Below are 1153433 nucleotides of genomic sequence, written 5' to 3'. Positions count from 1 at the left end.
TTAAGATTACGGTGCTTATTTTTTTGTTTTTGTCTCTGGTTGCGGTCATTCAACATAAAAAAAGAGAGTTCTGTATTTTGATTGACATGTTATATGCTCATGTGTAGTCTATTCACAACTGTATTTTCATTATTAATGCATGTTCTCTTTTCAAATGTTGTATCCCTGCATAAGGGATGGGATTGTGTCTTAGTCCCATGTCTCTTCTTCACGGATGTTTTTTTTCCAGATGCCGCATCCCTGGCTTTGGGATGGGAGTGGGTCTTAGTCCCATGTATCTTATTTACCTTTTTTTTCTGATGTTGTATCCCTGCCTAAGGGATGGGAGTGGGTCCGAGTCCCATGTCTCTTATTTACCTATTTTCTCTTTTCAGATGTCGTATCCCTGCTTATGGGATGGGAATGAGTCTTAGTCCCATGTCTCTTTTCCACGTTATTGTCTCTGTTTAAGGGGTGTTTACCTTTGCTACTTTTGGTAGGAGTGTCAGCCCCATATTCATGTCATTAGTCTTCACAGTTTTACCGTTAACTCTCTTGCGGTGTTTTCCCCCTTTATGTGTGTTGGACACTTCTTTGCTCTTTGGGTGTGTTTTGGGTGTCAGTCCCTCCACCTTGTTTTGTGTGCAGTGTGTAAGCCGCCCTGCGCCTCACCTTGCCTTGTTGTGTTTAAGTCGCCCTGTGCTTTTGCATCGACCTGTTGTGTGTAAGTCACCCTGTGCTTCACGTTGACGTAATGTGTGCGAGTGTCACACTGTGCTGAATCTGCATTGTTTTCTTGTGCTGCACATGTTCTTGGGTGCCAGTTCCATGCAACACTAGTCTTTACTGTGCTTAGTTTATGGGTTAGTCCCATCTTAGCATGGTTCCTTACACAAGGGGTGGCGGTTTGGCCACAATCTCCTTAGTTTAGGAGTATTTCTTTGGGTGTCGTGTATCCATTTTGTGCAGTCTTGGGGTACGTTTTTCCCTCTACTCTTCTCACGAGTGTCTTGCTCACTTGTTGTATGTGTGCTCTTATTATGCTATTTACCTTTTCTTTGTTCACATTTAAAGGAGGAGGATGGTGTTAGTATGTGTTTCTATTCTTTCATTCTTCTTTCCTCCTTGGTTTGTCTGTTTTTCCTCTTGTGTTGTGGTTTTACCATTCATCCCAGGGTTTATGGACTGCTTTCATCATTTGTATATTTATGTGTATAGTTGCTTCAATTTTATTGTGGTTCTATTTATTTTTCAATATAAAAGGGATAGGATATGTGGTATTCTCATGTTATGCTGTTATGTTCGCTTTCACCTTATCTCTAGCTGCTCAGCCAGTGTGAGTGTTCCGTGTAGAATGTTGGTGTGAGTGACATGAGTGGAATGCTTGGGTGCCTGGTGTGTGAGTGTTGTCAGTTAGAAGATGGGCTGAGCAGCTAGGAGGCTACGTCTACTATGTCACCTGAATATGTGGGGCCACCCACTACATATGTGTTTGCGAGTGTATTAGTGAGTGATTGGGAGTGAATGAGATTGAATGAGTGTGTGTGTGAGTGTCAATGTGAAACTGAAAACATGAGTTTTAGAAAGTGCATGAATAAGTGAGTGTGAGGGAGTGAGTGAGTGAAGATGTGTGATTGTATTAGAGCAAGGGAGTGATTGGAGATTGCAACAGGCTGTGGAAGTGAGTAAGGGGTGTAGTTATCAATGGTGCAGCAGGTGCAATAAATGTGAAAGTGTAAGTATGTGTAAGTGTGTTTGTAAGTGAAAGCCATTAAGTAGGAGTATGTGCTAGACCTGACAGCCTTAGGGTGGTCTTCTCCCAACTTTTTGCCTCCCTCCATATTTCTGTACTTGTTTTTGCTGGTTTTAGGATGCTGATCACTTTACCACTGCTGACCAGTGCTAAAATGCATGTGCTCTTTCCCTTAAACATGTTATTATTGACGTACACCTGTTTGGGATATTTAATTTACCTGCATGCCCCTTGCAAAGTGGTATACCATATACCCAGGGCCAGTAAATTAAATGTTACTAGTGGGCCTGCAGCACTGATTGTGCCACCCACACAAGTAGACTTTAAAACCTGTCTCAGGCCTGTCACTGCAGTGTCTTTCTATGCAGTTTACTGCCACTTCGACTTGGCATTTAAAACTACTTGTCAAGCCTTAAACTCCTCTTTTGTTACTTATAAGTCACCCATAATGAAGGCCCTTAGAAATCCAAAGGACAGGGTGCTTATTAAGTAAAAGGTAGGACATGTACCTATATGTTTTACATGCCCTGGTAGTGACAAACAGCCTATTTAGTTTTTCGCTACTGTGAGGCGTATTCCTTCATAAGCTAGCATTGGGAATTCCTTATTCAGAGAGGAGTAGCCTTTTCATGTTTCATATGTTTGGAATGGTCTGGGTAAATGCTCTTTACTGGTGAAGTTGGATTTAAATTACTGCTTACAGCGTGTCTCCAACACACCTCTGGATGGGGTGACAGCCACACTCTGTGCGTTCCCTCTAGACAGCCGCAAATACCAGAAGGTGAGGATCATCTGAATTCTGATGGGTCTTCCTGAGCAGAGAGGAATGGGAGAAGATTACACTTACACTTCAATAGGTAGTGCCTGTCCACACACAAAGCACAGATTTACTTCCCAGAGGTAGACAAACAGGACTGGGCTGAATGGGATTGTGTATATTTCAGCCTTGATGTCACCTCAACTTCAAAGGCACTTTTGGCTATAAGTACTGGGTCCCTAACCCACACAAATCAGACACTTCTGGACCTACAACGGGAATCTGTCAGAAGAACTGCTGTGCTGCTCAAATGACTCAACTGAACTGCAGATATTGAAGGCCTGCTTTTCTGCTTGCTGTCCTGCTGCTTTCTGACTCTGCTGAAGGAGAGCTGGGCTCTGCCTTCTCCCAAGTGATCTCCAAGGGCTTCCTGGCTTGCCTCCTGTTTACTGAAGTCTCAGGGACACAAAAGACGTTCTACAAATCTGCTGGTGCTGCTGGCTTCTGCCTTCCGAGAGCCCTACCCTTGCCTGAGGTGTCCTCTCCAAGTTCTGAGCCTTAGAAGTGGGTCCCACAGCTGTTTTGCACCATGGATGTTGACGCATCTCCTGTCTACACCTAGCAGAATAGGCACATCAACTCATTTGCGGAAGTAAAATTGGCGCATCGGAACCAGCTCTTTGCCTCCAGAGATCGACTCATCAGATAGCGTATAGCTACCGCTGCAGCTTGGTGACATTGATGCATCCCCTCAACTGTATGGCCAGAACGCAGTGCATTGCTCAACATATCTCAACTCTGACACCTGTCTTCCCAACTGGCATCTTCACATCACTGCGCATGTGGGACTTGACATCGACGCATCTCGTTTTTTGCAACCAGGAGAGGTTCTTTGGGGACTGGTCTGCGTGGGTCCTGTAGCCGGCTGGCATTCCATCATGGTAGGCCCGAACTTTGAATTTACTCCAGTCCACTGTGACATAAAGAAACCTTTTTAGCGCTACTTGCTTCTCAGCACTTTACTGCATGTATTCCTTTAAAATTCAATATCTCCATTTCTACTGATTTAAGTTTTGTCGTTTTGGTCTTATTTTGCTCAGATAAATATTCTAAACTTTTATAAACTCTTGTGGAGTCTTTTTGCTGTGTTTCCAATGTGTTACTGTATGACTAGAGACCCAGTTTCTAACAGTATGTATGTGTGAGGGAGCAGTGAGTGGAAGCAAGTATGAGTGAGAATGAGTACATGAAAGAGAGGGAAGAGCGTGAACATGAAAAGGAACGTGAATGAGTAATGTGTTTGTTTGTATATTTAATGATTCTAAGGTTTGCCAATGGACATGGCATACTCAATATAATTCTGGGCTGATAGCGGCACACAAGGTAATGTTAATATTGGAAAATACGATGTTGATGTTCACCATAATAGATGCATGTATAAAAATGAACTTGCATCTCTGTTGTTGAATTCACCCGATGTTACCTCCTCTTCAACCCCGAGTCAGAAATACATGGTTAGGCAGGCCCTGCAAACCAGGCCTGAAGCACCTAATTCACAGACCACAGGTGAGGGGATACAAAACTCTTAAACACCACGTGCCAACAGTAAAACTCAGATCGATCCCTCAGATAGGCAGCGACACCACAATGGTCTCAGGAGATTGGCCCCAATAAAACACGTTTGGCCGCAGGGGCAAACATTCTCAAAAACACGTTAAAGTTAGATCCCACACTAAGTTAGGAACACACAGCCAATTAGAACACAGCATGCACATTACACGCAGTGATCACGTGTTCATCATACCGGACATGTGGACACGTGCCACTGGCCCTGCATGATGTACACAAAAGGGCCACCTGCACTCTTTATCAAACCCCCGATTTATGGCCCAATGACTAGGCACAAAAGTCTGTCACAGAAGGAATGCATACATTGTTGTATTATGCTTCTTGTAAAGTATAAAATGACTGCTGAAACCAATGTGCTTTGCGACAGTTTTCAGACCCCGACTCTGTTGCCTTATCTCCCACCACTACGTTTAATTAAACAAATGTTTCTGTTTTGCCAAACACCTCTAGTTTTTTATTTTTTCAAAGGTAGATTCATATTCGAGCAACAGTAACATGCTGCAGCTAGCATTTTGGAGATAATGCTTGGCATAATGAAGGGCACCCACTGCAAAATGCAGGCTCTAACGTACTAGAAGTATTTCTTGGCATGCCCAATGTGGAAAAATGCTGGCGGTTGTACACTGGAGGAAATTTCTGCCATTGGCGCAACCCGTGGCAAAATTCTGGCACTGGGACAGTAGATGTAACGCTTGACAAAACGGAGGGCACCAAAAGCAAAATGAAAACCCTGAAAAACTGAAAGAAATACTTGATATGAGGGGACACCTATGGCAAAATGGTGGTGCTGGAATACTGGAAGTAATTTTTTGACTTAGAGAGATCAGCCATGGCATATTGGGGCTGAGGGGGTGAGTTTAGATTAGCAAATGGTGCCAAAATGCTGGTTATGAAATACTGGAGATAAGGTTTGACATATGGGCCACTCATGGTATATGGGCATTATCAATGGACAAATTCTGTTACTGGATCATTGTATGTCATTTTTGACATAAGGGGGTACAAAATGCTAACATTGGCACAATGAAGGTAGTGCTTAACATTAGGGGTTGGCGGAGTTTGTGGAGTTACACTACGTGGAATTCCGAGGAGTTGCATAAAAACTGTGGAATTCCGCAGAGTTCTGCTCCTCCGTATGGCTCACAGAGGCTCCAAGCACGAGCTGTGTCCCGCTCTGCGGGAGCTCTCCATTACCCTTTGACTCACCCTAGGGTGCCGGTGACGTGTAGAGCAAAGATGTAGTGGCACTGTGATTATTGATCGGCAAGATGCTGTTGGTCCTGCAGTGTTGGGTGCTGTACATGTTGTGTTCAGTCAGACACGGACAAACGCCTGTGTGTTTAACAAAAGCACGCGCTTGTGCGAGAATCGTGGCGTCTTCTGCATCAGGTGCAGGCATCATGGACCAGGACTGGATAATGCTATAAGAAAATAGTAACAGAAATTTTACCAAAATGGATGCTGTAGAGCAACCGAGTTTCCCAACTCCATGTGTTATGTGCTCCTACAATGGATTAAACAAGGCTTTCATGCCTCTTTTTCTGCTCTTACCTCGTCTCTCTTGCTGCTCCAGGTGTGTGATCTGTTCCTGCTGTGGCAGCCCCTGGTCGGACCTTGCTGTTCTTTCCCATACACAGCCTGTCACCTGTACCTTACAGTGCAGCCAGGAGTGAGGGACTGGCCTGGTGCAGCCAGGAGTGATGGACTGGCCTGGTGCAGCCACGATTGAGGGACTGTCCTGGTGCAGCTTGCCCTCCAACCACCAGCTCTGTCTAGTCTCCCTGGAGCTGCAGCTCTCCATGCTTCCATCGGAGGGCCTAAGTGGGTCCAGACTCCAGTGCCAAATCCAAAAGTGAAAACAAGCACATTGCCCCATCAAAAAAACACAAAGAAAGTAAAGTTTTCCACACAAAAAAGACCAAAGTAAGCCCAGCCCTGCACAAAATGTACACAGATCACAAAATTAAGCACAGGCATAAAAGTATAAAATGCAAATAACTCACTGTGAACAAACAGCGTTCTTAACTTTTAACAAATTTAAATCTTGAAACTTTATGGGAAACGCCTGTAGTGTGATGATCAGACACAAAAGTAGAAATACGTTTTTTTAAGACCCCACAGACAGACACGCTGGACTGGTACCAGTAAACTCTGCTACGCTACGCTACGAAGGAGATGGAGTTTGCTTCCCGAACTCCGCGTTCCAAGCGGGTTAGGCTTAGTAATAAAAACTTTGGAAGCTCAGCCAGAAGAGCGGGGTTCACCGCCCACCCCTACTTAACATATGGGGAACTCTCAAGGAACATTTTGAAAAGGATGGCGAACTCCCGGCTAGTACTACTTCCAATCACTATCAAAGTTCCCCAGCGCCACTGATCTTTACTGCATCCCAAAGTATTCCTATCAAATTGGCATAATCAACATTTTTGTAAGCCAGCTTTAGTTTGTTAAGCTACACGTTTCAGACATGCATGGGGTTAAGGCAGCGCAAACTATTTAACTTGTGCTGAAGGCACTGATTTAAAATTGTGTAGACCAAGTTAATTTCCATTCTTGCATATGTGAGACAATTTAGTCAATAATTAATAAAGTGACTCCTTTTTAAAGTGCCGTTTCGATAATCTATAACCTGTTGTTATTAGAGTGTTATCAGGGTCACTGGAATTATGTGATCATACACCATTGACATTTTCCACATATTCGTGAATTTGCTGCACTTGTCCTATAAAAAAAAGAAATTCTAGCTAAAATGGATCAAAAGTTACTAAAACACTATCACACATGTTAACATTCATTGGACGACTTTTTGCAAAGGTTAACTGGTCATCTTTCAGTTCTTAATTGCTCTGTTTAGGTATTAAATCGATACTAATGAATGCAATATTTTCCCAGGTAGTGTTAACGAGTGCACTAAGGATAAGAAAATGATTACTGCCACAAATTGGGTCACAATATGCCAACACATTTCTGCTTTCTTGCTGCATAATTTAGTCAAGCCTGCTTCGTAATTTGGTCCTCCCCTGCTGCATAAATCAAGGTGTCTTGGGTACTATCACTCACTAGATTATATATAAACTAAAATAATAAAATATCCATTAATACTTATGGACATATAATTGGAATTAATTAACTGTGATGTAGTTATATAATGCAAAATAAATGCCACTTGCCTAGACCCATCAGAAGAAACAGCACTGGTAATAATGCATTACATATCGTAGTTTTAAAGTAACAAACTCTTGAAATTCTCATGCATATTATGTATTAAAATAAGCTAGTACTGCAATAGTATTAACATGTTGAGAAAACCTCATAGTTAGTTTGGTTTTTTGAACGTAGATGCCTGCATCTGAAACAGCCAACACACCTGGTAATTTTACCTCTGAATAGTATTGCCAACTAAGCATCTCTCATTCACACATGCCCTTTCCTAAAACTGAAAACCTATTTTGCAATTACGTTTTGGTAAATCTGCTGCAGTGTAGAGTGCAGGATAGGCTTGTGACTTCAAACGAAAATGCCAATCCGTTTTTGCAGTTCAAATACCAGATTTGGTGCTGTTGTGATTCAGCTGTAAATGTACATCAAATGTTGTGGCCATCTAATACTAAAATGTCGGTCCTACTTGCAAATATAAAGATAACATGGACTTAGAAACCATGCACTGAACAACAACCTACAAACAGCTGCAGCTTTAAATCAACATTCTGGCTTAAAAGTTGTTCTTGCTAACTCACTTGAGAAAGTACCTGGAAATGTTATTTGCACAGCATAAAGACAATTAGGCAAAGTTAAAGCAATGAAAACTGGAGTTTTAATATATAAAATGCTAAAAAGAGTTTCGTAAAATTGGCACTTAACATACCTAATGCATTAATCCGTCTGAGACACCGGATTCATGAATTCTTTCCTTCCAGATGTCTGTCACATGTCGTTTCAGACATAACCTCTATGCTTGCACCTTATTATATCTGATGTGAAGTCAGAAAGCACTAATCTTGTAGTCGGGATCCAGCAAGACTGATGTATGTTTTCACACCTTTCTGAATTCATTGATAGCCACACACAGAATAATATATTGGTTATAAGTAGGTCGAGGGAAAGGGCAATGGGATAAGAGAGAAAACAGATACACTGGATATTGCCACTCTGAGATGTCATTCAGTAGGGCACTGTCTTCACCAGGAGGAGTGTTGAAATCCATAAATACGAAGAGACCTTTAGTGTGTTCTAAATCTTGCGACGGGTTCTAGTTTCTAATATTGCATTTGAAACACTGTCAAAACATCTCTCTGTTCCCACCCCTATAATGCTTCGGGAAACTAGGGGATTTCCTAAAGCTGAAAAACAATTTCTATCCATAAACTGAATGTCAAAAACATCCAGAGCTATTATGCTTTTCTCACTACAGACAATTACCTTCTGTATTATAGGAACACGCCCAGTGATTAGAATTAAGTTCAGAGTGAAAGATTCATAAATTGCAATATAATATACACACATTAGGATTATAAATGATAAATAACAACAAGCAATCACTTTCACAACCTATTCTGATACATTATTACAATAAATGTCCTAAAAAGATATGTCATCAAATCCCCTGAAGGGATGACGATCCTTTCCCTTCCTCATGTGAAATGACAAGGTGTGCAAAGTTATGAGTTCATTATCCTTAAAGGATAGCCACTAGAACTGTGCTTGGAAGTTAAGGCTAAACCTTCAAATACAAATAGTTTCCTAGAATGCTTCTCTGCAGCTAGCTTGGTCTTTTGGAGAACCCACAAAGTACAGCAAGCAGTGTTCAAGGGAGCCACAGCCTGCACAGGTAAGAGCAGTGTGACGGCGGATAGAGGGGGGGATTTCGACAGACGATGACGAGGGAATTAAATACAATAAAAAATTAATTTCCCTCATCATCGTCCATTAAAATCCCCCCCAACCCCTGGCCCCACTGTCCTCCGCTCATACCTGCAAACCTTTTGTTACAAGATCCTGGTTGCAGTAACTAGGTAACTTGATTACTTAGCAAGGATTCTCTGGACCACGAGGAACTTGCACTCTTCAAAATCAAAACTGCCTGCAAACCTCATGAGAGTACTGTGGCTTAATGGGACATATAGTTTCCTTGACTGAAATAAGGCTCCTCGCATGGCATGTCTAGCAAAGACGCAAAGTCTCCCTCCTAGCAGTGCCAACACTCTGAACAGACTGCCAGGGTTTCCTGCTTTTGAAAGCTTTGGCGCTATTCAAGGATGAAGAGAAATGTGCAGGCTAAAACTCATGACAAGTGACTTGGCCAATCTACATGCTTCAAATTCCTCTGAACTCAATGGCCCTCCTGTCTCAGATTCCGTCTCCCTAGTCATATATGGCTATCAATAGATTCTATGACATTTCTTTTTCAGAGGAGGCATTTTGTAAGACTCAATGGAGCTGTTAAAATGATATATGGTACGTAGAGAGGCTATGTAGAAAAAAGGTTATAGGTTTATTCTTCAAGTTACAGCTTCAGTTACAGGTTACAGGAAGATGATAATGTCTATGTAATGCCCCACCTGGAGCTATTTCCTTGCTGCTCAGCCCATACACTCCAACTGCCTCACCTTCTTCAAGCACAAACACTCAAGCATTCTAATGACTCACCACTGGCTGAGCAGCAAGGCAGAGAACAACAATGAGGAGGATGCATTATAGAGCAAATAGATTACAACACATCTCCCCCCTTATAAAGAGAATATAAAATCTAATGGATGCAGGAAAATAACGCACAAATCACACGTCCAATAAATTATCCAAACCAAACGCCCTCTCCAAATGGGAAGGACACTCATGTAAAAGTTTCAAATGTTACACTGTGGATACACCCCCAAACAATTGGTATCTCACCCCACCTCGCTCCACATTCAGAGCAACTCCTCACATTGTATCTCTTGCCCCTAAACAACACACAGGGTATTTTCCAACCCCTAAACAACACTCAAGGTATTTCACCCTTAAACAACACACAGGGTATTTCACCCCTAAACAGTGGGTACTACATAACCCACCCCGCTTCACAACCAATCACCACACACAGGGTATATTTCATCCCCTAGACAGTGGGTTTCACCTAACCCAGGGGGTATATTTTTAATGCCTAAACCGTGGGTAATACACACAATAACCCACCTCGCCTCATTCAGGGCACAACACACAGGGTATACTTTAACCCCTAAACAGAGGGTAATACATAACCTAACCCACCTCGCCTGATTCAGGGTACAACACACAGGGGACATATTCTCCATTCTTCATTTCTGGCTTCAGGTTTGCACCCCACAATGCATTAATCCACAGTCGAGAGCTGAGGCGCATGTTCAAGATTTAAACTATCTTCACGCTTGCAATTAATATAAAGACAACAGAACAAGAAAAGTTTATTCCCCCTCCTGCTTCTGACGCATTTTGCATACTGCTCATGCTACCGATGCACATTGACAACCGCTTCCTGTTTCTTTCATTGTAGCAGTGTGCCTTCTAGCCTCCAATGTTGTTGCATCAGCACGATGCCTGCACCACCATTAGATGAAGCTGTCAACCTTTCAGTCATTGGCCACACGTCACAAGGAATATGTGACGCGTCACTGTGGTGTTTAAAATGTGCATGCATCAACTCGAGCTAACTAGGGAGTTATGCTTATTGTGATGCAGAGCAGTCCACGCAGCAGTTTCCAAAGCTGCATCGCCTCTCCGACATTCAGATGCTGCACAACTAGTGAACAGTTGAAAGTAAGGGGGGCACGCGCTCATCCTGCTTCACCTGCACTCCCCACACACCTGGGGTAAAACGCATGGCAGTCCACGCCACCTTGTTTTGAATGCCGCACCACACTCATGCTACCAATAGTCAGAGCAAGATACACTCACCACAGTGCCTTGTTGCTGCCAATTAATGTTCAATGTCATATGCCTCATATAGCTGTTTGGTCATCGCCGGTTCAATATCTCCGATCATGTTTTGATGATGCATGAAACCTCTGGTCCTCAAATCCTTGACACTACCAACCACAGTTGAAATCTTGATAACTCCAGTAGTTAATCAAACACACGCTGTTCAACAGATCATTTCTTCAGTACAATAGTCCATGCAAGTAGGTGAAACATCTAAGCAGTTCACCACTAATAGTGTGTCCTTGTGAAAAAGGCAGACCACTGCTTCTGCTGAACACTGGGGAGATGTGTTGTGATCTACTTGACCTGGACTGTAGGCTGTCTGTTGAAATAGACACCGGTGGGGCTCCAGGTGCAATTCCTCTTTACCGGCTTCAATCTGATGTATACCACGTAGACAGGTCATGTAGGAAAGGTTATTGGTTTATTCTTCAAGATACATCTTCAGTTACAGGTTACAGGAAGATGGTAATTTCTGTGTAATGCCCCACCTGGAGCAGTCTCCTTGCTGCTCATCCCATACACTCCAACTGACTCACCTTCTTCAAGCACAAACGCTCCAGCATTTTAATGACCTCACCACTGCCTGAGCAGCAAGGCAGAGAACAACAATGGGGAGGATGCATTCTATAGTAAGTAGATCACAACAAGAGCCCATATACCCTTGTAATAGGAGCAGATTTGTCCAAGAGGCATGGAGACTTTCTTTGATTTTCTGGAAGCAGTAATGACTGACTTTGGGAGGAGTTGAGTGAGAGAAATGGAGCAACCTTAGCAAAGGTTGAGAGGTACTATTTTGTGAAACTTTAATACAATACACTGTGTGATTGCTTTCATAGTAAGGCACGTTTGCGTGACAGGGACTGGTTCACACTCACTAAAATATAGACCGGATTCATTGACTTTTACAAATTACAGCTGAGTTCATCATATGTAACTGCTACAATCTCATTTTGGTAAGATAGCTGATCAACACAGAGAAGAGAAGACTGACTGCTTGTTGGAAGAATTTCCATCTGACTGGGTAAGGACTGTGACAAAGTGTTTCTAGCTTTACACTTAGTTTCTGGGCAATATAGCTGCTTCTAGGGCTAAGGAAGCTAGCTTTTTGCAGGCCCATAAGGTAGTCTAGGTCCTGACTAGGGATCATGCACCATTATGATGTATAAAGATGATTTTATATTCAAGAAATCAAAAGTAGGACTTGCTTTTTAAGAAACCTTTGAGCAGGCAGTCTATCCCCCAGTGAGGTGCCATATCACAGTGGCACTAGTTGTATCTAATTAACATTAAGTTGCCATGTTCCTTATTGCAACCAGAATCTTAGGAAGCTGCCTGTAGGAAAGGCCATAAGCATGCCAATTACTGATTATCACTATAAATTGAACATAAAACGATCAAAAACAGTGCAAATTAATATGTAATGGAAGATGGATTTTGCTCCAAATTCTCAACCTTTTGGTATGCGAACTCAGATGTAAAGAGGCAACATTATGTCAATCATGCTAACTGGCACTGTAACCCCTGGATACCTGATATATGATGTTCACAATATTTTATTGAAATTTACAATGAAACAATAAAGAGACTATACGAAAAATAGCATAAAATGTTATACAAGGTTATAGAGTAGTAGTAATAGAATAAATGTACCAATATGGTTACAAAATGCATATATTAACAAAGGAAAAAAATTCAGGTGGGACGTATATAAAAGAAGATTTCATTACATATCTATCATAAATGAGCCACTTATCTTAACTGCACAAATCGAATAAATCAGAAAACTATAGAAAATAATAATAACATAATTATATGTATATATATATATATTCACTGAAAAAACCATGGGTTTCACACACGTTATAGTTAGGAATTAGCATTTAAAAAACCTTAGAAATTCAATGAAAAAACCAAAGGTTTCACACATGTTATAGTTAGCTGGACATTTCACTCGTAAAAAACCATTGAAATTCCCCCGTTATAGTTAGTTCAGCTAACTATAACTCGCGCGCCCGCAATGCACTACTGATGACGTCACATATTACATCACTCATGACATGGTCAGTGACATCACTCATGACATCACTGATGACATCTCAAATGACATCACTGATGACATCATCCAGTGAATGTGTGTTTTTCTGAAAATTAAATATGTTTAATATATGTATATCTCAAGGTCGATGGAAGAATAAATGAGTATATAAGTGTCTAAATTGATGATATGTTTTTTAAAAATTGATTGTGTAACTGACTGATTAAGTGTATCTTTATGAATACATGGCTAAGTGAGTAATGTTTAAATGTGTAAATACCTGTATCAGTCTCTCACTTTGTATATAAGTGGCTGCATGGGTTGGTGAGTAGCTACATGAGTGTCTATATAGGTTATTAGTTGGTTTTTTGAGTATCAGTATGAGTGTCTGAGTGTCTTCATGGTTCGGTGGGGGTTATTATGTAGTGCATAGGTGCATGAATGAGTGACTCACTGTTTGTATGTGTTGAAGACAGCATGTGTGTAGGACCGTATGGGTGGATGAGTGTGTGTATGGGTGTGTTAGTGAGTGAATGACTGTCTCAATAGTGTCTTTATGAGTAACTACATATTTTTTAAACTAGTATATATGACTATTGGTGTATATAAGTAAGTATATGTGCGAGTGAGAGATTGGAAGAGTGCCTGTATGAATAAGTATGTGTTTCTATAAGTGATTATTTAAAAGACTAAGTATGTGTAAGTTTCTGTAAAAGTAAGTGTGGTGGTGTGTGTATAACTGTATATGCAGGTAAATGGATGTTTGATTCTTTATTAGCATGAGTGACTATGTGTGAGTAACTCTATGAATGAGTGGCATTGTGTTACAGGATGTTTAGGTGTATGAGTACATATGATGTGTGAGTACATGTATGAGTGACTGTATAGGATTGTTGGTGGATGAGTGGATGTGTATGTGGATCTTAGAATTACTGAATAGGTTGTTGTAACTGTTATTTGTATGTCCATTTTTTTGAAAATTTCAGTCTCTATTTTTAAATGTGTGTATCAAAGGTTATATTAGGGTGAGAGGAGGTCTACCACTCTATCACAAGGATGATGTCATCAGTGATGTCATTTGAGATGTCATCAGTGATGTCATGAGTGATGTCACTGACCATATCATGAGTGATGTAATATGTGACGTCATCAGTAGTGCATTGCGGGCGCGCGAGTTATAGTTAGCTGAACTAACTATAACGGGGGAATTTCAATGGTTTTTTACGAATGAAATGTCCAGCTAACTATAACATGTGTGAAACCTTTGGTTTTTTCATTGAATTTCTAAGGTTTTTTAAATGCTAATTCCTAACTATAACGTGTGTGAAACCCATGGTTTTTTCAGTGAATTTCAAAGGTTTTTTAAATGCTAATTCCTAACTATAACGTGTGTGAAACCCATGGTTTTTTCAGTGAATTTGCAAGGTTTTTTAAATGCTAATTTTTTTTTTTTCTTTTTTTTTTTTTACATATTTTTATTTTAATTTTCTATCCTTTTTTAAAGACTATGGTAACATTTTTGAAATTCTACAATATGTTTTTATTTTACATTTTTTATAAAATAAACAGGTAAAATTTATTAGCAATACATTTTTTCCTTTTTTTTTAATTTTTTTTTAGTGCGCGTACGGTAAGCTTACGGTAAGCGTACGGTTTACGCAATGTCCGTAATTTATCTACGCTGTTTGCGTATAGTTACGCAATTTGCGTAGCCGCGCGTACTCCGCGTGGGGCGCGTACGCGTGTACGCTACACGCGCACGTTATGCGGAAGTGTTGGGGAGTGACTGTTATGCGCATGCGCGCGAGCGCGTGTCTTTTTAACGCGCATGCGTACTTTTGCCGTAAGCGCACCGTAAGCGTACGGTGGGTCATGTGATCATGAAACACAACTTTTGATTGGTTGAAACTACTTTCAGTTCTAGAACTCTCCTACACCACACCCATTCCCCTCATTTCTGCTTGTGATCCCTTAGGAGAAGGAGCTGGGTTGTCTTTGTGATACGATGGCAGAACAGCAGAGCTCTTCTGAGAGTGAGGCTAGCAGCACTACCTTGAGGCAGAGAGCGAGGAAACAAAAGACCTCTTACGTATGGGAGTATTTTTCTTTTCCAGAAGGCCAGCAAAAGGTAAATGCACCCTTAGTGACTTGTAAGCTGTGTAAGCGTGTACTTTCAAGAGGGAATCCTGACAGGAAGTATTCCTTTGGGAATCACACCATGATGAGACACCTTAAGGATGTACACAGAAGGACACATGCTCGACTTACTGAAGGTAACCCTTCAGTAAATCAACCAAGCACATCCACAGCAGCTCAGCCTGGACCATCATCTGCAGTGCCGAGTCCATCTTCTGCAGGTCAGGTGAGCCCTTCATCTGTGGTGGGAGCATCTACTTTTTCTTCTCCTCTGGAAACCAACCATCGTTTTTTGAGGGTTGAAATACGGTGCGCCACTTGTCATGATCTAATTTGTCATAGGGAGACCAGTGTTTCCCTAGTGAACAATAAAATAGATCAGCACATTTGTCGTAGAGACTAATATTCCCACTCTTTCTTTCCTCTGTCCCTGCATGAACACAACGGCTCTTTTAAGAGCCAACCTTACCTTTCATCTATTTTTTATATATGTTTTTGAAACTTTTTTTTGATTTTTTTTTTACCGTACGCGTACGGTACGCGTATTTTTTTTTTTTTTAAAACAACACTAAAAATCAATTATCACATTACAAGGTCCTTGAGAGACTACAATGATAAACTGAAAATGTGATTGTGGAGAAGTGGAAAAAAGGGACCTTGAAATTTTTGACTTACCATACCCACTCAAAAAATTGTTTATTAATTTAAATTTAATTTTAATTGCTTTAAAAATGGTTCTAGTTGTCGAAAATTTTCTATCTCAATCTGAAAAAAAAGAAAAAAGTATTAATATTTAATAAAACATTTCATAATACAGTATACATATTTACATATTTTTCAAAAAAAAAAATTGCCTTTTTTTTGCTGTTTTCAGAATATATTGCATTTCACTATAAATTGTGAAAGCAATTGCATTCATCATTTAACAGCGGGCAAAAAAAAAATTAACAATCTCAAAGATTGTTTTAAAAAAGCCCACAATCTCTTTTTGCATAAACATAACTTTATAGAAATGATTAATATTCTTAAAAAATATCATCTAATATCAATACTTATTTCTTTAAAATACCATCTGACATTTTTGTTTCAGAAGTATAATCACAAAAATATATCTTCAATAACTCCACAATACATCTGATTCCATTTCCTTTAGGCCAAATAGTAATTTTAAAATTCTTTTTTGATTAAATTTCCAATGGTAATTCAATAAAAATCTAAAGTTTAAATTGTACAGATCTCACCGATTGTCTGTAACATTTTGGTTTCCGAAAGATTAATTAATAATTAAATAAGTCCACAATAGAATTGTTTACCTTTCCGCATGGCCAAATAGTAATTTTAAAAATCTTTTTGGAATAAATTTCCAATGGCAATACAATAACATTCCAAAATTTAAATTGTGCAGATGTTACCGATTTTTTCTAAATTTTTGGTTTTCCAAAGTTTCATTAAAAATTTAAAAAGTCCACATTACAATTGGTTACCTTTCCATTAGGCCAAATGATAATTTGTAAAATCATTTTTTTTGAAAATTCCAATGGTAATCCAAGAAAATGGTAAAATTGTTTTGTACAGATCTTGCCAAGTCTCTCTAAAATTTTGGTTTCAGGAAGATTAGATAGGAATTTGCTAAATCAAAAGGCAAACGTTGCTTAAAAATCAATTGGGAATCATTACACAGTGTCCAGCCTTTTTCACATTTAAGATAAACTGTGTAATGACCAGAAGTTACAGTAGGTCCTTCATGGAAAATTATTGCAACTGTTACAAAAGTTTTTCCTGAAATTGATAATTGCTGTCCTATAAACTTCTTTATTAAAGTATCTAATTTTGAACCATCAGCTTTACATCGTTGCATCATTAAAATTACATACTGTCTGTATTCCTTTAAAATTAATGTTGAAAACATGTCAGATTTACACTCACCGCATTGCATGCTATGATTAGCATCTTTAACTAATTTAGCAAAAGTGACTGTTTTACTCTCTGGCAATGTTAAATAAATAAACCTTTCAGAATCAACATTAGAGCCACATATATTATAACAGTTTTCACAACTATGTTCCCATTTATAAGAGAGACCAAATAAATTTTCAATGGAAACCCCTTCTTCTTCCAGTACCTGAAGAAAATAAATCAAGAATTCCTGTGCGTCTTGCTGTACATTTTGAGAAAACTGTGTTCGTCCTGAACATACATCTAAAACTTTTCTAATTTCAGTAGCACTTTCTATTTGAGTTTTATCATTACTCAGCTTTTCAAAAAGGAGACTCAGCACAGAACAGAATTTTTTTCCCTGATTTACTATTATCTGCTCTTGCAAACTTTCCAGATTAAATACAACATTCAGCACTACATTAGCGTAGCAGTTGACACCAGAGCTATTTTCAAAATAACATCCTACAACCTGTTCTTCATTTTCCTTATTCTTTTTGCTTGCAATTACATCACTCCTCTTTTTTTTCCTCCTCTCTACATCTTCATTACAGATATTCTCATTTCTCCTTTTACGAGAAACTACACGTTTCTCCAACACAGGATACTGACCTAAATGAGGAGCATAGCTTCTTCTTAATCTATTATACTCCTTTACACAATTTGTATCAGCACTAACTTTTGAATCATCAAAGTCTATCATGAATAAACCAGATAATGTTTTTACTCGTGACAGAGCAACATATGCCATACCTTCTTTGAACACAGTTGAACCAATGTTCACAAATGCACAATCTACAGTCAATCCTTGAGACTTGTGAATAGTTACAGCATATGCTAGCGAAAACAGAAACTGCTTCCTACGTACATATAAGTCTTTCACAAGCATGAAACGAACTGAACAACGACAAATGTCTTTAACTTCTTCTATCTGATCAAATTTTATTTTTAAACATTCAATTCCATCTTTTTTCTGATAATTAATAAAACCCACAACTCTTCCCATAGCTCCATTAACTAAACCTTTTTCAACATCCAAATTTCTCCTTAAAAATACTCTACAGTTCATGCAAACATATAGATTTTTTTCTAATCCAGCTGTTTTGGAAATGTTCTTCTCTAGTGAATCCAATTTATTTTTCAGTGTGCCTGTTAATGTGACAGTAATTCTTCCATCCTCAATTTTGTCCACTGCTTCCAATTTCCTGATATCTTCCTTTTCCAATTTCAAAAGCTCCTCATTGAATATTGAGCATTCACGTAGAGTTGGCATTAAGCAGATGACACTTTTGTTTTCTGCAATGTTCTTGTATATCTTCTCTGCAACTATTTCTTCCTTTGGAAATAAATTATGTAGCAGCCGACTCTGTAATGCTTTTTTGCCAGCTTCAGTGAGTAGTCCAATTCTGATATCTTTCAGAATACTTCCATATTCTTCATCGTTTGCTTGCCTCATATTAGTAGTAAGTTCCTTGTACTCAAAGAAGGACCAAATATTTGTATTACCGATGCTTCCCAATGACTTCTTCGTGTCTTCATGTGTCACAGTATTAAACACTGGTTGTCCTTTAACTGGAGTAAGTTGCAAAAGATCTCCAAAAACTATGACGTGTTTTCCTCCAAATAACACGTCATAGTCTGTCTTCAGAATTTGCTGCATTCTTAAATGCACAAAGGCAAGCATTAAGTTTGATACCATGCTCACCTCATCAATAATGAGAACTTGCATCTTCTTCAATACTCTTGAAACTTCCAAGCATGCTTCTCCAGTTAGCTTGTTGTATTGTATTTGTTCTCATGCTCCACTGGTAACATTAGCAAACGATGTAAAGTGATTCCTTTTATGTTATATGCTGCTTACCCAGTTGGAGCAGTAACCACACAAGACAAAGTAGAATCCGTTTTTTGCTGTAGGTAGCTTCTGATGACTTTTATTAGGAAACTTTTTCCAGTTCCAGCTTGTCCGCTTACATACATCCTGATTGGATGAAATGATGTGCATGAGCACTCTTTTTTTTCATGTAGAAATCCGTGATCAATTTTTTTTCTGATCTCTTCATAAATTTGTTGCTGCTCTTCGTTCAGTTGTCTTTCCAAATTTTGTAAGTCTATAAATTCATCTTGAGCTTGATTCATAGCCGTTTCCACTTCATTCATGGCTATTGATGCTTCATTTTCAACGATTGGTTGTCCTAGGGGATCTTGACTGAGTGTTCCTGAACTTTGGCTGTCCTGAGAACTGTCTCTAGCTATTTCTGCTGCAATTGTAGTTTCCTGTTCAATTTCTTCATTTAACATTTGCAGATAAGTTGTGAATGTATTGCATTGTATGCTGTCTTTGCAAGCATTAAAAGAATCTTCATAGCTTTGAAATTCTCCCAGTAGTTCATCCTCTGTACGCCATGGTTTAAACAGCTGTAAAAGAGCCAAGTAGTAAAATTCCTTTTTGTCAGTAGTGTCGCAACTCAGCTTCCGGTGATTTATCAAATTTCCTTTTGTTTGCTTCACCAAACATCCTTCCTCACCAATGACTTTATATTTTCCATTGTTGATGTCTTCTGCGGCTTTCCGTGAATAAATGTAGTTCTGCAGCACTTCATAGAGACACATGTTCTCCAGATGATGACTTCTCTTGGGATAATATGTGTCCAACATGTTTGATTTCAAAATATCTGTACTTTCTGGGTCATTCTCAGCCAAATATTCAATTTCTCCAACAGATTTCAGTACCCGATTTCTCATTGCTGCAAGGCCTAAACTTGCCCAAATTATTCTTCTTGATTTCGAGTAGAGACTTGCAGAAGATAACCTATCTGAACATTCGTAGGATCCAATTTCTCGATGCGATAACATATTCAAACTGAAACTGTACAGCTTCTTACTGACAGTTTTCTCGTGAGAAATCTCTTCCCACATTTCCTTCAATTCTGTTTTTTCTGATTTCGTAATGTAAGACGTTACATATCGAGCAACAGCAACGGAATTGTCAGCTACATACTGTATATCCATGTTAGCGTTCCACATGGATAAAATCACTGGGTTGTAGTCATTTATATTTTTTGATTCTTCTTTTCTTTTAAGGTTGTAGGTATTCTTAGGTGATTTTCTTGTGATAGTATGTCTCACAGATGACATAAAACTGTTAACTCTTCAATTTGAAAGAACAGGTCTAGGAAATCCAAATCGACATTTAGTGTAGTATTTATCTTTGCTCTTGTATTTCCGTCGACAGTATTTTCCACGCCGATGACTTTGGAAACGTAAAACTTGCTCCTTTAACTTTTTCTCTTCTGTGCTTTTTGGTATAGCACATGTTGCATATTCTTCAATGTAAGATAACACTGCTTCATCAGTATCTGTTCCAAACTTTGGGGCATCCTTGATCCACAACAGCATATGAATATGAGGAGCACCTCTTGCCTGGTACTCTTTTCTCCAAAAGAAATCCACTACTTCTCCTAGAGGTGGATTTTTTTTTATTGCAGATGAAGGACATCATAGCCTCAAATCTATGATTGAAATATCTGCAAACATTAACCGGATCCAATGAGCACAGTTCTCCTGCTGTCTTGTATTCGATGTTTTTAATGTTTGAATTTGCCTCTCGTAGAAAATCCAGTAAATCATCCCAAGCGTACTCCGCACAGCTTAGGGTAACGAACCATGTTGGTGTTCCTAAATTCCGTAACATGCATTTTAATTCACCATGGCGTCGGTACCAATATTCATTTGTCCCACGCTGACAAGCCATCAGATTGATCAGTTGTGTTTCCAAATGATCATCTCGGTGCTGCACTTTCTCCATAAAATCCTTAGCAGACACATTTTGCAAATGTACTCCACTTTTTAAAATGTGATTTACTGCATAAGACAATGCAGACAAGTCGCTTTCAAATAAAAGATGGAACAAATAAGGAATACTTTGTCGAAATCTGGGATCTTCAGCATATAGTCTTGTAGTCCGATACTCAGAAGCTGGAATCTGTTCCGGACGTTCATCGTATCGTCCTCCTTTTCCTTTAGGAAACAGCTGAGGAAAACATCGAGCTTCCAAGCTCTCCTCCCATACACTCACGGGAGTTCCTTTTGCTTTCTTCATCTGAAATAGATCAATATTGTCTCCCATAACTTCTTTTGAATGAAGAGGATGTATGCTAAAATGTTCATAAATGTCTTCTTCCTTTGACTTGTCCACTTTTTCAATTTGTCCAGTTGGTGTTTCTGTGTCTTCTTGTAAATCTTCTTCTTCTTCTTCTTCTATATAAATTGATTCATACCATTTGTTATTCCTTTTCAAATACAAATTTGCTCTTTGTACTTTCCGTACATCTACCAGCTCCTGCCAAATCTTCTTATTCTTTGTAGGTACACCATTAACCAGAATAATTAATGGTTCAGTTTCCAAAGTATCCGCATCAATAGTTTCCATATTTTTTTTCAAATCCAAGGGCAAATACACCACTCTACCTTTTAAACCTCTCAGTAAATCTGAAGGAGGTAATTTACCAGTTTTGGGCTCCATACGTACTATGGTCTGGAACGGATGAACACATTGAATGAGTATAGACTCATATGTATTTAATTCAGAAAGTTCAGCAGGAATAGCATCCAATTCTAAATTATTATGTACAGCTCTGGTCGGCATTCTATTTTCCTCTAACTTGTTGTAACAGTATTTACAAATACGCTGAACTTCACCCAATTCAAAACAATTTTTAAGAAATATATATGTGGCAAAATCCTTCCACTTATAATTATCTTCATTTTCACTCTTTCTGTAGAGATCAACATACCTGGTTTGTTTTCTATAATGAGTTCTGCGGCAACAAATACAAGTAATATTTGGTCTTTCATTAGAGATTATTGCAAATTTTGTTATGTGATCATTAAATGTCTTACTTACAGAGGGTTCTACATTCTCTTCCACTTCTTCCTCATTTACTGTGTCCTTCTCTGCACTGTTTTGTTCAGGACCAAAGTAACAAAACTGAATTTCATCAACAACCTTCTCTACATCTGATACCGTTCCACGGAACAGAGCCCTATTCAATTCATCTAACTTTATTGCTGGACTTTTAGCAAAATACAACCGTCTCACAAACTTTCTCATTTCAGTATGATGAACAGCCAGCATCCTAAAATGATGGAAAACACTATTACACACTTTTCTAGATAGACAAGCCAGAGAATGACCCTGCAAACCAGTATTCTCTCTCACTCTGCATGGATCCAAACTTTGAAGCACCTTAATCTTCTGTTTTACACTTTTTTTACTATATTCTCTTAGAAACTCACAAAATTTATCAATAGATTCCTGACGCACAGTGCAAATACTACTACAATTCCAAGTGTACACTGGGGCTTTAGGACGTCTCCCCATAGCCTCATCCGCCATCACTTGTACCTCATCTCTTGGAACCATTATCTCCTTCTCCATTATGCAACCATTTTTCACTTCATAAGCACGACCTCTGGTGTCAACTGCATGCAGCAAACTATTACTTTGAAAATAACTCTCTTCATCAAAAAAAGGTTCACTACTTGAACTATGCATCCATTTTCCTAAAAACACTTTAGAAAAGTTTGTTCTGTTCACTACTCTTTTCCTTTTGCTATGTGATTTCAGTACATTAACCATTTTGTCTAATGTACGCATCCTATTCAAAATTAAAATGAATAGTTTCCTTTTTAATTCTAATGCCTTTGCTGCAATGGCTTCAATTTCTTTTTTTCTCTTATAAAACTTAGCCTTTTGCTTATATTTCTTCACATCCTTTATCAAATTGGACATAACTCTTCTCTGAAACATTTTTCTACGTATCTCTTTAAACGCTGTTTTTCTGTTTAAGTTAATCTTTTTAGTTGCAGAAGGTATATTTGCATTAACTAAATTCTCAATTTTTTCCTGTCCTTTTCGATTGAAATCATTCTTTCCAGTACGGACATTTTGTACATTTTTCCTTTTTTTGAATATGTTCTTTAGAAAATGTTTTGTCTGCTTACCAGAAGATTTTTTCTTTTTCCCAACATGAGCATCTTCAACTAACTTAGGTCCTCCAGTTGTCTTCAAATATAGGTTTTTTTTGTGGTCTTTTTTTACTCTGGATTTTGTAGGCATCTTAAATTTTGTTCACTGCTCTTCAGCAATACCTGAAAAAAACTAAAAAAAAATTCCTTTATTTTATTTAAATATATTACTACATTTGTTTTCACATTAGTCACAAAACGAAATTTCTTTGCCAATTTGAAAGCACACTTACTACTCTTTTTTTTGGCAAGTGATAATCACTTTTACAGACTGACACATTATGAATCCACTTTTCAGATTTTTTAAAAAGCACATGTCCAAACTGCTTTTTCAGACCAGCACCATTTGTAACCTGGGTGACTGCCTACACTCCAGCAAGGGCAACCAGCCTTAGTGATGCTGAATGTATTTGCATTACTGACTGAAACCTCAAACCCCACTCGCTTGTGAATACTGTGCATGATTCCACATGGTAAGCAGCTGGGTGTGTGCTAAGAGTCTGCTTCTGCACCAAAAAATGGCTCCCCCTTTCCATCTAATGCAACAGTGAAATCACCAGAGCAATACGCAATAAATCTCTGCCTGTAATTCCTATTTGCACACAGAGTCATGTTTTCACATTAGTCACAAAACGAAATTTCTTTGCCAATTTGAAAGCACACTTACTGCTCTTTTTTTTGGCAAGTGATAATCACTTTTACAGACTGACACATTATGAATCCACTTTTCAGATTTTTTAAAAAGCACATGTCCAAACTGCTTTTTCAGACCATCACCATTTGTAACCTGGGTGACTGCCTACACTCCAGCAAGGGCAACCAGCCTTAGTGATGCTGAATGTATTTGCATTACTGACTGAAACCTCAAATCCCACTCGCTTGTGAATACTGTGCATGATTCCACATGGTAAGCAGCTGGGTGTGTGCTAAGAGTCTGCTTCTGCACCAAAAATGGCTCCCCCTTTCCTTCTAATGCAACTGTGAAATCACCAGAGCAATACGCAATAAATCTCTGCCTGTAATTCCTATTTGCACACAGAGTCATGTTTTCACATTAGTCACAAAACGACATTTCTTTGCCAATTTGAAAGCACACTTACTGCTCTTTTTTTTGGCAAGTGATAAACACTTTTACAGACTGACACATTATGAATCCACTTTTCAGATTTTTTAAAAAGCACATGTCCAAACTGCTTTTTCAGACCAGCACCATTTGTAACCTGGGTGACTGCCTACACTCCAGCAAGGGCAAACAGCCTTAGTGATGCTGAATGTATTTGCATTACTGACTGAAACCTCAAACCCCACTCGCTTGTGAATACTGTCCATGATTCCACATGGTAAGCAGCTGGGTGTGTGCTAAGAGTCTGCTTCTGCACCAAAAAATGGCTCCCCCTTTCCATCTAATGCAACTGTGAAATCACCAGAGCAATACGCAATAAATCTCTGCCTGTAATTCCTATTTGCACACAGAGTCATGTTTTCACATTAGGCCCTTAAACGAAATTTCTTTGCCAATTTAAAAGCACACTTACTGCTCTTTTTTTTGGCAAGTGATAAACACTTTTACAGACTGACACATTATGAATCCACTTTTCAGATTTTTTAAAAAGCACATGTCCAAACTGCTTTTTCAGACCAGCACCATTTGTAACCTGGGTGACTGCCTACACTCCAGCAAGGGCAAACAGCCTTAGTGATGCTGAATGTATTTGCATTACTGACTGAAACCTCAAACCCCACTCGCTTGTGAATACTGTCCATGATTCCACATGGTAAGCAGCTGGGTGTGTGCTAAGAGTCTGCTTCTGCACCAAAAATGGCTCCCCCTTTCCATCTAATGCAACTGTGAAATCACCAGAGCAATACGCAATAAATCTCTGCCTGTAATTCCTATTTGCACACAGAGTCATGTTTTCACATTAGGCCCTTAAACGAAATTTCTTTGCCAATTTGAAAGCACACTTACTGCTCTTTTTTTTGGCAAGTGATAAACACTTTTACAGACTGACACATTATGAATCCACTTTTCAGATTTTTTAAAAAGCACATGTCCAAACTGCTTTTTCAGACCAGCACCATTTGTAACCTGGGTGACTGCCTACACTCCAGCAAGGGCAACCAGCCTTAGTGATGCTGAATGTATTTGCATTACTGACTGAAACCTCAAACCCCACTCGCTTGTGAATACTGTGCATGATTCCACATGGTAAGCAGCTGGCTGTGTGCTAAGAGTCTGCTTCTGCACCAAAAAATGGCTCCCCCTTTCCATCTAATGCAACTGTGAAATCACCAGAGCAATACGCAATAAATCTCTGCCTGTAATTCCTATTTGCACACAGAGTCATGTTTTCACATTAGTCACAAAACGAAATTTCTTTGCCAATTTGAAAGCACACTTACTGCTCTTTTTTTTGGCAAGTGATAATCACTTTTACAGACTGACACATTATGAATCCACTTTTCAGATTTTTTAAAAAGCACATGTCCAAACTGCTTTTTCAGACCAGCACCATTTGTAACCTGGGTGAATGCCTACACTCCAGCAAGGGCAACCAGCCTTAGTGATGCTGAATGTATTTGCATTACTGAGTCCAACCTCAAACCCTTAAACTATTCTTTTTTTATACCAGTACACCTTAATTTATTGTGAAAACATAGTCCATATTATTTTACTTGTTCCTCACATTTAAATTTCTCCCAAAACAGAAAATAATAAACACAACTTCAACAAAAAGAATTGCATTTCTATTATTCATTTCTTAATTTACCATATACATCCCCTCTCAAACTCTAAACTCACCTTTGAAATTACTTAGTTGTGAAAGAAATGTGCCACTCAAACAGCAGATTATCAGAGCCAGGATCTCTGTTCTTTACACCTCTCTCCTCTCAGCAGAACCAGATAATGGCAAACTTCCCCTCTCTTTTTCCACATATATACATGTTAATTTCAAATCTCAGTGCTTCCCCCTTTTTTTCAAATGTAATCACACATTTCTATTGGTTGAAAACCAACCCTTTTCCAAAAGTACCCTTCCCCCAACTTGACTTCTGCCTAGTACCCTTCCCCCAACTTGACTTCTGCCTGCTACCATAGCAACAGCTCATGGAACACTGCTGTGTGGAGTTAGGTCAGAAGTTCGCCAAACAATGTTTCAATTCCACAGAGCAAGAGTGCTTGACTTTTCTAACCTAACAGCAAATCCATAGTACTGTTCTTTGGTAACACATTTTTCTGTACCAATACAAAACATGCTTCTATAAATTTACACATACAGCCTAGTTTTTAGTGTAGAATGGTATGAAACAGCCAATCAGTTCTTTTTTTTATAAAAAAATATGTATGCCTCCATTTCCAAACTGTCTTTCATTTCTTTTTACCATTCTACTGAAATACACCTCCTGAGTGCATCCAGATCTCCTTTGAAGATGTTCACAGTGTGGATTGTAGGACACAGCTATGTCTTCTGGAGTGAAAAGTTTGCAGAGAAAACAGGTATGGTGAGAGACCTTGCTTTGCCAAATGTAGACATTAAATGGATTGGTCAGAGAGGGTTAAAGTGGCACCAATTGATGCCATTGGTGAAATCCTTCATGCAAAACCAACACCCTGACCTCATAATAGTGCACTGTGGTGGCAATGACCTAGGCACTTTGACTGGGGTAGGTCTGGAAATGCTTATGAAGGACACCTTTGCACAACTGTTTTCACTTTTCCCTAAAACTGCCTTTGTGTTTTCTAACATATGCCAAAGGCAAAAATGGAACTGGTCCAATCATTTCTGTCCGCAGATTGACAAAGCAAGAAAGCACGTCAACAAATCTGTTTCTGCTTTCCTCCGTGACTATGGTATGGGTTCCATTTACCACAACAACTTGCGTTACGACATGCAAGACATTTATAGAGGAGATGGTGTGCACTTCAATGATGAAGGGAACAGAGTCTTCCTCTTGAACCTTAGACTCTGCGTCGGTACTTACTTGTAGGTACCACTTAAAAATCACTTCATAAACACAACGGCTCTTTTTAGAGCCCCCTAATATCTAAACACTTAAATCTGCATTTCATTTCTTTTTTTATTTATTTTTTACCGTACGCTTACCGTACGCGTACCCCGCGATTTTTTTTAAAATCAATAAATGTTTTCTTTGTACTTTTCTGTCCTTCTTTGACCCCCTTACAAATGTTAGGGGGTCTGTAACTCTCCTCCTTGCCCCCTTTTATTGTTATCACTCTTTTTTTTCTGAGTGAAACACACGAAATGGCGGCCGCCGCTTCCTGGTTTCGGTCGATTCGAATGTTTACTAAGATCTAAGAGCCAATCAGAATCGCGCTCGCGCACGCCACCGTACGCGTACGGTAAGCGTACCGTAAGCGCACCGTAAGCTGGCTCAGATATATATATTGATTTAAAGGGTATTTTCTCAGAATCTACTGAACAGATTTACACCAAACCTACAAAAGGCACTTCCTTGACCTGAGGACTACCTCTCTGCCAAATTTCTAGTAATTCTGTTCAGCCGTTCGGGCTGTAGCCCTGTCTAAAGGTCCTATGGAAAAATGCATGGGAAAAACGCGTTTTGGGACCCCCCTTTTATCTCAGCCCCCACTTGACGAATCCCCCCGAGACTTTCAGGGAAGGAGCGCAGCGTAGCGCCCCACCTATTTTGAAAAATTCGCGAGGATTCGTCGACCGGCGCCAAAGTTATTCAAAATAGAATGTTGCGGATTTCCTATGGAAACGTGGTCCTAACTAAAACTACCTACTGGCGACCGCCAGTAGGTAATATATATATATATATATATATATGAAAGAAAGATCACTCCTGTAGGAAAGACCAGAGGACACGGCGGGGAGTATCAAGGCGACCTTTATTCACCATTCTGCAGGGCATAATGCATTTCGGCGCGTATGCCTTCCTCAGATGCCTGTTGCAGTAGATTTCACTCAATCCCTCCTTTAAATATAGTACGGCCGTCCCATTGGCGGGAGTCTAGCTGGCTCAGTTTGTTAAATGTTCACAGCTGCAGTCTTCATGTGAAAGACTCCAATTCCCAGCCTGCATCACTCCAGTAGGTATCGGTAACGGAGCCATCTCATGCTTTAATAAGCGTTTTTTGTGCCTTTTTAATATGGGGAGGAAAGGGCTTGATATCGGCCGAGTGAGTCCCAAGATAGAAGTGTTATTTGCCGCCTCAAGTCCCCAACGCCCCAGCCACACGTCCAGAAACTCAGTGGGGTCGTGACGCGAAGATGCAGTCATCAGGCGTCCCCGTGCAGTCACGGACTGCTGGTAGCAGCGGCCTTTTTCCGGGCTTCCTTAGTGGGGCGTGCCTGCGATTCCCAATACCTTGGATGATTTTGCCACACTGCCAGTTTTGTCACAGGCCACAAAAGAGACAGGTCCTCTTGCACGCGCTTCTGGCCTGCGCGTGAAATATGAAAGAAAGATCACTCCTGTAGGAAAGACCAGAGGACACGGCGGGGAGTATCTAGGCGACCTTTATTCACTATTCTGCAGGGCATAATGCATTTCGGCGCCTATGCCTTCCTATAATGCTATACAATCATCAATTAGTTTACAGAATAAATTAGAAATATTATGGATAACACCAAAAAGAGTCAAGTTAGTTTGTCTTCTAGTAAAAAATAATCCAAGACCGCCATCAGTGGATTGAAAATAACAATGCATTTTTCCAATTGGAAATTAATGATTATAAAGCAGCAGAAATAAGAAAATTAAACAATTTGTTATGTAAATCCGACATGTTAGTAGTGAGTGACATGGATTTACAAATCAACATATTATAGGAGAGGTTATCTGAAATATTAAATAGTTTTGCAATAACATCCCGAACCTCTGTCCAAAACTTAAAAACAATATTACATTCATAAAGGATATGTTTTAGTGAACCAGAGTTTTTATTGCAATGCCAATAACTTGCAGGATTTAAGAGTTTTGCATTAAATAGTTTTAAAGGAGTCCATAGAATATTAAATAGTATGAAGGAATTGGTTTGGTATACGGAGACAGTTATCCATACAGAGATGCTATTCATCCATGTTTGTTTCCATATGTCTTGGGAGACAGATAGATCTAGTTCTTTACTCCAAAAATTAGAGCGAAAGTAATATCCTTATCAAAGTTGTTCAGTCTTTTATAAAACAATAATGTTGCACGTGAAGAGAAGTCTATTATTAAAAATACGTTTTCCAAATCAGAAGGGACATTTAGAGGAAAATTAATGAGAAGTGAATCAAGTATTTAAGTGCATAAAATTTCATATTTGGAAATGTTAAAAGTAAGCAAATTAAATTTCAGTTGTAAGACATGAAAAGTAAAGAAAGTGTTATTATAATACATATCTTTTAGATAGAAAATACCAGTTTAAACAGTGGATTGCACCATAACGCCATATTTAAAGTACATGAAATAGGAAAATGAAAAAGTGCGTCCATGTCTTTTAAAATGTATTCAGTAGATTTCAAAATAACATATTTTCTTAGGAAAGGGGTAGCATTGGACATGGTTAATAGTGCAGGTAAGGGAAATGGTAATACCAAACTTTGCTCAATAAGAAGCCATGAAGGTGTATTATTAACCTCTTGAGTGCCCATGACGAGATGGTCTCGTCATGGGCCGCGGTTGCGCTGTGCCCATGACGAGACTATCTCGTCATGAACCCCGCCCGCTAATGAAAGGGCCGGTACAGGGCGGGGAAAGGGCGGGGCACTCAAGGGGTTAAGCACCATATGATTAAACCAAAAGGTGCTTTGTTTTAATATAAGAGCTTTATGATAAATAAGGAAGTCTGGTAATCCAAAACTACCATTGCACTTTGTGAATTTTAATTTCTTATGACTTTTATGAGGAGGCTTGTTAGTCCAAATAATTTTATATCAAAGAATATCCATTTTTGTATAAAGCACAAGAGAAAGTAGAATAGGTATCATGGATAGGAGGTAAAATATAATTTGAGAAATAACTCTTTTGATTGAATCAACTTTCCCCCACCAGTAGGGATACAAGGCAGACCATTTATGAATTTTGTTCTTAACATGATTAATTATGCATTCAAAATTCATATTAGTCGATTTCTTAATAGTGTGAGAGAATAAAATACCAAGGTATTTAATGTTTTCCTTTTGTCAAATTGTCCCATTGTTAGGAAGCATATCAGGGGTACAATTCTATTTTGTTAGTGTTTAAAGTGTATCCTGACATTTGAAAGAATGCTTGAATTATATTTAAAAGGTGAGAGATGAAGGGTTCAGGATCACTAATATACAATAAAACATTATAAACCTTCAATGTCTGTACACTTTCTGATAGCAATGGGCAAGGGTTCAATAGCAAGAAGAAAATGTAAAGGCATAAAGGACACCCTTGCCTGGCACCTCTAACAAGGAAAATTTGACTAGAAAGGTGAGTAAATTAAAAGATAATGTATCCTTTTGGAAAGTAATTAATGCCCCTTATTTTAAGGAATCCTTTGACCCAAATATCAAAATCCACATGGAAGAAGAGAAGTGGGTGGATTATTCCTCTAGTATATACAAGGCAAAGAACAAGGAACAGGTCCCACTTGATGATACCCATTGTCCTCGTAGGGGTAACTTTATTTATTTGACATTTCAATTAGAGGAAGTACAGAAGGCCTTGAAGGAAAGTAGTAGGGAGAAAACCCCAGGCCCTGACGGCACCCCACTCAAAGTATTTCATGAACCCCTCGACCTGTGGGTTCCAGTGGTTATGAATGTCTTTAATGCCATTGTAAAGTAGGCCCACCACCTACATGGTAACCTTTGATTATAATGCCTATATACAAAAATGTGATAATCTCCCAAAAAAACTATAGCCCATATCCCTCCTGGATTCAACAATGAAGGTGATGGGGCACATTCTATTGCATAGATTGGAGGTCTGGGCCACTGAAAATAATATTTTAACAAAAACACAGTATGTTTTAAAAAAAACAATTGGGCACTGTGGACCAAGGCTTGAATTTATATTTGCTTATTGGGGAATACACTGTTGCAAAAAAGGTCCCAATCTTTCTTTCTTTTATTGACTTGTCTGCAGCCTTTGACAGTCTATCACATTCTAAACTCTGTGTCATCATGGCAGAATAAGGAATAGAGGAGACACTCATTAGCTTCATTTGACAAATGTACAGTGATGCAAATGCATGTGTTATACGTGTATAATAGTGAATGCAACGATCACTTTAAGATTTTGAGCGGAGTAAGACAATTATGAGTGCTGGCCTCTTTCCCCTTGATAGGTTACTATATCATCTTCATGCACGACCTTGATCTACAAGTTAACGCCTCCAAAACCTTTACAATGTAATGTGGAGCAAGGCCAAGGAGAAGACCTGTGCCTATTATTAATAACAGAAGAGTGATGAAGACTGAAACATTCTAGTATCTTGGAATCCTATTTGTTGATAATTATGTCTGCAAACCTATGATTGAAAATAGGGTGGCCCTGCTTGAACAGGTTATACATGGTGCACACAGATTTGTCAAAGGGTGGGTTCCAAACCACTCAAGGAAATCCAAAAAATAAATGCATGTAAATGTGTGTCAATTGCCACAAGTGGCTGGCATCTGTGGCATTCAGAAGGTACAAGCCATTCAGTCCATAGAAAATGCATTTCTGAAAAATCTTTGGCTGTCGCGCTAAGTTGTTCAAATGCTATAATTCATGAAGAAAGTAGGGCACCTTACCTAACAGATAAAATTAACATGGCACCTTTGCAACTCCTTTTCAAATACGGGGTGAATTAACACCCCAACCAAACGCACAGCTGAACTCGCCTGTTTAGGCCATTATTCTGTTTTCCAATTCATCCATATATTGCCATTGTAATCAAATCTTCAACCACTTTTAAACAAACATTTCAATCCAATTATTTCACCATTTTTGTTTCCACACGCGGAATGGATTTGCCGATTTGCAAGTTTTCACGTGCTTAAGCTGGGTCATCCGAACCTCTTGCATAAAACACGAAAGAAGCAATTTCGTCTGAGGCAGTGTTGTTTATTTATTTATTTATTTATTAAAATACCCAATGCATTTCGGGCCACTGGTGCCCTTCTTCAGGGGTTACTGAAAGAACAAGTAAAATAACCAGTATTACCGTTAGCATCTGTGACAACGTCAGTGCTACTACATTAATATATAATCAAATTTGAGGCTCATGTGACTTAACGTGCTTTTCGATAATTCAAACGTTACAAATAAGCATCTTTGAACTTCTCACCCTTATTCAAACTGATTAAAAATGACGGGATTCTAACACATTAACACACTTGATTTTCCACCCACGCTACTCTCTGAACAAAGCATCTATATAATCCCCAGTCCCTTATGTGGATGTTCCTGCTGTTAAAACATTGCATATTTCGGTAAAGTGCAATTGCGCTGTTCATTTATATTACGTTCCGTACCTGCTACTGCCGATTCAAAACAACCATCTTCGTTTCTTGACTAGCGGATCATGATAACCTTGATGTTCACACCCCTTATTTAAACCCGTTCCCTCCTCCCTCATTGGTCTAGTGCATACTTATTTCCCGCCAGTGAAAATCTGTAAAACCCTTTTACAATCGGAAAACTACTTATCCCACAACCCATTACGGTTGTAGGAACATACTCCAAATGTCAAAATCACATGTCTTTTTAAGAAACCTCCAAATAGTTATATTTTGTAGAGACAAAACATATGTCATTTATTAATCATACAAGTATTCCAGTTCGTATTGTTCCAACACCGTCTTATAAGACGAACCACGATGTCTCGCCAGCCGTGTGGACTCGCACGATGTTCGTACTCCATCTTTGCTTGAGATTTTAAATTTAACTTTTCTTGCGGGTGCTATCCCAAAGTAGGGCATCAATTTCAACAAGAATTATCAAGGAAAGGATGCACACCTTTTCATGCTGCTTTTATCAAAGTTTGTCCAATGTTAAATCTGCAATGCGTGCAGTCTGGATAGGTGCCATGCCCAACAGACACCTGCGTAAGATACATTTTCAAATACGGGGTGAATTAACACCCCAACCAAACGCACAGCTGAACTCGCCTGTTTAGGCCATTATTCTGTTTTCCAATTCATCCATATATTGCCTTTGTAATCAAATCTTCAACCACTTTTAAACAAACATTTCAATCCAATTATTTCACCATTTTTGTTTCCACACGCGGAAAGGATTTGCCGATTTGCAAGTTTTCACGTGCTTAAGCTGGGTCATCCGAACCTCTTGCATAAAACACGAAAGAAGCAATTTCGTCTGAGGCAGTGTTGTTTATTTTTTTTTATTTATTTATTTTTTTTTTTTTTTATAAAATACCCAATGCATTTCGGGCCACTGGTGCCCTTCTTCAGGGGTTACTGAAAGAACAGGTAAAATAACCAGTATTACCGTTAGCATCTGTGACAACATCAATGCTACTACATTAATATATAATCAAATTTGAGGCTCATGTGACTTAACGTGCTTTTCGATAATTCAAACGTTACAAATAAACATCTTTGAACTTCTCACCCTTATTCAAACTGATTAAAAATGACGGGATTATAACACATTAACACACTTGATTTTCCACCCACGCTTCTCTCTGAACAAAGCATCTATATAATCCCCAGTCCCTTATGTGGATGTTCCTGCTGTTAAAACATTGCATATTTCAGTAAAGTGCAATTGCGCTGTTCATTTATATTACGTTCCGTACCTGCTACTGCCGATTCAAAACAACCATCTTCGTTTCTTGACTAGCGGATCATGATAACCTTGATGTTCACACACCTTATTTAAACCCGTTCCCTCCTCCCTCATTGGTCTAGTGCATACTTATTTCCCGCCAGTGAAAATCTGTAAAACCCTTTTACAATCGGAAAACTACTTATCCCACAACCCATTACGGTTGTAGGAACATACTCCAAATGTCAAAATCACATGTCTTTTTAAGAAACCTCCAAATAGTTATATTTTGTATAGACAAAACATATGTCATTTATTAATCATACAAGTATTCCAGTTCGTATTGTTCCAACACTGTCTTATAAGACGAACCACGATGTCTCGCCAGCCGCGTGGACTCGCACGATGTTCGTACTCCATCTTTGCTTGAGATTTTAAATTTAACTTTTCTTGCGGGTGCTATCCCAAAGTAGGGCATCAATTTCAACAAGAATTATCAAGGAAGGGATGCACACCTTTTCATGCTGCTTTTATCAAAGTTTGTCCAATGTTAAATCTGCAATGCGTGCAGTCTGGATAGGTGCCATGCCCAACAGACACCTGCGTAAGATACATTTTCAAATACGGGGTGAATTAACACCCCAACCAAACGCACAGCTGAACTCGCCTGTTTAGGCCATTATTCTGTTTTCCAATTCATCCATATATTGCCATTGTAATCAAATCTTCAACCACTTTTAAACAAACATTTCAATCCAATTATTTCACCATTTTTGTTTCCACACGCGGAATGGATTTGCCGATTTGCAAGTTTTCACGTGCTTAAGCTGGGTCATCCGAACCTCTTGCATAAAACACGAAAGAAGCAATTTCGTCTGAGGCAGTGTTGTTTATTTATTTATTTATTTTTTAAAATACCCAATGCATTTCGGGCCACTGGTGCCCTTCTTCAGGGGTTACTGAAAGAACAAGTAAAATAACCAGTATTACCGTTAGCATCTGTGACAACATCAGTGCTACTACATTAATATATAATCAAATTTGAGGCTCATATGACTTAACGTGCTTTTCGATAATTCAAACGTTACAAATAAGCATCTTTGAACTTCTCACCCTTATTCAAACTGATTAAAAATGACGGGATTCTAACACATTAACACACTTGATTTTCCACCCACGCTACTCTCTGAACAAAGCATCTATATAATCCCCAGTCCCTTATGTGGATGTTCCTGCTGTTAAAACATTGCATATTTCGGTAAAGTGCAATTGCGCTGTTCATTTATATTACGTTCCGTACCTGCTACTGCCGATTCAAAACAACCATCTTCGTTTCTTGACTAGCGGATCATGATAACCTTGATGTTCACACCCCTTATTTAAACCCGTTCCCTCCTCCCTCATTGGTCTAGTGCATACTTATTTCCCGCCAGTGAAAATCTGTAAAACCCTTTTACAATCGGAAAACTACTTATCCCACAACCCATTACGGTTGTAGGAACATACTCCAAATGTCAAAATCACATGTCTTTTTAAGAAACCTCCAAATAGTTATATTTTGTATAGACAAAACATATGTCATTTATTAATCATACAAGTATTCCAGTTCGTATTGTTCCAACACCGTCTTATAAGACGAACCACGAGTGTCGCCAGCCGTGTGGACTCGCACGATGTTCGTACTCCATCTTTGCTTGAGATTTTAAATTTAACTTTTCTTGCGGGTGCTATCCCAAAGTAGGGCATCAATTTCAACAAGAATTATCAAGGAAGGGATGCACACCTTTTCATGCTGCTTTTATCAAAGTTTGTCCAATGTTAAATCTGCAATGCGTGCAGTCTGGATAGGTGCCATGCCCAACAGACACCTGCGTAAGATACATTTTCAAATACGGGGTGAATTAACACCCCAACCAAACGCACAGCTGAACTCGCCTGTTTAGGCCATTATTCTGTTTTCCAATTCATCCATATATTGCCATTGTAATCAAATCTTCAACCACTTTTAAACAAACATTTCAATCCAATTATTTCACCATTTTTGTTTCCACACGCGGAATGGATTTGCCGATTTGCAAGTTTTCACGTGCTTAAGCTGGGTCATCCGAACCTCTTGCATAAAACACGAAAGAAGCAATTTCGTCTGAGGCAGTGTTGTTTATTTTTTTTTTTTTAAATACCCAATGCATTTCGGGCCACTGGTGCCCTTCTTCAGGGGTTACTGAAAGAACAAGTAAAATAACCAGTATTACCGTTAGCATCTGTGACAACATCAGTGCTACTACATTAATATATAATCAAATTTGAGGCTCATGTGACTTAACGTGCTTTTCGATAATTCAAACGTTACAAATAAGCATCTTTGAACTTCTCACCCTTATTCAAACTGATTAAAAATGACGGGATTCTAACACATTAACACACTTGATTTTCCACCCACGCTACTCTCTGAACAAAGCATCTATATAATCCCCAGTCCCTTATGTGGATGTTCCTGCTGTTAAAACATTGCATATTTCGGTAAAGTGCAATTGCGCTGTTCATTTATATTACATTCCGTACCTGCTACTGCCGATTCAAAACAACCATCTTCGTTTCTTGACTAGCGGATCATGATAACCTTGATGTTCACACCCCTTATTTAAACCCGTTCCCTCCTCCCTCATTGGTCTAGTGCATACTTATTTCCCACCAGTGAAAATCTGTAAAACCCTTTTACAATCGGAAAACTACTTATCCCACAACCCATTACGGTTGTAGGAACATACTCCAAATGTCAAAATCACATGTCTTTTTAAGAAACCTCCAAATAGTTATATTTTGTATAGACAAAACATATGTAATTTATTAATCATACAAGTATTCCAGTTCGTATTGTTCCAACACCGTCTTATAAGACGAACCACGATGTCTCGCCAGCCATGTGGACTCGCACGATGTTCGTACTCCATCTTTGCTTGAGATTTTAAATTTAACTTTTCTTGCGGGTGCTATCCCAAAGTAGGGCATCAATTTCAACAAGAATTATCAAGGAAGGGATGCACACCTTTTCATGCTGCTTTTATCAAAGTTTGTCCAATGTTAAATCTGCAATGCGTGCAGCCTGGATAGGTGCCATGCCCAACAGACACCTGCGTAAGATACATTTTCAAATACGGGGTGAATTAACACCCCAACCAAACGCACAGCTGAACTCGCCTGTTTAGGCCATTATTCTGTTTTCCAATTCATCCATATATTGCCATTGTAATCAAATCTTCAACCACTTTTAAACAAACATTTCAATCCAATTATTTCACCATTTTTGTTTCCACACGCGGAATGGATTTGCCGATTTGCAAGTTTTCACGTGCTCAAGCTGGGTCATCCGAACCTCTTGCATAAAACACGAAAGAAGCAATTTCGTCTGAGGCAGTGTTGTTTATTTATTTTTTTTAAATACCCAATGCATTTCGGGCCACTGGTGCCCTTCTTCAGGGGTTACTGAAAGAACAAGTAAAATAACCAGTATTACCGTTAGCATCTGTGACAACATCAGTGCTACTACATTAATATATAATCAAATTTGAGGCTCATGTGACTTAACGTGCTTTTCGATAATTCAAACGTTACAAATAAGCATCTTTGAACTTCTCACCCTTATTCAAACTGATTAAAAATGACGGGATTCTAACACATTAACACACTTGATTTTCCACCCACGCTACTCTCTGAACAAAGCATCTATATAATCCCCAGTCCCTTATGTGGATGTTCCTGCTGTTAAAACATTGCATATTTCGGTAAAGTGCAATTGCGCTGTTCATTTATATTACGTTCCGTACCTGCTACTGCCGATTCAAAACAACCATCTTCGTTTCTTGACTAGCGGATCATGATAACCTTGATGTTCACACCCCTTATTTAAACCCGTTCCCTCCTCCCTCATTGGTCTAGTGCATACTTATTTCCCGCCAGTGAAAATCTGTAAAACCCTTTTACAATCGGAAAACTACTTATCCCACAACCCATTACGGTTGTAGGAACATACTCCAAATGTCAAAATCACATGTCTTTTTAAGAAACCTCCAAATAGTTATATTTTGTATAGACAAAACATATGTCATTTATTAATCATACAAGTATTCCAGTTCGTATTGTTCCAACACCGTCTTATAAGACGAACCACGATGTCTCGCCAGCCGTGTGGACTCGCACGATGTTCGTACTCCATCTTTGCTTGAGATTTTAAATTTAACTTTTCTTGCGGGTGCTATCCCAAAGTAGGGCATCAATTTCAACAAGAAATATCAAGGAAGGGATGCACACCTTTTCATGCTGCTTTTATCAAAGTTTGTCCAATGTTAAATCTGCAATGCGTGCAGTCTGGATAGGTGCCATGCCCAACAGACACCTGCGTAAGATACATTTTCAAATACGGGGTGAATTAACACCCCAACCAAACGCACAGCTGAACTCGCCTGTTTAGGCCATTATTCTGTTTTCCAATTCATCCATATATTGCCATTGTAATCAAATCTTCAACCACTTTTAAACAAACATTTCAATCCAATTATTTCACCATTTTTGTTTCCACACGCGGAATGGATTTGCCGATTTGCAAGTTTTCACGTGCTTAAGCTGGGTCATCCGAACCTCTTGCATAAAACACGAAAGAAGCAATTTCGTCTGAGGCAGTGTTGTTTATTTTTTTTTTTTAAATACCTAATGCATTTCGGGCCACTGGTGCCCTTCTTCAGGGGTTACTGAAAGAACAAGTAAAATAACCAGTATTACCGTTAGCATCTGTGACAACATCAGTGCTACTACATTAATATATAATCAAATTTGAGGCTCATGTGACTTAACGTGCTTTTCGATAATTCAAACGTTACAAATAAGCATCTTTGAACTTCTCACCCTTATTCAAACTGATTAAAAATGACGGGATTCTAACACATTAACACACTTGATTTTCCACCCACGCTACTCTCTGAACAAAGCATCTATATAATCCCCAGTCCCTTATGTGGATGTTCCTGCTGTTAAAACATTGCATATTTCGGTAAAGTGCAATTGCGCTGTTCATTTATATTACGTTCCGTACCTGCTACTGCCGATTCAAAACAACCATCTTCGTTTCTTGACTAGCGGATCATGATAACCTTGATGTTCACACCCCTTATTTAAACCCGTTCCCTCCTCCCTCATTGGTCTAGTGCATACTTATTTCCCGCCAGTGAAAATCTGTAAAACCCTTTTACAATCGGAAAACTACTTATCCCACAACCCATTACGGTTGTAGGAACATACTCCAAATGTCAAAATCACAAAATCACATGTCTTCTTAAGAAACCTCCAAATAGTTATATTTTGTATAGACAAAACATATGTCATTTATTAATCATACAAGTATTCCAGTTCGTATTGTTCCAACACCGTCTTATAAGACAAACCATTTTTTGAAGGATTGTCTCCAACTGCATGCAGCCCAGGAGTTTCCATGGCTCTCTTATGAACAATCAGTATGAGTGGAGCTTGGATGTGCCGATCTGTATAGAGACCTGGATTCATGATCAATAGTTACCAATTTATATCTGAAGCATATGTTTTTGAACAAGACACAGTCAAAAAGGCTTGAGGGGAATAAAGTGAAATCCTCAGTAGTTGCCTATAATCTTTTACACTATCAAGGTGGTCTCCCGCCATACCTACATTACACATAGATTACTTATTGTGACGTGTTGACAAAATTCAGTTTTATCATTTTACCTTTTATGATTGGTTACATTGCAAGCTGTTTTTCCTTTGCTGATCTGAATTTGTGACCTTGCGATGGAGTTTCTATCCAATCCTCTTTGCATAGTAAGTTCTTTTGCACATTATATGATTCTCCCAGAAAACAATTTTTAATCCTTATTCTTAGAAAGTACAAATTTAGACATTGCAGACAAGCGCTATTGTTCTTCTAAAATCTCTATAACCCAAGGGTCTGTTATGCAGTGTCCTCGTTTATTTGGCAGGCAGTCAATCCCCTGAAACCTGTGAATCCTTGAAACATTGATTTTACTGATTTTATAACCCATTGGCCTAGTCCTTCTGAGCACTATTCTTATGTTTTCATGGCCCTCTTTTAACATCCCCTTTCTTGGATCGAATATGAAATGTGCTTGCTTTTTTACTTCTTTTGACGTGCAATCCTCTGATGTATTGCTTTTCATGCATTTTATAATATTTGCTGCTAGCCCTTTCAATGTGAATTTTTCTTTTATCTGCTGTGCTTTTATGCCACAGATGTGTGGCAAAATAAAGCTCTTTTGACTGTCTGACAGATTAGAAACTTCACCATTAATGAAAGGTCTGGCAGAAGGACCAGAATATAAAGCTGATATCATGTGAATAAACCAGATGTTAAAATTAAAAGTAGATAAAGCATGAAATAGATACTGCCAATAGACGTTATCAAATGCTTTCTCAGCATCTGATGCTAAGACTTCAGAGGGTAAATGTACAGATGGTCCAGCATCAATTTGATGAAATACTAATCTTGTGTTGTTAAGAGAATGTCTGCATTTCATGAAACCAGATTGATTAATAGAAATGAGTAAATCAAGCACAGCGTTCAATCTAGTTGCAAGACGTTTTGCAAAAAGTTTACAATCTTGATTGATTAAAGATATCAGTTGATAATTTGAAACCTTATTGAGATCTTTATTAGGTTTTTGGAGAACTTAAATCAAGGTTTCAGTGAAAGAACCTGAGGTTAATCCTAATTTACTAAAGTGTGACAATATCTTTAGTGAATGAGGGAAGAGATGAGGGGGAAATAGTTATACCATTAATCAGATATACCATCTGAGACTAGAGATTTAAGTGATTTAAGGGATTTGACAGCAGACTCAACTTCCTCTAAAGAAAAAAGAGCATCTATTTTGTCTCTAGCTGATTGGGAAAGTTTTGGTAATTTCAAAACCTTTAGAAAATTACAAGTTTGAGAAATATTAAATGAAGGAGGCTTACTATATAGAGTAGAATAATAGGTAAACAATTAATTGGCAATATCATTATGAGATATTGCAATATTACCATTTGAACCATGGATGGCAGTAATTTAAGTTTTGTCTTTTTTATGCAAAGATACTTTGCCAAAAGTCTTACAGACCGTTACCATTAAAACAGAATTTGGTCTTATTGTAAGAAAGTTGCATGCCAGTCCTTTTGCTTAATAATAAATTAAGTTCATAATAAAGCTTCGGTAATTGTAATGTGTATTTGAAACTGTTTGTTGTGATTAAGAGGTGATCAAGAGTTGCAATTTGTTTGTCTAACAGTTTAATTTTAAGATTAAAGGATTTTTTCTCATGTGCCGTTATGGATATTGTCACTCCTCTAATATAGGTTTTTAAAGCATCCCAATAACTTACCGTTGACGTAGAGCCTCATGGATTAAAAGAAAAATAATCTTGAAGTGCTGATAGAAGTTTTGGTTTATTTGTTTAATTTTGGATGATATTTGTGATCATACGCCTAAAACCATGTGATTGTTGAGATAAATTAAGTGTTAAAATACATTAAATGAGCTCATGATCACAAATATCAATGTTAATTGATAATAGTATTAGAAACTGAATGGAGTAATAGATAGGGAATTAGAAGATAGTCTATGACAGAATATGGGTTGTGAGGATTAGAAAAAAATTAGGGTGATGTAAGTGCTAAATATCTACCAATTTGGTAGATTTAAAAAACGATGTCAGAGTAAGAAAAGCTTTGGGAGGCCAACATTTGCATTGAGATGTTCTATCTACTAAAGGGTCATATATTAAATTCACCACCAATGATTTGCAGTACTTTACCCAATTTAGGTACTTTGGAAGAAAGAGAGAACAAAAATTAGGGTCACCATAGACATTAATCAAGTGAAAAACAATAGCATCAATTTTGACTTTAGCTATCATATAACAACCATTTGAATCAGAAAACGGATATGTAGTTTATTTGCAAAATGAATAGCAGCTCTGTTTTTTTTAGAATAAAGCACCTTACCAACCCATTTTTCATTCATGCATGCTAAAATTGTGTCATCAATATCAGTCTTGTGCAGTAAACAAATGTCAGCCTATTGCCCTGCTAAATAATCTCAAACTTTAACGCATTTAACGGGGTGTCATAGACCTTTAACATTAAAAGAAACACTTTTAATACTCTTAACGTTATCAATAATCATAGCAAGGAGAACACAGTAAAAGAGAAGAACAGTACCAGTTAGAAAGAATAATATGTAGCTCTAAAAAGAAATAAAGGGAGAAAGGGGAAATATAGAGACAAAAACAAAGAGGACCACATAAAGACATAAATAAAATTCCTGAAATGCATATAAGCATAAGCAAGAATGTCCTACCTATACCAAGCCCTTATTAAGACATTCTGACATAAAACAGGCAAGGTATCAGAAAACTTATGGTGCAGGAACCAAGTATCAGTTATGTTCATTTACAAGACAGCGGTACTTGTCGATCCTAAAAAAGGTCCGAAGATGGACAGGATGTTGAAATGATTTGGAAAACCCATCCTTCCATATTTTCATCGGAGTTTAATCAAAAAGGCCATATTTAAAATCAAAGTTTCGTAATTGAGGCCTCAGGTCAGTAAATTCGAATTTTCTGTTTTTTGAAGTCTTGGTGTATAAAAATGTTGCTACCATTAATCATTAATGACGGAATTTCTCTTGCCTCTTTCTGGATCATTACAAGACGATGGTGATGCAAAACTTTAAATATCATTTGACGTTGTTTGCTGACTTGGATTTTGGTGTTAAGGGATTCTGTGAGCCTTTTTGATTTCAAATTTATGGGGAATAATAAGTGCAAAAGACCAGATAAATGAAAGATACTCATGCTATACTGCTGATTATGGTTTTCTAAATCAAGGAAGAAGGAACACATCAGCAAACTTTTTGCTGTATTGGGTGTCGGACTGCTTTTGATTTGTTATCCTGAATTTTAATGGAGTTATCAGAAACCTTCATCGAAAGGCTGTCTATGTCTTTGCATATTTTTTTTATTTTAGACACAATATTCTCTGTATTAGATCGAACTACTTGTAGTTCCTCTAATATAATGGATAACAAAGGCTCCTCCAGTTCTACAATTTTAGACTTGACTGGTGAAGGTGAAACTGTTTGCTTGCGTTTATTAATTCCGAAATGCACTTTTTTCCCTTCCATATTGATAAAGTAATTATATATAGAGACAAGCACAAACTAAAATGAAGAAGCAGTCAAATAGAAAATACTTCACCATAGAATTATCATGTGCAGCAGCTAAAACCAGATGTGGGAGTTGTTTCCTTTCCTTAGAGTAACTCCACCCTCCAGCAGGAAACTGCAGCACCACCTTACTTGGGAGCTGGGTGAAATCCTTGATGAGAGAAACTCTAGTTACACCACTAGATACTCCTTAAAAATGAAATCTCCATGAAGCGCTGTGTATATATACTGCTGTCACAAGCCAAATTGGAAAGTAAAACATAGCCTTAAATGTATTAAAGTGTCAATGATAATGTAGGCTCCACGAAGGGTTAGCGGGAGGCGGCCATTTTGAAATGCTCACTAGCGTGACCTCCGAATACCTTATATATGAACTGATTCAAATTGTGACTGACACTTTCAACGAAGCAACAGTTGAAGGTGGGGCTGTCTCATTGTCCCACTCTGTGCTTGCTGCTCTATGGGCAGATTCAAAATGACACTACATGTATTCAGTGGCTGAAAGTGGCTGCCCCTAAGCTACACTGCCCATGATATATGTTATGTTTATTGCACAAGTCAGTGTGCTTATGGTAGACCTGAAAAGGATTGGTTAAGATTTGTTTTTTTAAATTGTTGGTTCTTCAAACATAATTATTCCTTACTGTGACCAGCACGCCTGTGAACAGAGATTAAGAATTTGACAACCCTTTAATTCAGGGAGTTGATCTGAACAGCTTTGTACAAGGAAATGCACAAACCAGGCTCTGGATGTTCTTGTTGCCTTGCTTAATGAGTGTTCTGAGAAATTTGGCCACAACATGACTTGGCAGCTTTCGAAATTTCCTGAAGTTTCAGCATTAGGCTCGATCTAATATCAATGTTCCAACATCAGAATGTATTTCTTATTTCATCACTTAGTAAAAGGTCTTACAATAAAATAAAAATGAAGTCCCGTGGCACATAACCTAATCCCAGCAAAATGAAAAAGAGGCTAATCATTGTTTTTCTTCTATTTCAATAAGGATATAAATAACTTTTCCTTATTAAGATGGCATTAGTAAGATGGCTGTCACATTGGTGGGACAGCCACTTTTAAAAAAATGGCTCCAAGTGGTGCAGAACGCGGCTGCAAGAATCCTGCTCAAAATAGCCAATCACCAATCAGTAAGGCCATCCCTATAAACCCTACACTGGCTGCCAGTTCAAATTAGATTTTACTTTAAGATTCTGTGCATCACTCCTCAGGCCATCCACGGAAAAGGCCCATTCATCATCAAGAACTTACTCACCTGTATGTTATAGGGAGGTCTCTGTATCTAGCATTCAGGAACTCCTGTCGGTGCCCAAGATCAAAAGAGCAAGAAGCAGAGGCCGTTCCTTTGTGTACCTTGTATCCATGCTCTGGAATGCCCTTCCAGCCTCCCTCAGAAGTCAGCAGTAGGAAGCAGGTTTCAGAAAATGTCTAAAAACTTTCCTTTTCTGAAGAGCAGATATTTAGTCAATTGGTTCATCATGGTAGCTCGGTGAGGTTGTTGCTGCAAGCGCTGGGAAGCCCGGTTGGGTAGCCATGCGCTATATAAAAACAAATTCATTGAATTAGTATTGGGACAAGAGCCTACTATAGCAATATTAGGAGGCTGTATTTGCAACGTTGTTCTGAAAAATTCAATTGTTTAATAAACTAATCTATATCAACAGTACAAACACCTGGAGTAGGAGCAGAAAAAAGGAACAGAAACACAGAAGCCTCATTTTATATTCTTGTGTATCAGTTATGATAGGTGAAATAGGTGAAATGTTCCTTTTCTCTTCACTTTCTTAAAGATTTACATCAATGCTTCACATCTTCTCACAGTAAACGCTTATATAGACCTGTCATTTTTGTGACTGAGCCCCATGGCCATACACGACCTTTGAGCACTGGTGTCATCATGAGATTGGCCCCTGCTCCCACCTGATCCCCTCAACAGCCTCTTCCTTGCTACAGACGGGAAAGGAGATGGAGAGTAAGCGGCTGTAACTGAACAGACCGCCTTGAGCCCTGCTTACATTGTTTTTTTGCCTTCATCACACATAACACCACACTTGGTAAGGCAGTAAATGGGATTCCAAATGTCAAGTTTCAATTGACTGTCAGGTTGTAGGAGAAGTTTGTTTACTCAAATGAAGTTTGGAGTGTTTTTTCTTTTAAACAGAATTTTATTGGAGCTCATGTGTACATAGAGTGTAAAATACAAAAAACATGGCACAACATTGCATGTCAACAATCAGAGTAATGGACAGTCCTGACCACTTCTAGGGGTGGCAAATAGAAAACACAGGTACTTTTTGTTTATAGAGAAACAGCACAACAATAGCAAATAAAAAAACAAGCAACCCCAATCCCCCCATCAGCTTGCTGTCATCGGTCTCCATAGTAAATCAATAGATACACCCCATGTAAATGGAACTGGAATAGGAAGTATCCCCAGGAGCACTCCATGCAGTCACCGGTGAAGGCTAGTTGCTACCTGGCCTGCACCAAGCTGAGGGTCACAGACACAACTATGTCACTGCATCCAAAGAGCAGGCTGAAAGTGGTTTGTATAATGAAGAACCTTCAAGGGGATAGGCATGATCTTTGATAATGTGGATAAATTGCCAAGAAGCATGCCCCAGGCCTGCGATATGAAATATTTCTGTAGATACACTCGTTCCTCACTATGTAACAATGCACTCTCCGCTCTGCCCCATATAATTAGTGCTTGTGACCATCATCAAAAGAGGAGTGGTTGAATGTTTCCATTGCAAAGTGATGGCCTGCTTAGCTAAAACAAAGGCTAAGTCAAGGAATTTAATAGCGGGTCTCTCAAGAGATGGGTGTGGACAAAGTTATTGGATCAAACCTAGGGGTTTAGGTAGGACAAGGCTCATCATGGTAAATAGGATTTTTATAATCTGAGCCCAGTATTGCTGTACTGTATGTGAATGAGGTACACCTCAGTTAATGCACAACAAAGACAGACCGGGCCAAGTTTGGGAAAGTCATACATAAATTGGCCGGCATGAGATAAGCCCTGTTGAGGATGTTAAAATTAATATATTGAAACTAGGCCACTCAAGAAACATTGCAGGGGTATTCAGGTGTGTAGGAAAGTAGAATCTGCTTTTATGGTTATCCCCACTTTTTGCCTGGTGCTATGCTGTTTCTGACTAGTCTGACTGGGATCCTGTTAATCAGGACCCCAGTCTCTGTGCTTTCGGCCCTAAATTGGTTATGGTAAGTACTTAGGTATATCCAAGATTGGATACTGGTGTACCCTTATAAGTCCCTCGTATATGGTACTGAGGTACCCGGGGCCTAGGTCCACCATGGGCTGAAGCATGTATTATGCCATCCGTGGGAGACCACACAAACTGTAACTACAGGCCTGCCATTGCAGCCTGTGTAAGATGGTGCTAGCACCACTTACGACAGATATAGGTTTCCCAATATCTAAGGTCACTGCACTTAAAACCTATAAGTCACCCCTAAAGCTGGCCTTTCAATCCTGAAGGCAGGGTGCTCGGTTCTAAGTATGAGGATGCCCCTGCATGAGCAGAGGACCCCTACAACCTTCGGAGTCCATTCTTCTGGGATGTATGTGCATCAACCATTACGATACATAGAGTGGCCATGCGTCATTATGCTTTGACCATCTCGAACCTGGCTGTAACGAACCCTGTCATGTTTAGTATCAAACATGTTGGAATCATACCCCCCACCGTAAACGGTGTGGGAGGTATGATTCCATGTTATGTTATGTTATATTTATTTATATTGCGCACAGCTACTCACCAGAGTGTTCCGGCATGTTCAGTGGAAAAAAGAAGCTCAAGCCTAGCAGTAACTAGAAGAGAAGGGTTTTTAGTTTTTTCTTGAAGATTATAGGATCCTGGATGCCACGCAATGCCAGTGGCAGCGCGTTCCAGGCCAAGCCAGCTTTCCGAACAAAAGAGCTCCCGCCAAGCCTTTGGCGGTTGAACCTAGGGGTCTGCATCAGTAACTGAGAGGAGGAAAGCAGCTGTCTCCCTGGGTTATAGAAAACACATCTCTTCTGAAGGTAGATGGGGCCTAGACCATAGAGGGCCCTATGCGCAATGGTCAGCATTTTAAATTTTATCCTAGACTCCACTGGGAGCCAGTGCAGGGTGTGCCGATGGAGGCGCACACTACACCTATTTGACAGACCCAGTAGGAGTCTAGCTGCTGAATTTTGGACTACTTGCAATTTCTTTAGGAGTTAGCCAGGGATACCCACAAAGAGTATATTTGCATAGTCCACACGGGACAAGATCAAAGCACGGACCACCGTTTCTTTGTCAGGACTAGGGAGAAGAGGGAGAAACTTCCTCAGTGCCTTCAAGGTGCCAAAACAGGTCCCAGCCAGCTTCTTGACCTGTGTTGAAAAGTTCAAGTTCTCATTGAACCAAACACCCAGATTTTTAGCGGCATTTCTCTCTGCACTAGGCAGGGGGGAGCCAGGGGGCCACAGCCTCTCTCTGAAGTTGGCAGGAAACAAACCATATAAGAGGACCTCAGACTTCTCCTCATTGCACTTCAACTGCGCCTGAGCGAGCCAGTGAAAAACACAGGATAGACAGTGTTGTGCAGCAAGGACAGAGTCGACGTCCCTACCCCAAGAGAACAGAAGCTAAGTGTCATCCGCGTAGGCCATCACCTTATCCCCTAATGATTCCGCTAGATAAACCAGGGGGGTGACATAGATGTTGAAGAGAAGGGGACTAAGGGATCACCCCTGCGGGACACCAGTGGCCGCCTGCTGAGGCAACGAGGCAAACGGAGGAAGCCATACCTGCTTTGACCGGCCCTCCAGAAAAGACCTGATCCAGCGCAGCACAGACCCGGAAACGCCTATCACTGTACTTTAAAGCTCCTCCGGAAGGCCCTCAGTGCTCCCGGTCCCAGTCTTCTAGACCCGGACAGCACAACATGGCTGCTACCGACCAGAGACACAATTCTGCCCTCCTGCTGCTGAGCCAAGTTCGAGCAGAGAAAGGCAGAAGAATAGGTATCCTGTCACAGGGAGGTGTGACCACCTCCCAGACAGGGTTTAGTGTACTCAAGCCGGGTGGGAGCGCTTGCAAGTGCCACTCAGTCTGCTTGAGGGGCACTGGCATAGTCCAGTTCAAACCAGCTCAGGGAGCCTGTGGCTCTCGCTCTGGCACAAAACTGGACAAAGTACATGGGAGAATCCTTCCCAATGTCCAACCCCTCCCCTGGGAGGAACCCTGAATTGTCCCAACCCTTTCCTTAGGGTACCTAAGTGCTTACCTGCAGGTTGGTGCCTTTATTCATCATGGGACAAGAAACCACTTCTTCTTCGACCGTCTGGACACACTGGACTTCGCTGGACTTCGCTCTGGGCATCAAGACTGCAACTGGGAAGATTCCTGCTGCTCCTGGTCTCATCGCCTTGTTCGTCTGCTGCAACGTCTGTGCCTGTGCTCAATACAGGAACCTTCGAAGACCTGTGGACATCCAATACACCTAAGTTAATCTCCCTCAACAAAGCCGACCGGTCTGCCGATCCTGGGCTCACACGGACTGTGAAAGACTCAGCGACACAGGTGGTGATTCTTCACATCTCTTGAGGCCTGCACTGTCCTCTCATCAGGTTTGAGGCCAGGCCAGTATCCCTCGTCAGAGCCGCAGGAACCAAACCCCTGTGCACAGCGTTGACTTGCTGTGCCAAAGGCTTGTTGCCTTCCTTCCACCAAGATCTGCAGGCTCCAATTAGCCTCAACATCAAGCATCTCCTGTGACCAAGATTTTTGACCTCACTGCAACACTTGCACCGTGGGCCTACATCTTTGGTGAGCTGCTCGAGGTCCTCTTGCGACTCCAGTGCCTCTGGCCTGTGGGTCCTCTTGAGGGTCTTCTTTGAATTCAGTGGGCTCCCCTGATTGCTCGGGCCTGCTCTAACTCCCATGCTTGTAGTAAATCACCTGGACCTTGCTGGTCCTGACACTGTACCTTCTTCGCCTTCCACATTAGTTGCAGTTGCCACGGATTGTTGGTGCTCCCGACGGACACCGACCCCTGAACTCTCGACATCAGATGTGGGACAGTTCATGAATGGCTTCTGGTCTTCACAGCATCACTTGGTCCGCACAGCTGCAGCTCCAAGGTCACCGTCAGCTCTCCTGCAACACCTGACATCGGTGGGCATTCGTCTTTCGTGCCTCCTGGTCACTCCTAAGTGGCATAGACTCTGTCCTCTCTGTATGCAGGTACTTCTCATCTTGAATCCACCTTTGGGTTCCACTGGACACTTTCCCCTTCTCCAGTAGCGGCATCTTCCTGAAGTTCTCCATTGAGTTCGACAAGGGTTTCAGATGCCACTTCACATCTATGTACCTGGCTTCCCTGGTGTAGGTATCCTAGTTTCGAGGTTATCCACGGGTAGGGTGGCTCTCTAACCTTCCATGAGGTTTCTTCAGGGTCCACTGGGAAGGTTCCTTCTTCTTTAAATTTGCAACCACAACTTACTCATTGACTTGTATTGAGCCCGCGGTCGTGTTCCCACTCTACACTGAAACTCTGTGGGGTTCCTAGTTACTTACCTCAGGTAGTTCCTTGGGTCCCCGGCACATCTACGTCTTCTGGGTATAGTCTTGAGCTGAGTCGTGGTTCGCATACCACTATTTTAGTATGTGGTTTGGTCTCCCACTGGCGACCACTGTGTGTTCATGCTATTTACCTGTTTTTATTGCAAATTACTGTGTGCATTGTGTATATCTCTGGTATGAGATATCTGTATGTGTAAGTTAGTATCTTATAATAAATACATATTTTTTATAAATACACTGTGTGGTTCTTTTTCATTTAATCTAAACCAATAAGATTATGTTCTGGTAAAATAAGCTGCTTTACACTCCTTCTGGACAAAGCATGAAGGCTACTCTCCACAGCTACCACTTAGAAAGCTTTCTAAGGTTGTCCAGGACCACTAAAATCACCATAAGAGTTGTCTGGATTAGTGCAGGGTGTCCACTACATAAGTGTGCATCATATACTAAGCCAGCTTCTCACATTGGTGTGCAGTGGTTGGGATTCAAGCCTGCATTGATTTACCAGATAATCTTGGTGTGGATTAATTGAAAAACCATCACTAACATTAAACACATATAATACAGCTTAGAATAAGTAAGTTCTACTGAACTTAGGGTTGGGTAGTTAAGGGTCTGGCACAACCCGTTCTCCAACCTCAGAGAGTTAGTTCCCACTAGGTTAGGTAGATGCAACACCACACTACACCTAGTATGTCTTCATTAAGAGAAGTCGGTGGCTCTTTGCCTTCTGGGTACAGTGTCCCCACGTTCCAGGAACTGAGAGCATTGTGTTCCTCTAGAAAACTTAAGACAGTGAAAGGCCCTAGCACTCAACGCCTCTTAGAGGTCTTACTGCAAGATGACCTCCAGAAAGCTGGTGGGTCAGAGGAGCCGGACCGAGTAGGTAGGCACGGGAAAGAAGATAAGTCAGGAGGGAACCCCCTCTTTGACCTAGATTCTTACCCTAAGTCAGAACTCCAGCTCGGGCTTTTCAGTGATGGTGGCATTGACCTTGCCACCTTACTGGTAAGTCCCACTAACTTTGGCAGGTACAGACAATAGCCTTTGATGAACTGGCTTACAGGGACACAGGGGCCAGTGTCACCACGGTGGCAGAGAAACTTGTGTCCCCTGATCAAATCATACTTGGACAACTGTACCAAGTCACCAACACTAGCAATGTCCAGACTGACCATTCCTTTGCAGTTGTGAACCTCAGCTGGGGAGGGGTAACTGGACATAAGAAGGTTGTGCTTTCTTTAGAACTACCTGTAGATTGTCTATTGGGCACTGATCTAGAAACTTCAGCCTGGGCTGAGGTTGAGTTCAGGATTCATGCAAAGATGATGGGCCTCTCTGCTAGTGTGTGTTTGCTGTCAATCAGCTCAGCACTGAGAAAGCACTGGATCCTGGAACAATGGACCAGGAGCTTCCCAAGAGAAGGAGCAGGAAGGGTAAGGCTTTGTCCTCCTCACAAACTCCCAGTGAAGATCAGCCTCCTGAGGGAGATGATCTCAGCCCCTGTAAAGGTACTGTCCCAGAGGACCTTACACCCCACTAGGTAGAGTTCTTGGGGGAAGGGGGCCCTTCCAGGACAGACTTGAGTTTGGAGCAGCAGACCTGCCCCTCTCTTGGACCCCTCAGATAGCAAGCTGCTGCTGAGGAAGCAGGGAATATCAGTGGGTCACATAGGATCTATTGGGAAGATGAGCTTTTGTACTCTGAGGGTAGAGGCCCCAAGCCTGGTGCCTCCAGGAGGTTGGTAATACCCCGGAGGTTCAGAGGGTTCCTCCTCTACCTAGCACATGATGTTCTTCTTGCAGGACACTTAGCGCAAAGCAAGACTTGAGACAAGCTTGTCCCTCACTTTCACTGGCCCCACATGTCTGAAGACACCAAGGAGTTTTGTAACTCCTGTGCCACTTGCCAAGGCAGTGGTAAGTAAGGTGGCATCACAAAGGCCCCCTTAATTCCACTTCCAGTGGTTGGAGCCCCCTCTGAAAGGGTTGGGATTGACATTTAGTCCCTTTAACCCTCCAACTGCATCTGGGCACAGTTACATCCTACTGGTGGATGACCATGCCACTAGGTACCCAGAAGCTATTCCCTTTAGAACCACTACAGCTCCTGTAGTGGCCAGGGCCCTCCTAGGAATCTTTTCCAGGGTGGGCTTCCCTAAGTGGGCTTAACACACAGAGGTACAAATTTCATGTCTAGTTACATCACTGCCATGTGGAAAGAGTGTGGGGTGAACTACAAGTTTACCACACCCTACCATTCACAGTGCAAGGGGCTTGTTTAAAGGTTCAACAAGACCATAAATGGTATGAATATGGGACTCACAGAAAAGCGTAGGTGAAAATGGGATGGCTTACTACTTAGCCTTCTCTTTGCCTACAGAGAGGTTCCTAAGTAGGGGGTTGGCTACAGCCCATTTGAGCTTCTGTTTACACATCCAGTTAGGGGTCCATTGTTTCTAGTGCAGGAAGGCTGGGAGCAACCTCTCAAACAGTACAATGTGGACTATGTCCTTGGCCTGTGTTCACACATGGCTGAGTACATGAAGGAGGCCAGCAAACACCTAGAGGCCAGCCAAGAACTTCGAAAAGCTTGGCATGACCAAAAGTCTCTCTTGGCTGTTTAACAGCCAGGCCAGAAAGTGTGGGTGTTGGAGCCTGTGGCCCCAGCAGCTCTCCAACACACATGGAGTGTCCCCCACGCTATCCTTGAACAAAAAGGTGAGGTAACCTACTTGGTGGACCTAGGTACTCACAGAGGTCCTCATAGGGTACTTCATGTGAACCACCTGAAACCTTTTGTGGACAGGGCTGACATGGGCTTCCTCATGACAACTGATGAGGGGCAGAAGGAAGAGAGTAACCCTCTCCCTGATCTCCTTTCTCAGAACCCTGGTGATAGGTCAGTGGAGGGAGTAACCTTGGCAGGCAGTCTCACTGACAAGCAGCACGCAGAGTGTAGGCAAGTCCTCAATCAGTACAGACACATGTTCTCCCTGACACCCAGTCAGACCATGTACCCATGAAGTGGATACAGGCGACAGCCTGCCTGTGAAGAGTAAAATCTACAGACAGCCTGACCATGTCAGGGATTGCATCAGGACAGAGGTCCAAAAGATACTGGAATTGGGGATCATTGAGCCTTCAAATAGCCCCTGGGCTAGTCCAGTAGTCAAACAATATGTTTGAAGAGGCACACTCTAAATATTCCGGTTCAAACTAGATTCTTGTGTGTTCTTATACTTTGTTCTATACACAATTCAACATAAGCGTGCTGCAGAGGCAGACATGTACAGTCAGACGATGTCAGCAAAACAAATCAAATAGTAGGATCGATGGGACCCCAACCTCTGCGCACTGTAGCTATTGGTAAGTCTTAAGTTTTCATCCCTATAATTTGAAACAGAATTTACCTTTTTCGCAGTTCTTACGAATTAAAAGAATTTGCTCTGAATCTGAAGATATGGAGAACCACTTTTTACTACAACAAGAACTATACCTTAATAGAGGTTACCCTCTCGAAGTTATAGAGCAAGCGAAAACACGCACCTCAAAACTCACGAGAAAGTGCTTGTTACAATCTCAAACCAAAAGTCAAAAGAGCAGACAAGTGTTCGTTTCCAAATATTCTACAAGCTCCACGAAAGTAAAAAAGATTATTATGAATAGATGGGAAATTCTACAAAACGAACCAGACTTCAACAACATCTTCAAAGAGCCTCCGATGTTTGCTTACACTCGCTCAAAAAACATCAAAGAGTTTATACACTCTCCCAAAAGGATGCCGACTATCAACTTCAAAGGAATGAAGAAATGCCAGAATTGCATTCATTGCAATAACGTCATTACAGGAAATGTTTTACATCATCCAAGTACAGGAGAAACAATAAAACTGCTACACAACTCTGATTGTAATTCAGAAAAATTGATCTATTACATTAAATGCCCATGTGGGAAACTATATGTAGGCAAGACCGAACGTAAGATCAAAATCCGAATATCTGAGCACAAAAGCACGATAAGGACACAGAATAAAAGTAGTAGTCTAGCTTTTCACTGGCAAGAGGAACGACATAGCATAGCCCAACTCCAGTTCGCAGTGCTAGAAAAAGTAAAACATCAGTCTGATATGGACACAACAAGAGCGCTTCTCCAAAGAGAGACATTCTGGATTAGACGCCTTGATACACTTCTAGAAAAGGGAATTCATGATCGAATTGACTATTCATGTTATCTATAAATTGAATACTACCACTGACTATGGTACATTCTAACGTGAAAGATGTTGGTACTCTGATTACGTACTCAAAAAGTTTCTCTTTTCACTTTTTTCTTTCAATCCTTTCTTTTAACGTTACACTCTTCTGTTTAAATCAGCACTGGTGTTTCACCCCACACGTTTTTACACACACATACCATTTTTTAATAATGGCGGTTATTTTAACTCACAACACATCTGATAGTCCTTCCTCCATTTCCTTCACTTACCCCGATTACCAAAATTAGCCCGTTCTTTATTTTTACGACACGACCGCGATCACTCCACGTTTGAAACCAATTTCAGCGGGGACGCGGCAGAACATTTCTAACCCTGTATTGCTGTCATCCAGAAGAAACCGAAGCGTTTAGAACCGCATTAAACTGGTGAGACTTGAATCTTAGTCCCGCCGTAAGATATAAACATTGCAATCTCGTTTCACACTGTAAGGAAGGTTTTGAGCATTTATTTATATTTTTTGTTCAGATAGATTTCCAGTAGTTCCCAGCACAGCGCTTATCAAGATGACGGTCAAGGTACATACCTTCAAGGCTCTAACCAGTTGAGCGTTTACACGGGTGTTCTTTAAATTAAGCTCAGCGGTGATTTGTCACTCTTGAAGCACGCTAGACTCGATTTTTCTTTATGGCTATCTTTCTTTTCAAGGCAACAGTCCAAACGGGTGAAGGTCTACTTTCCTTTAATCTTCTCATTCATCTCTCCACGTTCACGATGAGTACATCATTTAACTATAATATTTTTGTATAGTCTTATAATGTATTGTTACTGCAATGAGACGTTTGATGGTTTTGACAAACCTGCTGTACAATGTTTATGTTCATTTTTTTAGAATCTAAGCCCCTGAAGAAGAGCCAGTTCGGCTCGAAATGCATTGGGCATGAAGGAAAGCTGTTGATTCAAAGCAAACGCACTCTGGAAAAACTTTTGTTTTTTGTCTTGATGAACATATGGACAATGACCATGATTGAAATTTGAAAAACTTTATTGTAAAAATACTTGAACAAACTTGAGTTTCAAGAGAATTTAATTTATGTTTGTGATTTATCTAACCAGATTAAAATTGTTTAAGTTTATGATGTAGATATATTACGGTAAGACTTACCAATAGCTACAGTGCGCAGAGGTTGGGGTCCCATCGATCCTACTGTTTGACTAGTCCAGTAGTCCTCACACCAAGGGTGGAACAAGCATTTGCAATGCAATCGGTCTTGGCTTTGGGACCTTAAATGTATTTAGCTATGCAGCACATTAGCCTGAGTGCTGAAATATCTAGGGGTCATGCATGGATTTCTATGAACCCCCAAGGCCAATCAAACCAGCCCTTGGAAAGAGATGAATAGGAATTAGAGTCCTTTACTTCTAGGGTCAGCAACTTAATAGAAAAGTACCGTATTTACAGCCTACCTTCGCGAGGCCTCAAGCGAGGCATGGTGTAATAGATCCTACAATTGTTTCAGAAGCAAAAGCTTGACTTGTGAAGAACACTATTGCAGTTAACTCTACAGCAGTCACACAGTCCGATTAGAGGCAGGGGCTTGACTTGTGACTCAGTCATTCCTGGTACTACCACGATATCAAGAGCATGAGTTTTGACTGCCACTGCACAAGCCCTAACAGTAAGCTGGTCAAGCATGACCTGCAACTGTCTCTTCCCAAGCTCTACTGGTGTTTCAGATCTACCACGCAGAAACAAAGGGGCATATCAGCAACAGCCGGCGATAATTATTGCTAAGCGCGCTTAGCGCGAGGATAATTATCGCTGGCTATCGCTAGATTTTATCACAGAGATAGCGTGCTATCAGCAACGCTTATCTCCAATGCGATAAAAAATCCAGGGATAGCTGCTAAATGTGCGATTATCGCTGAAAATTCAGCGATAATCTCACAGCGATAGGCGATACGCTGATGATAGGGCAGGGTGGTCTCATCCTCAGAATCCACCACCCATAGGCTATAATGGCTTAGTCAGTTTAAAAGCAGGCGTAATGAAACCTGCGATAAGCGAGGTTAGCGCTACTTTTCTCGTCGCTACACAGGTTAGCGATTTGCTTGATATTTGGAGAAATGTCTGTTAGCGACATTTTCCACGTTATTTTAGTAGGGTACGTCCACTTTGCATATCATTGGCGCTGCAAAGATGGGCGTTAGGGAAAACGGCGCTGAGGCATAGGAACTCGCGTTAGCGTATCCTTGCTGATAGTGCGATAGAATCATCACCGCTTTTCGCCCGAAAACTGACACTAAAGCATTGATGATATGCACCAAAGAAAGAAAAAAAAAATTAGAGGACTCGTTCATAAAGCAAGTCACAAATGTGCAACTGCAGCTCTATAACCTTTCAGGCCTGCAGATGTATAACTTGGGAGAATTTATAAGAGCTTACAGAAGTTAGCCTGGAAATCACACACTTAGCAAACTTCTCTGAATTCCATTTGACATGGGCAAATGTACACCTGCACATCTGCTTTTGCAAAACCAGTGCAAATTCATTTGTTAAAACTTTGTTTTCTTCTTTCTACAATAGGAAATATTTTCCTTAATGGAGAAACTCCTTTACCTACATCGCCCCTTATTTTTGAAATTTTGCAAGGGTTGGTCCCTTCTCACTCCAGAAAATGTTTTACTACTGCCCTTGTCAGGAGTAGATTTGCAACCTTTTTCATGGTTGGAATGAGTTAGAGGGAAGTTGGAAATATAATACCCTTAAACATGCAGGTTTTTGGGTGTGCACAAACTCAAGGTGCATTCCAGCCCAGAAACTACTATTTCTCCCCTGCTTCCAGGTCTTATTTGATTTATTCACACACAAATCTTAATGTGAGTTAATCATTTTGTGAACATAAAACTACCTTTTGCATGAGTAAGCTAAGCTTAGTTACATAAATAACTTTGATCATAGGGCCCATAACATTTTGACTCTCACAAGACCAAACATAGTTCATTTGAATGTAAATAGAAAACCAGTTATTGAACCATATAGAACTGGAGAGATGTTCACAATTGTGCAAAGAAGGGGACTGAGGCACACTGAGAGCATGTGATCAACCCAAGACTTATACAATGTGCTTAAGTGGCGAAGCTCAGACTGAGTGGTCTTGCTGATCTTCAGTTGGCAACCTGGGCACTGGAGCACAAATAAAATCCGGCTTTATTTGAAAACATTTTGTGACATTGAGCAAATGCTTAAAAGTATGTATACCAATGCATTACACAAACTGATTCTTTGGAAACTCATACAAAGAAACCGAGCTATGGCACAATGCAGTAGTATATACTAAACTCTGGCTTAACCTAGTCACTGGCATATTCAGAACCTTGTGGTGATCAAAATGCTGCCTTAACAGAGGACATTCATTAAAAAAAACATTGAATATGCAAACTGTTGTAGTTGGAGGCCACGGTCTTCATACAAGAGTTAGTAGCCATTCAGGTATGAGGCAAGTTCTCTATTCCATGTTAGGCACTAATGGTACAGTCACAATAGATTGGTACTGTTAGGGCTCTATTCTCGCTCAAACTGTAATCACTCCCAGGACCTGGTGTATGGAGAAGAAATCTTTCAAAGGATGAAATCAGACTGCAGGGGGTGTTTTTTGTGACCCCTCTAATTAGTTGATCAAGTCTTGATTTTGACTTGCAAACAGATGCAAAATTCATCTTGAAACGGCTGAGCAGATATTTTGTTCATGTTCTGCCACCTCTGAAAAATGCTGCAAGCCGACAACTTTCTTTCCAGAGTTCTTCACCAATGTATCTAATGTATTTAAGTCAGGAGATCCTGCTCATGTCCCTCTGAACTACACAACCTTCCTCACTCTGCCTGTCTATGAAAATCAATGTAGCCTAAGCTTTCTAACTTCAGTAATGCTTACAAAATGAAAGAGAAATATTGCTTGTCCACATCTGGAAAAGGAACATAAATCAGTTTGGTGACCTAAGCACACCTACAGTGGTAGAGAACAGAAAGCAATCCTAAATGGGGTTTGTAGCGCTGCAAAACAGGTGCACATGTAAGACAAATGCACCCACCACTGCCGGAAACGAAGACTCAGCACCGTTAGCAGGCATCATCCTGTAGCCAGGCAACAAGCAGCAAGCCACACACACCACTCACAAAGAGCATCCTCTTTTGGACTGACATAAACAGAGTACCACGAGGAGCGCCGGCTTATCCTGCAGCTTTCACGGATCCCATTCTCTGCGCACCACAGCTGGCACTCACCGAAGGAGGGGGGCATGGATGCTGTGCAGTGGGGCACAGAGGCACGACTAGAGCCACATTTTTTGGGGGGGGGCTGATTCTTCCAGCAAACGGCAGGGTGGCGATACAGGGGCCCTAAGAAGGGATGGAAAACAACAAAGCCTCATTAACAAGCAAATGGTCTTTTATAGACCCGTGAAGTGCTCGGATGCGGCTGTGTGTGTGCCAGGGAAGCTGTCTCAGCCCAGGCTGACACACATGACGCGGGGAGGGGCTGAAGCACTTTGAGCCCAATACGTTGCGCGCCTGGATGCTGTGCAAGAGGACAGCTACACAGAGAGAGAGCGCAAAGGAAGGGTGGCGAAGTGTTCTTTTCTGGAGCAAAAGTTGACTTGCCGTGTTCCCCAACCCGTGGCTAACAAGCATGTAAAAATAAAGTGCAATGACACTCATCCTGGGGCACAAAAGGTACTTGGGAGGGATAGGAAAATGAATCACTTGACCTCTGGGATAAACAGAGATGTTTTAAAAATATGTACAGCCCCACCTGAACATCCTGTGATTCCGGGCAAATCACTCAATCTCCCCATACCTAAAAAACATAATTAACATCCCCTTGTTTAAAGTAACTGGTGACCATATAGACGTTCCAATTCCTTGGGGCACCAGTTCGCGCTATATAAAACTGAAAAAAAACCTGGATCCATGACGTTGGGTGTATTTGTTTATTTCAGTTTAGCCATCCTCTCTAAATGCTGTACAAGACTCTAGGTCGGTTCGGTTATCAGAGTGGTCCATCGCCCCTTCTTCATCACAAATAGCTTTCCACTGGACCTCAATAATGGGACAAGGAAACAATGAATACTGCAGGGCAAAAACTAACGTAGCTCGAGAGAATCTGCCCTGGCAAGCCCAGGTCTCAACAACCCAACAGGCAGCAGAGAGCACGTGTGAGAGGACTCCACGTTTAAGCCTGGTTGTGAAACTACTAGTCCAATCAGACATCAATTATAGTTAAATAGTAAAAGAATTGCAACGTCAGGGGAGCCTCACCTCAAAGAACTGACAGCGGGAAGGTTCACAGAATAAACGCTCGTGAAATAATGTGCCATTCCTCAGGTTAGGTTGGAGGCACAAACAATTGTTAATTTGAATACGGCAAACAGTGGCATTGCGCAGGCCAATGAAGGGCTGCACATAACAACGCTATGCAATCGCAACACCCGATCCATGGGTGCGCTTAAAAAAAATTGTTAATGTAAATATGGCGAACTGTGCCAGTGAAGGGCTGCGCATGACACCTCTATGCAATTGTGGCACCCATGTCATTAAACTGAAAGCCCGGCATTAGGTGCCCTTTAAAATATACATTGTCAATGTAAATACGGCGAACCACAGTATTTCGCGTGCCAAAAAAGGGCTACGCATTACACTTCAAAGCAATCACAGCAACCACGCCATTAAACCCAAAGTGCGGCATGGGTGCCCTTTAAAAACAAGCTTGCTGTGCTCCCATTAACCCTCCCAGTGCCTTCCTGAACATGGCAGTTTCACGAAGCTGCGTTTACAGTATCATTTCACACAGAGTCGCAATTTTCATGTATCGGGGTTTGATGTAGGAAAACGTTTGCATTAGGATGGTGGGGGGGAGGGCTTATAACATGAAGCGGAAGGGAGAATCAATCAAAACAAGTTGTGATGGACGGCAAGCAGCAATAAAGTAAACAAGTCCAAGCGCCCGAAGGATTGGTGAAGAGCTCATGCATGATCTTATCTCCCAGTAACGTTGTGTCGCTGGTAGCGATCTCCGATACCGTTTACTAAAGTCGCCATGTTCATGCTTTTTAATATGCGTGGTAGTAGTAGTGTTGAAGAACAAGAACAACAGACTACATTCCAAGACGTGAGCCCGCTCATGACGCACTGTAACCAAAATCTACCCCGCATTTCTGCTCCTCGTACAAAAAAGCTGAACGATACATTACATTAGGTAATCAAACCGGAAAGGACTCGGAAATAAAATAATAGCTTAAACTTATCTCGGCTAGATTCCAAAACATGTGAAACTCTTTTACTCACCTAATCTTTAATGAGAAAAAAAACCAGCGGCAGTGAGGTTGGAAAAGCGCCATTGTCCCGCTGCCTTGAAAGTGGGCTTGGCCGCTGAATGAAGCACGTCGTCGTGCTTGAGTTTGGAGAAACTCAATAAAGAAAATAGAACAGGTTGGTGAAACAACCTAGTAAAGGGGCCAATAGCCATGGGAGGAATAAAATTACGACATGGACATACTAAGGAGGGGCTAAGAAGCCTCACAATCAATCAAAAGCCAGCATAAAAGCCAGCATTTAGAAGGACAAACACACAAGCCAATGAAAAAGATGGGCGGGGTAGTGGGTGGACCTTCCCCCCGCTATACTGTATACAGCATCTCTCAACGAGACAGCGCATGTGCTGCCTAGCCGAGACCTAAAAATACTGATGAGGTTTTGTGTAGACTACAGAGGCCTTAATGCAGTCAGTAGGACTGATGCCCGTCCTATTCTAAGGGCAGATGAACTTATAGATACTTTGGCCTCAGCCAAGTTTTTTAGTACGTTTGACCTGACTGTTGGTACTGGCAAATCAGACTACCTGTGGATGCCAAGCCAAAAACAGCATTCTCAACCCCTAGTGGTCGTTATCAATTTATTGTGAAGCCCTTAATGCAGCATATCTAGATGATATTGCTGTATTTTATCTCCACCTGGGAGGATCACCTTGTCACCTTAGAAACGTTCTGGAGGCCCTACAAAAGGCAGGCCTCATTATCAAGGCCACCATGTGCCAACTAGGGCAGTGCAAGGTTGTGTACTTGGGCCACCTGGTAGGTGGAGGCCAGGTTCAACCACTGGAGAGCAAAATCCAGACCATTGTGGACTGGATTGCTCCTACTACCCAGACTCAGGTCAGAGCTTTCTTGGGCCTGACTGGGTAGTACAGAAGTTTTTTCAAGGGATATGGGTCCATTGTCACTCCCCTGAATGATCTTACATCTAAGAAATTGCCCAAGAAGGTTTAGTGGACAGTAAGCTGTCACAATGCATTTGATGACCTGTAGCAGGCCATGTGCACTGCTACCATCCTGCAAAGTCCTGACTACTCTAAAACTTTCATTGTCCAGGCAGAGGCATCTGAGATAGGGGTAGGGGCTGTGTTATCACAACTAAATGCAGAGGGCCAGTGTCAACCAGTTGCTTTTATCAGCAGGGAGAAATGTTGGTCAGCCATTGAGAGGGAAGCCTATGCTGTGGTCTGGGCCTTGAAGAGGCTCAGACCATACATGTTTGGCACTCACTTAATTGTTCAGATGAACCACAAGCCCCTCTTATGGCTTAAACAGATGAAGGGTGAAAACCCCAAACCTTTGAGGTGGTCCATTTCCCTACAGGGGATGGACTATACAGTGGAACATAGACCTGGGAGTAAACATGCCAATGCATATGGACTCTCCAAATATTTCTACGTAGAAAACGAAGACTCAACTGGGCAAGGTTAGTGTCATCTCCCTACATTTTGGGGAGGGGGGGGGGGTAGGAAAGTAGTATCTGCTTTTTTGGTTGCACCCACTTTTTGCCTGGTGCTACGCTGTTTCTGACTAGTCTGACTGTGGTCCTGCTAATCAGGACCCTAGTCTCTGTGCTTTCTCCCCTAAATTGGTTATGGTAAGTCCTTAGTTACGTCCCAGATTGGATACTAGTGTACCCTTATATGTCCCTCGTGTATGGTACTGAGGTACCCAGGGCATAGGTCCACCAGGGGTCCACCATGGCCAGAAGCATGTATTATGCCACCCGTGGGAGACCACTCAAACTGTAACTACAGACCTGCCATTGCAGCCTGTGTAAGATGGTGCTCGCACCACTTACGACAGATATAGGTTTCCCAATATCTAAGGTCACTGCACTTAAAATCTATCAGTCAACCCTAAAGCAGGCCTTTCAATCCTGAAGGCAGGGTGCTCGGTTATAAGAGTGAGAGTGCCCATGCATGAGCAGGGCACCCCTACAACCTTTGTAGTCCATTCTCCTGGGTTGTAAGTGCATCAGCCATTATGATACATAGAGTGGCCATGAGTCATTAAGCGATGAACCATCTCGAAACTGGCTGTAACGAACCCTGTCATGTTTGGTATCAAACATGTTGAAAATATGCCCCCACAACGTAACATTGGTGCTGCTTGACAAATCTTCATGAAATGTAAAAAAAAAATGTCCCTGGTTTGGTTCAGATGTTGTGTTGAAAGTTTTGGGGTAATACATCAAGCGGGGGCCAAGAAAAATGAGGGTCCGAAAACATGTTTTCTCCATGTTATATCTATAGGGTTTTACATTTTTTTAACATAACTATAGCCCGAATCGCTGAATGGAATTACACCAAATTTGGCAGAAAGTTAGATGTTGGTTCAGAAAGAGTGAATTTTGTGATTTGGTGTAAATTCGTTCAGTAGTTTCAGAGATATTTAGATATAAATATATCTGGGAGCCCAAAATCCTACTGAAATTTGATTGGCTGCCAGCACTTCAACCAGGAAGTGTTGGTAGCCATCTTGGGACCAATATGCATGATAGCATCGAATTGAAATGCATTGTAGTGAATAGCAGGTTTTGAGGGTCCCAAAAATGAGAACGTATAAAGGGTGATAACAGATTTTAGTTACAATATAAATCATTTGATGATGGTACCATACTAATTTTCAGAATTGTGGTGTGCTCTGAGGTGATTTTACCCTGTGGAAAAGCCTTCTGCTGGGATTTCAAGAATCATGTTTGAGAAAAAACTGTTTTCTCATGATTTCCCCATAGAGGTTATGGAAGGTGCTTGAGAAAGTTAAATGAGAGCATATTTTCTATAAATTCACATATCTTTCTCACCCATATGAAAATGAAGTCTCGGAGTTGATTTCCTTGCATACATGCCAACCCTCCCGATTCAGGTGGGAGACTACAGATTTCAAGGCTAGTCTCCCACCTCCTGATTCCTTCCCGAAAAAATCCAATTCCTCGGTGGGCTTCAGATGGAAGGAACAGGTCTTGTGTGACTCAGAATATGCACTGTTAGTAACTTGCTCCTGCAGGTCAGTGCACAACATACATTTTAATTTCTGACATCCGATCTTGCAGCAGCACACTTGCAAGTCCTATACACGCCTATAGACTCGGTGCAGGCAGCAATAGAAGTCTATGGGAGAAATACATTATCCTGATTATTTTTTAAAAATCTCCCACTTTCCTCTTCCAAAATGTTGGCAAGTATGCCCTTGTGTTCTACTGCAGGCTCCCAGGGTTTTCTAAAGAACAACTAGAGCAATAACGGTGTTACTTATGACAAAAGTATGTCACACCTGAAACCATGTTGATTGAATCAAACTAGTAAAACTTAAAACATTTAATTTAGAAAGGAACAAAATGAGGGGGTTCAGTTTAACATAGAAATTATAGTTAGTACTATAGATAGCAAAATGAGGACACATTTAAGTGAGTTCTCAAATATCTTCCTCTTCTATTTCATTAATACATTCTGACATGCAGACTGAAACATGCACTTTCAACACATGCAGACTGAAACACTCACTTTCAACGCCAGCAGCAGACTTCCTGTTAACTCCCTGGTGATCAGCAGTTTTACTACAGTGTTCTAATGAGCAACTAGAGTGCAAACATTCAGAATTTATAGCCAAAGGTGTGGCAAATATGAACACCATCTTGATGGAATCAAAGTAGAAAACTGAAAGCATTTTAAGATGATACTGCAGTAAATGATGACATTGGGGAGCTTCGTAACAAATAAGTCTCCAAAGATGGCCACCGGAGAAAAAAGAGCCCAAATATAGCCTAAATGTCAGCCAAATGTAGCACAAATGTAGGCCAATTACAGAAGTTTTCAAAACACTTTATTTTCTTTGTTGCATTTTCATATAGCACAGACTTGACCCAAAGGTATAGGAGTGCTCTACATGTCCATCAGTTACATTACACATTCAGTTTGGTTTCAGGCGTGGGGAAATTAAGTGATGTGCCCAGGATCACAGGATGTCGAGCTGATGCCGAAACTCAAACCTGGTACCCCAGCTCCCAAAGTCTGCAGTGCTGGCTGTAGCGCCACATCCTCTCCCTTAAGCGTAACATATAATCAAGAGATCAACAGGATTAAAAAAAGGTAAAGATAGCTAATTATTTTAAAGTGCTTTGTTGCTATTTGGGAACTCAGACAAAAAGTCCTCACTTTAGATGTTTAGAGCACTGTTGGACCTGGCCCTGCTTGCAGGGTCATCCCGAACTTTTTCGCCTTCCCCCTAGCCTTTTTGCTGTTGTGGAATGAGTGGTTGGAGGACGTTGGATACTTTAGCGCTGGTTAGCAGTGCCAAGTGTGTGTGCTTTCTGCCTTACATAGGAACATTAGGAAACCCCTCCCCCTTTAGGGGACATCTCCCCCATGGTAGTAAATGTATATGCCATGCGTGGTGTGAGAGGAAAATAATAAATGCTGTGCAATGGTGTACGCTCCTTTATTTTCACCATTACAGAAATGTCACTTTTAAAATGGACGCCATTGCTGTGTGCTCTGTACCGCCTGCCTGCGGTGGGTCGGCAGTCTAGTGTTCGAAGTGACAGGATGCCCTACACCTCCCCCACAGTGACAGTTGGGACTGGAACTGCCAGGAGCCTTCTAGAAGGTTCTAGCCCTTTCTGGTAGGTGGGGTGAGGGGGGTATATATAGGGGGGCTGTGCCTCCATGTGCTCAGACTGAGCGTGGACTTGATTGAGAGGGGATACTTTGCCAGGAGGTACCGCCGCAAGGGCCTGTGTGCTGGCCCCTGAGCCCATCTGTACCCCTCTGCTGTCCACCAGGCCAGTGAGAGCCCCTTGCTGGAGTAAAGACTGCTATGTCAGGAGTAGTGCCACTTATGGGAGTTGACCGTTTCTACGAACTGCTGTCCTGTACTGATGAGTGCCCACTGTCTGCTGATCTTGCCCAGCATTGCCTGCCTGCTCTCCTGCCCTAGCGCCTCGTGAGCGCTATCATCTGTTAGCCTGTACTGCCCAGAAGGAGGTGAGGAGCGTGGGCGCTACTCCCTTGTGTGGAACCCTAAATCTGGGGAAGCTATCTAGCGCCTCGTGAAAGCTATATTCAACTCGCTAGAGAAGAGGGGCTGATGCCTGCAGCGCTGTGCTGCCAGGGAGAGCGGTGCGTTTGTGGTCCTTTGCGGGTGCCCACCCCACGTGTGTGCCACCCTTCTGCCACAGTTATGCTTATTTGGATCATGGGTGCCCACCCCGTGTTTTTGCGGCGCTATTAAGGCTGATTTCCATAGCGGGAGCCCACCCCGCACTTCAAAACTGCCAAAACCACCGCTGCGGCCCGGGCCACCGAGCGCACCAAGAGCAGGAGCCTGCCCTGCATTGCCGCTCTAGTGCTGTTAAAAAGTACGGCGGGAGTCTACCCCGTGTTGTCCTCCCTAGCGGGTGCCTACCCCGCTTTATGCATATTAAAGTACCAGGAGCCCACCCCGCGTGTGTGCTTTAACTTCGGAGGGAGCCTACTCCTCATTGCGGAACAAAGGAACTGCCGGGACTCACCGCTTCCGGCCCGAGTCCCGGCGCACCAGAAGCTGGGGCCCAGGATCACCACTGCAGCCCGTGTTCACAGAGAGAGGAGCGCCCGAGAGAAGTGGGCAGAAAACAGGCCCCGCACCTCCCTGTGGGCGGGGCCTGCTGAGCCGGAGCCTCGCAGGCTCCATTTCTGCCTTCCCCCCTGCCTGGGGGAAGCTGTCAGGAGCCTCACGAGCTCCCCATTCCCATCCCGGGTCCCAGGAGGGCGCTGCTGCTGCTGGGGCTCCCGTGTTGGAGAGGGAAGCCCCGCGCCTGCCGCCCAGGAAGAGCAGAGTCCTCCCTTGAGCCCGGTGAGTGGGGCTCCGTTGCATGGTGGTTGGGAGGAAGTGTCGGGGCACATTGTTGGTGCCCGCACCCCCGGGCCAGTACTTTGTTAGGACACTCAGCGGCACAGCAGTTGCGGGTCGCTGCATCAGTGTGGGGCCAGGTCGGGTTAGTAGCCCCGGAGTGGGGCCCCGATCTGCGGTATTTGCCAGTGACCCTTTGTTCCTTTTCTTTTGGCATCACGAAGCGGGCAGCTGCAATGTGGGGCATCTGGTCGCTTTAGAGTCCCGGAGTGGGGTCCCCCCCAGGCGCAGTGGTGCCAAAGACTGAACTGCAACATTTGGGGCAAGTAGTGTTGGTATGCCAAGGTGTCCCTGCTAACATGAGTAATGCCTAATAATCCTGCATTGATTCCTAGGGAGATGCTTCATGATTTAGGTTTAATGCTTCCATGTCAATGAGGTTTATGCTACTGCCAATGCCCCCTGCCCATGGTTTGTGCCTCTACACGCACATGTTTATGCCGTTAAGAAGCGGATGGTCAGGCCTGCTGTTATGCCATGCCTAATGTTATGCCTTCCAGTAATGAGGTTGCATTCCTGCCTAATGTAATGCCCTTACACAAATGATTATGCCACTGTTCATGGGGTTTAGGCATGAGTTTCTATGACTAGAAGGTACGCCTAGTGTTTTCTGCCTAACGGTGAGGCCATATTTGTGACATAACGTGCACTGCTAACGTTATGCAGAATAAGCTCTAAACTTTATGTCCACAGGTTGTTGCCTACGTTATGCCTGATTTGCTGTTTATGCCCCTGCATAATGAGTTTACATGCCTACTCTGATTCATATGGAGGTACCTTATGCCTGCAGTAATGTTTCTGCAATGGGACCTATGCCAATGAGATGCATAATGCGTTTTCCCTAATGCCTACATGGCTGGACTAGGCCTGAGGTTGATGCCTAATGTTCTGCCACTAATGTATACAGTGTTGGTGTTCTGCATACTATGCCTAATGCTAATGGTTATGCCTTCAGGCCTAATGTTATGCCTTGTGCTAATGTATTGATGCTTTAGGTTTATGTCTAATATTTATTGCATTGACGCTAAATGCACGATCTTGCCAGAGGTTACTGGCGGATATACATTTATTATTGATGGACTTTGTACGACCGATGGTTTTGGCAGCGGCCCGATTGGCGCTGCTGCCCTGTAAATAATTCCCGTGTAAATTGCTACCCAGTGCCGGTGGGCACAATGTATATGCAACTGTGTTTACATTCTGACGTGTTTATTTCACAATACACAAGTTATTTTCACATCACCTGGTGTGGCCTCTTTTTGTAGTGTGCCTGGTGTGTCGCCTGTGAGTGTGCTGCGCAGATGCTTTACACAATGCCTCCGAGTTTGGCCTACCCACTCCGCACCAAGCTACCCCGTTTCTAACAAGCACTAACCATAATTTCTATGGGAAAAAGACCTTCTCATTGATGAGGTAGCAGAGGCATCAAGTTGACCACGCTTTGCCGGTGGGAGGGGCAGTGGCAGCACAAAGGACCATGGAGGGCAGAGGAAAGTGGGGCATGGGCAGCAAAACAACCGCGCAGTACAGGCAAAAGAGGCTGTGGCAACATGAAAGACCATTGAGGGCAGAAGGAAGAGGCAGTGGCAGCACAACCAAACATGCCGACAGACCCGATTCAGGCAGGAGACTCCTGATGTTTTTAAGCCCAAAAGGCCATTATTGTATTTGATTCCTGCCTAAAATCTCCTCTTTTCCAATGTAAGTCAATGGCGAAAATACATTCCCCAGGTTTGTTTTTCAAAATCTCCCTCTTACCAAGTTCAAAATGTTGACAAGTTTCATACCTTGAATCACGGAGGGCAGGAGGAATGGGATAGGGGCATGGACTCGGAAAAGACGGGGCAGGAGGGAGATGGGCAGGGGCACCAAACTGACCTTACAGGGCAGGTGTCAGGGGTTGCAGCAGCACAATATATCCCACAGGGCAAGTGGGACAGAAGTGCAGAAAACTGACCATGGAAAGCAATTGGGAGAGAACAGAGAGCGGAAGGGAAAGATGCAAGGGCAGCAAGCTGACCATAGCGGACAGGCAGGAGGGATAGTTGCAGCATAATGGATCAAGAAGGGCAGGAGGGAGGGGGCAGGAGAATGACAGAAAAACAAACAAGGCCGGAGGTAGGGGATAGGGGTCTACACATGGAAAACAGAGGGCAGGGGACAAGCGAGCAGGGCAGGAGCAGCAAGCTGACCTTGGAGGGCAGGTAAGATGGGCGCTGAAAGCACAACACACCACTGAGGGTAACAGTGAGACTATACAGGCATGCGAAGAGACAACGGAGAGAAGGTGGAAAGGGGTCAGGGACAGCAAGCTGACCACACAAGGCAGGTGGGAGTTGTTGTGGCAGCACAGAAAACTATGCATGGCAAGCGGCAGGGTTGGTGGCAGCACAATGGCCATGGTGGGCAAGAGGAAGGGGCAGGGGCATGCACAAAAGACCCTGGAGGACCGAAGGGAGAGGTAGGAGATGGACACAGACAAAAAGAGGGCAGGTGAAGAGACTTCACAACATACCATGCAGAGCAGACATGAAGAGCAGTTGCAGCACAACAGAGCACGGAGGGCAGAAGGGAGTGGCAGCAAGATGGACCATGGAGGACAGATGGGAGGCAACAATAGGGGCATGGATCTGGGACAGACAGGTTGGAGGTGCCAGGGACAGGCGGCAGCCATCCGACCATGCTAGGAAGGTGGGAGGGGCAGTGGCGGCTCAGCAGAACACTCAGAGTAGATAAGAGGGTGGGCCATAAAGGAGGGAGCAGGAGTATGCACACAGACATCGGAGGGTGGAGGAAGGAGAGTAGGGAGAGCAAGTTAACCATAGAGGCTAAGCAGGAAGACAATGATGCTGCATAGAATTGGACAATAGCAGGCAGGAGAAGTGGGCAGGGACATCAAGCTAAATGGACGGCAGTGGCAGCACATCGGACCATGAAGGGCAGAAGGGAGGGACTGGTGCATGGACTCAGACAACAAAGGGTAGGGAGGATGTGGATAGGTAAGCAAGCTAACATTTTAGGGCATGCAGGAGGGGGCAGTGGTAGAACTAGAGCCACACATGGCTGTAATAAGGGAGCAGGGTTATGGACATGGGCAATGGATGGCAAGGAGGAGGTGGGCCAGAGTAGCAAGCTTCGGTGGGGGCAGCACAATGCAAGGCTAAGCCGTGCATTCATCCCACCCCCACTGTGCAATGTGGTGGGCATCTTACTTCATGTTTAAAAAAACATAGAAATTCACTGAAACAGGGCTTTAATGGTTAGGAAATAGAATTCCCAGAAGAAAAAAAAATAAAGGTTACAGGGACACTATAGTAAGATTCAGAGTTCACTCATACAAAACCAGTGAAATTCAACAATTATGATTAGCTGAGCTAACTATAACTCACGCCCCTACAATGCACTACTTATGACCTCACATATGACATCACTGATGACATCTCAACTGACATCACTGTTGAGATCATCCCAAAAGTCACCAACACACCCACTACAGCCCCATAGAACCTTTCATACACCCACTCTAACTCCCACACAACCGTTCAGAAACCCATTCACAGACCCATACCAGTCCTAACACACCCACTCAGTGATTCATAGATCTACACACAAATCCCCTCACTCACCCATACAGCCACTCATACACACACTCACTAATACAGCCACTGCCATATACACTCATGAAGCCACTCACACACTCAGTCAGACACCCACAGACCTACTCACACACCTTCTCAATAAGCCATCGAATCAACTACACAGCCACTTACTCACCCATACAGTTACATACAAGCCCACTTACTTACTCCTACATATACTAACACACACCCACTCACCTATACAGTCACTGACACAAGCACACATTCACCCATATAGCAAATCTCACCTTCACTCACTCACCCATACAGTCACTCATATACCCATTCACTCACCTATACTGCCTTTCACATACCCAGTTACTCACCCATATACCATTGATACATCCACTGACTCACCCACACAGCCATACACATACTCACTCACCCATACAGCCCCAAACACACACACACACTCACTAATCCATATAGCCACTGACTCTCCCTCTCGCCCACCCACAGAGACACTCATACACCCGTACAGGTACTCAGACAACCAATTAACCAACCATACAGCCACTCATGTACCCACTCACCAACCCATACAGCCACTTAGACACCATCTGACAGACTGATATAGACATTCAGACAACCTAGTCAGTGACCCATACATTCACTGAAACACCTAATCACTCACTACACAATCAGTCATCCATATTGGCACTCATACACCCACTGATTCACCAATATACCTTGGTGTATATATATTTAACACTCATAAACATTTTAAAAACAATCACAGTCACTGGATGATATCATCAGTGATGCCATCAGTGATGTCATTTGAGATTTCATCATTGATGTCACTGACCATGCCATGAGTGATGTAATATGTGAGGTCATAAGCAGTGCATTGCGGGGGCGCGAGTTATAGTTAGTTCGGCTAACTATAGCTGCTGAATTTCTCTGGTTTTGTACAAATTAAATGTCAGCCTAACTATAGCGTCCCTGTAACCATTGTTTTTTTCAGTGAATATATATAAAACCCACAACCCAAAATGTATTTTGAAGGCCCAGTGTCCCAGGGTCTATTTAAGTATCAAGGTCTGCACATAAGGGGGGGAGAATACATTTATTAAGGGGACAACAGCATGGAATATACAGTAGCCATAAGGCTTACATGGTGCAGTCATACCCGATGCAAGCATAAGGGACGCTATAACTAGCACCGGCATACCGCAGATCCCACATAGGAGCCGATGATGGAAATCCATGCTGCAGCGGGAGACATGAGGCATTGACAAGGAGACAAACTGACAAAATTGGGAGCAGAGCTGGATTCTCCAACAAAGGTTAAGGGAAGCAGAGGACCAAACGAAACCATATAATGGAGAAAACAACAAAGGTGAAGAGTCTAATTATTACGAAAAGGGAAGAGTCACAATTGCTGCTGCCAAACAAGGAAACCCTGCAATAGTGCTTTTGAAATACTTGGTTTGCCATTGTGTGCCTGATTGTGCTGGTCTTCTAGTGGCAGGAGCTGTGCATGCAAGTCTGAGAAATTAAGTTTTGTGAGTGCAAGTCTGTATTTTCCACTGTCCTTTATGTTGACGAAATATTGTGACATGATCTACTGCCACTGCACATTTTTACATGAGAATCTATAATTTTCATAAATGTTTAGTAACATATATAGCAGAGGTGTATATTTTAAAAGACATATTGCTTTCTCTCATAAAATTGTGATGATCAGTACATACCTTTATATTTGTGTATGTAAGAGGCTTTAAAAAATGACATGTATTATTTCTATCTGATATATATATATATATATATATATATATATATATATATATATATATATATATATATATATATATATATATATATATATTCACTGAAAAAACCATGGGTTTCACACACGTTATAGTTAGGAATTAGCATTTAAAAAACCTTAGAAATTCAGTGAAAAAACCATAGGTTTCACACACGTTATAGTTAGGAATTAGCATTTAAAAAACCTTAGAAATTCAGTGAAAAAACCATAGGTTTCACACATGTTATAGTTAGCTGGACATTTTACTCGTAAAAAACCAATGAAATTGCCCCGTTATAGTTAGTTCAGCTAACTATAACTCGCGCGCCCGCAATGCACTGCTGATGACGTCACATATTACATCACTCATGACATGGTCAGTGACATCACTCATGACATCACTGATGACATCTCAAATGACATCACTGATGACATCATCCAGTGAATGTGTATTTTTCTGAAAATTAAATATGTTTTATATATGTATATCTCAAGGACGATGGAAGAATAAATGGGTATATAAGTGTCTAAATGGATGATTTGTTTTTGAAAAATTGATTGTATAACTGACTGATTAAGTGTATCTTAGTGAATACATGGCTTAGTGAGTAATGTTTAAATATGTAAATATCTGTATCAGTCTCTCACTTTGTGTATAAGTGGCTGCATGGGTTGGTGAGTAGCTACATGGGTGTCTATATAGGTTATTAGTTGGTTTTTTGAGTATCAGTCTGAGTGTCTGCATGGTTCGGTGGGGGGTATTACGTAGTGCATAGGTGCATGTATGTGTTGAACAGAGCATGTGTGCAGGACTGCATGGGTGGATGAGTGTGTGTATGGGTGTGTTAGTGAGTGAATGACTGTCTCAATAGTGTCTTTATGAGTAACTACATATGTTTAAAACTAGTATATGTGACTATTGGTGTATATATGTGATTATATGTGAGAGATTGAAAGAGTTCCTGTATGAATAAGTATGTGTTTCTATAAGTGATTGTTTAAAAGACTAAGTATGTGTAAGTTTCCGTAGAAGTAAGTGTGGTGGTGTGTGTATAACTGTATATGCAAGTAAATGTATGTTTGATTCTTTATTAGCATGAGTGACTATGTGTGTGAGTTGCTCTATGGATGAGTGGCATTGTGTAACAGGATGTATAGGTGTATGAGTACATATGATGAGTGAGTACATGTATGAGTGACTGTATTGGACTGTTGGTGAATGAGTGGATGTGTATGTGGATCTTAGAATTACTGAAGAGGTTGTTGTAACTGTTATTGGTATGTCCATTGTTTTGTAAATTTTAGTCTCTATTTTTGAATGTGTGTGTCAAAGGTTATATTAGGGGAAGAGGAGGTCTGCCACTCTATCACAAGGATGATGTCATCAGTGATGTCATGAGTGATGTCACTGACCATGTCATGAGTGATGTAATATGTGACGTCATCAGCAGTGCATTGCGGGCGCGCGAGTTATAGTTAGCTGAACTAACTATAACGGGGCAATTTCATTGGTTTTTTACGAGTAAAATGTCCAGCTAACTATAACATGTGTGAAACCTATGGTTTTTTCACTGAATTTCTAAGGTTTTTTAAATGCTAATTCCTAACTATAACGTGTGTGAAACCTATGGTTTTTTCACTGAATTTCTAAGGTTTTTTAAATGCTAATTCCTAACTATAACGTGTGTGAAACCCATGGTTTTTTCAGTGAATTTGCAAGGTTTTTTAAATGCTAATTCCTAACTATAACGTGTGTGAAACCTATGGTTTTTTCAGTTTATTTTTTTCGTTTTTTTAAATGCTAAGTTACTTTACGCCATTCGTGGCGTGCGCGCCCACTTAACGCCACCAAAAGCACAGGGGGTGGGGTCAATGTGGATAGTGGTTTTTTATTTCGATTTTATATTTTTATTATAATTTAATGCAATTTTTTTTTATTTCATTTTTTGTAAGCCTTTTTTTAATAATTTATGTACTATATCCTGCATTATCGAAAGGTTTTTTTTAATGCATTTTTTTCCGTGCGCGTACGGTAAGCTGACGCTACGCGCTTGTAAAATACGCGTACGGTAAGCTGACGCTACGCGCTTGTAAAATACGCGTACGGTAAGCTGACGCTACGCGCTCTGGACGTAATTAGTGCAGCGCGCCTACGTGATACGTGCGTGCCGTACGCGTATACCCGGAAGCAACGTCGCGGTTACGCAGGGGCGTGTAATGCGCATGCGCGATACGTGATACGTGCGTGCCGTACGCGTACACCCGGAAGCAACGTCGCGGTTACGCAGGGGCGTGTAATGCGCATGCGCGAAAGTGACGTAAGCGCTGCGTAAGCGCACCGTAAGCGTCACGTGCGCGCACGGTAGGCCATGTGACTTACAAAGAACACTTTTTATTGGTTGAAATTACTTTCACTTCCAGAAACTTCCCACACCACACCCATTCCCCTCTTTACTGCTTGAAAGAACACTTTTCATTGGTTGATACTACTTTCAGTTCCAGATTCTTCCCACACCACACCCATTCCCCTCATTTCTGCTTGTGATTCTCTAGGAGCAGGAGCTGGATTGACATTGGGATACAATGGCAGAACAGCAGAGCTCTTCTGAGAGTGAGGCCAGCAGCACCACCATGATCCAGAGAAGGAGGAAACAAAAGACTTCTTTTGTATGGGAGTATTTCACTTTTCCAGAGGGGGAGAAAAAGGTCAATGCTCCAAAGGTCACTTGCATACTTTGTGATCGTGTTTTATCAAGAGGAAATCCAAGTAGGAAATATTCCTTTGGAAATCACTCTATGATGAGACACCTTCAGGACAGACACCCAAGGACCTTTGCTCGACATACTGGAGAAAACTCTTCAGTAAGTCACCAGAGCCCAGCCTCAGATGCTCAGCCGAGTACATCATCGGCAGCTCAGCTGAGCCCTTCCTCTGTTGTTGGAGCATCACCTTCTTCTTTTCCTTTGGACATCAACCCTCGATTTGCGAGTGTTGAAATGAGGTGTACAAAATGTGGTGGTCTTATTGCTTTTGGGGAGGTCAGTCTTCCCCTTATTAACAATAAGATAGACCAGCATGTTTGTAGACGCTCATAATACTCCCATTCTTTCTTTCCTCCATCCCTGTATGAACCCAACGGCTCTTATAAGAGCCAACCTTACCTCACAATTTTTTTTATTTTTTTTTAAGCTTCCCTTTTCGCAAATTTTTTTTTTCCGTGCGCGCACGGTACGCGTAATTCCGCAGGTCGCCGTGCGCGTACGCTACGCGCATACGGCGATTTTTCGAAAAATAATTTTTTTTTATTTTTGCCCTTGAGGGTCCTTCTGGGACCCCCTGACCAAGGCTAGGGGGTCAGGAACTGTCGAGCCTGCCCCCTTTTCACATTATCCACCTTTTTTTTTCACCCCCCTGACAGTTCGAGAGAGAAAATGGCGGCCGCCGCTTCCTGGTTTCGACCGATTCGAATGTTTACTAAGATCTAACAGCCAATCAGAATCGCGCTCGCGCACGCCACCGTACGCGTACCGTAAGCTTACCGTAAGCGCACGGTAAGCGCACCGTAAGCTTCCACAGATATATATATTGATTTAAAGGCTATTTTCTCAGGATCTACTGAACAGATTTACACCAAACCTACAAAAGGCACTTCCTTGACCTGAGGACTACCTCTCTGCCAAATTTCTAGTAATTCTGTTCAGCCGTTCGGGCTGTAGCTCGTTCTAAAGGTCCTATGGAAAAATGCATGGGAAAAACGCGTTTTGGGACCCCCCTTTTATCTCAGCCCCCGCTTGACGAACCCCCCCGAGACTTTCAGGGTAGGAGCGGAGCGTAGCGCCCCACCTATTTTGAGAAATTCGCGAGGATTCGTCGACCGGCGCCAAAGTTATTCAAAATAGAATGTTGAGGTTTTCCTATGGAAACGTGGTCCTAACTATAACTACCTACTGGCGACCGCCAGTAGGTAATATATATATATATATGATTGTGGACTTGCAGCAAACAAATCACGGCGAAATACACCATTGAAAGGTTTGATTGTTGTCTCTTGACTACCATGACCAGGATGCATAGCGTGGATTGGACAATTCATTTGCATATTATAAATTGTATCACCTGTGGGATATCATGGTGGTCGACAGTAATGCTGTTCCCGTGAACAAGACTACCCGTCGAAACACGTTGGGGAGGCAACTGATGCTTTGTGTTGCTGCTTTAATAAAGGAAAGTATTCGCCAGCTTGAGTGTGCCGCCTATGACTTCCCGGGGTTTCGTGGGTGGTCTCTATGGACATATATATATACATATATATATTTCTAGAATTTGGGGGTTTTCCCCCTTGACTTACATTCCGCTGGCAAGTAGGACACGGTCTGTAGTCTGTGTCTCTGAGCACCTCTGGCAAGTGGAACAAGGGATTTAGCCTACCCTGGGTCTTTCTAATGCCCAAGTGTACTGCCAAGGGCATTTCATGGGCCAGTAAAACAGCAAATTCATGTTCACTAATGGAAGTCCTAGCCTCTTGTTAGAAAACCAGTGCAGGACTCACTAGCTCACTGTACAGTAGATCATCCTCCCAGCCGACATAGTGTCTTCCAACCACTCCTTTGATATTTTGTTCCTGTTCTTCCTTTCAAAGTCCCAAAAGCATAGGGCACTACACCTGGGCCTGGCGGATCACCTACCAGGTAGGTCTTCCAGCTGCTAACAACCCCTGCAGTACTGGCAGTGACCCAATCTCCTACACCTGGTCCACTTCAGGTATCTCGCTCTTCTCTCTATCTGATGAAGGGGCAATGGATGACATAGCCAGCATCCATTTAGAGCCCTCCCTGATCCGCTGTCTACCTTGTTCTGGTTTCTTCAAGTCCTGAATGGACCCAGCCTCTCCCTGAGACTGATGTGTTGCTTCTGCTCAACAAAGGTGACATTGTCATTATTTATATAGCATAGCTTTTCATTCAGGGGAGATCCAGGCGCTGAGGTATGGAGGACTTTAGTCGAAAAGCCTGGTCATGAGTCCCTTCCTGAAGTTGGGAGTGAGGGGGAGGTTCAGGGTGGGTGGTCATTTCAAGACTTGGAGGTGAGGTAGGGGCAAGCCCGACCTCCACTGCGGTTCCCCCAGGATGTGGGGATGTGTGCGAGGGAGGCAGATCGGAGTTGTCTGGTCAACTGGTGGAAGGTCAGGCGGTGGTTGATGTAGGAGGGTCTAGCATTGTGGAGGTCCTTGTAGACATGAGTCAGCAGCTTGAACTGGCATATCTTCTGGATGGGGAGCCAGTGGAGGATTCTGAGGAGGGAGGCAATGCTGGTTCATTTAGGGAGTTCAAGGATGATCCTAGCTGTGGTGCTCTGCATGGTCTGTAGTCGCTTGAGGAGATGGGTGATGTTTCCAGTGTAGAATGCATTTCCTTAGTACAGTCAGCTGGTGACCATGGCTTGAGTCACCATTTTCCTTGTGCTGATGGGGAGCCACCTGAAAATCTTACAACAAATGCAGAGGGTGTGGAAGCAGGAGGAGGCAACTGAGTTGACCTGGTGCTTCATGGAGAGTTCGCTGCTTAGGATGATCCAGAGGTTGCAAGCTTGGTTGGCGGAGATGGATGAGGGTCCGCCTGCAGTAGGCTACCATGTGTCATCCCTTGGGGAGGTGTTTCTTCCGAAGATGAGCATTTCTGTCTTGTCTGTGTTCAGCTTCAGGCAGTTGAATCTAATCCAGTTGGCGACGTTGGTCATGATATTTTGGAAGTTGGATCTGGTGGTGGCTGTATCTTCTGTGAGAGAGAGGATTAGTTGGGTATCGTCAGCACATAAGATGGTGTTGAGTCCGTGGGTGCGGGTGATGTCGGCCAATGGCATCTCTATTTTTTTTTGTCCTCGTCCTGCCAACTTTCTTGCTTGTATAGCTCTCATATCCACTATGGGAGAGGGTAAGCCTGTCCCTACAAAGGATAATGCTGTTTCACGTTCATCTCCCTCATGTAGAAACAAGGAGGGAGGAGAACCTCCAGCATATATGGCTTAATCATTGGACCCACTTATTTGTTGTTGCAAGTTTAGCATTGCTAGGGATATCGGCCTGGCTGGTATATTTAATACTTCGAAGGCAATCAGCTATGAGTGGTGGATATTCTGATTTCCAAAGCATGAATATCTCCCGTCTCACCAACAAGATCACATAGAAAATGAATTTAGTTAGAGTGGAGTTTACTCGTATACTTACTTCTGGATGCAGCCCAAAAAATATGAGTTTAGGGCTCACCTCTATCTGTTGTCCAATCACCTCCCTAATGAAGTTACCCACCGATATCCAGAAGGAGGCAATCTTCGGACACTGCATGGACATATGGAGGTCATCCACCGATGAAAACATACACTTCGCACATCCAAATGCTTTCTCGGTTACTCTTGAGAGCTTGGCTGGAGACCAATATACCCTGTGGGTGGTAAACAGGTTATTTCTTTTAAGTGAGGTAGGTTTCACCACTGCATGTCAAATGGAGTAGGATACTTGCAATACTTACTTTAGATTTCCCTCCATGTCTCCCTCTTCCCACATGTTGGTGATATCTGACAGGCTCTTATCGTCTGCCTCCAAAAATGCCCAGTACCAGATTGAAACTTCCTTCTTTAGTGGACCAATTCTCATCACCTATTCTAGCCATGGCTCATCTTCCTCTTCAGCCCATTCTTGAGCAGCCCATCATGATCGCAACTGATAGTATTTGAAACTCGTTAGCTGACCCTTGGTGCAGATTCTTTAACACCTCCCAGCCCACTAAACTTGATCCTGTTCTAAAATATGCCCAGTAGCTTAAGCCCGCAGATTTTAGGGGTTGGCTATGCTGGTCTATCAAGCAATCTGGGGTGCCCGGGGAGTCTCAAATTGATGCCGAACACGTATAGTACGGTATACCGTGCCTCCTCCAAAAGTATATCCTTGTTCATAGGGCCATTTTCAAAATCTTCAACCTGAACTTTTTTAAATATTTCGGGTTCCCATATTTAAACAGAAAGTGACACTGACCCAAATCTCCAAGCATTGCCTCAAACACTCTCCCAATTGGTGAGCTATCCGGCCTGTTTTCTAATATACAAAAATTCTTAAAATGGAAAGCATAACAATATATCCGGGAGAGCAAGTTCTCCCACCCCCAGCCTTCTCCTCAGTTTTTTCGGCACAATCCTGGGTCCCTTCGACGTCCAAATAAAACTACCAATTTTTCCCTGCAACTTAGCTATATCCTCTCTCAGAAACGTTAATGTTATAGAATCAGAAAGAAACGTGAGTTTGGGAAGAAAAATCATCTTACTATGATTAACTCTACCATTGATACTTAATAGTAAATTAGCCCATCTTACCAGAAGTCTCCCCACTTCCTGACTCACTTTTTTCCAATTAGCTTTCAGGATATCATCGAGTCACGGTGTTATTAAGATGCAGAGATATCTCATTTGGGATTTTGCCCCCGACTGTTATTTTACTGGTTCCCGTCCATAACTTCAGTGCCAATGGCATTATGTAGGTGTAGAAAAGGGTGGGGCTGAGTGAGGATCTTTGAGGGACGCTGAAGTTGATGCTCTTGTGTTCAGAGGTGAAGGGCGGCAGGTGGGTTAATTGTGTGTGTCCTGTGAGGAAAGAGGTGATCCACTTGAGGGCATTTCCTCTGATGCCGATGTGGTAGAGTCTGTTGATAAGCATGTGGTGGGATACAGTGTCGAAGGCCATTGAGAGGTCAAGGAGGATCAGGGCTGCTGTTTCACCGCAGTTGAGGATGGATCTGATGTTGAGTGCGTCGAGTATGTTGTTCCCTTCCAGGTGATCGGTTAGCTGGTGATTGATGGCTTTTTCCAGGTCCATGGCCGGGAAGGGAAGCAGCGAGATGGGGCAGTAGTTCTTGAGCTTGCTGGGTCGGTGGAGGGTTTCTTCATGAGGGGTTAAACCTTTGCGTGTTTTCAGGCGTTAGGGAAGGTGGCAGTGGTGATGGATAGGTTGAGGATGTTGGTGAGTGCACTGCTGATTTCCTTACTTCCCAGGTTGAAGGCATGGTGGGGGCAGGGGTCTGTTGATGCTCCGGAGTGAATGGTGGTCATGATCACTCTGGTGATTGGTGTGGTGAGGAGTATAGTTGAGGTTGTTTTGGAAGTTGTTGGTGTGTGTCAGGAGGTGGCCGAGGTCAGTTCTCCAAGCCATATGTTTCAGGGTCTGGTACTAAACCAGGGCCAATCAAACCATTGCCTAAGAGACACCCCCCCAAAAAAATTCTCTTGCACCCCTTCATCTACCATTTTTGATCCACTATTGAGATTCAACTCAACCAGAGCAATCAGATACTCTATGTCCCCTCCACTGTCTACTACCCCTGTGCTGTTAACACCTGGGGGAATCTCTTTTGGTTTAATATCTCCTTTCTACCATAGTTTTATGTGCTCCTGAATCGCTTAGGGCCGTCATCTTTCTCCCATTCTTACTAGCCTCCAGTTCAAACCCCAATGTGCTTGTGTGAATGTTCTTCAGAGCATCTCTTCCAAATGTCCATACCAGCTAGGTTAAGAAAACAGGGATCTTTCTTGTGCCTTCCCTCAAAGTTAGCATACTAGCTAGGATCAGTGTGGCTGATACAGGGTCTTTCCCCTGACAGTCTCTCCTTGTATGTCTGCCATTGTGACACTCAAAGTAAGTTATCACTTTGGGCCGGGAAAAACCTTCTCATCCCCCTTTTTCCATCCCATGTTCCTGACTTTATTTCTTTTTTTGTGCACAAGTACAACGCACGGGATATCACATTCAGGATTTCAGGATCATGAATAGACTCCAAATTTATTCCTGGAATGTCAATGGACTTCGGAGCCCTGTTAAAAGACAAAGAGTCCTAACACACCTTTCTAAATCTTCATGTCATGTTGCACTGTTACAAGATACTCACCTTCTAGAGAAAGATATTCACATGCTTTACAAAGAATGGTTTGGTTCTGTCTATTGTTCTCCCTCTGTTCAGCATAAAACTGGTGTTAATATACTGTTTTATAAAACTTTATCTTTTAATGTTATAAAACAAGAAAGTGATGTAAAGGGTCGATGGCTTCATTTAGATGTAACGATTAATGGATATCCCTTTTCTTTTATTAATATTTATGGGCCTAATGGTGTGGTCCCACATTTTTGGGACTCTTTTGCAATCAAACCAATATCAGTTAAAAATGTAAATCTTATTTTAGGTGGTGACTGCAATCAGTTGTTGGGCCCATTTTTAGATAGGACATCAGCTTTTAAGTATGTCCCTAATAATACACAAAAGCCCTTCCTAAGACCTATTTCAGATAGAGGTCTAGTCAATACCTGCTCTATTTGCAACCTTAGCCTCTCAGCGTATTCCTTTATTTCTCCTACCCATCCCTTTTCCTCTAGAAAAGACGCTATTTTTCATGATAATGATCTCACACAACATTTCATCCACGTGGAACTAGGCCTGATTTTGGTGTCTGAACACGCCCCGGTAATAATAGACCTTGAACCCTCCTATTACCCCACATGCACCAGTAGATGGTGTTTTAATAACTGGTTGCTTCTGGATAATCAGTTTGCCACAGATTTCAAAAACATATTACTCAAATTCTTTCACATCAACACTACTCCTGATGTCAAGTTCCAACACGTTTAGGATTCTTACAAATCATCTGCACGAGGATTTATCATTAACTCTGTTTCCCAGAAGAAAATAATTGTGGCTAAAGAACCCTCTAATCTTTTGCAACATATTAAAAAAGTACAACATGGTTATTATTCCACATCTCACAAAACATTTCTTGATCAACTCATTCAGTTCAAACTCAGTTTTAATAGAATTTCAATAAATAATGCTTGTAATGCCCATTGTAAAAGTAAATGCGAAATACTATGGTGACTCCAATAAGGCAGGCAAATCTTTGGACAATTACCTAAAAGTTCAGAAACAGAATTCTAAAATAGAAGTAATTCCCGAAGACAATCTTTCATCCAAGATTCCCTGGACTCCTTTTTCAGTTCTATCCCAAAACTACAAACACCACAGGTCGATTTCTCCTTGCTCTAGGCAGATATTTCATATGCTGAGATACGTTCTGCCCTTTCCCTACTCTCAAAGGACAAGGCTGCAGGGCCGGGCGGTTTTACAGTTGAGTTCTATTCTAAATTTTCTAACCTTCTGAGCCAAAATCTTCTTTTTCACCATTTTCTTATTTCTGATAGAATTGTCAGCTCTTTTTTGGAGGCCATGATCTGTCTAATTCCGAAAAAGGCAAGGATCTGGCTGAATGTAAAAACTACAGGCCCATGCCCCTGATTAACACAGACTGCAAAGTTTTTCTAAGAACTTGGATCTTCGTGCCAATAAAATTATTCCCCTCCTTGTTAACATTGAGCAGTCTGCTTTCAACAAAGGTTGTAATATCTCAATCAATTCTCATACCTTCCTCAATATCATCCATAGGACTTCTCACTGTAAGATCCCAATGGTGGCAGGCACTTTAGATGCCGAGAAGGCTTTTGAGCATGTTAATTGGGAATTCATGTTTAGAGCCCTTAAATGGCACGGTTTCGGTCCCAGATTTTTTCAGTTAATCAAAATTATCTACACCTCTCCTACCACCTCGGTTTTCTCCAATGGTCTTCAGTCGAAATATTTTCCATTAACTAGCAGAACCAGACAGGGATGCCCCTTATCACCTATACTTTTTATCTTTGGTTTGGGGCCTTTCTTAAGAACCATAGGAAGATCTCACATTTTTACTGGTTTCACTTGTGGTCAATTCACTTTTAAATTTACTGCTTACGTGGATGATATCCTTCTTTACATTTCCAATCCCTAGGCTACTATATTTGAGTTTCTTCAACTAATTTCTCACTATTCTGCGGTCTCCGGTTTTAAACTTAACATTGACAAATCTGAAGTAATGCCACTCAATAAATTCTGTGATTAAACAAAGAGGAATAGCTTAAGTTGACCAAAGTGTTACAGTACTCAAATTAGTTCTGTCACGGGCACTTTGTTGGTGTACTCATGAAGCCCTCACCCACCAACCTAGTTGGTGGCATGCTTCATCATCGGGCCCACCCAGTGACACCTAGTATGTCCCGGGTGTGCTACGACGCCTGATTACAGCGGAGCTGGTATATTGCTGAGAGTGCAGTGAGGTTGGGTGAGTTGTGATTTAAAACGGCTTGGTGGTGGTCCCAGTACCCGAGGGTAAATTAAATTTTAATAACTGGGCCGTCACCAGCGGTTAAAAGCAGGACGCAGGGGGCAGTAACTCGCCACCCTCATGCGTCCTGTAGCCTTACTTTTAACCGCTGGTGACGGCCCAGTTATTAAAATTTAATTTTTTCCTAAATGGTCTCCCGGGATATCTAAAGGTCTCATATCATTATCCCAGATCAGTCAAGACAGCTATTTCCTTTCTTTTCAAGACTTAATCACCCACTTACATATTTCATCTTCATCTCACACCAACTATACAATCTTCTTGGACATTCTTCGACAAAATGTTACTGCTCCTCCTCTATTCCTTTTCAATCACTTAAAAACCTCACTAACCCCAAGACTTTTTATTATTAAAGTCAAGGCCTCTAAAATATATAAACAGATTTATGTCCCAGAATAGGGTTAAAACAAAACTGCAAAAGTCTTGGTAGCAGGATCTACAATCCTCTTTACCTGTTATACTATGGAAAAAATTTGATACAAAATACACCATACTTCTCGCTCCGCTAGTACTACTAAGACCATGGGCCCGATTCACAGAACTAACTTAAGACAAAATCCTAAACTTACTACCATTTTGGTATTCACAGAAGGCACTTACTCATTTTGGTATTCACAGAAGGCACTTACTCATTTCGGTATTCACAGAAGTTAGGAGTCCTAACTTTAGGACTCCTAAATGCCTTCTGTGAATACCGAAAGTCTTAAAATTAGGATTTTCCTCAGTTTAGTAGTAGTATAGTTAGGACTCCTAACTTTAGGACTCCTAAATGCCTTCTGTGAATACCGAAAGTCTTAAAATTAGGATTTTTCTCAATTTAGTAGTCCTAAGTTTAGACTTAGGACTACTAAATTGAGAAAAATCCTAATTTTAAGAATTTCGGTATTCACAGAAGGCATTTAGGAGTCCTAAAGTTAGGAGTCCTAACTATACTACTACTAAACTGAGAAAAATCCTAATTTTAAGACTTTCGGTAGTCACAGAAGGCATTTAGGAGTCCTAAAGTTAGGAGTCCTAAATTTAGGACTACTAAATTGAGAAAAATCCTAATTTTAAGAATTTCGGTATTCACAGAAGGCATTTAGGAGTCCTAAAGTTAGGAGTCCTAACTATACTACTACTAAACTGAGAAAAATCCTAATTTTAAGACTTTCGGTATTCACAGAAGGCATTTAGGAGTCCTAAAGTTAGGACTCCTAACTTCTGTGAATACCGAAATGAGTAAGTGCCTTCTGTGAATACCAAAATGAGTAAGTGCCTTCTGTGAATACCAAAATGGTAGTAAGTTTAGGATTTTGTCTTAAGTTAGTTCTGTGAATCGGGCCCCATGTTTTTATTTTATAATAGGTGGTTTAACCCCTTGTTCTTTATTCAAAATGAACAACTTCTACAGTAACTTTCTCCACACGTTTTTTCTTTGTCCAAATGTTCCTCTTTCTGGAAGCAGGTGTGGCCCAAATTATCCCAACTTTTATCCATCACCACTCCTTACAGCATTCTTCATCTTTCTTTCGGTGGACGTCAGGCCACAAGACTGCTGGAATTTTGGGAGATCTTCTCCTAGTGGTGGCCTTTCAGGTTATCACTTCCAATTGGAAAAACACTAACAATATTTTCTTCCTTGCTTGGTGGAACCTGTTTTGTCATGATCATTGATTAGATGCTGCTCAATCACCCTGGCTGCTAGTAGACATTTAGAGAGACCTGCTATGGCTCCCTTTGACATCATATATTTCAAACCGGGATACCATTAATATTAGAGATGTAGAAGTTTCGAAACCTCCTTGAATCCCCATTTTTTTATTCTTCAAAATCCCTTTCACCTCCTTTTCCTCCTAATTGCATGCCTCCTTTTATATCAGTTTCAACATACTTTTGCCATTTTCCCCATTTAACCTGTGGTCCAGAATGTCTCCACTCCTCTTTTCTGCCACCTCCTTTATTTAGAATTTTAAAATACCAAAAATGCTATTTGCTTTAGGATGCAAAATATTTGTTCATCATTTTGTTCCTAGTGTTATGTTATATCTAGTGTATGTTCATTTATTACATTTTATAGTCTAATAATTTTTTCTCATTATTTATGTCTTATTTTTTTCTCTTTCTCTCATGTCAATAGAATTAATATTCAGATATATATACTGTTCACTTTCCCATTTTGCAGTTTCCAAAATGCTCTACCCTCAATAAATCTTATCAGACAAAAAAAGGGATTCCAGGATCATCGTGAGCAGCAGACCTTTAGGGAATAGTCCTGTAAACATTTATTCATCTTTCACAGGTAAACGTCTGTTACTTTAATTCACTAACATGGTATTATGTCACCACCTCATTTCACACATGAACTCCACAACAGGGAGAGTGATCCCTATCTCTATGAGTGTGCGCTTGGTGCACAACTCCTGGTTCAGGACCGGTTCAAGCCTAGGTCCAAAACCTATCATTGTCAAAAGACCAGGTCTAGGTCAATGCGCACAGACAATTAGTGTGAGGCATGACCAAAACCAAAAAAACTGAATCCCATGTATGCAGTTCAGGTAAGAAGAGCACGGGACACAACTGTACATCATACCAGGGAATGTACCCGCCCTAACACTCTAATTTTGAGAAAAACAAAGTTGGGATACTAATGTTGGTCAGATGTTTGGATTTTTGGTGCAGTCATCTCTATATGTGCCTTAAATACACAAAAATGTATTAATTGCACAATGCATTGATTAGGAAAATTCATGCCTTTTAATAATACATGTTTGGGCCACAGGTCATATATCTGACAGCAATAATGGCATTTTCTTAGTTCTCTGATATGAACATTCTTAAAACAATGTACATTCTACATAAAAAAGTGGAGAAAACGCAACCATATGTAGGCAAATTGACATGCAGTTTGTGCAGACCTTCCTTGTAGTTTTAAATTTAACAAGTTCCACATTTCTGAGGGGCCTGGTTTGGACAGCCATCATGCCGGACGGTTTTTACCATGAGTCCATGCTGAACCCATCTAATCCGCCACATATCCGACTATCTAGCTGCCATCGCTTGCTCTTGTGCAGCCCTCGTGTTCTGTATGTTGGGATGGGGGTTTCTCTGCAGTTTGGATCATGAGATCATCCTGAAAACCTGAGTGAGGGACAAGATCCTGCCTCGCTACACTGGCTGCAGCAGAAGAGACACTCCTCAGCTGCTGGCTCTGCTGTCACTGAGGCCCCCGACCCCACCACGAGGGTACGTTGATGAGGGCTCTGATCCTCCCTCCTGTGTCAGATACAAAAGTGGGGGCCTGCGGAGGGGTGATCGCTGGCTATCTCTGCAATCAACCCGGCACTGTCAGGTACCAAGGAACAACCTGATGTGCTGTGGGGCCTATCCGCCCCGTCCTCCCTTTCTCTCATAGTGCTGCTAGGGTCCTAGACAGTTGAGGATCGGCCCTCTCTCTCCCCAAGGGCTTGTGGCAGCAGGAAGCTGCTGATGTTTGGTGGTACTCCGAGAGATTCAGCCTAACAGGAGAGAAGTGGGCTGGCCGCCACACATGTGTAGTGTCCTGCAGGACACGTTCTAGTGCTCTGCAGGAACCTGTACTCCCAGCCACTCCCTCGAGGGCTGGACACACTTGCACCCCCACACCCATCCATCACGGGTGTCACGAGTGACGTGGTCCCGCTAATAAAAGGGTCCGGGTGCACGTGCTCGTGGCCAGTTACTACACTGCAGTCACGTGTTACCTGTGTCCTTCATTTCTGTAAAGAGACCCAACACCACAACGTGGAGCTCCTTAATGGTGTTGACAGGCTGCTGCCTCAGAGGCCTGGTGGCAGCCCACTGACTCCAGACCCAGCTGCACGGGAGTGGACGTAAAGCTGCGGGTTCAAGATCAGGCCAATTCCCTATACCGTCCATTGCATCTGATTACGCCCCACCTCCATATTGATGAACATCCGAGTACTGGAATGTTAATGGTCTTCTGGACTTAGTGAAAGGAACTGCAGTTCTCGCCTTTGCTCACCGTCACCTCCCCGAGGTTCTCGTGCCTCAAGAGACTCATCTGCTGGGGGATCGCTGCCCATTCCTACCGCCTAGGGGGTACAACAGGATGCTCCATGCAGGGTACACCCAAGGGTCCTGAGGGGTTGCTATCCTCATGTGATGTTCCTTTCCTCTTACTGTTTCCTATGTAACGTGACACCCGAAGGCCACTTTCTTGCATTGACAGGAAGCTTGGAAGGTCAGGTTATTACTTTAATATGCATCTATTCACCACATGCAGGCCTTAATGTTTGCCTCCAGGAGCTTCCTAGGCTCCTTCTGGGCCTACCACAGGGTCTTACATTACTAGAGGGTGACTTCAATGCAGTGCCTAATCCAGAGATTGACATAACTGAGCCTTTCACCAACTCTAGGCATGCCGGGGCATGCCTTTTTGCAGAATTGACAGTTGCCCTCAGCCTCTGTGATGCCTGGAGGATATGGCATCCGAGACTCTGCCAATTTACACATACCTCCGCTGCCTACCACACTCAATCATGAATAGACTTGGTCTTTTTACCGCCATTGACTGCCAAACACTCTTGCAAATTCAAATATTATCCCAAGGTATATCTGACCATTCCTCGCTCCTTTTTTAACTTGGATGATCCAAACCTAACCTGCGCCCCATGTGATATCCTAATGCTTGGTAAGCTGAACTCCAGGCTTAATTCCGTAATAACGTGGGATCAGTGGTGAATGTGGCTACCTAGTGGGCTGCCAGCAAGGTGACTATACAGGGCATTGCCAGGGGATTTGTTTAGGCGTGGGAGCTCCTCTCATGTCACTCAGTTGGAGGTCAGTGCCCTTCTTTTGGAGAAGCTCTTGGCATCTGTCCCCCAGGAAAACATCTCCCAACAGCTGGCTCTCCTTTATGAGGAAATATGTAATTACTCCTTTGAGGCTGCCAAACACCTCTGGCAGGCCACAACCGCCCGGATTTATGAGTGGGGGGACAAGAATGGGAAAATGCTGTACTGGCTGGCCTCCCACCAGCAGGTGAAAACAAATATACCTGAAATTATAAACAACAGTAGTCACTCTTGCCATGCTCTTCTGGTGATTGTGCAGGTTTTCACTTGTTATTATAAACATTTGTACACGGCTCCCTTGGGGAGGGACCGGGGTTTCTCAGAGCACTTTCTTGCTGCTGCACCTCTTCCTCGCTTGTCTCCTGCTGAAACTCGACTCCTGGATGAACGCTTTATGGCCGAAGAGGTTGGAGAGGCCCTGTCTGGGTTGACACTGAGGAAAAAACCTGGACCAGAGGGTTTCCTCATGGAATACTATACCACATTTTGTGAAACACTGACTCCTCATCTGTTGTCCTTATACACAAGGGTGTGCCTCACGAGTGCCTTGCCTCCAGAACTGCCACTATTGTGGTGATCCCCAAGTCACAACCCCCTTCCACGTCACGCAAGCACTACCATCCAATATCACACCTTAATGGTGAAGTAAAAAATTTTGCCACCATGCTGGCTAACCGGCTTAAACACATCATTGCCACGTTGGTCCACTCAGATCAATGTTGCTTTATGCTGACACGTGACACAAGGCATTGCCTCTGTCACCTTCATGTGGCCCTCACTCAATGTCATCGCTTACTACAGAATTTGGCTCTCCTTTTATTGACTTTGAAAAACGTCTTTGGTGGACAGGGGCTTACCTTCAATTAGTGCACTCACAAGGCAGCATCAGGCCTCGTTTTTGTGGAATGGCTCATGCTCTCTATTCCAATCCTACCGCATGAGTTCTGGTTAATGGAGTCCTCTCTGCACCCTTTCCCACAGGGCGAGGGACTAGTCATGGCTGTCCCCCCTTCTTTTTGCACTTGAAATTGAGCCTTTGGCTTGGCTTGTTTGTGCGGATGCCCAGTTCCGTGGATAGGGTTGGAGTGCAGACCAAGAGGACCACATAGCTCAATATGCAGTTGACATCCTTTTATATCTAGCGGACCCCGCTACGAGAGGTCCCTGGTGTCTTCATCTGTTGCAATGTTTCGAGTCAGCCTCAGGTCTCAAGATGGATCCCTTTAAATCTGTGTTGGTTCCCTTGGCCTCATCTGGAGACTTTTAACGGGCAGATGAATATTCCTCTTCATTGGCTCAGCTTTAAATATTTAGGTATTTTGATCACTCTCCACCTGGAGCTCACCTGGGCCCTTATTCTCCAGCCCTTGGTACAGATGGCCAAGTCTGACCTGATTTGAAGGCAAACACTTCCCCTGAATCTTATGGGGCACATAGTTCTATATAAAATGATTATTTGTCCAAGGTTTCGGTACCTTTTTCAGAATTTACAAATCCATCTACTACAGACATGGTTTGAAGCTCTGTACAGGATGGCCTCAATGATTTTGTGGCATGGGTCTCAACCCCTGTCTTGCTTTCGTGCATTGTCAGGAGGGTCCCTACGGCAGTGGCTTGGGGATGACCAATTTGTATCTTTAGTATTTAGCCTCCCACCTTTTCTTTATTCACAATTGGTTTAATGGGGGTTGGTCTGACCCTGCTTATAAACTAAAATTATCCCTGTTGGGTTTTCTGCACTTGCACACCCTGGTTTATGGCTCCCCACTCCCTTTGGCCATGCCTCAAATAACTAAAGCGGTGTTCCTTGCCTTGAGAGGTATGCTTAGACATGTGCAATGGGATGGCAAACTTATGCAGCAGACATCTCTCTGGCATGGCACCTGGTTGTGGGAGGCAGCAAAACTTTAAAACCTGGAACATCATTGGTAGACGTCTGGTTCAGAACTCACATACTCTCTTTTCAGGACATTCAGGCTACATGCATCCTGACAAATTCTCAATTTTACAATAATCTTTAACTCCAACATGTCCTTCATGCCCAGGTTGTGGTATCTGAATCCTTACCTGACTGTAACCCCCTTCAGGCCAAACGTCTTATGGGTAACCTAGGCTGTGCTGGTATTTCCAAATCTATCGTACCTTGATAATCAACTCCCCGGGAATGCTGTAGCCTCTTAGACTCCAGTGGGAGGGTTGGTTGGGTTCTATTGAGGAAGAGGATTGGCAAGATGCCCTGGTGGCTCTGAGGGAGCTCACTATTTCCATCTGTCTGCAGTTGGATCAAATATATTACCTTTACTACTCATATCATTTTCCGACCCGAATGTACCGAGCGGGCCTCCCCCCAGCTCCTTCTGCCCCCGTTGTGGTATGGATCCAGCTGATTTTTATCAAATGTTATGGTCCTGCTCTGTGATTGCACACTACTGGACCAGGGTGACCCAGGATTTATTGGACATCCTTGGGCGGAAGATGCTCCTTTTCCCCTGATATTACTGCTACGTGTGTTTGAGGGCTGTGGAGACACAAGAGTTGAGCGATCATTCCTGGGGGCGGTTCTCCTGGTTGCTAAGCGTGATATCGCTTCTCGATAGATGTCCTCTGCTCCTCTCATCTTGATGCGATAGTGGCGGTGAGTGGAATGGTATTCGCAGCAGAAGCTTGTGGTCTATGAGTCAAGAAGCTGACCCCACACACATGGAGAGGTGTGGGTGAAATGGTTGTAACAATCTATTTGAAATTGTCAGTGGGGTAGAAAACTAAATCATGTTTTTTCAAATGTGGTGTGTGACCTGAGAACCGCTGTTGTGTGTAAATACCGACTCTTCTCCTGCACTGTGATTAATGTGTGCCAACTGTTTTATTTTTGCCACTCATAGTGGTTTAAAACCAATAAAAATGTATTTATCAAAATAAAAACAAACTCCACATTCTATATATGAATTATGCTTCAGTCCAAATGTGTTCTATAACTCAATAAAGATTAAAACACACTTTTTTAATGAAACTTGAGAGCTGCAAAATATGAATTCCTCATTTCAGTTGAAAGTAAACCATGTTTCAGTTACAGCCATGTGTTTAGAGTTTTTATTTTAATAGGTACACGATAAATAAATAGTACACTATACATCAAACGCATGCTTATTATACGACAAAAAATGTCTGATGGGTTCTATTTCAAATGAAAAGTATAGTTGTCCATTTCGAAAGAAAACAACATGCTATATTGCTAGATTAAACCATCTTGAGTTTATCACAGATTTTATTTGCTTGATTTCATGTCAGTTATAGTGGAATTAAAGCAAATTATTCGTCTGTAGGAAAGAACTGTCATAGTGTATTTTACAGTGAGCAAAAGATAAATGCATGTTTCTTTAACAAATATGCAAGGAAGAATAAACATTTATTTCAATTATTGCTTTCAGTTGACAGCATTGTGTCCGACCTTAAATACAAACGGAACTTTCCTGTTAACTGAGATAAGGAAATTGCATCGTTTTCAGACTTAAATAAATGAAAAGGCTCTTTTTTTATTTACCATGGGGCCATGTGGTAAGTCGCGCATCTCTGCGTATTCACATGTTTTGCACATTTTCTGAATTGTTGGAAGGAGAGCATGAGAGACAAACATTTGTGGGTTTTGTTACGATTTACTAAGGACCACCTCTGAGCAGAATTTTATGAACTTCCAATGGAGGAGAGATTTATTATTTCTCCTTGAGAGACATGGCACAGGAAGCCAGTTGCCTATTTTAAACATTCTGGGCCTCATTTATGAAAAGTGACGCATCACTGCGTGAAAACAGTGATGCGTCACTTTTCAGTGCGCCCTCCCTGCGACTCCAATGATGCGTCATATTTACAGTATGACGCATCATGTCGCAAGGAGTCACAGATACGTCAGTATTTCTGACGTATCTGTAGGCGCAAAAGTGACGCATTGCTGGAGTGTGTCACAAAAGTGACGCAACTCCAGCAATGTATCCTTTCACATGGGGTAAGCCCCATGTGAAAGGGCCTGCGTCAGTCTTACGCCTGCTGTGAGGCAGGCACAAGATATTGGCGCATTTGCACCCTAGAAGTGGCGCAGTGAAATCTCGTAGATTTCACTGCATCACTTCTACGATGCTTACTTACGTGGGAACGCCCACCCTGCATACATTATACCTGACGCAGGTATAATGTAGCGCAGGGGTTTACAAAGTGACGCATCTGGGTAGTTGCGTCACTTTGTAAATATGGCGCATCATGGCGCATGTTTTACGCCACTGGTGCGTCACAAAAAGTGACGCACCGGTGGCGCAAAAGTGATGTCAGTGAGAGGCCTGTATGTGTATTTTGAGAGAGCAGGCCTCATTATAAAGCAACGGGGCACTTCATATGGGTTCTGAGGGTAATGAGTAAATCAGGATTGTGTGCAATGAAGACCAGGTTGGTCAGCTGGAACAATGATATGGGCGTAGACTCCCCACAAGACATTAATACATTGAGCAGTTGATTTCCCTTTTGTTTGCTCCATTTTACTTTACATGCATGGCAATTGTTTTGATTGGCAGTGTACTACATCCCTCCTCTCTGTAGCTCAACTACATTAAGGAGGCAGTAGACTCTGGGTCTCATTATGATGCCAGCCAGTCAGACCGCCCCCTGACACCACAGCAGTCCCGGGACCGCCCGACCTCTGCAGTCTGACCGGATGCATGGTAATGCAGCGATCAAACCAATGCCCTTATATGTTGAGCATTCTGCCCAACATCATAATAAGGGCCAGTTGTCTCACTGGAGAAGCTGATGTTTTCCACTTTTGGTAAAACCCCTTTGAATGTAATGGCCTAATAAAAAGGCATTGCATGGTCCACCCAATTAAAGGCATAATTAAAATGGGGCTCGGAAAGCCTCAGGCCGTTGGTCAGAGGCTTTCTGACATTATAGGTTCAAACTCCGACCGCCGCATTAGGATGACAGCAGTTGGAGTTTAAATCAGTGGGGGACTCCGACTTGGTTCCGGAGGGCTCCTTCAGAACTGCACCATAATCCCTTAAGGACGGCGTTTCCGCCATCAGGATTAGGATGTCGGTATCTGACAGCCAATTAATGCTGTCCTTTCCGAGATGGATTGGTGTCACAAACTGACTTTAGGGACCTCTAGAAGAGCCCCCTTCCCCGCTGGCCCTCCGCTTTTGGGCCTGGAACCCCCCAAACATCCTTGCACAGTGTGGTGGCTGCCACAGGGTGCAGGGATGTTTACAAACTTCCATTTTTCAAGGAGAACATTTTCAGCCCATCACACAATCTCCCATCGAAAAATGAAAGTTTGCGACCACTCCATGTGCGGTAGCATCCAAATGGGGTTGTCGGAACCACAGACCTATGGTCGGGCGGTTCCTTCCCTGAAACGGTGTCAGTGGGAGGCAACTCCGATTGATATCGTAATTCGGGCCACAATCTAGCCAGCTGGAAGCCATTTCCACAGCATCCCATTTGTTTGGGATCACCATTAAAGCCATACGAGTCCTGAACAGAAATCTTTTAAAATGTTCCCCAATTACTTTGGAGAAATGTTGCAGTACGTCAGATACATTTGTCATCTGGTTCCTGGAAATGGAACCCCACTTTGGGAGTCTATCAACAATATCATTAGTTATTGTTCAAATAAAAAGTTTCTTTCATGTATTACAAAGAAATATGACAAAAATCAGACCATCAAACCTTAAAACAAGATAAAAATGCCTGAAAGCACATGCCACAAACAGGTATACATACACACAGGTGTGTACCCACACATGCGGGCATGCACACACACAGACACACACGCGCGCACACACACACACAGACACACACGTTTTTGACAGCGTTTTATAGCATGAGTATTTCTTGAAGAGAATGCTGATGTTTTATCCATCTCTTTTCCCAAGTGTTATCCTGTTTTGTGGTGCACAAGTGAAACGTAAATAACTCTTCAGTTTAGGAGTTTTGCAATTTTCGCAGAACAGTTACACATGGATGCATATGCACCCAACCAGCACAAGTGGAAGATGCGCTGCCGGTTCCCTTGGGTGAAATGATTTAGTTAATATCCGGCATGTGCTGGAACCATTCAGTTTATAGGGACTACCAAAGTTCGAGTAACCTGGCTGATGCCTCAAAGCTGCAGAGTGTCAAAAAGTGATATACGAACACAAATAAACTTTGCAGACGTGTGTCTGTGCATACTGTTAGGAATGCGAGTGGTGAATTAACTTCTGAAGCCAGAGAGTTAATTGCAGGTTTATTTCTCGTTAGATGGACCTAAAATGTTTTAATTAATGCTCTTTTTTTTCTTTAAATCGTTTCCTCGTAAAATAAATTATTGTTAGGAAAAGTGTGTTCCCTGTGTGTACTTATCTTTATATTTCTCCTGTCAAATATTACTTTATTTGCAGAGAGAACTATTGCAGCCAATATTCTGTTACAGACCCCTCCTTCTTCCCTTGTTTGGTCAGTTGCCAATCCAACTGGTTGAATAATCACTCTCTCCCAGAAGTCTCAATGCTATTACTTCTGACCACTGGGTAAACAGGTGAGACAGGCATGTATTCATCAGGTCAAGCAGTCTGAGGGACCCCATTTGAGAATAGAATTCAAATAAACTCCTGGCCTTATGGTTGACACCCCTAAAATACAGCATAGAATACTCTGACTGCACATCAAGATGAAGAAAACTGACAAATAAGCAATGGAATGTAAAGGTAGTATTAAAAATAAAGCCTACCAGACCCAGTTTGTCTGCAGCACCAGCTGTCATTTCTGCTCATGTACCACCACCGCAACAGTTACTCCACCTTGTCTGCCCAATAATTGTTTTTTAATCTGTGAATGGATTCACCCCGGCCACACTTTCTTTCCCTTCTGCTGAAATCATCCTTATTATGATACTCCTGAGCCGCCCCTTTTTAAGTCTGACCCATCAGCCCATGGAACTAGATCTTCACCTGAGGTGATATGAGCTTTCTTCCTCTTCTACATCTCTACTTCCAAGCCACTTCGCTAGTCAATATCTCCCCTTTCTCGCCAGTATAAACAAGTCATCTCACTTTGGTAAATCTCATTTTTGATGCAGACATGTTTTCCCACCTTGGTAGCCGCTCTATATATTGATGCAACTCTCTGCAGTACTCAGGGTGGGGCTTCACCTATAGCGCACTATGGGGCATATCAACAAGGGCTTTATCTCTGCTTTTTTGGCTTTAAAAGCCAAAAAAGCAGAGATAAAACTAGCGCGCTATCAACAACAGGGTGCTAACACGCAAATTTGCATGTTAGCACCCTTTTACTCTACGCTTCCCCTTGCATCTCTAATGAGATGCAAAGGGGGCGTTCCAGAGTAAAATAATAGGAGAAATGTCGCTAAGCGACATTTCTCCTATTATCAAGAATGTCGCTAACCCTGTTAGAGACAAAAAAAGCAGCGCTAACCGCGGTTAACGCTGCTTTTTTACGTCTGCTAATTTTCAGATTTAGCCATGATATCCTATGGAAGGAGGATATCATGGCTAAGTTTGCCTGTCCCTATCAACAAGGTAACGTGTGATTATCGCTGGGTTTCCAGCGATAATCTCACGTTAGCCTGTTAGCGCGTAGATTTTTATCGCTATTGAGATAAGCGTTGCTAATAGCACGCTATCTCAGCGATAAAAATTCACGCTAGCCGGCGATAATTATCCTCACGCTAAGAGCGCTGAGCGATAATTATCGCCGGTTGTTGTTGATATGCCCCAAAATTTGTTTTTCTTCCACTTACGCCCCTCTTTGTGTACACGTGTGCTCTCCTGGCTCATTCTTCCACCTCGCAGCAGAGTTTGAAGGCTTTGAGGCCACACAATCGGTTGCCTGTTTCCTCGTGTCACGGTTCCCACTGTTGTGCTTCTCCTGATCCCACCGCACTCATGAAGTATTTTACACTCAATTGCAAACGCATGCTAGAAGCGATTTCTAAGGACCCTCTTCACAGTTCCCTTTCCACTCCTCCATGATTCAGATAATCTGCAGTGAGTTATCCATTCTCTTTTTTTAAATATCTTTTTATTGCATGTTCGACTTGCAAGTTACACCACATAAACATTTGTATATATATATGTACTAACATTCAGGCTGTTTACACCACAGCCGATTTTTCTGGCATTTGTGTACATTTCTTGAGAAACTGTCAATCCATTCTTGGCTATAAAAGAGTGAAAATAGAAGGTTTCAATCGGATGGCATCGGGTGGCTTCTGGTACCGATGCGTGTGGCACCTTAGTGGTCAGGCCTTTCCAAGACAGAGTTTCAAACATCAGTCCATTTTTACCCGTGTTTCATAGATTATTAATTACCTACTTCACTTCCCTGGTGTGCACAATAAACCTGATTATCTTCTCTATGATTATTTTATGGAGAACAGGAACGCGAATGTATTTTGTTGCATTACGATATTTACATGGCACTGATATTGCTTTGGGTTGTAGTGCAGCTCTCTGAACAGCATACACATTAAACTGCAGTTTTTACGGAGCTAGAAAAAGACACGGTTCAAAAATTTAGTACAGTGAAGGGGACTGTTCACTGTAAAAGTAGGGGAGAAAGGGCTATGGCGAAAGGCAAGGTGAAAAATAATTTGGGGTGTGGTTATTTATTTATGGTCTTGATGTACCGGGTGGAGACCATGGACACAGTGTAGCAGAGCGCTTTACGGAGACTAGGCTTAGAATAACATTCAGAATAACAGTGAGTCGAGAACAGGATGTATCACGAAAACGGAAACTGTTCATTTACGTTTCCACAGCAGATTTAAGCACTTATTCCCATCGCTGCATGATTGCCCATTTGGGGGCCTCAGTTAGATACGTTCAGCATACACTTCTTCTAATGAAACCATAGTAGCTTGGATCCTTCTATCCCACACTTTCAAGATAGTCCACAAAGTTTAGTTTCATAGGTTTTCCCTTTTCTGTCGTTTCCTGTTATAGTGTCCAGATGTACTGTAATTAGTTTTGTTGGACATGGCCCTTTCTGCAGGTTTATCCCCTGACTTTTTGCCTTTAGCCTCATATTTTTCTGAACTGTTTTTGTTGGCTATAGGACTCTGAGCACTTTACCACTGCTAATCAGTGCTGAAGTGCATAGGTTCTCTGTGTAAATTGTGATTATGATTGGTTATCCATGATTGGAATATTTGATTTACTGTTGAGTTCCTAGTAAAGTGGATAGGTATGCCTAGAGCCTGTAAATCAAATGCTCCTAGTGGGCCTGCAGCACTGGTTGTGCCACCCACATGAGTAGCCCTGTAAACGTGTCTCAGGCCTGCCATTGCAGTGTCTGGATGTGCAGCTTTCACCTGCCATGTCAACCTGGCAAGTGCACCCACTTGCCAGGCCCTAACCTTCTCTTTTACTACATGTAAGACAGCCCTAAGTTACGCTCAAGGTATCCCCATGGGCTCGGTGAAGTGTACATGAAAGATAGGACATGTAGTGGTCTGTTTTATATTTCCTAATAGTGAAATACTGACAATTTCATTTTTCACTATTCCAAGGACTATATTTTCTATAGGCTATCAATGGAGCTGCCTTGTAACAACTTACAAATGTAACTTTCAATTGGGAACAGCTAGAGCTTTGTAGTTTGGGCTCTTTGAGATCAGTATTTTAAAACACACCTATTAGAAAAAGTGGTTTTAAAATTATGTGTTTGAAAATGCCACTTTTAGAAAGTGAACATTTTCTTGTTTAACCATCTTGTGCCTCTGCCTGTCTGCCGAATCAACGTCTCGTTTAGACTGACAGGGAACTGTTTTTGCATTCACTCTAGACAGTCACACAAAGGGAGTTGAGGTGTGCCTTGTATATCCTGATGGCCCATCACGAGGCTGATGGGTCTTCCTGAGCTAGAGTGGTGGGAGGAGCTTTCACCTGCACCTGAATAGGACTGTGCCTGGCCTCTCAAAATGACCTCTCCACCCCCCTGGACAGTGTCTGGAGCCAAGACCAGGCAGGACAAGGACTTGTGCACTACAAAGAAAACCTTTGAAGTATCCCTACTTCAAAGGCAAAAAAGAGTATAAGTATTGGACCAAAATCCCCAGACTTTTAGAACACTTCTGGATCAAGAGGAATCTCTGCCAAGGAGAAGAGCTGAAGAGGTTTGAGGAGGAGTACTGCCCCTTTGCTGTGTGTTGCTTGGTATCATTGTCAACAATATCATCATCCCATATTTACAATGTGAATGACAAAAATATTGAATCAAAATATCATTGTCATTAATATCGTTGTACAAAATACCATTTAATAAAAAATATATATACATACATGCATATATATATATATATATATATATATATATATATATATTTTTTTTTTTTCACTGAAAAAACCATAGGGTTCAGGGGTGTTATAGTTAGCTGGATATTTCACTCGTACAAAACCATTGAAATTCCTCCATTTTAGTTAGTTCTACTAACTATAACTCGTGCGCCCGCAATCCACTGCTGATGACGTCACATATTACATCTACTAGATGATGTCATCAGTGATCTCATCAGTGATGTCATTTGAGATGTCATCAGTGATGTCATCAGTGATGTCACTGACCATGTCATGAATGCTGTAATATGTGACATCATCAGCAGTGTATTGCGGGCGCGCAAGTTATACTTAGTAGAACTAACTATAATGGAGGAATTTCAATGGTTTTGTACGAGTGAAATGTCCAGCTAACTATAACACCCCTGAAACCTATGGTTTTTTTCAGTGAATTTCTAAAGTTTTTTAAATGCTAATTCCTAACTATAAAATGTCTGGAACCTATGGTTTTTTCAGTAAATTTCAAAGGTTTTTTAAATTCTAATTCCTAACTATAACATGTCTGAAACCTATGTTTTTTAGTGAATTTCAAAGATTTCTTAAATGACAGTTTTAAATGTAATATTAGTTATATTTATTTTTTTGATACTGATTTTCTACATTTTTTAAACTATTTATTTCTACATATTTTATTTTTTAAATTACATTATCTATTTTTAATATAAATGGATTTTTTTTTTTAAATATTGAAACTATTTTTTTTTGTTTTATACTTTTTAAAAAGATATTTATATTATTTTCTTTATTGTTTTAAAAAAGAATTTTTGGGGGGAGTCGCGCACCCAAAGCGTACCTTTCTCGATCGCTGCTCGGAACCTAGCCGCCATTTTAGGATTGTTGTGTAGGAAACGCGTAGGATGTGCGATGGGTGCGTATTTTCCTGCGCGATTGCTATGCGACCGGTACACGACTCCAGGCGCATACGCGACACATACGTATTACTTTACGCAATGCTTGTGCGCTTGCACGTGATGTCATATACGTGTTCGACGTGTTAGGAGTCGCGCACCCAGCGCGTGAACACCAGGGGGCCGCGCTGAGCGCCGCGCTGGGTGCACGACTCCTAATTTGACCTTAAATAAAAAATTATCACCTATCACTAATTTCTATTCTCCTTGGGGACCCCATCCCCAGGGCCTATATACAACGATGGGGACCGTGGGGGCAGCCCCAATGCCCCCACGGTCCCAGCCGGCTCCCCGCGTCCTTCGGGAACTGGCATTGCTTTTCCACACGGGGAGCTGCTAACATGCAGCTCCCCATGTGGAAAAGCAATATGGTTTGCATTTTGAAAGAGAGAGCAGATTTCCCTGTTCTCTCTTTCAAAATCCAAACCAAGTTTGCTATGACAGGGCGGGAGCCTCGGCTTCCGCCCTGCCATAGCAAACAGCAGTGTCCCGGGAGTGGGCACCCCGAGACACTGCAGGAGATGGCCCTGGGGGGTGGCGGTCCCCAGGGACATCGACGGCTCCAGGAGGGGGGGCCACGCGGCCCCCCTCCCACAATATAAAAAGTCCCGGGGGGTGGTGGTCCCTGGGGCTTGGGCCAGCCTTTGAGCCCCCCACCCATTTATTTTGTAGCCCCGGGGGGTGGCGGTCCCTGGGGCTGGGAGGTCCCTCTGGCCCCCCATCAAATTTAATATTTTTGCCCCTGGGATTTGGCTCTCCCGGTAGCTAATTATTAAAGAAGCACGGGAGCCCGCGCTTAGTTTTTTTTCTTTCTTTATGGCAGGATCCGCGCACCCTGCGCGCATTTTGTCATTTTTGCCATCCTTGTAGGACCCCCTAAGCAGGTCTAGAGGGTCAGGGTATTTCTACCCTGCCCCCTTTATACGTTTTGCACACTTGATCCACTGATTTCTTGAGCCTCGCTTCTACCGAGGCACAAAATGGCTGCCAACACTTCCTGGTTTTGAGTGTTGACAGCCAGTTGACAGCCAATTAGCATGCAGCTCGTGATCGGGAGGGTGCGCGCTGGGTGCACATAGGGTGCGCGGCTCCTCCGAGGCCATAGATATATATGTAATTTTACTTTTGATTTTTTCAGCAACTGCTGAACTGATTTACACCATTTTACCAAAAGGCAAGAGTGTGAAGCGAGGGCAACCTCTTTGATAAATTTGGTGTCATTCCGTTCAGCAGTTTGGGCTGTAGCTGCGATTAAAGGTTCCTATGGAAAATTGCATGGAGAAAACCCGTTTTGGGACCCCCCTTTTTTCTCGGCCCCCGCTTGACGAATCACCCCAAGACTTTCAGGATAGGAGCGGACCGGAGCACCCCACCAGTTTTAAAAATTTCGCAAAGATTTGTCAACCGGCACCAAAGTTATTCCAAATAGAATGTTGCGGATTTCCTATGGATAATAGGTCCTAACTATAACTACCTACGGGCGACCGCCAGTAGGTAATGTATATACATATATATATATATATATATATATATATATATATATATATATATATATATATATATATATATATACATATATATATATATATATATATATATATATATATATATATATATATATATATATATATATATATATATATATATTAAACATTAAGGCCCTAGGCACTAATTACAATGTCAGTCGGAAAGCCTCTGACAACAGGTCAGATGCATTCCGACCGTCATCCTTGGTTTGAATTCCGACCGCCGTAGTATGATTACGGCGGTTGGAATTCAAACCGGCCGGTCATTCTGGCTGGCTTCCAATGGGCTCAAGGAGCCCGTTGGCCAGTCTGAACCGCCACCATAATTCCATGCTGACGGTGTTTCCGCCGTCGGGATTATGATGTTGGTTTACTGCAAGGTTTCCATGTAGGGCTTTCTGACATAGAAAGCCTGTCAGAAAGTGACTTTGGGGTTCCCAGCAGGTCCCCCTTCTTCAGCGGCTCCCGGTTGGGGGCTGAGGAGGTACCTATGGTGCCCCCCTGTAAATTCCTGCACCGTGTGGTAGGCACCATGAGGTGCCTCCACACATTGCAGGAATTCAGAGTGACTCCCATTTCTCTGTGGTAGCTTGTGCTGCAGCCGGTTTCCGATCTCTTCACAAGCTCCCATAAGAAAATGGGAGTCTGGGACTGCAGCATGTGCAGTCGCATTGTAATTGCAGTTCCGGACCGCCAACCCGAGGTCAGTCAGTTTTGAAACTGCAGGGATGTTGGTCGGAGGAAACTCTGACCGACAGCCTAATTTGGCCCTTAATATATTGAAAAGTAAAACAAATATAATGCAAATTAAATATATTTATTTAATTTTAAAATGAATATTACTTTTATACTTATTCAAAAATTAAAATTCACACATATATATATAAATATATTACTAACCCAATGGAAAGATCAAGGGATTCTGACGTGGGAAGAATACGGATATTTAAAACGAGATTATCCCATTCTCCCAGTCTTATACCTTCTCCCCAAATTACATAAAGATCCAGTCACGCCACCAGGGAGGCCCATAGTATCATCAAGGGGTAGTGTGGCTGAACACGTGTCAAAATACATTGATTTCTTCTTGAGACAATATGTGACTAAATTAGATAGTTACATCAAAGACACTAAAGACTTTCTCAAGAAGGTAGAGGACCTTGTGTGGGACAAAGACAGCATGTTTATAATTTCGGATGTTCACAGCCTGTATACCATCATTAATCACAAACAGGGCCTTGAGGCCTGTGAGCACTATTTAAAGAGCAGGAACATCAGATTCCGTGAACATACGCGGATGCACCTCAAAATGGTGGAATATTGTTTGATGAACAATATATTTCTATTTAATGGTGCCCTCTACATGCAGACGAACGGGACGGCGATGGGATCGTGCTTTGCTCCCAGTTTCGCCAACCTTTTCATGGGAAGCTGGGAGGAGAACATACGTTCCCACCCATCCCTACAACATGACTGGAAACTGGTGTCGATGTGGCTTCGCTACATCGACGACCTGTTTATCATATGTAAAGGCTCGATGGAAGAAGCACAAGAGTTTATCAACAAACTCAACAACAACAATCTCAATATCTTCCTCAGTGGGTCCATCAGCAAAACACAGGCGGAATACTTGGATGTCAAATTGGAAATTGTTGACGACAAAGTACATACATCCCTGTATCGCAAAAATACAGCAGGCAACAGTGTCCTTCATGCCCTCAGCAGCCACCCAGAAACTCTCAAGTGGAGTATCCCGTTTAGGGAGTTGCTGAGGGCAAGAAGGAACTGCAATACTGAGGAGGCATACAAATTGGAGAGTCAGAACATTACTTCCAGGTTCAAAGAAAGAGGGTACCCCAATTGGGTATTAAAGAAGGCATTAACAAGAGCAGCTGGAACACCAAGAGCCCAGACAATCTCTGATACCCCTCCTACTGCCAATACAGAGAAGGAGACCACTAGAATGATTATGACTTTTGGGTCAGACTCCAAGAGCACAAAGAAAATCATCACGCAAAACTGGGGCATCCTCAAAAATGATTCGGTGATTGGAGGTAGCTTACCAGATAGACCAAGCATAACCTATCGCAGAAACAAAAACATCAGGGACTTGCTCGTCCATGGTGATGTCACCATATACCCACCCACCAACATACAAGGCCTTGAGGGATTTTATCCGTGCGGACACTGCAGGGCATGTAACAATAGTGTATCACAAAAACAAGTTACGTACAATGGGATCAACAAAAACATCACCCAATTTTTGACATGCAGCTCAGTGTATGTCATATATGCCATCGAATGTACTTGCCAACTGTGGTACATTGGCAGCACTACCTGCATGGCAAAAAAACGCATACTAGAGCACTGCAGAGCCATTACTAATTTTGACCACAAATACCCCGTGGCATGAAATTTTAGGGGGAGACACTCTTCTAACACGAAAGAACTACGTTACATCCTCCTAGAACAGGTAGAAAAAAAACCCAGAGGAGGTAATAGAGTCTTAATGTTGAGACAACGAGAATCTAAATTAATAATCGACTTCCAGACTAAGGCCCCGGGCGGGCTTAATCAGGAAGAAGAACTGTCCATACACCTTAAGGAATGATTTATACAGCACATGTCATGAATCCACTTAGGCTGCTGTTTTAGTTGTACATTCAATTTTAATTTCCTCTGATTTCATGTCTGTACAGTTATTGTGTGAGAATTTGTTGCACGCAAGAAATGTATACAGTTGCTGCTGCAGATCGACATAAATCTAATTGGTGGTTTTATGTTTTCAATTTTAGGTTTAAAGAGGACGGGGTCTTGTGAGAACTTCCCATATGATCTCCATATTTCACCTTATATGTTTTGCAGCAATGTTAGTGACATTCTTTGCACATGTAATGTAGTGCACGAGTTTCACACACAATTTTCTGTTATTCACTTTTATTATTCATTTCACGAACATAGTACACTGTTCAAATTAACAAGTTCGCATGAAATAGGACATACATCCAGGAGGGGCCATCTGATCAGCAGATTCACAAGTCACATGGGGCACTTGTCAAGTGATACTGCTTCTTTAGACATACTTGCATAACAGTGATACGTGACACCTGTCACTAGCATAGCAGGCTGTCTTCACAGGCTTTCTGCAGCAGATTAACTGATTTACGGGGTACATGGGGCACTTGCCAATTAGACTTGGTCAATTGACACTGTTTTTTTAGACAAATGTGACACTTGTCACTAGATTAGCAGACTGTCTTCACAGACTTTCTTCAGCCACACGATACTATATGCGATTTTCGAGCGCAGTGATATGAAGGATTATCCCAGGTTGAAACACTCTGCTTTATATAGACCATAACAGTTACTCGCAACGCATTTAGACACATTTTGTATATATACACATTGACGGCAACAAAACTTTATTTAAAAGTGAAAGTGAACATTGCCGCAAATAGCGTACTGCAGGTAGATTACTATGTCTATCTGCATTCACGTCATTGTACAGTATCCAACGTCAGTTAGTTACTTCTTAGTTATTCATACAGGATATGATTTGAATGTTTTTGTAACGTAGGCACATTGTGTGAATTTAACACTAAGTGTGACGTACCGCAAGAACTTGTGAGAAACATCAGTACGTATATATGCATTTGCTCCACGTTGTCCTCTTTCTGTGTTCTTTGTTTTAAAAGCGGACACTTTCAGTGTTTTCTCTAACACGTGACCAAGCCAGACGGCGAAACGCGTTGTGTTTGAATGAACAGCGGTTTTCATAGACAACAGTATTGGTTCTTCTGATTCCTGAGAGCGCACGTATTGCAACAGATCAATCACGATTATTGAACAGTCGGTTCATCTCCGCCGGCGTGTACGCCACTCTCCTTGGGGCCACTCGAGTACGGAAGGAGGTATCCTGTTACATGATATATAAATATATATACATATTTATTTACATTTCTAAATAAAAATATTATCAAAATAATATTTCAATTTATATTTTCATTTAAAAATGTGTTTTAAACTGAATAATTTAATAACAATACAATTAAAACATGTAGCAATTAATTGCAATTAAACAAGTAAACAACATAAAAACTATCAATTTCCTAAAACAATGTTAAATATTAAGAATATTATTAATTATAAATATTATATTTTGACATACACAAAAATACAATAATTTAATTTTGAATAAAGTAAGTTAAACTTTAATTTCACAAATGATGCATATACCATTCCTACTCCAATTTATACAACAGTAGGGAAAATGTTGTACTCAGGAGGGATAACATTTACTACTCCCACTCAAAGCAGTGGAACAGTAGAGAAAATGTTTAACCGTGGGAGGGGAACCATTTTGTATTCCCTCTACAGTCAGTGCAACATTAGGGAAAGTGTTGGAAAGCAGAGGGGTCAAATGGAATGTTATTACTCAAATCAGTGCAACTGTAGGAAAAGTGTTGAAATGGGGAAAATTGAAATGTACTATTATCACACCACTCCATTAGGGAAAGAGTTCAATTGTGGAGGGATTGCATTTTACTATTAACACTCCAGTCAGTGCAACAGTAGGGAAAGTGTAGGAATGTGGAGGGGTAACATGTATCATTACCACTGTAGTGCAAGCAACAGTAGGAAAAGTGTTGGATTACGGTGGCGTAAAATTTACTATTCCCACTCCAGTGAGTGCAAAAGTAGGAAAGAGTTGGATTGCATAGGGATAAAATTGACTATTGCCACTCTAGTCAGTGCAACAGTAGAGAAAGTGTTGGATTGTGCGGGGGTAAAGGTTAGTATTCCACTCCATTCACTACAAGTTTAAGGAAAATGTTGGATGGGAAAGGGGTAACATCTGGTACTTCCACTGCATTCTGTGCAACATTAAAAACAAAGATATACACTTCAACAAAATACAATGAATTCAAAACTATAATTATTAACTAAAAATATAAAAATTTAAATATTAAAAATCTCACTGTATATATTTTTTAAATACACAAATTAAATATGTATTACAATTTACATATCATAAAGTAATACAATTATTATTTTACTAAACATACCAAACTATATCCTCACTGTAATAACAACAAATACTTCCAATCGTTTTAAATTTAAACTGCACAACACAATTATCACATACAATAATAATTTTACATATTTCAAAAAACAGTTTTTTACTATTTTGAAATTTGCTATTACTTAAATACCTTTCCAACCTGTGCCTCTACAAACTACACAACACATATTATACAATTATGTAAACATTAATATTATTTACACATTTCACATAATTAAACATCTATTACAATATTATCAATATTTAACTAATTAAATAATATTTATATTTAATACATTTTCCATCCTTTATCTATACAAAACAAACCACCAACTCCAAGGTGCCGATTCCGATCCGTTAAAACAAATTACCGTACGACTCGTATCCGTATTTTTTTACGTACGAATCGTACAAGTCCCATACAAACGGCGAAGTATGATTCGTACGTGAAAAATACATACGGATCGCTTCGGGAAAAGTCTACGAGACGTCCCCAGACAGTTTTACATACAAATCGTAAAACTGAAGTCCGAGCGCGCAAGTACGATCCGTACCGCCCGTCTGAAAACACAAGCGCATGGAAAAGGCCCCGTACGGAGCGAACTTTGTACGACCCCTACCCCGAGTACACTTGTGCCCGGGGTACGAGTCGTACGGCTCCCCCCAGCCTCCCACCCCTCCCGCGTACGTCCGCACCGTATCCCCCACCCCCCTTATGTATGGACCGTACCCCCCACCCCCGTATGTACGGACCGTACCCCCCTGTACATACGCAAGGATTGGGGTATGCCTGGGGTACGGTGCGGACATACGCGGGTGGGGGGGTACGGTCCATACATACGGGGGGTGGGGGGTGCGGTCCGTACATACGGGGGGTGGGGGGTACGGTGCAGACATACGCGGGTGGGGGGTACGGTGCGGATGTACGCACCGTACATACGCACTGTTGGCCTATGTACGGTGCGTACCCCAACAGCGCATGTGTACGCACCGTACATATGCAATGTTGGGGTACACACCGTACATGATGACACGTACGATGTGGGTGATGGCGTGTACGTCACGTACCGGGCCCCCTTTTCGTCGTGCATCGCAGCGTACTTAGCTTTTCTGGCACTTTTTGGCTTCCGTAAAAATATAGCCGTGTGGAGTGCTGTAGGTACGAATCGTACTTGCTGGTCCATAAAACGCTACCTGACTCCATGCGGACGTCGCGTACGCGCTGTCCAGGATCAGAATTGTATGCATTTTTTAGCCGTATGGTGTTTTTTACGATTTGTACGGAAATGGTATTTCTGTACGAATCGTACTTGCTGGTTTGTAAGGTGGAATTCCCGGGTACGAGTCGTACGGAGAAAACGCTCCGTACGACCATTCGTACCCAGGTTTTACAGGATTGGAATCGGCACCCAAATATACAGATGTAAAAAATATTAATTACATAATTTTGTTTATCAATTAGAAGATTGATATAAATAATCAACTAACAGTAAATTACATATATGTAATTCACGTCTCACCCTTTATCCCTACAAATGCACCAACTCACACCTAAAATACATCTTAAACAATAACTTAATTACACATTTAACATAAATATTTCTCATATAAATAATTATTAAAAATGTAAATGATTTTTTAAATAATGTAATACATTTCTTACTCATTTTTTGCCATACAAGAACAACAACACACTCCTTGAAAAAACAAAACAAATCAATATATCACACAATTTACATATTTGATTACCAATCAGCTTATTATCATTAATAAACAATTCATGATCAATTAATTATAGTTAATATCCTTCCCACCCTACCCCACTACAAAACCCACAACCCGCACCTAAAGCTTAACATTTAAAAACATTAATAACATATTTAGCATAGATAATTATCTATTTTATATTTACTGTTCATTTTAAAACAAATGTTAATTAATTAAAATTCATTTATTTTCGATCTTATAGCCCTACAAACTCCACAACCCACACCTGAAACATAACATTAAAAAAATACTTACACGATTAATATACATATTTATCAATTAAGTAATTGATATTAATTCAAAATTTAATCCCTTACTCCTTGACATGGGCTGCTGTCCTATTAAAGACCAGGCAAGGTTGCGCCCTCTACTCCTCTGGGCCCGCATATGGAGAGTTCCGGAGCTTGTTAGTTATGCGGAGGGGCTAAATGAGGTTTTATCAATGCCTGGTTGGCATAAAATAGGATGGTTGAGGGATGTTAAGCGGTTGCTGGGCGAGTTGGGTCTTGGAGGGGCCTGGCAGTCCAGGACCGCACCATCCAAGTCTGTCCTGAAAAAACTGTATTGGAAATGGGTAATGGATTCCAGAAACTCTAATCCCAATCTATGTAGATGTTCTGCTGAATTCCTATTAGTAAAGGAGGTGGCACTACTTGAGCCTTATCTCGATATCATTTCAAAATTTAGAGATAGGGCTTTATATTTTAAATTTAGGATAGGTGTGCTGCCTGTGTGTGAGTTGACCGCAGGATGGAAGGTACCAGCACAGACTACTCCTTTCTGCCCTTTCTGTGAGACCAGGATTGAGTCGGTTTCCCACCTTTTATTTGAATGTCCTGCATATAAAGCTCCTCGCCTCAGGTGGCTGAAACCCCTATGTAAAGAGCTAGGCACAAGACAATGTAGTGAGGCTCTCCGTATTTTAAAATCCGACACACGCCCTTTATTCGCCTGTGGTATGGCGAAATTCTTAAATTGGGCATGGTCGATCAGATCAAAAAGGCTTTTGTATGTTGTTTAATTATGGTTTTAAAAATTGGAATTTTTATGTAATTTATCTATGCCATTCGTATCTTGAACCTGCATAATTGTTTTCGTATGAATTGGCCTTTTATTTTCTTTTTAAAAATAGATGTATTGTATTGCTTTTAAAGATATGTTTTATATCGAAATAAAGCCAGCTTTGACTGACTTTGATAAACAATAATTATACAAAACATGTATAACATATACATTTAAAATATATCCTAAAATACATAACAACATTCTAAAAACAATATTATAAACAACCATATTTCTGTAAACAATATCAATGATTTAGATATTTTCAAAATCAATATTACTTACCTTAAAATTGATATTCTTGACAACGATATTCTTGCAGACGGTATTTCTATTTCACAGTATTTTACTCATGATATTTTGTTAAGACAATATTTAAAAAAAATATTTTGTCTAAATTCCGTGTTGCTTTGCTTGGTTGGCCTGCAGTTGCTGCGTCTGTTTTGGAGATGAAAATGACTGGTCTTTGCTGTTTTCCTACTTCTGAAGTTAGTCCAAGGGCTTGTATGTTCTTGTCTCCTGTTAAGAAGCCTGAGGGCCATCAAATACTCAATCTATAGCTTCCCTGAACTCCACTGCTGGGAGTTCTGACCTGCCTAGTGGTGCATATTCCGGTTCTGGGACCTTGGAGGTTATTCCTGCTACAAAAAGCTGTAAAAGACAAAAAACTCGATACATCACCCCTCTAGCACCTGTTTTTCTGGCACAGCATCGCTGTGCAGGAAGATTTCCATGTACCAAAAAATCGATGCAGCGCCTGTCTATGGCCGAAGAAACTGCACTGTGTCTCCGAAGTCTTAGACCACTGCACTGACTCCAAAAATAAGATAAAATGCCTTACCGGGTGTCCGCGCATGCGCATTTGTGAAAAGAAGTTGCCGTCAACGAGGAAGAGGGAGCCCCGGGACGCCGCACTGCAGGTAAGGCATTTTATCTTATTTTTATCATAGTTTAACCTATTTTAAAATGAGAGCAGGTGGGCGGCGGGCGGCGGGCAGCTCTGCTTCGCCCTGGCGTGTGCGTAGCGCTGCCTGCTACGTCTACTTCGTAAACCGCGAAGCAGGCAGCGCTACATACACTACGTGGGCGGAGCGGAGCACTACGCCCGGGTTTAGTTAGAACTGCCTCTAATCAACATGTAGTGGCAAGGAGAGCAGGAGCTTTCATCCTGCTGCCAATCCCAGCACTGTTTTGTGGTCAGGATTTCAGCCGACCAAGAAAAGAGGCTGAGTACTGGGATTAAATCCTGGATTAGTGCTTCCCCTCTTGCTCACGCTGCATGAGTGGTGTGTGCTGCAGTGTGTGGTTATTAGGATTGCAGCTGTAAGAGAAAGAGACGCCATAGCGTATCGCTGTGTGGCCCTCCAAGATGTGTTGCCCAGCAATCCCAGGCACACAAGGAGCAAGAGACTTGTCAGCCGTGCTCTGCCCCCCCAACATGGCCCCTTTGTCCCAGGAGACACAAGGAGCAGCCCTTTGAAGATTCATGTCAATCAGAGATGCCACCTTACTGCACATGGCCTCGCAGCCACACTGACGGAAGCCCTCTCAGCACGGCTCCTCCAGCAAGGGAGAAGCGGTCAGCCGTGCGTGCAAGAGCTGACTTGCCAAGTGGGGGAGATAGCTCTCAAAGGCCAGGACAGAGACACTCCCCAGCGGCAGCAGGGGCTCAGGCCTTCCTGCGAGAAGTACTGTAATTCATTGTAGCTGTTCTATACTCATAGGCGGCTGGATTAAACCCTACCTTTGGGGACGACCCGGTCTACATGAAGGAAACGAGGAGTGTTGTTTTCTTTCCCCGCTCTAAGGTGGGAGAAGTCAATAGATAGTACCTGGGTGATTAGATGAATGTATATGTAGTGCCTGCATACTTCAATAGCTACACCATTTCTGCCTGCCAGTTAGATGTGTGGGTCTCTAGTTGGCATAGGTAGGTACCTGTAACAAATAGGGACCCTTGTGACTAGTCAGGGTAAGGGGGTACACTCCTAAAATAACCCCTGCTCACCCCCTTGGTAGCTTGACACGAGCAGACAGGCTTATCTCAGAAGCAGCGTGTAAAGCATTTGTGAACACATACAGTAATCCCGTGACAACACTACAGATGGACAACACACAGTTGTATATTAAAAATAAGTACTCTTTATATAGATTTAAAACAAGACCATAAACGACAAAAATCCACAATAATGTTACTTTAAAATGGTAGAATTTAGCTTAGTTCTCTTTAGGTCTTAGATGCGATACTTTGAGTCAATGTACCTTAAGATGCGACACGCAGGGCAATGAAAGTGTTGCAGGGAAGGTGATGCGGTAGGTCCTTACATGCAAAGGCGATGATGCATTGATGATCGGGTGCAAAGAAACAAAGATGGAGTCTTCTTGTTGATGTGACACGCTTCTCAGATGTTGCGAGATGTCTCGGCTCGATGCGTCAGCTGCAGCGGCGACACCCTTGTCCAGTGATGCGATGACAGCGGCTTTGGCGGCGACACTCTTCTCCAACAATGCGAGATGCTTCCGCTCGATGTGACAGTTGCAGCGGCGACACCCTTGCTCAGTGATGCAACGACAGCAGCTGCGATGGCGGCACGCTTCTCCGTGGATGCGAGCCGCTTCTTGTGATGCGTTGCAATGCGACAGCTCCAGCGGCAACACCCTTGTTCAGTGATGCGACGGCAGCGGTGGCGACAGCGACACGCTTCTTCGGTGTTGCAAGACACTTCTCGTGATGCGGTGCAATGGGACAGCTACAGCGGCGACATCCTTGTTCAGTGACGCGACGGCAGCGGCTGCAATGCCAACACGCTTCTTCTTCTTGAGTCGCGCTCCCAGCTCCTTGCGACACGCAGTCCCTCCGAAGGCCCAAATACAGCTACAGGCACTTCCAAAGAACTCTTGGGGAGCTGGTGGTTGAAGTCTGTTGTCCCTGAGACTTCAGCAGGAGGCAAGCTCTTTTCCAAGCCCTTGGAGATCCTTCACAAGTTGAATGAAAATGCACACAAAGTCCTTTCTCCTTTCTTTGGCAATCAGGCAACCACTACAGGCCAATCCCCCAAGCAGCACTTCAGCTTAGGGATAGTCTCTCCTCAACTTCTTCTGGTTCCACTCCTCTGCAAAGGTTTCTTCTTGTTCCCAAAGCGATCTAAAGTTCTTGGGTATGGGTCTCAATATTTATACCAAGTTTCTCTTTGTTCTCTGAAGGCAGAGAGGCCTTTGCCTAGTCCAAACCAGTTCTGGTCAGTCCTGGAGCACTTTGTTTACATGACTCCTTCTTTCCTTTCAGAGTACAGGGCAGAGACATCAGACGCACCACAGGAGGTGGAGCCAGCATTGTGGAGGGAAAGCACAGCCCTATTCAGGTCCCAGGTGCAACTCCTCCAACCCATCTACATAGAGATCTCTCTATTCAGCCCTGTGCTGACTCACCCTGTCTCCGGGAATTCCCCAGCCCCCTGGAATTCCCCAGCCCCTGTCACTCAAACTCCAGGCAAGGAGTACACAACCTAGCAGAGGCAGGTTTGGATGGTTAGACAAGAAAATACCTACTTTCTAAAAGTGGTATTTTCAAACACAGAATGTTAAAACCAACTTCACTAAAAGATGTATTTTATCATTCTGATTTCAGGCATACTAAACTCGAATTTCTACCATGTTCCCTGAGTCAGTTAGGATTATAAGATGTAATAATCAAACTGCCCATTCTGGCCTATGGAGAACAGGTAGCCTTGCAATAGTGAAAACTGAAAATGGCTGTAATTCACTGTTAGAACATGCCACACACACCAGGGCATGTCCTACCTTATACTTACAATGCACCCTGCCCTTGGGCCACCATAGGACTGTCTGATATGAAGAGAAGGGAAGGTTAAGGGACTGGCAAGTGGGTGTACTTGGCCAGTCAGCATGGCTGTACCAGACTGCACACAGGCTCTGCAATGGCAAACCTTAGACACACTTTAACAGGCTGCTTCTGTGGGTGGCACAACCAGTGCTGCAAGCCCACTAGCAGCATTTGGTTTACAAGTCCTGGGCACACACAGTGCACTGTACTAGGGTCTGACAAGTAAACCGAACCAGCCAATCATGGAATCACTAATCCATACATCAATTTACATTAGGTAGAGCATATGCACTTTAGCACTGATCAGCAGTGGTAAAGTGCCCAGAGTCAACAACAGGTCAGAAAAAATATAGGAGGAAGGCAAAAAGTTCATGGATGACCCTGCAAAAAGGGCCAAGTCCAACACTGCCCTATTGCAAGAGTACATGTATCGTTTCTGGATAACTGAATAACGTCATGGATAGTGAATCAATGATTTGATGACTGCCTGAGTAGTGGCTGGGTGATTCCATGAGTTCTGAATACTGCCTGACTGACTGAGAAAGTACTTTCATTCCTGTTAGATACATAACAATTCCAACTCTATCTCTAAATCATTGGTTAACTCCTTCTGTCAGTATCAAACTACCTGCTTTACTGTACACATGCTTTTCTTCTGAGTTATGTGTGAGTAAAATCTAGGTATCACACCTGATATATAATTGCATACATGGCCCTCTAGAAACATACATTGCTTCGCTACTGAACGTGCAAATGCATCAGTAAGTTTATAAAACTGAAAACATTTAAAAAAAAATCAAAGCACCAAACCTTTTGTGAATGGCATACCTATTTCATTTCTTAAATACTTCTTTTGCTTCTCAAACATATATTCAGCATATCTCAAACAACAGTTACAATCAAAATGAAGCTAGCACAAGAACCCTTGAGGCATTCTGCACTATTCATCCTTCTCAATTTTAAACAAAGCATGTTTAAAGGAAAAAACAGCCTTCACCATATACACGACATTTTCATCAGCCTTAAGAAACACAGATCACTATGTAAACATATATGTGATTTCTTAACAGATGTACACCTTCAAGCCATCTTTCCCAAACTATATACCTCTTTGCATCTTTAAACAAACCCAAACGTCCCACCGTATATATAGCTATGTGCAAGCACAACTATATCTCACCATCTAAGCAGTCATATAAGTTAAAAACCACATTGACAAACAATTCCCAATATATACCCAACAATTATTAGTTCTTTCTAATTCATATACATGCAGACATTATGTTCTCATCTTTTATTTCCCACTACACTATTCCTGTTTAATAATGGTACTAAAAGTACTCCAACTCCCAGAATGCAAATGACAGATATATCTATTCTGCAAATGATGTTTACACATTTAAAACATTCTTAGTTCCTCATTGCAACTTTCCACAAAATTATACTGTTATTTTTCAATAAAATACACAGTTTAATAAACAGGTGCTAATTCATTTTTCTCTTACTTCCCAAAACATTCATTACTAACCTCTTAAACACATACCCTCAAACAGATTCAGTTCAACTCATACATTTCTGTCTCATCTCTGTGATACTCCTTTTAATCAAACTCCCATATACATCTTTATTTCTAAGGTATATTTCTGAAATAATTACTAAGTTATATACATACCACTGAATTTAGTTTGTAAATGATATTGTTGTTTTATCTCTATCTGCATAGTTGGCACACTGTTATGATTTGTAAAAACGAATCAATTCCAACCGATTTCTAGCTTCATTTTTCTGAAATGTAAATACTACACACCAGTTTATTACATAGTCCTGAGTTGGAAATTAAAACTTGCCATTACTTACATTGTGTCATCAATTCTTAACTTTTCAAAATAAAATTATATCTCTTTAATACCCTTCCCCCCTAATATAGTATTACCTTAGTGTAGCTAGCAGCCCTGCGGAACTACTAGGTCAAAAGTTCACAGCATATTCTAGAAAGAACATTCTGCTTTCAAATAAGATACAATAGGTGTGGTTTACTACCTAACTTTATTCACTTTCATGCTGAAAGCAGCCAATGAAATATGTGTATATATTTTTTTCAACAACAAAAAAACCTCCGTTTTAACTGCTTTTCCTTTGGAAAACTACCTCAATTAGCTCCAGCCGTTTCCTGACTACTATTGATCCTTCACTTCAAAATGTTTACAGTATGAATTGTTGGCCACAGCTACATCTATTGGGTTAAAGAGGCTGCAAAAAAGAGAAGTTTTGGCAGAGACTTGGGTTTGCTAAGTATGCAGATTACTTGGTTTGGCCAGAGAGGGTTAAAGTTTCATCAGATGTTGACTTTGGTTAAATCCATTGTGGATTCCCAAGCTCCTCACTTCATGATTGTGCACTGCGGTGGCACCGACCAAGGCACATTGACTGGGGTGGGGCTGGAAATCCTAATGAAATAAACCTTTGCAGAACTGATGTCACTTTTCACTCATACTATCATGATGTACTCAAATATATGCCAAAAACAGAAATGGGAGTGGTCAAATCAATTCTGTCCACAGATTGACAAAGCCAGGAAACGTTAAAAAAACTGCTTCTGCATTCCTTAGAGATCATCGCATGGACTGTATCTGTAACAACAACCTGCGTTTTAACATGCTTGGAATTTATTGAAATGATGGAGTGCACTTTACAGATGAAGGCAAAAGGGTGTTTCTAAGTATCCTGAAACTCTGCATCTGGTCTTATGTATCAGCTATATACATACAACCAACACAACAGCTCGTCAGTGTCACCTTAGTACCCAAGATATTCTGAAGGGTTTTTCTAAAGGTTTTTTTTTCTCTTTAGTTTTGGGGGATTTTCGCGACGTCATCGTGATCCCCGCAGACACGTCGTGAAAACAGAAAGCAAAAGCAGGCAGTCAATGGCCAACAACATATCCAAAAATAATATGTAAAAAAAATTCTGACCATTGCCCTACACACATTACAATATACATACTTCTTTCAAAGCATGTTTAAACTCATATTTTTGTACTAAGTTTCCTTAAAAAACATCTTTCAGCCCTAATTTCTGTTTTAGCGATTATTCGGGACATCCCGATAACATTGTTAATCACGACGATCGCGCCTTTCCCATGAAGTGAAAACACATATATGCACAGGATTCTACACGCTAAAGGTTTATTACTGTACAGCTCATGTTTTTCTAGTGTATTTCTAGAACAACCATCTCTAAAACCTATTTTCCATTTTTTGTTGACTCCAGAGGTCGCAATGACGTCGCTCATCGCGATCCCCGCTGGTACGTCCCAATAGCGGAAAGCAAAAGCAGGATTTCAATAGCCACCAGCACATAAAAAATTATAACTATAAAATTAATTCTAACCATCACAGTAGATAACTCACTTTATAAATAACTCTATAAAAACATTTATAATAATCTCAATATCTCTATAAGAATGTGCATTAATGATTCACCAATATACGTGATGACATTGATAATCGCGATGTCTCGGTGATGGTACATGGGGGGGCATGCTGGAGTTGCGTCGTAGTTGGGAATATCGCTCGCGATTAAAAAAATCTATTTTGGACACATAACTTGTGTCACTAACACCTCAATTTCTCAATCATGGGGTTAGAGTATCTCCACCCTGACCCCTTATGTCGGCTTTCACACATATTTTCAGCCCCGGGAACAGTTCCCGATAGATAAAATGATGGCCACAACTTTCTATTCAGGTTGCGACCAGCCAAATAGAGCATTCTCGTTGGCGCGTGCATCCGCGATTCATCGTGAAACCTTCGCAAAATATCCGCAGGCAGAGATATCACTATAATTTGAACTTACATTTCTCAAAAACTACTTGTGATTTTAGATGTCATCAGCGATGTCATCAGTGATGTCACTGACCTTGTCATGAGTGATGTAATATGTGACGTCATCACCAGTGCATTGCGGGCGCGCGAGTTATAGTTAGCTCAACTAACTATAACGGGCAAATTTCTCTGGTTTTATATGAGTCAAATGTCCAACTAACTATAACGTCCCTGAAACCTATGGTTTTTTCAGTGAATTTCTAAGGTTTTTTAAATGCTAATTCCTAACTATAATGTCTGTAAAATCTATGATTTTTTCAGTGAATTTCAAAGGTTTTTTAAATGTTAATTTCATATTTTAATATTTATAAAACCTATATTTTTTCTATTTTTTTTGTAATATTTTTGAACTCTATTATCCTTTTTTATATCTTAAAAAAAAAGTATGTATATATTTAGTTTTTTTGAGAAAACTAGACTCCCGTACCGGTAGTGTACCAAGCGCCATCACCACGCGAATCCTATCCGCCATATTGTGAAACTCGTTAAGGATGCGCATTTCGTATCCGACGGCTTCATAGCACCGTGTCATGTTACGTCATATATGTATAGGGTCGCACCGACTGCACGTGCTGTATGCGACGAGTGCACGCTGCCAGGCCCTGTATTATGTCATAGACGTATGGTATCGCGCCTGGTACGCCATTCCCTCATTTATTTTTTTATGTCTCAAAACTATATCTAAATAAGTTTAAAGTGTATATGAGAGCAAGCGATACTCTAAAATATTTTCCACATTTATATATTTCTAACTGTAATAAACATATTATGGTGAATATATTTTCTCAAAATCACGTCGGGTGCGGCCTCCTTGCGCGCTCGGTGTGCGATTGCCATGTGACCTTAAAAAAAGCTTTTGATTGGTTCATAACATTTCCCAATTTAACAGTTGGAGGACCCCACCCATTTTAGTCATTCTCTCTACACCGTTTGATGAGAGACACCTCTTCTGCTTACAGAGCTTTTTTGAAAAGTTTTTTGCTGTGTACACATATCTTATAGAACACACAACATGCAACTATCATCTTGATCAATAATCATGCTCTGTACATTAGCCTTCCATGTGTGATAGCCATGCATCTGAAACGTTACATCAAAAAACAAATGTGTGTTACACGATGCCCCTGGTGTGCGTGTGTGCGCGCATTATTGTGCTGCCTTTCGGCCTGGGTATTGGTGGCTCGAAGGGGTATCATCAGCCACGGGCAGAGAGCACATCCTAGATCACATGTAACAAACAGTAAAGAGTTATGTGTAGATTTGTGTTGCAGTATGCTCATTTGTCAGGCTTTACCAGTATAGTAGTGTGTCATATGTGAGACTTTCAGCTTCACGTTTGACATGCATTGCTTGACTGTAATGAGCGTTATCACTGTGTATGATGTAACCTCACTGCTGATCCTCCCTCCATCCGAGCACATTCACATGTGTGCGCTTCGCAATAGCAACACTTTCAATATTACCGCACACCATTGACATGCGTGTCTGCCCATGTCCACCACCTTGACAACGACATGTGATGTTGTCCATTCAATGTTTTCGGACAGCATCTCATTAGCGATAGTTGCCGCCCTCCCGGTACATGTTACATTAATGTAAATTGCGGATTGTACGACGTCAAAGCTGCAACAGGAGCACACACATAAGTACACTTCCTGCCCAGGCAGGAACTGAACAACGCCCAGGTCCCCGGAATAATTATTCACACCCCTGCGCTAGCCTGGCGTACGCAAGCCCAGCCCACTTTGCGTACATATAAATAGGATAACGATGACGCCACATGTTCCAGTTCTTCCACACTGCTTCAGGTGACATGGCCGCAGCCACCTCGCATATCACAATGCTCAATAAAAAAAGGGATCCATGAGGTATACACCATCCTCGTAATCGAAACTCTATCTGATTTGTGAACCCTGCTGGCCGTCATGTTTGGACACACGCCAATGACAGCAGGTGAGCAGTGGGGCCTGGGTGCACAGGGGCTACAAATGAGCGTGTTGCGGCGGGAGGGATGTGGTGCATCAGCCTGGGTGCACAGGTGCAAACAAGCGATGTTGCCGTGCGTAATGATGTGATCTTTGACCCCATCCAGTCACATCTCTGTCTCATTTTAAGGACCTGCTGGACCGTACTGTAGGCCTGAGCCAACGGGCAGCGCTGCCCTACAGACACGTGGCGTTGGCTTTTGGGGCACTGTAGTGAGCTGACTACTAAATGTACATGCACACAGGCTTGCACCACTGCATTGCACATGCACATTATGCTTCTAGCATGCGCTCTCTTTCTTTGTATGTGAACGTTGGCATAACAAATTATTATAAAACCTTGTGTATTCTTGTGCACTCCAACTCCTCTTTGAACCACGATTACCACTAACAGTTGGTAGATCGTACTTCAAGAAGGAAGGATGCACTTAACTGGTGTTCTCTCTTAAGCTTGAAATAAACCTTAACTTACCTTAAGACGTTTCCACCATTCTATTATTTCTCCCTTTTCAGACACTGAGTTAGTTGCACGGAAAAGCATGCAGCAGCTGCTCAACCGGTAATGAAGCTCTGGCCTTTCTGACGCCTTTCCATCGTGGTATCAAGACACTGTCCCACACCTGAGACCTGCTGTGCCACCCTGAGAGGCACCCCGGAGTCGGAGCTCGCACTGGCATGTTGTTGGACACACCGGTTGTGGCAGGTGAGCAGTGAAGCCTCGGTGCGCAGGAGCTGCATTTGAGCACAGTGCGGGGGAAGGGGCTGGGGTGCAGCAACCTGGGTGCACAGGTGCAGGCAAGCGATGTTGCCATAGATAATAATATAATCTCTGGCCTCATTCATATCTCTGTTTTATTTTAAAGACTTGCTGGACCGCACTGTTTCTCACGGACCCCAGCGCCCCACACACACGGGTGACGGGAGGAGAACAGTGAGGGCTGGGTGCAGTAGGTCGACACTCTGTCTCCTCCTCCCTCTGTTCTTTTGACTCTCCCTCCCCTTCTCCCTTCCACCCACTCACTCTCTGTCCCATTCTCACTTTCTTCCTTTCATTCTGACTACCTTTCTTTTTCTCTTGGACATAGCACACATACTTATGTTTCTTTTTTCTCTTGCAGGTTTTGTACGCTGCTTCCGGAGGAGTCCCACCCACTTCTTTCATGTTTTACTGTTGTTTGTTCGAATAAAGTTACGTTTCCATTTATTTGTGTTGTTTTAATAAAAGTATTTTTTTTTACCAATAAATAAGTGAGTGTATGGGTCTTCTTTTTCTGACAACCCTTGTCTGTAGTTTATTGGGAAAATCGGCGGTTGATAGGAGGTTATGAGGGAAAACATTTTTAATTTTGCGCTGCACCTACCAAATATAAACCAACAGACTATTACATAAATGAAGCATGGGTAATTTTACAACGGCAAGGGTTCTATGAGTGTATCACTTTATAACACCATGACTACTGCCTGTGTGTTTACAGAACCAATAAGGCACTGCCTAGGGCCACTGAGGCTTCAAGGACTGGTGAGGCCCACCCTGCATATTTAAGTAAAGCCCCGGAGGGTGCCGATCCCCGGTCTTGAGTTGGCCTTGAAGACCCCCGAACAATTCGTAAACAATACCCGGGGAGGTGTCGATCTCCTAGGCTGCGAAACGTCTCTGTGCCCTCCCACGCCTAATTTACATGTGAGAATAAGGTCCCCAGTGCTGCAGAGACCCCGTAATATAATAATAGGATTGGCCCCGGAACATTACCCACCAGTGGGCTTATTTAAATGAACGGGTGAGACCCCGCTTCATATTTTTTTCTCCCTTTTTACCATCTGGATCCGCTTTATTGAAGCGATACGAGGTTTTCCTCCTCTTGCTTCAACGAGGCAAACAACAATTTACTGTCACAGGGTGGAAGCCATGGTCCCGCCCTGTAATAGCAAACATAAATGTCCCGCGGATACACACCCCGGGACATTGTATGAGCTGAACCTGGGAGGTGGTGCTCCATAGGGCCATGATGCATTGGTTACTGCATAACTACAGAATTAGTATAAACACATACTAACACTACTTGAACACGTGTAGTACAGCAACCAGAGTGTAGTGAAGAGGCAGAGGAAGCCCAAAATCAAAAAATATAAATCCTACCAGAGGTGGGATCACATAGTTCGATGAGCCGTCGACCCTGGGATGAGTAGAAACAGCTTCACCAAGAAAACGGGTCTTCAGCAGAACGCAAGCAATCTCAAAATCTTGGTGAGTGCTGCTTTCTTTTTACCTTCTCCCGCTCATCGCCAAATGTATGCAGTGAAGAGGAAGACAGCAGTGGATCCGATTAGTAGATTTATTGAAGGAAAAGAAGACAGCTTAAACAGCCACCAACAGGGCCAGACAGCAAGGCAACCGTCTTCTCCAGCACCATGTACAAACTCCCCAAGATTCCCCTCATGACAGCCCTACATTCTAACATTACATACTTACATTCTAGTAGCATTACATACTAACATTATACTATGACTTACATTGGAATACTACACAGAGCACATGACTTTACAGCAATGATCTCATGGGTTCATCCACGAGTCTTGAGACCGGTAGGGGTGAGTAGTTCGCTTCCCACTCCCTGTATTGTATAAACGCAAAATAACACTACTCCCACAGGTATGCTACAGCACCCATAGCACATCACTTTACAGCAATGAGCTCACGGTTTAATCCCCGAGTCTTCAGACCAGTAGGGGTGAGTAGTTCGCTTCCCACTCCCTGTATAGTATAAACACATACTAACACTACTTACACAGTTATACTACAGCGGCCAGTATGCTACAGTGCCCAGAACCCATCACTTTACAGCAATCAGCTCGGTTTGATCCCCGAGTCTTCACACCGGTAGGCGTGAGTACTTTTCTTCCCACTTCCAGTATAGTATAAACGCACGGTAGAGGTCAGTAGTTCGCTTCCCACTCCCTGTATGGTATAAACACCTACTAACACTACTTCCACAGGTATGCTACAAAGACCAGAGCACATCACTTTACAGCAATTACCTCACGGTTTAGGCTCTCGGTTTCATACCAGAGTGTAGCAGCATCTCATCTCAGCTGAGCAACACCACACATTCAGTCCGGTAGGAGTGACTACTTCACTTCGCACTCCCCCACAAAGGTTACTGTCAGGAGTCAACACACATTGGCAGGTGTCTCCTCTTGTTTAATTTGTCACTATTCACAGGGCAGACACTTTAATCAAATCAGTGCTCCTCCACAGGTTAATAAATAGGCTAACAAATCATTTATTTTATTTCAGTCCAGCTTAGCTCATTTAAAATGTTTATGAGACACTTTGTAAAGTATGTGTATGTATCTTTGAAAAGACAGCATGATTGTGTGGTTATTTCATTTTCTGTGCACCCGATGATTAAAGGTCTCTCCAAATAATCACTGTTTCTGTTCTATTGTTTATGCAAACGCTGGTTAAAGTCCTCTTGAAAGAACCAGCAGTTACGGCAGAACACGTGCGTCTTCAGAACTATTGTTGACACACGTTTGCTTACACGGCCAACGCTCATCCCCATCTATAAATAAGACGTGCGCCCTTCACTTCACGCTTGACTTCATTTTGCCGAGCGGAGGATCGTCGTGCCGTTTTCCAGCGACGGATGTCAACGCTTGGATATTTTCCTGTGAGCCGGCTCCAATTCGGGATCAGGACATTCCAGGAAGCTAAGTTCTTTCCTTTTAAAAGACCGTGTTGCTGCTAATGGGAATTGTTCTGAAAACGGAAACCAGTTTTCAGACGCTTTAACCGGACATTGGCTTTTGGCTTTTTACTCTTGATTTTGTTTATTGTTTTTTGGAGCGTGTCGCTGAGTGTTTTAGAATCTCCGCTTTTAAGATACTTGTATTTGTAAAACAGAATGTTGACTACAACTTAGAGAAACTTATTTGAAGTGCAAGAGAATGGGAAAACATAATAATAGAGCACACCTGAGAACTTAAGAACTAATCAAGCATTTTGTACGATTTTGAGGTGCTTCCAGGAAATAGTTATGTGCTGAAGCTTTTATTGATACCAGGTGGTTTTTTAAGCAGAATCAAGGTATTGCTAAGGTGAGACACTAGTACAGTCCACATATATAGAAAGCAAAGTTTACATAAAAAGCAGTTTTCATTTATTGTATGTTATTTCTTTTGCCAGAATCGGTTTCCTTCTAGTGAAATCTCTTCATATTATCCTGATTGATGGAACAAGGTTTCTGAGGATCATAGTACTTGTTAAAGCAGGTGATTATTATAGAAAGCATAAAGTATATCCAGATAGACGGAAGCTTAGGTAACATTACTGATACAATTTACATGTTGTTGTTGTTTATTCAGAACACATAAGAAGCAGGCGAATTCTGTAGTTAAGATCCCGGCTGGTCCTGGTAGCAGAGTCTGCAGTATCTTCTCTCTCTTTGTTGTTTGTCGTCCCAAACCCCTTCCCTCTTGGAATATTTGACAGAATCACTATTCTGCATGCCAGTGAGGCTGAGAAAAATTCTGGGTGGGTCGGAGTAAATCATCGCCCTTGCTGATTACCTGGATTTCAGGTGAGTAGTAAGACACTAACAGAAAGTCAAGCCACAACATTTCAGATCGGCCTGGGCGATGGATACCTCCTCATATGCTTCAGGTCAAGATGCTCTCACTATGAAAGAGCTAACCAAATTATTGTAGAATTACAACAAGAAGTAGTTACTTTGAAACAGGAAAATAACACATTAAAAACCGATTTACAGCGGTATAAACCACGTACTAGCCCATTGGACGAGCCTTCAACCCCCTCGGTTTAATTTCAACACAATGCATACCGAAACTCCCACAGTCCAAACTGTAAATGTCTCGGTCAGTACTCCGACACCAGTTCCTTTGGCTCAACCAGAACTTTTCTTTGGAGACCATAGTCAATTTTATGTCTTCATGAACCAATGTCAATTGCATTTTTTATGCCGCCCAACAGCATTTCTCTCTGATGCTGCTAAGGTGGCTTTTGTCTTGTCATATTTGGGTGGAGTGGCTGCGACATGGTCTATCCCTTTTGTTGAAAGGGATGACCCTTTATTACACGACTTCTCACGATTTAAAACAGAAATGCAAAAATTGTTTGCTCGCATCAGTTCGTTCAGGCTAGTGACAATGAGCTTCTGAATTTACGCCAGGGCTCAAAAGATTTGTTGACATGTATCACCTCTTTTAATCGTCTCATTGCTGAAAGTGAATGGCCTGTAGAAAAAAGAACGTCGTTATTTTACCGAGGGCTTCAAAATGAGATCAAAGACGTTCTCGCTCAAATTGTAGACCTTCCCACAGATTGCTCAGAATGTATTGATCTTGTAGTCCGTTTAGATCATCGTTTGGGAGAACGCAAAGGAGAAAGGACTTGTACTAAAACAAGAGAAAAAGGAAGTCATCCATTCTTCATCAGACAGTACAGAACCTATGCAAATAGGTAGTATCAGAGGACCATTATCTCAAGATGAAAAGGATCGTAGACGTAAACTAAAGTTGTGTTTGTATTGTGGGAAACCCGGACATTTCGCCCGGGATTGTACTGCAAAAACAAGCTCATCACGTAAAGCGATTGGTTGTGTTGATTCATCTTTGATGGAATCCGACCAGTCGGAAAACTTATCAGCTCGGTAAGGAAAGAGACCTCCTTATCGAGCACTTTTGAACTAAGGGTCTCTCCCCAGCATTTGGCCAACACAGTTTCTGTTGTTCCCCGACATCTAACACTTATCGTTACCTTGCTTTTGGCTTTTCAGACCAGAAAAGTTATTCCAATTCTTCTTGATTCAGGAGCTACAGGTAACTTCTTAGATATAGGGTTAGCTAACACTTTAAACATTGCTGCAGAAAGGAAAACAATTCCTGAACCTGTTCGAGCTGTTGACGGTTCTGAACTGACCTCTGGCTTGATCCAATTTCAAACTCAACCTTTGACCATGATTTGTGCGGATGGCCATTCCGAACAAATACAATTTGATTTAATTGATACCCCGGTATTTGGAGCAATATTGGGAATACCTTGGCTTCAGGTACATAATCCCAAAATCGATTGGGTCAAGCGAACCGTCACTTTAGATTCCAGTCATTGTTTCAAACTTGTTATCAACAGCGGCAACAACCTATAACACCTCTACATTGCGCCTCTGTTTTTGTTAACGCTGATACACAAGAGGTTAAGTTACCACAAATCTATGAAAACTTTCATGATGTTTTTTCAGAGATTCAGGCTACCCAATTACCTCCACATCGGTCATATGACTGTAAAATCGATCTAATTCCGGAAGCCACTCTGCCTTGCAGTAGAGTGTATGCTTTATCTGATGCTGAGACCCGTTATTTGAGAGAATACCTTGATGACTTATTGATGAAAGGGTTAATTCGCCACTCCACCTCTCCTGTAAGCTCTCCTTTGTTCTTCGTTACGAAGAAAAACAAAGAGCTTCGCGCCTGCATTGATTATCACGAGGTTAACAAAGTTACGGTGAAAAACAGGTACCTTTTTCCACTCATACCTGTTCTATTGGATCAAGTGCGTAAGTCCACCATCTTCACAAAACTTGGCCTAAGGGGTGCTTATCATCTTATCAGAGTAAAGGAAGGGGATGAGTGGAAGACGGCATTTCAGACCAAGTTTGGTCTATTTGAGTAAACAGTGATGCCATTTGGACTTTGTAACGCTCCTGCAGCGTTCTAGTTTTTTATAAATGAAGTCCTACAGGAATTCTTGGACATCTGTGTCATCTGTTACATTGACGACATCCTGATTTCTTCAATTTCCACTGAAGAACACATTGGGCAAGTAAGAGTAGTCCTACAACGTCTGCGAGAAAATCAATTGTTCGTCAAATTGGATAAATGCGTTTTCCATGCCACTACTGTGGATTTCTTGGGTTATTTTCTTCCCCTCATGGCATTGCTATGGACCAATCTAAAGTACAGGCTATTTTATGTTGGGGTACTCCAGGCTCCATCAAAAACATACAGACGACATACAGAAGACATAAGAAGCAGGCGAATTCTGCAGTTAAAATCCCGGCTGGTCCTGGTAGCAGAGTTTGCAGTATCTTCTCTCTCTTTGTTGTTTGTCATCCCAAACCCCTTCCCTCTTGGAATATTTGACAGAATCACTGTTCTGCGTGCCAGTGAGGCTGAGAAATATTCTGGGTGGGTCAGAGTAAATCATCGCCCCTGCTGATTACCTGGATTTCAGGTGAGTGGTAAGACACTAACAGTTACAGTGCTCCTATCCTCCTGTTTCCTACTCTTTTCGCCCTTTTTCCCTACTCATTTCAACTGCATCACAAAATGGCTGCCAACACTTCCTAGTTGCAACAGCTCACAGCCAATAAGCATCAAGCTCGTGCTCGTAACACCTCAGCCAATCAGATGGCAGAATTCCCAAATATCGATATCTGCAAATTTCAATATTTCTCCAAAACTACTGAATGGATTTACACCAAATAAACAAAAACGTGCTTTCTAGACCAAGACCCTTCTCCCTGCCAAATTTGGGTAATTCCGTTCACCCGTTCGACCTGTAGCCTGGTCTAAAGTTTCCTATGGAAATTAACATGGAGAAAACACGTTTTGGGACCCCCCTTTTTTCTCATCCTCCCGTGACAAATCACCCCCAAACTTTCAACATAGGAGCTGATATGAACAAAGAATTAGTTTGGAAAATGTCATGAAGATTCACCAAACGACGCCAAAGTTATAAGCAAAACAAAAAATGTTCTTCCTATGGAAACTTGGTCCTAACTATAACTACCTACTGGCGACACACGTAGGTAATATAGATAGATAGATAGATAGATAGATAGATAGATAGATAGATAGATAGATAGATAGATAGATAGATAGATAGATAGATAGATAGATAGATAGATAGATAGATAGATAGATAGATAGATAGATAGATAGATAGATAGATAGATAGATAGATAGATAGATAGATAGATAGATAGATAGATAGCTCTCAAGAGACCGCCTCCTCCTCAGGGTAAACTGCAAAAGATAAAGTGGGGGGCAGCACAGCCACTCCGCAGCCTCGGGGACCACCACCTTCCTGGGGCTGTACCTTGTAAAAGAGGGAGGCTTAGGTCCCCCTCCTGGAGCTCTAAATCACACTGGAGACCACCACCCCCCAAGGCTGGCATGTAGACATCTCTCCAGTCAGAAAATTACACAGCCAGAAGTTCTTCCCTACGGAAGGCACTGCACTGTCGCTTCTCAAGTTTTTTGAAAACAAGCTCTTTTGGGTAACCTTTACGGCTAAAGCAGATTGTGCCACAAGTAACAGTGTCTACTTTGAACAATTCCCTGAACAACTGCACACCAGTGTAGAAGTTATCTATGTATAAATGGTGACCTGTGTTAAAAAGTCCTCTACCAAGTTCCCACACAATTTTTTCACTAACTCCAAAATCGGACAGACAACCAGGGGGTAAATATTGGAATCCCTACCAGTGTTCACTCTGAAATTGTAGACATAGTCAGTCCTACTTTCAGGCAGCATATACTTAATTCCAGAATAGGCCCTCTTGCTAGGAATGTACTGCCTAAAAATCCAATGGCCCTCGAACAGGACTAAAGTCTCATCCACAGCTATTTCTCACCCTGGAACATAGATCTCTGAAAATCAATCTACAAAGGGATCAAGGACAGGGCAATTCTTAAAAAGACGGTCACAATCAGGATGATCAATCAACTGCAGCATCTGAAAAAGAAGCAAATATCAATCACGACTCATGGTTGCAACAAATATATCTGTTGCCATCAAGGGACTAGTAGACCAATATCAAGATAGCAACAGATTCCTTATCAAGCCCATCAAAAAAGCTAAACCCAAGAACTTCTTCAACTCATCCAGATTTGTGGAAGTCCACAGGGTGGCTCTAGAGTGGGGCTTAAGTCTGGCACTGTTGTCCCTCAAATACTGTTCAGCATACAAATTAGTATGATCAACAATCGCATACAAAAATACTTCGTCCATAAACAATTGAAAAAAATGTATCCGAAAAGGTTTTCAGTATTCACTCCACACCCTGCCACACCACTAAAGATTGGCAACACTGGCTGCACCATGTTTGGGGCAACCCAGAGTCTAGCACTTCCAATGAGAATCTTGTCAGCCCGAGACTGCAATCCAGATGCCCCTTGCTGCACTACTGGCACATCAATGTCCTCCTCTAAATGCGGCACTTCATACGCACTATGAGTGGCTTCATCATCAGATGATTCCTCTCAGACAGAAAATTCACTGCCAGAACATGGCTGTGGAACTCAACCTGACCCCTTATCTCCATCTTGGCATAAAAGAACTAAGGACCCTCTGTAGACTTTGTAAGACTGGTTCCAATCCTACCAACACTAAGCTCCAGGAGCTCTTGGTAGAATATGCTAATGAACACCCTTCTGAAGAGGTGGACCTCCATTTAGCAGGAGAAAGTAGTGATGAGGGGGATTATTCCCGACATCCTCACCTACACAGAGAAGATGTGGTCCCTGCACCCATCTTTCCAAAAGTAGTGCACAGGGTACTGGGCTCGCACACAGGTGGAACAGGCACCCCAAGCAACACTGAGGACCACCTCAAAGTGCTTGTACATGGAGAAATGTAAAGAAGTCACACTGGGGGGCATTGCTTTGGGAACTGTTCACTGAGAAGTGCAGGGATAGACTCCTGACACTTACTCGGACAGATGCTGAGTTTTATGACCTCATGAAGGGTACCGTGATTGATTGCTTTGGACTCGCCACTGAGGAATATAGAATAAGGTTTGGGGGCTAAAACAACCTTAAGTCACTCCTGGGTTGACTTCATAGACTACTCAGTGAAAACACTAGATGGCTGGTTAACTGGAAGTTAAGTGAGTGACTATGGTGGGTTTTATAATCTGTTTATGAAAGAACACATTTTAAGTAGTTGTATTAATGAAAAGTTGTATCTGTATCTGGTAGAGCTAGGTCCAATTTCTCCACGAGAATTGGAAAAGAAGGCAGACCTTTGGGTCAAGACTAAGGTTACCAAGACTATCACTGGGGTTGAACAAAAGAAAGGGGTTATAAAACCTCCCCAGACGAAAGTGGGTAAACATCCTAAGGATAAAAGTAAAGAGTCTTCTAAAGGCCCCCAAAAACCTGCATAGGAAGGTGGGTGCCAGAACTGTTCACAATCCAACAATGGAAAAAAGGGTAAAAACCTTTATGCCAATAATGCCTGGTGTTGCAACTGTAAACAGTTGGGACACAAAACTGGAGACTATGTCTGTCTCAAAAAGAATACCTATAGTACTCCTCTGCCTAGCACTAGTATGGTAAGTCTCCAGGTGGGATCAACAGTAAATCAGGATTGAAACCCAAGCTCTTTTAGTCTCTGAGGGTGCAGTAGATTTGGCCACTCTTGCTCTCTGGCACCCTCATATGACAAACTACAGGCACAGCCATTGATTAAAGGGAGTAAGGTAGATGCCCTGAGGGATACAGGAGCCAGTGTCACCATGGTGACAGAGATACTGGTTTCCCCAGGACAGTATTTGACTGGACAGACATACCCAATCACCAATTCTTAATAATATAACAAAGGTCCATTCCATGGCTATGGTGTCCTTAGAACGGGGAGGGGATACTGGCCTGAAACATACAGTGGTCTCTTCACTAATCCCAGTGGAATGTCAGCTAGGAAATGGTCTGGAGACTTCCACATGGGCTGATGCAAAACTAAAAACCCAATGCAGCCATGCCGGGAATCCCTGAGCTGATGTGTGTAAAAACCCAAGCACAGAGCTGAGCACAGGGTGAACAAGACGTGTTGGAGCCTGGAAAAATGGCCCAACCTTCCAAGAAAAAAGGTAAGAAGACTGGGGAACCAGCTTCTGTTTGGCAAAAAGCTTAGGACCCCTCTCCTCAGGGAGAGGACCTGTCACCCCCAGAGGGTACGGAGCCTATGGAACTTGAACCTTATCAAGTTGAGCTGCTGGGCCAATGGAGACTGTCTAGGTAACAGCTGTGCCAAGGAAAGAGGAACTGTCCTACTCTTGAAAGCCTGCAACAGCAAGCTGCTGCACATTAAAAGGGAGATGTCAGTGGCTCCCACAGGACCTATTGGGAAGAGATACTCCTTAACACTGAGGCCAGAGATTCCCAACCTAGTGCAACCAGGAGAGTGGTAGTGCGCCAGCAGTTTAAAGTATTCCTCCTCACCGAAAAGGCCCAAAGGCCTGAATTATTCCACAACCAGTGGTTGGGGTTCCCCTTTGAAAGGGTAGGAGTAGACATAGTCCCACAGCATCAGGAAACAAATTCATACTGGTAGTAGTGGATTATGCTACCAGGTATCCTTAGGCAATTCCCATTCGAGCTACTAAAGCCTGTGCAGTAGCCAAGGCCCTCATTGGTATCCTTACCAGGGTAGGGTTTCCTAAGGAGGTGGTTTCAGACAGAGGTGCAAACCTCATGTCTAGTTACCTGAAGCACATGTGGAATAAGTATAGAGGGACCTATACGGTCGATACACCTTGTCTCCCACAAACTAATGCCTTGTTTAGAGATTTAACAAGACATTGAAAGACATGAACATGGGGCACCCTGAAAAAAAAACTCAAAAGGAGATGGGATGTTCTTTTGACATGCCAGCTTTTCAACTACAGAGATGTGACTCTGAAGGGATTAGGGTTTTCTTCCTTTGAACTCTGTTTTGCCATTCTGTTAGAGGACCACTTTGTCTTGTGAAGGAGGGTTGGGAGGAGACTGTCCATAAACCTAAGCAAGATATTGTGGACTACATACTAGGGCTACATTCCAGGATGGCAGAGTACATGCAAAAAGCATCCAAAAGACTTGAGTGCTATCAAGAGCTCCAGAAGCTCTGGTATGACCAGTAGGCTGCACTGGTGTTGTTTCCTCCAAAAGAAATTGAGTGGTCCTTATACTATCCTTGAAAAGAAAAGTGAGGTCACCTACTTGGTAGACCTGGGCACCAGTAGGAGCCCCAAGAGCGTGATCCATGTGACTAGCCTAAAACCTTTCTGTGACCAGTCTGATGTAACCATGTTGATGTTTACTGATGAGGATCAGGAAGCAGAGAGTGATCCTCTCCATGAACTCCTCTCTTATAATCCAAAAGATAGGTCAGTTGATGGAGTTGTTAATTCAGACACCCTCTCTGCCCAGCAGCAGGCTGACTGTAGGCAAGTTGTGTCACAGTATGCTGAGCTCTTCTCCTTAACCTCTGGACAGACACACTGGTGTGCCCATGATGTAGACACTGGAGACAGCTTGCCTGTCAAAACTAATATCTATCGGCAGTCTCAAAAAGTTAAGCAGAGCATCAAAGCTGAAGTAAGCAAGATGCTGGAGTTAGGGGTTATTAAACTCTCTGAGAGTCCATGGGCCAACCCAGTGGTTTTAGTCCCCAAGCCTCATCCACAGTGTGGAAAGAGAAAATTGAGGTTTCGTGTGGACTACAAAGGTCTCAATATTGTCATCAAGACAGATGCTCACCCTATACCCAGGGCAGATGAGCTGATAGACAAATTGAGTGCAGCCAAATTTCTCAGTGCTTTTGACTTAACTGCAGGGTACTGGCAGATTGACATGGCCCTAGGAGCAAAAGAAAAGATAGCATTCTCCTACCAGATAGGCATTATCAATTCACTGATATGCCCTTTGGCTTAAAGTATGCCCCTGCCACCTTCCAAAAGTTGGTGAATCAAGTCCTTGCTAGGCTGGAGGCCTTTGGTGCAGCATAGCTACATGATATTGCAGTCTTTAGCTCCACCTGGCAGGATCACCGGGTCCATCTTGAGAAGGTTTTTAAGGCCCTCCAAGCAGCAGGCCTTACTATTAAGACATCCAAATTGTCAGGAATGCAGAGCACGAGCGGATATCAGACTACAACAATGGCCGACTCACGCTCTGCATATGTGCTGGAGTCGGCCGCTGTGGATTTAATCTAGCCGCTCCCGGGCAAGAACGATTCTCGTTCTAGCTTCGGAACAAAGTTTCTGCTTCTGGGTTAATTACCTGAGCTCCGGGTCACGCACCTTTCCCGTTGGGTTTCCCTTCATCGCGACGTCCTCGCACCGTCCTCGGCATCGGATCCCCACGTTCCTGGAACATCCCTTCTCCTGATTAAGGTCTCCTCATCATGGTAGGCTTTATTACCCCTTGTGAAGATTCTGAAGTATGTTTTCCACTGCGGCAGGCTACAGGTCCCTGTCTACCTATTGAAGTAATAAGAGATAAGACAAAAGAAAAGCTGAAAACTGGCAATAGTGATTTTGTGATTGCTTTCAGTTCTTCACTATGTATCTTATTTAATTGAAGATACTCAATCAATCGATCAATCAGGGGCTTATAAAGCGTGCTACTCACCTGTGACAGTCTCAAGGCGCTGAGGGGGGGCAACTCCAGATCAGTCAAAGAGCCAGGTCTTGAGGTCCTTCCTGAACGTGTGCAGGGTCGGGGAGCATCTGATGTTCACGGGGAGGTCGTTCCAGGTCTTGGCTGCGATGTAGGAGAAAGCTCTACCGCCTGTTCTGTTTCTGCGGATGCAGGGGACCTCAGCCAGGGCGAGGTCGGCAGAGCAGAGGTTCCTCTTGGGTATGTGGAAGGATACTCTCTCATTGAGGTATTTGGGTCCAATGTTGTTGAGGGATTTGTAGGCGTGGGTGAGGAGTTTGAAGGTGACCCTCTTCTCGACGGGGAGCCAGTGGAGGTCTCGTAGGTGTTGGGTCATGTGTTTGTGGCGTGGTATCCCAAGGACGAGTCTGGCAGTGACGTTCTGGATGGTTTGGAGTCTGTGTAGTAGAGTTCTGTTGATGCCGGCATATAGGGTGTTGCCGTAGTCCAGTCTGCTGGTTATGAGCCTGTGGGTGACGGTCTTTCTGCAGTCGGGGGGATCCACTTGAAGCTCTTGCGGAGGATGAGCAGGCAGTTGAAACTGCTGGAGGCGACGACGTTGATCTGGCAGTTCATGGAGAAGGAGGAGTTGAGGATGATGCCGAGGTTACATGCGTGGTCTGTAGGAGTGGGTGGATATACAAGTGTGGAGAGCCACCAGGTGTCATCCCAGGCGGAGGTGTGGGGTCCAAGGATGAGGACCTCGGTCTTCTCTGTGTTGAGCTTCAAGCAGCTGTCCTTCATTCAGGCTGCCACATTCTTCATTCCTTCCTGGAAGCAGAGTCTGGTGTCTTCGGGATTCTTCGTGAGTGAGAGGATGAGCTGGGTGTCATTGGTGTAGGACACAATGCTGAGTCCCTGCTGTCTAACGATGGTGGCCAGTGGGGCCATGTAGATGTTGAAGAGCATGGGTCTGAGTGAGGATCCTTGGGGTACTCCGCAGTTGATGTCGGTGGGTTCGAAGAGGAAGGGAGGGAGTCTGATTCTCTGGGTTCTGCCGAGAAAAAGGATTGGATCCATTCGAGGGCGGCCCCTTGTATCCCCGCATTGTGAACTTTGGCTGTGAGGGTGTGGTGAGAGATGGTGTCGAAGGCTGCGGAGAGGTCTAGAAGGATGAGAGCAGCGGTGTTTACCTGGTCGAGCAGCATGCGGATGTCATCTGTGGCAGCGAGGAAGGCGGTCTTGGTGCTGTGGTTGCTGAGGAATCCGGACTGGGAGGCGTCTAGGATGGAGTTCTCTTCGATGAAGGTGGTCAGTTGGGCATTCGCGAGTCTGTCGATGACTTTGGCCACGAAGGGGAGGAGAGATGGGTCAGTACATTTTCAGATTGGTAGGGTCAGCCGTGGGCTTCTTGAGGAGGGGTTTAACCTCCGCCCGCTTCCAGTCATCTGGGAAGATGCCGGACATAAAGGAGCCGTTGATGGTCAGTCCTAGTTCGGGTGCGATGGTGGCGGCGGCCCTGTGGAATATGTGTGTTGGCAGGTGTCCATTGGGGCTTCTGAGTGGGTTTTCTTCATGGTGGCGTTGATGTGTTTGACGGTGGTGAGCTTCCAAGTCATTATGGTTGGCTTGCTGGCAGCGTCGGGGGGTGTTGTCCGTCATTGGTTCATTGAAGTTGTCGTAGAGGGCCTTGATCTTCAGATGGAAGTATGCGCTGAGCTTGTCGCAGAGTTCCTGGGAAGGTGTGATGTCTGTGGCTTCGCTGGGAGGTTTGGTGAACTGTTGTATGACGTTGAACAGCTCCTTGGCGTTGGTCGCGTTGGTACTTATCTGATTTGGGCTCCAAGTTGATGGAGGTTTGATTTTTCTTTACTCCTCATTCATTCTTGATTCCTGAAGATAAGGATTGAATTGAATACCTGCAGTCAAGGGGATTTAAGTTATGTTTATAACCAAAACATATGTGGAGCAGTTCCCATAACACTTTTGGTGGGTTCTATTGCTATATTTTCCTAATATCAGACATGCAAACAAATTTCAACTGTCTATAATAGATGTATTCTTATATTTATTTCCTCTATCCAGGTGTTTCTATCCTCTAGACTCACTCCAGTTATTAGAAAACACAGAAGAAGGGAGATAATCAGGTATATACATACTTGACTAGAGATTAGAAAGGTTCAAGGGGATGTATGACGTTACAACGCATACTATTACAACGCATACCTTTACAACGCATTTTTTACAACGCACAATCCATTACAACGCATGACATTACAACGCAGTACACTACAACGCATTTTTAAAAACTACCTTTACAACGCATATCCATTACAACGCATACTACCTTTACAACGCATACCATTACAACGCATAATATTAAATTGCATTTAAGGTAAGTATTAGATAGTATAGGGTTAAAAATTACTATTGTAACTCCAGGGGGTGCAACAGTAGGGTAACTGTTGGATAGTATAGGGGTAAAAATTACTATTCTAACTCCAGGGGGTGCAACAGTAGGGTAAGTGTTGGATAGTATAGGGGTAAAAATTACTATTCTAACTCCAGGGGGTGCAACAGTAGGGAAAGTGTTGGATAGTATAGGGGTAAAAATTACTATTCTAACTCCAGGGGGTGCAACAGTAGGGTAAGTGTTGGATAGTATAGGGGTAAAAATTACTATTCTAACTCCAGGGGGTGCAACAGTAGGGTAAGTGTTGGATAGTATAGGGGTAAAAATTACTATTCTAACTCCAGGGGGTGCAACAGTAGGGAAAGTGTTGGATAGTATAGGGGTAAAAATTACTATTCTAACTCCAGGGGGTGCAACAGTAGGGTAAGTGTTGGATAGTATAGGGGTAAAAATTACTATTCTAACTCCAGGGGGTGCAACAGTAGGGAAAGTGTTGGATAGTATAGGGGTAAAAATTACTATTCTAACTCCAGGGGGTGCAACAGTAGGGTAAGTGTTGGATAGTATAGGGGTAAAAATTACTATTCTAACTCCAGGGGGTGCAACAGTAGGGAAAGTGTTGGATAGTATAGGGGTAAAAATTACTATTCTAACTCCAGGGGGTGCAACAGTAGGGAAAGTGTTGGATAGTATAGGGGTAAAAATTACTATTCTAACTCCAGGGGGTGCAACAGTAGGGTAAGTGTTGGATAGTATAGGGGTAAAAATTACTATTCTAACTCCAGGGGGTGCAACAGTAGGGTAAGTGTTGGATAGTATATTACTATATTATGCGTTGTAATGGTATGCGTTGTAATGGTAGTATGCGTTGTAATGGAATGCGTTGTAAAGGTAGTATTTAGAAATGCGTTGTAGTGTCCTGCGTTGTAATGTCATGCGTTGTAATGGATTGTGCGTTGTAAAAAATGCGTTGTAAAGGTAGTGCGTTGTAAAAGTTGCGTTGTAAAGGTTGTTCCCCGTTCAAGGGTGTACACTGAGTTTATACTTACCTATGTTCCCTGTTATTTTTTACAGTGACACTATCTTAGATTGGGGTGCTACGTGGGACCTTGGTGTGTTTTCCCTTGTTTTCTTCCCTTCTTCCCTGGGTTATTGTTTGTACTTTGACCAAGTTGGGTGCAATAGATGACCAGGTAAAGTCGAGGATTTTTCATCATTTGCATCACGTTCCTGTGGAAACGTAAGTAACTTGACACAAATGCCAGATAGACTGTTGTATACTTGGGCCACCTTGTAGTTAGAGCCAAGGTGCAACCCTTACAGACCAAGATCCATACAATTCTGTCCTGTGAAGCTCCAACAACCCAGACCCAGTCAGGGCATTCCTTGGCTTGACGTAGTATTACAGGAGGTTTGTGAAGGGCGGTGTTTCCATTGTGGCACCCCTCACAGAACGCACCTCCAAGAAGATGCCCAAGAAGATAAACTGGACAGTTACTTGTCAAAAAGCTTTTGACAACCCCACAAGGGGCAATGTGCTCAGAACCAATTCTCAAAACTCCAGAATACTCTAAGCAGTTCATTGTGCAGACTGATGCCTTTGAGCTAGGGATTGGAGCAGTCCAATCCCAATCCCAATTATGATGGCCAGGACCAGCCTGTTGCTTTTATTTGCAAGAGGTTACTCCCCAGGGAACAGTGTTGGAGTGCCATAGAGAAGGCGGTCAATGCTGTAGTCTAGTCACTGAAGAAGTTGAGACCATACCTGTTTGATACTCACTTCCTTGTTCAAACCGACTACAGACCTTTCAGGTGGCTTATGCAGATGAAAGGTGAGATCCCAAAACATTTGAGGTGGTCCCTCTCCCTACAGGGAATGAACTTTACAGTGGAACACAGACCTTTGACTGCCAATGCAGATGGACTTTCCAGGTTCTTCCACTTAGACAATGAAGACTCTCTTGTGAAAGGTTAGTCTCACCTTCTTTTGTGTGGGGAAGGGTGAATAGGAAAGTACCCTTTTTGGCAGGTTTCCCCTCCACTTTTTGCCTAACTCTGATGCATCTTTGACTGAATGTGCACTGGGTTACTGCAAACTAGGTTCTGTGTGCCTGTGCTCTTTCCCAAAACTGTTTCCACAATTGGCACACCTCTGGCTCACATATAAGTACCTTGTAAAAGGTACCATTGTTACCAAGGCCCTATTGACCAGAGAGGGTCTCTAAAGGCTGCAGCATGTATTGTGCCACCATAAATGACCCCTCACCATACACATGCACACTGCCACTGCAGCCTGCTTGTTTTGGTGCAGATAAAAGTGACAAGTTGACCTTGCACACATCCCTGTGTACCAGGTACCATAACTACAAGAGGCATAGTATATATATATATAAACTTTATTGTTGGATAATTAAAACCCTTACAATTTAAAAAGTCTTGCAGTATGACATAAAATTAAGAGAAAACACTATATAAAATTGCAAATGAAAACAATATTAACATTTTACTTAAAACTCTGCGGGGCGTCATGGCAAACCGTGTTTAGTTCGGGGAAGGGTTTAAAAGTCTGCAAATTATTGTTAGTTAATAGCAGTTGCTAAACCTGATGGTGAGGTTTCATGCTGCCATATTGAAAATTATTTGGGGGCATCAGTGGTTAGCAACAGTTTATGTGCCTTTGTGACTAGTTTAATTAGGCCGATGTTCAACTTCGTGTTGGCCGGATTTAAGGCAGCTATTATGGCTTGGCGGCAGGATCGGATTCTGAGCCTGATCCATTCTTTACGCAGTAGAATTCGTCTGGCAGTGAGTAGTTCAGGACATATGCAGACTATGTGTTCTTTGGTATGGTAGCCACACAGCCTACATTGGGTTTGGCAGTTGGGGCGGCACCATTGTGGTAGATTCTTTAAAAAAGGCCATTCACCCAACCTTAAAACCAGGCACTTTCTTTTCCAATAAAGTGCAGACGTGCTTAACAAATTGGGCGATGCAACTCCTGGCTTGAAGTTTGTAATCACTGCCCAGGCGTACTTCCTTTTTGACAATGTTGCCCTTTCCGAGTGAAAGGACCACAGCCTGACGCTCTTCTTGATGACTGTTTTTAGTGCCGACTGCAAGGGATTTGATGCCCAGAATTCCTTGATACCTAACAGTTGCAAACTGTGGTTCAGGTGGTGCCGATATTTGTTGGTGGCATGACTTTTCTGGATTTCTTGCAGAGACTGGCCTCCAAGGAACCCTCCCGAGCTTGACGCAGCCTGTTGCAGAACTTAATAAATGCGCCTGCTTCTATGCCGTGGTGGTCGAGTAGACCTAATTCAAGGCGGACTTGTGCTGGAGATGCTGACTTTGGTAGGTAAAATACACGTTTAAAAATTTTGATTGATAGTTTGTTTAAAAGAGTATTTGTGGTGCCCATCATGATCTCATGGCGGTATGTCAGAGCGTTCGTTATCTTTGCCTTCATTACTTTCAGCATTGGTGAAAAACTAGAGCCTTTCGCAGCAGTGACCTCTATGGCCAGGGCTTTGGTCCTCAGTGCTTCTTTCTGTTTAACGAAAGAGCATCTGGAGTCGAGAGTTATTCCCAGATAATGTTATTGAGATGTTGAGTCAATTTTTAGTTTGTTGAAATGCCACCCTCCACGCATCTTCTTTTGTTTCCCAAAGGAAATTGTTTTTGTTTTGGATTAGTTCAGCTCTAGGAAGTTGCTTGGTTGCTTGTGGTGTAGTCGAGCAGCTCGTCGAGTAGCCACTGCAGGCCCACTTTCGTGTGGCCAAGCAGCACCAGGTCGTCGGCGTATAAAAGATTACTGATGCGCACTCCGTCTAGTTTGGGTGGGTGGCAGTTGACACTGTCAAGAGTTAGCGAGAGGTCCAATATAAACAGGTTGAATAGAAGTGGAGCTAACACGCAGCCTTGTTTTACTGAACTTCTTGTCTTAATCTTTCTTGAAACGTGGGAGCCTGCACCCAGCTTGATTCTGCTCCATGTTCCAGAATGAAATTCAACTATGGCAAGGAGCAAGGACCGGGGTACTCCCCATGATTTTAATTTTTGCCATAGTAAACCCCGGGGAACTCGATCAAAAGCCACTTTGAAATCTACAAAGCAGCAGTGGAGTTGGGTTTGTTGGACTTTCGCTTTCTCAATCAGGACGGACAACGTTAATAGATTTGTTGTTGTATCTGAGTTAGCCAAAAAAACAGTCTGATTGAAAGGAAGGCGCTTTATTTCTTTGGCCCAGGCCAGCAGCTCTTCCAACAAAATGCTGGCATAGTATTAAGACTCGATGTCTAGGAGTGCTATCATTCGATAGTTGATGGGGTCGCTTCTCTTCCCGGTCTTGTATATGGGGTGGATGATAGAACCTCTCCAGGACTCCAGGATGGTGTTATTTAGCCTGCAGTAGGAGAACAGTGAGGTCAGATTACCTGACCAGAATTCGGCATCCGATTTAAATAGAGCCTGCGGGAGACCATTTAGCCCGGGTGCACCATCCACTCTGGCTCTCTTTATTAAGCGCAGGATCTTGTATTTTAGTTCTTCTGTTGTCTCTATGAGCTCATAGGGTGGTACATTAGGAATCACGCAGTCCACGGATGTTGGTTCTTCAAGTGCGGAGGTGAGTGAAACGCTGTGACCAGGGGGGGAGACTTTGTGGCCTCCGAAGTTGGTACCTTTGTGGTAACTTTATTAGGAAATTGAGGGCTGTCTTTGTTATTATTGCTCTGAAAATAAGATGATAAAAAGTTGGACCATTCATCGGCACTGATGTTTGCGCTGCCGGAGCCACTACCCCCATGCTGGGACCTGTTTACCAGAGCCCAGAATCGCTTTGAATTAGATTTCTTACTTTCGTGATAGAGCTTTAGCCAGAATTGATCAGTAGCCACTTGTTTTTCTCTACGCGCTGCAACATTAAAGGCTGCTTGTATTCATTAAAATTGGTTTTATTGCCTGGGTTCTTCCTAGATCTCCGAAGGGCACGATTTCTCAGTAACTGTTGCTGGTGAAATGTACGGATGAAATACGTGCTGCTCAGTGCTCAGTGAGTGGGGCTGCTACTAGTAATTGGTTGATAAGGTTGGTCCAGCGGCTAACAGGAGAGAGATCGATGTTTAATGGAAGGGATAGCAATACTCTACATTTTTCTATCAGGAGTGGGGCCGCTTCGTCGGACCATTTCATTCGTTTTAAGTTCTCCGTATAGGAGCCTGCGTGAGTATAGGCAAGCTCCTGGTGGCGCAAGGCATTGATGGAAATAGATAGAATTTGTGGTTGATGGTCACTTTCGCCTTGCGGTGCAATATGAAAACTCTTGATCAGTGGGAGGATTTCTGTACTCCCTAATGAAAAATCCAAGAAGGAGAGAGTTCGGCCATATGATCGTGTCCAGGCTGGGGGCTTATCCGTAGGAAAATGACCATTCAATACGGTGTAGCCTACACTGCCCAGCTGAGTGGTGGCATGCTCGCCTAGTTTTGACAGCCTGTTTCCTACTGGGATTGATTGTGTGGCTAGATGTAATGGGACCGGTAGACGGTCGGTCTCCTGCTCAGCAACGGAGTTGCAGAAGAAGTTAGTATTACAAGAGGCATAGGTAAGTCACCCCTACAGCAGGCCTTACAGCCCTAGGGCAGGGTGCACTATACCTCGTGTAAGGGCATAACTGCATGAGCAGATTTGCCCCTACAGTGTCTAAGTCCATTCTTAGACATTATAAATGGACGGTGAAACCATACTGAGTACATGGGTAGGGCTACAGCAGCAAACAGCTGAACAGAATTACACCAAATTCGCCAGGAACCTAGATATTGACCTGCAGATTGTGCTTTTTGTGAATTGGCCTAAATCCGTTCAGTAGTTTTTGAGAAATTAGGGGATAAAAATAATTGTATATCTGGACGGGAGTGCCAATCTAAACATAGAGTGTTATGATTGGCCCAGGGAGCTTTATTTATTTCCCTGGGCCATCTTGCTTGAGACCTCTGATTGGCAGCCTCCCTCCTCATGCTGTTTTGGGCCCCTAGGGCCCCCATGCCCTGGGGAGCAATTTTATTATTATTGGGAAGGGGATGTGCAGCCCCCCTCTCCAAACCATATTTGGCCTAGGGGAATCCATCTCCCTGAGCCAATGTATTCTAAAAGGCAAGGGGAGCCATGCGAATCCCCTCTCTGAGCCTTTAAGAGGCCCTGGGGACCCCACCCTCAATGGCTGTGTCTTTAAAAAAAAGGGAGAGGGGCCACTCAGCGCCCCTCCCTGAGCTTTTAATGGTCATAGGGACCCCATCCCCTGGGCCGGCTCACTTACTGTTTCCACCCCCAGGAAACAGTAGTTTCTCTGCCCTCATAGGTGTGGGCTGAGATACGTGTGTCTGTTCCCATCTTGCAAGTGCATTTTTAAACCTCCCAGCAAAAGGGAGCAAACACAAAGTCTGCTCTCAGCGGGCGAGAGCTTTAAATATGCTCCCACCTGCTGGAAGCAGACTTCTGTTCTGTTTCCCTGCCCGCACTGATGTGGGCAAGGGAAAAAACCAACATATTGCTCCCACCCAGAGGGAGCAGCATAACTGCTTTTTCTGGGATGGAGCACTATCAGCTTCCGGAGCATGTGGGGAGCTGACTGTGGCCACGGGGACCCTGAGACCCTGCAGCCCTCAACATGTGCTTAGTGGTTAGCCCTGGCCGGCATTGGGGCACCCACCTTCAAATGATGCAGACTTCGGGTATGGGGTAGCTAGGGCTAAACTGGGATCAGGGAGGGGGGGGCTCCACCTCATCTTTGAAAGACCGGAAAGAGCCTTTTCTCTACAATTCATCATTGAAAAATGATCTGAAGTCCTTGATGGAGGTGTAGTGACTGTCCAAGATGAGTGTGATCTTTCCTTTTGTGTCTTGGTCTGAGAGCAGCATGCATGGTTCTCCCTTTAAATTACTGCTGAGTATGCAAATGCTCAAAATCACCTACAAGTTCCGCCTGCCCATTCCATGTTGGTAGTATGCAATGGCGTTTGTGCCATTTTCTAGCTGATAGACAGCTTAACTTAACAAAGTGTCCCAAGCATATTTCCCACCGATTTTGGCTGGTTTGACCCCCACCTTACCCACGTTAGTAGTTTGCAACAGTGTTCCCACCACTTTGGAAGTTGATGGAGAACTCAACTTACCAAAGTGACCTGATGCTGTGTTCTTGATGCAGGAGAATATGAGAACATCTCCATCAAACAAAGAATACTTACTGCATATCATTTATAGGAAGTACCCTTTTTTGATGGAGATTCAACTCATTGTCTGTAGTCTCGTCGCTTTCTCTGTACAAGGATTCCCTTTGCCACTGATTTCTGTATGAAGAAGCTAAACAATCACATTGCCAAAATTACACATACACAGGTCACTGGAGACATTACGTTGTGGTATTTTAAACTGATGTAGTGCAGAATATGCCCTAGACATTCACCCAATGAGGTAACACTTTCTGACAAACCAGTAGAAACTACTCCAGTTGGGTAGATATTATGTACAAAACTGTGAGAGGTGAGATTTCATTGGTATTTGGACAAAATATTGAGTTATAATATCGACTCACACAAACATTGAATTTTTTATATCCTGATACAGAAATCCCAAGTGCAGAAATATCGTTGACACAAATAACAACTTTTTGAAGTAAGAAATATTCTTTTTTAAATTTCTTATGTGTTTTAAATAATAAGTTAATTGTAAACGTTTTATATTGTTTGTATAATTGTCCTTAATGTTTTTAAATATAGTTTGTCATATTAAGCTATTTCTATTATTATTTAGGGCCTGATTATGATGTTGGTCGGCGTTTCCTCCGACGGACATCTCTGCGGTTTCGAAACCAACCGACCGTCCGGCTGCAACACAAGCTTCAATATAGAAATGGGAATTACTGAAAATCCCTGCACCGTGTGGCAGGCACCATGAGGTGCCTGGCATATGGTGCAGGTATTTACCGAGGGTCACCATAGGAGCCCACCACGCCAACAGCCAGAGGTGGATTAGGAAATGGGACCCTGCTAGGGGCCCCCAAAGTCGCTTTTCGACATGGTTTCCATGTTGGAAAGCCCGACATGGAAAGCATGTTAGAAACCAACATCATAATCCCGATGGTGGCAACGCCGTCCATTATTGATTATGATCGGTTTCTTGAGCCCGTTGGAAGCCAGTTAGTTTGACCGGCCGGTTTAAACTCCGACGTCTTCTTTGTAAGAAGGTGGTTGGAGTTTAAACCATGGATGTCGGTTGGAAATCCTCCGACCTGCGGTTGGAGGCTTTCCAAACGACATCTAAATGAGGCCCTTTATTGTAAATAAGTAATTTATAGTGTTGAAACAGGTGGTGAAGTTTGTAGGGGTACAGAGTGAGAAGTTAATTATGTATGATTAATGAATAATTATTTTTAATTAATATTAATTATTTATTTCATGATTCCTTATGTAAATTGTTTATTTATTATGTTTTTAAGCTATATTTTAATTACGGGTTGTTGGGTTTGTAGGGGTATAGGGTGGGAAGTGAATTAAATAATGATTCATTCATTGTTCATTATTTTAATTAATGCATTGATCATTAATTAATTATGCAAATTGTGTAATTATTATACAATTTTAAGTTATATTTTAGGTGCAAGTTGTTGGTTTTGTAGGTGCTTAGGGTGGGAAGTTAATTCAGTAATAATTTATAATGAATTATTGATTTATTAGTAATATTATAATTGTTAATTATATACATTGTGTAGTTATTACATTTTTTAAGTTATGTTTTAGATGAGTGTTGTGTTTGTAGGGGTATAAGGTGGGAACTTAATTAAGTAATAATTGATTACTAATTCATTTTTTTATTGATAATTATGTACAATGTGCAGTTAATATATTTTGTTATTAGTTATATTTTAGGAATGGGTTTTGGGCCTTTGCGGGGTAGGTTGGGAAGTTTGTTAAGTAATAATTAATTAACAATTCATTATTCATTTATTAGAATTTTTTATTTCTTAATATGGCAATTGTGTTATACCTTTATTTAGCTATATGCTAAAGATTTATATCAATGATTTTAAACATTTATAATTATTTTTATCAATGATTTTAAACATTTATAATTATTTAAATTGTTTAATTGTTTTTTAATGTATATATTTAATTTTACGTTAATAGTTTTATAATTTTATTAAATTAATACTTGCATTAAAGTATGATATGTGTTTGAAGCTAAGTACTTTCCCTACTGTTACACACACTGGAGTATGAATAATAAATGTTGACCCTGCTGAGTCCACTGCTTTCCCTACTGTTGCATAGACTGGAGTGGGAATAGTACATTTTACCTCTCCTGAGCTCGAAGCTTTCCCTACTGTTGCTCTGAGTGGAGTGGGATTACCCCTTCAGAGTTCAGTGCTTTTCCTACTGTTGCACCAACTGGAGTAACAATAGTAACCTTTAGCCCTTCACAGTGCAACCCTTTCCCTGCTGTTGCACAGACTGGTGTGGGATTATTGCATTGTATCTCGCCGGAGTCAAGCGCTTTCCCTACTGCTGCACAGACTGGAGTGGGAATAATACATTTTAACCCTCCTGAGTCCAGTGCTTTCCCTACTGTTGCACAGACTGGAGTGGGAATAATACATTCATTATTCTTAGAGTTTGATATTGTATAACATTATATGTGGTCCCTAGGGCGTATTAAGGTGTGGGGAGGGAGGCCATATTACCCCTCCCCTTTTTATTGGAACTGGCCCTTGGGGGGTGGAGTCCCCAGGGCCAAATAAGGGTTGGCCCTGGGGGTTGGCCCCCTTTATATATATGTTTTGGTTCCACAGGAAGGGGTCCCCAAGCCTGAAGGCCTACTCGACACTGCACACGCCAAAGGCTGTTCGCAGTGTATGGTTTGCAACCTGCTGGAGGTTTTGCCACAGAGCCTGGCAGCAGGCCAAGCCCTGTGGCCAACCCCCACTGCATACAGCCAAAGGCTGTGCACAGCATGGGGTTCACTGCCTGCCTTGAGTTAGAAGTAGGGCATGACTGCAAGCCTATCCCCATGCCAGGCACGACCAAAGGTCCTGCGCAGCATGGGGTTCACTGCCTGATAGGGAGTTGGATGCAGGGCCTAACTATAAGCAAGGCCCTTCACCCAACCCCACAACACCGAAGGCCATGCATGATAGGGTTGACTTTATGTATGGTAATAAGATATTACTTTACATTTAAAATAACCCTATAAATTCACTGAAAAAAACAAAGGGTAAAGTAATGTTATAGTTAGTTGAATATGTCAGTGACAACATTAAAGTTTTGAACTAAAAAAACACAGAAATTCGCTAGTCATAGCTGGCAGAGCTAACTATAACTTGCGCTCCCACCATGCACTGTTTATGACCTCATATATGGGAAACAGGGAAGGAGAGAACTCAGTCAAGCCTGATGAGATATCATGTCAGGGAATGCGAGACTAGTGCATTCATACAGTCTATGTACGGAAAGTGCTGAAGAATATGGTAAGAGAGACCTCCAGGATAGTTCAGGCATACCCTTGCCTCCTTTTAAGTTGTACTTCCCCTTTTTCTGGCACCAGTGGAGGTTCAAGTATTTGAGTATAAAACACTTCCAGCATGGTTGTGAAATACTGTGCAGCAATCCTCCTTCATTTGCCATTACAAAAAGAGCTCTCACTTCAGCTCCTGTGACAGCTCACATATTTATGTTATGTTTTGCAGATTTGTGAAGCAAACTATAACGAGGGAGGGTATCCTGGTGCTGAGCAGATGTAAGTCTAGACACACCTTAGGCCTAGTGGAACTACTCGAAAAGCTAGGTCTTCAGCATCTTGCAAAATTCAAGAAGTTAGGAGGAGGCTTTTGTGTGTAGGGCAGGTTGAGCCACACTTTACGAGCAATGTAGGAGGAGGCACCACCGCCGGATGTGGTTTTCCGCATGCATTGAATTTGTACAAGTAGAAGTCCAGATGAGCATCTGGAAGGTTTGTGAAAGCTGATGCAACTGTTGAAGTTTGCTGGGTCAGCGTTATGTATTGTCTCGAAAGGCCAAATTAGGAGTTTGAATTGCGCTTATTTCTAAATGGGGAGCCGGCGGAGCTCCTTCAGGTTTGGTGTGATGTGAGTGTGGTGTGGGAGGTTGAGAGTGGTTCTGGGCTCTGAGTTCTTAATGGTCTGCAGCCTTTTCTTGAGTATTTTGTTGATCCTGTCATAGAGGGTGTTACTATTGACCAGCTTGCTAGTAACCAGGGGGTGTGTGATATTTTTTCGGGTGCTGATTGTGAGCTATTTGAAAATGTTCCTCAGCATTTTCAGAGCATGGAAGCATGAGGCAGTGACGGCATAGACTTGGGCGGTCATGTTGAGTTTGTTGTTGATGATGATCCTGATGATCTTGGCGTTAGTGTTAGGAGTGGGTGTCGGTCCTAGCTCCAGTGGCCATCAGTTGGAGTACCCAAAGAGTTCACCAGTGTCTAAAATCATGCATGAGCACCATCAATATTGCAACACAGTCTGGCAGCAGCCATATTCATGGCCCAGAAGGTGAACTAGAGAAAGCCTGATGGATCCCCTATATTGGGAGACTCAGGAACCATCCAGAGCAGCCTCTGCTCAGTCCCAGTTCCTGCATACTCAGGCAGATGGACTTCGGTAACAGACTCCTCCACTCCCAGGGCTGCAGCTGTATCCACAGGATCCTTGATGCCTACAGCTACCACTGAAGTAAGTAGCAATATTCCACAGCTTTTCTCATTACCCTTCTGAGGCAGGTTGCTGTTTCAGTTCACTCTTTCAGTTCCGTTTCATCCCAGCAGGGCTTAAATCTGGCAGCAGAAGATTATCAGCTTCACAGACAATAATTTCAGGAGAGCGGATGGCTCATTAAAGCACAAGATTCCAAAGGATCAAGTAAAAGGCACTGAAGCGAAGGCAAATGATTTACAAATAGATGCGTAGACTCTAAATACTTCACCTATCAAGCTGTAGGGTACATTATGACTGGGTGGTGCTTTGATCAGAGGAAAACTACCTCTTGTTTCCCCATAGGTGGATATAATCCACACACTTGTACACCAAATAGATCAGCACTCACAATTGTGTATGTTGGTACTTAACTATTATGTCCAAGAGGGCAAAGTGAGAAATTGCTCATTGCTCAACAGACACATCCCCCCCTCACTTTGATTTAGAAACAGTGATCATGCCTTTCCACTTAAATGGAAGATTGTGAGTTAATTGTAGAAACATGATAGTTATGATCTGGTCTTTTTCTTCCCTGGTTTCTAGCATTCGGAGAGGTAATGCAAAGTCTAAGAAAAATGGATTATGGAAAATGTAACTGTGAACTGGTTTTGTATACCGTCAACATTTGAATGGTGCAAGAAACAGTGCTATTTAACTCCATTATTGCAAATGAATGTCTATAGCATGGCGCCCAGCTATTCTTTACTTAGAGGACTCTGTATCTGCTGATGCAATGAACACTACCATGTATAAACTTGAAATGCAATAGTGCAATCCTTGTGAGAAACAAAGAATATTGGATGTATAACTCATCTATGACCAATTCAAAGAGGACTGGTAAATACACATATGTCTTTGGGTTATATATTTTTTTTAACATGCATAAATAAGTGCATTATGTGTCACAATAATACTTTAGAGCTTTATGTTCTGAGGTTTTTAGGCTTGTTGTGTAAATATGTTTTTAAATTGAGTGTATATGTTCTCTGTATTTTATACAAAGCTTCTGCACCTTGGTTGGTGTTGTTGACCTGCATCAACTCTATCAAGACAAACTCAGCTGACAAGCTTCATTTAAACGTTAAATGATTTGACCAGGTGCATTGTGAATTGTAATTTCAACCCTCCAAGAGGCAAAGCAAAGCTTCTGTACCCTTGGTTGGTGTTGTTGACCCTCAAAGACACAAAATAAGCATCTGGAGAAGAAGGAGTAACCTGCCTTTGGACTGCAGATGAGAGGACTGCACCAATAAGGAGTGCATCTGCTGCACTCATAAGGCTACACAACAAAGGTATTTTCCCTGTCTTAAAGGGTAAGGAGTGGACTCTATGATCAACATGTAGAAAAGTGCTGGAAGGGCTACGTGCAGTGTCAACAACAAAGATAACTCCAGCAGACAAGCTTCACCTGGATTTTACTTGGATTGACCAGGTGCAATGTAGGAGTTGTAGTCCCAGACCCCAAGAGGCAAACCAGAGCTTCTGAACCCTTGATTGCTGCTGTGGATCACTTTCCTGCACCAAGAAACACTTCTGGAAGTAAGTGTAAAAGTGTTACATTGCGGGTGGCCAGAACTCTTGACTTTGTCCCTGTCCAGCGAGACCTTTTTTAACCATATTTAATCCAAACAATAGTTCAAGAACTCATACAAATTACACTCGATAAATAAATCGCATATTAGTGACCATCACAAAAGTTAAATTAAGAAAGAAGAAAAGGGAAGAAAGAAGAAACAAAGAGCAAACAAGACCCTTATATATATAATTATCCAAATTACAAATTTATTATAAAGAATATGTTTTTTCTATAAAAAGAGACCAAGAAAAAGACACTGATGCTCTATATAGTGCGTTGGTAAAATTAATAAATATTCACAGACCAAAAGCAGTGGCCGGCAAAAATACGTCACAGAAACAAGGAACAACATAAAAACAAATACTGTGTCCTCAGTTAATTCACAGGCCACAAATACGTTGACGGCGTTTCAACCGGTTTATCAATGTACAGTCATCATCAGGACCAAAACAATTTCAAAAGAGCATCCAGATTATAATTCCAAAAACCGTTCCAGAGTCATGTCCAAGATTATTTAATAGTCCTCATCCAAATTACATATGGGCACCAATAGAAATAAATGGTGTCTTGAAATGGTATAATTTATCCAAATGAGGAAAATTCCAAAACGTGCTGCAAGTGTCGTTTAATAGTTCAAAGATCACTCAATCCAGTCGGTCCCAAATTTTACCGATCAGTCAGTGCTGTCCATTAAGTGCAAGCTGCACCCACACGCTGGAACAAATCAGGAACTTCCTGATCACTAATATGTGATTTGTTTATTGAGTGTAATTTGTATGAGTTCTTGAACTATTGTTTGGGTTAAATATTGTTTGCCCCTGGTTCAGGAGCTTTTGGGCCGCCCCTGTGGTTGGTAATCTTTTTTAACCCTAAGCACTAGTTTAAATTTTAATCATATCTCCGGTTCCCTACATTTCTTTTTTGTCATTTGGGTTTAATGTAAATCCTAAAATTATTTTCTATTGTTATAAATTAGTGCTAGGTTGTTGTATGTTGTGTCTTCCATATTTTTATATTGGTAATTTAAATGCTTTACACACCTGTCTCCTAAGTTAAGCCTTTCTCCTCACAGCCAAGTTACCAAGGGTTGAGCAACAATTCATTTATTGAGACCTTGTCTAGGCCTTATTTGTGATTTTCGTGTAATTACAAAGTGTAGGTTCCTACCTGCCCTTACTAATAAACCACCTTACATACAATTCTAAAGACAGTCATGTTAGGTGGCTTTTCTGCACTGCAACATACTCTAAGTGAGGTCTATTCCTTCCTTCAGTTATTAAAGAACAGAGACTTAATCAGGAGGGGGCTAAAATGAGAGGAGAGTAAGTGTGTTGTCTGCCATGGCAACCAAGGTGAATTGGGGATGCGGTAGACTGATGTCTGCCTGTGGAACACAGAGTTACAGAACCAAGGAGTAAATCCTATCTGACGGGGTAGTGGTATGTGTTACCCTGAACTGTATTAAATCACCCTATGATCTGCATTGTCTATATATAACCCTATACCCTGCAATGCTTCCTCAACACCTCTTTGTCCCAGTCCTTATAATAAGTTGTGTTAATAGTGTGGAGACAGGCTCCCCACTGCCTAGGCAAAAGAATGAGGTTTTAAACACCCTCTGAGTCAGGTGTGCCTTTAAAGCATCACCTCTGTGCAGCATGTGCACAATATGGCCATGACATTGTATGCAACCGTCTTTAAGTGGCAGAAGTAGATATTATCTAATATCAAAGAGCACCAATCAGATAGCGACAATGAAAGTAGAAAGGATAATAGGCCTAATGGAGAAGCAACGTTTTTTCAGAGTACATGTACAGGTAGGCCTTCATTGCATCGTAATGGGAATGGGACCGCCTGACAAGGAGTCGGAGATCTCAACTGCCGTATTACAATGTGATGGTCAGAAACAAAGCCTTTATTATTGTGGCTTGCACTGCTGGCCTGAAAAGGGCTGCAGCAAAAACCCTGATAGTAAAGGGTATGTTTTCAAACATCCATGCCCCATGTGACAGGCACCATGTGGTGCCTGGCAGATGGGGCATGGATGTTTGGGGGGCACCCCTGGGCCACAAGCCCCTGGGCCCCATAGTGAAGGCCCGGGGGGACAGGCCCTGCTAGGGGCCCCCAAAGTCTCTTTCTGAAAGCCTTTCTATTGGGGTCGGACCACCATGGAAAGGCTGTCGGAAAGGGACATTGTGATCCCCACAGCGTTGCCTGAGCAGGCACCGCCCCTATAGTAGGGAATATGATCCGACTGATGGCCTGAAGGGCTCATGGAGCCCATTGAAAGTGTTGGTCGGTCTCTCCGACCTATGCAGTTGGACCGACTGCATCATAATGAGGCGGTCGGACAGCAGCTCCAGATGTTGGATTGACCGCCACTGGTGGCCTGTCGGTGGCGGTCCGTCCGACATCATAATTGGATCCTAAGTGTTTTGAATGTGGCATAACTGGTGTGTAGCAAACTGACAGCAGGTAGAAAGCGGTCTCCATGCTATATGTAGGTGGGATTCGTTTTAAATGGCAGCAGCATTGCTTTCGAGCCTGGTGCTTGACCAGCTCACAGAAATAACCTTCTTCTCTGTTTTGTTTACGCACACAGAGTGTGAAATCGAATGTGACTAACAAAAGAGCTGCATTGCAATGAATGTATTGAAAGGTTAATACTTGTAAACCATGATGAAAAGAACCACTACGAAACAAAAGGTAAAGCTGAGTAGTTACTAGGGATGGGTGGAACTTGCAGAGTTTCACTACATGGAATTCTGCAGAGCTAATTAAAACTCTGTGAGATTCCCAGAGTTCTGCAAGCAGGCGGCGTTCGGCACATCGTGCTACTCGCACTCAATTTTAGCATCGGAGGCTTGGTCTGCGCTGTAAAATCAGCACATATGGCCTCACTTGGTGTTCCAAAGGGTGCCGCTTCTTTCGGCCACTCACGTAGATTTTCTACACGAGCGGCAACTTTATCAACACGAAGGGTCGCAACCTGCTTCGACCGTTCACATTAAGATATTTCGCCGGGAGGGATTCTAGCGCCCAAAAATCATGCTATGGGGCACAAATTCTCGCTCCTGCTCACCAACTTAACATTGGAGAGTTACGTGCGAGAAAAAACGCTGCCACACTGTGGTTGGTGGAGTTTTGCCAGAGTTCCGTTCTCAAACAGGAACTATGAGCGGGCAAAACTCAGCAAACTCGGCCAGGGGGAGCGGGATTTTTAATTCACCCCTAGTAGTTTCAAGGTATTTGTAAATGAATTGTCTGAGAGAGGACTCAGGTTTCTTATAGCCAGGTCTAATAATGTCAACCATGTGGTATCTGATATAGTTTGCTTTTAAAATTGAATGCTGCGAAAACGAATAGTCATTTGTTTCACAGCAGCACAGAATTATTAAATGCTGCCTGTTACATGTCAATCAATACAACGTGCTCACAGAAACATACACGTCATTCTAATTATTGACCTTCAACAAGAACAGAAAAAATGATGGGCCTATGGTGAGTTTAACACATATTTGCTTGATGTGTTCCACAGTGTCTGTGATATGCAAAAGTTACAAAAAACAATCGCATCACAGTACAGTCTGTTCTTGCAAAGAATGTAAAATTACAGAGCGCATCTAGGAAATGGAATTTAAAATTGATTCCGTTGCTCTTTTGGCAATGTGTCCTTTTTGTCCTCCTGCCCAACTAACTTACATAATGCTATAAATATTTTCATATGTGAATGATCTCAGTTTAGAAATCATGCAAAGAAACTAACAGAACTGATATCAATATGTTACCTTATGGTGCTTTTAAAACTGTCGCATTTTTCTGCATGTTCAGAATTACCGGGCAACCATAATCATTTCCGTAATTTGGCTAACATGCTGTTTACACCAACAGTATACTTAGACGACTGCAAGTTACACATAGTGTCTTTGTTGCACAGCTGACATTGATTTTCATGGAAATTCTGTCAAAAAGCTGCCTTGAAAGTTTTTGTTATCAATATATAATATTTGCTTTTCTAAGTATTCCAGTGATACGTTCTGTACTAACTACTTCTAGATGCTTCAGTGCCGTAGGGCTTGCTTTACAAGACTTTTTAGATCTTATGCTTTGTGACTGTTGTCTCGTTAATTGTAGTTTATGGCCAGAATTGAAAAATCCTTATTGACAAATCTGGATCTGTGCAATTTTCCACCAACAGTTCCTACTTATAGCAAGAATGGAAAATCCACCAGATGAACACATTTTCTGCGGCTGTAAGTTTAAGAAAAGGAATACAAACAAGTTTTTCCAGGGTTCAAAAGGCGGGCTTTAGGAACGCTTAGAATCAAACCAAAGCAGAATTTTGTAGATATCACAAATATTCCTAATACTTATTCCCACCCCCAATGGACACATTGAGGGGCTCATTACGATGTCGGGTGGAAAGCCTCCTCCGACAGTCGGAATCTCCTCAACCGCGTCGGAGCCCATCCGACCGACTCGGTTGGTTTATATTCCGACCGCCTGATTACAATGTTTGCAGTCAGAACGTAAACCTTACAATGTTCATTGTCAGAACGTAAACCACGCGGTCATTCCAAATAGGTTCCAACCGGCTTGCCAACTATTCCTACCGGTCGGAACCACATTGTACTCCCCTATGGATGGCATTTCCACCATTGGGATTACGATGTCGATTTCCAACAGACTTTCCACGTCAGCCTGTCTGACATAAAAAGTCTGTAAAAAAGTGACTTTGAGGGCACCTGGCAGGGCCCCAGAGCCCCTGCAGCACAAGCATGATGACCGAGAGGGTACCTAAGGGACCCCCCTGTAAAACCCTGCGCTGTGTGGCAGGCACGTTGGGGTGCCTGTGACAGAATATAGGGTTTTCCGCACACACCACATTTCCCCATAAGAGCCTGTGTTACAGCCAGTTGTCGGGCATAGCAGGAGCTCCCATAGGGAACAATGGCACTCTGACGGAGTCACATCGTAATCTGGCGGTCGGAACCGCCGACCGCAAGTCGGTAGTACCCGATTCCGAGTCAGTGTTGGGCGGAGGCTTTCCGCCCGACATCGTAATGAGCCCCATAGTGTTAAAATGGGGCCGGACTGACTAACAAGAACTGTCTGAGCACACAACCAATTAAATGTATTATAATTGGTGTAGTGCAGTAGACTCAGCAACTTTTCAGGGAGGCGATCAGGCAGCGTATACTCCTGCTACTCGAAATACAAAAGTTAGAGTAATGTGGGGAACACAAGCTGCATGGAACGCAATGATGTGCTTCTAGAGATAATGTTTCACTTAGTACCATAAATATATCTCTTATTGCGATAGCAGAAATAGAAAGCAGCGGGGCGTGGCTTTCGGAGCCTTAGGAGATGGCCGCTGATCCCGGGAGCTCCGTAACTACGTGAAGCAACGGGAACTCTCCAGGCCGGTATTCTTGTTTCTTGGCCCTGAGACCACGAGATACGATGGTCGGAACCTCAGCTCCATCGAATGCAGCCACTGTGCGAACACGGGATGAGCCCAACAAATTTTTAACTTCATTCGCCGGCCGCGTCTCAGCGCATCGTCGCAGCCACCATTTTGTTTTTCCAACGCTCCTTCGGTTTCCCGCCTGAGGCTGTGAGACGTTATTTCCTCACAACAAAGGGCTCGTTCATCGCTATTTTGGCAATTTTTTTTCGTTTTTGGCCATCATTTACTCCTTTTGACCACTAATCTTTATGCAGCTGCCTCCTGGTTTAATGTTGTTTGCTTTTCACCTCATCCATTAACTGACTTTCATTGTTTTTTCAAAAGAAATCTGTGTGACTCCATTAATATAATTTATTCTTCAGACTAAATAAGGTGGTCTACCCCCCGCCACCCTCCATGGCAATGCCTCGCACTAATCGTAGTGGAATACTTCCTTCCAACGAGGCAGTTTTAAAGGACCTTAACCCTTTTAATGTCCTACAAGACCACATGAAAGATAGTATCAGTGACTCTGTTGGTTCCAAGGGTTCTGCTCCATCTACACCTCGTCTAGGCACAAAGCAAGGTTCCAAAATACCCTCTGCGTCAACGTCTACATCAGGCAAACGAGTGAAAGCGAATCCACCTTCTCCTACTAACTCGTCATCCTCAATATTCATGGAGCTCCTTCTTGACGAAATCCGTGCTCTTAAACCGCATATGGAGGAAACCAACTCCCGACTACAGAATCTGGAAGCTAATTGGTCTCTTACTGAGCAAAAGAGTTGGGGACCTAGAGAAACGAATTGATTCTGATCAAGAATTTACAAGTCAAGTTCCTCACATGTTCAAAGAGATAGAGCATCTTAACAACAGATTGAAAATTTAGAAAACCGCAACAGACGCAATAACCTGCACATTTATAGCTTAGTTGAAGGCCTTGAAGGCTCTAATCCAATCTCCTTATTTCAAACCTTCTTGCCAACTCTTCTGGGTCTTCCGGACAGTCCATCATTGAATATCCAGCATGCACATCGTCTGGGTTAGATCTCTTGTTCTTCATCTTCCTCTACGAAACCTAGGGGAGTTATTTTGTATTTTTTGTAGTACACAGATTTGCTGAAGGTCCTCCACGCTGCCAAACAACGCGGAAAAATCTCTTGGAATGGCTCTAACCTCTGTTTTGCCCAAGACTACGCCAAGGTGACTGCTAAACGTTGTTAAAGGTTCTTGGAGATGAAACCCGCGCTGCGCGGCCTGAATGCTAGATATGGCCTGTTCCACCCATGCCTCTTCAAAGTGACTTATAAGAACAAAACAACTAGTTATGAAGATCCTGCGCTCCTCCAACAATTTTTGAACAGCTGTAGGGTGGAATCCATGGACATACCGAGGCCATGAATGACTCGTATATTTCAATATTATTTGTTTGTTATCTGTTTGTTTTATTTGTGGTCCATCTCATTCCTGATATATTCTGTGGCATTTTGTTGTATTATTATGTTCCTTGTTAATTCTCTATTTTTCCTTCTCACCAGGTTGCGGTTTTATGGTGCCTCGCTTTTTTGTTCTCTTCATTTTCCTGGAAGATGTTACCCTTGCCGTTTCGTCTTACGGTCTTCCGTTCGGCGTACTTCCTCCCTTATGTGGCTCCACCAACCCCGTTCTTATTGTCTTCTTGTGGTATGTCTTTTTGTTACAGTATTTTTTCACCAAATGTTTGATTTGTTTTGTCCTTTTGTTTTTTGTTCTGTTCATATATTTTCTCTCTCTCTCCATAACCATCCTGGATTCCCCAGGGTGTCTAGTTTTCAAAAATGTATAGGTTTCCTAGGTTTCCCTAGGTGCCAGCAGAGTTAGGGTTCAAAAACTACAGCTAGGCACTTTGCAAAAAAAGGGTCATTTTTCGCTGTGAAATTGTGGTGTGTTCATGTTGCGTTTTGCACCATTTCCTCTTGCGGGCACTAGGCCTACCCACACAAGTGAGGTACCATTTTTCTCGGAAGACTTTAGGGTACACGGGGTGAGTAGAAATTTGTGGATCCACGCAGATTCCAGAACTTTCCAACACAGAAATGTGAGGAAAATGTGTTTTTTTTTTACAATTTTTTAGGTTTGCAAGGGGTCTGGGTAACAGAACCTGATGAGAGCCAGTCAAGTCCCCCCATCCTGGATTCCCTGGATGTCTAGTTTTCACAAATGTATAGGTTTTATAGGTTTCCCTAGGTGCCGGCAGAGCTAGGGTTTAAAAACAACAGCAAGGCAATTTGCAAAAAAAGGGTAATTTTTCAACGTGAAATTGTGGTGAGTCCACGTTGCGTTTTGCGTTGTTTCCTGTCACGGGCACTAGGCCTACCCACACAAGTGAGGTACGATTTTTCTCTAAAGACTTTGGGAAACGCGGTGTGGGTTTAATTTTGTGAATCCACGCAGATTCCAGAACTTTCCACCACAGAAAGTTGAGGAAAATGTGGGTTTTATTGACAATTTTTTAGGTTTGCATGGGATTCTGGGTAACAGAACCTGGTGAGAGCCAGTCAAGTCACCCCATTCTGGATTCTCATGGGTGTCTAGTTTTCAAAAATGTATAGGTTTGCTACGTTTCCCTAGGTGCCAGCAGAGCTAGGGTTCAAAAACTACAGCTAGGCATTTTGCAAAAAAGGGTCATTTTTCACTGTGAAATTGTGGTGTGTCCACATTGCATTTTGCGCCTTCTCCTGTCACGGGCAGTAGGCCTACCCACACAAGTGAGGTACAATTTTTCTTAGAAGTCTTTGGGGAATGCGGGGTAGGTGGAATTTTGTGGATCCACACACATTCCATAACTTTCCACCACAGAAATGTGAGGAAAAAGTGTTTGTTTGGAAAAGTTTTGAGGTTTGCAAGGGATTCTGGGTAACAGAACCTGGTGAGAGCCAGACAAGGCACCCCATCCTGGATTCCCCTGGGTGTCTAGTTTTCAAAAATGTATAGGTTTGCTAGGTTTCCTTAGGTGCCGGCAGAACTAGGGTTCAAAAACAACAGCTAGGTCATTTTTCACTGTGAAATTGTGGTGTGTCCACGTTGCGTTTTGCGTTGTTTCCTGTCACGGGCACGAGGCCTACCCACACAAGTGAGGTACCATTTTTATCGAGAGACTTAGGGTAATTATATTTGTAGAGCAACTGTTCTTACCTTTGACTTTCGATGCATTTCTGCCTTCCAAATGAAAGACAATGTGTAAAAAATAAGTCATTTTGATAAATTACCTATAATTCCCATGCTAGTATGGGTACTCCCAATTTCAGAAATGTGCAAATATCTACTGTTTCTAAACTAAATATTTTGTTCCCATTTCAGAAATGCATAGGTGTCTTTCATACCGATTTTTCCATGTATAAATTTTCCCAGAATAATTGCTATGTACCCGGTACATAATAAAAAAACATTGCAAGACGCTGCTCAGTTATTGACTCTGGGTTCGTCGGGTTCTTAGTTAAACTACAAGTCCTATATATCGCCACAACCAGAAAGGTCCAGTGGATGTAACATTATATTGCTTTCAAATTGCTGTCATAATTAGAAGAAGTTACAGGTGAAAATGTTGACACAAATGGCTGTTTTTTTCAACTAATTTAAAATTTTTCCTTTATTTAACTGTTTGTTTCTATTAAGAAACCTTTGAAGGATCTACACAAATGACCCTTTGCTGAATTCAGAATTTTGTCTACTTTTCAAAACTGTATAGCTTTCCAGGATCCATTATTGCTTTTATACCCATTTCTACCATTAACTGGAAGGAGGTTGAAAGCACAAAAAATAGCAAAAATAGGCTATGTCCCAGCAAAATGCCAAAACTGTGTTAAATTTTTGGGTTTTCTGACAAAAGTCTGCTTGTCCCTGAAAGCTGGGAAGATGGTGATTTCAGCACCACAACCCCTTTTTTGATACCATTTGCAAGGAAAACAACAGACACTTTCATCTGTAGCCCTTTTTTCGCATTTAAAAAAAAACAAACAGTTTTTAGCTGTATTTTGGCTAATTTCTAGGTCTCCTCCAGGAGAATCCAAAAACCCTGGATACATTTAGAATCCCCATGATGTTGGAAAAAAAGGTAGCAAATTGGGCGTTGATACCTTATGTGGTCAAAAAGTTACAGGGGCCTAAGCCCAAACTCCACAAATAGCCAAAAAAAGGCTTAGGAGGCGGGGGGGGGGGGGAGGCCTAGCAGCAAAGGGGTTAACTGTTGGTAGAAGTTTCCTTTAGCTCATCGGATGAGTTTACTCTAATGCTCTGTAACAAGGTTCAGTTGAAATATCAAACCTATGCAAGGTGAGGATGGTCTCAAGTAGCTGCTTCAGGCGGCTCTAGGTATTAAAGCTACCTGAGTAGGTTACATGCCTCCGGCAGGGATCTGTATTTCACATGCAGGGTTGTATTTTGAAGTCTCAAGCGGTCAATCTAGCTTGCGGAACAAAGTATAAGAAAGGTCTTGAGGGGCAGATTTATCTTTGAGTTGCATCCCCCTTGTACCACGTAAGGGGGCACAAGGGTGCCGCAACTACTTAGTCAGATTTATCAAGCCAAACAATGCCACCTTGTGTGGCCCTGTGTGGCATTATAAATCTAGAGTAACACAATGCAGTGCAAATGTGCAAATCACTGTGCTGCATTACTGTGCCTTAGGGAGGCTTTCCATGGTGGAGCGTGCTTGTTCCCATGCATCTACCTATGGATTTTACTATATTTCCAGATTTACCATTACTGGTAGACCTGGAAATGAGTCAAAATGATATGCCTCCTCAGGTGAGGCGTAACAAGGAGAAATGTCTTTATTTCTCCTTGTTTTTCCTCTTTCTATGTGTGCTGCAGAATGAAGCACACATAGAAAAAAAACTGCCCCAAAGGATTGTTTTTGTGCAGGAAGGTGTCCCTCGCATCATGTTAAAAACAACTAATTCCTGCACTTTCCCTTTCATGCAGCACAGAACAGCAAGGTGGCTCGCTGCGCTGCATGAAATAATTATAAATCTGCTCCTGAATCTGTACCAATAGGATCCAGGAAAATGCACTGTGATGTTTGCTAAGAAACTTACTTATCACTGGAGACCTGTTAGAAACAGGGTATCTGGTTGGCAGGGGTATGTACCGTGTCCATGAAGGGGCCACCACACTAGTCAGGGTAAGTCAGATACATACCCTAAATTAACCTGTGCTCACGCTCTGGTAGCTTGGCACAGAGCAGACAGAATTAACTTAGGAGGCAATTTGTAAAGTATTTGTGCAACACAATAATTACAGTAACATTGAAAATACCACAAAAAGACCCCACGCCACATTAGAAAAATAGAGAGTAAATTAAATATGCCAATTGTGGATAAGCCAATGTTACAATGTTAAGAGTACAGATCATGTGCACTTTATCACTTGTAAGCAGTGGTAAAGTGCCCAGAATCCTAAAGCTAGCAAAAATGAAGTCAGCAAAACATGAGGAAAAAAGTCAGAGAGAACCATGCTCATGATGCCAAAGGTAGACAGATAACCAATGCTCCTTAGCACATAAAGTTGTACAATCAATTATCCTATTTTGTGAGCTAGGGGATCATTCCTTATTACTGGAGAAGTCACAAGTTCATTAGGCTACAGAGATGTTGATCGAGGAAAAGAATGACTAATTTGGCTCATAATAAGGGCTTTGCTATGGATCATGATCAAAAGAAGCTGAAAATGGCCCAAATTACATTATGCATTCTAATAGAGATGGTGTGGATCTGTAGATCAAAGGTCAGCTATTTAAACAGAAAACTGAGGTTATAACTCTAGCTTCTCCTCTTGACCAAATTGTGCAACCATGTTTCATCATTCTTTTGTCACCAAAATGGGAGCCCTTAGAAACCCCAGTATTAAGCATTAGATAAAAATGCGACTGGTCTCTTCTTCGTGGATGCATACAGAGGGATTATGTTTGAGCCAATAGTATCGCACAAGTCTCTCCTTGGACACATTATCATTTGTGTGCAATATAGTTTTACCAGTAAGACTGTATGTCTGTGCAAATGTAATGGCCATTTAATAGACACAGTGCTTTTTGTTAATGACAGCGCGCTACCACACGCTGCTGTAGTTACATTAAAAAATCTATTAAAGCTAGGTGAGTCACAAACATTTGTCTTTCCAAAAATTAGGTTGTGGTTCTAAAGAGTTGAAGAATCACTTCCCTAATGTGTCAGATGAGAGTAACTCTTCAGCTGTCTGAACCTATAAGATGTCTGTAACCTAATTGACAGCAATCTGTCTGAGCCTGTAAAATGTGTCTACTACTGAGATTTGTGTAGAATTCTACTTTTTCTAGCATGCCCCTTCTAAGGTGATTCTCCGGCATAAAATAGGATTGATAATCTATTTGAAAGGGACAGGATGGAAACAAAAAAGATTTTAAAATCTAGAAGTGTAGATACATGCTATATAATAAGATAGGTTATTAAAATTGCATTTTATGAATCTTCTGTTTCACCTTTAGCATTTCAGAATTTCTTTTAGAGGACTTTTGCTGCAAAATGCACAATTTCACCACTGTTTCTTTAAATCTACCTTAGTGTTTGTGAAACTACAACACTTCTGGAGAAGGTCAGGCTATGCTCACACACATTGAAAGCAACTTGTAAAAATGTTCTTAAAAATGCTTAATTTGATCAATTTTTTTTCAAAGTTTTGTTGGAGGCAAGCCATTGAAGCTGTGCTGATACACTGGTGCTTGGTCGCTACTCTCATTCACTTGCTGCAATTCACTACTTGTATTACACCCACACCAAACACAGAAAGTTTAACCTTATCATAACATCACTGGAATGGCCACATGATGTGACCTTGATCAGATTTCAGAAAATAACTGCATGGTCTTAAGGTTAGCTAGACTGAACTCCTCTGATGCCACCCAATAGAAGCAAGGACGCTGATGAGATTTGTAGGCTCCACTCAATCTATCCATACCCATTCCATACTCACTAATCATATGCAATCTCCAGGTTTCCTTTGCCTTCTACAACGGTTATTGCTCATATATCTCTTATGGTCATTTAATATCTCCATTTTTGAGACTATGCATAACTGTCAGAGCCTAAAATATCTTTACCTTCACCTTCCTAACTCAAGTACAATTATCACATGCAATAGCTCTACTGGTATTTTTTTCATGTGCCTTTGAGCGTAAAGTGGAGGGGAAGACTTCGGTATACAGTTAGAAGACAGTGATGTAAAGGAGAACGGAGACATAGATGTGGGAAAGAGGGACTAGGAGGAAGGAGAAAGCCGGATGGGAGGGAATAAAAGATAGCAACAGAGCACAGAGCACAGAAATGGTGAGAATGGAGGGGAAATGGGAAAGGAGTAATAAGGAAGAACAAGGAGGGGTGAAGAGTAGCTTATAGAGATGGTATGGTTAGGGAAATTAGAATGAGAGGATACAAGAGAAAGCATGAGTGACATGGAAAACAAGCGCAAGAGGAAACACAGATGGGCATAAGGCAGTATAGGATAAAAAATATGCTTCTAAGTGCATCATTTTCCACTATTCACCTTTGCAACAATTACGCTCAGTCTCTTCTCTGTGCCTCAGGGGCAGCCACAACATGATTTGCCAGGTCTGCTTTAGGTTCCCAGTGAAACACTGATGTGTGTTAGATCTGACATCCTTGGAGTCCCCCAGATTTTTCGTCTTCACTCCCCTATTAATAAAGAACTCATTTTTGTTGGCTTTAAGACTCTGTGCACTCCCCTTTACTAACCATTTGAAAGTGCTTGTGCTGTCTTTTTTAAACATGGCAAAATGGGCCTACACCTGGTTGGTACATTTAATTTACCTCAAAGTTCCTAGTTTATGGTACTATGGTCCACATGTATCATTATTTCAAGTAGGGATCACCTAATTGCGATTTTCTTTTAATCTCAATTAGGTAATCGCTATTCTTAATGTATGAAACTCTTTTGACTTTCATTATCGATTCCTAATGGGTCGCAAATAGACCTACCTCATGCATATTAATGAGGTAGGTCGCAATTTGTGACCCATTAGGAATCAGCATACAGTGATTGCTTTAAAATTAAGCAGTGTTTTTTTTGTTGTTTTTTTTAAAGGAAAATGGGATGGATTGAAAAAGAAAAACTTTGCAGTTTCATTTTTTTGGGGGACCACTGCCTGCTCTTAAAAAATATTTGTTTTCGATTCTCAAAGGGGAAGAGGCCCCCTTCCTATTTGTGAGTGGGTTACCACCTCCTTCAAGGAGCTGGTGAAATATGAATTCTTTGCAAAACATTCATGCATTCCATTCAGATTCAGTATTTGGAAAGGACGCCCTAAGCACGCCCCTTCCAAATACAGAATTGCAAACACAAATTGCTATTTGGCTGTTTACGACCACAAAAATGCTTAATACAAGTGGCTCTATATGTACCCAGAGCCTGCAAATTAAATGCCACTAGTGGGCTGCAGCACTCATTGTGCCACCAACTTAAGTTGCTCTGTAACACATTACTCAAGTCTGACATTGCAGCCTGCAGTGCAGTTTTAAGCTGTCATTCCAGCCTGGCAAAAAAAAACTTTTGCCAAGCCTAAAACTTCCTTTTTTATGCTTATTAGGCACCCCTAAGGAAGGCCCTGAAAGCTCATAGGGCAGGGTGTATGGTATTTAAAAAATAGACATGTGTGCTAAATTTGTACGTCCTGACAAAGAAAAACCCCTAAAGCCTTTTTTCACAGAGTCAACGCTATTTCTCCTAACACTAGGTCACCTTATTACACTTAATACATGATATCTTCAGTTTTGGAACAGATAGAGAAGTGAGTCTTCAACTCTCTTGAATTGTAATTTGAAATACTCTTTAATGGTAAACTCAGATTTTAAGTTACTATTCGGAAAATGCCACTTTAGAAAGTTAGCATTCTTCTGCTGAAACCAAGTGTACCTTTCTACCAGTGTCCAAGTTCACATGACTATGAATGCCTTGCCTGTGGTGACTTGTGTATTCATTCCAGGCATAGAGACAAAAGGGGCCTGGTGTTGAGGGAGTGGGTCTTCCAGACAAGATGGCTGGTGAGGAGCTGTGAGCTGCCTCGATTATACTTCAAAGGACCCTGCCAGCAGCACACAAAAAGGAACCTGATACGAGGCCTGCCCTTGTCTTTGAACCCTAGAACGTTTTGAGCCAAACCCAGAGGAAGGGGAAGAACTGTCTAGAAATATTTTGGGAGCAGGCCGGGGATTGCCACCACACAAATGCTGGCATAGGGTATTATTATGGCACCTTCAGAACTTTTCATTAGAATACTCATAGGGCCTTGGAAGATTTAGAAGGAGGACTGCCCTCCTGTCTGAAGAAGGAAGACTGGACCTGCTTGCTTTGGACTCAGGATTCCCAGAAGTGACTACAGACATCAGTTGGCTGACTACCTGTCACAGCTACAGGGACACAACAAGCTTCTGGAGGCCTCCCTGTAACTACCCACCTGAGCTGCACCACCTGGACCTGCATAAGCTCTGCTGCTGGCCTCTGCTAGAGTTAGTCCTGATCCCCAAGAGGTTACACCCAGGTCCTGGACCCTTGGCTGACATCTGAGAGTGCTCCTTCTGCTTCAAATCTACAAAATGTGCCCTCCAAGTAAAAATCCAGATGTTTTGGGGCTCTACTCGACCGCTGGTAGTTTCCTCACATGGGCAATGGTCACCACATCTCTCGACAATGCGAAATTTGATAGCGACATGATCTGCAAGACAAACATTATTCATACGTGTCCTCCACATTGTGAAGCTCCAGTGACTACTGCCCCACACGCCTACAACGATCTCTTCACAACCTCCTCCAACACGAACCTCTAGCTGTGGCTCCTCACGTGGACTAGGTCACTGATAATAAACTCTTCACTGGGATGAAACTGATTCCTGTATCCTACCCACACTCCATTGTGGTTGACTTTAACTTAGACTTTGATCCGGTCCAACATGATCAGATACCCTTAAGTGGCACTTTGTGCTTTTTGGAGCTATTTTCACCTGAAATTTTAAAAATACAAAACTCATTCTCCTGATTGGATATTTGTTGTTTTTGTGTCATTTTTTTGTTATCAAATCGTACTCTTTTTTAAAAAATTGGTTTGGGATTTTTCTTGTGTTGTTTACTTTATTACTGCTGGAGTGCTGCATAAAAAACTTTGCACATTGCCTCTAAGTTAAGCCTCACTGATTTTGTGCCAAGCTACTTACTACAGGATTAAGCACAGCTTTATTTAGTGACTCTTGTGGTTCACCCTGACAAGGACTGTGTTTATTATGTGAGGGGAACTTCCACTCATCTCAACTAATAAACCAAATTCCTACACTGTGGAACAAAAGCTCTGTACTTCTCTTCACCTGGAGTATACATGGTAATGGTAAACATCAAATAGAAATATGAGAGTTATTAAACAGAAGAGCAGCCGTCTTCTATTTCCCATATGCTCGCAATGTTTTCAATCGACTCTGTCTCATCAATGCTTTATAGCAGATGGCAGGGGATGAATTATATTCTGCACTTCACTGAGAGAGTCTTCTGTAACTACCCAGAGGACAGTTTGGTTTTTATCAGAAAATAAAAGCTACATGATGAAGGCCTCAGTAAAGCTTTGTTTCTGTTCTTGGAGGATAGCAGCATGTGAGTTATGGAACATAAATTTATATTCTGCACTTCACTGAGAGAGTCTTCTGTAACTACCCAGAGGACAGTTTGGTTTTTATCAGAAAATAAAAGCTACATGATGAAGGCCTCAGTAAAGCTTTGTTTCTGTTCTTGGAGGATAGCAGCATGTGAGTTATGGAACATAAACCAAAAAAAAGCTCACAAGAAAAAACCTGCAGTTAGTTTATTTTATTTCCATTTCCAAGGTTTCACTATGCTTGAAAATGTTCTTTTAATCTAATTTATTCCAGGCACATCTCATCTGCATATTACGAATAGGGAATGTTCCAGTCATGTCAATGCTAATGAATTGCGGTCGACAGTTTTGCCGTAGTGCCAAGATCGTGCACTCAACTGTTTTTTACGAATGTCCTGTTTTTTACGAATGTATACGCACACTGTAGGATTGACTGACAGAATGTATCAGTGCGACTGGGGTGCAGAAAATAAATGAGTTAGCCCGTGACATCGACAGAATACGCAGTCAAGAGAATACCTCAAACTGGGTAAGACAATTGCGGAGTCCACGTTTGCTCTGGAGGCTGTCCTACATATAAGTCAGGGGCGTAACAAACACCCCGCAGCCCCCGCGGTGCGGGGGGGCCCCCAGTCTTCAGTGGTGAAGGGGGCCCCCTCAGCTCTTCAGTAGAGAGCTGTGAGGCTTGCTCTAAAGCAGCTGCAGTCTGCAACCTGCTCTGAGCTCCTCGCACTGACCCTGGGCAGGACTGAAGAGAAACAAAGTAACAAGTTACATTTTTCTCTTCAGTCAGAGCCAGGCCGGAAAAAGGATGGGTGCCCTGTACTCTTCAGAAACACAGCTTTCGGGAAGAAAGGTTAAACTAGTAAAAAGCAGGACAGATAACATTTTGGCAGCATTGTCGGTAAGTCTAGCAGTTCTAATTGTGAGCTCCTTCAAAAAACATGCTATGTTGTGGGTTGATAACAAATGCCTAATATGTTTTAAAATGCAACATTTAAATTTCTCAACTACAGATAGTTAGGTTATCTGGGACTTTAATTAGTCCCAGCTGCAAATATCCTCCTGTCGCTGACCCTTTTCTCTGTCCCACAACACTAACAAGTGCAGGATATGTTACCTCCTGCCCCCAATTTTACCATCCCCCGTCCCACCCTTCGTGTTAGTTGGCACTAGCTTGGTTTTATTTTACCTTTGCTAATGCTTGATTACTTGCTTCACAAGTATTGGCTGCCGCTGCATGGCTCCCACGTGCCGGCCTCGCACTTCGGAGCTGAGGAGACCCGTCCCCTGTTGCTGTAGATGCCTCGGTTCTGTTGCTCCACCCTGGTGTAGGCTGACAGCTCCTCAGTCTGCCCCTAAACCTCTTACTCATCAGCTCACAGCCTCACATCTACCAGGGCACATGAGCTGAGCTACCGGGAGCCATTTGTGTTGGTTTTGGCGCTGTTCTGTGGTATTGCTTGCCGTGCTGGAAGGAGAGAGGGCTCCTTCCTGTCCACCTCTAAACAGGTGCCGGGGACTACAGAGAAATAGGGCAGGGATTGACAACCCTTGTTGCATGTGACAATAAATTTCCTAGTATTACATTCTCTCTATAATGGTGAGTTCAAGTCAGAACATGCCAAATGTGGCCCTCGGGCTAAACGCACTGCTACTGGGCGCCAGAGACACACAAAAATCACTATTCGGCTCCCGGACATCGGCTAAGCTTTATCCAAACAGTTCTGAAGTGCTGCTCACGTGATATTATATGTCTTTTCTTGCACTTTTTCATCGAACAGCACGTTACAGAGACCGGTCTGTGTGCAACCCATTAATGAAAGAAATTATACCTCTGCCAGTGGCATATTGATAACTTTTGTTGAAATAGTGCCAAGTAACACACTTATGCAGTTTGTGAGCGCTATAAAACACATACATTTTACCTATTCAGCTGCACGCAAGTTACCAACTGAAGCGTGTTACAATAGTGCTTAATGGAAGGTCCTTACTCTTCATCTGATGTGTGCATAAAATGAAAAGCATGTCACGCTTTGTTAGCATTGGAGTCCTAGAAGAATATGGAAGAATTTGCTGTCTTCGTCTTTCTTTTCTCATCTTGGTCTCTTTCAATCTAACTTTCATTACTCTTGCACTTAATTTACTAGCACCAACTTTTCCTTCTTATGCCTACTGCTGATTTTTGTTTCTACTCATATGTTTCATACTTCCTCTTACTGTGCTATGTAACCTCTTAATTTTACTTTTCTCTTACACCTCATATTTGTTCCCACTATAATGTTTTATTATTCCAACATACTCTTGCTTCCACTTACAACCTATTACGCCTATTTCCTCCTGCTCTTACTCATTTCTCCTCTTACGTCTACTTACTGCTATTCTTACTTTTACTATAGCATTTGCCAATGCCCTTATTACCTTTAGCTTAGTCCTACCTACTCCTACTTGCACTCTTACACCTGCATACTACTACTTGAACCCACCTTCCACTACTTTTACATCTACATACTTCAGCTCTTCTGCTTAGCCCTTCGTATGCCTATTCTTACTCATACTTGGGAGAGGAGTTGGCCTAACGGCTAGGGCGGTCGACCTCGAATCTGGCGAACTGGGTTCGAGTCTCTGCAATGACGCTGAACATCCTGTGATTCTGGGCAAATCACTTAATCTCCCCGTGCCTAACAAATATGAATGTGCCCTCATGTAACGCAACTGGTGCTCATGTAAAGCGCTCTGATACCCGATACGGTTCAAATTTGCGCTATATAAAACTCCGGATAATAAAAAAATTGAAAATGAACAGTATCTGCTGGGTCGCATTGGAAGGTAAACAAGCATTTGCAATGCAATTGGTCTCGCATTTGTTAGAGTTAGAGCCATTGACGTTGTAAAGGACAGTGTATTTTGCATATGTGTTTTCTGCTTGGAGTGGAGTGAATGTGTGTGGTGTCAAGCGGACATATGTGGTTTGGATTGGAATTGTTAGTTGTGGAATTGTGTTGTGTGGATTGGATCTGTGAAGTGAAATAATGTAATTATGTGGACAGTAATTATGTGGTATTGAGTGTACTGGAATTATTTGGAGTGGGATTGTGTGTCATGGAGCGGGATTGTGTGTCTTGGAGTGAGATTATCTGGAATGCTATTTTGCGTTGTGGAGTGGTATGTAGTGGAGTTTACTTATGTGATGTGCTGTTAAATATTGTAGCATGATGTTGAATTTTGTGGTGTAGATTGGATGTATGTGGTGTGTTGTGTAATTCTGTTGTTGGTTAGAAATTTTGTTGTTTGTTGTTGAATTATGTGGTGTGGAATGGAAATGTGTAGAGTTGAAATGTGTGATGTGGAAGTGTGTGCTGCTGTGTGAAAATTCTGTTGAGTGGTATTATGAGGCATGGTGTGAAGTGTAGTTATGTGGAATGTTGCTACCTGGCATAGACTGGATTTATGTGGAGTGTATTTATGCAATATGGATGAGAGCATAATTATGTGGAGGTTAATTATGTGGTGCTGAGTGATATTATGTGGAGTAATTATGTGTGATGAATTGTGTGGGGATGAATTGTGGAATTGTGTGACGTGTGGAATAATGTGGCATGGTGTGGTGTATAATTGTGCGGAGTGGAATTATGCAGCATGTTGCAGAGTTGTATTTTGTGGAGGGTAATTCTGTGTTTTGGAGTTGAGTGTAAATATGTTGTGTGACGTATAATTATATAGGTTGAAGTGGAATTATGTGTAGTTGAATTGTGTTGTGTGGAGTGTAATAATGTGGTTTGGAGTGCTATTAAGTTGTGTGGAATGTTATTATGTGATGTGGAATTATGTGGTATGGAGTGAAGTAGAAATATGTGTTTTTTCATTTTTAGGATTGTAATTATGTGGTATGGAATATAGGGTTAAATTATTTATAGTTGAATTGTGTGGCATGGAATTATGAGATGTTCAAATGTGCTGTGTGTGGTAGAATTAGGTGGCGTGGATTTGAGCAAGCTGTGCACGCTAAGGCTTTTATGTCATGGGGTATAAGACGATTGTCTATTTTTCTTTGTAAAAATACTTTGGACTGTTTCTTTACCTTCAGGGAAATTTCAGAACAATTTGGTAAGCTAAATTGTAATGTTGCTCTGTGTGCGCCTGCAGGGAAGAACGAGTGTATGCAAAAAATCATCCTATGTCTCAGTATTAACTTCCACACCTCTAAGCAGTAATCCCAATCCTAGAATGAGTTACCCGTTTGCTTTACAACGACAGTTAGTAAAACAAGTAAGTGCTTTGCCAGCCTGTATAAGTAGCAAAGCTTTTAAAGGGACTTGTTTTTGTGCAAAGTATTGCTTTTCCCAGTTCACGGAAGGGATAAAAATATCTCCAGATAATAATAGGGTTGACAGGATGGTGCGATAGCAGAATATTGATTTGTGTGGATCTGGTGAGGACTGCGGGCAGCAAGTGCTTGATACGGTATTTGCATAAGAAAATACTATTTTTTTTTTTCGTTATCCTCCATTAGTTATTAGTAAGGAAGGGGGAAGAGAAGTGTTCACCGACAGCATTCGGTTAGTCAAAGGAGACAAAGAATGCTGTGGTCTGTGGTAGATGCCTCCCAGAAGCCATAAGTATATGTATCAGGAGCTGCCAATGAAAGGAAGTGGAAATGCGCTTTAGACGTTGCTGGTATTGATGGCTACTGTGCGGTCGCAGACTTCGCTAGGCTGACAGTGGGTGGGGAAATGCTACGTTGTCATTGTAGGTTTAATTCATGAATCGCTCATTCTCTCTGGTGTTTGTCCTTGGGGTACTTGCTGACTGGTGCTATACATGGGATCAGGTGTGCCTTTGACAGGAGGTATGGTTTAGTTGGGTACATAGTGTAAATTATTGTTGGCATGAGGAAACAAAAACTCGGACCCTTTGTACATTTATTATTATTGTGTGCATCATGCAGAGGATGAAAAGTAGCAGGAACGCCTTTGATGCCGTAGAGGCTAGCAGGAAGAACTGTTTTGAGGCGGTCAGTTGAAGAGATTGTTTAACATGTTTTAAACTTCCACAGTGGCATTGAGGAGGGCAGCAGCTGAAAGGCTCTGTCTTTACTGGAAGGCAGTGGTTAAATGGGGACCGGCCATCAGTCTTTCTGTGGGTGATGGACAGGGGAGCAGTGGGCGGTGGTCACAGGTTTGCAGTGACATCCGAGGGGTGGTTTTAAAGGCGGGCGGAAAAGCATAATTGCGGGTTTCATAGAGGTGAGAGTAGAGTGTAATAGATGCGTTAGTAGCAGGCACGACGGAAGTGGTCTGCGTTTGGAGGTGGTTAACTGAGAGGGGTTCACTTGGAGGTGGGTCATCAAGTAGGAGGATGTGTTTGGTGGGCCGGCTGGAGGCAGTGTTATGTAACTTTGCTGGAGGGCGCAGCAGCAGTATTTACTGATGTATGTAAATCGCCCGATGGGAGGGCGGATGTGACCAATGGAGGAACCAGAATTCTTTTTTTATGGCTGGGTGAGCCCCTGCAGTATGGCGGGTCGCTGGCCTGAGAGTTCTTGACTGGCAAGGAGAATGGGGGGCCCCCTCCATGTACTTTACAGGGGGGCCCCCTCAAGCTTCGTTACGCCACTGATCTAAGTGTAGTAAATACAATTACATGAGATGCAACACAACCATTTTTCAACGGACCACGGAGGTCATTAGGAAGGTCATTAGGAAGGTGGGGGGCAGGATTCTCGCCATTGTCTCTGTTTATGCCCCCTAACCCCTTGTGCCATACAACACAGTACATTTGTTTATTCTTGCAAAGCACGTGACAGTATAGGGGAGGGCGTGCGTGAGTTCTGACTAACAGCATCCTTGCACAGATGTTAGTTAATGTTGGATAATGAATAATGTGATAACACTAAGGCCCATTGGTGTGGTGTCATGGAACAAAGATACACATATGACATTTTACCGTCATAACACAACATTCACCCATCCACCACCAGCAGAATATTCAACAGTAGAAGTGCTGCACCACATACCACCATCGCCACCCAAAGAGCACATCAAAAACAGTCGTGCAGCATCAGCCACCTATAGGCACTATACCTCTTGAATAGTTTAGTGTTTAGGAGCACCATGTTATCATGTCTTACGGCACCCATTTAAATAAAAAAGAAAATTGGACATAAAAAGCAAGTGATAGAAAAGAATGTGTCTGAGGCATTGAAACATGGGAAAATATATAAAAAGTGAAAGCAGCAGAAACAATGACGCGGGCCATGCTGGTGTGTGCAACTCAAAGGATGTTGCGACCCAATAGCAGCAGAATAATACAGCCATTTTACGCACCTTTGAGTGTTGCCCAATGTCACCACTCTCAACAGCAGGCATGTAGTGACCTTTTATAAGGGTATATTCAGGTGCAGAGATGGCCTCTTGAAATGGCTGGTAATTGTCTATAAAGCCCTTGGATGGATTTCCACTGTCAACCCAAACCCTTTAAACACTAACATTGGAAGAGTAACATATGAGAATCGCAAGGGGCTTGTAAATATTGGTGCTACTTCACAGCAGTGCCTCCTTGGTGCCAGTAGGCACCAGCTTTCAGTAGCCGGAAGCGGGGATAAGTAAGATGCCACTTGTAGTCTTAAGCAATCGTAAAATATAATTATGTGAGTTGATCATTTCACTTTTTCACAATATGCATATTTACAATGTGACAATGAGAAGAAAAGCTCACTTGAGTCATGGTATCAGGCAAATCATTATAGACTGCTGCTTCCAATGAACGACAGATGTGACTGTGCAGCCCATAAAGAAACTTCTGTTACCTAAAAACAACTCTCACTGGGATGCGTTTAGACTCTATGATCTAAATGACATCACCAATATCTAAGCAACAACCAAACTCAACAACCACTTTAACAATCCTATACCCTCCAATTGTTTGCCGCACCTCTTCCATATCATCGCACCACTCTGGACCAAAATCATCAATGCCTCTCTTTCACAAGGCCACATCCCTGACTGCTTAAAAACAGGACAAGTCACCCCTATCTTGAAAAAACCAACAGCAGATAACTCCGACCCCAACAATTTCCGACCTATAACCAACAGTCCTATGCTAGCTAAGGTCTTGGAAAAATGTGTGCAGCAACAACTAAACCAACCCATCTCGCACTTCAATCTTCTGAACGATCACCAATCGGGTTTCAGGCCTGAACATAGCACAGAAACAGCCATACTACACATTGTACATGATGCCCTGCAAGCTCTTGACCACAACAAAACATGCCTGCTAGTCCTACTTGACCTCTCATCGGCCTTCAATACGGTTAATCACGACAAACTTCTAAGAAGACTTGAAAACAGGATGGGTTTTTCGGGTAAAGTCCTTCAGTGGTTCAAATCCTTTCTGGAAAACAGAACGCAATCATACATGATCAACAACAATCTCTCCGTTTCCTCCCTGAACTTGCTGGGAGTTCCTCAGGACTCCACTCTATCTCCTATGTTATTCAACCTATACGTTGAACCTCTCACCAAGTTACTACAGCAGGAGAATATTTCCTTCCACATGTACGCAGATGACACCCAACTGTACATCAAGATCTCCTCGATCGAAGAAATAAAGTTAATGAATCAAGCTCTCGACAAGACTGTCCAATGGCTAACTACCTCAAGCTTAACTCTAAAAAAACAGAGTTTCTCCTAATCCCCCCCCAAAAAACTTTACGGAGACAAAAGAATGAATCAAAACTATCACTGCGTTGAAATGCACGCCAATCGTAGTAGACTCCTCCTTATCACTAGGTATCATGCTAGATAAGAACCTCAACATGCAACATCACATTAAATCATTGACTAAAAATGCCTGCTTCCACCTCAGTTATCTCAGAAAAATGAAACCTTTTCTCGAGAGTTCAGACCTCAAATCTGCATTCCAGTCCTTAGTTATCTCAAGGCTTGAATACGGCTGCACCACCCTCGCTGGACTTCCCAAAATCTCTACTGCACCGCTAAAAGCCTGTCTCAATGCAGCAGCTAGATTCATAACAGGGTCTAGGAAATGTGACCACATTTCACCTCATTTGAAAGCTCTCAACTGGTTACCCTACGAAGCCCGAATCCAGCTAAAAATAGCTTGCATCACACACAAAGCGTTACACCATAACACCCCCCAGTACCTAACCCAAAAATTCACCTTATCTGGAGGAAACAGACATTCAAGGAGTTAAAACAATCTACTTCTGAAACTCTCACGCTTCAAAAAGTCTAAAACTTCCAACAGAGCTTTCTCCGGGGCTGCGCCAAAGATATGGAACTCTCTTCCACCATTCATCAGAAAAATCTCCGCTACACTTAGTTTCAAAAAGGAAGCAAAAGCATACCTGATGAGCAAAGGCCTACTTTAATTCTGCACAATCACGACCCCGGAACCTCAACCACTAACCACCTCGTCTGTGTGTTCCTTCACAGGATCTATGATCTACACGAGCTTGAACTATATCGTAAGACTCAGAGCATTGCTTACTAAAGTTGACACGTAAAGTGTATACCGACACGAACGTTGAATGTTTTATCACCTGAACTATTCATTTCATTCAAAGTAGTTGGGGTGTAAGAGGTATTAGAAGCGCGCATATAGTCTTCACACTAAAAATTTACCAAGAGACAAAATGATACGGTGCATCCAAAAAGGGAGAGAAAACACCCTAACCTCTCCAAAGTTCAATCATAAGATTGATTATAACATTCACTATTTTTTCGGAGCACACGTCACCAAATTAATCAAAAACATTCATTACAGAATAATACAAATAAATGGATTTGTTTTCTTATTCTTCTTCTTGTTTAATATTCATAGATCTTCCCATTCCTTGTGCCTGTGCCAACGCGTTTCGTCGTTAACGGCATTAAGCCTACGACTTTCTCAAGGCTGGAAGTAACATAGAATTCAATATTGTAATGATAAATAAAATACAATTTACATACAAATCGAGATAACCCAAAACATTCGCACCCAGTGCAAAGGGCTATTCAAATGAGCTAGTTTGTGACAGTATAGAGTATACAAAGTAACATTGAAGAGATATTATTAAAGAATAAGTAGAGAAATTACTAATTAGGTACATTAACATCCAATTCAAATCATGGAAATGAATCTCAAACTCCTTGATATGTAGCATTTCTTATTATGGTGATATCGTGATACTCAAAGTACAACCCTAAGAATCCAAATGTGCATATTATGAGTATAAAACCCTCGTGTCATTAGATCTTATTTTCAAAAATCGAAAAGTACCTTATAGATCCTATTTATAACTGAATCTGTGAAGATCAAAGATGAAATTACTTAAGATAAGGTAATGGTCTTTCATGGTGTCTGTTTTGATCACAAATGACCGTACTTTCCAAAATAAATCTTACCTTGATAAAGGTAATTTATGGTGGTATTGATTATCCACGAAACGAATTTGAATATCCAAATTATGAATCCTTGTGTTAGGTCAGCCCCAATATTAATATGTCAATTCTGCAAAATTGTAAGACAAATGGATTTATAGTACCTTTTGCTATACAATTATTAGCTCATTTCCAAACATTTTGGGCACGCATTATCGAACTGTTTCATCCAATAGTTAACTTATGTCAAGAATATAGTCCTAGGTCATCACCAAACAAAAGAAAGCGCCACTATAAAACACCGTATTCTTGCCCTACATCTTAGAATATGGCTTTATATGTACCCTGTTACTCGTAATAACAGAATAAAGCTAGATAATAGCACCTTAGTATGAATATAATGTTCAAAATCTTGCACTATATTTATAATGACTTGCCCACATGGAACTATAGCCAAAGTAAGCCTTTATATTACGTATAGCTCACAGCTGAAAGGAGATACCACTATATCGTACCTTAGATTGATCTCCAAATGTATCAAACCACGGCGTCCATTACCGTCGTGTATCTTAGTAACCCGATAAGGTCCACAAAGTTCCGCACCTGAAGTACAGAATGATACAAGTATACAAACTATAGCACGGTCTATTAATTCAATACTGAATACAAAACAGTCATAATAAGTACCTTCGCTCCCGTGAACTCCTCCCGAGGACAACATTTGTGGCGGCATCTGAATCTTGATTTCAGAATTCTGACTGTTAACTCAACTATGCCCTTTGCAGCTCATTTAGGGCTAGATGTACGACGATTAGTAATAGCAATTAACAAATATTGATTTTTTGTGAATCGCTATTTGGTAATCACTAATATCAATGTACAGAAGTACTACCTAGCCCATTAGCAATTTGCAGTGGGTTAAACCTACCTCATGACTATTAATGAGGAGGGATGGTGGCCTGCTGGGGTCAGCAGACCATCATGTCTGTGATTTCGTTTAAATAAAGTAACCATTTTAAGGTCTCGCCTGACCCAGCGCATGCCCTGCTCTGGCGAGACATTTAGTAGGTGGGTTTAGAAAGTGCTACCCACGTTTTTGTGCTGGCGACAAGCTACAGTGCACGATGGCGTGCACGCGCACAGCTGCTCCCCGCATTCCCCCCTCCCTTCTCGCCCCGCCATCCTGCGCCAGCCTTCAGCACCATACCCCTCCCCCCTGCTGCTGCACGCGGATCCCTAGTATGCGTCATCGCGATCGTGATCACTTTCGCTTTTACAGTGATCGCGATGAGGGATTGTCAGTGTGAGACCTCACGCCAGCACACATAATCTACCTTCATTTTTTGATCTTCAAATGATGAACCCACTTTCTCCTCTTTCCATTTCTGTTCTACATAGTTCTACATAGTTTATCTTTCTGTTGCCATTTTATTGGTGCCGTTCTCTCTTCTTTTTCCTATATCAAGCCTTTCCCCTAATTCCTTTTCTCCCATCCCTTCACATCTATAATTCTTTCCTATGATTTGAAATGTTTCTTGTCTCGCACTTTTTCTCACATTTGTCTTTCTTTACTGTTCTTTCTGTCCTCATGCCTTTGTGCCTATTCTCTCCACCTTCCTTGAATGTGCCCCCTGTTCTTTCGACATTTATCTTCTCCTCACAGCGCTGGGCATCCTGGAAGTTTCAAATTCTGGTGATTCAGGGGCTTTTCTCAAGAAAAGCAGCAAGCATCAGGGGTGGATTCCGGGTGGCATTGCCTGAGCTATGAAAACCGGGCGGGGATGTTTTAAAACAGAGAAATGCAACACTGTTCAGTAGTTAGCGGGAAAGTTCATGACTTCATTTTGAGTCAGGGGAAATGTTTTTCCAGATATTCAAGAACGGCTGCATGCTCCGTGCAGGGGTTGGTATGGAAACTGTCAACTCTACTACAACTTAAATGTCTTTATTTGTTTCCTTTTGTTTGATTCCTTATTTCGTATGCTCTTGCATCTTTGCTAATCTGGGTCCTCTGCAAACATTATATAAAAAAAATTGGTAAATGCATTACGTTTTGCCTATGTGATTAATACTAAGCTGTTTGTGTTGTAGCTTGCTGACTAGTTGTACAATGTAAGTTACAGACAGTCTGTTAAAGTGTTATGACTTGTTTATGTACAAAACTGCAATAAATTGTGCTGTTACTAGAGGGTATAGTTTAGGTAAGTAATTGCAACATTTTGAAAAAGCATTGGCATAGCCAATAGGTCTCGCCTTTGGGACCTTATAAGTGTTTAGCCATGCAACAGTTGATGTTGTTGCACCAAGGATATTGTGGTGCATAACTAAATACTTATAAGGTCCCAAAAGCAAGACCTATTGGCTATGCCAATGCTTGTTTTTAATGCAGTCCGTTTTCCTTAAAGGAAAAGGAAATGCATTTAAAAATATAAAATTACAAATTTCATTTCTATTTTTTAAGAATTGGCAGTGGTCCATGCTCTAAAAAAATATATTTTTAAACATTCTCAAAGGGTAAGGGGTTTCAAGGGAACTCCTTCTCATTTGGAATGTGCTACTGCCAACTTTGAGTTGGTAAATTGCGAATATTTTTCAATTACATTTCGGTCGCAAAACATAAATACATCCCATTTTGATTCAGTATTTGGAAAGGGCGCCCTAAACACACCCAGTCCAAATACCAAATGAATCAGTACGTATTCACAATTTTAAATTGCGATTTAGTAACATGTTACTGAATTGCAGTTTGGGATTAATACATGCCAAAATGCGTTTTTGACGGTGGAAACAGCCCAATTCTGTGAATCGTGTCATTTGCAACTGCAACAAGCATTTACAATGCAATAGGTCTCGCAGTGACAATGTTTAGAGCTATTAGTATTGTAAATTATATACTTTTTTATAATGTTTATTTTTCTAAAAAGCATACAGTGTATATTAGCAATTATGCACCATCAGAATTTAGATGAATTAGTGCGGAAAAAACCCAATAAAGCACACCACTAATATTATTTTTTTCTAAAACATACACTTACCTTTATATCCACACGCTCCTTCTTACTCTCTGTAAAACAGCATCGCCACTTGTGTCCAAACACTTACTGCTCATCTGTGATCTACCTCAAAAACAGCATCACCACCACCGGAAAACGTGGTTGGACTGGCTACTGGGCTTTTGGTGTGCATGCCTTGGTGGGGGGGACTGGGGGTCTACTGAAGAGGCCTCTGTTTGTAATATGCGAGGGATTAAAAAAGCAGAATTTGGTATCAAAACATCTGTGCTTCTAACTTTTTGGGAATTCAAACCAGCTCTGCTGTGTATATTACCCGCATTTTATTATGTTTTATTCATTAGCCTACCGGCTAACACAGGGTCAAATTAAGCCCCTCTATGGAGAGAGCTGCGCGCTGCACAACTACCTCTGTGTAAATGACCATTGCACTGCTATCTATGCTGCACGTTATCCTGTATGTTAGGGGAGGAATGATTGAAGTGCAGTTGAGTGATTGCACTGCAGTTGTTCGTGCTGTACTTAATCTGTGTTAGAAAGTGAAGCTTGCAACACCTTTGCTGCTGCCTTAGTTGTACCGTGTGCATCAATGGCTGCGAAGCTTTCACTACTGCTGCTAGCTGTGCTGTACGCATTCTCGTGGGGGGCGAACAGATGTTTGCATAGTAGCTGTGGGGGAGGGGTGTAGGGCGAAGAGGTGTTTGCATTGTAGCTGTGTGTGACCGACTTGTTTGTGTGCGCGTGCAATGCTTACAATCAGGGCCGGACTAGCTACCGGGCGTTTTGGCATGCTGCCGAGCTGGGGGCCTGTGTCACTGAGGTGGGGGCTAATTTTGTTGATGGAGACCTGCGTGTGCTTCGAAATAAACAAAGCAAAATGAATTTCGTTTAGCACACGCAGGTCCCCATCAACGAAATCAGCCCCCAGCTCGGCAGCATGCCAAAACGCCCGGTAGCCAGTCCGGCCCTGAGCAAGCTGCAGCATAGACAAGCACACACCCAGAGCCACTTCCACCACTGCCACTGCACTACCACTGTCGTACACTGCACCATTGACAAACACACACAGAGATCTACCTCCACCACTGCCACTCAATCCCCCACACAGCATCACTGCCTCACACAGTCCCACTGCCACAGCTGCCACACAGAGCACAAGTTACAAAAGCACTCATGGTACCCATTGGCACACACACAATCACTTCCACCATTGCAAACCACAGTGCTATTGCCTCCCCACATAACACCACTACCTCAGACAGCACCACAGTCACACATAGCACGTCACACACGCAAACACATGCACACACTGCCAAACTCACACCACTAATTCCACGTAAATCACAACGTCCAAGCTCAATACTACTGACACATTGCGGCACACGGCCACACACACAGAGCCCCCACTGCCTCACAGATCACCGTTGCCACCCATAAATACGCCGTCCACGACCACAGCAGCCGTATGGCATTTGTCGATGAGCCTCAAGGTGCAGAAATGTCTACACAGGTCATGTATCGGACGCTCACGGGCGTACACTTGCACGCTTCAGTGCAGAAGTGCGCATCACACGCAAGCACCATAATATGTATTACACAGCAACGGGGCACACCTTAAGAATGTCACAAAACACCAGGATTGTGTATGTGCGCACACGCGTACACACGCACACACAGGTGTGCACCACATATCCATAGGAGGGCCTCCAACACGCAGCGCATCACACAGCAGTGTCTACACACTAAAGTGCATCACTGCGCAAGATTGTAACGGTACACAAATGGGGTGTGTCACACATCGACACCACTACTGCGCATGCGCACCGAGAGGATTTTATACATGTCACTCTTAAATTGTATGCTAGGACTACAATAACCCCCAACAATTGAGTAATTTGATTATTGTAACTGACACCAATGAAAGGAACTACTCAATACGCAGTGCCATCTTGTTTGAAAAATACAATTTGTGCATCTTTTATTGAGTTGAAATTGTAAGGTGCCCGGCCTCTGATAACTCTTCAGATCGTCCGGAAGTTGCCTACACTAGCAAAAAAAAATGATACTAATACTAAAAAAGGTGGCAGAGCCCCCGCAGCGCGGGAGCATCTCAGCAGTGGAGTGGGAGCAGCATACAAACCCCAGGAGGCAGAGTGCCACCACCGTAACCGCGTCCGGAGGTGCAGATAAAAATGAGACAGAGCCCCCACAGTTTGGAACGCGCCCGGGCGAAGACCAAGCCCGTCTGCGCCAGTCAGAGCCTCTCTCTGAGTCCCCGGTTCGACTGATAGACTCATCGTGTACAACCACGTGGACTTAAGGTACTCAAAAACATTCGATTAACAATTTTATTATTAATAAAAATGGGCAAACAAAAGGCGACAGGGGCCGGCATTTCATCACACACATGTACTGCCATTGATAACATACTAGCCAAAGCAGTGGGGGCGTACTCTAATGAAATAGTACTCGGTAGATCTGGACCATCTATTTAAGCATCCTGTTAATGTGGCCGATCCTACCTCCTTTGCTATAACTTGCCCGCATCACCCATTTTACAAGTAAACAATTGCTAAACACCAGTTCCTTCAATGCTGTATCTCCCACTTGCTGAGTTCACTGTACCTCGTGGATCTCGTTGAGTTACACAGTCTGGCTTCTAGATTATACCCACCCTCCCCCAAACTTCCACTTACCTTACCTTACCTGTCTTTATGCTGGTCGGCCACCTTGCAGCCATCCTTCATTTCTCCCTTACATTTTAGATGGCCCAGCCCTAGCAGATCCTGGACACAGCCATGCCCTCAAAAGCAGGAGCAAAGGTTTGAAGAAGATACTGAGAAAAAAAAGTGTACTGTTCACTACAGACTTCTTTGAACTCTAGCTCCGGTGCCAGTATCACATTTGAAGAAAGTAGGGCAGTATCACTACCATAAAAAGGCACTTTCTTGTGCCGAAAACAGCTTCACAAGTCCCAGTCAAGGAGAGGCGGGCAGTTAAACAACTCCTGTCCAGGTACCGGCCTCTCAGTTATGGAAGGTGCACAGAACAGCTTCTCAATTCCACCCCATGCACTGCTGAGGAATTTTAGACAGGTGCTACTCTCAGGCTGAGGAACTGGAGTCACAGATCAAGTTATCAGGATAGCATTACAAGTCCTGCTCAGGTATGAGATTCACAATGAATCAGACGTCAAGCTTCAACTGTTGGGTAATAGGGCCAAAGCTGAGGAGAGTCAAGCTGGTTCATTTCTAAATCGAGTACCAGGGGTCGTAGCTTGCACAGCTTGGCAGTCGGCACAGGTACCGTAATCCCAGCGAAGGAGCCCTGGACACAATCACGTGCCGGACTCATATATCAGGTCACAGAAGAGACAAGTCAAGCCCCTGGTGCCTGGGCTACTGCTGAGAAGAGTCGGACATCTTGATAAGTCGGGCTCAGGTGGAAGGGTCGCCACTGAGGGGAGTCTGTGCAGCTTCACAGGTCGGGCTCATGTGTCATAGTCACAGCTTCAGGAGTCCGTTCCGAAGTACCAGCGTCACAAATGAAGGAAGTGATACGTGTGCAGTTTCTAAAGTCATCCACAGGATATCGGGGTCATGGAAAAGATCGAACCATTAACCTCCGAGACTGACCGGGAGGTGAGCCGTGGCGCGATCCTGACTAGGTAGCTCTTTAAACAAGCCGAGTGTCTGGGCACGATAATTGAAAACAGATGACGGCGTGCGGGTAACAGACACCAATAGGCCATGGGCAGAGCAAAGCGACCGCCTTTGGACTATTGCATGCTGTCTTTCTGAAAAAGACGACCGCAAACACCAATGCCATGGACCAAAAGGAATCGCACACGCACAAGTGTGTGCGATACCAGGCTCCGTTTTGGAACACTCTACAAAAGGACTCTCACTGCGCGAGCAGACCTACGCACAGCATCGCTAGGCGCGAGACCTAAAAATGATTCGTACATCTAGCCCTTAGTGCTAGGTAGAGCAAGGGCTCTGCCTGAAATTGGCCTGGAACACTACCTCACCAAACCAGCATATACTGTGTTTCTTCTAGTGGTGGGAATACCACCAGGTTTTTAAAGGTGGAGCTTCACCTCTCTTCCCTACAGGGGTGTAGCTACCATCGGTGCATAAGGGAATGAGGCTCAGAGCCCTGAGGTGGCAATTGAACTCTGACAATGTGACCCCAACAGCAGTCAAAGGGTCCATTTTCCTTGCTTGCTCCAGGACCCATTGCATCCTTGCTAAGCTACTGCTCTCCTATTGACAACTTGTAAGTAACCTGTGTCCCATCAATCAATCAATCAGGGGGCTTGTATAGCATGCTACTCACCTGTGAGGGTCTCAAGGCGCTGGGGGTGGTGGCTCCGGAATCAGTTGAAGAGCCAGGTCTTGAGGTCTTTCCTGAACGTGTGCAGCGTCAGGGAGCATCTCATGCTCACAGGGAACTCGTTCCATGTCTTGGTTGCGATGTGGGGGAAAGCTCTCCCACCGGTTCTGAGTCTGCGGATGCGGTGAGCCTCTGCCATGGCGAGGTCGGCGGAGCAGAGGTTCCTCTTGGGGACATGGAAGGATAATCTCTAGTTGAGGTATTTGGGTCCGATTTTGTGCAGAGATGTGTAGGCGTGGGTGAGGAGATTGAAGGTGACCCTCTTCGTGACGGGGAGCCAGTGGAGGCCTCGTAGGTGTTGGGTCTTGTGCTCATGGCACGGTGTCCCGAGGACAAGTCTGGCTGAGGCATTCTGGATGGTCTGGAGGAGGGTTTTGTTGATTCCGGTGTAGAGGGCGTTGCCGTAGTCTAGTCTGCTGGTGATGAGTGCGTGGGTGATGGTCCTTCTGCAGTCGGGGGGATCCACTTGAAAGTCTTACACAGGATGCGAAGGCAGTTGAAGCTGGTGGAGGCGACGGCGTTGATCTGGCGGTCTATGGAGAGGGAGCAGTCGAGGATGATGGCGAGGTTCCTAGCGTAGTCTGTAGGGGTAGGTGGGCTCCCGAGGGTGGAGGGCCACCAGGTGTTGTCCCAGGCAGAGGTGCAGGGACCTCGGATGAGGACCTCGGTCTTCTCTGAGTTTAGATTCAGGCAGCTGTCCTTCATCCAGGCTGCCACGTTCTTCATGCCATTCAGGAAACAGAGTCTGGTGTCATCGGGATTCTTCGTGAGCGAGAGGATGAGCTGGGTGTCGTAGCCGTAGGATACGATGCTGAGCCCAGCCCATGCTGTCTGATGATGGGGGCAAGGGGGGCCATGTAGATGTTGAAGAGCGTGGAGCTGGGTGAAGATTCCTGGGGTACTCTGCAGTTGATTTCCATTGGTTCAGAGAGGAAGGGGGGAGTCGGATTCTCTGGGTTCTGCCAGAGAGGAAGGATTGGATCCAGCCGAGTGCGGCTCCTTGAATTCCTGCATCATGTAGACTGAATGCTAGAGTGCGATGTGAAACAGTGTCGAAGGCTCCGGAGAGGTCTAGAAGGATGAGGGCTACGGTGTGACCCTGGTCAAGTAGCATGCAGATGTCGCCGGTGGATCTCAGAGAGGCGTTGATGGTGTGTCCTAGTTTGGTGAGATGGAGGTGGCGGCCCTGTGGAAGATGTGTGGTGAGTAGGGGTCCGTAGGGGCTCCGGAGTGGGTTCTCTTCATGGTAGCAGTGATGCATTCAACGTTCGCGGGTTCACAGGACGTGATGGTCGGCTTATAGGCGGTGGTCGGTAGGGAGGTGGTGTTCGTCGTTGTTTCTTTGAAGTTGTCGTAGAGGGCTTTTATCTTCAGGTGGAAGTAGGAGCTGAGCTTATCGCTTGAGTTCCTGGGAAGGTGTAATTCCGTGGCTTTGCAGGTGGTTTTTGCGAGCTGCTGGATGACGGTGAACAATTCCTTGGTGTTGGTCGCTTTGGTCTGGACTTTGTCTCTTATGAAGGTCCGTTTGGTGTCTCTTATGCACTGGTGGTATTCCTTCAGGGTGTTCTTGTAGTTGTTCCGTGCTTCCGTAGTTTTCAGGTTTCTCCAGGTTTTCTCTAGGCATCTGCAGGAGTGCCTGGTGTCTTGAAGTTCTGTGGTGAACCAGGCGGATTTCGGTGGGTGTTGTTTGGCGGGATGGCAGAGGGGTGTAAGCTTGTCGGCGCAGCAAGCGATCCACCGGTGGAGTTCCTTGGCTCCGGAGTTGGTGTCGGTTGTGGCGCTGGGGGGGTCTTGAAGGAGGGTAGTGTTTAGGAGTTCCTCTGTGACTTTACTCCAATTCCTTTGTGGCAGGCGTGGGGTGGGCTTGGGTGCGGTGGTGGTGATGAAGGTGAAGTGGATGCAGTGGTGGTCGGTCCAGGGGGGCTGGGTGGTGTGGTGGTAGTGGATGTTAGTTCCTCCTGTGAAGATGGCGTCGAGGGTGTGGCCCGCTCTGTGGGTGGGTGTGTTGAGGAGCTGCTTCAATCCGAGGTTGGCGAGGAGAGCAGTGGAGTTGGGGTCGTTGCCGTTGTCGAGGTGGAAGTTTAGGTCACCGAGTAGGATGTAGTCCATGGAGGTGATGGCGTGGGTTGCAGCGAGCTCGGCGATGGTATTCGCGTGGTGGGTGCGAGGACCTGGTGGTCTGTAGATGAGGGTGCCGCGTAGCGTGGTCCTGGGGCTCATCTGGACCTGGAAGTGGAGGTGTTCAGTGTGGGAGTGGGGGTCACTTGTGTTGGATGTGGAGAGGCGGAGGGGGTCTTGTGTGTGATGGCGAGAGGGTGTTTAGTAGTTCCCTGATCTCAATGGCATGTCGCTGCAGGGAGCGCACGTTGAGCAGGATGCAGGTCAGGGTTTTGGTGGTGCGTGCATCGGGCGTTTCTACTGCGGTCACGGGGGCTCTGTCGATGGTGAAGGATTTGCGGCAGGGTCTGCACGAGAACTGCCCGTGTGTGTTGTTTGGTGAAGCTATTGCGCAGTCGGCGTACCTTCCGGGGTTGAGTGCATGGAGGGTGGTAGGGTCGTAGCGATGAGGCATCTGCGAACCAGGAGTCCTGGCGTTGGCCGGAGTCGGACATAGACGGGCTTGCCCTAGGCGCGCCAACGATGCGCACTCTGCGCGCGACCGCGCAGTGGCCGCCATTATGTCAGGGAGGGAGAGGGACGAGTAGCTGGGAGGCGGGAGCGGGGCGATTAGGGGGAGGGGTTACGGGTGGATGCGGCAGCGGGAACATCGGAAAAACGGCGGGTTTGGAAGAGGGGGGAGAGGGCAAACTGAGGCGGTTCAATGTAAGAGAATCACGGGGTAAAATAGACACAAAGTGAAGAAATTAATACAACAGGCAAGTAATGCGGTAAAAATGAACACAGTGAGGCAGGTACAGCGAGAGAAAAAGAAAACACAGTGAGGCAGGTGGAGCGGGAGAAAATGAATACAGTGAGGCAGGTGGAGCGGAGAAAAATGAACACAGTGAGGCAGGTACAGCGGGAGAAAAATAAAACACAGTGAGGCAGAGTAATCGGTAAAACAGTGAAGATTAACGCAACAGACAAACAAGTAGTGTAACTGAGACCAGAATCGGGTGAAGTCGAACCCTGCACGTAGGAGCTGGCAAGCAACACACAACACGGCGGAGCTGCCTGGTAGAGTGTGAGCCTGGGACCGAAGTCGGACCATAAAGTAGTAAATCTAAAGGACGACAAAGTTTAGGATAGGCCTTCTGAGATACATTTTACTTGCAAGAGACTGTCATCAGAAGCATGGTGGTTAAAGGCAGGAAAAATAATCAGAGGCCCCAAAGCCCAGGGAGAAAACACCCTGCGTTTTCTAGCAATTGTTTTTTTTTTCCCGTGGCATAAGCCCCCATTGTGAGGGTGTATTTCTGGAAAAAAAAAACGACCTGCTAACATTGCCATTGTAGTGGCCATCATCAGTAGTCTGACAAAAGTGCACCAGCCTAGTAGGAAAACACTCTTAACTAAACGATCAACCACTGTCATGACTGTGATCTGTGGTTATGACAGGTGATTCTCTGCCTGGCAGGCGAAAATGAGGGTCTCTGCCAAACTGACAAAAAAGGTGGGTGATCCACCCACCAGGGTTTAAATGGCCCTGTGAGTTCTGTGTAGCACCACTGACTTTCTGTAGAAGGCTGTCAACATCCACATCCAGATGCCATATGAATTGTTATCAGTCTACAATGGAAAGGACGACCATTTGCGACAATCATATCTATCTGAGACAAACTTGTCTCAAAATGGGCAGATGGGTCTTAGTTCCCTGCTAGTAAGCCATCCATTGTCGCCAGTAAGCCAGAACGTAATTGAGTCATGTGTGCTATAAGGATGATTTCAAACTGCCTGTGATGAAGTGATTATCATCCAAGAGTATCTGGTCATTCAGTGAGTGCTGCCCATCCACTTTCTGTATATGTGTTGTATGACAGATGGCGGGATGATCACGACACGTGTACCATCGATAACATTAATTACATTACAGAAACTGACTATGGCGTGGAAATCCTCCTAGATATAGAGCAACGCATCAGGTGTGTAATAAAAATAAATGTGCTTTCCACCATGTGTTAGCATGACCCTTAGGAACTCATGCAGGGAGCATGACACTGTACTTTGAGATACGCCCCCTACCGTGGGCACAGTAGACTGGTAGTTCCCTGAGGCCAGCCGGGGTGCTGCAAATGCAACCTACATATTAGTTGAGAAATACTGGCAGCGTCGATACCGTAGATGATTATGGGATCAAGCACTTGTACAAGCTCAGCTAGGATGGGACAGGTAAACCTGTAAGTCGATATTATTTCTTCATCAACCCACTCAGTCAGCAAGTTCCTGGCGCTAAATATTCTCCCCTTCCTCATCTGTCCATGAACAGCCTTTTGTCAAGATTTGTATCTGCTTCCCTTATTCCTGAAATGCTGCTATTTTGGATAATGTTGAGCATTGCTGGCCTCCTTTTATACTCTAACAAAATGTTAGCAGCGTTTGCATGATTTCACTAAATTTCACTAAATGTGCATCTTTGATGCAACTCCTCTGCGATTTACTAAATTCACATTGATAACATGGCAGAGTTGATGTGTATGCATATTTGTTAAGCCCATTGGCGAATCATGTAAAGATAGACCCATTGTATATTGCTTCAGTAGGTTTGGGCTGGGCGGAGCTGGGATGGTGCAGAGTATGGGGGTTGCCAAAATACCACGCAACAATTTTTCTGTTTGAGGTGAGTGGTTGTTTTTTCCAGAGGGTGGTGAGTGGCAGGAGTCCAGGTATTTTTTCTAGTTTAAGCAGGGGAGAGGGGGGTTGCACTTGGCCCTTTCTGCAGGGTTATCCCCAAACATTTTTCCTTCACTCCTCCATTTTTTTCTGAATTCGGTTTTCATGGCCTTTAGACTCTGTGCACTTTACCTCTGCTAACCAGTACTAAAGTACTTATGCTTTCTTCTCAAACCATAAAGTCACTATTCGAGTGGCACTACATGTGCTCATGCTCTGTAAATTAAATGGTACTAGTGGGCCTGCAGCAATGGTTGTGCCACCCACTTAAGTAGCACTTTAAACATGTCTCAGGCCTGCCATTGCAGACCATGTGTTTGCAATTTAAATCGCAATTTCAAACTGCAAAAATATATCTTTTGTCAGGCCTAAACATTCCTTTTTAATACATATAGGTCCTGGACAGCCCCACGGGCAGGGTGCAGTGTAATTAAAAAGTAGATATAAGTTTTGAACGACCTGGTAGTGAAAAATTCTTACATTCATTTTTCACTATTGCAAGGTCTATCTCTCCCGTTGGATAACATTGGAGTTGCCTTATTACATTTTATAAGTGAAATTTTTAAATGGGAAAAAACACCCAGTTCTTGTTTGGTGTTTCTGGAATCACAAATTAAAATCCCAACTTAAAGTCGATTTTAAATTGCAATTCGGAAAATGATACTTTTAGAAAGATGGCATTTTTTTGCTTCAGCCAGTTGGTGCCTGCAGCCTGTCTCTGGACACATGAATGGGTGTAGTTCTGTCACGATTACTACAGCCCCTCCCCCGGGCATCCTCCTCTACACCGGATTGCACTTACTGGAAGTGAGCCACAACTAGTCTACTGTAAGGAACATCGTGAGTAAGGCACTCACTGTGTAACTGGTAGTGTTGGGTAGTGCTGGAACAACCTTAACTGTTGTGCTGTGCAACTCCGTGGAAACAACAAACAAAGACTAATGTGCTCTGCAATGCAGTGCTAAGCGCTACTATTATCTATTTGGTATTGCTCATGATACTTGGTATTGCTCACAATGCTTTATGCACTCAAATTGCTCCCCAGTACTGAGCCCAGAGGTAGCAACAGCATGCATGTGTAAACAAGTGCTGCTGATATTGACTGTGTTGTTTCCATTCTTGATGTGGCAGTACGCAGTCACAAGCTCCCGTATTATGTCAAACTCGCAGCCCCCCCATTGGTGAGGCTGTGTATAAAAACTAGCCCCACCGAGTGCTTGTGATTAGCACTGTTTCCTGGCAACAGTCGATTCCCATCATCTGAATCACGCAGGATTTTTATGCACTGGGCGATTTTATTTAATCCAAGCAGTAAAGTTACTCTAATCCTTGGAATATTGAGTATAGTTAATGCTGATGTTTGCCATCATGCTGAATGTGGCAAAAGTGGATGAGAAGGATCGTGTTAGTGTGGCTTGTCTAATTAGCACATCTTAGTAATAGCGCATGTGAAATAACTATTTTGAGTAATAGCAGTTGATTAAACATCACTTTCAAAGCTAGTAGATTGTGAATTATAGTGCACTGTGAATGAATTTGACGGTGCTTTCAGGTATATAAACAGTTAGAAACTCAGATTACAAATATCACAGTTGCTGGAATATGAACTCTGAAGAAACGTTCTCACAATTTGAAATACTAATACGCAACAGGCATGGTAAATGTGCGAAGTGGACTCTTGAGCAGTGAAAGACAAATGGTTGAGAGAGTACAATACAAATTGAAGCTTGAGTTTGGAACACTGACAAGATATAGTCAAGTCCTAATCTCAAGGAATGTACATTTTATACTTTATGAGCATCAACACCAATGCCTGTGGGTTGTGATAGAGTGAGAATATAGCATCTTTAAATCTCATACAGGTAAGAAGTGTCAGTAACACAATTGTTTATTACAAAGAAGTAGCTTCCTGTTTTATACACCAGAATCAACCATCAACCTTTCTTTTTGCCAGGTCTCCTTCACCGCGGTACCCTCCCCAAAACCCTTCCCCTCATCTGGCTGCTCTGAACCTCTGGTTTAAGGTATATTCACAGAGGTGGTTCTGACAGAAGCGGAGCATTGGAGGATACTGCACTTGAGGAACTCTCACTTGACAGAATCATAATCCTAAAGATATTTTGTTCCTCCGGAGAAGTACCATCACAATGTCATCGCAAGAGGATGTTTGCCAAATATTGGTCTTAATGCAAAAAGTAGCTTGCGTTGTTTTGACTCAAGTCTGCGGCATTAGCTAGTCAGGTGACACTGCTGCAGGGCCAATCAAGGGTTCCTCCACCCTCATACACATCAGATGCAGGTTTAGCACACAACAATACGGTCCTGTTAGTTAACACAGATAATCTACTGTTGTACAACTGGAGAACCTTCAAGGAGGAGTTTGAAAAAATATTTGATCGTCAAACCACCACCGGACCTGCAGATCGCAATCTTCTGGAATTAAGACAGAGCACTAAAGACCATGTTAATCATTTAACACATTTTAATCGCCTGATTTTTTTAAACAAACTGGCCTGAGGAAAAACGGGTGACCCAGTGTTGTTAAAGTCTTCAATACAAATTGAAAGACCTGATAGCCCGGTTAGATTGACAACCAAGAACGTGCAATGGTTTAATATCTCTCACCTTATTACTGGATCATAGACTATCAGACCACAAAGGAGACAGAAAGAGACCGGACTTGCACACTTGCGAAAGTGCAAAAGAAAAAGGACCCACAGTATTCCAGCACTCCAGTGAACTGATGGAAATTGGTGGAATTAAAAAACCTCTTTCCCAAGAAGAGAAAGAGGCAAGACGCAAGGGAGGGCTATGCATCTAATGCGGAAAAAAGGGGCATTTTGTACGTGTGTGCCCGATCCATCCAAAAACCACTGGAAAAGAGTGTCCACCTTACAAATGCCAACCAAAGAATCGGGAAACAATAGGGCTCAAGGAGCGAACAGGACGTTTCCCTGAGATTTTATAAAAAGCCTCCTGCAGGGTTGGAAAAATCAGCAGCTAACACCTTACAGTCTTCAGCTCCTCATTTAACTCTGACCGCACAAGTAACCATGAGCTCCAGAACTGAAGATGTTGTATTGATGATAGACTCTGGAGCAACAGGTAATTTTATTGGTACAGATTACTGGGACAAATTACCCATACCCATAGTACAGAAGGGAACAACCAGAAAATGTAAAAGCAGTGGATGGAACCCTGCTGACTTCAGGCCTTATCACACACCATAAAAGTATGGTGACATTAACATGCATTCAGAATCACATCACACACCAGGAACAAATGAGGTTTGATGTTATTGCGTATCCTGAATTTGGAATAATTTTAGGCTTTCCTTGGCTCACCATCCACAATCCTCAGATCGATTGGGCCAAAAGGTGTACAACCTTTGACTCAGAATGGTGTTCTCAGACATGTCTCTGTTTCAAACAAACTTCCAAAAAAAGCCCAGACCCTAGCCATTTCATAGATCCTGCTACCGATATTCAACAAAGTTCTGCTAACAGCAAGGCAGTAGTGACTGCAGCAGAAGAAGATACCCAACTTCCTAGGGAATATGCAAAGTTCATAGATGTCTTCAGTGCCACTAGTGTGGAAACTCTCGCCCCTTCATCGCCATTACGATTGCCAGATCGATATAGTGCATGGAGCAAAAATTCCATGCAGTGGGATTTACACTTTCACAGAACAAGAAAACCTGCATCTGCATGAATGTCTTGACTGATATCTTCAGAATTGCGTTATGCACCCATCAAAATCACCTACTGCATTGCCTTTTTTTGTGTGCCAAAGATGAATGGTGACCTAAGAACCTGCATATATTACAGGACAGTAAATAACATCATCATAAAAAATAAATGTCCTCTGCCTCTCATCCCCATCCTCTGAAATCAGGTGCAGTTGGTGCAGTTCAGAACATAAAATCTCCTCTTGCTTCCACGGACGGAATGATTCCACAGTCACATGCACATACACACATCACACGCTGGTGGGGCCCATAACACCAACATTCATTCACCTCAATCTATCCGTGCCTACAGGGGAGAGTGGGGTCTTCAAATTCTCTTCTGAACTACAGCTTTATTTCCTTTGGATGGAGGAGACCACATTTATTTATTTAATCTGACAATTCCTCCATCCGGAGGCCAATTGGATCATTTAGTTGGCTAGGGAGGAGATGAGAAACACTTCAATGCTTATGCTAAACAAATATACATTTCAAGAAATAACCACCCGACACAGTTCTTCAAATAATCAATTTCTTTATCTAATTTAAATTTTCATGTTAAAGTCCTAACAAGTGCAATAATCTTGAGTCATAATTACCTATTCTGGCTAATTGTCGTTTTCTAAGTCAGAATCGGGTCCTCAGAGAATCGTCAAAGAGTCTAATGTCCCTTCCTCTGCTGTCAGCGTCGTGAATAACATCGATCAGGGTGCGTCTCAGGATTATAGGGTGGTAACCGGTAGGCTAATTTCCCTCTCTGGACTACTAATATTTATACTAAAATTTTGCATATAAAGGAAACATTTTATAATTTCTAGTCATTTCATTGGCTGAATTCAGCCCCGTCCCAAGAATTTAAGCAACATATTAAATGTTCATATTCGGATGATGTATTCAACCAGGCGTATGGGAAAATCGTTCCCAGGTTAGGAATGTATCAGTCTATTGTGGAAAAGGTGGCTTTGGTTCCAAACTAGTAACATTTTCATCCATGTTCAGGGACATTGGCTTCTCGCCCAGAGTAGTCTTCATGGACCTGGTACAGGGTTCAAGGAGAGGTTGCTGCGTAGTCATTGCAGACGCCTTCCTCTGCTGTCAATTGCATGAAGTCATGTACTTTAGTGTGGATTCAGTTGGCGGCCATCTTTTAGCAGGCCGAAATAGTCAACTTAAGGTAAAGAAACACAAAACGTAATTAATACATGGAAATGAATAGAACAATGTTATTCCCTTGCTAATACCCTTATGTGTATGCATTTATCTAGCCATATGCGACAATAAAAGCCGTTAAATGCAGGTTTATTTAAGCGCAAATCACATAAACATTGCTTAAACTAAACATATAATTTTATTATGCGCACAATCTTAGTTCACCTATTAATTTAGCCATGCAAATGCGTTCCCACGTATGTTTCTCTTGATTAATAAGGTTGATTAGTTTATCACAGCACACAGTTTAATTATTAAATTTATTTTTAGTCGTTTTAATAAAAAAACATATATAAATGGATTGGGTATACCAAATATTTTAATTTTACCCGCTCCAGCAATCCCCCCTTTGGTGATTTTATCACCACCAAACAACCCACAAATTTCAATTTTGTTTCCCTTTTGCAGAAATTTGAAATGTCTTTTTGCTTAATTAAAATTCAGTTTCCCTTTCATCTTCTCTCTGGGTTCTATCATACATGCTCTCCTTCCATTCTTCCATTTCTATTTCATTGAGATCTTTTTCTGGTTTCTTTTCTCTCTTTTTGTAAATTTCTATTTTAACCTTCTTTTTATTTCTCCTATATCTACAACACATACATCCTAATCTAAGTAGTAAGAACACAAAAATCACACAGGTTAATGGAAATAATATTTTCCCTATTATAGTACTACCTAATTTACCTAAGAAAGTTTTTATAGCAGCCATCTTATTACTAATTCTAGTCCAGATACTTTCAACCTCCAGTGGTTTTATTTCGTCATGCAATTCTGTAATATTTTTGATATAAACTTTTAGATCTCTGCTTTCGTCAGGAATGTAAGTGCAACAATGTTGAACTTTCAGCATTCCACAGACTCCACCCTCTTTTGCCAATAGAATATCAAGGGCAAGTCGATTTTGCATAATCATAGCACGCATGGCAACCAATTCAGTGTTTACCAATAGAAATCCTCCAGCTGTGCTTGTTGACAAACGATCCACAATGGTGGACAGCTTCCGAATATTATTTGCATTCAAAGATATTCCCACTGCTGGTATCAAGGCTCCAAAAATATCACCTACAACTTCTAACCAAGTTTCTCTTCTGCTACGCATTAGTAGGTTATTTGGTCCGCTATTTTCTACTCTATCCATGTGAAAGATTTTTGGAAAGACCAGGCCTACATAACATGTGCCATACCAATGGTCAGGCAGCCTGGAATAAGCCTTGTTCCCACAAATATAATACAATCCAGGGAAAACTGGGTCTTCTCCACCTCTAAATCCCCATCCAGATGCGATGAAGTATGTATCATGACACTCACTTGTCCCTATGTATATGTAACCATACTGAGATCTTTCTCTCATGATGCATAATTTGCCTTTCTGTGGTGAATCTATAGCTATAGTTGGTCTAATATCACCTTGTGTTTCCTTTTTCCCATCTATTGCCCAAAGATTTTCTCCTTCTTTATTTCCTACTGCATTCTTGTGTATTTTCAACCTTCTCTCCTCAACCATGTCCAAGAATGTTTTCTCTACTGGTTTCAAACTGCAAGTTAAATTGTTCTTAAGAATATATTCTAGGGTTAATCCTTTAGTTTCTATAAACATTTCTCCTAAAGTATTAGCTTCCTTAGCTGGATTTAGTTTTTTATTCATGGGCACTCGTCCAAGAATATTATCTATGTTAGACAAATTATATTCTAACTTTCCTACTTGATAAAATATACTAGTTAAGACGCTACATGTTATTCCATAAGTTGCTGGGAGGTGATGATAAGTCACCCCTTCTGAAACAGATGCAGGTAATTGGATGCAGACGTAGCAATCCCTTACTTCCATTGTTTTAACATATTCATACAATAGTTTTGAAAATACATTGCTAGAGAAATCATTTATTGACCTATCTTGATGCACATGCTCTGTGCTTGTTCTAACCGGTATTACTTTCTGTGTGTTCTTTACTATATTAGTCATATTCTCAGTATGTCCTGCTAATGTATCTAGAGTTACTTTGAAAGAGATCAAAAGAGCGAGTACGCTCCAAAGAAGCATTAGTAGTCCTGTACAACAGCAACATGTCTTGCACCATCTTCTCATGAAGGTACATCTACTCTTGTTATCATCTATGTTAGCCATGTTGTTAGATCTAACCGTGTCTTTAGCCTCTTCTACTCAGTCTCCCTTAGCTTTTATCAGGTTGTCCAAATATTGCAATTTTCTTATTCAATCCTGTGTATTCCTACAAGGATCGCCTAAATTACTCAGCTTGGCCTTTCGTCGTCTTTCACTTCTTTCTCGTCATCCACATGCAGGATTTCCTGATCTTCCGCTTCTTCTCCGATGTCGGATAAGATAACTCTCAGGATCTCCCCAGTCTCTTCTTCTTTTATCAGTTTCAGCCAAGTCTCCTCTGGATTTCCTTGACTATCTGCCTCTTCTCCTTGTTCAGGCAGTGCCACGTACGTCCATTCAGGTGACTTATATTTCTGATTTGGCTTCCTTGCTCGCTTGTTTGCTTCTGACTTCTGTTTCTCCCTCTTTTTCTGGATGCTGACTAGTTACTTCATTCACTTGTTCAGCCTCTGAGGGTTTAGCTCGTGTCAATCTATATCTTAATTTCTTAATTTTATTTGGCCAAATATCTCCTTTGGCGTTCCTTCTTGTTTTGCCGTCTTTGCCGTTTCTTTCCTCGATCCAAGTTCTCTTTCTCAGAACTCGACCTTCCGGAATCTCTGTTTCGCTGTCCTCAGATTCTGTCTCATTTGATTTTTCCTTTTCAGAAGTCTCTTTTTCCACCTCTTTGGTTGGCCCTACTTCTGTCCCTCCTCGGGTCTCCGGCACGCAATCTTCTTGCTGACTTATTGTCCCTTCACCTGTCTGGATGTTGCAGTTCCCTACACCTCCTCGGGGATCTTCCACAATCTGTCCCTCTCTTTCTACAACTGTCCCTTCTTCTTCTTCCAGTATTTTCTCAGGTGGAATTTCTTCTACCCTCTCATTTGGTGTAAATGTCACTTCTGACTGAATGTTCTTTTCTTTTCTTTTCTTCTTTCTGTGTTCACCACTTGCGGTTTGCTCGTCTCCAGAATCTGAAGTGTCTGAAATCTGCAATCTTTTTCTCAGAATTTCCTCTCTGGGGGTCTGAACTAGTCTTGGCTCATTTTCCCCCCTTTCAGGGTTTTCTTTTGTTCTTGTGTTTTCACTGCTTGACTCGTCACTTGATTCTGATTCGTCAAAGTATTCCTTTCCAATGCCTTCTGCTGGATTTGGAACTCTCAGAGTGTGACTAGCATGTATCCAGTTCTTTAGTCCTGCACACTTCACAGCAGTTGTTGTAGTCAGGATGACCTGTCTTGGCCTCCCCACCTTGGAATCAGGCAGTTTCTTCTTCTGTGTACTTTTATCCTCACCCAGTCCCTTGGGCTCAAATCATGGGCTGGTTTTCTTTCAAGAGTGGTGGCATCCGCTCCAACCTGGTGAAACACAGAATGAACTGCGTCAGCCAGGCCTTTACAGTATTCCAAAATCATGTCATCAGTTATAGTCATCAGCTTGTTTACTGGCACAAACACATGTCTCATGGCACGTCCCATGATGATCTCATGTGGACTTAAACCTGTGGTTCTATCTGGAGTAGACCTAATGGTCATCAAGACCAGAGGCAAGACATCAGGCCATTTCAACCCTGTGGCTAAACACATTTTTCCAATTCTATTTTTGATGGTACCATTCATTTGCTCGACCACACCAAAAGCCTCTGGTCGGTATGCACAATGCAGTTTCTGTTGTACACCCAATGCTTCACAAATCAGTTTCATGATCTCATTGTAGAAATGTCCTCCTCTGTCTGATTCAATAGTTATCGGGAACCCGTACCTTGGGATGAATTCCCTCAACAACAGTTTGGCCACTGTGATTCCATCATTTCTTCTGGTCGGGTATGCCTCCACCCACCTAGAGAACAGACAAACTACCACCAAAACATACCTTAGTTTGTTGTAAGGGGGCATTTCAATAAAATCTACTTGCATTCTAGTGAAAGGTCCTCCTTCCCGACCTATGGTACCCAGACTCACCACTGTTTTTCTTCCTGGATTGTACTGTTGACATGTCAAACATCTCTGGCAGAGACTTTCTGCAATCAGCCTGAATTTTGGATTATACCAGGTCTGTTTAAAGGCCCTTATCATGGCATCCCTTCCCAGATGTCCTTGGCCATGATACATCCGTGCCATGGTTGACATCATGGTATCAGGCATTACTGGTCTTCCATCTCGATATACCCACACATGATCTTTTTCTCTGGGGGCACATCCAGCCTTAACCCTTAACCCACTGTCTCATTTCCTCATCCCCTGCTTCATCCTGCAGTTGCCTCACTTCTTCCCATGTTCCCACAACGTTAGTAAACATTATGGAGACATTTCTTTTTCCTTAGACCGATTGATTGAATATTTGTTTCTGGCACAATATTGAGCCATGTCATTTGCAAACCGATTCCCAGTAGTGATATATTCACTACCCTGTCCATGAGCAGCACATTTCACCACAGCCAATTCTTTAGGCATCTGTATCGCCTCAAGCAATTTTCCCACTACTTCTGCATTCCTTATGGGAGTTCCACTTGAGGTTAGGAAACCTCTTTGCAGCCATAGTTGGCCAAACTCGTGGACAACTCCAAAGCCATACTGGCTGTCAGTCATCACAGTCACTCTTGCATTTCTCCCAATCTTGCATGCTTTGGTTAATGCCACTATTTCTGCTACTTGAGCAGATCTAACTCCTTTCAAGGGTGATGCCTCTACAACTGCTGCAACTGTACACACTGCATAAGCTGCACTCAACACTCCCTCTTCCGTTCTCAGACAGGATCCATCCACGAAAAACAAATGATCACTTTCTGGCAGTGGTAAGTCTTTTATATCAGGACGAGGTTTCGTGCAATAATCAAGCACATCCAGACAATCATGATCAGCTTCTTCTCTTATCTCCACTCTCTCTGCATCAAGCAAAAGTGTAGCTGGATTCACATTCACACACATTTCCAGACTCACATTGTTCACACCTAGAATGACCTTTTCATACTTAGTCAGCCGACTATGTGACATGAACTGTGTTCGACTCCTTGTTAAAAGGTTCGCCACACTATGGGGTACAAACACTTTTACTGGGTACCCCATCACAATTCCCTCACTCTGTTCCAGGCTTCGGCATGTAGCCGTTACCGCTTTCAGACATCCTGGCAGACCTATTGCCACTGGATCTAACATTGATGAGAAATAGGCTATTGGCCTTCTTTGTCTTCCATGTTTCTGTATCAACACTGAAAGTGCACACCCATTTCTCTCACTACAGTATAACTCAAACTCTTTTTCATAATCTGGCATACCTAGTGCAGGTGCTTCGCAAAGACTGTTCTTCAGCTGTTTGAATGCTGCTAGTTCTTCTTTGTTCAGTTCAAGGGGGTCTTTCACCTCACTTTTTGTCAATTTCACCAATGGCTTAGCAATCAGGGAGAAATTACTTATCCACTGACGACAGTACCCAACCATTCCTAGGAACATCCTTACTTCTCTTTGGGTCATTGGAGCTCTCATTCCTCTAATGATTCGGATTCTGTCTATGGTTACTTTCCTCAGGCCTTTCTCAATATTATGACCCAAGTATGTCGCTTCCTTCTTACAGTACTGCAGTTTTGCTGGAGAGACATTAAGTCCTCCATCTGCCAGATGATTTAGCAAAGCTATGGTATCTGTTTCACAGGCTTCACGTGTCTTTGACACCACCAATAGGTCGTCAATATACCGTACCAAAACTGAATTTTCAGGCATGGTAAGGCTTTCCAGAGATTTCTTTAACAGCTGATTGAAAATGGAAGGGCTTTCTGTGTACCCCTGTGGGATTCGGCACCATGCCAAAATACGGTTTCCAAACCTGAATGCAAAAAGTGGCTGGCTGTCATGATGCAAAGGTATGGAAAAGAAAGCATGACACAAATCAATTACTGTATACCATTCTGCATCATGTGGGATCTGATACAAAATTACTGAAGGATTTGGAACAATTGGACAACAGGAAACGACATTTTTGTTAACCTTTCTCAAATCTTGTACAATCCTGAATTTCCCACTTGGCTTTTTCAGTCCCATGATGGGTGAATTACATGGACTGCTCATTATTTCTCTCAGCACTCCTTGCTGGATCATTTTCTCAATTAAAGGGGTTACCCCTGCTATTATTTCTGGGGTCAGTCTGCACTGGGGAATGTTGGTGTAAACAGCTCCCTCTTTTACAGCAATTCAAACTGGGTCTACATTTCTCATTAGGCCCACATCTTCCCCAGTGAAATCCCAGACTGCTGCTTTTACTGTCTGCTTCAATTCTGGGGGCAATTCATCTGGATTGAATACAGCATAGGTTCCAGCAACCTCACACTCTCGATTAGCTATTGTCATTTTATACAGGACATCCTCATCTGGTGTTTCAAAAGCTATTCCGTCTGGTGTACAGAATATGGTGCAATTCATTTTGCACAACAAATCCCTTCCTAATAGATTCACAGGACTGGTGTCACACACCACGAATCTATGCATGTCTGAAAATTTCCCTATTTTGACCTTTACAGGATCAGTAAGGTACGTTTTTATCTGGGTGTTTGACACACCAACTACTTGTATTGTTTCATCCGAAAGAGGAAGATTTTTCACATCTGCTGATCTGACAGTGGATCGTGTAGCTCCAGTGTCTACTAAGAAAGTAATGTTTTCATCATTAACTTTCCCATCTACAAATGGTCCTGTCTGATCTATTTCTAGAGATGCGCCAAGTACGCACTCTGCTTCCTCTTTTCGGCACCGTCAATAGATTTCTTCTGGCTCACTTTCATCATTGTGCGTCCAATATTGTGACACAGCGCTCGCGCGTTGCGGTTTGTTTACCTGTTCTTCATTGTAGAATCCCGTTTCCTTGCTATACCTTTGTGTACTTCGGCTCTGTGGTAAGGGCGGTTTTGGCACTTGATTCTGTTGACCGACAGCCTTCTGCTGTTGCGGCGCTGGACCACTCCCCTCACACTGCACCTGTGGATTTAATGACGGATTTTCATCATTAGCAAGAGGTGGATTTTTACACTCGGATTTCCAATGCCCTAGTCTGCCACAGTTGTGACAAGGGAACTTTGCCTCTTCAAAGTTACCCTTTCCCTTTCCTGGACCAAACTTTGATTTTAGACCTGGATTATTGGCCTGTTCTATTAGCTGAGCTTCTTGCCTCTCTGCAACTTTTACTTGAGCCCACATTGCCTTCTCTTTTAGTTTTCGCTGTTTTGCCTCAATTTCATCACTAAAATATTTAGCATGTCTCAGAATCTCATCTATTTTCTTACTTTGCCAGTCCACAGTGTGCTGCCTGATCATGTCCCCAATCTCAGGACGCAGACCATACACAAATCGATACACAAAATGACTCAGGTCCTTTTCTCCCAGGCTGTCATCCCCACTAAACTGTTTGAATGCCTGAATTAGCCTCTCATAATATGTGTGGACTGACTCTTTCGCTTCTTGATGTGTTCGATCTATTTTAACCCAATCTGTTTCTTTTGGAGGCACTTTATTCTTCAAGAAGGCCATGACCTGTTCGTACTTTTTCATGACCTCCGGGTCTGGAGCTCCTGTCTTAGGATCTCTCGGGTATTCTTTAGTGGGCCAGTCTATGACTATCTTACATTCTGTCCACAAGTCTGCTGGCACTATTATATCAAACAGGCTATTTAGATCAATCCACAACACTTTTGACAGTTTCACAAATCTGTCTACCTGTCGGTACCACTCGACCGGCTTTTCCCGTAATCGAGGGAAATCATTGGTAAATGACAAAATGTCCTGTCTGGTCCATGGGACATGCACATATCCTCCTCCTGGGATTTCTCTCATGGGTAACTCCATTACCACTTTTTCTTTTTCTCTCACAGGAAACGCTGGGTCGGTTCTGTCTGAGATGTCATCTCGCTTTCTATACCATCTGCTCTTCCACTTATCCACATCTCCCCATTTCCTTAATACTGTGATTATGTCCCTAATCTGCCCTATTCGTCCTGCAGCGTTCAGATTCTCAATGTCCTTTTCTGTAAAATCCACTCTGTAGGGCTTCTGTAATGCCTTTACCTTATCCATGTCAATTCCCATTTCACTCGCTATTTCTGCTAGTCTGTCATGTAAATTCTTTGCTCTCCAGGTGATGCTCTTGCAGAGGATCAGTAGTTCCTCATCTTGGTAGTTTTTCAGCTTTTCTGTGGGAATTGTCCCTACTATAAGTTCTTCTAACACCATTCTCAGCTTTGCAACATCAATGGTATGTGATTCCTTTTCTTTATCCTGTAAACCTTTTAGCCAGTCATTCAAATCTTCAGTAGTTATGCTCACTGACTTCTCTGCATTCCCTGGTTCTGTCAGTCTCTGCGGTTCTAACATTGATCCCTCTACCCTTCGGCCTCTCTCAGCAGTATCGGAACAATAAAATGGATTCTTTGACACAGGTATTTCTCTTTTACCCATAGCCTGTTCCCAGGAATTTCCTTTCGTTTTCATCAGGGGCTGTTCTGCCTGTTTCTGGTTCACATACGGAACGATTAGTCCCTGCTCACTGTTTTTCTGCTTCTCAAAAATAGGCATAACCGGACCTATGGTCACAGGAACTGTAACTGCTTCTATATTTTTTGTTAGTTCTCTTATTTTCTCAGTCAATTCTAAAGTGGTTTCCGCTAGTTCTCTAGAATTTTCATTCTCAGCCTTAGTTTCTTTTTCTTTTAGTGAATTTCTCCGTTTTACTTCTGGGGTCATAACTTCTGTTTTAATGATTCTCAGGGTCTCCCTTACTGGTGTTCCTGTAGTGGGTGTTTCTGGTTCCTGTCTGTATGGAGATGGGCTTTTATAAAACATATCATCTAAAACATCGTCATCTGTATCACTAGCCCCATACCTCCGGGTTTCTACATGGTTTCTTTTTTCTAGACATTTTCTTCCTCCACCTTCTCCTTCCGTTCTAAGTGGAAATAATCCTTCTGTCATTCTGGCATCTCGCCACCTCCTCATTCTATCGCTATGGGTTTCTCTATCGTTCAGTCGCCCGAACATGTATCTGTACCTGGATCCATTCCTCTGTTTTTCTCGCTCATGCATCTCATCTTCCCACTCGGTCAATGCCTCAAACTGCATAGGCCTAGGTCGCGGATCTAAACTCATCATCTGTTCCCGTAAGTTCCTTAATATGGCCAAATTAAAAGACCCATCCTCAGGAAACGCTAGAACTCCGTCTTCCTTTGTGTATTTTGCCCAATTGTCTAACCAAATACAGGTATGATACCCATATTTCGCAACCATAAAGGATGCGGGGGTCTTTGCCGGAGGAAGTAACTGTCCTTCCCTCGTCACAATTTTCTTGTCCTTCACAAATATATTTTTCAATTTACTAAACACAGACCTTTTCTTCCTCTCGGGTGAATGATAATACATTTTCCCGTCTTCTGTGAACTCTTTTAGTCTTCTATACCTCGGTTTGATCTTTAATCCAATAGTAGCGCGACTCTTACTCATGCACCAATCCTGGCGCGTCTATGTCACTGTCACAACTTCCAATCCCTGCGCGACTCACACTAACGCACCAATCCTGGAGCGTCTACGTCGTTGTCACAACTTCCAATCCCTGCGCGACTCACACTAACGCACCAATCCTGGAGCGTCTACGTCACTGACTAGCTGTCCAATCCCAGCGCGGTCCTTCTGACGTCTACAGTCGCTGCGGCGGCTTCTACTCCTGACTCCTGTTCTTAGTCTACCCCTTCTTTACAAACTACTCAGTAGACTTTGTTTCAAATTTACAATACTGGTTAGTTACAACGTACAAACATCTCCATTGTCTGCTCCGCTAACCACAGAATAGCAAAAGACCTTTCCCACAAGAATCCTGTTTTCCCGAGAGCAGCGCTTACCTCTGCCCTACCACAGAATTATTACATCCGTTGGCAAAATAGCACATCCCTCTACTTTACCCTTCTACCACGCATTAATTAACTGTTCTCTCCGGAACTAAAACACATAGTTGGAAACGTAATGCTCCTGAGAAGTAACTCCAGAGTTCCGCAATTAATTCAAATGCTTATCTCATTCACGCACTTTCATTCAAAGAAGTACTGTTCATTCACACAGAATCCTGCTTTCCCGAGAACAGCGTACAGTCTGTCCTTCTACAGAATTATAACATTCGTTAACAAAGCAGCGCTTACCTCTACTCTGTCCTTCTAACAAGCTCAGAGTACACCTGCTACCTTTCCAGTAAAAAGCGTTATTGGCATACCTACTGGTTTCCTGGTACTTAAGACTGAAATTTCACAAATAACTCCTTGCTATCATATACACTTCTTTCACACAGAAATTGTCTCTAATGGCGACACACAGCGATGTCACCGAATCGAACCCAGACAATACGACGCGCAACTTCAATTTTTACGCGTTTTTCCCCGTGTACCTACGGGCAACCACAATCCCGTCCTTCCCGAGAACAGCGCTTACCTCTGCCCTACTACGGAATTGTCACCGACTTCTTACATCCCAGAAGCCGTACAGACTACATAAAACTCAATACGACTTCAACATATAGTGTTAGTACATATATCAACATCACTTGATAATCAATAGGCTATATATACATGCCAAAATCATCAACCAGAACAACAAATTTCTCTCTAGCTACCCAGGATACTGGTAACTATATATATATATATATACAACTCATCAATCCTAGACAATAAAACCATCATCTTGCTACCAAGAAAACTGGTGCAGTTCAGAACATAAAATCTCCTCTTGCTTCCACGGATGGAATGATTCCACAGTCGCACGCACATACACACATCACACGCTGGTGGGGCCCATAACACCAACATTCATTCACCTCAATCTATCCGTGCCTACCGGGGAGAGTGGGGTCTTCAAATTCTCTTCTGAACTACAGCTTTATTTCCCTTGGATGGAGGAGACCACATTTATTTATTTAATCTGACAATTCCTCCATCCGGAGGCCAATTGGATCATTTAGTTGGCTAGGGAGGAGATGAGAAACACTTCAATGCTTATGCTAAACAAATATACATTTCAAGAAATAACCACCCGACACAGTTCTTCAAATAATCAATTTCTTTATCTAATTTAAATTTTCATGTTAAAGTCCTAACAAGTGCAATAATCTTGAGTCATAATTACCTATTCTGGCTAATTGTCGTTTTCTAAGTCAGAATCGGGTCCTCAGAGAATCATCAAAGAGTCTAACGTCCCGTCGTCTGCTGTCAGCGTCGTGAATAGCATCGATCAGGGTGCGTCTCAGGATTATAGGGTGGTAACCGGTAGGCTCATTTACCTCTCTGGACTACTAATATTTATACTAAAATTTTGCATATAAAGGAAACATTTTATAATTTCTAGTCATTTCATTGGCTGAATTCAGCCCCGTCCCAAGAATTTAAGCAACATATTAAATGTTCATATTCGGATGATGTATTCAACCAGGCGTATGGGAAAATCGTTCCCAGGTTAGGAATGTATCAGTCTATTGTGGAAAAGGTGGCTTTGGTTCCAAACTAGTAACATTTTCATCCATGTTCAGGGACATTGGCTTCTCGCCCAGAGTAGTCTTCATGGACCTGGTACAGGGTTCAAGGAGAGGTTGCTGCGTAGTCATTGCAGACGCCTTCCTCTGCTGTCAATTGCATGAAGTCATGTACTTTAGTGTGGATTCAGTTGGCGGCCATCTTTTAGCAGGCCGAAATAGTCAACTGAAGGTAAAGAAACACAAAACGTAATTAATACATGGAAATGAATAGAACAATGTTATTCCCTTGCTAATACCCTTATGTGTATGCATTTATCTAGCCATATGCGACAATAAAAGCCGTTAAATGCAGGTTTATTTAAGCGCAAATCACATAAACATTGCTTAAACTAAACATATAATTTTAATATGCGTACAATTTTAGTTCACCTATTAATTTAGCCATGCAAATGCGTTCCCACGTATGTTTCTCTTGATTAATAAGGTTGATTAGTTTATCACAGCACACAGTTTAATTATTACATTTATTTTTAGTCGTTTTATTAAAAAAAATATATAAATGGATTGGGTATACCAAATATTTTAATTTTACCCGCTCCAGCACAGTCAGCCACTATCTACATCAAACTAGACCTCCATGGCACATACCATCTGGTACATGTCTTACCTGGAGATGAGTGCAAAACTGTGTTTCACACTCGATATGGGTTATTCGAGTACTGTGTGATGCCTTTTGGTCTCGGCAACTCCCATGCGGAGTTTCAGTTTTTTGTCAATGATGTCTTACAAGAATTATTGGATAGATTTGTTAGAGCATATATTGATGATATCCCAATCTATTCCTCCTCCCAAGAAGAACATGTTAGGCATGTGCAAACCATATTCACCACCATGCGACAGCATGGGCTATTTTGCAAGCTCATCAAGTTACACGGGTGGAGATCTGGGGTTTATCCTCACATCACAAGTTATTAACATGGCAGAGAGAAAGGTTATGGCTTTAAAAGAATGGCCTATTCCGAGAACTGTGAAAGACATTCAGTGATTTTTAGGGTTTGCAAGTTTTTAGTGCAGATTTATAGATAATTTTTCCTCTGAATCCACTCCACTGACTAGATCACTGCACAAGGGAGTCACTTTCCAGTCGATGCCAGAAACTAATCAAGCCTTTCAATGCCTTGAAGAGACCTACATTAAAGCTCCTGTCTTGGGACACACAGACACCACATGTCCTTTCATTGTGGAATTGGACACTTCTGTGCAATAGGAGCCATTTTATCTTAACAAAATGTGTATACAGTCCAATTGCACTCAGTAGCATACCTCTCAATAAAAATTATTTCTGTGGAGGTAAACTACACCCTAGCAGAAAAATACCTACTAGCTATCGTCTTAGCATTTAAAGAATGGTATCACTATTTGTTAGGGGCAAGACATCCTATTACTGTATTCACAGACTACTGCAACCTACAATTCTTGCAGTGTGCACGAGCCTTTACTCCCAGACAGCTTTACTGAACTCTGTTCTTTGTGGAGTTTGATTTAATCATCACTTTCCATCCAGGAAGCTTCACCAGTAAAGCTGATGCCCTGTCCAGACAAGACCCTATAACTCCAAAGGCTGAGACACAACCTGCATCAATGACTTCCCCAGCCCCAATTTCGGTGCAACCACAACAGATCACTTTCTGGACACAATAAAGAAGCCCATGTCTTCCTCCAGAATGAATCAATGGCTAGCACAAGAACAGACTAGGACAATCAGAGATGGCTTACCCTTTCAAGGAAACAAGCTCTATATACCCACAAAAAAGCTACAAAAGTGAGCCATGATCGTCTTAAGGGTGGATACCCAGGTCAAACCCGTACTCTGGAATTATTCAATAGGAATTTCTGGTGACCAATTTGGAGGATAGACACTATACACTACGTTCTTGATTGTGATACTTGCAACTGAGCAAAGAATGACAGAATTAAAAAAGGGGTCTATTGCAACCGCTTCCTATCCCTCATCTAACATGGGAAAACATATCCCTTGATTTAATCACTGCTCTCCCTAAAGATCAAAGAAAAGATTGCATTTTGGTTGTAGTAGATCAATTATCAAAAATGGCCCATATTATTGCTTGTTCATAAACACCCAAAAGCTGTCAAAGTGGTTAACATGCTTCTTACTGCTCTTACTGAAATTTTTCGTCTCCATGGTTTGCCAAAGGCCATTGTATTTGATTGAGGCATGCAATTTACGTCTAGGTTTTAGAAAGCGTGGTGCTTGGTGCTTAATGTTACAAATCCAGAGTCATCTGTATACCTGTCTACCACCTTCCATCCCGAGGTGGATGGACAGACTTCAAGAGTCAACCAGGACTTAAACCTCTTGGATTTCTCTACTATGGGAGGCCAGATTTGCTTTTAACAACCTAAGACACTCACCCACACAAACATCCCAGTTGCTTGCCAATTATGGATACAATCCACATTTATTGCCTTTCCTAACACCACAAGTGAAAAAAACCTACCCACACTCTCACAATGTTTAAAGCAGATTGCATCATTGACATCTAGACTATGAGGAAATGTTTGTTAGCAGCAGCAAAAAGACATTTGCAGATCGCAAAGGCAACCCACTCCATCTTTCTGGAAAGGGGGTAACATGTGGATGTTCACCAAATATTTGTGGATCAAGCACCACCATAAATTTCAACCCAGATGTATAGGTCTATTTACAATAAGTGACAATGTCAATTTAGCAACTGTCAGACTCATTGTTCCTCAATCCATGAAAATACACCCTGTATTCCATTCCTCACTCCTCAAACTAGCGCCGGCCAAGTCACGTTTCCACCCGCCGCCAGTCATGGTGGGGTATCATCTGGAATATGAGGTTCAGGCTATCAAGGGAGTGCAACGCCGCTAAGGCAAGTTGTAGTATTTCATATCCTGAAACGGATATGGCCCTGAGGAATTTTCTTGGGAGCCCTTGAACTCCATACATGCCCATAGGCTTCTGCAGCAATTCCATGCCACACAACCAGCCTGAGTCAGTCCTTGTAATGGGCTTTGTGGGGGGATGCTGTCACAATTGCTACAGCCCTTCCCTCAGGCATCCTTCCCTACACCGGATTGTACCTATTGAATGTGAGCCACAGCTAGTCTACTGTAAGCTACATCGTGTGTAAGGTGCTCACCGTTAACAGGTAATGTTGGGTAGTGCTGAATTCCACAACCAAGCCATTTTTCAAGACACACTGTATATATTTTTGTGTGTAGTATGGGCAGACCTTGTAATGCTATTGTGATATTTGTTCTATGTTGTTTTAATGGAATGTCTATTGTTTTGTTGCTTATATGTGCATGTAACATATGTAATTTACTTTTGCTAAAAGTTTGTAATGTCAATTAATTTAATATGATTTGGAGCTCCAAAGAGTTCCACATAAACATATACACAGTAAAACTCAGATAAACCAAATCATCCAGAGCTTAATAACAAGATAAAATACCATGCAAATTACAGATTTCATAAAACAATACAGAATTCCAAGGTTGCATAAAGCAGGCAAAAGAGCAGGATTGTGGATACAGAACCGATTTCATAGATCCTTTAAAATACAAAGCTAACTAGGACAGTGCAAATCGAGTTTTACCATTAGATTACTTGACAACTTCAACTGTATGATGCAAAGATCCTAAAATATATTTATAATATAAAATGAATTTTACTCAACGATGATTATGTTGCAAAAAGACTTAACAATTGTAGATTTAGTTGTACAGTGAACAATACATAGCAGCATAAAAGATGACGAAAGTGCAAGTGCTCGAGCATGATAACAAATTCACAAATCCTTTAAAAGATTCGGATTATAATGAAAAATGCATTTTGCCCTAAATTGACCGTATGTAGATTACATACAAAAGCGCAACTAATATGTATTTTATCATATGACACGGAATTCACAGCAGCATACACGATTTTATGTACAGTACACAATACATAGCAGCATAAGAGATATCAAAAGTGCAAGGGCTCAAGAATGATAACAATTTCACAAATCCTTTAAATGACTCTAATTGTAGTAAAAAAATAATTTTGCCCTAAGTAGACCTAATGCAAATTATGTACAAAAAGCCTGACAAATACGTATTTCATTGTACAGGACAAAATTAATAGCACCATACGAGATGTTGGAAGTGCAAGAGCACGACTACCGTACCAATTCCACAAATCCTTTAGGGTACCACCCTAACTTAGTCAGTGCAGATCATATCATACCATTGAATACTCTAACAAGTTCAACTGTATGATGAAGAAGACCCTAAAAGTCTGCTTATAATACGCATTGGATTTTGCCCAGGAGGAGCCCTATTCATCCTACTACAGCTAAACACAACAGAGTAATCCTACTCTAAAATATATTTTAAAATTGCTTAAAATAGCAAACAATTTTGAAGAATACTGGTTCAGAGTGGGGACCAAAAGACAATTTAAGGCCTCCTCAGCTGTAGCAATATTGTATTTTAGAAACAGAGGTCTATAAAAGCGACGTTGTAAGGTTTGTAGTACAAGTTGTTGTCTTATATGTTATTAACAGTCCTGAAGAAGTCCTCATATTTTGGGATGAAACACGTTGGCTGTGTCCCTGTTCCTTTAGAAAAAATGAAGGGAGAACACTAAGCAATGATGTGTCTTTATTTGACTTTCTTTGGAACACATGATGGATCATAGTCTTGCATTGACTGTCCATCTATTCTTGTTTTCAGGCCAAGTAGGGAATGTATTCTCTATTGACTCATTTATAGCGCTCTTTCTGCCTATTTGTTAGTATTAGAAGCAATGTATCACTTTGTTTTCATATAGGTCTGCTTATCTTACCAACCTACTGAAGCTGGAAGTTCCTAAATTGGTCCCCTGTGGATCTGGAACAGGAAAGAGCTTTTGCTGCCTTGAAGGAGAGACTTAATATTGACTCTGTTGCCCAGGCTTTTCCCTCCAGTTCATTTTGCAATTGGATGCATCTAGAACCATCAGGTGGCTGTTCTGTCCCAGAAATACCCTTATGGTCTACATCCGATCGTATATGCAATTCAGCAACTTTTATCATTTGGCATTCCCTTGACCAATCTTAATAAAGAACACTGGGCTTTGAAGGATTGCGGGGTCCCGCCATTATTACCTATTGAGCTGGCACTTTACCATCCAAATGGATCCAGCTGTGCCAGCATAAGGAGGCCATTGTTACACTAGGTTCTCTTGTGGCTTTTGGCTTTGTATCACTTCTCTTTTTCTGTGATTCAAGACGCTTGTTCTTCCATGTAGATATCTGTCCCCCTCCTTGGTTCCTACTGTGTCTCATCATTAGGCCTTTTCAGAGGGTGTCTGTCAGGGGCATCTCCAGAGGTCCTGACTGTTTTAATGAATATAGGTTGACTGTCTCCTCATAGTACAAGGTTCCTACTTCATGTAGTACCTGTCAAACAGGTTTTACCAAGGAGAATGAAAACCTGCATGCCCGCTTTCTCCAGCACTGCCCTTACTTCATTGGGAAGTGCAGGATTTGTGGAGCAAGTAGACTTGAAGGACATGGATTTATTTTCTACTTTATATTACCCATCAGGGGGGATGGGAAGCTAAGGCCAATACTTTCTAGTTCATATGGCTATTAGGACTACTTAATGACATAGCATCCTAGGATTGTGTTTGCAATTAAAGATAGTAAACAATGACTTCCATAGAATTTATTTGCAAATATTGAATAGCACAATGCATTGGTCAGGAATGTTGGACGCTGAATAAGTTAATAAAAGACATCTCAAGTCTTCCTTTCTACTGAGTACATCCATTATCAATTGCATTCACTGTTACTCCAGAAGAAGCTAGAATATCCAAACAGCAGCATTTATGATCATGTTCAGATAAGTAGGGAATGCTTCATGAAATGGAAACCAATGGGATGCCTTTAAGAAATTAGTGTGAGGAAAGGATAACCTGCACACTGACTTTTAATAGTTTGTCTAGATATTATTGAGAAAATACTGAAATCTGGATAGCAACAAGCCCGGCGTATGAACAGTGGATCTTTGCAAATCCTAGTTCATTGTGCACTACAACCAGGATCATTTGGAACAGGACCTTGCACAGGCTCCAGACGATCCCAGTCAGACTGGCAAAGCTAACAAAATGGAGAATTACATGACCGTCATAGAGGCTGTAATCTGTTTTTAGTTCCTCTCCAATAGTGATGGCAGTGCATATGGTGAAGGGTGATCTTGTGGTACAAACAGTGGCATTTGAGAGATTTATTGTGAGAGTTTAGCATGCACTCATTACTCTGAATAAAGTGTTGAAAATATTTCTGGGTGTGCCTCTGCCATCCTCAGATAGTCTAATACTAGGCAACTCATAATCACGCTTAGTACCTACATATTTTCTACAAAAAGTTGCCACTAATTAAATGTTGAATAGGTGGGGAGAGAGCAGGTAGATGTAATACTCCCTCAAGCTTTTTTGGGGAATTATGATTATTAAGCAATGCCCAAATCATTCCATAGTTATGCCAAATGTCCAAACTACTCTTTCAGAAGTGTCAGTATATTATTTGGTTTACACACGGCGTGCCTCTCTTATTGATCTTATGCAGCACTCCTCTTATACCCTGTAGTATGGTCCCAATTTACATCCTAGAGTGAATATGTGAGAGATGCAATCATTGAATACAGCTTTTTATATTCATTTGTGTACTAGTGGATACCATTTCAATTGACAGCATTTTGTATTTGGCAAAGTTACAAGGTAGGACTGATCTCGCGTCTGGTGGAAAGGATTTCTCATCACAAATGTACTGAGCATTCTGCCTGCCAATCTCTCAGACCGCCTGCCTTGCATAGAGTTGGGAAGACCATCAGCTGTCTGTCAGCAGTGCCCCTGCTGTCTTCCACAATGGAACCTTATTCTGACGGCCTAGCAGAGTGCTGGCTGTCAGAGTAAGGATATCAGACTGCAGCCCTATTTTTCCCTTAAAACTGGTGGTGACAAACAAAAAAATCTAAATAATGACCGCAACCAGGGAAAACAGAAAACAACAGCAGCCATCCACTAAACCTTTTGTACATTCACAGAAAAAACTTGATGGCGGTTCTTCTGAAGGTACAGAGATCACCACTGGGCCAACGGTGATCTCCAAATATGGCAGCCTTGTGCCCATCAGGATGGCATGCGTAGTGTTTTCTGGTACCCTGATGAACAGAGTAAAGACGACATACCTTAAATCAGACTGTATGCCTCTCTGCAATATGCAATTTGCAAAAAAGATTCAGTGATAAAGAATGTGTTGGCATCTCCAGAAGGTCCACATTCTCCTATTATGCAGACACGAACCACCAAACTGAGCAATGTTTTATATTAGATATCTGTCAGTCAATAAGTAGAAGATATCAATGAAGTGGTCTGTATCATGAACAGGTACACTGGTTAAGCGCAGAGCTGAGAGCTGATTTTGGTTGTGCAGTGTCTTAAGCTACTAGTCTAGTAGAATGAACTTCTAAAAATTAATATCTAAAGCCACAACTAAACAAGCATCATCGGCGTTGTAAGGAAATACTGTGCCTCGGCACTCTAAAAGTACTTATTTTAGTCTTAGCAAGTAGGAAAAAGAAAAAGCAATACTCAAAACAATTTATCAAAACTGCTCACAACCACAGATCAATCTTGATGAATCATGCAAGAAATTCCTTGAATTTATGCTGGAGAGTTTTAATTGTCTGATAACAATGCTTCACTTCACATTAATAACATATCAGTCCAGTGTAGAAACACAAACAATGTTTGAACACATTGAATTCATGTTCCTGATGTTTTCCTTGGTGTCAGAGATGATGGCAGCCAACACGTGTTTGCGTTACTCACTGTAACTTCTTCAAGGCTTTGATTCCTAATTCTCCCGCTATTCTAAGTAAGGAGCAGCATGAGATCTAAAATGTTAAGAAATTCCGGAGTATCCTCATATGAAAGGCATAATCATATCTCAGATCCACATGAGAATTCAGTAGTTCTCTGGGAGGGTAGTCCTGGAAGAGTAAGTTCAGGTCAACAGTTCCTTTCCTGTAGCACGCCAATGGCAATTTCTTATGTAAAAAGGCATCAAGTTTTCAAAAAGTTATGTATCCGATCCACATGAAAATTTCATAGTTCTCTGGAGGGGTCACAGAAGAGTATATCCAGATCCAAAGTTCCAGTTCTATAACACGCCACTGACAATGCATTCTGCTGTAAAGAAGTTATCAAACTTATTACGAAACCACAGTGTCCTCATTCGAAAAAGAGAATTTTGAGGACAATATTTGTGCTGTGTAAACAGAGAAAATTCGAGGGCTATGATATGCTCTTTTGAAATGTAAAGGCACCGTACGCAAGGGCTGTGATATGCCCCTAGTCTTCGACGAGTCCGCCGATTGAAACTTCATCCAGTCCGGTCCCGCAGCACAGTAGTGTCGGCGTTGTAGAGGCAATAAATGAAGGTCCTATTGTAGATTAATTAAGGGTTTATTCAGGTTCTGAAACAATAGCAAATCAACTAATCATTCCTGATATCTTTAAATAGGAAATGCATTTTGTGTAACAGCAGTGTAATCCATACATAATTCCTATTGGATGTGAGATATGTTATGTAATATAATAACAACCACATTAATGTGCATTATGATATGGTGACTACAGCATACTTGAATACAGTACAAATATATCTGCCTTAACAAACATATGAAACCTTCAGTTCTAATTGATATATAATCACATTTCTATCTTAGTTAGATGCTGACAGGCGTAAAGAGGGGTTGTAGAGGTAGGAAGATTAATGTATGACGTTACTACGTATACATTCAAAACGCATGGCTTTACAACGTGGTTCTTACAATGACCGCGTTGTTACCACGCAAGCCATTACATCGCAAGTCGTAACAACGACTTGCTCTAGGGGGCATGCTGGACTTAGGAATAGTATAAATTACTATTCCTACTCCAGTTTGTGCAACAGCGGGGAAGGTGTTGGATTTAAAATCCAACACATTCCCTGGTGTTGCACGCCCCCTGGAGGAAGCCGTTGTTACGACTTGCGATGTAATGGCTTTCATGGTAACAACGCGGTCATTGTAACAACCACGTTGTAAAGCCATGCATTGTGGGAACAGCGTTGTAAAAGTGGTTTCCCTAGGAAGATGAATGGGACTGAAGGGAAAAATTAAATTAGAAAGAGAAAGATCAAACAAATTCAATGACCAAAAACCATTGCCAAAGCCAAATAGGTCTGGCCTTAGCTGTGTCTTTTATATGGCAATATTGAATGCATTATAAATGTATTAAAAGAATGAGACTGTATGTATGTTTTTACATTTCATATTTAATGGTGCTTGCACCAGTTTTCGGGTTCAAGTGTAATGGTGCACTGTTTTGGAGAACATGTAGTATTCAGTACTCACTCCATACATACAACAAGCATTTGCAATGCAATAGCTCTTGCATTAGTAAAAGTTTGAGCTATTGGTGTTGCATTATTTAGCAATAAATTGTAAATGATAATGCCTTGTATTTATTTGTTGCTTTTAAAACAGATAAATAAAAGGCATTGTCATTTACAATGCCAATAGCTTAAACTCGTGCAAATGCGAGACCTATTGCATTGCAAATGCTTTTGGCACCCGTGCTATAATTTTAAAAAAAAGAAGTGCTCATGGTGGATGCGATAGAAACAGAGGTTTGTTTCTCACATGAGCCGGCAGCGGCATATTTCCCACCTCCATCACTCCTATGGTGTCAAGACAATAAAATCCAATTCCAACCCATGTGTTAATGTGGGTTTCAGGCAGCAAGCAGGCGGTTAGGGTATGTGAAAGGCCAATTCAGTATGCAAAACACAAACACAATTCTGTAACTGTGCCAACCCCTCTGCCATTCGATGACTGTGAGTAACAAAGCACCGTTTCTCTAGGGCGCCTGCTTGGAGAAGGGAAAGCTAGACAAGTGAGTGATGGGAGGAGAGTGGAGGCTCTAAGGAGTGGCATGCTTGGTCGGTCACTCGAAGAGTCTGTCCTTTGTCAGGCCACCAGGTTACAAGGCGCTGCCGGCGCCCGACCCCAAAAACAGACACAGCCCACTGATAGGGACAAAAACAACTCCAAGCAGACCAGTGTGCCTGATTACTGCTTTTGACTCCCACTCGGCACTGTGCAAGAAAAGGCTATGCAAGTGCTGTCTACTATTAGAAAGCAAGCATGCTTTGAAGGCAGTGTCTGTGGGAACAGAAGGGGCCTCGCATTTTAACAAAAAAAACAAGTGTGATTATTTTCCCAATGAATGCTTACTTGTCTCAATGGCAATTGTAATTTCTCGATGTACAGCACTGGGCAAACAGCTGCTCTGACAGACGAACAGCCACATCCATGCTTTGAAGCCTAAGTAGCATTCAATGAAGAAATCCGGCTCAGATGTAACAAAAAACAAGCATTTTCAATGCAATAGGTCTCGCATTATTAAAGTTTGAGCTGTTGGCATTGCTAATAATAATGCAACACCAATAGCAGCTCAAAGATTCAGTAATGTGAGACCTATTGCATTGCAATTGTTTTTTTTGTTGTTTTTTTTATATAGCACGAACTTGAGTGAAAGGTGTGTATTTATGTCGCATTGAGGACAGTGTAATTATGTGTTGTGTTATAATGTGGCATAGAGTTGTATTGTGTGGAGTGTATTTATCTTGCGTTAAGTAGAGAGTAATTATGGGATGTGCAATCATGTAGTACTGAGTGATATGTCGAGTGTATTTATGTTGTATTGAATACAGTGTAATTATGTGATGTGTAATCACACAACCACACCCAACCACACAACCACACACACACACACAACCACACACCCACAACAACACACGCAACCTCAACCACACACACAATCACAACTATCACAACCACACACACACAACCACACACACACACACAACCACACACACACAGCCACCCACACACACACAGCCACCCACACAACCACACACACACAACCACACACACACAGCCACCCACACAAACACACACACATACACAACCACACACAACTTAAGGGAATCGGGTAACGGAAAGAGAAAGAACTCTATCCTAAATCCCACGTTTTCAGTCCAGTCAGAAAGTATGACTTAGCCCCAACGAGTCCTTGTTTTGTAACTAAGCAGATACAGTCAATTATTTCAGTAAGCCTGACGCGACATTAGAAAAAGAGAAGTAAAGTGCAATTATTAGGCACGCATTGTTTACCTTGTAACGAAGTAAATATTTGCCGCATATTTTCATTTACTTTGCCTTGTAACCGCCTTCATTTATTTTACCTTGTAACCGCGTAAAGATTAGCCACGCATTCCTCCCAATTAGGCAACAAACTGTATTGCAGCCGCAAAGCCACAAGTAAAGTGATCGCAAAACTGAAAGCAAAGCCACAAGTAAAGCGATCGCGAAACCGAAAGCAATCGCTTTTGGAAGCAGAGACAGCCGCCAATGGTGCGCGCGCCACAGACAGCCATATGGTTTCAATTATCGCGCCCGTGTTTGGGCATGATAATTGAAACCAGATAGGCTTTAGTGCGCGTAACAGACACCAATAGGCCGTGGGTGGAGCGATGCGCCCTCCTTTGGCCTATTGCGTACTCTGTCTAAAAAATCCAGCCACTAAAAGCCGAATAATAGAAGACAAAACAAAAAACACAAGCACTAGCGTGTACGATTCCAGGGTCCATTTCTGAACCCCTGACAAAAGGACTCTCGCTGCGCGAGCACTGCTATGCAGTGCAACGCTAGGCGCGAGACCTAAAAATGTGAATGCCAAAAAACTCACAGGTTTGTGGGTATACATAGACTTTCCAGGGCACCCCCAACAGGGAACATTCACTTGCCATCCATTGAAGCAGATTTAGACCCATCTAATGTACACAGATTTATAAGTTCACGTTCACATTTTGGAAATACAGAGTGTGAATTCACATTTGCAAAGTGGGGTGTTGTGAATCCCCCTCTTTAGCAGCAACAGCGGGGGTTCTTGATGGGCCTCCTCTTTCTGCAACTCGGCAGAAAAAGGCTCATAATTAACGTTAACCAAAGGGAGGGTGCATGGGTGGCATATTGAAGGGATGGATGAATGTGTGAGTGAAAGGGTGGATTAGGGTGAGTGAAAGCTTAGATGGGAGATGGATGGATTTCTACAATCGTACATTCTCAGGTATTGCCCCGAGAATCTGGATTTACCTTCCTCCGGAAACTAGACTGATTCCTTCTATACTCGTCTTCAAAAGGGAAGTGAAAACTACACTGATTAACTCCGCGCTGAGCTAGAAACTTTTGTCCTTTTGTGTCCTATCACGTACCGCTGATTGATGGCCTACTTGGCAATTGTATTGTCACATTGCCTGCCTCTTTATGTCATTTTGTTGTCATTTTTTCCCGGCTGTTATATCATTGTTGTTCTCCCGCAATTATCTACCTATGGGTTCCCCAACTCATATGTAAAGTGCTCTGATACCCACTAGGGTCACGTTCGCGCTGTATTAAAGTTTTTAAAATAAGATGGATGAATGAGTGAAAGGATGGATTTATGGCTAGATGAGGGAAAGAATGGATGAATGAGTGAAGGAGGATGGATGGATATGTTGCGTGACAGAGTGGGCGAATGAGCGAATGGATAGATGAATGAAATTAAGGATGGATGGATGAGGGAAAGAGAGGATGGAGAGATAGCTGAACAGATGAACTGGTAGATGGATAAATGGAGTAGAAGGGTGGATGAGTGGAAGGACTGATCGATGAGTGATGGAATGGATGGATCAGTAAATGGGAGGATAGAAGAATGCATGGATGGATGGACTGCATGAAAGTGGATGAATGTAAGAATGGATGAGTTGAAGGATGGATGAGTCAAGGTGAAGATGGGCGGATGGATGGATTGATGGCTAGCGTGAATGGGTGGATGTATGGACAGAGTGAAAGGGTGGATGAGTGGATGGATGGATGAGTGAAAGGATTGGAGTAAAGAGCGATGAGTGAAAGGATGGCTGTTAGAGTGGATGAGTGAAAGAGTCCATAGATGAGTGAAAGGGAGGATGGATGGATGAATTGAGTGAATGGGTGGATGTATGGACAGAGTTAAAGGGTGGATGAGTGAAAGGATGGATGGTTGGATGGATGGGTGAAGGGATTGATGTAAAGATGGATGAGTGAAAGGATGGCTGTAAAAAGGGCTCAGTGAAAGAGTCGATGGTTGGGTGAAAGGGAGGATGAATTCATGGCTAAAAGAATGGAAGGGCAAATGAAAGGGAGGGTGAATGGATTGACATATGGTCAAAGCATGGATGGATGAGTGAGTGAAAGAATGGATGGATGTGTGAAAGGGTAAATGGATTGATAAGGTAAAGATGGATGGATGAATGAAAGGATGGGTGAATGAGTGAAAGGATGGATGGTGCAATGGAAGAGTGAAAGGCTGAGCGAAGGGTGGATGAATGAATTAGTGAAAGGGGATGTATGAGTGAAAGGTTGGATGGGTGGGTGGATGATGGGGTGGAAGGATGGATGAATGAGTGAAAGGGTGGATGGAGGGTTGAAAGAAAGGATGGATAGGTTTGGAGATGGATGGGGAGGTTTGGAGATGGATGGGTGGGCAGACAGAATGGTGAAAGACTGACTGATAGCTGAAAGAATGAATGGATGACAGAATGTAAAGGTGAAAAGGTGGATATAAGTGGGTAGCTGGAAGGATGAAAGGATAGATGCTTGGGTGGAAGAGACAAGAGAACTCCTATGGGGAGGGTCACAGTGACTTGCATCATGCCATAAGAGCTTTGGTTAAAAGTGAGGGGTGTTTTAATTCTCTGTCTACTGCCTTGCTCGAAAACAATCCACTTGCTGATGTAAGTTCAATGTACATGTGTAATTGTCTTCGTGAGTCGTGCATGCCCCACCGTGGTATTCTTAGCAAATCACGATACACAGTGTCAGGGCAATTAGCATGTGCACGTTTAGGTAGCGTGGAGGAATCGCCTATGTGCATGCGCACAGCATCTTTTTATCATTAAAAAAAATCATGCGTTTCCGCTTTTGAAAAGATTTTCTCACACATGTAATTTTGCGTGAATAAATGCCCTATAAGGTATTCTTTGAGTGTCACGTTGCTAGAATGTCCTGCTACGCTTTTGTTTTGGGGTTTTCACAATTTTTTTCTCAGCTCATTCTCCTTTTGGAGATTGTTACAGATTTACTTCTGTCGACAGCAGGAGTAAATCCATTCCCATAGTGGAAATGGTCAAGGAATACCTCCAAAATTGGTGAGGGTTTAGGTGAAGTGAAAATTTTTTTTAAAGCTACAATTGATTCAGGCAAAACATTTTTGCATGGTAGTTGTACATCCTTTACAGATTTGCATGCAAAACTGCCGTCGCGAGTGAGGAAGTATTAATGCACGTAGCTTTTTTAGGAAAACTCCTGGAATCCTTTGAGTTTCAAAAATGAGTAAATGTACGCCCAAACCGAGGAGTAAACCTACTAAAGATGTACATTGAAATTTTTTTGAGAACCCATCCCATTGTTAGCTATTGCAACCGCTACAGAGCAGTATGATGTAATATATAAAGCCCCCGGTGACAATGGACTGTTTCCATGACATTACGGCTTAATAATACCGACCATGAGGTGGCTTTGATTTTTTGGGACCCTGCTGGCTTCTGTCCCCAATTAATAGCACAGAGTCCTGTCCTCTCTGAAACCAGAGAGGCGTTCACAGCCCAAACAGGCAGGGTTGGCCCGAGAGCTCGACATATATTCCCGCCCATAATTACACAACTTCGTCTGCAAGGCCTGAGTTCTCACCAAAAATAGCCCCTAATTAGAAGTTAGCAATTTGCTCCGGAAGAGAGGGCAATATTAACTCTTGCTAATGGATGTTTTAATATTTGCAATAGATGCGGTACTACTCGCATCATCAACGCTTAGAAACTGTAGAAGTTTAAACAGAAGCGCTATGCTGTAAAGTCACTGTCACATAGCAGCTCCACAATGGGCACATGAACTCACTGAGCTATCTTGATGCTGTATCCTACCTTCGCGTGTAACCTTATAAACATGATGGGAACACAGTGAATGATGCTGGAACACCGAGACAATCTATTTGTTTACTTTTGGTATAATCGCGGCACCCGCGCTTTACTTATAACATTAAAAGTAAAGCGCGGGTGCCGCGATTATACCAAACGTAAAGAAATAGATGTTTTTTTTCTATTTCTTTACCTTTGGTATAATCGTGGCACCCGGGTGCTGCGCTTATACCAAAAGTTAAGAAAAACAAGCAAATCGCTGGGCAGAAAGGTAGGAAAAGCAGGTGCTTCTGAAGGAAATAGAGATACAGGGACTAACGAGGGTAAAGAGAATGTCTCCGTGAGCCTTGTGCTCGGCTGGCGCCTCGGGCATGTTTACTACGGGAACACATGGGAATGCAAAGCCATTAATCAAGCAGGATGGCTCTGTCTCCCTTCACGCCCAGGGAGGAGGGAGATGCGAGCAGAGCATCAAAGGGCTGGGTGAGAAGGGAGGGGGGAATGCAAGGGTCAAAGCGGCGAAAGTGAAAGTAATCGAGCAGAACATCAAAGGGCTGGGTGAGAAGGGAGGGGGGAATGCAATGAGCAGCGGAGCAGCTGTGCACGTGCATGTGATCGTGCACTCAAGGTTTAGGCCAGCCAAAAGACTGTGGGTAGCACTTTGAAAATCCCACATATAAAATGTCTCTTCGAGCCTTTGGCTCAGCGAGACCTAACGAGTTGGGCAACCCGCGCACTGCAACGCTAGGCACGAGATCTAAAAAGGGGCTTGATGTCAGCCTTCTCTCACTATTTGCTTGAGACATTGTTAAACACATCTAGGATCATCTCACAATAGCATTTTATTCACACATTTTTCTGTTAGCTTAGATGTTTGCTTTTGCTTTTTTGCAGAATGCATGTGGAACTATTTTATATCTGAAAAGCAGACCCTGTCATCACACATTTATTCTTTATCTCATTAATGAACTGAATGTGCAAAACAATCTTTCTTGTTTTGTACTGCAGAAGGGTTTTCTTATTTGCTTTTGGCATTGGGAGACTAGGAGACATGAGTCTCCACACAACCCAACAAAGTATAATTAGTCTTCCTTTTACCCAGTAGAGTACAAGGAGATTGACAAGGGAAGCTGCAGCACCACTATTCCACCAATAGAGGATCTCACATAAGAGTGATCCACCAAGAGGATCTCACTTAAGAGTGAAAAGTTAAATTGAAAGCTGGGGGGTGTGGCTCCAAGCAAGGAATTTGCAGGCACACTCTTACTCCTCGAATGCATTGTGCTTGTTTTTCAAAAGGATAGACAAATAGTAATGTCAACATTGCAACTTCTAATAAATGTCTTGAGTGTTATGGAAGTAGGTGATGACACCTTACTATCTATGGGGGACTAGCAGTCACTGGGGAGTACAAGTGCCTAAAAGCTTTTATTTATGGGGAGCAATTTTTTGGTGTATTTATACACGTATATGGGCAAAATGCAGTCATTCAAAGTGAAGGTATCCAATGATTAAAGTGGGCTAGTCCATTTACCTATATTTTGCGCTGTGGAAGGAGGGAGCATTTTCTGAGTGACATTTGAACAGCCTAATAGCGGAAGGGGTTTTGACAAAGAGCCTCTATATATTTTTTAATGGCATTTTCTGGAAATGTGAGGGGGGGCAAGACAGCTAAATCTGTCTTTAGGTCAGACCTAAAAATATAGAATACCGTATTATGCTGAGTAAAGGATAAAAAATATTATTATTCAATGCTCCTGCATATTCTGAGCATTGCACTAAAACTTTACTGAAAATGAATGCATAAGAAATAGCATATCTGAATTAACAGCTACAATGATAAACAAGAATTACATTCCTCCTATTCCAGCATCATTTCATACACTGGTTGGTGGTCATCAATAACCTCCACTAAATGAGAAGCTGGATTGGTTCAGTGGAGTCTATAAATGCATATACAATGCAAAACTATTACAAAGGTGATACAAGTTAACCTCACATCTTTAATTTGCAGTTGCTAGTTGTATAGTGCATAAGGAAAATTAGAGTCCAGCCCAGCTGTTACTAAAACAGACAATACATTTGCTACCAGATAGTTTACTAGGAGTGATGGCAAGACCATCACTAACAAGAAATAACAATAATTGCCAGGAACAGAGCAAGTATGTTAATAATGCACAATGAAAAGATTTTTTTAAATTGTGTATGACACCCAGAACTGAATCCTCTTTTCATTGATAATGGTATACAATATGTTAGACATACTACATACAGTCAAGTGGCAAGAATGTCCTTGCCAAAAACAAAAAGAATGTCCTTGCTGGTATCTAACAGAGATTGTTGCTAATATTGTATACAATGAAGGGCATAAAATGTTCCCCATTGATTTCAAATAGATACAGCCGGCATAAGTTTGGTCACTTTTACCTTTTTTAAAGCTCTTTCAAACAGCAAGATCAATAAGGATTGCTGCAGTATCTCTGAGACATTAATGATATTGACAGATACATTGTATTAGAAATTGCATCAGCAAATGACTGCAATAAATCGAGAACTAAGTGGTAACAGAACGACCAAACCCTGCCAAAAACACACTAAAATATCCCCATCCACTGAAACCATCATTCAGCCTCCTAGAAAGCTTCATTTAGGAAGGGCATCATCATAGAACTTTTGTTTTTCAGTTCATCTGCTGCAAATTGAGTTGGAGAAACTTTGACCAACATTTGGTGAGTTTGGGTGAAACAGTATTGCCTTTGCAGATCTTTATACGTAATCTCCCAATCCCCCAAAAGAGACGTGCCTCATCAACTATTCTAATTCTAGCAATCTCTTAATTTTGGGCTAACGTGTTAAGCGTGGGGAGAGTTTGCGCATGGTTCTTGCCAATTATTCCAAAGACTAATGGTCTGAGTGAGAGAAGAATGTTCCACTTAAGAAATTACCAGTGCCGTGCTGTAGCACAGTAATGGTAATTCCTGAGGTGGAGTGTCCTCTAGTAGCAATGGTATTTATGGAGGAAATGGTAGTGCCTGTGTTTTAATAGGATTTTACTGTGATTATATATTAATTATTCAATTATTTAGGACTTTTATAAAAACTTACCACCACAAGGACAGTCGGAAGATACGGGGCCCAATTATGCGTTACCTAGGGTTTTTACTTCTGGTATCTCGAGACTTCCATACTACAATCACTCAAACTGGGATCCAAGTACTCCTGTTTGCACTTGACTCTCAGCATAGTAATTTGGAGCAGGCCAGGTCTCAATCCTAAAGGTGCTCTGGGCTCACAGCCATGAACTCAACAGCAAAGCAAATACAACTCGATGAACATTGTGCAGTTAATGTTTTTTTTTCTTTTAAAAATTAAAAGTGATTTAATTCACACACAACCAAATACAATGCACACAACGAATAATTACAAAATGGAAGGTGGTTAGAAACAAACTGTATTCCCTACTGCAGGGTTCTCACAAACTACAGCAATTGCAAGACTGGTCATTCACTACGACAAACCCGAACATAATGGATTTTTAAAAACTTTTTGTTTATAGAAATGTCCGGATATAGACAAACAGAAACAACAGTCCACAGCACATACAATACAGCATATAAATAAAGTATCGATTGAGAGCGAGATGAATGCAATGATGTCTAATGTTGGCATGTCTAAATAAACTAACACAAACAGACAGACCTACACATTATGTACATCCAGAATTTAGTAGCAAGCTGAGACATTGCAAGGGTAATTTTAAAATGGCTATGAGTTCCCGAGTGGCACAGGTATATAATGCATTGCACAATAAACTTAGGCCCATATTTATCAAGTTTTCATGCTAAGCAGCACAGCATGCGGCCTTGCTGCACTGTGCTGCATGAAACGGAAAAGGCAGGAATGCGCTGTATTTACAATCATACAGCGCATTCTTGTCTTTTCCTATTGATGTGGAACTTTTGGCTGTGGCTCTTTTGGCCGCATAGCATCACTGTAGGCCACCCATGGACCATGTCAGCAGGATTGTTTTTGTGAAGGAAAGGACGCCTTCCTGCACAAAAACAATCCCGAGAGACATTTTCCTCTTTCTAGGTGCACTGCAAAATGCAGCACATGTATAAAGAGGAAAGGAAAAAAAAGGAGAAATACGGATATTTCTCCTCGTTACGCCTCACCTGTGGAGGCAAAGAATTTTGAGGCATTCACAGGTCTACCTCTAATTGTAAATCTGGGAATGGGCCAAAATCCATGGGTGGATGCATGGGAGCAACCACGCTTCAACCATGGAACGCCACCCTGCCGCAGAGTAGCACATGGCAATGATTTGAACTGCCTTGCATTTCTCTAGATTTATCAAGTCTTGCATGGCCCTGACAAAACTAACTTAGGTTTTGTATTGCCCTTGTACTCCCTTGTGTAGTGCAAGGGTGATGCAAAACATTGATAAATATGGACCTTTATATGTAGCAGCTGTAATTTGTAGTTCAGCAAGAGTATATTTAACTAGGAGCAGCAGTAACGCTACTGCCTCAAATATATTGAATTTAATAAACTTTCAATGAAAAGTAACAGTTCACTGAAATGATATAATTTATACTTTTACACCAGGGTGTCTAGCGAGCTCCCAGTGCCCAGGAATATGACACTTTCAGCACAAAACAGAAGCTCAGGCCTAGGAACATCTTGTTACTCAAGCCAGATTATCCTGGGTTCATTAAGTCCTTGCCTTGGCAGATTTAGGGTGCTATTTTCTCCATGCATATGGCGAGGTTTGTGAAGGACTGCCACATTGACAGGCAGCTACAAGAACTCAACAAAGGAGTTTGTGGTGCCACTGACCTACTAGAGGGGGTTCAGCAGAAATATATATGCACATTTTCTAAATCCCCTGTGGCTTATCGAGGGCTCACTCTCCCCGAGATTATATTTTTTTGAGGCGGACCCTGGTCAGTAAACCTTTTCTATTCTTGTCTTTATTGAGTTGGTCTTTGGTCCATCCTCTGGGGACAGTGGTCTTTGTTCCTAGAGACCCCCGCTTCATAATGGCAGTGATATTATATAGTGTAATGGTTTTAAAAGACCAAAACATTTGAATAAATTTGACTTTGACTTTGACTTTGACATAATGGCAGTGAACTTAGGCCAGGCAGCTTCTCAGGTGGAGTGCATTTTGATGAAGTCCCCCAATCTCAAATATCGGTGCTACGTTTTAAAACAGTGACGCTGAACTCTAGGTCCTCAGGGGAACCTAAGGACACACTGGCTTCCCAGCAGATAATTATCAGTCCTAGCTGTAGTCTGTCAATGGCGTTAAGAAAAATGCTGCATGAAAGTAGGTCTTCTTTTGAGCATACCTCGGCCCCCAACTGTCTGATTGACATAGAGTTTTCTGCTCTGAGAACCTGATGGCATATCCCAGCCTCCTGACCCACTGAATTTAATGTGAGGATTCCAGTTGCCTTCTCACAACCTTTTGTGGTGCTGTTTTGTTCTGCTTACAAACAGCTCAAGTGTCTGTGTGTTCAGCAACAGGCTGTAATAATCAGTCTTGGGGCACTCATTAACCAGTCCAGGCAATTGGATTCCAGAAGGTCCCCTTCCTTTGGGGTTCCCAGTAACTGCACACACAACTTGTTCTGAAAGCGCACCAGGGAGGTGCTGCCACTATCCCTGGATACAGGGTCCACAAAAGTCCAGGAACAGGAGTCCAGAGTGAGGTCTTCCACAATGCAGAAAGGAGTTTATCAGCTGCACTATTCTGTCTTCTGTAGTTCCTCTTAATTGTTGTTCCCGGTGCTGGGGTTTTGAAATGGAGATGGAGAGTTCTAAAACATGGGAGTTGCCTACCCAACCGATTGGTGTGACTTAAACCTCCACCCCTTACTGGCAGCACCAGGGAGCAGCCAACTGACTGTCCAGACCCATGTTTTTTGGAAGAAACAAAGGGGCATATTATCAAGACAGCCGATGAAATTATCGCCGCTTTAGCGGCAGAAAACTGCCGCTAAAACTGCGATAATGGGCTTGATAATATGCTCTATGGAATTCCAATTGAAACCCATGTTAAATGTGAAGGACGTCTAACATGAGCTTCAATTGGAATTCCATAGAGCATATTATCAAGCCCATTATCGCCGATTTAGCGGCAGTATTCTGCCGCAAAAGCGGCGATAATTTTATATCATCGCCTTGAAGATATGCCCCTCTGTTCGCCTAGGCTTCCAAGATTTCAAATAAACTTTCTCAGTTGACTGCAGCCAGAGATCTACCTGTCCTCCCTCTGGTTCAATGTGGGAGCATCCTCCAAGCTTACTGACAAGGAGCAGCTGCCAATCAGCTTATGGCAATACCCCCCCTGCTCGCTTCCATAGCCAGGAGGCGTCTAATCTCTCGAGCTTTTTACCGATCTGTGATAAATATGGAAGAAAGTATTTAAATAGAATTAAACGGAGGGCATCATGGCGCAAAAAGAACTGAAAGAACTGGATCCAGACAGTAAAAAAAAGGAACGTAGGAGATGAAACAATAATGCAGCTAATGTGAAAAAAGTAAAGGGAGATTTTTAATGCCTTTCTAAAGGAGCAGTTATTTTGCTGTTTACAAAGATCTAAACGCAACTTTGTTTTACCGCTCAATTTTAAATACAAAGGCGACGGTTATCAAATTCGTTTGTTGTACATTTGTTTTGTCTATTGTGATATTTGATTTATAAATATTCCTATGTGTTTCAAAATTCGCAGTTTTGACAGATTTTATTGTTAAAAACACCACGATCACATTTAAAATGTGTTTTTGGGTGTAAGGATGGGTGAATGAGTAGTGGTGAGTGAGTTTCAGGTCTGCGTGCGTGAGTGTAGTAATGGGTGAGTGGGTTACCCATTCATAAGGGAATTACATAGTGAGATTTTACACGGTGTAAGATTGTGTTAAATGGTCAATTTTGCACTTTGAATTAACCAGCGTTAAAGTTATGAAATTGGTACACGTATAAACTAAGGAGCAAGACGTTTGTTCTTGGGGTTCAGCAACATTGCTTTAAGGCAGGTATTTGCTGTGTTTCATTAAATCCAGAGGAAGAATTTGCCCAAAATACGCTGGGATAGTAGGCACTTCTATGCTGAGAATTCCGCTGTACAATTCATGAACAGGAGTGTTTTGGGAGTCTTCATTCACCTAGTTTGTTCAGGTAGAATTGCTTGGAGTAGTCTCCTGGGGGTATCGCTCAAGCCAGCTCCGCCTGGTCCAGTGTTTATGGGCAAAACAACTCCAAGTTCAAGTAACAGCAGACTGGTTTTAGCGTTTACCGAACCCCACGTGAAAAACACAGAGCAGGGGCTACATAGCAGAATAACAGCCCTCAGGCCCCACGAGGGGGGCAGGAAATGCTCCCCCAGAGTGCTGTAGCCTCTCCAACTCCCCAGACGCTCTATCCAAAACTTGCCCTACGTCAACATTTCCACTAGCTGACGCTACCAGCCCCCACCGCCCCGCCACTGCCACCACCACTACAGGCAGGATGCCTACATTGAACTCTGCCGAATTGGGGTACATTTGCGCAAAACGACCTTGAAATTCCAGGGCGAGCAGGATATTCCTAATTCTGGGGACTTTAATTTGTGCTCTCCATTATCACTCGAGGAGACCGCAGCCAGAGTCGTCATTTCTGACTTTGGTTGCTACCTGCAGAGATAATGGGCAACCTGAGATTTCCATGAACCTTTGCTTTGTTATTACATTTTTTCTCGTCCTATACAGTCCCTGCGAGAATGAAAAACATTGACATACTTTTCTACATTGCCGCTAGTACCTACAACTTTATCATGCAGCTGTAATTGTAAAAGTACAGATCCATGTGGGAAAGGGCAGCACATGTCTATCAATGCATGCCATTTACAACTGGGTGGGTGTTTTGCTCAACCACATTGCATTTTCCAAAGCTGCATTATATGTGTAGGTGTCACTAAGAAAGGTAGAACATTTGCTTAGTCTTCGGAACCTCTGCTTGTACAACCCAAACCTTAGGGCCAGATTTTAAAAAACAGTTGGTAACCTAAGTGCACCTTAGTTCTCTTTTATATTTCTAGCTGTTCTAGGTATTCAATTTATTTTCTTCTGCGTAATCCACGCTTGTGCATCTGGCCCTTTTAAGGCGCTTTCCAACTATAAAAATCTGTAAATTAATATCAAGACAGAAGTCCACATAAGTATCCATTTATATTGTACGCTCACATATAGGTGATGTTGAAGTGCACTTTAGAGGGGTTTCCAGCACTCCCACCGCCTCCCAACAGCAGACAATCATAATTGGTTCATATGGTACAGGTCAGCACCCAACTGCAAACCATATGCAGCAGGCTGTACTCAGACGAAATAGTCTCATGGAAAAAATAATGTTTCCAATGCGAAGACAGACCAATGAGAAATTAGCCAGATGTTTGATTCATTTAAAGTTAACGAGAAGATTATGTACTGGAGCAGCTCCATTGATCTGGATCAAATTATGGGTAATTTTAGGAGAATCTTTAGATCCTCTTAGTTTTACCAGTAGACGAAAAACGTGCCAAAGTTGCAACATCTTTAACGTATAGACTGAATCACGAGGTACTTCTGAGGTCAGTGAATCTCTATTTGCCGTTCGCTTCCATTGGTACCATTTGCAAATAGCCCTAATTGGTCAGCTTTTTGCAAATATTGTGAATACAGTAAATGGTTTGGAAATATAACTTTATTGAACACATGTAAAGAGCATCTGAGACTGTAAGACATATACAATGGTGACTCAAATAGCAACACTCCTGCAAGCATTTCTGTCTCTAATGGCCAAGAGTCCCCCATCAGGCTGCTGGCCGCTTTTGTACAACAACATTTAAAAAGCTGCTGAGCTTGTATCTGGTACATGATCCGCTCACTTTGTGTATCTGTTTTCTTTTGAAAGTCAATGTTTCCTTCTAGTGGATATCAGCCATAGTAAAAATCACTGTTAAGGAAACCATCTTTAAATCCTGATGCGCCCAACAATTTTCAATCAATCTCTATCGGACCGTATCTGAGGAAATTATTAGACAAGCTAGTTTTGCCAAAACTTCATAGAGGGAAAGGACATGTTTGCCTTCTTCCAAGCAAGGTTCTGCCCAGGGTGGAACATCAAACTAATAGGCCTTTGATTAGTAGACAATTTTAGGTCAATATTGGATGGAGATGGATTCAGAGCTTTGGGATTACTAGATGTTTCTGCCACCTTCCGGAACATTGACCATACCATTGTTACCTCCAGACTGCCTTAAGTCGGTATCACAGGCACAGTTCTCCTGTGGTCGCAGAGTTCCTTGTTGATGGACAGGAGACAATCTATCACTCTACCTCCAGTCAACTAAAGCCCAGAAAGGTCAAGTGCTTTCAAAGGTCAATACTATATCATTATTTTAACATCTACAGGTGTACCCTAGCAGGCAGGATGTGGAGATGTGTGTTAGAATTTAAATGTTATTGTCATCTTACTATTGCTTCGTTCTGTGTTAAGTTTGCATTCATGGCACCATTTTCTTCTGTCGCCATTTTGAATAATCTTCAAATTATATTTCTGTTTTCATTACTAAAAGCTGTGCCGATGTTTTTGTGTCTCCAAGGTTAGGCCTCACTGACAGCATGCGAACTTTGCTCATTAGAACATACCATTCCCTTAAGATAGAGGTTTGCTCCCACTAATCCAGCTGCAGGTACAGACAGGATGACCTTGCCAGAGAGATAGTGTGTGCCCGGTCTCAGAGTCTTAGCTCATCTCTGTGTGCCCCTTTGTCTAAAGCTGCCTTCAGTGGAAAGTTACAGGGTGGGTGTGCCTTGTATTCGTGCTGAAACCTTTAACTGGTACCTTTATGCTTGTGAAAGTTAGTCCCTTGGCAGCTATCTCATGACGCTGGTCAGGCTGGGCTCCGCTGCAGCACAATACTAATAAATAACTTGGGGGCATATTTACAAGGGCTTTATCTCCGCTTTTTTGACTTAAAAAGCCCAAAAAGCGGAGATAAAACTATCACCCTATTTACAAGAGGGTGCTAACATGCATAATCGCATGTTAGCACCCTTTTCCCCAATGCCTCCCTTTGCATCTCTAATGAGATGCAAAGTGGGCGTCACTGGGCGTACCCCGGATGGACAACCTTGCAAATATCGCTGATGTTCACATCCCGATATTTACAAGGCTGCCCCAGCATTTTAGCACACGTTAATTTTTGGGAAAAACAGCTGTTTTCTCCAAAAACTAACGTCTGCTAAAATGCAGACTTACCTACCCCAACATTGGGGTGGATTATGCTGATATGACCCTATTGTCCCGACAACTCAGTCTTCCGCACCTCATGCTTCCACCACTGGTTCTTTTGCTCCTGACTCAGCTGCTTTGTCGGCACCTCCTGTTCTTTCTTTAGCTTCACATGCTACGGATGCAATAATTGCAAGTCTCCTTGCTACAACTATTGTTTCCTCTTATGCTCTCTCATCATCCCTCAAGCCCTCAACACAGCCATTACTAACGCTCGTGCCTGCCCCTTCATCTATTGTGTCTTCCTCAAATGTCTCTTCCCCAACATTGTTCAGTATTGGGATGCTGGTGCGTGGACCGGATGAAGGGAATTGGGCAGCAGCTTCAGAACGAATGGGGCGGGTGCTGATTTGATCTGATGTGGGGAATGAGGAGAAAAAGATGGTGGCTGATTAAGCTGCACAGTGGGCCCGGAATACGATTTACAGCGTGGAGGATGTCTGGAGTGTGGTGAAAAACTATGACCCGTTTGTGCAGCAGCAGTCCCTCAAGCATAAGTCAGCCACATTAATAGGGTTGTGGGAACAGTGTTTCAATGGTGTCACACCTCAGATAATTTATGGCATCCTGGACCGTGTGTATGCTGCTGACATGGCTCCTAATGACGTTTTTAGGTCTCAGCCTGGCGAAAAGCAGCGCATGCGCTGCTCTGCCATGCAGAGGACCTTTTGGAATCGATACAATTCCTGCGTGCACGCGGGGAGACAAACAAGAAAAAGATGTGCACGCAGGGATTGGATGCTTTACTGGCGGCACGATACACTGGGAACTTTTTTTCTCACCGCCAATAAAGGCAGTCCCAGCGTGCACATCTAATGTCCGCCCTGTTCATCACGTCCCATGACGGGCCGTGCTTGTTTACCTTGCCATTTCTGCTCTCCGTTCAAACCCCTCCATATCCCACCTCTTCTTTATCTCGTGCTGTCAACAATATAAGATTTTATGCCGCCCCGTCCCCCAAACAAACACAATCGTTCTGTCCCCCGTGTTCGGTGTTTTAATGTCATGGTTTTTGTAGCTCCAAGGCGCATTGTTTACAGCGCTTGAATTCACAAGATGAAGTCCAGTGCTACAAAAAGATTAAGTTAACGCTTGTGTGCCCATTGTGACGTTTGATTCCCGGCTCCCTTTGTTTCATCTACTCCTGCTTTATCTCCTTCACTTGTTCTATATTACGCATTTATCCAACTGTACTTCGTCCGTCCGGTTATCTGATTGGACCAACAGCACGTGACCCCTGGTCTTCTTCTTCCTCATTTATTCACGCCACCTAAACCCCAGATGTTACTGGGCGTCTCTAGTAACGTGGCCAGTGTGTTGTTATGGCCCCCAGTGAAAGGAAGGAAATGCCCCCCAGCTAATGGTTCAATGATAAAAAACAGCAATAATGTAATACCCAGGTGCCACTGCACCTGCTGCATCAATGGAAGCTACGCACTCGCATCTCTTCCATTTGCTTCTACATCTCCTCGGTTGTCTCTATATTTGATCAGTTCTTGTCAACTTTGTTCCACCTGTTCCTTCCATTTTATTCCCCCTTTTCCCATTCCACCATCTTTTCTACACGTTTCCGATCCAAGCTTGGGCTACTTTGTAAGTATACACTTGTTTAGTGTGTTGTGTGACTACAAATCCATCGGCCACATGGGGGGCCGGGCTGGCTCGCAGCCCCTTCATCTATTTCTATGCTAATCCGGCCCGCGCATTATGCAGCCTGCCTGCGCGTGCATCCTTGTGGCCTGGACAGGCTGCTGACACGAAGCAGCCATTAGCCCTTTGCACTGGCGAGGCGCTGCTAATTGCGCAGAATGTAATTAACGATTATGCAATATCGGAGCCCTTGCAACTGTCATTAATGCCCACTACCCACAACAGATAGTTCTTACTGAATTAGGGAGTTATTACTGCATGGGAACATCTACTTAATCCTAAATATGCTAATTAACACCACGTGCACTTTAGACAGTGGTTAAAAGCACCAGTCGCCTCAAAACAGGATCCAGACTGCTTAGAATGTATTTTCCATTACAAGGTAATTTAAATGTAATAGTACAGTGTATTGGACGCGGGGCTAGTGTATTAATAAAAACGGGCTTCTCTGTAATGGATACTGTGATGAATATCATTGCAATAATGGTGCTAATACATCTGAGTATGCGACCCATTAAAACAATGTTCTCTGGTTACACATATTTACTCTTTCTCTCTCCCCCTCTCCCGCTTCTCCCTTGTTCGCTCTTTCCCTCCCTCCTCCTTTGCTTCTCTTTTTTACCTGTCTTTGCATGCTTCCCTCTCCCTCTCCCTTTTTCTCTTCTCTCTCTCCTGTGTTCTGTCGCTTCCATTCTCTGTCGCTCTTGTTCTTGCTCTGTTAACCTCTCGCCTCACTCTTTTTGACATCTCTCCTTGTTTCTCTCTCCCACAGCCGCTCTTCTCTCTCTCGTACCCTCCTCTCTCCCTTTCTCTGTTTCTTCTATCTATCTATCTATCTATCTATCTATCTATCTATCTATCTATCTATCTATCTATCTATCTATCTATCTATCTATCTATCTATCTATCTATCTATCTATCTATCTATCTATCTATCTATCTAGGCAGTGCTAATATAAATGCTGAGAAGGAGAATGCTATAGAAAAAGAAGTTCTATTGTTGCTCCTCTTCTTATGTTATTACGTTTGTAATTGTAGATGCACTTATTAATTATTGTGGTTATTAGCATTACTATTTTGCTAATAATAATAATTATTATAATACTAAGAATAATACCTCGCATATTGAGAATACTAATTAATTGCCTGCGGTGGGCACATCCCTACAAACAAATATTTCCGTTCAAATATTTCCGTTCTAAATTGGATACTGGCACTCACTTGCGTGATTTGTATTTATTAAAAGATGAAACGGATATTTGGCGCCTGTACATAAACCGGGCAGGTAGGCGCTGTCGGGTGAGTGGAGAGAGGAAAGGCCGTTGTCCTCAGGGCTGTGGTAAATAGGTCCGTTGCCTCGGCCTTCAAGCCGCGAGCTGGTCCTCAAACAGCCCCTTCCGCCTCTTTCGAAGCTTGGCAAGTGATGCTTGCAATCAACAGTATCTGAAGGAATCACGTTCCACTAAAAGCACATTAAACAATGCCAGAACGCTTCCATCCCGCGCAGAAATTGTTTTTGCAAATTGGTGGGTCCGTCTGAGAGTGACTAATATATTGCTCTTGCACCTGGACTCTTGCCCATATTTAAGAATTTGAATGGGGGGCACTCGTTTATTCCGATACTAGAAATCTGCAGAGCAAAAATGGGCCAAAACCTGGCCTATTGAAGCGAGGCCCTTCAAGGCAGACACAAACTGGTCCTGGACACTACAGAAGCCTGAATATATAGGCACATCTTACTGCTACCCCGACACACCTCACCAACCCAGATCAGGCTGGAGTTTGGACTAAGAAAGCAATCCCACGCCAGGCGCACAGCTGTTGTCATCTTCTGCCATAAGCTCAAAATCACAGAGGAAAGATCCATCAACCATCATATCTGGGAAGAGATCACTAAACAAGCATTAAAAATGCAATAGGTCTCGCCTTTCATTAAGTTAAAGCCATTTGCTTTGCTATACAATACCGTTAGCAAAGCAAATGGCTCTAACTTAATCAAAAGCGAGACCTATTGCATTTTCAATGCTTGTTAGTAATGTTGCCACACTGTTACCGATGAGGGAAGTGCATCTTATTTTTCACCCTGAGATACCTGAGCTGCGTAATCAGCAGAATGCTGTTGTCAGGCAGCGAATAGAGGCTCACTTTCAAGAACAATGGTTTTACACTACATGGAAAAGGAGTGAGGTTTTAGCTCTTAAGAGTACATATTACTGCATATTACAAGGAATTGACAGAGGCTGCCTCGTCAACAGTGATGACGTTTGCAGATATTGAGATGTTTTTCGGGTTGTTGGTACCGGTGGGTATTTGGAGACAAGTGCATACACAGGACCACACTGTGGAGTTGGAAGGCACTTGGGACGAGATCAGGGCATGGTATAAAGAGAGGAAGCCTGGCGAGAAGCCTAGGGCTGAGATGTTAGCTTTACCGAGTCGTATTATTACTTACATGCATTCCCTTATCCCACCTAGACAAGTCAATTGGGACAAGTTAGCAGCATGTCATCAGAAGAAAGATGAAAGTGTGTCTGATTTTATTACTAGATTCGAAGGTGTGTTTTTAGATTTTAGTGGGCAGGATCTGTCAATGGAGGGAGGTGTCCAATTGTTCGTTAACAAATTTGTTACGAACCTGCTTCTAGAGAACGCGACTCACATAATGGCTTTGGAGAGCACTTGACTACATTTTCCCCTACAGTGATATTGAGTATGGCACAGTATTATGAGCTCCTGGAAAATGAAGAGAAGGAAAGGGTGGAGAAGAAGAATAAAGAGTTGAAGACAAAGATGTTGATGCAGCAGGCAACTAGGGGGAATGGCAGGGGCCCCGGTTTCAGGTCGGCTCAACAGTTGCCCCCGCACTAGCAGGAATAGTGCACTTGTGGTGCCGAATCAATGTGCGTATTGTAAAAAGGAGGGGCATTGGCGAAGTGAGTACCCGGAATTGTTGCAGAAAGTTTTGGCCCCCAGAAGATGGGGTCCTCACAGACGGGTTCGTGGTGGAGGTGGTTGTGATGGGGTCCAGGCAGATGAGTCTTCTCAGGGTCCTACTGAACAGAACTATTTTGATGACTCTCAAGGAAGGAAGTACTATCATGATGGTTATGATATGGATGAGGTGACATGGATGTCCTACAGCTAGGACAGCCAGGGACAGGGTGAATGACCAGTCCAGATAACTGTAGATCAGCGTGGTCCGTATGTCACAGCAGATTTGCATGGCTCAGAGAGAAAAATTTGGTGGATACAGGTGCAATGAATAGCTCTGTTTCTCGTTCACTGGTCCCCTGGGCAGCTCTGTCTTGTCAAAGTAATGTTTTGGTAGGTTTTTGAGGCATACTGGTTGTGAGCATTATTTCCAAACCACTTGCTTTGACTATTGGCCCTTTTACCGTAGATTCACCATTCGTACTGACAACATATTACGGAGAGAATTTAATGGGTCTAGAGCTGTTAAAGAAGTTGCATGCCACCATTTTTTGTTCCCAGGATGGTGTCTATATAACGATAGGACCAAATGTGACTAAAACCAAACAGTGTTTTTGCAAAGATGCGCCACTCACTGCTGAATTCAAGGATGTGCCGCCCATATTGTGGGCTACAGGTGATACGGACTTAGGGTTGTTGCAGATACTTCCAATCTCTATTAAGGTTAAAGCCAATGCTGTGCTGCCCTATATTCCCCAGTGCAAAATACCGCAGGCAAGGGAGCGAGCTCTGTTGCAGATTATACAGGATTTGATTAAGTCAGGAGTTGTTGAGGAGACAGCAGCGAATGTGTGTAATAGCCCTATTCTCTCCATCTTTAAGAAGGCACCCTTGGATTCCTCTGATGTTCATCCTGATGTCTATCGTTTTGTGATTGATTTGTGGGAGGTTAATAAAATAGTGGTCCCTAAGTTTCCAGTGGTCCCTGACATCACTGCCCTTCTGACGATGATTCCTTCCACTGCCGAATTCTTTTCTGTGATTCATTTGAAAAATGTTTCTTTAGCATTCCCTTTCACCCAGATAGCAGGCACCTTTTTGGGTTCACTCTGGCCGGCAGAAGCTTCAGATTCTGTTGCGCTCCTCAGGGGTATACCGAAAGTCCTAGTATATATAGTTAAGCTTTAAAAAGCCAATTGGATTCCCTCACACTTCCCTCAGGTAGTGTATTGCTACAGTATGTGGACAACCTCTTGATTGCTTCTGACACTGCAGAAATTGAAATTAATTACTGCATTTGGCACAGCATGTACATAAAGTGTCCCTTTCAAAGTTTCAATATTGTCAACAGGAGGTCCCCTATTTATGTCACCTACTTTCAAAGGAGGGAAGGAGACTAACACCTGAGCGTATTAGTGCTTTTGTTAAAATGCCCATCCTTAAGTCTCAAAGGGATGTGCGAGCCTTTATTGGCATTACTTAGTATAGTCGTCACTGGATTCCTAACTTTTCTTTACTAATAAAGCCGTTGTTGCATCTAACCACTAAAGACGTGCATGAACCCTTACCCTGGATGCCTGAATGTCAACAAGCTTTTGAGCAGTTAAAAGTCCATCTTTGCTCTGCACCTGTGCTTGGCACTCCAGATTATGCCAAGCCGTTCGTGCTGTATGTACATGAGATGGCTGGTTGCGCGCTCTGTGTTCTAACACAGGCCTTTGGAGGTGCGCAGAGGCTGTGTGCTTATTTTTCTGCTGTGCTAGATAATGTTGCAAAAGCCCTCCCGGGCTCTCTAAAAGCGGTCGCGGCTATGGCCGTCTCTAACCGGCAATCTGCGGGGCTCGTCCATGATGCTGATCACACAGTTATGGTACCTCATGCTGTAGACACACTTTTGAACAAAACAAAGACACAGCACCTCACCAGTGCACGTCTGACTGGTTATGAAATAACCCTCTTTGCGCCACATGTCACAATAAAAAGATATGTCATTCTGAACCCAGCCATGTTACTACCTCTCCCTTCTGAAAGTGAGGACAGAGATCTGCATGATTGTCTCTTTCGCACAGGGGAAGAGACGAAGGGATTGGTAGACCTGACTGATGTTCCCCTATCTGACCCACAAGGGGAACTATATGTCAATGGCTCTTGTTTTAAATTGCCAGAAGGTACCACCACCACAGCGTACGCTGTTACTACGCTGCATACTGTAGTTGAAACATCACCAATCGGCCCAAGCTGCAGAGATAGTTGCTCTCCTTCGAGCGTGCGAGTTAAGTGAGGGACTGACTGTCAATATTTATACTGACAGCCAGTACGCCTTCGGAGTCGCCCATAATTTTGGGCAGCTCTGGGCAGAGAGGGGATTCTTGACTTCCCATGGATTAAAGATCCAGAATGGCCTGCTCATACACAGGCTTTTGTCAGCTCCGACACTTCCCAGAAAGTTAGCAATAATTAAGTGCAGTGCCCACTGATGATGTGGGAAGGGGAAATGCGTTTGCAGGTCAGACAGCAAAGGAGACAGCCCGATCTAAAATAAAAAGAATGTTTGTGGTGGGTCCTGCTAGATGGGTACCCGATAATGTGTAGTTTGACAGTACATTGGAGAATGTGAAAGAAATCCAAAGCGAGGCAACAATTGAGGAGTTAGCAATATGGCAGGAGAGAACAGGATGTTTAGATGATGACAGTGTTGGACTGATAAATCAGAGAGGCAGAGATGGATGTTACCAGATGCATATGTACTCCATGGCACATGGGCCAGTCCACATTAGTGCGAAGGGAATATGTAAACTGTTAGATCCTGTATGGCAGAACGACAACATCCCTAAAGTAGCTGTCCCCCTGGTGAAGTATTTTATGGTCTGCATGATACTAATCCTGGAAGAGGCACCCCTACACCTCCTGCTAACTTTGCACCACCCTCCTTCCCTATCAAGGTTCTCCAGATGGATTTCATCTAAATAGAACGAGTCAACAATTTAAAGTGTGTGTTGGGTGTGGTTTGTGCGTTTTGTAAATGGATGGAGGCTTGCCCCACTAAAGAGAACACAGCCATAGCAATGGTGAAGGCCCTCTTAAAAGAGTTCTTCCCACGCTTCGGCTTGCCCCGTTTGATTTGGACTGAGAACGGAAGTCACTCCAACTCAAAGGTTATCCAGTTAGTGTGCGATGGTTTGCACATCAAGCAGAAATTCCACGCAGCAAATCATCCACAGTCGGCAGGTTTAGTTGAGAAGTACAATGGTACTCTCAAACTGTTACACGCGCTTTGCCTCGAGTACGCTGAGGTAGACAAATCATTATTAACAGGGTCGATGCCAGCATCACGCAAGACTACAATTCCCAGAAGCCCGGCACCCACGTAACGTTGCAGAGACTTCCCATAAAGGCGGAAGTACGACTAGGCAACGCGTCGGAAATGTTCGTTGTCAGCGGAGGTGGTGTTCGTGCTCAGAGACTCCAGGGAGGTCCGGTCCGGTAAGGGTGCTCTGCACCGATGTTTCCTTTGTTTAAAGTAACTCCTGAAGGTCCCGTCTTCCGTTGGTGTGCGCCGATGTGCTTTTGCGGAGACTGGGAGTTTTGCCGGCACCTACCTCTTGCTCACAATTGACCCGAGCTGGTTTTCCAGCTATTGTTTGCCTCCAGAACATCCCAACGGCATTATTTCACGATGGTGACTCTCCAAATTCACTGTGCCTCTGGTTCTTACACCGTATTTAACTATTTACAGAGCCCTGACTATTTACGCAGCAGTGTATGTTCTGTGGTTCTTGTATACCTTCACAATTTGATTGAATGCGACAATACTTTGATTATTTATTACTATATACCAATGGAGTTCATGGTGATTTGAATCATGACATGGATGACAAGATAAACTTTGTTACATGCATATTTTTTACGCTATATATCAACGGATTAAAGATTCACCTTTTGTGTTTTTATGACTCTATTTTCAACAGGGGTACTGGCAGTGGTATAGGACTACGCTCTATCCCTGTTAGGCATAGTGGAGTCTATAGAGGGTAGGTTGTTGGTAGAACCCTTGATTTACATATATTTTGAACTAGTGATATCACTGTGCTGTTGTTTATAGTGGTATGTGTTTTGCCCTATGAATGTTTTTTCTTATATGTTTCCCACATTACAGCCAAAACGCAGAAAAAATACTTTCACATCCATGACTGGTGGTAGAAGTGTCTGATGAGGGTTATGAACCCAAAATCGGTCCCAGGATGCTTGTTTCCGGTCCAGGGAAGACTTGGCTTGGCAGTTCGGGCTGGACTGTTCCCATGAGGCACAGGGTCAGACTGATTTGCATATGGCCATGTCTGAACTGGGGTGGCGGAGTGAGCTAAAGAATGGTGATGGATTAAACCCAGATCAGTTGACTGGGGGTGAGTGTTTGATTTGCTCAAGCGCTCCGTCCATCATCCCCTTTGGTATCGCGTTGTATAGACTTCAGAGCATTGAATGCGTTCACTGTGAAGAACCAATACCCTTTACCCCCGATCCCGGTGTTACTTGAACAAGTAAAAAGGACTAAGATCTACACCAAGTTGGACCTCAAGCGCGCTTATCATGTAGTTCGCATGACGGGTGGTGATGTGTAGAAAACCGCGTTTAAGACCCATTACAGACTGTACGAATTCTTGGTGATGCCTTTCGGGTTGTGCAACGCCCCGGCCGCATTTCATTATTTCCTGAACGATGTGTTACGTGAGATTCTGGACCACTATGTGGTGGCATACATCAACGATATCCTCATCTATTCAGAAGACGAAATCACACACATTAGACACGTGAAAAACGTCTACAGATCCTGCAAAAGCACCACTTGTTCTGCAAGCTGAGCAAATGTGAATTTCACATGAATACGGTGGAATTCCTCGCCGTCATATGGACAGGAAATGGCTGAACGAAAGATTGCAGCGGTAAAAGATTGGCCTACTCCCCTGAATGTTCGGGATGTGCAATGCTTTATTGGGTTTGCAAACTTCTACCGTTGCTTCATAAATCGGTTCTCGAAGTTGGTTGCACCCCTAACACAACTGCTGAGAAAAACCCAGAAGTTTGCATGGAACAAAGAGGCCCAAGATGCCTTCTTGGCCCTGAAAACAGCATTTGTCACCGCTTCTGTCTTGACTCACCCTAACCCCGAAAAACCATTTATTGTTGAGGCAGATGCATCTGATGTGGCAGCAGAGGCGGTGTAATCCCAAAGGCATTCTTCCACGGGACAACTGCATCCTGTGGCATTCATGTCGAGGAAGCTGAACGATGCAGACAGGAATTACAATATTTCTGAGAAAGAGCTCTTGGCAATAAAAATTGTATTTATGGAGTGGAGACACTTTCTAATGGGTTCACAGCACGTGGTCACGGTTTATACCGACCACAGAAATCTACAGTTCATGACAGCTGCTCGACACCTTACACCTCGCCAGCTCTGATGGATGCTGTTTTTCTCCGAATATCACATCATCATCACTTACAGACCAGGTTCGGAGAACAGAAAAGCAGATGCTCCTACCAGACAGTCGTCTTCTAAGGACCTGGATACAGACCCGGAGCGGTCCATCATTAACCCCACGAAAGTTCTGTGTGCGATACAGCCGGACACCTTCCTCAAGGACGTACTTAGGGGAGTGAAAACGTGTACCTGGAGGACTTGACTTAAAAGCCATAAGGAATGGGAAATCAAGAATGGTTTCCCAATGACCTGAGACAGTCTGTTGGTACCTACAGAGAAACTCAGGAAACAAGTATTCCGTGTCATGAATCACCCAGTGCAGGACATCATGGGGTAGAAAAAACCATGGAACTTATCAACAGACAGTTCTGGTGGCCATCTATCAGGGTAAATGTTGAAAGCTGGATAAAGACTTGTGAAACATGTGTCAAGATGAAATCAGACCATCTACGCCCACAAGGGCTCCTGCAACCTCTTCCTACTCCTAGTAGTCTATGGGAAAACATATCTTTGGACTTCATTGTGGGGTTGCCAGTAGATAAAGGATGTACGGTTATACTGGTCATGGTGGATTATTTAACGAAAATGGGACACTTCGTGGCATGCAAAACTATCCCTACGGCGGGCCAGTTAGCTCATCTGTTGATGAGGCATGTGGTACGCTTCCATGGATTACCCAGAATCATAGTGTCAGACAGGGGTTCTCAGAAGAGTGAGGTGTTCCTCACTCCATATAACTACGGCCTTGTCTACGAGTTACCATCCCCAAACAGACGGGCAAACAGAGCGCCTCAACCAAATGCTCAAACAGTACTTGCGCTGTTATGTGGACAAGTGAACCGAGGAGTGGGTGGATTATTTGTGGCTAGCAGAAATAGCCTCCAACAATGCCACATACAGCTCCACTCAGGTTTCCCCATTTTATTGTACCTTTGGACGCCATCCTAGATTCCTTCCCTTCATCCATCCAACTGAGAACACCAACTTACCCAAAGTGTCTAAAAGGTTGGCTCACATCAGAGATACGCTGGTCAATACACAAGAATACCTGAAGGCCACAAAATGCAGATATAAAGCCACAGCAGACAAACACAGAAGACCTGGACCGATATACAAAAAAGGGGATACTGTCTGGCTGTCAATCCGCGACATACGATTCAGGAAAAACAGCGTGTTCAGCCCCAGGTATATTGGCCCCTACAAGATCGATAAATGTATCAGTCCGGTGGCGATGAAGCTGTAACTGCCATCTCATCTACGTATCCATCCCGTTTTTCATGTTTCTTTGCTGAAAACTGCCTACACTCCAGCCAGCACACAGCCTCCACCTCTATTGGTCAATGACATTCCGGAATATGAGGTGTCCGGTATACTGTATTCCAAGATCGGCAGCCGTATGTTCTGGTACTTGGTGGCCTGGAAGGGGTACAATTTTGAAGAAGTTTCTTGGGAACCAGAGTCTGAGGTCCATGCTGCCAGATTGGTGGCCTCCTTTCACAAAAGATACCCACAGAAACCCAGCCCCCTTGCGCGCTCTCGTTAGGGGAGGGATGTACTGTTACACGCGCTTTGCCTGGAGCGCCCTGCGGTATTAACAGGGTCGACGCCGGCAGCACGCGAGACTACAATTCCCAGAAGGCCGGCGCGCAAGTCACGTTGCAGAGACTTCAATAAAGGCGGAAGTACGACTAGGCAACGCGGCGAAAATTTTCGTTCTCAGCTGAGGTGGTGTTCGTGCTCAGAGACTCCAGGGAGATCCGGTCTGGTAAGGGTGCTCTGCACCGATGTTTCCTTTGTTTAAAGTAACTCCTGAAGGTCCCGTCTTCCGTTGGTGAGCGCCGATGTGCTCGTGCGGAGACGGGGAGTTTTGCCGGCACCTGCCTCTCGCTCACAATTGACCCAGGCTGGTTTTCCAGCTATTGTTTGCCTCCAGAACATCCCAACGGCATTATTTCACAATGGTGACTCTCCAAATTCACCGTGCCTCTGGTTCTTAGTCCGTATTTAACTATTTACCGAGCCCTGACTACTGATACAGCAGTGTATGTTCTGTGGTCCTTGTATACCTTCACAATTGGATTGAATGCGACAATACTTTGATTATTTATTACTATATACCAATGGAGTTCATGGTGATTTGAACCATGACATGGATGACAAGATAAACTTTGTTACATGCATATTTTTTACGCTATATATAAACAGACTAAAGATTCAGGTTTTGGTTTTTTATGACTCTATTTTCAACAGGGGTACTAGGAGTGTTATAGGACTATGCTCTATCCCTGTGAGGCATAGTGGAGTCTATAGAGGTTAGGTTGTTGGTGGAACCACCGATTTACATATATTGTGAACTAGTGAAATCACTGTGCTGTTCTTTATAGTGGTATGTGTTTTGCCCTATGAATGTTTTTCTTATATGTTTCCCACATTTCAGCCAAAACGCAGAAAGGAATACTTTCACTTCCATGACTTGTGGTAGAAGTGTCTTGATCTACGGGTGTCATTCTTTTTCTTTACAGGTATAGAGATTGTATTGATATCATTGTCTCTTTAGGCTTAGATCCAGTGGGAGTGAAAGTGTGTACTTATATTGTTCTTTTCATTTCAGGTCGCCCTCCCTGCTGATCCCATCCTTTCCTTCCCTCGCTTGATCCTCCGACTGACCTGTGCCATTACGGCTACTAAGGCTTGGGTATATCAAGAGGTGGATCCCTATGAGACACAAACCAATCCTGAGGACTGACCAGTGTGACACAAACTGAAGCTGGCAAAGATCAAAGAAAGCACAGGATTGCAATGGCCAGATGCATTACCACTAGCGCTGATGTCCACAGGGGCGACAGCCCACTCTAGAACAGGATTGTCACCATATGAGGTCGTTTTTGGCCATACCGCGAATGTCTGGGGGGTCCCACGGCCTGGCCGCTTCTCTGAGATAGGATTCCCTTTGCTTGTGGACTACTTGTGCGAGTTGACTAAAAATGTGTGTTCTATCCACCAACAGATTCATGAGGCTCTACCACCAATACCTGAGGGACCAGGTCATGACATTCGACTCAGTGACTTTATATTGGTGAAGAATTACCAGAGGAGGGGAAGTTTAGAGTCACATTGGAAAGGACCTCTACAAGTCCTTCTCGCTACCCGGACAGCAGTGAAGGTGGACGGTGTAGGAGAGTAGGATCTGCTTCACATGGTAACCCCCACTTTTTGCTGGTGTTTCACTGTTTTTCAACTTTAGTTTGGCTGGGACCCTGCTGTACAAGACCCCAGCCTAGCTGCTTCCTCTCTAAATTGATTGCATGTACATTAGGCACATTCCAGAATGGATTCTGGGGTACCCTTGTGAGTCCCTAGTATATAGTATACTATGTACTCAGGGCATAGGTAGCCCAGAGGCCTACCAGGGGCTGAAGCATGTATTGTGCCACCCCTGGAAAGCCCTCCAAAATGACACCACCGGTCAACTACTGCAGCCTGGGTAAGGTGGTGCATGCACCCCTTACTGAGGTATAGGTTCACTATACCTCACCTATCATTGCACATAGTAACCTATCAGTCACTCCTTTGGCAGGCCTTATCAATCCTGAAGGCAGGGTGCTTGGTTATATGTGAGAGGGTGCCCAGGCATGAGCTGAGCCCCTCTGCAGCCTTTGGAATCTCTTCTCCGGGGTTGTCAGTGGTACAGCCTGACCATATACTCTTAAGTGCATTATATCTTATTAAACGGTTAATGCTAACTTTGGACTGGCTGCATGGAAACATGTTGTGTTTGGTGTCAAACACCTTGGACTCATACCCCCACATCAATTCCTGATGTGAGGATATGATCCCACCCGTCTAGAGGGAGAGACATGGCAGTACTGGTATACCCAGTAGAAACTTTACAGAGCCCTGGCATCACAAAATGGATGCTGCAGCCACAGACACGGGTCTGGCCTCCTGCTGCTGACCAAAACTCCAGCAGGGGAGGCCTGGACAATGGGTTTCCTGTCACAGGGAGGTGTAACCACTTCCCAGACAGGCTGATGTGTATTGGGGCAGGGTGGGAGCACTCTCAGAGTGCTTTGAAGTCCTGCACTGGGGGCACATTTGGTGTCCCTGTGCATAGTCCAGCTCAAACCTGTTCAGGGGCTTCCAGCCTCTGCTCTGGCGCAAATCTGGACAAAGGAAATGGGTGTAGCCACCCCTCTTTCCAAACCCTCCCATAAGTGGGTCCCCAGAGCTAGTCCAACCCCTTCCTTACGTATAAGTAAGGAACCTCTGTAACCAGAACTTTAGATATCCCTGGACGAAACTCTGAAGCTGGATCCTGGAACTTCGACGCTTTACCAAAGACTAGAGGACTGAAGAAATCTCCCTTGGGGTCAAGGAGTGACTCCCCTGCTTGGCAGGCACCAACGAAGCATTTTGCCGGTCTGCATCTCCGAAGCTCCTGCCAGACTCCGAAGTACTTGCAGCCCAGGAAGAGGATTTCCAGACATCTCAGAGGACGACCCGAGTCCCCAGCAAAGCTGAGACCCGCAGCCCTCGTGAGTAGCGTGGAACCGGAACTCCTGGTTGGTGAACGCCCAAAATATAGAATCCAAAATATAGACAGGCCAAAATATCGACTCCAAAATATAGATAGGACAGAATATCGAATCACCAAAATATAGTTAGGCAGAATATCGAAATTGGGGTAGGAAATATCTATTTCCATAATATCGAATGTAAAATATCTATTTCCATAATATCGATTTTTTTTTTGTGTTATGTATGGTAGTATATGTGTTAAAATTATGTATTATTTTTGTAATGTATGTTTAATTTTTTTTAAGTAATGAATGGTATGTAATTTTTGCGTAATTTAATTCCGTAGCGGGTTGTGGATTTATAGGGGAATAGGGTGGGAAGTAATTTAAGTATAGTAAATTAAATATTAATATTTATTTATATGTATTGATAATTAATTGATTGATAATTATTAATTGGTAATTAATTTTTATTAATTGATTAATTGATAACTATGTTAATTGCATTATTTATTATTTGGAGCGGGTTGTGGGTTTATAGGGGAATAGGGTGGGAAGTAATTTAATTGTAATAAAGTAAATATGTATTTTTATTTATATGGATTGATAATTAATTATTAATTGGTAATTAATTTTAATTAATTGGCAAATATTTTTTGTACATTGGTAATTAATTTTTATTAATTGGTAATTATTTTGAATTCTTTTTTTATTGGTATTGATAATTAATGTAATCTTATTTCAACATTAAATCATTACTTTCCCTACTGTTGCACTCTCAGGAGTGGGAATAGTAATTTTTACCCCTATGCTATCCAACGCTTTCCCCATTGTTGCACTCTCTGGAGTGGGAATAGTCATTTTTACCCTCCCGCTATCCAACGCTTTCCCTACTGTTGCACTCACTGGAGTGGGAATAGTAATTTTTACCCTTCCGCTACCCACGCTTTCCCTACTGTTGCACTCACTGGAGTGGGAATAGTAATTTTTACCCCTACGCTATCCAACGCTTTCCCTACTGTTGCACTCACTGGAGTGGGAATAGTAATTTTTACCCTCCCGCTATCCAACGCTTTCCCTACTGTTGCACTCACTGGAGTGGGAATAGTAATTTTTACCCCTACGCTATCCAACGTTTTGCCTACTGTTGCACTCACTGGAGTGGGAATAGTAATTTTTACCCTCCCGCTATCCAACGCTTTCCCTACTGTTGCACTCTTTGGAGTGGGAATAGTAATTTTTACCCCTACGCTATCCAATGTTTTCCCTACTGTTGCATTCACTGGAGTGGGAATAGTAATGTTTACCCCTACGCTATCCAACGCTTTCCCTACTGTTGCACTCACTGGAGTGGGAATAGTTATTTTTACCCTCCCGCTATCCAACGCTTTCCTACTGTTGCACTCTCTGGAGTGGGAATAGTAATTTTTACCCTCCCGCTATCCAACGCTTTCCCTACTGTTGCACTCTTTGGAGTGGGAATAGTAATTTTTACCCCTACGCTATCCAACGTTTTCCCTACTGTTGCACTCACTTGAGTGGGAATAGTAATTTTTACCCTCTCACTATCCAACAAAATCTCTACTTTTTTTATATTACATTTATTATTTTTACATTTTTAGCTTTTTTACATTATTTTAAGTGTGTTTTATGTTATTGTTTTTAATATTTAACTACTTTATATTATTTTGAATACATTTAAAAAATTAGATATTTTAGTTAACTATATTTTAACAATCTATATTTTGGATTCGATATTTTAGTACTCACCTGTTTGTAGATAGGGATTCTATATTCTGTACTTCGATATTTTGGAGTCGATATTTTGGGCATTCTATATTATGTCCCTCGATATTTAGTCACTGAACCCTCCTGGTCACAGTGGATTGACTTCTCTAAGTCTCTTGAAGTCGTGCTTGGGGTTACTTGTAGCCCCCACCTTGAGCAAAGAATCCACTGAAGATTGTCGGCCTAGTCACCCCGAGTGACCCGCGGGCCGCAATTTTGTGTTTCCTGTTGAGGTCCCTTCGCGATCCCTGGTCCGTCGACTGGTGGGTCCCTGTGAAGGTAACGTTGATTTTCCTTATGTTTCCCTGATTGCTCCAGACGTGCCCTGACTCCCTACCAAGTGGTGAGTCCCGCAGACCTTGCCAGTCTACCCTGAAGCATCTTTCTCTTTTCTGTGTGGGTTGCTGTTGCCAAGGCTTGTTGTGTCCAATCCGGACACTGATACTGCAGCACTTGACATCCTTTGTGGGACAGCTTGAATCCAGCTCATGGTTGTCCTTGACGCCTCCTGGTCCTCATGGCTGGAGAGTCAAGCTTCACCATCTTCACCTGAAATCACCCGACTTCAGTGGGCATTCGCCTATCGTCCTCCTGGTCACTGGCAAATGACCCAGACTCTGTCCCCTCTGCTTTCAGGTTCTTCTCGACTTTGATCCAGGCTTGGATCTCTTCGGACACTTCTTATCGTCCCGGCAGCAGCACTTCTTTGTCAGCTCCCATTGAAAATGACAACACAACACAACACCATTTGACACCTATGCATCCGCCTTCCCTGGGTGAGGTAACATGAGTACTCGGGTGCTACCGTGGGTGTTGACCCTAGAACTTCCTCAGTCCCAAAGGGTTTGGTCCTGACTCATTTCTAAGTGTCCCTAATCTTTAAAAATCTAACCACGACTTTCCCCATAGAAGCTAACGGGAGCTCGCGGTTGTGTTCTCACACTGCACACGGCCCCCGTGAGTCCCCTGTGCCTCTACCTTGGGTGGTTCCTTGGGGTCCCAGCAATTTTACAGGCTCTAGGCCTTGTGTCTAGTTTAGTTTTGGTTCTTATACCACTATTTTAGTATATGGTTTGGCTTGCCCCTAGGGCCTGACGTGTATTTGTGCTATTTTACTGTACTATTCGAAGTGTAACTTATGTGTTTTGACCTCTAGCCTCATAAAGAGACTAGGAGGGTGTGTTTAGAAATAAATACATATATTTTATATATATACCTGGTGTGGTTGTCTTTCATTTAGCCACTCAAGAGATTATAGACTGGTAAAACAAGCTGCTTTACATTCCTTCAAGTCTTAGCCTGAAGGCTGCTCTTCATAGCTACCACTAGGATAGCTTTCAATATAGGTTGTCTTTAACCTATCATCAATAAGGGGTTGTTTGGACTGGTACAGGGTGGCCACTATAACTAGTGGACAGCATATACCAGGCCAACTTCTCACAGACGGACGGAAGCATTGGATCCACTCATCTCACTGACGGAAAGTCCCACTACCTCATCCCTATGATCAGTGGGTCCTCGATGACGTAGGGGACCACGAGACAAAGATGGTGCCTCGCTTTGTTCCTTTTTCTGATGCCCACTCACATGCGCGCAAACGGAGGAGAAGAACGACGCTGTTTTGAAACAGGCGGTTCCCCCAGAAGCGAGAGCTGCTCAGGGTCCCCCTCCATCCTGCTCACAGGAGCTTGAGTCTCAGTCCCTTGACCCCTCTGAATTGAAGATTATTTTTTGTGACGACACAGTGCCCAGAGTGGCTAGGTACAATTTGCGCCCCTGACGGAGGGACAGTGCACCAAAAGAAAAGTTAGATTAGTAGGGATGGACTTCATGGATGAAGAATAGGGTGTATGTACCCTATCCATGGTTCCAACGGTAGACAAGGGAAAGGGAGTTTGGTGCATTGTCCAACACAATGGACAGGATAAGTTGAGGGTGTCTTCCCAGGAGGGAGGGTGCCCTATCCTAAGTGAAGTGGATTTCTCCAGCAAGGTCTGAGATCGCGCAGCTCCACCGAGAAGTGCTCAATAGCACCACCGCAGATGAACAATAGGAGTCTACCAGCGCGGCTCAGACGCACACTGGATTTGTGTGCCTCTCTTCTTTGTTTTATCATCATTGGCTCCATTGTATGGCCTTTCCTCTGGTAGTCTGAATATAGAGAATAAAAGAAAAAAAGAAAATGTACCCGTTTGGCTGCCCTGTTATAGAAGAACAGCCTTTTGCTACCCTGCGTTTCTGGCAAACTGGGTCTGGTTGGCCTGCTAAGAAGGAAATCTTCTGTGCTGTTTTTGTATTGTCATTATCGTTGATTTTGGTTGGGGTGTTCTGGGTTTTGGAGTTCTATTATAATACCCCATTGTGTGTTATATATAGGGTTGTTCATGCAGGTCGTGCCAGAATAGCAATGCCAAGTGAATGTCTTTCTAGATACACACAGGACAGTTTTTAGTGAAAGCGCAGCTTGTTATCCTACTAACTCCATTACAAGTTTATGGACTGCTTACCCATTGTCACTGGTTAATTACACATATGTTCGCTGTTCGCCCACCTCAATTTGTAGAGGTAAATGGTGAGTTTGGGATGGGATATCCCTGCCTTTTTTTGTACTATAGGAAGCCACGAGGGAAGGGATACCAGGCTTGTAACACTAATGTGTATTGTGATAACATGTATACGGAAGAACAGAACCTTATTTTAACAGGTTGGCATCATCAAGATTTGACAGTCACTTGAAAAGAAGGTTAGTATCCTGCATGCTGCCCAATAGTAAATAGTATTGACGCTTTCTTATAATTAAATTGTTCTGGACTGATACTGGTCAGGAATACAATGGGGCTCATTTATGAGCCCCTGCGTCACTTTTGCGCCGCCGGTGCGTCACTTTTTGTGACGCACCAGTGGCATAAAACATGCGCCATGTTGCGCCATATTTACAAAGTGACGCATCTAGGTAGATGCGTCACTTTGTAAACCCCTGCGCCACATTATACCTGCGCCAGGTATAATGTATGCAAGGGGGGCGTTTTGACGCAAAAAAGGGTCGTAGAAGTGACACAGTGAAATCTACGAGATTTCACTGCGCCACTTCTAGGGTGCAAATGCGTCAATTTCTTGCGCCTGCCTCACAGCAGGCGTAAGACTGACGCAGGCCCTTTCACATGGGGCTTGCCCCATGTGAAAGGACACATTGCTGGAGTTGCGTCACTTTTGTGACACACTCCAGCGATGCGTCACTTTTGCGCCTACAGATACGTCAGAAATACTGACGTATCTGTGACTCCTTGCGACATGATGCGTCATACTGTAAATATGACGCATCACTGGAGTCGCAGGGAGGGCGCAGTGAAAAGTGGCGCATCACTGTTTTCACGCAGTGATGCGTCACTTTTCATAAATGAGGCCCAATGTCTTTAGTGAGGAAAGATGATCCGAGTACTATGGGGATGAATACTAGATATGCGCTTGTAGATTGCCAAGGTCCACTTTATGCATACCCAGGATTTTACTTCCTGTTAAATGGTACGTACTCCAATGTTTATATTGGTACCGAAGACGTGGCTTTTGGTATGGTGCTTCCTCTGGGAGTACCTTGTAAGTATAGCAAACAACATGTAAGATGGGTTAAAAGGACATTAACAAAGGAATTCTGCGATGATGTGACAGACCTGGAGGTCAATAATTATAGTAACAGTATCATCTTTGGGTATATACTTTCCTCCATTTTTACGTTCGGTGGTACTGCCATGGCCAGGGGTGAGAGGGCTAGAGAATACTTTGGATGTAAGCTGCAGATACTGTCTAACTCTACAGTGGCGGCTTTGCGTGACATCACTACCCAGTTAGAAAGTATGCGAATATACTCCCAGCAAACAAGATATGTAGTCGATTTTATGCTGGAGCGGTGGTGTGTGCACAGTAGTAGGGGACCAGTGTGTAGTCTAAATAACAAATATGGAAAAGAATATCACCCAACACATTTTAGACTTTTTAGAGAACGTTAAGGAGATGGGAAGCGGAAATTGGGGTTTGTCCATGATTTGTGGATGGGGTTGGATTCTGGAAAAGGTGATCTATTTTGTCATGGTTCTGATTGCCTGTTGCATTTTGGTGCAGTGCCTTCCCTCGTGTTGGTCTCATTGTGTAACCCTCATCGCCCCTAAACTGCAAAAGACAGTCTGTGACACTACTGCAATAATGTTGCAAAAGGATATTCATGAAATGATGCAGATGGACGAGGGCATCTTTGGTCCACCACATCCCTTGCACCTTCTTTTCCTGACATTGAGCTTACGGATAATATTCAGTGCTGATGTCTCTATGCATTTCGAATGACACCTCTAATGAATATACAAGCTACCAATGACCTAATGTCTGTTTTGTATGCTATTTTATGAATATTACTTATATGTGTACTGATATATATATATTGATGATCTGTTGGAGTAACCTGGCGCTGTATAAGATGAATAATAATAATGATCTCTATATATTGCATACAGCTTTCGTCAAAATCAAATGTTGCTTTTGCTAGAATATTTTTCCTTCCTTAAGAATTGTACGGCCCTTACCTACTGGCAATAATTAAATTAGCATGAATGCTAAAAGGGGGGTCTGTTAGAATTGAAATATTATTGTCATATTGCTATTGCTTTGTTCTGTGTTAAGTTAGCATTCATGGCACCATTTTCTTCTGTCGCCATTTTGAATAATCATTGAATCATATTTCTGTTTTCATTACTAAAAGCTGTGCAGATGTATTTGTGTCTCCAAGGTTAGGCCTCGCTAAAAGCATGAGAAAGCTGCCCATTAGCACATACCTTTTCCTTGAGATAGAGGTTTGCTCCCACTAATCCAGCTGCGGGTACAGACAGGATGACCTTGCCAGAGAGATAGTGTTTGCCCGGTCTCAGACTCTTAGCTCCTCTCTGTGTGCCCCTTTGTCTAAAGCTGCCTTCTGTGGAAAGTTACCGGGTGGGTGTGTCTTGTATTCATGCTCAAACCTATAATCGTTACCTTTATGCTTGTAAAAGTCAGTCCCTCTGCAGCTATCTCGTGAGGCTGGTCAGACTGGACTCCGCTGCAGCGTAATACTAATAAATAACTTGGTTTGTATTTTTTACTGTCTCACCGACTCTTCATTTTTTGGAAGGCAGAGTGGTGGTCGCGAGTGACCCGGGTGACCTTATTTAGGTCACTTCCTTCAAGTGTTTGCACCAGGCAAAATAAATGGGTTTCTCTGTTATATGATGGTGAATGGGATTCAACCCTTTGAAATAAATCCACTCAAGACCGAACTGTTCATTACTAAACAACTATCTTTCCTCCTGGAGTGAGGCGTTTCGGCATCTTTTATGGGTCCCAAGTTCACAACAACCAGAAGGGCTTCTAATCTGGGTATATACCTGGATGGCAACATATCACTTGAAACACAAGTTGCCAAAGCTTCCAGCTGTCGCTTTCTGCAAATCAAATCTCTGAAAAGGATCCCACCATTTTTTCAACTTTGTCATCATTCGCCGATGGTCAATGCCCTTATACAATTCAGTTTCAAATTCAAATACAACAACTCTGTCTACCTGGACACTCAAGTCAAACTCCTACACTGACTTCAGTTGCTGCAACTAGAATGAAATCTATGCTGCCCGTTCAGAATAGAACTAGTAGTATCATCGTGCACTACATTGACTTATTCTGTGCCAGAAAGGACTTTTCAAATCCAAGGGGATCACGGATAGGGCTATTTACCAACCTCCGCCTTTCTTTTTGACAGCTGGATTTGTAGTCTACTATCCACTCATCACTCTTACAGGTTCCCACGATGAGGACAGCAATAGAGTTTTTTTCAGTTCATCCAAATAAGAATTATGATACATTCCCTCAGTATCATCATGCTGAATCTAAATATCCGGGGTGTTGTATATGCTTGGAGACTTGGCTCTTCATCTGGTTGTCTCTTTCACAATTATTTTAGTATGCCATATCTGTATTGTTTTAGCTGCTGTGTTGATTATCTCTAACAAGTTCCATGACTGTGCGCTCTACAAATAAATTCTTTTAAAAAAACAATATAATAAGGATATGAGAAATTATCCGCCATGATCCTGTGATACCTAGCAGCTAACCAAGCAGCTCAGTCACCCTGGGAACTGTACTTGAAATGAAAAGTCATTTGGTCTGCTTTTATTTCAAAAACCCAGTGCACACAAGGGCGTAAATTATACAACCCAATTGAGAAGATCTGTGAATCATAGATTTTTTTTCTCTGCTTTGTGTAGATTGCTGCATTTAAGGAATCAACAAAAACCACTAGAACAATACGTTCAAGTCTGCTCAAATCATGGATGTACAACAAATATGTGTGGGCGCAGATTCCACAGTAAATAATTCTGCATATGAATTAATCATAAAGAGTCGCAAAAGCAATGTTTATACTTTGTTTAATATAACTAAAATGTTTAGACATGGGTGAGGCTTTAGGCCTACTCGTGTTTCTAGATGCGTGTGGTTTGCAGAACCTGACACCAACTCGTCCTCCCATCCCTGCCTGTGCACCACGGAGTCTTGATTGTAAACTTTACTGCAAAATTAGTTCTACAAAAGTCAGTTAGCTCAATGGTCTTATTTGCTTTGAAACACCTATAAAATGTAACATTTTGAATTCCTGATGTTCCTGTACAGGACAGATTTTACATCTGTATACAAATTGAAAGGCACTTCCTTAGGCCTAACGGCATAAGTCAGCGTGTTCATTAGATGTGGGGCAAAAGTCAATGTTACCATGTGGTGTGCTTTATATTGACCTATTCTGTAGTTCAGTATTACTTTTTTCTGTCAGGCTCAATGTCTCTGTCTGAAAGTGTATATAAACCCAGCATTAGGGACACAAGCCAGGTCTTCCACTGGCCCTCTTAGTGAGCAGACTCCAGGTTAGTTTGTTCGCTATTCTGAACTTAGAATATGTTTCATGTTCTTACCTCTCTGTCTTCTTGAGTAGTCCTTATTTCATATGCTCCCCGATTCTCATTAGCCTTGTTGTAGACCGTAATTGGTGCTGGCTATTCATTGATATTAAGTGATATTATTACATGTTGACCATTTATTAACAAATGACTTTTTGTTTATGTATAGATTTTTAATTTTTAATAAACCTTAATGGTTAGCATCTTGAAATTTTGAGTGTGGACCATACAGTGTGTATTTCCCAATGTGGGTATCTCTGGGTTTTGTTGTGATTTGTATTTTTGGCTCTCATCTTTAAACACTCACACATAAACCCTATGCTTAACCAAAATCCAGCTTTGTTTTGCAAAAAACTGTTTCTTTCCTTTATATATGCGAAACATATTTCCTTCCACTCAGAACACTTCCTTCCTTCAAATCACTATGAAATATTGGGATTTTTGGGTGTCATTCTTTAATGATGATGGGCATTATAGTTCTCATGAGGGGCAGCGAAAACACTAGTTTTTATATTTTTAAAGCGAGTGGCCCCTGGTTAAATGCATTCTTGTGCACAAAAGTGAATTCTCCAATCCTTCAACAGATGACATTTATTTGTCCTTGGGTTTATGTCTGGTGGTAATAAGCTGACTCTTTCATACCTCAGTGAGAAGACCTAATACAGCTTCAAGATGGAAGTACTCATCATGGGCCCAAACTCCGATGCCTCGAACGACACCTGGTGGTCCCCCGCCCTCGGAAACCCGCCAAGCCTCACGGACCACGCAAACAACCTGGGAGTCATCCTGGACTCCGAGCTCAAAATGGACCGCCAGATCAACTCAGTCTCGTCCTCCTGCTTCCACACCCTCTGCCTTCTCTGTAAGACCTTCAAATGGATCCCCCTTGAACACAGAAAGACCGTTACTCACGCCCTGGTCACCAGCAGACTCGACTACGGCAACGCACTCTGCGCCGGAATAAACAAAAACCTCACCCACAGGCTACAGAACATCCAGAACGCCGCCGCAAGACTGGTCCTCAACCTGCCAGAACACTGCCACATCTCACAGCACCTGTGCACACTCCACTGGATCCCCATCGAGGCAAGAGTCACCTTCAAGATGCTCACCCACACACACAAGGCCCTCCATGACACCGGACCAGCATACCTTAGCAGCCGACTCAAATTCCACGCACGCCAAAGGACCCTAAGGTCAGCCCAGCTCTCCTACGCCGTGGTCCCACGCACCAGAAATAACGGATCGGGAGGCCGCTCCTTCTCCTTCCTCGCGGCCAAGGCCTGGAACGCCGTTCTGCTCCACCTCAGACAGACAACATCACTTCCCATCTTCGTAAGGGACCTCAAGACCTGGCTCTTCGACCGACCTCCTCCTTGATGGACTGGAACATGCACCCCCTACCCCTGCGCCTTGAGACCCTTACGGGTGAGTAGTCGCACTTAACAAATGCTGATTGATTGAGCTTCAAACTTTTATTGTTACTATGATGGTAGCCTAAGACCAGATTTACTAAGATTTGACAACAGGGTTACATCAATTTTTTGACGCAGCTCTGATGCAAAATCTATTTTGGGATTTACAAAGCCCAATTTGTGTGGCTTTATAAAAGAGTAATGCATGGCAGCGCTACACACTGCCTTGGGTTACCTTGCGTCAGGGAGGCGTTACATAGGTAGAGTATGGGTGGTCCTGTGCTTTCCCAATATATTATGAAGCACCCCCATATTTATTAATGTGACAAAACATTGATTTGCGCCAAAATGTTGCACCTACCCGAGTCTGCGGTAACCGTGAGAAATATCTTTAATTCTTCCAGCTACTTCCTATTTGCATGTTACAAAGAGGAATAAGCCTCTATGAATAGTATTGGTGCAGGAAGATACCCCTTCCAGCACGAAAATGATCCTGACTACAAATGAGGCATGGAGTCACCCCTTGCGTCGTGGCTCAGGTGTGCCTGCGGTAGCTCTAGGCAGCCAGAAATGTGTGGGCGCTTCACTTGCTGTGTTATGTTACGTCAAAGTTTAGTATATATGGGCCTAAGTGAGCGTTTCCCAGCACTGTAGAAAGAACAGCCTTTGGATATATCCTCTTCCAAGACCATGTTTCTTTTTCCCAGCAAGTGAATCAGATATATCACTGCTCCTACTGAGTGCATCAAAAGGTGAAACCCCTCAAGAGAAGATGTGTAATGCTTGCACATTTACCAGAATTTCAAAATACAATAAGCAGCTATGTTAATTTTCTTGTAATTATTACAAGAGATTCTGAATGTGGAATAGGAGCTGCCTGCATAATGGAAAGAGGACTGTAAATGCATTTATTATCAACGAGATGTTTGATAAGTGACTGAACATATTAACTATTCCACGGTCACTGCGTCCGGAAAGCTTCTTGGACACCTCTAAAGCAGAACAGCATACAATGAGGATTATTTATTTATTTAATTATTGAAGTGAATAACATATGAAATGGTAGGATGTGAATGGTTTGGGTGGCAAGGACAGTAAATGAGACTGATATCCTGTACCTTGGACGCTTTCAAGAGAAATATCAAGTAAGTCTTTGTCTTATGTTCCAAAATATCATTTACTTGAAAGCAATACAATTGTCTGATCTATGTGTGACCTTTGACACAGGGCTGTCGCCTCAATGATATACTCCTGGGTGTTGTACAACTAGAACATTTTGTCTGATAAAGAAAAGATGGAAATAAACTATATCACTTGCAGATAAACTATACGTTGTTAGGGGATATATTTGTAATAAAACAAGATTTGCATTCTGCTACTGAGAGAATGTTTGGTTATATGCAATGCTGCCTAGCTGAAAATATAATTTGAATAAGACATTCCATAAATAATACATATTGTGTAAAGGATCCACAGAGGACCACTGGGAAATGTGTTCTTGCACTTCAAATACCCTCATTACATATTGGAAATTTCCCCAGTATCACTTCTGGCGTGGACGTGTCCTCACCCTTGAGACAGTCACTCGGGTGTTCATTCAAAGCAAAAGGAATATTGGCAAAGCCAAAAGGTCTGGTTAGTTTCACAATGGCCACAATGCAACAATTCTTGACATGAGCTCTAGCAACAAGCAGCTTCAACTGTCTGTAGCAAGACCTAATGTAACCTCGAATCTTGTCGACTTCCTGGTCTCCCTAGACGAGATGCACGTGGTTTCCTGATCTCAGAGCTTTTGCTGCACAAGTCCATGCAAGAAAAGGTGTAGCCTAACAACCCCAGTCTACTTATAATCTGCCGTACAATATCGCCCACAATTTCATTGTCTCAGCTATAGCGCAGGTGAAATTATTTTTTAGCTTCTAACAATTGTAACATTTTGATGCCCCTTCTTCTGGCGAATAGCCTCTTCTAATGCTTCATCGGCGGGATCAGGTGCCCATGGGTACATGCCAAGTACTATGGCACCTGAACCAGCCCTGTATACCAAAGTTATCATTAACTGCCTGATTCCAATGGGAATTTCTGAATGTAATGACACTAATAATGTGCGGATTGTTTAAAGCCCTGTTCATCTCTGAGGTGCCTGACTTGATAACTTACTTATCAAAATACAAAACCGGCTAAAAGTACAGAGAGACACAAATCAAAAGGACAGATGCAGATTTAAGTAAGTAGACAACGGTACAATTTGGCAAAAAAATATTATTACTTTGTTTACAGACGTGTTTTGGTAGAACGTGCTCCTAAGAGCATCGACTTGCAATGGCCAGTTTGGCCTCCTGTTTAGCACTAAAAATTAGCTACCATTGCAAAACACAGTCACAAGCATGAGAGATGCCTGACAAACTCCTATTTGTATGCTTGCCATTTAGGGAGTAGCCAGAAAATTAAAATAGCCCCGACTTTGAAACAAAGCTCTTATGGCACCAAGCAAGTAAAGCAAGTCTTTGCGGCTCTCCCCCAGAAGAACCCCAACACCGTGCTGCAGCTGCTAAAGCGGGGTGTTGAAGATGCCCCTGCTTGTCATGCTGTTTAGAATGCCCCAAGGCTTCCAGGCATCTCTCACCAAAAATGCATATTGTATTGTACAGTGTTGTATTTTATTATTTATATTGCACTTACTTCCCTATGTGTTGTGCTTAAGTGTTTACCCACATCATTGCACACTAGACCTTGCATGATATGTTGGTATAAATATTTTGTATTTGTTTTGGTCTATGTGGCTAGTCATGGGTTGCTTATGTTCTGGTTCAGGGAGAACCTGGCTTGGCAGTTCAGGCTGGACTGTTCCCATTGGAGCAGGGTCAAGACTTGTATATGGCTGGGTTCAAACTGAGGTGGCACATTGTGCAATATAACAATGGACTGGGAATTTGGCCCAAGTAATTACAGTGGCTGAGTTTAATTCAAGCTTTCCATCCATTACTTTTTAAATACTTTAATATGCTCTTATAATTGTAGCATGTCAGGTTGAAATATTTAATCAGATATGGCAGGGAGTTTAGGTAGATAGTCAATAAAAGAGGAGAAAATATTGATCAAGGATGATGTAAAGGTGGCACAAATCTTGGGCTTTGTCTGTTTTCGAAGGTAGGAGGTAATCCATTTTTGAGCATTGTCACAGATACCTAAATGTTGCACTCTGAGTAGAAGCGTGTGATGGTGAGCCAGATCAAAAGCTGACAATCCGTCCATGTAGCAGCAGTGCAACCATATCATTCTGGTCAACAGTAGGTTTAGGTTGTCCCACATTGATATGATAGTTGATTCTATCGTTCGGCCTGCTTTGAATCCAGACTGTTAGTTTGACATCAGGTTGTTTTCCTCAGTGAAATTGGAAAATTGTGTAAAGACCGCTGGGCTAGATGGGTCAAGATTCTTTTTTAAGAAAAGATCCTATGTAGAAGGTCTCCAACTCAGATAGGAAGAATCATTCTTGAAGTAGTCATCAAGTCATCTCCTAGCTTCTTGTGAGAAGTTGGCCTGGTATATGTTGTCCACTAATTAAAGTGGGCACCTTATACCAGTCCAAACAACCCCTTATGGTGATAGGTTATAGACAACCTTTATTGAAAGCTATCCTAGTGGTAGCTATGGAGAGCAGCCTTTAGGCTAAGTCTTGAAGGAATGTAAAGCAGCTTGTTTTACCAGTCTATAATCTCTTGAATGACCGAATGAAAGGACAACCACACCAGGTATATATTCAAAATATATGTATTTAAGATAAAACACACCCCTCTAGTCTCTTTATGAGGCTGGAGTTCGAAGTACTTAAGTTACAAGTCAGTATTCCAAAGTAAAAGCACAAATACACATTTGGGCCCTAGGGGCGTACCAAACCATATACCAATAAAGTGGTATAAGAACCACGACTGAACTAGACACAAGGCCTAGAGCCTTTAGAAGTGCTTGGGCCCCAAGGAACCACCCATGGTAGAGATGTAGGGGACCCACAGGGGACGCGTGCAGTTTTAAGACACAGGCGTAAATCGCCGTTAACTTCTATGGGGAAAGTCACAGTTGGAAAATTACAAGTTAAGGACACTTAGAGGACGACTTAAAGCAAAACCTTTTGGACTTAGAGGTGTCTAGGGCCAACACCCACAGGAGCACCAGAGTACTCGTGTTACCTCACCCAGGGAAGCCGGGTGCATAGGTGTCTATTGGTGTCGGGTTGCGGTGTCGTTTTCAATGGAAGCTGGTAAAGAAGTGCTGCTGCCATGAAGAGGAGAAGTGTCCGAAGACATCCAAGCCTGGATCAAGGATGGAAGGAACCTGAAAGCAGAGGGGACAGAGTCTGGGTCACTTACCAGTGACCAGGGGCACGGTAGTCCAATGCCCACAGATGTCGGGTGCTTCAGGTGAGTTGAGGGGTGTCTTGACTCTTCAGCCACGAGGTCCAGGAGGCGTCGTCGATGACCAGGAGCTGGATTCGAGCTGTCCCATGAAGTCTGTCGAGTGCTGCGGTGTCGGCGACCAGAATGGACCCAACAAGCCTTGGCCACGGCAAGTCAAGTGGAAATAGAAGAAAGACATCGGTGCAGACCAGCAATGTCTGGGGCACTCACCCGGCAAGGGTAAGTCAGAGCACGTCTAAAGCAACCAGGAAAGCCCAAGCAGAAAAGGAGTTGCCTTCGTGGGGACCCACTAGCCAACGGGCTAGCGATCGCGAAGGAGCCTCAAGCAGTCGCACTGGAAACTGTCCACGGGTCACTCATGGAGTGGAGGCCAGAGATCTTCGGTGCAGTCGGTGCTCAAGGCTGGGGCTACTTGGAGTCCAAAGCACTTCTTCAAGGAAGACCAGGAAGATTATGTACTAGCAAAAGTTCACGGGGTCACGGTTCCATGTCACCCACGGGCCTCAGCTTTGCTGTGGACTCAGGGTAGCCTTGGGGAAGTCTGGAACTCCACCTATGGTGGATATATGGCCCGGCTAATCAGGACCCCAGCCTAGCTGCTTCCTCTTTAAAATGGTTTCCATGTACATTAGGTACATTTCTAATTGGGTTCTGGAGTGCCTTATAAGCTCTTAGTATATGGTATACTATGTCCCTAGGACATAGGTACCTCAGAGGCCTACCAGGGGCTGAAGCATGTATTATGCCACCCCTGGGAACCACTCCAAAATGACACCACATGTCTGCTACTGCAGCCTGGGTAAGGTGATGCCTGCACCCCTCACTGTGGTATAGGCTACCTATATCACTACCATTGCACACACATATAAAACCTATAAGTCACTCCTATGGCGGGCCTTAACAATCCTGAAGGCAGAGTGCTTGGTTTTTATGTGAGAGGGTGCCCCTGCATGAGCAGAGCCTCTCTGCAGCGTTCGGAGTACCTCCTCTGATGCTGTTTGTGGTGCAGTCTGACCATATACTCTTAAGTGCATTATAACCTCGCAGTAAATGCTAACTTTGGACTGGCTGCACGGAAACATGTCGTGTTTGGTGTCAAATGCTTTGGAATACTACCTCCGCACCAGTTCTGGCGGCGGGGGTAGCATTCCACCCTTCTAGAGGGAGAGACATGTTCACACTGGTCTACCCGGTAAAGACTTGCTACAGCCCTGGCATCACAAAATTGATGCCACTGTCACAAACACGGGTCTGGCCTCCTGCTGCTGACCAAAGCTCCGGCAGGGGAGGCCTGGACAATAGGTTTCCTGTCCCAGGGAGGTGTAACCACCTCCCCAGACAGGCAGATGTGTATTGGGGCTGGGCGGGAGCACTCTCTGGTGCTTGGAAGTCCTGCACTGGGGGTACACTTGGTGTCCCTGTGCATAGTCCAGTTCAAACCGGTTGCAGGGGCTACCACCCCTCTTTCCAAACCCTCCCATAGGTGGGTCCCTAGAGTATGTCCAACCACCAAACTTTGTATAAGTATGAGAACCCAGTCCTTGAGACTTTGGATTACACTGGACGAAACTCTGCAACATATATCCTGGACCTTCGACGTTCTATTTCAACTAGAAGACTGAAGAAATCTCCCTTGGGGTCAAAGAGTGACTCCCCTGCTTGGCAGGCACCAAAGAAGCAACTGTCAGGTCTGCAATTCTGAAGTTCCCACCGGACACCGAAGTCTCTGCATCCCCAGAGGTGGATTTCCAGACAGCAAAGCTAAGGCCCGTGGCTATCGTGGGTGACGTGAAACATTGACCCCTGGACACCACGATCTTTTGCTGATCCATCATCTTCCTTGTCTTCCTTAAAGTTGTGCTTTGGGCTCCGAGTAGCCCCAGCCTTGAGCTCCTCCTGCACCGAAGATTTCTGGCCTTCACTCCACAAGTGACCTGTGGGCCAGTTTCAAGTGTGACCGCTCGAGGCTTCCTCGCGATCGCTAGCACGTTGGCTAGTGGGTCCCCATGAAGGCGACTCCTCTTCTGATTGGACTTTCCTGGTTGCTCCAGACGTGCCCCGACTTACCCTCACTGAGTGAGTCCCCCAGACCTTGCAGGTCTGCACAGACGTCCTTTCTCTGTTTCCAAGTGACTTGCCGTTGCCAAGGCTTGTTGGGTCCAATCTGGTCGCCGACACTGCAGCACTCGATAGACTTTGTGGGACAGCTCAAATCCAGCTGCTGGTCATCGTCTAAGCCTCCTGGACCTCGTGGCTGAGTCAAGACACCCCTCAACTCACCTGAAGCACCCGACATCTGTGAGCATTGGACTATCGTGCCCTTGGTCACTGGTAAGTGACCCAGAATCTGTCCCCTCTGCTTTCAGGTTCCTTCCGTCCTAGATCCAGGCTTGGATCTCTCCGTACACTTCTCCTCTTCATGGCAGCAGCACTTCCAGAGCAGCTTCCATTGGCAACATCGACGTGACTTGACACCATTTGACACCTATGCACCCGGCTTCCCTGGGTGAGGTAACTCGAGTACTCCGGTGTTCCCGTTGGTGTTGGCCCTAGACACCTCTAAGTCTAAAAGGGTTCGCTCGTAGTCATCCTCTAAGTGTCCTTAAACTCTTTATTTCCAACTGCAACTTTCCCCATTGAAGTTAACGGCGATTCGCGGCTGTGTTCTCACACTGCGTGCGTCCCCCGTGGGTCCCCTGTGTCACTACCTTGGGTGGTTCCTTGTGGTTGAAGCACTTCTACAGGCTCTAGGCCTTGTGTCTAGTTCAGTCGTGGTTCTTATACCACTTTATTGGTATATGGTTTGGTAAGCCCCTAGGGCCCAAACGTGTATTTGTGCTTTTACTGTTGAATACTGACTTGTAACTTAAGTACTTCGAACTCCAGTCTCATAAAGAGACTAGAGGGGTGTGTTTTATCTTAAATACATATATTTTAAATATATACCTGGTGTGGTTGTCCTTTTATTTGGTCATTCAAGAGATTATGGACTGGTAAACAAGCTGCTTTACATTTCTTCAAGACTTAGCCTGAAGGCTGCTCTCCATAGCTACCACTAGGATAGCTTTCAATAAAGGTTGTCTATAACCTATCACCATAAGGTGTTTGTTTGGACTGATACAAGGTGCCCACTATAACTAGTGGACAGCATATAACAGGCCAACTTCTCACAGAGATCCATCGGTGGAGTTTACGTTCTGAGGTGTTGGCATCTGTTGATGTGGGTAGTGTGGAGGGCTGAGGAAGGCTGTGAGGTGTTCCCAGGTGGCCTTGTTCCAGCTGCATTGGCGAGGCGGTAAGGCGGTGAGGGCGGTGGTGTATGTTTGGGGTGGCGAATGTGAAGTGCACGCAGTGGTGGTCATGGCTATAGGTGATGTTCTTGCTGGCCGCGAAGATGGGGTTGAGTGTGTGTCCAGCTCCATGGGTCAGGGAGTAACTAGCTGCTTGAATCTGATGTTGGCGAGGTTGTCTAGCAGGGACATGGTGTTCTGGTCACTGGGGTTGTCCAGGTGGAAGATGATGTCACCGAGTAGGATATAGTCGATGGATGCGAGAAGCTGGGATGCGATGTGGTCTACAATGACATCGGTGAAGGGCGAGTGGGGTCTAGCTGCATGTAGACGACGGTGCTGTGGAGGGTGGCATTGAGGTTGGTATGGATCTGGAAATTAAGTATTTCCATGGTTGTCATAGTGTAGTTAGAGTGGGTGGCCAGACGGAGGGTGCCCTTGTGGATGATGGCGGTGCCTCCTCCCGGTGGGTTGGTGCTGTCCTTGTGGGTGATTTTGTAGCCATCAGGGAGTCCCATGCAAGCCCATTGTCGTTTTCCCTATGTTAGAATAAGCATGTTGCAGACTGTCCTCTGCTTTGCACATGTTACCTTACAGATATATTTTGCTTTATGTCACAATGTACTTTCACACAAAACACACTGTTGTTTTGCTCTCTGTTCTGTTCCTGGGATTTAGTCTGAACATGTATACAAAGGTCGAACAAAAATGCCCCTTGTTATTCTGTTCGGGTCAGGCTCTAGCACCTAGACAAAACACGCAAATGCAGCTGTTGTTTGGGGACACATACTTTCTGTCATTTAGGTATTCATTGGGTAACACACACTTGGAGAGGGACATTTGCAGGGAAAAGATTGTGACAAGCCTCTCGGATGTAGAACTTTCATCTGTGTATACGGAGGTACGGGGTCTGCTTCTAACACCTGGAGATCTTCTGATATATAATCATTTTTGCTTCTATAGAAATTAAGGGATGTTAGGCTACCCTGTCATATGTAATGACAGCTCCATTTAAGATTTACAGACTACTTGCTATGCTAATGGTGTTTGTCTTAGACATTTTCCTACTTGTTATGGCACATATACTGCATACCGAAGCACAATAGTTAAAATAAACATTTTAAACTTTCCTCGTGTCTCTTTCAGAGCTTATTGTGGACTAGTACGAGTGTGAGAGAGAAGGGGTGTGTCCTGCAACCACGATTCCTGAGAGGGTCAGGAGTGTTGTGTTCTGGGGTGTCTAATCACGTGTTTGTGGAGGGATCGTACGTTGAGGAGAATGCAGTTGAGTCGGTCGGGTGCACTGTTGATCAGTTGGGCAGGAAAGGATCTGGCTTGTTGGCGTGGGTGAAGGTGTGGCTGTAGTTCCAGCAGGAGAATGGGTCCTTGGGTCTTCTTCGACAACACAAGGTGGCAAGCGGCGTGGTATTCTGAGTTGAGGGTGAGGAGGATGCTGGCACTGTAGCCATGGAAGGTCTGAGAACCAGGGTCCCTGGCACTGGGCGCAGTCCAGATGCAGACGGTTCAAGACAAACTTGCATTTGGCATGTCAGAGGCATGCCAGTGGCATGCCCGCTGTGCGGTCATGCAGCAGCCCCCATTCAGTAGTGCTGCAGGGGAGCTGGACAGCTGGGAGGTGGGAAATGCGGAAAGAGTCATTGGAAGGGAACAGGCCATGGGGATCACAGGGGCGAGGGTGGCAAAAAAAAGGGGAAGGAAAAGGCAAAAAAGGTAAAAAGCTGAATAATGCCATAAAGGCAGAAAGCAGAAAAACAGAGACAGAGGGCCAGCCCAGCAGCAGAGCAGTGAAGCTCTACCACTAGACCACCGGCCTGCTGTGGATGAGGGCCGCAAACTCCTGACTCAGCAACAGGGGCAGCAGCAGCTACCATGCGGAGCTGCACCGTGAAGGGAGCAAGTCCACTAGAAGGTCAGTGGACTGACTATAGGAGTGTACTTTAGGAATAGCTGTACTGAGAGAACAAAGGAGTCCAAATATGAGGATGCTATTCTGGCGAACAGAAAAACAGAGCAGATCCTATTTTACTAATTTCTCTGCATTATTCATCCGGAAATATCTCAAACAGTGTTCTAAATTCTGACTCAGCCTCTCTGTCTGTCCATACATTTGAGGGAGAGAATTCACAGACATATACTGCATTGCTCCTAAGTATTGTAGTAAAAACTTCCAAAACCTTGCTATTAACTAGGATCATCCACAAATGATAATGAAAGTTGGCAGTCCATAAAACCTTATTACCTTTTTAAAATAGGTAATGGTTAAGGAAGGGTGACAATTCTTAGTGATTGCTTCTTTGGAAATTGCCATAGTCTCTCGCCAATAACTTTACTTCTTTAACTGGTTTTGTAATTGAATTGTTAATATTCCACACTCTTTGCACCATGAGATAGTTTCCTTCTCAGTCAAATCAGCACTTCTGACATATTCAATGCCATTTGAGAAATTCCAACTCTTATTGAGGATTATGATTATCAAAATTCTTCCTGAAGTCAAAATGCAATTATTTAAAAAATGTATGCCTTGTTATTAGATATCAACCTTGACTTTTTATCGTGATCATAAGCTAAAAAATTGTAATCAAACCAACAAATGGGGTTCCTTGAAATTCTCTTTTTAGAATCATCTTGTTTTATTCCAAAAGAAGCATTACTGGCCATAAAGAACTGGATGCCAAAAAGACCTTACCAGATTGTGCAGGTATTGTACTTTGGTTCACAAGGAAAATGATGTCCCATACTTTGCACCATTGCAGTAAAAGTTCTCCCACTTGATCGGAAGGGAAACCTCCAATCGCTCCTCTTCCGATTCAAGATTAACTGACAAAGGAGAACCTGGATGCCAACTTAGTTATATTGAAAATGGGCACAAGAATTTTCCAATTTTCGTAAGACCTAGGTTAACTTTCCAGTTCATTTGAAATCTCTCTCAGACTGCCACTTGTATTCACACTACCCAACTGTGCCGCCACCACCACTTGGGTCCAGAAAAGTGTATTTGCTCATAATGTAGTGATTATCTCCACACCATGTTGCTCCACATTAGTTCTGACATCAGCTTGCTGTGCAAATACGAGAGGGCACCCACAAGGGCACTTATATGAGAACACCAGCACTGTCCCAAGGCTCTGTAATGAATGTGATTGAGGTCCAGTAGTATTTCAAAGACCAGGTGAAAGATGTCCAAGCATTTTTTTTTTGTGTATCTTGTATTAGGAGCAGGCATTCCAGCATATGTGTTTCCATTTCCCTGTTACTTTGGTGCAGGGTCGAGGTGGTGTCTGGTGACAAGGGAAAGCAAACTAGTGACCATGATCTAGGTGAGGTCCCAGCTACCTAGTTTGAGGAAGAGAGGTACCCAATGGTGACTACTTGTAAGGCAATAGCCGAGAGGTGGCTGGGCTGAGGTTACAGGAGTCCCTTCCCTGTTGGAGGGGAATGGTGATGGTCAGTAGGAATAGTGTGGCCTGGAAATCTGGTAATCATGCGTTCAGGCTGTGCTCTGATACTTAGCTTATTCCTTGCAAGTGATAATGTATGTGGACAAAAATCATAGGCTGTGATCCTTTACATAACAGTGGAGTGTGGTTAGATTCTATATTTCGGAGTATAGGCATGCAGATAGCTTATCAAATTTGTCCATGAAGGAGGCCTCAGATTTCTGACATGGGACAGATTAGATATATTCTGGAACATGCATTTCTCCCCTGTAGCACTGGAAGTCCAGTATAACTAGGAACAACTTTGCTGTGGACCCAAAGATGGTTATCCCACCCCAACAAGCTGGATGTGGGGTATACACAAAAGTCACTAGCCCTGCCCTGTAGAAGTAGAAGTGGGTTGAAACCAATAGTGACTATCTCCAAAATCCAAGCGTACCTATCCCCATCCTGCAGAAGTGGAAGTAGTCTAAACCCAAGACTGACTGACCCCTAAGCCTAGGAGTGGCTGTCTGATCCAAGGAAGGTGGACGTAGGTTGTACCCTGCATGGCTTGGTAAATCTGGTGTAAAGCAAGGCCGCGCAAGTCACCGGAAATGCATTACATGGGTGGAGCATGGGTGTTCTAGATATCCACCCATGTATTCTAAAATATTCTCAGATTTACCAATGCTGTTAGGTCTGGGAATGCATCAGAATTGTACGCCTTCACAGAATAGGCGCAATGAGGAGAAACATCTTAATTTCTCCTTGTTGTTGCCTTTTTCTAAGTGTACTGCATTCTGCAACACATAGAAATGGGAAAATCGCAATAAGGATTGTTTCTGTGCAGAATGGAGTCCCTTTATGCAAAAAAAAATCCTTTCTGTAAAGCAGGCACTCTTGCACCAAGGCGCAAGGTTGTCTGCGTTGGCCCTAGGCTGCAGATTGTGCTCCTGCACAGGCACAGATATGTAAAGAAGTGGTTCTGTCGGGAAGGTGTCAATTGCTTTGTACAAGTGAAATCACTGTATACAAAACATTCAACTTTTTGTGAAGTAACTATGATTTTTTTAAAGGTTCAACATCCCTACTGGAGAACCAAACTGTACTGCTTTAACACACCAGGAGAAGAATTATTTTTTTGTCAAACAAGGCATTTTGTATTGTACATAAATTACTGATCATGGCTGTCAATAAAACAATACAAGGTAGGATAATAAAGTGACTAAAGTGCAAAAAGTGACTTTGTGATGATATGTGGAAAATGTGCTGTACATATATTATACAAATAGGCAACACGTAGGAGCAACAATAGTAATGTAATACTGTCCAATGTTCTCAATACATGAATACACGACCCAAGAATGACTTTGTGTTGGGGCCTGTGCAACTGAGTAGACTAGCGTGACTGCAACGTTGACGTTTCGACCCTAGGAACTAGCGCAGCTTAACATGCGTCAAGGGCGGGTCTTCATCAGGACCAGGGATAGATGAGCAATAGTTGACAGCCAAAATTAATCCAAGAGGATCCTATGGAATTAATAGTGTAGGATCTGGATGAATTCAGCATCCGTAGACACACAACGAGCGGTTGTGGTCTGGGACAATGTAGAGAATTCCTTTGAGTCTCCACCAGCCGGTTGGAGACAAAGTGATTAAATAAACGCTGCCAGCTTTGTGATTGTCATGACGGGGAGGGGGGGACGAAACTTCCTCTGTCTGCTTCCACCGAAGACAGGCAGAGGACAGGAATGTACCATATCTTGATAGATGTAGCACATTCCTGCCCTCTCCTTTTCACACATGCAGCACAGTGCAGCAAGTTGTCTTGCTGCATTATGATGCAGGAAAAAATGTTAAATCTAGGCCTTATTATCTGCCAAATGGTTGCGGTTTTACCACGGACTTTGATGGTGAGGAGGTATAGTTTCTGGCTCCAACACCGTTATAGACCTTAAAAGGCCAGAACGTGTTTAAAAAAATGGGGGGAAAAGGGTATGAAATTAACATGAGTAGCATTTGGCAAAAGGAAATGCTTAAATAGCAGTATAGGCAATGGGTCACTTCCTGGATTCCTGTGAGATAAACATTAGGGGTGGGCAGAAAATTCCCAACAGGGTTAGGGCTGTGGTAGGTGGCCAGCTGAAAACTCCTTCTGTTACCACAGTTAAACCTCCTCCACCAATGGCAATACTTTTATAATGCTATCGGCAAAATGATAGCGTCCATGGTACTGAGTACATGACTGTAGAAAATGCGAGGAAAGTAAATTTGCCATGAAAGATGTTGGATCTGTATGATGGTGTGGCTATTTTTTAATTTCATTTGCACCATGTGTGAATGAGTACGTGTTTTACGGGGGGCATACACACGAAAGGTGCGGCACTCCAACACCACTTCTGATTTGGTTCAATAATATGCTCCTGGTTCTCATGGGTTCTTCTGCAGCATGTGGCTATCTGGGGCAGTGTGGATGGTGCCTTCCAGTTCTGCATGTACACCACTATATTGTGATTCATAAAAGTATACAAAAAGTGTTGGATGGAGTGCTTGAACTATTTTCAACCCTCGGTCCTGTGTTGCTTGTATTCTGGTTCAGAGAGAAACTTGCCTGGCAGTTCGGGCTGGACTGTTCCCATTGCAGCAGGTTCAATACTGATTTGCATATGCCTAAGACCAAACAGAGGTAGCAGAGTGTGCAAAATAACTATGGACTGGGATGAGGCGCTAGTCATTGTCGTTGGGTGAGATTGATTCAAGCATTCCATCCATCAATTTTGTGTACTTTAGTGTGTCACCCTGAGTGGGGTGTGTGCCCAGACATGGGTCCTGTGCACGCTGTGTCTCCGGAATCAAGCTATATCTGGCTGATGATCCTTAAGTAGGGCAAAACTGGTCCTGGGTTGCATGTGCTCCGGTTCAGGAAGGACCTGTTTGGCTCGACTGTTATCATTGCTGCAGAGTTGTTATGCCTGACAGCCTTGGTTTGGTCTTCCCTAAACATTTTGCCTGCTTGCTACATCTTTTGCTGATTCCTTTTTGTTGGCTTTAGGACTCTGACCACTTTGCAACTTTGCAACTGCTACCCAGTACTAAGGGGCATGTGCTCCCTCTCCAGAAAAAGGATTGATTGATATATCCACAATTGTCATATTTAATTTACTCATAAGTCCCTAGTACAGTGCACTACATCAGTCCACGGCCTGTAAATTCAATGCTACTAGTCGGACTTTGGCACTGCTTGTGCCACCCACTCAAGTAGCCCTTGAACATGTCTCAGACCTGCGCTGTGGGTGCAGTTTACCCTGCTATGTCTACTTAGAATTTAAAACTCCTTGCCAAGCCTTAAACCCCCGTTTCAATATATAAGTCAACCCTAAGGTATGCACCAGGTAGCCCATAGGGCAGGGTGCTATGTAATTAAAAGGTAGGACATTTAGGTTTTACCTATCCTGGTAGTGAAAAGCTCCCAAACTTGTTTTTCACTTGTGTGAGGCCCACCCCTCTCACAGGATAGCATTGGGGATTCCTTATTACATTGAATAAGCTGTAATTCTTTAAAGTAAGTAGGTAGATCTGTCATGTTTGGTACCAATGGAATGGTAATGAAAAATCCTAATCAATGGTAAAGTCGGATTTATTGTTACTATCCTGAAAATGCCACTTTTAGAAAGTTAAACATTTTGCTGCTCTTAGCTATTTAGTGCCTTCTGCCTGCCCCTGGTCACTGGCTGGGCCGGTGACAGCGGGACTTTGTATATTATCACTAGGCAGCCACACACAAAGGGAACTTAGGTGTGACTTGATAGATCTACCTTGGAGGATGGATGGAGGAGCTGGCCACAGCCTCACACTTACACATGAATAGGCTGTGCCCTGTCCACACACATAGGGCTGGATACCCCCTATAGTGAGTCTGGAGCAGGAAGAAAGGACCTCTATACATTTCAAAGACCCTTCTTTTGAGTCACTCTCACTTCAAAGTCATAACTGGGTAAAAGTCTTGCACCTCAGACACTCCTAAATCAGTACACTTCTGCACCTCAAATCCCTCTGCCAAAGAGAAGAATTGTTGTGTTAAAAACTGCCATTATGCTGAACTGCTGCTCTGGAAGGCTGCTGCCTTGCAGTGTTGCCGTACTGCCTGCTGCCCTCTCTGACTAGGTATTGTGTGGTAAATATTTCTCCTTTACCGGGACTGAATTTGATACAGGAACATAGTAAAATAGCTCAATAAAATGAGAGGCAGAATCCGTGGTATTAGAGGTTCGGAATGGGCTTTATTCCATTAATTCGATTATAATCGGTTGCTCCCAATGTTCCGTCACCACGAAGGTTCAGGAAGTGAAGCACACACTTTATTGACAAGAAATGACTTTTATAGTACATACATGACAATGAAGTAAATGCAGTAGGCGTAACAATTGATAAGGAAAATGACGAGTTGTTCTGCGTAACCAGAAATGGGTGTAATAAGGCGAAAAAAGGAACATAATTGGTTGTGATGTCATGTATAGGTGGATCTATAAGATAATACTTGGCATGGATGCGCGCGCAGCAGTCTGACGTGTAATTGACGTGTAACTAGGGGGTGAAGGGGACTTGACATTTAGCTCTACATGTGGAGACAAGAAGTCTGGGGGGTCAAGTCAACCTAATCCCAAATCATATCTAACATCCTATGTTTAAAGAACTATGTTATCCATAAAAGAAGGACTCTCGGACAGAATCTATTCTATACTGACTGTGCGTGCATGTACAAGCGTCTAAGTGTCTACACTAAATGCGAGGGGGTAGGAATATTCCATGGTAACAAGGCTATGAATTACTTGCATGAGGACAGAGAAGCCGGCCTTTTTGCTTGGTAACTGGAAGAATGTTTACTTAAACTACTAGGCAGGAATGCATCGGCTGAGGGGGAAGCAGATAATTCGAAGGTGAAATACAGTTCTTGGCAGAGAATAGGCTGATGTCAGGCTTCGTGAGCCGCGCAGAGAATGAGACAAAGTTCATGGTCACAGATGCAGGCTCAGACTGGAGCTTTCAGAGGCAGAAGGCAAGAAGAGTTTGATGACAGAATCAGGGTCTACTTGCCTGGACTGTAAAATGGCATAAGTGAACCATATAAAGCCGGTGGCTTTTCATACTTAGGAATGGAATATCCGGCCTATTCATGGCGGATCTGACAGAGGACATGTTGACGGTGGACGCACATGTGTTTGCGTCTTTATAACTGGAACTGGAGGGAACACACAGGTACTTGTGACATGCACATAGAACTGTTGGGGTCCAAGATAGGGGACATAACTGACCAGAAAAATCCATATTTCCACATTCCCTCCTTGTCCCCTACTTGCCCGTTAAGAGATATCAATCTTCATTAATCCATTGATCTGTTCATATAGCATCATTTGTTCTTCTTTCTTCTTCCGTGACGAATGAAATCTTGGTGGTGGAATACACGATGTGGCACACAGACCACAGATCGCTGGTCCACATTGTAGACATAGACAGCAACTGAATAGTAGGAGAAGGCCAATACCTAGGAAGGATAGAACTCTCCATCCCCAGGCTGATATCACATTCCAAAACCAACTGGACCAAGTCCAAGTGCCTGGGTTCTGGTGCATCTGGCTTACAATCTTGTGAAGGCGAGTTATAGCTTTATATACAGATGGCGAATTTTCTGGTATGAATACGCAGCAGCTTGATCCGATGACCCTACAAGCTCCGCCTCTATCAGCCAGGATGACGTCAAGGACAAGACGATTTTGAAGCACAACAATCCGCATAGCAGACTGCTCTTCTGTTAAATTGCCTAAGGCGGAAATAGTTTCATTCACTACTGCTTCAAGGGTTCTAGTTAATCTACGTATCAGCTTACTATTGGTAACTGTACCTATATAGGGAAAGATGCCTTTATTGAAATCTACATACTTGTCCCATGCCGTCTCAGTATAATCGACAATTGGGAGATCTCTCCGCTCTCTATTGTGTACTAAATGAATATTTCTATAATAATCAGGAGGAGCTAGGAAAACAGGTGGCAAAAGGAATGCTATGTAGCAGGTACCATCCCAATCTAGAGGTAGACGCATATATGCAGTCTGACCACATATAAAGTAGGAGTGGCGATAAGCTCTGAATGAAGATTTGCCTTGATCACTGAATTCTACTGTAGTAGTGCATTGACTATGGCCCATATGTATGGAACCAACCTTTCTTACACACAATTCACCTTTTGCTGGGAATACTGACATGGTGGGTAAGACTAGCTCAACTTCGGATACGACATTTAGAATCATGAGATTAGGTGTAAAATTACCTAATCCATACACTTCATTTTCTAGATCAGTTCCTGTTCTTTTGGGGCGACCCTCCTTGTCAGGGTAGCAGACTTTGAGTAAAACTAGGTTCAGGTTTCCCCATATCCAATGATCTTGGTAAACTGCTGTGTCTGAGTCTATGGAATTGATTAAACTGAACCATGCTCCACAGGAGCCATTGTGTGTAAATGGGTGTGGAAAGAATGGCAGGACTCCTTCATAATTCTGATAGGGAGGGAGTCGGCCACACACCCAACAATTAGTAGCATTACTAGTCTGATGGGAATGATGTAACATACTAATGAAAGTGTTATTGCGCAGCGCAAGTCTATAGGACAATTCATGCGGGGGTAAGTCACTAAAAGAATGTTCTGCAATAACATTGTGAACATTTCTGGCAATAGGGTAATATATGTGCAACAACATACTGGTAATAATTATTAAAAGACTTAAGGAAAACAAAATTAATAATGTCCCTATACAATGGCTACGCAGTGATTTACAATACGCCTGTCGTTTCATCATTTTTCGCGACTGTTCATGATTCAGGTCTAGAGGATACATGTCAGAGACAGATTCAACCGCTTCACCTAGGAGAGGACTTAAACAATCAAACCGTCTGACGTCCTAGGCCTTAACTTAACTTTGTAAAGTTCGCTTTCAGTTTTTTCCACCAAAGGAAGTTTTGAATCAGTCTGTGAGGGAGTGCAGGGCACAATGTCTATATCCGAGGATTGTCCATGAAATTTTTTTATATGGCTTGAATGAATCCAGCCCTTGCGGCCCTCGATCTTCACGGCTGTTCTTGTGGTCAGCAGAACCAACTTGGGTGTCTTCCACCTGGGCTCCAGCTGAGTCTTTCGGTCGAAATTCCTCACAAAGACGAGATCCCCCGGAACTACGTCATGGGGTTTCACCTCAGTGTTGTCAGGAAAGGCTGCAGCTACCTGTGAACGACAAGATTGTAGTGCAGACATCAAGGAAGCCAAGTAATCTGTCAGCATATTACAGTCAATATCAGTTATTTTGCGTGGTATAGGCGTCCCCCACATATTTGGTGGTCTACCGAAGATCACCTCATACGGGGATAGCCCTGTTCGTGAATGTGCTACCATTCTCATGTAAAAGAGTGCAACGGGTAACGCTACTACCCAGTCGATACCTTTTTCTCTGCATATTTTGGACATTCTGATTTTCAGTATCTGGTTATGTCTTTCTACGAGACCTGCTGCTTCGGGGTGTCGGACACAGTGGAATTTCCACTGATAACCTAACAGAAGTGAAACGTGTTTCATTAATTCGGATGAGAACGGCTGGCCGTTATCTGAGTGAACAACACGTGGTAAACCGTATCGTGGGAAGAATTCTCGAACCAACTGTTTGGCAGTAGTCGGGGCAGTGTAATCTGAAACCGGGTACGCCTCTGTCCAACGGGACAGAGCGCAGACAACTACGAGAACATATTTGAATCCTCGACATCGTTCCATCTGGATATAATCCATCTGTAGGACTTCAAAAGGGTGATCAGGAGGACGAAATCCACCCTGTTCTACGGGAACACTTTTTCCTGGGTTGAACTGGCAACAGATCATACAGGTACGGACCTTTTGTTTGGCTGCTGCTCGTAAATGTTTATTAAACCAAATGTGTTGAATGCTGTCTAGCATAGCTTTTTCTCCTAGATGTGCCGGACTATGTATAGTGTTAATTATAACTTGGACCATTGAATCAGGAAGGAACCATACAGACTTTTCCTTCATCATCCATCCTTGGTCCGTTTGGATCCCTCCTAATTCAGTCCATTTCTTTATTTCGTCTGGTGTAGCATGTGTCTGTATGTCAATTACGTCAAGGGTAGGATCTTTAACTGTCATACAATGTGTCGGCATCGGGACTATTGTCTTTGTCATGTCGGGAGTTTGAGTTTGAGCAGTCTGTTTAGCCGTTCTGTCGGCTAGATCATTGCCTTGGGAAATGATATCAGTAACTTTCGTATGAGCTTTACATTTCATAATTGATATTGCAGTAGGTAGATGTATTGCATCTAATAAGGCATGAATGAGGGGTCCGTGCTGAATGTGGGCACCGTGGGAAGTTAAATAACCTCTCTCTCGCCACAGCACGCCGAAGTCATGTACAACTCCGAATGCATAACGTGAATCAGTGTATATGTTGACTTTTTTATTCGTGGCTTGAATACAGGCTTGTGTCAGAGCGATGAGCTCTGCGGCTTGAGCTGACAAAGTATTTATACGATTAGTTTCAATGACTTCAGTATCTGTTGTGACTGCATAAGCGGCCACTAATTCTCCTGTACTTGTTCTCATACATGAACCATCTACATAAAATGTCAAGTCTGGATCTGACAATGGAACATCGGTCAAGTCTTGTCTGGGTTTTGTCGTTACAGTAATAACTTCAATACAGTCATGGGCTAGTGGGTCTGTTCCGGTTACTGGCAAAAGTGTGGCAGGATTCAATGTGTTACAGCGTCTTATTTCTATATGTGGCTGAAACAATGTAAGTTCATACCCTGTAAGTCGTGCTATGGTCAAGTGTTGTGTTTGTGTTCTATTTATAAGAACCTCTACTGCGTGTGGTACTTGAACTGTCAATGGATGTCCTAACACTATGGCATCGCTTTGTCTGATTGCTAAAGCTGTCGCTGCCACTGATTTCAGACATGCAGGCAAAGCCTGAGCTACGGGATCTAATGTACTAGAAAAATAAGCACATGGTTTGTGTGCTCCTGCTTGATCCTGTGTGAGTACTGACAAAGCAGTACCTTCGCGTTCTGTAACAAAGAGTGTAAACTGTTTTCTGTAACATGGTGTTGCTAAAACAGGTGCTTGACATAAAGTTTTCTTTAGGCTTTCAAAAGCTTGTGTATGTTCTTGAGTCCAAGGGAGAACAGTCGATGTGGCTGCCTCCTGGGTTGTCAACTGAATGAGTGGTTTTGCTAGAAATGCATATTGCGGGATCCACTGTCTACAGTATGAAGTGAGGCCTATGAAAGCCCGCACCTCCTTTTGTGTCTTGGGTATTGGCATGTTAGCTATTAACTGAATGCGGTCTGGTGTAAGCTGCCTTCCCTCCTTGGACAGCGAGTGTCCAAGATAAATAACTCGCTGGACACAGAATTGCAGCTTAGAAGGGGACACCTTGTGCCCTTTTTCGGCTAGAAATTGTAAAACTGTCAGTGATGCTTTTTCACATTCAGGTTCGCTTCGGGCGGTGATCAGCAGATCATCGACGTATTGAAGCAGAGCAGTGTTAACTGGCATGTGGATACTGTCAAGTTCTCGTTTCAGTGCTTGGCTATAGATGCTGGGGCTTTCTGTAAATCCTTGAGGTGCGCGTGAGAATTTAAAGCTACGTCCATTTAAACTAAATCCGAACAAATATTGGCTTTCCGGATCTATTGGGACGCTGAAAAAGGCATTCTTGAGATCGATTACAGTGAAGAATGTCGCTTCGGAATCAATAGCTGTCAGTAATGACGAGATATCTGGGACCACAGGGAATTGTGGCACAATGCATTTGTTTAACTCGCGCAGATCAATAACCAATCGATATACTGGCGGGGCCTTCGGATCTGTTCGTTTAAGAATCGGTATTATCGGTGAATTACATATATTGGAGTCTGTTTCCACAACTACTCCTTGGGCAATGAGCTCGTCAATGATTTGTAGTAAAGCCACTACAGCATCTGGTGGTAACTTGTATTGTCGCATTCGTGGTAGCACCACTCCTGCCCTTAATGTGACTCGATATGGTGTAATATTCATGCATCCAACATCAGTAGGGCCTTGTGCCCATAGACGTGTAGGTAAAATCTGTAATCGGGGATCCATGTCTCTAGACACATAGTGACCTTTAAAATCACGTAAAAACAATCTTACTCCTTCCGGAGAACAACATATTATAGCTCCTAGGGCTTTTAACGTTTTTATTCCTAATAGATTTTCTGGACATGATTTAGTAAGCAATAAATCTGTAGTTCGGGTCAAAGGTCCTATCGTAAGTGGCAGAGGTTGTGACACTTCATTAACAATAGGTTTTCCTGAAAAACCAAGGGAAATATTCTGTGAGCCTGAGAGGGGTGCCCCTGGAACTTCACTACGTTTTATGGTCGTTCGACTTGCCCCTGTATCGAGTAGAAATTTTCTATCTTGGCCTAATAATTCACTATGTACATAAGGTCCTTCTTGGTCTACTGGGATTTCAATAAGGGGTAAGTCAACTTCCCTCTCTAGGCTTGTTCATGCGTAACGCTGATACTCGGGATATTCATACTGTGCGGTCTGATACATTTGTCGTGTTGTTGTTTGTGTGGCAGCAACAGGCAATGGGGGTGCAGCTGGCACAAACTGTATTGGCTGTTGTGCGGCTGGCATGGCCTGGGCATGCTGCATAGCTCCTTGTTCATTCTGATCTTGTCTGAGTGGCCGTGATCTTTCTTGTGTTTTACCTATGGCGATATTATGTTTTAAAACTGGACAATCGTGTACGTAATGGCCTGGCTTTTTACAATAATTGCATGTCCCTTTTACAGGTCCTGCTGAATCGGAATGTGTCATACCCCTTTTATGCCCTTCAGCTGGAACTGTCTGGGAAACTAACATTTTCATTTTCGTGTCTTTCATGCGTCTGTGTTCATGTTCTTGTTCCTCTCTAATTCTATTGTGATGGTACTGTAACATTTGTAACATTTGTGATGGAGTGTTACCTTGCCAGGTACTCTCGAATTTTAATACTCTATTCTTTACTGGTGGCAGAGCATTTTCTACTAATTTTGTTACAAACAGATGTGGGTATGATTCGCTACTTGCTTTTATGCCACTATTTATACTAAAACATTTTTCAAATCGGGCATAGTAATCACTAGTGTCTTCATCTTGCTTCTGCTTACAGGCTGAAATTGTACCCCAATCTTCCTTTTTCGTAGTTAATAAACGCGGCAGTACCTGTACTAGTAATCCTGGTAATGCCTTAGTTCTGTCCCCAAGCCCTGCTCCTGCAGTTCGGGCCTTTTCTTCAGCTTCTAACACTGACCATTCTATCTTTTGGTCTCCTACCTCCCACTCTTTTTCCTTGAGGTTTTCATAAATGCCAGCAGGCATCAATACCTTTAATATTGTCATAATGTCGGGGTAGGTATACTCTCCCATGAGTAACATGTCTTTAATTTCTCGGTGAAAACCCGCTGGGTCTTTGTCATGACTGGGTACCACTTTCTTCATTTGTAACAATTCTATTTTCGATATGGGCGTATATACAAATACGCGTTTAAACTGATTGTCCTCACCCTTTATTGGGTGCACTTCTCGTAAGGGATTCTGTCTATCTATGTGATACGTAGTTCTTTCCTTGACGGACAATGGAACATGTTCTGAACATACAAAAAGAATATACTGCTTTCTTGATTCTAGAATTTCTTTAATTAATTCAGTACCTGGACCTCTCCATTTATTCATAAGTAATTCAGTCAGTATGTCAGGCAAGGGACCAGGGTCCGAATGCTGACTCCGATATAGTATAATGAGTTGTTGAATCATATAAATCCCAGCTAACCTTTGTTCATCTGGGGTAAGATTAAAAAATGTGCGTACTACTGTATCATCACTATATTTTCCGGGACTGTCCACCCAATGGACAGCTGCCCTGGCTAAATCTTGTTCATCCATAGAATCGAGGAAATGATAACCCCTTCGTTCTCGGAGTAGTTTGTCGGCGGTTTGGAACGAATGCTCGTTAGACCTTATATTAATTATAGGTATTTGAAAATTCCTGTTATTATCTGGACATATCGGATGTATTGAGTCAGTATGATATCTAGTCTGATTCCTATTACAAGATCTTCCTCTACCTACATAGGCTATGGTGTCCGACTGTCCTGTGGGCAGTCCTGACCCTTCTTCCTCGTTTTGTTCGAACTCGTCTACCTCTAATCGCTCTTCGTGTAGGCGTTCTATTTCTTTACGGATCTTTCGGCACATGGCTATTATACAATTTTGTTTATCATGTCTCCCTTCTGATATATTCTGGCTCCATCTTGTAAGAATTTTCATTGCTTCCGGGTCTACCCCCGGTCGGTCTTGATTTCTGATCACACAGTTTATGAGGAAACGTAACAGTTCCCCCTGTATCTCTACTTTCTGGTATTCCATAGCTCTGTAAATACATTCTGGATCTCGCCCTGTTTGGACAAAATGATATATATTATCTAGATGCGCAGTCATTCCTGGTAACTTCGCTAAATACACTGCGGCTCGTCTGATACGCAATGATGCTAGGGTCATTTCGTCCTCCTTTCCAGGCACCGGGTCATATCTACAATCTATAAGAAGTTCCTTAAGCGCACGGGCACTAAGGAGTTTGGGTGTACGTGAATGCGCTGACTCTTGAAAAGTAAGTTTATTTATTCTGGGTGGCGTAGAAAAGATATTGGTAGCTCCTCCCGCGGCCCCATCTGGGGCGTCGGGTGTAAAAGGATTCGTCGAACGTGACACAGCAACTACAGGTGTGGACACAGCCATAGAAGTAGCTGTAGGAGCGGATACAGAAACAGATGTGCTTGCCGGAACTTGTGACTCGATTTGTTGCTGTAGGGATACGGGCACTGGATCTTGGCGTTGAACCTCCCTGGTATGCGGTCTATGTGGGGCGGAATTAGCATACTCGGGAGCGGCGTCATCTAAATATGAGGAAAGAAAAACATCTTCTGCGGTTCTAGGATGCCCCTTAGGATGTACCTTTATTGGGAACAATGGGGTTGGCAAGTCTTTTGGTGTTTCTGGAGTAGCCTTAGGTAATCCTTCGGCCAGAAGGGGATACATACCATTCATAAGGGCATTTCTTTGTCTGTCTACTTGTTCTGATTTCACTCGGATACCTTCCTCAATTAATAGATTCTCTCGAACTTTATTGGAATTCTCTTTACTCTTCTCTTCCTGTCTACGTGCTTTTTCTGTTCGTCTATGTGATTCTTTACGCCATAATTCAACGGCGTCTTTCTGTGCCTGTCTGACTTTCCTTTTCCATAACTCTTCCTCGACTTTCATGATGCACTCTGCATCCCAGGTCCCCGCTGTGGGCCACCTCTGACTTTCTGGTAATCCCTTGGTATAGTCTACCCATAAATCAAGAAATAATATAGCGTCTAAGCCATGTTTGTGATACATAAAGTGCCCTGGAGTGTCCCTAGGAGGAATAGGGACGGCTTCTTCGAGAACCCCTTTTCTGGTAGTGATCTGTCTTAATTTCGAAAAGAGCGGCATATTGAGAACTGACCTTATACTTGATTTTGACCTGATACTTGAATTTGAACAGACTTAATACAATAAACACGATAATGAACAGTCATTCATACCACGATATACAGAACATACTTAAACACTTTAAACATTAAACATTAAACCTTTAACTGAAACAACAATGATGATCGTCTGCATAACTAATCACCAAGCTTAATTCTCGACAATAACTAGACAATAACTAGACACTTCGGAATACTTCGGAATACTTGATATACTGCTAAACAGTACAGATACACTGCTAAAACAGTGCAGACCGGATTTGTGTACCCAAACCCGTCTTGACCGGCACAACCTATGTGCACGTCAGAAATGCCTCCCCAGCAATGGTACTCACCGGGTAGCTTCGGAAACGGAAGGCCTCAGTAACTTGAACTTGAACCGGACTGGACTCGACTCGACTCGACTCGTCGGACACTGGGCTTGACTTCGGACTGGTGGGTCTCTGTATACCTCGGATCTTGCTCTCTCAGCTAGGCTCTGGTCGGGATACTTCGCACTTCTCACCGCCTCGTCTGGGTGTTGATCGCAGTCTCAGTCGCCCCCGCTTGACCGGAGGGAGATACAGGAAATCCTGCTGGTACGCGTTATTGTCCGTCCAGCTGTGGCAGGAGACCGGGCCTGCAACGCACCGCCGGCGCGTGAGATGAGAAAGTGTCCCTGTTCGGGCGCCATCATGTGGTAAATATTTCTCCTTTACCGGGACTGAATTTGATACAGGAACATAGTAAAATAGCTCAATAAAATGAGAGGCAGAATCCGTGGTATTAGAGGTTCGGAATGGGCTTTATTCCATTAATTCGATTATAATCGGTTGCTCCCAATGTTCCGTCACCACGAAGGTTCAGGAAGTGAAGCACACACTTTATTGACAAGAAATGACTTTTATAGTACATACATGACAATGAAGTAAATGCAGTAGGCGTAACAATTGATAAGGAAAATGACGAGTTGTTCTGCGTAACCAGAAATGGGTGTAATAAGGCGAAAAAAGGAACATAATTGGTTGTGATGTCATGTATAGGTGGATCTATAAGATAATACTTGGCATGGATGCGCGCGCAGCAGTCTGACGTGTAATTGACGTGTAACTAGGGGGTGAAGGGGACTTGACATTTAGCTCTACATGTGGAGACAAGAAGTCTGGGGGGTCAAGTCAACCTAATCCCAAATCATATCTAACATCCTATGTTTAAAGAACTATGTTATCCATAAAAGAAGGACTCTCGGACAGAATCTATTCTATACTGACTGTGCGTGCATGTACAAGCGTCTAAGTGTCTACACTAAATGCGAGGGGGTAGGAATATTCCATGGTAACAAGGCTATGAATTACTTGCATGAGGACAGAGAAGCCGGCCTTTTTGCTTGGTAACTGGAAGAATGTTTACTTAAACTACTAGGCAGGAATGCATCGGCTGAGGGGGAAGCAGATAATTCGAAGGTGAAATACAGTTCTTGGCAGAGAATAGGCTGATGTCAGGCTTCGTGAGCCGCGCAGAGAATGAGACAAAGTTCATGGTCACAGATGCAGGCTCAGACTGGAGCTTTCAGAGGCAGAAGGCAAGAAGAGTTTGATGACAGAATCAGGGCCTACTTGCCTGGACTGTAAAATGGCATAAGTGAACCATATAAAGCCGGTGGCTTTTCATACTTAGGAATGGAATATCCGGCCTATTCATGGCGGATCTGACAGAGGACATGTTGACGGTGGACGCACATGTGTTTGCGTCTTTATAACTGGAACTGGAGGGAACACACAGGTACTTGTGACATGCACATAGAACTGTTGGGGTCCAAGATAGGGGACATAACTGACCAGAAAAATCCATATTTCCACAATTGACTGGACCTCAGTCACTTAAAACCAGAGTGATGCTAAGGGCTAGCTGACTATTCTCCTGATCTGGAGTCTCAGTAACAAAAAGACATCCACCCCTGCTCCTCTAACTAGACCATCGGAAGTGGGTCTAAGGTGCTTGCTCTAGCGAAACTGAAGTTTCCTCTGCTGCAAGAGCAAAATTCACACAAGCATCGCCACTGTTATGGTAACATACCCAGCGCATTACACTCAAAACCAGCGCATCACGTCAGAACAACTGCATCAGAACGACCGTATTGGTGTCACTGCAGAGATACGAGAGATGATCAATGCACCCCCTCGACTGCATGAAAAAACCTGGCACATTGGCTTCGGATCCGTTGCATCTAGGAACCGGCACGTCGTTTTTGGAACCAATGCAGCACCATCGCTGCGTAGAGAAAATTGGCACATTACATCAACTGTGGGATTGACACTAATTGATTGCTCAGCTGCACCCTGCATCTTCACTGTTGTGATCAGTATCAAGGTACTTTTCTTCCGCGGGCCTTGCGTGGTTCCTAGATCCAGTTTGTGCTTCATTGAGGTCAGCCTGAACATTTGACTTTGTCCTGGTCCGGAGTGACCAGACATTCCAATAGGCACTTATAGCTTGTAAGCGCTATTTTTACATTTATTTTTAAAACATTAATCATATCTTGACTTCTACTCATTAGATTTTTGTCATTTTTATTTATTAAATTAGGGGCTATTGTTCTAACTTGGTTTGGAATCTTTTTGTGTTGTGTTTTCACAGTTTTTCTGTTTAGGATTGTGGTCATTGCTTGACTCGGGCTTGAACCCAAGTCAGCCAGGAACTCAATTTTTAACAAGTTTCAAGACTGATTTCCATACAGCTGGCTGAAAGCTTAAATGGCATGGTGTGCAAAATAATGATGGACTGGGATGCGGCCCGAGTAATTACTAGTAGCTGAGATTAATTCCAGCATTCCATCCATTACTTTCTTTATACTTTACCATATTGTGATTTGCAAAAAACTGCCAACCACAAATACAGAGTTTTAGTCCACTAACCTATGCTGATTTCTTCACATCTGATCTGTGCTGCTATTGCCTGAGCACTGTGGCACAATTACAAAAGAAATATCTTATACACACCAAAAATTAAACAATAAATTACGACTCAAGAACCAAATTGCAACAAAGAAACAAACTACCTTTCACTGTCACTAGTTTTGGGGTTGAGTGCAAATCCGCAAAATGTAATGGGCTGCTCCTAATAGATGGCGCATAGCCTATCAAGCTAATGCCTCAAGAGTGTTTACCCAGAACTGTCAATTTATGTTCTCTTTGCTGGTCTGTGTGTGAGGTGCAGTGTGGTGTGTGGAGTGAGCTGTTGACAACAGACTAATGGGCTAGAAAAGCAAGCATTTGCAAAGGCAATAGGTCTGATTTATTAATGAATGTGCCTCTTCATTGTTATTTTCAGTGCAATGTTTTTGTTTTTACTTTACAAATACCTTATTGTTGCCTTTGTGTTTAGAGCCTGATGTGATAGCAGGACACTTTTAATGTGAACACAAGGCATATTCCAGCTTTATCATTTCCCATCTTGTGCAAATGCTGCCGGATATTCATTTTGGAGTGGTCCTTGTTTTTCTTACTGCTGCTATTTCACAGCATACCGGATGCTGCTGAGATAGCTCAGTGGGATTCTAAATAAGCTATTCCAATCTGTCATCCAACCTTTTCTTTCTTTCTTTCTTTCATTCTTTCTTTCTTTCTTTCTTTCTTTCTTTCTTTCTTTCTTTCTTTCTTTCTTTCTTTCTTTCTTTCTTTCTTTCTTTCTCTTTCCTTCCATATTTCCTTCACCCCTTCTTTCTTCCGTATCTTCTTTTTGTTTTCTTTCTTTTGGTCTTTCAATTTTTTTGTTTTTTGTTTGTTTGTTTGTTTGTTTCTTGATTTTCTTCAGTCCTTCTTTATTTCTTAAATTTCTTTCTTGCCTTTTAGCTTTCATTCCTTCTTTCAGAAAGGCAAGAGGCTGGCAGCCAATGCCAGACTGATAGGCTTTTCTAGGTCCAGCATTAGCCAAGACCTTATGATTTTAGTGAAATTATGTGTATACAATAGTTACTTTTAGGGGTTTTTAGCAAGACGTCATCCCTTTGTCTGTGGTCATGTCATTCACATTTTTCTTCTACCCACTCCAGCATGCTTTAATGGGCAATGGGTCAGTGCATTCAGTCATGGCTGAATTCACTATGAACTACAGCATGCAGCTCTTTCACAATGAACATATCACCACATTATAGCCTTTAGCCAATGTTTGTGTTTAGATTGATGAGGGCCCAACAGCTTCTCAAGTAATAAAGCTCTGCAAAAGCCATGAAAAATCAAAACAAGAATTGCCAAACAGCTGGCCACCAATGTCAAACCGAATGAATTTGCTAATGATTGGTTATTTACAGTAGCGCCTGCTATGAGGCAGTAGTGGAGGGGGGAGAAGGGGGTGAGTTGAAAAAACAAAGAAAGTTTCACTTACCTGCAGTTTGCTGCCTCTTCTCCATCCTCTTCAGTCATTGCAGGAAGCCCGCAGGCTCCCAGACTCTCCTACGCCAATTATGACGCTGCTGTCATCGGCATGACTGCATTGTCATTATTAGTCTGAGTGGCCTTGTTCGGCGCTTAGACAGGTAGGGGGAGCCTGTGTATGTTCTCCACCCGGCTGTGCAATACAGCAAGTCGGAGAAAATGCTAAGTGCGCAAATCTGTTTGGCCGGCCTGTGACGTCCGGCCTTACCGTCATGCACACTTAGAAAGTGCCCACCACTCCTCTCCCTGCTCTGTGGGTATCCCAGCCTCACCCCACCCCACTCCGCTCCTAAAATAAACATAACAGAGCCAGAACTGAAAAATTATAATAATATGGTGTTATTATCATTTTATTTTCCCTGTGGGCCGGTGCTGACGATTTATGCAGTTATTTTTGATTAGCTTTTGTGTTACAAGTTGTTATTGTGCTAATGTTAAGTATGCTTAATTGTTGTTAGTGTGTTTTTATTTGATAATATATTTTAAGGATGTTTTTGTTGTATGTCAATTTTTTTGGTGGCTTGTTAGGTTTGTAGGGGAATAAGGTTGGAAGTTTTTTATATATTTTTTTTTTACTTGTTAATTAGATAATTCATTATGTATACAATTTTCTTATTTGATAGATCATTTAAAATATGGTAATACATCTTTTATTTGCTAAAATGGTAATTAGATAACTGTGGAAGAGGTGCGGAGCAGTAGCCAGCACGGGAGTGGGAGAGGTGGGGCGAAGCGGCAAGATGGGCTGACTCCAGAGTGCTGGGGTCAAGGTTTGATCCCTGCTGCCGGCAGCAACTCAACTCAGCATCATGTGACTCTGGGCAATATCTCACTTAATATTCCCGACGACCCCCAGTGCCTTGAAGTGCTGATATATTAATTCTGGATTATAATGTATTATTATTATAGATAACTAATTCATTATTGAATTGCTTTTATTAATTTGCCCAGTAATTATATTATATTTAAGGCTATTCATTAATTAGATAAATGGTAATTTACTTTGAGGTGTTACTTTTCGTAATTTTTAATTTACATGTTGTGGTTGTTAGAATGATAGGTTAATAGGGGGAAAAGTTTTATAAATCTATGTTTTTTTAAATGTTTCAATTAATATAATTTTTTAATAGAACATTATCTATATTTTGATGTGATAATATTGTGTTTTTAATTTTTTATATCTTGGTTGGTGCTGAGGTTGTTGGGGTTGTTGTCCTGGCTGCTGCTGTCTTCTTCTCCCATCTCCATGGCTGCCTTTTGTGAAGTGTCGCAATTTTTTTTAAGATTGCCTCATTTTAAAAACGTTTTTCAATTTATATGCAGTGAAAAGTGGCGCTAAGATGGTTTGGGTCACACTACGTGACGCAAATCTGCCTTATGACACTTTTCCAGGTGACTTGTCACTTTTCAATGCACCATAACACCTGCACCAGAGTTGTTTTTTTTCCACGTAGCCCGAAGTTTATACCAAGGTGCACCATACCATAAATATGGCACTTCCAAGGCATTTAAAAATGACAAAGTGTTTTGTATGTCATTTTGACGCGCCGCTGTGGTGCATCAGTGATGTGCCACTTCTTGTAAATGAGGCCCTGTTTGTCTTAGTATCATCTAAGGGCAGTAGGGGTTTGACTTGTGGCTTTTTTAGTATGGGATATTACTTAATTTTAAGTAGGAATTTATGGTTGCTGACCTGTCATATGCGAGGAGTATGGGCCTGATTCAGAAAGGTATACTTAGACCTGAAGTCTAAGGGGGTGATTAGTATGGCGGGCGGACTTTGTCTGCCTGCCATACCCCCGGGAGTCGGGACCGCCCGCAATGCCAGAGGTGGTCCGGCACCGCTATTGGCATACAAGGGGCTTAATCAGTGGCAATTTGTGAAAAAAACAGGGAACTTTCTACCCTTTTTAAATTCGAGGGAAGCCAGGTAAAGAGTCAGTAAAGGCAATGTTACAGCACACTATTCCAGGGTATATTGTCATTAAGACCAGATACATGAGTGGTCAGACGGTATACCCATCGTTGCTCCTTCTCAAAGAGTCTCTGGGCTATATTATTCCCTCCTTGTAGATGTTCTATAATTGTCCACGATAGATCTTCAATAGTATGATTCAAGAGGAGAAAATGTTCTGTGAGCTTGGTGGTGTTGCGCTTACACCTTATATTGCTCCGATGCTCACACACTCGTTGCTTGACTTTTCTGGTGGTCATCCCTATATACCGTAACCCGCATGGGCAGGTAATAAGGTAGATCACGTTCTGAGTGTTGCAATTCGTGTGTTGTGTTTGTGTCCACACTTTGTCGGTCTCTAGATTTAAGGTCTTACTAGCTTTCGTTAGGTGGCAAACGCTGCATGACCCACATGGGAAGTGTCCCATTACTTTAGGGAGACCCCAGGCATTGTAAAGTGTCTGTTCGCCTCGTGTGATCATCTTCTTAGGGCGTGTGTGTACTAGGGCATCTTTTATGCTTCTAGCCTTCTTGAAAGAAAATAAAGGTTTTTCCCATTGTCTATTATTACTCACCAAAATACAGCAGTTCTTGCGTATTGAATTGGTGACAGCATTAGAGGCCGTATTGTAAGTAGTGACACATGTCAAGGGAATACTCATGTCAGTTTCCACTGTTTCCTCCAAAAGAGCCTCCCTTGGTTGATTCCGGGCTCTCTTACAACTTTTAGTGAGGATTCTCTTGGGATAGCCTCGATTTTTTAATTCCTCAGTCAGATCCTCTGACTGTTGGCGGAAATCAGTAACCTCACTACAATTGCGTCTAAGGCGCAAATATTGGCCATACGGTAAGTTCTCGCGTAATGTGCGAGGATGAAAGCTCAAAAAAAGCAATAGATTGTTTTTGGCTGTAGGTTTGTAGTGGGTACGTGTCATCAGAGACCCATTAGTTTTTGTAATCACCAGGTCGAGAAAAATCATCTCTGTATGATGGTAAGTGTGAGTGAATTTAAGGTGTCTATCACAAGTGTTGATCCAATGAAAAAAATCTAGAAGGCGATTTTCTGGGCCCTGCCATATGATGAATACATCGTCGATGTATCTGTGCCACAGGAATAGATGTTGTCCAAAGGGGTTATTGGCGTTTAAAATGTATTTGCTTTCAAAGTCAAAAACATATAACCCCGCTACACTCGGGGCAAAAACGCTGCCCATAGATGTACCTGTGGTTTGCAGAAATAAATCACCATTGTATTAAAAAAAAATCTTTTTCAATGCCAGTGTAGCACATTCAATGACAAAAGATCTGGGAGTGGTGTAATCCCATTCTGCTGTATCGAGAACCTCAGTGAGGACCCTTATGGTTTCATCTTAGGGTATACTCGTATAGAGGCTCTCGATATCGATTGAGACCAGAATGGTATTGTCATTATCCACATTCAGTGTCTGAATTAGGGCCAGAAGATTTTTGGTATCCTTCAGATGGGTAGAAGTACCCTGGATCAAAGGTTGCTCGTTGTCCTCTTCCTTTTTTGGCATTATCGTTTCAGTTAGCGGCTGACAACGAACAATCTAACTCTCTATTTTAATTTCTAGAGTGTGACTACAAGCGCGCTCCCTACTCCCTCCTGGATTCATGATGTGAGGCTTTTTGTAGCCATCAGTAAGCCTCCCTCTATTAATAATACGACTGTTTAAACACTCTTTCCCCCAATGATATCGTCGGGGTGTTTTTGAAATGACGTGACTTTTATAGTGAGTTCCAGTTCTGTCTATGGTCTCTTTAGGCCATCGAGTTAAGACTTTTAATACTAAATTAATGAGACAGTAACCATTTTTCGATAGTGATACGAATGTTATGTTTACTGTCCAAACACAAGGAATTCGGGAATAATGGTGCCCGAACAAAAATAAATAAACAAATAAAAAAAATTCCAAAGATACTAAGCATTTTTTGACAATTGGTCCTTTCATATATCTTGGTCTTATGGGCCAGGACGTATTCCATAGTAGTTTCCTGACCAACCTGTGGTATCATTGGGTGAAGGGATATACCTGTTATCTTTTCTATATACGCAAATTTTGTTTGTATCTCTGTTTATTCTTACAGATACTGTTCTTCAGAAATTCTGAATTTCCTCTCCGGTAAAAGGAACCGTGAGTCTTTTACAAATATTGCTGCCAACGGTAGGGTGCACCTTAGTGTGTGTATACCACCGGGGCAGTAGGGTCCTGATGAATGCCTGGTGAACATTCCAACAAGGCAGAAACATGTCGACCAAATTTTAACATTCTTGTCACTACGAGGGTTGACTAAGCCAGATCTGGTATTTAGTTATTATAACCCATTTTCATTTTAATGCCGGGTTGACCATAATAAAGGATTTTGGTTGAAACCTAGACATTTTTTACATTCACTTTGCACATCACTCTGCACCACACACATCACTGTCAGCTACCAGCTCCGCTGTAAACAGGCGTTGAAGCGCACCGGGGAGGTATTAGACCTCCCTGGTGGGGGTCCAATGATGAAGCATGTCACCAACTAGGTTGGTGAGTGAGGACCCTTTTAAAACACTGTGTGTTTTTTTCGGTAATTCCCCTTCCCCTTTGTAAAGTTAGTTGCTCATACTCTTTTGTTGTTTAGTAATATTACTTTAGGGGGACAAAGAGTGTGTTTTTGACCCTCTCTCTCTTGTTGTTTGGTTTTAAGTCAGAAATATACCAGACGTAAAAAAGAAGCGTTAACCGCGGTTAGCGCTGCTTTTTTTGTTTCTAACAGGGTTAGCGATATTCTTGATAATAGGAGAAATGTCGCTTAGCGACATTTCTCCTATTATTTTACTCTGGAACGCCCCCTTTGCATCTCATTAGAGATGCAAGGGGAAGCGTAGAGTAAAAGGGTGCTAACATGCGAATTTGCATGTTAGCACCCTGTTGTTGATAGGGTGCTAGTTTTATCTCTGCTTTTTTGGCTTTTAAAGCCAAGAAAGCAGAGATAAAGCCCTTGTTGATATGCCCCATTGTTTCATTTCCAGTGGAGAAAGGCTGAGGGCGGGCTTTTTGCTGAACTGGGGCAAGGCAGGCTGGAAGTGTGGTGAACTGCAGGTCAATACAAGTATGGATTTCCCAGTTTGGATTTATTTGTTCTTTAAAGCAACAAGAGCTGCACAAAAAATAAATACATATCCAGTACTAAGGCTCAATCGCCGTGTAGCTCACTCAGCTATTATTAATTTTACCGCCAGCTACCCTCGAATTATTACAGCCCACTCGAGGGAGAACGAAGTCAGTGACCCGGTTGCAGGGCCAAACGGTCGCCAAGACAGAATCATTGAACGGCCCCGCTCGGGCACTAGAGTCAGCCAGTACAGCTCGATCATTGTGGAGGTACCAGATCGATGCTGGGCTGCAAACCTCAATTGCCGCCTCCCATGGTGTCTCGCTCCTTGCCTGTTCGAGCTGAGACTGCCTGCAGCCAACCCTTGCAGACCAGAGCACCACCACAGTCCAGACTGACACAGACTCATCTGAGGCCAGGCCGCGGCCCAAGACAGTGAGTTCCAGCCATTGTGAGTCTCTTATGTGTTTGTTTGTAAGAGAGTAATGATGCCTATGCCAGCGCACGATCACATGAAACAGCTGCATCCGGTGCCTGCCGGTGTTAAAGCTCTTACTCTTAGGGGGTGACATAGTGGATGAATCCGATCGACCGGCGTGACTGGTTTCAGGAATAAGTTACGGATATGAGGCACTACCATGGAGAATGTTGTTAAAACATGTGTTACTGTTCTTTAACTGACAGCCCCGTCTGGGAACTGGAGCCAGTTCATGTTGTTGTTGGGCCTCTCTGACATCGGCCGTCCCCGTGCCCTGTTAGACTGGGTCACTCCCTTGATGTCAGAGGCCCTATCTTGATGCTGTCCTGATTTTGCCGGCAAGGAGGGGGGCCCCACCACAAAGGCTGGCAATTTGTAGTTTGTCTTTCTGCAGGCCTGTGCACCTGGCAACAGTAGGTACCAGAGGAGTGTGTTGTTGGGACCTCACACATCCTGTCTGGGCCGTGTCCCACTAGGCAGAGAGGCCCAGGATGGAGTGATGCTCTAAGCAGCATCCTTAATTACGAGGTAGGAGCCAGGGGGCCCAGTCCCAGTCACCAAAGGCTGGAAAGAAGGACTCGCCCAGCCTGCCCAGCAACACAGATGTGCAGGCAGGTCCATGATGTTTTTGTTCCTCAGTTGGGGCCTCACACATCTTGTTTGGGTCAGGTACCACGTTATTTTTATGTTTACCTCGTCTTCATTGCTTGATTTTGTTTGTGAAAAAGTCTCACTCATCGTCGTTGAAATGTCACTCATAATTACACTGAAATTATGGAAATGTCACACATAGCAATTTGAAACCTTGGCAGCTATGATCCTATTAAATGTCTGTCTTTTGTGCTGAGGGCCTGCATTTCAGATTTAGTGACTTTTAAAATCCGACCGATGGTTGCCAGAGGCTGCGCCTGAGTCACATAGTTTGGGTTTTAGCAGGATGCTATGAAACTCTCCCTAAATTTATTTTGCTGCCATGCCTTTCTGAAATTATTTTTAAAAAAGTGTGTTGCATTCATTTTTATCGCACTGACTAGGAGTTGTCTGTAATTCTGCATTCAAAGTGCTCATGGCCCACCACTAAACATGGTGTGCACGGGCTGTTCTGCACTTAGAAACTGCCAGCACTAATTGTGTGGCACAGGCCGTGGCAGCATTAGTGGGAGCAGCTGGGCAGCAGGCATGGAAGGTCTTGCTGAACCCAGTCAGCACAACGTGACGCAACACGATGTGACTAGCCCATCAACTCTCAAGGATCAGGTAAGTCGTAAGTGGAACAAGTCATTTTTGGCACTGGGAGGACCCTTGCCCTCAAATGAGGATACTCTGTCTTTGGATGTCCCACTACACCAACGGCATGGTGGGCCTCTGTTTGGGGACACTTAGACCCTGTGGTGGGCTCGGGGTGAGTAAGGGAAAGACCAAATACAGGAACTTTGGTGAAAAAACTTAACTAAATAATGCATACAACTGTGAACCTTAGCCGTGGACGTTAGGATAACGCCCCAGTGGTCACTTAGTGAGTATGCCTCAAACTCAATGGCAGTGCTGTCCCCCAATGAAAGTGTTTCTTGTCGCACATCTCCCATCTCAACATGCTCCCCTTTTACTACCGGTACCACCAGTACTTTAAATAGAAATGCGGAAGTGCAGGTACTCACTGTCTTAAGAGTACATCTTTACTAATGAGATGTGGTGGCACTCTTTCATTACAAGGATTGCTCCAGTGATGGGAAGTGTCAGTACTGTGTTTGCCTTGAAAATGAGACTTAGTGCATTTTTGTAGTGTTTTATTTTCTTTGCGACAGATAGTTCGCACTGGCTTAGCTCTAGGATACAAAACGTCCACATTTATTAGAAGCAATAGATGAAAGAAATAGCAGATATCTGAAAGGAAGGCTGTTTCTAATCTACAAGTTGCTTTTGACTTTACAAAATTAAAAAGTGTGGATAATGAGAACACTAACCAAAGAAAGCTTTGAAAAATTATACCCAGCATCCAGAACCACAAGTGTATGTGCTTCGTGATTTAAAATGCAGTTGTCAGTGTGCTGAAACAGGTTAGTTAATAGCAGGAAAGTATTTGTGTTTTTTGAACTTCACATACTTACCTCATTGTCTTTGCAAGTGTCTACTTTCATTTCAATTCCACTAAATTCAATTATTTGATCAATGAACACAACCGCTTAAACCCATTGATCTAAACATACATGCCAGTTGATTAAAGTGTCCAAAAGCAAAATGAGCAATACTATGCTGCAGAAAACATTGTCCATCTCCTTTATTAAATCCGCTGATGGTAAAACTGTATGCAATTGGTCTATTAAGAGATGGAAAGGATTAATTGTTTTGAAAAAAGAATGATCATTTAAGAGCTAAATTGAAAGAGTCATATTCTTCTACCACTGTTCCCTCTTGAGGACTGTAGAGTCATTCATGTTGTGCAAATGATTCGTGCACACTTGTTCAAATGTAGAATGTTTAGGATACACTAGAGGCAGACCTGTGCATACACGCCTGAAGTGGACAAATTGTAAAAGGTAGCCGTAATTTAAAAATATGATATTGTTTCTATCTTCACAAGGAGTAATTTTGTGATGTATTTTTCAATACTCAATGTGAGTAGTTGAATTAATGAGTTTCTGAGTGAATGTGTTAGCAGCGCCAGCTTTTGCGCTCCTGGAGTCAGATGCAGCAATTGCTTTTGGCAGCGCGTACACCAAGCTTGAGGAGGCGGGGGGGACCGCCATGTTCACATACACTCTGAAAGAACGAGTCCTTAAAACTAACAATGGCACGTGCTTTCACAGTGCATGTGCAAATGGTGTGCTCCCAAGCTTGCCACTCAGTGATATGGTGTCCTGAAACGCTAGTGTGTCTTGTACAGCACAGCTATGCATTGATGAGACAGGCCAAGAATGATAAAGCCCTGGGACCCCTTAACTTTACATCATTAATGACTCTATACTTAATAAAGGAGAGGTCTAGTGTTTTCTTGCTCTTCCTTAGTATCTGCTTTTCTTCCTCCCCTTCACACCTTACTCCTTCCCATCTCTCCATTCTTCTTTCACTTTCTGCCCTACGTACACGCTTCTTCTTAATCTCCACCTCCCCTCATTAACTACTTTTAATTTTTCACCTTCTCATCTTTCCCTTCCACTTTCTTTTCACGCACTCCCTGCTGTATGCACATCTTCCCTTTCTCCTCTTTCCTTTTTTCATTCTCATTATGTTCCACTCCAATCTCGCACTCCCTATCGCTGCTTTCCTCACTTCTCTCCACATTCTTTATCTACCGTATCTATCTTTGCCTACAGACCTCTCCTCCTTCTTCACTCTCCCTTTTATGTTTTTCCTTCTTGCACATTTCTTTATATCCACTCCAGGAATCCATGTTTGTTCTCAGGGTCATAATTTTAAATCTTGGTGCGGCAACTCAGTCTTTCATCTTTCTGAGGTCGATACAATTTGTGCTGTTGAGCTGGAATATAACAACATTTTAAATTTGTTGTCAAGGCCCCCTTTGGTGAATATGTGCTTTACAAACATACATGGTATGTTAAGGACACAAATGTATTTCAATCTTTTGTTTTTCAATTTCTGTGCAATTTTACACTATCATCCCTGTCCCTCCTTGACCCACTACACTTCATACTCATATCCATTCCACTCACCTCCTTTCTTTCCTTCCTTTTTTCTCTCCCTCAGCACCTCCAGCCATGCCTCCTTTCCCCTCTAGCTTCTTGCTTCCTTACACCCTCATTCCGTTCTTGCTTCCCTCATTCATTCCCCATCCTTCCTCACTTGGTTCATTTAATTCTTCTTCCTCCATTCTTTCCTTACTTTCTTTTTTACTGCTTATACCTTCATCTCTTCTTTAATTTCTTCCTTATCAACTCTTCCTTATGCTTTTCTTGCTCCTTTCCTTTCTTCTTTCTATTCACCCATCACACATTCACTTCCTTTCTCTATTCCTTCATTTCTTCCTTTCACATTCTTTTCTTATTTCCTCATTCTTTCATCCATTACTCATATATTTCCTCACTCCAGTACTCCCCTTCCTGCCTGCATTTGCTGCTGCCTTCTTTAATGTATTCCTACCTTCACTCCTTCCTTTAAACAGCATAGTATAAGCACAGTCTCTTTAGTTTGCAAAGCTACCTCAAGTCCTCTAATGACATTTCCTAAAGCTGCATTTTGAGATTTACACACCTTCTCTAATGTTAGTTCACTTTTCAGGTATTGTCATAGGCTTCCCATATGTTACATTATGTTATGTTATATTGATTTTTATAGCACACTAATCACTCAAGAGGGTATCTATGCACTTGGGCAGGTGTGTGGGTGAGAGGTCCCCTAGGTGCTATGTGAAGAGCCAGGTCTTCAGCTTCTTGTGGAACTCAAGATGTGAGGAGGTGGCTATGATGTGTTTAGGCTTGTGGACGTGGGTAGAACCAAGAAAGGAAGTGGGTGGAGCCTATGGAGGAAGTGGGTGGAGTTGGAAAAGTGGGTGTGGCCTCCTAGTAAAAATTGAGCACCTGCACCTCATATTTTACAAATTAAGCACTGCTTTAAATCTCAATTCCCCACATGACTTCCAAACTTTTTGGCTATTTTCCCTTCTCATTTTCGCCAAATTAAGTATACAACAGGAATCCGATTGCCGCTTATCCCGCATAACATTTGCCGATGCAGTTGCATCCTTGGACTCGTTTCCCTTATCGGCTCCTGCTGAGTAAGACACATAGTTATCATGGGAATTGCCTTCAAAAGTAGAGTTGGTACCCCGAGTTGTAGTTTCCCGAGTGCAAACTTAATAGATCTTATGTGCCAGGACATAGAAATACACCTCTTGAGGTTGTTGGGGGGTGCGGAGGGGAGGGTCACCTAGACCTAATCCTAATTATGTTTTAAATTGTCCCCGATATTATTTCCCAGCTCCCAAGTTAGCAGCTCTCGCTATAGTGCGCTTCCTGCCATTTATTTGTCAGACCAAACAGTTGGAAGACACTACCTTTTTTCTTAACACGCAGGAACCTTCTCTGAGCCACAAGACAGTAGACAAATTGCGATATATAATGACTTTTCTGTCAATACTGTGATAATTGCATATGTGAAGGACATGAATGTATTGGCTTCGGCCTGCTTGTAATTCGCACTGTATTGCAGATATTTGCTTTGTTGTGTTATACAGAAAACTAATAAAAACAGAATTCCCCCAAAAAATCATGGGAATTCCTTCTTATGGATACCGAGCACACACTCCACTTCTGTCCCAGGTTTGAGTTGTGCTTCTATATTATCCGTTCCATTCTGCTCCCACCTTTCTATCCATTGACACTGTTTTTACCCGGTGCACATTCTTTGGCTTTCCAGCTCCTCAATTAAGAGCCATCCTCCCACCAGCAGCACTTGCAAGTCCCTTTGATTAGCCCGGAGTCCTAACCATACTGGGTAAGATTAATTGGTCAGTTTTTCATGACCAATCCACATTCTCACCAGACCTTATCACTTCATTAATTTCCGCACTGTCAAAAGCACCATGTATTCAGACACTTGCCTGTATGCAATTGGATGCACGACACTCAATCACATATGTGCATGGTTTGTAAGCGCAGAATCATCCGTACCTGTATTGAAATTTTAGCATTGTTAAAACCTTCCCTAATGTTTCCTTTTCCAATCTCCCCCCTTTTTTTCCAAAGACAATTTCCAATCTCAGGCACTATCTAAGTCCTGATGATGATCCCTAGATCAATTAATGGGATTGAAATGTCGTTGACAAACATTACCATGATTATTGTATATATCATTGATTTATACGTTTATGAGCACTGGTACCAAAAAGTTTGGCGCAAGGTTTCTAGTATTATAACTTGTCACTTCTTTTTAAATGTCTGACTGGTATTGTTCCCCTTCTCCATTGTCTCATGTTTCCCACTCCAAATGAGTTCCTTTTTGTTATGTGATTGAATAAATATTGTTATTCTTTTATTTTCCAAGGTGGCAAAGAACATATTTAACTTCTATGCTTATTGGTTGCTATATCTCTACACCAGGTGAACACAACATAATTATCCCCTTTAAACGTTGGTGCAAACAGGGGTTTATTTTTGTAGATATTTGATGACTTTTCATCATGTTCATGTTGTATTCTTTCTCTTCCAAATAGTTGTTTGTTAACAGAATATAAGGTCAGTAAGAATTTAGTTATGTCTTATAGGGATTTTTTCAGCGGGCAAGATGAATATTGCCAGGCTGGCTAACTGGGTCCTTCCAGATCCATCGGAGTGATTGTCTTTGGATGCTGGTATTTTATAGATGTTAGATGAGGATGGGATGGGAGACCATATTAAACTCTCTTGAAAGGTCCTGGAAGATGAGTGTCGCATTGCCTTCTCCATCCAGAATCATGTGGATTTCATCCATAAAGGCAATGCATGCAGTTTCCATGCTGTGATTTGGCTGAGCGGTATGGAGGAGTTGGTGGTCATTGTGGTATTTGTAGGGGCATCTGTTGAATGGTCGCGAATGGTGGGAGGGGGATCAGATTGCAGTTGCAGAGCATTGAAGTGTTCCTGGGAGGGTTTCTTCAGCAGTTGTATTTTTCCAAGTGTCTGGGAATGTTGAAGAAGTGGTGGACTGCTGAAGAGTTAGACAATGTTTTTGTCAATGCTGAATTTAAAACATATGTAAAACAAAAATTACAAGGTGAGAAACAAGCTAAATTAATTCTAAAATGCTGTATCAAGATACACTATAATCAGCATATCTGGAAAAGGCAACATTGCTTCATACCACATTATCTATTGTGAAGCTCTAATTGTATAACTAATTGTGAAACTGTGTTCTAGAAATTACATTGCAATGTATATCAATAGCAAAAAGATCGCAGTCAAAAAGGATCATACATACTGTTAAAAGTAAGCTTAATGAAGCAGATTTTTATATTATGCAGAACGCTTAACTCATGAGCCGTAACAAGTGTGAAAACTGCACGTCACTCTTCTGTGAGAGTCACGCTGTGGTACAGTCATGGATAGTATGACTGCTTGCCAGTGTTTGCAGTCAAACAATTTGTAAGATTGAAAATAAAGTTACCTTGGGGACACCATTAACAAATGTAACTTTAACTTTGGGATTGGGCAGGCCATCCCATATACTGTTACTGTAGAGAAGTGTGTTTCAAATGCATGCATCCTGTATATATGAGAAACAGTAATGCCTAACTGGAAGGTAAAATTACATCACGAGTGTTACTGATGGCCTTAAATGAACCTGCAATTTGGATAAAAGATCCTGCAGACTGGACTGGCACGATGAACAAGTTTCTTACCTTGGTAACATTCTTTCTGGTAGATACTCTATTCCTCACCATATTGCCTATATGGTCGCCACTCCTGCATGCTGACGTCAGTTGATTTCAAGCCTGTCCATGCCCCCAGACGCAGGACCCGAAAATCAAATTTGTTGAATGTATGCAGATTCCTATACTTGGGAATTTATTACTTGGTAAAGTCTAATTATAGAACATGGAGGGTGGGAGTGTTGGTGAGGGATCTGCAACTAGATAGAGCCGCTACCAGTAGGGACATTACCGAAGGTAAGCAAACTTTTGAATAGATACCATAGCAGTACATATTTAGAGGTGGATTTGTGTCGGGATGATTCGAGTGCGCGAGCATGGGGAGAGCAGGTATTTTCTTTTTTCAGCTCTTTTTAAGCCGTAATTAAGTATTAGATTTCCTGCGTCGCGTAGCTCAGTATCGGTGGTTGCGGCTGCCATTTTCTGATTTAGGAGGCACAGTGAACCGGCAGCTGTCTCACCCGCTGCCTCCCATAATCCTACATGTTTTGTTTTTCTTTTTTTCCTTATGAAAGCCTGAAAGGGAAAAAAGAGGAAGAGAAGAAGATGAAAAGGAAGTATAGGGGAGAGCTCCTCTAAGAAGGTTCATTTTTCCTTTTTCTTCATTTTATTCAATAAGAGCTACAAATTTGGAATGCTAGCTCATTAATATATTTTGTAACAATGGTTCTGAGGTAATATTCTGTCACCTCTAGCAAGATGTTGTGATAAGGATTCCAGAGGTTTTTAGCAGATAATCCATGTTATTCTTCCTTCACGAACAGAGAGTTTAAGAACGCTGGTTAATTCCGTCACTTCACTTTTCCTCAAAGGCTGGTTCTACGCATTCTTCAGAGTCTTCAGGTTCTGGTGTTGCGTTTTTACAATATTAATTAACGTACACTCCTTTAGTATTTTTCGGTGCAGCATTACTGTGATCGTTTTGCTGTGATATTTTAAAGAACTTGCCATATGTTTATGAAGTCCTCTCCACCCTCTGGCCAGAAGGCAGTCACCTCCACAACCATGCCCTCTGTTCGTAAAGACTCGATTGCCCCTACAAAATAACAAAAAAAGATTCTGACTCCCCTACAGCGCCTCCCTTACCTTTGACTTTGGATGACCTTATGGAGATAAATAAACACATGAAATCTTTTGTTATGGAGACCAATGTCACACTTCAACATATCGAATAAAAGTGGTCTACTCTAGAGTCCAGAGTCTCAGGTGTGGAGCAACAGATTAGTGAGGTGCAAGATGCGGCTACCAAGATTGTGGCATGGCTAAGGAAATTTGCATTTGAAACAGCAAACAGATTTAAGCGGAGGGGTCAGACATGCTTGCCTTTCTTGGAGTTCATATCCCTAAATTGGTGGGCTTCAAGGAGGGATCACATCTTAATCTACAAGGAGCTCGCCGAATTGACCCCAAACCTGTCCGTATTTCAAGCTCTGACCGCCCTAGAGGAATAATTGTTCTTTTTTTGGAAAACACTGACCTACTTATGGTCTTATCGGCAGCCAACCAAACGAAACAAATGTTATTGTCTGGCCAGAGGGTATTTATTTCCCAAGATGTAGCACGGGCTACATCGTTCTGCTCTACTCTGTGATCAAATGAATGTGAGGTATGGTTTGGTGCATCCATGTTACTTCAAGGTCATTTACAAGGAACAAACTTTCTCATTTAACTGTCCAGAAGACTTGAAGAAATGTATTCTTCAACACAAAAGAGTGGAAGGGATCTTGGGAAGGCCTGAACTCCTCCTCTACGGATCTTAAATTATATTATGCCTCTATCTTGGTTCCCTTTATTTGAATTACTATATATAATATTCAAGGGGTTAATTCCAATGTTATTAATGCTAACATAGATATTCCTTAACATTTTTGTGATATTGTTAACTATCTCTATTTACTTTGTCTACATATGTAACCTTGTAATTTATTTACTCCTTTTTGCAGCTGTTTGTGGTCTAATCCGGATTCCCTTCCTTCATGTGTTGTTCCCAAGTGCCTCCCTTTCCAGACCTATTTTTCTATGTTATCCCTATGTCTTGGTAAGTGTTTTTCATTGGTTCTTTTCGTATTTTGCATACCTAATTGTTTATTTACTTTTATTACTATATTGTTGTCTTGTTTTATTAAGGATAATAATTGCTGTTTCTTTTTCTATATTCTCTTTTTCTATGTTTATGATTGTCTCTGTTGTCATTGCTGCCCACTATCGATTGATTTTGGGCCTGTTGCTGGTCTTCAATTTTTGCGCTTCTCCCCCCCTCCATTATATTTTCTTCACATTTTATGTGTTCCATTTTCTTAATGACTGCAGCTTTTTGCCTTATTGTCATCCTCTCTGTCTCTATCAGACTAATTGATTTATTGATTTTTAAAATTGTTTTTTTTATTGATTTATTTATTGTTCAGTTAGTTAAAACCATAACAATATTACAACACTAATTTTCAAAAATTAGAAAATCGCATAAAAGTTACGTCTCCAAAAACATTTTAAAATGTATGTATTTATAAAATATACTTCATGTTTTATCATTGCTCAGATTGAGCTTTCAGTTCTTGTTCGTGAGTACATAAAAATGTTATCAGTTTACAGTTCATTTGGGAGTCAGTAGAGTCCAGTCCTCTTATGATAGCTGTTCTGCACGACTTCATGCCTCTGTCCAGAAATGCTCACCGTAATATTGTGGTTCGTGCTGGTTGCAGTACCTTGCAGTGGCATACAAGATGAATCAGATCTTCCTTTTTATAGCCACAATGCCCGCAATTTTCATTTTCCTTATATTTCCAATGAGGGGCATCCCCAAGAGTGGGGAACTGTCCAAACCTTAATGTTAATAATTTCCTCTTTACGTAAAATGGAGTAAGTGGAGTCCAAATAGGCCGCTTGTTTCAGTGTTTTATAAGTGTTGATCACTGTCCATGAATGACTTCTTGTAGAAAAAAGGTCTTTATCCACCAGCAGCGAGTGGAACTTTGTAGCCTTGTTTACTGTTAATTTGAATGTTTGGTAGGACATTTGTTTATTCCACAGCTCACTTGTGCAGGTAACCTTTAATGCATGATCAAAAAATGTGTATGCTGGCGAGTGTTTATCTTGTTCCATTTCCTGCCATAAAGATTTGACAAGACTGTTTTCCTCTACTTTTTGTTTTATTTGATACCATACTTTTATGTTTGTGTAAAGCCTGTCCAGTGTTTCGTTCATTAGCCCGAACTCCAGGTGCATCTATGCTGGTGAGGCAGTCTTCAGGAGTTGAAGAACCTTTTTATAAATGCGCGCCCTTAGTTTGTTTAGGGTTTCTGAATCCTTCCCGTGCATTGTAGCACTGGTGTATGATAGTGTTGGCAGAGCTTTGGCTGAAATTATGGTTAATTATGGTTTCAAGGACGGTCCCTCCAGTTTCTTTGCATGTGTTTTAAGGGCGAATGTTAGTGCCCCTGCTCGCTGTGTCATGTATTTTATCTGATCGCGAAACGATAATTTATCATCGATAAAAAATTCCAATTATTTGTAGCACAATACTTTTTCCAGTAGATTACCCTTTAATCTAATATGTTGAGTCGAGGCTGTTCGGATTGTAATACGCATAAATTTGGTTTTTGAACAAATGTAATTCCAAATATTTTACCGACAGAAATTCAGAGAGTTTGTTTAGTAGTCTTCTTAAGCCTACCTTAGTCAAGCATAAAAGAATGATATCATCTGTGTAGGCAAGATACGATAATTGTAGTTTTCCCAGCTTCGGTGAGAGTGAGTTAATTCCATCTAGCTGTCTTGAAAGGTCTGAGATGAATAAATTAAAAAGGTGTGGAGCCAGTACGCACCCCTGCTTCAGACCCGTGTTGGTATACACTTTTCTGGATATTCTAGCTCCATTTCCAAGCTTCATTCGTACTCAGGTATCTGTATAAAACAGTAGTAGAGCCTTTAATACTCTGTCTGGTATACCCCAGGATTTTAATTTAGACCACATGAGTTTCCGATCTACGCTATCAAAGGCAGCTTTTAGATCGATGTAACACAGATGGAGATCTTGTTTTCTATTTTTGCATCTTTCAGCAATCATTGAAATCGACAGAATATTTGTAATAGTTCCAATACTCTTCCTGAATACGGTTTGATTTTTTGGTATTAGGTTGCGTTCTCTAGACCGATCAGCTAGATCTTTAAGGATTAGTGAGGCAAAATATTTGGCTTCAACATCCTGTAAGGCGATTAGCCTATAATTTTTTGGACTCGATCTGTCACCTCCTTTGTAGATAGGGAAAATGATTGATCCCTGCCAACTTTCTGGGATTTGAATGTTAAGTTCTACGTCAATGTAGAGTTTCCCTAGGATCGAGCTCCAGTACTCCGAGTCGTATTTAAAAGTTGCCTGGGGAATGCCGATCGGGCCAGGAGCGCCGTCGCTTCGGCCTTTCTTTATTATGTTTGTTATTTCTTCTGTTGTGTACATTGTTTGATTGGTTTGTGATTTCAATTCATTCTCGATAGTCCGCTTCACAGTCGGTAACTGGAAATTGTCTATGTCGAGGAGTTGTTCTTCTTAAAATTTTTCCCTGAGGAAGTTAACCCACTCCTGCTCTTGTATGTGCGATATTAAAATGTTTTGAGGTCTCAGACTAATTGTTCCTTTCTGTATTTTCATTTCTTTTTCCTTTTTTTCTTTCCTTTTTTCTTTCTCTCTTTTTTCTTTTTCTCTGTTCTCATCATAAAAGATAGAGCTTCATTGAATACAAATATTAGACTTTTTTTTATATGTTTATATTGATATGGTCTGTTGTTTAGGTCCCTTTATATATTTATTGTAGTTCAATATGTATGCTAACACATCGCAATGGTAAATACTCTTCAGGTTATTTCCTGGAATGTCAAGGACTTACGGAATCCTATTAAGAAACAGCGAGTTGTTACTCCTCTATCCCATCTTAAATGTAACATTGCTCTATTACAGGAAACACATTTACTTGACAAAGATTTAAAATCATAGTGTAGAAACTGCGTTGGTCAAGTATTTTGCTCTCCAGCCCTTAATGGGCCCTTTTGGTACATAAATCTCTTCCTCTGGTAATTGAGAAGGAGGAAAGAGATGCAGAGGGTCGATGGATATTACTACATGCTACTATTCATAATACACCCATCGCTATTCTAAATATTTATGGTGCTATTGGTATTGAGGTGCAATTTTGGGAACGAATGTCAGTTATGCTACACTCCTGACCGAATGCAAATTTTATAGTATGTGGTGATTTTGACCAGATCAATGACCCCATACTAGATCGAAACTCACAAGTTAAATATGTTCCTAACAAGATGCAGGAAACATTTACCAGATTTATTCATTCCAGAGGGCTGGTTGATGCCTGGAGGTTGGACTCTCCGGATACACTGGAATACACCTTCTATTCACCTACTCAAATCACAATCCAGAATTGATTACTAAAATTCTTTCCCATCCTTTAGTTCCTAAACTTACACATGTTGAAATTGGGTCAATAATAATTTCAGATCATGCTCCAGTTATAGTTGAGCTTGATCTACTACCAGAGACTTCTAAACCAAGTCAATGGTGCTTTAATATTAGCCTTCTGAAGGATAAAGCATTTGTGCATAATTTTTAATGTTTTCTTCAGGAGTATTTTCTACATAACACACCCAATATTCCATTTAATGTAATTTGGGATTCATTTAAGACATCTGCCTCTGGACATATAATTAACTATGTTACGGCCAAAAAGAAGAAAGCCATTAAAGAATCTTCTCTATTACTCCAATTTATTAAACTTATTAGAGCATGAATTGTTCACAACAAAAGGAGGATGTCTCACAAATGAAGCCCGGGCACCTTCTTGGAGGCTATGATTTGCTTAATCCCCAAAAAAGATAAAGATCCTTCCTCGTGTGGCAATTAGACCGATCTCCCTTATTAATTTAGATTGCAAACTCTGACAAGATTTTATCTTTTAGGATTTCTCCCTTATTTCTGATATGGTTTGCCTTCTTAAAGCAAGGCACATGAATGATAACTCTAGAGTGTTGTTGGATATTTTACACATGGCCTCAACTAATAATACGCCTACGGCTGTTGTAACTTTGATTGCCAAAAAGGCATTTGACCATGTTAATTGGCTATTTATGATGCAGGCTCTCAAATGGCATGGGTTTAGTCCAACTTTCCCTAAATACATTGTTATATTATATTCTTCTCCGATGACTTGTTTTACTAAATGGTATCCAATGTTCATATTTTCCTCTTTTACGGGGTTCCAGAAAAGGATGCCTTTTAGCTCCTTTGCTCTTTATTTTATCTTTAGAACATTTCTTACATACATTGCGAAATTTCTCAGCATTTCATGGCTTCCGGTATGAGGACACTAACATTAAAATCACAGCTTATGCTGGTGATGTGATCCTTTATATTTCTGATCCAGAATCATCAATACCGGCCTTTGCTAATCTTTTATCATCCTTTTCAAAATGATCTGGATATAAATAGAATTTTTCAAAATCCGAGGTACTTCCCCTTAATAAGCATTGTTTGAAAGATATGTTTAATGTCACTGGACTTAAATGGTCTCTACATTAAATATTCAATTTCCTTATCTAAGACTATTCAGATTAATTTAGATGCTGTTCAAAACGATTTTTTTTATTTCTCTAAAGAAATTTGGAGAGAAGAGTATCTATTTTCTTAAAATAGAAAGAGGGAATGTGAGTAGGAAGCATGGAGAAATGTATAATAAAATAGGTGCAATCATCATTTTAGTGGAAACTAGGCGTCCCCACCACGAGAGAAATAGAGTGTTCCAAGAGGTAAGGAGTTTGTCGATACAAGAAGGAGCTTCCATCATATCTAATTTGACTGAAGCTGTTATGGAGTTAGTGAACCAGATTCCTAAATATTTAATTTTATTTCTGCTCCACAAAAAACCCATAGAAGATAAGGAATGCTGAACACAGAATTTTGTGAGAGGTAGGATTTCTGTTTTATCCAAGTTAATATTTTAGCCTGAAACCAGTGAGAATGAAGCAATAGATGTCTCAGGGTTGGAGATAAAAAGTAAAATATTGTCCGCATGGACTGAGAGCTTTAGATGCTGCTCACCATAGGGAAGTCCAGAGATAGAATCATTATTACGATGGCTCTAGGAGCCGAATATAGGAGGAAAACAAGGGAAATTATCTTGGGACCAAAGCCATGCCAATTAAGGGAATTAAATAAAAAAGGACCAGTCAACCCTATCAAATGCTTTTTCTGCATCAATGGAGATTGCAGCTAAGGAAGAAGAAAGAGAGTGTATCTTGTTTAGAACATTAAGGAATAATCAAGAATTATCTGAAGTTAATCTACCTTTAACAAAACCACATTACTCTTTACCAATCACGTGAAGCATGAGGGGTTTCAGCCTTAAAGAAAGCAGTTTAGCAAATACTTTATAATCCACATTAACCAGGGATATAGGGCAATAATTTTTACAAAACTTAGGGTCGCGACCCTCTTTATGAATCAAACAAATCGTGGCTTCTTGAAAGGTACCATCCGTTTTGCCCGAAAGAAAGATTGAGAGATGAAAAGTTTAGGAAGTAATATATTAGAAAAATTTAAATAGAATTCAACTGTAAAACCATTGAGTCCAGGAGGTTTACCTGTTTTAAGAACTTTTAAGTCATTGGAAATTTCCTCGAGTGAAAGGTCAGCTTCAAGGGCATTGTAATTAAGATGGTCATTAGAAGGGGCCGGAATGTTACTGAGATAGGATTGAATAAGGGAGATATTGGGAGGTGATTTTGGAGTGTATAAATCTTTGTAGAAATTCATGAATTCCTCCAGAATGTCTTGATCTTTATGAATAAGCTTACTCCCTGAAGAACATATGGAGTCAATTAGGATTCGGTCTTTCCGAAATCTGAGGTAATTAGCAAGAAGCTTACCAACCTTATTACGACCGCCATAGTAGCAAGCACTGCTACGGAGAAGTATAGATGGGGCATTGTCAGTAGATATTTTAATTAAAATGGGATTTGTACGAACAAGCTCTTGCATAATAGAATCCGACGGAGTGGTGTAAAATTTGTGTTCCTGAGCTTTAATAATTGCTAGTGTCGATTCATGTTGTTGAAGAAAATGTTTCTTTTTATTTCAGACAAAATCTATAATACAACCACGAGCCGTGGCTTTAAAAGAGTTCCATAATAAATGAGGAGAAAGAGTGGGATCATTATTCAATACAAAAAATTATTTAACAAAAGAAAAAGATTAAGAGAAGAAAGTTGGGTCCAGTAAAAGAGAATTAATGAAACGCCATCAGGAAGGCCTGGGATGCGGGGGGAGGAAGTCAAAGTCTGCATGATCAGAAATGACAATAGGTTCGATAGATGCAGAGATAAGATTTTGAGATAAGGGGGTTTAGGGGTTTAGTTTATTGCACAGTTAATAAAAACTCCCAACATTTAATAACATGATTTCATTGCTAAAAATTTAGATTTAAAACAACCAATTAAAAGGAAAATGTCAGCTTATTTAAGGTCTTTAAAAGATTTTTAAAAGTCTTAGTTGGAATCTATTAGTGTCCCGTTTTTTCTTTGAGTCTGGCCGCAACTATTTCAAAATATTTTGTTGTTCTGCAATTTAATTGAGTTTCCGTGGGGTTAAAACACAGCAACACGGCCTGTCTGCAGCTGGTTATCCTCCTCTGATTCCAAAGAATCCGGAGCAGGGAACGCCTTATATCCAAAAGGTTTTTACAAATGCAGATGATGTGTATTAGATCCTCCTTGCCGGAGAGGCATAATCTGCAAAGATTTTTTGTTTGATCCCTCTTCCAGGGTGCTAAATGTGGCATTATGGGTATGTTTCCTAGGCGGAGGTTAAGGAACTTGTTTTTTGTTTTATGTGTGAGACCCGTTGTTAGGTACTGTTGTGGTTTGAGAGTTGTGTAGTCTTTCAAAACTCCCCAACCATGCTCTCTCTTGGCTAAAGTTGCCTTGTCCTCTTTCAATGAGATCGCCTTGGTAACTTTTGTTACCACTCTTTTGAAGGTTCCTGCATCTGTTGGAGATTCCCACAGTTCTGTTAGGCCCAGGATGTCCAATGATTCCATTAAATAGGTCCTTGCTGGGGATTTGTCTCGTTTTATCAGTTCAATCCAGAGATGTGCGTTTAGTGTTCCTTGTTCAGCTTTTCTTATTTTCCACCAGCTTTTTATGTAGGCGCCTTTTCTCTCCACTGTTTGTTTTTGTAAGCCGAACTCTAGGCGAATTTGAGCTGGTGACGAGTAACTTGTAAGGTGGAATATTGCCCTGAATGCATGACTGATGGTGTTATCCAATGTTGTTGCGTCTTTGCCTTGCATAGATTCAAAGCCATAGGTAAGCATTGGTTGTAAGCGAGCTTTTATTACCTGCAAGAGAGGGCCAAGGGTCCGGTCTGGAAGGGCTTTCTGGAGTGGCTTTATCGACATGGAAAAGGTTGTGCCCTTCCGACGAATGGCTTCTAATTGTTGTTTAAAGGAGCCGTTGCAGTCTAATATGATGCCTAAATATTTGTAGGATAGTACCTGCTCTAGTTTCTGACTATCCAAACGCCATTGACATTTCCTTTTTTTATGATAATTTATTGTCATTGTTTTGGTTTTGTTTAGGTTGATTGTTAATGAATTTACTTTAGAGAATTCGTTTGTTTTGTCTAAAAGATGTTGAAGGCCAACAGGGGATCGGCTGATGAGGACCAAATCGTCGGCGTAAAGGAGGTTAGACAATAATGTGTCGCCCAGCCGTGGTGCATGAGATGTAATTGTTATAAGCGCTCTTGGAAGATCTGCTAAAAAGAGGTTAAATAACATTGGGGCCAAGACGCAGCCTTGTTTCAGTCCCTTGTTGGTCTGTATTTTTCTAGAAAGAAACCTCCCGGAACCTAATTTGATCTTGACCCAGGTGTTGGTGTGGAGCGCTACCAGCTGCTGTAAAAGCGGTCCTGGAATTCCCCATTTGTCCAATTTCTGCCAAAGCTTGTGCCGGTCCACATTATCGAAGGCGGCGGAGTAATCGATGAAGCTTAGAAATAAGGAGGTTTTGGTGGTTTTCGCCGCTTCTATCAAAAGGGTTAGCGCCATGATATTTGTTGTAGTTCCATGGCCGCTTCGGAACCCGGTTTGGGTAACTGTGATGATGTTTTTTTCTGTTGCCCAAGCTGTTAAGTCCTCCAAAATTAGGCCCGCATAGTATTTTGCTTCGGTGTCGATTAGAGCTATGAGGCGATAGCTTCTAGGGTCATTCCTGGCCCCCTTTTTGTAGATCGGACTTATGATTGATCCGTTCCAGGATGGTGGAATTATAGTTGTTATTCTAATTTCACAGAAGACTGGTGCTAGAATTTTGCTCCAAAATGCTGCGTCACTTTTGTACAATATTGGCGGTATCCCGTTTGGACCGGGGGCTCCCTCTGTTTTACCTTTGGATATTTGGGATATAATTCTGTCCGCTATTTCTGAGTTATAGGATTCCTCCTTATACTCTGTTAGATCAGATGGTGATGGTTGTTCTCTGAACTCCTTTTGTACTTGGTGGTGAGTTGACTTATTCATGTAAGGTGAATTTCCTGCTTTATTGGTTGTGCTGACTTTTTCTAGGTTCAGATACGTGTCATCGGACCGATCATCGCCGATGGAGGTCTCCTCTTCCAATGCAACTGTATTGAAATGTGCTTCTAGAAAGTTGGCCCAGTCAGATTCTGATATGTTAGAGTCTATTCCTTTGTGGCCTGGATGCTGAAGGTTATGAATTATTTTCCAGAAGTTAGAGCTGTTCTTTTGTTTAGAACTGTGGGCGATTTTTACCCAGAGGTCCTCATTCAGTTGTCTTTTCCTTTCCCAGGTTTTCTTTTTTAATTGGGGTTTTTGAGTGCGAAGCTCCTGTTGTAGAGTATCGGTATTGGGGTCTTTCCGGAGCCGCTTGAGGATCTTTGTTATACCTCGTTTTATGTTTTTTATCTCTGGCGTTGTTATTTTACCGAGAATAGACCATGAGGTGTGTCCTTTGTGGGTTTTTAGTTCAGTCCCATGTTTAGCTCCCAGTGTCTGTGTGAAGTTTGCCCAGATGTTGGTCAAGTTAAGAAGTGGGCTGGGTGTTTGGTGTATGATGGCTTTTGCGCTGGCTGCTAACTTCTCAATATCTGACGTTTTACACCTTATTCGTCTGTAGTTTGCTGTGTAATCTAAGCCAGTTTGGCTTTTTTGCACCTCTGCTTTGTTTTCGCAAGTCAAGCTCAGATTGGCTTCCAAAGGTAAGTGGTCACTTTGAGAGCCTTCCCCTATCCTAAACTTGCTTATTTTCTCGTAGAGTGGAAGAGTCACCAACATATAGTCTAGATATGAGGTGGTTGTTGAAGAGAAGAATGTTGGTGCCGGTGGAGTGTCCTCTTCTTGGCGACCGTTGAGTACTCTCAAATTTAGCTGCTCTAGGTCTTTCAGCAGTTGGGAAGCTGTTTTTGTAGGTTTGCTTTGGGTCGGGAAAGATTGGCTTGGAATTTCCCAAACTTTATCCATTTCCTTGGTCATATCGTCTGTTGTTTTGTCGCCAAAGAGGTGAAGGTTAAAGTCGCCTGCTATAAACGTCTTTTCCATGTCCCTTTCTTCCATTAGTTTTGTTAGTACTTTGACGAGTTCCGTTGAACCGGATTGTCTGTGCTTTGGGTGTATATATAAATTGACGATGTATAGCTCTTTGATGGTTGTGTTGGATGTAAGTGTTAATGATAATACCTGTATCGCATTTGGTGGAGTTAGGTTTATTGTAAGTGTTTCTATTTCACCTATTGTTGTTATTGAAGCGAATATTGCCAGTCCTCCTGCCCTGTGTCCGAATGGGGAACTACTGATTGCCGGGTTTGATCGACTTGTGTAGCCTTGTAGTGATATTTCATTTGTCTCCCATGTTTCCTGTAGGAGTATCAGGTCGAAGGTATTAAAGTAATTTATTATTTCAGGGTCCTCTAGTTTATCCATGAGACCGTTTATGTTCCAGCTACAAATTTTGAGATTAGATCTTGGGGTGTCTCCTGAATTGGTAGTTGATGCTGGTGCTGTATGTCAATTTATGGTCCGTGTTATGGTTGTTCTGCGTAGAGCTAGTTGATTAGGGCTTAGTCGTTGAGGATTAGTTTGGTGGTTTCCCTCTCCCGGCGATCGACTGAGGGCTCCTTTCAAAATCGATTTGACATTTTGATGGCGATCCCGGTAGTTTTCTTCAAGTAGCGGAGTAGGATACGCTGGCCTTTTTACTGCTTGGAGTTTAATTCCCCAGTGGGAGAATCTGCTTGTTTCCTGCATGATTTGGTTTGCAACATTGTTGGTTGTCCAGAAGGTCTTCGTTATTTCATTTCCATTGGGCGATTGGGCTGGATGGAATTCGATGGCGAGCAGGTCGAGGGTGTTTATTTTTTCTAATTTGTCGATTGAATTAATTAACTTCAGTATATTGCCCCTGTTTAGGGTGTCTGCTCTTCCTCTAGATTTAAATTCGGGTATGAAAAGTATTGTATCTGATTCGGATTCGCTTGGGAACCGCGATTCCTGGTGTAATTGTTGATTAGTTGTGTTGTTCTGTTGTAAGCTCTTGGTATTGGATAATGTTGAACTATGGATTATACTTGCGCTATGTTTTAATTCCTTGGTTTTACTGCTATCTTCTACTGTTGTAATGTCTGCTTGCAAGTTGCCTTTCGGTTCTATGGTTTTTGGCTGTATTGTGGGGTATGTACTATTTGTTGAATGGGCGGTTACTCTAGTCGATGTTCTAGAGATTTCAGATTCTTCTTGGGTATGTTTACCTGCTTCTGGGTCCGCTGGTGGTTCCTCTGCTTGACATGTGCTGTAGCCCCTTTTGGTCTTATGAGTTGGGGGTCGTAGATGACTCTGTAACTCCTGCCCTGATTGTTCCCTGGTTGTGTCGTTTGTAATGGTCAAGGTTCCTATTCTTGTTTTGAATGGGGTCTCTTTAACTAATTGATTTATGTGTTGAGGTGAAGGGTTTTTGTATTCCATGGGTTGGGATGTGACTCCCGGCTGATCCTGCTCCTTTGGTGGAGTTGCCAGGCCGATCTCTTGTGTGGGCGGTTGGCTAGCTGGTTTGTTATACCTGCCCTTCCTTATTTGTTTTCTTCGAGTGCGCGCGTTTTTTATATCCTGAACTAGGTCTACTTGACCTTTTGCTGAGTTGTTCTCTGAGGTCTCTTCTATTGTTTTTTCAAGGTTTGACTGCTGGAACCATTGCTGTGTGGCGCCGACTAGGTCGTTTTCTTGTACAGTTAAAATTGTGTCGCAAGATGGACTTTCCAACCTTGCTTTGTTTGTTAGTGGCATTGTTGTTGTTGATTTTATTTCCTCTAAGAGATTTCCTAGCATCGTTGGTAATGAAGATAGTTTGTCGATTATCGGTGAGCATACGCAATTAATTCTTTCAATTTGAGTCAGTTTTACTGACTCTTGTCCTCTTTTAATGAGGCCGTTAAGATCGGCGAGTTTTCTATCAATCCCCGTTGTAGCCTCTGCCAGCTTGTGTAAAACTATCAGTTGTAAATCTAATTTGTCTGATTGATACTGGAGGGCTGTGGATGATAGTTGAATTGTATTTAGTAAGGTTGTCCAGAAGATATCGGTGGGGTCTTTTGTCCCTTCTGGGGACTGGTGTATGCTCTCATTTCTTGATCGGTTCGCAGGTTGTTTTGCGCTATAAGCGGCCACTAGATCATTCCATTCTTGTGTTACCAGGAAAGTCATATCTTTTTCCGAGGAAAATGAGTCCCTTGTTACTTTGATGGGGGAGGAATTTTTTGGGCGTGTTGCTTTTTCCTTTAGAGCTTGTCCCTTGTTGTCAAAGGGGTAGTTTAGTTCTGACTCGAAGCAAACTTCGTGACCGCTGGATGGATTGATTTCTGGCTCTTTTTTTGCATACATCTTAGCCGTTTTCTCTGTAGGCGCAGAGCAGGGAGTTGGAAGTTGAGTTGGGGAGATCTCTCTATTTGGGGTGCGGTTGCCAGGAGGACCTGGTGAGTCATCCAGCTCTGAAGCAAGTTTGCCCGGTGTGACGTCTTTTAGCATTATGTGGGATACAATTGGTTCCTGGATTAGACCTTCCGTTAGTGGGGCTGGATTAATGTCACCTAGTTTAGGTACGCCTTCGTTCGAAGTTAGGTTAATGTCGTCTAGTTCCAGTTCTTCTCTGGCCCCGGTTTTGTCTATGATTTGTTCTTTGTTCTCCCTTAGACTTGGATGCTTATGTAGTTCGACTACAGTTTGATTGTAAGCTTGGGGTAAAGGTTTGCTTGCGTCAGCAGGTTGCAGTGGGGTTTGCAAACCTGTTGCAGTATAGTTTGATGAATAAATCTCATTTCCCGGGTTCTTTAAAAAGGTGAATTTGGTATAAATTTTTGGTTGGAAGTCGTATTTAGTTGTTGGATGCTGACCTGCAAAGTTAATTAAGTCCTGTCTCTTTCTCGTTTTTTTGATAGGTGGTAAAACAGAAGTTAAGGTCTTGGTTTGGTCTGTTTCTGTTAACTGTTTTTCGTCTGTGAAGTGGTCAATTACGGTGTTAAAACTCCCTTGTAAGTCTGTGTCGTTTGAACTATTGGATAATTGTTTGTTTTTTGTTAATGGCCCTGCGCTTGAGGTTATGGTATTCCTTTTGTTCTTCGCCGTTTGCTTTGTTGGAGGTTTTCTTTCTCTTCCTGACCTCATGTTGTCCTTGTATGTGCGTTGTCCTGTTCTGTCTGCTGATGGTCTGCTCCGGTGCTTCTGTAGTCCTTTACCCTTGCTTTTGTGCCTTGTTGGGTTCCTTTTCAACTCTGGGCGTTGCTTTCCTGTAGCTTGCTGTTACTATTGGTCGCTGCTAGTGCGCTAGTGCACTTTCCGCGTTTTTACTGCCGCTTATGCTTTCCTGCGCTCTTATTGCTTAGCGTCTCAAAGCTTTCCGTTCCCTGTGGGGGCCTCTGTGGGCTGAATTACTCAACCTCTGCCCGGGTACTGGGTCCTGGTTCGGGGTCTGGTCCTCTCTCCCCCGATGCCCCCCCTCACAGCTCTCGGCTCGCGGTTTACGGCTTACCTACTGTCCTGCTGCCCCTTTCACGGCTGTCCCAGTTGTTCCTGCTAGCTCGCTGGGTCGCTGCTGGCGGCTCTCTGTGGTTCTTCGATCCTGTGGGGCCTGGCGGGTGCAGGCGGGTGGGCAGGTAGCCACTGAGATTCTTCCGGTGGTGCGGCTGAACCGGGACCAAAGCTCCCGTGCACTGTCTCCACCCCTACGGCTCGTAGCTCTGTGAAGGTTGAGCTAGCTCACGTCTAGAGCCGCTCACATTCAGGTGTTGCGCCACCTCGGTGGGTGGTGGTCTCCGACGGGGGTCCGGGGGGATCAGGCACCTGGTCGGGGGTGGGTCCGTGACTCGACCGAGCTCAGCGATGCTGCTTCTGCTCTCTCGCCGCTTCCGCGTCTCTCTGGCGACTCTCTGGTGCTCGCTGCTCGCTCGCTCGCCGGTGCCGCTTCTGCGGTACTCTGCTGCTCTCTGCTGGCCTGGCTTTTTGAGATAAAGTTTTGGATAGAAATATATAGTCTAGATGAGAAGAATTGTGAGGTGGGGAGAAAAAAGAAAAATCAATAGCATCTGGGTTATATAACCTCCATGCATCAAAGAGGTGAGATTGAGAGATAGCGTTGAAAAATTGTTTATGGGATTTGTGAGGAATGAAGCGCACCTGGCATTGGCAGTCAAGAAAGGGGTCAACAATCTGATTACAATCACCACCTAAAATAAAAAAATCATCTCTAAATTGAATACATTTTTGTGTAACAGTAGGCCAAAAGTTATAATCCGGCTGGGTTGGGCCGTAAACATTAAATATTGTCAAAGAAACATTGTTAATGAGCAATTTCGCTAACAACCATCTCCCATCCGTGTCAATTTCTTGGGCTAAAACTTTAATTTAAAATTTTTATGACATAAAATAATTACTCAGTTTTTTTGGGTGGGAGTGGGGGAGACTAAAACAGCACCAACCCAACCCTTTTTCAATTTTTATGCTTCAGTTTCGGTGAGGTAAATTTCTTGTAATAAAACCAAATCTGGGTTGTAAGAAGCGAGATGGTATAAAATTCTCTGTCTTTTGATAGGGTTAATATAACCTTTCACATTCCATGAAACAACTCTAGATGTAGAATGACAGTGTATATAAAGAAACAACACGTTAAAAAATAAAGTAGTAAAAAGAGTAAATGGGAAATGAAAAAAAAAGAAAAAGAGAAAAAGATGATTACTGCAATAGTGTCATTAAAAGGGAAAGGAATGTCGGACTGAAAGATATCAAGTATACCTGTAGAACAAAAGGAAACACAATGAAGAGGAAAGAGACATGTATAGGAAAATAGATAAATAGGATAAGAAAGATTTGCAGTAGCATTAGGAAAAGGGGAAGGAAAAACAACAATGAAAGGTAAGAAAGAAAAAGGTAAGAAAAGAGAGAAAAAGAAGAGACAGTACATGCCAGAACCCTGACGACTGTAATATGTACCTTCACTGGGGAACAAAAGGTAAAATGAGGAGTGGCAATGGACAAAGAAGACAGCAAACCCAACAAGGGGCAATGCACCACACCAGGATGCCGTATTTAACATACAAAGGAGCAGGAACATGAGGCAGGTACACAATTGAGTTCCACGGAACCTGTAGTAACAACAATAGGGAATAAAAAAGTGATTAGTCAAGGAGACATGCTTCAATATATGCAAAAGAGATCAAGCATAACAGAAGAACTATTAAAGTCAAGTGTGGGAGGAAGGACCAGCAATCTCCATCGAGGATGTAGAGTGGGAGTGAATGAATTTCCTGAGGTCAGCTGGGTCCTCAAATGAGGAAGTTTTGTTCAAGAAGGTGACCTTAAACAAGCAAGGGTAGAATAAGCCATAGTGAGGACCAAGAGATCGAAGAGGAGGGCGCAGGTCCAGGAATTCCTTTCTTCGTATAGCAGTAGCAGATGATACATCCTGAGAAATAAACAGCTTTACACCATACCTAAAAAGCTGTTTCTTAAGTTTGGCGGCATTCAGGACTTTTAAAAGGTCAGTGAATTCCAAAAATAAAAGAATGACTCCGCGAGGTTTGGACGGAGCAGAAGAGGAAGATATGCGCGGAACAAGTCTATGTGCACATTGATGTTTAATTTGGTCATCATGGGAAGGTCTAGAAGCTGTGGAAGGAAGGTGGTGCAGTAAGAAACAGGGATATCTCCTTCAAGGCCCTGCCCTCAGGAAGGCCATATTAGTGGAGGTTATTGTGTTGGTTCCTATTTTTCAGGTCTTCAGATGATTTTTTTAGGTGGAAAACCTCTTTCTCCAAGCATGCAATTCTGGCCGATGAGTCGTGTACATCACTTATTTGTTGCTCCACCAAAGATAGACAGTCCATAGATGACCATTTGTTATACAGAGACTGTAGACGAGTATTAATCTCCTCAATAAATGGTCTCAGTGCACGTATCTCCTCCAAAACAATGTCCAAGGAAACACTGGACATAGATTTAGGTGGAGAAAGGGGGTCCTGCTTGATCCTTTTGTTAGTAGATGAAGATAATTGTGCCTTAGTAATGGCAGGGGAGGTTGTAGGATGAGAGGACACTGATTGCGACATTGTGCCATTTCTATTGAAGGCTGTGAGGACTTCATCAAGGAAGTATTATGGGAAGAGCAAAAGACTAGTTTGCAGGAAGAATGACCCTTAGTAGAACCTAATAATTCTTTGCTCCTGCCCATGGACCAGCACAACAACTGTTAAAGTGTACTTATGTGACAAACTACAGTATTTAGCTAAAGCATCCCACAGGCTGCAGTCTCTCTAAGCAAATGCTTCCTCCAGCACAGAAAATACCATTCAGTAATACAAAATGGAGAACAAGTATATACATTTTTTTAAAAGCTACAGTCCAAAATAAAACAAACTGCCTTCTGAGGAGAAAGCATGCTGACTGAAATACAAAATGGCGGCCGGTAGAGAGCTTGCAGGGTCACCTGAAGTAATTAGAGTCCAACAAAGAGTAAACAGGACACTGAAGACATCCTTCTGGCCAGCAGGTGTTCCGATTTATGGAAATGCCCACAGAAAACCAAATATGGCGTTGGAACTGCCAAAATCACATCAGAGGCGTCTGATGCTGCACAGAGCCTCTGAGCTAGGCAGCCATCTTAGGTCGCATCGCGCAAGCCTCACCAAGTAGCTAAAAAAGTTGATTTCCGTGTTTTTATGCAATGAGAAAAAATCTCGCATCTCCTTAGCATCTCTTTGTACACCTAAAGAGTTGGGTGGCGTAGGTTTTCCAAACTTTCAACAATATCATAACGCTTTTGTCCTCAAGTTAGTTCTACCTTATATCAAAGATGCAGATTTTTCGCCTAATAATATTTGGCTTAAATTAGAGGACTCACTTATGTCACCCTTCCCTTTTCTTTCTTTAGTATACTTTTCAAACCCTCCTCAGGCATTTTCTGCTCCGACTATTAAGAACACTAGTATGGTATCTACCCGTGTACTTAAAAGTTCCATATTTCCGGTATGAGATTTTTTGGAGTCCTCTATTTGGCATAATAAACGTATCCAAATTTCGAATCGTACTATTTTCTGGAGACTATGGGTTCTTAGGGGTATAATTCAAGTCAAACAATTCAGGTGTGCAATGACTCCTTTTTCTTTACTAGAAATTCACTCTAAATTTGATCTCTCCTCTACTTATGGCATTAGATACGAATCCCTTAAATGTGTTCTCTTACAAACTATTTCCACACTCAATCAATAGCAATCTCCCCTTTGTTCCTCACCTCCTGATCCAATAAAGTTTTCGTCATCACTCAAAGCATCATATATATATAAATATCTGCATTCCATCACGCCTTCGCGCCCAAAATCTAAAACTGAGTTAATGTGGAAGTGTGATTTTCAGCATTCCTTTTCTTTCAAGGTCTGGGGTCTAATTTTGAACAAGATACACAATACTCATGTAATGCCAGTACTACACAAACCTTTTATTATTGTTATTATAGGTTATATATTACCCCACTTTCTCTGCAAAAGTACAACCCACCACTTTCAAATATGTGCTGGTCTTGCAATACCCTCCCGGGCACATATCTACATATGTTTTTTCATTGTCCGCCAATTACATCCTTTTGGGTTCAGTTCTGTAGAATTATTTCTACTATTTGCTCCATTACCTTTCCCTTGGATATTAAGTGCATATTTTTCAGAAGCTCCTCACGCTTTTAGCCAGCTCATTCTAAATTAGGTACATTTGGGGATCAGTTACTTGACATTGCTTTTCAAGTTATTACATCCACTGGAAGAATGCCAAAAATCTCACTGTTACTGGTTAGTGGAACCTTCTTTGTTCTCATCATAGACTTAATACAACATCAGCCACTTCTACCTCACAGATGATTAATAAAGGCCTCTTTTGGCCTCCGCTCACTGGTTACTTAAACAAAAGCTATAAACCTGCCATGCATTCCACAATGGTTTTCAAAACCCATGACTGTGTTTCCTCTTCCTGTTTGTTAATATATGCAGTTTATTATACAATTGGTATTATATGAGATAAGTATTTATATGACATGAAGTTATTAGATCAAATAAGGTATTATTTGACGTAAAGTTTATTTTATGATATATACACAGAATATGCAATACATATTTTCATGTATCTTTTTTCTTTCTTCCTTCTCTTCTCTTCCTTTCCCTTTTCTTCTCTTTTCTTTTTTCTTCCTTGTTCTTAATTCTAAAATATAAAAAATCAATTTGTGAGTACAGAATTAGGATATTATCTCAATAAGTTTATTGTACAATTTATCTCTTCCTTTATCAATGTTATCTCTTGTAAGTACTCTCTTTCGTAAATGTTCTTCTTCATAACTCAGATTCATATTTTAAACATAAGATCATTCTGTACCTCTGTATTACATTTTAATAGAGCTTTTATCAAACTTTAAAAAAAACAGTCCTACTCTGTGGGTCAATGGTGTTTTGATCCACATACAGAAAGGGATCATCATCAGGAATTGAATCAAATTCCGCCCGAGACATCGAAAAGTAAAATCCTATTGAAATATATATAGTGATTAGGGTCAGGCATAGTTTGCATAGTTTTGGCAGGCTTAACTCTGCGAAGTGGCAAAAAAATTGCTATGCTACACAAAGATCTGCGAGTGGGTGGAGTTGTTCGCCGCACCCGTTTGTGCAATATATGCAACATGAAGTGCTTTCTCGTGCCGGAAATCCCACGCAAACTGCACTACGCAGTTTTCATGGGCACGCCCATCTAATTTTTTGTAACCCTGGGCCACGAACTCCGCTCCACTGGCAGAGATTGCGTTTTTTTGTGCATAATCCACATTCTGCGGAGAACGCAAAGTCTGCAAAAACCTCCAACTCCGCAGCGGAGCGGAGTTCAGCCCCGGACCTTCCCACCTCCCACCCCCAGCAATAAATATTTTTGAATAAAAATTATAATTAAAGCTAAATAAAAGCAGTCCCACCATGATGTATATCTGACGTAGGGGATTATGGGGAGGAGAAGGAGGACAGCCTGGAGACGCTGTGATAAAGGTAAGTGGGCTTTTATTTTACTTTAATTGTAATTTTTGTTTAAAAATATTTATTGTGGGAGGCGTGGAGCGGAGCTCCACGGAGTTTTTGCCCAACTCTGTGGAGCCCCGCATGGAGCAACTCCACCTGCTGCGCTCGGGGTTAATGTTTTGCTCTATTATGGTTTTGAATCCCTCCTTTATCTGTTAAATCCTACCCCTCTCTAATTTATCTACCACTCATTTTTATTTATTATTTCACCATGTGTTTGTGTATTTTATGGTTTTTTTTTTTAAATATAGTTTGTTTGTTTTTTGCTGTTTTTTAATTTTTTTCCTTAATTTTCTCATTTTTTTTCATTTATGCCTTCCTATACTATTATTCTCTTCCTCCCACCCAGCGCCATGGCAGAGCAGGGGAGCGGCAGCACCAGTAACCCCTGAACCACCACCATCAGCCACAGCTGCCTACATTGCAGTTGGCCGTGCCATGAAGGGGTACAGCCACGCACCATCTACTCAGTAGTGGAGGTGGCTGCACTCGTTTTTTATGTGCAGCGCTACCTCCCATCCACCCTGATAGCAGGCCTGCCAGTGGGTACGGCATCCGGGAGCGTAAATGCATTTGACTGTATGCCACTCCTCTGAGGTCTGGCACACACAGCAACAGCTACTGCACAGGTCCATAACCTCCTCCTTCAGGACCAGGACCTGGCCGACCTGCAGGGTGTGAAGGTTGCGGGGCTGGGTGTGTAATAATAATTTTTTATGTTCTATCTATGCTAATAATTTTTTCCCAAATAGCAAGCATGCTGCTCACACTCAGGGAACTTAGGTCTATGTTACAAATATCATGCGATGATCCTAGAGTAGACAAGTGGTCTTATGTGCTACCTAAACCTACTTGTTGACACTCGCTTGAACTGTATATTTAGAAGGTCAAGCAGAGACTCCTCTGTCCTGTCACTAGGATAGTGGTAGTTATTAGTATCGCTCACACATTAAAGCATCTTTCTCAGATATTCCTCAGTTTAAAGAGGAGGCCATTCTGTTTAGTTTTAAAGTTACTAATACTGATGTTTTTAACGGACTTCTAGTTTATAGACCACCCGGGCCCAGGAACACTTTTATCGAAGCCATCATGAAGGTTATGGAATCCTGTATGGTACATTCAAATTTTTCTGTGCTGGGTGATTTTAATTTTCACTTAGAATCCGTGCAAAACGCAGATACTAGGGAGTTACTGGACAGGTTTCTCAGTTTAGGTATGAAGCAAATTATCACCAGCCATACACATACGGCCAACCATACCTTGGATGGTATTTTTACTAACCATCATCAGATAAAGTATGTTAAAACTTTACCCCTGCCTTGGACCGATCACAGTGCTGTCTTTTTTGAATTTCCGACAAACGGACTCCAAAATAGAACCCTAGGTCCAAACAGAACAGGGGCTGTACGCCCATGGAAACAAGTAAGCAGTCCTGATCTTGAAGCTGCATTGCAGTCACAGAGCCCTTTAATGGACCCTGACTTTGACACTGACCCGGACCAAGCAGCAGCACTTTACTACCGCTGGATCGAACAGGCGGCTTCAAAGCTAGCCCCGGAAACTTGTACACGGATAAATAATAGACGGAATTCAGCCCTTTGGTATAATTCTAACTTAAAAAACTTAAAGAGAATTTGCAGAGCTAAAGAACGACTCTGGAGAAAGGAGTATTCAGAGCCTGGAAAAACACACTATAGAGAGGCGTTAGCAGTATATAAAGAAGCCATAAATGAGGCAAAATCTATGTATTTTGCTGAGAAAATTATGGCCTCTAAAAATATTTCCCGAGAATTATTTAAGACAGTCACTAAATTGGCTACCTTTGGTAATGCAAAGTCAGTTAGCAGAACAAAACAGTTCTGTGACAAACTTGCCAAATTTTTTCATGACAAAGTGATCAAAGTCTACGAGGAATTTTCTACTGCCACGAATGATGCTAGACAAGATGTTTCTAAGACGGATATACCTGATATACAAGTTTCTTTAAAAGAGTTTTGTCCCCTCACACAGGATAGAGTTGAAAAAACTATCCTGGCAATCAAATCAGGTTCTCCTCTAGATCCATGTCCTGTTACAGTCCTTCATATGGTCTCCCATACCATAGCAAAAAATGTGACACCCCTACTGAATAACATTCTTAATTCAGGACATTTTCCAGAGGATTGGAAAAATTCCTTGATAAAACCTATTTTTAAAAAACCAACTCTTGATCCCTTTGAAGTCGCTAATCGTCCTATTACATGTCTACAATTTCCTTCTAAAGTACTTGAAACGATACTAAATGAGGAATTGCGGTCCTTTATAGAATCCAATAACAAATTGGATGTAGCACAACATGGTTTTAGGCCACGGCATAGTACTGAATCTGGAAAGGCCGTACTGGTAATGCTTGATTTATCCGCCGCATTTGATACGGTGGACCACCGCATACTTCTTCAGCGGTTGGCGGATATAGAGTTTATGGATAAAGCTGCAGATATTCTTCGTTCTTATTTGACTAACAGGCAACAAGCTGTGATGTTAGATGAGCACAAATCTTCTCATTTTGTTATGCCATGTGGGGTGCCTCAGGGATCAGCACTTTCACCTACCCTATTTAATATATATGTTACCCCACTGGCTAAACTTATTCGTTCCTTTGGTTTCAAGGCCATCTGTTATGCGGATGACACACAAATTGTTGTCTCATTAACCACAAATCCAGAGACTGTGGCAGAACGTTTTAAACTCTGCATGAGTCAGATCATTTGCTGGATGCAGAAGAATTGTTTAAAATTGAACACCGGGAAGACAGAAGTGGTTATGTTCGGAGGGGATACTTCACTTTGGAACTCCAATTGGTGGCCCGTGACAGCAGGGCCATGCCCCCAGCCCGTAAAGAAGGTAAAAAATCTTGGAGTCCTGATTGACGACCATCTTTCCTTATCTGACTAGGTCAACAGCATTACCTCTTCTTGTTTTTATACACTTAAAATTCTGAAGAAAATTCTTCCTATTATTCCTATGTCTTTGAGGAAAATGGTTGTCACGGCATTTATCCTGTCAAAAATTGATTATTGTAATTCACTCTACATTGGAGCAAAAAAAAGTGTGATTCATAAACTTCAGACCCTGCAGAATGTGGCGGTCCGGTTATTATTAGAACTACCCAAATTTAGTTCTATTAGTTTAATTACCCGAGAACAACTACATTGGTTGCCCAAACCTGCTAGGATCCAGTTTAAGTCAATGTGCATGTTACACAAGAGTCTGCATGGAATGGGACCTACGCAGATTGGTCAATACTGTAAGCGATATACTCCACAGAGATGTCTCTGTTCCGCGTCAGCATACTTGCTTGTGGTCCCAAGAGTAAAGACATTGAAATGGGGGGACAGAAGTTTTCGATACTTGGCCCCAAAGCTTTGGAACACAATGCCTTTGCATCTTAGAATGCAAAATGATCTGCTACAGTTTAGGAAGGGACTAAAAACTTGGCTATTTGCGTGCACCCCTTCGGGGGTTTGATTTCCGGATTAACCTTAACGGTAGCAAGCGCTAAGACGCCACGGCAAACACACGCTCTATAGAAACCCATTTTCATTTCATTTCATTAGTGAACTAGCGGATTCTCTCACTTCTCTGTGCCTTTATTATTTGTAGCTGGTAACGTCCCAAATCTCCAGCTTCAAACGATTTCCCGATGTGTAGTAAGTAACTAGTAACTATGCATGCATCAGCATTGAAAAAAATGCAGGTTGAGTAGACCCGTCAAAGGGTGAGGGATCGATAATGAAATGAGAAGCAAAGAACATTAGTTCCAATTTATTAATAGTTCTAAAATGTAGTTTAGGAAACCTGGAGTAGGATTAGGAAATTAGGGAATAGGTCCACAATACTAATAGGAGAGGCAATTTGATTTATTAAAGCTAAATCAAATGTTACTGCATTTGCCTCTCCCTGTTAAAATATATTTGCGGCGATTAACTGTACTGCTGATCATTTTTCTGATTTTATTTTGTTTCTTTCTTACATCAGCATCCAAGGGCAAGAGGGATACCACCACAAAGATGCCAGTGGGTCAGGGAGCTGGAGGTGCCTTCACTAGTGCTGATGGCTCTGCCGGGCCCAGTAAGTCCTCCTGTTGATAGTATTATTTCCCTATGGTAGCGTGGCTTGGGCGCTGAAGATGGCGGTTGCATGAGCCTGTAGCTCCGCGCCGGCCTGCAATTGTCCTGATATCCTAGCTGCGGCCGGGACCCGGGCACCTGACTGAGGGTAGGCAGCCTTGGATATCATAGGAGCCACAGTGGTGGTTTTAGGTCTCCCACTGCGTGGGGGAGCCAGTGCTGTGGAGCTTTGTAGGCAGTGGCCTGGACTGAGCACCTCCAAGATCGAGGCGTAACCATTGGGGCCCTCCACAGAGATTGAGAGAGCATGGGACCACTGGGTTGGCTACCGTGGTGTAGTGATACAGGGAGTGCCCCTGTGCAGGCTGGCCACCTGCGGCGCGGGTAGAGACCTGATGAATTGCCCGAGGTCCTGGCAACATAACGAGTAAGGAAGGCTGGAGCGGAGGAGCCTGCGCGAGAGGGTGGTGAGGCCCTATGGCAAAGAATGCGGTAGGGAGGTGGGGCGGCCTATCGAGGGCCGGTTCGGGGCCAGGGGGAGCCTAGTACCTGCACCGAACAGCGAGGTAAACCATCCTGGAGAAGATAGCTGAACCCACTGGACCAGAGGCCCCCATGTGTTTGAATTACGGCCTATGCAGTGGATTACACCCATGGGAAGAGACGAACAAGTTACTTACCTTCAGTAACGCTTTTTATGGTGGATACAGTAACTGCCTGTGGATTCCTCACCTTATGAATATCTCCTGCGCCAGCATTCCCCTGAAACTTTTTCTCCAAGCTCTCCACGCCGACGAGGTCGTCACAATGCCATGGCTCCGCACACGGCTTCGCGTGACGTTACTGGAGCCATAAGAGGGCCACGTCGGTGTGATGAAGTCAGTTCCAACCATTGTGTCCGTGCCACCGAGGCGAAATGGGCGGACTGACCATATAGACAATGCATACATAGTACACAGTATTCACACAAATACACAGAGTGTAAAGTAAAAAAGGAAAGCCAAAAGAAAGCAAGCATTTCCTATAAGCCTACACAAAGGCAAACAGAGGCAATACAGAATGACAATATGAAACAACATATTAACGAATACCTCTTTTAAGGTATAAAAGGGTGGACAATGGGGAGACGGGTGGGTCAGTGAGGAATCCAAAGGCAGATACTGTATCCACATGAAAAAGCGTTACCGAAGGTAAGTAACTTGTTCTTTTGATGGATACATGTGCCTGTGGATTCCTCACCTTATGAATAGAATCCCACAACAGTCCCACTCCCGGAGGAGGGTGTCCACACTTCTATACCAAAAAGTTCTGCAAAACAGAGCGCGCAAAATGGCCGTCCCTCCTCACTTCGGAATCTAAGCAGTAATGCTTCACGAAAGTGTGGAGGGAGGCCCAAGTTGGGGCCTTACAGATGTCCAGCACAGAAACACCTCTGGACAAGGCAGAAGTAGATGACTTAACCCTGGTGGAATGAGCTCTAATGCCTTCAGGAGGCTCCTTACTGGCCAGAGCGCAGCAGATCTTGATGCACAAGATGATCCACCTGGATAGAGTGCACCGCCTTGCCCTTCATGCGACCAACGTAGCCCACAAAGAGCTGATCGTCCTGCCGCAAGTCCTTCGTTCTATCCAGATAGAAACTAATCGCCCTCTTAGGGTCCAAGCGATGAAGTCGCCCCTCCTCCTTGGAAGGGTGAGGGGGATAGAAAGTAGGGAGGGTAATAGACTGTCCCAGATGGAAGGAAGTTACCACCTTAGGCAAAAAAGCAGCCCTGGTCCTGAGTACCATCCTTTCAGCATGTATGGTCAAAAACAGAGGCTTTGAACTCAAAGCCTGAAGCTCACTCATCCTCCCAGCCGAGGTGATAGCGACAAGGAAGACTGTTTTGAAAGACAGCAGTCTCAAGGACAACTATGCATAGGTTCGAAAGGGGAACCCATTAAGAATGTTAAAACCAGATTCAAGTCCCATTGGGGCATAATGAATGGAGTAGGCGGAAACATATCAGTAAGGCCCTTAATAAACCTCAGCACAACCCTGACGGGCCAAATATAGCGAAAAATAAAGAACATCAGAGAGATGAGCCTTTAAGGGATCAATAGACCTCTCTCCACACCATTTAACACATTTTGACCACCTGTAGGAGTAAATGGACGTAGTGGAGTGCTGCCTGGCTGATAAGATAACATCCACCACATCAGGCGGGAGAGAGAAGGAACTCAGGTTGCCTCGTTCAATCTCCAGGCATGAAGGTGCAGGCTCTGGAGGTGGGGGTGAAGAACCTGCCCCTGCGACTGCGAGAGAAGGTCTGCCCTGAGAGGGAGATGGAGCGGAGGGTGCAATGAGAGGTGAAGTAGATCTGTGTACCACACTCTTCTTGGCCAATCTGGGACGATCAATATGACTTGGGCCCGGTCTTGGCGAATCTTCCTCAGAATCCGAGTAATCAGGGAATGGGAGGAATCAAGGGAATGGGAGGAAACACGTAAAGGAGTTGTGAGCTCCAACTCGACACGTTCGCCAATGCCCCCTGCATTGGAAACTGGAGACTGCAGAATGACGGGCAGTGCACGTTCTCGAGAGTGGCAAACAGGTCCACCCGAGGAGTCCCCCACGTCCGAAAGATGTGTCGAACTACCTCTGGATGAAGCCTCCACTCGTGGTCGGCGGAGAACTGCAGACTGAGACTGTCCGCACGCATGTTCAGTACCCTGGCCAGATGATTTGCCATCAAGCAAATCCGATGGTCCTGAGCCCAGGACCAAAGCCGTAAACCCTCTCTGCAGAGACGGTACTACTCTACTCCTCCCTGCTTGTTGACGTAGCACATGATGGTAGTGTTGTCTGTCAGGACTTGAACCGACTGACCGTGAAGAGAAGGGAGAAAGGCCTTCAGCACCAAACATATCGCTCACAATTCCAAAAGATTGATATGAGACAATCTTTTCTCTGGAGACCAAAGACCCTTTATCCCCAGATCCCCCAGATGAGCATCTCACCCTAGGGTAGAGGCATCTGTTATCACTGTGGCCACCGATGGAGGAAGATGAAAGAGCTTTCCTTGAGACAAATTGCCCTCCACACTCCACCAAGATAGATCCGCAGCAGCTTCTCTGGAGATCCTGACTGACTCCCTGAGATCTCCGTTGTGCTGATACCACTGCCTGCGGAGGCACCACTGGAGTGCCCTCATGTGCCAGCATGCATGGTTGACCAACAGAATGCAGGAGGTGAACAGACCGAGCAGGCGTAGGACCTTCAGAACTGGAACAACCGCTCCACTGTGTAACAAAGGAATAATTTCCTGAATGTCGAGAATCCTTTGAGAAGGAGGAAAAGCCCGACACACAGTGGTATCCAGTACCGTCCCTATGAACAGGCTGCGCTGAGCGGGCACCAGGTGAGACTTGGGCACATTTATCGAAAAACCCAAATTGAACAACAGCTGAGTTGTTACCTGCAGATGACGACGTACCTACTCTGGTGACTCTGCCTTCAGAAGCCAGTCGTCCAGGTAGGGGAACACCAGGATCCCCGACCCCCTGAGATGGGCAGCCACCACCGCCATCCCGTTGGTGAAGACTCCAGGTGCAGTAGTAAGACCAAACGGAAGGACCACAAACTGGTAATGTTGCGAACCAACCGTAAACCGGAGATACTTCCTGTGCGACTTCAGGATTGGGATGTGAAAATACACATCCTGCAAGTCGATGGACACCATCCAGTCCTCTTGTTGCAGCGCCTGAAGAACCTGCACTAGGGTGAGCATCTTGAACCTCTCCTGCTTGAGAAACCGATTCAAGATTCTGAGATCCAGGATGGGTCGGAACCTGCCATCCTTCTTGGGGATCAGGAAATACTGGGAGTAGCATCCCTGACCCCTTTCCTGCTCCGGAACCACCTCTATCGCACCTTTTTGTAAAAGGACAAGCACCTCCTTCTGAAGAAGATGTAAATGATCCTCCGTGCAAAACCCTTGGCAAGGAGGGTAAGGAGGAGAGAATTCCCTGAAGGGAAGGGGCGTACTCATTTTCTACTAGATCTATAACCCAAAGGTCCAAGGTTATCAATTTCCAATCTTTTAGATAATGGGTAAGCCGACTTCTCAAGGGACCAACATGATCCAGGATGGCGGATCAAGGGCTGCTTTCCTGCGTTACCAGTAGGGGTTGGGGAGGTAGAGGAGGAGGAGGAAGAGGGCTGACGTCCGGCTCCACAAAGGCGACCTCTGCCCTTACCCCTATAGGATTTGTACAAGGGGTTTTGCTGCTGCTGCTGTGGCTGTCTGTAACCACGAAAGGAAGACATGCCGAAGCCATGGTAAGTTCTATAGCCATAACCTTTTGCCTGCATCTGCAGACCTAAAGACTTTGCTGTGGTCTTACTGTCCTTAAATCTTTGCAGAGCAGAATCAGCTTTCTCCCCAAACAGTCTAGAGCCATCAAAAGGCAGATCAAGAAGGGCAGTCTGTACATCGGGAAAGAAACCAGAAGAAATCAACCACATATGACTTATTTTTGCAATGGATGAACCCATCCCCCTGGCAACCAAATCCGCTGTGTCCAGACCAGACTGGATGACTTGGCGAGCCGCAGCCTGAGAATTTGCCAGCACCTCACTCAGATTTCCCCTATCCTCCTCAGACAATTTAGGAAGAAGTTGTTTGGCAGAGTCCATAAAGGCATGAATGTATCTACCCAACAGACAAGTGGCATTGGTAGATTTCAGAGCCATGTGAGCCGATGAAAAGACCTTCTTCGCCAATTGTTCCAACTTCCTGGAATCCCTGTCAGCAGGAGCCTGCGGAAAAGCACCTGAGGACTGCTTGGAACAAGAAGCCTGCACCACCAAGCTCTCAGGAGAAGGGTGGGATGAAAAGAACACCGGAATCCCTGGAGCGGGTCTATATCTTCTGGACACAGACCTTGATACCGCAGGAGCAGAAAGTGGGTTCCTCCATACATCAAGGATTGGCTCAGTCAATGCTTCGTTGAAAGGTAAAAGAGGCTCAACCACAGAGGAAGGAGAATTAAGCACCTCTGTAAGTTAGGCTTATATTCAGCCATAGGAAGCTGCAAATCCAAAAGTTCAGCAGCCTTCCTTATGAAAATAGGATAAGCTGCAACTTCTTTTGAGGGGGAAGCCTTCTGAGAAGCAAAATCCCTCTCTGGGGAAGTATCAAGTCCACTTGCCTCACACAAGCCCTCAAACAAATCTTCCGTATCATAAACTTCCCCTTCCTCCATCTCCTCAGCTTGGTACTGTTCCTCCTCTAACAACCTCTGCGCTTCTCATCTCGAGCGTATCTTCGGTTGCGGCTTCGGCGGCGCCACACGCGGCGTCCATAGCTATGGGAGCGGCGTCGAAGGAGGATCATCTGTAATAACCGGCGCTAATCAAATCCGAGAAAGCTCACGGGATGGAGCCGGGGATTGCCCATTCGGCGTCGACATCCTCGGAGCCGGAAATTGTCAGGACGGCGTCGTCGGTATAAATGGTATAAAAGGGGCCTGAAGATACTGATGAGGCACACCCAAAGTAAAAGCCATAGGACCCATGGGACCCAAAGGTGCTCCAGAGGGGTGCGAGGCCCTGGCACAAACGGCATACATCGCATTAAAAAAATGCGATGGATCCGAACCCGGCACCAGAAACTGCGGATACTGAGCCGGTTCAGGATCTGAATAAGGCACCTCTGGAGTCGGAGCCGCCGCAGTGACAGGCGGAGCAGCAGGAGCCGAAGGAACCTCAGCATCAGCTGGATTTGACACACCCTCTGGAGTCAGTGAAGTTCTCGACGCCGGTGAACACTCCAGAGTCCCTTTGTAAGATGGAGAATGAACCGGAGTCACCTGAGGAGGAGCAGAAGGAGAGACAAAGTCCTTTACTCGACATCGATGGGCTGGAGAAGGCGACCTCGAAGCCACAGCCTTCAACGAACGGCGCCGAGATGCATGCCTCTTCTTCTTCTTCTGCTTTCTCTTGGAGTCATGCGACGGCGAAGATCTTGATTTCCACTTATGCAACACCTTTTTTCTTTTCTTGCCTTAGCCATATACAGCTTAGCCTCTGTTCCTTTAGAGCCTTCGGGTTCATCTTCCTGCATGAAGAACAGCCCTCATGATGGATTAGTAATCGACATGTGACCCCCGCATTCTTTACAGTGCTTAAAGCCTGACTTCCTCGGTCGACATGCCAAAACAGAGAGAAAGATACAATCAAAATTACATTGCATCCAGACAAAAGTAAGGAGAGTCCCAGAAGAAACCGTTAGCGTCGACAGCGCAGAAAAAAGGGAATTGACGTCATCACACCGACGTGGCCCTCTTATGACGTCACGCGGAGCCATGGCATTGTGACGACCTCGTCGGCGTGGAGAGCTAGGAGAAAAGGTTTCTGAGGAGAGCTGACGCAGGGGATATTCATAAGGTGAGGAATCCACAGGCAGATGTATCCATCAGAAACCGAACTGCAGGAGTGCTCTTGCTGAGGCCTGTGACTTGGCCTGGGAGTGTGTGGTTGCACGGCAGGGGATTTCTGACAGTGGGGAGTACCTATGGGTCGCAATCCTGAAACTTGGCCTCTCACCTGAACCTTATAAGTAAGGGTTCCTGACGTTGTTACACCTTAGTTACGCACTACTAAATCGCACTTCCCACTCACGATCTCACTGGATACGGCATTCACTAGTCAGATATCTGTATCTAATTCACTCTTGGCTCGACGCTGTCAACCAAGCCACGCATGCGCCACATCAACGTGTATGCCTTCACCTAAAACACCCACGCACGTACAACCTCTTTATCCTTAATTAATCTCACACAGAGAAGTACTTGTCGCAGCATGCTGTATATATCCTTCTTGACCACCAAGTCACTGCGTCAAAAGCCATCGTGACTATTATGTCACTTTGATTAATTCTATGCATAGAAGTCTGAAGTACATGACGCATATAATTGCATGATGCGCCGAAAGTTTGCCCTGACTAGCTTGTCATTGTTGTTGTGGTTGTGTAATCCTAACAAACTTCTTCTAATTCCACGTTTCTGGATTTTTTTCCCCCTGGTTTTCTTCCTCCAATTGTAATTATTTATTGTTATTTAAGGCAATAATACACAGGCATGCTTAATTTAATGTCCTGATGATGATCCATGCATTGTTCACATGGATCGAAACGTCGTCGACACCATAAAACACCTTATACGACACCAGAATTGCTATCATTTAACTATGTAAAGGTGTTCCTTGTGATTTGTTTATCACATCGTGAATTTTTTCTGCAACAAACCGTGATCTTTGCCTGAACCCCCTTGAGTGTTTCCTAAATGTTTGTTCCTGTTTCTGTAGTAGGATGCAGGCTTGTGCCCCACTCTCTGTATTTTCGTTTGTACACATTTAGAAGAATTGCTAAATATTAAATATTAGACCTCTGTCCAGCTGGACAAGTTTAACCAGTATAGTACTGATTGGGTCTATATTCATTTATGTAAGTTTATCCCTATTTTCCCAGGGACCATTGTAGTTTAAAATATTGCAGATACCAAGGCCACCTAGCATCAAGATATCAGCACGGTGTTGGTAGAATTGGGCCTACTCAGAGAAGAGCACAAGACGCTGTCTGAGAGAGTGAAAAAAACAGAATTCAACATAACAGATCTCGAGCTGGTGCAACAGTCCTTAGCATTGCTGGTAGGAGACCTTACAGAGAGAGTCTGTATGATAGAGCGGAGAGCTGAAGATGCCGAAGGATGAAATAGGAGGAACAATATTAGGGTCCTAGGACTGCCAGAGGGAGCGGAGGGCAGCGACAAGGTGTCTTTCTTGGAGCAGTGGCTCCGGAATGTGGTGGCGCCCGAGGGTTGTCGACTTTTTATACCCTTGAGAGCACACCGTGTGCCAGCTAGGCCGCTGGCTCCTGTCCAACCCCCACAACTAGTAGTGTCCAGGCTCCTCCATTTCAAAGATAGGGGCACTCTCTTACAAAAAGCCTGGATATAGGGTCCATATACTATAGAAAATAGTAGAGTCTCCATCTTCCCGGACTACACGCTGGAAGTTCAAAAATGATGTGCCTCCTTCCTGGAGGTCAAGAAAGTGCTGAGGGAAGTGGGTCTCCAGTTCTCTCTAATCTTTCCTGCCCACCTGCATATACTCCTTGATGGGAAGGCACACTTTTGCGAGGATCTAACGTCAGCGTGGGAGTTAATAGAAACATACAGGTCCCACCCAGCTTGAGCAAGTATGACATCGCCAGGGAATCGGGAACCCAGGAGGAGATCCAGGAGGCACTCCAGACGGGGTGCTCCAAAGCAGCCGACATCCTCACACACTGAAAGGGAGAGAGCGGAGGTGCTGCAGATAGAAGCGGCAATCATGCAGGACAAGAAGACCACCTCGAAGGTTGGGACTTGCTCCTCGAGGGAGTCTGAGGGAATTGAATCAGACTCTTCTTGCAGCAATAGTGTAACATTGCCAGTGTTGACCCCGAGAATGGCTGACGAGATTATGTTATGTTATGTTGAGTTGGATCTGAGACCCTTGTGGGCTCCCTGGGGGGCCAGAGGGCCCCGTTGGACTGCCCAGGACCTGAGCTGGTCCACCCTGACCTGGGCCAGGGCGTCATGTGCAGTTCTTATTTCTCAGATTACACCTTTGATTTTGCCATACCCCCTTAAGTTCCTTACCTTGCTGGGTTTGGGCCTCATCTAGTGCTCGATGTTCTACATGCAGTTTGGGCGGCTGGCCGTTGTCGGACTGCCCTGGGGTCAGGGAGTTGTTCAGTATGGGGGTTATTGTACTAGTTCATCTTACAAACCTTGCAGAGTGGCCATGTATCATTGGGGGCAGGGGCAGGGGAAGGCCTTGCAGAATGGCTGTTGAGGGATACACCACAATTATGGTGCGCACACACAATGCAATAAGGTTTCTAACCTGGAACATATGAAGGATGGGATCCATGGCTAAGCGCAACAATATCTATTCCTACTTAAAGCGTATGGATGTACACTTAGCCCTCCTTCAGGAGACTCATTTAACAAAAGATGAAGCTGGAGAACTGCGCAAACGGTGGAGAGGCCAGGTTTTTTAAACATCCTTCTCGACCTTTGCCAGGGGAGTATTAATTTGGATAAGGCCTGGGGTCCCTTTTGATCTTACACATGCTTTGATAGACGCCAAGGGTAGGTATGTAATCCTGACAGGGAGATTGGCGGGCCAGGAGATAACATTGGCTAACATTTATGTGCCTAAGGATCAGGTCGCTTTTCTCACCTCTCTTTCAGCCAAAATGGCTGAACACATGAATGGACAGGTAATTTTGGGAGGAGACTTTAATTATGTTGCTGACACAGCGGCCGACCGCTCACATCCCTTGCTCCTGGGAGCACAATCTCACTGCACCGCAGCGGGGTTCAGGGACTGGATACAGCACTGGGGCCTTGAAGATATCTGGAGGGTGCAGCACAAAGGAAACAGGGAATATTTGTTCTTTTTATTGATCAACCAGGTATACACCAGGCTCAACACTTTTCTTTGCACACCGGCCGTCAGTGATTCTATCACGTACACTGAATACTTGGGGAGCACTCTGTCACACCACAGTGCCCTATTGATGACTCAGCAACTTATAGGGAGACAGCCCCTGATCCCTTCATGGAGGCCTAATCCGTTGGCACTGGAAGACGCCCCTTAACGGTCATCTTTGACTGCACTTATTGAGACCTTTTTCCCATAAACGGCGTGGGAAGCGTTCAAGGTGGTGGTACGGGGTAACTGCATGGGGCAGTCAATTGGGGCACAGCGAGAAACTCGCCAGGAAATCATAGATTTGGAGGGCAGATTGCACCAGTTAGACAATGCCCAGGGAACTAATCCCACCTCACTACTTAGATTGCAAGAAATGCACGAGAGTTATAACGAATTACTTGGCTGGCTGCGATGCCACAGTTATAAGGAGTATCTAGACAGAGTGCAGAGGGAGGAGGGGAGGGCTGGTCGGCTTCTGGCATGGTAATTAAACCAAAGGTAAATATTTAATTACCGGTACTATTTTTATGCGGTAAAGTCTATTAAGAATAACTCAGTAAATATAAGAGGCAGAATCCGTAGTATTAGAGGTTTTAAAAGGCTTTATTCCTATACAAAGGAATACAATTCGAATTGTAGGCATTCTATTCCATCACCACGAAAGTTCAGGAAGGAAGGGCATATATTATTGACAGGTAATCACTTTTATAAGAATTACATTATAGTGTAACAGACGCAGGAGGCGTAACAGCTGATAAGAGAGATAAAATATGCATACGTAACCAAAAAAGGCGTAAACATGGGTGTAACTAAAATACGTCATTTAAACATGATGTCACAAATGGGTGGATCCATAAGAGAATCCTGCAATGTCAGCAGAAATATTTGGCAGAGATGCGTGCGCAGCCGCATGACGTGTGATTGACGTGCAACTAGAGGGTGAAGGGGACTTGACATTTAGCTCTACATGTGGAGACAGAAGTCTGGGGTTCATGTCAACCTAATCCCAAATCATATCTAATATCCTATGTTTAAAGAACTGTGTTATCCAAAAGGAAAGGTCTCTAGGATAGAATCTATTCTATACTGACTGTTAGTGCGTGTACAAGCGTCTAAGTGTCTACATGAGATGCGAGGGGGTAGGAATATTCCATGGTAACGGGGCTATGAATTACTTGCATGAGGACAGCGAGGCCTGGCCCCTTTGCACGGTAGCTGAAGGAATGTTTACCTAAGCTGCTAGACAGGAATGCATCGGATGAGGAGCGAAGCAGATAATCTTGAAGGTGAAATACAGTTTTTTGGCAGGCAACAGGCTGGATCAGGCACCGTTAGCCGCGCAGGGAGTAGGACAAAGTTCATGGATACAGATGCAGGCTCAGACTGGAGCTTTCAGAGGCAGAAGGCAGGAAAAGGCTTGATGACAGAATTCAGGGCCTACTCGCCTGAATCTGTAAAATGTGGAAAGTGAACCACATAAAGTCGGTGGCCTTTCATACTTAGGAATGGAATATCTGACCCATTCATGGCGGATCTGAAAGAGGACATGTTGACGGTGGACGCACATATATTTGCGTCTTCGAAACTGGAGCAGGAGGGAACATACATGTACTTATAGCATGTACATGGAGCCGTTGGGGTCTACGATAGGGGACATAACTGATCACAAAATTCATATTTCCTCATTCCCTCCTTGTCCCCTACGGACCCTCAGGAGATATCGATCTTCATCAATCCATCGATCTGTTCATATAGCATCATTTGTTCTTCTTTCTTCCTCCGGGATCTTGAATGAAAACGTGGATGTGGGATACACGATGTGGCACACAGACCACAAATCGCTGGCCCGCATTGTAGACATAAGCAGCAACTGAATAGTATGAGAAAGCCAATACCTAGGAAGGATAGGATTCTCCATCCCCAGGCTGACAACACGCCCCAGAACCAACCGGACCAAGTCCAGGTGCCTGGACTCTGGTGTATCTGGCTTATAATCTTATGAAGGCGTGTTATGGCTTTATATACTGACGGCGAATTTTCTGGTATGAAAATGCAACAACTTGATCCGATGACCCTACAAGCTCCGCCCCTATCGGCCAGGATGACGTCAAGGACAAGATGATTTTGAAGCACAACAATCCGCATAGCAGACTGCTCTTCTGTTAAATTGCCTAAGGCGGAAATAGTTTCGTTCACTACTGCTTCAAGGGTTCTGGTTAATCTACGTATCAGCTTACTATTAGTGACTGTACCTATATAGGGAAAGAATCCTTTATTGAAATCTGTGTATTTTTCCCATGCTGTTTCAGTGTAATCGACAATTGGGAGATCTCTCTGTTGTCTATTGTGTACTAAATGGGTATTTCTATGATAATCAGGAGGAGCTAGGAAAACAGGTGGCAGAAGGAATGCTATGTAACAAGTACCATCCCAATCTAGAGGTAGACATATATATGCGGTCTGGCCACATATGAAGTAGGAATGATGGGAAGCTCTAAATGTAGACTTGCCTTGATCACTGAATTTTATTACAGTGGTGCATTTACTATGGCCCATGTGTATGGAACCATTCTTTCTTATACATAATTCCCCTTTCACTGGGAATACTGACATGGCGGGCAAGATTGGTGTAGCTTCAGATTCAACATTCAGGATCATGAGGTTAAGTGTAAAATTACCTAATCCATATACTTCATTTTCTAGATCAGTTCCTGTTCTTTTGGGGAGTCCCTCCTTGTTAGGGTAGCAGACTTTAAGTAAAACTAGGTTCAGGTTTCCCCATACCCAGTTGTCTTGATAAACTGCGGAATTTGAATCTAGGGAATTAATCAAACTAAACCATGCTCCACAGGAGCCATTGTGTGTGAACGGATATGGAAAGAGGGGCAAAACTCCCTTATAGTTCTGATAGGGAGGGAGTCGGCCACATATCCAACAATTGGTAGCATTGCTGGTCTGATGAGAATGATGTAACATACTAATGAATGTGTTGTTGCGCAGCGCAAATCTGTAGGACAACTCATGCGGAGGTAATTCGCTAAAAGAATGTTCTGCAGTTATATTGTAAGCATGTTTAAGAATAGGGTAATACATATGCAATAGTATGCTAAAAATAATGATCAGAAGACTTAGAAAAAACAAAATTAATAATGTTACTGTGCAGTGACTACGAAGTGATTTACAATACACATGCTTTTTAAGCTGCATTCGCTGATTTCTTTCTCTATTCCGGTCTAGAGGATACATGTCAGAGACAAATTCAACCGATTCACCTTGGAGAGGACTTAAACAATCAAATTGTCTGACTTGCTAGACCTCAATTTTAGTTTATAAAGTTCTGGTGTTGATTTCTCAACCAAGGGGAGCTTTGAGTCTGTCTGTGAGGGAATACAGGGTTCAGTATTCACACTGGATGGTAGTCCATAATATTTCTTGATATGACTCGAGTGCAACCACCCTTTGCGACCCTCAATCTTCACGGCAGTCCTTGTAGTCAGTAGAACCAACTTAGGCGACTTCCACCTAGGATCCAGTTGGGTCTTCCGGTCGAAATTCCTGACCAAAACCAGGTCACCAGGAACCACGTCATGGGGCTTCACCTCAGTATTATCGGGAAAAGCTGCGGTTACCTGTGAACGACAAGATTGTAGTGCAGACATCAAGGAAGCCAGGTAATCTGTCAGCATATTACAGTCAACATCAGTTATTTTGCGAGGTATAGGCGTCCCCCACATATTTGGTGGTCTACCGAAGATCACCTCGTACGGGGATAGCCCAGTTCGAGAATGTGCTACCATTCTCATGTAAAAGAGCGCAACTGGTAAGGCTACTATCCAGTCGACACCTTTTTCTCTACATATTTTGGACAATCTAATTTTCAGAGTTTGATTATGGCGTTCCACGAGACCTGCTGCCTCAGGATGTCGGACACAGTGGAATTTCCATTGGTAGCCTAGCAAAAGGGAAACGTGTTTCATTAGTTCGGATGAGAATGGCTGGCCGTTATCTGAGTAGACAACACGTGGTAAACCGTACCGTAGGAAGAATTCTCGAACTAACTGTTTGGCAGTAGTCGGGGCAGTGTAATCTGAAACCGGGTACGCTTCTGTCCAACGGGAAAGAGCACAGACAACTACGAGAACATATTTGAATCCTCGACATCGTTCCATCTGGATATAATCCATCTGGAGGACTTCAAAAGCATGACCGGGAGGTTGAAATCCACCCTGCTCTACGGGGATGCTTTTACCTGGATTAAACTGACAACATATCATACAGGTACGAACTTTTTGTTTAGCTGCTGCTCGCAAGTGCTTGTTGAACCAAATGTGTTGAATGCTGTCTAGCATAGCTTTTTCTCCTAGGTGCGCTGGACTATGTATTGTGTTAATGATGACTTGAACCATAGAGTCGGGAAGAAACCATATAGATTTTTCCTTCGTCATCCATCCTTGATCCGTTTGGATCCCTCCTAATTCAGTCCATTTCTTTATTTCTTCTGGTGTAGCATGTGTCTGTATGTCAATTACATCAAGGGCGGGATCCTTAACTGTCATGCAATGTGTTAGTGTCGCAACTATTGTCTTTGTCATGTCAGTTGTGAGAGTCTGATTCTGAGCAGTCTGTTTAGCTGTTCTGTCAGCTAGGTCATTACCCTGAGAAATGATATCGGTAACTTTTGTATGGGCTTTGCATTTCATAATCGATATTGTAGTAGGTAGATGAATCGCGTCTAATAGGGTTTGAATGAGGGGTCCGTGTTGGATGTGGGCACCGTGAGAAGTTAAATAACCTCTCTCTCGCCATAGTACGCCGAAGTCATGGACGACTCCGAATGCATAACGTGAATCTGTGTATATGTTGACTTTCTTATTTTTGGCTTGAATACAGGCTTGTGTCAGAGCGATGAGCTCTGCTGCTTGAGCTGACAAAGTGTTAATACGATTTGTTTCAATGACTTCAGTGTCTGTTGTGACTGCGTAAGCGGCCACTAACTCTCCTGTACTTGTTCTCATACATGACCCATCTACATACAATGTCAAGTCTGGATCTGACAAAGGGATATCTGTCAAGTCTTGTCTGGGTTTCGTCGTGATAGTAATGACTTCGACACAATCATGTGCCAATGGATCTGTTCCGCCCACTGGTAACAGTGTGGCAGGATTTAACGTATTACAACGTCTGATTTCTATGTGTGGCTGAAACAATGTCAGTTCGTAACCGGTGAGTCTCGCTATAGTCAAGTGTTGTGTTTGTGTGCGGTTCAAGAGAACCTCTACTGCATGTGGTACTTGTACTGTCAATTGATGTCCTAACACTATGGCATCGCTTTGTCTGATTGCTAAAGCTGCTGCTGCCACCGATTTCAGGCACGCAGGAAGAGCCTGAGCTACTGGATCTAATGTACTAGAGAAATAAGCACATGGTTTGTGTGATCCTGCTTGTTCCTGAGTGAGTACTGACAAGGCAGTACCTTCGCGTTCTGTAACAAAGAGTGTAAACTGTTTACTGTAACATGGTGTTGCTAAAACAGGTGCTTGGCATAAAGCTTTCTTTAAGCTTTCAAAGGCGTGTGTATGTTCTTGAGTCCAAGGGAGGACAGTCGATGTGGCTGCCTCCTGTGTTGTCAACTGGATGAGTGGTTTTGCTAGAAATGCATATTGAGGGATCCACTGCCTACAGTATGAAGTGAGGCCTATGAAAGCCCGCACCTCCTTTTGTGTCTTGGGTGGTGGCATGTTAGCGATTAACTGGATGCGGTCGGGTGTAAGCTGCCTTCCCTCCTTGGACAGCGAGTGCCCAAGGTAAACAACTCGCTGGACACAGAATTGCAGCTTAGAAGGGGACACCTTGTGCCCGTTGTCGGCCAGAAATTTCAAAACCGTCAGTGACGCTTTTTCACATTCAAGTTCGCTTCGAGCGGTGATCAGCAGATCATCGACATATTGAAGCAAGGCAGTGTTAACTGGCATGTGGATACTGTCAAGTTCTCGTTTCAGTGCTTGGCTATAGATGCTGGGGCTTTCTGTAAATCCTTGAGGTGCGCGTGTGAATTTAAAACTTCATCCATTTAAACTGAATCCGAACAAATATTGACTTTCCGGATCTATTGGGACGCTAAAGAAAGCATTCTTGAGATCAATTACAGTGAAGAACGTTGCTTCTGAATCAATAGCTGTTAGTAATGACGAGATATCTGGGACCACAGGGTATTGTGATACAATACATTTATTTAATTCGCGCAGGTCAATAACTAATCGATATACTGGTGGTGCTTTTGGATCCGTTCTTTTAAGAATCGGAATTATCGGGGAATTACATACATTGGAGTCGGTTTCGACAACCACTCCTTGTGCAATGAGCTCGTCAATGATTTGCAGCAAAGCCACAACAGCATCGGGTGGTAACTTGTATTGTCGTATTCGTGGTAGTATTACTCCTGTTTTTAGTGTGACACGATATGGTGTAATATTCATGCAACCAACATCAGTGGGGCCTTGTGCCCATAAATGTATAGGTAAATTCTGCAGTCGGTGATCCATGTCTCTGGACACGTAGTGACCTTTGAAGTCACGTAGAAATAGTCGTACTCCTTCCGGAGAACAACATATTATGGCTCCTAGAGCTTTCAATGTTTTTATACCTAACAAGTTTTCTGGACAGGATTTGGTAAGCAATAAATCTGTAGTATATTTCAATGGACCAATCGTAAGTGGAAGAGGTTGTGTTACGTCATTTATTATAGGTTTTCCTGAAAATCCAAGGGAAATATTCTGTGAGCCTGAGAGGGGTGCCCCTGGAACTTCACTGCGTCTTATAGTTGTTCTGCTTGCCCCTGTATCAAGTAAAAACTTTCTGTCTTCCCCTAATAGTTCACTATGTACATAAGGTCCCTCTTGGTCTACAGGAACCTCAATAAGGGGTAAGCCAACTTCCCTCTCTAGGCTATCTCATGAGTATCGCTGATAGTCGGGATAATCTGCTTGTGCATACTGGTACATCTGTTGCGTTGTCGCTTGTGTTGCAGCAATAGGCTGCGCTTGTGGTGGTGCTACGGTCTGTTGTGGAGTTCCTTGTTGCGGAGCTAGTTGTTGCGGAGCTAACCTAGGTTGTGCATGCTGGGGGATTTGTTGTTGATTCTGATCCTGTCTAGGTGGACGTGGTCTCTCCTGGGTTCTACCTGTAGCAATATTATGTTTCAGGACTGGACAATCGTGTATATAATGACCTGGTTGTTTACAATAGTTACATGTCCCTTTCGTAGGACCTGCGGAATTACCCTTTTGATGACCATCGGCTGGAACTGACTGAGCAACAAGCATTTTCATTTTTGTATCTTTCATACGTCTTTGTTCGTGTTCTTGTTCTTCTCTAATTCTATTGTGATGATATTGTAACATCTGTAACATCTGTGATGGGGTATTACCTTGCCAGGTACTTTCGAATTTCAATACTCTATTCTTAACTTGTAGCAGAGAATTTTCAACTAATTTTGTCACGAACAGATGTGGATATGACTCACTACTCGCTTTTATACCACTATTTATACCAAAACATTTTTCAAATCGGGAATAGAAATCACTAGTGTCTTCATCTGGTTTTTGTTTACAGGCTGATATTGCACCCCAGTCTTCCTTTTTCGTAGTTAATAAACGTGGCAGTACCTGCACTAGTAGTCCTGCTAGTGCTGTAGTCTTTTCCCCAAGTCCTGATCCTGCAGCTCGGGCCTTCTCTTCGTTTTCTAATGCTGTCCAATCTATCTTTTGGTCTCCCACCTCCCATTCCTTTTCTTTGAGTTTCTCATAAACACCGGCGGGTAATAGGACTTTTAATATTTTCATAATATCGGGGTAGGTATACTCTCCCATGAGTAACATGTCTTTTATCTCGCGGTGGAAACCTGCTGGGTCCTTGTCATGGCTGGGTACTACTTTCTTCATTTCTAATAATTCTAGTTTAGTTATAGGCGTGTACACAAACACGCGTGTAAAGTTATTACCGTCACTTCTGATTGGGTGTACTTCGCGTAACGGGTTCTGTCTATCTATGTGATACATTTTTCTTCCCATGATGGGAACTGGAACGTGTTCTGGGCATACGAAATTTAAATATTGGTTTCGGAATTCTAGAATTTCTTTAATCAAATCAGTACTTGACCCTCTCCATATACTCGTGAGCAGTTCTGTCAATATGTCAGGTAACGGTCCTGGATCGGAGTGTTGGCTTTTATATAATATAAGGAGGTGTTGAATCATGTATATACTAGCTAAACGCTGTTCGTAAGTGTCAAGATTCAGGAACGTGTGTGCAAGTACATCATCATTGTAGTCGCTGGGACTGTCAGCCCATTGTACTGCTGACCTAGCTAATTGTTAATACGATTTGTTTCAATGACTTCAGTGTCTGTTGTGACTGCGTAAGCGGCCACTAACTCTCCTGTACTTGTTCTCATACATGACCCATCTACATACAATGTCAAGTCTGGATCTGACAAAGGGATATCTGTCAAGTCTTGTCTGGGTTTCGTCGTGATAGTAATGACTTCGACACAATCATGTGCCAATGGATCTGTTCCGCCCACTGGTAACAGTGTGGCAGGATTTAACGTATTACAACGTCTGATTTCTATGTGTGGCTGAAACAATGTCAGTTCGTAACCGGTGAGTCTCGCTATAGTCAAGTGTTGTGTTTGTGTGCGGTTCAAGAGAACCTCTACTGCATGTGGTACTTGTACTGTCAATTGATGTCCTAACACTATGGCATCGCTTTGTCTGATTGCTAAAGCTGTTGCTGCCACCGATTTCAGGCACGCAGGAAGAGCCTGAGCTACTGGATCTAATGTACTAGAGAAATAAGCACATGGTTTGTGTGATCCTGCTTGTTCCTGAGTGAGTACTGACAAGGCAGTACCTTCGCGTTCTGTAACAAAGAGTGTAAACTGTTTACTGTAACATGGTGTTGCTAAAACAGGTGCTTGGCATAAAGCTTTCTTTAAGCTTTCAAAGGCGTGTGTATGTTCTTGAGTCCAAGGGAGGACAGTCGATGTGGCTGCCTCCTGTGTTGTCAACTGGATGAGTGGTTTTGCTAGAAATGCATATTGAGGGATCCACTGCCTACAGTATGAAGTGAGGCCTATGAAAGCCCGCACCTCCTTTTGTGTCTTGGGTGGTGGCATGTTAGCGATTAACTGGATGCGGTCGGGTGTAAGTTGCCTTCCCTCCTTGGACAGCGAGTGCCCAAGGTAAACAACTCGCTGGACACAGAATTGCAGCTTAGAAGGGGACACCTTGTGCCCCTTGTCGGCCAGAAATTTCAAAACCGTCAGTGACGCTTTTTCACATTCAAGTTCGCTTCGAGCGGTGATCAGCAGATCATCGACATATTGAAGCAAGGCAGTGTTAACTGGCATGTGGATACTGTCAAGTTCTCGTTTCAGTGCTTGGCTATAGATGCTGGGGCTTTCTGTAAATCCTTGAGGTGCGCGTGTGAATTTAAAACTTCGTCCATTTAAACTGAATCCGAACAAATATTGACTTTCCGGATCTATTGGGACGCTAAAGAAAGCATTCTTGAGATCAATTACAGTGAAGAACGTTGCTTCTGAATCAATAGCTGTTAGTAATGACGAGATATCTGGGACCACAGGGTATTGTGATACAATACATTTATTTAATTCGCGCAGGTCAATAACTAATCGATATACTGGTGGTGCTTTTGGATCCGTTCTTTTAAGAATCGGAATTATCGGGGAATTACATACATTGGAGTCGGTTTCGACAACCACTCCTTGTGCAATGAGCTCGTCAATGATTTGCAGCAAAGCCACAACAGCATCGGGTGGTAACTTGTATTGTCGTATTCGTGGTAGTATTACTCCTGTTTTTAGTGTGACACGATATGGTGTAATATTCATGCAACCAACATCAGTGGGGCCTTGTGCCCATAAATGTATAGGTAAATTCTGCAGTCGGTGATCCATGTCTCTGGACACTTAGTGACCTTTGAAGTCACGTAGAAATAGTCGTACTCCTTCCGGAGAACAACATATTATGGCTCCTAGAGCTTTCAATGTTTTTATACCTAACAAGTTTTCTGGACAGGATTTGGTAAGCAATAAATCTGTAGTATATTTCAATGGACCAATCGTAAGTGGAAGAGGTTGTGTTACGTCATTTATTATAGGTTTTCCTGAAAATCCAAGGGAAATATTCTGTGAGCCTGAGAGGGGTGCCCCTGGAACTTCACTGCGTCTTATAGTTGTTCTGCTTGCCCCTGTATCAAGTAAAAACTTTCTGTCTTCCCCTAATAGTTCACTATGTACATAAGGTCCCTCTTGGTCTACAGGAACCTCAATAAGGGGTAAGCCAACTTCCCTCTCTAGGCTATCTCATGAGTATCGCTGATAGTCGGGATAATCTGCTTGTGCATACTGGTACATCTGTTGCGTTGTCGCTTGTGTTGCAGCAATAGGCTGCGCTTGTGGTGGTGCTACGGTCTGTTGTGGAGTTCCTTGTTGCGGAGCTAGTTGTTGCGGAGCTAACCTAGGTTGTGCATGCTGGGGGATTTGTTGTTGATTCTGATCCTGTCTAGGTGGACGTGGTCTCTCCTGGGTTCTACCTGTAGCAATATTATGTTTCAGGACTGGACAATCGTGTATATAATGACCTGGTTGTTTACAATAGTTACATGTCCCTTTCGTAGGACCTGCGGAATTACCCTTTTGATGACCATCGGCTGGAACTGACTGAGCAACAAGCATTTTCATTTTTGTATCTTTCATACGTCTTTGTTCGTGTTCTTGTTCTTCTCTAATTCTATTGTGATGATATTCAAACATCTGTAACATCTGTGATGGGGTATTACCTTGCCAGGTACTTTCGAATTTCAATACTCTATTCTTAACTTGTAGCAGAGAATTTTCAACTAATTTTGTCACGAACAGATGTGGATATGACTCACTACTCGCTTTTATACCACTATTTATACCAAAACATTTTTCAAATCGGGAATAGAAATCACTAGTGTCTTCATCTGGTTTTTGTTTACAGGCTGATATTGCACCCCAGTCTTCCTTTTTCGTAGTTAATAAACGTGGCAGTACCTGCACTAGTAGTCCTGCTAGTGCTGTAGTCTTTTCCCCAAGTCCTGATCCTGCAGCTCGGGCCTTCTCTTCGTTTTCTAATGCTGTCCAATCTATCTTTTGGTCTCCCACCTCCCATTCCTTTTCTTTGAGTTTCTCATAAACACCGGCGGGTAATAGGACTTTTAATATTTTCATAATATCGGGGTAGGTATACTCTCCCATGAGTAACATGTCTTTTATCTCGCGGTGGAAACCTGCTGGGTCCTTGTCATGGCTGGGTACTACTTTCTTCATTTCTAATAATTCTAGTTTAGTTATAGGCGTGTACACAAACACGCGTATAAAGTTATTACCGTCACTTCTGATTGGGTGTACTTCGCGTAACGGGTTCTGTCTATCTATGTGATACATTTTTCTTCCCATGATGGGAACTGGAACGTGTTCTGGGCATACGAAATTTAAATATTGGTTTCGGAATTCTAGAATTTCTTTAATCAAATCAGTACTTGACCCTCTCCATATACTCGTGAGCAGTTCTGTCAATATGTCAGGTAACGGTCCTGGATCGGAGTGTTGGCTTTTATATAATATAAGGAGGTGTTGAATCATGTATATACTAGCTAAACGCTGTTCGTAAGTGTCAAGATTCAGGAACGTGTGTGCAAGTACATCATCATTGTAGTCGCTGGGACTGTCAGCCCATTGTACTGCTGACCTAGCTAATTCTTGTTCGTCCATGGAATCGAGCATATGGTACCCCCTTCGATCTCGGAGTAATTTATCAACGGCTTGGAATAGGTGTTCGGGGGATTTTGTATGTAACATAGGATTTGGAAAATGTCTATTATATTCTGGACGTATTGGACGTATCGGGTCGTTAAAGTCTCTAGTATTATTATGGGGTCTTCCTCTACCTACATAAGCTATTGTTTCGACTTGTTCTGATTCTTGCTCCTCCTCCTCTTCTGATTCTACTCTGTCTGTTTCTCGTCTTTCTTTATGTATTCGTTCTACTTCCTTGCGGATCTTTCGACTCATGGCGATTATACACGCCTGTCTATCGTGTTTCTCTTCTGATATGTTCTGACCCCATTTGACAAGTCTTTGCATGGTATCGTGATCTGCCCCGGGCCTGTCTTGATTCCTAATTACACAATTTATGAAAAAACGTAGTAGTTGTCTTTGGACATCCACTTTCTGATATTCCATAGCTTCGTTAATACTTTCTGGACCTCGCCCTGTTTGGACAAAGCGATATATTTCGTCTAGGTGTTTACCCATTCCTGGTATCGTCATTAAATATAATGTAGCTCGTCGTATACGTAGTGATGATATGAGCAATTTATCCTGTCTACCTGGTACTGGGTCGTATCTACAATCCACAAGCTGTTCCTTAAACATGTCGGATGTCGCTAATTGAGGTGTACGTTGGAGTGCTAAATCTCTAAGGGTCTGTTTATTTCGCGGCGGGGTGGCAAACATGTCTGTCGTACCTCCGGTAGCACCGTCTGAGGTGCCAGGCACGAAAGGATTCGTTGGGCGTAGGATGGAGATTGTAGATGCAGGAAAAACTGCAGAAACGGACGGACCTGTGGGAACTTGTGTAGGAGTTTGTAGTTGCGGGGATACAGACGGATGCTCTTGGTGTTGAACACCATCGTCAAGCGGTATGTGCGGTATGGCATTAGCATACTCGGGAGCTACGTCATCTAAATAGGAGGAAAGGAAAACGTCCTTTGCTGTTTTGGGATGTGTTTTGGGATGTGCTTTTATCGGGAGCAATGGAGGAGTTAAATCTTTTGGTATTTCCGGGGTAGCCTTAGGTAACCCTTCGGCCAGAAGAGGATACATACCATTCATAAGAGTGTTTCTTTGTCTATCTATTTGTTCTGTTTTTACTCGGGTACCTTCCTCAAGTAATAGATTTTCTCGAGTTTTATTTGAATTCTCTCTACCTTTCTCTTCCTGTCTGTGTGCTTTTTCTGTACGTCTGTATGATTCTTTACGCCATAATTCAATGGCATCTTTCTGTGACTGTCTGGCTTTCTTTTTCCATAATTCTTCTTCTACTCTCATGATGCAATCTGCATCCCAGGTCCCCGTTGCAGGCCATCTCTGATTCTCTGGTAATTCTTTGGTGTAGTCCACCCATAAATCAAGAAATAATACGGCATCTAGACCATGCTTATGATACATAAAGTATCCTGGAGTATCCCTAGGTGGAATGGGAACAGCTTCTTCGAGTACACCTTTTCTAGTTTTGATCTGTCTTAATTTCGAAAAGAGCGGCATTTTTAGATCTTGTTTCTTAGAACACACTTTATACGATGAACACAATAATGAACAGTCATTCACACCACATTGTATAGAACGTATTAAAACATTTAACATTTAACAGTTTTAACGAACAATGATAACTAATAGAAAACTAGTTACTGACATAATACTGACACTAGGTAATACTTATTTATACGCAAGACATACTATATATACTGCTAAACAGTACAGATACACTGCTGAAACAGTGCAGACCGGATTTGTGTACCCAAACCCGTCTTGACCGGCACAGACTATGTGCACGTTAAATGCCTCCCCGGTAATGGTACTCACCGGGTAGCTCGGAACGGAAGGCCTCGGAACGGAACTGAAACTGGACCGGACTGGACTCGACTCGACTGGACTCGGAACTTCGGAACCTGGTGGGCCTCTGTATACCTCGGATCTTGCTCTCTCAGCTAGGCTCTGGTCGGGATACTTCGCACTTCTCACCGCCTCGTCTGGGTGTTGATCGCAGCCTCAGTCACCCCCGCTCGGCCGGAGGGAGATACAGGAAATCCTGCGGGTACGCGTTTTTGTCCGTTCAGCTGTGGCAGGAGACCGGGCCTGCAACGCACCGCCGGCGCGTGAGATGAGAAAGTGTCCCTGTTCGGGCGCCAATTTATGTGGTAAATATTTAATTACCGGTACTATTTTTATGCGGTAAAGTCTATTAAGAATAACTCAGTAAATATAAGAGGCAGAATCCGTGGTATTAGAGGTTTTAAAAGGTTTTATTCCTATACAAAGGAATACAATTCGAATTGTAGGCATTCTATTCCATCACCACGAAAGTTCAGGAAGGAAGGGCATATATTATTGACAGGTAATCACTTTTATAAGAATTACATTATAGTGTAACAGACGCAGGAGGCGTAACAGCTGATAAGAGAGATAAAATATGCATACGTAACCAAAAAAGGCGTAAACATGGGTGTAACTAAAATACGTCATTTAAACATGATGTCACAAATGGGTGGATCCATAAGAGAATCCTGCAATGTCAGCAGAAATATTTGGCAGAGATGCGTGCGCAGCCGCATGACGTGTGATTGACGTGCAACTAGAGGGTGAAGGGGACTTGACATTTAGCTCTACATGTGGAGACAGAAGTCTGGGGTTCATGTCAACCTAATCCCAAATCATATCTAATATCCTATGTTTAAAGAACTGTGTTATCCAAAAGGAAAGGTCTCTAGGATAGAATCTATTCTATACTGACTGTTAGTGCGTGTACAAGCGTCTAAGTGTCTACATGAGATGCGAGGGGGTAGGAATATTCCATGGTAACGGGGCTATGAATTACTTGCATGAGGACAGCGAGGCCTGGCCCCTTTGCACGGTAGCTGAAGGAATGTTTACCTAAACTGCTAGACAGGAATGCATCGGATGAGGAGCGAAGCAGATAATCTTGAAGGTGAAATACAGTTTTTTGGCAGGCAACAGGCTGGATCAGGCACCGTTAGCCGCGCAGGGAGTAGGACAAAGTTCATGGATACAGATGCAGGCTCAGACTGGAGCTTTCAGAGGCAGAAGGCAGGAAAAGGCTTGATGACAGAATTCAGGGCCTACTCGCCTGAATCTGTAAAATGTGGAAAGTGAACCACATAAAGTCGGTGGCCTTTCATACTTAGGAATGGAATATCTGACCCATTCATGGCGGATCTGAAAGAGGACATGTTGACGGTGGACGCACATATATTTGCGTCTTCGAAACTGGAGCAGGAGGGAACATACATGTACTTATAGCATGTACATGGAGCCATTGGGGTCTACGATAGGGGACATAACTGATCACAAAATTCATATTTCCTCAGGAATACGCCCCTTAACGGTCATCTTTGACTGCACTTATTGAGACCTTTTTCCCATAAACGGCGTGGGAAGCGTTCAAGGTGGTGGTACGGGGTAACTGCATGGGGCAGTCAATTGGGGCACAGCGAGAAACTCGCCAGGAAATCATAGATTTGGAGGGCAGATTGCACCAGTTAGACAATGCCCAGGGAACTAATCCCACCTCACTACTTAGATTGCAAGAAATGCACGAGAGTTATAACAAATTACTTGGCTGGCTGCGATGCCACAGTTATAAGGAGTATCTAGACAGAGTGCAGAGGGAGGAGGGGAGGGCTGGTCGGCTTCTGGCATGGTAATTAAACCAAAGTCCTGTGGATCATCAATTACACAGTTCCGGTTGGAAACAGGTGACTTATTCAATAATCCTGACGAAATTAACGCTTCCTTTCAAAACTATTGTGAGAGCCCATCCCTCATTAGAGAATTTCTAGATCCCCTTTCACTTCGGACCGTAGACCGCCAGACACAGAAGGAACTGGGGTGCCCAGTGACACTACAGGAAATCAGTGCAGCCATTGCGGCCATGGCACCTGCTAAAACGCCGGGCCATGATGGCATCCCGGCAGAATTTTACCAATGATTTACTACTAATCTAGCACCGCAACTAGTGACCCTGTATGCTGAGTCACTGGAACGGGGTGAACTTCCCGACCCTACCCGGGACGCGCTCGTAACCCCCCTCCTTAAAACCAAGGAGATAGGTGCAAAAGTGGTGGATTTTAGGCCCCTCTCTATGCTCAATTTAGACTTTAAAATCCTTAGTAAGGTTCTGTCGTGCAGGCTGCTCCCCCACATTAGATCTCTTATCCATCCTGACCAAAATGGATTTATTCCTTTCCGCAGTACCTCTTATAATCTTCTTTGACTCTACTCCATCCTCTATCACACAGAAGCGCCATCCAAGCTGCATGCGGCAGTGTTGTCAATAGACCTGGAAAAGGCCTTTAACAAGGTTAGCTGGGAGTATCTGTTTGAAGTAATGTTGCGTAAGGACCTTGGGAACGCATGGGTGAGTTGGGTACAGCTCCTTTATGCAGCACCCACTGCAAGGGTTAAGACTGGAAAAAACTATTTCCAACCAATACAAGATTTCCCGAGGTACTTAACAGGGGTGTCCTCTCTCGCCCCTCTTGTTTTCCTTAGCAATAGAGCCGCTTGCTGAGAGGGTCCGATTGGGGGGGGGGTTAGGTCTTAGTGTGGGCAAGCGGGTACATACTATTTCCCTCTATTCAGACGACCTTCTGATTTACCTGGAAGAGGCGGTAAAGGGTACCACCTCGGCTGTACAGATCATGGAGAGCTTCGAACAACTATTGGACCTCCGGGTTAATAAAACCAATATGTATTTATTTCCTGTGGTGGGCCCGCTACCCAGGCGTGAGGCCTTACAAGCTGACATCCTTTGGACCCCCATTCATTTGAATACCTGGGTATCCACATCTTCCACTCCCTAGAAGATCTGGAGGAAGGAAACCTGGGCATGGCCTTGTGATCTCTTAGATCCTGTGCTCTCATCTGGTGTACCCTGCATCTCCCTATCATGGCTAGGATTTCCTTCTCTAACATGATTATGTTACCTCAGCTATTGTACTTTTTTGTTAACCTTCCATTCTTGATGCCTCCAGGCTGGTTTTGCTCGCTGAATTTTTAGCTGCAAGACCTGGTGTTGGGTGATGGGCACCCGAGAGTAGTCTTGAAGATGCTGCAGTGTCCCATGATCAAAGGGGGGTTGGGGTTACCAAATTTTGAGCTCTATATATATGCTGGCTTCCCAACTACAATGACTGGCACAATGGTTAGAGGGGGTGAACGAGGTAGGCACCTGTCTGTCAGAAGCTGATAGTTGTCCCAGCCTATTGTTGGCTAAATTGTTAGAATTGACCATTTCTGCCCCGTATCGCTCGTTATTGCAATGCACTGCCTTGCAGTCCTGGAAAAGATGCTTAACCAAACTGCACAGAATCCCGAGATATACTCCCATGCTGCCCCTGTGGGCTTGCCACATGGAGACCCTAAGACACTATTTACAGCTGACCAGTTGGGGCCCTGGACTGAGCCACAGTTGGAGAACGTTGGGGACTGCTATCTGGAGAAAAATCAGATCCCATTTGAAGAATTGGTGGACAGTTTCTCCATTATGAAGATTTGGCTCGCACCTTCGGGCAATTATGGGGTGAGGGGTGGGAGGAGCCTGAGACATACCCAGTATTACATGCATTTATTACCCTGGCTCAGTCGGGCATCAGGTCAAGTGGTTCTATGCTACCCTGCTCACTGCGTCCCTGGACCCCTTATGTGAATTATGGGGGTGTTGGGAAAGGATCGTGGGTGGAGAATTCAGATGCAGAATGGTGCACGGTTTTGCAGTCCCCTACGAAGGTCTCCTGTAACACGCACCTAAAATATATACAATTTAATTTCATATATTTCCGATATGATGCCCCACCGCCTTAACGTCACCTATGGGGGGTATGTCAGTACCTACATCCCTTCCGGAAAGCAATTATTGCCAAGATTAAGGATGCCTTTGGAAGGCAATTGGCCCTCACGGCGCGGGTGTGTTGGTTGGGTCTCTTCTCCTGCCTGCATAAACAAAATGTTGGGAATAGGTTGATTGACTTAGCCCTGGGACTCGCCAAATGCAGAATAGCATTAGAATGGAAATCAATGCAGGGACCCCAGTTTGAAAGTTGGAATCAAGATGTGATTGGTTGGGCTGGGGCAGAGGGTAGAGCATTGCGTTGGGAGGTGGCTAGAGGAATGCGCAAGCGCCCCATAGCGGATCAATTGAAGTAGTTGATGTTGTCAAGGGAACGGCTGATGCAAACAAGTAGCGAGGAGAAGGGAGAAGGGTGAGTGGTTTTATGAGGAGGTGCTGAAATACAACAACCTCTTCCGGTTCACATTGTGGTGGATTTAGCCTTGTTAATGCTCCCAAAGTTTATGTATTGCTGTTGACAGAGCATGTATTGGTGATGAGGACTGTTGAAGGGAAGGAGCCCTTTCCTGCTCCCCTATGAGACCCTTGTGCTTTAAGCCCCCGAATTTGAACTGTGAGACCCTAGCCTATAACACTCTTCTGCACAGGTTTAAGTTTATAGTTTGAAATGTATAAAGTAGATTTATTAATCTCGTATGGTACAGTTATACCCTAGCGTGAGGCCAAAGGCCGGCCATGTGAAAGACACAAACAAAAAATACAACGAGTAATAGAATGTATAATTGTACACTAGGGACTGGACTGTTCCACTTGGTTCATACCCGGCTTGTTACAAGGCGGTATATATGTTGACACAAGCTGCAGTGAACCCGAAGTGATATAGTTTAAGGTACCGTAGTGCTGTACCAGATAAAAGGCTATGCAAAGATATGCCTGCTGTATGTGACCTGTAATGTTATGTACAAAATGGCAATACAAATTTCTTTAAAAAAAGTATTATTTCTTTATCTTTTACCGCTACACATTTAGAATTATTTGTTTTCCTTTTTATTGTGCCCGTCTCCTAATTGTTTTCCAGTTCCTCTTCAATCTGTTTCCTAAATTCTTTCTCTCCCTGCATTCTCCTATTTACTTATTTTCTATATTTCAAGTTTCTGTACTTTACTTTAACTATCTGTACTAGTGTGTCTATAGCTTTCTTTTTCTCCTACTTTGTCAGTAAGCTTTCCCTTAGAGACTGCTGGTACTGTTAGACTCAGAGAACCCAGTTTAGGTCAGGTCCTTTACTGTGAATAATGCATGCCCAATTAAGGTATTTTTCTTGCTCATGCTCAAACAGTAGAACAAAAGAGTGCCATGGTCATGATGGACCCCCCAGTGTTGTGTTGTGTATCTATTATTATCATAGTATACCAGCAGTTAATAATAGTACAGCATGACTGGAATTATATGGAGGGCAGCTCCATTGCATTTGACAACTAAGACCATATGTGCTTCACTGAGCAATTATTGCATCAATTCATTGAGCTTCAATAACTCAGATTCATCATAGCTCTGCCCCTCCATCACAAAAAATGTTTGGTTGGCTTGACACCTGCCTTTTAGAATATTGGCAGCCAACAAAATGCCCAACATGATGTTTTGAATTTTTGATAGAATATTAAGATACTGTAACAAAATTGTAGTGATGTTTTGTGGTATTTTGCTTTAAAATAATAAAGGGGGGCATATCTGGCATCTAAAATTATAAATGTGTAATTTTTTTTCTACCCGCACAGACCACCAGTGCTGCGACCGGCACCAGCGGAGGGGACGTGGCAGCATTGGTCACTAAGGGTGGAGTTGCAGCGGCAGCAGGGGAGGGCAGTGGTAAATCATTGCTTACTTTGTAACCAACAGTAATGTGAATAGCCTGATAGGAAAAGTTAATAAATTACCTTTAAGAATGATGGAAGGCTGATAGATAACCCATGACAGTGTCCAAATCAAGGCATTGATGGGAAAGAGATAAGCAAATTACATGCCACAAATTGGCCTTGATGGGGTCATTTTGATGTGTGCTGCACCAAAGCACAAATTTTCCTCAACGGCATGTTTTATGTGAAACACAACTCCAAAAATGCGTCAACAGATACGTCAGTAATACTGACGTATCTGTCATTCCTTGCGACATGATGCAACATACTGTAAATATGATGCATCATTGGTGTCACAAGGAGGGCGCACCGAGAAGTGTTGCATCGCTGCTTTCACGCAGCAATGCACCACTTCTCATAAATGAGGCCCTTTGTATTAACCCCAGTCTACAGTGACCGGATATCCCAGGTTGGCACTTTAAGACTTTAAGCACTATATTTTCATTTATTCTTTAAAAATTCATACCTCTGGTTCTCCTTATTGGAATTGTATTTTTGTGGTGTTTTAATTGTGTAACTCAGTGTGTATGTGTGGGTGTGTGCATGTGGGTTGCACAAATACTTTACATACAGCCTCTTTAGATAAGCCTAACTGCTCTGTGCCAAGCTACCAGAGGGGGATCACAGGGTATCTTTTAGTGTGTATCTAGCTTACCCTGACTAGAATGGTATTAACTACTTGGACAATGTGAATACCTCTGCGAACAATGTGCATACCTTTGCCAACTAGATATCCCATTTCTAACATGGTAATCAGTGGTGAGGATAAGACTTGTGTTTGTGTAGTCCCAAATAGTAACTCAGTGTTTCCTACTACTCTATACTAAGACCAAACCTTTTTAAAATTACCCTAAATTGTATTTTTTTTTGTTTTTTTTTGCTAAAACCATGTCTCAATCTGGAGAAGGGCAAAAAGAACAATTGAAGGACAGAATGCAGAACAATGCCATACATTCACCCCATTACAGAGGTCCGGGCCTAAATCCATGCTTTTTTTGCTTCCCATGCCATTCCAGTGTGAACCCAGCTATATGCAAATCAGTCTTGACCCTGCGCCCAGTGGGAACAATCCAGCTGGAACGTCCAGGCCAGGTCCTTCCTGGACTGGAAACAAGCATCCTAAAACCAGTTTCGTGGTTTCACCTCTCATCAGCCAGGATACTTGATGCCAGAAACCGGTACCAGGATACTTGTTTCCATTCCAGGGAGGACCTGGCTTGGCAGTTCGGACTGGACTGTTCCCATTAGCCACAGGGTCAAGACTGATTTGCATATGGCTGGGTCTAAACTGGGGAGGCATGCTGAGCAAAAGAACAATGGATTTAACCTAGATCTCTTGACTGGGGGGGAATGTTTGATTTGCTCTCCATTCCGTTCATCATCTGTGTGTTTTTTGATTTCTTGCCCTAAGTGTGCCGGGTATGCCCAGACGTGGGTCATGAGCTCACCATGCCACTGGATTCAAGCTAACCTGGCTAACGAAGGGTGGATGCCCCGAAACTGGTCCCAGGTTGCTTGTTTCCATTCCAGGGAGGACCTGGCTTGGCAGTTCGGTCTGGACTGTTCCCATGAGGCACAGGGTCAAGACCGATTAGCATATGGCTTGGTCTAAACTGGGGTGGCATGATGGGCAAAAGAACGATCGATTTAACCTAGATCTCTTGACTGGGGGTTAAAGTTTGATTTGCTCTACATTCCGTCCATCATCTGTGTGTCTTTTGCTCTATCTGGAGAAGGAGCAAATGTAGTAGTTGATTTTGACCTTGCCAAGTTAGATTTCTACAGTGTGGCAGAGCTTAAACAGTTTTGCAAGGGATTTCAAGTTTCTACAAAAGGCTTCATCTGGAAGGTGGAGCTACAGATGGCTTTGGGAGCCTGGGCAGAGGCTTGGGATGCAGGGGCTGGGGACCCAAAGGAAGCGGTTGAGGAAATTCAGGAGGAGGAGGATGAGCTGATCCCAGATTCTAATGTGGATTTGGGACTGCCTGTTGAAGGGGCCAACAATTTGCTAGGAGCAGTGGTAGTTCCCGGAGCAGTTAGCAGTGTCTCCTTGAAGAACCTGTTCCCAGAGGAGCTGGAAGACAAGAGGGAGGAAAAAAAATTAAAGTTTGAGCTTGCCAAAAGGAAATTGGAGACACAGCAAGATCAAGAAAAAAGGAGAATGGCTCTAGAGAAAAGGCAACTCAACCACGAGCTTAACCTCTGGAAGCTGAACATAAGAGCCCAACAAGTGGGGTCCGGCAGTCCTTTGTTGCCAAAAAGGCGAATGCCATCAAAGGCCATGTCCATCAGGGTGCTCTGGACATCCCCAGAGAAACCAGTAGTCCTCAGCCAGGTGTGGCGACGGAGCGCCACTGTCGTGGAAAGCGCCCTGCCCAGCGAGTCGGCGGTGTCAAGGCCACATCGAATCGTGAACTTTGCTGCATCCCTCCCTTCAGCAATTGCTTGAGAGAGCACTGTCCAGGCCTCCTCCGGACACTGAGGCAGCACTTGCAACACTGTATCCCACACAGAGTGGGAATAACGGTCTAAGAGGCATGCGGTGTTTACAGCCCGCAGCCCTGAACTGGTGGAAGAAAAAATCTTCTTACCGAACTGCTCCAGTTTCTTGGATTCCCTGTCCGGTGGTGCAGTAGGGAATGTGCTCTGGGACGCAGAGGCTCGGACAACCAAGCTCTCAGGGGTGGGGTGTTGGGAAAGGAAAAGAGGGCCGTCTGGGGCCGGGCCATGCCGTCAGGCCATGTTCCTATCCACAGGAGTCCCTGTGTTGGGCCTGGACCAGGTGCCCAAAAGAACGTCTGAAAGTGCATCATTAAAAGGCAGCAGTGGCTCCGCAGAGGTAGCTGCCGGCTGAAGCACTTCTGTCAGGAGGTTAGTCCTGACAGCCACTGTAGGGAGCTCGAGGTGGAGGGCCTCGGCCGCCCTACACAACACCACTGCGTAACTTGCACCCTCCTCTGTAGCCATGGTAGGAGGAGTTACCATGCCAAGGTCAGGAGAGGTATCAAGACCACTGGAATCAACCAGCTCCTCTGCCCAGTCCGGGTCATACTCACATTGTGCTGTGAGAGGGTCCTCAGACCACTCCCTATCCTTCCGCCAAAGGCTGATAAACAGGCCGAAAATAAGGAGGCCGGACATAGGGGTAGAAAGGCCCCATTGGCGTCAGAATCAGCGTCGAGCGACGCCGTTCCAGTGCCGTGTCCACATCGGGGTGAAACCGGGGACGACGTTGTCCGGTGGCATGGGCAACGTGGGAGGGGATGCCGGTGAGGTCGACGTCGGTGGAGGTGTCACAAGGTCAACCGGCGTCGACCGGGATCCAGGCTTGGATCCCTGCGGCGCCAGGTCCGGAGCCGACAGCGATGCTGGAGCCGCCAACAGTAAAGGGCGGAGACCCCCAGTGGGGCCCGAAGACACGCTGGCGGGGCCCGACGGCCCAAAGAGGCGAGTCATGGCTGACAGAAATTCCTGCAGCTAGGCCGGAGTCGACACCGGACCCGGGAAGGGCGGGTAGGCCGACGGTGACCGCGTAGGCTCCGCCGGAGCCGCGGGGGAGGCACCACCAGCACCCTCAGCCACGTCGCGCGAGGGGAAGTCAGAGAGCGATGACGCTTCGACTTCTTGTGATGCTTTGTCTTACCTGACCCCGAGTGCAAAGACTTTGATCCCGACAAACGATGGTGGTGGCTCCGCGACTGGTCCCTCGACCTCCCATGGGACCGGGACTTGAGCAGCGCGGAGCCGACTGCCGGACTTCAAGCAACTTTCTGGACCGCTCCCGCAAAGTCTTCAGCACCACGGCCCGGCAGTCGGGGCACAACTTGGGGTCGTGGTCGCGTCCCAGGCAGTAAAGACACACGCGGTGCAGGTCCGTCACCGACATCATGCGATGACAGTCCCCGCAAGACTTGAAGCCAGGCATCCCTACTGCACCAGGAGTCGATCGACTAAAAAAATAGAGAGAAAAAGGCCTAGAAAAACTTAGTCAAAAAGTGACTGGGGGTACCGCTCTCTCCGGATCTGCACTTGCTGGCGCGGAAAAAGAAAGAACTGACGTCAACACGCAAGGGCGGCATCTAAGTAGCTGCCGCGATGTCATCTCGGCGACCATGATGCCAACGACGGACGTGGAGCCGCACGACGCCTCCTTCCGGCGCACAGGGGTACTGGTGATGAAAACTCCGGATCCAGTCTGACGCCTGGGGGTAATTCTAAGGTAAGGAATCCATCACTAACGTGTTTCTTTCAGATGAAGGCAACTTGTGGGCCAGTATCAGTCCACGGCTGTCCTGTCTCTTGTCCTCATTGTTCTCTCATCCTATTGAGAAAATCAGCTATAGTCTCCTTTGGCTTCACAGTCTCTGCCATTAAATCTCCAACGTCATGGCAGTCAGGGAACATTTCTCTCAGAGCCATCCATACTCAGCACCTCTATGAATTGAATGCGATCCCATCATTCTACTGTTTGTCAGCATAATTGCTGGGATGCAAGCTTGGGTGAACACCGTATTAGTCTGCTCTCTGGCTCTGCTTCGGACTTCTGATATCACCTATCATTAGGTTTATTCCCTTGGTGTTCTTCTTGAAGCATGGACTTCCTTTCCCTACTCCATCTAGCAATTGTGTAAACTTTTGGTCCTTAGCCCCTCTTTATCTATCTGAGCCCATGGCACATAGATGGTCCTTGACGTGCCCTTCTGTAGTAACAGGTACATGCTTACTTCAATAGTTCTACTGGTTTCTCCCTAACATGGCATTCCCATCAAGATGTATGCATGCCTTCATGTAGTGGAAGTTCCAATTGGCATTCCCTACACCATGCCAGATTCAATCTTCCGCTATAGCCATATCCTCTGGTTCGAAGGATCCCTCCTCTGGCCAAGGTCTATCATACTGGTCGTTTCCCTCGGTCCAGCAGGCCAGCAGGTGGCAGAATGGCAGCACAAAGATCTTGCCTTCCTTTCTGGACACTATCTCCATTAGGGTCAGTCTATCTATCCCGTGCATTTGGGTGAGGAAGCCTGTCTTTCTCGTTGCTCCACTCGTACTTGTTCTTGTTTTTCCTATGTCTCGGTTGAATCAGCACCAGGCTACCTGAGTCTCTTATTTCACGGTCTGCCCCTCTCCTATGTTGAAAATTTGGTGAGACTCGGATCCCTGCCAGAAGCCTCTCTAACTCTACCTCCGATTTTTCCCTGATCAGTGCCCTATACATACCTCACTCTCCTCATGTGCGTGGAGCGCAGCTCTATTTCCTTGCTGGCCTTCCTGGGTGCAATCTCTTTCTATCTCCCTCCTTAGTTCGTGCCTTTCTTCCAGATCCTGTCTAGGTTGCCTCCTTCACTCTGAGCTATGCACTCTTCTTTTTGGTTGGATTTGCCCTCCAATTTGTGCTCAGCTACCTAAGAAAATCCTATAGCTCCACCCTCGTCGGTGGGTTCTGGGGGACTTGGGCCCCTTTCCTCAACCCTACTAGTAGCAACACTGTATAGAACCCCCAAAAATCTGTGTGTTCACCTGAACCTGGGTGAGTGTGGACTCTTCATGTTGCTGGGGTTCTATGTGTCGGGTGCTATGGATAGGGGGTTCAAACTTCTGGGAAACCTACCACTGGACATGGGTTGTGCTGTGTTTGCCTGGGCCTGCTGGCCAATTAGTCTCTTGTGCCTAGGTCTAACCATTTGTTGTTCGATGGGGGCCAACTGACGTCTTCAACTGGCGGATTGGAATATCCTAATGCAGGTAGAGTGGGTGAGAGCACCTCCATGTCTGCATATGGTGGGGGAGGTGCTAATGCCTGGCTTACTATCTGCAGTGTAAGACTATTGATGTGGGCTTACTCAAAGATGGTCCATTGCTCTAATAATGCCTCTCTCTCCTATCTTTCTTTTGACCTGTATATTTAGTTTGTATGTGTGTTCCTTTTTTTTCTATTTTTTTTTTATTGAATCACCATCAGTTTTTCATTCATCATTACAAAAACCCATACGATATTATACATGTTTTCTTGTCAAAAAATAAATCAAAAAGAAGACAGATAGGGACAAATATTACATTGTAAAAAAATGAGAAAAGAAAGGAATTAACCAAGCCCTCCAGCAACTAAATCATCAAAAGAACAAGCAAACAAAAAATCACTAAATCTGTTTCGCCTCAAATTCTCGCCCCCCCCAAACAATAAAAGAGCTATCGAAGCTAAGACAAGTACTATGTTTGCTATATTCAAGACCAGGGATTATAGCTGGGGTCTCTCCAATCTAGTCTTCCAATCTGTTACTGGGGCCCAGATGAGTTTCCCTAGTTTCAGAGCTTTCCACCCTTTCTTCTCGTATTGGCCCTTTTCCAGACTATATATGGCTAAAAGTCGTGACAGCCATTGTTGAAAAGTAGGAGGATTAGAGTCCTTCTATGCGGATGCCACGCAGATCCTAACTACCGCCATGGCAAGAAATATAAATTCGCGGTGAGGCTACCGGAGTCTCTTATTTCACGGTCAGCCCCTCTCCTATGTTGAAAATTTGGCGAGACTCGGATCCCTGCCAGAAGCCTCTCTAACTCTACCTCCGATTTTTCCCTGATCAGTGCCCTATACATATCTCACTCTCCTCATGTGCGTGGAGCGCAGCTCTATTTCCTTGCTGGCCTTCCTGGGTGCAATCTCTTTCTATCTCCCTCCTTAGTTCGTGCCTTTCTTCCAGATCCTGTCTAGGTTGCCTCCTTCACTCTGAGCTATGCACTTTTCTTTTTGGTTGGATTTGCCCTCCAATTTGTGCTCAGCTACCTGAAGAAATCCTATAGCTCCACCCTCGTCGGTGGGTTCTGGGGGACTTGGGCCCCTTTCCTCAACCCTACTAGTAGCAACACTGTATAGAACCCCCAAAAATCTGTGTGTTCACCTGAACCTGGGTGAGTGTGGACTCTTCATGTTGCTGGGGTTCTATGTGTCGGGTGCTATGGATAGGGGGTTCAAACTTCTGGGAAACCTACCACTGGACATGGGTTGTGCTGTGTTTGCCTGGGCCTGCTGGCCAATTAGTCTCTTGTGCCTGGGTCTAACCATTTGTTGTTCGATGGGGGCCAACTGACGTCTTCAACTGGCGGATTGGAATATCCTAATGCAGGTAGAGTGGGTGAGAGCACCTCCATGTCTGCATATGGTGGGGGAGGTGCTAATGCCTGGCTTACTATCTGCAGTGTAAGACTATTGATGTGGGCTTACTCAAAGATGGTCCATTGCTCTAATAATGCCTCTCTCTCCTATCTTTCTTTTGACCTGTATATTTAGTTTGCATGTGTGTTCCTTTTTTTTCTATTTTTTTTTTATTGAATCACCATCAGTTTTTCATTCATCATTACAACAACCCATACGATATTATACATGTTTTCTTGTCCAAAAATAAATCAAAAAGAAGACAGATAGGGACAAATATTACATTGTAAAAAAACGAGAAAAGAAAGGAATTAACCAAGCCCTCCAGCAACTAAATCATCAAAAGAACAAGCAAACAAAAAATCACTAAATCTGTTTCGCCCCAAATTCCCGCCCCCCCCCCAAACAATAAAAGAGCTATCGAAGCTAAGACAAGTACTATGTTTGCTATATTCAAGACCAGGGATTATAGCTGGGGTCTCTCCAACCTAGGCTTCCAATCTGTTACTGGTGCCCAGATGAGTTTCCCTAGTTTCAGAGCTTTCCACCCTTTCTTCTCGTATTGGCCCTTTTCCAGCCTATATATGGCTAAAAGTCGTGACACCCATTGTTGAAAAGAAGGAGGATTAGAGTCCTTCTATGCGGATGCCACGCAGATCCTAACTACCGCCATGGCAAGAAATATAAATTCGCGGTGAGCCACACCTAAAACCACTAGCTCATTGGCTAATCTTATTTTGATCCTCAGGGTTTGTCCCATAAAATGCTCTATCTCCCTTTTCAAAGTATCCAACATAGGACAAGAGGCGAACATATGAACCGTATCAGACTCATCGCTGTGACAGTGTGGGCAACAAATGCCCATAGTCTAACCCCATTGAACTATTCTTGCAGGGGTGTAATAGAGTTCATAAATAGTTTTAAAATGTTGAGCTTGAAGGTTGGCCACCTTCAAAACCGTACATCCTAGCTTAAGTGAGGCTTTGAACTCGCTCCCTTCAATGCTCAGCTTTCCCCGCCATTTCTCAGAATATTTTTCCAGATCATCGTTTTGATGTCAGTTTAGCTTACTATAAATCTGGGTGATAGAACACCCTTCAGGATCTTGCACCCTTTCAATGACTGTGTCTCTGCCGAATGCTCTTAATCCCCCTCTTTTCCTTACAAGGGCCGACCAGATCTGTAAAAATAAAAAAAATTCCCTGCGCTCCAGATTAAACAGGATTTGAGCTCTTTCGAATGTAATTATGCCATTGGGGTCCGTAATATCACCAATTGTTTTAACACCCAAAGCATCCCATCACCTCATAACACCGTCATGAAAGACCTCCGGTAAGGATGGATTCATAAATAAAGGATTATAATAATTAATTCTACCCAATCCCAGCTTTTTCCTAATAGCAGTCCAAACCGTTATTGCTGCTCCCAGGGTCTTGAATAATATGCTCTCAAGTCGGATACCGCCCAACCCCCTCTCTCCCTAGGGAGGGACATACATTAAGTGCCCTTCTCGTCTCCCCCTGAGCCCAGATGAACCGATTTATCGTTCTTTCCATTTCTTTAAACCAAGTATTATCAAACTTCAAGGGTATCGTTCTAAACAAAAATAAAACCTTTGGGAGGAATATAATTTTAATATTGTTACATCTTCCCACAATCGAAAGATGTAAATTATTCATCCTATCAAGATCTCTCATTGATTTTTGGATCACTGGAGCAAGATTCTTTTCAACAACTTTGGTTAAATCCGATGTTATAATAACCCCTAGATAAGTGGCCAAATCAGTCACTCTTGGATCTACCAAATTGATCTTATCAGTGGCCACAATTTGTGTCTTGCCACGGTTAAGTCTATAGCCAGAAACTGCCCTAAAACATTCTGCCTCATGTTCTATTTCGTCTAAAGCTACAGAGGTGTTTGCGGCCCTAATTGCCAGGTCGTCTGCATAACCCAAGATCTTTGTTTCAAAACCATTGAGCCGTATTGGGAGAATGCCTCTGTTTATCTCAATTCTCCTGATAAAGGGGTCAATATAGAAAGCAAAAAGGAGGGGAGAACAAGGGCACCCCTGCCTAGTTCCTTGCTTAATATCTATTGGATCGCTCTGTCCTCCCATCACCCGAAGTCGAATCTTCAGATTCCTATACAACGCCTATATTGCTTTTATGCACCCCTTGCCAATATTCACATTCTCCAGACCAGAGGAAGCCCCACAAGACCCTATTGAGCGCCTTCTCCACGTCGAGCAGTATAAGCGCCATAGGGTCTCGTGTGACTGAGGTGCCATCAAACAGGGTGCAAACTCTCCTGATATGTTCCGCAGTACCCCTACCAGGGATAAACCCATGTTGACGGGGCGAAATCACCTTCCCTATAATAGTACTAAGGTGATTGGATACAATTTGTGAGTAGATCTTTGCATCCCTATTCATTAGGGTGATCGGCCTATAAGATCCAGGTTCGTTAGAGGGTTTGCCTTTCTTTAAAAAGATGATCATACTGGCTTCTCCCCATGAATGCAGAGGTGTTTTTCCGCTCTGTAGCTGGCGCATTACATAACATAAATCTTCCCCCAAAGTTGAAAAAAAGGTTTTATAAAATTCTAATGGGATTAGATCCGGTCCGACCGCCTTTCCTGATGGCAGATCTTTAATGGCTCCCTGGATTTCTTCATCTAAATAGCTAGCCTCCATGGCCGTGGAATCTTCTGTAGAGAATGCCTCAACAGGAGCTAGCTCTAAATAATCCCTTACCTCTTTAGTATCCCTAACAGTATCCTCACTATATAAATTTTGATAATACCGATGGAATCATTGCAGATATCCTTAGGGGTGGTAGCGACCACCCCGTCTGATGTTTTAATCTCCTAAATGTCCCCCCTGGTGGCTATCTGTCTGGTCCTGTGGCTATCTGTCTGGTCCTTACAGCTAGAATATGTCCGACTTGTTCAATAAATTCATGGTGGGTTTGTTTCCAGGACAAAAATGTACCTGTTGCTTTAGCAGCCATGGTGTCCCCAGCCGCAGCCTTTGCTAATGCAAGTTTCTGCGCAATCTTGTCTATATCGAGACTGGAGCCAATTGCTCCAGCCAGTTCTTCTTCTAGATCCACAATTGATCTTTGTAGGACCTCCATCTCCATTTTTTCCATCATATTCCGTTTCAAAGAGTAACTTATGGTTTCCCCCCTAATGCCAGCCTTAAGGGCATCGCATACTACCCCGAACACAGCACTCCGCCTGTTAACCTAAAGAAATTCTTTAAGCCATTTATTCATATGTACAACATAATTTAAATCCTGCAGTAAGGCTTGTTCGAACGTCCAACTCGTTGCCTGAGCCTTCACAGCAGAATTTTGAATCTCTAGCACCAAGGGGGTATGATCGGAAACCACTTGTGGAAATTTTTTGATTTTACAAAGGGAAAGAAGAGATGAGGAGACCAAAAAATAATCTAGCGAACTACGGCCCTATGTGGTGCTGAATAGTAAGTGCTGTCCATCCCCAGAGTAGTTAGCTGCTCCCATATATATGAAAGCCCATTATCCTCTATCATTTGAACTAAAGCCCTATGGCTTTTCTTTTTCCGGCCTACAAATTTAGTTGGATCCCCTCTCCACAACCCATTTAAGCCATTGATATTAAAATCCCCACACACAATAATCGGGAGAGGCCAATTAGCTAATTGCATATTTACATGATTAAACATTTTTGGGTCATCCACCGTTGGTCCATAATTTGAACAAAGCGTGAAATTAAGCCCTTGCACTTGGCACTCCACAATTACCCACTGGCCATACTTATCAGATAGACATTTTTTAACAGTTATCCCCCTTCTTCGAGCGAGTATTGCCACTCTCCGGGTCCTAGTCCCTTGCAAAGTACATGCTATTAGGTGAAATTCCAACTGATCTAAAAGAATCTTTTGAGACCCCTCAATATGCGTCTCCTGTAAACAAACGATGTCAGCACGCAGGGTTTTAAGATATTCTTTCACCATCCTGTGCTTAACGGCATCGTTCAACCCACATACATTGATAGTTACTATTTACATACTGTGTATAGTTTGTCATACTGCATATAGCCTGGTGCTTGATACTTAATCCCTGCTACCAAATTTTCAATTGTCTGAATTCCAAAACTGCTTTCATTGCAAGATGGTGAATTTTTCCCCAATTTTTCCCCTCCCAAACCCCCCTTTTAGCTCCCCCCTGCCCTCCCTGCCCCCGCCCCTCTCCCTCCACCTATAGTGTGAAGCAAGCAGACCTAAGGTCTGTGTGATGGAGCCTGAAAGTCGACCCCCTTTGCTGCCTTCCTGTCTATTTACTAGATGCACAAATATTTGTTAATATCATTTTTCTAACTATCCTTATTAAACTCCACCCGTTCCCTCTCCCTCACACCCACCTGTGTATTCCCTCTTTTATTATGTTGTTTTTTTGTTGTGTTCCGATGTGTTCAATTGCGCTAGTGTCAAAAGTTCCCTCCTTTGGCCAGGGAACTGTGTGTGTCTTTGTATACACGTGCCATTCTTGGTAAACCTTATTACGTATTTTAGCCTGTGTGGGGAACCTTGTATGCATGTGTTTTACTGGTGACTCCATGATATGTTTGGTGGTTTTAGAGGACAAGATACATGTTAGCATCTTTGTTTTAGGTAATCTTTGGTTATGATCTAACCATGGGGTAAAAATAAACAGGGGGTTACTGCTTATAATTATGTTACTACGATCTCAGCCCTATCTACATATGCCTCAATTTGTTCAGCATTTCATAAACACAAATAGCAATGCATATAAAGGGTTGCAACATAGTGACGATAGGGGCTTCACCTTATTTAGAAGGCAGCGTTAACATGGCTTAACGCTGCCTTCTATATAAGGCACCCTTTCACTCTATACATTGGGGACGATTCTGATTTCGGAAGGTGTCGGCCGGATTCCTTTCTGACCGAGCCATTCTGATGGGCTCAGTCGGAATGGAATCCGACTCGGATTTCCGGATTGTGGACGACAGGATCGGAAAGCCCGTCCGGAACTCCCTCAGTACTCCCCCGGCCACCTCTATGCGACCGAGGGAGTACGATGGCAGTTTTTCACTGCCTTTTCGTGCCGGTCTTTCCGGCACGAAAAGGCAGTCGGAAACTGTCTTTGGGGGCCCCCATGGGTGTGAGGCTGCCGAATGGCGGCACCTATAGTGCCCCTCTGTGGATCCCTGCACCCGGTGGCAGGCACCTTGGGGTGCCGGCCACAGGGTGCAGGGATGAACTGCACCCCTGCTTTTCGCACTGCAAGCATACATTCCGCTCGGAATGCATGCTTGCATTGTGAAGTATACGAATTGCATTGTACTTGCAGGGCCGTAACCGACGACAGCAAGTCGGTCGATTACAGCTCCTGACCGATGTCGGACGGACCTGAGTCCGTCCGACATCGGAATCAGCCCCTTAGTGTGAAAGGTGAGGACAATGTGTGTTGCTGTGGGCTTTCCACCACAACACCCATTGATTTCTAGGCTGCCCCTATTTACAAGGGTCAAGGGAAAGAACAGGGGAACCCTACTCACAACGGAACCAGGGTACTAGGTTTATATAAGACACAGCGGTTCCTGTGGACTATGTGGACATTATTTAAGCAATATTTATGCACAATAGCAATAGAAAAGGGTGCATTAATGTCAGAGGGCAAGAAACCAACTACACAGTATAATTCGGTATAGCATATTTATAAACAGACAATCAGAGTATAGGTACACTTCCGTTTAGGTCAAAAGCGCAACAGTTTGTGCATTGTGTCCCCAAGTGCAAAATGGAACCAACAGAAAGTGAATATATAAAGTGAATGAATTTAAACACGGATTCCATGAATTCAGGGAAAAGGCCATCCAAATGTATTATTTCAACAGCATAGGTACAATGAAAAAAGCTGGGTAATGGTCCATTTCTTAGTGCTTGTCGATGGCGTTTCGACCCTTCTATGTATGTGGGGTCTCTTGAGGACTGACGATGTTGGGACATCTGGGTAGTAATAAGCGCAGCCTTGGTGAAAGTGATGTGCCACAGTGAATAGGTGAAACTAAAAACTCACTTGAGGACCCGGCCGGGTTCTCGATGTGAGGTAAGGTAAGGCAGGCCCTTCAGGGTATGTTAAAGCCCGCTGGCTCGTTGGTAGATGTGCTACAGCCGTAGCAGTGTAATAAGTCCTTTGAAGGTGCAGTGACAACGCACTGAAATTTCGGAATAATGTGAGTCCGGACGGATCTCCGTGTAGACTGCAAAAGCTGCGTGAGTCAGTTGCAGTACAGCATCTTGATTCTGCTGTCGGGCAGTAGTCGCCGCTGTGGCCCGGGTGGAATGGGCCCTCAGCGCTACAGGAGGATCCTTTCTAGCCAAGGAATAACAAGCTTTTATACACAATACGACCCACCTCGAGATAGTTCGTTTGTGTACCGCCCGCCCCTTCTTAGCACCTACGTAGCCAACAAAGATTTGGTTGTCCACCCGGAACTGTTTGGTGCGGTCCAAATTAAAGGACATCGCCCATTTTGAGTCCAGACGGTGGAGTCTCTCTTCTTCCTTCGAAGGATGCGGAGGCGGAAAGAAGGTGGACAACGTGACAGACTGCCCAATGTGAAAGGCAGTCACCACTTTCGGAAGAAAGGAAGGGCGAGTCCGGAGGACAACCTTGTCCGGATGGACAGAAAGAAAAGGAGGCTTAGAAGATAGAGCTGGAGCTCACTCACCCGTCTAGCCGAGGTGATGGCTACCAGGAAAGCAGTCTTAAGAGTCAGAAGACGAAGGGGACAATTATGAAGAGGCTCAAAGGGAGCGCACATCAGATATGTCAAGACCAGGTTCAAATCCCACTGAGGCATTACGAAAGGGACAGGAGGAAACATGTGAGTAATGCCCTTGAAGAAGCGAGAAACAACAGGGGATTTGAAAAGAGAAGGCTGATCAGGAAGCCGTAAGAATGCAGAAATAGCTGAGAGATGACCTTTAAGAGTGCCCAGAGCAGAGCCCTGCTGGGCCATAGAAAGAAGAAAGAGGAGAACCTCAGAAAGAGGGGTGGAAAGGGGATCCACAGCCTTTGCTGTGCAAATGCCACAAATTTGTTCCACCGGCAGGCGTATACCGATTTTGTGGAGGGACGCCTGGCTGCCAGAATTACATCGCAGACTTCAGGAGGCAAGTCAAATGGCATCAACTGTTGCAGCTCAATCTCCAGGCATGGAGGTGGAGACTGGACAGGTTCGGGTGGAGGACCGTCCCCTGCTGCTGCGACAGAAGGTCCTCCTGAAGAGGCAGTCGTATTGGGGGATCGATTGATAGACTGAGTAGCTCAGGATACCAGTACCTTCGTGCCTAATCCGGAGCCACCAAGATGACTTGGGCCCGGTCACGGCTGATCTTCTTCAGCACTCTGGGCAGAAGTGGTATAGGCGGAAAGGCATACAACAGACCGCAACGCCACTCGTGACGAACGGCGTCCCCGAGCGAGTGCCACCTTGGAAACTCCAACGCGCAGAACTGCTGACATTGCGCGTTCTCTTCGGTGGCAATTAGATCTAACCAAGGCTCTCCTCACTGCCGAAAGAGGCCTTGCACCACGTCCGAGTTTAGACGCCATTCGTGATCCATCATGCACCGGGGGCCTGTGTTCGTCTGCTCTGGTCGTTCAGAGAGCCCGCCAGATGTTGAACCACCAGGGTGATGCCCTGATGTTCCAGCCATGTCCAGAGGCGCAGAACCTCCTGACAAAGGGTCCACGACCCCACCCCGCCCTGTTTGTTGCAATACCACATGGCCATGAACACCTGCACTACACTTCCCCGGACAGAGGGAAGGAATACCTTCAGTGCAAGTCGGATCGCCCTCAGCTCCAGAAGGTAGATATGGAGCCGGGACTCCGCCGGAGACCAGAGTCATCTGATCTCCACCTCCCCCATGTGGCCCCCCCATCCCAGTAGGGACGCATCCATCACTACTACGTGCTCCGGTTGGGGTAGGGAGAGGGATCTGCCGCTGATCCAATCGCGGTCCGTGAAGTGGAAGTGGAAGTGGACTGACCGGCAAGTTGACCCCCGGCACCGCCTCGGCGTAAACTGCGTGCAGGTTGGTTCTGCGGCCGGTGGCTAGGCGGACGTGACGGGGCGCCCCTTCCTTGGCCACGAAAGGGACAAAAAGCGGAAGCCTGCGGTCGCGGGGCCGAGAGGCACAGGGACTTGGTTGTAGCCCGGGAGTCCTTGAAGCGCACCAGCGCACTATCCGCCTTTTCGCCAAAAAGGCGAGTGCCATCAAAGGGCATATCCATGAAGGTGCTCTGGACATCCCCTGAGAAAGACGTGGACCGCAGCCAGGCATGGCGAAGAGCGCCACCGTGGTTGACATCGCCTTACACAGCGAGTCCGTAGTGTCTAGTCCACATCTGATAGCATGTCGCGCTGCATCCTGCCCGTCGGCAACAGCCTGGGTGAGCCGTGTCCGGGCCTCCTCCGGACACTGGGGCAGCACGTCCTCCACCGTATCCCACAGAGAGTGAGAGTAACGGTCCAAGAGGCAAGCGGTGTTCAAGGACCACAGTCCCAAACTAAGGGAAGAGAAGAACAAGTTACTTACCTTCGGTAACGCTTTTTTCTGGTGGATACAGTATCTGCCTGTTGATTCCTCACCTTGTGACTATCCCCTGTGCCAGCATTCCACTGAACTTTTTTCCCCAGCACTCCACATCGACGTGGGCAACATCATAATGCATCAGCTCCGCTCGCGACTCCGTATGACGTCACCGGAGCCATAAGAGGCCCACGTCGGCGTGATGACGTCAACTCCACCCATTTTTTACGTGCCTCCGAGGCGAACAGGTGGACCAACGACAGACTCAAAGTATACACAGTATACCATAAACAACCACATATACATAGCATACAAAGAAAAGGAATGCTAAATAAACAAGCATTTCCTACAAATGTACAAGAAAGTATAAAAACATTTCAACAAGACCTCTTTCATGGTATACAAAGGTGGACAACGGGGAGGCGGGTGGGCCAGTGAGGAATCCACAGGCAGATACTGTATCCACCAGAAAAGGCGTTACCGAAGGTAAGTAACTTGTTCTTCTGATGGATACATCTGCCAGTGGATTCCTCACCTTGTGAATAGATTCCCACAGCAGTACCCACTCCCGGAGGAGGGTGTCCACCTTCCTATACCAGAAAGTCTTGCAACACAGAGCGTGCGAAGTGGCCCTCCCTCCTCATCTCGGAGTCCAAGCAATATTGCTTCGCGAAAGTATGGAGGGAGGCCCAAGTCGCGGCTTTACAAATATCTGCCACAGGAACGCCCCTGGCCAAAGCAGATGTAGATGATTTTGCTCTAGTCGAATGAGCTCTAATACCCTCAGGAGGAGTCTTACCAGAGAGGGCGTAGCAGATCTTGATGGCAAGGATAATCCATCTCGATAAAGTGCGCTTGTGCACCGCTCTTCCCTTCGAATGACCAACATAGCCAATGAAGAATTGATCATCTAGATGAAAGTCCTTAGTCCTGTCCAGATAAAAACTCACAGCCCTCTTTGGATCCATGCAATGGAGTCTTTCCTCCTCTTTGGAGGGATGAGGAGGTGGATAAAAAACAGGGAGAGTAATAAACTGCCCCAAATGAAACGGAGTAACAACTTTTGGCAGGAAAGCAGCCCTGGTCTTGCTGATCTTGGTTGCCCGCGGGTGGGAGGGGCAGTGGATTTTCCTTGTTTTATGCAGGGGCCTGTGGTTGTCATGGGGATGTTTGATGGATGTGGTGAGGGGTTGGGCTGCCGGGGTGGGGGTGAGGCACTGACCTCTTCTGGGTTCGAACTGGGGAATGGACACAATGGGCGCTTCGCCTCCGCCACGGGTGTGACCCCTTGCACTGGATTGGGGTGGTCGTGCCTGGGCATTGGGTGTTTTTGGCTGTGTCAACTTCCTTTTTCCACAATTAACGTGGGTCTTGACGCTGCACTTTCAGATGGCATTGTGATTACAAATGTTCTGCGAGGCTTTTGGGGGGTGCTTGCGGGGAGGGGCGGGGGGATAGCGTTCTTTGTACATGTTGGTATAATGTTGAGCACAGCTGATGTCATGATGATACTATTTACAGCACTTCTATGGTGCGATACTGTGGGGTCGCGTGGGGGTTCCCCTACGGGGCATGCGATACACAGGCTCACTGGGGATCTCAAAGGTCTTCGCCTTGATAGTGTAGTGGGGCTCAGACTGCACCACCTCTGCATTGTGGGGGTGTGGTGTGCGTCGCGCGCTGCCCTTTGGGGTGGCCCGTTTCTGGGCCCTTCGCTAGTGCACTGCATGTTGTTCTTGACACACGCCTGGCTATGGGGGACACTGCATTAAACACGCTTACGTGGAATGTTAGAGGCCTGGGGGACCCTAGAAAACGGAGACAAGTTCTCTCATATCTGGACCGCCATGCTATACACATAGCCTTTCTCCAGGAGACACACTTTCAGGCGCGGTCAAATCCTACCTTTGCCGGCAGATGGGCTCAATACACTGCTTTTTCCTCATTTTCCTCGTACTCTAGAGGAGTTGCAATACTGGTAAAAAATGGGACCCCCTTCGTTATGGCTGGCAGTAAGAGCGACACCCAGGGCCGGTACTGCTTGATGTGGGGTAGACTTGGGCATCTGGCGGTTGCCCTGGTTTGTTGTTATGGCCCCAACATAGACGACCCGCACTTCTTCACGGACCTTGGCGCACTCATAATAGGTGTCGGGCCACAACATCTTATATGGGGGGGGTGATTTCAACACCACGCTTGATCCGCCAATGGATAGGTCCCACCCGGCCCCGCACCACTATACCAGGACTCGCGGGGCGCTCTTAGAGATACTTGAGGAACACCGCCTGATTGACGCATGGAGACACTTACACGCCGTAACGCGGGAAGGTACACATTTTACGGCACATGCACGCTCCTGGGCAAGGTTGGATTATGTCTTGCTAGCCCCGCGTTTTCACGCGGCGCTCGCTCAGGCCCACCATCTCCCGAGGACTTTTTCTGATCACTCGCCGGTCCGCGTTACCTTGAGGGCGGCCGACCTGGGACCCCCCCTGACTGCCTGGCGCCTGCAGCCCTCGATGCTGCTAGATGCTGTTTTTCAGGAGGAGCTGCGAGAAGAGTACTTAGATTTCTTTCAGCGTAACAAAGATTCTGTGAGGGAGGTCGAGACTATCTGGGATGCTTTTAAAGTGACCTTACGGGGCGTTTGCATAGCCAAGGGGGCAGGTGTGCTGAAGAGCATACTTGCGCGGCTACGCTCTCTGGAAACTGACCTTACGACGCTTGAGACGTCACTGGCTGAGGCCCCGGACGACGCTACCCTGGCGCGCATTCGCGACAAGGTCACCGAGTATACACACGAGGCCGCTCGGGAGTCGAAATTCAGAGGCAAACACTGGCGCGCCCGCCGGATTGGCGAAGGCGAGCGGCCCGGAAAAGCCCTGGCTGCAACGATGAGGTTGATACGTCCTGCGAATACTATCGTGGAGCTTGACGGTGGGGGCAGGTTGCTGTATAGGGACACCGCGCAAATTCTCAATGCGTTCGTGACGCACTATCAGGAATTGTATACGTCGTCTCGGGTGGGGGAGCTGCAACTGCATGACTACTTGGAGGATGATTCCCTGGGATGGCTCAGCGATGCGCAAAAAGAATTTCTGAGCTCCCCCTTCGAACTGGACGAGGTACGTGAGGCTATCATGCACATGCGGTCGGGTAAGGCCGCCGGGCTCGACGGGATTCCGATCGAATTCTACAAGACCTACATTGATTTTATGGCGCCGGTCCTGAGGGAGGTGTATGAGGACGCTCTTGAGGTGGGGCATCTCCCCCCTTCGATGCGCATGGCTCTTATCACGTCGCTCCTTAAACCCGGGAAAGCGGCGGACAAATGTGATTCCTATCGCCCCCTTTCGTTGCTCAACTGCGACGTGAAGATCCTGGCTAAATTGATAGCTACCCGTATCAATTTACTTCTCCCCAATTTAATCTTACCTGACCAAGCTGGGTTTGTGCCCGGAAGGGCAACGTCCCACAACCTGCGCACGTTCTTTTCGATTCTAAACTCGGTGCACGATGACCAACCAATGGCCGCCGTTTTTCTCGATGCCACGAAGGCCTTCGACTCCCTTGAGTGGGATTATGTGTTCCAAGTGCTGGCACGCATGGGATTCCCAGGTATATTTATCTCCTGGATTAAGTTATTATACACCGCTCCTAGCGCCAAAGTATTGATCAATGGTCGTCTTTCGGCTGCGTTTCCCATTACCAGGGGCACCAGGCAGGGTTGCCCCCTGTCGCCCTTGCTTTTCGCTATAGCCATGGAACCCTTGGCCGCGGAGCTGCGGCAGCACCACAAAGAGAAAGCGCTGAGGTGTTTTCAGAGGCAGATATTAATATCTATGTATGCTGATGACATTACGCTGTATATTCGGGACCCCAGCGAGAATCTTAACCCGATTCTCTGGGAGTTTATCCGTTTTGGCGTGCTTTCCGGGGTGCAGATCAACTGGAGCAAATCCTGTTTGTTCCCCCTAACCTCCTCCACTGTTCGGTTTGGGATGGACTTCCCCCTCGCCTGGTGTGAGGGGGACTTTAAATACTTGGGCATCCGCGTTGAAAAAGACAGGGATGAGCTCATGCGGGCCAATTATGGCACGGCAATGACCCGTATCTCGGACTGCGTGGCCCGCTGGATCACTCTGCCTCTGTCCATGGCTGGCAGAGCATCGCTGGTCAAAATGGTGATATTGCCGCAGTTGCTGGATCTCTTTCTAAACATTCCCTTCTACCCGGGTACCTCCTTTTTTTGTCAGCTCCGCGCGGAGCTCATTCGGCTAGTGTGGGGCGGTAAGTCGCCTCGGCTCAAATGGGAGATCCTTATTAGGCCATATAGTCAGGGCGGATTTGGCATCCCTGATTTTGAGCTGTACTATCGGGCAGCCCAAGCGCATTACTGAAACAAGCCCTGTTCCTTACTGAAACATGGATTAAAGAGGACAACCTGACCTCTATCGCTCTTGCCATCCCTTCGGGATTTAAAATATGCCTCGCCAACCGGCCTGGGCCAAAAAGAGGCGGTGGCGTAGCTATCATTTTCAAAGAGCATCTAGTACTGACATCTTCGGCTGCCATGACTATTCAAGGAATTGAAGGTCTTCACTTCTGCTTCCAAGTGAGCCCTCAGCTCTCACTAGCAGGACTAGTGATATATCGCCCCCCGGCTAGTGTAGACCCTATTCTTACTACCCTATTGGACACTATAGTGCAGAGCTCGCTCCTCCACCCCCTTTTCTTAGTGGTAGGTGATTTTAATATCCACATGGATAAAGTAGACTGCGCTATTGCAGAGATGCTTCGTACAACGCTAGACGCTGCCGGCCTTAGACTGATCAATAAAGGCCCCACACACACTGGGGGCCATACTATTGATCTCATCTTTGCTAATATCAAAGATGTGCGGTCCGAAAAACCTCTCCCTTTGATATGGTCAGATCATTCACTTGTCCCATTCACTCTGAACATTCGTAGTGAAACCAAGGCACCTAGCAAATGTTACTTTATGAAAAGACAATGGAAAAAACTGACCCCTGAGTCTATGTCCCCGGTCTTGGCACAATCCACTCCCCCCTTGACAAATAATCCCAATTTGGATGCCGTACTACTCAACGAGTGGATAGGAGGGATGGTCTCTCTTATTGCCCCAGCCTCTCGGGCCCTATCAAAAAGAGAATCCCCCTCAGCCCCCTGGTTTACGCAGGAACTTAGAGAGGAGAAAGCGGCCTGTAAACAACTGGAAAGACTCTGGAGAGTAAACTATGGCTTAGAAGAAAAAACAAGATATAAGGAAGCATTAAAAAAATTCCGCAAAGCCATTAGGAAAAATAAAAAGCGCTTCTATGCGGACTCAATCATACAGGCAGAACAGTCCAGCAAACAAGTGTTCAAAGTAGTGCAGTCCTTCTTCAAACCTCAATGCATTGAAAGAGAGGTTGTTCCCACACCATTACTCTGTGAGCAAATTTCAGAATACTTCGATCTTAAAATTAAAAAAGTATATGACTCCTTTGGCCCAGTAATAAGTACGGTGAAACAGGACACAGCGAATAATGGCGAGTCAGGAGGAACCCTCACCCAGTTCGCGCATACCTCTCTGAACGAGGTGAGGCAAGAACTCAGCCGCTGTAAATCCGGCTCCCCTGATGATCCCTGCCCTGCTAAACTGTGGAGCACCATAGCGGACTCTGTAGCGCCCACACTTCAGAGTATCTGGAATTCTTCCATTACGTCAGGAATCTTCCCCGACGTTTGGAAGCATGCCACTCTTCTTCCCCTAAAGAAAAAACCTAACGGGGACCCAGATGACCTCACGAATCTCCGCCCAATATCCCTGTTAGCCGCCCCGGGTAAAATGCTGGAAAAAGTGATACAACGCCAATTGAGTAAATTCGTGGAGACTAACAACATTCTCCATGAAACTCAATCTGGCTTTCGACCCGGCTTCAGCACAGAAACAGCGCTCCTAGAGGTAGCCGAGTCAGTGAGGTGGTCGATGGATGCTGGACGTTCAGCTATGCTGGTACTCCTGGATCTGTCGGCCGCCTTCGATACGGTGGACCACGCTAGACTACTTAGTCGACTGGCAGAGATAGGCATTCAAGACAACGCGCTGAAGTGGATAAACTCTTACCTATCTCAGAGAACGCAGAAGGTGGCACTTGGGACGTTTTCTTCCACACCTAAAACCCTCAACTGTGGAGTCCCGCAGGGCTCGGCCCTGAGCCCTCTCTTGTTTAATGTCTATCTGGCCCCCCTTTTTACGCTAATTGCCAACTGGGGTGTTAAGGCAATTTCCTACGCCGACGACACCCAGTTGGTATTTCCTTACTCTGAGATGACACAGGGATCCTTCGCAAACTTTAAAGGCTGTCTCCAGGACATTGCTCACTGGATGAATATCAACAAGTTAAAACTAAATGCCAATAAAACCGAAGTTATCTTTTTCGGTAAAGGTCCCACCCCCGCCCCAGAGCTATGGTGGCCGACGGAGATGGGCTCCCCCCCTTCGCCCAGTCTCTCGGCAAAAAACCTTGGAGTGAGATGGGATAATAGAATGTCTTTTACTTCCCATATTCAACAAGTGGTTGGCTGCTGTTTGAGTAAACTAAGAAACCTCCGAAAATTTCTTAAACTTCTACCAGAGAGCTGTAGGAAATTGGTAGTCCATGCAACAGTCACCTCACGGCTTGACTATGCTAATGGCCTCTACCTGGGCCTCCCAAAATTCCTAACCCATAAACTGCAGGTAGTTCAAAATGCGGCTGCGAGGCTGCTACTGCGAATTCCTTTCAAGCAGTCAGTCTCTCCGCATCTTCGAACCCTGCATTGGCTCCCTGTGGTCAACCGGATAAAATTCAAAGCTCTGACACTTGCGTTCAGATCTCTGCATGGCTCCTGCCCACTTTACCTAAAAAAACGCCTCCCAAGATATTCCCAAAGTCGGGCACTACGGTCAAATGACCGTGTCTTACTGGCTGTCCCACGAGCAAAAAAGGCCCGCCTTGGCGGACGCACCTTTTCAGCAAACGCCACTGTTCTGTGGAACTCTCTACCTCAAGCAATCCAGCAAGCTCCATCTGAACACTGCTTTAAGAAGATGCTAAAGACCTGGCTCTTCTCACAGCCACGCTAGGTCTTCCATCTCCGCCCCAGGTCTTCTATGGTTCTTCTAGCGCCGGGACACCTCCTCGCGAGGTAGCTGTTCGCGCTTTATAAAATCCAGTATTATTATTATTATTATTATTACGCCTATTTCTGGATACGACAACCTAGATACATGCCCCAGCTGGCGGCCGAGCATTGGCTGGCTCACCCGATCCCGATAGAGGGCGCACTGTATATTCCGGTGCAGGGAAGAGATAAAACACCCACGACGGTGATTAGCACGGTGACTGCTTGTAACCAACTGACGGTCACGCTAGGGTTAGACCTCTTGTATGCGCCGCTCATGCCCCTTGCCTACCACCCTAGTATGCCATTACTGCAGGAAGCGGGTTTTCGGAAACTGCTTCAAGCTATCCATGTTTTGACGTGGGGGGACTTGTATCATAATGGCGTGTTCCGTTCCATGGACCACCTATATGCGGGATTGCAGCCTTCTCCCCTGGATGTCTTTTACTACCTTAGGCTTCGACAGGGGATGAAGATGCTTACTCCCGGCTTTCCGCAGGAGCCCCCACAGATGGCGCCGCTGCAGCGCATCCTCCATGACGACACCCCGGCCCGGTGGGTCTCTAAAATATACAGGGCGGTGCATTCATTATCTGCCTCGTCGCGGCTGGCGGGCGCGATGGGATCTGGAACTGCAGGCCCCGCTGACAGATAAGCAATGGGAGTTCTGCCTGTTACAAACGGAACGCATCTCCTCCAGTAGTCGATTTAGAATAATACACTATAAGTTCATCCACAGGTTGTATTATACTCCTGCCCGACTGTGCAGGTACCGGCTCCGCGACAACGACAGATGCGACAGGTGTCGGGCCCCTGGGGCCGATTTCCTCCACCTGGCGTGGGGGTGCGAAGCGGTTCACCGTTTTTGGTGCGAGGTGTTTGCAGCACTCTCCAAAATGATTAATGTGGTGGTTGAGCCCTCCCCTCTCGTCGCTCTGCTGGGTTTTGTGGAACCACTACAGGCGGCACACCGCAAATTCGTTGCGCTCGCTTGTTTGCTCGCCAAGAGAAGAGTTGCGTGTCGTTGGGGTAGGGGCATGGCCCCAAAATTCAAGGAATGGATGCGAGATCTCACCTACTGCCAAGACCAAATAAGTGTATATTCCGAACTTTTGCCACTGCCCTCGCGACCTGCGGATATCTGGGCTCCATTACGTTGTTACCTCCTGGCAGGGGGGGCTCAGGCGGATGCCGGGGATGCCCCATAGCGACCCTCTTCGAGTGCTCTTGAGACCTGTTGAGCGTGGGGTGCCTACTGCCATTTCCACTGGGTATTATTGAATAGTCGATTTGCACTAAAGACCCTTACACGCGGCTGGGTTTTACAATGCTGCTCTGTTGCAGGTAACTGCTTGGTGCGGGAGAGGGGCCCCTTAAGGTGTGTCTTGCCTACTGTGGACTCTATTGATTACCTATTGCTTGATGTATTGCACCGCTTTGCTGTATATGTCCCCCCCCACCGCCGCCAATATGATCTTGCTATGTTTTCCTCCATGCTTATAATGTCCTCTATATGCTGGCTGTATGCACTCACTGTCGTACCTTTTTGTGTCTTTCTCTGACTGATGCTGTATGATCGCTCAAAAGTTCAAAAATAAAGTTGAATAAAAAAAGGAAAGCAGCCCTGGTCCTGAGAACCATCCTTTCAGCATGTAATGTAAGAAAAGGAGGTTTGGAACTTAGAGCTTGAAGCTCACTCACCCTCCTTGCCGAGGTTATGGCTACAAGAAAGACCGTCTTAAAGGACAACAGCCTCAAAGGACAGCTGTGCAGAGGCTCAAATGGGGACCCCATCAGAAAGGTTAAAACAAGATTAAGGTCCCACTGTGGCATTACAAATGGAGTGGGAGGAAATATGTTTGTAAGTCCCTTGATAACCCTCAGAACAACCGGAGATTTAAATAGTGACGATTGATCAGGAAGACATAGAAAAGCCGATAAGGCCGAAAGATAGCCCTTGACCGTGGCCACAGCACAGCCCTGCTGAGCCAAGGAAAGAGCAAACTGGAGCACATTAGAAAGGTGGGCTTTTAAAGGGTCAATGGATCTCTCCCCACACCATTTAACAAATTTCGAACACCTGTAGGAGTAAATGGACTTGGTGGAGTGTCGCCTGGCCGTTAAAATAACATCCACCACATCAGGTGGGCGAGAGAAAGAACTCAGGTTGCCCCGTTCAATCTCCAGCCATGAAAGTGTAAGCTCTGGAGGTGGGGGTGTAGAACCTGCCCCTCCGACTGCGAGAGGAGGTCTGCCCTCAGAGGGAGACGGAGCGGAGGGCACGAGGAGAGGTGGAGAAGATCTGTATACCACACCCTTCTTGGCCAATCTGGGGCAACCAAAATAACTTGGGCCCGGTCTTGGCGAATCTTCCTCAGAACCCGAGGAATCAAGGGTATGGGAGGAAGCGCGTAAAGGAGTTGTGAGCCCCAACTCAACTGAAACGCGTCCCCCAGCGCCCCCTGCATCGGAAACTGGAGACTGCAGAATGACGGGCAGTGCGCGTTCTCGCGGGTGGCAAACAGGTCCACCCGAGGTGTCCCCCACGTCCGAAAGACATGACGAACCACCTCCGGATGGAGCCTCCACTCGTGATCGGTGAAGAACTGCCGACTGAGACTGTCCGCACGTACGTTCAACACACCGGCCAGATGATTTGCCATCAGACAAATCTGATGGTCCTTAACCCAGGACCATAGACGCAGTGCCTCTCTGCATAGACAAAGAGACCCCACTCCTCCCTGCTTGTTGACATACCACATCGCGGTAGTGTTGTCTGTCAGGACTTGAATCGACTGACCGCGAAGGGAAGGGAGGAAGGCCTTGAGCACCAAACGAATCGCCCGCAATTCCAGAAGGTTGATGTGAAGCAACCTTTCCTCTGGAGACCAAAGACCCTTGATCTTCAGATCCCCCAGATGAGCACCCCACCCTAGGGTGGAGGCATCCGTTATCACTGTGGCCACCGACGGAGTCAGATGGAAGGGCTTTCCTTGCGACAGATTGCCCTCCACACTCCACCAAGATAGATCCACTGCAGCTTCTCTGGAGACCTTGATCGACTCCCTGAGATCTCCGTTGTGCTGATACCACTGCTTGCGGAGGCACTACTGGAGCGCCCTCATGTGCCAGCGTGCATGGTTGACCAACAGAATGCAGGAAGCGAACAGACCGAGCAGGCGAAGGACCTTCAGAACTGGAACAACCGCTCCATTGTGGAATAAAGGGACCATCTCCTGAATATCGAGAATTCTTTGTGGAGGAGGAAATGCTCGACACACAGTAGTGTCCAGTACCGCCCCTATGAACAGGTTGCGTTGAGAGTGCACCAGGTGAGATTTGGGCACATTGATCGAAAAACTCAAGTCGAATAACAGCTGAGATGTTACCTGCAGATGACGCTGCACCATCTCTGGGGACTCTGCCTTCAGAAGCCAGTCGTCCAGGTAGGGGAAAACCGGAATCCCCGACCTCCTGAGATGAGCAGCCACCACTGCCATCACCTTTGTGAAGACTCGAGGTGCGGTAGTAAGACCAAACGGGAGGACCGCAAACTGGTAATGTTGCGACCCAACCGCAAAACGGAGATACTTCCTGTGCGACTTCAGGATTGGGACATGAAAGTATGCATCCTGCAAGTCGAGCGACACCATCCAGTCTCCTTGCTGCAACGCTTGAAGAACCTGCGCAAGGGTCAGCATCTTGAATTCCTCCTGTTTCAGGTAAAAGTTCAAGATTCTGAGGTCCAGTATCAGACGCAATCTGCTGTCCTTTTTGGGAATCAGGAAATACCGGGAGTAGCATCCCTGACGCCTTTCCTGCTCCGGAACCACCTCTATTGCACCCTTTTGAAGCAAAGCTAGAACCTCTTTCTGCAGGAGAAGCAGATGGTCCTCTGAGCAGTAACCTTGGCAAGGAGGGTAAGGGGGAGGAAACTCCCGAAAGGGAAGGGCATACCCAGTCTCTACGAGGTTCAAAACCCAAAGGTCTGTTGTAACAGATTTCCAACCCCGTAGAAAGTAGGACACCCAACCCCCTCAGGTCTTACATGATCCGGGATGGGGGATCTAGGGCTGCTTCCCTGAAGCCTCATTGGGAGCAGAGGAGGAGGAAGAAGAAGAAGGGTTGCGTCCAGAACCTCTCCGACCCCTTTGTCTCCCTCTATAGGACCTATAGAGGGGATTCTGCTGTTGCTGCTGCTGCTGTTGCTGCTGAGGCTGTCGGAAGGAGCGAAAGGATGATCTTCCGAAACCCCTAAACTTCTTAAAAACAGATCCCTTAGTAGGTGCTTGCAGACCCAAAGACTTAGCCGTTAACCTGCTGTCTTTAAATCTTTGTAGGGCAGAGTCTGCCTTTTCTCCAAATAACTTCTGCCCATCAAATGGCAAATCCACTAATGTGGCCTGAACATCCGCAGAGAATCCAGATGAACGGAGCCACGCCTGCCTTCTTGTGGCTATGGATGAGCCCATTATTCTCGCCACCGAATCTGCCGTATCAAGCCTTGATTGGACCACCTGTCTGGCAGCGGCCTGAGTGTCTGCAACTACCTCCAAAAAGGACGCCTTATCACCCTCAGGCAGCTTAGGGGCTACAGACTTCATTGAGTCCATTAAGGCATGCACGTAACGACCCAGCAAGCATGTGGCATTGGAAGACTTTAGTGCCATACTTCCCGAAGAGAAAGTCATTTTAGCCGCGTGGTCGACCTGTTTGGACTCCCTATCTGCAGGAGACTGAGGGAAAGCCCCCGAAGCGTGCTTTGAGCAGGATGCCTGCACAACTAAGCTCTCTGGAGACGGGTGTGTAGATAGAAAATCCGGATCCCCAGGAGCCACCCTGTATCTTCTCGCCACCTGTCTGGAAACCGCCAGAGAAGAAAGTAGCTTTCTCCATACCTCCAAAACAGGCTCCAAGATGGCCTCATTAAAAGGCAGTAAAGGCTCTGAAGTCGACGTAGGAGAGTGCAGCACCTTCGTCAGCAAGTTAGACTTATACTCTGCAGAGGGTAACTGTAAATCTAACAGTTCTGGTAGGGTGCCAATTCCTGTGGTGGAGAGGATCTTGATGAAGTGTGCTCCCACTCTGGGGTCATATCCAGGCCCCTACCCTCTTGTATCCCCTCAAATTCATCAGAGGATGTGTCCACTTCACCTTCCTCTACCTCTGCTCTATACCTTCCTTCTTCCAATACCCTTTGGGCCTCCCTTCTTGATCGAATCCGGGGAGCCGGCGTCGTCGACGTCGTACGCGACGTCGGTGGAGCCAGAGGTATTGGAGTCAGCGGCGCCATAGACGGAGTCGGCGGCGCCGGATGCGGCGCCGATGGAGTCAGCAACGGCGTCGAGGAAGGCTCTGAAGCAGGATGATCCAGCCGAAGCAGTGACGGATCCCCAGACGGTGCCGGAAACTGCCACGAAGGCGCCATCGGCAGAATGGGCATAAAGGGGGCCTGAGCATAATGCTGCGGCACCCCTAGCGTATACGCCATGGGACCCATGGGACCAGTTGGTACTCCGGATGGGAAGGCCGCCCTATTAAAGAAACCATACATGGCATTCAAGAATTGTGTAAAATCAGTACCTGGAGCCGGGAACTGAGGATAAGGTACTGAACCTGTATCCCTCTGCGGAGTACCTGGCAGCTGCGCCGCAGTGTCCTCTACTGGAGCCGTAGAATCTTCAGGCACCGGAGTAGGCTCTTCCCTTTGTTCCTGTTCACCATCAGAAACAGGCGACTCCACTGGATCCGGAGACGACGCTGGTGACTGCGCCGGGGACTGCGCCGGTGATCGCGCTGGAGCCCGCTTCGGCGAAGGAGATCCTCCCGGAGACTTAGAAGGAGAAGGAGAAGGTGACAAGTCCTTACTTCGACGTCGTCGGGGCGAAGTGAAGTCGACCTCGACTTCCTGCTCTTCGAAGACCGGCGTCGTGAAGAATGTTTCCTTTTTTTATGATGTTTCTTCGACTTCGACGACTTCGAAGTCGACGACTCCGGCCTCGACTTCTCCTTTCTCCCTTTCTTCTCCTTACCGATCTTCGCCATAAACAGCTTAGCCTTCCTTTCCTTCAATGCCTTCGGATTCATCCTCCTACAGCATGCACAATCTTCAACATCGTGGTCCGACGAAAGGCACCACAAGCAGTCCTCATGTGGGTCCGTCATCGACATATGGCCGCCACATTCCCTACAGGGCTTAAAGCCCGACTTCCTCGTCGAAGACATTACAGATTTTACAACAGTAACACCTTACAACTACAAAGTAGCAGGAAAGTACTGGAAAAACCGTTGCGCGTCGACGGCGCGGAAAAAAGGGAACTGACGTCATCACACTGACGTGGGCCTCTTATGGCTCCGGTGACGTCATACGGAGTCGCGAGCGGAGCCGATGCATTATGACATCGCCCACGTCGACGTGGAGTGCTGGGGAAAAAAGTTCCGTGGAATGCTGGCGCAGGGGATATTCACAAGGTGAGGAATCCACTGGCAGATGTATCCATCAGAACAGCTTCTTACCGAACTGTTCCAGCCTCTTGGATTCCCGATCCGGAGGAGCGGACGGGAAGGAGGACTGGTAAGTAGAGGTCTGGATGACCAGGCTCTCGGACGTGGGGTGTTGGGACAGAAAACTGGGGTCGCCCGGAGCAGGGAGGTGGCGCTGGGCCACGTTCCGATCCACAGGAGGTACTGTGGAGGGCATGGACCAGGTGCCCTTCAGAACGTCCACTAGTGCCTCATTGGACTGCAGCAGAGGATCTTGCTGACGGTTGAAGCACTTCAGTGAGGAGGTTAGTCCTCATGGACACAGCAGGCAGCTCCAGCCCAAGGGCTTCGGCCGCCCACGGAAAATGCAGCACCTTCCTCTGAAGCCGCAGTCGGAGGAGAGATGAAGCCAGTGTCCGGGGAGGCGTCCAAGTCACTGGCATCCCCCAGCTCATCTGCCTAGTCCTGTGATAATTCGGCCTGCATGGCCAGAGGGTTCTCAGACCCCTCCCTGTCGCCCCCGTCATCCGATTCCTGATAAACAGGGGGAATAACCAGAGCCGGACGGTAGATGAAATGGTCATCCATTGGCGTCGGATGCGGCGCCGGACGGCGCCGCACCGGCGCCAGGCCCGGGGCTGAACCGGCTGAACCGGGGAACGGCGTCGTCCGGAGACAGCGCCGGGGGTAGAACCGGTGTCAGCGGAGGAGGCGTCGTGAGGTCGACCGGTGCCGACTGAGATCCAGGCCTGGATCCCACAGGGACCTGCGGCGTTGGGACGGAAGTCGATGACGGTGCCGGGGCCAGAGCTGCCGGCTCGCTAGGCTGCCCAGTAGAGCCCGCGGGGCCCGAAGGCGCGACGACAGGCGTCGACGGCGGAGCGAGGCCCCTCATGGCCGAGAGGAAGGCACTGATCTCCGCCGGAGTCTCATCAGTCCCAGGGACCGGTGGGTATGGGGACGGACGTGGCTTCTGCGGCACCATCCTGACCCTCGACCGAGTCGCGCGACCAGCAAGGGGAGTCCGAAGAGCGATGTCATCTCTTGGACTTCTTACCGTGCTTCGACTTACCCGAAGACTTTGAACCCGACGAGCAGTGATGGTGGCTGCGGCTCCGCGACCGGTCCTTCAACCTCCTCTTGGACCGGGACCTTGAACGGCACGGAGCCGAGTGTCGGAGCTCGAGAAGCTTGCGGGACCGCTCCCGCCTAGCCTTCGAGGTCAAGGCCTGGCAGTCGAGGCACGACTCCGCATCGTGGTCGGCCCCCAGGCAGTAAAGGCACCGGCGATGGTGGTCCGTCACCGACATCAGTCGGTGACAGGAGTCACAGGCTTTAAACCCAGGCATCCTACAGGCACCAGTTCGAGTTGAGTAGACAAAAGAGTCCAAAAAGTTTTAGTCAAAACGTGACTAAAAGGGGTAAGCTCTTCCCGGATCGGCGCTGTCTGGCGCAGAAAACTGACGTCAGCGTGCGAGGGCGGCGTCTAAGTACTCCGACTACGTCATTCCGGCACACGACGCCGACGACGGACGTGGAGCCGCAGATGACGCCTAGCGACGCGCAAGGGGTATTGCTGACGAAAAATCTTACCGGATCCAGCCTGACGCCGGGGGATATTTTAAGGTGAGGAATCTAACTAACGTGTTTCTTTCAGATAAAGCGTTACCGAAGGTAAGTAACTTGTTCTTCTGATGGATACATCTGCAAGTGGATTCTTCGCCTTGTGAATAGATTCCCACAGCAGTTCCACTCCTGGAGGAGGGTGTCCACCTTCCTATACCAAAAAGTCCTGCAAGACAGAGTGAGCAAAGTGGCCCTCCCTCCTCATCTCAGAGTCTAAGCAATAATGCTTTGCGAAAGTATGGAGGGAGGCCCAAGTCGTGGCTTTACAAATGTCCGCCACAGAAACACCCCTGGCCAAAGCAGAAGTAGAAGATTTAGCTCTAGTTGAATAAGCTCTAATACCCTCCAGAGGAACCTTACCAGCAAGGGCGTAGCAGATCTTGATGGCCAGAATGATCCATCTGGACAGAGTGCACTTGTGCACAGCTTGGCCTTTAGATTGTGCAACATAGCCCACGAAGAACTGATCGTCCAAACAAAAGTCCTCCGTTCTGTCCAAATAAAAGCTCTCAGCTCTTTTTGGGTCCAATCGGCGCAGTCTTTCCTCCTCCTTGGAAGGATGAGGAGGTGGATAAAAAACAGGGAGAGTAACGGACTGCCCCAGATGAAAGGGAGGAACGCAACCCTGGTCCTAAGAACCATCCTTTCAGCATGTAAGGTTAAAAATGGGGGTTTTGAACTAAGAGCTTGAAGCTCACTCACCCTCCTTGCTGAGGTTATGGCTACAAGAAAGACCGTCTTAAAAGACAACAGCCTCAAAGGACAACTATGAAGGGGCTCAAAAGGAGACTCCTTCAAAAAAGTCAAAACAAGATTAAGGTCCCACTGTGGCATCACAAAAGGAGTAGGTGGAAACCTGTTAGTAAGGCCTTTGATAAATCTTAGTACAATAGGAGATTTAAATAAAGACGGCTGATTTGGCAAAGCCAATAAGGCCTATAGATAGCCCTTGACCATGGCCACAGCACAGCCCTGCTGAGCCAAGGAAAGAGCAAACTGAAGCACATTAGAAAGATGGGCTTTGAAAGGGTCAATGGATCTCTCTCCACACCATTCAACAAACTTAGACCACCTATATGAGTAAATGGACTTAGTGGAGTGTCACCTGGCCGATAAAATAACATCCACCACATCAGGTGCGAGAGAGAAGGAACTCAGGTTGCCCCGTTCAATCTCCAGGCATGAAGGTGCAGGCTCTGGAGGTGGGGGTGAAGAACCTGCCCTTCCGACTGCGAGAGGAGGTCTGGCCTGAGAGGGAGACGGAGCGGAGGGTGCGATGAAAGGTGAAGTAGATCTGTGTAGAACTTCCACAAAAACGCGTACAGAACTCCTCACTCCTTCAGAGAAAAATCTTCAGAATCGCCATGTATTTGTTTCCACATTTTCCACGAGTTCACGGCGCATCCGTCAGATCATCAAAAACAGATGGGAAGTTCTTAAACAGGAACCAGATTTCAACGGTCTATTCTCCTCTGAACCAATTTTCGCATTCACTCGCAGTAAAAATATCAAAGACATACTGTCAGCTACACCCACAGTTGACCATGAAGAGTTTAAAGGCATGCAGAAGTGTTACAATTGCGTCAATTGCCATAATGTTATCACTGGCAATGTCATTCACCACCCACGTTCAGGTAAAGTTATCAAACTCAGATACACTGGCACCTGTGACAGCACTAATGTCATTTACACCATCAAATGTCCCTGCGGCTCAATGTATGTTGGCAAAACTTCCCACAAAGTCAAAGTTAGGATTTCAGAACATAAAAGTTCTATCCGCACTAACAGTCTCAAATCTCCCTTGTCTGCACATTGGTCAGAACACCACCACACTATCGCACAATTAAGATTCACCATACTTGAAATGATGCCTCGCAACACCCAGATTAACACAGAAAGGTTACTCTCACAGAGAGAAGTTTGGTGGACCAAGTACTTACAGACTTTGTCACCGTTCGGACTAAATGACAGATTAGAAATGCAATGCTTTTTATAACATGTACTTGTGTCATTTTGTCTTTCTTCCCCGCAGTTTGCACGTCCGTCTCAGACTGCGTTATTCAGAACTGTTTCCATTCTGGTTTCATTTTTATGTCACACGTGTTATCTGTACCCATTGTCCGTAGATTGTACGTCTGTTTCAGACTGAGCAATTCAACACTGTTCTTATTCATTTATTTTAGAAATCATGATTTCTATCTTTCATTCATTTTCATCTTCTTCTGCAGTGCACTCTGCATTTCCAGTTATCATTCACCCTGTCTCACATTGGATTGGTAGTTTATCTCTCCACATCTGCCACTGCTCGTATCACTGCTTTCTCATTATCTTTTCCTTTTTTCTCACATTCTAGCACTTCATTACAATTCTACAATTTCTTCGACACTCTCCACCTCTCGTCATTTACCATGACTTTCAGATCCACCATCAGCGCTCCACTTTTGGTTTTCCATTCTCACCTCGTTGCGCTACATCCACTTTTTTCCTAGCGGTTTAATTCTTTTTGCTTATTTTACTCTAAACCTCATACACATGACTTCTTTCCACCTGTGCAGCACATTAGAGTTCAGCTTTCTTGTCGGCCCGCAGCCCACACCGCAGTCCTCTTTCTATTACTATCTGGCTTGTCTGTACGTGCTCACGCAGTTGTCCATTTAACTTCCTGGCTCCGTTTGCCCGCGTCACTTTCCTATCCGGAGGTTCCCAGCCTGTGTAGCTTTCTCGTCCTACACCACACGTCCTAGTGGTAAGTTTCTTGCCTCTCTCTTGCAGCATTCTGTGCAATTCGCAGCATCAGCGTTTCATGCTCCACCCTGCTTGAATTTTCGATTTTCTTCGTTTACTTCACAGTCCGTCAGCGTATTCAATCATCCACGCCTTCGGGCATTCATTGAGTTCTACTTTGTTTTGCGGCACTTAAGCACGTTACCATCCAGTAAGTTTTGCTCTGTTTTCTGTTTAGCACCTAGCTCATTATTCAGCTGGCCTTTGTTCTCAGATTTTCTCTCTTTACACAGCGCTTCGACGTATATGTTTCCCACCTGCTGCCATCTCTGTTAACCCCGCATCGAGCAACATCGTCTTTTCTGAATCAGTAAGAACTTCTTATTCTTCATGTCTTCTCACTCTGTTTAGCTCCACGGGAGACTCCTTCACCTTTTTTTCTCGTCACATTTTCATTTTGGCAACCTCTGGGGTACTTTGCACATATTGTTCAGTTTGAAAAACACTTTGGACCTGTTTGTTTCTATCTCTAGCTTGACATCACTTCTAATTTCTTTACGATGTTTCTGGTGAATTGCTTCTGCCTGATCTAGACCAGTTCTTCATTTCCTGTGCCTTGATACGATGCATCTTGTTATTGTTCTAGTACGAGAACTTTCAGTTTTTTTGTAATGCATTAGTTTCCAATGTTATCTCCTTTTTTCCCACAGCTGCCCCTGAAGAAGGGATGTGAACCATCCCGAAATGCATTGGGCTTGTTTGCTTTAAGAATTGATGATTAAGTTCACTGCCTTTGTGCAGTCTGTCACTGATTGTATCAATATGGTTTCTTTTCCTTTGCAATTCGCATATTGATGCTATGTTTAATTGAATTGTTGTTGTGTGTTTGACTTACAAATACAGTCATTCTGCCACAAGCTTTGTGTTTATTGACTATTAGATTGCTGTTTCAAAGAGTTCAAACTCATGTTGATTTTCTCTAAACGGAAAAAACATTTTAATTGTTTCTCATAATAGCAGTGCACTCAGTATACTGGTGTCTGTTCACCAGCAGTTTGCTGTTTTAGTTGCGAGGTGGGCTTCCTCGACTCTGAGTTGCATGCCTCATTTGTTTACTTGTACGAAATGTGACTTCATGTTTACACTCGGTGTGCGCTAACTTACATTCAATTGTGAAGTAGATCTGTGTACCACACCCTTCTTGGCCAATCCGGAGCAACCAAATAACTTGGGCCCGGTCTTGGCGAATTTTCCTCAGAACCCAAGGAATCAAGGGTAAGGGAGGAAACACGTATGGGAGTTGTGAGCTCCAACTCAACTGAAACGCGTCCCCCAATGCCCCCTGCATCGGAAACTGGACACTGCAGAAGGATGGGCAATGCGCGTTCTCGCGGGTGGCAAATAGGTCTATCCGAGGAGTCCCCCACGTCCGAGAGACGTGATGAACCACCTCCGGATGAAGCCTCCACTCGTGGTCGGCGGAGAACTGTCGACTGAGACTGTCCACACGTACGTTCAGCGCCCCGGCCAGATGATTCGCCATCAAGCAAATCCGATGATCCTGAGCCCAGGACCAGAGCCGTAACGCTTCTCTGCAGAGACAATACGACCCTACTCCTCCCTGCTTGTTGACATACCACATCGCGGTAGTGTTGTCTGTCAGGACTTGAACCGACTGACGGATCACTGACGAAATATCGAGAAGAAGAATATCGAATTGCCAAAATATCGAAGGAAAAATATAGAATGCCAAAATATCGAAGCCCTATATCCAAACAGGTAAGTACAAAAACATAGAATCCTAAATATCGTTGTAAAAAATATAGTTAGTCACAATATCGAATTTTTTTAAATGTCTTAAAATTCATGTAAAATTAATGAAATAAAGCATATAATTAACTGAAACATACTTAAAAAATACTTAAATTACTTTAAAATTAATAAATAATTAATGTAAGTTAAAAAAAAAATTATAATACATATATATTAACGTAATATTTATTAAAAAAATGCAATATGTTTTGCGTAAGATAGCGGGTAAAATTTACTATTACCACTCCAGTAAGTGCAATAGTAGGGAAAACGTTGGATAGTGGGAGGGTAAAAATTACTATTCCCACTCCAGAGAGTGCAACAGTAGGGAAAGCGTTGGATAGCGGGAGGGTGAACATTAGTATTCCCACTCCAGACAGTGTAATAATAGGGAAAGCATTGGATAGCGTAGTGGTAAAAATTAATATTCACACTCCAGAGAGTGCAACAGTAGGGAAAGCGTTGGATAGCGGGAGGGTAAAATTTACTATTCCCCCTCCAGTGAGTTCAACTGTAGGGAAAGCATTGGATAGCGTAGGGGTAAAAATTACTATTCCCACTCCAAAGAGTGCAACAGTAGGGAAAGCGTTGGATAGAGTAGGGCTAAAAATTACTATTCCCACTCCAGAGAGTGCAACAGTAGGGAAAGCGTTGGATAGCGTAGGGGTAAAAATTACTATTCCCACTTCAGAGAGTGCAACAGTAGGGAAAACGTTGGATAGCGGGAGGGCAAAATTTACTATTCCCACTCCAGTGAGTGCAACAGTAGGGAAAATGTCAGATGGCGTAGGGGTAAAATTTACTATTCCCACTCCAAAGAGTGCAACAGTAGGGAAAGCGTTGGATAGCGTAGGGGTAAAAATTACTATTCCCACTCCAGAGAGTGCAACAGTAGGGAAAGCGTTGGATAGCGCACGGTTAAAAAATCCTATTCCCACTCCAAAGAGTGCAACAGTAGGGAAAGCGTTGGATAGCGTAGGGGTAAAAATTACTATTCCCACTCCAGTGAGTGCAACAGTAGGGTAAGCGTTGGATAGCGTAGGGGTAAAAATTACTATTCCCACTCCAGAGAGTGCAACAGTAGAGAAAGCGTTGGATAGCGGGAGGGTAAAAATTACTATTCCCACTCCAAAGAGTGCAACAGTAGGGAAAGTGTTGGATAGCGTAGGGGTAAACATTACTATTCCCACTCCATAGAGTGCAGCAGTAGGGAAAGCGTTGGATAGTGTAGGGGTAAAAATTACTATTCTCACTCCAGAGAGTGCAACAGTAGGGAAAGCGTTGGATAGCGGGAGGGTAAAATTTACTATTCCCACTCCAGTTAGTGCAACTCTAGGGTAAGCGTTGGATACCGTAGGGGTAAAAATTATTATTCCCACTCCAGTGAGTGCAATAGTAGGGAAAGCGTTGGATAGCGTAGGGGTACAAATTACTATTCCCACTCCAGTGAGTGCAATAGTAGGGAAAATAATAATTTAATATTTTATTAAAAATAAATAAATTATTAATACCAAATAAAAATATTAAAATTAATTACCAATCACAAAATATTTAATAATTAATTTATTATAAATACCAATGTTTTTTTATAAATAACCTATTAATAATTAATTAACAGCCATTTAATTTTCGATACCAAAAATTAATAAATAAAACTAATACCACTTAATATTTAATTAGGAATACATTAATTAGCAATATACAAAAATTATTTCAATAATTAATTATTTACAATTAAATTAATTCCCACCATATTCCCCTATAAACCCACAACCCGCTAACAAATAATACAGTAATACAATTAACATAATTATCAATTAAACAATTAATACTAATGAATTACCAATTAATACTAATTATTTACCGATTAATATTTACCAATTAATAATTAATCAACAACCAATTAATTTTCAATACCAAATAATAATTACCTAATACCAATTAAATTACTTCCCACCCTATTCCCCTATAAACCCACAACCCGCTACAGAAGTAAAACGCAAAATTAAATTAAAAATAATGAATAATTCCTAAAAATTATTATTTAAAGTACTATAATTAAATTACTTCCCACCCTAATCCCCTATAAACCCACAACCCGCTACGGAATTAAATTACACAAAAATTAAATACCATACAATTCATTACTTTAAAAATATTCAAACATACATTCCAACATTTATACATACTTTTAACACATATACTAACACTTAAAACACTATAAAAAAATTCAATATTTTTAACAACTATATTATGACTGTCGATATTACTTACTTCTATATTATTTAAATCGATATTTTATTTCTTACCTGATTTTCGATATTCTTGACCACTATATTTTGGCAATTCGATATTCTGTCCATTCTATATTAAAAACTCGATATTCTGTCCTATCGATATTTTGAATTCGATATTATGTCTGTTTACCCCGACTGACCGCGAAGGGAAGGGAGAAAGGCCTTGAGCACCAAATGTATCGCCCGCAATTCCAGAAGATTGATATGAGACAATCTTTCCTCTGGAGACCAAAGACCCTTGATCTCCAGATCCCCCAGATGAGCACCCCTCCCCAGGGTGGAGGCATCCGTTTTCACTGTGGCCACCGATGGAGGAAGATGAAAGGGCTTTCCTTGAGACAGATTGCCCCCCACGATCCACCAAGACAGATCCGCCACAGCTTCTCTGAAGATCCTGATCGACTCCCTGAGATCTCCGTTGTGCTGATACCACTGCCTGCGGAGGCACCACTGGAGTGCCCTCATGTGCCAGCGTGCATGGTTGACCAACAGAATGCAGGAGGTGAACAGCCTGAACAGGCGAAGGACCTTCAGAACTGGAACAACCGCTCCATTGTGGAATAAAGGGACCATTTCGAGAATTCTTTGAGGAGAAGGAAATGCTCGACACACAGTAGTGTCCAGTACTGCCCCTATGAACAGGTTGCACTGTCAAATAACAGTTGAGATGTTACATGCAGATGATGTTGCACCATCTCTCGGGACTCTGCTTTCAGAAGCCAGTCGTGCAGGTAGGGGAAAACCGGAATCCCCGACCTCCTGAGATGAGTAGCCACCACTGCCATCACCTTTGGGAAGACTCGAGGTGCGGTTTGCAGGACCAAACGGGAGGACCGCAAACTGGTAGTGTTGTGACCCAACCGCAAAACGGAGATAATTCCCGTGCGACTTCAGGATCGGGATGTGAAAATACGCATCCTGCAAGTCGATCGACACCATCCAGTCTCCTTGCTGCAACGCTTGAAGAACCTGTGCAAGGGTCAGCATCTTGAATTTCTCCTGTTTCAGGTAAAAATTCAAGACTCTGAGGTCCAGGATTGGACGCAATCTGCCGTTCTTCTTGGGAATCAGGAAATACCGGGAGTAGCATCTCTGACCCCTTTCCTGCTCTGGAACCACCTCTATCGCACCCTTTTGTAGCAAAGCGAGAACCTCCTTTTGCAGAAGAAGCAGATGGTCATCTGAGCAAAAACCCTGGAAAGGAGGGTAAGGGGGAGGAAACTCCCGAAAGGGAAGGGCGTACCCATTCTCCACGAGGTTTAAAACCTAAAGGTCCTTGACGAATTTCCAACCTCGCAGAAAGTGAGACACCCGACCCCCCACAGGTCTCACATGATCTAGGATGGGGGATCTAGGGCTGCTTACCTGAAGCTTCATTGGGAGCAGAGGAGGCAGAAGATGAAGACGGGTTGCGGCCAGAACCTCTCCGGTCCCTTTGCATTCCTCTATATGACCTATAGAGAGGATTCTGCTGCTGCTGTTGTTGCTGTTGTTGAGGTTGACGGAAGGTACGAAATGAAGACCTCCCAAATCCTCTATATTTTCTGAAGCCAAATCCCTTAGCCGGAGTCTGTAAACCCAAAGACTTCGCAGTAACCCTGCTATCTTTAAACCTTTGCAAGGTGGAATCGGCCTTCTCCCCAAACAGTTTTTCTCCATCAAAAGGCAGGTAAACTAACGTGGCCTGAACATCCGCAGAGAAGCCGGAAGAACGAAGCCAAGCTTGCTTCCTAGTGGCTATCGAAGACCCCATAATTCTAGCCACAGAATCAGCCGTGTCTAGACTGAATAACCTGCCTTGCGGCAGCTTGAGTGTCCGTAACAACATCCACAAAAGAGGCCTTCTCTTCTTCCGGCAGCTTAGGGGCTAATAGCTTCATCGAGTCCATCAGGGCATGAACATAGCGCCCCAATAAGCAAGTGGCATTGGTCGATTTAAGAGCCATGCTTCCAGATGAAAAGAGCTTTCTGGCTGTTTGTTCGGTCTTTTTAGAATCCCTATCTGCTGGTGTTTGAGGGAAGCAGTACAAAAGGGGGTGGTGATGGACGGAGCATCAGAACCAATCAAACACTCACACCCAGTCAACAGATCTGGGTTTGGTCCATCACCGTTCTTTAGCCCACTCTGCCACCCCAGTTCCGACATGGCCATATGCAAATCAGTATGAGCCTGTGCCTCATGGGAACAGTCCAACACGAACTGCCAAGCCATGCCTTCCCTGGACCGGAAACAAGCTTCCTAGGACCGGTTTCTGGCATTTCAGCCGTCTTCAGCCAGGCTTGCTTGAATCCAGTGGCAAAGTGAGCAAGGGACTCACGTCTGAGCATACCCTGCCAACTTATGGCGAGCAAAGCGGTACAAAAGGGGGTGGTGATGGACGAAACATCAGAACCAATCCAACACTCACACCCAGTCAACAGATCTGGGTTTGATCCATCACCGTTCTTTAGCCCACTCTGCCACCCCAGTTCAGACATGGCCATATGCAAATCAGTCTGACCCTGGGCCTCATGGGAACAGTCAATCACGAACTACCAAGCCATGCCTTCCCCGGACCGGAAACAAGCTTCCTAGGACCGGTTTCTGGCATTTCAGCCGTCTTCAGCCAGGCTTGCTTGAAACCAGTGGCAAAGTGATCAAGGGACTCACGTCTGAGCATACCCTGACAACTTATGGCGAGCAAAGCGGTACAAAAGGGGGTGGTGATGGACGGAGCATCAGAACCAATCAAACACTCACACCCAGTCAACAGATCTGGGTTTGATCCATCACCGTTCTTTAGCCCACTCTGCCACCCCACTTCAGACATGGCCATATGCAAATCAGTCTGACCCTGTGCCTCATGGGGAGAGTCCAGCACGAACTGCCAAGCCATGCCTTCCCTGGACCGGAAACAAGCTTCCTAGGACCGGTTTCTGGCATTTCAGCCGTCTTCAGCCAGGCTTGCTTGAATCCAGTGGCAAAGTGAGCAAGGGACTCACGTCTGAGCGTACCCTGCCAACTTATGGTGAGCAAAGCGGTACAAAAGGGGGTGGTGATGGACGGAGCATCAGAACCAATCAAACACTCACTCCCAGTCAACAGATCTGGGTTTGTTCCATCACTGTTTTTTAGCCCACTCTGCCACCCCAGTTCAGACATGGCCATATGCAAATCAGTCTGACCCTGTGCCTCATGGGAACAGTCCAGCACGAACTGCCAAGCCATGCCTTCCCTGGACCGGAAACAAGCTTCCTAGGACCGGTTTCTGGCATTTCAGCCGTCTTCAGCCAGGCTAGCTTGAATCCAGAGGCAAAGTGAGCAAGGGACTCACGTCTGAGCATACCCTGCCAACTTATGGCAAGCAAAGCAGTACAAAAGGGGGTGGTGATGGACGGAGCATCAGAACCAATCAAACACGCACACCCAGTCAACAGATCTGGGTTTGATCCATCACCTTTCTTTAGCCCACTCTGCCACCCCAGTTCAGACATGGCCATATGCAAATCAGTCTGACCCTGTGCCTCATGGGAACAGTCCAGCACGAACTGCCAAGGCATGCCTTCCCTGGACCGGAAACAAGCTTCCTAGGACCAGTTTCTGGCATTTCAGCCGTCTTCAGCCAGGCTTGCTTGAATCCAGTGGCAAAGTGAGCAAGGGACTCACGTCTGAGCATACCCTGCCAACTTATGGCAAGCAAAGCGGTACAAAAGGGGGTGGTGATAGAAGGAGCATCAGAACCAATCAAACACTCACACCCAGTCAACAGATCTGGGTTTGATCCATCACCGTTCTTTAGCCCACTCTGCCACCCCAGTTCAGACGTGGCCATAGGCAAATCAGTCTGACCCTGTGCCTCAGGAGAACAGTCCAGCACGAACTGCCAAGCCATGCCTTCCGTGGACCGGAAACAAGCTTCCTAGGACCGGTTTCTGGCATTTCAGCCGTCTTCAGCCAGGCTTGCTTGAATCCAGTGGCAAAGTGAGCAAGGGACTCACGTCTGAGCATACCCTGCCAACTTATGGCGAGCAAAGCGGTACAAAAGGGGGTGGTGATGGACGGAGCATCAGAACCAATCAAACACTCACACCCAGTCAGCAGATCTGCCAGAAATCGGTCCTAGGAAGCTTGTTTCCGGTCCAGGGAAGACATGGCTTGGCAGTTCGGGCTGGACTGTTTCCATGAGGCACAGGGTCAGACTGATTTGCATATGGCCATGTCTGAACTGGGGTGGCAGAGTGGGCTAAAGAACGGTGATGGATTAAACCCAGATCAGTTGACTGGGAGTGAGTGCTTGCAATGTTCAACACTCCGTCCATCATTTCCTTTGGTTTTTGCTTTGTTTGCCATAAATTGGCAGGGTATGCTGAGACGTGAGTCCCTTGCTCACTTTGCCACTGGATTCAAGCAAGGCTGGCTGAAGACAGCTGAAATGTAAGAAACCGGTCCTAGGAAGCTTGTTTCCGGTCCAAGGAAGACATGGCTTGGCAGTTCAGGCTGGACTGTTCCCATGAGGCACAGGGTCAGACTGATTTGCATATGGCCATGTCTGAACTGGGGTGGCAGAGTGGGCTAAAGAACGGTGATGGATTAAACCCAGATCAGTTGACTGGGGTGAGTGCTTGCAATGTTCAACACTCCGTCCATCATTTCCTTTGGTTTTTGCTTTGTTCGCCATAAGTTGGCAGGGTATGCTCAGACGTGAGTCCCTTGCTCACTTTGCCACTGGATTCAAGCATGCCTGGCTGAAGACTGCTGAAATGCCAGAAACCGGTCCTAGGAAGCTTGTTCCCGGTCCAGGGAAGACATGGCTTGGCAGTTCTGGCTTGACTGTTCCCATGAGGCACAGGGTCAGACTGATTTGCATATAGCCATGTCTGAACTGGGGTGGCAGAGTGGGCTAAATAATAGTGATGGATTAAACCCAGATCAGTTGACTGGGGGTGAGTGCTTGCAATGTTCAACACTCCGTCCATAATTTCCTTTGGTTTTTGCTTTGTTCGCCATAAGTTGGCAGGGTATGCTCAGACGTGAGTCCCTTGCTCACTTTGCCACTGGATTCAAGCAAGCCTGGCTGAAGACGGCTAAAATGCCAGAAACCGGTCCTAGGAAGCTTGTTTCCGGTCCAGGGAAGACATGGCTTGGCAGTTCGGGCTGGACTGTTCCCATGTGGCACAGGGTCAGTCTGATTTGCATATGGCCATGTCTGAACTGGGATGGCAGAGTGGACTAAAGATCTGTGATGGATTAAACCCAGATCAGTTGACTGGGGGTGAGTGCTTGCAATGTTCAACACTCCGTCCATCATTTCCTTTGGTCTTTGCTTTGTTTGCCATAAGTTGGCAGGGTATGCTCAGACGTGAGTCCCTTGCTCACTTTGCCACTGGATTCAAGCAAGCCTGGCTGAAGACGGCTGAAATGCCAAAAACCGGTCCTAGGAAGCTTGTTTCCGGTCCAGGGAAGACATGGCTTGGCAGTTCGGGCTGGACTGTTCCCATGAGGCACAGGGTCAGACTGATTTGCATGTCTGAACTGGGGTGGCAGAGTGGGCTAAAGAACGGTGATGGATTAAACCCAGATCAGTTGACTGGGGGTGAGTGCTTGCAATGTTCAACACTCCGTCCACCATTTCCTTTGGTTTTTGCTTTGTTCGCCATAAGTTGGCAGGGTATGCTCAGACGTGAGTCCCTTGCTCACTTTGCCACTGGATTCAAGCAAGCCTGGCTGAAGACGGCTGACATGCCAGAAACTGGTCATAGGAAGCTTGTTTCTGGTCCAGGAAAGACATGGCTTGACAGTTCGGGCTGGACTGTTCCCATGAGGCACAGGGTCAGACTGATTTGCATATGGCCATGTCTGAACTGGGGTGGCAGAGTGGGCTAAAGAACGGTGATGGATTAAACCCAGATCAGTTGACTGGGGGTGAGTGCTTGCAATGTTCAACACTCCGTCCATCATTTCCTTTGGTTTTTGCTTTGTTCGCCATAAGTTGGCAGGGTATGCTCAGACGTGAGTCCCTTGCTCACTTTGCCACTGGATTTAAGCAAGCCTGGCTGAAGACGGCTGAAATGCCAGAAACCGGTCCTAGGAAGCTTGTTTCCGGTCCAAGGAAGACATGGCTTGGCAGTTTTGGCTGGACTGTTCCCATGAGGCACAGGGTCAGACTGATTTGCATATAGCCATGTCTGAACTGGGGTGGCAGAGTGGGCTAAAGAACGGTAATGGATTAAACCCAGATCAGTTGACTGGGGGTGAGTGCTTGCAATGTTCAACACTCCGTCCATCATTTCCTTTGGTTTTTGCTTTGTTCGCCATAAGTTGGCTGGGTATGCTCAGACGTGAGTCCCTTGCTCACTTTGCGACTGGATTCAAGCAAGCCTGGCTGAAGACGGCTGAAATGCCAGAAACCGGTCCTAGGAAACTTGTTTCCGGTCCAGGGAAGACATGGCTTGGCAGTTCGGGCTGGACTGTTCCCATGAGGCACAGGGTCAGACTGATTTGCATTTGGCCATGTCTGAACTGGGGTGGCAGAGAGGGCTAAAGAACGGTGATGGATTAAACCCAGATCAGTTGACTGGGGCTGAGTGCTTGCAATGTTCAACACTCCGTCCATCATTTCCTTTGGTTTTTGCAGTGTTTGAGGGAAGGCGCCTGACGATTGCTTCGAGCAGGAAGCTTGCACCACAATGCTCTCTGGTGAAGGGTGAGAAGAAAGGAAGCTCGGATCCCCCAGAGCCACCCTGTATCTCCTTACCACTTGTCTGGATACTGCAGGTGAAGAAAGAGGCTTGCGCCAAACGTCCAACACTGGCTCTAAAATAGCCTCATTAAAGGGCAACAAAGGCTATACAATTGACGATAGTGAATGTAGAACTTCAGTTAAAAGGTTTGGTTTATATTCCGCAGAGGGCAACTGTAAGTCCAGCAACTCTGCAGCCTTTCTGATGATCGAATGATAAGGAGCCAATTCTTGTGGAGGAGAAGGCCTAGCAGAAGAATGCTCCCATTCTGGAGTAGTATACAGTCCACTAGCATCCAGAATGCCTTCAAACTCATCGATTGATTCACCAACCTCACCTTCCTCCACTTCCTCTCTATATCGCTCCTCCTCCAAAATCCTCTGGGCCTCTCTTCGAGAATGGATCCGAGGACCCGGCGTCGAGGGAGTGGAGCAGATGGTGTCGGCAACGGCGTCGAGGGAGGCTCCGAAGAAGGCAAACGATCCAGTCAAAGCCGGGATGGATCTCCAGATGCCGCCGGGAACTGCCATGAAGGAGCCATCGGCAAGAAGGGCATAAAAGGAGCTTGAGCATAATGCTGCAGCACTCCCAAAGTGTATGCCATTGGACCCACGGGACCAGATGGTGCGCCAGATGGGAAGGCAGTCCTTTGAAAAACCCCATACATCGCATTGAGGAAATGCGTTGGATCCGCACTCGGAGTGGGGAATTGCGGGTATGGGTTTGACCCTGGATCCGGTCGAGGAGTATCAGGAACCGGAGCTGAAGTGTCCTCCACTGGAGCCGCAGGTTCAGCTGGCTCCGAAGAAAGCTCTTCCTCCTGATCCGGATCGGCGTCGGAAGCTAGAGACTCCACTGGCGCCAGTGACTGCGCCGGTGACTGCGCCGGGGACCGCGCCGGAGTCAGCTTCGGCGAAGGTGTCTTCTCTGGAGACATACGAGAAGGGGAAGGAGAAGGAGAAATAACTTCCTTGCTTTGACGCCGAGGCAACGGCGATCTCGAAGCCTTACTCCTCAATGATCGGCGCCGAGAGCTATGCTTCCTCTTCATATGGTGTTTCTTTGACTTCGAAGAGTGTGAAGTCGACGACTCCGGCCTCGACTTCTCCTTTTTCCTACCTCTTCTTTCCTTCTTCACCTTGGCCATGAAGAGTTTCGCCTCCCTCTCCTTTAGGGCCTTGGGGTTCATCTTTCTAGAGCAGGAGCAGTCATCCACATCATGATCTGAAGAAAGACACCACAAACAATCTTCGTGGGGGTCAGTAATGGACATGTGGCCCCCACATTCCCCACAAGGTTTAAAACCTGACTTTCTCGTCGAAGACATGGCTTATCCAGAAACAGTAACCCACTGCATGACAACAAAGTAGCAGAAGAGTGCTGGAAAACCGTTACGCGTCGACGGCGTGGAAAAAAGGGAACAGACGTCATCACGCCGACGTGGCTCTCTTATGGCTCCGGTGACGTCATACGGAGTCGCGAGCGGAGCCGAGGTATTATGACGTCCACGTCGGCGTAGAGAGCTGGGGAAAAAAGTTCCGTGGAATGGTGGCGCAGGGGATATTCACAAGGTGAGGAATCCACTGGCAGATGTATCCATCAGAAATATATTTTTTAAAACAGCCCTTTAATTATGCAAAAAGGGTCAAATACTGTGGATCATTTAATAGTAAAGTGTCAAAGCTTGTGAAACAATCCCCTACTGTTATATTAATTGTATACTGTTTTGGAATATAAAACATATTAATCTCTGATTAATTGTATAATCTATAATCAGGGGAAAGTTCTCTTAATTGACTATATAATATAGGCTGTATGCATACCCATCAAATTCTGACAATGTGATATTTGAATGCAAATAATGATTTGGGTTGTTCGCAGAATGTGGAAGCCAGCCTAGAAGAGATATGTGGGTTTCCTACAGCAAACCAGTTACAAGTGAAAGTGGAAAACTTGATAATTTCATATTTCAGACTATCAAAGAATAATAGCGATTTCAAAATGTGAGGGCGGTACAAGACTTTCCAATTAGAGATCACATTTATAACTGGTTTTACAATTAATTTCTTATTGAATACATTCTAAACTTGAGAACTGGTGCAGGTTTGTAGATTTTTAGATATTCTGCTGTATAGAGAGCATTGAGAATATCATGAAAAGCCAAAAGTTTAGATGTCAATTCAGAAGATATATTTGCTATATATAGGTTGCTTCACTTTCTAAGATATTATTATAATTTTATATCACAGTTTACGAACAGTTATAAAAGATATGTAAGATTTATAACATAAGACAAATATTCATCATTGCATAAGATTAGGCCTGGGCGAAGCACTACGCTACGCTCGCGTAGTTTGCGAAGTTCGCGCTACTTTGCACTACGCGAACTGCACGTAGCACAGTGCGAACACGCGTAGCGTAGTGTTGCGTAGTGCTGCGGTCATTTTTTGCTTGCTCGCGGTCCTCAACGTCAAGTTGGCGACCACGAGCAAGCAAAATGACATCCCGGCGAGACTTTTTCCTTGTTCTCGATCGCGAGCATGGAAAATAAACCTCCCGGCGAGATTCCCAACGCGAGGAGGTCAGGTTTCTCATTGCGAGGGGTCGCGTATGCTCGCGACCGCTCGCGATGAGAAACTACCAGTTCGCGTTGAGAAAGCTGCCGCTCGAGTAAAAATCTACTCGAGCAGCAGAAAACTACAGCTCGCACTGTGCAAGATGCCATTTTCAATGATTGCACAGTGCCGGTTGCTTGTCCGCACTGTGCAATCATTGAAAACAACATCTTGCACAGTGCGAACATGTTACTACGCAGTTCGCGAAGTGCTACGCGTAGCTCGCGTAGTGCGAACTTCACTTTGCGTAGCTTCGCGAAGTGCTACTTCGCGAACTACGCCCACCCTTACATAAGATATTGTTTTCAATAAAGTGATTTAGAAAGACACTTGCAAAGACATCATTTTAATATCATATATTGCAGAACCATAAACAATGTGTGGAGATAATGTGAAAACAAAGACCGCAACAAATGTTTTGCAGTCAAAGGTCAAACTTTCAAGGCCACGGAAAATATAAAATACATGTATTGTAGCATCGAGAAATTCAAAACACAAAAGAACAGCAGCAATCACTGTGAAAATAAGTCTGTGTGCTGTTGATTTTCCTAACCACAATTATAAGAAGATTACCTTTAAAGTTATATCATAATTAAGGATAAACAAACTAGAACAAATTCTGAGTTCACAACTGACAATTAAACATAAATCACATGGATATCCATGTTTAGGCTACACCGAAAGGATTGAGAATCAATGAGACTTTTTCTTTTGACTGGTATTATCAGAGGAATCATCATTGAGAATATAGTGGTGGGCTGCTTTAAAATGGGAGTTTGACATTATTAGTCTGCAATATCTGAAGACATATTGAGTTTTGTTGTTACAAAAACCAATTCCAGTAGGAAAGTTAGAAAGGGACGTTGTAGCCCCTGTGAAGAGAGTACGAATATATCATGCAGTCAACCATCATAATTTGAACAATTTGAATTCATTCTTGCTTTCAGAAAGAAATACAACCTTGTTATGACAGAACAACAGAAGGGTGAAGACAATTAGGATTAATTTTGTGTCACAAATGTGAAAAAGAGGTGCCCTGCTGACTCTTTATATTATCTTGATAAACAGTAAAATTCTGTATGATATAAAATCAGACATTCCAAGATAGAAGGCATGCCGATATCAATAACACTCTCTGCAAATGATGCTGCATTCCTACAAAAAATCCCAATTGCCTTGGTGAGATTGAAAGTTGTCTGTTAAATGTAGTCTAACAATAAGGCTGGAGAAGTGCAGGATTATTGTTTTGGATCACAAGAAGAGGATTCTCAGTACCTACAACATGAAGTGCTTCATTAATAATCAGTCTTGGGCTACAGTCTTCTAGACCTTAGGTTTTTTTAAATGTAATTCTGGTTAACAAATTGTCAAAACATCTTTCGGTTAGGCAAGACCAATGGGGTGATGGGTTCTCGATTATAAAATGGACAGATATCCTATGAAAGAACCATTAAAGACTATGGACACATGCAAACGGTATTCATGGTGCCAAAATATGGGTAACAAGGTGGCTCAGCATTTAGATGCTGGACTGAACAAATGGTTAGCATCTTATTGGTGAATGTCAACTCTGATAATGGTTGGCCACTTGAATCCATCATAAAACCATTATGAAAATTAATATAGAAACATAATTTTTATCTGGATGTAGTGCTGGACATAAGATATTTCCCTATAGATAACTATTCTAGCTAGGATTATTATCTGGTGGAGATGTCTTTAAAATCCATTAGCTAAGGTTTATTCAAAGATCAACCCATGAAATTTAAATGGACAAGTGTTTTGGGAAGCATGGATTATCCTTTAAATGTCATGGTTAGTTCAAAGGAATCTAATGCAAACCATGAAGGAAACTCATTCTTAGGAAACTATAGTTATAAGAAGTCAGAAGAACTAACGTGATCTTAGGACACTACTGTTATAAAAAAAATCAATTATATATTACATTACAATGATTATCTTGTACTACCATTAACAATATGTGGAGATGTCATCAGTGATGTCACTGACCATGTCATGAGTGATTTAATATGTGAGGTAACTATAACTGCTGAATTTCCCCTATTTTGTACGAGGGAAATCTCAGCCTAACTATAACATCCCTGTAACCTTTGTTTTCTTCAGTGAATTTCTAAGGTTTTTCAAAATCTATTTCCTAACTATAATGTCCCTGCAACCTTTGTCTTTTTAAGTGAATTGCTAGGTTTTGTAATTGGTAGTTGCGTTTGCAGAGTGGTGGGGAAAGGGGGTGGCGCCTCCGACCAGCTCTTAGGAATCTGCTGCAAATAACTTACTGGAGGTAACAGGAAGGCATCTGGGCCACCAAGGTCACTCTGTAACAAGAGGACTTCATTCCCCAACCAGTATTTCACCAGGAGGTGGTTTTGCAGGGTGTTGGCGAAAGGGGGTCTGGCCTCCGAAGTCCTCCCACCGATCACACTCTGTGGAGCTTACTGGAGGTAACAGGATGGGTAGTTAGCCCCAAGGACCCTCAGCAGCCAACCAAGGGGACTTCGTCCCCCAACCAGTAGTGTGCCAGGAGGCACTTTTGCAAGGTGGTGGAGCAAAGGGACGAGGCCTCCGAAGTCCTCTCAGCACTAGACCTTACTAAAGGTAACAATAGGTCTTGTTGGCCCCCAAGGACCCTTAGCATCCAAGGGGACTTCATCTCCATGGTTTGCGCGACTACGCGCTACGCGAATTGCACATAGCACAGTGCAAAAACACGTAGCGGGGATCTTTTGCTTGCTCGCAGCCCTCAATGTCAAGTTGGCGACCGCGAGCGAGAAAAATAACATCCTGGCGAGACTTTTTCCTCGTTTGCGATCAGCAACATCAAGTTGCCGATCGCGAGCGTGGAAAATAAACCTCCCGGTGAGATTCTCAATGTGGGGAGGTCAGGTTTCTCATTGCGAGTGGTCGCATATGCTCGAGTCAGCGTTGAGAAAGCTGCCGCTCAAGTACAAATCTACGCAGAAAATGACCACTTGCACTGTGCAAGATGCCGTTTGCAATGATTGTACAGTGTGGACAAGCATCCAGCACTGTGCAATCAGTGCGAACAGCATTTTGCACAGTGCACTAAGCAGTTTGCGTAGCTACGCATAGTGCGAAGTGTACTTCGTGTAGCTATGCGAAGCGCTACTACGCAAACTATGCCCAGGGTTAAACAGGAGGGCTTGTTGGCCACCAAAGACCCTATAGATCTAAGGTGACTTCATTCCCAAACCAGCAGTGCACCAGGAAGTGCTTTTGCAGAGTGGTGGAGAAAGGGGGCATAGCCTCCAAAGACCTCTCAGCAATCCCGCTGTTCGGGACTTACTGGAGTTAACAGAAAAGCTTGTTCTACCCCAAGATCCCTCAGCATCCTTGGGGACTTGATCTCCCAACTAGTAGTTTGTCAGGAGGCACATTTGAAGAGTGGTGGTGAAAGGGGGCGGGCCTCCTGCGACTCACGGGGCTGTTTAAAAAATATTTATTTTTAGGGAAAGGGGGCACGTGGGAAAATCCCCCAGGGCCAGGCCTTTCTGAAATGGGAGACGGGGGGCTGTACAGCCCCACTCCCTTAGCCGATTTTGGCCCCAGGGACCCCAGCCTCCAGGGCCTGGCTTCTCAGGGCACCCAGTTGGGGACCACAGGAGGCCTTAAGGCCCCACAGTCCCTGCTGATTCCCCACCTCCGGCATTGCTTTGGCAGACAAGAAGATGCAAAACAAGCAGCTCCCTCTGTCAAAGCACCTCTGCTCCACTACCAGCAAGCTAGAGCATTCTTAATGCTGTAGCTTGTTGGAAGCAGAGCACTGCGTGCTTTGGCTTGGCTGGAGTGGAAAATCTCCTGCCAAGCCATAGCAAACAGCTATGTCCCAGGGGTGGACATAGCAGGAGCCGGCCCTGGGGAATGGCAGTCTCCAGGACCGTCATTGACTCTTCGAGGGGGGCTATATGCCCCCCTCCTTTTCTTATTGTAGGACCTGCCCCATGATGTTGGCAGTCCCCAGGGTGGAGAATGGCCCCTGAGGCCCCCCACTAAAACTTGTTTCTAGCCCAGGGGGGTGGTGGTCCCTAGGGCCAGGGGTTCTAATAGGCCCCCCAGAGAATGCTTAAGCCCCAGGGAGGTGGTGGTCCCTGGGGCACGGGGTGATACTCAAGACACACCCAATTTGTGTTTGAAGTATGGACCCGGGGAGGGTTTGGTCCCTGGGGTCTGGGGGTGTCCAAGAGGACCCCCATTTATTATCGAGCAAGCCCTGGGTGGGTGGTGGTCCCCAGGGCATAATAACCCCCAGGTGGGGGCCCGTCTGAGCCCCCTCCTTTACTTTTCAGTGGTGGTGAAAAGGAACGATGCACGGGAGGCCGCCTATCATTTTTTTAAAGTAGTTCCAGCTGAAAATGTTTAAAAAAATGTTATCGCCGGCTAGCGTGGATTTTTATCGTTGAGATAGCGTGCTATTAGCAATGCTTATCTCAATAGCAATAAAAACCCTCACACTAACTGGCTAACGTGAGATTATCGCTGGAAACCCAGCGATAATCTCACGTTAGCTTGTTGATAGGGACTCACAAACTTAGCCATGATATCCTCCTTCCATAGGATATCATGGCTAAGTCAGTCCTGAAGCAGGTGTTAGGAAAGTAGCGATAACAGGTGTTATCGCTACTTTTCCTGACGCTATGCTGCATAGCGTGGGGCTTGATGATAGGAGAAATGTCGCTTAGCGACATTTCTCCTATCATGTCAGGTCAGGAACGCCCACTTTGCATCTCATTAGAGATGCAAAGCTGGGCGTTAGAAATCCCCACGCTAAAGCAAGGTTTCACGGGTTAGCGTGACCTTGCTAATATAGCGATAAAATTATCGCCGCTTTTCGGCCGAAAACGGACGCTAAAGCGGCGATAATTTTTTATCGCCTCGTTGTAAATATGCCCCTAGGTCTTAACTAGAACTACCTACTGGCGACTATATCCTGTCTGCCGTATTATGATTCCATTATATCTAAGGCTCCCAGTTTTCTGTTTTTACTGATTTTAACAGATAAATACAGACAGAAAATAGTGCAGAAAAATACTGAAAATTGAGCCTTTTTTGAGAGTCTCTCCCTGCTGTTCATGACTTCCAGGTCAACAGCTCACAGATTCAAAGCATGGGGAGTTAAAAAACTGGTTGATATTTCTTTAAATAAATGCATATCTCATTGTATATTTGTTTTATAATACTAAAATGCTCATTTATGTGTATTGTTCTGTTGTATTCAGCTATTCAACGTGTTTAAACCCAACTGGCATCAAAATAGCATTGCCAATTTATCAGTTAAAATAATGTGAAAAAATAAAAGTTCCAACTTCATTTATTAACAAAACACAAAATAAATATGGATAAATACCAATAAGATGGCAAAAAATATATATGGATAAATACAGACGGAAATGTTAACAAAATAAATACCATAAAACTGGGAGCCCTAATTATATCCAATAGAGATCGTCATACGGGAGACAGGAAATCTGTCATGTTTGTGACAGAGTATTCCACTCCACCAAGATGTAAATCAGGCCCTTAGTTTCCGTGGGGAAATCTTTTTTTGACTTGCCAATTCCATTAGTGCCGTTTCAGGAATCTTCCCAACATTTTTCAAAACAAGTGTCAAGTTGGGTCTTGCTTAACCCTGGGCATAGTACTACGCTTTGGTCACGGAGCATGCGTAGTTTGCACTACTACGCACATCGCAAAATGCTCGTAGCACAGTACAAACACTGTGCTACAACACGTAGCGTAGCAGCAATATCAACAATACCCACAAATGCTTTGATAAAACAATTTTACATCCTAAAAAGCATATAACCAATTCACAAAAGTGAACTGTGAATGAAAATATTAGGCAATGAGAGAGGTGATGATTTTGGGGTCCCTCCTAAACTAGGGGGAGGACCAAGCAGATGCCTTGAAACAAAAAGCACATCTTCTTGAATCATTCGGTGGTGGTCCCATTCTCTTAGGACCACCCCAAGCACAGTTATTGGCAAAAATACAATCCCAACCAAAGGTCCTGCAAAGCATTTTGGGACGAGATTAGCAGTGGGCAGTGAATATTATAGTGTCCAATATCAACATAATTCTACAATGAGCTGCAGTTCAACTAGTCGTTACTAGATGTCTCTCACGAGTCAAATACAAAAGCATTGAAACCCTTTTATGAAGCTTTTGCATTTGACTCGTGAGGGACATCTAATAACGACTAGTGGAACTGCAGCTTGATGTAATAATAAGTTCAATGCTTTTGCATTTGACTCGTGAGGGACATATAGTAACGACTAGAGGAACTGCAGCTTGATGTAATAATAATTTCAATGTTTTTGCATTTGACTCTTGAGGGACATCTAGTAACTAGTTGAACTGCAGCTCTTTGTAGTAAGTATCTAGGGCTCATATGTCTCTTGTTGCTTGTAGTAGCCATTGTTGGATTTGAGGATGACGTCTGAGATGAACCGTCTACGTAGATATGAGGAGGAAGGTGGTGTAGCCCCAGCCGGGTTTTCTAAGAAACCTTATGAATATTCATTCATACTGTGTGAGTCTATGGATGGAGTTATGGGACTCTATTGTTTTAAGAGAAACCCTCCTTGTGCACCCATGACGAGAACTAGGTAAAGGTTCAATCCTAAAAGGCTTGTTACAGTGTAGTGTAGGTGAGGTAATGTAGGGGAAGGGGTATGATGTCTACCTGGGTCTATATTAGGGTACCTATATGAAACATAACACCCACTCCTCTTCCAAACAGTCAACAGTGATAAAATGCTAGTGAACTATTCTCTTTACTAGATAGTAGTGCATTAAACATTTATCAATGAGCTTTGTAAAAACCTTGTTTTAAAATCATTTTAAAAATAGTTTAAAAAAAGGGGAAAAATTAAAACATTCTACTACGAAAATCAGTTGTTTGGAATTGTCACTTAAGCCACAGTCCTAATTGAGTTCGTTTATATAAGTTGAATTTCTACATGCGTCAAAAGGCCATGCTTTTAAGCAAGAAAGTGTCAATTTTTAGGAAATGTTCCAAATTTATTTACGTTTAGACGAAAGGAAAATCCGAATTCTTTCCCAGCACACGACAAGTCAATTATAGATTAAATGTCCTGGGTGGGAGACGCAACATCATCGCTGCTTGCTGCTGCGGGGACGGTCCTTGCAACTGTCCTTGTAACACCTCGTAGAGTACGTCAATGGAGCACAGATGATATTCAGTACTGCCAATAGCTGGTGTAGAGGCAGCCGGTGCTGTAGTCGATACCTGGGTGCTAGTGGTGGAGCTGAAGCTCACCCAAGTTGTAAAAGGCACCTGCGGATTCTCAAGGAATGCGGTCATCAGTATAGGAATATGCTGGGGACATTGGCGACCATGAGACCTCAAGGGTTCTAGCCTGGTATTCAAGTCCGCAGGCATGTCTGTTGCGAGTGTCAGACAGAGGTCCAACAAGCATTCGTCAGCGGAAAACATGCATCGAAGAACAGGTAAGATGCAGTCCATCCAGACTGGTCTAAACGATAGGAACCAAGAGGGGCTCAGTTCCCGTAGGCGAGGTGTGCGCTGATGCTGTACCATGCACTCACGGTATTTCCGCTCCAGGAGCGTTTTTGCCATCTCGTTGGTGATTGGGCCGTCCATTGCGTAGCAGGTAAATGACAATCAGGATTCTTGCTACTGTCAGCAGGATCAGAGGTAGACCTCCAGGAATGCTTCCAAATACGGAGTATATAAATTTGGGATAACTCCGAGGATTGTCTGAAAGGTGCTAAAAAATCCTGACCCTATGGTCTTAAATAGGTGTACAGTATCAGTCGTATCAGACATATTAAAGATACAACCCCCCATTTCTGCAAAATGAATGGGGCAGCTTGTACGTATAAGTGCCTGTATCTCAGTTAAGGCCTTTGCGATTTGAAGATCAAAGGTCTCTTGAGCGGAGATTAACGGTACTGTTGCGGTAAAAGCATGGCTTTCAGTCTGCTCAAAGTATCAAATTGTATAAAAGAAACATTCAACGAAGGCCATAATGGCGCCTCCCTAACGGTACTTGTTGAGGGAAACAATACTTGCATACAGCAAGTAACCTTGGAGTTCACAGTGACCAGATAGGCAATGCCCGGAAGCATACCACAGCAACCTTGATCATTCAGCATCAGGTAACTTCCATTCGAGAGCAGCTCGAACACCGGTTTAATCACGGCAGCTGGAGTCCCTTTCATGTGGCAGGGCAAGTTTGCTACGGTCCCATTACAAGCTCCATGCAATGTAATGTCCTGGCACATGAGAGAACCGCTCAAAGCGTTCTTGCAGTTTGTACCACTTAGAAACACTTCTCGATCCCCACTCTGGCATCGAAATCTATGTGGTAAATCCCAGGATTCCTTAATGTATTCCTTACCCATTTGTTCATATTTGCCAGCCTGCCTTTGCTCAAGGAAATATTGAAATTGAAAAGTAGTGACCGGTAGAGTTATATGGCCATGGATAAGCCATTCAGTAGACGGGGCTTCCGCTACTGCAAATGGTAGGTGGTCACGTTTTTAAATACGCAGCATTATATATTTAGCTCCCCTTTATGCCGTTTCAACCTGTTTATCTGTTAGATTATACTCAGAATACAGAGATGTACTGTTTATAAAACGCCAAGGCACACAGCCTGCAAGCAAAGATTGCAGCGTCCAACTCAATAACATGATAGAACGTAATTGAGATTGCCCGTGTTGTAATATGGACAAATCTTGTTCTAGGATGTCTTTCGCAGAAGACACAATGTTGTCTAAAAAATATATTCTGGCGGTCAAAGTTGTTAACCCATTGTCTACCACAGCTAACGATTATTCTCTCTGCGGCCTCTTGTTGGGATAATTTCCAGATTTCAGTGTAGGCAGCGTAAATGCCTGCATATATGAAACGTTTGTGACGTATCTTTCTGGGACCTAGTAAAACATCCCTAAGATCCATGTCTTGCGTGAGTAACGTTAAGTGTTGTTTCACTTCTGTGAGTGTTGAGGTTTCTAGCCAATCAAGGCACAACTTCCCAACACTATAGGATGTCACTACCAGGGGCGTAACACAGGCCCCCGCATCCCCCGCAGTGCGGTGGGTCCCTGAGCTGCAGGGGTCCCCCTCAGCCCTGTACTCATGCCAGAGAGCTCTGGATTAAATCCAGAGCGGGGCCCCTCGGTGTACCTTGACGGGGGGCCACTTCAACTTTCATTACGCCACTGGTCACTACTAGGCCTGGGCTAAAATTCCGTTCCGCTTGCGGAAATTGCGATAATTTGACATTTTCGCGTTCCGCGGAGAGGGCAAGAATGTCAACATTTCCGCAATACGTACTTTACCGGAAATGTTTTGCTAAATAATACATTCTCGTGTGCGCGCGATCGCATTACCTGAATCCCCGCGTTCGCCGACAAGTTTTCCCGATCCGGTCGCGTTCTCCAAGAGATGTTGACAGTTCGCGTCCGCAGTAACGTCATTCGTCGCGCGATCACGTCTTTCTTCTCGTGATCATGCACCGCGAGACAAGTGAAAACAAGATGGCCGCGCCCGCGAGCAACCGCATGGGTAAGTTGGCGAGCCGCGACCACGCAGAAAATACCGCGAATGGGCGGGAAAAAAACTTCCGCACCTTCGCGATATTTCCACGTGTTTGCAGAGATTTTTAACCTTTTCACGATAATTTGCAAAAGTGAATTTTGCAAATTCCGGCCACCCCTAGTCACTACCCCTGGGTGTTCTCTTTGTACATAGCGTGGGTCTGGCCTGTGGATACTGTACCCTTCGGTAATACCCAAGAATCTCTTAAGACACAGCTTCGTGTCTAAGGACCAAACCACTCATTCTTTTCAATTAGGATTTGATCTATTGTACTGTAAAATGTCATCTACAGTTGCCTCATCCCGCGAAGTCGAGTTTTGCCACCCCTCCATCTGTGATGGTGATGGAAACCGAGGTGTGTTTATCTTGGCTAATCCAAGACAGGATGTCTGTTGCACACATTCGGTTAGAAATATTACCTACTGTGGAATGAGGCATGCTCTAAATAGTGCTTCTGTTCCCTGGACTTGCCAGTCCCTAGATCCCCAGACCGATTTTAAGTCCATTGTGTCTGTCCATAGGTCAAACCCTTGTTCAGACACTTGGGAAATAAAGGAAGCAGAGTAAATCTGTTTGGTGTTAGTCAGCATAATTTTCAGTGCCGATCTCGGTGTAACCTTATAATAACATGAGGTCGGGTCAGTGGTTTTTAGACCCTGAAAAATATGAACATTTATGTGCAAATGTTTGCGAACTACTTTTTGGTGGTGTTGGGCAATGAAGAAGAATACGTTTATTGTTCAGTTAGTTAAAACCACAACAATAGCAACATTAAAACAAATATCCATAAAAAAGGGGTTTATCCCTTTTTGTGTTCTCTGAAAGAGTAAACTATTTCTTATCACAATATTTACACTTCTCCTGTATAATGACAAAACATTTGATAAAATGACCTAATATTTAAAACAATATCTCAAGTGTTACATCAAACAACCATTTTACCAGGCTGCTAGCCTTGTTTTGAATGTTCCTTTTACTAGGCTATAAAACTAATCAAGCGTTGGCTAGGCTGCACAGGGGCATTTTGATATAACAGTTCCTCAAGAGTAGATGCCTCTTGCGTTAAGTGGTCCGCTTAGCATTATCTCCAATGTTACATCTTGCAACCATTTAGCCTGGCCACTAGTCTTGATTTGATACTTCCTCATGTTTAATTAGGAGTTTGATCAAACAACAGTTAAGCTGTTGATCTTCCAGATCAATGCATTTTAATGCATTTTAATATTGCGGTTCTGCCATTCTCTTGTGTTGAATGGCCTCATTAACAATTTCCGGCGATCCTTGCCTAACGCTGGGCAGATACCGACTAAGTGAAAAAAATCCTGCGTTGGTGCTCCATAGAGACAACATGATTTTGGGCCCTGATCTTTCTAACTTGGCTGGTCTGCATTTGATGGCAATTTACCAAAGCGTATCGCTATAAATTTATATTTTAGATGGTAAGTAAATGGCTGATCCAAATATGCCACTGGTTGCAGTTTTACATAGGATTGCAAGACCATCCATGCATGTGCCCGTCTGCTCAGGGTGGCCTTGTCCTCAAGTAATGAATGTCGCTTGGCTCCCTTCTTCAAGATTTGCTGGAAAGTAGAGTAAGGAAGGTTCGTCTGTCAAAGATCTACGATGTTAGTGACCTGTAGTGAGGTTTGAAGATATGCATAATAGACGGACTGCGGATCATCTTGTAACGCATTCCAGAGTGCATTATTGATTTCATTATCTCAATTACGCCAAATTTATACCAGGCTCTTATCGGGACATATCTTCTATGAAGCTGTTGCTGTTGTAAACCGAATTCTAATCGAACCTGCGACGGCAAGGCATTATACGGAAGTGAAAAAACTTTTTTGTATGCTCGCGTTTGGAGCCTACCAGAACTCCAACATCTTTCCCAAACTGGACTTCGCTTCCATATGCAAGGGTAGGGAGTAGTTTTGCCTTCATGATGGATAGTAATGGGCTGAGGGAGAGACCTTTTAATCTTTTTTAAATAGAGCAGAATGCAAATGTAAGTCCATTTCCCTTTTTTTGAATGGCCTCATTTTGTATTCGGAAAGTTAATCATTTATCCAGATATATTCCTAGATATTTGTAGCTACTCACTACTTCAAGGTTCGAATTACCAAATTTAAATGAGGTTAATATTTGAATAGTTCGACTTATAATCATGGCCTTGGTTTTTGCAGTGTTTATTTCCAGCAAATTCTTCCTAGCGAAGTTCCCTAGCTCATCTATTGCTCTTTGGAGGCCGATTCTTGTATGGCTTGCCAAGACTATGTCATCAGCATACGCTAAATGAGTAATCTGCAAAGTTCCCAAACGAGGGGGATGCAAGTTGATTTTATCAAGCCTTGGTGACAAATCCGCCATAAATAGATTAAATAAATGAGGTGCTAGGACGCACCCTTGCTTGAGTCCTTCCTTCGTATAGATTTTCCTCAAGAGCCTCGTCCCATCATCTATTTTTACCTGCATCCATGTATCCGAGTATAATGCCATGATCGGTTTTAATATTCTATCTGGCAGACCCCACTGCTTTAGCTTGTTCCATAAAATGCCTCCATTCACTCGATCAAAGGCAGCTTTAAAATCAACAAAGCATAAAAAAAAGTTCCTTTGCTGCCGTAAGCTTTTTTCTGCCATCAGACCTAGCGATAATATGTTCGTAATGTTACCAGAGCCGCGTCGGAAACCAGACTGGTTATTGGGAATGATTTTATTACTATCAGACCAGCTAATTAGATTTGCCAAGATTAGTGAGGCATAATACTTCGTTTCGGCATCGATTAGTGCAATTAAACGATAATTTGCTGGATTAGTTCGCTCCCCTACCTTGAATAATAGATTTAATATTGAACCTCTCCAGCTGTCTGGCAGGCAATTTAAAGTGCTTACTTCGTGAAACAGTGAGACAGCGGTACAGCCCAGAATTAGGGATCTTGTTTATATACTGCTTGCGGTATACCATTCGGGCCAGGGGAAAAGTTAAGCCTGCCCTTGGCTATAACTTTTGCAATCTCATCTTGGACAAAATGAGTGAATAAATGATTTGTACTTCCAGAATCTTTAGGGTGATTGATTAAGATATTGGATTTATCCTCCTTTTTGATTATGCCTTCGACCTCATTTGTATGTTCTTGCACTGCATGGTTGGTTGAACTTGACTGTACAGAAGCAGTTCTTTCGTTTGCATATTCAGTAAATGGGGATACCTGCAAAGCGCTCCTCTTTCAGATGTTAGGAAGAAAGTAGCGGTTAAATGATCTACCCTGGCTTGTTCCGTTACGCATGTCAAATTGATCGATTTTGATGTTCTTGCTAGGGAATTTACTTGTTCCCAAAAGGCTTTGGGGTTGGATCTTCTAGCGTTATATAAAAGTTTTGCCCAGAAATTGTCCTGCTGAGATTTATTGTCCTCCCAGACTTGTTTTTGTATTGTTTTTTAAGTTGATGTATTTGCGCCTGTTTCCATTTTGATACTTTGCTACCCCTTGTTGATCTGACGGCAGCGCGTCGATTTTTTCTTAGGTTTTTAGCGGTCAGACTCAGAAATCTTCGTGGATTGTGCATCTTATTTCGATATGATTTTATTGTTTTAGCTTCCTTGGGGAGTTTTGTTAGAAAGGCAACCCAGGTTTCTATCATCCTACTGTTTGGTGAGTCTTGGGACGTCCACAGCTCCATTGCTCTCTCAGCAATTTGGGGAAGTATATTACTAGTCCATCCTTAGTCTTTTCAGGTTTATCGTTGATATAATTCCCAGCTCGGGTACAGCTTCCAAATGCCTTGGACATGAATTTAGCAATTCAAGATGTTGACTGGAATGATCGCTATCCGTGGAATATGTTATTAAAAAGGTTTTACTTATTCGAGGAGTGGTACTGTGACAATTGTGTAATCCAGAATGGAGCTAACTTTATGGCCATGATAAGTGCTGATTGGAGGGCAGTCCTGACTCTGCTGTTTAATACTCGCAGCCCCTAATGCTCTAGGTCAATCACTAATTGTTGCCCCATTCGATCTGTGTGTGGGGATGTAGTATGAGCTTGATTTTGTACTGACCATATTGCATTAGCTGCACTTAAAAGGTCATCTTTCTTGGGAGTTTAAATCAGACTTGAATTAAAATCCCCTGTTAGTATTAATTCCCACGCAGGATGTTCAAACCGGAAATCCAATATGGTGGTGCTTAAGGTTTTAAATAGTTCTTTTTAATTTTATGCTTTGGATGCGCGTAGAGATTGATGAGAATAATTGTTATGGCTTTTTTATTTAAACTCAGTTTCATATTTATAATATTTGCATATCTGGTGTAGTTATTGGCAGCTGGGTGGATGTAATGTTTAAAGTTGTTGAGATATAAACCGCTAAGCCGCCTTTAGTTTCCCAAATCGCTGGGTCCTTGTGGCCTTTACGTGATGGAGAATGCGCCCTGGGATCTAAACTGGGTCTATTAGCCATGTTTCCTGGAGAGCTACTATTTCGTAGTTATTCCAGTACTCAGGTGGTACATTATCTTGTAAATCGCGCTTTGCTCCTGCTATATTCCTTGAGAGAAGATTTAATGACCTATGATCATCTCTGCTACTCGTCCCCCTAGGTCATTCTCTTCGTTCCACTGGAGGGGGGCCCTCAGTTTCATCTTTATCTCTTGCACCCGAAGTACCGAATAAACAAGCCTTCTCCTGGGCTCGTTGGACTTGTTTCACCCCTGATGTAGTAGGGGTGTAGGATATCCGTTTTTAATCGGTATAGACAAAGATATACCCCTGGCCTCGAATTGAGGTGCGTGATTTAAAATGGCCAACACTATTTCCTCAGTTTTCCAAGTCGACAGGGTGCTTTCCATACCCTTACTGCCCTCCTGATTAACAAACTCAATTGACTGGAGGTCATTTGACGTTAAGTACTTTAAAGTAGGAATAGCTACCATTAGACTCAGGATGTTACCTCTATTCAAATAGTCTTGTGGGCCTTGTGAGGTATATTGTGGGGCTAATAATAACTCATTATATGGCTGTTGTATTCGCTCATTGACTCTTGATTGCATGATAAGAGTAGAGCTGCCTGTCTGTTCACCAGGGGATCCATACTTACTAGGATCCTGCTCTTTAACGTGCTGAGAAATAGATTTTATTTCAACTCGGTCACTCAACTCTCCACCCAGCAGGAAACCTTTCTGTATTTTGATCTCTTTCCCTCTCCCCGGAGGGACTTTGGTATTTGGGCCTGAATCATGAGCTGAACTATGAGGCATGGGATCGGAATTTTCTGCACTATTGTTTGTGGCCCTTATACATTGGTCTATTATGGCATCTGTTGCTCTTATATTGTTCATGAAGGGCGACTTTTTACTACCTTTGAAATACCTTGTTACTACCTGTTCAGCATTTGACCCAGCCCCCCCACACAAGTCTCATGTACCTTTTTAGTTCTCACCTATGCAGCGCGCATGCGCTGCATAGGAAAGAAACCTTTAGTCATCGGCACAGCTTTGCATGTCTGGCGATTCCCTTGCGGGAGCGAGCGGCGCCATATGGTATCAATTATTGCGCTCGCTCCCACAAGGGAAACGCTGCCTGCTCTAAGCCACACTCCCCCCACCCCCTACTTGCGCGAGGCATGCGCGCTTGTTATTTGAAAGGAAAGGACTGCAGGTTCCAACCCCAAAGAAAAGGTGTCTTCTGGAAATCATCAGTGCGCTATGTTTTAAAGTTGTTGGCTGTTTTATTAATGCTAAGCAAATATTGAAATAACTATTACAAACTAGGTGTTTGCAATCTGTCTGCCAGTGAGTTCTGCTGCACGTGATAATGGCTGAATACGGAACAAGTTAGTGTGTTAAATTCTCTTCCCTGAAGATGTTGCACAGACAGTGTACACGGCCACTTTCAAAGTCTCCCCTTTGCCATTTCCACTTTCCAATCCGTCCCTGGCAGGGCCCAGCTGGTCACTGTGGACTCTCTCATGTTCCTGCTGGGTGGCAGACTCGGAGGCTGTATTCAGTGCTAAACAACTAACCATGCCCCAGCCATGCCACCAGGGCATACACTAGTCACCCCATGGCCCCTGACAATAGTTACCAAGTAGCTCCATTCATGGGTTTAAACCAACAGCGCTTTGCATGCTGGAGTGTTTATCATAATAAGTGCAGTGAAACTCCAAGTCCCACAATGCTAAGTGCTGTAGACGTCTAACGACACTGTGCTAGCTGGCAGCTAACCCCACCCCTGTCCCTGATACCATGAGAGCCCCTCCGGTACCATGTTCCCCCTGCTCTCTCACAGTTTAATTTCGAAGAATTTTACTCCATAGATTTCGTGGCTGCCGGTCTCTATCACCTTCAGTCTCTGTGCCTTCTCTGACCGCGTCGCCCACTCTCGCACTCCGTCTTTGGGTTTCGTCTTTCTCTCGCCTTACTTCATTCATTGCTTACGCCTGTGACTATCAGACAGGGCCCTCCGCTGGTGGTTCTTGCACAGCACGCAAGCGTACTGTCAGACCACAGATCTACGTGCACAGGGTGCGTTTACCTCGTTCATGAGGCGGCATCGATCCCTTTCTGTGCGGGACGGGTTCGTGAGAGGTCCGGAGGGACTAGGCCGATGGGGGGCGGCAAGACATTGTTTCTGAAGCCAAGTGACTGCCACAAAAAGGCAAGGGGGTAGCTTAGGGGAGGATGTATAGAGGTGGGGGGCAGAAGCGCAGCTGAAGAAGTGCCACGAAAGATAGCCCGTGAAGGGGGGGGTGTGATAACAGAGAGTGCTGAGGAGATGTCCGAGGAACCGCAGCTGTCGAACAAGTTACTTACCTTCGGTAACGATGTATCTGTAAGAAACATTAGTCAGTTAGATTCCTCACCTTAGAATATCCCCAGGCATCAGGCTGAATCCGGAAAGATTTTTCATCAGCAATACCCCTTGCGCATCGCTAGGCGTCGTCTGCGGCTCCGCGTCCGTCGTCGACGTTGTGCGGCGGAATGACGTCGTCGGAGTACCTAGGCGCCGCCCTCACGCGCTGACGTCAGTTCTTGTACATAGCTTTCCACGCCAGGAACGCAGAGCCATGCAAGAGACCGACACTGGTGCCAAAATATCGAGGGCCCTGAAAAGGAAAGCCTTAACCCTAGATGTCGGTTCGTAGAACGGGGAGGATGGGTGGATCGGTGAGGAATCTAACTAACTAATGTTTCTTACAGATACATCGTTACTGAAGGTAAGTAACTTGTTCATCTGAAAGAAACACGTTGTGAGAAGTTGGCCTGATGTATGATGTCACTAGTTATAGTGTACACCTTATATCAGTCCAAATACCCTTATGGTGATTGGTTGTAAAGTCAACCTTATAGACCAGCTATCCTAGTGGTAGCATGGACAAGAGCAGTCTTAGGCTAAACTCTGAATGGCATGTGAAGCCAGCTGTGATACCATATATAATCCCTTGAATACCAAATGAAAGGACACCACAACAGATATATATATAAAATAAAGTGTATTTATTCTAAGCAAACCCTCAGCACTCTTTATGAGTTTAGAGGTAAGTACAACACAGTCTTATTAATGCATACAGTAAGTCACACAGGTAAGTAATACAGTTAGGCCCTAGGGGCCACGCAAACCATATACTAAATAAGTGGTATAAGAACCACTGTCACGGAAATAGAATAGGCCTAGGCCTAGGGAATCGCTGGGGCTACACTACACTAGCGTTAGTTAGGAAGTGGGAGGCCCACGGGATTCGTGTGCAGAGTGGAAACACTCACGCGTAATGCGTAAAAGTCAATAGCAATGTTACAGTTTAGAAATAGATAGATATAGGACACTTCCGGAGTAGCTAGGAAGTTGAGACTTGAAAACTAGACACTAGGATAGTCACTATCCTGATGAGCACCGGAGTACCCAAGTTACCTAGCCCACAGGCTGCGGGTGCATAGGGGTGAAGATGCGTCGTTTTCGTCGTCGACTCCTATGGATGCCTGAAGAAAGATGCTGACAGGCAGTCAGTGAAGAGTGTCCGGTGGATCCCAAGGCTGGGATCAAGAAGAGAAGAAACCTGCAAGCAGAAGGGACAGAGTCAAGGTCACTAGCCAGTGACCACGTGGAACCAGGAAGGAACCAGGCGATGTCGTGAAGAGTTGCAGGTGAAGGTGAAGCTTGTCGCTGCAGCCAGGAGGACCAGGAAGCGTCGAGGGCGACCAGGACCAGGAGGCGGGCTGTCCCACGAAGGCTCTTGCTGTCGGCGGCGTCGAAGTTGGACTAGGACTCACCAAGCCTTGGCAAGCGGAACCCACGAAGAACAAGGGACTTGCTTCTGGTGCAGACCAGGAAGGTCTGGGGTGCTTCTTCTTTGCAGAGAAGCGGGAGCCAGTCTGGAGGAGCCAAACCAGCGCAGAAGATTTCAGGGAGCGTCGTCACAAAGGCCACTAGCCAGCGGGCAAGCAACCGGACAGACGCGGCAAGCAGGAAAATGCTGAAGGGCCCCACGCAGGACTCGTGGAGTGTGGGGGGCTGGTCTTCGGTGCAGATGGTGCTTGGGGTTGGGGCTTCTCAATCCCCGGTGCACAACTTCGAGGGTACCTCAGAAGCTGCGCTGTAAGTTACTAGCCACTTTTCCCAGGTAGCCGGTCCCACGTCGCTCGTCGCCTCCACGGATCTCAGCTCTGCTGCAGATGTGGATGAGGGTCGGAGAAGTCTGGAAATCAAGGCTCTGGTCGGGCTCTGCAGTCGGTTCCTCGTCGAACGTTTCACAAAGCAAAGGGTAGTCACTTGATGGTGCCTGTTTGCACAGGGTAGCCACTCCTTGGCTACAAGGGAGATTCTTCAGTCTTCTTCTTTCGTCGAATGTCGAAGGTCCAGAGTTTCTGTTCAGTTTTGCAGGTTCAGGATAATCTAAAGTCTTGAGGCCCAACTCCCACTCTTATACTAATCTGGGGGGCTGGGATACCTGCTAGGTCACGCCTTATGGGTGGGACCTGGGAGGGGGTGGTTACACCCACTTCCCTTTGTCCAGTTTCGCGCCAGAGCTGGGGCTGGAGTGCCCCAGCGCCGGTTTGAACTGGACTATGCAAGGAACACCTTGTGTGCCCCAGGCATGTCTCATTCCTTTCAGCCCACCCTGCCCCAATACACTAAAGGCTGTCTGGGGAGGTGCTAGCACCTCCCCAAGCAGGAAACCTATTGTCCAGGCCTCCCTGGCTGGGATCACTCCCAGCTGCAGGAGGTCAGACTTGTGTCGTGGCAGCAGCATCCATTTTGTGATGCTGAGGCTTTGGTCAGAGGCTAACAGTTGAAGTATGATTTTAACATGTCTTTCCCTCTAGAAGGGGGGAATAATATTCTCATGCCCAGAAATGGCATGGGGGTATTATTCCCGAGTGTTAGACACCTTACACGACATGTTTTGATAAAGCCAAACCATAGTTACCATAACCGTCTAAGATTATAAGGTACTTTAAGAGTATATGGTAGGCTATATCATAGAACAGCTATAAGGACATGGTTCCGAAAGCTGCAGACAGGCTCAGCTCATGCTAGAGCACCATCTCACATGTTACCAAGCACTCTGCCTCCAGGATTGTCAAGGCCTGCCATAGGAGTGACTGATAGGTACACATGTGTCTATATGTAAGTTAGGTATAGGAATACTACACCTAAGCAAGGGGTGATTACACGACCTTGCCCCAGCTGAGTGATCAGCCAGTTGTGTCAAAATGGAAGGCCAGGCCAGGGGTGGCACAATACATGCTGCAGCCCCTGGTAGGCCTAGGGTACACCTATGCCCTGGGTACCTAGGGTACACTGTACAGGGGCCAATAAGGTGATCCTATCCAAATGGGTTATGCACCTAAAGTACATAGTATTAATTTAGAGAGAGAACAGCAGGGCTGTGGGTCTGATTAGCAGGCCCACAGCCACATCTAAGTCGTAAACCAGTAAAGCAAAAGCAAAAAGTGGGGGTGAACATAGAAAGCAGACCCTACTCTCCTACACAACCCCCCCCCAAACTTAGGGACATTAAACTAACCTTGACCAGTTGAGTCTTCATGTTCTAAGTGGAAATATCTGGAGAGTCCATCTGCATTGGCATGGTCAGTCCCAGGTCTATGTTCCACTGTGAAGTCCATCCCCTGTAGGGAAATGGACCACCTAAGAAGTTTGGGATTTTCACCCTTCATCTGATTTAGCCACAAGAGGGGCTTATGGTCTGTCTGAATCTTGAAGTGAGTGCCAAACAAGTATGGCCTCAGCTTCTTCAGGGCCCAAACCACAGCAAAGGCCTCCCTCTCAATAGCTGACCAACGTTTCTCTCTAGGGGTCAGCCTTCTACTTATAAAAGCAATGGGCTGGTCTTGACCATCTACATTCAGTTGTGAAAGAACAGCTCCCACACCTAACTCAGAAGCATCTGTCTGGACAATGAACTCTTTGGAGTAGTCTGGACTTTTCAGAATAGGTGCACTGCACATGGCCTGCTTCAGGTCATCAAATGCTTTTTGACAGCTTGCTGTCCACTGAACTTTCTTTGGCATCTTCTTGGAGGTCAAGTCATTAAGTGGTGTCACTATGGACCCATAGTTCTTAACAAACTTTCTGTAGTACCCAGACAGGCCCAAGAAAGCTCTGACCTGAGTCTGGGTAGTTGGAGGAGCCCAGTCCTTTATGGTCTGGATCTTGCTCTCCAGTGGTTGAACCTGACCCCCACCAACTAGGTGGCCCAGGTATACAACCTTGCTCTGCCCTATCTGGCACTTAGTGGCCTTGATAGTGAGGCCTGCCTTTTGCAGGGCCTCTAAAACATTCCTCAGGTGGACCAGGTGATCCTCCCAGGTGGAGCTAAAGACAGCAATATCATCAAGATAAGCTGCACAATAATCATCCAACCCAGTAAGGACTTGATTCACCAGCCTTTGGAAAGTGGCAGGTGCATTCTTCAAACCAAAGGGCATTACCACAAATTGATAATGTCCTCCTGGGGTCGAGAAAGCAGTTTTGGCCTTTGCACTCTCAGCTAGTCTGATTTGCCAGTAGCCTGCTGTTAGGTCAAATGTGCTCAAAAACTTAGCAGCTGCCAGTCTGTCAATGAGCTCATCTGCCCTAGGTATTGGGTGGGCATCTGTCCTAGTGACAGCATTGAGACCTCTGTAATCCACGCAAAACCTCATCTCTCTCTTACCATCTTGGGTGTGAGGTTTTGGCACAAGGACTACAGGACTAGCCCAAGGGCTCTCTGAAGGTTCAATGACTCCCAGCTCCAACATCTTTTGTACCTCAACTTTTATGCAGTCCCTGACATGGTCAGGTTGCCTGTAGATTTTACTCTTCACAGGCAGACTGTCACCAGTGTCCACCTCATGGGTGCACCAGTTTGTCTGACTTGGGGTCAGAGAGAACATATGTCTGTAGGCCTGCAGAACTTGTCTGCAGTCCTGTTGCTGATGGACAGTGAGGCTGTCAGAAAAGACCACACCATCAACTGAGCCATCATCAGGGTTCTGAGTCAACAGGTCTGGGAGAGGGTCACTCTCTTCCTCCTGCCCCTCATCTGTAGCCATGAGTAGCCCCATGTCTGCCCTGTCAACATATGCCTTCAATCTGTTGACATGAAGCACCCTGTGGGGGCTTCTGGGAGTCCCAAGGTCCACCAAGTAGGTGACTTCTCCCTTTTTCTCAACAATAGTGTGGGGTCCAGACCATTTGTCTTGGAGTGCTGCTGGGGCCACTGGCTCCAACACCCACACTTTCTGCCCTGGCTGGTAAACAGTCAGTACAGCCTTTTGGTCATGCCAAGCTTTTTGGAGTTCTTGGCTTGCCTCAAGGTTTTTAGAAGCCTTCTTCATATACTCTGCCATCCTGGAGCGGAGACCAAGTACATAATCCACTATGTCTAGTTTGGGTTGTCTGAGAGGTCTCTCCCATCCTTCCTTCACCAAACACAGGGGTCCTCTTACAGGATGCCCAAACAAAAGCTCAAAAGGGCTGTAGCCAACCCCCTTTTGTGGGACCTCTCTGTAAGCAAACAGAAGGCAGGGTAAAAGGATGTCCCATCTTCGCCTAAGCTTGTCTGGTAATCCTTTTATCATTCCCTTTAGGGTCTTGTTGAATCTCTCAACAAGCCCATTGCACTGTGGGTGATAGGGTGTGGTGAACTTATAGTTAACACCACACTCCTTCCACATTGCAGTCAAGTATCCTGACATAAAGTTGGCACCTCTGTCAGAAATGACCTCCTTTGGAAAGCCCACTCTGGAGAATACTCCAAGCAGGGCCCTTGCCACAACAGGGGCTGTTGTGGTCCTCAGGGGAATTGCTTCTGGGTACCTGGTGGCATGGTCCACTATCACCAGTATGAATCTGTGCCCAGATGCTGTTTGTGGGTCCATTGGTCCTACAATATCTATGCCCACTCTTTCAAAGGGGACCCCCACCACAGGTAGTGGTATGAGGGGGGCCTTTGTGGTGCCACCTGATTTGCCACTGGCTTGGCAGGTGACACAGGAGCGACAAAACTGCTTAGTATCTTCTGACATATGGGGCCAGTGAAAGTGAGGGACAAGCCTGTCCCAAGTCTTGTTCTGGCCTAAATGTCCTGCAAGGGGAATATCATGGGCCAAGGTTAGAAGGAAGCCTCTGAACTTCAGTGGTATGACCAACCTCCTGGATGCACCAGGCTTGGGGTCTCTAGCCTCTGAGTACAGTAGCCCTTCATCCCAATACACTCTATGGGTACCTTGAGCATTCCCTGCAGCCTCAGCAGCAGCCAGCTGTCTGAGGGGTTCAAGAGAGGGGCAGTCTAATTGAGCCTGCCTCAGATCTGCCCTTGAAGGTCCCCCTGTCCCAAGAAACTCAACCTGATCAGGTTCAAGTTCTTCTAGGACAGTTCCTTCAGGGCTCTCAGAATCATCCTCCTGGGAGGGCTGATCCACCACCTGAGGCAGGGGGGAAGGCACAGCCTTAACCCTACTGCTCTTTCTCTTGGATTGTGACTGGTCCATAGTTTCAGGATCCAGCACTTGTTCAGTGTTGCACTTTTTGGCCTGTGACCTGGTCACAGCAAGGACATGTGCATCTATCCCCAGCATTTCTGCATGGGTCCTATACTCCACTTCAGACCAAACTGAAGTTTCAAGATCATTGCCCAGTAAACACTCCACAGGAAGGTCTGAACTAACAACAACTTTCTTGAGGCCAGTTACCCCTCCCCAGGAGAAGTTAACAATAGCCACACTATGGGAGGTAGTGGCATTGCTAGCGTTGGTCACTAGGTAATTCTCACCTAGTATGATCTGTCCAGGGTCCACAAAAGCAGGTGTCACCATTGTGACACTAGCCCCAGTGTCCCTGTAGGCCTGAGCCATTCTTTGGTTGATAAAAGGCGTCTGTCTGTACTTGCCCAGGTTACTGGGGCCTACAGTAGAGGACAAAGCTAAGTCCCCATCACAGATCAGGACAGCCTGAGTAGGTATTCTGACTAGGCCAGAATCCTCCTCAGTTCCCAGGGTTAACCCTACTACACCCTTTTGCTGGGAACCACCACTTACAGCTGAACTAGGGGGTACAGTTGCCTTAGGGGCAATGGTGGCTGGGGGCTTATCCTTTTTGGTGCACTCACTAAACCAATGTGAGGTAGACTTACAATAGTTGCACCATGGTTTCTTTTGGCCATCTTTCTTCTTATCCTTTTTGGAACCACCCTCCCCCTGAGCCTTTTGGGGGCCTGGTGAAGACTTCTGGTCTTTTTGTTTCTGCTCATTACCCTTCTGGTCTGCCTTTTTCTGATCACCGCCCTGGTTCTGGTTTTTCTGCTTAACTCTAGTCCTGACCCATCTATCTGCCTTCTTTCCCAATTCTTGGGGAGAAGTCAGATCAGAATCAATCAGGTGTTGATGCAATAGCTGGTTTTGACAGTTGTTAAGTATTTGTTCTCTCATGATCAAATTATACAATCCTGTATAGTCCTTAACCTTACTTCCCAATAGCCAGCCTTCCAGAGCCTTAGTGGCACAATCTACAAAGTCAGTCCAGTCCTGAGTCTGTGTCTTCTGGGTATCCCTGAACAACAACCTGTATTGTTCAGTGGTTAGGCCAAACCCATCAATCAGAGCACTCTTCAGGACAGTGTAATTATCTGCATCCTCATCACTAACTGTGAGGAGCTTGTCTCTTCCTTTCTCAGAGAAGGAGAGCCACAAGATAGCTGCCCACTGACTTTGGGGTACCTGCTGTACTTTGCAAGCTCTCTCCAAAGCAGTTATCCATTTGTGGATGTCATCCCCACACTTGTAGGGAGGGACAATCTTGCTCAGGTTTCTATTATCATAGTGCCTGTCTCTATCTCTAGGAATGTTGCTGCCACCAGTGGGTTCTAACCCACTTAACTTTTGTTCTCTAGCCAGAGCAAGCTTTTCTTTGGCAAGGGCAAGTTCTTCCCTCTGAATCCTCAGATTAGCCTCCCTCATTCTGGCTGCATGCTCCTTTCTCTCAGGTGAAGTCATTCCCCTGTGAGAGGAAGCATTAGAGATGTTAGAGACATGGGAGTGGATGGATTCCCTTGAAGGGGATCTGTCCCTCCTGTTTCTCTGTGAATGTCTACTTGTGGGTCTGTATGGGGGGACCTCATGCAAACTCCCATGTAAACTTAAGTTAGCCTGGCTAAGTCTCTTTACTTGGCTCTGGCTGTCTACCTCCCCATCTGAAGCCCCATCTGACTCCTCTGTGGTGGGTAGACCCTCCTCTGTGCCTAGGGCACCTTCCTGAGATGCCCTCTGAGCATCATACTCCTCTAGGAGTTGTCTTAACTGAAGGAGGGTAGGGTTTGCACCCTGTTTTATTCCTCTGGAGGTACACAAGTGTCTCATCTCCTGGAATGTTAAGGTATCATACCTAGAGGGGGTCTTCTGCAGACCTGCCCCTCCTGAGAGAGCATCTACTTGATCTCCTCCCAGAGGCATGATCTAGTGAGGGTGTGGTGTGTGCACCTACCTACACTAGTTGTATCTACTAAACCTTTCTAGTAGTTGTAGTCAGGGTGTGTTATTCCCTTCAACCTACAACTACAAAGTCCAGTAGGACTTAAGTATAATAATCTATGTTATATGTACCTAGACAATATCTGTGTGATCTTTCAATTTAGTATCTCAAGATTACAATGGTATTACAACAGCAAGCTCAGATCCCAACCGCTGCTCACCAATGTGAGAAGTTGGCCTGATGTATGATGTCACTAGTTATAGTGTACACCTTATATCAGTCCAAATACCCTTATGGTGATTGGTTGTAAAGTCAACCTTATAGACCAGCTATCCTAGTGGTAGCATGGACAAGAGCAGTCTTAGGCTAAACTCTGAATGGCATGTGAAGCCAGCTGTGATACCATATATAATCCCTTGAATACCAAATGAAAGGACACCACAACAGATATATATATAAAATAAAGTGTATTTATTCTAAGCAAACCCTCAGCACTCTTTATGAGTTTAGAGGTAAGTACAACACAGTCTTATTAATGCATACAGTAAGTCACACAGGTAAGTAATACAGTTAGGCCCTAGGGGCCACGCAAACCATATACTAAATAAGTGGTATAAGAACCACTGTCACGGAAATAGAATAGGCCTAGGCCTAGGGAATCGCTGGGGCTACACTACACTAGCGTTAGTTAGGAAGTGGGAGGCCCACGGGATTCGTGTGCAGAGTGGAAACACTCACGCGTAATGCGTAAAAGTCAATAGCAATGTTACAGTTTAGAAATAGATAGATTTAGGACACTTCCGGAGTAGCTAGGAAGTTGAGACTTGAAAACTAGACACTAGGATAGTCACTATCCTGATGAGCACCGGAGTACCCAAGTTACCTAGCCCACAGGCTGCGGGTGCATAGGGGTGAAGATGCGTCGTTTTCGTCGTCGACTCCTATGGATGCCTGAAGAAAGATGCTGACAGGCAGTCAGTGAAGAGTGTCCGGTGGATCCCAAGGCTGGGATCAAGAAGAGAAGAAACCTGCAAGCAGAAGGGACAGAGTCAAGGTCACTAGCCAGTGACCACGTGGAACCAGGAAGGAACCAGGCGATGTCGTGAAGAGTTGCAGGTGAAGGTGAAGCTTGTCGCTGCAGCCAGGAGGACCAGGAAGCGTCGAGGGCGACCAGGACCAGGAGGCGGGCTGTCCCACGAAGGCTCTTGCTGTCGGCGGCGTCGAAGTTGGACTAGGACTCACCAAGCCTTGGCAAGCGGAACCCACGAAGAACAAGGGACTTGCTTCTGGTGCAGACCAGGAAGGTCTGGGGTGCTTCTTCTTTGCAGAGAAGCGGGAGCCAGTCTGGAGGAGCCAAACCAGCGCAGAAGATTTCAGGGAGCGTCGTCACAAAGGCCACTAGCCAGCGGGCAAGCAACCGGACAGACGCGGCAAGCAGGAAAATGCTGAAGGGCCCCACGCAGGACTCGTGGAGTGTGGGGGGCTGGTCTTCGGTGCAGATGGTGCTTGGGGTTGGGGCTTCTCAATCCCCGGTGCACAACTTCGAGGGTACCTCAGAAGCTGCGCTGTAAGTTACTAGCCACTTTTCCCAGGTAGCCGGTCCCACGTCGCTCGTCGCCTCCACGGATCTCAGCTCTGCTGCAGATGTGGATGAGGGTCGGAGAAGTCTGGAAATCAAGGCTCTGGTCGGGCTCTGCAGTCGGTTCCTCGTCGAACGTTTCACAAAGCAAAGGGTAGTCACTTGATGGTGCCTGTTTGCACAGGGTAGCCACTCCTTGGCTACAAGGGAGATTCTTCAGTCTTCTTCTTTCGTCGAATGTCGAAGGTCCAGAGTTTCTGTTCAGTTTTGCAGGTTCAGGATAATCTAAAGTCTTGAGGCCCAACTCCCACTCTTATACTAATCTGGGGGGCTGGGATACCTGCTAGGTCACGCCTTATGGGTGGGACCTGGGAGGGGGTGGTTACACCCACTTCCCTTTGTCCAGTTTCGCGCCAGAGCTGGGGCTGGAGTGCCCCAGCGCCGGTTTGAACTGGACTATGCAAGGAACACCTTGTGTGCCCCAGGCATGTCTCATTCCTTTCAGCCCACCCTGCCCCAATACACTAAAGGCTGTCTGGGGAGGTGCTAGCACCTCCCCAAGCAGGAAACCTATTGTCCAGGCCTCCCTGGCTGGGATCACTCCCAGCTGCAGGAGGTCAGACTTGTGTCGTGGCAGCAGCATCCATTTTGTGATGCTGAGGCTTTGGTCAGAGGCTAACAGTTGAAGTATGATTTTAACATGTCTTTCCCTCTAGAAGGGGGGAATAATATTCTCATGCCCAGAAATGGCATGGGGGTATTATTCCCGAGTGTTAGACACCTTACACGACATGTTTTGATAAAGCCAAACCATAGTTACCATAACCGTCTAAGATTATAAGGTACTTTAAGAGTATATGGTAGGCTATATCATAGAACAGCTATAAGGACATGGTTCCGAAAGCTGCAGACAGGCTCAGCTCATGCTAGAGCACCATCTCACATGTTACCAAGCACTCTGCCTCCAGGATTGTCAAGGCCTGCCATAGGAGTGACTGATAGGTACACATGTGTCTATATGTAAGTTAGGTATAGGAATACTACACCTAAGCAAGGGGTGATTACACGACCTTGCCCCAGCTGAGTGATCAGCCAGTTGTGTCAAAATGGAAGGCCAGGCCAGGGGTGGCACAATACATGCTGCAGCCCCTGGTAGGCCTAGGGTACACCTATGCCCTGGGTACCTAGGGTACACTGTACAGGGGCCAATAAGGTGATCCTATCCAAATGGGTTATGCACCTAAAGTACATAGTATTAATTTAGAGAGAGAACAGCAGGGCTGTGGGTCTGATTAGCAGGCCCACAGCCACATCTAAGTCGTAAACCAGTAAAGCAAAAGCAAAAAGTGGGGGTGAACATAGAAAGCAGACCCTACTCTCCTACACACGTTATTTAGATTCCTCACCTTAGAATAGATACCCCAGCAATACCAACCCCGGTGGTGGGTCTGCAAACCAAGATCACACCAGAAAGTCCTGGAGAACAGAACGGCCAAATAAGCCATCTCTCCGGACTTGGCTGTCCAGGCAATAATGCTTGGCAAACGTGTGCAGCGAGGCCCACGTTGCTGCCTGACAGATGTCCTGCAAGGGGACTCCTCGGCCTAGGGCAGTAGTCGCCGCTGTGGCCCGGGTGGAATGGGCTCTCAGCCCTACAGGAGGGTCCTTTTTAGCCAAGGAGTAACAAGCTTTTATACACAAGTCGACCCACCGCGAGATGGTTCGCTTGTGTACTGCCCGCCCCTTCTTAGTACCCACGTATCCAACAAAGAGTTGGTCGTCCACCCGGAACTGTTTGGTGCAGTCCAAATAAAAGGACAGCGCCCGTTTTGGGTCCGAGCGATGGAACCTCTCTTCCTCTTTCGAAGGATGCGGAGGCAGAAAGAAGGTGGGCAACGTGACAGATTGCCCGACGTGAAAGGCAGTCACCACTTCGGAAGAAAGGAATGACGATTCCAGAGGACAACCTTGTCCGGATGGACAGAAAGAAAAGGAGGCTCAGAAGATGGAGCCTGGAGCTCACTCACCTGTTAGCCGAGGTGATAGCTACCAGGAAAGCAGTCTTAAGAGTCAGAAGACGAAGGGGACAATTATGAAGAGGCTCAAAGGGAGCACACATCAGAAATGTCAAGACCAGGTTCAAATCCCACTGAGGCATTACGAAGGGGACAGGAGAAAACATGTGAGTAATGCCCTTGAAGAAACGATAAACAACAGGGGATTTGAAAAGAGAAGGCTGATCAGGAAACTGTAAGAAAGCAGAGATAGCAGAAAGATAACCTTTTAGGGTGCCCAGAGCAGAGCCCTGCTGGGCCATGGAAAGAAGAAAGAGGAGAACCTCAGAAAGAGGGGCGGAAAGGGGATCCACAGCCTTTGCTGTGCACATGCCACAAATTTGTTCCACCTGCAGGCGTATACCGTTTTTGTGGAGGGACGCCTGGCTGCCAGAATCACATCGCAGACTTCAGGAGGCAAGTCAAATTGCATCAACTGTCGCCGCTCAATCTCCACCCATGGAGGTGGAGACTGGACAGATTCGGGTGGTGAACCGTCCTCTGCTGCTGCGAAAGAAGGTCCTCCTGAAGAGGCAGTCGTATCGGGGGATCGATTGACAGACTGAGTAGCTCGGGATACCTTCGTGCCCAATCTGGAGCCACCAAGATGACTTGGGCCCGGTCGCGCCTGATCTTCTTCAGCACTCTGGGCAGAAGGGGTATTGGCGGAAAGGCGTACAACAGACCGCAACTCCGCTCGTGACGAAAGGCGTCCCCGAGCGAGTGCTGCCTTGGAAACTCCAACGTGCCGAACTGCTGACATTGCGCGTTCTCTTCGGTGGCAAATAGATCTAACCAAGGCTCTCCCCACTGCCGAAAAAAGCCTTGCGCCACGTCCGAGTTTAGATGCCATTCGTGATCCATCATGCACCGGCGGCTGAGTTCGTCGGCTCTGGCGTTCAGAGAGCCCGCCAGATGTTGAACCACCAGGGTGATGCCCTGATGTTCCAGCCATGTCCAGAGGTGCAGAGCCTCCTGACAAAGGGTCCACGACCCCGCCCTGTTTGTTGCAATACCACATGGTGGTGGTGTTGTCCGTGAACACCTGCACCACACTTCCCCGGACAACGGGAAGGAATGCCTTCAGTGCAAGTCGGATCTCTCTCAGCTCCAAAAGGTTGATATGGAGCAGAGACTCCACCTGAGACCAGAGTCTTCTGATCTCCGCCTCCCCCGTGGGGCCCCCCATCCTAGGAGGGACGCATCCGTCACTTCTACGTGCTCCGGCTGGGGTAGGGAGAGGGATCTGCTGCTGACCTAATCGCGGTCCGTGAGCCACCACTGCAACTGCTTCACAGTGCCCTTCGAGATCAAGACATGGTCGGACAGGTTGCCCCGATGCTGGGCCCACTGAAACTTCAGGTCCCACTGCAGAGCCCGCATTCACCACCTGGCGTAATGCACTAACAGGATGCAGGAGGCCATCAGACCCAGAAGCCGCAGCATCAACCTGACCGAAACCCGGGATAGAGGCTGAAAGATGGGAATCAGAGCCTGAATATCCCAGACCCGCTGCTCCGGCGGATAAGCCCGGAACTGCGCTGAGTCCAGAACCGCTCCGATGAAGAGAAGCTTCTGGGAGGGACTCAGATGCGACTTCGGCACATTGATGGAGAACCCCAGCAAATGCAGGAGGACGGCCGTAGTCTGGAGGTGGGAGACGACTTGCTGGGGTGAGCCCGCCTGCAACAGCCAGTCGTCGAAATAGGGGAACCCCTGATCTGCGTAGATGAGCTGCGACCACCGCCATAACTTTCGTGAACACCCGAGGGGCACTGGTGAGGCCGAAGGGGTGCACAGTGAACTGAAAATGCTCCTGACCCACCGTGAACCGCAGGTAACGCCGGTGGGCCGGCAGGACGAGGATGTGAAAATAAGCGTCCTGCAAGTCCAGCGCTAACATCCAGTCTCCTGGATCCAGGGCAGCCAGAACCTGAGCTAGTGCAAGCATTGTGAACCTCTCCTACCGGAGGAAGGCGTTGACGCTCCTGAGGTCCAAGATAGGGCATAGGCCCCCTTTGCCCTTCTTGGGAACCAGAAAGTAGTGGGAATAGCAACCACGACCTACTTCTGGACCAGGAACGTACTTGACGGCCCCTTTGGCTGTAACTTCCTCCCGCAGAAGATTCAAGTGATCCCCCGACATACGGTGGAACTGCGGTGGCATGGCTGGAGGGGTCGTCTCGAAGGGGAGGGAGTAGCCCCTTCGGAAGATTTGCAGCACCCACCTGTCCGACGTGATGGAACGCCAGTGGAGCAGGTGATGGCGAACTCTGCCTCCCACTGGCGTGGAATGGGCCTGAAAGCTCGGACTAGGAGGGCTTTGAGGCAGATGCTGCCGGGGTGGATGTGGACTGACCGGCACGTTGTCCCCCGGTACCGCCTCGGCAGAATCCACATCCGTGACTGTGTGCAGGTTGGTTCTGCGGCCGGTGGCTAGGCGGCAGTGAGGGGGCACCCCTTCCTTGGCCATGAAAGGGACGAAAGGTGGAAGTTTGCGGTCGCGACCGAGAGGCCCAAGGACTTGGCCGTAGCGCGGGAGTCCTTGAAGCGCACCAGCCCATTATCCGCCTTTTCACCAAACAGGCGAGTGCAATCTAAAGGCATATCCATGAGGGTGCTCTGGACATCCCCTGAGAAAGACGTGGACCGCAGCCAGGCGTGGCGGTGGAGCGCCACCGTGGTTGACATTGCCCTACCCAGTGAGTCCGTAGTGTCTAGTCCACATTGTATAGCATGTCACGCTGCATCCCGTCCGTCGGCAAGAGCCTGGGTGAGCCGTGTCCGGGCCTCCTCCGGACACTGAGGCAGCACATCCTCCACCGTATCCCACAGAGAGTGGGAGTAACGGTCCAAGAGGCAAGCGGTGTTCAAGGACCGCAGTCCCAAACTAAGGGAAGAGAACAGCTTCTTACCGAACTGTTCCAGCCTCTTGGATTCCCGATCCGGAGGAGCAGACGGGAAGGAGGACTGGGAAGTAGAGGCCTGGATAACCAGACTCTCGGGCGTGGGGTGTTGGGACAGAAAACTGGGGTCGCCCGGCGCACGGCGGTGGCGCCGGGCCACGTTCCGATCCACAGGAGGTACTGTGAAGGGCTTGGACCAGGTGCCCTTCAGAACGTCCAATAGTGCCTCATTGAACTGCAGCAGAGGCTCCGAGGAGCTTCCTGACGGTTGAAGCACTTCAGTGAGAAGGTTAGTCCTCACGGCCACAGCGGGCAACTCCAGCCCAAGGGCTTCGGCCACCTTGCGCAGCACCACGGAAAATGCAGCACCTTCCTCCAAAGCCACAGTGGAAGGAGAGATGAAACCAGTGTCCAGGGAGGTGTCCAGACCACTGGCATCCCCCAGCTCATCTGCCCAGTCCTGTGATAAGTCGGCCTGCAGGGCCATAGGGTCCTCAGACCCTCCCAGTCGCCCCGTCATCCGATTCCTGATAAACAGGGGGAATAACCAGAGCCGGACGGTAGATAAAATGGTCATCCATCAGCGTCGGAGGCGGCGCCGGACGGCGCCGCACCGGCGCCGGTCCCGGACCGGGGCTGAACCGGGGAACGGCCTCGTCCGGAGACGGCGCTGGGGGTGGAACCGGTGTCGGTGGAGGAGGCGTCGTGAGGTCGACCGGCGCTGACTTAGATCCACGGGGACCTGCGGCATCGGGACCGAAGTCGACGACGGTGCCGGGGCCGGAGCCGCCGGCTCGCTAGGCCGCCCAGTCGAGCCCGTAGGGCCCGAAGGCACACCGGCAGGTGTCGACGGCGGAGCCAGGCCCCTCATGGCCGAGAAGTAGGCACTGATCTCCGCCAGAGTCGCGTCAGTCCCAGGGACCGGTGGGTATGGGGACGGACGCGGCTCCTGCGGCTCCGACGGAGCCGTGGGGGTGGTACCACCCTGACCCTCAGCCGAGTCGCGCAACCAGCGAGGGGCGTCCGAAGACCGATGTCATCTCTTGGACTTCTTGTCGTGCTTCGACTTACCCGAAGACTTGGACCCCACGAGCGGTGATGGTGGCTGCGGCTCCGCGACCGGTCCTTCGACCTCCTCCTGGACCGGGACCTTGAACCGCACGGAGCCAAGTGTCGGAGCTCGAGAAGCTTGCGGGATCGCCTAGCCTTTGAGGTCAAGGCCTGGCAGTAGAGGCAGGACTCCGCATCGTGGTCGGCCCCAGGCAGTAAAGGCACCAGCAATGGTGGTCCGTTACCGACATCAGTCGGTGACAGGAGTCACAGGCTTTAAAACCAAGCATCCTACCGGCACCAGTTCGAGTTGAGTAGACAAAAGAGTCCAGAAAGTTTTAGTCAAAAAGTGACTAAAGGGGTAAGCTCTTCCCGGATCGGCGCTGTCTGGCACGGAAAAAAGAAGAACTGACGTCAGCGCGTGAGGGCGGCATCTAAGTACTCCGATGACGTCATTCCGGCACACGACGCCGACGACGGACGCAGAGCCGCAGACGACGCCTAGCGACGCGAAAGGGGTATTGCTGATGAAAAATCTTTCCGGTTCCAGCCTGACACCTGGGGATATTCTAAGGTGAAGAATCTAACTAACGTGTTTCTTTCAGATGTGGTAGCGCCTGAGCTACAGACCCCAGCGCGGCTCTCATCAGTGAGAGAGCCCCACCTGCCACCTGTGAGAAGACCCGGACCCCAGGAGCGGGACAGGGTGAAAAGGAGACCAGAGTCCAGCTACGGAGTCCCGGTGAATGAGGCCTCCAGGTTGTTGGTGCCCTTCGAGGCACAGCGGCATTTCTACATTTTTGAGCGGCCCCGTCTTGCAGCGGGCCGCCCCCACGAGGCTCCCTGATTGTTAGGGGGCATTTTTGGCCATGAAGTCAGCGGGCCCATTCTTGAGGAGGCATGTTTTGTTTTCAGAGCCCCGTAATGCTCACACGAGGTCGCACATTCTTGTTGAAGGGCCCAGAGGGGCCCTTGTTGTCCCCAGCTTTGTTTTTAGAGCCTAGGTGGCTCCAACGCTTGGGCATAATTATTTTAGAGTCCCGTGTGGCTCCAACAGGGGCAATGTTATTGTTTTAAGAGCCCTGCAAGACCCAGAGGGCACAGTTGTGTCAGGGCCCATTTGTTCTATTCCCAGCTGCACTGCACCAGCGCGGGCAGCTGCAACGTTTCTACCTATCTATTCAAAGGGCACATTGAGTGCCCGGGCTTATCCCTCATTTACAGCTGCGCAGCAAGTTGTGCCAGCTGCACCGTTTAGGCCATTTAATCCTTGGGGGCAGTTCTGATTGAGTTAGGAGTGAGATGCACTCCTTTGCCCCATCCCTTCACAGCTGCGCAGCATTTAGTGCCAGCAGCAACGTTTAGGTTTGCGCAAGTGCACACCCTAGACTTTCGCTGCATTGACAGCAGCCCTGACATTCTGGACACAGGGCATTCGAGCCCCTTTGAGATGGCCAGTTGGCCAGGGGGACTGGGAGGTTTGTTGGGCGCCAGGCCCGAATGTGATTATGTGGTGCTAGGAAATGTATTTCATGTAGTATGATTTTCGCACCTTGTTCTGGTTACCTATAAATGTGTTTTTTATGATTATGAGGTTGTCTTGCATATTATGGTTTATGCTAGTGAGATTATGTTCCACCCTGTGCTTTATGCCCCTAATGTTAGTGATACTTAGGAGGTTAGGGTCTAATTTATACTGTTGAGATTATGGGTGTACAGTGAGCTTGGCGCCTAATGCGATGCTGTGCATAATGTGGTTTATGTTACAGGCTGTTGCTAAGTACAATGATTACCAGTGGTTACTGGTTGTATGTTTATGATCTGTTTTGCTTTTACTGAGTTCGCTTTGTGATGGTTCGAACAGTGGTCCAGTTGGCCCTGTCATGTGTAAACAATTCCCTTGTAAATATGATCTAGTGCCAGGTGGCACCATGTATATTATGTGATTACCGAGGTGAAGGGCCCATCAAATGCCAGCGGAATCATAGAGACTCCCAAGCAGTAAAGCTTTCTCGACTACTGGAATATGTGCCCTCATCTTCTCCTGCTCTGAAGTAACAACCTGTTCCTAATCGCCTCACTTCCCGGACTGCACATTAGTTCAGATATCTCCACTTGACGTCTGGAATATGTGCCCCCTTTTTGTCCTTATACTTCTCCTCACCACCGTTTTCCTAGTAATACCCTTCTCATATCCTCACCACCCTCCTCCTCCTCATTTTCTCAACATGGCCACCACTCGAGTTAAGTCTGGAATTAATTGCTACAAAATCATTTATCCTCCTAACCTGACTAAAGCTTCAGCAAAACGATTCAAGCATAACACCATTGAATGTTTCCCTGATTCCCTTTTTGTTGATCAATTTTACAATGGTCGTTATGGGAGGCTCAAAAACTCTTTCATTTTTTTCACTCACGACATCCCCTCTTGGTCCACCAGCTTATATAATTCCCTTAACGTCACCTCCTCCTCCTCTATCCCTCATGGGAAACAGCTAAAAATGTCCCCCTCTGCGTGTTTGAACGGCTCCCTCACTATCTCACTCTATAACAACGGTACTATCATGATCCAAGCCAAAGACACCTGTCTCTCTCTCTTTGACCACCTCTTCCCTTTCCTATTCCCCTCCCCTGCAACGGGGCTATCCCTTGACTCTTCATCTAGCTCCACCCATTACTCCCTTTCTCCTCCCCTGACCCCCCTATACTCCAATAGGCTGCACCCTCGGGAGGCACAGGTCGACACTCTTCCCTCCCCTTCCCCTGTGCCCTCCTCTCAAATTCTTCCCCCCTCAAAGTATGCCCCCCTTCATTACTTCAGCCTTACCTCTAGATAATACGCTCCTTGTCCAATCTGCACAATCCTGGTACTCCAATCTCATCTCCTCCCCCCATCCCTACCTGCCACCCCCCTTTTTAGTCCACCTCTCCTCCAACCTTCTCCCCTAGTTAACTTTCCTCACGTTCCCTTTATTCCCTCCTCTTCTCTACCCCCTCCTCCACTCGCTATGTACTCCGATTTTTCCACAAACCCATTGCATCTCTCTCCTTCCCCCCACTCCTCCAGCAATGCTGTGCTACCCCCTTGGTAACCCTTTCCCTTTCCCTCCCTCGGGCCTAGCAGATCCACTTCCTTTCTTCAACTTCCCTATCTCCCAACCCCCCTCACTCTGCCAGATGCCCGTTGTGAGAAGTTGGCCTGATATATGATGTCACTAATTCTAGTGTACACCTTGTATCAGTCCAAACAACCCTTATGGTGATTGGTTGTAAAGTCAACCTTATAGACCAGCTATCCTAGTGGTAGCATGGACAAGAGCAGTCTTAGGCTAAACTCTGTATGGCATGTGAAGCCAGCTGTTATACCATATGTAATCCATAAAATACCAAATGAAAGGACACCACAACAGATATATATAAAAATAGAATGTATTTATTCTAGTCAAACCCTCAGCACTCTTTATGAGATTCGAGGTAAGTACAACACAGTCTTATTTAAGCATACATTAAGTCACACAGGTAAGTAATACAGCTAGGCCCTAGGGGCCACGCAAACCATATACTAAGTAAGTGGTATAAGAAGCACTGTCACGAACACAGGATAGGCCTAGGCCTAGGGAATCGCTGGGGCTACACTATACTACCAAAGGTTAGGAAGTGGGAGGCCCACGGGATTCAGGTGCAGAGTGGAAACACTCACGCGTAATGCGTAAAAGTCGATAGAAATTGTAGTTATTAGAAATTAACAGTTTTAGGACACTTCTGGAATAGCTAGGAGTTCGAGACTTGGAAACTAGACCCTAGGATAGTCAATACCCTTGTGAGCACCGGAGTACTCAAGCTACCTAACCCACAGGCTGCGGGTGCATAGGTGTGAACTTGCGTCGGGTTTGGTCGTGGACTCCTATGAATGCCTGAAGGAAAGTTGCTGACAGGCAGTCAGTGAAGAGTGTCCGGTGGATCCCAAGGATGGAATCAAGAAGGAAGGATACCTGCAAGCAGAAGGGACAGAGTCTAGGTCACCAGCCAGGAGCCAGGAAGGAACCAGGCGATGTCGTGCAGATGCAGGTGAAGAGGTGAAGCTTGTCGCAGCAGCCACGGGTACCAGGAGATGTCGAGGACGACCAGGACCAGGAGGCGAGCTGTCCCACGAAGGCTCTTGCTGTTGGCGGCGTCGATGTCGAGTTAGGACCCAACAAGCCTTGGCAAGCAGAACCCACGCAGAATGGAGGACTGGCTTCTGGTGCAGACCAGGAAGGTCTGGGGTGCTTCTCTTTCACAGAGGAGCGGGTGCCAGTCTGGAGGAGCCGGACCAGCAAGGTGAAATCAAAGGTTCATCGTCGCAGAGGTTACTAGCCAACGGGCCAGCAACCGGACAACACGTCGAGCAACTCAGGTGCAGAAGGGCCCCACGCAGAAAACGTGAAGTGTGGGGAGCTGATCTTCTTTGCAGATGGTGCTCGGGATGGGGGCTTCTCAATTCCCCAAGCACAGCCTCAGAAGTCGCGCTAGTCAGTTACTAGCCACTTTTCCCAAGTCGCCGGTCCCACGTCCCTCGTCGCCTCCACGGGTCTCAGCTTCGCTGCAGATGTGGATCTGGGTCAGAGGTGTCTGGAAGTCTCGGCGCTGGTCAGTCTCTGCAGTCGCCCCTCGTAGGATCAGTCGCAAAGCAAGCAGTGGTCGCTGGATGGTGCCTGGTTGCCCAGGGTGGTCACTTCTTGGCCACAAGGGAGATTCTTCAGTCTTCTTCCTGAGGTCGAATGTCGAAGGTCCAGAGTTTCTGTTCAAGTTGCAGATTCAGGATAATCTCATTTCTGCAGGGCTCAGCTACCTACTGATATACGGGGCTAGTGGGCTGGGCTACCTTCAAGGTCCCTCCTATGGGTGGGACCAGGAAGGGGAGAGGTTACACCCCCTTTCCTTTGTCCAGTTTCGCGCCAGAGCTGGGGCTGGAGTGCCCCAGCGCCAGTTTGAACTGGACTATGCATGGGACACCTTGTGTGCCCCAGGCAGTGTCTAGTTCCTTTCATCCCTCCCTGCCCCAATACACTAAGTCCTGTCTGGGGGGGTGCTCGCACCTCCCAAGGCAGGAAACCTATTGTCCAAGCCTCCCTCGCTGGAAGGACTCCCAGCAGCAGGAGGTCAGACTTGTGTCTGTGGCAGCAGCATCCATTTTGTGATGATGGGGCTCTGGTAACTTTAACCGGGCAAGTAGGTTTCAACATGTCTTCTCCCTCTAGAAGGGAGGAATAATATCCTCATTGCCAGAAATGGTATGTGGGTATTATTCCAAAGTGTTACACACCTTACACGACATGTTTTGATAAAGCCAAACCATAGTTACCATAACCGTTTAAGATTATAAGGTACTTTAAGAGTATATGGTAGGCTATATCATAGAACAGCTATAAGGACATGGTTCCGAAAGCTGCAGACAGGCTCAGCTCATGCTAGAGCACCATCTCACATGTTACCAAGCACTCTGCCTCCAGGATTGTTAAGGCCTGCCATAGGAGTGGCTCACAGGTACACATGTGTCTATTTTAAGGGTAGATATAGGTATACTATATCTAAGCAAGGGGTGATTACACGACCTTGCCCCAGCTGAGTGATCAGCCAGTTGTGTCTGATTGGAAGACCAGGCCAGGGGTGGCATAATACATGCTGCAGCCCCTGGGAGGCCTAGGGTACACCTATGCCCTGGGTACCTAGGGTACACTGTACAGGGTCCAATAAGGTGATCCTTACCAATTGGGTATGTACCTATGGTACATGGAGTCCATTTTAAAGAGGGAGCAGACAGCCTGAGACCCTGAATGGCAGGATCTCAGGCCAACTAAGTCGAAAAACCAGCTAGTCACTAGGCAAAAAGTTGGGGGTAACCATAGTCAGATATTCACCTTCCTACACCTGTTCCCTTACAGCCACCTCACCTAGCTGACAGGACCTCTCCAACCCCCTCCCCTCTTTTCCTCCCAAACCTCCTTCATTCCTATGACTCCACACATTCCTCCCCTCTCCTTCCGTCCCACCGCCTCGCTCCTCACCTATCTCCCCCAATGTCCTTAATTCCTATCCTTCTTGCAACGCCAACAAAGACAACTCTCCTTTCACCTCTGATACACCAACGCCCGCTCTCAACCACCACATTTCCCCACCTCTGAACCCTGTACCCCTCCTCCCCTCCCGTTCCCCCACCTCTCCCTGCCTTCTACCGCCAATTGCACCCCCTCCTGTTGCCATCGAGCCACCCAACATGCTGTGCTCTGCCCTACTCTCTCTGGAAAATAAGCTAGGCTCTCTTATCACCTCCATCTCCCAACTTGAAGCTACCGTTTCACTTTTAAGCTCAAGGATTTCCACTTTTCCATACACCTCAATTCCTTTGGAAAACACTCACCTTCCCACAAGATGCACCTTGCCCCCACACCCCATAATAGCCAAGCATAACCTGCCGTCTACAAACATCGCAAACGCACTCAAGCCCTCGAACGCCACCCTTCTTCCACTTTCATCTCCAAGTAACCCTACTATCTACACTATTCCGACCATCTCCTCTGTCAGAACCACTCATCCACCTAAACCCTACAGAGCACCCTCGTATAAATACAATATCCCTATCATCCCTCACTGCCCAAGTGCTCCCGTCACCAAAACAGTCTCGACAGAGCTGCGCTATCTGCTCCACAACTGTAGATCTGCAATAAAACACAAACTTGAAATCTCCAATACCATCATCCTTCACAATATTGACATGCTCTTCCTCACAGACACCTGGTTCAACGATACCTCTCACTCTATGTTTGATCTCCTATTACCCACAGGCTATTCTATATTTAGAAATGACAGAATTGACAAAGTTGGGGGAGGTGTTGCAGTCATCTTTAGAAACTCCCTTCAACTTAAGGCTTTTCCTAACAGCTCCTTCTGCACTTTTGAATGCCTATCTCTTGAGCTTCAATTGCACCACTGCTCACCCCTTCCAATCCCATGCCATTTACTGCCCGCCTGGTAACGGCCCTTCCTTTATGGAGGAACTCACTGACTTCATTTGCGACCAATACTCGCAAAGTGACAATCAGATCTTCGTGGGTGACTTCAATCTCCACTGGAGCTCGCCTCAAGATTCTTCTGCGAATTTGCTGGCCACCTTCCTCTCTGCAAACGATCTTATCCAACACTGCACAGAAACAACACTCTCTAAGGGCTTAATCCTGGACCTTGTTATTTCTAAAGCAGGCATGCTTACTATGGCTACCCCTATTCATGTAGACTGGTCTGACCACCTCCTCATCCCATTCTCTCTTCACCTAACACACTCTATAACTCTCGGCCAACCTAAGAGGGCTACCTCCTGGTTCCGTGTCACTAAAAATATTGACCTCGGTACCCTCTGTGAATCAGCTTTGTTATCACTTCCAAGGCTAGATCCGAACCTAGATGTTAACGAACTCACCTCCCAATGCCTCACAGTCCTTGCAGTTGAAATCAATAATGTCGCTCCTCTCCAAAGCAAAAAGAAAATGCCTACTCCCTCAGCACCTTGGTTCAACAAATCCCTCTATGAAGAAAGGAAGTACCTAAGATGCCTGGAGAAACAATGGAGACAAGCGCCCTCCACTGATAATTTGGCCACGCTTCGTTCAGCACGATCCAAGTACCACAAGCACATCTTCCTTGGAAAAGCGTTGCACATCAGAACCCTCCTTGACTCAGCCAAAAATAGACCCAAAAAACTATTCGATCTCATCAAGAATCCAAACTGCTCTCCCCCAACCTCCAAGTTGGAGGATTCTACAAAGAAAGCAGCGGAATCCACTATATTCTTTGACAAAAAAGTGAAATCACTTGTGGATCAGGTCATTCATCCTACCCCTCCAGAGGAGAGCAAATCCTTAGCCATTTGGCAGAACTTTGACCCCATCTCTGAAGATGCCCTGCTCAAATGCATCCTCGAAACAAAGCCCTCCAACCATTCTCTTGACCCCATCCCTAGTGCCATTGCCATTGACTTCTATACCCATTCTCTTTCCTATTGGACCACTCTGGTTAACTTCTCCCTCTGTCAAGGCTCCCTTCCTGTTTCCTTCAAAACTGGGCAGGTCACCCCTCTGCTTAAAAACCCCACCGCTGATGTGAACGACCTCAACAACTTCCGCCCCATGACTAACCTACATTTTATTGCGAAAATCACAGAAAGATGTGTAGCAAAACAACTCTCTCATCATATCAAGGACAATGATCTTCTTGACAATTTCCAGTCCGCTTCATTCAAAACTGCAGCACTGAAACAGCCCTGCTGCAAGTGATTGATAACGCGCTGCGGATACTCGATTCGGGGGAGTCTTGTCTTCTAATTCTCCTTGACCTTTCTGCAGCCTTTGACACTGTCAATCACAACACTCTCCTTAACACTCTTCAACAGAGAATGGGCATGGAGGGCACTGTGCTTAAATGGTTTGATTCCTTCCTCTCCGATAGATCCCAAATGATCAAAATAGCGAACAGTCTTTCATCTCCTTTGGCGGTAGGTCAAGGTGTTCCTCAAGGCTCTATACTTGCACCCACATTGTTCAATCTCTATTTAGAACCATTGGGAAATCTCCTAAGTAAATCCGGGATCCACTATCATCTCTATGCGGACGACACCCAAATCTACCTTAAGGTGGCCTCCACTCACAATCTCTCCATCCTAAGCTCTACTCTCGACTCCATTCAAAACTGGATGTTAACTCATCAACTGATTTTGAATCCCTCCAAAACTGAATTCCTCCTCCTCTCCTCCTCACTTTCTCCTCCCCTTGTTCAATTATTGATGGATCAGATGAATCTACTTAACAATAAACCCATCGTTGTCAACAGCGCGAAATCCCTTGGTGTCATACTCGACAAAAAACTCAATCTACTCTCCCACATCAGTTCCATTGCAAAGTCTGTTCTATACCAACTGCGCCTTCTTTGGGGGATTTGTCGCCCTTAAAACCTTGGTTAAATCGCTAGTTCTCTCCAGATTGGAATACTGCCAATTCTCGTCTTACTGGCCTCCCCAAATCCCACCTGCCCCCTCTTTAATCTGTTCTCCATTCAGCAGCTCGCTTCATATATGGGGCCAAAAGAAGCGACCACATCACACCCATTTTATCCACCCTCCGTTGGCTTCCCATTGAGGCAAGATCTATCTACAAGACTGCCTGAATCACACACAAAGCCTTGCACTCCTCCTCTCCTCGCTACCTGGCGAATAAACTGAAACTCTCTGGAGGCTCTAGACCATCACGTAATGCAGAAAATGTATTGCTTGAACCTCCTACTTTCAAGAAGGAAAGATCGATGGCCCAATCCTTTTCAGGCAACACGGTGAGAATCTGGGACTCACTTCCGCCTCAGCTCCGGACCACCACCTCTTCCCAGGCCTTCAAAAATGACCTCAAAGTTCTCGTCCTTCAAAGACACTTTCAAATTTAATTCACGCCCTCTCTATTATCTGAAGGAAGTCCTTCCATTATGGGAAGTTCTGTTCTCCATGACTATAGAAGTGCCTTTCCTGTGTGTTCTTGTGGTTTGAGTGTCTGCCATTTATTGCAGTATAATACTTCTACTTGTATTTTGTACTCTTTTGTAACATGCACACGTCACTTTTCCTCTTATAACGTATCATTTGCTACCTCTTGCATTTTGTTTGCTTTTGATACATGCACAATTGCCACCATTGCCTCATGTAATGTAACGTTTGTTCTTGTGTTTTGAGTGTCTGCCATTTATTGTAGTATTATACCTCTACTTGTACTTTAAACGCTTTTGTAACATGCACACAAGTCACTTTTTCCTCTTGTAACGTATCATTTGCTACCTCTTGTATTTGTTTGCTCTTGATACATACACAATCGTCACTATTGCCTCATGTAACGTGACGTTTGCTTTTGTAACATGCTCACTTGTAATTTTGTCCTCATGTATCATTACTGTTCCTATTGTGAAGCGCTCTGAACCTTCGGGTAAAGTCCGTGCTATATAAAAATGCATAAAATACAATTTAAACAAGCATTTGACAATGCAATAGGTCTCGCATTTACTAGAGTTTGAGCAATTGGCATTGTAAATGGCAATGCGTTTTAATATATCTATGTATGTAATCACTATGGCTACAGAAATAAACATAGACATTGTTTTAGGAAATAACGGACTAAGGTTTAAACGTGTCAGGCATACGCAATTAATAAGCGTCATACATTAAAGCGCTTAAGCTAAACATTAATGCTCAGCATAGTATAACGCCTAAGTGGCATTTTACGAATCCTGCTACTGCACCCAAACAGGTTACAGTAATAGCCGACCTACCAAAACGACGTAAACTTTATGTTTCTGTAATATGACTAGTGGCTATATACAACAATGCTATACTTTAGGACTAATTTAGCGCTATAGAAAATGGCCCAAAAAGCAAATACATTTTTAAACCATAAAATGCTACAAAGGTAACATAAATTTCCCCCCTACAACTACGGTACAAACTGTGAGCCCTATCGGCACCTCTTCCAAGAACCTGCCTGGACCCGGCCAACTTAAGGTCCAAACTAAAGTGTAGTAGTAATAGTAGTTTAGCATATATAAAGCATAGGCAAATATTTTTCTCCCTAAAGTAACCACTGCTTAAAGTTTGCCCTTCTGTATCATTTTTATTTTCAAAAGCTTACTCGCCCGCTTGGAGCAGATTCAGTCTCCAACAGCCACTTAGTAAAACAAGCAAACCTGTTTTTAGAACACTCATGTTCCAAATTACCGGACCTCTTGTTAACATGCATCTCCCTCTCGTCTATCTAATAAGACACTTGTACATAATGTGGACGGCACTGATACTTACACAAATTATTAATCCAATGCCAGGCAAATTACAAAATACAGAAGGCCTCTCAGTGGCTCTGCATCGCTGCAGCTCATATGACAGCCGAGTCAAGTAAAATAGTCACCTATTATAATAGTAAAAAAATGCACAGCCCCATTAGACCCCGTTGCAGTACCTGCTTGGACCCGGCCCACTTAAAGCAGTAAGTAAAGTGTAATGCTAACAACAATTAAACATATAGAAAGCAAACGCAAATTAGAGTAGCTGTTTCCACATAAATAATTAACTGCCAAATAAAGCGTTACTGTATTAATAATAAAAACGGGCTAGTCATTACGGGCAAATTTCTAGCATAAGACAAACGTTTCCGCCTTTGAAGTTTGCAGAAAGCTGGTTCTAGTCACAGCGCTACACGTAAGCTCAAAATCAGTGTTTAGCATATCGTACCACACAAGTGACATTTTGCTGCTACTGTTAGTACCGAACATCTAACTAAACTAAAATTACATCTACAAAAAGCCATAACTATTGCCTTTATAAACGTTTATGAGCACACATATATGTGGTAAAAATACATTGGCCTAAAAGTAAATTAATAGTTACAGTGCTTTGTGCATATGCTAAATGTCGCTGGGCAAAAGACACACAAAATACCAAACTAAAACAATGTGTAGTGTACCTCAAGTTAACTTACAAATTATTTCCTAGGCGTAGAAAAGCCTAAAGTGTTCCGTCTGAAAACGTGGTTTTGGGGGGCCAAAAGCAGACCGAAAGTCTGCGATAGTGTGATGTTTTCGAGTGAAAATCGACACTTTAGAAAGGAAACAAGGGCAGGCTAATGAAGCGCTAACAAGCAGAGAATGGCAGATTAAAATCTACTCGCAGGCAGCATCTGTAGGATGCAAAACAAGCTGGTAAAGTTGTGTTCACACCAAAGCACGCCGGAAACAATCTAAACAATAGGTCTCGCTTTTGGGACCTTATAAGTATTTAGTTATGCAACTGTTGCATGGCTAAACACTTATAAGGTCCCAAAAGCGAGACCTATTGGCTATGCCAATGCTTGTTGTATAAGGTTCAGTGGCTGCACGTGGCTATAAGTCAGTGGTCTCATGCTTAAGCCTAGAGAGTTGCCTGCTATGGGGGACCTTAAGGCTCAACTAGGGGGACTCGTCAATGACCCCAGGCATTGTAAGTGCGCACCGTGTTACAGAGCTCCTTCAATGTTCAATGCGCCGGCATACCATATATTACACTCGAAAGGGTCATCTGCAGTGCAGTGGCATGACTGACTCGGGCATGCCATCGCTGCCGCTCCACGGGACGATCAGGTGAATGACAACAAATTACATTTTCATTTACGACCAAATGCCCTCGAACCCTGCGCGTGCGGGCTCCAGATTACACACGCCTTTTTAATGGGGGGGGGGGGGCGGGAGGGGGGGAAATCGCTCAGGAGGTGTTTACACGAACAGAAGTAATCAAGGGAAGTGCTCCCTATCTCCCCACATCTCATTTTAATTACCCCACAGATCTGTCTGTGCATGAGTGTGATTGACACGTGCATGCTCGCTCCCTAATAGGAATTATATGGAGAGTGAAGACGCGCAGCATCCCGAGTTCAGAAACCGATTTTAGTACTATCGGCTTTTTGCATTAAATAAGGCCAATCAGCTATTGAATATATCAGTTCGGGGGTGGTTTAACGGCGGTATTGTGTATTTTCCCACTGGGGAAAGGTATATTACTCTTTCCAATGAAGAAGGCCATTCATTCTTAACAAACCCCATCTGTAACTTCTTAAATGCGCACGCGGACCCCCAGGAGGAACAAATGGACTCTCTTTCAAATAATGAACCAAGTCTACAATGAACCATTAGTTTCTCTTCAAAGTTTACAGATGTCGGTATAATGTATAAATATATATAGATTTCTGCGAACTTCCCTGATCTGATTTTAAATAAACCTGGAAGATATAACAAGAAAGTGCAACAAGCATTGGCCGCGCGGCCGTGAAATTAACGCCGCGCGGCCATGAAAGAGAATGAGCCACACGGGTAACATGGGGGGGGGGGGGGGGAGGGGCGGTCAGTGCTAAAGCAACACAGGGAAGGCTGGCATATGGTGAGCACTATCGCGGCCGCTTTGATGTTCTCAGTGGCCGCGCGGCTCACTGAGAACATCAAAGCGGCCGCGATCAGCTGGCTGACAAATGGTGCGCGCGCCCGGTGCACATGCACTGTAGTTGGGGGCCTGTGAAGCACTCGTTTCCACTTCCAAATCCCCGTTTTCTATAGCTCTCGCCAGAGCAGCGCTAAAGCGCTGGCTCAGACGAGACCTAAAAAAGGAAGGGGCGGGGTATAATCGGCCTGAGGTTGTTGAGAAAACATACTTTTGGGGAGATTTTAAGAAACCATGAGGGGGGAAACGGGCTTTTCCGAGGGTGGAGGTCGAGGAACATTATATGGGGCTCCCCGATGACAGCCATCAACCCCCTCCTCCAAGAAAGGGCACGACCTTAAAACCATCCCTGGTGGTTCTGGCAGGGCGATAAACATTACTCAATAATTGAGGTTAGCAGCTCCCTGTCGGCTCCTACTTATTAAATGAGTGTCATTTCTGCATGTATCAAAATTAGGTGTTTAAATATGGGGGGAGGGGGTGGAATCCTCGGGGAGCAATCAGAGAGGTCGGGAAGGGCTAGAACTTGCCTCGGGCAGCCCGTACCAAGTCCACCAAACGTGTACGTTGTAATATCCCAAATAAAGGGTGTGTGAACCGGGGACACAACTGTGCGGGTACAGTGTTAGAGGAAGTGAATCTTACACGGAGAAAAACTACAGGGTCCGATTCCGAAACTTTCCTGTTCAAAATTTATTTTTTCTTTCGGTTGTAAAAATAATGAGAATTATTATACAACAATAAGGACAAAATGTTTCTACAACTTATACTCCGTATTCTATAACCTGCACGACACAACTCGGAGAAGTGCACGCTGTCACTCGCCATCTTCTGCACAGCTGGAACATGTGCACTTGGCGTGATTGCCCAAGATCACACAATGCGGTCTAGCAGGAAGCAGGGAATAGAATCCACACAAATACCACCACAGAGCTAAAACCCCCCAAAAAAAGGATTAATTTCTAAAAAAAAAAGTATTGTCATGTATTCCTCATTACTAACAGAGATAACACATTGTCGTGAATCACAAATGCATTATGTATGTGCTCGCTAACCGAGTCTCTAAGTTTTTTCACCCTTTCACTGACTTATTATGCACTACAAGTTGGGCATGTCCCTCATTCTTTCACTCCCTATTTTTGCAATCACTCGATGACTTAACATTCGTTGTCGTGCGTGCCATTTTCTTGATCTGCATTCTGAGCCCCGCACCTACCGTCTCCGATTTATAATGTGGACATTCAACCTATAAGGACCAGAAATCAGTGGGTGGACAGGATCTGGACACACATGAGCGCCACCCTGCAACTGTCGTAAATTGCTTTTACTAGAGTTAGGGTTTACTGCAATTCGATGCATTTCATATTTGGTTGTATTTGCTTTTATCATGTCGATGTCACTTGAGCAAAAGGTTGTGGCATGTGACAACACTTTTGTGCTGCCATATAACTCATGCCAAATAGTTCTCACGGTTAAGAATTGTATTAAAACTTAAGACCTGGGAGACAGCATTTACTGTTGGCACTGCCCCCGTTTCTGGGTGAGATCAGGGGCGACATTAAATTAAAGAAAACGAAACGTGCAGCCGCCAGCACGTAACACCTGCAGAGAGGGTTATTCCAAGAAGGAAGCTGGGAGGGTTTTTTGGGTGGTGTGGAAGAGGGCTGCTCTCCGAAACAGAAGTGCCATAGTTTTCCCATAAGAGTGCAAACGCTGTTTTGTTTCAGTACCAAAGCTGCATCTATCACGAGTCTTTGGGCCACAGCTATGCTGATGATACTCAGCTGGTGGTCGGCCTCACTCAGCTGGCGGAAAAACCTGAGGTTTTACACGACTGCCTCGCCAATGTTTATCGTTGGATGTCTATCTCTGCCTTAAAGCTCAATGGAGGTAAAACCGAGCTGATGCTCCTGGGCAATCCCAGTCCCTCCATTATTGCGACCGGTTGGCCCCGGTCTCTTGGTGACCCACCATCCCCCAAGAAGGAGATCAAGTCCTTGGGAGTATGGTTGGAAGAAGATCTGTCCTTCAGGACTCATGCCAGGAAGACCGCAGGGGTTTGCTTTGGCTTACTAAAATCAGCCCGAAAGGTGCTACCTTTGCTTCCTGATCCAGCAAGGAAGCTGTTGATACGTGGCCTAATTCTATCGAGGCTCGATTATGGGAATGCGCTGTTTCTCTGTGCCCCCGAAGCGACCTTCAAAACTCTCCAACAGGTGCAAAACGCAGCTGCGAGAATCCTTATGGATGTTCCCAGAAGGCAGTCTGCTGCTCCTGCCCTCAGAGCGCTTCACTGGCTCCCCGTGAAGGAGCGGGTGAAATTTAAGGCGCTATGTACTGCCCATAAAATTCTACATGGCAAAGGCCCCCCTATCCTTGCTAATATGGCCCTTCCCTATAAACCCCCACGTCTGCTGCGCTCGGACCAAAAACACCTTCTGCAGTCAGCCAGAGTAAGAAAAGCTCGTTCTGGGGGTAGGCGTTTCTCGGTGCAGGTGGCGTCTCTTTGGAACTCTCTGCCCCTCAGGATTCGCTCAGAGCCCAAGATCCTACCATTTAGGAAACTTCTTAAGACCAACTTGTTTCCACAGTAGTGATTAGCTGAGTCTCCCCTCTGGTCTGTTGCGCCGGGACGCCCCTGGGTAAGCTGAGCGCATTATAAATTTCATATTATTATTATTATTATTATTAGGGGGAGGGGACAGAACACCTCCTCCCCTCCTTGGGGACGGAAGAGGTTACCCACCAATGAATAGAGGGCAAGAGACGCATTAACACCAAAACGAGGAAACAACGCGCAGAGCTTTCCCAGAGCACAAGGTTGCCAGATTGGGCTATTTCCCGCACAATTGGGCGACTTTTTCCCCAGTTGTGCGGGAAAAACCCATGCCTGGCGGGGGGCTACTTTTTGGGGTGGATTTATGTAGTTGTGCGGGAAATACTGGCCTGGGGCGGGCGCCCACGCCCACCATCGCCACAACATGCATGAGATCGCTCCTGCGCCTGCATCTGCCTAAACTGCGTGCCGCGCGATGGCGCCGGCGGCGGTCATTCAATTCAATCAAAGTTGTTTAATCCTCCCGGGCCCCGCTCAGCCCCAGGCCAGCAACAGTCAGCATTAGCATTTAGCAATCATCATTCCCGAATCCCGCGGCCGCCCAGCCCCCCACCACCCACCCCCCTACCCAGAGAGAAGCAGCACGTGACGTCTTCTTCAGGCCAGCCAGCAGCCAGCCACAGCAGGTAGCAACTCAAGTCAAGCAACAACGAACCAAGCCAGGCAACGGTCGGCAACGCAACAAGTCATTGGTCAATGTTGCAGTTGCCATTGCCATTGGCTAAGTTGACTTGACTAGTTGTTACATTGTTGCACTTGCTGCCTGCCGGGCCCGGGGCCGGTGCGGCACTTGCTGCCTGCCAAGTCTACCCAGCAGCACAGTGCACACACACTACGTGACGTCACACCGAGAAGACCCCTGGCCTCAGCCAGACCACACAGGCTGCAGGCACCACCTAACTTTACCGTACCCCTCGTGGGCCGTGGCAAATAACTAGCCAATGTGGGGGGTCTCCAGGGCCGTCATGTTGTAGCGCGCGAAAACGCTACCAATGACGGCCCTGGGAATTAATTTTAGGTCAGCCCCCGCGGTTCCCATATAATGCGGGGGCTGACCGGAGGAGCACGGTCTTTTCGGCGGCGCGGCGGCGATCTATGAGAGTGACAGTGTCTGCTTGCTTCATGCTTGCTGATGCTGCTGATGACGACGAGTGCGGAGTGCAGCGTGCAGCACAGGCAGCAGTCACACAGCGCAGCGCGCAGGCAGTGAAGACGTGACGTCACGTCTACTGTGTGTGACTGAGGAGGAGTAGGACTGGAGAGACAACGACGAGTCCGAGAGACCGAGACTCCTCCGGCTCCGACTAGTGCACTCACCAGCACCAGCCCCAGCCCCAGTCACTCCAGCCCAGCCCCCAGTCACTCCAGCCCCAGTCACTCCAGCCCCAGCAGTCACTCCAGCCACCAGGCCCGCCAGCGCCCAGGCCCAGCCACGGGCCCAGGCCCAGGCCCAGCCACTGCCACCGTGCCTGCTGCCAGCCTGCCAGGCAGCGTTAGTTTCCAGTCCAGTCTGCCAGCCACCCACCACCGGTGACCACGTGACTCACCAGCGACCAGGTAAGTGACAGTGAGACATCATGACACAATTGTGTTTAGCGCTAGTGCGAAAGTCTTTTTTGGCACCTCATCAATGACCTCTTTTTCAGCAGATACCATTGCTACCAACCTCCAACAGTGCCTTCATGTCTCTGTAGCCCCCTATCATATGCATTTCATTTGTTGTATAGCGCTATTCATATCAGTGTAGGGTGTCACTCACAGTACTTTACATCACACACACAATATACAGAGACAATGAATCATACAAGTATGTCATTCAGTCTATACGGAATGTCACATAAGTCAATGAGGATTACAAGGTGTAGGAATTAAATGTCATCCATACTGTTGGGCAGTATATTTTAAGAGGGTTTGGGCTGGGAAAGCACAAACTCGGGATTTAAAGCATACCCAGTGGTTGGGGGTTGGCTTTACTGATAAAAATGTATATCGGCCCAAACTCATTTGAGCAACATTAAAATAATGAAAGACTGGGGAATTTCTAACTATATAGTAACACAAAATAAGTTCTAACTATAACATCCATGTTTGTATGCAGCTCTTTGATGACAGTTCATAAGTCACTGTCCCATGTTAGGATTGTAATTTCTGAACTGCAAGTAACACAAGAATCTCTGTGACAAAGGCAGTAACCCACTGAGCTATCCAAATAAAATACAGCCTATCTGCATTTCAAAACTACAAACAGGTAAAGGGCTGCTCTCCAGCAGGATCATTAATCACCAGTTCGCTGGACATTTTTTATTGTTGCCTTTGTTTTCGACTATTGTATTCTGAGCAGTGCCTGTTTCACATGACAAAGTCACAGGGAGAACTGGTCTTAAAAATGAGTAGCATTAAGGCAGGTGCCCAGTTAACACCCTCCCACCATCTGTATATTGAATAGAATGTATATTTGTCGTTAAAATTGGTTCTGATGTCGATTTGCGCTTAATTGGACACTTGCTAATTTGGGCTAGTTTTTGGGCTGGAACCGGTCTGATTGGGATTATTTTGGGCTTATATTTGAGCTGCATTGGGCTTTGGATGGGTCTAAAAATCTGGCAACACTGCCAGGGCACCGGAAAACCAAACGCATTTGTTTTAATATTCCCTGAACAACCCCGCTCACTGACGCGCGTATGAAAAAGAATGACAATGAATAACATACTGTAAAAAATGAGTACTTTCCGCGTTGCTTGCGGTAAGAATCACGTAAAATTAAAAATAATATATGAAGAAACGTCGGAACAATAAAACAAAATTCGTCTTTAATGTATGCGCGCTGTAAATGAGAAAGGGACAAATAGGGGGGCCAGGGCCGCCCCCTCCGCCCCCCTATTTATGGCCCTCTGTGTGACTGAAACATATTGAAGGGGAGAGAAAAGGGAGGCATTAGGAGCCGCTCTCTGCCCCGCCGACGGTTTAACGATTTCAAATGAGCCCCGGCTCGGCTGAAAAGTTGATAACTTCCCGTCAGGGTGGCAGATGATGGCGCAAATGACCAGAAACCAATACTCTCACCGGGTGTCCGGGCCAGATGAGGGCGCGCGAGACAATGTAGGGGAGAGGATGTGGCTCGTCGGCTAGACCGCTGACTTTGGTGCTGGAAACCAGGGTTTGAGCATCGAGGTCGCGTCCGCATCCTGTGATTCTGGGCAAATCACTTAAATCTCCCCGTGCCTAAATATGTAATGTAAATACGAGTTCGAGCTATATAGAAGATGTAAAAAAAAAAAAAAATTGCCTATTAACGTTGACAGCTTGAGATATTACACTATTAGTTATGCTATTTTTAATAATCTATAATATTTGGGCTATAATTAATTAATTATACGGGTCAGATAGTATCTGAGGCTGGGATGAGGGTTCTATTATGGCTGGTAATGAGAAAGGAGAAATCTAATCTGAGGACGGGAGCCGTGAAGGGACAAATATACAAGCAACCAGCGTCAGAACGACAGTGCAGGGGGGAGAGGCTGTGAAGCGGGATAGACCTGTCCTCGATGCACTCCCCACCTGCCCCCTCTTTTCAGGCCGCCGCCACTTTGTTGTAGTAACCACCCACCACCCCCTTATTCCATTGGCCACTTCGTTGTTTTTCAATCTCGGACTGATAACGGTGTACCGGCCCCATGTCATTCGATTCGGGTGTCTTTCAGTCAGTCCTGACGTTTTAGTCACAGTCATTCCCTTCTTTCTGAACTGCTGCTCGGGGAGATACCATTTTTCAATGCACTGGGTCACTTTTTGCACCCACGCTCCATATCATGTATGCCTCTGCTTCCAGTCCTAATTTGAAAAAGGGGAATAATGTGAACAAGCTTTGGCATAGCCATAAGGTCTCGCTTTTGGGACCTTTTAAGTATTTAGTTATGCAGCACAATATCCTTGGTACAACAACATCAACTGTTGCATGGCGAAACACTTATAAGGTCCCAAAGGCGAGACCTATTGGCTATGCCAATGCTTGTTTATATCATGTACCCTATTTGAAATGAAAGACCCCCCACTTCATGGTTTAATCCTTCCGTCGTCACCAATTGATCCTTGAGATGTTGCACCCCTACTTCCTTTTTGCCACTATCTGCAATAATGACGGTTGCAGGCTGATTTCACCCCCCCCCATGAAGTTAAAAATTGGGTAGAGGCCATTCACATCCTGATCTGTTTCCTTGCTGTTATGAGGGCGTTTTCTGGCTTTCCTGGCCCGCTTCTTCTGCCTTTTTGTTAAGGCGGCTGGGGGCATATTTACATCGTCCTTGAGTGAATTTGTTAGTCCATCCGTTAAGTTTGTTTGTGAATTATCTAATGCGACAGACAATAAAGGCTGTGATGCTAAAATTGAAACGTCCTCGTTAAATTTCTGTCTGTGTGCCCTTATGCCCCCTGAATTGAGAGTATTGTCGCGATTGAGTGGCAAAACTTTGGGTTTAGGAATCATTTGCCCATTCAGTGCAGCAGCCGCTGCCTTACTGAACAGTACTGTTGGTTGTACCTTAATCCCCATTGGTGTGTCTATCACCTCCGCACGTTGTAGCTCTGAGGACGAGGCAGACCGTTTGCACTCCCTTAAAATATTCATTAAGATGCTTGGTAAGTCACTTAGTTTTTCAACTATATTGCAGCGTACGCAGTTAGTCGCTGGAGCTGATTTCGGAGTCGGTGTGCTGTTTTGATTTGACTTGTCAATGAGTCTAGTTTGATGTTTATTCCTGCAATGTAACTTGCTATAATGTTCATCAAATTAATTTTAATATCCAGCTTGTCCAACTGCATATTAAGTGCCAATACTGATGTCTGTAGGGTTTTTATCAGGGAGGTATGCAAGATTACAAGGTCTTCTATCTTTCCATCTGTTTCAAAACTTCTTCCTCTTGCCTCTGGACTATGTTTGGGGTGATTTCGAACAGTACTCTCCAGTGCACGCCCAGCCGGATTGAGAGTGAATTCCTCATGTACATAATTTGATATTTTGTTTCCATTTAAATTTTTTGCTGGACTAATAAAGCTGCGATGTTCAGGCGAGCTTGATATTTCTATTATTGATTGCGGTTGAGCTTCAAATGAAGAAATTGAATTATTGCTGGCTTGTATATTTACAGCTTGTTTCCTAATAATGCTTCCCGGTAACTGGGCTATTTCCATATTCTTTGGACTCACACATTGGTCGCTCTTATTTTTAACAGGTGTTTCCTCCACGTTGAGTTTTTGCTCATTGTTAACTATGTAAATGGCATAATTTTCTTCAGCAGGGCTTGTTACAACATTTACAAAGTGTTCATGCAGGCTTGATATTTCTATTACTGAATGCTGTTGCTCTTCTATTTGAGGTATAAGTTGAGTCTGACACAGATTTGTGGTAATAGTTTCTATTGCCTGCAATAAATCTGTGTTGTCTGATATTGAAAGGGATTTATTCAAAGAATCATCAGGATTTGGTACCGGGCTTTGTAAAGGGTTGGAAGCGACCTGTGGGTTTATTTTAACTGGTTGTTGTCTGGGAGTAGAGTGACCATTGGGATTGCCACTAGTACAACGGTTGTTGGTGATTTCTATAATTTGACCAATTACTGGTTCGGACTGAGCTGTACTTATTGCATGCACTTGTGCCTGGATGTACATATTATCGATGTTCTGATGAATATTATCCACATTGACCACTTCTTTTGAAACTGCTTTTTCTTACATTATTATTGGTGTTGTTCCTGTACTGCAGTTTGAAACCTCGTCCTGTGAAGTTTTCAATTTGTAAGGGTCAGAGGTTTAGGAAGACCAGAGGTTTTACCTGGTGTAGATTAAATAACTGCAGTTGGATCCTTTAGGAACGTGAATTTTCCAGAGGGAGTTATTGATCCAAAAATTGAATACGTTGGTGATATTAGTGTGGCCCCGGGTGATGTTTCTGTCAAGGTACCCAGCGGGGTTTTAATGCTGTTTGATGTTTGTTTTTGCCTTGGTTTCGGTTGGTTTCTGACCATGCCTGATCTCATTATGAAGCAATGCCCCCGTGGATGTACGCCCACCGAACCAGGAGAGGTGACTGGAATGTCTGCACTGCCTGTCTATAGTGGATAAGAGCGACAAACTGGTTGATCCAAAGAATCCGGGGAGCAAAGTGAGCGGGTGGAGTGTGCAGGATTGGGCCGCTTCTGCCGCCTCAACCTATTATCACATGTGGCAGCCACCCGCTTATGACGGCTACACACGCCACTCACTGCCTGCAACCCTCCCGGGTTCAGTTACCACTGCTTGTAGCACACTGTCCACGAATACAACCAATGACCGCTTTCCGCTCCTCTGGTATCAGCCAGATCGACTGCAACCCTCAGAGACCATCAACGACCGCTTGATAGAATATTGTTGTCTAGGCAGTGTCGAGACCGGACAGCCACTCAACAAGAATCAACAGAGCCTAGTTATAATTGCAAAAACAGCAAGGTACCTGTTAAGGGCAGCAATGGGCTCGGCTCAGAGACACAGCAAAAGCAAGTGAAGTGAAGCTTTGTTTGGCTCGTCCTCAGTTGATCCAAAACACGGCACGGATTTTCCTCTCCCACCAACCGAATCCGGTTAGCAGTAGATTAACAACGGATGTTGAATGGTCTCTTATTCTCAGCGGACTCGGCTTGCTCAGCTACTCAGCTAACTCTTGCTCTTACTCTTGCAGCTTTGTCCACCCCACCATGAGGCTGACCTGCCTCACCACTCCTCCCGTGGAGCTCCCGCGGGTGGTGTCTGCCGTGTAATAGTAATGGCAATGGGCTGTCGTGAGGCTGAATCAATCCCAGGCCACAAGGGGGACAAGGGGCGATAGGGGCGAGGTGCCAACTCACGCCAGTACAGCCCCAACTTGATGCAGTACTGACTCGGCACCCTGCCGCGTGCCTCACCTGCTGCCCGCTCTGCTCCACAAGCTCTGCTCCTCTCAGCTTGCCGTGAACCCCCCCCGCGGTTAGCAGAGTCAGTGTGAATCGGGCAGTGCCCCCCCCCCTCCGGGCACAGCACTACATAGCACTCGAGCAGCGCTGGAAGTTAGAAGCTGGGGGCCGGGGACCGGGAGCTAGGAGCTGCGGGGGCATGAGACGACAATCTCGGCAATTCAGCGATCTCTCGGCGTCCTTCTCCCATTGGTGTAGGGCAATGTTCCTATTGATGGTACTGAAAAACATTTCTAGGTGAAATAGATTTGAGCAGAAAAAGATTACCATAATGTTGGCAACAGTACAAAGTGTCATAATCTGAATTACCTTCTGGCAGTTCAGTATTCGGAAATGCAGCAGTTTTTTCTAAGTCAGACAACATGTTATTAACAGTTTCAGAGTACCGATCATCAGAAAATGTACTGGAGGTAATGATGTCACTTAATGAAATTTCTAAATAAATGAGAAATGTTTAAAAGTTCAGTCAGACTGAATATTTCGAAATCAGCCTTGTCCCAAACTATACCATCCAGTATAGGAACCGCTGTGAGGTTCACCGATGACAAGCCTCTTTGTTAACGATGAGACGATTGATTTGGTTTTAGAATCAAGTGACCTTTTGGGCTGTAGAGCTTTGCTGAAGGTATCTTCCATTAATAAGCATGCTAAAAGTTATAACTAAGTCTAGCCAGAAAAGAAAAAACAGTATCCCAGTAATTACCCAAGGGGATACCAGGTAGGTCATTTGAAGAAAGTGGAGAAAGATTTTAACTTGCTGCTTGAGGGATTTTTGGGATGGCGTAGATTCCGGTTCACTTGGATCCAAGGAAAACGTATCAAAGTTCATGAAGTAGCCAGAAGCAGTTAGATCAATTGTTGGAATTATATCGGGATTTGTTGAATCGCATTTTGCTCTCGTCGAAGCATGTTGATGTAGACATCAGTATTTGGTTTGATTGCAACTTGAGTGTTGCTTTCAGTTTCATAACGAGGATAAACTTAGAGTTCAAGGGGAACGACTTCCATAGCATTGTTGCATAGTTCTTCATTCCGCACAGGAGGCTCTTCAAACGTGATGAGTCTTTCTGTTTGAATTTCTTGGATTGTAGCTAGAAGAAGGCACCTGCTACTGTGGAGTCCGCGAGACCTCTTGTGGTTTGATTAAGTCAATTGGAACAAATATTTTCCCCTTTTTCCCAGCAAGAGGCGGCAAAAGTACAGTTCTTGTTCCTTGTACTGCTAGGACCGGTACAGGCTTTCTGCAGGATGTCCCGAATTCTTTCTTGTCTTTTGGGATCCAGACAGGTCTTGCCGTGACTGCCTTGACTTCCCCAAAGGCGGTCTGTTTTGTGTGGACGTTGCATTGTCTTGTCCTGGATTCATTTGGATCCTGTAAAACATCCAAACGATCATAGATATCAAATGGTTTCCCATCCGCCACTGCACCTTCACAATCAAGATCAGGTACCAACATTATCATCCTAAATAGGACCTCATATGGAGTGACACCCCTAGATAACTTCTTGGCTGGTAGTTGAGGGCTCTCTGTACCCCATATAAATGACTGACCCAACTACCGCCCTAGCCTAATACCCTAGCTGGTAATGGATTGCATTAGGTCCCGTTTTTTTCTCTCTGCAACCAAATTTCCCTCAAGATGGTACGGAGAGGAGTATCACAATGCTACATCCATACCTTCCATGGCCTCTTTGTAAGCCTGAGAGCTAAACGCCGGGCCACAGTCAGAATTTATAGTCCCAACTGCATATGTCCCTATAACGACTCGCAAATCTTTAATAACAGTTTGAGCGCCAGGTGAGCACTAAGGCCATACCCATAGGAATATGGAGCATGAATCCACTGTCACCAAGATATACTTGTAAGCCCCATCAGATTGTAAGAGGCCGCAGTGGTCCAAATACACACATGCGAGAGGTTTGTCTGATTTTAACAATGGTGTCTGTGCCGGGCGTGTTATGGTGGACCCTTTCATCTGCTGGCACATCTCACATTTCAAGACATAGTCTTTAGTTTGTTTTGTTAGTCCTGGCCACCAATAGCGCTGTTTAATAGAGTAATAGTCACTGCAATGCCTGTGTGCGCAGAGCCCAAACCCTCGTGTGCTGCAACAATCAAAACGTGTCTGCGATCCATATTTGGTATTACTCTATCCCCCACTCCAGGAATCTGAGTATATGGAATGTTGCTTGCATCTAACTTGTAGGAGTACTTGAGTGGAAATTTCTTTGGTACTGCTGTGCTGCCTTCGCACGAAGCAATGACAGCAACCATAATCTCACCGTTTAGCCTCGTTTTTGAACGAGTGATTACAGCCATAGAAGCCGTGCATACAGCCCCCTTTGCCGCATCATTAGCCAAGGAATTCCCTTCAACGTGAACACCATCATGCTGATGACTCCGTGTATGACTCACGCGAGCCCTCGGTATTTCGCTTTTCAACTCAACTACCTGTTCCTATAGCATTTTACGCTTAACTGTGCCACCTTTTGCAGCTTTTAACCCGTTTAGTTCACAATGATGTAAGTACTCATTGTACAACTGTACACAATAAATGGAATCACACACAATTAGTGTGGGTGATTTGTGATGCGTATTAACAAGTGCCAGTATCAGTGCTTTTAGTTCTGCCAACTGAGCCGTGCATTCTCCTAGAGCGAATGGTCAATGCGGTATGTACAAGTGCTTTGTGTAACGTTTTAGCTATGAATGCACTATACGTTATTATACATTGACTCCGTGGGTTCCATCTTGGAGCGGTGGCCATCTTATAGTTGCCCTCACATAGGCTACACTTTAAGAACAAATACAGGCCTCTAGAACACATGCGCCTTCCTTTGACTTCTCTGTGACCTGTGCAAACTGACTCCACTGCCTGAGGTCAGCCCTGTCCGGCCGGTTCCTTTTACTGCGGCCAAATGGGATTAGCATCAGGGCCCGAAGCATCATAAATTCCTTCTTCCCACACGAACCCTGACTAATCTCTTTCACACCTGACTCTTCCTGCTTTATGGCTTGTTTTACAAACAGGAGGTGCCCGTGTTTATTGGGGCCTGCTGATATCTGATGAGGGATCTGAGCCTCGCTGGGTAAATAATTGCGGGCTGGCTGAACTGAAATGTGGGATTGTAATCATGACTCTGCTTGTTCTTTGAAGTAAAATATGTGAATGACCAACTGCAAGAGAAGGGCGGTGTTGCCCAGAGCGTAATATTCTGTATAAAAGAGAAGACTGGTTTTTGTTCTGTAGACTGCCTCATTCAGTTGCTAAGGCTTCTGTGCGACGTAGTCTCACTCATTTGAGTTTAAAAAAGATGTCTTTTTCATATTTCAGCTTCTTTTGCCAAGTTCTTTGTTACATTACCATGAGAGTGGAATTTTATAATACTATGCCAACATGGAAAACGAAGTCATAGGGTGCTACCCCTGGCACCGCTGGGGTCCTAAAATCCCCGGTACTTCAGTTGGCGCCCAATGTGGGGCATCAATACAAGTGACTATCTGGAGGAGCGATCTTGTCAGAGGACAGAGATCTACTGGGAAGAACAGGACAGAAATCCACTAAGCAGGTACTCTGAGCACCGAGGTTCTGGGGGATTCTTTGTCTCTGCAGCCCAGTATATCTCTGATCTTTCTGACTTTGACTCTCCAAAAGATGTCACTCCCGATTAGAACCCTTTTTGGCGTGAGTATTATAAAAGACGTTTGGTTATGTAGAACTTGACAGTTAGAATTTGGATAACCTTTTGATTAGTAAAAATAGAAATTAAGTATAAGTGCTTTGGTTCTTTGTCTTTGATTTGGTTATCGCAATTACCAAAGCCGAGGGGTTGGTTTCTTGGTTTGTTGATTTGGTCATTGCAATTACCATACCCAAGGGTCTCGCATATTTGCGAGTGTATTGGTAGAGATAAACCCTTGAAGTTTTGAAGCTAGATTAGTGAGCTATAAGATGCCTGATCTTAGCAAGTTTGAAATGTAGCTTTGGAACTGTGAAATTTGTGTTGGCCAACTTTTGATTTGTATAGGTTTGGATATGCGAATTGCAATTTGTGTAGGCAGGTAATGAGGAGATATTTCTCCATTTGGTTTAGTTGAACGGTGCACGTACGAAAAATATCTTAAGCACCATTTTTGATTATAATACTTGCATGTTCCGCAGTATTTTTGACATGCCTGTTTGTAAGCTCACATGGAAAAATGTGTTGCTTTTTTGGAAGGTACCTTAGTTAAAAACGGTTAGATTTGAAAACATATTTCTTCCTTGGTGACTTTGTACCCCCAGGGAATTAAAATATGACATAATACAAAATAAGGATCCTTCGTTCTGCGCAGTTTTATGAATAAAGATATGCAGAACGATTTTGTGTGGTGTTCTGCTAGGCAAAGCTAGTGAATTGAGCGCATTCACTACTTCTTGGACATACATCTGTCTGTTGGGCTGTTTATGCAGCCTTTTGGAATACTATTGAGAAGCGTTTCTTGTAAATATGACTTACAACTAGTATTTGCAAATGGTTTGGTTCAAGTATAGTCTGTGAGCTGTTCTTTCTTTCTGTCATGCGTATTGATTTGTAAGTCAACTGTGTGTTTAAATGTCTATGTGGTTTTCTCATTAGTGCAACTTCTGTAAGTAAATTGCGACGGCGCTATTTATGAAAAATGGCTAAAGCGCGCTGTATTGTCTGTTTGACCCCCTTTCTGTTTATGTCTGAAATGAGCTCAATGTGTGTTTGTGGGTCTTCTGATGTTTTCAGTCTGTGAAGTAAATTGCTGGTTAATTAATATCAAGTAGAAACTTAGAAAAGACATCCAGAAATGAACCATGTGATGTGCTAAAATAGCTATATGGTGCTCTTTAATTTATAGAATGAGCGTTTGTTAACATATACAAAACTGCCGTTAAATGCTTAAAGGATAAAATTAGAAACACATTCAGTAGATATTAATAAGGCCCCAAAAACGAAAATTATCTATTTTTGCAAAAATAAAATAAATTTACAGCATTTTCCTTAGATGCATTGTATTAGATGTTCACAGGCAAACTTTTCAGCTGCAGTATATTTGATAGAAATGTTCATTCAGCCAGCACCTTCCCAGTTGAACACGGGTGGAATTTTGCATAACCGTCCTTTTAAATGAAAGTGGCGCAAAAATGTGACGCGTTTCAAGTTGGGCTTATGCGCTTAGGCTTGTGAGGTAATGTGTCCAAAATGATAGGCAAGAGATGCAGCTTGCTTGTTATACATGGAATTATCACAAAAACGAATAATTGGGATTTTTTTTAAAGAAAATTATTAATCATGGAAAAATTATTTTAAAAAAATAAGTGCTTTTCAAAATCGTTTTTTGATATTTATAAAGCTTAATACTCATACTATGACCTCCTAGCATTAAAATTTGATTTAAGTTGTGTTGCATCACTAAAATGACAAGCATTCGCGTGTACAATTTTCCCTTGGCGCAGGCGCAAACAAGCTCATTTTTATAAAGTATAAGTTATTATTTCCAATGCCTGACTCATAGGTTATGTAATAGACATTCTGGTAATGCATATTATGCAAGAAAATTGTAGGATATCCATTTTTTAATGCCTGAAATATCAAAGTCGAATTTGGGTAAAAACACTGTTTAAACTGCATTTTCTTTCATTCAGAGTACTTTTTAAAGTGTCTCAGGCTTCAGTAAATATATACATTTAGGTTTGATATATATTTACAGGTTGTGCATTCTTATGATTCAATGAGTCAATGTTTCAGTACAACGGCTTGTTTCAATATCAAGGTTGAATGTTCTAACTTAAACTGGGCCTACTGAGAAGTTCATTAATTTGAGGTTGATGAAATGTGTACCATTGCATAAGATTACAACGAGCATTCATTCTAAAAACTGGTATGGGTGTTATTACGTTTTGTGAATTATTCACAGTACATGTAGTTTAATAATCTGGGAATAGAGATAATTTTTTAGCGCCTAAAAAGGAGAACTTATTTTACAAAATAGAGTGAATTATTGCAAGGTAGGAGGAATTAGGAAGGCCTTCTGGCTTTGACAAATTCAGAGTGGCAGAAGCTGGGGGCTAAGGAGAGCTGCAGAGGCTGGCTCAAGTTACGCTGCTGAGATGCTATCTTTAGTTTTCCCGTAGGCTGCCACGTTGACATTTATGACCGTTTAAATTAGGGCCTTGCCTCTGTGGAATGCAGAATGACCTTGCTACACGGGCCTCTAAAGGTGGGGTTTCTGGTTTCTCCATAACAACATCACTAAAACTAAAGAACTTAATTCCAAAGGGAAAATATAGAAAAGGGGTTTTCTTTGAAAGCCCAAACATCATGTTAAATGCTTTTCAGAACAGATACATTTGTGTTATTTAACAGAAAACGAAGTGTTGCATTAAGTCTTAGACAGAAAATAAGATGCAGCCCACTTCTAAAATTTTTAAGGCTACATGCCTAAGTGAGAACGTATCGCCAATTAAGACCTTTTTTTCACAGTGGAAATTGTAGGTGCCAAATTAATATGGAGTGTCATGTAACGATTTTTAGTTTCAGAAAGGTAAAACTACGGTAGCATTGATGTTGCGAGGTAACTGACAAAAGGGTAACAGTTAAGTAATGGAAATTTATTTTTGTGTATTTGGTCCTATCATGAATTGTTCTTGCTGGTCCTGTATGTTAGAAGAGAAACAGTAAAGTTATATTTGACAGCAGATTCCCATGGCCTGGTGATCTGCTGTCAAAAGGAGGGTAAGGATTTTAAACCTGACAAATTAAACAGGCCCGTATATTGGGTTTTGGGCTGCAGGTTTACAGTGCATAAAAGTACATGACATGGTGTTGTGTGTCACCGCTTATTTACATATGCTATTGTTTTGTCTATGCTTTTTGTGCTTGATATACAGCAAGTATATCTGATGGCTTGACGTTTTGTGCGTTTTTATTATTTTTTGCATGTTTTCGTTGTTTTTGTTGCTGCTTTTGATACTATTACAAGTTTACCTGTGTTGTGAGGGGATGGTCATGACGATGCCCATCGCTACGCAACAGTTGGTTGAACTTGTTCTGGTTACTAAATTCCACAGCTAATGATATTTCATGCTGTGAACATGAGAGACAACACTTTACCAGTGCATGTCTATTTGGCTATAATGGTAAGGAAAATAAAAGAGATATACAGGATCGAAGTGTGTCACCTGTAGTTAGTCACGTTACTGCCCCTTCCCTTAAAGGAACAGGCAGCCCTACGTTTATGTATCCTTGATTGGACCCAAGGATGAAATTATAGATCTGTGACTCAAGGTGGCCTAATTTCTATATTACATTAGTTAATGATGTTTTGCTTCCTAAGTAGCCTATGGCTTTTGTTCCTTAAAAGAAAACTAGGTTTTCATTTTTCCCTGAAGAAGGAACTGGAACACTACCTAAGATTACCGTATATGGTGTAGCCGCCAGCAGTAGAGTTAAAATGTATGTAATTTTGGCCTTTGTGTATCACCCGTACTCTTGGTGTTGTGTCACATGCCTGACTATCACCCAAATAATTTTTGGTCTTCCTATAGATTTTTTTTTTTCCTTTTGTTACTTCTCCCCTGACCAATGTCGCATCATGCTTAAGTTATTGGGGATTTTAGTTGTGTCCTAGTTCCAATTCCCTTTTCCGTATTCCTTTCACCAGTCAGCCCATTTCTTATTGTAGGTGTATTGTTCAGGTACACACTTCCAGACTGCAGTGATGCACCAGGAACCTCCATATTATGTATAATCCCCTCTTGTATGACCAGACTGGTTTTCAAGAATTGTCCTTAGGCCTGCTTCAATGTTTTCCAGCCTGACTGTCAAGTATATTATATTATAGTAAGACAAGTTTTCCATCCCAATAGGAGATAACTTACGTTTATTTTTTTTTTAACATGACGAATTTTCAATGTCTATTTTTTAATGTGGTTTTTACCCTTTTGTTCCTGCTGCTTTAATTTTTGGTGGGATCAGATGTGTTATAATCATGCAAATATCAGGACCCTCTAGTTCTTGTCTTTTGTTTGCATATTTGACTATTAGCCTGTGTATTGCATATTGCGCCTGATGTGAAAGTTTTCTACATGCCCATGATAATTTGTACCATGTGATTTCTCTATTGAGATGTTCTGGATAAGGAATTTAGGAACACCTAGATGTAATCATTCAGAAAAAAAATGTGTTTGCCCCGTTAGACAATGCCACCATATGTGAAGACATCCATTTAGATAGAATTCTCGTGTAGTTATCTACCTTTAGATGATGGAGGCTCTCACACGGAAACCAAATTGAAAAGATTAGAGACACTGTTTTGCCTACTGTCTTTATATTTGTATTGCTTTTTGAGAATGACAGTATATTCTAGACCAAAATTGTCCCATGGCGTGTGGCCACTCCTTTGAAACTCGCAGACCACCTGTTTGCAGTCCCCTTGTTAAAGCATCGCACTTGCTTTATCATAAGGCGTTCAACATCAGAAAAGAAGGAGGAGCTGGTTTTGCCACAGAACCAGAATTTCAGTGCACAATCAATCAATCAATCAATGACATTTATAGAGCGCACTACTCACCCGTAGGGTCTCAAGGCGCTGGGGGGAGGGGGGTGCCGTTACTGCTCGAACAGCCAGGTCTTCAGCTTCTTCCTGAAGGAGAGGTGGTCTTGGGTCCGGCGCAGGTCGGCCGGGAGGGAGTTCCAGGTCTTGGCGGCCAGGTAGGAGAAGGACCTTCCTCCTGTTGTTGCTCTTCGGATGCGGGGGACGGCGGCGAGGGCGTGGTTGGCTGATCGGAGGTGGCGTTTGGGAGCGTAGAAGTTGATTCGGTTGTTGAGGTAGCTCGGGCCTTGGTCGTGTAGGGCTTTGTGTGCGTGGGTGAGGAGGCGGAAGGTGATCCTTTTGTTGACGGGGAGCCAATGCAGGTCTCTTAGATGTCCGGAGATGTGGCTGGTTCGTGGGATGTCGAGGATGAGTCTGGCTGAGGCGTTCTGGATCCGCTGGAGTCTCTTCTGGAGCTTGGCGGTGGTACCGGCGTAGAGGGCGTTGCCGTAGTCCAGTCGACTGGTGACGAGGGCCTGGGTGACGGTCTTCCTGGTCTCGGTGGGGATCCACCAGAAGATCTTCCGTAGCATGCGTAGGATGTTGAAGCACGCCGAGGATACGGCGTTGACTTGCCTGGTCATGGAGAGGGAGGAGTCCAGGATGAAGCCCAGGTTGCGCGCGTGGTCTGTTGGTTTGGGTGCGGAGCCCAGGGCGGGAGGCCACCAGGAGTCGTCCCAGGCGGAGGGCGAGGAGCCCAGGATGAGGACCTCCGTCTTGTCTGAGTTCAGCTTCAGGCGGCTGGTCGTCATCCACTCGGCTACATCTTTCATCCCTTCGTGCAGATTGGCTCTGGCGGCGGCGGGGTCGTTGGTCAGGGAGAGGATCAGCTGGGTGTTGTCGGCGTAGGAGATTATGTTGAGGTCGTGTTTGCGTGCGATGGCCGCGAGGGGGCTCATGTAGACGTTGAAGAGGGTGGGGCTCAGGGAGGAACCTTGAGGGACGCCGCAAATGACTTCGGAGGCTTTTGACTTGTACGGTGGTAGGCGGACTCTCTGTGTTCTTCCGTCGAGGAAGGAGATGATCCATTCCAGTGCCTTCTCCTGGATTCCGACGTAGCTGAGGCGCTGTACTAGGGTGCGGTGGCAGACAGTGTCGAATGCCGCGGAGAGGTCTAGGAGGATGAGGGCCGCTGTGTCTCCGTTGTCCATCAGGGCTCGGATGTCATCGGTGGCAGCGATGAGGGCGGTCTCGGTGCTGTGGTTGGCTCGGAAGCCAGACTGTGAGGGGTCGAGGGATCCATTCGTCTCAAGGAAGGCGGCCAGCTGCTTGCTGACGGTCTTCTCGATGACTTTGGCTGGAAACGGGAGGAGCGAGATGGGGCGGTAGTTCTTGAGTTCGGTGGGGTCCGCTGTAGGTTTCTTGAGTAGAGCGCTGAGTTCGGCGTGCTTCCAGCTCTCAGGGAAGGTGGCGGTGTCGAAGGAGGTGTTGATAATGTCCCGCAGGTGGGGTGCGATGACAGCGTCGGCCTTGTTGAAGACGTGGTGAGGGCAAGGGTCGGTCGGAGATCCGGAGTGGACGGAGTTCATCATGCGGATGGTGTCTTCGGTGCTAATCGGAGTCCAGGTGCAGAGGGTGGTGGTGGGGGGCGGTGCTTCGGTCGTGGTGTGCGTTGGTTGGGTGCTGAAGCTGTTGTGTATGTCTGCGATCTTGTTGTGGAAGTATGAGGCGAGGGAGTTGTAGAGGTCTTGCGATGGGGTGATGTCGTTGTTTTCTGCGCTGGGGTTGGATAGCTCTTTCACGATGTTGAAGAGTTCCTTGCAGTTGTGTGCGTTGTCACGAGAGCGCCTGTCATGTGCTGGTAACCTCTGACAGTGTGCAGTCCCTTGAGCCCCTTGGCCTGAGTTTTTGGCCACACACACCCCCTCTTTTCCTTTGCTCCAATGGAAGTGCAGTGCACCGGCGGATCCAAGATTGACAAAAGGCACTAATTCTAGGGCCCATGAAAGAGCAGCCTGAGCGTCCTCTGACACCGATTGATGAGTGTTGGATCCTGAGAATGGTCCCGGGTCTGCACAAGATGATCTGTGCCCATGACCAATGAAGAGCATATTATTTGTAGTGTCTGCAGCAGAGGAAAGACACAGGTGCACTGCCTTGAGACATTGAGACTCTCGAGTGAGCTGTGGGTGTTTGCCAGGAGGGCACTCCAACTAAGCAGTACTTTTCTCATGTAAGGCTTGAATGAAGAGGCCCATGCAAAAGAAAACAACAGAAGAAGATTTGATGGACAATAGAAGCCTGCCAGAGAGGCTTTTTGAACGGACTCTGGGCATAGGTGGTTCCACAAGAGGTTTCCGTGTGATTAGATAAAGTAGGTGTTAAGGAGACTGATTGTTTTGCTGGCATTGTTTTAAAGTACTATTCTGTTTAGTAAAAGCAGAATAAAGTCCATTTTCTGTGGAAAGAGTATTTTCACCTCAGAGCATTGATGAGGGTCACCACTGTTTCACCTGAACATATAAAATGTATAGGAGCCCTAAAGGTGTTACTAGATAATTTTAGGACTCGCTTTCTGCTTAGGGTTGTGAAAAATTATTATTTCATTTGTAATAGTGGTCACTACTTTCTCCCGTTGTCTATATGTTTTTAATAACGAGTTTTCTAGTGTTTTTTAAACATGACGTTGTCATTTATGGGTGGGATAGTTTTTCTCTACTCAATTGACTTCTGCACCCGCTTCCCAACCTATGTCCTTTCCTACTACTGCTTCTTTGCATTCTTTTCACCCTTTTCCTGAACATGGGCAGGTTAAAAGATTAGAATTCGTAAGCAATTCTTTTGTACAGCTTCTGCATCAACATTAGTTAATAGTGAACATCACTAATTATTGGGTGTGTGATCTTATGCCGCCTGCTACAGACAGAGGTATTCCTTATTTTGTCCCGCCATATGTGGCCTTTGTGCTACTACATGTGTAAGGAAACATGTATCAGAAGACGAGCTAAGTAATAGGATGATGCTACAGCAACACCTCCATGACTTCATGAATATTGACCCAGACTTGGATTGATGAGAGTATAGTTATTGCCTATGTAAGGGCAAAAGGAGGGTCTGTTGTACTTTAAAATTTGGGAGCGCGTAGGAGGTAGGGCCCTACCCCTGTCTATCCCGGTATTAGCGAACCGCGAATGGTCAATGCGGTATGTACAAGTGCTTTGTGTAACGTTTTAGCTATGAATGCACTATGTATACGTTATTATACATTGACTCCGTGGGTTCCATCTTGGAGCGGTGGCCATCTTATAGTTGCCCTCACATAGGCTACACTTTAAGAACAAATACAGGCCTCTAGAACACATGCGCCTTCCTTTGACTTCTCTGTGACCTGTGCAAACTGACTCCACTGCCCGAGGTCAGCCCTGTCCGGCCGGTTCCTTTTACTGCGGCCAAATGGGATTAGCATCAGGGCCCGAGGCATCATAAATTCCTTCTTCCCACACGAACCCTGACTAATCTCTTTCACACCTGACTCTTCCTGCTTTATGGCTTGTTTTACAAACAGGAGGTGCCCGTGTTTATTGGGGCCTGCTGATATCTGATGAGGGATCTGAGCCTCGCTGGGTAAATAATTGCGGGCTGGCTGAACTGAAATGTGGGATTGCAATCATGACTCTGCTTGTTCTTTGAAGTAAAATATGTGAATGACCAACTGCAAGAGAAGGGCGGTGTTGCCCAGAGCGTAATATTCTGTATAAAAGAGAAGACTGGTTTTTGTTCTGTAGACTGCCTCATTCAGTTGCTAAGGCTTCTGTGCGACGTAGTCTCACTCATTTGAGTTTAATAAAGATGTCTTTTTCATATTTCAGCTTCTTTTGCCAAGTTCTTTGTTACATTACCATGAGAGTGGAATTTTATAATACTACGCCAACATGGAAAACGAAGTCATAGGGTGCTACCCCTGGCACCGCTGGGGTCCTAAAATCCCCGGTACTTCACATGCTGCGCTGCATTGTTGCTCACTCCCTATGGCCGGTTGAGCAGATCCGTTAATGTAAATAATATATTCATACTGATCTAGAGACAAGAGTTCATTTAGTAGAGGATATTCTTGTTCATATTGCAGAAATGCTTGTGTTTTTAGACTTATATCAAATCTATACTCAACATCCATTGCAGTAAGAGAATTAGCCCATTGTATCCATCTCGGATGTAAGGCTTTTGCATTTGGAATGCTAGCCTCCGTAACAGCCTCTTAGACTGGTACCGGTGTGACGACTATTATGCCCTTCCCCTGAGCCAGTGCTCTTTCTCTTGCTACAGTGGTCTGAACCGCTGTCAGGATTTTTTCTGTTGAAGTGAAATGCATTTCTGCGTTTGTGTATAGGTGTGATTGGTACTGTTTCACCTTCATTGAAGGTTAAGTAAGTGTACCCATATTGACCCGCTATTACACGGATCACCAAGTTGATAATGTGTCTGTAAGTGTTTGGAAGTAATCATGTCTTCTTGTAATGAACTTAGGATATTGGAATGTTTCTGTGTCCAATGCCTAACTGAAAAGTCAGGTTTGATTAAATCGTAGAAAGGTTTGACTCTTTCTGCGTATTCCAAAATGTATCTTCTGCCGAAATTTAGGAATCCCAGTATTGATTGTAAGTTTTTTAATGTTTTTGGAGGTTGGAGCAGCGCACATTTTTCTAAAAAGTTAGCTGCCAGGCTTTTTCCTTCACTTGAAAGCTCGTATCCTAGAAACAGGAAACTGAGGTGGGCTATGTTTGATTTTTTAAAGTTAAATTTGTAGCCCTCAGAGGCGAATCCCATAATAATGGTGCTCATCCTGGTCAAGTGCCTCTTTAAGTCATCGTCCGTCAGATAAATATCATCCACATAGGACAATGCTTCCTCATCAAAATTCAGTTACTCTTGCTGAAAATACTGCCAGGCTGTTCTTATACCCTTGGGGGAGACGACAAAATTAACGCAGGGACCCTAATGCCTAGCGGTCAAATACTTGCTTTGAAGCGCTATATTTTGGCAGAAAAATCTATTTGAGATATCTATTGTTGCTTTGTATTTTTTCCGCACAATGTTATTCATCAATGCGGCACTGTGTGCGTTTTAGGCAGCGAATGTCTTTGTTCAAGTGTTTAAATGTCTGTGATCTAAAACTAGACGATATGAGTTGTCTGGTTTTGATATGGGAAACAAATGATTGTTCATTGGTGAGGTGCAATTTTTGATCACCCCCTGATATTCATGTTGATCTAAGATCTCTCTGACCTGTTTTTTAGCTTCTTGCTTTATTGGATGTTGCCTCTGAGCATTTGGTGAAACTTTTCACAGGATTATATGGTGGGGTGACTCCTCATCCCACACTGCATGGTTTTTATACAATGCTGGAGCAATGGCTACTGCCCACTCCTGTGCATATGCATGTTTAAGATGTATGGGAACAACGTCGAAAAAGGATGGAAACATTACATTTTCCCCCATGGTACTCCATAACGAATGCTGGTGGCCAATCGTGTTCTGCTAATAGGATGTCATACCCAGAGACCTTTAACTTTCCTGGGCGTGTCCCCCTCAATTTGGAGTGTTATTTCATGTAACTTATGCGGGACGCTAACCCTTGTGTCTGGTGACACCGTCTGCTGTCACCAGATATTACTTCAGGTTCTGGCGAGCTATTGTTACTTCTGCCGCACTGTCTAGTATCGTCAGAGCCCATTCCCCGTTCAGAAGCTGCGTCATCAGTATTCTGGGCATGTCTGATCTTCAGACCTGCAATTTTCTTTTTCTTACATGGAGGTTTTGATTGTGGTTCGTCTTCTTTTTTGGAAGTATAGTCTTGAGCGTGCTGCTTGTCTCTGGAGTTTGTACGCTCTTCTTTGTGTTCTGACTGTCATTCTCTCTCTGAGGTTTTCGTCGAGCCCTGAAAGGAATGAGAGGAATGTGTATCAGTAACCCGATATCTGTCAGGTTTCCTAATATTATCCCTATTCCTGAGATTATATCCCTTTTCAGAGGGCTCTTGTGTAGGCAATCTACCTCGGGATTGAGATCTCTTGTCTGTAAAATTGTGATGTTTTTTATTATCCCACATCTTTTTAGAAAAAGCAGGTGTCTGCTTAGAAGTGTCCTTTTCAGGACCGCCAATCAGTTGTGGTTTTAAGGCTTTCCCACCCAAACTGTCTCTGCCTAATTCTGCATATGCAGTTTCAATTATTTTGGGCAGTTCGGGGCGTTGATCCAAAGGACCGAACTCCCTTAGGCGTTGGCGGATTGCCACTGTAGCTGCTTTCCCTTTAATATTAGCTAGTATTATGGCTGATACCTGGTCATAGTTATTTAATAACTTCATCCCTAAGTTCAGAGCAGGCTCTGCTTCGTACTCATTTTGTATTTGTCTTAAAACATCTGGTATCACCGCTACTGAAGGAATACCATGTGTCCTAGTATATATGGCAGCAAAGACTGTACCCCAAGAGGTGCAATCCTCTAATTGTGGTATTATCCCCATGGGCAAGCAGATTTTTAACATTCTGTGCTTTTCAAATGTGGTAGTACTTGGGAATACTGCCTCGAGCCGAGTTGTTTTCTGAGCTACCTAGAATGGTATTTGATCACGTTTTGTGGACATTTTGCCCATTACCGCGTGTAATGTTCGTGGAGTGATTTTAGTTGCTGTACCCTGTGATTGGGTTCCATTTGTTGCAACTGTTGTCGGTTGGACTGTGAAAGTCCTCATGACGAATTGCGTCAGGTTTCTGTAGATTCTAATTAAATCTTTGTGTTGTATGATTAAGTCAGGTTGTCGCATTATATCAATGTCAGGATGTGGTGTGTAGGCTGCTAATATTGGCCATGTTTCCCCGTCTCCTCCTAGCGGGCCTAATCTTACTCTGTGTCTTAAGTGAGGTAGGGCACCTTTAAACCAGTAAAAACTGTCCTGGTAAATGAGTGGAGCTTTTATATCCTCGCAGGGACCATATTCTGCTGGTGCATCTCCCTCTGTGTAAGAGTGAAATGTGTGTGTTCTAGCATCTGCTTCTGGGAATGTAACCCACAAATAGAATACCTCTGTTTTGTTTTATTTGTGTGTCTCAGTCACAAAGGCTACTAAGCCACCCCTAGACGATAGACAGTGTTCTAGTAGTTTCAGGGTGATAGTACGTCTGAATTTAGGTGGAATGAGAATTCCATCTACCTCTTCTTCTCCTGATAGTTGCAGATCAACTACAGGTTTTTTATCACCCTCAGTCATTTTGTAACAAAGAAATTTGTTCAAGGGAACTAAGATAAAGTGTTATGCACAATTTAGGAACACTATGTCCTTCAAGCTTGATTAACCAGCAGCCAATAATAGGATATTTTGCCAGCTGTGGCTGAGTTTGTGCCCACCCTCTCCAGACGTCTCTGGCAGTTTGTGAGTAGGGGTCTCTGAGAATAAGCACGACTCAACTACTTAGATTCTACTATTGAATAAGTACAAAACCAACGTTGGTGGCACCATGTCGTGTAGTTCCTATAGTACCCATGCAGGACCTGCGCATTTGGATAACATAAACTGTGGGATTGGTGGCAGACTGGTTCCATCCACCCGCACCGAGAAATGTTAGCCTATTTCCATTTAGCTAGCTCACAGTGCCACTAGTGTCTCCTCTTATCAGGGAGAGATTAGTTTCTGGCAACCTTAGAACATGACAACCCTGATCCCTCAAGATTGTGGAAACAATGTACTTCTTTTCGCTCAGTCACTCGTGCTCATTTAGTTTATCTCAGAGATACACAGAATAAACAGCCTGGGCGCTTCAATAAGGATTTATTGAACAGTTGTTATTCTTGTGTAAAATATATGAGCTGCAACAACAATTAGACAGCAGCAGAGATATATGATTAGCAGTACAGTAAATATAAAAGGATAGTACAGTTTTACCATCTTGCAATAAGCATGAATAAATACATGAATATAAAATGCATGATAAAAGTGTGCATACTCCTACAATGCCTATCTAGATGTACCTGAGTGTACCTAGCATGTGAGTAGGTGTAAATCCAAGAATCCCTCTAGGTTTTAGTCGAACCCCATTACCTGCAGCGTGAGAATATAGGAGCCCCTCTTGGTCTCAATTTCAGTGTGTCTGCCTGGAAGTCTCGGTTCCTTCTCAAACACTAGCAAGAAGTGCTATATTTATACAGAGAATATCTAGGTCTATTTTGTCCCTCGTTGTTTGTATTAGCCAGTGTAGTGTATGTGAGGTAATGTAGGTGAAGGGGTATGATGTCTACCCGGGCTTATATTAGGATACCTATATGAAACATAACAATATGGCATCTGACTCTATAGTGTCACCCCACCCACACAGACACTCAGGCACCCATACAGATACTCAGACAACCAATGAATAACCCATATAGAAATTAATTTAGCTACTCACCAACCCATGCAACCGTTTACACACCAACTGACAGACTTATACAGACATTTGCACAGTTTAGTCACTAACCCATGCATTCAGTAAAACACATTTAATCACTCACTTATACAGACAGTCACACACCTACTAAATCATCCATTCAGACACTTATACACCCACTCATTCTTCAATACACCTTGGCATATATATATATATATGTATATAAAACATATTTAAACTTTACAGAAACACGCAGTCACTGGATGATCTCATTAGTGATGTCATTTGAGATGTCATTACTGATGCCACTGACCATGTCATGAATGATGTAATATGTGACATCATCAGCAGTGTATTGCGTGGGTACGAATTATAGTTAGCTGAACTAACTATAACTGCCGAATTTCTCTGGTTTTGTATGAGTGAAATGTCCAACTAACTATAACGTCCCTGAAACTTGTGGTTTTTTCAGTGAATTTCTAAGGTTTTTTAAATGCTAATTTTTAACTATAACGTCCCTGAAACCTATGTTTTTTTCAGGGAATTTCAAAGGTTTTTTAAATGCTAATTTCTAACTATAACATCCCTGAAACCTGTGTTTTTTTGAGTGAATTTCAAAGCTTTTTTAAATGCTAATTTCTAACTATGCCTACATAGGTAGGACATATGCAGAAAGAAGCAAGAGAAATGCAGAAAGAGGCAACGGAAGTCCAGAAAGACGAAGAAAGGTGCAGAAAGAAGCAAGAGATGTGCACAAAGATCCAGCAGAGGAGCAGAAAGAGGCCTTGTTGCAAAGTCATCCTGTGCCCCCCACTTTTTGCTGATGGGTACTGGTGGTAACTGACTCTGACTAACCAGGCCTAGAGCCAGTGCTATGCTAAAAGACACTTAGAAAACAGTAAAAACACCTACATACACTAGGGAAAACCAAGCGTTGGGTTACCCCTGTGATTGGTATGACCTCCTCTGTAAGGCCCTAGTACATAATAGGGAAGGGGTATTAAAACTACCTCTAAGCCAGAGGTACAGAAAGATGCTTCTTTAAGTAGCAGTCACGTTTGCAGAGTGGTGGAGAAAGGGTGCTGGGCCTCCGACCAGCGCTCAGGAATTCCGCTACATAGGACTTAGAGGAGATACCAAGAGGGCTTCTTGGCCCCCAAAGCCCCTCAGGAGTAAATTGGACTTCATCCCCCATCCCATAGTCTGCCAGGAGGCGCGTTTGCAGAGTGATGGAGAAAGGGGGACATGTCCTCCTTAGACCTCTTAGCAATCCTACTGTGTGGGACTTACTGCAGGTAACAAAAGGGGTAGCTGGCCCCCAACGACAACCTTGGGAGCCCACTACCCCTCCTATTAACTCCAGTCAGTCCCACACAGCAGAATTGCTAAGTTATCATAGCAGGCCATGCCCCCTTTACCCACCACTCTGCAAACACGTTCCCTGGCGCACTCTTGGATGGGGATTGAAGTCCCCTTCGCGGCTGGGTGTCCTTTAGGGGCCAACTAGCCTACGTCTTACCTCCAGTAAGCACTGAACAGTGGGATTGCTGAGAGGTGGGCAAAGGCCATGCCCCCTTTCCCCACCACTCTGCAAACGCACCTCCTGGCGCGTTCTATGTTGGTGTATTAAGTCCCCTTCATTCCTGAGGGTCCCTGGGGGCCAACTAGCCCACCAGGTACCTCCAGTAAGCGCCACACATCTGGATTGCTGAGAGTGGTCAAGGGCCACGCCCCCTTTTTACACCTCTCTGCAAATGCGGCTCCTGGCACACTGCTGCTTGGGGCATGAAGTCCACTTGTGTCCTGAGGTCCTCAGAACACAAGAGGACCTCATCACCCCACCAGCAGTGCGCCAAGAGGCGCGTTTGCAGAGTGGTGTATAAAGGGCCACCTATCTGCAAACCGGCTATGTGGCGCTTACTGGAGGTACCTGGTGGGCAAGTTGGCCCCCGGGGACCCTCAGTATTCATGTGGACTTAATTTCCCATCTTATAACGCACCAGGGGGCGCGTTTGCAGAGTGGTGCAGGGAGGGGGCAGGGCCTCCGGCGTGATGCCGGATTTTTTAATGATTAATTTTTTAGTAGGGTGGCTGTGTGGCCCCCCTTCTTTTTACTATTTTTGGGTCCCTGAGGACCCCATCCCCCAGGGCCTGACCCCTTTTTCTTTTTTAAAGAAAAAAGTGGAAAGGGGCCGTCCGGACCCCCTCCAGAGGCCAATTTTGGCCCCGGGGACCCCATCCCCTGAGGCATGGCCTCCTTTTATTATGCACATTTAAAGGGAAGGGGGGGCACCCCATATAATTAAACAGTGCCCTGGGGAGGTGGTGGTCCACTGTGCAGTGTGGGGGGTCAGGAGCCCCCCAAAACACATTTATAAAGCAAAGCTCCGGGGAGGTGGCGGCCCCCGGTGCTGCGGGTTGTCAACGTGCCCCGCATAAAATTAAAGAAAGCCCCGGGAAGGAGGCGTTCCCGGGGCTGCGGGGCCCACCGCAAATTAATTTGGCATTGCCCCCGGGACCTGGCCCACCAAGGCGCTCATTAAAATGAAGCACATGAGCCCGCGCTTCATTTTTTTAAAAATTTCTCTGCAGGATTCGTGCACCTAGCACAAATTCTGCCGATTTTAAAATATATGCTTTTTTTAGGCCTTTGGGGTCAGGGTGTTTTCTATCCTGACCCCTTTTCTTGTTTTTCAATCTTTTTTCCACTCTTTTCTTGTGACTCGGTTACTGAGTCACAAGATGGGTGCCAACACTTCCTCGTTTGGAGTGTTGGCAGCCAATCAGAGTGAAGCTCATGCCCGGGAGGGTTCGAGAACCCTCCTCGGTGCTCAGATATTTATGATTTTCTTTTTATCTCTCAGGACCTATTAAACGGATTTACACCATTTTAAAAAAAAGGTCTCTTTCTGAACCAAGGGCTACCTTTTTGTCAAATTTGGTGTAATTCCGTTCAGCAGTTCGGGCTGTAACCCGTTCCAAACTTCCTATGGAAATTAACATGGGGAAACCCCCCTTTTTTCTTGGCCCCCGCTTGACGAATCACCCCGAAACTTTTAAGACAGGAGCTAACTAGAGCGGGCCTTTAGTTTTGAAACGTTCGCGAAGATTCGTCAAACGGCGGCAAGGATATTGACAAAAGAAAAAACGCTATTTGAATCGAAACGACCTACTAGGTAATATATATATGAATATATATTACCTACTGGTAGTCGCCAGTAGGTAGTTATAGTTAGGACCTATTATCCATAGGAAATCCGCAACATTCTATTTGGAATAACTTTGGCGCTGGTTGACGAATCTTCGCGAAATATTCAAAACTGGTGAGGCGCTCCGGTCCTATCTTGCAAGTCTCGGGGTGATTCGTATAGCGGGGGCCGAGAAAAAAGGGGGGTCCCAAAACGTGTTTTCCCCATGCAATTTTCCATAGGAACCTTTAATCGCAGCTACAGCCCGAACTGCTTAACGGAATTACACCAAATTTTGCAAAAAGTTAGCCCTTGGTTAACCCCTTCGGTGCTCATGACGGAATGGTTCCGTCATGACCCACGGTTGAGCTGTGCTCATGACGGAACCATTCCGTCATGACCACGCCCGCGCAAGATTCCGCCAGCACAGCGGCGGAATCTGCGCAGCATCGAAGGGGTTAAATGGTGTAAATCTGATCACATATATATCTGGCCGGAGCCTAACCACACATCTCATCGTGAGATCTGATTGTCTGTCAGCACTTCATCCAAAAAGTGTTGGCAGCCATCTTGGGACCATATACATTTAAAGGGAAGGGGGGGCGCGTGGCCCCCCTCCCCTGGGCCATTATTGACCCCGGGGACCCCATCCCCAGGGCTTGGCCATTATTTAGTTTATTTATTAGGCGCGGCCCCCCTCCCCAGGCTGATTTCAGCCCCAGGGACCCCATCCCCCGGCCATTTTTGTTTTAAGAAAAGGGAGGGGCCACTCTTGGCCCCGGGAACCCCATCCCCCGGGGCTGGCCCTTGGTGTTGGAGACTGTGGGGGAGTCCCAATGCCCCCACGGTCCCGCCGGCTTCCCGCCTCCTGCGGGAGCCGGCATTGCTTTTGAGCAAGGGGAGCTGCTGACATGCAGCTCCCCTTGCTCAAAAGCAAACCTGCTTTGTGCTGTTGAAGCGAGAGCAGGTTTTCCTGCTTTCACTTCAGCGAAGCAGTGTTTGCTATGACAGGGCGGGAGCTCGATATAGCAAACAGCAATGTTATGGGGGTGGGCACCCCGGGACATTGCAAGAGCTGGCCCTGCCGGGTGGCGGTCCCCAGGGCCATAAAGGGCTCCAGGACGGGGGCCGCGCGGACCCCCTCCTTCCTTTTGCATTGGAGGTGGCGGTCCCGTTGCCGGGGGGCCGCAACGGACCCCCGCATTTAAATAATTAGTGCCCCAGGGAGGTAGTGGTCCCCTGGGAAGTGTGAGGGGCAGGAGCCACCCACTTTAATTTTTGCAATTCAGCCTCGGGGAGGTGGCAGTCTCCGGGGCTTGGGGGGCCCGTGAGGCACCCCATATAATTAAACAGTGCCCTGGGGAGGTGGTGGTCCACTGTGCAGTGTGGGGGGTCAGGAGCCCCCCAAAACACATTTATAAAGCAAAGCTCCGGGGAGGTGGCGGCCACCGGTGCTGCGGGTTGTCAACGTACCCCGCATAAAATTAAAGAAAGCCCCGGGAAGGAGGCGTTCCCGGGGCTGCGGGGCCCACCGCAAATTAATTTGGCAATACCCCCGGGACCTGGCCCACCAAGGCACTCATTAAAATGAAGCACATGAGCCCGCGCTTCATTTTTTAAAAATTTTCTCTGCAGGATTCGTGCACCTAGCACAAATTCTGCCGATTTTAAAATATATGCTTTTTTTAGGCCTTTGGGGTCAGGGTGTTTCCTATCCTGACCCCTTTTCTTGTTTTTCAATCTTTTTTCCACTCTTTTCTTGTGACTTGGTTACTGAGTCACAAGATGGGTGCCAACACTTCCTGGTTTGGAGTGTTGGCAGCCAATCAGAGTGAAGCTCATGCCTGGGAGGGTTCGAGAACCCTCCTCGGTGCTCAGATATTTATGATTTTCTTTTTATCTCTCAGGACCTATTAAACGGATTTACACCATTTTTTAAAAAAAGGTCTCTTTCTGAACCAAGGGCTACCTTTTTGTCAAATTTGGTGTAATTCCGTTCAGCAGTTCGGGCTGTAACCCGTTCCAAACTTCCTATGGAAATTAACATGGGGAAACCCCCCTTTTTTCTTGGCCCCGCTTGACGAATCACCCCGAAACTTTTAAGACAGGAGCTAACTGGAGCGGGCCTTTAGTTTTGAAACGTTCGCGAAGATTCGTCAAACGGCGGCAAAGATATTGACAAAAGAAAAAACGCTATTTGAATCGAAACGACCTACTAGGTAATATATATATGTAATGTAATGTAATGTAAAATCCACTTCTATAGCGCTGCTATCACTCCAGGGAGTATCTTGGCGCTCACCCAACTCAGGTGTACGAGATGGGGGGGGAAGAGGTAGACAACATTTCACACAGGACACTGCATCTTTAAACCATTGCTATGCAAGCTGAATCGGACATAGAGTATACCCAGGTTTTTAGTGCTTTCCTATATTGGGTTTCATCCGACATGGAACGTAAGAAAAAGGGGAGCTTGTTCCAGGCCTTGGCACCCAACACAAAAAGAGATTTACCACCCTTTGTTGTCAGTCTGAATTTGGGGACAACCAACAGATTCTGACCCACAGACCTTAGTCATATCACCTACTGGTGGTCGCCAGTAGGTAGTTATAGTTAGGACCTATTATCCATAGGAAATCCGCAACATTCTATTTGGAATAACTTTGGCGCCGGTTGACGAATCTTCGCGAAATATTCAAAACTGGAAAACTGGTGAGGCTCTCCGGTCCTATCCTGCAAGTCTCGGGGTGATTCGTATTGCGGGGGCCGAGAAAAAAGGGGGGTCCCAAAACGTGTTTTCCCCATGCAATTTTCCATAGGAACCTTTAATCGCAGCTACAGCCCGAACTGCTTAACGGAATTACACCAAATTTTGTAAAAAGTTAGCCCTTGGTTCAGAGTCGTGCCTTTTGGTTAAATGGTGTAAATCTGATCACATATATATCTGGGCGGAGCCTAACCACACATCTCATCGTGAGATCTGATTGTCTGTCAGCACTTCATCTAAAAAGTGTTGGCAGCCATCTTGGGACCAATATACATGATAGCACCTCATTAAAAAGCATTGCAGTTAATAGAAGGTTTTAAGACTTTAGTTACATTATAAATCATTTGTTGATAGTACCATACTCATTTTAGGAATTGTGATGTGTTCTAAGTTGATTTTACCATGTGAAAAAGCCTTCTGCTGCGATATCATGAATCATGTTTGAGAGAAAACTATTTTCTCATGCTTTTCCCACAGAGGTTTAGAAGGTGATCTATAAGATAAACTGAGAGCATATTTTCTGTAAATTCACATTATCTTTCTCAGTCCGGTGAGAATGAGGTCAGACATTCTCAGTAAAACATGTACATCCAACAAGGGCAGAGACTGTCAGTTGATTGCTTTGTGCTCTACTGCAGCTTTCCAGAGTGTTCAAAAGAACAACTAGAGCGCTAACAGTCCTACTTATGACAAACATATTGCACAACTGAAGCCATCTTGATTGGAATAAAGTGGTAACTCTTAAAACATTTAATTTAAAAAGAAACAAAATGAGGGGGTTCATTTTGCCATAGAAAGTATGATTAGTGCTGCAGAAAGAAAAATTAGGGCACATTTTGAGTGACTTCTCAAATCCTCTTCTATTTCATTAAAAAATTCTGACATGCAAACTGAAAAATGCACTTTCAATACGAGCAGCAGACTTCCCTGGTGAGCAGTAGCTTTACTACAGTAATCTAATGGGCAACTAGAGTGCTAACATTCAGAATTTATGGCAAATGTGTGACACATCTGAATGCCTTCTTGGTGGAACCAAAGTAAAAAACTGAAAGTATTTCCTACTGAGGAGACTGCAGTAAATGAGGAAATTATAAAACTTCCAAACAAATAAGTCTCCCAAGAAGGCCACCAGAGACAAAAGAGCCCAAATGTAGCACAAATATCACCCAGATGTAGCCCAAGAATAGCCAATGACACAATGTCCCAGAGTGTTCTTAAGAACAACTAGAGCACTTACTGTCTTACTTATGACAAAAGTATGGCACACCTGAAGCCATCTTGATTGGAATAAACTGGTAACACTTAAAACATTTAATTTAAAAAGGAATACAATGAGAGACAAATGTGTGACATATCTGAATACCTTCTTGATGGAATCAAAGTAAAATACTGAAAGCATTTCCTACTGAGGAGACTGCAGTAAATGAGGAAATTAGGAAACTTCATAACAAATAAATCCCCCAAGATGGCCACCAGAGACAAAAGAGCCCACATGCACCACACATATCACCCAGATGTAGCCCACATGTAGCCCAATGCAAAACACTTTTTATTTTTTGTGTTTTTGCAGTTTTATATAGTGCAGACTTGTCAGGTATTGGAGTGCTTCACATGATCATTGGTTACATCACACAAGAACAAATTCATTTCGGCTGTAGACATGGGGAGATTAAGTGATTTGCCAGAATCACAGAATGTCGAGCTGAAGCACAAACTCCAACCTTTCCCCAGTTGCAAAGTCTGCAGCTCTGGAAGTAACACCACATCCTCTCCCCTAAGTGCAACATTTAATCAAGTGGTCAACTGGATAAAAAAACATAAAGATAACAAATAATTTAAAAGTGCTTTATCGCTATTTGAAAACTCAGAAAATATGTCCTCATTTTAGTTTTTTAGCGCACTAACCATAATTCTGATGCAAATAAGACCCTCTCATATATGTAATTTCTAAAGGAAATGCTCTAGGTATTACAGTTTTGATTACATCAAGATGACGTCAGGCGTTCCACACTTGTAATAAATATAGAATGTTAGCAATCTAGTTGTTCATTAGGATACTGTTGAGAGGCAGAGGCCAGGGGCACGGACTCTGAAAATTGAAGGGAGGTAGTTGGGTGCAGAGGCAACAATTTGACCACACTGGGCAGGCAGGAAGGGCAGTGGCAGCACAACAGTCTATGGAGGGCAGTGGAAAGGGGGACAGGGGCAACAAACCAACAATAAAGGACTGGCAAGAGAGGCTGTGGCAATATAAGAAACCATTGTGGGCAGAAGGAAGAGGCAGTGGTAGTACAACCATACATGCCAACAGACCCGATTCAGCCAGGAAACGTCCAATGTTTTTAAGCTCAAATGGGCTTTATTTGATCTGTCTCCTGTCTACAATCTCATCTTTTTGAATGTAACTCAAAGGGAAAATCAATACCCCAGTTTTTTTTCAAAATCTCCCTCTTACGAAGTTCAAGTATGGTACATTGGATCATGGAAGGCAGGAGGAATTGGGGTGGGGACATGGACTCGGATAACAGGACAGGAGGGACATGGAGAGATGCACCAAACTGACCCTACAGGGCAGGCATCAGGGTTTCCAGCAGCACAATACACCACACAGGGCATGCGGGACGGGAGTGCAGCACAACAATTCATAGAAAGCAATAGGGAGGGGACAGGACCATGCAAATGGACAACAGAGAACAGAGGGGAAAGAGGCAATGGTAGCTAGCTGACCATAATGGACAGGCAGGAGAAAAAGCTGCAGCATAACAGACCATAAAGGGCAGGAGGGACGGATCAGGGGCATTACAATGGAACAGATAAGCCAGGAGGGAGGGAATAGCGGTCTGCACATGGAAACAGAGGGCTGGGGGCAATGGGGCAGGGCAGGAGCAGCAAGATGACCATGGAGGTCAGGCAGGATGGGCATTAGAAGCAACCCACACCATGGAGAGCAACAGTGAGACTATGATGGCATACATACAGACCATGGAGGGAAGGTGGAAGGGGGTCAGGGGCAGCTGGCTGACCACACAGGGAAGGTGGGAGGGGCCGTGGCAGCACAGAAGACCATGCATGGCAAGCGGGAGGGTTAATGGCAGCACAATGGCTATGATGGGCAAGAAGGAGGGTGCAGGGGCATGCACAATGGACCATGGAGGAAAGACGAGAGGGTCAGAACCTGGGCACAGACAAGAGAGTTCAGGGGAAGGGGCCTCACAACAGGCCACGCGGGGCAGGCAGGAGGAGCAGTTGCAGCACAACAGACCAGGGAGGGCAGCATTGTGTGGCAGTAAAATGGACCATGGAGGACAGGAGGAAGGGGATATGGGCATGGAATGTGGACAGGCAGGAAGGCGGTGGCAGTGACAGGTTACAGTCATCTGACAATGCTAGGCAGGTGGGACGGGAGTGGCAGCTCAACAGCACACTCAGAGTAGATAGGAGTGGCAGATCCATGAAACATGGTGGGCAAAAAGGATGGAGCAGGGGCATGCACAAAGACATTGGAGGGCAGGGGAAAGGAGAATAGGGGCAGCAAGCTAAGAACAGAGGCTAAGCAGGAGGTCAATGATGGGGCATAGAATTGGGCAATGGAGAGCAGGAGGAGTGTACTGGTACATCATGCTAAATGGAGGGCAGTGGCAGGACATCAGACCATGCATGGCAGGGGGGAGGAGGCTAGTCCATGGATTCAGACAACAGAGGATAGGGAGGAGGTGGATGGGGCAGCAAGCTAACTGTTCAGAGAAGGCGGGTATTAGGAACTTTATTGTTTTTAAAATGTGTGTCTGTGAGAACTACTTAAAATATGAAAAAGTATTCAGCATAATCTCACTTTTATTCAGGAAGAAGAGAACGTTTGTGACTGTGACTCCGGGCTCACTTGGCGAAAACACCCCCTGACCGTCCACCCCCCATCGCAAAATGTAATGCCCGTGAAAAGGGTAGGTGAATGCAGTGTTATATAGAGTATAGTCATGAGAGCACGATTGAAAATGAAAACTAGATATAGTGTATAGTATAAACTATGCACCAAAAAGTGTGAGATAAGATGAACGTGATGGGCGTGAAATATAATATGCAATACATTGTGCGCAATGACAGATTCATTGGAGAGCGCGAGATAGCACAAGCACTAGCGCGTGCTATGCGATATGCACCTTGGAGTGTAATATGCACTGGGCAGTGTTGTGTTACCTAACTAGTCTCTAAAGTTGTAATATAAAATATGTGCTGGGGAGTGTAACGTTGCATATGCACTGTGACAAAGATATGGATCCCAGATTGTAATATGTAAGGCATAGCGCTGTGTATTATAACATAGGCATCGAGGAAGGCACGTTAGATGGGGCAATATAACCTGTGCGAAGGCAAGTGTGGCATGACATATTCACGGGGTGGTGTTACAGTGCACATGGGCTAGAGAGTGTCATAGCATACACACTAGCTGGTGGAATACAACACAGAGGTGTGTGGCACTCGGCGGGCACTGGTGGGTGTAACACAGCATTGGGCTCAGCCAGGAGCACGCTGTGACTCTCAAGTGAGGTTCGATTCCTTTCCAGAGAGTAAAATGAAAAGTATTACACATTGGGCGGTGGATATGTGTTTAATTAACCGTGAGGGGGGTTTCTTGCATAGTTCTGGTCGAATTTTTGTTGAATCCCCTTTGAATGGCTTGGTGTGCATGTGTATTAAATGTGCCAGTCAATAGCTACCCATGTTTGTATGAATAAACGACAAGGGTGTCTACTTGGAGAGTACCCACCGGCGGGGGTGCCGGGATTCAGCACGGTAGGGCATTAGACACGTCAGAGCTTCACTAGCGGTGTAAATACCTTCCACGTGGATTCATTGTATGCATAGTCGCCTTTTAATTAATATTACGCAAATCGTCATGGTGATAGGTATGTACGGTTTGTCCAGCATGTCCTAGGTGTTTCTATAAATATATATATATAACAAAATAATAAAAAACAAAGGCCAGCCCCGGGGGATTAAGGCCCTGGGAGGGGTCCACTTAGCCCCCTTCCAAATTTTTTTTTGCTCAAAAAAAAAATTAGGGGGCAGGCCCTGGGGGATGGGGTCCCTAGGGCCAATAAATTAGAATGCCCCCCTTCTTAAAAAAATAAAAATAAATTAAAGACCAGCATCGCGCCGGAGGCCACGGCACCTCCTTGCAGCACTTTGCAAACGCGTCCCCTGGCGAGTTATAAGTTGGGAAATTTATTCCCCTTCAATACTGAGGGTCCCTGAGGGCCAACTAGCCCAACAGGTATCTCCAGTATGCGCCAGTAAGCTGCGTTGCCGACAGTTGTTCTGAGGCCACGCCCCTTTTTACACCTCTCTGCAACGCAGCTCTGTGGTGCTTACTGGACGTACCTAGGGGGCTAGTTTGACCCTAGGGACCCTTAGGTTTCAAGGGGACTTAATCTCTCAACCTAGAACGGCCACAGGGCGCATTTACACAGTGGTGATGGGAGGGGATGGGGCCTGAGGTGACGTGTGCAAACATGCACTGTGGCGCGTTTTAAGTTGGGGAAATAATTCCCTTTCAATCCTGAGGGACCCTGGGGGCCAACTAGCCCACCAGGTGCTTCCAGTAAGCACCACTGCGCTGCGTTGCAGAGAGGTGGTGCAGGCCGTGCCCCTTTTTACACCTCTCAGCAATGGCGCTTACTGAACGTATCTAGTGGACTATTTTGCCCCTAGGGACAATCAGGATTCAAGGGGACTTAATCTCCCAACTTAAAATGGCCAAAGGGGGTGTTTACACAGTGGGAAAGGGAGGGGACAGGGCTGAGGTGACGTGTGCAAACACGCCCTATGGCGCGTTTTAAGTTGGGGAAATAATTCCCCTTCAATCCTGAGGGCCCCTGGGGGCTAACTAGCCCACCAGGTGCTTCCAGTAAGCGCCACAGCGCTGTGTTGCATAGGTGGTCTAGGCCGTGCCCCTTTTTACATCTCTTTGCAACGCAGCTCTGTGGCGCTTACTGGGGGTACCTAGTGGGCTAGTTGGACCCTAGGGACACTCAGGATTCAAGGGGACTTAATCTCCCAATTTAAAACGGCCACAGGGCGTGTTTACACAGTGGGGAAGTGAGGGGACGGGGCCTGAGGTGATGTGTGCAAACACGCCCTGTGGCGCGTTTTAAGAGGTAGTTTTAATCCCCCTGCACTATTATATACTAGGGGCTTACAGAGGAGGTCATGCTAATCACAAGGGGACCCCAACGCATAGTGTTCCCTAGTGTAAGTAGGTGTTTTCACTGTATTCTAAGTGTCTTTTAACATAGCACTTTCTCTAGGACTGGTTAGTCTGACTCAGTTACCACCAGTATCCGTCTGAAAAAGTTGAGGGTACAGGATGATTTTGCAGCAAGCCTTCTTTCTGCTCTTCTGTTTGTTCTTTCCGCACGTTTTCCTTCTTCCTGCACTTTTCTTCGTCTTTGAGGACTTCTGTTGCTTCTTTCTGCATTTCTTTTTTTTCTTTCTGTGTGATTTTTCTTCTTTCTTCACATGTCCTATCTCTGTAGGCATAGTTAGAAATTAGCATTTAAAAAAGCTTTGAAATTCACTGAAAAAACCATAGGTTTCAGGCACGTTATAGTTAGGAATTAGCATTTAAAAAACCTTAGAAATTCACTGAAAAAACAATAGGTTTCAGGGGCGTTATAGTTAGCTGGACTTTTCACTCGTACAAAACCATTGAAATTCCCCCGTTATAGTTAGTTCAGCTAACTATAACTTGCGCGCTCGCAATGCACTGCTGATTACGTCACATATTACATCACTTATTACATGGTCAGTGACATCACTCATGACATCACTGATGACATCTCAAATGACATCACTGATGACATCATCCTTGTGATAGAGCGGCAGACCTCCTCTCACCCTAATATAACCTTTGATACACACATTCAAAAATAGAAACAACAATTTTCAAAACAATAGACATACCAATACCAGTTACAACAACCTATTCAGTAATTCCAAGATCCACATACACACCGACTCATTCACCAACAGTCCTATACAGTCACTCATACATGTATTCACTCATCATATGTACTCATAAACCTATACATCCTGTTACACAACGCCACTCATCCATAGAGTTACTCACACACATAGTCACTCATGCTAATAAAGAATCAAACATCCATTTACTTGCATATACAGTTATACACAAACCACCACACTTACTTCTACAGAAACTTACACATACTTAGTCTTTTAAACAATCACTTATAGAAACTAAGGGTGGGTGCAGTGCTCCGCTCCGCCCGCGGAGTGTGCGTAGTGCTGCCTACTTCGCGCTTCGCAAAGTAGGTGTAGCAGGGGCAGACTACGCACACGCCACGGCGGAGCAGAGTTGCCCGCCACCCGCCTCCCTCCTGCCCTCATTTTACAATTACTTAAAACCTTACATATAAAGAAAATTACTTACCTGAGCTGCCACGTCCTGGGGCTCCATCTTCCTGCTTCCTGGCTAGCTTCTTCCTCACGAATGCGCATGCGCTGGCGCCCGCGCATGCGCATTTCTCCCGAGAAATGCGCTTGCGCTGGCATCCCAAAATGCAAAAAAAAAAACAAAGCATGGGTTGCACCGCTTTGTTTAAGCCCCTGGGTGGGCCAGGTCCCGGGGCAATAAATAATAATTATGGGGGGCTCTGTGGGGGCCTCCCACAGCCCCGGTGACCACCACCTCCCCGAGCTATATTTAGAATAATGCATGGGGGCCACAGCCCCCACGCAGCCCCGTGGACTGCCACTTCCCTAGGGCAAAAAATAAGTAGAGGCTGGGTCCGTTGTGGACCCTCAGCCCCGGTGACCACCACCTCCCTGGGTCCATACAAAAGATGGGAGGGGGCCACGCAGCCCCCCTTTATGAGCCCTCCATGGCCCCAGGGCCGCCACGCCCCATTGCGGGCTCCACCCTTGGGACATTGCAGTTTGCTATGGCTTGGTGGGAGCACTGCTCCAGCCAAGGCATAACAAACTCTGCTATGGTTCATGGAAGCGAGAGCAGGAAAAATGCTCTCACTTCAATGAAGAGGAGCGGAAATACTTTTGGGCAGAGGGAGCTGCATATTCGCAACTCCATCTGCCCACAAGCAATGCCGTCTCCCGCAGGAGGCGGAAAGCAAGCAGGGACCGCGGGGGCCTTGAGGCTCCCCCCGCAGTCCCCAATGACCTGCCCATGCCCCGGGGTATAGGGTCCACGGGGCAATATCGGCCCACGTCGGGGGTCTGAGCAGGCTCCCCTACCTTTTTTTACTTTAAAGGTTAATGCCTGGCCCTGGGAAATGGGCCTCGGGAGGGAGGGTGGCCCCCCTTCAATATAAAAAATAACATTTAAATACAGGGTAGACCTGGGGTGGGGTCCCCGGTACCAAATTTGGACAAGGGAGGAGTACCTCCATTAAGTCCCACACAGCAGGCTTGCTAAGAAGTTTTCAGAGGCCATACCTCGTTTCTCCACCACTCTGCAAACTTGCCTCCTGGTAGACTACTGGTTGGGAGATAAAGTCCCCTTGGCACCAGAGAGACCTTGGGAGCCAAGAAGCCCTCCTGAAACCTCCTGTAAGACCTACACTGTGGAGAGTTGGTCGGAGGCCTAGCTCCCCTTTTCCACCACTCTGCAAATGTGACTATCAGATAAGAAACCTTAGAAATTCACACAAAAAACACAAGGTTACAGGGACGTTATAGTTGGGAATTATCATTTAAAAAACTTTCGAAATTCACTCAAAAAACCAAAGGTTACATGGACGTTATAGTTAGCAAATAGAATTTTAAAAACCTTAGAAATTGACACAAAAAAAACAAAGGTTACAGGCACATTATAGGTAGGGTCAGATTTTACTCATCCAAAACCAAAGAAATTCAGCTGTTTTAGTTAGCTGAGTTAACTATAACTCGTGCCCCCGCAATGCACTGCTTATGGCCTCACACATTACATCACTTATAACATGGTTAGTACACTGATGAAATCTCAGATGACATCACTGATGACATCATCCAGTGGCTGTGAGTGTTTTTTAAAAGTTTGAGCGTTAAATATATATACACCAAGGTGTATTGGTGAATCAGTGGGTGCATGAGTAACTACATGGATGACTGAGTGGGTGTGTGACTGACTGTATACATGAGTGATTAGGTGTCTCAGTGAATGTATGGGTGAGTGACTGGTCATGTGAATGTGTGCATCTGTCTGTCAGTTGATCTCTCCCCTACATCCAACGGGCAGTGAGGAAAGTAGAGATGGGAATATGGTATGAACTCAGGGAGGGAGGAAATGGAGGTGATGGGGAGGTTGGAGGTGGGTTGAGTCCAAATGTCCATTGGTGAAAAAAGGGAGGGGGAGACGGGGGTAGGGAAGAGAAGGATAATGCTCGTCGATCACTGTTATCTCCGAAAGCTATAGTGAAAAAACACAAGGCAGAGGGATCATTAAGTCTGATTATGTGTCTTTGCTGTAAGGTGAAAAACTCGTAAGTGTGCAGGGCATGTCAACTCCCGGAAGCTCTGCACCAGAAATCAATGGCATGAGCCCTATGTTTTGTCAAGCTTTGGGACCTTGTGTTCCACAGATGCAGTTATTTATTCCATGCCAAGGAGGTCCCAGAGCCTGTATAACCAGTCTATGGGAGTAGGCACTATCTCCGGGCCCCATTTCGACAGAAGGACCTGTTTGGCCGCAGAGAGGGCAAGTGTATTGGCTTTCCCTTTTGTCGATTGAAGAGGATAGGTAAAAGCATTAGGGAGACCCAACAAGACATAATTGGGAAATCCGGGTATCTCTGTACCATACATCTCATCAATGTCTTCGAAGATAGCAGTCCAGTAGAGGTGCAATTTGGGGCAGTGCAATAACGGGTGCGGAAATGTGTCTGCCGGGCCTCAATTATGCCAGCATCTGACACCACCATTTCATTTGCAGGCGTTTAATTCCAATAAGAGCAATTTTGAGTAGGGTTTCCTTCCCAGAAGCACTAAAGGCTTAATAGCAGGTATGATGTAGAATGTCCAACCATTCTTTATCTGTGAAGGTGTGTTTGCATTCCAATTCCCAGCCCAGTTGAGACGGGGAGGTGCTGGAGTTTGAGAGGGTATTAAAGAAAGCATAAATGTCGGATTGGAGACTTTATCTTCTTAACAGGTGAGAAGCCACTTTTCAAGGTTTGTGAAGGGGTCTGCTCACGAAAGGTCATACTAGAGGATGTGTCACTAAGTGTTTGATGGTGACATAAAACCAATATTTAGTGTCAGGTAAGCATAGTCTGTTTTAAGTTGTGCTATGTCAAGCAGCCCTTGAAGGTCAAATAATTTGCCTATCCTCTTATAATTAGCTTTTTTCAAGAGGGAAAATGCCATGCGGTGCAGGTGGGAAGTCTGGGTTAGCGATTATAGGTGTGAGTGGTAAAACAAGGCATGGAGAGTTTCTTGGCTATTCTAATCCTGTACCCTGTCCCAATAGTTACCCTTACAACTTGGAAGATGCATACCCCAGAGTGTAGTGTTTTTGCAACTGTCAAGGTACTTTCCATATGTGTGTGTCAGTGATCACTTGGTCTATAAAACACCAACTCTTCCCCATGCTTGGCCTAAGCCAATTTACCACATATCTTAACTGCACTGCCTGATAAATGTGCACCAAGTAGGGAATTTCCAAACCCCCTCCGCTACTGACATGTAGGTGCATCTCCGAGAGAGATGTGCCTGTTTGCCATCCCAGATGAAGGTTTCAATAAGCTGTTGAAAACTCTTGAGGAAATGTGGGAGCGCTGCAAGGAGAGGGTTTACATTAAATTAAGAATCATTGGAATGAGAGTCATCTTGATGGCAGCTATCCGACTGAGCCACGATATGGGCCTCACCCCACCAGGAATGGATGTAGGAGCAGACATTAGCCAGCAGGGATGCCTAGTTGCATTTCGCCATTTTTTTCAATAGCAGAAATCTGTTGGATACCCAGGTAGCGGACCCCCTGAGTTGCCCAAGTAAAGGGGAAGAGGCGCTTCTGCTGGATTCTCTAGTATGGTGAGGTTGAGAGCCTGGGACTTCCATACCATAATCTTAAAGCCTGAGCCTCTACCAAATGATTCTAGTTCCGGCACCAGCATGGGCAAGGAACATTGGCATTGTGTGAAGGCCACTAGGATGTCATCTGTGTATAGAGTCAGTTTGTTGACCTGCTTTCCCATAGTTATACCCTCGATTGTTGGGTATGTGTGGATCCGCTTGGCGAGGGGCTCCATGTAGAGGCCAAATAGAATTGGGGACAGAGGGCCTCCCTGTCTTGTCCTCCTTGTTATAGGGATGGGCTTGAGAGCAACCCATTGACACGCACTGAGGCAGTGAAGCCTGTTTAGCTAGACCAGATCCATTTGCGGAAGCATGTGCCCAGTCCTGCTCTCGCAAGGACCAACTGGAGAAAAGACCAGTGCACTCGGTCAAACTCTTTTCCAACATCGATTGAGATTAACAAAGAAGGAACTCTGGAACGGGTCATTTAATCAATAAGATGGAGGATCCACTTGGTATTATTTCATATGCGGACGATACGCAACTCATTTTCAAAATCAAGCCAAACTCCCCAACTGAAAACTTACGTTTTTCAGCAGGAATGTCTGCCATTTCCAAATGGATGACAGAGAACCTCCTCCAGATGAACCCAAGCAAAACAGAGATACTACTGGTAGGAAAAGCCTCTCTCTCTTGGTCCCCAGACTGGTGGCCTAAAGACCTGGGCACGGCCCCGACACCGAAGGATAGAGTGAAGAATTTGGGGTTCATACTAGACAAAACCCTCTCCATGAAAGACCATATTGCCTCAATCTCCAGCTCCTGCTACTACAGCCTTCAGCTGTTGAGAAAGATGCTGCCGTATCTTCCCACTAAACACCGGAAAACATTAGTTCAGGCGATGGTGATATTTTTTATTTATTTATATAGTTTTATATAGCGCGAACGTGACCCTTGGGTATCAGAGTGCTTCACAATAACAAAAGGTAAATTGAGCACGAATACAATATGAGTAGCAGGACGATTTACAGGGCTATGAGGTAGCTTAGGTATGTAACTATACATTATTTAACAAGCTAAAGAAAGAAAAATACAATGACAGGATTAGGTTACCGTGTGTTGTCAGTAATCACATATATATTGGTATTTCCCTGAATGATTAACTTCAATTTTCCCAATCACGTATTGGAAACTGCTTATTGTACAAGTGAACTGGGATATCCAAATACGCATGATTCGAAGCCTCGATTACGGCAACGCATTAATGGCCGAACTCGGCGTTTCCCTGTTAAGAAAACTTCAAGTCATTCAGAACACGGCTGCCCGAATGATTTTGCACCGTCCGCCCGGCTCGTCTTCAGCCCCCATTCTAGCGGAACTACATTGGCTGCCTATCAGGAAGCGAGCCCAATTTAAGACCTGTTGCCTCACCTTTAAAGCACTAAACGGCCTGGGCCCTAAATATTTGGCCAATAAACTAATGAACAGAACCCCGATTCTAAACCTACGCTCCAATACTCTGGAACTGTTGAAAACACCTAGAATTCTGCGAGCACGCACAGGAGCAAAGTCATTTTCTTGCCTGGCGCCTCGATACTGGAATCTGCTGCCAATCGACATTCGGAAATGCTCATCCTTCACCATGTTCAAGAAAAAACTGAAAACCTTGCTATTCCTTGCTCCATAATGAAAATAAGGATGCACCATCTTCCCGCTCGCTCGTCCTCTGGGAAGAACAAAGCAAGCGCTGAGATGCCCCCGGGTGATTCACACGCTATACAAATGCCCTTAACATAACATAACATAACATAACAATCACTGAAGTTTCCTCCGGAGAATTGCGCTGGCTTGATCTGGGACCATCTGCGCTGGCATGTATTGGCTAGTATGCTGGTAAAGATTTTAGGATCCACATTTAGAAATGAGAAGGGTCTGTATGATGAGCAGAGGATGTGCTCTTTCCCGTGTTTAGGGATGACAGTGATGATGGCTACCTTCAGGCGAGTCAGGATGGGCGCTAACTACAAAGCAAATGTTTTAGAAAAAGTGGAAGTGAGGCTGTTGTGGCCACGAGCCTTGTCTAGATGGAGTTTCGCTATGGCCCAAAGAACTTCCTCCATCGTTATGTCCTGTTCCAGGTGGAGAGCCTCACCAGCAAGGTAGACTTGTTAGGGTAGCCTGCGCTATGTAGTCAGTGGCTTCTGTGTAAATTAACTGTTCCATTGAGTCAGCAGAGAATTTCTTCATTGTGGCATACACTAGAGCCAAGCTGGCCCTGAATCTCTGCACCCTTATGGCACTGGGTATGAGCTCCTAAGCGATGAGTGAGTGAGTAGCTGCAACACCTTATTGTCCTTATTGTCCTATATGTAAAACTTCTGCTTAGTTCGGAGGAGAACATAGTCTGCTTCATCAATATCTCGGGCTTTAAGTTGCTTCCTAATGTTAGTTTACGCTGTATCGTATGTGAACTTAATTGTGAGTATCTCAAGGAACCTCAATTGCTTCTCCAATTCAGTACCCTTGTCTCGTCTATCAATATTGAGTTTTGTGGCTATAGCTATGAAGGCACTCCTCACCATTACTTTAAGGGTGTCTCAAAGGAGCGCTAATCAGGCATCTGGGGTATCATTGGTAGCAAGGTAAGCCTGTATGGTGTTTCTGATTTCTGTAATGGAGCACTCAAAAGCTAATAACTTGGGGTTGAGTCACCACAGGAGAGGAGGTGGGCACGGGCAGAGTGAATTGAGGATGACTGAAATCAGGGCATGGTCTGATAGGGCCGCCACTCTAATGTCTGTGTGTGTGGTGGCTAACACGAGGTGAGGAGTTGCTAGAAAATAATCAATCCTGGCAAATGCCTGGTGTGCCACAGAAAAGAAGGTGTCATCATTCATATTGGGATTTGGGGATTCCCCCCTCTTTCATTAATTGCAAACCCTGTAGTGTGTACACCCCTGTTTGGCCCATTCTGTGTGCTGAGCGGTCTAGGAGGGCCTTAGGGAACAGGTTGAAGTCAGCCCGGATTAGGATATTACCTTCAGGAGACGTGAGTACACTCCCAATGGCTTCTTGAATAAAGTCTTCCTGCTGGTCATTAGGGGCATAGATGCTAGCCACAGTGAGGTCATGTGTGTGAAAGGAGACATATAAGGTAATGAGACTACCACCCTGCTCCGAATGTACCTTAAGTACCTGACCCTGGAAGTGCGTCACCAGCAGAATTTTGACAGCTGCCTTCTTCCCGGGACCAGAGAAGAAGTACTGTCTATCAAACCACCTAGATTGAATACGACGCCAGTCCTGTTGAAGGAGATAGGTTTTCTGCAGGAGACACACATCACATTTGGAGTCGTTCAACATAGTGAGGAGGGCAAGTCATTTTGGTGTGGGGTTTAGTGCGCAGATGTGTAGGCTAAGAACCTTGACTCTGGAGTCAGAGTGAATGATGTCCCACTATCAGCAGGACACATATGGCACCTTGCAGGGAGGTACATTGACCTGGCAGAAAGGCTATTGCTTTGTCAGTGAGGCAGCAGAACGGAGTGAGCATCAAGCATAGGTTAAGTGAGATAACAGCCAAACTAGGGACAACAATTGCTCAGGTCGTTGGAGTCCAGCATGTTATAAGGTCAGGGTCTATGTCACTGGCGTGAAAACACAAGTAGGGGAGTAACAGGATAGTAAAGCTCCATCACACCAAGGCATGGTACTATTGCGAGTAGATAGCAGAGTAGGAGTGCCCTTCTGGTTGCTGGTGAGAAAGAATGAGAGGCGGGTCCCTGCACCAGGAAATGCAGATGATCTTCATCAGACAGAGAGGAGGTGCAGTCGCAGTTGCAGTCGTGATTAGCCATATAAGTCTGAGGTGTGATCGGAGGAGGGTTTCCTCTGATGTAGCTGCTATAGCTAGGCTGACCTCTCCCTACACCTTTCAGCAGCTGATGATTTGCTGTTCTTGTTCTGTGCCGCTTTTGTGAGGATGGGGGACATTTTTGCACATGTTCAAACCCCAGAATCAGGCGGGCTTTCTCCAAATTGTGCACCACATGTATTCCAGACAAAGGTAAGGCATAATGGATGCCTCATTTATATTGAACTCCTCTCACAGACGAATGCAGTGACCAGCTTCAGCGCACTGCTTCGTTGCAAAGTGATGAGGGATAGATCGTGGTAGATACAAACTTACGTCCCTTTGAAGATGACCGATCCCTGGTCTCTAATAATGAACATTATCATTTTTTTCTGCCAAAATTAGTGTAGACAGATCAATATATCCTGGGGGTCCCAGGGGCAGTCGAGGGGGTGGCCTGCTCTGTGGTTGCATTCAAGGATAATTTCCTTTTCGGCGAGTTACAGCACTATGTGGAAGAGACGAATGACATTCTCTTCCAGTTTTCCAGAGTCTGCATGCAGAAGAACCCCTGTGATTCGAATGTTGGATCTATGTGACCTATTCTCCAGGTCTTCCAGGTTGAATTGGAGGTCCTCATTTTGATCATGGAGATCTGTCAGCTCACACAAGTAAGCCTCAAGCTCTTCCTCTTTAGCATCACCACTCTGTTCCAAGGCATCAATCTGATGCCGCATATCTCCTATCTCACTTCTTTGATATCCCTTGCCACTGCTAGCTTAAGGGCCGGTTTGTTGTCTCACAACGTGAGATAAAGGGTTTCCATGAACTTATAAGTAAATAGGGTGCCATCATCCCTGTGACCCTGCTGTGGTGTAGTGGAGTGTTGTGTCTTCTTGGAGGAGATGCAGAGTCTCAGCTTTGGTCAGCTCTCCTAGAGGCAGATTTGTAAAGCATGGCTTTAATAATAACATAATTTTTGCTCCAGTATACCGCCATGACAGCTTCCAGTCAGTACTCGGGGGGAGCACTCTTTGAGGAGGAAAGTCAGGGTCACAAGCACAGATTGCCCCTAAACACCCAGAGCGTGAGGGATACTTCTCATGTGGGGGGCTGTTGCACTGACACCACAGATGGTGGGTGTAGGTGTCTCAGGGCACCCTTAAGGCATGCTTCACAATCACTGCTAGTTTAAATCGGACACTTCCATTCCCTGGTTTCTTTGTGCCCAGCAGATCCACTCGATGAGGGTGTCAGGGAAGTCTCACTGCACCCCAACTCCCCTCCTTGCTGATTTCAGAAGCACTTGCCATAGTCTTGAGAGCTGTCCATAGGGGCTGTGACGTATATCTCATGTTAGTCTGCTACAGTTCGCCATTTATGCTGTGTCTGTGAAAGCTTCCGCACCCACCTGGTAGAGGATCACAGCCTCACAATCTGTACCACACATCTCGCCTGCATCACAAGTGCAGCAGCAACAGTCTCAGGAAATCATCAGCCGGTAAGGGCTACTTCAGAGAAAGAAGAGGGTGTGCAAATGTATACTGCGCACCTACTTCATGTTATGGGGCTCATCAGGCCCGTCACCGCTCTGATTACCTCCGGGGCTTCAAAGAGATGATGTGCACTTCAGTTGGTGAGATGGGGTCACAAGGGTCTTCCCTGCAGTAAAATCTTTAAAACAGGTGGGGGAGCACCCGAGACACTTACAGGGAGACTGGTGCGGTGAAGAGGGCCTGGGGCAGCGTGGCTTCTCAGTCCATCAGCAGCAGCCTCAGGGAGCCGTCAGCCAAAGAGGGCTACTTCAGAGGTAGGATGGGGGTGTGCAAATGTTGACCTCACTTCCACCGCCTGTTATTGGGCTCTCCCAGCCTGTCACTGCTCTCGAGGCCTCCAGTGCTTGCAGAATCTGGCAGGCACCATTTCGTAGACTTTAGCGGCCTTGCGGCTACCTTCACTGCTAATTTGCAGGCTTTCCAGTGATGGGGTCCAACTCTGGCAGGTAAACCAGTGTCGCAAGGCCCCCCCCTTGCAGTACACACCGCCGCTCACGCTGGCAGGCCTAATCACAGACAGACTTGTGTTGCAGAGCTTCACAGAGAGCCTTTTACACAGTGCCATGTTGAACATGACCCCCTCCCAAATCCCTCATGTTTTCTTACCAATAATAATTTCCACCCATTTAATGAAGCTCCGCTAATCCTTGCACAACTATTGTTTTCTCCATTGGGAGATAATGCAAGGTTTTGCAGTGTTTTATCAAGAGAGTGCAAAGAAAAAGGGGAGTCCCAAAACATGTTTTTCCACCAAAGCATTTTATATCAACTTTATACTCTGGCATAGCAGCCTAATGGCCAGTTGGAATTTCATGAAATTTGGCAGGATTATAGATTATAGTGTGCAGATGATCCTTTTCGGTAGTACAAGTTGGAGGGATACACATCTTTGAAGTTAGAATTGATTTAAACGTATAGAAATCTCAGGCCACAAAATATTGTGAATTACCACATAATTACTGGGGTATTTCACTCTACATGTCAATGACAAGGCAGCATATGATATGATTACAAAAGTCCCTGGCTGATGAGGGGTCAAACCCCGAAATCGGTCCTAGGATGCTTCTTTGCGGTCCAGGGAGGACCTGGCTTGGCAGTTCGTGCTGGACTGTTCCCTTGAGGCACAGGGTCAAGACTGATTTTCATATGGCCAGGTCCAAACTGGGGTGGCATGGTGAGCAAAAGAATGATGGATTTAACCCAGATCTCTTGACTGGGGGTGAATGTTTTGATTTTTTCTGCATTCCGTCCATCAATTGTGTGTCTTTTGCTTCCTCGCCCTAAGAGCGCCGAGTATGCCCAGACGTGGGTCCCGGGCTTACTGTGCCACTGGATTCAAGCTATCCTGGCTGATATGGGGTGAAACCCCGAAACTGGTCCTAGGATGCTTGTTTCTGGTCCAGGGAGGACCTGGCTTGGCAGTTCAGGCTGGATTGTTTCCACGAGGCACAGGGTCAAGACTGATTTGCATATGGCCAGGTCTTAACTGGGGTGGCATGGTGAGAGAAAAATGATGGATTTAACCCAGATCTCTTGACAGGGGTGAATGTTTTGATTTGTTCTGCATTCCGTCCATCAATTGTGTGTCTTTTGTTACAAAAGTAAAAGGCAGCCATGCTGTTTTACTCACAATTTGTCTGTTTTCTGGGTTGGGGTCTTATAGGTAAGTAGTAAGTTTTATATTTTCCCTACCTATTACCACTGTATTAAAGTGAGAATACGTAGAAAAAATGAATTATATTTCCCTATATATATATTCCTCTTAACTGACAGTGCACCATGGTATTACTTGGGAATTATCAAGACACTTTAAAAATAAAAATATGTAAACAATTAAAAATACCCTAAATTACACTAGGTTTCACAAATATGTTGTACTACAGTGTATTTTTAATTCTTTACATGATTAATTATTTTTAAAAAGTTCTACTGAGTACTGTAGTAATACCTGCAAATAACAGCGTTTCTGAATTTAAAAAAATACATTTTTCAAAACATTAAAAATACAATGTACTACACTATATGTTTCACTAATAGTGTACTACAGTGTACTTATATTTTTTTAGGTTTTTTGTTTTTGTAACTACCAATGTACTTTCTAGGTACTAGCGTGGTACTCCATAAACTTTTTAAAAAAAAGAAAAAATATATTAATATATTCCCCTACCTATTACCACTTTAATATAGTGGTAATAGGCAGAGCACAACAATAAAACCTACTACTTAAGAAAACCTAAGGCCCTAACAAATGAAACACAGCCAAAGTGAGGTGAAAACAACAAGGCTGCTTTTCACTTTTGTAAAAGCAGCTATTAGCCAATCATACACTGCCCTGTCATCACCATGTGCCACGATATACAACAAATCTATCACCTTGGAGGGTATACTGGTGCTGAGCAGGTGTGAGTCCAACCAAACCGATGGCCAAGTGGAGTTCTGGAAAAGCCAGGCCTTCAGCTTCTGCAGAATTCAAATGTGAGGATGGGGCTCTTATTTGTAGAGGCAAGTTGTAGCACGCTTTAGGAGAGATGTAGGACAAGGCTCAACCGCATGGATCTGGTTTTCCTTATTCGTGGGATGCCTGCCAGTAGGAGTCTGCTGAGACAATGTTATGTAGTGCCTTGAAAGTGTGATGTGAGGAGTTTGAATTGTGTATAAGGAGTCATAGGAGCTCCTTCACATGTGAGGTGATGTGAGTGTGGCATGTAAGGTTAAGAGGGATTCTGGCCATTGAGTTCTGAGTGGTCTGCAGTTTTCAGGATAGTACTTTGTTCATCCCAGAATAGAGGGTGTTCCTGTAGTCCAGTTTGCATGTGACAAGGGTGCACATGGTAGTTTTCCAGCTGCTTATTGGAAGCCATTTGAAAACCTTCCTCAGAATCTTCAGGATATGAAAGCATGAGGGGATGACGGCATTAATCTGGATGGTCATGTTGAGTTTACTTTCGATGAAGATTCCGAGGTTCTTGGCATGACTGGTGAGGGTGGTTGACAGTCCTAGTTCTTTTGTCAAACAGGTGGATTCCTATGGTGAATTACTCTTACTGAAGATCACAATTTCCCTCATGATGGTGTTCAGCTTCAGTCAGTTGGTCTCTTTCACGGTCTTCTTCCAAACCAATCACTATCGCTTCCAGTGTATGCCCTTGACATTTCCTTGGACTATCTCCAGGTCATCCTAGCCTGCCCTCTTCCCCCTGGCACCTAGCATCTCAGCTTGCCCCTGAAGACCCATCCTCTGACACCTTACATGGCTTTCCAATGTTCTCTTTCCCTAACTGGTCAGTATCTTTCCATTCTCCTGCTTTCCTGCTCCTTGTTTGCCTGCCTGCCCTCCCACCCACCCACTCCCAGCATCTTCCCTTCCTAAATAATCTGCTCTCTCACTTCAGTCTTTCCCTTACACCTTTCTCCTTGCCTTATCTGAAGATTTGTGTTCTTTTTCCATCCTCATATTTCCAATCCACTCACTCTTTGACTGGCTCTTGTTTATTTCAACCCATTCCACCTCACTCTTCTCTTTTATCTTGTCTCAACTCGCACTCTACTCACACCAAGCCTGTTCTTTTCTTAATTCCCCTCCTCTAACCATCCATTTATTTCTCTCTCCACCCCAACTTTCTCCTTATATACCGACCCCTCGTTCCACTCTTTCAGCTCTCTTGGTCAGAATCAACCCCCCCCTTCTTCTAACACATACCCCAGCAGCTTCCCATACTGACCCCAAGTCTCTTACCCTGCATTTCCTCATTACTGAAGTTTTCCCCACCAAAATGTTTCTGCCTTTCCAGATGCATTGCGCTCTTTCCCCATTAATGGTAAGGATTATATGTATCCACGGTGCCCTGCATCTGAAGGAAAAAGGAAAATATCAGGCAATAGGACTTGGAAAATCATGAGTTGAGCATGTTTGATACAAATACAGCAGCCTCATTTTCGCTGATGCCTCTGCTCTGTAGCACCAGTTGGGTCAGCCTGGAAAACTGCCATTCCGTGCATAAAAATAAGCTTGGCAAATACAGATAGTGCAATTGCTCAGAATCTGAATTGGCTAATCTGGCTAGTCTAAAGGATTTTTTTCGATTGCTAACACGGACAATCAAAACCAGCAGTGGGAAGAATGGCCAAAAGTATATTTACAAGAAGCACATTTAGATGTAGCAACGGGTGCCTGGAAGACACCACCACATCCAGTAGTTTTCTCAAGATAAGGCAATCTCTACTTTACTAAGATTTGATATCTTTTTTAGATTCACAGGCCAGCGAGTTAAGATGCATAGTCATAAAATAAAAGCTAAGCAAAATTCAGCCTCCAGTATAATTAGCTTTCTAGAGATAGCAAAAAAGGAATCTGGGTATACATGATGAGGCCATAAAGCATTCATCCTGTATAGAGAACTGTAGATAAATGTAGTACTTCACTCGAATATGCCTGTCAGAAGCAAAGCCTCCTCCCTTGGTTTACTAAATAACTTTTTTATGTTTTTATTTTTTAAATTATTAGTATGATTCTTTTCTACAGTAGAACATGTTATGCATTGTGAATAACATGTACACATGGAATGTAGGGCTCATCAGAGTTTATGTAGGCGTAACATGCATATTTCAAAGGCCTCCATGGTGTACTTGTATCAGAGGTCTGCATAATGTACACATAGCAGAGGTCTGCTGTGTTTACTGTGCTTCTGCAAGAGATGTGCGTACTTGATTGTGTCCACGGTAAGCATACTAAGTAGTCTACACTTAGGGCCTTTTTACCAGTTTGATGGTCTGACCACCCAAAAACTCTATTGGCCCCCGCCAGGGCCACATTGCTGGTGGTCCAAAGAGTGCTGTATTACGGGCTGACGACGGACCCGATGGTGTGAATGCAGCAGGGCCGTTTCTAGGTGCTTTGCTGCCCTAGGCGAGAATTGAAAAATGCCACTCCCTCCCTTTTAGTACCATCACTCTCTCCCCCTGTCATCCAGGCTAGAAGAATTAATGCATTAGATATTCCCAGACTCGTGTTTTTTGCCGCCCTCCCTCTTTTGCCGCCCTCCCTCTTTTGCCGCCCTAGGCGGCTGCCTAGCCTTGCCTAATGATAGAAATGGCCCTGGAATGCAGGGATTCTGCGGCGGTGGTGGGTACTTTCTACAAATATATTGATGCTGGTGCGGGCATTTCAACAGCATGTGTGTCGGATGTATTCATATGAGTGATACATATAGAAATATACCACTGACCCATTGTTGGGGTCCGTCTCATGTGTAGGTTGATAGATCCATTGATCGCAACATTCTCACCTCCACACACAGGTAGTCACGGGGGTGGATATGGTGGTCCCTGACCAAACATTTAGCAGCTATCTTGAAAGCTGACATTGAGATTTTTGCAGAGAAACATAGGGTGCTTGGTACAGGAGATATATGGGTACAAATATTGTCAGTTATTTAATATAACGACACAGATAATTTTCAGATGATAATTTTATTAAGAATGAAATTATTGTACGTAGAACACTATTGTGTTGAGAGTCAGAATGACACCATGATACAAAAATCCAAATTTTGCATTGATCATAGAATGTGACGCCTTTTTATATGTAGACAGCAGCTGTGCAGTATTTTTCCCACGTTTAAATACCTAATTGCAGAAAATTCCTAAAGAAAAAAAGCATACCATAACCCCAATCATCAATACGACAGAATCACTTGCTGATTCCTTTCGATTTGTCATCTTTGGGGGCCATTCCCCACAAAACTAATACTCCTGGCTAAAGCCCTGCAATCACCCTTATTTCTTAGAAACCGCGAATCTAGTCTGTATTCCTAAACACTGTAATTCCTTGGAGACGGGCCTGCGCTATTCCAAACTGTACAACAAACAAATCAGTGGAGCGACCAGAGGGAGCTATTCGCAAGAGTGGAGCTTTTGGCCTGCATACAATAAGTCCCTGGCTGAAAAAGTTACATTGTCTAATCCACACAATATAAAACAAAAATGAAAAAAAGATACTGTCCCTGTAATGATGGCATGGGTCAGTAATGGACTTCTTTTCTGCGGCGATTGGGTCATCTTCACAGGAAATATGTCATCACTCACAGAGATCGAGGCTGGTGGCTGAGCCTCTTCCTCATGCTGCGTACTGTGGGGGGTGGAAGCTAAGAGTGAATGAAAATTGACCAGACCAATGGCTGAAGATGACTGACAAAAAGACCATATCTCAAACAATAGTCTGGGGAGACAGCTGAAGCTGTTTCAAAGGCCAGACCAAAATAGGCCGCTGACCATTTAATGCACCCAGGCTGATTACCAGTCCAGTGTATGGTGTATGGTCAGGATAGTTCACATAATGATTTCAGCTGACCACGAGGGTGGGATTTAAGGCTTGATTTACAAAACAACACATTTTCTCTGATAGGCGTAGTTAACTCTTATCAAATTGGAAGATAATTGCACCTACTTGAACAAAACATATATGAATAAATCATTTGTTTTCTCCATGTCTAAACTACTGGTTCCTTTTAAGGAGATGACCAGATGCTAATTAACTGAATTAAAGTACCTACTATTGTGAACCCAGCTTATAAGAAAGTAGTTCTTTCTTCTCCATCTGGGGATATTCATTAACATGCATGATCTTGGAAGGGAGTAGCAGGCAACCAATGTTGGCAGAAAAACGAGGAGGCAGATGGAACAAGCATTGGCATAGACAATAAGCCTAAACTGTGGCTTTGCCAATATGTTTTAACTGTGTTGTACACTAGTGTGGTTGCTCTTAAGTATGGCAAAACGTTATTGGTGTATAGGGATGTGGAGTACAGTGTTATAAAGTGGAGTAGAATGTAGTGTTATGGAGTGGTGTGCCATAGAGTGGTGATGAGTAGAGTTGAGTGTATGTATGGTATGTTATGGAGTGGCATGTAGTGTTGTGGAGTGTAATGTCGGGAGTATAGTGTTGTACAGAGAAAGGGTGAAGAGTTGAGTGGAATGGGTTGTTAGAGTAGAGTGTTAGAGTGGATTAGAGTGTTGTGGAGTGATATACAATGTTGTGGAGTGCTGTAAAGGGTGCTGTGTAGACTGGAGTAATGTTGTAAAGTAGAGTTGCCTCGAGTGGAGTACATTGTGAGAATGGAGTGGCATAGAGTGAAGTGACAGAGTGGACTAGAGTAGGAGAGTGGAATGGTGTATAGTGGAGTACAGTATTGTAAACCTGAGTGTCGTTGAGTATACTGGAGTAGCATAAAGTGAAAGAGTGATGTGGAGAGGCATAGATTCAAGGTGTAGAGTGGATTAGTGTGTTGTAGAATAGAGAGGAGTAAAGTGGCATTTTGTTGAGTGGAGTAGTATAGTAGAGTGCCATAGAGTGGAGTGGAGAATTGTAGAGTGGAGTGGTATAGAGTGGTGCAGAGTATTGCTGAGTGGAGTGGTATAGAGTGAAGTAAAGAGACAGGGTTGAGTATAGTTTAATGTACTTGAGCTTTACAGAATTGAAAACCTCAAAATCAATATGTGGAATGCATTTCTAGGTCAACCTTCTGAATGTCCCCAAGATGTCTACAGCAAATCAGATTGCTGTGCTGTCTGGTGGGCTGTAACCTAAAAAGTATTATGAGACTCATAGAATTGACTGCTTCATAGTGCTTTTATATCTTGAAACAAAAAAAAATAAAAGCATTCTGATGTGGCTATAGTGCTTTTTTGTGGCGGAGAGGGGCTATGGTAGTTAAAGGTACAATTGTAAGGGAGGAAAACAACAATGGGTAAAGTACAAGAAGGATGAACAGCTGAGATACCCCCTCCTCCCAAAATCCACAAGACCCTGCCAAATATCTCCTGAAATAGTTGCAGTTGAAACATGGCTCCTTGGAGGATGTGAAAGGTCCAAACAAAGAAATGAGCTTTCTGGTGTCAGATTTTTTGTTACACTGCTTGTGGATACTCTGCAGCCGCAGTCATAGCAGGTAACAGCGGTGGGGCAGTGTAAGGGAGGATTTCGACGGACGATGCAGAGGGAAAATTAATTATTTATTTAATTTTCCCTTTGCATCGTCCCTTGAAATCCCCCCTTACACGGCCCCACCGCACCACCGATGTTACCTGCATGGATTGCAGCTGATACTCTGTGGATTCCTTTGCCCCCCTCCCACGCCAGACTGCAGTTAATGTTCAAGCTCCACTGCTCCAGAACCAATTGCCGGGTATGTTTCGAGACACAGCGGCCTTTAAAATATCCTTTTAATTACTTTCATGTGTCTCGGGATAATGTACTCCACTCTATCTACATCGGTATCACAACAACCTTTGTGCAACTTGTGTCTCCTCCTCTACACACACAGATGCACAAGTTACTTACCTTCAGTAATGATATATCTGTAAGAAACATGAGTTAATTATAGATTCCTTACCTTACACCCCAGGTGTCAGACTGGATCCGGAAAGATTTTTCGTCAGCAGCACCTCTGCACGTCGGAAGGTGGCGTCGGTCGGCTCCGGGATCGGCGTCGGCGTCGTGGTCGTGGGGATGACATCTCGGCAGCTACTTAGACGCCGCCCTTGCTTGCTGACGTCAGTTCTGTACACGACTTTCCGCGCCAGAAATGCAGAGCCATGCAAGACACTGCGCATTGGTGCACAAAACTAGGGCCCTGAAAGGGTGTCCTTAACCCTAGAAATCAGTTCGCAGAACGGGAAGGATGGGTGGGGCGGTAAGGAATCTATAACTAACTAATGTTTCTTACAGATATATCGTTACAGAAGGTAAGTAACTTGTGCATCTGAAAGAAACACGTTAGTTATAGATTCCTTACCTCAGAATAGATACCCCAGAGATACCAACCCCGGTGGTGGGTCTGCCAACCAAGATCACACCAGAAAGTCCTGGAGAACAGAACGGCCAAAGAAGCCGTTTTTCCAGACTTGGCTGTCCAGACAGTAGTGTTTGGTAAACATGTGCAGTGATGCCTACGTAGCTGCCTGACAGATGTCATTTAGAGGCACTCCTCTTCCCAAGGCAGTAGTGGCTGCGGTCACCCTGGTGGAGTGAGCGCATAGCCCAACTGGAGGCTCCTTTTTAGCCAGAGAATAGCAAGCCTTGATACACAGCACGACCCATCGCGAAATGGTGAGCTTGTGTACGCCCCCCCTTCTTTGCACACACGTAGCCCACAAAAAGTTGATTATCCACCTAGAACTGTTTTGTGTGATCCAGATAGAAGGAGAGCTAAGTAATGGTCTGCCCGATGTGAAAGGCAGTGACCACCTTAGGCAGAAAAGATGGACGGGTCTTGAGAACCACCTTATCCGGATGAACAGACAAGAAAAGAGGTTTGGAAGAAAGAGCCTGGAGCTCACTTACGCGCCTAGCGGAAGTGATGGCTACCAGGAAAGCAGTTTTGAGAGTTAAAAGGCGTAAAGGACAGTTGTGAAACGGCTCAAAGGGAGCACACATTAAATAAGTCAGTACGAGATTCAAGTCCCACTGAGGCATAACGAATGGGATTGGAGGAAAAAGATGCGTTAAGCCTTTCAAGAAGTGGTTAACTACCGGGGACTTGAAAAGAGAGGGCTGATCTAGCAGCCAAAGGAATGCAGAGATGGCAGAAAGGTAGCCCTTAATAGTGCCCAGAGCAGAGCCCTGCTAGGCTAAAGAGAGAAGGAACAAGAGTACTTCAGAAAGAGGGGTAGAAAGGGGAACCACAGCCTTTGCAGTGCACCATGCTACAAATTTGTTCCACCTACAGGCGTATACCGTTTTGTGGAGGGACGCCTGGCTGCTAAGATTACGTCACAAACTTCAGGAGGCAGGTCAAAAGACGTCTACTGCCACCGCATCAATCTCCATGCGAGGAGGTGGAGACTGGACAGGTTTAGGTGGAGAACCATCCCCTGCTGCTGCAACAGAAGATCCTCCTGAAGAGGCAGTCTGATCGGAGGATAGATGGCCATGTTGAGCAGCTGGGGATACCAGAATCTTCGTGCCAAATCCGCAGCCACGAGAATGACTTGGGCCCGGTCGTGCCTGATCTTCTTCAGCACTCTGGGATGAAGTGGTACAGGCGGAAAGGCTTACAACAGAACGCAACTCCACTTGCGACGAAAAGTGTCGCAGAGCGAGTGCTGCCTTGGAAATTCTAATGCGCAGAATTGCTGACATTGCGCGTTCTCTTCGGTGGCAAACAGATCTAACCAAGGCTTTCGCCACTGTTAAAAGAGACCTTGCACCACCTCTGAGTTTAGATGCCATTTGTGATCCATCATGAACCTGCGGCTGAGTTTGTCTGCCCTGGAGTTCAGAGAATCTGCCAGGGTTTGAACCACCAGGGATATGCCCTGATGTTCCAGCCATATCCAGAGGCGAAGGGCCCCAGACATATGGTCCACAACCACACCCTGACCCGTTTGTTACAATACTACATGCCGGGGGTGTTGTCTGTGAACACCTGCATTACTCTTCCCCGGACAGAGGGAAGGAATGCATTCAGTGCAAGATGAATTGCCTCGAGCTACAGAAGGTTGATGTGAAGCCTGGACTCCGCTGGAGACCAGAAGCCTCTGATCTCCGCCTCTCCCATGTGGCTGCCCCATCCCAGAAGGGAAGCATCTGTCACCACAGTGTGGTCGGGTTGGGGAAGGGAGAGGGATCTGCCACTGACCCAAACCTGGTTTGTGAGCCACCACTGCAGTTGTTGAGCAGTGCCGAGATCTGAACATAGTCAGACAGATTCCACCGATGCTGCACCCACTGGAACTTCAGGTCCCACTGTAGAGCCCGCATATGCCATCTGGCATGACTAGCCAGCAGGATTCAGGAGGCCATGAGTCCCAGCAGCCACAGGGTCATTCAGACTGAAACCTGGGACTAGGGCTGAAAGATCAGAATCATAGTCCGAATGTCCTGGACTCGCTGTTCCGGAGGATAAACCAGAAACTGCGCCGTGACCAGAACCGCTCCGATGAAGAGGAGCTTCTGAGAGGGAATCAGGTGCGACTTCGGCACATTGATGGAGAAACCCAGCAGATGCAGAAGGTCGGCCGTAGTCTGGAGGTGAAAGACGACTGCCTGGGGCGAGCCCGCCTTCAACAGCCAGTCGTCGCGATAGGAGAAGACTGAAACCACTGATCTGCGCAGATGAGCTGCGACCACCGCCATTACTTTCATGAACACCCGAGGGGCACTGGTAAGGCCAAAGGGGAGCACGGTAAACTGAAAGTGCTCGTGGCCTACCGTGAGCCGCAGGTTACGCCGGCAGGACGGGGATGTGAAAATAAGCACCCTGCAAGTCCAGCGCTACCATCTAGTCCTGCGGGTTGAGGGCAGACAAGACCTGAGCAAGCGTCAACATTTTGAACTTCTCCTTCCGGAGGAAGTGATTGACGTCCCTGAGATCCAAGATAGGACGCAGGGCTGTGTCCTTCTTGGGAACCAGAGAGTAGTGGGAGCAGCAACCACAACATACTTCTGCGACAGAAACGCCCTTGATGGCTCCCTTGGCCAAGAGGGACGTAACTTCCTGCTGGAGAAGTGCAAGATGATCCTCCAACATGCGGTGGTAACGAGGTGGCATGGCTGGAGGGGTAGTCTCTAAGGGGAGGGAGTAGCCCCTTCAGACTATCTACAAAACCCACCTGTCCGAAGTGATGGTGCGCCAGTGGGGGAGGTGATGGCGAATCCTGCTGACCACTGGCGTTTGATGGGCATGAAAAGTCGGACTAGGAAGGTGTGGAGGCTGCTGCAGAGGGTGGGTTGGTGGACCGGCCCACACGCTGGCCCCCTGAACCACAAAGCTGGTTCCCACGTCGCCGGCCGCATGAAGGTGGGTTTGCTTGCTGCGGCCTGTGGCTCAGGGTGGGATGTAGCGGGGCCATGAAAGCGGCGAAAAGCAGACTGCGCTGGATGGGAGGAGAGGCCCAAGGACTTGGCTGTAGCCCGTGAGCCCTTGAAGCGTTCTGGAGCATTGTCTGCTTTGTTGCCAAAAAGGCGACGGCCTACAAAGGGCATGTCCATCAAGGTGTTCTGGACATCCCCTAAAAAGCCAGTGGACTGCATGCAGGCGTAGCGACATAGCGCTACCGACGTTAAAATATCCTGCCCAGAGAGTCGGCGGTGTCCAGCCCACAACGGATTGTAAACTTTGCTGCGTCTCTCTCGGCAGCGACAGCTTGGGAGAGCACTGCACAGGCCTCCTCTGGACACTGAGGCAGCATTTGCCCCAGCGTATCACACACTGAGTGCGAATAACGTCTGTGAGAAAGTGGCTCTGTATATACTGTTCCTTAATAGGTACAGGGTGTACAGAGTCCACAGTCCCCCAGGGTTTGACAGAGGTTAAAGTTAGATATAACCTTACTCTCTAAAGTGGTAGCTTGGTCAAGCAGCAAGGCAGTATCAGAGGACAGTGTAAAGCATTTGTTGTACACACTCAGTCAGCAAATGGTCTCACACACTCAATAACTGAACTCTAGGCCAATGGTTTATATATAAAAAAATATATGCTTGTTTTATTTTAGAGGCAACACTTGGATTTAAAATATACTTTCTCAGAATGAGATGTTTCATATAAATACTTTTGCAATATGCAGTTGACTTTTGTGAACAGTTACAAGTGGTTGCAATAGGCAACTCTATTTTAAACACAACAATGCATTGAGCTCAATGGAAAATTCAAGTTATTTGCAACAGATTACTTTTTAGATTACTTTTGGAATTCCAGAACTGGATCCTAGATTCAGTCCTGGGTCAGTACTCAGAATCAAGTGATGAAAGTCGACTTAATTACTGTAATGGTTTTTAAACAATATTTAGCTATTTTTAAAAGTTGACACTGAAATTTTTTCAAAGAAAACAGCCAATGATTCCCTATGGAAGAAAATTCAAGTTGCAGGTACAGTATGTTCTCGTTACTTTTGTAATCCAGTACTGGGTGCCTAGACTCAGTGCTGGGACCTTTATCCAAAACAGGTAAGTAATTACGTTTTCAGATATTATACGATTTTTGAAGAATATTTTAAGATTGCAGAAATCGACAGAATTTCACAGAAAAACAGTCAATGATTTCCTATGGAAGAAAATTGGGTTACGGGAAAGTACAGTTGTAAGTATTTTTCAGAGTCAGTGCTGGGCACCAAGATCCAGCACTGGGAGCTCACCTAAGAGCAGGTGAGTAATTTCGTTTTCGTTACTCAGCTGAGTTTTGGTGAATATTTTAAGATTTGAAAAGTCCACACAGAAGAAATTTCAGGAAAAAGCCAGTCAATGTTACCCTATGAGGAAAATAGGGTTATCGGTTTAAGGGTAAGTACTCGACTGGCAGAGTTGAGTTTCTGGGCATAGACTCAGGGGTCCCCCAGGGTCAGGTAGGTACAGTTGGTTCACCCTCAGCAACTCTAGGGCGGCCGGGTGCAGAGAGAGTTAGGCCCAATGTTATCCTACGAGGGATAGGGGGGCCTTGGTTGGTGGCTGCTGACTGGCAAGCCACGCGGCTGTGGGAGCTGGGCTCCTGGTCACTTACTCAGGGTAAGTGGGGAAGTAGGTAGGTGTAGAGTTTTCACTGCCAGGGCCACTCGGGCGGCTGGGTGCAGAGTGCTCTTGAGCCTTCGGGCGCTCAATTGATTTCAATGGGAATCTCCGGTTTAGAAAAAGACTGCAAGCTCGGGGACGAGGACTCTTCAGGTGTCACCACCACTTCGAGAGGTAAGTTGGGTAGTTGGAGGATAGGTAGGTACCCCGGGATTGGGCACAGGGGGCCGCGGGGAGCCGCGTGCAGGGGTGCCTTTTGGTGTCGGGAAATCTTACCCTCTGTTAATCGCGGTAGGGGGGGCACCTTGTTCTGAGGCTGCAGGCTTCTTCAGGAGTGTCGAGGGAGGTCCTTGGCTCTGGGCTGCTGCCAGGGATTAGAGGTAGGTTTTGAGTAGAGCCTCTACTCATGGGAGTCCCCGGGGCTTAGAGCCAAAAGGTAGCCAGGTCCTCCGGGGTTGGTGAGGTTGCTGGCCACAAGAGATGCCGTGTTGGAGCAGGAGCAGGTTCGAGGGTCGACAGGCCGGTAGGGCTGGGGCCAAAGCAGTTGGTGTCTTCCTCTTTTTAGCAGCTGCAGGGCAGGTCTTCTTTCTTCTTGCTCTTTGTAGTTTTGAATCTGGAATCTGGGGAAGGAAGGTTCAGGGTGCCCCTAAATACTAGATTTAGGGGCGTTACAGGTAGGTGAAGGGCAGGGACCAATGGGTCCCTGTCCTGGGGTGGGTACACCCCCTATCCTGCCCCTCTCCCGTGGGAGGGGGGCAGTAGCCTAGTCCTGATAGGGTAGGTCTCCCCATCTTCAAGATGGCGAGAGCCCGGAGATGTGCTTCACCTCGCCTCCCCCACCTGAGGGGTGGGGTTGGCAGGCTGGCACACCCCTGTCCTTATTTGGGGTTTCTGGCCAAAGCTTCCCGCCAGAGTGGGGGGTTGCAGTGGCCTGGGGAAGCTCACAGAGGCGGCATGCCTGTGAAGCTTCCCCCTGCCCATCCTGGGGGAGGAGATTTAGCACCTCGCCCAGGATGTGCATTGTTGCAGGCCCAGGAGAGAAGGGGCTCTCCTACCCAGGGGTCCAGCAACATGTCTGCTGGGTGGCAGCCTAGGCAGCCTCAGAGCAGACGTGGATTGTCAGTTAGATTTAAGGGGGCACCTCTAAGATGCCCTCTGGGGTGCTGGGTACATTAAATCCCACAATGGCATCAGTGTGGGTTTAATGTGCTGAGAAGTTTGATACCAAACTTCTCAGTCTTTAGTGTTGCCATTATGGTGCTGCGGAGCTTGTGTTTGACGAGCTCTCAGCACCATGTACTCTTACAGTGCTCAGGGATGGACCTGGGTACTGTAGGGGCACAGGGCTCCTGCTCCTGTGCCCACACCATTGGCATAAGGCACCCAGCTAGAGGGGTGGCTGATGTATGCCATGGCAGTGTAGGTGATGGGCATGGCACACAGGGATGGGTGTCATGTCGACTTTGCTTTTGTCTTGCACCCAAACACTCAGCCTGCAAAGGCAGTGTGTGTGTGTAAGGGTACAGGGCCTCTAAGGGTGGCACAAGGAGTGCTGCAGCCCTTAGAGGCCTTCCCTGGTCACAAGGCCCTGGGTACCTAGGGTACCATTTACCAGGGGCTGACATGTGGCCAGGGTGTGCCAATTTGGGTTTGGTTTGTTTTAGGGAAGGAACATAGGCCCTGGGCACCTGATTGGCAGGAGTCCAGGGCACACTCAGTCAAAGTACATTCAGCAATTCAGCAAAAAGTGGGGGCATACCATGCAAGAAAGATGGAACTTTCTCACAACGTCCCAAGAGGCATGCGGTGTTTACGGACCGCAGCCCTAAGCTGGCGGAAGAGAAAATCCTCTTCCCAAGATGGTCCAGCTTCTTGGATTCCCTTTCGAGGGAGCGGTAGAGAATGTGCTTTTAGGGGTGGAGGCTTGGACAACCAAGCTCTCCGGGGTGGGGTGTTGGAAGAGGAAAGTGGGGTTGCCTGGAGCTGGGCGGTGGCGTCAGGCGATCATCCTGTCCACGGGACCAGGTGCCCAAAAGGATGTCTGTGATGGCCTCATAAAACAGAAGCAGGGGCTCCGAAGAGCTCACCGCCGGTTGAAGCACCTCAGTCAGGAGGTTAGTCCTGACTGCCACCGTAGGAAGCTCATGGTTGAGAGCCTCAGCGGCCCTACACAACACCGCAGCGTAAGACGTTCCCTCCTCCGTAGCCACGGTAGGAGGGGACACCATGCCAAGGTCGGGTGAAGTGTGAAGACCACTGGCATCCCCCAGTTCCTCTCTCCAGTCCTGTTCAGAACCAAGCTGGTCATTTAAAGGGTCACCTGACCCCTCCCAGTCCCCCTCATCTTCCTCCGGTTGCCACTGTGGTTGGAAATGGGCCTCAGAGGTGAACAGGGGCATAAAAACCCCACACGGCACAGGATTGACGCCGGTCCGGCGCCGTGTCCATGTCAGGAAGGAGGCTGGGATCAATGCCGGCTGAGGGGTTGACCGGCGTCGGGCACGGTAGTTGTGCCATCGAAAGCGGCGCCGGTGGAGGCGTAATAAGGTCAACTGGCGCCGATCCGGATCCAGGCCTGGATCCACGGGGAGCCTGCGGCACTGAGGCCAGAGCCTCCGGCAGCGGAGACCTAGCCCCCCCCGACCAACGCCGCGGGGCCCGAAGTTGCACCGGCGGGGTCGGTCCGCCCAAAAATGACATGCATCGCCTCATAGAATGTACGAAGCTGGGAGGGGGTCACTCCAGGTCCTGGAAAGGGAGGGAAGCTCGGAGTCGACCCTTCAGGCTCTGCGTGCGGAGCCGTGGGAGTGGCACCACCAGCGTGCCTCATCGAGTATGGTGGCTCTGCGACCGGTTCCTCTTGACTGGGACCTTGAACGGCGCGGAGCCGACTACCGTCGTTCAAGCAACTTTCGGGACCGCCCCAGCAAAGCCTTCGGCGTCAACAACTGACAGTTTGAGCATGACTTGGGGTCATGGTCGCACTCCAGGCAAAAGAGGTACATGTGGTTCGAATCCGTCACTGACATCAATCAGGTACAGGAACCGCAGGCCTTAAAACCGGGCATCCCTCGTGCACCTGTTCGTAGTCAGAGATTCAAAACAATACGTCTACAAAAGTCGAGAAAAAAGTTAGTAAAAAAATGACTGAGGTACTGCTCTTCCCGGATCTGCGCTGGCTGGCGCGGAAAAAGAAAGAACTGACGTCAGCGCACGAGGGCGGCGTCTTAGTAGCTGCCATGACATCATCCCGGTGACCACGATGCCACCTTCCAACGTGCAGAGGTACTGCTGACGAAAAATCTTTCCGGATCCAGTTTGACGCCTGGGGGTAATTCTAAGGTTTTTGTTTCTTTCGGATATACATACCAAGGCAGACAAAACCACATACACAATGCACGCTCGCACAGAGATAGTCATATGTTGAGACATTTACAGAGACACACAAACAGATGCCCAGGCATACACACTGACTCAGACACATACATATAGAGACCATAAGTAATGTAATATTTTTTTGCATAACTGTCCCTTCAACACCTCCTCAGGGGTGCTAAGCGCTGTGTAAATGCAAATGCGATTAAAAGCATGCACTTCACAGCCCATTTGTTAACTCTTCATACTACCACAAAATAAAAATCTTTGCCATCACAGTGCTTGCAGTGATTTGAGCAATGAAAGCCAGAACCGCTCCCAAGCACCCTATACATTTGCAGATTAACTCGCACATTTGCATTTCATTCAGGCAAGCAGGCACTCTGGCATGAAGGATTGTTTTACCTGTCTTTTCCTTTCAAAGCACAGGAGACTCAATTAACTTTGGCTGAAGCATTGAAGCATCCCAGACGGTTGTATGTTTCCATTTTAGATTCCATACAGAAGCGAGGCCTGGAAATGGGCGACCCCCTTTCCAGGACTCCACGGCCTCCCTGGGGGTCGCTCCCCACAGATTGAAGACTGCTGATATAGACACAAAGTCGCACATAGATTCACACACATAGGCATATAGGCACACTCATACATGACCACACATGAAGAACACACAGATAGAAACACTGACACACTTAGATAAGCACACAAACACACAAAAGTATGTTTACAAAAATACAAGCATATATACCTATGCACAAAAGTATACACACAAACATACGCACACATATGATTTGCAAAGGTGCATTCGGAGGCGGTCAGAGGGTTGTAGGGAGTGATAAAAAATATAGCATCTAGATAAATGTTATTAGGGCTGTGGAGGTGATAAAAATACAATTTGAGTCACAAAAGCCCATATACAATTGATAAATATATAGGTTCTCAAATCAGGGTATTTTCTTTAAGGATATGCTTTCTATATTAAATGACACTTGTGCATGTGTGCAACAGTGGGGGAGCAGAAACGGGATGGTGGGGGCGGTTGATGGGCAAGCAGCGAGGGGGAGCAATCAGCAACAAGAGAAAGGTGGTGGGAGTGATGCAGAGGATCTTCAAAACTTTTCAAGTCGAAGACAAAGGTTTATCCTCCCCCACCTGCTAAAGACTTGAGATGCTGCACAATTGCACACTCCCACCAATAGGTGGAGAGAGGCCCTGTACTGTGGTACATTTGAGCATCCTTGACATAGATGTGAAAGCTGTTAATAGAGGCTCTCAGGAGATTACAATGGGGACACCTGTTTACAATAAACAGCAGTGGTTCAGGGTGAAGTGCCCTGGGTTACCCCACAGTGCACTCTTACTGAAAGAGATAAGAATACTCTGATAGACACTTGAATATGTCTTATTAGGAAGATCAGAAACACGTACGGTGTGTAGTTAATAGCCAGTCTTTATAAAATGACAGAGCAGAGGTTAGGGATTTAAAGACTGCAGAGAGGCCAAGGAACACCAAGATAAACCTTTCTGGCATCAATTATAATTTGCTTTTTGTTGGAAATGGCCCTTTTTGCAGGGTTTTCCCCAAACTTTCTGCTTCCTCCTCCCTTGTTTTTCTGACCTGTGGTTGTTGGCTATAGGAGTCTGGGCACTTTACCACTGCTGATCAGTGCTAAAGTGCATATGCTCTCCCTGTAAATTGTTATTGTGATTGGCATATTTGTTTTACCACTAGGTCCCTAGTAAAGTGCACTGAGTGTGCCAGGGCAGGTAATTCAGATGCTACTAGTGGGCTTGCAGCACTGATTGTGCCACCCAGAGGAGTAGCCGTAAAATGGTGTCTCAGGCCTGCCACCACAGTGCCTGTGGGCAGTTGCTTTCCATGTTGTCCTGGCCAGTGTACACACTTGCCAAGCCTGACCCTTCCCTTTTCTTACACATTGGACACTCCTATGGTAGGCCCAAGGTACCCCCTGGGCAGGGTGCAGTGTATGTGAAAGGTAGGACATATTCTAGTGTGGGTAACATGTCCTGATGGTGAAATACTACCGATTTCGTTTTTCACTCTTGAATGGCTGTCTTGCCCATAGGAAAGAATGGGGAATGCTGTGTAATATGTTTACCTGCATATCTTCCCATAGCAGCAAGATAGAAATGTGGAATCTGGTATCCCTGAACTCAGAATTTAGTAACACTTCTTTTAGTGAAGATGGTTTTTAAATTCTAAGTTTGGAAATAGCACTTTTAGAAAGTGGCTATTTTCTTGTTCAACCTTTCTGTGTGCCTCTGCCTGTTTCTGGATTGACTGTCTGGTTTGTGAGTGACAGGGGCTGGGGGTGCCTCCAGGAGACCGGGTGAGTCAGCACTAAGCTGAATAGACCCATCTGCATGTAGAGTGGTGAGGAAGAGTAACACCTGGGTCTGAATAGGGCTGTGCCTGCCTTCCACAATGCTGGCTCCACCTTCTGCTGTGCGTCTGATATCCCTGGCCCACACTCACAAAGGAAGAAGATGTGCCCTGGCTGAGTGCAACCAGAACTGGTCTGAACTGGGTCCAGGACCCCTCACACAGGAAGAACAAAGACTTTTGGGGTATAAAAGTAGAGCTGAGACCCCTGTAAAATTGGATTAGGAAAAACTTTGTGATCAAGATGCAATCCCTGCCAAAGAAGAACAGCCAGGAGGACTGAGGAAAAGTGCTGCCATTGCTGAGTGTCTGGGAGCTGACCTGCAGTTGCTGTGATTGCTGAGGAAGAGGACCAAGGGACTTTCTGCTGTGTGCTGTGTCCCCCTTGCTTGAAGAGGGGCTGTGCTGTGTGCTTTGCCCCTCTGAAGTATACCTGTCTCCAAGGGCCTGAGGAGAGCTGGCCTCCTGTTGTGGGAACTCAGGCATAGCAAAGTTTCCAAGCTCGATGTTGCTGAGATCATTTTTCTACCAAGCCAAGCGTGTGCCAGCCTGCAGTTGGTGATGCCTGTGAAGCCTTCCATACTGTGGGGAGATCGTGAGTGTCCCCAGCCTCGCTGCTGTATTGTACCTGGTCCTGCCTGGGCTGAGGAACATCAGGACCGTCATGAGGCCAACAGCGTATTCCCCAACGAGCAAGTGGTGTCCCTGCTGGCCCGAAATCACCAGCGAAGCCGCTGCGGGAGAAATGAAACGGCCGTGCTGCAATCCCCGGCTGCGAGGCGTTGCCTAGCAGGACGTCCACCAAGTCGAAAAAGAGCTGCACTCTAGCGCGGGAAGGTAGTCCCTTCCTTGCCGGAGAAGTGCCGTCGGATCAGAAGGGCTCCCGTCGGAGGACCTCCAAGTGTGGGCTTCAGCGCAAGATTGGCCTCCAGGTAGTATGCCCCCAGCCGCCCTATTGCGTGTTGGGTTGCCGGCAGCAGGGGGAGAGCCGGTGAGGCTGCCAGGGGCTGTGCGAGTGTTTTGCCCCAGTAGGGAGAACTTCCTTTGTGAACACGGAACCACGGCTCGTACTGGCACTGCCAACAAGCTGCAGCACCGGGGCCTGTTCATGGGAGCTCCTGTGTTGTAAAAACATTTGGGAGGTGACATCTATGAACACGGATTGCACAGGTGTTTGACCAAAAATAGCGAGGGGGCTCCCATATCGAAGTCATCAGCGCGGCCTGTACTGGCGCAGTAGGAGAGTTGTGGTACCGGGGTCTGCTCCAAGGAGTCTATTTGTTTTCATCTTTTGGGGGCATATTATTTCTTTTACCACCGTCGCTACAGGAGCGAGCAGCCCCGCGGGAGAACGTCCGTTGAGGACGAGGAAACTGTGTAGAAATTAACCAGGACAGGATCAGCAGTATTGTGAGTGCTTGCCAAGGAAAGATAGTCTCTGCAATTATCGTATTCTGCTAGTCTGAGACTGTTTTTGATCCCCTTATAGTTCCTCAAGGAAAACAGGACCTACACGTTTATTTATGGAAAGAACACTACAAGAGAACCTTTATTTTTAAAACCACTTTTATTGTGTATGTTGGATTCATGTCATTTTGGTCTTGCATAAGATAGATAAAAATACTCTATTTTTTTTATAACAACCTGTGTGGTGTCCATTTGTGGTGTTTCACTGTGTTACTGTGGGTGTTGGTGTGAATACTTTACACATTGCCTCTGGGATAAGCCTGACTGCTCGTGCCAAGCTACCAAAGGGGTGAGCAGGGGTTATCTACAGTGTGTTTCCCCCTTACCCTGACTAGAAGCAAGGGTCCCTATTTGGTCAGAGGTACTTACCGCTGCCAACTAGAGACCCCCATTTCTAACACTTATTAAAGAGGCTCTGTCACCTCAGTATTGCTATTTTGGACAGGCTAAAGTTCCTCAACTGAATAGTAATAATTTTGCTGCATCAGAAACAAGCAACTAGAAGTTCACCAGTTACCACTCCGAGTTGTGGCATTTGAATTTACGTTCACAGACCTTATGTGCATCAACACACCAATGTATTATATTGTTCTGTAGATTTTTTTTTTAATCACACACATACATATGCCACCGAGAGAATATCTAAGTATCTCTACCCACACTATCCTGACAGGCTGGTCAGGGTGTCTTGACTTACTGCCAAAGGGTCATATGATTTGCAACACGGCTTGAAAACAGGCAAAGTGCAACTTTCACTATGACTGAAGAGTTAAGGTACTGCCACCACACTCAGATCTTTTTAGTTTTCCTTGCACTTCTTCCTTCCGCCATAGGTCTTCACTGCGTGAAATGCTTTCCCTTTGTGCATTTTTATCTTCCTGCTATTGCATGGTTTAAATATTCATGAGTAGGAAAGAAGGAACCAAAGCAGGACTTCAAAATTGCATCAGTGGGAAAAGACTGACTTGGGCCTGTCTGTGTTGTGAAAGTACCCTGACACCAATGAATGCCCACAACACTTCATTTTTAGGCATTGCAGTATAAATTCTTGCTACTGTTAAATGCGATGTGGAATGACAGTCTGACCTGGAGTCCTTGGTGGTCTCTCGAGCAATTCTGGTTAAAAAGGCTTTTGTTTCGGTAGACAGGTCCTGTTCTCGGATTTTTGGGGTCCTGGAAAGAAGGGGAATGTGCGAGGCCCCTCTAATTTGCATAGACGTGAACCAATCAGGGCTGTCTGCATCTCAATAGATGCCCCCTGCTCCTGAAGCTGCAGCCCCGCCCTCTCAGCCACCGGAAAACACCTTTTAACAGCTCATAAATGGCTGAAGGTGTGAGGGTTGCTTATCTCCAGAGAGCTAGGGAGCTAAACAGATGGAAAATAGTCCTCTCGCTGTGCCTCTCGTGGTTGGGGGGAGGAGGCCTAATTGCCTGACAAAACTGAGGAATGTGCCTTCTTGCAATTGGGCTGCCCCCACCTCCGGGTTCTCCTCGCTACACCATAGCAGTGAGGCCAGCAGAGGGGCCCACCAAGGTAGTGAACTTGCAAGGTGTCACCTTTCATGCCATGGTCTGTCTGTGTTGCATTGGTTTGAGGCCCCAAGTTGGAGGGCTGACTGCAGGGCCCTAAGCAGTGGCCCACATTGCCCATGCCCAGCGCCGGCTCTGTCGGTAGAAATGGATTGGATTCCACCAGGTCAATCAAAATTGGAAATAAAAGCAGTGGTCCTGGGAAGGAATTCGGAATTAAACAAAAGAAAGAATAAAATCCTTCTGGTGGAAGCACTTTAGTAACAATTTCAATTTCCTTAAACTGGTTACCGAGAAGATTTTATTGTCTTAAATGGATCTAGGAACTGCAAAAATAATAAATCTGTCATTATAATTTATAATGCAAGTTTGTATCTATTTCTGGCTGCTCCTAAATGCAATAGAGAGAAGGCGTCATTAACAGCGACTGAGCCAGGCTCATCTCACGTTGAAGTTGATTAAGGTTAACTTTTCAAGGTGTGTGTATACCCAAGAGGGGTGCGAGGGGAAGCAGAATTCGGTTTTTCAGATTTCAGTGAGGGGAGGGGAGTTACATGCAGAAACATTACTTTAAAATAAAGACAACTCAAGGGCAAGACGATCTAATCTATGCAGATAAACTCCTCGCCCTGCAAACCCACTGCTACAGCAAATGGCAAACTCTGTGAACAACTAAATGTTTACCTTTCTTTCCACTGCTCCTAGAACAGGCATCCATTAACTCACTTCCTTTTGCCAGGGGTGAGATAACATGCTGCTGCTCACCACCTCACCCTAACTCCAGTAACATGGCATTACATGCACTGTAATCCAAATTTGCACAAGGTGCCAGCTCTAAATACACAGCCTGGAAGGAGACAGGAGTCTTTTACCACGATATCTTACAGAATGGTCATAAAATAAGGCCAACTTCAGTCATCTTGTCTGCAGGTAACTAAGATTTTCTCTCCCGTTGACACACTCAGAGAGAAAAGAAGAAGCAGGACACTATGTTATTTTCAGTGACATTTTCCGTGAACAACTAAACATACTCATCAAGTAACGGCAACTCGCGCCACTCTTCCACTTGCAATGTGTCAGAGAGAGTAAAGAGAGGGGGGGAGTGGGGAGTGCTGATTGTTAGCTGTTAAAGTTGAAAAACTATGTAAATTACACATGAAAACAAAACGGCTCGATAGTCATGGCATTGTGTGTCTGGGGGCTATGCAATGCCTAAAAATATCTGTTAGATTGAGCTTTGCCTTTAAGAAACCTGGCTCGCTGTGCTGTTCGACAAGCAGGAGAAGTTTGGGGGATGGGGGTAATCCTTGGGTTGAGCTTTGCCTTTATGAAACCTGGCTCTCAGTGCTGTTAGACAAGCAGGGACGTGGGCTGGGTTTGGGGGAAGGGGAAAACCCTCGGGTTAAACTTCAACTATAAGAAACCTGGTTCTTGGTGCTGTTAGATAAGTAGGGAAGCGGGAGGGGTTTGGGGGATGGGGGAAATTCTTTCACTTTCAATACCAAGAAAGAGAATTAAAGACCCTCCCGAAAACAGTGTCTGACATTTGACCTTTGAATGCACAACAAATGTCAGAAGCAAACAAGAATACCAGCCCTGTTTACAGAGGAAGGCGGAGCGACTGAAAAGATTGAGCACTCATGTGCAGTGCTTTAGGACAAAGGAAAAGGTACTCCCTTTTTCCTTTGCTAAAATGGGCAAGTGGAAGGTTACAAGTACTAGAGTGAACAACCAATGAAAAGGAGAGACAAATAGGAAAGATTAACCACTTGGAAGCAAGGATTTTTAAAGGGCTCTGAAAGAAACAAATGAAAAGCAATGAGCGGGCTGGAAGCCCACAAAGTATATACAACATGTCTCAAAGACACAGCGCATGCACAGCCTAGGCTCGAGCTAAAAAGAAAAGGTGAACATATTTTAACCATTGCTTGCTGTGGTTAAAAACTTGGCTGAGAAACTGCTTCTAAAATTGCGCCAGAATGTAAATGTGAAAAATTCATTCTTACCTCGGCCACAGGACCTGAAGTTTATAGGAAGCAACATAGCCTGAAAAGAAACAGTACCGTATTAATGCACATAATTATTTCAGTAGGGTATTATGACAGCAATTTGGATATATTCCAACATAGTAATTAATAGTAATTCAACAAGTTATGTGGCCCATTTTGAGCAGAGTGCCATCTACTGTACGTCACAAGCATTACCTGATGTTACAGTGATGGCTATGCCACTGCCTAAAAATGTTGCATTAAAACCGAGTTGCATTAACAGACCTATCAATTACAGACCATCAGTAAGTGGAAGGAAATTAATAACCATCAAAATTATGAAAACGGCTTTCTCAATAAACATAAATAGATCTTGTTAAGTCTGGCTGCAGCAGTTTTGTTGCTTGGCAATGCAGGATGTGGGCACAACATACAGAATAGATATGCATATAACAGAGACAGAAACAACACACAGGTAAAAGTGCTTATTTTCTAGGGTGCTGACTGAAGGATATTGCTGAGTTTAGCTCGAGAGGGTGGTGGCAACAGTGTGCGCAGCTCTCCCGGGATAGATGATGAAGCTATCAGTGATCTAATACCCCTCTCACTGCCATATTCTCCAAGGTTGAGCTATTTATTCTGCCTATGTGTAAGATATTGCTTTCTGTATGTCTGACTCACTGTGTGTCTGAAACTACTGTATGGTTGACTTCACTCTATCATGATATTACTGTATTTATGTTGATATAACTTCTGTGCACCTGACATCACTCTGTCTGATATTGCTGTGTTTCTGATATCATGACTGTCTTTAGGTCTCGCATAAGCAGCGCATGACCAGGGATTATTGTGGACACTTATTTTGACTGCGGGCCTGCCTCAGACCGTGCCAGCATTGCGCCAGGGAGAAGCACGCCCGTCCCGTTGATGGCATTTGGTTTCTTCATGCCTGGGGTGCAGAGTTCACAGCGCAACAATAGCCCGTATCGAGCGCTGGGGATCGTGCATTGTTTTAGAAAGCTAAAACAGTCCTTTACAAGAGTAACCTTGACTTCACCAAGTGCCGTATTCCTTATCAGATAATTTTTGCTCACGTTAGTGGCCTAATACTTCTGGAACAGTGTTTCATTGTGTGTGGATGCTGGTTTGGAAGTGGTACAGATGTGCTTGAGTGTCAGAGTGAACGTGTTGATGTACGTATGTGTGCGTCTGTTAATCCGATGTGATTGTTTGCATGTGTCTGTATACTGATGTGTTTGCGTGAGCCTGTCTGGGTCCGTATACAGAAGTGTTTGTGTGCGTGTTTCAGTATGCAGATGTGTTTGTGTGCGTATGTATGTATTTAGATGTGTGTGTGCGCGTGTCTGTATACAGATGTGTTTGTGTGTGTGTCTGTGTCCGTATACAGATGTGTTTGTGTATGTGTCAGTATGCAGATGTTTTTGTGTGTGTCAGTAAGCAGATGTGATTGTGTGTCAGTGTCAGTATGCCGATGTGTTTGTGTGCGTATATCAGTGTCAGAAAGCAGGCTGGCTGTGTCAGTGCCTGCGGGCGGTAGTCTGTGTCAGACAGTAGGTGTATGTGCTTGCACTTGTATTCCGCCACTGAGAATACGCATCAATCCTTCTGAAAGTGTGAGAGCTCCTGTGTCGCGCTGTTTTTAGGTCCCTTGGAAGGGTTAGGGGTGTTTGAAGCCTCAATGCGTCTTGTGCTGTCCTTTTACAGCCGCTTTTCGTCACTCTCACTGACACGTGATAAGTGTTGACTGAAATGGCTAGCAAAGGCTTTCGTGGCTACACAATAGTTATCACAAGTAGTGAAGGTCCACGCCCCACCAGGGGTGCAGCGTTGGAAGAGAATGAGTTACTACTGGCCATGGAGGTGAATAGCTGTGCATAACACCTATGGAGAAGCATCAGTGCTTAATTTGATCTGGTGGTTTCCTGTGCTTGGCACCGGCACTTATGACAATCCAGCACATGGTGGCGCTATCTAATTTTGGAAAGAGCACAACAGTAATTTGTTAATATTTCTACATACATTAACAATGACTAACACCTTCCCCACAAGCCATTCTTATAGCTTTCAGTGGCCTGGGATAGTCTGAAGTGTCACACTTGTAGAAGTATCATAGTTAGTAGCTGTACTGCTATGGTTATTGGCAGCGCCGGCGGATGCAATGTGTGGTGCATCCTGAAAAGGGCCCTGGCACTTCTTTGTTTACAAATTAAGCACTGCCAAGACCTCTCCTACAACTTGAGAGAAGAGGGATGGATGCCCCAAACCCTAGTTTGTCAGTCCCCCTGCCTCATTTAGAGGGCCAGAAAGCACCTTTCCATTGGAGACACAGTCAGCTCAGGCATCAAGTAATCTGTATGTGTGGGCAGGCAGCCGGTAGTTTCTCCTGCCGCTTGCCATTTGATGAATGTTGGCACAGCTCCTGTTAGCTGGCTTTTACTGGCTGTTGATGTCAAACTTCACACCGCACAATTCCACAACTAACAATTCCAACACAACCCATATAATTCCACTCCACACAACATACACCCACTACACTCCAAACCGAAAAAACACATATGTAAAATACAATGCCAATCGCTCTAATTCCTACAAATGCGAGACCTATTGCATTGCAAATGCTTGTTTACATTGCTATCTATCCTGTCTAATCCACTAATATCAATGTGTGTGTGCCTGACATCACTGGCGTTGTGTCTGATTATGATACAAATTTCCATGCATTCAACATTACTGTCTGTGTGCCCTATATTGCTACCTTTGTTTATGACATGTGTCTGAAATCACTGTTATGTAATTCATAATTGATACACGAAGCAGGTCTCTCATTGACAAGTATACATCTTGAATGGCAGCTTCCCTCATTCCATCATTCCAAGGGGATTCTGTTCTCCTGAAGTTGAAGTGGTGCCACTATGAGATGGGGTTTTATTTTCAAGTACATCATAACCATGTGACATACTGCCCAACGAGGAGGACCTAGCTTAACAGGACTTAGGTTAAGAGTGTGAATAGTACTTTTGAGGTCTAGTTTGAAAGTCACTAGGCCTTATATGATCAACAAAAATAGAGCTTTCAGAGTACTAGAGAGGACTCCAACAACATTTCAGTTCCCCCGAGTACAAGAGGTGTATGGTCTGAAGTTGTGTGCTTCCACTGAAAAGAGTGCTTCTATTGCACTCTATGTCTTCTGGCAAAGCCTATACTAAATACAGGCTTCATTTGGTTATGGTGGCAAGTCAATGATCATGACTATAGGCCTGATCTGTTATGAAATGTGATAAAGGCAGCAGGCCAGGTGTATTTATTGTGAAAAGCATATGTGAACATCCACTCATTCAACAATGGATTGCTATTACTCTGTATGAAAGCCTGCTAGGAAAGATTTTATTACATGGAATCTTAAAGATTACTGTAGAAGGAAAATATCTTGGTGGGGGTAGCCACCAATGACAAACTGTGCATGTAGAAGATTTGCTCAGTGAGAATACATGTTAGGCCATTTTTGGAGACATAGTATTTGCTTAATCAACTGTAATCATGTATAACTTTTCATTGTTATGACTGTGGGCCTACTTGTTGCCTTGTGGGAAAGTTTGCACTCAAAACCGTAGGCCTGAGTTGGTATGGTGACAACCTATAGGCCTGATTGGTCCACTGGGAAATGTTATGTCTGATGCTACAGGCTTGATCGGCTTTTATGACAAATTACAACAAAGGGAGTAAGCCTAGCTTTTTTGGAGTGTGAAGGATATATTAAAACCAGTAGACCTTTAACAGCGGGTTGTTACTACATCATAAAACAGGCTGTGGACAGGTATTTTGTTTTATATTACCGCACAGATTACTGTAGTAGGCAAGAGCTTTGGTTTTGGCCACCCACTAACAAAACTTTGGGGGTTTCACTGCGATGATTCAGACCCTATTAAGAGGGTTGTATATTGTTCACTGCGATGAGCCTTGCTAGTCCCTATAGAGAGGGTTGTATACCTTTTGCAAACTGTATTGAGGATGAGAGAGTGTATTTCATTTTGCAAACTGTATGGATGATTTGGCCTTTTGGCTAGAGCTACTGTCTTTAGAACTAGGAAGCAAGTTCGAGACTTGGCGTTGCTTCAACATCCTGTGATTCTGAACACATCTCTTAATATCCCATTGCCTTAAAAATGAGATTGACCTTGTGTAATGTAACTGATGCTAATGTAAGGCACTCAAATATCTGGTCAAGTTCACACTATAAAAACAAGCATTTGCAATGCAATAGGTCTCGCATTTACATGAGTTTAAGCTATTGGCATTGTAAATGACAATGCCTTTTATTTTATGCTTTAAAAACCAAAACATAAATATAAGGCATTGTCATTTACAATGCCAATAGCTCAAACTCACGTAAATGCGAGACCTATTGCATTGCAAATGCTTGTTTTTATCATCATTGTATTTAGTCCTTGCCTCTGCTGGCATTCGGTGACGTCTCCTCAGGGAATAGAGACAGGCTGCTGTCTTGGGAGAAAATGGCAAACGGAAATTAAATGCGTGTTGCCAGCATTGTATGAACCCTGAATTAGATTTGTTTTACACTGTGCAAGATAAAGTAAATGATTACATTTTAGTACGGTAACCAGAACACATAAAGGACCAAAAAGATATAAATATATTGAAATGCACCCGTGATCGTTAAGCAATCGTATGTAAGTGCCCAAATTTCAAAAGTATCAAAAGATATAAATATATTGAAATGCACCCGTGATCGTTAAGCAACCATATGTAAGTGCCCAAATTTCAAAAGTATCCATTTGTTGTTCTCCTTGAATCGAAAAGGAGGCATGTGTGCAAGTGTTACAATGTGGCTGCCTGTTTCCCGTGGAGAGATGCTATCGTGTGTTTCCCAAGTAAGCAGCGTCTCGCCAGTGAATGGGCCGTAAACGGTGTGAAGTGCTATTGACGAGCATATGTTCAAGTGGCGCCAGCAGTAAATTACTGTCTGAAATGTTCAGGGGGTGTTGCTTGGTCGGTAAGGTGGGGGGGGGGAGTTTCAGATTCTACAACAATTTAATGCTAAAATACATTATATCGCAAGAAGGGCGGGTGAGAGGGGCTGTGAAAAGGGAGAGGAATGCAATTTTCGGGGTACTAATGGAAAGACATCACAATACTTTGTAAAGTATCGAACATTTTTCAAGACTTTCAAAACAGAGAGATGGAGAGAGTGTGTAAGCGTTTTTGTCTGTGTGTATGTAAAGTCCTGGTGAAATCCGACAGACACCTCACCAAACCAGACTGGAAGAGCCTGTACCCAATTATTTACTTGAAAATATATTTATTAGGAGGGGGGGGCGGTGTAACACCCAAAAAACATGCCCCCTGAAGCTACGCCTCTGGGTATGTGTTTGAAGAAGAATTTGTGTTAAATACGCATAACAGACATGGGGTTCAGTGTAATAAATCTGATGAGCTAAGACAAAGTGATGACATTAAAAAACCCAAGCATTTGCAATGCAATAGGTCTCGCAGTTACGAGAGTTTAACCTATTGGTATTGTAAATAACAAATCCTTTTATTTATGTTTTTAAAAACTATTCAAAAATAAAAGGCATTGTTATGTGCAATGCCAATAGCTCAAACTCGTGTCAATGCGAGACCTATAGCATTGCAAATGCCTGTTTTTGAATGCGAGACCTATTGCAGCGTAAATGCTTTTTTCAGTACTGCGTATATTTAAAAACTGAAACCTGCAAAAGCAATAACCATGCAGGACGGCTCTGTCTCCTCCGTCTCTGCGATGAGGTGGGGAGAGAAGGGAGGGGGAAGGTCAATCCAAGGAGCAGAAAGGAAACTGATTAGAAGGGAGGGGGTAGTGTGAAAAGAGCGGGGAGAGAAGGGAGGGTGTAATAAAAAACAAAGGAGCCAAAGCTATAGAGAAGGGAGGGGGGAGTGGGAGCAGCTGTGCACGTGCATGTGATCGTGCACTCAAGGTTTAGGCCAGCCAAAAGACTGTGAGTAGCACTTTGAAAATCCCACATACAAAATGTCTCTTCGAGCCTTTGGCTCAGCGAGACCTAATAAAATGCATTCGAAAATTTTCATTTCATGGGGCAAGATGGCGGCCGCGACGCTGGCGGAGTGAGCTGACTTTTGGTGCTCTCCTGAGTAATATCCCCTCCACCCTTCGTACGTGGCTTGAGGCGGTGTGGCTGTGAAGGAGTAAGAATCGTTGTGCTCTCAGGCATGATTTGGCGCTTGTGGCGGTGGCGTCTGGACCTACCTGGACCATCGCGCTTGGCCTGTGCAAGTCTTCTCTTCTGGGCAGCGGTCTCTACGACTCGTTCCTGCCTGTAAACTCCGATGGCTCAAAAGACGATGGAAAGGTATCCAAGACTCGGGGGCCACCGCCAGGGTCTGGAAGTCCTGGGAAGGCTACACCTAATGTTGCTGAGGGTGATACTGAAACACGTCGGTCGGCTGCAGGGGCAGCTGCTAGCCGGCCAGCAATGGAAGGAACCACAGACCGGGCTGTGGGCCGAGCGGGCGGAGGAGGTACTTCTATTCGCGCCCATCAAACGGTCACTTCGATGTACAAGGCTCAAAACCAGAGAAATAAGAAGACTGAAGATGCGGTATCAGGAGGCAAACCTTCAGTGAAACGAGTAGCGTCCCCTGTATCACCGGCAGAATCTGAAATGCCCGGGCTTCCAGATGAGGTGCTGAATCAAGGTACAGTGACCCCTTCCGGGACAAACTCTAATGATCTAGCTGTTAATGGCACTGGTGGCGTAGCGGGGCAGGACGTGTTAAACGGACCTGAACTCGCTGTATCTGAAACTGAAGCTAGTCAGGATAAGACTCTGAAACCAGGAAGTGAAAACACGAGTAAGATGCAAGAACAATGCCTTATGGGTAATGTAGTCTCTCCAAGTAGGGACCTGGGGATTGCGCTGAATATATTGAGCTCAGATTTAATGGCAACGAAAACTCTCTTGGACCCCCAAGATGTTGAAACCTGCGCTCCAGTCCCTGTGAAGGTGGGGAACTCAGGGAATGAATTCTATTCTATGTCGGACCCCTCTTTGTCTTCAGGGTATGAAAGCCTTGGGAGGGAGTGGGCGGAGAAAGAGAGTGATGCAAGCAGTCTCCGCTTGGCTGAGGGAGAGTTCGGTGAAAACTCTCCTCATATCTCTGCCACTGTCCGAAAAAGAGAACTTGATAAAGTCTCTGGCTCCACAGGTTCAATGGTTTGGGACTACTCTTTCTCCCCTGAACTGGATGGAAATGGCGTAATCAATGAAGCATCAGTTTTAGGAGCCCCAAACTTAAATAAAGCTACACTTAGTGAAATTACCCTCTCTACCATCTACCAGAGCATTTTGTTCCCTCTTGTTTTGCTATTGTGCTGCTATATGGATAGGGAAGCTTGGAGTATGCTTTAACACTATGCCCGATGTTTTGTTTTATTACGTAGTGAGTGGCCCTGAGTTTACCTACTACAAGGATGATGGGTAGTCTGCGTATCTGTTCACTTAATATATGTGGTCTCAATGACAGGAGGAAGTGGGGCATGTTAGTCAAACAGCGCCGCTATGTGAAGATTGATTTGCTATGTCTTCAGGAGGCCCATATACTGTGGAGCAAGCGGTGGTGGTTGAAGGATCTAGGACTTGAGGTCTTGGCCTGTACCCGTCAGGGTACAACAATTAAGGGGGTAGCTATATTAGCCAGGGGTGGGGTGGTCTCTTGCAAACGAGTCAAAGTAGATAATCTGGGCCGGTGGGCGATTGCTGAAATTATAGTAAATAATACCCCTATGTCGCTCTGCTCAATTTATGGATTTAATTTAGATGATCCAGATGTCTTTAACTCTCTAAGTGTTGATCTTGCCCTATGGTCGCACCCTTTAATACTTTGTGGCGATCTTAATATCCACTTAGATAGTAAGTTTGATATATACAATACTCTTCCATATCAAGGTAGGAAAATTAGAGTTTTTAAAGCTCTTCAAGGACTGGTGGGGGAACATAGGCTGCTTGATATCTGCATAAACTTAAATGACCTGATCCCAGGTACACGTTCTACACGTTCTACTCAGCTCCCCATAATAAGCTAGTTCGGTTGGACTATTTTTTTTTCTGGCTGATACAAGTAAGATTGAGATTTTTTTGAGAATTAATTCAGATCATAACCCTTTAACGATTGAGATTTCATTGAGGGGCATCACAAAGGCCCAAAGGCCTTGGACCTTTGAAAGGAAACTCTTGCTTGAAGAGGCATCCTGCACTCATATGACTAATTGGATTGAAGAATTGTTTTCTCTTTTAATCGTAATACAGCCTCAGTCTGGATTGTGTGGGATGCTTTTAAGGCAGCTGTCCGAGGGTAACCTCTTAGTTTCTCCATAGCCCGTCAAAAAGAAATACAGGAAGAAATAAAAAACTTGGGTAGAACAACTAAAGTCAGCGGATGTGAGTTAATGAGTAGAATCCAGGGGGGGACAAGCATAGAGGAATGTCATCAACGTATTGCCATTTTAAAATCTAAAATTCATCGTCACTTTAGCGTAGAGGTGGCAGCCAAATATATGCAGCGCAGGGCTGAGTCATATGAGCTAGGGGAAAACACTGGCAGGGCAACAGCGAGAAGTAGCCAATCGTATTGGTAAAATTACGGATTATACAGGGCAAGTCCAGGATTCCCCGGCAGAAATTCTGAATGTCTTTCAGACATTTTATAGTCAGCTTTATGCCGAGGAACCTGCCTTGACAGGGATAGGATCTTTGGAAGAATTCTTCAATGGGATGGAAACAACGGAGATATCTCAGAATCAAAATGAGGCACTGAAGCCCAGCTTACATGGGAAGAAATAGATCTTGCAATAACATCACTAGCCATGGGAAAGGCTGTAGGTCCAGATGGAATTCCCCTGGAATTTTATAGGACATTTCGAAAAGTAAAAGCCGTATTCCTGATTCTTGGTGAAAGACAACCATTATCATTTTTAGGAAAAAAGGTAAACCAGAACTCAATCCTGCATCCTATAAGCCTATAACCTTGATCAACTGCGATAGCAAAATATATTCGAAGCTATTGGCAATCTGCCTAGGAAAAGTTATCACCCCTCTGTTTTTTTTACGCCAACATGGGTTTATCCCAGGAAGGGACACATCGGATCATGTCCGCCGAGTAATAGCTCTTCTCGATTGGGCACTGGCCACGGAGTCACCGCTAGGGGTTCTCCTATTGGACGCTAAGAATGCATTCGATAGGGTCTTCTGGTGGTTCCTCTGGTCTGTCCTATGTTGGAAGGGGCTAGGTGGGGGCTGTGTACAAGCAGTTAAAGCAATGTATTTATCCCCAGAGGTGGTGATTTTGATTTCAGGGCAGGACTCTAAGCCATTTACTATTAGTAGAGGCACGAGACACGTGTCCTTGCTCAGACCTGCTTTTCGCCCTGTATATTGATCCTTTTTTAAGACAACTTGAGCTAAGCTTCCACATTAAAGCGGTTAGGATCGGGGAGATCGAGTACAGGGCATTGGCATATGCAGATGATATTGCGGTACTTACGAGCGATGTTATCTCTACTTTTCCAGTGGTGAAAGATCTAGCAGCTTAGTTTGGTGCAATTTCGGGGTACAAGCTAAATGTGGATAAGACCCAAATTCTCTGCTCAGGTATGATCTGCCCTTCGGACTTCCCAGTTGTTTCAGAGGCTACTTATTTGGGTATCACAATCACAGCCACGGTTGATAAAATACCTGACTCAAATATTACTCCAATAATTGAAATCGGTAATTAGAAATTGGAGAGATTGGATCACCTACACCTTTCTATTTTTGGGCAAAATAATGTCATCACGATGTCTATCCTACCCAAATGTTTGTACCTTTTTAGGACCATTCCTCTTGAGTTTTCCTCTTCCTGTTTTGTAAGGTTAGAAAGGATATATTCTTAGTTTCTCTGGGGTTATCGCAAGTCAAGAAGAGCGACCAAATGGATGATTCTCCCAAGACAGCGTGGGGGTCTGGCTATTCCCAATTTTTTGTTTTATTACTAGGCCTCTATTTTACAGCACATGCCCATCTTACTAGATGGCGCTAAGGCTAATATATCAATGGAAAGCAGTCCCTCTTTATATGAACTGGGTTTTGGAAATCAAGCTAAGGGTTGTCTGGTCACGATTCTCGAACCTAGTTACTATAAAAAGACCAAATTTAAAATTGTGAGGGAAGCATATAAGGTGTGGAAACAGGTTCGGCGGAAGTTTAAAATGTCTAATCTGAACGCATACAATCCAATTTCAGCCACATTTACACTGCCATCAATCCTTCGGGGATTCGGGTTACTTTTGAGTGGGCCAATAAGGGTATCTACTCGCTGGGGGATTTTTATAGGGATGGGCAACTAGAAACATTTGTAAAATTGCAGAAAGATTATGGCCTCTGCTGGGGTGATTTTTTTTAAATATCTGCCGATCCGAAGTTTTTGGGGGGAAAATTCGCACAGAATGGTTTCAAACTTTGAAAAGATACCCCTGGTGGAAGCCATTCAAAAGAAGTCCCGGCTAGGGAAGATTTATCATATCTTACTTGATTCCTTCCCTGATGATATGGTAGCACACTCAGATACAAGGACAAGAAAGTGAGGGGAGGAAGTAATTGATATTGAGGATTCCCTGTCCCTAGCGAGCCAGATTTTGATTACTGGGAGCCTTAGGAGCCAACACTTTATGTCACTATTTGATTTGTATTATACCCCGCGAAGACTGCCAAATGGAGGGGCATAAGGGGAGGCAAATGTAATAGAGATCGCCTAGCAGCGGATACTATTCATATGTTTTATTCCTGCCCAAAATTGGCTCTTTTTATACATGATATAGAAACATTTTTGACAACTACTGTGGGGATAACAGTCTCTATTACACCAGCTCTTCTTATTCTGGGGGTAGTGAATAATACTGAAGTGGGTAGTAGGGTAAGATCTGAGATATATTTTTAGGGGCATATTTATAATAACTGACGCATCCCTGCATATCAGCAGGGATGCGCCAGTTATTTTGCGCCCCAGCTCCGCCATCATGGATGCGCCGCATTTATAATGCGGCGCACCATGGGGCAAAAATGGCACAGATGCGTCACGCATCTGTGCTGTAAAAGTGGCGCATTGCTGGAGTTGCGTCGCAAGCGCGACGCAGCTCCAGCAAGGCTCGGGGGTGCCCTATCTGCACAATGCTGCGTCAATCCTTACGCCTGCTTCAAGCAGGCGCAGGGTTTTGACGCAGCATGGGCTCAAAAGTGACTGAGTGAAATCTTATAGATTTCACTCAGCCACTTTTAGGAGGCGTTCCTGCGCTGGAACGCCCCCACCTGCCCTGGAACGCCTACATGTGGCGCAGGGCTTTACAACGTGACGCATCTCCCAGAGGCGTCACGTTATAAATACCCCGCACCATGGCGCAGGATTTGCGCCACTGCTGCGTCACAAAAGTGACGCAACGGCGGCGTAAAGGAGGCGCAAGGGCTTCATAAATCTGCCCCTTAGTTTATAGCTATGGCTATTGACCGATTGTGTATCACTTCCAATTGGATCAGTGCTGACCCTCCAACTTTCTCTAACTGGCGCGCAAGGCTATTCGCTGCATACAATATCGAATCCTCAATTTATAAATTAAGTGGCCATAGGAAGAAAGCGTTGGGACAACAAATCTGGGCTCCTATTGCAGACCTGGTTGATTAAAAGAATAGGGGGGATACCAGTATCTCTCTGTTGTTTTTTTACTTCAAAAAATAATTTTTGAAATGAAATAGGGAAATAATGAATTATTTAATCCTTCCAAAGTTATTTGTGGTATGAATTTAATGGTATGCGTTATTTTTTTTTACTGTGGTTATTCAATATGGTCTGGAGCACGGGTACTCATAGTATGGCCCGCGGGCCGCCAGCGGCCTGGCAAACCTTTCTTGGCAGGCCGCAGACCTTGCAGACATCATACCGGTGTTTCTTTTTTTTTTTTACAGTGTCAGCAAACACAGACTCTGCTCTGTGGGAGCCGGGCGATTCAAGTGATAGTCCGAGTGGAGCTGCAAGGGCGATAAGAAGAGGTGAAATACACAGCCTCGTTATCATGCAAATGGTCTCTTAAAGACCTGCGAAGTACTCAGGTGGGGCTGTGTGTGTGCCCGGGAAGGGAAGCAGCCTCAGCTGCTACACAAGGGGGGGGGTGAGGTGACAAAGAATGACAGAGGGCAGTAGGGTGTGAGAGTCGGGTGAGGTGACAGAGGGTGACAGAGGGCAGTAGGGAGAGACAGAAACAGACAAGAGATATAGATAGAGACAGACATAGACAGGGACAGACTGACAGAGACAGATAGAGGCAGAGACGGATAAAGGTAGAGACAGACCGAGACAGACAGCAATAGAGACAGAGAGAGAGACAAAGATAGAGGCAGGTACAGGCAGAGACAGACAGAGACAGATAGAGGCAGAGACAGAGACAGATAGAGGCAGAAACAGACAGAGATAGAGACAGACAGAGACAGATAGGGGCAGACACAGGGACAGGAAGACAGATATAGGCAGAGGCAGGGACGGGGCAGACAGATAGAGGCAGAGACAGAAAGGGAGACAGAGGGAGGGAGACAGATAGAGGCAGAAACAAACAGAGATAGAGACAGACAGAGATAGAGACAGAGACAGACAGAGACAGGGACAGACAGGCAGATAGAGACAGAGAAAGACAGAGACAGGGACAGACAGAGACAGATAGAGGCAGAGACAGGGATGGGGCAGACAGAGACAGAGACAGACAGAGACGGAAAGGGAGACAGAGGGAGGGAGACAGAGACAGGGACAAACAGAGACAGGGACAGACAGAGACAGATAGAGGCAGAGACAGGGACAGACAGATAGAATCAGAGACAGAGAGATGGAGAGGGAGACAGGGAGTGGGAGGGAGACAGGGAGTGGGAGGGAGAGGGAGGGAGGGAGACAGAGGGAGGGAGAGAGAGGGAGACAGAGGGAGGGAGGCAGAGGGAGGGAGGTAGGGAGGGAGAGGGAGGCAGAGGGAGGCAGAGGGAGGGAGGCAGAGGGAGGGAGACAGAGAGGGAGACAGAGGGGGAAACAGAGGGAGGGAGACAGAGGAGGGAGACAGAGGGAGGGACAGAGGGAGGGAGACAGAGGGAGAGACAGAGGGAGACAGCGAGAGGGAGAGACAGAGAGAGGGAGACAGAGGGAGAGACATAGAGAGGGAGAGACAGAGAGAGGGAGACAGAGACAGAGAGAGGGAGAGACAGAGAGAGAGACAGAGAGGGAGAGACAGAGAGAGAGATATGTGTATGCCGGGTCCGGTGGCTCAGTGGACGAAGGCGTCCGCTGCAGGGGCCTGTGTTCCATCTCAAGGTTGCAGGTTTTTTTTGTGGCTCTAGCCCTGCTCCCTCCGCAATGACCCCGCCCCCAGGGTGCGGCCCTCGGCCACAAACCACACTGTAAATGTGGCCCCCGAGAGAGAGTTTGTGAATACCCATGGTCTGGAGGCTTGACAACTCTGTATTTTCCGATGAACTGTATAATCATTGTGAGAAGTTGACCTGGCATATGCTGGTCACTAGTTAAAGTGGCCACCTTGCACCAGTCCAATTCGACTCTTATGGTAGATAGGTTTAAGACAACCTTATAAAGAAAGCTATCCTAGTGGTAGCTGTGGAGAGCAGCCTTCAGGCTAAGTCTCTGAGGAATGTAAAGCAGCTTGTTTTACCTTATCATCTCTTGAATTACCAAATGAAAGGACACCACACAGGTATATATATAAAATATATATGTATTTATTTCTAACACACTCTATTAACCTCTTTATGAGATTAGAAGTCAGGAACATATGCACAAATCAATGTTTCACAACAAATTAAGCACTTATATGGCTGGGGCCCTAGGGGCGTACCAGACCATATACTAAAAAAGAGGTATAAGAAGATCGACTTGAGAAGGGAGACGGCCTAGAGCCTTCAGAAGTGCTGGGGCCGCACTAATCCACCCAAGGCAGGTAAGTAAAGGACCCATGGGAGACGCATTCAGTGTGAGAACACAGCCGCGGATCCCAATAGACTTCAATGGAGCAAGTCGCGGTTGGAATTTTAAAGTTCTAGGGTACTTTGGGAGAGTCTACAAGCAAGTCACTTACAGGGTAAGTAGTTCTAGAGCCAACACACACAGGAGCACCGGAATGCACGAGTTACCTCACCCAAGGAAGCCGGGTGCATAGGTGTCTTTTGGTGTCGGGTCGCGGCGTCGTTTTCAATGGGAGCCAAAGAAGACTGGAGAAGTATCCGGTGGAATCCAAGGATGGATTCAGAAGAAAGAAGACCCAACAGCAGAGGAGACAGTGTTCAAAGTCACTTGCCAGTGACCCGGGCCCAAGAAGATGAATGCCCACAGTCGTCTGGTGATTTCAGGTGATCACGGGTGTCTTGACTCTTCAGACACGAGGTCCAGGAGGCTGGATTCTGCGTGTCCCATGAAGTCTGCAGCTTACTGAGGTGTCCAAAGCGGTACAAAAGGGGGTGGTGATGGATGGAGCATCAGAACCAACCAAACACTCACACCCAGTCAACAGATCTGGCCATATGCAAATCATTCTGACCCTGTGCCTCATGGGAACAGTCCAGCCCGACCTGCCAAGCCATGCCTTCCCTGGACCGGAAACAAGCTTCCGAGGACCGGTTTCTGGCATTTCAGCCGTCTTCAGCCAGGCTTGCTTGAATCCAGAGGTAAAGTGAGCAAGGGACTCACGTCTGAGCATACCCTGCCAACTTATGGCGAACAAAGCAGTACAAAAGGGGGTGGTGATGGATGGAGCATCAGAACCAATCAGACACTCACACCTAGTCAACAGATCTGGGTTTGATCCATCACCATTCTTTAGCCCACTCTGCCACCCCAGTTCAGACATGGCCATATGCAAATCAGTCTGACCCTGTGCCTCATGGGAACAGTCCAGCCCGAACTGCCAAGCCATGCCTTCCCTGGACCGGAAACAAGCTTCCTAGGACCGGTTTCTTGCATTTCAGCCGTCTTCAGCCAGGCTTGCTTGAATCCAGTGGCAAAGGTAGCAAGGGACTCATGTCTGAGCATACCCTGCCAACTTATGGCGAACAAAGCGGTACAAAAGTGGGTGGTGATGGATGGAGCATCAGAACCAATCAAACACTCACACCCAGTCAACAGATCTGGGTTTGATCCATCACCGTTCTTTAGCCCACTCTGCCACCCCAGTTCAGACATGGCCATATGCAAATCAGTCTGCCCTGTGCCTCATGGGAACAGTCCAGCCCGAACTGCCAAGCCATGCCTTCCCTGGACCGGAAACAAGCTTCCTAGGACCGGTTTCTGGCATTTCAGCCGTCTTCAGCCAGGCTTGCTTGAATCCAGTGGCAAAGTGAGCAAGGGACTCACGTCTGAGTATACCCTGCCAACTTATGGCGAACAAAGCGGTACAAAAGGGGGTGGTGATGGATGGAGCATCAGAACCAATCAAACACTCACACCCAGTCAATAGATCTGGGTTTGATCCATCACCGTTCTTTAGCCCACTCTGCCACCCCAGTTCAGACATGGCCATATGCAAATCAGTCTGACCCTGTGCCTCATGGGAACAGTCCAGCCCGAACTGCCAAGCCATGCCTTCCCTGGACCGGAAACAAGCTTTCTAGGACCGGTTTCTGGAATTTCAGCCGTCTTCAGCCAGGGATCCAGGGAGGACCTGGCTTGGCAGTTCGGGCTGGACTGTTCCCATGAGGACAGGGTCAAGACTGATTTACATATGGCCAGGTCTAAACTGGGGTGGCATGGTGAGCAAAAGAATGATGGATTTAACCCAGATATCTTGATTGTGGGTGAATGTTTTGATTTGTTTTGCATTCCCTCCATCAATTGTGTGTAATATTTTTTTGTTTACACTGACGGTGGGCAGGTAAGAATAAGAATACCAACATAGCGAGAGCTGTAAGGGTCCTTCCATGTGCATGAATAAGGTTTCCTCCCACCCATGCTCTCGCAGGAAGGAACGAAAGAATCACTCCCATCCAGCATGAGTAGAGAGAAAAGTTGCTCCCGTGAGGTGGGAGCAATGCCAACTCCCCTTGCACCTGGGATGGGTGCTGGCAGAGCAGCTGGCAGGGCTGTGGGTCCAGGGACCTCCCGCCCTAGCCCCCAAGTTCAAAGAATGTTGAGGGGTGTCTCAGGTAGGCGCCAAGGCACCCCGTGTTACAAAATGGTAATAAAAAGTGTTGAGAGCTCCTGTGCGACCTCATGAAATGGGGCTGCTTGCTGAGAGCTGGCGGAGCACCTAGGTCTCCCTCTTTGACCCAAAATATAAAATTAAGGCTGTTAGTGTGCTGGGTGGGACTGGAATACTCACAAAATATAAAAATAAATAAAAACAAAAGGAAACAATAAGAAATGAGCATCTGGAGCTGCTCATTCATTATTCGCTGCTCCTAGCAATGAGTGCCACATGGTCTAATTCGTGTATGCTTTTCTGCTGCTGCCCCCTTCCCCCCCAATCCAGGCAGAGGCACCATCAGCATGTTTTTAAGTGTTGTGGTAGGCTGTAGGGAATGCAGAAGCCCCCCATAAATACTGTAAAAAAATTAACCCTATGTTTCCTAGTGGCTATAGTATATGACCCAGGAAAAGTCACTGATTTGTATGCATTCTCTGAGCTGGTGCTTTTACTTTTTAGCTTGGGAATGCAGGGAGCCCTTTTGGTTGGTTTTTATGGGTGCTTTATGTGGCCAGTGGAATCCAAAAGAAAGACTGACACCTTTAATGTTTTTTGACAATAAATATTTTATTGATGTTTTTATTGACAAAACCATAAACTTAAACAAAAACTAAAAATTCACTGAAAAGAACAGAAGTTAAAGTATCCTTATAGTTAGATGGAAATGACAGTTAAAAGACATAAGTTCAAAATACAAAAAACACTGAAATTCACCAGTTATAGTTATCTCAAGTAACTATAATTTGCATGCTCGCCATGCACTGCTGGGTACCTCCCATAGTACATCCCTCATGACATGTTCTATGAAATCGTAGATAAAATCACTGCAAGATCTGGAATAACATAATTGATGACAACACTACGCATGGCAGGGGTGCATGTTACCGTTACTTTAGGGCACAAGTTATGATTACTTGAGGTAACTTTAACTAATGAAAAGTTAGTTTTTTTTAATATCAAAATGGCATGTTTCAAATGACATTTTCACCTACCTATAACATCTCTTTGATCTTTGCTTTTTTCAGTGAATACCCCCCAGGCAGTGCTAACAGGTCACTTGCTTGCCACTCATTTTATCTGCAGTGTTCCACATTCCGAGTGGTTCATTCCTCTAAACCAGCCAACCGTTCTGGAATGCTATTGTTCATACTGTATCAATGTTTTCACATTCCAAGATGACAACACTTTGGCTCTAAATGCGTCAGCCATGCAGAAACTTTAGCACAATGATAGACTGTGCACACTACCACTGCAGGATGCCCACTGCAATGTTTGTTGCTTTATTGCAAGCATATGCTATTCGTGTTTAGAAAGCAGCATGTTTTCTTTTTTTTCTGCTCATAGGCATTTAATGTATTGTCTGTAGTTGTTGGGTTAATGTGTGTTTTATTGTGATTGCTTCAGTGTGTGAATGCAAGAATGAGTCAGTGGATTGATCAGTGAATACGTGAGTGCAAACTCGTGTGACAGAGTGCATGTTTGATGACCTATTATAATTGAAATTGTATGTATATAGAGCTTACTACCCCTGACAAGCTGTCAAAGCACTTTTTGGCAAGTAGCACGCTCCTTCAGAGCCCAATGTTAATGGCTAATCTAGTGGTTATGTGTCGGTTATTGTGATTAGTCGTGTGCTCTCAGGAAACAAAATGCATGCCACCCCAATTTCCTTTTGATAGATTATGTTGATAACAGTTATGTGTGATCATTAGTGGGAGCTATGTGGTTTCAGGTGAATGGCTGTAGTAAATATCGAATGTTAGTGCTCTGGTTGCTTTTTAGAAAACTGTAGTGAAGCAGCAGTATAACAATGGAGAATCAAGTGATGGGCTGCTGCTGCTATTAAGTACAAGTTTTACTCAACAGACCTTATGCACACGACTGAGGAAGATCATGTGAACTTATAGAAAATTTATTGTAATTTTAGCTTCTGGAGCACCTTTCATAACCTCAATGAGAAAATCATGAGAGATTACAGGTACATCAAATCTTTCTCTCAATCATGCTGAATTAAATTCCAGGAGAGGATCAGCATTTTTCACACACTAAAATTTCCTTAGAAAACATCACAATTTATAAAATGTGTATGGTACCACCAGCAAACAATTTTTATTTGTGACTGAAATATATTATAATTCTTCCCATGTGTTTCTTTTTTGGACCTTCAAAAGCAGTCTTTAACTATGCATTTCAATGGGGAACATGTCCCCGAGTCTATAATGGCTGACATGTTGTGGCCAACCAATAAAAGGTGGGTCACATAGCGCTTCCTCCATCATATGCCCCTGGGATCACATTGTGCTCACCTGACCCCAAAAATGTGTTTTTAATTCATTTACAGAATGCAGGGACCATGTCCTTCAAACCTGTAACGCTGCCATGTCAGACTGTTCATGTTGTGGCCAGCCAATCAGGATTAAAATTAAATTGACCAGTCAGAGCATATCTGGACACTAGTGGTCCAGATATACTTAACTGTTGAAGAGCTTCATGATCAACCCCATGCCCTGTTTAAATGCTATTTCTTTTTTTTGAGTGATGGAGAGTCCATTCCCAACAATGACATGAAAGGTGTTTTCATTCATGACATTATTGGTATTGCCAATGATTGTTTACATATGTAGTTTCTGTATGGCTTGCATTATTCTGATTGTCTGACTGCTGTCTGTGTCAGATATCACTGTCTGTCTTACTTCGCTATCCTCTATGTGATCCTTGGCAGTGTACGTGTGGATATTGCTGCTTCCCAGATGTACACCAGGGTAACAAGTACCGGTGCACTCCATTTGCCAGGATTTGAACCTATAGTGGACTCATTAGACCACTAAGCCACCAGACCCAGGCTAATAATATAAATTGTGTAATTAAGATATTGTTTGTGTTATATATTAGGTGTCAGTTGTTGTATTTGAAGGGTTAAAGGGTTGGGACTTAATGAAATCTAATTAATTTGTTAGTCGTTAATAATTATTATTTAATTGATAAAGTATGTAAATTATTAAATTACCATTTTTTTAAATACGAATATTAGGTGCAGATATTTATTTTTTTAAATCGATAATTAGTTATGTAAAATGTGTAAAAATTATCATTTCATAAATAAATTTTAGGTGTGTTTTTGTAGTTAGTATAGGAATATGGTAGGGATTTACTAAAGTAATAAAACATTTAAATAGTTTAAAACTTGTGTTTTTTGTTGTGTTATGTGTTAACTTTGTTGTGCTGTTTTTTATTTAAAGAAATACTGTTTTGTTTGCTGGTATTTTGAGAATCTAGCAGCTGATTATGATGGCGGTGAACCGGCCACCGACAGGCTGTCGGTGGCGGGTTCACCGCCATCGTTAGGCCATTTCCCGCCCGCCAGATTTTGATGGCGGCGGTGTGTTGGCGGGCGGAAAGCCCGATCGCTACGGGTCCGACAGTAGCAATCATTCAGATTGCCTGTCGGACCGCTCGCATCCCCAGAATGGAGGGATTAGGATGGTCCCTCCCCGCCAGCCTTTCCATGGTGGTTCACCTGCCATGGAAATGCTGGCAGGGATGGACATTGGGGACCCATAGTGGGACCCCCTTCATCCCTGGCCCATTCCTTTGGGAGATGGGGGATAACCCTGTACCAAGCGACAGGCACTGCATGGTGCCTGCCACGTAGTACAGGGATATGTAAAACATCCCTTTTTTCCACTGCGGAGGGTGCTGCAGTTAGCAGCACCCACCGCAATGAAAAACATGTATAATGCGACTGCCACCGTGGGGGTCGCATCGTTATATGGCCTGTGGGACCCCCAAGACTCCGTCCGGAAGACCCCATCTTTGTTAGGGTGCGGGATGTGAGTCCGCCCGCCAGTTTGGTATTTTATTTATAATAGTTATATTGGTATTAATGTATAATAGGTATTAAATATTGTAATAAATATGTAATTTGTTTATTTTTAAAATACAATTATATGTGTAATTTTCCTATTTAAATATTTAAACATGTTGTTATGTAATAATGTTTTTAAAATGTTTAATTATTTTTACTGTGTGTGTAATGTTACATAGAGGTGCCGATTCCGATCCGGGTCGGAAAGCACTCCGACCGAGTCGGATCCGGAGTGTTTTCCGACCGAGCCAGGCCCCTACAGTACGACCGAGCGAGTACGATATACGTATACTGTAGGACTCGGTTCGGTCGGACTCCCATAGAAGTCAATGGGAGCCAGTTGTACGACGCGTACATGCGCTCCCATTAACTGAATGGGTACGTCTCGAACAAGTGTGCCCCCTATAGTGGGTACGCGTTGGTGCCATCCGCGCCGTACATGCCTGTGTGGGGGAGACCCATGTGTTTCCCCCTGTGTGCGAGTCGCACAGCTGCGGGTGGCGGGGGGTCTGACGCGGACCCCCGAAGTCCGACTCCTGGAGCTTTTGCAAGCCGGACACTCTGGCTCGCACAGGCTGTCCAACGCGTGCATCGTACTGGCTCGGTCGTGAATCGCATCCATTGCATGCCACTGTTGGCTTACGACCGAGACGTACAGAGCGGCTCGGACCTGGAAACGACTCGGTCGGTGAATTTCATGTAGTTCGCATCTTACTGGCTTGCTCATACAGCTGTATGAGTCGGGCGGAAAACACGCATACAGCTCATAGTTTTTCCGGCCGGATCGCGTTTGGTGCCCTTTGGACCCAGATCGGAGTCGGCCCCAGAGTGTAGTGGCAATAGTAAAATTTACCCCTCCGCAATCTAACACTTTCCCTACTGTTGTGATGTGTGGAGTGGGACTAGTAAATGTAACCTGTGCACAATCTGACACTTTCCTTACTGTTGCAATGACTCAAGTGGGAATAGTACATTTTCCCCCTGTGTAATTCAAAACTTTCCTTACCTTTTCACTTATTTCAGTGGGAATAGTAAATGTTACCCCTCCACAATCCAACACTTTGCCTACTGTAGCAGTGAGTGTAGCGGGAATAGTTAATTTTACCCTTGTGCAATTCATCACTTTCCCTACAATTGAATGTATTGTAGTGGGAAAAGTAATTAGTACTTTTCCCGAGTACAAATTTTTTTGTACTGTTTTATAAATTGAAGTGGCTATAATATATGTATTATTTGTGGAATTTCATAGTTTCGTTTTTATTAATTAAATGCAAATTATTATGTTTTTGTTTAGGTAAAATTATAATATTTTTAATTAGTAATGTTTTTAAATATGTAATATATTTGTAGTCAAATACATTTTTTATATTTTTTATTTGTAAAAAAGTGATATGCTCTTTGAATACTTTATGTTATTGAGTGTATGTAGATATATATATATATATATATCTCCTCTCAGCCTTCATGCAGAACCGTTCTCCAATTCACCACAAGTCCCAAGGGCGAGCAGAAGAACGGCACAACACAATCGTTTGCGACAAGGTAGTTTATAATTTTTTTGTTGAATAAGCCTCCATTCGTCATGGGGCCATGTACAGCAAAGTGCAGGGGTGCATACAAACAAAGATGACCTACGCATTTTGGCTACTACTGGGTCATGAGATATATATATATATATTACCTACTGGCGGTCGCCAGTAGGTAGTTATAGTTAGGACCCTGTTTCCATAGGAAATCCGCAACATTCTATTTTGAATAACTTTGGCGCCGGTCGACGAATCCTCGCGAATTTCTCAAAATAGGTGGGGCGCTACGCTCCGCTCCTACCCTGAAAGTCTCGGGGGGATTCGTCAAGCGGGGGCTGAGATAAAAGGGGGGTCCCAAAACGCGTTTTTCCCATGCATTTTTCCATAGGACCTTTAGACAGGGCTACAGCCCGAACGGCTGAACAGAATTACTAGAAATTTGGCAGAGAGGTAGTCCTCAGGTCAAGGAAGTGCCTTTTGTAGGTTTGGTGTAAATCTGTTCAGTAGATTCTGAGAAAATAGCCTTTAAATCAATATATATATCTGAGCCAGCTTACGGTACGCTTACCGTAAGCTTACCGTACGCGTACGGTGGCGTGCGCGAGCGCTATTCTGATTGGCTGTTAGATCTTAGTAAACATTCGAATCGGCCGAAACCAGGAAGCGGCGGCCGCCATTTTGTGTATTTCACTCCGGTAAAAAAGAGTGATATCTTGAAAAGGGGGCAAGGGAGAGAGTTACAGACCCCCTAACATTTGTAAGGGGGTCAAAGAAGGACAGAAAAGTACAAAGAAAACATTTATTGATTTTTAAAAAAAAATCGCGGGGTACGCGTACGGTAAGCTTACGGTAAGCGTACGGTAAAAAAAAAAAAAAAAAAGAAATGAAATTCAGATTTAAGTGTTTAGATATTAGGGGGCTCTAAAAAGAGCCGTTGTGTTTATTAAGTGATTTTTTAGTGGTACCTACAAGTAAGTACCGATGCAGAGTCTAAGGTTCAAGAGGAAGACTCTGTTCCCTTCATCATTGAAGTGCACACCATCTCCTCTATAAATGTCTTGCATGTCGTAACGCAAGTTGTTGTGGTAAATGGAACCCATACCATAGTCACGGAGGAAAGCAGAAACAGATTTGTTGACGTGCTTTCTTGCTTTGTCAATCTGCGGACAGAAATGATTGGACCAGTTCCATTTTTGCCTTTGGCATATGTTAGAAAACACAAAGGCAGTTTTAGGGAAAAGTGAAAACAGTTGTGCAAAGGTGTCCTTCATAAGCATTTCCAGACCTACCTCAGTCAAAGTGCCTAGGTCATTGCCACCACAGTGCACTATTATGAGGTCAGGGTGTTGGATTTGCATGAAGGATTTCACCAATGGCATCAATTGGTGCCACTTTAACCCTCTCTGACCAATCCATTTAATGTCTACATTTGGCAAAGCAAGGTCTCTCACCATACCTGTTTTCTCTGCAAACTTTTCACTCCAGAAGACATAGCTGTGCCCTACAATCCACACTGTGAACATCTTCAAAGGAGAACTGGATGCACTCAGGAGGTGTCTTTCAGTAGAATGGCAATATGAAAAGAAAGACAGTTTGGAAATGGAGGCACACATATTTGTTTAAAAAAAAAAAGAACTGATTGGCTGTTTCATACCATTCTAGAATAAAAACTAGGCTGTATGTGTAAATTAATAGAAGCATGTTTTGTATTGGTACAGAAAAATGTGTTACCAAAGAACAGTACTATGGATTTGCTGTTAGGTTTGAAAAGTCAAGCACTCTTGCTCTGTGGAATTGAAACATTGTTTGGCGAACTTCTGACCTGACTCCACACAGCAGTGTTCCATGAGCTGTTGCTATGGTAGCAGGCAGAAGTCAAGTTGGGGGAAGGGTACTAGGCAGAAGTCAAGTTGGGGGAAGGGTACTTTTGGAAAAGGGTTGGTTTTCAACCAATAGAAATGTGTGATTACATTTGAAAAAAAGGGGGAAGCACTGAGATTTGAAACTTACATGTATATGTGTGGAAAAATAGAGGGAAACTTTGCCATTATCTGGTTCTGCTGAGAGGAGAGAGGTGTAGAGAACAGAGATCCTGGCTCTGATAATCTGCTGTTTGAGTGCCACATTTCTTTCACAACTAACTAATTTTAAAGGTGAGTTTAGAGTTTGAGAGGAGATGTATATGGTAAATTAAGAAATGAATAATAGAAATGTAATTCTTTTTGTTGAAGTTGTGTTTATTATTTTCTGTTTTGGGAGAAATTTAAATGTGAGGAACATGTAAAATAATATGGACTATGTTTTCACGATAAATTAAGGTGTATTGGTATAAAAAAAGAATAGTTTAAGGGTTTGCGGTTGGACTCAGTAATGCAAATACATTCAGCATCACTAAGGCTGGTTGCCCTTGCTGGAGTGTAGGCAGTCACCCAGGATACACATGGTGGTGGTCTGAAAAAGCAGTCTGGACATGGGCTTTTTAAAAAATCTGAAAAGTGGATTCATAATGTGTCAGTCTGTAAAAGTGATTATCACTTGCCAAAAAAAAAGAGCAGTAAGTGTGCTTTCAAATTGGCAAAGAAATTTCGTTTTGTGACTAATGTGAAAACATGACTCTGTGTGCAAATAGGAATTACAGGCAGAGATTTATTGCGTTTTGCTCTGGTGATTTCACAGTTGCATTAGTAGGAAAAAGGGGGAGTGATTTTTTGGTGCAGAAGCAGACTCTTAGCACACACCCAGCTCCTTTCCATTTATAATCATGCACAGTATTTACAAGCGAGTGGGGTTTGAGGTTTCAGTCTGTAATGCAAATACATTCAGCATCACTAAGGCTGGTTGCCCTTGCTGGAGTGTAGGCAGTCACCCAGGATACACATGGTGGTGGTCTGAAAAAGCAGTCTGGACATGGGCTTTTTAAAAAATCTGAAAAGTGGATTCATAATGTGTCAGTCTGTAAAAGTGATTATCACTTGCCAAAAAAAAAGAGCAGTAAGTGTGCTTTCACATTAGCAAAGAAATTTCGTTTTGTGACTAATGTGAAAACATGACTCTGTGTGCAAATAGGAATTACAGGCAGAGATTTATTGCGTTTTGCTCTGGTGATTTCACAGTTGCATTAGTAGGAAAAAGGGGGAGCGATTTTTTGGTGCAGAAGCAGACTCTTAGCACACACCCAGCTCCTTTCCATGTATAATCATGCACAGTATTTACAAGCGAGTGGGGTTTGAGGTTTCAGTCTGTAATGCAAATACATTCAGCATCACTAAGGCTGGTTGCCCTTGCTGGAGTGTAGGCAGTCACCCAGGATACACCTGGTGGTGGTCTGAAAAAGCAGTCTGGACATGGGCTTTTTAAAAAATCTGAAAAGTGGATTCATAATGTGTCAGTCTGTAAAAGTGATTATCACTTGCCAAAAAAAAAGAGCAGTAAGTGTGCTTTCAAATTGGCAAAGAAATTTCGTTTTGTGACTAATGTGAAAACATGACTCTGTGTGCAAATAGGAATTAATGGCAGAGATTTATTGCGTTTTGCTCTGGTGATTTCACAGTTCCATTAGTAGGAAAAAGGGGGAGCGATTTTTTGGTGCAGAAGCAGACTCTTAGCACACACCCAGCTCCTTTCCATGTATAATCATGCACAGTATTTACAAGCGAGTGGGGTTTGAGGTTTCAGTCTGTAATGCAAATACATTCAGCATCACTAAGGCTGGTTGCCCTTGCTGGAGTGTAGGCAGTCACCCAGAATACACATGGTGGTGGTCTGAAAAAGCAGCCTGGACATGGGCTTTTTAAAAAATCTGAAAAGTGGATTCATAATGTGTCAGTCTGTAAAAGTGATTATCACTTGCCAAAAAAAATAGCAGTAAGTGTGCTTTCAAATTGGCAAAGAAATTTCGTTTTGTGACTAATGTGAAAACATGACTCTGTGTGCAAATAGGAATTACAGGCAGAGATTTATTGCGTTTTGCTCTGGTGATTTCACAGTTGCATTAGTAGGAAAAAGGGGGAGCGATTTTTTGGTGCAGAAGCAGACTCTTAGCACACACCCAGCTCCTTTCCATGTATAATCATGCACAGTATTTACAAGCGAGTGGGATTTGAGGTTTCAGTCTGTAATGCAAATACATTCAGCATCACTAAGGCTGGTTGCCCTTGCTGGAGTGTAGGCAGTCACCCAGGATACACATGGTGGTGGTCTGAAAAAGCAGTCTGGACATGGGCTTTTTAAAAAATCTGAAAAGTGGATTCATAATGTGTCAGTCTGTAAAAGTGATTATCACTTGCCAAAAAAAAAGAGCAGTAAGTGTGCTTTCAAATTGGCAAAGAAATTTCGTTTTGTGACTAATGTGAAAACATGACTCTGTGTGCAAATAGGAATTACAGGCAGAGATTTATTGCGTTTTGCTCTGGTGATTTCACAGTTGCATTAGTAGGAAAAAGGGGGAGTGATTTTTTGGTGCAGAAGCAGACTCTTAGCACACACCCAGCTCCTTTCCATGTATAATCATGCACAGTATTTACAAGCGAGTGGGGTTTGAGGTTTCAGTCTGTAATGCAAATACATTCAGCATCACTAAGGCTGGTTGCCCTTGCTGGAGTGTAGGCAGTCACCCAGGATACACATGGTGGTGGTCTGAAAAAGCAGTCTGGACATGGGCTTTTTAAAAAATCTGAAAAGTGGATTCATAATGTGTCAGTCTGTAAAAGTGATTATCACTTGCCAAAAAAAAAGAGCAGTAAGTGTGCTTTCACATTAGCAAAGAAATTTCGTTTTGTGACTAATGTGAAAACATGACTCTGTGTGCAAATAGGAATTACAGGCAGAGATTTATTGCGTTTTGCTCTGGTGATTTCACAGTTGCATTAGTAGGAAAAAGGGGGAGCGATTTTTTGGTGCAGAAGCAGACTCTTAGCACACACCCAGCTCCTTTCCATGTAGAATCATGCACAGTATTTACAAGCGAGTGGGGTTTGAGGTTTCAGTCTGTAATGCAAATACATTCAGCATCACTAAGGCTGGTTGCCCTTGCTGGAGTGTAGGCAGTCACCCAGGATACACATGGTGGTGGTCTGAAAAAGCAGTCTGGACATGGGCTTTTTAAAAAATCTGAAAAGTGGATTCATAATGTGTCAGTCTGTAAAAGTGATTATCACTTGCCAAAAAAAAAGAGCAGTAAGTGTGCTTTCAAATTGGCAAAGAAATTTCGTTTTGTGACTAATGTGAAAACATGACTCTGTGTGCAAATAGGAATTAATGGCAGAGATTTATTGCGTTTTGCTCTGGTGATTTCACAGTTCCATTAGTAGGAAAAAGGGGGAGCGATTTTTTGGTGCAGAAGCAGACTCTTAGCACACACCCAGCTCCTTTCCATGTATAATCATGCACAGTATTTACAAGCGAGTGGGGTTTGAGGTTTCAGTCTGTAATGCAAATACATTCAGCATCACTAAGGCTGGTTGCCCTTGCTGGAGTGTAGGCAGTCACCCAGAATACACATGGTGGTGGTCTGAAAAAGCAGTCTGGACATGGGCTTTTTAAAAAATCTGAAAAGTGGATTCATAATGTGTCAGTCTGTAAAAGTGATTATCACTTGCCAAAAAAAAAGAGCAGTAAGTGTGCTTTCAAATTGGCAAAGAAATTTCGTTTTGTGACTAATGTGAAAACATGACTCTGTGTGCAAATAGGAATTACAGGCAGAGATTTATTGCGTTTTGCTCTGGTGATTTCACAGTTGCATTAGTAGGAAAAAGGGGGAGCGATTTTTTGGTGCAGAAGCAGACTCTTAGCACACACCCAGCTCCTTTCCATGTATAATCATGCACAGTATTTACAAGCGAGTGGGGTTTGAGGTTTCAGTCTGTAATGCAAATACATTCAGCATCACTAAGGCTGGTTGCCCTTGCTGGAGTGTAGGCAGTCACCCAGAATACACATGGTGGTGGTCTGAAAAAGCAGTCTGGACATGGGCTTTTTAAAAAATCTGAAAAGTGGATTCATAATGTGTCAGTCTGTAAAAGTGATTATCACTTGCCAAAAAAAAAGAGCAGTAAGTGTGCTTTCACATTAGCAAAGAAATTTCGTTTTGTGACTAATGTGAAAACATGACTCTGTGTGCAAATAGGAATTACAGGCAGAGATTTATTGCGTTTTGCTCTGGTGATTTCACAGTTGCATTAGTAGGAAAAAGGGGGAGCGATTTTTTGGTGCAGAAGCAGACTCTTAGCACACACCCAGCTGCTTTCCATGTATAATCATGCACAGTATTTACAAGCGAGTGGGGTTTGAGGTTTCAGTCTGTAATGCAAATACATTCAGCATCACTAAGGCTGGTTGCCCTTGCTGGAGTGGAGGCAGTCACCCAGGATACACATGGTGGTGGTCTGAAAAAGCAGCCTGGACATGGGCTTTTTAAAAAATCTGAAAAGTGGATTCATAAAGTGTCAGTCTGTAAAAGTGATTATCACTTGCCAAAAAAAAGAGTAATAAGTGTGCTTTCAAATTGGCAAAGAAATTTCGTTTTGTGCCTAATATCAAACCATGACTCTTTAAAAAATTTTTAGAAAAATATGTAACTATGTGTACTGTATTATAAAATGTTTTATTAAATATTAATACTTTTTTCTTTTTTTTCAGATTGAGATAAAAAAAATTCGAAAACTAGAACCATTTTTAAAGCAATTAAAATTAAATTTAAATTAATAAATATTTTTTTGAGTGGGTATGGTAAGTCAAAAATTTCATGGTCCCTTTTTTCCACTTCTCTACAATCACATTTTCAATTTTTAATTGTAGTCTCTCAAGGACCTTGTAATGTGATAATTGATTTTTAGTGTTTTTAAAAAAAAAATAATAATAATTACGCGCACCGTACGCGTACGGTAAAAAAAAAAAAAAAAAGTTTTTAAAAACATATATAAAAAAAAGATGAACGATAAGGTTGGCTCTTAAAAGAGCCGTTGTGTTCATGCAGTGACAGAGGAAAGAAAGATTGGGAAAATTAGTCTCTGCGACAAGTGTGCTGATCTATTTTGTTGTTCACTAGGGAAACACTGGTCTCCCTATGACAAATTAGATCATGACAAGAGGCGCATCGAATATCAACCCTCAGAAATCGAGGGTTAATTTCCTGAGGGCCAGCAAAAGGAGATGCACCCCCCACAGATGAAGGGCTCACCTGACCTGCAGAAGAAGGACTCGGCACTGCAGATGATGGTCCAGGCTGAGCTGCTGTGGATGTGCTTGGTTGACTTACTGAAGGGTTACCTCCAGTAAGTCGAGCATGTTTCCTTTTGTGTACATCCTTGAGGTGTCTCATCATGGTATGATTCCCAAAGGAATACTTCCTGTCAGGATTACCTCTTGAAAGTACACGCTTACACAGCTTACAAGTTACTAAGGGTGCATTTACCTTTTGCTGGCCTTCAGGAAAACTAAAATAATCCCATACATAAGAGGTCTTTTGTTTCCTCGCTCTCTGCCTCAAGGTAGTGCTGCTAGTGCTAGCCTCACTCTCAGAAGGGCTCTGCTGTTCTGCCATCGTATCACAAAGACAACCCAGCTCCTTCTCCTAAGGGATCACAAGCAGAAATGAGGGGAATGGGTGTGGTGTAGGAGAGTTCTAGAACTGAAAGTAGTTTCAACCAATCAAAAGTTGTGTTTCATGATCACATGACCTACCGTACGCTTACGGTACGCTTACGGAGAAAGTACGCATGCGCGTAAAAAAGACACGCGCTTGCGCGCATGCGCTTAACAGTCACTCCCCGACACTTCCGCGTAACGTGCGCGTGTAGCGTACACGCGTACACGCCCACGCAGTGTACGCGCAGCTACGCAAATTGCGTAAATATGCGCAAACAGCGTAGATAAATTACGGACGTTGCGTAAACCGTACGCTTACCGTAAGCTTACGGTACGCGTACTAAAAAAAATTAAAAAAAGGAAAAAATGTATTGCAAATAAATTTTACGTTTCTTTTATAAAATATATTAAAAAAACATATTAGAGAATTTTAAAAATGTAACCATAGACAATAAAAAAAGGATAGAAAATTAAAATAAAAATATGTTTAAAAAAATAGAAGAAAAAAAACAAAATTAGCATTTAAAAAACCTTGCAAATTCACTGAAAAAAACATGGGTTTCACACGCGTTATAGTTAGGAATTAGCATTTAAAAAACCTTGCCAATTCACTGAAAAAACCATGGGTTTCACACACGTTATAGTTAGGAATTAGCATTTAAAAAACCTTGCCAATTCACAGAACTAACCATGGGTTTCACACACGTTATATTTAGGAATTAGCATTTAAAAAACCTTAGAAATTCAATGAAAAAACCAAAGGTTTCACACATGTTATAGTTAGCTGGACATTTCACTCGTAAAAAACCATTGAAATTCCCCCGTTATAGTTAGTTCAGCTAACTATAACTCGCGCGCCCGCAATGCACTGCTGATGACGTCACATATTACATCACTCATGACATGGTCAGTGACATCACTCATGACATCACTGATGACATCTCAAATGACATCACTGATGACATCACTGATGACATCATCCAGTGAATGTGTGTGTTTCTGAAAATTAAATATGTTTTATATATGTATATCTCAAGGTCGATGGAAGAATAAATGGGTATATAAGTGTCTAAATGGATGATTTGTTTAATAAAAATTGATTGTGTAACTGACTGATTAAGTGTATCATAGTGAATACATGGCTTAGTGAGTAATGTTTAAATATGTAAATATCTGTATCAGTCTCTCACTTTGTGTATAAGTGGCTGCATGGGTTGGTGAGTAGCTACATGGGTGTCTATATAGGTTATTAGTTGGTTTTATGAGTATCAGTCTGAGTGTCTGCATGGTTCGGTGGGGGTATTACGTAGTGCATAGGTGCATGAATGAATGACTCACTCTTTGTATGTGTTGAAGACAGCATGTGTGCAGGACTCTATGGGTGGATGAGTGAGTGTATGGGTGTGTTAGTGAGTGAATGACTGTCTCAATAGTGTCTTTATGAGTAACTACATATGTTTTAAACTAGTATATGTGACTATTGGTGTATATAAGCGAGTATATGTGAGAGTGAGAGATTGAAAGAGTTCCTGTATGAATAAGTATGTGTTTCTATAAGTGATTGTTTAAAAGACTAAGTATGTGTAAGTTTCCGTAGAAGTAAGTGTGGTGGTGTGTGTATAACTGTATATGCAAATAAATGTATGTTTGTTTCTTTATTAGCATGAGTGACTATGTGTGTGAGTAACTCTATGGATGAGTGGCGTTGTGTAACAGGATGTATAGGTGTATGAGTACATATGATGTGTGAGTACATGTATGAGTGACTGTATAGGACTGTTGGTGAATGAGTGGATGTGTATTTGGATCTTAGAATTACTGTATAGGTTGTTGTTACTGGTATTGGTATGTCCATTGTTTTTAAAATTTTAATTTCTATTTTTGAATGTGTGTATCAAAGGTTATATTAGGATGAGAGGAGGTCTGCCACTCTATCACAAGGATGATGTCATCAGTGATGTCATCAGTGATGTCATTTGAGATGTCATGAGTGATGTCATGAGTGATGTCACTGACCATGTCATGAGTGATGTAATATGTGACGTCATCAGCAGTGCATTGCGGGCGCGCGAGTTATAGTTAGCTGAACTAACTATAACGGGGGAATTTCAATGGTTTTTTACGAGTGAAATGTCCAGCTAACTATAACATGTGTGAAACCTTTGGTTTTTTCATTGAATTTCTAAGGTTGCGCGTAATTTTTTTTTTTTTTTTTTTTTAAAAACACTAAAAATCAATTATCACATTACAAGGTCCTGAAAAAAAAGAAAAAAGTATTAATATTTAATAAAACATTTTATAATACAGTACACATATTTACATATTTTTCTAAAATTTTTTTAAAGAGTCATGGTTTGATATTAGGCAGAAAACGAAATTTCTTTGCCAATTTGAAAGAACACTTATTACTCTTTTTTTTGGCAAGTGATAATCACTTTTACAGACTGACACATTATGAATCCACTTTTCAGATTTTTTAAAAAGCCCATGTCCAGACTGCTTTTTCAGACCACCACCATGTGTATCCTGGGTGACTGCCTCCACTCCAGCAAGGGCAACCAGCCTTAGTGATGCTGAATGTATTTGCATTACAGACTGAAACCTCAAACCCCACTCGCTTGTAAATACTGTGCATGATTATACATGGAAATCAGCTGGGTGTGTGCTAAGAGTCTGCTTCTGCACCAAAAAATCGCTCCCCCTTTTTCCTACTAATGCAACTGTGAAATCACCAGAGCAAAACGCAATAAATCTCTGCCTGTAATTCCTATTTGCACACAGAGTCATGTTTTCACATTAGTCACAAAACGAAATTTCTTTGCTAATGTGAAAGCACACTTACTGCTCTTTTTTTTTGGCAAGTGATAATCACTTTTACAGACTGACACATTATGAATCCACTTTTCAGATTTTTTATAAAGCCCATGTCCAGACTGCTTTTTCAGACCACCACCATGTGTATCCTGGGTGACTGCCTACACTCCAGCAAGGGCAACCAGCCTTAGTGATGCTGAATGTATTTGCATTACAGACTGAAACCTCAAACCCCACTCGCTTGTAAATACTGTGCATGATTATACATGGAAAGGAGCTGGGTGTGTGCTAAGAGTCTGCTTCTGCACCAAAAAATCACTCCCCCTTTTTCCTACTAATGCAACTGTGAAATCACCAGAGCAAAACGCAATAAATCTCTGCCTGTAATTCCTATTTGCACACAGAGTCATGTTTTCACATTAGTCACAAAACGAAATTTCTTTGCCAATTTGAAAGCACACTTACTGCTCTTTTTTTTTGGCAAGTGATAATCACTTTTACAGACTGACACATTATGAATCCACTTTTCAGATTTTTTAAAAAGCCCATGTCCAGACTGCTTTTTCAGACCACCACCATGTGTATCCTGGGTGACTGCCTACACTCCAGCAAGGGCAACCAGCCTTAGTGATGCTGAATGTATTTGCATTACAGACTGAAACCTCAAATCCCACTCGCTTGTAAATACTGTGCATGATTATACATGGAAAGGAGCTGGGTGTGTGCTAAGAGTCTGCTTCTGCACCAAAAAATCGCTCCCCCTTTTTCCTACTAATGCAACTGTGAAATCACCAGAGCAAAACGCAATAAATCTCTGCCTGTAATTCCTATTTGCACACAGAGTCATGTTTTCACATTAGTCACAAAACGAAATTTCTTTGCCAATTTGAAAGCACACTTACTGCTATTTTTTTTGGCAAGTGATAATCACTTTTACAGACTGACACATTATGAATCCACTTTTCAGATTTTTTAAAAAGCCCATGTCCAGGCTGCTTTTTCAGACCACCACCATGTGTATTCTGGGTGACTGCCTACACTCCAGCAAGGGCAACCAGCCTTAGTGATGCTGAATGTATTTGCATTACAGACTGAAACCTCAAACCCCACTCGCTTGTAAATACTGTGCATGATTATACATGGAAAGGAGCTGGGTGTGTGCTAAGAGTCTGCTTCTGCACCAAAAAATCGCTCCCCCTTTTTCCTACTAATGGAACTGTGAAATCACCAGAGCAAAACGCAATAAATCTCTGCCATTAATTCCTATTTGCACACAGAGTCATGTTTTCACATTAGTCACAAAACGAAATTTCTTTGCCAATTTGAAAGCACACTTACTGCTCTTTTTTTTTGGCAAGTGATAATCACTTTTACAGACTGACACATTATGAATCCACTTTTCAGATTTTTTAAAAAGCCCATGTCCAGACTGCTTTTTCAGACCACCACCAGGTGTATCCTGGGTGACTGCCTACACTCCAGCAAGGGCAACCAGCCTTAGTGATGCTGAATGTATTTGCATTACAGACTGAAACCTCAAACCCCACTCGCTTGTAAATACTGTGCATGATTATACATGGAAAGGAGCTGGGTGTGTGCTAAGAGTCTGCTTCTGCACCAAAAAATCGCTCCCCCTTTTTCCTACTAATGCAACTGTGAAATCACCAGAGCAAAACGCAATAAATCTCTGCCTGTAATTCCTATTTGCACACAGAGTCATGTTTTCACATTAGTCACAAAACGAAATTTCTTTGCTAATGTGAAAGCACACTTACTGCTCTTTTTTTTTGGCAAGTGATAATCACTTTTACAGACTGACACATTATGAATCCACTTTTCAGATTTTTTAAAAAGCCCATGTCCAGACTGCTTTTTCAGACCACCACCATGTGTATCCTGGGTGACTGCCTACACTCCAGCAAGGGCAACCAGCCTTAGTGATGCTGAATGTATTTGCATTACAGACTGAAACCTCAAACCCCACTCGCTTGTAAATACTGTGCATGATTATAAATGGAAAGGAGCTGGGTGTGTGCTAAGAGTCTGCTTCTGCACCAAAAAATCACTCCCCCTTTTTCCTACTAATGCAACTGTGAAATCACCAGAGCAAAACGCAATAAATCTCTGCCTGTAATTCCTATTTGCACACAGAGTCATGTTTTCACATTAGTCACAAAACGAAATTTCTTTGCCAATTTGAAAGCACACTTACTGCTCTTTTTTTTTGGCAAGTGATAATCACTTTTACAGACTGACACATTATGAATCCACTTTTCAGATTTTTTAAAAAGCCCATGTCCAGACTGCTTTTTCAGACCACCACCATGTGTATCCTGGGTGACTGCCTACACTCCAGCAAGGGCAACCAGCCTTAGTGATGCTGAATGTATTTGCATTACTGAGTCCAACCGCAAACCCTTAAACTATTCTTTTTTTATACCAATACACCTTAATTTATCGTGAAAACATAGTCCATATTATTTTACATGTTCCTCACATTTAAATTTCTCCCAAAACAGAAAATAATAAACACAACTTCAACAAAAAGAATTACATTTCTATTATTCATTTCTTAATTTACCATATACATCTCCTCTCAAACTCTAAACTCACCTTTAAAATTAGTTAGTTGTGAAAGAAATGTGGCACTCAAACAGCAGATTATCAGAGCCAGGATCTCTGTTCTCTACACCTCTCTCCTCTCAGCAGAACCAGATAATGGCAAAGTTTCCCTCTATTTTTCCACACATATACATGTAAGTTTCAAATCTCAGTGCTTCCCCCTTTTTTTCAAATGTAATCACACATTTCTATTGGTTGAAAACCAACCCTTTTCCAAAAGTACCCTTCCCCCAACTTGACTTCTGCCTAGTACCCTTCCCCCAACTTGACTTCTGCCTGCTACCATAGCAACAGCACATGGAACACTGCTGTGTGGAGTCAGGTCAGAAGTTCGCCAAACAATGTTTCAATTCCACAGAGCAAGAGTGCTTGACTTTTCAAACCTAACAGCAAATCCATAGTACTGTTCTTTGGTAACACATTTTTCTGTACCAATACAAAACATGCTTCTATTAATTTACACATACAGCCTAGTTTTTATTCTAGAATGGTATGAAACAGCCAATCAGTTCTTTTTTTTTAAAAAAAAATATGTATGCCTCCATTTCCAAACTGTCTTTCTTTTCATATTGCCATTCTACTGAAAGACACCTCCTGAGTGCATCCAGTTCTCCTTTGAAGATGTTCACAGTGTGGATTGTAGGGCACAGCTATGTCTTCTGGAGTGAAAAGTTTGCAGAGAAAACAGGTATGGTGAGAGACCTTGCTTTGCCAAATGTAGACATTAAATGGATTGGTCAGAGAGGGTTAAAGTGGCACCAATTGATGCCATTGGTGAAATCCTTCATGCAAATCCAACACCCTGACCTCATAATAGTGCACTGTGGTGGCAATGACCTAGGCACTTTGACTGGGGTAGGTCTGGAAATGCTTATGAAGGACACCTTTGCACAACTGTTTTCACTTTTCCCTAAAACTGCCTTTGTGTTTTCTAACATATGCCAAAGGCAAAAATGGAACTGGTCCAATCATTTCTGTCCGCAGATTGACAAAGCAAGAAAGCACGTCAACAAATCTGTTTCTGCTTTCCTCCGTGACTATGGTATGGGTTCCATTTACCACAACAACTTGCGTTACGACATGCAAGACATTTATAGAGGAGATGGTGTGCACTTCAATGATGAAGGGAACAGAGTCTTCCTCTTGAACCTTAGACTCTGCATCGGTACTTACTTGTAGGTACCACTAAAAAATCACTTAATAAACACAACGGCTCTTTTTAGAGCCCCCTAATATCTAAACACTTAAATCTGAATTTCATTTTTTTTTTATTTTTTTTTTTACCGTACGCTTACCGTAAGCTTACCGTACGCGTACCCCGCGATTTTTTTTTAAAAATCAATAAATGTTTTCTTTGTACTTTTCTGTCCTTCTTTGACCCCCTTACAAATGTTAGGGGGTCTGTAACTCTCTCCCTTGCCCCCTTTTCAAGATATCACTCTTTTTTACCGGAGTGAAATACACAAAATGGCGGCCGCCGCTTCCTGGTTTCGGCCGATTCGAATGTTTACTAACAGCCAATCAGAATCGCGCTCGCGCACGCCACCGTACGCGTACGGTAAGCTTACGGTAAGCGTACCGTAAGCTGGCTCAGATATATATATTGATTTAAAGGCTATTTTCTCAGAATCTACTGAACAGATTTACACCAAACCTACAAAAGGCACTTCCTTGACCTGAGGACTACCTCTCTGCCAAATTTCTAGTAATTCTGTTCAGCCGTTCGGGCTGTAGCCCTGTCTAAAGGTCCTATGGAAAAATGCATGGGAAAAACGCGTTTTGGGACCCCCCTTTTATCTCAGCCCCCGCTTGACGAATCCCCCCGAGACTTTCAGGGTAGGAGCGGAGCGTAGCACCCCACCTATTTTGAGACCGCCAGTAGGTAATATATATATATATATAATCTACTGGCGGTCGCCATTAGATAGTTATAGTTAGGACCCTGTTTCCATAGGAAATCCGCAACATTCTATTTGGAATAACTTTGGCGCCGGTCGATGAATCCTCGCGAAATTTTCAAAATAGGTGGGGCGCTACGCTCCGCTCCTACCCTGAAAGTCTCTGGGGGATTCGTCAAGCGGGGGCTGAGAAAAAAGGGGGGTCCCAAACGCGTTTTTCCCATGCATTTTTCCATAGGACCTTTAGACACAGCTACAGCCCGAACGGCTGAACAGAGTTACTTGAAATTTGGCAGAGAGGTAGTCCTCAGGTCAAGGAAGTGCCTTTTGTAGGTCTGGTGTAAATCTGTTCAGTAGTTCCTGAGATAAAAAGAAAATTTAAAAGCTTACCTTTCACAACGAAGCGCATAATATGTCCTCCATGTGCGCACGGTGCGCGAAGCGCATCGTGCGTACATGGCCCATCCAGCGTAACGTGGGCACGCGCACCGCGTGCCCACCGTGCGTGCACGGCACGAACTGCGTAAAGTGGGCGCGCGGTGCGCGAAGCACACCGTGCGCGCACGGAACGAACTGCGTTAAGTGGGCGCGCACGCCACGAATGGCGTAAAGTAACTTAGCATTTAAAAAAACGAACAAATTCACTGAAAAAACCATAGGTTTCACACACGTTATAGTTAGGAATTAGCATTTAAAAAACCTTGCAAATTCACTGAAAAAACCATAGGTTTCACACATGTTATAGTTAGCTGGACATTTTACTGATAAAAAACCAATGAAATTCCCCCGTTATAGTTAGTGCAGGCAACTATAACTCACGCGACCGCAATCCTCTGCTGATGACATATGTGTCTCTATGAAAAAAAAATATTTGTAATATATGTATAGCTAAAATTTAATGGAAGAAGACATGGGCAAATAATTGTCTAAATACAGTATTAGCATCAGCAGAGGATTGCGGTCGCGTGAGTTATAGTTGCCTGCACTAACTATAACGGGGGAATTTCATTGGTTTTTTATCAGTAAAATGTCCAGCTAACTATAACATGTGTGAAAACTATGGTTTTTTCACTGAATATATATATATATATATATATATATATATATATATATATATATATATATATATATATATATATATATATATATATATATATATATATATATATCTTATCTACTGGCGGTCGCCAGTAGATAGTTATAGTTAGGACCGTGTTTCCATAGGAAATCCACAACATTCTATTTGGAAAACCTTTGGCGCGGGTTGACGAATCCTCGCGTAATTTTCAAAATAGGTGGGGCGCTCTGCTCCGCTCCTACCCTAAAAGTCTCGGGGGGATTTGTCAAGCGGGGGCTGAGAAAAAGGCGGGGGCCCAAAACGCAATTTCCCCATGCATTTTTCCATAGGACCTTTAGTCCAAGCTACAGCCCGAACGGCTGAACAGAATTGCTTGAAATTTGGCAGAGAGGTAGTCCTCAGGTCAGGGATGTGCCTTTTGCAGGTCTGGTGTAAATCTGTTCAGTATTTCCTGAGAAAATAGCATTTAAATCAATATATATATCTATGCGCGCTCCGAGCGCGTACGGTAAGCTTACCGTACGCGCACGCTGCCGTGCGCGAGCTTAATTCTGATTGGTGGTTACATGACTGTAAACATTCGAATCGGTCGAAATCAGGAAGTGTCGGCCGCCATTTTGTGTGTCTCACACTGATAAACAAAGGTGGAGAACGTGAAAAGGGGGCAACAAAGAGAGTTGCAGACCCCCTAGCGTTTGTCAGGGGGTCCAAGAAGGTCCCAAAAGTATGAAAAATACATTTTAAATTTTATAAAAAAAATCGCGGGTTGCGCGTACGGTAAGCTTACCGTACGCGCACGGCAGAAATAAAAAAATACAAACAATAGAAGTAAAAATCAAATTTAAGTGTTTAGATATTAGGGGGCTCTAAAAAGAGCCGTTGTGTTTATGAAGTGTTTTTTTTGTGGTACCTACAAGTAAGTACCGATGCAGAGTCTAAAGTTCAAGAGGAAGACTCTGTTGCCTTCATCAGTGAAATGTACACCGTCTCCTCTATAAATGCCTTGCATGTTGTAACGCAAGTTGTTGTGGTATATAGAACCCATACCATAGTCTCTGAGGAAAGCAGAAATAGATTTGTTGACGTGCTTTCTTGCTTTGTCAATCTGTGGACAAAATTGGTTGGACCAGTTCCACTTTTGCCTTTGGCATATATTAGAATATACAAAGGCAGATTGAGGAAAAAGCGACATTAATTGCACAAAGGTGTCCTTAACAAGCATTTCCAGACCTACCCCAGTTAAAGTGCCTAGGTCATTTCCACCACAGTGCACAATAATAAGGTTAGGCTGCTGGAGGTGTAGAAAAGATTTCACCAAAGGCATTAATTGGTGCCACTTTAACCCTCTCTGACCAATCCATTTAATGTCTTCATTTGGCAAAGCAAGGTCTCTCACCATACCTCTTTTTTCTGCATACTTTTCACTCCAGAAGACATAGCTGTGACCTACAATCCACACTGAACATCTTTCAAGGAGATCTGGATGCACTCAGGAGGTGTCTTTCAGTAGAATGGCAATATGAAATGAATACATATTTTTTTTTTAATAAAAAGAACTCATTGGCTGATTCAAACCATTTTACAGTTAAAACTAGGCTGTATGTGTACATTTTTAGAAGCATGTTTTGTATTGGTTCAGAAAATTGTGTTCCCACAGAAGATTAATTTGGATTTGCTGTTAGGTTTGACAGGTGAAGCACTCTTGCTCTTTGGAATAGAAACATTGTGTGCTGAACTTCTGACCTCTCTGCTCACACCAGTGTTCCATGAGCTGTGGCAGAAGTCAAGTTGGGGGAAGGGTTCATTTGGAAAAGGGTTGAAGTTTTCCACCAATAGAAATGTGTGATTTTATTCGAAAAAATGTTGGAAGCACTGAGATTTGTAAATAACATGTATATGTGTGAAAAAAGAGAGGGAAACATTGCCATTTACTGGTTCTGGTGAGAGGAAAGAGGTGTACATCTCTGAGATTCTGACTCTGATAATCTGCTGTGTTCTCCTCTCTCTGCTTTTCTCATTTCTGTTGTACTCCCTCAAGGACCCTGTAGGGTGAAATTATTATTATTTTTTTTTAAAACACGCATGGTAAAAACAAAAAAAAATATTTATTTAAAAAAAATTAAAAAACATTTGTGAGGTAAGGTTGGCTCTTAAAAGAGCCGTTGTGTTAATACAGGGACAGAGGAAAGAAAGAATGGGAATATTAACAAGGACCACAGATGTGCTGGTCTATCTTATTGTTTATTAGGGAAATACTGGTCTCCCCATGAACAATTAGACCATAACATCTGGTGCACCTCATTTGTACCCTCTGAAATCGAGGGTTCGTTTCCAGAGGAGCAGAAGAGGGTGATGCTCCCACCGCAGAGGAAGTGCTCGGCTGAGCTGCCGAAGATTTTCTCGGCTGAGCTTCTGCGGATGTGCTCGGGTGACTTACTGAAGGGTTTGCTTCAGTATGTCGAGCAAAAGTCCTTGGATGAACTTCCCTAATGTGTCTCAACATAGTGTGATTACCAAAGGAATACTTCTTCCTAGGATTACCTCTAGATAACACACGCTCACAAAGTGAGCATGTAACTAAAGGAGCATTTACCTTTTTCGGTCCCTCAGGAAATGTAAAATACTCCCAAATAAAAGAACTCTTCTGTTTCCTCCTTCTCTGTCTGATGAGGCTGCTGCCCTGCTCACTCTCAGAAGAGGACTGCTGCTCTGCCATTGTATCCCAAAGACAATTCAGCTCCTTCTCCTAAGAAATCACAAGCAGTAATGAGGGGAATGGGTGTGGTGTAGGAAGATTCTGGAACTGAAAGTAGTTTAAACCAATCAAAAGTGTTGTTTCTTGATCACATGACCAACCGTACGCGCACGTTAAGCTTACCGAGCGCGTACGGTAAAAGTACGCATGCGCGTACGAAAGACACACGCACGCGCGCATGCGCATTACAGGCACACTCGTACACTTCCGCGTAACGTGCGCGCGTGCGCGTATAAGGCATGCCCTTACGCGTCGCGTAGGAAGTACGGACGCGTCTGCAAATTGCGTAAGCATGCGCACACGGAGTATAAATATTACGTACGCTCACCGTACATAAAGCGAAGCGTGCGCTTACGGTAAGCTTACCGTACGCGCACGGTAAAAAAAAAAAAGGTTTGTTGAAAATATTAACTATGTTATACAACTATATCTAACCATGTATTTAAAAAAGGTGAATCATACTATATTGAAGAATGCATTAAATCCATGAATATATACATAGGTAGCATAGTGTTTAAAGGAAAAAAATAAAAAGAAAAAAATGATGTAAAAAACCTTGCAAATTCACTGAAAAAACCGTAGGTTTCACACACGTTATAGTTAGGAATTAGAATTTAAAAAACCATGGAAATTCACAGAAAAAACCATAGGTTTCACACACATTATATTTAGGAATTAGCATTTAAAAAACCTTGCAAATTTACTGAAAAAACCATAGGTTTCACACACATTATAGTTAGCTGGACATTTCTCTTGTAAAAAACCATTGAAATTACCCCGTTATAGTTAGTTCAGTTAACTATAACTCGCGCACCCGCAATCCACTGCTGATGACGTCACATATTACATCACTCATGACATGGTCAGTGACATCACTCATGACATCACTGATGACATCTCAAATGACATCACTGATGACATCACTGATGACGTCATCAATGTGATAAATTACCACATCTTCTCACACCCTTATAAAACCTTTGATATACCAACTCAAAATTACAGATATACATTCTCATATTCATAAATAATGCAATACCAATAACTGCATACACACATATTAACTTTTAGGTCTTCATACACCTCCACACACTCACCTGTAAAGTCACTCATAGTTACAGTCACTCCATAAAAAAAGTATCATATGAATTTATACACATAGCTATATAGACACTCACACACTACCAATCATCCATAGAGTTACTCTCACACCTAGTCATTCATACAAATATTCACACTGCCATTTACTCACCTATGCAGTTATACACACTCAAGTTCCCTTGCCCACAAAAATAGTATCACATTTTTATGCTCTATTAGAATCATTGACACAAGCACACACTCATCCATACAGTCACTGTCACAATCACACATTCTCACATCTAGCCACTTATATACTCTTACACACATATATACTGCCTTTCACATATGTAGTTAGTTACAAATGTACCACTGAGATATACATTCAATCCATAACACAGCCATACATACACTCACTCAACCATACAGTCCATCACAGATGCACTTTTAAAAACATCCACTCATAGAATCACCCACTCACTCATCTATGCACAGAGTCACACACACCTTACCCACACAAACACTCAGGAACTCATACAGATACTGAGACAAGCAATCAATAACTCATATAGACACTTATATAGCTATTCACAAAAGCATGCCGCCACTTATCCACCAACACACAGACACATACAAACATTTATACAGTTTAGTCACTAGTCTGAAGTAAGATGCAGTTAAACGACTCACTTATCGAGTCAGTTACGCAACACAGAAAATCATCCCTTTACACACTTGTACACCCACTCATTCTTTAACAGACCTTTCCCTATATATATAAAAGATATTGAAAATTTTAAGAAAATCACATATTCATTGGATGATGTCATCGGTGATGTCATCAGTGATGTCATTTGAGATGTCATCAGTGATGTCATGAGTGATGTCACTGACCATGTCATGAGTGATGTAATATGTGACGTCATCAGCAGTGGATTGCGGGTGCGCGAGTTATAGTTAGCTGAACTAACTATAACGGGGTAATTTCAATGGTTTTTTACCAGAGAAATGTCCAGCTAACTGAAAAAACATGAAAAAATAATCCCCAATCGTTTTAAATTAAGGAACCAGCACTCTTCATCGTGGGGGTTGTCTCGTTTATTGTGCAAGTTACATCGGACCCATGGACATAGCAGGGACGCGTTTCGGCAGTCAAGCTGCCTTTATCAACCTGAAGTGCGCCATATTGGAGCTCGCTTTTAAAAGAAACATTCATCGACATTGAAGATGCACTACATTTCATCATGATTGGGTCAAAACAAGCATGTGGGCTGACGACCCTTCCTAAAATCGGAAAAATCACAATTTCTTCACAACCTGCAACAGTGTAAATCCTTCAGTTTTAAACCACTTTTAAAGCAGTTCACATCCTGTGCTGTTCTGTGTTAATGCCCTCTAGTTCATTTCATTTTAGGTTGATAAAGGCAGCTTGACTGCCGAAACGCGTCCCTGCTATGTCCATGGGTCCAATGTAACTTGCACAATAAACAAGAGAACCCCCACGATGAAAAGTGCTGGTTCCTTAATTTAAAACGATTGGGGATTATTTTTTCATGTTTTCTGAGCGCTAGCGGTAGCGCCACTCCGAAAGCACCACCAGCGATCAGGCAGCACACCAGTTTTTACCGCAACCAGGATACAAATATATATATATATGTAAATATATGTTGATGTTGAAAGCAGATTACCCCTAAGGTGGTCGGCACGCCGAGGATTCACTCCTCTGTACAGGTAGGTAAAGGACAATCCTCAAACCTCAGCCAACGCGTTTCGGGCGATGGACCCCCTTCATCATAGGCTAACGTGAAGTGATGACAAACGGAAGCAGTTTCCAGCAAGATCCCTTTAATTTAAACAATCTGCATGTAAATCATACACTGAAGCATTCTGGGACTAGTAGTGCTAATATTCCACCCTAATGGGCGCCATCAAAGTCACGTTAAAAACAATCATCAAGGGATTAGAGAGTCACTTCAACCCCGCTGTTTAATTCACTCAGTATTTCCTGTTCCCCTCAAACTGGTAAATGAAGACAGCAAGCAGACCTGCATGATTTCGAAGGTGGGACTCCTCGCGGCAGAAGCAACGTGGGAATCACCTGCTCCAAGTGCCAATTCATCCAGAGACACTCAGACCCTTGAAATTCAGACGGTGGTGCCAGACCGTGACCAAGGGCTGGTCACTATTTTCTTGAAAGCAGATTACCACTAAGGTGGTTGGCACGCCGAGGATTCACTCCTCTGTACAGGTAGGTAAAGGACAATCCTCCTCAAACCTCAGCCAATGCGTTTCGGGCGATGGACGCCCTTCATCATGGGCTAACGAGAAGTGACGACAAACAGAAGCAGTTTCCAGCAAGATCCCTTTAATTTAAACAATCTGCATGTAAATCATACACTGAAGCATTCTGGGACTGGTAGTGCTAATATTCCACCCTAATGGGCGCCATCAAAGTCACGTTAAAAACAATCATCAAGGGATTAGAGAGTCACTTCAACCCCGCTGTTTAATTCACTCGGTATTTCCTGTTCCACTCAAACTGGTAAATGAAGACAGCAAGCGGCCCCGCATGATTTCGACGGCGGGACTCCTCGTGGCAGGAGCAACATGAGAATCACCTGCTTCGAGTGCCAATTCATCCAGACACTTGAATCCTCGAAATTCAGACTGTGGTGCCAGACCGTGACCAAGGGCTGGTCACTATTTTGTTGAAAGCAGATTACCCCAAAGGTGGTCGGCACGCCGAGGATTCACTCCTCTGTACAGGTAGGTAAAGGACAATCCTCAAACCTCAGCCAATGTGTTTCGGGCGATGGACGCCCTTCATCATAGGCTAACGTGAAGTGATGACAAACGGAAGCAGTTTCCAGCAAGATCCCTTTAATTTAAACAATCTGCATGTAAATCATACACTGAAGCATTCTGGGACTAGTAGTGCTAATATTCCACCCTCATGGGCGCCATCAAAGTCACAGTATAATATATATATATATATGTATATATAGCTATACATTTGAATGTCAGTTTTTAAATAAGTATAATAGCTATTTATTTTCTTAAAATTAATAAAATATATGCCATTTTTATTATATTACTGTTACCTTTAAATATATGTAATGTTTATTATGTATGTATGTGTGTATATATATATATATATATATATATATATATATATATATATATATATATATATATATATATATATACATATATGGATATATATTACCTACTGGCGGTCGCCAGTAGGTAGTTATAGTTAGGACCACGTTTCCATAGGAAAACCGCAACATTCTATTTTGAATAACTTTGGCGCCGGTCGACGAATCCTCACGAATTTTTCAAAATAGGTGGGGCGCTACGCTCCGCTCCTACCCTGAAAGTCTCGGGGGGATTCGTCAAGCGGGCGCTGAGATAAAAGGGGGTTCCCAAAACGCGTTTTTCCCATGCATTTTTCCATAGGACCTTTAGACACAGCTACAGCCCGAACGGCTGAACAGAATTACTTGAAATTTGGCAGAGAGGTAGTCCTCAGGTCAAGGAAGAAGTGCCTTTTGTAGGTTTGGTGTAAACCTGTTCAGTGGATTCTGAGAAAATAGCATTTAAATCAATATATATATCTGTGACAGCTTACGGTGCGCTTACGGTGCGCTTACCGTACGCGTACGGTGGCGTGCGCGAGCGCGATTTTGATTGGCTCCTAGATCTTAGTAAACATTAGAATCGGTCGAAACCAGGAAGCGGCGGCCGCCATTTTCTCTCTCGCTCTCAGAGTTGGGCAGCAAAAATGAAGGCCAAAAATGTCTAAAGGGGCAGTTTCTTCAGATCCTAACCACCCAGCATTGATATAGGGGTCCCCAAACAACCACCAAGCCTCAAAAAAATATTATTTTTTTTTCGGAAAATCGGCGATTACGCTTACCGTACGCGTACGGTAAAAATTTTGTAAAAAAAAAATTCTCCACACTATCCCCACCCCGTGTGCAAATGGTGCCCGAAGGCCCCCAGTTGCGCATGGCATATTACAAATGTGAAATTAATAAGAATACATTTTACAAAGATGTGCATAATATGTCCCCCATGTGCGCACGGTGCGCGAAGCGCATCGTGCGTACATGGCCCATCCCGCATAACGTGGGCACGCGGTGCGCGCAGCGCACCGCGTGACCACCGTACGTGCACGGCACTAACTGCGTAAAGTGGGCGCGCGGTGCGCGAAGCGCAGCGTGCGCGCACGCAACGAACTGCGTTAACTGGGCGTGCACGCCACGAATGGCGTAAAGTAACTTAGCATTTAAAAAAACGTACAAATTCACTGAAAAAACCATAGGTTTCACACACGTTATAGTTAGGAATTAGCATTTAAAAAACCTTGCAAATTCACTGAAAAAACCATAGGTTTCACACATGTTATAGTTAGCTGTACATTTCACTCGTAAAAAACCAATGAAATTCCCCTGTTATAGTTAGTGCAGGCAACTATAACTCACGCGACCGCAATCCTCTGCTGATGACATATGTGTCTTTATGAAAAAAAAATATTTGCAATATATGTGTAGCTAAAATTTAATGGAAGAAGACATGGGCAAATAAGTGTCTAAATACAGTATTAGCATCAGCAGAGGATTGCGGTCGCGTGAGTTATAGTTGCCTGCACTAACTATAACAGGGGAATTTCATTGGTTTTTTACGAGTGAAATGTTCAGCTAACTATAACATGTGTGAAACCTATGGTTTTTTCAGTGATATAGATATAGATAGATATACATATACATATACATAAAAACAATATTTTTGACAACGATATTAGTGACATCAATATTTTTGTTTCAGTATTTTTTGTCATTTACATTACAAGTATTGGGTGTCGACATTTTTTGGGTCGATATTATGGTGTAGATAATTTTGTAGGACGATATCAGTGATGTTGACCGTTACAAGACAATTTCAATGACAGGGATTTATGGAATGTCAAGCATTGTCAAAGCTATAAACATGACACTGCTGACGTATTGCGGTACAAAAGGGGGTGGTGATAGACGGAGCATCAGAACCAATCAAACACTCACACCCAGTCAACAGATCTGGGTTTGATCAATCACCGTTATTTAGCCCACTCTGCCACCCCAGTTCAGACATGGCCATATGCAAATCAGTCTGGCCCTGTGCCTCATGGGAACAGTCCAGCCCGAACTGCCAAGCCATGCCTTCCCTGGACCGGAAACAAGCTTCCTAGGACCGGTTTCTGGCATTTCAGCCGTCGTCAGCCAGGCTTGCTTGAATCCAGTGGCAAAGTGAGCAAGGGACTCACGTCTGAGCATACCCTGCCAACTTATGGCGAACAAAGCGGTACAAAAGGGGGTGGTGATGGACGGAGCATCAGAACCAATCAAACACTCACACCCAGTCAACAGATCTGGGTTTGATCCATCACCGTTCTTTAGCCCACTCTGCCACCCCAATTCAGACATGGCCATATGCAAATCAGTCTGACCCTGTGCTTCTTGGGAACAGTCCAGCCCGAACTGCCAAGCCATGCCTTCCCTGGACTGGAAACAAGCTTCCTAGGACCGGTTTCTGGCATTTCAGCCGTCGTCAGCCAGGCTTGCTTGAATCCAGTGGCAAAGTGAGCAAGGGACTCACGTCTGAGCATACCCTGCCAACTTATGGCGAACAAAGCGGTACAAAAGGGGGTGGTGATGGACGGAGCATCAGAACCAATCAAACAATCACACCCAGTCAACAGATCTGGGTTTGATCCATCACCGTTCTTTAGCCCACTCTGCCACCCCAGTTCAGACATGGCCATATGCAAATCAGTCTGACCCTGTGCCTCATGGGAACAGTCCAGCCCGAACTGCCAAGCCATGCCTTTCCTGGACCAGAAAGAAGCTTCCTAGGACCGGTTTCTGGCATTTCAGCCGTCGTCAGCCAGGCTTGCTTGAATCCAGTGGCAAAGTGAGCAAGGGACTCACGTCTGAGCATACCCTGCCAACTTATGGCGAACAAAGCGGTACAAAAGGGGGTGGTGATGGACGGAGCATCAGAACCAATCAAACACTCACACTCAGTCAACAGATCTGGGTTTGATCCATCACCGTTCTTTAGCCCACTCTGCCACCCCAGTACAGACATGGCCATATGCAAATCAGTCTGGCCCTGTGCCTCATGGGAACAGTCCAGCCCGAACTGCCAAGTCATGCCTTCCCTGGACCGGAAACAAGCTTCCTAGGACAGGTTTCTGGCATTTCAGCCGTCGTCAGCCAGGCTTGCTTGAATCCAGTGGCAAAGTGAGCAAGGGACTCACGTCTGAGCATACCCTGCCAACTTATGGCGAACAAAGCGGTACAAAAGGGGGTGGTGATGGACGGAGCATCAGAACCAATCAAACACTCACACCCAGTCAACAGATCTGGGTTTGATCCATCACCGTTCTTTAGCCCACTCTGCCACCCCAGTACAGACATGGCCATATGCAAATCAGTCTGGCCCTGTGCCTCATGGGAACAGTCCAGCCCGAACTGCCAAGTCATGCCTTCCCTGGACCGGAAACAAGCTTCCTAGGACAGGTTTCTGGCATTTCAGCCGTCGTCAGCCAGGCTTGCTTGAATCCAGTGGCAAAGTGAGCAAGGGACTCACGTCTGAGCATACCCTGCCAACTTATGGCGAACAAAGCGGTACAAAAGGGGGTGGTGATGGACGGAGCATCAGAACCAATCAAACACTCACACCCAGTCAACAGATCTGGGTTTGATCCATCACCGTTCTTTAGCCCACTCTGCCACCCCAGTTCAGACATGGCCATATGCAAATCAGTCTGACCCTGTGCCTCATGGGAACAGTCCAGCCCGAACTGGCAAGCCATGCCTTCCCTGGACTGGAAACAAGCTTCCTAGGACCGGTTTCTGGCATTTCAGCTGTCGTCAGCCAGGCTTGCTTGAATCCAGTGGCAAAGTGAGCAAGGGACTCACGTCTGAGCATACCCTGCCAACTTATGGCGAATAAAGCGGTACAAAAGGGGGTGGTGATGGACGGAGCATCAGAACCAATCAAACACTCACACCCAGTCAACAGATCTGGGTTTGATCCATCACCGTTCTTTAGCACACTCTGCCACCCCAGTTCAGACATGGCCATATGCAAATCAGTCTGACCCTGTGCCTCATGGGAACAGTCCAACCCGAACGGCCAAGCTATGCCTTCCCTGGACCGGAAACAAGCTTCCTAGGACCGGTTTCTGGCATTTCAGCCGTCTTCAGCCAGGCTTGCTTGAATCCAGTGGCAAAGTGAGCAAGGGACTCATGTCTGAGCATACCCTGCCAACTTATGGCGAACTAAGCGGTACAAAAGGGGGTGGTGATGGACGGAGCATCAGAACCAATCAAACACTCACACCCAGTCAACAGATCTGGGTTTGATCCATCACCGTTCTTTAGCCCACTCTGCCACCCCAGTTCAGACATGGCCATATGCAAATCAGTCTGACCCTGTGCCTCATGGGAACAGTCCAGCCCGAACTGCCAAGCCATGCCTTCCCTGGACTGGAAACAAGCTTCCTAGGACCGGTTTCTGGCATTTCAGCTGTCGTCAGCCAGGCTTGCTTGAATCCAGTGGCAAAGTGAGCAAGGGACTCACGTCTGAGCATACCCTGCCAACTTATGGCGAACAAAGCGGTACAAAAGGGGGTGGTGATGGACGGAGCATCAGAACCAATCAAACACTCACACTCAGTCAACAGATCTGGGTTTGATCCATCACCGTTCTTTAGCCCACTCTGCCACCCCAGTACAGACATGGCCATATGCAAATCAGTCTGGCCCTGTGCCTCATGGGAACAGTCCAGCCCGAACTGCCAAGTCATGCCTTCCCTGGACCGGAAACAAGCTTCCTAGGACCGGTTTCTGGCATTTCAGCCGTCGTCAGCCAGGCTTGCTTGAATCCAGTGGCAAAGTGAGCAAGGGACTCACGTCTGAGCATACCCTGCCAACTTATGGCGAACAAAGCGGTACAAAAGGGGGTGGTGATGGACGGAGCATCAGAACCAATCAAACACTCACACCCAGTCAACAGATCTGGGTTTGATCCATCACCGTTCTTTAGCCCACTCTGCCACCCCAGTTCAGACATGGCCATATGCAAATCAGTCTGACCCTGTGCCTCATGGGAACAGTCCAGCCCGAACTGGCAAGCCATGCCTTTCCTGGACTGGAAACAAGCTTCCTAGGACCGGTTTCTGGCATTTCAGCTGTCGTCAGCCAGGCTTGCTTGAATCCAGTGGCAAAGTGAGCAAGGGACTCACGTCTGAGCATACCCTGCCAACTTATGGCGAATAAAGCGGTACAAAAGGGGGTGGTGATGGACGGAGCATCAGAACCAATCAAACACTCACACCCAGTCAACAGATCTGGGTTTGATCCATCACCGTTCTTTAGCACACTCTGCCACCCCAGTTCAGACATGGCCATATGCAAATCAGTCTGACCCTGTGCCTCATGGGAACAGTCCAACCCGAACGGCCAAGCTATGCCTTCCCTGGACCGGAAACAAGCTTCCTAGGACCGGTTTCTGGCATTTCAGCCGTCGTCAGCCAGGCTTGCTTGAATCCAGTGGCAAAGTGAGCAAGGGACTCATGTCTGAGCATACCCTGCCAACTTATGGCGAACTAAGCGGTACAAAAGGGGGTGGTGATGGACGGAGCATCAGAACCAATCAAACACTCACACCCAGTCAACAGATCTGGGTTTGATCCATCACCGTTCTTTAGCCCACTCTGCCACCCCAGTTCAGACATGGCCATATGCAAATCAGTCTGACCCTGTGCCTCATGGGAACAGTCCAGCCCGAACTGCCAAGCCATGCCTTCCCTGGACTGGAAACAAGCTTCCTAGGACCGGTTTCTGGCATTTCAGCTGTCGTCAGCCAGGCTTGCTTGAATCCAGTGGCAAAGTGAGCAAGGGACTCACGTCTGAGCATACCCTGCCAACTTATGGCGAATAAAGCGGTACAAAAGGGGGTGGTGATGGACGGAGCATCAGAACCAATCAAACACTCACACCCAGTCAACAGATCTGGGTTTGATCCATCACCGTTCTTTAGCACACTCTGCCACCCCAGTTCAGACATGGCCATATGCAAATCAGTCTGACCCTGCGCCTCATGGGAACAGTCCAGCCCGAACTGCCAAGCCATGCCTTCCCTGGACTGGAAACAAGCTTCCTAGGACCGGTTTCTGGCATTTCAGCCGTCGTCAGCCAGGCTTGCTTGAATCCAGTGGCAAAGTGAGCAAGGGACTCACATCTGAGCATACCCTGCCAACTTATGGCGAACAAAGCGGTACAAAAGGGGGTGGTAATGGACGGAGCATCAGAACCAATCAAACACTCACACCCAGTCAACAGATCTGGGTTTGATCCATCACCGTTCTTTAGCCCATTCTGCCACCCCAGTTCAGACATGGCCATATGCAAATCAGTCTGACCCTGTGCCTCATGGGAACAGTCCAGCCCGAACTGCCAAGCCATGCCTTCCCTGGACCAGAAAGAAGCTTCCTAGGACCGGTTTCTGGCATTTCAGCCGTCGTCAGCCAGGCTTGCTTGAATCCAGTGGCAAAGTGAGCAAGTGACTCACGTCTGAGCATACCCTGCCAACTTATGGCGAACAAAGCGGTACAAAAGGGGGTGGTGATGGACGGAGCATCAGAGCCAATCAAACACTCACACTCAGTCAACAGATCTGGGTTTGATCCATCACCGTTCTTTAACCCACTCTGCCACCCCAGTACAGACATGGCCATATGCAAATCAGTCTGGCCCTGTGCCTCATGGGAACAGTCCAGCCCGAACTGCCAAGTCATGCCTTCCCTGGACCGGAAACAAGCTTCTTAGGACCGGTTTCTGGCATTTCAGCCGTCGTCAGCCAGGCTTGCTTGAATCCAGTGGCAAAGTGAGCAAGGGACTCACCGCTGAGCATACCCTGCCAACTTATGGTGAACAAAGCGGTACAAAAGGGGGTGGTGATGGACGGAGCATCAGAACCAATCAAACACTCACACCCAGTCAACAGATCTGGGTTTGATCCATCACCGTTCTTTAGCCCACTCTGCCACCCCAGTTCAACATGGCCATATGCAAATCAGTCTGACCCTGTGCCTCATGGGAACAGTCCAGCCCGAACTGCCAAGCCATGCCTTCCCTGGACTGGAAACAAGCTTCCTAGGACCGGTTTCTGGCATTTCAGCCGTCGTCAGCCAGGCTTGCTTGAATCCAGTGGCAAAGTTAGCAAGGGACTCACGTCTGAGCATACCCTGCCAACTTATGGCGAACAAAGCGGTACAAAAGGGGGTGGTGATGGACAGAGCATCAGAACCAATCAAACACTCACACCCAGTCAACAGATCTGGGTTTGATCCATCACCGTTCGTTAGCCCACTCTGCCACCCCAGTTCAGACATGGCCATATGCAAATCAGTCTGACCCTGTGCCTCATGGGAACAGTCCAGCCCGAACAGCCAAGCTATGCCTTCCCTGGACCGGAAACAAGCTTCCTAGGACCGGTTTCTGGCATTTCAGCCGTCGTCAGCCAGGCTTGCTTGAATCCAGTGGCAAAGTGAGCAAGGGACTCACGTCTGAGCATACCCTGCCAACTTATGGCAAACAAAGCGGTACAAAAGGGGGTGGTGATGGACGGAGCATCAGAACCAATCAAACACTCACACCCAGTCAACAGATCTGGGTTTGATCCATCACCGTTCTTTAGCCCACTCTGCCACCCCAGTTCAGACATGGCCATATGCAAATCAGTCTGACCCTGTGTCTCATGGGATTAGTCCAGCCCGAACTGCCAAGCCATGCCTTCCCTGGACTGGAAACAAGCTTCCTAGGACCGGTTTCTGGCATTTCAGCCGTCGTCAGCCAGGCTTGCTTGAATCCAGTGGCAAAGTGAGCAAGGGACTCACGTCTGAGCATACCCTGCCAACTTATGGCGAACAAAGCGGTACAAAAGGGGGTGGTGATGGACGGAACATCAGAACCAATGAAACACTCACACCCAGTCAACAGATCTGGGTTTGATCCATCACCGTTCTTTAGCCCACTCTGCCACCCCAGTTCAGACATGGCCATATGCAAATCAGTCTGACCCTCTGCCTCATGGGAACAGTCCAGCCTGAACTGCCAAGCCATGTCTTCCTTGGACCGGAAACAAGCTTCCTAGGACCGGTTTCTGGGATTTCAGCCGTCATCAGCCAGGCTTGCTTGAATCCAGTGGCAAAGTGAGCAAGGGACTCACGTCGGAGCATACCCTGCCAACTTATGGCGAACCAAGCGGTACAAAAGGGGATGGTGATGGACGGAGCATCAGAACCAATCAAACACTCACACCCAGTCAACAGATCTGGGTTTGATCCATCACCGTTCTTTAGCCCACTCTGCCACCCCAGTTCAGACATGGCCATATGCAAATCAGTCTGACCCTGTGCCTCATGGGAACAGTCCAGCTGGACTGTTTCCATGAGGCACAGGGTCAGACTGATTTGCATATGGCCATGTCTGAACTGGGGTGGCAGAGTGGGCTAAAGAACGGTGATGGATTAAACCCAGATCAGTTGACTGGGTGTGAGTGCTTGCAATGTTCAACACTCCGTCCATCATTTCCTTTGGTTTTTGCTTTATTCGCCATAAGTTGGCAGGGTATGCTCAGACGTGAGTCCCTTGCTCACTTTGCCACTGGATTCAAGCAAGCCTGGCTGAAGACGGCTGACATGCCAGAAACTGGTCATAGGAAGCTTGTTTCCGGTCCAGGAAAGACATGGCTTGACAGTTCGGGCTGGACTGTTCCCATGAGGCACAGGATCAGACTGATTTGCATATGGCCATGTCTGAACTGGGGTGGCAGAGTGGGCTAAAGAACGGTGATGGATTAAACCCAGATCAGTTGACTGGGGGTGAGTGCTTGCAATGTTCAACACTCCGTCCATCATTTCCTTTGGTTACTGCTTTGTACGCCATAAGTTGGCAGGGTATGCTCAGACGTGAGTCCTTTGCTCACTTTGCCACTGCATTCAAGCAAGCCTGGCTGAAGACGGCTGAAATGCGAGAAACCGGTCCTAGGAAGCTTGTTTCCGGTCCAGGGAAGACATGGCTTGGCAGTTCGGGCTGGACTGTTTCCATGAGGCACAGGGTCAGACTGATTTGCATATGGCCATGTCTGAACTGGGGTGGCAGAGTGGGCTAAAGAACGGTGATGGATTAAACCCAGATCAGTTGACTGGGGGTGAGTGCTTGCAATGTTCAACACTCCGTCCATCATTTCCTTTGGTTTTTACTTTGTTCGCCATAAGTTGGCAGGGTATGCTCAGACGTGAGTCCCTTGCTCACTTTGCCACTGGATTCAAGCAAGCCTGGCTGAAGACGGCTGAAATGCCAGAAACCGGTCCTAGGAAGCTTGTTTCCGGTCCAGGGAAGACATGGCTTGGCAGTTCGGGCTGGAGTGTTTCCATGAGGCACAGGGTCAGACTGATTTGCATATGGCCATGTCTGAACTGGGGTGGCAGAGTGGGCTAAAGAACGGTGATGGATTAAACCCAGATCAGTTGACTGGGGGTGAGTGCTTGCAATGTTCAACACAACGTCCATCATTTCCTTTGGTTTTTGCTTTGTTCGCCATAAGTTGGCAGGGTATGCTCAGAGGTGAGTCCCTTGCTCACCTTGCCACTGGATTCAAGCAAGCCTGGCTGAAGACGGCTGAAATGCCAGAAACCGGTCCTAGGAAGCTTGTTTCCGGTCCAGGGAAGACATGGCTTGGCAGTTCGGGCTGGACTGTTTCCATGAGGCACAGGGTCAGACTGATTTGCATATGGCCATGTCTGAACTGGGGTGGCAGAGTGGGCTAAAGAACGGTGATGGATTAAACCCAGATCAGTTGACTGGGTGTGAGTGCTTGCAATGTTCAACACTCCGTCCATCATTTCCTTTGGTTTTTGCTTTGTTCGCCATAAGTTGGCAGGGTATGCTCAGACGTGAGTCCCTTGCTCACTTTGCCACTGGATTCAAGCAAGCCTGGCTGAAGACGGCTGAAATGCCAGAAACCGGTCCTAGGAAGCTTGTTTCCGGTCCAGGGAAGACATGGCTTGGCAGTTCGGGCTGGACTGTTTCCATGAGGTACAGGGTCAGACTGATTTGCATATGGCCATGTCTGAACTGGGGTGGCAGAGTGGGCTAAAGAACGGTGATGGATTAAACCCAGATCTGTTGACTGGGGGTGAGTGCTTGCAATGTTCAACACTCCGTCCATCATTTCCTTTGGTTACTGCTTTGTACGCCATAAGTTGGCAGGGTATGCTCAGACGTGAGTCCTTTGCTCACTTTGCCACTGCATTCAAGCAAGCCTGGCTGAAGACGGCTGAAATGCGAGAAACCGGTCCTAGGAAGCTTGTTTCCGGGCCAGGGAAGACATGGCTTGGCAGTTCGGGCTGGACTGTTTCCATGAGGCACAGGGTCAGACTGATTTGCATATGGCCATGTCTGAACTGGGGTGGCAGAGTGGGCTAAAGAACGGTGATGGATTAAACCCAGATCAGTTGACTGGGGGTGAGTGCTTGCAATGTTCAACACTCCGTCCATCATTTCCTTTGGTTTTTACTTTGTTCGCCATAAGTTGGCAGGGTATGCTCAGACGTGAGTCCCTTGCTCACTTTGCCACTGGATTCAAGCAAGCCTGGCTGAAGATGGCTGAAATGCCAGAAACCGGTCCTAGGAAGCTTGTTTCCGGTCCAGGGAAGACATGGCTTGGCAGTTCGGGCTGGACTGTTTCCATGAGGCACAGGGTCAGACTGATTTGCATATGGCCATGTCTGAACTTGGGTGGCAGAGTGGGCTAAAGAACGGTGATGGATTAAACCCAGATCAGTTGACTGGGGGTGAGTGCTTGCAATGTTCAACACTCCGTCCATCATTTCCATTGGTTTTTGCTTTGTTCACCATAAGTTGGCAGGGTATGCTCAGACGTGAGTCCCTTGCTCACTTTGCCACTGGATTCAAGCAAGCCTGGCTGAAGACGGCTGAAATGCCAGAAACCGGTCCTAGGAAGCTTGTTTCCGGTCCAGGGAAGACATGGCTTGGCAGTTCAGGCTGGACTGTTTCCATGAGGCACAGGGTCAGACTGATTTGCATATGGCCATGTCTGAACTTGGGTGGCAGAGTGGGCTAAAGAACGGTGATGGATTAAACCCAGATCAGTTGACTGGGGGTGAGTGCTTGCAATGTTCAACACTCCGTCCATCATTTCCTTTGGTTTTTGATTTGTTCGACATAAGTTGGCAGGGTATGCTCAGACGTGAGTCCCTTGCTCACTTTGCCACTGGATTCAAGCAAGCCTGGCTGAAGACGGCTGAAATGCCATAAACCGGTCCTAGGAAGCTTGTTTCCGGTCCAGGGAAGACATGGCTTGGCAGTTCGGGCTGGACTGTTTCCATGAGACACAGGGTCAGACTGATTTGCATATGGCCATGTCTGAACTGGGGTGGCAGAGTGGGCTAAAGAACGGTGATGGATTAAACCCAGATCAGTTGACTGGGGGTGAGTGCTTGCAATGTTCAACACAACGTCCATCATTTCCTTTGGTTTTTGCTTTGTTCGCCATAAGTTGGCAGGGTATGCTCAGAGGTGAGTCCCTTGCTCACCTTTCCACTGGATTCAAGCAAGCCTGGCTGAAGACGGCTGAAATGCCAGAAACCGGTCCTAGGAAGCTTGTTTCCGGTCCAGGGAAGACATGGCTTGGCTGTTCGGGCTGGACTGTTTCCATGAGGCACAGGGTCAGACTGATTTGCATATGGCCATGTCTGAACTGGGGTAGCAGAGTGGGCTAAAGAACGGTGATGGATTAAACCCAGATCAGTTGACTGGGTGTGAGTGCTTGCAATGTTCAACACTCCGTCCATCATTTCCTTTGGTTTTTGCTTTGTTCGCCATAAGTTGGCAGGGTATGCTCAGACGTGAGTCCCTTGCTCACTTTGCCACTGGATTCAAGCAAGCCTGGCTGAAGACGGCTGAAATGCCAGAAACCGGTCCTAGGAAGCTTGTTTCCGGTCCAGGGAAGACATGGCTTGGCAGTTCGGGCTGGACTGTTTCCATGAGGTACAGGGTCAGACTGATTTGCATATGCCCATGTCTGAACTGGGGTGGCAGAGTGGGCTAAAGAACGGTGATGGATTAAACCCAGATCAGTTGACTGGGGGTGAGTGCTTGCAATGTTCAACACTCCGTCCATCATTTCCTTTGGTTTTTACTTTGTTCGGCATAAGTTGGCAGGGTATGCTCAGACGTGAGTCCCTTGCTCACTTTGCCACTGGATTCAAGCAAGCCTGGCTGAAGACGGCTGAAATGCCAGAAACCGGTCCTAGGAAGCTTGTTTCCGCCCCCAGGGAAGACATGGCTTGGCAGTTCGGGCTGGACTGTTTCCATGAGGCACAGGGTCAGACTGATTTGCATATGGCCATGTCTGAACTGGGGTGGCAGAGTGGGCTAAAGAACGGTGATGGATTAAACCCAGATCAGTTGACTGGGGGTGAGTGCTTGCAATGTTCAACACAACGTCCATCATTTCCTTTGGTTTTGCTTTGTTCGCCATACGTTGGCAGGGTATGCTCAGAGGTGAGTCCCTTGCTCACCTTGCCACTGGATTCAAGCAAGCCTGGCTGAAGACGGCTGAAATGCCAGAAACCGGTCCTAGGAAGCTTGTTTCTGGTCCAGGGAAGACATGGCTTGGCAGTTCGGGCTGGACTGTTTCCATGAGGCACAGGGTCAGACTGATTTGCATATGGCCATGTCTGAACTGGGGTGGCAGAGTGGGCTAAAGAACGGTGATGGATTAAACCCAGATCAGTTGACTGGGGGTGAGTGCTTGCAATGTTCAACACTTCGTCCATCATTTCCTTTGGTTTTTGCTTTGTTCACCATAAGTTGGCAGGGTATGCTCAGACGTGAGTCCCTTGCTCACTTTGCCACTGGATTCAAGCAAGCCTGGCTGAAGACGGCTGAAATGCCAGAAACCGGTCCTAGGAAGCTTGTTTCCGGTCCAGGGAAGACATGGCTTGGCAGTTCGGGCTGGACTGTTTCCATGAGGCACAGGGTCAGACTGATTTGCATATGGCTATGTCTGAACTTGGGTGGCAGAGTGGGCTAAAGAACGGTGATGGATTAAACCCAGATCAGTTGACTGGGGGTGAGTGCTTGCAATGTTCAACACTCTGTCCATCATTTCCTTTGGTTTTTGATTTGTTCGCCATAAGTTGGCAGGGTATGCTCAGACGTGAGTCCCTTGCTCACTTTGCCACTGGATTCAAGCAAGCCTGGCTGAAGACGGCTGAAATGCCAGAAACCGGTCCTAGGAAGCTTGTTTCCGGTCCAGGGAAGACATGGCTTGGCAGTTCGGGCTGGACTGTTTCCATGAGGCACAGGGTCAGACTGATTTGCATATGGCCATGTCTGAACTGGGGTGGCAGAGTGGGCTAAAGAACGGTGATGGATTAAACCCAGATCTGTTGACTGGGGGTGAGTGCTAGCCATGTTCAACACTCGGTCCATCATTTCCTTTGGTTTTTGCTTTGTTCGCCATAAGTTGGCAGAGTATGCTCAACGTGAGTCCCTTGCTCACTTTGCCACTGGATTCAAGCAAGCCTGGCTGAAGACGGCTGAAATGCCAGAAACCGGTCCTAGGAACCTTGCTTCCGGTCCAGGGAAGACATGGCTTGGCAGTTCGGGCTGGACTGTTTCCATGAGGCACAGGGTCAGACTGATTTGCATATGGCCATGTCTGAACTGGGGTGGCAGAGTGGGCTAAAGAACGGTGATGGATTAAATCCAGATCAGTTGACTGGGGGTGAGTGCTTGCAATGTTCAACACTCCGTCCATCATTTCCTTTGGTTTTTGCTTTGTTCGCCATAAGTTGGCAGGGTATGCTCATATGTGAGTCCCTTGCTCACTTTGCCACTGGATTCAAGCATGCCTGGCTGAAGACGGATGAAATGCCAGAAACCGGTCCTAGGAAGCTTGTTTCCGGTCCAGGGAAGACATGGTTTGGCAGTTCGGGCTGGACTGTTTCCATGACGCACAGGGTCAGACTGATTTGCATATGGCCATGTCTGAACTGGGGTGGCAGAGTGGGCTAAAGAACGGTGATGGATTAAACCCAGATCAGTTGACTGGGGGTGAGTGCTTGCAATGTTCAACACTCCGTCCATCATTTCCTTTGGTTTTTGCTTTGTTCGCCATAAGTTGGCAGGGTATGCTCAGACGTGAGTCCCTTGCTCACTTTGCCACTGGATTCAAGCATGCCTGGCTGAAGACGGCTGAAATGCCAGAAACCGGTCCTAGGAAGCTTGTTTCCGGTCCAGGGAAGACATGGCTTGGCAGTTCGGGCTGGACTGTTTCCATGAGGCACAGGGTCAAACTGATTTGCATATGGCCATGTCTGAACTGGGGTGGCAGAGTGGGCTAAAGAACGGTGATGGATTAAACCCAGATCAGTTGACTGGGGGTGAGTGCTTGCAATGTTCAACACTCCGTCCATCATTTCCTTTGGTTACTGCTGACGTATTGCCTTTGACAAAACTTTTTATTCCATAATGTGAAAAACATCATCTGGGATGCCCTTGCTCCTCTGAAAGAGGTTATTGTTTTAATTTTCTGTGAACCTTTTAAATGTATAGTATTGTGATGGTTTTAATTACCCCAAAAAAACGTGACTTGACTGTTCCAAAATCACGGCAATCTATGTTGGAATGGTAAAATTAAAAAAGCTAAATGGTTGGCGGTGCATCACAAAACGTGTGTCATGACTCATATGTATATGTCTTCATGCACTGGGAACTATTTTATCATACTTACATTTTACCAGTCAAACATGGATGATGACCATTTTAGAACAAAATTCAAAAAGTACACATGCACAAAATAGAAAGCAAGCAGCTCTGTAGCACTTACCAAATACAGGGTCCTCGAAGTTTTTTTTTAACAAAATAGAACCAGAAGGGAATGGGCGGAGCAGGGAGCGTGGGAGGACAGAGGATAAACAGATGACCAGGGGTACATTGAGGATTAACCAAACAGAGGGAACGCAGGGTCCCTCTGCATAAAATGTTTTTTTAAAACACTTTTAAAAGGAAATTACAATCAATATGTGTGTGATATTGTTAAGTAGATGATGTTTGCAAAATGTTGGGTAATACCAACCCTGATCAACCCCCCTAAAACTACTATCGAAAGCCATTTGAAGCACAAGAGCAAAAGACTAAATAGACTAAGAAACAACTCATTTCTAGATCTTCTATAGCTATGTATGAGTATGTGTATGTGCCTATGAATGTGTAATGTGTGCTCTGCAGTGTGTAGTGTGCGATGACATGAGCTCTTGCCAAAAACCTAAAGCTGACAGGCAAAACCATGGGCCTCCTTGCACAAATTTACTAAGCATTATTTCCAGCACTCAGATCCAAGTAATGAACACTTTAATCTGAGCACTGTCTTATCATGGATGGACAAATGGTTGGCATAAAGATCTAGTAACTCTCACTGTCTCTGACCTGATGCAGTAGTAATCAAAACACTTTCCTCAATGCTATTGTTTTCAATTATGAGGAATGGGAGGTTTCTAAACGAACACCATCAAAATGTTCAAACCATATCAAGCATCCACTCAGCAGAAAGACTTTTGTTGATTCTCTCTGCAGTACGGTGCAGAACGGTGATGGATTAAACCCAGATCAGTTGACTGGGGGTGAGTGCTTGCAATGTTCAACACTCCGTCCATCATTTCCTTTGGTTTTTGCTTTGTTCACCATAAGTTGGCAGGGTATGCTCAGACGTGAGTCCCTTGCTCACTTTGCCACTGGATTCAAGCAAGCCTGGCTGAAGACGGCTGAAATGCCAGAAACCGGTCCTAGGAAGCTTGTTTCCGGTCCAGGGAAGACATGGCTTGGCAGTTCGGGCTGGACTGTTTCCATGAGGCACAGGGTCCTAGAAACCTAGAAACAATTAGCATTTGAAACAAAGACCCTTGCTCGTAAAACCTCTCAATTCTCTCAGTTCTGAACTGGTGGCCAGATAGCTAGGTAGGGTCTAAACATTAAAATCACAGGTACAAAAGAAAGTAAGGGGTTACGTTTGTTCACTTTTTAACAGTCTCCAAATCAGTTTCATTTCCCAAATTACAAAAGACTTGGTTGAAGACCTTCCAATTGCTAAGATCACACACCTGAATTCGTCATGACGGCAAAAATTCTTTAACCCCTTCGCTCCTAGGTCTTTTCCCCCCATGTGCTAAGCCTTTTTTGGCTATTTGGGGTAGTTCGTGCTTAGGCCCCTGTAACTTTTTGACCACATAAGGTATCCACGCAAGATTGGCGTCCTTTTCTTCCAACATCATGGGGATTCTAAAGGTATCCAGGGTTTGTGGATTCCACTGGAGGGGACCCACAAATTAGCCAAAATACAGCTACATTTGTTTGTTTTTTTGAAAAATGGGAAAAAGGGCTACAGATGAAAGCGTCTGTTTTTTCCCCTGTAAATGGTATCAAAAAAGGGGTTGTGGTGCTGAAATCACCATCTTTCCAGCTTTTAGGGACAAGCAGACTTTTGTCAGAAAACCAAATTGTTTTACACAGTTTTGGCATTTTTCTGGGACATAGCCTATTTTTGCTATTTTTTGTGCTTTCAGCCTCCTTCCAGTTAATGGTAGAAATGGGTATGAAAGCAATAATGGATCCTAGAAAGCTATACATTTTAGAAAAGTAGACAAAATTCTTCATTCAGCAAAGGGTCATTTGTGTAGATCCTTCAAGGTTTCTTTATATAAACTAACCATTGAATAACGGAAAAACTGAAAATTAGTTGAAAAAAACAGCCTTTTGTGTCAACGTTTTCACCTGCAACTTCTAATTATGACAGATGTTTCAAAGCAGTATACCGTTACATCCGCTGGACCTTTCTGGTTGTGGGGATATATAGGACGTGTAGGTTCACCAAGAACCCGACGAACCCAGAGCCAATAACTGAGCAGCATCTTTCAATGTTTTTTTTATTATGTACCGGGTATATAGAAATTCATTTGGGAAAATATATACATGGAAAATTTGGTATGAGAGACACCTATATATTTCTGAAATTGGAGCAAAATATAGAGGTTGGAAACAGCAGATATTTGCACATTTCCGAAATTGTGAGTACCCATACTAGCATGAGAATTATACGTAATTTTTCAAAATGACTTCTTTTTTATACATTGTCTTTAATTTGGAAGGCAGACACACATCGAAAGTCAATAGGTAATAACAGTTACTCTACAATTCTGTGTTGCCCAAAGTCTCTCGATAAAAATTGTACCTCACTTGTGTGGGTAGGCCTAGTACCCGCAACAGGAAACGGCTCAAAACGCAACTTGTACACACTTTATTTTTACAGTGAAAACTGACCCTTCTTTTGCAAAGTGCCTAGATGTAGGTTTTGAACACTAACTCTGGGGAAACCTAGCAAACCTATACATTTTTGAAAACTAGACACACAGGGGAATCCAGGATGGGGTGACTTGACTGGCTCTCACCAGGTTCTGTTACCCAGAACCCCTTGCAAACCTAAAAATCAGTCCAAAAAACAAAATTTTCCTCATATTGCTGTGGTGGAAAGTTCTGGAATCTGCGTGGATCCACACAATTCCACCCTCTCCGCCTTCCCCAAAGTCTTCAGAGGAAAATGGTACCTCACTTGTGTGGGTATCCCTAGTGGCCGCGACAGGAAACGGCCCAAAGCGCAATGTGGACACGCCACATTTTCACGGTGAAAAGCGACCCTTTTTTGGGAAAAGTGCCTAGCTGTAGATTTTGAACCCTAGCTTTGCCGGCACCTAGGGAAACCTAGCAAACCACACATTTTTGAAAACTAGATACCCAGGGGTATCCAGGATGGGGTGACCTGTGTGGTTCTCACCAGGTTCTGTTACCCAGAATCCCTTGCAAACCTCAGAATTTGTCCAAAAAAAACAAATTTTCCTCACATTTCTGTGGTGGAAAGTTCTGAAATGTGTGTGGATCCACAAAATTCTACCCACCCCGCATTCTCCAAAGTCTTCAGAGAAAAATAGTACCTCACTTGTGAGGGTGGGTGAAGTACCCACGACAGGCAAGAGCCCAAAACCTATTGAGGCAACATCAAAATTACCTATCACAAAACAACCTGGTTTTGCAAGTGGGGTCCCATGAGTTTTTGGCCCCAGGCTCGGTGGCCACCTAGGGAAACCTACCAAACCCACACATTTCTGAAAACTAGATACCCGGGGGAGTCCAAAAAGGTATGGCTTGTGTGGGTCCCACAACATTTCCCTAACCAGAATCCCTTGCAAACCTCATATTTAGCTGAAAAAACCACTTGATTCTCAAAGTTCTGTGTGGGGAAGTTGTAGGATCACCAGGCGACACAAATTTCCTACCACCCAGCATTCCCCCAGGTCTCCCGATAAAAATGGTACCTGTAATGTGTGGGTAGGCATAGTGGCTGCAACAGGAAATGTCCCAAATTGTACTGTGGAGACTTCAAAATTACCTATAACAAAACTACCTGGTTTGGGAGGGCACCTGGTTCTTTGGCCGCATGCTCGCCACCATCTAGGGAAACCTACCAAACCCACACATTTCTGAAAACTAGACACCCTGAGGAGTTAAATGAGGAATGGCTTGCGTGAATCTCCCAAGGCTTCCCTATCCAGACTCCCCTGCAAACCTTAAATTTAGCTGCAAAAACCACATTTTACACATATTTTTGTGTGGAATCATCGTGCCGCCATAAATGTCCTACCCCACAGCGTTCTCCTTAGTGTCCCGAGTAAAATAATAAATCACTTGTGTGGGTGTCCAATGCAGAATTGGCTAAAAAAGTATTTATTTTAAAATGTAGCGCTTAAAATTCTCTGTGCTATACCCTTGTTCCCTATGTTTTGGGCTCTTCCCAGTCACATGCCCTTGCCCAACCTACACAAGTGAGGTATCATTGTACTCGGGACACTAAGGAGAAAACTGCGGGGTAGGACATTTGTGCCAGCGATTGACTCATTCTAATTATAAATACGGCCAAGAGACTATCAGAGGCACTGTTTATAAAAATCAAGACCAGTGAAGACGCAATTGCAACAGAAATTAAGATTAGCCTTTTAAAGAAAAAAGTAGAAGAGGTTAATAAAGAAATAAGGGAACACAAGGATTACTTAATGCAGAACAAAATCAGCAAGCTTCAAAAGAACTTAAAGAAATTCTCCCAGGAGAAGGTTTATCCCTATATAAAAGACGATAACAAGGCCCCTCATGATTCAGATGCTGGATCCTCCTACCACGATGACTCTGGCACATTTGACTCAGAATATGACGACTGGTCAAGTGACAACTCCACATCCTCAAAAAAGTGGAGGGGAAGACAAAGACGACCAAGAAGAGGTGGATTTACCCCCAACAACAGATGTATCCCTGGCCAGGCACGTTTGGCCAAGTACCATTCCATGGTTCACCCCAGTATCCAGCACCTCCCTTCTTCCACCTAAACTTCAACCAAAATCGTTTTTTAGGCCAGGGAGGGAGGAGAGGCAAGCGCTGACGGAGAGGCAACAAACGCGTTCAATGGGAGGAAGCCAGACCTAACATGAAGACCAGTAGCCAATCCAGAGGTCAGCAACCGAGCACAAGCCTGATAAGGGACTAGTGGTGAACCTGTCAGATGTTATACTCAGTTCAGACATACAAAGAATTCTAAATAAAGGATTGGGTTTTGTGCCAACCACCTTTGTGGACAAATTCCAACTGATGTGTGCTGAGTGAATTTTTTGGAAAAGTAAGAATCAAAGCTTTTTTTGCAAACATACGGGAACCTGAGAGAGACATTGGCTACACCGACCTCCGACTAAAATCTACATTTTGCCCCCCGAGGTCGCAGCTGCCCCCGGAAGTAGTAGCATTTGAGGAAGCAGTGACGAAAGAAGTGGAGGAATTACAACCTAAGAGACAGGTCTTTAACAACCTTAGTAAGGGGGAACGTGAAGCCGCAAAGCCGCAAAGAACTTGAGCACAAGGGAAGATATTGTGGTAAAACTGCCCGACAAAGACAGAGCCACGGTAATTCAAAATACTCAAGCATACCGTCAAGCATGCCTTACCCTCCTGTCAAATGAACGGCATTACAAAAAGATCCAGCAAGATCCCACCAGTTGCCTCAGGAAAACTATCATGACCCTAACAAAAGATGCATTGGACGAGAAATGGATTACGAAGAAGGAACATGACTTCTTGAACTCTGAAGGCCCCAGGACACCGGTATTTTATACAATACCAAAAATCCATAAAAGGATAACTCCACATCCAGAAGGGCCTATCGTATCTGGTATTGGGTCCCTGTTGGAAACTTTATCCAAGTACTCAGATTGGTTCTTGAGACCACTAGTGACAAAAAATCAAATCCTATGTCCAAGACACAAAAAATCTGCTCAATATTCTGACAGACATCGAATATGACCCTGCGAGTAACATCATGCTTTGCCTGGACGTGGAGGCGCTCTACACTAGTATCCCACAAGAGGAGAACCTTAGAGTCATTGAACAACAACTACGCAAGGAAGATTGGCAGTGGGAGACACCCGTGGATTGGATTATAAGACTGATGCATCTGGCACTTACTGAGAATTTTTCAGATTTGAAGACCAGATGTACCTCCAAGTCCATGGGACTTCCATGGGCAGTACTTTTGCACCAAGTATAGCGTGTTTGTGAATGGTCCATTTTGAGGAAGAACCCATCTGGACAGCCAACCCATTCTCGGATCATATCTAGAAATCGGTTAGGTATATCAATGACATCTTAGTAATTTGGAGAGGAGACCCTGATAGCATCATTGAGTTTACCCTTTGGATTAACAATCTCAACCCACACCTTCAATTTACACAGACATCCAACAATGAACAGGTTTCATTTTTGGATATAAACATCATTGCGAAGGAAGGCAAACTGATGAGCTCATTATACACTAAACCCACTGACAGGAACAGCCTGTTGCATTTCAAAAGTGCACATCCACAGGCCCTGAGAGAGAATCTACCTGTTGGACAATTGCTCAGGGTCCGGAGGAACTGCACGGATCTAAGTGATTTCCGGATGGAAGCAGATAAATTGACCCACAAATTGCAGTAAAAAGCCTATCCCAGAAATATCATCGAAAAGGCACGTAAGAGATCAAGGAACACACCAAAGGCAGCTCTACTAGAGATAAATAAAAAATCAGAGTCCAACAATTTGATTTGTGTCATTATATATGACACTTCATCGAACGCTATAAAAAAGATCGTTAACATAAAGTGGTCGATATTAACATCAAATACATTAACGTTTGAAAAACCGATGTTCTTTTTTAAGAGGAACCAAAGTCTTAGAGACTCCTTAGTCCTCACGGACATTGTCAAATCAGGAAGTGCCACACAACCAACATTGCGGAATTTACCTCCTGTTACGGGCCACTATTCTTGTGGCACGTGTGTGGTATGCCAATTTTCAGAACATGCAAAACACAGTGACCTAGGCCTAGGGTACCCGTGGGAACAACGGGCCCACACTAATTGTAATTCAGAACACGTAGTGTACCTTATTACATGCCCATGCCATCTCATGTATGTGGGCATGACGACGCGTAAGGTGAAAGTCTACATCAGTGAACACCGCAGCACAATCAGGCGGGCTGTAACTGCAACCAAACTCACCTCACACTAGCTTGAAAAAAATCACACAGATAAAGATCTGAAATGGACGATAATTGAGAAGTTAAAAGTTACTGGTAACCTGGTGAAACGCTTGCTTGAGTGAGAACAGCGCTGGGTGTACCGGTTACGCCCACATGAAAGGGGTTTAAATGATCTTATACCTTGGAATTAGTTAAATCAGAAATGAACACAACTTGATGGGCCCCCTCTCATTCTATGTACAGTTCTGTAGGTAGAAATCATTTAAGGCGTTTACCTAAAAAAATCTGGGCTATAAATCAAGAACATACTGAATTGATAGACCAGGCTTTGTCCATGTCAATAAAGTTTTATGAAAAAAAAACTTTTTAGCATTGATCAGCAGAGCCTAGCGGAGCAACAATGACAATATTTAGACGTATGGCAATCAGAACAAGAATTGGCATAGCCAATAGGTCTCGCCTTTCGGACATTATAAGTATTTAGTTTTGCAGCACAATATCCTTGGTGCAACAACATCAGCTGTTGCATGGCTAAACCTTGTACCTTATAAGTGTTTAGCCATGCAACTGTTGATGTTGTTGCACCAAGGATATTGTGCTGCATAAATAAATACTTATAAGGTCCTAAAAGCGAGACCTATCGGCAATGCCAATGCTTGTTTAGCACTGCTTCATTGTTTTGCAATATGGAAAGGCAGTGCCACACTAAAATGAACAGGAACACCCTTTGTATCCTAGAGCCGTAAAAAACGCACAAAAGATTAGAGCGTGCACATAAAGCAAGGCGATGTTGAAACCGCTGCCATCACCTTCGTCCTCCAAGAAATCGCGATCTGCTGCAGCCCATTCATGCACATAGACGCTTGGAATTGTTTTGACCAATCTGAGACACCGTCGAAGCAGGCCACAGCACGGTGTTTATACTGTGCGAACTTAAACTGCACATGTGCACTTTGTCAGGCTGAACCAAGGAGCGTTCATTGTAAAAGGAGAAGAGAAAGCAATTCAAAATCGGAAAAGGATGGGTTTGTGGGTTCCACTGGTGTTGCCTCCCAGCCATACCTTTGTTCAGTTTTATCCTGGCGCCAAAATAGAAGGGCTTTGAGTCAATGCAGCTCCTTTAAAAACTAGGCGTGAGCAGGCAGGAGAGTGGTGTGGGGAACGAGAAGGGGTGGTGGGGGTGCGAGGGGGAGGACAGGGGAAGGAGCAGGGGAAGATGGGAGAGAGAGGAATGGAAATGTATAGGTACGGAGGAGGGGGAGAATGGGGAGGGGAAGAGAAGGCCGAGGAGAGAGGAAGGGGGGAGAGAGGGTCAGAAAATGAGCTGAGAGGACAGGGGCAGAGGAGAGAAGGGAGTGTGTATGGGGATTGGGTAGTGGTGAAATTGGTGTGATCCTGCAGGCACTTCTAGCAGCTGCGTCTCACGGTTCATAGGGTCCCTGGTAATGGGCACAGAGGGTGCCAAGCCTCTCAAGTGATGCCTTATTTCCACGGATGAGGGCCACCATTATTATCCCGAGGGCATCAGCCCTGCCTCCCTGGCCCCTCCGACGGGTGTTTGTCATCTCAGAATGGTAAAGTTTAAAAAAATGGCACTGCCACCTTAGAATGCATTTTCTTAAAGCACAAGAAAATGCATTCAAAGATGATAGTAGCAGATTCATTAGGAAAATCCATCTCCCCCAGATAACTGCTGCATTGCATATTGAGGATCTAAGTGAAACAAGACACCAACAAACTCTTATGTGCAGTAAGGGAGGGAGAGAAGCGGGTGAGAGAGGGGGAGGAAAGCCGGCCATGCGAGGAAAGGAATGCTAGAAACCAGGATAGCAGCTGTGCGCGTGCACGACATCGTGAACGCAAGCTGGAGGCCTGAAAAAAGCCACTAGGTTAGCACTTCCAAAACCCGCTTACTATAACTCTCGCCAGAGCAGCGCTATAAGCGCTGGCTCAGGCAAGACCTAAAAACGGCTACGAATCAGCTTGGTAAAACATTATAACCGTTTGGCAAAGAATCCTCGTGGTGTGCCTATTATAGCTGAACCCTAGCATACAACAACGTCTAGGAGAAAAGGAGAGTCAAGCTGATGCAGCTGTGATTTGACAATATGAGAAAAAGGACAGGCGAGTTCAAGCGGCTGTCAAACCAGGTCAGGAGGCTCCTAGTCATACCTGGTGTGCTAGACATGAGTCATGCAAGCAAGTATGGATGTGGTGCCTTGAAGCGCGGTGGCGTTTGTTGTGGACGTGATCAGGCGCGCTCATGTTGCTAAGATGCCTTAAAGAAGGCAGGAATGGTGACTTCGCATAAGGAGGATCATGCAGCAGTGGTAAGTCACTGGTGAAATCAGCCTCGCGAATATAACAGCTGGTCCAGTGGAGTTCAAAGGCTAGCTCGTGTTGATAGTTGATATGACTGAGGAGTACAAAGTAGACAAGCGTGTGAGTAAACTCCATTCAAGCCTAACAAGGGGCAATTGCCTTTGGCGAGAAAGAGGTAGTGAAAAAGGCTGGAGGAATTGATTAGGAACCAGTGCCATGCACGTTGATGAATGCAGCCTAACGCATGATTGAGGCTGTCTTCTGTGCCGGACTGTGGTATTACGGTTGAAAGGATTACAATTCATGCGAGCGCTTTAGCAAAAGTGATGCCGGTCAATTTAAAACGGTATGACAGACGAGGAATTGTTGTGAGGGACGCGGCCTGAGACATGATTTCTAATTCTGTCTGTGCCCGGCATGATCAATGTGGTTGGAAGCGAGCGCAAAAGTCGAAAAATTAAAGTAAGAAAGATAAAATCATGCCGGTCAAGAGCCGTTAAGGGAAGAAAGTCTTACCTCTCCCGGCACTGCTCGTGCAATGAGCCGCGAGCGCCCGGGGCGGTAGACTGCTGAAGTACGCGGCAGCTGGCCACGCCCCTGCGGGTAATTCTTTTAAATGAGGCCCTGAGGCATGTCGCCCGTTGCTTAAATGCAATGCTGGGGAAGTATCCATATATCTGGGGGTTAACTAGTTTCTTACCAGAGCGGAGAATGGTGCTTAGGTGACCCCACGTGGGTTGTCCTTTGCTAGTGGTATAGAGCGATTGGGTCAATTATGTACACCAATAATTAGTTTCTGGCACTGTGGATTTTATGTGAAATCTAGATACTAACCTCAGGGTTTGTCACATCTAATTACATTCTGCACAATACATATACCTTTTTCATGCACATCTGGCGCATAGTTGCCGGCATTAAAATAATTATAGCATCATTCCTTTTGATGTTGAGTGGATAATTGAATTGTGTGAGATGATCTACAATTTCTGGCAGAGGTAGATTTTTTTTTTACAAAAGCAAGGCATTGTCCTTGAGATTGGCTACATGGAAAGTCAGTTATGCACAATGATATACAATTTCAGACAAACCTATTTGAGATGATCTACAATTTGTGGCAGAAGTAGAATTTTAGGCAAAAGCAAGGCATTGTCCTTGGGGTTGAAAATAGACAGATATTCAGAAGATAAGATGCGAGTACTGGACAGCAGGATTTCTGCTGTGCAGTTATTAAGTGGGAGCGTTCCACTGTAAAACCAGTTGGGTGATGTGTCGGCATCATAACATTTTACAAGATCTCACAGTTATCTCAACACTAAGCTGCTATTTTGGATTGGAAAGACTGCACATCAGTAGAAACAAGCATTGGCCGCGTGGCAGTAACAGTAACGCAGCACGGCTGTAAAAGCAAACGTGATCGCGATTGCTCTGTAAGCAAAAGTGATCGCGATGACGCACTAAAGCACAATTTTTCAAAGTGCTGCTGAAGGCTAGCAGTTTGCACGTGAACGCAAGCACTAGGCCAGCCAGCAGCATTTTGAAAACTCACCTCCAAAATGTCCCTCCGAGCCAGCGCATGTGCTGGGCTCAGCGAGACCTAAAAATTAGCATAGCCTGACTCTTGAGTAATCAAATACACTCTGCACATATTTACAGAAAGCATATAGTGGGAGTATATAGAATTGGACTACAAGTCCCAAAGCTCCTATCATACATCATGTGAGCCGGTTTTACTTCCGGTATCGCGGTATTTGACTTTGGTTTGGGTACTTTTCTTTAATCACCGGCAGAAAACATCTTAGGTTACGAAAGCCCGGGCCAGCAGGAAACAGTGGGAATATATGGAATCATACTGCAAGTTCCGAAGCTCCTATCATACATCACGTGAGCCGGTTTACTTTCAGTATCGCGGTAGTTGACCTCGGGGCGGGTATTTCCTTTTAAATACCGGCAGTAAACATCTGCTGGCTGCGAAAGCCCAGGGACGCAGAAAATAGTAGGTTTTGGACACGGGCAGGACCCATGATGATGTGGGTAGATCATGTGGCCTCAAGAGGGATACATTTCACAGATATATAGAGGTAAATTCCAGACCGTGGGAGATAGTTCAAAGGGCTCATATGTACCTACTCAATTTTTTCTCTCCCTTCTTTACATATGGGTTATACTGCAACTTGCCATGGCTATTTTAACTCGATCCTCAGAGTATGACTAGAGGGCTACCCCTCCCACTGCAACTCCCCGTGAAGTGTTACCTCTCCCAAAATGGGGTAAAGTATGCATGTTAAGGTTTTGAATGCATTATGAGCGGCAGGTTTGACTTCTGTGTGTTTATGTTTTTTAACATCAGATTTTATTGATTTTACAAAGCACCAGATGGGCCGGGCCCAGCAAGCCACGTGCATTTGAAAGGCACAGTGTATAAACTCTTGGTACTGTGAATTACCCACCCTTGAGGTCTGCGGAACATCAGACCATAGGAAACACCCCCTCTCCCCCCCTAAACACGCACCGTACATACTTTAAAAATATAATATAGACACATTAAATTAATTTCCATCCACATCTGTGTGGGGTTGGCACGTTAAACTGGCAAGTCATTCACCACTAGTCTCTCAATAGGGTCGCAGGTGCCTGGCTGCACCATTATAGCCAAGTCGACACCCCTGTACTTGGCCCACCTAGTCCAGCTCTTTCCATGTTTCTGCGGGCAGCCCCTTGCCTGAAACACCGCAATCTCCGCTGACATGCACATATCCAAAGCCTTTTTCCAAGTGGCTATGCTAGGCGGGAACGTAGCCTTTCACTGCTGCGCTATGTCTCGCTTAGCCAATGTGAGGCCCAAGAACAGAAGGTGTCTTTTATATCTGTTCCCCCCCAATGTCCTCTGTGCTGTGTAAGAGCGTCAATCTAGGGTCCGCCGGGAGGTCCCATGCCAGTACCCTCCCCATGCAAGACAACACCCCTGTCCAGAAGAGCTGCAATGCCCCGCAGCTCCACACTGTATGCAGGAATGACCCCTCATCTGTGCCACAACGGAGGCAAGTGGGGGACGGGATAGTCCCCATTTTCCAGAGGCGGAGGCGCGTGTAATAAATTCTATGGAGATATTTAAATTGGATAAGTCTATATCTGGTATAGACGGCGACATGCCTGGGGCTCGCCAGCGCCTCGGCCTAATCTTTGTCCGTCAGGGTGGGAAGGTCCGCCTCCCACGCCGCCCGGGTCCGAGGAAGAGTGGTCTTGGACTGTGTAGTGAGGGTTTGATAAATTTGGCGGATTATGTTGGCCCCTAGGTCTCCCATCAGCAACCGACCTTTCAGTGGGTGGAACTCGGGCAGTGACTTAAGATGTTGTATCATGGGGGTCAATGCGTGTCAGAGCTGCAGATTACAATGAAACTGCGACTTGTGAAGGTCGAAATCCGCCTGCAGCCTCTGGAATGATTTAAGTGTGGACCCCTGCAAAATGTCTCCTAGAGTGGATATCCCAATGTCATCCCACCTGCGAAACCCCACTAGTGCATACACAGGCTGAAGGTGTGCTCCATGCCAGAGGGGAGTGGCGCCGGTCAACATACCCCACCACCCCATGGACCGAACCACCAGCCTCCATATCTGAATAACTGTCCGGCAGGCCGGGGGAAACGCCTCTAAGGGCGAACAACTGTAGAGAAGGTGAAGCAGCGGAGTATCCTCCATAAAGAGCCTTTCCACAGCATAAGCCAGATCTGCCTGAGAACCATACCACCATTTGTTAATCACCAGGAGGTGCGAAGCCCAATAGTACGCCTGGATGTCGGCCGCCGCAATACCACCGCAGTATGTGGATTGGATGCACATCGCCAACGCCACCTGGATCGCACCCCCCTGCCAGAGGAACCTATTCAGGAGTGCATTTATTTGGAGAAACCACGACGGGGGAATGGGATATTGATAGTTCTGTAGCCTATAGAGCAAGCGCGGCTGCAATACCATTATGAAAATTGCGGCTCTGCCGAATAGCGAAAGGGGTAGGTGGGACCAAATCATCATCTCGTCTAGGACAGCGGGGAGCAGGGGAGCTATATTATGTGTCCACGCAGTTGGGGGCACACGGGGAGATGTATACCCCGAGGTACTTGAAGCCAGCGTCTGCAACAATCAATTGCGATGCCCAAGCTTGATTCCGCTGTGCGCCACACATGATGGGGAACCGGATAGATTTGGACGGGTTAGCGCATAGCCCGAAGTCTCCCCAAAACTACGCAGGATTTGGTGCACACAGGGTCCAGAGGCCCACGGGCCAGACCTAAAGAACAGGGCATCATCTGTGTATAGCGCAATCCTGTCTGAGTACTCCGGCAACCAATCCAGCCCACGAAGGATCGAGTACCTGCGCACCCATGCGGCTAGTGGCTCAATTGCTAATGCGAATAATAGAGTGGACAAGGGGCACCCCTGCCTCGTACCCCTGCGGATAGGGAAGGGAGCAGAGCAGCACCCGGCCGCGCGGACTGAAGTGGTGAGATCCGTATATAGGAGTTTCACATAGGCCCTGAATTGTGGTCCCAGGTTGATAGCCTCTAAGAGGTTAAAAAGGTAGGTCCAACTCTCCGAGTCAAACGCCTTGTGAATGTCTGCCAACAAGACTGCCGCGGGGCGACCCAGACGATGGGCCTCGGCAACGGTGTTGAGGACCTGTCCTATATTGTGTCTGGTGGAGCACTGTGGCATGAAACCGGATTGACCTGGATGTACCAGATCCTGAATGCATGTGCAGAGGCAAACGACCAAGACCTTCCCCAAAAGTTTAGGCTCAAAATTTAGCAAGGAAATGGGGCGATATGAACTCGGTTTTCAGGAGGGCGGCCAGGCTTGAGGAAGACTATAATTTCGGCATGTCGCCAATCCGGAGGCGGAATGCCCTGCTCCGACGACTCGTGCAGCGTCTGAAGAACCGGGACCTTATGGACCTGGCGGCGCAGGGTACGCCTTAATCTCCTGAGTATACCTGCTTTATCGAACAGAGACACGGGACACTCCGTTAGGCGTAGAAGATAAGGTTTATTAGCTGCAGCTAAGTACAGTTGTCCCAGAAGTACACTCGGTATGTTCTTAGGAGACTGCCACTTTACTTCGTGGCGCACAATCTTTTATAACACACATATTCACAAAGAACACTCCCAATGCATACAGGGTTAACCAATGAGAAGAATGTGAAAACAAGATATTAAGTAACTCAAATAAGCCTCTCTTCCAACTGTGTTTGTCATCCTTCCCCACAAGTTAATCAGTGGTAGTGTTTATAAGTCGACTTGCAGGTGGCAGGACACATTTGTATGCCCCGGAGGACAATTGTGAAATGAGAGAATACGAGTAAAGAATAGCGAAGGCCAGAGGATAAGATAAGGTCAGGAAAGAATGGTGCGAACCAACAGATAGTTGAAACAGGGATCAGTCAAACCAGACAAGCATTAGTGGAGTCGGCCGGACCCTGACACCAGCTTTAAACAGAGGCAGGAGGTTATTTGACACATTGCAGTAGGAAGAGGGAAAACAACACCTCGTTCACCGTGCTGCCTGAGTGAGGGCAACACAAAATGGCGGAAAGACACAAAATGGTGGCTAAATACGAACGGGATCGGGAAACTGAATTACCCCAGACCCTCCTTTTGCCATTACTCAGGCAAGACACACAGACTCATTTTAATCTGAGTCGACGTCAATGGCCATGAGGCCATCAAGCTGTTGCTGCAACATCATTTTAATGCTCTCCGTCTTCCGTGGCGCAGGCCTTGGGACACATATAGTGGCACAAAGACCACTGATGGCAGGGCCACACTGCATACAGAGACAACAGGAAAAAATGATGGCCAAAACCACTCCAAGGAATGTTAATACCTTCCATCACCATTTGGACAGTAATCCCCAAAACCATTCCAATAAAGACCAATCTCCTTCGTCCTGATGAATCGACTCGGAGATCACATGTAATTTGGAGATGGCTTGGTATACCGTAGGGGCGTCGTCAGGTATATAAATGCAACAGCTAGATCCGATCAATTTACAAACTCGACCACGATCCGCAAGAATAACATCCAGAGCAATCCGGTTCTGCAATGTCATGAGACGATCCGCCTGCAGTTCAGCTGTGAGATTACTCAAGGCTCCCACAGTGACATCTATGGTAGTCTCAACAACACGAACCAATTGTCTCATGTTTCTACTGTTGGCCATTGGGCCCCAAAGAGGGAGAAATCCTTTAAGGAACTCACCTCCCTCTTGTCCTGCCGTGTCTTTAGAATCAATAATCCCTCTGCCATATCTGTTTCTGTGATGTCCCGAAGGAGCAGTGTATGTAGGGGGGAGAAGAAAGGCTATATAGCACGTTCCTGAAAAATCCGTCGGTAGCCACGTGTAGGCTCTATCGTGGCAGACAAAATACGTGCGCTGGGATGGCACTAACGGTGGTGATTTTTGAGATGTGTGAATGTATGTATGGGAAAAAAAACTCTTTCCTTGTCCAGTGTCAGTAGTCTGGCCATTCATTTGTAAACAAAAGTTACCTCGATGAGGCACAGTCCAAATTGGTGGAGATTTTCCCTGTTTAACTCTATCTGTAAGGCTAGTAGCGTAACGAGTCACGTTCCAACCATCGTATGCCCGTTTCTCGTCAACTGGAACCCTACTATTCTCCACAATTCTAGCCATAGCCACTATTCCTTTTATCAGAGAACTATGACTAAAATCTTGACCACTACCATATGAACCAACTGGACGTCTTTATCGGTTCTGATATGCATTTGAAAACATCACAAAATAGGCCCAAGCAGAACCTTCATAAGAAAATGGAAGGGCTAAATATGGCATCCCTTTGTCTGTGGTATGAGGCATAAGTCCACACACCCAACAGTCGGTTGTGTTGACTACCAATTGGTGTTGATGCAACAACTGGACAAATGAATTGTTAAAATATTCTGTTCTCCTGATTAGTTCATGTTGGGGAAGCGTATGTAATTGATGTGGGGAGATAGTAGAATGAAGAGGCAAGGAAATAGAAGTAGGGACAGATTTTTGCTGCATAGCATGAACAATCCAACCTGCACAAGCCAATAAGATACTAGAAAACATAAGAACACACAATGTTATGCCACATTGACTGTACACTAATTTACAATATTTCTTTCTCATCTCTTCCTTCTTATTATTCTTTCCCAATTTGACATCCATCCTCTAAAATTGTTGCTCACGGCAATCTTCCTTACTCACTTGGCTGTGATTATTAGCCGTCCTATGACACTGCAAGTCCTGGGGGCCTAGCCACTATACAGGTCATGAACCAAGACTCCTACCGTGGCCCTGCAACCTGGACAGATGATACATGTCACGAAAGAGATGAAAATCTCAGGTGTCCTTGACCAGTCTAGGTCTTAAATTATATCGAGTTCTGTTCAGTACAGTTTGGTCCTGAAATAGTGTCTGTGGATCTGTAGTGTTCAATCGGAGATGTGGCGGTACGGCTTCTTGTAAAACGTCGTCATCTTCTTTCTCTGACCGAGCTCCATCTAGGTGTGCACTACTGAAAGGTACAAACCGAGGGACCCTTTCGCCCTCAAAATCACCTACACCCTTACGGACCCACTGGTCAAAAGGCAAGAGCAAGGGCACCTTTTTGCAGTGTATGCCATGGATCCAGTTCTTTTTCCCTTCGACTTTCACTGCTGTACGTGTCACCACAAGAACTTGTCGAGGCGCCTTCCAACGAGGTTCCAAATTCCTTGTCCTCTGAAACTTTTTCACACAGACCCAGTCTCCCGGTTGGATAGAATGACCTGGGTCTGTGAAGGCCTCTGGTAAAGCGTTTTGAACCTGTTGGTGGAGAACATGTAATTTAGTGGTGAGGTCATGTAAGTAGTCAATCAGCATTGGATACTGTATGTCAGAATACTTTTTAGGGCGAGGGACTCCCCAAACATTAGCCGGGTGCCCAAAAACAACCTCGTATGGGCTGAGTCCCAAACGAGAATGTACAGCTGTTCTAGTGGATAGGAGAGCCAAAGGTAAACCATCGAGCCAGGCAAGTCCCGTGCTAGCCTGTACCTTTGCAAGCTTAAGTTTGAGAGTGCCGTTATAGCACTCTACCTAACCCGCTGATTGGGGATGGTTCGCCGCATGGAATTTCTGCCTGATACCAAGACCGGCACACACCTTTTTCATAATTTGGCCCACAAATTTACTTCCATTGTCACTCCAGACAATGCGTGGCAAACCAAACCTAGGGAAGAACTCCTTCAGAAGAACTTTGGCAGTGGACAAAGCAGTGTTGTCTTTCAGGGGGTAGGCCTCGATCCATCTGGAGAAGGCACACACCACCACCAAAACATATTTGAGATTGTTGCATCGTTCCATGTGAATATAATCAATTTGCAACACCTCAAAAGGGTATGTAGGGGGAGCAAAATGACCTGCTGGAGTTGGGGTTCCCTTTCCTGGATTATGCATCAAGCAAACGATACAATGCTTCACTAAATTATCTGCACATTTTGGAATCCCTTCGTTCAGCCACACTGGAGCCAGAAGCTTACATATTCCTTTCGCACTGATGTGAGCTGGACCATGTGCCATAGCAACTATAGGCAGTACATAGGCATCTGGTAACAGCCAACGCTGATGTTCTGACAATTCTATCCAACATCCCATCGCGTCTAACATTCCTGTACTCTCTTTCCACTTACTCAACTCTTTCTCTGTAGCCTCTCCTTGAATCGACCTCACACTTTCTATTGTATCCTCACACATTTCTTTTTCCTTGACCCAATTTGCAGGGCCCGCAACATACATGCGACTCATAGCATCTCTGGCTGTTTCTTTCGCTACCTCATCCGCAAAAGCATTCCCGCGACCAACATCATCAGTGATCCTCTTATGTGCACAACACTTTATGATTGCTATCTGGGTAGGCAAAGCAAGTGACTCAAGAAGATCAGTTACCAACTGATCATGCTGTATTTTAGTACCATGGGAGGTAAAGAATCCTCTTTCCTTCCACAAACGACCAAAACTATGTGCCACAACAAACGCATACTGGCTGTCGGTATATACATTCACTCTCTTCCCCTTAGATAACACAAACGCTCTGGTCAAAACTATCAGTTCAGCCACCTGAGCTGAATTATGTCTGATGCGTGCTGTCTCCATGATTGTATGCAAGGTGGTAACAGCATAAGCTGAAGTTGTTTCACCATTAGGGAGTTTAAAACAAGAACCATCCACCCATAGGATCCCATCCGGGTCCATTAGTGGTGTATCTTTCAAATCAATCCTACCTTTTGTCTCCTCCTCAGTACGGAGAAAACAATCATGTTGTTCCTGAATACCTTTCTCTTCTGGAAGAGGTAACAATGTAGCTGGATTTAAAGTGTTACATCGTTTGATGTGCACATGACTAGCCAAGAGCGTCAGCTCGTACCCAGACAAGCGAGCGCTTGTAAGATGCTGCGTTTTTGTCCTATTTAGCAAGGTATCCACTGCATATGGTATCATAACAATAAGAGTGTTATCTAGCACCACTCCAGCAGACTGACGATTAGAGATTGCTGCTGCCGCTGTAGCTTTAAGACAACTAGGCAATGCCTTGGCTACTGGATCTAATGTAGCCGAAAAGTAGGCACATGGCCGCTGCTTGTCTCCACATCGTTGTGTTAAGACTGACAACGCACAGCCCTCTCTTTCATGGACATAGAGCGTGAAGGGCTTACTGTAATCCGGAGTACCCAACACAGGAGCAGAGCACAGAGCAGCACGTAAATCAGAAAAACTCTTCTGACATTTGTCAGTCCAAGGAAGGGGTTGGGGTGTGTCTTTCAAAGTGAGTGCCAACAAAGGTTTAGCCAACAAAGAAAAAATTGGAATCCACTGTCTACAATAAGAGGTAATGCCCAGAAAGGCACGCACTTCTCTTTGTGTGGATGGCACAGACATTTGTGCAATTGCTTGAATACGTTCTGGGGTCAGTCGCCTTCCCTCCTTCGACAAGAGATGACCTAAATAGGTAACCTCTTGGCGGGCATATTGTAATTTAGAAGGTGAAACCTTATGGTGAAGGTCAGACAAGTGACGCAATAGTGCAATAGTCACGTTCTTGCAAATATCCTCTGAATCAGCAGCAATCAATAAATCATCCACATACTGAATAAGGGTAGCACCTGGCGGCAAAGGAAAAGCATCAAGCTGGCATTTCAGAGCTTGGCTATAGATGGAGGGACTTTCACAATAGCCTTGGGGTGCGCGCTTGAACCGGAAACTTCGGCCTCCTAAAGAGAAGCCAAAAATATCCCTACTCTCTTCAGCAATGGGGATGCTGAAGAAAGCATTTTTCAGATCAATAACAGAAAACCAAGCTGCAGAGGCATGTATCATAGTTAACAGGGCAGTGATATCTGGAACAACAGGAAACTGTGGTACAGCTATTTTATTAACCTCCCGGAGATCAATAACAAAGCGATAAACAGGAGGCTGAGAATGATCAGTGCGTTTAAGAACCGGGAGAACAGGACTATTGCATACATTTCCCCTCGTCTCCTCGACCACACCCTTCTGAACCAAATCATAAATAATGCTCTTTCACCATCATTGGGAATTTTGTATTGAGGGATGCGTGGCAATTTAGCATTGGGCTTGAGGGTAACAACATAGGGTGGGATCTCAAGACAACCAACATCATTTGGACCCGTAGCCCAAAGTGTTGCAGGGAGAGAGAGCAATTCAGGTGGGAATTGATCTTTAGACAAATACATTGGAGAAGTCAGTTTCTGCCCCAAAACTAGATGTACACCAGAAGGAGAACAATATATCGTTGCATGCAATCTTTTCAATAAATCCAAACCCAACATATTTTCTCCGCAACCAGTCGTTAAAAGAAGCGGAGCTTCCAAATCATAAGAACCAATTGAAATAGGCAGAGGACAAGAGACCGGGCTATGAACAGGGGCGCCAGAAAATCCTACAGATACGTTTGTTAAGCCAGACAAAGGTGCCCCAGGGAGTTTGGAGTGAATAATAGAACTTCTCATCACACCAGTATCTAAAAGAAATGGCTCTGAAACACCCATTGTAGTGACATTATTATAAGGCCCATTCTGATCTACTGGAATCGATACAACTCCCTCACTTTGTCTATGGCTGTCCTAGTTAGCGTGAAGACCGTCATTCTCACCTTCAACATAGTAATCATCTTTGTAATACTGTGTATACTTAGTATTTTGCTGATCAAAGTAGTTCATAGAATGTGGAGGTGGAAGGGAACGCTGTGTCTGGAGCGACATACCTCTACCTCTACCCCTGAGCGCTAACTGGGAACCACCACAACCTCGTGGAGTAGATAGTCCTCCATTACGCTGTAATAAAACCGGGCAGCCATTCTTAAAGTGACCTTCCTCCCTACAATAGGCGCATTGGTTAGGACCTAAAAAAGGCAGCGGAATATAGGGCTCAGGCTTTTGAAACACCCTCTGAAATTGGGGAGGCTGTTGAAACTGGCGCTGGGCAGAGCGAGGAGGATAAGCTTGTTGCAGAAGAACCTTTGTTTTTAATTCTTTAGTCTTTTTCTCTTGCTTGTCTTTTTCCTCTTTGTCGCTGTTTTCGTAATATTGAGCAGTAGCCAATATCTGAGCAGAAGAAGAAACAGCCCATGAACTTTCAGAGTCTTTTAACTTATGTGACAACTCGGGGAGCAAATTAAATACGAATTTATCTACAAATAATCGCTGTCCACCCTCCGTAGTCATATCCTGACCACTGTGATCAATAAACGTCTCCTCAAAACGAGTGAAGAAATTGGAGACACTCTCATCTTTCTTCTGTTTACACGCAGCTAATTTATCCCAATTAACTCATAAGGCGGGCATCATAGTTTTCATTAAAGTAATAATCCTACCAGGGAGTTCTGTGATCAAAACATCAGGCTTAGCACCACCCACTTGTGCTCTATCTGAGGCAGTTATAGCATTCCATGTACCACCCAATTCTTGAACGTGATCCTCTCTACGAATCCGAGCCCATAAAGCTTGTGGGACTACATTTCCCATCAACATGTCAATATCGGCTAAATTCATAATACATGCATCAACAGTCTGGGACAATTCTTTATAGTAACCAGCAAGGTTTTTACAGGGATCCGGGAAAGATTGTTTGAGGGCCAAAACATCAGATCTCTTCCAGGGCACATGTACCCATATACGCTGGAAGTGAGCGGGAATAGCTGGATTATTACCTGCTTGCGCAACCTCTTCCCTCCATATCGGAGGAACCTCTCTCATTGGGTAATGTTTCAATGTCTGCCGAACAGCAGGATCAGAATCAATAAAAGTTTGTGAAGAAAATAAGGACCTAAAAGTAACAAGTGTCCTTACGGCGTCCTCAACCTTAGAACCCACAATGAGTCCTTTATCGAAATTAGCCTGAACATCCAACAGACCCTGGGGAAGTAAACCCAAATCCATATCCTCCCATCCTTTAGCGAGAGTGTCACACATAACATTAAATACATATCTCTGCGTGGGCGCATCCCACTGATGAAAGGTGATCATGATATCTTTCACACTATACTGGGGACGCTTCTCGCTCCATTTGCGAGCGAGAGAGTCCAACACCACCCGTTCGTCGGAACCTGGAAGTTGTCTACGAGACTGTCTTCGAGAAAAAGCCGGAGACATGTTCAGAGTCCCAAAGAAAGGGGAAGAAAAACCAGAGACAGTATCTGTTATTCGTTTGCGCACAGTAGGAGAATTAGACATAAGGACAGGGGACATGGTATTAGGCGATACAGGAGAGGAACTGGCAGTTATAAGGGGAGCCGAAGGCAAAGAAGATTGATGTTCAGGAGATAGAGACAAAGGAATCGGAGGCACGAGAGGTGGGAGTGGCAATACCGGAAGGGGCAAATGTGGAAGAACCGGAACAGGTGGAGGGACAACAGGCAACTGAACAGGTTGTAACAACGGAGGTGCATTAGCACCTTGTACATAGGGTGGAGGCAATCTCAATAGGTGAGACATCAAAGGGTCTTCCTCCAGATCCTTACTTTTATCAGAAGGGGAATTAGGCAACACCGGATAGCATCTATCTATTGCCATACGATGCTGTCTCTCTGAAATTTCCATTGCATTATCAATCTCATTATCTTTAAACTGCTGGGCAGCCTGTATAATCGTCATATTTTGTGCTTTCTTATCTCGTTTTGCCTGCTTAATTTCTTTCTGTTTGGCTTCCTTACGCCATAGGCAGAAAGAGTCAAACAGTGCCGGCCGGGCTTGTCTTTTGAACAATATCGCTTCCACATTGTCTAATAAGTCAGGCTCAAAAATACCATTTTGTGGCCACTGTAGAACGCCATCGTTCTTCGTGTATCGGATCCATGCCTTATTAAAGGCAATGGGGCCGACACCATGTTTTGAATAAAGCTCATAGGTGGGAGTTCCAACCGGAGGAATCGGACAAGAGTCCTCCAGCCGGGAATCCCTATTACAACCAAAGCAACAGAACTTCCTAAACTTACTCAGACCAGGCATCGTTATTTCACTGGACTGTTCACAAACATCAAGGGGTTAAATCAAATAATACAGCACAAACGTACTCACCCCTCGGCTTCGGCTTTTGCAATAACCGAATCAATGACCCAAATCAAAACAAAATAGTGGGAGCTACCCACCAATACTTAACTAAGTGTCTTCTTACGCCAACAGAGGCCCGTCTAATGTCTTGCGATAGCAAACATCATCAAAGGGAACAAAGCAGGGCGGCAGTCAGGGCAGCAGTCGTCAGCAGCCGTCAGAAAGGAGAAACCGCGCTGCAAAAGACCTTCGGACCACTTTGACATACAGGGGTCGCTTGACGTGGTTTGCGATTCCTCCAGAATTTTCTTGCGGGGCACCTCGGGTAGAACTGCTACCTCTGAAGCAGGCCCACGTTCGGGCGGCAATTCGAAGAACCGGGACCTTATGGGCCTGGCGGTGCAGGGTACGCCTTAATCTCCTGAGTTCACCTGCTTTGTCGAACAGAGACACAGGACACTCCGTTAGGCGTAGAAGATAAGGTTTATTAGCTGCAGCTAAGTACAGTTGTCCCAGAAGTACACTCGGTATGTTCTTAGGAGACTGCCACTTTACTTTGTGGCGCACAATCTTTTATAACACACATATTCACAAAGAACACTCCCAATGCATACAGGGTTAACCAATGAGAAGAATGGGAAAACAAGATATTAAGTAACTCAAATAAGCTTCTCTTCCAACTGTGTTTGTCACCCTTCCCCACAAGTTAATCAGTGGTAGTGTTTATAAGTCGACTTGCAGGTGGCAGGACACATTTGTATGCCCCGGAGGACAGTTGTGAAATGAGAGAATACGAGTAAAGAATAGCGAATGCCAGAGGATAAGATAAGGTCAGGAATGAATGGTGCAAACCAACAGATAGTTGAAACAGGGATCAGTCAAACCAGACCCTGACACCAGCTTTAAACAGAGGCAGGAGGTTATTTGACACGTTGCAGTAGGAAGAGGGAAAATAACACCTCGTTCACCGTGCTGCCTGAGTGAGGGCAACACAAAATGGCGGAAAGACACAAAATGGTGGCTAAATACGAACAGGATCGGGAAACTGAATGACCTCACGTCTCAAGCAAATGAGGACCTAGGGTCCCCATATGTGGGTGCAGGAAATCGCATGGGAACCCGTTCGGGCCCGGTGCACGGCCCGGTTGGATGTTGGATAGCGCCATCCGCAGTTCATCTAATGAGATGAGCTTGTCTAGGGTGTTGCGTTGATGATCTGATAGGCGGCAAGGAGGGATATCTGTGAAGAAGTTATCCATAAGGGACTCGCCGATGACCTCGCACTGCTCATACACTGTCGCATAGAAAGTGACAAAGGCCTGAACCACGGCCTCGGGGGAGGCGCACATGTCGCCATTCAGGGACCTCAGAAGGGGAACGATCAGGCCTGGCATAGTCTATAGAGCATCTGGCTGGACTTGTCGCCCCATTGATAAATCCTGTATTGGGTTGCCAACCAGGCCTCCTTAGCGCTCTCCGTAAGCAGCTGGTGGAGCTGTTGCTGAACATGTAGCGGCCCAGCACGCCACCGATCAAGTGGAGTCATGATGTTGTTCCAGTCACCACCCAGTATCGTCAGGCTGCCCGGAGGATCACTCCAAAGCTGTGCTAGTTTGTCTATAAATGTCCGGCCTAACGGTGGAGGGGCGTAGATACTCGCCATAGTGATCCGTTCCCCAGCTATGGTACCTGATATAAGTGTGAAGCGCCCACCTGGATCTAGCCAATGCTATGTGACTTTAAGTGGCACATGGCGGTGAATGAGAATCGCAGTGACGCGCGCGCCCCTCAAAAAGCCGGAGTGGTACACTGTGACAAACCCATATCGAGAAAGGCAAGGGGCTTTAGAGTCCAGAAGATGTGTCTCCTGTAATAGTAGAATGTCCGCCCAATAGCGCTTTGCTAGGTGGAGCACCGCCCCTTTTTGACCTTGTTCAATAAACTCTGAACATTCCAGGCGAGAATATTAAGTTCCCCCAGCGGAGAGTTACCTGAGAAGTGGGTCATGTCTAATCTTCAATTTGTGTAGTGACAGACGATGTGATAGTGACGGAATATGGAATTGAGTGCAATGTGCGCATTACAGAGAACTAACTAAATACAACCCAACATGTCCCACCCTGCTCCCCTCACCCTCCTACTTCCAAAAACACGGAGTATCTGTCACGGTGGAATCCTGTCCCATGCCCCAAACGTGAATACCTGAGTGGTTCCCCAATGGATCTCCCCCACCCAACATCACCCAAAACGTTCAGGGCGTACACTGTCCGACACCTTCCAGGGCCTGTGATGAAGACCCCAGCCTACAGGATCCAGAGCAACCCAACAGGGAGCCTCCGCCATCACCCTGCCACTGGAGAAGAACAAGAGAGGAAATGTCAATTTGCCAAAGCAACCTCAGTTTGCCGATCCAGACTGGCCCTGGGCTCGCCAATTCGATCGGGATCTATGGTGCCTCACAGCAGCGTCTCTATCTTGTGGACCGCGCTGATGTGACGCCTGCGAGGAGTCTGAGTCCATATGAATCGGTGAGTGTGGCTTGAGGTTATGCTTCTCATCCGTCCACGCGAATACCTCCTCCAGGGTGTCAAAGAAGAGAGTCTTGGCATTGTAGATCACTTTCATCCGGGCGGGAAACAACAGTGCGTAGGATAAGTTCAACTCTCTGAGCCGTCTCTTGGCCGCCACGAAGGATTGACGCTGCTGCTAGACCAGCCTGGTATAATCAGGGAAGACCATAATGGGATGGGAATCGAAAGTAATTTTGTCTTTATGGAGGATGGCATCTCAGTCAGCATAGTTGAGGAGCTAGGCAATTACCAGCCCTGGCGCTCCCCGGGCGGCGGCTTCTTAGTCAGAGCACGGTGAGCCCTTTCGATCACAAAGCATGGAGACATGGCCCCCCGTGGCAGCAGCCAGCCCGACAGTCCCCTCGCAGCCCTCTGGAAAGCCAGGCGGATGTTGTTGCGGCAGGCCCTACCTTCCTCATCTTCAACCCGCAACGCCAGCTCCCGGGAGACTGTGGCGAGCATGTCCACTTTCTTCTGAAGGGTGGATACCGTGTCCTCTACTGTGGAGACCCTAGTCTCTGTCACCGTGACTCAGTCCACCACCTTCCGAAGATCCTGACAGAGGAATGACACCTCGGGGCAGACTGCCCCGATCTAGGCCTCGAGAGCCGTCTCTGTGTCTGAGCAGAGGCCCTCAGCCGCCTCCTTCCCAGCGAGGCCTGTGGTGTAGTGATCCATGGTGTTCTAATTGGGGGCCGCCGCACTATATTTTCCTTGCCCATGGCGACTGGAGGACCAGACCGAAGGGGCCCCGCCCGGGGTCATCCACCGCAGATAGCAGTGATGTAGGGGGCGGCCGACAGAAGATGGCGGATAGTCAGTAGAGGTGAGAGTCACTTTGTTTTTAATTCTTTAGTCTTTTTCTCTTGCTTGTCTTTTTCCTCTTTGTCGTTGTTTTCGTAATATTGAGCAGTAGCCAATATCTGAGCAGAAGAAGAAACAGCCCATGAACTTTCAGAGTCTTTTAACTTATGTGACAACTCGGGGAGCAAATTAAATACGAATTTATCTACAAATAATCGCTGTCCACCCTCCGTAGTCATATCCTGACCACTGTGATCAATAAACGTCTCCTCAAAACGAGTGAAGAAATTGGAGACACTCTCATCTTTCTTCTGTTTACACGCAGCTAATTTATCCCAATTAACTCATAAGGCGGGCATCATAGTTTTCATTAAAGTAATAATCCTACCAGGGAGTTCTGTGATCAAAACATCAGGCTTAGCACCACCCACTTGTGCTCTATCTGAGGCAGTTATAGCATTCCATGTACCACCCAATTCTTGAACGTGATCCTCTCTACGAATCCGAGCCCATAAAGCTTGTGGGACTACATTTCCCATCAACATGTCAATATCGGCTAAATTCATAATACAGACATCAACAGTCTGGGACAATTCTTTATAGTAACCAGCAAGGTTTTTACAGGGATCCGGGAAAGATTGTTTGAGGGCCAAAACATCAGATCTCTTCCAGGGCACATGTACCCATATACGCTGGAAGTGAGCGGGAATAGCTGGATTATTACCTGCTTGCGCAACCTCTTCCCTCCATATCAGAGGAACCTCTCTCATTGGGTAATGTTTCAATGTCTGCCGAACAGCAGGATCAGAATCAATAAAAGTTCGTGAAGAAAATAAGGACCTAAAAGTAACAAGTGTCCTTACGGCGTCCTCAACCTTAGAACCCACAATGAGTCCTTTATCGAAATTAGCCTGAACATCCAACAGACCCTGGGGAAGTAAACTCAAATCCATATCCTCCCATCCTTTAGCGAGAGTGTCACACATAACATTAAATACATATCTCTGCGTGGGCGCATCCCACTGATGAAAGGTGATCATGATATCTTTCACACTATACTGGGGACGCTTCTCGCTCCATTTGCGAGCGAGAGAGTCCAACACCACCCGTTCGTCGGAACCTGGAAGTTGACTACGAGACTGTCTTCGAGAAAAAGCCGGAGACATGTTCAGAGTCCCAAAGAAAGGGGAAGAAAAACCAGAGACAGTATCTGTTATTCGTTTGCGCACAGTAGGAGAATTAGACATAAGGACAGGGGACAAGGTATTAGGCGATACAGGAGAGGAACTGGCAGTTATTAGGGGAGCCGAAGGCAAAGAAGATTGATGTTCAGGAGATGGAGACAAAGGAATCGGAGGCACGAGAGGTGGGAGTGGCAATACCGGAAGGGGCAAGTGTGGAAGAACCGGAACAGGTGGAGGGACAACAGGCAACTGAACAAGTTGTAACAACGGAGGTGCATTAGCACCTTGTACATAGGGTGGAGGCAATCTCAATAGGTGAGACATCAAAGGGTCTTCCTCCAGATCCTTACTTTTATCAGAAGGGGAATTAGGCAACACCGGATAGCATCTATCTATTGCCATACAATGCTGTCTCTCTGAAATTTCCATTGCATTATCAATCTCATTATCTTTAAACTGCTGGGCAGCCTGTATAATCGTCATATTTTGTGCTTTCTCATCTCGTTTTGCCTGCTTAATTTCTTTCTGTTTGGCTTCCTTACGCCATAGGCGGAAAGAGTCAAACAGTGCCGGTCGGGCTTGTCTTTTGAACAATATCGCTTCCAAATTGTCTAATAAGTCAGGCTCAAAAATACCATTTTGTGGCCACTGTAGAACGCCATCGTTCTTCGTGTATCGGATCCATGCCTTATTAAAGGCAATGGGGCCGACACCATGTTTTGAATAAAGCTCATAGGTGGGAGTTCCAACCGGAGGAATCGGACAAGAGTCCTCCAGCCGGGAATCCCTATTACAACCAAAGCAACAGAACTTCCTAAACTTACTCAGACCAGGCATCGTTATTTCACTGGACTGTTCACAAACATCAAGGGGTTAAATCAAATAATACAGCACAAACGTACTCACCCCTCGGCTTCGGCTTTTGCAATAACCGAATCAATGACCCAAATCAAAACAAAATAGTGGGAGCTACCCACCAATACTTAACTAAGTGTCTTCTTACGCCAACAGAGGCCCGTCTAATGTCTCGCGATAGCAAACATCATCAAAGGGAACAAAGCAGGGCGGCAGTCAGGGCAGCAGTCGTCAGCAGCCGTCAGAAAGGAGAAACCGCGCTGCAAAAGACCTTCAGACCACTTTGACATACAGGGGTCGCTTGACGTGGTTTGCGATTCCTCCAGAATTTTCTTGCGGGGCACCTCGGCTAGAACTGCTACCTCTGAAGCAGGCCCACGTTCGGGCGGCAATTCGAAGAACCGGGACCTTATGGGCCTGGCGGTGCAGGGTACGCTTTAATCTCCTGAGTTCACCTGCTTTGTCGAACAGAGACACAGGACACTCCGTTAGGCGTAGAAGATAAGGTTTATTAGCTGCAGCTAAGTACAGTTGTCCCAGAAGTACACTCGGTATGTTCTTAGGAGACTGCCACTTTACTTCGTGGCGCACAATCTTTTATAACACACATATTCACAAAGAACACTCCCAATGCATACAGGGTTAACCAATGAGAAGAATGTGAAAACAAGATATTAAGTAACTCAAATAAGCCTCTCTTCCAACTGTGTTTGTCACCCTTCCCCACAAGTTAATCAGTGGTAGTGTTTATAAGTCGACTTGCAGGTGGCAGGACACATTTGTATGCCCCGGAGGACAGTTGTGAAATGAGAGAATACGAGTAAAGAATAGCGAATGCCAGAGGATAAGATAAGGTCAGGAAAGAATGGTGCGAACCAACAGATAGTTGAAACAGGGATCAGTCAAACCAGACCCTGACACCAGCTTTAAACAGAGGCAGGAGGTTATTTGACACGTTGCAGTAGGAAGAGGGAAAACAACACCTCGTTCACCGTGCTGCCTGAGTGAGGGCAACACAAAATGGCGGAAAGACACAAAATGGTGGCTAAATACGAACGGGATCGGGAAACTGAATGACCTCACGTCTCAAGCAGATGAGGACCTAGGGTCCCCATATGTGGGTGCAGGAAATCGCATGGGAACCCGTTCGGGCCCGGTGCACGGCCCGGTTGGATGTTGGATAGCGCCATCCGCAGTTCATCTAATGAGATGAGCTTGTCTAGGGTGTTGCGTTGATGATCTGATAGGCGGCAAGGAGGGATATCTGTGAAGAAGTTATCCATAAGGGACTCGCCGATGACCTCGCACTGCTCATACACTGTCGCATAGAAAGTGACAAAGGCCTGAACCACGGCCTCAGGGGAGGCGCACATGTCGCCATTCAGGGACCTCAGAAGGGGAACGATCAGGCCTGGCATAGTCTATAGAGCATCTGGCTGGACTTGTCGCCCCATTGATAAATCCTGTATTGGGTTGCCAACCAGGCCTCCTTAGCGCTCTCCGTAAGCAGCTGGTGGAGCTGTTGCTGAACATGTAGCGGCCCAGCACGCCACCGATCAAGTGGAGTCATGATGTTGTTCCAGTCACCACCCAGTATCATCAGGCTGCCCGGAGGATCACTCCAAAGCTGTGCTAGTTTGTCTATAAATGTCCGGCCTAACGGTGGAGGGGCGTAGATACTCGCCATAGTGATCCGTTCCCCAGCTATGGTACCTGATATAAGTGTGAAGCGCCCACCTGGATCTTGCCAATGCTATGTGACTTTAAGTGGCACATGGCGGTGAATGAGAATCGCAGTGACGTGCGCGCCCCTCAAAAAGCCGGAGTGGTACACTGTGACAAACCCATATCGAGAAAGGCAAGGGGCTTTAGAGTCCAGAAGATGTGTCTCCTGTAATAGTAGAATGTCCGCCCAATAGCGCTTTGCTAGCTGGAGCACCGCCCCTGTTTGACCTTGTTCAATAAACTCTGAACATTCCAGGCGAGAATATTAAGTTCCCCCAGCGGAGAGTTACCTGAGAAGTGGGTCATGTCTAATCTTCAATTTGTGTAGTGACAGACGATGTGATAGTGACGGAATATGGAATTGAGTGCAATGTGCGCATAACAGAGAACTAACTAAATACAATCCAACATGTCCCACCCTGCTCCCCTCACCCTCCTACTTCCAAAAACACGGAGTATCTGTCACGGTGGAATCCTGTCCCATGCCCCAAACGTGATGACCTGAGTGGTTCCCCCAATGGATCTCCCCCACCCAACATCACCCAAAACGTTCAGGGCGTACACTGTCCGACACCTTCCAGGGCCTGTGATGAAGACCCCAGCCTACAGGATCCAGAGCAACCCAACAGGGAGCCTCCGCCATCACCCTGCCACTGGAGAAGAACAAGAGAGGAAATGTCAATTTGCCAAAGCAACCTCAGTTTGCCGATCCAGACTGGCCCTGGGCTCGCCAATTCGATCGGGATCTATGGTGCCTCACAGCAGCGTCTCTATCTTGTGGACCACGCTGATGTGACGCCTGCGAGGAGTCTGAGTCCATATGAATCGGTGAGTGTGGCTTGAGGTTATGCTTCTCATCCGTCCACGCGAATACCTCCTCCAGGGTGTCAAAGAAGAGAGTCTTGGCATTGTAGATCACTTTCATCCGGGCGGGAAACAACAGTGCGTAGGATAAGTTCAACTCTCTGAGCCGTCTCTTGGCCGCCACGAAGGATTGACGCTGCTGCTAGACCAGCCTGGTATAATCAGGGAAGACCATAATGGGATGGGAATCAAAAGTAATTTTGTCTTTATGGAGGATGGCATCTCAGTCAGCATAGTTGAGGAGCTAGGCAATTACCAGCCCTGGCGCTCCCCGGGCGGCGGCTTCTTAGTCAGAGCACGGTGAGCCCTTTCGATCACAAAGCATGGAGACATGGCCCCCCGTGGCAGCAGCCAGCCCGACAGTCCCCTCGCAGCCCTCTGGAAAGCCAGGCGGATGTTGTTGCGGCAGGCCCTACCTTCCTCATCTTCAACCCGCAACGCCAGCTCCCGGGAGACTGTGGCGAGCATGTCCACTTTCTTCTGAAGGGTGGATACCGTGTCCTCCACTGTGGAGACCCTAGTCTCTGCCACCGTGACTCAGTCCACCACCTTCTGAAGATCCTGACAGAGGAATGACACCTCGGGGCAGACTGCCCCGATCTAGGCCTCGAGAGCCGTCTCTGTGTCTGAGCAGAGGCCCTCAGCCGCCTCCTTCCCAGCGAGGCCTGTGGTGTAGTGATCCATGGTGTTCTAATTGGGGGCCGCCGCACTATATTTTCCTTGCCCATGGCGACTGGAGGACCAGACCGAAGGGGCCCCACCCGGGGTCATCCACCGCAGATAGCAGTGATGTAGGGGGTGGCCGACAGAAGATGGCGGATAGTCAGTAGAGGTGAGAGTCACTCAGCCCCGGGTCCAGGCCCAGGATGTCTCACCTGCGCCACCAGCATTCGCACCCACAGGAGCCCTGGCCGGCACTCGGGCAAAGCTCACCATGGCCCCAGGTGATCTGGCATGGGCCGCTGCCAGAGCTTCGGTGCAGCAGAATGGAGTCCCTCCTGGAGAGAGGGGCGACCGCTGACGGTATAGTCCAGACCCACGCAGGCCCACACAGCCCCAAGGCCCAAAGGTCATGCGCAAACTGCAAGGCCACCTCAGGTCCTCAGGCCACACATCGCCCGCCCCCACCTGGGAACTGGGTGTAAGGGCAGCAACGGGGCACTACACAACAAAGTCTAGGTGCAGGGAGGGCCTCTCACCGGCCAGGCTCCAAATCAACGTGTGGCACCAGCACCCCAGCGGAGAGGTGGCCGCTCAGTGATGTGCACACAGGCAGGGCGCAGATAGTCACCGCCATGGACCCTGGCCCCCCGACACACCCCAACATGGTCTCATTCACAGGATGGGGATCTGTAGTCCTAAGACAGGGCGGTCGTTCTCCGATGGCGCACAGGGCAATACCGGCGATGCAGGCAGCTACCAGGCGCCGGGCCTCGACCGGCGCCCAACCTGGCCCGGAGCCTCCTCGACGTATGGCCGGTGCTTAGAGAGGCGGGGGGATGGGCCACATGATGGCGCCTTAGCGGCGTTGCGGGCTGGCCGCCCGATCCGCTCACTCACAGCCTTTACACAGGGCCCGGTCGGTGCCGCACACCAACCCATGGCAACACAAGACAGGGCAGCCGCTTACGTTGTCGTCTCTCCCAGTGGCCGTAGCCAGTAGCAGTCGCATCTGGCTGAGCCCACCCAGCCCGCGGCACTGCGTGCGGCCGCTGCCGATCGGGCGCTGCTCAGGGTTCTCTCAGCTCACCACCACCACCAAATTCAGCCGAAAGGGTCTCTGCATGCTCCTCGGTGAGTGACCTGCGGTAGCGGCAATAGGGGTCAGGATACAGCAGGATAATGGTCCTGAGAAGGGGCGAACTAGCAGAGCTCTAAGGAGACGCGTCCGCCATGTTTGGCTCCTAAGCCACGCCCCGACTTCTGTGTGGTTTGAGGTGAGCGTGACATGGAGGTTCCTTGAATAAAGCACAGTTTTTACAGTTATAGAATAAGTCCAGAATGCGATATATATCGCCACAACACCAGATGAAACACATATTTTGACATGCAAAATATTGGCAAAAAGAGGTAACGAAGTGTACAATAGACACTTGTGATAGAATGTTGGCTTGCTATCACCCGTTTGACGCATGGGTGATTTTAAAGGCACATCACCTGTCAGAGGAAAAGTCATTACAATAATGTTGTCGTGTCATGTTCTTCTCTCCTGGTGTTCTTTCTCCCCCCCTCATTTTCTTTACAGATGGAGAAGAAGGAGAAAATCCTCATAAACTGAAGATAAGTTTGTCTGATGTTTTATAAAGGAGCAGCTATCTTCCCTTTTTTCACAAAGTAGTAGTAGCTTGACAGTTATTCACTGCTTCATCCAGGGAGGGAACTTCTATACTCATTGCCCTGAAGAAAGCCCAGGACCCACATTGGGACTACTAATAGGGCTGAAACAATTCGGCACTAGGGTCGTAGGACCACAAAATTTTAATATCCCAGTCGGTTCCAAGAATAAAGGGAAACCAGGAACTACCTGAGGATTTTTAATATTCAAAGACCCCATGGCCAAATCTTCAAAGAGCTCCCTGAAACACTGTTAAGCCCACCCTGACCTTTAGGAGTCAGGGTGACCCGATGATGAAGCATGACACCACTAGGGTGTGTGAGTGTAATTAAAATAAAAGGAATGCTTTCCTTTCCCACAACCCGGTGGGTAACAACTAGGATGCTTCAATGACCATCTTCCCACTCTTAACCAGGGTTAAATTGGTTATCTCGATTACTGTGGGGGTACTTAGCGTGATTTTGAGTTAACCTGGGAGGACGTACTCCCACCGGAGATTTCCTCTCTACCCTTGTGACACAGGAGGAGTATTTTTCTCTTACTGTCTTAAGTTTTGTACCCCCCTTGCAAAACCAGGTTGTTTTGTGATAGGTAATTTTGATGTCGCCTCAATAGGTTTTGGCCCTAGCCTGTCGTGGGTACTTGACCCACCCACACAAGTGAGGTACCATTTTTCTCGGAAGATTTTGGGGAATGCGGGGTGGGTGGAATTTTGTGGATTCACACACATTCCAGAACTTTCCACCACAGAAATGTGAGGAAAATGTGTTTTTTTTTACAAATGTTGAGGTTTGCAATTGATTCTGGGTAACAGAACCTGGCGAAAGCAGACAAGTCACCCCATCCTGGATTCCCCTGGGTGTCTAGTTTTCAGAAATTTATAGGTTTGCTAGGTTTCTCCAGGTGCCGGCAGAGCTAGGGTTCAAAATCTAAAGCTAGGCACTTTGCAAAATAGTGTCAGTTTTCACTGTAAAATGTGGAGTGTTCACGTTGAGTTTTGGGCCGTTTCCTGTCGCGGGCACTAGGCCTACCCACACAAGTGAGGAACCATTTTTCTCGGAAGACTTTGGGGAATGTGGGGTGAGTGGAGTTTTGTGGATCCACGCAGATCCTAGAACTTTCCATCACAGAAATGTGAGGAAAATTTGTTTTTTTAACCAAGTTCGAGGTTTGGAAGGGATTCTGGGTAACAGAACCTATTGAGACCCACACAAGTCACCCCATCCTGGATTCCCCTGGGTTTCTAGTTTTCAAAAATGTATTGGTTTGCTAGGTTTCCCTAGGTGCCGGCAGAGCTAGGGATCAAAATCTACAGCTAGGCACTTTTGAAAAAAGGGTCCGTTTTCACTGTGAAACTGTGGCGTGTCCAAACTGCATTTTGGACCGTTTCCTGTCGCGGGCACTAGACCTACCCACACAAGTGAGGTACCATTTTTCTCGGAAGACTTTGGGGAATGCGTGGTGGGTGGAAGTTTGTGAATCCATGCAGATCCTAGAACTTTCCATCACAGAAATGTGAGGAAAATGGGTTTTTTTAACTAAGTTCGAGGTTTGCAAGGGATTCTGGGTAACAGAACCTATTGAGACCCACACAAGACACCCCATCCTGGATTCCCCTCAGTATCTAGTTTTCAAAAATTTATAGGTTTGCTATGTTTCCCTAGGCGCCGGCTGCGCTAGAACCCAAAATCCACAGGTAGGCACATTCTGAAAAAAAGATTGGTGCCTAGTGGGCTTTCTGCCGCCCTGGGGAGGGGGAAATCCGAGGTTATTGCCCCGATATGCTCCCAGGGGGGCAGAAAGACTGTGGCTACTCTTTTGGGGGTCGGGGGCATTGGGATGCCCATTTTGGTCAGCCCCCACCCCTGCGTATAAAAAAGCCAGCATATTCGCTGCTGCATGGTGGGCTTTCTGCCCCCTCGTGGGGGGTAGATGAGGAGCTCCTGCCCCCATCTGCCTCCTGGGAGGGGCAGAAAGACTGTGGCATCTTTTTTGGAGTGGGTGGGGGGCATTGGCATGTCCATACTTGGCAGTCCCCACTCCGACCTTTGGAGAAAAGAAAAATCCTTGGTGGCTAGTGGTGCAGATAAGGTGCTATTGCCCCATCTGCCTCCCAGGGGGGTGCAGAAAGACTGTAGCATTTTTTTGGGTGGGGGCATTAGCATGCCCATTCAGGGCAGCCCCACCCCTACCTATCTAAAAAAAATAATCCTGGCACTTAGTGGGCTTTCTGCCACTTCCTCCCCATCTGCCTCCTGGGGAGGCAGAAAGTCTTTTGTTTTCTTTGGGGGTAGAGTAGGGGCATTTGCATGCACATTCTGGCCAGCCCCTAGCCTGGGCCTATAAAAAAAAATCCCTGGCATCTAGGATGCGTTCTGTCCCACGGGGGTCAGATTGAGGGCTACTGTCAGCATCTGGCCCCCGGGGGGCAGAAAGACTGGAATTTTGTATGGGGGAGGGGTGGGGATATTGGCATGCCCATTTGGGCAACCCCCACCCCTAAATTCATTGGGGGGGTAACACTAGTGTCTAGTGGGCTTTTCTGCCCCCCCTTGGGGGGCAGATTGGGGGCTACTGTCCCGATCGGCCCCCCGGGGGGGGTAGAAAGACTGTACCTTTGCGGCGAAGGGGTGGGGTCATTGGCATGCCCATATTGGGCAGCACCCACCACTAATTATAATGTATAAAAAAATCCCTGGTATCTAGTGGGCTTTCTCCCCCTGGGGGGGCAGATTGGGGGCTACTGCCCCATCTCCCCCCGGGGGGGGCAGAAAAACGAAATATGCCCAAATTACTTTGGGGGAGCAAAGGCCCTTGGCCAAGTGGTCGATCCCCCCTCTCTGGTGCCTAGTGGGTGGATCCCTGCCTGGCAATAGCCCTCCAGGGGCAAACCCCAAGCAGGGATCCACTGGGGAGATTCTCCCCTTTCCAACAATACCTCTCCCGTCTTTCTACGTGCTCAGGGGGTTGAGATAGCCCCCTGAGCACGTAGAAATGGAAACTGAAATGAGCCTCTTGGCTCAATTCAGTTTCGGTTTCACTGAAATGATGTCAGCGCGACGTGCGCGCTGATCGTCATTTCAGGGAAACCTGGGGGGGGAGCATCGGGAGCAGCTCCCGAGGCTCTTGGGGCGTAAAGGGAATCCCTCTGGTGCCCGCACCAGAGGGATTCCCTACGTCATGGCGTCGGACGCGCGGGAGCCGTCCAATGCACAGGACCACTTATGCGTCGGACGGCTCCCACGCGTCCGACGCACCGAAAGGGTTAAGGCCAACTGGTCAACTTCCATTCCTAGAGGTGCAGTATTTGAGTTTAAATCGTCAGCTTTCTCTTTTCTGCTACTGAGAAACAAAATCCTACCGTGGGAATTTTTAGGGAAGTGCAGATGATGAGTTCTGGCAATGAAGGATTGGGAGATGTCAAGGTCATATCCACTTGGTGATCAGGAACAATGCATAGTGCACTGGGAAGTTAGATTCAACTGTAAACACATTCTTTTGCCAGCTTACAGAGGAAATTCTCTGATACACAGTAAGCGCATTGTCAAATAGCCTGTGAGGATAAGAGTTTTAAATGAGGAGTCCCCCATAAGGCAGAAAAGGTTTATTATCATTTTGGATACAGTCCCCTGTTCGTGGTCGGAACAAGTCTGCTGAGGGTTTCGGTTTGCATTTTCTTCTTCCCCAAAGGCAGACTCCTAAGATGCCCATTTCATAATTCAATATCCAAAACAGTGTATCCCTTTTTCCTCGGGGTACATACCTCCCCCTTTGTGTTGCTGTGTTCTTGATATCAGTGTAATTATTTGTAAATTGGCTGGAGGCAGCTGAGAAATGCAGAATATCTGGAACCTTGATAAATGGAGAACAATATACCTAGAAGAATTCAAAATGTGCAGAAAACTTGTTATGAATGAAAATTGTGGAGCACTATTGTTGAACAAGAATTATACTCCCATTGAACTCGGTACCAATTATGATTTGAAGGTACATTGGGACCATAAGAAAAGACTTCTCTTTGTATTGTGAACACCCATGATTGCACAAGAAGGTGCATTTGCCCTGGAGCTTTATTTCCTGCTAGAACACATCTGATTTAATACACCAGCCATCCAGGATGGGGAAACATGGAAGCTCTCACTACTTAGGTGAGATTGTACAAGGGTGTATCATAGTAGAACCATTCTTGCTGAAATCTGAAATAATGCAGGAGGCATAAATACAGGGAACTGAAATGTCTTGTAGGTGATTAACATTAGTCAGCAAAGTAAAAAGACTAAGGACCTAATCTTTTTTTTTTTTTTAATTTTCAAAGAGACCTTTATTGACTTTGTGCAGAACTGACACAGCAATGGGCCTACATCCCAGCGGGCCGGCATAGAAATACGTTTCATTCTTCGCCGAAAGGGGGTGAGGGAAGGAACACAGCAAGTCACCTACAACCCCATTGGGCCGGCCGCGTCAGGTGGGCATGCATACTATTCAGCTAGTAAGTCAGGTCTCGAACAAACCCAAGTAAACTGTAAATTCAAAGAGCCACATTACTCACGCCACTGATTGCCCATCGTGTTCAACTGTTGCTAACTAAGTTGTTGGTCATAATCCGCCACCCAGTCTCCCCCTCTCATCCCGTGCACACAAACAACCCATACCAAAGCAAGGCAGTCTGTGTACTCAAATCTCTAGGGGACCCTCCCCTCTCAGTGTCCCTCTCCCTCCCATACGCCGTCCCCTCCTGATCTGGGATCTGGGACCATGTCGTCGATGTCAGTGTGTTTCAAGAGGAATGTTTGAAGAGGAGCCCAAATGTCTCGTGGGCGTGAGAAGGGGGGCATAAGTTCGGCATAGGTATGTAGCTGTCTCTGGAAATATATGAGGTCATTCAGCCACTGCTTAAATTTGGGAGCCTGACGTCTACCCCACCGGCAGGCTATATGTCTTTTCGCTAGGGGGAGGGCCAAGGAGGTGTATTTCCGTATCCTGGCAGGGAGCTGTTCTGTGTATCTCAGGAGAGCGGTGAGGGGAGTATCAGGCACGTGCATACCTGTCATTTCATCTATTGCGTTAAGGACCTCCCTCCAGTATTCCCGGACCAGTGGGCAGTCCCAAGCCAAGTGTCCGAACCCCATGCCCCCTGCTACGCATCTGTCACAGCGGTTTGTGTCTCGCAAATGTAGGCGGTGTAAGCGGGCCGGCATGTAGTATAGTCGATGTAAGTGTCTGTAGTGTATTAGGCGCAGTCTGCTATTGGCGGAGATTTCGCCAGTCTGGCGGCAGCAAAAGCACCACTGCTCATCAGTGAGGGGATGTCCCATCTCCTCCTCCCATCTGCCCCTAGCCGGGACGGGGTCTCTTTCCCAATCTTTTTATGTGGTGCGATACAACCGTGACACTACATGTTCTGGGGAGGCTTGCCGCAAGAGAGTGTCAAGGTGGGCCATGACGGGCGGTTCAAGCGGGAAGCATTGTGTGAGGGTTCGCAAGTCCTGCCTGAGTCTTACATAATAGAATCGTTCCAGGGGGGTGGGGGACGTGGTACCAAAGAATTCCTCGGTGGTGCAAAACTTCCCCTGTATGTATAATTGGCCCCAGGTAAGGGAGCTCCCCGCATTGACGGACTCTCGCGATTACTCCTAAACATTGCGTACCATCGCTTACTACTAATCAGCCCCCATGACGATCCTGTCAAGCGATTGAAATTAGGCATTATCCGCCTTCCATATCCGTTACGGAGTATCCTCCACTCCGTGTAACGAGTACATCCCGGATCCACCGCCTTGCGGCTATTCAGGTTATATTGTACAGGCATAATTATTGTTGTCCTGATGATGATCCTAATATTCCTTTTATAGGATCGAAACACCGGCGACACCTGTAAACACCCTATATGTTCTTAGTAATACTAAGTGTGATACATAAGGGTGCTCTATGAATTGTTTGTTGGTCCATTTTCTATTCTTGTCATTTGCAACAAACAGCTTTCTTGCCTGAACCTTGTTTCATTGTTCCATGTCTTGCTATATGTAAGGGACACAGGCTTGTGTCCCACTTTGTGAATTCCTTTGATATTTTTGCTCCATTATCATATCAGTAAAATCCATGACCACTGTCCGGCTGGACAAGTCTTTAAAAATAAGTACGGATTGGGTCCTTATTCATTGCTGTTTCCATTCATTCCTTCCTAGGGACTATTGTTGTTTATAATCACAAAGTGAGCCTGAGCACAAATGAAGTAGAGTTCCAAATCAGGGACCTCGAGTCCTCCGGCGTCAAAGGGACGCGTGAGGACCTCAATGCCAGTCTGGGCTGCTTTCTGCCCCACACCAGCCGAATCATCTGGGTTTTGATACTATTAAAAAAATGACGACTTGGAGCGTGAGGTATAGTGGTGAACAGGTAGAGCAATTTGGGCAGAATCTCCATTTTGATCAGAGATACCCTAGCAGCCATGGATAGGGGCAGCGCAATCCATCTGGTTATTTTATCTGTCAGTTGGTCAAGCGTGCGGCCATAATTGGCCCGCATCAGTTCCTCTCAGCAGAGGGAGACATTGATCCCTAGGTATGTTATCATGTCTGCGCACCAAGCAAGCAGGTAGTCAGGCTCGAATCACGGGGTGGAGTCTGTCAGAGGGAATATCTGGGATTTCCCCCAGTTCACGTTGATTCCTGAAAGTCTGCCGAATAGGATGAGTAATCGGAGGATTGGGTTAAGGCTGACGTCTGGGTCTCTCAAATACAATGTCAAGTCATCTGCGTATAAAGAGATTAGAATCTATCTCACTGGATAAATCAGCGCATATTCCCGGTGATGTTGTCTGACTTTGGCCGCTAATGGTTCAATTGCCATAGCGAATAGGAGGGGTGAGACGGGCATCCTTGACGGGTACCCCTTGTTATCTTGAAGGGGGATGATTGAACCCCGTTGATCAGGACTCTAGCTTGTAATCCCGAGTATAGTAGGTTGATCCAGGCCAGGAAGGGGGAAGGGAATCCCATTCGCTGCAGCACAAAGGCGAGGTAATCCCACTCCAGGGAACTGAACACCTTAGTGGCGTCTAGAAATATCGCTGCTGCGTTTGTGTCAGGGTTGACGTCCTGGAGTAGCGCAAACAATGTGCACAGATTGTGAGAAGTGCCTCTGGTGGGCACGAAGCCCGACTGGTCAGGGAGCACCAGTGCAGTCATCAGGAGACTAATGCGGTTGGCAATTAATTTAGCTAGGATTTTTGCGTCAACATTTATTAATGAAAGAGGCCTATACTAATTGCAGTATGTGGGTGTTTTGCCCGGTTTGGGTAGTGAGATGATGTACGCCTCACGCATAGAGGGGGGGAAGGATACCGGACTCCCTAGCTTCTTCAAAGACGTGCCTTAACACCGGGATGAGTAAATGATGAAACTTTTCATAGAATTCAGCCGGAAGGCCATCTGGCCCGGCGCTTTTCCAGATTGTAGTTGCATTATGGCTGAGACAATCTCCTCATCTTCATGATGTTCCAGAAGAAATTTCCTCTGGCCATCTCCCAACCACGCAATCGCCGTGTTTTCGAAGAAGGGGCCAAATTCCGCAGGATGGTCTCTATGAGTTTTATACAGGCATTTATAAAACCTACGGAAAGTTTCCACAATATCAGACATATTTCTATGCGTTTTGCCATCCTCATCTTCAATTTCAAGGACTATGTTCGAGAATTGCGGAGGGCGGATTAAGGACGCTAGCGCTTTTCCCGGCCTATACCCTTCTCCATATTGGCGTGCTCTATGATACTTTCCTCTGAATTTGCATTCACTTTCAGCGGTCTCCTGGTATTCATTGAGTGCACTTCGGAGCAGCGCCTGTATCTCAGGTGTCGGAGCAGCTTGTATTTCGCCTCTATGTGTTTGAGGTCGGTCTCTAATCGACGCAGCCTGGATCTAATGTCTCTCAAGATCCCCCCGCTCTTAGCAATACACAGACTGCGAATGGTTACCTTAAATGCCTCCCATATTGTGGAGTATTGCATAACGAGTTCTTATTCCGAGGGAAGAAGTCAGTGATCTCTTGTTCAAGTTCTTGTTTGAATACCGGGTCAAGCAAGGAGAGTGGATTTAGGCGCCAGTTCAGGAAGGGTGAGTTTTCATGTGGGGGGGTGAGAGTGATAAGCACTGGTGAGTGATCAGAATATGTGCGAGGAAGATGGGAAGCGCATGTCAACCAGGGGATGAGACCTTTAGTGACGAGCCAAGCATCTATTCTGGACCACGAGGCGCGGGCCGTGGTGAAGCAGGTGCCCTCTCACCACGATAGGTGCATATGACGCCAAGCATCTATCAACTCATGATCAGCGATGATCAGTTTCAGAGTGGATTGGGAGTTGGAGTAGTGGTGTGATTGTGGGTGTGAGCGGTCCAGTGTGGGATTAATTGTGACATTAAAATCGCCTCCCCATATCAGGTGTGTTGAACCAATTTCTAGGATCTTACCCCAGAGAACCCGGAAAAATTCTGGGTCATCGGTGTTGGGTCCGTAGCAAGAGACAAACGTGAAGGATTGTGCAGCTAGCTTACCCCTTAGGATAGTGTAATGACCCTGTTTATCTGCTATGGAGCCTATGGGTGTATATGGAAGGGATTTCTTTACAAGGGCATATGATGAGAAGGAGGAGAAGCAGGCGTAGCTGGCCCATCGAGAGGCAAACGTGGGGGAAGCGTTAGGGTTGAAGTGTGTCTCCTGCAGCATCGCGCATTGTATATTATGGCTGTCTAGGTAAGATAATATATGTTGGCGTTTGAGGGGATCTCCCAGGCCCCATGCGTTTCATGTAAGCAACTGGTATGCAGGAGGTCCGGAGGGTCACTCATGGTGGTGGTTTGGGTTGCGTGATCTCAACCATGGATTCGATCGAGTAGCTGTCGAACTCTAGATGTGCAGTTGAAGTTAAGTGATCAGTGGCGTGTGGCGTGTTAGGAGGACTTACGCCTCTAAGGTAGGTGTGCAAGAAAACCCCTCCCACATCAGCAGCCCAATCCAGCCGTGTCCTTCAACCTTCACCCCCTCCCCCGTGGCCCAAATGGCAACATAACTTCCAATCAAAACAATACAAAGTGAAAATAAAAAGGCTACCAATCCCAACTGCGACACAACCACAATAGTAAGGGTTCACCTGATGGGTGGAGTCCATAGGGCGACCAGAGTCTCCTTGCGGTAGCGAGGGTGTTCGGGAAATCATTGAAAAATTAACTCAGCTCAATTTTTAAGTCATTTCTATGGCTTGATTGGTGACCATACCGGAGTTATAGGTAATCCAGGATAATGTCATTACTGGCTTGCAGGTCCCAGGCGTAGGACGGAAGTACTTTGCAGACCACGCTTGTCAGGGATTCCATTCTACAGGCAGCATAGGTTGGGAGGCGTCCGCCCCCGAGGGTCAACATGGGACAGATCCTACAAGAAAATTATCTGTCCTCGCTGCTGTGCATTGCGTCCATATCCCTCTTAGAGTCCCCACAAAAAACATGCGGCATCGATTTCACGTCCGTAAAGCAATGGCTAGGGCAGTACTGGTGCGGTATTAGCTCATTTTACATTTGAGGTGCCGCCACCCCCGTCCGGGGGGTGAGGCGGGGACACCAGGTTTGCTGGTTGTTTCGGTAAAGTCCTGAGGAAGTTCTGAGCTTCTTGTGGGGTGTTGAAGAAGAGCTGCTTCCCTAAGTGCGTGACTTTTAAGCGTGCAGGAAAGAGCATTGCGTAGGGAAGATTGAGTTGTTGTAGTCTCTTTTGATGGGGAGGAATTTCCGCCTTTGTTCTTGAACCACAATGGTGAAATCAGGGTAGAGAGAAATGCCTATCCTCTCAAAGCAGAGTTGCCCATGTTCTCTAGAGAGGCGAAGAGCTGTGTCGCGGTCCCGGCAGTTTAGTATCCTGGCTATTATCGTCCGGGGTGTGGCGCCTGGGACAGGGCGGGCCGTCAAAGAGAGGTGAGCATGTTCCACCACCGGGACCGGTGAAAAGGCCTCCCTGCTGAATAGAGTTATGAGGAGTCGTTCGACGTAGTCCTCCATCCTTCCTGTAGCTGTAGATTCTGGCACACCTAGGATTCGGAGGTTATTTCGCAGAGAGCGGGATTCTAAGTCCTCGTTCTTGGCTACTATCACCTTGAGAACCCACTCCATTTCTAGTTTGCGAGACGTAGTAGCGGTGGTGGTGTCCTCCAAGTCCGAAATACGGCGCTCCGCTTCCACCAGTCGGTCATCGTGCTTGTCCACTCTGTGCATGACTCCATACAATCTAGCATTCATAGAGTCCATCTTGGATGTGATGGAGGTCAGGCTGGACTGCATGTTTAATAAAAGTTCTTTTAGATCCGCTGTGGAGGGAGGCAGGGGATCCGCGTTTTCCTCCTCTTGCTCCATCTGTGAGCGGGTGGTTTTCCGCGCCTCAAAGTTGAGTTTGGGCTGGCGCCCATCCGGCTTCCCCATAGCTGTCTAGTGTAGCGTGTGATGTAGGACTAGTAGAGTTGGGGGGGACTCCTCAGCTTCCGCCAAGATGGTCTAACTCGGGCCAAGCTCAGGGTAGCACACACAGGTTCACGCAGTGCGGCGTCGCAGATGGGGAGTGATCTCGCAGTCTCAGGGTCCACAGGATATCCCTATTGAGCACCTGGTCCTGCACAGTAAGAATCCTACCAGTAGCGTAGCACAAGTAGGGTCTGCAGTAGCAGCAGTGTTGATGGGCCACGGGGTCTGATGTCTCCGGGATGGGCTATCCGCGCGTCGGGAGCCGCAGACCTCCACTCAGCATCCAGGGAGCAGCAGCTTCAGGTAGCATACCGGCCCTCAGTATTCCCCAGTGAGTCTTCTCCAACCCTAGGGTGCTGCGCAGTCATGCAGGCACCATCCCCACAATCCCAACGGAGCACAGCGAGGATGGGGCTGGCAATGGGGGTGTCAACAGTGAGGCCCGGGCTGTTTCACACGGCTATCAGCACCGTCGCCGCTTAGTCTCATTAGTGTGTTCACAGTGGGGCACTTCAGGCGGCAGAGCCGTTCAAACCGCCGCAATCGGAACAGCCCCCAGAGTTAGCACAGTCTCCTCGTCAGGTCTCTCCTGGCTGGAAGGGCCAGTGACAGGGCCCTCAGTAGCTTCTAAGCAGGGCCGGGGCGTCTCCTCCAATATTATGGGACCTCACATTCAGGGGGTGAGCAGGCACCACAGGGCCCCTGCAAAGGGATGTCTGCGCAGGTCCGTATGCGCCAGTCCAGCAAACTCCGGTGAGGACAATGCAGCAGTGGGGCCCGGGCTAATTAAAGTGGCTTTCAGCTCTGTCGCCGCAAATTCCCGCTGGTGTGTGCTAAAGAGCTTGCAGTGGGGCACTTCAGGCGGCAGGGTCTTTCAGTGCTCCGCATTCAGAACTACCCCATAAGCCAGGACATCTCCTGCCGTGTACGCAGGGCGTCCACCGCAGCAGGCATCCCCCAGCAGGAAGGATCGGCCCTGGAGGTCGTCGCGCACTCGCCCTTACTCCTCCGCAGCGGCAGCGCATAGTACCCAGCCGGGCCACCTCCATCAGCCCCCACCTCTCACCTTATTCATTCGAGGGCCTCGATCGTCCGCCCTACGAAACACACAGGCGGCGCCGCACCAGGGGGGGCGCACCTCGGTACCTTCTCAATGCCCGGCAGGTCTTATCGTCCGCTCAGCACCAGCAGTGTGCCCTCCGCAGTCTGCTTGGATTGTTGGCTCCCGCCAGCGTCTGGCCACTCAGTTTAGTCGGCTGTGGCCACCGCCATTTTGCGAGTGGCAGTCCCAGGATCGGGTGACGGTTTCCTGGCTCTTTTCGGCCTGAATATCGCCGCTCTCAGTCTCGAATCAGTGCCACTCCGTCCATACGACCAGCTGTGTGCTAATTATGCGCTTATTGTGCGAGATGATCAGGATATTGAAAGGATGGCAGCCCGAACCGCAGGAGCCTCACGCAAGTGCAGCCATCTTGCTTGGCACCCTCTAGCACCCCCGACTAAGGACCTAATGACGATGTTGGTCGGAAACTAAACCGCCCAGCTCCTTGTTGGATTCTGTTCTTACCGACTCGTGTTCGGCGGTACACCCCGACCGATTACAATGTTTCCGAACCCAGTTCGGTCAGACTCCCATTGACTTCAATGGGGGCCTGTGTTCCGACCAACAACACAGGCTCCCTTTGAAAAAAGTGGTGGTTGCGGAAAACCTTGCTACCTGTCTCAGGCACCCCATGTTGCCTGCCACAGTGTGCAAGGTTGTAAAGAGGGTTCCCATGAGTACCCCACGCTACCCCAACCGGAGGCCTCCGGGTGTAGGGGGGCATGCCACTGGCCCCCAAAGACAGTTTCTGACAGCTGTTACGTGTCTGACAGAAAGGCTGTCCAAATCCAACATCATAATAAACGCGGTCCGTAGAGCTGTACTATTCAACTCCGACCAACACGAAGTCTCCGAATTCCGGTTGGAACCGAGTCGGAAAGAATGAACTGTTACCTTCAATCATAATAGGTTGGTCAGAAACATGGGTTCTGACTCAAGTTAGGAAAATCTGAATGCCGTTCAGAGCCTTTCTGACCTACATCATAAAGAGGCTCCTAATAATTCAGGCAGGTGTGAATAGTCTATATTTTTTTTGTCATGAACCTGTCAACTTGAACAAACAGGGTTTTGTATTTCAGACAAATCTGTAATTGTGTCCCCACCTTCATTCCTCGTGTACAACATCTCACCAATCTTTTTTTAATCAGAGAGTGTACATTCTCATTTAAAATATCCCAGTCGGGGAAAAGAGAGAGCTGCAGATGAAATAGGCAGGGCAGCTTTCACATCATATATGTACCCATGTTACCTACACCAGTGAAGCCGGGTGCATACATGTGAAGTGGTGTTGGAAACCACCGTCAAACCCAATGGAGGACTTCAGGAAAGTGCCGCTGTTGCAGAAGGATAAAGTGTCCAGTTGAATCCAAGGATGGATCTGAGATGAGAGGAACCTGCCAGCAGAGGGGACAGAGTCTATGTCACCAACAAGCCTTGGCAAAAGCAACCAATGCAGGAATTGCAGAAGGAGCAACATCGGGACCAGCAAGGTCCAGGGGACTCCCCAAAAGCAGCAGAGTCAGGGAATGCCTCGAGCAATCAGGGAAGCCCAAAAGAAACAATGGTGACCTTCAAGTGTTCCCACAGGCCGGAGGCACTGGAGTCACAAGAGGAAATCAAGCAGCTCACCAAAAGATGCAGGCCACAATGCACACGATGCAGTGTGGCAATAGATTCTGGTTACTGGAGATGCTCGAGGTTGGGGCTACTTGGAGCCCGAAGATCATTTTGGAAACAAGTCAACCAGCCTTTGGAACTGCAAGTTGATGTGGTGCACAGGTGTTCAGTTATTGCAACCCCCACAAAGGATGCTGGCCTCAAATGTGGTGAGAGGGCAGGGCAGGCCTCTGGAGCTGTGGAAAACCACCACCTGTATTGTAGAGCCTTTGGAGTCCGGAGGAGCTCAGGATCAGCAGCCCAATCGACTTAGTTGCGGTGTCTGCAAATGCAGGGGATTGACTCCTTTACTGTAAGGGGGATTCCTTCTCTGATGATTCACAGGCCCTGGAAAGTTCCTGTATAATGCACAGGCACACACGATGCAGCAGACTAAAAGATAGATGAAGGCAGGCCCAAACAAACTCCAGCGTGCCCAGACAGTAGAAGAGTAATGGTGTCTGATCTGAATCTTATGCCATGACGGATGTAGGAACCTACACCCAGTTAAGCCCTTAAGTACCCTAGGGAAAGGGTTGGGAAGATTCAGGGGACCCACCCAGGGGGAGAGTCTGGACAGGGGGTGGTTACTCCCATGTTCTTTGTCCAGTTTCGTGCAAGAGGGGGAGCCAACGGCTCCCAGGACTGGTTTGAACTGGACTCTGCGCAGGGACACCAAATGTGCCCCTCATGCAGACTGAGTGGCACTGACAAGCACACCTACCCCATCCCAATACATTAAATCCTGTCTGGGAGGTGGTCACACCTTCCCGTGACAGGATGCCTATTGATCTGCCTTCCCCTCTTCGAGCTTGGCTCAGCAGCAGCAGGGCAGAATCGTGTCTCTGGGCTGCAACAACCATTTTTGTGTGGTCCTGGTCAAGAAGGCTGGTACTAGCAACACTGATAGCCTAATGGAGGGCTCTTCCAGTGCTTGGAATCATACCTCCCACACAATTTACTGAGGAGGAATATGATTCCAATAGGTTTGATATCAAACATGATAGGATTCGTTGCAGCCGTGTTCGAGATGGTCATCGCGTAATTACGCGGTGCCCCTCTATATAGTATATGGCTGCTTCACTGACAACCCGGGTGAATGGACTCCGTAGGCTGCAGGGGTGTGCTGCTCATGCAGGGGCACTCTCTCACTTAGAACCCAGCACCCTGCCCTCAGGATTGCAAAGGCCTGCTATAGGGGTGACTTACAGGTTTTAAGTGCAGTGACCCTAGATGTAGGAAACCTATATCTTTAGTAAGTGGTGCTAGCACCAGCTTACACGGGTTGCAATGGCAAGCCTGTAGATCCTCTTTGAATGGTCTCTCATGAGTGGCATAATACATGCCTCAGCCCATGGGAGACCTCTGGGGTACCTATGCCATGGGTACCTTAGTTCTTACACTAGTGACTTATAAGGGTACCCCTGTATCGAATCTGGGATGTACCTAAGTACTGAACACAACAGTTTAGGGAGTAAGCAGATAGACTGGGGTTCTGATTAGCAGGATCCGAGTCAGACTAGTCAAAATACAGCTTAGCACCAGGCAAAAAGTGGGGGTAACCATGCAAAAGCATCCTACCTTTCTACAGCGTTGAAATGAAATTTTCAAACTTTCTGCCACTTACGACCTGAAGGAGCAACCTGCAACTTCCAGCTGGATTCTTAAGATTGGGGATCTAGTACAAGAGAAGATTACAGACAAAAAAGGTTTTCGCCCATCATACTGAGCACCGGTGCCAGTCTCTGGCATACCAGCTATCAGAACTGTGATTTTGCTGGTTGTAGAAACAAATGTTTTGGTGCAATTGATTTGATCAAGCTATGTCATGTGGACAGTCCTACACAGTTGGCCATGTGGCTCCTGGGTAGTTACTTGCCTTCTCTTGAACCCATACAGGAAATCCCTCTACAAGCATTAAGTAGTACAAATATTGCTTCTCCTCAGCTGGGGGCTTCAGATGCTGAACTTGTACACCATCTCGTTACTACCGCTGACAGATCAGATGTGAGTCTACAGATTTCCGTATTATTTTTTATGTACAAAACTGTAGCAGCAAGATTACACAAGTGCATTAGATAAGGATAAATCTATCAGTTAGATCATAAATAGAATTCATCAGATGATCAGCACAACAAAGGCGCAACAAATTAATACATTACGGGCATCAAAACAAAATAGCTTGGCCAGAATTACCAAATATATGCATATTCTTTATGATCCAGCAGATATGTCCAACTTATACTGGGATACCCAGTTCGAGAAACGCCCCAGATCGTCCTATAGTTTTTGCCCTCTTCCCCTTTCAATAATAACATGCTTTTTCTAGATTGCAAACATATAGAAAGCACCCCTTCCATTGCTGAAATTTCAGGGGTAAATAATTGAGCCAGGCAGCAGCAACACAAAGCCTAAAAACCGCCATTGCTAAAAAGATTCATTTGACCCCCACACCTATATTTGATTCGTCAATGCCCAATAACATAAGCTGCGGTGACAGGCAAATATTTACCATGAGGACCTCTCCTAAAAAGCCTAAAATTCCTGAACTGACTGGCTTTAAGCAAGGGCAAGAAGGACCAAGTCTGTGCTGAGGTCGCAACACCTAGGACAGTGGGTACCAGCCAACCCGCCCAATTTAGCAATTTTGGCAGGTGTAATACACAAATCAAAAATCATTTTATAAAGTTGTATTTGTAGGTTTTATGTGCATAAAATTGACCCATCCAGCTCCAATGAGTGAAAAAAAACAGATTCTTCCAAATCTAACGTCTTCCGCCATTTTTCATCACGTTTTCCCAAATCATCTGGTACCTCCTCCAACAGGTGCCCATATATTTGAGAGGCTGAGTAGCTAGTACCCTTTATTAAAGTCTCCATCAGGGGGATCCGCAAGAAGCCTGATAAACCCCCAACCTTTCTCAATTGGAAGTCCCTCAGTTGTAGAAATGTTAAAAAATCCTTGGTCCCAATATTAAATCTCTCCTTGAACTCTTCAAATGATGTCATATGATTCCCCGTGAGAAGATCTCCGATCCTACCTAACCCCCCTTGTTCCTATCACGCTAAGCAATTATCCAGGAATATTCCGGGTAGTTGATTATTCCAAAGCAGGAGAGTGTACAGACTAAACTGGCCAACTCCCTATTTTTTTCATATGCCCGTCCAGTTCCGAAATGCCGCCATCAGAGTCTTACAGGTTGTCCTTTTATAGTAACGCGGCTCACAAATCTTCAGCAGACAGCTCCTGGCTGCTGCCCCAATCAATAACTCATAAATTGAAGGAACAAAACTAGCATTGCCAACTTCAATTACCTTATTATTGAATGAAGGGTAATAAAATTGCAGAGCTGGGGCTAGATAATATAATTTAAACTTGGGTAGAACCCAGCCCCCCATCTCTGGGGAGGCACAGAAATGTATTTACCCTCCTAGTCTTCTCATATGCCCAAATAAATTTAGCAACCGTTCTTTCAATTATTTTAAACCATGTATTATCAACCTCCAGTGGGATTGTATAAAAAACATACAATAATTTTGGAAGGAATATCATTTTAACAAGGCTACATCTTCCCATTATTGAGAGTTTTAAATTATTCCAGCTACTAAAATCCTTAATTTTTTTCAATAATAAGGGTAAGATTCATATCAACTAAATGCTCAAAATTAGTTGTGATACTAACTCCCAGATAGGTACCTTCCTTAACTATGCGACTATCATTAGCCGATGTATATCTGTTTATGACTAACTGCATTGTTGCTTTATTTAGCAAGAACCCTGAGTAAGTCCCGAACTCCTCTGTTATCCTTTCTATGGCACGGACTGCCCTATCTGTATCACTGGTAACTATTGCCACATCATTGACATAGATTTGGGAAAAAGGGGGTGGTGATGGACATAGTTTCTGAATGATGCAGAATACTCTTACCAAGTCAAGAGATCATGGTTTTAATCCATCACCGTTTTTTAGCTCACTGCACCATCCCAGCTCAGAACCTGGCTACATGCAAATTAGTCTGTACCTGTCCCAGTGCATGATGGGAACAGGGCAAACCAAACTACCGAGCCAATTCTTATACTGGGAAGGAAACAAGCTTCCGGGGACCGGTTTCTGGCATCACAGCCTTCGTCGGCCCGGCTTGCCTGAATCCTGATGGTGCAATGAGCAAGGGACTCACGTCTGAGCATACCCTTCCACACTGAGTGTGGATAAAATCGATTTGGGAAAAAGGGGGTGGTGATGGACAGAGTTTCTGAATGATGCAGAATACTCTTACCAAGTCAAGAGATCATGGTTTTAATCCATCACCGTTTTTTAGTTCACTGCACCATCCCAGCTCAGAACCTGGCTACATGCAAATTAGTCTGTACCTGTCCCAGTGCATGATGGGAACAGGGCAAACCAAACTACCAAGCCAATTCTTATACTGGGAAGGAAACAAGCTTCCGGGGACCGGTTTCTGGCATCACAGCCTTCATCGGCCCGGCTTGCCTGAATCCTGATGGTGCAATGAGCAAGGGACTCACGTCTGAGCATACCCTCCCACACTGAGTGTGGATAAAATCGATTTGGGAAAAAGGGGGTGGTGATGGACAGAGTTTCTGAATGATGCAGAATACTCTTACCAAGTCAAGAGATCATGGTTTTAATCCAATCATCCAGATCTGTTGACTGGGTGTGAGTGTTTGATTGGTTCTGATGCTCCGTCCATCACCACCCCCTTTTGTACCGCTTTGTTCGCCATAAGTTGGCAGGGTATGCTCAGACGTGAGTCCCTTGCTCACTTTGCCACTGGATTCAAGCAAGCCTGGCTGAAGATGGCTGAAATGCCAGAAACCGGTCCTAGGAAGCTTGTTTCCGGTCCAGGGAAGGCATGGCTTGGCAGTTCGGGCTGGACTGTTCCCATGAGGCACAGGGTCAGACTGATTTGCATATGGCCATGTCTGAACTGGGGTGGCAGAGTGGGCTAAAGAACGGTGATGGATCAAACCCAGATCTGTTGACTGGGTGTGAGTGTTTGATTGGTTCTGATGCTCCGTCCATCACCACCCCCTTTTGTACCACATCATTGACATAGGCAAGTATTTTCTTATCCCAAACCAGGGATGGGCAGAATATCCTGGGAGGCTTCCAGTGCCCTAAGGAGGGGATCAATATATAGCATGAATAACAAAGGGGATGCCAGACAGCCCTGCCTTGTGCCCCTTTCTATCGGAAAAGAATCCGACTCAACTCCCATTATATGTAATCCAGCTGCGGGGTGAAAAGTACATCACCCTTGCCTTGATGAAAGGCCCACCTAAGTCGCTAGCCTCCAATACCTTCCAGAGGTACTCCCATAACACCCTGTCGAAAGCCTTCTCGGCATCCAACAGGGCGGTCCCAATGGGTTCCTATCAGACTGCAGTAGCATCAAACAGCGATATTACCCGCCGTACATGATCCGAGGTCCCTTACCCTGGGATAAACCCATGCTTTCTAACAGAGACTAGCCTGTGTATCATACCGCCCAGCCTACTAGCAAAGATTTGGGAATAGAGCTTAATATGACTGTTTACAATGTGATTGGTCTATAAGAACCCAAAGCCACGGGGTCCACTCCTTACCTTTTAATTAAATGTTGCTGTGCCCCAGGACCCAGGGGGTGTGCCCCATTTCTAACTTGCTTAAAAAGCTCCAGCATTTTCTGAAAAAGTACTACGGAAAAAAAACGTATAAAATTCCAGTGGTATAGAATCCGTTCCCACTGCCTTCCCAGATGGAAGAGCATGGAAGTTCACCTGGAATTCTTCTGAAGAGATATCTGCCCCTAACAATAGCCTCTCCTCCTGGGTTGCTTTAGCGAACGACCATGGATCCAGATATAGCTCTAAATCCTCAGGGCACACTTTGGGGGAGACTTATAAAGGTCTGCATACAATTTCAGGAATGCTTCTCTAACTTCAGCGGGATCCGTTACCAATCTACCTTCGATATTCCTAATCTGACTAATCTGCCCCACCACCAGCTTTTGCCTTGACCTAACTGCTAATAGCCAGCCTACTCATTCATTATATTCATAGCACTCCTGATCTCTGGCCACAAAATTCCCAGTGAGCTTCTCAGATGTAAATTAATTCATGCGTGACTTGGTTAAAGATATCAGGTTAAGCAGGGGAGAAAGATCTCTCCCGGAGGCAACAGCTACAACCAATTCAGCCTCTAAAACAACAAACTTTTGATAACGTTCTTTGATCTGCCCCAAACCTTGCTTCTGTTTGAAGATACTGAACCAGAGGGTTTCCCCTCTAATCCTAGCCTTGAAAGTGTCCCATACCATCACGGGAGAGGAGTTACTTTTGTTAAATTCAACAAGCATGGAAATTTCAATAGGTCTCGCCTTTGATTAAGCTACGAATCCAACCCATTATATGCCTTATGTACTGTGGGTCTGACAGAAGAGCCCTCTCAAAGGTCCATCTTCTGGGCTCACTTCACAGTCCATCAAGTGGAAATTCCAAGACGATGGGGTTATGGTCTGACATTAATCTTGGAAAAAGTTCCACCTGAGCGACAAATAATGGCGAAAGCAAGAAATAATCCAACCTTGCAAATTTGCCATGAGGGGCTGAACAGTAAGTGTACCCAGCATCAGGCGCCTTCAGGCTGGGCCAGACAGCAATTCGGCCGATGTCATCTACCAGATTCCTGAAAGATCTAAATGATTGTGATTTGCGCCCAGCATGACACGCTTCATTGCCCCAGGCCCTTTTGAACCATTTAGATTAAAATCCCCACATACTATATATGGAGAAGGCCACAATGGTAATTTGGTTGCTAAAAATGTAAGCAGTCCAGGGTCATCTACGACAGGGGTGTATATCGAGCACAGCATAAAGAGCCTCCTGCCAGCTTTACACTCCACAATTGCCCATCTCCCATACCTATCTTCAGCCTTCCGACCAGGGACCACAGAATTTCCTTTCATTAAGATGGCCACCCCTTTAGTCCTGGTATACTGAGTTGTATGACAAACTACATTCAACCCTAAGGAGCTCAACCAAGCACTATCACATATGGGTCTCTTACAAGCAGTTATCATCCACTCTTAAAAATTTAAGGTCTTCTTGTACCCTTCTCCTTTTATACTTATTGTTCAACCCTCAGATATTATTATTAGTGATACGGAGCTTAGCCATCCCCCGCATATATTGCCCAATTCACATGCGCTGCCCCCCAAAATGTTACTAGGCCCATGAGGGGACCCCTGCCCACAGAATCAACTTGAACAGATCTGAAAATATCATATCCATCAATAACGGACAATACATTTATCCAATCAATTTTATAATCGAGCTGCCACCTTTTCTTCCGTGCCACAAGAGAAATATACTTACTAAAACATACTCACTGCTTTTTCCATGCTGTGTCAACCAGCATAGTCTACAGCTTTCCGCTGCTACTCCTAACAAAAAATGTGCTTATTATCAGCCACCTTTGAAGGTGGAAGCCAATTCTTCTTTATCATGTGAATTCGCTGTGTTTGCACAGACGTCCTCAGGCTACTTTGCCAACGTTGATGATTTTTCTTCTGATTCCTCGCTTACTTCATTGCACAGTATAATTGCACTTTTCCTTTGGCTGAAAATGACTTATCTGATTCCTCCATGGTCCTATATTTGGATTTCAAGTTCACTGCTTTTCCTATTCATTTGGATTGGATTTGTTAAAGTATTTGTTTTGCTTCTGAATAGACATTACCTTCTAGAACACTCTGATCTAGAACTGGTAGCTGAGGTATTAATACCTCATTCTTCTTCACACAAAGTGCAAAGTGACCTGTCCCTTGTGAACATTTCTGTATTTTCTGTCTCTGATGAAAATTTATGGAACATGTTCCAATTTGATATTTTTGGTCCTACCGAAACTATGCAGATTCATTATGTACTTAAGTTCTCTATGGATGACGATATCACTTCTAGTTCCATGTCAGATGAATAGGACATTGCAACAATCAAGAGTATGCTTTCTGAACTAGAATATTATACTGTATTCAAAAATAAAGATTTGTATTTTAATTCTGCTAACTATAATGAAATGTTTTATCATTATGACTATGCGCATCACTATTTGCACAGAGCTAGCAATCCATGTACGGTTTCCAATTACACACAGTGGGAACATTGCTCGACACCATCAGAAGGTAGTTTAAAAACATATTTGAAAAAGTTTGCATATTTTTCTGGTCACAATCCTATAGCAAAAAGAACAATTGATGGACAGAATGCAGAACAATGTCATACATACACCCCAATACAGAGATCTGGGCCTAATCCATCTTTCTTTTGCTCACAATACCATTCCAGTTTGGACCCAACCATATGCAAATCAGTCTTGACCCTGCGCCCAATGAGAACAGTCCAGCCCGAACTGCCAGGCCGAGTCCTCCCTGGAAACAAGCATCCTAGGACTGGTTTTGAGCTTTTAGTCCTCATGAGCCAGGATAGCTTGACTCCAGTGGCATGGAGAGCACGGGACCCACATGTGTGCATACTCGTTTCACTCGGGGTAACAAATGCAAAAAGAACAATTGATGGCCAGAATGCAGAACAATGTCATACATTCACCCCAGTACAGAGATCTGGGCCTAATCCATAATCTTTTTGCTCACCATGACATTCCAGTTTGGACCCAGCCATATGCAAAACAGTCTTGACCCTGCGCCTAATGGGAACAGTCCAGCCCGTACTGCCAAGCCAGGTCCCAGGATACTTGTTTCCGGTCCAGGGAGGACCTGGCTTGGCAGTTCGGTCTGGACTGTTCCCATGAGGCACAGGTTCAAGACTGATTTGCATATGGCTGGGTCCAAACTGGAGTGGCGTAGTGGGCAAAAGAACGATGGATTTAACCCAGATCTCTTGACTGGGGGAGAATGTTTGAATCATTCAGCATTCCGTCCATCACTTGTTGCAGTTACAATCCTATAGCCCCAGCTTTTTATTATTATATGCTTATACCTTCCCCAGCAAAGAAAGATATGCTGACTAAAATTAAATTGAACTCAGTGGGCTGATTGCCATAGTGTCCATGACCACTGGCCAAAGGGTGCCATGGACTTTGCCATTAAAGGGCGGAGGACCTTGCTGAGGCTAAAGTGGCTGTCTGTTCTGGGCACCTCTGCTCAAGCTGCAAAAAGAACAAAAAGTCTAATGTGGCTGGCATAGATGAGCAGGCACGCCCAAAGAGCTAGCTGTGATCCTGATCACTTTGAAGCAAAAGGGAGCAGAATCAGATTTGTCCTAATAAAAGGCCAGTCCTGTTAAAGAGCATGTCCATAGGAGATGATTGAACATCGCTGAAAGAACAATTTACTTACATTCAGTAATGCCTTATCTAGAAGAGACTTTGGGCCTCATTTGGCACAGGGCAGTGCCGCAAATCTTCTTTCTGGTCTGCTCTACTCCAATGTGAAATCGCAGCAATACACTGTATTTCTGAGATACTGTGCATTCCTGTCCTATCACCCTGCGCTGATGCACAATTTGCTTCCTAGAGCCAATATAGTCACCATTGGACCATGAGCTAGGGTGCCTACATTGCAGGCAGGATTGTTTTTATGCAGGAAGGGGTACCTTCCTGCCAAATGCAATAAAAGAAGCTTTTTCCTCTTTCTATGTGTGCTACAGACTGCAGCATACATGGAATGAGAAAAAACAAAGAGAAATAAAAGAATTTCTACTCGTTATGCCTGCTCTGGGGAGGAGTAAGGTTTTGTTGCTTCCCAGGTTTACGTAATTCAGTAAAATACATGGGTGTTGTGTGGGAAAACTCACTGCAATGCCCATGGGACTCCTCCTTGATGTAAAGTAAGGCAACGTAGCGACTCACACTGCATTGTCTTATGCCATATCTATGCGGTAATGCAATGCCACGCAGGCGGGCTGTGCGTCACCTAATAGATATGATTGAAAGGCTTGCACCGACAGAGCATCAAAAAAATGACAATCCGACGTTGCAAGCCTCTCATAAATAAGCCCCTTTCTCTAGCCGTGGATCCTTTACCTTAGAATAATCCCTAGGCATCAAAGTGAATATGGAAATTCTCGAGCAGTACCCCTGCATGCCAATAGATGGCATCACCCGGCTCTAAAAATAGCAAAGCACTGTTTCTTTGCACACGAGAAGTGCAGAGCCAAAAAGGATGCTGATGCAGTGCTGTGCACTACTAAGGGCCACAAAAGGGTAAACGTATGCAGAAATGTGCTCACAGAGATGGGAGGGTCAGTAAGGAATCAGCAGCTACACAGAGTCTCTACCAGATAAGGCGTCACCAAAGGTACATAACTTTTTCATCTCATAGAGATTTAAAGCTGCATATTCTCTACCTCATAATACATAACCAAGCAATACTTCCCCAGATGTGGGTCTGCGAACAGATGAGACCAAAATGTCCTGTAGGACCAAATGGGCAAAGTGCCCATCACAACAGACCTGACTGTCCAGGAAGTAATGCTCAGTGAGAATGTGCAGAGACGCTCACACAGCTGTCTGACATGTCCAGGATCATGACTTGATGAGCAAATGTATTGTTCACAGCTTTTGCTCCAGTGGAATGAATGCAGAAGCCCTCAGCGGGTTGCCTCTTGGCCAATGCATAGCAGATTTTTATGCAGAGAACAATCCATTGTGAGATGGCCCTTTTCTGTACTGTCTTTCCTTTCTTCTCCCCAATGTAGTCCATGAAGATTTGCTCTTCCACCTGGAACTCCTCAATACAATCAATAGAGAGTAAAAACACTCTTTTTTGGTCCAGGCAGTGGACTCTGTTCTCTTCTTTGAAGAAGGTAGGCAGGGTGATGTTTTGACCAATATGAAAAGGTGTTGCCACTTTTAGGAGAAAGGAGGCACAACTTCTTAGAACAAGTTTATCTTGGTAGATTGTTGTGTAGGGAGGGTGCACAGAGAGTGCATGCAGTTTGCTGGCTCCTGTCCGATGTTATGTTCACCAGAAAAGTCGTAAACTAAGTGGACAGTTGTGTAGAGGCTTGAAGGGTGCACACATTAGAAAGGCCAAGATAAGACTGAGGTCCCATTGGGACATAAAGAATGGTTTTGGAGAGATAGGTGTAAACAAATAAGCCTGGCACAAGAAATCAAAAATGTCTGAAAGGTAACTTCTTACAGTGCCTATAGCAGAGCCGTACTGGGCCGAAGAGAGAATAAACAAAAACACGTGGGGAAAGAGTGCAGAAAATGGGTCAACATTCTTGGAGGTATGCCATGTCACACCTTTGTTCCAACAGCAGGCGTATACCGTTTTGGAATAAGGAGGGATGCCTGGCTACCAGGATAAAATTAAGACTTTACACAGACAATCAATAGCTGTCAACTGCCATTGCTCACTCTCCACACATGAGAAAAGAGCATGCGCAGGTTCAGATGCAGGTTCAGGTGTAGCACCCTGCCTCACTGCTGTGACAGAAGATCCTCCCAAAAGGGAGCAGCTGAATCAGACGATTTATGCTCATGTTCAAGAGTAGGATATGCCAAAATCCATGCCCAATCAACAGAAAGACTTGGACCCAGTTGATCCTCATCTTCTTGACAATACTGGCCAGGAGTTGTATCGGTGGATGGGGTGAAGCCTGAGCTCCACTCAAGACCAATAGCATTGTTGAGCGTGATGTGACTTGGAAACTTCAGAGTGCACAAGTGCTGGCATTGTGTATTCCCAGTGGCGGCGAACATTTCTAATCATGATTCTCTACAATCTCGAAGGAGACCTTGCAACACCTCTATGTGGAGATAAGATTCATGATCCACTAGGACTCAAAGGCAGAGTTTGTCTGCTCTGGGTTTCAGAGAGCCCGCGTTTCAGGTCTTTTTGCATTTCCCTCCGAGATCTAGACTAGATCGAAGAGATTCCCCTGAGGCTGCACACGCTGGAATTCCGGGTCCCAATGCAGAGCCCACATATGCCAATGTGCCTGCATCACTAGCAGGTTGCAGGACTCCATGAGGCCTAGTAGCTTCAGAGTAGTTAGTCTCAACAAAATACAGGATAGAGGCTGAAACATAGGAATCATAGCCTGAATATCCTGGGCTGGTAAAAGGAAAGGCCCAAAACTGCACTGTGTCCAGAACACCTCTGATGAAAGGAAGCACCTAAGAGAGAGTCAGGTATTACTTTGGCCTGTCTGTAGTAAACAACAGCGAGTGCAAGACGTTCACCATAGTCTGGAGGAGAGTGATGACTGCCCGGGGTGAACTGACCTACAACAGCGAGTCGTTGAGGTAGGGAAAGAAAGGAACCTCTGACTTTTGCAGATGTGCTGGGACCACTGCCATCACCTTGGTGAATACCTGCAGGGTGCTGGTAAGGCCAAAGGGGAGCACAACAAACTGAAGGGGTACCTTCCTGCACAAAAACAATCACAAGGGGTGTTTTCGTCATTCAATTTGTGCTGCAGAATGCAGCACATGTGGAAAGAGGAATAAACTAGGAGAAATGCATTTCTCCTAGTTACACCTGCTCCAAGGAGGTACAAGGTTTTGGCACTGCTTTAATACTGTAAATCTGGAGCAGCGTCAAAATCCATGGGTGTTGTATGGGAACACCCTCAGCAACACCCATGGAACGCCTCCTTGACTCAGAGTAAGGCAAGGTAGCGACTTGAGCTGCTTTGCCTTACTCCATATCTACAATACCATAGAAAGCCATGCAAAGTGGGTTTTCGTGACCTCAAACATATGGGTCTGCATCTCCGTAGTGTCACAAAAGTGACGCTCCATTCGTGGAACTGTGCCGCAGGTAGCTTGTAAGTAAGCCCCCTGTTGCATTTTTAGGGTAATCCCTAGCAAATCAGAAGAAAAATCTCAAAAAATAGCTTTGACAAAATGTCAAAACAAATCTGTCAAAAATTGACTGGGGCTAGCTGTCTCTAGATCTGCGCTGACTGTTGTCGAAAGAAAAAAACGGTTGTTAGTAAGATGGGATGGGGCCTCTATAAGCACTGCGCACATCACTTTCAGTGGGGATGATGCAGGCAATGTTGATACAAAGCCAGACAACACCACATGCTTGCACGCACAAGTATTGCTCAATAATTTCTGGTTTCAGTCTGATGCCTTGGGGTAGTTCTAAGGTAAGGAATCTGCGGCTAGAACCCTTTATCAGATAGCCTGTAAACCGCAACCAGACATGGTAACGAATAGCAACACAAATGCAATTGCTCAACTGATGGAATCCATGGTGTCCAGTCCGCAGTGGATTGTAAACTTGGAAGCTTCACGACCATCCTGTATGGGCTGTGTCAGTACGCGGCGAAGGTCTTTCAGTACACCTGGGAGGATCTGAGGTACTAAATCTCAGAGGATGTGGGAATCTCAGCTCAGCAGGCAACTGGCATTAACCAACTTTAGGTCAAACTAGCAGAACAAATGATCCTCTTCTTGAAGGTCAACTCTCCCCTGGACTCCAATTTCAAGAAAGTAGCTTAGAAAGTGTTAGGATTCATCTGACTAGTGGAAGCTTGCACCACCAAGCTCTCAGGAGATGGGTGCTAAGACAAAAATGGCTGGTCACATGGGGCAGGTCAAGGGCATCTTGCAATTTGATGATTTATTGAGGGAGCCAGACTAAGGTTTGACCCAGGCCCCTAAGAAGGTGTTGATGTGTGCTTCACTGAAATCGCACTAGCTATCAGACAAAGTCAACCTGGCAACCTACCTGGACTTAAAGGGGTTCCATTAGATCTCATAAATTTAGATTTCTGAGCTCGACTTATTGTGAGACAGTGAATTTTCTCCCATCATGGTCAACTTCTATTATAGTTCTTATTTTTTTTTATAAAGGGAACAGAATGGAGCCGCACTGTTACAGGCCCATCTCACTCATTGATTCCTCTGTTAAGGTTATGGGAAGAGTGAAATTTAGTAAGGTTCAGGAGTGGTTAAAATTGAAAGATATTTTGGGCGAATGTCAATATGTTTTGAAAGAGCACCTAGGCAATGTCTCAACTTAGTATACTGTAACAAAACAAAGTCATCTCCAATCAGCATTCATTTGCCTATGAAGTGTGTTTGAAGAAGTTAATTGTTCCAAGCTATGGCATCTTTTATGACAGTTGGGTCTCTGAAACAAGCACTGGTCAGTTTTCTTTTTTTTAACCCACCTCCCCTCTTACCCCATACAGCAGGTGGCGTATCATAAATAAATATATATAATTCCTTCTTAAGAAACATTACACTGCATACAGTTCATAAAACCTTCTCAAATACAGTACTGGAAAAGGCAGCACATATCTAAGCTTGCCTAGCTACCCCCTACCCTAAAGTGACCCATGCCATAGCATCAATCTTCTTGTGGTCAGGCCTTACCGCCCATACATTCCAACAGTTTTCAACCCACTCAGTCAAGGGAGCCCAACTTCTCAGGCCTTTCCGCTGTGCACGGTTACCTGTTCTTGCATGCACAGCTGTCTCCAGATTGTAAATTGTCAGAAACCAGGCCAACCATTGCTGAAACCCTGGAGGGTTAGGGTCTAACCATGCTGAATCGATAAAGAACCTCAGGACTTCCATAACTATGTAAATCAGATCTCACCCTTCCACACCTACATCTTCTCCCAATAGTCCTATATAAAAATAAAGCAGGAGACAGAGAAATATCCACGTTCAACTCTTCACAAAGTTTCAGATTTGCAAGCTCACTTCACCATGCACAGATATGGACAATATCTGCTCTATATAAGCACATCGGGGGCAAATGTTCCTTTTCCCTCCCACACTTAGCGATCTTATATGGAGTATAATATAGATATTATAGAAGGAAACACGTCTTATAGTACTGTGTTTGCAATTGTGCAGTGATTAAAATGGCTTGCGCGGCGTCAAGAGATTGAAAAAACATTGTATCAGTTATCCCAACCTTCTCTTACCACTTCTGGTAATATTTATCCAGATCATCTTTCTTTGCGGAGTTGAAAAGATTATAGATTACACCAATTGAGCATTCACTAGCACCCAACAATCTATTGACTATCGTCCATTTAGCAAATCCATTTGGACAGGCCCCGTTTCTTAACAAAAAGTCTCTCACTTGGAGGTATTTAAAAAAATTCTTCCAGCCAATACTAAATTTAGTTTTAAGATTGTCTAATGAACTTATACCCATTGGGCAGAAAAGAAATCCCACCCTACACAGCCCTATCTTGACCCAACTACTTAGAAATTCATCCCTAAAAATCCCTGGTAGATTTGCGTTATTTGCGAAAAGTGTATAAAAATTCAATCTACCAATTCCCAACAATCTCTGAGCGGTACTCCATACCGTGAAAGCCCCATAAAGGGTCTTAAAACATACATTTTTGTAATAGCTATCATTTAGCTGTCACCATAAGCAACCCCATGCCTCTTTCCCCACTACTAATTAATACGATGAGGTACACAGTCTACTTCCCCTTCCTTAGGGTATTCTCGCAACAAGACAACACTAGCAGAGAGGTGGCCCAGTAGTATAGTTTTACATTGGGCAAAGCCAACTCTCCTCTCTCTTTTGGTAATGAAAGGAATTTAAGCGCCCTTGTAGGTCTAGCATAGGTCCATATAAACCATAAGAAAAGGTCTTCAATTTACTTAAGCCACTGGGCAGTGACATCTACTGGAATGGCCCAAATAAATAGAGAATCTTGGGGAAGAAAAGCATCTTTACAACATAACATCTACCTAATATGGATAGATTAAGGTTGTTTAATCTACCCAGATCTTGTTTAATTTTATTTAAAAGTGGTTCTGTATTATCTCTAACTATATTATCTATTTCTGCCGAAATGCTATCTCCTAGATATACTGCCTTATCCACGACCCCCTCATCATGTAATTTTATTTCCTCATTGATAACTACCTGGGTTTTATTTTTGATTAACGCATAGTCAGGGAGCCTCCCAAATTTTACTGCCTCGTTTTCCACCTCCTTGAGTGCACTTAATGGATCAGCAGTCACTATGGCAATATCGTCTGCATACACCAACACCTTTGTTTCTCACCCTTGTATCTGAATCTGTAAGATTATACCAATATTTTAAAGCCTACGTACAAAGGGGTCAAAGTAAGTTTCAAATAGGAGCGGGGAAAACGGACAGCCTTGCTGGGTCCCCCGTGAGATTGAGAATGGATCTGACAATAGCCCATTCACAGATACCCTGGCCACTGGGTAATAATATAGCATTCTGACTGCTTGTATAAAGCTGCTACCGTCATGCACCATTGACAGGGCCACCCACAAAAATTGCCAGGAGACCCTGTCAAAGGCTTTTTTCTTACATCAGGTAGAATTAGAGCCATTGGGTCACTTGCTACATAAGTAACATAAAACAGTGAAATAACCCTCTGTACAGTTTCTGTTACAGGGCTAAACCCATGTTGTCAAACTGATATTATCTTGTGAATTATTAGCTCTAAACGAGAGGCCAAAATCACAATTTTGGCAGAGGACCAGGAGCTCCAAGTTCCACATCCCCTAAAAATATGATCAAACAACCTGGTCATACAATCCTTAAGTTGTTGAGCAAATGTCCTACAAAACTCCATGGGGATACTGTCCGTACCAATAACTTTACCACTTGCAAGCTGTTCAAACCCAGAAGAATCTCTAACTACTGTGGAGAACCTTCTAGCTGTTCCTGCTCTTCAACTGAAAATTTGTCACAAGGGATTGCATCTAAATATTCATTAAACTCACTGGGACTCCGCTCAGTACTATCCAGGTAAAGGGATTGATAGTATTGTTGGAATGATGCACTAATTTTAACTGGGTCAGTTATCAATCCCATGACAAGATCCTGAATTTCCCGGACTAAATTTTACTCTGTTGTCTAGTTTGAATAGCCAGGTAATGCCCAATCTGTTCACTGCATTCATAAGATTTTTCTTTCCATGCCATAAGCTTGTCAGTGGCTTTCTTAGCCAAGATTTCCAAAATGGCAGATTTGGACACTGCCACTTTTGCTTGTACTTCCCCCCAAATCACCCCCTTGTTGTGAGGCTGTGACCAACCCCTCTTCCGCCTAACCCAAAGCAACTTGAAGGTCCTATAATAATTGCGGCCCTTGCCTCTTAAAATTCAACAAGAACCTTGAAGTTTCCCCATGGATACAAGCCTTCAAGGTATTCCACACTATATCTATTGATGCACTCCCCAAATTATCCTCCAGAAAGATAAGAATCTAATTTATCATATGATTATGGTAATCTTAATTTACCTGTTTAAAGCTCAATTACATCACCTTAGCCTTAAAACCTTCCCCCTTGATTTCTACCACTAATGGGTTATGATCTGAAAATATGAGGGGCTTTTTCTATGGTACAGTCATGGATTAAAGAATGAGAAACACACATAATTCAATCAAGTATGAGTAAGATGTGGTATAGAAAAAAAGGTATACCCTGGATCTTAAGCAGACCATGATCCCTAAACAGGCCCTTCAGGGCATAACATACCTTAGGTTTCCTCCCGGTATAAACCCAATCCACTTCCATATTCTGGGACCAGCTGGCCGGTATATTAATCTTAAACTACCTGCAGAGAACTACAAAAAGGGGCCACAGTGCTAATTCCCTGGTTACCCATTCAAATACTCCAAGGTCATCAACATTGGTTCCATAAATTGAGCATATAGAAAAAAATTCCCCGGAGCATAACTGAAATTGAGATATAACCGAACGGACTAATTTATCAGGCCATGTCAGGGTGAATAGCAGGCAACTATTACGCGCCAGAATAGCCAACCCACGCACCGAGTGTTCTGTGTTGCCCCCACAAACAAGCCTATATCCTAGACAATTTAACAAATGAAGTTGTGCACCTTCAATATGGTTCTCTTGCATACAAATAATATCTGCTGCTAACAGCTGTGACCCCACAGCTACATTCTGTCTCTTCTTATGATTGCTAAGCCCACAGATATTACTGGTAGCTATTCGCAATTTACTCATTTCTAACCTGCAACAGAATCCAGATGCTTAACCTCTTAATCTTTGAGACCATATATGATGCAAGACGTCCTACTAGCATGTTAGTTCCCCCCACCCTTCTGGCCTCTACCCCACACTCACCCTACCTCCCTCCTCCCACCCCCAAACAATTGGCAACCAGGCCCCAGCCTGAGCCAGGATGGTGGCATCGGACACAGTCCCACCCCTACCTCCCCCCATCCCACCAGTCTTAAAGCCAAACGAACAATCATACAACTACTTTGCCATTCTACATAATCTGACTAAGGGGCCGACTGCTCTGAATCCTGCCCAGTTAAAGATTGTCTTCAGGGGGGAAATCCTCAGCTTCACCTCAGAAGTCCAGGTAGTACCAGCCTATATTTTCCCTTCCCCGTGGACAACACCATTAACCCTAGATAGTGAACCCCTTCACTTGGCATCACTTACTGAACCAGCCAATATATCTTCAAAGTATGTCTGAGCCTGGACTTCTAAGGTGCAGCTACGGATTTCCCCTCTGAAGACAATCTTTAACTGGGCCGGATTCTGTAGGAAGACCTCAGCTACCAGTTTTTGAAATGGTGTGAAAAGCTGCCTTAATCGCCATCTTTGTTCGACTGTGGCATGAGCAAAGTTAGGTCTGGCAAAAAAGTCATTGCATCATATTCTATTTTTGATTAGGGCAAGACAGATCGTAGACAGTTTGCCATAATAACAAATTGCTTAAGTACACCAACAGTGCCCATGGTGGTTCAGTTCTTTGGAAGCACGCTTTGACACCATCATTGGAAATCGGTAGGTCCACTGGATTTCCTTGTCCCAATCCCATGAGGACATCTCGATAAATGCACCGTTCAAGAGGGACACCATGGGAAACAGAGTTTACTATGCAAGGGATAGATCGCATGCCATTACAATGCGGTCGTTACAACTATCGCGTTGTAACTAGGGGTTGGCAGAATCTGCGTAATAGCGTTACGCAAATCTTCGCAAAAACGTCACAAATCTTCCCAAACACGCAGAAATATCGCGAAGACGTGGAAGTGCTTGTCCCGCCTGTTCGTGATGTTTTTTGTGTGATCGCGTTGGAAACGTGTCGCCAACTTGCCCATGCGGTCACTAATGGGCGTGGCCATCTTGTTTTCACTTGTCCCACCCGCTTGCGATGCTATTTCCTGTTCCGGGTCGCGCAATGCATGCTCGCGTCCATTCGCGATAAGTATTTCCTGTTCGGGAACGCGTATTACGTGTTCGCGACGCTTTCTGCATGCTCGGGGGGAAAATATCGCGCGAGCTTGCCCATACGGTCGCAATGGGCGCGGCCATCTTGTTTTTCACTCTATTGCTATGGTTCTGGGGCCTGCTTTATAATCCTCCCTCTAACATTTCAATCCTTTGTTTCTGGAAACTTTTTTTTAACCTTTTTTATTTATTATCTCTCTATTTTCCTGATTCTATATTTTTTGTTTTTGCCTACTTTTTGTGTGTTTTTTAACTACTTTTTCACTCTTTTTCTAAAACCTGCTTTTTTCATTTCTTTTACTTACTTTAATTTTTACCTTTTCTTTTCCGCCCCACGCTTACCCCAGAACCATGGCAAAGGGCCACAGGGCTCATCGTAGCCAGAGCAGCGACTGCCTTCCTTTTTTAGGGCGGTGCCCACAAGGGGTGCAGGCACAGGCCTTATTTGGGGAGGTGGAGTTGGCCGCACTGGGTTTTTTTGTGCAGCACCACCTCCCCTTAACCCTGGCAGCAGGCAGCAGGCATGGGTCTGGGTACGGGCTCCCGGAGCGTCGGCAGCGGTGGGGAAAGGTGCGCCGGGCAGTGTTTCGCTGCTCTGGTGTCCGGCGCATCCAGAACCAGTTGACGCACCAGTGGTCCGATATCCTGGGCCGGGAGCAGGACCTGCTGGACCTGCTAGGAGTGGAGGTCCCGGGTCTTGGTGAGTAGCTATTTAATTATTACTACTTTGGGTCTGTTCTTCTGCTCTGTGTTATATATTGCGAATATATTTTTTTTCCGACCAGCTAGAATGCTGCTGCTTACATTACAGGTAAATTACGTTTAAAAGTCTTCTGTGATTGTTATGACACAAGTGCTCTGTGCTACTAATCTTACTTATTTGCAACTTTGCGTTTGAGCTCTTTTTGCGTGATTATGTAAGACTTTATTTTAGAGAACTTAAGTTAGGTAATGCTAGAGTGACTCTAGTCCTTCCTTTGTCCTGTCACTAAGCGATAGGGGTGGATTGATACTTAGGCTTAGTTACTTATTATGAGTTTGTCATTTTTTAGTGGTCTGCGTGACGCCCCCTCTGTTACGTCACATGCTGCTGAGTGCTGCTAATGCTTACCCCAGTCCTTAGTAGAACCTTTTGTAGTTTGTTCAGTGAGTGGTAATAGGCTTAGCACTAGCAGAACATCAGCATCAACCAACCAACAATTTGGTGTATGCAAAAATGTAGACATGTGTCCTCCAGTTATGCATTTTTGAGGACTAAAAGAAGTGGAAATGCTTACTTAATGTACAATTGGCACGCCTGGAATAGGTGGGCTAGGTCAGGTGGTATGTACTCCATAGGCTTAGTTAGTATTCTGGAATCCAAATGTAACACTGGATTAGTGTTGATAAATAATAACTAGTGGGTCGGCAAATCTCCCGATACTACTTGTTGACCAGATTAGATAGGTCAATTTTATTGCAATTGTTGTTTACATAAATGTTTTTTTGACCGTCTTTTAAAAATATTTTATGTTTTTCACACCAATCATCACTGTTTGTCTCTTTCCTTCTTATATCTTTCATGATCAGCACCCAGGGGCAAGACGGGGACAGAGTCGGCGGGAGCAGTTGAACACAGGGACAGGAGGACCAGGACGAGGGCTCTTCTGCTGGCCCCAGTAAGTCTTCCTTTTTTTAATATTAATAATTCTTATTCAATAACTTTTACGGCACCGTATTTTTTTCGAATGCTATTTTTTTACCAACAATTATCATTCAATCTAGACTATCTGTTTCTAAATTCTTGTTATCCCTGCCTCTAACTGCCTCTGCTATGACTCTCTGTACTACTACTATTAGTCTGTCTGTAGCTAAGCTTGCCCAGTTGGCCACTCTTTATTTAAAAGGTTTTAAATAAAACTCAGATTCACCAGTAGCTCTAGCCATTGAGTCCAGTCCTTTGGGGTTTCCTCTTGTACTCCTTCCAGTCTTCTTAATCTTGAGGCTTTATTAATCTTGAGGCTTTTTGACAATTCCCACCAACAAAATGCCCAACCAGATTTTACTATTTTGATAGGATAGGACATACTACTACTCTTGTAGGCATTTTGCACATACAGAACTTTGCACACGAAAATAGGATGTTGGTGATGGGAGGTTGGACCTTCCTCACACCTCAATCAGAACCCGCCACAATCCCCTGCCGGACTAGTTATAGTAGTGTCTCATAACTATAAGCTCTCCGAACACCCCTCCCCAAGATACCCAATGAGTAGACAACACAGAACATAACACTCCCGACCTCTCAGTCATGGAAGCAATGCACATGCACACCCTTCCTTTTGCTCGCTCACTCGTATAAGTCCATCCACACCAAATACCACAGAGTCTATGTAAGTTCAAAAGTTTTATTTGCAACTGATAAGCTCTGTACATTGTTCAATAATGCAGCACCAACAGGAAAATACATAAGATTAAAACAATAAACATTGTTACACTTAGTTACACTTCCAACAACTACAAGTCCATAGAATGAAGAAAAAAAATGCAAAATCATGATAACTGAACAGTGGTGGAAGCACCACCATCCCCTTAGTAGGAATAAAGTTTATATAAAATTATAAATGAAGATCTCTGATCGATTTCTGGGGACCCCTCACCTTAGAAGAACCTAGTACTGGTTACATTATAAGCTCTGCAAAGCTCTGGTTCATAGAAGGGAATCTTCCGTCAGTCGTGCCAAAAAGTGTAGCATTTTTATGGATAAGCAATATGGACTAACACCAGAACTCCATAACAAAGTGGCTTGTATTGTTTGACCTTGTATGCAGCGCTTATACAGTAGCAGTGTGAGCTCATGTGGGCTCAAAGGCGTCTTTATACAACAAGCTGCGAGGTAATGTGTGCAAAAATAAAAGACACAAAGGTAAAATGGTTGCATGGCTCGGGCTAACTAAGCAAAGACTAGAATGACCCTAAGGACCATATAACTACTGGTGTTTACTCTATTACTACCTGATTTGTGCTAGTGATGTATGTTGTATATGTATGTATTACTATTAACTCATTTTTCAGTCTTGCTAGTGAAAAATAGGGGGACGGTGTATATGACACCTAAAAAATGTGTAATGTTTTTTCAAGGCGCACTACCAACCACCAGTGCCAGGGCCAGCGGCGAAGACGACGTGGCTGGTGACGGAGGAGAGGATGCAGCAGTTGCAGGAGGAGCTGCAGGGGGTGAGCCAGCAGCAGTGGCGGGTGGTGGTAAGTTAGTTTCCTAATCCTTACTTATTGACATTACACTCACTGCAAGGGTGTAGTGTCTACTGTACTGTTGAGACTTACTAAGTAAGAAGTTGTTGTGAACGGTTGAAGACACCCTTTACTTAGCATTAGTAAAAGCATTAGCGGCGGGAGTGCTGAGTAACCAATGGCCTCTTCTATCTGATTTCAACTCAGCTGTGAAAGTTTTATGGAGAAGACTAAAAGTCAGATCAGTTGACCTTGATGGATGGGTTGAACGAAAAGAAAAAGAAGGGTGGAAGGAAGAAGGACGGGCGAGATTTAATATTTATGACTGGCAGAGAAGGATACGTGGGATGCAGGCATGCATACATGGCTGATAGGAATCAGAAGCATGGTTGATTGAATGCCTGAAACTCCAACAAATGTTAAAGGCCAAGAAAGTGGGAGGATAGATACATACCACAAATGTTATGTGCTGTGCTTGCTAGTGCTACAGTGCCACTATGTGTAGAATTAATTTGTCTTACTGCTTTGCTAAGAGTATATTATACAATAGTCTTGTTTTTTCTTCTTGATATATAGCTACTCCTTCCAAGGGGAAACCTGACAGGAAGGAGTTGCCAGCCAAGGCCCGGCACTGGAAGCTGGAGGCCATACAGTGGGAATACCGTTGGCTGGTGGTTCTGGAAAAGGAGGAGGAGGAGGCGGCAGCAGTTGCAGCCTCCTCCAATGCCCCAGACCCCAGCCACCGCCCTCCAGAGGTACGGCGCGACCGTCTGGCAGCCGCCCGCCTGCCGCCCCTCCTTTAACATCACTGCTGCCCCACCCGTGGACGCAACTGCCGTGCATTGAAGCGCCGTGTTGCCCACCTAGAGGAGCAAGTACGTGTCCTCCAAAGTCGAGTCCGCCGAGCATAAGACCCTGCTCATTGCCCCTTTTTTATTTATTCTTTTGGTGGGTGGGAATCGGGTGTTGGGGTTTCTTTGGACAATTGGACATTAGGTTGGACTTTTTCTTTACGGACATTGGTTGGGGTAGGGAGAGGGGTGGGTCAGGTGTTGTGGGATTTTTTTACATAGTTAATTTTTGTTGGGGATTAAATGATATATTTCTACTTTACATACAATGTTGTTAATGTTTTCTGGGTGGGGTTACTGTTTTACGTCACACTGTTTCCTTGCTGGTGCAGGGCCGCCCACAGCCAGTGTTTGATTTAAATAATTGGCTGACTTTGTAAGACACAAACAGATAGATACGGCACCCCTCATTGAGTAACTTGTCCTACTAATACTGTCAGTCTCTTCTAGTCTATGCATTCTGCAACTGGACTCAAAGGGGGGTGTGAAATTGAATTAATTAAAAAATGTCCATTATTAATTATGCCTCCCCCAAACTTCTCTTACCTTTGCTTGATGTTTAACTTAGGCACAGCGATGGCTGCATGGTGATGATGGTTTCTTTCCTAACATGCCATGGTTGTGGTGGTAGTAGTAGTAGTAGACACTGGCAGCAGCATTTGCAAAAAAAGAAAATAAGACAGTCAGTCGAATGAGAGAGACTCTTCGAGGAGTAGTAGAATGAAGTACAGTACAGAACTTACTGCCAAACAATAATATGCAAAAATACAACAAAACATAATGGTGGTGGGGATAGCCTAGTACACAGAGTTACAAACTCTAGTTGTGTTGAGTCACTTGACTAGGTCTATAGTACACTGGACACAAGCGTAACTGTTAGTGCTGTGTAGGAGGATGAAAACAAATCCATTAATCCAATCGATGCCAGCAATTAATGCTGATGTATTAGGTTCCTTCGGTAAAAAAATTACCTCACAAATATACTGCTCATGGGTGGTCAAGCAGAAGAAGATCCTCGCCCTGCCTTGAAATTGAAGTACTGTTGCTTTTGCCACATCCGCCCCAGGAAGTGTGTGATAAATTATTGGTGTACATTTTATTTAGTCACACCTCAATAAGTGACACAGCCCGGGGGAAGAGGGTTGGGGTTTGTTGAATGGTTGGGAAGGGGGGTTTGGGGAAAGGTTTGAGAAAGAAAAACAGTACGTATGGACAAACAACAAACGACAGAATCTTTGTAGACTACCATATCCATATCAATATGTTAAAGGAGAAAAAGGAAATGCATGCATGATGATGATAAGGAGACCCGGATTACATACAGTTTGTGTTCAGTTGCACCGGGCTTACTTTTACAGATAGCAAAGAACATTTTAAAATATCTATAGGGATGAATTATAAACAGAGAGCAAACCTAATGATAATAATGACAACAAGAACACACTGTTGTAATGATTGTAGACAAGAAAATGAATCAAATTATTTAAAGGATGATGAAAGTTGATACTGTTACTGTGTTATACTGGTCAAATGGGGAGTTGCATCGCGGCATTCCTCTTGGCCCTCCCTTCCATGAATCCTTCGTCGATCAATCTTGGGTGACGCCACTGCCTGCCTGGCAGATGTAGATTCATTGGTAATGTAAGTGTACATTGTTTTCCCAAGTATAGCACAGGGTAAGGCCGGGCCTGTAATTGTAGATGGAAAAACAAAAGGGATATTGAGAAACCAAGTTGAAAAAAATGCACAAGTTATGGTGTAGTGCAACAAGAACACTTTCCGAGGTGGCATGGATGCATCATCCCTACTCTAGTCTGTTTCCAGCATTAACCTACAACACCAACAGGACAGAGCAGGCCCACGGCGACGGCACCCTTTGCACATCCTCCATTTAGCGTACATTTTCTGAAAGAGTTGGACAAAGCACATATCCAGCAACATAGCATTTTATAATTTAAGTGACTAAATCAATGCACCGCAGTCAACCCACTGCTACACTCGACTCCACCGCTACACAGGCATTTAGGTCTACTGTGGTTGTTGTTGACTTGTTTACCTTTTATGTCACTCATGAAACGCCCTGACTTATTCCATCAATCATCTCCGATCCTTGTACTGAGTGACTGTGAAGATACTATATCACTGTGGCCATCATTATGGTGTTGTTCAACTCAGTCTGCAGTGTACTGAGTGAGTCCAGATTCCAGATTCAAAAGAGTCACTGTTAGTGTGTAGAGTAAATACTAGTACACTTTGACTCCACTTCATGCACAACAAAAACACAAACACCAATCACTCAGAGTCGGTGTCCAATGCATGCCATTCATTACCTGTTCCTTCTCATCTCAAGTGAAGGGGCTGTCTCTCTCGCCATCATCATCATGGTGTTGTCCTACTCAGTGTGCAGTGTACAGATTGAGTCCCCTTCCTATATTCAAAATGCAATGTATCGGCCTGCAGTAGAAGTACAAATTTGTTATCAAAAATACAAGGGAAAAATTGCTTTGAGTTAATTTTAGTGTGTAGATTATTGCATACAGTACACAATGAAGTAACTTCATGCACAACAAACAACAACAAAATCACTCAGTCAGCGTCCAATGCATGGCATCATTCAGTACCTGTTCCTTCTCATCTTTAGTTAATGGGAAGTCTCTCTCGGATCAGGAAGGAGGATAGCTATAGTAGACCTCATCATGTTCCACTTCTTTTGGAGGGACTAGGAAAGATTTTCTTTTTTCTTCTATTTTGCATCATCGAATCATCATCTGTCTTGAGGGCAATGGATTTAGGGAGATTCAGGAGGATGGAGGATGGAGTAGCAGGATTTGGAGGAGTGTACTGTGAAATGCAGACACCTGAAACTCGTATATGTCAATAAAAAGAGTAGAAGTTGGTGGTGATGGATTTGTTGTGATTCGAAGTTTCTAACCAGAAAGACAGACACACAAATAAAAGAAAATAAGGGAGGAAGACCGTAAGAAGTGCAAGCCTAAATGTCAGGGAAGTATAGCTCGTCCTCAAACTCTGGGGGTTCAACCAGAAGTAGGTAATCATCATCGAACACACCACTTCAGTTACCTGAACCGCTGTCCTCATCTTCCTCCCTTGATTCATGTACTGTGTGATTTGGTGGTATAAAGTGCTGATTCATTTTGATCATGGTTAACCTCTCCACGCTTTTGGGCGAGAGACTGGTCCTTCTCACTGTTACAATGGAACCAGCAGCACTGAAAACACGTTCAGAAGAGACAATTGCAACAGGGCAAGCCAGATAGTTTATCGCCAGCCTGCTGAGCAGTTGCCATTGGCCCCTTTTCCCATACCAATACCGCAACAGGTTTTGATCAATGTACACCTCTGTTGGGTCGTCCAGATAGGCCTGGACCATGCGCTCAATGTTCAGGGGTGCTAAACTTTTTTCCGGCTCTTTTCTTGTTGCATCACTAGACTTACCAATGCCTAGCTGTAAATACCAATCGTTTAACGATTTTACTGGGCCTAATGATCCAGCTCTTGCTGTTGTCGATAGTGTTGGTGAGTGTTCTGAGCCAAACGCACTGCTCTCAAGCTCCGAACTTGAACTTGGCGCCGGATGCCCTGCTGCAGTACTTGTTGTTGGTTTATCTAGCGGGCTTCTAATTAGCAGCCGTTCATTTTCCAACTTACTCGCTGACTCAGCTATCCAAGTTTTGTACCGGACAACATCCATTTCTGAAAAAAGAAATAATGTCTTCAGTGCCCATCTTGTCCGTGGATCCAGAATTGTGGCACAAATGTAATGTTCTTGTAACAAAATCTTATTTCAGCGATGGGCTAAGCTCTCTATCAACTCATATGCTTCTTTTTCTTCCTCTACACCTTTGTATGCTTCAGACACCTCCTTCAGCTGATGCTCTATAATTTGCAACAATGGGATAGCTTGGCCCACAGTACAGTCCTCCTTGCTGACTTCACGTGTGAAGACCTCGAAAGGAAGAAGTATCTCAGTCAGGCATTTAACTAGGCACCATTGGTCCATCTGAAGGGTCATGCCTTTCACGTGACATATTCATTGATTGGCCTGTACTGCTCAAACAGACGGTCAAGCATGTAATAAGTTGAGTTCCAACGTGTTGCCACCTCCTGGATGAGTGCTTTGACTGGCATTCTATGGTCACGTTGAATGATTCTCAGCTGCTTCCGAGCTTTAAAAGAATGGCTGAAATTAGTGCATTTTCTTTGGCAGGTGGTCAGTAAGTTGCTGACTATGACTTCTTTTTTCAGAAAGTCTTGAACTATAATGTCAATGCAGTGCGCCAAACACGGAAACCTGAAATAGGAACCAAGCTCCATGGTCTTAAGTACATTACTGCCATTATCTGTGGAAACAAAACCAATCTTAAGCCCTCTTGGGCGCAGCCATTCAAAAACCTTGCTGTGAAACTCTTCCAATATGTTTACAGCAGTATGAGATTTCTCCATGGCGAACATGGATACAGTTGCATGTTTCCGAGTAGCTTTAAAAATCTCAGCAGTATCAACAGCACCTACTTCAGATAGCTTATCTCTAACCCCCACAAAAGAGACCCAGTGTGCAGTGATGCACATGTAATCAGTGGCTTGGCAACTGGTCCACATGTCTGTTGTCAGGTGGATATTGTGAACAGCACTCTCCTGCAAAGCTTGTCCAACCAATTCCAGCACATCATGATGTACTGCTGGAACAGCAACTCTTGCGAAATAGGACCGGCTGGGAACCTTCCATTTAGGGCAGATGGCTGACACAAATTCAAGGAAACCCACCCCTTCCACAAATGAAAAAGGGAGAAGGTCCAGCGCTAACATTTTAGTCAGCTTCGCATTGTACAACCGTGCCGTTGGGTGGTTGCGTTGGTACTGCCCCTCCAACCTAAGCATGCTCTCAATGGTAGGCTGGATTATTTTTCTTTGTGGTGCAGTTGTTTTCTTTAACCAAGTTAGGCTCATTGGCGCACTTTGTTTCATTGCAGTACTACTCGGTCGCCTTGGTGTCTCAGCCTGACTCTGACTCTTACTGCGGTGCCACTGAGATGTTGCTGAGGATGTGGGCGGTACCCCTACACTACTGGGGACAGGGCTAGAAATGTCTCCCTCTTGTTCACCTTCCACCGCGATAATATCGTCCCCCGATTCTTCATGCCCAACAACAATGGGTTGAGTTTTACTTTGTTCTAAGCGAAGTAGGTGAGCCTCCCACACGATAGTGTGGTGTATTTTGAGATGACTTGTTTGGCCTCCGGTACCATAGTTTGTACCAACCTTACCCCGCCTAACAGCATGTCGACAAACTGAGCATATCACAATGTTCTCCTCCTTACTGCTAACTGAAAAGAAGTCCCAAACTGGGGAGGAGAACTTTCTGGCGTTGCTGGATGTGCCACTTTCAATACCAGATGAACTGGAGGGTGTGCTTGGAATGTGACTATGTGCAGCTACACTGTGACTTCTACCACTACCTACTGAGGTGGGGGTTGAGCTGGATGTAGGTCCCAGCCGGGCCTTTGCAAATATGGAAGCTGGAGGTCGTGGTGGTGTTACCTGTGTTGGTGGTATCCGTGCTACATCCCTTGCAGCCATTTTGGATAGGGTAATAATGTTGGTCTCCATCTCCTTTGGGCCGGGAGTGATCTCCGTGATGACTGGCTTGTCATCGTCATCATCCCCCTATTGTATATCTACCTCCATAACTCTAAGGCTTTCTGGAACCTTCCTTTTCACTAGCCTTGTCTTGTGGCGTGAATCACTCTCAGACTGAGCTGGTGGCTTCCAAGTGGCATCTCGATCATCAGAAGGGGGACTTGAAGAAGAAGATGATGGACTAACCCTCCTTTTCCTTGCTGGGGGTCTGGAAGATAATGGATCTTCTGAAACAGTGGTTTGCTCCACTTTGTCTGCAGGAAGCTCGATTTCCTGAAATCCCCCTACTTCAGGAAGAACAACTACTATTGTGGGCTGTTGTTGTGGCTGCTGCTGTTCTTGCTGCACGCTTATCTGCTGAGTTTCCGCCTGCGTTGATTGCGTACTACTTTGCGATAATGACATTTCAACATCGCTGCTCGTTAGTAGACTGGCTACCTCTGCGACACTCATGGGCTTGGGCCTGGGTTGGTGGGGTTGGCCCGCTGGTTCGGAGGTGCTGCTCCCAGCTTGGTTCCCGGACAACGCTACTGAAGGCGTAATCTTTTTGGCCCCAAAAAACACATTGGCCGGCACACCAGTCCTGGTTAGTGCCACTTCCTTTTTCTCTTCCTTCTTCTCACCGGAAACTTTCTTGGTACTGGAGGACCTGGTACCTTTCTTTGGGACCACCTTCTTCAGATGTCAGGCAGGACGCAGGTGCACAAGTTGCAGAGATATCTGTGGTCACACATGGACGTGATGTGGTGCGCAGCAGGACTTCTGTCTGGCAGTACAACGGATGATGTTGATACCTCCTCCTCTGTCTTTTTGTGCACCTAAAAGCAAATAAGCCAGGAGAAGAACATCAGTGAAATGTTGCATTTGTTGTTGTGGTTGAATTACTACTAGTACAAACAAACAAATAAAAGATATAGTGTAGCCATTTGTGAGACTTTGGCAACAAGGGCTATGGTATACTACTTACCGTGTACAGTGTACACACTACACTCTCAGTAAGGATCGGAAAAATAAGGACAACAACCAAAATACAAATGTAATGGAAGGGAGCTGCTGCTCGCAAAGGGGATGGAAGGAAGCAATAAGCCAATAGGAAAACCATGCAGGCCTATATGGCAAAAGCAGCACACTAATAACTCCCACCAGAAAAGGCCACCTGCCACATGGACACTCACAAATCACAAGCAACAAGCAGGAGGCCTGGGATACAATGAACTGACAAAATGCCTATAAAAGAAGCCAGGCAAAGGATGCATGCTAAACCACACTGCTTTGCCTTTTTAATGCAATAAAATGCAAAAATGAAAATCCACAGGGCAAAACAAGGTCTGCAGGGTGCACACCAACACACCAGACACAAACAAAGGCATTTCTTTAACACACACCCACAAACAGAAATACCCATTTTCCAACTCAATCCAATGCCATCCATGCCCTAAATGATGTTTGAAATACATTCAACGAACACCAAAGGAACCGTTGCTTCAACATGCACCCACCCATGACTAGCTCTGGGTCTACTGGCTACCCACAACAATAAAAAAAAAAGAATGTTATATTGTAGCTGCAGCAACTGCAATGCCCCTAATCAAACAGACACAACACCAACTTACTTGTAAAATATCAAATTCAAAAGTCCTCAAATCCAATGATAATGATGCAGCAGCAGGAGCACAACACCCATTGGACTCACAGGGCTTCAGCCCCCCCCCGTCGAGTGTGGCAGCCCTGGATGAGACAGCTTCCCGGCGCACACACAGCCGCACCCGAGCACTTCACAGGTCTTTAAAAGACCATTTGCATGTTAATGAGACCTTGCTGTTGTTTCACCCCTTCTAAGACCCCCTGCAGTTCCACTTTGCCTATGGCTTAAAAGATTCAGCCCCCCCCCCCCCGAAATTTCATCTTAGCCCCTCCCGAAATTTGGCTCTAGTTGCGCCTCTGTGCAGAAAACACAAAGAGTGATCCTTCCAGCTCAAAATCCAAAGGCAGAATGAACAGGAGAGGGACAAAGCACTGGGAGGAGCCTGCTGGACAGGAACAGGAAGTTGGAGACTCTGTGGCACTTCCTCCCTCTCCCCCAAACGTTTTTTTTTTTAAAAGGACTCCTTGCACAAAAAAGGGCAGCCAAATGTCAATCTGAGGAGTTTTTTTCATTCAATCATCATTTATGCTGCTAGAGATAATATTCTTCTCCAGATTGAAAATTTGGCGTGTTCGCGATCGCGAGTTTCACCACAGTTCCGCCGGATTTCGATGGCACGTCCAAAATTACGAGTTCGCGTCCTCATGCTCTCTCTTGCGGTGCAAAATGACGTGTTCGCGATCTCAGACTCTCGCGGTGTCTGATGGCGAGGCGAATGACGTGATTGCAAACTCTCGCGGGATAGCGCAACCGGCTATCAACATCTCGTGGAGCGCGCGAAAGGATCAGAAAACTCGTTGGCGAACGCGAGGATCCCGGTAAGGCGATCGCGCACGCGAGAACGCATTTTCAAAGCGCGAACATGAAAAGAATCTCCGCTACGCTGCAAATCACGGAAATGTTGCCATTTTCACGCTCTCCGCGGAACGCGAAAATGTCAAAATATTGCAAATTCTGCGAGCGGAACGGAATATGACGTCCACCCCTAGTTGTAACATCGTGAACCATTACATCGCAAGTTGTTACGTCTTGCGATAGGGGGCACAAGGTGTCGGATTTACAATCATACACCTTCCCTGCTGTTGCACAAACTGGAGTAGGAATAGTAAATAATACTATTCCTAAGTCCAGAATGCCCCCTACAGCAAGTCGTTGTAATGACTTGCAATGTAATTCTTCGCGATGTAACAACGCGGTTGTTGTAATGCACAAGTTACTTACCTTCGGTAACGATAAATCTGTAACAGAAATTAGTTAGTGATTGATTCCATAACTTAGAATTACCCCCAGGCGTCAGACTGGAGCCTGCGCGTCGGAAGGTGGCATTGTGCTGCTTTGAGTCAGTCGTAGGCATCCTGATCGCTGGGATGATGTCACGGCAGCTACTTAGATGCCGCCCTCGCACGCTGACGTCAGTTCTGTACACGGCTTTCAGAGCCATGCTAGATACTGACCACAGGTGCATTGAAACTAGGGCCCTGAAAGGGATGACTTTAACCCTAGAAATCAGTTCGCAGAACGGGGAGGATGGGTGGGGTGGTAAGGAATCTATCACTAACTAATGTCTCTTACAGAAATATCGTTACTGAAGGTAAGTAACTTGTGCATCTGAAACAGATACGTTGGTGATAGATTCCTTACCTTAGACTAGATACCCCAGCAATACCAACCCCGGTGGAGGGTCTGTGAACCAAGATAACACCAGAAAGTCACGGAAAACAGAACGGTCAAAGAAGCCATCTCACCGGACTTGGCTGTCAAGGCAATAGTGCTTAGTACACGGCACGGACGCTTTACTCGCCCGACCTTTCGACCTTTCGTCGTACCCGGATTCATTCATATCTACCGATCCAGTCACCCATGGACCAATCTGCATTGTTTAACTATCAAGATCTGATTCCCATACCCGGTGCCTGGACTCCTTCAATTGCTCCCGGTTGCAGCGCAAATTTGATGGTGATCCCTGACACACACAACGCGCTGATCTGTGCTCGCGTTTTTCAACTTTGATTGGACTCTTTGAATGTACCCTTACTACGCCCAGCACTCATTTAAATTATGACCATTGTCCTGATGATGGCCTGAAATCAATCAGGCTGAAACGCCGTCGACCACTCCCAGCAAAGAATTTTGGCATTTTTGGAATTTGTTCCTTGAAAAAACTAGACTGTAAATAAATAATTTCTTTGACCACATTGTTATTTTATTACTTTTTCGCCGTTCATGCTGCCTTTCACCCTTGTGTCACTGCGCCGTTCACTTTCACTAACACGCCCAGTGCTCACTTGAGTGTTTTTGGTCATTTGTACCTTTATTGTACTGTAGTGCTGTAATAACTACCTACAATTTAAAACCCCCTTTTCTCATTTCCTTGTGGTCTCCCTTCCTTTTCCTCCCCTTCCTTACGTGATTTACATCACTTGCTATGTACTTGTTATGTTTTAAATGACCTCCAGCTGAGACGTTGTTGTTTGTTAAAAACTATTGCCCGGTCTCTGCTGGAAAAACGGGCTTACTCCTGTCCATTGTATCTTTAGTAAAAGTGTGCAGCGGGGCCCATGCGGCTGCCTGACAGATGTCGTGCAAGGAGACACCACGTCCCAACGCAGTAGTAGCTGCTGTCACCCTGGTAGAATGGGTGCGCAACCCCACCGGAGGTTCCTTTTTAGCCAGAGAATAACAGGCTTTTATACACAAGACAATCCAGTGGGAAATATTCCTCTTGTGTACAGCCCAGCCTTAATTGGCGCCTATATAGCCAACAAAGAGCTGGTCATCCACCCGGAACTGTTGTGTGCGATTCAGGTAAAATGAGAGCACACTTTTTGGGTCCAGACGGTGGAGCCTCTCTTCCTTCCTGGAAGGGTGCGGAGGCGGAAAGAAAGAGGGCAAGGTGATGGTTTGTCCAATGTGGAAGGGAGTAACAACCTTTAGCAAGAAGGAAGGACAAGTGCGGAGCACAACCTTGTCCGGATGATCAGGCAGAAAAGAAGGTGTACAGCGAAGAGCCAGTAGCTCACTCACTTGCCTAGAGGAGATGATAGCAACCAGGAAAGCAGTCTTCAAAGTCAGCAAACTAAGAGGACAGTTGTGAAGCGGCTCAAAAGGAGCGCACATCAAATAAGTAAAAACCAGATTCAAGTCCCATTGTGGCATCACAAACGGAATAGGAGGGAAAAGGTGAGTAATGCCTTTCGAGAAATCTACTTACGACAGTGGACTTGAAAAGAGAGAGCTGATCAGGGAGCCTGAGAAAGGGCGAAATTGCAGAAAGATAGCCCTTAATAGTGCCCAGAGCAGAGCCCTGTCGGGCCAAAGAAAGAAGGAACAAAAGGACTTCTGAAAGAGGGGCACAAAGAGGATCCACAGCCTTTGCTGTGCACCATGACACAAATTTGTTCCACATGCAGGCGTATACCGATTTAGTGGAGGGATGCCTGGCTGCCAGAATGATATCACAGACTTCAGGAGGCAAGTCAAAGGTAATCAACTGTCGCCGTTCTATCTCCACGCATGGAGGTGGAGGCTGGACAGGTTCGGGTGGAGGAACGTCCCCTGCTGCTGCGACAGAAGATCCTTCCGAAAAGGCAGTCGGATCGGGGGATCCACGCTAATACTGAGTAGCTCGGGATACCAAACTCTTCAAGCCCAGTCCGGGGCCACAAGAATGGCTTGGTCCCGTTCGCGCCTGATCTTCTTCAGCACTCTGGGCAGAAGTGGTAAAGGCAGAAAGGTAAACAATAGACCGCAACTCCACTTGTGACGAAAAGCGTCGCCGAGCGAGTGTCGCCTTGGAAATTCCAACGCGTAGAACTGCTGACATTGCGCGTTTTCTTTGGTGGCGAATAGACCTAACCAAGGCTCTCCCCACTGTTGAATGAGATCTTGTGCCACCTCTGAGTGAAGACGCCATTCGCGATCCATCTGTAGGAGAGCAGCATCTGCTTCACATGTTTACCCCCACTTTTTGCTGGTATTTCACTGTTTTTCGACTTTAGTCTGGCTGGGACCCTGCTATTCAGGGCCCCAGCCTAGCTGCTTCCTCTCTAAATTGATTGCATGTACTCCCTAGTATATGGTATACTATGTATCCAGGGCATAGGTACCCCAGAGGCCTACAAGGGGCTGAAGCATATATTTTGCCAACCCTGGAAAGCCCTTCAAAAAGACACCACAGGTCTGCTACTGCAGCCTGGGTATGGTGGTGCATGCACCCCTTACTGAGGTATAGGTTCACTATACCTCACCTATCACTGCACATAGTAACCTATCAGTCACCCCTATGGCAGGCCTTATCAATCATGAAGGCAGTGTGCTTGGTTATATGTGAGAGGGTGCCCAGGCATGAGCTGAGCCCCTCAGCAAATCTCTTCTTCGGGGTTGTCAGTGGTGCAACTTGACCATATACTCTTAAGTGCATTATATCTTACACAGTTAATGCTAACTTTGGACTGGCTTCACGGAAACATGTCGTGTTTGGTGTCAAACACCTTGGAATCATACTTCCACATCAGTTCTTGATGTGAGGATATGATCCCACCCTTCTAGAGGGAGAGACATGGCAGTACTGGTATAACCGGTCGCAATCTAATAGAGCCCTGGCATCACAAAATGGATGCTGCTGCCACAGACATGGGTCTGGCCTCCTGCTGCTGACCGAAACTCCATCAGGGGAGGCCTGGACAATAGGTTTCCTGTCACAGGGAGGTGTAACCACCTCCAAGACAGGCTTATATGTATTGGGGCTGGGTGGGAGCACTCTCAGAGTGCTTTGAAGTCCTGCACTGTGGGCAACTTTGGTGTCCCTGTGCATAGTCCAGCTCAAACCGGTTCAGGGGCTTCCAGCCCCTGCTCTGGTGCAAAACTGGACAAGGGAAATGGGTGTAGCCACCCCTCTTTCCACACCCTCCCATAGGTGGGTCCCTAGAGCTAGTCCAACCCCTTCCTTAGGAATAAGTAAGGAGCCTCTGTAACCAGAACTTTAGATATCCTTGGACGAATCTCGGAAGCTGAATCCTGGAACTTCGATGCTCTACTAAAGAATAGAGGACTGAAGTAATCTCCCTTGGGGTCAAGGAGTGACTCCCCTGCTTGCCAGGCACCAACGAAGCATTTGCCGGTCTGCATCTCCACAGCTCCCGCCAGACTCCGAAGTATTTGAAGCCCAGGAAGAGGATTTCCAGACATCTCAGAGGCTGACCCAAATCCCCAGCAAAGCTGAGATCCGCAGCCCTCGTGAGTAGCGTGGAACCGGAACTCCTGGTCACTGTGCACTTTTACAAGTGCATTGACTTCTCAACGTCTCTTGAAGTCGTGCTTGGGCTTACTTGTAGCCCCCACCTCGAGCAGAGAATCCACCGAAGATTGACGGCCTAGTCACCCCAAGTGACCCGTTGGCAGCCATTTTGTGTTTCTTCTCGAGGTCCCTTCACGATCCCTGGTCCGTCGACTGGTGTGTTCCTGAGGGGGTAACTTTGAATTTCCTTGGGCTTCCCTGGTTGCTCCAGACATACCCCGACCCCCCACCAAATGGTGAGTCCCTCAGACCTTGCTGGTCTGCACCGAAGCATCTTTCTCCTTTCTGCGTGGGATGCTGTTGCCAAGGCTTGTTGTGTCAAATCCGGGCACCGACACTGCAGCACTTGACATCCTTTGTGGGACAGCTCAAATCCAGCTCCTGGTTGTCCTCGAAGCCTCCTGGTCCTTGTGGCTAAAGAGTCAAGCTTCACCTTCTTCACCTGAAATCATCCGACATCGGTGGGCATCCGTCTATCGTCCTCCTGGTCACTGGCTAGTGACCCTGACTCTGTTGCTCTGCTTTCAGGTTCTTCTAATCTTCGATCCAGGCTTGGATCTCTTCGGATACTTTGCATCTTCCCAGCAGCAGCACTTCTTTCCCAGCTACCATTGAAATCGATGCTGCGACCCGACACCTTTTGACACCTATGCACCCGGCTTCCCTGGGTGAGGTAACACGAGTACTCTGGTGCTCCCATGGGTGTTGGCCCTAGAACTTCCTAAGTCCCAAAGGGTTTGGTCCTGATTCATTTCTAAGTGTTCCTAACTTTAAAAATCTAACCGCGACTTTCCCCATAGAAGCTAACGGGAGCTCGCGGCTTTGTTCTCACTCTGCACACGGCCCCAGTGGGTCCCCTGTGTCACTACCTTGGGTGGTTCCTTGGGGTCCCAGCGATTCTACAGGTTCTAGGCCTTGTGTCTAGTTAAGTTGTGGTTCTTATACCACCATTTTAGTATATGGTTGGCTCACCCTTAGGGCCTGACATATATTTGTGCTATTTTACTGTTATATTTGAAGTGTAACTTCTGTGTTTTGAACTCTAGCCTCATAGAGAGACTAGGAGGATGTGTTTAGAAATAAATCCATATATTTTATATATATACCCGGTGTGGTTGTCTTTCATTTAGCCATTCAAGAGATTATAGACTGGTAAAACAAGCTGCTTTACATTCCTTCAAGACTTAGCCTGAAGGCTGCTCTCCATAGCTACCACTAGGATAGCTTTCAATAAAGGTTGTTTTTAACCTATCATCAATAAGGGGTTGTTTGGGTGCCCACTATAATTAGTGGACAGCATATACCAGGCCAACTTCTCACACCATCATGCACCTGCGGCTGAGTTCGTCTGCCCTGGCGTTCAAAGAACCTGCCAAGTGTTGAACCACCAAGGAAATGCCTTGACATTCCAGCCATGTCCAGAGACGCAGAGCCTCCTGACATAGGGTCCATGACCCCACCCCGCCTTGCTTGTTGCAGTACCACATGGTGGTGGTGTTGTCTGTAAACACCTGCACTGCTCTCCCCTTGACAGAGGGAAGGAATGCCTTCAGTGCAAGCAGGATCGCCCGGAGCTCAAGAAGGTTGATATGGAGCCTGGACTCCTCCGGAGACCAGAGGCCTCTGATCTCCGCCTCTCCCATGTGGCCGCCCCATCCCAGGAGGGATGCATCCATCACCACAGTGTGCCCTGGTTGGGGAAGGGAGAGTGATCTGCCGCTGACCCAATGCTGGTTCGTGAGCCACCACTGCAACTGTTGTGCAGTGCCCTCCGAGATCTGGATGTACTCGGACAGGTCCCCTTGATGCTGCGCCCACTGGAACTTCAGGTCCCACTGCAGAGCCCGCATATGCCATCTGGCATGATTGGTCAGCAGGATGCAGGAGGCCATGAGGCCCAGCAGCCTCAAGGTCATCCTGACCAAAACCCAGGACAATGGCCGACAGATCGGAATCATAGCCCGAATGTCCCGGACTCGCTGTTCGGGAGAATAAACCCGAAACTGCGCCGTGTCCAGAACCGCCCCGATAAAGAGGAGCTTCTGAGAGGAAATCAGGTGTGATTTCTGCACATTGATGGAGAACCCCAGCAAATGCAGGAGGTCGGCCGTAGTCTGGAGGTGGGAGACGACTGCCTGGGGCGAGCCCGCCATCAACAGCCAGTCGTCGAGATAGGGGAAGACAGAAACTCCTGATCTGCGCAGATAAGCTGGGACCACCGCCATCACTTTCATGAACACAGGGGCGCTGGTAAGGCCAAAAGGGAGGACGGTAAACTGAAAGTGCTTGTGGCCTACCGTGAACCATAGGATATGAAAAGAAGCGTCCTGCAAGTCCAACGCTACCAACCAGTCTTTCGGGTCTAGGGCAGACAAGACGTGAGCAAGTGTAAGCATCTTGAACTTCTCCTTCCGGAGGAAGCAATTAATGTTCCGAAGGTCGAAGTAAAGATGCAGGCCCTTGTCCTTCTTTGGAACGAAGAAGTAGTGGGAGTAACAACCACGACCTACTTCTTGCTTCGGAACACGCTCGATGGCCCCCTTGGCCAAGAGGGCCGCAACTGCCTGCTGGAGAAGTGCCAAGTGATCCCCCGACATGCGGTGATACTGAGGTGGCATGGTTGGAGGGGTAGTCTCGAAGGGGAGAGAGTAGCCCCTTCGGACTATCTGTAAAACCCACCTGTCCGAAGTGATGGTGCGCCAGTGGGGGAGGTGATGGCGAATCCTGCCACCCACTGGTGTATGGTGGGCCTGAAACACCAGACTAGGAAGGTTTGGAGACAGTGGTGGCAGTGGAGGTGGTGGACTGACCCGCCCGCTGGCCCTGTGTCCCACGTCCGCGGCTGCGCTGAGACTGTTGCTGCGCAGGCCTGTGGCTTTGAAACAAACGTGTTTGGGCGCCCCTTCCTTGGCCACAAAAGGAGCGAAAAGCAGAAGCCGAAGGAGTGCGAGTGCCCGAAAGGCCCAAGGAGTTGGCTGTAGCCCACGAGTCCTTAAAACGATCTAACGCACTGTCTGCCTTGTTGCCAAAAAGGCGAGTGCCATCAAAAGGTATGTCCATCAGAGTATTCTGGACATCCCCAGAAAAGCCAGCTGTCTTCAACCAGGCGTGACGGCGTAGCGCCACTGTTGTGGAAATTGCTCTGCCCAGCGAGTCGGCGGTGTCAAGGCCACAACAAATCGTGAACTTGGCTGCGTCTCTCCCCTCAGCAATAGCTTGGGAAAGCACATTCCGGGCCTCCTCCGGACACTGAGGCAGCACTTGCGCCACCATATCCCACACAGAGTAGGAATATCGGCCCAAGAGGCATGCGGTGTTCACAGACCGCATCCCTGAACTGGTGGAAGAGAAAATCTTCTTCCCAAACTGCTCCAGTTTCTTGGATTCCCTGTCCGGAGGTGCAGAAGGGAATGCGCTCGGGGACGCAGAGGCTTGGACAACCAAGCTCTCAGGGGTAGGATGTTGGGAGAGGAAAATGGGGTTGCCCGGGCAATGGCGGGTCGGGCCACGTTCCTATCCACAGGAGCCCCTGTGTTGGGCCTGGACCAGGTGCCCAAAAGAACGTCTGAGTGCGTTATTGAAGGGCAGCTGGGGCTCCGCAGAGGAAGCCTCCAGGCGAAGCACTTCTGTCAGGAGGTTAGTCCTGACGGCCACTGTAGGGAGCTCGAGGTGGAGAACCTCAGCTGACCTACGCAACACCACTGAATAAGTACCACCCTCCTCCGTAGCCACGGTTGAAGGAGACAGTGTGCCAGGTTCTGGAGAAAAATCCAGTCCACCTGCGTCCTCCAAATTCTCTGCCCAGTTCGGGTCTAACTCGCACTGAGCTGGGAGAGGGTTTTTAGACCCCTCCCAGTCCTCCCCATCCTCCGTAACCTGCTGGGCAGGCGGAAAAGAAGGAGGAAGATGGAGAAAGGGATAGAAATTCCCCATCGGCTTCGGGATCGGCGTTGTTCGGCACCGGTCCGGCACCGTCTCCATGTCGGGGTGGAAGCCGGGGACGGCATCGGCAGGGGAGCTGGCCGACACTGGCAGTGGTGCTGTAGACTTCAATGTCGGTAGAGATAGTATGAGGCCAACCGACATCGGCTGGGATCCATGCATGGATCAATGGGGGTCTCGTGGTGCCGAGGCCGGAGCCGTCGACGACCTTGGGGCCGGAGACGAAGAAGGGCAAGGACCCCCAGTCAGACCTGCGGGGTCCAAAGGCGTGCCGGCAGGGCCCGACGGGCCAAAGAGGCGGGCCATGGCTGACAGGAATTCCTGCAGCTGGGCCGGCGGACCCGGGAAGGGCGGGTAGGCCATCGGCAACTGTATAGGCTCCACTGGGGCTGCAGGGATGGCACCACCCGAACCCTCAGCCGTGTCATGCGACAGGCTAGGCGAAGAGCAACGTCGCTTCTTTGACTTCTTGTGCTTCGCCTAACCTGACCCTGAGTGTGAAGACTTTGTCGAACGATGGTGGCGGCTTGACCTCCCACGGGACCGGGAACTTCAACGGCGTGGAGCCGACTCCCGGGCCTCAAGCAACTTTTGGGACTGCTCTCGCAAAGTTTTCGGAGCCATGGCCCGGCAGTCGGGGCACGACGCATGGTCGTGGTAACATCCCAGGCAGTAGAGACACTCGTGGTGCGGGTCTGTCACCAACATTGTACGGGGACAAGCCTCGCAAGACTTGAAACCGGGCATCCCTATACTCCAGGAGTCAAAGACTCAAAAGAACAGAGACAAAAAGTCCCAAAAAAAACTCAGTCAAAAATTGACTGGGCGTATCGCTCTCTCCGGATGTGCGCTTGTTGGAGCGGAAAAAGAAAGAACTCATGTCAGTGCGCGGGGGCGGCATCTAAGTAGCTGCTGCGACCTCATCTCGGCGATCATGACGCCTACGACGTACGCGGAGCTGCACGACGCCACCTTCCGGTGCGCAGGGGTACAGCTGACGAAAACTTTTCGGATCCAGTCTGACGCCTGGGGGTAATTCTAAGGTAAGGAATCTATCACTAACGTGTCTCTTTCAAATAACCGTGTAATAATGGCATGCGATCTATCGCATGCGTAGTAAAGATACATATTCGGACACCATATATTTTCTAAAATCATTTCCCTCTACCCATTCAGGTGCCCCCAAAAATCATAAGTTATCACGGCATTGCCAATTTTCCTGGTCGTCCAGCTTCCACATCACATTATTCAGCACCCCCTCCTGTGTTGCACCCTGAGACTTTTAGGGCGACCACTTCCGTTTCAAGGATTTCTTTCCAGTTTTCTACAATGACTATTCTCTCAGCAATATCTGTACATGGTTTAACTATTTTTCTAACTGCACCCTGCAGCTTTTTGACGGCAAGATGGGCACGTTGATTAATGTTCTCGACTTCCTCCTGGAAGTGTTTTATAGATTGACATATCGTTGCAAATGAAGAATACCCAACTCTCGCTGCCTCTGGTGAGCTCGGGCAGCAATTAAGTCTTCCTCAGCCAGCTCTTTTTTATTTTTTTCTTCCTCAGGAAACATTCATCGTGTGGCAGAATAGTCCCACCTTAAGTACTCCGTACTGCCTCTGTCAGGCGCTTCCTGTGGGGTCTTTTCCTTCCTTTTCTTCTTCCCCCTTTTGGAAATTGATTTTCTCTGCCGATATGGACAAGTCGAATCTTCTTGCCCAGTACTACTGCTCCACTTTGCAGCCCTTTCTCCACTTGACACAGAGATGCTAGCATCTGAGATGTCTAAATCATCTGTAAGGTAAAAGAACTTCTCAAGAGCGTCAGGGGACATACCTGCCTATTTATCCTAATGCCTAATGCCTCTAAGGTATCCTTAGAGGCATTATCTACCTGAGAATTGACGTCCTTGAGTGTTGCCTTTCAGCCTGTACCAGCTAATGTGGGTCCTGGCATAGGACCCGTCCCATCTCCTTTTGATGGCACCTCTAGAACAGTCACTTAATTTTGCTACAACCAAGTACAAGAGAAGCCTTCTTGAACATCCCCTGTATCTCTATTACCTTCCTGGGGCATATCTGCCCACAATATAGTTTGCCCCTTAGCAGCACAGCCAATATTCAATACAGGCTAAGCTTCTGTTCACACCTTATGGCCATCAACACTCATGCCACCAGCTCCAGTAGGTAAAAAGAAGTTAACAATTTGGGGGTGAGATCCCCCTGCATCCCAGGAGTTTTTTTGCAGTGCTTTTTTGATTAAATATGTTTTGTCCTTACCGGGTCGGTAGTCCCCTTTGTTCCCTTCGATCTTGCTTTCCACAATAGTCTCGCACCGAGGGAGGGGCTGGATGGTCATCAATGCAGAAGCAGAGGCAGTTGGGGGCACAGACCATTGTTTGCCACTTTTCTCACCTCACCCAGTCATTTCTCATGCCGGGCTTCCTTGTAATTTCAGCGGCGTAGATGAAAGCCATATCGAGCTGGGCTGAACCAGCAACAGTGAGCACAGCCAGCTCCAGTCTTCCAACCTCAAATCCGATTGCAGAACTCGGCCTCCAGAGACCTAGCGCTAGTGCAGAATCTGCCCCAAATACTTTTCTTGCTGTCGAGCTAACAGACTGGTGGTCCGGCAGGGGGAGAAGATAGAGTCGTGGTCTCACTCAGATGCCATCTTGCCCCGCCAGCACACTAACTGCAAATGCAAAATTTGAATACAGCAGGAAACTCAAGAATGTTTTTTGACCCACATATTTTTTATTCTGGATATTAATAACATTGATTCTAATTTATTGGAATGATGCGCTGATGTCACAAACATCAAAGGAACTCCAGTTCCTGAGTTGCTGTATGCCACGGACGTGGTGCTATTGGCCGGTACACCAACAGACACTGGGAGCATGTTTCAATGGAATGTACAAAGTCTCATGTGTTCCTTTGGCCCAATTTCATCTGCTGATATTTGTACATGTCCAAGTGATTGTATCTAAGCAGAATTTACTGCATTTCACCTTTTTTGCACTTTTTACATAAGGTTTACTAGATGGTGTTTAATGCATTGATTGAAAAGCTATAACTTTAAGCAATGCCCCGTTGCTTTATGATTTTAACAGCGGTTTTGTGATGAATTTGTATGTTGCTCCGTAGGTGTTTTTTTTATGTCAGTAATTCGTTGTTGTTGATATGTTATTTTAATTATTTTTTAATATATATTTTGTGTTACCGTTATTGTATTTTTTATATGTGCATGTGGCACTGTAATTAAAGCTTCTTGAACTCACCTTGGTGTTTCATTGAAAGACAACAGAGGCTTGATATTGGTCTGTCCTGGCTGGAAGACTTCTGTCAAGACACTAGATTTGAGCGATAAGGTGGACAGCTGGACGTTGGGTACTTTGGCCGCCCTCCGCATAACTATGGCAAAGAAGGCACTCTCTTCAGTGGTAGGACACGGGCCTGAGATGAGGCTGAGACCTGGTAGGGTTGGCCAATTTCATCACCCCCATTGTAGTCATTAGCGGAGTCTGTCCCTACAAAGAATGTAGCTCGGTATCTCCGTCTGGTGGACCAGAAAGAAAGGAACTGACGTCAGTGCATGGGAACGGTGCCTCTATGGGCCCCACATGTCATTTCCAGAGCAGAACGGCATCAGTGTGACGACGCAGGGTGCAACCTACTGGCACACAAAAGTACTGTTTGAAAGTTGCTTGATCCAGTCTGATGCCTGGGGAATTTTCAAAAGGTGAGAAATCTGTAGGTGTAAGTCTCAATCAATAACACATAGATATTGTTGTACGGGCACAGTGTCAAGCAGAGGGGGTTGTCCTTAAGTTTGGATACCAAGGAAGGCCATCAAGGACCGACCCAGACATCTAAAACTTTACAAACTGTCACAAGTTTCTTAAAAGCATCATGTATACCAGGTGCCCAATCTGCAAATAAGAACTTTCGTAACAAGTGCTTTGGTCATTGACCTGATTAATGTAGTCTCATTGATTGTCAGTTTTATGCCACATTCCTATTTATTTTGCATTATATTACTTTCTGCAAGACTGTGACCTATTAGTCACGTGATCTTTGTCCCCAAGTGTGAACTAAACTGCTACTTAACTTCAAATAATACCACATTAAACATGGCTTGACTGCAACATACATCTGGAACTTGCATTAAAAAACTGAAAAATGAAAGAAAATTAATAAAATGATCCAATATTACTTTAATAATTCTCTCTTCAACGTCTTCTGAAGAAAGTCCTACCTCCGCCAGCTTCCAAAATTCCAGATGTTATAAATGTGATATCTGCAATGAAAAATAAGATGGGTTATCAGTCTGGTTTTCTTAACTGCAGATTCAGTGCTACAGGTTGGATTTAGAAAAGCCTGTTCTAAGGATAGTCTGTGATTATGTCCTTACCATGCTAGTATTACAAAAACTTTCACAACACTAAAAAGATTACGGAGCAGAACGCTTGATATGTGTTATTTCTACAGAAGAGCTACAATTCTACAGTACTGGAAATGCAATTGACTGTGTCAGCAATTCAGAGTTATATTTCTTCAGTGTGTTGTTCATGGATTTCTTACTGTGGAACTCCTTGCATTTTCAAACACCAGTGGTCACTTAGAGTGCCAGCATGAAATACGAAATAATGAAAAAAATGCTCTGAAGGCCTCAATGAAAATGTCAGGTTGGACAAACTGGAAGTTTAGAATTCTATCTCTTACTGTCAGGTAAGACAGCAATACAATCAGCAACTTCGAAGGAGGGCTAACTGCCCTGAGCCAAGTAAATCAACTGTACTAAACCTATAAGGATGGCTGACACAGAGACACAGAGTTGGCTGGCCTATCAGTATCTCAACAAGCGTTTAAACTTGCAAGTTGTGTCTCTATTCTGGTTCATTTTATTTCGGTCAAGCAAGCCCTGTAAATGAAGACAGAGTGCTTCAACATCTGAGGATGTGTGTGTGTGTGTGCCGTTCTCGCTCAACTCCATAAAATCACTGAAATTCACCATGGCAATGACCATACAATCCATGCCAGACCTCACAATGCCCGCCATTTTCAATACACGGATTTGCTATTGATATAGAAACAAAGAAAAGAGGTATGAAGACAACATTTTGGCAAATGGCAGAAGGTATGGTGTGTGTTGTGTATCATAACTGGAGAATTTCTCAAGTAGGTAGTTATAGTTAGGACCTTATTTCTATTAAAAAAACATTTTATGTTTTGTCAATTTCTTTGGAGCCTTTTGACAAATCTCAGCAAAATGTTGAAAACTAATGGACCAGTCATTTAAGCTGCTGTGTTGAAAGTTTCAGGGTGATTTGTCAAACGGGGGACAAGAAAAAGGGGGGCTCCCAAATGTGTTTACTCCATGTTAATTTTGTTATATTCCATACAGGTATCCCAATATAGGCTCAGGTAACATCATACCCTTTCACCTATACTCTCCCCTAAATTACACACATAACGGTTCTTGGGGACTGACCTTTAACCTAGATACAGCACTGCAAACAGTACGAGGGATTTTCCCTGGTAAAAGCCTCATACTTTATGCATGAGGATTCTTGGAAACACAGCAGGACTACCATCTCATGTATAATAACTATGTATAAAGTTATTTCCCGACGTCATCCTAAGTCTGACAAGTGGCACAGCAAGTTAGAACCCCTGGGGAGACCTTTGGGTATATAAAGATCACATCTTGCTGAGACAGAGAGAGGAGATCGGGATTTCCCTGCCAACACCCTGACACAAGATTTTGAGGCACCTGCATGCAGATACTCCAGCTTGCAGTGGTCTAAAGCGGGCTGTCCAACTTGAGACCAAGACAGGGTCTCACAGTCTCTCAATTCAGGTAATGGGGTTGACTTTATCCTAGAGGGATTCTTGGCTTGACACCTACATACATGCTAGGTACACTCAGGTACATCTAGTGAGGGTAGCATCGTAGGAGTATGCATTTTATTGTCATGTATTTTATATACTTGCCTGTATTCATGATTATAGCAAAATGATAGAAATCTACCTTCCTTTTACTTTCCTAGTGCTTCTAATCATTTATATCTGTTACTGTCTACTGGTTGTTTCAGCACATCTATTTTACAGTAAAATAACGACAATTCAATAAATAAACTTATTGAAAAACGTCCATACCGTTTATTCTGTGTATCTCTCTGAGACTAAGGGCCATATGTAGGAAGCCAAATACCGGTCGGTAACGGCCGATTTTCGGTAAATATCCCGTTACCGACCGGTATTTAGGCTTTTGCTATGTAGGGGGCATATTTCAGGATTCGTTATTTTACTGAATCGGTAAAATTACCGATTCGGTAAATACCGAATCCTGAAATGATATGTAGGGGGAGTGTCTCGTCGGTGTGTGGATTCGTTATTTACCACCAACTAAAAGTTGATGGTAAATGACGAATACCTGTAAATACGCATTATTGTGCTATTTGAAATGTGCAATGTGGCACATGTGCGCCACATGTGCACACATGCACGAATCAGGGGTGCAACAGGGTGTCAATGTGACACCCTGCCACCCATGATAATGCCTCCCCTATTACCGATTCGGTATTTACCGAATCGGTAATGGCAACTGGCTTCCCATTCATTCCTATGGGCCTCCAGGCCCATAGGAATGAATGGGAAGCCAGTTGCCATTACCGATTCGTTAAATACCGATTCTTAAATACCGATATTTACCGAATCGGTAATAATTTACCTACATTACATTTACCGATTCATAAATACCGAATCGGTAAAATTCAGTATTTAAGAATCGGTAAATGTAATTTACCTACATATGGCCCTAAGTGAGTACAAGTGACTGAGCGAAACGTATTGCACTGTTTCCATGGTTCTGAGGTATCAGGGCTGTCATTTTCGAGAGTTGCCAAGAACTAATCTCTCCTTAGTGAGAGGAGTTTCTAGTGGCACTATGAGCTAGCTGGTATACAGGCCAACATACTCGGTGGGGGTGTCTGGAATCAGTCTGGACACCAAGCCCGCAGTATATATTTTCTAAACGTGCAGATCCTGTATAGGTGTTATAGGAACTGCACGACAATTTCCATAGGAAACTTTAGACACGGCTACAACCCGAACTGCTGAAGGGAATTAAACCAAATTTAGCAAAACAGTAGCTCTTGGTTCAGAAGGCACTCTTTTTGTTAAATGGTGTAAATTTGTTCAGTTCTTCCTGAGAAATGTAAACATTTCTCAGATATGCAATTATCCCAGCGGAGTATCCGCAAACCCTCCTGATCTCGAGCCTGCGATTTGATTGGCTGCCAACAGTTCCAACCAGGAAGTGTTGGCAGACATCTTGTAGTCAGGAGGCAGGGAGCCGGCAAGGACCGCAAGGGCCTTGGTTCTTACTCTGTAGTCCACAACAATTTGGCCATGCCCCAGTGGATGGGGTCCCTGAGGCCGAAAGTGGCCCGGGAGAGGGACCACTTGACTCCCCTCCCTTTTTAATTTTTTTTTTTTTAAAGTGGCCTGGTCCCGGAGGATGGGATCCACTGGGCTAAAATTGGCTCGGGGAGGAGGGCCGCCCTTCTCCCCTTTGTTTATAATAAAAAAAGAATAGAAAGGCCCAGTCAAGCGGAATGAGGTCCCTGGGGAATATATCGGCCTCAGGAGGGGGGCCATGCCCAAAAGTGCCAAGGGAAATAGGGGCTACACAGCCCCCTTTCCTAGATTAAAACAAAAATAGGAACCTGCAACTCGCCGAAGGCCCTGCCCTTTTTCTGCACCACTCTGCAAATGCGCCTCTTGGTTGAGGGGTGAAGTCCCCATCGCTGCTGAGGGTCCTTGGGGGCCAACTAGCCCTCCAGGTACCTCCAGTAAGTCCCACACAGTGGGATTTCTGAGAGGTGGTCGGACACCACGCCCCTTTTACACCACTCTGCAAAAGCACCTCTTGGCACACTGCCAGTGGGGTGATGAGGTCCCCTTATGTCCTTTTGACCTCAGGACTAAAGTGGACTTCATCCTCCAAGCAGCAGTGCACCGGGACTACCTCTCAGCAATCCAGCTGTATGGGGCCTACTGGAGATAACAGGAGGACTAGCTGGACCCCAAGGACTCTCAAGAGGCAAGGGGACTTCATCCCATAACCAAGAGTGCGACAGGAGGAGCATTTGCAGAGTGGTGGAGAAATGGGCATGGCCTGCGACCACCTCTCTGCAATCCCACTGTGTGGGGCTTACTGGAGGTAACAGGTAGGCTAGCTGGCCCCTAAGGACCACCAGCAGCGAAGGAAACTTCATCCCCCAACCAAGAGCGCGCCAGGAGGTGCGCTTGCAAAGTGGTGGACAAAGGGGGTGTGACCTGGTATCAGAATTCTGCAATCCTGGGGTGGGACTTACTGGAGGTAATAGGAGGGGTAGCTGGCCCCAAAAGATGTCCTTGGGGGCCAACTACCCCTCCTGTTTCCTCCAGTAAGTCCCACATAGTGGGATTTCTAAGAGGTTTTCAGAGGCCATGCCCCCTTTCTCCACTACTCTGCAAATGCACCTCGTGGCGCACTACTGTTTGGGGGATAAGTCCACTTTACTCCTGAGGGACCTTGGGGGCAAAGATGTCCTCCTGGTATGAACTCTAAGTCCTATGCAGCAGAATTCCTGAGCGCTGGTTCCAGTGACTGTTTAAAAAACATTTATGATATTAAATATATATACCAAGGTGTATTGGGGAATCAGTGGGTTTACAAGTGACTGTACTGATGAGTGTGTGAGTGACTGACTGTATGAGTGAGTGATTAGGTATCTCAGTAAATGTTTGGGAGAGTGACTGGTTGTATGAATGCGTGTCAGTTAATGTCTAAGTGGGTGTATGAGTGTGGTAGTGGGTATGTGAATGGCTATATGGGTGATTGATTGGTTGTTTGACTACTTCAATGGTTGTCTGGGTATCTGTGTGTATGGGTGAATAGGTGTGTGACTGCCTGTATAGATCAGTGAATGGGTGAATCAGTGGCTCTATGGGGAGCTGCTGTGTGTGAAATGTTTTATGAGAGATTAAGTGTCTGCATGGCTGTGTCGGTGATTTAAGACATGTGTCAGTATGGGTGAGTTACTGAGTATGTGAAAGGCAGTATACATGAGTGACGGGGTATATGAGTGACTGTGTGCATGAGTCAGTGAAAGTGAGAGTGGCTATAAAGATGAGTGCATGCTTCTGTCAGTGACTGTATAGCTGAGTGTGTGTTCCTATTTCTATGAGTAAGTAAGTGGGTGGGTGTGTAACTGTTTGTGTGAGTAAGTGGCTTTATGATTGACTATATGGGTGAGTGTCTAGGTGTGTGAGTAGTTTTATGGGTGAGTGTCAGCGCCTTTATGCTTCTATTAGTGGATATGTCAATGGCTGTATTAGTGAGTGGGTCTATGAGTGGCAGTATGGGTGAGCGAGTGAATGTGTGTATAGATCAATGAATCAGTGAGTGGGTGTGTAAGTACTGGTATGGCTTTGTGAATAGGTTTGTGAATGGTTGTGTGAGAGCGGCAGTGAGTGTATAAAAGATTCTTCAGTGGTGTGAGTGGGCTCGTCTTCGGAAACATGGTGAGACTTACAACTGTGCCATGTGAAGGGTTGCTGTTTTATATTTGGCTAGGCGCAACATTTTGAGCAGTTGGTGAATAGTGATGCTGCCAGAGAAAAGTGAGGTTTGAGACATGTTGGCAGAGGGATTAGGGATTAGGCTACTTCGTATGAGTCCCTGGAAAGGTACACTTGAAGTAGGCCGTATAAATATAGGTGTCTGCTGGCAATGGCAAGTGAACTCTATCAAGTTTAAAGGTCTGGGTGCTCTCGTGACTCAGGTATAAAAACGGCTAGCTTCTCATACAGGTGCATGGATCTTCTCAGTTCTGCTCCATCATTCTGTCGCAGAGGGAGACATGTCTTACCTATGTAGGTGTCACAGAACCCTTCAAATAGACTGTTGAGTACCCACGTGCCATGTATTATGATCAGAAAGGAATACATACACCTTCTACAGCAACCTAGAGACCATGTGGTCTGAAACACAGGTATTCTACTATTTCTAGGTTTCTTTTTATGTACCATGTCACTAGGAAAAGGCACAGACACATGCATTGAAGAATTCAGGAACATGGTGAGACTTACAACAGTGACATGGGAAGGAATGCAGTTTTATATTCTGCTATGCCCGACATTCTGAGCAGTCGGTGAATAGTGAAGCTGCCAGAGAAAAGGCTCTACTATTATACTCATCCAATCACTCAGGCACTCAGTCATTCACTTAGGTACTACCCATGCACTCATCCAATCACTCATGTACTATCCTTGCACGCAACCATTTACTCAGGCATTATGCATACACTCCTGCATTGTCTCAGGTACTACCCAATGCACTTATCCAGTCATCCAGGCACGTCCCATGCACTCATCCAGACACTTAGGCACTACCCATGCACTCATCAAATCATTCAGGCACTACCTATGCACTCATCCAATCACCCAGGCACTATCCTTGCACTCATCCTGTCACTCAGGAACTATGCATACACTCCTGCATTGTCTTACGTACTACTCATGTACTTATCCAATGACGCAGACACTACTCTTGCACTCATACAGTCCCTCAGGCACTACTCTAAATTCATCCAATCATTCAAGCACTATCCTTCCACTAAACCATTCACTCAGGCCCGATGCATTGTCTCATTCAATCACCGAGGCACTACCCATACACTCATCCATTTTTTCAGGCAATACCCATGCACTCGCCAGTCACCCAGGCACTACCCATGCACACATCCAATCACTAAACCACTATCCATGCACTCATCTAATTACTCAGGCAGTACCCATGAACTCATGCATTCTCTCAGGCACTAAATATGCACTCATCCAATCACCGAAACACTACGCATGCATTCATCCAATCACCCAGGCATTACCCTTGCACTCATCCTATCACTGAAGCACTACTCTTCAACTTAAGCATTCACTTAGGCACTAACCGTTACCTTATGCCTTCTCTCAGGCACTATGCTTGCACTCATCCAATCACCTAGGCACTACTCATGCACTCATCCAATCACTCACGCACTACCCATGCACTTTCAAAATCACCCAGGCACTACCTTTGCACTCATACATTCACTGAGGCACTACCCATGCACTCATCCAATCACTCAGGCACTACCCTTGCTGTTATGCAATGACCCAGGCACTACCCTTGGACTCATCCGTTCACTCAAGCACTACCCATGCACTCATTCAATCACCCAGGCACTACCTTTGCACTCATGCATTCACTGAGGCACAACCCATGCACGCATCCAATCATTCAAACATTACCCTTGCACTCCTCCATTCTTTTAGACACTACACATACACACTTCTATTCTCTCAGGTACTACCCATGCACTCATCCAATCAACCAGACACTATGAGTTCACACATGCAATTACACACACACACAAGTCATGCACTCATCCAATCACCCAGGCTCTACTATCACACTCAACCATTCACTTGGGCACTACACATGCACTCATCCAATTACACAGGCACTAGCCTTGCACTCATCCATTCACTCAGGCACTACCCATGCATTCATCCAATTACACAGACACTATCAGTGCACTCATCCAATGAGCCAGGCACTACCGTTGCACTAATGCATTCATTCAGGCACTACCCATGCACTGATGCAATTACCCAGGTACTACATTTGCACTCATGCATTCACTGAGGCACTACCCATGCAGTCAACCAATCAACCAGGCACTACGCATGCACTCATGCACTCACACACACACTAGTCGTGCAGTCGTCCAATCACCCAGTGTTAGAATCTGGGTTCTCTCGTTGGCACAGGTAGGTTCTTGTGTCAAGCAGGGAACCTTTCCTCTAGTCAGGGTAGGGGGGTACACTCAAAAAATAACTCCTGCTCAGCTTCTAGGAAGCTTGGCATGAGTAGAAAAGGCCTATCTCAGAGCGTTTAGGTTAAGCATTTGTGAACACACACACAGTAACTCAATGACAACCCCACAAATGGACTCCACACTGGGATATATATAAAAAATAACACTTTATGTATATAGTTTAGGCTTAGCACAAGACCAGATAACGTTTAAACGGTCCACAATACTTATTAGACAAAGAATTCTTGGTTTTAGTGTAGTTTTAAAGTTCTGTGCGCTACGTTCCTGACCGTACGCTTCGTACGCGGTAAAAACTGCTTGGGAACGGGTCTCACACGCACTGTTGGTGCTTCGGGATGAAGCGTACACCCTACGGTGCGAACAGGCACAGTACCTTTATCTTTTGGAGAGTTCGTCACGGATGCTGCGCTGACATCAAGCGCGATGTGCGGTGTCCTCCTGGTGCGGTACGTACTACGGTATGTTAGACCTTGGGCGTGCAGGGCTTCAGGGGACGGTGCGTAGGTACGGTGCTTTTAATGATCATCGCGGCGTTCGCGCCGTACCATGAGATCGGCAATCCTGATTCGAAGCACTGGATACAAGATCAGTACGCTCCGCACAGGGGAGACGTACGCAACTACCATACGCACCGCAGCCTTTCCAAAGCAGGGTAAAGGAGCGTACGCCGGCAGTACGGTTCGTAGGGATTAGCAGCAAGTACGGTTCGCAGTCCTTCCGTTACGGTGTGAGCTACAGCTCGTAGGGGCCTGTTAGTCGCGTTGCTCAGGCCGGACGATACCTTCCTTTGCGGTGCGAGCTACGGCTCATAGAGCGGCCTTAGTCACATTGTTCGGGCCGGACAGCGGGATACCAGCTTTCAGGGGGTACGCTGCGATCAGCGACACGTACGCAGCAGTCCGAAGATGCGGGGAAAATGGTCCGTTTTGCAAGGCGATCTCACGACGGTGAAGTCCACTGGTCCTGGGACTTCGTTCAGGGGGCAAGCTCACTCACAATCCCTTGGAGATCTTCAGCACAAGTCAAATAAAATTTTCTTGAGTCTTTTCTTCCTCTTCTTCAGCAGCAAGGCAACCACTGCAGGCCAATCCCCCAGGTCAGGGACAGTACTCCTCCATGATGCTTTTCCAGTTCCTTCAGGTCGGACAGAGGTTTCTTCTTGGCAGGACAGGATCTAGTTTCTTAGGAGCAGGGCTCCTACATTTATACCACAAATCCTTTGTTCTCTCAGGCCAGGGGGGCCCTTGCCTAGTTCAGTCCAGTTCTGGAGCACTTTGTAGATGCGATGCAGGCTTCTTCTTTCAGGGTGCAGGGCAGAGCTATCAGATGCTCCACAGGGGGCGGAGCCAGCATCTTCCTATTCACCACCAGGCTACCTAGCCCTGCTCATCTGGGTTTCCCCAGCCCTGTCACTCACACAAGCCAGACAGCAGATACACATTACGCAGAGGTGGGCTGAAATGGTTAGGCAAGCAAAGACCAACTTTCTAAAAGTGCCATTTGCAAACGCAGAATATTAAAATAAACCTTACTAAAAGATGTACCTTATTATTCTGAGTTCAGGCATACTAAACTCGATGTTCTACCATGTTCCCTGGGCCTGTTAGGATCATAGGATGTAACAATCTTAAAAGCCCATTCTGGCCTATGAGAACAGGGTAGCCTTACAATAGTGAAAAACGAAAATTACTGCAATTCACTATTAGGACATGCCACACACATCAGGGCTTGTCCTACCTTATGCTACAATACACCCGGCCCTTGGGCCTACCATAGGGGTGATTACTATGAAGTTAAGGGACGGCTTAGGGACTGGCAAGTGTGTGCACTTGTCCAGTCAGCATGTCAGTACCAGACTGCATGCAGGTTCTGCAATGGCAGACCTTAGGCATATTTTTACCAGGCTGCGTCTGTGGGTGGCACAACCAGTGCTGCAAGCCCACCAGCGGCATTTGTATTTACAAGCCCTGGGTACTCCTGATGCACTTTACTGGGGTCTGATAGTAAACCAAATAAGCCAATCATGGAATCCAACCAACATATACATTTACAATGGGGAGAGCATATGCACTTTAGCACTGAACAGCAGTGGTAAAGTGCCCAGAGTCATAAAACAGCCAACAACAGGTCAGAAAAAATGCAGGAGGAAGCAAAAAGTTTAGGGATGACCCTGCAAAAAGGGCCAGGTCCAACACCCAGGCACTACTAGTACAGTCGACCATTCACTCAGGCACTACCCATGCACTCATCCAATCACCCAGGCACTAGCCTTGCACTCATCCATTTACTCAGGTACTACCCATGCATGAATCCAATCACCCTGGCAGTATCCATGCACTCATCCAATGAGTCAGGCACTTCCCTGGCACTCATCCATTCACTCAGGTACTACTCTTCACTCATTCACCTAGGTACTACTCATGCACTCATCCAATCACTCACACACTATGCTTGCACTGAACCATTCACCCAGACACTATGCATACACTCCTGAATTGTCTCAGGTACTACCAATGTACTTATCCAGTCACCCAGGCACTTCCCATGCACTCGTCCAATCATTCCCCTGTATCATGGCAAGGTAGCATCTTGCAACACATTTTTATATTAAAAAATAAAAACTATTTACTGCCATATATATATATATATATAAATTATAAAAATAATGAATATAAAAACATGAAAATATATTTAAAATATCTTTTTTGCATATGTATACATATATTCTCTAATACAAAACAGGTTTCCGGGACGTTATAGTTTGAAATTAGCATGTAAAAAACCTTAGATATTCACTGAGAAAAACACAGTTAACTCGAATGTTATAGTTAGGCTGATATTTCACTCGTACAAAACCAGAGAAATTCAGCTGTTATAATTAGCTGAGCTAACTATAACTCCCGCCCCCGCAATACACTGCTGGTGACGTCACATATTACATCACTAATGACATGATCAGTGACCTCACTGATGACATCTCAAATGACAGCACTGATGACATCATCCACATCTCTGATGCACCTACTCACACACCAATATAAGCTTTCATACACCCACTCCAATTTTCAGACTACCACTCTTGAAACCACTGACACACCAGTACCAGTACATACATACCCACTCACTGATTCATAGGTCTACATACATATAAATTCACTCACCCATACAGACACTCATACAGCCAGTCACTCACCAATACAGCCGCTGATATATGCACTCATACACCCATACAGCCACTCATATACCATCAGATACCCATAGAGCTACTCACACATCTACTCACTCACCCAAACACTCAATCACACAGTAACTTACTCACCTATACATAAACACACACACAATAATAAGTACTTACTCTCCTATACAGTTGCTAACAAAAGCACAGACTCAACCATAAAGCCACTCTCACAATTACTCACACATACAGTCGCTTATATACTCCAACACTCACATATACTGCCTTTCACATATGCAGTTACTCTCCAATATACCAATGAGACATCCATTCACTTACAGACACAGCCATATGCACACTCACTCAACCATACAGTCCCTCACAGACACAAACCCATACACCCAAGGATTCACCCACTCAAACAACCATGTAGTCACACACACCTTCACCCACCCACACAGACACTCAGGCTCCCATAAGGTACTTTTGACAACTAATTAATAACCCATATAGACACTCATGTACGTACTCACCAACCCATGCAGCCACTTACACACCAACTGACAGACTGACACACACATTCACACAGATTAGTCACTCACCCATTCATTCACTAAGACATGTTTAATCACTCACTTATACAGTTAGTCACGCCCCCCTCTTTCTTCAAATACACCTTGGCATATATATATATATATATATACAACATTCTTAAACTTTTTAGAAACACTCAGTCACTGGATGTCGTCATCGGTGATATCATCAGTGATGCCACTGACCATATCATGAGTGATGTAATATGTTTCCTCATGAGCAGTGCATTGCCGGGGCATATAGCTCAGCTAACTATAACCCTGAATTTCTCTGTTTTTTACGAGCGAAATGTCAACCTAACTATAACATTCCTTTTACCTTGTAGTTTCTTCAGCGAATTAATATATATATTGCATAAGATAGCATCTTGTATGTCGCTCAACATGCATTATTTATTTGATGCAGTGCCAATGCCAAAACTTTCAAAAACAACATGAAGGCCAAACAGTGAATGACACAATTCAGGAATCCCAAATCAGCAAACATTATTGAGAAACTTGAGCAGCCTGAAGCAAATCATTTTAAAATTGTGGATCATTTGCTATCAAGTTTTAAGATTTTTCCACTGCAACATGTTGTAAAAGGAAGAACTATTGGCCCTTGGAGAAAATGTCTGGATGTGCCGTTTAAAACCATTGCATCCAGATCAGCTGAACATCACTGAAAATACCACCTGATTACTGCATATCTCAATCTAATCTGAAAGCAAACCCAACATCAACTGCGGCTGGACAGAAGAGAGTTTGAAATGCTGCAGAAATCGGCAATGAATCCCTGCATTACAGCTTGCTTGAGTACAACGTTCACAATAAGAGAACCTAGATTCAGAGCTCTGTGGAAAGCAATGGCTGGCAGTTTTTTGAAAAACCTGTTGCAATTTTTCACAAATGGACGAAAAGGGAAATGTTTTTTACATTCAACTTTTGCAATTGAGAGATGATAGATGATAATCAACCACAAATGGAATTCTGTCACTTTTGTTACAGCTGTTGATATTCCAAATAAGTGCTTCCCTGGGTAACTGCAAAGACTATCAATTGACTGCTGTATGATATACAGACGATAGAGAAAGCTTCTGAATGTACCATTTGAAATCACTGCATCCAGATGGACTGAACATAACTGACCATTTCACCTGATTATTACAAATCTCAAGAGATCTCAGGGCAACATTGATTCTACATTCAAAATGTAATCTTCACTCATGATGCTTTTGGAAAATCCAGCAGTGTCATCTGTGCAGCCACTGAGCAATCCATCTTGTACTACCTAAGGAAGAAAGAAACTGAAACGTTGTAGTGGAAATATATTTTTGTTCTTTGGTGAGTTCATCTATTTGATTCACTTCTTTCTTGGCTATTTCATTTCTTTGTGACTCATTGTATCATTTGGGTCCCAGATGTTTGCCTGGATATGCCTATATGTATGTATAGATCTCTATATATATTCACTGAAAAAACAAAGGTTACAGTGATGTTATAGTTAGGAAATGGATTTAAAAAAACTGAAATTCACTGAAAAAAACAAAGGTTACAGAGACATTATAGTTAGGCTCAGGTTTCACTCATACAAAATCAGAGAAATTCAGCAGTTCTAGTTAGCTGAGTTAACTATACCTTGCGCCCCCGCAGTGCACTGTTTAGAACCTCACATATTACATTACTCAGGACATGGCCAGTGACATCACTGATGACATCTCTAATGACATCACTGATGACGTCACTGATGACATCATCCACAGAATCTCTGACGCACCCACTCACACCCCCATATAACAGTGTTTGTTTACTGTTAGTGGGCTTGGAGTCCTGCCATTGCTTGCTATTGTTGGGCTTGAAAGCCACTCTCAATAGCTTGCTTCCTGCTGGTCAGGTCTGCAGTCCTCAATTCCTCTTCTTGCATGTGGCCCTCCCCTAGAGAACGGCCCAAGTACTTGTGTGCTTACATTGCTCGCACTTTTTGGACCTAATGTTTTCTTTTTGTTGAGACACTCTACAGAGTGCATCTTTCTTAGCTGGCTCTGTCTGCTTGTTGTTTTAGGCTGTCCAGCTTGACTTGGTCTCTCCCGTGAGTATTCACTATCTGTAAACAGGCCTCTATACATTGTTTTAATCTTGTCTCATTTTCTGTACATTCCAATGCAGAGGTCAAATGTCAGGCTTTGCATTCCATGGGAACTTGATGTTTACTTTTCTTTCGCTCACTTCAAAGTGAGAGGATTTATGTGACAATCCATTCTGCTGAGTATTTATGCTAGTGGACAGGCTGTAGCTTGTTATCTTTTCTAGTACACACCAAAAGATGAACTGTGATGATATTTCAGAATACATCAGAATGAGAACAGTAGAAATGAAGCACATTTGTTTCTTAATTCTTAAGTGTTGTGGAAACAAATAATATTATCAAAAAGAATCAATACACTTGGTGATGGCATTTTCACACCGTATCATTTGTGCGCAGTAAAACTGTATGGCCATATTCAATTGAAAATGTATTGAGTGTAATGGCAGGGTGCTATCACACCATGCATATTCCACACTGAGCCAATCCACTTTCCAATACTCCTCGCTACAACAGTTTGCACCACTTCACTCTTCAACACTCTGCAGCACTACAAACGTGCAGTTAGGAATATGGAAATCCATTAGTCTGTCTTTGATATCACCTCTGCATGTTTTTCCCAGGCCTTGGATCTCCAAATGGAACCCACAGGCCTCCATGTGGTGTACCATATGCAGGCACACATACAGCACAGTATGCACACTCAAGCACATGAGCATTGTACAGCGCTACATACCACCACAATGCAGGCCCAGGGCGAGTTAAGCAAACAACAGTGGAATTTTAAATAAGTGGGCCGTTAGTATTCATTCCTGTGGAACAGGCAAAAGGCCTCTTCACAAACTTGATAACTAGTACAAAAACAGAATGCTGTCAACACCTCGCTCATAACATTTAATTCTTAGTTAAGGAAGTAGCACTTAATAACTACAAGGATAAAGACTTGTGCACCCCTCCCAGCAGAATCACACTGTGATCTGTGAGACAGACCTAGGTCATCGGCGGACATGTATGATCTGTGTTTGCCCATGACCAAAAATTGGTACCAAGGATCCAGATTTCTTTGCAGCTGGGGCACTCACAGGTGCAACTCTGTTACCATGCAAGAAACCTTCCATTCCAGCATTTGTAAACTTAGAATGACTTCCCTTTCTCTTTTTTGAGAGGTGTCATTTCTTTGTTCCTACCTTTTAAAGTTTCTCAACATATTGAGATATCAATGAAAGATGCTGAATTTGTTCCCACATGACAGGACAGGACAGACTTTACATTTTTCTTTCAGAGCACTATATTCATGTGTGTTTCTGTCAATCACTGTTAAAGGATTGCCTTTTAGTTTTCACGGTCAGATTTATGTCATTTGACAGTTCATGTAAATGTATTAAATCCAGCAATCAATCAATTCATAAACCTGATCTTGTCATTCCTTATTGACTGTCACGGTCATCTTTTTAGCACTGTCCTTGATTGTTGAGTGTATTTTAGCAAATCTTAACTTTCTCATTTCTAAATTTGATATGCAACTGTGTCTCTGGGCAAAATGACACATTAATTTCCCTGTGTTAGCTCATATTCAGACAGATTAAAAATTAAATTTCTTCACTTGTTGCTCTTTTATCTACTTCTTTGAATTGCATAAAAGAGTTTTTTTGCATTGGTGTTTCTTGTGAGGCTGATGTTCATTCAGCAGCTATGCTTATTTTTTCATGTAATGATGAGGGCTCTGTTATTGTTTTGTGATTGGTTTTTTTAAGTGTTGAATCATTTGGCACATGTGAAAATTGTTCCTTCAGTATAGTCTTTTTCATCCAGCTGGAACTTCCTCTGTTTACGTTGTTTGATTTCATCCTCATATCTGTTTTGCTCAACCCCATTTCTTTTCTCATGTTGTCTCTCATTATTGTTTTCAATGGTTTCATTTATCTCTTTTATATTCACAAGTTACTTCTTATTGTTATTTTGAGCATGTTTGAGTAAACTTTGTACCATAATTCTGGAACATTGCATGTTATTTTATTCCCATTCTTGCAAACATATTTGAGTCCCCTGTAGATCCTATGAACTTTAATGTATTTTCCCAATGTAATTATCTGCCAGCCATTTCTTAGTTTGTTCCTTTGTAAAAATTACAACGGATCAAAGGTGTGGCTATTTTCTGTGCTCCCTACATGTATTTCATTTGGTTTAATCTTAAATCTTTACTAACAGGTCTGTAATCTCAGTGACATGTTTTGTAGCTCATGCTGCTATGCTCACTACCCACTCTCTTTTCTCTTACACATATAACCTCTAAACGTTCCCTGTGAAGTTTAAAATACTATTCCCATATAAATATATCTTCTACTCTGCCTCTCTGTGGTGTAAGTCTAACTTCTCATAAAATCGAAACATTTTCATTTATTTCAAAGATTGGGCTGCTGCCATTATCGCCATCTACAGTTCGCCTCTTTATATTGGTCATCAGAGATGTCACTGACCATGTAATGACTGATGTAATATGTGAGGTCATAAGCAACGCATTGCGGGGGCACACGTTACAGTTAGCTCAGCTAACTATAACTGCAGAATTTCATTGGTTTTGTATGAGTGAAACCTGAGCCTAACCAGAATATCCCTGCAACCTTTGTTTTTTTCACTGAGTTTCTAGTGTGTTATTTTAATGGCAAGGAGACTTCATCCCCCAACCAACAGTGCGCCAGGAGGTACATTTGCAGAGTGGTGGACAAAGGCGGTGTGGCATCCAAAGACCTCTCAGCAATCCCGTTGTGTGGGACTTTCTGGAGGGAACAGGTATGCTTGTTGGCCCCTGTAGGAAAGTAGTATCTGCTTCTTATGGTTACTCCCACTTTTTGCTGATGTCACACTGATTTTGGCCTAGTCTGACTGGGATCCTGCTATCCAGGACCCCAGTCTATCTGCTTTCTCCTGTAAATTGATATGCATGTACATTAGGTATACTCCAGATTGGATTCTGGGGTACCCTCATCCGTCCCTAGTATATGGTACACCATGTACTTAGGGCATAGGTACCCCAGAGCCCTCCCATAGGTTGAAGCATGTATTATGCCCCCCCTGAGAGGTCATCCAAATTGACACGACCAGCCTGCTACAGCAGACTGTGTAAGCTGGTGCTTGCACCACTTACTTAAGATATAGGTGCACTATATCTATTTAAATAACTACACTTGTGTTCCTATCAGTCACCCCAATGGCAGGCCTTAACAATTCTAAAGGCAGGGTGCTGGGTTTTACGTGAGAGGGTGCCCCTGCATGAGCAGAACCCCTTAACAGCCTTCAGAGACCCTTCTCCGGGGTTGTCTGTGATGCAGTCTGACATATGTTTAAGTGCATTATAACCTCACTGTAAATGGTAACTTTAAAACGGCTCCTTAACAACATTTTGACTTTGGTGTCAAACAACTTGGAATAATACCTCCACGCCAGTAACTGATGTGAGAGGTATGATTTCACCCTTCCAAAAGGACATATGTGGGTCACCGGTATACCCGGTACCAGCTTTCTCGACCTGGGCAGCACAAAATGGATGCTGCCAGCCACAGACACGATTCTGCTCTCCTGCTGCTGAGCCAAGCTCGCGCAGAGGACGGCATGACAATAGGCACCCTGTCACAGGGAGGTGTAACCATCTCCCAGACAGGATTTAGTGTATTGGGGATGGGTGGGTGCCAGAAAGTCTGCACTGGGGGCACATTTGGTGTCCCTGTGCATAGTCCCGCTCAATCCTGTTCTTGGAGCTATTTGCTCCTGCTCTGAGGCAAAACTGGACAAAGAACATGGGTGTAGCCACCCCTCTGTTCTGCCCCTTCCCTAGGAGGGACAACAAAATCTTTCCAACCCCTTCCCATGGGTATAAAGTGGGTTACCTGGCTACAGGACTTTAGATTTTACCTGGACAAGTTTCTGCTAAGAAAAAACTAAGTACTTTGACTGCCTGCACAACGCTGGATGACTGAAGAATCTCCCTTGGAGTAAAGGAGTTACTCCCCTGCAAAAGCAAGCACCTAAACGCATCTGACCGGTTTGCTTCTACCGAGCTCCTGAGGACTCCAAAGATTTCAGCAACACTGGAGGTGGGTTCCTGAAGGTCCCTGAGGTCGATCTGCCCTCTAAGTGATGCTGAAACCCGTATCCCTCGTGGGGACCGTGCAACCCAAACCCCTGTGCACCTCGTACATTTGCAGTTGCATATGCTTGGTGACGATTCCCAAACTTGTGCATTGGACTCCATGTAGTCATTACCTCGAGCAGTATTTGCACTGAAGATTGCCGGCCTCCACTCCACGTGAATCCTGTGGGCAGGTACTTTGCAAACTTGCTTGAGGTCTCCTCGCGATCCCTGGTCCGTTGGCCTGTGGGTCCTGGTGAGGGTCACCTTGCTAATTCTTGGGCTTATCTGGTTGCTCCAGACATGCCCTGACTTCCCATTGCTTGGAGAGTCCCCTGGACCTTGCAGGCCCTCACCGTAACCTGTTTCCTCTGACCGTGTGGGTTGCATTTGCCAAGGCTTGTTGGTGCCCCAGCCAGACATTGACCCCCTCAGATCGCGACATCCTTTGTGGGACCGCTCACCCTTTGGACTCTGGTTGTCCTCGACGTCTTCTGCTTCCCGTGGCTGCAGAGTCACGCAACCCTTCTTCACTCCTGAAGCACTCGCCATTGGTGGGCATTAGACTACCGAGCCCCTGGTCACCTGAAGTGACCCAGACTCTGTCCCCTCTGCTTTCAGGTTCTTCTCACCTCGAATCTAGGCTTGGATTACACTGGACACTCTCTTTCCTCCCGGCAGCAGGACTTCTTTGCAGCTCTCCATTAAAAACAACAAATGTTTCCGACACCACTTGACCACTATAGACCTGGCTCCTCTGAGATAGGTAACACGGGTACTTCAGTACTCACTGGTGGGTTGGCCTTAAAACCTTCTAAATTCGAAAGGGTTTGCTCTAAGTCCTCTTAGAAGTGTCCTTAACTTGTAAATTTCCAACCGCGACTTCCCTATAGAGTTGTACGGAGTACGCGTCTGTGTTTCCTCACTGCACCCGTCCTCCGTGGGCTGTCTGTGTCACTCCTCTGGGTGGTTCCTTGGGGTCCCAGCGATTCTACGTGCGCCTGGCACTGTTTCTAGTTAAGTCTTTTTGGTATACAATTTTTAGGTTTCGCCTACGCAGCGCGCATGCGCTGCAGCGGAAAAAGACCTATAGAAATCGATCCGGTTTTGCAGGCAAAAACGTGCACGCGTTGCATTGCTTTGAATGGTAACGCGTGCATGTTTGACAATTCCCTTGCGGGAGTGAGCGGTGCCATCTGGTAGCAATTATCGCGCTCGATCCCGCTAGGTAAACGCTGCCTGCTCTTGGCCGCACTCCACTCTACCCCCTACTTGTACGAGGTGCGCACGCCTGTGTTTAAATGGCTCTTCCTTTTGTAATTATTCCTTACACGATTTCCTTATTTGAGTTTTGTCAGTCATAAATTAATTTGTAAAATGTAAAGATTCTTTAATTCGCAGACATCCTAGCCTAAAATTGCTGTTCTGCTTCTCCTTTTGCTGTGGGAAGCGGGAGAGTATCTCTTGCGTTAACTGCCTGTGTGTAGACTGGATACTGGGTGCATCTTAAATCAAAAGTACTCCAGCTAGATAGGCCCTATAATTCTTATATCTAATCTCTGGCTGGTGGTCAGAACACGTAGCCAACTGTGAAGTGCGATAAAGTCTATTAAATAGCAGGACGAGGTGGAAGGAAGGCACGTTCTACTCGTAGGGTAGGTGGGGGGGCTCTTTTTTGCTGAACTTGGCATCTGTCTGAAACATCGCAGTTTGCCGTTGACTAATGGAACGGCATCTAGAGCTCGCTATTGTCAGACGATGAATGAGGGAAATATCGGAGCCGGGGCAGAAAATATCTGATCTGGAGTCCTGTTGAAGGAGCTGTGAGTTTCTTTCCTGCATTTAAATAAGTGCAGATTAGTTTGAAGTGTGCTGCTAGCAATGCCTTCTTGCTTTCAGTTACAGGAATATGGCGCGCCAGCATCTTTTTACAAGTCTGAAAGTAATGTTCTTGGAGAAGTATGCGTAGCTGGAAGACAAATGGCAGGAAACAGAGGGAAGTTCGCGCAACAGAAAAATGGCTCGATCGTCTGTCTTTTTCACGCAGAAACGATGCTCCATTAGTTGGGGCTTTTGGTAGGGAGTTTGTCTGGGCATCGGATAGGGTCTCCTTGTTGCTCGGAAATGGGTTCATTCTGGCGTGTTCCTAGCCCGACTGCACTCACTTCACTTCTCTAAAGAGGGTTTTCTAATGAAGGGAGGGCGACGCCCGCTCTCCCTGCTGCCAAATCCCAGAACCATGCAGCCTTTGTCGCCTTTCATCTAATTGAGTTGTCATGCTGGTTGCCGAATAGTGAGCTACCATTAAGTAGATTGACTTGCACACTGGTTAGCAACTTTCACTTTCGGGGTGTTTTGTTCTGTGGATTTGGATTAGGCTGGCTGTCTCATGTATGTTTGGGTTCTTTCATAACGCCGACATTTTAGCCTCACCTATATGGTTCACTAAAGAAAGCAGAATTGTTGAAAATGTTTGACACTTATTTTAACATCAAGTACTCCTTTTTAGGTCTCGCCTACGCAGCGCGCATGCGCTACTTAGGAAGAGACCTTTAGAAATCGTTCCGGTTTTGCAGTCAAAAACGTGCACGCATTGCATTGCTTTGAATGGAAACGCGCGCACGTTTGGCGGTTTCCTTGTGGGAGCGAGCGGCGCCATCTGGTAGCAATTATCGCGCTCACTCCCGCAAGGGAAATGCTGCCTGCTCTTGGCCGTGCTCCCCCCATCCCCCTACTTGCGCGAGGCGCACACGCTTGTTTACCCTAGAGGGCGCACCTGCAGAACAGACGAAATAAGGTTCTCCCTTATGTAATCTTGTCACGGGCTGCTGTGAGGTACCGTTCCACATCAGGTAAGGGATCATGTTGGTTTAAAACCTGTCCATTTGCTGTAAGTGTCGATATACACAATTTTGAACTCAAAACGAACTCCCAAAGTTTGTAGAACGGAAGTGCTACGGAATCTATTGCGCTTTGTATCAATAGATGGCGCATATTGGGGCAGCTTCTGCCAGAGATTTCAGGACAAGAGAAGCAGTCGACGGAACTTCAGGAACTATCGCAAACTGACAAGACATTTATGTGGTTGTTGAACAGAGCGTGGCTTCTGATGGGGAAAGGTAGATCCTGCCTTAATATTTATGTTTGGTTATGAGGATAATTTGTACCGTGGAGCCACAGTTTTCCAGCCAAATCTAAAGGAAACGTTCAAAAATGCATTTGCCGCCATCCCCTAATAAATGCATAAATTGTTTACTGTAGGGGTGTCCACTCTCTTGCCAGAGCCACTGCAGCCAAACCCAGTTGGCTCTTGTATGAGTACTATAAAATATCTAGAAGTGCAGTTTTGGAAAGTGTAATTTCCAAGATAATTGCTTGTGCGTATGACAAACAGTCTTCTATGAAAGTGCATTTAATATTTGCACCTCTAAGTAATTCACAATCTATTATCAGTTTCAGTTTTGTATTACGAGACTCCATGACAGGTACTAACAGGGTCTTATTTGCTTCTGTGGCTTTATTGGCGGTAGCATTCAAATACATTTTCACTCACATCAATCTCAATTTTCTCCGCTTGTGATTACTCTGCATTATATGTATGTCCTTGCTCTGGCCATTACTTGTGAGGTACGTACATCAAGTAGCAACAAGCATTGGCATAGCCAATAGGTCTCGCTTTTGGGACCTTATAAGTATTTAGTTATGCTGAACAATATCCTTGGTGCAACAACAACTGTTGCATGGCTAAACACTTATAAGGTCCCAAAGGTGAGACCTATTGGCTATGCCAATGCTTGTTTCAGTTTACTATTGACTCTTTTCTTAAGGTTACACAAACTTTCGTTTTTTTCAGTTGCAGGCTTCTTCCAGGGAGCGCACAACACCTTGAGTTTTTTTTATTTTTGGCACAGAATCCGGCTTGACAGCAAGAGTGTGTAAAAAAAAAAACACTCCATAGGCAGTGGGAACGCAAAATAAAACAAGCCTGTAAATCTTGTCTTTGTTACTTTCCAGTGCTTGTTCATTGGTCGGTACAGTAAATGCCCTCAAAGCAACCACCATTGACTCTGTGGGCTGGAATTTGCTTTTTGGAATATGTATGCCATACGGCAACTGGGTTCTCAACAACATGTTTGGAATGTAAACGTGTTTTGCTTTTTAGATTCACAATAAAATAAATGCAAGTCCAGTCTGGTCACTGGATAAAGCTCTCTACCGGGCTTTACTGATGTAGCCCTTTCCATGGATGTTTCACGAGAGCCATTTCCATTAAATGTTAGATTTTTTCCCTATTTTCAGCTGCAAGAACTTCCCTGAAACATGAGCCTACACGTCTGGCTGTTGCATGTGAGCACTGACCAGGCTGATAAGAGTGATGGCGGCAATAAAGAAGGCCTGTGCGCATTCCCCAGCCTTCACTGCTTGTAAAAGAATAAGCACATTATATGCATGCTCTCCCCATTACTTTTGAAAATGTATCCATGTGTTAAGATGTATGAAATGACCGCAAAGGAGCTCTACAAATTAGTTTTCTGGAATAGCACTAATATGTTATTTGTTAACAAAATAAATACATACACATTTGTGTAACACCCAAATCCGAAAATTAGTAGCGTTCTGAAATCAAGACACAGGAGCCCCATTGTTCTCTTGAACCATCTTACTAACACATCTGAAACACCATCCATACCACACTGGGACACACACTCACTGCACCTCATGCTGAATCCTACGCCTGCATACGTAATATGCATCTGCAAGTCATTCATACACTAGCACACGTGAAATCCGTATAGAAAGCAATGCATAGCATATTGTAGCACATAGATCATACACACATCAACTTGGCTTGCAGACACTATACCTCAACACCTTACTCCAACAGACGTCGCAAGCACGTTCAGGAACGTTCAGGGGATAATGTGCTGCATGGCTAAATACTTATAAGGTCCCAAAAGCGAGACCTATTGGCTATGCCAATGCTTGTTAGTATATGGTTCGGTCTCCCCCTGGAGCCCGCTGTGTATTTTGCTATTTACGAATGTTCTATTGATTCAATAGTGTGTGCTTTGTGCCCTAGTCTCGTATTGCGACTAGTAGAGAGTGTTATATTAATAAATACATATTTTTATATAAACACTGTGTGGCTCTTCTTTCATTTAATCATTTACGAGGTGATATTCTGGTAAAACAAGCTGCTTTACATTCCAGTTCTCCATAACTACTACTAGGATAGCTTTCAATAAGGTTATCGTTGACCTCAGACATCATAAGGGTTGTGTGGCCTGGTACAAGGTGCCCACTTTAACTAGTGGACATCATATACCAACCCACCTTCTCACAGCCCCCAAGTACCCTCTGGATCCAGGAGGAAATAATCCCCCAACTGGCAGTGCGCCACGAGGTGAGTGGTGGTGAAGGAGGCATGGCCACCAGCGAGTTTTTTTTTTAAGGGAGTGGGGCTGCACCAACATTTTAAACTTTGGGGACCGCGGGGGGAGCCTCAAGGCACCTGCTGTCTCTCCGCCTCCTACAGGAGCCGCCATTGCTTTGAGATCCAGGGAGGTGCTAAACATGCAGATCCATGGATCTCAAAGCAATTTCGCTGCTTGCTTGACAGTGTGCAGGGAAACAGACATGCTCCGCTTTCAGAAAGTGAGACCATCTTTTTCTCTCACTTGCTGAAAGAGTAGTGTTTGCTATAGCTTGGCAGGAGCGGTGCTCCCACCAAGCCATAGCAAACTGTAGTGTCCTGGGGTGAGCACCTCGAGACATTGTGGGGGTGGCGGTCCCCAGGGCCATCTAGGGTTCCAGGAGGGGGGCCTGCACGACCCACCTCCTTTCTTTGTTGTAGCCCAGGGGAGGTGGTGTGTCCCGGGGCTGCAGGGGATGCCGGGGCCCTCGAATTATTATTATATTTAAGTGTTGGTCCCTGGGGCTGCAGGAGGAAGTGCCACCCCACCACATTGTCAAAAAACTTGCCCTGAGGTTGTCGCGGTTCCCAGGGTGTGGAGGTTGCCGCAAGTGCGACCCCTGCATAACTTATAAAAAACATCCCCCAGGGAGCTGGTGGTCTCTGGGGCTTTAGGTATCATAGGAGGGGAGCCCCCTGAGCCCATTCTACATATTTACACATACCCCTGGGACCTGCCCCCCGTTGTGCCGACAATATTCGAAGCTCTGGAGACCCCGCTTCATTTTTCAAAAACGTGTTATCTGGATCCACGGATCCCGCAGAAAGTTTAAAAGAAGATGCATTTGTGGCCCAGTGGGACCCCCCATCAAGAGGCCTAGGAGATCAGGGTGTTTCTACCCTGCCCCCTTTTCTTTATTTTTTTTTACATAGTTTGTGGGGCTCGATTCAACTGAGTCCCAAGATGGCGGACAACACTGCCTGATTGAAGTGTTGGCAGCCAATCAAACTTGAGTAGAGACTCAGTAGGCTGTTGGGCTCCCCGATATCTATATATTTTTAACTTAAGTATCTCTGAAACTATTGAATGGATTTACACTAAAAGCACACTTTCTGGACCAACATCTAGCTGTCTGACAAATTTGGTGTAATTCTGTTCAGTGATTTGGGTTGTAGTTGTGTTAAAAAAATAAAAAATTCCCATACAGATAAAATGTGGAAAACTCCTTTTAGGACCCCCTTTTGTCTCATCCACCCCCTCCCCTGTCTCCAGCTGACGGATCACCCCAACATTTTTAACACAGAAGCTAAACTAAAAAGGGGACTTTTTTGAAAATTTTGTGACGATTCATCAAGCAACGTCAAAGTTATTGCCAAAACAAAAAATGGTTTTCATAGGGAAACTCCGGTCCTAACTATACCTACCTACTGGAGCCCCCCACTAGGTAATATATATATATATATATACTTATGAAGGGAGACATAACAGAACAGACAAGTAGGATCCAGCATAACCTTAAGGGGTTCTATCCATGCGGCCACTGAAAGGCCTGTAGGAACAGCGGAATGGTGCAGGAATTCAGTATACCCCACAAGAATACCAAATTTAAAATAATGCAGTTCCTTACATGCACCACAACATATGCCATTTACATACTTGAGTGTCCCTGTAACAAAAGATATGTCGGGAGCACCACGCTGACGGCAAAGAAGAGGGTCCTAGAACACCTTAGAGCCATTACTAACAGAGACCCCCAATACCCTGTGGCACGCCATTTCGCGGAATTCCACCTATCCAACAGCAGTTTGCTTAGATACTTTGTTATAGAACAGATACCTGCCAAACAGAGAGGGGGAAACAGGGAGCTGGCCCTTAGAAGGAAGGAATCGAAATGGATCCTAGACCTCGAAACTAAGCAGCCTAAGGGACACAATCAGGATGAGGAGATGGCGACTCACCTGATAGAAGAATAAGTGTGAGGAGGTGGGCCTGGAATGGTTTTGTGACCATATGTGCTAAAACTCATGATGTCTATGTGAATATACCTACTAATGGATATGCAATGTTGTGATTTTATGGTTTTAGAACACTGTGTGCTCTACTAATTTTAATTTGAACTTTCTCTTTTTATGCAGGAAGAAAGGAAGGGGCCCATCACAGCAACACGAGCACAGTCACGGGCCACCTACCCCTTTCTTCAATACTTTAAGGAGAGCACCGATGAAGAAATTAGATAAGAACTTTCACAATTATTTTGCCACTATAGTTTTCACGGTTATAGCTCGACTGCTACTCACTTATCATGCCTCTTTGATTATTTAGCCACTAGAGCGCAAGCAGTACTCATTTGTCCAACAGGACGTTTAGACTGGCAACAGAGTTTACAGATAGAAGTCCTCAGTGCGCGCCCCAACAGGTAGCCACACATACCTATAAGGTTTGCACGCCACTTGGTGCTGATGTAGATACGAACACCTGTGATATCTGTCTGTACTGGCTACATCTGAAACAAGGAAATGGGAACTCTACATCACTCAGATAGATACTTCCTTTCACTGCGCGTATAAGCAGACAGCGGTTTCAAATTACGAGGTCTGCATACCATGTGAACCAAGTACCAAATATATGTACCCAAGAAATTCAGTATGTTTAGCATAATTACACTGTTGTAACTGGGTATAGGTACAGAACTAGCAGACCCGACGTGCCACTTGGCATTACTTATGTATGCACCTATTGATTTAAACTGCATTACAGACAATTGCCAGTATCTAGGGCATAGAACAGTTGTATGAATATGACATGTTCCAATATGGCGGCTATGTGCACACAGAGGGAATACAGGGAACAGGTACAGAATTAGCAGACCTGACATGCCACTTGACAGTATTCTAGTATGCACTAATTGATTTAAAACTGTATTTCAGATATTGGTTGGTATTTAGGGCAGAGAACAGTTGTATGCAATGAATATGACATGTTCCAATATGGCGGCTATACGCACACAGAGGTACTATCCTATTGTGAGTCCATTTTCTATGTTGAGCTGAAAATCTGTATGTAATGCACTGGGTTACTGGCGCTCGACGTGTGATCAAGAGAGTTTACTCTCGAAACGCGTAACGTCGGAATAAAGATCGTTGATATACCCTGAACTGAGAGCGCGCTTTACTTTGAAAACTGGAACCAATATATATATATATATATTACCTACTGGCGGTCGTCAGTAGGTAGTTATAGTTAGGACCCTCTTACCATAGGAAATCTGCAACATTCTATTTTGAATAACTTTGGCGCCGGTCGACGAATCCTTGCCAAATTTTCAAAATAGGTGGGGCGCTGCGTTCCGCTCCTACCCTGAAAGTCTCGGGGGGATTCGTCAAGCGGGGGCTGAGATAAAAGGGGGGTCCCAAAACGCGTTTTTCCCATGCATTTTTCCATAGGACCTTTAGACAGAGCTACAGCCCGAACGGCTGAACAGAGTTAAATGAAATTTGGCAGAGAGGTAGTCCTCAGGTCAAGGAAGTGCCTTTTGTAGGTTTGGTGTAAATCTGTTCAGTAGATTCTGAGAAAATAGCCTTTAAATCAATATATATATCTGAGCCAGCTTACGGTGCGCTTACGGTGCGCTTACCGTACGCGTACGGTGACGTGCGCGAGCGCGATTCTGATTGGCTGATAGATCTTCGTAAACATTCGAATCGGTCGAAACCAGGAAGCGGCGGCCGCCATTTTCTCTCTCGCACTCTCGCAGGGGGTTGAAAAACAAAGGGCAAAAACATGTAAAGGGGCTGTTTAGACAGCTCCCAAGCACCTAGCCATGTTTAGGGAGTCCCCAAAGATCTCCCAAGGCAAAAAAGGCAAATTTTAATTTTTTCAAAAATTTCGCCGATTACGCTTACTGTACGCGTACGGTAAAAAATAATCAAAAAAAAAAAAATGATCCACACTCTCCCCACCCCATGTGCAAATGGTGCCCGAAGAGCACCATTTGTGCATGGCTTATCACAAACAACAAAAACTAATATATTACCTATCACAACGATGCTCATCATATGTCCTCCATGTGCGCACGGTGCGCGAAGCGCATCGTGCGTTCATGGCCCATCTAGCATAACGTGGCCACGCGGTGCGCTTCGCGCACCGCGTGCTCACTGTGCGTGCACGGTGCGCGAAGCGCACCGTGCGCGCACGGAACGAACTGCGTTAAGTGGGCGCGCACGCCACGAAGGGCGTAAAGTAACTTAGCATTTAAAAAACCGTACAAATTCACTGAAAAAACCATAGGTTTCACACACGTTATAGTTAGGAATTAGCATTTAAAAAACCTTGCAAATTCACTGAAAAAACCATAGGTTTCACACATGTTATAGTTAGCTGAACATTTTATTGATAAAAAACCAATGAAACTCCCCCGTTATAGTTAGTGCAGGCAACTATAACTCACGCGACCGCAATCCTCTGCTGATGACATATGTGTCTTTATGAAAAAAAAATATTTGTAATATATGTATAGCTAAAATTTAATGGAAGAAGACATGGGCAAATAATTGTCTAAATACAGTATTAGTATCAGCAGAGGATTGCGGTCGCGTGAGTTATAGTTGCCTGCACTAACTATAACGGGGGAATTTCATTGGTTTTTTATCAATAAAATGTCCAGCTAACTATAACATGTGTGAAACCTATGGTTTTTTCAGTGAATTTGCAAGGTTTTTTAAATGCTAATTCCTAACTATAACGTGTGTGAATGAAACCTATGGTTTTTTCAGTGAATATATATATATATATATATATCCAACGAAACAGATCGCTTCAACTCGATCCGCTTGACGATGGCGGGCCGTGACGGGTTAGCGAGACCCTAATATTCCAAATCTGCATTGCATTACTCCAATCCAAAAGATACAACGCTTCACGGCACCAAATGCTTTTAGGCATAGTTTTAATTTGGCAACAACAACTCGGTTGTTGTTGCCAAATTAAAACTCTGCCTTAAAAGCATTTGGTGCCGTGAAGCGTTGTTTCTTTTGTATTGGAGTAATGCAATGCAGATTTGGAATATATATCTATATATATTCACTGAAAAAACCATAGGTTTCACACATGTTAGAGTTAGCGGACATTTTAATCATAAAAAACCATTGAAATTCCCCTGCTATAGTTAGTGCAAGCAACTATAACTCACGCGACCGCAATCCTCTGCTGATGCTAATACTGTATTTAGACACTTATTTGCCCATGTCTTCTTCCATTAAATTTTAGCTATACATATATTGCAAATATTTTTTTTTCATAAAGACACATATGTCATCAGCAGAGGATTGCGGTCGCGTGAGTTATAGTTGCTTGCACTAACTATAACGGGGGAATTTCAATGGTTTTTTATGATTAAAATGTCCGCTAACTCTAACATGTGTGAAACCTATGGTTTTTTCAGTGAATTTGCAAGGTTTTTTAAATGCTAATTCCTAACTATAACGTGTGTGAAACCTATGGTTTTTTCAGTGAATTTGTACGTTTTTTTAAATGCTAAGTTACTTTATGCCGTTCGTGGCGTGCGCGCCCACTTTACGCAGTTAGTGCCGTGCACGCACGGTGGGCACGCGGTACGCTACGCGCACCACGTGCCCACGTTACGCTGGATGGGCCATGTACGCACGATGCGCTTCGCTCACCGTCCGCACACGGAGGACATATTATGCGCTTCGTTGTGAAAGGTAATCTATTAATTGTTCTATTCACAGGCTTGCCATGCGCAAAAGGTGCCCTGTGGGCACCTTTTGCACACGGGGTGGGGAAAGTGTGGATAATTTTTGTTTTATATTAAATTTTTACCGTACGCGTACGGTAAGCGTAATCGCCGTTTTTTCGAAAAAAAGTAAAATTGAATTTTTTGCCTTAGGGGTTTGTAGGGGACACCGTAATCAAGGTTAGGGGGTTAGGAGCTGTCTAACATTCCCTTTACTTGTTTTAAACCTTTGTTTTTCTTCCCCCCCTCAGAGTGCGAGAGAGAAAATGGCGGCTGCCGCTTCCTGGTTTCGACCGATTCGAATGTTTACTAAGATCTAACAGCCAATCAGAATCGCGCTCGCGCACGGCACCGTACGCGTACGGTAAGCTTACCGTAAGCGCACGGTAAGCGCACCGTAAGCTGCCACAGACATATATATTGATTTAAATGCTATTTTCTCAGGAACTACTGAACAGATTTACACCAGACCTACAAAAGGCACTTCCTTGACCTGTAGACTACCTCTCTGCCAAATTTCAAGTAACTCTGTTCAGCCGTTCGGGCTGTAGCTGTGTCTAAAGGTCCTATGGAAAAATGCATGGGAAAAACGCGTTTTGGGACCCCCCTTTTTTCTCAGCCCCTGCTTGACGAATCCCCCCGAGACTTTCAAGGTAGGAGCGTAGCGTAGCGCCCCATTAGTTTTGAAAATTTCGCGAGGATTCGTCGACCGGCGCCAAAGTTATTCCAAATAGAATGTTGCGGTTTTCCTATGGAAACAGGGTCCTAACTATAACTACCTACTGGCGACCGCCAGTAAGTAATATATATATATATATATATATATATATATATATATATATATATATATATATATATATCCAACGAAACAGATCACTTCAACTCGATCCGCTTGACGATGGCGGGCCGTGACGGGTTAGCGAGACCCTAATATTCCAAATCTGCATTGCATTACTCCAATCCAAAAGATACAACGCTTCACGGCACCAAATGCTTTTAGGCATAGTTTTAATTTGGCAACAACAACTCGGTTGTTGTTGCCAAATTAAAACTCTGCCTATCGCGCAACCCGCCACAGCTCTCGGGTTGCGCGATCCCTCTGCGGCTTTGGACCAGCCGCATAATATATTCACCAAAAAACGCCGAAACGCTTGAGGCCGCAACACAGCTACAGGTAGGTCAACAAACCTTTATTCAAGCACTAAAGCAGGCAACTTCGTATCCCTTCAATTGTCCCTGGCCTGATGCATTTCGGAGCGTCTGTCTCCTTCCTCAGAGGCCGTGTGTTAAAAAACAGTTCATCACGTACGCTGCCACTCCCCTGCACATTTCAAACAATGCCTTAAATGGCCTCCGGTGTACTCCGGCATTCAATATTCCACATGTATGCTGGGAGATGCAGTTCAATTAGTACCTTTCAATGCCCTCCAGTGGGCTCTGGTTTCAGCACCATTTCAGGACAATTGAAGGGATACGAAGTTGCCTGCTTTATTGCTTGAATAAAGGTTTGTTGACCTACCTGTAGCTGTGTTGCGGCCTCAAGCGTTTCGGCGTTTTTTGGTGAATATATTATGCGGCTGGTCTGAAGCCGCAGAGGGATCGCGCAACCCGAGAGCTGTGGAGGGTCCAACCGAGGGGGAACTGCCTTACGTGTTGGCGCTGCAGGAGCTCACATTGAAAGCTGGCAAAGTCCTATCCGATGCTCAATAGAGAGCCATGAACTGTCCTGAAATGGTGCTGAAACCAGAGCCCACTGGAGGGCATTGAAAGGTACTAATTGAACTGCATCTCCAAGCATACATGTGGAATATTGAATGCCGGAGTACACCGGAGGCCAATTAAGGCATTGTTTGAAACGTGCAGGGGAGTGGCAGCGTACGTGATGAACTGTTTTTTAACACACGGCCTCTGAGGAAGGAGACAGACGCTCCGAAATGCATCAGGCCAGGGACAATTGAAGGGATACGAAGTTGCCTGCTTTATTGCTTGAATAAAGGTTTGTTGACCTACCTGTAGCTGTGGTGCGGCCTCAAGCGTTTCGGCGTTTTTTGGTGAATATATTATGCGGCTGGTCCGAAGCCGCAGAGGGATCGCGCAACCCGAGAGCTGTGGAGGGTCCAACCGAGGGGGAACTGCCTTACGTGTTGGCGCTGCAGGAGCTCACATTGAAAGCTGGCAAAGTCCTATCCGAGGCTCAATAGAGAGCCATGAACTGTCCTGAAATGGTGCTGAAACCAGAGCCCACTGGAGGGCATTGAAAGGTACTAATTGAAATGCATCTCCCAGCATACATGTGGAATATTGAATGCCGGAGTCCACCGGAGGCCAATTAAGGCATTGTTTGAAACGTGCAGGGGAGTGGCAGCGTACGTGATGAACTGTTTTTTAACACACGGCCTCTGAGGAAGGAGACAGACGCTCCGAAATGCATCAGGCCAGGGACAATTGAAGGGATACGAAGTTGCCTGCTTTATTGCTTGAATAAAGGTTTGTTGACCTACCTGTAGCTGTGTTACGGCCTCAAGCGTTTCGGCGTTTTTTGGTGAATATATTATGCGGCTGGTCCGAAGCCGCAGAGGGATCGCGCAACCCGGCAACCCGAGAGCTGTGGAGGGTCCAACCGAGGGGGAACTGCCTTACGTGTTGGCGCTGCAGGAGCTCACATTGAAAGCTGGCAAAGTCCTATCCGAGGCTCAATAGAGAGCCATGAACTGTCCTGAAATGGTGCTGAAACCAGAGCCCACTGGAGGGCATTGAGAGGTACTAATTGAACTGCATCTCCCAGCATACATGTGGAATATTGAATGCCGGAGTACACCGGAGGCCAATTAAGGCATTGTTTGAAACGTGCAGGGGAGTGGCAGCGTACGTGATGAACTGGTTTTTAACACACGGCCTCTGAGGAAGGAGACAGACGCTCTGAAATGCATCAGGCCAGGGACAATTGAAGGGATACAAAGTTGCCTGCTTTATTGCTTGAATAAAGGTTTGTTGACCTACCTGTAGCTGTGTTGCGGCCTCAAGCGTTTCAGCGTTTTTTGGTGAATATATTATGAGGCTGGTCCGAAGCCGCAGAGGGATCGCGCAACCCGAGAGCTGTGGAGGGTCCAACCGAGGGGGAACTGCCTTACGTGTTGGCGCTGCAGGAGCTCACATTGAAAGCTGGCAAAGTCCTATCCGAGGCTCAATAGAGAGCCATGAACTGTCCTGAAATGGTGCTGAAACCAGAGCCCACTGGAGGGCATTGAAAGGTACTAATTGAACTGCATCTCCCAGCATACATGTGGAATATTGAATGCCGGAGTACACCGGAGGCCAATTAAGGCATTGTTTGAAACGTGCAGGGGAGTGGCAGCGTACGTGATGAACTGGTTTTTAACACACGGCCTCTGAGGAAGGAGACAGACGCTCCGAAATGCATCAGGCCAGGGACAATTGAAGGGATACGAAGTTGCCTGCTTTATTGCTTGAATAAAGGTTTCTTGACCTACCTGTAGCTGTGTTGCGGCCTCAAGCGTTTCGGTGTTTTTGGGTGAATATATTATGCGGCTGGTCCGAAGCCGCAGAGGGATCGCGCAACCCGAGAGCTGTGGAGGGTCCAACCGAGGGGGAACTGCCTTACGTGTTGGCGCTGCAGGAGCTCACATTGAAAGCTGGCAAAGTCCTATCCGAGGCTCAATAGAGAGCCATGAACTGTCCTGAAATGGTGCTGAAACCAGAGCCCACTGGAGGGCATTGACAGGTACTAATTGAACTGCATCTCCCAGCATACATGTGGAATATTGAATGCCGGAGTACACCGGAGGCCAATTAAGGCATTGTTTGAAACGTGCAGGGGAGTGGCAGCGTACGTGATGAACTGGTTTTTAACACACGGCCTCTGAGGAAGGAGACAGACGCTCTGAAATGCATCAGGCCAGGGACAATTGAAGGGATACAAAGTTGCCTGCTTTATTGCTTGAATAAAGGTTTGTTGACCTACCTGTAGCTGTGTTGCGGCCTCAAGCGTTTCGGCGTTTTTTGGTGAATATATTATGAGGCTGGTCCGAAGCCGCAGAGGGATCGCGCAACCCGAGAGCTGTGGAGGGTCCAACCGAGGGGGAACTGCCTTATGTGTTGGCGCTGCAGGAGCTCACATTGAAAGCTGGCAAAGTCCTATCCGAGGCTCAATAGAGAGCCATGAACTGTCCTGAAATGGTGCTGAAACCAGAGCCCACTGGAGGGCATTGAAAGGTACTAATTGAACTGCATCTCCCAGCATACATGTGGAATATTGAATGCCGGAGTACACCGGAGGCCAATTAAGGCATTGTTTGAAACGTGCAGGGGAGTGGCAGCGTACGTGATGAACTGGTTTTTAACAAACGGCCTCTGAGGAAGGAGACAGACGCTCCGAAATGCATCAGGCCAGGGACAATTGAAGGGATACGAAGTTGCCTGCTTTATTGCTTGAATAAAGGTTTCTTGACCTACCTGTAGCTGTGTTGCGGCCTCAAGCGTTTCGGTGTTTTTGGGTGAATATATTATGCGGCTGGTCCGAAGCCGCAGAGGGATCGCGCAACCCGAGAGCTGTGGAGGGTCCAACCGAGGGGGAACTGCCTTACGTGTTGGCGCTGCAGGAGCTCACATTGAAAGCTGGCAAAGTCCTATCCGAGGCTCAATAGAGAGCCATGAACTGTCCTGAAATGGTGCTGAAACCAGAGCCCACTGGAGGGCATTGAAAGGTACTAATTGAACTGCATCTCCCAGCATACATGTGGAATATTGAATGCCGGAGTACACCGGAGGCCAATTAAGGCATTGTTTGAAACGTGCAGGGGAGTGGCAGCGTACGTGATGAACTGGTTTTTAACACACGGCCTCTGAGGAAGGAGACAGACGCTCCGAAATGCATCAGGCCAGGGACAATTGAAGGGATACAAAGTTGCCTGCTTTATTGCTTGAGTAAAAGTTTGTTGACCTACCTGTAGCTGTGTTGCGGCCTCAAGCGTTTCGGCGTTTTTTGGTGAATATATTATGCGGCTGGTCCGAAGCCGCAGAGGGATCGCGCAACCCGAGAGCTGTGGAGGGTCCAACCGAGGGGGAACTGCCTTACGTGTTGGCACTGCAGGAGCTCACATTGAAAGCTGGCAAAGTCCTATCCGAGGCTCAATAGAGAGCCATGAACTGTCCTGAAATGGTGCTGAAACCAGAGCCCACTGGAGGGCATTAAAAGGTACTAATTGAACTGCATCTCCCAGCATACATGTGGAATATTGAATGCCGGAGTACACCGGAGGCCAATTAAGGCATTGTTTGAAACGTGCAGGGGAGTGGCAGCGTACGTGATGAACTGGTTTTTAACACACGGCCTCTGAGGAAGGAGACAGACGCTCCGAAATGCATCAGGCCAGGGACAATTGAAGGGATACGAAGTTGCCTGCTTTATTGCTTGAATAAAGGTTTGTTGACCTACCTGTAGCTGTGTTGCGGCCTCAAGCGTTTCGGCGTTTTTTGGTGAATATATTATGCGGCTGGTCCGAAGCCGCAGAGGGATCGCGCAACCCGAGAGCTGTGGAGGGTCCAACCGAGGGGGAACTGCCTTACGTGTTGGCGCTGCAGGAGCTCACATTGAAAGCTGGCAAAGTCCTATCCGAGGCTCAATAGAGAGCCATGAACTGTCCTGAAATGGTGTTGAAACCAGAGCCCACTGGAGGGCATTGAAAGGTACTAATTGAACTGCATCTCCCAGCATACATGTGGAATATTGAATGCCGGAGTACACCGGAGGCCAATTAAGGCATTGTTTGAAACGTGCAGTGGAGTGGCAGCGTACGTGATGAACTGGTTTTTAACACACGGCCTCTGAGGAAGGAGACAGACGCTCCGAAATGCATCAGGCCAGGGACAATTGAAGGGATACGAAGTTGCCTGCTTTATTGCTTGAATAAAGGTTTGTTGACCTACCTGTAGCTGTGTTGCGGCCTCAAGCGTTTCGGCGTTTTTTGGTGAATATATTATGCGGCTGGTCCGAAGCCGCGGAGGGATCGCGCAACCCGAGAGCTGTGGAGGGTCCAACCGAGGGGGAACTGCCTTACGTGTTGGCGCTGCAGGAGCTCACATTGAAAGCTGGCAAAGTCCTATCCGAGGCTCAATAGAGAGCCATGAACTGTCCTGAAATGGTGCTGAAATCAGAGCCCACTGGAGGGCATTGAAAGGTACTAATTGAAATGCATCTCCCAGCATACATGTGGAATATTGAATGCCGGAGTACACCGGAGGCCAATTAAGGCATTGTTTGAAACGTGCAGGGGAGTGGCAGCGTACGTGATGAACTGGTTTTTAACACACGGCCTCTGAGGAAGGAGACAGACGCTCCGAAATGCATCAGGCCAGGGACAATTGAAGGGATACGAAGTTGCCTGCTTTATTGCTTGAATAAAGGTTTGTTGACCTACCTGTAGCTGTGTTGCGGCCTCAAGCGTTTCGGCGTTTTTTGGTGAATATATTATGCGGCTGGTCCGAAGCCGCAGAGGGATCGCACAACCCGAGAGCTGTGGAGGGTCCAACCGAGGGGGAACTGCCTTACGTGTTGGCGCTGCAGGAGCTCACATTGAAAGCTGGCAAAGTCCTATCCGAGGCTCAATAGAGAGCCATGAACTGTGCTGAAATGGTGCTGAAACCAGAGCCCACTGGAGGGCATTGAAAGGTACTAATTGAACTGCATCTCCCAGCATACATGTGGAATATTGAATGCCGGAGTACACCGGAGGCCAATTAAGGCATTGTTTGAAATGTGCAGGGGAGTGGCAGCGTACGTGATGAACTGGTTAACACACGGCCTCTGAGGAAGGAGACAGACGCTCCGAAATGCATCAGGCCAGGGACAATTGAAGGGATACGAAGTTGCCTGCTTTATTGCTTGAATAAAGGTTTGTTGACCTACCTGTAGCTGTGTTGCGGCCTCAAGCGTTTCGGCGTTTTTTGGTGAATATATTATGCGGCTGGTCCGAAGCCGCAGAGGGATCGCACAACCCGAGAGCTGTGGAGGGTCCAACCGAGGGGGAACTGCCTTACGTGTTGGCGCTGCAGGAGCTCACATTGAAAGCTGGCAAAGTCCTATCCGAGGCTCAATAGAGAGCCATGAACTGTCCTGAAATGGTGCTGAAACCAGAGCCCACTGGAGGGCATTGAAAGGTACTAATTGAACTGCATCTCCCAGCATACATGTGGAATATTGAATGCCGGAGTACACCGGAGGCCAATTAAGGCATTGTTTGAAATGTGCAGGGGAGTGGCAGCGTACGTGATGAACTGGTTTTTAACACACGGCCTCTGAGGAAGGAGACAGACGCTCCGAAATGCATCAGGCCAGGGACAATTGAAGGGATACGAAGTTGCCTGCTTTATTGCTTGAATAAAGGTTTGTTGACCTACCTGTAGCTGTGTTGCGGCCTCAAACGTTTCGGCGTTTTTTGGTGAATATATTATGCGGCTGGTCCGAAGCCGCAGGGGGATCGCGCAACCCGAGAGCTGTGGAGGGTCCAACCGAGGGGGAACTGCCTTACGTGTTGGCGCTGCAGGAGCTCACATTGAAAGCTGGCAAAGTCCTATCCGAGGCTCAATAGAGAGCCATGAACTGTCCTGAAATGGTGCTGAAACCAGAGCCCACTGGAGGGCATTGAAAGGTACTAATTGAACTGCATCTCCCAGCATACATGTGGAATATTGAATGCCGGAGTACACCGGAGGCCAATTAAGGCATTGTTTGAAACGTGCAGGGGAGTGGCAGCGTACGTGATGAACTGGTTTTTAACACACGGCCTCTGAGGAAGGAGACAGACGCTCCGAAATGCATCAGGCCAGGGACAATTGAAGGGATACGAAGTTGCCTGCTTTATTGCTTGAATAAAGGTTTCTTGACCTACCTGTAGCTGTGTTGCGGCCTCAAGCGTTTCAGCGTTTTTTGGTGAATATATTATGCGGCTGGTCAGAAGCCGCAGAGGGATCGCGCAATCCGAGAGCTGTGGAGGGTCCAACCGAGGGGGAACTGCCTTACGTGTTGGCGCTGCAGGAGCTCACATTGAAAGCTGGCAAAGTCCTATCCGAGGCTTAATAGAGAGCCATGAACTGTCCTGAAATGGTGCTGAAACCAGAGCCCACTGGAGGGCATTGAAAGGTACTAATTGAACTGCATCTCCCAGCATACATGTGGAATATTGAATGCCGGAGTACACCGGAGGCCAATTAAGGCATTGTTTGAAACGTGCAGGGGAGTGGCAGCGTACGTGATGAACTGGTTTTTAACACACGGCCTCTGAGGAAGGAGACAGACGCTCCGAAATGCATCAGGCCAGGGACAATTGAAGGGATACGAAGTTGCCTGCTTCATTGCTTGAATAAAGGTTTGTTGACCTACCTGTAGCTGTGTTGCGGCCTCAAGCGTTTCGGCGTTTTTTGGTGAATATATTATGCGGCTGGTCCGAAGCCGCAGAGGGATCGCGCAACCCGAGAGCTGTGGAGGGTCCAACCGAGGGGGAACTGCCTTATGTGTTGGCGCTGCAGGAGCTCACATTGAAAGCTGGCAAAGTCCTATCCGAGGCTCAATAGAGAGCCATGAACTGTCCTGAAATGGTGCTGAAACCAGAGCCCACTGGAGGGCATTGAAAGGTACTAATTGAACTGCATCTCCCAGCATACATGTGGAATATTGAATGCCGGAGTACACCGGAGGCCAATTAAGGCATTGTCTGAAACGTGCAGGGGAGTGGCAGCGTACGTGATGAACTGGTTTTTAACACACGGCCTCTGAGGAAGGAGACAGACGCTCCGAAATGCATCAGGCCAGGGACAATTGAAGGGATACGAAGTTGCCTGCTTTATTGCTTGAATAAAGGTTTCTTGACCTACCTGTAGCTGTGTTGCGGCCTCAAGCGTTTCGGCGTTTTTTGGTGAATATATTATGCGGCTGGTCCGAAGCCGCAGAGGGATCGCACAACCCGAGAGCTGTGGAGGGTCCAACCGAGGGGGAACTGCCTTACGTGTTGGCGCTGCAGGAGCTCACATTGAAAGCTGGCAAAGTCCTATCCGAGGTTCAATAGAGAGCCATGAACTGTCCTGAAATGGTGCTGAAACCAGAGCCCACTGGAGGGCATTGAAAGGTACTAATTGAACTGCATCTCCCAGCATACATGTGGAATATTGAATGCCGGAGTACACCGGAGGCCAATTAAGGCATTGTTTGAAACGTGCAGGGGAGTGGCAGCGTACGTGATGAACTGGTTTTTAACACACGGCCTCTGAGGAAGGAGACAGACGCTCCGAAATGCATCAGGCCAGGGACAATTGAAGGGATATGAAGTTGCCTGCTTTATTGCTTGAATAAAGGTTTGTTGACCTACCTGTAGCTGTGTTGCGGCCTCAAGCGTTTCGGCGTTTTTTGGTGAATATATTATGCGGCTGGTCCGAAGCCGCAGAAGGATCGCGCAACCCGAGAGCTGTGGAGGGTCCAACCGAGGGGGAACTGCCTTACGTGTTGGCGCTGCAGGAGCTCACATTGAAAGCTGGTAAAGTCCTATCCGAGGCTCAATAGAGAGCCATGAACTGTCCTGAAATGGTGCTGAAACCAGAGCCCACTGAAGGGCATTGAAAGGTACTAATTGAACTGCATCTCCCAGCACACATGTGGAATATTGAATGCCGGAGTACACCGGAGGCCAATTAAGGCATTGTTTGAAACGTGCAGGGGAGTGGCAGCGTACGTGATGAACTGGTTTTTAACACACGGCCTCTGAGGAATGAGACAGACGCTCCGAAATGCATCAGGCCAGGGACAATTGAAGGGATACGAAGTTGCCTGCTTTATTGCTTGAATAAAGGTTTGTTGACCTACCTGTAGCTGTGTTGCGGCCTCAAGCGTTTCGGCGTTTTTTGGTGAATATATTATGCGGCTGGTCCGAAGCCGCAGAGGGATCGCGCAACCCGAGAGCTGTGGAGGGTCCAACCGAGGGGGAACTGCCTTACGTGTTGGCGCTGCAGGAGCTCACATTGAAAGCTGGCAAAGTCCTATCCGAGGCTCAATAGAGAGCCATGAACTGTCCTGAAATGGTGCTGAAACCAGAGCCCACTGGAGGGCATTGAAAGGTACTAATTGAACTGCATCTCCCAGCATACATGTGGAATATTGAATGCCGGAGTACACCGGAGGCCAATTAAGGCATTGTTTGAAACGTGCAGGGGAGTGGCAGCGTACGTGATGAACTGGTTTTTAACACACGGCCTCTGAGGAAGGAGACAGACGCTCCGAAATGCATCAGGCCAGGGACAATTGAAGGGATACGAAGTTGCCTGCTTTATTGCTTGAATAAAGGTTTGTTGACCTACCTGTAGCTGTGTTGCGGCCTCAAGCGTTTCGGCGTTTTTTGGTGTATATATATATATATATATATATATATATATATATATATATATATATATATATATATTTTAAAGAAGCGTCTTCTGTGTAGAAACTACCTCCTCCAAATCGGAAGTCGCTTTGTTACGGGAGGACCCCACAGAAGCAGGTCCTGTTAGATTCTGTCAATTCCTTCTTAGTCTTTAGAAGAAAAACGAAGCCATGTGCAGTTCTTTAAATCCTTTTATTCAGCCACTTTGGCAAAGTGGCTGAATAAAAGGATTTAAAGAACCGCACATGGCTTCGTTTTTCTGGCGGTCGCCAGTAGATAGTTATAGTTAGGACCGAGTTCCCATAGGAAATCTGAAAATTCTATTTTGAATAACTTTGGCACCTGTTGACTTATCTTCGTGAAATTTTTAAAACTAATGGGGCGCTTCGCTCAGCTCCTAACCAGAAAGTCTCGGGGTGATTCGTCAAGCGGGGGCTGAGAAAAAAGGGGGGTCCCAAAACGCGTTTTCCCCATGCATTTTCCCATAGGACCTTTAGTCGAAGGTACACCCCGAACGGCTGAACAGAATTACTTGAAATTTGGCAAAGAGGTAGTCCTCAGGTCAGGCATGTGCCTTTTGCTTAAATGGTGTAAATCCGTTCAGTAGTTACTGAGAAAATCAAAAGTAAAATCACATATATATCTGGGCGGAGCCTAACCACACATCTCATCGTGAGATCTGATTGGCTGTCAGCACTTCATCCAAGAAGTGTTGGCAGCCATCTTGGGACCAATATACATGATAGCACCTCATTAAAAAGCATTGCAGTTAATAGAAGGTTTTAAGACTTTAGTTACATTATAAATCATTTGTTGATGGTACCATACTCATTTTAGGAATTGTGGTGTGTTCTAAGGTGATTTTACCATGTGAAAAAGCCTTCTGCTGTGATATCATGAATCATGTTTGAGAGAAAACTATTTTCTCATGCTTTTCCCACAGAGGTTTGGAAGGTGATCTATAAGCTAACTGAGAGCATATTTTCTGTAAATTCACATTATCTTTCTCAGTCATGTGAGAATGAAGTCTGACATTCTCAGTAAAACATGTACATCCAACAAGGGCAGAGACTGTCAGTTGATTTCTTTGTGTTCTACTGCAGCTTCCCAGAGTGTTCTAAAGAACAACTAGAGCGCTAACAGTCCTACTTATGACAAACGTATTGCACACCTGAAGCCATCTTGGTTGGAATAAAGTGGTAATTCTTAAAACATTTAATTTAAAAAGGAACAAAATGAGGGGGTTCATTTTGCCATAGAAAGTATGATTAGTGCTGCAGAAAGAAAAATTAGGGCACATTTTGAGTGACTTCTCAAATCCTCTTCTATTTCATAAAAAAATTATGACATGCAGACTGAAACATGCACTTTGAATACCAGCAGCAGACTTCCCTGGTGAGCAGTAGCTTTACAACAGTGATCTAATAAGCAACTAGAGTGCTAACATTCAGAATTTATGGCAAATTTGTGACACATCTGAATGCCTTCTTGATGGAACCAAGTAAAAAACTGAAAGTATTTCCTACAGAGGAGACTGTAATAAATGAGGAAATTAGGAAACTTCGTAACAAAAAAATCTCCCAAGATGGCCACCAGAGACAAAAGAGCCCAAATGTAGCCCAAATATCACCCAGATGTCGCCCAAGTATAGCCCAATGACAGAATGTCCCAGAGTGTTCTAACGAACAACTAGAGCGCTAACAGTCTTACTTATGACAAAAGTATGGCACACCTGAAGCCATCTTGATTGGAATAAAGTGGTAACACTTAAAACATTTAATTTACAAAGGAACAAAATGAGGGGGTTCATTTTGCCATAGAAATTATGATTAGTTCTGCAGAAAGAAAAATTAGGGCACATTTTGACTTCTCAAATCCTCTTCTATTTCATCAACAAATTCTGACATGAAGACTGAAAAATGCACTTTGAATACCAGCAGCAGACTTCCCTGGTGAGCAGTAGTTTTACTACAGTGATCTAATGAGCAACTAGAGTGCTAACATTCAGAATTTATGGCAAATGTGTGACACATCTGAATGCCTTCTTGATGGAACCAAAATAAAAAACTGAAAGTATTCCCACTGAGGAGACTGAAATAAATGAGGAAATTAGGAAACTTCATAACAAATAAATCTCCCAAGATGGCCACCAGACACAAAAGAGCCCAAATGTAGCCCAAATATCACCCAGATGTAGCCCAAGTATAGCCTAATGACAGAATGTCCCAGAGTGTTCTTAAGAACAACTAGAGCGCTTACTGTCTTAATTATGACAAAAGTATGGCACACCTGAAGCCATCTTGATTGGAATAAACTGGTAACACTTAAAACATTTAATTTAAAAAGGAACACAATGAGGGGTTCATTTTGCCATAGAAATTATGATTAGTGCTGAAGAAAGAAAAATTAGGGCACATTTTGAGTGACTTCTCAAATCCTCTTCTATTTCATTAAACAATTCTGATATGCAGACTGAAACATGCACTTTTAATACCAGCAGCAGACTTCCGTGGTGAGCAGTAGCTTTACTACAGTGATCTAATGAGCAACTAGAGTGCTAACATTCAGAATTTATGGCAAATGTGTGACATATCTGAATACCTTCTTGATGGAATCAAAGCAAAAAACTGAAAGCATTTCCTACTGAGGAGACTGCAGTAAATGAGGAAATTAGGAAACTTCATAACAAATAAATCTCCCAAGATGGCCACCAGACACAAAAGAGCCTAAATGCAGCACAAATATCACCCAGATGTAGCCCACATGTAGCCCAATGACAGAAGTGTGCAAAACACTTATTTTTTGTGTATTTGCAGTTTTATATAGTGCAGACTTGTCAGGTATTGGAATGCTTTACATGAGCATTGGTTACATCACACAAGATCAAATTCATTTTGGTTGTAGACATGGGGAGATTAAGTGATTTGACCACAATCACAGAATGTTGAGCTGAAGCAGAAACTCCAACCTGGTTCCCCAGTTGCAAAGTCTGCAGCTCTGGAAGTAACACCACATCCTCTCGCCAAGGTGCAACATTTAATCAAGTGGTCAACTGGATAAAAAAACATAAAGATTACAAATAATTTAAAAGTTCTTTGTCGCTATTTGAAAACTCAGAAAATATGTCCTCATTTTAGTTTTTTAGAGCACTAACCATAATTTTGATGCAAATAAGACCCTCTCATATATGTAATTTCTAAAGGAAATACTCTAGGTATTACAGTTTTGATTACATCAAGATGACGTCAGGCGTTCCACACTTTTGTAATAAATATAGAATGTTAGCAATCTAGTTGTTCATTGGGATACTGTTGAGAGGCAGAGGCCAGGGGCACGGACTCTGAAAATTGAAGGCAGGTAGGAGAGTGCAGAGGCAACAATTTGACCACACTGGGCAGGCAGGAAGGGCAGTGACAGCACAGCAGACTATGGAGGGCAGTGGAAAGGGGGGCAGGGGCAACAAACCAAGAATACAGTACTGGCAAGAGAGGTTGTGGCAATATAATAGACCATTGTGGGCAGAAGGAAGAGGCAGTGGTAGTACAACCATACATGCCAACAGACCCGTTTCAGCCAGGAAACGTCCAATGTTTTTAAGCTCAAATGGGCTTTATTTGATCTGTCTACAATCTTCTCTTTTTCAATTTAACTCAAAGGGAAAAATCAATACCCCAGTCTTTTTTTCAAAATCTCCCTCTTACCAAGTTCAAAATGTTCGCAAGTATGGTACATTGAATCATGGTAGGCAGGAGGAATTGGGGTAGGGACATGGACTCGGATAACAGAGGACAGGAGGGACATGGAGAGGTGCACCAAACTGACCCTACAGGGCAGGCATCAGGGTTTGCAGCAGCACAATACACCACACAGCGTATGCCGGACAGGAGTGCAGCACAACAATCCATAGAAAGCAATAGGGAGGGGACAGGACCATGCACATGGACAACAGAGAACAGATGGGAAAGAGGCAATGGTAGCTAGCTGACCATAATGGACAGACAGGAGAGAAAGCTGCAGCATAACAGACCATAAAGGGCAGGAGGGACGATCAGGGGCATTACAATGGAACAGACAAGCCAGGAGGGAGGGAATAGGGGGTCTGCACATGGAAACAGAGGGCTGGGGGCAAGGTGGCAGGGCAGGAGCAGCAAGATGACCATGGAGGTCAGGCAGGATGGGCACTAGAAACAAGACACACCATGGAGAGCAACAATGAGACTATGGTGGCATACACACAGACCATGGAGGGAAGGTGGGAGGGGGTCAGGGGCAGCTAGCTGACCACACAGGGAAGGTGGGAGGGGCCATGGCAGCACAGAAGACCATGCATGGCAAGCGGGAGGGTTAGTGGCAGCACAATGGCTATGATGGGCAAGAAGGAGGGTGCAGGGGCATGCACAAAGGACCATGGAGGATAGAAGGGAGGGTCAGGACCTGGGCACAGACAAGAGAGTTCAGGGGAAGGGGCCTCACAACAGACGAACGGGGCAGGCAGGAGGAGCAGTTGCAGCACAACAGACCAGGGAGAGCAGAAGGGTGTGGCAGTAAAATGGACCATGGAGGACAGGAGGAAGGGGATAGAGGCATGGCATGTGGACAGGCAGGGTGGAGGTGGCAGGGACAGGTTACAGTCATCTGACAATGCTAGGCAGGTGGGAGGGGAGTGGCAGCTCAACAGAACACTCAGAGTAGATAGGAGTGGCAGGTCCATGGAACATAGTGGGCAAAAAGGATGGAGCAGGGGCATGCACAAAGACATCGGAGGACAGGGGGAAGGAGAATAGGGGCAGCAAGCTAAGCACAGAGGCTAAGCAGGAGGTCAATGATGGGCCAAAGAATTGGGCAATGGAGGGCAGGAGGAGTGGACTGGTACATCATGCTAAATGGAGGGCAGTGGCAGCACATCAGACCATGCATGGCAGGAGGGAGGAGGCTGGTCCATGGATTCAGACAACAGAGGATAGGGAGGAGGTGGATGGGGCAGCAAGCTAACTGTTCAGAGAAGGTGGGTATTAGGAACTTTATTGTTTTTAAAATGTGTATCTGTGCGAACTACTTAAAATATGAACAAGTATGCAGCATAATCTCACTTTTATTCAGGAAGAAGAGGACGTTTGTAACTGTGACTCCGGTCTCACTTGGCAGAAACACCCCCTGACCCTCCACCCCCATCGCAAAATGTAATGCCCGTGAAAAGGGTAGGTGGACGCAGTGTTATATAGAACATAGTCCTGAGAGCACGATTGAAAATGAAAACTAGATGTAGTATATGCTATAAACTATGCACCAAAAAGTGTGATATAAGATGAACCGGGGCGTGAAATATAATATGCAATATATTGTGCGCAATGACAGATTCATTGGAGAGCGTGAGATAGCACAGGCACTAGCGCGTGCTATGCGATATGCGCCTTGGAGTGTAATATGCACAGGGCAGTGTTGTGTAACATAACTAGTCTCTAAAGTTGTAATATAAAATATGTGCTGGGGAGTGTAACGTTGCATATGCACTGTGACAAAGATATGGATCCCAGATTGTAATATGTATGGCATAGCGCTGTGCGTTATAACATATACATCGAGGAAGGCACGTTAGATGGGGCAATATAACCCGTGCGAAGGCAAGTGTGGCATGACATATTCACGGGGTGGTGTTACAGTGCACATGGGCTAGAGAGTGTCATAGCATACGCACTAGCTGGTGGAATACAACACAGAGGTGTGAGGCAATCGGCGGGCGCTGGTGGGTGTAACACAGCATTGGGCTCAGCCAGGAGCACGCTGTGACTCTCAAGTGAGGTTCGTCTCCTTTCCAGAGAGTAAAATAAAAAGTATTACACATCCGGCGGTGGATGTGTTTTTTATTAACCGTGAGGGGGGTTTCTTGCATAGTTTGGTCGAATTTTTGTCGAATGCCCTTTCAATGGCTTGGTGTGCGTGTATATTAAATGTGCCCGTCAATAGCTACCCATGTTTGTATAAATAAACGACAAGGGTGTCTACTTGGAGAGTACCCACCGGCGGGGGCGCTGGGTTTAGGCACGGTAGGGCATCAGACACGTCAGAGCTTCACTAGCTGTGTAAATACATTCCATGTGGATTCATTCTATGCATAGTCGTCTTTTAATGAATATGACGCAATGTCATGGTGATAGGTACATACGGTTTGTCCAGCATGTCCTAGGTGTTTCTATAAATATATATATTTTTAAAATAATAAAAAACAAAGGCCGGCCCCGGGGGATGGGGTCCCCGAGCTATAAGTGGCCTGAGGAGGGGGGCAACGCAGCCCCCTCCTAAAGAATTTAAATAAAAAAAAGGCCATGACCCGGGGGTTGGGGTCCCCGGGGCCGATTAAAGCCTTGGGAGGGCCAAATTTATTTTTTTCAACAAAAAAAATTAGGGTGCAGGCCCTGGGGGATGGGGTCCCCAGGGCCAGTAAATTAGAAAAATAATGGGGACCACACAGCCATCCTTCTTAAAAAAATAAAAAAAATAAAAGACCGGCATCGCACTGGAGGCCATGCCCCTTCCTTGCAGCACTCTGGAAACGCGCCCCTGGCCAGTTGTAAGTTGGGGAATTAATTCCCCTTCAATACTGAGGGTCCCTGAGGGCCAACTAGCCCAACAGGTATCTCCAGTGTGCGCCAGGGAGCTGCGTTGCAGACAGGTGTTCTGAGGCCAGGCCCCTTTTTACACCTCTATGCAACGCAGCTCTGTGGCGCTTACTGGAGGTACCTAGTGGGCTAGTTTGACCCTAGGGACCCTTAGGATTCAAATTAACTTAATCTCCCAACTAAAAACGGCCACAGGGCGTGTTTACACAGTGGTGAAGGGAGGGGACAGGGCCTGAGTTAATGTGTGCAAACAAGCCCTGTGGAGCGTTTTAAGTTGGGGAAATAATTCCCCTTCAATCCTGAGGGACCCTGGGGGCCAACTAGCCGACCATGTGCTTCCAGGTGCTTCCAGTAAGCACCACTCCGCTGCATTGCAGAGAGGTGGTCTAGGCCGTGCCCCTTTTTACATCTCTCTGCAACGCAGCTCTGTGGCGCTTACTGGAGGTACCTAGTGGTCTAGTTGGACCCTAGGGACCCTCAGGATTCAAGGGGACTTAATCTCCCAACTTAAAACGGCCACAGGGCGTGTTTACACAGTGGGGAAGTGAGGGGACGGGGCCTGAGGTGATGTGTGCAAACACGCCCTGTGGCGCATTTTAAAAGGTAGTTTTAATCCCCTGCCCTATTATATACTAGGGGCTTACAGAGGAGGTCATGCTGATCACAGGGGGACCCCAACATATAGTGTTCCCTGGTGTATGTAGGTGTTTTCACTGTATTCTGAGTGTCTTTTAACATAGCACTGGCTCTAGGACTGGTTAGTCAGACTCAGTTACCACCAGTATCCGTCTGAAAAAGTTGAGGGTACAGGATGATTTTGCAACAAGGCTTCTTTCTGCTCTTCTGTTTGTTCTTTCTGCACGTTATCCTTCTTCCTGCACTTTTCTTCGTCTTTGAGGACTTCTGTTGCTTCTTTCTGCATTTCTTTTTTTTCTTTCTGTGCGTTTTTTCTTCTTTCTTCACATGTCCTATGTCTGTAGGCATAGTTAGAAATTAGCATTTAAAAAACCTTTGAAATTCACTGAAAAAACCATAGGTTTCAGGCACGTTATAGTTAGGAATTAGCATTTAAAAAACCTTGGATATTCACTGAAAAAACCATAGGTTTCAGGGGCATTATAGTTAGCTGGACTTTTCACTCGTACGAAACCCTTGAAATTCCCCTGTTATAGTTAGTTCAGCTAACTATAACTTGCGCGCCCGCAATGCACTGCTGATAACGTCACATATTACATCACTCATGAAATGGTCAGTGACATCACTCATGACATCACTGATGACATCTCAAATGACATCACTAATGACATCACTGATGACATCACTGATGACATCATCCTTGTGATAGAGTGGCAGACCTCCTCTTCCCCTGATATAACCTTTGATACACACATTCAAAAATAGAAGCTACAATGTTCAAAACAATGGACATACCAATACCAGTTACAACAACCTATTCAGTAATTCTAAGATCCACATGCACATCCACTCATTCACCAACAGTCCTATACAGTCACTCATACATGTACTCACTCATCATATGTACTCACACACCTATACATCCTGTTACACAACGCCACTCATCCATAGTTACTCACACACATAGTCACTCATGCTAATAAAGACTCAAACATCCATTTACTTGCATATACAGTTATACACACACCACCACACTTACTTCTACAGAAACTTACACATACTTAGTCTTTTAAACAATCACTTATGGAAACACATACTTATTCATAAAGGAACTCTTTCAATCTCTCACTCTCACATATACTCACTTATATACACCAATAGTCACATATACCAGTTTAAAACATATGTAGTTACTCATAAAGACACTATTGAGACAGTCTATCACTCACTAATACACCCATGCACACACTCATCCACCCATACAGTCCTGCACACATGCTGTCTTCCACACATAAAAACAGTGAGTCACTCATTCATGCACCTATGCACTACGTAATACCCCCCACCGAACCATACAGACACTCATACTGATACTCAAAAAAACAACTAATAACCTATATAGACACTCATGTAGCTACTCACCAACCCATGCAGCCACTTATACACAAAGTGAGAGACTGATACAGATATTTACACATTTAAACATTACTCACTAAGCCATGGATTCACTAAGATACACTTAATCAGTCAGTTATACAATCAATTTTTCAAAATTAAATCATCCATTTAGACACTTATATACCCATTTATTCTTCCATCGACCTTGAGATATACATATATAAAACATATGTAATTTTCAGAAAACCACACATTCACTGGATGATGTCATCAGTGATGTCATTTGAGATGTCATCAGTGATGTCATGAGTAATGTCACTGACCATGTCATGAGTGATGTAATATGTGACGTCATCAGTAGTGCATTGCGGGCGCACGAGTTATAGTTAGCTGAACTAACTATAACGGGGGAATTTCAATGGTTTTGTACGAGTGAAAAGTCCAGCTAACTATAACGCCTCTGAAACCTATGTTTTTTTCAGTGAATATATATTATATATATATATTATATATATATATGAACACACACAACCAACTACCACAGAGTGATCCATGATAGGAGACACGGACTCGGGCAGTTAAGATGCGGCATTTGTTTTATTTGATCAGATTAGCCTCAATCTCAAAAAGACGCATTTCGGTTTGCTCAAAGCCTTTGTCAATCTGGTTGACACCATTACAACTGCAGTCTATATAGCCCATCCCACCTAAGGCATCAATAGCCATAGAGAGCATACTATCCAACCACAAAATAACAGTGAAGACCCGGTAATACATATACAAGATTACTATGCATGATGTCAACAGTGTAACAATTACATGCATTTAATAATACATTGCGTAGTGCAAATATTTCACTGTATAGAATGCAAGTTTAACACACCATATATGCTGAACATGCCCTCTACCCTGGTTGGGAACTTGGTTATGTCTGAGCTGCACCGCCAAAACCCTCATAGTAAATCGCCTGAAAACATAAAAGCAGAATAATTTGCGAGTATTAAAAAGAATCATGCTGTTAAAATGCCCCTCCAAAGTCACTTAGATAAAAACCTCAGATGCGAAAATGTCCGAACGCTGGGAACCAATCCGCCAGCATTTAACCTCTGACCTGTGTTTCAGGAACAGAATTCGCAACAACCCAGTCTCTGACATCTCCGATCTGAATAAGAAATGCAAGTAGTGCATGTGAGTTTTTTTTTCAAGCCGCTGAGCCCCCTCTACATGCATCTGCGTGAGGATGTGCATATAACAGTCCTGTGAGTGGCACATTAGAAACTGGTGAGTTGGAGGACCCCTGGGAGCTGAATAACTGCCCAGGTAAAATGGCACCTGAGCTACAAAAGCGGGACAATGGAGAGCCGCCGTGGATAGGTTTGGGCTTGCGGCGAGAGCCACAGAGCCTGGCGGCAAGGGTGGGAGAACAGACAGAATGTGGACAAACGTTTATTATTAACGGCTATCAAAGAGATGAAAGAGTGGGAGGAGGTCGCTCAAAAAATGTTTAGTTATGAGTTAGATCGAGCAACGGGTGCAGTCACTTGCAATGAGGTACAAATGGAAGAGGGAGACCTTAATGCGAAGTTGTAGTTATTTGAAAAATGGGAACGATCAAAGCTATCAAAGTGGTGGGAATCACTATCATTACACCTGTATCTGGAATTGGGCCGGATCCCACGAGGACTTTGAATATTGGTAGCCCCAAGTTATGGAAATCCGAATCTGCAAATGTTACGGGAAGGAGCCAACAATAGTGTTAGAGCGCAAATTTTGTTCTACCATTTGTAGGGGTGCATTACAATCATGGGTAATTCGAACCTACATATATTCCTTCATTGTGTTAACTTAGAACCTTAAAAAGTGAACTGTAATAACATGAAGGGTAACATGTTAGCAATATTTTCAGTGTTAACGTGAAGAAATTAACGTTGCAACTACGTGTGTTCAGCTGAAGACATTAATGTGCAGAATTCGTACAAGTCGCTGACAAATACTCACACAATTGATGTGCTTATGTAATATGTTAATTTAGATGTGCTCGGTAAATATTGTTCTTTTTACATGTGGAGTTTCATGAGACCTTTGTGCTGCTTCTTATGTTGGCTGATTTCTGTAGGCCTGAATTGTATTTTTCCCCTGGTGAATTTCATGTGCATGTTGTATTTGTTCTTTCTCACGTTTCTGTTGCAGGTGGAGAATACATCTTTGATAGCTAGAATAGCGTCTTTGTTTTAAGAGTTAGGCTTAGGGAGAAGAGGATATGTGGAACATTGATACTGCTAATAAAGAACTGTTGTACTGCTCATCAGAGCAAGCCTGGGAATCAAGGTCTTCTTGCAGAGGCCTGGGAGCATCACTGCCATGTGGAAAGCTACCTACAAGGAGGTGGCTTGACTGGATGGTGTGACAACCTTCTTGTAAGGCGTAGATATAAAATAAAATAAGTAGGTAACCATATATAGCTATGACTTTTTTTGTGTTCCATATATTATATGTAGTGACGGTCTCCTGACAAGGACATTCCAAATTAAACGCACGTAGTGTGTCAACCTATCACCAGCTTTCTCATTCAGCACAGCTATTCGCTTTATGGATCTTTCTATGAATCACTCAATGGTTTTATGAATGATTGTAATATGCATCTTTTCAAGTGAAAAAACAAATGGAAAAGAAAGTAAATGAATGCATAATTTAGAGTGCATTATTGTAATTATTGTATATACACCATGTAATATAGGACACTATATCAGATCAAATCGGTGGTTTTATACTGTAAACCATTTAATATTGTCCTATTTTTGATAATTGATATAATAAAATATATTTTATAATAAAATAAAACATCATCAAACATGATATCTTGATATACTGTAACTGTACGGTTTGCCTACACACTTGACCTAATTCTTAATTGCCTAGGCTTTTTCTCAAGTGATACCACAATGCATTTTGGGATACTACCTGCAAAGTGAAGTATCAAAGTTAGGGACAGAGAGCAGGGGACTTCTGACGACTTGAGAGAGCGTCTTTGAATGAGCTCTGCAACTTCATGTTACTTGACCCATCTGATGTGAAGAAACTTCTTAGAAAGACTTCACACGCTGACACCTTTTATGAATCTTGCCTTGGGTAATGCTAAAAAGGGCTGTCACACTAGTTGTAGTGTAGGGATAGACTAATGCTTTACACCCACGGACGTCCAATGAATAGGTATCTTGACGTTGGTGCAATTATCTTCTGTGTTCTGGTCCTCAGGTTGATTAGTCTGTGCAAGCTTCACCGGCTTAACTTCACCCGTAAGTTTGGCTATGTATTAGTTCCAATGTATTTCTACACCCTCATCTTGAGGTGCTTGTATGTCCAACTATTCTTGGCTTTCTAATTAACAAACTATATGTTGGGAGTCTGTGATTCTTTGGAGTCATAGTTCATTGGAACAGTAATGATTGATTGGCTAACGATTTCTCTCCCCTTCGCGCTTTTCTGCTGATAAAAAGAGTCATTGACCAGGGGTTCCAGAGCAGATCTAGAACGAGGAACCCTTAAACAGCAATGAATCGTCAAGAAGAATGCTAGGTATTCTGATCAAGTACGCTGATATGGATAGGGCTAAGGCATTGAAAGAGATGGATAAGTTGCAGGAAGCTTTTGACAAGGAGGAAAACAAGAAATGTTAACAAATTCCTGGAAGGCATAAAGGAAAGGCTTACAAAACCGGGAGGAACAATCAAACCTAGAAAAATCCACAAGTTCCTGTGCGATAAAATTTAATATGAAAAGGGCCAAATTTATACATTTTCAAGGACATTTGAAAATATCTGGAGGCATCATGTATCAAAATCAACCAAAATGGGGCAGGAAATTCGTTCTGAGGTGAGCAGTTTGGTGGGCTCAGTAGTAGAAATGGATGCTGAAGATGTAGGTAACATAGTACAACAGAAAGAGGTAATTCCTTCAGTCACTGATGAGCTGGATGTTTTGCGGTTAGATAGACAGTTCAACCTCCGCCCAAGACAAACACAACAAAATTACAAGCCACCAAGAGGAAGATGCAGAGACAGACGAGGAGGAGTGGACTCTGGAGTAAAGAGTCAACCAAAGGAGAAAACACGAAATGGGTCAAGAAGTAGCCCTAGGCGGATCAGAGAATACCATCATCAACCTTACAGATATGTTAACACCAAAAGAAACTGACATTTTGAAATTGGGACTCTCATTTTGCCTGAAACGAGAAATGGATTATGTGCAGACTCATATAGACCTGTTTAAGTTGATTAGAGCTATTAAATTGAAAACATTATTTTTAACTCAGCCAAAGAAAAAGAAACTAGGAAATGGAACAGGTCGAGAAAGTGACAATAATGATCTGTAAGTTGATGACATGAATTCAATGTTGGAATTAAGAGAACTAGAAATGGACAATGAGAGCATAAATGCAAGCATCAGTGAAGAGACCCTATTCAATGATCAAGGACTAGAAACTTATGGGAATGCCTTAACGAATTTCAAGCCGAAGTCTAAATTTACACAAGTTATGGCCCGGGACTCTATCAACATCTTCAGTGATCTAGTGTTCAATGAATTAAAGACCCTTTGGAGCAACAGTAAAAGGAGATCTACCCATGGTCAACAAGAGAAAGATTATCATGATGTAATGAATAAATTGCAATTAAAAACCAATGGTATTGTGATGAAGTCCGTCAAAGGGGGCAATATAGTGCTCTGGGGCAATGAGGCATATCCGGCTGAGGCCTATTGACGACTTAATGATGCTATGTGTAATTGTCTAGTGGCTAGGCAAGTTATGGAAGGCTCATGGTCCAAAGTTTACTCTGGAATTTAACTGTGGAGAGATCAGGGCCTCCATGCAGAATATTATGTGGAATGGGAGGAACACATCATCCACTGGAGTCGATTAATTGAAGACCTGTTTATTGTTTGAAAGGGCACAGAGGTAAGTGCAAGATAATTTCTGGGGAGAATTGAGGTCAATGACCTCAATTTACATTTCACTAGTAATCTAAGCAAAACTGAGATGAGCTTTCTTGATCGTACGTGTATGTGGTAGGAGATCGGCTAAAAACAAAACTGTTTAGGAAACCGAACAATGTTAGGAACAACTTGCTACACGCAACAAGTGTTCATCCCAGCAATTTGATAGAGAGCATCCCATATGGGGAATGCTTAAGAGTGAGGCGCAGGTGAGGTTTTGGGAAACAAGGGTACCCCGATATGTGAACCTGGGGTGATAAGGGATATTTAAAGAACAATGGTTCAAGTGTGGCCTAAAAGGGGCAAAAGCAAGAGAGGTGACCCAGAGAGGGGCACTGTTTTCTAAAAATGAAATTAATTCAATAGGGAGCAAGAAACAGAGTCTGTTACGGGTCATGTAGGTCAAAAGATGACAGATATTTTTTGCAAAGATTTCAATGTAGGGTGCTCACATAATAAGTAAAAGAAATCGTGGTGTGAAACAGTGATAGTGAATTTTTAAAACAACATCGCATTGACAACAATATATTTGAACTCCATAAATGATTTATGCAGGTTATGAGGAGTTCATGTTTTGGGGGGGCGTAGCCAAGCCGGCTACCATGGCGGCTGCATCTGGCTAGGGCTCTGCGATCGGGCCGAATAAGCAACCACTTCCAGACGTTGCACCCCCAGGAAAACGCATCTCTGGGTGTCGGAGTGACCCGGGTGTCTGCTGCTCCGAGGAGGTGAAGCGATAAAGGGGAGGAACGGAGTGGCGGCGACATACGGCTCCAGACCGGGACCGGGGATCACAAGATGGCGGCGGGCTGTCCCTGAGGTCCGCGATCGAGTGCCCGGAGGACAGCTGGAACGGGAGTGCGGCCGACGACACTGCCGAGTGAACCCCCACTGGGCCTAGACCGGTACCTGAACACTGCTGAGGTCTGGTGGAGCTCCGGAGGCAGGTCGAGAGAGTGGGCAGAGAGAGGGCGGCCATGATGCCTGCAGTGCACGTTCCACGCAGCAATCAGCCCCGCGACTGAGAGGACGAGGCACTTCAGTCAAGAGCCGACGCATTCCCTGGGGGAGCCTGGAGGCTACAACTGCCGCGGTGAGTGCGGAGCTACGTTGGGCGCCCCGGTGGGTCTGGAGGCAGGGCCGGGACGCCTGACCCTAAGATGGCGCCCGCCGGGACATCGCCACATTAAGGCCTGGAGCCCGTAACCGAGAGCAGGGGACACCGATATTGGGGGAGAGCGGCCCCCATTCCTCCCAGATCAATCCCGAGACGCCCCATTCTGCAGGGAGGCATACCCCTGGAAGACACCCAGAATAATGAGAAAGGCCATCCTGGGAATCTATCGGAGAATACCGAGCGGTGGAGTAGCCTGTGGGGGCCCACTTCGAGAGAAGGCGCGAGGCGCGACGGCGCCTCCCGCATACTTTGAATAACGGTCCCCGGGATCGACGGACGGCGACCTCCTAGTGGCGCACAGACGGGGGCAGGATAACGGAGGATATCGTGGAGCGGAGGAGACCTGTGGCGGAACACGAGGGACCCCGGTAGGGACGCAAATTATTGGTGGGGGCGAACTCCCCTGCCTCTTCGGGAAGAGAGGGGGCCCACATCCCCCAACAGACGGGCGCGGAGGATCACGTGGAGCTGAGGAGGCCCGTGGCGGAGTACGAGGAACCCAGGTGGGGACACACGGCATTGCTGAGAACGAGACCGGCGTCGAGACGGACCCCCCTGCCTCCTCTGGAAGAGAGGGAGCCCGTGTCCCCCAGCAGACGTACCCCGACCGCAACCATGGGGAAGCCCCGGGGGACCCAACAGACGTCGGTTCCCGAGACGGCCCCAGAGAAGATGCCCAGGGCCCCGTCGTGGGTGGGCGCGGTGGAGCCGCCGCCTGACTCCTCGGTGTCAGTCAAACTGGACCAGGTTCTGGCCGCCATAGAACACTCCAGAGTCTCAATGGAGGAGCGGCTCGGAACGCTAGCGACGGACATCAGCCTTATCCGTGACGACCATCGGAAGCTGGTGGATAGAGTGAAGGACGGAGAGAAGAAGATGGACGACATACAGCCAACGCTCGATAAGCACCAGCAGACGCTCCAGGAGGTGCTACATCGCCTAACCATCATGGAGGAGTGGGCGGACGATTTAGAAGGGCGCTCAAGATGCTGCAACATTCGCGTAATAGGGCTACCTGAAGGAATCGAAGGCGCGGACCCCCTGCAATACTTAGAGACTTGGGTAAAATCCTTCACTCCGGATAAGGATCGCTCCGCATTCTTCTCTATGGAACGAGCCCACAGGGTCCCGGCCCGCAGACCACCCCCAGGGGCGCCCCCGAGGCCGCTGCTCGCAAAGTTCCTCCACTTCCGAGACAGAGATGCGGTGCTACGCGCGGCACGAGTGGCGGGCACCCTGCGGGTCGACAACCAGCGTGTTATGGTGTTCCCCGACTATGCACGGGCAGTTCAACAACAACGGGCCTCCTTCCTGAATGTAAAAAGACGGCTGCGCGAGAACAATATTCAATACTCCTTGCTTTTCCCGGCCCGCCTCAGGGTGGTCTACGCCGACTCTACTGTGTTTTTCACGAACGCCACGGAGGCTCAGGATTGGGCGGATCAGCACTGCACACGACAATCTAGGGCGGAGATCACAAGAGACCCGCATCCTAAGCCTCCACGATCCGGAAAACGATCGCAACGGCGCCCACGTGGGGGCGTGAGTGGCAGAGCTCGTACACGCACCCAAGACTCTCCTGACCTCGAGCAAATTGTGAAAGAACGGAGGGAGGCATTGCAAGCGGTGATCGACCTGCAGGCATCCCCTCTACCGGATGACATTGACCGGCCACCGCATATCTTTACCTCGGAGGAGGAGAATGACAGTGATGGGACAAGGACGGGGGAGGACTCCATGACGCCCCCCGTGGTCACTCCGCAGACGGCGGACCTCATTCTAGATGAACAATCTGGCTCCCGAGCGAAATAAGAAGGGTCTCTTGGAACCACCATTGAGCCAAAATGTACTTTCTTCCACACCTATTGAACGCCGGCCCCACCCTCGTAGCCTACTATAGCAGGTGCAACGTCCATTTTTCCTACTAAAGGCCCGATTCGTTCCTGGCCCGATACGCATGCACCGCCGCCTCCTTCTTATATTGTTGCATCCCCCTTAATTGGGTAAACAGGTTTGGACGCATCGTCCTTGATGATGGGTCCCAGGCATTGGGGAAGTTCCCCGACCCCATTTGTTCCGTTGTATACCCCAGTTGAACACTTTTCCCACCCCCCACTTGGAGTGACACAGATCCAGCCATCTCCCACTTATGCTTATGCGGCGTCGGGGGACACAGACACCCATAGCCAACTGGAGCGACCGAGATATGCGCACCTCCATAGGCGTAATCCCTGCGCTTTGCGAGCAGACACAGAACATGACACATCATACGCCACACACGGATGTTACCATCCTCACCCTGAATGTTAGGGGGCTTCACACTCCACGCAAACGCTATGCGGTGTATTCCTACGCGAAGCGTCACAGCACCCCGATAGTCTTTTTACAAGAGACACATCTCATTGCAAAGGAGGTCGGGAAACTACAATCGAAATGGAGGGGTCTCATGTGAGCCACAACCTATTCTGCGTATGCACGCGGGGCGCTGGTCTGGGTGCGACCGGGAACTCCCTTCCAGGAGCTGCGGAGAGTAGTCGACAAAGAGGGTAGATATGCGCTACTGGAGGGTCTGCTAGACGGGCAGGTAGTACTTCTCGGTAGCATTTACGCCCCTAATGTTGACCAAGACAAGTTTTGGGACCACCTTACAGGGGTCCTTGCCCCATTTGCCTCTATACCCTGGGTCCTGGGAGGAGACTATAATTGTTCACTTGACTTGAACCTTGACCGGTCGCACCCGCCTCCACTGCATTCCCCGGCGCATAAGCAAACGGATAGATTCCGGGCTTGGATTTCGCACTGGTCGCTCACCGATGCCTGGCGGATGCGCCACCCCCTGGACCGCTTGTATTCCTTTCATTCCATCCCACATAACTTGCGCGTCCGACTTGACTGCTTCTTATGTACGGCGACTATATTACCCAAGATCACTCACACAGACTACCTGGGCAGGATCATATCTGATCATGATGCTCACATTCTCCAGTTACACTGGCGGCCCCCACACCCACCGGTCCCCACGTGGCGTTTACCGCGGGACTGTCTATCGGACCAGATCTTTTGTCACGATCAGGGAGGTAGCATCCAAGACTATTTCACGCGCAATTCGGGGACAGCATCATCTAGGTTAGTGGAATGGGATGCGTTTAAGGTGGTGGCCCGGGGAGAGTGCTTGAAACAAATAACGGGTGTTAAGCGCGTACTAGAACAGGCCCTCACTACAGCGGAACACCGCCTGGCGACCCTCACCAAACGGGACGCTGCGTCCGAAGAGGAGACGCGGCGTATAGCCGAAGCAAAAACGGCCTACCAAACGGCCTCCGCGGATCTGCGCAGGTACAACTTTCGCTCATATGCTACACGGATGCATAGAGAGAGGGACAAGACAGGCACTCTACTGGCGTGGTTGGCCAGGCAAGACACGGAAGTCAAACCCATCACCGAGATACTGGACCCTGGGGGGGTGTTAGTGCGCTCCCAAGCGGAGATTCTGGGGGCCTTCCGCGACTACTATGCTGAGACATATAGCGACCCCACCTCTACTCCGCAAGAGGTGGTGGATCGCTTTCTCGCTCCTTTATCTCTCCCAACAATCACGAGGACAGAGAAGGAGACCTTAGACGCCGTAATAACCTCAGCGGAGGTGACACGGGCCCTGCGTGCCCTGGCCCGAAATAAAGCACCGGGGCTGGATGGGTTCCCCCTAGAATATTACACGACTTTTTCGGTGCACCTAATCCCTCGGTTAGTGGAGGTGTTTGCGGCGGCGCTGAAGAACGGAGAACTGCCGAAATCCATGCGAGAATCCGTGATCGTGACATTCCTGAAACCACATAGGGACCCACAGCGAATGGCCTCCTACCGTCCAATATCGCTATTATCAGCAGATTGCAAACTCCTCGGGAAGACATTGGCGGATAGATATGTCCAAATTATACGCTCTCTGGTTCACCCGGACCAGTGCGGATTTATACCCGGCAGATGTACGTCCCAGAATATACGCCGAGTCTTCCACATTCAGGATCAGGTACGGGGGGTATACCCTCGAGCGGCCTGTCTCATCTTAGATCTCGAGAAGGCCTTCGATTCCCTCACATGGCAGTTTCTGTTCTCGGTGCTGCAGCGAGTAGGCATTGGGCCCACCCTCCTAGCCTATACGCGCTTACTGTACACTGGATTGACTTCGCGGGTGCGCCTAGGCCGATACATATCGACGGAGTTTGCGGTTCGGAGGGGCACGCGACAGGGATGCCCGTTGTCCCCTCTGCTTTTTGCCCTGGCAGTGGAGCCTCTGGCCATACGACTCCGGCGGGAAGGGGAGAGCTGGGGCATCCCGATAGCAGGCACGGTGCATAGCAATTCCTTATACGCGGATGACCTGCTGATCTATGTGCGGGACATTACGGACGACCTGACGCCCCTCTGGGAAACTTTGAAGGAATTTACTGCGGCCTCGGGATTACGGGTGAATTGGGATAAATCCACAATTTATCCACTGCATCCGGAACTCCCTCCGCAGGGGGTTCACATAGGTGCTCAGCGAGTGCCCTGGTGCATGGAGGCCCCCCGATACCTTGGTATTCGTCTCTACCACTCCTCCGCAGATATGTTCGGGGGTAACAATTGCAGGGCACTGGCGAGTATTAGAGCTACGATCGGATTTTGGAAAAGCCTTCCATTGGCCCCAATTGGGAGAGTGGCGTTGGCCAAAATGATCATGGTCCCGAGATTGCTGTATTTCTTCACCAATCTACCCGTGGTCCCGCCCAGAACTTTCTTCCGGGACCTAGACTCCCTTCTTAGCACGCTCATTTGGGGGTCCGCCAGGCACAGAATAGCCCTGAAAAAACTACAACTGCCCACCACGCAGGGTGGCTTGGGAGCCCCATCATTCGAGGCCTACTTCTTGGCAGCACAACTGCAATGGCTGTCTCATTGGACAGCAGACAGGTATAATGTGGAAACGCATGCCGTCGCAGGACAGGTATCGGTTCCGGAGATCCGTCGCTTGCTTCTCCCTGGCACACGCCCAAAGCCCACATACCCTTTGCAGGTGTTGGTCGCACGTAAGTGCATGTTGCGGATACACCGCATGTCCCCGGGGACCCCGTTGTACTCCCCTCTACTCACCCTGGTAGGATGGCCCAACCGGGAGCACTACTACACAAATAGCGCGCTTTGCACATGGACGAGGTGTGGCTTAACGGAGGCGGCGTCCCTTTTCGAGGACGGGCACCTAAGACCGTTCCTTAGCTTAGTGGAGGAGTACGAGCTTCCCCCAGGACAATTCCTGCTTCACCGTCAGCTCCTGCGCAGCTTCAGACCGCTTCAGGACCTCAGTAAAGGGGAACCACACACACACCCAGTGCTCCACACGATCCTACACATGGGAGCAGGTCGCCATCTAACTACATGGCTTTATAAAGCCATACGGGAATTGACTAATAAACCATTGGAGACCCTCCGGGCCACCTGGGAGGCGGAGATCGGGCGGGTGCTCCATGAGGGGGAGTGGGAGAGAGCCTTGAGATACCCTAAGAAGGTCTCCAGAAACGCACGTTTTAAAAACATCCAATATTACATCCTACACAGGGCCTATCTAACACCTGCACGCCTCCAACGATTCTACCCCGACACTCAGTTCCTATGCCCCAGATGTCATGAGCAAGATGCAGACTTTCGACATATGTTTTGGAGCTGCTCCGTCATTCAAATCTTCTGGCACCACATTCACACTGCTTTGGGTACCCTCACTGGGCTAACTTGCATGAACACTTGGGAGGCCAGCGCCATAGGCATCTTTCGCGTAAGTAAGCAACACAAGGTGCGGACGCGCTTCCTCTCCTTAGCGGTGCTCTTGGCCAAACGCAGCATAGCCATGCATTGGCGTTCCCCCACCGGCCCCCCGTTGTCGGCGTGGGTGGGAGCTACGCGCAAATGGGCGGCGGCGGAGGAGACACTACGGGAGGAGGAGGTGAAAGGGACCCGCAAGCATCCTATCTCAATGGAATGGGCCATGTTATTGTACCAGTTTGGGCAACTCTCCCCAGGGGCGGACCCACCAGACGACGCATCTACACAACTAATCCAGGGCACACAGTTACAGGCCCTACCCCCCTGATTCCGTAGACACCCAACCACGCGAGCTCTTGACAAGCCTTAGCTTCAGGCACACTATTGCACTTCTCGGTCGCACCGACTAGGATAGGCAAACATAAGTATCAGCGGTGCCTCACCATCACGACGCTACATTCCCTCGCCAGTGTAATTGGACATATTCCTCCATATCCATTCCCTAGTTTATGCCTATGTTAAACCCCAGTTCCTTTGCCATATATGGAACCCGAGATTGCAGGATCTAAACGTCAGGATAACTGTATGCATTATTTATGCTTCCTGGTGACGAATCATCAATCAGTACAGTTGTTAAACACCATTACGGGATGTATGATCGGATACGCTCACCTGAAGAATATGAATGATGTACAATGTATGAAATATGAAAATGGCAATAAAAATAAGTTTAAAAAAAAAAAAAAAATGAGGAGTTCATGTTTTGGGGTTGTTGACGGCGTTTCGAACCCAATTATTGAGGTTTATCTTCAGGACAAGAGTGAGCTAGTTGTGTTTGTGGAAACAACCTGTGGTAAGCTAGGTAGTTCTAAGGTATAGTGCTCCAAAACCGGAGTCAGGGGCTCCACGCAGGTAGTATTAATTAATTAACAGCAAGATGAATTACTTTGAAAAAAACATTCAGTAATTGGCTGAGCAGCTGGGCAGTACTTAGATCCACCTTGGCTGAAGCAATTTCTTTGATGAGGCGACAGGGCATTGAATGGGTGCCTGAAGCCGAGCAGCCGGACTCCTCCTGCTCCTACTGTTGCTGGCTCATGAATGCGGGAGGTGAGGCGCAACTGCAGTGAAAAGCTAACGAAGAGAAGACAATGATAGATTGTGTTCAGAATGGCTGTACTGCCGGGAATCTCAAATGCCCAAATGTAATTTTATTGTGTTTGCCAAAGTGAATGAACTTGCCACAGTCTGTTTACTTTGTTTATAGTCACACGGTTGTTTTTTATTTTAAATATGTGAAAAAAACAGGTGTCTTGCGGTCAGTGAACAAAGCTAGCAATAGCCGAAATACATTTGATGTGAGTTCGCAATAAAAATATACTTTAGTCCCACCAGTGTGTGTTTGTGTTGTCGCCATCCTTGGAGGCTTTCAAGGAGGAAGGGAAATTATAAAAATATGTTTGCTTTTAAGAAAAAGTTACTTACCTGCAGGGTAACGCTTTTTCTGGTGGATACTCTATCTTCCCTCAGGTTCCTCGCCTGAAGAACAACCCCAGGCTTCACAGTGGAGCCATAATTCAAAACAACAATGTCGCCTGTAGAGGGCACTGGACTCGGTCGGCACTGGAAGTGACGTCAGGAGACACCACAGAGGCCAAAAAGAGCTTGTCCAGGCACACCAATATCAGTTAGCCAACATTTTTTCCATTTCCTTCTGGACAAGAGGACAGACTGACATTGGTAAAAGAATGCAGTACCAAAATAAATGCAGATGGGATCTTATTAAATTTCTCTATAAATCATGCACCAAACAGGGAGGCGGGTAGGTTGGATGAAAAATCTACAGGTAGATACAGTATCCGTCTATAAAGCAATACCCTACCCAGGAGGAGGGTTGATGGATGATTAAACTAGGAAATCCTTTAAGACGGACCTTGCACATTGACCATCTCTTCGCATCTCTGAATCTGGACATTAGCCTTTTGCAAAGGTGTGTAAGGAGACCAACATTGTCGCCACACGGACGTCGACAATTGCATGCCTCGCACAAGTGCAGAACTGGTAGACTTGGCTCTGGTGGAATGGGCACAAATACCCTCGAGTGGCATAGTAGTTCTTAATTCAGAGGAGGATCCATCTTGAGAGAGTACTTTTCTGAACCGCCTTACTGTTTTTGTCATCCAGATGGTTTTTCTTTCTCCGGTCTAGGTAGTAGTTGATCACCTGCCTAGAATCCATACAATAGAACCGTTCTTCCTCTTTAATGGGATAAGGGAGAAAGTAAAAGGTTGGAAGAATGACTCCGGTGGAAGACGCCACTTATGGCTGGCAAGCTAATTCCATCTTAGGCTGTTAGCTCTAACAGTCAGACACCCCTTTAGGTGATTGGCTGTGAGCCATATCCATTAGCGATGTGCCGAAGACCACAGTCTCATTGCTTCCAGGCAAAGGAGGTAAGACCCTACCCCCTTGCTTGTTCACATACCGCATTGTAGTTGTGTTGTCTGTCAAGATCTGGATGGGCCCACCTAAAAAGGAGGGGAAGAAGTCTTTGCGTGCCAGCCAAATAGCCTGCAGTTCACGCAGGTTGATGTAAAGTACCTGCTCCTTTACAAACTAAAGGCCTCCGATCTTCAAAGCCCCAAGATGAGCTCCCGTCCTAGGGTGTAGGCCATCCCTCAAGTCAGGATCGCCTTGTTAAGCCACCTACCCACTTCTGCCGCAACACTGGGGGAGATCTGGATGGAATCCTACAGGTTTCCCACATAATGGCTCCACTGCTTGTGATGGAGCGGGTTACCAGCTTGGGTTACTCACACATACCATATACTCACCTGGGCCCATAACATTCATACAAGTAAGCTAGTAAAAAAAAACGCTGTCATCAATTGTGTGATTTACCTGTAATTTGATATTCACCTTTACCAAATCTTACCAACTTGATTTCCTTGTCAATAAATTTCCTTTGCTCAATGAATCAGGTTGCTGAGTTAGTTTAAAGTAGAAATGACATTAACTTTACCTTTGAAATAACCATAAACTCCAGAAGTTTTATAATCTTTATTTAATCAATAATTTTGTGAGTCAAAGATCAAATACAATGCTAACATACAGTTTCATTCAGGGAAGAAATCAAGTTGAGATCAATAATAAGTCTCAATAAAATATTGTGAGGACATTACCTGTAAAAGGAGGGAAGAGAGAGCAGGTACAAGGACAGGTTTCACAGAATTATATTTACCTAAGGGGATAGGTGAACCCAACTTCTTGAAGCTGGACCAGATAGAGTCCACCAAGACAGGTGGAAGAAAAAGGATCAGGACAGGTTCAGAACTAGGAAGGTGACCTCTTCTAAGTGCAACGCCAGTGTCGTACGCCTCTCTGGCACTACTCTCCTCGCACTTTCTTAAGCAATTCCCCTTCTAGATGATTGGTTTATCGATCAGTATTTCGGTCTCTCGAGCAGAGTCTCTGGCATCTGTAAGGTCTGAGACAGCGTCTGTGGCAGCATATGTGTCGGGTCAGATTGAGACTGGTCAGTAACATCTAACTAACTATCTTACCTTAATTATACTAGTCTGTGTTCGTATACCACCCCCCAATGTTTCAATACTGTGTTTTCCCCTATTCTGATTGGACAGGGCAAGAAGGTGAGTTCATCACACCATATTTAAAGTAATATTTTTCTTAAGACCATTGTTCTAAGTTACCTCCCCTTAGTTTACTTTCCCAAAGTTTTGTTTCCAACCGCATTTCACGTTACGATCAATACATTTTGAAACATTAGTTAAAGTCTCTTCCTTTTTGTCCGGGTCAATAGGTTGAGTTCTCAGGCGTCGCTGTCCAGTGTGGCCTTGGCTGTGTTTCAACTGTGCCATCATGGTTTCTGTGCTCCTTCACGTGAGTCAAATGCGGTAGGGATTTCAGTCACCCTCCGAGGCCCAAATATGAACTAATAATAAAGTCAGAAAAAGACACGTTAGAATACAGAAATAAATGATTTCACTGTATACCACTTATCTCTACTCTATCCCCATTTACTTATATAAATCTTTTGCATTAGCAATTAGTAGAACTTGCATGGTTTAGTTTAAGCAGTAGCATGTGCATTAACATGTGAGTTTCAAGTGGCCATTTTAAGAGCTATTGCGCAGCTGCAAAGTTTCCCCCCCCCAAGCATAGAAGACGTCATTCTACGTAGATGCAGTAGACGCATGCGCTGTGAAGTTTCCCACGTTTTGGCGGCCATCTTAAGACACTCAGTTTACTTGTTAGTAATACACATATAAAAGCTTCCCCTAGATACGATATGTCGTGTATAATGCAATATTAGTATTTACAAAACAGATTGTTTACATGATTACATGTTATTTGAGAGGATTGCATACAAGAAAGTCTTTTTTTATACGAAACCTTGCTCCATCAATCCCCTCTCTGATGGCATTTAATGCCATCACTAATTTCTACTGAATCAGATGCCAACTTTAGCACATCTCCATTTTTTCTTCAGCTCTTTCATTTTTCTTTCGTAAAAGACTCCTTTTAATTCTTCCAGCTGTATTTCTTTGAATTTTCTTTTCTTGCTCCTTTCATTCACTTCATATCTCTTTCTCCCTTTGCAGCATTTGTGCAGAAATATTATTGCTAATACTAATAGTGTTATTCCCATTATGGGCAGTATTATTTGACCTAGAATACCTTTGCCTATATTGGAAAACCAACTACCTATGTTAGAAATACTATTTGTCAATTTCTTCCATACACTTTCAACTTCCAGTGGTTTTATCTCTTCCTTTAATTTCGTAATATTTTTAATATATCCTCCAATTTCTACACTTTTATCAGGAATATACATGCAACAATGTTGCGTTTTCAATAATTTACAGACTCTGCCCTCTTTTGCCAATAATATGTCAAATAAAGTCGATTTTGCATAACCATAGATCTGACCGCAAGTAATTTGGTGCTAATCATTAAGAATTCTCCAGCAGTGTTAGTAGATAATCGATCAACTACTGTAGACAACTGACAAATTTCCAGTGAATTTAGAAGAACTCCCACTGAAGGTATCAATCCACCAAAAATGTCACCTACTATTTCAGAAAAACAAGCTATTTTTACACCTGTTAGTCCATTATTGCCTTCATTGCTTCCAGTGATCCTTTTAACATTACATACTTTAGGGAATACTATTCCAAAATAGCAACTGCCATACCAATGGTCTGGCAGCCTACAATAGGCTTTATTGCCACACATATATTAGATTCCAGGAAATACTGTATCTGTCGCTCCTTTTAGTCTTCACCCCTCCAATTACTAAGAAAATAAGTTCACATTCACTGGGACCAATAAACACATTCTTTTATTCAGTCTTTAACCTATGGAGACAACTTTTCCCTTTCTTTTCAAAGTCCGAGGACATAGCAGCATGAGTCCTTCCATTTGCATAATGCTCTTCTTCCTCAGCCCATTTAGGTATCTGAGGGCTCCTTGTCTCAACTAAATTCAAAAACATTTTCTCTTCTTCATATAATTTACAGGTTAAATTGTGCTTATGTGCTTCAGCTATATCTATTGCTTTCATTGTTAGGAAATATTCACCCATAAATTGCTAGTCTCTCGTACTAAGGACAGGGTTCATGCTCTTTCGCATAGGAACTTCGTAAAAAAACAAATCTACATTAGAATAATAATAATATTGCAATTTACCTGTTCTATAAAATAAGCTTGCCAGAACACTACATGAAATACCATACGTCAATGGTAAATGCTATGTTACTCCTTCTGCGACAGATGCGGGTAATTTCATACACATGTAACAATCACTAACCTCCATGGTCTCTACATATTGTACTAATAGGTTTGTAAAAACATTTAAGTCTGTATCATTCTTTTTCACAGTGTGATGTAAATCTAACTCATCTAGTGCTTCTAATTCTACCCTATTTTCTTTGATGGTAGCTACCTTTTCGTGTATTATTGCTGTTCTGTACATTTGTAACCATCAAATAGGGAATGGCCACTGTTAGTAATAACCATATTATAATTACTAAAAATACGCTACATATACATATTCAACAACATTTCTTTAAACAATTCGGTTTTTCAACAGGTCTATTGTCAGCCATTTTCCAAATGGGATAAGAAGATTTCTCTTCTTCAATTTAGTATTTCAACTTTGTGACAGAATATGAAGCGGAAAAATTATTTTCAAGTTGGTCTCACTTCTTTATCAATTTTTTTTTGCATTCAAGCTTTCATCATCTTCTCCAATTATTTTCAAATTCTTGAAATCTTCAAGAATAACGTACGTCCATTCAGGACCTTTGAATGTATTAATTATTATTTTCAATCTTGGGCTTCTTCGTTTTGGCGTTTCAGTTGATGGTCCAGATTGACTAGATACTTTGTCTACTTGCTCTGGTTCTTCCGTTATGGCTTTAAAGTGGTATTTCAGTCTTTTGATAACACCAGGCCAATTATCACCTTTTCTGATTCTTTTAGTTTGCACTGCACTTTCACTTTCTTCAAGTGTTCTTTTATTTTCATTAGGTTGTGGCACAACTTGATTATTTTTGTCTTCCGAATCTCTCTCTACCTGACCTTGTCCAGGGCTTATTAATTTAATGTCACTTGCCTGGATGCGTTCTTCTTCCCTAGTCTGACCCTGTTCAGGTTCAGTTTCGATTGTTTTTTATTCTTCTCTTACCTGAACTTGTTTGACTTTTCTTATCTGGTCCTGCTCAGGTCTTTCTGTTTCTTGATTTTCTTCTGCTTGAACGTGTTCTCTAAAACCTAACTGTCCCTCCTCAGACTCTGGGGCTGTGACAATTTCATCTGTCTGAGGAGATTGTGCTTTCCTTATCTGGCCCTGCTCAGGTTCCCTAACAATCGTGTTTTCTATTTCCCGAGCGCGTTCTTCTGTACCTATCTGGTCCTCACTCTTTTCCTGACTAGCTAATCTAGGTTGGCTTCTGGGTCTTACAATCACTACTGGTATATCTACTATTGGGATCCAATCATCCTGACTGGTGCTCGGTTGTTCTTGATCAGCTACTTCAGGATCTATTAATTGGGATACTTCAGCTGTGCAACCTTCAGCCCCCTCAACTGCTTGAGTCAGTTGAGGTTCTTCCTCATCAGGTGCTGATACTCTTTTAGTATGGCTTGAATGAATCCAATTAGGCAAACCTGCACACTTTACTGCTGTTGTTGTAACCAATATAACCTGATGTGGTTTGTCTCACCTTGGTGCTACAGTACGTGGAGGAAAATGGTCGAGGTAGTTTTTTCTTTTACAAGATTTTTGGGAAAGACAGAAAACAATTCACCACTCGAGATTTGAAACAAATTCATAAACCAGAAATGTAATTTCCATAAGTAACAACAGCATTAAATGCGATTGCCACTCAAAGCATTAATGGGTTGCAATGCATTAGTTCCAAAAACATTGGTAGTGCATAAAGTATTTGCAGTGCTCTCAGCGTGAGAAGAATGAAGGATGGGGCAATGGTAGTGAATTGGTAGGTGAGGGACAGGGTAAAGGTGTAGTGACAAAGACACAGTTACAATTATGTACAAGATGACCTTTCCAGCCTAATACAGGTCAGTTTGTTCCCATATATACATTGCTCATAGATACGTTTTCAATTAGATTCTTCCAATCTATGAGTTTGTAGATGTTTAAGCGAAACGGTCTACGTTTCGACCCCAGCAGGATAGAGGGTGAGTGGTGTCCTCACGTCGGGGACTTCGTCAGGACAGTTCTACAGGTGAGCACCTATGAATAATTAATATTGGTTCAGTGCAATGGTAAAGTAGGTATCAGTGGTGAAAAGTCTGGTAGGTGAATACATTACCACCTACTTGTATAAGGAAGGACGGGCAACGTACAATCCTTACTGGGCTCTCAAAAGGCTCCTAAAAAACTAAAGGGAGACATGTTGTTTAATAAAATTCATGTCTGGGCGGAGTTATTCCAGCACATATATGAGAAACAGAAGGGTAGTGCACTCACTTCTGCAGCTTTCCTTGCATACGGGGTAGTCAATCTCCCGATGCGAAAACGGAGTGAATCAAGACAGGGTCTGTGAGAAACGCGGGAAAAAGGAGAAAAACCAGTAGTCAGGGGTACTTGCATCTCGTATTGGTATGGTGCCAAGTTCGCGCTGGCTAGTAAGTTGAAGGGAAATGAAAAGAGATGGCCCTTCATTAATCTGCCAAGTTGTATCAATAAATGTTCAAAGGAAAAAACGGGGTGGAATTCAACAGTCTCATATTGAATGGGACAATGGACGCGGGCGAACAAATAAAACCGCGTTCGCAAGTGTGGCTGGGAACAAACCCGTGGAGGAGTTCCCGTTGTAGATAGCATCTGGGATGATATTAAATGAGGGCATGGTAAGTATTGCAAGTGCTCTAAAAATCAGTGTGCTATTAAATTACGGCAAAAATCTGGGCGGATAGACCCGTGTTGGGCAAAAGTACATATGCGGGCTCATACTGGTGGCAACTTATACATTAAAATAGTGGTGCACAGGGTTGGATTTCGAAAGGAAGGAAAACGTGCAGTGAGCAAGTCTTGTCTAAGTGCTTACCTCCTGAACGCGGCCTGTCAGCTCGAACAGTGAGCCGGCTCGGTGTGCTCACGCTAAATGTAGGTAGGAACCACAGCATGCGTGCAGTCGCTCGATGGTTCCTGGGGACCCGCCCTGCGTCCAGCCAATTGGGAGGAAAGGGGCGTGCTTCCGTACAGGAGCGATGAAGCTCGTTGTCAAGGAGATTAAAGTCATTAGCTGGCCAGGCGAGGGCCCGTCATCGAAAAAAGTGGAGGGGTCCCTGGCAGTATGCAAAAAACTATTTATGCATGTATATAACGAGAAAGGCATTAAATAGTAACCGGCAAAGTTACTGATGTCGAATGTGTGGAGGTCTTAGGCAGTGTGGAATCTAAATTCCCACCCAACAGTGAGATATCCGTAGTGCATGTTATAGTGACCTCTACACAGAACAGATTATATCCAATGTGCACAAATGCCGGGCAACATATATTAACGCATTGTCTGTTCAACAAACGTATTTTTCACAAAAACATTGGTAAATTCATGTTCATTGGTTGAAAGCATATTCTGTGCACAGTGAGCATACATAGCTATCCCATTATAAACAATACGCATTTTGCATTATAAACAATACGTTTCATGTTCAACATTAAGTTTTGCAGTGAATGAATAGGGAGACAAAGAGGTGCAATTACGCATTATTTCACACTATGTGTACCTTGAAATGGGATGATGTTTATTTGGAAAAATACTAACCTTCAGAGAGAGAAGGGGGGGGGGGGTTGAAGTAACAACATATTTGAATGTATCCCATCTGCTGATAAAGGATAAAGGCCATTATGTGTAAAATGACATATATGTGATATGCTAGATTGATATCTAAGAAATAGTGTAGATCCTATCTGTGCTAGTCTTTTGTGTTGGAACAAGGGTCAGTGTGATAACTTTATTCTGCATGTAGACCAGCAATTTGGGCATAGGAAGCATCTTGCTCGTTAAGACCATTCATCACTGTGTCCAGTAGGTGCACCCATTTGCATTCTCTAATGTTAAGGATAGGGCATAGGTCACCTCCTCGTTGACCAAGAGACACCTTCTCCAGCACTAGCCATTTGATAGATTCCGGAGTGTGCATATGGTTAGAAAAATGATCCACAAGTGGTGCTCCCGCCCTCTTGCACCTGATCCTACTACAATGCTGTAGGATTTGTGTCTTTATCTTTTGTCGTGTTTGACCCACATACAGTTGGTTGCAGGGGCACAGAATGGCGTAGATCACGTTCGAGGTATTGCAATTGGTATGTGCTTTCAGGATGATGGTATGATTTTTGAATTCAAACGTTTTGGTTTCTATGCACATTGGGCATGCCTTACATTTTGTGCACTTGTAGTGACCCAGTAGTTCAGGTAAATTCCACATTGTTTGAATGGTCGGGTTAGATGGCATGTCAAGTAATGAACGGACAACTTGGTCCTTGATATTTTTAACTTTTTTAAAAGCATGCATGGGTGGTTCCTGTATTTCTATAGTATCTGCGATCAGTCCCCAGTGTCCATTAATTATCCTTTTGATGTCATTGCTCCTGGTACAATAGGTAGTAACACATATCATTTTGTCTAGGCCTGTATTGCGTTGCTTGGGTGTCAGTAGGGTATCTCTGTCGTTGTACCAGGCTCTCTTCCTAGCTCTTTTTACCAGTGTCCTAGGGTATCCTCTTTCCAAGAGGCGGGTGATCAAGTCACCTGATTCCTTAAAAAAATCTTCTTTGAGTGAACAGTTTCTCGGGATCCGGAGAAACTGCCCAAATGGGAGGTTATCTCGAAGTCCTCTGGTGTGGTGGCTCATGTATCTCAATAGCATATTCCATTCCGCCGGTTTCCTGTAAAGGCTGGTGTAGAGGTGGTTATCTTTAGTTTTTATGCTACTGTCCAGGAAGTCAATAGTGTGTCTGTCATATTGCATGGTGAACTTGATGTCATCAGACCAGGAGTTCAACCAGATGAAGACGCTTGTGAGTTCATTCACTTCTCCCGTCCAAATGAGGAGAACGTCATCTATATATCTTCTCCATTCAGTGATGTTGTTCTTGAATGGGTGATCCGATGATATATTGGTTTCCTCAAAGTTGTCCATGAATAGTATCGCTAGGTCTGGGACGAAGGCTGCCCCCATCGCCACACCTTTGCTCTGTATAAAAAAGTAATTTTGAAAGACAAAAAAGTTTTTAGTCATTGCCACTTCCAGTAGTTCCACTATAAATTCAGTGGGGACGTTAGTGGGTTGTGATCTTTTCTCAAGAGCTCTTGTTATGAACTCCAAAGCTGGTGTTTGGGGGATGCTGGTGTAGAGTGAGACGATGTCCATGGTGACCAATAGTTGTTTGTTCACGCTAAACGCCATGTTGCTGACCAGGTGATGACTTGCATGGTATCTCACAAGTATGTTTTGGTTGTCTCTGCAAGTGGTTTGAGGAAGAAATCCACGTATTTCCAGACCGGCTGAAGGAGTGATCCACAGCCGGAAATGATTGGTCGTCCCGGTGACTTCAGTGGATCCTTATGTACTTTTGGTAAAGTTTATATGGTAGGTGTACGAAGATGGTTCACGTTTAGAAACTCATTCTCCCGCTTCTTTGCCTTTTTCAGTGATGTTTTTAATAGTCATCTTGATTTCCTTGGTAAGGTCCACGCTGATGTATGTGTAGCTGATCCCATCTCTTAATTGTGAGTAGATTTCCGCTTTGTAGTACTCAACATTTTGCATAACAATTGCTTCCCCTTTGTCAGCAGGCTTGATAACAATAGTTAGTAGCTAGGCACGATTCTAGAGTGTGATTCTTCACTACAACCCAGTCACCGGGATTCAGATCATGCACTTGGTTCGGCTGCCTGGGGACTGTGTCTTCCCCAACCTGGTGAGATATAGAACACACTTGGTCAGCCAACTCTTTGCAATACTTCAGTACCAAATCATCAGTTATATTCAACAGCTTGTATCCTGGTATACATGCCTGCCTCATTGCTCTTACCATAATTATTTCTTGGGGACTCAATCTGGTATTCTTGTCTGGAATACTTCTACGTCCCATCAGAACAAGAGGTAAAGCATCAGGCCAGTGGAGTGGAGTGGAGTGGATGCACACACCTTTCCCAGCCTTGACTTAATTGTGCCATTCAATTGTTCTACCACTCCAGATGTCTCTGGACGATATGCGCAATGCAGCTTTTGTTCAATTTTAAATGCTTCACAAATTAATCAAATTATTTCATTATTAAAATGAGACCCTCAGTCTGATTCAATTCGGAAAACCGAAACGAGGTATAAGCTCTCTAAATAGGAGTTTGGCCACTGTCAAGTTGTCATTTCTTCTGGTGTGGTATGCCTCCATCCACTTTGAAAATAATCAATAGATGACAAGTACATATTTCAACAATCCTCGACAAACAGGCAACTGAATGAAATCTATTTGAAGTCTTATGAAGGAACTTTCAGCCTCACCGATTTTCCCCATACCGACTATTGTTTTCTTGCCTGGATTAATTTGTTGGCATGTCAAGCATCTTTAGAAAAGACTCTCTGCAATGTTCCTGAACCTTGGATTAAACCAATCTCATCTGAAGAGTCTAATTATTGCATCTCTGCCTATGTGGGTGTCTCTATGATACATCCTAGCCATGGGTGCAAGCATACAGTCTGGCAATACAGGTCTGTCATCTAAGTAAACTCATACACCATCTTCTGCCCTTATCTGACAACCAATTTTCTCCCACTCTTCTCTTTCTTTTCTCTCTGCTTCATCTTGCAGTTCTCTTACTTCTCTCCATGTTTGTAATCCTGACAATAGCATAAGTTGGCAGATGATTCCACAATTTTCAACTTCTCTGTTTACTGCCATTCGATATTTTGCGCAGTCTTGGGCAACCTGGTCAGCATAACGATTTCCTGCCGTCACACGGTCATTTCCTGACTGATGTGCGACACATTTTACCACTGCCACTTCTTTTGTTAATTGTGTTGCTTTAAGCAATTCTTTAACAAAATTTCCATTTTTAATGGGAGACCCTGAAGAAGTCAGGAAGTCTCGCTTCATCCAAAGCTGGCCAAAGTCGTGCACAACCCTGTGCACAACCACGTAACCATACTGACTGTCAGTGTAAACGGTTACTCTCCAATTTTTCCCATTTTTGCAAGCTTTAATTAAAGCTATGAATTTGGCTACTTGTGCAGACTTGACACCTGGTAAATAGGATGCTTTGACTATTCCAACCAATGTACACACAGCATAAGCAGCACTCAAACCTCCTTCCTCATGACGCATACATGAGCTATCTACAAAAAGCTCATGTTCAGCATTTTTCAAAGGCTCATCCTGTATATCTGGACGAGGTTTAGTACTGAGTTCTGTTACATCAAGACATTCGTGTTCAGATTCATCTTTCACTTCTTCATTGTATGGATCTGGTAACAAGGTAGCTGGGTTAAGAAGAGTACATCTAATTATGGTCACATTCTCTGCTCCTAATATAATCCTCTCATATTTCGTCAATCTACTTGGAGTGAGATACTGAGTTTGAGTTCTTGTTAAAAGAATTTCAACAGCATGGGGGACGTACACCTTTACAGGGTGTCCCATCACAATAGACTCGCTTTGTTCCAGACTCATGCACGTTGCAGCCACAGCTTTTAGGCATCCCGGCAATGCGAATGCTACAGGACCTAGAGTAGCAGAAAAATATGCCACAGGACGTCACATTAGACCATGTCTCTGTGTTAAGACTGAGAGGGCACAATTATCTCTCTCACAACAGAATAATGTGAATTATTTCGAATAATCTGGCATACCTAGAGCAGGTTCTTCACACAAACAATTTTCGTAATTTCACAAAAAATTGCATGCACTGATCATCCCACTCTATTGGGTTTTTTGCTTGTTTCTTTGCCAATTGTATCAAGGGTTTTGCCAGTAGAGAAAACCCTACAATCCATTGCCTGCAATATCCTACGATACCAAGGAACATTCTTATTTCCTTTTGGGTTTGTGGCAGTTTCATTTGTTTTATTATTTTTATTCTCTCAGTGGTCACTCTCCTTAGTCCTCATTCTATTTGGTGACCCAAGTATTTTAATAGTTTCTGAAAAATTGCAGCTTTTTTCAGGGGACACTTTATGTCCACCTTTGGCTGGATGGTTCAATAGGGCAACGGAATCAGTTACACAGTCAATCCTTGTTTGGATGCGACCAGTAGGTCATCAATATACTGTACCAGGACTGACTCTCGGGGTAGTACTAATGACTCAAGACATTTTTTCTAAATCTGGGTAAAAATCGAAGGACTTTCTGTTTTCCCTTGAGGAACACGATTCCAAACATAAATACGATCCTCAAATTTGAAGGAAAATAAAAACTGACTATTAGGATGCAATGGGAGGGAGAAAAAGGCATAGCATAAATAAATTACGGTAACCATCCTGCATTCCATGGTATTTGGTACAAAATCACTACAGGATTGGGTACTATAGGGCAACATGGCACAACAATCTTGTTTATCTTTCGTAAATCTTGTACTACCCTATATTTTCAGTTTCTTAATGCCATTTATAAGTGAATTACAGGGACTACTCATGATTTCTTTTAGAATGCCTTGCTCGACCATTCGACCAATTTCTGCTGCAACACCAGCCTTTACTTCAGGACTCATCTTGTATTGTAGAGTATTTGGATAGACTGCACCTTCTTTCACAGTCACTTTAACAGGGTCTACATCTGTCATCAACCCTACTTCTTTTCCTGTAAAATCCCACACTTCAGGATTCACTGTTGTTTTGACTTCATCTGGTAAGTCATATTTGGTCATTACGTAATATAATTCGTCTACTTCTGTTCCTTGTTTAGCTAACATGATTTTGTATATTCCATCTTCATCCGGAGTTTGTATGGCAACACTGTCCGGTGTGCAAAATATGGTGCAATTCATCTTGCACAACAAGTCTCGCTCTAATAAACTCACAGGACTAGAACCACACACTACAAACTTATGCCTCTCTTTAAAATGTTCAATGCACACCTCTATTGGTTTTGTAATTGGGGTCCTAATATGTTTATTACAAATGCCTACTACTTGGATCGCTTCTCCCGAGAGGGGTAGGTTTGGGATGTCTGCTGTTCTCACAGTAGAACAGGTAGCACCAGTGTCCAATAAAAAGGTAATGTCATTCCCTTCTACCTTACCATCAATATATGGACCTGACTGATCTATCGGTAATGATGAGCCAAGTATGGACTCCTTTTTCTCCCCTCTCAGGCACCGTCATTGATCTTGGTTTTCGAAATAAATATCCTGCAAAATAAACTGCTGTTACATAATTTTTCTTACCACTTCCTTCTTGAAATCCTGTGTCCGCACTGTACTTGGATTGACTCACAAAATTTGGCAAAGGGGCAGGTGGCAATTGACTCTGTAGGTTTACAACCTGCTGCAACTGACTCATTATCACCTCATTCTGCGTGTGTGGATTTAAATTTTGATTTGGGCCATTATTATTCTGTATATTTTTACACTTGTTCTTCCAATGCCCACTTTTCTGCACCCATGACAAGGGAACCTTTTCTTTGCCTCTTCTCTACTCAACCGCCCATTTGGTTTACTCCCATTATTTTCACCCTGACTTTGCTCCCTTCCTGTATTTTTTGCCTGATTTTGTAGCTGGAGTTCTTGCTGTTCTGCTAATTTAACTTGAGCCCACATCACTTTCTCCTCTAAATTTTTCCATCTATTGTCAATTTCATCTCCACAGTATTTTGCATATTTTAAGATCTCATCTATGGGTTTCGCTTGCCAGCACAAATTATGCTGCTTCATCATTTCAGATATTTCTTTTCTTAACCCTGACACAAACCGATACACAAAATGAGTCATGTCCTTATTCCCAATACTCTCAAATCCACTATACTGTTTGAACACCTGTAAGAGGCACTCATAGTACTAATGTACATAATCATCTGAGCTGAGCCCATGGAGTACCTCAGGGCTCAGCTATTAGCCCTATACTCTTTAATGCCTACCTGAGACCCCTGATCCCTCTAATAAAATCTTACGGGATTGAGGTGGTTAATTATGCAGACGACATCCAGCTAATGTTCTCCATGGAAGGAGAGCACGCAGTACCCATGAATTCTTTCCAGGCATGCATGAGGAAAGTCTCAGACTGGCTGAGAGCCAACTCATTGCAGCTGAATGCCGGGAAAACTGAGCTACAGCAGTGCTGTGCAGCTAGACTGCCTAAACATCTCCTGGGTGAGTTCCGGCTTTTACCGGAAGACGCCCCGATATCGGCAGTAAAAACAGTCCATAATCTGGGGGTTATGATGGACGAAGACCTCCAGCTGCAATCCCAGGCGAATAAGACCATAGGATCCTGTATTGCTTTATTAAGAGCTCTGCGTCAAATTCTCCCGCTTCTCCCTAAAGAGTCCAGATCTCTGGTGGTCCAGAGCGTGATCCTAAGCAGGCTGGACTATTGTAATTCATTGTACCTGGGTGCCCCCCTGTATACGGTACAAGGATTGCAAAGAATACAGTCTGCTGCAGCCAAACTGGCCCTGGGGAGACAACGCGACTCCTCAGCAACACTGGCACTACGGGACCTTCATTGGCTCCCGGTCAATAAAAGGATCGAGTTTAAATCATTGGTTATGGTGTATAGAGCCCTTCACAATACTGGTCCATTACCTGTGTGTGACAGATTCTCATGGTACGAGCCAAAGAGACTTCTTCGATCCACCAGCCAAAGTCTGGCAGTGGTCACCAGAGTTAAACACACCAAGACGGGAGGCAGGGCCTTCAGTACGGCGGCAGCTCGCCTCTGGAATCAGATCCCCCAAGAACTACGCCAAGCCAAAACACTGCTGAATTTCAGGAAAAATCTTAAAACTTGACTTTTCGGCAGAGAATAGAGTGTAACAACCCTGTTCCGTTCGGCTTCCATTCTTACAGTCTCAGGTTTTTACAGTCTCTCAGCGCCAGGATACCCGTAGGGTGGCAGATAGCGCTATAGAAGAGTTTATACAATACAATACAATACAATCTTTTTCCTGGGTTGTTCGATCTATTTGTATCCAATCTGTTTTGTTTAAAGGAATTTTCCCTTTTAAGAAAGTGATTACCTGGTTATATTTCTTCATAACCTCCTCTGACGGGGCTCCTCTCTTTTAATTTCTCGGGTACTCATCATTAGGCCAATCGACTGTAATTTTACATTCAGTCCACAAATCAGCAGGCACCACTATGTCAAAAAGACCATCCAGATCCATCAACAAAACTTTCAAAACTTTCACAAACCTTTCAACCTGTCTATTCCATTCCACTGGTTTTTCTCTCAATTTAGGGAAATCATTAGTAATTGATAAAATATCCTGTCATGTCCATGGGGCATATACGTATCCCCCTCCTGGAACTTCTCTCATTGGATACAACCTTTCTGCCTTCTCTGTTTCTTTCATTAAATATTCAGATGTCACTCGACTTGTTTGTGCTTTCTCCTTTTTCTTTGTCCACCGGAATTTCCATCTGTCTAAATCTCTCCATTTCTGCAATATCGTCAAGAAATTCTTTGACCTGCAATTTCCTTCCGACAAGTTCATGTTTTCCAAATCTTTATCAGATAATTCTGCTCTATAAGGTTTTTGCAGTACTTTGGATATTCCTATCTCTATTCCCATTTCAGAGGATAATGTCACCAATTTTTCATGAAATATTTTTGTGTTTCGGGTTATGCTTCTGCAAATGAACAGCAATTCTTCCTCATTATAGGTGTTTAACCTATCCAGTCCTACATTCCCAGCCATCATTTCTTATAATTCAACTCTTAATTTGAAAATATCCAATATTTTCGGTGGTGAGTTTAGTTTTTCTATTTCTTGTGCCCATCTTTCTATTTCTTCTGGGGTTACTATTGTGGCACTCTTCGTCCCTGTGGATGTCTCTATTCATACTTCTTTCAAGCAACCTGGTGTGACTCTCTTGGGTGTGTCATTTATTTGCCCTCTTATTGGTAAATCCATCAATGAAATCACTGACTCACACTCACTAGCTTGGTCTTCAATTATTATTTTCACTTTTCTTGGTTCAATAATGGGTGTCATTGCGGGTGTTTTAGGACAATTTTATTTATCCCCGTAAAATGGGACCTATAGTCACTGGTATAGTCAGAGCTTCTGGATGCGCGTTTAACTGGGTTATCTTCTGTATTAATTAGTTTCCATTCTTATTTATCGCTTCCCTTTCTCTTTCTTAAAGTACCCTTTCCATTGTTTTCTCTACCTGTGGAATTAAAGGCGTATCTAGAACTGGGGCACTCGGGGTTGTTTTATTTGCTCCTTCTTGATAAGGCAGAGGATTTTTCATTAAGATAGCTTCTAAATAATCATCTACTGAGTTTCCACTACCTGTCATTGTTAAGTGCTTTGTTTTCTTTGTGCAATCTCCTCCAACCAGTTCCTCAGTCGTTAGTATAGGATATAATCCTTCTGCCACCATGGCTTGTCTCCACTGTTTCAACTGACTAACTCACGTCTCACTGGGAAATTTTGGATAATACCTACTTAGGTTTCTGTTACTTCGTGATCTATCGCGCTCAAATGCTTCAGTCTCCCATTCTTCTAATGCCTCGTACTGTGTTAATCTGGGTCTGGGTTCTTATTCATTCAATCTAGTATGTAAGTTATGTAAAACTCTCCCGTTAAAAGTTCCAAATTCGGGGCAAGCTAACATTCGATCGTCTTTTGTGTATTCTATCCAATTTTCTAACCGTACACATGTATGATGGCCTCTTTCCACCATCATATATGATGCAGACGTTTTTGGGGGCGGGATAAGAATTCCTTCCCTAGTTTTAATGGGTTTAACCTTCTTAAAATAATTTGTTCATAAATGACATTTTCCTCTTTTCTCCGTACATTGTGTGTGAATTCTGGTTAAGATACTGCTCGTAAGCAAATCCAACAAACCTTCTATCTGGCTGGGTCTGAAGTACTGGGTATTCTAGACCCAGCGGTGCAGGGGCACACACCCTATGACTTCTGGGTTCACCCTGTTCCGGACCTACAGAAACACAGAGTCTTCTGGGTGAAGTCAAAGAATCGTTTATTGGCTGCAGACCAATGACAGGTATCCTAGAAGTACAACAGCGTGTATGTTCTCAGGAGACTGCTGCAAATCATAGGAACGGACTTCATCTTAAATACCCTTTTTCCTGCCTCAAGCATACATTCCTAGGTTTTATGATACGGCAATATGCAAGTGTACATTACAAAGGAAAGGCAGAGTCATGATGACCATCCCACATTCCAGTTCGGCCAGCCCACAATGATTTACACAACAAGGTTCAGATCCCACATTACATGTAAACAGATCCCCCCAATAAACATGAGCATCTCCTGTTTTGGGAACCAAGTCATAAAGCAGGAACAGCCAGGTGCGAAAGAGATTAGCCAGGGGCTTGTGTAGAATGAAAGGGTTTTATGACGGGTCAAGCCCTGATGCTAATCACAGGTGGAGAGAGGAAGGGGAGCTCGTGAGACCAGTTTGACCCGGGGCAGCAGAGCCAGCTGCCCAGGTCACAGAGAAGTCAGAGAAGAAGCCCATGTACTGTGAGGCCCGTATTTGCTCCATTATAGCCTATGTGAGGGCAATGACAAGATGGCCACTGCTTCCAAAATGGAACCCGCGTAGTGCAGCAGAATAACGTGTACACAGTGCATTCATAGCTAGAACGATAAGTAAAGCACTCGTACATGCCGCATTTACCATTTGCGGTTCGCTAATACCAAGATAGACAGGGGTAGGGCCCTGTTCCTTACGTGGTCCCGAATATTAAAGTACGACAGACCCTCCTTTTGCCCTTACATAGGCAATCACTATACTCATCTTAATCCGAGTCTAGGTCAATGTTCACGAAGTCATGGAGATGTTGCTGTAGCATCATCCTATTACTTAGCTCGTCCCTCGATACAGGTTTCCTTACACATAAGGTAGCACAGAGGCCACATATCGCAGGAGCACACTGTATACACAGACAGAACAGGAAAAGAATGGCTAAGATCATTCCAATGACCATCAGAACTTTCCAACCCCAGGCAGATATCAGTTCCCAGAACCACCCCATCAGTGACCAATCTCCCTTATCCACGTGTATGGATTCAGATATTTTATGGAGTTTGGAGATGGCTTGATACACTGTTGGAGCATTATCTGGTATGAAAATGCAGCAACTGGATTGGATAACCCTGCATACCCCACCGCGGTCTGCAAGAATAACGTCTAGAACCATGCGGTTCTGCAAAGTCATAAGGCGATCCGCTTGGAGCTCAGCTGTCAAATTACTAAGGGCACCAGCCGTTACATTGACGGTGGATTCAACCACACGAGTCAGCTGTCTCAGGTTCCTACTATTGACCATAGGTCCCCAAAACGGCAAGAAACCCAAAAAGAAGTCTCCCGCTTCCTGACCGGCAGTGTCCTCCTTACTAATCACACCTCTCACAACTCTGGTCTTGTGATAGTCGGAGGCGGCAGTAAATGTAGGCGGTAGCAAGTTCGCAATATAACATGTGCCCGAGAAATCAGGGGGCAACCATGTATATGCTCGGTCATTACAGATGAAATATGTGCCCTTGGCAGCCAAAAACGCAGGGGAAAACTGTGACGGGAACGTGTACGTTTCAGTACAGTCACTTCTTCCCAGTTGAGCTCTAGGGTTCTGACCATTACCCTGTAAGCAGAACCGACCCATGTGGGGTACGACCCAGATTGGAGATGAGATTTTTCGCTGTCTTTCACCCAGACTAATACTATACCCCGTCGCGTTCCATCCTACATAAGGTCTCAGCTCTTCTTTGGGAATGGATGAGTATGCATTAATATCCCTACTCATATCGGCAATTCCTTTCACTAAGGCTTTATTATTTGTACCAGGTCTGATGGAACGCGGTTGGCGAGGGGAGTATGTCTCTAGGGCGTAGAGAAACATGGTCTGGAATGCCCATGACGATCCATTATAACTGTACGGTAGCACCAGGTAGGGAATACCTTTGTTAGTGGTATGGGGCATTAACCCACAGACCCAGCAATTGGTCGTATTCATTACCAGTTGGTGCTGGTGCAAGAGCTGGATAAACGAGTTATTCACGAACTCTGATCGTCGGGTCTGTTCGTGTTCAGGCAAAGGGTGAAAAGAGTGAGAGGAGGCAGTAGAAAGAGATATAGGCTGTTGAGTGGGTGTAATGGGTTTTGGAGCAGAGAAAAACACACATCCTACAATAAACATCATAATACTACACAGTGTAAAAAGGCACAAAAAGACAAAACATTTACTTTTCACAATTCTACACATCCTGGTTTGAGAGTTCATTTCCTCAATCGGTCTCTCCATCTTAAAAAACTCCATCCTCTACTCGGGCCGCTCGCGGTGGATGAGTTTCTTCTGCTAAGGAGTACGCCTGTCAGTCCAGGGAAACGCCCTAGACTAACCAGAACCGTTGACCTAGCGTCTTCGGCCTGTACCCCAAAGTCTTGGCACCGCGACCCTGCGGCAGAACCCGGATGGTGGTTCGAAAAACAAAAATCAAGAAAGTCCTTCAGATGGGAGAGCAAAAAATGTCAAAAGGGAAATAATGAGGAAATCTTTATTTGTCCATGGGCCTAGGTCTCAAGTTATAGCGGAGACGGCCAGGTGCTGTTTGGTCTTGAAACAAAAGTTCAGGCTCAGTGGTGTCCAGTCGATTCGATGGCGGCACAGCTTCCTGCAGAATATTGTCACTCTCTTGGACTGAAGCTGTGTCTTTTAGGCGTGCGTCACTGAATGGTACAAAACGAGGTACAGTGTCTGTCTCAGTGTCGGCGATACCCTCCTTGACCCACTGGTCATATGGCAGAGGCAAGGGAACTACCTTGCAGTGAGTACCATGAATCCAGTGCTTCTTCCCCTTCACTCGCACTGCTGATCTTGTCGAAAGAAGAACAAGATGGGGGCCGATCCAGCGAGGTTCGTCGTTGCCCTTACGCTGGAAATTTCGGACCAGGACCCACGAACCAGGGTTGATAGGGTGTCCAGGAGGTTCAGAAGCTTGGGGAAGAGTATCATGTACCTGTTGGTGCAAAACACGCAGTTTAACAGTCAAATCATACAGGTAATCGAGCAGTACTGGATGCTCAATCTCACTGAACTTCGTAGGCCTTGGCACACCCCATACGTTGGCCGGGCGGCCAAAGACTACTTCATAGGGACTAAGGCCCACCCGTGAGTGTATCGTCATTCTGGTGGACAAGAGTGCTAGAGGCAGAGCGTCAGGCCATTTAAGACCAGTGCTCGCCTGGATTTTGGCCAGCTTGAGCTTTAAGGCTCCATTGTAGCGTTCAACTAGTCCAGCTGATTGGGGGTGATTTGCAGCGTGGAACTTCTGCTTTATCCCTAGCCCTTCACATACATTCTTCATCACTTTACCCACAAACTCACTACCATTATCACACCACACCATTCTCGGCATCCCAAACCTGGGGAAAAACTCCTTCACAAGGGCTTTGGCTGTGGATAGGGCAGTGTTATCTTTCAGAGGATAAGCCTCTATCCATTTTGAGAAAGCACAAACAACCACCAGTACATATTTCAGGTTGTTGCATCTTTCCATGTGAATAAAGTCCAGCTGCAAAACTTCGAATGGACATGATGGGGGTGCAAAATGACCGGCCGGAGTTGGGGTTCCTCTACCAGGGTTGTACTTCAAGCATACTATGCAATTCTTGACCACATTCTCTGCACACTTGGGAATCCCAGCATTCTGCCATACTGGAGCCAACAACTTACAGATACCTTTCGTACTGATATGTGCCATTCCATGTGCCATAGTAACCACTGGAAGCACATATGCATCAGGCAACAACCATCGCCTATGTTCTGTCAGGTCAACCCAACAACCATTCTCATCCAACTTACCCATACTCTCTCTCCACTTGCTTAACTCTTCCTCTGTAGCTTCAGCCTGAAGCGACTTCACACTCTCTATTGTGTTCTCACACATTCCCACATCATTAACCCATCTTGCGGGGCCTGCAACATACATTCTAGTCTTCACATTCTGTGCTGTCTCTCTCGCGGTCTCATCAGCAAACGCATTCCCACGTCCAACATCATCTGTAACTTTCCTATGCGCACTGCATTTCATGATCGCAACTTGCAACGGTAGGGTCAGTGACTCAAGGAGATCATTCACCAACTTGCCATTCTGAATTTTAGCTCCATGCGACGTCAGGAACCCACGCTCTTTCCACAAACGCCCAAAATTATGAGCCACGCCAAAGGCGTACTGGCTATCTGTGTATATATTAACTCTCATTCCTTCAGACAACACGCATGCTCTCGTGAGGGCAATTAATTCTGCTGCTTGGGCCGAATTATGTGGCACTCGTGCAGTTTCCACGACCGTGTGTAAAGTCGTGATAGCATATGCAGCAGTCGTGTCACCATTAGGGAGTTTAAAACATGACCCATCTACCCATAAAGTACCATCACACTCAGTCAGGGGAGTATCTTTGAGATCTACTCTCCCTTTCGTCTCTTCTTCTGTCCTGAACAGACAGTCATGTTGCTCAATCTCATCTGAGTCTGCTGGAATCGGCAATAATGTGGCTGGATTCAGCGTATTGCATCTTTTTATGTGTATGTGATTCGCTAACAGTGTGAGTTCATACCCTGATAATCGCGCACTAGTCAAGTGTTGTGTCTTGGTCCTATTTAATAATGTGTCTACAGCGTGTGGGACCATAACGATCAATGTGTTGTCCATTACCAGACCAGCAGATTGTCGGATAGACATTGCTGCAGCAGCTGTCGCTCTCAGACAGCTTGGCAATGCCCTCGCTACAGGGTCCAAGGTGGATGAAAAATACGCGCATGGGCGCGGTCTATCGCCAAAAGGCTGTGTTAACACTGACAACGCACATCCATCTTTCTCGTGAACATACAATGTAAAAGGCTTGCTATAGTCAGGAGTGCCCAACACAGGAGCTGAACACAATGCATCGCGCAATTCCACAAAACTTTTCTGGCACTCTTCAGACCATGGGATAGGATTCGGTGTGTCTTTGCATGTTAAGGCTACTAAGGGTTTTGCCAATAAAGAAAAACTAGGAATCCAATGCCTACAGTATGAAGTAATGCCCAAGAAAGCACGCACTTCTCTCTGTGTTTTTGGCACACTCAACTGTGCAATGGCTTGAATTCTTTCTGGGGTCAGTCTCCTTCCCTCCTTCGATAAGAGATGACCTAAATAGGTCACTTCTTGTCGACAATATTGCATCTTAGAGAGAGACACTTTGTGATGAAAAGCGGATAAATGGCGCAACAATGACAATGTGGCTTCTTTACAGATCTTCTCAGTATCCGCGGCGATTAGTAGATCGTCCACGTACTGAATCAGGATAGCGCCACTAGGTAAAACAAGTGCATCAAGCTGCGCTTTCAAAGCTTGACTGTATATGGATGGACTCTCGCAGTAGCCTTGGGGAGCGCGTTTGAAGCGGAAGCTTCGGCCTCCCAGACTAAAACCAAAAATGTCTCTGCTCTCTTCTGCAATTGGGATACTAAAGAAAGCATTTTTTAAATCAATCACTGAAAACCATGCAGCAGAGGCTGGAATCATCGTTAACAAGGCAGTTATATCAGGGACAACCGGAAACTGAGGCACAACAATCTTATTAACCTCTCTAAGATCAATCACAAATCTGTAAACAGGTGGCTGTGAAGGTTCCGTTCGTTTTAAGACAGGTAAAATCGGACTATTGCAAACGTTGCCTCTTGTCTCTTCAATCACACCCTTATTAATCAAGTCGCCGACAATGTCTAACAATGCTTTCTGGCCTTCATTAGAGATCTTGTACTGGGGAATACGTGGCAGTCTGACATTAGCCTTTAAAGTCACCACATAGGGTGGTATTTCCAAGAGGCCCACATCATTGGGACCAGTAGCCCAAAGGGCATCCGGAAGGGATGACAATTCAGGTGGCATCGTGTTTTTAGACAAATACATTGGAGAAACCACTTGCTTGCCTAATGTAAGTTGTACTCCTGAAGGAGAACAATACAGTGTAGCGTACAATCTTTTCAACAAATCTAATCCCAGCAAATTCTCACCACAACCTGTTGTCAGGATCAGGGGCGCTTTCAGCTCGCAAGGTCCAACGGAAAGTGACATGGGACTAGAAATCGGGTTCCTAACCGGGGCGCCAGAAAAACCTACTGAAACATTTATATCGCCAGACAAAGGTGCGCCAGGGAGTTTGGAATGCATGATTGAACTCTTTGCAGCACCAGTGTCTAGCAGAAAAGGCTCCGTTACATTTGCTGTAGTCACCTCAACATACGGTCCACTCTGATCCACTGGCACTGAAACAACTCCCTCTCTCTGTCTATGGCTGTCCTAGTAATCATTATTCTCTGCATCACCGTCCTCTGCATAATAATCATTATTATAATACTGGGCCGTATTACTAGTCGCATTAGCTTGCTGATCAAAGCTATTAATGGCGCTTTGGGGCGGAAGAGGACGCGCGTTCTGGGGAACACTTCCACGCCCTCTGCCTCTAGGAGCTTGCTGACCACCCCTACCTCTAGCGCCATACACATTACCGTTCCGTTGCATTAATTTAGGGCAACTATATTTATAATGACCTTCCTCTTTGCAGTATGAACATTGGTTGGGACCCACAGGGACACGTGGTTGATAATACCCATTCATTTGCTGATTGTTCTGAAATTGTTGGGGTTGGTGATAAACACCTTGGGGTTGCCTATAATTATTCTGACCTCCACGTGGTGGATAGGCCTGCTGTAAAAGGACCTTTGTTTTTAATTCCTTTGTTTTCTTCTCCGTTCTATCTTTCTCGTCTTTATCTCTATTTTCATAATACTGTGCAGTAGCCAGTATTTGCGCTGAGGAAGAAACAGCCCAAGAACTCTCTGAATCTTTCAACTTTTTACACAGGTCAGGAAGTAAATTCTGCACAAACTTATCCACAAATAACCGTTGGCCACCCTCAGTACTCATATCCTGCCCACTGTGGTCAATAAACGTTTCCTCAAACCTAGTAAAGAAGTCTGACACTGTCTCATCCTTCTTCTGTTTACACGCAGATAACTTGTCCCAATTTACGCGCATTGCAGGCATTAGTGTCTTCATATATGTGATGATTCTACCAGGCAGTTCAGCTACTAAAGGCTCAGGTTTCGCGCCACCAGTTTGTCTAGTATCAGCAGCAATAATGTTAGCCCATGTATCCCCTAGTTCTGCATCGTGATCTGCATTACGTATTGATCCCCATAGAGGCTGTGGAACAACATTACCAAACAACATGTCTATGTCTGCCAAATTCATAACGCATGATCCTGCTGTTTGTGACAACTCTTTATAATAACCTGCTGGGTTTTTACGGGGATCGGGTAATGTCTGCTTAAGCGCTAACACCTCAGAGCGCTTCCATGGAACATGTACCCAAACACGTTGGAAATGCGCTGGCACAGCGGGGTTACCACCTGCAGCTGCGACTGCTTCCTTCCATACCGGGGGAACTTCTCTCATAGGGTATTGTCGCGCTTTTGCCTTTTTCCCCACAAGGACCTCTTGTTCAAACAATGACTGTTGGCAATCGTCATTCCTAAGTGACAATACAACTGCAACTGCTTTATCTACTTCGCGGTCCACGATTATACCAGTTCCAAAATCAAACCTCACTCTACACAGTTCCTGCGGGCTCGGATTTTTACCACTATCCTCCAATTCTTCACAGAGAATTTCGCACATTTTCTCAAACACATATCTCTGTTTTGGGGCATCCCATTGATGGAAAACGCTGACAACTGATTCCACATCATATAATGAAGGGAAAACAATCCATCTACGCGCCATGCTGTCTATTACCTTTTTCTCATCAGGGTTAGGCAATTGACTACGCAATTGCTTACGCCGTAAACCAGGAGTCGCACCAGACGACTCAAAGAGGGGCGACATTAATGTAGTAACCACATTAGCTAAACGCTGTCGCGCTGAAGGGGAAGTTGAAGCGGAAACAGGGGGAAAAACAGAGGGAAGAAAAGAGGATGTAGAAACGGGTACTGGAGTGGTGCAAGGAAGAGTGTTAGGGGAGGCAGCTGCTGGATTAAGCAAAGTCGCAGGAAGTGCGGGGGCAGTTGGAAGCACTACCGGAGGCGCTTGAGAGGACTGCGCTACAGGAATAGGAACTGGTTGCAAAGCAACTGGCGGTTGCGGCAAGGCTTGCAGTATATGCACTGGAGGTGGCATATTTACAAGCTGGGGAGGCGCCGTGGCAGTTTGAGCATACGGGGGTGGCGAACTCAACAAATGTGACATCAGGGGATCTTTCTCCTTTTCTTCTGACTCATCCTGTTTAGAATGTGGCAAAGCTGGGTAACATTTGTCAATCCCTAACTTACGCTGCCTGTGTAATTGCTCGCTCATCTGCTCCTCCTCATTGTCTTTAAATTGTACAGCTGCTTGCATTACTGACATACCTCTCTCTCTCTTATTCTTTTTCGCTAGCTTAATTTCCTTCTGTTTGGCTTCCTTTCGCCATAAGCGGAAAGAGTCAAACATCGCCGGCCGGGCTTTCTTCTTAAACAATTTAATTTCCAGATTATCTAAAATATCGGTATCAAAACTACCATTTTGGGGCCATTTTAAAACACCATCTTTCCTGGTGTAGTGGATCCACACTTCGTTATATGCAATGGGGCCTACGCCATGTTTCACATAGAGCTCATAAGTTGGAGTTCCAACCGGAGGAACCGGACATGATTCTTCCAGCTGGAAATCTCTTCCACAACCCAAACAAAATATTCTACCAAATATTCTAGAACCAGGCATCTTCGCTCACTAGTCTAGATCCAAACGTCAAAGGATTACCGATTATGATATTCTCGTGAATACACGAGTCCTCTGGCTTTGGGGTTTGCAAACACCAAATCACCAATTACCAAATCAGATCAAACGATCCCGAGGGATACCAAAACAAATGGGAGACGCTCCACTTATACTTAACTGAATATTGCTGATCGATGACGTCACCAGAAGACTCTCTCGATTGTTTCGCTCTCTCAAACTCGTCAAGGGTCCAAAACAGGTCGATTAATCAGGGCAGCAGTCCTTCGTAGCCGTCGGGACGCGGAGAACCTCGCAGAAAAGACTTTCGGACCACGTCGACATGCAGGGGTCGATGAAGTGGCGGCCTTCCTCCGGAATTTCCACACGAAGCTCCTCACGAACCTCTGGCTTGGACTGGTACCGCTGAAATCGTCCCGAGTTGGGCGCCAAACTGAAGTACTGGGTATTCTAGACCCAGCGGTGCAGGGGCACACACCCTATGACTTCTGGGTTCACCCTGTTCCGGACCTACAGAAACACAGAGTCTTCTGGGTGAAGTCAAAGAATCGTTTATTGGCTGCAGACCAATGACAGGTATCCTAGAAGTACAACAGCGTGTATGTTCTCAGGAGACTGCTGCAAATCATAGGAACGGACTTCATCTTAAATACCCTTTTTCCTGCCTCAAGCATACATTCCTAGGTTTTATGATACGGCAATATGCAAGTGTACATTACAAAGGAAAGGCAGAGTCATGATGACCATCCCACATTCCAGTTCGGCCAGCCCACAATGATTTACACAACAAGGTTCAGATCCCACATTACATGTAAACAGATCCCCCCAATAAACATGAGCATCTCCTGTTTTGGGAACCAAGTCATAAAGCAGGAACAGCCAGGTGCGAAAGAGATTAGCCAGGGGCTTGTGTAGAATGAAAGGGTTTTATGACGGGTCAAGCCCTGATGCTAATCACAGGTGGAGAGAGGAAGGGGAGCTCGTGAGACCAGTTTGACCCGGGGCAGCAGAGCCAGCTGCCCAGGTCACAGAGAAGTCAGAGAAGAAGCCCATGTACTGTGAGGCCCGTATTTGCTCCATTATAGCCTATGTGAGGGCAATGACAAGATGGCCACTGCTTCCAAAATGGAACCCGCGTAGTGCAGCAGAATAACGTGTACACAGTGCATTCATAGCTAGAACGATAAGTAAAGCACTCGTACATGCCGCATTTACCATTTGCGGTTCGCTAATACCAAGATAGACAGGGGTAGGGCCCTGTTCCTTACGTGGTCCCGAATATTAAAGTACGACAGGTCCCTATTAAAGTCGGATCGAACATACAAGTTCCACTATCTATTATTATCCTTTGACTCCTATGCTTACAGCTAATCAAATGTTTGCTTTTACTTAAACACTTCTACAACAGTGCCTTTAGCCAATACTAGCGCGGCTCTCAGTTACGTCAGTATCACTCCTTACCACTGACCCCTCCTTTACAATTCTCGCGTCAAGCACACGCCTGCTGTGCCAACCAATCCCAGCGCAGTCCTCTGTGATGTCAGTGCAGCACTCACAACAGACCCCTTTTACAAGGTAATGCGAAAATTTATTTTCTCACAATTTTCTGTGCAATTTTTATTCATCAACAATATAGAAACATTCGCTACTTTGTCTGATCTTCTAATTTCAAAGAATAGTCTATTTCTTTTCCTGCGAGTAAAACCTTTCCGCTTACTCTTCACACAAGCATTGGAGAACCTGCTACTCCTTTAGTATTACCCTTTCTAGGTGATATAAGACCAAAGTTTCACCAGCGAACTCTTTTGCTACCAATTACTCTCACTTTTATACAAAAGAAAAATAATCCCTAAATCAGTGCTTTTAGTCCTGCATAACTTTCATCACCTTCTTGATCCAGACAAGTAACCTCACTGCAGTGTGGCTTCCATTCACCACCTGCTATTCAATATTCCCGGGAATTTCTAGACAACATAAAATGAAACAAACGAATAACAGGTGTTAATGCATAAATCAATAATACAATCCACAATATTTCTACCTAACTAACTAGAACCTAACCATGCCTCTGCTACTAAGTACAAGTGATGGAGCGGGTTACCAGCTTGGGTTACTCACACATACCATATACTCACCTGGGCCCATAACATTCATACAAGTAAGCTAGTAAAAAAAGCGCTGTCATCAATTGTGTGATTTACCTGTAATTTGCTATTCACCTTTACCAAATCTTACCAACTCGATTTCCTTGTCAATAAATTTCCTTTGCTCAATGAATCAGGTTACTGAGTTAGTTTAAAGTAGAATTGACATTAACTTTATCTTTATCTAATCAATAATGCTGTGAGTCAAAGATCAAATACAATGCTAACATCAAATTTCATTCAGGAAAGAAATCAAGTTTAGATCAACAATGAGTCTAAATAAAATATTATGATGACAGTACCTATAAAAGGAGGAAAGAGAGAGCAGGTACAAGGACAGGTTTCACAGAATTATATTTACTTAAGGTGATAGAGGAACCCAACTCCTTGAAGATGGGCCAGATGGAGTCCACCGAGACAGGTGGTAGACAGAGGATGAGGACAGGTTCAGAACTATTAAGGTGACCTCTTCTAAGTGCAATGCCAGCGTCGCACCCCTCTCTGGCACTACTCTCCTTAAACTTTCTTCCGCAATTCCCCTTCTAGATGATTGGTTTATCGATCAGTATTTCAGTCTCTCGAGCAGGGTCTCTGGCATCTATAAGGTCTGAGACAGCGTCTCGGACAGCGTCTGTGGCAGCATACGTGTCGGGTCTGATTCAGACGGGTCAGTGACATCTAACTAACTATCTTAGCTTAATTATACTATTCTGTGTTCGGGTACCACCCCCCAATGTTTCAATATTGTGTTTTCCCCTATTCTGATTGGACAGGGCAAGGGGGTGAGTTCATCACACCGTACCAAAAGTAATATTTTTCTTAAGACCATTGTTCTATGTTTCCACCCCTTAGTTTACTTTCCCAAAGATTTATTCCCACCCGCATTTCACGTTACGATCAATACATTTTGAAACATTATTTAAAGTTTCTTCCTTTTCCGGGTCAATGGGTTGAGTTCTCAGGCGACTCTGTCCAGTGTGGCCTTAGCTGTGTTTCAACTGTCGGTAGCATCTCCTATCAAGGAGATGTTCCCCTGTGCACTGCGCAAATGTCCCACAGCGTGGGTAATGTTTATCAAAGTAAAATAATCCAAGTGGTGAAAAAGAATTTGCAAGAAGTTGTTTTAATTCACATCATGCTGTTGCATTTAAATTGTGCAGAGTATTAATTCAATATCTCCAAGAAAGGTTCAAAGCGAAGCGGTAAATTGCACTTTCAATCAATCCTGATGCATTTCAGGCGATCCGAAATGCATCGGGACTGATTGAAAGTGCAATTTAACCCTTCGATTTGAACTTTTCTTGGAGATATTGAATTAATACTCTAAACGATTTAAATGCAACAGCATGATGTGAATTAAAACAACTTCTTGCAAATTCTTTTTCACCACTTGGATTATTTTACTTTGATAAACATTACCCACGCTGTGGGACATTTGCGCAGTGCACAGGGGGACATCTCCTCGATAGGAGATGCTACTGACTCATTAGTTTCTATATTCACACTTTGAGGACAAGAAAGTGAATCCCCAGTAGCACGCCACATCAATTCACCCTTGATTACACAGTTGTGCGCGTCTCCTATAACTGTTTTTGTGTTTCAACTGTACCATCAAGGTTTCCGGCAGGTTTCTGTACGCCTGCGCGTGAGTCAAATGGGGTAGGGATTTCAGTCACCCTCCGAGGCCCAAATATGAACTAATAATAAAGTCAGAAAAAGACACGTTAGAATACGGAAATTAATGATTTCACTGTATACCACTTATCTCTACTCTATCCCCATTTACTTATATAAATCTTTCGCATTAGCAATTAGTAGAACTTGCGAGGTTTAGTTTAAGCAGTAGCATATGCATTAACATGTGAGTTTCAAGCGGCCATTTAAAGAGCTATTGCACAGCTGCCAAGTTCTCCCCCCAAGCATAGAAGACGTCATACTACGTAGATGCAGTAGACGCATGCGCAGTGAAGTTTCCCGCGTTTTGGCGGCCATCTTAAGACACTCGGGTTACTTGTTAGTAATACACATATAAAAGCTTCCTCTAGATACAGTATGTCATGTATAATGCAATATTAATATTTATAAAACAGATTGGTTACATGATTACATGTTATTTGACAGGATTGCATACAAGCAAGTCTCTTTTATACGAAACCTTGCTCCATCACCTGTGGAGGCACCACTGCCGAGCCCTCATATGCAAATCTGCATGCATGACTAGGAGTTTACACGAAGCCAGCAGACCTAGGAATCACAGGACTCTCAGGAGTGAGACTCTAATGCCGTTTTGGAAAGATAGTACCATCTCTTGGATATCTCTGATTCTCTGCACTGGAGGGAATGAGAAGAGAAGTGTGGTGTCCAGTACCGACGCTTTGAACTGGATGCATTGGGAGAGCCACAAGTGAAAATCCCAGATCGAACAGCAGGCAAGGAGTGTACTGCCGATGGCGTATCACCAACTCCGTCGAACTAGCATTGAGGAGTGAGTCATTTGGGGTTGTACTGCAAATTGGTAGTTTGAGAACTCAGCACAAATTGCCAGTACCTCGGATGGCCCTGCAGGATATGAATGTGACAATACGCATCCTGCAGGTCCAGTGTCTCCACCCAAGCCCCAACGGTAGAAAAACTTGAGTTAGGGTCAGCATCTTGAACTTTGACTGAGCTTTGACTGGGCATGCATAATGTAACTTACTCCAACTTCTACACTCCAGGTCAGAGTGACAACAATGATCAGCCCAGTGAACTGTATATTTAACTGGAATATTGTTAATGCTTTCAAGTCTCCTATGGCTAAAGGAGTACTGAGGAGTGGTAGCCTGTTCTCGCTCATCCCAACTCCCCTTAATTAGAAGCCCAAGTTGTCCCTTTTTACTCCAAGGCCCAGCAGTACCTGGTCAAGTTCGTTGTGCTCATCCTTATTTCACCCTGACTCTATTTATTTGTCAAAAAATCAAAGAGGGAGTGAAGAGGTAGTGCTCAAAAGAGCCTAAGAGGTGGATACGTCCTCCTGTGGTCAATAGCTATCAAACAATGGGATCCACCCTAGTAGAAAAGAAAAAATAATGTTCCGCCAGATCTAGTGTGTCTCCTAAAGTGACGGAAAGCATACAGCCTTGTTAAAATACCCCTCACCCACCAAAAGAACCCTTAGTGGCATGCTTCATCATTGGGGTCTTCCTGTCCCGCTGCGGGACGGGGCGTGCTACGGCCTACGACTACGTGGGAGCACTGATTTAGCACGGATATAGAGTGTGTGCTTTATGTTTTTCATTTGTCTATGTCTTGTATTGTCTTATTTCACCCGCATAACACAATACCAGTTACAATACGTAATGGAAAAGAGATAGAAAAATATATCACGCAAAAATATATCACTTTTTCTTACAGGTCACCACCACAAAGGGTGCAGGGTGTATGTGTTATGTATTTTTAACCTCGTTTTTGTTCTTCCAGAGCCATATCAACCAAAATACCTATTGGGGTATAATACACAGTGCATGTAGAATGTTATGCACATCACATAGTATTTACGTCATTGTATTACACGTTTTCATTTTAAATTTTGAGTATAGGAGTATAGAAGGAATCTCTTTAGGTCCTGATGAGAAGCCAGTGGAGGGATTCAAAACATGTTGACAAAGGAGGTACCGCCCATTAAAGCTTAATACCTCCGTCCTATTCCCCATTTTTAATAATATCAGCTTATAGGAACATTACATTTTGGTTTTCCGTAGAGCCAGATACTTTTTAATCATTCACCACTTTCACTAACTCTTGACCCTTCCACTCACACTCCTACACCACACATAGTATTGTTAAAAAAAATCAGTGCTCCCACATAGTCGTAGGTCGTAGCACGTCCCGTCCCGCAGCAGGACGGGATGACCCCAAAGAGGAAGCATGCCAGCAAGGGTCCTTTTGGAGGGTGAGGGTTATTTTAACAAAGCTGTGTGCTTTCCATCACTTAAGGAAACACACTAGACCTGGAGGAACATTCTCTATTTATTTGTCCATGACCCCTCTGAATAGTGGATATCAAGCTCATCCACAGACCTGGGTGTCACCTTGGGTCCAGACTGACGCCCTGTGGAAAATCTAAGATAAGCAATCTACCACCAAAAGTCTGTCGTTTTCTGAAAAACGAGTCATAGATTACTGCTATTTGTCAGTTTGTGCGTAGCCTCAAGGATTGTTAATAACAAAGACTGCACTGGATCTCTGGACTTTGCCTGTCCATCGCTCTTGAGCCTGTGGTCTCAAGCTGTAGATGACCCACAGGAGGTGAAATACCACAGAAGTGTGGATGTACACTCAGGCCGGGTACCTCACAGGCACTCGGTGTGCACATTCCAACTCAAATAATTATGACAAGACATTTGGAGCCACTACTGTGGACAGCAATCTCTCCAGATAAGCGTACATGTCAGCCCCCTCCACGCCATCTGGCACGCTGTTTTGCCAGCTCCCGCTCTAATCTCTTCTGCTATCTGGCCCAGAAGTCCTACAATGCCAGAGAACTCCATCTTTTATTTTTGCAAATTGTCCACAAACAGGCGCACCCCCCCTAGTCGTCTTCATTTCACCTAACCTTGTCCGGTGGTGGTCGTCACATAAGATACCAAGATTTTTTGCAACTTTATTTTGGTCTACAACACTTTCCTGAACGTGTTGATATCCTTTAGTATTTGGGCAGTTTGTAAGCCCAGCTAAGTTCATGCATTCCAGCTGACTACTCAGGGATGTGTGGTTCCTCAGAGTGTAGTAGCATACAGTCAGATCCAGACCACTGGCTGCTACTCAAGTCTTAAGTGGATCTGCTCCTATCCATTGTGCTGCTTTCATTAGGATTTTGGTGTGGACATCCCTCTCCCTGTAGTGCTTAGTGATCAGTGACGGGGGTGGCTTTTCTGCTTCTCTAGGCTTATAGATCAATTTTAAGTTTTGTCAATTCTCCTTGAACCCTACCCAGAAGGGTAGAAAGACGGAGGAGTGAGCACCTTCTAAGCTCAGCACCTGCTCAGCCACAGTTTGTCACCCTTCAATCTCTAAAGCCCGTCAGTGACATCTGCCGTGCCCCCGTATACTTTGTTTAGGCGCTCATGACTATGACCCCCAAATGTAGTGCCACTACCTGCCACGTCAACATGCCTTCTGAATGAGCTTCATGCCTTTACCGTGCCTCAATCTCCGAAACTCAATTTTATAAGCAGATTGACAGCAAGTCTCTTATCACCATAGGCATTACACCTATCTAATGGAACCTCCCTGCTTCTGAGGCACAATCAATGCATGCCACTTGTGCAATACCTCTACTTTGGCACACTTTAGAATGCAAACCATCTTTTAGAAAAGGGCAGTCTGTCTCTTCACAGCTCTGTTAAGGAGTTATTGATCAATATACAGTGCTCTGCTGGGTCAGCCCCACATATTACACAGCACTCTCAGGAGCAATGCAAATGGGCAAGTTGCAAAGACATCCTTCACAGATCCACCAGGGCCTCTCCGTCACAACAGTCACCATCTTAGGCCCAGACTGCGTGTCATCTTAGGCCCAGACAGCTCTGTTGTTGCCTCAGTTCAGGCTCTCCTACTGTGCACCGGGTCTCTCCCTCATCTCATTTGTATTTGTATTTGTAAGTTGATTTATATAGCGCGTGTATCCCAGCAGGTCTCTTAGCGCTGACAGAAGGAGAATTGCATTCAACCCAGTGCGGACAGTCCTGGTGACGAAAGAGTTAGGATGTGTCTTTGAACAGCAACGTTTTCAGCAGTTTCCGAAAGGGGAGCAGACCTGGTTCCTTTCATAAAGCATCTGGCAATTGGTTCCAAAGTCGTGGCAGAATAACAGAAATAGCTCGTCCACCCTTAGTAGCCACGTAGAACGGAGTGAACGTCCTGGAACATACTTGACCAAACGTTCCCTAATATAGCTGGGGGCGTGTCCATACAGGGTTTTATGAGCAATACATAGGCCCTTGAATTTTGCGCGCTGTCTAACAGGTAGCCAGTGTAGCTTGAGCAACAAGGGTGAGGCGTGGGTCCTCCTAGGAAGGCTAAAGACCAGCCTAGCGGCGTCATTCTGCACAACGTGGAGTCGGTTTGTGAGTTTCAGAGGGGATCCTAGGTAAAGTGCATTTCCATAGTCAAGGCGCGATATAATAGTGGCCGAGACTATGGATTTCATAGAGGAAACTGATAGGAGGGGAACCAGTTTCCTCAATTGTCTCAGGACGCCGATACAAGTGCCCGCCACTGAGGAGACTTGGTGACTCAAAGAGAGTTCTGCATCAATCTTGATTCCCAAGCTTTTCACAACTGGTGATGGACATGGAGGGGCCCCAAGTTCTTTGGGCCAAAACAAGCCACTCCAGGAGTTGTTAATTGTTGGAATGACGAGAATCTCCATTTTGTCAGGGTTAATTTTTAAGGAATTAACCGTCATCCAGTTAGTGGTAAATCTTAGGATACTTTGAACCATCTCTTGAGCATGGGCCGAGTTGTCGATCCTCAGGATAAGCTGAGTGTCATCAGCATAGTTAAAAACTCGACAATCCAAATTGGACAATGCAGTCACTAAAGGCTGTAAATATATATTAAAGAGCAAAGGGGACAGTGCAGAGCCCTGGGGCACGCCGCAGGGGATGTCACCTCTATTTGAAGTACGGTCGCCGAGTTGAACCCTTTGCGAGCGTCCAGATAGAAAGGCTTTTAACCAGTTATAGACCGTGCCCCTAAGTCCCAGGTCCATCAGTCGGGTCAGTAAAATAGAGTGACTGACCGTGTCGAATGCTGCGGAGAGATCTAAGAGCACTAGTGCGCTCGGCTCTTTATTATCAGCATTTAATCTAAGATCATCAAGGACAGACAGCATGACTAGCTCCGTGCTATGGTAGGCTCTAAAGCCAGCCTGACGTGGGTGAAGGAGCTCAGATTTATCAAGAAAGCCAGATAATGTTTTCAAAACATGCTGCTCCATAACCTTGGCCAAGAAAGGGAGTTGCGAGATAGGCCTATAGTTTTTCAACTCAGCCTTATCCGCCTCTGGTTTTTTCAATAAAGGGATAACTCTAGCCTCCTTCAGGTCGGATGGTGCCTGGCCTACGGCCAGGGAATTGTTGAGAAGCGTGAGAATCTGACAATCCAAGACTGGGAGGGCCAGCTGAAAGATCCTGGGTAGACATGGGTAAGCCGGTGAGCCAGATTTTGTTTTATTTATCAGTGAGGCCAGCGCTTCTGAGTCCAGCGGGGGAAAGTGTGTAAGAAATTGAGCTGGTGAGGTGGGAGGCAGCACCAATCCCTGAGTGCTCAGGGCAGCAGGAGATCTGTCGATCTCATGAAGAATATCCATCACTTTCTGCAGAAAAAAGGACTGCAGGGTGTCAACGTCGAAAGGTATTAAAGTTGATTTGACATCGACCTTTCTGCTAAGTTCCTTTAAGATCTTGAAGGTTTCCTTCTGTTTATTAGAGGCGTCTGTAATCCGAGCCTCATAGTATTCGGCTTTCCTGGAAGTGATGGATTTCTTGTAAAAAGCCAGAGCAGCTTTATAAAGGGTCAGGTCAGTGGCGTTATAAGCTTTCCTCCACTGTCTCTCGACTTTACGCAGGCTCTGTCTCTGTATCCGTAAGGCTTCATTGAACCAAGGAGCCCCCTTATTTTTGGGCTTTATTCTTTCCCTATGTTCTGGAGCCAAATGATCAATGGCTAATTTGAGGGTATTACTATGAGATTGACTGGCTAAGTCAATATTGGTGTAACCCTCCTCCGGCCTGTATGGAGGTAGTTTCTGAAGAAAATCTGTAAGATTATCCGTCTGGATCTTATGCCAGCTTCGCACTCTCCTCCATTCTGGAGGATGTTGGGTGGGAGGGCTATCCAGATGAACCCAGCACGAAATTAAGAAATGATCAGACCAGGCACAAGGGAGACAGTTTAAGAGTCTGTCTTGCTGGTTAGATGACCAGACCAGATCAAGAGTGTGCCCCTTAATGTGGGTTGGGCAGTTTACCAGTTGGTGGAGTCCTAGGTTCGACATAGTCATGTTGAATTGTTTAGCTTTCCACCAGCAGAATTCAGAGAAGCCTGTCTCTGTGCTTTTTCGACCACCTGCCATGAGAGATGTCAAGCGATTCAGAGAAGAAGGCTGGGAGCGCATTAATGTGCAGCCATCTTTGTTCACCACTTGCCACTTTCCCTCACTATACACACTTAGCAGTTATAATGGTAATACACATTTCTTGCTAATCCATTCTTGCTCTGATCACAAACTTTCTTTAAAAGATACTGCACTGCAACATGAGAAAGTTACACTTCCCTTCAGTATTCTATCCTGAGTTCCATATCAATGGTTTCTACAACCAACCAAAATTCGATTTCCATCATGGAATGTATTTACAGACTACATATATTACAAAACAGTATAACTAGGATCAGCAAGTTACAATGATTATTATTTTTAACTTATGAACTCCTAACCGCTAAATAGATGTCTCAGATAAAATTTTAAAGTTCTGCTTTCCAGGCTGCAGCAGTCGTTTTCACCAATAACACATGGGTTGGGAAGTAGCCATGGTCATATCCCACCTGTTCAAATAAATGGCTGAAACAGTGGACTAGTATGCCATGCAAGATCGAAAACAAAATATTTTAAAATGTTGTTATCAGTGATTGTACACAGCTTCATCAGTATTGAAAAGCCACTGCATGGATATAGTTCAAATACTAACTACAGTGGGTCTCATTAACAAACTTTTGGTGTAGTGCAGCGCTGCAAGCCTTCCTGCTGTGCTGCCCTACGTCAAAACAAAAGGGCAGGAATGTACCATATCTATAAGATACAGTGCATTCCTGTTATCTTCTACTGTGCTGGACCTCAAAAAGATGCCTTGCACCTTCTCAGGCACCCTTGCACAATGGTGCAAGGGTGCCCACGCTGCACGGATGTTTGTGCATCAAGGATCACCTTCCTGCACAAAAACACTCGATGGAGGCAATGTCCTCTTTCTATATGTGCTGCTGAATGCAGCACACATATAAAGAGAAGAAACAAGGAGAAATAATGTTATTTCTTCTCGTTGCACCTCCCAAATGCCTACCTTGGGGAGGCATAGGCTTTTGAAGTACTCCCAGGTTTACAGCTTGTTGTAAATCTAAGAATATGTTAAATGCTGTGGGCGTTACATGGGAATACCCACAGTAACACCAGTGGCACACCTCCCCATCGTAGTGTGAAACAATGGTGCAACTTGCGCTGCTCTGCCTTACTCCATCTACATGGCCATGAAAAGCCATGCAGGGTGGATTTACATGGCCTTGTAGAAATGGCTAAGCTCTGTGCGCCACGGGAACGTCACAAAATTTGACTTTTCGGCAGCGCACAGGGCTTGTAAATGAGTCCCTGTAGATCTACATCAAAAGGATCTACTGAACAAGGGCTCTGGTGACTGGGATGGATCACATTTGATAGCGATCACAACAGAGTAAGATAGCTTGATGATTAGAGCTGAACAAGGGAAATCCTTCCCATGCGATCCACCATACCCCAGCCTTTAGCCAGGTGGAAATTCTTGTCACTGAGGTCTGTATAAAAGATGTTGCAGTTGATTTTGAACACTAAGTAGTATCTTGTGCAAACTGCAGGATCTTCACAAAGTCAGAATATGTGAAGCATCCATGCCCTACACCTTAAAGTAGTTACACTATGCCACTCGAGTAGCCCTTCACCAACCACAGACGAGATATTCACATGGTGTGTAAGCTTTCAGAAAATAAGTTCTTACCTGATGTAAGGGTCTAAAAACAATGTCCTCTAGCATTATGACAATTTTAGATTCAAATATTTATTTCTAGTTGTTATTGTGCTGACTGGATCTGAGCACCTTGAGTCAATGAGAAGCAAGAGGTACAATTGTGAGTCTGGTCACAGGGACATTAGTACAGAAGGCAGTGCCTGTCAACATCACCACCAGATCACAGTGCAATAAAACTAGGGACAGAAGGAGAAATTAAATTGTAAGGAGAAATTAGTACAAGAGAATGCAGGGACTAACTCACTAATTTACAAAAGGATTGAAAATGAATGAGCCTTTGGTAGAGTGTAGTGATGGCTACTGCACATGCACTCCGTTGCATTCTTAAAAAATGGTGCATATGATTCATTAGAATGAAAACATTGATATGACATTACAGTAAAATAAGACCACTTTGACATGGAACATAAGATTCAGCTATGTCATGATAGGGAGAATGTGTCCCCTTGTCTGAAACCAACTAACCAAGCTGGAATGGACATGAGCTACTTCATCTCAGTCTCCCATGTAGAAGCATGACGTTTTCTTCCCTATGCTATCACACTCACATGCTGCTTTAAGACAGGGGAGTGGTGGGTCATCTGTTATCACTGACAAGCATACAAGCCCTCTATTGAGCTGAGAAGCATTAGGTCAGTCCTTTCTGTCTCATCCCTCTGTTCTTCCATTCTACAAAGCTGAATATAGGGGTTTTCCCTGCTACTGATGGTCAGTGATTTGGATGGCAAAACAAGTGCTACACAATCTCTCACATTCTAGGCTTCCTTGTTGATCAAGGACAGGAATTTATTCTTCAGAAAAATAATGGGCATTTTTAAGAAAAGCTTACCTTATGTCCGCACAGCACATCTCCAGACAAGTGGGTCTAGAATAAGATTCATAAGGTCTGTTGAGAGATCGAAAATGAAGAAACACTACTTTAACAAATATGTAAATATTGCTGCCAACAAAGCATGCTCCTGCTCATCTAATACCGCCCCCTAACACGAGAAAGTTATACTTAACGACAATGTTCTACCCAAAATTTTATAAACATTGGTATGTGCAACCATCCATCAGGAATGATTTATACATTTTAAATCATAAAATTATGTAACTATCACACACATAAGTAACTTCTTTTTCAAACCCAGGCAAAACTGATTTACAGAAGTGAGTTTTAATTTCTCACACGAGATATGTTGGGGCTGATTCACAAAGGTAAACGTATACTTTTGTGGGCAGTCCTATCTTTTTATGGTCAGAGACTCCGCAGTCGTAAATATACTACTTGCGAAATACATTTATGAAAGGCAAACAATCACAAAAGTACAGAAAAGTGTAGGTTTCCCTTTGTGAATCAGGCCCATAAAGGGAAAAAGATATGAAACAAAACATACATGTTAAATAAAATAGGGTACAGGAATATATTTTAAAAAAATCACCAAAGGTTATATTTAATTTTTATTTTTCCTTACAATAAATCCCATTTGGGAAGTGATATGATACTTTTACCATAACAGCGAAATATGTGCAAGGGACTTTAGAGGTAGTCACAAATTTGTTTAAAAAATATTGATGTTCACTATTGCCAAACTTTTAGCAGCATGACCTTTACAGGGTGGGGAGCTTAAACACCTCAAGTGTGAATGTGAAACTGCATTTCTCGTCAGCCTCCTTCATCTCCCCATTCATCGCCCCCAAGACCTAATTGTGGCTTTTTCTTATGTTCATTGTTGATGAAGTCTATCAGAAATGTTGAAAAGGGGAAGTGCTCTTTGCATAGTCACAATGCCATAACAGTATCTATTTTTAGGGTTATTTTTCAGTCTCTGAGTCCCTTAGTAGGACAGTGTCTACCTTTCCTTCTCATGATGCTGTGCTCTTGTTCCCATCTTGTTCCCTTATTTCTTCATGAGTGATTGCTCTTTTTGATCTTCCAAGGAGTTGGAATTTGTCAATTCCAAAACTACTTTTTCCTCTTCAGGGATAATGGCAATATGGGCTTATGAATTCAAATCAAACAGTAGTTTGAATAGGAATGTCCATCAATACCTGATGAAAAAGTTACTAACCTTCATTAAAGATGTATCTGGTAGAGACCTATATTAGTTGTAGATTAATTACCTTAGAATTTCCTCCAGGCATCAGTCTGGATCTGGGGATTTTTCGTTAGCAGTACCCCGATGTGTCATTAAGTGGCATTGGTGGGCTCTGCGTCCTGTGTCATGGGCACCGGGATGACATCACAAGACCTGTATAGATTCCGACATGTGTGCTAATGTCAGTTCTTAACTCGAATTTTCCTGCCAAAAGCGCAGAGCCATGAAACACCTTGTCCACTGGTGCATCCAGACAAGGGCCCTATCGGGAAGCCCCTATCGCTAGCAATCAGTTCATAGAGCGAGAAGGATGGGTGGGGCAGTAAGGAATCTACAACTAATATATGTCTGTACCAGATACATCATTATCGAAGGTAAGTAACTTATTCATCTGATAGAGACTATTAGTTGTAGATTCCTTACCTTAGAATAGATACCCCAGCAATACAATCTCCAGGGGAGGGTCTGCGAACCAAGATCACACGAGGAAGTCCTGGAGAACCGAATGGGCAAAGTATCTGCCCCTCCGGGCTTGACTGTCCAGGCAGTAGTGTCTGGTAAACATGTGCAGAGATGCCCACGTAGCTGTCTGTCAGATATTAATGAGTGGGACTCCACGTGCTAACGAGTGGTTGCCGCTGTTGCTCTAGTGGAGTGAGCACGCAACCCCACAGGAGGTTCCTTCGATTCCAATGCGCAGAATATTTTAATGCAGAGGGCAACCCGTCATACAGATGGTCCATTATTGAACAGTACGACCTTTTGTGGTCCCCACATAGCCAATGAAGAGTTGATCCTCCCCAAAGGAAGTCTTTGGCATGATCAAGATGAAAAGATAACAACTGTTTTATGTCCAAATGGTGGCGTCTCTCCACCTTGGAGGGATGCGGGCGGGTTAAAGGTGGGCAAAGTGATGGATTATCCCACATGAAAGGGTGTGACCACTTTAGGAAGGAAAGAAGCTTTCATTCAAAGCACCACTTCATCTGGATGGGAGACAGATAAGGAGGCTTGGAAGATAGAGCCTGAAGCTTGTTGACTCTGTGAGCAGAGGTGATGACAATAAGGAAAGCAGTTTTGAGAGTCAGCAGCCTGAGGAGACAATTATGAAGGGGCTCAAAGAGAGCACACATAAGAAAGGTTCAAATCAAATTTAAATCCCATTGGGGCATTCTGAAAGGAAACAGAGGAAACAAATGAGTAAGGCCCTTAAAGAACCAAGTAACAAAGGGATACTCAAATAAAGAAGGCTGATCTGGAAGGCGTAGAAAGGCAGAGATAGCTGCAAGATATCCTATAAGAGTGCCCAAAGCAGAATCCTGCTGGGCCAAAGAAAGTATGTACAAGAGAACCTCTGAAAGAGGGGCAGAAAAGGGCATCAACAGCCTTTGCTGTGCACCATGCCACAAATTTGTTCCATTTACAGGTGTATACCATTTTAGTGGAGGGGTGCCTGACTGTCAAGATAACATCACAGATTTTGGGAAGAGAATCGAAAGCTGGTAACTGCCACCGCTCAATTTGCATGCAAGGAGGTGGAGACTGGACAGGTTTGGATGAAGAACCACCCCCTGCAGCTGCGATAGAAGATCCTCCCGAAGGGGCAGTCTGATCGGCGGATCAATAGCCATTCTCAGAAGGTCGGAGTACCAGACTCTTTGTTCCCAGTCCGGAGCTGGAAGAATAACTTGGGCCCGGTCATTTTTGATCTTCTTGAGCACTCTCGGCTGAAGTGGTATATGGAGAAAGGCGAACAGTAGGCCGAAGCTCCACTTGTGTCGAAAAGTGTTGCCAAGTGAGAGCCGCCTTGGAAACTCCATTGGGCAATACTGCTGTCATTGCGCATTCTCTTCATAGGTGAGCAGGTCAAACCAAGGCTCTCCGCACCGCTGAAAGAAACATTGTGCTACGTCCAGATGGAGATGCCTTTAGTAATCGACTAGACAACGATAACTGCGTTTGTTAGCTCTGACGTTAAGAGAGCCCACCAGGCGTAGAACCACCAGGGTTATGCCCTGATGTGCCAGCCATGTGCAGAGGAGGAGAGCATCCTGACAAAGAGTATATTACCCTACCCCTCACTGTTTGTTGCAGTACCACATGGCAGTGGTGTTGTTGCACCCCTTTTCGTTTAAGAGACGGAAGGAATGCCTTCAGTGCCAGTCTGATCGCATAGAGCTCCAGAACGTTGACATGGAGACCGAACACCGCTGGAGACCAGAAGTCTCTGATCTCCACCTCTCCCAGATAGCCTCCACATCCCAGGAGTTACGCATCAGTTACCACCATTAGATCTGGTTGGGAAAGGGAGAGGGATCTGCCTCTGACCCAATCGTGGTTCGATAGCCACTACTGCAGTTGTTAAGCAGTTCCCTCTGAGATCTGAACGTAGTCGGAAAGATTCCCCTGATGGTGCGCCCACTGGAACCTCAGGTCACACTGCAGAGCCAGCATATGCCATCTGGCATTATCCACCCACAGGATGCAAGAGGCCATAAGGCCCAGCAGCCTCAGAGTTATTCTCACCGAAATCTGGGATAGAGGCGAAAACCTCAGTATCATAGCCCAAATATCCCAGACTCGCTGCTCGGGAGGATAGGTCCGAAACTACACTGTGTCCTGAATCACTCTGATAAAAGGGAGCATCTGAAAGGGAGTCCGGCATGACTTTGGCATGTTGATAGTGAACATTAGTGAGTGCAGGAGGTCCGCCGTAGTCTGGAGGTGGGAGACAACAGCCTAGTGTGAGCCCGCCTTTAACAGCCAGTCGTCGAGATAGGGAAGACTGGAATGCCTGATCTGCGCAGATGAGCAGAGACCACAGCCATCACCTTTGTGAACACCCTGGGGGCACTGGTAAGGCCAAAGGGAAGTACAGTGAACTGAAAGTGCTTGTGGTCCATCGTGAACCGTAGGTAATGTCCGTGGGCTGAAAGGACGGGGATATGGAAATAAACATCCTGCAAGTCCAACGCCACCATTCAGGCTCCTGGGTCCAGGGCAGACGGGACCTCGGCTAAAGTGAGCATTTTGAACTTCTCCTTCTGGAGGAAGAAGTTGAGGTTCAGAGCTCTAGTATAGGGCACATGCCTTTGTCGTTTTTGGGCATCATAAAGTTGCAGAAATAACAACCACAACCAACTTCTGGCACAGGGACCCTCTCTATGGCTCCATTGGCCAAGAGAGCCAAAACTTCCTTGAGGAAAGTGCCAAATGATCCTCCGACATGCGGTCATAAGAAGGTGGCATGGAGGGAGGGGTAATGACGAAGTGGAGGGAGTACCCCCTTTGGACTGGTTTGCAGAACCCACCTGTCCGATGTGATGGACTGCCAGCGGAGGAGGTGAAGGCGAATCCTGCCTCCGACTGGCTGATAATGGGCCTGAAATGTCAAACTAAGGTTTGGAGGCAGGGAGAAAGGGTGGACTGGCCAACATGATGGCTCCCTGACCTGCAAGGACGCAGGGTTCAACGTCCGTGGCCACGCAGAGGCTGAACAGCTTGCATGAGTCGATGGCTGGGCTGGACAGAACTGGGCCAGGCGCCGCTTCCGCAGCCACGAAAGGGATGAAAGGCAGACTGGGATGGACAGGTGGCAGCTGTGAGGCCCAAGGATCTGGTTGTAACCCAAGAATCCATAAAGCTCTTAAGCGGCAAGTCTGCTTTGCTGCCAAAAAGGTGAGTGCCATCAAAGAGCATGTCCAGCAAAGTTGATTGAAAAACCAGAAGTCGTCAACCAGGCATTGCGTCTGACTGCTACTGACTTGGCAAATGTTCTGCCCAGTGAATCGGTGGAGTCCCGTCCTCAATGTACTGCGAATTTGGCTATATCTCCCACCTGCAACTGCCTGGGAGAGAATGGACTGGGCCTCCTCCATGCACTGAGGCAGCACCTGTGCTACCATATTCCAGATGGTTTTGAATATCGTCCCAAAAGGTAAGTGGTGTTCACCGACTGCAATGCCAAGCTGGAGCAAGAAAACATCCTCTTCCAGAGATGATCCAGCTTTTTGGATTCCCCATCTGGGGGAGCAGAAGACGAAGCACCTTCAGAAAATGAGGCTTAGAACACCAAGCTCTCAGGGGAGGGATGTTGCATCAGGAATGCTGAGTCACCTGGAGCGAGGTGGCGAGTGATTGTCCTGTCCACAGGTGCCCCGGTGCTGGGCTTGAACCAATGGACCAGAAGGACATCAGTAAGGGCTTCACTAAATGGCAAGAGGGGTTTGGAAGTGGAAACAGCAGGCTGAAGAACCTCTGTCAGGAAGTTAGTCCTGACTGCAACCGAAGGGAGCTCAAGGCCAAGGACCTCAGCTACCCTTCTCACAACCACAACATAGGAAGCTCCCTCCTCTGTAGCCACGGTGGGGGGAGGGGAAGTAAGCCAGTGTCAGGTGAATTGTTCACACCACTGGCATCACCCAGGTCGATGTGCCAGTCCGGTTCTTCAAGCTAGTTGGTTAACGGGTCCATCAGCCCCTCCAATTCCTCTTCACCTCCTTCTGGCCTAAAATGAATGCCAGCAATGAACACAGGAACAAAAGTCCCTTCCGGCGTCAGAATCGACATCGATCAACGTCATTCCAGCTTCGTGTCCACTTCGGGGATGGGGTCAGCGCTGAATGGGGACACAGTCGAAGCTAGGAGCATCGTCCTGAGGATCAACATCAGAAAAGTTCAAGTGAGATCGACTGGTGTCAATCCAGATCCAATACCGAATCCACTGGTGCCCTCTGGAGTCGGGCCAAAGCCACCAGCATTGAAGGCCTTGGGCGCCAAACTGACTCTGCGGGCCTCAAAGGTGTACCAGCGGAGCTGGGCTGCCCAAAAATGAGGTACATGGCTTCATAGAATTTCTGAATTAGGGAAGATGACACGCCGGCTATAGGAAAGGCAGGGAGAAATGGAGTTGTCTCAGAAGGCAACTCATCGCGTTGATTGACGGATGGCGTGATGTCGAAGAACGCCTGTGCTTCTTCTACTTCTTGTTTTTCCTGACTCACCCAAAGATCTCCTTGACGACTTTGAGTGCAATGAGGAGTGTGGGCTCCATGACTGTCCTCGAGCGCTTCGCCTGAAACAAGAATGGGAGCGACACAGAACCGAGCGTCGGGCCTCCACCAGCTTTTGGGACCGATACTGCAAAGCCTTCAGGCTCATGGCCCGGCACTCGGAGCACGACTTTGGGTCGTGGTCGTGCTCCAAACACCAGAGTCACACGAGATGCGAATTTGTCATGTACATCACCCAATGACAGGAGTCGCAGGGCTTGAAGCCGGTCTGATGTTGGGACATCCTCGACGCACCAGGAGTCCAAGACTCAGTAAAAAAGTCAAGAAAAAGACTAGCCAAAAATGGTCTCTCCGGATCTACATTTAGGCTGGCACGGAAAAAGAAAGCACTGATGTCAGCGTGCATGGCTGCCATTTATATAGGTCCCACAACATCATTATGGCGCCCACAATGACGGACAGATTGCAGAACGATGCCACCTACTGACGCCAGGGGTACTGCTAAGTGCTAACGAAAAAATCTTCGGATCCAGACTGACGCTTTGTGGAAAGTCTAAGAAAAGGAATCTACCACTAGAAGTCTGTCTTTTTCTGAAAAACGAGTGATAGATTACTGCTATTTGTCAGTTTGAGCGTAGCCTCAAGGACTGTTAATGACAAAGACAGCACTGGATCTCTGAACTTTGCCTGTCCATCGCTGTCGAGCCTGTGGTCTCAAGCTGTAGAGGACCCACAGAAGGTGAATTACCACAGAAGTGTGGATGTACCCTCGGGCCGCGTACCTCACAGGTACTCGGTGTGCACATTCCAATTCAAAGAATTATGACAAGCCATTTGGAGCCACTACTGTGGACAGCAATCTCTCCAGATAAGCGTCCATGTCAGCCACCTCCACGCCATCTGGCACGCTGTTTTGCCAGCTCCCGCTCCAATGTCTTCTGCTACCTGGCCCAGAAGTCCTACAATGCCAGAGAACTCCATCTTTTATTTTTACAAATTATCCACCAACAGGCACACCTCCCCTAGTCATCTTCATTTCACCTAACCTTGTCCGGTGGTGGTCGTCACATAAGATACCAAGATTTTTTGCAACTTTATTTTGGTTTACAACACTTCCCTGAACGTACTGATATCCTTTAGTATTTGGGCCAGTTTGTAAGCACAGCTAAGTTCATGCATTCCAGCTGACTGACTCCTCAGGGATGTGTGGTTCCTCAGAGTGTAGTAGCATACAGACAGATCCAGACCACTGGCTGCTACTCAAGTCTTAAGTGGATCTGCTCCTATGTGCTGCTCAGCCACAGTTTGTCACCCTCCAATCTCTAAAGCCCGTCAGTGGCATCTGCCATGCCCCTCTATACTTTATTTAAGCAAGACTTAGGCGCTCACGACCACGACCCCCAAATCCGTGCCACTACTTGCCACGTCATCATGCCTTCTGAATGATCTTCATGCCTTTACCGTGCCTCAACCTCCGAAACTCAATTTTCTAAGCAGATTGACAGCAAGTCTCTTATGACCATAGGCATCACACCTACCTAGTGGAACCTCCCTGCTTCTGAGGCTCAATCAATGCATGCCACTTGTGCAATACTCCTACTCTGGCACACTTTAGAATGCAAACCATAATCCTAGAAAAGAGCAGTCCGTCTCTTCACAGCTCTGTGAAGGAGTTATTGATCAATATACAGTGCTCTGCTAGGTCAGCCCCACATATTACAAAGGGACTCTCAGGGGCAATGCAAATGGGCAAGTTGCAAAGACATCCTTCACAGATCCTCCAGGGCCTCTCCGTCATAACCGTCACCATCTTAGGCCTAGACTGCGTGTCATCTTAGGCCCAGACAGCTCTGTTGTTGCCTCAGTTTAGGCTCTCCTACTGTGCACCGGGTCTCTCCCCACCTCATTGCCACCCGCAGAATTCAGAGAAGCCCGTCTCTCTGCTTTTTCGACCATCTGCCATGAGGGATGTCAAGCGATTCAGAGAAGGCTGGCTGCACATTAATGTGCAGCCATCTTTGTCCACGACTTGCCACTTCCCCTCACTATTCACACTTAGTAGTTATAATGGTAATACACATTTCTTGCTCATCCATTCATGCACTGATTACGAACTTTCTTTAAAAGATACTGCACTGCAACATGAGAAAGTTAAACTTCCCTTCAGTATTCTAGCCTGAGGTCCATATCAATGGTTTCTAACACCAAACAAAATTCGATTTCCATCATGAAATGTATTTATAGACTACATATATTACAAAACAGTATAACTAGGATCAGCAAGTTACAATGATTATTATTTTATACTATGAACTCCTAACCGCTAAATAGATGTCTCGGATACAATTTTAAAGTTCTGCTTTCCAGGCTGCAGCAGTCGTTTTCACCAATAACACATGGGTTGAGAAGTAGCCATGGTCATATTCCACCTGTTCAAATAAAGGGCTGAAATAGTGGACTAGTAGGCCATGCAAGATGGAAAACAAAATATTTTAAAATGCGGTTATCAGTGATTAAACACAGCGTCATCAGTATTGAAAAGCCACTGCATGGATATAGTTCAAATAATAACTACAGTGGGACTCATTAACAAACTTTTGGTGCAGTGCAGCGCTGAAAGTCTTACTGCTGTGCTGCCCTACGTCAGAACAACGGGCAGGAATGTACCTTATCTATAAGATACAGTGCCTCCCTATTACTGTGCTGGACCTCAAAAGGATGCCTTGCACCTTCTCAGGCACCCTTGCACAATGGTGCAAGGGTGTCCGCGCTGTACAGATGTTTGTGTTTGTGCATCAAGGATCACCTTTTTTTTTTAAACATGTTTTTATTGGCATTTGTTAGTAATTTCGTTACATATCATTGTTGGATGACAATATCGCAGAGTACAAGTGTCCAATCAGGTGAGATCAATCATCACGTTTACAATAACCTTCACCACACCCATGTGCAATGTAACCGGTGTTTGCCATACTATATAATACAAACCAGGGAAGGGGGGGGAAACTAGGGGCAGCCATGGACCGTCGTGCATCAAGGATCACCTTCCTGCACAAAAACACTCAATGGAGGCAATGTCCTCTTTCTGTGTGTGCTGCTGACTGCAGCACACATAGAAAGAGAAAAAACAAGGTGAAATTTTATTTCTCCTCGTTGCACCTCCCAAACGCCTACCTTGGGGAGGCATTGGCTTATGGCGTACTCCCAGGTATACAGCTTGTTGTAAATATAGGAATATGTTAAATGCTGTGGGTGTTACATGGGAATACCCACTGTAACACCCGTGGCACACCTCCCCATAGTAGTGTGAAACAATGGTGCAACTTACGCTGCTTTGCCTTACTCCATCTACAAGGCCATGAAAAGCCATGCAGTGTGGATTTACATGGCCTTCTAGAAAATGGCTAAGCCCTGTGTGCCACTGGAACGTCACAAAATGTGACTTTTCGGTGGCGCACAGGGCTTGTAAATGAGCCCCTGTAGATCTACATCAATCATGAACAAAGGCTCTGGTGACTGGGATGGATCACATTTGATAGCGATCACAGCAGAGTAAGATAGCTTGATGATTAGAGCTGAACAAGTGAAATCCTTCCCATGCGATCCACCATACCTCAGCCCTTTAGCCAGGTGGAAATTCCATTAAAGTGATTTGTCACTGAGGTCCGTATTAAAGCTTTTGCAGTTGATTTTGCACACTAAGTAGTATCTTGTGGAAACTGCAGGATCTTCTCAAAGTCAGGATCAGAATATGTCTTGCATCCATGCCCTACGCCTTAAAGTAGTTACACTATGCCACTCGAGTAGCCCTTCCCCAACCACAGATGAGATGTTCACATGGTGTGTAAGCTTTCAGAAAAGAAGCTTCTTACCTGATGTAAGGATCTAAAAACAATGTCCTCTAGCATTATGACAATTTTAGATTCAAATATTTATTTCTAGATGTTATTGTTCTGACTGGATCTGAGCACCTTGAGTCAATGAGAAGTAAGAGGTTACAATTGTGAGTCTGGTCACAGGGACATTAGTACAGAAGGTAGTGCCTGTCAACATCACCACAATATCACAGTGCAATAAAACTAGGGACATAAGGTGAAATTATATTATAAAGAGAAATTAGAACAAGAGAATGCAGGGAATAACTCACTAATTTACAAAAGGATTGAAAATTAATGAGCCTTTGGTAGAGTGTATGGATGGCTACTGCACATGCACTCCGCTGCATTCTTAAAAATTGGTGTATATGCTTCATTAGAATGAAAACATTGATATGACATTGCAGTAAAATAAGACCACATTGACATGGTACATAAAAATTAGCCATGTCAGGATAGGGAGAATGTGTGCCCTTGTCTGAAACCAATTAACCAAGCTGGAATGGACATGAGCTACTTCATCTCAGTCTCCCATGTAGAAGCATGAAGTGCATCCCAACGGTTTTTTCCCTGTGCTATTACACTCACATGTTGCTTTAAGACAGGGGAGTGGTTGTTCATCTGTTATCACTGACAAGCATACACGCCCTCTATTGAGCTGAGAAGCATTAGGTCAGTCCTTTCTGTCTCATCCCTCTGTTCTTCCATTCTACAAAGCTGAATATAGGGGTTTTCTCTGCTACTGATGGTCAATGATTTGGATGGCAAAACAAGTGCTACACAATCTCTCACATTCTAGGCTTCCTTGTTGATCAAGGACAAGAATTTATTCTTCAGAAAAATAATGGGCATTTTTGACAAAAAGCTTACGTTATGTCCTCATAGCACATCTCCAGACAAGTGGGTCTAGAATAAGATTCATAAGGTCTGTTGAGAGATCGAAAATGAAGAAACACTACTTTAACAAGTATGTAAATATCGCTGCCAACAAAGCATGCTCCTGCTCATCTAATACCGCTCCCTATCACGAGAAACTTATACTTAACGACAATGTTCTACCCAAAGTTTTATAAACATTGGTATGTGCAACCTTCTATCAGGAATGACTTATACATTTTAAATCATAAAATTATGTAACTATCACACACATAAGTAACATCTTTTTCAAACCCAGGCAAAACTGATTTACAGAAGTGTGTTTTAATTTCTCAGACTAGGTATGTTGGGGCTGATTCACAAAGGTAAACTTATACTTTTGTGGGCAGGCCTATCTTTTTATGTTCAGAGACTCCGCAGTCATAAATATACCACTTGTGAAATACATTTGTGAAAGGCAAACAATCACAAAAGTTCAGAAAAGTGTAGGTTTCCCTTTGTGAATCAGGCCCATAAAGGGAAAAAGATATGAAACAAAACATACATGTTAAATAAAATAGGGTACAGGAATATATATATTTTTTTAAATCACCAAAGGTTATATTTAATTTTTCTTTTTCCTTACAATAAATCCCATTTGGGAAGTGATATGATGTGATACTTTTAGCATAACAGCGAAATATGTGTAGTCAATATTGATGTTCTGATGTTCACTATTGCCAAACATTTAGCAGTATGACCTTTACAAGATGGGGAGTTTAAACACCTCAAGTGTGAATGTGAAACTGCAGTTCTCGTCAGCCTCCTCCATCTCCCCATTCATCGCCCCCCCCCCCCCCAAGACCTAATTGTGGCTTTTTCTTATGTTCATTGTTGATGAAGTCTATCAGAAATGTTGAAAAGGGGAAGTGCTCTTTGCATAGTCACAATGCCATAACAGTATCTCTTTTGAGGGTTATTTTTTAGTCTCTGAGTGCCTTAGTAGGACAGTGTCTACCTCTCCTTCTGGTGCTGTGATCTTGTTCCCATCTTGTTCCCTTATTTCTTCATGAGTGATTGCTCTTTTTGATCTTCAAAGGAGTTGGAATTTGTCAATTCCAAAACTACTTTTTCCACTGCAGGGATAATGGCAATATGGGCTTATGAATTCAAATCAAACGGTAGTTTAAATAGGAATGTCCATCAATACCTGATGAAAAAGTTACTAACCTTCATTAACGATGTATCTGGTAGAGACCTATATTAGTTGTAGATTAATTACCTTAGAATTTCCCCCAGGCGTCAGTCTGGATCCGGGGATTTTTCGTTAGCAGTACCCCTATGTGTCATTAAGTGGCATTAGTGGGCTCTGCGTCCTGTGTCATGGGCACCGGGATGACATCACAAGACCTGTATAGACTCCGACATGTGTGCTAATGTCAATTCTTAACTCGACTTTTCATGCCAAAAGCGCAGTGCCATGAAAGACCTTGTCACCTGGTGCGTCCAAACAAGGGCCCTATCGGGAAGTCCCTATAGCTAGCAAGTAGTTCATAGAGCGAGAAGGATGTGTTGGGCAGTAAGGAATCTACAACTAATATATGTCTGTACCAGATACATCATTATCGGAGGTAAGTAACTTGTTCATCTGATAGAGACTATTAGTTGTAGATTCCTTACCTTAGAATAGATACCCCAGCAATACAATCTCCAGGGGAGGGTCTGCGAACCAAGATCACACAAGGAAGTCCTGGAGAACCAAACGGGCAAAGTATCTGCCCCTCTGGACTTGTCTGTCCAGGAAGAAGTGTCTGGTAAACATGTGCAGAGATGCCCATGTCGCTGTCTGACAGATATCAATGAGTGGGACTCCACGTTCTAACGCAGTGGTTGCAGGTGTTGCTCCAGTGGAGTGAGCACGCAACCCCACAGGAGGTTCCTTCTTTTCCAATGCGCAGCATATTTTAATGCAGAGGACAACCCATCGTAGAGATGGTCCATTATTGAATAATCCGACCTTTTGTGGTGCCGACATAGCCAATGAAGAGTTGATCATCCGCCAGCAAGTCTTTGGCATGATCTAGATAAAAAGACAACAAATGTTTTATGTCCAAATGGTGGCGTCTCTCCCCCTTGGAGGGATGCCGGCGGGTTAAAGGTGGGCAAAGTGATGAATTATCCCACATGAAAGGGTGTGACCACTTTAGGAAGGAAAGAAGCTTTCGTTCAAAGCACTACTTCATCTGGATGGGCAGACAGATAAGGAGGCTTGGAAGATAGACCCTGAAGCTCGTTGACTCTGCGAGCAGAGGTGATGGCAATAAGGAAAGCATGTTTGAGAGTCAGCAGCCTGAGAGGGCAATTATGAAGGGGCTCGAAGAGAGCACAAATAAGAAAGGTTAAAATCAAATTTAAATCCCATTGGGGCATTCTGAGAGGAAACAGAGGAAACAAATGAGTAAGGCCCTTAAAGAACCAAGTAACAAAGGAATACTCAAATAAACAAGGCTGATCTGGAATGCGTAGAAAGGCAGAGATAGCTGCAATATACCCTATAAGAGTGCCCAAAGCAAAATCCTGCTGGGCCAAAGAAAGTATGTACAAGAGAACCTCTGAAAGAGGGGCAGAAAGGGCATCAACAGCCTTTGCTGTGCACCATGCCACAAATTTGTTCCATTTACAGGTGTATACCATTATAGTGGAGGGGTGCGTGGCTGCCAAGATAACATCACAGACTTCGGGAAGAGGATTGAAAGCTGTCAACTGCCACCGCTCAATTTGCATGCAAGGAGGTGGACACTGGACAGGTTTGTATGAAGAACCACCCCCTGCAGCTGCGATAGAAGATCCTCCTGAAGGGGCAGTTTGATTGGAGGATCGATGGCCATGCTCAGAAGGTCGGAGTACCAGACTCTTTGTTCCCAGTCCGGAGCTACAAGAATAACTTGGGCCCGGTCATGTTTGATCTTCTTGAGCACTCTGGGCAGAAGGGGTATATGCGGAAAGGCGAACAGGAGGCTGAAGCTCCACTTGCTTTGAAAAGCGGTGCAGAGTGAGAGCCGCCTTGGAAACTCCATTGAGCAATACTGCTGTCATTGCGCGTTCTCTTCATAGACGAACAGGTTAAATCAAGGCTCTCTGCACCGTTGAAAGAAACATTGTGCTACATCCAGATGGAGTTGCCATTCGTAATCGACTAGGCACCGATGGCTGAGTTTGTTCGCTCTGACGTTAAGAGAGCCCACCAGGTGTTGAACCACCAGGGTTATGCCCTGATGTGCCAGCCATGTGCAGAGTAGAAGAGCATCCTGACAAAGAGTATATTACCCTACCCCTCACTGTTTGTTGCAGTACCACATGGCGTGTTGTTGCACCACTTTTCCTTTAAGAGACGGAAGGAATGCCTTCAGTGCCAGTCTGATCGCAAAGAGCTCCAGAAGGTTGACATGGAGACCGACCACCGCTGGAGACCAGACGTCTCTGATCTCCACCTCTCCCAGATGGCCTCCACATCCCGGGAGTGACGCATCAGTTACCACCATTAGATCTGGTTGGGAGAGGGATCTACCTCTGACCCAATCGTGGTTCGTTAGCCACCACTGCAGTTGTTAAGCAGTTTCCTCTGAGATCTGAATGTAGTCGGAAAGATTCCCCTGATGGTGCGCCCACTGGAACCTCAGGTCACACTGCAGAGCCAGCATATACCATCTGGCATTATCCACCTGCAGGATGCAAGACGCCATAAGACCAGAGGCTGAAACATCAGTATCATAGCCCAAATGAACAAGTTACTTATCTTCGGTAACGCTTTTTCTGGTGGATACAATATTTGCCTTTGGATTCCTCACTTTGTGAATATCCCCTGCGCCAGCAACATTCGGAATTTATTCGTAGCTCTCCACACCGACGGGGACGACGTCACAGAAGCACAGCTCCGCACGCGGCTTCACTGACGTCACTGGATCAATAAGAGGACCTCGTCGGCGTGATAACGTCAGTTCCGCCCTTTTTTCCGTGCCTTGGAGGCACACGGACGGACCGACAACAATATATGTACAGTATACACAGTACATAATATTCAAAACAACACACACAGTGTGAAATCAATGCAGGAAAGCAAAAGAAATAATACACTTCCTTTCACAGTAACAGATAAACATGACACATTATCACTACTGTAGGTATACAAGGGTGGACAACGGGGAGGCGGGTGGGTCAGTGAGGAATCCACAGGCAGATATTGTATCCACCAGAAAAAGCGTTACCGAAGGTAAGTAACTTGTTCTTCTGATGGATACATCGGTCCGTGGATTCCTCACCTTGTGAATAGACTCCCACAGCAGTCCCCACTCCCGGAGGAGGGCACCCTTCAATACCATGAAGTCCTGAAGAATAGAACAAGCAAAGTGTCCGTCCCTCCTCACCTCGGTATCTAAGCAGTAATGCTTCGCAAAAGTGTGGAGGGAGGCCCAAGTTGCCACTCTTCAAATGTCCTCCACAGGAACACCTCTAGATAAGGCAGATGTAGAAGACTTTGCCCTGGTAGAATGAGCTCTTATACCCTCCGGAGGTTCCATTTTTTCAGCATGAATGGTCAAGAACGGGGGTTTCGAACTTACCCTCCTTGCTGAGGTAATGGCAATGATAAAAACTGTTTTAAAAGACAATAGCCTTAAGGGACACTTGTGCAAGGGTTCAAGGGGAGAACCCATCAAGTAAGTTAAGACAAGATTTAAGTCCCATTGAGGCACAATAAATGGAGTGGGCGGAAATTTGTTGGTAAGGCCCTTAATGAACCGTAACACAATAGGTGATTTAAACAAGGGCGGCTGATCTGGCAAGCAAAGGAATGCCGACAAAGCCGATAAATAACCCTTCACAGTAGCTACAGCAAAACCTTGCTGAGCTAGAGAAAGAGCAAACTGAAGGATGTTGGATAAACGAGCCCTAAAAGGGTCAATAGACTTCTCCCCACACCAATGGACAAATTTGGACCACCTATAGGAATAGATAGACTTGGTGGAGTGACGCCTGGCAGACAAAATCACGTCCACCACGTCCGGCGGGAGAGAAAAAGAATTCAGGTTGCCCAGTTCAATCTCCAGGCATGAAGGTGTAAGCTCTGGAGGTGGGGGTGTAGAACCTGCTCCTACGACTGCGAGAGGAGGTCTGCCCTGAGAGGGAGAAGGAGCGGAGGGCACGAGGAGAGGTGGAGAAGATCTGTGTACCACACCCTTCTTGGCCAATCCAGGGCGATCAATATGACTTGGGCCCGGTCTTGGCGAATCTTCTCAGAACCCGAGGAATCAAGGGAATGGGAGGAAACACGTAAAGGAGATGTGAGTACCATCTCAACTGAAACGCGTCCCCCAAAGATCTCTGCATCAGATACTGGAGACTGCAGAATGACGGGCAGTGAGCGTTCTCGTAAGTGGCAAACAGGTCCACCCGAGGAATTCCCCACGTCTGAAAGACGTGACGAACCACCTCCAGATGGAGCCTCCACTCGTGCTCGGCAGAGAACTGCCGACTGAGACTGTCTGCACGCACGTTCAGAACTCCGGCCAGATGATTTGCCATCAGACAAATCTGATGATCCTGAACCCAGGACCAGAGACGCAGAGCCTTTCTGCAGAGACAATGCGACTCCACTCCTTCCCGCTTGTTGACATACCACATCACGGTAGTGTTGTGCGTCAGGACTTGAACCGACTGACCGCGAAGGGAAGGGAGGAAGGCCTTGAGTGCCAAACGTATCGCCCGCAACTCCAAAAGGTTGATGTGAAGCAATCTTTCCTCTGGAGACCAAAGACCCTTGATCTCCAGATCCCCCAGATGCGCACCCCACCCTAAAGTGGATGCATCCGTTATCACTGTGGCCACCGATGGAGGTATATGGAAGGGCTTTACTTGAGACAGATTGCCCTCCATGCTCCACCAAGACAGATCCGCTGCAGCTTCTCTGGAGATCCTCACAGACTCCCTGAGATCTCTGTTGTGCTGATACCACTGCCTGCGGAGGCACCACTGGAGCGGCCTCATGGGCCAGCGTGCATGGTTGACCAACAGAATGCAGGAAGCAAACAGACCGAGCAGACGGAGGACCTTCAGGACTGGAACGACCGCTCCATTGTAAAACAAGGGAATCATTTCCTGTATGTCGAGAATCCTTTGTGAAGGTGGGAATGCTCGACCCACAGTAGTGTCCAGTACCGCCCCTATGAACAGGCTGCGCTGAGACAGTACCAGGTGAGATTTGGGCACGTTTATCGAGAAACCCAATTTGTACAACAGTTGAGTTGTAACCTGCAGATGATGAAGCACCTTCTCTGGAGACTTCGCTTTGATTAGCCAGTCGTCCAGATAGGGGAAAACTGGAATCCCCGACCTTCTGAGATGGGCTGCCACCACTGCCATCACCTTGGTGAAGACTCGAGGTGCAGCAGTAAGACCAAACAGGAGAACCGCAAACTGATAATGTTGCGATCCTACCGTGAAATGAGATACTTCTTGTGCGACTTCAGGATAGGGATGTAGAAATACGCATCCTGCAAGTCGATGGACACAATCCAGTCTTCCTGTTGCAGCGCTTGAAGAACCTGCGCAAGGGTGAGCATCTTGAACTTCTCCTGCTTCAGAAAAAGGTTCAAGATCCTGAGATCAGGATTGGAAGTAACCTGCCATCCTTTTTCGTAATCAGGACATACCGGGAGTAGCATCCCTGACCCCTTTCCTGCTCTGGAACCACCTCTATCGCACCTTTTTTCAGTAATGTTAGGACTTCCTCCTGCAGGAGAAGAAGGTGGTCCTCCGAGAAAGCACCTTGGCAAGGAGGGTAATTTGGAGGGAATTCCCGAAAGGGAAGAGCATACCCATTCTCCACAAGATTTAGAACCCAAAGGTCTGTAGTGACCAATTCCCAATCTTGCAGAAAATGGGTAAGCCGACACCCCACAGGACCAACATGATCCAGAATGCAGTGGCAGGAGGGAGGGAGGAAGAGGAGGAGGAGGGCTGACGACCTCGTGGACGACCTCTGTTCCTGCCCCTGTAGGTCTTATAAAGGGTATTCTGCTGCTGCTGAGGTTGCCTGTAGGTCCGAAAGGACGATATCCCAAAACCTCTGTACCTTCTGAACGAGGAACCTCTAGACTGGGCCTGCAGGCCCAGAGACTTAGACGTGGCTTCACTGTTCTTCAACCTCTCCAAGGTTGCATCTGCTTTCTTCCCAAACAGTCCAGAACCATCAAATGGAAGACCTAGAAGTGTTGCCTGCACAACCGGAGAGAACTCAGACGACTTAAACCAAGCACTTCTCCTTGTGGCAACCGAAGAGCCCATGATCCTGGCAACAGAGTCCGCAGTGTCCAAACCACTCTGTATAACCTGTCATGCAGCTGCTTGAGTGTCTGACAAGACCTGATTAAAATTCTGCCTGTCCTCCTCTGATAACTTTGGAGCCAGCTGTTTTGCAAAATCCATCAGGGCGTGGATGTAACGGCCCAAAAGGCAGGTGGCATTTGTGGGCTTCAAGGTCATACTTGCAGAGGAGAACACCTTTTTGGCCCACTGATCAAGCTTCTTAGACTATCGCTAGAAACTTGAGGAAAAGCCCCTGAAGACTTTTTCGAACAGGCAGCTTGAACCACCAGACTCTCGGGAGAAGGATGGGATGTTAGAAAGTCCGGATCTCCTGGAGCCGCCCTGTACCTCCTAGCAACAGACTTAGACACTGCCGGAGCCGAAAAGGGCTTACGCCAAACTTCCATAACTGGCTCAATGATGGCATCATTAAAAGGAAGCAAAGGTTCTACCACAGTGGAGGGGGAATGAAGAACCTCAGTCAAGATGTTGGACTTAAATTCAGCCGTTGGGAGCTGCAAGTCTAAGATCTCCGCCGCCTTCCTTATGACTGTGTGGTAAGGAACCACATCCTTAGAGGGAGCATCTGATGGAGGAGATAGCTCTCATTCTGGGGACAAATCAAGGCCACTTGCCTCATTTAATTCTTCAAAAAAGTAATCCGACTCCTGAAGTTCACCCTCTTCCATTTCTTCTGCCTGATATCTCTGCTCCTCCAAAATCCTCTGCGCCTCCCGCCTTGACCTCATCCTGGGAACCAGCGTCGCACACGACTCCGACGGCGCTGGAGCCAGCGTCGAACATGGATCCGGAGCACAACCCGAGTCGAACAGGGTCGAGCCGGAGATGAAGGGATCGGCGTCGACGTCTTCGGCGTCGGGAAATGCCAGGACGGTGCCGCTGGAAGGAAAGGCATAAAGGGAGCCTTAGCATAGGCCTGAGGAACCCCCAGATTAAAGGCCATTGGACCCATGGGACCCGAAGGTGCTCCAGAGCGGTACAGCTCTTGTAAAGACCCCATACATGGCATTCAAGTAATGCGATGGGTCTTGACCCGGACCATGGAAAGGCGGGTAAGTGCTCGATAAAGGCTCAGGCTGAGGACTTACCGGACTTGGGCCAAACAGCACCGACGGTGGAGCCAATGGAGTTGAAGACTCATCAGGTAATGGAGCCTCTTCCGCCAGAGAATGAGTCGGCGTCGGAGATGGAGCCGGAGCCAGAGAACGCTCCGGAGAAGCTGCAGGCGAGTTCGGACTAACAGGAGAAGCCGGATTCGAGGATGAAGGAAAGGTGAAACATAGTCCTTACGACGCCGAGGAACTGGCGAAGCCGATTTCGGAACCGTCTCCTTATCCGAACGGCGTCGAGAGCCATGCCGCTTCTTCTTCTTATGCTTCTTTGATCTTGAAGCATGACCCGACGTCGACTTCGAACCCGACCTGGACCTGGACCTCGATCGCCTTCGACCGCTCTTCTCCTTCCTCATCTTCGCAATGAACAGCTTGGCCTCTCTCTCCTTTAAAGCCTTAGGGTTCATCTTGCGGCAGCTAGAACACCCCTCGACATCGTGATCCGACGATAGGCACCAGACACAATCTTCGTGCGGATCCGTGATGGATATATGTTTACCGCACTCTCTACAGGGCTTGAAGCCTGACTTCCTGGACGACATCTTCAGGAAGAAACAAGAGAGGACCAGAAACAATCCAGAAAAATAAAGTAACCAAACAAGCTACGGAGAGTCCCAGAAAACTGTTAGCGTCGACGGCGCGGAAAAAAGGTAACTGACATCATCAAGCCGACGAGGTCCTCTTATGGATCCAGTGACGTCAGTGGAGCCGCATGTGGAGCCGTGCTTCTGTGACGTCGTCCTCGTGGGCGTGGAGAGCTACGAAAAAATTCCGAAGGTTGCTGGCACAGGGGATATTCACAAGCTGAGGAATCCACTGGCAGATGTATCCATCAGAAATCTCAGACTCGCTGCTCGGAAGGATAGGTCCGAAACTGCACAGTGTCCTGAATGCCTCCGATAAAAGGGAGCATCTGAAAGGGAGTCCGGTATGTCATTGGCACGTTGATAGTGAACACTAGTGAGTGCAGGAGGTCCGCCGTAGTCTGGAGGTGGGAGATGACAGTCTGGTGCTAGCCCGCCTTTAACATCCAGTCGTCGAGATAGGGGAAGACTGGAATGCCTGATCTGCGCAGATGAGCAGCGACCACAGCCATCAGCTTTGTGAACACCTGAGAGGCACTGGTAAGGCCAAAGGGGAGCACAGTGAACTGATAGTGCTTGTGGTCCACTGTGAACCGTAGGTAATGTCCGTGGGCTGACAGGACGGGGATATGAAAATAAACATCCTGCAAATCCAACACCAGCATACAGTCTCCTCGGTCCAGGGCTAACGGGACATTGGCTAAAGTGAACATTTTGAACTTCTCCTTCTGGGGGAAGAAGTTGAGGTTCAGGAGTCTAGTGTAGGGCGCAGGCCTTTGTCCTTTTTGGGCACCAAATAGTAGCGGAAATAACAACCACAACCAACTTCCTTATGGAAAGTGCCAAATGATCCTCCAACATGGGGTCGTAAGAAGGTGGCATGGATGGAGGGGTAATGACGAAGGGGAGGGAGTATCCCCTTTGGACTGTTTGCAGAACCCACCTGTCCGATGTGATGGACTGCCAGCGGAGGAGGTGAAGGCGAATCCTGCCTCCGACTGGCTGATAATGGGCCTGAATTGTCAAACTAGGAAGGTTTGGAGGCAGGGGGAAAGGGTGCACTGGCCCGCATCCTGGCTTCCTGACCTGCAAGGACGCAGGGTTCAACGTCTGTGGCAAGGCAGAGGCTGAACAGCTTGCATGAGTCGATGGCTGGGCTGGATAGAACTGGGCAGGGCGCCGCTTCCGTAGCCAAGAAAGGGATGAAAGGCAGACTGAGATGGACAGGTGGCAGCTGTGAGGCGCAAGGATCTGGTTGTAACCCGAGAATCCATAAAGCTCTTAAGCGGCAGGTCTGCTTTGTTGACAAAAAGGTGAGTGCCATCAAAGAGTATATATATCCATCAAAGTTGATTGTAAACCCCCCGAAAAGCCAGAAGTCAACCAGGCGTCTGACTGCTACCGACGTGGCAAACGTTGTGCCCAGTGAATCGGTGGAGTCCGGTCCTCAATGTACTGCGAATTTGGCTGTATATCTCCCATCTGCAATGGCCAGGGAGAGAATGGCCTGGGCGTCCTCCATGCACTGAGGCAGCACCTGCGCTACCATATTCCAGATGGTATCAGAATATTGGCCCAAGAGGCCAGTGGTGTTCACCGACTGCAATGCCAAGCTGGAGGAAGAAAACATCCTCTTCCCAAGATAATTCAGCTTCTTGTATTCCCCATCTGGGGGAGCAGAAGAGAAAGCATCTTTTGAAAATTAGACTTAGAGCACCAAGCTCTCAGGGGAGGGATGCTGCATCAGGAATGCTGAGTCACCCGGAGCGGGGTGGCGAGCGATTGTCCTGTCCACAGGTGCCCCCGTGCTGGGCTTGAACCAATTGACCAGAAGGACATCAATAAGGGCTTCACTAAATGGCAAGAGGGGTTTGTAAGTGGAAACAGCTGGCTGAAGCACCTCTGTCAGGAAGTTAGTCCTGCCTGCCACCGAAGGGAGCTCAAGGCCAAGGTCCTCAGCTGCCCTTCTCACCACCACAACATAGGAAGCTCCCTCCTCCGTAGCCACGGTGGGGAGGGGTCGCAAGCCAGTGTGAAGTGTTCAGACCACTGGCATCAACCAGGTCCATCTGCCAGTCCGGTTCTTCAAGATAGTCGGTTAACAGGTCCAGCAGCCCCTCCCATTCCTCTTCACCTCCTTCTGGCCCAAAATGAATGCCAGCATTGAACACAGGAACAAAAGTCCCTTCCGGCGTCAGAACCGACATCGATCAACATCATTCCAGCTTCGTGTCCACTTCGGGGATGGGGTCAGCGCTGAAAGGGGGCAAAGTCGAAGCCAACAGCATCGTTGTCAGGATCAAAATCAGAATTTCAAGTGAGATCGACTGGTGTCAATCCAGATCCAATACTGAATCTACTGGTGCCCTCGGGAGTCGGGCCGAAGCCACCAGCTCTGAAGGACTTGGGCCCCAAACTGACTCTGCGGGGCTCAAAGGTGTACCAGAGGAGCTGGGCTGCCCAAAAATGAGGTACATGGCTTCATAAAATTTCTGAATTAGGAAAAAAGACGCGCCGGCTCTAGGATAGGCAGGGAGGAACGGAGTTGTCTCAGAAGGCTGCTCTGGAAACAGGCCTTTAGAGCGAGGATGCTCGGGGTCACGCATCGCTTTGGTTGACGGATAGGGTGATGTCGAAGAACGCCTGTGCTTCTTCTACTTCTTCTTGTTTTTCCTGACTCACCCAAAGATGTCCTTGACGACTTTGAGTGCAATGAGGAGTGTGGGCTCCAAGACTGTCCTCGAGACCTTCACCTCAAACAAGAATGGGAGCAACACAGAGCCGAGCGCCGGGCCTCCACTAGCTTTTGGGACTGATTGTGTAAAGCCTTCAGGCTGATGGCCTGGCACTCGGAGCACGACTTTGGGTCGTGGTCGTGCTCCAAACACCAGAGTCACACGAGATGCGGATTTGTCATGTACATCACCCAATGATAGGAGTCGCAGGGCTTGAAGCCGGTCTGATGTTGGGACATCCTCGACGCACCAGGAGTCCAAGACTCAGTAAAAAAGTTAACAATAAGTAAAAAAAGACTAGCCAAAAATGATCTCTCCGGATCTACATTTAGGCTGGCACAGAAAAAGAAAGAAGTGATGTCAGCGTGCATGGCTGCCGTTTATATAGGTCCTACAACATCATTATGGCACCCACAATGACGGACACATTGCAGAACGATGCCACCTACTGATGCCAGGGGTACTGCTAAGTGCTAACGAACAAATCTTCGGATCCAGACTGACGCCTTGTGGAAAATCTAAGATAAGGACTCTACCACTAGAAGTCTGTCTTTTTCTGAAAAACAAGTGATAGATTACTGCAATTTGTCAGTTTTTTTGTTTTTTTAAAATGTATTTAATATCTGATGACACATGGTGACATACATAATTGTGCGCCTACAACCCTGAGGCCGGCTGTATTACCACAAACCATCACGTCATTCCATCAGCTTATCCCACATCCCGGAGGCCGGGCATCGCTGTATACTGAAGTAGCCGTGCCTTTAATTCTAACAGATATTATATTAGTATGTCATATCTTGTATACACCTCCCCACTGGGGACATACAGTTTTTTACTGAACTTAACACACTAACCCAACACCCTCCCCTCCCCCGCAACTTTGAGGCGTCCAGTCAGATCCCCCCATAGTGTTATGCTCCTACATTCTGCCAAGTTGTGTATTCTCCCCTTAACGGGCTCTCCACTACATGCTAGCCATATTAGACTAATGTTTATTAGCGATCGACCTTCATGTCCCCTCCTCCATTCAGTCCCTTGCTGATCAAGTTGTATCGTTACGCTTTGCCCAGGAGGGGGTCCCCCAATTGCCAAAAGGTCGTCCCCCAGGCCGCTCATGCAACCAATGCTCTCGGGTCCCTCTCGGTTCCCGTCCCAGCTCCCTTCTCCGCTGCTCCTCCCTTCCCTCCGAGGTGTTCTGTATATAGCCCCCAGAAATTCTTTGGTCGACTGCGCGGCGGGAGCAGCTCACTAAATACCTCTGATTGCGTACAGCAATATAGCACATCTCGGGCCCACTGTGCTACTGTGGGCAGTGGTCCTCGCAACCAACACATTGCTACCCTACGCTTTGCCATCAACAATCCCATGTCCACCATTATACGCACTGCCCTGGGCAGCTTTTTAGAGTGGCCCAGCAGAGCTACTGCCGGGTCGGCATAAACTCCAGATCTACCAATCCTCCCATCTTTTGAAAAATCGCCTGCCAGAACTTATAAACCCCAGGGCACTCCCATGCCAAATGGATAAAGTCCACCGTTGGGTGGTTGCATCTCTCACACATCGATTCCTCCCGTAGTCCGTACCTGTGCAGTCTATCCGGTGTATAATATACTCTATTTATATACTTAAAGTGTAACAGTCTGTGCCTGCCATGCAAAGATATTCTACGCGTACCGGCACAGCAGTACGCCCACATGGCATCGTCCATCACTATGCCTAGATCCCGTTGCCAGGCCAGTCTAGCCTTGGTATACTGCTGTGTACTCTGCTCCATCGTTATTCTGTAGAGTTTGGATATCAGCCTACGAGGGCATTTGTGTTTAATAATATATGTTAATTCCGGCACCTCCGGAGGTTCAGCCATATCGTCTCCCAGTTGCTGCTGCCAGCCCTTCTCACCCTATGGAATTGGAAGTTCTGCAGCTGCTAAGGGGCTTCTGCCCCAGCAGCCACCTCCTCCCACGTTATTGCGGTACCATCCACGAACAGGTCTCCCATCGTGTGTAATCCCAACCCCTGAAGGGCCCGTACCACTCCCCTGTCCCCGCACGCAGGCAGGCAGAGCGCCCATTCTAGCGGCATTGCCGGGAAATATAACAGTGCCCCAGCAGTATGTCGCAATATGCTGTCCCATGCGTGCCTAGTTGAATTAAGGGAATCCAAATATCCTGTCCTTCGGTCAGCCGGCTCAAAGAGGACCGCAGGAAGCAGGAGAGGCTCAGCAAACAATCTCTCCAGTATAAGATATGGGACCGACTCCTCGCCATGGATCCAACTGTGCGCCTGGCCCCCCTGTGCCACCCGGTAGTACAACTCCATATCTGGTGCCCCAAGTCCTCCCATATGGTAGGGCAGTGTGAGCACTCGCCAGCTGACTTGGTCCTGTTTCCCCGCCCATGCTAGTCTCAGCAGGGATTTATTAAGCCTAACAAAAAAGGCACGCGGCAGCACTATGGGGATATTAGTAAACAAAAATAAAAAGCGAGGCAGCACTACCATTTTCATGATCGATATCCTACCCACCAACAAGAGAGGCAGCCCAATCCAGATCTCCACATCGTCCTCCAGCTTATCAACGGCTCTACCATAGTTTTCCCTAATTATTATTTCAGGATCTGCATGTAGCCGTATTCCCAGGTATCTGACCGCTTCGTCCGACCATTGGAGCGGGTACTCCATCTCAAAGGGAGCCGTGGATGGAGTCAACGGAAAGGCAATGGACTTATTCCAATTGACCTGCAGTACAGAAAGCACCCCGAAATGTACCACCTCTCGCAGCACCGGTGCCAGATTATTCTCTGGGTCCCGAACATACAGGAGGGTGTCATCTGCATATGTGGATACCACTATCTTGTAAGTGGGGAAGTTCACCCCCCTGAGGCTGTGATATTCCCATAGAGCACAAGCTAACGGTTACGCCACCAGCGCGTACAGTATAGGCGATAGGGGGCAACCCTGACGCGTTCCCCTGGAAATGTGGATAGCTTCCGTGACTCGATCCCCCAGCCGTATCCTCGCGCTAGGTGCCTTATATAGTACCCCGATCATGTGCAAGAAAACCGGACCCAGACCTAATTTGGTTAAGACCTGACGCATAAACGGCCATTCAACAGAATCGAACGCCTTCTCCATATCAAGGAAAACCGCGAGTGCCTCAGTGTCCTGACGGACATGCTGTATGGTGCCAAACACCGTGCGCAAGTTGTAGGTAAGGTTTCTGCCGGGCATGAACCCCGCCTGCTCCGGAGCCACCAGATCCGGTGATAGCAGTGCAAGGCGTGTGGCCAATACTTTCGCAAATATCTTAGTGTCGACATTTAGCTGTGATAACGGCCGGTAGGAGCTACACTCCTCGAGGGTCTTACCAGGTTTGGGGATAGCCACCAATATAGCCTCACTCCTAGACTTCGGCATTTGGCCCGTAACACACATATCGTCAAACAGCTGCGATATATGCGGGAGCAATATATCCGTGAAGTTTTTATAGAAAGCGACCGTCAGGCCGTCCGCCCCTGGCGCACTATTCGCCCCCATTCCCGCCAATGCTTCCAGAATTTCATCCTTCTCGATGGGGAGGGCCAGGAATTCCCGACGGTTGTTAGAGAGGAAGGGCAACCGTATCTGATCCAGGTAATCCCGTATTTCCTCATCCATGTCTGTCTGTCGCGAAGCATATAGTGCCGCATAATACGACTTAAAACAAGCCGCTATATCTGCCTCCTCAGTCAATAGGTCCCCTGCGTCCGATCTGATCTTAGTGATATTGGCTTTGCCCCTCCGAGCCTTTAATATATTAGCCAATACTGAGCCAGGCCTGTCACCTTCTCCATAGACCCTGGCTGTAGCAAAGCTCCCCAAGTGCTTCACCTCAGAATCTGCTGCTTCGTGGCACTCCTCTAATAGCGCCTTCAACTCTTCTGTAGCATCGTCTGTCTCACCTATCAGCTGCCTAGCCTCTACCTCCCCCAGTCTACGCTCTAAGGTCGTTAATCTCCGTCGAATGGCGCGCAGCACCCCTGAGTGTTTAGTCATGGCCACCCCTCTAATATATACCTTAAACGTTTCCGAGACCATCTGGAAACTATCCACTGAGCCAATATTGGTATCGAAAAACGTTGTTATTGCTTCGCCATTTCCTCCTTAAATAGAGGGTCCAAGAGCAAATATGGGGGGAATCGCCACGTAAATGGCGGGATGGTCTTCTTAGGTGTGGCGAGAATCAGCAATATAGGGGAATGGTCGGAGGACAGGGTCCTCGGCAGCACCTGGCACATACTCACCTGCGACATAAGCGACGTCGATGCGAACCAGTAGTCAATACGCGTGTGTAGGTTGTGGTAGGCCGAGTAGTGCGTGTAACCCCCCACCTTCGGGTTAAGCGTCCTCCACACATCCGAGAGCGCCATACTAATCATCACCCTGTGTAATATTTTAGCTGCCGCTGCAGGAGCCCTGGCCGGTCCCCCCAATCTGTCTAGGCTCGGGTTCAGCACCACATTGAGGTCACCGCCCCACAAACTCTGAGGCGCTGCGCAATCCCTCACAGTCTCGGCCAGTCTGTTGTAAAACTCCGGGCAGTCGTAGTTTGGGCCATAAACATTAACCAACAGCAAATAGAGGCCCCTACCCTGACATCGTGATAGCACATACCTACCCCCCCCATCTGCCACCACCACCTGTGTCGTGTATTCCGACTTAGGGTTAAACCAGGTAAGAACTCCTCTAGCATGTGTTGTAAATCAAGCCGCATGCGCATTTCCCCGCAGCCCCCCAGTGCGCAGCATGGGGCTCAGGTTCGGGAGATACATCTCCTGAAGGAAGGCTACATCGATGGCGTGCCTGTTAAGATACTGCAACACCTTACGCAACTTCCGGTAGTCATTTAAACCTCTGACATTCCAGGTCACCACTCTTATGGAGTCAAGCAACCAACCGTGGGGGTGTTGAACTAGTCATTGTTATCCTGTCCGTAATGCATTGCCTCTCCCCCCATATATTGTGGATGTTCTCCGTGCAGCAGCAGGAGCATCCTCGCGGTCTGCCGGACTAACCTCTGAACAAAGAACAAAACCCCCTTCCCCTCCCCCCTCCCACAGCAGACCTCCCTCAACTCGGCCATGCCGCATCCCATTTAGAGATTAATCACACCTCCCTCTGCCCTCCCCCCCAACCAATCAACCCCTCGAAGTTGTGTTATGCACTCGCAGGCGGAGGTCGCTCCGTACTTAATTGATAGACAAAATTCGCCCAGTACCGAGCCCCGACCTCCGCACGCAGATCTGAAATACGTGCCCCACCGCTAATGAAGACGTGAGCCACTATATACACCCCCGCTCAACATACACCTCGAACGCGAGGGCATTGTTACTGCAGAGGCCCTCCACCAGAAACGGCAGGGCTTCGGTTCCCATCTGTGCCCATGTGTAGTCTACTTATGTCTGTGCGCCACCACCACATCCCTGTACCATCATCTATACCATGCTCTATGTCCAACTTACAATAAACCACTAATGGGCTTCCTCTGCTTACATTGCGCCCGCATAGTGTCCCCCTTGCCAACTTACCCCCATCGCTCCAGCCCCCAAACCCACACAAATTACAGCCCGCACTTGCCACCAGGTTATGCTCAGTCCTGCTGCTCCAGTGCACCCTCCGTAGCATCTTCCCTCGATTGTCTCACTGGGCTCCGCCTCCGTTCTTTGCTCCAGTCTTTCAGTGTCCTCTGCAGAGCTTTAGGGTCCAGAAAGATGTGGGTCTTCCCTTGCCTGTTCACACGCAGCTTGGCAGGGTACAGCATCGCATAATCCAAGCCCTGTTCCCTCAGCTGTTTTTTGATCGGGATGAACTGCCGTCTGGCCTCCTGAACTCTAGCAGTGAAGTCTGGGTACAGCGAGATAGTCGACCCCTCATATGTGAGCGTCTTTAACTCCCTCGCTACACGAAGGGCTGCGTCCCTGTCCCGATAGTTCAGTAGCTTTGCGATGATTGGTCACGGCGGCGCACCTGGGGGGGGCCTGGGTCCTAGGGATCTATGCGCCCTCTCTACCACGAACATGGTCGAAAAAACCTCTGTGCCAAGCAGTTCTATCAGTAGCGTTTCCACAAAGCTTTCCATTCTGCCCGTTGGCGTCATCTCCGGCAATCCCGTAATGCGCAGATTACAGCATCGTGCGTGGGCCTCGAGGTCTTCAGTTTTATCCTGCAATACCTGCATGATACGACCCAGTTTCTTGTGTTCAGTATCCAATGAAGTCTGCGCCTCTTCGACCCCCACCAGCCTCTGTCCCGTTTGGTCCAGTCGCTCCGCATGCCTGTTGATTCGTTCCCCCATGCGATCCATTCGATAGGAGAGGGCATCGATCTTTGCCCCCAAGGAGGTGATGCCAGACTGCAGGCCTTTCTCCATAGAGAGCAGTAAGCTTTGAATGTCCTGTGCTTCATCCGGGGGGGCAGTTGTACCACCTGTAGCTCCCTCTACTGATTCCTGGGGCTTGGGACGCTTCTGCTCGAAAGTTATTTTCGACAGGGTCCTGTCCGATTTGCCCATCGTGCTGCCGTCTGCCTCTGGGCGTCGCCCGTCGCCGCCGCAGCTTCACCCCAGTGATCCCGGTAATGTAGTTGTCTCGGTGTGGGTGCTCCCCAAGGGCGAACCCTCGCACACTTCAGTCACAGGCCAATACACCGTGCGCGCCAGTGTCCCCTTCAAGTGGACTCCACCTCTGCCGCCATGTTTGTCACTGCTTACACTCTCAAGGTAGCTGTCTCCGTGCCTTCAGGCATCCCCATACGCAGGTTAGTGACATCTTTCCAAACTAGAGCACGACCGAACCGGCATCATTGACAAGAACTATGATCCAGTCAGCTCATCCCCTCGTACACTCTGGCCCTGCTGCCTGCTCTCCTGTAAGGCCTCTCTCTCCTCTCGTCTCAGCTGCTCAATTCAGGACCCCCGTCTGCTCCATGCGATTATCGGACGCCGCTGCAGATCAGCCTCCGGCTTCTTTGCCGCTACCCTGGCATTCCTCGTGCAGCGTGGTCTGCCTCTCACTGGTGTCGCACCCCACGGAGCCTGTGAATTCCGCAGCCTCACCTCCGGGAGCCCGGCCAGGCCGCTCGTTCATTCAGGCCCCTGCTCCAATATGCAATTAACGCTACCTTCGCAGCATCAGAAGGCCGCTAGGGCTGCTCCTCCCTTCACCTCCGCGGCACGCGCCGCTTACCTGCTGCCGATAGTCCTTAGTTCTGCTGGCCAGAGCCACTCCAGTTTCTCCTAGTGGGTGCGCTTCTGCACCATGGGGGGCGACGCCGCCTTCCCGCTTCTCTCCCCTCAGCTGACCGCTACCGCGGGTCCGCCATCTTCCTCAGCAGTTTACTCCTCAACAGCTGCAGTCTCGTGCGCACCGATGCTTTAGGGATCCGCTCCGTGTGCCATGCAGCAGGTCACAGCTGGGGCGTCCTCAGCCCCGATCGCGCCACTCTTCTCGTATCAGGTTCGCAGGGTCAGACACTGCTCGCAGCTCCGGCACTTCAAAATTGTTGCGCCGCACTTACGGCGACGTCACCGCGTCTCCGCACCACCCGAGCCCGGGGATTGGCGGCCTCCACTCGCTCGCGGTTCAGATCCCCGTTATCTGGACTTCTGCCGTGCCCTCAGCTCTCCAAAGTCACACATCCGGGCCTCTGCATATTCCGCCACCCGTGTCACGTCTCCCACTTCCACTTCTTGCGGTGCGGGGCAGGATAGTTGAAGGATCGTCTCCTCTGCGTGCTGGAGCTCGAGGTTTAAGCCGCCATCATCGTGTCGAGCCAAGCTCCGCCCCCGCTATTTGTCAGTTTGTGCGTAGCCTCAAGGACTGTTAATGACAAAGACTGCACTGGATCTCTGGACTTTACCTGTCCATTGCTGTCGAGCCTCTGGTCTCAAGCTGTAGAGGACCCACAGAAGGTGAATTACCACAGAAGTATGGATGTACCCTCGGGCCACGTACCTCACAGGTACTCGGTGTGCACATTCCAATTCAAAAAATTATGACAAGCCATTTGGAGCCACTACTGTGGACAGCAATCTCTTCAGATAAGCGTCCATGTCAGCCACCTCCACGCCATCTGGCACGCTGTTTTGCCAGCTCCCACTCCAATGTCTTCTGCTATCTGGCCCAGAAGTCCTACAATGCCAGAGAACTCCATCTTTTATTTTTGCAAATTGTCCACCAACAGGCGCACCTGCCCTAGTCGTCTTCATTTCACCTAACCTTGTCCGGTGGTGGTCGTCACGTAAGATACCAAGAATTTTTGCAACTTTATTTTGGACTACAACACTTTCCTGAACGTACTGATATCCTTTAGTATTTGGGCCAGTTTGTATGCACAGCTACGTTCATGCATTCCAGCTGACTCCTCAGGGATGTGTGGTTCCTCAGAGTGTAGTAGCATACAGTCAGATCCAGACCACTGGCTGCTACTCAAGTCTTAAATGGATCTGCTCCTATCCATTGTGCTGCTTTCATTAGGATTTTGGTGTGGACATCCTTCTCCCTGTAGTGCTTAGTGATCAGTGATGGGGGTGGCTTTTCTGCTTCTCTGGGCGTATAGATCAATTTAAAGTCTTGTCAATTCTCCTTGAACCCTACCCAGAAGGGAAGAAAGACGGAGGAGTGAGCACCTTCTAAGCTCAGCACCTGCTCAGCCACAGTTTGTCACCCTTCAATCTCTAAAGCCCGTCAGTGGCATCTGCCGTGCCCCTGTATACTTTGTTTAGGCGCTCACGACTATGACCCCCAAATGTAGTGCCACTACCTGCCACGTCATCATGCCTTCTGAATGAGCTTCATGCCTTTACCGTGCCTCAACCTCCGAAACTCAATTTTCTAAGCAGATTGACAGCAAGTCTCTTATCACCATAGGCATTACACCTATCTAATGGAACCTCCCTACTTCTGAGGCACAATCAATGCATGCCACTTGTGCAATACCACTACTTTGGCACACTTTAGAATGCAAACCATATTTTAGAAAAAGGGCAGTCTGTCTCTTCACAGCTCTGTTAAAGAGTTATTGATCAATATACAGTGCTCTGCTGGGTCAGCCCCACATATTACATAAGGACTCTCAGGGGCAATGCAAATGGGCAAGTTGCTAAGACATCCTTCACAGATCCACCAGGGCCTCTCCGTCACAACAGTCACCATCTTAGGCCTAGACTGTGTGTCATCGTAGGCCCAGACAGCTCTGTTGTTGCCTCAGTTCAGGCTCTCCTACTGTGCACCGGGTCTCTCCCTCATCTCATTGCCACCCGCAGAATTCAGAGAAGCCTGTCTCTGTGCTTTTTCGACCATCTGCCATGAGGGATGTCAAGCGATTCAGAGAAGAAGGCTGGGAGCACATTAATGTGCAGCCATCTTTGTCCACCACTTGGCACTTCCCCTCACTATTCACAGTTAGCAGTTATAATGGTAATACACATTTCTTGCTCATCCAGTCATGCACTGATCACAAACTTTCTTTAAAAGATACTGCACTGCAACATGAGAAAGTTACACTTCCCTTCAGTATTCTAGCCCGAGTTCCATATCAATGGTTTCTACAACCAACCAAAATTTGATTTCCATCATGGAATGTATTTTAGGACTACATATATTACAAAACAGTATAACTAGGATCAGCAAGTTACAATGATTATTATTTTTAAGCTATGAACCCCTAACCGCTAAATAGATGTCACAGATAACATTTTAAAGTTCTGCTTTCCAGGCTGCAGCAGTCGTTTTAACCAATAATACATGGGTTGGGAAGTAGCCATGGTCATATTCCACCTGTTCAAATAAATGGCTGAAACAGTGAACTAGTATGCCATGCAAGATGGAAAACAAAATATTTTAAAATGCTGTTATCAGTGATTGTACACAGCCACTGCATGGATATAGTTCAAATACTAACTACAGTGGGTCTCATTAACAAACTTTTGGTGTAGTGCAGCGCTGCAAGCCTTCCTGCTGTGCTGCCCTACGTCAGAAGAAAAGGGCAGGAATGCACCTTATCTATAAGATACAGCGCATTCCTGTTATCTTCTACTGTGCTGGACCTCAAAAGGATGCCTTGCAGTTTCTCAGGCACCCTTGCACAATGGTGTAAGGGTGTCCGCGCTGTACGGATGTTTGTGTTTGTGCATCAAGGATCACCTTCCTGCAGAAAAACACTCAATGAAGGCAATGTCCTCTTTCTCTGTGTGCTGCTGAATGTAGCACACATAGAAAGAAAAAAAACAAGGAGAAATATTGTGATTTCTCCTTGTTGCACCTCCCAAACGCCTACCTTGGTGAGGCATAGGCTTTTGAAGTACTCCCAGGTTTACAGCTTGTTGTAAATCAAGGAATATGTTAAATGCTGTGGGTGTTATATGGGAATACCCACTGTAACACCCGTGGCACTCCTACCCATCGTAGTGTGAAACAATGGTGCAACTTACGCTGCTTTGCCTTACTCCATCTAGAAGTCCATGAAAAGCCATGCAGGGTGGATTTACATGGCCTTGTAGAAATGGCTAAGCCATGTGCGCCACCAGAACGTCACAACATTTTACTTTTCGGCGGCACACAGGGCTTGTAAATGAGCTCCTGTAGATCTACATCAAAAGGATCTACTGAACAAAGGCTCTGGTGACTGGGGTGGATCACATTTGATAACGATCACAACAGAATAAGATAGCTTGATGATTAGAGCTGAACAAGTGAAATCCTTCCCATGCGATCCACCATACCCCAGCCCTTTAGCCAGGTGGAAATTCCATTAAAGGGAATTGTCACCGAGGTCAGTATAAAAGCTTTTGCAGTTGATTTTGAACACTAAGTAGTATCTTGTGGAAACTGCAGGATCTTCTCAAAGTCAGGATCAGAATATGTGACGCATCCATGCGCTACACCTTAAAGTAGTTACACTATGCCACTTGAGTAGCCCTTCCCCAACCACAGACGAGATGTTCACATGGTGTGTAAGCTTTCAGAAAAGAAGCTTCTTACCTGATGTAAGGATCTAAAAACAATGTCCTCTAGCATTATGACAATTTTAGATTCAAATATTTATTTCTAGTTGTTATTGTGCTGACTGGATTTGAGCACCTTGAGTCAATGAGAAGCAAGAGGTTACAATTGTAAGTCTGGTCACAAGGACATTAGTACAGAAGGTAGTGCCTGTCAACATCATCACCAGAACACAGCGTAATAAAACCAGGGACATAAGGAGAAATTACATTGTAAAGAGAAATTAGAACAAGAGAATGCAGGGACTAACTCACTAATTTACAAAAGGATTGAAAATGAATGAGGCTTGGGTGCAGTGTAGTGATGGCTACTGCACATGCACTCAGTTGCATTCTTAAAAATTGGTGTATATGCTCCATTAGAATGAAAATATTGATATGACATTACAGTAAAGTAAGACCACATTGACATGGTGAATAAAAATCTGCCATGTCATGATAGGGAGAATATGTGCCCTTGTCTGAAACCAATTAACCAAGCTGGAATGGACCTGAACTACTTCATCTCAGTCTCCCCTGTAGAAGCATGAAGTGCATCCCAACGTTTTTTTCCCTGTGCTATCACACTCACATGCTGCTTTAAGACAGGGGAGTGGTGGTTCATCTGTTATCACTAACAAGCATACAAGCCCTCTATTGAACTGAGAAGCATTAGGTCAGTCCTTTCTGTCTCATCCCTCTGTTCTTCCATTCTACAAAGCTGAATATAGGGGTTTTCTCTGCTACTGATGGTCAGTGCTTTGGATGGCAAAACAAGTGCTACACAATCTCTCACATTCTAGGCTTCCTTGTTGATCAAGGATAAGAATTTATTCTTCAGAAAAATCATGGGCATTTTTGAGAAAAAGCGTACCTTATGTCCGCACAGCACATCTCCGGACGTGTGGGTCCATAACAAGGTTCATAAGGTCTGTTGAGAGGTCGTAAATGTAGAAACACAACTTTAACATATATGTAAATATCGCTGCCAACAAAGCATGCTCCTGCTCATCTAATACTGCTCCCTAACACAAGAAAGTTATACTTAACGACAATGTTCTACCCCAAAGTTTTATACCATTGGTATGTGCAACCATCCATCAGGAATGATTTATACATTTTAAAATCATAAAATTATGTAACTGTGACAATCACACACATAAGTAACTTCTTTTTCAATCCCAGGCCAAACTGATTTACAGAAGTGCGTTTTAATTTCTCACACTAGATATGTTGGGGCTGATTCACAAAGGTAAACTTATACTTTTGTGGGCAGGCCTATCTTTTTATGTTCAGAGACTCCGCAGTCATAAATATACTACTTGTGAAATACATTTGTGAAAGGCAAACAATCACAAAATTACAGAAAAGTGAGATTTCCCTTTGTGAATCAGGCCCATAAAGAGAAAAAGATATGAAACAAAACATGCATGTTAAATAAGAATGTAGGGTACAGGAATATATTTAAAAAAAATCACCAAATGGAATATTTAGTTTTTCTTTTTCCTCACAATAAATCCCATTTGGGAAGTGATATAATATTTTAAACATAACAGCGAAATATGTGCAAGGGACTTTAGAGGAAGTCACAAATTTGTTTAAAAAATATTGATGTTTACTATTGCCAAAATTTTAGCGGCATGACCTTTATATTGTGGGGAGCTTAAACACCTCAAGTGTGAAGGTGAAACTGCATTTCTCGTCAGCCACCTCCATCTCCCCATTCGTCGCCCCCCCAAGACCTAATTGTGGCTTTTTCTTATGTTCATTGTTGAAGAAGTCTATCAGAAATGTTGAAAAGGGGAAGTGCTCTTTGCATAGTCACAATGTCATAACAGTATCTATTTTTAGGGTTATTTTTCAGTCTCTGAGTCCCTTAGTAGGACAGTGTCTACCTCTCCTTCTCTTCCAAGGAGTAGGAATTTGTCAATTCCGAAACGATTTTTTCCTCTTCAGGGATAATGGCAATATCGGCTTATGAATTCAAATCAAATGGTAGTTCGAATAGGAATGTTCATTAATACCTGATGAAAAAGTTACTAACCTTCATTAACGATGTATCTGGTAGAGACATATATTAGTTGTAGATTAATTACCTTAGAATTTTCCCCAGGCATCAGTCTGGATCTGAGGATTTTTCGTTAGCAGTACCTCTATGTGTCAGTAAGTGGCATTGGTGGGCTCTGCGTTCGGTGTCATGGGCACCGGGATGACGTCACAGGACCTATATAGATTCCGCCCATGTGTGCTAATGTCAGTTCTTAACACAACTTTCCATGCCAAAAGCGCGGAGCCATGAAAGACATTGTCCACTGGTGTGTCCAAACAAGGGCCCTGTCGGAAAGTCCCTATCCCTAGCAATCAGTTCATTGAGTGAGAAGGATGGGTGGGACAGTAAGGAATCTACAACTAATATATGTCTGTACCAGATACATCGTTACCGAAGTTAAGTAACTTGTTCTTCTGATAGAGACTATTAGTTGTAGATTCCTTACCTTCGAATAGATCCCCCATCAATACAATCTCCGGAGGAAGGTCTGCGAACCAAGATCACACGAGGAAGTCCTGAAGAACCGAACGGGCAAAGTATCTGCCCCTCCGGACTTGACTGTCCAGGCAGTAGTGTCTGGTAAACATGTGCAGAGATGCCCATGTCGCTGTCTGACAGATACCAATGAGTGGGACTCCACGTGCTAACGCAGTGGTTGCCGCTGTTGCTCTAGTGGAGTGAGCATGCAACCCCCCAGGAGGTTCCTTCTTTTCCAATGCATAGCTTATTTTAATGCAGAGGGCAACCCATCGTAGAGATGGTCCATTATTGAACAGCCGGACCTTTCTTGATGCCCACATAGCCAATAAAGAGTTGATCATCCCCCAGGAAGTCTTTGGCATGATCAAGATAAATAGACAACAAATGTTTTATGTCCAAATGGTGGCTTCTCTCCACCTTGGAGGGATGCGGGCGGGTAAAAGGTGGGCAAAGTGATGGATTATCCCACATGAAAGGGTGTGACCACTTTAAGAAGGAGAGAAGCTTTGGTTCAAAGCACCACTTCATCTGGATGGGCAGACAGATAAGGAGGCTTGGAAAATGGACCCTGAAGCTCGTTGACTCTGCGAGCAGTGGTGATGGCAATAAGGAAAGCAGGTTTGAGAGTCAGCAGCCTGAGAGGACAATTATGAAGGGGCTCGAAGAGAGCACACATAAGAAAGGTTAAAATCAAATTTAAATCACATTGTGGCATTCTGAAAGGAAACAGAGGAAACAAATGAGTAAGGTCCTTAAAGAACCAAGTAACAAAGGAAGACTCAAATAAAGAAGGCTGATCTGGAAGGCGAAGAAAGGCAGAGATAGCTGCAAGATATCCTATAAGAGTGCCCAAAGCAGAATCCTGCTGGACCAAAGAAAGTATGTACAAGAGAACCTCTGAAAGAGGGGCAGAAAGGGCATCAATCAATCAAAAAATCAATCAATCAATCATTTGTACAGCGCACTACTCACCCGAGAGGGTCTCAAGGCGCTGGGGGGGGGGGGAAGGGGTGCTGCTACTGCTTGATCAGCCAGGTCTTGAATAGTCTTCTGAAGGTCAGTAGGTCCTGTGTCTGCTGCAGGTGGATAGGGAGGGTGTTCCAGGTCTTGGCGGCGAGGTGGCAGAATGATTTGCCGCTGGCTGTCATTCTGGGGATGCGTGGAATGGTGGTGAGAGTGAGGTCGGCGGAGCGGAGCTAGCGGTTCGGGGTGTAGAAGGTGAGTCGGTTGTGGAGGTATGCTGGTCCGGTGTTGTGGAGTGCCTTGTGAGCGTGGGTGAGGAGCTTGAAGATGATCCTCTTGTTGACGGGGAGCCAGTACACGTCTCTCAGGTGGGATATGATGTGGCAGTGACGGGGGATGTTGAGGCTGAGGCGTTCAGAGGCATTCTGTATGCGTTGGAGTCGTTTCTGGAGTTTGGCCGTGGTTCCCGCGTAGAGGGTGTTGCCGTAGTCCAGTCTGCTGCTGACGAGGGCCTGGGTGACTGTTTTTCTGGTTCCGGTGGGGATCCATCTGTAGATCTTGCGGAGGGTGTTGACGCAGGAGGATGAGATGGCGTTGACTTGCTGGGTCATTGATAGCGATGAGTCTAGGATGAACCCCAGGTTGCGTGCGTGGTCGGTGGGTGTCAGTGCAGCTCCCAGGGTGGTCAGCCACCAGGAGTCATCCCAGGCGGAGGGGGTGGAGCCGAGGATGAGGACCTCCGACTTGTTTGAGTTCAGTTTTAGGCGGCTGTTTTTCATCCATTGGGCGACGGCCTTCATTCCTTCGTGGAGGTTGGTTTTGGTGGTGGTGTGGGCTTGGTGAGGGAGAGGATCAGATGGGTGTCGTCGGCGAATTGTTGAGGTCGTGCGATCGGACGATGTCGGTGAGCGGTGCCATGTAGACGTTAAAGAGTGTTGGGCTGAGAAATGATCCTTGGGGAACGCCGCAGATGATCTTGGTGGCTTCCGATCGGAACGGGGAGGCCGACCCTCTGGGTTCTGTTGGTGAGGAAGGAGGTGGTCCAGTCCAGGGCTTTGTCGCGGATCCCTGCGTTGTGGAGGTGTGTGCGTAGGGTGTGGTGGCAGACGGTGTCGAAGGTGGCCAAAAGGTCCAGGAGGATGAGGGCCGCGGTTTCGCCGTTGTCCAGCATGGTCTTGATGTCGTCGGTGGCGGTGATGAGGGCAGTTTCAGGGCTGTGGTTGCTGCAGAATCCAGTTTGGGACGAGTCCAGAGCGTTGTTCTCTTCGAGGAAGCGTGTTAGTTGCCTGTTGACAATCTTCTCGATGGCTTTCGCTGGGAAGAGAGCAGGGAGATGGGCCAGAAGTTCTTGAGGTCCTTAGGGTCCACCTTGGGTTTCTTGAGTAAGGCGTTGATCTCGGCGTGCTTCCTGCTCTCCGGGAAGGTGGCGATCTCGAAGGAGCTGTTGACGATATTCCGGAGGTGAGGTGCGATGATGGGGCTTGCTTTGTTGAAGATGTGGTCGGGCAGAGGTCGGATGGTGAGCCGTAGTGGCTGGTGTTCATGATTTTGATGGTGTCGTCGCAGACTTGGGTCCAGGAAAGCAAGAGGCCGGTGTGGCTGGGGGCCGGTGATTCTGAGGTGTCGGTGGCTGTCGGGGGGGATCTGGTTGTTGAAGCTGTCGTGGATGTCTGCGATTTTGCGGTGGAAGAAGGTGGCTAGGCAGTCGCAGAGATCTTGCGATGGCAGGATGTCGTTGGAGTTGGAGCTGGGGTTGGAGAGTTCCTTCACGATGTTGAAGAGCTCTTTGCTGTTGTGTGCGTTGTTGTCGATGCGTTCCTTGAAGGAGGTCCTTTTGGCATATCGGATGAGTTGGTGATGCCTGCGGATGGTGTTTTTGTGGGCTGTGTAGTTGTCTGGTGTCTGTTCGAGGAGCCACTTCTTCGAGTCTTCGGCAGGTCTGTTTGGATGCCTGGAGGTCGGCGGTGAAACAGATGGCTTTTATGTCAGTATGTCTGGTTGAGGGTTTCTTTATCGGTGCGGGAGTGTTGGCGCAGTCGTTGATCCATTGCCTGAGGTTGTGGGCGGCAGCGTCGGTGTCGGTCGGTGGGTTTCGGACGAGGGTGGCAATTAGTTGGTCTTCGGTGACCTTGTTCCAGCTGCAGTGAGGGGTCCGCTGTGGGAGGAGGTGCGTGGTAGGTTGCTCGAAGGTGAAGTGGATGCAGCGGTGGTCGGTCCAGTGGTGTGGCAGAAGGTGACGTTGTTGCTGGTGGAAAAGATGTGGACGAGTGTGGGTCCGGCGTAATGGGTGGCGAGGTTGGCGAGGTTGTTGAGCAGGGTGATGGAGTTGCTGTCGTTGGTGTTCTCGAGGTGGAAGTTCAGGTTTCTGAGGAGGATGTAGTCCGTGGATGCGAGGGTGTGCGTGCTGACAGGGTCGGCGATGGATTCGCTGAAATGTGGCCAGGGTCCGGGGGGGTCTGTAGATGAGGGTTCCTCTGAGGGTGGTGTTGGGATCAGTGTTGATCTGGAAGTAGAGGTGTTCGGAGGTGCTGAGGGCGTCATTGGTGCTGGTCGAGATTCTGGGGGTGTTCCTGTGGAGGATGGCGATTCCTCCTCCTACTCCGTTGGTGCGGTCCCTGTGGGTGATCTTGTAGCTGTCCAGGATGGCTATGGTGATGTTGGGCGCCGAGGAGGTGTTCATCCAGGACTCCGTCAGGAAGGCGGCGAACGGGGAGGCTGAATTGAGTAAGTTCCAGAGTTTGATGGCGTGCTCATGGACGGAGCGGGTGATGAGTAGTATGCAGCTGAGGCGTTTGCGTCCTGCTCCGGTGGGCGGGGCGGTGGCTTGGAGGACAGTGAAGCAGCAGTTATGGCAGGAGAAGGGTCCGTGGGTGTGCTTTGGGGAGGACTGGAAGCAGGTGGATGACCAGCCGGTGTTGAGTGCGTGGAGGATGTCGGGGTCGTAGCGGCATCGGGTGTTGTGGCGTTCGTGGGGCCAGGGGGTCTGGCACTGGGCGCGGTCCAGGCGCAGACGGGCTTGACTTTGGCGCGCGCCGCATAGCGGCCACCATAAGAAGGGGAGGTGGGAGGGAGGAGAAGCTAGGAGGCGGGAGCGGGCACGAATTGGTGAGCGAGGGGGGCGGGGCCGCAGGAGACGCAGCGTCGGGAAAGATAAGGCTGAAACGCTCTGAGGGCTACGGGGGAAAACAGGCAGAGGAGTACAAAAAGGGAGTACAAGCAGAAAACAGACTAGAACAGTTTAATCAATCAATAGCAGAAAAAACAGACTACAGCAGTTTAATATAACAGCAGAACAGAATACAACAAAATGACAGACAAGTAAAACAGGCGGAGAAAAATGGAACAGAGCGCGCAGACAGATACTCACGACTCACCACTGGGCCACCAGGGATGAGGCGCAGGCAGGAGCCTGTGGGTGGAGGAGGACCTCGAACTCACAAAGGCAGCGAGAGTAAGGAGCAAGGGACACGGGCACAGAAGGTGGAGCTGTGCAGCGTGGGAAGCGACCTGCCTGCATCAACTGCCTTTGCTGTGCACCATTCCACAAATTTGTTCCATTTACAGGTGTATATCATTTTAGTGGAGGGGTGCCTGGCTGCCAAGATAACATCACAGACTTCGGGAACAGGACCGAAAGCTGTCAACTGCCACCGCTCAATTTGCACGCAAGGAGGTGGAGACTGGACAGGTTTGGATGAAGAACCACCCCTGCAGCTGCGATAGAAGATCCTCCAGAAGGGGCAGTCTGATCGGAGGATCGATGGCCATGCTCAGAAGGTCGGAATACCAGACTCTTTGTTCCCAGTCCAGAGCTACAAGAATAACTTGGGCCCGGTCATGTTTGATCTTCTTGAGCACTCTGGGCAGAAGTGGTATATGCGGAAAGGCAAACAGGAGGCCGAAACTCCACTTGCGTCGAAAAGCATCGCCGAGTGAGAGCCGCCTTGGAAACGCCATGGAGCAATACTGCTGTCATTGCGCATTCTCTTCATAGGCGGACAGGTCAACCCAAGGCTCTCCGCACCTCTGAAAGAAACATTGTGCTACATCCAGATGGAGATGCCATTCGTAATCGACTAGGCACCGATGGCTGAGTTTGTTCGCTATGACGTTCAGAGAGCCCACCAGGTGTTGAACCACCAGGGTTATGCCCTGATGTGCCAGCCATGTGCAGAGGAGGAGAGCATCCTGACAAAGAGTCTATTACCCTATGCCTCACTGCTTGTTGCAGTACCACATGGTGGTGGTGCTGTTGCACCACTTTTCCTTTGAGAGACAGAAGGAATGCCTTCAGTGCCAGTCTGATCGCACAGAGCTCCAGAAGGTTGACTCGGAGACCGAACACCGCTGGAGACCAGACGTCTCTGATCTCCGCCTCTCCCAGATGGCCTCCACATCCCAGGAGTGACGCATCAGTTACCACCATTAGATCTGGTTGGGAGAGGGATCTGCCTCTGACCCAATCTTGGTTCATTAGCCATCACTGCAGTTGTTAAGCAGTTCCCTCTGAAATCTGAACGTAGTCGGAAAGATTCCCGTGATTGTGCGCCCACTGGAACCTCAGGTCACACTGCAGAGCCAGCATATGCCATCTGGCAGTATCCACCTGCAGGATGCAAGAGGGCATAAGGCCCAGCAGCCTCAGAGTTACTCTCACCAAAATCCGGGATAGAGGCGGAAACATCAGTATCATAGCAAAAGTATCCCAGACTCGCTGCTCGGGAAGATAGGCCCGAAAGTGCACCGTGTCCTGAATCACTCCGATAAAAGGAAGCATCTGAAAGGGAGTCTGGTATGACTTTGGCACGTTGATAGTGAACACTAGTGAGTGCAGGAGGTCTGCCGTTATCTGGAGGTGGGAGACGACAGTCTGATGCGAGCCCGCCTTTAACAGCCAGTCATCGTGATAGGGGAAGACTGGAATGCCTGATCTGCGCAGATGAGCAGTGACCACAGACATCACCTTTGTAAACACCCGAGGGGCACTGGTAAGGCCAAAGGGGAGCACAGTGAACTGAAAGTGCTTGTGGTCCACCGTGAACCGTAGGTTATGTCCGTGGGCTGACAGGACGAGGATATGTAAATAAACATCCAGCATATCCAACGCCATCATCCAGTCTCCTGGGTCCAGGGCAGACGGGACCTCGACTTAAGTGAGCATTTTGAACTTCTCCTTCTGGGGGAAGAAGTTGAGGTTCAGAGGTCTAGTATAGGTCGCAGGCCTTTGTACTTTTTTGGCACCAGAAAGTAGCGGAAATAACAACCACGACCAAGTTCTGGCACAGGGAGCCTCTCTATGGCTCCCTTGGCCAACAGAGCCAAAAAGTCCTTGCGGAAAGTGCCAAATGATCCTCTGACATGCGGTTGTAAGAAGGTGGCATGGAGGGAGGGGTAATGACGAAGGGGAGGGAGTACCCCCTTTGGACTGTATGCAGAACCCACCTGTACGATGTGATGGACTGCCAAGGGAAGAGGTGAATGCGAATTCTGTTTCCGATAATGAGCCTGAAATGTCAAACTAGGAAGGTTTGGAGGCAGGGGGAAAGGGTGGACAGGCCTGTATGCTGGCTCCCTGACCTGCAAGGACACAGGGTTCAATGTCCGTGGCCATGCAGAGGCTGAACAGCTTGCATGAGTCGATGGCTTGGCTGGACAGAACCGTAGCCACGAAAGGGATGAAAGGCAGACTGAGATGGAAAGGGGGCAGCTGTGAGGCCCAAGGATCTGGTTGTAATCTGAGAATCCATAAAGCTCTTAAGCGGCAAGTCTGCTTTGTTGCCTAAAAGGGGAGTGCCATCAAAGAGCATATCCATCAAAGTTCATTGTAAACCCCCCGAAAAGCCAGAAGTCCTCAACCAGGCATAGCGTCTGACTGCTACCGACGTGCTCAGTGAATCGGTGGAGTCCGGTCCTCAAAGTACTGCGAATTTGGCTGTATATCTCCCATCTGCAACTGCCTGGGAGAGAATGGCCTGGGCCTCCTCCATGCACTGAGGCAGCACCCGCGCTACCATATTCCAGATGGTATTGGAATATCGGCAAGTGGTGTTCACCGACTGCAATGCCAAGCTGGGGGAAGAAAACATCCTCTTCCCAAGATGATCCAGCTTCTTGGATTCCCTATCTCGGGGAGCAGAAGAGAAAGCACCTTTTGAAAATGAGGCTTAGAGCACCAAGCTCTCAGGGCAGGGATGTTGCGTCAGGAATGCCGAGTCACCCGGAGCGGGGTGGTGAGCGATTGTCCTATTTCTGCGGTTTGTCTGTTTTGTCTATGACTGTACTTTGAATACGCAACAGAGGTGAGTGCAGATGATCATCAAATTGTAGGCAATCCTAATCAAAACTGGCACATTGGAGCTAGAGTATCTTTTTAAGATGCAGGATCCAAAATGGCCAACATCAGTGTCTACAAATTAGAGAATACCTGATGAAGATGTTAGGGAAGAAATAATTAGTAGACTTTAAACAGTTGCTAATGTAAGAGATGAGCCTGGTTTATATTTGCAGTCAAAAAAATTATTATTAATCTTTTTGGAAGAAACTAGAATCTACTTATTTATTTTCCTGTGTATGCTGTTTACCGAATATTCATGCACATTGAAATTAACTGAAAACGTGTTAAATGATGAGATTATATAATTGCATCAAAGTTGTAAAAACATCACTTTACCTCTGTGGAATCACTTGTTCGTAAACTAAATAATACAAGAAAGACAGGAAAACGTTATGATTACTACAGTATTAGCTTGGCACAGGTCCTTCTCTGACAATTCACTGATGATGCATATCTACATATGTATCTTCAGTCTATAAGAAAAAGTTACTTACCTGAGATAAAAATCTTTCAGGTGAATACTCTGTCTACCTGCAGATTCCTCACCTGCAAAACATCCCCAGTACCAGACTGGACCAAGAAAACTTTAATGCTCTGAAGACGCCAGTGGAAGGCAGTGGACTTGGTTGACGCCAGAAGTGAAGTGAGGCAGAAACATCAGTCCATAAAGTGCCAGCCCCTGTCTCTCTCCAGTAATTTGTTCCGCTGATGGATACTTCTATCTGCAGATTTCTCACCTGTATAACATATTTCAAAGCAATTCTCTGCCTAGGAGAAGGGTTGATGAATCGTTAGCTGAGAAAATATTCTGAACAGATCTGGCAAAGTGTTTTTCTCTAAACCTCTCAGAATTCGAGCAGTAGTGCTTTGGGAAGATTTAGAAGAAAGAGCACATCACAGCCTTACAAATCTTTGCAATAGGGACTGTGAGAAGTTGACCTGATGTATGATGTCACTAGTTCTAGTATACACCTTATATCAGTCCAAACAACCCTTATGGTGATTGGTTGTAAAGTCAACCTTAAAGACCAGCTATCCTAGTGGTAGCATGGACAAGAGCAGTCTTAGGCTAAACTCTGAATGGCATGTGAAGCCAGCTGTGATACCATATATAATCCCTTGAATATCAAATGAAAGGACACCACAACAGATATATATAAAATAAAGTGTATTTATTCTAGTCAAACCCTCAGCACTCTTTATGAGATTAGAGGTAAGTACAACACAGTCTTATTTAAACATACATTAAGTCACACAGGTAAGTAATACAGTTAGGCCCTAGGGGCCACGCAAACCATATACTAAGTAAGTGGTATAAGGACCACTGTCGCGGAAATAGGATAGGCCTAGGCCTAGGGAATCGCTGGGGCTACACTGCACTAGCAACAGTTAGGAAGTGGGAGGCCCACGGGATTCAGGTGCAGAGTGGAAACACTCACGCGTAATGCGTAAAAGTCGATAGAATTACTAGCAGTTAGAAATTAACAGTTTAAGGACACTTCTGAAGCAGCTAGAGAGTCGAGACTCGGAAACTAGACCCTAAGATAGTCACTACCCTTGTGAGCACCAAAGTACCCAAGTTACCTAGCCCACGGACTGTGGGTGCATAGGTGTGAACTTGCGTCGGGTTTCGTTGTGGACTTCTATGGATGCCTGAAGGAAAGTTGCTGACAGGAAGTCAGTGAAGAGTGTCCGGTGGATCCCAAGGCTGGGATCAAGAAGAGAGGAGACCTGCAAGCAGAAGGGACAGAGTCATGGTCACTAGCCAGTGACCACGTGGAACCAGGAAGGAACCAGGCGATGTCGTGAAGATTGCAGGTGAAGGTGAAGCTTGTCGCTGCAGCCACGAGGACCAGGGAACGTCGAGGACGACCAGGACCAGGAGGCGAGCTGTCCCACGAAGGCTCTTGCTGTCGGCGGCGTCGAAGTTGGACTAGGACTCACCAAGCCTTGGCAAGCGGAACCCACGAAGAACGGAGGACTTGCTTCTGGTGCAGACCAGGAAGGTCTGGGGTGCTTCTCTGTTTGCAAGGAAGCGGGAGCCAGTCTGGAGGAGCCAAACCAGCAGTGAAGATTTCTGGATGCGTCGTCACAAAGGCCACTAGCCAACGGGCAAGCAACCGGACAGGCGCGGCAAGCAGGAAAATGCAGAAGGGCCCCACGCAGGACTCGTGGAGTGTGGGGGGCTGATCTTCGGTGCAGATGGTGCTTGGGGTTGGGGCTTCTCAATCCCCGGTGCACAACTTCGAGGGTGCCTCAGAAGCTGCGCTGGAAGATACTCGCCACTTTTCCCAGGTAGCCGGTCCCACGTCTCTCGTCGCCTCCACGGATCTCAGCTCGGCTGTGGATGTGGATCAGGGTCGGAGAAGTCTGGAAGTCAAGGCTCTGGTCGGGCTCTGCAGTCGGTCCCTCGTAGAACTTCAGCAAAGCAAAGGGTAGTCTCTTGATGGTGCCTGTTTGCACAGGGTAGCCACTCCTTGGCCACAAGGGAGATTCTTCAGTCTTCTTCTTTCGTCGAATGTCGAAGGTCCAGAGTTTCTGTTCAAGTTGCAGGTTCAGGATAATCTAATCTCCTGGGGCCCGGCTACCACTCTTATCCAAATCTGGGGGGCTGGGTTACCTGCTAGGCCACGCCTTATGGGTGGGACCTGGGAGGGGGGTGGTTACACCCCCTTCCCTTTGTCCAGTTTCGCGCCAGGACTGGGGCTGGAGAGCCCCAGCACCGGTTTGAACTGGACTATGCACGGGACACCTTGTGTGCCCCAGGCATGTCTCATTCTTTTAATCCCTCCCTGCCCCAATACACTAAGGCCTGTCTGGGGTGGTGCTCGCACCTCCCAAGGCAGGAAACCTATTGTCCAAGCCTCCCTTGCCGGGATCACTCCCAGCAGCAGGAGGTCAGACTCGTGTCTGTGGCAGCAGCATCCATTTTGTGATGCTGGGGCTCTGGTTAACTTTAACTGGGTAAGTAGGTTACAACATGTCTTCTCCCTCTAGAAGGGAGGGATAATATCCTTATCCCCAGAAATGGGATGGGGGTATTATTCCAAAGTGTTAGACACCTTACACGACATGTTTTGATAAAGCCAAACCATAGTTACCATAACCGTTTAAGATTATAAGGTACTTTAAGAGTATATGGTAGGCCATATCATAGAACAGCTATAAGGACATGGTTCCGAAAGCTGCAGACAGGCTCAGCTCATGCTAGAGCACCATCTCACATGTTACCAAGCACTCTGCCTCCAAGATTGTTAAGGCCTGCCATAGGAGTGGCTGATAGGTACACATGTGTCTATATGTAAGCTAGGTATAGGAATACTACACCTAAGCAAGGGGTGATTACACAACCTTGCCCCAGCTGAGTCATCAGCCAGTTGTGTCATAATGGAAGGCCAGGCCAGGGGTGGCATAATACATGCTGCAGCCCCTGGTAGGCCTAGGGTACACCTATGCCCTGGGTAACTAAGGTACACTGTACAGGGGCCAATAAGGTGATCCTATCCAATTGGGTTATGCACCTAAAGTACATAGTATCAATTTAGAGAGAGAACAGCAGGGCTGTGGGTCTGATTAGCAGGCCCACAGCCACATCTAAGTCGAAAACCAGTAAAGCAAAAAACATAGAAAGCAGACCCTACTCTCCTACCAACCCCCCCCCCCCCCCCAAACTTAGGGACATTAAACTAACCTTGACCCAGTTGAGTCTTCATGTTCTAAGTGGAAATATCTGGAGAGTCCATCTGCATTGGCATGGTCAGTCCCAGGTCTATGTTCCACTGTGAAGTCCATCCCCTGTAGGGAAATGGACCACCTAAGAAGTTTGGGATTTTCACCCTTCATCTGATTTAGCCACAAGAGGGGCTTATGGTCTGTCTGAATCTTGAAGTGAGTGCCAAACAAGTATGGCCTCAGCTTCTTCAGGGCCCAAACCACAGCAAAGGCCTCCCTCTCAATAGCTGACCAACGTTTCTCTCTAGGGGTCAGCCTTCTACTTATAAAAGCAATGGGCTGGTCTTGACCATCTATATTAAGTTGTGAAAGAACAGCTCCCACACCTAACTCAGAAGCATCTGTCTGGACAATGAACTCTTTGGAGTAGTCTGGACTTTTCAGAATAGGTGCACTGCACATGGCCTGCTTCAGGTCATCAAATGCTTTTTGACAGCTTACTGTCCACTGAACTTTCTTTGGCATTTTCTTGGAGGTCAAGTCATTACGTGGTGTCACAATGGACCCATAGTTCTTAACAAACTTTCTGTAGTACCCAGTCAGGCCCAAGAAAGCTCTGACCTGAGTCTGGGTAGTTGGAGGAGTCCAGTCCTTTATGGTCTGGATCTTGCTCTCCAGTGGTTGAACCTGACCCCCACCAACTAGGTGGCCCAGGTATACAACCTTGCTCTGCCCTATCTGGCACTTAGTGGCCTTGATAGTGAGGCCTGCCTTTTGCAGGGCCTCTAAAACATTCCTCATGTGGACCAGGTGATCCTCCCAGGTGGAGCTAAAGACAGCAATATCATCAAGATAAGCTGCACAATAATCATCTAACCCAGTAAGGACTTGATTCACCAACCTTTGGAAAGTGGCAGGTGCATTCTTCAAACCAAAGGGCATTACCACAAATTGATAATGTCCTCCTGGGGTCGAGAAAGCAGTTTTGGCCTTTGCATTCTCAGCTAGTCTGATTTGCCAGTAGCCTGGTGTCAGGTCAAATGTGCTCAAAAACTTAGCAGCTGCCAGTCTGTCAATGAGCTCATCTGCCCTAGGTATTGGGTGTGCATCTGTCCTAGTGACAGCATTGAGACCTCTGTAATCCACGCAAAACCTCATCTCTCTCTTACCATCTTGGGTGTGAGGTTTTGGCACAAGAACTACAGGACTAGCCCAAGGGCTCTCTGAAGATTCAATGACTCCCAGCTCCAACATCTTTTGTACCTCAACTTTTATGCAGTCCCTGACATGGTCAGGTTGCCTGTAGATTTTACTCTTCACAGGCAGACTGTCACCAGTGTCCACCTCATGGGTGCACCAGTTTGTCTGACTTGGGGTCAGAGAGAACATATGTCTGTAGGATTGCAGAACCTGTCTGCAGTCCCGTTGCTGATGGACAGTGAGGCTGTCAGAAAAGACCACACCATCAACTGAGCCATCATCAGGGTTCTGAGTCAACAGGTCTGGGAGAGGGTCACTCTCTTCCTCCTGCCCCTCATCTGTAGCCATGAGTAAGCCCATGTCTGCCCAGTCAACATATGCCTTCAATCTGTTGACATGAAGCACCCTGTGGGGGCTTCTGGGAGTCCCAAGGTCCACCAAGTAGGTGACTTCTCCCTTTTTCTCAACAATAGTGTGGGGTCCAGACCATTTGTCTTGGAGTGCTGCTGGGGCCACTGGCTCCAACACCCACACTTTCTGCCCTGGCTGGTAAACAGTCAGCACAGCCTTTTGGTCATGCCAAGCTTTTTGGAGTTCTTGGCTTGCCTCAAGGTTTTTAGAAGCCTTCTTCGTATACTCTGCCATCCTGGAGCGGAGACCAAGTACATAATCCACTATGTCAAGTTTGGGTTGTCTGAGAGGTCTCTCCCATCCTTCCTTCACTAAACATTGCGGTCCTCTTACAGGATGCCCAAACAAAAGCTCAAAAGGGCTGTAGCCAACCCCCTTTTGTGGGACCTCTCTGTAAGCAAACAGAAGGCAGGGTAAAAGGATGTCCCATCTTCGCCTAAGCTTGTCTGGTAAACCTTTTATCATTCCCTTTAGGGTCTTGTTGAATCTCTCAACAAGCCCATTGCACTGTGGGTGATAGGGTGTGGTGAACTTGTAGTTCACACCACACTCCTTCCACATTGCAGTCAAGTATCCTGACATGAAGTTGGCACCTCTGTCAGAAATGACCTCCTTTGGAAAGCCCACTCTGGAGAATACTCCAAGCAGGGCCCTTGCCACAACAGGAGCTGTTGTGGTCCTCAGGGGAATAGCTTCTGGATACCTGGTGGCATGGTCCACTATCACCAGTATAAATCTGTGCCCAGATGCTGTTTGTGGGTCCATTGGTCCTACAATATCTATGCCCACTCTTTCAAAGGGAACCCCCACCACAGGTAGTGGTATGAGGGGGGCCTTTGTGGTGCCACCTGATTTGCCACTGGCTTGGCAGGTGACACAGGAGCGACAAAACTCCTTAGTATCTTCTGACATATGGGGCCAGTGAAAGTGAGGGACAAGCCTGTCCCAAGTCTTGTTCTGGCCTAAATGTCCTGCAAGGGGAATATCATGGGCCAAGGTAAGAAGGAAGCCTCTGAACTTCAGTGGTATGACCAACCTCCTGGATGCACCAGGCTTGGGGTCTCTAGCCTCTGAGTACAGTAGCCCTTCATCCCAATACCCTCTATGGGTACCTTGAGCATTCCCTGCAGCCTCAGCAGCAGCCAGCTGTCTGAGGGGTTCAAGAGAGGGGCAGTCTAATTGAGCCTGCCTCAGATCTGCCCTTGAAGGTCCCCCTGTCCCAAGAAACTCAACCTGATCAGGTTCAAGTTCTTCTAGGACAGTTCCTTCAGGGCTCTCAGAATCATCCTCCTGGGAGGGCTGATCCACCACCTGAGGCAGGGGGGAAGGCACAGCCTTAACCCTACTGCTCTTTCTCTTGGGTTGTGACTGGTCCATAGTTTCAGGATCCAGCACTTGTTCAGTGGTGCACTTTTTGGCCTGTGACCTGGTCACAGCAAGGACATGTGCATCTATCCCCAGCATTTCTGCATGGGTCCTATGCTCCACTTCAGACAAAACTGAAGTTTCAAGATCATTGCCCAGTAAACACTCTACAGGAAGGTCTGAACTAACAACAACTTTCTTGAGGCCAGTTACCCCTCCCCAGGAGAAGTTAACAATAGCCACACTATGGGAGGTAGTGGCATTGCTAGCGTTGGTCACTAGGTAATTCTCACCTAGTATGATCTGTCCAGGGTCCACAAAGGCAGGTGTCACCATTGTGACAGTGGCCCCAGTGTCCCTGTAGGCCTGAGCCATTCTTTGGTTGATAAAAGGAGTCTGTCTGTACTTGCCCAGGTTACTGGGGCCTACAGTAGAGGACAAAGCTAAGTCCCCATCACAGATCAGAACAGCCAGAGTAGGTATTCTGACTAGGCCAGAATCCTCCTCAGTTCCCAGGGTTAGCCCTACTACACCCTTTTGCTGGGAACCACCACTTACAGCTGGACTAGGGGGTACAGTTGCATTAGGGGCAATGGTGGCTGGGGGCTTATCCTTTTTGGTGCACTCACTAAACCAATGTGAGTTGGACTTACAATAGTTGCACCATGGTTTCTTTTGGCCATCTTTCTTGTTATCCTTTTTGGGACCACCCTCCCCCTGAGCCTTTTGGGGGCCTGGTGAAGACTTCTGGTCTTTTTGTTTCTGATCATTACCCTTCTGGTCTGCCTTTTTCTGATCACCGCCCTGGTTCTGTTTTTTCTGCTTAACTCTAGTCCTGACCCATCTATCTGCCCTCTTTCCCAATTCTTGGGGAGAAGTCAGATCAGAATCAATCAGGTGTTGATGCAGTAGCTGGTTTTGACAGTTGTTAAGGATTTGTTCTCTCATGATCAAATTATACAATCCTGTATAGTCCTTAACCTTACTTCCCACTAGCCAGCCTTCCAGAGCCTTAGTGGCACAATCTACAAAGTCAGTCCAGTCCTGAGTCTGTGTCTTCTGGGTATCCCTGAACAACAACCTGTATTGTTCAGTGGTTAGGCCAAACCCATCAATCAGAGCACTCTTCAGGACATTGTAATTGTCTGCATCCTCATCACTAACTGTGAGGAGCTTGTCTCTACCTTTCTCAGAGGAGAGCCACAAGATAGCTGCCCACTGACTTTGGGGTACCTGCTGTACTTTGCAAGCTCTCTCCAAAGCAGTTATCCATTTGTGGATGTCATCCCCACACTTGTAGGGAGGGACAATCTTGCTCAGGTTTCTATTATCATAGTGCCTGTCTCTATCCTTAGGGATATTGCTGCCACCAGTGGGTTCTGACCCACTTAACTTTTGCTCTCTAGCCAGAGCAAGCTTCTCCTTGGCAAGGGCAAGTTCTTCCCTCTGAATCCTCAGATTAGCTTCCCTCATTCTGGCTTCATGCTCCTTTCTCTCAGGGGAAGTCATTCCCCTGTGAGAGGAAGCATTAGAGATGCTAGAGACATGGGAGTGGATGGATTCCCTTGAAGGGGATCTGTCCCTCCTGCTTCTCTGTGTAAGCCCACTTGGGGGTCTGTATGGGGGGACCCCATGCAAACTCCCATGTAAGCTTAGGTTAGCCTGGCTAAGTCTTCCTACTTGGCCCTGGCTGTCTACCTTTTCATCTGAAGTCCCATCTGACTCATCTGTGGTGGGTAGACCCTCCTTTGTACCTAGGGTACTGGCCTGTGAGGCTCTAAGAGCATCATACTCCTCTAGGAGTTGTACTAGCTGAAGGAGGGTAGGGTTTGCACCCTGTTTTAACTTTCTGGAGGTACACAATTGTCTCATCTCCTGAAAAGTTAGGGTATCATATCTAGAGGGGGTCTTCTTCAGACCTGCCCCTCCTGAGAGAGCATCTACTTGATCTCCTCCCAGAGACATGATCTAGTGAGGGTGTGGTGTGTGCACCTACCTACACTAGTTGTTTCTACTAAACCTCTCTGGTAGTTGTAGTCAGGGTGTGTTACTCCCTTCAACCTACAACCACTAAGTCCAGTAGGACTTAAGTATTATAATCTATGTTATATGTACCTAGACAATATCTGTGTGATCTTTCAATTTAGTATCTCAAGATTACAATGGTATTACAACAGCAAGCTCAGATCCCAACCGCTGCTCACCAATGTGAGAAGTTGGCCTGATGTATGATGTCACTAGTTCTAGTGTACACCTTATATCAGTCCAAACAACCCTTATGGTGATTGGTTGTAAAGTCAACCTTATAGACCAGCTATCCTAGTGGTAGCATGGGCAAGAGCAGTCTTAGGCTAAACTCTGAATGGCATGTGAAGCCAGCTGTGATACCATATATAATCCCTTGAATACCAAATGAAAGGACACCACAACAGATATATTATAAAAATAGAATGTATTTCTTCTAGTCAAAATACCCTCAGCACTCTTTATGCGATTCGAGGTAAGTACAACACAGTCTTATTTAAGCATACATAAGTCACACAGGTAAGTAATACAGTTAGGCCCTAGGGGCCACGCAAACCATATACTAAGTAAGTGGTATAAGGACCACTGTCGCGGAAATAGGATAGGCCTAGGCCTAGGGAATCGCTGGGGCTACACTGCACTAGCAACAGTTAGGAAGTGGGAGGCCCACGGGATTCAGGTGCAGAGTGGAAACACTCACGCGTAATGCGTAAAAGTCGATAGAATTACTAGCAGTTAGAAATTAACAGTTTAAGGACACTTCTGAAGCAGCTAGAGAGTCGAGACTCGGAAACTAGACCCTAGGATAGTCACTACCCTTGTAAGCACCGAAGTACCCAAGTTACCTAGCCCACGGACTGCGGGTGCATAGGTGTGAAATTGCGTCGGGTTTCGTCGTGGACTTCTATGGATGCCTGAAGGAAAGTTGCTGACAGGCAGTCAGTGAAGAGTGTCCGGTGGATCCCAAGGCTGGGATCAAGAAGAGAGGAGACCTGCAAGCAGAAGGGACAGAGTCAAGGTCACTAGCCAGTGACCACATGGAACCAGGAAGGAACCAGGCGATGTCGTGAAGATTGCAGGTGAAGGTGAAGCTTGTCGCTGCAGCCACGAGGACCAGGGAACGTCGAGGACGACCAGGACCAGGAGGCGAGCTGTCCCACGAAGGCTCTTGCTGTCGGCGGCGTCGAAGTTGGACTAGGACTCACCAAGCCTTGGCAAGCGGAACCCACGAAGAACGGAGGACTTGCTTCTGGTGCAGACCAGGAAGGTCTGGGATGCTTCTCTTTTGCAAGGAAGCGGGAGCCAGTCTGGAGGAGACAAACCAGCAGTGAAGATTTCTGGATGCGTCGTCACAAAGGCCACTAGCCAACGGGCAAGCAACCGGACAGGCGCGGCAAGCAGGAAAATGCAGAAGGGCCACACGCAGGACTCGTGGAGTGTGGGGGGCTGATCTTCGGTGCAGATGGTGCTTGGGGTTGGGGCTTCTCAATCCCCGGTGCACAACTTCGAGGGTGCCTCAGAAGCTGCGCTGGAAGATACTCGCCACTTTTCCCAGGTAGCCGGTCCCACGTCTCTCGTCGCCTCCACGGATCTCAGCTCGGCTGTGGATGTGGATCAGGGTCGGAGAAGTCTGGAAGTCAAGGCTCTGGTCGGGCTCTGCAGTCGGTCCCTCGTAGAACTTCAGCAAAGCAAAGGGTAGTCTCTTGATGGTGCCTGTTTGCACAGGGTAGCCACTCCTTGGCCACAAGGGAGATTCTTCAGTCTTCTTCTTTCGTCGAATGTCGAAGGTCCAGAGTTTCTGTTCAAGTTGCAGGTTCAGGATAATCTAATCTCCTGGGGCCCGGCTACCACTCTTATCCAAATCTGGGGGGCTGGGTTACCTGCTAGGTCACGCCTTATGGGTGGGACCTGGGAGGGGGTGGTTACACCCCCTTCCCTTTGTCCAGTTTCGCGCCAGGACTGGGGCTGGAGAGCCCCAGCACCGGTTTGAACTGGACTATGCACGGGACACCTTGTGTGCCCCAGGCATGTCTCATTCTTTTCATCCCTCCCTGCCCCAATACACTAAGGCCTTTCTGGGGTGGTGCTCGCACCTCCCAAGGCAGGAAACCTATTGTCCAAGCCTCCCTTGCCGGGATCACTCCCAGCAGCAGGAGGTCAGACTCGTGTCTGTGGCAGCAGCATCCATTTTGTGATGCTGGGGCTCTGGTTAACTTTAACTGGGTAAGTAGGTTACAACATGTCTTCTCCCTCTAGAAGGGAGGGATAATATCCTCATCCCCAGAAAGGGGATGGGGGTATTATTCCAAAGTGTTAGACACCTTACACAACATGTTTTGATAAAGCCAAACCATAGTTACCATAACCGTTTAAGATTATAAGGCACTTTAATAGTATATGGTAGGCCATATCATAGAACAGCTATAAGGACATGGTTCCGAAAGCTGCAGACAGGCTCAGCTCATGCTAGAGCACCATCTCACATGTTACCAAGCACTCTGCCTCCAGGATTGTTAAGGCCTGCCATAGGAGTGGCTGATAGGTACACATGTGTCTATATGTAAGCTAGGTATAGGAATACTACACCTAAGCAAGGGGTGATTACACGACCTTGCCCCAGCTGAGTGATCAGCCAGTTGTGTCATAATGGAAGGCCAGGCCAGGGGTAGCATAATACATGCTGCAGCCCCTGGTAGGCCTAGGGTACACCTATGCCCTGGGTACCTAAGGTACACTGTACAGGGGCCAATAGGGTGATCCTATCCAATTGGGTTATGCACCTAAAGTACATAGTATCAATTTAGAGAGAGAACAGCAGGGCTGTGGGTCTGATTAGCAGGCCCACAGCCACATCTAAGTCGAAAACCAGTAAAGCAAAAGCAAAAAGTGGGGGTGAACATAGAAAGCAGACCCTACTCTCCTACAGGGACTTTTCTGGAAAAGTGTGGAATGGGTTGACTTAACCCTGGTGGAATAAGATCTTATACCTTCAGGAGACTCTCTCTTGGCTAAGGCACAGTAAATATTAATGCAGAGGATGATATAACATGAGAGAGTCCTATTTTGCACCACCTTACCTTTTTTGGCACCACAGTACCTGATAAAGAGCTGGTTGACCAATCAGAATTTCTTTGTGAATCCAGGTAGTGATTAACTGCCTGCTTAGGATCCAACCAATGAAACTGTTCCTCCTCTTACATAGGATGCAGGACAGTTTAGAAGGTTGGGAGTGTGATGGATTGATAGAGATGAAAAGGCGTCACCACCTTACATACGAAAGCAGCTCAGGCTCTCAACAGCAACTTATCTGGAAAGAAAGAAATGAATGCAGGCTGACAGCTAAGGAATACAAGTTTGCTTACTCTTCTAGCAGAAGTGATAGCAACCAAAAGCAGTTTGGAGGGAAAATATTTATAAGGTACAACTGTGAAGGGGCACAAACGTAGTTCCCATAAATAAGATAAGAACTAAATTCAAATTCTACTGGCGAATCACAAAGAGTTGGAGGAAACGTATTTTTTGTCAAATCCTTTAGAAATCGTATAACAATAGGGAATTTAAAAAGGGACAGCTGACCAGCAGACATGTACAAAAAGGGGGTGGTCCCAGTCTTACAATCCAGAAAACACGTAATTAAATGCCAGCCGGCATTAATTCAAATTACACAACACAATAAACTGTTTAATATTAGTTAATCATATTGAGCATCAAAATAAATCTGGAACCGCGTATTATATGAAGTGTCCCACGAGGTGGGGAAAGGAAAGGGGAAATAGTAAGGTGCGCTTTGTAAGAATTGGGGGAGTGAGAGAGAAAGGTAGTGACATCCAATAGATTACAATTAGAGTCGGCTTCAAAATAATCATGAAAACATGAAAAAGGACATTGTTTGCAATACAATAATCACAGTGAAACTAGCACTGTTGATCAAACTGGCATAGGGCAGTGATGTAGTCGATGTTTCAACCCCAAAAGGTAATTAGGCTGTTTGGGTCCTTACGTTGGGGTCTTCCTCAGGATTAAGAAGGGGGCACCTGAGCAATTAGCATGAAAGGTCCTTAGTGCCTAATGTACTAACCAGTGCAAAGGTGAAAGATCAAAAAGTTAAAAACAAAATAAATTTACCAGAATCCACCCTTGACTGGATGGAGGATTTAAATGTTCATGGGCTTCAAAGGCTCCAAAATGAGAGGGAAACGAAACGATGTCACCTGAAAAACAGGATGGCATCAATTTGGGGGAAAAAGCTTTTGCAACTGCATTAGCAATCTAATGGACACCGAATGACCCACTTACTTATAACATGTCGTAGGGGAATCCTCCTCACATACACTACTTACGGCAGGGAATTAATGAACAAGTTACTTACCTTTGGTAACGCTTTTTCTGGTGGATACAGTATCTGCCTGTGGATTCCTCACCTTGTGAATATCCCCTGCGCCAGCATTCCACGGAACTTTTTTCCCCAGCTCTCTACGCCGACGTGGACGATGTCATAATGCATCGGCTTCGCTCGCGACTCCGTATGACGTCACCGGAGCCATAAGAGAGCCACGTCGGCGTGATGACGTCAGTTCAACCCATTTTTTCCGTGCCCCGGAGGCGCACAGGTGGACCAACGACAGACTCAAAGCATACACAGTATACAATATACAATCAAATATACATATTACATAAACAAAAGGAAAGCTAAATAAAACAAGCATTTCCTACCAATGTACCAGAAAGTATAACAACATTTCAAACAAGATAACTTATAAGGTATACAAAGGTGGACAACGGGGAGGCGGGTGGGCCAGTGAGGAATCCACAGGCAGATACTGTATCCACCAGAAAAAGCGTTACCGAAGGTAAGTAACTTGTTCTTCTGATGGATACATCTGCCAGTGGATTCCTCACCTTGTGAATAGATTCCCACAGCAGTCCCCACTCCTGGAGGAGGGTGTCCACCTTCCTATACCAGAAAGTCTTGCAATACAGAGCGCACAAAGTGGCCCTCCCTCCTTATCTCAGAGTCCAAGCAATAATGCTTTGCGAAAGTATGGAGGGAGGCCCAAGTAGCGGCTTTACAAATATCTGCCACAGGAACACCCTTGGCCAAGCCGATGTAGAAGATTTAGCTCTAGTTGAATGAGCCCTAATACCCTCAGGAGGAACCTTACCAGCCAGGGCATAGCAGATCTTGATGGCCAGGATGATCCATCTGGACAGAGTGCGCTTGTGCACCGCTCTTCCTTTGGAATGACCAACATAACCCACGAAGAGCTGATCGTCCAGACGAAAGTCCTTTGTTCTGTCCAAGTAAAAGCTGACAGCTCTTTTTGGGTCCAGGCGATGAAGTCTTTACTCCTCTTTGGAGGGATGAGGAGGTGGATAAAAAACAGGGAGAGTAATAGACTGCCCCAAATGAAACGGAGTGACTACTTTAGGTAGGAAAGCAGCCCTGGTCCTGAGAACCATCCTTTCAGCATGTAATGTTAGAAAAGGGGGTTTAGAACTAAGAGCTTGAAGCTCACTCACCCTCCTATGGCTACAAGAAAGACCGTCTTAAAGGACAACAGCCTCAGAGGACAACTATGAAGAGGCTCAAACGGGGACCCCATCAGAAAAGTTAAGACAAGATTAAGGTCCCACTGTGGCATTACAAAATGAGTAGGAGGAAACATGTTTGTAAGGCCCTTGATAAACCTCAGTACAACCGGAGATTTAAATAATGACGGTTGATCAGGAAGACATAGAAAAGCCGATAAGGACGATAGATAGATAGCCCTTGACCGTGGCCACAGCACAGCCCTGCTGAGCCAAGGAAAGAGCAAACTGAAGCACATCAGAAAGATGGGCTTTTAAAGGGTCAATAGATCTCTCTCCACACCATTTAACAAACTTAGACCACCTGTAGGAGTAAATGGACTTGGTGGAGTGTCGCCTGGCCGATAAAATAACATCCACCACATCTGGCGGGAGAGAGAAGGAACTCAGGTTGCCCCGTTCAATCTCCAGGCATGAAGGTGTAAGCTCTGGAGGTGGGGGTGTAGAACCTTCCCCTCCGACTGCGAGAGGAGGTCTGCCCTCAGAGGGAGACGAAGCGGAGGGCACGAGGAGAGGTGGAGAAGATCTGTATACCACACCCTTCTTGGCCAATCCGGGGTGACCAAAATGACTTGGGCCCGGTCTTGGCGAATCTTCCTCAGAACCCGAGGAATCAAAGGTATGGGAGGAAACGCGTAAAGGAGTTGTGAGCCCCGACTCAACTGAAACGCGTCCCCCAACGCCCCCTGCATCGGAAACTGGAGACTGCATAATGACGGGCAGTGCACGTTCTCGCGGGTGGCGAACAGGTCCACCCGAGGTGTCCCCCACATCCGAAAGACGTGACGAACCACCTCTGGATGGAGCCTCCACTCGTGGTTGGCGGAGAACTGCTGACTGAGACTGTCCGCACGCATGTTCAATACCCCGGCCAGATGATTTGCCGCCAGACAAATCTGATGGTCCTGAGCCCAGGACCACAGACGCAGAGCCTCTCTGCAGAGACAATGCGACTCCCCTCCTCCCTGCTTGTTGACATACTACATCGCGGTAGTGTTGTCCGTCAGGACTTGAGCAGACTGACCGCGAAGGGAAGGGAGGAAGGCCTTGAGTGCCAAACGAATCGCCCGCAATTCCAGAAAGTTGATATGAAGCAACCTTTCCTCTGGAGACCAAAGGCCCTTGATCTCCAGGACCCCCAGATGAGCACCACACCCTAAGGTGGAGGCATCCGTTAACACCATGGCCACCGATGGAGGTAGATGGAAGGACTTTCCTTGAGACAGATTGCCCTCCACGCTTCACCAAGATAGATCCGCTGCAGCTTCTCTGGAGATCTTGATCGACTCCCTGAGATCTCCGTTGTGCTGATACCACTGCCTGCGGAGGCACCACTGGAGCGCCCTCATGTGCCAGCGTGCATGGTTGACCAACAGAATGCAGGAGGCGAACAGACCGAGCAGGCGAAGGACCTTCAGAACTGGAACAACCGCTCCATTGTGGAATAAAGGGACCATCTCCTGAATGTCGAGAATTCTTTGAGGTGGAGGAAATGCTCGACACACAGTAGTTTCCAGTACTGCCCCTATGAACAGATTGCGTTGAGACGGCACCAGGTGAGATTTGGGCACATTGATCGAAAAACCCAAGTCGAATAACACCTGAGATGTTACCTGCAGATGATGTTGCACCATCTCTGGGGACTCTGCCTTCAGAAGCCAGTCGTCCAGGTAGGGGAAAACTGGAATCCCCGACATCCTGAGATGGGCTGCCACCACTGCCATCACCTTCGTGAAGACTCGAGGTGCGGTAGTAAGACCAAACGGAAGGACCGCAAACTGGTAATGTTGCGACCCAACCGTAAAACGGAGATACTTCCTATGCGACTTCGGGATTGGAACATGGAAGTACGCGTCCTGCAAGTCGTGTGACACCATCCAGTCTCCTTGCTGCAACGCTTGAAGAACTTGCGCAAGGGTCAGCATCTTGAGCTTCTCCTGTTTCAGGTAAAAGTTCAAGACTCTGAGGTCCAGTATTGGACGCAATCTGCCGTCCTTCTTGGGAATCAGGAAATACCGGGAGTAGCATCCCTGACCCCTTTCCTGCTCCGGAACCACCTCTATCGCACCCTTTTGAAGCAAAGCGAACACCTCCTTCTGCAGAAGAAGTAGATGGTCCTCTGAGCAGTAACCTTGGCAAGGAGGGTAAGGGGGAGGAAACTCCAGAAAGGGAAGGGCGTACCCAGTCTCCACGAGGTTTAAAACCCAAAGGTCGGTTGTAACAGATCTCCAACCTCGCAGAAAGTGGGACACCCGACCCCCTACAGGTCTTACATGATCCAGGATGGGGGATCTAGGGCTGCTTCCCTGAAGCGTCATTGGGAGCAGAGGAGGCAGAAGATGAAGAGGGGTTGCGGCCAGAACCTCTCCGACCTCTTTGTCTCCCTCTATAGGACCTATAGAGGGGATTCTGCTGCTGCTGTTGCCGCTGCTGCTGCTGCTGAGGCTGCCGGTAGGAGCGAAATGAAGACCTCCCAAAACCTCTCAACTTTTTAGGCCAAATCCTTTAGCAGGAGCCTGCAGGCCTAAAGATTTCGCTGTCACCCTGCTCTCTTTAAACCTCTGCAAGGCGGAATCAGCCTTTTCACCGAAAAGCCTCCGTCCGTCAAATGGCAAATCCACCAATGTGGCCTGAACGTCCATAGAGAAGCCAGACGAAAGAAGCCACGCTTGCCTCCTAGTGGCTATAGATGACCCCATTATCCTTGCCACCGAATCAGCCGTATCAAGCCCCGACTGAATCACTTGCCTTGCAGCAGCCTGAGTGTCCGTGACCACTTCCATAAAGGATGCCTTATCACCTTCTGGTAACTTAGGGGCTAAAGATTTCATTGAGTCCATCAAAGCATGAACATAGCGCCCTAGCAAGCACGTGGCATTAGTAGACTTAAGCACCATGCTCCCAGAAGAAAAGGTCTTCTTAGCTGCCTGATCAGCCTTTTTGGACTCCCTGTCCGCCGGAGTCTGAGGGAAGGCTCCTGAAGCATGCTTCGAGCATGAAGCCTGCACCACCAGACTTTCTGGAGAAGGGTGTGAAGATAGAAAACCTGGATCCCCAGGTGCCACCCTATATCTTCTCGCCACCTGCCTGGAAACTGCTGGCGAAGAGAGTGGCTTACGCCAGACATCCATAACCGGCTCCAAAATAGCCTCATTAAAAGGCAGCAAGGGCTCAGAGATCGAGGTAGGCGAGTGTAACACCTCCGTCAGAAGGTTAGGTTTATACTCTGCAGAGGGCAACTGCAAATCCAACAACTCTGCGGCCTTTTTTATAACCAGATGGTAGGGAGCCAGTTCCTGCGGTGGAGAGGACCTAGAGGAAGAATGCTCCCACTCCGGAGTTGTATCCAGGCCACTAGCCTCTTGAATCACCTCAAATTCGTCAGAGGACGTATCCACCTCACCTTCTCCCACCTCCACTCTATAACGTTCCTCCTCCAAGACCCTCTGGGCCTCTCTCCTTGAGCGGATCCGTGGATCCGTGGAGCCGGTGTCGTCGGCGCCGTACGTGGAGTCGGTGGAACCAAACGTGGAGCCAAAGGTGTCGGGGTCGGCGGCGCCGGAGTCGGCGGCACTGGACGCGGCGCCGAGGGAGTCGGCAACGGCGTCGAGGAAGGCTCCGAAGAAGGTCGATCCAGTCGAAGCTGAGATGGATCCCCAGACAGCGCCGGAAACTGCCACGAAGGCGCCATCGGCAGAAAGGGCATAAACGGGGCCTGAGCGTGATGCTGTGGCACTCCCAGAGTATAAGCCACATGACCCACGGGACCAGTAGGTGCGTCGGATGGGAAGGCCGCCCGTTGGAAAATCCCATACATTGCATTTAAAAAATGCGACGAATCCGTACCCGGAGTCGGGAACTGCGGATAAGGGATTGATCCCGGATCCGGTTGCGGAGTACCTGGTACCGGCGCCGCAGTGTCCTCAACAGGCTCCGTAGGATCATCCGGCTCTGGAGCAGGCTCTTTTCTTTGCTCTTGCTCATCTTCATAAGCCGAAGACTCCACTGGAACCAGTGACGGAGCCGGTGACTGCACCGGTGACTGCGCCGGGGACTGCGCCGGGGACTGCGCCGGAGTCCGCTTCGGCGAAGGAGATCCGTCTGGCGACTTAGATGGAGAAGGAGAAGGAGACACATCCTTACTTCGACGTCGAGGCAAAGCCGACCTCGACGCCTTGCTCTTCGAAGACCGGCGCCGAGAGGAATGCTTCCTCTTCTTGTGATGCTTCTTCGACTTCGAAGAATGCGAAGTCAACGACTCGGGCCTCGATCTCTCCTTCTTCCTACCTCTCTTCTCCTTCTTAGCCTTGGCCATGAAGAGCTTCACCTCCCTTTCTTTCAAGGCCTTGGGATTCATCCTCCTGCAGCTGGAACAATCTTCCACGTCGTGGTCAGATGAAAGGCACCACAAACAATCTTCATGTGGGTCTGTCATAGACATGTCGCCCCCACATTCCCTACAGGGTTTAAAACCCGACTTCCTAGTCAAAGACATGTAATTTTTTTTACTATAGTAACACACCAAACGACTACAAAGTAGCAGGAGAGTGCTGGAAAAACCGTTGCGCGTTGACGGTGTGGAAAAAAGGGAACTGACGTCATCACGCCGACGTGGCTCTCTTATGGCTCCGGTGACGTCATACGGAGTCGCGAGCGGAGCCGATGCATTATGACGTCGTCCACGTCGGCGTAGAGAGCTGGGGAAAAAGGTTCCGTGGAATGCTGGCGCAGGGGATATTCACAAGGTGAGGAATCCACTGGCAGATGTATCCATCAGAAGTTGAATTCTACTAAGGCCCAGTGGTTCCATAGTTACTGTAATGAGAAAAGAAAAACAGGTCCTAATGACACCGCACCACTAGCAGGTCAAAAACTATACGTCCTGAAACTATTGTTGGTGAATGGAAAGTGAAGGAAAAGTGTTTACCTGAAAGGGAAACACTGAATCCCGTCCTTACTCCTATTCATGAGAGTTGCCAAATCTGGGGGAATGCAGTTAAAAAGAAGCCAAAGCACTCTGAATGCTGGCAGCTGGCTTGCAAGTTTCCTCACCTTCGTTAATGCGCCCATCTCCTCGATTGTAAACGAGAAACTGACGGCCCTGGAATTCAAAGAGGCTCATCAGCACTCAGCAGACGCTTGATGCTGTCATATCAGACAGGAGTGAAAACAGACTGCCGGTCTCAAAGTAGCATTCGCGCAATAAACAGTCCACGCTGATGTTTTAAGCGTAAAATGCCATTTATTAGGACCAGGCTGCACAACATATTCAATAACCAAATAACGACAAATAACCAATAACAAACCCCCCAACATCAACCTCTTCATCCATTCACTACCTTCACCCACTCCGATCTTACCTCTCATTCCACTCCATGACCCATTCCGTTCTTCATCCATTTCTTCACTTCTCTTCTAGCATCCTCCCCTGTATCACCTGGCATTACACTCATGCCTCCAGCACCCCCATCCTTCGCTCCCCCCCCCCGAGGGTTGGGTGCACCTGTCAGTGACTCCCCCACCCCTCCCAAGTACCGCCAACCCTGCAACCTGTCCTACACTGGCACGCTCAGCCTACCCTACTCCCGTACCCTAGTAAAACTGTAGGGTGGGTGGGTTGCCTTTCTCAAACTAGACTCTCCCGATGGTGCCAGAATGCAGAAAGAGGAAGTCCCCTTTCTCCCCTGCATTCTTATACCCACCCAACCAAACCCCACCCCCTGACCCCAGCCTGGCCTTCCTGCGCGAAAGACCCTGGGGGAAGACTAGTCTGCGACTCTGCTTCCCCGGGGCCCACCATTGCGCTTGATATGGGAAATGAATACAAAGATTTCTTATGTGAAAAAAAATCTATAAAGCTGTAAAATACTCCTGATGGAGTTCTCTTGAGAAGAAGGATTCCGGAGGCCTTTAAATCAACGTTTGACGGGGAAATAATCAACATATTTAGGATAGACACAGCTAGGCTGCCTTTTTCCATTCTGTCACATACTTAAAGGGTACACGGCTACAGAAACAGTCTAAATATGAATGCGTTGTACAAATAAACTCACCTAGCATTGTAGGCGAGAAAGGAATATGAAAACGGGGAGGAAGGGGCACACTGAATGCAGTCTGGGTGCTGTCAAACGATGGCGGGGACTTTACATTATGTGTCTCATGGGGAAGTGTGTTGCACATAATGAATGTCGATATTACAAGACAGACAGACTGCCTATTTCCATTCTAAAACGCTATTTCAGAGGTATACGACAGTTTATCCAGTCAAATGTGGCTGAACATGTATATAAAAGAACAAGTTACTTACCTTCGGTAACGATGTATCTGTAAGAAACATTAGTTAGTTAGATTCCTCACCTTAGAATATCCCCAGGCGTCAGGCTGGATCCGGAAAGATTTTTGTAGCAATACCCCTTGCACGTCGCTAGGTGTTGTCTGCGGCTCCGCGTCCGTCGTCGGCGTCGTGCGCCGGAATGACGTCGTCGGAGTACTTAGACGCCGCCCTCGCGCGCTGACGTCAGTTCTTATACATAGCTTTCCGCACCAGGGACGCTGAGCCATGCAAGAGACCAACACTGGTGCCAAAAAATCTAGGGCCCTGAAAAGGAGAACCTTAACCCTAGATGTCGGTTCGCAGAACGGGGAGGCTGGGTGGGTCGGTGAGGAATCTAACTAACTAATGTTTCATACAGATACATCGTTACCGAAGGTAAGTAACTTGTTCATCTGAAAGAAACACGTTAGTTAGATTCCTCACCTTAGAATAGATACCCCAGCTAAACCAACCCCAGAGGTGGGCCTGCGAACCAAGATCACACCAGAAAGTCCTGGAGAACAGAACGGCCAAAGTGGCCATCTCTCCGGACTTGGCTGTCCATACAATAGTGCTTGGCGAACGTATGCAGTGAAGCCCACGTCGCCGCCTGACAGATGTCCTGCAAGGGGACTCCCCGTCCCAGGGCAGTTGTCGCCGCTGTGGCCCGGGTGGAATGGGTTCGCAGCCCAACAGGAGGGATCTTTTTCGCCAAAGAATAGCAGAGTTTAATACACAACACTACCCATCGCGAGATGGTCCGCTTGTGCACAGCTTTACCCTTCTTCGCACCTACATATCCAACAAAAAGTTGGTCGTCCACCCGGAACTGGTTTGTGCGGGCCAAATAAAATGACAGCGCACGTTTTGGGTCTAGACGGTGGAGCCTCTCTTCATCTTCTGAAGGATGCGGAGGCGGAAAGAAGGTGGGCAGCGTGACAGATTGCCCGATGTGAAAGGGAGTCACGACTTTAGGAAGGAAAGAAGGACGGGTCCGGAGGACAACCTTATCTGGATGAACCGAAAGGAAGGGAGGTTTAGCTGACAGAGCCTGGAGCTCACTCACCCGCCTAGCGGAGGTGATAGCCACCAGGAAGGCAGTTTTCAGAGTCAGTAGACGAAGTGGACAGTTGTGAAGGGGCTCAAAGGGAGCACACATCAGAAAAGTAAGAACAAGGTTCAAGTCCCACTGAGGCATTACGAATGGAACAGGAGGGAACATATGAGTAATGCCCTTGAGAAAACGGGAGACAACAGGGGACTTGAAAAGAGAAGGCTGATCAGGAAGCCTTAAGAAGGCAGAGATTGCAGCAAGATAACCCTTCAAGGTGCCCAGAGCAGAGCCCTGCTGGGCCAAGGAAAGAAGAAAGAGTAGAACCTCAGAAAGAGGGGCAGAAAGGGGATCCACAGCCTTTGCTGTGCACCATGCCACAAATTTGTTCCACCGGCAGGCGTATACCGTCTTTGTGGAGGGACGCCTGGCTGCCAGAATGACATAACAAACAGCAAAAATCCTAGGGTCTATAGAACTACCGGAAGTGCCAGTAACCAAGAGAGCATAAGAGCAAAAAGATACAGCAAGACCACCTCCAAGTAATAAACTGGACTTGTGCGATGGTGATCAACCTATTTGGTAAAAGTTGGCAAACAAGATATGTCTAAAGGCAAATCCCTTTTAGGACGTAATCCCTCACTCACCAATGGTGACATGCTTCATCATAGGGACTCTCCTCCCAAGGGAAATCCTAGTTCCCTTGAGGGCTACAACCCCCTCACAGAGAGGGAGGAGCTCAGGGATGTTTTAATTGAGGGATCAACTAAATCCACATATGAAGAGCTAAAATGTATGAGTGAGGATGCAGCGCAAACAAACAAGAAAAAAATGTATGTGTAAGATCAAGTGAGTATTAAAACTGGCTAGGAGGCATCATAACTAGGCTTTAATCGGGAGATGCCCACTGTCAGGATTAAAAAAGCAGTGAGTACACCTGCGGTATGGATTTAAACCGCTGCGGTGTGAGTATGGATGGTCAACATGTTTCAGCCCAACAAGACCCAAACTGAATCAGGCTTTCGTCAGGACCTTATAAACAAGCTACTGCCAAAATGAAGTGAAAAAACTGAAAAGGATATGGGGCCAAAACAATGTCATTGCCTCTCATAGCAACTGCTGATACCTGTAATGAATGGTAAAAAACATGTATCAGATATATGCCCAGATGTGTCAATCATGTAGATGCATAAAGAAGTCTGCACAACCAGTCTTAGAAAGAAGCCTTAGAAAAAAAGGCATGGAAAAGAGAATATATCCACCTTACCCGCCAATGCTGGGTACAGGACCTCACCTCTACCTGGCAACCGCTCAGGAAGGCAGCAGCGCTCTACAAACAGATATAAAATTACAGTTTGTAGAGTGCAAATCGTGGTAAATAGACACTCAAAAGGAACACAGAGCCTGGTCATATAGTAGTAGAGGTAACCACCTACGCCAATCACTAGGACTGTGCTTTGTGTATAGGGCTTTTTAAAAAAACAAGGAGGGATTCATGCATCAGGAAACCAAAATACTAGTGATAAATACTGTAATTATGGGTCTAATACGCCAAAGCAAACGGCAAAAGACTGATGTCAAGAGGCCTCTCTACCTAATCATAGGTAGAAAAAGAAAGAAAAATTTCTATGAAAAATGGGTGTAAGAGGTACATGCCCTCCACAGGGACTGTGTTGCAGGTAATAGAGAAACCTGTATTGCAATCTCTGTCTTAAGATATGGACTATTGCAGATCACAGCGTTACCCCCTCACTATAAGAATGTGACACCATATCGTTAAAGTCAGCAGTAAAACAACGTCTGCAATTAAACAACGTCTGGTTCCCAACAGTGCCCCAAAGTGAGGCAAGTCTATCTAGGGATCTAGAGAAAATAGGGAAAATACTTCTAATGAACCCAAGAAAATACCGTTCCACTCACCTATCCGTCGGTACCACTGGCCTCAGAGAGCCTGCTGCCGGAGGTGAGTGTACCACCAAGGACCACGCTCTTAAATACCATCCCCATACGGTGATAATCGGTTTCAGGTGGTACTGTCCTCGCGCATGCACAATGATCCTGACCATCAATGCGCATGCGCGAGACTGAGGATACTGCATCATGATCCTAGCGGTGAGTACGCATGCGCGAAACTAAGACTACTACATTGTGCGCATGCGCCAAACTACAGCACGATCTCGAGTACTACCACGGGAGTACTGCAATGACAAAACAGTGGCATTGATGGAAAAGCGTTAGAACACGCTAAATCACAAACGAGAATGTGAAATTGAGAAAAAAGTAAGAAATGTAAGCCACACAGTAGCGGACACAACAGCCACTAAACCCAGAGATTGTACACACAACCATAGTGAATGACATCACAGACTTCAGGAGGCAAGTCAAATGGCATCAACTGCCGCCGCTCAATCTCCACGCATGGAGGTGGAGGCTGGACAGGTTCGGGTGGAGGACCGTCCCCTGCTGCTGCGACAGAAGGTCCTCCTTAAGAGGCAGTCATATCGGGGGATCGATGGACATACTGAGTAGCTCGGGATACCAGTACCTTTGTGCCCATTGCGGAGCCACCAAGATGACTTGGGCCCGGTCGCGGCTGATCTTCTTCAGCACTCTGGGCAGAAGTGGTATAGGCGGAAAGGCGTACAACAGACCGCAACTCCACTCGCGACGAAAAGCGTCTCCGAGCGAGTGCCGCCTTGGAAATTCCAACGCGCAGAACTGCTGACATTGCGCGTTCTCTTCGGTGGCGAATAGATCTAACCAAGGCTCTCCCCACTGCAGAAAGAGACCTTGCACCATGTCCGAGTTCAGACGCCATTCGTGATCCATCATGCACCGGCGGCTGAGTTTGTCTGCTCTGGCGTTCAGAGAGCCCGCCAGATGTTGAACCACCAGGGTGATGCCCTGATGTTCCAGCCATATCCAGAGGCGCAGAGCCTCCTGACAAAGGGTCCGCGACCCAACCCCGCCCTGTTTGTTGCAATACCAAATGGCGGTGGTGTTGTCCGTGAACACCTGCACGAGACTTCCCCGGACAGAGGGAAGGAAGGCTTTCAGTGCAAGTCGGATCGCCCTCAGCTCCAATAGGTTGATATGGAGCCGAGTCTCCGCCGGAAACCAGAGTCCTCTGATCTCTGCCTTTCCCATATGGCCCCCCCATCCCAGGAGGGATGCATCCATCACTACGACATGCTCCGGTTGGGGTAGGGAGAGGGATCTGCCGCTGACCCAATCGCGATTCGTGAGCCACCACTGCAGCTGGTTCACAGTGCCCTCCGAGATCAGGACATGGTCGGGCAGGTTGCAGCAATGCTGGGCCCACTGAAACTTCAGGTCCCACTGCAGAGCCCGCATCTGCCACCTGGCGTGAGGTACCAACAGGTTGCAGGAGGCCATCAGCCCCTGAAGCCGCAGCACCAACCTGACCGAAACCCAGGACAAAGGCCGGAAGATGGAAATCAGGGCCTTAATGTCCCGGACCCGTTGTTCCGGCGGATAGACCCGGAACTGTTCCGAATCGAGAACCGCTCCGATGAAAAGGAGCTTCTGGGAGGGACTCAGGTGCGACTTCGGCACATTGATGGAGAACCCCAGCGAGTGCAGGAGGTCGGCCGCAGTCTGGAGGTGGGAGACAACTTGCTGGGGCGAGCCCGCCTTCAGCAGCCAGTCGTCGAGATAGGGAAAGACTGGAACCCCTGATCTGCGCAGATGAGCTGCGACCACCACCATCACTTTCGTGAACACCCGAGGGGCACTGGTGAGGCCAAAGGGGAGCACAGTGAACTGAAAGTGCTACTGACCCACCGTGAACCGCAGGTAACGCCGGTGGGCCGGCAGGACGGGGATGTGAAAATAAGCGTCCTGCAAGTCCAACGCTACCATCCAGTCTCCTGGGTCCAGGGCAGCCAGAACCTGAGCTAGAGTAAGCATCTTGAACCTCTCCTTCCGGAGGAAGGCGTTGACGCTCCTGAGGTCCAAGATAGGGCGTAGGCCCCCTTTGCCCTTCTTGGGAAACAGAAAGTAATTGGAATAGCAACCATGACCTACTTCTGGACCAGGAACGTGCTCGACGGCCCCTTTGGTCAAGAGGGCCATAACTTCCTCCCGCAGAAGATTCAAGTGATCCCCGACATACGGTGGTACTGCGGTGGCATGGCTGGAGGGGTCGTCTCGAAGGGGAGAGAGTAGCCCCTTCGGATGATCTGCAGCACCCACCTGTCCGACGTGATGGAACGCCAGTGGAGCAGGTGATGGCGAACTCTGCCTCCCACTGGTGTGGAATGGGCCTGAAAGCACGGACTAGGAGGGCTTTGAGGCGGATGCTGCCGGGGTGGATGTGGACTGACCGGCACGTTGACCCCCGGTACCGCTTCGGCAGAATCCAAATCCGCGACCGCGTGCAGGTTGGTTCTGCGGCCGGTGGCTAGGCGGATGTGAGGGGGCACCCCTTCCTTGGCCACGAAAGGAACGAAAAGCAGAAGTTTGCAGTCGCGGGGCCGAAAGGCCCAAGGACTTGGCCGTAGCCCGGGAGTCCTTGGCCGTAGCCCGGGAGTCCTTGAAGCGCACCAGCGCACTATCCGCCTTCTCGCCAAAAAGGCGAGTGCCATCAAAGGGCATATCCATGAGGGTGCTCTGGACATCCCCTGAGAAAGACGTGGACCGGAGCCAGGCGTGGCGGCGGAGCGCCACCGTGGTTGACATCGCCCTACCCAGAGAGTCCGTAGTGTCTAGTCCACACCTAATAGCATGGCGCGCTGCATCCTGCCCGTCGGCAAGAGCCTGGGCGAGCCGTGTTCTGACCTCCTCCGTACACTGGGGCAGCACGTCCTCCACCATATCTCACAGAGAGTGGGAGTATCATCCAAGAGGCAAGCAGTATTCAAGGACCGCAATCCCAAACTAAGGGGAGAGAACAGCTTCTTACCGAACTGTTCCAGCCTCTTGGATTCCCGATCCGGAGGGGCGGACGGGAAGGAGGATTGGGAAATAGAGGCCTGGATGACCAGGCTCTCGGGCGTGGGGTGTTGGGACAGAAAACTGGGGTCGCCCGGAGCAGGGCGGTGGCGCCGGGCCACGTTCTGATCCACAGGAGGAACTGTGGAGGGCTTGTACCAGGTGCCCTAGACAGGCCTTAGTGTATTGGGGCAGGGAGGGATGAATGAAACGAGACACTGCCTGGGGCACTCAAGGTGTCCCATGCATAGTCCAGTTCAAACCGGTGCTGGGGCACTCCAGCCCCAGTCCTGGCGCGAAACTGGGGGAAGGGGGTGTAACCACCCCCCTCCCTGGTCCCACCCATAGGAGGGACCTAGCAGGTAACCCAGCCCCCCCAGATTAGTATAAGAGCGGGAGCTGAGTCCCTAGGACTTTAGATTATCCTGAACCTGCATCTTGAACAGAAACTCTGGACCTTTGACATTCTACTACGGAAGAAGACTGAAGAATCTCCCTTGTGACCAAGGAGTGACCACCCTGGGTAACCAGGCACCATCCAGCGACCGCTGCTTGCTTTGTGACTGATCCTACGAGGGACGACTGCAGAGACTGACCAGCGCCGTGACTTCCAGACACCTCTAAACCAGATCCACATCTACAGCAAAGCTGAGACCCGTGGAGGCAACGAGGGACGTGGGACCGGCGACTTGGGAAAAGTGGCTAGTAACTGACTAGCGCGACTTCTGAGGCTTCCTTGAGGCTGTGCTTGGGGAATTGAGAAGCCCCAATCCCGAGCACCATCTGCAAAGAAGATCAGCTCCCCACATTTCACGTGTTCTGCGTGGGGCCCTTCTGCACCTGAGTTGAACGACGTGTTGTCCAGTGGCTGGCCCGTTGGCTAGTGACCTCTGTAACGACGAACCTTCAATTTTGCCTTGCTGGTCCAGCTCCTCCAGACTGGCACCTGCTCCCCTGTGAAAGGGAAGCACTCCAGACCTTCCTGATCTGCGACAGAAGCAAGTCCTCCATCCTGCGTGGGTTACGCTTGCCAAGGCTTGTTGGGTCCTAACTCGACATCGACGCCGCCGACAGCAAGAGCCTTTGTGGGACAGCTCGCCTCCTGGTTCTGGTCATCCTCGACGCCTCCTGGTACCCGTGGCTGCTGCAACAAGCTTCACCTCTTCACCTGCACCTTCACGACATCGCCTGGTTCCTTCCTGGTTCCTTCCCGGCTCCTGGCTGGTGACCTAGACTCTGTCCCCTCTGCTTGCAGGTCTCCTCCTTCCTGATTCCATCCTTGGAATCCACCGGACACTCTCGTCACTGACTGCCTGTCAGCAACTTTCTTCAGGCATCCATAGGAGTCGACGACGAAACCCGACGCAAGTTCACACCTATGCACCCGCAGCCCGTGGGCTAGGTAACTTGAGTACTCCGGTGCTCACAAGGGTATTGACTATCCAAGTGTCTAGTTTCCAAGTCTCTAACTCCTAGTTCCTTCCGAAGTGTCCTAAAACTCTTAATTACTAAATACTACTATTTCTATCGACTTTAAAACATTATGCATGAGTGTTTCCACTCTGCACCGGAATCCTGTGGGCCTCCCACTGCCTAGCAACTGATAGGATAGTGTAGCCCCAGCGATTCCCTAGGCCTAGGCCTATCCTGTGTTCGTGACAGTGGTTCTTATACCACTTACTTAGTATATGGTTTGCGTGGCCCCTAGGGCCTAACTGTATTACTTACCTGTGTGACTTATGTATGCTTAAACAAGACTGTGTTGTACTTACCTCGAATCTCATAAAGAGTGCTGAGGGTGTTTTGACTAGAATAAATACATTCTATTTTTATAATATATCTGTTGTGGTGTCCTTTCACTTGGTATTCAAGGGGTTGCAAATGGTATAACAGCTGGCTTCACATGCCATACAGAGTTTAGCCTAAGACTGCTCTTGTTCATGCTACCACTAGGATAGCTGGTCTATAAGGTTGACTTTACAACCAATCACCATAAGGGTTGTTTGGACTGATACAAGGTGTACACTAGAACTAGTGACATCATATATCAGGCCAACTTCTCACATTGGAGAGCAGCGGTTGGGATCTGAGCTTGCTGTTGTAATACCATTGCAATCTTGAGATATCAAATTGAAAGATCACAAAGATATTTGTAAGGTACATATAACATAGCTTATAAATACTTAAGTTCTACTGAACTTAGTTGTTGTAGTTGAAGGGCCTAACACACCCTGACTACAACTACTAGAGAGGTTTAGCAGGTACAACTAGTGTAGGTAGGTGCACACACCACACCATCACTACATCATGTCTCTGAGAGGAGATGAAGTTCATTCTCTGTCAGGAGGGGGATATCCTAGAAAGATACCCTCTAGATATGATACCCTAACTTTTCAGGAGATGAGACAATTGTGTACCTCCAGAAAGTTAAAACAGGTTTCAAACCCTACCCTCATTTATCTAGTGGAGATCTTAGAAGAGTATGATGCTCAGAGAGCCTCCCAGGATGGTGCCTTAGGTACCAATGAGGGCCTGCCCTCTGCAGAAGATTTCCCTCACAATACTGATCAAGAAGAGTCAGCAAGGACTTCAGAAGATGAGGTAGACAGCCAGGTACCAGTTAGGAGACTTAGCCAGGCTAACTTAAGTCTACATGGGAGTCTGACTGGGGTCCCCCCATTCAGACCCTCAAGTGGACGTAACCAGAGAAGCAGGAGAGGAAGATCCCCTTCAAGGGAATCTATCCACTCCCATGTCTCTAATAGCTCCAATGCCTCTTCTCACAGGGGAATGACTTCTCCACCGAGAAAAGAGCATCAGGCCAGAATGAGGGAAGTCAATCTGAGGATTGAAAGGGAAGAACTTGCCCTTGCCAAAGAGAGACTTGCTCTGGCCAGAGAGCAAATGTTAAATGGGCTAGGACCCACTGGTGGCAGCAATATCCCTAAGGATAAAGACGGGGCCTATGATAATAGAAACCTGAGCAAGATTGTACCTCCCTACAAGTGTGGGGATGACATCCACAAATGGATAACTGCTTTGGAGAGAGCTTGCAAAGTACAGCAGGTACCCCAAAGGCAGTGGACAGCTATCTTGTGGCTCTCCTTCTCTGAGAAAGGTAGAGACAAGCTCCTCACAGTTAGTGATGAGGATGCTGACAATTACACTGTCCTGAAGAGGGCTCTGATTGATGGGTTTGGCCTAACCACTGAACAATACAGGTTGTTGTTCAGGGATACCCAGAAGACACAGACTCAGGACTAGACTGACTTTGTAGATTGTGCCACTAAGGCTTTGGAAGGCTGGTTATTGGGTAGTAAGGTTAAGGACTATATAGGATTGTATAATTTGATCATGAGAGAACAAATACTTAACAACTGTCAAAACCAGCTGCTGCATCAACACTTGATTGACTCTGACCTAACTTCTCCCCAGGAATTGGGAAAGAAGGCAGATAGGTGGGTCAGGACTAGAGTTAAGCAGAAAAACCAGAACCAGGGCGGTGATCAGAAAAAGGCAGACCAGAAGGGTAATGAGCAGAAATCAAAAGACCAGAAGTCTTCACCATGCCCCCAAAAGGCTCATGGGGAGGGTGGTCCCAAAAAGGATAAAAAGAAAGATGGCCAAAAGAAACCTTGGTGTAACTATTGTAAGTCGAATTCACATTGGTTTAGTGAGTGCACCAAAAAGGACAAGCCCCCAACCACCATTGCCCCTAAGGCAACTCTACCCCCTAGTCCAGCTGTAAGTGGAGGTTCCCAGCAAAAGTGTGTAACAGGGTTAACCCTGGGAACTGAAGTGGATTCTGGCCTAGTCAGAATACCCACTCAGGCTGTTCTGATCTGTGATGGGGACATAGCTTTGTCCTCTACTGTGGGTCCCAGTAACCTGGGCAAGTACTGACAGACTCCGTTGATCAACCAAAGAATGGCTCAGGCATACAGGGACACAGGTGCTAGTGTCACAATGGTGACACCTGCCTTTGTGGACCCTGGACAGATCATGCTAGGTGAGAACTACCTAGTGACCAACGCTAGCAATGCCACTACCTCCCATAGTGTGGCAATTGTTAACTTCTCCTGGGGAGGGGTAACTGGCCTCAAGAAAGTTGTGGTGAGTTCAGATCTCCCTGTAGAATGTCTGTTGGGAAATAACCTTGAAACTTCAGTGTGGGCTGAAGTGGAGTATAGGACCCATGCAGAAATGCTGGGAATAGATGCACATGTCCTTGCTGTGACCAGGTCACAGGCCAAAAAGTGCGACACTGAACAAGTGCTGGATCCTGGGACAATGGACCAGACACAACCCAAGAGAAACAGCAGTAGGGTTAAGGCTGTGCCTTCCCCCCAGCCTCAGGTAGAGAGTTAGCCCTCACAGGAGGATGATTCTGAGAGCCCTGAAGGAACTGTCCTAGAAGAACTGGAACCTGACCAGGTTGAGTTTCTTGGGACAGGGGGACCTTCAAGGGCAGATCTGAGGCAGGCACAATTAGACTGTCCTTCTCTTGAACCCCTCAGACAGCAGGCTGCTGCTGAGGCTGCAGGGAATGCTCAAGGTACCCATAGAGTGTATTGGGATGAAGGGCTACTGTACTCAGAGGCTAGAGACCCCAAGCCTGGTGCATCCAGGAGGTTGGTAGTACCATTGAGTTTCAGAGGCTTCCTTCTTACCTTGGCCCATGATATTCCCCTTGCAGGACACTTAGACCAGAATAAGACCTGGGACAGACTTGTCCCTCACTTTCACTGGCCTCACATGTCAGAAGATACCAAGGAGTTTTGTCGCTCCTGTGTCACCTGCCAAGCCAGTGGCAAATCAGGTGCCACCACAAAGCCCCACCTCATACCACTACCTGTGGTGGGGGTTCCCTTTGAGAGAGTGGGGATAGACATTGTAGGACCAATGGACCCCCAAACAGCATCTGGGCACAGATTCATACTGGTGATAGTGGACCATGCCACCAGGTATTCAGAAGCTATACCCCTAAGGACCACAACAGCTCCTGTTGTGGCAAGGGCCCTACTTGGAGTATTCTCCAGAGTGGGTTTTCCAAAGGAGGTTGTCTCTGACAGAGGTGCCAACTTCATGTCAGGATATTTAACTGCAATGTGGAAGGAGTGTGGTGTAAACTACAAATTCACTACACCCTTTCACCCACAATGCAATGGGCTTGTGGAAAGATTCAACAAGACCCTAAAAGGGATGATAAAAGGTATACCAGACAAGCTTAGGCGAAGATGGGACATCCTTTTACCCTGCCTTCTGTTTGCTTACAGAGAGGTCCCACAAAAGGGGGTTGGCTACAGCCCTTTTGAGCTTTTGTTTGGGCATCCTGTAAGGGGACCCCTGTGTCTAGTAAAGGAAGGATGGGAGAGGCCTCTCAGACAACCCAAACTGGAATAGTGGATAATGTACTTGGCCTCCGCTCCAGGATGGCAGAGTATATGAAGAAGGCTTCTAAAAACCTTGAGGCAAGCCAAGAACTCCAAAAAGCTTGGCATGACCAAAAGGCTGTGCTGACTGTGTACCAGCCAGGGCAGAAAGTGTGGGTGTTGGAGCCAGTGGCCCCAGCAGCACTCCAGGACAAATGGTCTGGACCACACACTATTGTTGAACAAAAGGGAGAAGTCACCTACTTGGTGGACCTTGGGACTCCCAGAAGCCCCCACAGGGTGCTTCATGTCAACAGGTTAAAGGCATATGTTGACAGGGCAGACATGGGCTTACTCATGGCTACAGATGAGGGGCAGAAGGAAGAGAGTGACCCTCTCCCAGACCTGCTGACTCAGAACCCTGATGATGGTTCAGTTGATGGTGTGGTCTTTTCTGACAGCCTCACTGACCATCAGCAACAGGACTGCAGACAAGTTCTACAGGCCTACAGACATATGTTCTCTCTGACCCCAAGCCAGACAAACTGGTGCACCCATGAGGTGGACAATGGTGACAGTCTGCCTGTGAAGAGTAAAATCTACAGGCAACCTGACCATGTCAGGGACTGCATAAAGATTGAGGTACAAAAGATGTTGGAGCTGGGAGTCATTGAACCTTCAGAGAGCCCTTGGGCTAGTCCTGTAGTTCTTGTGCCAAAACCTCACACCCAAGATGGTAAGAGAGAGATGAGGTTTTGTGTGGATTACAGAGGTCTCAATGCTGTCACTAGGACAGATGCCCACCCAATACCTAGGGCAGATGAGCTCATTGACAGATTGGCAGCTGCCAAGTTTTTGAGTACATTTGACCTGACAGCAGACTACTGGCAAATCAGACTAGCTGAGAATGCAAAGGCCAAAACTGCTTTCTCAACCCCAGGAGGACATTATCAATTTGTGGTAATGCCCTTTGGTTTGAAGAATGCACCTGCCACTTTCCAAAGGTTGGTGAATCAAGTCCTTACAGGTCTGGATGACTACTGTGCAGCTTATCTTGATGATATTGCTGTCTTTAGCTCCACCTGGGAGGATCACCTGGTCCACCTGAGGAATGTTTTAGAGGCCCTGCAAAAGGCAGGCCTCACTATCAAGGCCACTAAGTGGCAGATAGGGCAGAGCAAGGTTGTGTACCTGGGCCACCTAGTAGGTGGGGGTCAGGTTCAACCACTGGAGAGCAAGATCCAGACCATAAAGAACTGGACTCCTCCTATTACCCAGACTCAGGTCAGAGCTTTCTTGGGCCTGACTGGGTACTACAGAAAGTTAGTTAAGAACTATGGGTCCATTGTGACAGCACTTAATGACTTGACCTCTAAGAAGATGCCAAAGAAAGTTCAGTGGACAGTAAGCTGTCAGAAAGCATTTGATGACCTGAAGCAGGCCATGTGCACTGCACCTATTCTGAAAAGTCCAGACTACTCCAAAGAGTTAATTGTCCAGACAGATGCTTCTGAGTTGGGTGTGGGAGCTGTTCTTTCACAACTGAATGTAGATGGTCAAGACCAGCCCATTGCTTTTATTAGTGGAAGGCTGACCCCTAGAGAGAAACGTTGGTCAGCTATTGAGAGGGAGGCCTTTGCTGTGGTTTGGGCCCTGAAGAAGCTGAGGCCATACCTGTTTGGCTCTCACTTCAAGATTCAGACAGACCATAAGCCCTCTTGTGGCTAAATCAGATGAAGGGTGAAAGTCCCAAACTTCTTAGGTGGTCCATTCCCCTACAGGGGATGGACTTCACAGTGGAACATAGACCTGGGACTGACCATGCCAATGCAGATGAACTCTCCAGATATTTCCACTTAGAACATGAAGACTCAACTGGTCAAGGTTAGTTTAATGTCCCTAAGTTTGAGGGGGGGGGGGGTTGTGTAGGAGAGTAGGGTCTGCTTTCTATGTTCACCCCCACTTTTTGCTTTTGCTTCACTGGTTTTCGACTTAGATGTGGCTGTGGGCCTGCTAATCAGACCCACATCCCAGCTGTTCTCTCTCTAAATTCACTATGCACTTTAGGTGCATAACCCAATTGGTAAGGATCACCTTTTTGGACCCTGTACAGTGTACCTTAGGTACCCAGGGCATAGGTGTACCCTAGGCCTACCAGGGGCTGCAGCATGTATTATGCCACCCCTGGCTGGCCTTCCATTAGGACACAACTGGCTGATCACTCAGCTGGGGCAAGGTCGTGTAATCACCCCTTGCTTAGGTGTAGTATTCCTATACCTACCTTATATATAGACACATGGGTAACCTATCAGTCACTCCTATGGCAGGCCTTAACAATCCTGAAGGCAGAGTGCTTGGTAACATGTGAGATGGTGCTCTAGCATGAGCTGAGCCTGTCTGCAGCTTTCGGAACCATGTCCTTATAGCTGTTCTATGATATCGCCTACCATATACTCTTAAAGTGCCTTATAATCCTCGCGGTTATGGTAACTATGGTTTGGCCTTATCAAAACATGTCGTGTAAGGTGTCTAACACTTTGGAATACTACCCCCACACCATTTCTGGCGGTGAGGATAGTATTCCTCCCTTCTAGAGGGAGAAGACATGTTGAAGACCTACTACCTGGTTAAAGTTAACCAGAGCCCCAGCGTCACAAAATGGCCGCTGCTGCCACAGACACGAGTCTGACCTCCTGCTGCTGGGAGACCTTCCAGTGAGGGAGGCTTGGACAATAGGTTTCCTGCCTTGGGAGGTGCTAGCACCACCCTAGACAGGCCTTAGTGTATTGGGGCAGGGAGGGATGAATGAAACGCGACACTGCCTGGGGCACACAAGGTGTCCCATGCATAGTCCAGTTCAAACTGATGCTGGGGTACTCCAGCCCTAGTCCTGGCGCGAAACTGGACAAAGGGAAGGGGGTGTAACCACCCCCCTCCCTGGTCCCACCCATAGGAGGGACCTAGCAGGTAACCCAGCCCCCCAGATTAGTATAAGAGTGGGAGCTGAGTCCCTAGGACTTTAGATTATCCTGAACCTGCATCTTGAACAGAAACTCGGGACCTTCGACATTCTACTACGGAAGTAGACTGAAGAATCTCCCTTGTGGCCAAGGAGTGACCACCCTGGGCAACCAGGCACCATCCAGCGACCGCTGCTTGCTTTGCGACTGATCCTACGAGGGACGACTGCAGAGACTGACCAGCGCCGTGACTTCCAGACACCTCTGAACCAGATTCACATCTACAGCAAAGCTGAGACCCATGGAGGCGACGAGGGACGTGGGACCGGCGACTTGGGAAAAGTGGCTAGTAACTGACTAGCACAACTTCTGAGGCTTCCTCGAGGCTGTGCTTGGGGAATTGAGAAGCCCCAATCCCGAGCACCATCTGCAAAGAAGATCAGCTCCCCACACTTCACGTGTTCTGCGTGGGGCCCTTCTGCACCTGAGTTGCTCGACGTGTTGTCCGGTGGCTGGCCCGTTGGCTAGTGACCTCTGTGACGACGAACCTTCAATCTTGCCTTGCTGGTCCGGCTCCTCCAGACTGGCACCCGCTCCCCTGTGAAAGGGAAGCACCCCAGACAGAAGCAAGTCCTCCATCCTGCGTGGGTTACGCTTGCCAAGGCTTGTTGGGTCCTAACTCGACATCGACGCCACCGACAGCAAGAGCCTTTGTGGGACAGCTCGCCTCCTGGTTCCTGGTTCTGGTCATCCTCGACGCCTCCTGGTACCCGTGGCTGCTGCGACAAGCTTCACCTCTTCACCTGCACCTTCACGACATCGCCTGGTTCCTTCCTGGTTCCTTCCCGGCTCCTGGCTGGTGACCTAGACTCTGTCCCCTCTGCTTGCAGGTCTCCTCCTTCCTGATTCCATCCTTGGAATCCACCGGACACTCTTCACTGACTGCCTGTCAGCAACTTTCTTCAGGCATCCATAGGAGTCGACGACGAAACCCGACGCAAGTTCACGCCTATGCACCCGCAGCCCGTGGGCTAGGTAACTTGAGTACTCCGGTGCTCACAAGGGTACTGACTATCCAAGTGTCTAGTTTCCAAGTCTCTAACTCCTAGTTCCTTCCGAAGTGTCCTAAAACTCTTAATTACTAAATACTACTATTTCTATCGACTTTAACGCATTACACGTGAGTGTTTCCACTCTGCACCTGAATCCTGTGGGCCTCCCACTGCCTAGCAACTGATAGGATAGTGTAGCCCCAGCGATTCCCTAGGCCTAGGCCTATCCTGTGTTCGTGACAGTGGTTCTTATACCACTTGCTTAGTATATGGTTTGCGTGGCCCCTAGGGCCTAACTTTATTACTTACCTGTGTGACTTATGTATGCTTAAACAAGACTGTGTTGTACTTACCTCGAATCTCATAAAGCGTGCTGAGGGTGTTTTGACTAGAATAAATACATTCTATTTACAGAGTTTAGCCTAAGACTGCTCTTGTCCATGCTATCACTAGGATAGCTGGTCTAGAAGGTTGACTTTACAACCAATCACCATAAGGGTTGTTTGGACTGATACAAGGTGTACACTAGAACTAGTGACATCATATATCAGGCCAACTTCTCACAGGCAGTTGGGTCTGTATTGTAGTTCTCCCATTCTAAATCTGTAGAGTGCCCTTTGGAAAAATAAAAGCGAGGTGGGTAGATGCATTGTACTGAGAAACGACTTTGCAGTTCTTTTTATATGTATCTCCAGAATCATTTTAAAAATCTGACTATAGTAAAATTATAAATCAATGTGACATTAGTAGGATCATGTCAATGTGTGCAGACAGCTTAAGTCTGGATGGGGCTTGAAGGGAGGCAGGGTTTTGATGTGGGTAGAGTTACCAATTATCCCAAAGTAAAATACTGTCCATATGATCAGGTCATAGGATTCTTCAAAGGTCTGGACATGATACTTAGAAAGAGCTTTACATAAAAATGCCTATATCCATCTGCTACTTGGCTTGCCTCAGTATATTTACTTTATTTACAAGTCAAGGGTCCTTAATGGCGCATTAGAAGCCAATTTAAAGTGCATCCTACTTGTATTAACTTTTCAAAATGTGTACTGATAAGGGGTCAAAGAAATTGGTCAGACCAGTACAAAAAGATCCAAGTGGCAACCGTAGATGTGGGGTATTTGTACTGGGGTTTAGAAAGCCTTGAAGCAAAGCATCATCCATGGCTTTGTGCGAAGGGGCTTGATAGGATTTAGAGTGGTGTGGCTGCTGGGTCAAAATTTCAAGAATGGCATCTCAGGATTAACAGTGATTGGAATGAGAATTTGAAAGTGCAGGTACACACTGCCCCAAAGTAACTGTTCACTGCCTGAGAGGGCTGGGACTCTACTGTTAAAAGTATCGCACCACTTTTGGTATGTTCTGGTACTGTCCTATTCAAATTGAAAATGTCCAGCAAGTCATTACTTGATAGTCTGAAGACAGGAGCTTATTATGGCTCCAAAGAAAGCACCTCTGTAGGGAATTTTAGTAGGACATTTTCATGGGAGATGTGGATCTGGATTCTAAAGGTAGGCCATAAAATGTGGCTATCTTGAAGAGTGGTGTCTGAATGGTCCTTAGTAGAATATCACCTAGGTAGGGCTTTGCAGGTGGTGTCTGCATGTTGCTTAGCAGAGGAATTCGATGTAGGGTTTTGTATCAGTCACAGATTTATAATTTGAGTTTGGGTGGAAATTTAGAGAGTACTTAAAATACAACTTTGTAGAGACATGTCAGGATGACACTTTACAAAGGAAGTTGCGATTTGGCTTTAATGAGGACCTGAATGTAACCTTCGAAGAAGTGAAATTCCAAGTATGCAGACAATTTAGAAATACTGACCCCCCAATTCTATCTGTCCCGTTTGAAATTTTCAGGGGACCCGACTCCAAACAGATGTGCTCAGTAGCAGCTCAGTAGAACGAAGTTTGAAGACCAATGCTCTACAGAATCTTGGTCAGGATCATTACAGGGAAAATATCATTCAATAGGGCCAGAGTCTGTCCTAAAGATGTCAAGAAGATGGTCTCTCTATGCTTCCTGTTCTAGAAGACGCTGGGCCTCCCTGTGAGATCTGTGCTGGGGTTTGGTGTCAGGTTGTGATGTAGGTGGCACCATATCCAGAGGTGGTGGTGGGAGAGCCTTTGGCCATGGTGTTGATGAGTTGTGTGTGCCTGAATGCCAGATTAAAGCTGTGTACCTATGGTACTGGCTCAAAGGGAGCTGCTCCAAAGGGTGTCAGAAGGAAAGACAGAAATATGGGAAGTGGAGGCAGGGCCATTGGTCCCATAGGGAAGCCAATTAGCTAGGAGATCTTGACAAAGTTAGTAAACACAGCTTAAAGGAATGCAGCCTGGCCGACTCAGAGGCTGGGATCTTGGGGTAAACCGAGGCCAGAGTCTCAGGCGGTTGACGTACCGGCATTAAGGGCTCTGGGAAAGATGAAGGTTACTCCAGAGATGGTACCAGAGGTGGAACAGGAGTGGGCGGTCCACAGGTGTTTTTCCTTTTCTTGCAATCTGAAAAAAAATGAAAGGGATCTGGAGCAGTGTCTTCAACACTTGTGGCATCATTGTGCCTCCCTGGCAATGAAGAGCGTGGCCTCTTGCTCTTTGATGGACCAAGGGTGCATGCTTAGGCAGGAAGAGCAGCCTGGCAGTTAAGATCTGATCCCAGACACTAAAGGCAGACTGAATGGGGGATCCATATTGGAGAACTGTCCCTTTCAATCCCTATCCCTATATGGTTTCAAACCAGATTTCTTGGCAGGAGAAATTTTTCGGTACTGCCTCCATTTTTTTTAAATGTTTGTTTTGAGGAAAGCTCCTCAAACAGTGAAGCTTCGGATCTGTGTCGAAGGCACAGATGAAGAAAAATGATGTTGCACCGATGCAGGCACTTTGTTGCCTTGGTGGCGCTGCCTGATGTCACTTTCAGCATCAACCAAGTCCAGTGCTCATTACCAGCGACTTGAGAGCTTTGAAGTTTTAAAAAAATTAAAAAATGTACAGGATTGTCTCTGTCAGTCACCCAAGAAGATGTTATCATAGGAGGTTTAAAATTCATCATATCTGAAAGCCTAAGACAGTGGGTCATTATGCTCGCCCATAATGAACACTATCGTATCGTAGCCACCAAAAAAGTCCTATGAGTTAGAGTGTGGTCCCCTCGGCTAGATGAGCAATTCGAGAAAGAGCTGAAGGTGTGCCACATTTGCATTTGTTTATCTCCTAAAGTGACACAGCACCCGGTGACGATAACGGACCTTCCTACCCATGCTTGGGAAAGGTTTGTGCTGACTTCTTTGGGCCTTTAGTAAATGAACACCATCCCAGTCATAGAAGAATATTCAGTTTTTTCCTTTGTTGGAAGACCTATCTTCAACAACTTATGACAAAGGCATAGAACAGTTTGATGACATCTTTGCAACATGGGGCATCCCACAATTCTCAAACCTGGCAATGGCCGGCCCTTTGAAAACAGAGAGTTCAAAGAAATCCTTGGTCTACTCAATGTCAACCACCAAAAGACATCTGGTCCCAAGCCAATGGTGTGGTTGAATTATTCATGGGCATCCTCAAGAGAGTCATTCAGTGAGTGTCCATGGAAGGAATTGTATTGAACCAAACTTTGTGTCAGGCCCATTAAGCCTATCGATCAACTCCTCACACCACAACTGGTGAGAATCCAGCCACCTTGCAATTTGGGAGAGCCATCAGAACAAAACTACCTCAATAAACATCTGATTGATCAGTGAGCACTGACCAGGTTCAAGACACCGATGCAACTCGGAAAAGGAAAATGAAGACCTATGCCAGCGTCACCATGCCCAGGAAGCGGTCTTTGATGAAGCAGACTAAGTACAAGTTAAACAGAGATGAAAACCGAAAACAGACACTACTTTTGCCACTGATCCTCTACAGGTTGTGGCATGCACAGGACATATGGTGACAGCACTTCATCCTGAACAAACTATTATTAGGGACCATTCACACTTTATACACCTACCCCGACGTTTGTCAAATCCTAAAGCCATGTGTGAGGCAACCCGGCGAGCAGGTCCAGCTCAAGTGCCGAAGTTTAAGTCGCCGTTCCCCAATCAGGGTTGCCCTCGCCATCACCATAGCCGGCAGATAAGTGTGAGTGCCTCGCTGACTCAATGAAGAGATATGATTTTTCCAATGTTGTTTACCACTTTTTATTTAACAAAATGGGAGATGTAGCATCTGGAGACCATATGCACTAGGAACCTTGTGGATCTGCGGAGGACTCTAGACACAAACTGCAAAATATACTGGGAGGTGTAAGGGTGTGGTTAATAAAAAGTACAATATAATGTTAAGTGTGTAAGTGTATGCTGAGAAATTAAGTAAGATTTAATAGCAGCTCCCATGTGGCATATTTACTCTGCATGCTCCAGGGCTGGGGAAGACGTTACAGAGCTGACTAACAGCATGGTCAAGAGCAGTTGACGCAAAGCTGAGGATCCGTTTACCAAAAGGCAACTACGAGTGTGACCAGTGGGCTAACATTTCAGAGCCTGTCAACTGAGTTGAAAAGGAAGATTGGCAGCACTCCTGAAGTGAGCCTGAAAGGACACTTGCCATCACAGCCAGTGGCTATACACAGTGGGTATGAGCAGCCTGCCTGCTAAGAAATGACTCTTGGACTGCCGCAGTCTGGATGACTGTCCCCGCTGGGTGCAGTACCTCATTGTCGGGTATCAATAGCTTGGAATAAACAAAAGCCTCTAACCTCGGAAGATCGTCAGCAGGAACAATGACATGCAGACAGGCCTCTCTATTACCCTGAGCGCAACCCCGAATAGAGTGAAGTAAACACTGCCATGCGTAGATGCACCCTGGGGAAAGGGGAAGTGGAGAAAACAATAAACACAGCTGCCAAGCCGGGTCCCTCTAGTCCTACTACGTTTGTCCGAAATATAGCGTGTCGTAAGACGTGTAGGGGTCCCTTGATGATAACTAAATGCACAGGACGAGAGAAGTAGCATGGGATTAGGAGGAGACAGAACAGTAATAAACTCCCACCTGACTGTTCTTACTTTAAACACCCCTTACTCACAACTGGCACCATTGTAATCTCTGTTGAGTCACAGCGAGCAGTCCTGACCATAAACGAGTAACTGCTGTTACCTCTCAGCATTGGCGTCAGGAGATAATACCAAAATCAGCAACAGAAAAGGAAGACAAACGAAAATAAAACAGACCAAAAAGGAGTCACCAAGAAAAGTGCTCCTGCACTACTTATCTTTCTGGGCACACCTAAATACCTGTTTCACAAGACGCCTTGGAAGTGCGGGGAGACGTAGCATCCACCAGAGGCCAATGGGAGGCGGTCCACGGAGCTTCGGCAATCCACCGGGGAATACCTTCCGCTCTGCCTAGCTCCGGAAGATGCGGGAAGTTCAGGAACCAAAGATAGATGCAGAGAGAGCGGGAGAAGCGCTCCTGCGCTGCTCTCCCGTTAGTGTCTTAATGTCGGTGATGTCCGGGTATCGGGAGAAAGCCTCTAACCCCCCCAGGCCACACAGCAGATTCGCCGTGATGGGGAGAGTTCTCCGAAGGCAGACGGCTTCAATCTGCAAGGATTCTATTCAGGGACTCAGGGCATAAAAAGGTAGTTTCCCCGTGGCGGACTTCTAAGCAGCTGGGAAACAGCGGACAATCGAGTGGTTGAGCGGGAGATATGTTCCGCTCACTCGAAACGCTGAAGAGATTGCAAAGCCCCGAGCCTCTGCAGAGGCGGGGCTTTGTAGCTTCTGCGCGGGCCGTAATACCGGAGTCTGCTTCCGGTGCGCCAGGAACAAGTCTGCTGGGAGTGGTAGTTTCCTGCGCTCCGTGTGCCCCCCAGTGGTCGAGCGCTTATTACACCTTCCCAACTAGTCTCTCGCTTGGCAGCCCTAGAAGGGGAATGCGTGTTTCGCATACCCCGTCCTCGTACGCAGCCCACGATTACTACACTCATGCATGCCATTCAGACATCATCAACTTCCCAGATTCTTGTAGACCTTTGTCATATTAATTTCACCAACTAATTTATCCATAATAATTTTACATAAAATATTTTATTTGTGGTCTATTGAGTTAAACATCATTCTTTCTGGGTCATTCCAAATTAAACTTCTCACTGCACATATTGAGAAATGTTTCTCCCAACCTGCATAGCATTTCAGACTTCCTAAATGCCCTTCTTTAGGCGGCAATCTCTTAATATCATAAACAGCAAGGTGGGTCTACAGATACCTTCCTTATGTGCATAGGTCTGTGGAAAGGGAGCTGCAGATACCTTTTGTCTTCAGGCTTCTGCATCCAATCATCCCCCATCTCTGCAGTGGATTTCTGGCACACTAACGTCCAGCACCTCACTCCATGCTAGATGCTTACCCAGTTGGGCCCAAACAGACTTAAAGTGGTTAGCCCACAGCATTTCTCCTATTTGTGCCCAAGTGGATTATGCCAATATAATTGAAGTTGCTGCAATGAGTCACTCATCTCCTTTGTACATTAATGACTGTGTGGCTGTCTGAGGAGGGGACCGATGTGCGCCCCATTAGACTTTGCCACTACAGCTGAACTCTCATGTATCTAGAAGTGGTCCAACTGTTTCCAACTGGACCCAGAAGCAGACTTCATTGCCGCCTCCACCATCAGAAAGTGTCAAGCTGAGCCACCGACTCACCGTCCAGCTTGGGTGGAGGATGACCCTAGGGACTTTGAGCATCTGAGTGGTGTAGTATGTAGTATTATGTTTTAGGTTTGAATCGGTTTTACTAGTTTTGATAATGTAGAAGAATAATATAATACAAGAACATCTCACCTACGTCCACTGGCCAATGAGAAACAATAGCAGGTAGGAGAAAGATGAAGTAGAGAAGTAATAGTAGATAGAAAGAGAGATGCATTAGGGAAGGAGGGGAAGAACAGGTAACTTATGCGATTGTGGTAGCAGCCTCTAGTGAGTGGGCTAATGGTGTTGCCTAAGTCATAGCTTAGAGGCAGGTATGCAGGGCAGGTTAATTCCCTGAATTTCTTTGAAAGGAACCGTAGGCAGGGTCCCCGAATCTTGTTGAATTGGATCATCCTTTGGTAAACAGAAGCCGTCAACTTTTCCTTGCCAACGAGATCCCAGATTTTATAAAGTCAGTCTAAGTGGGTGGGTATTTTGGCAGTACCCCAGTGTACTAACAAAGCTTGTTTGGCAGCACATAGGGCTAGAGTCCTAGCAGAATGTAGTTCGGGAACTAAGGAAGCCCAGTTTCGTACATTCAATGGTGGCTAGGACTTCAACACAGCACTGATGGAGCTTAGCACACTGCCAAAGAAGATGGGTCTGGGTCCCCACTTGTTCTCAGCCTCTCCAAAAATGTGCATCAATATCCCGCTTACACTGAGCCTTTCGTTTTGAGGTATAATAGCAATAATGTACTACCTTAAGGAGCGTTTGTTTGCTTGAAGCACTGGGATCTAAACTGTTGACTCATATCTAGATGTCCGACCATTCTTTAGCGGTGAACTAATGATCAAAGCTTTTTCCTCAGTGCAGCTGCGCTACTGATTTGGTTGGGATGTGCAAAACACTGAGAAAGGAGTAGATGTCAGAAAAAAAGTGTTTGTCTGTACATCGAGTGATAAGTCATTTCTCAAATGGCAAAAAGGGGCTCCCAGCATGGGGGAGAATAGAATGCTGTGCTAACCAGTGGTGGGTAGCGATGTACTGGCAGTGTGTAGTTCAGGGTATGCTATAATGGTGTTGGATCTGGGAGAAGTAAATCAGCTCTCTGTGATCAATAAAGTCTCCTATTCTTTTACAATTAGCATGCTGCCATTGTATGTAGTCAGTGCCCTGAAAAGCTGGAGGTAAGTCGGGGATTCCAATGATCAGGGTTTGGGGGGTGCGAGTGGACAGCTTCTTTGGCACCTGCACTCTGTCCCAATAGCCCATAGTGGCCCTGTGAACAGGTAAAATGTACGCCTTGGGTGGTCTGTGTGGTTTGGGCAGCCAAGGCACCTTTCAGATATGGATGCTAGTGATCGACTTATCTATGAATGAAACACCAGTGCTTCTCTAAGGAGGGTCTAGCCCATTCTACTAAGTACCGAAGTTGTGCAGCTTGATAATAGTGTGAGAGGTGGAGGACCCCAAGGCTGCCCTCCACCGGGTACAAGTATGCCTGTGATTTGGCTATGCGGGCTTTCTTGCCCACCCAAATGTAATCCTCTAAAAGGTGCTATAATTTGCTCAATACCTGCAGCGGCGGTTCCAAAGGTAAGGTCTGCAAATTATACAATATCTTAGGCAGATGAGTAAATTTGATCGCTGTGAGGCGCTCCAGCAAAAACAGAGTGCAGCTTTTCAAGAACTGTAATTAAGACCGCACTTTCGAGAGAAGGGTGCCATAGTTGCCCTCTGCAGTCTGCACTGGTGTGGAATGGATAGGCCCAGATACACCACTCCCTGCTTAGCCCTTGTGAAAGGGAAGAGGCGCTTAAGGGTAACTTGGTCAGCTTTCAGGACCTTTAGGTTGAGTATCTGAGGCTTCTGGAGGTTGACTTTGAACCCCAAGGTTTTCTCAAAGGCTTCCATAGCCCTCATAAGTGGAGGCACAGATTTGAGTGGATTTGTCAGGGCTACCATAAAATCGCCTGCCTAGAGAATGAACTTGTGGTCCCTTCCCCTATGGTGATACACGTTATGGTGGAGTTTCTGCAGATGCGCTCTGCAAAGGGTTCCATATACAGGACTAAAAGGAGCAGCGACAAAGGGAAACCTTGCTGAGTGCCAAGTGCAATGTCGAAGGACAAGGATGTCAAACCATTAAAATTAACAGCCACCCGGAGGCCCGTTTAGCTACACCAAATTCAGCATCTGAACCGTTCATCAAGCAGTGCGCAGAGTCCTTGCCGAGTTTGGGCAGGACCACAATAGTAGCCATTTTGATGGTATCTGCAAGGGAGCCTATAGTGCTAAACAAGTTTTATAAACGGGTGAGGATGGGAGGCAGTGAGGCCGCAAATAGCTTATAGATGTATAGTCATCTTGCCCCGGGGCTTTGCCTGACTGTAAATGGAAAATTGCTGCCATCACCTCGTCCATCTGGATGTCACAGTCCTAGCCTGAGGCATCTTATGGTGCTAAATAGTTTAATGGGGTCTGCGCTAGGTATGAGATAGTGGTGTCCACCTCCAATGCCTCAGCTGAATAAAGAATGGCATAGAAGTGCTTAAAGGCCCGAGCAATGTGCTCATTCTGAAATAGCCTAGTGCCCTGCAGCCTCTCAATTTCAGTCACCCATTGTCTAATGGACTGGGCTCGAAAAAGATGCGCCAAAAGGCATCCTGCTTTGTTTCCCCCTGCATAGTTTTTCTGCTTGGTACATAGAAGGGCATATTCTGCCCTATCCATGTCTAGGGCTTTAAGCTGTTTGCGTGCTATGATGAGCTGACTGCGTACCATATGGAAAGCCCAACTGTTTGCGTGCCTCTTCCAATTCCTTCACCCAGCCCTCCAGACTAGTCCTCTTATCTTTTCTATCTCGATTAAGGCAGGGGGCTATGGCTATAAGCTGTCCAGAATCACTGCCTTTAGAGCATCCCATAACAATGCTATGGGTGTATCAGGTGTATCATTCGTTTCGGTAATAACTCCCTTTATTAAGGTGATGGTCAACTCATATTTTAAGAGTTTGTGGTTTAGGTGCCAGGTACTGTGTTAAGGGCTGAGGCCTGGTAAGTGCATAATGATACTAAATGGGGAGTGGTCAGAAAGGGAAGCCATTCCGATGTCGACTGCGGCAGTGGATGCCAAAAGTTACAAGGTCCCAAGGAAGATGTCTATCCTTGCATATGTCTGAGTGCTGATCGAATCGACCCACCATTTTGTGCTCCGCCGCCATTTTGTGTTGCCATCACTCAGGCAGCACGGCAAACAAAGTCTATTCTGCTTTTTCTGCAGCTTCGTGTCAAAAATTAGCCTTCTGCCCCTATTTGCAAAGCTGGTGTTAGGTTTAGCCGAGTACACTAATCCCTGTCTGGTTTTTCTAATCCCCGTCTGAACTATCTGTTGGTTCACACTATTCTTTTCTGACTTTATCTTATCGTCTGGCCTTCACTGTCCTCTGCTAGCATTCTCTCGTTTCACAACTGTCCTCCAACACACACAAACGTATCTCGCCACCTGCAAGTTAGTTACGAATCTGTTAATGAATTAGTTTGAGGGAGGGATGACAAACATAGTTGGAGGAGAGGTTTCTTCGAGTAATCTGGCACTTTGTTTTCAAATCTCTCCTATTGGTTCTGTCCTGTTTTCCAACTTTCCTTATTGGCTGTTTCTTGTATGTTCTGGGTGTATATATGGTTAATGTATATGTTACCTATATGGTATATAAGATTGTGCACCACGGAGTAAAGTGGCAGTCTCCTGAGAACCTACCTTGTGTACTTCTGGGATAACTGTACTAGCTGCAGCTAATAAATCTGATCTTCTAACGCCTAACAGAGTGTCCCGTGTCTCTGTGTAGCTGAGCAGGAGAACCCAGGAGATTAAGGCGTACCCTGTGCCGCCAGGCCCAAAAGGTTCTTGTTCTTCAACTGGCGCCCAACGTGGGGCGGCTTCAGTGGTACCGGTTCTGCCTGAAGGTCGTGAGGAACCCCGCAAGAAAATTCCGGAGGATTCGCGAGCCACGTCAAGCGACTCCTGTATGTCGAAAGTGGTCCGAAGGTCTTTTGCAGCACGGTTACTCCTTCCTGACGGCTACTAACAACCGCTGCCCTGACTGCCGCCCTGCCTTGGCCCTTCCTTTGGTGATGTATGGTAAGGCGAGACGATAGACGGGCCTCTGTTGGTGTAAGAAGACGTCCTTAGTTAAGTATTTTCGTGGGTCGCGCCCATAATTTTTGTCCTTTGTTTCTTTGTGGTCCTTAGATTCGACTATTGCAATAGCCGAAGCCGAGGGTAAGTGCATTTGTGCTGTGTAAACTGAGTTTTACCCCCTTGAAGTTTGTGAACGGTCCGGTGAAATCACGAGATGCCTGGTCTGACTAAGTTTGGAAAATTCTGTTGCTTTGGTTGTAATAGGGATTCCCGACTTGAGGACTCTTGTCCGATTCCTTCGGTTGGAACTCCCACATATGAGCTCTATTCGAAACATGGTATTGGCCCCATTGCCTTTAACAAGGCATGGACCGATACACGAAGAAAGATGGTATTCTAAAATGGCCAGAAAATGGTAGCTTTGATCCCGATGTGCTAGATAATTTAGAAGCAGTTCTATTCAAAAGAAAAGCCCAGCCGGCAATGTTTGACTCTTTCCGCCTTTGGCATAAGGAGGCCAAACAGAAAGAAATTAAGCAAGCAAAACGAGATAGAAAAGCACAGGGTATGACAATTATACAGGCTGCCCAACAATTTAAGGATGATGAAATTGATAATGCAACTGAAATTTCAGAGAGACAGCATCGCATGGCGATAGATAAATGCTATCCGGTGTTGCCTGTTTCCCCTTCCGATAATAAGAAAGATATAGAAGAAGATCCCCTAATGTCCCATTTATTGAGGTTGCCTCCTCCCTATGCACAAAGTGCCAATGCACCCCAATTGTTACAGCCTGTTCAGCCACCAGCGGTACCTCCGCCTGTTACGGCTCTTCCGCATTTGCCTCCTCCAGTATTACCGCCTCTGCCAGTTTTACCATTAACTTGAACTTCTTTGCCCTCATCTCCTGATCTTAGATCTCCTTTGCCTTCTGCTCCTCCTGCAATTATCGGTTCTCCTCCTGTCAGTTCTCCTAAAACTTTGTCTCCAATTCTTATGTCTAATTCTCTGTCTGTGCGTAAGCATCTCACAGACACTGTCACTGGTATTCTATCTCCTTTCTTTGGAGCTTTAAATGTGTCTCCGGATTTTGCTCGAAGACAGTCTCGTAGTCAGTTCCCAGATTTTGAAGAACGAGAAAGGTTGGACTCTCTTGCACGTAAATGGATCAAAAAGGGTCCTCAATACAGTGTGCCCGATATTATGCCTGCTTTCTCACAATGGAATGCGCCTACGCAAAGATATGTTTTTAATGCAATGTGCGATACTCTCATTAAAGAATGGGAAGATATGAATTCGAGTCCGATCCCACAAGATCTGTTAGATGTTCAGACTTATTTTGATAAAGGACTTGTTGTGGGTTCTAAGGTTGAGAAAGCTGTAAAGACACTTATTTCTTATAGATCCTTATTGTTCTCTCAGGCTTTCCTTGATTCTGATCCGTCGGTTAGGCTAACACTGAAAAATTATCCCATGAGAGAGGTTCCTCCAGTATGGAAAGAAGAGGTTGCAGCAGTAGGTGCTAATCCAGTTATTCCTGCTCATTTTCAGCGTATATGGGTACATGTCCCTTGGAAGAGATCTGAAGTTTTGGCCCTTAAGCAGACTCTACCGGATCCTCGTAAAAACCCTGCGGGTTATTATAAAGAACTATCACAGACAGTTGACGCTTGCATCATGAATTTAGCAGCTATCGATATGTTGATGGGAAATGTAGTCCCACAGACAATATGGACTAAGATTCGTAAGGAGAATCACGCACAGGAATTAGGTGCTACTTGGGATGTTATAATTGCCACAGATAGAGACCAAGTGGGTGGTGCAAAGCCTGAAGCATTGATTTCAGAACTCCCTGGTAGGATTATTACATTAATGAAAACTATGATGCCTGCATTGAGAGTTAATTGGGATAAATTAGCGGCATGCAAACAAAAGAAAGATGAAAGTGTCTCTGATTTCTTTACTCGTTTCGAAGAGACATTTATCGATCACAGTGGTCAAGATATGGCTACAGAGGGTGGACAGCGATTATTTGTGGACAAATTCGTATTTAATTTGCTTCCCAAGCTGTCATACAAATTGAAAGATTCTGAAAGTTCATGGGCTGTTTCTTCTTCTGCTCAGATATTGGCTACTGTACAATATTATGAAAACAGGGATAAAGAAGAGAAAGAAAAGCAAGAGAAGGAGACGAAAGAATTAAAGACAACGGTTCTCTTGCAACAAGCTTATCCTCCTCGTCATGCTCAGCCTCAATTTCAACAACCTCCGCAGTTTCAGAGGTTGTATCAAAAACCTGAGCCATACATTCCACGACCTTTGTTAGGACCTAATCAATGTGCCTATTGTAGAGAGGAAGGTCATTTTAAGAATAGTTGTCAGGTTTTATTGCAGCGTAATGGAGCATTATCAGCTCCACGAGGTCGTGCTGGCCTCCAGTCAGCAAACAGAGGTAGAGGTCGAGGTGTGTTGACTCAAGAACAGCGTGCCCTTCCTTCTCCCAATTCCATGAACTACTTCGATCAGCAGAATGTTAGGTCTACTCAGTATTACAATGAAGACCATTATATTGAAAACGGAAATGAAAGTCTTCATGCCAACTAGGACAGCCATGGACAAAGTAAGGAAGTTGTGTCGGTTCCAGTAGACCAGAGTGGTCCCTATGTTAACGTCACTACAATGGGTGTTTTAGAGCAGTTTCTTCTAGATACTGGGGCGATGAGAAGTTCTATCATTTATTCTAAACTCCCTGGGGCACCTTTGTCTGGCTTAACGAATGTTTCTGTAGGATTTTCTGGAGCCCCTGTTAGCAATCCGGTTTCTTGCCCTTTGCCTATTTCAACTGGCCCTTATGATTTAGAAGCTCCACTTCTTCTGACGAATGGTTGCGGTGAGAATCTGTTGGGTTTAGACCTAATGAAAAGAATGCATGCTACGATACATTGTTCTCCTTCTGGTGTACATCTTACTTTAGGACATCAATTGATTTTTCCAATGTATTTGTCCAAAGATCAGTTTCCGCCTGAATTGCTTTCTCTTCCAGCAACGCTTTGGGCCACGGGTCTGAATGATGTGGGCTGTCTTGAGATTACACCTTATGTTGTCACTCTTCAGCCCAATGTTGAATTGCCTCGCATTCCGCAGTATAGAATTTCCACTGAAGGTGAAAAAGCGCTTTTGGAAATCATTCATGACTTGATTCAGAAGGGTGTGGTTGAAGAAACAAGAGGAAACATATGCAATAGTCCTATTCTTCCTGTTCTTAAATGCACTGATCCTTCTCAGCCACCTGTATATCGTTTCGTAATTGATCTGCGGGAGGTAAACAAAATTGTTGTACCACAATTTCCTGTTGTTCCAGATATCACTGCTCTGTTGACAATGATACCTTCCACAGCGACTTGGTTCTCTGTTATCGATCTAAAGAATGCCTTCTTTAGTATTCCCATTGCAGGAGAGAGTAGGGACATTTTTGGCTTCTCTCTTGGAGGCCAAAGCTTCCAGTTTAAGCGCGCACCTCAGGGCTATTGTGAAAGTCCCTCTATTTACAGCCAAGCTTTAAAATATCATCTTGATACTTTTCATTTGCCGTCTGGTGCTGCTCTTATCCAATACATGGATGACTTGTTAATCGCTGCTGATTCAGAAGATATTTGCAAAAATGTCACTGTTGCATTGTTACGCCATTTGTTTAATCTGAATCATAAGGTTTCACCTTCCAAACTACAATATGTTTGTCGAGAGTTTACCTACTTGGGTCATCTCCTATCAAAGGAGGGACGACGATTAACACCAGAATGAATTCAGGCGATTACGCAAATGTCTGTGCCATCCACACAAAGGGAGGTACGTGCCTTTCTGGGTATCACCTCTTATTGTAGGCAATGGATCCCTAACTTCTCTCTGATGGCCAAGCCTTTGTTGGCACTCACTTTAAAAGATACGCCTCAGCCCCTTCCATGGACTAATGAGTGCCAAAAGAGTTTTACTGACTTACGTACTGCTCTGTGTTCTGCTCCTGTACTAGGTACTCCTGATTACAGTAAGCCTTTTACGCTCTATGTTCACGAGAGAGAAGGTTGTGCGTTGTCAGTTTTAACACAGCAATTTGGGGACAAACAGCGGCCATGTGCATATTTTTCGGCTACGTTAGACCCAGTAGCTAAAGCAGTGCCCAGTTGCCTCAAAGCGACAGCAGCAGCAGCAATTTCTATTCGACAGTCTGCTGGAGTGGTGTTGGATAACACTCTCATTGTCATGGTACCACATGCAGTGGAAACCTTACTAAATAGAACGAAAACGCAGCATCTTACGAGTGCTCGTCTAACTGGATACGAGCTGACGCTTTTGTCTAGTCACGTACACATCAAATGATGTAATACCCTAAATCCAGCCACTCTGTTGCCCCTTCCAGATGAGAAAAGTGTTGAGGAGCAACATGATTGTTTCTTTCGTACTGAGGAAGAGACAAAAGGAAGAATTGACTTGAAAGACACACCACTAGAGAATCCGGATGGAACTCTATGGGTAGACGGTTCTTATTTTAAAATGCCAAATGGAGATACAGTTTCAGCCTATGCTGTAACTACTTTACATACAGTCGTGGAAACAGCACGTATTAGACATAATTCAGCTCAAGCAGCAGAATTGATAGCATTTACAAGAGCCTGTGTATTGTCAAAAGGGAAGAGAGTGAACGTGTACACCGACAGCCAATATGCCTTTGGTGTAGCGTTTAACTTTGGGCGTCTCTGGAAGGAAAGGGGATTTCTCACTTCACATGGCACCAAAATACAACATGGTCAGTTAGTGACTGATCTTCTTGAATCCCTTGCCTTACCCACCCAAATAGCGATTGTGAAGTGTAGTGCACACAAAAAGATTACAGATGATGTTGGCCGAGGAAATGCATTTGCAGATGAAATAGCGAAAAAGACAGCGAGAGATGTTACAAGTCGAATGTATGTGACAGGTCCTGCGAATTGGGTCAGAGAAAGAGGAATGTATGAGAATACAGTAGAAAGTGTAAAATCGATTCAAGAAGAGGCTACAGAGAAGGAATTAAGTAGGTGGAAACAAAGTACGGGAATGTTAGATGAAATGGGTTGTTGGGTGGAATTATCTGAACACCAACGTTGGTTGTTACCAGATGCCTATGTAATCCCAGTGGTTACTATGGCGCATGGTCCAGCCCACTTAAGTGCAAAAGGTATATGCAAACTTCTGGCTCCAGTATGGCAAAATGAACAAATCCCAAAATGAGCAGACAATATAGTGAAACATTGCATTGTTTGTTTAATGTACAACCCGGGAAAGGGAACCCCAACTCCAGCAGGTCACGTTGCTCCTCCAACATATCCATTTGAGGTGTTGCAGATCGATTATATTCATATGGAGCGATGCAACAACCTTAAATACGTTCTGGTGGTAGTATGCGCCTTTTCAAGATGGATAGAAGCATACCCTTTAAAAGACAACACAGCCTTATCCACAGCTAAAGCTTTACTAAAAGAATTCTTCCCCAGGTTTGGTTTGCCACGCATTGTCTGGAGTGACAATGGGAGCAAATTTGTTGGCCAAGTTATGCAAAAAGTTTGTGCGGGTCTTGGTATCAAGCAAAAGTTCCATGCGGCAAATCATCCACAGTCAGCGGGTTTAGTAGAATGCTACAACGGTACATTAAAGTTAAAACTGGCAAAAGTTCAGGCTAGTACAGGACTCAATTGGCCCGATGCCTTACCATTGGCTCTGCTGTCCACCAGAACTGCAGTACACTCTCGTTTGGGACTTAGCCCTTACGAAGTGGTTTTTGGATGCCCGGCTAATGTATGGGGAGTCCCTCGCCCTATGAAATACTCAGACTTGCCATATCCAATGTTGATTGACTACTTGCATGATCTTACGACTAAATTGCGTGTTCTCCGTCAACAGGTTCAGAGTGCTTTACCAGAGGCTTCCACTGACCCAGGTCATTCCATCCGACCAGGTGACTGGGTCTGCACCAAGAATTTCCAAAGGACGAGAAATTTGGAGCCCAGATGGAGGGAGCCTCGTTTAGTGCTTTTGACCACGAGAACAGCAGTTAAAGTCGAAGGAAAGAAAAATTGGATTCACGGCGTGCATTGTAAGAAAGTGCCTTTGCCTTTACCCTACGATCAATGGGTGCGCAGGGGCATTGGTGACTCTGAGAGTGAGAAGGTTCCACGATTCGTGCCTTTTAGTGATGCACGCCTGAATGGGACATTGTCTGAGAAAGAGGACAACGACATTCTACAGGAAACGATAACACCACATCGTCGCTTAGATACAACAAATCCATGAACATTGTTCCACGACCAGACTGTACAGAACAAAGAACAATATAATTTGAGACCTAGACCAAAGAACACTTAAGATTTTTCTCTCTTGTGTAGTATTCTGTCCCGGTTGCAGGGTCACAGTAGGAGTCTTAGTTGCGACCCGAGTAGTGGCAATAGGCTTGCAGGACTTGCAGTGTCATAGGACGGCAGACAATCGTGATTAAGTGATCGAGGAAGATTGCCGTGAGCATCCATTAGAAAGATGGAAACTACACTAGGCAAAAGAGAGAGAAAGGATGAAATGAAGAAAGAATCCTGTAAATTAATGTACAATCATTTAAATATAACCTTATGTATTATATTATTGTGTATTGCTTTGGCGTTTATAGGTTGGATTATTTATGCTCTGCAGCAAAAAGTTGTCTCTCCTTCTTCCTCTTCGTCTTCTTCTACTGTCTCTCCACATCTCTTTCATACCCTTCCTCAACATGAATTCATTAGAAGAACTGAATATTATAACAATTCCTTTGTCCAGTTATTACATCAACACCAGTTAGTGGTCAATACGACTGACTGTTGGGTGTGTGGACTTATGCCACATACCTCAGAGAAAGGAATGCCATATTTAGTTCTTCCGTTCTCTTATGAGGGTTCTGCTTGGGCTTATTTTGTCATTTTCTCTAATGCCTACCAAAGCAAGTTCAAACGATCCATTAATTCATATATTGGTGGTCCAGATTTTAGACATAGCTCATTAATTAAGGGAATGGTAGCTATGGCTAAAATCATGGAAAATAGTAAGATTTCTGTTGATGAAAGAAAAGCGTATACAAACTGGAACGTCACCCATTATGTCACTAGCCTTAGTGATAAGGTCAAACAAAGAAAATCTCCACCAATTTGGACGATTCCTCATCAGGGAAATGTCTGTCTGCAAATTAACGATCGCTCTTCTGACACCATACAAAGAAATAACTGTTCCCACACATACGTTTATTCCTCTCAGAACTCGCCTCCTCTAGTGCCATCTCAGGGCACATATTTTATCTGCCACAATAGAGCTTACACATGGTTACCAACGGGTTTTTCTGGTACCTGCTATATAGCTTTTCTTCTCCCCCCTACATACACCGCTTCTGCAAAATATCATCGAAACAGATATGGCAGAGGGATTATTGATTCGAAAGACACAGCAGGACAAGAGGGAGGAGATTTCCTCAAAGGATTTCTTCCTTTTTGGGGTCCAATGGCCAACAGCATAAATATAAGGCAACTGGTTCGTGACGTAGAAACCACAATAGACATCACTGTAGGAGCCTTAAGTAACATCACGGCAGAACTACAGGCAGATCGTCTTATGACCCTACAAAATCGAGTTGCCTTAGATTTTGTTCTTGCGGATCGTGGTGGAGTATGCAAATTGATCGGGTCAAGTTGCTGTATTTTCATACCTAATGACGCTCCGACAGTATACCAAGCTATCTCCAGGTTGCACATAATCTCTGAGTCTATTCATCAGGACGAAGGAGATTGGTCCTTTTCGGAGTGGTTTTGGGGACTACTGTTCAAATGGGGTTGGAAAGCGTTGACATTCCTTGGAATAGTGTTGACCATTATTTTCTCTTGTTGCCTTTGTATGCACTGTGGTCCTGCCATCTGCGACTTGTGTGCTACTATGTGCATCCCTAAACCCAAACCACAAGTAACAGAGAACATAAGAATGATGTTACAGCAACAGCTCAATGACCTCATGGCTATCGACATTGACTCAGATTAACATGAGTCTATCTTGCCTGAGTTCTGGCAAAAGGAGGGTCTGAGGAACTTCGATTTCCGATCGCGATAGAATCGACCCGCCATTTTGTGCTCCGTCGCCATTTTGTGTTGCCATCACTCAGGCAGCACGGCCAACAAAGTCTATTCTGCTTTTTCTGCAGCTTCGTGTCAAAAATTAGCCTTCTGCCCCTATTTGCAAATCTGGTGTTAGGTTTAGCCGAGTACACTAATCCCTGTCTGGTTTTTCTAATCCCCGTCTCAACTATCTGTTGGTTCACACTATTCTTTTCTGACTTTATCTTATCGTCTGGCCTTCACTATCCTCTGCTAGCATTCTCTCGTTTCACAACTGTCCTCCAACACACACAAACGTATCTCGCCACCTGCAAGTTAGTTACGAATCCGTTAATTAATTAGTTTGAGGGAGGGGTGACAAACATAGTTGGAGGAGAGGTTTCTTCGAGTCATCTGACACTTTGTTTTCAAATCTCTCCTATTGGTTCTGTCCTGTTTTCCAACTTTCCTTATTGGCTCTTTCTTGTATGTTCTGGGTGTATATTTGGTTAATGTATATGTTACCTATATGGTATATAAGATTGTGCGCCACGGAGTAAAGTGGCAGTCTCCTGAGAACCTACCTTGTGTACTTCTGGGATAACTGTACTAGCTGCAGCTAATAAATCTGATCTTCTAACGCCTAACAGAGTGTCCCGTGTCTCTGTGTAGCTGAGCAGGAGAACCCAGGAGATTAAGGCGTACCCTGCGCGGCCAGGTCCAAAAGGTTCTGGTTCTTCAGTGCTGAAAAGAAAGTGTAGTCTCTCTCCATGGGATGGCATTTTTTTCACACATCTGTAAGACCATAGGTATCTAGTTGTTGATGACCCTGAACGGTGAATGCACCCGTTTGCCACATCCGCTGCACAGACCTGTCCAGGCTGGCATTGGGGGCCAAATTATAGTCTCCTCCAATCAGAACGTCAGTATCAGTAGTGGCCATCACCTGCCCCAATGTGTCGAGGACAAAAGCCTCTTGATGCTCATTCGGAGAATATAAAGTAGCAAGTGCAAACGTGTATGTCTGCATGGCAATGCAAAGAGAGAAAAGTTTACCAGGAATTTCAGCTTACGTCTGGACCACCCTATCAGAGAATTGTGAGGCCAATAAAATCGCCACCCCTGCTCTCTTCCCCATTTCAGATGAGAAGTACTGGTGATCAAACCAGCAGGATCGCAAGTGCCTCCAATCTGCTTTAAGAAGATGTGTCTCTTGAAGTAAACAGATGTCACATTTGGATTTGCGTAACATAGACAAGAATTCTCAATGTTTCTGTGATGCTTTGAGTCCCCTAACATTATAATTAATTATTCTAACCATCAATCAGACAGGGAGGCATGCATGTGTGAGACCCACATGAGGTGTGTCGGTGGAAACTCGGAGAAGGCAGAATGCATGGTGCAAATGTATTGAGGTGTATCCATGATCACATTGCTGAATAGGTAAACTAAAGAGAAGGGATGAGACAGTAATACAAAAAAAAAAACAATGAACAACAAAACTAAAGCAGTCACTTCCGGAGACCGCTATGAGTAGTTGAGATGAGGTCAATGTCTTAGCTGCCGGGTGTGGCTCTGCATCAGTCAGGGGGGTCAGGGAGCCCCGCCATCTGGAGTTGTATGACCCAGTGAGGTTGAGCGGATTTCCAAACATGTTGCACATTGCAGCAGGAGAGGGTTTGATTTTACGTGTTCTGAGGGGGGAGCATATGGTATCTGTTAGAGATGGGGGTCTCTAGTTGGCAAGGGCTTGCACCTTTGTCCAAATAGGGACCTTCTTCCTAGTCAGGGTAAGGGAGTTACACTCCTAAAATAACCCCTGCTTACCACCTTGCTAGCTTGGCACGAGCAGTCAGGCTTATCTTAGAGGCAGTGTGTAAAGCATTTGCACATAACCAACAGTAATACAGTGTGAGCACTACAAACGGACAACACACCAGATTAGAAGAATATCCAATATTTTTATGTACTTAACCTCTTCAATGCCTATGACGAGCTGGTCTCGTCATGGGCCGCGGTTGCGCTGTGCCCATGACGAGACCAGCTCGTCATAAACCCCGCCCGCTAATACAACGGCCGGCACAGGGCGGGGAAAGGGGCGGGCACTGAAGGGGTTAAGACAAGACCAAAAAGATAAAAATCAACAATACAGTACTTAAAAATCTTCAGTTAGCAAAATAACTTTGTAAAACAGTTCCTTGATGTTGATAACTCCGTCCGGGACTATCGCGGCATCGTGATGAAACAACTCCGAACAGTTCTGGCTGACCGCGGCATCGCGGGCCAGCTGCGGTGTCGGTAAGACCCGCAAACAGTACCTTTCAGAAATGCAGGGAGTCGATGACCTCTCGTCGAGCTTCCGAACACATGGCGTCCGCAGGCATTCGGTCCCGGAGGTCGGGGCAGGAGTCATCGGGGCCTTTGAAGTCACACACGTTGCTGGTCGATCTCCTTTCTGATGGAGCCAGGAGTGCTGGCGATGGCTGGTGTCGGGTGCGGCGGTGCGAAGTGCAGCGGCATACGGTGCCCTCAGGTTGCGGTGCGAACAGCGGCTCAGGGGCGGCGTCAGATGGCGTCATCATTGAGACCAGGGTCGTGGTGTGAGAAGAAGGTGGTGCTCGTCACGGTGCTGGCAGGTCACGGTGCAGCAGCGTCGTCGTCGTTGTTGCTGAAGCACTGTAGTTGACTGACAAACTGGAGTTGATGGCACCGGCGTCGGTAGGTCAAGGCTGCCGCGCGGGATGAGGGTGGTGCGTCGTGTAACTTTGCGAGCGGTGCCCTAAAAACCACAGTGCAAGCAGCGGCGTCGATTCAGGCGTGGAGCTGCGTCGTCGGGATATCAAGGTGTCAGCATGTAGCGAGGCGGTGCGGAGTTCGGTGCCAACTGGTCGCGGTGCGAGCAGCGGCTCAGTGGTGGCGTCAGCAGGCGGCGTCGCTGAGGCCAGAGTCGTGGTGCGGCGAAGTCCTCTGCAGGGCACGGAGTCAGCAGCGGCATCATAGACAGCGTCAAGCTTGAAGTCTTTCCTGTTCCTAAGTCTTCTTGAACAGGGGGGCAAGCTCTACCTCAAGCCCTTGGAGAAACTCACAAAAGTAGATTGCAGAAAGTTCAGTCCAGGCATTTCACCGCCAAAGAGCCACTGCAGGCAAAACACAGCAAAGTGGTAGTTCCTCCTCACAGCTTCTCCAGCTCTTCTTCTTGGCAGTCTTCTTGATCCAAAAGAGTTCTTAAATCTTGGGGTCTGGGCCCCAATATTTATACTAGCAAATCCTTTGTCCTCTGCAGGCAGAGGGTCCTGTACCTAGTTCAAACCAGTTCTGGGTGCATTCTGCCAGTGTGCACCTTCTTCTTTGTCAATGTGGGTCAGGGTTCTCAGACGCACCACAGGAAATGGAGCCAGCATTGTGGAAGGCAGGCACAGCCCTATTCAGACCCAGGTGCTACTCCTCCCACCCATCTACATGCAGGTAGATCTATTCAGCCCTGTGCTGACTCACCCTGTCTCCTGGAGTCACCCCCAGTCCCTGTCACTCACAAACCAGACAGACAATACACAAGTTAGCAGAGGCAGGCTGGATGGTTAGGTAAGAAAATACCTACTTTCTAAAAGTGGTATTTTCAAACACAAAATGTTAAAACCATCTTCACTAAAAGATATGTTTTATCATTCTGAGTTCAGGCATACTAAACTCAAATTTCTACCATGTTCCCATGGTCAGTTAGGATTATAGGATGTTATAATCAAACTGCCCATTCTGGCCTATGGGGAACAGGTAGCCTTGAAATAGTGAAAAACAAAGTAGATTGTAATTCACTATCAGGACAATGCCACACAAATCACGGCATGTCCTACCTTTCACATACAATGCACCCTGCCCACAGGGGTACCTTGGGCCTACCTTAGGGGTGACTAACATGTAGAAAAGGGAAGGTTTAGGGACTGGCAAGTGTGTGCACTTGCCAAGTCGACATGGCAGCCCCAGGCTGCACACAGGCTCTGCAATGGCAGGCCAGAGTTACACTTTACGGGCTGTTTGCGTGGGTGGCACAATCCAGTGATGCAGCCCACCAACAGCATTTGATTTATGGGCCCTGGCACTCGCAGTGCACTTTACTGGGGACTGACACATAAATCAAATAGGCCAATCATGGAAACACCAATCCATAACACATTTTACTACAAGAGCACTTGCACTTTACCACTGATCAGCAGTGAGAAAAGTGCGCAGATCCATTACACCAGCAAAAACAGTTAAAACCGGGAGGTCAGAAAGCAAAAACTCAGGGGAAACACGCCAAAAGATGCCGGGCCCGATTCACAGAATTAACTTAAGACAAAATCCTAAACTTACTACTTTTGGTATTCACAGAATGCACTTACTACTTTTGGTATTCACAGAATGCACTTACTACTTTTGGTATTCACAGAATGGATTTACGACTACTAACTTTACGTCCGCACTCGGGCCGGAAATTCCAGTCCGAGGTGGGGCTTCCGGGCCGGAGGCGGAGCTCTTGGCCCAGGGGTGGAGATTTCAGCCATGGCTAAATCTCCGCCATCGACCGGAATCCCTGCCTCCGGGCCGGAAGCTCCGCCTCCGGGCCGGAATTTACGGCCCGAGTGCGGACGTAAAGTTAGTAGTCGTAAATCCATTCTGTGAATACCAAAAGTAGTAAGTGCATTATGTGAATACTAAAAGTAGTAAGTGCATTCTGTGAATACCAAAAGTAGTAAGTTTAGGATTTTGTCTTAAATTAATTCTGTGAATCGGGCCCGCCAAGTCTAACACATGTCCCCTCCAGCTGAAAGTAGGGAGAACTACCCACCCTCCAGGGAGTTCTCTTCACTAAGGCGGAAGAACCTGGCCAGGCGGTGTTCCACCATAAAGTCCATTCCCTGTAGGAAGATAGAGCACCTCAGCAGTTTTGGATTCCCACCCCTCATTTGCATCAATCATCTGAGTGGCTTGTGGTCTATCTGAACCCAGAAGTGAGTCCCAAACAGGTATGGTCTCAGCTTCTTCAGTGCCCAGACCACAGCAAAAGCTTCCCTTTCTATGGCACTCCACCTCTGTTCCCTGGGGAGTAGTCTCCTGCTAAGGAAGACTACAGGCTGGTCTAGGCCCTCTTTGTTCAGTTGTGAGAGCACCACTTCCACACCATGCTCTGAAGCGTCAGTCTGCACGACGAATTTCTTGGAGATGTCGGGTGCCATGAGCATGGGTGCCATGCACATGGCTGCCTTCAGGGCAATAAAAGCTTTCTGGCAGGACTCAGTCCAGATCACCTTTATGGGCTGCTTCCTGGAAGTCAGCTCTGTTAAGGGGGCAACAATGGTACCGTAGCCCTTAACAAACCTCCTATAGTACCTGGTGAGACCTAAGAAGGCCCTCACCTCTGTTTGGGTCTTGGGGGGGCTTCCAAGCCAGAATGGTGTCAATCTTGAGTTGTAGGGGCGCCACCTGGCCGCTTCCTACATGGTGTCTCAAGTACACCACTGAACCCTTCCCGATCTGGCACTTACTGGGCTTGATCGTGAGGCCTTCCCCTTGCAGAGCCCTCAACACTTTACCGAGGTGCTGTAAGTGTTCTTCCCAGCTGGAACTGAACACAGCAATGTCATCCTGGTAGTCAGCACTGAAATCCTCCAGTCCAGCCAACACCTGGTTGACCAACCTCTGAAAGGTAGCAGGGACATTCTTCAACCCAAAGCGCATCACCCGAAACTGGTAATGACATTCTGGAGTTGAGAATGCTGTCCTCTCCTTTGTCTCATCAGTTAAAGCAATCTGCCAGTACCCAGACGTTAAATCAAACGTGCCAAGGAACCGGGCAGCTCCCAACCGATCAATGAGCTCATCAGCTCTGGGGATGGGGTGCGCGTCAGTCCTGGTGACGGCATTGAGCCCACGGTAGTCCACACAAAACCGTAGTTCTGGAGTGGCACCGGGTGCAGCAGCCTTTGGGACCAAGACCACTGGGCTGGCCCAAAGACTGTTTGAGGCCTCAATCACCCCTAACGCCAACATCTTAGAGACCTCCTCCTTGATGCTGGCCCTGACCCAGTCAGTCAACCTGTAAATTTTGTGCTTCACAGGAGGGCTGTCACCAGTGTCCACGTCATGGGTACACCAGTGAGTAACACCTGTGGTCAGAGAGAACAGTGGGACGAACTGTCCAAACAACTGGCAACAGTCCCCCTGCTGCTCTTGGGTCAGTTTAGGGGAGAGGACCACACCTTCTACTGACCCATCATGCTCCTTGGTAGACAGGAGGTCAGGGAGAGGCTCACTCTCCTCTTCCACCCCATTATCTGTCGCCAAGAGCATGCTCACTTCGGACCTCTCGAAGTGGGGCTTGAGGCGGTTCAGTGGAGGACCCTCAAAGGGTTCTTTGGAGTCCGCAAATCCACTGGATAAGGTGACATCACTTTTGTGCTCCACCACCTCAAATGGTCCAGTCCACTTGTCCTGCAAGGCACAAGGTTCCACTGGGGCCATGACCCACACTTTTTGCCCAGGTTGAAATTCGACCTGAGTGGCATTCTGTTCATACCACTTCTTCATTTCTTCCTGGCTTGCTTCTAGGTTCGCCTGAGCAAGTTTCCAGAAGCGGGCAGTTTGGTTTCTGAAGGCCAGCATGTAACTAAACACATCCTGGGGAGTTTTCCTGGGAACTGCCTCCCAGCCTTCCTTCACCAAATTCAGAGGTCCTCTGACAGGGTGGCCATACAGGAGCTCAAAGGGACTGAACCCAAGAGACTTCTGAGGTACCTCCCTGTATGCAAAGAGAAGGCATGGCAAAAGGACGTCCCACTTACGCCTCATGAGTTCTGTTAGACCCTTAATCATGCCCTTCAAGGTCTGGTAGAATCTCTCCACCAGACCGCTACCTTGTGGGTGGTAAGGAGTGGTGAACTTGTAGGTTACACCACACTCCTTCCACAGGGATGTCATATACTTGGATATGAAATTGGTCACCCTGTTAGGAACCACCTTTCTGGGGAACTCCGCACGGGAAAAGATCCCCATTAACGCCCGGCCCACCACTGGTGCCATCGTTGTCTTGAGAGGGATTGCCTCCGGGTACAGGGTGGCATGGTCTACCAAGACTAGGATGTACCTGTTGCCCATGGCTGTCTTTGGGATCCAGTGGCCCCACAATATCCATCCCTACCCCTTCAAAGGGTGTTCCAACAACTGGAAAAGGTTGGAGAGAAGCTTTGATCTTCCTGCCACTCTTGCCACTTGCCTGGCAAGTTTGGCAAGACATGCAGTGTCCATCTGACTTCCTCCGCATTTGGGGCCAAAAGAAGTGGTTGACAAGCCTGTCAAAGGTCTTGACCCGCCCCAAATGTCCTGCCAAAGGCACATCATGAGCCAGACCCAGTAGTAAGGTCCTGAAGCGCTGGGGTACCACCAGCACACGGGCTGACCCAGGCTCAGCAACCTTAGGCTCACTATACAGGAGGCCATTCTCCCAGTAGATCAGATGTGACCCGGACTGATCACCAGCTGCTTGGTCTGCAGCCTGCTGCCACAGACCCTCCAGAGTAGGGCACTCTTTCTGCTCCTTGCAGAATTCCTCCCTGGTGGGACCCCCTTCTTGCTGCCAATGGGCCAGCTCAGAGATGTCCCCCAGCTCGGCTACTTGTTCCCCTGTAGGCACCGGGGCGTCCCCCTCAAGGGCAGCCTCCTCCCGGTCTGAGGGAAATTCAGGGGTCTGTTTCCCGTGCCCCCTGCACTTTCTCTCGGCAGGGACTCGGGCCACTGTTTCAGGCTCCAAGTCCTCTTGATCACCCTTTCTGGCAGCCATTGACCGAGTGGACACGCATGCCCATTCATCTCCAAGTGAGACCTAAGCTCAACATCCTTCCATAAGGACTGCTCCAGGTCATTACCTAGCAGACAATCTACAGGCATGGTAGGGCTCACAACCACCCTCAAGGGAGACCCCCTCCACTCAAAGGGAACCTGTGCCACCATACTCTAGCGCTCTGAGTTGTCCACAGCAACTACTTGGTGGAATGCCCCTGGGGCTGCATGCTTCTCAGAGACCAGGTGACACCGGACTGTGGTCACACTGGCTCCAGTATCTCTGAGAGCCTCTACCCTTTTCCCATTGATGGTCACCCAGGTGCTGTATTCCTTTGTGTTAGGGGTCACCTGGTATCCTGGGACCATCTCACTGTCCCCTAGTAAGACGAGGGTCATTTCTGCAGGATCTCCACCCTCCTATGAGTACCCCTCCTCCCCAAGCGCTATACTAGCCAACACCTTGGTCTGCCCACCCGTGGGAAGCTGCGTCCCCATGGGCACCTGGGGTCCCCCTTCAGGGGACCCACCTCGTCACATGAAAAACACTTGAGGGGCGGTCTCAGCAGGCTTTCCTGCAGAAACTCCTTTCTTCTTATCTCCTGGGGGATGGGAACCTTTACCCTGGGTATTAGTTCGGGCCCTTTAGAGAAGTCCTGTGCTTTACCCTTGTCCCCCTCACTGTTCTGCTGGGGATCCTGCCCACCTTTGGCTGAGTCTCCCCCAAACGCTTTCTTGTGGTCCCTGGTACTCACTAGGGGGGGGGCGGAATTTGCGAAATTAACTTTCGCAAATTATCGCGAAAATGTTTAAAATTATCGCAAACTAGCGGAAATATCGCGAAGATGCGGAAGTTTTTTTCCGGCATGTTCGCGAGATTTTCTGCATGGTTGCGGGTCGCCAACTTACCCATGTGGTTGCTTGCGGGCGCGGCCATCTTGTTTTAAGTTTTCTCGCGGTGCATGATCGCGAGAAGAAAGACGTGATCGCGCGACGCATGACGTCACTGCGGGCGCGAACTGTCGCGAGACAGCGCAAATGGCTTAAAACAATACAACATCTCATGGAGAACGCGACCGGATCAAGAAAACTTGTCGGCGAACGCAGGGATTCAGGTAAGGCGATCGCGCGCGCGCGAGAATGTATTATTTTATAGCGCGAGCAAGAAACAAATTATCGCCAAGCTGAGAAAACCGGAATTTTTGACATTTTCGCGCTCTCCGCGGAACGCAAAAATGTCAAATTATCGCAATTTCCGCAAACGGAACGAAATTTTCGCCCAGGCCTAGTACTCACCCAGAGGTTCGCCTCCATAGCAAGCTTCCTGGGGTCAGTCAGCTCACTATCAACGAGGTGCTGGCGCAGATCTGCAAAACATAAACTAGACAAGTACTCCCACGCAATCAAATTGTAGAGCCCCTGAAAATCTGTCACATTACTGCCCTTCACCCAGCCATCCAGCGACCTGCAAAACATATCCACACATTTCCAACCAAGTGTTGGCCTCTGACTTTTTACTGGACCTAAACTGATCCCTGTACTTCTCAGGAGTGAGACCATACCTAGTGAGAAGGGCTTCCTTCATATCAGCATAGGTGAGGTTAGGCACCTTACCGAAAGCTGTCAAAGTATCCTTGGCTTCCTCTGGAAACAGAGTCCACAATCCTGCTCCCCAATTCTTCTCAGGGACCCCATTAATGTGTATCGCTGCAACGTAACCCTGAAAATCAACTCTGTATGTCATCCCCCTTTTTGAACTCTCTGCCCACATTCTTAGGGATGTGTACGATTCTGTCTGCCTGTCATGATGAGTTGCTGCCACCATTTGAGCTGGGTCTACTCCTTTCATCCAGCTCCTTCATTCTGATCTCATAATCTAACATCATTCCTTTTTCTTCCATGGCTAGTTTGAGCTTCTCTAACTCAGTTGCTACCCTCCTTGCATCCCGCCGGTCCTCCAGCTCCTCTGGGGACAAGCTACTGCTGCCTAGCCTGGAAGCCCCCCCCCTCTCAAAAGCATATCCACCCAAGGAATAGGCTCCTCCGCCTCTCCACTGAGATCACAAGACTGCCCGCTGGCATGTCTGGCTGCTACCTAGGCCCTCAGCGTCCTTCCTAGTGAGGCCTCTGACTTGGACTTTCAGGTTCTTGCAAATTGCTTTCAATTCTTTCACATTGTAGGATTCCAACCTATCCTCCACAAAGGCAATTTCCAGCGATGCAACAGATGATGCTCTTGATTCAGGCATGATGAAGTAGCAAGTTTAAACTGGCAAGCTCAAAAATAGGTAAAAAAGAACCAGTATGTGGCACGTAATGGTCTGAGATATGGTAGTAGTGCACACCAATCACTGTAAGTCAAGTGCAAACACAAGTCCTATCCTCACCGCTGCCAACCAATGTTAGAAATGGGGGTCTCTAGTTGGCAAGGCTTGCACCTTTGTCCAAATAGGGACCCTTCTTCCTAGTCAGGGTAAGGGAGTTACACTCCTAAAATAACCCCTTCTCATCCCCTTGGTAGCTTGGCACGAGCAGTCAGGCTTATCTTAGAGGCAGTGAGTAAAGCATTTGCACATAACCAACAGTAATACAGTGTAAGCACTACAAACTGACACCACGCCAGTTTAGAAAAATATCCAATATTTTTATATACATAAGACAAGACCAAAACGATAAAAATCCACAATACAATACTTAAAAATCTTCAGTTGGCAAAATAAATTTGTAAAACAGTTCCTTGATGTCGATAGCTCCGCCTGGGGCTATCACGGCGTTGTGAGCAAACACATTCAAACAGTTCTGGCTGACCGCGGCTTCGTGGGCCAGCTGCGGGGTTGGGAAGACCCGCAAACAGTACCATTCGGAAATGGAGGGCGTCGATGACCTCTCGTCGAGCTTCCGAACACACGGTGTCCGCAGGCGTCGGTTCCGGAGGTCGGTGCAGGAGTCGTTGGGGCCCACGAAGTCACACGCGTTGTAGGTTGATCTCCTCTCTGATGGAGTCAGGAGCGCTGGCGTCGGCCGGCATCGGGTGCTGCGGTGCAAAGTGCAGCAGTGTGGCGTGCGGTGCCCTCAGGTCGCGGTGCGAGCAGCAGCCGAGTGGTGGCATCAGATGGCATCGTCAGAGAGACCAGGGTCGCAGTGTGAGATGAAGGCAGTTCTCGTCACAGTGCTGGCAGGTCACGGTGCAGCAGCTGAATCATCGTTGCTGAAGCACAGTCATCGGCTGACAGACTGGAGTCGATGGCACCGGCGTGGGTAGGCCAAGGCTGCGGTGCGGGATGAGGGCGGTGTGTCATGTAACTTTATGAGCGGTGCCCTCAAACCACAGTGCAAGCAGCGGCGTAGATTTCGGCGTGGAGCTACGTCATCGGGATATCAAGGTGTCGGCGTGTGGCGAGACGGGGTGGAGCCCACAGGTCGCGGTGCGAGCAGCAGCTCGGTGGCAGCATCAGCAGGCGGCGTCGGTGAGACCAGGTCGCGTTGCGGCGGTGCCCTCTGCGGTGCCTTCAGGACACGGAGTCGGCAGCGGCATCGTAGACGGCGTCGAGGTTGAAGTCTTTCCTGTTCCTGAGACTTCTTGAACAGGGGGCAAGCTCTACCTCAAGCCCTTGGAGAAACTCACAAAAGTAGATTGCAGAGAGTTCAGTTCAGTCATTTCACTGCCCAAGACAGAAGCAGCCACTGCAGGCCAACACAGCAAAGTGGTAGTTCCTCCTCACAGCTTCTCCAGCTCTTCTTCTTGGCAGTCTTCTTGATCCAAAAGAATTCTTAAATCTTGGGGTCTGGGCCCCAATATTTATTCTAGCAAATCATGTGTCCTCTGCAGGCAGAGGGTCCTGTACCTAGTTCAAACCAGTTCTGGGTGCATTCTGCCAGTGTGCACCTCCTTCCTTTGTCAGTGTGGGCCAGGGTCCTCAGACGCACCAAAGAAGGTGGAGCCAGCATTGTGGAAGGCAGGCACAGCCCTTTTCAGACCCAGGTGCTACTCCTCCAACCCACATACATGCAGATAGGTCTATTCAGCCCTGTGCTGACTTAGCCTGTTTCCTGGAGTCTCCCCCAGCCCCTGTCACTCACAAACCAGACAGACAATACACAAGCTAGCAGAGGCAGGCTGGATGGTTAGGTAAGAAAATACCTACTTTCTAAAAGTGTTATTTTCAAACAGAGAATGTTGAAACCATCTTCACTAAAAGATGTATTTTATCATTCTGAGTTCAGGCATACTAAACTCGAAATTCTAACATGTTCCCTGAGTCTGTTAGGATTATAGGATGTTATACTCAAACTGCCCATTATGGCCTATGGGGAACAGGTAGCTTGCAATAGTGAAGAATGAAGAAGGCTGTAATTCACTATCAGGACATGCCACACACACACCAGGGCATATCCTACCTTTCACATACGATGCACCCTGCCCACAGGGGTACCTTGGGCCTACCTTAGGGGTGACTAACATATAGAAAAGGGAAGGTTTCAGGACTGGCAAGTGTGTGCACTTGCCAAGTCTACATGGCAGCCCCAGGCTGCACACAGGCTCTGCAGTGGCAGGCCAGAGTAACACTTTAGGGGCTGTTTGCTTGGGTGGCACAATCCAGTACTGCAGCCCACCAACAGCATTTGATTTATGGGCCCTGGCACTCGCAGTGCACTTTACTAGGGACTGACACATAAATCAAATAGGCCAATCATGGAAACACCAATCCATAACACATTTTACCACACGAGCACTTGCACTTTACCACTGATCACAGTGAGAAAAGTGCGCAGAATCATTACACCAGCAAAACCAGAGTCAAAACCGGGAGGTCAGAAAGCAAAAACTCAGGGGAAACACGTCAAAAGATGCCAAGACTAACAGTAGCGGTCCCGCAGTGACTTCATTGCTCAAACATTTTCAGGCTTGAAAGTGGTCTCCTGATGCTGGAGTTTGTGAAGGAGGGCTGCTCTCTCCTTCAAAACATTCACCCCCAGGCAAGAGGTCTAGGTTAAATCTATCATTATTTTGCTCACCGTGCCACCCCAGTTTAGACCTGGCCATTTGCAAATCAGTCTTGACACTGTGCCTCATGGGGAACAGTCCAGCCTGAACTTCCAAGCCAGGTCCTCCCTGGACCCGAACCAAGCATCCTAGGACCAGTTTCGGGCTTTCACCCCTCATCAGCCCGGATAGCTTGAATCCAGAGGCAGAGTGAGCCCGAGACATACGTCTGGTCATACCTGGTGCACCTAGAGCGAGAAAGCAAAAGACACACAATTGATGGATGGAATGTAGAACAAATCAAAACATCCACCCCCAGTCAAGAGATCCAGGTTAAATCTATCATTCTTTTGCTCACCATGCACCCCAGTTTAGACCTGGCCATCTCGGTAGCTTTGGCCAATCTTTTCATCTTCGGTCATGTAGAGCGTCTTAAGCCCTCTGAGGAGTGAGGGGATCTGCAGTAGGGGGGCAGGAGGTTTAGACATCCTGCAGCTTATTAATAGCTAACAACTTTTTAGATTTCTTCCAGGTGTTGAAGGTGCACATGCACATGCATCGCATCTCATTGTTCAAAATTAATTTGGCAGATCTTGTTGCCCTCAAAGTCAATGGCATTGACATCTAGTACAGCCTCCATGATTGCCTTCTTCTATTTCTGATAGTGCAGGCAGGTCAGGATGTCTAGGGGCATGCCAGGGAATTTTGTCGGTCAGCCGGCCCTATGCCACGTGATGAAAAAGCCTGCAGGCATAGTCTTCTAGACTCCTTGCAGCCGCTTGAAGAGGGATTCCTTTAATTCCTATGTTGGCCCGCAGAGATCTATTTTTAAGGTCCTCAAATTGGTAGCACAGTTCCTCATTTCTATCCTGTAACTCCAGCAGTTCACGACGATATGCATTGAGTTCTTCTCTGTAGAAGTCCCAATTTTGTTCAAGTGTTTTGACCTTATTGCCCAGCTCACCCAACTCTCTGGTGCTGCCTTTGAAGTGCACTGAAATTTCCTGTTTTAGGGTCGCAATATATGCTTTCAGAGTGCCACAAAAGTGTGTAAGAAGGCCTGGGTGACCAGCGCATGCTCACCCACATAATGGGAGATGGCAATATCTGTCAGGGACGATGCTGAAGGAGAGCCCTCCCTCTGATTTCTATGTTTTTGCCCGTGGGCTTAGTAAGTAGGTCCTTTATGGAATTGTCCTTCTTGGTAGTACGTGGGGCTACTATGGTTAATACGACAAGCTGTAAGAGGGCCAAATATGCACCACTGAGCAGAGGTGGGCCTCGGATCCCTAAAGTATGAGGGGTCCCAATAGTGAGAGATAGAGTGTTCACCACACCTCACCCATGAGCATCCCCATGAGATCCACCACAAGTAGCTGGGGGACACAGCTTTCAAGATAGGAAGGGAGGGTGCCAAAAGCCAGGGAGCCCAAACTGCATACAATAGGAGTGCTGCACCACTAGGCCTGGGTGGGTCAGGTGTCTCAATCAACAGATTTAGAGCCTCGAAGTAGCAGGGCCTTTGCACCTCCAGCAAGGGTGATCACTTTAACCAACAAGGCCCCTGTATTACAAATGCGCAACAAGGGTGACCCTCTAGCACCGGGCGGTACCACAAATTATACCAGGGAGGGGTCAGGCGTGCGCGGCGGGCAGACGGAAGATCCAGGGCAGCAGCACAAGGAGAGTGCACAGGTCACATTGTGTGTGCCTCTGTGGGGGGAGGGTGGGATAGGGATAACTCCATTTGACCTTCAGGTCTTAGGCCAATCGGCCCGGAATCATTCTGTCGGGCACCAATCACTCCAGGTCATGTTGGGTGCCAGTCTGACTTGGGTCCAGTGCTGCTCCAGGATGTTGTTATGTCATTGAAACTCATAGAGCGCACAAATACAAAACGATGTCTTGGCGCTAGCATTCCTGGGTGAGCTGAGACCTCTATTTATTAAATAACCAAGTTTTGACAGTCTTCCTGAAGGCTGTCAAAGAAGGGAGAGTCCTAAAGGAGTTGGGAAGGCTATTCCAGAGTTTTGTGGCCCCTACTGTGAAGCTTCTGCTGACCCAGTTAGATTTGCAAAACCTAGGGAGAAGCATCAGTTTCTCTCTTTCCGAGCAAAGGCATCTATTTGGAGAATACTAATGCAATGACCACGTCACGAACTGAGGGCTGATACCATGAAGTGCCTTATATGTGATACATTAGACTTTGAAGTTATTGCGACTCCTAACTGGAAGCCAGTGCAGATTTTGAAGGTGCTTCCCACTGAGTGATACTTAGGGATCGCTAACAAAAACCTTGCTGCGGCATTCTGGATCATCTGAAGCTTACCTAGCTGCTTCTCGGGTATGCTAAGGTAGAGCCCGTTGCAATAATCTGGCTTGGATAGAACTAAAGATGTTACCACATTTTTTCTACCGGTATAAAAAGGAGAATTTTCTTGATCACTTTGGGTAGATAAAAGCTGGATGAGGAGACGACATTAACTTGTGCCTCGAAATTCAGTTTCTCATCGATGATTAGTCCCAGATTTTTGGAACTGGAGTGGGTACTGCCCTCAATCATTCAGCCACAAGATCTGCGACATGCTTGGGGAGTAGTTACCGAAGAGAATGATCTCAGTTTTTCCGGAGTTCAGTTTGAGACAGTGTGAGCCCATCCAGGAGCTGACTGCCAGCATACAGTCCCTAAATATTTTAACCAGAGGCATGCTGTTTTTATAAAAGGACAGGACGATGTGAGTGTCGTCCGCATAAGATGTTAGTGCCAAACCGAAGGCTCTAATTAACACTGCTAGTTCTGATACTTAAATGTTAAAAAGAGTATGGCTCATTGAGGATTCCTGGGGAACCCTGCAGGGGAGATGTTAGACCTGGCACCATTGGCGTGAGTCTCCCTTCCATTTTTTCGCTGTGCCTCCTCTGTTTTTCTGGTGATAGATGCTCTGGGCGCTGCGCCACTGCCTTTCAGTGCCGCATCGCGGATGCTCCCTGTGTAAAGATGACATATGAATTGATGTATCCCTGATTGGATTATTTGGTCTACCTGTTAGTCCCTAGTAATGTGGCCTGTGTGTGCCCAGGGCTGGTAAACCAAATGCTGCTGGTGGGCCTGCAGCGCTGGTTTGCGCCACCCACAGAAGCAGCTTGTAAAGTGTGTCTCAGACCTGCCACTGCAGTGTCTGTGTGCAGTCTAGAACTGCCATCTTGGCTGTGAAGTGCACCCACTTCCCAGCCCCTGAACCTTCCCTTGGCATCATGTAAGCCACCCCTATGGTAGGGTGCATTGTATGTGTAAGATAGGACATGCTTTGATGTGTGTAGCATGTCCGGGTAGTGAATTACACCCAATTTCGTTTTTCACTACTGTAAGGCTACCTGTTCTCCATAGGCCAGAATGGGAGGTTTGGCCATTACATTCTATAGTCCTAACTGACCCATAGAACAAGGTACAAAAACGAATTTAGTATGCCTGAGCTCAGAATATTAAAATACATCTTTTAGTGAAGTTTATTTTTATATTCTGTGTTTGAAAACACCACTGTTAGAAAGTAAGTATTTTCGTGCCTAAGCCTTCCAGTGTGCTCTGCTGTTATGTGTATTGGCTGTCTGGTTTTGGAGGGACAGGGCAGGCTGAGTCAGACCTGGGTTGAATAGAGAGATCTGCATTGGAGTGTGGGGAGGGGTAGCTCCTGGACCCGAATAGGGCTGTGCCTGGCAAGATGAATGCTGGCTCCACCTCCCACTGTGCGTCTGATGGCAGACCCCCTCTTTCTGAAAGGAAGGATGCAGCCTGGTAAACAAAGTGCTCCAGGGCTGGGCAGAACTGGTTCTGGCTGGGTTCAGTGACTTGTAGCTTCTGAGAACAAAGACTTTTTGGGGTATACATATCTGTGCTGAAACCCCAACAGTTTGTATTGCCCCTGGATCTCAAGACCAACCCTGTCCGTGGAAACTGAAGGAAAACTGCAGGAGAGGATTGTCCTTGTGCTGTGTGCTGTTCCCTGGATTGGCCTGCAGTAGTTGTCACTGGACTGGAAAGAAGAGGGAAAAGGAGCTGTAAGAGAACTTTTTAATCTTGAACCTGCAATCACCCAAGGGCTAGAGAGAGAACTAGCCTCCTGACTGAAGTCTCAGGTCCAGTAGACTTCATTTTGTCGCTAAAGCCTGTTCGCGAGCTGCCGTAGCTGAGGAGCGTCAAGAAATCCGTTGCACTGCTGCCGCTGAGTGCTCGCTGACCAAATCATCGCACCGCACGCTTACAGATCGCCATCTTGTCGCTAACTCCCGTTAGCGAGCTGCCGCAGTCGAAGAGCGCTCAAAAATCCATTGCGCTGCTGCCGCTGAGTGCTCGCTGACCTGATCATCGCCCCGCATGTTTGCGGGCCTCGAAACCATCGCTAAGGTCTGTTTGCAAGCTGCCGCGACCAAGAGCGTGAGGAAAAGCATCGCTATCACGCCGTAAAGGCATTTTGTGGATTATTGACACCAACATCCAGGAACTGTGAGTAAAAGGGTCGCAGAGACCACTGCCCTGAACTGAACTTTGCATTCCCCATTTGAACTATTTTTGCAGCATCAAGAGAGTATTTTTTTTGTGCAGTATTGTGGCCTTCTCGTTTTTTGGTCTTGTGATAAGCCTATATATAAAGATAACTATTTTTGATAACTGTGTTGTGTCCCTTTGTAGTGTTCCTCACTGTATTACTGTGTATGGTCATAGATGCTAAACACACTGCCTCTAAGATTAGCCTAACTGCTCGTGCTACGTTACCACAGGGTGGAGCAGGGGTTGTCAAAGGGCTGCAGCCCTTCCCTCTGACTTAGAAAGACGGGTCCCTGCTTGGACAGTGGCCATCCACTGCCAACCAGAGACCCCCCATTTCTAACATTGGTGGTCAGCGGTGGGGATCTGGACTTCAGTTTATGACCGCATACAGTAATTATAGTGTACACTACTAGTGAGTGCAGACCATAACGTACCACATACATATTTGAGGATTTTGTTTTGGGTGAGTCTATTTTTGATTAAGAGTGCCAGTTATTGATACAATGGCCAAGCCCAGAGCCGTTGACCCAGAAGAGTTCTCCTGGGAAGAGGAGAAGATAGATACCTACACTTCCAAGGAGCTCAAATTTTTTTGCGAGAAATTTACAGTCCCTACCACAGGTTTCACCAGGAAAGAAGAGTTTTGCAAGGCACTGAAGGCCTGGCTAGCAGCCAGGGATGCCCCTAGGAATATGGGAGAGCCTGTGGTGGAGGGAGAAAATGTGGATGAAGTGATTGATGTAGTAGGTGATAAAGTGCTTTCCAGCCCGGGCACGAGTGTTTCGGCGAGGGGTCTGTTTCCAGAGGAGATGGAGGACAGAGAAAGAGAGAGACGCCATAATGTGGAGATGGCTAAGATGAAACCAGAAGATCAGAGGGAGAGAGACCTTGAGAACAAGAAGCTAGAGTTTGAAATGATGAAAATGAAGCTTGAGCATGAGAGAGCATTGAGGGAGCTGGAGATTAAGGCAAAGAGTGGAGAGACCTCCAGTCCCTCTGGTGGCAGCATACCAGTAGTATAGACAGAGAGCAGAGTATACATTCCTAAAGAAGTTATTGAAGATTTCCACAAGAGTGAGGATATTGGGCAATGGTTTGCCGTCTATGAAATAGCCATGGTGTCCCACCGGGTCCCTGAGAAGGATTGGGGAGCGGGGTTGTGAGCATGGTTTGTGAGTGAGGGGAGAGACACCTTGTTGGATCTGCCCCCAGAAAGGAGAATGGTTTATGAACACATGAAAGAAGCGCTGATGACCCGCTATGGGTTGACCCCTGAGATGTACAGACAAAGGTTTAGGTCCTGTAAGAAGTTGGAAGGTACCACATGGGTGGACTATGTGTCTTTTTTTTGCAGAGCAATGGAATCCTGGGTAAAAGGTAGCAAAGTAGAAACTTTTGAGCAACTGTATGATTTGATTGCATGGGAGCATCTATCTGATAACTGTTTTCCTGAGCTACGGCAGTACCTCATTGAATGTAGGCTGACTAACCCTAGGAAGCTTGCTGAGGAGGCGGACCGCTGGGTCAGCACCAGGGTTCACAAGGGTCCAATGGGAGACTTTGCCAGAGGTAGGCAGGGTCCCCAGCAGAGATGTAGGGGGGACAGGGGTCAACCAAGGGAATTCCACCGAGGGCCCCAAAGTAATGCCCAAGGGAACCAAGCAGTGGTGTCCCAGCCTCCCAAAGAAAGGAAGCCAATGCCCCCGACAGGTAGGCCAGTTCACAGGGGGCCCCCTACTTGTTATCATTGTGGCCAAGTGGGCCACCGGTCCTTTGATCCCCAGTGTCCTCAGAGGGCTACTGCCGCACCCCCCCCCCCGGTGAGCCACCCCGCCAGATGGCTAGTGTAGCCTTGGAAGGAGAAGAGATGGATGCCCAAGAGGGGTGGGACCCTGTACAGTTAACCCTTATCTCCCTAGGAGACTGCGAGATGGTCCCTTAACCTGCACTACCTGACAACAATAAGAAATACAGGCAGTGGGTGACCATCAATGGCCATAAAGTGGAGGCTCTCAGGGACACAGGAGCCAGTAGAACTGCTGTCAGCTCCCGGTTGGTGTCCCAAGAGCAGATTATTCCCCATGCATTCTGCCCAGTAGTGTCAGCCGACAACTCAGAGAGCCAATGTGATGTGGCTCAGGTTCCCTTCGAGTGGTGGGGGGCCTCAGGAACTTTTCAGGTAGCTGTGAGGCCCACCATGCCTGTAGACTGTTTGTTGGGCAACGATATGGAGAACTCCCTATGGGCTACGGTGGAGAGTAGTTCTCACTTGGAAATGCTGGGTCTGCCTGAATGGGCGTGTGCCACCACTCAGTACATGGCAGCCAAAAAGGGTGTTGAGAAAAGTCTGGAGCCTGAAAGTATGGTCCAGATCCCTGCCTTAGAGAGAAGGAGCAGGGGGCGCGGGAAACCAGCCCCCTTAGTTCCCACGTTCCACGAAGGAGCAGACCTTAAGGGGGATGCCCTGGAGCCTATCGGGGAGCAAAGCACCGACCTGGCGGACCTGCCTGAGCTGACCCATTGGCAACAGGAGAGGGGGCCACCAGGGAGGACTTTTGTGAGCAGCAGAAAATGTGCCCTTCTCTTGAGGGTATGCGGCGTCAGGCTGCAGCCCAGGCAGCAGGTGATATGTCTGGTTCGCATCTGATCTATTGGGAGAACAGTCTCCTGTATTGTGAGCCTAAGGCTGCTGAGCCGGGGTCGGCCGTGTGCTGGTGGTACCCGAGTGCTTCAGAGCCTTCCTATTGGGGTTGGCTCATGACATTCCGTTGGCAGGACTACTGGGGCAGACCAAGACCTTTGAGAGACTGGTCATCCACTTCTATTGGCCCCAGATGCGCAAAAGTACAGATACTTATTGCAGGACCTGTGAGACTTGCCAGGCAAGTGGGAAGAGTGGGGGGGGAATCAAGGCCCCACTCCAGCCCTTTCCAGTTGTGAGTACCCCATTCGAGCGAGTGGGAATTGACATTGTGGGGCCTCTGGACCCCAAGACAGCCATGGGCAACAGCAACATCCTGGTCTTGGTGGACCATGCCACCTGGTACCCTGAGGCCATCCCGCTCAGGACAGTGACGGCCCCCGTGGTGGGACGTGCACTGATGGGGATCTTCTCCCGTGTGGGGTTCCCCAGAGAGGTGGTGTCTGAAAGGGGAACCAACTTCATCTCCCAGTACATGAAGTCCCTGTGGGAGGAGTGTGGGGTAACTTATAAGTTCACCACTCCTTACCACCCCCAAGGAAATGGCCTGGTTGAAAGGTTCAACTGGACCTTGAAAGGTATGATTATGGGCCTAGAGGAGCCCCTGAGACATAAGTGGGACGTCCTCTTGCCATGCCTGTTGTTGGCCTACCGTGAGGTGCCCAAGAAGTCTTTAGGGTTCAGCCCCTTTGAACTACTGTATGGTCACCCGGTCAGAGGGCCTCTGAGTCTGGTTAGGGAAGGCTGGGAGCAATCTCCCAGGAAACCTCCCCAATACCAATTTAGCTACATCTTTCCCTTCAGGAACCAGACTCGGCGTTTCAGAAAGATTGCTGAGGCAAATCTGGAAGCCAGCTAGGAGGAGATGAAACGTTGGCACGACCAGAATGCCAGTCTGGTCGAGTTTCAACCTGGTCAGAAGGTTCGGATACTGGCCCCTGTGGAGCCCTGCTCGCTCCAAGATAAGTGGACCAGTCCATTTGAGGTGGTGGAGCGCAAAAGTCAAGTTACCTACTTTGTGGACTTTCAGTCGCCTAGGAACCCCCTGCGGGTCCTGCATGTGAACCGCCTGAAGCCCCACTTTGCGAGGTCCGAAGTGGGCATGTTGCTTGCCACAGATGCTGGAAAGGAGGAGGAGAGTGAGCCTCTTTGTTAGGTCCCAAAAGTCCTGTGTAACATTTCAAACTACCTGTCCCACAATGCTTAGCGAGTGAAAGGGGGTTGTGTGCTATCCCATGCTGCCTTGGGACTGGTTAGGTGACTAGGAGGTTCTTAAGCCTCTCCCTACTCTGCCTCTGTGCTTGGCTTTCATTGTGGATCAAGTCCTGTGCATCGTGATTCTGAAGACTCCTAGTTACAACCTGCTGTCTGCATTTAACTGCATGATTTCCATGCCTCCATTTGGAATGTGTTTTCCTACGTCCTGAAACTTTGGCCTCCTGAACCCACATGTTGTTCTGCAGCTGTTACAAAGCAAGGAGTGGATCTGGTCAAGGATTACAATACCCGACTGTCCCTCTTCAGCGCGAAGACGCGCCACACAAAACAGATAAGACTTTATTTATCTCGTTTTCATCCTTTTTTCCAAAGAAGTGTCCCAGCAGCCGTCCCTCTCATAACGAGCTGCTTTCCCCACCCCACGGAGGTTTCCGTAAGTTTATCTTCCTTGAAAGAAAAAGTTATCTTGCATTCCGAGAGAGCTCGTTAATTAATAGACTCCAGCTGTCAGCTCTTAACCTTTCTCCTGCATTTTGGCAACACGAGGTCGTGTTAATTAAGGAAGCATTGCTGTTGCTAACATTTTCGTTTTGTGGCTTGCTGCTCTTTATTTTTTTTTGCTGACTGAGTCAAGAAGGACTTCTCTTTGTAAAATAAAAGACTTATCTTGTTTTCTACGCACTGCTCTCCCTGCAAGAGCCTAACATAGAATTCATCTGTAACTTTGGCTGAACATTGTTTTTCTTCGTGCGACTGGCACAGTCCCATTGTTATTTCTTTAAAGAGATCAAGATTATTCAGTCTCCAGCATCCAGCATCACTATTGAAATTGGTGCCTAAGATAACCTTTATAATAGTAGGTATGAGATAGTGCACAATCCATTTTTAAAACGCACAATCATAGTACTGCTGTGTAGAGGTTAAAAGTCTTTTCCTAAGTAATATTTTATGTTTTGTCGTTATATATAGATATTACATTCATTTACCTGGACCCGCTGCTTCTGGCTGTTCTGGACCCTGTCAAATACTCCTCCTTGGTCTCTTCATTTTTGGGCGATACTTGTCTTCCTCTAGTGTATACTTTAAAACCACTGGGGAGACGGTATCGTTGAGAAAGGAAGAGAATTTATCTTCGCTCCTGGGGAACGTGGTACTTCTGATTGGGATTCCAGCCGGAGCCTGACACTCTTCCTGACCTCCTGTGCGCAGAAGAGAAGGATGGGTCAGTTGAGGGTGTGGTCCTCTCCACCACACTGACCCCTGAGCAGCAGAGAGATTGTCACCAGCTGTTAGGACAATTCTCAGATTTGTTTTCCCTAGTGCCTGGTGTCACTGCCTGGTGCATCCATGAGGTGGACACCAGGGACAGCCCCCTTGTCAAGCATAAAGCTTACCGGTGTCTGATAGGGTCAGGGCCTACATTAAGGAGGAAGTCTCCAAAATGATTGCCCTAGGGGTGATTGAGTCCTCTAGCAGCCGTTGGTCCAGCCCGGTGGTCTTGGTACCAAAAGCTGCCGCGCCTGGGGAGGCCCCTGAACAAAGGTTCTGTGTGGACTACCGAGGTCTCAATTCGGTCACAAGGACCGACGCGCACCCCATCCCCAGAGCTGATGAGCTCATTGATCGGCTAGGGGCTGCCCGGTACCTCAGCACGTTTGATCTGACATCTGGGTACTGGCAGATCGCCTTGACTGATGGGGCAAAGGAGAGGTCAGCATTCTCCACACCAGATGGACCCTACCAGTTCCGTGTGATGCCCTTTGGCATGAAGAATGCCCCTGCCACCTTTCAGAGGTTGGTCAACCAGGTGTTGGCTGGGCTGGAGGATTTCAGTGCCGCCTACCTGGACGACATTGCAGTGTTCAGTTCCTCCTGGATCACTTGCGCCACCTCTGGGAAGTGTTGATGGCGCTGTGCAGAGCAGGCCTCACAATCAAGGTCAGTAAGTGCCGGATTGGGCAGGGTTCTGTGGTGTACCTAGGACACCAAGTGGGGAGTGGCCATGTGGCACCCCTGCAGCCCAAGATTGAGACCATCCTGGCTTGGGAGCCCCAAAGGACCCAGATGCAGGTGAGGGCCTTCTTAGGACTCAAGGGGTACTACAGGAGGTTTGTCAAGGGGTATGGCAACATTGTTGCACCCTTAAATGAGCTGACTTCCAAGAAGCAGCCAAAGATTGTGAACTGGACTGACACCTGCCAAAAAGCTTTTGATTCCCTCAAAACTGCCATGTTACAAAAACGTTGAGATTGTTCTTTAACACTTTTACCAGAGACTGTAGTCAGTTTGGTTACCAAATGGAAAAGTTCCTTAGTGGAGTTTTTAGTCTCCTCGATTAGCTTAGCATAGTGGGAACGCTTTTCCTTAAAGATAAGAGTTTTATATTCGGATAATAAAGTTTTATAACGGGAGAGCTCATTTTCATTGTCATTTGATCTCCAACATCTTTTCTGCCTTATACATTCTTGTGTTTTACATCTAAGGGCTTCAGTGAACCAAGGAGCAGACCGGACTTTCCTATTACTTGAACCGTTTTTGTAATGAGGTACATTGTCGGCTACCAACATGAGCCAATGGTTATACTGAGCAGAGATATGTTCCGCTTTCTCAGGCAGTTTAATCTGGGAACGAAAAAGACGGAGACAGAGCATGTTATTGTCAACCTGCTTCCAGTTACGGTAAGATCTATGAGGCATGTTGGAGGTGTTTGCCTGAGTGGTGAGTGGGATATAAAGCTCAAAGAGAACTACAAAATGGTCGCTAAAGGTTAATGGTGGGATCTCTTTATTATTAGTTGATTCACTATAAGTAAAAACTCCGTTTAGAGTATGGCCTGCCCTTTTCATAATGTCTAGTAGAGAGGCAATATTATTATCAGTAACTGGCTCAAGATGAAAGTTAAAATCACCCAGAATTTGAAAGGTATTTTCAAGGACACAGGATTCTAAAGATGGGTTGAGAGTGGTGAGAAACCCATTTTTTGCCCCTGGTGGGCGAAAAAGTAACAACCCTTTAAAAGAGAATCAGTTAGCTATTTTTAGATTGAAAAGAAAAGCTTCACAATCTCGAAAGGAAATAGGCTCAAAGGTGGCTTTGGAGATATCACGACAGAGCAGAGTGAGTCCACCTCCCTTTTTATGTGTTCTATCATGTCTAAATACTGTGAAGCCCGATGGAACAGCAATACAGAAATCTGGGCCTGCCCCATGGTCTGCCTATGTTTCTGTGATAAAAAGCATGTCTAAACCCTGAGCGTCGATCAGCTCAACCATGTCTAATTTGTGCTTAGGCAAAGACCGGCCATTTATAAATGCGCCGTGCATCGTTTGAGGGGGATTAGTAGTGACCCCCCGAAGATGGTGAGTTTGAAGAGAGAAGCACACAGGGTGTTGAGCCGCGAGAAAGAATAAAGCCGCAGTTAGCGCAACTAGCAGGCTTCTTTGAAAAGAGTTTGCCAAGGTCGAACCAAGCACACATGCTAATTCTAGTGTGAGTTATAATATTCAAATTATGCAGTTCCTTACCTGCATAGGACTGGCACAACGCCACATGGCTAGAAAAATGGGCAGCATCCCTGGCGCTTGGCGCGATCCTGGCAAGGACCGGTGCAGACGAGCTTGCCTTTGGCATGGATGCGCAGAGTTCTACATTAAGTAGGCGGCCCTTATAGGGGGCGGATACCAAGAAGAACAGGTGGGTAAAATTAACCAGGCTTAGAACCGGGGTCCATCAACCTCCACAGCTGATTACAGGCTCCCCTGCAAGAGCTGACTACTGGTAACAAAAAGCAAAATGCAAATAAACAGTGTGAAAGAAAAGCATAAAATCATTAAAAACTGGAGGATTACTCTCTTTCAAGATGGAGCCCAGTGAGAGGGATCCAAGAACATGCCAAATGGCAGAGTGCCTACAAGGAAATGAAGCTGCTTAGAAGGAGCACAGTGGAGAGCACACATGTGCAGCATGCCAAAAACTGCAAACAGCCTAGTCCAACTGTGCCGCCCGAGTCACAAACCAGCCTTTGACCCGCTTCAGGGCTACTTGTAGGTCCAGGCATTGGAGTGCATTGGTTGGTCCCGCCGAATGCTGCTCCACTGTCCTGCTAGGTCGGGCGCTCCACCCGTTCGAAAACAGTGAAGGGGCAGTGCAGGCCTGTCCACAAATCACTCCCCACCCACCCCAGTGACTCCTGTAGGCTTATGGGGGCTGGAGGAAGCTTGAGGCACCCTGCTTCTGGTGTTAACAGTGAGGCGACTGGCGGAGCTCCGTAAGCTTGCTACCACTCGTGTCCCACTTGGACACACCTCCTGTATTATGTTTTAAAGTGTTATAACATGCTTCTCTAAAGATAAACGCCTAGCAGGAAATTACAGTTATTACTCTGTTTCATTTGTGACGAGTGCTGAGCTTGTTGTGCCACCACATCAACCTCTGACTATCCACCATCGCTACCACTGAGAAACAAGTGCTGAATGGTTTTGTTTGGCCAGTTTGCAGAGCTATAGTAAGATAACCCTGGAATATTAATGGTGACAACTTCATTCCTGCATCCGAGTCTCAGCAGCCCTCTCTTGCCCCATAGCCTCGGGACAGGATCTGACAATGCCATACATAAGTCCATTATCTTGGATAACTGTGGGGCCCATACTTCCATCTTCAGCCTTAAAATCACTAGTTATATGATGTTGAAAAGACACTTCACTGCAGATGTTAGCAAGTGATATCAGCAAAATGTATCAGTATGTCATACGTCTGATAATTGTGTATAGTGCCTTCTTCAGGTGTACAGGATGGCCTCATCTTTCTGTCGAGTTAGTTTGTGCTGGAAATCACCACTGCTCACATGGTGAGAAATGAATAAGCGATAAAAATGAAACTGGCCAGAGTTCCAAAGCACCAGTACTTCGTCAAATTGCTCCCAAAATAATCCCTACGCTCATTGGGATCAGCACAAGATGGAGCCTCTAGCTGGCACTACCACATGGAGGAATCATGCATGAGGCTAGGAGAATTGATGTTGGTTGCAAGTGAGGCACCTGCTATATCAAAGAATCCAGCTATTGTCTCAGTCTGCCAGAAGGAATCCACTCACACTCAAAGGGATAACTGAGGAGGAGAGTTTTTGCTAAGTTTTTTCTACAATCAAACTTTTATGACACGGAAAACCAGCAGAAAATCTGGTTCTCCTTTGTTTCCCTGCTGAATGGTTCTTTGAGTGGCTCTTTAAACTATCTAGATACACCAAGAGTTCTGTTTACATAAATTAACCTACCTTTCATAGCAGGTAACAAAATGCCACTTAATTGTAATCATCGTTTCCAATTATGAGTTTGTTCACTGAACTCATAATCAGTGAATATTGCCGCTGGTGTGTAGAATGCCGGAAAAATTCTCTTGTTCAGTTCACTGCTGTCTAATAGCATATTGTGTTTACCGGCAACAGTCTGAGATTTAAAAAAAAACACTGCCATAACCTGAGACACAAATGAACTTTAAATATAAGCCACCTAAACTGCTCCACTACTCCAGAACATAATTCAGTAATAGCTAATAAGAAAGTCTTATGTCGAGCATAGTCCATCAAGCAGGACTTTTAATCTACAATATTTTCTTTGAATTGGAATTCGTGGGGTGGAAGCAGGTTATTTATTAATTCAATAGTGAGATAATTTAATGAATTCCAATCTAATATATTCATAGCAGGAACAGACACGGGTTACTGAGGGGTCCCACATCTGACTGACGTTTCTATCATTCACAATGTACCTGTATCTGTAATATAATAAGTTGCAGGCAGCCCTGCCATTAACAGCATCTCTCTCGACGTGAGAACAGAACCCGGAATGTAAGATGTGAGCGCAGAGCCCAGCATTTACAATGCGAGGGCAGAGCCTGCCATGTAAGATGTGAGGGCACACCTGGCATGCAAGATTGGAATGCAGAGGCCGGCATGTAATGTGTGAGAGCAACAACTGGCATAAAATGAAATAAATACAATGAAATGAATTAGGAACTTGATAAGCACAACTGGTACCCCAAGGACGTCTTGGCACTGTCCTATGATCAGTATTGTACAGAGGATCAGGGATCTTCTTTAAGGCATCTGAGATAAAGGGCAGAAGGGGAGACCTACAAGAAAGATAACAGCCAATGCTTTAGCTTTTTCCTACAAAATATATCCAAATTCTCTGCTAGGGCGGTCGTCCTCAAAGCTAGTGAAACGGGTTTGAATCTCGGCAGGGACGCAGTGTGATTCTGGACAAATCAATTAACCTCCCCATGCTTAAAAAATAAATTTGTCTGTCTGTAACGCAACTGGTGCTCATGAAAAGTGCTCTGATACATTAGGGTCTAGTTTGTGCTATATAAAACTAAAAGAAGAAAACAAGTTACTTACCTGTAACTACAGTTATCCAGTATTGGTATCTTTCATAGATTCACATGCCTGAATCATTCCCCGTCGCCGAGGCGGGAGTCATACGGTAAATACAAAAGTAGTGCCAAACAATAATAGTAGTAGTAGGCCCCAAAGAAAAGGCCCGAGGCCTAGATCTTAGCAGCCTATCTGTTAAATGGTAGCGGCAGTGTCAGTCGATAACCTTTCAAGTATTGCCCGGCGGTAATCGCCTCTCATACCACTCGATAATTTACCAATGAAAGAGGCAGGCGCCGGAGACTGGAAGGCAGGAAACAAAGTTTTATTCCGTCGGAGCAGAACACATCAGATCAGACAGCAAGGTATCGTCACGAGGTGCTCTAACTGCATCTCTGAGGCCTGGCCTCTTATACACAGGTTTATGACTTTATTACAGGATTATTGTACATGGCACATTCTTGAGATCACTTTGATGTATGAAAGAACATCCCCTGAAGCCCCGGCTCAGATCCGATACCACACATAGCTACAGTAGAAGTTCCCACCTCACCAGCAGTAGGAGATGGCTATCACACAGCAGGGTATTCCGCCAATTCCCGGGGGTGTGTGTGACCGGACGGGTCCCAGGGGGTGGGGGGCCTTGATCTACTGTAATCCCTTTGATGTGGGGCGTTCCCCTTACAGTAGGGGCAATAAACTGCATCCGCAGGGCTAGGTGATGGCCTGGGATCGGTTCGGACAATGGGGCGCAGAGGAAGGGGGTTATCAAAGAGATGCATGACCATGTATGGGATGTCGGTCGGGCGTGGGATGCGGTTCCATGGCAGGGTCGCGCAGAAGGAGAGGGTTTATGGCCCGTGTATGAGAGAGCGGGGGTGGCCGGCGCGCGGGGGATGCTTGCAGCGCCAGGGGAACGTGCTGGCGATCGACAATGAGCGGGGGAGAGAGTGGGGTGCCTAAAATGGCGGCCGTGCGTTCGCTGTGCGTGGCGCTGGGGAGGGGCAAGATGGCGCAGATAATGTTCAGTTACAAGCTAAATTTCCACAGTCCTCCCTTTTAACATATCTCGCCAGCTTGTCTAGTTCGGATTTATCCCCATAATACTACGAACTTCCACCTCATAAAGAGCTTTCATCCGCTCTGCTTCAAAGTTCAAAGTCTTAGGGCAGATGCAGTTCATAAAAAGCAAACATAAAGGTGGCAGACACTGAATCCCCAAGCAACATCCACATAGTATCACAATCGGTATTGGGATAAATGAAAACAGCCTCCATCCCCAACTTTTAATAGTGTCCCAAAACCAGCTCCCAAGTGACCATCCTTCTTGCTCCTGATGGACCTCTGCGGAAAGTCTGTGGAGGTGTTCAATTGCTTTGTAGACTGAGGGTGAGTTATCCGGTACGTAGGTACAACAGCTGGACCCAATGATGCGGCATGCTCCTCCACGATCAGCCAGAACCACATCTAGAACAAGGCGGTTCTGTAGAGCCACCAGGCGGACGGCCTGAAGCTCGGCGGTGTTGTTGGCGAGGGCGCCAGCTGTAATGTTCATTGCTGTTTCAACTGCCTGGGTTAAGTGGCGGATGGCACAGCTGTTTACCATTGGACCCCAGAGTGGAACAAGTCCCTTTACTGCATCCAGGAACTGTGCTCCGGTGGAGTCGGCTTGTACAATGTCTTTGGCACGTTTCTGTCGGTGATGGTTTGCTGGAGCCACATATGTCGGGGGAAGGACAAAAGCGATGTAGCAGGTGCCTCCCCAACCTTTCGGGAGCCAGCTGTAGGCCTTAGTACCACAGATGAAGTACATATTCGGGGAGGCAACAAAGGAGGGTGGATCGACTGAGTCCAATGTTCGGGTGATGAGGCAGGAGCTGTGGCCCACCAGCTGCGCCCCCAGGCCTTCGAGGCACACAAATCCAGTGATGTTGATGACGGTTAGGGCCACTGTCAGGGTGGCAGCCGTTCGTTTCCGGAGGTAAGAGAAGGTAGGTCTGGCTGGGTTGTTGAACACTTGCATTTCAACTCGTTCTTTGGCAGGGATGTCTATGTGAAAGGAAGTGTTTGACCTCAGAGGGCAGAAGAGGGCAGAGGTTTTTCCAGTTTTGTTCAGCCAGAACCCATGGTAGAAGTGTGACACAGTTTTGCCGGAAGTGGCATTGTCCTTGTAGCTTTCCTGCGGGAGGATTAGCCAGGCGAGGCAGGAACCATGGACAGAAAAAGGTGAAGGGATGAAAGGGATTGAGTGTCCAGTGGCATGTGGTAGCAATCCACAGATCCAGCAGTTAGTGGCGTTGGCGGCAAGATTGTGTTGGTGGAGCAACTGCACAAAAGAGTTATTCCAGAACTCCTTACATCTTTCTCGGAGTTGGGGTGAAAGTGAGATTAGATGGTGTTCTTTCATGGTGGTAGGTTGAACGGTGGTCAGCAATGTCCTATGAGCAGGGGTGCTCTCCTCCATGATCCAGAAGGTGACCATGAGTGTCAGGTTTACCAAGCACTCTTACCTGAATTCTCTTACCTTTACCTGTAAGGTGCTTGGTGGTGTTTCGCAGAGACGCTATGAGCCAAACTCCCTATAACTCTATTCGATAACCCAGATTATTATATGCACTCCTAGGTTGACAATAGGATTGAGGGAGGAGGGCCGGAATCGACGCTAATGACGTTCCTGTAGTCGACCTGCGAATTAACAAAAGACTCCTTAGCTTACTGACCCTTCATTTAAACATTTTCTGAGTTCTTTAACTTTTGTCACTTCCTTAATTCTTTTTAGGTATACTAGTTACAAGTATCCTACCTGCGATTCTACAGGATTAGGCTTCGCGTCCAGGAAGGTGTCGCGACGTGAGTACGTTCTATGTTCTCCACTTGTTTGGTGATGTTGTGATAAATGAAGCAGTTGGGTTTTGAAATGTCTAAGAGCAAACAATACATAACATTCATTAATAATATTACAACCGTAATTTGGTGAACAACTTCGTTACATTTTTTCCCTATGCCTGTTCACTTACTAAACAATTCTTCCTGTTCTTTCCGTCGTTGCCAAGTCACGTCTATTAATCCAAAAACAAAGAATATACAACAAAGATATACATATCACATCTACAATACTTTTCTCTTTTGATTATAACCTATTCCGAACAATTACATCTCGATTGTCCGAATGTCCAAAAATTGTAAAGTTCCTTTACTTTAACTCTCTCTCTTGCGATGGGCGCCAGACGATGTTGTAAAAGAAATTGCACTTAGCTTATTTTCCTTTCTTTTCAGGTTTCATCTCGCTGCGAGGATCGAAGAAACGAAGATGCTGGAAGCGGAACTGGAAGCAGGAAAATTCAGGACCTAAAGAGCCGGATTGGCAGTAAATGCAGAGCCAGGTCAGCGCGATGTTCTCCGGTGAAGTGGCGGAAGACTAAGCATCTTTCCGGACTCTGGGTGTGCCTTAAATACCCTAGCCACACCCAGAGACGTTCGTAAACAGGCGCGCGTGTGCGTGCTCTTTGTTCCGGGTTCGTGAGCTACGCGAGCAAACCGATTCAATTGCTCAGATGCTTCCTGCGCTCGCGCAGCACAGAAACAAAGCAGACTGAAACAAACACCGACAGTGTCATCATGATTACAAGTGTTGTCAATTTAGGAAATCAAACGTCACCACTGCCCAAACGATATTGTTCGCTAGTAAGGATCACAAAACAAGCAGTTCCTTTTTCCCAAACACTGACATCAATGAACCATGCAGATAACCATCACACAATAACTACACACATCTTTTGGAGTGCAGGATGCACGGGATTGGGGTGGGTTTTTTATTGGGAACAGGGTATGGATTCATGACAGTACCCCCCTCGTAGAATCCCCCCTAACACTCCGGGAATTGGCCGTGGTTTCTCAGGACAACGAGCATGAAATCTTTTCAAAGCTTTAGGAGCATGTCGTAAATTGGCCAGAGGTTCCCAAGAACGTTCCTCAGGACCGTAACCTTTCCAGTCTACAAGATAAAACAATTTGTTCCTAATGCGTTTAGAATCTAGAACTGCCTTCACCTCAAATTCTGGGACTCCATCTACTTCTATTGCTGAAGGACTTGCTGTGAGTCTAGTGTTAGAATTAAATGGTTTCACTAACGAAACGTGAAAAACTGGATGAAACTGAAAATGGGGTGGAAGAGACAATTTCACACAAACTGGATTGATGACTTTTTCTATGGCAAAAGGTCCTATGAAGCGAGGACGAAAAGCTTTATGACTTTTTATTCTTAAATTCTTGGTAGATAACCAAACTTTGTCCCCTGCTACATAAGAAGGAGGTTCCGACCTATGTTTATCAGCAAATCTTTTTTGACTTTCCTTTGCTTGTGCTAGAGATAAGTGTGCTAGTTGTTGATTTGTAATCAGCTGGGTAACAAACTCTGTGACTGATGGATTTTCTTTTTCCAGTTCGTGTAAAACCATGGTATCCTTGGGGTGGAAACCGTGATTACAAAAAAAAGGAGACATTCCTATAGCAGAATGATCTGAATTGTTGTAAGCAAATTCCATTGCCCACAAAACATCTGACCATTCTTGGTCACAGGTACTTAATGTACATCTGAGAAATTGTTCAATGGTTTGATTCGTGCGTTCAGTTAAACCATCGGTTTGGGGATGGTAACTGGATGAAGTGCGCACGTCTATATTCAAGGATTTTCCTAATTGTTGCCAAAAATGTGAAATGAACTGCGGACCTCTGTCCGAAAGGACAATGGACGGTATTCCATGTAATCTCACTATTTCTTTGACAAACAGTTTAGCTAACTCGAAGGCAGATGGGAGTTTCTTCAATGGAATGAAATGAGCTTCTCGTGAAAACTGATCTATAACAGTTAAAATTACAGTAAAGCCCTTGCTTGTACGAGGTAACTCTACTATGAAATCTAATGACAGAGTGTGCCAAGGTTGAGGAGGTATAGGTAATGGTAACAGCATACCACTGGGAGCATGACGAGTGACCTTATTTTGAATACACACAGAACATGTAGCAACATAATCTTGGATGTCTTTGAACATGGTAGGCCACCAATAATTTCTCTTAATTATCTGATACATTTTAGTAATTCCTGGATGAACAGACAACAAAGAATCATGATACATTTCCAGAACACGTCTTTGAATAGGTACATTGGGTACAAAAATCTGATCTGTCATGTACAACAACTGTTTTCTCCATTGCAATGAAGGATAATCTAAACTCCACTCCTCCTTAGATCGAGTTTGTAGTACCTTTGTAATGTCTGGTATTACATTAGTGTCTATAAGTCCAATGTGAAAACATTCTGCAGGGATTATAGGTTGTATTTTTTCACGCCGTGAATTCAAGTCATCACTTATGCCGATGCGAGATAATGCATCCGCTTTGTTATTGTCTTTTCCAGGGCGATAAGTGATGACAAAGTCATAATCATTGAAAAACTGCGACCAGCGCAACTGACGAGCTGACAAAGCCTTGACAGATTTTAAAGACTGTAAATTCCGGTGATCGGTGTATATGGTTACAGGATGTCTAGCTCCTAACAGATAATGGCGCCATTCTTCAAATACAGCTTTTATAGCTAATAATTCCCGATCAGCAATGGCATAATTCTGTTCTGTGGGAGATAGTTTCCTTGAATAAAATGCAATAGGATGCATTTGGCCTGTGTTTTTGTCTCGTTGGGATAAAATACCTCCTATGGCATATTGTGAAGCATCCGCTTCAACTATGAATGGTTGGGCTGGATCTGGATGCGTTAAAACAGGGGCAGAAGTAAAGTGAGCTTTTAACGATTGAAAGGCTTTTTCAGCTTCTGATGTCCAATCAAACTTGGTATTTTTTCTCAATAGTTTTGTGATGGGAGTAATTGTGTTGGAAAAATTGTCAATGAAACGCCTATAGAAATTGGCAAACCCCAAAAAACTTTGTACCTGTTTGACAGTAGTGGGACTAGGCCATTCTGTGATTGCTTTAACTTTCTTGGGATCCATCTCAATTCCTGATGGACTTAGGATGTAACCTAAAAAATCCACAGTAGTTACATGAAACATGCTTTTTTCCAATTTTACAAACAGGGAATTATTAAGAAGCTGTTGAAGAATGGCCCTTACCTGTTTTACATGATCAGATTTGTTCTTTGAATAAATGAGTATATCATCAATATATACTACACAACATATGTCCAAGAACTCTCTTAAGACCTCATTTATAAAAAACTGGAACGCTGCAGGTGCGTTACAGAGTCCGAAGGGCATGACTTGGTATTCATATAAACCAAATTTGGTACGGAAAGCAGTTTTCCATTCATCGCCCTCTCGGACTCGTACCAAATGATATGCACCTCGTAGATCCAGTTTTGTATAAATGGTCGCATCTTTGATCTGGTCGAGTAAAGTTGGTATCAAAGGTAAAGGATATCTATTCTTCACCGTTACATTATTGATAGCTCTGTAGTCGATGCATGTACGTAACTCCCCCCCCTTTTTAGGGATAAAAAAGAGAGGAGATGAAACTGGGGACTTAGAATGTCGTATAAATCCGTTCTTTAAATATTCATCTAGATATTCACGTAAATGCTCATTTTCCTTTTCGGTTAATGCATATATGCGACTACATGGTAAAGTCGCACCTGGGACCAAATCTATTTGACAATCATAATCCCTATGGGGCGGCAAGGTGTTAGCCTTCTTTTTGTCAAACACATCTAGCAGATCGTTATAGTCTTTTGGAACTCCATCAAGAAGTAGAATCGTTTTTGATTCTCTCGGAAAATCATATCCTTGTATTACAAACTCAGTGTCAGAATGACCCTGTAAACAGGTTGTATGACAAAAATCAGATTTGAACAATATTGTTCGTTGTGTCCAATCTATGTAAGGGTTATGAAGCACTAACCATGGTATGCCTAAGATCAAACCAAACTGAGGAGCATCAATGATATCGAACCTAATATCCTCGGTGTGTTTGGAGGCACAAGTCATAGTTAACAATTCAGTATGATATTGAATAGGACCTGAAGTTAACTCCTTCCCATCGACAGCTCGTACTATCTCTGGTGTCTCTTTTATGATTTTTCTCAATCCCAGATTCAAAAACAACTGAGTATCCACGAAATTTCCCGTAGCCCCTGAATCAATCAGAGCATCTACGGACCAAGTTTTAGTATTGTCGTCTGGGGTCCGTAAGCAGACTTTTATGCTAAGATGGCAATGAGAAGGAACAGGTTTTGTAGAGGCCAAACTAGTTTGAACACTCGATAAAATGACCTCTGTATCTACCGAGTTTTTTAGTTTTCCGATTGTTGAATTGCTACTACTTCAGAAGTTTTTGTTTTGGGTCTAACAGGTCGAGTTGGGCATTCTTTTACAAAATGTCCTTTCTTTCCGCAGTAAAGACATTGGTTTAATTTACGACGTTTTTCTTTCTCTTCGGCAGTTAAGGGTCCTCTAATGGTACCAATTTGCATAGGCTCTACTGAATCTGGTCTAGAAGACGACTCAGTTTTAGAGGTTGTTTTTTCTTTAAATGAAAACATTCTATGGTCAAACTTCCCTTTCTCACCCTTTCTCTCTGAAATACGATGATTTAATTTTACTACCAAATCTATGAATTCTTCGCTATTGGTAGGAGGGTCTAAAATCTGAGTGATCATGTCTTTAAGGTCGTCTTTTAAGCCACGATAGAATAGTGACACCCGTTTCTCCTCTGGCCATTCTGTTTCTATTACTAGCCTATTGAACTTTGATATATAATGTAGAAGATCTGAATTTCCTTGTTTTAAATCCAGTAGTTCATGATCTGCTGACTGTACAAACACATGTTTTGCAAACAATTTCTTCATCGTATCTTTAAATCGTCGCAGATCATACAATATTGGATCATTTCGTTCTACTAAAGGTACTGACCATAATGCTGCGTCCCCACCTAGATAAGATAAAATAAAAGCAACCTTAGATGAATCATCTGGAAACGCAGTGGGTTTTGCTATAAAGTGCAAATGACACTGATTTAAGAATATAGAAAACTTGTTACAATCTCCTTGAAATCTTTCTGGGGGTGCCAAAGGAACCGATACTGGAGTAACAACCTGAATTTGAGTAGGCATAGCTGAGGTCGTAGTGGATGATCCACCAAACGCATTTTGCAAGGGCGGTTGAAAGAGAGGTGGCTTTAACACGGGTTTCTGCACTCGAGATTGTAACACCGAAATATCCCTACGTATTTCCGCATTTTCTGTTCTAATCTCTGCTAACATTGTAGCTAAATCTTGCAAGGATATCTGCGTAGTTTGATCCATAGCGTCTGGGCGAAACTGGTTACGTGGGCTTAGTCTTCTGTCAGGTTTACCAAGCACTCTTACCTGAATTCTCTTACCTTTACCTGTAAGGTGCTTGGTGGTGTTTCGCAGAGACGCTATGAGCCAAACTCCCTATAACTCTATTCGATAACCCAGATTATTATATGCACTCCTAGGTTGACAATAGGATTGAGGGAGGAGGGCCGGAATCGACGCTAATGACGTTCCTGTAGTCGACCTGCGAATTAACAAAAGACTCCTTAGCTTACTGACCCTTCATTTAAACATTTTCTGAGTTCTTTAACTTTTGTCACTTCCTTAATTCTTTTTAGGTATACTAGTTACAAGTATCCTACCTGCGATTCTACAGGATTAGGCTTCGCGTCCAGGAAGGTGTCGCGACGTGAGTACGTTCTATGTTCTCCACTTGTTTGGTGATGTTGTGATAAATGAAGCAGTTGGGTTTTGAAATGTCTAAGAGCAAACAATACATAACATTCATTAATAATATTACAACCGTAATTTGGTGAACAACTTCGTTACATTTTTTCCCTATGCCTGTTCACTTACTAAACAATTCTTCCTGTTCTTTCCGTCGTTGCCAAGTCACGTCTATTAATCCAAAAACAAAGAATATACAACAAAGATATACATATCACATCTACAATACTTTTCTCTTTTGATTATAACCTATTCCGAACAATTACATCTCGATTGTCCGAATGTCCAAAAATTGTAAAGTTCCTTTACTTTAACTCTCTCTCTTGCGATGGGCGCCAGACGATGTTGTAAAAGAAATTGCACTTAGCTTATTTTCCTTTCTTTTCAGGTTTCATCTCGCTGCGAGGATCGAAGAAACGAAGATGCTGTAAGCGGAACTGGAAGCAGGAAAATTCAGGACCTAAAGAGCCGGATTGGCAGTAAATGCAGAGCCAGGTCAGCGCGATGTTCTCCGGTGAAGTGGCGGAAGACTAAGCATCTTTCCGGACTCTGGGTGTGCCTTAAATACCCTAGCCACACCCAGAGACGTTCGTAAACAGGCGCGCGTGTGCGTGCTCTTTGTTCCGGGTTCGTGAGCTACGCGAGCAAACCGATTCAATTGCTCAGATGCTTCCTGCGCTCGCGCAGCACAGAAACAAAGCAGACTGAAACAAACACCGACAGTGTCATCATGATTACAAGTGTTGTCAATTTAGGAAATCAAACGTCACCACTGCCCAAACGATATTGTTCGCTAGTAAGGATCACAAAACAAGCAGTTCCTTTTTCCCAAACACTGACATCAATGAACCATGCAGATAACCATCACACAATAACTACACACATCTTTTGGAGTGCAGGATGCACGGGATTGGGGTGGGTTTTTTATTGGGAACAGGGTATGGATTCATGACAATGAGGAGAAGGCAAAAGAGAAGGGTAACGAAAAGTATAATAGTCTTCGAGCTGTGCATTCTGTCAGTCTTTGGGTTTTTGTAGTGGGTCTTCGGACGTCCGGTTGCTTCCATCATCTTCATGTCGGGCGCTTCCATCACCTTCAAGGAACTCGGTAGCGGGCAGAACCAGAGACTTTGTTTAGTTTCTCTCCTGGTGGCCTTTGAGGTGACTAGGCAACCGCTCTGAGATTTCAACTTAGTTTGTGGTCTGCTTAGCCGAAGTTCTCTCCTTTCGTCGCAAGTTATACCCTTCCTTGGATGGCACAGTGGGATCGGGATATTCAGTCAATTCAAGTGTCTCTGTATCTGGGCAGTGGCTCAGGGATGGTCGGTCTTTGTCCAGAAGTTCCTCTTGGGCGGTGATGTTGTCCGTGGTCGTCAGGGTCGGTGATACCTTCTTGCAGTGGTGTGCATGCAGCCAATTGCGTTTCCCCTCCACTCGAAGAGCTGTTCGGGTGGTGATCAGGACTTGCAGGGGGCCCGTCCACCGGGGCTCCAGACTCTTGGTGCGCTGGAAGTTACGCACTAAGACGAAGTCACCGGGTTGGATGTCGTGTCCGGGGCCCCTGGAAACATCGGGAATGGCGTGCAGCACCTGCTGATGGATAACAGACAACGTTTTAGTTAGATTGTACAGATAGTCAGACATGAGGACGTCCGGGACGTCGTGGATGGATGTTGGTTTCGGTGCAGTCCAAAGGTTCATGGGCCGCCCGAAGACGACCTCGTAGGGGGTTAAGTGGTGTTTGGTGGGGGTGGAACGCATTGATAGCAATGCTAGTGGGAGGGTGTCTGGCCATTTCAGTCCTGTGGTGGCAACTATTTTTGCTATCTTAAGCTTCAATGTGGCATTATGTCGCTCAACCAAGCCTGCAGACTGGGGATGGAAGACCGCATGGAACTTTTGCTTTACACCCAGCCCCTTTAAGATGAGTTGGATAACCTCGGCTACAAAGTGGGGGCCGTTGTCGCTCCACAAAATTCGACAAAGGCCGTATCGGGGGAAGAATTCTTTTAGTAGTACTTTTGCGGTGGTCATAGCAGTGTTGTCGCGGGTTGGGTAGGCTTCCACCCACTTGCTGAAGGCACACACAACGACAAGTACGTACTTCAAACCTTGGCACCTTTCTAACTGGACGTAGTCCATTTGCAGGACTTCAAAGGGGTGATTGGGAACCCCAAACCCTCCCCGGGGTACAGCAGTTCCTTTCCCAGGGTTGTGTTGGAGGCATACCAGGCATTGTTGGACCAGACGTTTGGCTGAGTCTGGGATTTTGTCGTTGTGCCAGACTTTGGAGATGAGTTCGATCATGGGGGCAGACCCTATGTGTGCGGGGGAGTGTGTCATGGTCAGCATGGGAATCAGGTATGAGTCAGGTAGCAACCATTTGTTCGAGTCTTTAGTTCGCCAGCAACCGTCATCGTCCTTCAATCCCACCCGTGCCCATTCAGTTAATTCGTGTGGTGTGCTGGCTAATTGGATGTCCCTAATCGTTTCCCTAGCATCCTTCCATTTCTCAGTTTGTGACCTGGTCACGTACATATGGGTCGTGGACCTATTCTCGGCTGTGGTTCGGGCGGTAATGTCAGCTAGTGCATTTCCCTGTCCTATAATGTCTGTCACCTTCTTGTGTGCCTGGCATTTGATCACAGCCAGACGTGTGGGGAGGAGGACTGCTTCGGTCAGGGCAGAGACTAGATCTCCATGCAGGATGGGTGTGCCATGAGAGGTCAGGAATCCCCTCTCTTTCCATAAGAGCCCAGAGTGGTGACCTACCCCGAAGGCATACTGACTGTCTGTGTAAATGTTTGCGGTTGTCCCTGCTGCCAGAATGCATGCTCGTGTGAGAGCAATTAGTTCCGCCGCCTGTGCGGATCGCTGTGTGATGCGGGCTGTCTCAACAACTGTTCGGGCTGTGGTGACTGCATAGGCAGCTGAGGTGGTGCCATCGGGGAGCTTGATACATGAGCCATCCACCCACAGTTCTCCGTCAGGGTCCGGGAAGGCAGTATCTCGGAGGTCGACCCTACTCTTGGACTGTTCGTCGGTGAGGGTCACGCAGTCATGTATAGGGGACGCATTGGGGTCAGTGTCAGGGAGAGGTAGTAGAGTAGCTGGATTCAGAGTGGTGCATCGTTTCAATGTGATGTGGGGTGCAAGCAGAGTCAGTTCGTAACCAGTCAGTCGTGCGCTAGTCAGGTGTTGAGTCTTGGTTTGGTTCAGGAGGGGGTCAACCGCATGGGGTACCAATACAGTGAGGGGGTTCGAGAGCACGATCCCCTCACTTTGCCGGATAGAGACAGCGGCGGCGGCTACTGCTCGAAGGCAGGCGGGCAAAGCTCTGGCTACGGGGTCAAGAGTGGCAGAGAAGTAGGCACAAGGGCGTTGTTTAGGGCCCATGGCCTGGGTTAGGACAGACAGTGCACATCCCTCCCTTTCGTGGGTGTAGAGGGAGAAAGGTTTAGTGTAGTCTGGGGTTCCTAGGACTGGGGCCGAGCAGAGGGCGTCTCGTAATTCTTTGAAGGAGGATTGGCATTCGGGTGTCCAGGGGAGGGGGAAGGGGACATCTTTAGCCAGCAAGGAAAGCAGAGGTTTTACGATAAGACTGAAGTTTGGCAACCATTGTCGACAAAAGGAGGTGAGGCCTACTAGGGACCGCACTTGCTTTTGAGTTTTGGGAACAGGGGTTTCTAGGATGGTCTGAATTCGGTCAGGGGTAAGTTTTCTCCCGTCTTTGGATAGTAGGTGGCCTAGATATGTTACTTGGGGTTGGCAGAATTGCAATTTCTTCCTGGAGACCTTGTGACCGTTCTCCGCGAGGAAGTGGAGGAGGTGAATGGTGGCTGTGATGGCAAGTGGAGTGGTGTCGGCCGCCAAAAGAATGTCATCGACGTACTGTATTAACACTACTCCATCGGGTAGTTGGACTGCATCTAGTTGTCTCTTGAGGGCTTGGCTATAAATGCTGGGACTCTCAGTGTAGCCTTGGGGTGCCCTACAGAATCTGTACGAACGGGCTTTTAAAGTGAAGCCGAACAGGTAGCGGCTGTCTGGGTGGATGGGGATGGGAAATAATGCGTTTTTGAGATCAATAACGGTAAAGGTAGTGGCAGTGGATGGAATCAGGGTGAGGATGGTGGTGATGTCTGAGACCACGGGGTACTGAGGTATGACTACTTTGTTAACTTCTCGTAAGTCAACAATAAAGCGGTATGCTTTCTCATCCCCCTCGACTTGCTTCTTTACAATGGGTAGGATAGGGCTGTTGCAAACATTACTGACTACTTCTTCTACCACTCCTGCATCGACTAGGGACTCGATGATTTCCACCAATGCCTTCTCGCCTTCGGGCGATATCCGATACTGTGGAAGCTTTGGGAGCACTGCGTCCTGTCGGACGGTTATGTGTACTGGGTCGATCACCATGCGCCCTACATCTGAGTCGGTTTTAGCCCATAGATGTGAAGGTAATGTGTCGAGTAGGGACAGGTCAGCATCGGTTATAGAGAGCATACGCTGTGTGTGACAGGGTCTGAACAGATCTGGGTTATCGTGCAGGATGACCCGAACTCCGTCTGGGGAGCATCTGATGGTAGCTCGAAAATGTTTTAGCAAGTCAAGTCCCATAATAGCATCGGGGGTGTTGGAGGAGAGCAGAAAGGTCGTGTCAGTGACGTTATCGTCTAAGTCAAAGGAGATTGGTGCTGATAAGGGGTTAGTGGAGGGCGTTCCATCGAAGCCTATTGAGGTTACGTGTGAGCCAGACAAGGGTGCCCTAGGAATCAGTCGTTTAGATAACGCACTACGTGTCGCCCCAGTATCTACCAGGAATGGAGATTTTGTGCCCAAGACCTTAGCGGTGACATAAGGACCTTGCTGGTCAACACGGAGTTCGACTGGATCCCTCCCTTGCCCCTGGCGGTCCTATGCGAAGTCATGGGTGCTTTCGTAGTCGGACTGCTGACACTGGTTTTGTCGGGGGCGATCAAAGGTGTTTGGTCTGCCTGGCCTGTCGTTGATGGCGTCGTTCGTGTGCCCTCGTCCCTGTCCTCTATTTCTGGGGTCATATGCTGTGTCTCTGGGATCCCTATTTTTGTTCAGTTCCAGAAGGACCGGGCACTGGGATTTCCAGTGTCCGAACCCTCTACAGAACGCACATTGGTTCCCATCTAAGTCTCTCCGTCCGTTGTAGGGTGCAGGTGTATGGTCTCTAGGGGGTAGATTTCTAGGGGCGGTTGGTTGGTAATTCCCTTTCGGGGGTTCCCTTCCTATGGTCACCCCTTGCAACTGTGCTATCATTACCCTCTCCTTCAGTTCCTTTTTCTTCCTCTCTGATGCCCTATCGTTCTCGTTCTTTTGGTTTTCGTAGTATTGGGCCATCTGGAGAATTGCTGCGGGTTTGGAGGCTGCCCAACTACTCTCGCTGGTCTGTAGCTTCTGGGAGACTTCTTGTGACAGACCCTTCACATAATTCTGGACAAAGAGGTGATGTCCGGTTGCAGTGGTCATGTCCTGGCCACTATAATCGGAGAACACAGTCTCGAAGCGAGAGAAGTATTCAGACACATCCTCCTGGGGTTTCTGGCGACAAGCCGTCACTATCGACCAGTCTACCTTTCTTTCTGGGATTAGAGTCTTCAACTTCTGTACAATCTTGTCTGGGAGCTCCAATATGGCTTTCGGGGGGTTCTGTCCCGGTTCTCGCTGTTTATCTATGGTATCGAGTTGTACCCAGGTATATCCAAACGGCTCAGCGTGGTCAACTTTCCGGATTTGCTTCCACACATCAGCCGGCAGACATAGCCCGAAGAACAAGTCGATATCTGCTAAAGTCATTATCGTAGAACCTAAGGCTGTACCCAGTTCAGTGTAGAAGGCAGTCGGGTTCTTTCTCAAGTCGGGTAGAGTTTTTCTAAAGGTCAAAATATCTTGTCGGTCCCATGGCTGGTAGACCCAATTATATACAACCCTTCCCTTCGCATCTTGGTGGTTGATGTCGTCATGTGTTCCCTGACCTCGCGGGGGGACCCAGTAGGGGGCAGCCTCTTTGATGGGCATCATGGTATCAGTCCTTCCTTCCTGGGGCTTAGTCGCTATGGGGGTTTCTGCTTTGGTGGTCTGCCTGTGTTCTCTAAGGTGTCGATAGACCTCGAGTGTACGAGTGAAGAGGTTCGTTACATCGCCCTCTCCTTCTTCCCCAATGTCTACCTTCCTATATAGGGCCGCTAAGCCTTCGGTACCTTTATCGTGGTACCTATCCTCATATGTATTCAGAGCGTGATAACAAAGTCGTACGACAAAGTGTCGTCTGCGGCTGTCGGCATACGAGTTATACACATCTGTTATATACTCCTCACTTTCCTTACGCTCCACCAGTGTTTTTACTATCTTGTTGATTCCTGTTCGTTCATCCTTCGTTAGTCGATTCATTCTGGTGGACTCTTTCTTTCTCATCTCAGGGTCATCCAACGTTATTGCCGACGTTGTGTTCAGTACAAGAGGCTCGGCCGGCGCAGAGGCCGTGAGGACCGAGGCCCCTGTACTGCTTTCGCTCGTGTTTGGGGGTTGTGGGTGTTGCACTACTGATTGGGAGGGTGCGTATAGAGGGGGCATGTAAATGATCGGGGGACCTAATAGTAATTCATCATTCGTTCGTTGCTTAGAGGACAACTCAGGGTAGAGCAAAGAAGGGGTCCTAACAGCGTACTGGCCTGATGTTTCGGGCTCCTGTCTTAGTTTAGTTTCCCTTCTCTCCTTTATTTCTTCTTCTAACTTTCTAGCGGCAAGGTGAGCTGCCTTTCGTAATTCCTTTTCTGCCTTTACTTCTTCCATCTTTTTCCGTTGCGTTGCTTCTTTGCGCCACATGCCGATACTGTCAAGCATAGTAGGCGTCGTCTTATTGCTACGCAGAGCTATTTCTAGCACTTCTATCTTATGGTCGTCGAAGGATCCCATCAGTGGCCACTGACTCTCGGGGTCCTTCCTTGTATATTTATGCCACAGCTTGCTATAAGCTACGGCGACTAGTCCATATTTAGTGAACATGTCCTTATTAGGGGTTCCCTCCAGTGGAGCTGGATGGTTCACCTCTAATAAGCGGTCCGGGCAGAACCAACTACCAATCAGTGGGGAGAAGATAGGCATGACGGGTTTCAACGGGGACAAAAGTCAGCACTACCTATCTTTTCACTGCTTGCAAAGACTAGACAGAATATCTCTATTCCTCGTTATTTGTAAGCAGAGAATACCTCCAAAGAACCAATATCGAACAACTAGTGTTCGGACAATCAATCAATCAATTAATGGGGAGATAAAGATAGGCACGACGGGTTTCAACGGGGACAAAAGTCTGCGTTACCTATCCTTCACTATTTGCAAAGACTAGACAGAATATTTTTATTCTACGTTATTTGCAAACAGAGAATATCTCAAAGAGCACTATTCTTCAAAACAATCAATGTTCGGACAATCAATCAGTGGGGAGATAAAGATAGGCACGACGGGTTACAACGGGGACAAAAGTCTGCGTTACCTACCCTTCACTATCTGCAAAGGGAGAGAGAGAGAGTATTTCTACTCCTCCCCGTTTGTAGACAGCGAATATCTCAAAGAGAACAATCAATCAATTATTTCGCACTTTTGTCGTGTTTCACGACCTTACCCGGACCGCGTGGACAGTTTCTCGTCTTCCGCCTCCAGCGCCCGATCGTCCTCTACTCTCCGTATTTGCCGCGGCACTCCTGATGGTTCCCAGTCAGGACCGTAGATCACTCGAGAGAGGTCTGTTCGGAACCAGTGAAGTTCGGATGATCGGCTGCCAGACGAGGGTCTATCGGGCAGGAGCTCTCCCGATCGTTGCAGTCGTTCACTCTGTCGTCGGGACCTCTCCCACTGGATCCACGTGTCGCTGATGGGCCCCACGCTTGGGACGCCAATTGTTAAATGGTAGCGGCAGTGTCAGTCGATAACCTTTCAAGTATTGCCCGGCGGTAATCGCCTCTCATACCACTCGATAATTTACCAATGAAAGAGGCAGGCGCCGGAGACTGGAAGGCAGGAAACAAAGTTTTATTCCGTCGGAGCAGAACACATCAGATCAGACAGCAAGGTATCGTCACGAGGTGCTCTAACTGCATCTCTGAGGCCTGGCCTCTTATACACAGGTTTATGACTTTATTACAGGATTATTGTACATGGCACATTCTTGAGATCACTTTGATGTATGAAAGAACATCCCCTGAAGCCCCGGCTCAGATCCGATCCCACACATAGCTACAGTAGAAGTTCCCACCTCACCCGCAGTAGGAGATGGCTATCACACAGCAGGGTATTCCGCCAATTCCCGGGGGTGTGTGTGACCGGTCGGGTCCCAGGGGGTGGGGGGCCTTGATCTACTGTAATCCCTTTGATGTGGGGCGTTCCCCTTACAGTAGGGGCAATAAACTGCATCCGCAGGGCTAGGTGATGGCCTGGGATCGGTTCGGACAATGGGGCGCAGAGGAAGGGGGTTATCAAAGAGATGCATGACCATGTATGGGATGTCGGTCGGGCGTGGGATGCGGTTCCATGGCAGGGTCGCGCAGAAGGAGAGGGTTTGTGGCCCGTGTATGAGAGAGCGGGGGTGGCCGGCACGCGGGGGATGCTTGCAGCGCCAGGGGAACGTGCTGGCGATCGACAATGAGCGGGGGAGAGAGTGGGGTGCCTAAAATGGCGGCCGTGCGTTCGCTGTGCGTGGCGCTGGGGAGGGGCAAGATGGCGCAGATAATGTTCAGTTACAAGCTAAATTTCCACATATCTACCTCAAAATTGGTACCAACCAATCAGCACCCTCTAGAACACTCTCAGCTGAGCCAGTTCTCCTCAGATTTTCCTTAGCACAAGTGGGAAGTAAGTGTCCCAAAACATAGAGAACTGACTCTACGGGGAGGAGGGTGGGTGCATGTGAATCTATGAAAGATACCAATACTGGATAACAGTAGTTACAGGTAAGTAACTTGTTTTCTTATCCAGTATTGGGGTATCTTTCATAGATTCACATGCCTTAATCAGAGTAGCAAGCAGTATACCAAGTATACAGTCGTTTGCGGATGGTGGGAGACTAGTGCTGATAAACTCCCAATTGCATCCACAACTTGTTAACAAATGGCATAATAAACCAAACTTTAGAATTCAAAAAACATGTAACATACACAGGGAAATGAAACATGCACCGTAATAACATTCTATGTCAGACATGCCATCATTGCAGAAAATGTCAGCATCATGAAAAAATGCAAGCCATAGATAGCATTTAAAAGACAGAAAAGGTACCTGAAACTGACCTCAAAGAAAAAGATGACGTAGGACAGCTTGTCCAACTGCTGCATCGTCCTGATGTGTAGATTGAAGGCAGTAATGTCTCGTGAACGTGTGGACATTCTTCCATGTCGAAGCACGACAGTTATTTTCTAGAGTCACCCCAGCAAACAACGCTGTAGACGCTGCCACCGTTCTTGTGGAGTGGGCCTTGGCTTTCCTTAGCAATGGCTTGTTAGCCGTGTCATGGGAGAAATGGATTGTAGATGCTATCCATCTGGCAATTGTGGCTTTTGTGACTGCAGTTCCCAGAGTAGTTTGGAAGTAAGCCACAAACAACTGGTCGGATTTTCTAATGCGCTTTGTTTTTTGAAGGTAGAATTTTAAACATCTTTTAATATCAAGAGAATGTAAGGTTCTTTCCGCTGGAGTAGACGGATTTGGAAAGAAAGTCCATAATTTTACCGGTTCATTGAGGTGAAACTGTGACGGTACTTTAGGTATGAATGTAGGATTAGTCCGGAGGGTCATGTAGTTCTGAGTGAAATGTAGAAATGGTTCCCTTACAGTGAAGGCTTGAATTTCACTCACTCTTCTAGCGGATGTCAGAGCCTTAAGTAAGGCAACCTTCCAGGTGAGGAATTTAAGTTCGGCCTTGTGGATCGGCTTGAATGGGTGTTTCATTGGTTGCGTTAAGACAGTGTTAAGTTCCCACTCCGGTGGAGGAAGCCTTACCGGAGGAAACGCTCGGAAAAGTCCTTTCATGAATTGTTTGATCAAAGAGGATGAACATAAAGAAGGAAGTTAAGCACCCTTTCTGAATCTGGAAAGTGTGGCTAAATGAACTTTGACTGATGAGAAAGTGAGCCCAGACCTTGCCAGATGTAGCAAATAAGGAAGGATCTGTTCCGCAGGAGCTTCCACCGGGTGAACGTTGTTAGCCTCGCAACAACAGCAAAACCGCTTCCATTTTAGACAGTAAGTCTTAATTGTGCTGTGAGCTCGCGATTTTGTCAATATGTCACAACAGTCCTGAGGGATGTTAAGGTCCTTGAATTCTAAGAAATCAGGAGCCATGCGTGTAAATGTAGAGACTGAGGGTCTGGGTGAAGTACCTGACCTTTGTTCCTCGACAACATTGTGGGTGTCGGAATAAGACAGATCGGCTGGTCCTGGGATAATAATAGAAGCTCTTGGAACCAGTACTGGCGTGGCCACCGGGGTGCAATCAGGATGAGACGGCAGCCCTCCAATTTCATCTTGCATATTACCCTCGGGATTAGAGGTATTGGGGGAAAAGCGTAAGCATAAATCCCTGACCATCGCATGAACAGGGCATTCCCCCTTGATCCCTGTTGAGGGTATCTGCTGGCGTAATATCGGCATTTTTTGTTGTCCTTCGTTGGGAACAAATTCAGTGCTGGCTTGCCCCAAGCTCGGAACACCCTGTGCACTTGATTCTGCTCTAGCTCCCACTCGTGGCAATCCGATTGGGACCTGCTGAGCATGTCCCCCAGGGTATTTTGGAGACCCCTGACATGTTCTGCTCTGAGGGTTATGTTGTGGAGTGTGACCCATTCCCACAACTCCTGAGCCTCTCTTGACAAAGTTGCCGATCTTGTCCCTCCTTGCTTGTTTACGTAAAACATGCTGGTGGTATTGTGGGTCCGAACCAGTACTGATGAACCTGCAATCCTTGGAAGGAACGCTTGCAGAGACAGGGAAATTGCTCGCAGTTCCAGGCTGTTGATATGTTGTTTTTTGTACTCTGGAGACCACTTTCCTTGTATCTGTAAATCTTGGAGATGACCTCCCCATCCTTCCATGGAGGCATCTGTTGTGATAACAAAATCTGGAATATCCTGTATGAAAGTGAGTCCTTCTGCTAAGTTAGGCATCTGTGACCACCAATGCAGAGCGTTTTTCATGCGTGGTGTGACTCTGAGGATGTTGTCAAAGGAACCCACGGCCTGTTGTCACTGAATGTGTAGCTCCTCCAGTAGAGGTCTCATTTGGAGTCTTGCCAAAGGGACGAGATTTATTGCCGAAGAGCACATCCCCAGGAGTGAGGCAAACATACGGACAGAAACTGACTTTCTTCTGGAAATCAAAATTGCCAGCTTTTGAAGACGAACCTGTCGTTCGTGAGATAAGAATGCCCTGCACTGGACTGTATCCAGCAGAGCTCCAAGAAATGGGAGGACCTGCATCTGGCGTAACTGAGATTTGCTCCTGTTCACAGTTCGCCCTAGAGAGTTGAAAAGCTGAAGAGACGTTGTAAAGGCCATCTTGACTGCTCGTTCCGAAGGACCTTTGATTACCCAATCGTCCAAATACAGGAATACTTGGATTCCCCAGGATCCTAACGCTGCTGCTACAGGAGCTAGGCACTTTGTGAAGATCCTTGGAGGCGATTTTAGTCCAAACGGGAGCCCTTTGAACTGATAATGGGCGCCAGCCACAGTGAAGTGAAGATATTTGCGATGTTTGGGATGTATTGGGATGTGGAAGTAAGCGTCTTCCATATCCAGAGAAGCCATAAAATCTCCCTCGTTGAGACAACCTAGAATCTCTGAAAGTGTGACAATGCGAAATCCTTGTTTTTTGAGGAATCTGTTCAGGTTGCGAAGGTCTAGAATTTGGCGCCATTCCCCTGATTTCTTTTTGATCAGAAAAAAATCGGGAATAGAAACCTGTCAGTTTCTGATGTGATGGAACCTTCTCTATTGCATTCTTGAGGAGCATCGTTAAAGCTTCTTTGAATAATAAGTGAAGACGAGGGGGAGGGGGTCCCTTGGGCGGAGGGGTGGGTGGCTTGGTGACAAATTCTAGGGTATGACCGTTGTTCACCAGGTCTAGAACCCATTGATCTGAGGTAATTTCTTGCCACTTGTCTACAAATGCTGATATTTCCACGCCCACGGGAAGGAGAGTAGGTGTGGTTGGCGCCCTGCGGAGATCACTACTTTCTGTTGGCGTACCGTCCTTGATTTTGAGATCGTCTTCGACCGCCCTGACGAGAGAAACCAGATGTGTTGGATTGCCTGTATGAATATTGGTAATTTTGTCTATATTGGGGCTGGTATTGTCTGTTCTGCTGGTTTTGGTATCCTCTAGAGGAAAACCCACACCCCCTTGCGCCTCTGAAGGTTCCTTGTTTGTACTGGAACGAACCCAAAGATCTTGCCGTATCTGTATCAGTTGTTATTGCCTGGAGGGCTTCATCGATGTGTTTTCCGAACAACGATACGCCATCATAGGCCATGTCCAATATTTTTGTCTCGACTTCGGGTCTGAAAGTGGTGGCCTTAAGCCAACCCTGGCGTCTGAGTACGGCCACACCAGCCAGCTGGCGAAAATTTGTATTGACAATGTCTAGTGCCCAATCTATGGTTTCAGATGCCGCGCGCTCTCCCTCTAATAGAATTTTTCTTGCTTCCTGTCTCTTGTCTTCCGGAATGAGCTCAATAAGTCCAGCCATCTCCGACCACATTTGGCGGTCATAATGTCCTAATATTGCTAGGGAGTTAGCTGCTCTCATGGAGGCAACTGCCATTGTCGAAAACTTCTTGCCGATCAAATCAAGACGACGCCCTTCCTTGTCCGGCGGTGTAGTAATGGGTGTTGCCGGGTTCTTAGATCTTTGCTGGGCAGCCTGGGAAATGACCCAATTTGATCGAGGATGGACAATGAGACAGGATGGACTATTGGCCGATGCACGGTATTTCTTATCTATCCGTGGAAGCACTGCTGGCACAGATGCAGGGGTTTTCATGATTTTGATCCCTTCTTTCCAGACGTAATCAATTATCGGGACAGCCCTCTTAATCTTTCTGTATTCCTCCTTAAAATCATGTAGGAAACATTCAGTTTGTTCAACTGTGACAGGCAATTGAAATCTAGCAGCAGCTCGCTGCATTAGATTATGAAATCCTCCTATATTCTCTGAGGGCGAAACAGATAGTAGAGGAGTCGGTGGTGAAGGCATAGGGATAATATAAGAATTCCAAGGATCTGCCAGAATGGTCTCTGGAAGTTCACCCTCTTCAACTTCCTCTGAGGCGTTGGAACAGGAGCGTCAGGTGAAGGCAAAGGATCCGGAACCGGCACAGGTGGTGGTGGAACTTGTGGAATGACTTGCTGTGGGGGAAAATGCTGTCTATAATCTGCTAGCATGGCTTGCAGGTCTTGTATTAGAGTTGGAGGCAGATGGCTCATCTCACTCTGGCGAGGTTGTCTATGGTAAACTCTGTGATGCGGGACAATAATGTCCTCCTGATAATATTGTTCTTGGTAATCCACCTCCTCTTCATCATCATCATCCTGACATTTGATGTATAGCTCCGAAGGATGATGAGCTATCCCAAATGGTCCTTCATCCTCTTCGTCCTCGTAATCATCATCCTCTTTCTGCACATATGTTTCCAGGAGAAGCATGTGAGGGAGTAAGCAGTGAAATATTGCTATCATGTCTTTGAAATGATTTGAGCTGAAAACTCCTAGATGAAACAGGTGTTGAATGAGTAGGAGCCATTGGCAATGCAGGTGCCGCAGACGGAACAAGTAAATCCCCCATCAATGGATTCGTCATCAACGGGCTCTTTGTCATCGACGTCGACAGGATCATCGTCGATGGGCTCGACGTCGACGGGGCCTTCGTCGACAGAACGGTTGTCAACGGGGTAGTAACCAGCTGCGTCTTCGTCGACGATACTACTCTCGTCGACGGTGGAGGCTTCGTCGATGGTACCGTCGTCGATGTGGACTTCGACGCTGACTTCGTCGACGAGGTCTTCGTCGACGATTCCTCGACGACGGGTTTCTTTGACAGGATAGTAATCCTCATCGACAGTATAGGAGAGGTGATAGACGTCGTCGAGACAGTCTCTGTCGACGAAGGAGCAGAAGAAGTGACAGAAATCGTCGACGAAGGAGGGAAAGCCAGAGATTTTGAAAGGCTTTTACTCACAGTTTTTGTAGACGTCTTTTAGAGTCCTTGAGAGCAGAGTCCTGAGGAGAGTGCGCTGACCCAGAGGAGATGAGAGGAGTCCTCTGAGAAGGGCCAGAAGTAGAGTGGGAAGATTTATGGTGTTTTTTCCCCTCGCTTGAAGAATTGTCCCGAGACCTAGCTCTCTTGCTGGAAGTTAAGGCTCTATCATCCTCTTCAGCCGAAAAGGATTTAAGCCATAACAGCACTCTCGCCTCCCTATCCCTAAGAGTCTTAGTAGGGAAGGTCCGGCAAATTTTGCAATCTTTTGCCTCATGTTTAGGGTAGAGGCAGTAGATGCAGTCCACATGCTGGTCCTCAACATGGACTCTCTTCTTGGCGCAGGTTCTGAAGGACTTGAACAAAGCTTTCTTGTCAGACATCATGGAATAAGAAGAAAAAACGGAGTGGCACTCAGGGAGACTCCCTTCCACACAATGTGCGGTGAAAATCTGAGGAGAACTGACTCTGCTGAGAGTGTTCTAGAGGGTGCTGATAGCTGATTGGTTGGTACCAATTTTTTGGTTCTTTTGGCATAATGAGGTAGATAGGCTGCTAAGATCTAGGCCTCAGGCCTTTTCTTTGGGACCTACTACTACTATGATTGTTTGGCACTACTTTTGTATTTACCGTGGGACTCCCGCCTCGGAGACGGGGAATGATTCAGGCATGTCAATCTATGAAAGATACCCCAATACAGGATAAGGTGTGCAGAAGCTGGTTGCAGACTCTAGTTGCTAAGACTGAGAGGGATCTACCGCCTCTTGTAATCAGTGTGAATTTCGTATGTACAGCTGATTTGTATTGGTGTTTCACAGAAACCCTGTGTCCCTCAGAACCTTCGTATCAAACAACAAAGCTACAGTGGTTCTGTAGGGTGTAAGACCGATTTATTCACAGCATTATATTATTTTTCAATAGTACCCAACAGGAACACATGCGAAAACCACTTCATGTATACTGAGTTCAATCACAATATTTATTTTAACTAGATTTCTCAGGCTGTCAACAATAAACCGTGACAAATAGTCCAGTGAAATAAGTGCTTAGTGACTGTTGTGAGGTGAATACAATATATACAGGTGCAGATAAAATGTACAGATATTCACAATACAGATTACAATTTAATTACAAAGAGGGTCAGTACAAGTATAATCAATGTCTCAGGTAGTGCGCAAGAATGCATTATATTCAGAACCAAGAGACTCGATATTATTGAGCCAGCAAGTAAGTAACGTCGACGTTTCGACCCTAACGACAGCTTATTTCATGGATGTCATGGCGGGTCTTCCTCAAGGCTAAAGAATGGGTGTAGACAGCCTGAAAGTAAGGAAATTGTGTCAGGGCATTTGTTCCAAGTACATGGTGTCAAATGATTAGTGTCACCATCGGGGTGAATCACTCACCAAAATCTGAGGTCTGACTTTCTCAAAAGCACTCTTCTTCTCGAATCTGAAGAATATCTGGCATGAGTGGCGAAGGATTAATCTTCCCATTCATAAAACATCCTTTGGTCATTAATGTATAAAACGTATAAAACACAATCAGGTCTTAGCTGATGTGAATCAGAAACCAGAGTAATCCTTCTTTGATTTACGATTGAAGACTGGGACCTAAATTAGCCCTTTTCTTTATTTCAAAGGCGTACAATTTCTGAAATTAAAGAACAAATGAAGTTGAGAAGTACTCAACCGCGTTGGCGGTGTTAACATTTTATAAAGCATGCGATTGATTTAAAAGCGGTTAAGTGCGCACAGTAATGGTCTGAAAACGCAGTTGTTTCGACAGGGGCCCCCACTACTCATGGAGCATCACTTTAGACCGACCGTCTTAAATACACAGACGTTCCCCAGTTATTGGTGAAAGTGAAGGGAATATAACGATGCTCGAATTGCTCGCGTGCAGCCTGGGTTTGAAGGTACTCGATTTGAGTAAGTACGAGGGGGCAGATTTACAAGCCCCTTGCACCACTTTTGCGTCACTTTTTCCATGTTAAACGTGACGCAAAAGTGGCGCAAGGGGCTTGTAAATTGCGATTCTCCTATTAACATGACCAGAGAATCTGGATTTCATTAAAGACACGGAGGCTAACATTATGCTTACACTTTTAATTGCGTCACCAGGACAGCCGCATACATCACAAAGGAAGTATTCCAAATAGAACATTAACCACAGTAAAGGCATGAGCCAACAGTATTCTGCCTCTTTTAAATCGCGAAGAAAACAGGATAAGTTCGATAAAATCCTTTGAACGTGTTGATGAAGAAACGTAGGAAGTCACAGAAGGAAGGCCACCGAAGATGGAGAAGAAGGAAGAGACTCTAATCCAAAATTCTTTAGAGAGCATCTGCAAAAGAGAGAAAAATAGTGCAAGTATGACAAGAGCAAAAGACTGATGTCAAACAACAATATATGAAAAACATAAGTCAGGTCAACAATAACAAGTCAAGTCAACCAAAATCTATAGAATTGAACAATAAACATTAGAATAACTTCTATATAACAACCTCCAAAGGGAAAGAGGAGGGGGGGATAATGTTAGCCTCCGTGTCTTTAATGAAATCCAGATTCTCTGGTCATGTTAATAGGAGAATCGCAATTTCATTACAAGACCGGAGGCTACCATTATGCTTGTTGGTAGCTTTGTAATACTACATCAGACACATGCGGGATAGGTTTACAGTAATGATGAGCAAAGGTCCGAGCATTAGACCAATCAGCAGCCTTGAGGATATCATCCAACTTACCTCCAGACCAGAAGGACTTACTGGCCATAGCACCTCTGATAGAGTGTGGTTTAAAAATATTAAGGTCGATACCTGCTAGGTTCATCACAATTTTGACCCATCTAGAGATAGAACTGGAAGAAACAGGTTTATGTGGTTTAACGAAGGAGATGAGCAATTGGTTTGCATTAGGAGGTCGAAGAGAATTCATTCTAGAGTCGTATTCTTTCATACAGTCAACTACACAGAGTTTGGGATAATCATCAAAACGAGGGTAAAAAATAGAATTGGACATGGTCTTCGTTCTTCTGAAGATCTCAAAGTTTACTCCGAACATGTTATAAGATCTATTAGATATCTCCAGAGCCTTGACATCAGAGACTCTACGACAGGAAATTAAGCAAAGTAAAGTAGCTAGTTTAATAGAAAGTTTTTTATTGTCTAGGAGTGAATTAAAGGGCCAATCTGAAAAAAGGTCAAGGATTAGGTTCACATCCCAAAGGGATTGATATCTGGGTCTAGGAGGTCTTCTGAGTCTGATACTTTTAAGGACCCTGCAAATAATTGCATTTTTACCAATAGTTTTACCGTTGACGAGGGAGTGGCCAGCGGAGATGGCAGATCTATAACAATTGATAGATCTATAACTAAGGCCTCTTTCAAATTGTTCCACTAGAAAGTTGATTATGTCAACGATAGGTCCCTGAACGGAATCCAGATTCCTTTCCAAGCACCAACGAACCCAAGATTTCCAAATGTTGTTGTATCGGTAGTGTGTGCCAGGGGCCCAAGATTCGCCGAGGAGAGTTGAAGCTGTTGACGAAAGTCCTGAGAGGTCATTGGATCTCCTGACACTCTCCAGGCAAGAAGGTTCAGTTTCCCTGATTGAACCATGGGGTGAAGATGACCGTCTATGTCTGTAAGAAGGTCCGCAAGGAAGGGAATTAGGAATGGGGAGTCGTAGCTCATCTCTAGGGCAGTTGGGAACCAGGCTTGAGAGGGCCAGAAGGGAGTGATTAACACGATCGAGCATTGGTGGAGTCTGACTTTCTGAAGCACTCTCTGAATCATGGAAAAGGGGGGAAAGGCGTAGCTGTTTCTGCCTTGCCAAGGTTGGAGGAAGGCATTCACTGCCAGAGCACCTGGTCTGGCATCCAACTGTAATAGTTCACGATTTGGAAGGTTAGTCTGCTGGCAAAGAGGTCTAAGTCTAGAGGTCCCCAGTAGAAGTTGAGGGTATTGAAAACGGAGACGTTGAGTTTCCAATCGCTGAAGTCCAGAAGGAATCTTGAATTCCAGTCTGCCGATACATTGGATTTGCCCGGGAGATATTCGGCTCTTAAGGCGATTTTGTGTTCCAAGCAGAACATCCAAAGTTTCTTGGCAAGATTGGAGAGGTCGGCAGATTTGGTTCCACCTAGCCGATTTATGTAGGCTACTGCGGAGATATTGTCCATTTTCAGGATGATAGACCTGCCCTGAATGAATTGTTTGAAACTCATCAAGGCGTAGAGACCAGCTGTCAATTCCAGAAAATTTATATGATGTAAGGATTCTTCCGGAGACCAAATTCCACCAGTGTTCTGGCCTTGGAAGCATGCTCCCCAGCCATGAAGGCTGGCATCTGATTCTAAAACGAATTCTGGAGTTGAGCCAAAAATTGCATTTCCATTCCATGCCTCTAGGTTGTCTAACCACCAGGTCAGTTCTACCTTGGCCTCCTGGTCTAGCGAGATATGGTCTTCGTACCAGAGACCCGATTGAAGGGCCCTCGCTTTCACCCTCTGAAGAGCACGGTAATTTAGAGGGCCTGGGAAGATTGCTTGAATCGAAGAGGAAAGGAGACCTAGTAATCTGGCTAATTCCCTTAGGGGAAAACTCTGAAGTTTTAGGATATGTCTTATTTATTTTTTTATTTTGGATATCTTTTTTGGAGGAAGGAGTAGTAGACAACTTGTGGTATCTACTGAAAAACCTTGCCAAGGTTGGAGGAAGGCATTCACTGCCAGAGCACCCGGGTCAGATAAGTTCTCTCTTGTGATACCTTATCTAACTTGTCTTTATATTGTGTTGCTACAATTCATGCGATGTTTTAACCTGTTTTGATGTTTCTTATTGGGTGCCATCTACCTCTATACCCTGCCTGCTCGCAATCTTATGTTCTTTCTTCGTGCCTTTGCACCTTCACACGCTTGGGCCTCCCGCCCCCCATTTGATTCCTTTCGGGACTTCGCCCCCCCCCCCCCCGCCCTCATCCCTCGGCACAGTTTTTTCTCCCTCCCGCCTCCAATTTATGGAGGCTGGACCCTACCTTGCGCTGTTTTTTCTTCGTCTCTTTATTTTACGCCGCTCATAGTCAATCTCACTTCCCGCAGCCCGCCCCACGGTGCGCTCTGCTTCCCTGCGTCTTTCTGCCCTTTCGGGGCTTACAGCGGCATCTTTCCCTTCCCTAATGGAGGAATGAACCTTGGCAACGCGACGCTAACGTCGTCGTGTTGCCAAGGATCATTCCTCGAATCCCTCTCAGCCTGCAATACACGCGCCAAGCGCGCCATGGCAACCAGACCATAAACAACCTCCGGTGATCGCGCTCGAGCGCGTTTCGATCACCGGAGGAAGAGGACAGTTGATATCCAGCGTTTCTCTCCAGCTTAAGCCCTTTTTCTTATTAAATAACAAATTTGCACTGAGGATTAGAAAATATTAGGCTTTTCAGCTATTCCTTATTCAAATTTAATTCTCAAGCCGGATTTTTTAATTAACTTATAAAAAAAAAAATATATATATATAACTTAATATTATTATTTGTTATCCCCATTATTATATCTAAAAAAAAAAAAAAAAGGAGAGAGAGAGTGAGAGCATTTTACATATTAATATTTAATTAATAAATAATATTATCTCTACCTTCATCTATCATGTCTGATTTCGACTCAGACGAAGCAGAGGCTAGTGCGCCTACCCCCACTTTAAATAATGAGGCTTTTAAAGACATCATTCACGAGGAAATGAGATCATGTATGTTGGAGACCTTGTCTAAAGTGATGACTTCTAAAAGATCCTTCCTATCTGATGAGGAGTTTACCTCCCTTGACCAACATACTCTCCCTAATGATGATCTCACTCACACTAGGGGAAAACGAACCAAAAAAAGTAAAAACATAGAATTTTTCCCCAAGAGCACTGAAGGGGCTAGTACCTCTTTTCCCCTGGGTGTCTCTAGCGGCACAACATATAAAGGTGTCCCTAGCGGCACAATACATAAAGGTGTCCTCAGCGGCACAAAATATCATGGTGTCCCCTGCGGCACAAAATATCAAAGTGCTCTAAACAATGACCTCGCTACTGATGATGATCTCTATATTGATGATGCCTCTGACTCACCGGACGAATATGTCCTAGACCTAGATCAAGACGATCTCGAATTCAACTCGCTAGATGAAGACCTCTCTCACTCAAAAGATACCATCCTAGACCCTTTGGGCCAAGAGATGTTTTCTCCTCTCAACATTAAACACCCCAGGAGCTCAGATTGGATTCCTCACGATCACGTGAGCAAATTTATAAACAAATGGCTGAGAAACCCCCTTGATAGAGATGCTCGGAACCTACTAAGAGCTGAATGCTCTCGACCTTCTATTGCAGATAAGACTTGCCAGACTCCTAATCTTGACCCAGAACTTATCAAGTACCTCTTCAAACTCGGAAGGGATCCTAGAAAGGGCATGGAGAGATCCTTAAAAGGCTGCCAAGATAGGGTCCTCGACATTCTAGGCCCTCTAGCAAGAATCATTGATATTTCTGAAGAAAGCCATATTAACGGCACTCCCCTCGACACAGAACTCATTAGAGGACTTAGTCAGAGAGCCCTTGTTCTGTTAGGCAACGCTAATGCCAGCCTGAATTCTGAGAGGAGAAGAGTAGTTCTAACCAAGATTAGCCCGAAACTCAGTGATTTAGCAGACAAAGAACCTTCTGCAAACCCTAAAGGATTGCTTTTCGGGGAAGACCTCATTAAGACCCTAGGCAAATACGTTTCTACGTTCACAGCCCTTGATAAAGCTCATCAGAATATGAAGAGAGTTTTTAACTCTAATAACCTTTTCGGAAGGGCCGGTAGACGGGGCCAGTCTTCCGGCCGATTCAACAGAAGGCCCTTTCCTAGAGGAAGAGGATTTGGCGGAAGAGGTTTCTTCAACCCAAACACTCCCCAATTCTTCCCGCAAAGAGGAAGAGGTTTTCGCTCAAGAAGCTTCAGATCCCGCGGAGCATCTACCGACAACAGCAACCAAAGTGAGTATAATTTCTACCTTTTCTCCCCACCCTCCTATCCCCAAGGTGGGTGGAAGACTCAAACTCTTTTTCAACAACTGGAAGCTGATAACACAAGACCCATGGGTTTTAAATACTGTGAGGGGATTCATGATAGACTTTACCCAAACTCCTTACCAATCTTCTTTCCCAAAAGAAATGCCTCTCTCCCTAGATCAGGAAAAGATTATAGAGGAGGAGATCTCCTCCATGCTTCAGAAGGGTGCTATAGTAGAAGTTCCTTTAGAGATGCTAAAATTCATCAGCACCCTGTTCCTTGTCAAGAAAAAAGACAAAGGGTGGAGACCCGTCATAAATTTAAGAGCCCTCAACAAATTCCTTGTCTACAGACACTTCAAGATGGAAGGTATTCACCTTCTGAGGGATTTACTTCTAAAAGACGACTGGCTTGTAAAGTTAGACCTAAAAGACGCCTACTTCACGATTCCTATGGCCAAAACCCACCAACCCTTCCTTCAATTTCTTTGGAAAAACCGTCTTTTCCAATTCAAGGCTCTCCCCTTCGGACTTTCTTCAGCCCCCTGGTGTTTCACCAAGGTAATGAGATCAATCGCTTCCTGTTTAAGAAAAAAAGGTATCCGCATGATAGTTTATCTAGACGATATCCTCATCCTCTCTCAGGACCATTGTCAAATTCTCCAAGATCTAAATACTGTGATGGACCTTTTGGAAAACCTAGGGTTTATTATAAACAGAGAAAAATCCATCCTTTCACCTTCAAAAAAACTAGAATTCCTTGGTTTTTCAGTAGATACCACAAGTTGTCTACTACTCCTTCCTCCAAAAAAGATATCCAAAATAAAAAAAGAAATAAGACATATCCTAAAACTTCAGAGTTTTCCCCTAAGGGAATTAGCCAGATTACTAGGTCTCCTTTCCTCTTCGATTCAAGCAATCTTCCCAGGCCCTCTAAATTACCGTGCTCTTCAGAGGGTGAAAGCGAGGGCCCTTCAATCGGGTCTCTGGTACGAAGACCATATCTCGCTAGACCAGGAGGCCAAGGTAGAACTGACCTGGTGGTTAGACAACCTAGAGGCATGGAATGGGAAAGCAATTTTTGGCTCAACTCCAGAATTCGTTTTAGAATCAGATGCCAGCCTTCATGGCTGGGGAGCATGCTTCCAAGGCCAGAACACTGGTGGAATTTGGTCTCCGGAAGAATCCTTACATCATATAAATTTTCTGGAATTGACAGCTGGTCTCTACGCCTTGATGAGTTTCAAACAATTCATTCAGGGCAGGTCTATCATCCTGAAAATGGACAATATCTCCGCAGTAGCCTACATAAATCGGCTAGGTGGAACCAAATCTGCCGACCTCTCCAATCTTGCCAAGAAACTTTGGATGTTCTGCTTGGAACACAAAATCGCCTTAAGAGCCGAATATCTCCCGGGCAAATCCAATGTATCGGCAGACTGGAATTCAAGATTCCTTCTGGACTTCAGCGATTGGAAACTCAACGTCTCCGTTTTCAATACCCTCAACTTCTACTGGGGACCTCTAGACTTAGACCTCTTTGCCAGCAGACTAACCTTCCAAATCGTGAACTATTACAGTTGGATGCCAGACCCGGGTGCTCTGGCAGTGAATGCCTTCCTCCAACCTTGGCAAGGCAGAAACAGCTACGCCTTTCCCCCCTTTTCCATGATTCAGAGAGTGCTTCAGAAAGTCAGACTCCACCAATGCTCGATCGTGTTAATCACTCCCTTCTGGCCCTCTCAAGCCTGGTTCCCAACTGCCCTAGAGATGAGCTACGACTCCCCATTCCTAATTCCCTTCCTTGCGGACCTTCTTACAGACATAGACGGTCATCTTCACCCCATGGTTCAATCAGGGAAACTGAACCTTCTTGCCTGGAGAGTGTCAGGAGATCCAATGACCTCTCAGGACTTTCGTCAACAGCTTCAACTCTCCTCGGCGAATCTTGGGCCCCTGGCACACACTACCGATACAACAACATTTGGAAATCTTGGGTTCGTTGGTGCTTGGAAAGGAATCTGGATTCCGTTCAGGCACCTATCGTTGACATAATCAACTTTCTAGTGGAACAATTTGAAAGAGGCCTTAGTTATAGATCTATCAATTGTTATAGATCTGCCATCTCCGCTGGCCACTCCCTCGTCAACGGTAAAACTATTGGTAAAAATGCAATTATTTGCAGGGTCCTTAAAAGTATCAGACTCAGAAGACCTCCTAGACCCAGATATCAATCCCTTTGGGATGTGAACCTAATCCTTGACCTTTTTCCAGATTGGCCCTTTAATTCACTCCTAGACAATAAAAAACTTTCTATTAAACTAGCTACTTTACTTTGCTTAATTTCCTGTCGTAGAGTCTCTGATGTCAAGGCTCTGGAGATATCTAATAGATCTTATAACATGTTCGGAGTAAACTTTGAGATCTTCAGAAGAACGAAGACCATGTCCAATTCTATTTTTTACCCTCGTTTTGATGATTATCCCAAACTCTGTGTAGTTGACTGTATGAAAGAATACGACTCTAGAATGAATTCTCTTCGACCTCCTAATGCAAACCAATTGCTCATCTCCTTCGTTAAACCACATAAACCTGTTTCTTCCAGTTCTATCTCTAGATGGGTCAAAATTGTGATGAACCTAGCAGGTATCGACCTTAATATTTTTAAACCACACTCTATCAGAGGTGCTATGGCCAGTAAGTCCTTCTGGTCCGGAGGTAAGTTGGATGATATCCTCAAGGCTGCTGATTGGTCTAATGCTCGGACCTTTGCTCATCATTACTGTAAACCTATCCCGCATGTGTCTGATGTAGTATTACAAAGCTACCAACAAGCATAATGGTAGCCTCCGGTCTTGTAATGAAATTGCGATTCTCCTATTAACATGACCAGAGAATCTGGATTTCATTAAAGACACGGAGGCTAACATTATCCCCCCCTCCTCTTTCCCTTTGGAGGTTGTTATATAGAAGTTATTCTAATGTTTATTGTTCAATTCTATAGATTTTGGTTGACTTGACTTGTTATTGTTGACCTGACTTATGTTTTTCATATATTGTTGTTTGACATCAGTCTTTTGCTCTTGTCATACTTGCACTATTTTTCTCTCTTTTGCAGATGCTCTCTAAAGAATTTTGGATTAGAGTCTCTTCCTTCTTCTCCATCTTCGGTGGCCTTCCTTCTGTGACTTCCTACGTTTCTTCATCAACACGTTCAAAGGATTTTATCGAACTTATCCTGTTTTCTTCGCGATTTAAAAGAGGCAGAATACTGTTGGCTCATGCCTTTACTGTGGTTAATGTTCTATTTGGAATACTTCCTTTGTGATGTATGCGGCTGTCCTGGTGACGCATCTGCCCCGAGGTTCCTGAACTTCATGTGCAATTTGCGTGACTACATCAATTACACGGTCTATATCAATTTAGGTTTGACAGGAGAATTTGACGGCAGTCTTAAATACACAGACGTTCCCTAGTTATTGGTAACAGTGAATGGAATATAACGGTGCTAGAAATGCTCGCGTACAGCCTGAGTTAATTTAAGTGAACACGAGGTTCCTAAACCTCATGAGCAATTTACGTGACTACATCAATATCAATTAGGTTGACTTCCGTCATTTGTATGCGAAGAGCTCATCCTTGTTGAAAGCATAATGCTTCAGCGGGAATTGTGAAAACAAAAACAAAAATAAATCTTTAGGATTCTATCAGTACGAAGCGCTTATCTAAGCCTACAAAGTCATATGATGGCATTGCCAAGCCGACTCACCTAATGGCACGTCCTCCGTGAAGACAGTCTCCCCAGTACTACCAATCATACTCTTTGTTTCACTACACTCACTACCTCTACCAATTAGGCTCTCACCTCTCACCATTTCTAACAACGCTACAATTCTGAGATTCATGTTCATACACAATATGTAAAGCTTGACGTTGGAAGGAGTGAGCAGAATGTTTTTTCTACTGCTGCTATTGTAATTTTTCCTAAAAAGATTGTTAACCTACTCACTCTTCCTCTTGCATTTCCTCAGTAAATTGCCAGTGTTTTATTGCTTATCTTATCACTAAACAAACTTTCAAAATCCACTCATATACACCCTCCCTGTCAATCACCAGACTCACATCACTCACCAGTCTCCCCAGTACTACCAATCATACTCTTTTGTTTCACTACACTCACTACCTCTACCAATTATACTCTCACCTCTCACCATTTCTAACAATCAAAATCACATAATCTAATCACATCATCATATAGGTTCCTCATTGCTAGATATCACACTCACACATCGTTTACCAGAGTCTGCCCATTGCTAGCCGTCACACTCAAACATCATTCACCAAAGCCTAGCTTTTAATACCTCTCATGATGTCACATTACTCATGAGTTTCACCATCGCCATTCATCACACTCTCACATCATTCACCACCAGTCTAACTATTTCTATTTCTAACTATTTCTACCTATTATACTAAAATCATTAACCACATTCTCACCATTGCAAATTATCACACTCATATCACTCAGCCCAGTCTTAATATCTACCCATCACATTCTCACTGTACTCACCACACTATCACCGCACTCACCATTCACAGCTCGTCTGTCACACCATTGACAACCGTCACTTCCTCACTGAGCTCACCAGTCTCAACATTGTTACCAAACACTCCACATCACTCACCACATTCTCACTATTAGTATTCATCACATTCTTCAGTCACTCCCCAAAATTTCATCATCGATATCCACCACATTCTTACTTGTGCTTCTCATCACACTGTTATATTATGCATCAGTCTCATCCTCATGAACCAATACACTTTAGTATCACTCACCACAGTCTAGCCACTGCTGGTAACCGCACTCACCTATTACTGACCACAGTCTCACCACTGAAACCCACCACATTTCAAATTATTCACTGCACTATCACTATTGCTACCCATAACATTCTCACAGTAATCAATTTAGCCTTATCATTGCTACACATGATACTCTCTCATCACTCACTTGTCTCGCTAATGGTAGTCCTTACACTTTCACATCTCTCACCATAGTCTTAACATTGCTACCCATCACTCTATAAAATCCCTGAACAATCCCACCATTGTGAGATCACTCTGAGATCACTTATCACAGTGTCACCATCTCTACTCCTCATAAATGCACATCACACTCCAGACCGACCATTGCAATGCATAACACTCTCACATCACTCACCTGTCTCAACAAGGTTAGTCCTCACACTGACATCTCTCTAAGGCCTCACCATTGTTACCAGTCACACTTTGAAATTACAATTATGTACCATCACACTCTTGAGCCCCTCACCAATTTTATTATAGCGATTAATTATGCTCTGACATCTCTTCCCAGGACAAGGGCTTTGGTTGCAAATGCCTATTTGGAGAGACGACTGGGTCCATCTGGAGTGCTCGAAAAACAGATGAGCCACAGCGTGCTAACTTGGTCTGACCTACCTGGTGAAGCAATTGCACAAGCAATACCATAGTTTTTCATGCCACTCCATGGCACAACAGTCCTATCATTAAAATATTTATTTTGCAGACAGACTGAGGTACCTGCCTGAAAATCCATGTAGGGAAGAATTGTCCTATCAGTGATCCCAGCCCTGACAGACTGTGATACCTGTCAAGCATTTGAATTAAGAGAAGCACACCCTTTCACCACCCCAGATGAACAGTGCTATCTCATACATGCCAACATTTTAGAAGTGGAAAGTGGGAGATTTAAAAAAAATGATTGGGAGAATGTATTTTCCTTATTGACTTTTATTGAAACAGGGACAATTTCAGGTGGGCGACAGCCAAACAATAGCAATTATTTGCTTCGAAAATCGGGAGTCTCCCCCTTGAATCGGGTATTTTGGCATGTATGCTATCTGCATGGCTGTGAGACTTGGCAACCTTTTGTGTGGTTTCCCCATTATTTTTGCTTCTGACCTGTTTTTGACTGTGTGCTGAACTTCACTTTTACTAGTTTTAGCACTCTGGGTACTTTACCATTGCTGATCAATGCTGAAGTGCATGTGCTCTGTATCTAAAATGGTATTTGGTTTCTCCACGATTGGCACATTTGATTTACTAATAATTCTGTAATACAGTGCACTGTATGTGCCCAGGGCCTATAAATCAAATGCTACAAGTGGGCCTGCAGCGCTGATTGTGCCACCCACATGAGTACCCTTTCAAACCTGTCTCAGGCCTCCCAATGAAGAGCCTGTGGATTTAGTTTTGAACTGCCATTTCGAACTGGCAATTTCACTTACTTGCCAGGTCCAAACCTTCCCTTTGATTACATGTAAGGCACCCCTGAGGTAGGCTCAAGGTAGCCTCATATACCGAGTGCAAGAAACTAAAAAAGGTAGGACTGTCCTTGTAGTGAAACCTGCTAAATGTATTTTTTCACTACATAAAGATCTATCTTTCCCATACGTTAGCAGTGAAGCTGCCTTATAACATCTTACAAGTGTATCTTCCAATTGAGGACAGATAGAAAATTGGAGATTGGTGTCTCTGGACTTTTTAATTTGCAGGTCGGAAAATGTCACTTTTAGAAAGGTGGCATTTTCTTACTTAACCAGTCTGTGCCTCTGTCTGTCCCTAGAATACCCGTCTGGGTTGGATGACAGTTGGGCTTTGTGAGTTCAGACAGTTACACAGAAAAATAGCTAAGGTGTGCCCTGCATATTCTGAGGGCCCATCACCAGGCTGATGAGCCTTCCTGAGCTAGTGGTGGGAGGAGCTGCCACTTGCACCCAAATAGGGCTGTGTCTTTCCCCACACAAAGAGCTGTATACCCCCCTGTAGTGTGTCCGGAGGCAGGCCCAGGAAGGGCAGGCTATTGTGCTCTACAAAGACCTTTCCTTGAAGTCTCCCTACTTCAAAGGCTAAAATGGGCATAAGTACTGGAACTGTAACACCATGTACTAAGAACACTTCTGGACTGAGGGCATTCTGTCAAGAAGAAAAGCTGCTGTGCTACCAGGAGGGACTGCCACTTTGCTGCCTTCTTTGCTGTGTTAGTCTGCTGCCTGCAGGGCCTTGCCTGGTAGTGTGAGGACTGGACTTTACTCTCACCATCCTGCATCTAAGATTTCTTCAAGCGCTTGTTTGAGCTTTCCTCCTGTTGCTGAAGTCTCAAGGACAACAAAGACTTCACCTGCATCTTGCTACCAGCACCTGGGCTCCTCTACTGTGAGTCCTGCTCTGCCAAATGGTGCCCAACTCTAGCCCAGAGCCCTTGGAAATTAGTTTTGCTGCCATAACAGAGAAATCAAATTATCAACTCCAAAGCTGCATTTTAGAACCAACACATCCCTGCGAATTCAAAACGTTTTCACTGCCTGCACCGAAGTCGTGGTCCCCGCTGACCGAGTGTGCGATGCATCGACCACTACTTACAACGCAACCCAACTTTGCAACAGTGCCTCTGAAGAACCGCCACTGTGTGAGTTTCAAAAACTGCCTCACTGAAGTCTGTGATGCACAATTCCAACTCTGATGCAGTCCAGGCCTTGAGTGACTTCCAACTGACGCACCATCTTCGACCCAACGGTTCGACATTGATGCAGTAAAGTCAACCCATCGTGCTCTTGACATCGACGTAACATCGACACCATGTCGCATTTGGGAACCAAGGCCTTGCACCAGCAAATGACACATCACCTCCTCTGTGCACCACATAGTCCTCGAGACCTTGCACCACCTTCAGGAACCAACACATCATCTGCACCCGCAACACCTCACCTTCTTTGCGCCTTGCATCGCCTTCGATTTCCGCTCAAGGCAAATGTAGGAAAAGGTCTCTTTTTGACATGGTCACCACCCACTTTTTGCTCGCTGGTACAGAGGCTTTTGATTGGAAGTATACTGGGTCCCTGCTAACCAGGTCTCAGTGCCAGTGCTCTTTCCCTTAAATGATGCCAATGCTGATTGTAACCAATTGGCAAGTACTTTAGCCCCCTTGTAAAAGCCTGGTAAATGGTAGCCCTGGTACCCAGGGCTTGGGTACTAAATAGGGTGCCTAAGGGCTGCCGCTTGTATTATGCCACCAAAATGGACCCACACACAAACTGCATGCAGACTGCCATTGTAGGATGCATGAAATGGTGCAAGCCATTCTGAAAACATGACATTGCCCACTCCCTGTGTGAAATGTCAATATACACTACATGTACCATATGCAAGTCCCTCTTACAGCAGGCCTTTAGAGCCCCAAGGCAGGGTGCATTACATTACATGTGAGGGCACATCTGAATAAGCAGATATACTACGTGATGCCTAATACCATTGTTGGTAATTTCAAGCTATCAGGAAGCCATATTAAAGGAATAACTGGGCACTGATCATTGCACTTACCCTGCTACATAATGGCTTCATTGAAAATAATGGTATTAGGTATCTGACATCTCGTCTTAATAAATCCGTACTGATGTCAGTACCGGATTTAGAAAGACATGCACTCAGAGGGCACCATAGAAGTGCCCCCTGTAACCTTACTAGTCACTTAGTGTGTTGATTGGCTGGTATCTACCAGCTTGCCACCACACACGTTTCTGACTCCCTGCAAGGGAGAGCCCTCGCTCTCAGAGATCAGGAACAATGCCTGCTTGGCAGAAGATTTTCCCACCTCCTCCAGCAGGATGGATAGCAAACCAGCATATCAAGGTCAGAGGCTTCAAAGCTTTTGCTGCCTTTGATATGCCACCCTGGCTTACCCCCAGACCTGGGAAATGCCACCCTATGCCCTGTGGACCATTTAGCACCAGTGCAGATGAGAAGTTAGTTATTTAGGAGGTGTGTTACACCCACAGGCTAACCACACCCCTGAGGTGGGCTACCTGAAGGGAGCAGCCAAAAGGGTTTCACCAACTTGATGTTTGGCGAAATTGTGACTTCTAGGTCAGCATTATGCTCACTCCCCAGAGAGAATTATCATATAGGGGGTGTAGTCGACCTAGTGGTAGGCAGTCCATTGGCTACTATCTTATACTTTCCTAAATTGAGTATTTAGGCGTCACCCAACATCAGGTCCTCAGATTCAACTTCCTGGGAACTGAAGAGGACTGAAGAGATGACCCAGCAAGAACTAAGGACCTGCACAGAAACTGGCAACAAACTCTGCCATGCTGCTTTCTTCCTGTGCTGTGCATCGTCTCCAACACTTGGAGAGGTGCCCACCAGTTTGACAACCAGCTATCATCTCCCTTGGGGTGGAGGAGCCATCCCTCTGCATCTGCAGGCATCAACCGCATCTGTCTGGTTCACCGTGTTCCTGGCCATTTGGCCTATCGAGGAACCGTCACTTCAGGAGAAGGTCTTCCTGGCTCTAGGAGGTCAGCCCCATCTCTCTGTTGAATTTTGAGATACTAGATCCTCCAGGAGCTCCATTCACCACAGTGGTGTAGCTAGGCCTATGGGTGCCCATGACGGTGTCTGTGTTTGCCGGCCCATGGTGTCTGCAGTGTAGAGCGGGGGTGGGTGCTTGCTGTTGCCACCCCGAGATGGCAGGTGATAGTGGGAGGAGGCCACCACCCCCAAAACTCATGCCGCCGGGGCGGACCGCCCCCGCCCCCTAGTCACACCGCTGATTCACCAATAGCCTGAGTACCGGGGAACTTGCATCAGCCAAGGCTTGTTCTTCATCCATTCTGAACACCACTAACCTTGGAAGCCTTCCTGCATATCTAAGAACTTCAGGACAGATGAGGCCCATGACCAGAACGGCCCTGGTCTTCTGTTTTCTTCCCCACAAGATCTACCGGCAACCGTGACAGCCTCAAACGCAAGTGGGTAGCCAGCCAAGCACCTCTGCACCGGAGCCCCCAGCCCGGATTCATAACTTCTGACTGCATCCCCTTGGTCTAGGGGCCCCATGACCTGAGCCCCCTTTGGGTTCAGTCAGACTTGTCCCCAAGCAGTAGCGACTGCTACCAGATTCGGGTGGTGAGGCAGGTGGGAGGGGGAAACAGGTGACGAGGGTAGACAACAAAGAAAAAAGAAAGAAAACACACATGAAATGGCTGGCTGCCGCCTCTCCTCCATTCTCCATCTTCTTCCTTCCTGCAGTCCCGTGGAGCAGCAGGAAACACTTGGTTCCCTGGTTCTCCTGAGCCAATCACAACACTGCAATGCAGCAATGTAATTGGTCAGAGCGCCCTGTATGGGTGCTCAGATGGGGAAAGGGAGGCTTTGCATGGTCCTCACCAGGCTGTGTAATACAGCCTGGTGGTGAAATTGCATAGTGTGCAGTACTGTTTGGGTCAAGCAGTCATGCCCAGCCCCATTCCGCCCCGCACTGAGAGCCACTAACTGCAAAGGAAAACTAAAATGATAATAACAATAGTTATCATTTTAGTTTTCCTTTTGTTCAGTGGGGCATGGCTCCTTTGCCATAGCAGATGAGCCGCCACTGTCCCCAAGTCCCCCATTGCAGCTTCTTTGTTTCACGTCCTCTTGACTTTACCAGAGTAGCGTTCAAGGCTGCCATCCCGACTGGCACCTCTGCACCCAGACACACCAGGGCAGTTAAAGTGAAACTGCTGGTGGTACTTGGCCCCATAGCACCTTAAGTCCCAACAGGCACCTCTGAACCCCGACTGCAAGTACCGTTTTGCTACATGTATTTTTCCTCCCATAGCTTAACATTGTAGAGTTTGAGGCTCATGCCACAAAACCGTTATTTAAATTGTGTTACTGCTTTCTGCTAAAATCGATATTTCCGAAAGAACTTAAATTATACTAAAGATCTTGGTGTCTAAATTCGTTAAAAAATCTACTTTATTAGGTCTAGCATCATCGTGCATGCGCTGTATGCAAGTCCTGCTGTAATCAGTACACAGAGCGTAATCCCACCTGCTGCTTGCAGTTGGTTCACTCCTGCATCGCTCTTCTTTGTTGGCTCCTCATTGGTTGGCACTACTGACACATCACTTCCATTTTTCGCTCAGGAGCACCGACCAACTACAGTTTTGTTACGCTGTAGGTGTACATATGTTTCTTTGGGGACTACTTCTTTTATTTTTATGCACGCATAACTTTTCTCTACATGTGCACACGCTTTTATGTTTCTTCTTTATAGTTACAAGGATGGAGTGGGCCTTTCCCTGTTTCATACTCATGTCTCAGAGATGTCGTTATCGAGAGTTCCTCGAGTTGTGCCTCCACGGAGTCTCCTGATTTCATCCGCGTGACTCACCTCCTGATTTTACTCTCTTGTTTTTTTTGGCATCTTTATTATCAAGTGCACTCGACCAAACTCAAACATATTGAGGGGGTTTACAGGTCACTCGTTACATTAGAAGTTCACATTATTTTTAGACACCAAGGAGAATAGGTGATTTACCAAGAATCACAAGATGTTGAGCGGATGCAGAAACTTGGTTCCCCATGTTCCAAAGTAAGCAGCTCTGGCCGTAATGCTACATGATCCTACTGCCCCGCTCCGACCCACTTCTCCATTCTCTGTATAAACAGAGGAGGGATGCTGGCTCCAGAGGGTTTTTTGTCACCCGCGCAAGCTGTGACCAATGCTGGGGTTGCCGAACACGAGGCTGCTGCGAGATGTTGATTTCATGACCTTCACCCCTTCTTTCCTCTTTTGTCACTGCTTCACTATTTTTCTCTTCCTTCTTCATTCTCCCTTTCTGCCTCACGCTCTCTCTAATTTACTGTGGGTTGAAGTATGATGATGCAAAAATTCCAAAAACAAGCACGGATGCCCGTTATCTGAAAACATTAAGCATTACCAGTACTTTCTTTGCACTATACACGTTTCCTCGATCACATGCGCTCATTTACATACTTTGTTTATCACAGTGTTTTGTGGCCCCTTCGCCGCGCCAGCAGGGAACTCTGTGTATGTGGTGGAGATATTTTAGGAGAAGCCCTTCTGCCATGAAACTTACTTCACTCTGAAGGGCATGGACTGGTACAACGGAGCGGTGGAGGCGACTGGACCGGTTTGGAACCACATTTTCTTCCAGCACCACATGCATGCACTGGAGATGACTTGCAGGCTGTTAGAATCCTGGGTCTCTGGTTGGCGCAGGTATGCACTTGCGACAAGCAGGGACCCTTTCCTCTAAGTCAGGGCGTAGGATTACCTCTTTAAAAATAACCCCTGCTCACCCTCTAGGTAACGTGGCGCGAGCAGTCAGGCTAGATTCCAGAGGGCATTAGGTTAAGCATTCAAGATGTACCACACAATAACCACCATCCCACCACACAGAGACACAAGGCTGTATTTTTGTAAAAATATACTCTTTATATAAAAGGTTTCTTTAAGCAGGCTTTCAAAAATACAGTTCTTTACTCCAAATGGGGTTCCAGTTACTTGCAATACTTTTCAAAGAGTCCACAGTTCTTAAAAGGCACTTTTCAGGTTAAAATAGGCTTCTTTTGGGGTCTGTGCGCTTCGTAGCACCTTCGGTACGTTTCGTACGAGGTTTTAGGCGCGTCGTGCCATTCCTCACGCTTCGACCGTGAGCACGCGTATGCTGGACTGAAGCCGTACGGACCGTACCCTCGTAGGTACGCGTCGTACAAGTCCGGTACGCCTTTTGCCGAACTTCACGATTCCGGCGTGCGAAACGCCTATATATTTTCACCGGTACGGACCGTACCTTCGTAGGGACGCTTCGCACAGCTGGTACGAACCGTACCAACGCTCACGTTTCACGCGTTAGTAGCGTAGCGTAGCGCGACGCTGGGACCGTACAAGCCTGTACAAAGTGAAGGAAGCTTTGTACAGGGGCGCTTCAGCACACAGTACCTGGTTTTTTGGGGGCAATGTTCGTGGTGGCCTCAGCAGTCCCGTAAAGGGCGTCCCACGTCGTGTTGCAGTCCCGGCTCTTCAGCGGACGGCGATGCTTCGTGGGGCGCTCGGGGACGTCTCAGCACACAACAAAGGGGTCAGAAGCAGGAGGGGCAGCTCGGGGGTAATCCTCAGCGGCGCAGCGCTGTCGGCTTCGGCCAGACGGCGAACAGGGTGCTTTGGGTCCTCACAGTGGTCTCGGCGGCGCAGGGTCGCAGAGGCTCGGCGCTTGGACACCAGTCGTCTCTCCTCACGTTGCGAGCTACGGCTCGAGGGGGCAGATGCTTGCTTTGATCAGACCAGGCGGGCTGGTTTTCACGGTGCTCACAGCAGCCCGGGCAGCCAGAAGTCGCGGTGCTCAGTGAGATGGGGCACACAGGTTCTCTGGGGTCAGCGTTGCAGGGTCACCCACAGCAGCAGCTTCCTCTTCTTCTAGGGGAAAGGTAGCGCCCACTGTTCCTGGGGCGCAGTTCAGGGGGCAAGTTCACAAGCAAGCCCTTGGAGATTGTTTGTAAAGCACAAGTTGAATAAAAGTCTTTTCTTCAGTCTTTTCCTCTCCTTCTAGCAGCAAGGCACCCACCACAGGCCAGTCTCTCAGGCTTAGAGACAGTACTCCTCCATGCAGCTTTTCCAGGTCCTTCCATTCAGGCAGAGTTTCTTCTTGGCGCAAACAGGATGTGATTTCTTAGGAGCAGGGCTCCTTCTTTTATACAGCAATTCTTTTGTTCTTTGTCGCCAGGGGGCCTGGGCCTGGCTCAGTCCGGTTTTGGAGCACTTTGTTGTGGTGACTCTGCTCTTTCCTTTCAGCAGCAGGGCAGAGACATCAGCCGCTCCACAGGGGGCGGAGCCGGCATTGTGGTGGCAGAGCACAGGTCTATTCAGAGTCAAGGTGTACTCCTCCCACCCATCCTGGTGTAATCTCTCTACCCACCACCTGGCAGCCAGCCTGTCTCCTGGAATTCCCCAGCCCTGCTCCCTACTGAAACTAGGCAGCACACACACACAGCAGAGGCGGACTGAAATGGCCAGGTCAGTAAATACTAACTTTCTAAAAGTAGTATTTACAAACACAGGATATTAAAATAAACTTTACTAAAAGAAGTATTTTATTATTCTGAGTTCAGGCATACTAAACTTGACTTTCTACCATGTTCTCTGAGTCCACTGGGATTACAGCGTGTAGTAATTCCAGCAGCCCATTCTGGCCTATGGAGAGCAGGTAGCCTTCAATAGTGAAAAACGAAAATGGCTGTAATTCACTATTAAGACATGCCACACACATCAGGGCATTTCCTACCTTATGCCTACAATGCACCCTGCCCTTGGGCCTACCAGAGGGGTGACTAATATGTAGTTAAGGGAAGGTTTAGGGACTGTCAAGTGGGGGCACCTGCGCAGTCAGTGCGACAGTACCAGACTTCACGCAGGTTCTGCAGTGGTAGACCTTAGACACATTTTACTAGGCCGCTTCTGTGGGTGGCACAACCAGTGCTGCAAGCCCACCAGCAGCATTTGTACTTACAAGCCCTGGCACTCCTGGTGCACTTTACTAGGGGCTGATAGTAAACCAAATAAGCCAAACATGGACACCATCAATGTATACATTTTACCATAGGGAGAGCATATGCACCTTAGCACTGATCAGCAGTGGTAAGGTGCCCAGAGTCATAAATCAGCCAACAACAGGTCAGGAAAAATAGAGGAGGAAGGCAAAAAGTTTAGGGATGACCCAGCAAAAAGGGCCAAGTCCAACACAGGCTTTCATGGAACATCTGAATATCTGCCTTTATCAGTGGGAGCTGCACCTGTGATATATGCTTGGGATATATGCTTGTATAGGAATATAGTTGGTATGTGTGCAAGCAGTGCCTTTGCTGCACATCTTTGTCTCTTATGCCATACAATTCGACTCCAATCCACACAATGAGTTACAATTCCACTCAACATAAAGCCACTCCACTTCGATACACCTCAATCCACTCCAATCGATGCTACCCAATTCCACATCACGCCACACAGTGCCGAACAATTCCACTCCATGACATACAGTGCCACACAATTCCACGCCACACAAATCCACTCCACACGAATCCACGCCACACCACACAATGTCACATAATTACACTCCATGCAACACAATGTTACATAATTACCCTCCATGCCACAAAATGCCACACAATTGCACTTCACTCCACACAATGTCACACCTTTCAGCCCCACTGCACGGTACAAAGTTCCATACAGTTTCCGTTCACTACACACAATCACCATCCACTACACTCCAATTGCCGCCACACAATTCCAGTCCATGCAATTCCATTCCACGACACACGCTTTCACACAGTTCCACTCCATGTCACATAATTAAACAAGTTCCACTAATTCTACACAAAGCCACACAATCCCACTCCACACAATTCCGCACCACACAATTACATGATACACTGCACAAGGACAAATAATTACACTGCACGCCACAGAGTAGCACTCCAGTTTCCCGCCCCCAGATTTTTGTTACTTTGAATTTTAAAAATGCACCATTGGTGTTTATTGAGCATCTCACTTCCAATAATAACAAATGGAAACGTATGCTCAGCTAGAATCTTTTTTTTATAATTCAATTAAGGGTGCAGTACTTTATGTGGCTAATTGAGGTCTCTTTACAACTTCACAGGGATTCCTAGTAACAGCCTGTGGTACCTCAACCGTTCCTTGCTTTGTAGAATTTCTTTAATTACTTATGCTACTGCTGGGATATTTTTTTACAATAAGAAAAATCTAACAAACATTATCATTTGTAGCGCCAATAGCTCAAACATTCACTACTGCGAGAACGACTGCATTGCAAATGCTTGTTTTCATATATTGGTTTCAGATTTTTTATTGAGTGTGTGAACCATTTATTGACTGTGTGTGTGCAACAAATGCTTAACACTCCTCCATGATAAACCTAAGCTGCTCGACCACATGATCACAAATAGACCACTTGGGATTATTAAAGTAAGCCATCTAAACTAAATCACTACATAAAAAAAACAGCTCCCTACAGCAAACATGCCCAATTTTCTCAGTGGCTGCCTCATGCATAGAATTCCATCCCTTGTAGTATTATGTATATGGTACAGTATTATGCAGGAGAAAATTAATCTTCATATCCAAAGCCATCTTTTTGATTGTTATGCAGACACAAATCAGCCAAAAGGCCTTTGTGAATCTAGCCGTGATATTTAGTTTGCATGTTTAGGTTTTATATGTTTGCACAGGGACAGTCCCTATTTCTAATATAATTCTATTTCTACACATTTATGTGCATTTTTCCGAAAACTATGACACTAATTTTATTGTTAAAAAAAAGATCAGGTTCACTTTAATTGTCATGTGTGTTTGTATTATTATTGCTCTTGTCTAATTGTAATTTAAATAAAATAAAAATCCATTCCAAGTAATTACAAAGTGAATAAGGTAGCATTAGACCATTGTTTTTCCTATTTTTAATAAAAAAAAGTAAAACAGTAATTATAATGCCGTAAGAAAGTGAACAAAAGAACAATAGCATCAAAGTGTAATTAATATAATATGTAGCAGAAAAGCAAGGGTAAGTTAAATGTAATGCCTTGTGCAGAGCAAAGATGAACTCAAGGCACCCCTATCCGAGCAAAAGCAGAATCTCTCAGCTGCCTGTCAGATAGAGCTTCCAATAGTTTGCATAAATAGCCTTCTAATTCCTGGCACAGGCACAAAGCAATAGGTAGTACACGGTCAACAAACCTTTGTTGAACACATGCATTGCACCCTCTGCATTGCCCCATTGCACCCTCTGCATTGCACCACTGCAACCTCTTTATTAACTGAGAAGGATCACTGCATTGTATGAAAGGTATTCATTCATTGGAACAATTCTTATGACTCATTAACTCGTCAGTGCTGGCTGGTTAAGTGAAAGGGTTTTTTACTAACAGCTTAGGCGCCAAACCCCATTTTAGGAGATAATTTGAGGTTTCGTTCAAAATGCATGAGGAATAAACGTTCCTGAAATGCATAGATTAAAGTCAAGAGACACCATTCCTTTTACAACAAGCATTGGCATAGCCAATAGGTCTCGCTTTTGGGACCTTATAAGTATTTAGTTCTGCAGCATAAGGAACTTCAATTTTCGATCACGATCGAATCGACCCGCCATTTTGTGGCTTGCCGCCATTTTGTGTTGCCATCACTCAGGCAGCACGGCGAACAAAGTCTATTCTGATTTTTCTGCAAACCGGTGTCGAAATACGTTTTCTTCCTCTATTTACAAAGCTGGTGTTAGGACCAGCCGAGTACACTAATCCCTGTCTGGCTTTTCGAATCCCCGTCTCAACTATCTGTTGGTTCACACTATTCTTCCCTGACCTTATCTTATCGCCTGGCCTTCACTGTCTCCTGCTAGCATTCTCTCGTTTCACAACTGTCCTCCAACACACACAAACGTATCTCGCCACCTGCAAGTTAGTTATGAGTCTGTTAATGAATTAGATTGAGGGTGGGGTGACAAACATAGTTGGAGGAGAGGTCTCTTCGAGTCATCCGACACTTCTGTTTTCAAACCTTTCCTATTGGTTCTGCCTTGTTTTCCAACTTTCCTTATTGGCTCTTTCTTGTATGCTCTGGGAGTGCATTTGATTAATGAATATGAACATTGTATGGTATTTAACCCTGTGCACCACGGAGTGAAGTGGCAGTCTCCTGAGAACCTACTTTGTGTACTTTTAGGATAACTGTACTAGCTGCAGCTAAATAAATCTGATCTACTAACGCCGACAGAGTGTCCCGTGTCTCTGTGCAGCTAAGCAGGTGAACTCCGGAGACTTGGGCGTACCCTGCGCCGCCAGGCCCATAAGGTTCTGGTTCTTCAAGCACAATATCCCTGGTGCAACAACATCAACTGTTGCACGGCTAAACACTTATACGGTCCCAAAGGCGAGATCTATTGGCTATGCCAATGCTTGTTCTATATGGTCATTGAGTTGCAACATCCTTGTAATGTATGGTAGGGAGTATTTTATCCCATATATAATAATAAAATGTACAACAATAATAGGAACAATACCTGTTGTAATAATTATTAATATATGATCATATTAATCTGTACTGAATTTGAGCTGATGGTTGCAAGTGAGCCCCAATGACACTCATTAGGACTTTTTTTATCAGCGTCTGAATTTAATCAAGAACAAAAGCCAGAAAGGCAGAAAAGAAGGAAAGGAGGAGGAAGAGAAAAACAGAACACAGTGACAAAAGGAGAAAGTAGGGATGGAAAAGAACCTGTTAGAACAAGAGAAATGAGCAGAGAGGATAGATGAAAGGGGAATGAGGTGGAATCAGAATTTTGCTATTCCTCAACCCTGACCTTTAATATAATAGGCTGCGAGCCTCTGAGGAAAACTTTGGTCCCCTGCACTGATTATGTTAACAGTTAAGCAGATAAGAATAATATAATTAATACTAAGAGTAGCAACAATTGTAATATTAAGAATAATCAATGTAGAAAGTCAGTGATGTGTTCTGCTATATGGAAAACCTCAAATACCTACATAAATGTTTTTGAGAGGAACAATTGCCCGGATGGCTGTAATCCAGAAAGTGGCGGTGCTAACAAATAAAAACACTAAATACAAAGCGCCATCAGTGTGTAAATACGAAACTGGCTGGGTTAAAATGAATTGCTCCTCTTTGTGTACGAAAAGTGCTGAGGGGCACCTGAACGCTCTGGGGCTGCCAAGGGACCGGCCCCATGGAGAGCAGCCCCTGTTGGAAGCCTCGGGTCCGGGCACCGGTGCTCGTGCGCCCTGCTTCCAGTCAGGTGCTCAGAGCGCCAAGCACGCGGGCAGCAGTAGGGCCTGGACCCGGGCGGCGCGTGCCTCCTCCCCTGCGCGCGGCGCCTCCCTCTCTCTCACCCGCACGGGCTATTTCAGGCTGACAGCCCGAGCAGCAGCCCTGACAGTTGAGGATCCAGTGACACGGTTTGGACACTTGTTGCTGACGCCGAGCAGCCCCGGGAGCCCACGGGCTGGGAGCGGGTCACTGCGGTGAACTCCAGGCGCGTGCCCTCCCGGGGCAGGGAGTTATGTGGACATCTGGAGAGGCAGCAGATGCCCCAGCTCTTGCACCCCTGGACTGGACTGGAGTCCCCTTGGTGCAAGGAGGAGAAGAACAAAAGTTACTTACCTGTAAACTGCGGTTCTCCAGTATTGGTGTCTTTCATAGATTCACATGCTTGAATATTCCCCGTCGTCGAAGTGGGAGTCCCACGGTACATAACATAGCAATGTAGTAATAACATAAGCCTAATAGGCATAAAAGAAAGTAAAACCATAGAGTCTTTATGGATAGACAACTTGTCACATCTATAACATATTACTGTCATTATGTTTTAGTCCAAAATCCAGCCAATCAGGTGTCCGCACCCTCTAGAACCCTCTCCCCAGAGGCTCAGGCCTTCAGATTTTCGTAGCACAAGTCTGACATAAAAGTCAAATACATGATGGGAGCCTCTGAGGGGAGGTGGGTGGGTTGCATGTGAATCTATGAAAGACACCAATACTGGAGAACCACAGTTTACAGGTAAGTAACTTTTGTTCTTCTCCAGTATTGGGGTGTCTTTCATAGATTCACATGCTTGTATAAGAGCAGTGAGCAGTGATATCAGAATAATACAAGGTACATAAGAATCAAAGCAATAGCAATACCCAGTGCAAAAGACTATAGGCATATAAAATATAATATATACATAAATACCTAATAAATGTACCTTGTATACAGGAGGAGGGAAGCATCAGAGGCTCACTTTATTTAAAAAGATTACGAAGGACTGCCTGTCCCACAGCCGTGTCCGTGTTGTCTGCAGCATCCAGACAGTAGTGTCTCGTAAAGGTGTGTCTGCTGGATCATGTTGCAGCTCTGCAGATGTATTGAAGATGCACCCCAGCAAATAACGCAGTAGAAGAAGAAACCTTCCTGGTGGAATGCGCTAGAATGTTTGATGTAATTGGTTTTCCCGCTTGTTGATGGCAAAAGGCAATAGTAGAAGATATCCAGCGTGCTATAGTTTGTTTGGTGACCGGATGACCATTTCGCATCCGTCCGTAAGCCACAAAGAGTTGGTCATTCTTATGAATAGTAGCTGTTCTCTGAAGGTAAAATTTGAGACATCTCTTGACATCCAAAGAATGAAGCGTTTTCTCTGCGGGAGTTTGAGGATTTGGAAAAAATGTTTTTAAAATAACCGGCTCATTGAGGTGGAAATCCGATGGCACCTTGGGAATAAAGGCCGGATTGGTGCGGAGCAGGACAGAGTCTTTAGTAAATTGAAGAAAAGGTGGTTTAGTAGTAAACGCCTGCAAGTCACTAACCCGGCGGGAGGAAGTAAGAGCCAGGAGTAGAGAAGTCTTCCAAGTAACATATTTGAGACTGACCTTATGGATTGGCTCAAATGGTGGTTTCATGAGCTGTGCCAATACAATGTTTAGATGCCAAGGTGGAGATGGCCGACGTATTGGAGGAAACATTCGAAAAAGACCCTAGAAAAATTGTTGAATTACTCTTGACGAGTAAAGTGAGTTAGAGCCATCTTGACGGAATCGTGAGATTGCTGCTAGGAAAACCTTAAGGGTAGAGTATGAGAGGCATGATTTCGCTAGGTGCAAAAAGAAAGGCAAAAGTTGTCTGGCTTGGAATGTATAGGATGTACTTGAGCTTCATTGCACCATAGACAGAATCTTTTACATTTGAGTTTATATGTTTTTACCGTTGAAGGTGCTCTAGCCTTAGCCAAGACTTCTCTGCAATCTAAAGGAATGTCCAAATTTACAAATTCATAGTGCTCAGGTTCCAAGCCGCTAAACGTAGAGATGCAGGATCGGGATGACAAATTTGGCCGTGTTCCATGGTCAGAAGATTTGGAAGAGGGCGAAGAATGATCGGGTCGCACTGAGACAGGAGCAGTGGTTCCGTGAACCAGATTTGTCGAGGCCACCGGGGGGCTGTAAGAATAATGTGACAGGGTTCTTTCCTCATTTTCCGCAAAACCTTGGGGACTAGAGGTATTGGTGGAAAAGCGTAAGCATATATTTTTGACCAGTTCATCAAAAAGGCATTCCCGCATGACCTTGGTTGGGGAAGCCAACTTGCGTAGAACAGGCATTTGCGGTTCAAATATGTTGCGAACAGATCCAGATTTGGGGGACTCCATAGTTGAAAAATGTGATCCAGAATGGGTTGGTGTAATTCCCATTCATGATTGGTCGTGGACGATTTGCTTAGGGAATCCGCAAGATTGTTTGACGCTCCCTGAACATGAACTGCTGTGAGGACGATGTGATGTTGAATCGCCCTATTCCAAATTTGCTGAGCCTGAAGGGACAACAAGACGGACCTTGTGCCTCCCTGTTTGTTGATGTAGTGCATGCACCCCAACCCTCGAGAGATGCATCGGTCGTGAGGGTGAAAAGTGGAGTGCCCGCCACAAACGGACGTCCTGAGGAGATATTTTCTTCGTGAGTCCACCATAAAAGAGCTCTTTTTAGTCGATGTGTGACTCTGACTAAGTAGTTGAAAGTTCCTGAGACTTGAGCCCATTGTTTGTTCAATTCCTCCTGGGCAGGTCTCATTTTCAGGTGGAAGTGAGGGACTAGAGGAATGCACGAGGACAATATCCCTAGGAAAGATTTCAACTGTCGGACACAAACGAACTCTTGCAGATGGATAGAAGTCGCTAGATTGCGAAGACGTTGACGTCTTTCGTGCGACACAAAAGCTTTCCCTTGCCTGGTATCTAGAATGGCTCCCAAGAACAGTCTGTTTTGAGCTGGGAGAAACTGAGATTTTCTCATGTTTAATGTGAGGCCCAGAGATTGGAAGAGGGACCTGCATAAAAGAGTTTGTTTGGATGCCAGTTCGAACGACTTTGCCTTCAGTAGGCAGTCGTCTAAGTATGGAAATATTTGCACTCCTTGAAGACGAAGGTAAGCTGCCACCGGTGCAAGGACCTTTGTAAACACTCGGGGAGCGGAACGAAGGCCGAATGGCAGAACCTTGAATTGGAAATCCTTTCAGGCCACTCTGAATCTGAGAAATTTTCTGTGTCTCGGCAGTATGGGAAGATGAAAATAAGCATCTTGAAGATCTAAAGTGGTCATAAACTCTCCTTGGGATAGAAAAGGAAGTACTTCTTGAAGGGACAATATGCAAAAAGTTTGTGTCTTAATATATTTGTTCAGAGCACGTGGATCCAAAATGGGACGCCATTCTCCTGACTTTTTCTGTATGAGGAAGAACCTTGAATAGAACCCCCTGCCCTTCTGTAGTTTTGGCACCACTTCGATCGCGCCCTTTCTTAATAAAATTTTCAGCTGATTCAAGAGTTCTTTTAGGTGAGCAGGAGGGGGACCTCTTGGTGGAGTATTGGGAGGGATCTTTACGAATTCCAATGCGTGTCCCATGCACACAATATCTAGAACCCATTGATCGGTAGTAATTTGTGACCATTTGGAGTAGAAGTGGAGGATTCAACCTCCAAGTTTTGAAAAAGCGGGAGGATTTTGTGACGGTGTGTGGTGAGAGTCATTGTTTCTTGGAGGAATCCTTTCCTCTATAAGAGGATTTTCCTCTGTATTGCCTGTAGGTGGAAGAATGCTGTTGCCTATATGACTGCTGATTCTGGGAGGAGTAGCGGTTTTGACTTTGTCTGTACTGATTCGAATTTCCTCGAAAGGAACAAGAGGAACCACGACAACCATGAATTGTAAAGACCCAAGAGCACGAGCAGTGTCAGTGTTCTTTTTAATTGTTTGAAGGGCATCGTCTATATGCTGGCCAAACAATGATTCACCGTCATAAGGCATGTCTAGTATTTTTGTCTGTACCTCCTGATGGAAAGACGTGGCCCATAACCAGCCCTGACGCCTGAGGACTGCTGCACCAGCCAAAAGACGGAAGCCAGTAGAGGATACATCAATAGCGCAATCGATAATTTCCGAGGAAATTCTTTCCCCCTCTTGGAGAATTTTTAATGCCTCTGGCCTACATGCTTCAGGAATAAGGTCTATAAGAGATGAAATGTCTGATCACATTTGGCGGTCGTAACGGCCCAGGATCGCTAAAGAATTGGCCACACGTACTGTAGTTGCAGCCATGATGGAAAATTTCTTTCCTATACCATCCAGGCGTCGACCTTCTAGATCTGGTGGTGCAGACAAAGGAGACAATGGGTTTCTGGATCGACGCTGAGCTGCCTGAGTAATGATGGAATCAGGCTTTGTTTGCGAAATTAGACAAGCAGGAGAATTTGGAGGGGCTTTGTATTTTGTATCTATCCTAGGAAGGATAGCTGGAATGGAGTTAGGAGTTTGCATCAGCTTGAGGCCTTCTTGCCAGATAAAATCGATAATTGGAATACAAACGGACCTGTTTTTGAGGTTGATCCTTAAAATCATATAGGAAACCATCCTCCTCCCTGGTAGTCATAGGAAGGTGGAATCGTTTAGCTGCTCTTTCCATGAGCAAATGAAAACCACCAATGTCGACCGGTGGAGAATCCAAAGGAGCTGGATCAGCAGGAGATGGCGTTTGTATTTGATAGTTGTCCCATTCAGAGAAGAAGGGAACCGTCATCCAGCTCACCTTCTTCTTTGTCACCGCCATCATCCTGCTCGTCGACAATGTCTTCCTCTATGATTTGAGGAACTGCAAGATGTTGAACTCTTGTCGCCGACGTAGGTGTGACCACTGTTTCCTTATTTGAAAAAGGCTGTGGAGGTATCTGCGGCATTGGAGAAGTCTGCACAGAACATGGAAAACGGCAGTTGTAATCATCCAACATATATTGAAGGTTGGAAATAAGACTTAACGGCAGTTGTGCCATAGGAAGCTCTGGAGCCGGGTGTGTGTCACAAGTAGAGAAATCATCCTCTTGTAAGTCGTCATCATCCTCAGATTCCTGACACTTTATTAGAAGTTCAGACGCACTGCGAGCAGCCCGAAATCTATCATCCGCGGATTCCTCATCGTCAGATGAAAATAGCACCTCTGGAGGCTGAGAAGGAGCTTTAATTGGCATTAGGGTATCCAAAAGAGGAATGTCGTCCTTGAAGCAAAGAGCTTGAAGCCCTTAGTGGTATCAGATCTTGAGATGGAGTCGTAGCCGTTGTTGCTGACGATAAAAGTCGTCGTTGAGCCACCATCGACGACAAAGCCACCGTTGACGACGAGGCTACTGTCGACGACGAAGCCACCGTCGATGACGAAGACAGCGTCGACGACGACGACACCGTCGTCGACGAAGCTATTGTCGTCAACGAAGTAATCATCAACGACGAATGCTTTTTTCTATGTTTGCTTGCCGTCGTCGATGAAGTTAAAGGCACTGTAGACGAAATGGGTCTCACCTTAACAGATACCAACGTCGACGGTGAAGATGCCGACGACAGGATCATAGCCGGCTTCATAGACATAGAGGTCGAAGTCGTCGACGTAGATGCGACGACGGCAGCTCTCGTCGACGGAGGAAGCGTTGATGAGCTCGTCGATGAGAGAGGCAGTTTCTGAGGTAAAAACTGCGCAGATGGAGTCTTTGACACCTGAGAATCAGATCTTAGGGGCCTAAAGGAGTCAGATAGACTCCTGGGGGGGGAGGGAATCACCCTTTTTGAAGTTGAAGGTTGGGTAGTGGGCTTATCAACATGATGTTTCTTCACCACTTTAGGTCTTGGAGAAACCTTCTGAGAGTCACTTGTTCTCTTCAAAGAGGGAGCAGTTTTGATTGAAGACACACTCTCCACATCTGAAAGAATATTTTCTGAAGTCTTCAACTTCTGTAGCCACAGAAGGTGACGCCCTTCTTTCTGAGAAAATGTTCTACAAATTTTACAATCCTTTACCTGATGTTCAGGATATAAGCAATAAATACATTTATTGTGAGGGTCTTCAGAATGAAGCCTCAGTTTACCACAACTTCCACAAGGTCTGAAGAGGTATTTCTTGGATGTAGACATCATATAGGAGATAGGAGAAGAAAAACTGAGCAAGCTCAGGGAGACTCCCTTCACAAAACTAAACATAATGACAGTAATATGTTATAGATGTGACAAGTTTTCTATCCATAAAGACTCTATGGTTTTACTTTTTTTTATGCCTATTAGGCTTATGTTATTACTACATTGCTATGTTATGTACCGTGGGACTCCCACTTCGACGACGGGGAATGTTCAAGCATGTAAATCTATGAAAGACACCCCAATACTGGAGAAGCACGCTCGCAGCTTCCCGTTGGATGATCACAGACTTCGCTGCTACCAACGGGGAGGCGAAAGACCCCGACATCGAGCTCTTTGTCATGGTAGGTGGGGGGGCACCTGAGATGCACGTTTCGGATCGTGGAGGGGGTGTGGCAGTGCAAAGCTGCTTGGAACCTCCCTCCTCTCAATACCTAGACTTTTTTTTATTAAACACGTGTAATTATAGCACTGAGATGGGTGGTATCCAAGCACTGGCTGGTACCAGCAACTTGTGAGATCGCTCACTGGGTTTATGCGCCTGCTATAAAACTCATTCAGTGCAATACAGTGAAATTAATCCAAACGTTTTCTTTTTACGTAGCGCTTTCATTCAGCTCTTTTACCGTTTCTAGAAGCTGTAAATAACAGATACTGGTCTTTCACATGTGTAGTGTGTTGAGAGCACTGCGTGGGTCCTTGCCATTGACCTAGTTGCTTGAAGGTCTGCTCATCAAACACTTTTCCAATCCTCGAAGGAATAGAAGCCCCCGCCCCCCTACTGAAAGCTCCTAGTCACTTTCACTATTTGGTGGGGACCGGCGCTGCCGCCTGCTCTGTAACACACCCTGCGCGCCTTACCACAGTTAAATTCCGCCTGCATTCACTAATGATCATCACAAATACATCACTGCTGCCTTTCACCATCCACAGGTTGATACACATGTCCACGAGGTCTGCCAGCACCGCCGTTCTTACACACTTTGTATAGTGCCTCGAGACTTCGGAGTGGGTCCTGTGCGCTGCACTACTGCATTGTTGAGGAGTGCTTGTGTTTTTAATGCATGTCCCTTTAGTGTTTGTGAGTCATGGAACTGTTGAAATCAGTGCGACGATTCCCAGAGGATAAGAACACATGCTGTTAATGATTATTTGTATTATAGCAAGACCACCGTGCGGTGTGCTGCGACCACCCAAACATTCCACATCACTGCCTAATAACGGGCTATTCAGGAATGTGAACACTGCGACCCTGCAGTGCCCCCCCACTGTTTGGACTAGTAAAGATGGCTCTTGGGTGTGTCTGTTCAGCAGGAAAAAAATCCATATATACGTTCACACAGTGATTAAGCATGGATGAGCCAAGAAATTATTTTCATTTACACGTTTCAATACAGAAATGCTCCATTTCAGATCAAATCATCCACAGCCAGGCTGCTGACAAGGATGTTTAATTTTTGTATAGAAGCTGTGAACTGAATCACCTTCAGACACTAGTAAATGTTGAAAACAAGGGAAGCCAGGCACAGGCTTTGGAAGTATTTTGTCTAGGCTCACACATTTTGTCATAGTGGGGAGCTGTGGTCTGCGAGAAGTTATAGTCAGAATTGGGCTGCGTTGGGGTAAAGGTGATTGGTGGGTGCATGTTCTGCTGAAATGTGATTTGAGCAGGCAGACAGTTCTACTTTTATTTGGTTGGGCCTGTGTGCATGTTTTGGGCGAGAAGAACAAGTTACTTACCTTCGGTAACGCTTTTTCTGGTGGATACAGTAACTGCCTGTAGATTCCTCACCTTGTGAATATCTCCTGCACCAGCAACATTCGGAAACTTTTGTGGCTCACCACGCCGACGAAGACGATGTCACAGGAGCACGGCTCCACTCGCGGCTCCGCTGACGTCACTGGATCCATAAGAGGACCTCGTCGGCGTGATGACGTCAGTTATGCCCTTTTTTCCGTGCCTTCGAGGCACACGGACGGACTGACAGCAATATATATACAGTATACACAGTACATAATACACAAAACAACACACACAGTGTGAAGATAATACAGGAAGGCAAAAGAAATACCACGATTCCTTTGACAATAATAAATCAATTTTGAAACAACATCACTATTGTAGGTATACAAGGGTGGACAACGGGGAGGCGAGTGGGTCAGTGAGGAATCCACAGGCAGATACTGTATCCACCAGAAAAAGTGTTACCGAAGGTAAGTAACTTGTTCTTCTGATGGATACATCTGCCAGTGGATTCCTCACCTTGTGAAAAGATTCCCACAGCAGTCCCACTCCCGGAGGAGGGTGTATACCCTTCTATATCAAAAAGTCCTGAAGGACAGAACGAGCAAAGTGTCCGTACCTCCTCACCTCGGAATCCAAGCAGTAATGCTTCGCAAAAGTGTGGCGGGAGGTCCAAGTTGCCGCCCTACAAATGTTCTCCACAGGAACACCTCTAGACAAGGCAGATGTAGAAGACTTTGCCCTGGTAGAATGACCCCTTATACCCTCTGGAGGTTCCTTACCGGCCAAAGAGTAACATATCTTGATGCACAAGATAATCCATCTGGAAAGGGTGAGCTGGTGCACCGCTCTCCCTTTCCTGCCTTTCCTGCAGCCAACAAAGCCCACGAAGAGCTGGTCATCCACTCAAAAGTCCTTAGTCCTATCGAGGTAAAAGCTCACCGCCCTCTTAGGGTCCAAGCGGTGAAGCCGCTCCTGCTCCTTGGAAGGGGAAGGGGAGGATAGAAGGTAGGAAGGGTAATGGACTGCCCCAGATGGCAGAAAAGCAGCCCTGGTCCTCAGTGCCATTCTTTCAGCAAGAATGGTCAAAAACGGGGGTTTTGAACTCAGAGCTTGAAACTCACTTATCCTTCTTGCCGAGGTAATAGCAATGAGAAAAACTGTTTTGAAAGACAACAGCCTTAAGGGACACTTGTGCAACGGCTCGAAAGGAGAACCCATCAGGTAAGTTAAGACAAGATTTAAGTCCCATTGAGGCACAATAAAAGGAGTAGGCAGAAACTTATTGGTAAGGCCCTTAAGGAATCGTAATACAATAGGTGACTTAAACAAAGACAGCTGATCCGGCAAGCAAAGGAAGGCCGACAAAGCCGATAAATATCCCTTTACAGTAGCTACAGCAAAGCCTTGCTGAGCAAATAAAGTGCATACTGAAGGATGTTGGATAAACGAGCCCTCAAAGGGTCAATAGACTTCTCACCGCATCAAAGAACAAATTTAGACTACCTATAAGAATAGATAGATTTAGTGGAATGACGTCTGGCAGACAATATTACATCTACCACACCAGACGGGAGAGAAAAAGAATTCAGGTGCCCCGTTCAATCTCCAGGCATGAAGGTGTAAGCTCTGGAGGTGGGGGTGTAGAACCTGCCCCTCCGACTGCGAGAGGAGGTCTGCCCCGAGAGGGAGACGGAGCGGAGGGCACGAGGAGAGGTGGAGAAGATCTGTATACCACACCCTTCTTGGCCAATCCGTTACGATCAATATGACTTGGGCCCGGTCTTGGCGAATCTTCCTCAGAACTAAGCCTGGGCAAAGCACTACGCTACGCTCTCGTAGTTTGCGAAGTTCGCGCTACTTCGCACTATGCAAACTGCACGTAGCACAGTGCGAACACGCGTAGCGTAGTGTTGCGTAGTGCTGCGGGCATTTTTTGCTTGCTCGCGGTCCTCAATGTCAAGTTGGCGACCGCGAGCAAGCAAAATGACATCCCGGCAAGACTTTTTCCTTGTTCGCGATCTGCAACTTCAAGTTGGCGATCGCGAGCATGGAAAATAAACCTCCCGGCGAGATTCACAACGCGAGGAGGTCAGGTTTCTCATTGCGAGTGGTCACGTATGCTCGCGACTGCTCGCGATGAGAAACTACCAGTTCGCGTTGAGAAAGCTGAAGCTCGAGTAAAAATCTACTCGAGCAGCAGAAAACTACAGCTCGCACTGTGCAAGATGCCATTTTCAATGATTGCACAGGGCCGGTTGCTTGTCCGCACTGTGCAATCCTTGAAAACGACATCTGGCACAGTGCGAACAAGGTACTACGCAGTTCGCGAAGTGCTACGCGTAGCTCACGTAGTGCGACTTCACTTTGCGTAGCTTCGCGAAGTGCTACTTCGCGACCTACGCCCAGGCCTACTCAGAACCCCAGGAATCAAGGGTATGGGAGGAAACGCGTAAAGGAGATGAGAGTCCCATCTCTTCTGAAACGCGTCCCCCAACGATCCCTGCATCGCATACTGGAGACTGCAGAATAAAGGGCAGTGAGCATTCTCGTGAGTGACAAACAGGTCGACCCGAGGAGTTCCACACGTCCGGAAGACGTGACGAACCACCTCTGGATGAAGCCTCCACTCGTGGTCGGCCGAGCAATGCCGACTGAGACTGTCTGCACACACGTTCAGAACTCCGGCCAGATGATTTGCCATCAGACAAATCTGATGATCCTGAACCCAGGACCAGAGACGCAGAGACAATGCGACCCCACTCCTCTGTGTTTGTTGACATACAACATCGCGGTAGTGTTGTCCGTCAGGACTTGAACCGACTGACCGCGAAGGGAAGGGAGGAAGGCCTTGAGTGCCAAACTTATCGCCCGCAACTCTAAAAGGTTGATATGAAGCAACCTTTCCTCTGGAAACCAAAGACCCTTGATCTCCAGATCCCCCAGATGCGCACCCCACCCTAAAGTGGATGCATCCGTTATCACTGTGGCCACCGATAGAGGCAGATGGAAGGGCTTTCCTTGAGACAGATTGCCCTCCATGCTCCATCAAGACAGATCCGCTGCAGCTTCTCTGGAGATCCTCAAACACTCCCTGAGATCTCCGTTGTGCTGATACCACTGGCTGCGGAGGCACCACTGGAGTGTCCTCATGTGCCAGCGTGCATGGTTGACCAACAGAATGCAGGAAGCAAACAGATCGAGCAGACAAAGGACCTTCAGGACTGGAACGACCGCTCCATTGTAAAACAAGGGAATCATTTCCTGTATGTCGAGAATTCTTTCCGGTGGAGGGAATGCTCGACACACAGTAGTGTCCAGTACCGCCCCAATGAACAGGCTGCACTGAGAGGGCACCAGGTGAGATTCGGGCACGTTTATCAAAAAACCCAATTTGTACAACAGCTGGGTTGTAACCTGCAGATGATGAAGCACCTTTTCTGGCGACTCTGCTTTGATCAGCCAGTTGTCCAGATAGAGAAAAACTGGAATCCCCGATCTTCTGAGATGGGCTTCCACCACTGCCATCACCTTGGTGAAGACTCGAGGTGCATTAGTAAGACCAAATGGAATGACCGCAAACTGATAATGTTGCGACCCTACCGTAAAACGGAGATACTACCTGGGCGACTTCAGGATGGGGATGAGGAAATACGTATCCTGCAAGTCGATCGATACCATACAGTCCTCCTGTTGCAGTGCTTGAAGAACCTGTGCAAGGGTGAGCATCTTGAACTTTTCTTGCTTCAGAAAAAGGTTCAAGATCCTGAGGTCCAGAATTAGACGTAGCCTGCCATCCTTTTTCGTAATCAGGAAATGCCGGGAGTAGCATCCCTGACCCCTCTCCTGCTTTGGAACCACCTCTATCGCACCTTTTTTTTTAGTTACATAATCACTTTCTCCTGCAGGAGAAGAAGGTGGTTCTCCGAGCAAGCACCTTGGCAAGGAGTGTAATTCAGAGGAAATTCCCGAAAGGGAGGAGCGTACCCATTTTCTACAAGATCTAGAACCCAAAGGTCTGAAGTGACCGATTCCCAATCTTGTAGAAAATGGGTAAGCCGGCCCCCCACAGGACCAACATAATCCAGAATGGTGGATCTAGGGCTGCTTTGCAGTGGTGGGAAGGAGGGAGGAAGAGGAAGAGGAGAGCTGCCGACCTCTAGCACGACCTCTGATCCTGCCCCTATAGCTCTTATAAAGGGTGTTCTGTTGCTGTTGTTGCTGCTGCTGCTGGGGCTGCCTGGAGGTCCGAAAAGACGACCTCCCAAGCCTCTGTTTCTCCTAAAAGGACCCCTAGGCTGTGTCTGCAGACCCAGAGATTTGTCCGTGGCTTTGCTTTCCTTAAATCTCTCTAATGCCGCATCAGCCTTTTTACCAAAAAGCCCAGAACCGTCAAAAGGTAGGTCCAGAAGCGTTGCCTGCACATCAGGAGAGAACTCAGATGATTTCAGCCACGCACTCCTCCTTGTGGCGACCGAAGAGCCCATAATTCTTGCAACATAGTCCGCAGTGTCCAGGCCACTCTGGATAACCTGACGCGCAGCCGTCTGAGTGTCTGACAGCACTTCATTAAAGTTCTGCCTGTCCTCCTCAGATAACTTAGGAGCCAGCTGTTTAGCAGAATCCATGAGAGCGTGGATATAACGGCCCAAGAGACAGGTGGCATTTATTGGCTTTAAGGCCCTACTAGCCGAGGAGAAAACTTTCTTGGCCAATTGGTCGAGCTTTTTAGCGTCCCTGTCACTAGGTACGTGTGGAAAGGCACCGGAAGACCTCTTAGAGCAAGCAGCCTGAACCACCAGACCTTCCGGAGAAGGATGGGAAGTAAGAAAGTCTGGATCACCTGGAGCCGCCCTGTACCTTCTAGCCACAGTTTTAGAAACCGCAGGAGCTAAAAAGGGCTTTCGCCATACCTCCATGACTGGTTCAGTGATGGCTTCATTAAATAGTAGTAAAGGCTCTGTCGCGGTGGAGGGAGAATGTAAAACCTCAGTAAGTATGTTAGGTTTGAATTCAGCAGTTGGCAGCTGTAAATCCAATAGCTCCGCTGCTTTCCTAATGACCGTGTGGTAGGGAGCCACATCTTTAGAAGGCGTATCGGCTGGAGGAGTAATCTCCCCCTCTGGTGACAAATCCAGGCCACTAGCCTCCTTCAATTCTTTAAACAAGTCCTCAGACTCCAGGAGATCACCCTCTTCAACATGGTACCTTTGCTCCTCCAGGACTCTTTGAGCTTCTCGCCTGGACCTAATCCTCAGGACCGGCGTCAGTGGCGCCGCAACCGACTCCGACAGCGCCGGAGCCGGCATCGAACACGGATCTGGAGGAGCAGCCAGAGTCGAACGAGGTCGAGCTGGAGCCAGAGAAGATGGAAGCGGCGTCGATGTCCTCGGCGCCGGGAAATGCCAAGACGGCGTCGCTGGGAAAAAAGGCATAAATGGAGCCTGAGCGTAGGTTTGAGGAACCCCCAGATTAAAAGCCATTGGACCCATGGGACCCGAAGGTGCTCCAGAGGCGTGCATCGCTCTCGTGAAGATGACATACATTGCATTCAAATAATGCGATGGGTCTTGTACCGGGCCTGGAAAGGGGGGATATGGGTCAGATTGAGGCATAACCGGACTCGGGCCAATCGGCGCAGACGGTGGCGCCAGTGGAGTCGAAGTCTCACCAGGAGCCGGAGCTTCTTCAACTGGAGCTGGAGAATGTGTCGGCGTAGGAGATGGAGCCGGAGAGTGCTCCGGTGAAGCCTCAGGCGAGGTCAGGCAAACAGGAGAAGCAGGATTTAAGACAGGAGTGGGAGATATATAGTCCTTACGACGTCGAGTAGGCGAAGTCGATCTCGGAGCCGCTTCCTTATCCGAACGGTGTCGAGAACCATGCCTCTTCTTTTTTTTTTTTTTAAATATTTTTTTTTGCATTTTCAACACCGAAACATAACAAGCATGTCAGAATGAATCGTCCAACACAATCTACCCCGTCACTACCTTCCTCCCCCCATCCCCAGCGCCCCTCATTGCCTAACAATGCCATAATAGAGAGGAAATCACCATCCATCCTGTGCCTAAGCCGCCTCCAAAACCCTTCCTCATACCATGAGAATGACCAAGTATCCCCTCTCACCCTTCAAAGCCCCCCATCCATGCCATAATAGCGTCTCCACTTCCCCCACACTCTGGAAAATTTCTTCGGGCAGCCTCTCGCTGCGTATGTCACTCTTTCAGCCGCCATATAGATGTCCATCCCCCTCCTCCAATCAGCAAGCTTGGGGGGGTGCGGGGCTCCCCATTCCTGTGCCACGTCCCTCTTGGCTACCATTAATGCTAGTGTCAGGAAGATGAGGTGGGGTCGGGTCAAATCTATATCGTTCTCTATCCCCAGTAGAACTTATTTGGGGTCCATGGGCAGTGGCTCTTCAAGTATGTTCCCAAGTTCTGTCAGTATCCCGGCCCAGTACCTTTGGAGAACCTCACATTCCCAAATGGTGTGGTAGAAGTTGCCCTCGGTGTGGCCACACCATAAGCAACTAGGGTCGATGGCCCGCCCCATGCGGTGTAGGCGGAGTCTATCATAGTAGACTCTGTGGAGTATCTTGAGTTGGATAAGTCTGAGTCGAGATTTGATCGCCACCTCCCTAGGGTGCATCAGGGCAGTTTCCCAATCAAGTGTGTCCATCTCCCCCACGTTCGCCTCCCAAACCATCTTCAATTTCACCAGTCCATCCAGAATGTTATTAATTAGGGTTTTGTATGTCAAGGAAACCCACTTGGCCTGCACCTGCTCCTGTAGCAGGCGGCCCTCCAGTGGGGCATATTCCGGCAGGGCGTCCGCTAGCGTCCCCTCTGCCTGCCATGCGTGCCGTATTTGCGCGGATTTTAGGAACTGAGTGGAATGCAGGCCGAACTCTGCCTCCAGGTCCTGGAAGGACTTCAGGGCCCCCCGGCGCTGGAGGTCTCCCAGCACCGAAATGCCTATATCGTCCCACCGTCGGAAGCCTTTCAGCTTATGCAGCTCCTTTAGCAACGCACACTTCCAGAGTGGGGTTTGTCGCGATGGTTTGTGCCACCACCCGATGCGTCTCGTCGCCCTATCCCAGCTTTCCACTGTCACTCTTGTTGCCCTACAGAGGTGCTGCCCTCCCCTTCCCTCCATAGATATAATGCAGGCAGGATCAGCTGTCTAGCTTCCCCTTCTCCAACCTATACGTAGGGTGATCCGCCGGTGCATGTAACCAGTCGTTGATGGGCGCTAGATGTTCCGCCCAGTAGTAAGCCTCCACGTTGGGGAGGGAAATCCCTCCATTGTATTGGTTTCTCTGGAGGGTCTCCAGCGCTATCCTAGGCTGTTTCCCCAGCCAAAGCAGCTCTCTAAGGCCCTCATTTATTTCCTGGAAGACCTGACGCGGGAGGGAAAAGTATTCATTTTGTAGCGCATAGAGGAGCCGCGGTAGCGTGATCATTTTATACATCGCCGCTCGCCCCAGCAAAGTGAATGGGAGTGTCTTCCATCTGCATGCCTCCTCCTTAAAGTTCAGCAGAACCCTCTGGATGTTTTCTTTATAGGAGACAGCCCTATTTTTTGTTATGTAAATTCCTAAGTAGAGTAACCCTTCCGTTGTCACCCGTAACGCCTCGGTATAGCCGAGCCCAGGTCCCCCTCTCCGGGATTGTATAATACCTACTTATGCCAATTTATAGTGTAGCCTGAGCGTGACCCATACCGGTCCGGCCGTGCGAAGAGGCGCGGCACCGAGGTTTCAGGGGATGTAACATACAGTAGGATGTCATCCGCATACAGCGAGATTTTCTCCTCGCTCCTCTCTCCGCGGCGAATTTTAAATCCCGCGATCTGCCTATCTTGCCGTACTTCACATGCCAGCACCTCTATGGTAAGGGCAAATAGTAGCGGGGACAGGGGACAGCCCTGACGTGTCCCCCGTCGTATAGGGAATTCCTCTGAGAACATAACATTGACCTTGACCCTCGCTCGCGGGTCCGCGTAAAGAAGCGTAATCCATTTCCTAAACTTCGGGCCAAACCCAAACTTCAGCAACACGCTATCTAAAAAGGGCCAGTGCACTGCGTCAAACGCCTTTTCCGCGTCTAGGGAGAGAAACACGTGGGGTTCTCCTCTTTTGCACACCTCCAGCAGCCAGTTGTGTGTCCTCCGCAAGTTGTGTCTAGTCGCCCTATCTGGCAGGAAACCGGTCTGGTCCAAATGAATTAGGCCTGGGACCACCCTAAGCAGTCGGAGGGATAGTATCGTCACCAGAAGTTTCACCTCTACATTCAACAGCGATATAGGGCGGTATGACGAGCACTCCTCCGGCGGTTTGCCCTGCTTATAGATAGGGACTATCGTGGCCATACGGAGATCTAACGGGAGCATCCCGTCCTCCAACGCCCTGTTGAATAGCGCCAATACATGTGTGGCGAGGAGGTCTGCCGTTTTTTTAAAGAATTCTGCAGGGAACCCGTTAGGGCCGGGGGACTTCCCCGGGCGTAGCTTGGCTATTGCCTCCCGTACCTCAGTCACTGTGATCTCTGTCTCTAGACTTTCCCGGTCTATCTCCTCTAGACTGGGAGTCTCAACCTCCTCTAGATATTGGCTGATTTCTGCCATCGTACCTAGGTCTCGGGCCTCATAGAATGCTTCATAATAGTCTGCAAAGGTCTGCGCTATCCGGGCGTCGGTTCTACAAGGCCGGCCATCTGCCCCCATCACCATGTCTACCCACCTCGCCTCCTGTTCTCTTCAGCTCAGCCACGCCAACAGTTTCCCGGATTTATCCCCTACATCGTATAGGCGATGCAGGGTAGCTAGTGCCTGGGTCTTGGCCTCATTACTCTTCAGGTCCCGATATTGCTGCTGCGCTTCTAGCATCCGTCGGAGCGCGGGTTCCCCCCTTCCCTGACATGTTGCTGTTCCAGTTCTAGAACACGCCTCTCAAGGACCATAGTGTCTTCCCGCTGCCTTCTTCTGTCCCCAGCTATCCTGTTTTGTATTTTATCCCGGAGAACTGCCTTCATGGCCTCCCAGATCGTCACCCTTGAGTCCACCGAGCCCAGATTATCTGCCAGATATACTTTCACGTCCGCCCTGAATCCCTGCAATAACTCCTTGTTTTGTAAGTCCCAAGCCGCCAATCTACACTTCCCGGCCTGTGCCCCTCGTCCCATTCCCAGCGTCACCATCAACGGTGAATGGTCCGAGATGCCTCGTGCTAGAAAGTCAGCTCGGCTCGTTACCTCCAGCACATGGCGGGTTAGAAAGACGTAATCCAGTCTGGAGTGCACCTTGAGTGCCCCCAAAAAGTAGGAGTACTCCCTGGCCTCTGGGTGAAGCCATCTCCAGTCTTGTAATGAAATTGCGATTCTCCTATTAACATGACCAGAGAATCTGGATTTCATTAAAGACACGGAGGCTAACATTATCCCCCCCTCCTCTTTCCCTTTGGAGGTTGTTATATAGAAGTTATTCTAATGTTTATTGTTCAATTCTATAGATTTTGGTTGACTTGACTTGTTATTGTTGACCTGACTTATGTTTTTCATATATTGTTGTTTGACATCAGTCTTTTGCTCTTGTCATACTTGCACTATTTTTCTCTCTTTTGCAGATGCTCTCTAAAGAATTTTGGATTAGAGTCTCTTCCTTCTTCTCCATCTTCGGTGGCCTTCCTTCTGTGACTTCCTACGTTTCTTCATCAACACGTTCAAAGGATTTTATCGAACTTATCCTGTTTTCTCCGCGATTTAAAAGAGGCAGAATAGTGTTGGCTCATGCCTTTACTGTGGTTAATGTTCTATTTGGAATACTTCCTTTGTGATGTATGCGGCTGTCCTGGTGACGCATCTGCCCCGAGGTTCCTGAACTTCATGTGCAATTTGCGTGACTACATCAATTACACGGTCTATATCAATTTAGGTTTGACAGGAGAATTTGACGGCAGTCTTAAATACACAGACGTTCCCTAGTTATTGGTAACAGTGAATGGAATATAACGGTGCTAGAAATGCTCGCGTACAGCCTGAGTTAATTTAAGTGAACACGAGGTTCCTAAACCTCATGAGCAATTTACGTGACTACATCAATATCAATTAGGTTGACTTCCGTCATTTGTATGCGAAGAGCTCATCCTTGTTGAAAGCATAATGCTTCAGCGGGAATTGTGAAAACAAAAACAAAAATAAATCTTTAGGATTCTATCAGTACGAAGCGCTTATCTAAGCCTACAAAGTCATATGATGGCATTGCCAAGCCGACTCACCTAATGGCACGTCCTCCGTGAAGACAGTCTCCCCAGTACTACCAATCATACTCTTTGTTTCACTACACTCACTACCTCTACCAATTAGGCTCTCACCTCTCACCATTTCTAACAACGCTACAATTCTGAGATTCATGTTCATACACAATATGTAAAGCTTGACGTTGGAAGGAGTGAGCAGAATGTTTTTTCTACTGCTGCTATTGTAATTTTTCCTAAAAAGATTGTTAACCTACTCACTCTTCCTCTTGCATTTCCTCAGTAAATTGCCAGTGTTTTATTGCTTATCTTATCACTAAACAAACTTTCAAAATCCACTCATATACACCCTCCCTGTCAATCACCAGACTCACATCACTCACCAGTCTCCCCAGTACTACCAATCATACTCTTTTGTTTCACTACACTCACTACCTCTACCAATTATACTCTCACCTCTCACCATTTCTAACAATCAAAATCACATAATCTAATCACATCATCATATAGGTTCCTCATTGCTAGATATCACACTCACACATCGTTTACCAGAGTCTGCCCATTGCTAGCCGTCACACTCAAACATCATTCACCAAAGCCTAGCTTTTAATACCTCTCATGATGTCACATTACTCATGAGTTTCACCATCGCCATTCATCACACTCTCACATCATTCACCACCAGTCTAACTATTTCTATTTCTAACTATTTCTACCTATTATACTAAAATCATTAACCACATTCTCACCATTGCAAATTATCACACTCATATCACTCAGCCCAGTCTTAATATCTACCCATCACATTCTCACTTTACTCACCACACTATCACCGCACTCACCATTCACAGCTCGTCTGTCACACCATTGACAACCGTCACTTCCTCACTGAGCTCACCAGTCTCAACATTGTTACCAAACACTCCACATCACTCACCACATTCTCACTATTAGTATTCATCACATTCTTCAGTCACTCCCCAAAATTTCATCATCGATATCCACCACATTCTTACTTGTGCTTCTCATCACACTGTTATATTATGCATCAGTCTCATCCTCATGAACCAATACACTTTAGTGTCTCTTCCCAGGACAAGGGCTTTGGTTGCAAATGCCTATTTGGAGAGACGACTGGGTCCATCTGGAGTGCTCGAAAAACAGATGAGCCACAGCGTGCTAACTTGGTCTGACCTACCTGGTGAAGCAATTGCACAAGCAATACCATAGTTTTTCATGCCACTCCATGGCACAACAGTCCTATCATTAAAATATTTATTTTGCAGACAGACTGAGGTACCTGCCTGAAAATCCATGTAGGGAAGAATTGTCCTATCAGTGATCCCAGCCCTGACAGACTGTGATACCTGTCAAGCATTTGAATTAAGAGAAGCACACCCTTTCACCACCCCAGATGAACAGTGCTATCTCATACATGCCAACATTTTAGAAGTGGAAAGTGGGAGATTTAAAAAAAATGATTGGGAGAATGTATTTTCCTTATTGACTTTTATTGAAACAGGGACAATTTCAGGTGGGCGACAGCCAAACAATAGCAATTATTTGCTTCGAAAATAGGGAGTCTCCCCCTTGAATCGGGTATTTTGGCATGTATGCTATCTGCATGGCTGTGAGACTTGGCAACCTTTTGTGTGGTTTCCCCATTATTTTTGCTTCTGACCTGTTTTTGACTGTGTGCTGAACTTCACTTTTACTAGTTTTAGCACTCTGGGTACTTTACCATTGCTGATCAATGCTGAAGTGCATGTGCTCTGTATCTAAAATGGTATTTGGTTTCTCCACGATTGGCACATTTGATTTACTAATAATTCTGTAATACAGTGCACTGTATGTGCCCAGGGCCTATAAATCAAATGCTACAAGTGGGCCTGCAGCGCTGATTGTGCCACCCACATGAGTACCCTTTCAAACCTGTCTCAGGCCTCCCAATGAAGAGCCTGTGGATTTAGTTTTGAACTCCCATTTCGAACTGGCAATTTCACTTACTTGCCAGGTCCAAACCTTCCCTTTGATTACATGTAAGGCACCCCTGAGGTAGGCTCAAGGTAGCCTCATATACCGAGTGCAAGAAACTAAAAAAGGTAGGACTGTCCTTGTAGTGAAACCTGCTAAATGTATTTTTTCACTACATAAAGATCTATCTTTCCCATACGTTAGCAGTGAAGCTGCCTTATAACATCTTACAAGTGTATCTTCCAATTGAGGACAGATAGAAAATTGGAGATTGGTGTCTCTGGACTTTTTAATTTGCAGGTCGGAAAATGTCACTTTTAGAAAGGTGGCATTTTCTTACTTAACCAGTCTGTGCCTCTGTCTGTCCCTAGAATACCCGTCTGGGTTGGATGACAGTTGGGCTTTGTGAGTTCAGACAGTTACACAGAAAAATAGCTAAGGTGTGCCCTGCATATTCTGAGGGCCCATCACCAGGCTGATGAGCCTTCCTGAGCTAGTGGTGGGAGGAGCTGCCACTTGCACCCAAATAGGGCTGTGTCTTTCCCCACACAAAGAGCTGTATACCCCCCTGTAGTGTGTCCGGAGGCAGGCCCAGGAAGGGCAGGCTATTGTGCTCTACAAAGACCTTTCCTTGAAGTCTCCCTACTTCAAAGGCTAAAATGGGCATAAGTACTGGAACTGTAACACCATGTACTAAGAACACTTCTGGACTGAGGGCATTCTGTCAAGAAGAAAAGCTGCTGTGCTACCAGGAGGGACTGCCACTTTGCTGCCTTCTTTGCTGTGTTAGTCTGCTGCCTGCAGGGCCTTGCCTGGTAGTGTGAGGACTGGACTTTACTCTCACCATCCTGCATCTAAGATTTCTTCAAGCGCTTGTTTGAGCTTTCCTCCTGTTGCTGAAGTCTCAAGGACAACAAAGACTTCACCTGCATCTTGCTACCAGCACCTGGGCTCCTCTACTGTGAGTCCTGCTCTGCCAAATGGTGCCCAACTCTAGCCCAGAGCCCTTGGAAATTAGTTTTGCTGCCATAACAGAGAAATCAAATTATCAACTCCAAAGCTGCATTTTAGAACCAACACATCCCTGCGAATTCAAAACGTTTTCACTGCCTGCACCGAAGTCGTGGTCCGCGCTGACCGAGTGTGCGATGCATCGACCACTACTTACAACGCAACCCAACTTTGCAACAGTGCCTCTGAAGAACCGCCACTGTGTGAGTTTCAAAAACTGCCTCACTGAAGTCTGTGATGCACAATTCCAACTCTGATGCAGTCCAGGCCTTGAGTGACTTCCAACTGACGCACCATCTTCGACCCAACGGTTCGACATTGATGCAGTAAAGTCAACCCATCGTGCTCTTGACATCGACGTAACATCGACACCATGTCGCATTTGGGAACCAAGGCCTTGCACCAGCAAATGACACATCACCTCCTCTGTGCACCACATAGTCCTCGAGACCTTGCACCACCTTCAGGAACCAACACATCATCTGCACCCGCAACACCTCACCTTCTTTGCGCCTTGCATCGCCTTCGATTTCCGCTCAAGGCAAATGTAGGAAAAGGTCTCTTTTTGACATGGTCACCACCCACTTTTTGCTCGCTGGTACAGAGGCTTTTGATTGGAAGTATACTGGGTCCCTGCTAACCAGGTCTCAGTGCCAGTGCTCTTTCCCTTAAATGATGCCAATGCTGATTGTAACCAATTGGCAAGTACTTTAGCCCCCTTGTAAAAGCCTGGTAAATGGTAGCCCTGGTACCCAGGGCATGGGTACTAAATAGGGTGCCTAAGGGCTGCCGCTTGTATTATGCCACCAAAATGGACCCACACACAAACTGCATGCAGACTGCCATTGTAGGATGCATGAAATGGTGCAAGCCATTCTGAAAACATGACATTGCCCACTCCCTGTGTGAAATGTCAATATACACTACATGTACCATATGCAAGTCCCTCTTACAGCAGGCCTTTAGAGCCCCAAGGCAGGGTGCATTACATTACATGTGAGGGCACATCTGAATAAGCAGATATACTACGTGATGCCTAATACCATTGTTGGTAATTTCAAGCTATCAGGAAGCCATATTAAAGGAATAACTGGGCACTGATCATTGCACTTACCCTGCTACATAATGGCTTCATTGAAAATAATGGTATTAGGTATCTGACATCTCGTCTTAATAAATCCGTACTGATGTCAGTACCGGATTTAGAAAGACATGCACTCAGAGGGCACCATAGAAGTGCCCCCTGTAACCTTACTAGTCACTTAGTGTGTTGATTGGCTGGTATCTACCAGCTTGCCACCACACACGTTTCTGACTCCCTGCAAGGGAGAGCCCTCGCTCTCAGAGATCAGGAACAATGCCTGCTTGGCAGAAGATTTTCCCACCTCCTCCAGCAGGATGGATAGCAAACCAGCATATCAAGGTCAGAGGCTTCAAAGCTTTTGCTGCCTTTGATATGCCACCCTGGCTTACCCCCAGACCTGGGAAATGCCACCCTATGCCCTGTGGACCATTTAGCACCAGTGCAGATGAGAAGTTAGTTATTTAGGAGGTGTGTTACACCCACAGGCTAACCACACCCCTGAGGTGGGCTACCTGAAGGGAGCAGCCAAAAGGGTTTCACCAACTTGATGTTTGGCGAAATTGTGACTTCTAGGTCAGCATTATGCTCACTCCCCAGAGAGAATTATCATATAGGGGGTGTAGTCGACCTAGTGGTAGGCAGTCCATTGGCTACTATCTTATACTTTCCTAAATTTAGTATTTAGGCGTCACCCAACATCAGGTCCTCAGATTCAACTTCCTGGGAACTGAAGAGGACTGAAGAGATGACCCAGCAAGAACTAAGGACCTGCACAGAAACTGGCAACAAACTCTGCCATGCTTCTTTCTTCCTGTGCTGTGCATCGTCTCCAACACTTGGAGAGGTGCCCACCAGTTTGACAACCAGCTATCATCTCCCTTGGGGTGGAGGAGCCATCCCTCTGCATCTGCAGGCATCAACCGCATCTGTCTGGTTCACCGTGTTCCTGGCCATTTGGCCTATCGAGGAACCGTCACTTCAGGAGAAGGTCTTCCTGGCTCTAGGAGGTCAGCCCCATCTCTCTGTTGAATTTTGAGATACTAGATCCTCCAGGAGCTCCATTCACCACAGTGGTGTAGCTAGGCCTATGGGTGCCCATGACGGTGTCTGTGTTTGCCGGCCCATGGTGTCTGCAGTGTAGAGCGGGGGTGGGTGCTTGCTGTTGCCACCCCGAGATGGCAGGTGATAGTGGGAGGAGGCCACCACCCCCAAAACTCATGCCGCCGGGGCGGACCGCCCCCGCCCCCTAGTCACACCGCTGATTCACCAATAGCCTGAGTACCGGGGAACTTGCATCAGCCAAGGCTTGTTCTTCATCCATTCTGAACACCACTAACCTTGGAAGCCTTCCTGCATATCTAAGAACTTCAGGACAGATGAGGCCCATGACCAGAACGGCCCTGGTCTTCTGTTTTCTTCCCCACAAGATCTACCGGCAACCGTGACAGCCTCAAACGCAAGTGGGTAGCCAGCCAAGCACCTCTGCACCGGAGCCCCCAGCCCGGATTCATAACTTCTGACTGCATCCCCTTGGTCTAGGGGCCCCACGACCTGAGCCCCCTTTGGGTTCAGTCAGACTTGTCCCCAAGCAGTAGCGACTGCTACCGGATTCGGGTGGTGAGGCAGGTGGGAGGGGGAAACAGGTGACGAGGGTAGACAACAAAGAAAAAAGAAAGAAAACACACATGAAATGGCTGGCTGCCGCCTCTCCTCCATTCTCCATCTTCTTCCTTCCTGCAGTCCCGTGGAGCAGCAGGAAACACTTGGTTCCCTGGTTCTCCTGAGCCAATCACAACACTGCAATGCAGCAATGTAATTGGTCAGAGCGCCCTGTATGGGTGCTCAGATGGGGAAAGGGAGGCTTTGCATGGTCCTCACCAGGCTGTGTAATACAGCCTGGTGGTGAAATTGCATAGTGTGCAGTACTGTTTGGGTCAAGCAGTCATGCCCAGCCCCATTCCGCCCCGCACTGAGAGCCACTAACTGCAAAGGAAAACTAAAATGATAATAACAATAGTTATCATTTTAGTTTTCCTTTTGTTCAGTGGGGCATGGCTCCTTTGCCATAGCAGATGAGCCGCCACTGTCCCCAAGTCCCCCATTGCAGCTTCTTTGTTTCACGTCCTCTTGACTTTACCAGAGTAGCGTTCAAGGCTGCCATCCCGACTGGCACCTCTGCACCCAGACACACCAGGGCAGTTAAAGTGAAACTGCTGGTGGTACTTGGCCCCATAGCACCTTAAGTCCCAACAGGCACCTCTGAACCCCGACTGCAAGTACCGTTTTGCTACATGTATTTTTCCTCCCATAGCTTAACATTGTAGAGTTTGAGGCTCATGCCACAAAACCGTTATTTAAATTGTGTTACTGCTTTCTGCTAAAATCGATATTTCCGAAAGAACTTAAATTATACTAAAGATCTTGGTGTCTAAATTCGTTAAAAAATCTACTTTATTAGGTCTAGCATCATCGTGCATGCGCTGTATGCAAGTCCTGCTGTAATCAGTACACAGAGCGTAATCCCACCTGCTGCTTGCAGTTGGTTCACTCCTGCATCGCTCTTCTTTGTTGGCTCCTCATTGGTTGGCACTACTGACACATCACTTCCATTTTTCGCTCAGGAGCACCGACCAACTACAGTTTTGTTACGCTGTAGGTGTACATATGTTTCTTTGGGGACTACTTCTTTTATTTTTATGCACGCATAACTTTTCTCTACATGTGCACACGCTTTTATGTTTCTTCTTTATAGTTACAAGGATGGAGTGGGCCTTTCCCTGTTTCATACTCATGTCTCAGAGATGTCGTTATCGAGAGTTCCTCGAGTTGTGCCTCCACGGAGTCTCCTGATTTCATCCGCGTGACTCACCTCCTGATTTTACTCTCTTGTTTTTTTTGGCATCTTTATTATCAAGTGCACTCGACCAAACTCAAACATATTGAGGGGGTTTACAGGTCACTCGTTACATTAGAAGTTCACATTATTTTTAGACACCAAGGAGAATAGGTGATTTACCAAGAATCACAAGATGTTGAGCGGATGCAGAAACTTGGTTCCCCATGTTCCAAAGTAAGCAGCTCTGGCCGTAATGCTACATGATCCTACTGCCCCGCTCCGACCCACTTCTCCATTCTCTGTATAAACAGAGGAGGGATGCTGGCTCCAGAGGGTTTTTTGTCACCCGCGCAAGCTGTGACCAATGCTGGGGTTGCCGAACACGAGGCTGCTGCGAGATGTTGATTTCATGACCTTCACCCCTTCTTTCCTCTTTTGTCACTGCTTCACTATTTTTCTCTTCCTTCTTCATTCTCCCTTTCTGCCTCACGCTCTCTCTAATTTACTGTGGGTTGAAGTATGATGATGCAAAAATTCCAAAAACAAGCACGGATGCCCGTTATCTGAAAACATTAAGCATTACCAGTACTTTCTTTGCACTGTACACGTTTCCTCGATCACATGCGCTCATTTACATACTTTGTTTATCACAGTGTTTTGTGGCCCCTTCGCCGCGCCAGCAGGGAACTCTGTGTATGTGGTGGAGATATTTTAGGAGAAGCCCTTCTGCCATGAAACTTACTTCACTCTGAAGGGCATGGACTGGTACAACGGAGTGGTGGAGGCGACTGGACCGGTTTGGAACCACATTTTCTTCCAGCACCACATGCATGCACTGGAGATGACTTGCAGGCTGTTAGAATCCTGGGTCTCTGGTTGGCGCAGGTATGCACTTGCGACAAGCAGGGACCCTTTCCTCTAAGTCAGGGCGTAGGATTACCTCTTTAAAAATAACCCCTGCTCACCCTCTAGGTAACGTGGCGCGAGCAGTCAGGCTAGATTCCAGAGGGCATTAGGTTAAGCATTCAAGATGTACCACACAATAACCACCAACCCACCACACAGAGACACAAGGCTGTATTTTTGTAAAAATATACTCTTTATATAAAAGGTTTCTTTAAGCAGGCTTTCAAAAATACAGTTCTTTACTCCAAATGGGGTTCCAGTTACTTGCAATACTTTTCAAAGAGTCCACAGTTCTTAAAAGGCACTTTTCAGGTTAAAATAGGCTTCTTTTGGGGTCTGTGCGCTTCGTAGCACCTTCGGTACGTTTCGTACGAGGTTTTAGGCGCGTCGTGCCATTCCTCACGCTTCGACCGTGAGCACGCGTATGCTGGACTGAAGCCGTACGGACCGTACCCTCGTAGGTACGCGTCGTACAAGTCCGGTACGCCTTTTGCCGAACTTCACGATTCCGGCGTGCGAAACGCCTATATATTTTCACCGGTACGGACCGTACCTTCGTAGGGACGCTTCGCACAGCTGGTACGAACCGTACCAACGCTCACGTTTCACGCGTTAGTAGCGTAGCGCGACGCTGGGACCGTACAAGCCTGTACAAAGTGAAGGAAGCTTTGTACAGGGGCGCTTCAGCACACAGTACCTGGTTTTTTGGGGGCAATGTTCGTGGCGGCCTCAGCAGTCCCGTAAAGGGCGTCCCACGTCGTGTTGCAGTCCCGGCTCTTCAGCGGACGGCGATGCTTCGTGGGGCGCTCGGGGACGTCTCAGCACACAACAAAGGGGTCAGAAGCAGGAGGGGCAGCTCGGGGGTAATCCTCAGCGGCGCAGCGCTGTCGGCTTCGGCCAGACGGCGAACAGGGTGCTTTGGGTCCTCACAGTGGTCTCGGCGGCGCAGGGTCGCAGAGGCTCGGCGCTTGAACACCAGTCGTCTCTCCTCACGTTGCGAGCTACGGCTCGAGGGGGCAGATGCTTGCTTTGATCAGACCAGGCGGGCTGGTTTTCACGGTGCTCACAGCAGCCCGGGCAGCCAGAAGTCGCGGTGCTCAGTGAGATGGGGCACACAGGTTCTCTGGGGTCAGCGTTGCAGGGTCACCCACAGCAGCAGCTTCCTCTTCTTCTAGGGGAAAGGTAGCGCCCACTGTTCCTGGGGCGCAGTTCAGGGGGCAAGTTCACAAGCAAGCCCTTGGAGATTGTTTGTAAAGCACAAGTTGAATAAAAGTCTTTTCTTCAGTCTTTTCCTCTCCTTCTAGCAGCAAGGCACCCACCACAGGCCAGTCTCTCAGGCTTAGAGACAGTACTCCTCCATGCAGCTTTTCCAGGTCCTTCCATTCAGGCAGAGTTTCTTCTTGGCGCAAACAGGATGTGATTTCTTAGGAGCAGGGCTCCTTCTTTTATACAGCAATTCTTTTGTTCTTTGTCGCCAGGGGGCCTGGGCCTGGCTCAGTCCGGTTTTGGAGCACTTTGTTGTGGTGACTCTGCTCTTTCCTTTCAGCAGCAGGGCAGAGACATCAGCCGCTCCACAGGGGGCGGAGCCGGCATTGTGGTGGCAGAGCACAGGTCTATTCAGAGTCAAGGTGTACTCCTCCCACCCATCCTGGTGTAATCTCTCTACCCACCACCTGGCAGCCAGCCTGTCTCCTGGAATTCCCCAGCCCTGCTCCCTACTGAAACTAGGCAGCACACACACACAGCAGAGGTGGACTGAAATGGCCAGGTCAGTAAATACTAACTTTCTAAAAGTAGTATTTACAAACACAGGATATTAAAATAAACTTTACTAAAAGAAGTATTTTATTATTCTGAGTTCAGGCATACTAAACTTGACTTTCTACCATGTTCTCTGAGTCCACTGGGATTACAGCGTGTAGTAATTCCAGCAGCCCATTCTGGCCTATGGAGAGCAGGTAGCCTTCAATAGTGAAAAACGAAAATGGCTGTAATTCACTATTAAGACATGCCACACACATCAGGGCATTTCCTACATTATGCCTACAATGCACCCTGCCCTTGGGCCTACCAGAGGGGTGACTAATATGTAGTTAAGGGAAGGTTTAGGGACTGTCAAGTGGGGGCACCTGCGCAGTCAGTGCGACAGTACCAGACTTCACGCAGGTTCTGCAGTGGTAGACCTTAGACACATTTTACTAGGCCGCTTCTGTGGGTGGCACAACCAGTGCTGCAAGCCCACCAGCAGCATTTGTACTTACAAGCCCTGGCACTCCTGGTGCACTTTACTAGGGGCTGATAGTAAACCAAATAAGCCAAACATGGACACCATCAATGTATACATTTTACCATAGGGAGAGCATATGCACCTTAGCACTGATCAGCAGTGGTAAGGTGCCCAGAGTCATAAATCAGCCAACAACAGGTCAGGAAAAATAGAGGAGGAAGGCAAAAAGTTTAGGGATGACCCAGCAAAAAGGGCCAAGTCCAACACAGGCTTTCATGGAACATCTGAATATCTGCCTTTATCAGTGGGAGCTGCACCTGTGATATATGCTTGGGATATATGCTTGTATAGGAATATAGTTGGTATGTGTGCAAGCAGTGCCTTTGCTGCACATCTTTGTCTCTTATGCCATACAATTCGACTCCAATCCACACAATGAGTTACAATTCCACTCAACATAAAGCCACTCCACTTCGATACACCTCAATCCACTCCAATCGATGCTACCAAATTCCACATCACGCCACACAGTGTCGAACAATTCCACTCCATGACATACAGTGCCACACAATTCCACGCCACACAAATCCACTCCACACGAATCCACGCCACACCACACAATGTCACATAATTACACTCCATGCAACACAATGTTACATAATTACCCTCCATGCCACAAAATGCCACACAATTGCACTTCACTCCACACAATGTCACACCTTTCAGCCCCACTGCACGGTACAAAGTTCCATACAGTTTCCGTTCACTACACACAATCACCATCCACTACACTCCAATTGCCGCCACACAATTCCAGTCCATGCAATTCCATTCCACGACACACGCTTTCACACAGTTCCACTCCATGTCACATAATTAAACAAGTTCCACTAATTCTACACAAAGCCACACAATCCCACTCCACACAATTCCGCACCACACAATTACATGATACACTGCACAAGGACAAATAATTACACTGCACGCCACAGAGTAGCACTCCAGTTTCCCGCCCCCAGATTTTTGTTACTTTGAATTTTAAAAATGCACCATTGGTGTTTATTGAGCATCTCACTTCCAATAATAACAAATGGAAACGTATGCTCAGCTAGAATCTTTTTTTTATAATTCAATTAAGGGTGCAGTACTTTATGTGGCTAATTGAGGTCTCTTTACAACTTCACAGGGATTCCTAGTAACAGCCTGTGGTACCTCAACCGTTCCTTGCTTTGTAGAATTTCTTTAATTACTTATGCCACTGCTGGGATATTTTTTTACAATAAGAAAAATCTAACAAACATTATCATTTGTAGCGCCAATAGCTCAAACATTCACTACTGCGAGAACGACTGCATTGCAAATGCTTGTTTTCATATATTGGTTTCAGATTTCTTATTGAGTGTGTGAACCATTTATTGACTGTGTGTGTGCAACAAATGCTTAACACTCCTCCATGATAAACCTAAGCTGCTCGACCACATGATCACAAATAGACCACTTGGGATTATTAAAGTAAGCCATCTAAACTAAATCACTACATAAAAAAAACAGCTCCCTACAGCAAACATGCCCAATTTTCTCAGTGGCTGCCTCATGCATAGAATTCCATCCCTTGTAGTATTATGTATATGGTACAGTATTATGCAGGAGAAAATTAATCTTCATCTCCAAAGCCATCTTTTTGATTGTTATGCAGACACAAATCAGCCAAAAGGCCTTTGTGAATCTAGCCGTGATATTTAGTTTGCATGTTTAGGTTTTATATGTTTGCACAGGGACAGTCCCTATTTCTAATATAATTCTATTTCTACACATTTATGTGCATTTTTCCGAAAACTATGACACTAATTTTATTGTTAAAAAAAAGATCAGGTTCACTTTAATTGTCATGTGTGTTTGTATTATTATTGCTCTTGTCTAATTGTAATTTAAATAAAATAAAAATCCATTCCAAGTAATTACAAAGTGAATAAGGTAGCATTAGACCATTGTTTTTCCTATTTTTAATAAAAAAAAGTAAAACAGTAATTATAATGCCGTAAGAAAGTGAACAAAAGAACAATAGCATCAAAGTGTAATTAATATAATATGTAGCAGAAAAGCAAGGGTAAGTTAAATGTAATGCCTTGTGCAGAGCAAAGATGAACTCAAGGCACCCCTATCCGAGCAAAAGCAGAATCTCTCAGCTGCCTGTCAGATAGAGCTTCCAATAGTTTGCATAAATAGCCTTCTAATTCCTGGCACAGGCACAAAGCAATAGGTAGTACACGGTCAACAAACCTTTGTTGAACACATGCATTGCACCCTCTGCATTGCCCCATTGCACCCTCTGCATTGCACCACTGCAACCTCTTTATTAACTGAGAAGGATCACTGCATTGTATGAAAGGTATTCATTCATTGGAACAATTCTTATGACTCATTAACTCGTCAGTGCTGGCTGGTTAAGTGAAAGGGTTTTTTACTAACAGCTTAGGCGCCAAACCCCATTTTAGGAGATAATTTGAGGTTTCGTTCAAAATGCATGAGGAATAAACGTTCCTGAAATGCATAGATTAAAGTCAAGAGACACCATTCCTTTTACAACAAGCATTGGCATAGCCAATAGGTCTCGCTTTTGGGACCTTATAAGTATTTAGTTCTGCAGCATAAGGAACTTCGATTTTCGATCACGATCGAATCGACCCGCCATTTTGTGGCTTGCTGCCATTTTGTGTTGCCATCACTCAGGCAGCACGGCGAACAAAGTCTATTCTGCTTTTTCTGCAAACCGGTGTCGAAATACGTTTTCTGCCTCTATTTACAAAGCTGGTGTTAGGACCAGCCGAGTACACTAATCCCTGTCTGGCTTTTCTAATCCCCGTCTCAACTATCTGTTGGTTCACACTATTCTTCCCTGACCCTATCTTATCGCCTGGCCTTCACTGTCTCCTGCTAGCATTCTCTTGTTTCACGACTGTCCTCCAACACACACAAACGTATCTCGCCACCTGCAAGTTAGTTATGAGTCTGTTAATGAATTAGATTGAGGGTGGGGTGACAAACATAGTTGGAGGAGAGGTCTCTTCGAGTCATCCGACACTTCTGTTTTCAAACCTTTCCTATTGGTTCTGCTTTGTTTTCCAACTTTCCTTATTGGCTCTTTCTTGTATGCTCTGGGAGTGCATTTGATTAATGAATATGAACATTGTATGGTATTTAACCCTGTGCGCCACAGAGTGAAGTGGCAGTCTCCTGAGAACCTACTTTGTGTACTTCTAGGATAACTGTACTAGCTGCAGCTAAATCAATCTGATCTACTAACGCCGACAGAGTGTCCCGTGTCTCTGTGCAGCTAAGCAGGTGAACTCCGGAGACTTGGGCGTACCCTGCGCGGCCAGGCCCATAAGGTTCTGGTTCTTCAACTGGCGCCCAACGTGGGAAGGCTTCAGTGGTACAGGTTCTGCCTGAAGGTCGTGAGGAACCCCGCGAGAAAATTCCGGAGGGTTCGCGAGCCACATTAAGCGACCCCTGTATGTGGAAAGTGGTCCGAAGGTCTTTTGCAGCACGGTTACTCCTTCCTGACGGCTACTGATGACCGCTGCCCTGACTGCCGCCCTGCTTTGGCCCTTCCTTTGATGATGTATGGTAAGGCGAGACGATAGACGGGCCTCTGTTGGTGGGAGAAGACGTCATTAGTTAAGTATCTTCGTGGGTCGCGCCCACAATTTTGGTTCTTAGTTTTTCTTTGGTACTTAGATTTGTCTATTGCAGTAGACAAAGCCGAGGGTAAGTGCATTTGTGCTGCGTAAACTGAGTTTTACTCCCTTGAAGTTTGTGAACAGACAGGACAAATCGTGAGATGCCTGGTCTGACTAAGTTTGGAAGAATTTGTTGTCTTGGTTGTAATAGGGATTCCCAACTTGAGGACTCTTGTTCGATTCCTTCGGTTGGAACTCCCACATATGAGCTCTATTCAAAACATGGTATCGGCCCCATTGCCTTTAACGAGACATGGACCCGATACACGAAGAAAGATGGTGTTCTAAAATGGCCAGAGAATGGTAGTTTTGATCCTGATGTGCTAGACAATTTGGAAGCAGTTTTATTCAAAAGAAAAGCCCGGCCGGCAATGTTTGACTCTTTCCGCCTTTGGCGTAAGGAAGCCAAACAGAAAGAAATTAAACAAGCAAAACGAGATAGGAAAGCACAGGGTATGACAATTATACAGGCTGCCCAACAGTTTAAAGATGATGAAATTGACAATGCGACTGAAATTTCAGAAAGACAACATCGTATGGCGATAGATAAATGCTATCCGGTGTTGCCTGTTTCTCCTTCTGATAATAAGAAAGATATAGAAGAAGATCCCCTAATGTCCCACTTATTAAGGTTGCCTCCGCCCTATGCGCAAAGTACTAATGTGCCTCAGCCGTTACAGCCTGTTCAGCCGCCAGTGGTACCCCCGCCTGTTCCGGCTCTTCCGCATTTGCTTCCTCCAGTATTACCGCCCTTGCCGGTTTTACCGTTAGTCTCAACTTCTTTGCCCTTATCTCCTAATCTTAGATCTCCTTTGCCTTCTGCTCCTCCTGCAATTATCAGTTCTTCTCTTGTCAGTTCTCCTAATACTCTGTCTCCAATTCTCATGTCTAATTCTCCGTCTGTGCGTAAGCGTCTCACAGATACTGTCACTGGTATTCTATCTCCTTTCTTTGAAGCTTTAAATGTGTCTCCGGCTTTTGCTCGAAGACGATCCCATAGTCAGTTCCCAGATTTTGAGGAACGAGAGAGGTTGGACTCTCTTGCACGTAAATGGATCAAGAAGGGTCCACAATACAGTGTGCTTGAGATTATGCCTACCTTTTCGCAATGGAATGCGCCTACGCAAAGATATGTTTTTAATGTAATGTGCGACACTCTCATTAAAGAATGGGAAGATGTGAGTTCGAGTCCGATCCCACAAGATCTGTTAAATGTTCAAACTGATTTTGACAAAGGACTTATTGTGGGTTCTAAGGTTGAGGAAGCTGTAAGGACACTTATTTCTTATAGATCTTTATTGTTCTCTCAGGTTTTCCTTGATTCTGATCCGTCGGTTAAACTGACGTTGAAGAATTATCCTATGAGAGAGGTTCCTCCGGTATGGAAGGAAGAGGTTCCAGCATCAGGCAACGTACCACTTATCCCTGCTCACTTCCAACGTATATGGGTACATGTCCCTTGGAAGAGATCTGAAGTTTTGGCCCTTAAGCAGACTCTACCAGATCCTCGTAAAAACCCTGCAGGTTATTATAAAGAATTATCACAGACAGTTGACGCCTGCATTATGAACCTAGCAGATATCGACATGTTGATGGGAAATGTAGTCCCACAGACATTATGGGCTAAGATTCGTAGAGAGGATCACGCGCAGGAACTAGCTACTTGGGATGTTATAACTACCACAGATAGAGATCAAGTGGGTGGCCCAAAGCCTGACGCTTTGATCTCGGAACTCCCTGGTAGGATTATTACCTTAATGAAAACTATGATGCCTGCATTAAGAGTTAATTGGGATAAATTAGCAGCATGCAAACAAAAGAAAGATGAAAGTGTCTCTGATTTCTTTACTCGTTTCGAAGAGACATTTATCAACCACAGTGGTCAAGACATGGCTACAGAGGGTGGACAGCGATTGTTTTTGGACAAATTTGCATTCAATTTGCTTCCCGAGCTGTCACACAAATTAAAAGATTCAGAAAGTTCATGGGCTGTTTCTTCTTCTGCCCAGATATTGGCAACTGCGCAGTATTATGAGAATAGGGACAAAGAAGAAAAAGAAAAGCAAGAGAAAAAGACAAAAGAATTAAAAACGAAGGTTCTCTTGCAACAAGCCTATCCACCACGTTATGCTCAGCCTCAATTTCAACAGCCTCCGCAGTTTCAGAGGTTGTATCAAAAATCTGAGCCATACATTCCGCGACCTTTGTTAGGACCTAATCAATGTGCCTATTGTAGAGAAGAAGGTCATTTTAGGAATAGTTGTCCGGTTTTATTGCAGCACAACGGAGCATTATCTGCTCCACGAGGTCGTGCTGGCCTCCAGTCAGCAAACAGAGGTAGAGGTTGAGGTGTGTTGACTCAAGAACAGCGTGCCCTTCCTTCTCCCAATTCCATGAACTACTTTGATCAGCAAAATGTGAGGTCTACTCAGTATTGCAATGAAGACCATTATGTTGAAGGCGAGAATGAGAGTCTTCATGCCAACTAGGACAGCAATGGACAAAGTAAGGGAGTTGTGCCAATCCCAGTAGATCAAAATGGACCTTATGTTAACGTCACTACAATGGGTGTTTCAGAGCCATTTCTTCTAGATACTGGGGCAATGAGAAGTTCTATCATTCATTCTAAACTCCTTGGGGCACCTTTGTCTGGCTTAATGAATGTTTCTGTAGGATTTTCTGGCGCCCCTGTTCGCAACCCAGTTTCTTGCCCCTTGCCTATTTCAGTTGGTCCTTATGAATTGGAAGCTCCACTTTTGTTGACGAATGGTTGCGGTGAGAATCTGTTGGGTTTAGACCTATTGAAAAGAATGCATGCTACGATATATTGTTCTCCTTCTGGCGTACATCTCACTTTAGGACAGAAATTGGCCTCCCCAATGTATTTGTCCAAAGATCAGTTTCCACCTGAATTACTTTCTCTTCCAACAGCACTTTGGGCCACGGGTCCGAACGATGTGGGTTGTCTTGAGATTCCACCTTATGTTGTCACCCTCAAGCCTAATGTTGAATTACCGCGCATCCCACAATATAGAATTTCTGCTGAAGGTGAGAAAGCGCTTTTGGGAATCATTCATGACTTAATTCAGAAGGGTGTGGTTGAAGAAACAAGAGGTAACACATGCAATAGTCCTATTCTTCCTGTTCTCAAATGCACTGATCCTTCTCAGCCTCCTGTGTACCGTTTTGGTATTGATTTGCGGGAGGTAAACAAAATTGTGATCCCACAATTCCCTGTTGTTCCAGATATCACTGCTTTATTGACAATGATACCTTCCACAGCGACTTGGTTCTCTGTTATCGATCTAAAAAATGCCTTCTTTAGTATTCCCATTGCAGAAGAGAGTAGGGACATTTTTGGCTTCTCTCTTGGAGGCCGAAGCTTCCGGTTTAAGCACGCACCTCAAGGCTATTGTGAAAGTCCCTCCATTTACAGTCAAGCTTTAAAATGTCATCTCGATACTTTTCATTTGCCGTCTGGTGCTGCTCTTATCCAGTATATGGATGACTTGTTAGTAGCCGCTGATTCAGAAGAGATTTGTAGAGATGTCACTGTTGCATTATTATGCCATTTGTTTAAACTGAATCACAAGGTTTCACCTTCCAAACTACAATAAGTTTGTCGAGAGGTTACCTACTTGGGTCATCTCCTATCAAAGGAGGGACGACGACTAACACCAGAACGAATACAGCCGATTGTACGAATCTCTGTACCATCCACACAAAGGGAAGTAAGTGCCTTTTTGGGAATCACTTCTTATTGTAGACAGTGGATCCCTAACTTCTCTCTAATAGCCAAACCTTTGTTGGCACTCACTTTAAAGGATACGCCTCAGCATCTTCCTTGGACCGATGAGTGCCAAAAGAGTTTCACTGACTTACGTACCGCTCTGTGTTCTGCTCCTGTACTAGGCACCCCAGATTACACTAAGCTTTTTACGCTCTATGTTCATGAGAGAGAAGGTTGTGCATTGTCAGTTTTACCACAGCAATTTGGAGACAAACAGCGGCCATGTGCCTATTTTTCGGCTACGCTATATCCCATAGCTAAAGCATTGCCCAGTTGTCTCAAAGCGACAGCAGCAGCAGCAATCTCTATTCGACAGTCTGCTGGAGTGGTGTTAGATAATACTCTCATTGTCATGGTACCACATGCAGTGGATACTTTACTAAACAGAACGAAAACGCAGCATCTAACTGGATACGAGCTGACGCTTTTGTCTAGTCATATACACATCAAACGATGTAATACTCTGAATCCAGCTACTCTGTTGCCTCTTCCAAATGAGGAAAGTGTTGAGGATCAGCATGATTGTTTCTTCCGTACTGAGGAAGAGACAAAAGGAAGAATTGACTTGAGAGACACACCGCTAGAGAATCCGTATGGAACTCTATGGGTAGATGGTTCTTGTTTCAAAATGCCTAATGGGGATACAGTTTCAGCCTATGCTGTAACTACTTTACATACCATTGTGGAAACTGCACGCATTAGACATAATTCAGCGCAAGCAGCAGAATTGATAGCATTAACAAGAGCTTGTGTATTGTCAAAAGAGAAAAGAGTGAACGTGTACACTGACAGCCAATACGCTTTTGGTGTAGCGTTCAACTTTGGGCGTCTCTGGAGGGAAAGGGGTTTTCTCACTTCACATGGCACCAAAATACAACATGGTCAGTTAGTGACTGATCTTCTCGAATCACTTGCCTTACCCACCCAAATAGCAATCGTGAAGTGTAGTGCACAAAAAAAGATTAAGGATGATGTTGGTCGAAGAAATGCGTTTGCAGACGAAATAGCGAAGAAGACAGCAAGAAATTCAACAAGTCGAATGTATGTGGCAGGTCCTGCGAATTGGGTCGGAGAAAGAGGAATGTATGAGAATACAGTGGAAAGTGTAAAAGCGATTCAGAAAGAGGCTTCAGAGAGGGAGATAAGCAAGTAGAAAGAAAGTACAGGAATGTTAGAAGAGATGGGTTGTTGGGTGGAATTATCTGAACATCAACGTTGGCTGTTACCAGATGCCTATGTTCTCCCAGTGGTTACTATGGCACATGGTCCAGCCCACATAAGTGCAAAAGGTATTTGTAAACTTCTGGCTCCAGTATGGCAGAATGAAAATATCCCAAAATGTGCAGACAATGTAGTGAAGCACTGTATTGTTTGTTTAATGTACAACCCGGGAAAGGGAACCCCAACTCCAGCGGGTCACTTTGCTCCTCCGACATATCCATTTGAGGTGTTGCAAATCGATTATATTCATATGGAGCGATGCAACAACCTCAAATATGTTCTGGTGGTAGTATGCGCCTTCTCAAGATGGATAGAAGCATATCATTTAAAAGATAACACAGCCTTATCCACAGCTAAAATTCTACTAAAAGAATTCTTCCCCAGGTTTGGTTTGCTGCGGATTGTTTGGAATGACGATGGGAGCGAATTTGTTGGCCAAGTCATGCAAAAAGTTTGTGCAGGTCTTGGTATCAAGCAAAAGTTCCATGCGGCAAATCATCCACAGTCAGCGGGTTTAGTGGAATGTTACAACGGAACCTTGAAGTTAAAATTAGCAAAGGTTCAAGCGTGTACAGGACTCAATTGGCCCTATGCTTTGCCGTTAGCTCTGCTCTCCACCAGAACTACAGTACATTCTCGTTTGGGACTTAGCCCTTACGAAGTGGTTTTTGGTCGTCCGTCAAACGTATGGGGAATCCCTCGCCCTAAGAAATACTCAGACTTGCCATATCCAATGTTGATTGACTATCTGCATGATCTTACGACTAAATTGCGTGTTCTCCATCAACAGGTTCAGAGTGCTCTGCCGGAGGCCTCCACAGACCCAGGTCATTCCATCCGACCAGGTGACTGGGTCTGCATCAAAAATTTCCAGAAGTCAAGAAATTTGGAGCCTAGATGGCGGAAGCCCCGGATGGTTTTGCTGACCACGAGAACAGCAGTTAAAGTCGAAGGAAAGAAAAATTGGATTCCCGGTGTGCATTGTAAGAAAGTACCTTTGCCATTGCCCTATGATCAATGGGTACGCAGAGGTATTGGTGACTGTGAAAGTGAAAGAGTTCCACGATTCGTACCCTTCAGCGATGCACACCTAAATGGGACACTGTCTGAGAAAGAGGACGACGACATTTTACAGGAAGCAATTCCGTCACATCGCCGCATGAACACGACTAATCCACGAACATTGTTCCAAGACCAAAACATTCCTGGAAAGGAACGATATAATTTAAGACCTAGACCAAAGAACATTTAAGACTCTTTTCTCTTGTGTAGTATTCTGTCCCGGTTTTTTGCAGGGTCACGGTAGGAGTCTGAGTCACGACCTGAGTAGTGGCAATAGGCCTGTAGGATCTTCAGTGTCATAGGACGGTAGACCATCGTGACTTAGCGATTGAGGAAGATTGCCGTGAACAATCTTCCTCAATCGCTAAGTCACGATCCATTAGAAAGATGGAAACTACACTAGGTAATAGAGAGAGAAAAGATGAAATGAAAAAAGCATCCTGTAAAATAATGTACAGTCGTTTCAGCATAACTTTATGTGTCATTATATCATTGTGTATTACTTTGGCGTTTATTGGTTGGATAATTTATGCTTTGCAGCCAAAAGTTGCCTCCCCTTCTTTCTCTTTGCCTTCTTCTACTGTCTCTCCACATCTCTTCATACTCTTCCCTCACATGAACTCGTTAGAAGAACTGAATATTATAACAATTCCTTTATCCAGCTATTACATCAGCACCAATTAGAGGTTAATACAACTGACTGTTGGGTGTGTGGTCTTATGCCACATACCACAGAGAAAGGAATGCCATATCTAGTTCTCCCTTTCTCTTATGAGGGTTCTGCTTGGGCTTACTTTGTCATTTTCTCCAATGCTTATCAAAGCAAATTCAGACAATCTGTTAATTCACATGTTAGTGATCCGGATTTTAGTCATATTTCTTTGATTAAGGGTATGGTAGCTATGGCTAAAATCATGGAAAATAGTAAAATCTCCATTGATGAAAGAAACGTATACACTAACTGGAACGTTACCCAATATATGTCTAGTCTTAATGACAAAGTTAAGAAAGGAAAATCCTCACCGATTTGGACTATACCACATCAGGGCAACTTCTGCGTACAGATAAACGATCGCTCTTCTGACACCATACAAAAGAATAACTGCTCCTATACGTACATTTATTCCTCTCAGAACTCTCCTCCTCTAGTGCCGTCTCAAGGCACCTATTTCATTTGCTATAATAGAGCTCATACATGGTTACCAACGGGTTTCTTTGGTACTTGTTATATAGCTTTTCTTCTTCCCCCTACTTACCCTGCTTCCGCTAACCATCATCGAACCAGATATGGCAGAGGGATTATTGATTTGAAAGACACAGCAGGACAAGAGGGAGGAGATTTCCTCAAAGGATTTCTTCCTTTTTGGGGTCCTATGGCCAACAGCAGAAATATAAGGCAACTGGTCCGTGTCGTAGAGACTACAATAGATATCACTGTAGGAGCCTTAAGTAACATCACGGCAGAACTACAGGCGGACCGTCTTTTGACATTACAAAATCGAATTGCCTTAGACTTTGTTCTTGCCGATCGTGGTGGAGTGTGCAAATTGATCGGGTCAAGTTGCTGTATTTTCATACCTAATGACGCTCTGACAGTATACCAGGCTATCTCCAAGTTGCACATAATCTCTGAGTCTATTCATCAGGACGAAGGAGATTGGTCTTTTACGGAGTGGTTTTGGGGACTACTGTCTAAATGGGGTTGGAAAGCACTAACGTTTCTTGGTATAATTCTGACCATTATTTTCTCCTGTTGCCTTTGTATGCACTGTGGTCCCGCTATCTGTGACCTTTGTGCTACTATGTGCATCCCAAAACCCAAACCGCAAGTAACAGAAAACATAAGAATGATGTTACAGCAACAACTCGATGACCTCATGGCTTTCGACATTGACTCAGATTAGCATGAGTCTATCTTGCCTGAGTTCTGGCAAAAGGAGGGTCTGAGGAACTTCAATTTTCGATCACGATCGAATCGACCCGCCATTTTGTGGCTTGCCGCCATTTTGTGTTGCCATCACTCAGGCAGCACGGCGAACAAAGTCTATTCTGATTTTTCTGCAAACCGGTGTCGAAATACGTTTTCTTCCTCTATTTACAAAGCTGGTGTTAGGACCAGCCGAGTACACTAATCCCTGTCTGGCTTTTCGAATCCCCGTCTCAACTATCTGTTGGTTCACACTATTCTTCCCTGACCTTATCTTATCGCCTGGCCTTCACTGTCTCCTGCTAGCATTCTCTCGTTTCACAACTGTCCTCCAACACACACAAACGTATCTCGCCACCTGCAAGTTAGTTATGAGTCTGTTAATGAATTAGATTGAGGGTGGGGTGACAAACATAGTTGGAGGAGAGGTCTCTTCGAGTCATCCGACACTTCTGTTTTCAAACCTTTCCTATTGGTTCTGCCTTGTTTTCCAACTTTCCTTATTGGCTCTTTCTTGTATGCTCTGGGAGTGCATTTGATTAATGAATATGAACATTGTATGGTATTTAACCCTGTGCACCACGGAGTGAAGTGGCAGTCTCCTGAGAACCTACTTTGTGTACTTTTAGGATAACTGTACTAGCTGCAGCTAAATAAATCTGATCTACTAACGCCGACAGAGTGTCCCGTGTCTCTGTGCAGCTAAGCAGGTGAACTCCGGAGACTTGGGCGTACCCTGCGCCGCCAGGCCCATAAGGTTCTGGTTCTTCAAGCACAATATCCCTGGTGCAACAACATCAACTGTTGCACGGCTAAACACTTATACGGTCCCAAAGGCGAGATCTATTGGCTATGCCAATGCTTGTTCTATATGGTCATTGAGTTGCAACATCCTTGTAATGTATGGTAGGGAGTATTTTATCCCATATATAATAATAAAATGTACAACAATAATAGGAACAATACCTGTTGTAATAATTATTAATATATGATCATATTAATCTGTACTGAATTTGAGCTGATGGTTGCAAGTGAGCCCCAATGACACTCATCAGGACTTTTTTTATCAGCGTCTGAATTTAATCAAGAACAAAAGCCAGAAAGGCAGAAAAGAAGGAAAGGAGGAGGAAGAGAAAAACAGAACACAGTGACAAAAGGAGAAAGTAGGGATGGAAAAGAACCTGTTAGAACAAGAGAAATGAGCAGAGAGGGTAGATGAAAGGGGAATGAGGTGGAATCAGAATTTTGCTATTCCTCAACCCTGACCTTTAATATAATAGGCTGCGAGCCTCTGAGGAAAACTTTGGTCCCCTGCACTGATTATGTTAACAGTTAAGCAGATAAGAATAATATAATTAATACTAAGAGTAGCAACAATTGTAATATTAAGAATAATCAATGTAGAAAGTCAGTGATGTGTTCTGCTATATGGAAAACCTCAAATACCTACATAAATGTTTTTGAGAGGAACAATTGCCCGGATGGCTGTAATCCAGAAAGTGGCGGTGCTAACAAATAAAAACACTAAATACAAAGCGCCATCAGTGTGTAAATACGAAACTGGCTGGGTTAAAATGAATTGCTCCTCTTTGTGTACGAAAAGTGCTGAGGGGCACCTGAACGCTCTGGGGCTGCCAAGGGACCGGCCCCATGGAGAGCAGCCCCTGTTGGAAGCCTCGGGTCCGGGCACCGGTGCTCGTGCGCCCTGCTTCCAGTCAGGTGCTCAGAGCGCCAAGCACGCGGGCAGCAGTAGGGCCTGGACCCGGGCGGCGCGTGCCTCCTCCCCTGCGCGCGGCGCCTCCCTCTCTCTCACCCGCACGGGCTATTTCAGGCTGACAGCCCGAGCAGCAGCCCTGACAGTTGAGGATCCAGTGACACGGTTTGGACACTTGATGCTGACGCCGAGCAGCCCCGGGAGCCCACGGGCTGGGAGCGGGTCACTGCGGTGAACTCCAGGCGCGTGCCCTCCCGGGGCAGGGAGTTATGTGGACATCTGGAGAGGCAGCAGATGCCCCAGCTCTTGCACCCCTGGACTGGACTGGAGTCCCCTTGGTGCAAGGAGGAGAAGAACAAAAGTTACTTACCTGTAAACTGCGGTTCTCCAGTATTGGTGTCTTTCATAGATTCACATGCTTGAATATTCCCCGTCGTCGAAGTGGGAGTCCCACGGTACATAACATAGCAATGTAGTAATAACATAAGCCTAATAGGCATAAAAGAAAGTAAAACCATAGAGTCTTTATGGATAGACAACTTGTCACATCTATAACATATTACTGTCATTATGTTTTAGTCCAAAATCCAGCCAATCAGGTGTCCGCACCCTCTAGAACCCTCTCCCCAGAGGCTCAGGCCTTCAGATTTTCGTAGCACAAGTCTGACATAAAAGTCAAATACATGATGGGAGCCTCTGAGGGGAGGTGGGTGGGTTGCATGTGAATCTATGAAAGACACCAATACTGGAGAACCACAGTTTACAGGTAAGTAACTTTTGTTCTTCTCCAGTATTGGGGTGTCTTTCATAGATTCACATGCTTGTATAAGAGCAGTGAGCAGTGATATCAGAATAATACAAGGTACATAAGAATCAAAGCAATAGCAATACCCAGTGCAAAAGACTATAGGCATATAAAATATAATATATACATAAATACCTAATAAATGTACCTTGTATACAGGAGGAGGGAAGCATCAGAGGCTCACTTTATTTAAAAAGATTACGAAGGACTGCCTGTCCCACAGCCGTGTCCGTGTTGTCTGCAGCATCCAGACAGTAGTGTCTCGTAAAGGTGTGTCTGCTGGATCATGTTGCAGCTCTGCAGATGTATTGAAGATGCACCCCAGCAAATAACGCAGTAGAAGAAGAAACCTTCCTGGTGGAATGCGCTAGAATGTTTGATGTAATTGGTTTTCCCGCTTGTTGATGGCAAAAGGCAATAGTAGAAGATATCCAGCGTGCTATAGTTTGTTTGGTGACCGGATGACCATTTCGCATCCGTCCGTAAGCCACAAAGAGTTGGTCATTCTTATGAATAGTAGCTGTTCTCTGAAGGTAAAATTTGAGACATCTCTTGACATCCAAAGAATGAAGCGTTTTCTCTGCGGGAGTTTGAGGATTTGGAAAAAATGTTTTTAAAATAACCGGCTCATTGAGGTGGAAATCCGATGGCACCTTGGGAATAAAGGCCGGATTGGTGCGGAGCAGGACAGAGTCTTTAGTAAATTGAAGAAAAGGTGGTTTAGTAGTAAACGCCTGCAAGTCACTAACCCGGCGGGAGGAAGTAAGAGCCAGGAGTAGAGAAGTCTTCCAAGTAACATATTTGAGACTGACCTTATGGATTGGCTTAAATGGTGGTTTCATGAGCTGTGCCAATACAATGTTTAGATGCCAAGGTGGAGATGGCCGACGTATTGGAGGAAACATTCGAAAAAGACCCTTGAAAAATTGTTGAATTACTCTTGACGAGTAAAGTGAGTTAGAGCCATCTTGACGGAATCGTGAGATTGCTGCTAGGAAAACCTTAAGGGTAGAGTATGAGAGGCATGATTTCGCTAGGTGCAAAAAGAAAGGCAAAAGTTGTCTGGCTTGGAATGTATAGGATGTACTTGAGCTTCATTGCACCATAGACAGAATCTTTTACATTTGAGTTTATATGTTTTTACCGTTGAAGGTGCTCTAGCCTTAGCCAAGACTTCTCTGCAATCTAAAGGAATGTCCAAATTTACAAATTCATAGTGCTCAGGTTCCAAGCCGCTAAACGTAGAGATGCAGGATCGGGATGACAAATTTGGCCGTGTTCCATGGTCAGAAGATTTGGAAGAGGGCGAAGAATGATCGGGTCGCACTGAGACAGGAGCAGTGGTTCCGTGAACCAGATTTGTCGAGGCCACCGGGGGGCTGTAAGAATAATGTGACAGGGTTCTTTCCTCATTTTCCGCAAAACCTTGGGGACTAGAGGTATTGGTGGAAAAGCGTAAGCATATATTTTTGACTAGTTCATCAAAAAGGCATTCCCGCATGACCTTGGTTGGGGAAGCCAACTTGCGTAGAACAGGCATTTGCGGTTCAAATATGTTGCGAACAGATCCAGATTTGGGGGACTCCATAGTTGAAAAATGTGATCCAGAATGGGTTGGTGTAATTCCCATTCATGATTGGTCGTGGACGATTTGCTTAGGGAATCCGCAAGATTGTTTGACGCTCCCTGAACATGAACTGCTGTGAGGACGATGTGATGTTGAATCGCCCTATTCCAAATTTGCTGAGCCTGAAGGGACAACAAGACGGACCTTGTGCCTCCCTGTTTGTTGATGTAGTGCATGCACCCCAACCCTCGAGAGATGCATCGGTCGTGAGGGTGAAAAGTGGAGTGCCCGCCACAAACGGACGTCCTGAGGAGATATTTTCTTCGTGAGTCCACCATAAAAGAGCTCTTTTTAGTCGATGTGTGACTCTGACTAAGTAGTTGAAAGTTCCTGAGACTTGAGCCCATTGTTTGTTCAATTCCTCCTGGGCAGGTCTCATTTTCAGGCGGAAGTGAGGGACTAGAGGAATGCACGAGGACAATATCCCTAGGAAAGATTTCAACTGTCGGACACAAACGAACTCTTGTAGATGGATAGAAGTCGCTAGATTGCGAAGACGTTGACGTCTTTCGTGCGACACAAAAGCTTTCCCTTGCCTGGTATCTAGAATGGCTCCCAAGAACAGTCTGTTTTGAGCTGGGAGAAACTGAGATTTTCTCATGTTTAATGTGAGGCCCAGAGATTGGAAGAGGGACCTGCATAAAAGAGTTTGTTTGGATGCCAGTTCGAACGACTTTGCCTTCAGTAGGCAGTCGTCTAAGTATGGAAATATTTGCACTCCTTGAAGACGAAGGTAAGCTGCCACCGGTGCAAGGACCTTTGTAAACACTCGGGGAGCGGAACGAAGGCCGAATGGCAGAACCTTGAATTGGAAATCCTTTCAGGCCACTCTGAATCTGAGAAATGTTCTGTGTCTCGGCAGTATGGGAAGATGAAAATAAGCATCTTGAAGATCTAAAGTGGTCATAAACTCTCCTTGGGATAGAAAAGGAAGTACTTCTTGAAGGGACAATATGCAAAAAGTTTGTGTCTTAATATATTTGTTCAGAGCACGTGGATCCAAAATGGGACGCCATTCTCCTGACTTTTTCTGTATGAGGAAGAACCTTGAATAGAACCCCCTGCCCTTCTGTAGTTTTGGCACCACTTCGATCGCGCCCTTTCTTAATAAAATTTTCAGCTGATTCAAGAGTTCTTTTAGGTGAGCAGGAGGGGGACCTCTTGGTGGAGTATTGGGAGGGATCTTTACGAATTCCAATGCGTGTCCCATGCACACAATATCTAGAACCCATTGATCGGTAGTAATTTGTGACCATTTGGAGTAGAAGTGGAGGATTCAACCTCCAAGTTTTGAAAAAGCGGGAGGATTTTGTGACGGTGTGTGGTGAGAGTCATTGTTTCTTGGAGGAATCCTTTCCTCTATAAGAGGATTTTCCTCTGTATTGCCTGTAGGTGGAAGAATGCTGTTGCCTATATGACTGCTGATTCTGGGAGGAGTAGCGGTTTTGACTTTGTCTGTACTGATTCGAATTTCCTCGAAAGGAACAAGAGGAACCACGACAACCATGAATTGTAAAGACCCAAGAGCACGAGCAGTGTCAGTGTTCTTTTTAATTGTTTGAAGGGCATCGTCTATATGCTGGCCAAACAATGATTCACTGTCATAAGGCATGTCTAGTATTTTTGTCTGTACCTCCTGATGGAAAGACGTGGCCCATAACCAGCCCTGACGCCTGAGGACTGCTGCACCAGCCAAAAGACGGAAGCCAGTAGAGGATACATCAATAGCGCAATCGATAATTTCCGAGGAAATTCTTTCCCCCTCTTGGAGAATTTTTAATGCCTCTGGCCTACATGCTTCAGGAATAAGGTCTATAAGAGATGAAATGTCTGATCACATTTGGCGGTCGTAACGGCCCAGGATCGCTAAAGAATTGGCCACACGTACTGTAGTTGCAGCCATGATGGAAAATTTCTTTCCTATACCATCCAGGCGTCGACCTTCTAGATCTGGTGGTGCAGACAAAGGAGACAATGGGTTTCTGGATCGACGCTGAGCTGCCTGAGTAATGATGGAATCAGGCTTTGTTTGCGAAATTAGACAAGCAGGAGAATTTGGAGGGGCTTTGTATTTTGTATCTATCCTAGGAAGGATAGCTGGAATGGAGTTAGGAGTTTGCATCAGCTTGAGGCCTTCTTGCCAGATAAAATCGATAATTGGAATACAAACGGACCTGTTTTTGAGGTTGATCCTTAAAATCATATAGGAAACCATCCTCCTCCCTGGTAGTCATAGGAAGGTGGAATCGTTTAGCTGCTCTTTCCATGAGCAAATGAAAACCACCAATGTCGACCGGTGGAGTATCCAAAGGAGCTGGATCAGCAGGAGATGGCGTTTGTATTTGATAGTTGTCCCATTCAGAGAAGAAGGGAACCGTCATCCAGCTCACCTTCTTCTTTGTCACCGCCATCATCCTGCTCGTCGACAATGTCTTCCTCTATGATTTGAGGAACTGCAAGATGTTGAACTCTTGTCGCCGACGTAGGTGTGACCACTGTTTCCTTATTTGAAAAAGGCTGTGGAGGTATCTGCGGCATTGGAGAAGTCTGCACAGAACATGGAAAACGGCAGTTGTAATCATCCAACATATATTGAAGGTTGGAAATAAGACTTAACGGCAGTTGTGCCATAGGAAGCTCTGGAGCCGGGTGTGTGTCACAAGTAGAGAAATCATCCTCTTGTAAGTCGTCATCATCCTCAGATTCCTGACACTTTATTAGAAGTTCAGACGCACTGCGAGCAGCCCGAAATCTATCATCCGCGGATTCCTCATCGTCAGATGAAAATAGCACCTCTGGAGGCTGAGAAGGAGCTTTAATTGGCATTAGGGTATCCAAAAGAGGAATGTCGTCCTTGAAGCAAAGAGCTTGAAGCCCTTAGTGGTATCAGATCTTGAGATGGAGTCGTAGCCGTTGTTGCTGACGATGAAAGTCGTCGTTGAGCCACCATCGACGACAAAGCCACCGTTGACGACGAGGCTACTGTCGACGACGAAGCCACCGTCGATGACGAAGACAGCGTCGACGACGACGACACCGTCGTCGACGAAGCTATTGTCGTCAACGAAGCAATCATCAACGACGAATGCTTTTTTCTATGTTTGCTTGCCGTCGTCGATGAAGTTAAAGGCACTGTAGACGAAATGGGTCTCACCTTAACAGATACCAACGTCGACGGTGAAGATGCCGACGACAGGATCATAGCCGGCTTCATAGACATAGAGGTCGAAGTCGTCGACGTAGATGCGACGACGGCAGCTCTCGTCGACGGAGGAAGCGTTGATGAGCTCGTCGATGAGAGAGGCAGTTTCTGAGGTAAAAACTGCGCAGATGGAGTCTTTGACACCTGAGAATCAGATCTTAGGGGCCTAAAGGAGTCAGATAGACTCCTGGGGGGGGAGGGAATCACCCTTTTTGAAGTTGAAGGTTGGGTAGTGGGCTTATCAACATGATGTTTCTTCACCACTTTAGGTCTTGGAGAAACCTTCTGAGAGTCACTTGTTCTCTTCAAAGAGGGAGCAGTTTTGATTGAAGACACACTCTCCACATCTGAAAGAATATTTTCTGAAGTCTTCAACTTCTGTAGCCACAGAAGGTGACGCCCTTCTTTCTGAGAAAATGTTCTACAAATTTTACAATCCTTTACCTGATGTTCAGGAAATAAGCAATAAATACATTTATTGTGAGGGTCTTCAGAATGAAGCCTCAGTTTACCACAACTTCCACAAGGTCTGAAGAGGTATTTCTTGGATGTAGACATCATATAGGAGATAGGAGAAGAAAAACTGAGCAAGCTCAGGGAGACTCCCTTCACAAAACTAAACATAATGACAGTAATATGTTATAGATGTGACAAGCTTTCTATCCATAAAGACTCTATGGTTTTACTTTTTTTTATGCCTATTAGGCTTATGTTATTACTACATTGCTATGTTATGTACCGTGGGACTCCCACTTCGACGACGGGGAATGTTCAAGCATGTAAATCTATGAAAGACACCCCAATACTGGAGAAGCACGCTCGCAGCTTCCCGTTGGATGATCACAGACTTCGCTGCTACCAACGGGGAGGCGAAAGACCCCGACATCGAGCTCTTTGTCATGGTAGGTGGGGGGGCACCTGAGATGCACGTTTCGGATCGTGGAGGGGGTGTGGCAGTGCAAAGCTGCTTGGAACCTCCCTCCTCTCAATACCTAGACTTTTTTTATTAAACACGTGTAATTATAGCACTGAGATGGGTGGTATCCAAGCACTGGCTGGTACCAGCAACTTGTGAGATCGCTCACTGGGTTTATGCGCCTGCTATAAAACTCATTCAGTGCAATACAGTGAAATTAATCCAAACGTTTTCTTTTTACGTAGCGCTTTCATTCAGCTCTTTTACCGTTTCTAGAAGCTGTAAATAACAGATACTGGTCTTTCACATGTGTAGTGTGTTGAGAGCACTGCGTGGGTCCTTGCCATTGACCTAGTTGCTTGAAGGTCTGCTCATCAAACACTTTTCCAATCCTCGAAGGAATAGAAGCCCCCGCCCCCCTACTGAAAGCTCCTAGTCACTTTCACTATTTGGTGGGGACCGGCGCTGCCGCCTGCTCTGTAACACACCCTGCGCGCCTTACCACAGTTAAATTCCGCCTGCATTCACTAATGATCATCACAAATACATCACTGCTGCCTTTCACCATCCACAGGTTGATACACATGTCCACGAGGTCTGCCAGCACCGCCGTTCTTACACACTTTGTATAGTGCCTCGAGACTTCGGAGTGGGTCCTGTGCGCTGCACTACTGCATTGTTGAGGAGTGCTTGTGTTTTTAATGCATGTCCCTTTAGTGTTTGTGAGTCATGGAACTGTTGAAATCAGTGCGACGATTCCCAGAGGATAAGAACACATGCTGTTAATGATTATTTGTATTATAGCAAGACCACCGTGCGGTGTGCTGCGACCACCCAAACATTCCACATCACTGCCTAATAACGGGCTATTCAGGAATGTGAACACTGCGACCCTGCAGTGCCCCCCCACTGTTTGGACTAGTAAAGATGGCTCTTGGGTGTGTCTGTTCAGCAGGAAAAAAATCCATATATACGTTCACACAGTGATTAAGCATGGATGAGCCAAGAAATTATTTTCATTTACACGTTTCAATACAGAAATGCTCCATTTCAGATCAAATCATCCACAGCCAGGCTGCTGACAAGGATGTTTAATTTTTGTATAGAAGCTGTGAACTGAATCACCTTCAGACACTAGTAAATGTTGAAAACAAGGGAAGCCAGGCACAGGCTTTGGAAGTATTTTGTCTAGGCTCACACATTTTGTCATAGTGGGGAGCTGTGGTCTGCGAGGAGTTATAGTCAGAATTGGGCTGCGTTGGGGTAAAGGTGATTGGTGGGTGCATGTTCTGCTGAAATGTGATTTGAGCAGGCAGACAGTTCTACTTTTATTTGGTTGGGCCTGTGTGCATGTTTTGGGCGAGAAGAACAAGTTACTTACCTTCGGTAACGCTTTTTCTGGTGGATACAGTAACTGCCTGTAGATTCCTCACCTTGTGAATATCTCCTGCACCAGCAACATTCGGAAACTTTTGTGGCTCACCACGCCGACGAAGACGATGTCACAGGAGCACGGCTCCACTCGCGGCTCCGCTGACGTCACTGGATCCATAAGAGGACCTCGTCGGCGTGATGACGTCAGTTATGCCCTTTTTTCCGTGCCTTCGAGGCACACGGACGGACTGACAGAAATATATATACAGTATACACAGTACATAATACACAAAACAACACACACAGTGTGAAGATAATACAGGAAGGCAAAAGAAATACCACGATTCCTTTGACAATAATAAATCAATTTTGAAACAACATCACTATTGTAGGTATACAAGGGTGGACAACGGGGAGGCGAGTGGGTCAGTGAGGAATCCACAGGCAGATACTGTATCCACCAGAAAAAGTGTTACCGAAGGTAAGTAACTTGTTCTTCTGATGGATACATCTGCCAGTGGATTCCTCACCTTGTGAAAAGATTCCCACAGCAGTCCCACTCCCGGAGGAGGGTGTATACCCTTCTATATCAAAAAGTCCTGAAGGACAGAACGAGCAAAGTGTCCGTACCTCCTCACCTCGGAATCCAAGCAGTAATGCTTCGCAAAAGTGTGGCGGGAGGTCCAAGTTGCCGCCCTACAAATGTTCTCCACAGGAACACCTCTAGACAAGGCAGATGTAGAAGACTTTGCCCTGGTAGAATGACCCCTTATACCCTCTGGAGGTTCCTTACCGGCCAAAGAGTAACATATCTTGATGCACAAGATAATCCATCTGGAAAGGGTGAGCTGGTGCACCGCTCTCCCTTTCCTGCCTTTCCTGCAGCCAACAAAGCCCACGAAGAGCTGGTCATCCACTCAAAAGTCCTTAGTCCTATCGAGGTAAAAGCTCACCGCCCTCTTAGGGTCCAAGCGGTGAAGCCGCTCCTGCTCCTTGGAAGGGGGAGGGGAGGATAGAAGGTAGGAAGGGTAATGGACTGCCCCAGATGGCAGAAAAGCAGCCCTGGTCCTCAGTGCCATTCTTTCAGCAAGAATGGTCAAAAACGGGGGTTTTGAACTCAGAGCTTGAAACTCACTTATCCTTCTTGCCGAGGTAATAGCAATGAGAAAAACTGTTTTGAAAGACAACAGCCTTAAGGGACACTTGTGCAACGGCTCGAAAGGAGAACCCATCAGGTAAGTTAAGACAAGATTTAAGTCCCATTGAGGCACAATAAAAGGAGTAGGCAGAAACTTATTGGTAAGGCCCTTAAGGAATCGTAATACAATAGGTGACTTAAACAAAGACAGCTGATCCGGCAAGCAAAGGAAGGCCGACAAAGCCGATAAATATCCCTTTACAGTAGCTACAGCAAAGCCTTGCTGAGCAAATAAAGTGCATACTGAAGGATGTTGGATAAACGAGCCCTCAAAGGGTCAATAGACTTCTCACCGCATCAAAGAACAAATTTAGACTACCTATAAGAATAGATAGATTTAGTGGAATGACGTCTGGCAGACAATATTACATCTACCACACCAGACGGGAGAGAAAAAGAATTCAGGTGCCCCGTTCAATCTCCAGGCATGAAGGTGTAAGCTCTGGAGGTGGGGGTGTAGAACCTGCCCCTCCGACTGCGAGAGGAGGTCTGCCCCGAGAGGGAGACGGAGCGGAGGGCACGAGGAGAGGTGGAGAAGATCTGTATACCACACCCTTCTTGGCCAGTCCGTTACGATCAATATGACTTGGGCCCGGTCTTGGCGAATCTTCCTCAGAACTAAGCCTGGGCAAAGCACTACGCTACGCTCTCGTAGTTTGCGAAGTTCGCGCTACTTCGCACTATGCAAACTGCACGTAGCACAGTGCGAACACGCGTAGCGTAGTGTTGCGTAGTGCTGCGGGCATTTTTTGCTTGCTCGCGGTCCTCAACGTCAAGTTGGCGACCGCGAGCAAGCAAAATGACATCCCGGCAAGACGTTTTCCTTGTTCGCGATCTGCAACTTCAAGTTGGCGATCGCGAGCATGGAAAATAAACCTCCCGGCGAGATTCACAACGCGAGGAGGTCAGGTTTCTCATTGCGAGTGGTCGCGTATGCTCGCGACTGCTCGCGATGAGAAACTACCAGTTCGCGTTGAGAAAGCTGAAGCTCGAGTAAAAATCTACTCGAGCAGCAGAAAACTACAGCTCGCACTGTGCAAGATGCCATTTTCAATGATTGCACAGGGCCGGTTGCTTGTCCGCACTGTGCAATCCTTGAAAACGACATCTGGCACAGTGCAAACAAGGTACTACGCAGTTCGCGAAGTGCTACGCGTAGCTCACGTAGTGCGACTTCACTTTGCGTAGCTTCGCGAAGTGCTACTTCGCGACCTACGCCCAGGCCTACTCAGAACCCCAGGAATCAAGGGTATGGGAGGAAACGCGTAAAGGAGATGAGAGTCCCATCTCTTCTGAAACGCGTCCCCCAACGATCCCTGCATCGCATACTGGAGACTGCAGAATAAAGGGCTGTGAGCATTCTCGTGAGTGACAAACAGGTCGACCCGAGGAGTTCCACACGTCCGGAAGACGTGACGAACCACCTCTGGATGAAGCCTCCACTCGTGGTCGGCCGAGCAATGCCGACTGAGACTGTCTGCACACACGTTCAGAACTCCGGCCAGATGATTTGCCATCAGACAAATCTGATGATCCTGAACCCAGGACCAGAGACGCAGAGACAATGCGACCCCACTCCTCTGTGTTTGTTGACATACAACATCGCGGTAGTGTTGTCCGTCAGGACTTGAACCGACTGACCGCGAAGGGAAGGGAGGAAGGCCTTGAGTGCCAAACTTATCGCCCGCAACTCTAAAAGGTTGATATGAAGCAACCTTTCCTCTGGAAACCAAAGACCCTTGATCTCCAGATCCCCCAGATGCGCACCCCACCCTAAAGTGGATGCATCCGTTATCACTGTGGCCACCGATAGAGGCAGATGGAAGGGCTTTCCTTGAGACAGATTGCCCTCCATGCTCCATCAAGACAGATCCGCTGCAGCTTCTCTGGAGATCCTCAAACACTCCCTGAGATCTCTGTTGTGCTGATACCACTGGCTGCGGAGGCACCACTGGAGTGCCCTCATGTGCCAGCGTGCATGGTTGACCAACAGAATGCAGGAAGCAAACAGATCGAGCAGACAAAGGACCTTCAGGACTGGAACGACCGCTCCATTGTAAAACAAGGGAATCATTTCCTGTATGTCGAGAATTCTTTCCGGTGGAGGGAATGCTCGACACACAGTAGTGTCCAGTACCGCCCCAATGAACAGGCTGCACTGAGAGGGCACCAGGTGAGATTCGGGCACGTTTATCAAAAAACCCAATTTGTACAACAGCTGGGTTGTAACCTGCAGATGATGAAGCACCTTTTCTGGCGACTCTGCTTTGATCAGCCAGTTGTCCAGATAGAGAAAAACTGGAATCCCCGATCTTCTGAGATGGGCTTCCACCACTGCCATCGCCTTGGTGAAGACTCGAGGTGCATTAGTAAGACCAAATGGAATGACCGCAAACTGATAATGTTGCGACCCTACCGTAAAACGGAGATACTACCTGGGCGACTTCAGGATGGGGATGAGGAAATACGTATCCTGCAAGTCGATCGATACCATACAGTCCTCCTGTTGCAGTGCTTGAAGAACCTGTGCAAGGGTGAGCATCTTGAACTTTTCTTGCTTCAGAAAAAGGTTCAAGATCCTGAGGTCCAGAATTAGACGTAGCCTGCCATCCTTTTTCGTAATCAGGAAATGCCGGGAGTAGCATCCCTGACCCCTCTCCTGCTTTGGAACCACCTCTATCGCACCTTTTTTTTTAGTTACATAATCACTTTCTCCTGCAGGAGAAGAAGGTGGTTCTCCGAGCAAGCACCTTGGCAAGGAGTGTAATTCAGAGGAAATTCCCGAAAGGGAGGAGCGTACCCATTTTCTACAAGATCTAGAACCCAAAGGTCTGAAGTGACCGATTCCCAATCTTGTAGAAAATGGGTAAGCCGGCCCCCCACAGGACCAACATAATCCAGAATGGTGGATCTAGGGCTGCTTTGCAGTGGTGGGAAGGAGGGAGGAAGAGGAAGAGGAGAGCTGCCGACCTCTAGCACGACCTCTGATCCTGCCCCTATAGCTCTTATAAAGGGTGTTCTGTTGCTGTTGTTGCTGCTGCTGCTGGGGCTGCCTGGAGGTCCGAAAAGACGACCTCCCAAGCCTCTGTTTCTCCTAAAAGGACCCCTAGGCTGTGTCTGCAGACCCAGAGATTTGTCCGTGGCTTTGCTTTCCTTAAATCTCTCTAATGCCGCATCAGCCTTTTTACCAAAAAGCCCAGAACCGTCAAAAGGTAGGTCCAGAAGCGTTGCCTGCACATCAGGAGAGAACTCAGATGATTTCAGCCACGCACTCCTCCTTGTGGCGACCGAGGAGCCCATAATTCTTGCAACATAGTCCGCAGTGTCCAGGCCACTCTGGATAACCTGACGCGCAGCCGCTTCATTAAATAGTAGTAAAGGCTCTGTCGCGGTGGAGGGAGAATGTAAAACCTCAGTAAGTATGTTAGGTTTGAATTCAGCAGTTGGCAGCTGTAAATCCAATAGCTCCGCTGCTTTCCTAATGACCGTGTGGTAGGGAGCCACATCTTTAGAAGGCGTATCGGCTGGAGGAGTAATCTCCCCCTCTGGTGACAAATCCAGGCCACTAGCCTCCTTCAATTCTTTAAACAAGTCCTCAGACTCCAGGAGATCACCCTCTTCAACATGGTACCTTTGCTCCTCCAGGACTCTTTGAGCTTCTCGCCTGGACCTAATCCTCAGGACCGGCGTCAGTGGCGCCGCAACCGACTCCGACAGCGCCGGAGCCGGCATCGAACACGGATCTGGAGGAGCAGCCAGAGTCGAACGAGGTCGAGCTGGAGCCAGAGAAGATGGAAGCGGCGTCGATGTCCTCGGCGCCGGGAAATGCCAAGACGGCGTCGCTGGGAAAAAAGGCATAAATGGAGCCTGAGCGTAGGTTTGAGGAACCCCCAGATTAAAAGCCATTGGACCCATGGGACCCGAAGGTGCTCCAGAGGCGTGCATCGATCTCGTGAAGATGACATACATTGCATTCAAATAATGCGATGGGTCTTGTACCGGGCCTGGAAAGGGGGGATATGGGTCAGATTGAGGCATAACCGGACTCGGGCCAATCGGCGCAGACGGTGGCGCCAGTGGAGTCGAAGTCTCACCAGGAGCCGGAGCTTCTTCAACTGGAGCTGGAGAATGTGTCGGCGTAGGAGATGGAGCCGGAGAGTGCTCCGGTGAAGCCTCAGGCGAGGTCAGGCAAACAGGAGAAGCAGGATTTAAGACAGGAGTGGGAGATATATAGTCCTTACGACGTCGAGTAGGCGAAGTCGATCTCGGAGCCGCTTCCTTATCCGAACGGTGTCGAGAACCATGCCTCTTCTTTTTTTTTTTTTAAATATTTTTTTTTGCATTTTCAACACCGAAACATAACAAGCATGTCAGAATGAATCGTCCAACACAATCTACCCCGTCACTACCTTCCTCCCCCCATCCCCAGCGCCCCTCATTGCCTAACAATGCCATAATAGAGAGGAAATCACCATCCATCCTGTGCCTAAGCCGCCTCCAAAACCCTTCCTCATACCATGAGAATGACCAAGTATCCCCTCTCACCCTTCAAAGCCCCCCATCCATGCCATAATAGCGTCTCCACTTCCCCCACACTCTGGAAAATTTCTTCGGGCAGCCTCTCGCTGCGTATGTCACTCTTTCAGCCGCCATATAGATGTCCATCCCCCTCCTTCAATCAGCAAGCTTGGGGGGGTGCGGGGCTCCCCATTCCTGTGCCACGTCCCTCTTGGCTACCATTAATGCTAGTGTCAGGAAGATGAGGTGGGGTCGGGTCAAATCTATATCGTTCTCTATCCCCAGTAGAACTTATTTGGGGTCCATGGGCAGTGGCTCTTCAAGTATGTTCCCAAGTTCTGTCAGTATCCCGGCCCAGTACCTTTGGAGAACCTCACATTCCCAAATGGTGTGGTAGAAGTTGCCCTCGGTGTGGCCACACCATAAGCAACTAGGGTCGATGGCCCGCCCCATGCGGTGTAGGCGGAGTCTATCATAGTAGACTCTGTGGAGTATCTTGAGTTGGATAAGTCTGAGTCGAGATTTGATCGCCACCTCCCTAGGGTGCATCAGGGCAGTTTCCCAATCAAGTGTGTCCATCTCCCCCACGTTCGCGTCCCAAACCATCTTCAATTTCACCAGTCCATCCAGAATGTTATTAATTAGGGTTTTGTATGTCAAGGAAACCCACTTGGCCTGCACCTGCTCCTGTAGCAGGCGGCCCTCCAGTAGGGCATATTCCGGCAGGGCGTCCGCTAGCGTCCCCTCTGCCTGCCATGCGTGCCGTATTTGCGCGGATTTTAGGAACTGAGTGGAATGCAGGCCGAACTCTGCCTCCAGGTCCTGGAAGGACTTCAGGGCCCCCCGGCGCTGGAGGTCTCCCAGCACCGAAATGCCTATATCGTCCCACCATCGGAAGCCTTTCAGCTTATGCAGCTCCTTTAGCAACGCACACTTCCAGAGTGGGGTTTGTCGCGATGGTTTGTGCCACCACCCGATGCGTCTCGTCGCCCTATCCCAGCTTTCCACTGTCACTCTTGTTGCCCTACAGAGGTGCTGCCCTCCCCTTCCCTCCATAGATATAATGCAGGCAGGATCAGCTGTCTAGCTTCCCCTTCTCCAACCTATACGTAGGGTGATCCGCCGGTGCATGTAACCAGTCGTTGATGGGCGCTAGATGTTCCGCCCAGTAGTAAGCCTCCACGTTGGGGAGGGAAATCCCTCCATTGTATTGGTTTCTCTGGAGGGTCTCCAGCGCTATCCTAGGCTGTTTCCCCAGCCAAAGCAGCTCTCTAAGGCCCTCATTTATTTCCTGGAAGACCTGACGCGGGAGGGAAAAGTATTCATTTTGTAGCTCATAGAGGAGCCGCGGTAGCGTGATCATTTTATACATCGCCGCTCGCCCCAGCAAAGTGAATGGGAGTGTCTTCCATCTGCATGCCTCCTCCTTAAAGTTCAGCAGAACCCTCTGGATGTTTTCTTTATAGGAGACAGCCCTATTTTTTTTTATGTAAATTCCTAAGTAGAGTAACCCTTCCGTTGTCACCCGTAACGCCTCGGTATAGCCGAGCCCAGGTCCCCCTCTCCGGGATTGTATAATACCTACTTATGCCATTTTATAGTGTAGCCTGAGCGTGACCCATACCGGTCCGGCCGTGCGAAGAGGCGCGGCACCGAGGTTTCAGGGGATGTAACATACAGTAGGATGTCATCCGCATACAGCGAGATTTTCTCCTCGCTCCTCTCTCCGCGGCGAATTTTAAATCCCGCGATCTGCCTATCTTGCCGTACTTCACATGCCAGCACCTCTATGGTAAGGGCAAATAGTAGCGGGGACAGGGGACAGCCCTGACGTGTCCCCCGTCGTATAGGGAATTCCTCTGAGAACATAACATTGACCTTGACCCTCGCTCGCGGGTCCGCGTAAAGAAGCGTAATCCATTTCCTAAACTTCGGGCCAAACCCAAACTTCAGCAACACGCTATCTAAAAAGGGCCAGTGCACTGCGTCAAACGCCTTTTCCGCGTCTAGGGAGAGAAACACGTGGGGTTCTCCTCTTTTGCACACCTCCAGCAGCCAGTTGTGTGTCCTCCGCAAGTTGTGTCTAGTCGCCCTATCTGGCAGGAAACCGGTCTGGTCCAAATGAATTAGGCCTGGGACCACCCTAAGCAGTCGGAGGGATAGTATCGTCACCAGAAGTTTCACCTCTACATTCAACAGCGATATAGGGCGGTATGACGAGCACTCCTCCGGCGGTTTGCCCTGCTTATAGATAGGGACTATCGTGGCCATACGGAGATCTAACGGGAGCATCCCGTCCTCCAACGCCCTGTTGAATAGCGCCAATACATGTGTGGCGAGGAGGTCTGCCGTTTTTTTAAAGAATTCTGCAGGGAACCCGTTAGGGCCGGGGGACTTCCCCGGGCGTAGCTTGGCTATTGCCTCCCGTACCTCAGTCACTGTGATCTCTGTCTCTAGACTTTCCCGGTCTATCTCCTCTAGACTGGGAGTCTCAACCTCCTCTAGATATTGGCTGATTTCTGCCATCGTACCTAGGTCTCGGGCCTCATAGAATGCTTCATAATAGTCTGCAAAGGTCTGCGCTATCCGGGCGTCGGTTCTACAAGGCCGGCCATCTGCCCCCATCACCATGTCTACCCACCTCGCCTCCTGTTCTCTTCAGCTCAGCCACGCCAACAGTTTCCCGGATTTATCCCCTACATCGTATAGGCGATGCAGGGTAGCTAGTGCCTGGGTCTTGGCCTCATTACTCTTCAGGTCCCGATATTGCTGCTGCGCTTCTAGCATCCGTCGGAGCGCGGGTTCCCCCCCTTCCCTGACATGTTGCTGTTCCAGTTCTAGAACACGCCTCTCAAGGACCATAGTGTCTTCCCGCTGCCTTCTTCTGTCCCCAGCTATCCTGTTTTGTATTTTATCCCGGAGAACTGCCTTCATGGCCTCCCAGATCGTCACCCTTGAGTCCACCGAGCCCAGATTATCCGCCAGATATACTTTCACGTCCGCCCTGAATCCCTGCAATAACTCCTTGTTTTGTAAGTCCCAAGCCGCCAATCTACACTTCCCGGCCTGTGCCCCTCGTCCCATTCCCAGCGTCACCATCAACGGTGAATGGTCCGAGATGCCTCGTGCTAGAAAGTCAGCTCGGCTCGTTACCTCCAGCACATGGCGGGTTAGAAAGACGTAATCCAGTCTGGAGTGCACCTTGAGTGCCCCCAAAAAGTAGGAGTACTCCCTGGCCTCTGGGTGAAGCCATCTCCAGGCATCCGTCAGCCCTACCGTGTCAGTAAAGTGTGCCAGAGGAGAATATCCCGGGTGGGCCAGTCGCTCCCCTGACCTGTCCCAATCAGGGTGTATTACATCATTAAAATCCCCCCCCACTACATGCTGTGTGTCCGGCGTATTCAGGATAATATCCGTCACCCTTGCAAGTGTTCTCGCCTGTAGCCTAGGGGGTGCATAGACCGACACCACCGTCATCTTCCGGCACCTCCACGTCCCCGTCACTCCGACATATGTACCTTGAGGATCTGACCATGTGTTTGTTACTATGAAAGGGGGGGATTTCCGCACTAGGATGGCCACCCCTCTGGAACCTGACGTAAACCCTGCATGCGCTAGCACCTTGTACGCCCCTCTAGCCAAGAACCCACACCGTGTCCCCTGCAGATGCGTTTCCTGTAACAGTACTATGTCTGGCGCCTGCCGCTTAACTAATGCCATGACCAATCCCCTCTTTATCTTCGCACCTAGACTATTTACATTCCAGGTGAGGATTTTAATTGACCTACCATCGCTTACCCCTCCCTCGGGGCCCTCCCTCCATTCAGAAGACATCATACTGGGTCACTTCATGTCCTGGGAAGTCCCTTGTGTAGTGTCCATAGGTAGTATAGATCATTCCATGTGCGACATGCCTAAAAACAGAAAACCAAACCTCAACCCCCCCACCCTACCACCCTTAGAGCTCCCCCAGTCTTCCCTGTCCCCCCAACTAGTGGACCCCAGAGATCCCACCCCACCCCAGCCCCCCCTCCCGTCCAGCCCCATCGTCATCCAAGTGACAGAGATACAGCTGTGCAGGTGAGGGAGGTCTGTCGCCCACCCTCTAGTGACCCCGTCACAAGCTTACCCGCTTCACCCCTCTGCAGGAGTTTCATGCCAGGGCCAAAAACCCCACCCTAAAACTGAACCAATAATACCCCAATAGAAAACACTCCCACCACCGTTAAAGTAACTGTGTTTAGAACAAACAAGGAGGGGAGAAAAACCCAACAAAAAGGGGGGGGTGGACAACCACTTGCGTGCTCTCAGCTACAGTGTCCAAGACTGGCTGGCCTTTGTGTCTCTGCCTCAGGAGTTAGAGTCCTGCAGCTCCCCCCTCGAGTTCTCCGTGCCCTGCGTTTGTCCCTGCTCCAAGTCTTTTATGGCGGCCACCAGGGGGTGCATCGATCTTACCTCCAGGTCATCCCCCTCCAAGGCCGTACCCCCCGGTTCATCTTCCCCTTCCGAACGCGCTTTCTCTGCCAGGCAACGGTACCGTGAGCCCACCATCCGCCCCGATGACAAGGAGGATGTACTTTCCCGCCTCCTTCTCCGAGGTCCCGTAGCCACGTACGGGTCAGCCGCCATGTCTCTACCACTCCGGCCACGCCTCACACCTTGTAACCTCTGTGATCCTCCGGCGCTGCCCCCTGGGTGGTCTCTCTCCGGGGGTCCCGAGGCCCCCGTCAGCTGTCGGCCCACAGGCGGGCGCTCTTCCAGCCACTGCCAGGCCTCTTCCGGGGAGAGAAAAAACAAGGACTTTTCTCTGTAGATCACTTTCAGTTTTGCCGGGAATAACAGCATGTACTGTATGTGAAGTGCTCTCAACTTGGCCTTAACTGAGTCAAAGGAGCGCCGCTGCTTTTGCACCTCCTGACTATAGTCCGGAAATATCATGATGTGGGCATTCTCATGGCGGATGACCCCAAGTTTCCGAGCTTCTCTCAGTATCGTGTTGCGGTCCAGGAAGTTCAGAAATCGTGCAATGACTGGCCTCGGTCGCGTCCCCACCGGCGGTTTCGCCATCAGTGCTCTGTGCGCTCGTTCAATTACGAAGCAAGAAGAGAATTTATCCTTCGGGAATGTGCGGAGTAGCCAGGAGTGGAGAAACTCCGCCATGTTTGGTCCCTCAATTCCTTCCCTAAAGCCTACGAAGCGGAGGTTATTGCGTCTCGCCCTGTTTTCGGCATCGTCCACTTTCCACAGGAGTTCCTTATGCGAGGCTTTGAGCTCCCCTAAGTCATTCTGCAGGACCTGCACCATGTCTTCTGTGTTCTCGATCCTGTTCTCTGTAGTCGTGACTCGTTCGGCTAAATTGCGAAAGTCCTGCCGCAGGAGCGTCACCTCCGACCCGACTTCCCCAATCTTGTGTTGCAGGGCCTCCCGGGCGCCTGTATAGCGTTCATTAATAAGTCCGTATCTGATGTCGCCCCACTCTGTTCCGGCTCTCCCATCGGGGGGCCCATTGCGTATCTATCTAATGTGCCCTGTTTAGGGGGCCAAGAGTCCAGGTTTTTCTTGCCCACTATGGGCTACACCGTGACTTTCACTGCCTTGAGCTGCCTGGAGCATTCTTCTGCCCCCACCGTGCCGTAGCACCGTCAGCCGACCGTTTTCACTGTCACCGGCGTGCCAATAGTGGAGATCGCCGTCCCCGTCCTCGCCGTGCTCTTCCCTTCCTGCAACGTCCCTCGCGCTGGCTCCTGCCCCCTGAGGCCGTCTCCCTCACCTTCCACGCCACCAGTTACCCGCCCCAAGCCTCCTCTCCCATCCGCCCCAGGTACAGCGCCCTCGGTGGGGGAAGGGGGAGGGGGGGCAACGGCGCGAAGAACAGGGGCTCCCTTGAGATGGAGTGCTCAGACTCGTTCCGGCAGGCGGGCAGTCCACCGCTCTCCAGTAGGGCTACACCTCCCCGAGTGTTTCGCCGTCCCCTCTCCTCCGTCACCGCCGCATCCACTGGCCGGATCGCCCTCTCCTTGCAGCCCCGGTCCTCCGGCGTGCCCTCGTACGGACTGCTCCGGGACCGCTCCACTCAACGGGGGTCGCTCGTCGTGCTCCAAGCCTCTTGCGGATCCCCGGGGCCCGCCGCACTCACCAGTCCGGGCTCTCCGGTTTCCCTCATCGGCACTCTCTCCAGCCCCTTCCCGGTGTCCAGGGTGATTTCTCACTGTTCCTCTCGGGTCCTGCTGGGGCCGCAGTCCCCCTCCACCGCCTGCATCGATTGCCGCCACCGATTGCGCCGTCTCCCCTCCTGCGTCTTCTGGAGGAAACTCGCCAGGTCCACGGCTGCAGCGCTGCTCTCAGGGGCGATATGCCGGCGCCATCTTGGGCCACGCGTCCGTCCTCATTCTCCGCCGGGTTCTGCCACAGGAGCGGGTTATTCTTGTCCCGATCGGGCGCCGGAGCCTCACCAGGAGGATGTCAAAGTCACCTCGAGCAACTACGTGTCGCTTTCAAGGATTCAGGCCGCCGTTATTCTAGTCGGATCTTTGTCGGTAGCCGGAGCCGTAGGAGCTCACGTCCTACTCGGCCATGCTGCTAGCCACGCCCCCACCTCTTCTTCTTTTTATGCTTCTTGGACTTAGAAGCAACATCCGATGTCGACTTCGACGCCGACCTCGACCTCGATCTGGAGCGTCTTCGACCTCTCTTCTCTTTTTTCATCCTTGCTATAAACAACTTAGCTTCTCTTTCTTTTAAGGCCTTAGTACTCATCTTTCAGCAGCAAGAGCATCCCTCGACGTCGTGATCCGACGACAGGCACCAGACACAGTCCTCGTGCGGATCCATGATGGAAATGTGCTTACCACACTCTCTACACTGCTTGAATCCGGTCTTCTTCATCGACATCTTTGAACCAGAAGCAAGAAGAAAGAGAAACAGCAGCAGAAACACAAAGTAACTAGCTAAAGCTATGTAGAGTCCCAGAAAACCGTTAGCGTCGAAGGCACGGATAAAAGGGAACTGACGTCGACGAGGTCCTCTTATGGATCCAGTGACGTCAGCGGAGCCGCGAGCAGAGCCGTGCTTCTGTGACGTCGTCCTCGTTGGCGTGGAGAGATACAAAAGTTTCCGAATGTTGCTGGCGCAGGGGATATTCACAAGAGTGGAATCCACTGGCAGATGTATCTAACAGAATTGCCCCGACTGGTGACTTAGTACACTACCGCGTAGTCACGCGTTCGAATCCCCATGGTTTCACTCAGCCTTTCATTCATTCGACGCCGATAAAACAAATCCCAGTGACATCATGGCTAAAAAAAACAAGTGCACACACCTCGCGCTCCAAGTAAAAAAAAAATGTTGACGAGAGATAGCAGGGGGAGGGGAGAGAGGAGGGGACCTGCGCCTGTTTACCTTGCGGGAGCGAGCAGGAACCATCTGTTAATTGCAAACAGATGGTTTGAAAGCTCGCTCCCGCAAGGGAATCGCCAAACATGCACGCGTTGCCATTCAAAGTAATGCAATGCGAGCACGTTTTTGCTAAACTGAATTGATTTCTAAAGGTATTTTTCCTATGCAGCGCTACCTAAAAATTGAATGCCTGCACTTAAGTTAACGAGAATAGGGGCGTGCTTTAGTCATTGAAGTGACTAGTGGGGCACTGAGGTGAATACTTTGGTGGAAGGCTCAATTATCAATTAAAGGGCTGAATAAATCCTTGATATTTAGGTAAAGAAAGAAAATTGTGTGACTTACAATTCAGTGCAGTCTGCAGTTCTTGTCTCTGAAATAGAATTAAAAGAGAAGTATTTTACTTGTCTAGCACGTTAGTAGGTGAAGTAACAAAAACATAGAAACAACATTGAAGGAAAACAAATCCTAAAAAAACGATTTTAAGGAAATACAAAAAAATCGAAAATTAAAGGAAACATTTTGCATTTTAAAGGAAAGATAACTTTAATAAAAATCTAAAAGTACATTAAAATTGGGTGGAGTTTAGGACTACTGTGGGATTTTAGGGCTCCAGGATGGATCGTGTTTAGGGTGATGAGGGGGATCCTAGAGGTCAGGAATAACTAATGTTAGGGCATAGAATGGAGTTTTTAGGGTTCAGAGATGGGTGTAGTGCAGGGGTAGTGAGGGCTTTTTAGGGTTCACGGATGAGTGGTGTTTAGGTGTTTGAGGTGTTTTTAGGTTTCAGGGATGGGTGAGTGTATGGGTGTCAAGAGGTTTTAGGGTTCATGGCTCAGAGGAGTTTAGGGCTGGCGAGGATTTTTAAGGTTCAATTATGGTTAGCTGCTGGGGTGGGGAAGAGTTCAGGATGAGATAGAGTCCTGGGTTGTAGGGGTTTTAAGGATTCAGGGATGGGTGGAGTTTAGATGCAGAAAGGGGTTTTTTAGGGTTTAGGGATGAGTAGCTTAGGGGTAGGAGTTCGTAGGGGTCATGGATGGCTGTTTTTTAAGGACAGTGAGGGTTTTTCAGAGTTTGGAGAAGGTTGGAGTGTGGGTGTGCTGAGGTGTTTTAAGGGGTATGGGATGGGTGGAGTTTAGGCAAAGAATGTGGTTCTAGGGTTCAGGAATGGGTGAGGTTAGTGGTAGTGAGTGATTTTAGGGTTCAAGGATGGTGGATTTTTGGGGTAGAAAGTGCTTTTAAGCTTCAGGGATGAGTGATGTTTAGGTGTGGTGAGGGGTTTTATGGAGGATGTATCAATAGTGTTTAGGGGTTGTGAGGGGTCAGCGATGGATGTTGTTTACGGGTGGTGACGGCTCAGAGAATTAAAAGCCTCCAAAGTAATTGTCTTATAATGTAGAAGATATAAATATGAAATAATGTCCCCGAAGTAAAGCACTGAAATACATTTTTCCGACAAAAATCTTTCTGAAATTAAGACCTGCGACCATTGCATTTACATGCATTCAAAGGCCAATTTCGACCGAAAAGACTTTCTATGAATTGGTTTCTATGAAAAGGTAAATGCCATTCATTCTAAAAAATTTCCATTAAACAGTTCAGATGAAATGGTTCTCAGAAATTGTATTCCATGAAGTCGTTTTTCTAAGAAATCACATACAGCCATCTCTCACACACAAAACCGTACCCGCGCATTGGTGTACTCAAACTGTAAACAACCAATTCAATATAATTGTAACTGTTGAATACCAATTGTACATAAACCTAACAAAAGGCAGCAATTTGGCTGAGGTTAAAAACAAAATAAAGGGGTATGTTGTCCGAATTGACCCCATCCTTTTACAGTAGCTGATATTTTAAGGCATCATGACGAGGCCCCTAGTTATTAATTAGATCAGTCATTCCACAACTCAAGGGTAGGACTGGGACAGAAAATAGACCCTGCCACCAAAATAAAAGTGGCCCATAGTAACAAATCAGATACCATTGTTCTCATATTGGGACAGTTTTTAACTTGTAAAGACATGCTGTATAAGTGTTTGGCAAGATATGGAAGACTGCATCAATTTCAGCTTGTGGCAGGCAATGTTTGTTTTAATATCAGGGAACTTAACTGTAAAAACAGTCCCAGAAGGCCATAAAACCGGCCCACAAAAAGCCAAAAACTGACCTACACACTTACCTGTCAGACCAGCTCATTGGGCACTGCCTAATTGCCCTATGAGATAGTCCGACCCTGCACGCCCCCAAAGAACAAGTTACTTACCTTCGGTAACGCTTTTTCTGGTGGATACAGTATCTGCCTGTGGATTCCTTACCTTGTGAATATCCCCTGCGCCAGCATTCCACTGAACTTTTCTTTCCCAGCACTCCACGTCGACATGGGCAACGTCATAATGCATCGGCTCCGCTCGCGACTCCGTACGACGTCACCGGAGCCATAAGAAGCCCACGTCGGCGTGATGACGTCAGTTCCACCCATTTTTTCTGAGCCTTCGAGGCGAACAGGCGAACCAACGACAACTCCACGTATACACAGTATACAGTATACCAACACATATACATAGCATACAAAGAAAAGAAATGCTAAATAAACAAGCATTTCCTACAAATGTACAAGAAAGTATACAAACATTTCAAACAAGACCTATTTCGTGGTATACAAAGGTGGACAACGGGGAGGCGGGTGGGCCAGTGAGGAATCCACAGGCAGATACTGTATCCACCAGAAAAAGCGTTACCGAAGGTAAGTAACTTGTTCTTCTGATGGATACATTAGATTTAATCAACTGCATCTTCTTATTGGAGAACAGAAAGGATGGAAGAGGGTAGAGGATCTTGGCCCTTGTACTTGTTATAGTTTTTCACAACAAAACATCACACATTTCCTCTTTTTCTGTGAACACCTTATTGTCATTAGGAAACGTTTTATTCTCCCTATTTTAAAAAACAAAGGTTTTGTGCAAGTGAGACCTGCCCTTCTCTACTTGCAATTGTTAACTGACGTTTGGGAAACTTTTAACGTTGCCAATTTTTTATCAGCAGCCATAAGAATGTTGAGGAAATGAACTTAATATTATATCATGAACATTCTTTTTTAATTGTGTTAAAAATGAAATTGTTTTTATGTGGTTTTATTGAATGTTTTTACAAGTTATTTTGAGCCATGATTGTGTTAATTGAGTTACGTACCTTCAACTGTTTTTATATATTACGTTTTGTAGTATGCTTTTATGGTTTGCACTTAAACCGAATAAAGATACTTGACTGACTGACTGACTGACTGGATACATCTGCCGGTGGATTCCTCACCATGTGAATAGATTCCCACAGCAGTCCCCACTCCCGGAGGAGGGTGTCCACCTTCCTATACCAGAAAGTCTTGCAACACAGAGCTCGCGAAGTGGCCCTCCCTCCTCATCTCTGAGTCCAAGCAATAATGCTTTGCGAAAGTATGGAGGGAGGCCCAAGTCGCGGCCTTACAAATATCTGCCACAGGAACACCCCGGGCCAAAGCAGATGTAGATGACTTAGCCCTAGTCGAATGAGCTCTAATGCCCTCAGGAGGAGTCTTACCAGCCAGGGCGTAGCAGATCTTGATGGTAAGGATGATCCATCTCGATAGCGTGCGCTTGTGCACCGCTTTACCCTTGGAATGACCAACATAGCCAACGAAGAGTTGATCATCCAGACGAAAGTCTTTAGTTCTGTCCAGATAGAAACTCACAGCCCTCTTCGGGTCCAGGCGATGGAGTCTTTCCTCCTCTTTGGAAGGATGTGGAGGAGGATAAAAAACAGGGAGAGTAACAGACTGCCCCAAATGGAACGGAGTAACAACTTTTGGCAGGAAACCAACCCTGGTCCTGAGTACCATCCTTTCAGCATGTAATGTAAGAAAAGGGGGTTTAGAACTAAGAGCTTGGAGCTCACTCACCCTCCTTGCCGAGGTTATGACTACAAGAAAGACCACCTTAAAGGACAACAGCCTCAAAGGACAGCTATGTAGAGGCTCAAATGGGGACCCCATTAGAAAGGTTAAAACAAGATTAAGGTCCCACTGAGGCATTACAAAAGGAGTGGGAGGAAGCATGTTCGTAAGGCCCTTGATAAACCTCAGTACAATCGGAGATTTAAATAATGACGGTTGATCAGGTAGACATAGAAAAGCCGATAAGGGCGAAAGATAGCCCTTGACCGTGGCCACAGCCCTGCTGAGCCAAGGAAAGGGCAAACTGGAGCACCTCAGAAAGATGTGCTTTTAAAGGGTCAATGGATCTCTCCCCACACCATTTAACAAACTTGGACCACCTGTAGGAGTAAACGGACTTGGTGGAGTGTTGCCTGGCCGATAAAATAACGTCCACCACATCAGGTGGGAGAGAGAAAGAACTCAGGTTGCCCCGTTCAATCTCCAGGCATGAAGGTGTAAGCTCTGGAGGTGGGGGTGTAGAACCTGCCCCTCCGACTGCGAGAGGAGGTCTGCCCTCAGAGGGAGACGGAGCGGAGGGCACGAGGAGAGGTGGAGAAGATCTGTATACCACGCCCTTCTTGGCCAGTCCGGGGCGACCAAAATGACTTGGGCCCGGTCTTGGCGAATCTTCCTCAGAACCTGAGGAATCAAGGGTATGGGAGGAAATGCGTAAAGGAGTCGTGAGCCCCAACTCAACTGAAACGCGTCCCCCAACGCCCCCTGCATTGGAAACTGGAGACTGCAAAACGACGGGCAGTGTGCGTTCTCGCGGGTGGCAAACAGGTCTACCCGAGGGGTCCCCCACGTCCGAAAGACGTGACGAACTACCTCCGGATGGAGCCTCCACTCGTGGTCGACGGAGAACTGCCGACTGAGACTGTCCGCACGCACGTTTAGCACCCCGGCCAGATGATTTGCCACCAGACAAATATGATGGTCCTGAGCCCAAGACCAGAGACGCAGAGCCTCTCTGCAGAGACAACGCGACCCCACTCCTCCCTGCTTGTTGACATACCACATCGCGGTAGTGTTGTCCGTCAGGACTTGAACAGACTGACCGCGAAGGGAAGGGAGGAAGGCCTTGAGTGCCAAATGAATCGCCCGTAATTCCAGAAGGTTGATGTGAAGCAACCTCTCCTCTGGAGACCAAAGACCCTTGATCTCCAGATCCCCCAGATGAGCACCCCACCCTAGAGTGGATGCATCCGTAATCACTGTGGCCACCGACGGAGTCAGATGAAAGGGCTTTCCTTGGGACAGATTGCCCTCCACGCTCCACCAAGATAGATCCGCTGCAGCTTCTCCGGAGATCCTGATCGACTCCCTGAGATCTCCATTGTGCTGAATCCACTGCCTGCGGAGGCACCACTGGAGCGCCCTCATGTGCCAGCGTGCATGGTTGACCAACAGAATGCAGGAGGCGAACAGACCGAGCAGGCGAAGGACCTTCAGAACCGGAACAACCACTCCATTGTGGAATAAAGGGACCATTTCCTGAATGTCGAGAATCCATTGAGGAGGAGGGAATGCCCGACACACAGTAGTGTCCAGTACCGCCCCTATGAACAGGCTGCGTTGAGAGGGCACCAGGTGAGATTTGGGCACATTGATCGAGAAACCCAAGTCGAATAACAGCTGAGATGTTACCTGCAGATGATGTTGCACCATCTCTGGGGACTCTGCCTTCAGAAGCCAGTCGTCCAGGTAGGGAGTGAGATGAGCAGCCACCACTGCCATCACCTTTGTGAAGACTCGAGGTGCGGTAGTAAGACCAAACGGAAGGACCGCAAACTGGTAATGTTGCGACCCAACCGTAAAACGGAGATACTTCCTGTGCGACTTCAGGATTGGGACATGAAAGTATGCATCCTGCAAGTCGAGCAACACCATCCAGTCTCCTTGCTGCAACGCTTGAAGAACCTGCACAAGGGTCAGCATCTTGAATTTCTCCTGTTTCAGGTAAAAGTTCAAGATTCTGAGGTCCAGAATAGGACGCAACCTGCCGTCCTTTTTGGGAATCAGAAAATACCGGGAGTAGCACCCCTGACCCCTTTCCTGCTCCGGAACCACCTCTATTGCACCCTTCTGAAGCAAGGCTAGAACCTCTTTCTGCAGGAGAAGCAGATGATCTTCCGAGCAATAACCTTGGCAAGGAGGGTAAGGGGGAGGAAACTCCCGAAAGGGAAGGGCGTACCCAGTCTCTACGAGGTTCAAAACCCAAAGGTCTGTTGTAATAGATTTCCAACCCCGTAGAAAGTAGGACACCCGACCCCCCACAGGACTTACATGATCCGGGATGGGGGATCTAGGGCTGCTTCCCTGAAGCCTCATTGGGAGCAGAGGAGGAGGACGAAGAAGAGGGGTTGCGACCAGAACCTCTCCGACCCCTCTGCTTCCCTCTATAGGACCTATAGAGTTGAGTCTGTTGTTGCTGCTGCTGCTGCTGAGGCTGTCGGAAGGAGCGAAAGGATGATCTTCTGAAACCCCTAAACTTCCGAAAAGCTGAACCCCTAGAAGGTGCCTGCAGACCCAAGGACTTTGCCGTCAATCTGCTGTCCTTAAATCGTTGAAGGGCAGAGTCTGCCGTCTCCCCAAACAGTTTCTGTCCATCAAATGGCAGATCCACCAATGTGGCCTGAACATCCGCCGAGAATCCAGAGGAACGGAGCCACGCCTGTCTCCTCGCGGCTATAGATGACCCCATAATTCCTGCCACCGAGTCCGCCGTATCCAGCCCTGACTGGATCACCTGCCTGGCAGCTGCCTGAGTGTCCGCAACTACCTCCAAGAAGGACGACTTATCACCCTCAGGCAATTTAGGGGCTAAAGATTTAATAGAGTCCATCAAAGCATGTACATAACGCCCCAGCAAACATGTGGCATTAGATGACTTCCGTGCCATACTTCCTGAAGAGAAGGACTTTTTAGCCGCCTGATCAACTTTCTTGGACTCCCTATCTGCTGGAGACTGAGGGAATGCACCCGAAGCATGTTTCGAACAAGAAGCCTGCACAACCAGGCTCTCCGGAGATGGATGTGTAGACAAAAAATCAGGATCCCCAGGAGCAACCCTGTACCTTCTTGCCACCTGTCTGGAAACCGCCGGAGAGGAAAGAGGTTTCCACCACACCTCCAACACCGGTTCCAAGATGGCCTTATTGAAAGGCAACAAAGGCTCCGAAGTTGACGTAGGAGAGTGCAACACCTCCGTAAGCAAGTTAGACTTGTACTCCACACAGGGCAGCTGCAGATCTAACAATTCTGCGGCTTTCTTAATCACCACATGGTAGGGTGCCAATTCCTGTGGAGGAGAAGATCTTGCAGAAGTATGCTCCCACTCTGGGGTGGTATCCAAACCACTTGCTTCTTCTATCCCCTCAAACTCATCCGAAGAAGAGTCGACCGCACCTTCTTCCACCTCTGCTCTATACCTTCCTTCCTCCAATACCCTCTGGGCCTCCCTCCTTGATCGAATCCGGGGAGCCGGCGTCGTCGACGTCGTACGCGGCGTCGGTGGAGCCAGAGGTACCGGAGTCGGCGGAGCCACAGGAGTCGGCGGCGCCGGATGCGGCGCCGACGGCGTCGGCAACAGCGTCGAAGAAGGCTCCGAATCAGGATGATCCATCCGCAGCCTCGACGGATCCCCAATCGGCGCCAGAAACTGCCACGAAGGCGCCATCGGCATAAAGGGCAAAAAGGGGGCCTGAGCATACTGCTGCGGCACCCCTAGCGTATATGCCATTGGACCCACGGGACCAGTTGGTGCTCCGGATGGGAAGGCCGCCCTATTAAATATACCATACATGGCATTCAGAAAATGTGATGAATCGGTACCTGGAGCCGGGAATTGCGGATAAGGAACAGACCCTGTATCCCTTTGTGGAGTCTCCGGCGTCGGCTCCGCAGTGTCTTCCACCGGAGCCGCAGATTCATCAGGCACCGGAGCAGGCTCTTCCTGTTCTTGCTCATCCATAGAGACCTCCGACACCTCTCGAACCGGAGTCGACGCCTTCGACGGAGCCGTTGACTGCGCCGGGGACTGCGACGAAGAATGCACTGGAGCCCGCTTTGGCGAAGGAGACCCTCTCGGAGACCTCAAAGGAGAAGGAGAAGAAGGCAAGTCCTTGCCTCGGCGCCGACGGGACGAAGTCGACCTCGATTTCCTGCTCTTCGAGGACCGACTTCGAGAAGAATGCTTTCTCTTTTTATGATGCTTCTTCGACTTCGACGACCTCGAAGTCGACAACTCCCGCCTCGACTTCTCCTTCTTTCTTCCTCTCTTCTTTCGCAGCTACCAGGGCCCCTGGCCCATCACGACCAGTACCAGCTCTCGCATCTCTGCTCTCGGCATAGCCTCCCTCTCTCCCCTCCCTCACCCTCCTCCTATTCTGGATACCCCGCCTACGACCTGTAGGCCTGCTCCTCCGCCAAACCCTAAAACCATCACAGCTTTCTACCTCAACACCCGTTCTGCTGTTGCCCACTCGCACGAACTCTCGGTCTTGCTGGACTTACAGGCCCCAGATCTCCTCTTCTTAACCGAGACCTGGTTCTGCGATGACTCCCTCCCTGCACTCCTATCCACCCTTCCAGCCTCCTACTACGCCCTCAGGGCTGACCGCCCTTCGGGCAGAGCCGGGGGCGGCTTGGCAGTCATCGCACGTACCGATTTCCCTTTTCAAATTCTCCCTCTACCTAACATTGCTACCACCGAATTCCTGGTGATTCGCACAGTATCCACCTCCCCTCCTCTTACCTATTTCCTTACTTATCGTCCTCCTCAGTCCCCCCTGCAGTTTCTCCCAGATTTTTTGGAGGTCTTGGCTACCATTGCAATCAACAACTCCTCCATCCTGCTCCTTGGCGACTTTAATTTCTGGCCTTCCGATCCTGCCGAATGTCTGTCATCTAAGGATTTTTCCGAAACCCTCCACTCCCTTAACTTCACACCCCATGTTCACTCCCCCACCCACATCAAGGGTCACCAGCTTGACCAAATCTGGTCCCTGAACTGCCCTGTGGAATCTTTATCTATCTCCCCTTGCACCTGGTCCGACCATCATTTGATTTCATTTCTCCTTCCTATCCTTCCCCCAGCTATGCCCCCCCGACCCAAAAACACCTGGGTCCGATCATGGGGCCGGGTCAATCTTGAGAATCTCTCCTCTCTCCTTGCTGGTTCTCTCCCGCCTCTTCAGGGCCTCACCACCGTCTCCCAGGCTGACGCTATAGACCAGTGGCTCTCCCGCAGCTGCGACTCCGTTGCCCCGCTCAAGCGCATTACCAATAAACGCGACAAAGACGCCAACCGGTGGTTTAACCAAGAGCTTAAAGCCACCAAACTAATAGTTCGCCGCGCAGAGCGGGCTTGGAGGAGAAACTACTGCCCCACTTTGAAACTGGAATATATCAATATCCTTAACCAGTACAAAAAAAGCATCCTGGAGGCCAAAACAGCTTATTTCTCCTCCAAAATCTTAGCAGCGGAGAACCAGTCTAAGGAGATCTTCTCCATCATTCACAACCTGGCATTCTCGGACAGAACTATGCTTAAACCTGCCCCGTCAAATGACCTCTGTCTTTCTCTTAATAATTATTTCATCCAGAAAATTATCACCATTAAGGCCAACATCCCCCCACCTCCCCCTTCTTTTGTGGATCCCCAATGTCCCCCTCCCAAAGGCAAACTAACCACCTTTCCCCCTATCACTCGGGAAAACCTGACTTCATTGGTGCCTCTGATCAAATCTGGCTCCCCTCTTGATCCCTGTCCTGCCCATATCCTCCGCCACATCTTTGTCTCCTGTCTAGATCCCCCCCTTCACCTCCTCAACAGCTCCCTCGCGCAAGGCATAGTTCCTAGCTCCTTGAAGTCTGCGGTAATTGTGCCCATCTTGAAAAAACCTGGGGCAGATCCTTCTGTCCCTGCCAATTTCCGCCCCATCTCCCTCCTACCATTTCTAGCTAAGGTGCTCGAGCGCCACGTCACCTGGGCTCTGAGCTCCTTTGTGGAGAAACATGGAGCCCTTGCCCCCCGCCAAGCTGGTTTCCGCCCCGCACACTCCACGGAGTCCGTGGTCATGTCGGTCCTCGACACCCTCAGGGAGGGTATGGACACTAATCATCACCAGGCCCTTGTGCTCCTCGACCTCTCAGCCGCCTTTGATACGGTGGACCACAACATCTTACTTTCCCGTGTCAGGGCGGCGGGGATCGAGGGGACTGCCCTGGTCTGGTTGTCCTCCTTCCTGAGCGACCGCACCCAGGCTGTTCGCCTGGGTGACTTCACAGCGGACTTCCGGAAAGTCCAGTGCGGGGTTCCTCAAGGTTCATCTCTCTCCCCTCTTCTGTTTAATCTATATATCGCCCCTCTTATCTTTTCTCTCCAACAGATGGAGGTCGCCGTATTTAACTATGCGGATGACCTCCAGCTGGTCTTTGATCTTTCCTCTCCTTCTGCTGTCCTCAACTTTCAAACTGTCATGTTTCACATCAGGGACTGGATGAGCCACAATCACCTCAAACTTAACCCGGACAAAACCGAGTTGGTATTGACGGGCGGTCCATCCAGCCCCTGGTCCCCCCTTTGCTGGCCTCCCTCTCTTGGTTCTCCTCCTGCCCCCTCCTCCTCTGTTAAAACACTAGGCATTAAGCTCAATTCCCAACTCACCCTCCACTCCCAGGTTAGCTCTGTGGTATCTTCTTCTTTCCTCTCACTGCGTACTATTCGCAAGGTGTCCCGCTTCTTTACTTTTTCCGCTCTCAAACTTATTATTCTGGCCATGGTGGTGTCCCGCCTGGACTATGGGAACGCTCTGTATGCCGGTATTCCTGCATACAGTTTGCGCCGCCTTCAACAGATCCAAAACCAGGCGGCCCGCCTAGCCTTCAACCTTCCCAAATTCCACCACTCCACCCCACTTCTGAAATCTCTCCACTGGCTCCCAGTGCGGGCTAGAATTCAATTCAAACTCGCATCCATCACTTTCCTGGCCCGATTGGACCTGGCACCTGCCTTCATCTCCTCTGAGATTATTCCCTATGTCCCCTCTAGGGACCTACGTTCTTCTTCTCAGTCCCTCCTCACCATCCCTCGCTTCCGGAGAAAGAAGTGGGGCGGCTCCAAATTTGCCATTCTAGCACCAACCCTTTGGAATTCCCTTCCCCTTCATCTTCGTGCCATCACCCTCTATCCCCAATTCCGCAAAAATCTTAAAACCTACCTATTCACAAAATCCTTTGAATAAATGCCCATTCCACTCTCCCTGCTCTTAACCCTCAGTCCCCACTAGCTACAGCGCCAAGAAACCGCCGGTATACGTGCGCTTTAAAAGTGCTTTTAAACTCAAACTCAAACTCTTCTCCTCACCGATCTTCTTCATAAAGAGTTTAGTCTTCCTCTCCTTCAGTGCTTTAGGATTCATTCTCCTACAGCAGGCACAGTCTTCCATATCGTGGTCCGAAGAAAGGCACCAAAAGCAGTCCTGATGCGGATCAGTCATAGACATCAGACCTCCACACTCCCTACAGGGCTTAAAGCCCGACTTCCTCGTCGAAAACATATCAATTTTTCAACAGTAACACGTTCAAACTACAAAGTAGCCAGAGAGCACTGGAAAAAAACCGTTGCGCGTCGACGGCGCGGAAAAAAGGGAACTGACATCATCACGCCGACGTGGGCTTCTTATGGCTCCGGTGACGTCGTACGGAGTCGCGAGCGGAGCCGATGCATTATGACGTCGCCCACGTCGACGTGGAGTGCTGGGAAAGAAAAGTTCCGTGGAATGCTGGCGCAGGGGATATTCACAAGGTGAGGAATCCACCGGCAGATGTATCCATCAGAAGTAACCCTTATCAGCCTGCAAAGTAACTCCTGGGGCTGCAAATACCTCAACATAATGAGTTGGTCCATGAGGTTCCACTAAGAAATGACGAATAATGGGAAGCTTTGAAGTCACTGCATCAAGTTCCATTGGCTATTCCCCATTCCCATGCACATTTTCAACCAGAGATTCCGCTATGTTGAGCATTGTTCTCAAGGGGCCTGATAAATTCCAGGAATGGGCTTTAATTTATTTCCAAACACACAGTTGATAAGCACCTGCTGCACACATGTCAGTCGCATGGAGATTGTTCCTGCAACTAAAGAAACTGCTGGTGTTCTGAGTTTCCGGATTCTGATTTGTTCTTATATTCCAATGCTAAAATGGTGCAGTAATCATTGAAGTCCATCATCTCAACCTAAGGACATCTTTTCTCTGTTTTTGATCTACTTCTTTCTTTAATGGAGTGCTTTATTTAATTTTTGACGCGCTTGGATTCTGATATACCATGCTGGGGAAACACTCTCTTTTCCTGCTCTTGAGCCTACTGGATGACTTGCTCTCGTACTGCCTCAGGATACAACGTCTGGCAGGGGTAGCCACACTATTTTGTTGCCGCTGGAGACACAAAGTCCCAGAATCCTCCTGGCCCCTCACAGATGTCTGAAATCCAGAAATCTTTGATATTTAACTGCTGCACGCCCACGCTGTGCGCATTGCGCCTGGGCGAAACCCAGGCCAAGGGCGATCCTGTCCGGGCCTCTCAGAGACCGGGCTGGGCACCACGTCTGACTTCAGGGCCAAGGAGTCATTGGACATCTGTTTTATGGTAGGAATTATTTTCTTTGTCTTTTTTTAATTTTGTGGACTGACCTTAGCCTGTGTTGTATCCCGTGATGGGGAAGAGAAAGGCAGCAGAGGTAACAAATGGGTTACCAATATCAAACAAGCATTGGCATAGCCAATAAGTCTTGCCTTTGGGACCTTATAAGTGTTTAGCCATGCAACAGTTGATGTTGTTGCACCAAGGATATTGTGCTGGATAACTAAACACTTATAATGTCCCAAAGGCGAGACCTATTGGCTATGCAAATGCTTGTTGGATCTTTGGTCTCATATTCACAGCACTTGGTTGTTGACGTTGACTTTGCATGAGACCCATAAATCCATCCACACATTCAGTCACACCGAGTCTTGAGAAGTCCTTCCTTACACACAAAGCAGTCCTACGCCTAGGGCCTAACAAATACTTTTGTGCAGACACTGCTACTCTTGGGAGCTGGTAGACCTATTCATTCGTATTTTGAATAAAACCTATTCATCACAACTGTGAATTGTCTAAACCAATGTGATACCCAGCTTTGGACCACCACTGCATTGACATCCAGGAAGTAAAGCATGCAAGAAGATATCACGCCCACGTATTCTGTTGCAAAAGAACAAAAATAATTACAAGAGTCACTGGAGATAGACCTTTGAAACTATCAAGAAACTGGTGTCCATCTGTGCCACTGTATAGAGTGGCATTTGCATATCAGTCCCTATCCGCGCACATGGTGCAAAGGGGCCTGAAATACCAGTTACAAAAGGAAGTGCATGTCAGCCCGTGACACTGTCATAGTAACTCGTCGGAAAAGCCAGGCTGCAGACCAAAGGCGCCAGCTGGGGGACCCGTGTGGTTCCAGATGCCGTCACTACGAGCCAGAGATAAAATGAAAACATGACAGCAATGTTTCAAGCACACGAACACCAAGAACCATTAAACTCACAGTGAATAACCCTTTGGGGCCTCTTCTGCCCATCTGCGCCATTTCAGTTGAGGGTTTTTTGTAACTCTGTCTGCTTAAGAAGCAGAGACGCCGGAGCACGAGGCGGTTTACAGAGGGGCCGCGCGCACCTGCTCGGTGCTGCACTTCGCTATCATTGGAGCTTATCGGGATGGCGCAGGTAGGAAGCTTTTGCAGGAAAATTCACAATTTTGGAAACCAAAAAGGAACACAAAGAAGCGCTGTTTGACACGCGGAGTACAAACAAGCACAGCACTGTGGATATGCCCTCATGCCGAACAATACCAACTTTTCCCAAATAATATGACAAGGAAATAAACGGGAATTTCATACCCCGCGGGTACAAATATAAATATCAGTATGAAAGTACTGTCCTAAGCATAGAGTTCAAGAGACAACTCTGACTATGTACTTGTTTGAATCCTTTAAAATGCAGAATCTTAACCAAGTTCAACGGAGAGGCCCTCGAAGGAGGGAAGGATTCAGGGCCGGACTGGGAACCAAAACCGGCCTTGGCAAAGTGCTCGGCCCACCGCCCCCCCCCCCCCCGCCTCCCCCCCTTGGGTGTGCTGCCGAGCTCTTTGCCAGGGCCGGTTTTCGGCTGATTTTGTTTTTGTTACAGGGCCGATTTTGCAGCTATGCTGCAAAAAACCGGCCATATAACAAAATCGGCCCCCAGGGGTCCAAAACCGGCCCCCGCCCGTGCGGCGCACCGGGGGATTGCCCGGTGCCCTCTGGGGCCAGTCCGGCCCTGGAGGGATTTCTTCTACAATAAAATGTTTCTTGCCAGCCTTGGTCTCTTTCGTCTACGCCAAACGTCAGCCTCTTGGAATGAGAAACCAAACTGAAAACTCCAACGGCTTACTACACACCAAACCACACAATGCAAACACCCAAAGAGATTTCAGACACAACAGGGCCATTGTGATTATATATAAAATCAACGAGAACTACTGCAAACCACTAAACACGAGAGAGCAGAAACGACTCTGCCCCTCAACCTGCAACATGGAAGGCCAAACAATACCTGGTAACCGTGATACTGGTAGTAAGCAAGCCAACAAGCGGGGGCAGCAGGGGGAGGGGACAGAGGAGGGGGCCTGCGCGATTCCCTTGCGGGAGCTCGCTCCCGCAAGTGAATCGCCAGACATGCATGCGTTACCATTGGAAGCAATGCAATGCGTGCACGTTTTTGCCGGGAAAGCTGTGCCGATTACTAAAGGTCTCTTTCCTATGGAGCACATGCGCGCTCTGTTGGCAAGACCTAAAAAGGGCTCTAGCGCAGCAGGAGCAAACTGTGTAATAGAACGAATAGATGGTTTGCTAGTTGAAGTGGAGGACATTGCTGAAACAAAAACCCCAATGCAATGTGGCCAAAAGGAAAAAAATGAAAAAAACATGCCTGGCATGTTTATGCAGAATAAGACACTGATCCCACCTCCTAATGTTGATGGTGACCTCAGCTAGGCCTACCAGTGCAAGGGGTTCGCCCTCCTCAGACCAATAGGAAGAAGTTGGCACAGAAACTGGAATAGAAAATACAAAGTTTAATAAACCTCATGAGGTGGAACTACATTCACACAGCACCTTTCGGTGTTGAGTGAAGTAGCACACTGAACAGAAGAAGCATGGTCCTTTTATACCCACACAGGGGGTGAAAAAGGCGGTACAAGTACACATGAGAAGAGTTATGCACATAGATGGTCATACAGAAACTGCACAGTCAACAAGTAGGAGGAGTAATAAGTTGCTGACATCAGTTAGAACAGCCTGACAGTTCTATACTAGGAACAGGTGCACTCTACTAGCTAAGCACATCTACGCATGTGCAGGACTCTGGGAGAGGGAAACAGCAAATGTCCAGCACATAGCTAACTAAAATGGCTGCCAAGTACAAAATGGCTTTCAGCTCATGCAAAGAGATTAATGCAATCTTCAACACTATTGGACATCCTCTTAGCTCTGCCTTGTCCTGTAGCTCTGTAGGCCAGGATAAAGGAGAGGAAGTTGTGACTCTAGTTCACTCAGATATCATTTGTGAAAATAGATTTGTTGTTCTTAGTTTGCAGCAGGAGGGTGTGTCAGCAACTGATTCTGTTGCCATACATAGCATGATCTCTAATGTTACAGTTGGGAAAGGGTTTTGAACCCTTAGGGGAAAAAAAGTAATTACCCTAAACTAATCGTGAGAGATCAAATGAGCCTGACACATTCTGTGCCACAGGGAAGGGGGGTATTATTACATCGTTTGCCAACCACACATCACAGATCCAAATAGAACAGCACAACTCAGACTCTACTTTCATTTCTAGGCACAGAGAATTGACTCAAATGCAGATGTGTGATAATGGAGGTGGGGGGGTGCTCAAATGTTGTAGGTGGATTGGGGGTTACCCCAAGAACTCAGAATCTTGAAGAGGAAGACTGATGGTGATGCCTGGTGTTGTCACTAAAACTGTCTGTAATGTAGAACACTCATGTAGGCATCAGATTTGGTCCATTGAGAAGTGGGCACAGCCACCTTGCCCATATCCTGCAAGCCAATCCTTTTATATCAGGTCTCCAAGATCACCCAGGGGATGGGAGGATCAGGACTCCCTTATCAACAAAGTCACTCACTGGTTCAGGAACATAAAAAGGTGCGACTCAATAATTAGGAGCGACATCATATGTTCTGAGTGGATAGTGACCACAGGACAACAGGAAGATGTAGTACGAGTGATCTGGAAAAATCAGGATCTGGTATATGGCTTACTGTTCATGAATGCCCGTAGGATTTGTGGGACTGAAGCAAGAATTCAGATTAGATATATGTTTAATCATGACGTGCAGCATCACATTGGAGGGAATGGACGAGGCTTATGTGGGAATAGCGGGGTGAAATATTTCAATTGACTGCCTACTGTCACAGCTCTTACTCAGTTCCCCTGCAAGAACCAGATTGACAGGGCCTTACCGCTCTTGCGTTAGAAAGGGTAGCAAGACTGAATATTCCAGCAGAAGCACCATCTATTTTTAAATCAAGGATATCCAAACATATGGTGCTGAGCAAAGAGACTGTTCTCTCATAAAGGCCTCTTTCTATGTGCATTTAGCCTGACAGAAAGTCTCTAGCCCTAGCCCGGGTACACCCTACTGGCAATCCCCATATAAAGGGGGTAGAATCTGAGGGGTTCTAACACCTTGCTTGATATTCAGTCAGTGAACATGTTACCAGCAATATGGATTTCCTCACCACCCCCTATATTTCGTTCTTCGAACACAACCTATAGGTTGGAATCTTATCTCATGGAATTCATTGATTTTGATTTTTGCCTCCTACAAAAGACCCGGTGTACTGAGCAAGTGTACAGACCTGGGTATACCACCTTTGGTGGCCTGGCTGATTTACAGTAAAGGAGTGGCCGACAGTTGGTCTTATAATCTGTGTACAGATGTTGTTACCATGTATAATAAGGAGGGTTAATTTAGATACTCCGGATACTTCAGGAATTAAACTTGAGAAAGATGGGCTCACCCTGCATATTTTTAATGTTTATAACAGGTTTAGAGGGAAGAACAGGATCTCTAATGCACTATCTATGTTAGAGAAGGCTATAGAAGAGCACTCACAAGATAAGCTGTCAATTGGTACAGTAGTTTTAATATCACCTTTGAGCTCCTTGGCCATGTATGTTACGATGATATAACTGAAAATGAGGATATAGCCTGGGGTATCCCTCATCTTGACCTTTCTCCAGTTAAAAAGGGCTCAGCAGTGGCCACTCAGTTGGTGGGGCTCCCTCTTTGTTGGGGTTAAGAGCCTGCAATGGCAGGGCCAGTCAAATCGAAGGGGTGTCCATACTTTTAAGAGATGATCAGAAAAGTCGTATTGACTATATATTTTCACCATTACAAATGTGGACTGCTGTGATCAATATTACAGTCAATTAGCAATATCATAACGATCATAATGCACTTAATCTAAAAATTAATAGTATGTGATCTCAAAAGCATCCCCACCCTATTTCAAAATTGACAGGTAAACTTGACCTTTCCAATAATAGACGTGCCCTTAAATGGGCTCATGTGGTAGAGGACAATAGTGTATTAGCAAAAATCTTTGAGTTGGTTGCTATTACCCTTGAGAGAACCAAAATGATGCCTGCCCTAACTACCTTGAACTATTTATGAATAACATCAATGATCAGTTTTATAGTGACCTAATGGCATTATTAACTAAAGAGCCATGCAAGGTAAGCAAGTCGCAACTACATGGCTCCTGGTTTAATTGCCAGTGCAGGGCAAAGAGGGTACACATCAAGAGGGCACTAAAGGCTGGTATTGGAGCGCACATTTCCACTGCTAGGAAGGGTTATAAAAAGACCTTGTCGGCAGCACAAAGATCATGGGAATTTACTGGGAGACTCTGGTCGAGGCAGCCAGGGAGGGATATATTAAGCTCTTTGGGACACTTTGGCCCATGGTTGCTGACAGGTCATGACCCCCACTGACGTTCATCTTCAGGCTCAGGCCTGGGTCTAACATTTTAAAATGTTTTATTCAACAAGGGTCCCCTATGATTTTAACACTAGTCTAGATGTCCCTCCATCTGTAAGAAATACAGTTGACCAGTTAGAACTCTTTATTAATGCCATCATGGAGGCAATTAAGGCCATCCGCCCAAATAGAGCCCCAGCGCCCGACAACTTAGTGGCAGGGGATTTACAATTATTGGAGCTATCTGGTTGAGGGCATTATATGCATGCAATCTTAAATCCATTCTGGGATGGGGTCCTATACCCAGTTCATGGCAGGAAGCAGAAATAGTTCTTATCCTCAAATAGGGTACGAGAGGTAACCGGTACAACTATAGGCTAATTCGCATTATAGATATCTCACAAAAAGTGTTTTAATGTCTGGTACTTGGAGAGTCACTAGGATGGAACAGGTAAATTGTATACTCTCAGATTACCATGCTGGATTTAGGAAAAACGTAAGCACAATAGACCAAACTTTTCATTTCTGTTACCTTCTTTGGAAAACTGTTTTGCTGGACCTGAGTCATTTGTATGTGGTCTTTGTTGACCTTAGGCCAGTGTTTGACTCTAACCCTAGCACAAGATTATGGAAGGTGTAAAGCAGATGGGCGTCTCCGGGAAACTACTAGTAATTTTAATGAAACTGCATGCTGCAAATACTGCACGTGTTAGATTTGGAAATAAAGGGCAGCTAACCGATTCTTTTGAAATCAAGTCTGACATGCAACAGAGTTGCGTTTTGGCACCGACCCTGTTCACTCTTTATATTAATGACTTAGTGAAAGTATTGGATTTCCAGGGAATGATGCCCTAACTGTGTTCCCATAAGATTTCCACCCTATTATTTGCAGAATACCATTCTAATATCAAAACCCCGGTCAGGCTTTCAAGCCATAGTGGACAAGTTCCTGTGTTTTTGTAGTGAGAGGGGGCTGGAATTGAATGTAAGAAAGATTACATTTAAGACCTTTAGCCCATTTAGAAAGACGAGGGTGAATATTATGGTTAAAGAAGCTCCACTCGAGTAAGTTCAGGAGCTTGTTTATCTAGGGGTCTGCATAAAAAATAAACTTAGCTGGGTGGAATAGAGCAATAGGGGTACTCTGAAATTCCTGCAAGAGTATGGGGCTGTGTTCAAGCAGCAGAAGGCCCAGGCCGGTCCTTTAACACCAGCAATGGAGATTTATAACTTAAAAGTTACAGGTGCTACTATTTATGGCTCTTTGGGGGCACGCGAGAACTGAACATCTTGCTAAAGCCGAAAGAACAAGTTACTTACCTTCGGTAACACTTTTTCTGGTGGATACAGTATCTACCTGTAGATTCCTCACCTTGTGAATATCCCCTGCGTCAGCAACATTCGGAAACTTTTGTAGCTTTCCACGCCGATGAGGACGACGTCGCAGAAGCACGGCTCCGCTCGCGACTCCGCTGACGTCACTGGATCCATAAGAGGACCTCGTCGGCGTGATGACGTCAGTTCCGCCTTTTTTTCCGTGCCTTCGAGGCACACGGACAGACTGACAGCAATATATATACAGTATACACTGTACATAATACACAAAACAACACACACAGTGTGAAGATAATACAGGAAGGCAAAAGAAATAATACGCTTCCTTTGACAATAGTAAATACATTTTGAAACATCATCACTATTGTAGATATACAAGGGTCGACAAAGGGGAGGTGGGTGGATCAGTGAGGAATCCACAGGCAGATACTGTATCCACCAGAAAAAGCGTTACCAAAGGTCAGTGACTTGTTCTTCTGATGGATACAACTGCCAGTGGATTCCTCACCTTGTTAAAAGATTCCCACAGCAGTCCCACTCCCGGAGGAGCGTGTACACCCTTCTATACCAAAAAGTCCTGAAGGATGGAACGAGCAAAGTGTCTGTCCCTCCTCACCTCGGAATCCAAGCAGTGATGCTTCGCGAAAGTGTTGAGGGAGGCCCAAGTTGTCTCCCTACAAATGTCCTCCACAGGAACACCTCTAGACAAGGCAGATGTAGAAGACTTTGCCCTGGTAGAATGAGTCCTTATACCCTCTGGAGGATCCTTACCGGCCAAAGAGTAACAAATCTTGATGCACAAGATAATCCATCTGGAAAGGGTGCGCTTGTGCACCGCTCTGCCTTTCCTGCAGTCAACAAAGCCCACGAAGAGCTGGTCATCCACTCGAAAGTCCTTATTCCTATCGAGATAAAAGCTCACTGCCCTTTGAGGGTCGAAGCGGTGAACCCGCTCCTCCTCCTTGGAAGGGTGGGGTGGAGGATAAAAGGTAGGAAGAGTAATGGACTGCCCCAGATGGAAAGGAGTTACCACCTTTGGCAATACCATTCTTTCAGCATGAATGGTCAAGAACGGGGGTTTTGAACTCAGAGCTTGAAGCTCACTTACCCTCCTTGCCGAGGTAATAGCAATGAGAAAAACCGTTTTGAAAGACAACAGCCTTAAAGGACACTTGTGCAAGGGCTCGAAAGGAGAACCCATCAGGTAAGTTAAGCCAAGATTTAAGTTCCATTGAGGCACAATAAAAGGAGTAGGCGGAAACTTATTGGTAAGGCCCTTAAGGAATCGTAATACAATAGGTGACTTAAACAAAGACGGCTGATCCGGCAAGCAAAGGAAGGCCGACAAAGCCGATAAATATCCCTTTACAGTAGCTACAGCAAAACCTTGCTGAGCAAGAGAAAGAGCAAACTGAAGGATGTTGGATAAACGAGCGCTCAAAGGTTCAACAGACTTCTCTCCGCACAAAAGAACAAATTTAGTCCACCTATAAGAATAGATAGATTTAGTGGAATGACGTCTGGCAGACAATATTACATCTACCACATCAGGTGGGAGAGAAAAAGAATTCAGGTTGCCCCGTTCAATCTCCAGACATGAAGGTGTAAGCTCAGGAGGTGGGGGTAGAACCTGCCACTCCGACTGCGAGAGGAGGTCTGCCCTGAGAGGGAGACGGAGCGGAGGGCACGAGGAGAGGTGGAGAAGATCTGTATACTGTGAGAAGTTGGCCTGATATATGATGTCACTAGTTCTAGTGTACACCTTGTATCAGTCAAACAACCCTTATGGTGATTGGTTGTAAAGTCAACCTTATAGACCAGCTATCCTAGTGGTAGCATGGACAAGAGCAGTCTTAGGCTAAACTCTGTATGGCTTGTGAAGCCAGCTGTTGTACCATTTGCAACCCCTTGAATACCAAATGAAAGGACACCACAACAGATATATTATAAAAATAGAATGTATTTCTTCTAGTCAAAATACCCTCAGCACTCTTTATGAGATTCGAGGTAAGTACAACACAGTCTTATTTAAGCATACATAAGTCACACAGGTAAGTAATACAGTTAGGCCCTAGGGGCCAAGCAAACCATATACTAAGTAAGTGGTATAAGAACCACTGTCACGAATACAGGTTAGGCCTAGGCCTAGGGAATCGCTGGGGCTACACTATCCTATCAGTTGCTAGGCAGTGGGAGGCCCATGGGATTCAGGTGCAGAGTGGAAACACTCACGCGTAATGCGTTAAAGTCGATAGAAATAGTTGTATTTAGAAATTAAGAGTTTTAGGACACTTCGGAAGGGACTAGGAGTTAGAGACTTGGAAACTAGACACTAGGATAGTCAATACCCTTGTGAGCACCGGAGTACTCAAGTTACCTAGCCCACGGGCTGCGGGTGCATAGGTGTGAACTTGCGTTGGGTTTCGTCGTCGACTCCTATGGATGCCTGAAGAAACATGCTGACAGGCAGTCAGTGAGGAGTGTCCGGTGGATTCCAAGGATGGAATCAAGAAGGAGGATACCTGCGAGCAGAGGGGACAGAGTCTAGGTCACCAGCCAGGAGCCGGGAAGGAACCAGGCGATGTCGTGAAGATGCAGGTGAAGAGGTGAAGCTTGTCGCAGCAGCCACGGGTACCAGGAGACGTCGAGGATGACCAGAACCAGGAGGCGAGCTGTCCCACGAGGGATCTTGCTGTGGGCGGCATCGATGTCGAGTTGGGACACAACAAGCCTTGGCAAGCGCAACCCATGCAGAATGAAGGATTTGCTTCTGTTGCAGACCAGGAAGGCCTGAGGTGCTTCTCTTTCACAGGGAAGCAAGTGGCAGGTGCATTCTTCAAGCCAAAGGGCATCACCACAAATTGATAATGTCCTCCTGGGGTTGAGAAAGCAGTTTTGGCCTTTGCATTCTCAGCTAGTCTGATTTGCCAGTAGCCTGCTGTCAGGTCAAATGTACTCAAAAACTTGGCAGCTGCCAATCTGTCAATGAGCTCATCTGCCCTAGGTATTGGGTGGGCATCTGTCCTAGTGACAGCATTGAGACCTCTGTAATCCACACAAAACCTCATCTCTCTCTTACCATCTTGGGTGTGAGGTTTTGGCACAAGAACTACAGGACTAGCCCAAGGGCTCTCTGAAGGTTCAATGACTCCCAGCTCCAACATCTTTTGTACCTCAATCTTTATGCAGTCCCTGACATGGTCAGGTTGCCTGTAGATTTTACTCTTCACAGGCAGACTGTCACCATTGTCCACCTCATGGGTGCACCAGTTTGTCTGGCTTGGGGCCAGAGAGAACATATGTCTGTAGGCCTGTAGAACTTGTCTGCAGTCCTGTTGCTGATGGTCAGTGAGGCTGTCAGAAAAGACCACACCATCAACTGAACCATCATCAGGGTTCTGAGTCAGCAGGTCTGGGAGAGGGTCACTCTCTTCCTTCTGCCCCTCATCTGTAGCCATGAGTAAGCCCATGTCTGCCCTGTCAACATATGCCTTTAACCTGTTGACATGAAGCACCCTGTGGGGGCTTCTGGGAGTCCCAAGGTCCACCAAGTAGGTGACTTCTCCCTTTTGTTCAACAATAGTGTGTGGTCCAGACCATTTGTCCTGGAGTGCTGCTGGGGCCACTGGCTCCAACACCCATACTTTCTGCCCTGGCTGGTACACAGTCAGCACAGCCTTTTGGTCATGCCAAGCTTTTTGGAGTTCTTGGCTTGCCTCAAGGTTTTTAGAAGCCTTCTTCATATACTCTGCCATCCTGGAGCGGAGGCCAAGTACATTATCCACTATTCCAGTTTGGGTTGTCTGAGAGGCCTCTCCCATCCTTCCTTTACTAGACACAGGGGTCCCCTTACAGGATGCCCAAACAAAAGCTCAAAAGGGCTGTAGCCAACCCCCTTTTGTGGGACCTCTCTGTAAGCAAACAGAAGGCAGGGTAAAAGGATGTCCCATCTTCGCCTAAGCTTGTCTGGTATACCTTTTATCATCCCTTTTAGGGTCTTGTTGAATCTTTCCACAAGCCCATTGCATTGTGGGTGAAAGGGTGTAGTGAATTTGTAGTTTACACCACACTCCTTCCACATTGCAGTTAAATATCCTGACATGAAGTTGGCACCTCTGTCAGAGGCAACCTCCTTTGGAAAACCCACTCTGGAGAATACTCCAAGTAGGGCCCTGGTGGCATGGTCCACTATCACCAGTATGAATCTGTGCCCAGATGCTGTTTGGGGGTCCATTGGTCCTACAATGTCTATCCCCACTCTCTCAAAGGGAACCCCCACCACAGGTAGTGGTATGAGGGGGGCCTTTGTGGTGCCACCTGATTTGCCACTGGCTTGGCAGGTGACACAGGAGCGACAAAACTCCTTGGTATCTTCTGACATGTGAGGCCAGTAAAAGTGAGGGACAAGTCTGTCCCAGGTCTTATTCTGGCCTAAGTGTCCTGCAAGGGGAATATCATGGGCCAAGGTAAGAAGGAAGCCTCTGAAACTCAATGGTATGACCAACCTCCTTGGCGCACCAGGCTTGGGGTCTCTAGCCTCTGAGTACAGCAGCCCTTCATCCCAATACACTTTGTGGGTACCTTGAGCATTTCCTGCAGCCTCAGCAGCAGCCTGCTGTCTGAGGGGTTCAAGAGAAGGACAGTCTAATTGGGCCTGCCTCAGATCTGCCCTTGAAGGTTCCCCTGTCCCAAGAAACTCAACCTGGTCAGGTTCCAGTTCTTCTAGGACAGTTCCTTCAGGGCTCTCAGAATCATCCTCCTGTGAGGGCTGACTCTCTACCCGAGGCAGGGGGGAAGGCACAGCCTTAACCCTACTGCTGGTCCATTGTCCCAGGATCCAGAACTTGTTCAGTGTTGCACTTTTTGGCCTGTGACCTAGTCACAGCAAGGACATGTGCATCTATTCCCAGCATTTCTGCATGGGTCCTATACTCCACTTCAGCCCACACTGAAGTTTCAAGGTCATTTCCCAACAGACACTCTACAGGAAGATCTGAACTCACCACAACTTTCTTGAGGCCAGTTACCCATCCCCTGGAGAAGTTAACAATTGCCACACTATGGGAGGTAGTGGCATTGCTAGCGTTGGTCACTAGGTAATTCTCACCTAGCATGATCTGTCCAGGGTCCACAAAGGCAGGTGTCATCATTGTGACACTAGAATCTGTGTCCCTGTACGCTTGAGCCATTCTTTGGTTGATCAAAGGAGTCTGTCTGTACTTGCCCAGGTTACTGGGACCCACAGTAGAGGACAAAGCTATGTCCCCATCACAGATCAGAAAAGCCTGAGTGGGTATTCTGACTAGGCCAGAATCCACTTCAGTTCCCAGGGTTAACCCTAATACACCCTTTTGCTGGGAACCACCACTTACATCTGGACTAGGGGGTACAGTTGCCTTAGGGGCAATGGTGGTTGGGGGCTTGTCCTTTTTGGTGCACTCACTAAACCAATGGGAATTTGACTTACAATAGTTACACCAAGGTTTCTTTTGGCCATCTTTCTTTTTATCCTTTTTGGGACCACCCTCCCCCTAAGCCTTTTGGGGGCCTGGTGAAGACTTCTGGTTTTTTGATTTATGCTCATTCCCCTTCTGGTCTGCCTTTTTCTGATCACGGCCCTGGTTCTGGTTTTTCTGCTTAACTCTAGTCCTGACTCACCTATCTACCTTCTTTCCCAATTCCTGGGGAGAAGTTAGGTCAGAGTCAATCAAGTGTTGATGCAGCAGCTGGTTTTGACAGTTGTTAAGGATTTGTTCTCTCATGATCAAATTATACAATCCTGTATAGTCCTTAACCTTACTACCCAATAACCAGCCTTCCAAAGCCTTAGTGGCACAATCTACAAAGTCAGTCCAGTCCTGAGTCTGTGTCTTTTGGGTATCCCTGAACAACAACCTGTATTGTTCAGTGGTTAGGCCAAACCCATCAATCAGAGCACTGACAGTGTAATTGTCAGCATCCTCATCACTAACTGTGAGGAGCTTGTCTCTACCTTTCTCAGAGAAGGAGAGCTACAAGATAGCTGCCCACTGACTTTGGGGTACCTGCTGTACTTTGCAAGCTCTCTCCAAAGCAATTATCCATTTGTGGATGTCATCCCCACACTTGTAGGGAGGGACAATCTTGCTCAGGTTTCTATTATCATAGGCCCGGTCTCTATCCTTAGGGATATTGCTGCCACCAGTGGGTCCTAGCCCACTTAACTTTTGCTCTCTGGCCAGAGCAAGTCTCTCTTTGGCAAGGACAAGTTCTTCCCTTTCAATCCTCAGATTCACTTCCCTCATTCTGGCCTGAGGCTCTTTTCTCTGTGGAGAAGTCATTCCCCTGTGAGAAGAGGCATTGGAGCTATTAGAGACATGGGAGTGGATAGATTCCCTTGAAGGGGATCTTCCTCTCCTGCTTCTCTAGTTAAGTCCACTTGAGGGTCTGAATGGGAGGACCCCAGTCAGACTCCCATGTAGGCCTAAGTTAGCCTGGCTAAGTCTCCTAACTTGGACCTGGCTGTCTACCTCATCTTCTGAAGTCCCTGCTGACTCTTCTTGATCAGTATTGTGAGGGGAGTCTTCTGTGGAGGGTAGACCTTCATTGGGACCTAAGGCACCATCCTGGGAGGCTCTCTGAGCATCATACTCTTCTAAGATCTCCACTAGATAAATGAGGGTAGGGTTTGAACCCTGTTTTAACTTTCTGGAGGTACACAATTGTCTCATCTCCTGAAAAGTTAGGGTATCATATCTAGAGGGTATCTTTCTAGGATATCCCCCTCCTGAGAGAGAATCAACTTGATCTCCTCTCAGAGACATGATCTAATGATGGTGTGGTGTGTGCACCTACCTACACTAGTTGTATCTACTAAAACCTCTCTAGTAGTTGTAGTCAGGGTGTGCTAGGCCCTTCAACCTACAACAACTAAGTTCAGTAGAACTTAAGTATTTATAAGCTATGTTATATGTACCCTACAAATATCCTTTTGATCTTTCAATTTGATATCTCAAGATTGCAATGGTATCACAACAGCAAGCTCAGATCCCAACCGCTGCTCACCAATGTGAGAAGTTGGCCTGATATATGATGTCACTAGTTCTAGTGTACACCTTGTATCAGTCCAAACAACCCTTATGGTGATTGGTTGTAAAGTCAACTTTATAGACCAGCTATCCTAGTGGTAGCATGGACAAGAGCAGTCTTAGGCTAAACTCTGTATGGCATGTGAAGCCAGCTGTTATACCATTTGCAACCCCTTGAATACCAAATGAAAGGACACCACAACAGATATATTATAAAAATAGAATGTATTTATTCTAGTCAAAATACCCTCAGCACTCTTTATGAGATTCGAGGTAAGTACAACACAGTCTTATTTAAGCATACATAAGTCACACAGGTAAGTAATACAGTTAGGCCCTAGGGGCCACGCAAACCATACACTAAGTAAGTGGTATAAGAACCACTGTCATGAATACAGGTTAGGCCTAGGCCTAGGGAATCGCTGGGGCTACACTATCCTATCAGTTGCTAGGCAGTGGGAGGCCCACAGGATTCAGGTGCAGAGTGGAAACACTCACGCATAATGCGTTTAAGTCGATAGAAATAGTAGTATTTAGAAATTAAGAGTTTTAGGACACTTCGGAAGGGACTAGGAGTTAGAGACTTGGAAACTAGACACTAGGATAGTCAATACCCTTGTGAGCACCGGAGTACTCAAGTTACCTAGCCCACGGGCTGCGGGTGCATAGGTGTGAACTTGCGTCGGGTTTCGTCGTCGACTCCTATGGATGCCTGAAGAAAAATGCTGACAGGCAGTCAGTAAAGAGTGTCTAAGGATGGAATCAAGAAGGAGGATACCTGCAAGCAGAGGGGACAGAGTCTAGGTCACCAGCCAGGTGCCGGGAAGGAACCAGGCGATGTCGTGAAGATGCAGGTGAAGAGGTGAAGCTTGTCGCAGCAGCCACGGGTACCAGGAGACATCGAGGACAACCAGAACCAGGAGGGGAGCTGTCCCACGAGGGCTCTTGCTGTCGGCGGTGGCGATGTCGAGTTGGGACACAACAAGCCTTGGCAAGCGCAACCCACGGAGAATGAAGTATTTGCTTCTGTTGCAGACCAGGAAGGCCTGAGGTGCTTCTCTTTCACAGGGAAGCAAGGGCCAGTCTGGAGGAGCCAAACCAGCAGTGGAAAGTTAAAGGTTCGTTGTCACAAAGGCTACTAGCCAACGGGCAAGCAACCGGACAGACGCGTCGAGCAGGAAAATGCAGAAGGGCCCCACGCAGAACTCGTGGAGTGTTTTGAGGGCTGATCTTCTGTGCAAATGGTGCTCGGGGTTGGGGCTTCTCAATTCCCAGAGCACAACTTCGAGGATGCCTCAGAAGCTGCGCTGGAAGCAAGTAGCCAATTTTCCCAGGTAGCCGGTCCCACGTCTCTCGTCACCTCCACGGAGCTCAGATTTGCTGTGGATGTGGATCAGGGTCGGAGAAGTCTGGAAGTCAAGGCGCTGGTTGGGCTCTGCAGTCGGTTCCTCGTAGAACGTTGAGCAAAGCAAACGGCAGGTCGCTTGATGGTGCCTGTTTGCACAGGGTGGCCACTCCTTGGCCACAAGGGAGATTCTTCAGTCTTCTTCCGTAGTCGAATGTCGAAGGTCCAGAGTTTCTGTTTAAGTTTCAGTTATCAGGATAATCCAAAGTCCTAGGGACTCAGTTCCCACTCTTATACTAATCTGGGGGGCTGGGTTACCTGCTAGGTCCCTCCTATGGGTGGGACCAGGGAGGGGGGTGGTTACACCCCCTTCCCTTTGTCCAGTTTCGCGCCAGGACTGGGGCTGGAGTGCCCCAGCACCGGTTTGAACTGGACTATGCATGGGACGCCTTGTGTGCCCCAGGCAGTATCTCGTTTCATTCATCCCTCCCTGCCCCAATACACTAAGTCCTGTCTAGGGTGGTGCTAGCACCTCTCACGGCAGGAAACCTATTGTCCAAGCCTCCCTCGCTGGAAGGACTCCCAGCAGCAGGAGGTCAGACTTGTGTCTGTGGCAGCAGCATCCATTTTGTGATGCTGGGGCTGTGGTTAACTTTAACCGGGTAGTAGGTCTTCAACATGTCTTCTCCCTCTAGAAGGGAGGAATACTATCCTCATCGCCAGAAATGGTGTGGGGGTAGTATTCCAAAGTGTTAGACACCTTACACAACATGCTTTGATGAAGCCAAATCATAGTTACCATAACCGCGAGGATTATAAGGCACTTTAAGAGTATATGATAGGCGATATCATAGAACAGCTATAAGGACATGGTTCCGAAAGCTGCACACAGGCTCAGCTCATGCTAGAGCACCATCTCACATGTTACCAAGCACTCTGCCTTCAGGATTGTTAAGGCCTGCCATAGGAGTGACTGATAGGTTACCCATGTGTCTATATATAAGGTAGGTATAGGAATACTACACCTAAGCAAGGGGTGATTACACGACCTTGCCCCAGCTGAGTGATCAGCCAGTTGTGTCATAATGGAAGGCCAGCCAGGGGTGGCATAATACATGCTGCAGCCCCTGGTAGGCCTAGGGTACACCTATTCCCTGGGTACCTAAGGTACACTGTACAGGGCCCTAGAAGGTGATCCTTACCAATTGGGTTATGTACCTAAAGTACATAGTGTGAATTTAGAGAGAGAACAGCTGGGCTGTGGGTCTGATTAGCAGGCCCACAGCCACATCTAAGTCGAAAACCAGTGAAGCAAAAGCAAAAAGTGGGGGTGAACATAGAAAGCAGACCCTACTCTCCTACATACACCACATCCTTCTTGGCCAATCCAGGGTGATCAATATGACTAGGGACCGGTCTTGGCGAATCTTCCTCAGAACCCGAGGAATCAAGGGTATTGGAGCAAACGCGTAAAGGACATGTGAGTGCCATCTCAACTGAAACGCGTCCCCCAAAGCTCCCTGCATCGGATACTGGAGACTATAGAATGACAGGCAGTGAGCGTTCTCATGAGTGGCAAACAGGTCCACCCGAGGAGTTCCCTACGTCCGAAATACGTGACGAACCACCTCCGGATGGAGCCTCCACTCGTGGTCGGCAGAGAACTGCCGACTGAGACTGTCTGCACGGACGTTCAGAACTCCGGCCAGATGATTTGCCATCAGACAAATTTGATGATCCTGAACCCAGGATTAGAGACGTAGAGCCTCTCTGCAGAGACAATGCGACCCCACTCCTCCCTGTTTCTTGACATACCACATCGTGGTAGTGTTGTCCGTCAGGACTTGAAACGACTGACCGCGAAGGGAAGGGAGGAAGGCCTTGAGTGCCAAATGTATCACCCGCAACTCCAAAAGGTTGATGTGAAGCAAACTTTCCTCTGGAGTCCAAAGACCCTTGATCTCCAAATCCCCCAGATGCGCACCCCACCCTTGAGTGGATGCATCCGTTATCACTGTGACCACCGATGGAGGAAGATGGAAGGTATTTCCTTGAGACAGATTGCCCTCCACTCTCCACCAAGACAGATCCGCTGCAGCTTCTCTGGAGATCCTCACAGACTCCCTGAGATCTCCGTTGTGCTGATACCACTGCCTGCGGAGGAACCACTGGAGCGCCCTCATGTGCCAGCGTGCATGGATGACCAACAGAATGCAGGAAGCGGACAGACCGAGCAGACGAAGGACATTCAGGACTGGAACGACCGCTCCATTGTAAAACAAGGGAATCATTTCCTGTATGTCGATAATCCTTTGTGGAGGTGGGAATGTTTGACACACAGTGGTGTCCAGTACCGCCCCAATGAACAGGTTGCGCTGAGAGGGCACCAGGGGAGATTTGGGCACGTTTATCGAAAAACCCAGTTTGTACAACAGCTGGGTTGTAACCTACAGATGATGAAGCACCTTCTCTGGCGACTCTGCTTTGATCAGCCAGTCGTCCAGGTAGGAAAAAACTGGAACCCCGATCTTCTGAGATGGGCTGCCACCACTGACATCACCTTGGTGAAGACTCGAGGTGTAGTAGTAAGACCAAACGTAAGGACCGCAAACTGATAATGTTGCGACCCTACCGTAAAACGGAGATACTTCCTGTGCGACTTCAGGATGGGGATGTGGAAATATGCATCCTGCAAGTCAATCGACACCATCCAGTCCTCCTGTTGCAGCGCTTGAAGAACCTGCACAAGGGTGAGCATCTTGAACTTCTCTTGCTTAAGAAAAAGGTTCAAGATCCTGAAGTCCAGAATTGGACGTAGCCTGCCATCCTTTTTCGGAATCAGGAAATACCGGGAGTAGCATCCCTGACCCCTCTCCTGCTCTGGAACCACCTCTATCGCACCTTTTTTTAGTAATGTAATGACTTCCTCCTACAGGAGAAGAAGGTGGTCCTCCGAGCAAGCACCTTGACAAGGAGGGTAATTCAGAGGGAATTCCCAAAAGGGAAGGGCGTACCCATTCTCTACAAGATCTAGAACCCAAATGTCCGTAGTGACCGATTCCCAATCTTGTAGAAAATGGGTAAGCCGACCACCCACAGGACCAACATGATCCAGAATGGTAGATCTAGGGCTGCTTTGCAGTGGTGGGAGGGAGGGAGGAAGAGGAGGAGGAGGAGGAGAGCTGCTGACCTCGAGCTCGACCTCTGATCCTGTCCCTATAGCTCTTATACAGGGTGTTCTGTTGCTGTTGCTGCTGCTGCTGGGGCTGCCTGTAGGTCCGAAAGGACGACCTCCCAAAGCCTCTATATCTCCTAAAAGAACCCCTAGGCTGTGTCTGCAGACCCAGAGATTTGGCTGTGGCTTTTCTTTCCTTAAATCTCTCTAATGCCGCATCAGTCTTTTTACCAAAAAGCCCAGAACCGCCAAAAGGCAGGTCCAGAAGCGTTGCCTGCACAGCAGGGGAGAACTCAGATGATTTCAGCCACGCACTCCTACTTGTGGCGACCGAGGAGCCCATAATTCTGTCGACAGAGTCCGCAGTATCCAGGCCACTCTGGATAACCTGATGCGCAGCCGCCTCAGTGTCTGACAGCACTTCATTAAAGTTCTGCCTGTCCTCCTCAGATAACGTAGGAGCCAGCTGTTTAGCAGAATCCATGGGAGCGTGGATATAACGGCCCAAGAGACAGGTGGCATTTGTTGACTTTAAGGCCATACTAGCCGAAGAGAAAACTTTCTTGGCCGATTGGTCGAGCTTTTAGCGTCCCTGTCACTAGGGACCTGTGGAAAGGCACCGGAAGACCTCTTAGAGCAAGCAGCCTGAACCACCAGACTTTCCGGAGAAGGATGGGAAGTAAGAAAGTCTGGATCACCTGGAGCCTCCCTGTACCTTCTAGCCACAGTTTTAGAAGCAGCAGGAGCTGAAAAGGGCTTTTGCCATACCTCCATGACTGGTTCAGTGATGGCCTCATTAAATGGTAGTAAAGGCTCTGTCACGGTGGAGGGAGAATGTAAAACCTCAGTAAGTATGTTAGGTTTGAATTCAGCAGTTGGCAGCTGTAAATCCAAAAGCTCCGCTGCTTTCCTAATGACCGTGTGGTAGGGAGCCACATCTTTAGAGGGAGTATCGGCTGGAGGAGTAATCTCCCACTCTGGTGACAAATCCAGGCCACTGGCCTCCTTCAACTCTTCAAACAAGTCCTCAGACTCCATGAGCTCACCCTCTTCCATCTCTTCAACCTGGTACCTTTGCTCCTCCAGGACTCTTTGGGCTTCTCGCCTGGACCTAATCCTCAGGACCGGCATCGGCGGCGCCGCAACCGACTCAGCCGGCGTCGAACACGGATCCGGAGGAGCAGCCGGAGTCGAACGAGGTCGAGCTGGAGCCGGTGAAAATGGAAGCGGCGTCGATGTCCTCGGCGCCAGGAAATGCCAAGTCGGCGTCGCCGGGAAAAAAGGCATAAATGAAGCCTGAGCGTAGGCTTGAGGAACCCCCAGATTAAAAGCCATTGACCCATGGGACCCGAAGGTGCTCCAGAGGGGTACATCGCTCTTGTGACGACTCCATACTTTGCATTCAAATAATGCGATGGGTCTTGTCCCGGGCCTGGAAAGGGGGGATATGGCTCAGATTGAGGCATAACCGGACTCGGGCCAATCGGCGCCGACGGTGGAGCCAGCGGATTCGAAGACTCATCAGGAGCCGGAGCTTCTTCAATTGGAGCCGGAGAATGTGTCGGCGTCGGAGATGAAGCCGGAGAGTGCTCCGGTGAAGCTGCAGGTGAGGTCAGGCAAACGGGAGAAGCAGGATTTGAGTCAGGAGAGGGAAAAATATAGTCCTTACGACGTCGAGTAAGCGCAGTCTTTCTCGGAGCTGCTTCCTTATCCGAACGGTGTTGAGAACCATACCACTTCTTCTTGTTATGCTTCTTGGACTTAGAAGCATGTCCCGACATCGACTTTGACGCCAACCTCGACCTTGACCTCGATCTGGAGCGTCTTCGACCTCTCTTCTCTTTTTTCATCCTTGCTATAAACAGCTTGGCTTCTCTTTCTTTTAAGGCCTTAGTACTCATCTTTCGGCAGCAAGAGCAACCCTCGACGTCGTGATCCGTGATGGACATGTGCTTACCGCACTCTCTACACGGCTTGAATCCGGACTTCTTAGTCGACATCTTTGAACCAGAAGCAAGAAGAAAGAGAAACACCAGCAGAAACACAAAGTATCTAGCCAAAGCTACGGAGAGTCCCAGAAAACCGTTAGCGTCGACGGCACGGAAAAAAGGGAACGTACGTCATCACACCAACGAGGTACTCTTATGGATCCAGTGACGTCAGCGGAGCAGCGAGCGGAGCCGTGCTTCTGTGACGTCGTCTTCGTCGGCGTGGAGAGCTACAAAAGATTCTGAATGTTGCTGGCGCAGGGGATATTCACAAGGTGAGGAATCCACTGGCAGATTTATCCATCAGAAATAAGTTTATTAGGACTCTTCTAAATCTCCCTCCGAGTGCCCCTGCCTTCCCTCGCTGCTTGATACTGGCATTTTTCCGATCAGCTTCACCTTACTATCTAGACCCCTGCTATATTGGCGCAATGAGGAGTTGGAAACCTGCAAGCCGTTGATTAAGCTGCTTCTCACCCAAACGGTGTGGGAGGAGATATCATGGCTCTCTTTTATTAGGACAATGTTAGAGAAGTTAGGCCTACCAGATCTGTGGGAGAACCCTGATATATGCAATCAAGTTTCATGCCTACTGATTAATGAGTACTGTAGAGACTACCTCTGGGAGAGAGAAATGAGGAGTATCAAGTCGGGTAGCGTGACTGACACATTTTAGACTAGAAGCCTGCCCCCACATACAAGCCATTTCTTATTGTCATCCCAGGGAGCCATATATAACAACTTTTTTTAAAGTGGATATATGGTATACAACCGGTAAAAAGCTTCACAGCAAACTGGGTAGGTGATAAAGTTTACAATGAAGGATGTCCTTTATGCAATCAGGAAAAGGAAATGTTGCATCATTTGGCCTTTTTCTCTAATGCATATTCCCATACGCGGGAAAATGGCTTAAGCCAGTATGCAAGTTCCTGGGCTTCAGACAGTATTCCACTGCTCTCAGAGCCTTGTGCACAGATGCCAGTGAAGTAGTTGTGATTGCAGTATTCAAATACCATTGAGCAGCATGGCTAATACGGCTGAGAAGGGAAAGTCTAAGAGGAGAGCTTGTAGATGTAAACATGCTTCATTGATGGGAGGCTAATATGACAAAGGTTATGGTCATCAGAGTACTCTGGAACCCTATATAAGAAGATATTAATTAACTCCAGCAAGCACCAGTGCTTTCAGTCTTGAAAAGATGTTAATGTGATATTTTAGTACAACATCTTTTAAATAATGGACATGTGCTTTTTTCCTTAAAATTTGTATTTTTATAATTTTTGTTTTTTAATTGAGATTCAATTCTTGTGATTATTTATTACTGAGAAGTGTTGTTGTTTTATTGTGGTTTGATAGGTTCTTGTGATCCAAAATAAACTAATGAATGAATTTTAGAAGACATGGGCTGAAGTCATACCTAAAACCACATCTTAGCGAGAGAAAGGCTAGGTCCTGGGTGTTCCTGACAGCTCACTGTCTTTTTAGGAGGAGGCCATTATTTCAAAGAAACCTAACGAGCATGGAGCTTTCTCATACACTGATCATGTTGTACAACAGAAGACATACAATGAGCCCAACCCTTTACTTTACGAATCTTGTAGCACTAAGATTCGCAAATGTCATATTCTTAGGTAGTGGTGTGTGTAATTGTTATTATGCAAGTGTAATCTTGTGTAAACCTAGATTATTGAGCTAAGTGTATCTTGCAAGTATTCTGTTTCCTTCTGCTTTCACTGATTGTGATTGAGACTAACCCTGTACGGAGTTCGCAGAGTTGCACTACGTGAAACTCCGCGAAGTGGAAAAAAACTCCGCTGCGCTACGGCGGAGTGTGATAGAAAAATACAGTTTGCAGTGATTTTCAGTGCCGGATGCTTGTCCGCACTGTGCAATCATCGCGAACAGCAACATGCACAGCAAGTGGGCGCTGCTTTCCTTTCTACCACTCGAGTAGAATTTTACTTGAGCGAGCATACACGACCACTTGCAATAAGAACCCTGACCCCCTTCGTTAAAAAATCTCATGGGGAGATGGATTTTCATTGCTCTCGCTTGCCAACTTGACATTGACGAACGCGAGTGAGGAAAAAATTCTACTCCGCTATGCAGAGCGGAGATTTTTGGAACTCCGCGAGCTCCGCTTAATGCACAGTGCAGAAAACTCCGCAAACTCTGCAAGTGGAGCGGAGTTCACCACCCAGGCTTCATTGAGATGTGGTTTCAAATGAAAATGTCTCTCTAAAGCTGTGAAAATAGTTGTGCTCTGCAGCTATGTGTATTTTTTTTATTACAGGAACTCAATCACCCACACACACCAATTATAGACTAAGTGTATCTATGTAAATTCTGTTTAAGTTATGTTTAACAGATTTACAACCTTATTTAAAATATGACGGAATATAGATCGGGGTTGCACGTCCACCACCCTGACGAACCAGAGGCCGCCATAGTTAGTGATCACCACTGGCTATTCCCAAAAATAGGTGGGTAAAAGTAGAAAGAACAGTTTTATCCATGCGATCCATGCTCAGAAATATGTCAGCCGTGACCATACACATGCTCATATAGCATCTCTCCCACTCAACCTAGTCAGGTGTGTAGCATGGTAAATGGGGAGATTTGTAGCTACAGGGACTGAGGATGGCTTTTTGGGTGGCTATAAAATGACACTACTCAGTGTATGATTGTGTGTGGTAAATCAGGATAGTCTGCAATCACTTCACTCTTAATATGATAATGGAATCTAAGTCCTATGACTCCAATAGTGCCCCTGGTAGAAACATGCGCCAAAGTTTTGAGGATCTTCACATATGGTCTTTATCAATAGAACTGAAAATGGTGAGAACTAATCGTGAAAATACATAAACCTCCTCTCCAGCAAAGCCTACTTCTAAAGGTGTGCTACTTAGAACATGTGAGATGCAGACTCTTAATAATAGATAATGCGGAAGAGTGAGGGATAATACATCTCAAAGAATGCTGTAAACCTACCAAGGAGGACATTTCTGCACTCATCCTCGTTAGAAATAATCTGCTTTGTTCACTGAAAGACAAAATGATGAGGACATTTGAGTGACACGCTTGGTAGCTTACAAATATGCCTCACAATATAATTCAAAATGATAGTGCTTTTTCACATTTTACTGTTAAGGAAAGTTTTAACTCTATTGATATCAGCCTTTTAGTTGGAGTGCATAACAGAGGATTTATTAAGTGATTGACAGTGCCTAGTATTCTGGGTTCAATACAGATATACATCCCTACAGGCTTCCCTGTGGCATTAACGGACCTTCCATTCCAGAGCGACCGCATTTTAACCTGAGGCAGTATTACTCCAAGAGGTGAAAAAAGGGTGTTGTGCGAAAAGCAGGGGCCACACTGTTTGAGTTCCTGTGGCTGCGAGGGGCATTCAGCTTCCCAGTGTGCCTGTTAAATGTTTCATAGGAACACACCCCTTTCCGGACTTAGCATATATTCTCTGAATACTGAACATAATATACCTGCATACCGTATAGCCACTCAGTCAGGGAAGTCCAGATCTCCAAAGGAGAACAAGTCCATAACTGAATGCTTTTGGGGCAAGAGGGTGGTGTTGTCTCAAAGTCTCTTTATAACGGATGCCCTGTATTACCATTGTGGTACTTCAATTTCAATTACTTGGACACATTTATCCAAAGAGTTTCATTGCAGACTCTAACCTGCTGTGACAGGGCCACACCTCAATGATACAGTGATACATCTTCCTGAAGACAGAAAACAACGCAACAGTATGTGCAGTGTGGGGGTTAAGGAGGATATATAGTGTTACATATTTGTCCGGTCGAGTGAATGAGTTGGTAAGTGGGGGGGGGGGGGGGGCAGTGGGGAAGCAAAGAGGGAGGTTCTGACTGAAATTGGTGAGACTGGTGAGAGCAATCACCAGACTCAGTAGATCAAGCTTGGCTTCAGCCCTTTAGTCAAACTTGACTCTCGTCCACACGCTATCAATGGAGACATGTTTACTGTTGGATTCTATGTAGTAGTCTGGTGTCCTTGGAGACTAGCCAAAAATAGCAGGTTAACATAAAATGCAATTTATTAGTAAAATAATAAGATTTATGTTACTCCTACCCGTCATCAGAAAGGGTATGCAATTTAGACACAAAACACGGAAAAAGATAGCTATGTGGCGGCTAAAGTGAAGGCAAGAGGCAGAAATAAATAAAGAGAGGGATTCATAGCGGTAAGCAAGCAGCGCCTGCAAGGACATGGGAGAGTGACTGGAAGATTTAGAGAATGATTTGAGGTTTGTAATTCAGGACAAGGGATCAGAGTCTACAGAGTTATTAGAGAATGGCTTCAAGAGGCAAAGTCGCCTTTGTTAAATGGGGGTAGCTACCAAACAGTTTGATGTAAAATAACAAATGAGTAATAGATTAAACAAAATAACTGTTCCTCAAAATAGTGATGTCCAGAGAGTGGCTTACTGAATGTTAATGTTGTATTCATGATTTATTATGTGCTTATGAATTGTGAGACCATCAAATTGTGGTGCTGGACAGCAAAAGAGATTGTTTGAATAACATAAATTAGCTGAACAGAGATTGACTTCAGACTCAGAAACCATTGTTCAGGTAAGGGAGAGGAGAATGCACAAAATATACACAAACATCAGACAGCAGAGAACTGAAAGGTATTCTAATGGTATATTCAAAGACAAAAACCAATAGCTCTAAAATACTTTACCATACTTCTTCTAACATGCTGCCTGTAGGGAAGCAGATTGAGACATTTTGAATATTTGATTAACAAAAAATATAAGTAAGGCATTGAAGGGTAATATGCCCTGACTACATAAGAAGATATAATCATGCCCCAAGCACATTTCACAATGACATTTATGATGAGAATGTGTTGTATTTGATTGTGTCTTTACCATTTAGTTTCTGCTTGGCCAACTTAATTAGACATCAAAGCAAATAAGTAATTCTTCATTTTCTACAAACAAAGGAGCTCTAACCTTAGATTTAAGTATCCCTCAGGAGTTTGGGAATTATTTAGACCCCAGATGGCAGCACTCTGGCTGGCTAGGTCAACAGAGGAAACCTGTGCATTCAAAGACTTGCTGTTGCTGCAGCCTTCCCTAAGGCACAAGTTTGATATGGCCCCTTCCACAAAGTAGAAGGAAATACAATCTCAAAATTGGAGTTTGTTTCTTGTAAAGAAAAAGACAAATGGTCATTGCTCTTTCTCACTGCACATAGGAGCCATTTTGCATAATTCCTGCTCTTGTCTGCCACACCTCACTTGGTGATCCTGGGCAGGTAAGATGAGAAATGGTAAAAACCAAAGGAAATGATGGACGGAGTGTTGAACATTGCAAGCACTCACCCCCAGTCAACTGGTCTGGGTTTAATCCATCACCATTCTTTAGCCCACTCTGCCACCCCAGTTCAGACATGGCCATATGCAAATCAGTCTGACCCTGTGCCTCATGGGAACAGTCCAGCCCGAACTGCCAAGCTATGTCTTCCCTGGACCGGAAACAAGCTTCCTAGGACCGGTTTCTGGCATTTCAGCCGTCTTCAGCCAGGCTTGCTTGAATCCAGTGGCAAAGTGAGCAAGGGACTCACGTCTGAGCATACCCTGCCAACTTATGGCGAACAAAGCAAAAACCAAAGGAAATGATGGACGGAGTGTTGAACATTGCAAGCACTCACCCCCAGTCAACTGATCTGGGTTTAATCCATCACCATTCTTTAGCCCACTCTGCCACCCCAGTTCAGACATGGCCATATGCAAATCAGTCTGACCCTGTGCCTCATGGGAACAGTCCAGCCCGAACTGCCAAGCTATGTCTTCCCTGGACCGGAAACAAGCTTCCTAGGACCGGTTTCTGGCATTTCAGCCGTCTTCAGCCAGGCTTGCTTGAATCCAGTGGCAAAGTGAGCAAGGGACTCACGTCTGAGCATACCCTGCCAACTTATGGCAAACAAAGCAAAAACCAAAGGAAATGATGGACGGAGTGTTGAACATTGCAAGCACTCACCCCCAGTCAACTGATCTGGGTTTAATCCATCACCATTCTTTAGCCCACTCTGCCACCCCAGTTCAGACATGGCCATATGCAAATCAGTCTGACCCTGTGCCTCATGGGAACAGTCCAGCCCGAACTGCCAAGCTATGTCTTCCCTGGACCGGAAACAAGCTTCCTAGGACCGGTTTCTGGCATTTCAGCCGTCTTCAGCCAGGCTTGCTTGAATCCAGTGGCAAAGTGAGCAAGGGACTCACGTCTGAGCATACCCTGCCAACTTATGGCGAACAAAGCAAAAACCAAAGGAAATGATGGACGGAGTGTTGAACATTGCAAGCACTCACCCCCAGTCAACTGATCTGGGTTTAATCCATCACCATTCTTTAGCCCACTCTGCCACCCCAGTTCAGACATGGCCATATGCAAATCAGTCTGACCCTGTGCCTCATGGGAACAGTCCAGCCCGAACTGCCAAGCTATGTCTTCCCTGGACCGGAAACAAGCTTCCTAGGACCAATGAGAAATGGTCCCTGCACCCTCTTTGACCACTTCAGCTTGAAGACTCTGTGGCAGAGGGGTCTTCAGGTCAACGGATTATTCCACTGAAGCCACGGGAGGCGCTGCTGGAATAATACAACACGAAAACAATTCCCCCATAAATAATGTCAAATTCCGGTAATCATTCTAAGTAACATGCCCCACAGACTCATAATTTAGATTTTTTATTATCAAAAATGATATATCAAACATGATGTTTTTTCTTTTTTTCTTTTTTATATAAATATCACATATGCATATTCAAAACATTGAAAATAAATCCATAAATGTCATACATTAAATAAAAAAGAGCCCCATGAACATGATGGAGAACCATACATGAGCTGTAAATGTACCCATGGTCACAAACAAACATATAATAAACCCAAAAAGACAAAATTTAGTTATACAATAAACTTCAAAGAAACATACATATAAAATGACATACAATGTACAAAATTGAAAAAAATATATACGTCACAATATACAAACAGAGAAGAAATGCACCAATGCGCGTTTCGGAAGTACCATGTACTTAAACATCCTTCATCAGGTCCTGAATTCATATTTTAATCAGTGGTCAACCATCTCTAAATAATGCACTAAACCTAATTATGTATAGTGCATCGGGCTCTGTACAATGTATACAACAAAAGTCTGTGGGGGCAAACAAATATAATATAAATATTCATGTCATTATCTACATTAATAGTTATTGAGAAAAAAGGAGCAAGAAAACCAGACCCAATAGACCCTATACACCAAAATGGTGCAAAGTTCAAGGAAAGAGCCATCACCATTGATGCGTAGCTAAATCAATAGAGATAAGGAGAGGTTTATAGAAGAATATAAAATGCAGAGGAATAAAGGTCTACATAGTTTCCAAAGATTGTGATTCAAGAAAGATGTACGTCACGACAAAATGTGGATACTCCCAGAGCACGGGGACTGGTTAGTCACTAAAAATACGAAAAGTCCCAGACAGCCGGTACTCGTCTGTGGCCAGAGTAATCATCAATTCTACAAAAATATAGAGTATCCCCGTATTGTCAACCTCCAAATCTAAAGAATATATAGAATATATTCTCATGCCATATATACATTTAAAAAGAATTTTGTCTAGTCCGTACTTGCTATCAAAAGATAGTATTGGAATATGCTATCCAGGATGATGTGCTCAATACTAAACAAACAAAGATGTAGGGCATGCACGTAAGCATCTAGTCTTAGAAAAAGCAGGATAATGGATAAAGGCAAGTAGAAGCTTTCATCGACTAACTTACAAATGGTTATCGTAGGATCGAATATGTGTCGAGCTGTCCTGGAATACTTAGTAGAAACAGTGGAAGATTTTAACACCCAGGCCCGAGCCGATACAATAGGTCTGTATGAAAAAAAGCGGCAGTCAGTACAAGAGTATTATGGCTCACCGGACTGTTGGGTAAAAGTCCTACACACCCCTCACCAATACATGCAAAGCATACTTACAAAGTCCTATGAGCGGATATACGAGAAAAGCCAAATCACGGCGTCTGGATCGCTACTATTCTGTCATGGCAAGAGACAAGGGGCTGAAAACCTCATCCTTATATCTACCTTCCCGCCATCATCGAGTTGATAGTTTAGGGCAAAATAACTAACACCTGTAATAGGGAGCAAAGAACGTTTGATACCTGTATTGGGGCCATCTAAGGATCAGGCAAAGACCACGTGCATACCACGTGATTCGTGCATATCCTGAGTGAAAATAGGCGCCATATGATGGTGAGGCAAGAACCTGACTGAAACTCGTCTTTTCTCCTATATTGGAGTCATCGCCATATGAAGGCCAGGAGGACAGGCAGATAACAAATAATGGCAGTCCTCGTAATTAATTACAAAGAGTGACACCTAAGCAACAGGTAAATACAGTTCCATATGAATAATAATTATACCCAAATAAATTATATAATTATACAACGTAAATTAATAAGGAAAAGAGAACTAATGACAATGCCTACAATAATTCGATCAAAATATGAAAGATGTAGATGAGAAAACACTACATGCTACCTATGTCAAATTACTCGTCCAGGTCAACGGAGGTTACCGATACGAGTAAAATATTCAGCCTCCAGTGTATAAACGGAACCATAAGTGCAATCCTATGTTTACCCCACGAGACAATAAAGATAAGGAGATCTGAGAATATTACAAATAATAGCACCATAGAATATGGTATCCATAACTAGAGTAGCCCATAGGGCATACTACACGGTCAATACGTTTAGACTGAAAAATACAGCCAATACGCCAGAAGGAATGTTAGAAGACGTCATACTTGTCCACACGGATCATTTATAACCACATAGATCATGTATAGGGGAGAAAAGAAGATCCCTTATATAATAGCATTCTCCCATGGCAATGATTCATTGAGGCCATTGTTGGCTGTCTGTAAAGTATAGATCCAGAACACTTCTCTCTTTCATCTAAATGCATCAATGTTGCCATCCTTAGGTGGATGTATTCGTTCCAGTATAGTGCATTTCAAATCCTTTACTGAATGTTGTTGATCAAGCCAGTGTGTAACCATGGGAGCACCAAGCCGCTTGTTGTGAATGGCGGATTTGTGCTCACTGAATCCTACTCTAAATTCCCTACTTGTTTCAGCCACATAGCCCTTAGAACAGGCACATAGGATGAGGTACGCCACGTTGGCCATTCTACAGTTAGTCATTTCTTTCAACAGGAATTTCCTATTACCCCATTCAAGCTCTAGAAACACAATAGCAGAGTCACAAGCATGACAATTGCCACATTTATGTGTACCATGGATGGGATCAGTGCCTGTAATAGAACTCTGAACATATTTTTTTTCTGTCAGGCAACACAGACTTAACTAGTGAATTCCTCAGGCTATTATTCTGTCGGAATGCAAAAATAGGTCTAGGTAAAACATTCGTTTGGTTGCCTGAATTCAGAATATGCCATTGTGAATTGATGATCTGACGGAGTTTGTTGTTAAAATTGGAGTGTCGGGTAACACATAACAACTTAGTGTCATTTTTGTTGTTTTTCTTTTGGAAGAGTGCGTCCCTGTTATAATATTTAGCCCTCTTATCGGACTCCCTAATTAGTCTGTAGGGATAGCCCCTATTTAGGAATTTAGTCTTCTGTTGTTCTGCATGGAACTCAAAGTTCTTGATAGTCGTGCAATTTCTGCATTCCTACGGAATAATAACCTGAGGAATTCACTAGTTAAGTCTGTGTTGCCTGACCGAAGAAAATATGTTCCTCCCAATCCGTTCTGGTTTATTCACTAGTCTAGATCGACTGGGGTGGCAATTGAGTTAATCCTATGCCGAAAATGTTTGGCAACAAAACACACTTGTAGTGGGTGCAATTAATAAAGTTGTAGTTTAAGTAGCTCTCCAACTAGAGACAAGGAGCTTCACAGAGTTCCATAAACTGGTGTGCATAATTCATGCAGCACTTTAAGGTTGTAAGGGTTAGGGTTAGATTGCGCAATGGTTTCTATTTCGTTTGTATGCTCTTTGGCAGATCTACTACTTCAGAGTTGTGGAATACCTACCATCCAATGCCTAGGACAAAGTGTTTGAGGTCAAGAACAACAAGTTTTCATGTTCATACTGTCCACTGGACAAGCAGGAACAACCCTCACAGCACAAACCCTTTGGCTCCATGTAGACAATAGTTGATTATGAGATTTGCATCTATAGGTGTGAGCTATTCAGAGTTGTACATATGGTTCAATAATGCAAGACCTTTATTATTAATGTGAGTTTTCTAATGAAATGCATGAGCTGTGAGCTCAGCTTGCCTTACCGACAGTTGTTCCACTCTAAAAAAGTTTAAACCTTTGCAAAATGTATCATTTCTAGGCTATTCCTAATGCTCCCAGAATTCCTTCTAAGTATATGCAAGTACAGTCAGGAGCCTGAAAGCAAGATTAGTGATTGTTTGCTTTCAGAATAAAATGTATACAAACCTAGGAAACTTTAAAGAAAATGCTATTGTACAATTTTCGATACCATTTCTTTGAGTCATCATCTGGAAAAAATGTATTTGATGCACATCAATATTTTAAAAAAAATGCTTAGTAGAAAAGAATCATTGTAAAAACTAAGATTAATAATGGAGAATCAGCGTAAAGTTAACAGGGGCAACATTATGGGTGACATAATTAATTAGGGGCCCAGCTATTTCACATTTTTTAAGTATTCCCGCAAGTATTTGTCATTAAATTGATCCAGATATATTATTTTCAGAAATTAACAAGAGTATATAAGAAGGCTGTCACAATTCCTTGTCCTATTGCATGGCTTCAAAAGGGGCAAGTGGATTTTTTACAGTTTAAGCAAATGCTGGCTACATCCTGTCCCACACCAAAGTAGATAGTTTATACAATTACACGCCCATGTTCTTCAGTTAATGATTCAATGAGCCCCTGATTTGCATTTATAGGCTAGTTCCTGCCATAACAATAGGGAAAACTTACTGCAGCTCTTCCGTTCCATGAGTTCTCTTTGCTGAAAAATAAATAAGCAATTCATTACATTGAAACCTCTATGTGTAGATGGGTATGAGGGGTCATACATATTTCATGGCATCCAGCTTGCTTCAAATCATGAACTTACTACTACAATTGTTCCAAGTGTTATATGTTGTGATACCTACAAAGCACACCTTAGCTACAAAGCATGTTAACGGTGCCACATTTATGATCCATCTTGTGCACCTGAGCTTGTACATAATACCAAATTATGTAAAAGTGGTGCCATCTTGTAACGGTTAGTGGGTTCTGGAATTTTTGCTTAGCAGTTTTTGTTTGTTACGCAAATACAAGTTAAAGACTGAAGTATTCTAATAGCACATATTACCATCAATGCTTACTAACCCACGTCTAGACATTGGATATGGGTACAGGAAGTTTTGGGGCTATGAATTTCAAAGTTACCACTGTCTTACTGTTGGGATGAATGATATTTTCTAAATAGCTTCAAAGAGAATGCACCCTTACCTTGAGCTCAACACAGCAAGCTCTAGATTTTTATAAACCACCTCATCACACATGATGATCTTGCATGTGTGCTAACGACTTTTGCAACATAGATTAAGACTGACAGCAGGGTCCTGTGGTCTTGCAGGGGCATACCATGTGCATCCTTCATACCAAGTTTGGCTACCACTAGCGGACTGAGCAGGGGCGGAGCTACAGAGGTTTTTTTTGGGTGTGTGACCCCAAATAAATACATTTTTGTCTTGGTAGTTGGGTCTGGAGTCCCTGTGACAGGTCTGCTGTGCCTGTGTCATTTTTTTCTTGTCATTTTGATTTTACTGAGAGGTTTTAGCATGTTCATTTTTTTAAATCAGGAGCATAAATATATTTTCACCATTAGATTTACAAAGATTTTGAGTTGTGTTACTTCCCATCTGGTTCTGTAGCTGGTGCATTGGCATTCCATGTATCCACCCGTGAAATTTGGTGCAAAGCCATATTTACATAGGCCTTCATTTTCAAAGAGTTTGAGTCAGGGACCGGTCCGGTAACTTTTTCTCAGCCTAAACACAAAATCCTTTTTGGTATTTACATAGCCATGCAAATATCAATGTATGTTGCTTTGTAAGAAAAAGTAATGCAGTGCATTGTTCTGTCTTGGGTTATTTTGCGTCAGGTACGCGTTTCATGGATGGCGCCGGACGTTCCTGTGCATCAACCCATAGATTTTGACACACACCCATAGTTAGAAAGAGTTGGCATCATTGGTGTAAGCCAGAATGGAGTGCCTGCCTCACAAAAGCGTAACAAGGAGAAGTATTTTTATTTCTCCTCTTTGGTTTCTCGCCATCAATGATAGTTAGAAAAGCTATCCTTAGGACAGAACAGACACCCTTGCCTCCCCTACAGACATCTCCATACATTGCCAGGAACTGCCATCACGGCCATTCCTGTTAATGTAGAAAAGGTTTAACCGCTAGCTCCATCACATACAATGGCTGTCTGTCAAACCTTCCTCAAGATTTTCATTTTTTTCAAAATAAACTCCTAAAGCAATCACTAATGACCTCCACACCAGTTTTCTCCTAAGGTGTGAGGGTCATTTTTTTGTTTTTTACTGTTCTTCATCACCAGGATATACCTGGCAGTAATGGCCAATTAAAAAAAAGCCATCCGACATTCCACACGTAATAGGGTGGGCAGTCAGTTAGCTTACTTCTGATGGCACCTACTCTGTCAGGCTGTGAAAGGAAGGTTTACTCTGACTGAGTAAATTTTACTCTGTTAGAATAAAACGTGTCCGTTTAACTCAAAATTGAGCAGGCAGACCTTGAGTTTGGGGAACAGTGATGCAACAAAGTACCTGCCCACCAAACTCCTAATCAGCCCCAGACGACCACCTCATGCAAATCAGTATTGGCTTGCTACTAATGGAACAGATCACCCAGAAACTTTGCCACCTTACACATTCATCCTGGGGCTTTCGCTTTTTTAGTTGGGAAATGTGAGAGTCAGCCCCTCTCTCCCTGATCCTACTGGCTAAGCTAATCCACCGGGGATTTGCAATAGAGGCAGCAATATCATTTATATTGGCAAAATAGGACTTTTCAAATTCCAGTGCCAGGGAGAACAACCATCTGACCTCACCCATCTTTAATGTAAATTGGTCTATCAGTCCTCTCTAACTGGGTCCTTTTCCCATCCATGTGGGGCAATGATACTCTAGGAGTGCTACTTTCTGCATGTACAAAACATACATGTGTAGCAGGATATGTGATGTTAATACAGCCCATTTGCAAATATTTCTTTACTGGAATGCATGGACTCCACATCAGTAGCAATGAGAAACGCTGTGCTGCAGGGTTTGGGTAAATGCCCCAAACACCTGTTGCCAGGTTTGGGACAGATCGCATGAGATCTTGAACCAAGATTGCTAGGAGAGGCTATCTGGATCCTGCTTCAATGTCAAGAGCTACTCTAGAAGAGCACTGGGTGCACCCTTTCATGAGGGAGGCGCCGCTCAGAAGAAGAAGACCTGTTCCGAGCCCAACCCTTAATAAAGGGTCCCCAGTTGTCCTCATCATTAGGCTGATAGATAAGTCTTTCAAATGAGGCCATTTCATATATATTTTCCAACCATGACTGAAATGTCGGCATGTGCTTCATTTTCCAATGATGCAAGATGCCCAATTTGGCCATGTCAAGGGCAATGGTGGAGTGCCGTCTATTGGCGTGTTTTGTTAAGGTAAATAGCCCTTATGTGTCATTCCGAAAAACCAGAGCAATTACCAGTGGCTGAGATTAATTCAAGAATTCCATTCATCACTTTTTTGTGCACACTACATCCCTGGCACCAATCTATACACAGCTGAAGAGCCCATAAAAAGTGGGGAAACAGTCCTGCTAAGCTGGTGTGCCATTTCAGGGAGGACCTGGCTTGGCAGTTCGGGTTGCACTGTTCTCATTGGAGCAGGGTAAAGATTGATTTGCATATAGCTGGGTCCAAACTGAGGAGACGTGGTGTTAGAAAAAATAATGGACTGGGGTGTGGCCCGAGTAATTGCCAGTGGCTGAGATGAATTTAAGCATTCCATCTATTAATTTTATCTTGTTTTTCAATGATGGCCAATTTGGCCATGCCGAGAGTAGTGGTGTGACACCATCTACTGGCGTGTTTTGTTAAGGCAGGTAGTCCTTATGTGTCATGCAGAAGAACCAACCACATACTTGACTGTCACATGCAATTTCCCTTTTAAATAGCCCCAAATTTAGCTCCAAAAGCTGTGTATGAATCCGAATTTCTACAACACATATACTATGTCAGGTTCACTATACCTCCAACACTATGAATTCTCGTTGATCCTGGCTTTAAGTTGTGTTTCCAACGGTAAATGTCGTCGGTGAAGGATATTGTAAAAACTATATTTCAAATGTCCCACTTGTCTTCCAGGAATTCTGTGTTTAATTGTATCTCCCACCATGTGCGTAGTATATTGGCCATGTCAACAGAAAATTAGGGGTCTATCAGTGAACTGTATATTCCCAATAGGACCCCTCCAAAATCTTTCCACATATGTACGTAGTGAGCGATGGGTGAGAACAATCTAATGTAAGGTGAGTCTTCCCAAGTCCATTTGATAGAGCATGTGTGAGTTGAATGTATCTCCATGTCTGCGAGACGGGGATATTGAACTGCTGTAGCAGGTCTCGAAATATTTTAAATGTTTCCAGAGAAATATGCCATCAATGCATCATATTTTATGAGCTTTCCAAAGGGATCAACCCCTACTGTTGTAGTGTCAGTGTTGCACCAAAGTGGTGTCTTAGAATGCAAGCAACTGCAGATGTTAATGAGTTTGTGGGCTCTTTGCTATGGAAATTGAGATGTGCGTATGACAGGATTAAAGGAGGGTGTGGTTCGGGGCTCATTAGTCTAATATATATATCCAAGTCCCCATCTGTGCCTCAGATATTCTGCTGAATTATGACCCGGCAATGTGTCATCCTGTATGTGGGTAACATGTAGACCGAGTGAACTAATTGTTGCACCAGCCAGTAGCTTTCTAAATGAGGCAAATGAACACCCCCATTCTGTGTGAATCTGTGTAGTTTAGGTCATTTCAACCTTGGTTTATCTCCCCCTATATAAACTGAAATGTGGTACATGGGATATTCTTGAAGTACGGTTGTGATATAACAAGGGATAACATCCCAAAGACCTAATTAAATCTAGGCGCTGTATTCATTTTTTACAATCTGACCTTTGCCCAATAGAGATAAGTTCAGGTATTACCCCTTTTGAAAATTGAGTTTCTTTTTGTCAGTGATCGATGAGATATTGTCATTTACCATGTCATTTAGCCCCAGGTTAATGTAGATTGCTAAATACGTACATTTATTAATTGAGACAATTAAAGGTTAAGTTACCTAAGGAGGCTTTCATAGTAGTCAGGGTTAAAGGTAGCACCCCACATTTGTTCCAATTCATTTTGTAGCACCAAAATAGAGAAAAGAGAAGCCATTTAGTTGTTTTATCAGAGAGGAGGCGGAGTCCGATGGGCAGAACAGGGTTAGGAGGATATCCTAAGGATAGTAAATTGCTTTAAACTCTCTAGTCATAATTGGTATTTTCTTAACCCCTTCAGTGCCCATGACGAGCTGGACTCGTCATGGGCCGCGGTGGCGCTGTGCCCATGACGAGTCCAGCTCGTCATAGACCCCGCCCGCTAATGCAACGGCCGGCACTGGGCGGGGAAAGGGGCGGGCACTGAAGGGGTTAATACAGTCATTGACTTGAGTGGCAATCACCAACAGTTCTAAAGTCAATGGGCAGCCTTGGCAGGTACCAAGATGGACTAGATGCATGGGCAGGCAAAGAGTCTATAGTAGAACAATGCCGAAGGGTTGAGATACATGTCTTTAGACAATGTGAGTAAATTCTGACCAAAACCAAACCCACCCATTTGAGAGGGTGTGTATGTGGTTTGTTGAGGAATGTCCTGGCACAAAACCCACTTGTGAGGGGTGCATAAATACTGTAATTAGTTTCATCAGACAGGTTGCTAAGATTTTGGCTAATATTTTTGTGCAGAATCTTAACTATTCTAACTTCTTCCTGGCACTCAATAACTTTTTGAAGACAGTCACATTATCAGTATCATTACATGTGCCCAAGTTGTACCATCCAAATGGCAAAGACAGGACGACATGCAAGTACATAAGCAGCAATGCCTTGCCCTGATCTTTCAGCTTGCAAAACTTTCCAGCACTTTTGGGCATCATTATATCAGAGGACCATGCGGTGTAGTGGGCAAGTTTTACAGGGCGAACCCATCAGTAAACCAATGTTACAAAAAAAGTACACAGATTTTTCATCTGTTGGATACTAATCCCTCTGTGGACGCTCAAAACCTCAAACAACATAGGAGACAAGGGGACATGTGCTGAATCTCCATCTTTAGCTACTGACCTAGACCATTCTGAGTTAACAATATTCCTTGTACACTATTCAGTAAAGTTTAATAAACCTTGGTTCAAACCAATGCTTGTTTAATAATAAAACTGATGCCTCCTTTTAGGCATAGACAGACTTCCAATATTTCAAGCAACTTTATTTCGGGTCAAAGAACCATAAAAGCACACAAATCTAAACTAATATAAAACTTTCATAGAACACAATAAATTGCAAAACTGAATTTACTGTAATGCAATTGATTGAACTGATATAAATCAAATTGCAACCTTTAGCACAATGGTTAGATGGATCCAATGGATTGCCCTCAATAATATAACTACATACTAAGACAAGGTGCCAGAAAGGCAAAAACCTAAAGAGAAAGCCCTAGAATGGCTCCTGATTGGCCCATTATACGATCCGGCATTCTGTAATAGTACCTGTAGGAAGAGACTAAAATCCACTGGCCTTCACAAAGGAATAAAGTGTGTACTGCAATATTTTAAATCTCTCAGATAAAAAGTTTGTTGAAAATTCATAGACGAGTTTATCATAAAACAGTGTTTGAGACAAATTAAAACTAAAACCGATAGTAAACGATACCTGATGGGTTTGGTTAAAAGATAGAATTTTGCTGTTTAGGACACTGCTTCAAAAGGAACATTTAGAATTATTAAATGAATTTCACATGCCTACTCACTATAGTCAGTCTCCTCGGTGGTGGCATGGTTTTATATGCACAATTAAAGACCTCCTAGCCCCCCTTTGTGGCTCTCCTGTGGTGGTGTAGCTTCTTCAGCACAGATACAGTTTGGCTTCCATATCCAGGCTGTCTGGAGGTATCTTGCTACCGCAAACACTGCCAATCTAGAAGTGTCAGATAGGAGTTACCTGGTTGCAACCAGGATCCTAATAACACCCAGAGATCTGCATAAGGGTAGTAGCCATTTTCTCCTCTGAACATCGTATGCTGGACAAGAAATAAAAGTTGGACAAATCTTCTAGAGATCCCATGCATGCCAGGCAAAATAAAAAGTGGGACAAAATCTTCTAGCGATCCCTTACATGCCGGGCAAATTGTAAAAATGTTTTCCTAGCTAGAGAAGAGGTGATCTTGTCGATCGTGTCCTTTTAGCTAGGTAACAGTTTAAACTTCAGAAATTCCAAGGTCAGAGTACCTCTACTACTGCCTATAACTTCCTGTTGTACCATCTGCCAAAAGGCCAGCTTCATTGACATTTTAGAACACGATGTGAGGGCCTCTCGTATGTCCCAGAAGATTCCAAGCCCCAAGTTTCTAAGAAACGGCCTGATATGCATGAGCCATGGTATACGTTGAATGCCTGATAGGACTAATATAGTTTGAGAGATTCTCTATAAGCCTCTAAGAAGGATGAGGTCCTTATCCTGTACCAATAAAATAAGAGTTGAAGCTTTCTAGGATTTTTTTTAAGTGTCAGATCTAGATACAATGGAACCAGCGGTGCGGTGTGCTCTTTGGGTGTGCAAATATCTGCTTATTAATCCTATTACCAGAGTGAGAAAGGACACTACAATTACCATAGCCCCAAATCTCTGCACTGTTAGGGACCCCAGAGCCTTAATATTGTAAATCTCAATCGCTGGGGTGACTTTCTTGGAGAATGTTTTGTTGTATAGCTTTATCAGTCCTGATGAATAATGTATCAATGTACAGTCATCTTATTGGACCTGCGAGGACTAGTCTAAGGTGCAAGTTAACCTTAGCCCAAAATAGTCAAAATTGTATAACAGGCAGACTTTCCTGCGATAGACTAAATCTGCAGTGTAAGATTAGAAAACTCCAAATTAAAGCCACTGTACATTTTTCAATCATGCTCTATGCACCCCATGAATGTGAAAACATTCTGTACAAAAATTACACTGCCTCAAATGACCCCTTCATTTCAATCAAAAGGGTATCAAAAGACCTGTAGACTTTAAAAGGAGGTGAGCTGGTGACAACAAATCTGTTGGGGGAGACTAGGCTTGGTAGCCAACATGGTGGACAAATCTCAATAACTCTCCGGCCATAGATTTCTGAATTATGCATAATCCTGCAGAGGATGACTCTCTGGGGGAGATAATGGAAAGGTGGTGGATTGACTAACAATGCAGCAGCGGCCGGCTGCCATAATCATCATACAAGGGCCTCACCAAAGTAAAGGAGGAGACACGTAAGCCAACCCCATGAATAAATACCAGCCATTACAAGCTGGGAGGCTAGCCCGGTCAGCACTACACAGTTGCAGATCCTGACCTTCCAGTGGGTTGCCCGTGAGTGATCCTGTGACACGGACACAAAATGTGGCAGGGACCAGCGCTCCATCGAACTGCAATAGCCCAGCTGCACCCTTATTTTGTGTTGGGACATGCTTCAAGGAGATAAAAAGACCTGTGCCTTTCCGGCCACGCATGCTTCCTCTCATACACTATGTGGTAAGCGGGATAGAGATGTAACATGGCCTCTGTCGATGGGCTGAGGGGGATGACTGATGAGTCAACTGGGAACAAAGAAAGTGCCACAGAAGCATGACGTTGTTTGTGTTTATCTATAGACCAGGTTTTAACAACCAGTAAGTTCAGGGTTTCTTGTGGGTATGCAGTGATTGGTAAGCCATCCACACAGCACTAGACAATAAAGGTTTGTGAGCCACTTTCTTTTTTCACCTGCAGTGGCCTTTGAGATAGACATGGTAGTTGGATCAAGCAGAGGGGGAACTGACCCAAAACCTTGAGTGGTTTGATTTGAATTGAGCCGCACAAAGCAGTAAGTGTTAACATTTGGCTCCTCAACTACCGCCTCAGTGAGCACTTATCAAAGGACATTCCGTCATCTCTTACTACACTGGGGGGGTCCCTACTAACTTATGAATAAAGGCCCAACACAGTGTGAGCATATTGATTCCCTACATCTGGGTCCCTTTTTAAGATGGTATATGCTACATAACACCTGTCCTGGACTGATGCCTCCAACCAAGGACAATGCACAAGTTCCAATGAAGCAAAGGAAAATTGACAAATATACCAAAACACCAGGTGCTATCCGACCCAGATGCGACAACTGCACTCATGGAACAGAAGGGGCGAGACACAGGCCAACCAGCAACGAGGGCCCCTATTCTTCAAGCCATCCATGATCTAAAGCAGGCCCTTGATACAAAATAGGAAAGGAGGGGACTGATGTCACCCTCATGAGGCAGGACCTTTGAAATGTAGCTGCAAGGGTAACAGTGGTGGGGAGTCGGATAACAGAGCAAAAGGATTCTGTAAAATAACTCAAAACTGCTGTAACGTGGCTCTCAGCAGCATTTAGGGACCAGGCTCTAAGTCTGCTACAAAGTCACTGTGTTTAGCATGGCCGCCGCTAAACACAGCGTCACTTTGTAGCAGACTTGGCACCTGGATTGATTTAACCTATGAGAGACACAAAGCATGTAGGACAAATCTGATTTATCACGTCGATGTTTACTCAAATTGCAGTCATTGGCCATTTTTCTTCAAACCTCTAAGTTAGAGGTTTACCCCTCAAATGAGCAGCCCCTGGGGCCTTCGCTTCTTGCTCGATTGATTCCCAAGCTCCCTCACTGAAAGGTTAATTTTTCCTGGTTGCCCCCTCTCTAATCATTCACGTAGTCCTGATGAAGACCCGCTATTGAGGCTTGAACTGGCCCCCTTTCCCCTCCTTGCCGGGTCAAAACATCGACATATCTATACAGCCTGGATTGGATAGTTGGTCCATTGAGGGGCAATTATGATTCAAACAATTACCTCTGCCCAATAGGGATATATTTTGTTAGGTATTGTTACATACAGGCGTTTTATGTATGAAGTATGGTATATGTAATGGGTCTTCCCCCTTTATTCTTTTTTTAAATTTCACACATGCGCACTCTTTCTGAGCAATTTGACATGTCTCTTGGAGTGACCAAAATAAGAAAATAATGTATTTATATGGGCGATGATCAATACAATTTGAAATTTCATATATCTAAGTGTATTTCTTTTGTGTGTGATGAAACATTATATCATTGTGTTTACTCTTTCATATCCTTAGAAGTCATATTTTTCCCCAATCCGCTAGTTAAAGAGGTGGGGGATATTTCAGCTGAATTAGGATATGTTAATTTGATTGGACTATCCTTTCTCTTTGGTCTACTAGATTGGAACATTGTTGTTTTTATATCATGTCACCCAGATCCTTTAGGTTTTGTGGTTACCCCATTGCTATGTAATAGCTGTTGTCTATCTACAGAAGTGCTGAGAGATCAGCCTTCATGGGAGGTGAAACAATGTTGTTTCTTTTTTATGTCCTTTTACCACCCTGAAGTTTTCAATAACCGTGTTAATTTGCATGCAGCAGTTGCTTTTCCTTTTTTTTCAAGAGTGTTGGAGTGTTGAGATGAATCCAGCTTCAGGCGGTTGGATTTATGACTGCAAGCGAGAGGCACATGGCATGATAAAGGCAGGGATATGTTCACGTGACACCAGAGTGGCAACAAGAAGTGGGGGAACTTTTACACCAGCTGCATAAAAAAATAAGCTGCTTACAAAAAAAAAAACCTCAAAATAGCTTACTTCGCATCACATACAGGCTACAAATAGTCTTATTTTGGAACATAAATTCTTGACGAGTAACATAATTTATGCTCAGGACCATCACAACAGAACATAGGAGGTAGGATCATGAGTACTATAGATTTACTGATTTTTTTGAGTGTTTATGATACAACTACATGAAATGAAACATGCCATTTTGGATGGTGACTATATTGAGTTGTCAGCGGCGTAGGAGAGGTGAAGTGTGCTTTGCATTTCAAACCTCTCAGAGCAAACTCACCCACCATGACTTGTTAAAAGTCTTTTGTGTGTGAGGAACAGCAGAAAAGCAAATACGATCACCTAGGGGCAGTGCAAAGAAACTCCCATTCAAAATAAAGGAGGGTGCTGCTCTCAGTCAGATACCACGGTCGAAACCGTCTTAGAAAGATGCACACGAGCGACCAGGGACATTTTAAGGATTTTGGGGGCCCTGGTCCAAACATATTTTTGGCGACCCTGTTCAGAACACCTTTAAATTTATGATCCAATTTCAGCTTTCTCATAACCTCTTTTACAAAGTTACTGACACTAGACAGGCGGACTGGTCCAAATTCTAAATGTGTTTCCATCTAATTTTCAGGGATAGTGATGTGTATTTTTATTATTGTAATATAGAAGCAGCTCACTAATATTATTTCACATAATCTCTACTACGATCCACTGCCATTTAGCATATGTGAAGTCCTGTGTTGATCTAAAAGGAATTTTTTTAAATAGATGTTGCATTGTGTGAAAACAAACGCAACATTTCTCTACAAAATGTCTAATAGACTCTCACACGTTACTTATATTAAAAACAAATGAAAGGAAAATGGTATTTAAACTAATGTATGTTCGCAAATTATTCAAGGTCATCAGGGCAGGACTGTGGGGAGATCAGAGCCAGATCTATCAGGGGTACCCCCTGAAAGGGGGGGGGCCTGGGCCAGAGCCCACTTTGCCCATGCCTTAAAACGTCTATGCATACAACGATTTGGCCAAAAGTGCTCTTTCACAAATTGTGAAATTAACAGCGTTCAGAAGGCAGAGATGGAGGGCCACTGGCACAGTATCTGCCAAATTCAGATTTTCTTCACGTACTTCGAAAGATAATGTATAAATAAAGCTGCCACGTTTACCATTCGAAACACATATGTAGGGAACAGCTATTCAGCAGAAATCTGGATAGTGGCAACACGGAAGGAGACCTGAGAACACTGTTTTGAAGTAATAAACGGCCCCTTTTGTGGATGGCCAAGTTACTCTTAAGTATAATTTATACTTTGTTTGGCTATCACCTTTATCTTTATTCTGCCACACTGGTCCTATTCAGTTAACCGGCCCGGCACAGAGGGGCAAAGAGTAAATTAAGTGACCAAATAAATGGGGCGTGGCCAAGATGGAGGCCGGAGCAGGCGAGTATTCAACAGTTCTGCCGCATCCTGTTAAAAAATCCTGCAATAGCCCCAATCACACAGCGACTCTGTACACCGCAACTCACCTTGCTCTTTGGTGGGGGCTCCATGGACCCGTGCAAGCAGCCTGAAGACAAACAGAAGCATCTCGCCGACATCCACCCTAACTCGCTTCGACAGGCGGCAGCTTCGGGAGTGGGGTTAGTGAAGTGTTGTGCCTGGCAGGAGGACTCTGAGGCCATGGGCCACCAAAGCGATATGCGAACATAGGGGTGTGGACACCAGTGGAGGAGCCCTGACTAGGCAGGCTCACTGGGGACTGAGCTGTCGCACCAGAATCCCGGCTGGAGAAGGAGCCACCGTAACTCGAGGTGATCCGCCAACATTAGCAGGCCAGTGTAGTGTAGCACTCTAGTGTTCCTGCCGTGACGTGTCGGAGAACACTGGGAGCGCGGCCATGTTGGCGAGAGCGCGATTATACCTGGTGGCGAGCGCACGCTGTTCCCGGCGCTCCAGTGATAATTATACAAATTAAAACCGTTACACAAACGTAACGTGTCCGCCTCTCATTCCCCAAGCGCCTCTCTACAAATTGGCGACGAGGCTGGGGGAGGCGGTCACGGAGGTGTTGACTCCCGTTTCGCCGTCTGTTTTCTAAGCGGACCGCGTTAGTGTTAATTGCTGGAGCGTGGCAGAGGAGCGGCCGCGGGGCCCCGCCCCACCGAACCCGGCACGAAGACAGCGGCGAACACCAGCGCTGGAAGAGTCTGGCAGAGGCAGTGCACCCACCAGCTGAGAGGATGACAGCAAGAGCAGTGAGTGAAGTGGCGCCCCTCCCCCCTCCAGTGCAGGACTGGGTTCACACGAGGGAAAGGGCAGGCAGGAGCACTAAGGCCAAGGAGGGTCAACAGGGGGTGGAGAGCCCACAGATTGGTCCTCATCATTCCACCACCTCACAAAAGCGCCCCAGTACCCACTGCTCCTGAGCCCTACAGCGCCATACCAGCACTAAAGCACCAAGAGGGGATCTGAGCAGAGTAGGGTGCTGCACGTAAAACCCCAAGAGGATACAGGGAGCACAGCGATCAGCGTCTTCTCACCAGTACAGCCGGAACTTCCCCAGAGTCCCCACACGGGGCCGCACGCACCTCACGTAGCACCACACGAGCTGGCGACTGGAGGAGCTGCGCGCCTAAGGGGAAGAGTGATCCTGGCGCACCAAGGACAAGCCAAGGGTGGAGAGGATCTTGCGTCTCCGGCGAGGGCTGCGAGCACGAGCGAGCTGAGTGCACCAGGGAGCCCACCACCCCGCACGGACAAGGTGCCACAGGGACGGCAGGCAGCCATGTGTGCCTAAACCTTCTCCCTCACGAATCCGGTTCCCTTCTTACCAAAACCAGGAGAACCAGCCATGAGGTGGGAAGACTGGAAAGAATACTTCCTGAACTAACTGTCAGCGCTGGAAGACGAAGGGGATGAGGTCTTTCCGAGCAAGCGGAAAAAGAAGATCCTGCTACACAAATTAGACTCAGAAGGCATCAGGGTGTACATGAACCTAGTAAAAAAGACGAGGCCCGCAGACGACGACGTATTTCAACATGCCATAGAAGACCTGGATAGCCACTGTCATCCAGTGGTATGTACAGCGATCGATCAATTCAATTTCTACCAGCGGAAACAGAATCGGTAGATGATTACGTAGCGGCGCTGAAGAAGTTGGCGACCACGTGTAAGTTTGGGGGACTCCATGATGACCTAATAAGAGACCAAATCATCATGCACATGGTGAATACATCCATACAGGAGAAGTTGTGGGTCAGCGGCGACGAACCGCTCAAGGAGATACTAGCGATGGTCAAAAAAGCAGAACTTTCAAAGAGGTGCGCGGAGGCCTCTAATAAGGACAGCACCAGTCGAGCCAACGTAAGCAAAGTGACAGACACCGGCGCCCAAGAGCGGAGGCAACCAACGCAGAGAGGATCCAAACAGCCCCAGAAAAATACCACTAGAACGGCCACAAACCTAAGAACCCAAGGAGAAGACAAGAAAAGTTGCTACAGGTGCGGAAGCTGGGCACATGCTGCTAACGACAAACGGTGTCCAGCCTTTAGAGACAAATGTCTATACTGTGGAGTAATGGGGCACTTCGAGAAAGTGTGTAGGCGCAAACCCCGGAAGACGGCTGTCAAGTACGTGGCACAAGACTCAGACAGAGGAAGGTGGGGGCGAAGAGGATGAAGACAGTGTGCTCTGCATCAATGACCAAGTCTTAGGTATAGACTGTGTTAGGGTATGTGAGCTGTCCATTGGAGGTGTTCAGGTCTCCATGGTCGCTGACTCAGGGTCCCCATACACCATCATACAATGCAGCATTTGGGACAGAGACTTTGTGAAGATCATAGACACACACCTTCTTCCTCCGGACATTCATCCCGTCAACTTCACAGGAGAACCTATCCCCATGGTGAGGTATTGCCAGCTACAGTTCGAATTCAAATGGCGCTTAACAGATAGAAAACTATACGTGGCGGAGAAGGGACCCTCAGTGTTAGGGTGGGTAGAGCAAGGAGAACTAGGGATCCAACTCAACCCAGGAGGCATAATGCAAGTGTTGATGACAGACCATCCACGGACGAATGAAAGCGACAAGTGGAAGACAAGCTTCCCAATGGTCTTTGGAGGCACCATCGGCAAGCTGACAAAGTTCACTCACAGAATATGCCTTAAGGAGGGCGCCCAGCCAGTAAGCCACAAAGTGCGGAATATACCGTTCAACTGTAGGGAGGCTGTGCAACAAGAACTGCAGCGCTTGGAGAACAATGGGGTGATTGAACCCATAGAGAGCGCGGAATGGCTGGCTCTTCTGGTCGTAGCCCGGAAACCTAATGGGAAGGTGCGTCTATGTATAGACTTGAGGGAGCTCAACAAAAACATAATAATTGATAAGTTCCCTCTGCCCAGGATAAACGAAATGTTGGCCCTCACGAAAGGCGTCAAATGGTTTTCCACCATAGACTTGCCCTCAGCCTATCACCAAATTGCACTACACCCTACGTGCAAGAAACTAACATCGTTCATCACGCCGTTTGGGTGCTACCGATTCCAACATATGCCCTTTGGTCTGGCCTCCGCGGCGGCGGTATTTCAAAAGTTGATGCACAAACTCTTCAAGGGCACGGAAGGAATACAATATTTCCAAGACGATATCCTGGTCATGGGGAGAACCAAATCAGACCATGATGCCAAGCTAAACAAGGTCCTGCACATTCTGGCTAGGAATGGGCTCACAGCGGAATGGAACAAGTGCAGGTTCGGAGTGAAATCAGTCACATACCTGGGCCATGAGATTAGTGACAATGGAGTCACACCCAAACAAGCGAATGCCACAGCAATCAGGGAAGCTCACACACAGAGAAGCAAGGATGATGTCCGCTCCTTCCTTGGAATGGCGGAATTTTATAGCAAATTCGTACCTCACTTTGTCACTAAAATGCACAACATGCGACAACTACTGAAGGAAGTCTACTTTCGCATGGTCAGAAGCATCTGAGGAAGAATTCCGACAGATCAAGAATGACATCTGTGACACGATGCCTCTACATGGTTTCGATCAACAAGCTCTGTCCATCCTCACCACAGACGCCAGTGACAGAGGGTTAGGAGCTGTACTGATGCAGCGGTCGGAAGAGGGTGAAATGTCGACAGTCAGCTTTGCGTCTCGTTCCTTAAGCCCTAACGAAGAAAAGTTTAGCGTGATAGAAAAAGAGATGCTGGCGGCGATCTGGGCAATGGAACGCTTCCGCCAATGTCTTTGGGGATCCAAGTTCCTACTTAGGACAGATCACAAGCCCCTAGTGAAGGTCCTCACGTCCAGTGGACACGCGAATGCCACGCCCCGCATTGCGAAAATGACTTTGAGGTTGCTGGACCAGGTGCACGACATCGGATACATCCCGGTTCTAAGAATAAGGTGGCAGATTACCTCAGTTGGGCTGCGGCTAAGGAAGAGGCGCCGACACCTACGGACGTCGATGATTACACCATAGCCTCCACAGATGACCAGGAAGCGGTCCTAAGCGCACAAGAGTGGAAGGAGGCATATGACAACGACGCAATCCTCACCAATCTCAAACGGTTCATAATTGCGGGATGGCCAGAAAAGAAAAAATTGGGAACAGAACACGACAAATTCTATGAAGTTCGAGAGGAACTGTCAATCGGGGACAACAATGTATTCATACTGAGAGGAGACAAAGTGGTGCCACCCAGTCACTTGGTGAAACGATTGCTCACAATACTGCATGAGGGACATCTGGGCATAGTAAAAACCAAGCAGAGAGCTAAGCAAGCATATTGGTGGCCGGCTCTAGACAACCAAGTGGAGAAGCACGTCAGGGAGTGTTTCCGGTGCAGCAATGCAGATGAGACGCAGACCACTCTGCGACCTCCACTAGGGAAATTTGCCAATCCGGTGAATCCTTGGGAAGAGTTAGCTGTGGACATACTAGGCCCCATTCTGGATGAGCAGAGCATGCCCAAATATGCGATTGTACTGGTAGACAGGTACTCAAAGTGGCCGGAAGTAGAGGTGTGTGAAACCGTGGACACAGAAGTGGTACTGGCATTCCTCACGGCCACGATCCTGAGAGAAGGGATACCAAGAATCATAACCTGTAATAATGGGCCTCAATTTACGTCAGACAAGTGGAATGCATTCATGGAGAGGAACGGGATACGGATCAAGCACACCCCGGTATATCATCCGGCTGGGAATGGCCTAGCAGAAAGATTTAACCGAGTTATTATGGGGTCGGTACAGGCAGCGATCAATGCAGGGAAGAACTGGGAAGCTGAACTCAAAAGTACAGTCTGGGTGTACCGAATCATCCCCACCAAGACAGGATACAGCCCGTTCAAAATACTAAGAGGCCGGGATCCCTTCACAAGAGACAATGTAGCATGGAAGCGACGAACGGTGCAGAGCAAATGGTCCCCAGTGGTGGTGCGGAGTAATTTGGAGAGGGCGCAAAGGATCTACACTGACAACTACAACAAGTGACATAACGTTCAGGAGACATCACTGGAAAAGGGTGAATGGGTCGGAGTAAAATTAGCTCAGCTGAGAAGGAAGGGTGACTGCAAGAATAGCACACCTTTGCAAGTACAGGAGGTATATCCGAGATCAGCCCGTTTAAGCTACGGAAAAATATGGTCTTTGGACAGAATGGCACGGTGCAACAAGGTGCTTAATTGGACCTGAGTAGGAGACACGCAACCAGAAAGAGAAATTGAGGAGAACCTGGAGGGGGAAGAAATTACCACAGAAAGGGAAACAACCAACAGCGACCTGAGGTGCACCAACGGGGAGGAAAAAAACACCAATAGTACACCAAGGACTGCGGAGGACAAAAGTATAAGGGCGCAACGAGAAGTCCAAGGAGAAAGTGCTAGGGCAAGGGAAGGCCAATCACAAGAGACACTATACCACACCATACCCAGCAGTGGCGGAGATACCAGGGTAGGCACGCCAGTGAGACACACTTGTGCTGGCAGGACAGTGGTGCTTCCCAAAAGGTATCAAGAGTTTGACATGAAGATATGATCACATGTTGCAGGAACTATTTGGACACTGCAGAGTTTTGGTTTGTTGTTGTTGCAGTGTTTATAAAGGGGGTTAGATATGTAGTGTAGCGCTCTAGTGTTCCTGCCGTGACGTGGCGGAGAACACTGGGAGCACGGCCATGTTGACGAGAGCGCGATTATATCTGGTGGCGAGCGCACGCTGTTCCCGGTGCTCCAGCGATGATTATACAAATTAAAACCGTTACACAAATTTACGGCGTCCGCCTCTCATTCCCCAAGCGCCTCTCTACAGCCAGCAGGCACAGTCCAGTGCGCGGCCTCCCACATTACTGATCTGCTTCTGGCGCCGGGCAGCGTTGTTCCTCTCTGCACCCTGCGCCTTCCTGCAACTGATTTCATCGAATTGAAGGAGTGAGAAATCCCTCCACTACAGACTGTGCAGAGTAGAACTGACACCGCATGTGGAGGAGGCCCACCCGGTAGGGGGCACTCCTCACAATTTTGCAAGCCTACCTCATGAAGGATGGTATAGACCACCCCTGCTAAGACACCACGGCTTCCCTGCAGAAGAGAGCGGCACTCCATGCTCACAAGGCTGTCATTTGTGTGCTCACTGTGATAGCACCACCGAAATTTATATGATGTCATACGAATTACAGGGGGGGAGGGGTGAAAACAGAGGGTGAAAAAGGGAAGACAAAAGGAGGAGAGAACAGTAAACACAAAAACCTTCCAACAACAGCCGTCCCTCCCCGTCCATGGGGCATTCGTATTGCAAATAATGCAACATTATTCTCTTAACTCACACTAGGCATGAAAACCCAACTCCATTGAAAGTGTGAAACACTATAACAAACGAACGGCCTCTGCGTGTGCAGCAACTCATCAGCTGGTCCTCAGTGTTTCACACATAAGGGAGAGGACCGGCACCTGCCCCCTCTTCCCTGAATCAACAAGACCAGAGCACGGACCAGGTCAAGCCTCACAGGGGGAGAGAAACAAAAAACACGCACACTGCGACGGACAAAGCCACAGGTTGGACATCTCTCACAGCATTCATTAGCCACTGTGGTTATAATACACACCGACCTCTCCAAGATGTGCAGGAATATAGTGGACAGATATCAAGCACAAGCATGGAACGCACCTGACTCCACAAACAGACCCCCGGACCACCTCCAAACTGGAAGCCAAACACCAGACGCACCACTCGATCATTCACGTTTCGATGAACTTATGGTGGCAATCCTGGACATTAAATCCGTTCTGGGCCCCAAGATTGACTCACTCTGTATTGAGCTGGGTCTCAAGCAGGAAGACCATAAGCGCCCGAAAGAAAGAGTTGAGAACACAGAGTTGTCACTGGCGGACCTGATGCCCATGTGATGAGAGTCAGACGAACAGACCAAGTCCAGTGCAAACAATCAAAATTCTTCTCTTTGGAAAGGCCCCAAAGAGTACCTAGCAGTCCCCCTCACCTGGGAGCCCCGCCAAGGCATGTGGTGGCACGCCTCTTCAGCTACCGGGATAGGGATCAAATTCTGCAGGTACGAGAGCCTGCGGCCCATGTTCAGTTGAAAATGCCACGGTACACATATGCCTGGACCACACTCTAGCTGTACAACATCGCATATCTTCCTTCCTTGACGCCAACAAAGTCCTGGGAGAACAGAATATGCAATACGCTCTCCAATTTCCAGCCACCCTAAGGATACAGCACAAAGGAAGAACTACTTTACACAGTCACAAAGACATCATGGACAGCGGAACAGAAACCAATGACAGGGACCCACCAAAGACCAAGTTGCGAGTAAAAGGGCTCAAACGGTTAGAAATGCTGAAAGACATGCAACATCCTGTCCTCCTTCATCATCCGAGTCGGAGGTCGAGAACCAGACAGAGGACACCTCATCGCTGACAGACTGACAATGAGCAGTGGTGATGGAAGGAGGCACCACCGTCACGCCCCAGACTTCAGATGATCTGATGTAATGCGCCCGACACAGTTCAACTGCAAGATCCTACAACAACGTGGGCACAGACTAGGGTAGCCACGGTGCCCCCACATGAACATTATCCTCTGAATCACTCCAGGGCCCGAACAATACAGCACACAAGCGGGCACCCTGATTTTGCCACACAGCATTCGCTCCCCACCCACACAGAGTGACTGTTACAGAACTATTCATTGATATTTTTCTTCTGGTTTTCTTTTCTTCCTCTCTCTCTTCATTTATAAGTTTAGCCATATTTCAGTTAAGTGCTGATGGCCGGCTGCCCCATGACGCTTAGGCCTGGGGGTGGGAGTTGGGGACTGTTACTGTTTAATCTGTGCTATCTGTTCCATGACAATATGTCGACCACTCAGGATGGTACTACCACCCACACACAAACAGGTAACACACATCTATGGGCGAACAAGGGAATACTTCCAAAACAATGGGCCTGTGACAACAATTTATACCGAACCTTCAGGAATGGGTACACAAGAAACTCCTATTTTGTTGTTCACATGGAATGTCCATGGGTTAGCCGGGCATGCCAAGCGCCACCGGGTTCATCAATATTTACAAAGGCGTGGAATCACTATAGCACTACTCAAAGAAACCTATTTCTCCTCCCAGACGATTGCCCTAATGTGCAGGCGCTGGAAGGGCACGATAGTGGGGACCACATACTCCAGATACGCATGAGGGGCTCTGATATGGGTGGCACCTGGAACCCCAATAGAGATATTACATACTGAAATTGACCCGAATGGGTGCTATGCGATATTAGAAGGGGCTCTAGATGGACAACCAATATCATCGATCTCTCTATATGCCCCTAACTCTGGCCAATCCTTGTTCCTACAGACACTGACACCAGCACTATTTAATTACCTCTTCGCACCCCTATACTGGGGAGGGGACTTCTATTGTACACTGGATCTAGACATGGATCACTCGCATCCCCTGCTCCCAGGCGCCTAAGCTACTTCCATATCACAACACTTACAAACTTCGGCCAACACACTACACTTGCAGAACGCATGGCATGGCTTACACCCCACCCACAGGGAGCACTCTCATTACTCAGGGCTGCACACTCTACATACCAGGATAGATCTGGTATACTGCTCCCATGAGGCCCTCTGCAGGGTGTCCCATGCGGAATACCTTGGCCTTACACTATTAGACCACAACCCCTTGCAAATCTGGTTAGCATAGGGAAAATCCAGATCCAGACTCCCGACATGGCACTTCCCTCTGGAAGCACTAAAAGACGCCCCACTTTGCACCTTCTTAACACAACCCATTGCAACATATTTTCAGGATAATGAAGATACCACATCTAATGTGGGGCTGGAATGGGACACGTTCAAAGTGGTTCTGCGCGGTCACATGATAAAAGCAGTATATGGGACGCACATAACCCTTAATAAGTAGCTACATGGCCTTGAGTCGGAGATACAGCTTTGTGAGTGACTGATGCCTACTGACCCACAGATAACACCAATATTAGCTCAAGCCAGACTGTCCCATAAGGAGACATTAGATAGATTGTACACTTTAGATAACAAAAAGTATTTAGCCAGAAGACATGCGGATGGAGACAAAGTGGGTAGAACACTAGCCTGGCTGTTGAAGACAGAATTCCCCCAAACACCCATCACTGCCATTCATAACTCAGTGGGCCGCCTGGTTAACACTCAAGCTGAAATCACCTCAGCATTTTTCTAATATTACACCTCTCCATACAGCGCTCCCTTGCTAACAACATGACAGACTTCAGCACTTTCAAGAACATATAACACTCCCCCCAGATCCCACACACTCACTATACGGCCTTAGAATCCCCCATCACGGACACTAAGATATTAGAGGCTATCTAGCAACTGGCACGGGGGAAGACCCCGAGATCTGATGGCCGGCCCCTGGAGTTTTATGCCACTTTTACTGCGCAGCTGGTCCCTCACCTTCACTGGATGTATGTAGATGCCTATGAATGGGGCACACTGCAGACCTCACTTCAGGAGGCATTATTGGTGGTGCTCCTAAAACTGGGCAGAGACCTACTGCAGATGGGATCATATTGCCCCCTATCCCTCTTGAACCCGGACTACAAAATACTGGGCAGAGTGCTGGCCAATAGATTGGCAGAGGTAACACATTGGTGCATACGGATTAAAACGGATTCATCCTCGGCAGGAACACTAGCCTCAACAATGGGCTAATATACAGGGTGAATCGACATGGATCACCTCTCTGGATATAGAGAAGGCGTTCGACATCTTGGGAAGGGAATATCTAAGAGCAGTGTTAGCAAAATACAGCATGGGTCCTAAGTTCTTATGATGGATCAACTTACTATATAGCGCACTGCAAGCACGAGTGAAGACAGGCCACATGGTCTCGGACTCTCAATATTGAGAGGGGCACCAGGCAAGGATGCCCCGTCACCAATTATTTTTGCTTTGGCAATTGAGCCCTTGGCCTGTGCATTGCGCAGACGAGTAATGGAATGGGGCATCAAGGCGCACCATCAATGGCATATTATCTCACTATACGCGGATGATGCGTTGATATATCTCTGTGGCCAAAAGACAACATTACAATGCCTGATGGAACTACCAGATCGCTATGGACATGTCTCCGGACTCAAGTGAACTGAGGTAAATCCCTTCTATTCTCAAAGACACCCCAGTCATTGTTGCAAAGAGCATCCCTGCCATAGGCCTCTCTTACTTGGGCATACTACTCCTTTAAATATTTGGGAGTTCAAATATACCACTCCCAAGCACACACAATAGACTGGAACCTGGGCAGAGTGATCACCAACGCTTGCTCCTCCATGGCATTCTGGACAGAACTACTACTCTCCCCAAAGGGACGTATAGCCATATCCAAAATGCTGCTGCACCTTTTGGCAGCTCTCCAGTTTCTGTTGCCAGACAGACTGTTCTGTGACTTGAAATCCCTCCTAACATTGTTAATTTGGGGCAAGACCAGAATCCAAGTCACTCTCATGAAACTATATGCTCCGATCACAGAAGGTGGGCTCAGAGCTCCTAACTATGAACAGTATTACAGAGCTACAATGGCCAATGCATTGGCTGGCAAGCCAACAACACTACTGAACTGGGATGCTGGTCATCCCAAATACGCCAAGATACGATACTGGAATGGCTGAGCAGCTGCAAGACTGATTCCGAAGAAGCCAGGGAACATATTAATGTCTACTGCACGCAGCTGCTGGACCCAGTACCTGCAAACCAGGCATTCGCCCCCACCCTACTCTCCTGACCAACTGTTTGGGGTATTTCCTGGCCATAACACAAGGATAAAGTGCCTGGAAATTGCAGACTGGTACTCAACCGGCCAAAGGTCATGGGAAGACTTATTTGTTTACTCCGCGCTTTGCAACCCTAGTGGACGATTATGGCATTTCACCAGGTTCATTCTTATGCTATGCATCACTCACGCATCAGTTATTCAAAACATGGGGCAATACATGGGACAAACCTAAAATAGCCAGCCCACTCCAAACACTATTAACGCAAAATGGAAATTACCATGCTATATATCTCCTTACGACCAGATATGGTCTTGGGCCTGCCACCACTTAGAGACTATTGGGATGAGACATTATCAACTAAATTAACTGACAAGCAGTGGGTGCAATGTATTGGGTACCCCAAAGTAATATCCACAAATGCCAGAATTAAATACACTCAATTAAAATATCTTCACCATACATATTTAACCTCTCACAGACTGGCATGCATGTATGAGAGTTCCCCTGACATCTGCCCCAATGCTGTAATCCTGAAGCTACGTTCATACATATGGTTTGGGACTGTCCTCAGATAATAGGATACTGATGCAAAATAGCCACTATACTATCTGAAGCTACCGACAAAATTGTCACAGCTCATGGCCTCCACTTTCTGCTGGGCATAACTAAACGCAACATACGATCTCAAACTATCAATACATTTCTAGACCTAGCACTCGGTCTTGCCAAACGCAGACTGGCCATGTCTTGGAAGTTTAATTTACCCCCACATATGCATACATGGATGGCCGACCTCAGTAGGGCTTTGGAGTCTGAACATATGCTGAAAAAAGATAACACCCAAAAACACCCCACTGCCACTAATGCTCCAGACTGGCAAAAGTACTTAACATTGATAGAATCAAAAATGCAGCGAATCAGATCCGGCTTGGTGCCATTGCGCGACAACTCTGACACCTAGATGCAATCACCTCTCTCTACCCAGTGCCATTAACTAAGCAGCTCCACCATGTCTCTCTCCCCATCTCCCCTCAGGGACGAATGCTCACCCTGGAAGTACCCACAAGCCCACACAGTCATACTGTAACTTACCCTCGCTCGGCCCATAATCACAACCGGTCGGGATCAAATATACACAACCCGACAAAGCACACTGAAGTGAATATGACAACACAACGGGCCCTACTGACCTACCAATCAATATTCTCTGGCAGATGATAGACTCAAAACTGTTATACAATATGTTTTTTAGTGTTGTGTAGTACTGTAGTAGTCCGGAAAGATGTCACTGACAGCCTTATCACTGCGACAAATGTAGCAAATGTTATAATATATTTGTGTTGACATGTGACGCTATGTATACCTCCCATTATCTCAGCAGATGTGTAAACCTACATGTAAAACTAATAAACACTCTTCACAAAAAAAAGGGACCAAATAAATAAATACCTGCATGCATGCATAATGCTAGCTCCCTTCAGCTATGAAGAGGCATTTAAATACCCTGGGAGGAATTTTCTGACCTTTTACCGAGCTCCCCTGAATCAAGGAGGCAGCTCTTCAATTTGTGAGCAAGCCTAGGAGGCGTTGCGAATGAGTTGTGGCTGTGTGCGCAAGAAGCAATCTTTAACAAGAGCACAAGGATCATTCTATACAAGTCACAAGTACTGAAACAAAGCGGTAAAGTGACTCATGAGCGCTAATGAATATATAAGTGATTTGAGAAAGAAATAAAAATGAGGACTGAAAAATAGGTTTGGGAGAAAATATGTTTTCCCTTTACCTTGCAGATCGCTTATCTGTCCGATCGGCTACTCCCTGCTGAAAAAACACACCAAAGTTTCAGAGAGAGCGCAGTGCTGGAAGAGCCTGTTTCCCGTGCCGGGGAAGGAGGGCAGCACCTTTCCCAGCTCAGGGAGAAGAGCGTGAAGCAGTGCTCTGCCATCTGTGAGGGCTGAGAGGAGGGAGCAGGGAGTAGAGAGGTTACAACCCACATTTGACCTTAATATGTCATCAACAAGCAGGAAGAAGGATGGCGCAGCCCAAGGAGAGGGAGCAAGCAGCAGTATCAGGGGAACACGAGAGAGCAGGGGGAGGAAAGTGAACGTGTGAAAGATAAAGTGCTGAGCCTTGAAAACGCCTGTTCGAATTTAAAAAAAGAGTTCCTGCACAGAAAGTAAAATAGAACAAGTAGAAGAGGACAAGACATGGGGCTATCCATAGAAGTCAACAATTGAGAAAAAAGGTGGGACATTAAGGAATCATTGACCAATTAGAAGCAATATTTGTTAAAAGACATTGACAAAAGCCAATCAGAAGCTGGAGGTAGGCTGTAAGCGCTCTGAATGAATACAACATGTTGGGAGGCAGTGCATGCACTGCCTAGGCTTGAGCTAAAAATGCCAATTTATTTTTCATGCTCACCTTCTGAACTCCGGCATGGTTATATTGACCTAGCTGCACAATCTCCAGTGCCTATGTTAGTACCTTGATTTAGTCTTCCACTATCACTCAACTGTCAAGAATTCAATTAAGCTTTATTGAGCCCTAAAGCTTTGTCATAAGTCATTTGTGATGCTTATGAATACCCGATTTAGATTTCATTAAAGAAGGGAAATCGAGGTAGAGAGCCTGGAGTCATGTACATTTAAGAGGCTGTTGATGGAAGATACTTTAAAGAAAGTGGCCCAATGCTTTAACATTGTCACAACAAAGAGGTAAAACAACATACGCTCTTTGATGCTATCTGCAAAAAACAGATTGAATTAAAAAATGAAGAGCTCATAGAAATGTTTCAAGTATAATGCCTCAAAGTATACATTTAATAGAACCCACTTTATGAAAGCCATCTTCAAGACTGGCAGTAATTATCTACAAAAGGAACTGGCCTTGCCATACCAATGAACATTATTTTGGGCCAAAATCTTTTTTTAAAGTATGGGGACTCTATTAATTGAAACCTTGAAAAGTGTTAAGAAGTCAATGTCCCCTGCATGGTGGTAGAGATGTGTACACATTCCCTGAGTGACCCCAGCTGTGGAATATCTGGTGTCCTGGCATTTTGGACCATATACTCATGCTAATACTGTGTCTCTGCTGAAGTCTAGGCCTTGTAACTGACCAGGAGACTAAGGGACTGGCTCCAAGGTCTGGAGGGGTGTGTTACTGTCCATATCCTGGGAATATACATTAATTAGTGGTAGAGTGCTACTTTTTAATTGGTAATACTAAACAGAAATGTTGTCCTATTTAGGTATGGGTTTGCTGTCTACAGGCTCCACTCGAGTAAACTTTTGCATAAATGCAATGCACAGGTGCTGTGCTAACATCCCTCTGTGAGTGTCACATACATACATGTTATATTTTTGGTGAATGGTAGAGCCATACATAAAGCAAGTATGCAACAGCATTGACAGTAAAGACAGTGATGGTCTCATCTGACAGGTGAGATGCGATCATGTGGATAAGCCCTGAAGCACAGGGCAGTCATGCTGGACAACCACCAGTTCCTGTTCCTGAGTATGTCACAGCTGAGGAAGAAGAAACTCCTATGTAAGGATTTGCTAGCGATGGGTCTGGAGGCCTCAGTGGGGTTCCAGTGCAACAGATACTGTTCCATAATAGCAAAAGTGTTATTTCCTCACATGAAGACAAGATTATGACATTTCTGCACAACATGGAAGGTGTAAAAACAGATTCTTTTTTTTCAGAGAAGCTTTCCCTAGTGAGAGGGCTGGCCGTCCAAGGTGTGGGGATATACTTGACCCATAGATGCTGGGGTAGGGTGCTCTCTCTATGTGTGGGAAGGCACGTATTGCGCTATTTTGAGACATGATATGTATTCTACTATACTGTCCTCTCACTCCTTCCTACTACCTCATCTGGTGCTTTTCATAGATGGCAGTTGACTTGTTTTGATCTTGGAGGAGAATTATTACATTGTTCAATGTGATAATGGAGGTATATTGAGGGACCTGTAACCACAATCGTAAATTGGGCTTCCTGTGGTTTTGACCTGATTCCTTATAAGATGGTATGGTTGGTCTCTTGTTGTCTTAGACGCAGATAAAAAGCCTTATAACTGAAGTGTTATAAGAATCCAAATTTGTGAAGATATATTATGTTATGTTACATTGATTTGTATAGCGCACTACTCACTCAAGAGGGTATCGAGGTGCTTGGGCAGGTGTATGTAGTTCGCAAGGTATTGCACTAAAAACTGAATTCCTCTATCTCGCCTCACACAATCATACGGCGCCCATTCAGGACTGGCTCAAACAGCTTACATCCCTTAATTGCACCCCTCATGTAGTTAACTCTACCAGATCACTTGGCCTAATTCTAGACAAATGCCTAATTGTGCAGGATCACATCAGTGCTACAATAAGAGGAGCCAATAACGAACTCTGCACATTAAGGAAAATCCAAAAGATCCTGCCACCCTCTGACCTGCAACAAGCTGTCCTGTCCCTGGTGATCTCCCGCTTAGTATACTAAATCGCGATCCCGGCTGGACTCCACAAATCCAACCTGGCACCTTTAAGAGCCACTCTGAACTCTGCTGCCAGACTCATCACCGGTTCAAGAAAGCGTGACCACATCACACCTGATCTATGCCATTTGAATTGGCTGTCCATTGACGCATGAATCAAGTATAAGAAGGCTTGCTTGACTCACAACGCTCTGCACCATAACGCACCCTCTTACCTAACATAAATTAGAACTATCGGGTGGGAATCGGACTCTAAGAAGTACTAACACTTTACTGCTGAAACCCCCAAAGTTAAAAAAGAAGAGAATTTACAACCCCGCTTTCTCTGGTCTTGCACCGAGAATATGGAATGCTCTTCTGCCAGAAATCAGAACAATCTCTTCATCCTCCTCCTTTAAAAAATAAGTCAAACGCCTGCTCATCAATAGCCACTGGTGAAAATAGTTCTGTAACTTCCTAAACTTTTGAGATGACCCTTTATCCTTGTCCTCCCCTACCTTGATGCAATCTACTTACTGTTCATTATGCTGATGGTCATATACATTTGCCTTTTATGCTTTTAATGTTTTTGCATAGTTTTCTACCTGCTAAAGTTCACCAGCAGACGTCGTTATACATTGCTTTGGTACCGATGTGGTCAGTAATTTTAGGCTCGATCATGATAAGAATTGTGAATCAATAGCTTTCTAACCACTTAAATTTTGAAATGCTGCTCACATCTTATGTGCTACCTGTCCTTCGTTGCAAGATACCTTTTGAGCAACACACTGATGTGTGCAATCTGCTTTTTCTGTTGTTACGTTGATTTTGATTATATCTTCCCCCTCTAGCCTAAAGCGGGCGACGATGTACAGTGCTCTGATACCCTGCTGGGTCATGTTCGTGCTTTATAAAACTTTTAAAAAAATAATAGTAAATAAATAATAAAATACAAAGAGCAAGGTATTCAGCTTCTTGTGGAACTCCAGAAGAGGGAGGTTGTTTTATGTCTACTGTGGGGAATGTGTGCAAGTGACAGTTTGGTAGAGAGTAGGTGTCTGTTTGGATGGTGAATGTGTATGCGCCTGTTCATGTTTTCTGATCCTGTGTTTTGTAGTTCTTTGTATGTGTGCATGAGAATTTTGGATTGGCTACACTTGTGAAGAGGGAGCCAGTAAAGCTTCCTGAGGCACAGTGTGGTGTGGTGTGGAAGGTCATGTTTGAGTCTTGCAGTGGTGTTCTTGATGGTCTGGGCTCTTTTTAGGAGTTGGTTGGAGATTTCAGCATAGGGTGTGATGCTGTAGTCAAGCCTGCTGGTGGTGAGTGCTTGGGTGATTGTTCTCTGGTGCTCTGAGGCATCCATTTGAAGATCTTTTGTAGCATTCGTAGGATGTGAAAGCAGGAGGTGTACACTGCACTGACTTGAATTATCATGTTGAGCTTGACGTCTAGGATGATCCCTAGATTTCTTGCGTGGTCTGTGGGTGTTGGTCCTAACTCCGACAGCCACGAGGTGAAGTCCCATGGGGACGTCTTGTTGCCAAAAGAGCAGTACTTGCATCTTGTCAGAGTTGAGCTTTAGCCACTTGGTTCTCATCCAATCAGCTACCAAGGTCATGCAGTTGGTGAAGTTTGGTTGTCTTGTCCATCAGGGAGATGATGAGTAAGGTGTCCTCGGCATAGTGGATGACAGTGATATCTTGTAATAGGATAATGTTTGCGAGCGGTGTCATGTAAATGTTGAAATGAGTGGGGATGAGGGATGATCCCTGTGGAACTCTGCATATCATTTTCTTGTTCCCTGATGTGAAGGGTGGCAATCTGACCCTTTGGGTTCTTTCTCCATTTGAGAGCTTATCCGGGGATGCCAGTCTTGTGGAGTCACCTGATGGGGATATGGGAGACAGTTTTTAAGGCATCAGAGAGGTCAAGCAGGGTAAGCGCTGCTGTTTCTCCTCAGTCCAGGATGATTTGAAAGTGGTAGGTCGCCGCGATGAGTGATGTTTTGGTGCTGTCTTTTTTATTGAATCCTGATTGACTGTTTTTGAATATCCATGATGACAAAATGATCTAGAATACATTATGTTGTCTTTCTATCAAATGGTAGGTCAGTTAATGTAAACCCAGAAAATGCATAGAAGCATTTATGATGAGGCACATCATCTATTTCTGTGTCTACCATTGAAAAAGTTCAGTCCTTTTTGTTTTCATTCTCTGACTACACACTTTCCCTCATTTTTTCTATGGATGCCCAAGTCCAAGCCTCTTTTTCAAACCTAATACACTTTTTATTTTTTTGACGCTTGCATCTTATATATACTTGTTGTTACACATCGGTTGCAAGTAAGCTTTTACAACCTGAAAATGTGAAATAGACTATACCCTACCTGTAAGCACAAGTGGGATATGAACAATAGTTACTTACCTGAATTATGCATATAGTAACCAAAAGACCTTGGTAACATGAAACCAGGAAGTAAAGTAGCCTAAGCTACAAGGAAAAAACATCCACACCTATGACTAGCACAGTCATTGTGTACAGTCCAAACTGCAGCCAATCAGGCGACATCACCCACCAGAATGTTCTCCTCAGAGGCTCAGGCTCTCAGATTTTCTCGCACAGGAATGAACCAAAGCAAAATAGCCGAAAAGCCTCTGAGGGGAGGTGGGCGGGTTGCATGTGAATCTATGAAAGACACCAATACTGAAGAACCACAGATTACAGGTAAGTAACTATTTTTCTTCTCCAGTATTTAGGATGTCTTTCATAGATTCACATGCCTGAATCAGAGTAGATAGCAGTAAATAATATAATGCTCATAAGACGCTCTTTTTGTACCATAGTAAATACACATCAAAATGTATAAATATAGATAAATACGTCTTTGTTTAACATATGCTGAACAATTTCAATAGACAGAACAGTATGCAGTAAGCGTCTTATATTGGCGAGGCCACCTGGGAGCAATGAGTATCATGCGGCAAGGTTGTTTCTTGATCTTGCGCAGAACTCATGGAACCAACGGAATCGGTGGAAAAGCGTAGGCATATATCTGCGACCAATTCATCGAAAACGCATTTCCGAATGAGTCTTTGTGGGGAACCCAACTGGCACAGGATGGGCATTTGCGGTTCTGGCTGGTTGCAAACAGGTCTAGATCGGGGTGCCCCCACTGTTGAAATACTCTGTTTAGGGATGGTTGATTTAGTTCCCACTCGTGGTTTGATGTTGTGGACCTGCTGAGGGAATCCGCCAGAACATTGGTGACTCCGGGGACAAGAATGGCTGTGAGGCTGGTTTTGTGACGAATCGCCCAGTCCCAAATCTCTTGTGCCTGCTGAGATAATAGGGCTGACTTTGTCCCGTCTTGTTTGTTCAAGTATACATACTTGTCGTATTGTCCGTTCGTATTAGTACAGAGGTTCCTCTGATGATGGTTCAAAATTATTTTAGAGCCAAGAAAATGGCTCGCAACTCTAGAAGGTTGATATGCCACCTCTTTTGTTTGAAGAGGGGTTCCTGGCCCGTCTCTGCGCCGCTTGGGCGATGACAGAGTCAGCTTTTCGCTGGCCGAATAGGCATGCCGGTGAATCGCTTGGCGCCTTATATTTTTTGTCCAACTGAGGTAAAACTGCTGGTAGAGAATTTGGTGTCACCATGATTTTTAATCCTTCCCTCCAGATAAAATCTATTATCGGAATTGTCCTGATCTGCTTTCGCGACTGGTCCTTAAAATCGTAAAGAAAGCAGTCATCTTTCTTTGCCTCCATAGGGATGAGAAATCTCTTTGTTGCCCTCTCCCTAAAGAGATGAAAACTTCCGATATACACCGGAGGAGAGTCCACGGGGGCCGGAGCGGACGGTGACGGAGTTTGGATTTGGTATTCGTCCCACTCCAACAGCACTGACTGGTCATCCACCTCTCTCTCTTCCATGTCATTATCTGTTGTATTTGCATCATGGGAATGATGAGATGGCAGTGGAGAAGGTGGTCTGGGAGATTGTAAAGAGGTCATAGGAATAGGTGTGGATGGAAGAGACTCCGCCGATTCCGATGTAGGAAAACACCGATAATAGTCCTGCAAAATATATTGCAAATTGTTAAGCAATTCCAGAGGCATTTGTGTTGAGGGAACTGTGACAGGAGTTGGATCTTGAGGCTCAGTACAAGGTTCTTCCTCCTAGTCGTCATCCTGGTATTTTATAAACAGTTCTGATGGACTCCTAGCAGTGCGGAATCGGTCATCCTCTCCAGATTCGTCTTCTTCATCTTCCTCCTCAGAATCTAATAATTGTTCAGGCAGCTTCAATGGTGATAGGCCTTCCAATGAGGAGCCACGACGTTGTAGTAGAGAAGCCGCCGTCGAAGGCAGGGCGGATGAAGGAGTAGCCGATGTTGCAGACCAAACTTGTACATCCGTACAGTAAGACAAAAGAGGCGTCGACGAGTGTGCCGTCGACAGGACCGCCGACTATGGTGGTGGCGCCAAAAGGGTGAGCGTCAATGAGGAAGCTGTTTTCGACAATGAGGCAATTTTCGTCGACGAGAGGTTATCCGTCGACGAGGCAATCTTCATCGACGACGATGAGGTAATCTTCGTCGACAAGGCAATTTTCGTCGATGACGAATCAGTCTTCATCGACGAGGCAGCCGTCGACGACGCGGCAGTCTTCGTCGACAAGGTGGCCGTCGACGAGGTGGCAGTCGACGCAGCAGTCGTCGACGAGATCTTCTTTGTCCTTACCGTCGACAGAGCGCTGACGAGAGATGTAATCTCCTTCATCGACGAGATGGGTCTAACAGCTATGGAGACCAGCGTCGACGGAGACGACGCCGATGTCATGATCATCTTCTGTCTCGGAGACGAGAATGTAACCGTCGACGTAGATATAGCGTCGACGACGATAATCGTCCACGAAAGAGCCGTCGACGACACCGTCGCCGACGGCATTTTTTGCTGAGGTAATTTCATGTCAGGAAGTCTTTTAGATGTCAGAGACTTTCCTGTCTTTCTCGGGGGTGCAGCAGGCTTAGACTTGGAAGGTGGAGAAACCTTTTTTGAAGAGGAAGAAGAAGAAGGCAAGCCAGAGCCTTTAGCAGGCTGAACTTTTCTTAACACCTTTGCCCCAGGAGATGATAAGTCTTCTTCAGCCATCCTCTTTCTAGAGGATATAGATGACCCAGATAAAGGGTTATCTTTGTCCTTAATCTTCTGTAGCCACAGAAGTAGGCACCCTTCCCTTTCCCTGAGGGTTTTCTGAGGGAAGATCCTGCAGTTCTAACAATCCCTCACCTCATGTTCCGGATAGAGGCAGTAGATACACTTCTTGTGGGGGTCTTCAGAGAATAGCCGGAGCTTCCCACAAGATTCACAAGGCCTAAAGAGAGACCTCTTAGAAGTTGACATCATGAAGTTAAGCAAAAATCCTGAAAAAACTGGGAAGTACTGAGCAGAGCTCAGGGAGACTCCCTTCACACGACGTGTGGTAGAAAATCTGGGAGCCTGAGCCTCTGAAGAGAACATTCTGGTGGGTGCTGTCGCCTGATTGGCTGCAGTTTGGACTGTTCATAACGACTGTGATAGTCATAGGTGTGGAAGTTTTTTCCTTGTAGCTTAGGCTACTTTACTTCCTGGTTTCATGTTACTAAGGTTTTTTGGTTATTATACGCATAATTATTGCTTTTTTATGTACTGTGAGACTCCCACTCCGACAACGGGGAATTATTCAGAAATGTGAATCTATGAAAGACACCCTAAATACTGGAGAATACATGGTTGCGTTTAACCATTTTAATTCATTCTCAGGTCTCAACAGGTCTATCATGATAGGAGTCTTCATACCATAAGAGAGGTGTGCAGCGGTATGAGATACATTTTCTTATTGAGATGAGTCAAAAATTTTTTTAAAAACATGATTACAATGGAGGTGAAAGCAGAGGTAATAATTTTTCTAATTAGGTAATAGGGAGTTAGCATCCAACAGGAAGCTCTCTCATAAGGAAAAGTCTGTAATGGGCTTCTAAAATACAACTTTAAACAGTGTACAGATTTCTGACAGTCGCACATGCATACAAATAATGGACTAGTACCTCCTAATGCATACATAATATGACTGAATATTGATTAAGATATTTAGTTTCAAGCAGGGTAATCTTACGAGTTCTTGGACTTTATTTTCTTCAATTGTTAAAAGAGCTTCTCTCTTAGCTCTGGAAGACAAAACAATGAGAACGCCTCAGTTATAAAAAATTGAGGTACGCTCTGACTGAGGAATGTAATAATAGAAGCATCACTAAAGAAACAAAGTACAAGGAGAGTCTGCACACATCAAGCTTACTTCAAAAAACAGGGAACCAAGACAGAATGGCTACAGAGAAAGTGAGCTTAAGGAACAGGAAAAAAAAGAGACATGATTGAAAGTTACTTACCTGTGGAATTGTTTTTCTTCTGGTGAATACATGATTTTCCTGCAGATTCTACTTCAGAACCACAGGCGAAGATTATGCTTTACTTCCTTCACTTTACTACATAATTTCTCAAATAGCAGCCATTTTACAATCAACCAATCAGATATATAAAGTCCATTTAAAGTCTAGTCTAAAGACTAGTATCAGGAGCACTGAGGGCCTAACGGAGGGCCTTTACAGTGTTTGGAATCATACCTCCCGCACCGTTTACGGTGTGAGGGTATGATTCCAACATATTTGATACCAAACACAACAGGGTTTGTTACAGCCATTTACGAGATGGCCATTGTGTAATGACAGGGTGCCCTTCTATCGGTTATATGGCTGTCTCACTAACAACCCAGGAGAATGGACTCCTAAGGCTGTAGGGGTTACCCTGCTCGTGCAGGGGCACCCTCACACTTAGAACCAAGCAACCTGCCTTTAGGATTGAAAATATATAAACAGAAACAATGGATCCTGTGGACAGATGTAGTTAATAGATAATAACAATCAAAGGCTCAATGGCATTAAAAAGGGGTTTAGGAGGATGTCAAAGAGAAATATAACACTATATATTGCAAGATGTTTGTAAGTTAAAAAGTTTATGTATACAATCTCAAATTCAAGATCAGGTGCAAAGTGTCCCCAGTGAACATGAAACTTAGATAATAATTTGTGAGAAGTTGTGACATAAAAGGACGGTTTCTATATTTACAAAGTTGATCAAAACAAAATTAGCAAATGGACACAGCCTTCTAATACAGTGACAAAGGCTGATGAATGGTTCACTTTGAAATTGTCAACGATGTTTCGACCCTGCCAAAAATGAGGGGTCTCTTCAGGACCTAGCAATACAGGGACATCTGAAAAAGTAATACATTCTATCAGTGTGGGCTTGAGAAATCAATAAATTGGTTATAAGCTGATTATGGACTGGTGGTAGTACCTGAAATTCGGAATGAACTGTCAAAGTGAGACAAGTGTAACCCAAGGAAGTGATGATGAAAAAAGGAGGGGTACTCACAGGGAAACGAGCCGGGAACTAGTGAGAAAAGGAAACAGTGAGGAAAAATTAGTACTAAAAATTGCGCAAGACTGAAGGTACAATGGTGTATCCGGAATATGAGGAAACACTTACCCCAGTGAGGGGAAGAAACTGACAGTTGTTCGTGTGCTGTGATAGAATTTCAGCATCAAAGTATGAGCATGTCATGGCACACTACAATGATAGAGCGTTCCACTGAGGGAAGGAAAAACAATATTCAGTAATTGTTGTTGGCGATAACTGTGACAGGAGGTATTTATTAAATGCCGTGAGCTCTTACCCATGAGGTTTATGATGTGAATTATCACGAGTGACTTGAAGCTGTAGGCGTCAGCTTAAGAGCCGTCAGTGATAGTGGTTCAATGGGCGTTGCAGGCACGACTGTTAGTGTGGATGGGATTTCCTCTACACATACAACAAGCATTGGTATAGCCAATAGGTCTCGCCTTTGGGACCTTATAAGTGTTTAGCCATGCAACACTTGAGATTGTTGCACCAAGGATATTGTGCTGGATAACTAAACACTTATAAGGTCCCAAAGATGAGACCTATTGTCTATGCCAATGCTTGTTAAGTATGGGGATAATTTTTGCCTCTGCTCAAGTCAGTGGAATAGGTGCCCCTTTCATGATAGCAGTGATTACCACTGAAAAATAGGTATTCCAGATAACCTATTTCGCTCGTAAACTAATCTCTAGGGATCTTATCTAACCCAGGGGCTTATTGGGGACAATTCTCTTAACAGCCAGGCTTATTTCATGAGCTGCTATCTCCAGGGCTTTCTGCTCATTGGTGCATTCTGCTTTAGGGCTTACAACCTCCTCCACACTGTCTCCACAAATCTGTTGTGTTGGCCCCAGGCCCATTTGTTCACATTTAGGGTCCGTGAAATCTCCCTTCTGCATGTATATACTAGAGAAATGGGTAACCCGTTCGCTGGCTGAAATGTTGATCCCAATAGAAGAAAACCCATCCCTGCTACCATAGGACATCAACTTCCAGACAGAGCGATGATGGCTTGATCTAGCAGCGGCTAGAGGCCCTCAGTTTTTCTCCGCTACTAGTCTTCTTTAGCATCAATTAATGCTTTTTTTATAGGTCCTCGTGGTAACCTGAATCTGAGGTCTATCTTGCTTTTTTAGCAGATCAACCAATGATGTATTGGTTCTCTACATTGCTTATTGAACCAAGATGGGGGATGCTTCCTCTCCACCGATCACCTGATCTCAATGAAGAAGTGTTTCCTCAGGTTTTATAACATCCAGTTGTGACATTGGAAACTACCGCCAGAAACTCACAGAAGCCCTCTATCAAGTCCAGCGATAGCAGGCCCTCCATGCCATCGGCAACTAGTCTATAAATCTCACCAGTGAATCAATCTCAGCCTCTAGTAATCACTTGAGGCTCCATCCCAATCCATTGTTATTTTGCCTACCTTAGTTTGGATCCAGCCAATGGGTTGCTTGTGTTCTGGTTCATCGACGACCTGGCCTAGCAGTTTAGGTTGGACTCTTCCTACTGGTGCAGGGTCAAGACTGATTGGCATATGTCTGGGTCCAAACTGAGGTGACATGGTGGTCGAGAAACAATGGACTGTGATGCGGTCCGTAGCGATTTCCAGTGACTGAGATTAATTCAAGCATTCCATTCATCATCATTGATGTTGTACCTGGTTCCTGTGGCACAGAGAACACAGGACTAAGGCCGGGCTTGCCTGTCGCACTTAGTGATTCTGCTGCAGCAAACAGCAATGTGATGGGTGGAATGCTTGAATAAATCTCAATCTCTTGCAATCGCTTGAGGCTGCATCCCAATTCACCGTTTTTCACCTACTGTGCCATTGTAGACAGAGACCAGTCCAATGTAATTAGTCGTGGTCCTGCTACATAAAGTACAGTCCAGCCTGAACTTCTAGGTCAGGTTTCATGTTGACAGGGGCACAAGCAATCCCTGACTGGTTTCAGCCAGTCTGGAGTTGCTTGAGGTATAGGGGCCTCCTCCTATCGTCGGCCTTCACTGAACATTTTGCCCACATGGTGGGTGGATGTGCTGCAACCCACCGGGCTAACAACTTAGTTATATACAAGATTAACCCCACAGGCGACATTCTCTCTCTTCCGCTCATAGCTGAGCGTCATTATCGTGCTTGTCTCCAGTGTTATGGTCTAAGGCAGAGGTCTTCAAACATTTGGATGCCGAGACCCCCTGTCAACATTTTCAGGTGTGAGGACCCCCTCCTGACAAAAATTTCTAAACCTGTAGGCAGGGCTACTGGAATTATGAGGCAGATGAGGATCAAATTACGTGACAGGTTTGACTAAATTGTGTGGGAAGAAAATGTAAATAATATTATGTTATGCCGCGTATTTTGGGATAGCAATGCTTCATTATTTTGACATTTTTTACACACAGTAACACTGAGGAAAGATTTCACCACATCAGAACCAGTTTATAACCAAAATACAGCAACTAACATCAGAAAGATGTCTAGTCAACATTTGTGAAGGGCCTTCCATTCAGCAGGAATACGTGCTGCCACATTAGAAGCTCACCTGGCCCTGGCCATGAGCAGTAGGAGTCCCTTAAAACCATGGCGGTCTTGTCCAGAGTTAAGCAGTTTACCCATGCTGCTTTCCTCTCACCCCCTCCCTTCCGTCCCTCTCTTCTCTCGTCTCCCAACCCTGGATCCCTCTCTCACTTTGCAGGCCATTTTCTTTCACCCCTTTTTACAACTTCTGAACTCTCCCCATGCAACCTCTTACTTCACCTTTAATCACCCCTTGCCATTCTGTATTTTCACTGTCCTCATCTCTAACAGACTACCGCATTTATCTCATCGCCTCTCTGGCCCCATCACCTCTCGTGCCCCCCAGCACTTCTAATTCACCTCAAGTCTCTCCATTCAAATTTGTGTCTGTTTGTATCTTACAACTCTCCAGTCCCCCCATTCATCTTTCACATCTCCCCTTTGTTCTTCCACACCTTCTTGAACCAACGTCCCTCTCCCCTGTTACCATTACCTCAGCACCAGTGCCTAATTTGAGCAGGTGGTTTCCGGTGCTCCGCACTGGCACCTAACTGTGCACACTGGCACTATGACATACTTTCACATGGTGGCTCTGTCTGTGTAATTAAGAGATGAGCTGTTTATTAATTCAATACACATTAAAAACGATAAACTTGTGACACCCATGCCATTCTTATAGCTTTGGGGGCTTGAAATAGTCTGAATAGTCACACTTGTACAGTGTTATGGTTGGTAGTTGTATAGGTATTGTCACTGGCTGCGCAGGCCAGGCAATAGGTGGGTGGTTAAAGTTGTAGTGACCTACTGGTGAGGGCCCTGGCACATGTTTTATTACATATTAATCACTGCTCAGCACCCACCCCAGTACTCCCTCTCTTCCCCTATCGCTGCTGTCCCTCACCCATGTCTCATCAAATTATCTTTTTAGGTCACAGATCATCTCTCAGCTATCTTCTCTCATGATTTAACAGTAGCCCTCTCCTTATGCTCACACTCACTTCTTGCGTGTCTGCACTTCCCTTCGGCACTTCACATTTCTCCTCATCCCTGACCTTTTCAATTGAATTCTCTCACTCCTTTGCCGTCCTCTCTCATCCTCTCATCTCTCCTCACGGAGCATAAGGGTCGGACCGGTTTGCTCCTCTCGGCCTGTGCCACTCTGCTTATTGTTCCCAAATTCAGGAAGGCATGAATTGTCTGTCTCACTGTTTTGGTGCAGGCCGCGCAGTTATGGAACTTGCACCCTCCTTTGCTTCGCTCCATCAAGAATCTACATCTAAATCTGCATATTCATCAAACTCCAGCTCTGGTCCAGGCAGCACAACAAGTTTTGGTCCCAAAGCAGGAGTGGGCAAAAAGCCTGGATTCTTGGCTCTGCCAATGCCACAGGTTAACAAACGGTTCCTAAGCCTACATACTCAGTGCTTTAAATTTTTTACAACTCCAGCACATCCACAGGACCAAATTCTCATGAGTTGGAGGGCCGAGATGCAATGGGACTTGTATATAATGTTTTTATAAGATAAATTATTCTTATAATAGAAATTAGCAAAAGTGGAAAACACTTTGTGTACCGAAGAAAACCTTTTAAGATATATGAAGCCCTGGGAATTAGATGAAAGGTTGGATAATGATGCTTTACAAATACACAGATAAATTGTTTCATTAAGGGACAACTTGCTTATGTGCTGTTTTCAGACAAGAAGTATCAATAAACACCATGTAAAATATGTGTTACTGCACACGATTCCTGCTAAAATGGCCCTCTCTTTAATGACCTCAGATGAAGGAAAGTTTGTGCAATCCCTCCGTGATTTGCTCACAAGACTTGAAGTCAGTATGAACATTTATATATGTACAGCGCTGTTCCCCCCATCTGTCACTTCTGAGCGCTAGGGCGTTAAACGATTTTTTGTTCTTGGTTAATTTCATTTGTTGTTGAACTGTGACATTCTTAACTTCCTGGAGTTTTATTCACAGCTGAGTTTCGTAGAACTGTTTAAATGTAAGGAATGGGCAGAGTGGGGGCACAGGGGGTACTGGAACCAGAAAAAAAAACTAAGCCTCGGTAAGCAGTTTACAAAGGCATGTAAATATGCAAATGGTCTTTAACGACCTGTCAAAAACATGGGCGTGGCGGAGAGAAGACTCCAGACACTGCCCAGCCGAGCCCACAGGTGCAGCAGCCCGGGCTGAGACACACGACGGGAGGAGGGGGGCTGAAGCCCTTGTAGTTCATGGGCCTGGTCAGAAGTGTGACTGAGAATGCGCAACCCCCTTTGTATCACTTCACGCCCCCCTGGGGGTCACGCCCCACAGTTTGAAGATCCCTGGTCTAAGGGAAGAGAGGATATGGCCTAACAGCTAGAATGGTCAACCTTGAAGCTGGGGACCTGGGTTCGAGTCTCGGCAGGGACACTCAACATCATGTGATTCTGGGCAAATCGCTTAATCTCCCCAGGCCTTAACAAGTGAATGTTTCCGTCTTTAAGGCAACTGGTGCTCATGTAAAGAGCTCTGGAACCGTCGTGTCGAGTTTGCGCTATATACAACTGCACAAAACAAAACCCACATCCATTTCCAGGCAGTGCGTAGACCCATCTCCGCTACCTTTAATTCCCCCTTACCTAACCACAATGCTTTCTAGTAGATTTAACCTTTCCCCAGTGTCCCCCAACAGCAAAACCATCATGTCATCTTTTTTTTATCTCGATTTAACACATACCGTGTTCTAGACACCACCTCTGTTATGCTAATGAAGGGAGGATTACTTTAGTCTGTCTCTTCCGCCTTTTTAAACATGACAGGTTCCACAGCGGTTCTGATTGGAGCTCAGTAGGGCGGGGGCCAACCAAATAATTTCTTTTAACGGCCTATGTGTTATACAAGTAATCTGAGGAAAAAGTTGTGTTTCATAATATAAGGCAATGACTTTGCATATTCTTGGCTTGCCTTTGGCTTTATACCGCGTACTGAAGTTTGCATTTTAGAAGTTAAAATAAATGGCTAACTGTTCTCGTGCCAACGACTAGGATACGGTCACAAAGGTTATAGAGTTGAATAATGTTTAACTTAATTCGAGATTCGTTAATCTTTAAAAAGCATCTCACTGTAGTGCTGGTGGCGAGCATTTGGTCTTATGATAGCATCCGCTCAGGCGGGCTAGTGTAAAATTAAGTTAAACGCCCTAGAATTGAGTGCCGGTTTGGTTGTATATGGCCGCCGCTCTCTTATGGCTTTAAAGATTCTTGAGCCTGAGCAGATCAGTTTTTGTTTAATATTCTTGCGTTGTGCTCTAGGGGGAGCTCTCGACTAAGTGAACGTGCCCTAAATGGTTTGGTTTTCCATAATGGAATGCTCGCAATGCCATGCTGATTACATTTGCATATTACTGCAAATTCAGCACGCTTTAAATCGCTTTATTCCGATTAACGTAGTACCGCTACTTCATCTGAACTGTCTTCTTCGCCGTACATAACTTTTGATAAATTATTCTGGGTTGCATTCATGCCTCACTGGGGTGAAAAAAGTAGGGGAACTGTGGGCGGGGAATCAGAGGGCAGGAATAACCCATGGATTTGGTCAGTGGGTGGAGTCAGAGGTGTGGCAGAAAAAGCAAAATATCCCAATTTTTAGTATATGTTTCCCATTTCACTAACCATTTACAGTTTATTAGGTTATTTAATTTACCCAATAGATACACATGTTTAAGGTTTAATGTGTTATTGCCATTAAAATACATTCACAAAGTGGGATACGTTTCCAATTACAGAATGTCCCAAATATCCTTAAAAGTGGAATCGCAAGCCATTTGTCTCCCAGCCATGGAGTTTCTGTCATCAGCACTTCTACTCCCTTTTTCTACACCAGCAGTTCAAACACGAATGGCAAAATATCCTAGTTTGCAAATGTTTTCCACATAATTATGGCTCTGCCATATTTGCCGCATCTGCTGCATAATCTGACAATTTTAACTAATAAATTGTTTATAGCTCAAACGGATCAAAAGTTACTAAAAAAAATGGACTTGTGCTGCTGTGAAGCGGCGGGCCCTTTGCAAAGGTTGACAGGTCACCTTTCTCACTGCTGCAGTTGTATGTTCCACTGGTACTAATAAGGAAAAATCTTTGCAGAGACTGTTAGCATGTATAAAAATATCAAAATAATAAAGTATCAGAAACTTACAGCACCACTAATACCAGTGTAGGGTGTCAGAGCACTTTACATCACATATATTACACAGAAACAATCATACATGTGCAAATCACTGTATAGGAAATGTTACATAAGACAAAGGACTACAAGGTGTAGGAGATCACATGACAACAATACTAGTAGGCAGCATAGTTTAATAGTGATTGGTCTGGAGAAACACAAACTCAGAATTTAAGACTCCTTGCAAAGTCATTGTGTGCCCTGGGCACACCCCAACTTTTTGCTGACTGATGCTGGTGGTAACTGACTCTGACTGACTCTGGGCTCTGCCTAACCAGACCCAGGGCCAGTGCTATGCTGAAAGAAACACATTAGAATACAGTTAAAACACCTACATACACTAGGGTACACAATGGTATGGTGGGGTACCGCTGTGATTGGCATAACCTACCCTATAAGCCCCTAGTATATAATAGGGCAGGTGGATTGAAACTACCTAGAAGTCCCTAGTACCCTGGGGCATGGCAGTGTAAAGGCTAGCAGCTCTTTTTGCACTTGCATGTCTGCACTGCAGAAGCCTGATGTCAGTTTAAAAGCAGCACTGGGTGCCAGGACTGCTTCTAAAAAGTAAATTGTGCCCAAACTCGACTTTGCTATTTGGGGCACTTAAAAGTGGATAACCTACAATGTTGTGGCATATTAGGGACCCCCAGGGTCTCCCCTAGGTATCCCAGGGGTGGGGGGGTTAGACATTTATAAGGTACACCCTCATAAAATGAGTTTTTATATGCCTGGGTAAAGTGAAATTTCACATTTCACTCCCCACATTGTGGTAAAGTGCTGCTCAAAATTGACTTTTGATGCTAGGAGCACTGTAAAGGGAGAATCTGCAATATTCCTACAGATTAAGAACCCCTAAAGTCTTCCCTAGTTGCACATGGGGTGGGGTTCCTGTAGATATAAGGCAAGTACTTATAAAATATGTTTTTGTAAATCCGGTGCTGGAAAAATGGCCCAAGTCATTTTTCCCATTGCAAATCCCCTGTTACATAGGTTAACAAGGTGGGAAGTTATTGAATAATAACTATGGATAGGCGAGGGATAGAAATGCCATTCAAAGACTTCCCAGAATGGTAGTAAGAAATCCAACAATATCATATTGTTGAATTTCACCTAAAGTGTACATACACGAAGTTATAAGATTTTCTTGTTTGTAAGTCCAAATTCAGCCTTCCAGTCGTCTGTCCTGATTCGTCAGAGTTAAGTGGATTAGCCAGGCTGCCTTGTAGAGGTGATAAAGAGCCCCTGGGGTTGACCAGCTCTGCTGGGAGGGCAGTGTGCTGTTCCACAGGAATGTCAGGCCAGGGTGAGGAGTCGTAAACCATGGTCTTCAAAGAGGAGAGGAGAGGCCAGTGTCATTTACAGCTCTGAACTTACCACCTCAGGCAGATGGTAGGATTAAGGAAGGGATGAGCAGATGCAGGGAGGAAACTCTAAGTAAATTAGCCATCTTAGGGGTGTGTTTAGCCAGCTCTTACCTCCTTGCTGGAAAATCAGCCATTATGGATTTGGAAGATTTGATGCACTCTGGGACAAAATAATGCCACACTCTACAGGATGTGGTCATACCTTTGAAGAGTTACGCTGCTCCCATTGGTCGGAAGTGACCTCCTGCATGACCCAGAGAACTTGGAATAAGTATCTGAGAGGGGCAGAGCCCTCCAGATCTGCTGCTTGAAACTGAAGAGAATCAGAAGGGTCTGCCTGCGCTGAAGATTTTGAAGAGCATTTCCAAAGGACAGGACTCTGCGCCTTTTTGCACCATAGGACCCTACAGCCCTGTGGATCAAACCTGCTTCAAAAGGACTAAAGAGTTGACTCCCTGCAAGCTACAGGTTACCAGCGCTCACCTGGACATCCACACAAAGAATTCCCATCCTGGAGTACCAGTGGATTTGTAAGGGTTTTGTTCAAGTGGATTGTGGAATTGAAGTTTTACACTTTCAAGGACCCTCTTGGAGATTCCAGAACCTTGGATTGTGTGTTGGATACTTTGGGACCCGCAAGCAGAACTTCAGGAAGGAGTTCTAACTGGACCTCGCCTGCTGGAGAAGGCGGCCCAACACAGTGGTGAGAAATTCTCCAGAAAAATTTCTAAAGGTGTGTCCCTGTCAGAGAAAACAAAATGACTAAAAGGGGCGCTGTTGGTTTCTAAGCACTAGAAAGTGACTAATCTTTAGAAAATCATATCTCTGATTCCCTACAGTGGATGTTTTTCGTTTTGGTGTCATTTAAAAGAAACAAATATGACCTATTTTTATAAATTGGTGTAGGATTTTTATTTTGTGTTGTGTCTTAATTATTTACTGAAGTGGTATTTTTAAATGCTTTACATACCTGTCTTTTAAGTTCAGCCTGCCTGCAAGCAGCCACGTTACCAAGGGTTGAGCATGGAAATATTTTCTAAGACCTATGCTGAGTCCTATCATGTGTAATACCACGGTTGGGAGTTCTCTTTAATAATCATTATTCATTTCTACCCAAATGAACCCTTTTTTGCAACATTAGGATAATCAAAGACTGGGGAAAAACTATAACGCTCTAATTTTTACCTTGCAGTTTGCATGCACCTCTTTTATGACAGTTAATAGCTCACTGTTCTATGTTAGGATTTTAACTTATTAACTGCAAGTAACAAAAGCAGTAACCCACTGACCTATTTACATTATGTGCACTTTGTGATCTGCATGGTACATGTTTGTAGCAGCGGTCACATTAACCCTCTGCGCTTCCTTTCCATGAGTCAAAATCCAGATTGGACAAAACACCATCTCTCTCTACTAAGAACATTAATCACTGGAGTTCTCATGACATTTTTAATGTTGCCAAAAATTGTTGGAGGCCAGGAAGGTGGCAGCAAGTGATTTTAAAACCATATTATACTTACAAACACGACGCCCCCTCCTGAAGTCAGCGCCCGGTGTGGTCGCACTGCCCTGAAGCCACCTTGCTCAAGTGTCCTGTGACTTCAGTGACAGAGTCACTGTCGCTCTATGGTGTGCTGCTTCAAAGACCTGCCCGCAAGACTGGTGGTGAACTTCATGGATTGTGGTGGACAGGCTTTCAAGGTTAACCCACACTTGCCACTGTTAGGGTCCACCTGCTGGTGCTAAGACACCAGGGCTTTTAAGATCTTGTGGGCCTTCCAAGGTCTAGCATGGGAATGTACTCCCTCAAGGGGAGTGGTCTGGTGGACTGGTCATAAAGGCTGAACCTGGTTCCCCAGTTCCACATTCAGCAGCTCTGACCATAGTGCCACATCCTCTCCCCCACTGAACACCATACTGCCCCACTGAGAGAACCTTGCACTACACTGACAAGCTATAAACACCTGGACTCAATTTATTACGCACTAGGCAAGAGAAATATGCTACCTACATTTTTTTTACAACATTCTAGAAAAAGCAAACACTCATAGGGAGTGCAAGATTAAGTAAATCATGTGAAATGTAAGCAGGAACAACATGGTTACCTTTTTCCTTTTACACCCGTTATTCAGAAATTAGTGAGTGCTTTTGCATGAAAAGTTAAGGCCATGACAACAGGGCCCAGAAGGGACCCATTTCAATGCCTATTGCTTATATCCTTACAAAACGTAAGCAGTATGGTTTAAAAAGACCACATTCGTGAACACACAGCCGTTGTACACATTTTGGGTTCCAATTCACCCATCAAGCAGGTATTTCTGTACATCCAGGAAAGTTGCACTTTCCCACCCAGGGAAAACAATGTTGTTCAAAGAGACGAGAAAACAAAAGTAGCGCTTAACTGGCACACACTGTAGCTCAAACGGATCAAAAGTTACTAAAAAAAATGGACTTGTGCTGCTGTGAAGCGGCGGGCCCTTTGCAAAGGTTGACAGGTCACCTTTCTCACTGCTGCAGTTGTATGTTCCACTGGTACTAATAAGGAAAAATCTTTGCAGAGACTGTTAGCATGTATAAAAATATCAAAATAATAAAGTATCAGAAACTTACAGCACCACTAATACCAGTGTAGGGTGTCAGAGCACTTTACATCACATATATTACACAGAAACAATCATACATGTGCAAATCACTGTATAGGAAATGTTACATAAGACAAAGGACTACAAGGTGTAGGAGATCACATGACAACAATACTAGTAGGCAGCATAGTTTAATAGTGATTGGTCTGGAGAAACACAAACTCAGAATTTAAGACTCCTTGCAAAGTCATTGTGTGCCCTGGGCACACCCCAACTTTTTTCTGACTGATGCTGGTGGTAACTGACTCTGACTGACTCTGGGCTCTGCCTAACCAGGCCCAGGGCCAGTGCTATGCTGAAAGAAACACATTAGAATACAGTTAAAACACCTACATACACTAGGGTACACAATGGTATGGTGGGGTACCGCTGTGATTGGCATAACCTACCCTATAAGCCCCTAGTATATAATAGGGCAGGTGGATTGAAACTACCTAGAAGTCCCTAGTACCCTGGGGCATGGCAGTGTAAAGGCTAGCAGCTCTTTTTGCACTTGCATGTCTGCACTGCAGAAGCCTGATGTCAGTTTAAAAGCAGCACTGGGTGCCAGGACTGCTTCTAAAAAGTAAATTGTGCCCAAACTCGACTTTGCTATTTGGGGCACTTAAAAGTGGATAACCTACAATGTTGTGGCATATTAGGGACCCCCAGGGTCTCCCCTAGGTATCCCAGGGGTGGGGGGGTTAGACATTTATAAGGTACACCCTCATAAAATGAGTTTTTATATGCCTGGGTGAAGTGAAATTTCACATTTCACTCCCCACATTGTGGTAAAGTGCTGCTCAAAATTGACTTTTGATGCTAGGAGCACTGTAAAGGGAGAATCTGCAATATTCCTACAGATTAAGAACCCCTAAAGTCTTCCCTAGTTGCACATGGGGTGGGGTTCCTGTAGATATAAGGCAAGTACTTATAAAATATGTTTTTGTAAATCCGGTGCTGGAAAAATGGCCCAAGTCATTTTTCCCATTGCAAATCCCCTGTTACATAGGTTAACATGGTGGGAAGTTATTGAATAATAACTATGGATAGGCGAGGGATAGAAATGCCATTCAAAGACTTCCCAGAATGGTAGTAAGAAATCCAACAATATCATATTGTTGAATTTCACCTAAAGTGTACATACACGAAGTTATAAGATTTTCTTGTTTGTAAGTCCAAATTCAGCCTTCCAGTCGTCTGTCCTGATTCGTCAGAGTTAAGTGGATTAGCCAGGCTGCCTTGTAGAGGTGATAAAGAGCCCCTGGGGTTGACCAGCTCTGCTGGGAGGGCAGTGTGCTGTTCCACAGGAATGTCAGGCCAGGGTGAGGAGTCGTAAACCATGGTCTTCAAAGAGGAGAGGAGAGGCCAGTGTCATTTACAGCTCTGAACTTACCACCTCAGGCAGATGGTAGGATTAAGGAAGGGATGAGCAGATGCAGGGAGGAAACTCTAAGTAAATTAGCCATCTTAGGGGTGTGTTTAGCCAGCTCTTACCTCCTTGCTGGAAAATCAGCCATTATGGATTTGGAAGATTTGATGCACTCTGGGACAAAATAATGCCACACTCTACAGGATGTGGTCATACCTTTGAAGAGTTACGCTGCTCCCATTGGTCGGAAGTGACCTCCTGCATGACCCAGAGAACTTGGAATAAGTATCTGAGAGGGGCAGAGCCCTCCAGATCTGCTGCTTGAAACTGAAGAGAATCAGAAGGGTCTGCCTGCGCTGAAGATTTTGAAGAGCATTTCCAAAGGACAGGACTCTGCGCCTTTTTGCACCATAGGACTCTACAGCCCTGTGTATCAAACCTGCTTCAAAAGGACTAAAGAGTTGACTCCCTGCAAGCTACAGGTTACCAGCGCTCACCTGGACATCCACACAAAGAATTCCCATCCTGGAGTACCAGTGGATTTGTAAGGGTTTTGTTCAAGTGGATTGTGGAATTGAAGTTTTACACTTTCAAGGACCCTCTTGGAGATTCCAGAACCTTGGATTGTGTGTTGGATACTTTGGGACCCGCAAGCAGAACTTCAGGAAGGAGTTCTAACTGGACCTCGCCTGCTGGAGAAGGCGGCCCAACACAGTGGTGAGAAATTCTCCAGAAAAATTTCTAAAGGTGTGTCCCTGTCAGAGAAAACAAAATGACTAAAAGGGGCGCTGTTGGTTTCTAAGCACTAGAAAGTGACTAATCTTTAGAAAATCATATCTCTGATTCCCTACAGTGGATGTTTTTCGTTTTGGTGTCATTTAAAAGAAACAAATATGACCTATTTTTATAAATTGGTGTAGGATTTTTATTTTGTGTTGTGTCTTTTAATTATTTACTGAAGTGGTATTTTTAAATGCTTTACATACCTGTCTTTTAAGTTCAGCCTGCCTGCAAGCAGCCACGTTACCAAGGGTTGAGCATGGAAATATTTTCTAAGACCTATGCTGAGTCCTATCATGTGTAATACCACGGTTGGGAGTTCTCTTTAATAATCATTATTCATTTCTACCCAAATGAACCCTTTTTTGCAACATTAGGATAATCAAAGACTGGGGAAAAACTATAACGCTCTAATTATTACCTTGCAGTTTGCATGCACCTCTTTTATGACAGTTAATAGCTCACTGTTCTATGTTAGGATTTTAACTTATTAACTGCAAGTAACAAAAGCAGTAACCCACTGACCTATTTACATTATGTGCACTTTGTGATCTGCATGGTACATGTTTGTAGCAGCGGTCACATTAACCCTCTGCGCTTCCTTTCCATGAGTCAAAATCCAGATTGGACAAAACACCATCTCTCTCTACTAAGAACATTAATCACTGGAGTTCTCATGACATTTTTAATGTTGCCAAAAATTGTTGGAGGCCAGGAAGGTGGCAGCAAGTGATTTTAAAACCATATTATACTTACAAACACGACGCCCCCTCCTGAAGTCAGCGCCCGGTGTGGTCGCACTGCCCTGAAGCCACCTTGCTCAAGTGTCCTGTGACTTCAGTGACAGAGTCACTGTCGCTCTATGGTGTGCTGCTTCAAAGACCTGCCCGCAAGACTGGTGGTGAACTTCATGGATTGTGGTGGACAGGCTTTCAAGGTTAACCCACACTTGCCACTGTTAGGGTCCACCTGCTGGTGCTAAGACACCAGGGCTTTTAAGATCTTGTGGGCCTTCCAAGGTCTAGCATGGGAATGTACTCCCTCAAGGGGAGTGGTCTGGTGGACTGGTCATAAAGGCTGAACCTGGTTCCCCAGTTCCACATTCAGCAGCTCTGACCATAGTGCCACATCCTCTCCCCCACTGAACACCATACTGCCCCACTGAGAGAACCTTGCACTACACTGACAAGCTATAAACACCTGGACTCAATTTATTACGCACTAGGCAAGAGAAATATGCTACCTACATTTTTTTTACAACATTCTAGAAAAAGCAAACACTCATAGGGAGTGCAAGATTAAGTAAATCATGTGAAATGTAAGCAGGAACAACATGGTTACCTTTTTCCTTTTACACCCGTTATTCAGAAATTAGTGAGTGCTTTTGCATGAAAAGTTAAGGCCATGACAACAGGGCCCAGAAGGGACCCATTTCAATGCCTATTGCTTATATCCTTACAAAACGTAAGCAGTATGGTTTAAAAAGACCACATTCGTGAACACACAGCCGTTGTACACATTTTGGGTTCCAATTCACCCATCAAGCAGGTATTTCTGTACATCCAGGAAAGTTGCACTTTCCCACCCAGGGAAAACAATGTTGTTCAAAGAGACGAGAAAACAAAAGTAGCGCTTAACTGGCACACACTGTAGCTCAAACGGATCAAAAGTTACTAAAAAAAATGGACTTGTGCTGCTGTGAAGCGGCGGGCCCTTTGCAAAGGTTGACAGGTCACCTTTCTCACTGCTGCAGTTGTATGTTCCACTGGTACTAATAAGGAAAAATCTTTGCAGAGACTGTTAGCATGTATAAAAATATCAAAATAATAAAGTATCAGAAACTTACAGCACCACTAATACCAGTGTAGGGTGTCAGAGCACTTTACATCACATATATTACACAGAAACAATCATACATGTGCAAATCACTGTATAGGAAATGTTACATAAGACAAAGGACTACAAGGTGTAGGAGATCACATGACAACAATACTAGTAGGCAGCATAGTTTAATAGTGATTGGTCTGGAGAAACACAAACTCAGAATTTAAGACTCCTTGCAAAGTCATTGTGTGCCCTGGGCACACCCCAACTTTTTTCTGACTGATGCTGGTGGTAACTGTCTCTGACTGACTCTGGGCTCTGCCTAACCAGGCCCAGGGCCAGTGCTATGCTGAAAGAAACACATTAGAATACAGTTAAAACACCTACATACACTAGGGTACACAATGGTATGGTGGGGTACCGCTGTGATTGGCATAACCTACCCTATAAGCCCCTAGTATATAATAGGGCAGGTGGATTGAAACTACCTAGAAGTCCCTAGTACCCTGGGGCATGGCAGTGTAAAGGCTAGCAGCTCTTTTTGCACTTGCATGTCTGCACTGCAGAAGCCTGATGTCAGTTTAAAAGCAGCACTGGGTGCCAGGACTGCTTCTAAAAAGTAAATTGTGCCCAAACTCGACTTTGCTATTTGGGGCACTTAAAAGTGGATAACCTACAATGTTGTGGCATATTAGGGACCCCCAGGGTCTCCCCTAGGTATCCCAGGGGTGGGGGGGTTAGACATTTATAAGGTACACCCTCATAAAATGAGTTTTTATATGCCTGGGTGAAGTGAAATTTCACATTTCACTCCCCACATTGTGGTAAAGTGCTGCTCAAAATTGACTTTTGATGCTAGGAGCACTGTAAAGGGAGAATCTGCAATATTCCTACAGATTAAGAACCCCTAAAGTCTTCCCTAGTTGCACATGGGGTGGGGTTCCTGTAGATATAAGGCAAGTACTTATAAAATATGTTTTTGTAAATCCGGTGCTGGAAAAATGGCCCAAGTCATTTTTCCCATTGCAAATCCCCTGTTACATAGGTTAACATGGTGGGAAGTTATTGAATAATAACTATGGATAGGCGAGGGATAGAAATGCCATTCAAAGACTTCCCAGAATGGTAGTAAGAAATCCAACAATATCATATTGTTGAATTTCACCTAAAGTGTACATACACGAAGTTATAAGATTTTCTTGTTTGTAAGTCCAAATTCAGCCTTCCAGTCGTCTGTCCTGATTCGTCAGAGTTAAGTGGATTAGCCAGGCTGCCTTGTAGAGGTGATAAAGAGCCCCTGGGGTTGACCAGCTCTGCTGGGAGGGCAGTGTGCTGTTCCACAGGAATGTCAGGCCAGGGTGAGGAGTCGTAAACCATGGTCTTCAAAGAGGAGAGGAGAGGCCAGTGTCATTTACAGCTCTGAACTTACCACCTCAGGCAGATGGTAGGATTAAGGAAGGGATGAGCAGATGCAGGGAGGAAACTCTAAGTAAATTAGCCATCTTAGGGGTGTGTTTAGCCAGCTCTTACCTCCTTGCTGGAAAATCAGCCATTATGGATTTGGAAGATTTGATGCACTCTGGGACAAAATAATGCCACACTCTACAGGATGTGGTCATACCTTTGAAGAGTTACGCTGCTCCCATTGGTCGGAAGTGACCTCCTGCATGACCCAGAGAACTTGGAATAAGTATCTGAGAGGGGCAGAGCCCTCCAGATCTGCTGCTTGAAACTGAAGAGAATCAGAAGGGTCTGCCTGCGCTGAAGATTTTGAAGAGCATTTCCAAAGGACAGGACTCTGCGCCTTTTTGCACCATAGGACCCTACAGCCCTGTGGATCAAACCTGCTTCAAAAGGACTAAAGAGTTGACTCCCTGCAAGCTACAGGTTACCAGCGCTCACCTGGACATCCACACAAAGAATTCCCATCCTGGAGTACCAGTGGATTTGTAAGGGTTTTGTTCAAGTGGATTGTGGAATTGAAGTTTTACACTTTCAAGGACCCTCTTGGAGATTCCAGAACCTTGGATTGTGTGTTGGATACTTTGGGACCCGCAAGCAGAACTTCAGGAAGGAGTTCTAACTGGACCTCGCCTGCTGGAGAAGGCGGCCCAACACAGTGGTGAGAAATTCTCCAGAAAAATTTCTAAAGGTGTGTCCCTGTCAGAGAAAACAAAATGACTAAAAGGGGCGCTGTTGGTTTCTAAGAACTAGAAAGTGACTAATCTTTAGAAAATCATATCTCTGATTCCCTACAGTGGATGTTTTTCGTTTTGGTGTCATTTAAAAGAAACAAATATGACCTATTTTTATAAATTGGTGTAGGATTTTTATTTTGTGTTGTGTCTTAATTATTTACTGAAGTGGTATTTTTAAATGCTTTACATACCTGTCTTTTAAGTTCAGCCTGCCTGCAAGCAGCCACGTTACCAAGGGTTGAGCATGGAAATATTTTCTAAGACCTATGCTGAGTCCTATCATGTGTAATACCACGGTTGGGAGTTCTCTTTAATAATCATTATTCATTTCTACCCAAATGAACCCTTTTTTGCAACATTAGGATAATCAAAGACTGGGGAAAAACTATAACGCTCTAATTTTTACCTTGCAGTTTGCATGCACCTCTTTTATGACAGTTAATAGCTCACTGTTCTATGTTAGGATTTTAACTTATTAACTGCAAGTAACAAAAGCAGTAACCCACTGACCTATTTACATTATGTGCACTTTGTGATCTGCATGGTACATGTTTGTAGCAGCGGTCACATTAACCCTCTGCGCTTCCTTTCCATGAGTCAAAATCCAGATTGGACAAAACACCATCTCTCTCTACTAAGAACATTAATCACTGGAGTTCTCATGACATTTTTAATGTTGCCAAAAATTGTTGGAGGCCAGGAAGGTGGCAGCAAGTGATTTTAAAACCATATTATACTTACAAACACGACGCCCCCTCCTGAAGTCAGCGCCCGGTGTGGTCGCACTGCCCTGAAGCCACCTTGCTCAAGTGTCCTGTGACTTCAGTGACAGAGTCACTGTCGCTCTATGGTGTGCTGCTTCAAAGACCTGCCCGCAAGACTGGTGGTGAACTTCATGGATTGTGGTGGACAGGCTTTCAAGGTTAACCCACACTTGCCACTGTTAGGGTCCACCTGCTGGTGCTAATGAGGAAATATGAATTTTGTGATCAGTTATGTCCCCTATCGTAGACCCCAACGGCTCCATGTGCATGCTATAAGTACATGTATGTTCCCTCCTACTCCAGTTTTGAAGACGCAAATATATGTGCGTCCACCGTCAACATGTCCTCTTTCAGATCCGCCATGAATGGGTCAGATATTCCATTCCTAAGTATGAAAGGCTACCGACTTTATGTGGTTCACTTTCCACATTTTTCAGATTCAGGCGAGTAGGCCCTGAATTCTGTCATCAAGCCTTTTTCTGCCTTCTGCCTCTGAAAGCTCCAGTCCGAGCCAGCATCTGTATCCATGAACTTTGTCCTACTCCCTGCGCGGCTAACGGTGTCTGATCCAGCCAGTTGCCTGCCAAAAACTGTATTTCACCTTCAAGATTATCTGCTTCGCTCCTCACCCGATGCATTCCTGTCTAGTAGTTTAGGTAAACATTCCTCCAGCTACCGTGCAAGGGGCCAGGCCTCGCTGTCCTCATGCAAGTAATTCATAGCCCCGTTACCATGGAATATTCCTACCCCCTCGCATCTCATGTAGACACTTAGACGCTTGTACACGCACTAACAGTCAGTATAGAATAGATTCTATCCTAGAGACCTTTCCTTTTGGATAACACAGTTCTTTAAACATAGGATATTAGATATGATTTGGGATTAGGTTGACATAACCCCAGACTTCTGTCTCCACATGTAGAGCTAAATGTCAAGTCCCCTTCACTCTCTAGTTGCACGTCAATCACACGTCATGCGGCTGCGCGCGCATCTCTGCCAAATATTTCTGCTGACATTGCAGGATTCTCTTATGAATCCGCCCATTTGTGACATCATGTTTAATGACGTATTTTAGTTACACCCATGTTCACGCCTTCTTTTGGTTACGTATGCATATTTTATCTCTCTTATCAGCTGTTACGCCTCCTGCATCTGTTACACTATAATGTAAATCTTATAAAAATGCTTAACTGTCAATAATGTATGCGCCCTTCCTTCCTGAACTTTCGTGGTGATGGAATAGAAGGCCCACAATTCGAATTGGATTCCTTTGTATAGGAATAAAGCCCTTTAAAACCTCTAATACCACGGATTCTGCCTCTTATTTTTACTGAGTTATTCTCACTAAGACTTTACCGCATAAAAAATAGTACCGGTAACAAAATATTTACCACATAAATTGGCGCCCGAATAGGGACACTTTCTCATCTCACGCGCCGGCGGTGCGTTGCAGGCCCGGTCTCCTGCCACAGCTGAATGGACAACTACGCGTACCCGCAGGATTTCCTGTATCTCCCTCCGGCCGAGCGGGAGCGACTGAGGCTGCGATCAACACCCAGACGAGGCGGTGAGAAGTGCGAAGTATCCCGACCAGAGCCTAGCTGAGAGAGCAAGATCCGAGGTATACAGAGTCCCACCAGGTTCCGAAGTTCCGAGTCCAGTCGAGTCGAGTCCAGTCCGGTCCAGTTTCAGTTCCGTTCCGAGGCCTTCCGTTCCGAGCTACCCGGTGAGTACCATTACCGGGGAGGCATTTAACGTGCACATAGTCTGTGCCGGTCAAGACGGGTTTGGGTACACAAATCCGGTCTGCACTGTTTCAGCAGTGTATCTGTACTGTTTAGCAGTATATATAGTATGTCTTGCATATAAATAAGTATTATCTAGTATCAGTATAATGTCAGTAACTAGTTTTCTATTAGTTATCATTGTTCGTAAAACTGTTAAGCGTTAAATGTTTTAAATAAGTTCTATATATTGTGGTGTGAATGACTGTTCATTATTGTGTTTCTTTGTATAAAGTGTGTTCTAGTAATAAGGTCTAAAAATGCCGCTCTTTTCGAAACTAAGACAGATCAAAACTAGAAAAGGTGTACTCGAAGAAGCTGTTCCCATCCCACCTAGGGACACTCCAGGATACTTTATGTATCATAAGCATGGTCTAGATGCCGTATTATTTCTTGATTTATGGGTGGACTACACCAAGGATCTGCCAGAGAGTCAGAGATAGCACCGCAACAGGGAGCTCCACAACAGACCGTAGCACCACCACAAGCGCAGCCTATTGCTGCAACACAAGCGACAACACAACAGATGTATCAGTATGCACAAGCAGATTATCCCGATTATCAGCGATACTCATGAGATAGCCTAGAGAGGGAAGTTGGCTTACCCCTTATTGAGGTTCCTGTAGACCAAGAGGGACCTTATGTACATAGTGAACTATTAGGGGAAGACAGAAAGTTCTTAATTGATACAGGGGCAAGCAGAACAACTATAAGACGCAGTGAAGTTCCAGGGGCACCCCTCTCAGGCTCGCAAAATATTTCCCTTGGATTCTCAGGAAAACCTATAATTAATGAAGTTACACAGCCTCTTCCACTTACGATTGGTCCATTGACACGTACTACAGATTTATTGCTTACTAAATCATGTCCAGAAAACTTGTTAGGTATAAAAACATTGAAAGCTCTAGGAGCTATAATATGTTGTTCTCCGGAAGGAGTACGACTATTTCTACGTGACTTCAAAGGTCACTACGTGTCCAGAGACATGGATCACCGACTGCAGAATTTACCTACACATTTATGGGCACAAGGCCCCACTGATGTTGGTTGCATGAATATTACACCATATCGTGTCACAGTAAAAACAGGAATAGTACTACCACGAATACGACAATACAAGTTACCACCCGATGCTGTTGTGGCTTTACTGCAAATCATTGACGAGCTCATTGCACAAGGAGTGGTTGTCGAAACTGACTCCAATGTATGTAATTCTCCGATAATTCCGATTCTTAAAAGAACGGATCCAAACGCTCCACCAGTATATCGATTAGTTATTGATCTGCGCGAATTAAATAAATGTATTGTGCCACAATACCCTGTGGTCCCAGATATCTCGTTATTACTAACAGCTATTGATTCAGAAGCAACGTTCTTCACTGTAATTGATCTCAAGAATGCTTTCTTTAGCGTCCCAATCGATCCGGAAAGTCAATACTTGTTCGGGTTCAGTTTAAATGGACGAAGTTTTAAATTCACACGCGCACCTCAAGGATTTACAGAAAGCCCTAGCATCTATAGCCAAGCACTGAAACGAGAACTTGACAGTATCCACATGCCAGTTAACACTGCCTTGCTTCAATATGTCGATGATCTGCTGATCACCGCTCGAAGCGAACCTGAATGTGAAAAAGCGTCACTGACGGTTTTGAAATTTCTGGCCGACAAGGGGCACAAGGTGTCCCCTTCTAAGCTGCAATTCTGTGTCCAGCGAGTTGTTTACCTTGGGCACTCGCTGTCCAAGGAGGGAAGGCAGCTTACACCCGACCGCATCCAGTTAATCGCTAACATGCCACCACCCAGGACACAAAAGGAGGTGCGGGCTTTTATAGGCCTCACTTCATACTGTAGGCAGTGGATCCCTCAATATGCATTTCTAGCAAAACCACTCATCCAGTTAACAACACAGGAGACGGCCACATCGACTGTCCTCCCTTGGACTCAAGAACATACACACGCTTTTGAAAGCTTAAAGAAAGCTTTATGCCAAGCACCTGTTTTAGCAACACCATGTTACAGTAAACAGTTTACACTCTTTGTTACAGAACGCGAAGGTACTGCCTTGTCAGTACTCACTCAAGAACAAGCAGGATCACACAAACCATGTGCTTATTTCTCTAGTACATTGGATCCAGTAGCTCAGGCTCTTCCTGCGTGCCTGAAATCAGTGGCAGCAACAGCTTTAGCTATCAGACAAAGCGATGCCATAGTGTTAGGACATCAATTGACAGTACAAGTACCACATGCAGTAGAGGTTCTCTTGAACCGCACACAAACACAACACTTGACTATAGCGAGACTCACCGGTTACGAATTGACATTATTTCAGCCACACATAGAAATCAGACGTTGCAATACGTTAAATCCTGCCACACTGTTACCAGTGAGCGGAACAGATCCATTGGCACATGATTGTGTCGAAATTATTACTATCACGACGAAACCCAGACAAGACTTGACAGATATCCCTTTGTCAGATCCAGACTTGACATTGTATGTAGACGGGTCATGTATGAGAACAAGTACAGGAGAGTTAGTGGCCGCTTACGCAGTCACAACAGACACTGAAGTCATTGAAACAAATCGTATTAACATTTTGTCAGCTCAAGCAGCAGAGCTCATCGCTCTGACACAAGCCTGTATTCAAGCCAAAAATAAGAAAGTCAACATATACACAGATTCACGTTATGCATTCGGAGTCGTCCATGACTTCGGCGTGCTGTGGCGAGAGAGAGGTTATTTAACTTCTCACGGTGCCCACATCCAACACGGACCCCTCATTCAAGACCTATTAGACGCGATTCATCTACCTACTGCAATATCGATTATGAAATGCAAAGCCCATACAAAAGTTACCGATATCATTTCTCAGGGTAATGACCTAGCTGACAGAACAGCTAAACAGACTGCTCAGAATCAGACTCACACAACTGACATGACAAAGACAATAGTTCCGACACCAACACATTGCATGACAGTTAAGGATCCCGCCCTTGATGTAATTGACATACAGACACATGCTACACCAGAAGAAATAAAGAAATGGACTGAATTAGGAGGGATCCACACGGATCAAGGATGGATGACGAAGGAAAAATCTATATGGTTTCTTCCCGACTCTATGGTCCAAGTTATCATTAATACAATACATAGTCCAGCGCACCTAGGAGAAAAAGCTATGCTAGACAGCATTCAACACATCTGGTTCAACAAACACTTGCGAGCAGCAGCTAAACAGAAAGTTCGTACCTGTATGATATGTTGTCAGTTTAATCCAGGTAAAAGCATCCCCGTAGAGCAGGGTGGATTTCAACCTCCCGATCATGCTTTTGAAGTCCTCCAGATGGATTATATCCAGATGGAACAATGTCGAGGATTCAAATATGTTCTCGTAGTTGTTTGTGCTCTTTCCCGTTGGACAGAAGCATACCCGGTTTCAGATTACACTGCCCCGACTACTGTCAAACAGTTAGTTCGAGAATTCTTCCCACGGTACGGTTTACCACGTGTTGTCTACTCAGATAACGGCCAGCCGTTCTCATCCGAACTAATGAAACACGTTTCCCTTCTATTAGGCTATCAATGGAAATTTCACTGTGTCCGACATCCCGAGGCAGCAGGTCTCGTAGAACGCCATAATCAAACTTTGAAAATTAGATTGTCCAAAATATGTAGAGAAAAAGGAGTCGATTGGATAGTAGCCTTACCAGTTGCGCTCTTTTACATGAGAATGGTAGCACATTCTCGAACAGGGCTATCCCCGTATGAGGTGATCTTCGGTAGACCACCAAATATGTGGGGGACGCCTATACCTCGCAAAATCACTGACGTTGACTGTAATATGCTGACAGATTACCTGGCTTCCTTGATGTCTGCACTACAATCTTGTCGTTCACAGGTATCCGCAGCTTTTCCCGATAATACTGAGGTGAAGCCCCATGACGTGGTTCCTGGTGACCTGGTGCTGGTCAGGAACTTTGACCGGAAGACCCAACTGGATCCTAGGTGGAAGTCACCGAAGTTGGTTCTACTCACCACAAGGACAGCCGTGAAAATCGAGGGAAGAAAAGGGTGGTTGCACTCGAGTCATATCAAGAAATTTTATGGACTACCATCCAGTATAAATACTCAACCCTGTATTCCCTCAAAGACAGACTCAAAGCTCCCCTTGGTTGAGCAATCGAACTCAGAAATTTATAAACTAAAATTGAGGTCTAGTAAGTCAGACAATTTGATTGTTTAAGTCCTCTCCAAGGTGAATCGGTTGAATTTGTCTCTGACATGTATCCTCTAGACCGGAATAGGGAAAGAAATAATCAGATGCAGCTCAAAAAGCATGCGTATTGTAAATCACTTCGTAGTCACTGTACAGTAACATTATTAATTTTGTTTTTTCTAAGTCTTCTGATCATTATTTTTAGCATACTATTGCATATGTATTACCCCATTCTTAAACATGCTTACAATATAACTGCAGAACATTCTTTTAGCGAATTTCCTCCGCATGAGTTGTCATATAGATTTGCGCTGTGCAACAACACATTTATTAGTATGTTACATCATTCCCATCAAACCAGCAATGCCACAAATTGTTGGATATGTGGCCGACTCCCTCCCTATCAAAACTATAAGGGAGTTTTGCCCCTCTTTCCATATCCGTTCACACACAATGGCTCCTGTGGAGCATGGTTTAGTTTGATTAATTCCTTAGATTCAAATTCCGCAGTTTATCAAGACAACTGGGTATGGGGAAACCTGAACCTAGTTCTGCTTAAAGTCTGCTACCCTAACAAGGAGGGACCTCCCAAAAGAACAGGAACTGATCTAGAAAATGAAGTATATGGATTAGGTAATTTTACACTTAACCTCATGATCCTGAACGTTGAATCTGAAGCTACACCAATCTTGCCCGCCATGTCAGTATTCCCAGTGAAAGGGGAATTATGTATAAGAAAGAATGGTTCCATACACATGGGCCACAGTAAATGCACCACTGTAATAAAATTCAGTGATCAAGGCAAGTCTACATTTAGAGCTTCCCATCATTCCTACTTCATATGTGGCCAGACCGCATATATATGTCTACCTTTAGATTGGGATGGTACCTGTTACATAGCATTCCTTCTGCCACCTGTTTTCCTAGCCCCGCCTGATTATCACAGAAATACCCATTTAGTACACCATAGACAACAGAGAGATCTCCCAATTGTCGATTACACCGAAACAGCGTGGGAAAAATACACAGATTTCAATAAAGGATTCTTTCCCTATGTAGGTACAGTCACTAATAGTAAGCTGATACGTAGATTAACCAGAACCCTTGAAGCAGTAGTAAACGAGACTATTTCCGCTTTAGGCAATTTAACAGAAGAGCAGTCTGCTATGCGGATTGTTGTGCTTCAAAATCGTCTTGTCCTTGACGTCATCCTGGCCGATAGGGGCGGAGCTTGTAGGGTCATCGGATCAAGTTGTTGCATTTTCATACCAGAAAATTCGCCGTCAGTATATAAAGCCATAACCCGCCTTCATAAGATTGTAAGCCAGATACACCAGAGTCCAGGCACCTGGACTTGGTCCGGTTGGTTCTGGGGCGTGTTGTCAGCCTGGGGATGGAGAATATTATCCTTCCTAGGTATTGGCCTCCTCATACTATTCAGTTGCTGCTTATGTCTACAATGTGGGCCAGCGATTTGTGGTCTGTGTGCCACATCGTGTATCCCACCTCCAAGTTTTCATTCAAGATCCCGGAAGAAGAAAGAAGAACAAATGATGCTATATGAACAGATCGATGGATTGATGAAGATCGATATCTCCTGAGGGTCCGTAGGGGACAAGGAGGGAATGAGGAAATATGAATTTTGTGATCAGTTATGTCCCCTATCGTAGACCCCAACGGCTCCATGTGCATGCTATAAGTACATGTATGTTCCCTCCTACTCCAGTTTTGAAGACGCAAATATATGTGCGTCCACCGTCAACATGTCCTCTTTCAGATCCGCCATGAATGGGTCAGATATTCCATTCCTAAGTATGAAAGGCTACCGACTTTATGTGGTTCACTTTCCACATTTTTCAGATTCAGGCGAGTAGGCCCTGAATTCTGTCATCAAGCCTTTTTCTGCCTTCTGCCTCTGAAAGCTCCAGTCCGAGCCAGCATCTGTATCCATGAACTTTGTCCTACTCCCTGCGCGGCTAACGGTGTCTGATCCAGCCAGTTGCCTGCCAAAAACTGTATTTCACCTTCAAGATTATCTGCTTCGCTCCTCACCCGATGCATTCCTGTCTAGTAGTTTAGGTAAACATTCCTCCAGCTACCGTGCAAGGGGCCAGGCCTCGCTGTCCTCATGCAAGTAATTCATAGCCCCGTTACCATGGAATATTCCTACCCCCTCGCATCTCATGTAGACACTTAGACGCTTGTACACGCACTAACAGTCAGTATAGAATAGATTCTATCCTAGAGACCTTTCCTTTTGGATAACACAGTTCTTTAAACATAGGATATTAGATATGATTTGGGATTAGGTTGACATAACCCCAGACTTCTGTCTCCACATGTAGAGCTAAATGTCAAGTCCCCTTCACTCTCTAGTTGCACGTCAATCACACGTCATGCGGCTGCGCGCGCATCTCTGCCAAATATTTCTGCTGACATTGCAGGATTCTCTTATGAATCCGCCCATTTGTGACATCATGTTTAATGACGTATTTTAGTTACACCCATGTTCACGCCTTCTTTTGGTTACGTATGCATATTTTATCTCTCTTATCAGCTGTTACGCCTCCTGCATCTGTTACACTATAATGTAAATCTTATAAAAATGCTTAACTGTCAATAATGTATGCGCCCTTCCTTCCTGAACTTTCGTGGTGATGGAATAGAAGGCCCACAATTCGAATTGGATTCCTTTGTATAGGAATAAAGCCCTTTAAAACCTCTAATACCACGGATTCTGCCTCTTATTTTTACTGAGTTATTCTCACTAAGACTTTACCGCATAAAAAATAGTACCGGTAACAAAATATTTACCACACTAAGACACCAGGGCTTTTAAGATCTTGTGGGCCTTCCAAGGTCTAGCATGGGAATGTACTCCCTCAAGGGGAGTGGTCTGGTGGACTGGTCATAAAGGCTGAACCTGGTTCCCCAGTTCCACATTCAGCAGCTCTGACCATAGTGCCACATCCTCTCCCCCACTGAACACCATACTGCCCCACTGAGAGAACCTTGCACTACACTGACAAGCTATAAACACCTGGACTCAATTTATTACGCACTAGGCAAGAGAAATATGCTACCTACATTTTTTTTACAACATTCTAGAAAAAGCAAACACTCATAGGGAGTGCAAGATTAAGTAAATCATGTGAAATGTAAGCAGGAACAACATGGTTACCTTTTTCCTTTTACACCCGTTATTCAGAAATTAGTGAGTGCTTTTGCATGAAAAGTTAAGGCCATGACAACAGGGCCCAGAAGGGACCCATTTCAATGCCTATTGCTTATATCCTTACAAAACGTAAGCAGTATGGTTTAAAAAGACCACATTCGTGAACACAAAGCCGTTGTACACATTTTGGGTTCCAATTCACCCATCAAGCAGGTATTTCTGTACATCCAGGAAAGTTGCACTTTCCCACCCAGGGAAAACAATGTTGTTCAAAGAGACGAGAAAACAAAAGTAGCGCTTAACTGGCACACACTGTAGCTCAAATGGATCAAAAGTTACTAAAAAAAATGGACTTGTGCTGCTGTGAAGCGGCGGGCCCTTTGCAAAGGTTGACAGGTCACCTTTCTCACTGCTGCAGTTGTATGTTCCACTGGTACTAATAAGGAAAAATCTTTGCAGAGACTGTTAGCATGTATAAAAATATCAAAATAATAAAGTATCAGAAACTTACAGCACCACTAATACCAGTGTAGGGTGTCAGAGCACTTTACATCACATATATTACACAGAAACAATCATACATGTACAAATCACTGTATAGGAAATGTTACATAAGACAAAGGAGTAGAAGGTGTAGGAGATCACATGACAACAATACTAGTAGGCAGCATAGTTTAATAGTGATTGGTCTGGAGAAACACAAACTCAGAATTTAAGACTCCTTGCAAAGTCATTGTGTGCCCTGGGCACACCCCAACTTTTTGCTGACTGATGCTGGTGGTAACTGACTCTGACTGACTCTGGGCTCTGCCTAACCAGGCCCAGGGCCAGTGCTATGCTGAAAGAAACACATTAGAATACAGTTAAAACACCTACATACACTAGGGTACACAATGGTATGGTGGGGTACCGCTGTGATTGGCATAACCTACCCTATAAGCCCCTAGTATATAATAGGGCAGGTGGATTGAAACTACCTAGAAGTCCCTAGTACCCTGGGGCATGGCAGTGTAAAGGCTAGCAGCTCTTTTTGCACTTGCATGTCTGCACTGCAGAAGCCTGATGTCAGTTTAAAAGCAGCACTGGGTGCCAGGACTGCTTCTAAAAAGTAAATTGTGCCCAAACTCGACTTTGCTATTTGGGGCACTTAAAAGTGGATAACCTACAATGTTGTGGCATATTAGGGACCCCCAGGGTCTCCCCTAGGTATCCCAGGGGTGGGGGGGTTAGACATTTATAAGGTACACCCTCATAAAATGAGTTTTTATATGCCTGGGTAAAGTGAAATTTCACATTTCACTCCCCACATTGTGGTAAAGTGCTGCTCAAAATTGACTTTTGATGCTAGGAGCACTGTAAAGGGAGAATCTGCAATATTCCTACAGATTAAGAACCCCTAAAGTCTTCCCTAGTTGCACATGGGGTGGGGTTCCTGTAGATATAAGGCAAGTACTTATAAAATATGTTTTTGTAAATCCGGTGCTGGAAAAATGGCCCAAGTCATTTTTCCCATTGCAAATCCCCTGTTACATAGGTTAACATGGTGGGAAGTTATTGAATAATAACTATGGATAGGCGAGGGATAGAAATGCCATTCAAAGACTTCCCAGAATGGTAGTAAGAAATCCAACAATATCATATTGTTGAATTTCACCTAAAGTGTACATACACGAAGTTATAAGATTTTCTTGTTTGTAAGTCCAAATTCAGCCTTCCAGTCGTCTGTCCTGATTCGTCAGAGTTAAGTGGATTAGCCAGGCTGCCTTGTAGAGGTGATAAAGAGCCCCTGGGGTTGACCAGCTCTGCTGGGAGGGCAGTGTGCTGTTCCACAGGAATGTCAGGCCAGGGTGAGGAGTCGTAAACCATGGTCTTCAAAGAGGAGAGGAGAGGCCAGTGTCATTTACAGCTCTGAACTTACCACCTCAGGCAGATGGTAGGATTAAGGAAGGGATGAGCAGATGCAGGGAGGAAACTCTAAGTAAATTAGCCATCTTAGGGGTGTGTTTAGCCAGCTCTTACCTCCTTGCTGGAAAATCAGCCATTATGGATTTGGAAGATTTGATGCACTCTGGGACAAAATAATGCCACACTCTACAGGATGTGGTCATACCTTTGAAGAGTTACGCTGCTCCCATTGGTCGGAAGTGACCTCCTGCATGACCCAGAGAACTTGGAATAAGTATCTGAGAGGGGCAGAGCCCTCCAGATCTGCTGCTTGAAACTGAAGAGAATCAGAAGGGTCTGCCTGCGCTGAAGATTTTGAAGAGCATTTCCAAAGGACAGGACTCTGCGCCTTTTTGCACCATAGGACCCTACAGCCCTGTGGATCAAACCTGCTTCAAAAGGACTAAAGAGTTGACTCCCTGCAAGCTACAGGTTACCAGCGCTCACCTGGACATCCACACAAAGAATTCCCATCCTGGAGTACCAGTGGATTTGTAAGGGTTTTGTTCAAGTGGATTGTGGAATTGAAGTTTTACACTTTCAAGGACCCTCTTGGAGATTCCAGAACCTTGGATTGTGTGTTGGATACTTTGGGACCCGCAAGCAGAACTTCAGGAAGGAGTTCTAACTGGACCTCGCCTGCTGGAGAAGGCGGCCCAACACAGTGGTGAGAAATTCTCCAGAAAAATTTCTAAAGGTGTGTCCCTGTCAGAGAAAACAAAATGACTAAAAGGGGCGCTGTTGGTTTCTAAGCACTAGAAAGTGACTAATCTTTAGAAAATCATATCTCTGATTCCCTACAGTGGATGTTTTTCGTTTTGGTGTCATTTAAAAGAAACAAATATGACCTATTTTTATAAATTGGTGTAGGATTTTTATTTTGTGTTGTGTCTTAATTATTTACTGAAGTGGTATTTTTAAATGCTTTACATACCTGTCTTTTAAGTTCAGCCTGCCTGCAAGCAGCCACGTTACCAAGGGTTGAGCATGGAAATATTTTCTAAGACCTAGGCTGAGTCCTATCATGTGTAATACCACGGTTGGGAGTTCTCTTTAATAATCATTATTCATTTCTACCCAAATGAACCCTTTTTTGCAACATTAGGATAATCAAAGACTGGGGAAAAACTATAACGCTCTAATTTTTACCTTGCAGTTTGCATGCACCTCTTTTATGACAGTTAATAGCTCACTGTTCTATGTTAGGATTTTAACTTATTAACTGCAAGTAACAAAAGCAGTAACCCACTGACCTATTTACATTATGTGCACTTTGTGATCTGCATGGTACATGTTTGTAGCAGCGGTCACATTAACCCTCTGCGCTTCCTTTCCATGAGTCAAAATCCAGATTGGACAAAACACCATCTCTCTCTACTAAGAACATTAATCACTGGAGTTCTCATGACATTTTTAATGTTGCCAAAAATTGTTGGAGGCCAGGAAGGTGGCAGCAAGTGATTTTAAAACCATATTATACTTACAAACACGACGCCCCCTCCTGAAGTCAGCGCCCGGTGTGGTCGCACTGCCCTGAAGCCACCTTGCTCAAGTGTCCTGTGACTTCAGTGACAGAGTCACTGTCGCTCTATGCTGTGCTTCTTCAAAGACCTGCCCGCAAGACTGGTGGTGAACTTCATGGATTGTGGTGGACAGGCTTTCAAGGTTAACCCACACTTGCCACTGTTAGGGTCCACCTGCTGGTGCTAAGACACCAGGGCTTTTAAGATCTTGTGGGCCTTCCAAGGTCTAGCATGGGAATGTACTCCCTCAAGGGGAGTGGTCTGGTGGACTGGTCATAAAGGCTGAACCTGGTTCCCCAGTTCCACATTCAGCAGCTCTGACCATAGTGCCACATCCTCTCCCCCACTGAACACCATACTGCCCCACTGAGAGAACCTTGCACTACACTGACAAGCTATAAACACCTGGACTCAATTTATTACGCACTAGGCAAGAGAAATATGCTACCTACATTTTTTTTACAACATTCTAGAAAAAGCAAACACTCATAGGGAGTGCAAGATTAAGTAAATCATGTGAAATGTAAGCAGGAACAACATGGTTACCTTTTTCCTTTTACACCCGTTATTCAGAAATTAGTGAGTGCTTTTGCATGAAAAGTTAAGGCCATGACAACAGGGCCCAGAAGGGACCCATTTCAATGCCTATTGCTTATATCCTTACAAAACGTAAGCAGTATGGTTTAAAAAGACCACATTCGTGAACACACAGCCGTTGTACACATTTTGGGTTCCAATTCACCCATCAAGCAGGTATTTCTGTACATCCAGGAAAGTTGCACTTTCCCACCCAGGGAAAACAATGTTGTTCAAAGAGACGAGAAAACAAAAGTAGCGCTTAACTGGCACACACTGTAGCTCAAACGGATCAAAAGTTACTAAAAAAAATGGACTTGTGCTGCTGTGAAGCGGCGGGCCCTTTGCAAAGGTTGACAGGTCACCTTTCTCACTGCTGCAGTTGTATGTTCCACTGGTACTAATAAGGAAAAATCTTTGCAGAGACTGTTAGCATGTATAAAAATATCAAAATAATAAAGTATCAGAAACTTACAGCACCACTAATACCAGTGTAGGGTGTCAGAGCACTTTACATCACATATATTACACAGAAACAATCATACATGTGCAAATCACTGTATAGGAAATGTTACATAAGACAAAGGACTAGAAGGTGTAGGAGATCACATGACAACAATACTAGTAGGCAGCATAGTTTAATAGTGATTGGTCTGGAGAAACACAAACTCAGAATTTAAGACTCCTTGCAAAGTCATTGTGTGCCCTGGGCACACCCCAACTTTTTGCTGACTGATGCTGGTGGTAACTGACTCTGACTGACTCTGGGCTCTGCCTAACCAGGCCCAGGGCCAGTGCTATGCTGAAAGAAACACATTAGAATACAGTTAAAACACCTACATACACTAGGGTACACAATGGTATGGTGGGGTACCGCTGTGATTGGCATAACCTACTCTATAAGCCCCTAGTATATAATAGGGCAGGTGGATTGAAACTACCTAGAAGTCCCTAGTACCCTGGGGCATGGCAGTGTAAAGGCTAGCAGCTCTTTTTGCACTTGCATGTCTGCACTGCAGAAGCCTGATGTCAGTTTAAAAGCAGCACTGGGTGCCAGGACTGCTTCTAAAAAGTAAATTGTGCCCAAACTCGACTTTGCTATTTGGGGCACTTAAAAGTGGATAACCTACAATGTTGTGGCATATTAGGGACCCCCAGGGTCTCCCCTAGGTATCCCAGGGGTGGGGGGGTTAGACATTTATAAGGTACACCCTCATAAAATGAGTTTTTATATGCCTGGGTAAAGTGAAATTTCACATTTCACTCCCCACATTGTGGTAAAGTGCTGCTCAAAATTGACTTTTGATGCTAGGAGCACTGTAAAGGGAGAATCTGCAATATTCCTACAGATTAAGAACCCCTAAAGTCTTCCCTAGTTGCACATGGGGTGGGGTTCCTGTAGATATAAGGCAAGTACTTATAAAATATGTTTTTGTAAATCCGGTGCTGGAAAAATGGCCCAAGTCATTTTTCCCATTGCAAATCCCCTGTTACATAGGTTAACATGGTGGGAAGTTATTGAATAATAACTATGGATAGGCGAGGGATAGAAATGCCATTCAAAGACTTCCCAGAATGGTAGTAAGAAATCCAACAATATCATATTGTTGAATTTCACCTAAAGTGTACATACACGAAGTTATAAGATTTTCTTGTTTGTAAGTCCAAATTCAGCCTTCCAGTCGTCTGTCCTGATTCGTCAGAGTTAAGTGGATTAGCCAGGCTGCCTTGTAGAGGTGATAAAGAGCCCCTGGGGTTGACCAGCTCTGCTGGGAGGGCAGTGTGCTGTTCCACAGGAATGTCAGGCCAGGGTGAGGAGTCGTAAACCATGGTCTTCAAAGAGGAGAGGAGAGGCCAGTGTCATTTACAGCTCTGAACTTACCACCTCAGGCAGATGGTAGGATTAAGGAAGGGATGAGCAGATGCAGGGAGTAAACTCTAAGTAAATTAGCCATCTTAGGGGTGTGTTTAGCCAGCTCTTACCTCCTTGCTGGAAAATCAGCCATTATGGATTTGGAAGATTTGATGCACTCTGGGACAAAATAATGCCACACTCTACAGGATGTGGTCATACCTTTGAAGAGTTACGCTGCTCCCATTGGTCGGAAGTGACCTCCTGCATGACCCAGAGAACTTGGAATAAGTATCTGAGAGGGGCAGAGCCCTCCAGATCTGCTGCTTGAAACTGAAGAGAATCAGAAGGGTCTGCCTGCGCTGAAGATTTTGAAGAGCATTTCCAAAGGACAGGACTCTGCGCCTTTTTGCACCATAGGACCCTACAGCCCTGTGGATCAAACCTGCTTCAAAAGGACTAAAGAGTTGACTCCCTGCAAGCTACAGGTTACCAGCGCTCACCTGGACATCCACACAAAGAATTCCCATCCTGGAGTACCAGTGGATTTGTAAGGGTTTTGTTCAAGTGGATTGTGGAATTGAAGTTTTACACTTTCAAGGACCCTCTTGGAGATTCCAGAACCTTGGATTGTGTGTTGGATACTTTGGGACCCGCAAGCAGAACTTCAGGAAGGAGTTCTAACTGGACCTCGCCTGCTGGAGAAGGCGGCCCAACACAGTGGTGAGAAATTCTCCAGAAAAATTTCTAAAGGTGTGTCCCTGTCAGAGAAAACAAAATGACTAAAAGGGGCGCTGTTGGTTTCTAAGCACTAGAAAGTGACTAATCTTTAGAAAATCATATCTCTGATTCCCTACAGTGGATGTTTTTCGTTTTGGTGTCATTTAAAAGAAACAAATATGACCTATTTTTATAAATTGGTGTAGGATTTTTATTTTGTGTTGTGTCTTAATTATTTACTGAAGTGGTATTTTTAAATGCTTTACATACCTGTCTTTTAAGTTCAGCCTGCCTGCAAGCAGCCACGTTACCAAGGGTTGAGCATGGAAATATTTTCTAAGACCTAAGCTGAGTCCTATCATGTGTAATACCACGGTTGGGAGTTCTCTTTAATAATCATTATTCATTTCTACCCAAATGAACCCTTTTTTGCAACATTAGGATAATCAAAGACTGGGGAAAAACTATAACGCTCTAATTTTTACCTTGCAGTTTGCATGCACCTCTTTTATGACAGTTAATAGCTCACTGTTCTATGTTAGGATTTTAACTTATTAACTGCAAGTAACAAAAGCAGTAACCCACTGACCTATTTACATTATGTGCACTTTGTGATCTGCATGGTACATGTTTGTAGCAGCGGTCACATTAACCCTCTGCGCTTCCTTTCCATGAGTCAAAATCCAGATTGGACAAAACACCATCTCTCTCTACTAAGAACATTAATCACTGGAGTTCTCATGACATTTTTAATGTTGCCAAAAATTGTTGGAGGCCAGGAAGGTGGCAGCAAGTGATTTTAAAACCATATTATACTTACAAACACGACGCCCCCTCCTGAAGTCAGCGCCCGGTGTGGTCGCACTGCCCTGAAGCCACCTTGCTCAAGTGTCCTGTGACTTCAGTGACAGAGTCACTGTCGCTCTATGGTGTGCTGCTTCAAAGACCTGCCCGCAAGACTGGTGGTGAACTTCATGGATTGTGGTGGACAGGCTTTCAAGGTTAACCCACACTTGCCACTGTTAGGGTCCACCTGCTGGTGCTAAGACACCAGGGCTTTTAAGATCTTGTGGGCCTTCCAAGGTCTAGCATGGGAATGTACTCCCTCAAGGGGAGTGGTCTGGTGGACTGGTCATAAAGGCTGAACCTGGTTCCCCAGTTCCACATTCAGCAGCTCTGACCATAGTGCCACATCCTCTCCCCCACTGAACACCATACTGCCCCACTGAGAGAACCTTGCACTACACTGACAAGCTATAAACACCTGGACTCAATTTATTACGCACTAGGCAAGAGAAATATGCTACCTACATTTTTTTTACAACATTCTAGAAAAAGCAAACACTCATAGGGAGTGCAAGATTAAGTAAATCATGTGAAATGTAAGCAGGAACAACATGGTTACCTTTTTCCTTTTACACCCGTTATTCAGAAATTAGTGAGTGCTTTTGCATGAAAAGTTAAGGCCATGACAACAGGGCCCAGAAGGGACCCATTTCAATGCCTATTGCTTATATCCTTACAAAACGTAAGCAGTATGGTTTAAAAAGACCACATTCGTGAACACAAAGCCGTTGTACACATTTTGGGTTCCAATTCACCCATCAAGCAGGTATTTCTGTACATCCAGGAAAGTTGCACTTTCCCACCCAGGGAAAACAATGTTGTTCAAAGAGACGAGAAAACAAAAGTAGCGCTTAACTGGCACACACTGTAGCTCAAACGGATCAAAAGTTACTAAAAAAAATGGACTTGTGCTGCTGTGAAGCGGCGGGCCCTTTGCAAAGGTTGACAGGTCACCTTTCTCACTGCTGCAGTTGTATGTTCCACTGGTACTAATAAGGAAAAATCTTTGCAGAGACTGTTAGCATGTATAAAAATATCAAAATAATAAAGTATCAGAAACTTACAGCACCACTAATACCAGTGTAGGGTGTCAGAGCACTTTACATCACATATATTACACAGAAACAATCATACATGTGCAAATCACTGTATAGGAAATGTTACATAAGACAAAGGACTACAAGGTGTAGGAGATCACATGACAACAATACTAGTAGGCAGCATAGTTTAATAGTGATTGGTCTGGAGAAACACAAACTCAGAATTTAAGACTCCTTGCAAAGTCATTGTGTGCCCTGGGCACACCCCAACTTTTTGCTGACTGATGCTGGTGGTAACTGACTCTGACTGACTCTGGGCTCTGCCTAACCAGGCCCAGGGCCAGTGCTATGCTGAAAGAAACACATTAGAATACAGTTAAAACACCTACATACACTAGGGTACACAATGGTATGGTGGGGTACCGCTGTGATTGGCATAACCTACCCTATAAGCCCCTAGTATATAATAGGGCAGGTGGATTGAAACTACCTAGAAGTCCCTAGTACCCTGGGGCATGGCAGTGTAAAGGCTAGCAGCTCTTTTTGCACTTGCATGTCTGCACTGCAGAAGCCTGATGTCAGTTTAAAAGCAGCACTGGGTGCCAGGACTGCTTCTAAAAAGTAAATTGTGCCCAAACTCGACTTTGCTATTTGGGGCACTTAAAAGTGGATAACCTACAATGTTGTGGCATATTAGGGACCCCCAGGGTCTCCCCTAGGTATCCCAGGGGTGGGGGGGTTAGACATTTATAAGGTACACCCTCATAAAATGAGTTTTTATATGCCTGGGTAAAGTGAAATTTCACATTTCACTCCCCACATTGTGGTAAAGTGCTGCTCAAAATTGACTTTTGATGCTAGGAGCACTGTAAAGGGAGAATCTGCAATATTCCTACAGATTAAGAACCCCTAAAGTCTTCCCTAGTTGCACATGGGGTGGGGTTCCTGTAGATATAAGGCAAGTACTTATAAAATATGTTTTTGTAAATCCGGTGCTGGAAAAATGGCCCAAGTCATTTTTCCCATTGCAAATCCCCTGTTACATAGGTTAACATGGTGGGAAGTTATTGAATAATAACTATGGATAGGCGAGGGATAGAAATGCCATTCAAAGACTTCCCAGAATGGTAGTAAGAAATCCAACAATATCATATTGTTGAATTTCACCTAAAGTGTACATACACGAAGTTATAAGATTTTCTTGTTTGTAAGTCCAAATTCAGCCTTCCAGTCGTCTGTCCTGATTCGTCAGAGTTAAGTGGATTAGCCAGGCTGCCTTGTAGAGGTGATAAAGAGCCCCTGGGGTTGACCAGCTCTGCTGGGAGGGCAGTGTGCTGTTCCACAGGAATGTCAGGCCAGGGTGAGGAGTCGTAAACCATGGTCTTCAAAGAGGAGAGGAGAGGCCAGTGTCATTTACAGCTCTGAACTTACCACCTCAGGCAGATGGTAGGATTAAGGAAGGGATGAGCAGATGCAGGGAGGAAACTCTAAGTAAATTAGCCATCTTAGGGGTGTGTTTAGCCAGCTCTTACCTCCTTGCTGGAAAATCAGCCATTATGGATTTGGAAGATTTGATGCACTCTGGGACAAAATAATGCCACACTCTACAGGATGTGGTCATACCTTTGAAGAGTTACGCTGCTCCCATTGGTCGGAAGTGACCTCCTGCATGACCCAGAGAACTTGGAATAAGTATCTGAGAGGGGCAGAGCCCTCCAGATCTGCTGCTTGAAACTGAAGAGAATCAGAAGGGTCTGCCTGCGCTGAAGATTTTGAAGAGCATTTCCAAAGGACAGGACTCTGCGCCTTTTTGCACCATAGGACCCTACAGCCCTGTGGATCAAACCTGCTTCAAAAGGACTAAAGAGTTGACTCCCTGCAAGCTACAGGTTACCAGCGCTCACCTGGACATCCACACAAAGAATTCCCATCCTGGAGTACCAGTGGATTTGTAAGGGTTTTGTTCAAGTGGATTGTGGAATTGAAGTTTTACACTTTCAAGGACCCTCTTGGAGATTCCAGAACCTTGGATTGTGTGTTGGATACTTTGGGACCCGCAAGCAGAACTTCAGGAAGGAGTTCTAACTGGACCTCGCCTGCTGGAGAAGGCGGCCCAACACAGTGGTGAGAAATTCTCCAGAAAAATTTCTAAAGGTGTGTCCCTGTCAGAGAAAACAAAATGACTAAAAGGGGCGCTGTTGGTTTCTAAGCACTAGAAAGTGACTAATCTTTAGAAAATCATATCTCTGATTCCCTACAGTGGATGTTTTTCGTTTTGGTGTAATTTAAAAGAAACAAATATGACCTATTTTTATAAATTGGTGTAGGATTTTTATTTTGTGTTGTGTCTTAAATATTTACTGAAGTGGTATTTTTAAATGCTTTACATACCTGTCTTTTAAGTTCAGCCTGCCTGCAAGCAGCCACGTTACCAAGGGTTGAGCATGGAAATATTTTCTAAGACCTAGGCTGAGTCCTATCATGTGTAATACCACGGTTGGGAGTTCTCTTTAATAATCATTATTCATTTCTACCCAAATGAACCCTTTTTTGCAACATTAGGATAATCAAAGACTGGGGAAAAACTATAACGCTCTAATTTTTACCTTGCAGTTTGCATGCACCTCTTTTATGACAGTTAATAGCTCACTGTTCTATGTTAGGATTTTAACTTATTAACTGCAAGTAACAAAAGCAGTAACCCACTGACCTATTTACATTATGTGCACTTTGTGATCTGCATGGTACATGTTTGTAGCAGCGGTCACGTTAACCCTCTGCGCTTCCTTTCCATGAGTCAAAATCCAGATTGGACAAAACACCATCTCTCTCTACTAAGAACATTAATCACTGGAGTTCTCATGACATTTTTAATGTTGCCAAAAATTGTTGGAGGCCAGGAAGGTGGCAGCAAGTGATTTTAAAACCATATTATACTTACAAACACGACGCCCCCTCCTGAAGTCAGCGCCCGGTGTGGTCGCACTGCCCTGAAGCCACCTTGCTCAAGTGTCCTGTGACTTCAGTGACAGAGTCACTGTCGCTCTATGGTGTGCTGCTTCAAAGACCTGCCCGCAAGACTGGTGGTGAACTTCATGGATTGTGGTGGACAGGCTTTCAAGGTTAACCCACACTTGCCACTGTTAGGGTCCACCTGCTGGTGCTAAGACACCAGGGCTTTTAAGATCTTGTGGGCCTTCCAAGGTCTAGCATGGGAATGTACTCCCTCAAGGGGAGTGGTCTGGTGGACTGGTCATAAAGGCTGAACCTGGTTCCCCAGTTCCACATTCAGCAGCTCTGACCATAGTGCCACATCCTCTCCCCCACTGAACACCATACTGCCCCACTGAGAGAACCTTGCACTACACTGACAAGCTATAAACACCTGGACTCAATTTATTACGCACTAGGCAAGAGAAATATGCTACCTACATTTTTTTTACAACATTCTAGAAAAAGCAAACACTCATAGGGAGTGCAAGATTAAGTAAATCATGTGAAATGTAAGCAGGAACAACATGGTTACCTTTTTCCTTTTACACCCGTTATTCAGAAATTAGTGAGTGCTTTTGCATGAAAAGTTAAGGCCATGACAACAGGGCCCAGAAGGGACCCATTTCAATGCCTGTTCAAAGAGACGAGAAAACAAAAGTAGCGCTTAACTGGCACACACTGTAAAGTGGCGCTAATGTGTTTAGGTGTGAATAAATCAATCTGATCACCTTGCAACCACTCAGTCTTGCTTTATTAAGTTAGTTAGTTATTAATTTTTGATTTTTGGAGTGTTTTATTTCTTTCCACCCCGAGGCTGCACGTAGAAATTGATAAATGTCAGAAAATGACAACGTTTCCAACAAAAGTGTTTTTCTTTTTTGGGTCCATTTCACAGGGGAGCAAATAAACTAAATGAGAAAAGAGAGGGTAATACCCGTTTCTTGAAGTCTCGGTTTTTACTAAATGTGGAGGAGCGAGATAGAAAGGATGGGAAGGGGGGGGGGGGGGGCGCTGCCAGTGGCAGGAGAACTGGACACAGTCCTTGACTTTTCTGGGCCCGTTCTGCCCGTCCCCAAAAGCTGAGCCTTAACTATCGGCCATGGCGATTTCTGCCATCCAGGAGGCACGTTTAAGATGAGAAAGTAGGGGCATGGAATCAAAGACATTAGAGAAGTAGGGGCACGCCGTGCCCTGCTGATCCCGCCCACTTTGACCACTGCCTTCGACTTGCCAACTCGGATTTTGAATTGTTCCACCTTTTCTAATCTTTCATCAGCAGTAGCCCCTTGTTTGCAGGTTCAACTCAACAGACTTAATATTATTTTATTTTCACACATTTCTTACAAATACATCACTTGAGGGTCTCATACCGAGTTTGTAAAATGTGAAGTCAGTACCCCAAAGTGCTGCAAAAAAAAGTACTTCGCTGCGTTATTTGCACATTTAAGATTTCGCAGAAAAATGAGAAATAACGCATGGTAAACAGTACGTCCATATACTGCACATTTCCACCAGTGTGTTAGCGCCATCATTTAGTTGGCGCCAACAAGCTTGGTAAAATCTTTGCACAGTGGTGTAAGCCAAAATGTGAATAAGGGCCCGTGAGTCTTCCATATTCCACAGATACTCATTGGCCTCGGGCTCAGCGGAGGACCTCGTGAATGGCTGAGGGTCCCTGAAACGTCATTGCACGGTCTAACTTTCATATACAATTATTTGGAAAACCAACGTGTCTGGCTTTTTATCTACTACATATAAACACGGACACTAAGAAATGCTCTTTACATACATTGCTTACGAAACTATTGAACATCCCATTCAAGCCCATCCAATTTGCTTTTCAATTAGGGGAAAAGTGGCAAAAAAGTATTGCTTTCTGTATGGAATACATATAGGAGATAATGAATTGAATGTGGTAGGCAGATAATCAATAGAATGAGGCGAGAGAGCGATGACTGCTCGATGGAGCCAAATGTAATGTGAAGTGACATTTTAAATAATTTGCAATAACAAAAAAAGTATGTCTCACAGGTAAGCTCCATTGTCAAGCCAGACCTGAAAGTGGGAGGTTTCAGTAGGTCAAGAAACAAGCGCTCGCTCCTTGCGCTGAAAGAGGAGGAGGCAGCAGGGGGAGGGAAGAGAGGAGGGGGCCAGCACCTGTTTTCCTTGCGGGAGCGAGCAGGAACCATCAGTTAATTACAAACAGATGGTTTCAAAGCTCGCTCCCGCAAGGGAATCCCCAAACGTGCACGCGTTGCCATTGAAAGCAATGCAATGCGTGCACGTTTTTGGGCCAAAAACTGAATCGATTACTAAAGGTCTCCTCCTAAGCAGCGCATGCGCGCTGCGAAGGCGAGATCTAAAAATGGGGGAAAGGAGCATGTAAAGTGCTCGTATATGCTGAATACATGGCTCAACATTGTGACATTAGCTACGGATGGCGCTTACCCGTAGAGACGATGTGTCCGGGATGAAGGAAGCCGCGTGAGTCAGCGTCGGTAAAGGGAGAACTGCGCGAGTCTGTCTCCACTTGTTAACTAACAAGGACACAGCTCCAGCAGCGGTTCTTATATGCAGTGGAGATGTTCCCCGCCGAGAGCGGGAAAGTGTGCTAGAGATTTCTGGGGATAGCTCCCGGTCACATCACGAACGTTCTGTGATCAGAGCATCGCCATTATCATCAGTGGAGGTAAAAAGCAATGGGGGCGCACATACATACAGAGTGTAGTGAAGAGATAGCAATATCGTTTATCAATATAGAAGGAAAAAACGACAAATTGAATCAAATAAAAAATAAAAAAATAATTAGGATGTGTTCTATTTTCTTTAGATCTCTCTGTGTCCTCTCACGAGAGGTCAAAAGTGTGTTTACCTTGGATTTGTTCAATCTAGGAATAGTTAGTGTACGCATGAAGGTTTGAGTGCAGATTAGTGATGGCCACAGAGTAATCAAGAGGGATGGTTCTGTATGAGGGGCATACAGAAATAATTCATTCGAGTGAAATATCTACAATTGGAAAGAGGGATGTAAGATATAGACACGCCCTAAAGAACTAGCGAATTAGGCAGCAACGTGTTAGATACATAGATTTGCTGCGGTGTGTTGGCAGATCGGCAGGATACTGCTTGGACAACTACGGACTCACTTGGAGTAGTATGATGTCTGTACACTAGGGCTACCATAGGCATTCCACGTGTGGGTGTCCTGCTATGTGCTGTCACCACGGACAACTATAGTTGCATAAGTGGTACATATTCAGAACAAATTTTATGAGGTACATATCAAAACGGTCATATATTACATAGTGTATGGACAGAGGAGAAACATACAAGGTCATATGATATACATGCAAAATGTAACTCCCAATTAATACCAGTACATAAATAATTATGTACATTTAAATTGTCCAATTGTTGTTGTATGGCAGTATTTAAGAAACCACAGAGGACTTCAGTACATGTCAGTTAGTTTGATAAAGTGGCCACAAATCCACGCCATTCCTCCGCTGTATTTAATTCTTGAGTGATAGAGTTAGTTCTTTCTATCCACTAACATTCAAGCCTCTGCAAAATTTGTGAGATGTCACCTTCTCTTTCCGGTGTGGTCGCTTCATCAGTGACCTGCTAGGATAGAAAAGGCCTGCTGTAGGGGTGACATAGGTTTTAAGTGCAGTTATCTTAGATATAGGGAAACCTATATCTTTCGTAAGTGGTGCTAGCACCAGCTTACGCAGGTTGCAATGGCAGGCCTGCAGTGATAGCTTGAATGGTCTCCCATAGGTGGCATAATAGATGCTTCAGTCTATGGGGGACATCTGAGGGACCTAAGCCCTGGGTACCTTAGTACCATACACTAGGGACTGATAAGGGTACCCCAGTATCCAATCTGGGATGTACCTAGGAAGTAAAAAGTGGGGGTAACCATAGAAGCAGATCCTAATTTTCTACAGCATGTGTCACCAGAAGGGTGCAGAAGGGCATGTGGCCCACAAATTTGCAGAGTCAATCTCACCAAAATTCAGGATAGAGGATGAAATATCGGAATCACAGCCTGCATCTCCTGGACTCCCTATTCGGGAGGATAGGCCCGAAATGCCACAGTGTCCAAAATAGCTCAGACTAACCCAGCTGGACGTTCTGGGGTATCCACTTGTCCTTAGATATTGACTGTCAGTGGGGAAGGTGATGGTGGATCCTGCCACCCATTGGGTGCCTGTGGTGGTATGAGGGTAAGCTAATGGGGTTTTGAGGCTGCAGATCCTGGGGGAGTGTGAAGTAGGTTGACCTCTGTTCCATGTTGTGTGTGGGAACCGTGTCCTAGGCCATGTAAAGGCTGAGAAGCCTGTTGGCCTTGGTGGATGGCTTAGGATAGATGTGACTGATAGCCCCTACCATAGCCAAGCAAATGGCAAAAGGAAGAATGGGATTGGTGGGTACCATGAAGAGGCACCAGGACCCGGCAGTAGCCCAGCCCTCCTTTAAGTGCTCCAGCACTGAGCATGCCTTTTTGCCAAAGTAGCATGAGCCATCTAAGAGCATGTCCATAAGGGAAGCCTGGACATTCCCAGAGAAGCCAGTGGGCCTCAATCAGGCTTGAAATCCAAGTGTCACAGACAAAATAGCTCAGCCTATCGAACTGTTTGTGTCCTGTCAAGAGCAAATGGTGAACTTTGCTGCATCTCGGTCATCTGTAATCGCCTGTGACGGTATGTCTTGGGTCTCCCCACGACCATAGACAGCACTTGCACAACGGAATCCCAAACTGCATGCGTGTATCAGCCCAAAAGGCATGCAGTGTTCACCAGCCTCAGTACTAGGCTGGTGGAAGTGAACATATTCTTGCCAAAGCCTTTTAGATACCTATCCAGTGGAGTGGTAGGGAATGCACAAGGGTTAACTTTCGAAATTAAGTCTTGTGCCACCAAGCTCTGTGGGGTGTGCTGTTCAGTGAGGAAACTGGGATCCTCAGGAGTAGAACAATGATGACGGAGCAGCTCCAGATTCAGAATCGGATCCAAGGGGCCTGAGTAGCATCCGGGCCAAACCTGCCTACGGGATTCCGTGGGGCCCAAAGGAACTCCAGAGGGGTCAGGCCACCCAAATATGAGGTACATGGTCTCATTAAACTCTTTAAGTTGGATAGGGTCGGTCCAGCTCTGGGAAACTCGGGGAGGCATGGAGCGGACCTAAGCACAGGCTCCAAGGTGGAAGAGTGGAAGCAGGGTCTCAACTTGTGTCATCGTTTCCGCACCTTGTCTAAAGACTTGGACCGGTGCAGTGAAATCGAAGATCGTTTTGAATGCTTGGACTTCTTTTGTAGGACTACCCAATGAAGACTTCAGCTGTGACCAAGAGTGCTGAGAGTGGCTCATCGAGTGGTCCAGGGAGGTTCCACTCAACCTGGATCTTGATCTTTGTGGGGTGATCTGACCTCAGGAGGAAAGGACCTTCCAGGGCAGCTCCCTTAACACCTAGGGGTTCGTTGCACAACAGTCTGCACAGCCCTAAGAATTGTGGCCCCATTCCAGGTAAACAAGGTGTAGGTCTGTCATAGACATCTGCCTGTGACAGGTAGCACAGGGTTTGAAACCCGCTGGTTTTCAGTGGACATCCCTAGCACATCAGGAAAAAGGGTCTCAAACAAGGGCTTCAACAAATCATCAATAAAAGTCAGTTAAAAAGTGACTGGAGGTAGCTCTCTCTGGATTTGCGCTGAATGGCAGGGAAGGGAAAGAACTGATGTCATCACGCTGGGGTGGTGCCTGCTTACGTGCTGCGCAAGTCACTTCCGGCATGAATGATGCAGATCACGCAGATGCACAGCCAAACAACGCCACCTACTGGTGTGCAGAGGCACTACTGAAAAAGATTTAGGATCCAGTCTGAGTTTTGAGGATAATTCTAAAGTAAGAAACCTGTGGCTAGAAGACTATCAGATACTTCACATTGTCTGGATGGTAACATCAGCTGAGCAATTATGTTGTGTATAAAGATGTCTAAGAGCAATGCCAATAAAACAAACACACACATAAGATCTGGAGCAAAAAGGTTTTTAAATAAAAAAATATAAATATGAAGCTTCTTGAATACCTTACCTTTCACAGAGGATTTGTTGGTCTACAGAGAAAGAGAAAAATTATGATGGAATATTAATTACGTACAAGGGTAAGAAATAATTAACTATGGCTCACTTAATATCCAGCTGCATAACACATAGGTTTATCTTTGTACATTATAACCCTAATGTACGCCAGTTACCCACACAACTGAGTTTAGATCGGAGTGGCTATGATATCGAAATGTGTGAAATAGCACTGCAAATGAGATAGCAAATGAGATAGCACTACATATTAGTCATATGCATTAAATACATAGACATGATTCATGTTTTACATTTCAACAACTCCGCAGACTCTTGCACTGTGCCCCAAAGACTCCTATGTTAACTAATCCATCTACTGAGTCCTGGGGATGTAGCTTAGGTATTTGTTTGATTTTGAGGAAAATCCAATAAATTGCTTTCCCGAAATATAATAGGTCTCAGGGCTAAAATGGAAGATGGCAATTGTAAGTATTGTACAGTAGACAAGGTATTTCAAAGAAATATGAAATTGTGTTCCTTTTTATATCAATGGTCCTTCATATGTTATGTCCCGGATGATATGAACCCCCAAGGAAATGAAAGAGAATGGCTCCGGATATAGATACGTAAAGAGGTCTACATGAAATTCCAACTGGGGCTAGGAAAGTACAGTGCTTGAAACTGTAAACGCAGAAGACATAATACTTTAAGTAGTCAATAGCCGTGTCACTCCGACTTCTATATGCAGTTTTGGGTGTCGTAGACAGGATATTGACATAGACTAATGCTAAAGAACTTTCATGCATATTATGTAGGTATTCACTACTGAATGAGCATAATATTACAATCTAGTATTAAATATGGTGTTTTTCATCAATGACTACATGAGGTCGAAAAGGTGATTGTGTGATCAAGACAATGTGAATACTTGCATTGCACATCCCTACTATGGAAACTTCTGCTACTTTTACATCATCCAGTTTGCATGTGGATTCAAAGAAACATACATTTGTTATAATGCTGTGATATAGAAAGGAATATCTAGTGGATGATTTGTGCATTCTACAACACATTGAAAGCGACTATAACCTTCTTGCATATGCTTAGAAATTATGGTAGTTGTGCATTCCCATATGAGTGAAGTTCATCCCCTTTTTGAGTGCCTTAGACAAGTACCTTTCATGTGGAGAAATTGTGCATACCTATAATAATATACTGGCCACTATAAGAACTTGCTGTTATCACTCAAAATAGTTAAGGTTGGCCGAAAAACAAGTTTGATAATCACTGCACAGGTGCTAAAAGCAGCACTGGTATTAGATATGAGAAAAGATGATCTCAAAATAATAGAGAGGCTCCTACAAGGTTCTTACAAGGCAGTTAAATCTTTATTGAAAAGAAGAAAGAAAAAATGTGAACTACGCTTGCAGAGACTTAACTTTGGCATATTTCATTTTCTTTAGGAAGATTTACAGACAGAATAGGATGGGTATAGTTTGGAGATTTAACATGCAGGTTCTCCTGAGAATTACAAACCTTCACACCTCACACAATACATAACCTATATTTCTAGCCTCATAATAAGCTGTGAGCTCCCAGTTGACCCCAATTGACATGAATAAAGCATTTGATTAATGAGGCCAACCACTTCCGGCACAAGGATGCCTGCGTCAAGGACAGGATTGTTTTGTGCAGAAAAGGAGACCTTTGTGCCTAAAAACAAATCTTAGCATCATGTTCCTCTTTCTATGTGTGCTACAAAATGCAGCACACGTGGAAAGAGGACCTAATGAGAAATTAAGATATTCTCTCAGTTATGCCTCTTTCGGGTAGGTGCCCCATCCTAGTGTAAAACCAGGTTTATTGACTTTGGGTTTGCGCTAAAATCCATAGATGGATGCATGAGATTGCCCATGCTCCAAAATGGAACACCTTCCCAATGCAAAGTAACACAGGGCAGTACTGTGCACTGGCTTGTGTTCACACAAATTGGGCTTTGGATGGCTCAGTAAATCCAGAAATAAATTTTGCATTGGGATGTGTCTAAAAAGTGATGCAACACTGGAGCAAAATAAATATAAATCTGGCCATAAATGTCTTCACAAACTGTCAGCTTTACAACAGTCGCAGTGAGAGAAATTAACCGTACATTGTGCTGGTACTGGCAGAATATGTTTCAAGTAGAAAGAAACAAATGTAGGAGGGTACTACATCAGACACATTTCTACCAAAGGATGCGTCTTGGGTAAGGGATGAACGCCTCGCCCAAAAACAGCTGAAAGTTACACAGCCTGATTTATATAACTGCAGTAAGCAAACTCCATCGCAAAGGAGGCAAGTATGCTCATTGCCAATATGATGTTTTGCCGACAAATTTATATGTGGAAAGACCATAGTTTGGCAACAACGGAAACTACTTTATCTCCACCACTGCAAAACTGGCTTGATGGAGTAAGGGCTGTCGGACGAATAGCTATATGCCTGCCCACTCAATTTAAATGAGCAGACATATGGCTATTTTCAATGGGAAACAGCGTTTACAACGCTGTTTCCACAATGCATGGCCTTATAACGTGGTAGATACAATGACCGCGTTGTTATCACACATGCCGTTACATCGCAAGTTGTATCAATGACTTGCTGTAGGGGGCGTCCAACCCCAGGGAAGGTGTTGGATCCTAAATCAACCACCTTCCCTGTTGTTGCACAAACTGGAGTAGGAATAGTAATTAATATTATTCATAGTCCAGCTCACCCCTTACAGCAAGTTTTTGATTTGTTGCGATACAATGGCACGCGTGGTAACAACGTGGTTGTTGTAACGACCTTGTTGTAAAGCAATGTGTGGTAAATGTATGAGTAGAAACGTCATACATTCTTTTAACTGTCCATCACCTCCAGGCAAACCCTGATGGTAAGGACCAGCAAAAAACCTTTGCCAAGGGAAATATCTTCCCTGGTGAGGGAGCATTGCTCTTTTTATTTTTCAAAACAAAACTCAATTTTGGGGATTGTTTTTGATAATAACAAAAGTTTCAAAACTACTGTACAACCCTCATTATATTTGATGGAGTCGTGCAGCAAAGTTCTGCTACGGTTACTAACATTTTGACTTCTGTGGACCCTCACTGAATTGTTCCTGGAATACTTAGCCAATCTCCCTGACAGAATGCTAATGAAATCCTTATAATCCGCATTCAGCAGAGAGATTGGACGATAGGAGTCTGCTCTCCTGGCATCCTTAGCAGGTTTTAAGACCAAAACAATTGTGGCTCCTTTCCATGAATTTGGGTCTGCCCACCCCCCTGATATGTTGAATTAAACAATGCCTGGAACAATCTCCTCTATTAAGAGCTTACAGAGTTCTGATGGAATGGCATCCAGACCGGCAGTCATTCCGTTCTTAATATGTGACAGGTGCTCCCTGATTTCTCCCTTGGTAATTGGTGCTTCCAAACATTCTTTATTTATTTATTTTTTTATTTTTATTTATGGCTTTTCAAAAGAAGAACAACACAATACAGTCACTCATAGCAGAGCATTGTCATGGTAATACATAATGGAGAAGGCATTTGGCAGAACATAACATTACACAATTTGGCACGATAAATATTCAGAGACATGACAGTATATTAAAGCGCATTGTACAATAGGATAGACAATACAGCATTGCAAAAAAATCTGTCATCATACATTAGATACTGTTAGCAAATAAGCAGTGAGTGTACCCCAAATGTCACGAGGCTTCAATTTAGTGGGTAGTTCCTCAGCGTAGCACGTGAGCTGATCCCGGCAATATGTCAAGTCATGCAACCATAGTTTAGTGGAAGGTGCAGACTGTCCCCCCAACCCATGGAGACTCTGCGTTTAGCGAATAGCAATGATATAGCCACAAATTTCCTATAAGAAGCCTTGATATTGGCTACAGAGCCCAGTAGGCACAGCTGTGGAGTGCACGCTATGGGCAGTCCCACCATTTGATACAGAATTTGGGTGACTGTTCTCCAATACTCATACACCTTCGGACAACCCCAAGCTAAGTGATAGAAATTAGCGTCCGAGGCCCCACAGCGCCTGCATTGGTCAGAATCCCTCAACCCATACTCATATAGCTGCGCCGGAGTATAATACATTTGGTGTAAATATTTAAAATGCACCAGTCGTAGGTTCCCATTCGCTGTCAATTGTCCAGTCAGACAGCAGCAATCACCCATTCATTGTCAGGAAGCGGTTCAGGGAGCATATAATTATATTTAGACAACACAGACATATCCAGTGCAGCAGCCTCCCTCTGTGAGGTACGATATAGCCTCATGACCAACTTGGCTCTGGATGTGGCAGTGTATATAAGTTGCAACGCTTCAAGTATCTGCAGGGAACTGTGGATAACGCATACACATGGCAGATCGCAGCCTAGTATAAACAAATAGCTGCATGGCAGTGATATTGCCCCCGGCAGGTATAGTGTCCCTCGCCACAAATTGACCCCCAGGAAACGCATCCTCCATGGTGAGCAGAGCCATGTCCCGAAGGGTCCTTAGCGTACCAGTTTCTTTTGTAACAGAAAGTTCAGAGTGATGTACTAATGGCATTCCAGGGGCATATAGAGATAATTTCTGTGCCCGTTTCCCTAGCGCTCGCCAGGCCCTGGCTGTAGTTTGAACAGTGTCAAATTCCCCTTTTTCAAATACCGTGTGTTTGTTGACTATCATAGCTTTAAGTGGTATAAGGTGTACTGCACCTGCATCCCTCGCCACATGGGGTATATAAACTGGCTCCTGTTGCCAATAATACGCATAATGGGCCTGTGCACAGAGGTAGTAGAGATGAAAATCTGATGCTGTGAAACCCCCTTGTTCGTAAGGAAGTGTAAGTGTTTCCCATTTGAGACGAGGCTTTTTGCCTCCCTAGTATATTACCGTGTCAGTACACCAAGTTAAGAGGTAATCGAGGTCAATGGGGCGAGTGTTATCCGTAAGGGGTAATATGAGGGATTTGGACCAATTGATTGAAGCCAGAGAACCATTCAAACCGTATATACTCCCGAATGAGTGGTGCAAGGTGCGTAGCGGGGTCCCGAACATACAACACTCTGTCATCAGCATACATGGATACCGCCAAGGGGAGTTGATAAAAACGTAGTGCTGCCTGTGCATAGCGTTGCCGCAAAATACACGCCAATAATAAAGGCAACGGGCAACCCTGCCGTGTACCACGCAGAATGGTAAAAGTCTCCGACAGATGACCATTAACCCTCACACGAACTAGCGGGTTAGTATATAGGAGCTTGATCCAGTTAGTAAAGATAAATGGCACTCTCATACGGTGCAAAATGGCAAACATATAAGACCAGGAGATAGAATCAAAGGCTTTAGCAGCATCGAGGAGCACTGCAACTGCCAGTAATGTGGGCTCGAATATGTGCATTACTGCAAAGAGCGTTCTCAAATTATGGGCCGTAGATCGGGTTGGGACAAACCCGGATGGATCAGGGAGGACCATCACAGGCAGAAGCAACTTCAATCGTGTAGTTAATACCTTCGCTAACATTTTAACATCCGTATTGAGCAATGATAACGGTCTATATGAAACACACCTCTCCGGTGGTATGTCAGGTTATAATAATGTAATCACGAGTGCCTCACGTAGTGTCCGCGGTAAACATTTTGTCTCGTGTGCTTCTTCATATAACTGGAGCAGACAAGGGGCGAGCAGATCTATATATTCTTTGTAGAATTCCACTGGCAATCCATCGGTTCGAGCAGATTTTCCGTTTGGCAGCGCGACAATCGCGTCCTTCAGTTCCCCTACGGTTAGGGGATGCATTAAGAACTCCTGCTGCCCTCGCGAGAGCCATACCAGCGCGATATCATCTAAATATTGCGCAAGTTCTGCCTCGTCCGCTGCTTGGTGATACATCCCCGCGTAATACTCTGTAAAGGTCCGAAGTATATTGGGCGTATCATAATGCGTGACATCATATGCAATGACCACCTCAATTAGGCTAGTTTTATGGTGTGGCTCAAGAATGCGGCTAGCCAGTGCTCTGCCTGGCCTGCCAGCTTCGCCATAATATCGAGCAGTGCCCCGACGTGCCATATGTCTGATTTCTTGATCCGCCACCTCATTAACCTCTGTGATTTTAGCTTTGATAAGTGCCAGCGTGGCTGGATCTGATGTTTGTTCATAACCGCACTCAAGATAATACAATTCCTTTTCAAGAGCAGCCATAGTGTGGTGCAGCGATTTCAGCACCCCGGCCTGTAGACCTATACAGGCTCCCCGTATAGTCACTTTGAATGCTACCCATAACACGGGTCTGAACCGACCCGTGTTATGTGAGAAGTAGTCTGGTATAGATTCCCGTATACCCTCACAATAAACCTGGTCTAAGAGGGAAGATGGTTGCAGCTGCCATTGGAATTGGGAGGGGATGTAAGAGGGCAGAGACGTGCTAAGGAGAACTGGGGAGTGGTCCGATAATGTCCGAGGTAGATGTTTAGTCTGTACAGTCCATGTAGCGACATCTTGCGTGACCAGCCAGTAGTCTATGCGTGACCATGACTGGCGTGCATATGAATGACATGTACCCTCCCGGGAGCATGGATGTCTCAACCGCCAAACGTCTGTAAGCGTTAAGGACACCATACCATCACACACAGATACAGTGGCTTTTCTGGAAGGGGGGGGGGCGACTGTCGATTCTCTATCCAAGGTGTGCAAAAGGCCAGCGGGAGCCATTAGGGACAGTGAAACTAAGTACAACTAATAATATGAATTTCACGTGTTCAGCCCTCAGAGTCCGAGTCAGCACCTCTTTCACGCAGTGATCCCTGCCGCTCAATCCGCCGTATATATTGTAGTGCTTCTTTGGGCGCTGTGAAGATGCGAGCCTTTCCCGCATGTTGGATTGGCAGACGGGTCGGATACAGCATCGCATACTGGATATGTAGAGATTGCAATTTCTTTTTGACTGCCTGAAATTCCCGCTGGGCCTGCTGCACGGCGACAGTGAAATCTGGGAAGTGTTCCAACTTAATTCCCTGACAGTCCAGATTGCCCTTTTCCCTGGCCAAGCAAAGTGCTGTGTCCCGATCCCGGTAATTTAAGTCTGGCTATAATAGGACGAGGTGGAGCCCCAGGCACAGGGCAGGCAGCCAGAGAACAGTGCGCCCGCTCCACTATGAACACCTTGGAAAAATGATCAGCACCCAGGAGCGACACCAGCAGCTTCTCAACAAAGGATTCCATGGGCCCAGTGTTGCTGGATTCCGAAATGCCCGTAATTCGAAGGATGTTCCTGCGGGACCGAGCCTCGATGACCTCGTTCTTTGCACTTATCACCTCCAGGAGCTGCTTCATGCCGGCGTAGGAGGAGCTGACAGTCTCCATGCGATCTTCCGTAGTTGATATACGTTGCTCAGCCTCTGCTATCTGTGTACCATGTTTATCTATTTTCACCGTCATGGTGTCCATACGCAGGTTAAGGTGATCGATCTTTGCGGCTATAGACTGCAAGCTCTGTTGCATGCTTAAAACATCAGGCGCTCTAGTTTTGTAGTCGATCCCGCCTCAGGATCCGGGTCCATGTCTGAGGCGTTAGGAGTTGGGAGTTGGGGCTTTCGCGTTTTTTTTTATCTCAAATTGCAACTTGCTTCGCTGCTTGTCCATTCTCCCCATTGTGGCTATGGGCCAGCGCAGTTAATGAACAACCAGTGGAACAGCAGCTTAGGCATGGACTGACCGTCGCAGAACCAGGGCCCAGCCAAAGGATGGTCGTGAGCGTGGATCCCACCTCTTACGCAAACAATGCTATTCTCCCCACCAGACTGGCCAGCAAGTGTCCTACAGCAGCCCAGTTCCACAGTTTCCTTCAAGCAGTGCATTGTCCATGCACTGACGAGTTGAAATGCAGCAAAGATGTAGCAGGAAGGCACAGAGTGGGGAAGAGATTCACATCAGAGCCTGAGAAAGCACCTCCACAACACAAAAACCAGGAGAACACAGCGCAGCAGATCCAGAAAGTGTGCGCCGGAGCAGATGAGCGGAATAAGAGTGTAGGCACCGCATAAAAGACCATCCGATGTACCTGCACCCGTCAAGCACGATGTCCAGAGGCAGACATCCCCAGTATGCGACACAGCAACAGGGAAAAGGAGAGTTCCAGCAATGTAGCTTAGCAGCCAGAACACACCGGGCCGCCATCTTGCGCCAATCGGGGAAACGTTGTAGGAAGTGCGTCGTAGGTTGCTGATAAGCTGCAGCAACAACCACAGAATGCTCCGCTGTGCCCCAGGAGGCAGGATATATTACTCACATCCGTGGATGGCGCCAAATAAGCAGGATATTAAACGGATTATTGTCTTGACCAGCAGAGCAGCACTAAAGTGCGGCCATCTTGCTCCGGGCTCTATAGCGCCCTCCACTTCCAAACATTCTTTATACTCCACTGTAAGCCCCAGGAGTTCAAAACTCGTCAACCAATCTCTAATCCTATCTGGATCCAGGAAAATCTCTTCCGAATATAGTTCAGAGAATAAGGAGACTAAAAATGCCTGCATATCTTAAACCTTATTTGAGGCCTCTCCCTATAGACTGACAACCAGTTCCCTGGTGTGATTCCTAGACCTCTCAACCCTTGCCTTCCAGGCCAACAACGAACCTGCTCTCTCCCCATACTCAAATTGCCTCATGCACCCGGTTTGCCACCGTTCTCTACACTTCATATTCGACTTGATTTTATAATTTAACCGTGCCTCTTCCAATGTTTTAAGTGAGTCTGGGTGTTGAACTCCGCTCCGCTCGCAGAGTTTGTGGAGTTTTCCACATTTTGCATTACGCGGAGCTCGCGGAGTTCTGAAAAACTCTGCTCCATGTAGCGGAGGGGAGTTTTTTTGCTCACTCGCGTTCGTAAATGTCAAGTTGGTGAACAAGGAAAATCCACCTCCAGGCAAGATTTTTCCTCAGTCGCGATCGTCAACATCAAGTTGGCGAGCGAGGAAAATCAACTTCCCGGTGAGATTTCTCAAGGCGGGCAGTCAGAGTTCTCATTGCGAGTGGTCATGTATGCTCACGACCGCTCACATTGAGAAACCGTCTGTTCGCATTGAGAAAGCAGCAGCTCGAGTAAAAATCGACTCGAGTGGCAGAAATTAGGCAGCGCCCGCTTGCGCTGTGCATGGTGCCGTTCACGATGATTGCACAGTGCGGACAAGCACCAGGCACTGAAAAATCACAGTGTCCGACATTTATCTAATGCACTCCGCCACTTGCAGAGTTCCGCGTAGCGCGGCGGAGGTTATTTTGCACTTCGCAGAGTTTTGCATAGGAGAACTCTGAAAACTGCATCCAGGCTTATTTTTTAAGAAACTTTCCTTGTTGGGCCCTGTACTTTGCCGCTGTATAATGACCTCCAAGGACCCTACTTTTTGCACCAATCTACTCAGTTCCGCTCTTTCAGCCTTATTTTTAAAGTGTGCCTAGCTTTGAAAAACCCCTCTGATGCAGGTTTTAAAAGCGTCCCACATTACCTCAAGTGAAGGCGAGCCAGCATTATTAAGAAAAAAATCAGCACTGGCTTTTTTCAGAATGGAGAAAACCCCAGGCTCAAGGAGGATAGTCCTTTTTAACGTCTACCTTGGAATTTGTTTATTTCCAAAAGATTTAAGGGACATAAAGACTGCTGCATGATCTGAAATATGTCCAGGCAACTGGTTGACCTTGTATTTTACCTGCTAAAACCCTATTCACAAAGAAATAATCCAACCTACAAAAATGCCCACATTTTTTACTATGAAAATGGTAGCCCTCATTGCTCCACAGTTAATAACCCCGTATCAGAAGGGCTTTGTGCTAAGAGGCAAATCCAAGAACGTACTCAGCAGATGATCGGATCTATCGCCTTAAACTGAACACAGACAAGACGGAGATCCTCATCCTCGGGCCCAACCCCTCAGCATTGGATGACTCCTGGTGGCCGCATCATTGGGGACACCCCCCGCATCCACCAACCACGCACGCAACCTGGGAGTCACCCTCGACTCGAAACTCACCATGACCAAACAAGTCAACGCTGTCTCCTCCACCTGCTTCAACACCCTCCGTATGCTCCACAAAATCTACAGATGGATCCCGACAGACACAAGGAAAACAGTCACCCAGGCCCTAGTCAGCAGCAGACTCGACTGCGGAAACGCCCTCTACGCCGGAGACCCGACCAAGCTCATCAACAGACTGCAAAGAATCCAGAATGCCTTTCCACGCCTGATCCTCGCTGTCCCGCGCCGCGACCACATCACCCCCCACCTGAGGAACCTGCACTGGCTCCCTGTCGACAAAAGAATCTCCTCAAGCTCCTGATCCACGCACACAAGGCACTCCACAAGATCGGCCCAGCCTATCTCAACAGCCGACTCTCCTTCTACGTACCCAACAGGAAACTCCGCTCCGCAGACCTCTCCCTGGCTACCGTCCCACGCATCCGTAGAACCACAGCCGGAGACAAATCCTTCTCCCACTGCACCGCCAAGACCTGGAACACCCTCCCCCTCATCCTACGACAAACCGAAGACTCAAGACTTGGCTGTTCGACCAGTAGCAACAGCACCCCCTTCCTCCCCACCCTTCAGCGCCTTGAAACCCTTGCGGGTATGTAGTGCGCATTACAAATTATCTGATTGATTGATTGATTGATTTATTAACTAAGCCACTGCTTGCTCGATTCTCCAGGCTGTAGTCACAATAGATGCAGCCAAGTCATTCAAATAATTACGTTGGGCATACTTGTGGGATGTATTGGAAGTATTGGGCTTTATGCGTAAAATTAAAGAGAGACCCCTTTACAAACACAAAGGGACTGGAGTTGAAGTACTCCAATTTTGAGACCCCAGAGGTGCCAGGGGTAGCACCCTATGACTTCGAGTACTTCCTGATGTGGTATTATAAAATTCTGCATATCTTGATAATATCACAAAGAACTTGGCAACAGAAGCTGAAATATGAAAAGACATCTTTATTAAACTCAAATGAGTGAGACTACGTCGCACAGAAGCCTTAGCAACTGAATGAGGCAGTCTCCAGAACAGAAACCAGTTTCCTTTTTTATACAGAATCTGGGCAACACCGCCCTTCTCTTGCAGTTGGTCATTCACATATTTTACTTCAAAGAACAAGCAGAGTCATGATTGCAATCTCACATTTCAGTTCAGCCAGCCCGCAATTATTTACCCAGCAAGGCTCAGATCCCACATCAGATATCAACTGACCCCAATAAACATGAGCATCTCCTGTTTTGAGAAACAGGCCATAAAGCAGGAACAAGCAGGTGCGAAAGTGATTAGCCGGAGGCTTGTGTGCGATGAAAGGACTTTATGGTGTGTCAAGCCCTGATGCTAATCACAGGTGGCCGGAGGAAGGGGAGCTCGTGAGACCGGACTGACCTGGGGCAGCGGAGACCAGCTGCCCAGGTCATGGAGAAGTCAAGCAGAAAGTACATGTATTCTAAAGGCCCGTACTTGCTTATAATGTGTTTGTCTATGTGAGGGCAACCATAAGATGGCCACCGCTCCAAGATGGAACCCACGGAGTCAATGTATAATAACGTATACATAGTGCATTTGGCAATGGGACGTTATGCAAAGCGCTTGTACATACCGCATTGACCAATCGCGGTTTGCTAATACATGAATAAACAGGGGTAGGGCCCTGTCTCCTACGTGGTCCCAAATACCAAAGTACGACAGACCCTCCTTTTGCCCTTACATAGGCAATCACTACACTCATACTGATCTTAGTCCAGGTCTATATTCACCAGATCATCAAGATGTTGCTGATGGAGCAAAATCCTAGAACTTGGACTCTCTCTCTGGACAGGTCTCCTTGAACACGAAGAAGCACAAAGGCCACATATGGCAGGACAAAATAAGGAATACCTCTATCTAGGTGGCATAAGATCACACCCCCAACAATTAGTGATGTTCACTACTAACTAGTGTCGATGCAGAAGCTGTATAGAAGAATTGCTTACGAATTCTAATCTTTTAACCTGCTCATGTTCAGGAAAAGGGTGAAAAGAGTGCAAAGAAACAGTAGTGCAAAAAAAAGGCATAGGTTGGGAAGCGGGTGCAGAAGTCAATTGGGTAGAGAAAAACAATCCCACCCATAAATGACAACGTCATGTTTAAAACCCACTAGAAAACACGTTATTAAGAATATATATAGACAATGGGAGAAAGTAGCGACCACTATTACAAATGAAATATTTAGTAACATTTTAGGGCTCCTATACATTTTTTTATGTTCAGGTGAAACAGTGGTGACCCTCATCAATGCTCTGAGGTGAAAAGGGGGCACCTTTCCACAGAAAATGGATTTTATTCTGCTTATACTAGACAATGCCAGCAAAACAAACAGTCTTCTAACACCTAGTCTATACAATCACACGGAAACCTCTTGTGAAACCACCTATGCTCAGAGTCCGTTCAAAAAGCCTCACTGGCAGGCTTCTATTGTCCATCAAATCTTCTTCTGTTGTTTTCTTTTGCATGGGCCTCTTCATTCAAGCCTTACATGAGAAAAGAAAGTACTGCTTAGTTGGAGTGCCCTCCTGGCAAACACTCACAGCTCACTCGAGAGTCTCAATGTTTCAAGGCAGTGCGCCAGTACCTTTCCTTTGCGGCAGGCACTACAGGTAGTGTGCTCTCCATTGATCAAGGGCACAGGTCATCTCGTGCAGATTCGGGACCATTCTCAGACTCCAACACTCGTCATTCAGTGTCAGAGGATGCTCAGACTGCTCTTCCATGGGCACTGGAATGTAGTGCCTTCTGTCAATCTTGGATCCGCCGGTGCACTGCACTTCCATTGGAGCAAATGAAAAGAGGGGGGGTGTGTGGCCAAAAACTCAGGCCAAGGGGCTCAAAGGACTGCACACTGTCAGAGGTTACCAGCACATGACAGGCGCTCTTTTGTACTGAAATTCTGGTTCTTGGCAAAACCAGCTCCTCCTTCTTTTCTGATGTTGAACGCCTTCTGATGAAGCAAGTGCGATGCTTTAAACAGTTCGTTGTATAACAAGGGGACTGTAAACAGGTGGCCTGCGGTCCTTCAAAGGAGTGGCCACACGCCATGGGACAATTTTGGTCCAGAATACACTATCTTTCTCAGGAAGCAATACAAAATAAAAAAGGCAGTAGGCAAAACAGTGCCTCTAAGCTTTTCAATTGGGTTTCCGTGTGAGAGCCTCCATCATCTAAGGGTAGATAACTACACGAGAATTCTATCTAAAATGGATGTCTTCGCATATGGTGGCATTGTCTAATAGGGCAAACACATTTTTTTTTTTCTGAATGGTTACATATAAGTGTTTCTAAATTCCTTATCTAGGACATTTCAATAGAGAAATCACATGGTACAGATTATCATAGGCATGTAGAAACCTTTCATATCAGGTGCACTAGGCAATACACAGGCTAATAGTCAGATATGAAAACAAAAGACAAGAACTAGAGGGTCCTGATATTTGCATGATTAGAAACTTCTGATCCCACCGAAAATTAAAGCAGCAGGAACAAAAGGGTAAAAGCTACATTAAAAAATAGACATTGAAAATTCGTCATGTTCAAAAAGTAAACGTAAGATATCTCCTTTTGAGATGGAAAACTTGTCTTACTATAATATTGAGTCAGTTAGCCAGTCTATCGCTATCCTGACAGTCAGGCTGGAAAACACTGCAGCAGGCCTAAGGAAAATTCTTGGAAACCAGTCTGGTCATGCAAAAGGGAATTGTACATAATATGGGGGTCCCTGGTACATCACTGCAGTCTGGAAGTGTGTACCTGAACAATACACCTACAATAATAAATGGGCTGACTGGTGAAAGGAATACGGAAAAGGGAATTGGAACTAGGACACAACTAAAATCCCCAATCACTAAGCATAATGCGTAATTGGGCGGGGAAGAAACAAAAGCAATAAAAAATAAAAATCTATAGGAAGGACAAGAATTTAGTAGTCAGGCATGTGACATCACCAAGAGTACGGGTGATACACAAAAGGCCAAAGTCACATACGTTTTAACTCTACCGCTGGCGACTACACCATATACGGTAATCTTAGGTAATGTTCCAGTTCCTTCTGCAGGGAAAAATGAAAACCTAGTTTCCTTTCAAGAAGCAAAGGCCATATGCTACTTAGGAGACAGGACACCATTACCTAATGTAATATAGAAATTAGGCCTCCTTGAGTCACAGATCTATAATTTCATCCTTAGGTCCAATCAAGGATACATAAATGTAGGGCTGCCTGTTCCATTAAGGGAAAGGCAGTAACGTGACAGGTGACAGGTGACAGGTGACACACTTTGATTCTGTAGATCTCTTTTAGTTTTCTGTAATACCATTATAGCCAATTTAGACATGCACTGGTGAAGTGTTGCCTCTCATGTTCACAGCATGAAATATCATTAGCTGTGGAATTTAGTAACCAGAACAAGTTCAACCAACTGTTGCGTAGCGATGGGCATCGTCATGACCATCCCCATACAATATAGGTAACCTTGTAATAGTATAAAAAGCAGCAACAAAAACAACGAAAACATGCAAAAAATAATAAAAACGCACAAAACGTAAAGCCATCAGATATACTTGCTGTATATCAAGCACAACAAGCATAGACAAAACAATAGCATATGTAATAAGCGGTGACACACAAACACCATGTCATGTACTTTATGCACTGTAAAACTGCAGCCCAAAACCCAATATTTGGGCCTGTTTAATTTGTCAGGTTTAAAATACTTACCCTCCTTTTTGATAGTGGATCACCAGGCAATGGAAATCTGCTGTCAAATTAATGCAACACTTCGTTTTCTGTTAAAGAAGAGCAACTATAGCAGGCATCATTCTATTTTCTTTTTTAGAGCACCAATGTATCAGCAAAGCATTTAACATGATGTTTGGACTTTCAAAGAAAACCCCTTTGCTATATTTTCCCTTTGGAATTGAGTTCTTTAGTTTTAGCGATGCTATGGAGAAACCAGAAACCCCACCTTTAGAGGCCCGTGTAGCAAGGTCATTCTGCATTCCACAGAGGCAAGGCCCTAATTTAAAAGGTCATAAATGTCAACTCCATTGTTTACGGGAAAGATAGCATCTCAGCAGTGTGACCGAGCCAGCCTCTGCAGGTCTCCCAACCCCCAGCTTCTGACACTCTGAATTCGTCAAAGCCAGAAGGCCTTCCTGATCCCTCCTGACTTGCAATAATTCGCTCTATGTTGAAAAATAATTTCTCCTTTTTAGGCGCAAAAAAAATTATCCCTATTCCCAGATTGTTAAACTACATGTACTGTGAAAAATTCACAAAACTTAATAACACACATACCAGTTTTTAGGAAAAAATGCTTGTTGCAATCCTATGCAATGGTATACATTTCATCAACCTTAAGTGAATTGTATTCACAATGAGTTTTGATATTTTCTTCATCATTTAGTCATTTGCCTTTATTCAAGCTCTGTTCGTCCCTTTCATATTAGCATATGAAACTCAGTGCCTCCCGTTAGGTAATTACAATATTTTCACCCCTACTGCTAGAACCTGCAATCTCATCTTTCCCCTCCTACTTACTCAAACCAATACCACATTCCTTTTCATTCCCTTCGTCAATACAACCTTCCTCACGCTACTCTTCATGTCTTTATTACTCCCCTTCATCATCTCTCCTCCCTCCACGGCATTGTATTTTCCCAATTGTTCTTCTCCTTCCTACGTTTTACCCAGTTCCTATAACCGTAGTTCTACATTTCTCCACCCCTCTATCATTACTGACTTCATCACGTACCTGCTCACAAACATCCTCCTTTTCCTTCATCAAAAACAATTCTCCATTTCTCTTTCTCTATGTGGGTGCTAACTCCATTAAGGCCGTTTTTTATTAACATCAAATAGTTGCGGGTTGCGACACCATATTTTATTTAATTTCCCCAAGTTTTTAAAAAGGTCTTGTTTTTCATAGCGTGTTCAGTAATATCGTGACAGACACAGCTAAAGTTAGAACCTTCAACCCTGATATTGAAACAAGCCTTTGTACTGGCACATTGACTCATTGAATCATAAGAAGGCACAACCTGTAAATATATATCAAAACCTAAACGTATGCATTTACTGAAGCCTGGGACACTTTAAACAGTACTCTGAATGAAAGAAAATGCAATTGAAACAGTCCTTTTTACCCAAATTCGACTTTGGTATTTTAAGCATTAAAAAATGAATATCCTACAATTTTCTTGCATAATATGCATTACCAGAATGTCTATTACATAACCCATGAGTCAGGCATTGGAAATAATAACTTATACTTTATAAAAATGAGTTTGTTTGCGCCTGCGCCAAGGGAAAATTGTACGCGCGAATGCTTGTCATTTTAGTGATGCAACACAACTTAAATCAAATTTTAATGCTAGGAGGTCATAGTATGAGTATTAAGCTTTATAAATATCAAAAAACGATTTTGAAAAGCACTTATTTTTTTAAAATAATTTTTCCCATGATTAATAATTTTCTTTTAAAAAATCCCAATTATTCGTTTTTGTGATAATTCCATGTATAAAAAACAAGCTGCATCCCTTGCCTATCATTTTGGACACATTTAACTCACAAGCCTAAGCGCATAAGCCCAATTTGAAACGCGTCACATTTTTGCGCCACTTTCATTTAAAAAGACGATTCTGCCAAATTTCACCCGTGTTCAACTGGGAAGGTGCTGGCTGAATGAACATTTCTATCAAATGTACTGCAGCTGAAAAGTTTGCCTGTGAACATCTAATATAATGCATCTAAGGAAAATGCTGTAAATTTATTTACTTTTGCAAAAATAGATAATTTCGTTTTTGGGGCCTGATTTATGTCTATCGAATGTGTTTCTAATTTTATCCTTTAAGCATTTATTGGCAGTTTTGTATATGTGCACAATTGCTCATTCTATAAATTAAAGAGCAACACATAGCTATTGTAGCACATCACATTGTTAATTTCTGGATTTTTGTTTTAAGTTTCTACTTGATATTAATTAACCAGCAAACTACTTAACAGACTGGAAACATCAGAAGACCCACAAACACATATTGAGCTCATTTCAGACATAAACAGAAAGGGGTTAAACAGACAATACAGCGCGCTTTAGCCATTTTTCATAAATAGCGCCGTCGCAATTTACTTACAGAAGTTGCACTAATGATAAAAAAACCACAGACATTTAAACACACAGTTGACTTACAAATCAATACGCATGACAGAAAGAAAGAACAGCTCACAGACTATACTTGAAACAAACCATTTGCAAATACTGGTTGTAGGTCATATTTACAAGCAACGCTTTTCAATGGTGTTCCAAAAGGCTGCATAAACAGCTCCACAGACAGATGCATGTCCAAGAAGTAGTGAATGCGCTCAATTCACTAGCTCTGCCTAGCAGAACACCACACAAAATCGTTGTGCATATCTTCATTCGTGAAACTGCGCAGAACGAAGGATCCTTGTTTTGTATTATGTCATATTTTAATTCCCTGGGGATACAAAATCACCAAGGAAGAAATATGTTTTTAAATCTAACCTATTTAGATATTTCCCACACTATGGTACCTTTTAAAACAAAAAGCAACACATTTTTCCATGTGAGCTTACAAACAGGCATGTCAAAAATGCTGCGGAAAACGCAAGTATTATAATCAAAACCAAATGGAGAAATATCTCCTCATTACCTGCCTACGCAAATTGCAATTCGCATATCCAAACCTATACAAACCAAAAGCTACATTTCCCAATTTGCTAAGATCAGGCATCTTATAGCTCACTAATCTAGCTTCAAACTTCAAGGGTTTATCTCTACCAATAAACTCGCAAATATGCGAGACCCTCGGTTTTGGTAATTGCAATGACCACATCAGAAACCAAGAAACCAACCCCTCGGCTTTGGTAATTGCGATAACCAAATTAAAGACCCAAAGAACCAAAGGACTCGGAGCGACCCACTTATACTTAATTCTTATTCTTAATAATCAAAAGGTTATCCAGATTCTAATTGTCAAGTTCTACATGACCAAACGTCTTTTATAATACTCACGCCAAAAGGGTTCTTTTTCTCACCTTTTGAGTGACATCATGTGGAGGATCAAAATCAGGAAGAGCAGAAATATACCGGACTACATAATCAAAGAATCTCCAGAATCCCTGTGCACAGAGTACCTTCTTGGTAGAATCCCGTTCTGTCCTTCCAGTAGATTTCAGTCTCCCGACAAGATCACTCCCACAGAAAGTCACTTCTCTGATGAGGCCCAGCTGGTGGGCGCCAACTGCAGTCCTCCAATTTTGAGACCCCAGAGGTGCCAGGGGTAGCACCCTATGACTTCGAGTACTTCCTGATGTGGTATTATAAAATTCTGCATATCTTGATAACATCACAAAGAACTTGGCAACAGAAGCTGAAATATGAAAAGACATCTTTATTAAACTCAAATGAGTGAGACTACGTCGCACAGAAGCCTTAGCAACTGAATGAGGCAGTCTCCAGAACAGAAACCAGTTTCCTTTTTTATACAGAATCTGGGCAACACCGCCCTTCTCTTGCAGTTGGTCATTCACATATTTTACTTCAAAGAACAAGCAGAGTCATGATTGCAATCTCACATTTCAGTTCAGCCAGCCCGCAATTATTTACCCAGCAAGGCTCAGATCCCACATCAGATATCAACTGACCCCAATAAACATGAGCATCTCCTGTTTTGAGAAACAGGCCATAAAGCAGGAACAAGCAGGTGCGAAAGTGATTAGCCGGAGGCTTGTGTGCGATGAAAGGACTTTATGGTGTGTCAAGCCCTGATGCTAATCACAGGTGGCCGGAGGAAGGGGAGCTCGTGAGACCGGACTGACCTGGGGCAGCGGAGACCAGCTGCCCAGGTCATGGAGAAGTCAAGCAGAAAGTACATGTATTCTAAAGGCCCGTACTTGCTTATAATGTGTTTGTCTATGTGAGGGCAACTATAAGATGGCCACCGCTCCAAGATGGAACCCACGGAGTCAATGTATAATAACGTATACATAGTGCATTTGGCAATGGGACGTTATGCAAAGCGCTTGTACATACCGCATTGACCAATCGCGGTTTGCTAATACATGAATAAACAGGGGTAGGGCCCTGTCTCCTACGTGGTCCCAAATACCAAAGTACGACAGAATACTATTCAATAGATTAGAAATAAATTGTCCCTTGGTTTCTAATTAGAGCAATACGATTGTTTAAATAAATCCCATCCTTATTTTAAATCTTATATACACACCCTATTTTGTTTTTAGTAAATATCTCTATTACAACCGCCAATTAGATCATGTTATTTTATTGAAACCACTTGTACATAGTTATAAAAATATAAAAATCACATAAAATATTTGACACAGTCTTTTATTAAAAAAAAATTCAATACATTTAAAAACAATATATTTAAAGCATTATACAAAACAAAATTACATACACAAAGAGAGAAAAATACATTAGACAGTAAGGGCATCATTAGGATGGCGGGCGGACATCCCGACGTGAAGAGGGCGGGGGTCCCGTGGGGGCAATTAACATATTTAACATTGCGGCGGGCGGTGCTTTTTTAGGAGAAAAGTAACAAACACACCGATCCAAGTACATGGAAAGTACATAGATGCACAATGGAAGCAAGTACATGTAGACCAAAGATGCACCAGATAAACTCCGTGTTTCAAGTATTGTACTTTTTTTTTTTTAAGCATAGTTATTCTACATGTTTATACAAAGCAATACACAAAGATAGGTACATATCTAGAGAGAAAATAAATGATTATATGCAGAGGGATATGCTGTATATTTCTGTATGCGTATGGTGCTTATGTGGGGAAGAGCCAACTCTTGAGTAGTTTTCTGAAGATAAGGTGGCTGTTGGTGGAAATTATGTTGGGGGTAAAGAGTTCGATAGTTTGGCTGTTTGAACAGGGAAGGATTTGCCACCCATGTTTTTTTTCTTTTATCTTGGGATTTTGAGGCGAGGTGCCCCTTGAGAGCGGAGGTTCCTTTGTTGAATGTGTTTGGTGATTTTATTCCTGATGAAGAGCTGTCCCATTCCCTGTATTGCTTTGTGGGTGATATAAAGCAGCTTGAACGTGGATCTTCTGGCAACCGGTAGCCAATGCAGGACTTTCAAGGCAGGTGAGATGTGGTCTCGCAGTTTGATATGCAAGAGTAGTCAGGCATCTGAGTTCTGAATCCGTTGTATTCTTTTCATGGTTGTTAAAGGTGATTCGTGGTAGAGGCTATTGGCGTAATCAGGTTTGGACAGAACAAGGGAGATGGTAGCTTGGACCTTGTGTGGAAATCCCAAATGAGGGAAAATTTGTGGCAGCGTTTTTATAGTGACAAAGCTTGATCTTGCTAGTTTGTCCACTTGGGCATTCATCGATAGCTTGGCGTCCATGCTGATTCCGAGATTTCTTAATTCCTTTGATACCTTAGGTGGTGTTCCCAGTTCATCAGGCCTGGCGGCAAGCGGGTCATAATGTTTCCAATTGCCACACGTGAGTATTTCTGTTTTGGAAGCAATCAATTTGAGATGGCTCCAAGTCATCCACTGATCCACGGCTCTGAGACAACTGAAAATTGGGGATTTTCCAATGTCTTTGGGCCATTCCAGTTGAAGGAGTATTTTCGTGTCATCTGCATAGTTACAGCACGTGAGGTGAAATTGATTGATCAGTACCGGTAATGACTTCATGTAGATGTTGAAAAGCATGGGCAAGATGATAGAGCCTTGAGGGACCCCTGCTTTTGTGGAGTATGGTTTGGATGAGAAAGGTTGGGTATGGGTGACATTAGTTCAGTTTCAAAGGTAGGACGCGATCCAATGTAGAGCAGTTCCCTCTATGCCGACTTCATAGTGTTTTGTTTCAGAGTGTCATGGTCAACCGTGTCAAAGGCAGCCGAGAGGTCCAAGAGGAGTAGCACAGCAACTCCGTTGTGGTCTACTGTATTCTTCAAGTCATTCCAGATGGCAAGGAGGGCAGATTCAGTGCCTCTTCCCGGATGAAATCCTGAAAGTATGTCATTCTCTTCAATAAATTGTGACATCTGGACGAATGCTGCTCTTTCTATCAGTTTGCCCAGGAAAGGTCCATTTGTAATGGGTCTGTAGTTGTCAGGGTTCAACAGGTCCAAGTTTGTTTTCTTCAGTAAAGGGCATATGTGTGACTTTTTGAGTTCTTCTGGAAATATTCCGGTAGTTCAGGAATCATTGATGATTCTTCTTACTGGAGTGGCAGCAGAGGTTGTTCAGAGAATTGTCTTGAAAGTTTGTGGTGGACACAGGTCAGATGGGCTGCCGGCAGGCCTGCTTGTTTGACCAGGTACATAAATTCATTGTGTGAGATGTGTTAGAAGGAACGGAGATGCTGGGTTAGATTATTCTTGGATTGTTTTTTTGTAGAAGGGTTAGTGCTGGTGCTTTGTTTCTGTTTTAAGTATGAGTCCAATGAGTCTGCTTTGTCCGTGTAACGATTTGCCAGTTTGTTTGTGAAATCTTGAGTAACAGAATGAGTTCCTTATAGGCAATTTGGTTTGCAAAATTCATTGAGTATTTTATAGAATTCTTTATTTGCACGTTTAGCATTTTAAATTCTGTCTGAATAGTACCTTTTGTTAGCTTTTTTGATTGCTGACTTGTATAATCTGTTAATTTTCTGTAGGTGAAGTTTGTCTTATTTGGCGTTCCAAATTGAGTTTGTTCCATGGCCGATAGGTGGATGGATGTAAGGTAGTTTTAGGTGAGTCACTTAGGGTTGTTTTATGTTGGAAAGCAAGCAAGTGGTGATTCACAAAAAGGAAAAAGGTACCCCCATGTAAATTACAGGTCCAAGAGTGAGGGGAAGAACAGAAGCTATAAAGAATAACTCTTGTCCGACCCATATCTCCCCCAGACACGGCCTCCCAGGGCCCATGCGCAAGACAAATCTCCAAAACCAGTGCCACATACCCAAAACAATTAAAAAATACACTCTTTCTACGTTTTCCAAGAACAATTCTCCATATGTAAAATTCTCTTCTCCCATGTATACACCCATATACAACTATTCTCTGCTCATATCTGTTCACCATTCAAACATATACACTAGCAGCACAGACGCGCGATAGCCACCACTCCACAAATGCAAGGCTTCAACCCCTCTGCGCGCAATGATTCCACAAAAGCAAGAAACCCTACAATGCTTCCACACATACACAAAATCCCTTGGCCTCCTCGTCAGCAACCGCTCGCCTAACAAAAACCCGCAACTCAACCCCCAAAATGAACGTACAAATAAATTCTTACAAACAACCCCAGTCTCAACCACCAAATCACCATTCCCACCCACCAAACAAGCCCACCCACACTGACTCCCACACACCAGAAAACTCCAACAATGCCAGGAATCCTGACACCACCAGCAACAAACAACCTATCCCTCCTCTGCAGTCCGATTCAATCCCACTCCACTCCACTGGTGTGTCCGTCCCCGTGAAGGACATCCCGCACATCCTATAACACCACACAACTCACAAACCACACCAAAAAATATTTCCATAATTAACATAATTAGTTATCAATTAAACAACTATTCTAAATTAAAAAACAAATTAAGACACATAATATATAATTAAATTCCCACCCTTTACACCTATAATCCCCACAATCCACACCTAAAATTAAACTGTAAAAAAATGTATTACTAAATAAAAAAAAAAATCAGGTAAATAACTAATAGTATTTAACAACTAATTATATGGTGAGTAAAGTTATTTTACTCCCTACCCTTCGCCCCTATAAACCCAAAACTCACACACACAATTACCCTAATTAATTATCAATTAAATACCTTTTAATTATCAACTAATTATTAATTAATTAAAAATACATTACTTCCCACCCTTCACCCCTAAAAACCCCACAACCTGCAACTAAAACTAATTACAAAATGTTCATATTTAATTGTCAATTAATTAATATTAAATAACAACTAATTATTAATTAATTCAAAATAAATTACTTCTCACCCTTTACCCCTATAAACACCACAACCCTACCTACAATTTACCAAATAAAAATAAAAAATACAACTAACATTATAAAATCGCAATTAAATAAATATAAATAAATAAAAAAATATTCATTCATTTATTATAATTGAATTACTTCCCACCCGAATCCCCTTTAAACCCAATCCCGCTACGGAACCAAAAAATGCGAAATGTAATTAAAATAAAATTAATAACTAGAAAAAAGTTAACACATATTAAAAAACATTAACAATACTTATAGAAAAAAAATTACATACATTTAAAATACATACGAAAGTACATAACACGAATTAACCCCTTGAATGCCCATGACGAGCTGGACTCGTCATGGCACACACTTCTCGTGTGCCCGTGACGAGTCCAGCTCGTCATGAGGCATTCCCTGGGGAACCCCTTTGTTGCGGGCACCAGAGGGATTCCCTTTAATTAAAAATAGCCTCGGGAGCTGGTCGTTTTGAGGTAGGCAATTTTCATGTCGCCTCAATTTGTTTTGGGCCCTTGCCTGTTTGCGGGTACTTGGGCCTCCCACACGAGTGAGGCACCGTTTTTATCGAGAGACCCGGGGGAACGCTGGGTGGTAGGAAATTTGTGTCAGCCGGTGATGCCACAACTTTCCCACGCAAAAATGTGTGTAAAAGGTGATTTTTTCAGCTAAATTTGAGATTTGCAGGGCATTCTGGGTAAGGAAACGTTGGGGGATCCATGCAAGACATACCTCCCTGGAATTCCCCGGGTGTCTAGTTTTCAGAAATGTGTGGGTTTGGTAGGTTTCCCTAGGTGGCCGCCGAGTCCCGGGCCAAAAACCCAAGTGACCCCCCTTGCAAAACCAGGCCGTTTTGAGATAGGCAATTTTCATGTCGCCTCACTACGTTGTGGGCCCTTGCCTGTCGCGGGTACTTGGGCCTCCCACACGAGTGAGGCCCCGTTTTTATCGGGAGACCCGGGAGAACGCTGGGTGGTAGGAAATTTGTGTCAGTCCGGTGATTCCGCAACTTTCCCACACAAAAAGGTGTGAAAAAGGTGATTTTTTTCAGCTAACTTTGAGGTTTGCAGGGCATTCTGGGTAAGGAAACGTTGGGGGATCCACGCAAGCCATACCTCCCTGGAATCCCCCGGGTGTCTAGTTTTCAGAAATGTGTGGGTTTGGTAGGTTTCCCTAGGTTGCCGCCAAGCACCGGGCCACAAACCCAAGTGACCCCCCTTGCAAAACTAGGTCGTTTTGAGATAGGCAATTTTCATGTCGCCTCACTACGTTGTGGGCCCTTGCCTGTCGCGGCTACTTGGGCCTCCCACACAAGTGAGGCACCGTTTTTATCGGGAGACCCGGGGAACGCTGGGTGGTAGGACATTTGTGTCAGCCTGGTGATGCCACAACTTTCCCACACAAAAATGTGTGAAAAAGGTGATTTTTTTCAGCTAAATATGAGGTTTGCAGGGCATTCTGGGTAACGAAACGTTGGGGGATCCACGCAAGCCATACCTCCCTGGAATCCCCCGGTGTCTAGTTTTCAGAAATGTGTGGGTTTGGTAGGTTTCCCTAGGTGGCCGCCGAGCAACGGGCCAAAAACCCCAGTGACCCCCCTTGCAAAACCAGGTCGTTTTGAGATAGGCAATTTTCATGTCGCCTCACTACGTTGTGGGCCCTTGCCTGTCGCGGGTACTTGGACCTCCCACACGAGTGAGGCCCCGTTTTTATCGGGAGACCCGGGAGAACGCTGGGTGGTAGGAAATTTGTGTCAGCCCAGTGATTTCGCAACTTTCCCACACAAAAATGTGTGAAAAAGGTGATTTTTTCAGCTAACTTTGAGGTTTGCAGGGCATTCTGGGTAAGGAAACGTTGGGGGATCCACCCAAGCCATACCTCCCTTGAATCCCCCGGCCGTCTTGTTTTCAGAAATGTGTGGGTTTGGTAGGTTTCCCTAGGTGGCCGCCGAGCACCGGGCCTCAAACCCAAGTGACCGCCCTTGCAAAACCAGGTCGTTTTGAGATAGGCAATTTTCATGTCGCCTCACTACGTTGTGGGCACTTGCCTGTCGCGGGTACTTGGGCCTCCCACACGAGGGAGGCACCATTTTTATCGGGAGACCGGGGGGAATGCTGGGTGATAGGAAATTTGTGTCAGCCCGGTGATGCCGCAACTTTCCCACACCAAAATGTGTGAAAAAGGTGATTTTTTCAGCTCAATTTGAGGTTTGCAGGGCATTCTGGGTAAGAAAACGTTGGGGGATCCACGCAAGCCATACCTCCCTGGAATCCTCCGGGTGTCTAGTTTTCAGAAATGTGTGGGATGGGTAGGTTTCCTGTTAGACCCGGCCCTCGTGACATAGCCATACCTGACCCCGGCACCTCACACAGCCCCCGAACCCACGACCTAGCCGATCCTTCCCATCAGAACACACACACCCGACCCAGACTTTCCCGTCCGTGGCCTTCCTCCTTTCGGCCACACCGGGCCCGCGTGCCCACTTCATGCACCAAGATGGCCGCCCGGCCCCAGCGCGACCCTGGCCTAGAGGCGCCACTCCGGCTGGAGGACATCGCGCTCCCCTTGGGATGAGAGAGGGAGGAGCAGTTTCTATCACACCTCTGAGCTTCCCTGGGAAGGTGGGTTTCGATCGGCCCACCGGCCTCCCCGAGGGCTGGCTCCATGCCTGCTGGGTGTCTGGGACTCCTCCCAACCCGGCCCTCAAAGGATCAAAAGACAATGGCAGGAAAACCCCGACAAGCAACCCCCAGGTGACAAGACCCCTGCCTGCACAGACTCCGGACATCAAAGAGGAGTCGCCCTATAACAAGGGGTGCTCTGGGGCTGTCCGGCAGATTCGCCTTTGGAAACACCTGAGCCCTGCTGAGTGACTCGCGGCTCCCTGAAGATCGTAAGACCTCCGAACTTGTGCTTGAGCCCTGCTGAGTGACTCGCGGCTCCCTGAAGATCGTAAGACCTCCGAACTCGTGCTTGAGCCCTACTGAGTGACTCGCGGCTCCCTGAAGATCGTAAGACCTCCGAACTTGTACTTGAGCCCTGCTGAGTGACTCGCGGCTCCCACAGACTCTCTTGGTCCCACCGGACCCCACGACGACAAGTGTATCCCCCGGCTCGAGGATTGTGAGCTGCGCGCCGGGTACGCTCTTGCATTTGATCCCTATCCCCCAAAGACTGTCCCACTACCTCCTACCCCCCTCAAAGACTCTGTGAGCTCCACTTGTTTATATTTGCCTTGCTGATCATAAAGATCCTACAACTCCGATCTGATAAAGATTTATTCTTAAGAACTCCCGGTGTGGTGTCTCTTTGTCGTGTGGTGCCGAGTGTACGATCCTAGATACGAGGTTCCTCCCCTGAGGAGTCTCCCGCCAGTGCCCGGCTACGATACCTCGAGGGTTGGTCTCAGAATAGTCAGGGCCCCCTCCGGGCTCCTCTGAGGTCGCCTTCTAACTAGGGGTGGGCGGAATTTGCGTAATTGCGTTACGCAAATCTCCGCGAAACGGTAAAAAATCTCCGCGAACACGCAGAAATTCCGCGAACACGCGGAATTGCTTGTTCGCGATGCTTTTTCCTGTTCACAATTGCTGTTTGCGTGCTCGGGGAGAAATATCTCGCGAACACGCATTTTGAGAACGCGAACAAGCAAAAATTTCGTGAAATCGCGGAAAGCAGACTTTTGAGCAATTTCGCGGTCTCCGCGGAACGCGAAATTACGCAAATTACGCAAATTCCGCGAGCAGAACGGAATTTACCGCCCAGGCCTACTTCTAACATTGGTGGCAAGCGACGGGATTCGGGCCCAAAATCTAGAGATCGTACCGTGAACGGCTGACGCACTACCGACAAAGATGGCAGAAGGAAACGCCATGGTTCTCACAGAAAACGACACCAGTACCGTGTTCCAGCCGGAACAACTGGAAGAGTACACACACCGAGAATTGAAGCAATTCTGCAAGGAACTCAAAATCGCTACCACTGGTCTCAACACCAAAGAAGATATGCAAAAGGCACTGAAAGCTTGGGTGGATTCTGGAGCCCCCCGCCCAGAAGGAGCGGTGGAGCCCCACGACGAAGCTGGACCCTCCCAAGGAGAACGCAGCAGCAACCAGGCGCGAAGCTTCGTACCAGATGGGGGCCTATCCCCGGAGGAACTCGCAGACAGAGAAAGAAGTCGCCATCACGAACTCGAATTAGCCAAACTCAAAATTGAGGGCGAGTTGAAATTAGCCGAGAAAAAGCTAGCAGTGGAACCGATGCGGGTGCAAGGAGAACTAGAAGAAAAGAAACTCCAACGGGAGCACGAAGGAAGGAGACTTCAACTGAAACATGAACGCAGCTTGAAGGAAATGGAGCTAAAAGCGGAAAGTGACGGAGCGCGGCCCCCGGGGAACCGAGAGGCGGCATCCCCGGCGGAGCAGAAGGTCCACATCCCCAAGGATGTGGTCAAAGAATATTACAAAAACGATGACATTCAACAGTGGTTCCGGGCCTACGAGGTCGCCATGGCCTCCCATCGGGTCCCGCAGAAGGATTGGGGGGCTGGGTTGTGGGGACGATTCCTGAGCGAAGGGAGAGACACCCTGCTCGACCTACCAACCTCCATGCAGACCTCCTATGACCACATGAAGGAGGCCCTCCTCACAAGGTATGGCCTCACCCCGGAGATGTACCGCCAGCGGTTCCGGGACTGCAGGAAGATCCCGGGTACCACCTGGGTGGAATATGTGAACTTTTTCAGCCGCGCGTTCGATGGGTGGATCAAGGGCAGCAAGGTAACCACCCTGGAAGAACTAACAGACCTTATGTTGTGGGAGCACCTGGCTGCGAACTGCTTTGTGGAACTGCGCCAGCATCTGCTCGACAGCAAGCTCACGGATCCGAGAAAGCCCAGGCAGCACCCCCCGCTAGACAGATAGCCAATGTAGCACTGGGGGAGGAGGTTGAGGAGACCGTAGAGTGGGAACCCGCAGCCATGGCCCTAGTATCCTTAGGAGATAGAGAAATGGTCCCTGGCAGCCTCTTGCCCTCCAACACGAAGAAATATGGGCAACTCGTAACGATCAATGGCCACCAAGTAGAAGCCCTCCGTGACAACGGGGCCAGCATCACTGGTGTCCTCAGTCATTTAGTCCACGAAGACCAGGTCCTCCCCAACGTCTTTTGCCCGGTCATTTCAGCAGACAACACGGAAAGTCTGTGTAAAGTAGCCCTGGTGCCTTTTGAGTGGGGAGGGGTGGTCGGTAAACTGAAAGTCGCAGTTAGGACCTCCCAGCCAGTCGACTGTCTCCTGGGGAACGACCTGGAAAGTTCCCCCTGGAAACAAGTCGAGCGCAAGACCCACCTAGGGATGATGGGTCTCCCGGAGTGGGTGTGCGCCACCACCCGATCCATGGCGGCCCGACTGACCCCCCTGGGGGAAGTCGACGACGCCCCGACCACGAAAGATAGGATGGTCCCCGCCGAGGGTCCCCACATCCCCCCACAAGAAGGGTCGATCGCCAGTGACGAACCCCCACCTTCCGACTCCGCCCAGGTCACCGAGTTAAGCGATCTGCCCGAAGTGGCCCAGTGGCGCCACGAGGGGGGCCCCTCCCGAGAGGAGTTCTGCCGTGAGCAGGCTACCTGTCCTTCCCTGGTTGGGCCCCGGCAACAGGCAGAGGCCCAGGCTGCGGGCGACCAGACTGGGACGCACCGGGTGTACTGGGAGGATGACCTTTTGTACAGCGAGCAGAAGTCGGTGGAACTGGGGTCCGACCGGGTGCTGGTAGTACCCCTACGCTTCCGAAACCTCCTCCTGGGCTTGGCCCACGACGTTCCCCTCGCAGGCCACTTGGGCCAGGACAAAACCTACAGTCGCCTCGTGACTCACTTCTACTGGCCCAGAATGAAAGCCGATGTAGAAGCCCACTGCAAGTCCTGTCCCACGTGCCAGGCCAGTGGGAAGAGCGGAGGAAAGCGCAAGGCTCCCCTCCAACCCTTCCCTGTCATCAGTACCCCTTTTGAGCGGGTCGGGATCGACATCGTGGGGCCTCTGGACCCCCCAACCTCCCAAGGACACCGCTTTATCCTCGTCCTGGTGGACCATGCCACCCGATACCCTGAAGCCATCCCCCTGCGCACCGTCACAGCCCCCGTGGTGGGCCGGGCGTTGATGGGAATCTTCTCCCGCATGGGTTTTCCCCGCGAGGTCGTGAGCGATCGCGGGACCAATTTCATCTCCAGATACATGACGTCCTTGTGGCAACAATGCGGGGTGTCCTATAAATTCACCACCCCGTACCACCCCCAAGGGAACGGCCTGGTAGAGCGGTTTAACCGGACTCTGAAGGGGATGATCGCGGGCTTGGAAGAGCCCCTCCGGCGTAAGTGGGACGTCCTGCTCCCCTGCCTCTTATTCGCCTACCGAGAAGTTCCCCAGAAATCCTTGGGGTTCAGCCCTTTTGAGTTACTCTACGGGCACCCCGTCAGGGGGCCCCTCAGCCTGGTCAAGGAAGGGTGGGAGGCGGCGCCCCGAGGCCCCCCCCGAGATGTGTTCCGATACGTCCTGACCCTCCGGAACCAGACTAGGAAGTTCTGAGAGATGGCCGAGGCCAACCTGGAGGCGAGCCAGGAGGAGATGAAGCGCTGGTAT

At 45.4% G+C, this 1153433-nt stretch overlaps 1 protein-coding gene across 11 annotated transcripts; it reads right to left on the bottom strand.

Annotated features, from left to right (window-relative positions):
* Positions 1-312816: 312816 nt before the first annotated feature.
* LOC146802160 (uncharacterized) lies at positions 312817-848711 on the bottom strand. 11 transcript variants are annotated; one of them, XR_014967704.1, is made up of 9 exons: positions 848207-848699; positions 826158-826331; positions 798016-798072; positions 774326-774382; positions 763317-763373; positions 663142-663225; positions 513341-513380; positions 464051-464180; positions 312817-313586 (listed from the first exon to the last, which is right to left on the bottom strand). XR_014967704.1 is itself a non-coding variant. In XM_085621737.1 (8 exons), the coding sequence occupies exons 2-7, from the start codon at positions 826298-826300 to the stop codon at positions 513362-513364; spliced, it is 375 nt and encodes a 124-aa protein (XP_085477863.1). In that variant the 5' UTR covers positions 826301-826331; positions 848207-848699; the 3' UTR covers positions 312817-313586; positions 513341-513361. The 11 variants fall into 11 exon arrangements, 4 of the variants coding, with proteins under 4 accessions (XP_085477863.1, XP_085477864.1, XP_085477861.1 ...); XR_014967702.1 differs by having other exon boundaries at positions 663184-663225; XR_014967703.1 differs by lacking the exon at positions 464051-464180.
* Positions 848712-1153433: the final 304722 nt, after the last annotated feature.

The sequence above is a fragment of the Triturus cristatus genome, chromosome 8, assembly GCF_964204655.1.
Source record: "Triturus cristatus chromosome 8, aTriCri1.1, whole genome shotgun sequence".
In the NCBI taxonomy this organism is placed as follows: Eukaryota; Metazoa; Chordata; class Amphibia; order Caudata; family Salamandridae; genus Triturus; species Triturus cristatus.
The sequence above is the reverse complement of the archived record's forward strand: the minus strand, read 5'-3'. Positions and strand labels throughout refer to the sequence as shown.

Bases quoted from the DNA above. Each gene is read 5' to 3' on its own strand.
- LOC146802160 (XM_085621735.1), bottom strand. From the start codon at position 826,300: ATGGGCGCATTAACGAAGGTGAGGAAACTTGCAAGCCAGCTGCCAGCA. The intron at 763,374-774,325 runs GTAAGCTTTTTG...ATCTCTCAACAG, and splicing joins ATGTGCTATGAGGACATAAC to ACCTTATGAATCTTATTCTA. The intron at 744,727-763,316 runs GTAAGCTTTTCT...TTGCACCAACAG, and splicing joins ATGTGCTGTGCGGACATAAG to GTACATGATACTCTTCCCCA.